Source organism: Rhizoctonia solani, chromosome 3, assembly GCF_016906535.1.
Source record: "Rhizoctonia solani chromosome 3, complete sequence".
NCBI classification, from domain to species: Eukaryota; Fungi; Basidiomycota; class Agaricomycetes; order Cantharellales; family Ceratobasidiaceae; genus Rhizoctonia; species Rhizoctonia solani.
In genome coordinates, this window is record NC_057372.1 from 642,167 (window position 1) to 1,671,744 (window position 1,029,578).

Here is a 1,029,578-nt window from a genome sequence, read left to right on the forward strand (position 1 = left end):
CAGGCCCAATCTCGATCCTGTGTAGCTCTCGAAGAGAGGTATACGATTGAGTATGACCCTAGATTACGTGAGCCAGGTCAATATAAACCGGGCCGAGTTATCGCGGCATAGACTAAAACTGGATGATATATATCGAGCCTGAGTGTATTGACAGCTGATTACTTGTAATATTGTCATTAACGGAGTATCGGACAAAACATTGTTAGAAAGAGCTGACTGCGGGAGCTTTTCTTTTTCTTTTTTCTGTTTGACAGCTATGATGGGTCGACTCGAGTGTGGTGCGATTTTGGTTTTATCTGGGTAGATGTGGCTGGTTTGACTCGACGACGAGGGGGGTGAATGAAAGTTGGAAGATATGACGCGAGGGAGGGAGGAGGGGTAAACAAAGTAGCGAGGGGGTAAACGAAGTAGCGGTATCAGACTAGAGCCTGGTGGTTCAAGTTGTGCTAGTGCATCCATCATTGATGTAACAACCTGGTTAACCGAGGGACGCAAAGGCCCCCTTGGTAAGCGCCTTTGGATAAATACAAAATGTCATCTCCGTGGGTATCTCATGTCGGGGACATAAATCAAAGTTGAGAATATGCATCATGGACCAAGAGGTTCCCAAGAGATTGGGGAATAACCGATATGGACATAAGCAGACTGGGCAGAAATCTACAAGTATAGACTCGAGGCGAAGGAAAGGCACGGTGCCTGGACGAGGGGGGAAACGTGCGCATCGCATCGTGCCGAGAATGTATAGAACGAGAATGATGGGCAGGTTAGTCGTACTAGACTCTAGGGAGCACGAAATTCAACATATGTTTAAATAAAACAAGGATAATTGAGGAAAAAAAAAGATAGTGAGGAAGATTCACGTGGTGTGCCTGACAACAGGACGATATCAGTAGAGTTACGGTTTCGGGATTGGAGTGTACCCACGTAACGGTGTGCAATTCTGCAGCTTCTTCTAACCACCACCACAATGTCTCGTCCATACTCGTCGGCGGGGAGCAACAGCCATCCGCCATACATGGATCCACGATACCAGTATCCAGAGACGCCGACGACAGCGAGCACATGGACTTCAGATGCCCAATGGGCCTATGGGCCAGGCAGTCGGCCCTATACGGGTGCTGGCGAGGACCTCTATGAGGAGGATGAGAGCGAGGATGAAGATGTGTTTGCTTATCTGCCCCCTACTACCGCTGAGCAGCAAGGTACGTGCATGTGCTTAGTATACTCAACCATGCTCATTTCTGTTTGTATTTATATAGCCGCCCAACAACAGCAACAGCAGCAGCAGCAGCAAATGCATATTCAGCCCGCAACTGCACCCCTCGCCAGTGTACAGCCGGTGACGTATCCAAACAGCCGACCAGCTCTCTCTTCCCCCACACCGGTTCTCCCGCCTACTACTCCAGTCCACCCATCCGCTGCCCGACACATCGACACTCCAGACTCTCTCGTCCCTCCCGAATCATTCCGCATGCGCACTCTCAAAGAGCGTGTGCCGAGACAGAACAAGACCCCGGAAGTACACGTATCGCTCGAAGACCCCGATCCGGAACTTGGCAGATTAAGACCAAAGCGGAGTATATCCAGCGACCATGTCATGGAGGAGCTCCTGGCCCCAGCGAACTCCACGATCACAAGTTCGCCAAGACAGGTGACGGAGCAACACTCAGTAGTTTGCACTTTACTTCTTCCAGGCGTTCCGATTTCAGCGTCGAGTATGAACCCCAGCTTGAGGAAGAAGACGACTCGCCGTACCCCGAGGTTCGGGCTAGTGTATCCAATATCGACGACCCGGAGATGCCTGCTCTTACCTTCCGTGTTTGGGCCATGGGTGCGTTCGCTGTTGTTTGATAAATTCATCCACTAACCGTGGTCTTTAGGTTTATTCTTGTGCATGCTCGCAGCCAGCGCCAACACCTTTTTCAACTTTCGCTATCCGGCCCTTCGCTGGCTCCCTTGTCATGCTGTTTGTGCCCTCTGCTCTCTCGTACACACACGGCTCTAATGAATTTTTGACACCAGACTCATTGCCTACCCCATCGGAAAATTCCTTGCATTTGCTCTACCCATATACGACTATCAGGTTCCGCGTTGGTTGGGAGGTGGAACATTTTCTTTCAATCCTGGGCCGTTCAATATCAAGGTGAGTTTCGGGAATGTTTGCTATGTGCACAGAGCGTTGCACGCGGGCGCTATCTCGGTTAGATTGCCAAGCAATCCTAGACAGCGATGGAGCTCTGTCAAATGCCAAGCCCAAGGAATGGCCAGGTGTATTAGAGGAGGAAGGGGTGGGGGTTTGCAAGGCGAGGCAGTGGCGCAGGAGGCAGGCAGTGATTGGACAAGAAACAGAGGACAAGGGCGGGGGCGGATAGGATGGATGCGGGCGCAAGGAACACTAAATTCCCGTCCCTGGCTTACATCTGACGACCAATATCACAACGCTCCCTGCGGGCTGATTTCGCCGTACCGAATTACCAAGTCCGAGTTTGGATAATCCACTTGATTTGTGCAATTTCATGTTGCGCATACAGTTGCTAACTTGTCGGTCACCAGGAACACGTCTTGTTGTACATCATGAGCAACGTAGCCACCGCACCCGGGTATGCAATGAACGTCATTATCGCTGCCGAAGAATTTTACAATATCAGGCTCGGAGTTGGGTAAGCACCTCTTTTTTGCGCCCAATCTTACCTGGACTTGACGCCTCCAAGTTGGAGCATCTGCCTAATGATTGCGACCCAATTAACCGGCTTTGGTCTCGCCGGAATGTGCCGTCGGTACCTGGTTCAACCCGCATCGATGATCTGGCCACAAAACCTCGTCGTGTGCACCCTCCTCAACACTCTTCACGCCGAAGACGACGAGCCTGCGCGGGCGGAATCACCGATTCAAGTTCTTCCTCTATGTGTCCGCCGGCGCGTTTTTGGCAGTTTTTGCCGGGTTTTTGTTCACGGCCTTGTCGGCGTTTTCGTGGATATGTTGGTTCCGTCCGAGTGAGTGCACATAGACGGATGTTGCAAGTTGTTGCGGGGATCTAATTTTATTTTGGATGGCAGGGGACCTCAAGATTAACCAGTTGTTTGGTGTATATTCCGGCCTGGGCATGGGTGTTCTTACCTTTGACTGGTCTCAGATAGCATACATCGGTTCGCCGTTGATGGTTCCTGGTGGGCCGAGGTGCACGTCATGCTCGGTTTCATCATTTTCTACTGGATCCTGGCTCCTATCATGTACTACAAAAATGTGGGTCGTTTCCTTGTCTCCTCGCAGCATCCACGCTGACTTGAACTCCAGGTCTGGAACTTTGCTTACCTCCCCATGTCTACCGGCGGGCCATACGACCGCTTTGGGAAATCCTACGACATCCTCCGTGTCATCGACATTGAACACCACTCGCTCAACGTAACGGCCTATGAAGAATACTCCAGGCTCTACCTCCCAGCAACATACGCCATCACCTACCTCCTCGCATTCTCCATCTCCACCGCCGTCCTCGTCCACACCATCCTCTACCACGGCCCAACTCTGCTGGCGGGTATCAAAAACCTGCGCATTGAAGAAGACGACGTGCACGCCCGACTGATGCGTCACTACCCCGAAGTCCCGGACTGGTGGTACCTCCTCTCGCTCGCGATCTTTTTCGCCCTCGCCATGATCTCGGCGCTGGTGTGGCCGACGGGTATGCCCTGGTGGGGGATGCCGTTTTCCTTGTTGCTTCCGACGGTGTACATCGTGCCTATTGCATACGTGTATGCGATGACGGGTCAGCCGTTGAACATTAATTTGCTGGCCGAGGTTATTCCTGGGAGCTTGATCCCCGGGAAGCCGTTGCCGAACATGGTCAGTTGTTTTTGTTCATCCGTCCCAAGTCTTGGGGGAGGGAGGGGGGACGGGCTTTCTTCTTTTTTCTTTCAACTAACAGAGAGATCATGACAGATATTCAAGTCTTACGCGGTCCAGTCTCTCGCAGAGGCACTCACGTTTGTGCAGGACCTCAAGCTGGGGCATTATATCAAGGTTTCCCCGAGGGCGACGTTTATGGTCCAGATGGTCTCGACGCTCATGTCGGCGTTTGTCCAAGTGGGAGTAAAAGAATGGATGTTTCGTAATGTGAAGGATATATGCAAGGACACTCAGCCGCAAAAGTTGACGTGTCCGCATAACCGCGTGTATTTTACCGCGTCGGCTGTTTGGTGAGTTGCTGTTACTCCTTTTCAGACACAACCCCCTCCCTCCCCCCACTCTGCAATGAACGCTCTCGCCCGACAACGATATTATCTCAAAACCGAAGCTAACAGCCATTTAGGGGTCTCATCGGTCCGACACGTACATTCGGCCAAGGCGCGACGTACCATCCTCAGCTGTACGCCCTGCTCTTTGGCGCGATAATCCCGATTCCGTTTTGGCTCTGGCAACGCAAGTTCCCCAGTCTCGACTTCGATACGTAACATGCCCGTCTTGCTCAACGGGCCAATGTGGATACCTCCCGCGACGGGTATCAACTATTCCAGTTGGTTTGTCATTGGGTTTTTGTTCCGTAAGTTCCACACGTTGTCTGTCTTCTTGTTATTCAAGCAGAGACTGATGTGCGATTTGGGGTGTTAGAGTATGTTGTGCGCAGGCGTAACTTTAGGTGGTGGTCCAAGTTTAACTATGCGCTTAGCGCCGCGCTCGATTCGGTGAGTTGTGTTCCCTATCGAGTGGGCAGAACGCATCATGACTGACCAATTGATATAGGCACCATCGTTTCGGTTCTTTTTATTTTCTTTTGTATACAATTCCCGTTGGGACAAGGGCTCGATCGATTGGTGGGGGAACACGGTGCATATGAACAGTGAGTCCGACTGGTAGACTTTTTTTTGTATACTAACTATGTGTTCAGCTGCCGACTATATGAAACTACCATACTTGAAGGCCCCGCCGAAGGATTCTCATAGTACCTCCCCACAAAACTCCCCACATCCCTAGATCCTTGCACTCGTTTTCTCCGTAATTATTTCTCACACTCACGCACGCTCTTTTGACTTGACCAAGTTGTTTCCTTTGTGTTATTCGTTTTGACTCTTGTGTGTTGTTATCGGAACCCTCTTTCGTTGGCTTTAGCTTTTATATACTCCTCCCCCTTTTTTTTGTGTACGAGGGCGCGCTGTGCTTCTTTTCCTTATCTTCTGTCGCATGTGACTCTAAACATCCCCTCCTGTGTGTCTTGAATCCGAAAGTTTTGGTTGGACTTATAGGCCCGAGGTAGCGTAGCCAGAAATGCATTTGGTTCTACTTTTTTTTGTCCCTTCTCTTACGGCTTTGTATTACATTACATTGTTGGTTCATGCGAGAGCGCTATGGTTCTGGAGCAGCTCGGAGCTGCTGGAACTGGTTGTGGTTCAGACTGTGGAGGTGGGGGTGGGGGGGGGAAAGAGGTCTTCCATGAGTCCAGGTAAGAACTCGTCTATCCTAAGCACGGTGTCGTGCCATAGTTCCTGTTGGAGCTCGGTCCGAGTGTCGGGTGATGTTGGAGAGAGAAGTATACCGCTCGCATTGAGTACAAGTAATACGTTCTTGAGAGATTCAGGAATCGCTTCAGCCTGAAAAAGTAATTTTAGTTTATGAGTCTTGGCAATTAAACGTGTACTTGCAAGTTGGTCTCTCCGTCCAGTCTTCAAGAACCCTCGCATGACATCGATAATCTTCAACCAAAGCACCTTGGTCTGCAGGTTCAGACTCTCAGGGTGAGCCTGCAAATGCAAAAACGAGCGGCACAACAACGCAGACGCGCGCAACTTGGTCTCCGTGAATCCTTCCGGATCACGCGCCACGACTGGTGGGTTTAGCAATTCCTCAACCATCGGCAACACGACCCTGTCGAATATCTCGGCCGAGCGCTCATCAGGTTCTTGCGTGCCCAGTAGGATGCGCTGGAGGTGTCCGAGCGACGCGTGTCGTACATCTTGGCATGGATTCACACTCTGCCTTCCCAAAACGGAGAGCAAGTTGATCCAGATGGACCAGTAGGCTGAACAAACGGTGAACATTGAGCTTGTTGGCCTGGATTGCGAACTTACCGTCTTGAGAGAGACCCAGATCGGTAATTGCCTTCTTGAGCTCTGCCAGGGTTGCGATGGCCTTGACGCCACGCTCAACGGTTGGGTTCCTGAGCGTATAGTTCGATCACAGCGTGTTTACTTGGAGACGCGAAAACTTACGATTGGAGAGGTGGTGGTGGTGCGCGTGCCTGCCTCTGTCGCTGCCGGCTACGCCAGCTCCTGCGGCGATCGCAAACTCTTCAAGAGATGTAATGAGCCCGTTCACATTATCGGAAGACACGCGTTCAGGGGTCGAGGCGATCTGAACTAATAAGTCGAGCGCCGTCTTGGATGCTTCAGCATTTACAATGGAACCGCGGAGGAGGCTAAAGACTAATGCCCATTCGGTTTGAGAGCTGGAAGAAATGTAAGTGTCCGACGCCGTGTGTTAGATGTCGCTTACGATATGATGGTTGGATGTTCTTGAACTAGCAGTGCCAGGCCAGCAACAATCTGTTCTGTGACCGCGTTGAAGACTGGTGGGGAGTCCCCCAAGGGTATCGAGCGAATGTAAATCTGGTCCCTCAGGCTCGGCTACGTTGTGATTGAATACTTGGATAAATGCGGCTGCTGAATATGTTTACCTGGTTGGCCGCAATGCGGCACAGTCGGAGAAGTCCGACAACGGCTCGCTCCACTAACAACACACTGTAGTTTATCGAAGATGATAGAATCATTGACAAATGCTCAAACACGATAGGCCTGTGAAAGTTAGTGTTAACGTATAGTACTGAATGACGACTTACCAGGTCTCTTCAATATGACTGGAGGTCTGCACAGCTATGCTGACCATTGTCTCCAACAGGAACACTGAAGTGGGATCGTAGGGAAGTTGATTCTCTGACGGCGAGGGGTCAACTGGAGTTGTCGGACCAGTTGGCGCCTCATCTGCAGGAGGCACCTTTAACGAAGCACGCCTATCCGCCAAGGCTTGTAAAGCCTTCATCGCAGCAACTAATGCCGGGAGTTCAAGCGACCTATCAATACCAAGCACTGTCAGCTCTATGAATTTGGTGACCAGATATCACCCACATGATCTGTCCGTATAGTTCGTCTAACTGGCAGGAAGTCACACAGTCAATAGCACTCATCGTATTTTCAATATCTTCGTCATTCGGTTGAGACATGACATTCTCGGAGCCGGACCCATAAGGCGTGAGCAAATATGAAGATAGTGCTGACAGGAGTCCAGTGTCGGAGCGATTCTGAGCCGGGGTGAGAGCAGGGCCGCCTTGTAATGGTATCATTGAGACACCTCCGAGGAAATCTTCCATTTGGAGCATGCGCATTGGGAGAAGTGAGTGGAAGAATAGTGTTTCAAACATTTCAAACACCTGGGTATACAGTCAGTTAACTCTGGATGAATGCGCGCCATGATCATTACCTGTCCCCATCCCTCTCGAATTGCGTTTCCGTTGCCATTCGCAATGTTGAATAGCACTACCGCAGCAAGTTGACCCTTTAAGTTCGTCCCGAACTTGACAGACAAGGGAGAGACGGTTACGTTCTGCCCTTCCACTTGCACGATTGGATAGACAGTTGAACGGCTTAGCATTGGACTACCCAAGAGTCCAGTTGCTTGTGATAACTGCCCAACAACAAAATCGAACACCTCGGGAAGTTTAAAGTAACCAGCCAGTGTCGCACATTGACGGAATCCGGCAATCGCTCGTTCAATTACATAGTCGTCGTCTATATTGGTGAAAGCAAAAGCGATAGCTTGGATGACAGGTTGCCATGTGAGCTCGAACATGTCCTTGTCGAAGGCCGAGGTGTTGCAGACTATGTATTCTCCTGCGTAACACGTGTTTTACCAGTCATGGTAGCCTGGTCGGTATTCGACCACTTACCTGCATATTTCGATCGTAACAAGAGTTCTTTCCATGCATAATCAAACCCAAGCTGGCCAGTATGTTCCTCCGGCATCACGATCTCTCGTTTTCGTAGACTGTCATAAATAGCTTGCTTTGTTCTATTTTTAATTGTACATTCCAGCGCGACTAGCTCAGTACTCACCAAATATTCAGGGTCGAAATCAGTGTTATCATTGACACCCTTGAGGTTCTTCTGGTAGTCGGTTATAGTCATCCGTTTCTATCGGGGCTTCAGTTCATAAAGTACTAGTATCAAACCAAATAACATACCCGGTTTTGAGGATTGTGTAGGTCAGTATTCAACATAATAACTGAATAAGACAACACAAAGACCGCATCCTCCGACTTGATACCCGCTATTTCCACATACTTGATCAGCACCGAGGTCAAAATATGCAGTATAGGATACCTACGTGGCTCACATGCGAAAAACCGCTTCGCAAATGTTTCAGTTATGCGTGCAATGGGCTGAGCCTCTCCTGGTAGTCTGAAAGACTCCAATAGTTCCCGCATGGCGTCAGCAATCGGTTTCTACTCTGTGTCAACTATTTTGGCATAGATATTCCAGCGACTGTGATACTCACTCCTCGAAAATCGAAGAGTCCAATAAACTCCTTCAATAGTTCTGGGTTATCAAGATGGGATATATACTCCCCTAAGACCTTTTTATCCAATCTGGGGCAATTCTTCAGGAAGCGTGCCAGGCTCTTTGGGTCGGCTGGCTTGGGTTTCTCCTTTTCAGTTTGGATGGCTTCCTCTGACTTTTCCGCAAGTACATCTGACTCCTCCGTCCGGAAGTCCACTAGCCCATTCTCGAGCATGAATGCGACGCCTTTCTTAGGCTTTTCGTTGAACTTTTGTGCAGCTGTAAGCACAAGTAGCTTCTGCGATTTTGTATGAAGCAAAGAATCGGGCGTCATATTATTCTATAATATACGGCCATCAGAAACGGTGTATAATTAGACCACAGAAGACGCACATTGGTCCAGTTGCTAGCGGCCTTTAGTAATTAAGGATCTATGTCAAAACCAGCTTTCATAGTTGACCTATGCTGGTGCTCACATCCGGTGCTTCGGCTCGTGCATGCATTCGATCTACATACGCCAAGAGCATATCTAATGCCAATAGTCTTGAGGCATATTGTTGCTGTCCCCCGATTCCCATCAGTGGGTATGTAGACTAGTGATGGTGGAGGAATGCCTCAGTAAACGTCCACTTCCTAAAACATCCAGAGAGGCGTACCTTAGCTAGAAACCCAATAAGCCTTTCAAATATATCCTCACAATTGACATCGCAATCGTAATTAGCCCATAGATCTACCATGAAACTTGGCTCCCTCGACAAGAGAATCAAAACTTCGAGCATTAATTCTCGCAGCTCAGGCTCGACGTTCCCCGACACGGCCCCGGCTTTGGGAGTGCCTAGGCTGGGCGTTTTTGGTGTGCCTAGGGCCGGGGTGCTTGGTCGTGGTCCTCCAGTTGGCGTCTCCGTGCCAAGTCTCCCAGGTGACCTACCGTCAAAAATAGGACCTACCGGCTCTAGTCTAGCCACCAGAAAAGATAAGAATAGTTCTCTCTGTAGCTTTAGGCTCGGTCGTGCGACTTCGAACAAAGTTGCAATGGCTTTGAAGGCGGCGAGTCGTAATGCAGGTGCCTCTGCTCGGGCGAGTAAGAATAGATGGCGACACCCACGATCGGCAAGCAACGTAACAAGCGAGGGGAACTGCATCAGAATATAAGGGGATAATTGTTTTTCTGAAGTTTCTGGGTTGGGGTTCGGTAGACATGTGCATAGGGCAGCAGTGATGATGCCCAAAGCCGTAAGACGAATAGTGTCCGTATGTTGCTGGTCATTGGGGTCGAGTAGGTTGATCAGCACTCGAAGGACTTCAGCAACGGTCGGTAATCCATAAGGATGGGCTATGAAAGTATGTTTATCAACCGCCTATCATTTCAGCGACGACCGCTTACGTTCAGCTTCAGCTTCATGTGGAGCTGGTGTATGAGCTTGATCTAATACACCACCATCAGCTCCCGGAAGCGAATTCGTTACTATGGTCGGTGAGAGTGTTAGCCTCATGTCTGCGCTGGCCTCTTCTTCTTCCTGTCGCATACGCTGTTCTTCCGTAACTGGATCTAATTTACGAAGCCGACCAAATATCTCCCGAATTATTGTTTGCATATTTGCTTCCGCTGTTCTACGCAAGACCTCTACAAAGAATCAAGGGGTAAATCTATCAGATTTCAAGCCAGCAACTAGTCGCCTACCACTCGACCGCATTTGGCAGCATATAGTCAATACCTTTTCCAACATTTCACAGGCCTCAACATCACTGATACGAGTGCCACATGGGCTACATATAAAATCTTGAATAACAGCGATTATCTTGAGGAGTACTGCTTCATCTCGCCCTGAATCACTTGGTTCAAAAACGCAGCGCGACAGGGCACCGCTGAGCTCGGAAAGACACGGTATAATGGATTGGTCTGGTACCATCACTCCGTTGACAAAGAAGTTGTTGATCGCATTGAGTGCTGCGGTCGTGATCGGTCCTGTGGAGGTAGGAGTACTTATTACCGCAACAAATGGTTCGAGAATCTCAATGATCGGTATCTCGTGTACATCTGTATTTCTCAGCGTGATATCCATGGGTAATAGCATGGCACTCACCTTGTACATCTCTTATTTTTCGCTTCAAGTATTCGAACCCGCCCATTAGGTCTACCTCGCGCCTTGGACCTGGTGAACGTGGTTGATTATCCAAAGCTCCCCGCCGGAGGCCCATATTAGTCGCAAGTTGCGCATCTCGTCTCCGTTGTATACCGGCATTTACGGCCCATCGAGAATTCTTGCGCATTACTGACGTTACCGATATGATCTCCGAGTATACAATGTGCGTGTGCGAGCGCCCATCCCAACCTGGAGTATATTTGTCTTCCATGCTAGAACTTGTAGGATTTCTCTGCCTTTTTAGATACTTTTAGTTTAGACTTAGCATTCAGTGACGGAAGGTGGTAAAGCTGAGACCAAAGTAGTGGTGAATCGAGACACGTCGTTGTGTCGTCGATATCACGTGGCCACCGAGACGGGAATCAATCCCGCTTTCCCATTATACATCAACACTACTAATACATGAAATTGCACTTCAAGCCCATCCCTACTAAAATAAATGCCACGCAAATCAGCCCGTATTTTAAGAGTCCAGGAGATGGAGCGCAAGTATCACCCCTAGCCGCTGATGGACACTCCTCCGCCGGCCGGTCCACTTTTCCCTTGTACCAATAGTCGAAACTAGTTTACTTAGTAAATTAACTTGACAACAGAATTAAGACACACTCAGGGAGATCTTCCATATTTCTATCATCGAACAAGAAATTTAGCAAAATAATGAGATTCATAGGGAAACCCGAGCTTACCTCCTATATATAGTGACTTTCCACTAAAAAAACTATTGGGTGGGTATGGGTGTATCAAAGAGCGAGTACTCAACGCACTCCGCGAATCAGGGGGATTGGGTTGGTTTCAAGCTACACGAAGCGCTCGTCTGGGATTTTATTCTCCCTCTACCTGCTTAGACGCTCGATAGACGCGGACGCTGTCTGAACCCTACGCCTCGTATATGTGTGCTTTAGCACCTTTTCGAAAGGTTATCAAATGACTACGACATACGTGGGGCCTGGGCCTGTGAAGACTAACATCACTAGGGTGGCAATTGTGAGCAACCCTACCAAGCGGGGTTTATCTGTATGCTACAGTAGATCAGCCAAGTAAGTCATTTCGGATAGTCTCACTAGCTATATTTAGGGAAAAGGTTTATATGAATTGACGAGGTTTGGGGTGCTAGAAATTCCAGACTTAGAATAACACTGGGTATATATGCGTATTAGTTGGACACTAACTTGAGTGACAAAAGACTATGTAAGCCAAATCCATTGTGCCCTTCATAGGACCCGTAGTCATCTGAGTAAACCGTAGTTGTCATCTTCGGGATCCTTTGACCAGAATCGGAGCCTATTTAGCTTGGCGCAATCTTCTGCTAACAAACCTTGAACACATTCAAAGAGATTGGCAAATTTCCAATCCAGATACATAGTAGCTGAAATCGACATGAGGAGGGGTGACGTAGTACATGCTGCTTAAATGCATGCCTTCTCGAGCTCACAGCTGCCATGGAAGAGAACAAGCAAAAAGGAAATTTATGTGTTGAGGGAGATGGTTAGGCTCCAGGCAATATTATTGACAGCGATCTGATGCCAATAGCGCCTCTAGGTGCGTAACAGACGCCTAAACGATAGAGTACATGGGTATGAATCTTAATGTTGTCACCCATTCCATTAAATGTCAACAGAGGCGTCCTGTCATTGCGGAGACTTCGGAATTTATACCACAGGCTCATGCTTGTAAGTCCCAGGAGATGAGCCAAGTTTTTGTCAACAAATCTATTGGCATATGTATGTTTTAGATTCGAATAGACTACCTGCGACAAGTCACCATAACATTCTTTCGAAACTACAGTAGAATATTGTAGTAAATCTACAGTTGTCAAGTACGCATCTGATAGTCTTAAGTCTTCAATGTGATGAACTGTATTTTCACTAGTATTTAAATTTAATACTTCTGTTGACGATCTCGCCCTAGACCCCCAGTCCTGTTCAATTTGGGCCTTGGACTCGAGGTTGACTTTCAGCTTGGATCTGGACTTGGTTTGTACCCTGACCAGAACCTTGACTCCCACTGGTGCCTACATTATGAGTTTTATTCCTCTTGTATGCGATACTGCAAGATAAAACCCATTAGTTTAAGTTCCGAAGCCTGTATATAAACCCATCGCTCACATAGGGAGGTCACTGATGCTACCAAGTCAGACGTCACTTCAAGTTATACGAATCCAATAAACTCACATGGGACTAGACATATTAACTTTTACTCTTTGAGCACCTGGTTCGTACGCTGAAGGTGTGGATAAGAGTGAGTTAGGACAACTTAAACGTTTACGCTGAGTATATATATGTATGAGGTGCAAGGGCCTTTTCCCGCGTGGTCGCGCGCCAGCATTTAGACGCGTTGTAAGGATAAAGTAAGGGGCTATCGAACATTGAGCGCCTCACTGCCCCGCAACTGACGCCGGCCAATTAGAGTTGATGTAGGTCGAGTGGAAAAGTACACATGACCTACACAGCGAGGTGATATCGAGATGAGATCGCCCTTGAAGATGTACGGCATGATGCTATATATGTGCTATCAAAGTGAACTTGCACGTTTTCGAGCTCCAGGTTACCAAAAATTCGATGCGCTCCTTCGAATTCTGTCTCAGAGACTGTTCTGATGGTGCGGTCATGGTAAGATCACCGGACTTTTGGGAATACCAGTGCCCATAACTGCGGAGCCCTTGCCGTTTCAGATCCCTCGAGTCCCACGCGTGTAGAACTAGATATCAACACTATTGAATCACTTTAGCTTGGATAAGCATAATCGTGACCCCTGAGTTTTCGACCAGCGTTAGACCGGAGGAGCACAAGTATAGTAAACGAAGATAGAACCCGCATGGTGGGTGGCACCATCAGAAGCATAGTCTAATTCACCCAGGAGCGGGTTCTGAGATTTACTGTCATGGTGTCAATTATTCACAGCGTTCAGTATATAAACTCACATACACCAGGAGAATAGCTTGAACTTCCGGATCCGAGGGCTCCTAAGATTCGTGAAAGCTGTGGGAGCTACGCGAATACCTTGTGTTCAAGTTATTACTGATGTTGGGGCCCCTTAAACAGTATTTGTGGTGGATGCAGCCACCATCAAGGACATCACAGCTTTGTGCTCATTTAGTCACACCAGGCTTTACGTGGTTCAGAGGGGTTCGCCAATACGATCACGTGAATGATCATACCTCAGGGGTTAGGGGCTACTGAGGCCGCGTTTGTACCAAGCCCACCTTTAGCTACTGTATGTAACGACCAACCGATGAGATCTAATCCATGCGCATCTACAAATTTTTGCTATGCTTCATTCGTTTCCTTGTACTTAATGTATGGAATGTCGTATGTACGATGAGCTCCGCACATACAAAATATCAAAACCAAGATTGCTATGGGAGAAGCCCAGGTTATTTAAGCGCGTTGGGCCAAGCCAGGGCTCAAAGTATACAGGCTTAAGTATGACTCGCGATTGGGTAACCGAAGATTCAAGGATATATGCTATCTAGTAGTTAGTTGTTAGTGGTTATAACCGGCAGGCATCGGGCACTGATGGTCAGGACAATGCATTCTCATGGTGAGGTTTAGTTTTCGTGCTAGTAGGTCAGACGCTGGGTGATAAGGGGTGGCCCGACTTTATGGCACATGTCTAATTGACCTCCGAATAGATCAAACGCGGATGTTCCGAACAAACATTTCAGTACTTCTGTATATGCACATCAAGAAAGTAATCAAATCAAATCAACCGAAAATAGGCTAGATGTAGACACGGGCGAGGTCACATCCAACTCGAACTTGTAACCACGCTCGCGAATACAGTAAAATACAATTCAACTCGAGGTGAAATAATGGGATCGTAAAGTCTGAAAGGGAAATACTCAGGGATGTTCAATCGATCGTTGTGAAGAGCCTACCTAGCCTTGAGTAGGCGGCGCTTGAACTACGGGCTTGATCTTTTGCCCTGGGATAGTTCTATGGGTGGTTATTAGTAATCAGCGTCCCCCCATAAGTATCTTGGGCTCACTGGGTTTGCTCGGACATGACTATATACAAAAGGTAAGAACAAGAGGCTGCCTGAAGTGCTATGCCACCATTGAGCTCGTCGCCTCTCTATAATATACCTTTCGTCTAATGCGAACAATGCACGCGATGGATGAAATCTATACTAGAGTTGCGCGCATAACATCCTACGTTGACATCGTGTAATGCTCCCTCCCACGCTAGCAGCTGTATAGTGCACCACAAACAAGGAATGCAACCGGGAATACGAAAAGGTCTGTAAGATTCCCGGGATGTGTAACTATGCAAATCCCGGTCATGGTAAGCCAAGTCCGAGCGATCGCGTGCTGATCGACCGCACATTGCATCAAATGTGCGCACCCTGTTGATCAGGATCAGCTTGAAAACTCCTGCTTTGCCAATCAGGTCCTCACAGTTTTTGCTATACAAGGTGTTGGTTTAGTATACCATGAAGTGTTGTGCACATGTATGCTTAAATTAGGCATGGCGCGTAAAATGGTAAGGTGATTGTAAATTGTACCCCGCATACTTCTAGGCCTTGAATAGCGCTATACAAAAGGATCTAGAACGAAAGGTGTAACCGAAGTATATGCGCTCTGAATCATGCGGAATCACATCGCAGTAAGTGCAAAGTATATCTTAAAAGGAGCAGCGGAGGAGTGGTTTACACCGACATCGGATCGACAGCCCTCTTTTTTATTCGACTAAATAAGCAAAAAATAAAACAAAAGAAACAATGTAATAACTTTAGAAGTATAACACGTGCAAAGCCGTTGCGCAGTAAAGCTATAGAAGTGGATGGGGACGAGCCCAGCAACTTCTAGTAAATATGTGATGCCCATTATCATCTTTAAGCAAACGTTAGCGTGAGAATATCGGGTAAGATAAGAGAAGTAGAACACACGGTTTGACCTATGCCTAGTGTTTCACGGCCAGGACTGTACAAAGTCCATATGCATGGTGAGGAAGCTTAGGTTGGATAATGGAGGGATAAGCAAGGGGGGGGGGGACTATGGAGGTATGGCTGGATTGAAGTATGTTCTCTTCTCCAAGTCAGTTTTTATGCCCAACCCACATCAATAAGGAAGACACATGGATATGGTAAGGTACTACGAGGGTCCGCAAAGCCGCAGACGCGCGAACAGGAGATTCGCGCTAGTCTACTAAATTAGGTGAGCTTAGCCGCGATGGGATAATACTTTGTACCTGTATTTAAACCCAAAGCAATACTATTGGAGAATTGGAGACTAGGCTCCTCCAGCGAGGCCATCTGAGATTTCGAAAACGGGCCGAGCCTCAAGGGCAGTCGTTAATTTCGGACCGCGACACCGTGGCTCGCGCCAATCCCGCTGAATACTATGACTAAAATATGCCACCCGCCAAAGGGAATGTCAGTGGGGTGTGTGTGGGTTGCGCTGTAGTTCGAAATTGAATGTTCAGCGTGCGAACGGTGTGATTTCTGGGTTAGATTATGCTCATTTTGGAGGATGGGATTGGGTATAGGCTCGTGCGTATCCGAAGATGCGACCGCCTTGTTGGATGTATATTCCCGGTCTTGGAAAATGTGTGATATGCAACTGAAGTTCTTGTTATTTATGTGCCTTTTTATTGATAGGAGATGGAGTAAACGTTGAATTTACCCTGTGGGCGACCTCAAAATGGGATAGAATTCTACACACAGATATCCCACGAGAATTGATGATTTTCATTCCGATACTGAAGACGTGCTTCCAAGAACCATATATTGGTCCAACATGCCAGGCTCTTGGTAGTTGGTCAATGCAAGGCAACCATAAAAAGGCGAAATCCGATCGGGGTATAGCCCACACCTGTATATTTACATGTGGAGGATTGGCGGGGCACAGTCTGGTGCATAGCGCCAGTAGGCGTGGAACTTTACCTTATGTTACCATCGAGGTAATTCGAGGTATTCAGCTCTATTCAGCGTTTGGAGTGCATTTCACGCAGTCTTGGATAATCACTTTGCATTGGCGCAGGGTCAAATCCAGAGTTGGCTCATCCCACCAGAGTCGAGTTGACGCGCCGACCATTACAGAACATTCGCGACGCTGCACGAATGTGCGCCAGGGGGTTGCAGTAGAACTCACAAGGTTTTACGAATCTTATGATGATATAGGTACACCATAAACAACCACAAACCATGACGTACCACACGCCCCCATATGCATCCGGTCGCTGAACACTCGTTACCCTCGCTCATCCTTCTCAAAGTTCAATCTCGATCCCATCTCAGCTCCGCCCAAACCCGACTCCTTTCTCAAAAACCAAAAAACAACAAACAAAAAAAAAGTCAAGTATCACCCATCAGCCCGAAGCAGGAGGAAACGGAACAAAGGAGCGATCTGGGGGGACAAACAGGGGCAAACAGTACCGAGAGGGAGAGAGAGAGGGCGGCTGTTGCTCTGAACTTGTTGCTTGATTCTGGTCGCCGTCGTGAGTGAGTATAGAGCAACGGAATGAAGGGGGGAGATGAGGATATTTGTTTTCTGATGCGACGCAGTCTGGTAGATTCTAGATATGACCACCACCGCTGTGAGCTGGCAGACGACTACACCGTTCTCCGAGGAGCGCCGAGAGTCTGTAGCCTCGTTCTATCCGAGCCCCACGTCCGATCCGATGAGCGAAAAAGACGGATATACGAGCAGGAGGGCGAGTGGGATGAGTGCTGTTGCCGATGCTGGGCGGGACAAGGAGCAGAGGGAGCGGGAGAGAGCTCGGGAAAAGGAAGCCCAGGTCGAGGATGAGGATGCCGGCCAGACCGTCAAACTTACGGATTTCGATGTTGTTTCCACGCTTGGTAAGTTGCTCTTGGTCTGCTCCGTGAATATAGCTAATCGGACTCGTAGGACCGGAACGTTTGGAGGGTGCTGCTCGTTCGACTGCGGCCAGCCGCGAACCAACCTGGGGCAGTGCAACATTTTGCGATGAAGGTGTTAAAGAAGAACGAAGTCGTGCGACTTAAACAGGTAGAACACGTCAACTCTGAGCGAAACATTCTCAGTAGGATCAGACATCCGTTTATTGTCGACTTGTGAGTCGAGTCTGGTACAGGATATGGCTGCGCGACTAATAACAATGCCACAGATACGCGACGTTCCAGGATCACTTGAACGTGTACATGCTCCTCTCATACGTACCCGGCGGCGAACTCTTTTCCCACCTCCGAAGAGCAGGTCGATTCTCACCCGACGTGACCCGGTTCTATTTGAGCACCATAGTGCTAGCGCTTCGCCATCTCCATGCATACGACATCATCTACCGAGACCTCAAACCCGAAAACCTCTTGCTCGATCATCGAGGCTACCTTCGTATCACCGACTTTGGATTCGCCAAGATCGTCCAGGACAGAACGTGGACACTGTGCGGTACACCCGAGTACCTCGCGCCCGAGATCATCCAGTCTGCAGGACACAGCAAGGCTGTCGATTGGTGGGCATGTGGGATATTATGTTATGAGATGTTGGTCGGGTATCCGCCCTTTTTCGACGATAATCCGTTTGGGATTTATGACAAGATCTTGCGAGGGAAGATTTACTGGCCTAAAGAGCTAGATCGAGGCTCCAAGGAGCTTATCCAGGAGTTTTTGCAACCAGATAGGAGTCGACGGTTAGGGAACCTCGGGGGTGGAGTCGAAGACGTGTTGTTGCACCCTTGGTTCAGGGGTGTAGATTGGGGCGCGCTGGAGAGAGGCGAGATTCGGGTGAGTTGCGAGCTTACTCAATGGGCACATAGCAGAGGCTGATCCGGGTCGTTGGCGGTAGGCTCCGTTAATCCCACAAGTACTGTCGGCGTCGGACACGCGCAATTTCTCGAACTTGCCATTGCCTGCTTCTGCGGACATCCCTGGGCTGGTACCCTCGGCGATGCCACCTCCAGAAGAGCGATTCGACCCCCATGCGTATTCGTTCGCCGAGTTTTGAGCGAAGGAAGGGGGTGCATCCCTTGGCGTACCACAAATGAGCGCGGCCTTCTTGTCTTCTTCATTAATTAATGATTATTCTTTCGAGCTCGCGTGGAACGCTCCGACTTGTTACCATACTACTGTAGTAGTTTCTCGTCTCTTTTTTTTCTATTCTTTCCTTGTGTCTTGTCTTTTACGGGTGGATGTGTTAAACTTGGTCTTGTATGCGCTGTAGTGGAATGAATTTGAGTGTGTTGTTCCTTGTGCCTATGTTTCCCTGTCTTTTTTAATGTTTTGACCGGAGCCGAAGATCGATCGGGCGCTTGTTTGGTTCGAGAAAGAAAAGAGTGGGCTGTGGACGCGAACCTCTCTGTTCATATCGCAGGAAGGACGACAACGACCAGGGGGTTTGGAGATATAACTCAAGGTATGTGTGTGCTGGGACAAGATCTATCTCGCAATGGCTGAATCGCGGTGGCAGATGGGATTCCGTGTGCGCACCCGTCTGCGTCAAATCGCGGGCGCATTGGTCTTTACGACAGCTGGGATGATGCTCTTGCACGCCTTCCGACCGTCAAAGAGCTTCGTGTCGGACCCGATGGGAGCTGCCATGCACCACGGACCGGGCCTTATCTACGGAAAGAAGCGGCCCAACGAGCTGCACGATGTCTGGGACGATGACGACGACACGGGCCCAGACGTCGGCGGCGCGCATTGGAACAGCCCACACCAGCCACTCCCGCATGACAAATCTCCCCCGGTGCAAATTCCCTCGACATCCAAGTCGCATATGCCCAGTCACGTCTACCGCGACGACGGTCTGGTGGAAGTGAACCCCGAGGGCAGACACCCCATATACGATCTCATTGCGGGGCTGAAAAGGACTGGAATGCCAAGTTGGCAGGCAGAGTCGACACTTGGCCGACGCGGTCGACGAGTACGAGAAGCGCTATGGCCGTCCCCCGCCCCCCAATTTCGATAAATGGTTAGTCACATTATTCTCAATCAAAGGTTATTCAGATTTTCAGATGGCTTGATTTGGTGATTCCCGTTCTTTTTTCCCTTCTAGGTGGGACTATGTGACCGCACACAATGTTCAGCTGCCCGACGAATACGACATTTTCCACGACCTCGAGCCTCTTTGGGGTATTGCTCCGGATGTGCTTCGCGAGACTCAGCGTGGATGGGAGGACCATGACGGGACTTATACCCTTACCAGTGAAAATGGAAAAATCGCAGTTGGGTTGCATACCCTCGGCAAAGCGTCGATGAACTTTTGCCCCGTGCCAACGAGCAGGTCAAGTTGTTGAGCGAAGTTGCAAGGTGGTTGCCTGATTTCAGAGCGACGTTTACGGCGCATGATGGACCATACCAATTCATTAGTTGGGAACTCAAGGAAGCGGCTCTCAAGGCCGCCAAAACACGGACTCGTAAGTTCCTCGATTGCTCCTTTATCTCCACCCTTGATCCACAAACCCACTCTAGACTTTGACCAAAGCACACTCCCTCACTGGCCCTATGAGGGCTGGCGCAACGGATGTCCACCCAACTCGTCCCTCGTCACCTCCAAACGCCAATGGGACGACCGACCGGACATGGAAGCCCTCCACGCCGCCCGACCCAAGACGTTCATCCACGACCACGCCAAGTCCATGGACCCATGCGCCACCCGGACCTCACGCACATCAACGGCTTCCTCGCCGCCCACGGCCAGGGCGCAGGAGTCTTTCGCGTCATCGTCCCCGCGTTCTCGATGTGCACCACCCCGCTGCACTCTGACATCCGCACCATCCCGATCGAGCAGTTTACCGAAGACGTGGGCGTCGACCCGGCTTGGAACGATAAGCCCTACGACAAGGTCCTTTGGCGCGGCTCGAACACGGGCATCCTGTTCTCTGAAACTATGCCTTGGAACTTGTCCCAGCGCGCACGGCTTATCAAGTTGACCAATGAAAAAGAGGGCGTTAGGTCCGTCTTGAGGCCGTTGGAGCCCGAACGCGCGATCGGGAAACCGGTGGAGGAAAAGTCGAAAGAGCTGAACGAGCGGTTGATGGACGTTGCGTTTGCCGGGAGCCCGATTCAGTGCGAGGAGCCGGTGTGCACTGAGATGAAGAAGATTTTCGAGTATCGGGGTCATATGGGCTGGTCCGATGCGAACAAGTACAAGTATATCATGGATGTGAGTCGGTTCCTCTAGTTCTCTCTCTTTTTGGTGTTGATGTCGAGGGTGGTAGATTGATGGGAATGGCTGGTCTGCGCGGTTCAAGCGACTAATGACTACGAACTCGATGATTCTAAAGACGACTATTTTCCCAGAGTGGTGTGTACCGTCTCATCTACTCTATTTCTCAGTGTTGATGATAGAATACGAATGCATAGGTACATGGACCGGGTTATGCCCTGGGTGCATTACGTACCAGTCAAAGTTGACTTGACCGATCTGGTAGGTCCCACCCCTTTCCTTGTTCGTTTTTTTTATTGAATTATAATCCATCAGTACGACATTATCACTTTCTTCCGTGGAGACGCTCAAGGCCGGGGAGGACACGACGAGCTGGCCGGTAAAATCGGATTGGCCGGCAAGGTTTGGAGCAAGACGTTTTATCGAAAGGAGGACATGGTTGCCTATTTGTTTAGGTGAGTCCCCCCCTCTCTCTTTCTCCCTTTATCCCGTCCTCTTTTTCGGAAGTCGGCGTGCGTCGGTCTGGTTTTGGTTGGACTGAGGTCGGAGATAGAGTTTGGGTTGCTGTGCCCCGGTTTGAGTCCTAGGCGGGGTTAGACGTGTGTGCTAGGAATGTCGTGGACGGCTCTCCTGTCTGTGATCAGATGCGTTGAAGATCGTACCTGGAACAAGCGATTGCGCGTGGGTCAGAATACGTTCTATGCCTTGGTTTGGTTCTACTTCCTCTTGGCCTTGACCCGTTTTTGGAATGTAGACCGAGTTTTGATCATACCTTATAGGTTATTCCTCGAGTATTCGCGCGTGATGCACCCAAATAGAGATAACATGGCGTTCCATCTGGATGACTAGGTTCGTAATCGCGTTTATCCAAAGATTAACAGGGAAAGATCGATATCTTTGTCGTAGATGTAGTTCGTTGGAATGTATTCACGAATTAGAGTGCGCGTGGTGTATACGGTGGTTCTCGTTCTTCCTTGTTGTCTCTTTGCAGGTTCTGGCATCTCTACATGCTGTCATCACCTGCGCTGCTTATTTGCTCTTAGAGTAGGTCTGCTTTGTAACCGATTGTAGATGTCTGGGTCAGTGTTTCTGTACAAATATATATGTGCTTATATTCGTATACCCCTATCGGAACGACTTCGGCTCTCGATCATGTTCAATATAGGCAACCAGGACCACATACACTGGAACATTCCCCACACATTCACTCGATCCATCATTTGGACAAGGGAGGGGAGACATACGCCACACAACCCAAGCTCATGTTGTTTTATCGTGTCCCATCCTGGGGAACGAGGTGGGAGGTCCGGGGGAGATCGAGGATCTTTATCCGCATTTTTTTGCCATCCCGATTGTATTGGGGCCAGCTATAAGTTGTACTGCGGGGGGAGAACCTGGGGCATACGAGCCAGGAGGTCTTTCTCTTCCTCCCTCTCCCATCCCAGAAAACCTTGCTCTTTGCATATATTACTGCATATTATTATCGTTTGCCCTCGATGAATAGTGATAGTAAAGCCTATGATGGTAAAGATAGTGGAAGAAAGTAGGTTTGTTTTCTTACTTGGTTGAGAGGGGGGGACTCGGTCTTATCGCGCGTTATCCAGATCATTTAGTAGTGGAACAACCAGTGCAGGCAGCAGCCCAAATGAAGATGACTATGACCCCAACGAGTAAGCGTTTACACTCGTCCGCCTTTGTTCAGATTTTGTTCGCTCACACACAACTGTTGAACAAAGGCCTACAGCTAGAGGAATGATGAACTATAGTAATGCTCACGGGAACAGCCAATTCCGGGACAGAGAAAGAGGAAAAGTCGAAGAGCGCAGGAAATATGAGGAACGTAAGAGGCACGATCAAGAGAACCAAGTCAACCAAGATCAAGGCGGCACGAACTAACGAGTAGGGAGGATTAAATGAATAAAGATAGTGCTTATATTAGGGCTTGGGCTTCTGCGAGCTGTTCTGTTTCTGGTGTGTGATCAAATATATGATTGACTTGGTGCTGTATATGACCGTGATTGAGTACCCCGGTCGAAGATCGGCGTATGCTCGTGATCGGTGACGCCCCTGGACATATAGCTGCAAGGTCCGAGACAGCCATTGGCTTCGATTCAATTATAATCGATCCCGAGGTAAGATCGACAACACGTGATACGACGCGTATTACGTGCAAAGCCATTGGAGAGGACGTCACCCTGTGCACCCTCGATCGGCTCGCAAGAATGTATAAAGGCACGTTGTCAATTGTCTTGTCATTTACTGGTTTACAACCATCATGAACGGACACGACCCCGAGCGCCAGGCATTGCTACCGCCTCCCAATACGAGACAAGATACCGATGTTCAGCACCAGGCTGTTGACAGTGTTTTGGCCAGGCAGGAGCTAAGGCCACGGGACCCGCCGCTCTGGGGACTTGCCGCTGTACGTAATTTACTGCATAAATGGCTGTTGTAATTTCTGACTTTGCTTGTGTTCAGATTTCTTTGCTTGTACGCTTTCTTAAGTTTAAGGTCCATTCAGCTTGACTGACCATGGTTGATAGGTTACAGTCGGTTACACCTGGTACACCGTCTTGGTCCACGCAGACCCGGTGGAACTTGGGTGGTTTGCCTTCCACCCCATGCTTCAAACCGCTGCTGTGTTCGCATTTGCGATGGGAGTCATGACGCTCCAGCCTACCCTCAGTGCTGCGTCCAAAGAAGCAGGAAGAGCCCGCCACCAGAAGATCCAGCTCGGATTGGGCTTCCCGCTCATTCTCCTCGGATCCCTTTCTGTTATCGTCCACAAGGAGAAAATGGGGTGGCCTCATTTTACCAGTCTTCATTCGGTGAGTTTCTTGATTCCTTTGACTGTATAAAATGGAATTGAGCGTAATTTCAGAAAGTTGGACTCGCCACATTGATTCTGTTGGTAAGCGGTCTATCTTGTCCCGCTAAGGCTGATTGACTAGATATGCTTCGTAGGTTCTTCAAGCCCTGGCAGGTGGGGCCTCCCTTTGGGGTAAGGGCGTTGCGGTAGGAGGAGAAGAACGAGGCAAGTCCCTCTGGAAGTGGCACAGGTGAGCCAACTCATCTCTCTGAGTCGGAATAAGTGTATAAACATGCCTTCCGTCGCAGACTCTGGGCTACATCATCATCCCGATGCTCCTGGTTACCGTCCTCTTGGGAGGTACGACTACGTACTGGGCCAAGATGAACACGAACTTGGCTGGACGAATCGTGGCTTACTATGTTGCACCGGCTTATGCGCTTATTGCCTTGTGGGGACGCGCGAGGATCCACAAGATGCCTCAGTTGGGGTTCAAGTAGCCTCGATCGTTTAAATGGACTGTGTGCACTTGCTGCGCTTGAATCTTGGACTAGGAGTGGATTTGAGAACAGAGTTTTGTTACCCATAATGATAGCTCAGTTTGTATAAATAGTTGGTGCTAATGAAATTACTGCGATTCACGATTGTTTAAAGTCATGTTTCTGGGAGATTTGTATGTGTGTTTGTTTAGTACTACTTGAACCTCCTGATTATCAGTCGAACCAAGGTACTATTCGGGAAGAGCAAGTCATCACCAGTACCTAGATTTAGATAAATTAGTTACCAAAGTAAGCGCCGGATCGTTTCTATGTCCAAGGGGATTCCACCCCTTTCCACTCGGCGAATTGAGAGCACATATAGCAAAAGTATTGGTATTTCCCTGAAACAGGTTGGTGGGACCAAGTTGACGTGCCTGGTTTGACCGTAGGAGACAAAAATAATTCCTGGTCGTTTGCATATATCACGTGGAGATTTTTTGTTCAATTCATATTTAACGAGCTACAACGCGAACAAAACAAACTGCTCACTCTCACGTGGGGAATCCAGGGGTCGTATAGGCGACCAACCCAACTTTCCCACTGGACTTTAAGCTTGTTGTCTTATTCGTTCTTACTCAATTTTCACGAAAATTACGAGCCATATTACTTACCGAGATAATTTCATTTGAGATACGGTTGTCGCAATGCCAACGTCGACGCCATCGTCGGAGTCGTACAAGTCACTCGGCCCTCGTTCTTCGACCCGCGGGGCTCGGTCGCATATTATTCCAGGATCACCTACGCGCGACTTGAACTCGTTAGAGGTAGTTCTCGAGGATTTGGAAGCTCATATCTCTCCTGTAGATAACAATTTAGCTGAACAAGCCGTAGTTTTAGAACTGGGTGCGCTCATTCTCATTTGTTACTATAGTGTCAAAGCCTGACTTTTTCAATCCAAGGAAAGAGAGATAGAAATGACGAGATAGATAACTACCCACCACCCTCTTTTGCACAATCAGAATTTGAAACAGTTTGTTGCCAGCCTTTGCTTCAGCGTCCTCCCACTGAATACTTGGCCCCTCTCAGATCATCCGGAGACAAAGAATCGGTGGCCCGATGGCCGCAAATTTGTGCCTAGCCCTTCTCGCTTTCCTCGGGTTGACAATGAGTGGGAGTTTACGTGAGTAGCTGTAATATATATCACAAAGCCGCGTCAGACTTATCATGCCTTGTACGAATGTAGCGGTTGGGGAGAGGTTTCATACAGAGAAATCAAGAAGGGCCAACTCATGATGGCCCGTAATAGTATGAGTGACACGGGTGTACAAATGGGTTGGTCTTATTGTACCTCTCAACTGGGGACCATCTTGTTGATTTTGTTCGATCATCTTTAGGCCAGTTTCGCTCAACTTCGATTTCTGGAAATGGTGTCGTTGGATCCGTGTTTTATGCATTTCCTGCGGTGGCTGCAGTTGCATCTATATTTTCGCCCCTCTCCTTGCTTATTGCATGCCTCATCTTGACAATCTACCGTCCGATCTTCTGGAGCTTGGAAGCGCGATTCGTCTAAACGGAGCCAACTATGTTTACCTACTGCAATGCTCTGGGAAAACGTTGGGGGCTATAGGTGCTGCCGCCACGTTATTGGACGCAGTAGCCACGAGTGTCGTCAGTGCGGCCACAGCTGGAGCGTACCTGCAGGGTGAAATATCGACTGGATTGATCAAAGAATGGCATATTGGGCTACTCTTGTTGGTTTCGATCTCTCTAATTGCTTTGGTGTCACTACGTGAGAGTAGTGCGTTTACTCTCTCCATCACTATTATTCACGTGAGTACCTGCTTGGTTATCCCAAATTTATACTTAGTTTTCTATAGATGTCGGTAATGACTGCGCTCATGGTTGGGGCTGCGATAACCTGGGCCCATACTGGTATGGGTGTATTGCGCAATAACTGGGAGTTGCGCCCGGCTGGTGGTGCTAATATAGCCCGCTCGATTTTTAATGGTGTCTGCATCGGTTTTCTCGGAGTTACTGGTTCGTTGGGTCACTTCCAAGCGAGATTGCAGAATGCTGACATTTTCATTCAGGTTTCGAGTGCACACCTGCATATATACAGAACATCAAGCCCCATTCATATGGGCCTACCCTTCGAAATCTGCTTATCATGGCTTTGTTTCTCAATGCGCCACTAATGTTGTTTGTGTATGCACTACTTCCCAGTGAAACTATACTGAGCGGGGCGAACGTACTCTCGCTATTGGCTGAAGTAACAATCGGACGACCCATGAGAATTGTGATCGTGGTCGATTGCCTCCTTGTTCTTGCGGGTGGTGTCTTTGCGGGGCTTGTGACTGGCTCTCGCCTGGTTGAAAGTCTTGCACAGTAAGCTTTTGTGCACGAAACTGGATTTGCGCTTTAGCTAATATTCTTGCCTTGCCAAGGGAACGAGTGCTCCCCCAGACGTTTCTACGTACCTTGCCTCTGACCGGAACAGCATACATGCCCATATTACTATTCTTTGTCATGTGCTTAGCTGTGTACGGCTCTTCAGCTTTTTCACTCGCGACTGTCTCGACAATGTTCTCTGCAAGTTTCCTGTTTACTATGCTACTGGTGAGTGTGTGTTTTTTTCGAGTAGGAAGGGAGTCTGAATATGCCTGTTAAACTTATGAAGTACGGAGTCTCTGGTATCCTGCTCAAGTTTTCGCGCAATCGACTTCCTAGAAAGTACCGTACATCCGTGTGGACGATGATATTGGCCATATTGATGACGCTAGTTGTTTTAGGCGGAAACGTCGCTCTAAAGTAAGCGTCTGTCTTACACTCCACCCCGCTACCCTGCGTTGACAGCCTTTTCTAGTCCTCAAACATTGGGATTGTTCGTGGCGTATTTTGCTGTAGTCTTGCTGGGAATGCTATTTCCTATTTCCCGGCTCAAGATTGCGCACATAGCGCTGTGGATATTGGATCAAACAAAGTTCATTCAGCCCTACCGTCTCGACAGGTCGGTTGGTTCTTGGATCAAGAGGTTCCGGGAAGACCCAGTCGTGCTCTGGGTCAAAGACGATCATGTAAGACTGATAATGCTGTGATCAAGCCGCACGGATGCTTACATTTTACTAAGATCAACTGTTTGGTCCAAGCCATTATATACATTCAAAGAAATGAGCTTACCTCGCGAGTTAGGCTTGTTCATGCATACCAAAACATCACCACGGTACCCTCTGAGCTCAAGGCTAATACGCGTATTCTTGATGAGGCGTTCCCTTCGATTACTCTTGACCTTGTGTTTATCCAGGGAGATTTTAGCCCAGAGGTGAGTCTAAATATAAATAACATGAGGGACGAGCTAACCCGATTCTGAACCTATCAGCTGGTTGAAGCTGCGAGCCAGGAACTTAACATTCCCCGTGGCCAAATGTTTATGTCTTGCCCGGGAAAGGATCATCCGTGGCAACTAGGCGACTATCAAGGTGTTCGAGTAATTGACTTCTGAAGTTGTGGTAAACCACGCCGTAACTGAGACCCCCTAGCCTCATTGATTGATGTTGTTTGCTAGTATAGTTACTAAATTCTTTCTGCTGATCCATTTTAATACACGTAGAACCAATGGGTGACTCAGAACGCCCTGTATGCGCGTTGGCCAACATAGAAGGCTTGCCCCAAGTGTAAGTGAATTGTGAACCCGGATATACAGAAATTCTACACACCTTTCCCCTGCGTTGGAGAACTAAATTTAACCTTCGTGCCTTTTTCGATGCGGAGCACATCTCCGGCTTTGGCCTTGATCACTTCACCTGGTTTGGCTGCATCCTCGAGATGAATTTCTCCTATATGTGTTGTGGTTCGGTCACAGCACCAAGCATGGTTATATATATTCCGTACCTTCTAATATAATTTTTAGCTCATGATAGCCATAAGTATAGACCAACGGTTCATCAGCGGCGACCATAGTAAACAAGCCGCCAGAAATTGGTTTATCTTCATCTTTGGACGTGAAAACATCGTCTAAGGCCGCACCTGGCCCTATGCTCGGTAAAGCAAAGTTAGCCTGGGCTCCGGCGCGGATCTAAGTGTAGGGAAATGTCAATATCGATCGCTGGAATCCGAAGCCGAGTGGAATTCATTTGACTTGATTTGATGGATAATTACTCACATCAATGGGCATCTTTGGGACCAAAGGGGATGATGGAATAGCCAGCTCCTATGGATACTCTGGTTTATATGCAGAAAGCAGTCGCCCCTCCACTTCCTACAAAATGTTTTACTGTGCTACATTTTACGTAGCTCATGGATGTTCTTAGATACTGGGCCTTCTTTTGAGGTGGAATGAAGATATCCGAGGCGTATGTGAGATTACCCAATAGGCATCACAACGTAACAACAAGTGGAGGGTGGAAGCCAAACGCCCCAGCCGAGTCCCGATATGGAAATGTCCATTCGATGCGGCATTCACTATCTAATCAGGCTCGGGTAAGTGCGCGAATCGCTATTACTGATCAAATAGGAGCCAACAGATTCGGATATTCCCTCCGAATGATATCTATATGGGAAGGAGTTCAGCGCTCGTGCATGTCTAATCGAACCGTACTGCCGTGGGACTACCGGCTAGATTTAGAGCCTAGGTTATGTCTCCGCAAGCCAAGAAGCCAAGTAGTCTTCTGACCGTATATATATCAAGGTCATCTACCACGAGCTCTTCAAACACCAACGACTCTCCGCTTGGCCACAATGGCTCCAGTCGCTGTCGAATCCGCTCCCGTCGTCCCAGCAAACCCGCCTCAGATTAAGCAGGCCCCCTCGGCTCACCCTCTTGATCCGCTGAGTGCTGATGAGGTATGTTATTGAACCATTCTCATTGTGTGGCGGTGAAAAGTATGTAACATGCGCACTGCTAGATTACCGGACTCTCTGCTGCGGTACGCCAATATGTTGCGACCCAACACCTATCAAGGCCTTCAAGTACATCGGTGCCGAGACCGTTCTGCCTCCAAAGCGTGATGTGCTTGCGTACCTTGGCATTCGGACCTCGCCAGGGTCAGAACCCGACCCCTACGTCGAGGTTTCCAGGAAAGCGGATGTTGACATTATCGATGTTATAACTGGGTATGGATTTCATTCAGAAAATATCGTACTTGCACTGAATTTACCTGTTATCCAGCCATTCATGGATCATTCACTTGAGCTTCAAAGAGTCCGAGTGGGTGGTTGATGGTACTGAACAGCTACCAGAAGGTCAAATGCCACAACTTTCTGTCAACGAGCTGATCGAGGCCGAACAGATTGTTAGGAATGACGAGCGCGTGAAGAAACTCTGCGCAGATGTAGGTCAGTAATTATAACCCCGTGTCAGTGAAACAAATCATCGTAGTAACACTTGCGGATCTTTAGGTGTAGGTCCTGATCAAATCTACGCAGACGGATGGTCTTTGGGCTACGATGAGCGATTCTCGAAAAAATTACGGCTCCAGCAGTGCTTGCTGTACGCACGCTTCGGAGAAGACGAGAACATCTACGCCCACCCCCTCGATTTCATCCCAGTCATCGACTCCAATGCCAAGAAGGTTATCCACATTGATTTCCCATCCCACCCAAAATCGGGACTCCACACAGCGTCAGCTGACTACTCGACCCAACCTCCCAATTTGGAAGTGACTTGTGATCGCGGCCGGATCCCTCCTCCTAAAATGAAGCACGAGTACCTTGCAGATCATTTGGATACTGCGAATGCGCCACGCGAGCCACTCAAGCCCCTGCATGTGATCCAGCCAGAGGGCGTTAGTTTCAAAATGAGCGGAAACATCCTCGAGTGGCAGCAATGGAAGATGCATATTGGTAAGTGTATATACTCGGTATGAAAAGACTCCCAGCTAAGTGAAAACAGGCTTCACGGCTCGCGAGGGTGTGGTCCTTGGAACAGTAACCTACAATGATGCGGGTGAGGTCCGCCCAGTATTCTACCGCATGTCATGCGCGGAAATGGTGGTACCGTATGGTTCTCCAGACCATCCTCACCCTCGCAAGTTTGCATTTGATGTGTGAGTGCATAAAGCCGAGCATGTCTTAGTTCTACTTATTCAGTGGACCGATAGTGGCGAATATGGTATGGGTGTCCAAGCAAATGAACTCTCCCTCGGATGTGATTGCCTGGGTACTATCCACTACTTGGTGAGACAAACCTTTTGCCAAGTTAATGCGTAGTCTGTACTTATAACGAAACTTCGAAACCAGCCCGGTCACTTTATTGGACACGATGGGAACACTGTTACGATTAAAAATGCCATTTGTATCCATGAAGAAGATGCTGGTGAGTCTCGCGAGATATATTATACAAATTATGGGGTTCAATGGCCGCCCAGGACTATTGTGGAAGCATACCGATTATCGCCCAGGGGGACGGTCCCAATCTGTTCGCTCTCGAAAACTCGTTATTTCGATGATATGCACCGTGGCAAATTATGAATATGGTGAGATCTTATATCGCATGTATGCGCATGAAATATTCACCAGAGTACAGCATTCTACTGGAATTTCTACCTCGATGGTACTGTCGAACTCGAGACTCGCCTCACAGGAATTTTGAATGTGTAAGTCAGTTGAAATTATCTCTAATTAACTATTGATATGATTTCTCTAGCTACACTCTCGCGGAAGGAGAACAGGCAACCTTCGGAACTCAAGTCGCCCCTCGCATCAATGCCCAATACCACCAACATTTGTTCTCCATTCGGTGGGTACCCATACTTGTATTGTGCACATCCTCTGATTCGTATTCTATAGTGTCGATCCTATGGTAGATGGTATCAATAACACGGTCATCGAGTCGGACATCAAACCATACCCCTATGCCACAGGATCAGCTGAGAACTACGCCGGAAACGGCTTCATTTCTGTGGATACTCCAGTTACCGAAGCCAGCGGTCGAGAATATTCACACGAAACCGACCGACGTTGGCGGATTGTCAATCGCTCGCGTACTCACTACTCGTCTGGGTTGCCAGTCGCATACTCGGTGGGTATCGGAGGTGCGACTCGTGGGCTCCTCGCGCAGCCCGAAAGCTGGGTCCGCGAGCGCGCTGGTTTTGCCACAAAATCACTGTGGGTCGTTCCTTCTGATGAGGCAATATCTGGAGGCAGAAGGTGGCCAGCAGGAAGACATGTTCCTCAGACGTAAGTGGTTGATGCGGTGCGTGCTACGTGTGCTAATATTTGACCACTCAAACACAGACGAACCAACCAAAGGACTCGGTAGTGAGTGGACCAAAAATGGCGAGAGCGTAGACGACAAGGATATTCTGCTTTTCTTGACAGTTGGTGTGTCCGTTCACTGGTAGTCCCCTGGATCTACGATATTGATACAAGTTCATTTGTAGGTGTAAATCATGTACCACGTCCTGAAGATTGGCCAGTGTAAGTACCATTTAACAAACAGGGATAATAGTACTAATCAGTGTCTCAGTATGCCCACCGAACACCTTCGCATTGTTTTCAAGCCTATTGGATTCTTCAAGGCTAACCCGGCTCTGGACGTCAAGGCCCCCGTGGACGAGCGGAGCCGAAATGCATTCCCTGCAGGAGATATCGGAACCGGTGCGGTCGTAGAACACACGAATGGCAATGGTTCGACACAAGCGTCCACATCGTGCGGCTGCAGTTAAATTCCAAGCGGCATCTTTAGGATTAGGACATAAGTGTGGACCTAGTATTACTAAATACAGTGTATCTTTTCGATGTATAACCATATGGGATATGAAGTTGCAGTCTATCTTGATCATAACTCAGTTCGTTTGCAGCCAGCATTATAAAAACAGACCGGAGACTGTCTATGATTGTTCAGGGACTAGGAATCCCACAAGGCATCCATCCAGCATGAAATCTAGATTGACCCAAGCATGAGTCGTGGCTAATGAAAAGTCAGTTGTCTGTCAAACAGATTTAGGCCAAAACCCACCAAATAATTTTGTTCCATCTCTCCCAGCAACGCGCATCAGCTCCTTCTCACCCCCAGGATGATATGGTAGGTACGGTGTAATATTATAGACCTTTCCACCGAACGCCGACCACGCATCATCTCTCGAGCGGTGTTCCTTTAGCATGGATGGCGTAACTCTCTGCAATTCGGTAACTCCCTGCACGGGTAGGCGGGCTTAGAGACATAATCATGTAGGTTGATTCAAAACTCACTCTAAGATCCACCCCGGAAGACTTCAGGTTTGCCCAGTCCAAAGCGCCATGACCAGGAGCCAGAGCGACTTTTGCCCGTGCCTTGCCTTTTGTATTGACATTGGGCATAGGTTTTGTTGTTGAAGGCGGCAGAGCAAGTCCACCGCCAGAAGGTACCGACACAGTATTTCTTTGTTGGGTGGAACTGGTTGAAGCCAAGAGTCCATTGGTAGACACGGTTGGGATGCGAACGGTCGGTAAACGAGGTGGCGGCATGGTCTTCGAGTCAGGCGAAGGCGATCTCTTTTGAGCGTCCTGAACACCTGGGGACGGTGTTACATTGGATATTACGGTAGTGGAGTTGGATTGGCCAGAACCTGAAGAGCGTTGGATACTATTTGGCAGAGGGAATGGAGGGGGCAAATCATCATCTTCAATGTCTCCAGATGCAGATCCAGGCGGCGAAGGCTCCGAGAGGTTGATGGTTGGCCCAGGTGTTTCAGAATTAGAACCAGCCGAGTCATTCGTGGTGCTGCCAATAACGGGTGCAAGCCAACTTCGAAGGTAGGAAGACATGGGGGGAGCAAGATCAAAGTTGAATTAAAGGCAAGATGGTTTCTATCTTTATAATACGTAGTGAGGTGGTATGGACCGTGCTTTTATAATGGCCTTGCTGTGGTAAACTGTAACGCTTGCCACCAAGCATTGGCAAGTCCGCGGTGCCCGCGGGTCGCAACAGCCTGCTTTGTAAAACAGATTACAATATCCCGATTCTAAAGCGGCTACAACACTCGCACGGCGCGTAATGCTACAGTCTTTACGATAATCGCCCACCTGTGTTATGTAGGGATAAAAAATTGCAGACTATTTAAGAAGGCCAGGCCATTAGGCTAATATATACGAAGCGACTCCATGTTACGGCCTTCTGCAAATACGAAGTTGTACACTTAGGAAATAATCCTGTTGGGCATCTCCAAATGACCGATATGACACACGGACCACTGAGGGCGAAAGAGCTTTAGCATAATATACAAACTGGATCACCTAAACATATGCTGCCAATACTATCTGTTTGTTATCCATGGACTTGCCATCAGGGCTTACTCGGGATTATATCAATCATAACGCCCGTCCTTTTCTTTTTCCGCCTGTGAAACGGGTGCATACAACTAGGAGATCAAATCAGGTTAACATAGGAAAACATGGGTTGAAAAATCCAGTGTTGACTCACTGTCTTGGAAGAATCAAACGTATTGGTTCTGCCCATGGGTTCTCCAACAAGGTGTTCTTCTTCGCCTTGATCCTCTAAACAATGGATTACCAAACAATGCATCAGTCGCAACGAAAACCATACGTACCGGGATTACGATTAATGGCTCGAGCAAATGCTTGCTTTCGCTTCTGGTAGTGAGCTTCTGCCTTGGGCATATACAAGTCGAATAATGTATACAGCGAAGCAACTATGGTAAACGTTGCTACAATATAATCATGATTAGCAGGAAAACTTGAAGTTGGTGAGTTAAAAGCTCACTAGCGAACACAGAAACCAACAAGGCAGTAGTGGATTTGCGCTTAAACGTAGGGCAGAGGTATCTAAACTTCAACACTGATGGCGCATAGGGGCCGTCTGGTCGGTAAGGAAGGGATATGCCTTTGAGTGATGCATTCTCGGGCATGCCCTGGAGCGCCTCGGCCCAAGATGTATTAACGCAGCCCCAGTAGCCACAAAAGTTCCAAAAGGTATCAGTGTCCATCTGAAGACTTCCAGAAAGGTTTGCTATGATATTCCCTGCATTTCGTGGTAAGGATCGACTCGGATGACCTCGTTGAAGTAGGTCTTGTTGACATAGATATTCGATTCCGTGTTGATATTACCGAGGTCGATCCTATCCAGAGTGTCAATTTCGCTATAATAGTTAATGGGCGAGTTCCTTACATGATGGCATCCCGAAGGGCAATAAATGAATTGATAAGTGTAATCTTGAATGGTTGAATAAAAGTATCATTTGCGCCATAGTCATTTGTTGTTCCATACGAGCGAAGCCATCTATTATAGTCTGTTATGTCACCACAAGTTCCGTTGTAAGTGTCAGAGTTGTCAGGCAGACGGCAGTGGTTTCCTTTTTGCGCCGACCATTCGACGAAATAAGTATTTTGTGTGCTTTCCTGTCTCGCCATCCAAATTCGATACTCAGACCAAATTGCTTCAGAGAGGTCGATGTGCATTCCATCCAGCACTCCAAGAATATTAGTAGAGGAATTAGATCTGACTGGGAGGCTTGCCAAGGCAGGATTCACAATATAGTTATGGCTGGGAACACCCTTTGGCTCGGGAACGACATTGTATGAAAGATAATCGACCATGTCATCAGGACCCAAGTCAGGATTGTCAGCGAGGTTGTACGTCATAATGAACTGCATTTCGTCTGGGACTTCTGAGTCGGATGGCTTGTCCCCTCCTAGAGAGCAATATATCTTAGTCTACTTAGCATGTAAGGATAAGTTCAACACGATAAATAGGGAACCGTTACCTGGTATCGCATAAGCGCAGCTGGGATCTCCACTCGCCAAGTGATTGCATGAATTTCACAGTTAGAGAGTTTGTTCGCCAGATATAACGCGGGATATATTCGGTTAGTTGGATCGTCGTGCTCTGCCTTATCGCGATATGCACGTTGGAGAACTTGAAGATCCAAGTCAGACCGGGTACTGTAGGGTCAAGTTTAACACACACCATACTTAAACAGAGGCATGGACGAATTGGTACGAAGATTCATATCGTCTGTGATAGACGCTGGCTGACATTTCTGAGAGATTGGAGGGCGAAACATGCTGGGCCAATTGCGAGGCATCCACCACGGGTTGTCAATAGTAGGATCAATCTTTAAAGTCGTGACCACATCCGACCCAACCAAGGCAACTACCGAGTCCCGAATAGTTGGAATTAGCTGGTTTGGAAAGTATAGACGCAAGGGTTTACCGTTCAAAGGTATCAGTAGACCCAATAATAATAACATCACGATGTAAAACACATGAGGAAGATAAGGTATTGTGTATTCGTTTTGTACAGCGTATTGCAGTTGCTGTAGCTTCATAGTTTAAATTGAAGGGGCAAACTGAATCCGGTACCAAATATGTCAGTGAGGGGAAGGTTGTTGGAGGTGACTGAGACACGGTGTGCCTTGCATCGAGGCATATCCATCGCAGGCGCCGAGACTATACCCGAGCTCGGCTTTGGTTGGGCTCTAGGCACATATGCACCGCCCCCACCCAAGATCACAATCGGGCGCTTGCTACCGGCCGAGGGCTTGGAAACGATCGGCAACCCTTCACGTGATCGTCGATCCTGGTCTATGTCATAGCAAAGCTCTTTAGACCCCGCCACCACATCTGTGTCGGAGGCATGGGTGTCAAACAGTTATGGACCCTCTTGTCGCCAGCAGGGCGCCCCGTCCCGTATGTTATATGCATCATAGTGATTACCACTGGCCAACTAACAAACGCAATCTGCAGCTTAGAGACCCTCGAGGGAAAGGTACTGGCTATCGATTCGAGCATTTGGCTTTATCAATTTCAGGCCACCATGCGGGACAAGGAAGGCCGTGCTCTTGTAAATGCACACATACTTGGTTTTCTTCGCCGAACGTCCAAATTGCTGTTCCATGGCATTAAACCCGTTTTTGTCTTTGATGGAGGCGCACCTGTGTTAAAACGGAGCACAATTGTGAGTATATTAAAAGTCTCTCGCATGTCGTAATCTTACCTGTACCGAATCATCTTAGGCAGAAAGAAAGAAACGAAAGAGTGGCGCGGCTGCGAATCATGCAAAAGTGGCTGAAAGATTGCTTGCTGCACAACTCCGACGGGAAGCACTTCGTCATACTGAAGAGAGGGAAAGGTACGAGCATCAACTAACCATATCATGACAATTGAGCCAACTCACATTGAATCAGGAAAGATGCCGAAAATGCTCCCGATAACAAGCATCGATCTCTTGTTGACGATGACACCAATTACTTGGAGGACCTTTCGGGCCCCACGCTCGTGCTACCTGGGAAGCTCAATGCTCCAGCTGCAAAACCTGCATCAAAGTCATTCAGCCCCTCCAAAACAAAACAATCGTCCAAACCAGCAGGCAAGACCTTCCGCGAACACGATCCTTACCAGCTCCCAGAACTCGACGCATCCATTGACTCGCGCACCCTTCCCAATGATCCGAGACTTGCAACCGATGAAGAACTCCGGGCTTATATATCCCGCCTCAGACCAGATGATCCTGAGTTCCACGAGCTCCCTGCAGATGCCCAGTATGAAATTCTGGGCGAACTCCGGTTGAAATCTCGGACTACGTCCCACAAGCGTTTGCAGAAGATGCTCAGGCAAAGCAAGACCCCGATGGATTTTAGTATGGCGCAAATAAAGAACTTGGGACAGCGCAACCGGCTCACTCAAGAGGTATTATCAACGCTGAACCTAGTAGGAACAGGTGCTGGAGGAGTCGTAGTCCCCGTGAAGATCGCCAGCGAGAAAAATCGCGAGTACGTGTTGGTGAGGAACGAAGGGGGCGATAGGGGATTTACCTTGGGAATACGGCAAGAAGGCAATACTGCTGAAAAGCCTATCGTGGTAGAAGAAGAGGAAGGTGATGATTCATTTGACAGCAAGATTGGAGATATTTGGGAGGACGTGATAGTCCCGGGGAGGCAAGTTTGCTGGATTACCTACGTCTTTCTTCGTCTAATAGATGATGTAGAACCCAGATTGGAGTTGCGCCCGACCAGGATTGGCGGGACTTTAAGCGACAGAACGCTTTGGATGGCCTTTCCAAGCGTGATACGAGAAAACACCTTGCTCCACTCACCACAAAAACCAAGTTAACGGGGGCACCTCGACTTGACAAGGGCAAAGGAAAAGAGGTTGATCTATCGCCCGAATCAGAAGGCTCTCATTCGTCTGCAGAAGAAGACATGGACTTTCAGTTGGCTGTACAAGCCTCTCTTGCTGGGGGCCAATTTCAAGAGGACGAAGAGGACGATTTGAGTCGTGCTTTGGCCCTTTCACTTTCTGAACACAACAAAGACTCTTCCGGAGCAACATCAATATCCGCTAATCATGAAGGTTCAGGCGCAGAGGTCGTGTCGTCCGTGACAACCAGTATTGTGCCGGATTCTGAGCTATTTGGTGCTCCAACCGGGCTGTTGGGCTTATCGACATCGGTTGCTCCACAAGCTTTGGAGCATGAAGAAGACGATGAAGAAGATCTAGACATGGAGGAGGTTGTTATCATGGCCCCTGTTGTAAACGAACAAGGGCAGGTCAATTCCACATGGGAAGGCACTGAGAGCTTGGGCGCCATGGATGCTTGCCTATCGACCTCGGAACCTATCCCGTCCCAGTCAAGCATACAAGAACCCCATCGAAAGGTCCCCAGTGATCCCAAATTCGAATCACCCCAACTGGAGCCTACTTCTCAGCGCGCATACGAAACGAGACGCGAGCTCGAGCAGGCATTGGTGTCTTCTGGAGACGAAGATGACCTTGACGAAGTGCCTCTTCCATCGAGGTTAATGACATTACTGGCTCCTTACCAAACACCGAGTGGATCAGGGACAACGGGATCACCAACGAAGAGATTAGAGGAGGGCGCGAAGTCGGGTTTTGGGTCCAAGTTGAGCAATACCGAAGACGAGAATCCAACAAAGAAACCTCAAGTTGCTGAAAGTGGCGGTGTTAAACGAGTCACCTGGGACGATTCCCCAAAGAATTACTTGAGATCTGCTGCTACTCAGCATACTCTGGAGCGCAACATGGACGATTCTAGTGATACTCTGACTACCCAAAAGGCGCTCGATATTGTCCCGGATCTCCCAAAGAGGACACGGGTGAAGCTGTTCTTCAGGATGTCACGGAGAAACTCCAGGATATACCTTCCGAATCACAAATCGGGACTGAAACCATCGCTAATGGTCCCAGCATACCGTCTTGGTTCAGCGGTGCACCAACAGTGGGCGTTTCTGCACCGAGCAAACATGAAGTCTTTGTTGAGCTAGCGCTCGAATCAAACTCTGGTGGTTTGCCACAGAAGAATGAATCTAATGTCGGAAACGAGTCCTGGGAAAACATTCCAACACAGATATCTGATGATGAGGAGGAAATAATTCCTTGGTCTCGTTCTCCAACTCCGACCGGCGCTCGCTCGCCGGTTGCTGTTCCTGTTCACTCCGGAACCGATTTTGACTCTGCTCACTCACGCAATACAAGATTCCAGGATGAAGAGGAAGAACACGCCGCATTCATGTCTCAGCTTCAAGGGAAGTCCTACGCGACGATGCGAGAGTCTCTCGACGCTGAGATTGCCGCCCTGAGGAAAGAACGAGCGGCCGCCCTCCGAGACGCCGAAGACGTTACCACTCAAATGAGCGCCCAGATTCAATACTTCTACGTCTATTTGGAGTGCCTTTTGTAAACGCGCCTATGGAAGCCGAAGCCCAGTGTGCTTTTCTCGCCCAGCATGGGTTGGTCGAAGGGGTTATTACCGACGACTCGGACGTTTTCCTGTTTGGTGCTGGGCGGGTGTATCGGAATATGTTCAACCAAAGCAAGACGGTCGAATGCTTCCTCGCAGCAGACCTGGACCGAGAGCTAGGCTTGGACCGAGAAACCTTAATCTCGTTGGCTTATCTCCTTGGAAGCGATTACACTGAGGGACTCCCTGGAGTAGGACCTGTGGTGGCGATGGAGATTATGAAAGAGTTCCCTGGAGAAAATGGACTTCGCGAATTCTGCAAGTGGTGGAGGAAAGTACAAGTTGGCAAAGATGTAGAAGCCGACTTGGGTACTACTTTTAGAAAGCGCTTTGTAAGTTGACGCTCCGAATCGAGCGGTGACCAGGTTGACCGTAGATCATTATCCAGAAAAAGAAGTTCACTACCCTTCACCTGAATGAGGAGTGGCCAAACCCTAAAGTGGTGGGTTAAGATCTAGATCAATATGTTTAAAGCCCCTAACGCCTTCAAAGCGCGAAGCTTACCTTGAACCAACAGTTGACGAGTCTGAGGAACGATTCCAATGGGGACTTCCAGACCTAGACGGTTTACGAAGGTATATCATACTCCTTTAACATGCATATACCCTGACCTCTTGTAGATTCCTTGGTGACGAGTTATCTTGGCCTACGAAAAGGTTGATGAGACCATTATTCCTATCATCAGACGTATGACTCAACGCTCTAGTGTAAGTATGTTGAAGCCTCATCTAATCTTGGTCATTAACCATACCTGCGCTTCTCCAAGTCGACGACCGCCAATCGGCAAGGCACTCTTACTTCATTCATCGAAGGACATGCCTTCACGTCGAACAACGTCACGCGCGCCCCTCGAAAGACTCAAGCATATGCGTCAAAGCGTCTGCAGCAAGTCGTTGCCGAATACCGCTCTCGTAAATCTGGCGAGCGTAGCCCGGACGAGAATGGCCATACGGATGCAGATGCGGGTTTCGGAAAGGACAAAAGAGAGGTGCAAGGCGAAGGAGAGGTAAAGCCACGGGCGAGTAGGAAAAAGAAACCTCAAGGAGTAGGCAATGCAGATGCCAATCGAGAGCCCGAAGGCTCCTCCGCAAGTTTAAAAGTAGCAAAGCGTAAACGTCTAGGGACTGGTGCACCCGTGGTAGCAAAAGAGGAAGAGGCACAGCCAGAGGTCGTGGGAGAGGTCGAGGCAGGAGTGGGCAGTCAGCGACCTCGAACAAGGATGACGAAGAGGAGCTGGATTCCAACTTTGGGAGTGACAATTCAGATGGCAACGTAGAACCAGAGGCGGCCAGTCCTAAGAAACTCAGACTACGACCCCGGATGAAGAAACCAAGTCCAGTCCCTCGGTCTCCAGCTCAGAGCGATAGTGAAGGTGGTAGTAACGATGAATACATGGAATCCTAATTTTGGATTACGAATCGTATGACGATCGTACTTAATTTGCTGTATCTGACCCCTTAAATTTGTAGACCAGTATAGCTTAGTTCTAATTACATTAATATTCACCACAGAGGTCAATCAAACAACTTCAGAGGATTTATTCTCAATTTTTTGGATCGCCTTCCACAATCTTTCCCATCTCCCGTCGTCCCATTCTAATAGCTCCTTCAAGCGAATCGAACCAGGACCCTCAACACTCCGAATCCAGTAAAATACACCCGCGAGGACGAAGTCCGAGAACGATACATGATCCCCCATCATAAACGGCCCTACAGAACCAATCTCATCGTTCAGTGCCAAAGATTCCGCCAGTCCTGTAAATCTCTCCTTGGCCTCCCTCCATTTCTCGGCAGCCTCGACTTCCGAGAGGGGGATGAGTCGAGGTCCTCGCGTCCGGCGCATATACTCAATGGACCTCTCGTCCATGATGTGAAGTACTTGTGGGTGGATCAGTGGGAAGATAGGTGCAGCAACCGTCATCCGGTAGTTTGATATAAGTATATGTTGGATGCCAGCCGTTCCGGGAGCGAATATGGAAGGATAATGGGGGGCAGGATACTTTTTGTCCAAGTATAACGCGATCTTGAACGAATCGGCGACGTAGGTTGGTTTGCCATTTGGATCGTTCGAGGGATCAGCATCACTACGGCCGTTAAATCAGGAGAATTCCAGAAGCTAGATAAGTAAACAACTACCTGGCAGAGTATAGTAAGGAAATGTAGCGGAAAATGGGGCCAAACCCAATTCCTTCATTCTGGGTTCAATATCCGGGAACGAAATGTACTCGGTGCGGTAAGGTATTCCCTTGTAGTTCAAGGACAACCTTTTATAAGCGTTTAGTTTTGTCAAACACAAAGAAAATTCAGTCACGCACCTTGTCTTATAAGGATTTGGTGACCACGACTTACCGTTGCCATCGGCTAGATCATAAAATACAATGGGATTTTCGTTGGTGGCAGCCATTTATCATCAAATTAATTATCGAGCTGGCGTGGTGAGTCTTGGGGTCAGAACTAGTTCTTTGTGGGTATTTATGCCCCCATGTGATGTCCTGTGTGAAATTGAACACTGTGCGAATCATTGACGTTGGGGATCACAAACTGGGGATATCGGTGGTGGACCTGGGGACTCATCAGCCCGAAGTAATGCTCCACTCTTCTCGGTCGGGTTTTGAATGGCTACCTTGCTATAAGCAGTCCAGATTCACTTGGCCTACAGCTATGAGCTCACGAGCATCCAACTATTACTCCCAGTCAGCACGGAACGGGCGAGAAGTCCGTTGGCTAAACGATTTGATTGCTTGGTTTGTGATCACCAATAAGCACGGAAGCTTACGAACTTATGCACTTAGCCAAGTTGATAAATTCTGGACGAAACGGGAAATCTTGGGTCTGGACTATTTGAAATTAGCTACGAGGTCCTTGCCCCACGATTACGCCCCCCCAAAACTCCCTGGGTCTCAAAAATAGTTCGAGCCTCCGTAAGAAATGCAGATTTTGTCAAGTTGGGGCGGAGAAACGCTACGGCTCCGAGAGGTCTTGATAAATCTGTTTTCAAATTAGTTACGAACACGGATCAATTCCCCGTTACATGCGTACGATGGTGCAGGGCTAATTTATTATCAGCGCAGCCAGTTGAAATTATCGATGAAAAGAGAATGCCAATGTTTCTCATTGTATTAAGTTTCGAAAAGGCAGAATGAGACCTAAGTACAACAGCCTTTACATAGAATGGGTATCCGATCGTCATTAACAGTACCAAGAATATACATCAACGAAAAGGGTTGATGGGGAGCACGGGACGAACCAAGCAGTCAAGGCTGAATGAATACGAATATCAACAACACATGTGTCCGATATGAAACGTCCCAATAACAAAAACACAAGGTTAAGATTCACATTCACTCAGAGTGCAGCGTGGTGTGACTGAGAGACGCACGAGTCACTAGAAGAGCTAACCTCGTACCCACGCTTACATTTCTCAACAACACAGTGGCTGTTGCTGCAAGTGGTGATCTTGGCATTGGGAATAGCGGAGCAATTTTGGCCTTTGCCGATGCTGGTGCAACCACCACAGGAAGTCAGCTGGTTCTGGTGTCAATACACTCGGACTCGGTAGAGCGCCAGAAGCATCTAGGATGGGGCAAGACTCGAAGTGGTCGGGCAGAAGCTCGTACGCTTGTGCATAGCAGTATGACGTTTCCTTCCATAGGTCCCGGGCGCATTGGATGGGGTTGGGGTGTTCTCGCCTGGAATGCAGCACTGCTTTCCTGGGTGCCAGCTCCAGCTGTTGCCGCACGAAGGAGTAGTAGTAGGGGTACTATATGCGAAATTTATTAGTCAACAGAACCAATGGCCACCACTTGCACACTCACTCGGGCTTGTTAGGCTTGCAGCAAGACTTGCTCGAAAGCCAACTCCAGTTGCTGGGGCAAGAGTATCCAGATCTGTATTACACATAGGGATCAATTGTGTAATTCTAAGCCCAGTCTAGTTTAAAACACTTACGGAGGGCTATCCGTTCCTACTCCAATTGAAAGACAGATGTTCAAGGGCGACCACCAGAAACCGGAACCACAAGAAGTGCTCGACGGTGTGTTGTTAGACTTGCAGCACCAAGAAACAGAGCTCCAGGTAGAACCACTTGGGCACGTAGAAGGAATCTGCTGGCTAGTATCGCTCGACTTGGGCACGCAGCACTTCTCGTCGGTGTGCCAGTAAAAGTTGTCGGGGCAACTGCTTCCAGAGCTTCAAGTACATCCAATTAGCACATGCATAGTAGGTCATAGGAGGAATGCTTACGGAGGGGTGTTGCTCTCTCCGCCGTTCTTTGCGCAACAGCTTAGTCGGTCATACCAAAAGTAGCCACTCTCGCACGACTTGGAAACAGAAGACCCCGAATGGGAGTTGGAGTATGTAGCCTCGGCGACACCGAATGCAGTAATGGCACTAAGTACGGAGAACGCAGTAGCGGGGTTAATAAACATTATGAGTGGACTCTAATGGGATGGACAAGTAAAAAGAGTGTCGAACAACAGCTCAGTAGCCCAGGTGAGAAAAGAAACAGATGGGATGAAAACGAACTTGAAACCATGAGCTCTATTATATATGGCCAATTGGTTTTGGATTTGCACAAGGGAATTTGTGTTCGAGCCTGGGCTACTGCGGATAGGGATAACCAATCTTCTCCCGCTAATCATCATGTTGTTGTAACCTTCATTTTTTATTTGGAAAGTCGCACTGTGCCGAGTTATGTATATATACTCAATACAAATGCTATTTCAGTGTCAGATGGCTATCTGATTACTTTGGCTAATAGCGCATGTAGGTGCAGAAGAGCAGACTCATGGAACATACCATGCATTAATTCCATCAATAATCGACCTCCCACCCTCGGTCTACTTCTAGCCGGACTGCGGAAGTCGGGGAATTTTACCATCCAAGCGGGGGACGTGAGTGTTATTGGCTTTCGAAGAAGCTTTGGGAGTAGGGTTGCCAGGCGGAAGCTTGCCATAGACAGACAAGTGTTTGATCGTTATATTTAGTCCTGATTTGATCGTGGATTAAAAAAGGTCAGTGGCAAAGCCTTCAACCCCGGTTACAAAGTAAAGCAGACCAAACGCTCTGCGGCGTCACGTTCAGTCAATACGCGTGTCACGGGAGAGGGGCTGGACCAGGATAATCATGCCCCGATCGCGAGAGACATATTCGCATTTGATATAGATTTGGACCAATTAACAACGTATCGCATATAATATTCTGTTGCTAGACTGCAGCCGCACAATGGTGTCTGATAGTGCAAGGCGCAAGCTGACGAACCAATAGGTGGGTTGAGTAGGCGCCACAGCCCAAGCAACGTAAAAAGTGATGCGTCTATTGAGTGATATAGCAGCGACGACAGGACATTTGGTATTAAACCAGAGGTGTTGAGTGACAAGATACCCATCAGCAATGACTATTAGATACCGCTTAGAAAGGCTTGTCGCTTGCCGGAGTTTTGTCCTCGAAGTGGTTGGACAACTGTTATGGCCATATAAAGCACCCAACAGGTTGAGTTGAATAAGATATTGTTGTTTGACGCATGCAAGATCAGAGTCCAAACAAATAATACAGACATTTATGTGCTTACCACCGGGACCTTCAATAAAATATCCTTTTGGAAAATAGGAGTAACCGACATGAAAAGTGTCACAGCAGCTCCAGCACCAAATGCCCATCGACCGGCGGTACCAACCCAGGGCTTAAAGCTCTAATATTTGAGGGAGAAAGTCAATGATCTCGTTCTTTAGAGTGTGAATATAAATTGAGAGATGTGATTGGGTACGCCGTACGAACCCGCACGTAAATGGAACTACATATATGTATAAGGAGCACTCACACTGGCAGTAAAGGTTCCAAGCCTGGGTTGAGGTTGGGGAATAATGCGCGCCATTATGGGTGGTGAGGTAGGTCTGAAGGATAGAGGGTAAAGTCGTTTGTGAGAATCAATCGGCGAGATTCGGGATGCCAAATGGGTTCATGATGCCCTGGTGCCAAGTGAGGCATAGTCGATCATACCGGATGCAAAATTTGGTCGGCGCTTAGTGCTTTGGGTGTTTACATTCAATTTCGACGACGAAATGGCTAACCCACGACAGAGGTATGTGTTTCTTTAAATTCATATAAATATCAATAGCCAACCGAGTATGTAGACGAAAGGCCCGTTCTGGATCTCACTCGGCTGTTAAGCAGTCGAGGAGAGCAAAGAAGAACTTGCGGAAACACCCAGGTAAACTTGAGCATTTACGTATGCCGACGACAAGACTTATTCCTTCTCTATGAAGCTATAAAGGGACCCAAGGCCTTGCAAGATGCTTGGGATAAGAAGAAAACGGTTAAACAAAAGTAAAGTATATTTCCTAAGCGTTATTTGAACAAGTCTGATTTGTGCGCTCAGCTATGAAGCCATGGGCCTGGCACATTCCCTGAATCCAGTCGCTCAAGGTGGCACAGAAAAGATTTTGGTGGCCCCAAATTCCGAACCAAATACCACATCTACTCTTGTTTCTCAGCCCAAGCCTATCCCTCAAGGTCGTGGAAGGATTATCAGGGACGAGAACGGCACCGTGATAGGCATAGAGTTACCTGAAGAGCCTGAGGCTCCAGTCGTTAGCCAAAAAGGAAAGGGAGGGGTGACATGGGGTGAAGCGATGGACGATTCGGACGAAGAAGCGGAGAAGATGATCTCTCCAGAGGCCTTGAGCTGGGTTAAGATCGGCAAAGTGACTTCGAAGGAGGAACCTGTGCAATCAGGCCTTGGGATCAATCAAAAAAAGACAGGGAAGGAGGTTGTCGGCGGTACGTCAATTACAACGTCGTATTGCATAAGGTCTAACCGTCCTGTAGCCTTGGAGAAATTGTCGGCGTCCGGTGTCAAGACCCAACGGCATGCCAGCATGCACGAAGTTGTCTGGCTAAAAGAGTTGGTTGCCGCTCACGGAACAGGTGAGTTTATTGATTCTTATATTGTAGTACCCTGGACTAACATCACCAAGATATCGCCGCGATGGCTCATGACCTGAAGCGAAACGTCTGGCAAAAAACCCCTGGAGAACTCAAAAGAGCGTAAGTCTATTCACCTGATTCCTGATCGTTCGGTACTAATCTTGCCACAGGATAGACAAGGCTGGTGGTTTTGAGAAATTAAAGGCCGCCTAAATAAATGCCTCAATATCATGCATTATTGGATACAGTCTCCGCATCGATCTTGTACTCTCCGCTTTGGTTTAAAAGTTCACTGTATAATTAGACATAATTGTTATGGATTTCTCGAGGAGGTGGGCTAACCGGCTTTAGGCTAGTCAACCCGAAGCATTTTCTACCGCGTCGAACAAATGTAGGGCGCCAAGGTCCGGATCTCTACAACATCCTCTGCGCAAGCCATTTTAGATCAAACTTATGAATGAGCATTGCGTCAGTCGCTGCACAGCTATTGCAGTAACTGAGCTGAGATTCTCTGGGTTCCTGAGTTGCGATCTGGGGCGTTTGTGATTCAAATTGGTTCGTGCGAAAAGCAGCCGCTCGTCGCCCCGCACTGCCAGTTGGCCCGACCACTATCTTACTCCTAACCACCACACGAATTTTTACGAGTAGATCTATTTTCGGATTATATCACACGCAAAGCCGTAATTTTCTACTATCGCGTTACAGCATGGCATCACCAGAAGCTACGGTCAGTCTCGTGTCCGGTTCTGGTGTCGTGTGCTACGGCCACTTATCCCGTCTGATCTAGCTACGGGACCTTACGGCTGCCACTAATGGATTCAAATCCTTGTTGAATGATGATGTTGAAGGGGCGAAGAAACTATGTAAGTGTTCAATCAACCCCGATGACGACTGACTAACCGTGTCTTACGTCCTATGCGGTCAGTCGGAGAGGGGGATTCGCCGTTTCATTTGCTCGGTCTGGGAGTTGTAGATTTCCTTAAGGCAGCTCTGGGTATGGAGGAGGACCTTATGCCGGGTGCCGTCAAGTCTTTGACCGACGCCGAAGCTGGGTCTAAAGCTGCTGCCAAGGCCACACGCCTAGCCAAGGGGAATGCGCCGTCAAAATACCCCATTGGAATGGAGCATGAAATATGTCAAGCTGACGCAACTGTATTGCTTGGACTTACCCAGGCACTGAGCGAGAGTTATATGGGTTATCTCCAGTGCATGTGAGTGTCTCCAACGGCACAGATAGTAGGTCACTAAATTTAGGTATTTTTTCTTAGGTACTCGCTAAACAGGTAGGTAACTCTCTCAAAGCGACTAGCCGACTATTGACATACCTTCCAGTGCCCATGGCAAGTTTTCCAAGATGTATAAGCAAGTCTTCCCCCATGGATTAGGGTCTTATGGGACGCCAGCTCAGACACCTTCGGTTTCTCGCAAGCCCTCGACCGCGAATGTGGCCGTATCAGTGCCGGTCAGTGGTACCCAAACCCCGGCCAGCGGAACGTCGTCGGCAGCGTCGTCTATTGTAAATGGAAAGACCGGAGCCAGCACTCCAGTCATTCCAGTATCAAAGCCTTCAGGGGGATTCCTCAGTCGTCTGACCAGCAAGGTCACTCAAAGTACTCCATCATTAACTCCGGGCCCCTCTGACAATGGAGTGTTGGTTCCGGAGGGCCCTATCGAAGAGTTAATCGTCGCCGGGGCAGCATTTGGTCAGTGATCAATCCAATAGGGGTTCAGCGTGTTTCTGAAGTGCATGACATCTAGGATATGGACTTTTTAACCTTGTTTTTTCACTTCTCCCCAACAAAGTCAAGTAAATTATTTTATTGTGCTTTGACACTTGGAGTGAGAGGTTGATCTTTCTTAGGAAAGTTGTTGGGTTCTTAGGGTACCAATCGGACCGACGGCTGGGCCTGGAAGCGTTGCATGTGGCTGCAGGGGTGGAGAACGACGTTCATAGTGCTTTTGCTGCGTATGTCGATCAACTCACACGCTATCCATGACGTGAGCTGACCTCTAGAATTAATATATCCTTTTCCGCACACTTCCTTCCATATCTCGGTAGTGTAAGTTTCGGAACGCGAAATTATTGAAGTCATACTCACTCGTATGACGAGCCTAGCTTGTACTCATGACGTATAACGGCGTTGTGCTCTTACTTGCGGGGTGGCAAGCAGACGAGGAGCGCATTGTGAGGCAATACCGGGATATGCTTATCTCGTAAGTCCGATATTCCGCTAGCGTTCGAAACACAACTAAACGCACCCCCCCCCCTCCCAGTGTGGAGTGCAAATACCCGCATGGGTCGCTCTGGATCCTTAATCGGGTGAGACTATTTGTCGCATTTGCCCACGGGTTGCTAAATTGGGTTTGCAGGCCAAGTTGGAGCGTATGACCGGGAACCCTGACAAGGCTATTGAGATCCTAAGGGAAGGGCTCTCCCCTTCGCGGGCTATGAAATTTCAGCAGGCGGATGCATTGGTAAGATATTGTTAGGGAGATGAACTCATCTAACCGCAGTTGTCAGCTTATGTTTGAACTTTCTTGGACGCTCCTGGCTGATCGACAATACGAAGATGCGGCGGAATCCTTTTTGAAGATCATAAGTATGAATAGCTGGTGTGTGAATCAATATATGCGTTATAGGAAGTCGAAACTGATCTACATCATAGGAGTCATGCTACTTATACGTATATCGCCGCTGGTAAGTAACGTACGCGTCCTTCAACGGGACCTGAGATACATCTCAATTGTAGGGTGTTACCTATCGATCGCCAAAAACAAGCCTGAATACAAGGCCAAGGCCCGAAGTTTACTGGACTCAATACCCAAACTCCTCGAGCGCAAGAAGATTGGTGGCAAAGATTTACCGACAGAAGTGTTTATCCAAAAGAAGAGTAAGTACATAAGGGTTGCATACAACCCCAAACTCTATTGACCGGAGTTACTCGCCTTGTTCGCTCATGTTATCGCCTCATAAATCGCAACGCCTATTTGGCAGTCGATTTCTACAAACGGAAGCATGTCAGGAGGGCCGGACCGGGTACAGAGAATGATTACATCGATAGTATTGCTATTTCCCCCGCCGAAGGTGAGTGTGGCATCTGCCGAACAATTATGGATTCTATTGTTTACCAAATTCCGATTGTGCCAGAACTGGCTATATGTAAGTAAATTCAACTCCAACCCTTTGACTATATTGGGCGGTTCCGCTGACAGGATTCTCTTGATCGAAATCCGGGGGTTGGACACCAATGACAAAAAAAGTCTGGAACACGCATTGTCGGATCACGCCTACCATCGCGCAGGCTCACATCGAGAACCTCGTTGTGCTATCGCCGCCTGTGATCACTGGATCGACTTCAGTACCAGCGGCAGAGAACCCCGACTAGACACGGTCGACGAACTGGTCGTCCGTGACTTGCTTCTCGGAATTTTGTATCGCGCTGCGGGCGATTACACGCTCTCGCGTAAATACCTCGAGGCCGTACCGCTTAGAGAGAATGAGGTCGAAGGTAAATGGACGGCTCAAGTCGCTAAATTCGAGCTTGCGGTCTTGGACCTGCGTCAAGTTGCGCATGAGCCCACCTCGGCGCGGGACAAATGGCAAGCCGCTCTCAAAGCCGCCAACGGACACTTGGACCAAGCAGCCGCGCGCTCCAACGCTAATGTCGATCTTTCCTCGAGGCTCGACAGCCGAATTATGCTGGTAAGATAATCTCCACTAGTCTATTGCCCAATTTTGTATTTTGACATGTCTCCGCCTAAGCTTCGTGATGAAATCGAAGTCAAGTCTCAGGCTTTGGGGCTCAAGTAAACGTTTCCATCGATCCCCATTCCTCAAGTTATGTTCTCATCTCGGCGGAGGAGACCGAGGGGAGAAGAGATCGCGTATCGATTTTGTCACCTGCTGTCCTGGGTCGAGTTTACCTTTTCCCCTTTATTCATTCATTCATTGAGCCATCCATTCACTCTTGACTCTTTGACTCTTTCTTTCTTTCTTTCTTTGCGCCACGCCTCGCGTTGTGCTATTTCCCGTTATCCCTGATTGTTCTGTCCATTACTACCACTGCTCGTTGATTGATTTCGGTTCACGTCCTCGCTGTCCATACAACGCCATCTCCCACGGTACGCCAAATGCGCCCAAACCAATAGAACAAGCGAATCAGATATATTACGTTCAAGTCCCGAAGAATACTAGATAACAAAAGAGTAATAGACTACGAAAAAAGAAAGCAAAAACGGAAAAGAAAAGAAAAGAAAAACGTTGGTAAGACAGGCAAAACACACAAGGTGAGATATTTTTAGTATGTGCAAAAGAGACAAGAGCGGGAGGGGCTGTTCATACAAATGCGAAAATGAGATATGAAGAACCATACACGAAACATTGGCACAAATAGCGGATGAGACAACATGATTTTAACCCAACGACAACTTGAGAGACCCACTTCATAGACCGGAGCCCCAGAACAAGGAAAGAAAGCGCAAGAGTACATAAAAGGAAAACACAGTTGCATGGGGTTTCGATAGAGAGCAAAAGGGAGGGAGGACAAGAGAGAGCGGAGATATTGTATGTGTGCGTGTGTGAAAGAGTTCGTTTGAATCGTGCGTGCGAGTTATTGGACCTTTTCCCACCGACTCGGGAGAGAGAAGAGGGGAGGAATAGAGTAGAGAGGAATATGATAATGCGGGAAACGACTACCTCGTTATTATCGGTGCGAAGTATTCGAGTGAGGATAATAGTCATAATGCGGTGCGCTAAACGATGGCAGAGCGGCACCACCATGAGCATACGTTCCCTGCATGCCGTGTGCACCCATTCCCATGCCCATCCCAACACCCATCCCGTGCGTGGGCATAGAGTGACCGTATATCGGTGTGTCGTCAGCATAGTGGCCGGCGGCCGTCGTATCCGTGAATGCGCCTGCAAACATCTCCGTATGAGCCGTCGGGTAGGCGTTCATCAACGCCGGCTCCATCATCAATGTCTTGTCGGGCATAATCGTCGCGGGACCCGAGCTCGGCGAGTTGTGGTGCGAATGGGCCAAGTCGCTCGCCGACGAGGGGGTGTGCCAGCTCCCGTCAGAGACGGAAGTCAGCGGGGCAGCATCGACCGTTGCGCCTTCAACCAACGTTAGCGTGGGAGGCCGGTGCAGGTTTCGTCCCGAATTACCATTGGCCTCGCCCCCGTTGCGCATCATCCCCGACGTCGGGTCCGAGTTGGTCCTCATCATCCCGTCGACGGGGTTGCCCATCCCTCCACCGTACCCGGTCGCGTCTCCGCCTCCGCCGGGTGCCGAATCGGGCCGGACAAGACGTTCGCTCCACAGTCGCTCTTCCTCGTCGACCTTGCGGTTCTCCCAGGCCCACTTGAGCGTCGCGATACGCTCCTCCGACTTGGAAAATGCCCAGCGCATCTCTTCGAGAGCCTGGACGCATGTTCGGATGTCTTCCTCGGTTCCCGAATCGCGGGCGAGACAAAGTCCGGCGTAGAAGCAACCATCCCGGACGAGGGACGCATCGTATTGGAAGAACGAGGAACCCAAATGGCGCCTGATGAGCGTCACGATCTGGCCAGCCACATCTTGACCTAGGGGTTAGGGTGTTAGCATATGAATTCAACCAGCGAACGCGTGTAGGGGGGTGATAGAACATCGCCTCGAGCAACATGTGTCAGTCATCACCCCACCTCTATCCATCCCCTCGGAGATCTCACTTGCGCTTGCGCATGTACAAAGGCCAAGAGAAAGACCGTGTACTTACATTTGCCCTCGGCAATAGAGTGTAACCTTGTCAGCTTGGCCAACAAGGGTTCATGACTGACGTCGGGATCGACAATGAAAGCGGCGTCGCGTGTCCGTCGGTGCTCGATCATCCTTTGCTTTAGTGATTCACGAATGATGTTGTCTGGAGGAAGGAAGAGGGATAGGATAGGGTTGGATGAGGTCGTGTGTCAGATGTGATCGGGTCGAGGCCGTAGACATGCGTTGGTTTCATGATGGTGATCGAGTATGTTGTCCGTCGGGGGGTCACGTTCAATTGACGAAAAATAAACGTGATGAGAGGAAAACGTTGCAGGAAGCAGGCACAAACAAATGTCGATCCACCGACAAGCGCGCAGATAGGGAAATAGCGGACACATATACAAAAAGAGAATAGGCCGAAGCACGGTCAGCTGAGTGTGGCTGAGGGAGAATTTTGGGTTATCACTCACGGCACTCGAATATGAAGATCTGAGAGCGCAGGTAATAAATCAAGATTAGGAACTTGGACCAAAAAGGCATGGGAGAAAACGAAAGAGGCGCACCTGCCAGCCATTGACAAACCGCTCCGTGTCTTCTGTTTGGATAATCCCGACCTTGAACAACAATAGTCAGTCAGGTTGAAGAGATCAACAGGAGCGCTGAGGCTTACCGGACCGACGTGCCTCAGACCCTCGAATTCTTCCCAGCTGCGGCTGAGAGCTTCCCAGGCTTCCTTGAGGCCGGGTTCGTTGACGTCTTCTTTGCGTTTGGCCTTGGGGCCAGTGAGGGCAGCATGGATTTGACGGCATGCGCTCGAAAGGCGGATGGGAGCTGTAGCGTATCGGTAGGAGTATGAGTACGTGATCGACGTGCGGATGAGGGATTGTTTGTTGCCTAATGATGGAAATGTAATCTGGAACGACGACAGATCGTCATCCTCACTGAGATGAGTTAGCGGCCAAGTTACATGCTAAGGATTGATGTATAACTTACAAAATCAACCTTCCGCCCCGTAAACCGCTTGTGATGCCTTCGTGGACGTGACCGTACCAAAAGATGCGTGCACGGACGAGTGCGTCGACAAATTCACCTTGACCAGACTTGACAAGTGATCCTAGGGAGCAGAGGGTGTAGACTTGAGACACGGTTGCTTCGTACATGGCCTAGGGACGGATCAAGTGTGATTGGAAGCGAGTGAATAATGGAATGTGGGTCGAGCCGGTCATAATTCGGAAATAAGGATGTTTGTCAGCAGGAGGCGAGTGGAAGGCAAGGAAACTTACCAGTCGTTCGAGTTGGGTCTGTACGTCTGTTCACATGGGGAAGTTAGTTAGCCACTCACAGGGGCAGAAACCTGGAGTAACGGACCTTCGGTAAGGGGCATGATGAGCAGGAGGACACGGACACCATCCCAAGTGGGCTTGCGGAGAAGGCCATGCTTATCGATGAGACCCAGAATTTCACGAACCATTTCGTTACAGCGGCGGCGACGCTCTCGGACACCTTCGAGGCCGTTGGAGGGCTCTTCGACACCGTACTCATTGACACCATATGTGGCCGCCCAGGTGACTGCGGGAAGATGAGCGAGGGATCGTCGGAAGGCATAATAGAATAAGGCTTACCAAGCAACATGCAGATCATGCTTCCTGCAACTCCAAGACTCTCTGGCTTGCCCTGCTCTGATTCGTAGAACCGTGCGCTGAACTCGGTGGGGTCGACGATGGGGCGTTGGATGTGGAAGCGGCGGTAGAATGGGCTGCCGAAGAACTCGGGCTGAAGTTTGGGGATGCAGCTGGGTGTGCGGGAAGACGAGGCCTGGGCAGCACCCTCTGCGTCTGTCGAGGGCGCGTCGGCACGTGCCTGGGCAGCGGGACCGTACACTTGCCTAGAAAGAGTCAGGGGGATACCTAATACGGAATGGGGGCGCTTACTCGACTTGGGCGAGGCGACGGCCGCGACGGAGCAGCTTGACGGCCTTGACGTTGGCGAATTCATCGCTGGGCAGATGGCACGTGAGCAGGTGCGCATACAGAGAGGAGATGACTTACACGCATTTCAGACCGCGTTCCTGGCAGTTGGTGCACATTGGGGTTTCGCCCGGTCGGGGATTGACGTCCTTGAGGTCACATTTGACACTGTAGACGATTAGGGTGGATGGGGAGAGGGCCGGGGAATGACGTACCGACGCATACGGCAGGCACCGCATGCAGCAAATTGTTGTCGAGTACTCTTCGGTTGGCTGTCGCGGCGAGCAGCAGCAGAGGCTGAGTGGGTGGAGGCGGTGGCGGTGCCAGTGGCGGCAGTAGCGCCGTTGGGTCTGCGAGCAGCAGCATAGGGATGGGCAGCATTAGCTGGACGGGAAGGCGACGAGCTGTCTGCGGGCATGGCGAGTCGGATGCGGAGACGAGGCGAGCTGGGTCCGAATCAGCTCTCTTTTAACTCCCAACACCAAGATGCAAATCGAGATACATACGGATCCACTTCTTTCTGTGTGGTCTTGTGGGGGTCGAGACGTCCCTCACTTGCCTTGTCCCTCTCCTCTGCTGCGCCCGCCCTCACTTATCTCCCTCTCCCGCAGCACTGCCATGTGCCCTTGACGTCGTCCGCAGCTCATTGCTCACTGTGCTGCTCAACGGCCCACTACTCACCGGCTGTCCCGGAAGTCCCCCATCCGCCGTTCATCGCCCTGGCGGTACCCCGGACACCCGCTTCCGCTGCTTCCTTCCCGCTTTTTGCAATCTTGTTTTTATTGTTATTTCTTCAGTGCTTCTTATCCGTTTTATCCACTTTTTCATTTATGGCTGAACATCCAATAAAGACAGGGCTCTCTATTGATCATCACCCCATGACGCAACTCACTCAGCATGACTCAGCGACACTGCTCTCAATCTATCAGCCGAAGCGCTGGGTTCTGGTGTGCTGATCGAGTCCCAAGACCTAGGGCTCCCTGCTTCGACTCGCTCGTATTCTCAACACATTCTAGCTACTGCACGTGCGGTGACAGTTCCGACATCGGACGTCCGCCCCCAGCGATCCGCCTTGACGGCCCGCCTGATCGTCGTCCGCATCTGGTCACCTAACACTCGAAGCCTGTTCCAGCCATTTTCCTATCATACCTTGAGAAGAAAAAAACTGAGAGTCGCCCCGTCTCTCGTTGGGGGCCGAGCTGTCCACATTCAGTCCCTTGTCGACTCGCCGATCGATGCGACCGACGCTCCCGCCGGTGTCTGTCCAAACTCCATCTAATTCAGTCCGTTTCCTATTTTCATCCCATTGCGAACTGTCTATGGTCGGACAACTGTTCCTTGGCGCGCGGGACCTACCCATCGGTCTCGCATATACGGCCAACTTACTCTCGGCCTCGCCTCTATTCATTTCTCGCGACTCTAACTCCTTGGATAGGCTCATAATTCAAGCGTGCACTCATCACTTAATTGTCCGATCTGTCCAGTCCAGGAAACCTACGGTCATGAGTAATTTCACTTTCCCAGGCTACTCGGACGGTTATCTGAGCTACTCCCATAACACGCTACCAACGTGGCAGTCATATTCCTCATTATGTCTAGCACCATACCCTGTAATCGATTAGAAAGAGAGAGAGAGAAAAGTTCTTCACAACATCTATGGGAGTGGCTCGGAATGACGCATCCATCTTGCGCATTCCAGACTTGGATTGATCCGCGCTCGCCTCGAACGCAGTTCTATACCGTCATGGGGGGTGACGATACTACCGAAATCAACCAGTATTCTCGCCCCTATTGCACACACGCCCTCTACGTTAACTTGTGTGACCCTCGATTGCTTCCGCGTTTACAATAGTGCCTGTAAGCTGGCCTATTCATGGAGAGGAACTGTAGGTACCTGTAGTAGCGATCATCAATCATGATGCATCCTCTTACCAGCGATCCCCGCCAGACCGAGCTGTCGGCCGTTTCCCCCGCGGCACGCACGGCATCCCTGCGCCCACACCCATCCCTCCCCGCCCTCTGGTTTGTTCGACCAACTCGACGCATGTGGCCCACACTAACGGAATGTCACTCCCACAAGAAGACACAAGAAGAAGAAGAAGAAAGAAAGAACAGAAGAAGAACATACCAACTAAGTAGCATAGTAAGATTAAAGATAACCGTGACACTGACAGCGCCGTGTTGCTCTTATGGGTATTACTATGATTTAGGCGCCCGACGCGAGTAGGCTAATACTCGCAATGGGTTCCGAGCTCCTCCTAATCGGAGCTGCAGGGACCTGCTATGATTGTGATCTGTGATCGTACCGTGCGTACAATGCGTGTATGCGCTGCTGCGCGGGGGTGAGGAACTAGACTATTTGTATCCTTAACTAGGCAAGCGCCCCCACGAGACCGGTCCCAGTTCGGAGCGCTGGTTAGAAGAGGGGGAGACCCAATCCGTCTGTGCGCGCGTGCGCCAGACAGGAATTGACTCCACGTGCGCTGTCAGATTGTCAAGCAAGACACATCGAATACCTCTCATTCTCGCCCCCCTCTCAAGCCCAAGCTTATTCATTCTCGGAGATATGGGCGTTGCTAACCCTTGAAAAAAAAAAAAGAAACCTCTTCATTCGCATTCGTCGTCTCGCAACCTTTTGCACTCACACTCGATCTGGTCTGGCCCTGGTTCGTCAAAAGTCAACCCATTGCGGTCGATTGGGTTTGGGGGTGTTCGCCTCGTGGGGTTAACCTCAACTGGTGAGTTTTTTCTTGCTGTCGGCCATGGCCGCGGCATGATACACATGTTATAACACCATATGTCATTCGGCCACTCCCTGGTGCCACTTTGAGCACGGGATCGACAAGACCCAAACAGAAAAAAAATTCGCCGCAAATTGCTGAAACTGTCAACTCAAATTAAATCAATTAGTGATCGCTAATTATTTTCATAATTAGCGGTTAATTTGTTTACTCCGTTTCTCGAAAAGTAAATTGGTGAATGACTCTCCGGTTTGAACTCGTCCCACGGAGATCTGTGATACCTTTTCATTGAGCTGTGTCCTTATCTTAATAACAATTACTACCTTCTGTGGCTGCTCTTGTCATGAAATAGTTCCCAATTAGCTTGCAGTCGATGTACGAGAGATAAACGCAACGTGCGTTCTGTCCGAATTGCCGCTCACAAGGGTGGCGTGTGTCTAAATCGCGTGGGAGGTGTCAGCACTTCGCGTGCGCCATACTCGCTTTTGCGACGATCCGACTGAGGACCAGGTCCATAAGTGGAAACATCTAGCCACCATCGATGCTTCGATCTTCGGCCAGTGCCGCATTTCGTACATGATAATACATCGCATTGAGCTACAGGTCGTGCTTGGTTTACTTGCGGACAACTATATTAGGTAATGGATTACTCTCCGAGGCGCATGTATGGCTTCTTATCATCGCCTTCGATCAGCCACCAGGGAAAAGCACAACTATACTCTCCTCGGCCCTCAAACACCTTCGATGGCTGCTTTTTTTTTTCTTTCTTCTTCTCACTCGCCATCGCTCTCCGTCATTGCTCTATACGGTGAGAACGAACGTTGTGCAAAATTCTCTCCACCGCAATCTGCATTTCTTGGGTGCTTCACCCGGCATCGGGTATTCATCAGCCTATCAAAACATCCGAACTCCTAGCGTGTGTCTCCTTTCGGAAGGTCAAGATGCGGCTTATGGCTCACACGATTCCAGGACCTAGGGCTTTCTCCGGAATGGGCGACCTCTTACCACAAATGCCCAAAATGGTGTCTAATGCGCAAGCATTGCCAATCTTAATGCATCATGACCAATGATCCCCCAGCTCGGGATTTTTTTAACTGTAATATGGTTCTGGACCGCCGGCGGGGAGGGGGAGGTGCCTGTGCCTGACGCAGTGTGGCGCGAGCATGACGCCCTTTGAGCACCGAGAAGGGCGTAACAAAGCAATGACCGAACGAGTACGCTTGTTTTTCTGGTACCTCGTACCTTGCGCTGGCAAAACGGTTGATGCGGATAGCAGCTTTGTGAGTGGGTTTGCTTACACTTGGAAATGCCCGAGCGAGTTATTCCTTGCATAACGTCCCGGGTCCGTGGGATCTCGGCGCTTAGGGTCGCAAAAGGCGCTGGGGGATCTCGGACCCGACGGTCGCGTCAGATTTGAGCGGCGATCAAAGGAGATCGCGTCGAAAAAATCGAGCGAAAAGAAGCTCAATGATGATGCTTATGGCGGTGTTGGCTGAGATTAACCGTTGTACTATGAATCATGGCCGACTCCAGTGATTCGACAAAAAGTTCAATCGTAACATTGGTGTACAGCTTACGATCGTCTGATATAAGATGGAGCCATCATGATCATGCGACTTGATATCTAACGAGAGTTTACCGGTGGAGCACAATACCGGCGAACGACAAGGCTCAGGATCCCAAGTTGCGGCGATTAGAAGAACCCAGCAATGTATCAGAGAACTACCCATCGGCAACGTTGAGTACCCGCAATCCACGCCCATGTTCCAAACCTTTGTTAGGCGGGAAAACTTCGTATATAACGATGGTCCGCTACATATCGGGCGATGCGCATTTATCGACCTTCCTTCAAACATGTATGACTGCACTTCCCTGTAGACAATAGTTACGAAAGACTCCAGGGATCGAGAAGCCAGCCGGTCCGTTTACGCCGTGCTGAATTTTGATAGGCGGAAGCTTCGAGTGAAGACTGGACAGCATTCCTACGATGGGCTGAATTCATTCATAGATAACCCCAATAATCATCAGATGGGGAATGTGATTACACGCACTCGAGCTCTCCAAACACGTTGTTTGCATTCCACTGCGGAAAATCGGCCACCCCAACCCAAATCCTTTCAATCGACTGTGGTACGCCAGGCTGAAAGCGCGGCCTCAATTTTCACGAATTCTGTTGTGCGCATGCGCGCGGGATGTCCGCAAGTTTGAACAAGCGGGAGCATTTTATATATGCGGAAAACGGTTTATTCGGTTGGTAATCCCGTTCGTCATGATCGGGATCTGATCCACGGCTCGAAGCTTTGATCGATCTGTATATCCCTATCACGTGACATAGCATGGACGATCTGTAAACCCAGACTTGACTATTCGCTTACTGCTTCCAGCCGAATTGTGCTTTTGTGGATAATTGCCATGATCATTCATATTGGTAAGAACCACAACTGATTTGATCAGTATGGAATGTTCGTGCCTATATCAGCTATCTTGATTTCATTTTGTGCCTCCGTTCGCTCCGTGTTGTGCGATTACAGCGATTGATGCACTAACAAATCTCAAACAATCTTTAGTGATGTGGAAACTCAAGAGTCAGCCTGCTGACGCAACAGAAGCTCAGCCTCCCGCCACATTTACAGATGCAACTGCAACTGGTGTTATTCAAGCGACCCAAGAACAGATCAATACTTTCAAAGAGAATTCCAAACGTGAAATCGCAGAGGCATTGAGCAAGGTGCCAGGTAAGTTAACCTTGCAAATAATTTCATCTGTAAAATATTCTGCCATCCCCCCTTGGATGATGTGCGTGGATCCGGTAATCGTAAATTGATCATATTGTACCCTCCATCCTTGCGATGACACCCGAATCCCCAACCACGAAAAGGCCCCCTTGTACCGATGCAATTTGGTGCGCCACTGCTGCCGGAGCGATCCAAAGGATATGAATTTGGTACGCTCAAGCATATCGACTTTTGGCGATACCTTCTCACGTCAAATCAAGCACTCTATTCTCGCTTCAAGGATCTCAAGCACTTGCATGATTACGCCATCAGTGAAGCACATGTGTCGTGAGTGACATTCCGATCTTCTCCGTTCAATCAAATGAATATCCTGTAGTGTCGTGAACAGTGTCGTGAGACCCGTACTGAAGGTCAGTTGTGACATTTCGACATTGTCTCAGTTGTATATTTCTGACTTCTGATGGGCACAACGTAGAAACGCTGGCCTATGACCTTGAGGTACCGGACAATGCATGATTAAGTATTCGTGGGCTATGCTGTAACAATGTTCATGTAAACACATGGTCTGCTTCAATTGAACGTGGAGTATGTTCACCTACAATACCATGGGGTGTCCCAAGCTATTATCCCTCACAAGAATCCTCGCGTCGAAGCCCGATCCCCGCCTAATGGCTCCAACCCGATACACGGAGTTCCTTTCATTAGCCACAAGCGCTGGACCGGCGGTCGTAGACCAGCGAACCCGCCCAAATGGTTAGTTGAGCCAATCTGTCAAGCTTATTTCTGCTCATCTTGACGCAGAGTCTTTGCAATAGCTACGGCAAGTGCCCCACTGCACGAGTCGCCAAGAACACCACTAGAAGCCTTCGTCAATATCGATTAGGTTGGGTGCATATATCGGTCTGACGACATTGTCAGAAAAGGTTTGCTATGTGGCCCAATGAGGGGGGTGAACACGATTTTTTCCCTCTTTCTCGTGAGGTGACCAATTGCAGCCACGGCTCGGAATAGATGCGGATGTCTGGGTGCTTGTCGGGTCTTGGGAAGGGAACGTCCCTATTAGGCCAATGTGATATGCTCAGGAGCCGAAGTCCCTCTGCTGATCAGCAGTGGGTGGAAGAAGATTGCCGGAGCACTGTCGTGGGTTCTTGCTTTGTCGGACGTAACAATCCATAGTGCTTGGTTTGTTGCCGACTTGCGTGAGGGATCTGTTGGGTGTTCATTGCCATCAGAAGTTAGTAGGTGTTCAATCAACTGCGCGAGGACCATGAGTAAACAGGAGGTCGCCGACCTATGGGAGATACTCCTGTACGTGGCACGGTTGCCTAGACTGTCAGTTGCTTAGTTTCATTTGCTCATCCCCCAATCGTTGGTCCAGATCCATAATCTGAATCTGGTCATATCCATTTTCATGATTGCCCGCAGTTCTGAAACCAGTCGGGGTAGAATACAATATTCTGGACAACCATGCGCAATTTCTATGGTTCACTCGCCACATCAGTCGTACCAACAAGTCAATCAACATTGAGTCTGCGGAACGTGTCGTATAACATTCGTTCCTATCGTGTATTTTGTAGTTTGAATGCGTCTAGGGGATAATTGACTTTGCATGGCTGCGCACTGCGGCGCTTTATCTGATTACGCATACAGGCACTCAACACTATTTTTCTATTACCCGTAGCAACCCAGTAACCCAGTTGTTGATAAATTGAACAATCAAACATTCCGTTTCTATAGGCTCTAAGTAAACCTTTTCGTGCGACTCTGTGGGCATCACCTGATAGGGGATCTGATTTTGCAAAATCAGGCGAGTTGCGATGCTCTTGAGCGAGCGATTTTACTCGAGCTGAGTTGGTTTCGGTGAACAATTTAGCCAGAGCCAATGAGAATGGATCCCGTAATTTCTGAGGTGAAAGACTACACGTATTCAATTTACCTCGACATGCCCTTGGTCCAGCATGGCTATATGCATAACTTGTAACAGATTCACGATCTCGAATAAAATTAGGCATCAACCATACCCCACTGGATGTGTATAACATATAGTACTCGATCTGCTTCTTCATTGGTCAATCCAATAGTCTTGCTGGTATGAGTCGAACTTCGAGAGGAGAGCTCGTAAACGTGGAGGTGTAGATCTGTGTACATACCTGTCGTTTTTACGGACACTGCCGAAACGTTCACGCAGGCACTCTCTCGGCCCGACCTGAATGCAAAAGTTGTTGCTTCCAGTTGTGATGTTCTTGGTTGCGCGGGCAAGCGCTGGGCGGCTCGGCCTATTACGCAATTATAAGAGTAGGAACCGAAGTCAAGATCCAATGGTTTCTTGATTAGATTCCAAATACGAACTGGATATCAGAAACCAGTTTCAAACGCGACTCACAGCCCAAGACCACGAGTACTTAACGAACCAATAAACCCTCCTCCTTACGTCTACTATCAGAGAATCGAGACGCCAGTTTGGTTAACGTGTATGTTTCAAAAGGGCAAAGGGCGAGAAAGATACGCAGATGTGTAGGGTTTTATTCGATAACAGGGAGCCAGTACAGGTAAATCCAAATAGGTGAAAATTACTTTTTCCCACTCCTAAGCACATTGGTCAGTTGTAGTAGCAGTTAAGGCACCTTGAAAACTAACTTCTTGATACCTCCCCCACCCATTGGTCCAGCTAATGAAATATCATTAATAAGCCCAAGTCTAAGTTAAAGCGTCAAGTTTTATTCACCTTTCGAAGCTGGAACACAACGTCAGTTTAACAGCTTTTACAATTAAAAACAGTAAAAATTCACCCCTGGCTTGGGCATCCTTGAGGGCGGCTGCTTCCGCTTTCTGTTTGGCTTTGAAGGCCTTGTCGTCCTATTGACCATGTGAACTGCTGGTCAATCTATTGAGCCAGTGCTGGCATACCTCATCCTCATCCTTTTTGTCTTTCTTGGGCGCCTTCATTTCTCTTTAGTTCTATTCAACCTATTATATTAGGGTACCCTACCTTTAGGGGCTTCAGTTTTCCTCCTTGTCGTCCGGACATGCTGTGGTGGCTGGATCAAACAAACGTTCGGTTCGTAAGATTTGAATATGTTACGTAACAGGCGCTCCACTATCAAGTACAAGGTTTTGAAGAGATGCGCCTTCCCAACACGCGCGCTCGCCGACTCGGGCACGGTTTGCGCCTGCCATGCAATGTGACTCAGCCAGAGCTCTCTTGTACATATAGATGAGCCGACATTTAACGTTATTTACTGGCTCCATACTCATATAGCTTCGATTCTAGTTGATAAATGGCAGCAACTAAGGAGAACCCCATAATCTTTTATGATATATTATCACAGAAAGATGGATCTTGGTCTCCGTATACCTATAGAACCAGGCAAGTTTGTATATATTTATCACCTGCACCTGAGTTGAACCTTGCTATCAGACTCACCTTAAATTACAAGGGTCTACCCTATCGTGTAAAGTATTTATCGTATCCTGATATCGAACCAACCTTGAGTGCTCGAGGAATGGCTCAGATTTCGGATACCTTTCCGCGATATACTTTACCCGGTAAGTATCACTGTCCTTGGCTCTCATCTATACTAAGAGAATGGCCAGTGATAGAGGACCCATCAGAGGACCCAAATGGAAAGCCTACATTTGTCACCGACTCTTTCAAAATTGCAGTTTATCTCGACGCTAAATATCCAGCACCGAACTATCCACTAGCGATTCCTCCTGGTACCCAAACGCTTCAGAAGATTTTCGCAGAACAATTTAATAACGAAGTAGGCTTTGCACTGGTACCCATCGCACTCCCTTTGATCGGCACACCCGGGTTTCTAGATGAGCCCGGGCGTGAGCATTTTATTCGTACTCGCACTGCATGGTTTGGCGATCTTTCCAAATTACTGGACACTAGTCCAGAGAAGTGGGCCATCGTAGAAGAGAAGTGGAACAAATTTGGCCAGGCCATTGAACATAATGATACCACAAGTGAAGCGGGCCCTTTCGTTATGGGAAACCAACTATCATTTGCTGATTTCGTAATTGGGGGTTTCATCAACTGGATACAAAAAGTGGACGAAGAAGGGATGCCACGCTGGAAACGCTTGTCTGAGTGGCAAAGTGGACGTTGGGAACGATACTGGGACGAATTAGAAAAACTAGGAATGAGCTCAACCCAGGTTGTTTAAATCCATAGTGTAACTACATGTATGCGCACGCTCCAAGAGGATCATCCCCTGTTCGTATAAATACACCTTGGGCAGAAATACACGCATTCAATCGGTCCCAAATTTGGCCTGTCTTGCAAATGTGAGAGATAAACTTCAACAGTACGTAATATATAAATTATCACGTATATCATCACGAATGAGCGCCAAACGACGTCCACATGTTCCATGGTTTTCGGGCGGAAGTTGGGAAGCGCTATGAAGACGTGACGCCGAGTTCCCCTTGGCTTACAAACCTCTATATTTCGGGCGCTACTTTATTTTATTTATACAAGAGAGGGATCATGGTAGATCTCACTCAATTCTACCATCTGCTCTCCACGGTTGATTTGCACTGGTACTATATATGGCTGCTACCAAGGAAAATCCCATAATCTTTTACGATATTCTATCTGAGCATGGTACTTGGTCCTGCAACACTTACAAGACAAGGTACGTGGTGCATATAACCAATCACATTACTTGTACAGACCCTCCCCATGAACCTGCAGATTGACCCTCAACTACAAACGCATACCTTATCGCGTTGAATACCTATCTTACCCGGACATAGCTCCTAAACTGAAGGAGTTGGGTGTGCGAACAACAGACCCTGCCCCGTTCATTGCCTACACATTGCCAAGTAAGTTCCTCATAAAAGCGCCATGGCCTCATCCTAATGCACCGCGCCTTCTAGTGATAGCGGATCCATCGTCTGACCCAAATGGCAAGCCAACCTACGTCGTCGAGTCATTTGACATCGCCGTGTACCTGGACAAAACTTACCCGGCTCCAAAGTACCCCGCGCTGTTCCCTCCAGGAACTCGTGCCGTCCAAAAAATCACGAGTGATCTATTCATGAACGAAGTAGGCTATACGCTTTTGCCTGGCTTGGTCCCTCTCACAGCCCGCCCGGGTTTCCTCGACGAACGAGGCCGCCAATATTTCTTGAAGACGCGCGAACAATATATGAAACTCATTCCCGACGATACCAGCATCGGTTCCAAGTTTTGGGGTGACGCACACGAAAAGTGGAAATGGTTCGGCGAAGTACTCGATTTAAACGAAGAAGGGCCGTTTGTGACTGGGAAGCAAATCTCATTCACTGACTTTGCTGTTGGAGGGATGATATTCTTCGTACGCACTGTTGAGGGAGGAGAGATGCAGAGGTGGAAGGCAATGGCCGAATGGCAAGGGGGTCGATGGGCTCGTCTTTGGGCTGAGATTGAAAAATTGGAGAAGGAATCTACCGAAGTTGCTTGAAGTCGGTACTATAACGTGTCATATAGTTGAAGGGAAGCTTAAGGTGGTTGGAATAGTAAAGTAGTCGTGACTTAGATAAAACGATGCCGTAGTTCTTCATGTCAGCAGATTCGTATTATGTGCACGCTTTTGACCTGAATTTCTAGCCTGGCATATTGTGTAAGCATTTATTTTTTACCCTTTACTGAATAATTTGTCGTTCTTGTTGCTTAGCATACCCCGCCATCTTTCGGTCACCTTTTTAACGGCACTTCGATCGGTTGGACCTGCGCTTAAGGCTGCCCATACTATCAATGTGCATATACACTGTAGTGAATAAGCACAGCAAGACAAGGACATGCGTTATTTCAACCTCGGGTAAAACCCATCGTGTCAGACTGGTTGCTGTACCTGGGATGGCGGTATAATCCCACAAACTTGAACTCCGATATTTGTCTTGCAATTACCGATCACAATTAATTCGTGAGCTCTTCTAAGCCATACCAGTGTTCCTCTTAACCCAGACCTAAAAGTTACATAGTGGCTTGCGGGATAAATAGAACAGTTATGAGAATGAGACCATTTAGCCAACGCGAAAACAGAAGCTCTGCCGAACAATTGGTCAACCGACGCGTACATACGCTAATCATGAACCCCGCTCTTAACCCGGGTTAGTGTGCCTCACTGAAACCCGTATCCAAGGACTCAATGATTCATAGATACAGAGTAGAAACCAATATGGCAAGGTATTCAAATGAACTATAGGATCGGCGCTGAGTCTCCTCAAGTCCACTAACGGACTATTTCGTGCGCTGATCAGTAGGGTATACGTACTTACCCACGCGTCAGCTGAAAGGCGGGCCTGAGCAGTACAGTGGCTAGATCCAGTGAAATACATCACGACGAAGGCCGTGACAAGCTTGAGAAAGCTGAGATTTGCGGGCGCTTGGGCCAAACACTTTGGAAGAAAGGTGCCTCGGAGCACAATCACTTTTCTTTTACCGAGAATCCCTCGAAACATGACAGGGCTGCTCGACGCGACGTTCCGTATACCGAAAACCTGGATGCTAAAGAATCAAGTCTTCCCGTCCACGCACACTGTGTAGGTTACACTGTACACGAAGGAATTGCGGTCAATTCTTAGAACAGAGTACACATTCAAAGACATACTAATGTATTTATATAGATGTATTTATATAGTGACATTCAATAGTTCCTTGCTACTACATATTTTAAACGCCTGTTTGGGCCCGTTGTCAGACGGGCAAACTAAATCCAGATGCCATTGAGTCAAGAAGTGTTGACTCAACCTCAGGGCGAGGAAAAGCGCGAAGTGATAGCATCTGTATGCGCATCCAACCTCGGTGTGATTGCACATTAGTATTGTCATTCTTCACGACCCTTATTACTACATTCAGACCTAATTAACATTTGATACGGGTACATGTTATAGGATAACGGTTCCGTGCCTAGTTGTGGTGTGTCGGTCCATCAGGATCCAGCGAATGTTTGTATCTCGATTGATAGCTTCATAGAGTCTAGGGGAGTGCTTCCCCTATCGCTTCTTGCCCAGTCTAGGCCAAATAAAGTTATAGTGCTACCGGTATAGTACCACTCGAACGGGTACTGAGACGGGACTATATGCTATAGTTCCTAACCCTGTCCCCCCAGGGCCCACTTAATCAATCAGCGCATCAAAGCTCGGGAACTAGACAGAAAACATTTGTATTTCCGATAACAGACAAGAAACCACTTCCCCTACGCATTATAGCATCAAATCGATCGTGAATCAAGGCGAAAAAAAAGAACAAAAACAGAGAAAATGAGGTGTGGGGAAGTAAAGGGGTAACATGTTTGTAAAACGGGTGACTCGGACGGAGAATTAGACAAGCCAAGGAAATGAAAGTCGCGAAACGGAGAGTTTGAGTCCATGGGGAGGGACATGTCCCTGTATTACAATCAATCTTTGTTTGGAATTTCGTACAATTAGATTTCGGATTTGTGCATAGTTTATGAACCACCCAAAAGACTGTTGAGCGCTCTTTGGACGTCGTATCCATGAGTCTCGAGCGCGTTGACCGCCTGTGAACGCGTGAAGCCCATTCCACAGAGAGTCTTGACGGCCTCGACGTCGTCCTCCACGGCTGGCGTGCCCGAGGTTGCACCAGACGGAACGGCAGCGGGGGGAGCTGGCATGTCAGGGATCTGCTCCTTGCCCTTTTTGCCCTTGTTCTTGTCCTTGGTCGTCTTGGACCTTCCAAACGGCAGATGAATCCCAAACTTCGAGTGTCGTTGAGTCGGCTCGGGGGGCGGGCTCAGCTGTGTCCTTGCTTGGGCCCTGGGGGATTCGGAGCGTTTGCTGCTGCGCGGAGGTGACGCCCTTGCCGATCCGGAACGCACACTTGCAGAGGTAGGAGATGTCGGGGGAGAAGGACGAGACATCGTCGAAGCAGTTGCAGGCGCATGTACGGGCGCAGGAACAGGCACAGGCTCGGGGGCCGGAATGGAAGACCTAGCAGGTGCAGGCGCAGTAAAAGACGAGGAAGCAAACGCGTCAAACGAGGGTTTAGCAGAGCCCGTGTCCGACTTGGACGAAATTCCAAACGCCTCGTCAAACGAAACTCCCTTGCTTGTCGTACCGTTGCCAGTTCCGTTGCTCGTCACGCTGCTCGTTCCAAACGCGTCGTCGAATGAAAATCCGCCGGGAACGGTGGGAGTTGAGTTTGTGTTTGTGTCCTTGTCTTTGGACGTAGCGCTCGCGAAATCAAAGTTGTCGTCAAACGAGTTTTGGAAGCTGAACCCCGAGGACTTTGTTTCTTCTTGATTGGATGAGAACCTGCGCAGGATTGTTATTTCGAGTTGAATCGAGTCTCAAGGAGTTACTTACGACTTGAATGCTTCGTCAAATGCACTTGCGCCTGTAGCGGCGGGTGCAGGTACAGGTGCAGGAGCAGAGGTAGGAGCAGGGGCAGGTGTAGCACTCGGTAACCCGAAAACATTGTTGAAAGCCGATGTTGAAGGTGCAGGCGCAGGAGCAGACCCAGTATCACCCACACCAGCGCCTGCCGGAGCAATAGAAGCCGCCCCAGCACCAGTACCAGCACTACCAGAATCAACACCACCCAGGGCGCAGTCCCCACATCACCCTGCTTAAGCGTCAATCTCTTGGCCGTCTTATCCAATGGCTCATCGTCGCTATCCGAATCGTCATCCTGCGGCTCCAACTCGGTCAACGGCGGCAAATCCTGGTTATTTGGCGAGTTTTGGGCGGAAAGCGCGGGGAACTGGGATGCGGCCGCTGCGAGCGCCGGGTCTTCATCCTTGTCTTTACTTTCGCCGACTGGTCTGGGGGTGGGAGCTTGTTTAGGTTCTTCGATGGACGCTCTGGGCGTGGGCTTGTCTTGTTCGATGGAGGTCTTGTGTTTCTCATCTTCCTTGATGTTGGTTTCCTCTTTCACGCCTTCGTCCTCGAACTTGTCGTCGCCCATCCCAAATGGATCCTCATCATCTGCTAGTCCATGCGTCGAGGGTTCGGCAATCGGTGCGGGGGGAGGCGGCTTGGGAGTAGCATCCGCCTTGGTCTCGGCTACAATATTCGAGGTACTATCGTCGTTCTTGTGCCCTTCACCAAACGCGCTCGCGTCACCAAATACAGCATCAAACGCCGATGCACCGCTCCCAGTTCCAGCAGCAGCAGCCCCGGCAGCAGGGGGAATACCAAATGGCGACGAAATGCCCTCGGGTGCGCCGAATGGCGAGGTAACAGTCGGCGAAGTAGGGTTGCTCCCAAACGGCGTCGTGCTAAACGGAGAAGCGGCGCTCGGGACATCGGCAAACGGTAACGCACCCGCGCCGCTGCTTGCGCTCATCCCGCGCAGCCGGTCAAACGGATTCGTGCTCCCTGTTCGTTGGGGTACGGGCACGGCGGGCGTTACGGAGCGCGAAGCGGGCAGCTCGACCTGGGCAGGGGACAGCCTGTCTGCGCCGAACCCTGTGGACTGCGGGCTGAGGGGAAGAGCAGCCCCGTTGACGGTCGGGACGGTCGGGATAGCTGGGACGGTTGGGACGGGCGCGACGATGGACGGTTCGGCCGTTTCGCCGAGCGCGACTCTGCGTTCAACATCTTCCAACTCTTGCCGAGCCTCTTCCGTCTCGTTTCGCGCGTCCTCGCCTTCCTTTTCGACCTTTTGCTTTTCGCCCTCGGCCGTGCCCAGCTGTTTCTTTGCGATCGCCAGGAGACCTTTGACCTGCCTCGCCTCGCGCTTGAACTTTTCCACTTCGCCCTTGGCGCGCTCCGTCTCTTCGGAAATCTCTCTCACTTTCTTCTGCACGCCCCTCAACTCTTCCTTGTCTCGTAGCAGACTTGTCTCGAGTTCTCCGCGCTCAAGTCGGATCGCGCTAACTTCGCTCTCGGCCCTAATCAGCTCCTCCCTGACTTGCGCGAGTTCGGCATCCTGCGCAGCCTTGCGCGCCCTAATCTCGTTCAGGTGTGTTTCCTCGGTCACTCGCGAAGCAGCCGCGCGCGCAAGCTGTTCCTTGAGCGACGCGAGCTCGGCGGTACTGGCATCTGCCGATGCGCTCGCTGCTTGTCGTGCGGCAGTAGTAGAATCGAGCGCACGTTGGGTGCTTTGGAGTTGGTTTTGAACGTTGGCGATTTCGATACTGGTTGTGCCGTTGGGTGGAGCGGGGGAGGTTGCAGTTGCTGCTGCGGTTGTAGGAGAGAGCACTTCATCGTCTTCGTCGTCATCGAATAGGTTACGTTGGGGTTTGGCTAACGTAAACGTAAGTATAGGAATACTTTGGAGTGTGTTGGACTTACGAGGTACTTGTGTTTGAACGGGTGCGGGTGCAGGCGCTGGAACCGGTGCCGAAGTGGGTGGCGTGGGCGTTTGCACGGGCTCGTCAAGTGACCACAAGTCGCGAAGCGTCTCGCCTGCACAAACAGCTTAGCAATCTTCCAAAACAAAAACAGACGCGTCACGTACTCTGCGCGGGTGCCGCAGGAGCCGGGGCCGCTCCCCTGAAGCTTGGCGGAATGAGCGAGGGCGGGAGTTCGTTTGGAATGTCGCGCCCAGCGAGCTTGCCATTGATGAGATGCATTGCAACAGCGAATCCATCGCGGGTTAATTTACCGTCCTTGTTCAGATCGGACAAGTCCCTGCGACGAGTCAGTTAGATTCTCAACAAGACCGTTGATACTTACCAAACTTGGGCAAGAATCGCCTCGGGAAGCTTGGACTGGACCATAAAGTTGACAGCGACATCGCCTTCGATAAAGCCACGCCCCTGAGGGTCGAGTCCAGCAAAGAATTGGTCCGACTTGGCCTTTTCCTCCTGGGTGACGTCCCATTTGGGCTGGGCAAACGGTGGTGCTTGGGGGATTGCGAATGGCTGACCGGTGACTTGGGGACGTACGGGCGGAGGAGGGGCCGGTGGGCGGCTGAACTGAGACTGACCGGTGTACTGCGGAGCGATGCGGGGCTGAGTGCCGGTATACTGAGGCTCGAGCGGGCCTTGGCCAGTGTATTGCGTGCGAATGGGACTGGCAGCACGTTGGGGGTAACCAGGAGCTGTTCGAGAGCTGTTGCTGGTACCAGTAAACTGGGCCTGAATGGGTGAACCTATCGAGGGACGAGGTGCGCCGCCGCTAGCCTGTTCGTACAAGCCAGCAGGGAGACCAGAGGGTAGAATCTGGAGTTGGCCGGTCATGACAGCCTGGATGAGGAACATGCCAATGATAAAGTCGGTAGAGTCCAGTGCACCACGCTCATGAGTATCTGCGAGATGCCTGTGGGGGATTGTCAGTCGAGGAACAGATGATGTTCATCAGGAACTGGCTGACCAAATTTGGCTGAGTTTTTCGGTTGGAAGTTTGGATCGGACGAATAGGTCGCGTGCCTTGTCGCCTGTGTGGTGTCAGAGAGGAAACGACAGAGAACAGACACACTGACCACTCAACAGGCCATTGGCAGGTCCACTCTGGAAGAACATGCGGAGAAACTTTTGTCTGTCTTCGGGGGTGAGCGGGGGCATGACGGGCCGTGCGGGGAGTGACGGAGGGGGCGAACGGGGCATAGGAGAGCCTGGGTTGGAGGAGACGCCCGGATCGGGATTCCCTTGATCGTCGGGAGCGGGCCGACTGTGCCGTGTGAGCACGCGTAGGATGACCATCACTCTGGCACTCACCGCGTCCAATCAGATCCTTCTTTGGGGCCTCGCCAGCCTGTGCCCAGCCTATGAGTCTGAGTGCAATGCCCAGTCCGGTCTCGGTGAGAAATCCATTATTTTCTGTGTCGGACAACTGCCAGATCTCGCCGAGGGTGGCGGGGGGAAGCGCCGAGCCAGCAAAGACCTTGACTGCCTCGTCGCCGGTAACTACTCCCAGGTCCTGTGTGTCGGCCCTGGCAAATACTGCCTTGATCACCTGCTGCTCTTGTGCCGTCGCTTCGAACCCGGCCATCGTTGTTGGGAAATGTCCTCGCTCGTGGGACCTGACTGCGCTTACCTCATCTGATCTATATTACGTCATATCCGCGCTTGTTCTGCCAGACACGTCTACCCCCAGTACTGTAATGCAGCATGACCTACCGCCAACACCACTCGGTTGCACTTGATATTCAGGACGACTTTGAGCACGTGCACCACCCTCGCAACGAGCTTCCCCTTACCATGGAGGATACCACCAGACGGCGATATCCACACTCTGAAAAGACCGATCTCTGGCACATTGACAACGGCGGCGACGACGACTCCAAGGATGTCTACAGCAAGGCCAAGGCTGGGTTTCACACCGGCAGACTGGGCCCAGTTAGGCGCCAGCAGCCTCCCCCGAGCAACATGGCAAGCACACCGCGCATACACATCCACATCCACACACCCGCTAACCCATTCCCTCCCGATTCCAGACCGAATTTATCCAGCAAAACAGCGATCTCGTGCCGCCGGTGATATACACACTCCTCTCGTGCTGGACACGCTTTTATGATATTGGCAAATCAGACATTGTCGTCTGGGACGAGGCCCATTTCGGCAAGTTTGGCTCCCACTACCTCAAGCGCGAGTTTTACTTTGATGTCCATCCTCCATTGGGCAAGATGCTCGTCGGCCTCGCTGGGCTGTTGTCAGGCTACGACGGCACCTTTGAATTCAAGTCGGGCGAAAAATACCCTGATTCAGTTCCGTTTGTTACTATGCGCGTCATGCTCGCTCTCTTTGGCGTCGCCATGGTCCCCCTCGCTTGGTTTACCGCCAAAGAGCTGCGCTTTACGAATCGGGCCTGCCATTTAGTCACTATCATGACCCTATGCGGTGAGTTTGTCCATCATCCATGCTTCGTCTCTCCGCAGTCGGTCTGACGCCACGTAGACCTCGCATGGCTCTGCATCAGCCGGTTCATCCTCCTCGATTCTATGCTACTGTTCTTCACATTTACTACAGTATTTTGTCTCACTAAATTCGTTAATCAGCAGTATCAGTAAGTTTGTCCTCTAACATACTCAACTCGTTCTAACGTACCTCCCAAGGTCTTTTTCATTCGACTGGTGGTTATGGCTCGCAGCAACTGGATGGTCCATCGGTTGCGTGTGTAGCGTCAAATGGGTCGGGTTCTTTGCTACAGCTCTCGTCGGCGCATATACCATCGAAGATCTCTGGGACAAATTCGGCGATTTGAAGATGCCTGTGGTATGTCATACCTCCCAACCCAACTTGATCATCATCGTACTCATGGACTACAGCGCACATACATCAAACACTGGATCGCTCGAGGTCTATGCTTGATCGTCTTGCCCATGCTCATCTACATGGCCTCGTTCAAAATTCACTTCTTGGTGCTCAACCATTCGGGCCCAGGGGACGCCCAAATGAGCTCGCTCTTCCAAGCAAACCTCGTCGGGAATGATTTTGCCCAAAACCCGCTCGGCAAGTTCCCTTCTCTCTTAGATTCATCAGCCTATACTAAACTCCTACTACAACAACAGAGGTCATGCTCGGTTCCAAAGTGACGCTCAAAAACGTAGGATACGGCGGCGGTCTCCTCCACTCACACGTCCAAACCTACCCCGTCGGCTCGCAACAACAGCAAGTCACATGCTACCACTACAAAGACGACAACAACCACTGGACGTTCCTCCCACCCTGGGGATCCCCCGACATCGACCCCAACGGCGAGCTCGTGCCGCTCAAACATGCCGCCGTCGTCCGTCTTCAGCACACACCCACGACGAGGAACTTGCACTCGCACACCGTCACCGCCCCCGTCACGAAATCCAACTACGAAGTGAGCTGCTACGGCAATACCACGGTCGGAGACTCGCACGATCACTGGGTGGTAGAAGTCGTCGACGACCTCCACCGCGGCCGTCGTGAAAAAGTGGACCGGATTCACTCGTTGACGACCCGGTTGAGGTTCAAGCATCAGAGTCTGGGATGTTATTTACGCGCGGCCAACGCGGTCTTGCCTCAGTGGGGATTCAAGCAGATCGAAGTCTCGTGTGTAAAGGAGAACGACGAGAGCGATACGCATACGTATTGGAACGTCGAGAGTCACTGGAACTCTAGGCGTAAGTCACTTCACTCTCCTCCTAAACTCGGCTCGACACTAACTAATCGTCGGATAGTCCCGCCCGGAAACGCAAAGCTCTACTCGTCCCCCTTTCTCCGAGACTTTTGGCACCTCAACGTCGCAATGATGACATCCAACAACGCGCTCGTCCCGGACCCAGACAAAGAAGACATCCTAGCATCCAAACCGACCGAATGGCCGTTCCTCCACGTTGGTCTGCGCATGTGCGGATGGGGGGACGATCAGCCCAAGTACTACCTCCTCGGCCACCCTATCGTCTGGTGGTCCGGAAGTCTCGCCCTCGGTCTCAGTTTGCTCGCGACGGGCGTGTATTTGTTGCGCGCGCAGAGAAAGTATGTTGATTTTGGGCCTGGGGAATGGGATCAGTTTTCGTATGTGACCAAGTTGGCGTTTTTCGGATGGGTTTTCCATTTTAGTGAGTTGTTGCTTGTTTTTCCTTCTTTTTCTTTCTTTCTGGGTATTGAATGTGTACAACTTGTGTTATAGTGCCGTTCTTGATCATGGGACGAGTAACTTATATCCACCACTACGTACGTTCTTTTTTTCCTTGCTATCACTTGAACTTGACTCGTCGTGCATTACAGCTCCCTGCACTATGGTTCTCGGTGCTCATGGTCGGCCATCTCTTCAACCACTTTGTCTTTGCCGCTCGCATAGCCGAACGAACTAAATGGATCGTGTTTGGCGCGGCCGTCTCAGTCATCGTCGGCGTCTTTTGGTGGTTCCGAGGCATCGCGTTTGGAATTACCGGTCCGATTAAAGATTATTGGGGATTGGCGTGGAGAAAGGTCTGTTCTTCACTGGCCCCTTCTTTACATTAACTGATATATGGTTCATTAAATAGACATGGAACATCTACTAAGGTGTACAAAAAAAATATTAAACTATGGTTCCTTGCTTTTAGGGTATGGAAGGATTAGACTGGTGTGTGTATACGTATACCAATTCAAGAGATTGTTTCTTTTTATACGGGTGTTAGTCGGCTTTGGAATTGAGCTGGGGGACAGCTGGGTCCCATGGTCCTCGGATTCGACTATATAAATAATCACATCAGTCGATATGTTAGGGGGGGAGGGGTGTAGACGTACTTTTTGTATCTCTGGCTCCGTACCAACACAGCCGGCGAACCAAAAGTCAAAAGGCTGAGGAATATCACAAACGGGAAAACAAGATTGCGAGAGGGTAGAGCAGCAAACGAGAAGCCAGTCACTAAGCATGTGAGTAGCAGCGAAGGGAACGTATATCTCTGCTCCCTGTTAGTGAAAGGCGGAGAAATAAGAGCATGTGAAGAACGTACTTGAAGTCGTTGCCTCAGCACTGGTAGCAGAGCAAACGACTGAAGCGCATAAAGCATGAGCGAAAATACTGCTATATCCGTTTGGAGTCGGGAGCCAGGACGACGCTCGCTGATACAGCCGCATTCATCGATAACACTGATGTCAGGCTTTCTCTTCCTAAGTCTCTTATAAATCTAATATAGTGACATGCATTACTCACCCTCCCTGGTTCTCCCCTCCTGTGTGCTCACGAACTACACTCACTCTCTCGGGGGTATAATCCGCCAACACCGCATGAAGTATAAACAACGCAGCTGACAAAGCCCATATCGAATCGTCCGAGGTTGCAGCCGTAAGAGTTCGTAAAACGGGCGCCAAAGACGCCAGAGCCAGAAAAACAAGGATAGACGATTTCAGTGCTTGTGCTAGCCTATTGGTGTAAGGCGTCGACTTGTTGACGTTCGACTCTGAAGATGCGAGCTCGTGGATCCCAAACCCGAGTATGGATAAACCTGAGCCGAGGCAAACGAGCACACGCGGGTCCAGTAGTCCACTTTTCAGACGTGCAAAGATGGACAGGAAAAGTGCGGTGTTTGAGAGGTGTTGGGTCACTGGCAGAACTGTCTTTAAGAGTGAGACATAGGTATATTGTTTCAAATTGACTTGAGTCGTATCAGTGAGTTGGCCCAGTCAAGGATAGAGAGCCAAGGTAGTCTTACTATTGCGTTGAAGAGAGCTTAGAAAGCTGGCTGGAAGGTGGTTATCTGGGAACGGCTGCTTCTCCAGAGAATTTTTCGCCATTGGGTGGATGGAATAGAAACATTTTGCATGTGATGGTAGTGGTAATTTCAAGGTGTCAATAGTATTCACCAAAGATGCGTTCTTATCAGCGTCTACAAGGTATTTATATTTGTACTGGAGAGAAATATAGCAGGTCTCCTATGGCGCAATCGGTGGCGCGTCTGACTGTTAGCCTTATTCGGATAGGGTCAGCAAATCAGAAGGTTGTTAGTTCGAGCCTAACTGGGAGAGATCTTTTTGCTTCTACCTACTTATGTAACTCTTCCCATCCGATTTTTGCCTGTAAGCAAACCCTGATGATTGTTTCGAAAAGTTTTTCCCATTAAATGCGGCGCGTATCCCAAGCTCACTGCAAGTGAATAGAGTTATCTCTATAACTTATCGGAACTAGACGAACTATAGCTATTGGAATAATATTGGATTTCTATGCGCATTTATAGGGTATATCCATAGTATTATAGTATCCAGAAACAAGGCCACGATTATTGACACCTTTCTTATAGCGGCTTAACTCCGGCCCAGGCGCGCAGTTGCTCGTACAATAGCAGAGTCATAGTAGTATGCGAACCGAGCTAAATCGACCCGCGTCAGATGTTATTTGTCCACAAGCCGAGTTCCTTACCCGAATCCAGCACATCCCGAATCCCTTATAAAACGTCAGATTGGGTGCTACTAATCAAAAATACGTATACTCACTTTATAGTAAGCGAGCGGTCCTTCCTTGCGAAGAGTCTTGGCCACACAGTCCGTCACCCCACGGTACATGCGTTTATGATCATTCATAAGTCGAACTTTGATCACATCTATGTTCAAAAATCTAGTATATAATTCAACCGACTGTGCCAGGTTGACTCACCAACCGGGTTGGAGGCGATAGAGCACACCAAGCTGAATTCTCGTGAGTTTTACCACCATCAACCATCCCGAGTTTAACAACTCACCCAGCGAAAAGGCTTGAAGTGAGATGTAAAGGTATACCCTCATCCATAAATCTACGACTCTTTATTACTTGTTTGATGTGATCATATGAGCCTATCTGCGCGACGGTGATGATTGCACCGCGGGTGACAGTTGCGGCGGTTCCACGCCATAGCGAACGCAGACCACCAGAGAGCGTACCTCCTCCTTCATTATAAACGCATCTAAGAGAAGATACTATACTCGAGTACTCTGAAACAGGAGGATTGTGGTAAGCCTGCATACGAACTGGGCCATGGGGTTAGCACGCGAGTAGATTAGACATAGTTAATGCACTACTCTTAATAAGATCCGTTGGATTGGCTATTGTGGCTCCGATTGCTCCAGACATCAATCCCGATAGAGCTTTCAGTGGTATACCTTCCCTGGTAAGAGCACCATTTGAAAGGTCATATAGACTTGTGCGACGAATGAGTTAGGAGGAGCCTGTGATCTAACATAATCCACTCACAGGTCCTTGTGTGCCTCATATGTACCCAGGCGAATGGTAGCGTATATGCCTTCCCTAAGTACACCAGCACTAACTCCATTCATAAGTGAGAGTGAACCCTCCGACTGGATTATTCCTCTGGCGACATTGAAGAAGGACCTAGATGTGGATCCTGGAGGACGTCAATTTCAGACGTAACTGGTGAAGTGTGTGACACATACCATCGGTTTGGAGTTGCTGGCGAACCTAGATGATAAAAAATCAATAGCAAGCTTTTCGCTAAGTTTTTTGGACTTACTTTTATACTTTTGACGAGCATTTAGTGTTAATGGTCTACGTATCGGTTCAGTTGTTCCTATAAACGGCGACAGGTGCCGAACTCTTACACGTCAACGGGGTTTGTGACCGCAGAGCTAAAATATCTAAGCAATTTCGATGTCTCTGAGGGCTAATGAATATTCATGGAGTAAATCAGCACTAACTGCTCAATCCTGCTCCGACAAACCGGACCGCGAATTCATAATTGGGTAGTTGACGGATTCGGCGGGGTACAATTGCCCGGTGTTCGTGTAGATCTGTGTAATCGAGTCCGATAGCAGCGTCACTAGTATTCTTGTCGTTTCCCAACACATGAAATTTAGAGGTTCTCTGATCAGAGTGCATGTTGTCGTTGGCTGTCTTGGTTGGGCGTTCTAAATTAGGTAACAGAGGCTCATTTAATTAGCGCTATAATCACGTGACATGCGCGTTGACATCGCTTTTGGAACCTCATCGACATCTCAACCTCAAGCCACTCTAGACACTTTTTCCTGAAGCAAGTTTCACGGTAGTATGAGTACAATCACTAAAGATAACGACGGGTGGATCGAGGCTGCACCTTCCAAGGAGGAAACGGGGCCCAAAGGTATGAATTTGATCCAGTCCAAAAATTGGGATCATATCTTATTCAAGCACAACCAGATGAGGCTATTGAAAACATTACATCTCAAATGGGAGAACTAGGGTCTGAAAATTCCGCTACAAACCTACTCAAATCGACTTATGAAGTCACAGTGGGTGTATTTTGCAGACGAAACGGTGCTGCGCTTACATGAATCAAAGGTTACACTTGCAGACCAACAAGCCGATCCAAATTCCCCTCTTTATAGCATTAAGAAATTTGAAGATTTAGGCCTGTGAGTCACATTTGACAATCGGCATAAAAGTGCAATTACCATATTGCCTAGCCACGAAAACCTACTCAAGGGAATTTATTCTATGAAATTTCAGCGCCCTTCCAAGATCCAGGAGCGCGCCTTGCCCCTTTTGCTTCAAAACCCGTAGGCAGCCTGGCTTCATGAAACCATCAATAGCTTACAAGCCCCTTCAGCCCGCGTAATATGATTGGGCAATCACAATCTGGGACCGGGAAGACCGCCGCGTTCGTGTTAACTATGCTCAGCCGCGTTGATGAGAGCAACCCAGCTCCACAGGTATGGCCTCGCCTTTATGGATATTCTTATGTTAACTTGCAATAGGCTATATGCCTCGCGCCTTCCCGAGAACTTGCCCGCCAAATCATGTCCGTCGTAACCAGTATGGGTCAGTTTACCAAGGTTACCACAGGCTATGCGATCAAGGATTCTCCTCGGGACGCTCAAGTGCAAGCGCAAATAATTATCGGCACGCCTGGGACAATGGCCGATATGATCAGGAAAAAGGCCATCAACATTACTGGAGTCAAGGTGTTCGTACTTGACGAAGCAGACAATATGCTGGATCAACAGGGATTGGGTGATCAAACTCTGCGAGTCAAAAAGTGAGCCTGTAGATATACAGCTGAGTGCTATTCTAACGATGAAGTTAGTGCAATGCCCAAAACCTGCCAGATTGTGTTATTTAGCGCAACATTCCCACCTCTGGTCAGGAATTTTGCTGCCAAGTTCGCGCCGTCTGCAAACGAAATCAAACTTAAAGAAGAAGAGCTCTCCGTTGAGGGTATCAAACAATTCTACATGGATTGCAAGGATGAGCAACACAAGTACGACGTATTGGTCGATCTATATAGTCTCCTTACAATTGGTCAAAGTATCATTTTCTGCAAGGTATGTGCAAACTTTATGCGGGAAAATATATTCCAACACATTCCCACAGCGTCGTGAAGTAGCCGATCAGATCGCTCGGCGAATGAGTGCAGAAGGCCACCAAGTATCATCACTTCATGGCGCTAAAGATGCAGCCGAGCGAGACACGACGATTGACGATTTCCGAGACGGGAAGTCTAAAGTCCTTATTACGACCAATGTCATCTCCCGTGGTATTGATATTCTTCAAGTGAACATGGTGGTGAATTATGATATGCCCCTCACGGGAGATGGAAAGCCCGATCCTGAGACGTACCTGCACCGCATCGGTGCGTACCTATAGTCCGGGTTGAATTTATCTAATCTGTTACTTAGGTCGTACTGGACGTTTTGGACGCAAGGGTATCGCCATTAACTTCGTCCATGACAGGCGATCTTGGGAAGAGATGAATGCCATCGAAAAGGCGCTCCATCATCCTATCTTACGAGTGGAGACGAAAGATTTCGATGAGATGGAAAAGGTATGAATATTATAGGCTGGTGTGTATGAAAGCTAAGCCAATATTGTTCCAGACCTTGCAAAAAGCCATGAAGTCTTGAGGAGCCAAGGTGATGGAAATTAGTGGCGGCCTTCTATTGTCATTTTACCGCCCTTTACCCAGAGTCATAATACATATAATACATCCATCGATGAAATACAGCTACAAAGACAGGATCGGAATAAGCTATGTACTCGAAGTTCTAAATAACTGAGAAATATCACATCTCCAATTCAAAAAAATGGATACGGAGTGCAACTACTGAGCTCTAGACAGGCTTTTGTAGGCAAAGACATGGTGGAATTTTGTCGCATACGATGTGCAAGGGTCTTTCAGCTCCTTGACCGCGCCGTTAACAAGCTCCCGAACTTCATGCTCGCACAATCCTAGTGTGGAGATTGTTGCAGACAAATTCCTCCAGGAAATGGTCCCATATTGCGCCAGTAGCAGCCGTATCTCCTGTAGCCTAACATCTGTGTCCCATCCGCCAGCGCAAGCTATTTGAGTGCCCGACCTAATATTCTCAAACGGAAGAAAACAACCGGGTTCACAGCCGTCCCAGACACAAGATTCCGGAGATAGCCATTCCGCGACAAGCCGACAGGCGTTGACCTCGACCCCTTGTGCGGCTAGTGCGCGATGCAATGTATCAATCGCTTTGTGGGTCAGGGGGGTTGATTCCATTGAAGGCTGATCAGTATCAAAGCTCTCGTAAAGTGTGGTTTCGGACTCTACTACAAGGAGTAGCCCGCCTGGCTTTAGAAGTCTTTGAGCCTCTCTCAAAATGCTCGGTACGTCTTTGGTCTGAAGAAATGGCAAAAAGCCGTCAGTAGACGTTATAGACCAGCACACTTACGCACCGTTTCGGTTATATGCGCTATCCGCACAAAGTCAAAGGTCTCATCATCCTCTAAGATACCGGTGGATATATCGTATACTTCGAATGCTATATTTGCCCTCGGAATATGTTCAGCGATGGGAGCTACGTCCAGGCTGAGAAACTGAGCGTGAGGGAACTCTTGCGCCATCTCTTGAACCCTTTTTTACGGAATCGCCGTAAGTGCATAAATACGGATAACATGTAAGAGATACCAAGATTAAACACATACCAGGCTCCGTTCCGAGTGCATATGTCCAGTACCCGAGGCGTATAACCTTGCCGGGGTTGTAATACTTCGGCAACGGGTCCAAAACAATTGCCTCGATATACAAGCTTGAGCAATTTATGCTGCAAGTCTAACCGCCGATATTCGTCTATGGGATGCCATATGGGTGCATTAGGATTATTGACAAACATTCTGCCGTTAATCTCATAGAAGTAATCTGAATCTCGATTAGAAGTGTGCGTTCAACGAGGGATATTCTATTTTTACGGACCTGATATCTCACACGACATAATTGTGTCACCTGAACTAGATGACTCGCCTGAGTCACTATCGACATCTGAATCATAGATGTCCTCAAGATCGGGTTGGGGCTTGACCCAGTACACGATCCCCTCTGATTCAGCATCGTAGTAAGCGCTTGCCATGAAAAGTTGGGTTGGAGACATGATGAAAACTCTCTAGGAGTTTCTGGGCATATATAGTTTTCAACGACGCCACACCTAGCAGCATCCCACCTCAAACATTCCAATTTTTTGCGAATTCAGGCCATGTCTAACAATCGCGGCCCGCGGAAGAGCCCTCCGCTCTGCATCAACACAATCCACTCCGAGAGAGGTTGCCCGAAGCCTCGGTAGCTATTGGTGGAAGTCTGTGGCTCGCTATCGAGCACAGCACACGAATCATGGATCTTTGGGGAATGCGCCTCGAGCCTACTGCTGTTCTTGGACATGCGTCGTGTTGTGGCGACAGCGCACTTCGTCATGTGACGGATGTGTTTCCCTCTCGTTGGTAAGGTTTCAGGGAGGTAAGTTGGATGGGAGTGGCGTACTTGGATGTCATCCAACGGGCTTTATCCTCTATTGGCAGGGGCGTTCAAACTAGCCAATGAGCTTGAGCGAGCCGAATTCTGATCGAGATGAAGTGACCAATCAATCTCAACTGGTCCCGACGGCCTAGCGCCTCAATTAAAAATCAAATTCGTCCCTCGTCTTGTTCATTAGTCTCGTTTAAGCTATAGTTTAGACGGCTTCGAGATTCACTCGAAGCTATACATGCCACATACGCTACGCAACCATGCCTCCCAGAAGCACATCTACGGCTTCGGGCCACGAAGTTTCCGAATAAACAACATAATCACCAACGCATACCGCTCAAACTGATCTTTCAACATGAACAACAAAGCTTGAGCCAAGACCGCCTTCGTGATCTGGGCACCCATACCCTAAATAATGTACGTTAGCAAAAGAAAACCACGATCGTTTTGGCATGACACACCTGGTACCAACCAAGCACCCCATCTTTGCGTAGTACCTTTGCCAATAGTTTAACGGCACTCTTTTGGTGCTTGGCGGTCTTCCTAGGGGCTTTAGGTGTTTGGGCGACGCTGTGTCCATACTTCGTTACTTCGGCATAGGATGCAGTTAGATCACCCTCCTCTACGCCCTTAATGTCCGAGAACTCTGATTCCGATTCAGAGCTTGAATCACCTGACTCAGGCCGAGAGATACTTCCTGCTTGCAATCGAACCTTGGCCATAATGTACGGATAAGTGACCTTGAGATGTAGCGATTTTTTTTTTATTAATGAGTTCCAGGATAGTCACTTCCAGTAGGCATTACTCACCACTGTGGCGAGCGTCTTTGAAAGTGCGCCAACGAGGAACGCTTTGCCTGGGGTAAGTTTTGATGAATTGGTACTTGCTAGCATAATACTTTTGATACGCTCGAAGGCCCCGTAAGTAATGGCCGGGTTGACGGTGAGAACCATGCTTGGTTTGATACCTGCCCAAAGGCCAGTCACACCATCTTCTTTGACAATTTCACGGCCGACATCGATGAACGAGCTTGATTCGGTTCCAGCCGCATTTTTCGACTTTCCAATTTGTTGTCGGGTGGCAATTACAGAAACGGGAAGAGTAAAAATTTGGGCAAGAGCGCCCGCGGCAGCCCCCAAGAGTAGTTCAATTGATGTGGAAAGTTGTTGTGCTTTTCCAGAAGGCTGCTTCCGTGTGAGACGCTTGATGTATGTTGTACGGACGAAGCTGTAGAAGAAAAAGTAGGCGTATTCTAGGGGTGGGAATGATCAGGTACGACGTCGCATCATAGCTCAGGTTTGGTAGTAACATTAGGCCGGAGACTCACGCATGAAAAATGTATTTGCCATACTAGCTCCGAACCCTCCGTAGCACCCTTTTACGCCTTCTTCCTTCAGTATACGTACTAAAAGTGGTACGATAGATAGACGATCGTGTCCGTCTCGGCCTTTGCCTTTCCTATCCTTCTCGGATCCATCTGTGGCCTGGATTCTGGTCTTTGCCCTGAATATTTGTTTGTAAGCGGCATAGTCTTTCGATCCGTTATTTCACTTCCACCTACGTATCTAAAGGATAAACCACACTGTACAACGAGTCAGAGGTATCACTAGCTAGGCTTGAATTGATCCTCACGCATTACTGAAAACACCTCCCAACGCCCCTGCGAGGGCGTGGCCAAACGGAGTAAGTTGCTCTTGTTGTGACATGGTAGAAGTGGGTGGAGTCTCGAATGACGAAAGCGCCGAGTATCGTGAGTTCTTATGGCTGTTGGCACTGGCGTTCAAATGCAATGATATGTTCCGGATCGGCTGCAAGTAGCGCAATAACCGGCTTTAGTCAGCGGTCATGTGAATGAACATTCCGTCAATACGATATCCTCAAGGACGAACGTCATTTACGCAATCAATGTGATCAAGCAATTGTAACCGAAGTATATTAATAAGTCGAGTATCATAAAAACCTTGAAATACCTCGCATCCAAGTACAGTATGATCACCCTTTAAACCCGAATCCATATATACCCCCCGATACCTTCAGAAGCGGTAAATCCTGGACTCCTCGCAATGGAACCCAATCATCATCTGGCCTTCCATACACCCTATAGGTCTCTTTGCTAACTCCAGAGGGCTGAAGCTCCTTGAGTATTGATATAGTGGGGCTGGGAGTAGAATTAGGGGTTGCGAATGAGAGACAACTCGCAGCGTCTGTCGGTATAGTCCTAGGTTTCTGTTTCGATGTAGGGGTTGGGCCTCCCTTGCTTGCTGCAAAGCCATAATACCCAGGACAGTCTCCAGTAGGGAACCTATATGCACTGTTCGTAACAATAATCAGGGCTACAATATGTCTACCGGGTGCTGTCTACCTACAGATAGACACTTCTCAGGAACGTAACCCCTAGCGTATATTCCGTTCCTGAGGATTTCATGACTCCAACATTGCAGTAGCCAGGTGCCGCGATACCGCTGGTAGGTCGGATCAGGTCTGTCTGGTTGACGAGATAATCAACGCCTAAATATAGAATAAATAACCGGACGTATTCCCCATTATAAGCGACCAATAGGCGTACCATTGATTTCAACGGAAAACTCAACCGAAGGGGTCTCTGTACCGTTACACCGAACTCCAAAGGTTTCGTTATTCGGGGGATAGATGTTGATAAATTGGTTTGGTCCTATAAGAGTGTCATTCATTATGTACATCTCGAGGTCCTGTACGTAAATGTTTCTGCTGACTGACTGGATTTTAGTGCTCCATTCTGTCTGGTAGTATTAGAACGAGTGGACAACTTACGAGTATCGATGCTTGCATTCAATGGAGAGGGGAGAGGGAAGGCATTTCCATTGTACCCTTTCAGTGCGTCTATTTGTATTTTAGGGGAATCGTCTATGAGTGGTACCCAGTTGATTTCTCCCTCATAATCATTAGGGTCGAGCGCTCCAATAGTCAACTGAGGGTTTTCACCGCCCATACGAAGCCCCCAAACAGGGTTGAGAAGTTGGCCTTGCTCATTTAGGCGGTACAAAACACTCTGCTTGCGCCGGGTCTCGTTTGACTGGGGCACGAATAAGCCAAGATGACCTGAAATCGAGCAACTCTGAGCATACATCCACTTTTTTCTCAGTCGACTCACCTCCTGCAAATCTGAGCTGAAATTTCGGGGACATCCGGTCAATGAAAGCTTCAAGAAGATTCAAATGGTATTTCTTCAGGGCTGAAACGTGATCTATACGCACCCATGGGGGATTGAACATCTTGTAAAAGACCGCCCAGTGTGATTGTTTCGCTGCCACGAGTTCCCCCGAACATGCCATCCCCAAAGAGCCCCAGGCTAGGCTAAATTTTGGCAAAGACGTGACGACAAGCTCTGGCGCAAATTAGTAAGATCGCTCACATCTTGTACGATCGATGACGACACAGACGTGTCGTACATCCCCTCAGTTGGGCAGTAGATACAATCTGGCGTAAGGGCGAACTGAGTCGAGGAGCCAGTGTCAATAGCAAAAGATGTGTTTTGAGGCGGAGTACCCAGAGCAACATCTGCCCCAGGTATATGTGATAACATATCTCGTATCCGTGGAGGGCCATGAACTGGGATCCTTGCCCAAGCTAGAAAAAATATATGCTATGTTAGTTTGCGATTGCTTAGTGAGTTGGAGACTTGCTCTTGGTAGCATCCACACCACATCCCAACAAGAGAGTTAGTAGAGCAGTTTGCCATTGAGAGGAGACCATGGCTCTGTGCGACTGCGTCGGGGCGTGTTGCCAAGTCTTTTTTAAGAATCTTCAAGTTGGGTCAGAAAATTTGCTGAAGTCAACATGAACACAGAGGATGCTAGAAGCCCTGGATACTGTTGTCGTGCTTGGCAGGAGCGTTCATATACAATAAATCATTCGAAGCACCGGCTCCGAATGCCACTCGGCGAAAGCGCCACTCTCGAAGGGCTGTCGTTCAATTAGAGAACTGGGACCCCGGAGAGTCGCGTTGGGATTAGTAGCCTTATGCTGAGTTTTTTTACGTGTTATTATCAGTATACGAGTGAGAGACCAAAAGTTGTAGAGCGCATTATTTACAAAGATACATCAATCTATATGTAATGAATGCCCCGGTCCGCCATTGTTGACTAAACGGATTGTCCTATTTTCGAGTGTCTTTATGACAACATCCTCCGGTAATGTCCCTTGTGTGCGATCCGCATATTTGACGTCCTCGCATACACGACCAAGATTGGAATTCGCCAATGCTGCAGATACGGAAACTAATGTAAACTGCTCCGTGTCTGACCTAGGTAGCAAACGTTGATGAAAACCGCGGCCAAGGTGAACAGAATCGTTGACACAACAACATGAGGTAGTGAACTGGTAAACACCAATTCATCTCTTGCATTCGCCCAGGAACGAAGCTCGATGACATTCGGCCAGAAAGGTAGGAGCGCATAGCTGCTTGTTGGGCTACGCTGTATCCATATGTGAGTTCCTCAATAGGGCGAGGTTTTAATACGGGTGTCAAAGTCACGTTTTCGACAGGTCCGAAGAACATTTGAAGCTGGGCTGCCTGCCCGAGACCAGTGAACTGCGTATCAGGGCCCTAGGTGGAGTTCAGCCAGCGCTTCTGTGAATAATCCGGGTGTGGTGCGTACCGAATCACTGCTAAACTTTTTAAGAGCCTAAAATACTGGAAATGAGTTTTAATTCACTAGGGCCAAGAGTTACTCACTTGACCAACTAAAAGGCGAGTTTGAGCGAGGTGAAGGTTGCCTTGGCGCGTCAAACCCGTATTCTCCATCACAGTCATCTTTCCGGTCCCGTCCAGTCGTACCTCTCTAGTCTCAACAGAGAGTCTGGGATCGCACATAAGAATGCTGAGTTCCGTCGTTGTTGGTGAAGTCGAGTTACCGATCTGGACAACGTCATGATACTCCTGGGTGGGTATTCCAGACATGTCAATTGTGCTACGATAATCATTCGGCCCGGTGGATCGCATGATTTGCACCTGGCCATGAGCCAGCCCATCACGCCAGTAGTTGGTGGGTCGTTACTTGAAATATTGGATAAAGGTGAAATCCCTTCACTCAATACGTTCAATGACGCCCTACTCGATGTGCCGGTGAATACTAAGCGGTCGATTAGCCCGTATCGTTGTAATGAGGTGACTCTGTTACTTACCTAGACGTTTCTGAGTAATGACGTTTTTATTTCGGCAGAAACTCCGAAATCAGGCAGCGAAATGTTTACTTGAGAATTGAAGTCGGAAGAATTCAAGGGCGCTACAACCGGAGGGTTTGGAACGGTCCAGGTACAGACAGGATCCATAACAATCACATCAGTGATATAGCGAGCTCGGTCATTTGGGTGAAGGTCGAGTGGTACAGGGACGCCATATTTGAGAGACGTAGCCTGGAAGGACATACTCACACCTGCATATATTTAGTCTTATGCATTTTAGCTACGACTGAAGCTTACTGACCCAGCACCGATTGAACCCATCCCATTGAAGCTGCCTCAGTAGCTCTTGCGTTGAATTTGGGATTGTTGTTTACCTCGGTGAGATACACCCTATATCACCGTTAATACCAGGGACGCGGCGTACGAGAAACAGCGCAATTTCGCTTACTTGACGACACTGTCACTGGCCACCGCTCCAACCCGAAAGGCAGTTAGTTCCGTGTCAACAGGTATGATACCAACGGACACTTTTGAGCTGTGGATTAGTTGGTTCTCACTTTGCGCTGCACAGGACTCACGAGCCGCGGGGGCCAAGGAAGATACTAAAGTTGCTAAAAGCCCGGTCAGGATTGCGCCAGTGTAGTACTCTAAATCCCTGAGGATAAGCATACTTGATGGATGTGACTACAGGAAACTCACTTGAAACATGGTTCTGCATGATAGACATCATCCCTCTACTATATGAGTGTGAAGGAGTTGAAACATTATTAATGGCTTTCAGTGGAACTCCAGATCGAGAAACGCGAAGTGCTCTAAAGAATTCTTCGCCCTAACATTCGGGCGTTTGAATAGAGTCGTGGGTGTGACTGCGCGGAGCAGTCAACTCACTTTTAAGTCGTCAAGAAGTGACTTAAGAGGCAACAATGCGAGCCCGATAACTACAATGTTGATTGTTGTAACGCCCGCCTTAATTGTAGCTTGATTGAAAGGAATCAGTAAAGGAGAACGGCAAATTATTGTGCGAGATACTTACACAAATGGCTTCCGGGTTCTTCAACCATCCAAATGCGTATGGGGATTACTCTTGTAGCGGCTGCGTAACAAAGAGCTAGGTATGCCAAAGCGACTGCAGGCATAAATCCGGTCAGCCACATCTTTCGGATGATCCCATGTATCCGTCCACGCGGCGTGTTTTGTCTGACTGATGTTCGCGAGCAAGATGTATTGCAGAGGACTTGTGCTCTGAAGTGTATGTATGGGCAGAGTGGGAGTGGTCAGAATAATGAGCATGTTGTAGACCAACGTCTCTCAGCTCGATATCTTCCTTCGAGTCGTGATGCATCGAATGGATGGTATGCAGACCAATGTTACTATTCGGTTGGGGTGTGGACGTCGTGTTTGGTACGGGTGGTAAGACATCTCCTCCAAGGTGAAAAGGGAGTGCAGACAGGGTAAAAGGCAAATTTACACCCAGGGGCGGATCGAGCTTACATTTTTGTTGCCCCCCGATTTGCTCTCGGTGCTCGAGTGACTCGAACTTTTCAGTCGCGCAGGAACCACATGCTTCGCCGGCCTTTCTTGGCCGCCCCCCGAACACCCCCAACATACACCCTTTTTATATTTTGATGCCCCCTCATTTGGAAATTCGGGAACTTGTTCGTCCCCGAAGTAGTGACCACATCAATAGCTGCAATTTACTTATGAGCGCTCTCATTAGCTCCAATATCATCCCTGAAACGACAATAGTACCTCTGTCAGCCGGACACACTCTCGAGGTTGATATCTACACTGCACTGGCAGATACAATTAACCTTGGTGCACAGAAGATTGCTGTTCTCTGTCATCCATGGTCCTGGCTAGGAGGATGCAAGGATGACCCGTGAGTTGTCTCCCTGCGTGATTGTAACTCTGATATTCACTAAATTTTGCGATAAGAGTGCTTGAGAGCATCGCTGTAACTCTTAATGTCAAACTCAACATGCATGTGCTCGTTCCCAACGCCCGTTCAGTGGGCAACTCAACAGGAAGGGCCTCCTTCTCTGGTAAATCCGAGGCGGCAGATCTCGAAGAATTGACCCAATGGTATATAAACAAAGTTAGTAATACCACTTACGTGGTAATTGTGGTATGTTTTTAGTTCAAGTTAGTAGGCAAAGGACCCACCACAGCTTGAGTCTCGCAGGGTTACTCACATGGATCACTTCTCGCGTCGTGTCATCCTATTCTTCCTGACCCGATACAAACATCACATTCTTCTATCATATCCTCTATCCCCTCTTCCTCTGCTTACGTTTTTCAACGCTTCAACGTACAGGGAACACTTGTCTCGACTTGTTAGCAATCCACAAGCGCGTGTGCTTATCCTTTTCGGCGATAAAGACCAATTCACTGGTATCAGCAATTATCAGTCCTGGGCCAACAACCTCGAGCAAGCACAAGGTTCATCGACATCGGAAGCCATTGGTAGTGGCGCTATTGAGGTCAAAATGGTTACGGGTGCTGATCACTTTTGGCGTGGACGCTTTAATCGACAGATGACTGAGGCAATAATAACTTGGTTGGAGAAATATGATCCCGTTCACAGATCTTCCGGGAGATTGGCGACTACACTAGCAAACGATGAGTAATTCCATGGCATTAATTTTACCACACTCGTGCTTGTTGTAATATATCACGTTCGGCCCAAGTAGTAACCTGCTTCAACCAAAAGAACTCGATGGTGGTGATTTCTTTGATCGACAAATAAATACACTGGCCAGGATCTCCCTCACGGGCATTTTCCGTTAAAGTTAGACATAAACATCGGTCCCAAGATCGTTGGCATTGCTCTGTAAAGCTTTGTTCCAAAGCACCGCTAACCTTTTCTGTTCCAAACGGCTTTCTCCGGGGCAACTTGAGTTATCCCGCCCTGCGTTTGCTCCTTGTAGTTTCGGCTCAAACCTGACATTCGCGTGCAGTAAGCCTAACTGACAGTACCAACTAAACTAGTAACATTATATTGATCTGATTCCCGATATGTCAACAGAAAGATCGTGGTAAACGAAAATAGATGTGGATGCCATAATCACAAGGCCTTGACTCTTCGTATTCTAGTTCGCGCGCGCATCATTGATAGAAAGTCGCCCGACAATCTTATTTCTATACAATACACAGCCTTTGACCAATTGAAATGATCCAGCCGAGGCAGAACGAATGCTAAAACACCTTGTTTCTCTCCATTCAGAGGGTGGGCGCAATGATTTACCGTGGGTGATCTTCTTACCAGGTTCTAGGTCTTCGATCATAAAATCAGACCCAGTTTAACGCACAGATGTTCCCGGAGGATCTGCGGGGCGTTGGGTACTGAGAGGGAGTGGATCCTTTCATCACGTATGGTGAATGACTGCCAGTACATCACTCTAGCAACAGTTCAAGTTTGCAAGTAGCTATAGGAAAATCAACCCTCACAAAACGTTGGATCAAGGCAATGTCTCACCTCCTGATTGGGTCCTGCAATTTGCTAATCAGGCAAAGCCTCTAACGCTCCCACATTTACTGGCTACATACAAGATTAGACTCGATCGGTGTACTAAGTAGTGGTTCTATGACCTCTTACACGGGTAAAACACTTGTCATTGAACCCAGGCCTCCTAGCCGCCGATGATTGTACACCTCATATGTGCCGTTAATTGGTTAGAAATTACGGGGCCAGTGCAACACCAAGTAGTGCATACAGGGTAGAACTTTCACCAATATAATATAATGCAGTGCAAGGACTCGCTTGCTATGCTATGCATGGATTAGTTGAGGTGCTCCAAGTGTGACTGGCCCAATTCTGGAGATTTTCAGCGCCACAATGAAGGCCCGAGATTTGGGCGCGTATGTCATGTCTGGTACAAAGTGGAGAACAAACTACCACTTGACTCCCGTAATGGCCATCATGATATATGAAATTATATGTTCTCTTTCCTGGGGTTGATCTTACTTTGAAGCATCAATCAGTTTGATTTAATAGAATCGCTTTCCTTTGGAAAGGAGCTACATCATGGATAGAAACAGTTTATTCACAGTCCCAACTGCGTCGAAGATAGTATACTTAGTAGATCTGCAAATGGACAAGCCAGGCAAGTTGGGTCTATGCAGATCATGTCCACAAGGTTAGATCGGCGAGGGATAAGTATGTGGAATCGATGCCCCCCGCTTCGTAGGAGCAGCCCGGCCAATGCCGCACGCTTGCCGAGCCCGAGCCGCCCCGATCACTCCCCCGCGAGGGCTTTGGGATATCGATCAGGTATGGCTTGCAAAGTCCACAATTAAGTAACATACATGAATCAAAAACGTGGCTGATCCAGAACACCACGATGACTTATGCACGAGCACTGTGTGTTTTTATAGGTTATCAACATTGGGACCAGGTGGGAGGTACCACGAATAGCATATTATGAGTAGAATGTACATCTTGATCCTGAGGTGAAACAGCCTCCTCTGAGTGAATGCCCCTCATGGGCGCGCCAGCGAGCCGTGCGCCTCACGAACATACACTCTGAGTCCAAACAGAAATTCCAGCACACAAGACCAAGGCGCAGCGAGATTCGAAAATCTCGCCTGGGTTTGATCTCGAAGACGGGAACGCGGGCCCGCAAACGGGAAGCTCAAACGAACCCGAACTTTTATGTCCCTGTAGAATAAGTTAGATTAATACCTCAAATAAATTTTCTGTACTATGCTCAACGTACTCGTTTATTGTTCGAGAAGAAAAATTTAGAGGCGCTTAGGCTTATATAGCCTTCGAATGGCTGGTCACGGGACTGGTAGGGGGTTCCCGTGACGTGAGGGCATGTGAAAGTTCCGGGTCTGAGTGATTAACCGCTATACCCGCCTCATTCTCCGGCTATTTCACTAAACTTGCTCGTAGTGTGCTGCTTTGGAACCTACCGTCTCAATACCTGGTCTTTCCTCTTATTTTGAATTCGTACAGTAATTTCTCATACTAAAATGGCATCCAAACCTGTGACCTTAGCGCGTTTGGGTGATACTGTTCTTGGATCTGTTGGGACATGCATTCCTCCAAATAAGCGGATCGATCATCTGGTTCGATACTTGTCTACTTGGTCAGGTAGTGAGTGAGTATATTATACTACTACATCTATCGGTTCTTTTTCTGACTATAACTCACTATCGTTTCCAGCAAGTTTTTCATGGTCAGTTCAGCGGCTCGTGAATTCCTCGGCTACTCTAAACTGGGACCACTCTAGATTATACAATATGCGTGCAAGCTGGTAGCACCATACTTCTTACTCCGCGCGAAACTTCAATATAACTCTGGGCGTGCAAAAACTGCTGAAAGCTTTGCAGCAATTGCTTTAAATAAGCTTGGTTCAAATATTTCCAGTGCCAGAACATTATGGAACTTCTGGGGTGCGCGTCTTTCGCTTTATGATCGGTATCGAATACCTTACATTACACTTCTGTCATGTTCCAGGCCTACTACCGATAATTCAATGGCTGAGTTCCCTCGAACGTTCTCAGCCCCAAACCAGGAAGCTTCTGAATATCGAACGTCTACAGGCTCTTGCTATGCTCGCCTACTATCCTCTTGAGCACGCATACTACCTTGGTAGCCAATCGATCATTCGCATCTCGCCAAGCACCTCAAACAAACTCGTGCTTTGGTCGTGCCGTGTCTGGGCGGTGTATATTGTCCTGCAGTTCGAACACTTGCGAGAAGATATGAGGCTTCTGGCAATCGATGAACGTGCCGCGCGCGCTGCTCGGAAGAGCGGTGAAGTTACTGCGGAGGCGTCCACTAGCCGAGTATTGACCAAGCGCAAGGCCGCACTATGGAATCAAGTTTTAGTGAACCTTGGGAATTTCCCGCTGGCACTACATTGGTAAGTGAATTCTTATCCAATAGATAACTTTTGTCAGATTAGAGACTAACTTCTGTTCTGCAGGTCATTGGAGAAAGGTCTGTTTGGGAATGAGGTGCGTCGGTTCAACACCCGGTTAATAAATATATGAACTAATCCGATATATTTCATTTTTTTCAATAGGTTTGGGTTAATTTCTTTGGCCTCGTTGCGGCACTTGCCTCCTTTAAAGGAGGTTGGGCTGCGACATCATCACCTTGATCACCGCCGACTTCATACTCCTTGGGTGGTAATCCATCATCTCTGTATTTACCCTGCTGGATTCTACTGGAATATCATGAATTCTCACACAGGTGCCCCGTCCATCTGTGTCTCCCACACTCGTGGTTCAATCTTGGTCTTCCCTGAGTGTCTATGCTGTGCCTCTGGTATTACTTTCCCCTATCTTCCTTCACCTCCTGGTTTCGGTGATTCTCGTTCGATCTACAGAACATTTGCTGGTTCTAGTTTATTGAGCCCATTGATCTGGTATGCGTGGATGCACATGTCGCAACTGCTCCAGCAACCGTGCTAAAACCGGGTTAGTTTGATATACTCTACTACATAGCAAAGCTGGTTAAACTGAAGCAGAACATGCTTCGACTTCGCGTCTGTTCTATAATAAGGAGTTAAGATATCAATTCGAGGAATTATACTTTCACTTTAGCATATACGTATTACAGCAAACTGAATTCTTGCACCGCTATAGCGTCAACGTGATAAACACGCATTTGTGTCTTCAGACGCGCGCCAAGTCCGAGTTATCGATTTCCATTTTAGGAAGTATGCAGTATCAAGATATTCAGATAAAGTGAAAGATTGTCACGTATTATCTTCACAGTCGGATAAAGCCGATCCCAACACATTGTGATACAAATATACGCCGCAATCACTGTATAATAGTTCCAGGAGCGAACATCGATGGGCGATTGTAATGTACTCGTTCATCCTTCAAAGTTACGCCCCACCCCCTTTCAACATAGAATTCGCAAATGACCCCTTGTATTGAGTCAATAACGTTTTTGAAGCCCTGGCTGGAGGTTGCGCGCGTCTAACCGCGTAGAGAGCGCATTTGCACAACACGCTCGGCGTTGCTTGTTATTCAACTATGTGTGCTGATGTTCAATGCTATAACGACACAATGTGCTAGGGAGTGATCGGCGTCAAGGCGATGTGATGAAACAGCAACCTAGGCACAGTCCACCAAGTAAACAATGTACAGCAGAAAAAGAGCCTAAATTCAACGCTGATCAAATCGATCAAACTGCCTCAGTTGTTGGCGTTTTATTCGGTTCGAGGGGACTGTGACCAGGTTTGGAAACTGTCGGTTGGTATTTGGCTCATCGGTAAGCGCCGAAGTTGATTGTGTATGCCGAAAGACCGCGGCGGTTAAAGGTTTTCTTTGTCGAGCACAAGGTCTTGCTCTCGGCCCGGGTAATACGGCTTGGCCGACAGGTGGGCCGACCGAGCCATTTCAGCCTACCTTTCTAGAAAACCCGGGAACAAGTTACCGAGCTATCTAAATGGCTCATGGTTGTATATCTTCACGTGCATAGAGTCACTTCTGTGTCACCACATGATGAACTATTATAAAACAAACACGGTTCCAACAAAGAATTGTCAAATTGTCGCTGTGAAGGCTGATGGCGCTATGACTGGCCACGGTTATGCTGTCCCCACTGTCGAGGATCGAACGAGAGGCTCCCATTGTCAGGTCGGTTACAAAGGCTGAGCACTAAAGAGCCAAGCCAGTGTCCAAGTGTTTATCGCAGTCAAGGCAGTGGCAAACGTGCCCGATAGCTGACACCCCGCCATTCGTCATAACCAACTAAACCCAGACGTAAGACTAGACTAGTTCGGTAATACAATTGTTTCCACCAGGGGGAGGAAGGATAGTTGATTGGTTGCCCCCCGGACTGTTCGGGCTGGAAGCGGGAAATCCAGGGGGGGCCGAGTGAAACGAATCAGGGATTGTCGGATTTCCTGGCCGTAGGCTAGCTTGGCCGCCGCTGGACCAGCAGGACACGATGTCTCGGGTGTGGTGTGCGTGGTGAGGCGGTACTGTTAGATTGCTCTCGCTGTAAATGCGTGTGCAGACATTCTCAGTTAGTGCCCCAGCCTGAGAAAAAGAAGATAATCCAATTTTTTGGAATTAATACAACGTGTATGGAGCTTGTCCATTGGCATGCGCAATTCTGAGAACGAATGTCGGGAACGATCCAATTTGGCTTATGGGGTATTTCAGCCGATTGAAATTGGCAGTGCCCCCTCTCTCGTCGGCTTTTGTTTTGGTGCGGTGGCTGGCCGCAGCTACGCAGTCAAACTATTCGTCTACGCACAGGTATGTGCCTGCTGAGGCGGCCTGCTGCCGCGAACACGCACGCCCAAAGTCCGCTAATAATGTATCAGCGGTCGGTCACGTGCGACCGATTTTGGCCTGGACCAGCGAACACTCTGGACAGCAGACCGGCTCCCGAGCATACCTAAGCGAAGCTCCACACGACCGAAGGAGTTCTGTATTCTGCGTAGAAAATCGTGAAGAGCATACGATCGCGGTGTGTGGATACTTATTCTCGCCGGACGAAGTTATCGAAGAATTCCTTTGAAGCGGTCACAATCGGATTATGCGCTCCTATATTTGTGACCTATTATTCTCAGAACAATCAAGTGTCGGGTGCGGTATTGTTGATCGGTGGTTTTGGACCTCTTGTCCGTCTGGTCGATGATAGTCTATTCAATGATGAATGATGATCGACCAGCCTTGGCTTTGATTCTGGAAACTGACGAATCATCGTTGCCAAGACGAGAATAGATCCACATGATGCACATATTGCCTTGAAATGTATGTCGATGGACCGGGATTAAAGGGTGGGACGGTGAATTATACACATTCGATTATATGCGCATAGATTGAGGTAATACGAAGATGGTTGACTGAGAATAATGCGGCAACAACGAGGTGGGGCGCACGCACATGTGCATCAAATTAAAACATTTAGGGTTCACCGAACACGCCCTGAACATGCGACGGCAACTCGTCAAGTTCCCAGTTGGATGATTTGGGAACTGAGGTATTATTCCGACAAATATTGCATATAATAATACTTATAGTGGACAGCAGCAGTTCGATTGAGATGGTATCATTCTGTCATAGGTGGATAGTCGAGGTCATGGTGAGGCTTTGGGCCCCACAGGGAATGATCTAGCCATTGGACACATGGAGTGACAGAAATGACGGTTCCCAAGTCGCTTGGCATACGGAGTGACAGGGATTATAGGAGGATTTTGGGCCTGGAATTGGTAAGGGAATTGGTCAAGGTTTATGTCCCTTGGCGGGGTCTCTGTTCGAAAGAAAACGTCGATAGAACACTGCCTCTAAAATCGTACCCCCTTATAACCTCAGTGCCAACCAGAGGGTGACGGCATCTTTTATCCTTCTCTAACCACCAGAGACACAGCTCGAGTTTGGTGGACGCTCCGAAATCCGAGCGAATACTTTTTCAAGGCAAGTGACGGCATCATTCTCCTAATTGCGTGGGTGTTCACGATATTGTTGTGTAGCTTTACGTTGTGTCTGCGATTTAATAGTCTGCAGCATGGCGAACAGATCAGATCTTCCAACCATTGTTACGACTGATGCATCCAGCGTCCGGGGAGAGCCTATACATCCCATCGAGCCCACACACTCTCGCTCGCCATCGGATCCCCAGTTGCTTGTTCCTTCTGGCTCACAAGCGCCATCATCGCCAGGCCTCACCTCGTCTTCAGTACCACCCAGCCCGACATTATCCAACTACAGTAGTGTGCACTGGCAAGATACCCGCGCTTTACGACTGAACGAGCCTGATTCGGGCCCTGATGGCGGCAAATCATCACTCCTCGAACCAACAAAGCATGCCAGGAAAGCCAGTGTGGTGTCTTATACCTCAACTGTCCCCGATGACAAAGCAACTGGCAGCCAAATTTCGCCTACCCCTACAGGCACTACAGCCGCAGCTACTTTAATATCTGAAAAGGTGCTACTTTTTGTGGTTGGATGTCGTTCGCAAACTGACAGGAGTCTCAGAAAAAATCCTCAAAGAAGGATGAAGAATCTGAAGAACAACCCCCGCATCACATTGACCCCAGTGAAGATACCACCGATCCAGCACCATTCGATCAAAAACCGCTGGTCCTTGCGTCGCTTGTTGATCCAAAGAATTTGCAAAGTCTTGAATCAATGGGTGGCTCCGATGGTCTCCTGCGGGGATTGGGAACGGATACGAATATGGGTCTCAGAAGTTGGCAATACACGGACTCTGGGCATAATCATGATCCAGAAAAGGGTGAGGGCGGCGGTGCAGGCGCTGGAGGCGACACGCCGCAATCGCGCGCTTCTGTTGATGATAGGCGTCGCGTGTACGGCGTTAATGTAATGCCTTCTCGGAAAAGCAAGAGTCTCCTTTTGCTCATGTGGCTGGCGCTCAAAGACAAAGTATTGGTATGTTCCTGACTTTCTCGGTTCCTATGTTCCGACTCGGTTGACTAACTCAAGTTGGTATATTCAGGTACTTTTGTCCATTGCAGCTGTCATTTCGCTCGCTTTGGGTCTTTATTCGGATTTCGGTACACCCCCTGAACTCGTGGTATGCACCAGTGGAGAGGGCTTGTGTGAGGCTCCCCGAGTTGGTAAGTCATCATTTCCTTGGGGTCATGTCTGAGTGTCTAACACGTGGTCGGACAGATTGGGTTGAAGGTGTTGCAATTATGATCGCCATTCTCATTGTCGTCATTGTTGGTTCTCTCAACGACTGGCAAAAGGAGCGCCAGTTCCGCAAGCTCAACGACAAGAAGGAGGACCGTGGTGTAAAGGTTATTCGTGACGGCAAGGAACAAGTCATCAATGTCAAGGTAATTCGATCGTCAGATCGATCGTGGAGCAAGCACTGATACAGTATTCATTACCTAGGACGTCATGGTGGGCGATATTGCGCTTTTGGAGCCTGGTGAGATCATTCCGTGTGATGGTGTTTTCCTCCGCGGACACAACGTTCGGTGTGATGAGTCGGGCGCCACTGGTGAATCCGATGCCATCAAGAAGGTCACCTATGAAGAATGCATGGCCGAAGTCAAGGCGCTCAAGCCCGGCTCAAAGACCAAGCTGGACTGCTTCATCGTTTCTGGTTCCAAGGTTCTCGAGGGCGTCGGTCAATATGTTGTTATTGCCGTAGGGCCCAAGTCGTTCAACGGTCGTATTATGGCTGCTCTCTCTGGCGATACCGAAAGCACACCCCTTCAGCTCAAGCTCAATGCGCTCGCCGAGTTGATCGCTAAGCTCGGTTCTGCTGCCGGTCTCATCTTGTTCACTGCGCTCATGATCAAGTTCTTCGTCCAACTCAAGACCAAACCCGATCGGACCGCCAACCAGAAAGCCATGTCGTTTGTCCAGATTCTCATTATTTCGGTTACCCTCATTGTCGTCGCTGTCCCCGAAGGTCTGCCTCTTGCTGTCACGCTCGCGCTCGCGTTTGCGACCAAGCGCATGACCAAGGAGCGTCTTCTCGTCCGTGTCCTTGGGTCTTGCGAGACCATGGCCAACGCCAGCGTCGTTTGCACTGATAAGACCGGTACTCTCACACAGAACGTGATGTCCGTCGTGGCTGGCTCTGTCGGTGTTCACTGCAAGTTTGTCCAACGCTTGTCGGAGAACGAGGGCCGTCAAAACGTCGATCGTGTTATCGAAGACCAGGAGGCTGGGTCCCAGCGCAACCGTGACCACAAGGACGACTTCCCTCTCGAAATGACTCAGCTCAACGATGTTGTTCGCGAACCACTTCGTAGCCTGTTCAACGAGGCATTGGCTGTCAACTCTACTGCATTCGAGGACAAGAACCCCGAGACTGGCGAGCTTGAATTTGTTGGCTCCAAGACCGAGACCGCTCTCCTCCGTTTCGCCAAGGATCTCAAGTGGGCACCCTACCAACAGACTCGTAGCGGCGCAGACATTATCCAGATGATTCCATTCTCGTCTGAGCGCAAGGCCATGGGTGTTGTCGTTCGCATTCCTTCTGGCGGTTACAGGCTCTACCTCAAGGGTGCTTCGGAAATTATCACCGGCCTTTGCACTCGTCATGTTGTTGTTCATCGCCCTGGCTCCCCTACCTCTACGGAAAGTAATACCATCGAGACCGCCCCTATCACCGAGCTCGAGGAGGAGAATATTTCACGCACTATCATTTTCTACGCCAACCAAATGCTCCGTACTCTTGCTGTTGCCTACCGCGACTTCGAGTCCTGGCCTCCTGCTGGTCACACTGGTGCTCAAGATGAGGTTCCTTATGAGATGATTGCCGAGGACCTCACTCTGGTTGCCATCACTGGTATTGAAGATCCTCTCCGCCCGGGTGTCAAAGAAGCCGTCGCCAAGTGCCATGGTGCTGGTGTTACGATCAAGATGTGTACCGGTGACAACGTCCTTACAGCTCGCTCGATCGCTTCTCAGTGCGGCATCTTTACCGCCGGCGGTATCATCATGGAAGGGCCCGTATTCCGTCGTCTCTCCACTGAGGAACAACGTGAAATCGTCCCCCGCCTACAGGTTTTGGCGCGCTCTTCTCCCGAGGATAAACGTATTCTGGTCGACACACTCAAGGGACTCGGCGAAATCGTCGGTGTTACCGGTGATGGTACCAACGATGGTCCCGCACTGAAGCACGCCAACGTCGGTTTCTCTATGGGTATCGCCGGAACTGAGATTGCCAAAGAGGCCTCGGACATCATTCTCATGGACGACAACTTCTCGTCGATCGTTTCTGCCATTATGTGGGGTCGCTGCGTTAACGACTCGGTCCGCAAGTTCCTCCAATTCCAGGTCTCGGTCAACATCACTGCCGTCTTGATCACGTTCATCTCCGCCGTCTCATCCGATGAGGAAGAGTCCGTCCTTACTGCCGTCCAACTCCTTTGGATCAACATTATCATGGACACTTTCGCTGCGCTCGCCCTTGCTACCGATCCTGCTTCCCCTGAGCTCCTCAAGCGTATGCCCGATCGCAAGACCGCTCCTCTCTTCTCTGTCGACATGGGCAAGATGATTATTGGCCAGTCTATCTATCAAACCTTTATCGTTCTCCTCTTCCACTTTGCCGGTGCTGGTTTCTGGAACTACCACACCGACAGGGAACACGCCGAGCTCTCGACCATGGTTTTCAATACCTTTGTGTTCTGCCAGATCTTCAACTCGGTGAATTGCAGAAGCTTGACCCAAGACAAGAATATCTTCCGTGGATTAACTAAGAACTTGTACTTTATTGGTATTACTTTAATAGGTAATATTTATCTTGATTTAGTATTCGTTCAGCGGCTGACTCTTTTCTACAGAGGTTGCCATTCAGATTCTTATCGTCTTCTTTGGTGGTGCGGCCTTCCAGGTCACTTCCATGAATGGCCGCGACTGGGGAATGTCTATCGCCCTTGGCTTCGTCTCCATTCCTCTCGGTTTCCTCATTCGTTGCATCCCCAACGGCCCCGTTGAACGTGCTTCATTGCTCTCCGTATCATGCGCGACCCCAATGCTCCTCCCAAACTTACCAAGGAGGAGAAAAAGGCCGAGGAAGAACGCAAACGAGAGGAAGAGAAAGATATCTGGAACCCTGCCATCAATCAGGTTCGCGACCGTCTCCAAACATTCTCGAGCGTCCGCGGTGCCCGTATGCGCGCCTCTTCCTTTGTTAGCAAGAGCCGTTCTCAACGGGGAAGCATCGGCGAAGCTGGTGATGTTGGTGTCTTGTAAGTTTGCATCATCGGTTTAGCATGGCGTACTTGATACTGACTATTGATTCCTTAGCCCTTCGTTGATGACCATGGTTCCCACCATCGTTGTCTCGTCCGTTGGAGCCGGATGGGCACCCAAGCCTGGTAAACTAGAGGATCCAGCTGGGTCAGACCCATCGAAATCGTCCGCCGCTTTGTGGCGTGGCCAGTTCCAGATTCATCCGGATACCAAACCAGATGATATCGTGTACAAATGGGGCAAACAGCACGCTTAACTTTCTTTATCATGTTTTTCGGTTCATTACAATTTCAGTTAACTCTACTATCCATGGTCATTTGTTAAAGAAACCTGTGTTTTGGTCTTTTCGCGATTCCAGCTACATTCTCACCTCCATACCCTGTTCCTGTTCGATTCACGACATCCTGGTTGTATATGAATAGTTTACGATTTACAATATACTATACATTTTTCATTATAAAAGTTCCCACCGTCTCAATCAGCGGGAGTTGGGTGCCGTGGCGTTTGTCATCTGCAATGGAATCTACTAGAGATGCCCAACCACGCTGGGCGATTCCCTTGGATTTGCTGACTGAGCCGCGACCACCATTTGGTATATATCATCGGTGCGATCTCCGAACCGAGACCAACGATTGTACTTGTCTCGCTTGTTCGCATTGTGACTATTAGGTGTTGCTTATGGGTGGTTTGATGTCTCGGTTAGTCCACTGGTGGTCTTCTACTTTATACATAACTCGGGGGCTCATTGGTTCCTCATCAGCACTACGACTGATTCGCCCACGTCTGTTCTTTTATTTACTCAAAACATCGCTCGGCATCCTATTGCGTGGGACCCGACGCAGCAACGACCGACCCAGGAAGTTATCCATGCTGTCCATTCCGCACTTCACTTTGCCCTCGATCCGTGTGTCGATCATCCCAATGAACCTTTGAGCTTTGGTATGCAAGATGGCCTATTGGTTATTCCTAATGTAAGTTTTCTTTTCCCCAACTTGGACATTATATAGCGAACTTTCTATGTGTTCGAGTAGAGGGAGGATTTGAAGCAAAGAGAGGGACCAAAATCCGGATGGGAAGTGAACGCCAAGTGAGTTGGTTCGTATAGATGATTATGATGGTGTATCGAATATCAAGTGATATAGATTATTTATATATGCCAATGGGCAAAAGTCGGGCGAGTACGCTAAGATTCTTGAGCGTGCGTTGGCAGAACTGCAGGGAGTGATGGGTGCCACGACGCTGGAGAGCTTTGTGATCAGCCTAAGTAACATCGGGTGGCATGGAGAGGCCGTAGACACAGAAGGGTTGGACGAGGTTGATAAGTTGGGCGATCTCTGGGCGGTAGGTATTACTGTCGTAATCTAGGTAAATATGTAACAATCTCCCCTCGTAGCTCATGTCCAGTCGCACGGAACTCAAGAGCATTGGAGTCTCTGACTTTTCTTCGCAACACCTACAACGGCTTTTGTCCTTGGTTGATTCAAACCCCTCCTTGCGAAAGCCTTCTATAACGCAACTGAATCTGCCTCCATCGGCCGCTGAACCAACAGAACTCTTGGAGCTCACTCAGAAAGAGGGGATTAATCTACAGACTCATGCGGACGATCTCGGTAAGATATGTTGATTTCGCCATCAGATCTTTGGACCGTTCAACTGTCTACGATAGGGACAACGAAGCAGATGGTTCGGCTATTGAGCGAATTCGAGGGTCGACTGCCTCTTTCCCCTGCATTTATCAAGCTGAGGGATCAGGAACGTTACGACGAGGCTTTGCCTATGGAGTGGATTCTGAAGGTACGAGGGTAATAAAATCTGTTCAATTGACTATAATTTAACTATTCTACGTGCATTTAGTATACGGTGTTCAACAGGGATCGAGGGATTGTTGGCGAGAAAGGGTATGTTTCCGTCATTGATCACTTTCCTAGGAACTGAAATTGACCTGTTTCTCAGATACATAGTGTCTGCGAAGTTTGCGGTATAAATGCCCAAATCCAAGACAGTTTATTAATAAAAAGAGCATGTCCTATAAACCATGTCTTGTTAGCACATTGGAGGGTCTGTAGTAACCGTTAGCAACCTGTTGTAAAGTTAGGACCTCGGTTTATCTTGGAGAATACTAAGATCCCGAGTGTACCGAATTGGGTTTATGTAAAATATTACTATATCGTTTCTCGTTCTCATGGCTGTCGAAGTGGGTTGGCCAATAGCCATATTGTGACTTGGATGTGATTGTGAGTGGTTTGTTTGGCGCCACCAGTTGTTGACTATACCATATCAACACCTTTATGATCCAGTGTTGCACTCCCAACCTCGCCGTATCGCACGCCTGACAACGCCCCCTTTAGGAATATCCTACCTTCAACAATAGTTGGAGCGGAAAAGGGGCTAAAGACCTCTGTCCTCTTGGTCGTCAGGCCCTTGGCTTGATGCCCGCCTCGGTAACCTGGTTCTTGAAGATAAATGTTGTATAAAAGCGAGGGCAATAAATGACATGAACACCAATAGCACCGCTACCCCTGTAGACTAATCGACTTTTGGAATGAGTGTTCGCAGTCAGTCTGAATTCGTTTAATAAGGTCTATTTTTAACAAATTAATCTCGCCTCTTTTAGAGCATGTTCTAGGATCATACGAGTATAAATATGGCTACCCATCTATTGCTATAGATTCCACCAATTCGAACGGGAGAAAACGTCTCTCTGATGACGACAATAACGAGGGGGCTCGATGCGCCAAGCGTAGGAACTTCGGTCATACGATCAGCTATGGGGAAAGCTTGACGGCACATCAACAGTATATTGGTAGGTCGGCGCCGTCCCTTTATTCAGATTGAACATTGACCTATCTCAACTCTGAAGATCCTCGAGATAATGTTAGGCGGGCTTGGACGTCCTCTGTGCCGGCTGGTCCGGCTCCCAAAGCGCATGTGCCCCTTAGTATCAAGGTCCCAGAGCGCCACACGCATAGCGTGTCGTATTCAATTGAAGAGTCTCCTACCAGTTCACAGGAACTCCACTTAATGCCACACCACCAACTGTACCGAGAACACCATTCGCCTAACGTTCTTGGTTCAATGTCCGACTGGAGCTGTAAGTTTTTATGCAATAATTGTTGGTGAGATTGTTTCTAATGTGTGTAACCCAGTCTCTCCACCTTCTTATCCATATGGCCATAACCCCCTATCACAATCAACTGGTGTAACACGAAACGTTTTCCATGCTTCTTCCTTGGATAATGCACGATGGTATCGAGAAAGTCGCCAGAATAGTATTGCTGAGTACACCTATCCCAATGAGGATACTCTAGCTCCACCGAGGCGGTATACGGACTTCCCGAATTCACCTTTGGTTTCTCCATTTGATTTCATGGAAGGCGCCACACGTTCGTATGAGGAGGAGCAAGACATAGAATACTTTGAACCGGGGACAGCCGTGAGTGACGCTCTGCTCAATAAATCAGGTTTTTCCTATATTGATCGTGATCTTTAAATAAAGAGATCCCTATCTCCTGAGCCTTTTAGTCCTTCTGATTGGGAGGGCATACCTGAAAGCGTGGTTTCAAGTTCACTGGCAGATAATCCCGGAAAACGACGGGCGTTGATAGTGAGCCTGAGTGCGCTAACTCTGTCCTCAACCCACACTGATACTACGAAACAAAGATCGCGCTGGAATACGGAGGAGTGGACCAAAGATGGAACGATAACAAGTCCACACCGATGTTTATGAAAGGGCCGTACAGTGATGGAGAAGACGTTTATAATTTGCTACGTAAGTATAACAAGCGCTTTGAAGATCTATTCTTACTGGCCTACAGTGCAACAAGGCTATCATGAAGATGAAATCACTTTTATGACTGACGAACCTGGCACACCGACAAGACTACGGCCAACATGCAGTAATATTGTAAGAACAAGTTTCGTTTCCCCGAACTGGAGGTTAACCTATGCATTTTATTTACCAGAAATACCAGCTCGCACAGCTCATAGCGGATGCGAACCCAGGAGATCGATTCTTCTTGTATTGTGAGTTGATAAATACTCGCCATCATATAGTTCAGCTCATTCAGGGAGCTAGATGCTGGTCATGGAATACAAGTCGAAGATACCGACGGGGACGAGTTTGATGGGTGGGATGAAGGTAAGATCTTACATGCTATGTAAACATTCAATTGACGACATATTATGTAGCTATTATACCGGCAGACTGGGCAACTGCATATAATTATCGTGATGAGGGGCTCATAATCGATGATGTAGGTCTTGATTTTTGGGTATGTTTGTACATTCCATAACATGCTTCGTAGTACCTCAAGGAAGTATGCGTTAACGCCTTGCCCAAAGGCGCACATCTTACGGTACGTTAGCAAGAATACTATGTTGAGAAGCGTTGCTAACAGAGTGCTTAAAGGCTGTTTTCGATGTATGCAGTTTCATTCTGACAGCTTGGTCCCAATACTTACTATTTATCCTAGTGTTGCCACGCAGGGACGATAATGGGTAAGTTATATATAGTGATTTGTCCAAGTAACGGTCTCTAATAACTCGGCATTAGACTGACTTATGAGCATTCAACTAAGGAGAACGGGAAGTTCAAATTGAACGAACTCACAGGTTTGCTTTCTCGGCGCCTTCCGAGTAGATACGAATCAGTTGATGGACGTGTGGTATGTATTTTTGAACTCGGCGTTCCCAGGCAGCTATTAACTACCATACCAGCTATGTATCAGTGCTTGTGAGGATAGCCAACAAGCATATGCACGTGCAAGGGGGCTACTAACTGAGGTTTGTACAAACCTTGATTTAAGCCTCATCGTACCTTTATTCAACTAATGTTACTATAGGCATTCACTCGGTGCATTAGAGAGTCGGCCAAAGTGTACAGATTAGCCAATGCAACGTTTCGACTCAATCCAACTCTTAAGCAGCTTTACGAGTATATATTGTATGTACAACGTAACTTGAGACAAATCCGTCTCACTAACTAGTGTTCTCTTGCTTAGGTGTCACGGGCGCCCCGATCCTGATATATGGACGTCGTTACACACAAGACCCGGTATTGGCGACAACCTATAAGTTATCAGTGAGTGTACCCTATTATTCTGTGGATATAACTAATATTCGGTCGCTTGATTCAAGGTCGCCGAGTACCACCGTCCTTTTTTAATGTAGCACCACTTATATTTTGGTCAATATTGGCTGTTTGGTACCGGATACCCCTTTCGCATTGTACCAGTCTCCGCGACCCCTATTTTTGGTTCTGTTGACCACGAACTCTGTCCTTTAATCGGCTTCTCATATAATATAACTATGTGTCCTTTATAACCTGTTATGTGTAGAACAAACAATGTATTGATGGATATTGCCTTTTTGCAATTATTGGCGCTAACCACCCATCGCACCAAAAGTTGCCGCACCGGCGCCCTCTACGATATTCTTCGATTCTTGACAACCGATTGTCACAGTATACTTATTTGCTCTACGGTGATTTTTAGCACAGCAGCACATTCCTGGAGACTGCTCTTCCTAGCTTGTTACAACATAACTCGTCTCGATCGACGAGAGACGTGGGTCTGTCGATCGCGAATGACGTGAGTTACTGAACCGTAATTGCTACCCACAAATAGCAGTTTATCACTCTGGTCCGTTTCTTCATGATGCGAAGCCATATATTTCCTGTCTTTCTTGCACCTTTTCGGTTATTCCAACCATCTGTGGGTGGCATTCGGTATGCATCGACAAGCTCTGGGCCGGGTACAACTAGCAACCAGCCTTACCCATTCCCAACGCACACCAAAAGTCCCACTCCCTTCGAGATATTTCATCTCCCTCCATCCGCCAGCTCAAGCGATATTAAATCCAGATGTGAGCATTGGGTGTAGATGGTGCCGCTACATGAACCAACTGCTCCTTAACCACAACAGATTACGAATTAGTGCGGTCCCATCACCCCGATTGTATAGCATGTCGATCTCTCCCACGCACTGTCGCACACGAACGTTTCCAGCTATCACCCATGCATACGAAGTCCTCACTGGTAAACGAAAGGCTGGGCGAGGCGCTGCTACAACCGCCGAAGCTGCAGAGATTGCTCGCCGAAGAGCAGCTTATCGAGCGGCGTATGCATCCGGCAGACCGTACACAGGACGAAGAAATGAATGGGGAGGATTTGAATATCCGGATAGCGCAGCCTACAGGGAGAGATACAGCAAAGGCGATATTACAGGGAACCAGGCATTCTACGTTGCCGTTTCAGTAATGGCAAGCTTAGCTACCAACCTACCTGGTTCTTGAGCTGATATATATACCATGCATGCATAGGTAATTGTGGTAGCCTTATTGCAAGCTACTCATCTTAGCCCATTACTATCTTCGAAACCTCCTACATCTATATCATCTGTTGATCGGCGACATGAACAGGCACGCTTAGCACTTGAGGAAGCGAGAAGTAGGGGCCAGGTATACGGCGACGAACGACGCGAAGGTATTCGGAAATGGGTAAGAGAAGCGGGGTTAGAGGGGGCTGGGCAAAATATTGGCCACGGTGGCCGCCGTCGGGATTCAGAGGAAGAATGAGTCCGCCTTTTGGACTGGCCGGATGTGGAATATGATTATTGTCAATAGAATCGTTTCATCGTGTAAAGTTCGACTGAAAACAACATCTATACAGTAAAAAGAAAAGAAAGAAAAGAAAAACAGTGGCATGATGTGGGTATAACAACGGAAATAAGTACACATATCAGAAAGTTAGACTACCTAGTGCTAATGATTCATAGAAAACAGCTACAAAATACCAATGACTAACTAAATCTCAGAACAACCAGTATTTGTGGAAGACTAATTTAAAGAAGGGTAAAAATTGATGTACCATGCCCAGACGGAGTGAGAGGGTTAATGAAGAGTGGAACGTGCTTGGATGATATATCAATCTCAGCGTACCCAGTTCGAACTATGGTACTTTCCATGCCCATAGCATCGGTTGTCAGAATCTTCACCGATGCAATCAGCTCGTATGTGCACTCCTCAGCGTACCGAGGATGAAGGGAAGGAGGAATGTCGACCGTGAAGCTGGCACAAATATGTTTGCCCTTGCGAGTGGTCTTGCCCTGAAAGTTAACTATCGACCCAGGGGTGCTTGGACGACACTCCCGTCCAATGAACTCGTGCCTAGACACTCCAGGGCAGCGCATGCAAAGCTCGAAGTCTTGTATTTGATAGGTTCCCCCGAGTGTCCCCCAGGCATCACAGACATTTTGTGTAAAATAGGACATATCGAGCCAGACTCAATAGAGAAATGAGAGGGCTGACTAAATCATGAGTGAGTGATGAACCTACTGCGCATATAGTATGAATAAATCAACATACCTCTCGTTGATGTCTACCTCGATATGCTGAGGACGGGGAACTATACGGAGCTCCCCGACTCTGCTCTCAAGGGGAGAACGATCCATGATATAATTGGACGAATAGGTAGTTGTGAGAAACATGGGAAAAAGAGTATAAAATTAAGTCCGGTAGAGCTTCGTGATGGTGCGTGAGGGTTCGTGATATGGAAGAAATCCGAGAGGCTGCAGGGCCTGCGGCAGCCGAAGGATGGTACGTACTCCAGAGGTGAGCATCTAGATAAGGTTCTTATAGTTGCATTCGTTTAGGGTACCCCGCGTGAGGGTTGAGTCCATTTACCGCATGCTCTTTCAGATTCCACAAAGGCTGCTCCGCACAATTAGAGTTCTCGATGCCTTAGCCGTTGAGCAATGGTTGGAATATGCACGACGCAGTGTAATTATCTACATCCAGAAAGACTTTCATTCAATGTACACGTACACGAAGAGGTCCTTGTTCTTCCTGACCCAAGCATCCAAATTAGGGCACAATGGGAGCGCCGTATTCAGCTGCTTCGTTTGATAGCCTAAATTCAAACCCGCACGTGATTTACTAACCTGGTAAATTGAGGTCTGGCCTTGTTCCTAATCCGTCTGGTACATGTGTCCTAAATGCTTCTTGGTAACCGCTATCAGAAATGAGAATGGACACACTGCTAGCGGTTTGATATGCTGACGCTGGATCCACCACCACCGCTATCCGACTTGCCAGTAACATGTCAGTCTTGGAGGCTTCAATAGAGGATCTCGTGAAGAGCTTCCAGGATACTATGCCCCTACCAGCCCTAGAGAACCCCACGACCATGTGAATTCGCTCTACAACAGAAATTCCCGGCCATGGGTAACACTACGACTTCTCAGTGATGCACCTGTGGGCAACAAGTTCCCCGTCTACTATGATGGTGGTACCGTCCAAGGTTCGGTTCGAATCAATCTAGAATCGCCCCAGACAATTCGATCCGTTGTAGTAGAGGTGAGGAAAAGGGACTCATGCACGCAGCATGTCATCATCTAGCTATCTCCTGACCCTGCCCATTACCAAGGTGGAGGGTGAACTTCAATTACCCTCAGCGTATGATATTTCGCCTCTGTGGCATGAGAAGCAGAAACTTTGGGATTCATCTGGTAGCTTTGACCCTCGATCGATTCAATCAACTGGAGAATGGAACTGGGATTTTAGTTTCCCAATACCTACACATTTCGATAATACTGTAAATGGCGGATCGCCGAGAACAAAGCTTCCTGGTAATTTAGCTTGAAAGTAGGCCTAGTCTTGCTAACAATGGTAAACGGATCTAATGGTTATCAGCCTTACACAGGATTTATGCAGTACCGTGTATTATTATTTGTTAAGCGCGGTAAATATCTCAGTGACCTTGTAGAGTATGTTTTTGTAGTCGAGTCGATAACGTCAGTATCTCTGACCAAGGAGTTAGGCTGCAAACACTGTTTGCATACATACCTCGCGAGCGCGCCCCACCCCCGTCACCCCTCCGCGAACTGGCGTATCACCAAGGCACCGCACCTCCTGGACCGGAAGATGACCCAGACGGCTGGAAGCAGTGCAAGACAATTAATGCAAAAGGAGCTATATTTGGTAACCGTGAAGTTAACATGACATACCGAGTCAGTCGCGTTCCTTGTGATGTATACTTTCCTTGTTATTAACAAGTGCCTACCAGCCCTATTTGGCTAATCCTGTAAGCACAAGCCTATAGAGCCATTTATTAGTAATGCACCCAATGCTTTACATAGACCATATACCCGCGTGGTGGGACGATTTTTTATCGTATCGAGGTGTCTGGTGGTGACTCCCAGGCCTTGGATCTACTATCCTCTCCGTCTTCTATCGTGGTATTGTTAACACGGGAAGTGCAATGCAAGCGTTTCAAAGAGACTTCCCCGAGAGGGGTAGATGACCACGATGCTGACGTTCGGGCCATTGCTCAAGGAGTAACCTGGACACTCGCCGGTTTGCCAGGAGATAATGACACGAGATTCCTCGAAGGGGAAATAACTGTTCCTCCTGGAACAGATTCGAGCGTTGCAGTCACGCCGGTCCAGTTGAATGTATGTGTATTGCTCAATACCTGCATATATGCGATGGGTTGATAAAGGCTTAGTATTCGGTGACGTTTGTTGTTACTGCCGCCGGATTTTCTCCTCACAATCGGAGCGATGTGATTTCGCGGAATCCCATTCGAGTGGTATCCCACCCAGCTTTAGGCGTTAGGCCCGTTTCTCGACTCCCTCCGGGATACGAGCAAAAGGCCACAGCTCGCCCAACAAAGGTAGACTGGGCGTTGTCAACCATAGAGACAACATTGGGCCCTAGCAGTTGGAAACTCCCCGTGCTTCACACCAATTACACGGACTGAGATACCATTGTACAGAATTTATTTTTAAACCCAAACAAGATAAAGTGGCCCAAATAGTTCACCAGTAAAATCAAGCCCAACCCCTTAGTGATTGAAGCCAAGTGCGCATCCACAAATAACTTGAGCACGTCGGACTACCGTTTGGGTTGTCTCTGCTTCACCCTGACCGGTGTCGGGTGCCTCTACTAACCTTCACAAGACCAGGAAAGACGCATGCGCCGACTCGATCAACTTGGCCTCGTTCGTTCATCACGCATCGTTTGACCAGCTCAATCTGTCGTGGATATAATATCTACGACCAAAGACAGGTTAGAAATTGCCAAATGAAGAAACTCGTAGTACCCACCGATCCAATTTCGGGAACAAAGGCCTTATAAAATGCATCTGCGCCACCCCCAGACGAAGCTTTTGACCCATGAAGCATCTTGGAAAAGTTGTATGCACCATTAAGGATTGCCATTAAAGAATCTGAGAAATTCTTTCCTCCCCCGCAATAAGATCGACTAGCCAGGCGCGTGTTCCATCAAAACATGGCTCATCATTTCGGAGTACAGTTCTCAACAGCCGCAGAGTAGGTCTGGCGTCTCCAAACACTCGCCACTGTTGAATCACGAGCAAATATATGTTCGTGGATTCGGGTTAACTGAATATTCGCCTCGTTAGAGCTGGTGACTACGAGGCAATTGACTAGTCCTTCGCAAATGGTATCGGACATAAGATGGCGCAGGAGGTTTTGTACTTGAACGGGTGTCGTATCGGGAGGTGTATTAGCGGGACCATGACCTAGGTCGTTAAAAATGAGCTCCCGCATTTGGTCAAGAGGTATCTGTGATGTGTTCGTAATTTCAGCCGCCCAACGATTGATCAGGCGCTCCAACTGAGAGGCTGCATTCTGAGGAGTAAATAAAGTTATTCGATAGTACCTGAACACGACATGAACGCGAAAGACTACTTACTCGGATTGAGAAATCGTCGACTGACGAGCCTCCAGCGCGATTGGTGGTGTGCTTGGGTTCATCGTCACCCCCTTCCAAAAGTGCAATCCTTGCGCGCAGTAGAGATATCTGTCGTTCTTGCTCATCTAGTTGCGTCTTTTGTTCAGCAACTTTTAAATGGGCAATGCGCTATTAAACGCGGACGTTAAATGGATAGCGCTGGTTATTTTGATGTCGCGTACAAAGTTACTAAGTGCGTATTCATACTCTTGACGAGGGACAACATCCATGTTGCAAGTGTGGACAAAGATCGATGCAGAAGACAGCCAGCTGATCCGCCTTTTATTATACGGCAGTTGCTCCAGGGCCACAAACTGTCAAGGTGTGATGCACTGCCATAGAGCTTCAGCGCTCAGGCCGGGCTCATCACGTGCACATATATGGCTGTATTCAAACCCACGCTTTTGTCAGGTAACCTACGTATAAAGATCACACTGGTCTGCGCTTAGCCCAGCATACCTCCGAGGCTTCATACCGAAAGATCAAATTTTGACTATTTCTCGCAAGAATTCAAGAGTTCTTCATGTCTGGAATTTGTGAGGAACTTGCCCGTTATCTATGTTTTGCTGCAGGCGAAGTTTGCGTCGGGGTTGGAGTAGACTGTGCTACATATCGTGAGCGAAATAATTTGCTTTCGCTTTTTCACTCAGACAAACCGTATGATTCAAAGGACGCGATTGCACTCCCCGTTTATGCCAGTGTAATTGCTGTTGTGGCGATTCTAATCAGGATTATCCCTCAGAAAGGGAGGCACTCCTCGCAGAGGATCGATTCCATGACGACCGAAATCTAACCCAAAGCATAACTCAAACTCAACCATCTCCGACGCAACCTCTTCAAACAACTCAGTAATCTTACACTGGCGAGCACGGTTGACAGAGTCCAATGATAGCGATTTTATGCCATAGGCTCCGATACATCAAAAACGTCACTTTCCACCAGTAGCTATCGCAAACCCTTCACTTAAATATCACTCGAGTTAAGATACAAGATTCGCCATCCCGGTCTCGGGCATCTGCTCGCCCTCGTCTCCTTCATTCCATTCTTCGGTGTCTTGGTCGTCTTCGTTATACCCTTCCTCATAGAGCGCTGCTTCGGCTTCGGCCTGAGCTTGAGCTGCTTGTGCGGCCACCGCTATAGCTTGCTCTAATAAACTCGTATGCTCGTCATCTAATCCATAGCCCGGCAGTGTTGATACCGCCTTGACGATCGTGGTATCATCTGCTGGACTATTGCAACCCTCAGGCTCCTCGGTTGGGTTTGTTCGCTCCTCAATCGAACCAGCTAAAGTAGACTGGGATGGAGATTCAACTGCGCCCGGTTGCTCGCCCTCGGCCAACGTTTGAGGTGCTGGACCATCAGAAGGAAGGCGGTTGGAAACCTGCTGGCCTGACGATTGGTTTTCGGGTTGTTCGGGGATCCCTCCGGTGTTGAGGCCTTTGCTGACATGTCGCTGAAGGGTTTGGTATAGTGTTCCCGCAATGTATCGTGCATTAGCGATAGCTTCTGGTTGAATCTCTCCCTCTTCAAATTCTGATTCTTTTGACCAGTCGCATGATTCGGGGTGATTTTGCCAGACACGAGTAACTCGAGGGGGGTCTCCGTCATGGGTTACGGTAGACGTATCCATTGGTGCCTCTCGGCATTCATCGAGAGCCTTATCATTGGCCTTGTGCCGTCGGAGTGCATCCCTTCTAGAAAACAATCTATCACATCCTCCGCACCTGTGGGATAGCATAAATTTAGAGAACGCGTGGCGGCCCAGTCAAACACTCGCCTAAACATCTGCCGTTCATGAGACTTTTCGTGCCGCCGTAAATCATGATTTCGAGCAAAGCTGGCAGGACAACCAGCATATTCACAGCGATACGGTCTTCCTTCCGAATGCGTGCGTTCGTGTGCCCGAAGTAACGAAAGCTTGCCAAACGCTTTGGGGCAGGTCGAGCACGGGTATATTGCAGTCCCAATAGCGGCTCGACCACTCCCCGAAGCTCCTGCGTCTGAGGCTGCCTGGCCTTCCATTGATTGTGCGATAGGAACTTCGTTTAAGATCCCGATCACCTGAATAAGACCACCTATCTCTTGCAAAGTGCCACTTCCTGACGGGCCTTCGTGCTGCTGGGGACACGTCGAGACAAACGAATAGACTTGGTGTAACGGTCGTTGGATCGAAGAAATGACTGATTGGTTCAGTGACTGACCGACGGCCAAAAGCGGGTCGAGAACTTGGAGGATGCTTGTAGTAGCTGATTGTATTCGAGCTAATAGCTCCTCTGAAGCTTGAGACCTTGTGGGTTGAGGTGTATGGAGCGACTGGACGGAAGGATTGTATGGAGGATTGGTAGGCCAGGTTTGTCCCTCATCCGTGGGATCCCGTTTTCGTTTCAGAGATGGACTTGTTCCACCTACATCTTGAGGGGCAGTATGTGCATATTGATGCTCAGACGAGACCATCATACTACCCGAAGCCAACGCAGATATTAAAATACTAAGTGGTTGTGCTAGTTCCGGGTTTACTCGACCTTCCATGACGGAGTTCGAGAGAATAGTGTAGAGATTGGCACCGTTTGCAACTGGTCCTGGGACGATGGTCGTCATCAGGGCATAATGGACGTGAGGATCGGACAGTGCGAGCGATAGCATGGTTTTAATAGTCTCGATCATGGGGTCTGATGGTGTCGGTACGTTATTGGGCGGGAAAGAGCCATCGGGGGGCAGTCCAGAGATTTCAGGGCTTGGTTTAGAAGGCTCTGAAGCTTCAGCTGGAATAGAGGCTTGCTTGACACTTGAATCCCCTTTGTTCGTAGCCAGGGCATCTTCGTGGCCAGGATGAACCTGTTCAGCGTCCGCAATATCGCCTGCTGATTTCGCCGAATCTCCTATATTTTGCTCGAGTTCGGCCCATATCTGATTTCCAAGTGCTTGTGCCATTGCCTCCGCCTCAGCATCGGGGTCGTACTCTCCTTCGTCACCTTCATCATAGTCTTCGTCTCCATTTTCCTCTTCCTCAATCATATCAGCTTCTTTGAAGCTGTCTGACGTTGTATCATTTCCGACAGGGTGTCCTCCGTCGCTGGCCCCTTGTGTTGATTCGTTCGGGGCAGATAAAGACTCGACAGCTTGCAGTGCCTCCAAAACCCTCATTTCAGGCGATTTGAGCTAAATTTTTGCTCGTTTTATTAATCTGGGTCAATAATATACTACTCACATTTAGCTATAGGATTTGTGGCTCTTCGGTCAGAGAGGGTCAAGTGGAATCAAGAAAACCGCGGCCAATATAACAACTGGAACTCGGCGAGGAGTGACGTCCTAAGGCTCAAGGGATCTAACCAAAGATTTTGGACGCGAGAGGCCTTGCTATCGTCAAGAAGCTTTCGAGTTCGAAGGTTAACAACATTCTCGTAGTGGACAACCCACACAAACCTTTCAGGACTTAAGCGCCGGAAAAAAGTAAATTGAAATAGATCGACATCATCCCAGTTGCCCAAATAGGGCAGTACATTACATCCAGTTATCCCATGTAACAACAACATATTTTCAGTTCTTTGGAGGTCGGCTCCCGAATATCCCAGTGCCAACTCGGACTACGTCACTGCCTGCTCTAATAGCTTCCTCAAAGTCTGCACTCATGCCCATACTTAACGCAAGGCTTCTATCTTGACCCCAAGCCTCTCCGAGATCGTCGTCTCCTTGTAATGAAGCCTCGAGGATACATTTGGTTCGAATTAATGTTTGAAAGTCCGGATTATCCCCCCCTGAAGTAGAAGCCTCGTAGGAACCGATGGTCATCAGACCATACAGCTCCAAGGCCGGGCAAGACTTGATAACGTGGCGCGCCAATGTTAATACCTCAGACCCATCGAGGTTGTTGGGCAGTAGTGGTTGCAAGCCAGACTTTGAGTCTTCCCCCGAAGTGTTTACTTGAATCATAACTTTGAGAGGCTCCTTACGTGTTGATGGTAATGCTTTTTGCAGTGCATCCGCCTTTTTGATGGAGTCCAATGTATGCAAGCAGTATAGATTTGACACACCTATGGTGCAATGAGCCCTTAGTTAGGTTATGGACACAAACACGCTACCCACCAGCAATTTTCTTGCATTTATTGCTCTGTAAACTGCCAATAAAATGCCATCGAATAGATTCGGGAAGCTATATGTAAAGCCGCTCAGATTAACGAAACATTAATCTCATGTCAAGCCAAAGACTTATTACCTCTGCTGCCTTTTGCAATAACTCATCTACATAGTTTTCCCCAAAATCAAGTTGGCCCAAATCGTAACAAGCTCGGATATCAGATGCGGGTTTGTACTTCGAGACTGCGACAAGGCAGGGTAGGGTTTCCCGGGCTTCGACCGCTCGGTTTGTACACTATCGTAGAATTACAATTATTAATTATATAACTATATATTATTTTGGGTTCGTACCTACCGCTGATTCCACTTTCTGGCGAACCTCACCCAGTGACTCAGCCAGCTCCTCCTGGCGGGCCGCCGATGCAAGCTCTATTCCAACCCCAGACATACCAGAATAACGATAGAGATATAGATCAGGCTTCCTTGCGCCTGGTAAGGGGTGACTGAGAGGAAAGGTTCGAATTCGGAGCCTCGGCCTGAGGCAAGCTGACATGTAAAGACAAGAGTCAGGTGGTTTGCTAACGAGGCAATTGCATTTTTCAAAGACAAATTGGTAATACTGTAATGCAAGATCTAAAATCCGATCGCAAGTAGGACTATGCACGCTTTGTGGTAGTTGCATGGCCAGCCCCATAGTCCCTCTTCAGAGTTCCTGACTCGAATGCGGCCACCACGGCATCCGGACGAATATCTCGGTCAAATATTTCTGTCGGAATTCCAATAGTGATTGACGCATTCGGATGGTCTACGATGGATGCGACATGCGCCTCGATGGGAGCACATGACATTAACAAGTAGGCCTAGAAGTGGTCAAACTCTATTAGTGGGCATTGGGCAATCCAAATACTTAACTTACCTGCTCCTTCGTATATCCCAGGCCATGTATGTATTCGATGGCGGCTCGAGCGGCTTGCTTGTATGCAACCGTGGCGTCCATGCTATATTGCTTCCCATCGTTGTCGACCGAAACTCCCTGAAAGGTCACTTGGGTTGCATACTTGGGGTCCACGACAGAAGGTAGGTATATAGGTGAACTCATGCTCAATTTCTTCATACCGTCTTTGATTATGGTAAACTTAAGGGTAACAACCCCTGCCTGTAAATCGGTTATGAGCCTAAGTCCGAGATATAAGGAGCTTAAAAGTATCGCGTCACCATTTCAATTGCACCGCAGAAGGTCAGTTCCCCATCCCCCTGACTGAAATGCAGGTCACCAATGGAAAATTTAGCTCCATTAACATAAACCGGGAAATAAACCCTACTGCCTTTGCTCAGGTTCTTGATATCACAATTCCCCCCATGTTCACGAGGAGGGATCGTGCGTGCTCCTTCGCGCGCGATGGTTTCGATTATATCATCGGAAAGCACGGACGCGGCACCAACGTATGCAGACTTCCGAGTCGGCGGATAAGCAACCGCCGGTACCGCTCCGGGATATTCAGCAATCAGCTGTGCCTCACGTTGATTCCATTTGTCAAGTAGTTCTTTAGATGGTGCGCAGCCCATGATACCTAAGCCCGCGAGCTGTGAATAATGGTTTTAGGTTAAGAGCAGAGCTTCCACCTACCAGGGTGAGAAATGCCAGCGAATCGAACTCCGGGGATATGTCTACTAGTCGCATATACCCCGTCAAGATCCCAGATTGCTTTGGCAGCCACTGGGAAGTCATCGCATAACAATCCTCCTCCATTATTAACGTCGAATATTCCGCAATATCCCCATGCATGGTCAGGGAAAGGTGCCACGTCCATCACATCAACGACTAGCACATCGCCAGGTTGAGCGCCTTCGCATTCCACAGGGCCAGTTAGATAATGACATTGAGCGAGATCGGCAGCGACAATGTCATCAGCAGTGTCGTTGTTATGAATTTGCCCCCCGGTCCAGTCCAAGCAGTGTAGCTTGAATGTTTGCCCAGGGGAAACGGTACCGGCGGAGGGAATATCAGGGTGCCAACGGTTGTGTAACCCTTGCTGCTGAGTCGCGGGGACGGATGGGTCGAGTGAAATAAGAGTTGGAATACTGCGTTTGTCGTAAGACATCGCGAAGTAGCTAAAGTCCAATATAAAGTGGCGAGTGACGATTTCGTTAGTTTATTTGACACTGTATCTCTCGAAAGCCTAACCGGCTGGAAGGCTTACGACTTGAAGTATCGTAATGGAGGTATATGTCACAAAGAATGCGATTATCAAAACGCCTGTAGCTGAGTATAGGAGTCCCGCAGTGCCATGAGTGAGTGCTCGACCGAGTTAAATGTAATTGGCTTATCTTTGACTAGAATGATAACGCACGAAGGCGGATATCTAGACTCCCGGAAGTGAGAAGTCCGAGATACGAGCAAGGGTACGCGTGACTTACCAGCTCACCACACATACAGTGGAAGACCATATATAGGAACCAATTAATACGCAGACTCTTATTTGATCGTACTATAACAAGAAGTTACCAATTAGTCTCCAGTTGACGACGGCTAACAAGGGTTCATATAAGTGCTGAAACTAGAATCGAGCCTGAGACATATATTACACTATTGGTTACACGGTTTCCAGACGCAGGAAAGCAAACTAACGACTGAACACAAGCCAACAAGTGCTAGGATGAGAGAGAATGAAACGAACGACACTGTAAGAAAAGTAGTTATTATCAATAGCTGGGTGAGGATGCGGTGATGTGCAGTTGGGAAATTGCCAGACGCATGATGAGTCAAACACATATGGATGATGGTAGCAAATGAACTGAGACGAAACGCGAACACCAAGACAGAAAACGATCAGAAAAACACACATAACCTGTTACCACCCAGCGTGATGAAAATCGTTTGCCCAAGACTTGTTACGTGCTAACGCCAAGCGACGTTCCGCACGTTCGTCGTCCTCGGCACCACTTCGTGAGCCGCCGGTACCTCGCTCACTATTGGTGGCCTGGATACCCGGCCGTGTTCCGGCTAAAGGCCTTAGCCCAGAACCAAGGGCACCAGCACCCATAGCAAACCTAGTAGACGTACGCTCCCACATCAAGTTCCGACGTAGGCTTTCGCTTAACTCTCCGGCGATCATCTTCCGTCGTACAGTTCGTGGAGAATGAATGGGCCGAACATCCATGTCATATGGCATAGTCGCTTGAGGCTGCTGCGGAGCAGGTCGAGGAGCTACTGCAGGGGCAGGAGCATTAGCCCCATTTCGCCGCACCTGCTCCATTGGAGGCGGGGGAGGCACGCGTGCCCTCGTTGCGAGAGCTTCGAGTCGCCGTTGTGCATAAGTCTTGGAGAGTTCGTTGGGCATCGAATTCTCTTCGTCAGTTGAGCCTTCCTCGTCGACATCACCCTGCGGTCGGCCCTGCAGCCGTAGTCCACGCGAGCCGGATCCACCAACAGCCCTGCCTGTAGGGTCTACGCTAACGTGTGTAGTGACTTCCTCGGCAGTTACGGCCGCAGCTTTTGGTACTGCAACCGTGCTCCGGCTGGTCTGGAGAATAGTCGGCGCTCCGACCCGACGCCCAGCCGCAAGATTCTGGGCTGAGTTGTGCGCACGCATGGCAGTCTGAGGGAAAATTCTTGGGTCCGGGTTCATGAGGTGCGTAAGTAAGCCGGTGGTGGATTGATTGCGTATAGGCGCCTTGGGCTTAATCTTCTCAAACATACTCCGTTGGCGACTGGCTTCATTGGCAGCGCGTGCGAGTGTATCCTCGTTGTCTGTCTCGTCATCAGACCACGATGCTTCCGAGCCTGACTCTATATCAAGGTCCGAGGAAGTCTCGACATGCACACCTCGGTGGCCCAACCCCATTAATGCCGAACTATTATTGTTCAGGGGTGGCCTGGGGGCCTCGACCGGATTGTCATGTGCGGTTGGTGCGGTCGGTGCAGCCGAAGCAATTGTGGTGAATGGAGCTACGAGTGAAGCTCGGGCGACCATATTCGGAGGAGAACGAACGTGCGACAGTGCCTGACGCGTCTGCACCGGGCTAGATACAACCCGGGAGGCGGTAACTTCATTTCGCGGAAGTTCAGCCCGCTATCAAAATTGTTAAAATGATTAACCGATTGAGGGTCGAAATATATTCACCTTATTAGCTGGGGTCATATTCAAGTTAGGAGCAGGGGAAGCACGTGGAAGAGACGTCACAGTGTGCGAGGTTGAGGCGGACGTTTGTTTGTTTTCCCCTTCGATTTCTTCGATTTCCTCCACAAGCTCTTCTGAAACAGAGTGTTGTCGGGCAGGTCGAGGCCTTCCGTCCCCGCGTGATTTGTCAGAAGTATTCGATGTGGTTCGCACGAGAGCATTTGGACGTCCGCGATGAGCCGCCTTAGCAGCAGGCTTGGATGCTTTGACTCCTCTGCCCGCTCGCGGCCGATTATATGCGGTATTTCCGGACGAGTGGCGCGTGTGATTTGTGCCTCGTGTCACCGAAATATCCTGACCAGGTGGCGGCGTGGTCTCTGATGGGGGCTCCACACTGTTGACCGGCTCGTCCGTGGTTGCGCTTGAGACACTCGATGCCTGTTGGCCACCAAGGCCTACATGAGCATCGGTCACATTGCTGGTCGTATTGCTGTTCGAGGAGCTGCTGTGACTTCGACCATCGTCGCTCCCAGTCGCTCCTTCAGGAGATTGAACATAGAATATCTTCTTCTTGGAATCTTCATCGGCTAGTTCCGGGGCAGTAACCGTAGTTGGAGTCAGGGGTAAGGCTGCCGCAGGCACGAGCTTATCCGACGCCAATGGGTAAGGCAACAAAACCAGATGAGGCTGGGACAGAGTACTGGGCGGGGCAAGCGCGAGGGGCGCCGTGCTGGGAGAGAGGGCGACCGGAATGTTGGTGGGTACCGCACGAGCCCGCGTCGAAGGAGTATCAGGAGGTGTCGGTCGAGGCGTCGGGTTTATGACCATAACGTTGGGGGCAAATGCGCCGAAGTGCCAGCTGACGCATTGGGAGGCGTCGACGGAGATTGAATTAGAAACTGAACCGGTTGAGCGATGGGAGTACTGGGAACGTCATTGTTCAGACCGGCCGCAAACATCGAAGACTGAAGTGTCAATGAAGAGGGAACGGCGACCTCCAGTTTTTCGGGCAGCAAGTTGCTAATGATCCTGCCAATATTGGTGCCATGCGATGAATAGGCACCGTCCGGTGACGAGTTGGAACGAGATTCGATGGTAATGGCTGGGCGAGATGATAATACGGGCTGGGATGCAGACAAGATCACTGGAGGTTCGCCCGAGAGTCGAGGAGGGCGAGAAGTATTGTTGGGAGCCTGTCGTTGGAGCACAACCGTGGATGATTGGCGCCGAGTATTAACGCCGGCCTTATCAATGTGAGTGGCCGTTGGCACAACAGTAGGATCACGACTCGGAGGTGCCGAATCATCTTCCCACTCGCCATCCGAGTCGTTGTTGTCGTCGGAAACGATTTCTTCTGTGGACTCTTCCATAAATACTGGGTCCGCCATAGTGCTATCATGAGCCATGGAGCGATCGAGCAGCAGTTGTCGGTGCCATAGTCTCCATGTCATATTTTCAAGCCTTGGACCGTCCGCCAACGCACCAGTTGTCTTTGTGAATACTACCGAGGTTAAGGGCAGCGTGTGAGCGATCACCCGCTGCTGCCATCCGATGCCAATCCATACCTGTCCATAATGCCCGCAATGCATCGGGCCCTTGCATCTTGTCCACCACTGCCATAGATATCTGCAAAACCGGAAGCTCGAACTCGACAGCCATCTTTCTTCGAGTAAGAGACAAGCAACTGCGATGAAATGTGCCCGGTTCTGTGTGCGTCGACGTTGCACGTGATAGTAGTTGCCCAATTGACACTGGCAAGAACGTTCGCGGGAGACCGCCGACTGCTGGACCGGTGAGAGAGGTGCTCTCGGTGCGACAATGGCCGCGAATGTGGTAGTGGGATTCAGCCAAGTCGTCCTGGATTCACTGACCAGAAACACATGACCAATTGCGCTTCCCTGTGCTTTCTTGACATAATCAGCGGAATCCTAGATCTCGGTTCTTTTTCGGCGTACCGCCCACAGGATCGGGCCGGTTGAGCTTGTTGCGTATTTACAAAATTTACTATTGATCGTGTTACACTGATTTCTACACAAGTCTTACATGGCGAGCTAAGCGTGTTGACGGACAAATTGCCCAAAAAATCGATGGTCCCCGAGTCCGGTGTCATGTGAGCACATTTAAGCAGGGCTAGGGCCGTGTGGTAATTTTGAACAATACACGCTTGCTGTTGCGCATATGCTTGACGTGTTTTATTGGCAAAGGGTGGTCATATGGTCTGGTAGCGGTTTATAGATAGGGGGTGAAGTCCTTCCTGATAAGCTTACCTCTACTTCTTTAACGTGTTTATTTGTGGAACTGTGTCATGGACAACGTATTGTACCTATATTGTCAAGTGGCGCGTGGTGCTATATAGTCTCACTTCAAGACAGAGCACTGAAACTCGGCACACTTTGTCTACAGAATAACCAAAAGGATAGAGCATAAAACTCTAATTCTTGGCAATTACCGTTTCTTGGGTACATAGCTACTATACATGGTAAGGCTTTAGGCCCAAACCTTTAGCGCAATTCATCGTAACCTTGGCTCCTGTTGATTAGCTCAGCTCGCTTTTGTGAGGCTACTTCCTCGGGCGATTTATACGGACCAGCCGTACATTTGGCCGTAGCCGGGTGGAGAGTGGAGCAACCGCCCACAAGATAGGCGCCATGAGTAGATAGAACACTTCTTCAAGGATGAGCGTAGACCTCCCAATCCAGAATAGCTACTAGCTACGGGAGTGATGGATGAGAACTTATTGCGCGTTTCTTTAGTATCCCCTGTCTCCATAGGCGACATCACTCCTGGCCGCATAGACGATCGTTAGCTGGCTATTCTATCTCGCGGGTGGTCTATTGGTCAACGGTTAGCATGTTTGAAACTCCCATTGTGTTTGCGAGTTTACAGGGAACTAAAACCTGGGGGCGATACCTCTTAGCCGGCATCACGCGTTCTGTAAAACTTTCAGGTCGGGGATATCACACACAAAATTAAAGATATCGTAATATAGTCTGGTGCCCCGGATTGACGACTTGACCTTTATTACTCATTAAATGGGTTAGAACCTGTCACGGAACCATTTTAGTAGCAGGGTAGAGGCAATCATTTGGACGTCTACTAGGACATTATTGGTTATTGAAGACACCGCTCCCTTTCTAGACCCGCCCTTGCCCCCTCGCACCACACCACCAACAGGCGAGATACGTAGGCTCGTATCGGCACGAACGAGCAGCTGGTAACTCGGGATTCCACCGCACGATCATGGAGCGTGCACAAATGAGCCTTGGAACAAGTTACACTTTGGCAGTCCATGCTTGCCCAAAAATGAAGAGCCACCCCCGGCTAAACGGCCGGCCAGGGCACTCCGTCATAGTCCATGTACATCGCGTTATATGCTGGCGAAAGTATCGGACAGTCAGATCCAAGAGTGTGAGCATTCGACACCGTGTTAATCATAAGGCCCCATCGAAACTTCAACGGGCTCCGATGTATTCTCGTCCGACAGACAGCGATTTGCAACATGACATTAGGATTTGATCTAAGCCTGGTTGCTCGAACAAGGAGTTGCTTGGTTGGAGCCAAGGATACATGTTCCCATCGGAGTTCTTAGAGCAAGAATATCGTTGTGTACATCTGGCTATATCCTTCGAAAGGCCCGATTCGGTAGAAGGAGGCGGAAATTGACACTGTCCGAGCTAGTTTAACTCGCCACCGAATCCTCCTGTGGGTGGGCGGTTGGACGCCGAGTGCAGTCTGTCCATCCTAGATCTGCAATAACTGCCACTGACCCCTCAGCAATTATCGGTAAACTCCAACCCCGGGTACCGCATTCGGCAAAAATCAATTTAACAAGCCCAGATGCTGCGGCAGGGTGCCTGCCTATTTTGATTGGAGAAACACGGACCTCTCGTATCCCTTGGATTGTGTTGTATTCTATTGCAGAAGGTTCGGCTGACTTGAGTATTCAGCACTTTGCGTAGCCCCTAGTGGAGGGATGCAATGGCCGGATAGGAACCAGAGTACATGCGCCTTGCCGAAACCGCCACAGGTTTATGCTGGAACTTTCATGTGATGCCGAGGGTGTTTGTAAACCAAACAGAAGGGACAAGGCGTATGGCGCATTCACATGGTCCATAATACTAAAGCGCATTCGTGGCACAATGCACTGAAGATAGAGATCACGATCGCGGCAAGGGGGGCCTCATCAATACCTGGTCAATCAAACTCAAGTGTATTGTTCCACGTTAATGTCCTAGAATGAGGCATGCCCGGGATGGAGCGCCCAGCATCTCAGCGAATGGCCCAACAAGAAGCCCCACCCTTCTTGCGTAAGATATTGATAGTTTGTTTGCGGATAGGGATAGAGATAGTTCACACGTGGTGGAATGGTCCGTCGTATGCTTGGTTGGCTTGGTTCGGACGAAAGCGGGTATATGCGACAATCGCCTCGCCATAGAATGGTAGTTAAATCAGTCCCACGCACAGTCGAAGGTTCAGGGCGGTATTGTTGAATGGGAATATCAATGAAGGTAAGACACCCAAAGTTCGCTAGAAAGATAGAAGGTTCCCGTATCCATGACCCTGTGATCGGTGTCAATTCATGCGTATGAATGCGAATCGTAGGCTCAAACTAAGACTAGCCTAAGGCAAATTAGTCTTGGACACGCATTTCAAAGGGACAAACGATAATAAGGGTTGAAACTAAGTGGTTCAAGCATAAATTCATAATCTTTAACGAATTGAGTACTATAAAGTTGCATATATAAGTACAATGCAGTGTTTTGATAACACTTGCCCAAGTTATAGCTTGGCTACAAGTTATAATAGTTCTGGAGAGTGGCGCACTCTCAGAAGAAGATATTAATGCACAAGGGAGGGTGGTGGTAGGAAAGAGCGCGATGGGAGCGCTGTGCAGCACAAAATAAAGCGGGCCCAAAGTCCGGACAACCTCAGCGGATACGGCAAGCAACGCCAGGAGCTTGCGAGTGTTCCCGCACGAGATACCCCAAAGTCAAAGATGAAACCACCGAAAAAACGAGAACAACAAAGCAAAGCAAACAGCAAGATTACGGGAAGTTCCAGGGATACAATGCATATTTATCTAAATGTGAGGTTAGGGGCTGGGGACACCAATAAGCGGTTGGTACACTCACAGAGATGTGATAGTAACAACAACAATTATGCAACCAAGCAAGTCCCCTTGGTAATGTGATACTTCAAACCATTAGGGTTCTTGTAAGACTTTTGGCATTCAGGGTTCTATATATTGATGGTAAGCCTATGAAGAGTGGCTACGGTAAACGAGGTACTCACTGGGCACTTGTAAGCCTTTTCCTTCAATGGCTTCGCCGACGGCTTGGCCTTGATTGACCTATGTGACCAACGAGAAGCCTCTGGATCATCCTCTTCCTCGTCGGAGGAGGGAGGCAGAGAGACCACTGAGTGCCTCGCAGCGAAGGGGGCAGGAGGAATGTTCGGAGGCACGGGGATAGACAAGGTTGGTTGTTGAGGCGTACCCATCGTGTAATTAGTGGATAAAGAGGGAATGGAGTGGCGTGCCGAGAGAGAAGGAATAGGCAATGGTGTTGCGGTGAGCACCGAAGGGGAGAGGCACTTGGTCGTATCAGGCAAGGAACGAGCCCGATTCCGATCGCGCATGGACATTACAGATTCGTCACTCATGAAGATGTCTTCATCATCATCTTGCGCAGGGAAGTAGGACTGCCATGTTGAGCTGCGCGCTACGGACGAAAGTGGTTGAGTCATCGGAGCAATTCGCTGTGGTGAAACGGCCGGGCTGGCGTTGGCGGCGGCAAATTGAGATACGTAAGCGTTGAGCTTGGACTCGAACTGCATGGGGTCAACAAATGTGGCGGCAGTCTCAGGGCCCGGAGTACCCGGAGCGGAGAACGACGATCGAGGAGATGATGACATCGAGGAGGTCGACTCGTCCGAGGAGCTTCCAGCGTGCCTGGCATCGTAGTGAGCAACGAGTTCATGAAGGTCCTGCAAATCCTGGCCACAGCAATGGTAGTTCTTGCACTACATTGGGTAAGTTACATGGACTTAATGAGTAAGGGATTACATACGAAGTTCTCTTCAATATCCATTCGGGAATCGGGGCTGCGTGCCATTGCTGATCCCATAGGGGGTGACATGGACAAGGATGACTTGTATGGCGTGGCATCAGCCATGCTAAGTAGCGGGTGAGCATATGCGCCGCGTCTATGTTGTTCTGAAACTGCTTACTCGGTGTCAGTCCAGCTTGCGCCTCCCTTCCAGCTGAAGGCTGCTGCCTCGATCGCGGAGCTGTTGATCGACCACTGTCGCGAGAAGGATGGTTGGCGAGTATGCATCTTGAAAGTGCCAGAAGTGCGTGCGATGATGGGGAGAGGATCCATGAAGCCTAAGTAATTTAGAAGTCTATTCGGAACGAAGCGTAGTAAAGAGAGGTGTAGGATAGGTGAGGGACAGGAATTAGGAGGGGGGATGGGTTGGGCCGTGAAAGGTAGGGATGGAGGGCGGGTCGAGCGGGTCGAATAAGTATGGGCGATTCAGACACTAGCTCCAATTTGGCTCCTGGGTGCACTAGAACCCCGGATCCAGAGCTATTTAAAATTCAGGGCCAGGTCCCTCGCATTCTTGCTGGCGTTTCCCGACCCGACCTGGCGTGTTTCCCGCGTGTCAGGTTCACGGGTGGTGTCCAAGGACGGCGATCTATCCCAATGGAAATTGGCCTCGCTTGGGTTTATGGGTGGCCCCCGGTCCCCGCCAGCACTGCTCGGTATTCGACGCTTCCGAAGATCCTGTGGGTCCCGAGTTTGCTTGCTCATTACTCTCATCGAAGACGCCGCAATGTACTCAATGTTATCCGGTGCATATCGGAGCAGGATCTCGCCTTCCCCCCATCTAAGACGTTGAATCCAGGTCCCGAATGTCCCCTATGTTCTCCCAGCTCTGATGCAAGCTTCCCATTGCTGCGCTCCTTCGGTGCCCTGTGTTGGTTGCCATCAAGCTCGGAACCACACCTTGTAATACCCCAAAGTTACTCCTTATGAGCTCATCAATCCATCGAACTGAGCACATGCATGCGAGCGTCATCCAGCGGTACACCCCTATTGCATGACCCCTGGAAAGAGGTATCTTGCACACAAAGCTGTACTGCTATATGCGCGCCCGATTTCTTACAAGCCCTCCGATATAGATCCGTGATGTAACCATAACAGAATCAATGCTGCACGAGCCATACATCGTACATAATCATTATATATTAATCGACTGGGTTTGCTCGGATAAGTTTCGATCCTCTTTTAGAATCTGTCCGTTCGAAAGACCAGTCCCCCGAAGTTTAAACGTGTAAATGATGTACCACATAGCCTTCAGAGGTGCCGTCTCGTATAGAATCGTGCGCCACTCTTTCCCAGAGGCACTTCCACTTTCAAGTAATTTGTTCAACACCCAATCAAATAAGCTTCGTCGATCCTTATAAGAGAATGGGCATTTATAATCGTACTGCCCGAACTCCGGTGTCACAAGCCTCGGTTAGTACGTAGAGTATTTTGCCTGGGTGATTCGCGGTATTCGATTCAAACAATAACTGGAGTTGGCGCTTTTGGGAATGTTAGCGAATGCATGGGGTGGTCAGCAGAAGCTTGCCAACATCATATCAGGAAAAGACTAGGAGCAATATAGTAATGAAAGGTTAAACGAACAATTGCAATCCATGAATTATGAGGCTCCGTAAGTACGATTCACCCGGACGTGCCTGTCAATCAACAGGGCGGCCCCAGAACGAACCGGTTTAGACGAGCAAAGCGTATTAAATTCCTTTGTCCGGATTATAGGGGGATAGTGGCACAATACATGATTAATCAAGCACACAAAGTACAGCCGTTAAACGGAAGACATGGCCTGGGCCATCTTGGACGGGCGGAAATCATTCATCAATCCTCCCGATAGCTCACGGGGTGAACGCGTGCGATTGCATCGTACAATACGCAAGTTCTCCAACTCCGACATAGCCTCCCTCGAAGCGGCAGTGTTTAGGGCACCCGGAGGCCAGCGATCCATCTGTCCAATTAACCGGCCTCGCCGGCACAAAGTTTGGTACAACATTTCCGTGTGAGCATATGCTCGTCTGGATGCGCGACATTTTGGCCATGGTGAGATTATACGCGGTATGATTTCCAATAGATGTCGGGATTTCAATTTCAACGAGACGAGGATCAGTCTCATACGGCCCTGTATGGTAGCGTCCGCCAGTGAGCGAGTGGCGCAAAATTACAATGATTGAATTATAGCATCATCAGCAAAAGACCAAGCTTAAGTATCGAGGGAGTGCGTTTGAAGTGGCCAAGGATGGGTGCACCTTTCCTTCGAGATGATGTGGGGCTTTCAGATCGTAGAACTGAAATCGTCTCTTAGACACCACGATAGATTACACTTCCCCGCCCAAATCCCGCCTCGCCGGGTTAGGAAGGACCGCGATGGTGGCTTGGATCGCTTCTCGAATGATTTGTAGGTGTGGTCCAACATCTAAACGAACTGCCGCCATCGGGTTTGGCCGTACGAGCTCGTAGGCCGAACAAGTGCAAAAATACCCTCAAGGACGAATGCTTCCCTTGAGTAAGGCATTCATCCAGGCAATCCGTACCACTTCTGTCCCTTAATCCGGTGGTAGGCTTTATTTGGGTTTGCATTTCAAGTTGTAGTGGCGTTGGCCGAAAGCATCGTGATATCGATGATGTATGCATGTCATGCAAAATGTCGCTCTTCCAGATGAATTAATTTGGTATATCTTCCGGCCATCTCTGTAGGATACATGCATATATGGGGCCTATGCACCCTTATCACTGACAGGCCCGGCAAGGTGCCAATTTCATAGCTCTCGTCCGTGCTTATATGTGCAACTGGCACACTCCTCGCTACAACAAACAATAGAGTCCTAGGACGCACCTGACATGGTAGCGTATCGCCCATGTCCCGTACCTAATCGATCTTAAGCCCATTCTATCTGAGCTGCACAACCTGTATGCACTTGTTGGTCGAGTGTATATTATGTAATATTGAGACCCTGAATGGATCCGGTTGGTCCGACGTTGAGTACTCACCATCGCCTTGGACGACCTTCAAGCCACTAAGTAAGTATTGAATTTATGCTGTAATGTGGAATAGAGCTATCAGGTACCGTGTAAAACGGGTCAAACGCAAAAATTGAGGCGTTGAATGTGGTGGAAACCTGGATGAACTTGGCGATTTGTGGATGGACTCTGATTGTGATCGAGCAAGTGCTGACGGTCGTTCCACCACCTATAGAACGGATTTGTGCGGCTTTGTATAGTTGCGGTGCGTCAGGAAGTTTCGAAATAAACTGAAGGCTCATGGTTAATTAGCAACCGACACTTTCCCCTACCATCGACCATGATCATCTCCAAGCAGAACAGGCGCACCATCTACGAGAACCTCTTCAAAGGCAAGTACTGCCCACCTGCTCCCATGCTTGAAGTTATGTAGTAACAAATTTATAGAGGGCGTTCTTGTTGCCAAGAAGGATTATAATGCACCAAAGCACGAGGACCTCGACGTCCCTAACCTTGAGGTCATCAAAGCCATGCAGAGCTTGACCAGCAAGGGGTTCGTCAAGACTCAATTCTCATGGCAATACTACTATTACACCCTGACCAACGAGGGCCTGGACTACTTGCGCGAATGGTGCGTCATTGGAATTTAAATATATCTAATTAATCAGAACTCAACATCAACTTGCGTTGACAGGCTTCACTTGCCCGCTGAGATCGTCCCTGAGACCCACCGCAAGCCAGCGCGCCAGCCCAAGCCCGCTGCCGTCCGTCCCGGAGGAGAAGGTGCTTACCGCCCACCCCGTGGAGACAGGGACGACTACCGTCGCCGCGACGACGGTGCAAAGAAGGAGGAAGGTGCTGGAGCGGATTTCAGGCCTCGTTTCTCTGGCGTTGGACGGGGTGCTCCCACCCAGTAGATGACTTGGTTAATCGCTGGGATGAACCGTGTTACCTAGGGCCGTTACAGGTCTCATGTATGACTATATGCCTATGCTTGTGAACGTCCTGTTTTTGTTCGTGCATATGAAGCCCAGGATTGTCTCTGGATTTTTGCGGATCGGCTTGCTATTCTCGCGCAAGTTTAAGGCGAATACCAATTTCATGTAATAGCTCTGGTATGAGAATTCCTAGGTATATGCCGCGTGGCTGTATTATGAAATCCGCCACCCGCCACCCGCTCTCCAAGTCGGTTTGCTCCGCTAACTTTGCTACTTGATCACGCGGATGCTTACTGACCCTCCTTGCGCCAACAACGTGTTGCCGAGGACTTGACTTGAGGTAATAATGATCAAACTAGGAGACCTAACCAAACGGATTAACCTGGGCATGTCCTAGGATGATCAAACCAAGAACCCCGCCACAAGGCGACACCCCAGGGAATACTCTATCACTCTATCAATACTTCGATTGTTATTTCCTCGAGAATTTTACCGATGATGGTACGAAGCGACGCTTTACGCTAACTGTTGAGATATACCATGGGGGCTCTGATATTCAGGGGCAGAGCGGGGTGTGCTGATGGCAATTTCCGTGGGACGCATACAAGGCACACATATCAAAATATGGTGCCGCCCTCCAAGTTCCTTTCCGGCCCGTCACTCAAGTCGGCCAACCTCTATGATGATGTTTAAATTACTACGCACGGCCCGCCCCTGTACACGTTGGAGCGCAATGTGATGGTACATCCAGCTGGCACAGCTAGGTTATCCGCCTCATTGAATACACGACTGTGCCGTCTTCGACGCATCAGTATCGAATCAAGGCGCTGGGAAATTAGAATAGGATTTTGATATAATAGGATTGTTAGGGTTACCCGGATCCATCGAGGACATGGTTTGGTACCCGAGACCTGTGAGATGCACGTCTTGCATATGAAACAGTATTAAATAATTATACGTGTCCGATGACCTCGGGGCGTGATGTATCTCACGTTATTAGTCGCGTATTTATGCACATCCGGGGCCATAAATGAGAGAGTTTAGTCGTGTTCACTCCGAAGCTGAGATGCACAGTACTCCATGGTTCTGTAAGTTTACATGGTTCAATAACCCAAATTTTTGGGTAAATGCGTCCCTTTGGTTTGAGTTCCGCGCGTTTAATCTCAACTTCTTGAGCTCCTCGTGGCATATTGTATTCTGTTGGATGGAGTACGATAAGATTTGGCCTCTAATTCATCTATTGCCTCGCCTCGATTCGAGAAGGTACTCCTTCAGGTCTATTCAATTCGTGTATTCAGCACCATATTCATCTTGAGTGAACAAGATACAATCAATGGCTCTTCTTTATTGTTCAGAACATAGGGACCAGTGAATCCTACAGACTCACACCTTTGATAGGCTGCACATGAATCTTCCCCCAGTAGTACTCAACCCAAATTTCATCCCCAAGCCGGTTTGTTAACCCATCAGGAAGTATCATGCTTTGGGAGAGGACCTATTCAGCCCCATTTGTCTTGCTCGCCTCTGCCAGAGTGTTTCTGCGCTCGCGCTCACGCTTCGCCTCCGATAGGGATTTGCCCCACTCAACCTGAGGCGGATCCTGTTACAATAGGGTGTAAGTGGAAGCCCGGATAACGCATAATGGTGCGAGCGGAGAAGTGGAACAAGGAGACGAAGGGAGGGAAGAATGGGTAGGACTAATACGGCGTCGAGATCCAAATCGCGGGTTGGTGTTCGTGTTGATGTCCCGACATCAATTGCATCGGCGTTAGTCGGGTGTGACCGAAAGGAGTTTAACAAATATATGCAAATGGCCCAGGCCCCGAAATTAAAAACGTCGAAGAAAATGTAGAAATAAGGAATAGGCGAGAACTAGGTTGAGACAGTGAAATTCTGAGGAGCGACCCAAATGTAGCCGAACGAGATTAGACGGGAGATCTGGAGCCACAGTTGAATTACTGATTAACCCAAAGTCCCCATAAAATTTACGAAGTTAGATTGACCGATGGGCTAGTACGTGCAAAGGTTCAGCGAAGCTTGACGCGACCAAATGCGAAACTAAACTGGCACGACGTGGCTCGGCTAGTGGAATATAGGGATTTCCGTCATGTCCCCCGTGTGAGTGGCGCATTTGCTTGCAGGGAATGATGATAAGTCGTGGGAGTGAGCCAAACATACGGCGGCTAGGTGATACCTCAGCCAGCCGCTGGGTCTGGACACCTGGAGCATGCCCGAAAGAACACGAAGAAATTCGCCCGACGATTCCATGCGTGGAGGATACCGGCCCATGTATAAAGTACAAAGATAAAGATAAACGCACGTGGAACATGAATGATGGTGGGGTTGCCGGAATGGGGGTGATGCTGAGGCAATCAATGGTGCTTATCACGTCAGGAACAACTTTGGTCGTCAGAATTCGGCAAGAGGCATAAGAGGAAGTCCGACCCGGAAGGTGAAACAACAATCGTGAGGTTTAGGTCAGAAAGATGCACAGGCGAAGTAATCGAGACGAAACCCGCTAATGGTACGAAATAAAGTCGCCTAGCCGACCGACTGAGAAGACAAACCATAGACGATCATGGCAAAGTTTATCAAAGTATGATGTAAGCTAATAGACGAGAACTGTGTAAATGCGTTCCAACAGGGCTGAGCACTGGAAGTAGGCGAGTTCCATATAAAGGTGTACCAGAGAGGAAAAAATAGAGGGTTCCAGTAGGCTCGCCAGTACGGAGGATCACATGGAGGAAGCCGTAGTCAAGGACTTGGTCAGCATCCAAGTAGGGAGCGGGTCATACCAATCGTGATCCGAACAATACCGTTGCCACCTACCGGCATGGTCCACCCATAGGAACGGAAAATATATAGAAGGGTGGGGAGCAAACATCAATAGAGGACTTACCCATATACCAAGTTCACGCTTGAGATCGTCAATCGGTTGATCCCAGCGTTTCTCCCAATATACTGTAATCAACGGGCGCGCAGAAGCCCCACACCTAAATGCCCAAGGGGCAAACTCTCGGACAAATCGATCACGTTGGTGAGGTGTAAGTCTTCCCAGTGGCCGTTTTGGTTCAGCAGGAGGCCTAAGAAAAATCAAATCAGAGACCACGCATAAAAAGATAATAAACACAAACAGACTTGTCGTAAGGATTGAGAAAACGTATTGGACGACTCAGTTTATAAGCGAGAGTGGTTGGACTTGGAAGCGCAGGGAAAAAAGCAGAAAGGCCCGAAAGAGCCGATAGAGCTGTTGAGGGTAATCCAAAGTTGGCAAGTTCAAAGACTTTAAGAGCTAGTTCAGATGGGACTGATACACTTAATCCGCAAACAGCATGATAGAAATCATGACACTCGCGGTAGCGGGTCATCACATATGCAAGTTCAGGATCGTCGATATAATGAACCTAATTAGTAACACTCAGTTACATATCCGTGAAAATAGTAACTTGATAAAGAATAGTGCCTACGGGTTCACGAGTATCCGGAGTAACTCCACAACGGTCCAGCCAAGTCACATAGGTATGGCCCCAACTCCCAATAGGCATTTTGGCCAGTGTGACCATGTCAACAGTATTAGTGTTTACTCTTGGGCGATCCTTTAAAATAGCTCGCCCTTCTGATGATGCGAGCATCTGATCACGAAGTCGGGGGAGAGCAGACCCAGCAGTAGTTTCGCCCAAAGCAGCCACCATATCTAACAACATAAAAATCAACACACGGGTTGAAAAAAAAGAAAAGGAAGAAAAAAAAGCGAAGTGATGTACTTACCACCACGGCGGGGATCGGCAAGAGCTGCAAGGGCAGAGCCAACTGCCGTGAATGCATTTTCCCCCCAGTTGAGGGGTATATGGCCATCATATGCAGGTGTCGCTTTTCCCCGTTGGAAAAAGGTCAGAGGCTTGATTTGTGCCACAAAGACGCGTTTTGCACTGAGAGACAGCATAGAGGTCACGTGGACTGACAAACCACTGCCACATAATTACTTTACACTGCTTACCTGTCTTTTGCCCAAAGATCACCTGACCGTGACGGGTGTGTGCTTGGTGGTTTGAAATATCAATCCCTTAGCGACTCAACATCCGTACTTTCACCTTCTCATGGACGTGGATCAGCCTTTGATGAATCCTCCTGAACATTTTGACGAAGACTCCAACAATGAAAAGAAGAGAATAGACTTGGCAACATCACCTGCCGTAGTATCAACTCCATCCACTCTCGAGGCTAATGTGCCAGCACCTACCACCGGCGTTAATCTATCTACAGACTTGCCCTCTCAGTTACGTGAACTTCCGACAGAAAGATCAATAGACAAAGAAAAACTCGAAACGATGATTAGAGCAGAGCGGAAGAGCATTGGATTTGATGAAGGTGTAAGGAGAGAATCGTTTCCGGGAAAGCATCTACATACTCCTGATGTGAGCTTTAATTGTGGTCCGTCCTTTTACTGTTGCCCCGAAACGCACGGATTTTTGACCATGAGACATTCATTGTAGAAGAGGCATTTATTGGTGATAAATCCTACTCGAGTGACGTTGCACATGACGAAGGAATGAGTTTTATATATAATGGTGAGCGATGGGCCAAATCATCCTCCGTATTATCCTAACGGTATGGCATAGCCCGCAGTTCAACTCCAGTGGCAGCTCACAAAATTCCTTTGCCGTCAACCGTTCAAAGAACGAGACCAGATTCGGACGCAATCGATGAATCGCATCAAATTAAAGCTCCAGTTGGTTTAGATGAGTCCAAAGCTGGGCTGGGGCTTCTTCACCCCCTTATTCAGATGAACTGGAATCTTCACCTATACCATTGAAGCCTCGAATAAAAAATCCGCGAAGTCCTTTAGCATTCGAGGTAACTAATGCCGGAAGATTGGGAGATAGTATCCCATCCAAATCTCCCTTGGATCCCAAGCCGGATTCGATCTCGGCATTCGAATTTATTCCCCCCAAACTGGGCGGTTCATCCGAAAGGACACACGCTAAGAATGGTCCTATTCCCTCCATGAGTGGGCTGAAGGCTATGGCAGCCCGTGCTGCTGCGTTGCGTTTTATTCTTCCGGATGAAAGCCTAATGGAAATGATTCAATACTCGATGTTCAGTTTCCCGAGGGGATGGAAGATGAATTCACAGCTGCATTTGCTCGCCTTGCATTAGGCACTTCTAGCAGCGGGTCCCAAACCACGAAGCCTCGGTCCATGGTACCAGAACCAAGCAAAACGTTGCAAAAGCACCAGCCAGAGGACCCGAACCCACAAAACCCCTCGGCTACAGCTGAACAGGATTCGCGGAGTGGAACAAGCTCTGCTCAATCGGCTTCTTCCTCTGACGAGGCTGGTAATTCATATCCCGAGGACGAACAGACCTTAAACTTAGCTTCGCTTGGATTGAGTAGGCTGGGGGATACTCTTCTAGTGGATATGTCTCTTGACCAGCTGAGACCAAAGTTGGACGATCCCGAACGCGGGAACGCTACTTTTGGTGGATCGTCATTTGTTCTTGCGAATTCTAGTGCAGCAGAGCGCCATCCTGAACCTACGCTAGAAGCTCAGAGTAGGTTTATCGCCATCGTATTAATCATAGCTAACTTGCATGGATTGTTGATATAGCTCCAAAACGAATTGCTTCAAACCCGCTGCCTCTTCTCGAAGATGTTGGAGCGAATGTTGAAGGCACTGTGAAGAAGTCTCGATCTACTAATGGGCGGGTGGTTTCGGATGCCGTCATCGATGCCCTACGTTCTGGCAGAGCCCTACATAGAGGTATTTTAACGCATATACTTATTTATTCACACGGCTAAACTACTTTCGTTCTGTCTAGTCACTGCTTCGATTCCAGGTTTCAATAACGATGTACTGCTCGCTGATGGGATGACTGTGACCGATGAAACCCCAATACGACAAGTTTGGCCTGGATCGACAGCCTCATTAAGGCGAGCCGAGTCTTTTGCGTCATATTCCAACATTCCAGAATCTCGCCAGCATCCTGGCTCGGCGGTTTTGCAGAAAACTCGCTCTACCGTATCCCTCCGTCGAACTAGCTCCGTCATCTCAAATCAACCTGATTTCATGCGCCCTCATTCGCGTATCTCTGTCGCTGATGTCGATTCCGAGGATGACCAACCGTTCGCCTCTTCAGCGCCCATGGCGTCTCGTGGGTCCTCACGCCGATCATCAGTATATGCGTTTCCAGAACCCGGTATTTCAAACGATTATCCTGGATCGCACCTTGAACGACCTAGCTCGGTCGCGTCGTCGATTTACGATAGGCCTACGTCCGCCGCGTCCATGCGCCCAACCTCTGCTGCCTCTATTCGCAGTTCCTCCACACGACCAACCTCGGTTGCTGGGTCTCTACGATCAGGATCTGCTACATCATCTCGTCGAGTGTCGGGTGCTCATCTTCAGCCTTCATACACACCTGAAGACGAGCTTGTGAGCGGTATGGAAGCTCTCATGAAAGGCGATATAGGCAAGGCCCCAGCGCCAGCGATAGCGACACGTAACGCCCAAGAGTCGCAAATCGCTTCAAGTGCCAGAATCACGAGCGGTTTCACAAAAGATACTCCGGGGACAGCTCGATCGGGCATTAGGCAGCCCACAGGGTTGACCACACCACGTGTGGCCAAGTCAGGCCTGGCTCTGAAAACAGTAGGATCAAAGGTTTTGTCCGGGGTACCGGGATCCAAGCATCAAGCAGGACCAGGCGCAAGCTCGACAGTTATCGGAACCAGCAATGTGTCAAAGACTATGTCTGCAGCCTCTGGAAGATCTGTGCATATGACGCCTGCACCCGGCACTAGGTCTGCAACCTCTACACTCCGCTCACAGTCGTCCTCCACCCCCTCAGCTGCACGACTTCGTGCTTCCACTCTTGGATTGTTTGCTCCTGACGGTGGGCCAGCAGCTGGTCAGGATCCAAAGAGACTTACTCATAAGGCATCATCTTCCTCAATTTCAGTCACTCCATCGGTAACGAGGACCCTGCGAGCTCCTGCGAGTACGAGTAACATGCGTATTATTGGTGCAAGGGGTGCAAGTGGTATCGCTGCGCCTCGTACTGCTACAAAGGCCGGGAGCATCGCCTCGTTGAGAGAAGTGATGAAACCCAAGGAGGTTTTAAAACGCTAGAAAGCCTGGTTCTTTATTAAGGCTTAAGTACATTACCATACTATGGTTGACAATGATTGAATAATTCCCTTTGCATGTTGCTATACAACGCTTTCTTCTTTTCCATCATTCTCGGACCCCGGATACATTTACTTGTACAACTATATGCTTCACGAATGCAATGATATTTGATGTCATATACATGTTTTCATTCAGATGCGTGAACACTTTGGCCTTTACATTCCCCCATCAAGGTTTCTCGTACAATACGTCCAACCGTACGTATGCATGGCCGAGCTCGCTCGAGTGTAAAAGAGTATCAATCACATGTGGTTCGGCACCATAAGAATGGAGCCAAGCGGCAAGAGGATCATGGAACTCGAGGAATGCGCCAGCTGTTATCGCATAGTAAGAAACAATGGCTCCAACACAATGTACCTTTACACTCACCATGCGCCGTGTATCCCGTTCCATCCTCGGATCCTCCATGGATCTTCTTACGAGTTCCCGAACCGTCAAGCGAATTGGACGTCCAGAGTTGAACACCCGCCTCTGTTTTACGATTATAAGTGTATGTTTCCTATGAGAATGAATCGCCCATGTTCAAACTCACGGTTAGAATCAAATCCAAGTTTCAGGCCGGTCTTTGTGCTGCGGAGCACAACTGGGTGATTACCCGGACCGGAAGTTAGCAGAGGTTCGACGAGATTCGTTCCTCCGACGTTAGATAGGGAAAGACGGGTAGGCTGAGCATCCGGAGGTGCAACAGGATTAATGAGATAAAATTCATCTACAAACATGAGCATCGTTAGCAAAACAATTTTACTGAGGTGGAATGTAGAACGTTCTATATCCAGGAGGAAAGGGATCTGGGTTCATGTAAAGAGAGAACTGTTGGATGGCTCTTCATACATACTCACCATATCCTTTGGAGGGGAAGTTCTGTCCTATCGGCGTATCATTGTGCTCATATGGCGTTCCAGCTGTAGGGGAGAGCTTTCCAGTGGCTAGACCAACACTGTCCAGTTCTAGAGTGTTCTCTGCCTATATCACTTACTTAGGATTTAGAGCGATTTATAGGATATTGGACTAACCTTTATCGTTAATAATTGCGACTTAACATCCGGAGTGGGTTCTCCGGGTGCAGTTAGGGATGCGTCAAGGTTGAAGCCCCAGTGGTGGGTAAGGTTCACTGGTGTAACGATGTCGGCTCCATCCTTGCCTTCGACTTTATATCGGTAGACGATCAACACAGAACCAAGCTGAAATGGTTGGTTTTTGCTGGGAGGAACGATGGCGAAGAGAACTTCAGTAGTAAGTTTTCCAGGATAGCCTTCATCGCCATCGGGGCTAATGTGTCGGAAAATGGCGGCCGATCCTTCAGGCAAAGCTTCAGTCTCGCTGGAAGAAAACAATGTTGCCTGCTTGACTGGGACATGCTCCCAGATGGCGATATCGAAGCCTTTAGGACCGCCATGCAAAGACACAGTCGGGGACTCTACAATCTCGTTGGGTCAATTGAACGTTTCCAGGCACATTATGGGACATACCGGTCGCGATAGGTGTGACCTCTGCTTTCGCACCCAATCTCTCTACAGTCATCTTCTCGGCCGGAACGCGGTTCGTGTACCGCCCGACTACGGGGTTAAGGAACGATCTGCCTTTCGCATTTTCTTTCGCATCGAAAGGATTTACAACAATATCCTATACGCAGATTAGTTTAGAGCACTTCGAGAATAATCTACTCGAGTATATGTCTCGGCTCTTACATGTGTTTTCCCATCAGCAACCACATAGATGGATCTCACAAACAGTCCATAAGGTAAGATCTCTGCAGAGAGTGCTGGTGCAGTCGCGTTTGGGAGGGTGATCAATACTGGCGTAAATTCCGACATGGTGTGTTGGCCATTTTGTTGAGGAACAGCCAGGCTTTATATATCGGCCCTATCAGCGCAAGATGAATTTCGGTCCAAGGAGGAAAACGGGGATAAACCACGTGCGTTCAATGATCTGTGTAATTTCGGAGGTGGGGATAGATGCATCGGCACAACATCCACAGTTCCAGGCATTGACTGTACAGTACCTGGATCACCTCGGGTCGGCTCAAAAGTCGCTTAGGCACGACCGATTAGGATAACTGGGCCGGATTCGAAACTGGAATTAGAACTGGAATTGCCCACTATATATCGGCGAACCTGCTCACCAGATCGATCTCGGCTATTCTACCACCGCAATGGCCTCTGAACCCATCCCAGTCATCACCGCCCTCAACCAGCTCCAAGGCAGCCTTGATGCTCTTGTTGCCGGGTATGAATTCTATGACATCATTGGTTGTACTATTGACATTGCTACAGGCCGCGATGGGCTCATCTCTGTGATGAATTTGAGAAAAGGTTTGGACATAAGCCTACCCACGTCGTGCGAGCACCCGGCCGCGTAAAGTGCGTAAAGTTCGCCTAGATCCAATGTCCTTAAATTAATAGTATTTGTAGCCTCATTGGCGAACACATTGACTATGCACTTTTTGGCGTATTTCCTGCCGCTGTCGAGCGTGATATCCTTATTGCTGTGGCCCTCGCGAGGATGCCACAACCAATTCAACCATACATGCACAGAATATTGACGGACGCTACAATGACGAAGCATTCAAACCCGAGCGAGTTCCGGTAAAATCTCATGGGGGCCCTGGAAGGCGAGCTATGGGCCAAACCGTAGAAGCAATGGAAGAGAACCGGAGGTCTCAACCTAAAGAATGGCACCTTGGAATTGATACCAGTTCACTTCGCTGGGAGAGCTATGTCAAAGCCGGATACTATGTGGGTAACCAACACTCTAACCCCGGCTCACTCATTCATTCATTATACAAAGGGTGTTCTCAACAAATTTTTCACTACCCCTAATGATGGAAACCCTCTTGGTTTCGACATGCTCGTTACGGGAACTGTCCCCGCAGGCTCTGGTCTCTCTAGCAGCGCTGCCATGGTTGTTGCCTCCACGCTTTCCTTCCTCACAATCAATAAGCGTTTATCCGGACTGACCAAGGGCGAACTTGTCGAAATGTGCGTCTTGAACGAGCAGCGCGTAGGCGTGAACTCTGGAGGAATGGACCAAGCCGCGAGTGTGATTGGCCAACCCCAGACTCCGTTGTACATCTCATTCTTCCCCAAGCTTAGCGCCCAGCCCGTGACCCTCCCCTGGAAAGAGGATGAGGCGGTCTTTGTAATTGCGAATTCACTAAAGGTGTCTGACAAGGCTGTAAGTGCAAAGACACAATACAACCTGAGAGTTGTAGAGACACTTGTTGGTGCTCTATTACTCGCCAAGGGACTTGGTGTTCATGTGGCCGACGGAGAGAAGATTCGGCTTCGGGAGGTCGTAGAAAGATGGAAGCCTGCTCCTGGTATGTCGGAGCATATACTCAAAATAATGAGGTACTCATCATATTGTATGTAGCTGATTCCCCGGATGCAAGCTTGAAATCAAGTCTTCAGTCTCTCCTCCCTGAGATTGAACGGATCCTCAATTCTACAGGCAAAGGCCCGGAAGGTCTCACCCTCTCGGAAATGATTGCTGCTTCAGGCCTGTCCGAATCGGATTTCCATTCAACATATCTCAGCTGGGTCGAAGTCGAGGCGGATCGCTTCCACCTGTATAAGCGCATAAAGCACGTCACTGAGGAGGCATTGCGTGTGCTCGAGTTTAGGGACAGCTGTCTCTCTCCACCTGCGGATGCCATTACTACCCTAGGACGCTTGATGAACTCATCACAGACATCTTGCGCAGAGCAGTTTGAGTGTTCGTGCTCTGAGCTCGATGATCTCGTCCGCGTAGCTCGCGAATCGGGAGCCATTGGTAGTCGTTTAACAGGAGCCGGTTGGGGAGGATGTACTGTAAGCCTGGTAAAGGCAGGCGAGGTGGAGTCGTTTATGAAGAAAGTAAAAGAAGGATATGCTCCGTATCGGGACTTGGATGACGAGAAGCTCAAGGAAGCTATGTTTGCCACCAAGCCTGGCGCGGGTGCTTGTGGTAAGTGCTATGGTTGCAATGGCCCAAACGTAGTTATACTAATGTTTATTTTTAGTATTCGAGCTTTAATGAAGGCCCGGCTGTTATCGTCTAGATATTCTAGGCTGTATTTAACTTGAAACCAATGTCCGCATTTACAATATAATAATTGAGTATAACAACCTTGTCACATATTCATCAATACTTCTCGAATATACTCAAATCAATCCCGTGCGGTAATCGATAACCCATAAGAAATTTGCTCTCCAGATTGAATCTGCATAAGGAAGAGAATAAATCTAAGCAGAAGATTAATGGCACATTACTTGTCCATACAAATGTCTTATTTATGGCCAATAAATCGTACAAGTCAAGTGGTTACACAGATTCGCCATGAGCTTCTCTCTCGTAAACTCTTGCATCGCTTTCTCCTTCCCTTTATCGAATGACACTGTAGATGCCGCCCTTGTATGGCCGAGGATGTCCCATCGGTGACATCAACGGTCGATACAGGACCTTCAAACCAATGAATGCCTCCATACTGTTGAGGAACGCAAATGGTACACGATACACTGATTCGTGAATGCATAAGACTTACCTTGGGGAAATAATACCATACAACGCTACCAATCATGACCGCGCCCATAACTACGGTCGCTACAGAAGGCAAAGTGATAAACAACCGCTAGGGCAGTTCTACTGTATAAACTAAATCCTACCATAATTCATGTCGGAAAATCCTGGTGTTGGCCTTGAAGGGAACAACAGGATGATTGTGACAAAAGTCATGAATGTGATCGCGATAGTTGCGACAGGAAGGCCCTGGTACGACACAATGAGCATTCAAGCCAAGTTTTTAGTACAGAAAATAGAACATACGAATGGACCTAATGTAAACGGACCAGGTCTGAATTTGTCTTGCTTAAAGACGAAGCGCGCTCCGATGGGAATAATGTACTACCATTATACAGGCGATTAGATACTGAGCTAAGGCGCCAATCGAATATGCGCATACCGCAATATACAGCCCGATGACCGCAATCTATATGTTATCTAGTATAACTCCAGGCCGCTATCAAGATCCTGCTTACCGAAAATACCGCCATGATAGCGACCTCTCCGGCGAACGCAAGTAATCCCAGTAAGGCAGCGATGAGTACCGAGAACCAAACGGCTGGAGTATTTTCAGTCCATGCATAAATGTATAAATGAAATAACTGACTGTTGACGGGTGTCCCGGTGTGTTCATTAATGCGATAAAGTATTCTAGAAAACGGCATCGCACCATCCCGCGAGAAAGCGAATACTTGTCGGGAGGTAGAGAGAACTATGCTTGACCCCATTCCCCATTGTGTGACTACTACAACCGACCAGATCCCAAGAGTTGCTCTTTCGCCGAAGCTGTTGAAGAATATCTGTTCCGTTTTGTAAAATTGTAATGCAGTCTAACTTTATTGAAAAAGAAATATACCGCTGCGAGAGGTTGCCCGATACTACTATTCAGAATAGCGTTGATATTTGTCCCCATACAGAATGCTATAGCGATATTCAATGCTGGCGGAGTGTCCTCAGCAATATCCCGGCTGAAGCACAGAACTTAGACACACACCAGTTCCTAGAATACCACTGATGGCTATCGCGCCTACGATCGCCCAAGGAACTGCGACAGCTGCATTGCTCCTATTGTTTTTTGTCTTAATTTGAGCTTCCTTAACTTAACTCTACTTTAGAAACCGACTCACGCTTCCTCACTAATATGTACACTTGAATCATAGGAGCCTAGTTTGCTCTAAGTCAATTTTTGATAGAGTTGATCCAACAAGAGTGCCCAATATCTTACCAATTGTCCAGACTGGAGCCAGCCAAGATAAGAAGAAAGCGAAGCCGTCAGAGTACCCGCTCACTGAGTTCCGGATGAGCATCTCGATAAGTGGCTATGATTAAAGCTCTGCTTACAATTGGTAAAGTTTCCTAGAGCGTAATTCCCCGAATTTCTAAACTCTGCAGGAGTTGCGATTGGCAACGCAATGAGAACGGCCAGGAACAGCCTAAAGCTGAAGCTCAGAACAAATGCATAAAAAATCAGGGGGTGGATCACTGACGCTAAGTTCAGGACCACATAAACATTCTGTAACCTCGCCAGCAGTGATGTGGCCAGAGAACATACGATTGCGTGGGTGAATAAAATGGCTAAATATACACCATAAGTTTGCCCTGGATATATGCGTTATTGAATTCATTTTTAGCCTATTTTCGCAGTCAACACTCGTGTATTCACCTGTAGTTGCCACAAACTTTCCACCTGATCCTATTGATGCTGCTGCCATTACTTGGACTGCGCATCCCCAGTCAATAGAAGCTATTCCGGCTATGGTACCGATTGTATTGGCATCTGAAATACTATTAGCTCCAGGCCATTGAGTGATAGGAAGTAGAACTAACAGCCAACGAGCCAAGATAGTATCTTCTTGTACTTGGGAGAGGAAAAGGTCTATGTCCAGAAGTAAAGGCCTCCGGAAGTGGGTGCGGCACTTGCTAACTCGGCCATAGCCAAACCTACAAACAAGATAAAGAAGGAAGCAGCCAACCATCCCCAAATCATGCTAGCAGGTCCTCCATTTGGTATTGCGTACACCAAGGACGAGGCTATTCTATATTATGTTTTATATTAACTTAGGTGAGCAGTATAATGGAAGCTACTTACGAAGGCACAAGAGAAATAATTGAAAAAGCAACCCCAAACTTCAAACGAAGTAACGTCCGCTTAAACTCTTGTTATAGCCCAACGAAGCTAGAAGCTCCTCATCTGCGTCAGCTATTCGGACTCTTCTATCCTCTGTAGTCTCGGGTGTGGCCATTATACCAGAGTGTGAGATAGTCAAAGCCTCAGAGTCATAGGACTATATATTTTGCCATATCTAAATAAGAAATACCGCAAGTAAGAGTTCTTCATATCGGGCACCGACAGCCGAACGCGAATCGCCGATAAGTAGCAAAGCAGAGGGTCGATGCACAAATTCCTCTAATGTGTTCGCTTGTTGAGGTCTGGCTTATCTAGAGAATAGATAAGACGGTAGTATTTGATTCCTTGCCGCGCTATATCCGCTTTAGGAATGGGTAAGAACATGTTCATGCTGATTCATTCAATTGACAGGCGAAATACCCAAGACCGGACGTATACGAAGCCGATGCTCCTACCCTACCAACTACTCCGTAGAGGATACGAACGATCGAAGATTTAGTTACTCACAGCATCTCATGTTACGGCACTGATAAGGATTAAAGTAATTAAATAACTATGTCACTAGTTTTAGCTAATACAAGCACGCATACAAGTGGGGAACACGCAAAGACAACGTCACTGAATTGCATTTTCTCCTATTTTCTCCTTTTCTCTTTCGATTGACCCATTGTCTTCGCTAGGAATGGATTTTGGAAGAGCTTCTACCGTGGTGACTGGGCCTTCAAACCAATTTACACCACCGTACTACACGCGACCAAGTCAATAGGCACTTCAAGGCGTGCATATATCGGGATTTTTACGTACCTTGGGGAACCAATACCATATTAAACAACCAATCATAACACCGCCCATTACCACCACAGCTATGAAAAAGGCTCAGAACCTGAATGTGGGACCTCGTTAGAAAACGAACGCACCATAATTCATGTCTGCTACCGCAGGTGCAAGTTCAGTAGGGAAGAGGAACACAACGCTAATGAAAGTCATGAAAACGATCGCAACAATAGCGACGGGAAGACCCTATACCCGAGTTTAAAATCTTTATACTGGGTTATATCCTATGATACTTACGAAGACACCAAGGTTGAAAGGCCCAGGTTTGTAATTATGCCCTTTGAAAAGGAATCGTGCTCCAATCGGAATCGAATACTGAAGAGTGTTAACTTAATTCCCATGTACAAGCATTGAGAGCCTACGGCAATGTACAATCCAATAACCGAGAGCTAAGTGGAAAGTATTCCGTCGTTGAGTTATAGAGTGAGTTGGTTTGTTAAAGACTTACGGCAAATACAGCCCCTATAGCTGCTTCTCCTGCGAAAGCCAGAAGGCCCAACAGCGCCGAAATGAATACCGAGAACCAGACGGCTAGAGAATAGAGTTAGAATAGTAACACGCGTTTAGACGACTGAGCACGGACTGTTGACGGGTGTTTTAGTGTGTGAATTCATGCGATACAAGAATCCCGAGAATGGCATTGCTCCGTCGCGCGAGAAGGCAAAAACCTGCCGTGAAGTCGCGAGGACAATGCTGGAGCCCATACCCCATTGAGTAAGCACGACCACGGACCAGATCCCGAGAGTAGCCTTTTGACCAAAGCTATTGAAAAATATCTAGGTATACCAAGGGGTTTAGATTTGTAATTGTCCACGATGTCGAGCTGATGCTCACCGCCGCCAATGGCTGTCCGATGTCGCTATCGATGATAGCCTCAATATCTGTGCCCATACAAAACGCTATGGCTATATTCATGGCTGACAAAGAGTCAACAAGATATTCCAATCAAACATAACCTGCCTTACCAGTTCCCAGAATCCCGCTTATTCCTATGGCACCTATAATCGCCCATGGGACCGCTACAGCCGCGTTGCTCCTATAAAGGGTCATTCAGTTTCTGTGTAGCTCAATCCAGACTAGAACTCACGCCTCTTCGCTAATGTGGACGCATGAATCATATGCACCTATACATATGCATATACAGAGGGTAAGCGCCACCCCCAAAGCCCAAGACAGAGTAGGACTAACCAATCGTCCAGACAGGAGCTAGCCATGATAGAATGTATGCGAACCCAGCAGGGTATGTGCTCACTGTGTTTAGTAACATGAATAGATCTGCAATATTTTTTTAAATAACAAAAAGGCCTTACGATTTGTGAAACCACCCAAAGCGAAACTTGCGGGATTCATGAACTCGGTTGGAGTAGCTGCTGGTAGTGCAATCAATACGCCAAAAAAGAGTCTAAACCAAGCACTTAGTTAAAGTCACCCAAGCAGTCGTGCGACACACATTAGATTCAGTGCAACATAGAAACTCTGAAGCCGGGCCAAAACCTCGGTGGCCAGTGAGCATACCAATGCATGCGTAAAAAGAATCGCAATATATATGCCATAGGTTTGACCTGAAAGAAGGTTTGTTAGTTCAAATCAGAACCCGGTCCAATAGAGTTTGGCTTGCCCGTTGTTACAACGAAACTTCCCGAGGTCCCAATTGTGACCGCCGCCGTGACTTGTATAGCACATCCCCAGTCAATTGAAGCAATACAAGCAATCGATCCAAGAGTGTTTGCGTCTGTGGAAGCTTCAAGTTAGCACCACTAAGTAAAACTGTTGTAAATTTTTCCTTACAGCCGACAAGCCAAGAAAGGACTTTTTTATAGCGTGGAGGCGAGAAGGTCCATGTCCAAAAATAAAGACCCCCAGAAGTTGGAGCAGCGCTAGCTAGCTCCGCCAAAGCCAACCCAACGAACAGGATCAAGACCGAGGCCGTTAACCACCCCCACACCATGCTCACGGGACCTCCATATGGCAGGGAATATACTAAACAAGACGCGATACTGTGAAAGATTAAGTGCTGCTCGAAAATTTATTGAACAACATGCTTACGAAGGTAGCAATGCAATAATTGAAAACGCAATGCCAAACACTTCAAATGGTGTAAAGGCCCGTTTGAACTCTTGCTTGTACCCAAGTGATGCGAGTAGCTCTTCGTCTGCGTGCGCAATCTGGGCCCTCCTTTCACTCGCTAGCGTTTCGACCGCCATGGTGGGTAAGCTCCAAGAGCACAGTCATGATATAACCCGTGGGTATAAATGTAGATAGGGTGCTATAGTGACCTTCGCTTCGGCTGTGTAGATAACTGGAAGATAACTGGGGCAGAACCCAAAGACCCGACTAGGAAGTTCGCTTAGAGTCCCTTATCTTCCGTCGTATGTGCGCTTTTTATGGGCAGCCACAATTCAGGTCCAGAAGTACACCTTGGGTGCTCATTCCAAATACATCACGTGGTATGAGGTATGCTTACTAATCTCCTTGCCGCGTGATCCCCACACTTGGTGGTTGACCGATCTGGACACCTACTTGTCCAGATACTGCGCTTCGCCACTACCTTCTGTTGTTGTAATTCTACTGTGTATAACTGAAGTGCCAGGTCGAGGATACTCGATATGTTTATCCGTCGCTCTGAGACGGCTCTGCTCGCTTTCGCAGGTCTCACAGCGGCCCGTGCCAGCGCACCCAGCTATAACAACACCGCATTCTCGTTATTTAAACAAACTGGTGGTCACATAAAGAACACACGAAGTCTATCAACCCCCGGGTTTTCGGTAAGTCCTAGTCTACATAGACATCTACCGGATATCTGACCATGGATTTGCCAGCCTAATCCTTTCACAGACTGTAAGCGATACCCACGGCCTTGTGAATACAGCTGACACAAGTACTAGTAACATTGCCTCCTCACCGCTGCCCTCCATGCTTCAATTGTTTGTTACCCGCCTTTACGTGTGGGCAGGTATGTCGTTTCGGTAACCTGTGATAAGACACTTGGTTTACAACTACTTGAAACATAGTTTGGTGAATGTAGCAGCTTCGACGGACAGTGCAAGTGTCCCCCAGGATACTCGGGAATAGATTGTCTGACACCCCGTAAGTAGACTTGGCAGATACGGAGCGGTAATATTAATAGGTCGGTCCTCCAGAATGTGGGTCTTTGGCGGACGGCAAGGAGCGTCATCCGCGCCCCAACGGGGAGCAATGTCAATGCAGTGAAGGGTGGACCGGCATCAACTGTAACGTGTGTGAAACCGACGCAGCATGTGCCAACTTTCCGCTCCGAGGTGGCCCGGATGGCGAATTCCTAACCCGAACGGTCGACCACGATGCGGATGTGCCTGTAGCAAACATGACCTGCTACAAAGGTGGCGTTACCGTTGAAGAGAACTTTCAAATGTGCGACGTCACGAGTGAGTACACGTTCCCTCCGGGGTTTGTTTTGGATCTTTAGCTGAAATTGGTCATAGACCGCAAGATCCTGGACATGCTCCCTGATCGACCCCCACAAGTGACGTTTTCGTGTAATAACGAGGACTCGACTTGTGCATTTCAATTTTGGATCGGCCAAGTCGAATCATTTTACTGTGCTCTAGATCAATGTGAAAACAGCCTGAAAGTTGGGTATGATAGCAACACCACAACTTACCATTGCGACAAGATCAAGTGTCAATGTGTCACTGGTCGCATGTTGTGCGGAGAGGAGGGAAGCATAGGTTCGTTTACCTAGATCCTCGCCTTACGCGTTTGTCTAATCTCCTTGAGTAGACATTGGGGATTTTCTTACCGAAGAAATCAAAGGACCGGCCGACTTCTCGTGCAAGACTGGACAAGGCTGCAAATTCCAAGAGCCAGCTATGAATAATCTGATCAATGATGTGTTTGGAGATACTCATATCACTCTTAATTGCAAGGGTGGCGAGTGTTTGCACTATACGCAAGTGCCTGGATACGTTGTAAGTATAGTACAGCGTTTCCCAACTCCAACGAGCTGACGTTATTTAGCGCCCACCTCCTCCCGATAACACCAGATTCCTCGCTCTTAGTGGCTCCGCTGCTGGCTTGATCCTTCTTATCGCCTCATCCTGTGAGTCTCCATGGTCCGGCTTGATAGTGATACTGAACAACTCTTAGTATTCTGGTATATTGGTCGTACACAAAAGACTAAGGGTCTGCGAGCAATACAACTTCCTTCAGACGAAAACGCCAAGCTCATGGCAGATCATGTCCCGGCTTCGTTGTACTTCTCCGATGTGTCCTACACACTGGACGGCCGCCAGATTCTTTCCGATATTGTCGGTGGCGCCCAACCGGGACAAGTGCTGGCGATCATGGGCGCTTCGGGTGCAGGAAAGTCTACTCTCTTGGACTTGTTGGCTAGGAAGCAGAAACGTGGCGCAGTTGGCGGCCAAATACTAGTCAACGGAAATATCGTTACGGACGACGTATTCCGTGGCCTGGTTGGGTTTGTCGACCAAGAAGACACTCTAATGGGAACTTTGACTGTCTACGAGACAGTGTTATATTCCGCCCTGCTTCGGCTGCCTAGAGAGATGAGCTTGGCTGCAAAGAAGTATCGGACTCTTGAAACCATTCATGAGCTTGGCCTGGATGCTATCAAGGATATGCGGGTCGGAGAATCCGGTATGTCAAGGGATCTTATGAAAAGAGCATAGCTTACACCAGTGTAGGTCGTCGATCAATTTCTGGTGGTGAGAAGCGCCGAGTGTCTATTGCGTGTGAATTGGTCACGAGCCCCTCAATTCTTTTCCTCGATGAGCCGACGAGTGGTTTGGATGCATATAATGCATTCAATGTTGTGGAGAGCTTGGTATCATTGGCGCGAGACTACAAACGCACGGTTATTTTTACAATCCATCAGCCCCGCAGCAACATTGTTTCTATGTTCGACCAGCTCATCCTACTGGCGCAAGGGCGCGTTGTCTACTCGGGCGAGTATGCCAAATGCCAGTCCTACTTTGAGCAAATTGGTCATTCATGCCCTCCTGGCTTCAATATTGCGGACTACTTGAGCGAGTTACTCTCTTTATCCACCACGCAGGTGTCACTAACGGTATGATTATAGTTGATTTGACTATGCACGCACGCGGTGAGAAACCTGCAGGCTATCGTTCTTCTGCCCAACTATCTCTTTCCGAGAGCTCGGCGGACGAAGAAAGTGGTCTTGTTCAGGGATCTTCACAAGGTGCAAGCGAGGATTCGACGGAACTTCGGACACGGCCTAGCACATCTTCCGAGTCGGCGCCCGCCTCAGAACATACGGAAACTGGTAACTACATTCAGCGCAAATCTTCTCAACTCTTTGAGGCGTTTTCCTCTTCTCCGCGCGCGGAGACGCCCGTGATGCTTCCTCCTAAACTTGCTGCACTTGTTCAGTCATACTCGGACAGCGATGTTGCAGGTGGCATTCTGGCTGAAATCATCCGATTGCGTGAAACTGGCGGTGCAGTTCTCCCTGAGAGCGGTGGTCGTGTCAGGGCTAGTTGGATGACGCAGTTCAGAATCTGAGCGGGCGGGCCTTCAAGAATTTGTACCGAGACCCTGCGTTGCTGGCGGCCCATTACCTCTCTAGCGTTGGGGTTGCGTGTGAGTCTTGGCTACTCAATTGCCCTGTGGATCTAGGACGCTAATATATGATCTAGTAATCTGCGCATTGTTCTACCATGGTGTAACTAACGATATCCCTGGGTTCCAAAACCGACTTGGTGCGTTACCCACGCATACCAATCGGTGTTTTAATTCTGACAATGATATAGGATTGTTCTTTTTCGCCCTTGCACTCTTTGGCTTCTCATGCTTGTCCATTTTGGGTATCTTTGCGAACGAGAGGCTGTTGTTTATGCGCGAACGGTAAGCAGCCTTGCTATGATCTCGACACCTACTTACTTCGTCTTTTAGCTCCAATGGTTATTATTCGACATTCACGTATTTCTCTTCCAAGTCCTGTTCGACATAGTACCCCTTCGAGTCGTCCCGCCCATGGTCTTTGGTGGCCTAGTCTATGGGCTTGTTGGCTTGGTGCCCGAGTTGACTACGTTCTGGAAGTTTATCTTGACGCTGGTCTTGTTCAATCTCACAACGGCCAGCGTGGTTATGCTCATCTCGGTCGTGTTTTCACAAACCAGTGTGGCAAGTCTAGTCGGCACACTTGTAATGCTATTCAAGTGAGTAAATTGCGTACCAAATGACTGGTACTGTCGACTGACGATGGATACCTGTCAGTCTTTTATTCACCGGGCTATTGATTAACCGAGACTCTGTGCCTCGGGCTCTAGAATGGCTCTATTACGTTTCCTTCTTCCACGCTGGCTTTGAGGCCCTTGCCGTGAACGAACTCAAGTACCTCACATTACGGCAGAACAAGGTGTGTGAATGAATACCAAATGAATCTAGGATGATTGCCTAACCTATCTTTCAGTTTGGTGTTCAACTTGATGTTCCAGCCGCAACGATTCTATCAACGTTCGGTCTCCGAGCCCAGGTAGGATTGTATCGTTTATGCGTTTACGGGCTACTACTGAACATCACCCTACTTAGTCTTTCTGGTGGCCGAACATCTCACTTCTCGCCATCATGTTCGCTACGTTCCTTACACTTAGCTTCTTATGGCTCCATTTCTTCGTGCGCGAGAACCGGTGATTGACCGGAACGTAATTGACTCCTACATGTTGTCTGTTGGGAGGGAAACAGTGTGTAGATCTCACAGTGTCTTCTGTTCTGGAATGTAGATCGTTATCACAACACAAACGAATACTACGGCGGTATTTTGCCGTCCATCTCGAATAATTCATGACGGAGTCCCACTTGCTATCATTTCAGGCTGGAAGTGATCGCTGTATCGCACGTTGGGAATTGCATTTGGATAGAGGTACGCCACCAAACATGCCTAACCTGTATCGACTAGGAGGTAATACTGGTGGGGTTATGATCGTTCTTGCAATCCCAGGCGCTTATTTGAAACCAGCTCATTTTCTCCAAAAGAAGACGTATCTTGATTAGCAGGTATTAACATTTGGCTAGATTCTTACCAAACTACTCTCTCAAGGTAGGTTAGAAGGTACTATTGTGGTTGCTGACGTCTCCTCAGGCTGATGTTTGAGCAGAAACAGAAAGCTACAAGATAGAGTTGGTTGTACCAACCAAACCTGTCCAGCTACTAGGATCGCTGGCAACCCTGGGACAAGCAGTCGGCCGAGCACCGATAACGTTCGGTCGGGAGATTTGGTAGGAGGGTCATGAGCTCTCGAACCTAAGCTCTTAGAGTCCAAGAAACAAAATGAACACAGGTGCGCACGTGGCGTTAGAATACTGGTACCAAGTCACTTCACCGGGTCAAACCTGCCAGCATTCTCGAGAACCCGGTAAGTTACGAGACTGCTGTAGCTTGTGGTGAGCTCGCTCAGTTAGTCGTAGGCCAATAACTATGGGTCGACCGAATGCTGAACTTCTCTTAGGTACGTCACTTAAACCAATGCTACACGTTTTGTGACGCAATATAGAATGATCTTAGCGAAAGTCGCTCACTCTTGGCCCAATCACAAGTGCGAAGAAGTGATTCGGGTGAGACAAGTTCAGGTTACAGGATTCAGACTCGCCACAACTTCATAATCGACTATCGGCGTAATTAAGTGTTTTTTGTCCATGTATAGATGCGGCCCCTATAGTCATCAATCAATGCTTCCCTCGAAGATGCGCACGACATTGGGACCTTTACGCGAGCGAAGGCATGCCAGTCAATTGTCGGCCCGAGTGTTGTTCCATTCCGTCTAGCAGTACTAGGCACAACACGTTCCAGGGTGCCTCCATCCACACCTTGTAACAATCACCCCTATCATACCTCGGCCGTGGTGTACGTATTGCGGCGCTTGCCTTGGCTATCAAGCAGCAACTCAGGGGGAGTAAGCTCGTACTACTATCAAATCTTCACTTTAGGGCAATTCCCCCAAATTCTTTATTGTTCACACCGCCATTTCGCGCATGCGCCAATTATCGCGATCGGGTTCCGACAGCCCTGTCATCCAGGACGCTCTTATCCCGACGATCTTGCCCAGTAGCCTCTGGATCCTGGTTCTCGATACGCTCTAGGCGCATCTTGTAATCCTCCAGGTATGCAAACTCAGATCCAACCCTGGGGTTCGCTATATCTTGAGTTGATCCCAGCCAGAGAATGAATGTAGAACACTACTTGATCATCTGAAGAAGGAAACCCGGTTATTTCCAGGGGAAGTTGGTAGCAGGCGCCAGCCGAAGGGCTCGCCATACGATAGGAAACCTACAATTCGCGATGGCGAAACCTTGGCCCCTCGAATTCCACTATGGGTCGCATCCTTAGGAGCTTGGAATTGAAGACGCTCCGAGATTACGAAGAACGGAAGTCTCCAGCCTTCCAGTCAATCGCATCCTGGGGGGCTACCACACAACACGTTGTACTCTCGATTGCGGCACGGATCTCTATTGAACTGGCTACTATCTTCGCGGTTGGACATTGTACGTCTTTCGAGTCGTTACCCCTTACTGTCCGAATGCTCACTTCATCGAAATGCGGGGTTAACTGCGCAATCGTCTCGGTTTACAGCCACCCGAAAAATCAAATTCTCCATTCAAATCGTACCAGGCAATGAATCGCGCACCAGACTCTCGAGTAATATTCACGAACAATTGGGTTTTATCAGCATCGACTTGAGCCACAACCTCATGCATGGAGACAAGCGCCACATCTCCCTCATCATCGAACTCACAAAAGGCGCAAACCCCATAGGCACCAAGTAGGAATGCGGGGTAACTGAGAAGTTCTTCCCCATGTTGTAGATCATGTCCTGGGCTATGCTGTTGTGCCTCGTCTTACCTCCTTGGTATATGGATCTACCGCCTGGCAGGTGCACCACTCTTCGGCCATCCCCTTCTTCCACTCCACCCACGATAACCCCTAAAACCCGGCCTCAGAGCACACACACGCACATGGTCCATGGGATTACTCACCAATTCGCTCACCTGACTTGGTCGTTCGTACTTTCTCAAGCTCCACACTGAGCTCTAGACCTCGCCGACTCATTGGCTATCTCCACTATGACCGGTTCACGCCGAACAATACGACCCCTCCGCCGATGTTCTAATTGATGCACGACATGCGCGAATTACATTCCTGGTCAACTCGTCCAACTCCGCGCTTGCAATTCCCCTGTTGCCTGTTCTCCGCCTATCGGAACCTTTCCCCTCTTGGAGGGTTGGCCCCTCGAACCGCACCATGCAGATAGAACCTTGGGAACGGTCTCATCTCCGAGACGATCCAGGACACACTGCACTTGGACCGTGTGGGTGAGGGGGGAGAGAGATTATGGTTCAATCTCAAGGGGGGAGGGGGGGCCAAACATGCACTGCTCTGTTATCGTCCGACCGCGGTTTGATTATCTTGCGAGTAAATACCGCTCAGTCCTTCTCTCTCGAGTGATGATTCAACTCAGTCTATAATAACTTTTTCAATGCAGATGGGCCCATTCCGCTTCGGCATATTTGTAAATACACTGAACACCTGACCTAATCGACCTTTCGGAGGTACTTCTGGATCCGCCATGGGTCGACTTGGGGGGAAAATCTGGAACTATGACTTGGAAGTCGGATGTCGGAAGTCGGAACGGACGGGCGCCGTTTGTTTAAGTCGTAGTAGTAATTGGGAGTAGTAGCCGTGATCAATTCTATAGATGCGATTCCTAGATATTCCCATACGATCATCATGACGTCGGAAGCGCGCGAAATGAAAGGATATGTGGGACTTGTGATTGTGTGTGCCTTGCGCATATATAGTAGGCTAGAACTCGGTGATGGATTTGTTATATAGATTTGTTATCCCTTTCCCGATCGGTGTCCATCAATAATGTAAGTTTAACAGAGTAGATTAGATTTACAATTTAAAAAAAAAACGTGCTACATGCGCAGCTGTTGAAAAAGGTGGCTAGCCTTACCAATACCACTACCCAACTATGTAGATCTTTGCACACATGCGTATCGCTTGACAGATAGAATTAAAAGCTATTGACGTTCAGGAGTTGCAATCTTGAACACGTTCCCTTTGCGAAAACGTACTTTACACGTACAAGCAGGACCAGGTTCTGGACCTGGATCACTTTGAATTGGTTATATCGTTTCTGGTTCTCGGGCAGCTGAGCCGGTGTTCTTTTCCAGTTGGTTTGTATTTAAATTTGTCGGCCAACAAAGCCATCCATGCAAAAAAAAAAAAAGGGAAATAGAAGTGGGTATAGAGAGACCAGGTGACAGAACATGGAAACAGAAGACTGATTCAGTCAAAACGAACCGAGCCGGATCTAGGCGATAGTTCGACTTCCCTGAAGGGGAAAGAGAACGAGCATCTTGCGCGAGGCCGTGGAATTGCGGTATGGTTACGGCCCCGAGTACACACGGTGGTAGGTCTGAGCTTAAAACGCACGAGTAGATTGACTGTGTTTATTTATGCTGATGTATAATGAAACTACGTAACTGCTATCCATCTATAATCCCTCGTGCTTGATTCAAAGGGTAAAAAGACAAAAGGCAAACAGTAAGGGGGAACTCGAGATAAATAGATCCCGACGCGCACGTGATGGCTGAAAGGTGTGTCCCTTGCCGCTGCGTTTCCCACACGTACCTTGACGATTCCCTAGTTCTCTGTTCTTCTCCGCGATTCCCGTTTCTGCGGAGTATTGACAACGGACATTTCGGGGTGGTAAGTGTTCTTGCTGTTGTACATCATTGGTGACCTGGGGGACCTCTTGCTGCTGCCTCTATTTCTTCTTTTTTGATGTGTTGGACAGTCTCTATGCGTACAGTACCTATCAGAGACAAATCACACCCGGCGATAAATTAGATGTGGCTGTCGAGTTGGACACGCAACGTGTGGGCCAAGGTTCCAAATACGGCGCGGAACTTTTTTGGGAAAGAGTGAAAGAAGAAGAGTGTGAACGGTTGTGTTGCGTTGCTTCGGGCTATTCTGTCAGGTCCAGAGTCTAGTCTCGGACCCGCACAACAGGGGCGTAGTAAGACTCTCCTCATCCGCACATACCTTTATACCGCCAACGCCAAGTAGGATACTCGATTTGTCCATGCAGTGTTAATCCAAGAGCCGCAATTATTCGGTACGCTGGTGCCTTTTTGGAGTAGATCCAAGTTCTATGTGTGTGTATGTGCGCGTGTGTGGTTCTCGCCGGATGTGACCTGTTCAGGATTATTGGGGAGCCAATGAGCTCGCTCGGGCGTTGAGACCTTGTCGCATGCACAGACAGACAGACAGAGAGGCTTTTGGGCCGGCGGAATTGTTAGAAGGTTAGGATTTGAATGGGATTTGACAGGAACGAGTTGCTTTTTGAGTGATTTGTAGCAGGACATGCGCGTGTGGCGCCTTGACGGGTTGGCGGGGTGACTCTAAACAGAGCCCGCCCCCTCCTTCCTAGCTGCCAAGATGGTCGAAGAGTCCCACGCCTGATCTCAGCCTTGAGAGAGAGAGAGATTCGTCCGTTTCGAAGCTAGAAGAACAAGGCTGAATGAATGGACCAATATGCGTGTGTGCATGTATGTACATGTTATAAGCTGGATCCGTAGAGACTAGGCGATCCTGGAAGAATTAGAAGGCAATAATTGGACTGGGTGGGGCAGAAGTGCTGCGGGTACGATTTGGGGTTGAAGCGGGAGCATATTAACGGTTGTGTGATATCATTGTCCGAGTCGGCGACAGGTTTGTTTTAGAATTAAGACGAGAGGGACGATAACGAGAGATGTGTAAAGCCTAATTACCCCAAGTGCTCGTGACCCGGGATAAGTGAGGTCAGAGTTTGATTGTGTTCGGGGGGCCTGGATCGTCGGCCGGATGACCATCGAGCGCCAGGTATGAGCGCATATAGCCAGGGAGTGTATGAGCGAGAGTGCGGAGCAAGGAGGAGGGAGAGCGGGGGCGGGATGACGTGAGCCGAGGGAGATGATGCACAGGCACGTGGAGTGCGGGGGTGTCCGGCGGCGGGCGAGAGAAGAGGAGCTGGTCGGGGTCGGTAGTATTGAGTTTACGCGTGCTTGAAATGAAGGTGCTGATGAATGAGTGAGCGTGGGCGATGGGACCGAGGGAGTGGATTGCTAAACAGGGGCAAACAATTGTTTCCTGTCGCTCAAGTATGAAGAGTGTGCGACTAGTCGGTCTCAGCCATCACCCCCTCTTTACTCTTTGCCATGGTGAGCGTGTTTGGGGCGATTATGAATGAATGTGTTGTTAACGATGATGGCAGACCCCCTCCCCCGCCCCGTCTCCATCGCCTGTGGCTGCGGCACCGAGCCATGGCCTGGTGTATCCGAGCGAGTTTCTTGGTTCGCTGCCTGTAGTGGGAGTTGCCCGCCCAGCACCCCATGCATCTGTCCGTGCACTCACTGCTGCTCAGTATGCCGAACTCGCACACGCACACTCTCTCGCGGACCCCGACGACAGCGTGCTCTTTCCCTTTTTGCACGGCGTCGAAGGCGACAACCAGCCCCAGAACATGTTCTTTGCCACCGCAAGCGGCGCTTCCAGGGGTCGCGGCTCCCAGCACCTCGGTCCCCCGGACATCCCACGCTACCGCGGTCTCACCACCATCCTCTGCGACGACAACAACGACGACGATGACGAGCCCAGGCTCACCGACTCGAGCTCGGACGATGACGATGATGCATGGTATGACCAATCCGACTCAGACTCGGATAGCGCCGAGCCGCACGAGGACGATCGCGACGAGACAATGCGCATGGCCGACATTAACATTGCTGATCCCAACGCAAGCGCACCCGCTTCCTATCGCGAGTCATTTGCCCCCATCGACACTAGCGCCAAGGTCGACACTGTATCCAACGACGTCATCGCAGTCCGCTCTTCCCGCGTCGACAGTGTCTCGGGTCCGCCCAGTCCCGTCAGCGTTGCCAGCACCAGCCTCGAGTCCACCAGCACAGCCCCCACCAGTGTCGTCGTTCCCAGTCAAAAGAACATCAAGCACAAGAAGCGCCGCTCTCGTGCTCGTCTACACACGGTGCTCGTCGCTGCTTGCTTCAGAGTGCAATGAGCCCCCACGAGATTCTTACCGATGGTGATGAACCCTCCGAGTTTGTCAAGCCCCGAGTTCCAGATGGCATCAGTCTGTGAGTCACCATTTACGTATCTATATGCGCTTCATCTCACACCTGTCCAGTCGTAACTTTGGCATTCAAGTTGCCACTTATGCCAGCATCTCTGACATTGTCGTCTATTCTCCTCGTGGTGCCACTCGCGCAGCCACCGAACTCGCCCGCCGTATCAAACTCGCCGTCGAACGCAAAGCCGAAGAGCGCTGGGTTCGCATGCGCTCAGCCAACAAGATCACCAACGAGGAGGAAGGCCCAGGGGCAGAAGGCGAGATTGGCTACGGAACAGGTCTTCTCGCCTACAACGTGTTTGTGGTCACCGGTCCGTCCAGGTCCCACGCTCCACTACAATTCACACTCACCTCGATCTAGATTCGTTTGACGTCTTTGAGCGTCAATATCCCCATCTCGTGGCCGTCAATCTCAAGGGGCGTGACTTGAATCGCATCGATTTTTTCGCCCGCGAAAAAGAGGAAATGCGTGACCTCACCAAGGCCAGCGAAATCGCAGAGGGTGTTTGGGTACGTAGTCCTGCCTTTGTTCTACCTTGCAACCTCGTTCTGATCTCGATTATCCCCAGCTTGGAAACACCCAAGATGTACCGATACCCCCTATGTATGCTCACGATCCCAACACCTGGCCAGTCCCCTACCCTGATCCGTTTGATTCGACTGGCAACCCTGATGGCTATGATATTTGCATCGAGTGCCACGAACAGGCTGGCTTTGTCACCCCTGCCCAGCTCCATCAAGCCGAGCAGCATCTCACCAACCTCGATGCTTGCTGGGAAGAGCGTGTACGCGGTGTCACAGGTGCTGGCGACAATGCTGCTTTTGGCGTTTTTGGCGCCTCACCCTCGTCCACCCCTATCCCTCATCGCCCACCACCAAATCCTTCGTCGATCATCCACATGGCCTTCCCAGCCTCACCGACGTGCTCTCAAGCAACCATAGCCCAGCTTTTGCCGTTTATCGCATTCCTCCAACGTGTGGCCCATGCCCAGCCTCGTCCCGCCAAGATCCTCATCCATTCCGGAGATGGGTACACCGAATCCAGCGTCCTCGCGCTATGCTACATTATGCTCGAACGCCAAATCAGTCTCCCAGAAGCTTATCTCGACCTGCAATGCACCCGCGATCGAAGCTTTTTCGTCTACCCGTCTGATGTCGGCGTCTTGCGCCGCGTCGAAGCCCGACTGGGTCTCGAAGGCCGAAGCGATCGTGAAGAAGGTAGCGCCGCCGGCCGCTGGAGGTGGGGAAGCGCCGGCACATGGCGCAGCGGAAGCATAAGTTCCTCTTCGAGCGCGAATAGCTTTTTCGGCCAACGCGAGCGGTCTGGCTCTCGCGGGTCTACGCCGGACGTCACTCCGGTCGCCGCCTCGACCCCACGCAAGACCCGCGCGCGCGCCTCGACGAGCCCGCTGTTGCCTGCAATTGTTGACCACCAAACGTGGTTCAACGATGCGCGGTTCGATGGCTCGTTCCCGTCCCGGGTCTTGCCGTTTTTGTACCTCGGGAATCTGGCCCACGCAGGCAACGTCCATATGCTCCACGCGCTGGGGATCACTCACGTCGTGTCTGTCGGCGAATGCGCGCTCGTGCCCGGCCAAGCTGGCGGTCTGTGGACCGAAGAGCGTGAAGGCCGGATCAGCGTGCTCGACATCAAGGGCGTATGCGATGATGGGATCGATTCGCTTCGTACCGAAATCGGACCGGTGGTCGAGTGGATCGACAGAGCTCGGGCAAGTGGAGGGAGCGTCTTGGTCCATTGTCGTGTGGGCGTGAGCCGGAGCGCGACGATTACGATTGCGTATGTGATGAAGCATCTTGAGGTCGGGCTTGTCGATGCGTACTTGATGGTTAGGAGTCGTCGGTTGAGGTAGGTTTTCTATATCTACATGTCTATCATTTGCATTATTGCTGACTTGAATTTCGTGTATAGCGTATTGATCCAGCCCAATATGCGACTGCTCTACAATCTCTGTGGGTGGGAAATCCAGCTTGCAAAGGAACGCGCCAAGGAAGGTGCAGTCCCGCCCGGAAAAGGCCGTCAACTCACCTGGCCGTTCCTCGCGAGGGAAGTGGCCTCGCTCAACGAGCGGTACCTGTCTTGAGAGTCGTTTTCTTTTTCTTTCTCCGTGTGTGTATGTGCGTGTGTATCACTAGTCGCTGTCGATGTGCCGTCGTTGTATACCTATGCTTGCGATATGTTTTTCTAGTCTCTGGCTTCTCCTTTTCCCCCTCCTTTCGCTGTTCATCTTTTTCCGGGTCTTCATGGGTTGCTAGACTCTCTCCCCTCTCGTTGTCGTAAAAATGTGTGTCTTGTCATGCGCTAGCTGATTATCCATCACCCCTTTTCCCCTCGCTGGTTCGTTTTGTGAATTATTAAATTTGTTTCTTGTGAATAAAGTCTTCTTTTACGACTTTCTCTTTTTTCACATCCCCAAGGGGGGTTTGAGTTGGATTTGCGGACAAGTACATGACAAAAGTTTGGCTTGGGTACATGATATATATTCCCATTAAAGGCTACATGATTACTTGTAATACCCATCACCATACGTTTGCCTTGTTGCGCAAGACAAACAGCGTGGGCTTGGTCACCACTCTTAATCGCTTAATATCCACCTTCTGAAACCCTTGGACGCTCCCAACAAAGTCCCACTTTTCTATAGGATGTGCGCTAGGATCTTCCACCACGAGGTACGTAAAGTCGTCATACGAGACCGGATTCGGGTCCTTGGAATACGTCCATGAATTCGAGCTCGAGCTCAAACTCGACGAGACATTGTTGTTATTAAAGTACGGAGGCGAATGAGCTTGGGTGAATAGCGATGCACCGGTCTGAGCTGCCAAGTTATCGATCCACACGCTCGTTCTCGAGTTGGACGAGGAGGGAGGGAGAGAGTTGATGAGCGCGAGAGCGTGGCCGCCCGGATAGTTGGTTCGTGAGATGGCGGTGAGCAAGAGCGTTGCTGTAATGTTGCATCCTACCAAACCGAACACGGCAAGTCGTCCCAAGACCCGTAGAGGACCCGATGGGAAGGAGAGTCTGGTCGGTTGTATATCAGCATACAAAGCCTAGCGTACGGAGAAAGGGCAAGGGAAGGAGGGAGGAAGGGGGGACATACAGTCGTTTGGCACCTATTGCAGCAGCAACATTGATCATCGGTACCACGTAGACCACGAATCTCCACTCCTTGTGCCCGAGTCCCGAGATGAGGAGCACAAAGGCGACGTATGGAGTGAGGAGCTCGCGCACAATGCTGGGACTATGCGGGCTGTTGGCCTTGTCATTCGTCTTGAGTAAAGTTCGTTCGAGCGCGGTTGGTGCACACGCATACAGCGCAAGTGGCGTAGAGCCGAGAAGGAGCTTTGGAAGGTGCTGCGTCAGGTACGTGTGCCATGGCGAAATCTGGGTTGGAGTAGAGAGGAATGTGGTCAGTGATCTTACGAAAGCCAATGCATGAATCATTCCGAGAACTTTGCACATATTGGGAAGTGAACCCCATGAGTCGAACGTGCCTTGGGGGGGAAAGAGAAAGATCGAGCGGAAATGCAAAAGGTTCGCGTGCGAACGAGGAAACGGGTATGTCTCGCCTCACTCAAGGCGGGCGGATCCCGGCGAGAAGCTTCATCGTATGGCTGAGAGACCGAGTCTAGAGTCATCTGACCATGAGTCTAGCAAGGGTCGAGATGGCATGTATGCGATAATGTTCGAAATCAAATGCATGATGGCAGCTCTATCGAGCCTGGCCAGGAGTATCCCGGCGATCGAGAGGTCTTTTTGCATTGGAGAGGGGGTGGCGTAGTTCGTTTGCTCGTCTCGGGGAAAGGAAGTTGCGGGGAAATGCGAGCCTAGGCGTGCGCAATTGGAGATGGCGAAATAGTTGACGTTCGTTATTAGAGAAGTAAGTGGAGAGTGGCGGAATGTGAAGAGAGGAGTAGTGCTGCCGGTAACGCATGATTACGAGGCACAGTGTGGGCCATAATTAGGATAACGCAAAACGTTAATGCAAAAATAGAGAAATGCATAACCTCGGATTGCTCCAGGAACGATGCGAAGAAATGTACTAGTGCGAACTAGCACGTAAAGTAGAGCAGTCAAAAGGCTATACACTTACCCCCCATTCCGAACTCTTTCCCTCGTATACATTGAACAGGATTCCAGATAGTTCTGGCCATACAAATGATCTCCATTCATTCCAAAAGTATGAGTCGATGATGAGAGTGCTGGCTATGTTCCTCCGTTATCACGCATTCTGAACATCAGAAATATGACCTACCAAGGCTACCTATCGCAAAGGTTAGTCCCATAGGAATAAGGAACCTCGGCGGAACAGAGTATCTGAATAGAACCAAGGGGAGTGTGGGGAGAAATAGTAATATCAGTTCAGAGCGGAATATGATTGCCGTTGCTCCGAAGAAACATAGGATGATCCTATAGTGTCGTCGTATCGTAATAGGGGTCGAGCCAGGATGGACATAGAGTGATGTGGCCATGTTAACTGAAGCCAATGCGTTAGAAGTAGCCAACCAGCAAATTGGACTGATCGAAAATACCTGGAAGGAGAGCAAACATATTGGGTAGAGTACGTCCGATCCAGAATGGGAGGTGGAATTGTGTGCAAGTCAAAAGGGTGAACAAGGCCGATGTTCCTCTACCAAAGCGCCGCTCGACGGCCCTTCTGATCAAAATCAGACCATATACATTGCCAGTTGCAAGACACAGCCTCACTGAACAATAAATTACTTGTACTATCAGAGTGAAAAGCTTTCGACTTACTGAGAAGCTGAACTCCTAGCTTGGATTGAATGATGCCAAAGGCCGTGCAAATGCGTAAGGGCAGGTACGAGCCAGCGGCGAGTACGAGGCTGCCTATAAAAGTGCGAGGAACTACTCCTGGGAATACAAAGTGGTCATACTAGATAGCATATCTAGTTGTGATCCCATCAAAAGTCAAAAGTGGCTTACATGTGGAAGGGCCTTTGGTGTGAGTCCATATGCTAAGATGTCATGAGTAGCGTGTAAGTTGAAACTTTCTTCTACTTTGTTATAAGGAGCAGCAAATATATGTGACCAAGCAACAAGTAATATCGACAAGTCTAGTAATATTCCAATAACAGAGCTGACTCTAGATGCTTGAAGGGACATGGTGAGTTGTCGGCTGTCACGTGCTGCGACAATAATTACGTGATATGCGGGGTAATTAAGCGCGTAGAGAATTCTATGATGGTCCCAACTTCGACTATGGACCCAGAAGTGCAGCTTCGTTTGCCTCTCGACGTACCTGCGGAACAAGATTTATTGAATCAGCCAGTATTTCCTCTCATACACGCAATTAAGAAAGATGTAGAAGTGAGTGAATTTCCTATGAACCAGGTCTTTGTTTGACTGAAACGATGTGCATAGGAGCGGATCGGTAGGTTGCTCTCGGTCAAATTTGTGCGCGAAAATTAATTTGCCATTATATAGATGCATCTCTCTCTTGGGACCAGCTTGTGAGTAAATTCATCAAATTTACACCTCAACGGCTTGTTAAACGCATCACAGAACGCTGTTGATGTCAACTACTCAATATTCCGACCCCTCGTCTTCAAGTATGCAAAGCTTAGAAACTATGCAATTGGTAAGAAATAGTGCTCAACTCCATAAACCACTTCTCACGCGAAGTCACAGTCTACGCATGTCTGGTGGTACGAACACATTGTACGTATTAATTTTCGCAATTCAATCCGGAACTTGCCTCGTTCCATATGTTGGCTCCTCGTGCCAACTTTGGTAAAGCCTTTGCACCTGGTGACCTACTGACCAAATACTTGTGTTAGTCATCGAATCAGCGTCCCAGGATCTTGCGTTTGCTCCACTGAAGCTGACAAGGGCTGATGCATGCGAGCTCCTTGCGCTGAAGCTCCTTCGAAGATTCACCGGCAACTCGGACAACCCCGTTGACCTTTTCAGTGTTCTCACAGTCAGCTGGGACCCTCTTCAAGGATGCCCCGACTCATGCATGTCAGATATCAGGGAGATTACAGGGGAGGACATTCGGAACGCAGATAGGGTCAGCGCACTCGAGGTGAGTAACTATAGTCATGGTTGCTATGGATTTGAACGCACCATTTGCCAGATTGCCATATCCTCCGAGGCGAAACGCTTCATTGCCTCACCTTTGGTCCAGACGTGCATTACGGATATCTATAACGGCCGAGTGGTCTTCAGCGCCCCCGCCACCCGAGGCTCTATTCTGGCCGATAATTACAAGCAACGACACGTCCAGGTTTATGACGTACACAACACCCCATGGTTAGACCATTACAGGTGTGTGGTACATATTGAATGTACACCGTTGATAAACTGATGTCTGTGCACCAAGGTTACGAGTTCCCCGATATCGTGGTATTATGGAGTTTGTGGACTTTGCAATCTTGCTGTTCCTGTTTGTACTATGTCTCCACAGTAAGTGTTCTCCCAGAGTTTGATGCAGGCTCATAACTTATCAAGCCCAGACAAGAGTTTTAGTACTATGAACTGGTCTGAAATCGTATTCATTATATTTGCCTTTGGCTTCCTCTTGGATGAATTGACTGCTGCGTTGGAGCATGGCTGGGATAGTACGTTCACCACTGATCCGTTATACACGTTCACTAATCTGTACCACCAAGTCTACATCCAAAACATGTGGAATGGATTTGACCTCGCGTTTGCGACTATCTTCATTGTATACTTGGGATGCAGGTGCCGTGGCCTTGTTAAGGATGACTTTTGGTGGAACGACCTTGCTGTACGTCTGTTTTCAATCTCCGCTGCCATGCTCCAAAAAATTAACTTTCTGTGTTATAGTATGATATACTCGCATGCGGGGCTTGCATTCTCTTCCCGCGTCTTGCTTTCTTTGCAATCAAGAACAATCTTATCATCCTGGCCCTTCAGGTGCTGTCTCCCGCCCTAACACGCAAGGTAAATACTGACTCACTAACAGGGAATGATCGCCGAGTTCTTCGTTTTCATCATGTTGGCTGCGGTCTGGTAAGCGGTTCTTTATCAGAAGTTGAATAGCTTGATCATAAAATGCGGCTGAAACAGTTTCTCTGGTCTGTTGTTTACGCTCTGGACACTATCGCGCGGGAGCGCAACATGGAATTTGCGCAAGATTGCATGGCTCATGACCCAGGTTTGGTGAGTGAATATGTATGCATATATAAACGGCATTTAACCATGCGAGGAAGGTTTGGTAACACCTTCTTGAGTTTTACCGTTGCAGAGAGTTTCCATCCTATCTTTGGACCTATTCTAATGGTATGTTCGGCTTAATAGACTGTAGATTCTAACCTAATATACGTTGATCCGCAGGTTATGTTCGCTGCGTTATCCAATACTCTCCTCGTAAGTGTACTTCCAGGGTACTTGTGGCTAATATCAACGGAATAAACTCCAGATAACAATCATGATCTCGATCCTATCTAACACGTTTGCACGAATCAATGAGCATGCCTCGGAGGAATATCTATACCAGTTTGCCATCTCCACTATTGAAGGGTAAGAGTGTCACGTTTTGAATTAGTGACTCATCCACGTCTAACGACAATTCCAGAGTCAAGTCAGATGCACTGTTCTCGTACCAGCCACCTTTTAACATCCTGGCCCTATTATTTTTGTACCCGCTATCAACCTGTTTATCGCCGCGCCAACTACATACAGCCAACGTATTTTTGATCCGAATCACGGTAAGCTTGCTTTGTTTCACAGGCTGAATTATTTACTTATATAAATTATGTAGTCTTTTCCCCAATTGATTGTGATCGGAGTCTATGAACGATGCTTTGCGCCTGGAAGCAGATTTATCGCAACAACCAAAGCTGCAGGGTCATCAATGTTCGACAGTGTATCGCGACAATTCAGATTGTTCGAGTCGTTCATGGGCACTTCCCGGGACGACGTAATGGGTGCCATCTTTGAGATCGATGTCCCCCCAAGCGTCACAAACGCATTTTCAACAGAGGGTGACAGGGAACCAGGAATGGAGGACTCGGCTGAGTTTGGCAAGGCACAGGAACCTGACGAGACAAGGCAAGGGCGGCCTGAGATCGTTCTTTCACCTACCCCCAGGCGGTCCAGGTCCCGGACGAGCCGGACATATCGTGAAGAACAGCCACCTAACAGCCCGCTTGCACGGCTATTTGGTACAGTCCGTCAACGAGCTATCTCAGCACAAGGTGATGCATTGGGAGATATTAGGAAGATTGGAGAAGCAATGGAGAATCTGAAGGAGGCTGCAATGCCTGGCGACAAGCTAAGACAGGAGATCAAAGAGCTGTCGGAGCGTCAGGTAAAGTTTGAACGACTCCACACTTGCTTGATTTTTCTCTTACCTTTGCTAACTAGGCACGAATTGAGACGCTGTTGTTGACGTTGACGAGAGGAATGAGAGGCGAGGGAAATGGTTCTAGTTCTTCCGCACGGGGTTAAACGAGAGGCGCAATGTCAGCAGGGATCTATTATCGAGAAATGTTTACTCTTGATGAATTTAATACGTTTTCACAAACAAATGCGAAACAATCAGCAAATACGGCTAAACTATTTGAAGAGCGGTTGGGATGCTTACGCAAGAGCCGTCACGAGGGTGACCTTTCAAATTGCGTTTCGTTACCGGGTTCCCTTGTTTCCTTCACTTTGGCTTTGTGCTTGTGCGTTCCCCTCCCTCTACGACTCCTCGTCCTCTCTCTCTTTGCTGTCTCAACTCTTTCTTCTTTTTCGGGTTGCGGGGCGATATCCAGATTTTAGTGCGCACGGTAGACGCTTAATTCACATATTTCAACTTGGAGTCGATACCAGCTCTGTTCGCAACCATATCACCGTTCGTTGTCGATAGCCCAGTTCATAGTGTGCATTATCGATAGTAGACCGCACATACCCATCACGTCTCTTCTCTGAACCAACCCAATAAGCTTAAATAAACATGGGTGGAGTGTGCTGTAAATCCGAGGTACGCTTGGCAATACGTCACATTGAGCTTGGAAGCTTAACTCGTAGTACAGCCTATCGACTTTGAGGGAGAGGTAAACCTCTTCCATTTTGTCCTCTTGCGCAGTGTTGGAAAGGGCGCCTTCGGCAAGGTTAGTCTGAAAATAGATTTTTTCCTGGTCATATCATTCAACCCTGCCGTTTGTTACACCAGGTCCGTGTCGTACAACACAAGCAGACACGGGACCTCTATGCCCTCAAGTATATCAACAAGGCCAAATGTGTCAAGATGAAGGCTGTTGCCAATATTATTCAAGAGCGACGATTACTTGAGGAGGCAAGTCATGAATTGATATCAATCGGATGTCACTCACAGTGCTTGTAGATCGACCACCCATTCGTAGTCAATCTGCGATATGCATTCCAGGATGACGAGAACTGTTTCTTTGTGCTCGACCTCATGCTCGGAGGTGATCTACGCTGTAAGTCAACTTTCACATGACCAACTATCTACAATCCCCTGACATCCTCAACCCTTATCTCTCCATAGTTCACCTCGAACGTTTGGGCTCGTTGAGTGAAGACACCGTCAGGTTCTATGTCGCAGAGATCGCGTCGGCCCTTACATTTCTCCATGATAAACGTATCATCCACAGGTATGTTGCCAGCGCCACTTTCCCTATCTTTTGATTGTTGGTAATGCTCAAGCGCCGGTCACTGATGCTGCGGTGCTACAGAGACTTGAAGCCTGACAATATTCTCTTGGACGAGAAGGGTCACGCACACATCACCGATTTGAATATCGCCGTCCACTACTCGGAACGACGGATGCTGACCGGTGTCGCGGGCAGTATGGCTTATATGGGTAAGTTATCCATGCGTTGACTCTCGTTCACAACTCATTTGACAAAAATAGCGCCCGAGGTGTTGACTAAGAAGGGTTATACGTATACCATCGACTGGTGGTCGCTTGGCGTATGTGCTTACGAGTTGATCTTTGGCAAGCGGCCATTCCGGGGAAAGACAAACTCGGACTTGACCCATGCGATCACCCGCGACTCTCTCAAGTTCCCCGAGGATGCGAGTGCCAAATGTAGTCGAGAGGGAATGTATGTGCTGATGGGAGTGAGTTCTGTTTCTCATAAGTAAATCCGGGCCGGTCGGTAACGTATTTCACTCTGTAGCTACTCGAACGAGACACCACCCGACGACTGGGCTGTAAACCCAACGGCGAAGGCTTCGAAGAGCTCAAGAAACAGGGCTGGTTCAAGAACTTTGACTGGGATAGACTTGAAGACAAGGAGCTCGAGCCTCCGTTTGTTCCCGACGTACGTCTATTGTTCCCCACAGTTCCGGCACACTTATGCTGCCTATTACCGGACTGCCGGCTAACGTATCTGTTACTCGGTTTAGAGCAAACGAGCCAACTTTGACGCAACTCACGAGTTGGAAGAGCTTCTGCTCGAGGATAATCCTCTCAAGGCACGACCACGAAAAGCAAACCAAGATGTAACGCAAATGAGTGCCGAGATGCGGCAAATGGAAGAACAGTAAGATCTATTGCTCCCGAATGACAACCATGTATTGACACATCGTTGCCTAGGTTCACGTCCTATGACTACCGCAAGATGAAGCGACGATCGTATTATCCACACAATCACATCGTATCCTCCGCGACGGGGACGAGCACGTCCCGACCATCCACACCCGCGAATCAAACGGATAGCAGAATGGCCAGCGTGGATGTTATGCCACCTTTACCTGCCACGAAGATGGTGCCTTTGGAAAAAGCTGAAGCCATGACATAGTGTGAGTTGTGTTTCCAAGCTCACCTCACTTGATCTCAATTGGCGCGCAGGTGACAAGCGTGTGGCCGATTGACTTGGCTTACGCTCTACTCTCTTTCTTCTTCCAACTCTTTTTTTCGTTGGTCTCCCGTTGATTGGTTCATACTCATCTGTTTTGTTATCTGACGTCGGTTTTTCTTCTTTCTCTACTCTAATATATGCATAACTTTTTCGTCTCAAAACCCCGACACCTATGAAGTGACCTGCCTCTCTCTCCCGGAACTTGTTTGTTTGTTGCACATTTCTCCATTCACTGTTTTATCTTTCTTTTTTCCACTCCTTGTTGTCTCTATCGCTGCTCCTGTTCGATTTTAAGCCCCATTTGTTGATAGTGGATATAACTTGTATAACCTCATCTTTTTTGGTAGCAACAAATGTTCGATTGTTTCGTATTTCGTAGTATCCTACTGAGTGATTTTACGAATAATTAATATGGGGCCTTCATAGTATCGGGTAATAAGTGACATAAGAAACCCTGTTTCAGTGGATCAAAAATCGTCCAAATCATCCAAGTCGATCAAGTCTTCAGCTTCTTCCTTGATGACGATATCCGTATCTTCTGGGTCACTGAGTTCAATCATACCGTCCTCGCTGTCCAAAGCAAGAGCTTCCAAGATCTTTCCGCAAACATACTTCACAAGTGCAAGTGCACCTTCTCCGCGACCAGAGATCACCTCGATTTCAGCCTTGGTCCCGGTTTGGAGCATTTGCTCTAGCTCTTCTCTGTGTAAAATAAATTACGGATATGAGGGGGGTCAAGCGAGTTATTTCATAAGCCGAGGCACATACACCCATTCGCTCGGGAGCGTTTGAGAACGGAGCATGTTTTCAGCCTAACGTATGCAGATTTAAATTTCCCCACACGATTAGTTCGAGTGGATAAAGAGATAGCCGCACGGGTTTTATACCTTACGAATATCAGCCGATGTGGTTTTTAGCATCTCAAGGGATGGTATGCCCAGTCTATTCCGCCATGTCAGCACAGTTAACTTGTGAAGCGGTTTAAATGGATGGATGGCACCGTTTGATATCTGCCCGTTTGACCCCTATCCACTGCACCCTTTCCGCAGCCACATCTTCGTGAACCAATGTTTTAGAGCCGAATTTGTAGACGGAAAGAATATCCATTCCATGCGGGTCCGCGTCTACGAGGCATAGGATTGGGATGCTATAGTCCTTTGATTTTTAAAAAAGAAGTAGCAACTGTTAAATCAAAGTGGCACCGACCATTCTGGGAGTTCGCTGGAAAATACGGACACGAGCTGGCGTGTGGCGAGGTCAGGATATCCCTTTCCCTAAATGGGGTCTCATGAGCATGTGAATATATGCGCGCTATAGCAACTTGCTGTTATTATGACTCCCCTTCCAATTGATTTGTGAGCCGAGGCAAAGCCAAGGGCGCACAAGGTTTGGAATATCGCCTGTTCTGTCGTTGATTAGTGTGTGGAATTTGATAGGAGTGTGCCAATTGCCTCTTTTTCAACAATCAATACCCACGCAAGGTCTTCGTCTATATTGACGTTGACTATGTCTTCTCCGACTGGTATAAGCGTCTCCTATAATTCAAGTTGCGGGTTGATTAGAGGTGAGAACCGGCAAATTGGACTTGCCTCGAAATCCATCCCTCTGATGACTTCTCCCTTTGATGTGGTGAGGGTTAGAGCCGAGCCGCAAAAGAGACCCTTTAACGCCGCTCTCTGTGCGACCCCCCCCCCCAATTGAGTAAACGAGGAAAGGTGAAAGAAAAAGAGAAAAGATACGCACAATCCCCAAATCCCCCCTCGTGAGACCAAGTGTAGCCGCCAAGTCATCTACCAACTATTCTCCAGCTCTAAACCCGTCCACCCGAAAAAACCTCACAAGACTTTCGGATATACATCAAGACGTACCGCGTCAGAAACAGACTGCTTCCCAAAAAGCTCAACGTCGCTGTAGAATATGTCTCTTTTGGTCGTCGGAACGTCGTCTTTGAGTGCGAGGTGTGAGAGTTCGGCTACTTTTAGGGCTCCGGCTGGGTAATGGAACGGCGACCCCCCAAAGTTTAGCTGACGCTCAAGTTTGCTTCGGGATGTACAAGAGAGACTTGCCTATCATCTTGAGTGTAGGCGTACGCTTACTCGGCCAAACGATTCGGCGGACCCGGCTTGTCTCAGACCTATTGGGGAGGAGGTTGCAATTTGGGTGAGAGGCGGTACGAATGTATGCGCGAAAAACAATTACTTTTTACGGCAAGATACCATCTGAAACTCGAATTTCTTCTCGTTGCACCCCCCATTCAGGTGTTTATGTGTTTGTATACACAGTGAAATGAGCGGGAGCCACTGACCGACTTGTCATAGCCATTTACAATCTCCTCAAACATAGTCATAGCCCACTCTTCAAGCGCCCATATTGCGTCTTGACTAGACGAGTCAGGTTTTAGAAATGGCGCTGCATGAAGATAGCAAAGACGCAAATACTTTGCCGCCGGGACCGTAAGTCGGTCGAGATCTTCAACGGGCTCCTGCTTCACCTGTTCGTTTGCCGGGGCTTGTAGATCATTATCCGGTGGTAAAGAAGACTGGCTGCGGGCAATGTATTCTCGATATCATGCGTCGCCACAAGTTCGTTGTCGTCGTCGTCGCACCAAAGCAATTCATCTGATTGGGTTCCAGAATTATCCATGATGGGCGTTGGGAGTCGGGGGGACAAAGTGCGAAACACATGTTAAGCGCCAAGATTGGTCATCCGGCTCTTGGCTCCTGGATATAAACTCTCACTTGTGACTATCACAAGGCCCCCAGAACACCATGGCGTCTACATCTGCTGCTCGTCGACCTGCTACATCCGCACCTGGGGATGGCTCGCGAACTATTACGGTCAGAGACTCGCAGCCTATTCCAGAGGGCAATAACCCTGGAGGCGAAGCACCCAACGGGATCCTGCGACTACGAGGTGGACCAAGGAGCAGACCGCGTGTGATGTGGGATGCGGATGTGATAGATAACGAGGGTTGTGGAAAGAAGAAGTCAAAGAGTATGTACCTCAGCCAATTGTGTTTACTTTGCTTACTCACCCATCACCCATCCAGTCTGCTGTATCTACCACAAACCCAGACGCTTCGACGAATCATCATCCGAGTCAAGTGGCGACGAGAGCGACTCATCGTGTGGGAGTAACGACAGTCGTAAACATGCCCATAAACGCCCAGACAAGGCTGGGGATCCCAACCCCGGTCCGAATGCGTACGAGAAGTCTGGATCCAAGGGTAAAGGTAAAGGTACGTGCATCACGACTCGTGCTATGACGCTCGCTAATATCTCCCGACCAAATAGCCTAACTTGTTCGCTCCCTTTTCGTTATGTTACCCTATTTTTTCGGCTCCATTTAATTATGCCCATATCCCATTGTAACCCCTATCGCTATTCCCTTGCTTTCACGGATTTATCTATGTATTCCCCCTCTATTTTCTTTCAATTACAACCGCGTGTCAAGTGAACAACAAACGTGTCACCGTCACCGAGCGTCATCTTGCCATCTTGGGCCTATTTCCCGAACATCCTTTCGTAAAAGCCAAAGAACCATTGTTCCCAATGACGTCGATTCGAGCACGGGACTTTTTTTTTTTTAAGCGTGTGCATGTAGAGCTTGGATGTCGCTCCACTTTTGAGATCCGCCGTCGATCACCAGGGATGATCTTATACAAAACTCCACATCCATGTCGTTACCGTAACCGACACGATATCTCCTCAATTCACTACACCACCCAAATTGTCTTTATATCCGTATCTGTATCTCATGTCCCGTTTCCAAGCCGCCATCAACCGCCTCAGATCTGGCCAATCCAAATTCGAACTCGTTCATCGTCCGAATGGATCTTGGCCAGGTACAAACGGACCACACATATCCGTCCTGGACTCGTCCTTTAACCCCCGACCAACGCGCATGCCGCCCTGGCCTCTCAGTCGTCTCAGTTATCCCAGTCATCAGGCACAAGCTGCTGCTCCTTCTCTCCATAAGCAACGTGGACAAGGTTCCCAAACCAGGAGATGCGATCCCGAGCAACGGCTAGAAATGATGGTCGCCTTGGCCCAGAAACTGGGTCAGGACGTAGCAGTCGGGGCAGTCAACGAGCCTACGTTTGTCGGCAAGTCAGAAATCCTACGCGAACATTGTTCAGATACGGGTAAACCCGGTATGTGTATTTCGTTGGTCTGCGAGCAAGCAAGGCAATGACTCTTGGGTGTATGTGTGCGTTGGGATAAAAGAATTAACGTTCCTTATGGGATGGGATACGATCGTTCGGTTCTTTGCACCGAGGTACTATCCATCTCCGTCCCAGATGCTTTCCAAACTGCGCACGTTTTTCAACGAGGAAGGGTCCTCTATCGTGTGTGCCCGTCGAGGATCCCATCCCGATACCGAGGAAGAAGAGTTCTTGCGTCCGAGTACGTGCAAGAGTTTTACGACGCAGGAAAAATAAAGATCACAGACCTCGATCAAAGCGTGAGGGACATTAGTTCGACGGATGTGAGGAAGGGGACGATCGAGACGGCCGAAAGGTATTGTTCCAAGGAGGTAGTGGAGATTATCAAACGAGAGCAGCTGTATTTCTGGAACTAATTTGACCTTGTATGCGCATCGTTCAAAAGAGTAGTGAGATTCAATCGAAGCATATATCCTATTCTAGTCCACAATCTCTAACAATTTTTTTTTGGGTAAAAAAAAAAAAAAAGGCCACGGGTTGAGTTCAAAGGACCAACAGGCTAGCCAACGTAGCTCCAGTCTGAACCACATCCAACGCCTGCTCAACCTCCAGCCTCTTCCTAGCCGCCTCCAGCCAGTCCTTGACCAAACGCTTCGGCCAGCCCTCGAGCTGGTTAACCTCCCGAGTAGCACTGTCCAAATCCTTGAGGCTCAAGTAATACTCGGCCCTCGCGATCCTGCTCAGCACATCGTTCCCGCTCGACGCAAGCGACGGAGCCGGGGCAGGGCGGAGCGCAGAGAAAACGGACGAAGCGAGGTGGGAGAGCACGCCGGCCGAGGTGTCGGGGACAAGCGCGGCCTTGCGCACGGCGGGGGCGACCGAAGTCGTGAACCACTCGGTCAAGTCCGCGCGCGGCTCGACGCCCTCGTCCGGCACCTGGCTCTTCAACAACCCGTCCAGGATCTCGCCGCCCTCGGACTCCCCGGCCACGCTCTTCAAAACCCGGAGCTCGTCCCTGAACCCGCGCGCTCGTCGCCCTGGAGGGCTGTCGGACCGTCGCGCGCAGGGCGCTCAGGAGTCCGTGGATGCGGATGTTTTGGTCGAGGTACGAGGCGTTGTCGGCCGTTGTGCGTTCGAGCTTTTTGAGCGAGGTCGAGAGCGAGTCGAGTTTGGCGAGACGGCCTGCGCGTTCGGCTTCTACCCGGACTTTGATTTCGCGGATCCAGCGGCGTTGGAGTTCGATGCCTTGGGCCATGACTTCTTCCTTCAACCTGGGCTCCTTGTCAGTACAGTCGAGCCAGAGAAATGTATCGGGACGCACCGTTGATTGATAATCTCACCCTGCGTCTCGAGCTCCTTTTCGAGCTTTTGCCGATACGCAGCGACAATCTTCCTTCTCTCCTCCTCAAACACACCCTTCCAGTCTTCCTCTTGCTTATCCAACTTTTCCCTGCTCTCCATCTCAAGTCCGAGCAACTTGTCCTCGTACTCTTTCGCCTGCTCGTCCAACTTTTTCTCGAGCTTTTGCGTTCTTCAGCTTTAGCAGACTCCAACCGCTCCCCGAGCTTTTCAAGATCGATCTGGGCGGTAGAGAGGACGCCTTGGGCACTATCCAGCGCCGACGGATTAGCCTGGACAAACGCCGCGAGCGAGTCGATCGTTTTGGCCAGCTGGGCAATGACGGGTTCGGACGCGTTGAGCTTGGGGGCCAGCAGCGGGAGCACATCTTTGCCCTTTGGCGGCTCCCTGGCTCCTTGTTCGACTTGGGCGGGGGCAAAACGTAGCCCGGGGGAGGCTCGAATCCGAGCGGGAGTGGCGGTCCGGTGTACAGCTGTTTACCCTTGGGAGGTGTCCATTCCTTTTCGTACTGGGGCGGAACCTCGACGTCCCGCTTGGGGGCCGCGTCCGGATACAACGTCTTGGTGTCCGCGTTTGCGTTTCCATGGGTGTCGGACCCGATCGGACCCGGCTTGGACTCGCCTCGCAGTGCAGCTTCGACCTCTTTAGCAAGCTCGCTCACGCCCTCTGAGAACTGGAACGCCTTGGCCTCGATCTGTTTTCCGACGGTGGAAAAGTCGGGTGCGTTGGGGTTGCGTTCGACGCGGGTGATGATCGCTTGGGAGGCTTTGCGTGCCCTGTCTGCGAGCGAGGGGACGGTTGGTCTGGTTTGGTCGAACCAGATGAGGAGGAGGAGGAGGAAATGGAGGAGGAGAGTTTGTTGTATGTGTCTTTTGTTGCGTCGATGGTTCGTTGTGGGATGGACGAGAGGCGGACTCGGTCCCATCCTCTATCGGCGGCGATTTCCATTATCTCTTCGCCTATTCGTGTGCATAGATTGTGGTATCACAAGTGCCAATATGCGAATGGGATTTAGTCAGAATAATAATTTTTTAATTGGGAGGCATATTGCAAATCAATGCGCGCATAGATGGAGATGTACATACCTCCTGGAACACTTTCGACGAAAAAGTCATGGTACCTTTCGCTGTTGAGCGCGACCAAGGTACTTCCCCCATAGAAAGTTCCGGCGAATATGGACGTGTACAACAACGTCCGACGGAAAAATCCCCTTTTCTTCTTTGGCGGAGGTGGTGGGGGCGGGAGGGTTCCACTCGCACTTGGAGGGACCTCAGTTGCGTATCCCTAGACCCCATCGCCAAATGAATGATGAGAGAGAACGTGAGAATAGTAATACGTTGCTGCTCGGATTTACTCACCTTGACGAACCTGGTGCGCTGGACGCGCACAACGGGTTTGGCACCCGGGGCAGCGAGCAGGATCCGCCGGCGATACATATGATGGGAAACTTGTGAGTTACCCAGGGAAGCAGATTGGAAATGAATTCATGTGTCGTGGTGACATAATCTGTAAGATGACATAATGGTCGGCGTTTACAACGTGGCAGGCAAAGGGAATATTAAAGGCTACGATCAGTTGGGAGCAGGTTGTTCAACCACCAGCTTTCACCACCAGTAAGTTGAAGACAAGTTGTAAATGATGATGTTTGCTAAGTCAAGTTGCAGTGCCGCTGCCAGACGAACGCCCTCGAGCGTCTGTCCAGACTCTGCTGGCCAAGTTTGAGAACCAGTCGAGACGCGAGTCTCTCAAGGCCAGCCGCGCCGACAGAGCTCGCAGCCGACCCTCGCACCCAAGCCACGGCCCTCTTCCATAATCAAGAAGAGCCCACCCTCACGCGAGGCTACGCTGGCTGCTACCACGGATGACCCCCAGCCTGTTCATGCCACAGCCGACGAGGATGCGGGGCCAGCCATTCCGAGGTTGACAGGAGAGCCCATTCACTCGGACACACCCGAGTCGGTCCCTACCGATCCCCAACCCCAGTCTGAAACACAGGTTGAATCAGAGCCAGCACCGGCTCCTACTCCTGCTCCTGCCCCAACACCAGCAACTAAACCTCGCACAGCCGCCACATCGGCGCGACGCGTATCCCAAGTTCCATCCAAGAAGCCCGCTTCCGCGTCTGCCAAACCCCTCAACATCCGCCAAGCCTGCTCCTGCCCCTGCCTCTCGATCACGTCTTCCTGCTGTTCCAAAGGCGGCTCCAAAGGCCAAGTCCCCAAAGCCCACTGCCTCGGGCTCATCCCCCTGTACGCGTCAAGACCCCTTCCCATGGCCAACCTCCGGCCCCCATCGCTGCATCCCTGGCCAAGGCCAAGGTTCCCTCTCGCATCGTTAGTGCTACCAAACCTGCCACTAAACCTGCCGTCTCCAAACCCGCAACTACCACCGCAACCGCAACGAAATCCACTGCGGCTCCTCGAACAACCAAACCCCCTATTCCAAAGGCGACTACTTCCAAGATTCCGGCCGTTTCGAAACCAGCTGCTACCACTGCCCGCAAAGCACCTGTACCTGCTCGTCCCGGATCTACGGCCACCAAACCTCGCGTCGGAGCCGGCAAAGCTGTCAAGGCCGGTGCTGCTGCCGCCACAACTGCAGCAGTAGCCACAGCAGCCGTAGCTTTGTCCGATGTCGCTCCGACTTCGGAGGACACAGAGCCAACCAAGGATGTCGAGGCACAACTACCGAAGAGTCCCCTGCTCCCGTTGATGACGTAGTGGTCGAGTCTGAACATGCTGCCGAAGATCATGAACACGAGGACCCAGTTGCGGAGGAATCTGTACTCGAGGCTGCTGCGGAGGAGGAACCCGTTGTCGAGGCCACTCCCGAGGAGGAACCGGTTGAGGCGTCGAAGAGCCCGTCGCTGAAATCGCCGACGAGGTTGTTGAGGAGGAACAAGTCCCCGAAATTGTCGAGGAGATCCCCGAGGTGCTTGAAGAGTCTGTAGAGGTTGCCGAGGAGCAAGCCGTTGAGGAGCCTGTTGTTGAGGCTGACAATGAGTCTGCTGGTACTCCCATTGAGGATCTCGGGGAGAATGGAATCGTTTCGGGTGTTGTGTTCACTCGACTGAGGAAGAGGAGGCCAAGCCCGAGGTCGCTGTCGAGGAGGTCATTGAACAACTCGAGGTCGAGGCCAAGGAGGAAACCACCCCTCTTGTCGAAGCCGACGAAGTCAAGGAGGAAGTCGCCCCCGTCGTCGCCGCAGTCGAGGAAACCAAGGAGGTCGCTCCTGTCGCCGAGACCACCGAGTCCTCATAAAGAGTCAGCCGGCCTGCTCCTACCTTTCGTTTTATTCTCTGTCTATCTTGCGGAATTTCGAGTTGCTCTATCCTTCTGGAAATGTTGTTTTGCTTGTCCATCGAGTTTTTTTTTTAGTTAAGCTATACCCCTCACACCGCTCACCTATACATTTGTCACTCTTTTGTTACGAGGCTTTGGCGTTTTTTTCTCTACAACCGGTATCTAGTATCTCTATCTCCTGTGCACTGCATCTAGTTTTTGTGGTCATTGTTCGTTTGGTCTTCTCTTGGTCATGTCTAGTAGAGAAGGATTTATGATAATGACTATTCATATTAATCCAAGTCTGGTCGGAACTGGTAAACATAACGATTTCATGACGCTGAAACTCTAAGCCTCGTAAGCTTAACGCGAACAAAGTTCGGTTCCGTCTGTTTTGTCTTCTTTCACACCAATTAAGCTTAAGGTGAACGCGCAAAGCACAAAGGAAAGTGCAAGGCTATTCCTAAATCGTAATGCTAATCTTCATTTGCGCAACCGAGCTCGATACTCGGTATACAAAGTTCCTCCTCTCTCTCTTCCCTCCTCTTTTTCCGATTTCGGCGTAGGATTAGACTCGTACGACTGTATTGGATCGCCAGGGTTTTTGCTCACCCGCCCTTTCTCTTTTCTTTTCTTTCCTTTTTCTTTCTAGATCTACTGACTGTATTCTTTGTTTTGCTGGGCTCGATTGATTGGGATGATATTTGGATCGATTTCCATTCCAGTGGTTTTAGGTATTGCTCGGCAGTCGTACAGGTATAACACGTGAAACACACACAGACACACAGAGAGATCCTACAAAAATAGACACACACACACAGGAGGTAAAGATAAAACATAGACATAGACATAGGAATAAGAAACCAAAACAAAGAGCGTGTGATAGGAGAGCTGCAAAAACATAGTAGTAAAGAAAAAAGAAAAAGAGTAAAGAAACACAACGAGAGACACATTGGTCCGTCTGAATCCAGAGACTACAAACACATACACAATACTGTAGAGATAATAAATCAAATTGAAAAAACACACAAACGATTCGACGAGACCAATATTAATTGCGGGGGGGACGGGGTGTGGGCCTAGTCGACGCCGGCGAGCAAGACCCGAACAGTCATCTTCTCCCCGTGTTTCATCACCGCGTTCTCCCAATCCCGCTGCGTGACGATCAACGAGAGGTGCATGGGGTCCGCGCACGCAGCGACCGACGAGAGACTCGACGATCGTGTCCGGCCTCCGCTGGGTGCAGTCCCCGGGCGCCCGCTCGACCTTGGAGGCGGAAGCGGAGCGCCGTTCCCTGCTGTACCCGGTCGACCACCCGACGTACCGGGCCGAAGCAGGTGCTGTTGTTTTGCTGCCGTTGACGCTGGTTCACGTATCCGAGCACGAAGCCGTGTTTGAGAAGGTCGAGTTGGACCCCGGCTGCTTGTCTGAACTTGGACGCGAGCATTTCTCGTACGGTCGAGAGCGGTGCCGTTCGGGATACCCGGCACAGAACGATACTATCCCAATCGGGCATACCGCCTTGAGAACGATTTCGTTGGGCGGGATGAGAGATGATGTTGGTGTGAAGGAACGGGTGGGAGAGGGGTGGTGGGAGACGGTGCGACGGGAGGCGGGATTCCATGGCCAGATATCGAGTCTCGTCCTCCTGCGGATGAGGTCGAATACGCAGATGCGATACTGGGCGTCATGCTTCGTCGAATAGACGAACCTGAATTGGACGAGATGGCGCATTCGGACGAGAGGAGCGATAGTCGGGCATCTTCGAGGTACGAATTGAGCACCGTATGCGTCACAATCTCAAAGTCGGGCTCTTCTTCGTCGTAGACGACTGTTGGTGAGGCTTCCCCTGGGATAGATGGTTTGGCAATCGTCGTCGCATCGCTTTGATGGCGCATATGAGAGGCTGATGGGCGGCGCAGACTTGAGCGAGGAGGGATAGGAGGAGGAAGACGTCTGGACGACGACGAAGAGAGCGAGGAAAGCGACATTTTGCGCATCTTTTCGATCTCGCTTTGGTCGTCTGTTGAAGCTGGCTCTTCGCTTGTTTCTGACATGGCCAAAGCCTGTATAAGACTCTGGCTCAGCCCCATACTCCAATCCGATGTTTGAGAAGATCTGGGAGACGCCGACGAGGGCGTTGAATGGACAAGTGATATGGATCCACTCGACATTGAAGGCGATGTCGCCCTTCGCTGACGCCCTGACTTGGGTTTCTCCTCTTCCATACGAGAAGTGATGGACCGAGAGATGGCCCGCGGTCCACGTATGGCCTCGAACTGCTGCACGTCACTTTCGTACTCGCAGTCTGATGGTACGACTGACCCGGGTACAGACGGGAGCGGGGACACAGGTGCGCTAAAGAATTGTGCGTTTCGGAATGATGTACCCCGAGCCGCATCGCTTCGCACAAGCCCTAAACGGCGCTGTACAATTGGCACAAACCCACTGGGAGGCTGGGTTAATTTAGAAGACGGGTCAAGAACGACTGGGCCATCTTGAGGCGTCGGAGGCATCGGAAATGTATCGAGCGCGGTTGCCAAATCACCATATGTGGTCTCATTCGACGGTCGGGGCTGTTCCTGAATATCCAGGGCGATAGGAGTTGATTCGTATGACGTCTGTGCGAGTGGAGAAGATGTATATGGAGAAGTCGACCTGTCCTGGGCGATGTTCGTGGGAAGTGGAGGTGCATCAGATGGTGCGATCGAGAGTCGTCGTATGCTAGGCGCAACGCTCGCCCGCTCGCTATCCCTACGCCTCATTGCATCCCGATCCCTTCGCCAGAATCCAAACCATTCCCGTACGGCCGGGGCCTGTCGAGCCTGGTCGATCAGAACAGAGGCACCCGGTGCAAACAATGCACCAATAAATTCGTTAAATTCTTCGGAACGCTGTTGGACTAGCGTACTCCCAGAAGCTCCACGAAACAATGATGATTTAGCAGCCAGGCGGGGGACGAATGCATGAATGTCGTTTGGGATGGTCTTGGGATCTGGCCCGGTCGGGAGTGAATCAAATGAAGCAGCCCGTTGTAGGTTTCCGTACACCGGTGGGCCCTTTTTGCCTCCCTTGCCCTTGCGAACCTTGACTACTGCACTATATTCCTTCTCCAATGTCCGCTGCAAATCGAGACAATCTTCCCATTTACGGTGAATTTCATATCCCTTGACACGTTTCTGGTTTACGTCCCCAAGTGGGCCACCGGGTGGCGACATTGATAAGTTTGGGAGCGGTTTGACCCGCAGACCATAGTGCCATGACGATCCTTCCTTCATCGGGGGGACGATATCAACAGAAAACTCCGAGGGGCAATGGATGAGAACTCCGCGGCGATACATCTGGGAACTTGAAGAGTCGGTGCTCTAATCCCATTGTCAGTGATCGTCGAGGTTAAAGCTAGTAGGCATTGGTCAACTCACGGCTAACCCAGCTCCCATGTGAGTAAACGCTGTCCGTACCTCTGAATCAGCACTTCACACGACCTCTATAAACACAGTTTCACTCACACATTGGATTCTGATAATTTTGGAGCCAGGCTGAAAACAACGGGGGGCAACAAGGACGCTAGCTTGGAGATTGACTAGGCTGTTGTATATACCTAGCTGTGGCGTATTGTGTCTAGAGCAGGACCTATGGACATCCAGGGTGTCAATAGGAAGTTGCTTACAGAAGCCCGCAGCCATCACCGGACTCCGGTGCCCCACGGCTCAAAATGCAATACATACCTATGTTCACCGTCGACGCCAGTGGGGGCAACAAGTGTTGGTATTGAGTCGGTTAGAGGGGTATCTGGTCGACGTCTAGGAAGCTCAATCTAACAAAATACGTGCTGGAGTGAGCATATGGTCCAGATCACCAGGACCATGTGTGTTCTTCCTACCTAATGATCTATATTCGGAAGTGGCCGGTGATTTGGGTTCAAATAACGATTTGATTTTTCTGATAGGGATACCAGCCCTCCATACGATCCTATCAGCGCATCCGTTGCCAGCTTCCAAGCTCGCAGAGGTAATATTCGTGGGGAACGAACAGCGCGGGGCAATGCTCAGCAATGACGTTTTATACGAGTGTTGTTGGCCGAACATTCTGCGTCCACTGACGGTTTTGCCGGGTGTCGAACCCCCCAGGCTCTGGAAGGACCATGCACATGATTCCATGATTTAGGCCTCAGGTCCGAATTCGATCATCATGCTTACCCTATCGGCATTTCCCTCATGCGATTATTTGCCTCCCTGACATGGAATATTCACGTTAGAAGTGGTAGATACAATCCGCAGTAGTGTATTTTATCTCTAAAAAGACGTCAAACGAAGCAAAGAATATACCATCCAACGCATAAGGTCCAGTCGAGTATTCATATGCATGTATACGAGCGGATAGTCGTCGCATGCAAGGTTCTTGGTTTCGCCGCCAATGGGGAACAAACATGGAATTACTCCGCTTTCTCACCGAACTTCCAACTTGCGCCCTGGGGGTATTAATCTAGAATACAAAGTGTAAAACCTTACTCCCTGTGAACACTGCAGCCTCATGATCAACTTATACTGGGTGCATTTTCGCCCGTGAAGACAGGCACTAGATAGGCACGCCTAGCTTAAAATACGTGGTGTTCACCACCAGGGCACATGGTCACTTCAGGCAAACAGGCACGAGTAAGGTATATCGCTCATTGATAGAATCTTCACACCCAAACAGAGGCAACAAGAATCGCATACAGTTGTCTCGTCACCACGAATCGTGATGCATTCAATACAAGTGGCCTTCGCGGAGATCACATAGATACGGTGATTCCGGGCGGTAAGCAATTCGCCCCGGTCCGTCATATGCACTTTGTTGAAAACAGGAATGGATAGATCATCGATAATACTCCTCATTTGTTGGCGTCTACCCATAATTAACGACCTCGGCTTAGCAGAGCGAGATTCTTTCTGTTATCGATCTACTGAACTAACAATAAGGACATTGCATGCATACTATTACCAGTAATCACGTGCATGCAGGTGTCTTCCCACGTACGTCTGCTTTCCTCGGGCTATTTTGTATCATACCCGACAGTGCATATATGCCCATGGGGTATTGGGCTGATATTAAGGGCTGATTGTATGTAAATAACACGTTTTATATTTGGGGGCATACATATCGTGAATTACGGTCACTTCCTGTTTTCAACAAACCAGTGCCGCACTCCACGCATTGGCTAGTTTTATTGTTTATGATGTACCGTAACTTGAAATCTAGGTTTCTGTGATGTAAATATAAGCGATCTATCAGTTTGATTTCAGTTTCGTTAACATTTCTCCCCGAGCTGAGCGACACAGGCTTTGATGTTCCTAGCTCAAGTTCAATACACACATCCGCCAGTAGTAATGTGCCATTTTATCAGGTTCGCTTGGGCCTCCCGCCGTACGCTCCGCCATTTGTCCGTGCTTGACTACCCTCAGCATAAACACCCGCGGCCTTCTTTTCCATCACTCGGCTAAGAACTTCCTTAAGCTTTTGGACAGCCTCGGTGCTGATTTGGTGGTGAACAACAATCCTGCCGTCATACCCCAGTTTAAGGCCTGCATTTTTGGCTTCTTCAACCAACCAATCGTTATCCAGCCCAGCCGCTTCGAGATCCTGAATAACGGGAGATATCCTATCAAGTTTTGCTGATGACTGATAAATGTTTACTCACAATAAATATCATATTGGTTTCGACGGGTAATACGGTCTTGAGACCCAGGGAATGTAGATGTTTTTCGATATCCCGTGCTATTTCATGGGTTGCCGCAAGCTTTGGGAACACTTCATCCAGAGCGACTCTGGCAGCACCAGCTATCACGCCCGTCTGGCGCATCCCCCCTCCTATAGATTTACGGATCCATCGGGCTCGGTCGATGAAAGTTTTCGATCCGACCAAGACACTTCCAATGGGCGCACCGATTCCCTTGGAGAAGCAAAGCGAGATGCTATCAAAGGAAGCGCCATAATCGCGGAAAGACCCTGCTCCCGCTGCAATTGCGTTCCATAGCCGTGCGCCATCACAATGAATGCGGATATTGTTTGAGCGAGCAAATTCGAGATGCGTTGTACTTCCTTCAGGGGTAAGATCGTACCTCCATAGGTATTCTCGAGGGCGATAACACGAGTTGGGGCTGAATGGACGTCATCCCACAGGACAACCCCCTCTTCACATCTTCTAAAGTCAGATTTGGCCCTTTGGATGGCCATACCGGCTGAACCATGGCTTGGGATAATGTCGCGATTCCTCCAGCTATGGATCAAGTATAAATCACTGCATATCGGGATGAACATAGTTAACCGGCTCACCTTCATATTGATTAATGTGCGAGCGAGCATGACAGAGTACAGCTTTAAATAAGGTATTGAGGTTGATTGTTTACTTTATTCAAGTGGCACAATTAGACTCACAATGTGGGGGCTGAGTAAGATGCACACGAATCGCGATTTGGTTGCCTGCCGTCCCGCTTGGGACGAAGAGTCCCGCCTCGTGTCCCAACAGATCGGCAACATGCTTTTCCAGGTTTGCGGTAGTTTCATCCTCGCTATAAACGTCATCTCCAACGGCGCTACTAATCATAGCCTGAAGCATAGACGCTGTGGGAGAAGTAACGGTATCGCCTATAGGTTGTATGCATGTCAATATCAGGGTCAGTTCCAAATGAGCTGTTCAATTCTTACTCCGAAAGTCGACGGCACTGAGGGCATTTGCCTGAGAAATCGATGGATGGAGTATTTTCTCGGTCATTGATGTGGTGCTATGCGAACACTTGGTTGCTGAGGTCGTAAGATTTATCCAGCGGTTGTGGTTACCTTTATGACTCGGGCTGGCTCGAATGTTCTTAGTAATCCCAGAAAATTGGCGGCTTAGTCAAATTTACTGTACTTACATGCTTGTGATGGTCATTCTCCTTATAACCAGGCCATAGTTGTAACGCTGTGCAACGCAAACGGACCGAACCAATGTGCACATTAGCCGTGGGAAGACCTTTCTCTTGAATATGTCTATCTATCAGACTTTTCTTAGTGGAGGTTATAGTAGACACTCGTGAGTGATAGCTCTTGCTTCAAGCACTGGCAAAATTAGCGCAGATATGTGTGTACCTTGTGGTGAGAGAAAGGAATTTGGGTGCAATGAGTGCCTAGGCCACAGGCTATGGGCTACACGCTCTGGCGACAGCGAAGGATTTACCTGGATATGTTAGATCAGGGGCGATCCGGATTTGACCTGCAGGTTGAGCTCGATGACACTTGCAAATCATAGGGTTAATCCAGGGACCTCTATCCAGGACCCGCCTGGACGCCTAATCCAGGCGAATCAGTTCAATCATATATATGTGTCCATGGCCTTTCGGAACCAATCCACCAAGTATGTCATACATATAGACAATGAAAAATGAAGTCAAATCGGACTAGCAAATGAAAATTGAAGATGATATAGTCTATCGATCGTCTGAACGGTAGTTCCCAAAGTATTGCACAGTCAATCGTGCACGTGTTCTTATGACACGCCCACTGTCGATGATCAAAAGAATCTCGCAAAATGATCACACTTTATGACTTCTCCCCGACACGATCTGGATATTCATTGGTCATGGATTCATTGTCGGTAACAGACTTTTTGGCACGATTTCAAAGTCAAATCACTAAATATCCATGCTTCAGATTATTCATTTACACAGTGCCATCTACGGTCCAAACTTTCGGACAACATTTTCCTGTCTAGTCATCCATTGCCTTCAGCATGTGCTCGTGGCCACCCCACCACCTTGTTCCTACAGGGTACGATATGTCAACGACCAGCCCGCTGGCGAACTCGGACGGAATAGGGCGCTTCTATGGCTTGGGCATACGCATACATGTATCCATCTTGGCCAGCCAACACTATAAAACGGTACTGTGAAAGATGGCAAATTATCATCCCCTCTAGTCTTCCCCCTCTCCGAGCTACACTAGATTTTTATTATGAGCTATTCTGCCGACACTCGTTCTGCTAGTAAGCTTTCATATGCGAAAGCCTGCTACCAGATTGAACACGCTGTCTGGCCTTACATTGAGCTTGCACGTATCAATGGGCTAGTCGGTGTTTGGCTGACCTTTTGGCCTTGTTGTAAGTTTTTAATTTATTACACGGGACCATCTCAACTGACGGCGGTTACCAGGTTGGGGGTCTATGATGGCTGCATACGCACTTCGTCTTCCTCTCTCGCAAATTCTGAATAAATCCCTTTGTTATGGTTGGGATGCGCACTTTTGCATAGTGCTGCTTGCACTATTAACGATATATTCGACCGTGATATGGATAGACTCGTAGGTAAGTATCAACATCTATATAGCATTTAAACTGTGTATACGAACGCCTATCTTCGACCAGAGCGCACCAAAAACCGCCCCGTCGCTCGTGGTGCTATCTCCGTCCGCAATGCCTATATCTTCTTCTTTGCGCAAACCATAGCGTATATGGCTTTGGTTTCGTGGGCGCCCCCAGTGTGGTATGTAGCGTTAATGATGCTAATTAGCCAATACTATGCTGATGATATATACCTAGCGCGTTGCTCGCTATGCTGAACTTGCCCATGCAAATAGTCTACCCTCTCTTCAAGAGATTCACCTACTGGCCATCTCTTTTTTTGGGTCCGTTTGATTTATTGCCCACACGATCTCAGTGCCTGATTCAATTTTGCGTTTAGGTATGACCTTCAGCTGGGGATCACTTTGCGGGTGGTCGGCCATGACTGGATCCATCAACTGGAAGGTTGTCGGTCCACTTTACATCGCAGGAGTATGCTGGGCTTTGTGAGTGAATACTCGTTTTTATCTTTCATATTTGCTCAAGCAATACCTTAATTGTGTAGCGGCTATGACACCATCTACGGCTATCAGGTAAATATTACTTAAACGGTTATGTATCATCTTCTGACATACAGTATTGGGTTATAGGACAGGCGTGATGACCCTAAGGCCGGTGTCAAATCAACTGCCCTCCTCCTCGGGACCGAACCTCAGCCATTCCTCTATACCTTGGCCGCAGGCTTTGTAGCGTTCCTTACGATCGCGGGTCTTTTTAACCACCAGGGACCGTTATACTATATCTTCACTGTCGGCTTTGCGGCTGCACACGTATACTGGCAAGTCAGCACGCTCGATGCTTCAAACCCTGCCGATTGCTGGGCCAAATTCTACACCAACTCTTGGATTGGATGGCCTATGTGGGTATTTGGGCTGTTGGGTGATTATTTCTGCCGCATGGGTTTATGAATGTATACCTCTACTTGAGATGATACCATCCGGATTGTACTGCAATAGAGTGTGCTCATGTACTAGTACTAAAATCCGGGCTAGCCTTGGAAATATTTTGTAATAGATTGGTTTGTTGTATCACATACACGGTTGTGTTCAAGCACCTGGGCGAGGAGTGTTTGCCCCTGTTACAGGTCCAGATGGCGGGGCAGAACCTGAAATCCCTGCTGCCATCGCCGCCTGGCTGGCCGCAGTTGCAGCTACACGTGACCGTTTGCGTTCGGCCTCTGTTGACAAACCATGAGCATACACGTACACCAAGTTGCTCTTTAACATGGAAGACATACCTGCTTCTTTCTCTCGTTCTATTTCTGATACAATGGCCTCAACTTGGGAAAGATCAAGGTTCTGGTGTAAATGCGTGTCAAAGCAGGCAGGATCAACAAGATCAAGACGATCCTACAGTAACCTTCCCATAGCTTTCCATAACACTGATCTCAATGTTCTTGGCGCCCGTTTGTACAACTTCTAGCAAGCTCTTCACTGTCAACTTGATAGCTTCCTCGCGAGTCATGTCATCGCGGTGATTCTTCTCCAAAAATTCTCGTACAGTCTTGGATGAACGACCAATTGCATTGGCCTTTTGCTCATGGTTAGTGCAAATTCGGGAATTCGTAGCTTTTTACTCACCTTCCATGCACTATAGATACCGCTCGGTTCGGTCATGTACAATCGTGGGCGAGCGTCGTTGGGGTCGAAACCAATGATAAGCGTGGAGATCCCGAACGGACGCACTCCACCAGATTGGGTATAACGCTAGAGCATAAAATCAGGTGTGTCATTATCATCCCTGAAAATTGCCAAGGAGAGATAACATTGCACCAACCTGTTGAATGCCAGCAATGTGGCGAGTAATGTACTCCACAGAGACTGGGTCTTCGACCGTCAGGCGATAGGATTGACATTCAATTCTTGCCTTGTCAATCAGGACTCGACCATCAGCAGTTAGACCTGTAAACCAGCTTGATATTACTGAACTATGTCCTCCTGAGGGGATCATAACATACCAGCAAATGCAAGGCAAATATGATCATCTAACATTACGACTTTGCGCACAGTTCTAGGGTCTTGAAGTTGGAGAACGGATTTTTTCTCCACTCCGAGAATAACAACATCCTTCCCTCTAACTCCAACCTATCGATCAAGGTGAATGGTGTAGGCAATTTGCGGGGCACGGCATATCACTCGACTCACAGCACATGTTCCTTTCCTTACAGCTTCCGCAGCATATTCTACCTTTATTTAGCAGCTTAATAGAATACTTCCTGTTGGATTGCACATAACACATACCTGAAAGAGATGTCCGTCAGGGGAGAAGACAGTCAAAGCTACCGGCTAATGAGTGACCCAAATAATGACATATCTAGAGCAGCCTAACCTCGGTCGTATGAGCGGGACATATCTACTTAGTGAATGCGAACGGTTGTGGAAAGTACGAAGTACAGCGACGCGCGTCCTTGATCGAGAGACGCCAGAACGCGATAGCCAATTTCGGTGCACCACGTGACTTGTATAATGCTCCGTCTCTTGGGTTGCAAGCTCGAGGATGATGTGGGGCTCGGATGCTTGGGAAGATAACTTAGATGTCTTTTGTTCTTTTTTCGAGTTTATATTTGGAAGGGTATGATTGACCATGCTCAATCTGATAACTAGCGTACAAATGATAATCCCAGGAAATTAAAGCATATACTTGAACTTGGGATGTTTATCACCCAAGCGTTGCTGTTCCTCCGCACTGTCTTCTCCATTACGACCATATTCAGGACTCGCAAGGATAGCTTCCTTGCGTTTGTTCTGGACGATAAGGTACAGGTCAATAATGATTGCAAATACGCAAAGCCCAGCTGCGCAAGCGAGGTTGAGACGTGTCGCAGTTGTATAGCGAGGAGGATCCGGAAAGATCCAAGTAGAAACAATACCCCCAAGATTACTATTGAGAAAGCCAAATTAACTTCCAAAATTAATTAAAGTCGAATTAACTCACGAGAAGACAAATGCTAGGGCAACAGCTGTAGCACGTTTGTAGTAGGGCAAGGCATTACTAAAAATAACCATGAGGGTGCTATCTATCAATCATACTACTCAACTCACTTCGCCATCCATGCACTCAGAGTTGGGGCAGATGAGTACACCCCAGGAATTTGCAAGAACAAGGAGCCGTATAGGACATGTCTGTTGGTTTGAGCTAAAGGGACTCTAAGTCGATTGGCCCTAATCAATACACAAATATCACTCACTCAGGTAGATTGCATATCCAGCGGTCGCAATAACTCCGGTGACAAACAACACAGGTCCACGAAGTTTATAGCGATCAGAGATATATGCGAGGACGAGGCTCACTAAATCGATCAGTTGTCAGCCATTGGCCATATTGCCTTACAATCTAGGACACTTCAGGGTCAACTCACCTACGAAGGAGACTGCATATGGTGGGACGGTCATCAACTGAGTGCGGACCGGGGAGTAGCCGAGAGAGTTCACGATGGATGGTGCGCTTAAATGGTTTGCTTAGCCAATGAGTTTGCCCTTGGCTACTAAAACTCACAAGAACGCAAGACCGAAAAGTGTTACACCACTAAAGAAAAGCGGGATGCATAATAGAAGAACTTGAGGAGCCTTGAACGCGTCGAACACAGAAGACCAGGAGAATGGCTCATGACCGGTACCATCGTTACCGTCCAGCCTTAACATCTCATTGATTGCTTCAGTTTCTGCTTCTGAGAGTCCGATAACTTGGCGAGGCGATGAAGGCATAACGAAGAAAGCAAATAGTCCAAAGAGTGCGGTGAAAACGCCCTCCTGTATGGATATGAGTTCATACGCCTTTGAAACAATACATATCCGCTACTCACCAGAATAAAGATCCATGCCCAACCAGGGCGGCCATGTCTTCCATCTAAATTCACAATCGCTGCAGCCAGGAGCCCGGAGAATGCACCAGCCAACGAGGTTGCACTAAAGAGTAGAGCAACTCGCAGTTGAAGCTGGTCACGCCGATAAAAGTAGCTCATATAAAGAACAAGACCGGGCAAGAGACCCCCTTCAGTCAACCCGAGGAAGAATCGAGTGGCGATGAGTCCTGAGTAACTGTGAACAAGACCTGAGATAATTAATTAGCAAAGAGCACACTTCACTTGCACACGTAATCATACCTTGCAGCGCAGTAACAAGTCCCCATGTAAAAACAATCCCGGGCAGGAGTCTGAGAGGATACCAGTCAGATTACAACACCAGGTCGGAGTGTGACTCACCTATGAGGTCCAAGTTTCTTGAGAAGCAAGTTCGATGGCAATTCGCAAACAATATACGGGACGCTGTTTGAAAGCTATTGTAAATGACTGATGATACCTACCCAATTATCATACTCACTAAGTTATGGTAAGTACCGTAGAGTATTGGTGGTTGGTCATTTTGAGGTCTCTTTGGAGACCAGCAACTCTGGCATTCCCGATGTTGGCTCGATCCTGTATCATAATGAAGCACGCTGGAAGACCAAAGACTCGAAAATACGTACCAAAAAACTTAACAAATCTGAGGGGAAACAACGATGGGGGAAAATTACATCCAATCAGTCGAAATGATCGAACAATCCTCGCTTGTCACTTACAGAACATGGTAAGTATAGGAATAATCTGTGACAAGCATCCGTTAGTAACTAATTGTAATCGATATATATATATATTCATCTCACAATTAAATCGATCTTCAACGTAGCCCGGCGTTGTAGAGTCTCAAACTCTGACCTACGACTCTCGCTGACTACACTGGAGCCTTGCTCAGTGGTAATTTTGGTTTCAGTCTTCGTGGAAGACTCGTCATAGTACTCGTTGGAAGACATGGCGATAGAGAATCTATCAACACCTGCGAGTCCAAGTGACGGAATAGAAAGTCCGGGAGGGATGCTCTTCACACTTTTCGCGAGATGGCTTGGTATTTACAGTAATTCAGAAAGGGACGGATGATGATTCCACCGGAGGAAGTCACCTTCTGGCTGAGATCAGCAGGAACACTCGCTGTAAGTAGTAGTGAACACGCGAGCCGGTGGCTTCGAGAGGGGCCAGTCCGCGAAGAGCCCCCAGACTCCCTTATGATGGTGAGGGGATGGTATGCGGGTTGCCACCATGAAACCTTAGGAAATACAGCACAATCTTGGCAGCAAGGCTCTTGAACAACCGACGCATAGTTATATGCCGGCCGAGGCATTCATCAGGTCTGATCAAAACCCACAGGCTCTGGCAGTGGGTCACCAGACTTTGCAATTTCGAATTCCAACCAGCCAAGTGCAAGGGTATGGTCCTTTTGATTTGAAGTTGCATTCTATGTGTATCTGTTGGTACAGAGCCAAGAGGCAGGAAAGACAACAATGAGGAAACACATGAAAAACACATGAAAAAAGAAGAGACCAAGAAAACACATGAGGTACATAATGATACATGAGAAGACCGGCCGCAGCCCTGGCGAACGAGCTCGCCACACAATCGGGGAATCGTAATGTTTTGAGGAATCCAAGACCAAGGAAATACGAAGAGGAGACGCAAGATTAAAACCAATAAAATACGTATCAAGCCCGGGTAGCTGCAGAAGTCAATGCAGCCATTCCTCTTTGAAATGGAAAGCTCCCATCCCAAGCTTGAACCATCGTCCGTACTTTATTAAGTTCGGTCCCTAAATCGACAATGAGGTCAAGGTAATCCTCCGCAGACTCGCCATCTTCTTGTTTCTTCGCCACTTTACTGGTGCGAGGTAGTTTTCGAGAGCCTCGCGGTGGAGAAGGGGTGGGTGTTCGTAGAGCATTTATGGCTTGCCTCAAACCCTGAACGTGGAACATGACCATGCCAATGACATTGACGATGTCGTCGTCCACTCCCCTGTATAATTCGGCTAATTCGGAGCCTGGCCACCACCGCGCGCCGGGACATAAACTGGTTTGAACAATGCAGATGATTGTTTGGATCGCCTCCTTATATAGCCCTGATGCGTAGAGCATCCTCGCTCGGTTAGCTAAGCGGTAAAGCAGGGGCGATGGTCGGGTATCCCCTCGATGGTCAAACTGACTGCTATCCGGGTACGCCGGTGATGGGAACAGTAAAAGGGAGTTGGGCGCGGGGAGATGTTTGGTGCATGTTTGGAGCAGGTGAGACTGCGACGCATAGATGAACCTCTCTGAGGTCGCAACGTCTGATGATGCAAGAAGAACCCGGAGAATTGCTCGGAGACTAAGAGCCGTCACGTTAGCCCCGCATCAGTGTGTGAAACTGAATAATACTCACTCCCCTACTGAAACATTGTCGACGAGGGCCTCACTGAAAATGATTTGGTAAGTAAATAGTTGCGTTGCTCAAATGGAATATACGAACATCTTTTCTTGAGACTCGTCATAGGATGGGCACGAGTTGTACTCAGGCGGAGGGGTCAAAGGTGTCATGTTCATGTTGTGCTGGGTGAGGGGAGCAGAGGTACAGCGCCGATCTAATAAGTGGGCTGAGTTGGACGTTGATTGATCTTGTTTCTCTGCCCATGAGAACGCGGTTAGTGACGGTTGAGCCAGGATCTCCGAGCCATTACTTACGAATCCTAGCGATTCCCTTTCTTTGGTGCCACAGGTTCACACACGTTGATTCTCTGTGAGCCAAGCCGCCGAATAGAGTGTAAAGATAGGTCGCCTAGCGGTGTCAGTCGAGAGCAGGGTAGATCGGCAGAGGGGGCTTCTTGCCAGTGGTAGGCCAATGCAATCCAGCGAGAGCCTTTTGAGAACCCAGAGGATGATCAGATTTCAATGAGGAGCCGGTGAGTTTGGGTGAGATGTTGGCGTAGATGAGATCGTGCTCGGCCAACGGTCCTTTAAACCCAAAAAGCCAGCATTGCGTGGTTACCGTAGCACATACTGCTGCCAGCATGAACGCCTGATATCTAATAGCCCTGAGCATAACAGCCTAACCGGTGTTTATTACACACGAGCTGTCCACCTTGGAGCTTGATTCGAATGAAGGTTCTACGGCCTTCAACGTGGATGGAATACCATTCGTAGCAGTATATTTGCCGCAAAATCTCGGTGAACGAACCCTCGGATACCCCACATATAGGTAAAGAATCAAGAGCAAGACAGAGCCGAGTTGGAATAGCAATTCCAAGTGAATACTTGATGATAGTTGCTGGGAACAGAATCAGGTTCGGACCGTAAGGGAAAACGGCACCGGCGTTTACTGGAGGGTCCGATCAGAAATCCGGTAACTTTATTGCTCGGACATTGATCTTCAGGCAACTTGACTGGAAAAGTATCTAGACCCCCAGAGATAAAATCTGATTCGATACGGTTAATTTTCTGCGCAAAAATTGATGAGCCGAGATGATTAGTGACGACCAGAATATTATTAGACTTGGAAATAGCACTGTTTAGCTACTGTTTAGAGCCCGTCAGGGGACAAATCCGGATGTCTGACGTCCAAATAGTTTGAATACCGACAAGCGCCACGCACATGAGGTCAACGAAATGTATTCACGGTTATTATATTGGTCCAAGGCCGGCACGAGCTTCGCATCCACAGAACTTCAAGAAGACGCCGGTCAAAAAACTTGTGTGAGCAACCGGCGGCTCAGCACGGTGTTCATCCACTCCTGCTGATTGGCCACCACAAATGGAATCTGTGTAGTTGAGCTGAACAGACGTCCATGCATCACTGTCGCACGCCATCAGAGTCAAAATCGCAATTGGCTCGAGCTGTGAGCCAAAATGGCATACATTTCCGACAATGACGACACGTTTAAGTTTATCGGTTGTGCGCGATGGCCTCGAATCCCGTTTGTTGAAGGGCGCCGACGTTCGATCATATGGAAGTTTGAGTATAAAACAAGCTGGATGCAACTCTGGGTTAGTCCACTACGGTAACCAATATGCGTATCTCCGTAACGGCAGGTTGATTGCAAAGAGAGTGAATTACCATAAATTAACGCTAATGATATTGCCTGTACAAGTTGAAGCGATGGACCCGTGCGGACGTAAATTCCCGTAACTGTGCACTGCCACACCCCGAGCGCCGGCCACAGATTCGAAGGGCAGACCACCACAAGTGTATCGTTGTTATCCACCCCCACAACGGACCGTCACGCTACTAGCCCACTGAAAACACGAGGCCCACAATTTATTCAACGTTTGAAACAAAGCCCTCAAAGTGAGGTATTTTCCTTGGCTAGTATACGATGCCCATTGTCCTGATTTACCTCTTGTCAGAAAGTCATAATAGCTTTTGAACTTTTGAACTCGGACGTTAAAAACTTGCACATACAATGCCGAAAGGATGGTTGAATCTCGAGGGGGTGACTGACACACAGGTGCTTTAACGCATTCAATTTACTATAAAAGCAATATTAAGTTCGTTTCTAGGTGTTCGAGAACGAGCCTGCTTTCAATTTCGGGTTGTCGAGGACTCAGAGATTATACGGCTTTGTTGGTTGCCTTGCTATTGGATTTGTTCTCTCGCTATTGGGTAGCATTTTGTTGCTCATAGGATCCCTGGCGTCATTCGCCCGTAAGTCTACAGTCAATTCTTATAATCCTTTCGTATTCACATTAGATCGTATAGTATTGTACACTATTGGCATTGTTGTGTCCTTAGTAGGAACTGGATTCCTCATTGGAGTACGTTTCATTCTCATCTTTTTCGGAGTCGTTCACTGATGCAAATTCCTCCCAGTTCGGGAAACAACTGAAGCTCGTGCGTACCTGCCTGTTTTGTTAATCGTCCTATATTAAGCGTCTCATTGATCTATCTATTGCTAGATGTTTAAACCTGTACGAGTAGTGGCTACCATTGTATTTTTCGCGACTATCGGCCTTGTATTCGTTGGCGCATTTGTGATCAAAATCGGGGTAAGTTTGCCATGCCCATGCATCACAGGGCCAAGAACTAATCGGGCCGTCCCTTGGCATGTTGCACGTGCAGTTCCTGTGCATCATTTTCGTTATCATCGAGTACCTAGCCTATACGTGGTACTGTCTGTCGTACATTCCATATGCGCGCACAGCAGTCAAAAATGTCATTGGGTTCTAAAGTTGGGTTGCCGTTGCCAGCGCGCTTTTTGCCATCGAAACATTTCTCACTGGTCTGCGCCACGCGCATGTATGCACTGCACAATGTTATATTTATCTACTCGAGCCGTGATTGTCTTTGTGGCCAGGAATAACTCGGCGCCTCCTTTTTGTAGCGACATCAAGCCTCGTTGTGGCAACAAATGGCAAAATGGCGCACGGATCGATATGGAGGTAGTTTACAGGCTTACATCGTGCTGACAGCAAATTATTACGACCAATCACAGGTAGGTACAAACCTTGACTCTCGTAAACGCCAAGCGCGGAAGGTGTATAAAAACGAAACTGGTACGGCATGCCTTAATCATTGTGTGAAACCTCGACTTCCTAGGTGAGTAAACGTGGAATATATGAGCCATAGCTATTCTAATGCTTGGAATAGCGCATAATGTCGTCTCCTGGACTATGGCAGGCACCAAATGGACACGGTAATCCTGATCAGAGACAGCTGCCCCCGGGTTTTGTAACCCAATTCGATACGACGTAAGTTACGTCCCCTTTGATCGGCCAATCCTTATTTTCCACTCGCACGGTGTCAATTTAACTCTGCACTCTGCCACCACCAAACTCTTCGCTGACATTTCGTGTGCAGCTATAACACCTGGTTCTATATTAATACTCTTGCAAGTCCACCTCGATCGCAATGGCTCCATCCGGCAGATCACCATGACCAGAACAATCCCCCGCTTGGAGGTGTAAACTGGAACGCACTTGGACCTGCAGGAGCGACACCCGGAGGTGGGGGTTACAGTCCTGGGCCTGGGCCGGCTTACGGTCAGGGGGGATACGATCCCAATATGCAACAAGGATACCCGCCACCACAAACCCAACACAAGAGTAAGCCCGATTAGGTTATTTTTGTTTGCTTATCATCGGCTGATTAAAATTAATTTGTAGGCTCAAGTAATACTGGCGCAATAGTTGCCGCTGGTGCTGCTGGTGTTGTCGGTGGTGCGTTAATAGCGAACGCACTTTCAGATGATGATTATCAGGATGGATATGAGGCTGGTATGTTTATATAGTTCAGGTCAGCTCTATGTGCTGGCGCTAACTGTTTACTTCAGGCCTTGAAGCTGCAGAAGAGAACTAGCTGTCCTTGGTCTGAATGTTTCCCGATACCCCTGCCTTATTCGCATTGTTGTATACGGTTTCAGTGATTTGCATAACAAATGAGCGTAGATCTATTCTATTCCCCAACCTGTCTTTGCCACGCCTTGTGCTCACGTGATAATAACAACAAAGCGGAAAGCCACGGAGAGGACCCTTGTGCACGGACCTCTGAGAGGGGTCGGGCAAAGTGCTCAAATCCGGGGCTTGACTCTCGATTCTCCCGTCGGACATCCCTCTCTCTTAACTCCGCAGGTATCGGCTTTATCTCTTCGCCGAGGCTGCATACACTGCAAGCTCTTCTCTGTGCTTTTGCTTGATCTACCTGGGTGACGAGCCTAGTTGGATGAGCGCAAGTGTGGAGACGATTACGAATACAACCAAGAAGCAGAAACTAAACAATGGTTCGCCGCTCTCTACAATGAGTGTGCAGAATCCGACTCCGACTCCAGTTCCTGCTGCTGCCTCGCCAGCACCCGCCACTCCAGCGCCCGCAACCCCCATACCAACCAATGGAGTACAACCTCAAGCGCCAGCACAATGGGCACGTAAGTGCTCTTCTTCTGTCCCGTCCCTCGCTGCTCCGTGTATAAGAATGGTGCTAAGTCGAGCTATTTTTGTGAATATATGCTATACGCTTTGTGAACCTACCTTGGCATCGTAATGTGTGAATCACCATGGTGTAGAAATACCAATTGATCCGGCGCTACAAAATGCCCAGTACGCACTTGCTACTTTGCTTGTTGTGTTTGTATCTGACATAGCCATATAGACCTTATCCTCAGTATGCTTGGCCGCCCCAACCTACTGGTGCACCTACCGTCGGTTCTCCGGCACCGAATGCTACGACAATCACTACTACAGCCGCTACACCACAGCCAATCCGAGCCAAGACTTCTACCCCGGCACCTGCCGCATCGTCTCCTGCCCCAACAACTGCTCCCGGAGCTACCACAACTCCCGCGCCTGCTCCTGGGACAACTACAGCCACTCCTTATGCAGCTTCCCCTATTATCCGCCTGGGTATCGATATCCCTACCCATATCAAGGCCAACCTCAATACACATATACCTATGCGAATGGACAGTACTATGCGGTCCCGCAACAGGTTCCTCAGCCGACGGCAGCCACGACTGCTCAGACAACGGCGGCAGCTACACCGACGGCTACAGCAGCTACCACCCCCGCTGCAGCGACAGCAGCCAGGGTCATGATGCCCACTGCAGCGAGTAGTGCAACGACAAACAGTACAGCACAGGCAGTTGCGGGTGTAGGTCAACCTATGCAACAGCAGCCAACCAGCCAGTTGAACGATGCTTTGGCGGGGATCGTGGATCTTCGGGTGAGTAATAGTGTCCCAGACTGGGGCAGTGTAATGATGGTTGCATTAGGCAGAAGAAGATGCACTTTCAAGAGGCCATCAAGACGTAGGGAGTGCGTACTATCATCGTGAAGGTGACAGGAGCAAACGTGTGGGACCTGCGTTGGAGTCGAGTAAGCTCTGGATGTCGGAAAAGTTAAAGGCTATCTGTGGGTTGCTTCCCCCCAGTGTTTACCTCCTTGATTAATGTTGTCACCAGTGTCTGCTCAAGGCCTTACAAACTTGCCTGAGGAGGCGTTAAACTATGCAATGTTGGCATGGAAAGCGCGACTTCAAATGCTTTGGGACAAAGCTCTCGCAGCTGCTGAGCATCGGTACTCATCTCAATACTCTCGCCCGCCCTCCTTCTGGAACCCTCCCCCCGCCGATGGATCAGCACCCAATGCCAACGTTCCTCCCACACCTATGTGGAGCACTGTCGTCAAACGTGACGTATCCAAACAACTGTCCGCGATCGAACGTGCTGAAAAGGAAGAGGAGACCCGGGCACGACGTGAACGACGAACGGCTGCCGCACAAGCTGAGGCGGATGACGCTGTCGAAGACGACGACGCAGATGGCCGCAAGGCCAAGAAGATTCGTGCACTTGGGCCGGGTGTGACTGCGCGAATGATGCCCGAGGATGTGAAAAAGAAGATGAGTGACAATACCGCAAACCGAGCTGCTGGACTGGGTACCGGTAAATATGCTTGGATGACTGCTGGTGCCACTGGAGGCGCTGCTGCTGCCCCCACACCACCCAAGCCGAAGCCCACCCCAGCGCCTACACCTGCTCCAACTGCTAATGCCACGGGCGCCACGACAACTCCTGCCCCTACGACAGCAACGACCCCGGCCCCTAAGGCTGGTGGGTGGGGCCGTGCATATGCGGCGGTGAGCAAGACCACGACCGGGACCGATAGCAAGGATGATGGTGTCACCGTTACCCTTCGAGACGCCCTGTTTGTGGCAAGTCGAGAACGAGGCTATGGAGGCGGGCGAGGGAGCGCACTTGCGACTGCTGGCAAGTGGGAATGACGGACCCGATAGTTGTTGATTTTCCTTTCTTTTCTGTTGTTGCTTTCGATGTATAGTCTCCAGTATTATCTCGCTTAGTTTTTTTTTATGTTATGCGCATTCTCGATGGCGGATTGGCGATGGGGGAATAGAACTGGGATGTTATCTTCTCGCGATCGGGCTGAACTCTCATCGAGAAGGCGACTGTATGTGTGTGAACCAGGGCTGGTCTTGCAAGGCCGGGCGCTCGATTAGAAGACGAATCGACTTTGCACTGCGGGGGTAGGCTGTCTGCAACCAGGTGTTGTGCGTGAGGTGTGTGTAGGGATGGTTTGTATTGATATGGGGTTGTCTACGTGGTCTGTTGCAAGTATAACCCTGGTATGCTACCGCACGCGGCTATCAGACTGATTTCCGAGTTTAGGATATGGGAAACCCCTATCATCAATAAGATTCGGTTACATACAATGTACCACACAAATAACAGGAGCTTGTATGTCTATGCCTTTTCACAGTAAGCACCGATCTAATTCGGGCATTGAGCTTTGGAAAACATAATTTTGATATACGTTGCTCGCAAAGTTTCATCTCAGATGATCCAATAGAGTCAGTGGCACCGACGCACCTCGCGGTCGTATGACATGGATAGCACGCAATGTACGTACAAATTGGGGATTCATTCGAGTACAGGAACAGTGCGAGTGTAATTGGATGATCGCATTTGTACGTGTTATGGTTGAAGACCCTGAGCAGATGGGCGGAGGGACAAGATGGACGCAGCCACGACTGAGCACGACCCATACGTTATGAGCCACACCCAGGAAAGCCCGCGCCAACAAGCGGGAAGCGTCAACAGCACCGCATCGATGCATAATTTTATGGGACGGGCAAGCCCCACCCAGGTGCATACACCCTGATTATTTAAACCTCGCTTTTGGCTGATTTTGCTGCTGTAGATGCCGATGCCGATGTCTTCACCAGAAACACAGCCCCCGCTGCATCCGATTCCCCAGAGCCCGCCCAGGGGAGGGTCTCCCGCCCACTCTGTGCACAACTTGGATGCACTGTTGAGGAACATTCCTGCGAATCCGATGTATAGCGCTGGAGCACATGCGAATGCGAGTATGACGTTCCCCATGCACTCCAACACTCCTCCGCGATCGAACTCGGAGATTGGCCTCGGGACGCCGGCAACAAGCCAGACACTGCCTCCGATGAGCCCTGGAGGCAATAGTCGTCAGAACGCGCTGCTCTCGCTTCTGCTCCCTCAGGAAGGGGGCGACCAATCGTCCCCTGGCGGCTATTCGTCCCAGGTCACGCCCCAAGCACCTCGCCCAGGCGATGCACAGGGAAAGGCATTGCTCGAACAGATCATGGCAAAGTGAGCGATTATTCCTTTGTTTTTTCGGTATATAATTTTACTCATTTGTTCCAGTCCGCGTCAGCAGACTTTTCCTTTCTCCCCGCCTCAGGGCCACGGCGATTCGGGCCCTCCACCTCCGCAGCACACGCTGGCTCAAAACCACGAGTCTCCAGTGCCGATGCGCAAGAGCATGTTCGAGTTTGTCTCGCCATTTGATTCGCTCAACGGTGCTCAGCCACCTGAACAGCAGCAGCAACAGCAGCAACAAGCTCAACCGCAGCCTCAGCAGCACGACCCGCCCAGACAGGATGTTCCATTTGAGCACCAGCAGCAGATGCAGCACTCGTACACCGGTTATCCGTCCCCTCCGGCTAAGCCCCGCACACCTGACGTGTACCAACAACCCCTGCGCCATAAGCAACCTTCGCCTATTCCAAGCCACGTTCACCCCCTCCCGGCTGGGTCCGGATCCGAGGGAGGCAAACAAAGTTCCCCAGTATCCGTCGGTCGTCGCGATATGAGCCCTGCGCGGGGCGGAACTGGTCGTACCAAGCGAGGTGACAGGAACCGCAAGACGGGATTGGGCAACGGTAACAGGTAAGTCGGTCTGATCATCTATCTGTTCGATATGGAATTAATTCGACACCAGTCCCACTGAAGTCATCGAGTTTGATGTTTCCGTCTCTCTCGATCCGATCAAGGCTGGCGCGGATGGCATTAGTATTATGCCCATTGCTTTACTCAAGCTAGACTCCATTTATTTGCCTGGAACCACCATTGCTGCGAGTTACTTTATTGCCTATGCTATGACCAAGGGTATGTGTACACTACACACTCATTTTGGTGTGTACTCATTTATCTGCAGGCCGTGTTCGTTTGATCTCGCGTTCGAATGGCGCTCGCGCATTACTCAAGCTCCCCCCGACGTTTAGCCAGACTACCTCGGTCGTCGACATGGTTGCTGCTGGAAACTGCCTTGCGTGTATCACAAGTGACGGCGGCGCAGTAGTATGGGAGGTTCCTAATACATTCGACGATGAGCGTAATTTTGCGTAAGTCACCCCAAATAATATTGTTCCCTCAAGTTCCGACCAAGTTGCTTGCAGACCCGTGCTCCTGCTCCAAATCCTACCCTCCAGCTTACGCACAGTTAAATGGCATATCAACGGAGATCTTGCGCTTGCCTCTGATCGTGAAGTTTACTTGCTTGACGCGCGCGAAGCATCGGATGCCTTTCATGGTACGCCTGTCCCGCTCAACAACTTGGGGCAGGTTGCCAAAGTCTTTGTTATTCCATCTGTGAGTTTATTCATTGTTTATTCGAGTAGTATAACCTAACTGTCCCCCAGTCTCTCATCAGCTTTACGTTCGACTACTCGAACAATGCGATTGCCACGATCTCCACTGATTCGGTCCTTCGGCTTTGGTCGATCAAAGAGCAGTACCCCATCTGGCAAGGCATTATTTCTGGTCAAGGCGAGCCTTCGTCAGTCGACGTATTCGATGTTGGAGTTATCGTTGGTCGCAAGCAAGGCACAATTCTTCAGTTGCTTGCCCCGCTCTCCACCACCGTTCTTTCCACCCTCAGGTTCATTAGTAGCATGGATCCTGCAGTTGAGGATGACGGGCGGATGTTTGGTCATTTAAGCTACGACAGTCGATTGCGTACGCTTTGGGTTGCCAATTCGGCTCGTGCATCACTTATTGCTGTCCGCGTGCTCGTTGAATCGGATGATCCTGCTCTGGGCCCTGGCGCGGGCGTGCGCGGAGCGTTCGAACAGATTATGGAGTTCCCTACTCCAGCACCAACTATCAATATTACCCTACTCGCTCCCGATGATGCCGAAGAGCCTCAGCTTGCCGTTGCGGCGTTTGCAGTCCACGTAGCTGGTGTGGACCAAATCAATGTAGACCGCGAAGCGTTCGAGCACGCGCTTGCCACTTTGCCTGCCAAGCTTCCACCTCAACCTCAACCTCAGCAACAGCAGGCTCAACAAATACTACAGCAGCACCCACACCGCGCAGAATCCCCCATGCCACTGCCTATCGTACCCGGACTGGGAGACATCGGGACCGGGACGCTTCCACCTGGCGGCCTCCAACAGGCTCAAATTCAGCCCACCAAGACCGGTCGTCCTCCTCGCGGAGTTACTCCTCCGCCTCCCAACAGCGACGATCCCGAGCCGATCCCGCGTCCTCCGCCTGCAGATTTATCTGCTTCTACAAATACCAAGGTTGGTAGTTCGGGCGCGAGTGTCAAGTCGGTCAAGGCTAAGGACAAGGAGCGTGAAAAGGGCAAGAATGTTAGTGGTGGAGAAAACGATGGTACCGTGTTGAAGGAGATTCGCAAGGTCGAGGAGAACTTGCATACGAAGATTGGAAGGCTGATTACTCGCGAGTTGGACAAGCAACGTGAGTCGGTTCATATTTTTGCCGGATAAAGCAACTACTTATAAACGATGTCACGCAGATCAACGCCTCGACGAGTTGCGCGTCGCAGACCAAGCCGCTGACTTTACTCGCCAAGAAACCATATTGAAGCTCATATCTAACGAACTCACAAAGAACACAACACGTGTAGTCGAAGTGGCTATCCGGAGCGAGGTTCAAAACTCGGTCCTGCCTGCACTTGAGCAAATTACCAAGGTTGAGATCAAGAATGCGCTGAGCGGTCAGATCGCAAGGGGTGTGGCAGAAAGTATGAAACAGGTTTGTTGGGTTTTTTTTATGTCCACAAACAACAACACTAAAACCTCGCCAATAGACTCTTCCAAACGAGCTCGAGCGCTTGCTCTTGCGCCCCGACGTGTCCAACCACGTCGCACGCACATTCTCGCAGGCTGTGACGCCTCTGATTGAGCGGCATGTCAAGGAAGCGATCAATACTACGCTCATTCCCGCGTACCAGCAATCCACTGTCGCTATGCACCAAGAGCTATCGCATGAGATTCACTCCGAGATCTTGAGTCTCAAGAAGGAAATTATCACTTGGCAAAGCGAGGCGCTAAAGGGCTCCGAGGTAGGTTTTCCAACCACTCTAGCCCTAGAACAGATTTTGATACGAGCGGTATAGGCTACGATTCGAGATATGGAAATCTCGATCCGCAACTTGAGCGATCAGGTCAAGGCACTGAGCATGGCTGTTCATTCGCAAACATCACGCATCTCGCCTGGACCAAATATGCAGTCCCAACACATTCGTAACGCGAGTGTGCCCTCGCCGCTTTCCAACATTGGACCGGGACCGTCGTATGGTTCTCAGCAACAGCAACAACCGTCGTATCAACCACAGCCTCAGCCGCAGCAGCAATCGTATAATCAATGGATGCAGCCACAACAGCAGCCACAGCAGCAGCAGCCTCAGCCTCAGCCTCAGCCTCAGTCCCAACAGCAACCACAGCAGCAGAGGAGCGAGGATTGGGACGATACCTTCCTTGGCGTGTTGAGCACCCAAGATCACGGAAAGCTGCGCGAATTGTTGGCAAGGTGTAATCCCGAGGTGATCATGCCGTCTTCTGGAAACGGGCAGTCGCCGTTATCCCAGGCTGTTGTGCTCACTTTGATACATCGAGTAAGTACTACAATTACTTGATCCAGGGACAATACTGACTTGGAGCTCAGCTATCTTCAACGCTTTCTGAGCTTTCTCCGTTGACGAAGGGTTCAAACTTGGTTTATGGTGGCTGCAACGCGCCTCGTTCACAGTGGTACCGAATGATCCTGTGATTGCGCCCTATTCTCAAGGGTGATGCAATCGGCGCAGCAAATTCTGGGAACAACTGTGAACAGGCTGAACCTTCTCCCTGGCGGTCCATCACTCGTCGAAACCAACTCGATGATTGCTCAAATTCAACGAACCCTCTCGAACAAGATGACTATCTAGTAAAGTCGGCGCATGGACCACAGGAAGCTACGAAACCCCTCCAAGTCCAGGTCGACTTGTGAGAACGAAACGAGCTTACGCTAGTCGTAAATCTCGATGATCTAATTTCCTCTCTGAATTTTTTTATCTGTTACCCATTTGCATTGTTGTTTTCCCCCTCGCACAGTACGCTGCGGTTTTGTTGTAAACCACATCACTCGCTGTTTTCTACAATGACTATGCAATATCAAACTTTCCCTTGTCTCTTTTACGTCTATGGCATATGAAACTCCTTCGTACAACAATGCCAAGGTAGGCAAGTGAGTTATGAGGCGAGTGGTTTACTTCATTTATGACACATTTTAAAACGCGTACATATATCCCTGAAGTACAGTTTAAATGACACGATGACTGGGTCTTCTGCAACCAAGATTTTACTCGATCCGTTCTGGGCCCATGGACCCTCAGTGGGGTGCGAGGCTCACTTTTCGGCCACGGATTCAGTACCAGACTAGGATAGTGTTAAAGATCAGCATATTAACTTATGATTTCGCTAGCAAAATACGCTCACGTTCGAAGCGCTGTCCTTGCTCACAACCGGCAGCATCGGACGTTCTTTTCTAGACCTGCGCCCAAAGGTCAGGAGGCCTACGAAGGCCATAGCGGTTAACGCAGCCAAAAACACGCAATCGTCACACCAGCGCCGATAAACCCGGCTCCGATGGGCGAAACTCCGATTCTGCGATAGATAACAGTAGAGGAGTTCGCAGCAGCAATGAGGTTGCATTTGCGGTCTTTCCAGTTACTGCAGGCTGTGCACCAGTCACTGAGGTCATTGATTCCGTATGGCTAAGGTGTTAATTTGTATAATAAGTATTCAGCCTAATTTCGACCAAATTAGGCTCGCTTACGCTTAAACGAGATGTGAACTCTGAAGGTCCATATCTTGATTTTCTCCGAACATGTTGTAGGTTCTGAACTCGGTGTCTGAGCCATTCTTGAAATTGAGGCGTACCCTTGGAGGTCCGCCCGAACTTGGTTGGCGAAGTTCAAATGTAACAGCCGATGCATAATCGACTATCAGGGAAGTATATCGATCATTTGTACTTTGCAAGTAAACCTTCGTGAGGTGAGAAACATACCAATCCCTTGAAGCGATGGGTATTCGGAAGCCACCTCTGTCATATTGAATAGCGAAATGAATGGCTTGTAGCTCATCGACAAATAGGTGAAGCGAAGCGGCTGAGAATCATTGGCAAACGCATTCAGCGAGGACACGATATCTGGAATGATCGTACGCCCGGCAACTGCGACCGAACGGGAGCAATATTAACAAGCGCATATACTTCATTTCCATAATAGTTACTCAACTGTTTCCGATTCCACCTATGTTAGGGGAACTAAACGTGCGGTACTGGTGCCAGTTGGCGAGGACCCGGGCTCGAGCTAGGATGTCAGGCGTAATTTGCTGGGCCAGGCTCTGGTTATGGATCGATTGAACGTTGAGGAAATCGTAGATCTAAAGTTCGGGGGTGAGCACGTTTCTTTTGGTCTCCACAAAGGACTGTAACTTGCGTTCCACTAGGGATCAACGGAGCGTTAGTTCACTTTAAATTACTGGACAATGGCATTGTAGACTTACCATATTGGTCAATTTGAGCGGACGGTCGGGACCGACGATCGGTCGGAGGCTCGCCAGAAAGTCAGCGCTAGCATCGGCCATTTCCTTGAACTCTGTCGAGTTGTAGAAAGCGGTCGTAGCGGTGGCAAAGGTCTGGGGGGCACTAAGACAAATTGTGATATCAGAAATCAAGTCACTCACGTTGCATTCGGTCCATCCTTCAAGGGAAACATCGGACTCGGGTTCAACAGTCTCGACTGTACCTAATTAGTACGGAATACTTTGTAGACGGAGACTACTACGTACTGGGTGCATATTGGTACCCATTGAGTGGTGCGATAACCGTTGTCCCTGTACACAATCAATTCAACATCCCAACCCCACGCGGTGCCAATTTACTCACCATTAGCCAATGTGGTATTGAACGCGGTCGCGGCCGGCCAGAGCCCTTGTGAAAGCGCGACGGTACTATCATAGATAACCCCGCCTTCTCCTCCGGCATCCGCACGAATGCGAACCTGGTTCTGATCAAACAATCCGGTCGAGATTCCAGAAATGATGGATGGCGAGCTCGCGTTGAAATACAAGCTCCGAATCAATTGGCCGAGTTGGTACTCCTGGACCTGTTGCACACCACCGACAAATGGCCATCAGAAACGACTCTTTTTTCTCGGATGTATGCTGTAAGGTACGTACCAGTCCGAGCGGGGTTATCGCAGTTTGAACAGGAGTATAATTGTCGGGAGATTGATAGAAGCCCTGGCGATCCCCATGGCGGGTCAAGAGGACTACTCCAAGTACTCTTTCGGAACTCATGGCTTGGTTCTTGGCAAGAAATACTCAATTGGCGTAGTGCTGGAGCTCAAGATCTTCTGGGCGGGAGGACCGAGTCAGCTTGGAGAGTGTGAAGCTGGGCTATTTCACTACTCGTCGCCGAAGCTTCGGCAAAGAATATGTCCTCTTTTCGTGAGGGATACCGTGAGAAACATCTTCCGCTCTGATCGTCGAACTACATTTACGATAGTATCAGAATACGCTGACTATCTATCCCTAGAGAATATGAACTTTAGTACCATGTTTAACTGTATAACCACCAATGAGAATGTGCGCCTGACCCCATAATGCCCGTAAAAGACTGGTGGTGCTTTCACAAACTTCGAAGCGGGATGGCGTTTTCCACGAACGAATTATCATGATTCCCGTATACGTATGTGTGTCGGCGGGCACGGCCCACTTCATACTTCTCTACCCAAACAGCCGCAATCAAACCCCGCAGGTATATATTTTGTTACTCACAATATCGGAACATGGCAGAATATTGCCTGTAATAGCGCGAGTAAGAACAAAAAAGCCCCAAACCCTGTGTACTGCGTGGACCGAAATTCCAGTCGAGCGCGGTTGCAGTGCGTCTGAAGAAGGAAAGAAAAAGAGTGATCGGTCAGAGCGCCCATGGCCATGCCCAGGAGCATGACAGGACCGGATCCGGACCCTTCCAGGTGTAAAACCGATCTGAAGGCCAAGCACACTAGTACCGTACACGTCGTCTTGTTACCTCCACCATAGCCAGGGCTCTAGATCTCAGGCGGGTCTCATATATAATCGTGGACCGAGTTTGATCTAGTAGAATGCAATGAGAGCTTCCCCCGCCACCTGCAATTTGGCGATTCGAGCGAACCTGTGGCAAATTGCAAGTCTTAAACTGTAACCTATACCCGATATCTCAGGTGTCTGAATTCAATCAGCTAAAAGAGTAGAGAACCCGTCCGGCACATGCACATCAACCCATCAATTTCAGCCGCATCTCTCCCCGCCCCACCCCGATTCGCGAAACGCGTGTGAAGTCATATGCGTATAGTTAGATTTAGATCAGTTGAATGCATTAGAGTGGTTGTTTTATTTTAAAAAAGGCAGGACTTCGAGATCGTTCCGCAAAACGCCATAATAACTCTCCCTTCCTTCCCTCCTCTCATGTCGTTGTATATATTTCGAGCTTGGAATCTTTCTCTCTCCCGCCTCCCTCTCTTTTCTTCCTCCTCTTCTTGGCTGGTCTGGAACTCGGAATTCGGAACAGCCCGTCGGAATATAAAGTTAATTGATACTGACTCAAAACACCACGCCACGACTGCAATTGTCGTCGGACCCCTTTTTAGGCCTGGCGGCAATAGTATTCCCGACAATCGGTGACGAGAAACTGCTCCATCGATTTGCAGCCACATGCAGATATGGCTTATATAGAACGGGTTTGGGCTACTGCTACTGCTACTGCGGAAACTCCACCCTCATAGCCCTCCCATGGCCAAAACGAAGACGCATGGAACGAACCACGGCTCTCGGCCCAAGTCATATGCCACGTACGTTGCTACTTGATCGTATGGGGCTTGGGTGAGATATACATCACCCCACGCTCAAACGGATATATTGATTTGCCCCTGAAGGTGTGCCTACCACTGGAGATGGCGGCATATAAAGGACTGCGCGAAGATCATTCACTGGCCACTCGCCTTTCTCATGGTTCAGCCCTTGTTCTCATGTCACTGCATTGTGGCTGAGGGAGGTGACCGCATACATTATCAAACAGGCATAGGGAAGTACATAGGGTGAGTACAGTCCATTCTTCTGTCCAGACAAATCCGATATAGTCAAAAAATAACAACAATATAGATCCGAAAGCGTGGGGAAATACATATAAAACTTGAGGTACTAGGATATAAGGGTGAGATGGGCTGTAGATTGGAAGGATGCGCACGAAATAGTCAAGACAAGTGTTGCGGAGTCTCAAGGAGAGGAAGAGCGAGGCATTTCCATGCGGATCACAGACGCGGGCTGATAGTCGTCCGCATCGACATCTTCCTCGTCTTCATCTAGTGGATCGGATATATGTGGGACAGGTTCGGGACTGGGGGACCTCGAATGGGATGGCGAGAAGGCATTGGCACGGGCCCGGGCTGCGAGGGTCTCGAAGAGCATGGGGCTGTAGTGGGCAAGGGGGTTGGATGTATGCCTCCTGCTGATAGGAGATGCTGGAGTGCAGACCATCCGGCTACGAACGGAAGCTCGTTTGGGGCCATCATCGCACGTGGACGAACCAAACTCTGTGTCGGCCGAGCGAGTCAGGAGTTCTTCATCATCGACATCGCCACGATTGGATGCTAGTTCGACGTCGACGTCCTCGTTTTGGCTGGAGCCCAGATCGGCAGGTTCAGACACATCAGTTTCGCTAAAAACCGAAGATGATGATGCCGAGACTCGCTTGGAGGCCCATCGCCGGGGAGAAGGGCGAATCAGACTGGGCGGCTCTTCAAGACTAATGCTACTTCCACGACTGTGTTTGCTGGATTTGTCACCCGAACCGGTTTCTCTCCTGTATGGATGAGACCAACGGTCATGGCGAGCAGGCGACTGGGACCTTGTGCGGGTGCGCTTGCGAACCACACACGAGCTGGTCCGGCCCGATCGGGATGGGGCAATGGGTGCGGTCATGGGAACCTGAGGTTCAGCAACATCCGGCGTATTGGACATCTCTCGAGCATGGGTATCCCATACTGCAGGAGCGGATGCCAATGGATTGTGCTCAGACTCAAGGCCGGCCGAGGAGACGGATGCGACGTCATCTTGGGATAAAGTTACACAATTCTCTGGCTCTGGCTCTGGCTCTGTTTCGGATATCTGTACAGGTGAAGCAGGGTGGGTACCCTTTTGTAGGATCCTCAAAAACTCCTCTAGTGTCTCGGACGAGAGCGTGGATATTGTGCTGTAAACAATTGGTAAGCACAGGCGTGTAGCCTCGTGGCGAGCACATACTTTTGGGATTCATCTGGGACATCTGGGGGCGGAGTGGGCTGGTCAACGAGAGAGATGCGTGCAAGTGCCTCTGCGGGGGAGGGCACTACTCGAAGCCTGGGTGGAACACGTGTGTGTCGGGCCGAGCCGGAGCGGGCGACCTGGGCAGGGCTATAGGGGTGGTAGTGGGCATGGGATGGGCGCAGTGGCCTTGGAGCTACGAGTGTCGGATATGTCACGGTCCATTGGGAGGAAGACTTGGTTGAGGAAGACTGAAGTGCGTGGGAGGGCGTTGCGAGGGGCTGGAACATTGCAACTCGAAATATTATTAATTCTCGCCGGGCTCTGTTTGGTGTATCGTGTATGTAATGTCCAATACAACAACAGCTCGAGTCGATCACTTCGTTGGCCTTGACGCGGCTGTGGGGCGCGTGTGTGAAAACTGGATGGGCGGCTCGGGAGGATCCGTTGCCGTCTGGGAGCGATTTCCTCAAGTTAATTTTCCAAAATGTTATTGTGTGCCTATGCAATCTCAATCGCAATAGCAATAGCAAAAAAGTAAAACCAGCAAATCCAAATGATCCGTGTGTCTGTCTGGGCCGAACCGTTACACGCGAGGGGATGAAGGCGAAGGGGGACTCATTCATCAGAACGACAGCGCAGATCCGGTTCCACGAGGCCAAATCAAAAGCCGCCCCTGAACAATAGCAGTCCTCATGACAAATTCATCCTCTCCAAGCATACAATCCGTGAGACCCCACATGAAACAAAATAGTCCTACTCTGCCCAAACTGCTTCATGGGTCCCACAAATTCCTGGCAAATCCGCCCACACCGTCCGTGAGCAACACAGCATTTCCGTCTCGGCCAATGTAGAAGCAATCTTCCAATCGCACACCCACTTTGCCAAGGATGTAAATACCAGGCTCGTCAGACATGGCGTTCCCAGCTTCTAGTTTGTGCGCATTGTCAGATCCGCGTCGAAGATATGGTGCTTCATGTCCTTCAAGTCCAATACCTGCAGGGCAAACCACGGGAATCAAAACTCAATAACAGCCGAGGTGAAACGAACCAAGTTTGCTCACCGTGTCCCAACCGATGCGAAAAGTACTTGGCCATCCCCGGTTGTTCGTTGTCCATATGTACCCGCGCAGCCTCGTCGACCCTGCGTGCTTCTACTCCTCGACGGGCAACACTAAATGCATACGCTTGTACCTTGGACACAGTCTCCCAGATACGAATATGATCATCAGGTACCACCGAGTCCGGTAGGGCAAATGTCTGAATAACCGGTTAGTCTCGTGCACAAATGAAAGAAAAGGGACAATCAAAAGTTTCCGTACCCGAGTAACATCAGACTCATAGTTATGCAACGACCCGCCTGTATCGATCAAAACCATATCCTGGGCTAAGAGCGTTCGATCGTTGCCACTCCCATGAGGTAACGCGGCATTCTCTACAATTCGGACCAGTCAGAACCACCTTGAACATTCACATGAATTCGGACGTACCCCCAAACTGAACGAGTGCAAAAGCGTTTTTGAGCCCAGCAGAAGAAAGAGCGAGAGCCATGAGTTCTTTAACTTGGGATTCCCGAATTCCAATGTACATGCGTTCTCGAACGGCCCGGATAGCCATGAGCGTTACCTAACACGAGAAAGGAGTTTTTAAGTTTTCTGTTGCTTGGATTATATAGGGGACATTACCTCATTGGCACATTGCATTAACGCAATTTCCTCTGGGCCCTTTTGCTCGCGCAGCGCACGGACGGATGGAGGAGCCATACCCACACGTGTCCCGTCTCCACCGGCCCGTTTCAACCCTTCAGCAACAAACAGCCTCATTCCCTCATCAACGACAACATCCCCAATCTCCTTTCTTCCTAATCGCAACGCACGAAACAGCACGTCGTACGGATTCTCCTCTTCGGCCCACAGGATAAACCCCACATCCTCCCGACTGGGAACGCTCAACAACCTCGCTCGGTCTTGTTCAAACTTGGGCGCAAGTACGTGCACCCGAGCTCCAGGCGTGACCGCAATCAAAAACACTCGTTCGGAGAGTTTCCAGTCACCCAAGGATATGTTTGTAAAGTAAGTAGCGCTCGGACCTGGTTCGGCGATATACGCCCCGACTTGTTGTTCTTTCAAGACCCGGGCGAGGGAAGATTGGCGCTCGAGAAAGGTAGAAGAGGGAATAGGTGAGGTGTGTGCGCAGTGCGATGCGAGGTGCTTGAACGGATTGGAGTCATTGGTCGGTTCGTTGGAATGGAAGACCGATAAGTATGATAGCACAACGAGCACGAGTATTCCAATTCGGTAGGCAAGAAAGGGGACTCGAGGTGGTTGCGACTTTGGGGCCTATATATATCAGGATTAGTAGTCCCGGGGGTGGGCAGTCAATTGCACAGGATACTTACAAATTCCCCATCTAAGCGATTCCCTATCTCCGAATCCAACGCCTTCATTTCTCAATCCAGTGGGGCTGTCCTGTATGACGAGAAGCCGCAGTTGATGAAAACGACTCGGTGACAAGACGACCAAGAGAAAAACGTGAAACTCAAGGGCTGGTGGTCGTGAACACCAAACCGGGGTGCAATATACTTATGGGACACAGGTATCCCGAATTAGAAGCTCACAGGGTTCCGTCTGATCAGAAATGATTATTTGCCAAACTTGACTAATGACGTGCCTCTCTTGGAAACTTTCTTGGAAGGGTGAGGGAAATATGTATGTAAGATCCAGGCGATGGGTAAATATTGAACATATTGTTATGGGGATAACTACGGGGGCTATTCGCTACAATGGTGGGATTCTGAAGGTACGGCGAGTTCCGAAAGGATTAACTTCATCACCATCCTTTGAGTCTGGATCTAGATCATTACTTTACAAGTCGCGGGTTTATATGACGGCCGTGATATCAATTGTATTCCACCACGCATTCATTATAGAGATAGTAATACGGAGCTTTCCGAAATGATAGGTGTGGTGAAAGAGAGATGCTTTATATCCAAAATCACGCGCCTTCTCGCCTATCGACAGCGAGCAACTTTGCGCGCACCATATCCCGGCTGTATATCAAACCGGCCTTTCCATATCCCCAAAAGATATTTTCAAAGATCCAGGGGTTCTCAGACCCAGGCGTAGCCATAGCTTATTGGTCTCCGGAACCAGGAGGGCGTGGTACTCGCACAGGTTCCCAATCTTCATCGTCTTGCGCTTGAAGCCTCTGTGGGAACAAGGGGTCAGTACAGGGGGGCACCCAGCGTGCACTTACTAGCCCCAAAAGAAACCTAGCACACGCACAAAGTACTCTTCTCGAATATCCACATGTCTCCTGTTCTTGCTCATGTGCAATTCTTCCTCCTTGGACATCTACGCGATCGGACGATCAATGGGACTTGCCGACTAAACGAATACATAAATGATCGAACCAACCTGTGTCACCTTCTTCTCGTGCAAGTCATATCGAGTTTGGGTAAACGTTGACAGCGCAAAGCTCCCTCCTACCATGACAAGGACAAACGGTAGGCCAAAGTAAGACGGATGCCGCTTTAAGATTCGACCAATACCATCGGCCCTTGAAGTATGCGCGCGGAAAGGTCGAGAGCCAAAGACCGCCATTCGTGCAATAAAGTCAGTAGGGATTAGTGCACAAACGGCGATCAAGTCTAAACAAAACGGCCCCACCCGTCTAATCGGCGCTTACATCACTAGGTCGAACTTCCACGGGTCAGGCGTTTGCGCCCCATACTGAAATATTATCGAGTTTCGTCAATAGCTCCTAGAGGGACGGATGCTTCTTGGTTTAAAAGTAGGGCGAGCACGCGAACGGAAATGCGAGCCTGTCCGCCCTTGCGCTTTCTGCCCACTCCAGAATGCCTACTTACAAACGTGTGCCGGGTCCTGCTTGGGTCCAGCTCCCACTAGCCAACCTCCCCATCCTAGGGACTCAGTTCGTTTGGAGTGCTGAGATGGCGTTTGTATCGCCTTACCTGTTGGAACTTGGCTTGACTAGGGCACATATGGCCCTGGTCATGCTCGCAGCTCCTTTCAGCGGTTTGATAGTTCAACCCATAATTGGCGAGTCCCTCATCCCTTTGAGTCCTCTCGTTACTGGCGTGAAGTGTTACTAATTATATCTTCTTTATCAGGTGCACTTGCAGACTCTTCAACGTCGAGGTGGGGTCGCCGACGTCCGTTCATGCTAGGCGGCAGCGTCTTGTGTATACTGTCACTCATGATGCTAAGTTACGCAAAGGAAATCTCGGCGTGGATCACTGGCGAAGATAACCATGTGAGTGCAACTTCTTCGAATCTATAGCTTAATTTCTTAATGAACTTCATTCCACCCTGTAGGCTTCTTCTCTTGGTCTCACACGGGCCATCGCAGTTGTCGCGGTCTATTGCATAGATTTCACACTCAATGCCGCGACTGCCGCTGCCCGAGCGCTGGCTATTGACGTTCTGCCAACTGAGCTTCAATCATCGTCTGGGGCTTGGGCCAGCCGTATGGTCGGGGCGGGAGGAATCATCGGGTTCTACAGGTACTCAAGTTTATTCTAGACGAGCCGTTCCGACCCTCATTCATGAAAAATTTTCTCCAAGTGGGACTGCGGCTCTTCCTAAATTGTTCCCAGCATTAGGCACATCGCAGATAGCCATTATGAGCTTCCTTGCTTCGATAGCCTTGCTTATTACCCAATTCTTCACCTCAATTTGTGTGATAGAATCAGTGCATACATCCACCGCTCCGCGGCATAGTCTTAAGTCACATCGGAGATTTTGGCTGTTTGAAAGGTTTGCCGCGGCTCGCCGCAGTTTGCGTAGCCTTCCGCATGAAGTCAAGTCTGTTGTGAGTCTTTGCGTTGTTTATGCTTACCGGTGGCTGATCATCAGGCTGAAAACGCGCAGTGTGCCATTCAGTTCTTGTAAGTGGCTCTAAAGATCTACCATTAATAATTCCAACCAACACGCTTTCAATCGTCTCCAATAGCAGTTGGATGGGATGGTTCCCTGCGATGTTTTTTGGAACTGTATGGATAGGGGACATCTACATTAACGAGGCGCTCCGTCTCGGAGACCCCCGCTCAGTAACCGATCCAACCCTTCGTGTAAGCCCGCGCGCTTGTTTTCTGGCACTGGTTTATTTGACCTGTGCCTTGAGCTTTAATTAAGCCGCTCTACTTAACTATATGCATATTTTCAGGCTGAAGGCACGAGAATAGGATCGCGTGCCATGTTCTACGGCGCATTATTGACGTTTGTAACATCGATTCTCCTTCCTTATTTTGTCAAGAATCCAGATCTACGCGCCAGGGGAATGGAGTCTCTATCGCTTGGAGCCGAGGAGGGCTCAGGGGCTGTTCGAAGCGCTCCTCCACCCCGAGGGTTCAAGTTTACTATTGGACTCTCTTTATGTTGGCAATTAGCCCATATAACATTCGGGTTGCTTTTACTGGCTACAGGGTCTGTCTCTGCGCTCCGCTAACATCCCGCAGTATGCTAACCGAATATCAGCTTTGTAACATCGGTACGCGCTGCGACGGCGATCTTTGCATTACAAGGGCTATGCTCTGCAACCACTCATTGGGTTCCGTTTGCTATTGTGAGTGTGTTATTAGTTTTGGTAGTTTTACTACTAACTGTTGAAAAAGATTGCCACAGCTGCTCACAAAGACGCGTTCAAAACTATGGGGCCTAATGAGGAGTATTTAGCTGGCAACTTACCCAGAGAACAGGAATATTTACTGGACAGCTCTGCTTCTGAGCGCTACCCTCCAGAATTCGCAGGAGATGCCCCCAATCGAGCCGGTTTATTTCTTGTAACTGACCACATATCTTTATATATGGGTACAGGCTGATCTAAACTTCGCCTATAGGGTATCCATAATGTTTTCGTAGTATTGCCCCAGTTCCTATCCATATCCCTTTCGGCCATAATCTTCTCATTACGTGACCCTGGGAGGTCAGTGCTTGGTGGAGCACCCACAGAGTTTACCAGCGCCCAGAAACTCAGTAGTCTGACTGTAATTTTGAGGTGGGTGTGTGTTTTTGGATCCAGGACAGTGCTTACGCTCTATCATAGCATTGGAGGGTTGAATTCCCTTGTGGCTGCATTTCTGACAAGGAAATTGTTAAACTAATCGTAGCCTGTACTATTATCGTTGATACCATATCTCTGTTCGCTCACTTTTATTGCTACAGTAGTTTGAATAGACAATTTACATGCAGTTTTATCGCTATTTGCATCCTACCCTTGCTTCTCAACATCCATATGCGCTCCCCTGGTCTGGTCAGGCGATGGATCTGAAGCATTGTTCCGTCTCCTGATCCCAAATCCAAGTATCTCGTCGGCTTCTGGTGAGCCAGCAGGAGGAACATCTTTTCGTAAAGACACAGAAACAGGAGATACCCCCTCGTTGTATGCCTGTGCAAACACAACGTCCATATCTGTACGAATGTTTAGAAATTAACCCAGCGGACAACATGAGGGTCTTACCTTCCAAAGACCTGCCTGCGGTTTCAGGAAAGTAGAAGTAAACAACAGGAATAATGAACGCATTCAAGCATGCGAAAACAGTGTAGGTGTGATATCCAATGTTTTCGAATGATGGACCGGTAACCATTACTACCTGTATGCGTAGATTAGTGTTACATACGGATATATGGAATGGTCATTATTCACAGACCATGAAGTTGAATGCCCTATTGAGGAAAAAATATCAAAATTCACGTCATTTTTTCAGTTGAGTACAGGTGGCTCACCAATTGGAAGCGGTCGATAATGCATTGGCTGGTTGGCGGATCCTTAGAGGCGTGATCTCTGCAGGATACAGCCAAGTCTAGAGAGGCGTCTACTTCGGTCATATCGGCTAAGTTGATGCAAACTTACCATTCCTAACCAGCCAATCGCGAAAAACGAGTTGAATACAAACAGGAGGACTGCGGATACAAGGTTGGTTGAAGATCTATCAATGCTCCCTAGCACAGCCAAAAGAACCATGGTAATGGTTTGACCAATCGCCCCCTGAAACAGGATATGGGTATGTAGGTAGTATGATTGAACTCAAGGAAACTCACAAAGATCATCAACTTGCGCCGACCAACTTTCTCGATAAGCCAAACCGCTATCAGACTGGCGAGAAAGTACTCAGTTCCTATCTCATATGTCAACAACATTTGGGCTCAGTTAATTAATAAAAGACTTACCGTTGCAGGCTGCCAGGATTCTTGACTTCAGGTCATTAATCCCAAGCCTTTCAAACAATAGAGTCTACCCCGGAAATCTGTCAGCGCGTTATGGAAAAACCCAGTTGGCCACTACTTACAGCATAGCTAGTAGGGATACACATATGCTTAGCGTTTGCATGAACACTTTGAAAGGAAATAACTTACTATGTGATCAAGTTTATACCAGTGATTTGTTGGAACGCCTGGATCACAATCCCAAGGGTGGCACGACGGAAGTTTTGCGAGCGGCCCCCATGAAAGAGCTCACGAAGATTAAATTTGTGTTGAGGCTCCCCTTTCTTAGATATTGTATTTTCAGTAAGAGCGGCTTCGCGAATGGCTAGGAAAGTTCTCTGAACGTCTGGGTGATCGTGCGGCTTATCTTCCAATGCCGAGATAACTGCAAGCGCTTCGGCGTAGCGTCCTTGGTTGACGAGCCTGCAATGTATTCCATCAAATAAGTAACTCTAAATGTACAATGATACAACAACCTACCAACGAGGAGAGTCTGGCAAGAGCTCAACACCAATTATCATCACAAGTGCGAACACTATCTGTAAAGCCACTGGAGCTCTCCACTGAGCAGAGGAATTCTTTACGAAGAAACTACCCTCAATGTTAATACCTACCGCTTCTTGCGAGTTATTAACTTACAATCCGAAGTCGATCCACTAAGTTTCATGGCAGGTATTAGTCCGAATGAAGCGGGCGAATAAACAATCCTCACATAACTGAATACGAGCGTTAGTAAATCTCGAATGCAAAAGCACAGCATACTCACGAAACCATAATACCAAATGTAATCAAGCTCCCTTCAATCATAATGAGGTAACCTCGTTTTTCCGGTGAAGCACATTCCGCGTGGTATGCTGGAACGGTAGATGTCTACGAATGGTGCTAAGTATGTGCAGATAGAACGAATCAAACTACCTACATTCAGCCCATTACCCAAGCCAGTAATCACGCGCGCTGTATGAAAACAGTCATTGATACTGCGCCGGTGTAGATCATTATAAACACCTCAAACTAACCCACTAGCATTTGTGCATAACTGAAACTTGCTGTCTGGAGGATTGCCCCGATGATCATTATAATACCACCAACTGCAATAGTGCGTCGTCTTCCTAGCTTTTCTCCTACCCATAGCTTTCGTAACTGATTAGCAGCTGGTACAAAACTAGTACCCTAAACCACACGCACATTCGATAGTGCGCTGATTCAAATATCAAGGTAATAAATGGCCGGCTAAGTATGAAGTGATGGGGGAACCTACCCTATTAGACATCCAATCTCATAAATGGCCACGAGCAAGGATTGTAGTGTGGCATGGTTAGGCGGACCAAACTCCTGTGTAGAGTTCAAGATCTTGGGGTTTATTCAAGGCATGAGAACTCACGCGGCTGGTCTGAGGAAAGTTTTCACAAACTTCGGGCAGCTCGATTAGTTTGATTCTGAGTGCTTGTAGACACACCTACGCTTTCAGTTGTAAGCAATGCAGACAAGACACCTTGGTCATATCCAAACAAGGTGAACCCTGTTCCAGCAATAAAAGCTAGAAACGCATTCAACCTAGCTCCCCGGAAACGGGGTCGATATTTTTCAATTTCTTCGTCTGAAGCCAATTGTTGACCTCGTGATAAAGAGGATTCTGATTCGTTTGAGCTCAAAGTTCGAGTGGGTCGTTCATGATGGGAAGTTTCGAGTTTGCCATCTGTTGGAGCGGAATGAGACATAGCGAAGGGGGCGGAAGTTACGAGGCCGCTTCCCAGCGTCTTTAAGTTCACCTTCAAGTTGCTAGCCGAGTGGGCATTTCATTCAGTTTTTCGGGATGTGACGTCAGCAATAGACAATACTTCGATTCATATATATGGTCGGCTATTACTGGACTACTGGAGCCACCACGGTGAAGATCATGTGCTAACAGTTAAAAGAATTTTACGTGAGTTAGCTGATATAAGTGTTTATGAATATATGCGCATTCATAGCTCAGCATTCTGGTTTACTCTCGCATTAACAACTCATCCGGGCCAAGCACTATTAAGGCCAGACTTCTGGCATTCCGACGTTGTGGTGAAGAACCGCAGTCCATCGGCGGGAACGGCGAAAAGGGGAGATGAATCAAACACGAAGCGTGTTACTGGCGATCAGATGATGGTTCGTGGGGGCTAATTTCAACAAGGAAGTTGAAGTAGCCGGTTAGCGAGTGGCCTCAGTACGTAACCTGTTGCTTCTTTGCCGACTTAAAGGACCAAAGGGTTGACTGCGTATACAAGTTGCACGATCTATATACATGGTACTGCCATGGAATATACTCCGAAATGCTGAGAAATATATGAATCAACAATAATTTACGAAATTTGTACTTCATGAATGCTACGTCTCTGAGCTTCACCTCGCTTGTTCCTATAGAATAGAACGTTTCCTAACAGAATAAAGTTCAGCATGGAGTTCTCCCAAGTAACGTTGAAATACACGCCTTCGTCCTCCACAAACTGGCATTCATTATATGTATTCCATAATGCCTGGAAGACGGTTCGGATGAATGCATATAATGGCCCCCAAGAAAGGCCGACAAATATTGTGTTGCTTCGCTCCGTGATCTAGAGAGGACATCAAAACATGAAAGCACATTCATAAATATGAGCCATACACCAGGGAATTTGAGGGAAAAAGTGATGGACGACATGAAAATGTGCAACTTCGCAAGAACAAGGCGTCAGCGATGCAGTAAATTAGTCTCCATACAACTCACCATCGTGTAGGAAGAATCTTCCTTGCCATCCTAAGAAGTCCCTGCTCGGCGTGATTAATGGCTTAGTAGGGGGTCGCGTCGGGATAGCTATAAAGAGCGTACCGGTCAATTGTTGCTGCAGCGCCTCTTTGGAACGACCACTCGGGGTTCCGGTAGTGAGGGAGTAGAGGATGCGTGTGGTGCAGATATGTGATCCTGAAGCACCCTTTAGTAAAGATTTACTCTATGCAGCTAAAACATACATAATGAACCAGTGGGTCACTGAAAGCCATGGAATTCCATAGTACTTCACCACTGCAGCCAAGCCGTACTTTTGACAACATAGATAAATCGCCATGACCATAGTGAGAATACCGTAGTTTGAGATTATAACAGCTCGACGTTGTGATTTGTTAAAAAGAATTGAATTGGGATCGAAATGGTTCGTGAACTGGGGGTATCGCTTTTGGCCTGTGACAGGAGGCTGTAGGCTTTGTCAAGAATTCGAGTGACCAGCGACACTCACCAGAGACATTCATCAACAAATATGCTGGGAAAGCTAATACTTGTTGTCTTATCAAAAGAAAGAGTGTGTATATGGGAGTATCGCCAAATATTTCGTCCCAATCAATTTCGGAGTCAGGCTTGGAAGGGATGTTCAGTTCCATTCGTGTTTGTGGGACGTAGACTTCGTCACGCTCCATGAAGCATGATTACTATGATGTCTATGGTGTGATATCTTCCTGTTGGTCCCATATTAAATGACATAGGTCTCACGGTTACACTATACTCACCATGAGAAGTATGGCGTCCACAGAGCTGTGTGCAAGACGAATCCAATGGTGTCGCACAGTATCCTAGAGATGAGAATGCGCCATGTCCGCACTAGAAACCCCTCAACTTGTGTCCTTGACTTGATGTTACGGAACCCTCACCTCATGCCCAATCACCCATATCCTACAAGTTCATTAGAATCACAAGGCTGAAAGGGCTTTCGATTAGACTCACCCGGTGAAAGCGAGCCCTTGGAACCACCAACTGGCGAACATACATTGTTAATACAGTTCGCGGGGCTTAGAAAAGCATATAGACCCACTATGTCATCCACAACAGCCACCGAAACCCTTGGAGCAACGAGCTCCGTAGAAGGCTCGCTTCGTTCAAGCAAGTAAAATAAGGGTCGATAAAAGACGCTACCTTCCAGAGAGCTGCAGCTAAGATTAAGTCACGAACCAGGTACGTTATACTTCTTGTAGTGTTCCGGATGAACAATCGAGGAGGCACAGCGTTTTTTATTTCCTTCATGGACCATTTCAGAGGCGTGAAAATGTCCTTGGGTGAGCTAGTCGACGGTTTTCAGGTCGGAGCGAGGTATCCGTCATCGTTGGATGGTTGGAGAATGAGAGGCAAATTGAGGAATCCGACAAAAGCCTGATGCTTTAGGTGGGTGATTAGGTCTTATAAACCTGGATGGGCCCAAAGAAATTATTCCACCCCCAGAGTCCGGTAGTGTAGTACGTGCCTTCCAATGAAAACCCCACCGAGGCGTTACCTGGACTGCAGACGCATACATTTGGTGCTTTTTCGGCGGCCTTGATTTTAACCAAACTGCCAGGAAGCTGTGTGTAATCGGAAAAGCTGGTATTCAAAATCCATAATTTTGAACATGAGCACGTGTCGGCGTCCCCACTTGAAGCGCGTGTATCATTGGGGCGGACGAGTCGGTGAGAACGGAACTCGGAGAAGACACGTATATCTCTTCCATCCGCGGTGATATCATGCGAAAAGGAGTATTTAACCCTTGTTGGTTTCATATTGATTGAAGAACTGGCTGCATAGGGACATTCTAAGACGTGTGAACTTGTGGAGTTTCCATGGTCGTTCCAGACGAAGCAGTCGATTTATCGGAAGTCTCGAGGGCACTCGGGTACCTTAATCCAGGAATGATAGGCGGTGGTTTTCACGCGCAAGTCTGTCAGAAGCGGACCATTAAGATGGACAGACATCATCATGTCATAAGTAGGGAAGCAATGAATACTGATGATTGTAAATAGGAGAAATGTACCCGATGCCCTTGTGCACAAAAAGATGTAACTGTTGCGCGCTCTTTTCAAAACCATAGGGATTTATCAACCGGAAAGTGGTAACTGAGCCTGGGTGGTGGTTGCTCGCGAAGGTGGTATTGTCATGTGACCTGGTACGAGTAATTGCTTGGTTCGAAACATGAAACATAGCCCAACTAATTCAAGTACCATAGTAGGCCTGTGTGTTAAACATCCAGTGTTATTACAGGTATCGTTCTCCGAAACAGATCATGATCGATTTTCAGCCACTTTATCAGTGTGCGCATGGTGTGACCCAAGTGTTCCCACCGCAGCCGGACTTGAGCTCATAACGCACTGTGGTCTAGCGCTATGATCTTTTCAGTCTATTCATCCCCGTATAGCTCTATTGTCACGCGAGATACCGGCGCTATGGACTTTATACGCCGGCTTGTGCTGGCATTACTATTTCTATGGGTGACAATGGACTGCGCCTCCTGTTCTCACGCTTTCACGCTTAAACTGGCCGCCATGCGTTATGGAGCTGTTCCACTCCCTTGAGGCACTCTTGCCGAATATAGTGCAGCGGCGGCTGAGAAACAAGCAGAAAACTTGGTTATCTACCCTACTCATTCACGATTTTGGTGAGATTGGACATGTCATTCGGCATCCCTGCGCCTCAAATCGTATTCTATATTAGTCTCACAACTGAGCCTAGCTTTGCTTTACATACCTACAGTGGCGTCCTTATCAGGATACTTCTGCGCCTCCCTCTCCAACGACTGGCTATCTGTTTTGAGTGAAGGATGGCTAACAACACCCTCGAAGCCGATGCACTTGCGCTAGGAAAACAATGGAGAGACACTTCGACATCTATCTACTGCGAGAGTAAGTGTACTTTATAGAAGTAAGCCCTACTAACTTCCCTTACTTAGTTGCTTCCCTTGCCTTCGTACTGTAAGCGAGTTTGAATAGTTCATTTTCACCCCTCTCATCTCATCCTCCGTAATTATTAGCTTCGATCATGCCATAACAGTAGATCAGGAAGTGGAAAGGATATGGAAATCCCCTTGGTCTTTACCTAAGGTTTTGTTTTTGTTCGTAAGTCCGATTGCGCTGTGGACAAGAGGATCTGTACTGAGGTAGGCCCTAGAATAGGTACACTGGTCCAATCTCATTACTGTGGGTTTTTGCTCTGTCACTCTTAGCCCTTCTTTACTTATTTACTACTTACCTAGGGTCAATACTACGAGTGAGGATCGACGCATTATGTTCTCCTTCATATTCTAACTCCTCGATACAGTTTTTACGAACTCCCCTCCATACTCAGTGTGAGTGTCTGCCACATACGAAGAGCCCGTGGCTAATAAACTAGAGTAGCTGCCAGAAATGGATTCATTTTGAGGGCGCGGCTGGGATTATAGCCAAAGCAGCTGCTGAAATGATTATGATATTCAGGTGAGCCATACGCAACGCCATTAGGGACTATATTGATACGAAGGGAAGGCTCTATGCACTATATCGTGGCAGTAGAATTATGCTTGTTTTGTTAGTATTGGGTTCCATGTGCAACCTCACGACAATGTAAGTTTCTATTGAAGGACTGCGTGCCGCCCTAACAAGGCGATACCTAGGTCGGTACTTATGCAACTGGGGCTTGGACGAATCACTATATATGAGCGCCCAGGGTAATTACGATGTATCAAATTCTGTATAATGTCCTAACCATTCTTATTTAGCTCATGGTATAAAGGGTGTCATCCCGTAGGGCTTCCCCATTGGTTCTGGGGCTATTATATTTCACCCTTAGTACGTGTTTAGTGTTCCGTGTCCTTGTTTGTTCTAACAGCTTGCCTAATAGATATTCGAAACGTAGGTTGGTTCAACCACTGGCTGTATGCTTAACTCAGAATTCGCCCAGGATACTGTTATTTCTCACGCTATACAAGACAGTCGGACACATCCGCTCCAAAGTAACAAAAACGCCAGTGATTCAACTCTTTGTCCGTGATGGCGTAGCATATTTCGCTATGTGAGTGCTACTCTTTGTAATTGCATACATGGGACTTGTCGCTGAATTATCTTTAGTATGTTTTGTACCCTCCTTTCAAATGCTTTGATATGGCTCCTTGCTCCTCCTGGATTGCTAGAAGCTGGAATTGGGTAATTACCTTGCAGTAGCTTGTTGACCACATGGTTTACTAATAATTGCTCACACCCTCTAGTTTCGCCATCGCCGTGCCTACAGTAATGGCCTCCCGGATCCTGCTTAATCTACGGGGCCTATCCGGAACGCCTGATTCATCAGAACTTAGCGCGGCCACTAGGGAAGGCATACACCATCAAGCAATTCAGTATCAACATGGAGCTCCAATAGGAAGGCCACGCATCCAACCAACACTCACACAATGGACCGTAAGTGAAGACGAGACTATTATCGCCAGGATGCAAGAGGAACAAGTAGAGAAGCACGCACCCCGCCAAGGAACACTTCAGCAGGGAGACGACTCTCCGCGGTCATCAATAGGAAAGGGCAAGGGAAGAGAGATGGACATTGAGATGAGCCCAGTATCATCAAGTGGTAGCAAAAGCCCTATTGCTCCAGTACTGCCTCATGACACATATTTTGGACGATACGACTTCTGAATGATTCTACGCATCTTAGAACTTTTTACGAGCTTATTTTATTAGCTATTCATCACGACGATTGTACATGTACTGATTGAATTGTACTATATACCTAGTTATTGACTATGAGCATATACACTCTCAAATTTGTGCGTCGCATTTCTGAATATGCATTGATTCGGGTGTAACATGAACCGGATCATATATATATTAAACCTGATGAGAATGTGTGGAAATGCCGTAGCGAACCAAGATACCCCGTTAGGAAACAGAGCTGGCGCTAACTATCATATCTCTCCCATTTGCTCTCACGGAACGCCGTCCTGTATCGCGAGAAAGGGGCTTTCGCATGTCTGTAAACCAAAACCCGATTTAAGAAATACATTGAATATGTCGGAACGAAGCACGAACCGAATGCGTCCTCATCATCCTCATCATCTGGCAGCTGGCTAGTGTAGTACTTCTTGACTCGTCGGTATACGGAATACCCCATACCCTCATACATATTGATTGCGGTATGATTGCTGCATCGTACATAGAGATCCACAAAATAGCCTTTAGACACCGCAGAGAAGTAAGTTGTTGGTCAGAGATAAATCAAATCTTGTTACCGTTGTGATGCTGATCAGATATTCGCTCCAAATAATCCATCATTCTTCTCGCAACTGATAAACGGCGGTATTCTGGGGCAACAGTAATGGCAGTGACATGACCATGCCACTCGATACCTATACCTTCTGCCTTTCCAATAACTATAGCAAGATCGCAGAGTGTTCAATGAATAACATCGTAGATAACTACCGGCGAAGGACTCACCGTACCCCATCATCTTCCCAGAAGGTGAAATTTCTGCAGCACACAGTTCCGGCCATTTGGCAAGGTAAGACAAATAAAAGGAAATACTGTACTACTAGGCAAACTGGTTAAGAACGAACCAAGTACTAGGTGAAACATCCCACTGTTTCTGTCCAAACGTCCAAGTTACTGCCAGGGTGTACGTGATCAATGCTCACCCATCCCATAGTGGATCCAAATTCTCTTACATATTGTTGAACTTGAATAAATCTGTGGCTCTAAAAGGGCGCAGTACACTCATGGCTGTACTATTAAACAAGGTTATAGGTGATATAAATAGCCTATTTTAGCTCTCGTTGGTGTAAGCTGGTTAAATTGAGCTCACACTACACCAAGAAGTGAAATGGTAAAATTAAGAATGCACCCATTTCCAATTACAAGATGTCATATACCACTTGGACAAACAAGCGCAATTAGTCTTATAACGAAGATACAGAGCATTATACGTATCATCGCTTCTACGCATCTGTCACATCTTCTATATCTACATCGCCATCACTATCTACGTCAATAAATTCCTCCTCGGAACCATGTTCACTCCCAGAGTCTGTTTCGGCAGCTGCGACTCCCGAGCTTTGCGCGGCCCACAGCCCTACATCTGACATGCGTTCCAAGCTGCCGACGGAGGAGGATCCAATATGCATTTTGTTTTCACCATCTTTCTCCAGAGAAAACTGGTTTGGGTCTGACAGTCCGTCGACGGTGAGTGGAGAGCCCACAGTTGAAATTGTGGAGGTGGAGGGGGTTGTCTCTGGGCCACTCTCAGCCTGAGCTGATCTTTCGTCAACAGGTACAAGACCAGGATCTAACTCTGCCTTTCTAACTGCCCATGCATAGTGCCACTGTGGCAAGGTCAGACAATTGACAAGCTACTTGCAAGTAGGCCCAAAGATATATAATGCTTACCTTGACGTACATATGTATGCTTAGTTCAGATAGCTCTGAAATCGATCGACTTAATTTACTGCCTCAACCATGCACTTCAACTTACCTCTGTCAGTGCCCGCGATAAACCGGTCAACGATTTCAGGAGCATATCCTTCGGAAATCAAGAGAGGTTTGAGAGCTCTGACGAAAGCCTGGTTCCAGTTGAATATCAAACAAGCGGTAACTACACACGAAGCTTGACACACCAACGAATTCTGACGCATGAGTTCACCAATTATTTGGAGTTTGTTAGTTTCGGCAGTCGTCCGACCTATATCATTTATCAATACATTCGTGTGAAGCCGAACCTGGCGGCGATAGTTCATACCTCGTTCCCATGGTCCGATAGGGGTGAACAACTTTCCCCAGTCCTCGTCTTCAAATAGCGGGTTCTGACACAACCAATTGTAAAGGTTGACGTTGGCATCTACGTGTGAACCACGACCCTTCATAGTACTGAACGCCTCTGGGATAAACAGAAGCTCAAGCAACCATATACCCTTTCTTGTTATATTTAAAAGTAACGCACCAAAAAGCATCCTCGCCATCCAACTTTTGTTTCGATCACCATCGCCGTAAGCAATCTCCTGAGGCTCCCTGTTGTACGACCATAATTGCAAATCCCCTTCGATCACCAACAAAATACCACCTAACATATAAAAGTGCAGTCACAACACATTTAATGGACTTTATATGGTTTAGGACAATCTACGAACCTGGTCGCAAGCAAAGTCCCATGTCGTTTATAAACTCTCGGAAATTAGTGACCTGAAATATTATTCGAACAGATTATATGCGGGGCTACTAAGTAGATTTACCCCGTTGGCAGAACTGCGTGCATGAATCACATCGAACATTCCATGGTAATGCGACATCCCTAAATTGAACTAGCTGTGTTATTAATAATTATGTCCTCCCATAAGTGTACTCATCAGCTCTCACATCATCGAATTCAAACCTAAGCTCAGAGTTATTTTTCTAAATCCTATGCAGCATGATATTAAACCTACCGGCAGTTAGGTGGGGGAGGTCTATAGAAAGGCGAATATTTTAGCAAAAGTTACTTCGCGCCCAGGTTTGTACATGCCTTGAAGTGTTTGGTGCCAGATCAACTCCGACCACCTCTGCATGAGGGAACTCTAGCGCCATGGATATAGCCCTAATCGAGCCCATTAGGATCTACCAGAATAATAGACGAATAAACATACCAGTTTCCACCTCCACACCCTAATACGGCCCCAATAAAAGGACTCAATTGTTAGTAGTTTAACCTTGACTAAATGCTCTTCAACAAACCAAGATCTAATACCCTCCTGCGACTTCCGTCTGACGTTACATTGCTGGGATCCAACACAGCTCTGACTTTATTCACAACGTTGCGGTGAATTAGTCCATCGTTCATGAGCAAATGGACGAGATGCTGTTTGTCGAGACGTGAGTATTCAAGTTCGTCTAGCGATGATTATGTCAGGGCCGAGCTCCGCCGATCGCGAGCCGAAGGGCAACCAAAATACCTACCTGCTGGGAGGTAGTATAGTTCGTTTTGTGAGTTGAATATTCTCCCCTCCGCCTCGCGCAACATAGCAGATCCATCACGCGATGAGGAGAAGGAGAACACAGAGGCAGCAGAATTTTGTTCAGTTGCCGCATCCACAGTCGATGCTTGAGCAAGTCAGATAATGTTACTTTACGCTCGCGTATGTGGACATACCAACGTCAAAATCGTCGAGTTCAACTACAGAAAGCACAGCGCTTAAGTCGTCAGCAACTTTAATATGATACCTCGATACGTACTTCTCGAGCCCATTGATTTCGTTGAATTACTGGAATATAAGAAGTAATAAACAGCTGCGCACGCTCCAGATATGTTGTGTCGATCCGCAGATCTGAGGTAATCGCTTTCAAAAGTTTCAGTACAATGGCTTTCAGGACCGGTAGAGACTCGTTATTGTTGCAATGAGATAATGACTCTTGTAGAAATTCCCGTACAGCCGGAAGATAAACTTAGAATTGGTAGGAAGAAGCAGGCCGATCAACCAGCTGTCAGGTCACAGCGCTTCCCAAACAGTGTTACATAATCATACAGTGTGTACAGCCAAAGTCGTCTCACAAATCAGGCCAACTCCAATGTAACTCAAATTTCATTAGCACTAGCTAAGATGCGCGTGCTGCTGCTTCCCGGCCCTACCGAAATTATTCAATTGATGCTCGCTTTGATTGTATACTTTGCACCCACCCTACCGTTACCTCCTCCACGACCACCTCCCCAGCGACGTCTTCCGCGCCCACCAGAGCCTCCTTGGAAGCCTCCAGCACCTTGACTGCGAGGTATAGATGTTAATGTTAGTTCATTAACGCTACTTTAAATCTTCCCAAAGAGACATCCGTACCCAAAGCCATTGTTGAATCCCGCACCAGCTCCCGTTTCACCAAATGTACTCAAGTTGCGGTTACGCTCTTCTTCCCGGCGCTGACGACCAAGGGCTCCGCGACCACGCCCACGTCCTATCAGCCATGTTAGATAATGACACTCCTCCCTACCACTCCACGTACCCCTAACAGGATTGCCTCCTTCATTCTTAAGATTTGAATCGCTTGAAATATCATCGAAGAAGCTTCGCTGAGGATTGTAGAACTTGGCCCCCTTTTCTTTCTTGTCGCCTTCAACAGGGGCATCATCCTCACTCTCCGATTCGCTATCGCTCTCTGATTCGTTGGGCCGCAAGTTGGCCTTGTCAAATTTGGCATTCATGGCCTCAAAGTCAAAGTCTGTGTCCGGGACTTGAACTCGACCCGCGGTGTGTTGCGCCCCTCCACCACGACCACCCCGACGACCACCACGTCCCCCTTGTGGGGCGTTACTGGGAGCAGGCTGGCGCAATTCATCCATAGCACGTTCAACTTTTTCCAGCGTAGCCGACGCAGAGCGAACCGATGCATTCGGCCGAGTGGTACCACCAGGAGCATCCTGGTTTGCGATATCGCTCGATACTCCCCCGGCAGAGGGGACAGGGCGAACCGGCTGTGCTTGAGGTTGACCTTGAGTTGAGGGTTGGGACTGAGCATTTTCTTCTCCTGAAGCCCCTGCCAGTTGTGCTGGTTGCTGCTCATTGGGTTTTCCGGGCTGAGGCGGAGGTCCGTTTTGCGGTGGCGGCGGACCATTCATATACCGCTGCTGAGGGGGTTGAGGATAGCCGCCATGTGGGCCAGGAGGCGGTCCCATGCCTCGAGGGGGCCCAGCTTGAGGTCCGTGAGGTCCCATTGGCATCTGGCCATATCCTGGCTGAGGATATCCTCCGTACGGGCCAGGAGGTTGGGGTCCTGCCTACGAAAATACACGCGATCGCCCAGAGGGTCAGGCATTTAGTAAAACAATATGTAAGTCAACCTACACCTAACACAGCGGGATCTCTAAACAACCCTGCGGCCGGGGGTGTTGGGTCTATGGCAAGATCCTTGACTTCGGTTGCACGAAATACCACAGTCCCATAGGATGTGTCGGAGGGGGGAATGAACTCTGCAGGAGGACGACGTGATTCCGTGCCCATTGATACAACTAAATAGTTCCAATGCATTTTAGTGCTTAAGAGTATCACAGATGTAATTTACTTACCATCAGAGAGCTGGATTGTCGACTCGGCATGATTAATGCCCATGAGTATGCCTTTGTATCGAATGTCCGCAACGGACGTAAGCGATATACGCGCACTAAACCCAGAGTTATTCAGCCCATCCAGGTGCGGATTGAATCATAGCAACGCGTATATAATCATAGTGCCGCTATGAATACCCAAGCAAGCGCGTACGTACCCAATAAACGACTGTGGTTGGGCCATCTTGGTGAGTATATATCGTCTATGCTATATCTGGTAATTATTCGGTGCGGCTGTTGCACGTATAAATCGATATTTCTCGATCGTTGAGGCAACGACGGTCGTCGAAGGAGATGAAGCGCAGAGGCGTGACCCTCACGTCTCCTAGGGTGGACCCTAATCACCAAAACTCGACGAATGCTCGAGAGACTCCCGACACCGCTCGCGTGCCAACACCAAATTTTTTGTTTTTAGACGAATCAAGATTGTCAGTAACGTAAATGTTGTGCTCTTGATAGTGAATTCATACGCAAAGATCACAAGTTATAAATTATGGCTATGATCTATCTAAAGCTGACCCCCTGCTTCCCACCTTGATTCCAGAGCGACCAGCACTACCGTAACGCGCCTCACTGTCGCCCAATAATCCTGGGGTATATTTTGAATCATTTGAGCCCAATCCAGAAGAACTGGCGGATAATTCTAGTAACTTGAATTGATGTTCGGGCTTTTCTTGAGATGTAGTCGGATCATCGACTGGCAGACTGCTTGGAAAAGTAGTGGTTGGAAGCATAGAGTCGGTCACAGGCTGTCGTGTCAGATATAACCTATGCATTGCGTTTTCAGCGGCCTAGGATGGCTCAGTTTGAGTACGCGCATACATCCAGCAATGTAATCAAAAATTTTCGCACCCTGTATTCCGCCATATCCAGGGAGCTACCAAATCCTTCACCGAGTTTATCCTCTCCTGAGAATACACCTACAATAAAGGTAGGTGAGTTGGACTCGCGACCTGATTCTTGTAACAGACTTTAAAATCATAGTTAGTCCCAAATGGTAAAATCTGTTTGGTCACGCCTACCGAGAGACTGGGGGCTCCCGCTGATATTTTCGAACAGTGTGGATCAAGGCCAACTTGGGATCGCTATATTTGAGCAAAGGTCGTATATCCAGTTCCCTTGAATACAGTATGAAAATCACACCAACTCGAGTCAGGAGCAAAGTACTAACCTACTTAGAAAGTGCGCGTGCACAAATTCTCTAGCCTTCTCAACCGAGGATCCATTGGCATGATACACGATACCGACAATAGCCCGTGCGACTGATGCTAGTGCATCATCGTGGTAGATGGGTCTTTTTGTCAGAGCCCCTGGCTATGGAATATCAGTAAACCCACCCGCTGTCCAATTCAATGTATCCCGCAGCTTACCTTTCGCATCCACCGTACAAGAGGTGCCACACCCCATTCTTTTGCTATCATGGCCGACGTGGTTGGACCTACATATGCAGTTACGGTGGCCTTGACCACATTGGTAGGTAAATGCGGGTATGTAGTGACTATCCATTCCATCGCAAACAGCCCCATCAGCTGGTTCCCCAGAGCCGCCAATAGACCGTTATGCGCAGGTGGAGCTTCGTGAGGATAATGTCTCTGATGTAAATCAACGAACGAAGGATGAGTTACTATTTGAGCCAGGAGCGGGAGTGTAATAGTGTTGTCCGAATTTGCGTCCGAAGCAACTGAGAGACGAAGTCGAGCAGCAAGCGCAGATAGAGCGGAAGCAGGGGGAGGTTGCATAGATGCCCATAATTTGGCGTCGAACGTCGCAGAGTCGGAGTTCGATGACAGGCCCTCTGGAGGAGGGAACGGTCGCGTGGGGACGAGAGATGGAGGTTTAGTCGTCACCCTCGGCGTCTTGTCTCTCCTTGCAGTAGCCGATACATGTAAGAATTGTTTAGAAGAAGTCGCGAACGAACTTCGACTGGCGATGTTGCGAGCTATGATAGTGATACTCGAAGGTTTCATTTGTCGAGAGAAGGTGCCCCAATACTGAGAACGTAGTGTAAAACTTTTTCGGGAATATTTCAGATACTTGATATAACGGTTTCTTACTAATTACTTACTAGGTTACAAGCAACCTACCAAATCCTTCTTTTTCTTTCGCAACTTTTGCCGGCGGTCAGGACGAGTGCACAATTTACCAGGCGCTGGGCGGTTATCTAATGTCGAAGATCGCCATCACGTGCGATATGTTGATAAAGAGTTAATCCGGGGTTGTTAATGTTATTGAACCAAGTGGGTGGGTGTAGCAAACATATTACTGTACTAGTATGGAATGAACAAAGCAAAGCAAGACACTACAGCGGTGTGTCTTGTCTCACGGATGAAAGTATACGAAACAAACAACGAACCAAGAAGAGAACAAAAAACAATCCAAAAAGTCAGGGAATACAGTATGAATATATAGGCCAGACAATCAGTTTGCTCGACTAATAACTATTTCTTCGACTTCTTCTTGTCCTTGACACTGCTGGGGGGCTTGGTCGCCTTGACGGGCGGTGGTGGTGGAGCAACGGGAGTGTCATCGGATTCCTCTGACACAGATGATGCTGCATCCGAATCCTCCTCGGATTCGACTGCACGAGCAGGAGCAGTAGCCTGAACAATAATAAATAAGTATAGGAGAGAATCATAAAATACCATGCGTACTGTGGGTTTGGACTTCTTGGCAGGAGGATTTTCCTCTTCTTCTTCCTCCTCTTCTTCCTCGTCCTCTTCTTCTTCATCACCTTCTGGTGTGGGAGCTGCAGACCCAGGAGTAGCCTAGCATTCCATCACATATGAGTTCAGGGAGGGGCGTAAGTGTATTATTATGTGCTCACAGCAGCATGTCCATTCAAGGACCCCTTATAATCAATGACCGCACGGTTGTACTTGGCCATGTTGGTATCGGCAACATTTTGGTATGCCTTCTTCTGGTCTTCACCCAGCGAAGCCCATGCCTCAGACCTTACCAAGTAACTCTGTGTCGGGCTCAGTTGCAGTCCATTGTAGTACATGAATCAACTCACCCTTGTAAGGCAAACCCGGGTGCTTTCGACGCAATTCATCCCGAATATCATTCTGAAACATGATGTATGATGTCGCCGGACGCTTGGGAGCATTCGGGTCCTTGACGCGCTTTCCTTCCTTGGGCACACGGCCTCGCTTCTTGCCAACGACAACTGCAAACATAATAAGCATCGGGCGGTTGGGAGCTTGGGGGAAAGTCTACTCACCGGTCGGCTGTGGCGCACTAACAGTACCGGGGAATAGCTGCGCAATAGAGTGCGCAAACGAATCTGCAAGGGTAGCTGCTTGCCTCATATTGGCAGATACTTCTGCCAGCTTGTCCACGAGCTACAGAGCACAAGGTTAGCATTGTGTATGGGAAGACTGCTCAGACAAATCGAGGTCTAATGCGTAGCTCAAAAGTTGAGGGGTATGGAGAAATGGCGTGGGCGTCGAGATGAACATGACGTACCGCTTGGCCGTCCTTTGCACTAAGACCAGGGTGATCTGCCATGTTGTTGTTGTAGCTGGGCGCGGTCTGAAACAGTTGGGCGGATCGATGAATTCTATTCACAAGCCACAATTGTTGCGCTGGCTCTCGCGTGTGCTAGAATCTGGAGATGAGGGAGCGTGGTGTTGTGACGGCAAGACCAGAGAGAGGAGGGGTCGGATCCTGGGCCGATTAGAAAAGGTGTAAAGGAAGAGGAATCTTATTCAGGTCAAACCATCAAATTTTGGCGTCCGTGCGCAATATTAGAAAATTGCAATCGGAAGCAATCAGGTCACTTTCTTACACTAGACCACAAAAGTCTTGTAGAATGAACATGCCTGTCAGTTCTCCCCACAACTACTGCAAATAAAATTCAAGATATTTTTATTATAGACAAATATACAGTAGCTTCCTGAGAAACCTTGATATTAATCGTCTTTAATCGATTCAATTTGAACTTATGGTTCAGTGCGGAAATCGTTACAGTGTCTCGCATCTGAAATGTCTCCAAAGCATATACGTACACCCTCAATACCGGTTCATGTTATTGCATTCCAAATATGTTGTCATGTTGTCCATAACCCCGTCCGATGTCTATCCGTAACGCCCCGGTTAAAAGACAATCCCGCCTTTGTCTTCCGCATTCAGCCATGGGTTTAAGAATACGCCCTCAAGTTTATTAACATCCAGTAAATAGCAGGCACCTCAAGCTTCCCATTTCTACTGGAAACACGTATCAAATTTTAACTCCTGTATTTTACTTATAGAATTAGAAGAATCATAAACGAAAGGACGCAATATACAGGTTGGACCAAATCATAAAGAAAAATACACAAGGTGCATGCAGGGGCAGCGAACAAATCATGCAAAATTAGACAAATGATAGGACAATTGGTGGAACAAGTCAAGTCATACGCATAGAGAACGCGACGCCTGAGAAACGAAGGTAGGCAACGCTGTCAAGAAACATTGATTTATCGAACAATAAAATAGCCGGTTTCCGAAAATAATATATAAACAAGCAAACGATCATTAATGTTACTTCCCTGAAATTTGATCCATTTTTGGGACAATAGCCAATTGAGGGACTATCCGGTCTTTTGTCCCTCGCGCGCTGGACGACCCGAGTCAGCGTCTTCCTTTTCTTCAGGCGGAGTGTTGGTCTTTGTTCGCTGGCGTTTTGACGCTGGCTCCCCTTCGGTTTCCGACAACTCTCGGATGGGTCCAGGAGTCGACTCTCTCGGTCCTGGCTGTAACGAGTGACCGAAACCCAATGAGCCGATACTCGGGAGTCGAGTCGATGACGGGCGAGGTTCCGCATGCCCAGGGTAGGCACGACCACCCGGAGGGGGTATGGACATTGAGCCATACAACCTCGGAGAGTGCGATGGGGTGTAGCCATGTCGCGAAAGAGAACGCTCCATTCTTATTGGCACCTCTTGTGGTTGTCCCCCGTATTCCTGGGTGGTTCTTCTTCCCGGACGGCTTTCACCGCTAGCAGACAATCCAGCGGCTGATGGTCCTGAGAAAGATGAACTGGTCCGAACCGAGCCGCGATATTCATATGAACCGGATGTACTTGGAATATCCTGTTGTGAGGTTACCCTACGAGCCTTTTGCGGGTCTGACTCGGCATCCGATGGCTCCGGCGATTGACGAGGGGATGAACCAGGTGGAGAGTCGCTTACGCCTGTTGTCGCGAGGAACGTGCCTTCCGATCCCTTCTGTCCCTCCTCTGAATTGGAGATACTTGCCTGATATGCAGCAAGCTCCGCAACCCATCGATCTTTCTCAATATTGGCGTAGTCTTTATACCGCTATAGGCACATCAATATGAATGTTCGAACCTCCCATCAGACCGATATCATACCTGACGTTCTGAATTAGACAGTGTCTTCCACGTTGCTGCGATTTCCTTAACAAGCTCCGTCGGAGAATGGGTCGGGAACCGGGCTCGCATAGACTGTTATGACGCAACTTCAATTAAATATTGCCAAAACGGGAAGTGAGTGATCTTACCTCTCTGATTTCGTTTTGGTATACGATATAGGCCGGAGGTGGCTGTTTCGGCGCATTGGGATCTTTCGGTTTCTTCTCCTTGCGATTCCTGGTGGACACCGGAACCGGTCCCCGAGAGTGAAGAGCCCTGGACTTGGACGAACCTGGGCCTGATGAAAAAACGACGATGCTAGGGCCGGTGGCAGGTTGTGGCAGGCGATCTTCATTACGCGCCGCTCCAACTCCCACTCTTCCCCTCGGCAAAAACACGCGAGCACTAAGGCTTTCTTCCATCGTATCAGCGGACCGCTTCAGTGGACGACGGAGGGGTTGGTCGCTTTCAGATGGCGCTTCGTGGGCCTCGAGTTGCGGACTGCCTTCCAGACCGGTGTCGACTTCGCTTTCGTCGCCATAATCCTCCGTGTCTGTAGGCTGGTGTCGTTTGCGCTTTGCATGTTTACCGCTTGAAGTATGATGTTCAGATGGTGTAGGCACGACACCAACCCCTCGGCGGCTTGGAATTCCTGTCTCACGAACTCCGCCTGATCCGGTTCCAGATGCCGCGCTGCTCGGGCGTTGCGAAGGATATGGCGAATGCCCAGTGCTCGAGTGCATAGAAGCTAGCGACGGATGTACCCCTGACAAGCCTGCGGCGTGGAAAGTGGGAACCGCCGGAGGGAGCATTGGTCCCGAAGGATACGAATGTGTCGACCGCCGGTACCCCTCAGTCCCCTGAGCGTTCGACGGTGAGCCAATGCTCTCAACTTGAGCCGTGGTTGATGGCGGATCGGACCGATCTGCGCTACCGGATCCTCTGGAAGATAAGAGGCCGCTAGGTTGACGATGTGCGAGCACTTCAGACGCGGTTGACCGAAATGAGAGTTGGCCGACGAATCGAGTGAACGAATCGAAAATGTCGGCGCATTGCCGCATTGATGTGGATATTTCGGTGAGCTTACCGACGAGCTAGATCGCAAAATGAACATGTTAGTTTGGCTCGAATTACAATGGTTCAAGTTGAAGTTGAAACAAATATGCTCAGTCGCGAAACCGATGGATTGAAAAGGAAAGGAATATGCGAGTGTGGAATATATTCCGGAACTGTGGCGCTCTCTACACTTAATGAAGAGAGGAAGTATCAAATACGACTGTCTCGCAGGAGGAAACGAGTTACAATGGTAAGGCGTATATGGACTTAACGGGTGAGCAGACTTACCTCGGCTTGTTTCTCTTCAAATTCCTCTATCGACGGCCCCTCGGGCTGGCGGTCGCTACTGGCCATCGTGTAGTGTGACGCAGAGGGGCTCTTTAGCCACTGTACGCCACTCCAGTACGCGACTCAACCAACGCTGAGTGCAGTGAGAGCTGACGGTGTTGACCCGCGAGTGAGCAGGTACAGTCTGTCTCAGGAAGCGAAGTTGATGGTGTTAGGGTCCTCTCAAGGGCCAACACTACTGGGGTTGGTAACTTCGGGCTCCAATACCTCAAACCGGCAGGAAGCACCCAGAAGAATGTCAATTATGAGACAGATGAGTGTTATTGAGATTCTATCAGCCGATGATTTGCTGGGGGCAACAAGTTTCCTGCAAGTAGCGGCAGTGTTGGTGGGAGTCAAGTGCAAGTCCTAAGTGGGCCGAACTCGGCAAAATACTCCTGAGGCTAGCCCGAGTCCCACTATATCTCGAAACGGATGGCCCAATCCTAATTCAATAGACTAATCAATAAGCCCAGGTCCACATGGGACAATCCGGTAGAAGTTTTCATATGCAATTGACATTACAACATGTTTGAACGGATTGACCACAGACTCCGATCTAGGCCTCCAAATTGATTTCCACCGTCCTACGTCTGCATTAGCAGCCCAGTAGAAGTGGCCTGGTTCCGATGTCGGGAGCGGATTCTACCAGTTAAGTTATCAAACCGCTGACGACGCGATGACAGCGACCTTGGTTTCTAGTTGGAACGATAAACGAGTATCCGGTCTAGACAGCAATCTCACGAAACCCATGCTAGGAAGGTATAAACATTGAGTTTGCCGGCTTCGATTCGGTTCCAATTTCATCCGACTGAAGCGTCAGATGCTTTTGCCTACTTTGGTCAAGTCCCCCACCTGATGAGGAGGATGAGGTACCATATCAAAGAGGCACAAGTTAACATACCGGAGCGCCGGAACGCTGGCTGCCCCTGGCCGGATAGTTCGAAGATTTGCTGTAGTGCCCCTCGTATGCACCTATGCCCGCATACATATACATACGATAGCAACGCGCAGGTTAGCCTCTTAGGCCTTGAGCTATCAAACACGGTGTCTGAGATCCACTAAAGGTGCCAAACAAACGTGAAAGGCAGGATGCCGGACATCGCGTGGAACAAGTTCATGCATCATAAATCACTTCTACAACATTATTATGTCCAACGAACAAAAGCACACCGCTATTTCCATTCCAAGGAAACAATGTTCTTATAAGAATCGACTGATGTAAACAAACGGCCATTTTCGAACTTGCCGGTACCGGATCGAAATTAACGCCGAACTTCAATGTTCTTTACGCCTACAAAGGTTGTTTGAAGGGTGTACTTCATATTGAGATGACGTATACGTTGGTGCTTGCTATAGTTTTGACGTCCTGTTTGAACTGTTAGTTTCTCACCCTTTGGCAATCACACCGATCACATTGGGTGAAATATAACGTCATGAACATAAATGGAGTTGGTGAATAAGAGGCTATTTTCATAACACCGATAAACGCCCATAGCATGCTGCTGTCTCATAGACAGGCCAATCAAAATAGATATCCAACTCATTAGCAGATCAACAGCTGGATGCAGCGCTCATTGTCGGCTGTCCTTCTGTACGCGTGTTTCCAACATGCATATGCGGAGATCACTTCAATCTACCAGACACAGCCACCATATGGTCGGCCGATTTTGAAATGGGTATCGATGGATTTCTGAGTGGTCGTACCTGCACTCCTCGACCTCCGCCTTAGCCCAGGAACATGACGCTCCCACCGACCGGGGTGACAGTAGTTCTTGGATCCCAATGGGGAGACGAAGGCAAAGGGAAACTAGTCGACATCTTTGCAGCAGAGGCCGATGTCTGTGCCCGTTGCGCAGGTGGAAACAACGCGGGCCATACGATTGTTGTCCAATATCCCGATGATGGTACAGTGAACGACAAAGTGCGAGGAAAGAAAATCACCTATGATTTCCATCTTCTCCCGAGTGGTTAGTTAGAGCCTCCCTCCTCTTATCCGGTGCACTAACGTCGATTATCAAGGTCTTGTAAACCCCAAATGCATATCTGTTATCGGCCCGGGTGTTGTGGTCCATGTCCCATCATTCTTTGCAGAATTAGATGCCTTAGAAGCAAAAGGTGGGCTATCCGAAAAAAGCTAGCCATGAGTTGTTGACCTGGTGACTGTAGGCTTGGATTGTAAAGGAAGACTCTTCCTATCAGACCGAGCGCATTTGGTATTTGATTTTCATCAAATTGTTGATGGATTGAAAGAGGTGGAGCTGGGAGGCAAAAGGTAAGCGATGTTGCACATCACGGACAGACCTTGATTCAGCTTCTAAACAGTATCGGTACGACCAAGAAGGGAATTGGCCCAGCCTATTCCTCAAAGGCATCGAGGTCTGGGATGCGCGTACACCATCTCTTCGATCACGAAGTATTTTCTTCCAAGTTTCGCAAGTTAGTAGAAGGCCGTTTCAAGCGCTATGGGCACTTCGACTACGACACCGAGGGCGAGATCGTTCGCTACAAGGTTTGGAGTTTGGATAAGCCTATCAACGCATACACTCATTGTTTGTAGGAACTTGCTGATCGTCTTCGTCCATACGTTATCGACTCCTTGACCTACGTACACAAAGCGCTCGAGGACGGGAAGCGCGTACTCGTTGAAGGCGCTAATGCATTGATGCTCGATATTGACTTTGGAACATACCCATTTGTAACAAGCTCCAGTACATCAGTTGGAGGTGAGAGCTTGCTCATACCCGGAAATATTTTACCCATCCGTCACACCACTTGGTTATAGGCGTCTGCACTGGTCTCGGTATCCCCCCCAAGAAGATTGGTAACGTCGTTGGCGTCGTAAAAGCTTACACAACGCGCGTTGGAGGTGGTCCTTTCCCGACTGAACAGCTGAATGTGTGTATGCCACATGGTCCAATCAGTTGCTCCGCTGATGATTCAACGATAGGATATTGGGAAACATCTACAAAGTGTTGGTGCCGAAGTTGGTGTGACCACTGGTCGAGTGCGGCGTTGTGGGTGGTTGGACCTCGTTGTGTTGCAACATTCGAACCGCGTCAACGGATATGATGCGCTCAATCTGACCAAACTGGACGTCCTAGATGGTCTGGATGAAATAAAGGTGGCAGTTGGCTACGTACTCGACGGAAACCCCATGGATGGATTCCCTGGTATGTTCTCTTGGTCAACCCCTTATCACTTCAAGACTTAAGCTCGTATCTCAGCGAACTTGGATACCCTTGAGCAGCCTGGCTTTCAAATAAAATACGAAACGCTGCCGGGATGGAAGGAGCCAATATCAAGTATACGTCAGTGGGAGAAGCTACCTGAGGCGTGCCGTTCTTACGTCCAATTCATCGAAAGGTTCTTGGGTGTTCCGGTCAAGTGGATAGGTGTTGGCCCTGGCCGGGATGCCATGATAATTAAGCCATAGTCACTAGTAGTGTAAACATTGCTTGGTAGAATCTTATGGACTATGTTATGAATGCACTTAAAATAAGGATGCTTTGAATGTAGAAATTTGAGGTTTGGTAATTGCGCGCCGACTACTGTAGGTCGAGTCCAAGTGTCGTCTCGATGAGCACTTGTTGACGAGCGGAATGAAATCCTTCCTCCCCCAACCCCTGGAGGATGGAGTGGTATTTCTCGACATCACTCAAAAGAACCTTAGATCCACCACACACAACGAACACCACCACGGGGCGTTTGCCACCCCCTGTCAATGTGACTATGTTAATACACGCGCTTGAGGGCAGGGTTTTAACTCAAACCTGATTTGGGGACGAGTTTCTCAAGCAGACCCGGAATATATGCGGGCGCCAATGTGGTTGCACATGCTAATTCTGTAAGCATCTTGTGTTCGTCTAACTCGGGGAGATCAGTTTATGTCATATAAGACTTGCAGAAACGTAACTTACCCAAGAATCCAAGGGTTGATCGCATGGCAAGCTCGTCTGGGATACTCACTGAAGTCAAACCGCCAAATTTAGTCGGGTCCAGAGTTGCTCTATCTTTCCGAGCAAGTCCCATTTCAAGCACCGATTGTGAGGGAGAAGAAGCACCAAGAGAAGCGGCCTTGGATGTGATAGCTGGGAGTTTCGCTACAGCCACTTTGGCTCTCTGGCGGCACTAGTTAGACAAGGCGGTCGTAGAATCGTCGGCTCATACCTTCACGTCAGGAGTTAGCACCGGATGGGTCGAGACCACGACATCGTCTGGGATATAACTTTGGCCGATTGGATCATCCCTATTTGCAAGTAGCGACATGTGATAACAGTTGGCTCCGATTGTTTCAAGGGCAATGACTTGAGCTGGTGGCAAGGTGTCAATAAGAACCCCGAATCCAACAGTGATCAAAAATATCGTTGTTATAGACTTACTACGATCCCATCCGATGCTGTTGGCTCCGAGGAGCACCCCGCCCAGTAGCCCAGCACCCCCAACACTGCACAGAATAGCATCTGGTGTAGTCCCATTTGGCAGTTGTCTATCAATTTCATGAATGAGCGTGGAATGCCCCTCCCATAATACTGGGTGATCTACGGAAGGAAATTTATCAATCAGAGGATCAAGTACTTCTGGAGCCTGGGTTGCAGGGGAGACCAACCATATGCGGGAACAAGTATGCTAGTAGCTTTTCGTCACTAAGAATTATATTGAAAGAGATGACACGACACTCACGCGAGATCATTCCGTGAGCAGAGCAACTCAGCACTTGCCAAAGCCTCAGAGTAGTCAGCGCCACCAATAACAACGTCCGCTCCAGCCGCGATAAGTGTTGGTTGAACTTGGTACGCGGCAGCTGGGATGTAGATCTTGGTATTTACACCTAAAAATAAGGATATACGTGTTAAATTACTATTAGAATTTTAAGCTTGGTGCACATTTACCTAGTGCCTTTCCTGCCCATGCCAGTGCCAGTCCAGCATTTCCTCCACTGGCCATTACGAGAAGAGTGTTTGAGCCATGTTGTTTGACGGCTTGCGCGGCGAATAAGGATATGCCTCGATATTTGAATGATTGCGAGGGCTGCAAAGACTACGCGTACGTAGCCCAGTGCAGTGAGTAGAGGATAGAGCGCCGAATATTGTAGTGATAGATTAAAGTGAGCACGTACTTCTAACTTCAAGTATATGTCATAGCCGAGTCGACTTGACATAAGAGCAGAGAATATTAGTGGAGTTTCTATATGCATTGGATTGTTAGGATCGATAAGAATCCTGGCCGGTCCAGTCGAAAACTCATCCATGGCATTCGCCGGTCGTGGTGATACTGCGTGGTGATACTGCATGGTGACAGTTCTACTCTATTAAAATGGGGAGATAAATAGCCTTCTCGGATTCTGGATGATTTATCATCATGGCTTGTGTTGACTGAGTCATGTCTGAGACGGCTCACGCATCTCAACGTTAAACATTCTAGCATTTTCCTTGGCTCGCGTGGGAATAATCATTGAAGCCCCCAACAATCCTATGTTGAGTGATCTGCTTTATAATTACTAGGGACAAGACAAAGATTGTTTGAAATCGGGGGAACCGGTTCGTCCGTGAGTACTAGTGTATCTAATGTAAACAAGGAGTGCCTAGTCCTATTGTGATACCTCATGAAAGGCCAACGGCGGAACCTATCATTATTAGGTTACGTGCGTCGTGTGTTTCTGCATTTCCCAATAACATATTACGATAACCCTCTGTGTCGTGAAATGTGGCCTTGGATCCACCGCATATGATGAATACGACCACAGGACGAGGTTGTTCCAAGGCTGTACTCCGACCCGTTTAATAACACCAAACTACCTGTTTTGTATGAAACGTACTTTTAGGCAAGAGCTTTTGTAGAAGACCAGGGGTGTATGCCGGGCTAAGTGTAGCTCCGCATGCGAGTTCAATCAATAGCTTTTGTTCGTCTGTACTTAAAATCATTAGTGTCAAGGTAAATCAATTAGGCTTCACTAACCTAGAAACCCAAGTACAGCTTGCATAGCTATCGTATCTGGAACGCTTACTGCAATGAGCTCTGGGCACGCTAGGCCTATTTCGAGCGTTGTTTGTGAAGGCGACCTGGCACCAAGCGAGGACGCTTCTGATGTAATGGCTGGTAACCTTGCCAGGGTCACTTCTGCCTTTACCCGAACCAACGGTTAGCAATGGCTTTAAGTTCAAGCCAGAAGTGTTGTGTACCTGTGAGGTTCGACCTGTGAGTGATTGTGACTTGAGCAGTGCCACATTATCAGGAATGAGCAAACGAGATGCAGGGTTGGGTGAGTTTGCCAGTAGAGAGAGATGGTAACAATTGGCGCCGTGTGTTTCGACTGCGACCAGTTTTGCTTGGGGCCATTCGGTAGGCACATGCGCATTCATGTGATGCAAAAAACTCACTGCGGTCCCACTCCAGCTCGTTGATCCCTTGAAAGACTCCTCCCAGAAGGCCTCCGCCCCCTACGTTACAGACAATAGCGTTTGGAGCCGCTTTATTCGGAATTTGTCGAGCTATTTCATGTATCATTGTTGAGTGGCCTTCCCACAACGTGGGGTGATCTATAAATCCATTTATTAATTTATACGCCTCGTTCATTCAGATTTTCGACACAGGTTTACCATAAGAGGACATTAGAACTCTGCTCGGAGGAGTTATAGTGATAATAAATTATATTACCACCCATAAGCAGCACTTACGTTTTCGGTTTGTTCTTACAAAAAGCTTGAGCGGCCAACAATGCATCCGCATAGTCCACGCCTCCTACGATAACCTCCGAGCCAGCCATGTCTAGCTCTGCTTGTACTCCAACCGCCGAAACCGGTATGAAAACCGAGGTACGAACATCTTAGATTAAAGTTATATAGGCTTTTCGGTATAATATATTACTGGCTGAAACTTACTAAGACGTTTGCCAGCCCATGCTAGTGCAATCCCAGCACTCCCGCTTGTTGCAGCCACAATATGGACTTCAGAGCCATGTTCTTGGATAGCTCGGGAGACAAATAATGATATCCCCCTGTATTTGAATGATTGAGACGGTTGAAGGTTCTGATTTGACTTGATGAGTGAAGGTATTGTAAATGGATAAATACGCACCTCCATTTTTAGGTACACCTCATAGCCTAATCTGGAAGACATGACAGGTGAATAAACTAGTGGAGTTTCGATGTACAAAGGCATATCGGCACTATCAATGTTGGTCATAGTTGTGTCCATAGACTGCTGTTGGTCGAGGTCGGTATAGTGTACACATGCTATTTCCCAAGATTGTCTGACTCGTGCGCTTATGAAATCCTGATCAGCTGCGATTAACTTCATTTGATACTCATTTAATCGCTAATCACATAACTTGTTGAGTCTTTCAAACTTCGGGCGCGCTCGTTCATGTCCCATCCCACACCTACTCCTCCACTGAAATCAATCCTCATGCCGTTGTCGATGTTCAATTGGAGTTCCCACATGTGCGTTGCTTTCACTCGCCAAGAATCTCCTCTAGAAGTCGGTCAGTATTAACACACAGTAGAGCTTGGAAGTACCGAAAGACTTACGTTGCGTCACCATATACGAAAACTTGAGGGCTAACCAAGCGAAGAGTCTGATCCTTTGTACTTTGATAGTCCCATACCCATATCCTACCACCGTTATAAACCTCCTAAAAAACTGTGTTAGTTCCTGTTCTTGTACATGTGGACTGCTGGACATGTACCTGAAACCCATCTTCGTCAATCAGTCTATGGCCCGGTTTAATTCGCTTGGGGGCGTTATCCGACAGAGAAGGCGATGGCGCGATCGATGGGTCGTTGAACAACCGAAGTAAAGTTATGTTCGAGGCATTGGATAGCTTATTCCGCAAGGTATGGTATACCTCCTTATTCACTGGGTCGACTATAGTGAATAAGGCATCTGATTCATAGCAGATGGGCTTTGATCCTGCATCGGCCATTTCTTCATCCTCATTCCGTTGGCTGGTTTCTTCTCCTTCTCCTTGACCTTCCTCCTCCTCTTCCTCGTCGCTATCGCTGTCACTTTCCATTTGGGCGTCTGGAAGATCACCGAAGGATTTTCGCTCCAAGTCTTCCAGGGTAGTCAGGAATGCATTCCATGTGGGTTCATCTTTGGAGTCAAGGTGGGTGCGAACGACGATTCCGCGGGTGCCGATGATGCGACTGTCTTTGAGATTCGGGATGTCATATGGATCTGGTCCCAGTTCAAAGGATGCAGGGACCTCCATCTTCATGGCCTTCAAATAATTACTCAGTAATTGACCAAGCGGGTTATTCTTGTGAGCTTACGCTACTAATTTGCTCGTGCTTTTGGGCTTTATTGAGTGTCCAAAATTGCTCAACTACCTCGAGCTTTAGCTGACGGCGACCAACATGCGGTTTATTAGATCTCGCATTGACATAGCCTAGCTGTACTTTACGATAGTCAATGAGGCATACTGCTACTACGGATAGTGCTCACAAGCAAGTATCTTTCAATTTGGTTCATTTATTGGTAGAAAGTTGGAAGCTGTAGTTACGTGATAGTGCAGGTATGTCATAATCACGTGAACATAGTCGAATCGGCCAGTTCCAACATAAACAGATCAGATAAATATAACAGCAACCCACTACTACAATGAATGAATAGCCCTCAGCCTAACTTTCGCGAGTTTGGTGCCTACAAGCATATTCGACCCTGGGGCAGCTGTAAAATGCGCTGTGGACATAAATTACATACATGCCTGGATAACAAATTGCAAATAGTGAGGGTCGTGCCTGAGATCATTCTTGGCAAATTTCTTATCTCTGAGTAAAAATAAGCGCTCGGCCCGTCAACCGAACAGCCGGCGGCTAGATTGGGTGCAACCAGAGTGTTGAGGGCGCGCCCAATGCCGACAAACGGGGCAGAGAGGCTCCTTGATCGAGGAGCGTAGTGTTATCTTTATAGGCGACGGGGTTATATAGATGTTGCTCGCGGAAATTAGGTTCAGAGCGGGTTCTCCAGATTTACATAGTTTCAGCCATGGCCCAGGCTGATAGATAAGAGCCGCTTCGTCCCAATCTCGCTTCGCCCGTGCAAAACCGACGTCAATAATGTGGGCCCCAAGTTTCAACACATGGCAGCACTCTATATAGCCCAGAACTCAACCGTCTCCTCCAAAACCTTCATCTAATGGTCACCACCATGGAGTCACTCAAGAGGTCTGTAGGCACTATCCATGCCCGTAAGTATATATCCTTTTTACCTACCCGGCACCCCTGTTGCAGAAGTCGCGGCATGCTGCTGCTGATTGTTCCTTGTGGTCTGGTTGGACGATAACCGAGGCTCTGTACCCCATGTTTTGAATCTTCTTGTTCACTATAATAGCCAAGAGTTACGTATGCTGATAACCCTTTCTGCGGCTTGATAGGCCAGTCCGAAGAGTAGGTTTCCTACAATAGGCTGCTGGAGAGGTGACTAATATGATTTTGTTTTAGAGCCCCTACATTTGACCGAGGAGATATATCGTTTATCATCATTTGCGGGGCTTTAGTCCTGTTCATGGTCCCCGGACTTGGCTTCCTTTATTCTGGCAAGTTTCACACTACACAGTCAGAACAAGGCTAACTGTGACACACAGGTCTTTCTCGTCGCAAGAACGCTCTTGCTCTGCTATGGGTTTGCGTTTTCTCCAACGCAGTCATCATTTTCCAATGGTACTTTTGGGGATACTCTCTCGCTTTTTCTGCGACGGCTACAAACGGGTTTATCGGTGCGTTTCGATGGAGTTAGTCCTCAGCCCGCGACTAACCAACACACAGGCAATCTCAGGCATTTTGGTTTACAGCATGTCATGGCCGACCCGTCACCAGGCTCTCCCCTCATTCCTGACCTACTCTATTCATTTTACCAGCTTGAGTTCTGCTGCGTTACAGTTGCCATCTTGATGGGTGCAGTGAGTGTTATAGGTAGCTTATGTGGCAAACGTGTCTCATTTCATTCAGGTCGCAGAACGTGGTCGGGTAATGCCAGCAATGGTCTTCGCATTCTTGTGGGCAACACTTGTCTATTGTCCTGTGGCGTGCTGGGGTTGGAATGTCAATGGCTGGGGATTCAAGTGGGGTGTTCTCGACTATGCCGGTTCGTCCAAACGAGAACCCCGTTAAGAAATCTTCTAACAAGTTGAAATTGTTCTAGGTGGAGGACCTGTCGAAATCGGCTCTGGTGTCGGTGGTCTGGCATTCTCCTGGGTACTTGGTCGCCGCAAGCAGAGCCAGCTCATGAATTTCCGCCCGCATAACGTGTCCCTCGTCGTACTGGGAACATTTATGCTCTGGTTCGGGTGGCTGGGCTTCAACGCTGGGTCGGCCTTTGGTGCTAACCTCCGCGCTGTTCTCGCTGCATGGAATACTAACATTACTGCCGCCTTTGTGAGTAATATAACTCCTACTTTTTTACGCTCGACTGATCTTTTTCATAAAACCAGGCTGGAGTTACATGGTGTTTGCTCGATTTCCGTCTGGAACGCAAGTTTACTATGGTCGGTTTCTGTTCGGGTACCATTGCTGGCCTCGTTGCTGCCACTCCCGCCTCTGGTTTCATTACCCTTTGGGGTAGTGTTGTCCTTGGTGTCGTCACCGGCGCAGTGTGTAACTACGCAACCAAGAGTAAGGATTTATCTAGATTTCATACCTTGCACATATACTAATATCATACACGCGTTCAGTCAAGTATTTGATTGGTATTGACGATGCCCTCGATCTGTTTGCTGAGCACGCTATTGGTGGTATTCTCGGCCTTCTCGCCAATGGCCTCTTTGCGGACACGGCTCTCATCGCTCTTGATGGCGTCAACACGGCTGTGCCAGGTGGATGGATCGAACACAACTACAAGCAACTCTACATCCAGTTCGCCTACGTCTGTGCTTGCTGCGCATACGTCTTCGTTATGACTGCTATTCTCGCCAAGATTGTCGACATTATTCCATTCCTCGGCCTACGTGCTACAGAGGATGGCGAGATCCTTGGTATGGACGACGATCAAATTGGCGAGTTTGTGCAAGACTTTGTTGAAGTTCGCCGTGATTTCGATTCATGGAATGCTCCAGCATCGGGCGCCAATGGATTGCACCAACGCTCTAATGGACATGACATTGCTGCAGGTGATCGACATGGTGTTCCAGATCACTCCGCAAGGGACGAGCCTCGCGCCCAGTACGTTCCTGAGACCTCTAGTGGGTCTCACAACGAAAAGGTCGAGTAAGAGGCAGATTTCGGCCTTGAGCGCTGTTATATTTTGGAGATGTTGTGATGTTATACTAGTTAATTGTTATGTCTGAGGAGTGTACGGGATCTTTTTTTCTTGCTTCTATTATTGCTGTCTTTCCCTGTCACTCTACTGTCCGTGTTTTGTTGTTTAGTAGGTCGGTGCATTGTGTGTAGATCATATACAAAAGGATAAAGGCTGTTTCAGCGTACAACACGGTGATATTCTAAGTCACCCTCTCAGAGCTATATTAAGTGAGTAGCAATGCAGCAGTGTCGTGAGTGTCAACTATGAGAGTGTAGCTTGTCGTGAAGGTGCCTAAGTCTATAGCAGTCCACAGTTGAATACAATGGTCGTTGTATGCGAAAAAATACACTTGCCTTTCCCAGTCCACATATCATGTACTTTGCAGCTCGTACAAGTGAGCCCAGTTACCTAGTGAACGCATCTGATTAGCACGATGTAACGCTAGTTAATAGTTTGCGATGATTTACCTCAGAAAAAGTAACTATCTTGCTTGCCGGCGCCGACCCAACATTCATAATAAACACATGCGTCCCCTTGGCGGACTTGCCGGTGTAGTACTCCGGTGGGGTTGTGGTTCCGGACTTGTATGGTTTTGCGGGAGCACCAACCGTAGTATCTTGTGAAAAGGCCAAAAGCTCGGCATTTTTGATGATTGCGAGCTGAGTTGCGTTTAGTTTTGAGAGCTATGGCACACTTTAATACGTATCAAAATTGTTGGTTTTCCTGACGTACATCGGTTCCAAGAAGGATTGGGCTTTTGAGGGCCACCCACATTGCAAAGTGAGTTCGTTGTTCGCTGCTTATTGTGCTCAGTTGGGCTGTCTTTGGGAGAGAAAAACAAAGCGTACTTGATGGTCAAAGCTCCATTGCCTATCTCCATCATGTCCATATCGTCTATGTTTTTTTATATTAGCTTCCATTGAAAGGTGCCCGCGGAATATGACATACTATGCCCATAGAATTCTATTCGATTGGTTCAATCGCTCCATCCTCCACATTATTCGAATATATTACTCACCAACGTAGTTCAAGTAATTGGTGTTCCTGGCAATAATACTTGTAATATAACTCCATGAGGCGCTCGAGTCTCCTGACATCCGCCAGGAATGCCCAACCCGGGAACCCCATGTCCATACATCTGCATTGCCTAAACAATACAGTGTTTGCCAAGCAGATTTTAAGCTATAATTCTTTGGCTCACCCCAGTTGCAAATACCGTACTGGATAGGCCGAATTGATGCCACAGAGGCGAGCGCCGATCTATATGTTCATTCTTCAAGCTCAATCCGAACCTCTCAAAAGTGAATACGCACGTCATTTGTCTGTACCGGATTCCTGAATTAGAGTTGTACCCTATATAATGAAGCTGAGCAAGGAGGCATATAACTGGGCCAAATAGCTGATGTCTTACAGTCAAAATCTGGTCCACCCTATTATCAAACGGTCTAAGCACCAAGCCGTAAATTTCCCTTGATTGAGGACTCACATAGGTATCTGTCCAGTTGCTGGGTACGTTGCAGTTGTCATATTTAAGATCTAAATATAAATGATGACAAGTTCTTGAAAAGGGAAACCATATGTAAACTCACAATCGATTCCCCATTCTGCAAACGTCTGTGCGTCAATATTTTCGTATCCAAGAGATCCGGGGAACCCGGCGCAGGTCAGTGTGCCAGCGTCGCTATCAATAGGTCCCGTAGTTAGTGACAGAGCTTTGTAAGCGGCGATGTACGCATATATACCTATATATGCCAACCAACAATCCTAGCGAATGGATGTAATCCGCTACGCTCTTGATCCCATTTGGGAATTTGTTTAAATCTGGTTTGATGCGACTTGTCCCAACATCCCTTCCAGTAATGTTTGACCAACAATCCTAAGTTGATATGTGAGACCAACAAGGAACACAAAGATCATAATCCCGACTTACATCGATATTGACATAGTTATAGCCCGCGTCCTTTAGCCCGAGCGATACAAGCGCATCGGCAGCAGCACGGATCTTGGCCTCATTTATGTTTCCTTGATATGCATTCCTGTCGGCCGACCGAGACATCAGGCATCCAACTCGGTTGCGAACTGGCGAAGTCTCACCAAGAATTCCACCCTAATGCAGGAGTCTTCCCAACAGGCGACTGGGTCCAGCACCCGATGGCTGAGGCGCAGCACTCGTAGTGATGTGGTGACCTGCTAGTCGAAGTAGCAACAGAAGTAGTGGAAACTTGGCTCGTACACCTGTGCTTGTTTCTCGCGTGCTCGTCGCAGGCACGCATTGAGAGTAATCTTATCCACGATTCAGTACCATTGAGGCTAAATGGGATAATGCTGACGCTCACAATCGTTGTATTTTATGCACACCGCCCCCGAGATACAGGTCGTCCCGCCCTGGACCGCGCGTTTACTTCAGCGGCTCTTGAGCGCTAGTACTGAGATAAAAACATACCGTCCAACCATTCCTGTTAATGTTAAGATAGCCAAACATTTTATCAGCACTTAGACCATAGATGCATGAGCCAATGTTCGAAAGTTTGGAGAAATTCCAAAATTTGCGCCACAATGTGTGTTGAATAAAGTATAGAGACATACCGCCGCACTGTGTATACAAAGGCTGTTGTGCATCAACTATGCCTATGGCACACTATTGATAAGATTAGAATACGTGCATATATAAGGATCTCGAGAAGAGAACATAGCTTACCCCAAGAAAGATAAAAGTAGCTACGGGAATTCCAATCATATCTCAAGCAGCTATAGATCTTTTACGCCAGGAGCGTTGAGTGAGCCTCATTCCCCAGCTGGCACTTGGGAGCATTAATATATTCCATAATTTCCTGGGGCTTCTGACTTCAGCGCGCCAGGGAAAAAGTCGGAGACATAAGCTTCCACTCGTGGATGCAAGAAGTAGAAAAATGCACGAAGGTAGGTATAGCGGGGCACTTCGGCAGCCAATATAGTCATGGGGTTACTTAAGAATGGGGGGAACGGCTAAGCAAATGACAGAGCTGTTTCCAGTCCAATATCTTCATTAGGCTTTATCGCAGTACTACATTCATAAGGAAAAGGATCAGGGATCGAGAAATACAGAAAGGTAGTTATAGGCCATTAGACGAGGGGTATTAATAAACACCAGGAGCCACCATCGTAAGAGATCGTCAGAACTCATCATTCAGGAACAGGGACTGCCCCTCAATTAGTGATCATGGTGCTGAGGGTCGCGGCTGCGGCTAGTGAGCCTGTCGATAAATCCTCCGATTCCAGTGTGTTCCTTCCGCCCACGGCCTTCTTCGGCAACTCCATGGGGATCTGGACAATCTCGCATGTTAGGTATATTTTGGACAGCCGAACCATGTTACGAACCAGCATGATGCACCGGTTTCATATTACCGGCTCCGCCCCGACCAGATGAACGCCATTGTACACCTTCAGCTACGGGAGACGGTGCAATGATTTCGGGGCAGGGGCAGCTCCAGCGGTAACGTTCCCAGCGCCTCCACGACCAGACGAGTGGCTAAAATACATTTTGGTAGCGTTAGATATAGAACATGTATTGCCAAAATGAGCTTACAATTCAGGGACATGGGCATGATGAACACGTTCTTCTTCTTCGAGGTTAGCGAGGCCATGTCCATCGCCAGCAGTGATGTTGCCGAAGCCACCCCGGCCAGAGGAGTGGACCGCCTTGGAGGGCTCGCGAGAGCGTGAGCGGAGCGATCCATGTTTCCATAGCCACCACGGCCAGTTGAGTGCTATAACCATCAGTAGTGAGTCGAAAGTAATTGATAGTATTCAAAGGACCCACAACTTGGCCTTCCTCAGTTCTGCGATGATCTTCGATGATCTCTCGCTCGTGGCTCAGAGCACGGATGTCGGCCTCAGGATCCCGAGAAGGGGAACGGATGTTACCTGCTCCTCCACGGCCGGAGTGAGTAACCTACCAGGAAATCAGTATAAACAGGTCGATAATAGCGATTAAAAGAACGCACTTTGCTAGCAGGAAGAATCTCCCGACCACGCTCCTGGCCGACGCCATCTTCGCGCGTGCGAGAAACGGATTCGGAGCGGACGAAATTGCCCGCACCTCCGCGACCGGTAGATTGCTAAGGGTTCCATGACCCGATCAACCTACCGAAACCATTTTTCGCACAATATAATACTTACAAATTCGCGACCGCGAGAACGAGACCTATCTGCCATAGTCAAATAATCAGATGTAAGAATAAGTGGATACGAGAAGATCAAGGAGACGGACGCAGAGGTGGGTCTGCAGTGGGTATTAAGAAGCGCAAACTTTTGCGATTGCCGGCACCGATAGGACCAGGTCACGCTATGTGGGGCCAAGCCAGGCACCTGACGCAAACATGACATATTTCTCATCGCTTCGCTGTCTGCAACGGCCGACTCCAGCACCTCGGCCGAATATATGCGCTTCTCGCACCTCGATAAGAGAACAGCCACCCCGGGGTTTCTAACCCTATCTTTCCAGCATAATATAAGTATCGTGCTTACCTGCAGTGGTTGGCAAACGCCCATCCCTTGCCTCTACTTGTGAACGCTCAGGACTCAACACCCGTTTAAAGCTATCGCGCAAATTCGCAAAAGTACCGGTGCTAGTAGTGTGAGAATTCAAAGTCGAGCCGTCGATTTCAGCACTAGCCATATTGAATGCAGTGGAACAATATTTTATTCGGTTGTTTTGGTTAAAGTGAGTAAGCGAATATGGTGTGGAGTAAGAGGGATGGTTGGGGCAACTTGACTGGTCTGGCCACAGCCGTTTTTATAGAGGGGCCAAGCCCGGGTAGCCATACAATTTTCACCAAGACCTGGATTGCGCGACCGGCCAGACATATGCACTATTGCCCCACGTGCGAGGCAACCCTGTCCTAGGTCAGCAGACATTCGCACCTCCTCGATTTGCACCTTGTGGTCCTCAATTGATCACGGGTGCCGTTACCCCTCGATTCGATCAATCCCCGCATTTGCGACTAAATTGAATAAAGCATAGACTTCAACGCTTCAATCGAGACTCCTATGGCTAGTCTATGCAAGGAGGTATGTATTCCGCAGCTTTCAAGACTGAACTTCCGTGAATAAGCGCCCGAAAATACATTTCCCTTCATTCTTTATCGAAAGAACATTTGTTTGCGTCGAGGATGTCCCAAGAGAAAGTTTGTGACGCGCCTATCCAATAAGCGTGCTTACCTCCTTTGATGACGTGCTTGACGGCACTGCTCCCACTTGTCCGTTTGGGTTCATTGCTCGTGTCGTATTCGATGCCAAGGCCCATTGGATACCACCTGTATGCACCAAAACATGAATAAAAACAATGCGACAAAATAACATGATAGCTCACCAAGTACGTGCATGAGGAATATCTGATCTGTCCATGTGGACTCTAGGTGTCCCAAACTGGTGTAAAAGCCCCGGCCAGCAGTAGAGCCGTCCGCAGCCCCTGCACCCCGTTCTTGATACCATGCTATAGAATGTCAAGAAGATGAGTGGTACAGTATGTTACAATGTATGAGTTCTGCCGAACCAATTGGATGGGGAGAACCTTGGTCGTAGGTTCGAATATGAGTGTCTGAAAAGCTATTTTTAGCGTGGTAAAAACGAACATTCAGGGTTTGTATACCAACCGGTATAGCTGGATGGGTCAACTGAGAGTAAAATCTTTGCACCGATGGAACGAGGGTCTGAACGGAAGTTGTAGACCTCTTCTTTGTACGTCCAGCGGTCTGGGAGCATCGTGGTACTGGGATGATCTTTGTCAAGGACCAAAAAGGTCTGAGCTTCCGTGAGTACAGCAGATTATTTGTCATGAGCGATAATTTACCACAGGCTGAAGCTCCGGGTGGTAGTCGAAAAGAGCACCTGCCATGTGTTGGTTTGAAACTCTGGCTAAGCCTGCCTAACAATAACATTTGCGTACCAACTTCTTTGTGGTAGAATGCTGTATTATATAGACATGCCGACGCGGCATGTATTCCAATATAGTTTCCGCCCTTGTCCAGGTAGGTTTGAAACGCTTGCTTCCCACTATCGTCGAGTACTACCATACATATGTTCAGCTCAAGACCAGCATATGCACTATTGGGAACGACTTGCCCTCCCCGCTATTACTCAGGAATAATATGGCATCGTATTTTTCCAGGCTGTTGCCATTGAACTGTGTGCGGTCCTCAGTAGCGTCGAAGGCGATTCCATGCTGCTGACCCAGCTCTTCGAGGGCGATTGTTGCCGCTGGGATCGACTCGTGCCGATAACTGAAAACGATTTCTTACCTCAATCGCACAGCAATTATATACCCTTACCCAGCAGTTGCGCTGTATATTAGATACGTGGGGTAACTCGTGTACCCAGGTCCAGCATTGCAGTTGTCAAGCGCATGCAGCAAGATGAAGCTCCTGACGTCACTTCAGCGCTAGTAAGGATCTCCTCGGACCCGCGGGATTTGCTCAGCAAATGGCAAGTAGGATGTATCGGCCGAGCGCCACTCGAGTTCAAAGAGACCACAACTTAATTTCCAGTCTGGGGCGTTCCTCCAGGCGCGGAAATTTGTTGACTCAGTTCATTGCTCGCCCTTTTATATTTTCTCCGAATCGCTTGCCAGCACTTCACAACTACCACCACCAGCTCTTTCAGACCCTCTTAACTTAATCTATCCTCTTAACAAAAATGTGCCCTCACACCAATGGCGACGTTCACCCCAATGATGAGATGATCCCTGTCGACGTCTCTTCAGCTCCTCAAGTTGCAGGCTCTGTTTCCACCAATGGAACTAATGGACACACCAACGGTGCCAACGGTACCTCAAACGGTCGTCCTGGTCGTCCATTAAATCCATATGCGCCTCGCTATGCTGACTTCCTCAGCAATGTCTCCAATTTCAAGATCATTGAGAGTACTCTACGAGGTAATGCCGCTCTATATGCTATAATTAACATAGCTAACTCGATCTTGCAGAGGGAGAGCAGTTCGCCAACGCATTTTTTGACACCAAGACCAAGATTGCAATTGCCAAAGCTCTCGATGCTTTTGGCGTCGATTACATCGAGTTGACGTCCCCTGCTGCCTCTGAACAGTCTCGCCTTGATTGCGAAGCCATCTGCAAGCTTGGCCTTAAGGCCAAGATCCTCACTCACATTCGCTGCCACATGGACGATGCCCGAATTGCGGTTGAAACAGGTGTGGGGCTTCATCGTTCTCTTATTGAAATTACATCTTTATTGAAATCCATTTGGTAGGCGTTGATGGTGTCGACGTCGTTATTGGAACTTCATCTTTTCTGCGCGAGTTCTCGCATGGCAAGGACATGACATACATCACCAAGACCGCAATCGAAGTCATCAACTTCGTCAAGTCCAAGGGCATTGAGGTCCGATTTTCGTCCGAAGATTCGTTCCGATCCGATCTCGTAGATTTGCTTTCTATCTACCAAACCGTCGACAAGATTGGTGTTAACCGTGTCGGCATTGCTGACACTGTCGGTTGCGCGAACCCCAGGCAAGTCTATGACCTCGTAAGAACTCTTCGCGGTGTGGTTGGATGCGATATCGAAATTCATTTGCATAATGATACCGGTTGTGGTTAGTGTATGCATAGCTTCGATGGGTTCTCGTTTGACATTTCCGTTCTTAGCGATTGCAAATGCGTACACCGCACTTGAGGCCGGTGCGACACACATCGACACATGTAAGTTTGCGGCCCCTTATAACTGAATAGATTTTGACCCGTCGCAATGCCGTAGCCGTTCTTGGTATTGGCGAGCGTGTCGGTATTACTCCCCTCGGCGGTCTCATCGCTTGTTTGTATGCTGCGAACCCCGACTACGTCAAGAGCAAGTACAACCTCCCCATGCTTCGTGAGATTGAGAACTTAGTTGCCGAGGCGGTCGAGGTCAATGTTCCTTTTATGAACCCCATTACGTGAGTTCTTCAAACTATCAAGATATTCATTAGGTCTAACGTCGACCCCCTAGCGGCTACTGCGCGTTCACCCACAAAGCTGGTATCCACGCCAAGGCAATTCTCAACAACCCCAGCACCTACGAGATCCTCAAGCCCGAGGACTTTGGTCTTACTCGCTATGTTTCGATCGGCCACCGCCTGACCGGTTGGAACGCAGTCAAGAGCCGTGTTGAGCAGCTCAAGCTCACGCTCACTGATGAGCAGATCAAGGACGCGACCGCCAAGATCAAGGAGCTTGCCGACGTACGAACCCAGAGCATGGAAGATGTCGACACGGTGTTACGTGTTTACCACTCCGGTATCGTGAGCGGTGATCTAAGCGTTGGAGAACCAGAAAAGCTGGACCAGCTTCTGCGCAAGCACCGTGATTCATCTGCTACGTCTCAACCAATAGCTGCTTCGTCGTAGGTTATTAGGAGGAACTACCTGCTCACCCTCTCCAAAAAACATGCCGTGTAGGCGCTTTCCTTGACATTTAGTTAGCTTTTTTTGTACATTTTGTAATTTTCGTCTGGCACCCAGTGAATGACAAAGCATGAGTCTTAGCACAACTCGATGCCTTGCCTCAACCACGGAATACAAATACTCATTTTGGTAATACTTGAGATACGATAGGCTCCTCTATCGTAAGTCCCAACTAAATGACGGAACACCTTGTTAATTCCAAACTGACTATTGAGTTTAAGGCAGTTGAATTTTCTGCACATCCTGCTTGCAAAATACGGAAATTGTCGCCAGCGTCCGATTTAATGCGAACCATCTGCTTTATGTAGCCGGATGAATACATTATTGCCATCATTCCTCCTCAGGTTCGTATACTGCAGCCTTTGATCCCAGTGATTCCATTAGTTGTTTCTTTGATAATAATTATCTCTCGACGTACCTTGTTTGCATCTAATCCACCCAATTCCGTAACCAATCCGCCGTAAGGGTAACTCCGAGGCGCAGCTGGTCGTTCTGGGACGCTCGCTTTAACTGCCATTACAAAGCCCAAGAAAATAGTCACAGCGATGCCGAATTGCTTCAATGCATTTGCTCGCGAGATGTTGAAGACATCTGGGGCCCAGATGGAAAGGATTTCATGCTGCTCTGGGAGCTACGTACATAAGTTTGGTAGTCCATTCAGGAACAGCTTTTTATAAGTATAATATATTAATTCGTCGCGGAGGATAGACCCACAGTTTCTCCAAAGTTACGTCGGTCCTGAAGATTCCACCAGCCCTTCGCAGGCCGACGTTGTACGGAAATAGGAGGTATTTGTGGATAATCACCGAGCTGCGGATCGTTTTTGGGCTGCTTAAACTCTACTGGGGTCGCATAGGTGCGCATGAGCCCAAGACGGGGAACTGCTCGTCGGCGACAATCCTGGATAGCATGATGGCCAAGTGTGAGTGAATACGTAGTGGCTGTACTCCAAGCGCCTTGCAATTATATTAGCGCTTCGACCGTGGAACGCGTCATAGCTGATCCCCAATCTGTGGACGCCATTCCGCACACGATCCACAAACCATGTCGAGTGATCCAAAAGAGACTGCTGCTCCTACAGCTGATGAGCTCAAAGCTAAGGCTGAGGCTGAGAAGGCCCGTCAGGCCGCTGATGAACTCACCAAGTACAAGGTATTCGCCTTCGTTGTTGGAACCCTAAAACTTCTCTCCTAAACTTGTGACATAGGCAGCGGCCGAGATCGTTAACAACGCGATCAAGAAATTAGTGGAGCTCTCAGTTGAAGGAGCCAAGATTCTCGAACTTTGTGAAGAGGGTGACAAGCTCATCGAGACTGGCACATCCGCCGTTTACAACTCCAAGACTGCCAAGGGCAAGGTTACTAAGGGTAGGTGATAATTGAGATGACTACTAGTCTATATATCTAACGACGGTGAACCGTTGATTAGGCCTCGCGTTTCCTACTTCAATTTCGGTGAATAACTGTGTGTCCCATTACTCGCCAGTGCCGTAAGTCCAGAGTGCGCATATAATCCCTGAAGACATCACACCTGATTAGTTCCGCCCCCTGTGACCTATTCGATACTTGTTTGGCATCAGAACCGACCCACTCGCCAATACTACACTCGCCAAGGGTGATGTGGTCAAGATTCATGTTGGTGCCCATATCGATGGCTTTGCCAGTGTCAGCGCCGAAACATTGATTGTTGGTGCAACGGAAGCCGAGCCTGCCACTGGTCGTGCAGCCGATGTAGTCAAGGCCGCATGGCATTGCGCTGAAGTTGCGATGCGGCTCGTTAAACCTGGAGAGAAGAATTGGACCGTTACTGATGCTATGAACAAGGTAGCAGCGGCTTGGGGGTGTAAGCCCGTTGAAGGTAAGCTCGGTCTGAAATGAATAGCGGCAGACGCATAAAAGACAAGAGTCCTCAGAAGAAGAAAAATTGTGGCCTAACTAACGTTATTTTTTCATAGGTATGCTGTCTTGTCAACAAACCCAGAACGTAATCGACGGCAAGAAGCGAATTATCCTTAACCCAACTCCTGAGCTAAAGAGTGGTCTGGACACTGCTACATTTGCAGAAGGAGACGTTTGGGGCATTGATATACTCGTTGCTTCCACTGACGACGGAAAGGTACGAAAATCGGCTGTTCATCGACGTTACAAAACTGAAAAAGTGACTAGGTTAAACCTCAAGACTCTCGCACAACAATCTACCAGCGGGCTACTGACGTGACATATCAACTAAAGCTGAAGGCCGCGCGTGAAGCATTTTCGGACATTCAAAAGAAGGCAGGACCATTCCCCTTTACCATTCGTATTCTTGAAAACGAGAAGCGTGCGCGTGTGGGGGTACAAGAAGCTGTTCAGCACGGACTTTTAAGGCCGTATGATGTTGTGTAGGTGTTTCAGAGAGATAGGTTTGTCAGTATACCTGATTGAACATATCTATAGGTACACACCTGCAGGAAGCTACGTTGCTGCATTCCACTTTACTATTGCATTGCTTCCTGGTGGTCCATCTCTTATCAGTGCGCCACCTATTTGGTACAAGGCCGAGAAGCTTAAAACTGAGAAGGAGCTCGAGGATGAGGAGCTGAAAGCACTTGTTGGCAAGAAGCTCCGTGAGCCCAAGAAAAAGAAGAAAAAGGCGGCAGGCGAGAGCGAGGCGAAGGAGGATGCTGAGTAAATGCGCCAAGAGAATTATGAAAAATGTTACCGAAATAATTATAACTGCGATGTTCATAAGTTACTTGAATTTTAAACTACATTGGCAGTATTTGTTTGAGCATGGACTCTCTGTCAGTTGGAGTATTCCATTTGAACACCCAAGGCTGGTGATGTTGAGGCTAAAATCGTTCATTAAGAAACTATCGACTAGACACATCTTATAAGTTGACATTGGTAGCATGATCTCCAAACTCCATCATTGTACGAGATACAAGATCAACGTTTTCAAGGAAGCCGTTGAGGGTCAATCGAGCCAGGCGGAGGGTCAGTGTTGAGAATGTCCTAATATGTGGAACTCCGTAAACACAAGATCTTGCATCCATAATCAATGGTATAATTCTGCATGAAAACTCACGCCACAAGGTCATTTCCTTCTACAGTCAATGTACGCTTCACCGCGTGAGGCTGCAGCTCTTTATCGACTTGAATAGTCTTTTGTGCAATAGATGCATGAGCCGGGGATAAAAATGGTACACGAACGGTACTTTTACGGATTAAATGTATGTCTAATGTCTATAAATAAGTACTTACATGGTATGCCATTCATTGGCGTTAGTAGCCATTGCATAGGTGAGGTGATAATCGACCACCAGATCAGCCAAATTACCAGCCAATCACGTGACTTATGCCCTTTGTGGTGAATCTCGTTTGATGTGGCTCTAAATGGCTCCTCCACCTCGTCTCGTCAACTGGCTGAAGGGAACATATAATAGGCCACTCATAAATCCAGAGTGGCTCATTGCCTGCTACGAGTATATTACAACAGAACTTGGGATATCCTCCAATGATTTTGAAGGCTAAAAACACACGTCGAGGAACAATTACTACAAAGTAGTCTATCTGACTCGGCCGTTCACGACACTGGATTTCCTGACCCTAATTCACACGACATAAAAATAAAGAATACACTCTGCGAAATTGTCGCACTTACAGAAATTGGACATAGCGCGTTCACATTAAAGAATGTCCGCCAAGCACGCGTAGACAAGGAGGATCTGGCAGGGCTTGCAGGCGACCTCGAGGATGGAGAAGATTACACCATTCCGAAGTACCCCAGAAGTATGCTTAGATTCGAGCTGAGCGATGGTACCAAAACTATGCGTGCCATTGAATACCGCCGTATCCCGGATTTCGAGCTTGGTGTCACACCACTGGGCACCAAGGTGGGGGTTCACCGCTTGATTCACTCGTACATGTCGCTCAGCAATATTGTCATTAACACTTACATAGATCTATGTTAAAGAGGCGAATGTTCGCCGCGGAATCATTTACCTCGAGGTATGTTGACATCGGCATTCCCCCTTGCCCGCACTATCATGGCGCAGCTACTTATTGCTACAACCAACCCGACCTGGATTCTCATGTTAGCCTAGAGGTATCCAAATCAAGGGATACCAAACCGAGGAATTAGAAGAACGACAGGACCGGGATTTTGTTCGAGGGCTACGCTTGCGTATGAGGTCATTAATTATCTCGTTTTCTTCACCCCACAACTCTAAACCACCCAATTCTACGCCCCTTCCTCCCAACAACGATTAAAAAGACGGCATACTACCCTAGCTTCTTCGTACATCGCTCGGAGATCTATTCATACTTTACACTTCAGAGTTTTAGTATCAAGCTGACCCGACCATCCAGGCTCCCCGAAGAGGATCCAGAAACAGAACAGAATATTCGTATGGAATCCCGGCAACCAGAGCGAAGGATAGAACCACCACCTGCCGCGCCGGTCATTGCGCCACGTATTTCAGCACCACATACTACTACGCGAGCAGTTGACAACCTACCTCCAGCCACGACGAATTCAAATAGCGCACCCATTGTGGACCTTGACCCTGACGATCTAGAAATCGATTTAGGCTATGAAGATTCATACTCTATAGGGGATGGTGTCAGAGACGGTCATGATGGAGATGCAGACGAAGTAGATTACGAGATCAATGAGGCGTTTTTACAAGATTTAGATGAGGCTGAACAACGCGTCCAAGTCGTGATAGATGTAGACGAAGACTCTCAAGTCGAAGCTCAATCTACGGTTGGGCCAACAAAAACCACACGGCCGGTGGATATTGAAGAAGTCATCGACATATCAGATTGATAACCAGGTGGCCTGAACTGGTGTTTCAATAATTTTGTGATATTCAATGTGGGGGAGTTTGGATTTCTGCGAGCGCTATAATCTATCGGGGGCTAGATCCCCATACTGCATCCTCACTGGGACCACCAGCAAGATTAGTGGCAAGCGAAGAAACGACTGCAATTTCTTCCCTTGGCGGGAGATCGTCTCCGTGAACACTCAATTTTCGTGCCCCCTTGCTTTTGTCTTGGTCACTCTCTCCCTCCTCTTCCTCTTCATCCTCGTCTCCATCTTCCGCATCCTCGTCTTCATTATCTTCACCCCCCTCTTCTTCACTTCCCTCTTCTTCACTTCCCTCTTCACTCTCCTCTTCACTCTCCTCTTCACTCTCCTCTTCACTTTCGCTCTCCTCGCCACTTCCAGTAGCAGCATAAAATGCATCCAAATCTTGTCCTGTGAGCCCCTTTTCAGTACTCGGACCAGAGTTGTTCGTCGGGGTGAGTACAATCGGGGTGCGCCCTCCAGATCTAGGGGTTGGTACTCCATGACTTCCAATATTTCGAGAGGATAAGAATGTGGGTGCGGGTGGTGGCGCGGGCTTGTTATCATCCTTCATTGGACCAGTCAGCATTAGACCATTCATTAAATGCATTCAAGACTACCTCTGTATCACGCAACTCCCCGTCTGTGGGTTCTTCGCACCAATCGGGAAATGGTCGACCAGTACCAGTACCGGTAAAATCGCGCATGCCAGTTACAAGAGACAGCGATCCAAGGACTCTTGTGCTATCTATCCATCCTCGTCGTTGAGCAAGTATAACGATAGGATGTAGAGATGTATCCGACCTTGTTCCTTCCAGAGGGGTAGATCCACGACTCCGGCCTTTCCTTCAAATAACACCACTCTCACTTGTTCAGGTCTCAATACCACCCCGGATTCGCCTTCGGCCCCATCTTCTTCTCCCTCTTCCCCTTGGTTCTCTTCCAGCTTCAAGAATCCTCGAATAAGGCCGCCGATCCATCGCGCACGATCGCGCACATCGTAGCTCGTATCCCATCTTGCGAGCGCCAATACATAAGATACCAGCTTTTGAAGAATAGGAGCATGAGGATTAAGCGTGATGAGTTTGGCCGCTAAAGTCAGAGTCGCCAACTTGGGTGCATCCAGCTACGGGAATAAAATAAATTTAGTTGAAAAAACTGTAGCCATGTATGTGCTCAAACCAACCTCGGTCGTGAATCTTCTTGCCATAATCCTTAGCACATCAGGCACCCATTCGGCGATTCCCTCAATCGCAAAAGGACTCCTTGACGCAGTCTCATTTACAAGGCCAGCGTACTGACCCACCAGCCATACAACACATGCCCTCGCCTCTGGGTGCTTGATGTCCTCGACTTGTCGGGCCAGGGTCTGAACAATTTCGATAATCGAAGTGTTCGACTGGGTTTGCAATAGGGCTCGTAAGGATAAGACCGATGCTGTCGCCGCCGTATCTACCAACCATGCATCCAATTCACCCACTTGAGTCTAGACAGACAAGACCAAGTTACCCACCGTCCCCTGAATCAGACAAACTTAAAAGTGCGGCAACGCATTGCCCACTCGCATCAGGTACAGCCCTGGCACACCTCCCAATCGCGTCCGCCGCAGCACGGCCAAATCGTTCGTCTTCATCGTACGCGTAGTCCTGTTTTCGTAATTTGCGTTTCAGCGTATGTGTTAAGAAGCTTGATTATAGGTCAAGACAGCAATCGAACTCAGTTCGTTGGATTCCCGTGTCAAACAAACCTTACGGTTGAGGGTTACCCGTCGGCGCAAAAATAGAGGAATTACGTACCTTGCACTCGTTTATGATTGAGCCTACATTGCTGGCATCCACTAATGCAAGTAGGATCCGAAGCTTGGAAATCTTTGCTGGCGGGGAATCGGACGCCCGAACGAAGAACCGCGTGAGGTATGGCTTGAGGAGGGACTACGGCAGTAATTATGCACGTGTGATTGGGTTTGTCGAGTATGTACAAGTTGGGAAGGGATACGTACGGGTTGTTCCTGAGCGATAACGCCCAGGTTTTCTACGACGACTCGTTCGATCTCCGTAGATAGATGTAACAAGCGCAATAGTGGGCTGAGTATTTTTGACCGATAAGAACTTGGGGCAAGGTACCAATGTATGCGGGTAACGGATAGGACAACCTAAATTATTCTTATGAACGCAAATTCATATGAAGAGCGTAAACCTACTTACCGCAGGGTTCCGTGAATGAAGTAGATTCTCGGAGCATTTCAAGAGTAGCAATAAATCGGGGTCTAGAGCCTCAAAGGATGTGCCGGGTGTATCCTCAAGGAACTTTTCTACGTCATTTTTAGACTTTACAGTTCTTCAAATAAGTCAACAGTCAATAACAAGTAAAACAATGTACTCACTTCACTACTCTTTCCAGCAAGGCCCCTTAGTCCCTCGACCGGCCTGCTAAGCATTGTTCTTGCATATCTTCCTAAAAGATCCAACAACTCAACCTGTCCCCATTCATCAGCATCAACAAGCACTTTGCACAGCTTTCTGTAGTGTGGATGTAAGAGCTCCAATTTATGGGGACATATGATGCTAAATGCGCGAGCAACTGCCCCAACCGAAAGAGAAGTATGGTTCTTCAGTAATAAATTGAGTGTCGATAGTAGTGTGCCGTGAAGTGAGGCGTCCAGTCTGTGTATGCCACGTCCAGATGAATCAGACTATTAAGAAGCATGTCAATCAAAGGTATTGGACACCCACGCATAGCACTTTGGAATAGCCAGGGCAGCTGCCTTGCGCACATAGGGACTGGGGTCAGTTGCACATTTCTTGATGCCCATTGCGACAACGTTTCCAGTCATGGGAACGCCGATTGCACTTAGCACCCGTAGTGCCATGGCGCGAATGAGAGGATTAGGGTCTGCTAGATCCTTCTGAAAGGTGTTGATGGATAAGAGAGTAAGGTCTGGCTCAGAAGCGGCGTGTCTGATCAAGTAGATATACACAAGTTTGCGGATCTCGAGGTTTGGGGATGCGACATTGAGCACAACCTGTGCGAAGAACTCGGAGACATTTCGTCCTTTAGAAACCAACTAGAGCGATCTTCGGTATTGTTAATGACAGATGTCCCAAATCCACTCACGGCAATGAGTCGCTTCATGGCGTCTAGTTTGTCACGGTCGCTATTCGATGTTAACTGTGTGGAAATCTGCTTGATCTTGTCCTCCGCCGAATCAAAGTATGAGGCATTGGCAGACCGCCCGACAAGAGCCAAGTCTCTGGTGTGTTCAGAGAGCGACTCTTGAATTCGCATACCCAAACGGGACGCATTCTCCTGAATTGAGCTGAGGGCCATGGAGGAGGAGAAATGTGGGATATTACCACGTGCTTCGACAGCCATTTGACTGATCTAAGGGCACGTGATTTAAATTGGGATTGGTTCCTCCCGATGAAGGGGACTCGCGATCGCCATCCTGCGAATCGATCCATTGCCGCCCACCCGCCGTGCTTCGCTGAGTCAAGCATGGCGGTTGCAATGTCGACTCCTACGCCCTTGAACAGGACTCCGACAATATCGCACCTGGGCTCCGAACTACCAGAACCATAGAGCCCTCATCTATTGCGACCTCCATACATCAACTGCTCTCCGTATCCATCGTTGGTAATTGGCAGCCACCCAGCCCACGTTTCCCCTGACCCTGCATGGTCAAACATACTGTATGTGCACGGTTTCTCAGCTAATTTTGCTCACTTATAAAACGGCGAGGATAGCACTAGTGCAATGAACGGAAGCCCTGTCTCAAACCAGGCGCCAGAACAAGAAAGAGTCCAGCCTCTGGCCAAGAAAAAGTCCAAGCGGCCATCTCGTACACTTGAACTGCCTTTCATACCGTCCGATTCACACAAAGACGTGTCCTCTACTATGTCCCCCTCCCCGACGACCACCCGCCGCCGCGCCACGCTGACTCCGTACCAGGCCTGGCGGCACGCAACGGACAGTTTTTTCCCTCCAGATCCTTACGTTCACGACGAGTGGACACACTGTAGCGAGGAGGTATCCAGGAGGTCTCATCCGACTCTAGTGTTACTTCCAAATCAACTACTCTCAATTCAAACGATGTTCTAACCCCTGCCTCATCTGGGGCTTGCATTTCTACTACACCGTACACAACACCGACGTCTGGATCCCGCTCGAGGTCAGGTTCATACACAGGGGTTCACTACTCGACGGCACATCGCCGCGTACCCTCTTCACCTTCCTTCCGCTCGACCCTCACACTCGCGCCACACACCTACTTCGACCGGCCCCCCTCTCCATCTTCTTCAGTGAGCTCCCGCTGTAGTGAACCCCCTGTGAGCGCCGGTCTCAGCCTTTCCGAACTCCTAGCGAGTACAAATACTGGCTCATTCGGCGAACAGCCAGATGATGAGGTCGAAGGACTTGCCCGGAGGGAGACACAGCGTGAGGAACGCAAGCAAGCAATGAGGGAACGTCACGCAGCAATCCGGGAACGTAGAGAGCGCGAGAAGTGGGCCAAGGCTCAAACGCGCTGCTGAACCGAATTCGACAACGTGCCGGGCGGCGTTCACCGGTATCCTTACCATGCACTGTATTCATTTCCTCTTTCGGGTCATAAGGTTATCAGATTTCACGCAAGGGGGGTTGACTTCATGAGACTACTACTCCAAGTCGATCTGTGCGAAGTATGAGGTGGCATATACGCAGTTTTTTTTTCTTTTCGTCTTACTCTCACTCTTGATCCATCATCGCATGCTTTTCCTTTAGGACTGGGGTAGCTTTAGTCTTTATATTTCCATTTACCTAAATCGTTGTCAATTCGTCCCTGGCCCTTCTTACTTCAGCTCCGCTACGATCCCTACATCTCCCTCGCACTGTACCATACGCATACAATCTGTCTCATTTCATTATATCGATTTGTAGGCACGCTCAATTGTACATCGTTAGTATCTTCATGTCGTAAACCTGTCCTGCCAAGGTTAATCAATCATCGGCTGTGTCTTTGGGCATAAGAACTTGTGGCGGAGTGTCACCTAATCCAAACTTCGGCATCTCTAGCCAATCGACCCACTCGGTACGCCCAAAGGAAATGCACACGCTCCAACGGAAGAGACCCTATCTTTTCTTACCGGGGAAACCAATCTGGGACTTTGAATCGGGCCTCTGCCTGGATGCTTTAAGGAAACCATAAGATAGACCAAACAGGTATCTCATCAAGCCCTGCAACATCAGGCCTGATTGGTACTTCCGGGATATGTATAGGCTCGCACACAAAACGTTAGACCCCCCCTATCCTGACAATCGTGGTTTATCGCATAAACTTATATCTTACTGGGATCAAATCGAGGAGCATATATATGAATCAAATGATATCCCGGAAATATATTGTAACGTATCTTTGTCTCAGTCATTGCGATTTGACGTCTGAAGTTTCGTTCTGCACGTGGTGAGCCGTGAGTATTATGTTTGGCGATCGTCACCATATATACTCTCGGTTTTACTTGATTGTTTTCTGATGCGTCGTTCGCTAGAATTATGAGGTTGATCTTCAAGAGAGTAATGATAGGGTATATGTGAGACACGACCGCGTTTGAGATGAATAGGCTGAAGTATCAAGTACTGAAATGTTGATATCTGTACAGGTGTACTTGCTTGCTGTACGTATATGCTGAATATTACATCACCCACAGCAACAGTTACTATTCGGCACATCAGCCTAGGCCTCTCTTGTCACATAGACAGGTTTTCGTGTACTCGTTCCTGAGAATTTAGGTCGATGTGAGGCAATTGGTCCGCCCTGATATGGCTATTGGTTGTATCACTTCCGTAACCACCCGCTCTCCCAGGTAAGGAACCTCATGTGATTATATCTGTAAGATCGTGTCAATAACCCGCGTAGATTTCATTCGAACTAATTTTTGATGACGCATCCGAAAGTTAACCATACATGTAATTAGAGCTTAAATGTATATAAAAGATGGGGAGGGTTATAACACGCTGTGTAGATTTATAGCCAGGTGGTACACAGGCCACCGTGAGCGCGCTCATTTGTGTTATCCTGATTAGCGTGCTTAACGAGTGGCAATAATAATAAGCTTTTTTCGATATGGCGGACTCCGAATTCAAACCCCATCTGACTTCTCTAAGATTCGTTTGAACTGAAGAACTTCCACAAAGGTTTGTGTACATAATCCCACGAAAAATACTTAATTCCTTTAAGCTTTCGATTGTGCGACATGTAATAGCGACTCAAGAGTTTAATCTACACGCTTCTATTTGGTACTAGCGGTACTCACGATGGCTCTCCGTTGGGTTCTGAATGATGAAATGATTGAAACTGCAATTAACGGGGACCCCGAAATTTAATACTAGCCACAAAAGAATTTATTGATACAGGCGTCATAATTACAGGATTTACTGTATAGATTTTGAACAATCATCTGAGTTTATGCATTCCTTGTAAACACCCAAACTTGAATAAACGTCAACGAAGGGGGGGAGGGCGACCGAAGAGAACGGGAAACAAATGGAATCAGCCATGTTCATTAGATTGTCACCTGGGCCAAACAAGACATTTAAGATTTTTTGGTCGCCTGAAATCTGGCACAGCCTGAAGCGGCGAAGGAAAAGAGAGGGGCAATGGAGAGAAAGTATTTATGGCACACAAATGGCAAACTCACGAATGGACTTCTTCTTTCAATATTGAAGCAGAGCACCCCAATTCATACCTCCAAACATATCCTTAATTCATGGTAATTTGGTTATACAGAAGCTATCAAAGTCTGAGGTAAACGGCCATGCAGAGTGAGTAGTAGTAATCGGTGTGGCCACATAATTATTAATCTAATATTAAGCCAGTCACACAACGTAAGAAACAATGCTGACGACGAAGGAATATCAATACCCTGGTATCACCCTGGTATCGACTTGTATTACTGATTCCCATATCGAAGTAACGAAGCTGTATCAAGTCGGAAACTCTTTTTAAATAAAGCGCGCGTATCATTTTAACATAAGGCAAGGTGATAGTGTACATTAATCAAAGGCCATACATTTAGAAACGCCTCAAATTCCAAGTTCACTTCTGAACGTTTTGGCTATTAAATAAGTCAGTTCAAGTTGGCTACCAATCTGGGTACTTGAAACAGTTACTAACGGAAATTGCCCAATGACATTCCCAGCCGGGCTGTAGTGGCAAACATAGTAGTTGGCAACCTGATTTAATGATCAGTAAAATAAGGTGCAGGCAATGTACACCGAAGCCATATTACTCACGCCCTATATTAACACGATTAGCTTTGTTTCCTCTGGTAAGAGTACAAGGAACACCGCTCACGTATTTAGGGTCGAAAATGGTTCCCGGTGCGCATTGCTTCAGAGCGCATCCAAGTTTAGTGGTTCCCTTCCAGACAACTTGGGTCCAGTGCGAAGGCTGAGGATTTCCCGAGTTATAGTCCTCTTTATACGAAGTCAGTGCGCCGAAGCAGAGTACTCAAGGGGCACGCACTCGATTCAGCATTCCATGCCCCAACCGCGGCACCGGCTGTCGGATTTCCGGTTCCAGCGTATAGATTCTGCCCCGATTGGCTATGCTGAATGAAGTGATGATCCGTAAGAGACAAGTTCAATGAGTACTCTATATGGTAAACTTACTTGGAACTTGCATTGATTGGCCCAGGCTTGTGCAGACGATGCGAGACTGTTATCCCAAACAAGCGCTTTGGCACCGTGTTTGGCGCGTTCATTGTTGTGCGCAGTGAGGTAATCTTGTGGTACGGCACGGGCAGAGAGAAGATGGGTGCCAGTCATATTGACGTTGGAGACTTCGTCACGCCAGTGGGCCGAGGCAGAACTGGCAACAGCAACGAGTGTGATGACAGCGGCAGCGAGGCGAACCATTGTGAATATCGGTGAAGATGCTAAAGTTTATATGAAAAGGTATTCAATGTTGTTTGATGCTCATACTGTTGGCTTTGGCTCCTTTTTATAACGTAGAAGATATTCGAGAGAGGCTGGTTTATGGAAATCGTGGACAGGCAGCCCCATCCGCCACAACAGTTGCAGCCGACTCAAGCGACCTGATGCGAGCGCCCAAGTACCATGGACTTATGGATCGGCAATCCTGAGACACTCATTTGGGATACGGATAAAGGATTCCCTCAAGGCTCGGAACAAGCGAGGCTCGCCGAACCGCCCGAACGAGTCAGCGGATCCCCAGATGTGATTGGCGAAGCAAATATTGGTGGTATACCCGGGGTATATGGACACATATCCATATGTATCAGCGCAACTAGTGATTTTTTACATCATAGAAACACTACCTGTGGTGGATTACACTATCTCCAGGAAACGTCTTGCTATGATAAATTTGTCATGCGGCCTTGATGGCTTGATCAACATTTTGATCGACGCTCGAGCATATAACTCAGGGCGAATCCGAAGAGTAGGAATTGACCCACACCATTCACAAAATCCCTTACGTACATACATGATATTTGTGAAATATTTGGAAGGCTATTGAATTAGAGTGTATAAAATTCACTTCCAAAGGCAGGAAGTATATCAATAAACCTCGCCGGACAAGCCGGGGTGAGTGGACGTAGGGGATCCGCCGCTTAGATGGAAAGGATATACATACGGTTTACAAGCAAATATTACAATTCAGTCACTATAAAAGTTCAGTGGCAAACCAAGACAAGATTACAACGAAGAACTTTAAACTCCTGGCTGTACAATACATGCAAGTAAGTATAGAATTTGAAGTGATATTTGGTTCTTGGCGGTGACTTTGGCGGTACTATGTAAATTTTAATTTAACGAAGCCAGACCTATGAAGTTTTACACCCTCGATGCCACTGGCCCTTAAGGTAAGTGCCCCACCTACTTCTGACGTTGGAGTAGGGCGGCTGAACCTTTTCTCGTCAACAGAATAGCGGAATAGTCGTGGTATTGTGCCGTTCTGAGTGGCAATGGCCCAGCAGAGTGCTTCAGGAGATTGCATAGTTGACAGTACAATAAGACTGGGGTGCAATGTTTGTTTATCTGCCACCTCCCCTTTAGTTGAAACTATATGCACATTCATTAATGCTAACACAATATTGCTTACACTGGCCCGGCCAGGGTGGAAGATTCATACCCCTCCGCCAGCAATGCAAAAGTCTTATTGGTTAAAGGGATTTACCATCTGTCACTCCTAGTTTATAAGTATTTGAGTCGGGATCGGAGGGTTAACGCAGATACAACCTATCGTAATGACATTAAAATTCACAAGACGGCGTACATCTGTGCTCCCTTGCAAAAGTCATCTCAAAATGGTTTACGAAGTATTGAGCCAGCATGGTGAACACTTAAGGCAAGGAAAGTCCACATCCTATCCGAATTTCGTCAGGAAACTGCACCCCAAAGCCAAGAATCTATGAACTGACGGAGGACAAGTACGGTCTGAGGATGCGAGATTGTGAGAGAGTGGCTAAATTATACCAACACCCCGCCTGTAAGGCTGGGGTTTGGGGCCGGGAATATCCAGGTTTGGAGGTTCCGCCATACAAGACAAAAATTGGATAACAGAAGCGTTGGCAGTGAGCAAAAAAGTGAAAATTAGTATCAAACATGCTCTTGCCGTACGGTTTGATATAGTAACCACAATTGTTTGAGAAAACGTGGACCTAGTCTCTTGCAGCTGGTACAAGAAGCACAAAGGTAAACTGACACATACGTGGAGGCCCATAAAAGAGACATTTAAGTAACGCTAATCAAACCTATTAACTACTTCTTACATGAAGTTGTCATATATGAACTTGGATATCATAAGTTCGTATCATGCTTGTATGCGTGGAGCTGACTAAATTCAAATGCAAGTGGAGCTGTATGTCATTCCAGCGCTTGGTCTTAAGCGCCAAGGGTTCACGGCATGGTAATTCACACCTGATCCGCACGAGCTGCCGACCACAGCACACCGGCAGTCCACTGTTTTGAGTCAAACCCATAAACCAGTATACTGTAGTATATTTTCAACACAAACATTGGATACAACATGCCTCCTGAGGTTCAAGCACAACCACCGGCCAATGTCAACGACTCAGAGGGACCCAGGAAACCTTTGAACGGGAGCCCGTCTTTATATTCACTTCGCACTATTCCTGTGGCCTCTGCTCCGCATTCTCCTACTTCACCTCGCCTAGAAGAGCTCGCTCATGTGTCCAACGAAACAACTTCACTACTATCCGCATCGGGCAACCAGAGGACATACACTGGCTTGCCAAATACATGCCTGCTCTCGATCCGGACGCTCGCAAGCTGGTCTTCCGCGCTGGGTTAAAGGTTCTCCTGTTGTTTGTTGTGGGAAGCATCCTACTCGGAGGGACGTTGTGGGTTGCTCTGCCGACACTAGACGAGTGAGTTCATTTAATGCATTACCAAAGCGAGCTAATGCATCTGGTAAATAGGGCTGATAGACCTATGCTACGCATTCCTAAATCGTTTACCCAACTACAAGATCTCAATACCTTGCTTAAGAAGTACAGGGATGTATATCCCTATAGAATTTTTAGTACGTGAAATGGGTGGCCCCTATTCTTCGGGCATATCCGTATTACTAGCTACTGACCACGTTACGTCCTATTCATAGTATGCTATACAATCACCTACCTATAGTGCGTGCATCCCATTCTCCTCTCACCATCACCCATAGTCGTAGTACTTTCCCCATTCTATCTCACTCGAGAATGAAACTGACCCTGCTTCCCCACCTGCTGTTTGCCGATGGACTTCCTTCGCCTCGTCACTCGCCTGTTCATCTCGCGTTGTTCTGCGCGACAGTCTTCAAGCCTTTTCTCTCCCTGGGTCTATGTACCTGTCAATCCTCGGTGGAGCGGTCTGGGGCGTCCCTCGAGCGTTACCCTTGGCATGCTCGGTGAGTCAATTACGTGACGTGATTCAAGACGGTGGCTCATCCAAGAGATTGGAGGTAGTGCGTCGCGACCGGTGCAACCCTATGCTACTTGATTAGCGCTGCTCTGGGACCAGCATTACTCGCTGTGCCCAGCTGGCGCGCACGGCTCGATACATGGTCTGAGAAGATCGAGTCCCAGAGGGAAAATCTCATGAGTTATCTTATTGTCATCAGGTGAGGATGAGTTTCCAAGCGCACTGCCTTGAGGCTTGTATTTAATCATTTATCTGTTCCCATAATTAGAATTGCACCTTTCCCGCCTCATTGGGTAGTCAATGTTTTGTGTCCTCATGTAGGCATAGGAATCCCTCGCTTTTGGATATCCACGTTTTTTGGCATCATGGGTGTCAGCGTGATCCATACCACAATTGGTGGTAAGTTTAATTTCCCATTTTTATTTGTGTTTCCTTTTTTCTCTCTCTATACACCAATGGGGCTGGGCAATCGGAACGGACATATTCGACACCTGGGGAGATTCGCGACTCTGTAGCGGGGCTGTTTAGGCTTTTTGGACCTATCACATGTTTTGGAATCGCGGCTTGACCTCCACTGGACAAACCTCTCGATTTGGGTACCTTTTCCGAGGCACTTCATTGGCTGAAGGGTCGGTTATTATTCCCCATATCTTTGACTTTATATGGAATGTAGACAATATGTCTTTGGAGACACGAGGTGAGCCTTCAGTTTCTGTGGTATATTTTGAAATCTGGTACCTTCGGAATGCTGGTCGTGCTTTATGCGATTGGAGAACGACCAAGGATGGTTAGCGTTGGATCATTAGACAATTTCAGGTCGTTGGGAAATAGACGATGTATATTTACGTCGACGATGATTTTCAGGGTGCTCGTTCGCCAATTGATGTTTCAATTGACTGACGGAGTCTCTAACTTTTAGGTGCCAAAGTGCCTGTTCGCGATGAGCCGCTGTATAGGCCTTCAGGATTAAGAAGAGTTGGTGTGTATATTTTATTTCATATGATAGGCTATCGATTCATGTTGATCTAGAGCACCACGGGGCAAATGTGACACCTGACATGTTTGCCTGCTCGAGTATTTCATACGTACACGCCTCTTGAAGGATATCTCAAGTCTTGCTGCGCATTCATCGAAGAGGGCCACGGCCCCGTTTCAGAGGCACCCCGATTTCGACCAGTGCGCCACGTGTGGATCAACGTCACCCTCGAGTCGGTTTATCACTGCTCGGCGGACCACTGAGCGCGCCAAGGGTCGCGGAATGATAGAATGCCTGTGGTTCTGAATTGAATTGAAAGTCGCGTTCATGGATTCGCTCCACTCTGGACACCCTTGGATACCAAGCTCTATGTTCTGGATGCACATCGAGTTCAAATTCGGCCAGTCCCACTATCGACCTAGGGGCATCGATTATCCGTGGCGGCGTAGAGCACGCTCGGGTGGCGTGTGCACATGTGTGGAGTGGCGTGGGGCGCAATCTGATCTTCCCGATCAAGTGTTGGTTGGCTGGTCGGGAATCTGCGAATGCGCTGGGCCGATTGTTCGATTTCGCTCGATCCCCACGGGTTTTTGCGGCCGCTTGGGATTCTTTTGTCGATGTGGAATGTGTTTTATTTTTATTATCGGTTTGGGGTTGGGGTTTCATGGGCGATCATGCTCTCTTTTTTCCTCTTTTCTCCTGTCGTATCCGGTCCGGGTCCGATGACGGGACTGAGCCGGAATCGCGTGCCTTGAGATGAGAGGGGGGTGGTGTTGCTATATGTAGCATGATGGAGATTCGACCAAAGCTTGGGTCGTCTGGGTCGAACGTTTTTCCGTTGTGCTGAGAAATCTGGGATGGGAAGACTGATTGTGGATGGACTTTGGTGATAGTGATTGCTCATTCGGTTGGATCGGGCAAACTGGATTGCGTGTTGATCGCTGGAACAAGTAAACAGACACTGGTAGCGTTTCTTTATCTGGTTAGGGGGGAAGATCCGGTGCTTGCGCCTTGTGCGTCCCTTTCGGATCCTTGTCTTTTTACTCGTGTTTAATTTCGGTTGTGGGGATTCACGCTGGGCGCGAATAGACTCGATTCGCGTACGTCATGTTACAGGGGAGATATGCACATCATAGCGGGGGACAGGGTAGTGTGAATTGATTCAAGACTAGTATGTCTGAGATCTGCTAATTGATCGGATACTGGGGCCTATTTCACGGGCGGGATCAATTCATTGGGTTCAGCGCGGAAGTTTTTTGCATTGTCTTTTTTGTTCCTTGTTATTGTTGCTGACCGAGGCAATCGAGGGGGGAAACGTGTATGCGCAAGTGAACGAGGTTGGGCAGTGTTCTCGGGTCCACTGGATCGAATTCATGAAGACTGTGGACGCGTGGCTGGTTCAGAGCCAGTTTCAGCTGAGTTTATGATTCAGGGCTGTGCTGGGTGGTTCGTCATTTACGACTTGGTTATTTCTGATTGCGCCGGAGGTGGTTCTGAAATGGACACATAGGGGGCCGGCCGTATCTGGGCCCACGGCGTCTGTGAACTGAACGTGTTGCGCATGACCTGATTTGGTATACGCAAGGTTTTGTATGGAGGAACCTAGGACTGGGACTCCTAGGAATCGGCGCTCTTCCCCCCCGCAATTTGGACTGGGGGACTTCGTGGACAAGAGGATGGCTTCGCGTACCGGCTTGGAACCCAGAGACACGCACATGTACACCTGGAGCACAAAGACTTGGACGCATTCAGGTTCCGCTGATGGATGATCGTAGACGTAATCGGTAGCCATGCCTTGCCCCCCTGGTGCTTATTTTCATTTCATGCGTCTATTTTTTGAGTTTTTGTTTTTGTGTGTGTGTTATTTCTATGCGCATCTCGGCTTATGAGTTTATGATGCGAAGAAGAGAAGCTGACGGAGGTTATGTTTTTTTGTACAGGCGGGTTGGATCAGATGACTTCGGCGGAAGACTTTCATCTGATCTCGTGGCAGAACTTTGGGCTGCTGAGCGCGGTTGTTGTGGGTGTGTTGATCCCTGTTGGTCTGCGGTGGTCGTGGAAGCGGAGCTGGAAGAGGTCGGGGCGGAGGAAGACGAGGTTCGTTTGGCGGGCGGGCCAGCTCCGGGACAAGGAAAAGGAAAAGGCCCGAATCAGCAGCGTGGGGCGATCATGCTGCTCGATAGCGATGATGAGGATCAGGTAGAGTATGTGAGTGAAGAGAGGGCGCGGCAGGGGTGGTGGCAAGCGATAAAGGATAGAAAGTTGAAGCAGCGGGAGCGAGAGGAAGACGCGGCGCTGGCGGCACTGTGAAAGATGTGGAGAGCGAATGATTAAGCTAGAGCATGTAAATGGATAATGTGTTTGTGGAATGGTGTAATTGATATGCGATTGATTTGGAATTTGGGAGGGATCGAGGGAAGGGGAGGGGCGTATATAATGGACGAGCGCCCGGGAGTTGCCCTGGTGATTTAGTCCCCCGGAATGCTCCATCATCACTCTATTTCGCCGACTCACGCTGGACATGGGAGTGTATCTTCCTCTGCGGCGGGTGGGATGGCGCATGTGCAGTCTCAGCAGTACCGCTACGACTCTCACCCGTCGCTCCCGTCGACTGTGGCTGGGACCCCGACGACCCCAAAGCCCCAGCTGCCGCAATCGCAGGTGCACCCCCAGTCCCAGTCCCAGTCCCAGTCCCAGTCGCATCCGCACCCGCACCCCCAGCAGCGCAAACGCAAAAAGACAGACGACGACAAGCAGGGAAGCGCCGAGCCTCGTCGGTTGCGGCGGCTGCACGAGGCATGTGCACGATGCCGGGGAAAGAAAATCAAGGCAAGGGATACTAGGGACTATTGTTATCATTAATAGCTTGCTCATGAGGACAACGTTGCAGTGCGACTCGAAGCATCCCAACTGCGGTGCATGCGAGTCTGCGGGAGTCGAGTGCAAGCAAGAGGACCGACACCGACAGACACTCCAGCCGCGCGGTCATCTCGAGCACCTCGAGGCCCAACTCGCCAAGTGCACTGCGCTCCTCGCCCGCCTTGTTCCCGCATTTAGCCTCGACCACCTCGATCGTCATCTCGAGGACAATGGTGTTGTCTGGCCCCCTACTCCAGCCCACTCAGCACAGCCGCCGTACGAGGCGCACACGTCGTACGAGTCGAGTGGAGGAGTGTTCACCTCCCCACCGCCCCCGCCGTCGTTTGTTGCGCCCAAGCCGCCCGCGACGGTGTCGAGCTCGTCGGATGGGAGTCCGTTCAGTGCGCCGCCGACGCGTGGAATGGAAGACATCAAGGGCTCGGATCCTAACAATCTCGACTTGAGCTCCACCCGTGGACTCAGCAAGTCGTTTGGCGTGGCCCGCGTCATCACCAAGAATCTGCCGACCGAGACGTCGCCCGAGGCACGGGAAGATCTCGCCGTCGAGGGCTACATATCCGGCCAGCTCCCCGATAGTAGTGCCCCGCCCGTCCTCAACCCGAGCCAATGGCAGCACTCGAGCATCATGCGCTCCTCCAAGCCTGGCGCCCCGCCTGAGCCCCCCATCGAGGTCTGGCTTCCCTACGACCAGGCACGTGCGTTCAAGATTGTCGATGTCTACTTTCGCAATCTCGAAATGTCCCGCCCTATCTTTATCCGCCGCGAGTTTATCGCTAGCTTGCGCGCTCTCTACCGCCTCGTCGGCGGCGGGCCACCCATTTCCTACCAAGAAGCGATCGAGGGCGAGGTCCCACCCGAGGACGAGCGCAGCCACAACTTTGCGTCGTATCTCTCTACCGTGCACGACGATCCCGGTTTCCTATGCAGTGTCTACCTGGTCTTTGCTCTCGGTACCCTCAGCGAGACTAACCACTTGATGCACGACAATCCCGAAGCTCCCGTTCCTACCGACTGGCCCAGCCATGTCTTGTTTTTCAACCTTGCTCTCCGCATCAAGCCCGATCTGCGTGTCACTATTTCCAGTCTGCAGGCCTTGATCTTGTTGCATTGGTACTTGTACACCGAGGTGAGTTCTGGTATCCCTCGCATTCTCTCTGTCCTCATTCCAGCTTCTTAGCGCAATGGACGCACTCTCTGGCGTCTCGTCGGCAACACCATCCGTCTGGGTGTCGAACTCGGATTGCACCATGACCCACCCAGCAATCGTGCTTCACCGCCGAAGAAGCCCATATCCGCAAATGCCTCTGGTCCATGGCCCTCATCCACGACCGCGGCACCTCCCTCATTCTCGGCCGTCCCCTCGCCATTGCCGATCTCGATTACAACACTCCCCTCCCGGACCAATACTTTTGCGGACGCAAGATGTTCTCGGACTATATTCACGACTGCAGTCCCATCGTCGTCATCCAGGGCGACATCATCACCAGTTTGTACCGCCCCGGCAAGCTCGACGCCTACACGCTCATGCGCCATGCGACGAGGATCAACAACCGGTTCATCAAGTATCGCAAGGAGCTTCCTCAACCCGGTTATCAGTGGTATTTCGAGGGCACCGACGATTGGCCGTTGGAGGAAAAGATCAACCTGGTCGACCGCATGTCCGACGATCACGGCATGACTGTACTCAAGTATTACATTTCTCGACTCATGCTCCTCCGGACCATGTTCAATGCCACCCAGCTCCACATGAATATCCGCCAACAAGCTCTCAAGGATGGTAAGGTGTCCCCCGGGATTTCTCCCCGCTTTCAAACTGACAACTGACAATGATTCCGGTAGCGGTCGTCACATCCCACAACGTCCTCGTGCTCCACCAACACCTCACCCGCTCACCCGACGTCGCCTTTTTCGTCTCCCCCATCCGATCACGTAGCAGCCATGGTCATCCTCTACGCCGAAATCTCCAACTGCATCCACATCCCGCGCTCCATCGCCCGGCACGACATCCAAGTCGCGCTCACCATCGTGCCCAACCGCCGCTGGCGCTGGCAGCGCAAAGACCTGCATGCCTCGCACCCGCTCATCTCGGCCCTCGCCGAGCGCCACTATGGTGTCGATTTCACGCGCAGCCTCGGCCCGACTCCTCCGCCGATGCTCATGAGCGAGATTCCGTGGCCGTTTGGAGAGGTCGAGTCGCTGCAGATTCTACCCGAGGAAAGCATCCCGCCGTCGGTCCCGTCGGTTCCGGCGGTCGTGAGCCGGCGACGGGATATGGAGTATGAGATACGCGGGGGGCTCGGGAGGGGGAAGCGATATCCCTACGATCCCACTGCGTCTGCCTCTGCATCCGCATCTGCACCGGACCACTCGCCGATGCAGACGCACGAAACGGACCGCTCGTCTGAGCAAATGGCGTACGAACCGGCCGAGACGAAAAAATACGAGCGGACCGAACCTAAACCGTACTCTCCCTCGGACTCGAAACCCACCTACCCGCCCGCAGCCTCTGCATCCGCCTCTACATCTGCATCCACATCAGCCCCTGCCTCGTCAGACGCAAACAAGTACGATTCCGCCAAGCAACCCAGCAACTCGAGCTACGAGCACCATACCCCGCCCTCGTCGATCCACCCGCCCATCCCGCCGAACCAGATCCCGGACCGGCTGTTTTACCCCATGAGTCTCGAGGAGAACTTTTTGAACTTTAGGGCTTGAGTCATCCGCACCATTTGCATGGCTCGGAGTTTATTCCCCAGTTGCCTCAACCCGATGCGATTCCTGAAGTTCTGGCTCGGTGAGTTTCTCCTCCATATATACTCTCTCTTTTATGTCGCAAACTCGTTTGTACTCATACATGCGCGACAGACTCCGAAACGAGCCTCCCGAGGGACACGTCGATTTGTACCAGTCCTCGGCGTATTTCGTCGAAGAACAGTACGATCGCGAACCGTACGACCAAATGGGATTCAGCGGCCCGACGGTCGTTCCGAGCGTCGGCGTCGCGCCTCCCATGGCGTATTCTCAGCATCAGGCCCAAACTCAAGCTCAAGCTCAAGTACAGGTCCAGGCTCAGGCTCAGCATCAGGGACGCAGGTGGAACGTCAGGCAGTAATCGAATGGGACGAGACAACCAGATGAACCAAGCAAGCAAGCGAAACAAAAAAAAGAAACACACTACATGAAGAATGTAATTCCTATTCTATTCCATTCTGTTATCCTTCCCATCTCCCATCTCTCGGTCCTTGTGCTGGTCGACGATTCCCTGTTGTTCCTTATCGACCCAGTGCGCTTCATCCCCCTCCTCCCCTTTCTTTTCTCTCATCTTCTTTCCGTCTTTTGTTTTTGCTTTGTTTCGAGTGGGTCTTTTTGTAGGATTACACTATTGTAGGGAATTATATTTTCTTTACTTGGGAGGGATTTTCGTGCGGGGCTCGTATAAAGTATTGCCCGAGAGCACAGATTGTATTCGCTATCATATGACATCAATATCCAGTTTGTCCGAGTTTGGAGCAGCCACCAATTATGGCTCGTTCTCCACTATAACTTATTTTCATAATAAAACGAAGAATAAGAAGAAAGGGAGGGAGGATCGTGTTCCTAGACGAGCCAGCGACCAGACAACCAGCGTACGAGACTTGATTTTCAAGGCACAACCTGGATCTAAGAATAACCGTTGAACGCGTATCTCTCCTATCTATCTTTACGGCGAAACGTCCGTTTCTATACACGGTTATCGAGCCGCGATGGTTTTCGGTCGGTTCGGGTTCGGTCCCGCTTCCTGATCAAGTGTGCCACTGTCACGACGACTGAACAAGCATTCAACAGACTGAATAAGATTCTCCGAAACCCGTATATCAACCCTGTTAACGAGAGACACGGATTTGATGTGTGTATTGGGAATGGTGGAGCCGAGTATATAGCCCTAGGGGTGCCCTCGCATGTTGGGCGCAGTCACCCCCTGAACCGGGTCGAGAACTTGTTTTTTTTTTGGGCGCTAAAGGCGTGCTGGTAAATAGTTGAACAAGCGGGTTTCATTCAGGATGGTACACTCCCTCTTGGGGTATACAATAATCGAGTACAATAGCAGTTTACGAGAGAAATTGTCTTTGTGGTCCCGGCATATGCGAATCCCAAGTTTAGAGGGGCGCATAATCGGGTATCTTGTAATGCAGTGGGTAGTTCTATAGAATCGCCGATTAGTCTCTTTCTTTGTATGCATAGAAGAGGGCCACGCTAAATATGACAGGCCAGAGAACTCAGACTCACAAACACATGGTATACATGTCCGTTCTTCCCATGTGGAGGGTAGTATGCCTCGTTGAAGAGGTGTCCGGGTGGCATGTCTTCCTTGCGCGAGCGAATGTATCGGTCATCTATGATATTTAAAGTTAGATGAAAAAAGGCCCTGGAGTGGTTCGGGATTAGGACCAACCATCGCTTTCGCCAGTGATGGTAATCCATGTTTGGGCACGACGAATTTGCCGACTGTATAAGCACGCGTGAGAGGAAGTCGATGGACAAAAGGGGGTGAGAGACTTGCCTTGGAGCTCGGTATCGGTGATTGTGCTTCGGCTGACGCGAGCATATCCAACTCGCCACTGCAAACTCAAGGTTCATTTCCCGCACAAAGAAGTAGCCATCTATGTACGTACGAGTCCTCGGTAGAGAATATATTCGCACCTGTAATAGGATAGGATCAGTCCGGTGCCAAGATGCAAGCTCGGAGAACATACCACCGGTCCCAGTCCAAATGGTCGATGTCATGCCTACATTGTGTCATTCATCGAAAGTTGTATCGAACTCGGAGACTTACATTCGTCCGTCTTCGGTTAAGAAAAAGTAGGGTGCGGCTGTATGCAGTGTTAAATTATATTCGGCCAAACACATCAAAGCACGTACGTCGAGGAGATTGTGGCTTCGTTACGACATATCCTGCGAATATACAGAAACTCAGTACATGCAACCGAGTCGCTACCGAGATACAGCCCACGACACTATACCGTACCTAGGAAGATCGTAGGCTCTGGGAATGTCGCGTTCATAATTTCAGCAAGCTTTTTGCTCTGGAGCTCCCTATCCAGGGGGTCTTCTTCTTGTCCATTGTGTGAGACAACAACATGGACTTTGGTTCCCCACGCATCGATAACCGCACTGATAGCAGGCGCAAGTTCGCCGTTGGGCGAGGGCAGCAAATGATGCGTCGAGTTCAAAATTGGGAACTAAAACAAAGTTTCAGCGTCAGTATTTACAACCACGGGGTCAATATGAGTAGACTTGCCTTGGAGAGGAGGACAGCACCCCAGGTATGGGAGTTGGGCCCCGGTCCAAGATCTAGATTAGGGCTATCATTAAAGTTTGCTCCACCCTCTTTGTTGCGAAGACTTGCCAACATACTGGAATATGAATTAGTATGATCCGAAATCACAACTTGGTTAACTTACATAGCCAAGCTCTTCTGCTATCACTTGTGTCCTAAGACGTAACAATCAGCCAAGGTTTAGGCCCATAGAAGTGCTACATACAGATCTCGGTGGCCAAATACAGTCCGCTGCTCAGATTTAGTAGATACCCTGAGTTCCGTGGTTGTATACTTACATGCAAATCAGTTTCAAGGAGACCTGTATATCCAGTTAGCAGGTGCTAAACTCGCACAAGGGTACCACATACCAACAACATCCAACTCCATATCGCTGTTTGACATTGAGCAAGTGTGCACATACATCATATACGAGCTTACCGTATCAAATTGCGCATTCTCCCTAGTTTTGTGTAAGCGAAATCGTCTCCGATGCCATGGCCATCACTCACTCTGACTATCCCTACCCTCGTTGTCTTGTCCAAAGTCTGATCAAGGAATGTATTAGTATAGAGTTTCTTGACGTGAACCTCACGCACGCATTGTCCAGATCCCAGCAGTAATCAATCGATCACCCGAGTGGTGAGGCACCGGCGGACTCCGGGGCGTGCGATACAATGCCACCGACATTGCCAGAACCATAACAAGACCCAGAGTAGCCCGAATACGAGACTTGAGTTTAGCAAATACCGATACAGATGGAGTATTAGAAGACTGTGCTTCATTTGACCCTATCGTACGCTTTCCCCAATTAAGTACGCCACAAGCAATGGCAATCACCTCGGCTGTGAGGACACTATATATGCGTTAAGCTCTGATTATTTATCCCAAACGAAACACTCACATGTCAGTTCTCTCCCGCATATACACACCACCCGGCACAAATGCGTATGCAGTTGCCCAAACCTTCACACATGGGTCAGTCCTAATCATTCAAAATCAAGCATAGGAGAAACACGCACATCAGCGAGTATCAATGCGACTATCGTCAACCACATTAGATAATAAACCCAAGCGCTGCCACGGAATGCCGACTCTTGAAGCATCTTGGGGAAGATAGACATTAAGAAAAGACCGTACACCAATCCTCCGGCGTATCCGACCCAATCACGGTACTGATACATTATGAAGCATGCTCCTGCACCAATGGACAACCACGCAGGATGATTCACTACTCGTGACGCTGACGAACTACTTGCTAAAGCAATACCAGCACACAATACAGAAATAGTGACTGAGCCGGATATTACTCCGGGGATCGGTCCCTAAAAACATGAGATAGATCTTGGGTGCAGGTATACGACGAGACATACTTTGGCTGGGTATCCAGTCCATGACCATGCAACAATTGTTCCTGAGTCGGCGAACAAAGAGTACAAGGCGAAAATGGTTCCTCCCAGGCCAACGCTCGACATCCATGTTCTGGAGCTATCCAGTTTGACGACTTCTCGGGTAGATGTGGGAGGTCGAGATGCAAACTGGACGAGGGCTAGCAGTGCCAAGAACAACCCAGTCTTGTTCCATCCACCGGAGCGCGAGTCAACAATCGGCCAAACAGGGTTGTTAGAATGATTAGCCAATTTAGACAGATTGGCAAGGATGAAACCAGCAGCAAGGACTGTGCGATACGGTAAGTTTCTTTCATTCAAGCGGACTCGTGCTACGTACCCAGCGAATTGTCCATGGGATTGACGTGTTCATTCAATCCGCTCCAAGTAATCGCCCAGTCAATACCCAAGGCCATGTTAGCAAAGGCAACAATGAACAAACGGCCAAGTGGTTCGTCCGTAGCATAGGCTGCCATGCCAAGTATCACGCAAGCCCGGGTGACGACTTGGCCCGTGTGAGAAGCCATACTTTTCCTGAATGATCTGATACCAAGCCAGAATGGTGTGAGTGTACTGATAACTGCTAACTCAGAGCCGGTGACGCCTATGTGGAAAGATATTGGTTAATCGCTCGCCCACCCTTTGTTTTACTTACCAAGCTCCCAAATGTTGAAATAAAATAAGGTAATAGCTACGGGGTTGTGTAAGCAGTAGACCTGATTCAGAATATGAAAACTCACCCAGCGATGTGTAAACGGACCATGAACAATAGGCTAAGTCCACATATTCAGTAAGTAACATTCCCTAATGTGTTTCACTTACAAAGATATAAATCTGCCGCGTATGTAGCTGCTTGAGAGAAAATGATTGATTTAATCAATCCAGGCCGATTCGAAGATATAGTACTGGTCGCAGCGTTTTCCGGCTTCTTCTCCTGGACATTTTTTGGCAAAACTTTCGACTCTATGCTCGCCTTTGGATGTATAGAATCAGCAGAGATATCAGTTTCGGGTACTCTGGTTCTGGGTCGAAATAATCCATTTTAGCACAGGGTTATACACTATGTGTAAAGACAGAGCCGGTGAGAGACATCTTGCCATACTTTTCGATTTCTGCGCTGCTACTGCCCACGGTGCGGATTGAAATCTAGAGTCATGTCAGCGTTGCCATTTACAGGTTCAATGTGGCAGCACCTCAATCGTACTAAATTCGGCTATAACACATGTTAAAAGCGACCATCGTCCTTTTTGTTATATTCGGACGCACCAGATTTAAGAGAATCGAAAGCATGTCGGCCACGATTAACCACCACTCGAAAAAGCTGTAATGTGTATAAGCTGTGTCTCTCGTCAATAATAGTGTGTTATCCAGTGAACCATCGGTTACAAACCTCCAGGGATTCTCTGAACCTTATGTCGAATGAAGAAATATATCATAGGAGGTAGAGCACCAAAGAATCTAAGAACCGAATGAGCAAGCTTTATTACTGGATATGCCCATAAACATACGAAGTTGCAACGATTTTTCTAAGGCAAGAGTAAGTGATTGTAAATAATAGTGGAGCGTACGACATACCTGCGTTTCCGAGACGAATGTTGTCCATGTGGTGTGTAGGAAATACTCCCGACCATCCATGGAGGTTGCAGACCACATATCTGAATGAATGTTGAGTATAAACTACTTCTACATCGCATTTATACTACTTACATGATCATAAGAACGTCATGGGCATCATGATCGTCGTTTGAACTAAAGCATACCAGTTCGTTAAAGGCCTAGCCTATGCTGTTTGACTCACGTGATGTAAACCCATCCTTTGAGGGGGGTTTAGAAACATCGACATAATCCAAAGGAATAACAACTCACCTCCACATGATACAGTTCGTATCACACCGCAAATGGCAATCGCCAGGGCTGCTTTAGGATGTTTAGTCCTCGTAACGAACCACCATAGGAATACAAGACCAAAACGTGGGCCTAGACAATTCGTTAATGTCACTGAGGGAGCCTAACAAAATATGTATATACCCGACGTCAACGCAATGAGAATTTGGAAGAGATTGCGTTCAGGGTACCAGTCACCAATGCTAAAGTTTGGTTCTTGTTACAAACGGAACGATTTCGAATAATCAAACCCGACATACGTAGCAGATACACTGGGCCACCATTCTTGTGGCCATCCGGCTACTCCATTCTTGACTATTTTCTTATAATGTAGTGATGTGCCGACCGCCAGCGCACATAGGAATGCAGCACTTGCGCATATAGTGTGAACTCGGGCCACCCATGAAGAGTTGAAGACGATCTGCTGCCTAGACATGGCGCGAGCGCTCTCTTCTCGTGTGTACCTTCGCAAGGTAAGGAATCGTGGATGAATAAGATACACGAAGTCAACATGCTTGTCCCGAGCACGGCGCCGAGCCCACGTGATGCTACGTCATCCTTGGGTGTGGCGAAATAGGCGCCTTGAGCTGAGAAACAGATGCATATATACACAATTGTTTCATAATTAAACCAACTGCCTGGTAGTTACAATGTTATTATATCATACTCATGCTTGTGGGCTCGTTATTTTGGTCATATCGAATATTAAGTAATCTCCACGAATAAGCTGTCCCGGTAAGAAATCAAGGGGTTGTATTTCTAGGACTTTGCCCTATTCTTCCCAGACTCTTCTGCCCTGATCCTTAAATATTCTCGGTATCTTTTTGCATAAGCTCTCTCATCGCATTGACTGTGTCTCGTACACGAGTGACTGCAGCCACCGCTTGATCGAGGCGTATAATATGAGCTGTGTATCCGCTCGAACATAAGAAAAATTGCTCAATAATGAGCACAGCCTTGGTACAAGCTATTAACTCTCGCGATACCAAATGTAGATGATTTACCTACGTGCATTATACCACTCCTCGTATCCTTCTCATCAATAAATAGCATATAATGAAGTGCGGAAGCGCGGTAGAGGAAAAGCGCCAGATCGTAAGCCTCAGTAACAAGCGCCTTTAAAGGCTGTTGGTGTGCATCTGGCAGCTCGACACGCCTCATTGGACCTATGCGTTATCGATAGGTTTCGGATAAAGAATGATTCGATATTTTTAGACTCACGGACACTCTCAACGGCTTGCAAAGTTATGTCAACGAATCGATTGGCCTGAATGATGAGCTGTGGAGGAAACATTGCAGTGCTTGTTGGTGGGGGTACTTCTGTCACTTTGACGTCGTTGACTGGCCACCCACTTGGGGGCGATACGGTGATCGGCTTCTTTCCAGGTAGCTGTTGTGATAGGTGTTGAGGTATAATTCCTGCCATGTATGCAATGATTTGATCCGTGCTTCGACCTGCATAGGTTTGGGAGAACTTGGACAGCCAGTCTATCCTTTTCCGTGTCCACGTGTGATTCGGGAGCTCCGACGGGGGCAATTCGAGTAACCGTTGGATTTTGGCGCGCAGCGGGATGCCAGGATAAAACCCGTGAAAGTAAAAATCCACCAATTTCATGGCTTCCTCAAGCTCAGGCGAATTCGGTGTCAACGTAGCACCACGAACCGGCATTACCGGCATGGGTAAGAGTGTGTCGGTAACTTCTGGCATAGGAGAAGGGAGTTTGGCCTTCAACGTCTTTGTGGCTGTCGCATATTCTAGCAGGCTTTTATTCCTCTCTTCCTCCGATAGACGACTCCAAGCAATGCAATATTGCTCAAAAGGAAGTAATAGCTCCCCTTGCGTCTTCTGAAGCATGTGTACGATACGTTTGGAATGGTCGTCATCTTGATTTTCGTGGTCAATCAGCTTCAATTGAGCCGCTAGTCGTTTCCATAGTCTAGGGTCACGGTTAATTTCAGCCTGCCCCCCCAGTGAGGTAATATTCAAAGCCAATAGCTGTAGGTCTAGGAACTTTCCCCCCAGTGTGGGTATATCTTGCTGGGTTTTTCTGCTTTGTAAGGCCCATAGCTTCCATAGATAGGAAAAGGTAAGACGGTCGGAAGGAATAGCAGGCTCCGAGTATGAATTCAAAGTTACCGCACCCGGAAGGCCAGTCTTAGTCCCAACATTGACAGGCATAGGGTTGACCGCGGTGGTCGAAGATGGTAAGATGGATGGCATCCGAGTGGTAATAGATGAAGATATAGAACCAGAGCCAGAAGTAGACATAGAGGTAGAGGCACGAGGCGTATATGATAAGCCTGTAGTCGAGCCTGGCTGACGAATACTATGCTCTAGCATACCCTCAACTCTGGCCAGCATAGATGTCACCGAACTTAGCTCTTCCCAGTGCGAGGCATCGCCCCTCCCAATGTGTGCTTCTGCCTGTTCTCTAGCTTGAGAAACTCGTCTTTTCAGTTCGTCGATTCCTATCGGTCGGTCGGGGTGAGACGTAGTTTCTGAGACGCTCCGAGACATGGATCTCAGGCCAAAGGGCAATTGGTGAAGTCGTGAGCAAAATGCCTTTTAAGCTTGGGAGGAATCGGGCTGGCGTGTCAAGGGAGAAAGGTCTCGAGTAGCACAATATTAGAAAACAAATATTTGAAAAGCGAACGACGTATAATCCTCCCTTGTTTAGCGGCTTGATGTGGATGGAGTTTAGAGTGGGTGGCTGTGCAATTAGGGGTGGTTCTTCTAGTCAGTCAAATAGGACTTGACCAATTTAATACAACTTAAACAAAAACAAGCCACTAATGAATTATACAGCGAGGTTAGGACGTGGAAAAAGCAATCGAAATCGACTGTAAAGAATATAGTGCTTCGCCTTGTCGCGCTCGAGCCGCGTTCTGAGTTTATTACCAGAGAGTTGTTGAAGCTCTTGGTAGTACAACTGGACTTCCAGAATGTCGGCATGTAACTCAACCTTAATCCTGTTTGCCAGTTCCATTCGATTCTCCCATTCAACTGGCGCTTTGAAGGCTGCGAGACTCATAATGTTCATTACATGGGTACCGACAACGTCTTCGGGAGGGGGAGCGTAACCAGTAGTCGACATGGATTTGAGGTGGGCGTAAATACTAAATATATCGAGGTCCGTGCGAATAGCGACTCCTTGGTAAGCAAGACGCTCAACGAGATACAGCAGTGCCTGTATTGAGGTAAGTTAAAGATCCGCCGATGGAATATCTACTTACGGTTCGGACATTTGCATCCTCGAGCGGTTGCTGATGACAAATTTGGATCGTCGTCTGGATGGTTTGGCTCAAACCTGCTCCCAAGTCAAACCCAGGTGCCGCTGCGCCCTATGGGCGCGAATGGATTGGTGATTCCAATGGTAATGTCGAGGTATAAACTCACTATGTAGCGAGACGCAGGCGGCTGTTTGTACTTCTCGTTCATTTTGCAGTAGCTCCACTGTCCTACCGAGCCACACTCTCCTGTCGGCCCAGCGGGCCCCCCTTTGTTGAGACGAAATGGTGCGCCTTTGAGTTTCCCATCTAATATCCACCAATTCAATTGGCGAAGGTAACATTCTAAATGCGAGTAGATGGGGTTAAAAGTAACAATCTGCCGAGATATATTCTTAGTTTTGGTGGGTCGATAATTATAGCACTTCGCACCTCTGAGAATTCTAGATGGGTGCTCTGCATCTGATTGGCAGTAACTCTCCTCCTCCCGGAGGACCCAGTACCTATTGAAGTACCCGAAACTCCACGAGAAGAGCCCCTGGTCGACGCGTTGCCATGCTTCGTAACTCGAGACTTGGAAGACGACGATCCCATCACCTTCTAGGTAATCCAACCAGTTAAGTATGTCGTAAGTTTAACGGATAATTCCCAGGAACTACCCAAAGGCCCTCACGACCACCGCGTGCAAGAGGTGTGAGCGTCCAGTTTAAGCGCTGTCATGCCGAGGAGATCTTGAACGTGCGGCCTGATTGCCACAGCCCGAAGCATCTACGACTAGAGCGCTAAGCTAAGTTGTGGCAGAACACAGCATACACAGCAGTGCGCAACACTCTAACCTGAACAAAGATCCAATACGGCTATCAAGTGAGGTAGGCTACTTTGTTGAATGGAAACAATGGAATTCCCACACGTGATTCAAATGTTGGATGCGATTTAACGTTCAATTAGAACTTTATGACAAATTCTAAGGTACTTCAGCCCTCAGCGGATCGCATGAGTTGAATGCGTCGCAGGAATTTGCCAACTGATAAGTGCTAGTTCTATATACACAAAGGCCGCCCCTGTAAGTGGCAGTTGCCTAGTTCTGTGGAATAGTATCGCGTGGTTCGGAATTGCGTTGCCATGGTGTGGCGATCCTGGGCAAAATATAGCCCTTGCCGGTGCAAGATAAAAGACCGGCTTGCAGGCATGGCTGACACTAGGCTGGTTCACTCCCTCATTTGCGCGATTTGGTCTGCTCTTTTCTCTCTTTCATTCTCTCCCAACGGTAAGCCCAAACCCAATGTCAGTCGCCAACATTGTGACCAATGCAAATAGATAGGACCCCGGTGGCCCTCTTAACTGCCGTGCAGCTCATTCGTATCCCAACAATTTCATTTTCTGTAACGGTACCAATCATAGTCGGTCCAATTTTTTGAGATCTTCGTGACCTGTGCGTATGGTGGGCAAACGAATTGGTGTTGGTGCTTACATCTATCTGGAATTTCAGATACATTCATTACATCATGCTTTTTAACCCCTCAGCAATTCTCGCTGTTCTCGGTGTTCTTTCCGTTCTTCCGGCCTACGCTACCCATGAATCTTCGTTGCCCTCGGTCCGCCGAAGCCTGGCATCCAAACTCGAGCGCCGAGCCGAGAAGATCAAGCGCCAGCAGGATGCTCAAAAGTCCTTAAGTATGTTTGTGATATATTCATGGATAAAAACACAATATTTACGAATGCGCAGCTTTGGAGGCTTCTCAGATCGCTAAGGGCCTGGCAAACGACGGTCAACAAGGGGGTGGTGATCCGGGTCAGGTACCTTCCCTGACTTCGACCAATAACTTGTGAGTTCGGGTACCCCGAGACTCCCGCTGATGCTGATTTTTTGTCGCCAGCATCAATTTTTGCCTTAGTATGTTGCTACGGCTTATACCATTAATTATATGGCTCACTGATCAATGATTTCAGCTCAAAACGTGCCTCTGACAAACGGTCAGCAAGTTAGGGGCGGGAGTTGCAACGGTGTTCCTGTAAGTCATCTTATCTCGGGCTATTATTTGAGTCTGATATGGCCCTGTAGATGGGTCGGATCATTGGCTCGAACAAAATGCCTTCTGCTAAGTTTGTCAGCCCAAAGAACGGCGATACCATTCAGGCCAACACCGCGTTTACGATCCGGATGGCAATCAGCAATATGGTCACTGGAAACTTTGTAAACCCTACCAGCAACTACTACTCGGCACCTCAACGTTAGTGATTTCTTTATTAAGCCTGCTACTCCATATTTACCGCGCATATATCCAGAGGTCGATGGCTCGGGTACCGTTATTGGCCATTCCCACGTTACGGTCGAACTTCTCAGTTCTCTCGACCAAACTACCGTTACGGACCCACAAAAGTTTGCCTTTTTCAAAGGGTTGAACAACGCAGCTCAGGGGGTGTCTTGACTGCTGATGTCACTGCTGGCTTGCCGGCTGGCCCATACAGGATGTGCTCGATCAACTCGGCGGCTAACCATCGTAAGTATTTAGGGAAATATTTGACGATCTTACTAATGCCGAATAGAACCTGTTCTCGTTGCTGTCGCCCAGAGAGGCTCAGTTGACGATTGCGTTTACATACAGGTTGGAAATGCAAACGGTGGTAATGGTGGTAATGGTAACGCCGGTGGAGGCCAAGGTGGAGGCAATTCGAACAACGGCGGCAACAACCAAAATAATGGTGGGAACAATCAGAACAACGGTGGAAACAACCAGAACAACGGCGGAAATAACCAGAATAATGGTGGAAACAACCAGAATAACGGTGGAAACAACCAGAACAATGGAGGAAACAACCAGAATAACGGAGGAAATAACTCGAACAATGGTGGCAACAAGGGAGGGAACTTCCAAACATTCGCCGGTTCGTATTATTCAAGTGGACCTCGATTTACGCTCTAAATATGTTCACTTATAGGTGCTCTTGGAGGGGCTGCACCCTCAGTCACAGCGGGAGGGAAAGGTTTCCTGATCAACGGTGATAGCTTCATCAACAAGAACGGCGCGCTGCAGCGGTCGTGTGATATCCAGAAGAACGCTTGGTCCGTATATTCTCATTCTAGTAGTAGTCTTTGAATACGGTATTGACTTTTAATACCCAGTGCTGATGCTGCCAATTCCTCTGGGAACAAGGCTCCTCTGACTGTTGCCGCTTGCGAGACCCAAGCTCAGCAGTGCTCCGCCGCGATTTCCTAGTCGAGTTTGATGTGTATATAGTCCGATTTCTTCTCTTTGACTGGCTTGTTCATTTCGATTGATACCCTATACGGTGTGGTATTCACTGCCCGGAAGTTTAATGTAGAGATAGAGGAAAATCGATGCTTATTCGCGCAATGATCATTAATCATCCTGTCACGGTGGTACGAGTTGGCGTGGTTACCATTGCTTTAGAAACTTGTCTCTCAGAACAACAGAACTTCATATTCCTTTCTTGGGAATACCCCTCAAAACCCGAAATTAAACCTGGCTTCATGATCTTCAACATTTGCCAACCGACACCTCAAAGTGACTCTTTCTTTTTTTACCGATCGGTGTCGGTGCCGGGCCCGGGCTCGGACTCGGGCTCGGATTCGGACTCGGGTGATCGCGGTTGTCGGCGAAAGTTTTGGCTCGCATCAATCAAGATGAGTAACGATGCGATCGGAACTTTCCGTCCGCATTAGACAGACACTCTTTTGTGGAATAAAAAGGCCTATCGGTGTGTTATTGGTCTTTACAGTGCAAGATTCAGTGGCATTGGTCCCAGATCTTCTGAAACATACCGGTCGCACCACTAGAGTGGCTGAAGCCAGGTTATTTCCTCTTGGGGGCTGTTTTGTTTACGATCGATGGGGTCGCAGTCGGTAAGCGCCGCAATCAGGCATGGCAAGTGGGTGGCGTCGGTGCCGTTCCTTGACGATCACACACCATGTCGGGACATTGGTAGACATTTATTCACAGGCCAGACGATGTATTAGAAAATAAAATTCATAACGCATACAACCATCTCCTATGATCGCCCAACCAGATGAAACAGACTTTAGACAACCCTGTTCTTACCCTGAAAGTTTCCCCAAGCCACGCGCGCAAATATCGAATCTTGGATGCCTGAAATGGGAATAGGGCGGCCCCCGGTGTTGCTGCGACGACAGGAGCAGATAGGTCATGACCGATTTGGTGGGCTGCACGGGGGGCTGTGGACGATGCAGTGGACAACGTGTTGGATGTGCACGCTCCAGTGCAGTGCAAGCTCAAATAGGAGAAGAGGGGTGTTAACCCGGGCAAGTGAGAGAGCGCCCAGCGTAGGTGACGAGGAGAGGGAGAGGTCCGTGCTCGCTCATCATCTATTCGTCGGCGGAATGAGATCGGGATCGTCCGGAATGTCGGGTGCTGATTGGTGGAGACCCGAAAGATGGGCTGGGTGGGTCCCCAAAAGACGGTTCACGGGTCACTGGGTGGCTGGAAGCGCTGGGCCATGCTTCTTCGGTCGAGGTGAGGGAGGAGGTCTGTGCGCAGACGAGAAAATGAGTTGGATTGGGGTTAAAAACTGTGATACATGCTGGTCGGAGCTATAGGATGGTCACTAGTTAAATCCCCAGTGCGAGGGGCGGTCGGTCGACCGTTCAGGCGAGGTCACGCACGCATGGCAACTGGAATGCCATGGTGGAGGTCGAGTCGAAACCAAGGTACCGATGGCAGCACCAAACATGAGGAGACATTTTTGGAGGTAGGATGAAATAGACCTGTCGCCAGGCGAGACTGTGGTGCATATAGCAGGTGTACGAGGCAAAAGTGTTGCTGTAGGGGAATGTGTTTGGTGTTATTTGTAAACACGTGGCTGAGCAGCTTCGTGATCAGAGCTACTCTGCTAGCCTGTCGCTCGCACCGTCTCTCGTCCTCCCTTCCTTTCCGCGACCAGTTGTGTGCTCCCGCCCCCGGCCGCGCTCCTTCGCTTCGGTTGATTACGCAACGCCAGCGTCTAGAGTTGAGGAGGAGTCCTCGCAGCACCCATACCTGTCCCACGCCCGATGGGCGACCCGCTCAACAACCCGTTCGGACAACAGAACATCTACCGTCATCTCCAATCCCAAGGCCTTGCCATGGACAATCCTGCGGGTGTCCCCCAGGCACCCCCGTCGCTAGCGCCTGCAATCCCCTCGATGCCTGGCGGTGTCCAGGACCCCAACCAGGCCAAGCTGTGGAAGGCTATCGGTGACCAGTACAGAAGAGGTCCTAATGCGGGCGGAAATCCGACACAGGTGAGCCGCATTTCATTCGCTGCAATGCCCATGGCCGGCCCCTTCACTTCTTTATTTTACTCGCCTTCATCTCTCTCTTTCTCTCTTTCTCCCTCTCTCATCCAATTCCCAATTCCCACCCCTCCTGTATCCCACTACCATCCCCCTTGTCCACCCCCTTCCCACCCGGTCATCCTACGACCATCGCACTGCGTCTATTGTTGATGCCTCGCGGCGTCTGCGTTGACGGTCCATTCAGCCTAAACTGGGCCGCCAGCACCGCCACACTCGATTCTCTGCCACGAAACCTCCCCGTCTTCGCCACCATACTGACCCCCGATTTTCGTCCCCAGTTTTTGCAAAATCTCGCACACATGCAGCCCGGTCAGGGTGGATATCGCGGGAACAACACCATGGCCCTTGCCAGCGGTCCCCAAGCCGGTCAGCCGAATCTAGTCCAGGGAAACCCCACCGCCCAGCAGCAGTTTCTCCAGCAACAGAGCATCCAACGTCTCGGACTTGGTCTCGGCCAGCAGCAGCAACAGCAGCAACTCGGTGCTGCCATCCAGCACCCCGGCCTCGGCAATGCCAACCATCTCAATCTCACTCAGGGCAACAACCCAGCCCTCATGTCTCTCATGGGTATGCAAGGCAACGCAATCGGACAGCTCAACAACCAGATCATGAATCTCCGCAATCCAAACGTTCTCGAAATGCAACATCGTTTGGATCCGGGCATGAACGACCAGGTGCGTCTTCCCCTCTCATCCTGCTGACTCAGCTACTGACAGCTGCCCATCGTCTAGCTACAGGCTATCCAGCGTGCCCAAGGCGGTCTCAATCGGCCAGGTTTGGCACAAGGCGGCCCGGGCGCAGCTACAAATCAACATATTCGGCTCCCTGGCGACGGACACAATTCCCCCCTCCTCCCGGCTCACGACCAAAATCCGATGGTCGGTGGCCTCAATCGCTCACCGCAACCGGGAAATCAACCCCACCAGCCAAACATGCCTCAAACCAATCCAGGCGTAGCGCTCATCCACAAGCTTGACTCACTTCCCATCCGCGATCTGGAGGCCCGAGTAGCCGCCTGGCGAGACAATTTACCGGCTCTTGAAAATCGAGTCCAAGAGTTGTTGAATTTGGCCAATCGCCAGCCCGAGATGATGCCTGCATATAGCCGTTCGAAACAGGAGCTCGAACAGAACAAATTTCTGTATATCAAGTCACAAGAAATCCTCAATCGCAAGCACATCGCCCAGTCTCAGATGGCTCAGGCGCAGGCCCAGCAGGCTCAAGCACACGCACAGGCGCAGGCTCAGAATCGCATGACTCCGACGTTAGGAGAGCCCGTTCGGCCCGGGAGGTAAGATACCAACACGTTTATTTCGCGCGCTAGACTAACATTTTCTCCCAGTCGCGCTGCTGGAACCATGCCTGGCCAAGTTCCCGGAATGACGGGATGGCAACAGCCCGGCCCCTCTACCACGCCGCAATTGCCCCAAGGATCTCCCCCCGGTCCTTCGACCACCCCTTTTCAACCCGTTCCCTCGCCCCAGCCCAACCTAGATCAAGCCAACCAAGTTCGAGCCGCGATGAATCAAAACGGCACTCCTCGTCAGAGTGTCATCCCTCGTGATCGTGCGGCATTTGTCCAATTCATGCGAATGTGGTTCGTCCAGACTGGGCGTACCTCGGATGCGATCCCCAAAATTGGAGACAAGCCACTCGACCTTCACCAGCTGTACGTCGAGGTGGAGACGTGGGAGGGCTGGACAAGGTGGGAGGGGCTGGTTTGTGGCGCTTGGTTGCGGTCAAGATGGGTTATGTCACGCACGATCAAAACGATCCGCAGTTGGCGCAAATTGCCAAGGTGCTCGCCGACGCTTACGTCGCACTTCTCGTACCGTTTGACAATTTCTGTCTCGAGCGGATGCGAGCGGTCGGTAACGGAATTCAAAACAACCGCATCAATTTGGGATTGGGTCAGCCGGCGATCGGAATGACCCCCGGCGGCTTGCGTCCCGGACCGGGGGGCGTACTCCCGGGAGGCGATGGGATGAGCCCTATGGCAAATTTTCAGCGTATCCTGGCGTTCCTGCAAGTGTCGCTCAAGGACTGGATGCCCGAGCTGCCTGCTCAAGCCAAGCTCCTTCGCGCTTCTCAAATGGACGTTCCGGAGATGCAACGGCAAGGATGGCCGCCTGAACGAATCACTGCGATTCAGCGGTTCCGGCCGGCTCTCATGCAATACCGGGCGACTCTTATGCGCCAACAGGAGCTGCAGCGGCTCAGCCAACAAGGACAACAACAGCAGATTGCGCAGGCCCAAGTACATCAACAACAGCTGGCGCAGCAACAGCAGCAGAACCAACAATCCCATCTTAATGATCATCGATCTTCAATAGGCGGAGGTTCGCTACCTCCGAACATGCAAGCGCACAATCTGGGCATGCCTGGCGGTCTCAAGTTGCCTTTCTCTCCCGAGGCAACGAGCCGTGCCAAGGTGATAGTCGAGAACATTGCTCGTGAGATTGAGCATAGCCGTGAGTACCAATCAGCGTTTGGGATCAGCCGTGGTGGCGATGCTGATTATGTCATATAGGCCAATACCAGCGACGTGAGGTCCTGGACTCGCAGCGTGTACAGATGAATCAGACCGTTGTTGCTTCGCATCCCTTTGCGGTCGAGTTCGAGCGAACCGTTTCGTTGTACTTCCTTCTCTTCAACAATCATCCGCAGACGCGAGCTCTTATGGAGCAGGCAAGTCGCAATTTTATCTAGACATCTATCGATCCATCGGAATCTAATCTAAATTTTTTTGCTCTAGGCGGCGCTTCTTCGCGAGCAGCATCGAATTCTCCAGAGTGGTCAGCAGCACTATATTATGTCGCTCGAGGATGTACAGACCGCGCAAAACGCCCTTCGAGCGGCTATCTACAATCTCAAGGCGACGTACGGTAACCGTGTGAAGCAACACCAAGAGGCTGTAGCGAACATGCGTGCGAACGAGAACGGAGGTCCCGGTGGCCCGCAGTTTGGCCAACAAGCACAGACCCAACAGCAGCAGATGCAGCAAGTTCAACAACACATGTTGGGGCAGCAGCCACAACAGTCTCAACAAGCCATGGCAGCGATGTCGCTTTTGAATGCCAACGGAGGGCTTGCAGGGCCTCAACTCGGGCAACCACGGCCTCCAAGCCAGCCTCAATATGGGTCACCCAAGCCTGAGCCTGGCAAAGTCCCTATGAACATGATGCAAGCTCACCAAGGGCAACAACAAGGGAAAGCCCTCCAAATGGCCAAGCCTCAACGCAAACCGGGCGCGCCTGTCAACACGCCTTCACCTGCCGCCGCTCCTACACCTCAGATGGAGTCTGCTCCGACGCCTTCGTCCGCCAACGAGCCTGCTACTCCCAAGTCACCGAAGAACAAGAACAAGGCTACTGCTGGCCCTAGCTCTATCCCTGCCATCAAGCGCACGCCGACTCAGGCGAAGAAGAAGCCCGGGAAGATCGACTTGCCCCCTCCCGTCATCTCTGGGTTCAACCAGCCTGTCAAGCGTCAGCGTGAAGACGACGTCCCGCCCGCCGCAGAGCCTATTATACCCATCGCAGGCCCGTCGTCGCCCAAGCGGGTCAAACCGAGTTCGAATCTGTCGTGCCGATCAAGACTGAGTATATCAACGACGAGCCGGTTGAATCGATGGAGAATGCGCTCATGAGTTTGCAAGAAGTTGCGCCCAACCCCAATGGGGACGGAATCGATCCTGACATCCTCGCTCAACTCAGCGAGATCTTGGAAGGCTCCGCAAACGTCGCTCCTCTTGCGTCGTCATTGGCGCCGTCGCTCGATCAACCACCGGACGCTGGTCCCAAGGTCGAGGACGTGTTCGACTTCTCATACTACCTCAATGACAACCTCGGCGATGACGAGGCCTTGGTCGCGGGAACTTCGGGTGTTGACCCCCTTGAAGCTGACACGCCCGATTTAAACACGAACAAAGAAACGCCCGATTCTGCAGCTGACGATATTGAACACCTGGGTCAGAAGAGTCCGGGAAAGGGGGAACAGCTGTCGGCGGGGGAAGGTGGGGGTAAAAACCCTGCTGGCAGCCGAGCTCCCACACTCGGCGAGGGTTTTTGGGAGGCGTTCGACGACGGGGAAATGCCTGAAGGCGCGTACTTCATGGGTGGCGGTGCGAACGGCTTCAGCTGGAGCGGCCCTATCGATACGAGCGCGTCCTGGATTGGGATTACGGGCACCGCGGCATGATCTCGCCGTTTTGTGTGCTTTGTGGCCACCCCCCCACTCCTCTTCATTCATGCATTTGACGACTTGGCTCTATATATTACTATGATCTCATTGTGTCGTTCTTCCTCTACTCTCCGTCTGGTTTTTGGTTTCGCTGTGTCTATTATCCTCTCCATTCTTACTATGCCCTTCCCCCCCTTTTTGTTTCTTCTTGACTTTATTCCTTTTTACAGTTTCCAGTATGACTTGGGTCTGGAATGGCTTGTGCTACGTGTGTCGTGAATAGGCTGTACTACAATCTGCTATTGAAAGCTCTGTGTTGTCGACATTATCTCATCTGTTTTTCTTGTCGCGGACCGAGTGATATTCTCGAATGCAAAGTCAGGTTATCAAACACAATTCAAGACTATCTATAGATACACGCGTGGGTATAATAAGTCAATATCCGATCATAGTTTACGAGATAACCCAGGGTGTTTATTCGAACTTCGACCAATCGCTCCAATACCACCACGTGCGAATGGATCCGCTTTGCGTGCAGAGTTGGATATGAGGGTAGAAGTAAGAGTAGACATCGCCTTGGCTTTGGCAACTTGAGCGATCTTGTCCTTCTTCAAGATTGGGTTCGAAGTGTGGGGTTGAGCGTGGACCTTGTGCATCGGTCGAGGAACAGAGTTGTTCTTCCTAGGCGGGGACTGGATCGTTACCCGAGATGAACCTGCCACGGCAGACGAAGAACCGGCGGCAGATGATAGCGAAGAACCCGTACGGGTCTGAAATTCGACCGGTCCGCTTTGTGCATTGTACAACCGGCGCTTCGCTCTTCTTCCTCTCGCCGCTTCTGCCCATCCTCCCATTCAGCTTTCGCTTCCAAAGCCAGTGACGGATCATCCTTGTCTACTAGTTTTATCCCCGCGTCTAGGCCGTACTTGTCCTTTAGTGCATCGTCCTCGGCTTTGATTTTGAGCGCTGCGTGTTTGCCTTGGCGGAAACTCTTGCGGAGTTTGACCGAAAGAGAGTACGGGTCTGCTGAACGTGCAGCAGAAAGGTCCTGTAGTTGCTCAAGGTGTGGTCGCGAGTGTTTTTGATAGTTTTCTTCCTGCGTCGTCGATTTTTCGAGTGATTGGAGCGGATCAAGGGGGGCGTTCTTGGATGGGTCGTTTTCTGGAGGACATCAGTGCGTTGTTTCAATAAATGGAGTGAGTTGATTCACCGTGCACTGCATACCCCCGTTCTCTTCTGGATTCCAGTCCTCGACTTTTTGTCGGGCACCATACTCTACCACATATCTTGTGTTCTTAAGTATGTTAGTATCGTGAGCGTAACAAGTTCAATAAGGTAGCGTACTTGAGGATCCGTCCTGATCTCAAACCAGTGGCTACACAAGTGGCATTTGCACCGAAAAGCATAAATAGGTGTCGAGTAATAGTTGCCAACTTTACGTTTCTCGGCATTGTACCGAACGCCCATGCCAATGTGAGCATCACATCCCCCACTACATAAATATTCAGTGAGTCAAAATGATTGGTTTCATGATGTACTTACCACCAGATATTGAAGGGGAGTTCAAACCTAGCCGAAGGATATTCATTGGTATCATAGCCACGTATCGTAAGAGAGAGATCTACCGAGTAATTAATATCCCTTGGTCTATCTTGCGAGCTCGATCTCCTAGTGCATGTTTTCCTCGATAAGAATTGAGACTCTTGTGCTTTTCTCCATCATAATCTGGTGGATAGTATTTGTTGAATCCCTGCATAATAGTGGCTTAGTATAGACTACAAATTTCCACGTGACCTTTCGGCTCGACCGGTTCTGTCAGAATGTAATCACATGCCTGGTCTATTGGTTCACATGGATCGAACTCTCAGTTCGCACCAGATCAATAGTGGCCGCGCTTCTACATAAAGCGTGTGGACTCGTGTGGTAATAGTCTCCACTCCCCACATACCCCGACTTCAACCCCACCATCACTCATCATGTCTGATTTGCAAGAGCCCGGTTTTGCGGTGAGTCTGAGTGCATAACAGCAACGAAGCATGCGGTGATTAACAATATATCCAGGCTTCTGATATCATTGTCGGGCTCGGCAGCGCATTTGGCAGTCTTAGTGAGACCGAGAAGAAAGCACGGATTAAAAGGGTCGGTGTCAACTGTGCTATATACCAACTGCATGTTCGTTTAACTTTGTTTGGTAAACAGACCAATGGTGTTTTTGAGCTGCGAGTTTCGAAAGATGGAAAGGAAGCCGTATGGACGGTTGATCGTGAGTCTAGTCTAGCCCTGTATATATTGTTATCCCATTTGACAATGGGGCAGTCAAGAAAGAGGGCACTGTCAAGAAGGGACCAGCCGCCGGAAAGCCAGACGTCGCTATTATCTTGTCGGGTGAGTAGATACTTCCTTTGAGAATCAATTGCTCATACTAATGTCTTGGCCTCAGATGGTATGCTATTGAGCTATAATTGACTTCCCAAAACTGACCTTATTTCCTAAATCAGAAACCTTCACTCAGCTGGCAACGGGAAAGGTTTGCATCGGTCCTACTAGTATTTGTATATTCTCACTCTGTCTTTTTCTTTAGCTCAGCGGTCAAAAAGCATTCATGACAGGAAATCTGAAGGCGAGTTAAGCGTTTCATTGGAACTTTTAGGCTTGCTAACTCATCCACTCCAGACCAAAGGTAGGTTTGTTATATGAGTAATGTAGTATCGACCCACTTACGACATACCACAATGCGATACACCATGTAGGGTAAGTATATGAGTCTCTTGACTTTTCTCAATGTAAGTAAAACTGAACTCAACAGTAATATGATGCTCGCTCTCAAACTCGAGGACGTTCTCAAGGTAGGCCTTCGTGTTTATTTAGTCCCAACAAGGACTGAGCCCCTTTGCGCGCTCTAGCTCGCTAAGCCCAAGGCTAAGCTCTAAATTTCTTGGAGAGTTACATAGCCTGGCAACTTATTTGGTGGCTCCCATGGCCCATTTCATGTAGATGCTATCTATACACATAATGTTTTGAGAATTTATGTTGTTATAGCTTATATCCGTTCCAAAGCCAATCGTCCCCGAATCCGGATCTTGGATTGCTAGGCGATATGATAATCTCAAGGGGTGATAAGGGGATCAAGCACAGCCGCAATCACATGAAAAGGATATATTGACCTAACCTTGCCTGTGATTCTGGGTGAGAAGTTATCTTGTTCCGCACGACCTCCACCAGGTTTCTGAGCCACAGAATCAAGCGTAGCATCTTATCCGCTCGTCTCAATGCTGATATGCTGTCGTATGTCATTGGGACAGGTGAGTAGGCGTTACTTGTATGCGACAAACACTAAAAAACGAGGTTCACCGTGGGTTAGCTTCAAGTTTCATAAGGCCTTGGGGCTACTCGAGCGCACCACAACACGAGCTTGTCCGAGTTCATGAACCGGAAAAAATCGATACAACTAACATTGAACCGAGAGTTACAGATCAGAGCGGTAGCCAGCCCGAGTCTTCTATTGAACATATACTCCACCACTCCGATCTTTATGTGATACTTGATACAAGTCGTTCAGCAAACCATGAAGATCTACGTCGTGCCTACATGAACATGTGTCGACGATGCCACCCAGAGTACGTATCATATTTACCATTTTGCTGCTAGGCGATCCTTATTTACAACTCCTTCCCACTTTTAGTAAATTCCCAAACGAACCCTTGGCAACAGTGGCTTTTCAGAAACTTTCTTATGCATATTCTGTCCTCTCTGATAACCGGAAACGACGGCTATATGATACAAACGGTACGGCTGAACCGGGGGGCGCTCAAGATATGCATGGCGCCAATGACATGTTGAACAGGTACGCCCCACCATCATTACTAAACTTATTCCAATTTAACTTCTTGTATTCACATCTATAGAGTGTTGTTGGCTATATGGGCAGACTTTCTGGATGGAGATTTCGAACTCATCAAAATGTTATTGCGTAAGTGATTACTTATGTGCATTGTATGCGAAACTTAGTAAGTGTGCCGTTGACTTGGCTGCGTAGGGTCCTTTGGAGAAGTAAACCCAAAGCTAAAGTTCGGGGACGAAACGATAGAGGCACTCCTTCAAGCTCTGGTTAATTTGCGGGAAGTTGTTGTTTGTAAGCAACCAATTCAATATGGGATACCATCACAGTTAATTTTATTTGAGCAGCAGGACAACAGCATTTTCGTTTACTTAAGTTTGAGATGATGCGCTTATACGAGATTCAACATGCTCTTCGACAACTCTCATATTTTGATGTACCTGGGAGGTTGAAGCTTACGATTCAATTAGCACGCTTAACTCTTGCACTTCCAGTGAATGTTGACAAAGCAATCATGGTGCGAGCCCTTGTTTGTATATGTTCATTGTGTCTGAAATGAGTGTTTAGGCAGAACAACGCGAAGAGAACAGTCAACAGGAAGTCGGAGTTGGTAGACCTCGTGGACGGTACTTACCCTCCAGCATCCACTCCGTGATTGGGTTGGCGTGTGTCGTCCTGGAGAAAGGCGAAAGTGTTTTACCTACAAGAGTCTAACACTGATATAAGAGTTTCTAACATAGACTTTCGCAAGTCCATATAGTATTTATGAAAGAATTGGCCATTGTTCCCGTCAAATGTTCTTATAAATAGATATCCATGTACTTTCCTAGGGTTGATTAATACACACATATCGGTATCCACCCATCGACACATGAGTCCGCCAGAAATGTTCATTCCTTGAAGAAAGCTAACTAACACAAATAAGCCGGTGCCTGGAGCGAGCGGTAAGTAGTAAATAGTACAGTGTGCAGAAAAGGCGCCTTTGAAGAGGACAGCCCTATTCTCATCCAATCACATTAGGTTTGGTCTTTTTCTTTTTCTTGCCTGCGTTGAACGAGCGCCAACTATCAACACGTTGATCCCGGTTCTCTGCCAATGCGCCGATGAATTACGAACAACTTGGGCGTAAGATAGGTTATAAGTACGTACCTTCCCAACGTGCGTCTTCTTCTGCTTTGCGCTTTTTCGTGGCAGCTTCTTCTTCCTTACGACGGGCTTCGAGCCCTTCGTTTGCTAGATTCATTTTAATGGCTCTGTAATGAGAGAAATGAGGCATAAAAATTAACATGTACTGTGAAAAGAACTCACTTTCTTCTTCGGACTAAGGGCGGAGTAACATGGTTAGTAAGAATTCACCAAATGTTGGATGAACACACCTTCTTCGTCGATCAGGATGTCTCTTGCGCGAGTCCGAATTTGTTCCTTGAAACTAGGGACAAGTGCAAGCACACGTGAGTCGGTATCGCTAATTCCTGCAGGTAAGGAGTTGGCTTTAAGTGTTTGTGCACGAGCCTCCAGCATAACAGCATCAAGTTCATCTCGTTTGGTCTGCTCCATAAGATCGGCCTCTGCCTAAGAAAACCGGAGCTCAGTAGTTGATGAGTACACCCTATTGTATATTTCTTACTTTTTTTAACAGATCAAAGGCATCAGTTGCACGTGGATGGGTAGCCTTGTCAGGGTGTATGACTTTGTGGGTGGTCAGAAGGCTATATCCAAATCCTACATATAGACTTACATAGTGACAGATGCCTGTATCGTTTTTTTATATCTGCGGCAGTACAAGTTGGATCGAGACCAAGAACGTCGTAAGGGTTAAGTTTGAAGGCTTTCAAAATCCGGTCTACTTCTACGTCCCGCTGAAATGCGGAAGCTTCGCGAGATAGTAACTTGTCAAGCTCATCTGTTGATAGAGGTTGTTCGAATTTGGAAGTAGATTTGGGATCTGATGTTTCTTCCTTTTTTGAGCTAGACGGAGCGGGATTTTCACTTCTTGAAGAGGCTGGTTTAGTGGCGGGAGGTGGGGAAGGCGCCATGGTTGCTTGTCTTGTGTATCGTAGCGGCTCGTCCTGTGAGGTTGTATTACAAATGGGATAAGCGCTGAGGAACCTTTTCTTGTGGTCCAGGCTTATACGTCAAAATCTCTTTCACGCTCGCCGGACTCGATGGTTTTATCTTAGACGGTTAGCAAATAGTACCATTAACCCTATCCTATTGCATCTGATTAAACTCTCCTAGCTCAGATTTGAGTATCCTTACTTGCATCTGAGCTACCTTTTCTGGCCTCATCTCATTCTTCCACATGTCTCATGAGTCTAAACTACCACAGGGCCCCTGGTAATGGTCCGATACTGACCGGAGCATTCTAACCGGACAGTTTTGTGCCGGCATTAGCGTTTTGTAGGCCGGCATGATGTCAGACCTCCCCACAATTGCCTAGGGTCACGCTATCACCAAGCTTATTACTGATTTCACTTTACGTAGATTATCGCCGATTCAGTACTAGTGGTGGCACATCGGCATTGTTAACATTGAGAGCCACTAGCTTGTCATGAGAGATGTCGAGATTCAGGCCACAAAATTGCATGTATGCATGAATATTAAGGTTGTTTTGCCTACGCAAGTTCGTTATACAAGAATCAACTTGAACCTATCGTTCTTTGATTGTGACAGAATGCATTCTCAAAGAGCCTAGCATAAGGCACCATTACTCAAAATGGTTGTTGGGTTTAAATTCAGCACAGGTTTGTAATTGCAATGCTTACACGTATTAGTACATTACTTATTCGCTGCGAACTTGGCGTTGCACCCATGCTCTTTTAGTCTCATCGTTCGATTCATCTAACCATGCATCTTCCATCTTGGGCTTTTCACAAGGCATATGCGTGAAAAGTCGTCGAATCGCGTTGCATGAGAGGAAACATAGGCACTAAATGGGGTTATATCCCCAAAGGGGGTCTCGCAACATCTATCACTACTCGTTCAATAGTTTGCTTCAAGTTCGAAATGAATTAGACTGTGAAATAAAGCAAAGTAATATTGAGTAAGGCGGCCCCTTTGCCTGGGCGCCGCAGGGCCGCCTTGATCTAGTATCAAATTATAGAGATACTGCATTCGTCCATAAGACGTACATGGAAATACCGGGAAGAAGAGTAAGCGGTGCAAAGATACAGGGGCAGTTAACCCCATTAGAGAACCTGTCGTTTTTACAAATAAGGGATGGTCTCCAGCTCCCAGTATGATTGTTTCCATAGCAACTTCGTTCGCCACCTCGACTTCTGCTTTGCATATACCATTTACTCGTCAAGTTCCAGAGAGGGTTTCCGAGCCACTCTTCGAGCGGAATACTACTGTCTTTTCACGATCGAGTTCCTTAAGACCTGACAATAGACTAAACAATGCGTATTCATCAGTGGTCACTGTAAATGGAAAGATTGGGTTTTCTTGGGCGACCATTTACCATACCATGCGATTAACGAGAGACTATAATAAGTGTGCCGGTCAGTCTTGGCACAGGAAGTACAGGCCTTTGATTATACGTTACTCGTATTTGATATGAAAGCCGCATATATTTACGGACTCTTGAGTTTTCTTAGTCTAATTTAGAGCTCTCTCAAACACGAGCAAGGTGGCGTTGCTGGCAACGTTGGTCAAATCAACGTTGAATTCTCTGGCTTTAACGTCGCAAACCAGCCATTCCTCTACGTGACATCGCAAAGCCAGAGGTCTATTATTGAAAACAAGTTCGCTGCACTCCGGTTAGGGTTTGATACTCTCTCCAATATCAACAGGCTCGTCTCCTAAACATTCTCTGGGGAAATATGGGGCGTAGTTTACTTTCCAGCATATTCCAGTCTGACCTATCAACATCCAGTCATATTGTATTCTGTCTTAACCGATCATACGATGATACACTGTATAAGGTTAAAATACTGAAAATAAGAATGTGTATTTAAGTAGGAATTAAACTGAAATCAAGTGTTAGACTCGCAGAGGCGAAACGGATGACTAAGCGAGTAGGCGCCGAACGAAGAGGACGGTGCAGACGAGTGTCGGGACGAGAGTGAGCGGAGCGAGCGAGTGAAATAAGCGAAATGTATTCTACGAGTAAGAACTGGTGTTGCAAGCGATGGAAGGCATTGGACTTCCCATGCTTGCTTATATACATAAGTGGGTACATGCAAGGAGGCCGCGGGCGCCGGTAGAAAGTGGCCGTGAGCCCGGAGGGCGAAACAGGAGAGAAAAAGGGAAGTGAAATACAAGACGAAATGAAAGAGGTACGCGAAGATAAGGAGTGGGGAGCCGAGAGGCTCTGCGCGACCGATCGTAAGAACCGATGGTCCAAGTCGGAGTTTGGCCGAATCGGGGCCAATGTCGTGCGAATGAGCGCAACGACCGCGTGGGATCCTCGGGTATCTGAGGGACGAGGTGGAGGTGCGAAAGAATTGCATGAAAGCGACGGGCCGGAGAGAGGGGGCCGGAGGGCGAGGAGAGCAAGGGGAACGGGACGACGAGGTGGCGACGAGGTGGCGGTCACGTGCAGGCGTTACGGTGTTACGGACCTGGGTTCGTAACATCAAGGCCAATATATGCTAAATTTAAATATCAATTCTCCATTGGTCTGATTTGTATTAGGAAAGCACACTGACGTTGTAGTTTTCAGGCCAAATTATACTAAAAAAGATGTCTTTTACTGATATACTGATTTTCAAGATCTTATCACCCCATAGTGATAGTGGCACTGACACTGGGTCCTTCGATATTGGAACCTTTGCTTCAGGTCTAGAGGTGATGAACAGCAACACTGAAATGCATCTGTTCAGCTCAGATCCAAGCCAAAATATATAATGGACGGTGCTCGTTGAGGGGGGGGGGGTCTCCGCTAGTGGCAAAAACCAAAGGCTACAAACGATGATCACCAATGGCACTGTCCCACCAGACGGCAAAGTTGCCGCTGTGCTGGACACGGGCTGTTCCTTGCCACAATTAAGACCCAAGATTGCAGCAGCTATTTACGAACCTATCAGCGGCGTCTTTGGCGTCGGTTCCGCTTTGTAAACAGGAAATCAGGTGATAAGAGACAGAACCTGTATATCAAGATCCTGCCTCTCACCGGTCCTGCTGCAGGGAGTATGGAATTCCAGAGTGCGTGCAAGTCGTACCTGAATACTCTTTCTCTGCAGCTTGACGCCAGCAATTTATCTTTGGGGAATCCTCGAGTTATATTTAGCTCAGGTTCATTTGGATCTAATGGTGTAGGGAAGTACGGAACAAGTGTTAGTATAGCGTGTATTGCGACTTTAGCCATAGCCGCAACCGTCTGGCTGTAGTTCCTATATCTTTCCTGCCTGTCCCCTAAGCGAAAGCCGAATTTCTACATGTATTGAGTATATCTGGATTGTTAGTTTTATTAATGGTATACCAAGCGCTCCCCAATGTATTCGGCCGTTTATTAAATACCCTCATCCTTTGCATTTACGCATATGTGTAGATGTTATCGCTTCGTACAGAGCGCATGCGTCCTTTGCTTATATAGAGATACGATACGCGGTTAATTTTAGGGACATCCCATTCCCCCAGTCAACCAGCCGCATGCACAAGTGCAATGTCCACCAAAATCACTCATCCAACTGTGTCCAATGAGAGCTAACTTATCCCACCGAGTGTGAAAATGCGATCATCATATCGTGATTGACGCTACTACTAAATGCAACATGTTCTAGAATAATATCAAGGGGAACAATAGCATGACGATATACAAGCTGCGATATGAACCAAAAAAGAGGAAAGCTTGGAGGGATGCAGCTCTTTTAGCGACGCCCATTAGCTTTAGCGGGCACTTTTCCCGACCCTTTTGCTGGCGCTTTCTTCTTTGGCCTATCCGAGTCCGAATCATGTCCACGCCCGCTCTCGCGCGCCTTGCTATCTGATTTGGCGGCCTTTTTCTCCAACGCTGCACACAGATAGATGAGCTAAAGTGTAAATAATCACGTAGAAGCGACTTACTGTCCCAATCGTCACCACTATCATCATCGTCCAATTCCGAGCCACTGCCTTCATCATCGCTTGCGTCCGAGCCATCGTTAAAGTCACTCTCTTCCGAATCACTCGAACTGGACACATCGTCGTCGCTTTCGTTCTCGAACTCTGATTCCGAATCAGAGTCATCGGAACCGCTCTGCATAACAATTTGTTGGCATGAAATAAAACCTTGATAGTTTGGTGAAATACCTTGTCCGAACCACCACCCGTTCCACCCAAGAAGCTCCAACCGCCTTCACGGAAGAACTCGAGCGGGTTTTCGTTAATAGTCTTCATAATTTGACCCCAGTTCAAGTTGACGGGGCCCTCGGCCATAGGAATTTCGACAGAACTAAGCCAAAAAAGTGAGCGAAGTTACCCGCCGAGGCGAAGGACACGATACATACTCGAGCCACTCCTTGACACTATCCAACTGTTTGGTAGGTATAGAATTAATGTGTTGGGGCGTTCTTGAAAAGTCATTGAAAATAAAAATGAGATCGAATTGTTTGAGCCCAAATTGAACACGCTCAAGCGATGCAATTTCGATTTCAGATAGTGTAACAACGAGGAACGGAGGGTCGAACAGGTGTACCAAGCAATCAGTAGTCGGTTGAAGTTTGACATTGGTTCGGAATGGCACGCCTTCGAACTCGAGCTCACGGAAAGGAATATCAACCTCGAGACCTTCGGGGCCAGACTATTCGTGGGAAAGGAGATAAGATAACATATGATAATATTTGGGGGTGACTTACTGCTTCAGCGATCTTCTCAGCAAAGTGCTTGAACTCCTTGTTCAACTGTTGTCTCCTCTTGCGTTCATTCTGTTCGAGTTCAATCTCGTCTTCATCGCCATAGCGATACTTGCGTTTTCGGTTTCCGGTTTCGTCAAACTGGACATCAGATGCTTCGCGGTAGAATTGAACATCCTAAATGAACGGGCTAGTGTTATTGACCGAGTTGTTATGGTTGAGTGATAAACTCACTTTGGACTTGCGTTTCCCAATAATGATGGGCGACTTCAAGTGGCAATGGATGATTACAAGCATTTCGTTATCACAAGGCGCAAAAAAGAGGTGCTTGATGTTTGAGTAAAGAATATCTAGAAGTGATGTTATTGGCTCATTCGTTCACGGATGTAATGTGAAGTTCCTCACCAATCTTTTGCCCCCCGGCACCCAAGTATCGAATACCATTGGAATGAATTTCGACTTCTCCTGGTAGGCGCTTGCCATCTAATGCTGGCCGGACAAAGACTTCGGGCAATTTGGTGGGTCGTCGGCCTGGAGGTCGCAGGATCAGATATAAGATCAATTTATCAGTGCCAAGAGCCTCACCTTTGATTTCCACGAGCTCAGCTTGTTCGACAACGTCTGCAAGTGCCTTTTTCTCTTGTTCACGTTTGTTCGCCTCCTTCTTGAGTTCGGTTATCTGTTTTGCGAGGTCGTCAAAGTGAACCGTGTCCGCCGAGCGATAGCTCAAAGAACGAATGAAAGTTGCATCAGGGTCCTCAAAAGGCTAAACGCGTGTCAGTAATTTGATCAATATGCTAATAATGAGAACTGACTGTATCTTCCTTTCGTCCAGTCAATTGACCTGGAGATTGGAAGTTGATTCGTAAATAGGTAAATTCTCCTTCGTCGAGCTTGCTGACGTTTTTGATGGTATTAATATGGAATGGCACAGCAAAACCATGGACGGGAACTACGATGGTCATGTTGCGCCTGTCAACGTGAATCTGTATTCGCTTATTAGCGGGCTGGCTTCACATTAGTTCTCAAGCACTCACTCGCATAGAGTCCACCTCCTTGGGTAAAGCAGCATCCCCCTTGTAACTTTGGAAGCGCTTCCAAGTTTTTCGCTCCTTGCCATCATTGCCACCTTCGTCATCCGCAAACCTATCTAAACCGTCCGCCTGACGTTGTGCATGAAGCTCTTTTTGGTGAGCAGCGATTCGCGCCAAGGTAGAGGCAGAGGCATCTTGGTCGGCCGATTGCTGTCTAGTCTTATTCCGGAGAACTTTGGAGCCAACCATTTTGCCATTTGGCGAGGCATTTTTCTTGGCAGAAGCAGGTTTTGATTTGTTCTTTGACGGAGAGTCACTCTTTGATTTAGACTTGGAGTTTGATTCATCCTAAGGGCAGATGTCGTAAGCAATCCAAGACAACAATATACATTAATTCTAACCTGGAAAAAGAACATAACCTCATCGGTCGCCTTTGTTCCCTCGGTCAAGCACACCGCCTTCTCTTGTCCAACCTTCACAGTGTCGCTCACGAGGACTGCATACCTTTAAGAGAGCCTTAGTATGGATCTTGGTGTAGACTTTTTGGCTTAACACATACTTGTTCCCATCCTTATCCTCCAAGTCGGAAAACCCGATCGAGAGATTGAAAATCATACCAGCCTTGACTTGCCGAGTGTTCTTAGCAGAAAGGAGGTACGAACTGTCTCGGTACTCGATCCCCATCTAGATGTTGCGTGAGCGACCACATCGCCTGATGAATTGACCGCGCTTACTCCAAAGCCCACATTCTTTGTGAAATATTTCTCTAGTTCAGGTTTCTTCTGCTTGATGTAGGAAATGGCATGTGCATACACGTCCTTTGCCGGCGTCCCGTCTCGGAGCTTGGAGAGAAGCTCAGCTTGTAAGCTAAGGACGAATGAGTATATGCCCTCTTGTTCCTAAGCGCCGTGGAATTGAGTCAACCAGCCCCTATTGGACAAAGCCACAATAAGCATACTTTTGATGGATCCACATAGAATGTGCGGCTAACGTGTGCTGAATAGCCTTTGTACCGAATACTGATAGTTCCAAGTATAACACCCTTGTGTGCAAGAGGTTCAGTGCTTGGCTCGGCTGCAACGCGTAAATCGTATCCCGAGTTTCGTGATTGAATGACAGGGAGATACGTGAGTTCCGCTGATGAGAAATCAACCTTTTAGATGGAACGAGATCAGAAACGTCGACGGACAATGAGATTATGCTACCGACATTCGCCAAGTGTTTATTCTTTGACCATACCCTCATATCGGGCTCTTTCCCTTCGCTCCCGAGACGAGTCTCAAGTTGCTTCGCGAACGATTCGTGGCTAATAGTAGACTGCCTGTCAAGAATGAGCTCGAGCTTGGACGCCAGTTGATGTGTCATCAAAGTGGAAGAGAGATGCGCGGCCGTGCGCACGTTTTTCTGTGGCGAACACGTTAGTCGTCGCAAAATCCCAAGGAGTGCACTTACCAATTCTTCCTCGTCCTTAATAGCCATTATACTGCCTATTGCAGCGGCGATATCCACAATCTCCGGTTTTCCCAAATGTTCTTCGAGAGTCTTGTTCCAGTCGTCAACAATCTTACCGGTTTGCTGCTCTTTGGGTAGACCACCAAGTCGTTTCTAGCACCACGAGCTGTAAGCATACGTTGGATTTTCAAGAACTTTTATTTAGCTTACCACCGATCCTAAAGCTTCTGCGAGCTGCTTGGGAGCTTCATTCGGACCATCCTTTGCTTTTGCCATGATGAAAATTTGAATAGGAATGGGCGCCTTGGGTATCTCAAGCTGGTGTAGGATTTTGGCTAAACCAAATGAGATTTTGGCTGGGAAGCAATAGCAGTCGCGAGATGCAACTTACCCTTTGAGGAAGAGCACAAGAAATAGATTTTTTCTTTCGCGAAAACCATGAGGGTAAGGGGGAATTCATAGCCAAGGAGCCACGTCTGGGTTAACAGTCAACAATCCACGAACGGTTAAAGTGTCGATTGAATTATGTGCACCTGTAGAGCTGTGCTTTTACGAAGCATTTCGTCGTCACCAGGGTCACCGGCTATGATCTGGAGCGCGTCGAGACCAGCTAACGCCTCGAACTCCGTAAGTTTATGTGAATTCTGCGCCAATTTCAGTGAGAGCTACAGTTACAACAACGTTATACTTACCCATGCCGATAGCACTTGTGAGGCACGCGTATAGAACTGTTGGACATTGAGCTGCACCGACATGATGGGTCAAGAAACACAACAATGTCCTGAACACGAGCAAGAGTAATCCAATCTAAAGTCGTGATCCGCGCTCGCGATCAGGCGCCGGGCGCCTAATTGATGCTACCCTCTCAGCTACAGTCTTTGCTATATGTGTGTATACATTCAGGTGGTGCTCCTTGCCACAGACACCAGCCATAAAATAACGGACATAAGTTTCAAGTCTTATATGTCAGCCTGTTCCCTCCGCGTCGCAAAAAGATAACAAGAATGTATAATAACTATTATGGATTTACAAGTACAAGCCCTCCGGTGCGCCCTCGTTCTTACGATACAGTACCTGAAGTCGATCTCTATCAACAAAAGTCGGGAGCGTGAATTGAATGTACTGACCTTCTCTCTAGCTGTCGTAAAATCTGCTTTTGTCACCCTCATTCTCCGCTCTCGCAGAGCAAGTAAACCGGCTTCAGTGCATACAGCCTTGATATCAGCACCACTCAGATCGTCCTTGGTCATGACAAATTCTTCCAGATCCACATCTTCCGAAAGGCTCATACGGCTTGTATGAAGCCTGAAGATGTGTCGTTTGGTACGTACGTCCGGCAAAGGGAACTCAATCTTGCGATCAATACGACCCGGACGGATCAGTGCGGGATCAAGAGACTCGATTTTGTTGGTGGCCATGATGACTTTAACATCTCCTCTTGTATCGAATCCGTCCAGTTGGTTTAGAAGTTCCAACATTGTACGTTGAATCTCGCGTTCACCACCAGAGGTTGAATCATAACTAGGGTTGAATAAGTATCTACTCGCAACCCAGAACTAGAAATGGCATACCGTTTTGTACCGATCGCATCGATTTCGTCAATGAAAACAATACTAGGTGCGTGTTCTTCTGCGACACGGAATAGCTCCCTGACCAACTTGGGCCCATCTCCGAGATACTTCTGGATGAGCTCGGAACCGACAACGCGCAAGAAAGTGGCGGACGTCTGGTTAGCTACAGCCTTGGCCAGAAGAGTTTTGCCTGTTCCAGGAACACCATACAAAATGACACCCTTTGGAGGTTTGATACCCATCTCTTCGTATAATTCTGGATGAGTTAACGGTAACTCAACGGATTCCTGTGCAGCATGGTTGAGATACAGCGCAACCTCACTATATGCTAGACTCACTTTGATTTCCTGTATTTGTGTATCGAGTCCACCAACATCTGCATAACTCTCTGTCGGTGCCTTGTCGAGTTTCATGACGCTGACCATAGGATCCGCGTCGTCTTGCAGTACCCCAATGATTGAGCTATTCTTGTGGTGTAGCAAGACCGAGCAACCAGGCTCCAGCAAGTCCTTGTCGACGAAGCTCATAATGCTAACATAGTTCTCGGGACCAGTTGCAGTGCTAACAATAGCATGGTCATCATCGATAATCTCTTCCAGGGTCCCAACGCTCATTGGACTACCACGCAAGTCATCGACCCGAGTACGTTCTTCCTCATTCTTGTCCTCGGATGCTTCAGGTTTCAACCGTTCTTGATTCTGGACAAATTCTTCCTCCAAAAGCAGGTAGTCCTTGATTCGCTCTAGCTTTAGGAGCTTCAGCCGACAGCGCATAGTGGGGACGACAGCCGGCAGTTTGCTCGAGGCATCTGGGCCACGCTTCTTCTTCTTTCCAACTCGTGTAGGTAGTGGAGGCTCCCATTTCTTCTGTTGATCTTTAGGCTAACACAGAGACGCGTCAGTTCGAGAAAGAAGACTTTGTGTAATAAGTACTCACCTTGTCTCCCTTGCCGTCCTTACCAGGACCTCCCGGTGGGCCTCCAGGGCCAAGTCCAGATGGTTGATTTCCCTGATTATATTTAATGATAGATTCTGTTTTTATGTGCTATTTGCTCACCATGTCTTTAGATTGTGTAGGGGTAGTAAGGAAGAGATATTGTAGAGGACGCGCGTTCAGTCATGTGACTCTTTAACACTTTTGCCAAATCATCGCCAATTTCCGCACAGCCACGACTGTAACAGGCACCATCCCAACCACCACCAGACCAAACTTGCGATCATGCATTACACAACTATTCTCGTCGATACTATTGCACCCTTTTCTACCCTTGCTCTTCAAGTCTCAAGCACCACACCTCTGTTATCTCTCGAATCTGAAATTTCAGCTCGCTATCCAGACCTACCATATCACGCACTTTCCCTCGCTTCTCCTTGTGGCACTGACTTGTCTTGCGACGCACCGCTCTCGACGTTGACCAATGGGGGCGACCTACTTACTCTCCGCCTTATGCCGAGCCTCCTCGGAGGAAAGGGAGGTTTCGGATCCCAGCTTCGTGCGGCTGGTGGTAGGATGAGTAGCCAAAAAGCCAGCAACAACGATAGCTGTCGTGACTTGAATGGTAGGAAGTTGAGCACTATCAAGGAGGCCAAAAAGTACGTTTCAATTCGCCGACGGATTAACATGCGCTGACATGTCATCCAGGATGGCAGCATATCTTGAGACCGAGCCGGAACGCAAGAAGGCTGCTGCAGAGGAGAAACGTGCTAAGCTTGAAGCTCTGGAGAAGCAGCTTGGTATCACGCCGGGCGAAAGCAGCAAAGATGGCGAATCCTCCGCGAGAGCTGGACAAAAGCACCGGTTTGATGACACCGAGTACCTTGAGCAAAGTCGAGAAATTACCGACGGAGTTAAAAGTGCTGTTGCAGCTGGTAAGTTACCTAGCGATTGCTGAAGCGATGTTTTTCTGACCATTATACAGGTCTTCTTAAGAAGCGAAAAAAGAACAAGGCCGCATCGCCTGTCGAAGCCACACATACCAAGACCGCTGAACCAACGCCTGCTTCAGCGTCTACTCCAGAGCCAGCTACGACTGAGACGCCTGAGGATGAACCCGCGAGAGAGGCGACCACCCCCGCAGCCGCTCCAGTTGTTGCTGCCAGTGCTTGATTAATGGCTTTACACTGTATTTGTATTATTTGACTGCAATTACCTGGGACGTCGTGTAACCACTTCGCTATCTGGTCCAACCCTACTTTCTTGTGATGCATGTAACAGCAATAATGCTCGGTTTATACAACCAAATATCGTAAACATGACGAAGGCTGTGTTTGCATCCGGGTCGAGGCCTGAACGCTCCCCATTTGTGATCGTCTGATGCAAAGAACTTGTTGTAAGCCACGAACATCACTACTGTACACTCTCATACTGAATTCTTGACACTTGACCGTTATTTCAATCTTCTAGGCACGAGTGAACTTATGCTCACTTTCTAGGAGCTTCAGCACACATAGGGCTGACAACTGCTAAATCAAACTACGTCGACAGCCCCAATTCTAAGGAATTGAATACTTCAGTCTCATACTTGAATTGCACGAGACTCTATAATACTGGGCGGATAGCAACTGCATCACGACCAACTATTATTTGCTCAAGGCGCCGATTTATATTGAAGCACCGTCCCTATACTCAAACGCCTACCCGTTCGTTTACCCAGTGCTACTCTTCTCCATACAAGACTGAAGTTACTAGTAATCGTGTATATCGAACACTATGCCCGCCTTTGAGGAACTCGAAGCTCGTTTGGCCGCTCTGAGGCCTGTTCCGATGGCCGAGCCCATCCAATCGAAGGATACCACTTCCAACGCGTTGGGACTCGATGACGAAATGATGTCCAAACTCCGTGTCCTCGGCATCGATCCAAAGAACCTGGGCGATATGGAGTCTGGACATGATTCAGAGGTAAGTAATAATATCGTTTCAACTACTCGACGATCGACTCATACGGCAACGTAGATTGAGCGCTATTTGGCGTCTGACGACTGGCGGTCCGAGGCTACCCAATCTGATCGAGAGTCAAGTGCACTGACTGATAACGATATCAGTGGGCTTGAATCTCCATTGTCTTTGGACCTAAGCTCCCCCACTACCCCGCTTCGCACCCCACTCGCTCGTCTACCCGACCGAAATGCTACCCTACGGCCTAGCGACCGGAACTTGTTCTCCCTTGCACAATCCATCTCAAGTGAGAATATGTTTGATTCGGATCGTGCAGAGTCACCGGCACCTATACATCATCCCCCAAGTGGACGTCGGCGACGTTCGAAGAAAGAGAGAGATTTAAATCTATCAACCACAAGCTTGAGCGCTGACGACGAACTGGACGATTCTGAAGATGACGAGAGGAAGCCTTGGAGACTCTCAGGCGTGTCAAGGATGGATTGAGATTGGAAGCCGATAGCGAAGACGGTGATATGTCCGACTCACTCGGAGGACAAGTCGAACTGGGCCCACCTGGACACACTCCCCCACCTTCGAGGATGGGCCGTAGGGGAAGCAATACCCCACCTCATACTCTACAAACACCCCGGCCAAAACTGGCGTGCTCTCCACCAGCATCGTTCTCTACCGCGTCTCCCATTGAACTCGACAAGGGGACAGACGAGCCGCACACCCCTCCAGCCGCCTCAACTCAAAGCCTTTCTCAAGAGACCGAGGCTAGGACGCCTGGGCCCATTAACTTGAGACGACATCTTCCTACGGTTGACACGGTTGAAACGCCAGGCTTTAGGTATTCACCAGATGATAGTTCAATCGAAGATGACCTAGCATCTGCACTTTCCTCTGATATGTTTAATACTCCTGACAAACGGACACCGACTTCTCCGCCCCACACGCCCTCTGAAGATGAGGCACAGGTAGCTCGATATGCATCATTATTACAGAACCTTGCGAGCCCTTCCCGTCAGCCTGCAGATCCATTCGACGATCCGTTATTGAATACACCAAACAGACTACCAATGCCAGACTCGGACAGTGAAGATTCTAAGCGTACCAACAGCGTGTTTGCCAGGCTTGAGGGCCTCCATCCACAAACCGGCATTCCGAATGTACCTTTAGTTACGGCAAAGGTTCCGGGAGCTCCCAAGCTTGACATCGAAGGGTGGAGGGTAAAGAGAGATGATGATCCTGACTCTTGGTGCAGTGAGTTTACACCCACTTCATGCATACTGCGGACCCTCAAATCCGCTCACTCGCGCAGGTATATGCAATGCCGATGCTACGCTGCAGTGTGAAGAGGAACCATGTGATGGTGACCTCTATTGTAAGAAATGTTTTACCGAAGGACACCCTAAGGACGACCTGGAGATGAGCCAACACAAGCCCAAGTCATGGACACCAAAGGATGCGAAGACGCCCACTTGACGAACCTTCTCCATCAAGGCCTTTTCACGCACTTTTGTTACGATCCCTCCCCCTCCCTCTTTTTAACCGAAGAGCTTTTTCTTTTTTTATTTGTTCACGATTCGGCATTCCCAGATGTCCATACACCAAATTTATACAGTAATGATCGCCGCTTGAGGATCAACCCTTTTGAGGTGATTACTCAAATCGCATCAACGCACGTGATCTCCGTATATGGCTATACTCGTACATCGCTATGGTACTCGTTTATCTGTCCCTTCTCGTGGTGGGGGAATTGTACCGGTAGCGAATACCTCCATACGTTAACTAGCATCGAAGGGAACTGCCGCCGAGCGTCACCTTGCCGCATGTTTATCTCTACACGAGGCGAGGGGAAGGCGGCTAACTCTAAAGAGACCAATAAACCTACCGGAGCCCACATTTCGAAGGTTATAGGCTGATATTTCTTAAGTCCGCTTCCTCTAACTGGGCTCCGATCGCTATAACCGTGTTATCTTCGGACGATCCCTGTTCTGTCTATCAAGTCACACCACGAATTCGAACGTGCTTTTATCCAGTCTTGGGCGTGTTCACCACGAGTTCAATTTATCAATCGACAATCCCCATGTGTTAGTCACACGAATGCAGCAACACTTACAAACGCTGTGACACGCCAGTGCCAAGTGGAGGTTGGTGTCCATAAAGGCTACAAACATTAGTCGATCTCGCTCGCCCTACCACCACTCGAGTCTCATTACGGTCGACTATGTCTTCGAATATGCTGCGAGGCCGAAGTATACCTCCTCCCCCAAGGGTCCCGCCGCTGCGGTCCCAGACCGAGTTGACAGAGCCGCTCAATAGCCAGCAGCCTGGGGCTAGTCTTGGAGCTTACGAGACTCGGCAGCGTGTGTACTTCCCTAATTACTGCATATTGGCCGAGTTGTGACCAGTTGCTTTTAGGAACCCAATTGGTGGTCGACGGTTTTTCGAATCTGGCGCTTCTGGTATCTTCCATCGCGTTGACCTGATGTTCCTCTGACTTACAACTGGCGATCTGTGCAATAGGCCATCTTGTTCAGTGGTGTCCAGGCCCAATTCATCTCCTCTACCAGTACCGATAATTCGAATGCCGCAGCTAGGGCAACTAACGCTGTCTTGTTTGGAGGGCTGATCCTTTCGGTTTGCAGTGCTCTGCTTGCCACTCGTAAGATCATTCCTTGAGTTTATTTTCGTGGTGATACCAACATAGGTGTCTTGTCGCCAGTCTCCGGCCGGTGGTTCTCGATTCTGCGCGAAGATGATTCGGAATTCCTATCGAGCCATTGGCTCGCAGCCGAGTCCAGACAGAAAGGTGTACCCGTCCGAGAGTATCTCAAGTTTCAGAGGGATGCGTGGTTGAGCAAGCTTCCAATTCACCTTCAGCAATCTTACTCTCAACCGCTTAGTCCTGATGGAGCTAAGAGTGAGAGTGGCTCTCTGTGGCGCAATGCAATGACGAGTTCGCCCGTCCAAGAATTAAATGACATGGAGGGAGGTGTTTTGGGTCAAAAACATGCACCGACGTCCAAGATGGCTCCTAATCCAAGAGAACGAGATGTGCAATTCGTCATTAACATGATAGACGAGGAGATGAGCGGAGACACTACTCTTCGTGAGGTTATCGTAAGCAAAATATTGCTATGTGGTAAGCTTCCAGGATCATAGGGACAAGGCATACATTAACGCGTTGAGAATATCCAGCGGTGGGCATTTGCTGCGCTGCGTTTGCACTTTTTGCTGTTGGCATCATGTTGCTCGTCTGGAATACACAACCGTAGGTCGAGCAACCCGCAGATATGTTCCGTGCTTACAGGTTATTCAGATTCGATGTCGCGCTATCAACGACAATACTTCTTGGGCTTAACTTAATTATAATGCCTGGGTTCTTCCTGAAACACCGGCACAAGCGCGTCATTAGTCAGCTCTCTTTGGGGAGGGCTGCGTGGTAGCCTTAGCCACGCACGTATTTATCAAAATTTCTACTATGTGTATCGTCATGTTGAAACACAAACAGTTTTCTTATGAATTGCAAACAAGATGACCAAGTCCATTGTGTTGTCTAGTCTTACAAGTAACAGTAATCTAGGGGGAAATCGTCTGACTGTAATCCAGACAGCTCAAACTATTAGTAATATATACACACAACAGGGTACATGTATCCATACACGGGATAAATTGAAAGACTCAATTCGAGCGGGCAGCAGCCATCTTCTTGCGACGCTTTGCTTCTTCTCGACGACGTTCTTCGGCCTCGGCCTCGGCGTCCTCCTGTTTCGCAATACGCGCACTAAGTTAAAAGTTAAACAGTCGGCAACCATACGCAGTATATTTGTTTATAAAAGAATAAGTACCTTTGCTTCTCCTCACGTTCAAGGTCCCGACCAGTGGCCTCCATGTCGTCCTCGTCATCACTGACGACATCCCGACTAAGGTATTCGGTGCGAGATTTACCAGGGTTAATGATGCTCCAAATATCAAATCCTGATCCTCTCCCACCAGCGGCAGGAGCCTTGCGAGAAGCACGACGCCTACGTTCGCGTTCCTCTTCTTCGGAATCATAGGAATCGGATTCCGACTCATAAGAGCGTCGGCGCTTTGCAGGTAGAGAAGTGGCAGGTTTGGAGGTGGCAATGGGCGCTGCGGGGCGCGGGCGGGCCGGGGCTGCCGAGGTAGGAGTGGGAGCAGCCTGACTAGTAGGCGGATTGCCGGTCGTTTTCACCGTCACCTTGTACTCCTTCGGTGCCGAAGATTTAGTTCCGCCAGAGAGGAGAGTGCTGGGTTTGGTAGCAATGACAATTGGCGCCGGTTTAGGGGGAGCGGTAGGGGTGGGCGCAGAACGTTTCGGCTGTTGGGGTGGAGCTTGGACTGAACCAGAGCGCGAACGGTCTTTACCGCGCTCACGTTCTCGTTCTCTTTCCCTCTCCTTCTCGCGTTCCTTTTCTCTGGCTTTGCGCTCACGCTCCCTTGCTTCATCGGCCAGCCTCTCTTTCTCTTGTCGTTTCCTTTCCTTCTCCTCCTTCTCCTGCCTTTCTCTCTCTCTCTCTCGCTCCTTATCCTTTTTGGTGGAAAACCAGTCGGTAAATTTCTCGGCCTCGATTCCGGTCATGACTTTCTTGGGTTCTGCGCCCCCACACTTCTCTCGTAGATCTCGAGTAATCTCGTCGATTGACCGCGGGTCGCGCTTCTGAGTGTTGAGCTTGATGAGGCCGGTTTGGGAGGCAGCAAGCCGGGCGCGTACTGACATAGAGCCACTGGCAGACGCCGGGACCCTGAGCCCGCCTCGACGTTGACAGCACCGCCAGGCAATAACGCACCAGCCTTCCGCTTCTTGGCAGCGTACTTGGAGCGAGAGGCTGGATCATCCCATGATGCATTTTGGCGAGCACGTTTCTCCTCGCGGGTGAGGCCCATAGCCCCAGTCGCAACTGCATTGTAACCAGAGCCTCCGGATGTTGATGCCTGAAATTGAATCAAATTGAACATGACGATAGTTAGTAGGCAACAAATACCTGGATTTTGCTCAAACATACCTTTGAGCGAGAGTTTTCACCTCCGCTGGTTGCCTTTGCCCTTGATGCACTAGCTGCAGACTTGCCTGCCAACATGGCTCGTCCCTCGCGCTCTCGCTTCTCATCAAGTTCTCTTTCTCGTTTCGCCGCGAGTTCTGCCTCTTGTTCAGCACGTTGTTTAGCCTTCTGCTCCTCGTCGAATCGGCGCTTAAGTCTTTCTTTTGCGGCCTCTCGTTCCCTGGCCTCACGGGCTGCGGCCTCAGCTCTTGCCGCCGCCTGCTGAGCCTCACGCTTCGCCACAGCTGCCGCAAGCTCTTGTGCTGCATCGTTGTTCTGGGACTTTGAGAGTTTAATAAGGCTAGCAAACTGAGTCGGTGCAAATGAGTCAACAGTCACAAGAAGCAACACTCAGGCGACTAACGCTAGTCATGATGTAGCCTTTCGAATCCAAGTAAATTCTTGTGGCTAACAGGTGCCCTCGACTATGTCAATCAATACGAATGGTATAGTGGTATAAGAGAATAAGCCAAGAACGCAGAGTTTAAAAGAAAGACAGCGTGCGGTGGTGGATCAGTGCAAGTGCTTAGGGGTGGCTGTGCGAGGACAAATAATCCCACACTCATCCGTCCGACAACGTCAGACCGAGACCACAATCAACCAAGTCCAATATGGCCCTCCTCGCACCTATCATCAGCGATAACGGAAGCGGATATTCAAAGCTTGGGTATGTTTGCCTTGAACCACAGACGGATTTAATTTAATTCGCGAGACAGGTTTGCGGGTAATTCAGACCCATCCTTGTAAGTACCTCTGTGCCCTTCAGCCTGGTTATCCCTAAGCGCGATCCAGCGTATTTCCGACAGCAATTGCTACGCGTGAGCATGCCTCCACCACTGCTCAGTCCACGTCTCGCGGGCCTCCAGTGGCAGCAAAGCCCGGTCATCTCGCGTCCAAGCGCGGTATCGAGGATCTGGATTTCTTCATCGGCGATGAAGCCATTGCCAACTCCAAGACCTACGGTGTGCACTACCCAATTAGGCATGGAATGATTGAGAACTGGGATCATATGGAACGCTACTGGGAGCAAAGTATCTTTAAGTATCTACGCGCTGAACCTGAAGACCACTACTTCCTATTGGTAAGTAATCTAAGACGTCATACGCTAGTCGACTACACTCACGCGACGCGTATCGCCACAGACCGAACCTCCCCTTAACGCGCCCGAGAACCGTGAACAAACGGCCGAGATCTTCTTTGAGTCATTCAACGTTCAAGGCCTTTACATCGCAGTCCAAGCTGTACTCGCTCTGGCAGCTTCATGGAGTTCGAATAAGAGCATGGATCGCACCTTGACCGGAACTGTCATTGATTCTGGTGACGGTGTGACTCACGTTATTCCGGTGGTAAGCGTGTTATGTTAGACTCAAGGACCGGTCTGAGGCTGTTTCCACAGGCAGAGGGCTATGTCATTGGTTCAGCTATCAAACATATCCCTATTGCCGGACGCGATATTACCAGTTTCGTTCAGACACTTCTTCGTGAGCGTGGAGAAACAGCCTCGATTCCTCCGGAAGACCAGCTCCGCGTCGCTCAGAAAATCAAGGAAGACTATAGGTGTGTAGTATTTGCCCATTACTCACTTGCCTCAACTGAATTATCTCAGCTACGTATGCCAGGACATTGTGAAAGAATTCCGCAAGTATGATGCCGATCCCTACAAGTATTTTGCTCGATTCGAAGGTGAACATAGTGTAACTGGCAGGGTGAGCAATACATTCATCTTTCAATCGCAAGAGCCTCATCATACCTGTCAACCAGCAATACAGCATTGACGTTGGATTCGAACGCTTCCTTGCCCCCGAGATCTTCTTCAACCCAGAAATTGCATCTAGTGACTTTCTTACGCCACTTCCAGAAGTTGTCGATGGGGTCATTCAACAGTCGCCTATCGATGTACGAAGGGGCCTGTACAAGGTTAACATTTACATCATAGTTATGTTTAAGCTACTCACCCAGTAGCAGAACATCGTGCTTTCTGGTGGCTCTACCATGTTCGAGCACTTCGGCCAACGGTTGAAGCGCGACTTGAAGCAACTTGTAGATCGTCGCATTAGTGCTAGTGAAGTTGCCAGTGGATCTTTGCAACGCGTGAGCATACACTTTGCCATATGCCTGGACCTGGGCTCATGTTCTCACAACAGTCATCTGGCATGGAAGTCAACGTTATTTCGCACAAGAGACAACGGTAAATACGATTTCTCCGAGTTTTTCGTGACCTTGACCCTGACTTTTGTGTTTCTTACAGCTATGCTGTTTGGTATGGTGGTTCTCTGCTCGCATCATTGGTGAGTTTTTGGACAATGCAAACGATCTGTCCCATACGCTGGCCACTTTGCTCACATGCATTACTTAGCCCGACTTCTACAACTCGTGCCACACTAAGGCCCAATACGAGGAAATCGGCCCCAGCATTGCTCGTCGGTACCAGATCTTTGGCAGTGTTAACTAAACGACCGAATCACAATATCTTAATATATATGTTTGTTAGACGAATGACAAGCGTGTATGCGAATAGGTGCATAAAAACAAATTCATCTATCTCCATCCTTTCTCTCACGGATCTTGATAACCGCCAGACGGCTTTGGAGTCCGGTTTGGACCTATCCTTTTATTGATAACCCACACAGCGGAAATGTTGCGGAGCCGGCCAATTCGGTAACTCAGTGCTTGGCAACAACTGGTGCTATTTGCCAATCTCTCGGATAATAAGATTCATATTGGACGATCCTCTCCACGTTCCTCGTAGATAAACTTAATTGCGGCGTTCATCCGGCGGTTGGGGATGCAAATCACAAAAATACCGCAGTGGCAAAGAACATCCACGACCTTGTTGACACTTTTTATGCAGTCCATGTCGCACAGCGTACTCAGTCTCCAGGACAGAATACGGTGATCGACGTGTGATATCGCGATCCCCCAAGTCTTAGAAGAACGGTCGTTCTTGCAGAATGCAGTATAGCCGAGATTCATGGGATCCCGTGGATCGAGTTTCGAAGAATCAACCTTCTGATATGCGATGTATTGTGCACTGCTTTTTCAGCCGCTTTTCAACTTTTGACAGAGAACAGTTGTGTTAAGACGATCCGAGGGCTTGCTTCTAGATATGTTAAGCATCGTATTCAAAGGCTTCTTAGGTGAAAATGATAAATAATAGTGGATAAAGCCTTCCTTGCAGCCACGGTTCGACTAGAAGACGAGTTCCATTTCGTGTACTTCGGGGGATGATAGATTAAATACATGTGACTTTAATGGGCATATAACAGAATACGGCGACGTCACTTGGTGATCATGTGTTGAGTGAACCTGAATGTATTTGAGCGGAACGGCCAACGCATACACCTACCCCCAAACTTTCCCTCTCCCTTCTTGCTCATCCACATCGAACGCAATGCATAGTGATTAACTTAAGCTACTCCGCAGCATTCCTTCAGCAGCGCACACCTAAAACATGTAGCCAATCTCGACTACCGAGTTTCCAGTATAAATACTGCTCATCTTTGTACCAGAATGGGGAATACAAAGTGACTCCTATCGCTTAATTAGCACCGAGTCGCCGCGTGGCTATGGGCGTCAATCCTGAATAGGAATCAGAAGTGATCGAGAAGATCGGAGTCTGATTTTTTGAACCTATCATCAAGAAAGAAGGCTAGCTCACATGTCAAGGCAGTGGCTCAAAGTACTAAATTAGCTGTGGGGGCAGGAGTACACAATCGAATTGCTTTACATCATGTTGACAAGTATACAATGAGATACAGATGAATCGCCAGAGCGTGTACATGTGCGTCCATTTACGTCAACTTAAATACAGCCGTTCCAAGGTAAACAGACAATCAAAACAAAACGGAAATGTGCTAAGGCCAGGATGTGCGTATATAACAGCGAGCTGTGGCGAGAGCAAGCAAGTGTACAATAGCCTAATCATTTCCGTGAGATTTCAGCAAAGGTATTATCATCTTTGGCGAGAGCCGAACAATGATGCCCAAGATAAACAAAAGACAAAAATGTACAAGCCTGGGATAGCTCAAGTCAATTTTCAACACGAGGTGGGACCGGCCACCGAGGATGCGCGCGATTCACAACTACCCGCTTCGTAGGCTGAGCACTAGACAAGCAGAACGTTTTGTTCACGCATTTTCTCGACCCAGTGATCTGGCGAGATGCCTCCCTCTTGCGATTATTATAGGTTTCGTCCATGATTTCTGTGATTCGTGAGTTGAGTGAGTATGGAGGAATATTGTGAGAATCAATGCGAGATAGCGCTCACCGAACGCAGCCTGTAGCGCACTGTCTCCACCTTCGGTCCTGATGAGTTCTTTCATCATCATGGAACAGTTGCTCCATCGATTGGCATCCTTCGTATGACAGCCCGCTAGAAAAATCCAAAAAGCGAATTCACGCTGGGACGTTTTGCTCACTGCATCGCACACGCTCGAACGGAATCTTGAACTGCAGGGTTGATTGTGCCTCTACTTGCGACCGTCTCGAGATAGAGATTAATTCCAATAGTATGAACGTGAGCTGCGGAAATGGACTCCAGATCGTCGGTCGGGACGACTAGATTCTCTCGGAATTGTTGCATCCTAGCTTGTGCCTGTGCCAGATGTGATGGGTTTGCGGCCAGTGCAATCACCTCTACAAATGTACTCGTAACCTTGTTTGAGCAAGCAAGGACGGCAGGCTCCTCGGAGTCAAGTATGCGTCGGTAGATATCGATATGAACCGGCACCTGTTTGCGGGTAGCTGTCGCGATGAGCTCTGCCCATAATCCATGACGAAGAACACGCCGATCATCTTCTCCGAGGCTGGAAACTCTCGCAGAAGGAAGCGAGAACTGATTGCGTATCCAGTCGATCACGAAATCTAGACAATCGCCCCAGTCACCGAAATGCCCTTGGCGGAGGGTTACTTGCATCATTAGCAATGAAGTGACTGCACGCGAGAGTGGTCTATCATAACCAGACCTCAGGAGACGTTGCTTTGCGCGCTGTCGCATTTGACGTAAATCTTCAGTTCCAGTGGAAGTACCAGCCAAAAAGTCATTGTGTGTGAGAAGGTGCTCCGAGCTGTGGTTCAGCACTTCAAGAACCGCTCCAACGCCTTCTGGATCGCCAGCAGCCAAGGGAAGCAAGGCAGTAAACGTCTGCCAAATGGGACGTGTGTCGACCAATTCGGAGGAAGCGGGATATTCATACTGAGCCGAGGTAACTTGTAGCATATTTGGATCCAACTGGCATGGATCCAGGACGGGGGAGAGCGTTATGGAGTGTTCATTATAATGCATAGGGCCAGACACTACTATACAAAATCAAAGCGAAGGCGACATAAGATACACATACGAAATTAGTCCATGTTACAATCACATACAAGACAAGGTATCCAGCGTTGGAAAAGGGCTATATTGCGTCCCCTGTAGTGACATCATACTGGGGCATTGGTCGTCCGTATATCCGTAAAAATCTAAGGTCGGCGACGACCAATTGACTTCAGCGGAAAGATCAGGCATCCAAGCAGGCTGGGTCTCAGTAATAGCTAACGCGGGGTTGAGTTGAACCGTCTCTTATCTACGAAGTGGTGATCACTCACAGGGAAGAGCTGTCATTGCGTGTAAAGGAGAGTGGTATTCGATCTTCTGCTCCACAGGAGATACGGGATCCGAGTAATAATCGGATTCGGTATCGGTATGAACAGATTCAGAATGTTCTCGGGGTGAGCCTGAGGACTCCTTCAAGTGTTGAAGCCCGAGAAATGCTTGATCGGGGCTACGAGTCGAGGATCTCGCACCATTGTCAGCCAGGAAATGCTTAATCTGACGCTTGTATTCGTCCACACGAGCACCCTGAACGTACAATGAGTACATAAAGCAGGAGGTGACGATAACCCAAATTACCTTGAGCCACTCAGGTCTCTTGTTGCTGTATCCCAAGCATTCAATGTGCAGCCGTGAGCAGGTCTCACAGCCACCGCCGAATTCGCGAGATTCATCGCACTTTCTAGATTGAGAGCCTTAGAAATACGATGCGCGCTCAAGGATCCGAAAAACCTACTTGCGACGGATCCGACATGTCAAACAACCTTGTTTAGTACGGATTCGCTTTGCCGGGGCACTGTGGGCCGGTCGACCAGAGCGGGTACGCCTAGAGGTGGCCATGATAAAGTGGGGGAGAGGGTAGCTCAGAGGGGAGATGAAGGATGAAGGATGATCTTTGGGCGTAGGCCCGGGAACAGGCTATATACCAAATTATTGTATCGAGATCAATAGATGGGGTCAGAAAAGCCGACTGGAGCGAACGACCGAATCCTTACCGTATAAAGACATAGATGACACCTGTCATCTCAGGCACGCTTTGCTTTACTGGTATCCAGAGCCCGGTTCGTCTAACAAGGGTCGAGGAGGTTGGAGTGTAACGTTGGAAATTCGCCACGCGATAAGGAGCTTTCCAATGTGCGCGAAGCCAGGAAAACCCCCTCCAGTGTTGAAAGACGCAATGCGATGAATGGATGGAGAGCAAAAAGGGACACGTGGTGTCACGGTGGTGAACTGCACCCTTTTGAGCCGGTCGATATACGCGATGAGGCAAGGCGCGCATAAACAAACTCATCGGGCGAAAGGGATTGACCGAGCGGAAGCATCTTAATTTGGACAGATGAATAGCCCCCAGTGCCCAGACTCTCCGGTCGTTGAAAATCCTCGCCCTGGCCTCAGTAAAAAAAAAAAGACTTGCAACAGCTAGTCCACTCTACTATCGGATGTGTGGCAAGCCGTCGGCCTGTGCCTTGAACGTGGCGGGAGTGTATTCATCCTAGTTACCAGAAGAGATCGGCTATGCTGAATGTACCAAGTATCCCAAGGCAACTCGGCTGTCCAGCCTTACTTGGAAAGTATACCGCTTGGGATACCTTGTTCGGTTGCATTAACGCTCTTTACGTCGATATGCTTACACTTGGGATGATTTTCAAGGATACTCAACTTCAACATGTCGTACCTGTCTCAATTTGAGCCAATCTTCTTACTCAACCGCAGCGACATAATGAAAATCTTAAATAAATAAAGATGTCTTGAACAGTCAATTCAGGAAGGAGTTTTGTAGCTATGGGTGACCTACGATTGTGGGGTCGATGCGAGGTACTTCAAGGCGTTGATAGACAAATCATGCTGTTTTGAGTAAGGTGTCGGCCATACGTCCAAATCCGACTTTATTCAATCCAACAATTTTATCGGTATGTCTATTCTGTACTCTACATTCCCCACCGACATAAATCGGCGATGGTTAAGTAGGGGCCTAGGCGCTCTCGATTTCACCAGCCCATTTCTTCGCCTCCTCAGAGTCCGACTGCTTCAGAATCTATAACATTCCATGTGATTGGCTGAATAGGTTCTAAGCGGTACACATAGGTACTTACCTTAAGCAACCTATCGACATATTCTTTCTGGGCGTCCTCTTTTGGTGTGCCCTTGACGGAGTTCCAGGCATCCCTGAGAGTTACATAAATGGAAATCGTTCAAATAATTAGACCCATCCACTCACCACTTGGCTTTTCCAGTGAAATCGAGCAACCCTGGACGTTCCGTGTTTACATCACCAATAGTGCCTAGTCGCATAGGGCGTGAGTCATCGTAGTAAACCCACCACAAACGACAGGCTACCTTGTTTGTATAGCGAATAAAACTGTGTTTAGATGGGGTAGGTTGTTATCAACACGAATAGCATAAGATGCGAGGCTCACCTTCAGCTGATCGTCCTGAGTCGGTTTAATGGGGCCATCCTTTGGCAAGCTCTACATGGTCTTGATTTTTGCGATCGGTACTCGTTATAGTCCGGATCACTTACCTGGACGACTGAGGCGGCCTTGTCAAACTTGGCTTGAGACATGATTATGAACTACTTGTTGACGATGATGGTTCGTGATGAAGTAGTGACGCCAGGAGCTAAAGCTCTCAAGTGACCGGCCAAACAAATCAAAACAGATGGTCAACTGCCCCTAGAACGGGATATGCCTGCATTACTATCTGCCCAGAATTCATATAAAATAAATTATGCTAACCGATTCAGATACCTTGCTGGACACAGCCGAATATGCGTTTGCATATATACGTTCAAACTTATGCAGATCATGATGATGTGTGATTTGACCCTGTACTTTGGCTGTGTTATGCCTGTGCCACATCCTGTGCTGAGCAACGACCGTTGGTTCGTCGCGCCCGTTGGTTTCCTCGACTACCTCCACGACTTGATATTCTCATCTGTCTAGGTCGACGCAATGGATTCAGGTGAGTAAAAGTTAGCTGAAACACACTTGGCGCTTGTTGAATGATGTGATTACCCAAGTCGCGCCTCCTTCCCAGCAAGAGATCCAACGCAAGTTGTCTATGCATTCCCCCACTGGCCCAGTCCCGATATCCAAGCGCAACTCTATGGTGAGCTTCATGCACAGCTCAAATATTCAGATAAATTCTAATGTTTACCAGCGTCAAACGTCAGCGCTCTCTGGGACCGAATCCGACTCTGATGCGGGGGGTGCACTAGCCAGTAGCTTTTCGCCAAGTGTAACAAGTCAGGGTATCACTTCAGAGTTCTCAACTTCGCTGCAACCATTATCCGCTATCGCCGAGAGACGCAACCCAAGTGGAGAAGAGACAGACGAAGATGACGATGAAGAGGATGGCCGTATTTTCCCCACTCGTGTTCCCGCAGAGAAGGAAGTCAAGGACGAAGCAGTGATTAAGAGTGGATTCTTGTGTAAGAAAGGAGAACGTCGCAAGGTGAGGCTCGTCATCCGGATAAACATGACCGATCTGAATAGTATACTGAAATTATGTTAGACATGGAAGAAGCGCTGGTTCGTTCTCCGTACAGCCAAGATTAGTCTATACAAGAATGAACAGGAGTACAAGCTTCTTCGACTTGTTGACCTAAACGACGTTCACTCAGTCGCACCGTGTGAATTAAAGAGACACTCGAACACATTCGCTGTCGTTACTCCTGCGCGAACCTACTACCTACAAGCCGAAAACGCAGCCGAGTGTGAATCATGGGTTCACGCAATGAACGACGCCAGAGTTCGGCTCAAAGAGATGGGCACGGAAACCCCGGTCCCTCAGACACCTCCATCTGGCCCGGCGATCACGATTCCCACCGTCACTCAGTCACCAACCCAAGCACCTCATGCTAGTTCCAGTGTTCCACATCAAGTTCCCGCGTCTCCACTTCAACACACCATGTCAAGTTCTGATTCTGAACCTGAAGATGAAGGAGTGGCTCTCCAACCCGTCGATCCCAAGCAGATCGTCTTACAAGGCTACTTGATGAAGTGTGGGACCCATATGAAGAACTGGAGAAAGCGATACTTTATTCTTACACCTGAGACACTAAAGTATGGGAAAAGTCATATGGTAAGCATCACCCTACCTGAATTTGATTGATACTAAAATCTACAATCAGAATACAAAAGGGATGAGGGCGGTCCAGGTTACACAAATTTTGGATGCTATCGAAACTACCGCTTCGAAATCAGCCCCATCTGCGTCACCGACTACCACTAATGGTGACAAGGAACATATATTTAAGATTATAACCCCCAAGAAGTCGTTCATGCTCTGTGCGCCCAGCGAAGAAGAGGAAATCAAATGGCTTAGTGCAGTCCGCGCGCTGATCGCTCGTCGAGCTGCAGCTGCTGCAGGTTCCCCATCCCACGAAGAGGACACCAGCCGGACACGCGCCAAGAGTATCAGCACTCGAAGCATTGCAGAAGTTGTTGGATCCCCACTTCCCGCATCGAGTTCCCCAGTTGCCACCAGATGACAACGCATATATTACGCTCCCTTTCGCCATTTCGTGGCTGTATATTACTTATTGCGCTTTTCCTCCTACTGAGCTGTGCTCTTTCTTGGACATGGCTTTTCTTCCCCTTTAGTCGACACCGCCATTCGTTTATTACCTCGATAACACTGTCTTTCCTTTCCCTATCTTTCGCCGCTCGTTATGCTCAGTAAATACCCTTGGCCGGATTGATAATGCATCTGATTGAACGTCTGGAATTCACTACCTTTGTCAAATCGAATTCCATAAGCACTGAGTATGATGTGTGGTGAATGACAACCAGCGCCCAGATCATTATGTTTCAGCTAATGAGGCTAACCTATTCAGAGACTTCTAGTATAAGTCTCCGACCATCATTTCTGCGGCTCAAGTAGCGCACCCCTCGGTGCCTTTTGTGATTGAGTTTCTTGGTACCTTGGCGCGGCCAAATGCACATGGCCGAGGGATGACAGGCGTGGAAAGACTACTGTATGCGTACAATCCACTCTATTTGATACCCCAAAGAGATACACCATAGCACATCTCACTCCCTAAACCCTTTCGGACCATGACTTTGCGGTTGCCGATACAGGCAGAGTAGTCATCTTGATTGATGGCCATCACGGTCAGCACCAACAAAGGTGCCAACAGAATTGTTAGCCATCACACTCCCAAATCGTGGTGGCCAAGTGAGCTCCTTAAGTCAGCCTAAACTTATTTCGAAATCTTGTCAATATTGGATGCCTGCGAATAGCCTTATTGACATTATGGGGGACACTCGCACACGGATTTATTTCACCCAAGCTGGCTACCCGCATCTCTAAACGATTATATGCATGGGCATAAGGCCTTTTACAGGAATATTAATAATCCATTGGCTCACAGATTTTGCAGGAGCAAACCGCATCAATTCATTCGTCTAGAAAGTACCAGCCCTCATGAAAACATTTTGTTGTCTTTGATACTTCAGACGTGTATATCATCATCAACGCAACTCGACCAGTTAGCCGGTCCCTATAATGGGTGGGAACTAAGATCCTGGTACGCGCACTCAATAATGTACGTGTCATGTACGCGTCTTTTATTTTTATATCCTTAGAATACGTGCAAACAGGTACATGGATCCCCGCCCGAGTTCCCCCTCAATATGAACTTAAGACCTTCAATCAGTAGTAATTATTTACCGCCCGATTGTTTAACACTCCTACTACAGTAGGTTGAGCCTCTAAGTCATGGCAGGAATCCCCCCCCCCCCTGACGATTTGATACCGGAATAAATTCACACCCGTCAGTGCTATCAAATTCAGACCCACCGCCATAGGCATAGATGTCGAAAATATACCGGATCAAACTCATGTACTATTTCGGACCGGTGACGACACCGGCATTGCACAAGGGTGAGAGCCGGTGAGTGATCCAGACCGCTCGCAGATATCACTGCCACGAAACTTCATCGGCTCTTATGTCACTTGGACAATATCCGCTCGGGCATACTCGGGTAGGTCAATAGAGTAAGAACATACTACGGTTTATTCGAACTTACCTACCCATTGTCAAGTACAACCCATCCGATCAACAGTCAAGATGTATTTTATAATTAATCACCCACGAGAATAAGAACCCTCTGGAGGTGCTGTGGAATCATAGGGCAATCGCAAATGATATTTTTGACAGGTTATTTTTATACTGGCGCCTGTTGCAAACTTCATCACCCCCACACAATCGCCGACCGCAAACGCTCATAGTCCTCGGCAACCTTGTCCGGCACGTTTCGGTGCCCAAGTGGGAGCGCTGTATTCTAGATCCCAAAGACATCTGTGCTGTTTACAATTACATGGTTGTTGTTAACTACAGTGCCCAAATGTCCGAGTCAATCGGGGCGGGGTCTGCTGGGAACCTCGGGACCTCGGCAGCACAAAACGTGAATCGTTCCCCGCGAAACATTAGCGATTTCCTTGCGGATCGTGCTAAGCTTTCTCACACATGTATTGTCACTGGTTCTCCTGGTTCCGTAGCACTAGCATTCAGCCTTTTTGCGGGGACATTTCAGCTATTATTGTGCTCCCTAACAACAAACCACACTAACCGACCCGAGATTACCACGAAAAGAGAAAGCTAGTTGACTCTTCAGGTCGCCGGTCCGATAAGGTTCTCTAGTCACGAGTATACTTTAGCTAAGGGACTGTGTGCAATTCTTCCGCCTCATACTGTGACGGCGGATTGTGTAGCAACGTCCAATCCCGACTGGGTTTACGACACTGGAAGTCTATACGTTTTTCGGTCCTTGATAGGCCCGACGACTGCAAGTTGATGATCTAAAATTACGAGATTTCCATCCCCAGGATATCATGGTCATGTCCCGGGTACGCCGCGGTATCCACACGATCTCGCCATCAGGCTACAGCCTTCTCGTCAACGCGTAGTCCGTTAGCGTGGGGATCCCCATAGCTCACTATCTCTAAGTGTCTCATGTTCCTGTGCTAATTGCGTGACTTTGTGCGCTAAATTTCCGACCCCGGATGAACAATACCCTTGGTTTACTGTACTTCCCCCGTGTAAGCTCTTGGCCTGGGTGGATATGATTTTGCCTTGGTAAATTGGACAATACTCAGGACTTCTGAATAGATTACAAGGGAGATTCACCAGATTATTGTGCTATCCCCAAGCAAACTAATGGTACGGTTGAAATGTAGCGTTGACGTTTTTGCCGTCTATTTGGAGATCTCCGCACTTCGGTTGGAGTCAGCGCGTTCCAAGACGGCCTTCGTAGATATGGTCATGCGTGCCAAGTGAAGCCTACAATTTGCACAGCACGCTTGATTGGCTTTTAAACCTGCCTATGCAGTCGAGTATAGCCGACTCATCATCTCACTAGACTTACATTGATCGATTCTTGGCCAGGCCTGAGCGCCAACAAATACACTCATTCGGGCCACACTACACTAATCACTAACTCGCTATGCTCAAGAGTGCAACATCCACAATGGTCGCGCCTTACGACGGGCCTCGTTACAGTGCTCTCAGCCGGCGTATACATGGATGGTCCTGGCAATCGGTATGTGGTACAGAATCTCCGACAGAATATCTCGGCTGATTGCGCTTTGTAGTTCCCTATTGGAATGGGTACCGGCGCCGTCTATGTTCTCTTATCGTCCCTTAGCCCCCATCCGGGTTGGGTCACCTACATTGAGATCGTGTTCTATATTCTGAACATCTGTTTGTTTGTTTTGAATCTTTCAATGCTCGGCCTACAGTTCATATGTGAGTTAGTATTTCAGCCAACATCCACCAGATCAATGCTGAGGGTGTAAATGCAGTTTTCCGTCGCCAATCCCTGAGGCTGTTATCTGACCCAGTCAAAGGCGTCTTTGTTCCACTTTCTGTGCTTTCATTCGCCACCATTGTCATCGGCACAATCAATTATGCGGTCCCTGCGGGAATTATAAGTGCCAGCGGTATATACGTTATGTTTTGGTATGTATTTCCATGTATGCATTTTGTCTATTACTTGAACTCATACTCTTTTAAAGGATATATGTTGCGCTAGCACTGGTAGTATCATTCCCCATGCTAATGATATGGTTCAATAAACCACATGATATCACTACTTTTACTCCAGCCTGGGCATTCTTGGTGCGTAATGTTGCTTCCATTCTTCCACCCCGAAAAGCTCGAAGACCTGACCATGTGTATAGATATTCCCAATAATGCTTACTGGAATCATGGCTCTCAATGCATTGAGAGTCATACCCGCTTCTGATTCCCGCGCTCTTGGCATTCTACTCGTCGGATACTTCTTTCAAGGTAATATAGCTTCTCCACTTGCTATTTTATCTCTAAATCACTAAGCGACGATTTGGTGATAGGCATTGGGTTCTTCATGACCTTCTTCTATCTCGCTATCTATGTCCTACGCATAATAACCACAGGATTTATGAGCGGACACCAAGCGAATGGCGCCTTCGTTGCATGTGGACCACCTGGGTTCACTGCGCTGGCTCTTATCAACCTTGGGGCTTCTGCGAGGGAAATGTGAGTAATGCGAAATTGCTACACCCTTGGCTTTGCCTAATCTATCCATCACTTAGCTTTCCCCAACACGATCTTGTTTCTCCAATAGCAGGAGAAATATTCTATGCTGCGAGCGTATTAAGCGCATTGCTTCTCTTTGGACTTGCTGTAAGTAGTTCCCATACCGATGAAGAACGCATTTCTGATTCTCTTACCTCCGCCAGGTATTCTTCTTTGCATTCGGCGTTCTTCCTTACTGGTTCAAGCTCCACAAGCACTTGCATGAAATTCTTGGATGTAAGTTTCTGCTGAGAATTCCTTCCAACTCATGACTAATTGTATATAACACATACACAGGTTGGGCACTAACCTTCCCCAATGTTGGTTGGATTAATACAATCATGGCTTTGAGGAAGATATTCAATATTCCGGGCTTTGATGAGTGGCACCTCGTAATGACTATCATGGTGTGCGTGACCTGGCTTGTGTTGTTCTGCCTCACGATCGTCGCATTCTGGAAGGGGGAAGTATTCATGTCCAGGGATGAAGACATCTATGCAGACGCCCCTATAGCCAAGCCAAAACCTGAAGACATGGTCTGAAGGGCTTTATTTTCTAATACCTTTTTCAAAATATTGGTGTGCACAAGCGGCACCTGTATGATTATCGTCAGCCAGGCGCTGCGAGTGTATTGCTAGGATCCTTCTTAGATCTTTAGACTTTAGATTCCTAGAGAGTGTTTTCTGCGTTGTGCTCGCCATTTGTTCGTTCTCCGCTGCATACATGCTGTTTCTACTCACACGTGTATAAGAGGCTAGTGTATCTACATGTATTATAGTTTTACTCTTCTTAATTCGTTCAATTAGTTGTTACACACTTTTATATATATCCGAATGCTACAGCAGAAGTTAGCTCCGAGGTTAGCATTGAGTAGAAATTACGTTATTGTAATCATTTCATAAGTGACTGTATTCAACATCGTATAATTTACGAGGGCTTCAGTGGCAACAGAGATACTGTTGTTGAGTTTCAGCCCAAACATACTGTGGAGAAAGCGGCGAGCTCGGCCATTGATGTGGTACGGTAACTTGGCCTATTATCTAGCTCGGCAGCAATTCCTCGATTGTAGCACTTATTAAATTACCTTCATACATTTGCTGAGGGCTTCCAAGCTGGTCCCGGTGTACTAAAGGTAAAAGATCGCATGCAATCAAATTATATCTCTGGTAGAACCTCGATCTCGTTGATCGGGATCAAATTCTTTGTTCAGGTACGTATGCAGCTCGAGCCCGGGGCGCGTTAACCTCTACGTATATCCCCGCGCCACTAGGTTTTATTTTCTGGCAATTAAGCATGCTCATGGACGTCGTAGCAGATTGTGTTTGTCAAATCGGTAAAACAAAAAAAATGTATAAACTGGCGTGGGTTACAAACAGGTTTTGATATTTCTTCAAGCCAGCATCAGCCCGTGATTCTAATCTCATGTCACTGTTACTACAGTAGTTGCAGTGTTTGAACTATCCGTGCGGGGCCAGAATTCCCAAGTGAGCCTTTGTGCATACAACGTTAGAAAAGCTGTCAAACTTGGTCACAAGTCACTTACGTTACAGGCTTTCCGAAACTCTTAATTGTGCTTAACAGAGAACCGCGAATAATTAATAGCTTTTCGTCCTCGCTCACACTATAGTCCCCATTCCAATTGATCCTCCCAGCTTGAAGAGGGCCCAACCATTGAGTCCAGTCGTCCTTCAAGTACTCGCCGTTTGGACCAAGAGCTTTGACGGTTGCGAGTTTCGCACCGTTCGAAGTATAACTGAAGCCGTAGTCGCTGTTGGCAGAAACGTTGATGGTCCCATTGGGGATACTAGGACGAGCGTATCGGCGAATGTCAATTTCAAGATCGGCGCCAGAGCTAAGCCTAACAATTACGCGTCCAAGTTCCCCGAGTTTTGAGGTGGCGCCGAGAGAGTTGATGTACGAAGAGGTCAACGCAAACCCTGGAAGTGGGCTGCTCACAATGGTATAATGCTTTCCAGAAGTGAGCTTGGTGCCACTTGGGGTATAGATCCCCTTAAGTGTGTTGCCGTTGTATTGAAGATAGACCGGCGGAACAGCACTGGCACCTGATTTGAGCCAGACTGTCCCATTACCGCTCTAAACATACGCATCGTTGAGGTTCGATTGGATTTCACCAGATCCCTTTAATAAATCTAACTCACATATGGGTAGCTATTGATTTTTCCGGCAACGACAGCCATTACGATGTTTTTGGTGGTGATATCGTGCCATTTGCCTGTAGGGCGGTCGAAGTACTCTCCACCATTATCCCACCACTGGGGTACAATACTGTACTTGACAGCTGTGCGGGTAACCGTATCAAACCACTGTTGGTGAGAAAAAATAATTCAGAATTATATAGCACACTGCAAGGTTAGTGCTCACTGCCCACGCCGATGCTTTCTCAATCGCAAACCCTGGAGCACTGGTACTGTACTCTCCCAGCAAGATGGGCACCGAGAAGTTACCCCTTACAGGTGCGAATTCACTCTCGATCAAAGCTTTGTCCGCTAATCTATCTGTTAGTCAATAGCTTAACGTAAGTTACTCATGTCGCCTACCATCGCTTCCCCACCATGTCTTTCCCCATTGATTCATCACGAAGTCCCAAGGGTTATAATCTGTGGTGGCTTCAATAAGGGTATAGTGTAAAGAGAACAGCAACTCACAATGGAACTGAACCGACCACTTGTCTGCTGGATAGCCTGTTGGGGGCTTGAACCACTGGGTAAGATATTGCGCATTGTCGTTCAATCCCGGCAGGGATACAACGCGCTGAGCGTTGTTACCACCTGTTTGAAGTGGTACTCGTATGATAAACATTTTATAATGGTTATCAAAGACTCACCAGAGCCCTTCACAATGTTCACGAACCGTTGGTTTAGATCGTTCACAATGTCCGCGTCAACTTGGGTCGAGCCTGTTGGCTCATTTATCGACTCGAAAATGAGTCGTTCATTCTGTAATTGAAGGCCAATGCTCAGCAATTGTCTCTTCTCAGACTGAGTCGGGTCAAATCACCTTATCCTTGAGGAGAGAAGCATACTGTTGCCAGAGCTTTTCGAATTTGGCCTTGCGAGCATCAATGTCAGGCTTGGGCCCTGCCATATCTGCCCAATTCCAACTGTCATGGTGACTATATCAATAGCCACGGTATTTGAACAAGCCAGACAGAAGTTGTAATAGATGTACTGACACATTGACCACCACAAACAACCCTGTGGATAGTGCCTAAGTACGTGCGTGAGCTTGTAATACTTATCAGCTATGTACTACTGGTTCTGGACTTACAGCATCCACTACATAGTTGATACGAGAGAGCCAAGCCGGGTCGACCGTGTAATTTGGGTTATCCGAGATAAAGTGATCATTGAATGTAATAGGAATACGAACACTCCGGAATCCTTCGGCATAGATTTGTGAGAAGGTGACGTTCTGCACAGCTAGAGATATAGTGTTAGTTGAATCGCCTTCAAAGGTACAAGATACAGTGGAGGACATACGAGCCATCCAGCTGCCCTCAGTCGGCAGCGCATCCAAAGTATTCCCCAGGTTCCAACCTGGTGTCATACGAGCAAACGTTTCTTTGGCGGTAAGGGATGTGAACGCCGCGAGAGCGGCATGGCCAGAGGCAAACAAGGCAAGGCCTGGCAGTAATGAGCGCATGGTAGATCAGCTTCAATGATCAACATAGGACGCTCGGGTGGTCAATTTATATCCTCTTCGCGCTTGGATAACGTGTATAATATAAGCTAATGCCCACGTATATCATTGGTCAACATCGGCCCGGTACCATGTGGAGGATGTAATCTAGGTAAACATTGCGAAGAAGTGAGCAGTAGAGAAGATGAAAGATGTACTGCACAGACAATGTGACTCAAGCGAGGAGCTGGACCAATCTTCTTTCGAATATATTAGTTATTGACGAAGCTATACGGGATAACCACGGCACGAATTCGGCTGTATTGCTCTGACACTAACTGATTACCGAGGCTTGGTGAATACGAGAATCAATAGTCACCACCACGTGTAGAAATATCGTGTAAATACTAGAGTAACCTAGTATGTTCTATCGCAGTAACCGAGTCAAGTGTCGAGTCATCGTTATATGCGCAGTACCAGTCGCAGCACTCATTGGTATGACTCAGAAGGTTATACGAGGTATATAAGGAGGTCCTTTCGGCCCTCTAATCATCACCTCTATATTCACTTATCGTGTACTGTCTTTACTTTCTTATTACAACGTTTCTTTCATAGTATAAATACATTCTATTTTATCTAACTCTTTCTACAGGTTATGAGCCCCGCTTGTACGCTCAATAACCTCTGATAAATAGAATTATATATACTACTTACATCGAGTATACTCACCATGGTTGATACTAACCCTAGTACATCAACTAACAACGGTATGAGCGGTTTACACCGCATACCACCCCTGCGAGGGACTGACAATTACAACATGTGGCGCACACAGATGGAAGACATACTTACCGATCTTGATCTGTATGGCTACGTTAACGGAACGATATCTATGCCGTCATCGGCAACAACGACAACTACGCCAAGTGCATCTGGTAGTAGTGAGAAGACTGCTCAGGCATCCACATCAACTGATATAAACGAAGAATACCTTAAATGGATTAAATCCGACCGTAAAGCATTAGTGAACATACGCCTGAGAGTTGACGGGAATGTACTTACACACATACAAGGTTGTACAACCTCCGCCGACGCTTGGAATACGCTCGCGACTACATTCCAAGTTAAGGGAACAGTCGGATTAATCGATCTATGAAGGAAGTTTTTTAGTCATAGAATGACTGACGGCGAAGACATTGAAGAACACATACAGCGAATGCGTGGATGGTTCCAGCGAATCAACGACATGAAACCAAACTCAATAAATGAAGCCGATTGGATCACAACTTTAGTAGCTAGCTTACCTGACTCGTGGGATTCATTTACCCAGTCAGTAAGTTTCCAATTCGACATGGACAACAAAAGTACCCTGACGAATGAAATCAACAACCTAAGATCACGCATCCTTGCAGAAGCACATAGAAAAAGCATTAGGAACACGGATGGAAAGGCATTTTTTAGCTCAAATAAACCCCTATTCAACCAATCTGTACGCACCAATTCAGGTCAATGAGGACCTGACAAGTCTAAGTCCAAGTGCAACAACTGCGGAAAGATTGGTCACTGGGTAGCGGAGTGCCGTGGCCCAGGCGGCGGTGCATACAAACACGGTCAACAGAACAGAGGAAATCAACCTAATCAACGTTTTAACTCATCGAACAAACCCCGAAACAACAACGCTCGTACGCATATAGCCGTCGCAGACAATAGCAAGACTAACAACTACGCGTTCTCAACCTTCGAGAACCTACGCAAAGATTTTAGCAAGTCCACATGCACATGGATAGCTGATAGCGGCACAACTACTCACATTGCAAATGATCAACGACTATTCACCGACTATAGGAAATCCTCGGACTATGTTACCGGCGTAGCCGGTAAAGAGCCGATTCTGGGCCGAGGCACTGTGGAGCTATGGTGCCTAATTGATCCTGAGAAGACTGAACAAAGAAAGATTACGCTTACCAATGTGGCCCACGTGCCTAGTTCCCCGGCAAACCTCATCAGTTTATCACTAATCACTGATAAGGGATATTGCGTCTCGATGGATTGAGACCAATTAGTAATATATGGTCCAAACAACAAACTGATCACCTTTGGTTCAAAGCTACAAAATAGAAGTCAAGGGAACCTATGGAAACTAAATGCCAAAACAATAAACAAAGTCAGTGTGAACAATAAGCATACACCCACAGAACTTGCACTTGTGAAACAAACCGGTTGAACTTGGTTTGACTGGCACAAAGTACTTGGACACATTGGCCTGCAAGCCCTTCAACAAATCAAGAACACAAACACAGTTAATGGCATGGAAATAGTAGAAGATAACATAGGACTCAACTTTGAATGTGAGTCATGCATACAAGCAAAAGCCCACACACGCCCTTTCCCAAGGGAATCTTCAGCCAAAGTAACCAAAATTGGTGAATTAGTAGTAACTGACGTATGGGGACCTGCCCACATCCCTTTGATTGGACAATACAAATACTATGTATCATTCACCAATGTAGCTACTTGTTTTACTTGTTTAGGCTTCTTACAACACAAGGACAAGATGTTAAACAAATATAAATTGTTTGAAGCACTATTAAATACACAAAAGGACAAGAAAATAAAACAAGTAAGATTTGACAATGGCAGAGAGTTTGTGAACAACAATTGGATCAAACATGCAGCCCAGAAAGGGACTGTTTTAGAAACAATGGCCCTGTACTCAGCTCAACAGAATGGAATTGCCAAACAATTGAACCAAACACTTACCAACAAAGCTTGAGCAATGTTACTCAAGTCAGCTGCTCCAAAATTCCTATGGAATGAAGCATTGGCGTACGCATGCTACTTGAAGAATCAAGTACCTATGCAAGTGCATGGTACATTCTGGAAAACACTGTTTGAGGCATTCTGGGGACAAAAGCCCAACGTTAGCATCCTGCAACCTTGGGGTACCAAATGCTATGTACTTGATCAAGGTGAAAATCAATCAAAATTGGACTCCAAGACCTTCATGGCAACATTTGTAGGTATCTCTGATGTACAAGGCAAGAGTTGGCATTACTACAAAACCAGAGCAAATTGGATATTGCACTCATGCAATATCTTGTTCCCAAAGGACCATGCAGCAATTGAAGATGTTGCAGATAACACCAATTGGGGAGAATTGGTTGCTCCGCCTGCTGAGGGGGAGATGACTCAAACCAACAGCGCTGCAGAACAACCAACCAAACCTACTGGAACAGGGGGAGCACATGTAGTTAGTAAAAACAAAGAAAATGACTCAAAACTACCTAGCAATAAAAAGCCTATAAAGAGCAAACTAAAGACTGAGGGAACAACATTGAACTCATATTGTTGTAGACACATTTGATACCAGGGAATTTATTCCCATTTTCTTGGATTTAAACAAAGGCTAACAGACAACATTTTCAATCATGTGACTTTGGCGCTTATTATTATATATTAAGCGCCAAGCCACGTCCCCATCCGCGCTTACCTTGGCATACGTAGCCACCTCCACCTGATGACATCACTATGACACGTCAGTGACACCTATGCATGAGTAAGGCCAACTGCAGATTGGGGTTCTTATTGGTTATGGTATTGCATATATTATATTTGTAATTAGTTCACCCCTGTAATATATAAGGAGGCCAACCAACCATGGTAACACCCAGGTTGATTACCTCTTGTTGCATCCCTATTTGTACAAGGCCTTACAGCCAGATCACTAAGTAGTATATTGCCTTAAGCGTCAGCTCCACTGTACATACATAGCTTGCCATTGCCCTTACGGCCTTGGTCATTGTTGTTTAGTAGTTAGACGTTGTAGGGTAGACCTTGCCGCCTTAAGCGGTACTTACTGTACACCCACATGGCCACAAGCGCCCGCGCCCTTGACGTCCTTTCAGACGTCTAGGACACTAGGTAATCAACCTTAAGTTGGTTGCAAACCGTGCCCACCAGCACACACACTTAGCTCAACAACAAGAAGGACTCCTGTACTAGCACAAGGGAAATACCGGAGATTGGGATTGCCTTTTGCTGTCAATAATCAAACCAGCGTTGTCCCCTCCTAGTACCAAATTGCTATAAGGCAGACAGTCCCTATTGCCCGCATACCCCTGGTCGCCGCACCCTTTACCAGCGGACCTAGACAGCCAATACACCCGCTTGCAGAGACTGGTTTCTACATCACGCCTGCCCACGGCTGTGATTAGTAACTCCTACTGTTCAACGCTAGGTTGTTTGATGCAAGGTCTTAGCAATCAAGTAATAAAGCAATCATAAGTCCTGATATAGGCATACACCCCCACACACCGTCACCATTACCTCCCCCACCCCCCCCCCAATCTTCTTCTTGAGCAGCCGCCCACGCTGGACGCTCCTTCCCAACACATACAATGGCAACCTGTTCCCGGCCGCCCTCTTGAGCCCGTTCCCCTGTTGATCAAGGACAGTTGGAACCCCTATTTCCGCCAGCCTCCCCTGAGCTTGGCAAAGTCAGTCTTGAGCGGGTCATCCACCTACTCTGGGGACTTCAATCCCAAGTCAACTGCATCAAGCGGACCCTCTTGGAACAAGTTGAAATTAGCCAAGAGGTTTGCACCAACGTCAAAAACATCTCCCAAGCGGTCGATGTTGTCAAGGATGGGCTTGCCCAGCTCCAGCTCCCCCAGGGTCCCCACACCCCAGAAGATCAAAAACCTCCCGCGGTCAAGGAAACTCCCAGGGCCGTGCCCAAAGTCAAGCCTATTGGCAAGACTCAACCATTCCTTGGGGCCCCAGCCCCTATCATCCCCACAGGGGCCCCCAAGTGCAACCCCCTCACCTTTTTTAATCCATATCCCTCCTCGTCTTTCCCTTCAGGACCGGCTCCAGCAGCCCCCCAAGGACCTCCGCCAGCGCCTGTCATTACCCCGGCGTTGCCTCCAGCCCCCTCCACTGTAAAGGTGGATCACCCAGATGCCTTCAAAGGCAAGATTGGCTTGGAGGCCAAACAATGGTTAACTCGTATGTTAGCCTGGGTCCGCCTCAATCAGAGGCAGTTCCCCTCGGACTTGGAGGTCCTTAGCTTCCTTCTCATGAACATGGAAGAAGCGGCTGGGGCCTGGGCCCATCCCCACCTGGACCAACTAGGGTCCCATTGCGCACTCATCCAGACCGTGGATGAATTCAAAAACAAGTTCCTGGCCGCCTTTGGCAACCCTGATGCAACCAGAGCAGCGGAGCAGAAGATTACTTCCCTCACACAAACCGGCACCTGTGCCAAATACATCACCAAGTTCTGCACGCTGCAGATGGAACTCAACTGGAACAACGCCGCACTCTGCGGCCAGTTTGCGCAAGGACTTCACTGGGAGGTCCGGAAACAGATTGCCACTAGGGAAAGGCAACCACGCACCCTGAGGGAATTGCAAGACACATCCCTCATCATTGACAACGCCCTCCGTGAGGAACGCGCCAGCCACCCGCAGCAGGGTAATAAGTCTGGCAAATCCTCCACTACCCCCAACCGGGGGCAAGTACCAGCCAACAGGCCACCAGAACCGGCCCCCTCTCTTCCAATCCCAACTACGTCTCAGAGGAAGAACGCAACCGCCGCCGCGCAGAAGGTCTTTGCGTAAAATGCGGGAGGGCTGGGCACAAGTTTGCCAAGTGTAGAACCGGCTGGAAGGCTACCCCAAAGGAGGATAAGGGGAAGGCCAAGGAAACCGCCAAAATTGGCAAAGACTCTGAGTACCAATCGGGAAAAGAGTAAGGGTACCTGCTGCTGCGCGCAAGGACCCTAAGGACTCAGGGCTCATTGAAATTTGTAATATATCCAATAGTACCAATAGAATCTCCCCCCTTTTTACAATTTCAATAAAACCCAAGAAACAAGCGGATCCACTAGAAGTCCTGATAGATTCAGGCGCTACATCCTCATTCCTCCACCCACAAACCGCCAAGGCGTTACACCTACCCCTAATAGATCTCCCTTCACCCCGTACTGTTACCATGCTCAATGGGTTGAGCCCCCAGGCTGGCAAAATCTGGAAAAAGGCCGTCCTTACCTTCTCCTTTGATGGCAAACGTATGACCAAGACCTTCCTAATCTGCAACACAGGGTCTCATGCTGCCATCTTAGGATTGAAATGGTTAGACGCCCATAATCCGGAAATTGATTGGAACCTGCGCCACAGACCATGCTACCGGATCCTGTATTTGCCAACGTTGCCCTAGTTACACTGGAAAAAGAGTTGCAACGCCAAATTGAAGCATCTCTAGATCAAGACAAGTCCTTGGAGGAAATACTCCAGTTTCTACAGAACAAGTCAAAAGCCCCACCGTCCATCAAAAGAGCCTTCAAAGATTACCAAATGGAGGCAGGCCTACTCTTCTATCAAGGACGCATTGTGGTTCCAGATGTAGGCACCTGTCCTAGACGTCCTTAAGGGGCGTCAAGGCAGCGGGCGCTTAAGGCCGTATAGAGCTAAGTGAAAACCGCGTAAGGCGGCGGGGGATCTACCTACGACGACGAACTAACTAACTACGGTGCCAAGACGCTATAAGGCGTTGACAAACTACCTAAGTACAGTGAGAGCAACGCTTAAGGCGTGTATCTAAGTGGTTACCGGCTGTAAGGCCTCGTACAGTATGTGGAGTGCGACAAGAGGTAATCGACCTGGGTGTTACCGTGGTCGGTTGGCCTCCTTATATATTACAGAGAGTGACTAATTACAAATACAGAATATGCAAAACCTAATCCAATAGGAACCCCGCTCCGCAGTCGGCCTTACTCATGCATACGTGTCACTGACGTGTCATGATGACGTCATAGGTGGAGGTGGCTATGTATGCTGATTAAGCGCGGATGGGGACGTGGCTTGGCGCTTAGCGTATGATATAAGCGCCAAAGTCACGTGATCGAAAATGTTCTCCGTTTGTCTTCGTTTAAATTTGAGAAAATGGGAATAAATTCCCTGGTATCAGATGTGTCTACAACACTGCCCCCCCTAAGGGCCTTGGCGGCGCCGAGGGCCTTCTTTTTCATTTCTTTTTCAAATTTTTCTAGGATTTTTTCGGCGTTTTTGAGATTTTCCCTTGGTTCCCAGGTATTCTCTTCTGATCCGTAGCCTTTCCATTTTACCCTAAAAAACCACTTCCCGTTCCTTTCTTCCATGTCTGTAATTCCTTCAACCTTGTATTCTTCTTCCCCATCCACGGTCACAGGTGGGGGCCGGTTCTCGAAGTTGCGTTTTTTATCCCTTTTGACTTTTGACAGGAGCCCCACGTAGAAGACATCGTGGATTCTCATGGATGGTGGGAGTTCCAGGCGGTATGCGCGGTCGGAGATTTTCTCAGTCACTTTGAAGGGGCCTAGGCGTTGTTCCGTCAGCTTGGGACTCAGGGTCTTCAGCTTCACGTTTTTGGCGTCTAGCCAGACCTCTTCTCCAACTTCAAACCCGAGTGGTTCTCCCGTTTCTCCGGCTGTCATACGTGATTTTGATTGCCGGAGCGCGGATTCTATTTCCCGCCATTGCGCTTCCATCTGTGTTGCCAATTTGTCTGCCTCAGGGACGTCCGTTGGTAGGTTACTTGGGGTTAAGGAGGGTTCCCATCCGTACAGTGCCCTGAATGGGGATTTGCCTGTTGCACTATGTACCGCATTGTTATAGGCAAACTCCGCCATTGGCAACCACTTGACCCAGTCCTTCTGATTTATCCCAGAGTAGGCCCTCAGGAAATGCTCGACCGTTGGGTTCACGCGTTCTGTCTGCCCGTCGCTCTGAGGGTGGTAGGCCGAGGAGAAGTGGGGGTCTATCCCCAGGCGTTGGTACAAAGCCTTCAGGAATCTATTGTTAAAAACCCGTCCTCGGTCCAATACCGTTTTTTCAGGCATGCCGTAACGTTTCCATACGTGTCGTAGGAATAGGTCCGCCAGTTCTGGGGCTTTGAGCTTCTTGGAACATTCTACCAGGATAACGTACTTAGTGAAACTGTCCACAATAACTAAGATAGAGTCATTGCTTCCGTCCTTTGGTAGGTCTACTATCATATTGTACGACACATGTTGCCATGGGCGTGAGGGGAGTTCTAATGGCTGGGGCGGTATGGTTGCGTACTTGGGCTTCCAGATTCGTTGACAGGTTTTGCAGGAATCAACGTGCCAGTATGTGTCAGCGCGTATGCCGGGCCAGTAATAGTTCCTTGATACCAATTCCAAGGTACGCTGTCTTCCTGGATGTCCTGCCAAGGGGCTGTCATGGAAGATGCAAAGTAGGTCCGTTCTCAGAGTTCCAACGTCAGGGACCACAATTCGCCCTTGGTAGAATAGTAGGCCTGCCTCCATCTGGTAATCCTTGAATGCGCGTTTGATGGAGGGGGGTGCCTTGGACTCATTTTGGAGGAATTGTAGTATTTCCTCCAGGGATTCATCCTGGTCCAGGGCGGCCTCAATCTGGCGTTGAAGCTCCTTTTCAGGGATCACTAGGGCCACATTGGCAAATACTGGCTCTGGAAGCATGGTTTGGGCGGCTGGTGGAATGTCGGCATGGTCCGCACGTCGTGAGAGGGCATCAGGTTTCCCGGACTGTTTTCCCGGGCGGTAGACAATTTGGAAGTTATACCCTGCTAACAGTAGGTGCCATCTAGCGTGACGACGGTTGAATGTTCGGGACTCCTTCCAGTACTCCAGGTTACGGTGATTGGTGAATACGGTGACAGGGTGAGCGGTTCCTTCCAAGAAAATGCGCCAATACTCAAAAGAGCAGATGATTGCCAAGAGTTCTTTGTCATGAGTGTCGTAGTTTTGCTCGGCACCTTTGAATGACTCGGATAGGAAGCCTAGCGGATGGAGACGGCCGTCTTCCTGACGTTGGCTGAGTATGGCACCTAGTGCTGCTCCTGAGGCATTGGTTTCCAAGAAGTAGGGTTTGGAAGGATCTGCGTGACGTAGTACTGGTGCGTTAGTGATGGCGTCCTTCAGCCCTTGGAATGCTTCTTGCTCCTTGGTTTCCCACTTCCACGGCGTGTCCTTTTTGACCAGGTTGTGTAATGGTCTGGCAATATGGCTAAAATTGGCAACAAAGCGGCGTAGGAAGTTGGCAAACCCAAGGAAGGATTGTACTTCCTTAACCTTGGTTGGTACCGGCCATTCTTGTACCGCCTGGATCTTGAGCTTATCTAGGCTGAACCCTTTATCGGAAACAATGATCCCAAGGTATTCTACTGAGGTCACGTGGAAAGTACATTTTGACGCTTTGCAGAACAGTTGGTTTTCCATGAGACGCCGTAAGACTTCGTGAACGTGCTGGGTGTGTGTTGCGTCATCCTTAGAGTAAATTAGGATGTCATCAAGGTAGATGATGACGCAAACATCCAGGAGGTCTTTGAACAATTTGTTCATGAAGTGCTGAAAGGCAGCAGGAGCGTTTGTCAAACCAAATGTCATGACCAGGGACTCGTAGAGGCCGTACTTGGTGCGGAAGGCGGTTTTCCATTCGTCACCCTCTTTGACCCGGACGTTGTTGTAACCCCATCTTAAGTCCAGTTTGGTGAATACCTTGGCGCCGCGGAGCTGGGCCATTAGGTCATCAGGACGGGGTAGCGGGTAAACGTTCTTCTTAGTCCGGTTGTTGAGGCAACGGTAGTCAACGACCAAGCGGCGGGAACCATCCTTTTTGGGGACAAACATAACGGGGGAACTGATGGAAGATTTGCTTGGGCGGATCTTCCCTGCTTTCAACTCATCCCTGAGCCAGTCCTTGAGTGTGGCGGACTCAGCATCTGTCATACTATAAAGGGGAGAATTGAGGGGGCCTTCTTTGGTGAGTTCAATGCCAATATCGTAGTGCCTGTGGGGGGGAAGCTTATTGAATTCTTCCTCTCCAAATACCTTGGCGTATTGATGGTACTTGGGGGGTACTCCTTCAAGGGGGTTCTTGTCAGCTTCCTCCTCTTCGGCAATGGCCACGTGTTCCGGTGGGGCATGAGGTAAGGAGAGGGTGCGTTGGTTCCAATCAATTTCTGGGTTGTGGGCGTCTAGCCATTTCAATCCCAAGATGGCGGCGTGAGACCCTGTATTGCAGATAAGGAAGGTCTCAGTCATTTTCTTGCCATCAAAGGAGAAGGTTAGGTTGGCCTTCTTCCAGATTTTGCCTGCCTGGGGGCTTGACCCATCGAGCATAGTAACGGTACGAGGATGAGGGAGATCTATTAGGGGAAGCCGTAATGCCTTGGCAGTGCGTGGGTGGAGGAATGAGGATGTGGCGCCTGAATCAATCAGGACTTCTATTGTTTCCGCTTTTTTCTCTGGTTGAATTGGAATTGTAAAAAGTGGCGCATTTCTATTGATACTATTTGATATGTTACAAAATTCAAAACAACCAGAGTCCTTGGGGTCCTTGCGCGCGGCAGCAGGTACCCTTAGTCTTTTCCCGATTTGGGTCCCGACTCTTCGCCAATCTTGGCGGCTTCTTTCTTGACACCTTCCTCTTTAGGCGTGGCTTTCCAGCCAGTGCGGCATTCCGCAAATTTGTGCCCTGCTTTTCCGCATTTGATGCAGAGGCCTTCAGCCCTGCGGCGGTTGCGTTCCTCCTCAGGGACAAAGTTGGGATCGCTGGAGAGGCGCCCTGGTCTTGTGGCCTGTTGGCCGGTACTTGCCCCCCTATTGGGTGTGGTAGTGGAGGCACCAGGCTTATTACCCTTAGGCGGGTGGCTGGCACGCTCTTCTTGGAGGGCGTTATCAATGACCAGAGCCGCATTCTGCAGCTCGAGGAGGGTGGTAGGGCGCCGCTCTTGGGTGGCGATGAGGCGGCTGACCTCCCAGTGGAGGCCACGTGCGAATTGCCCACGAAGGGCGGCATCGTTCCAGTCCAGGTCCATGGCAATGGTCCTGAACTTTGTGATATACTCAGCACAGGATCCTGTCTGAGTGAGGTGAGTGATCTGCCGCTCAGCGGCTTGCGTGGCATCCGGGTTACCAAATGCAGCCAAAAACTCCGTCCTAAATTCGTTGACTGTTTGAATTAGGGCCCTGTGGGACCCAAGTTGATCAAGGTGGGGGTGTGCCCACGCTCCTGCCACGTCCTTCATGTTCATCAGGAGGAATGACAACGTCTCCTGATCTGTGGGGAACATCCGCTGGTTAAGGCGGACCCATGCCAACATCCGGGTTAACCATTGGCGGGCTTTGTTTCCTATCTTCCCGGTGTATGCGTCAGGGTGATCTACCTTGACCGGGGTTTGATATGTGGCTATAGGAGCCGCTGGTTGAAGGGGGGTTTGGGGCCGGATAGGCGCAGGTACAGGGGGAGTATGGACTCGCAGGGGAGCCCGGACAGGGGTTGGTTGAGCGAAGGCGGGGGGAGCTCTTGTGGGGTTGGCCCAGGCAATGAGGGGTGCGCTAGGCGCTGGAAAAGGGTTGGTTTTTGATAAGGGCCTGGGCGTGGCCTCAACTGCCGGGGGCTTCCGGTCTTCTGGTGTTTGTGGGGCTTCCCCTCTAGCCTCGATGCGAGTGAGGGCTTGGTCGACGGTTCCCATCCAGTCTCGGGCTTCCTTGTTGGCTTCCTTGGCTTCCTCGAGTTCCCGCTCAAGCCGGATGACTTGGTTTTGCAATCCCAAGAGGAGGGAGATTGCGCGGCTGAGGGATATTTCCCCATAGACCTCTGGTTCAAGGCTCCTTGGCTCATCGGCGGTTGCCTGAAGAGTGGGTCCCAACTCTCCTTGATCGAGAGGGGATTGGGGACGAGCGGTGCTCCGGGAACGGGTTGCCATTTCATGAGGATATGAACGGCCTTGGTGAGAGGTGGCGCGTTGGGAGGCGCGGGAGGAAGCGCGAGAGGGGGTGCGTGACGTAATGGTGGGCGAGTAGGGGGTAATGGGGCTTGTGTAGCCAAGGGTGCCTATATCAGGACTTATGGGGCGCTTTATTGTACTGGCGCTAAGAGCTTGCGTCAACCACCTAGCGTTGGACAGTCCCTATTGACCAATCAACTGCCGTGTACGGGCGTGATGTGGAACGGGTTTTCTGCAAGCGGGTGGATCTGCTGACTAGCTCCGCTGACAAAGGGTGCGGTGACCGGTGGTAAGCGGACGATCAGAATCCGTCTGCCTTATAGCAATTTGGTGCTACCTGGGGCCAACGCTAGTTTGATTATTGATAGCAAAAGGCGAGCCCGATCAGGTGATTTCCCTCGTGCTAGTACAGGGGACCTTCTTGTTTGTTGAAGCTGAGTAGGGTGTGCTTTGTGGGCACGGTTTGCAACCAACTTAAGGTCAATTACCTAGTGTCCTAGACGTCCTTAAGGGGCGTCAAGGCAGCGGGCGCTTAAGGCCGTATAGAGCTAAGTGAAAACCGCGTAAGGCGGCGGGGGATCTACCTACAACGACGAACTAACTAACTACGGTGTCAAGACGCTATAAGGCGTTGACAAACTACCTAAGTACAGTGAGAGCGACGCTTAAGGCGTGTATCTAAGTGGTTACCGGCTGTAAGGCCTCGTACAGTATGTGGAGTGCGACAAGAGGTAATCGACCTGGGTGTTACCGTGGTCGGTTGGCCTCCTTATATATTACAGAGAGTGACTAATTACAAATACAGAATATGCAAAACCTAATCCAATAGGAACCCCGCTCCGCAGTTGGCCTTACTCATGCATACGTGTCACTGACGTGTCATGATGACGTCATAGGTGGAGGTGGCTATGTATGCTGATTAAGCGCGGATGGGGACGTGGCTTGGCGCTTAGCGTATGATATAAGCGCCAAAGTCACGTGATCGAAAATGTTCTCCGTTTGTCTTTGTTTAAATTTGAGAAAATGGGAATAAATTCCCTGGTATCAGATGTGTCTACAACAGCACCCTAAGAACAGATCTTCTGCGCATTTTCCACAACAGCCCCCTAGCAGGGCACCCAGGAAGACAACGCACCTTGGAACTAATCTCCAGGGATTACTACTGGCCTGGGATCCGTGCAGACACGTATTGGCATGTTGACTCTTGCAAAACATGTCAACAGATCAGAAAGCCCAAGTATGCATCCATTCCACCTCAGCCCCTGGAACTGCCAACGCGCCCCTGGCAACACGTGTCATACAATATGATAGTGGACTTGCCTAAAGACAGAAGTAATGATTCTATCTTGGTCATTGTAGATAGCTTCACTAAATACGTCATCCTGGTGGAATGCTCTAAGAAACTAAAGGCACCTGAGCTAGCGGACCTATTCCTACGTCACATATGGAAACGTTTTGGCATGCTGGAGAAAACAGTCTCAGACTGAGGAAGGGTATTCAACAACAAGTTCCTAAAGGCACTATACCAAAGACTAGGAATAGACCCTCACTTCTCCTTGGCCTACCACCCCCAAAGCAATGGCCAAACGGAGCAAGTAAACCCCACAGTTGAACACTTCCTATGGGTGTACTCAGGGGTTAATCAAAAAGACTGGGTCAAATGGTTACCAATGGCAGAGTTTGCCTACAACAACACCGTTCACAGTTCAACGGGCAAATCCCCATTTAAGGCACTCTATGGATGGGAACCATCCCTCACCCCTAGTAACGTACCAACCAACGTGCCTGAGGCAGACAACCTGGCAACTCAAATGGAAGCACAATGGCAAGAAATAGAATCAGCACTCCGGCAATCAAAAGCACGCATGACTGCCGGAGAAACAGGAGAACCAATTAGCTTTGAAATTGGGGAAGAGGCCTGGCTAGACGCAAAAAATGTCAAACTGAAAACCTTGAGTTCCAAGCTGACAGAACAACGCCTAGGCCCTTTCAAAATAACCAAAAAGATCTCCAACCATGCTTACCAACTAGAACTCTGTTATAACCTCCTAACATATACCATTGGACTCGCACGATTTTTCTGATATTTTTAGTATTTTTTACGGACTTGATATCTTTTGTTTTTTGATCACGTGATCTTGGCGCTTATTATGCCGAGATGCCGCGCCGAGATGCCGTGCCAAGGGCGCTTAGGAGAAATCCAGGCTTCTGCGCAGCCCACAGCACGCTTCTCATTTGTCTTAGTTACTTCTTTCTCTCACGCGCACAGACCATGTAGATAGTGTGCTTTGTCTATATATACAGCAGGGAAATTGCTTGGAGACACCAAGTTGATTTTACCTTGTCTCATATTCATTGAGGAGGATTAGTCAGCCAGCTAAGTAGCAGGCCCCCAGTAGTACTCAGACGCTCACCACCCCTTAACCTACCACACCTCCAGGCCTAAGGCCCCTTTGCATTAGTTAAGTAGTAGTAGTCCGCCTTAAGCGGAAGTAGTATAGCCTCATTAGTTAGATTACGTACGTGTTGCCTGTAGTAGTACGGCCTTAAGCGCCCAACTCCACTAGCGTGTGCCCACCTTACAGTGGTGCACGACATTGTAAAATTGACTTCTTGTAGGCTTGATCAACAAACGAGAAGACTTCTAGTACTAGCACAAGGGAAATAACCGTGATTGGGGCTACCTTGTGGGACATAATAATCAAAAGTCCCCCACCCCCACGTAGTACCGAATTGCTATAAGGCTAACAAGTCCTATTGCCTGCTTACCACGAGTTTCGCCGGAACTCTGCAGTTAGCGACCCTAGTCAGCTGAAGTACCCGCTTGCAAAAAACCCGCTCATATCACAATTGCCAGATCTGTTGATTTGTTGTAGGGATTGTCCAACGCTAGGTATTTGACGCAAGGGTTTAGCGTATACATACTGCTTAAAAACCGCTCATAAGTCCTGTACCAGGCACCTACCCTCCCCACGCTGTTTCCATTATTCCATCCACACGCTCTGGCGTCCCTCATCCCTACTCCCGCCCTACCAGCCGTTCCAGTCAACATTCCGTGGCAACCCGTTCCCAACCACCCTCTCGCGGCCCATCACCCTCTCCGCAACACCTGCCTGGAATGGAACTGGAGCCAACCCTTGCCTCTCTCCTTGAGGCTATCCAAACCCTCACCAGCCAAGTTGGGTCCTTGCAGGCCCAAATCCACACTCAAGGCCAACAGCTCTCTGAGCTCAAAGCCATATGCAAGGAAACCAACGACCTTGTTGGAGACAAGGATCAGGGCGGAGCCCAAGCCAAGCCTGGCCCATTGACTGGGCCTATCACTCCCCCCACACATACAGGGGGAGAAGCACACACTCCAGGAACGGTTAGGCCTGGACTCAAGGCCCCCTTTTGCCCATCAAGAGGGACGGGCTTTGACTCAGAGGAGGAAGAAGAACCCAGGCGAGCTCCCAAAAAAGAGCCTTGCGACACGCCTAGACGGAGCCTCAGCTCCCTTACCCCCTTTGACGCAGGGTCCAGCGTAAAGCAACCCAAAATGGAACTCCCAGACCCATACAAGGGAGATTCCAGGGGACGGAAGGCAACCCAGTGGCTAGACCGAATGCTGCTGTGGGTTGCACTTCATCAAGACCAGTTTGATGAAGAAGAACAGATGGTCGTGTGGATCCTCTACCACATGACCAACAAGGCTGCCGACTGGGCTCTCCCTATCATAGGGACAATTATCAAGGGCAAGGGTAACCCCCCAACCACTATCCCGGCCTTAACGGCCAAATTCAAGGAAGCCTTCGCCGACCCAGACGCGAAGAGGGCGGCTGCCAGGAAGATTGCCGCATTGACTCAGACCACAACCACGTCTGAGTACGTTACCAAATTCCGCAACCTCATGGCGGAACTGGACTGGAACACTGAGGCGTACATTGCCCAGTTTACGCGTGGCCTTCACTGGAAGGTAAAAGAACTTTTGTCCACCAAGGACAATATTCCCGACAACAACCTCGAGGCCATATTCGCCGCCTCGGTCAAAATTGACAACACTTGTTGGGAAAACAAGGAAAACCGTCCTAAGAAGCTCCCTGCCAAGTCCCCAGCCACCGTGGCCACTTCCACCACTACCACCACCCAACGGGTCCGCCTCTCTGAGGACCCCAACTACGTTACACCGGAAGAAAGGGACTGCCGCCGCGCATCTGGCCTCTGTGTCAAGTGCGGTCAGAAGGGACACGGCATCAAACAATGCCCCAACGGCTGGAAGGCCACAATCAAGGAGACCGCCAAGATAGGGGAAGTTGCGGAGTCAGAAAAAGAGTAAGGCCAAGAGCTACCGTCAAGCCCTTGGTCTCAAAATTAGAAACGCATGTATCTGTCTTGGAATTTGTAAATATTGCCATGGATTTGAACAAGAAACCACTACTCTTCCTAGATATGAAACTGCGTGACTACCCGACGGACCCTATCAAAACCCTCATCGACTCTGGCGCCACCTCCAACTTTATATCTCCCACATTAGTAGAACAACTTAAAATCCCAAAAACCCTACTCAAAAATCCACGAGTAGTGAGAATGCTAGATGGTACCATATCCCAGACTGGTCGCATTTGGCACCAGGTTCAACTCGCGGTCTTGGCCAATGGCCACTCCCACATTATTCCTTTCCTTGTTTGCCCCATAGGCAACACACCGGCTATCCTAGGCATGACATGGTTAACAGCAGAAGCTCCCTTGATTGACTGGCAACAGGGATTAGTCACCTTCCCTGAACAAGTTCAAATTGCCTCCAAAGAAGAAGCGGACTCAGACCCTCTAGCAGATCTTCCCCCCCAGTACCATGAGTTTGCTAAAGTCTTTGGCGAAGAAGAATTTAAGGTCCTCCCTCCACATAGGGAGTATGACATCTCTATAGACCTTGTCCCAGACGCCAAATTGACCCCTGGTCCCATATACAGCATGACAGATGCGGAATCTAAGGCGTTGAAACAACACATTGATGAGGAACTAGCAACGGGCAAGATTTGCCCCAGTACCTCATCCGCCGGCGCTCCAGTCATGTTTGTAAAAAAGGCAGATGGCTCCCTAAGACTGGTAGTTGACTATAGGAAGTTAAATGACGTCACGCACAAGAACGTCTACCCACTCCCTAGGCAGGACGACTTGATGGCCAAACTTAGGCACGCAAAGATGTTCACTAAACTGGATCTCCGCTGGGGCTACAATAACGTTCGGATCAAGGAAGGCAACGAATGGAAAACCGCTTTTCGCACCAAATATGGGTTATTTGAATACCTGGTCATGCCTTTTGGTCTCACAAACGCTCCCGCTGCATTCCAGCACTTTATGAATGATCTGTTCAGGGACCTAATCGACGTAACAGTGGTAATCTACTTAGATGACATTCTCATCTTCTCAGAAAAGCCGGAAGAACACCTGCTCCACGTCAGAGAAGTCCTGTCTCGACTAATGAAGAACCAGTTGTTCTGCAAGCTGTCAAAATGTCATTTCCACGTCACCACGGTGGATTACTTGGGTATCGTCATATCTCCAGCCGGCTTCTCTATGGACCAGAAAAAGATCAAGGCAGTCACGTCGTGGCCGCAACCCAAGACGGTTAAACAGGTCCAGGCCTTCCTAGGGTTTGTCAACTACCTCCGCCGCTTTATTCCCAACTTCAGCTTGGTTGCGCGCCCTCTGCATAACCTCACCAAAAAGGAAACCCCTTGGTCTTGGGGTAACCTAGAGGAAGCAGCGTTCCAGGAGTTAAAGCTTCTTGTTACCCAGTCACCGGTCCTTATCCACTCCAACCCGGACATGCCCTATTACCTTGAAACAGACGCATCAGGGGTAGCCATGGGAGCCATCTTAAGTCAACAAGGAGAGGATAACCGCCTCCATCCAATCGCATATATGTCCAAATCCTTTTCTGGCGCCAAAGCTAACTATGACACCCACAATAAGGAGCTTCTAGCGATCATCAAAGCCCTGGAAGAGTGGCGTATTTTTCTGGAAGCAACAGACAAACTGATCCAGGTCTTCACAGATCACAGAAACCTGGAATATTGGATGCAGGCTAGGACATTCAACAGAAGGCACGCACGTTGGCGGGTATTCCTGAGTGATTTTAACTTTGAAATACACTATTGCCCAGGGAAACAATCAGGAAAACCCGACGCCCTTTCCAGAAGGTCAGACTACGTAGACTCCCTAGTAGAACCAGAGGTCATGCTACCGTCAGAGGTTTTTGCCAATACATCAGAAGAGGAACTGGAAATTGTCACGGAAATACGCTCCAAACTAAGGGAAGATCCATCCCTTGAGCCTATCATCCAATTCCTGACTGAAGACGTGGATAACGCTCCCCCCTCCATTCGGAAGGCTTACAGAGACTACGACTGGGAGGAAGATCTACTATGGTATCGAGGAAAACTTGTGGTCCCGGACTCAGAAGCCCTGAAGGAACGATTACTCAGGGAATTCCATGACTCCCCACTAGCGGGTCACCCAGGCCAGCAAAGGACCCTGGAGCTCTTGAGCTGTAACTACTGGTGGCCGGGAATGAAGTCATCCGCCAAGGAATGGGTGGAATGCTGCCCCACTTGTCAAGCCAATCGTCGTGCCCACAACCCGGTCATAGCTCTAAAACCCTTAGAAGTTCCCCCCTTTCCATTTCACACCATCTCCTATGACTTCATCACGGGTTTTCCCAAGTCAGAAGGACATGATGCAATCCTGGTAGTCATTGATTCGTTCTCCAAGTTAGGCCACTTCATCCCTACCTTGAAAAAGGTTTCAGCAAAGGGCTTAGCTGATCTCTTTGTCTCCCACATCTGGAAACTTCATGGGCTCCCCATCAAAACTATATCAGATCGAGGGACTACATTCACAGGGAAATTCCTTAGGGCGCTCTACCAACGATTAGGGATTAAACCTTCCTTCTCCTCGGCCTACCACCCTGAATCAGACGGCCAGACGGAACGTGTCAACCAGTTTATTGAATTCTACCTAAGGTCTTATGTAGCAGCGGATCATTCAGATTGGGTTAAGTGGTTACCACTTGCGGAGTATGCCTATAACAACGCCAAGCACTCAGCTACTGGAAAAACCCCATTCGAATTAATTTATGGCAGAAACCCGATCATGAATCCGTCAAACATCCCTGCAAACGTTCCAGAAGCAGACCTCGTGGCAGATACCCTAGCCAGGGAATGGGAGGAAGCCGAAGCAGCCCTCAGAATGAGCAAGGAACGGATGACAAGAGATAAAGGAACAGTCCCGGAATATTCAATAGGGGAAAAAGTCTGGTTAGATGGAAAAAACGTAGAACTTAGGACAAATTCCAACAAACTAGACCCCAAGCGACTAGGCCCCTTTGAGGTATTAGAGAAGGTATCCAGTCACGCGTACCGCCTCAAATTACCGGAAACCCTTAAAATCCACAACGTATTCTATGTGGGTTTGTTATCCAGGGCACACATATCCCCAAGTCAACCATTTCCAGAAAAACCCCCGCCTGAAACAATAGAAGGGGAAGAAGAGTATGAGGTGGAACAAATTATTGACTCCAAAAGACAACGGGGAAAGTGGTTCTACCTGATCAAATGGAAGGGTTATGGCCCGGAAGACAATTCCTGGGAACCGGAAGAACTCCTGGAGCACAGCCAAGAGGAAATCCAGCGATTCAACAAGTCACGACTGAAAAAGGCTTGTGACTCCGCCAAGAGCCTTTAAGGGGGGGGGCAGTGTTATAACCTCCTAACATATACCATTGGACTTGCACGATTTTTCTGATATTTTTAGTATTTTTTACGGACTTGATATCTTTTGTTTTTTGATCACGTGATCTTGGCGCTTATTATGCCGAGATGCCGCGCCGAGATGCCGTGCCAAGGGCGCTTAGGAGAAATCCAGGCTTCTGCGCAGCCCACAGCACGCTTCTCATTTGTCTTAGTTACTTCTTTCTCTCACGCGCACAGACCATGTAGATAGTGTGCTTTGTCTATATATACAGCAGGGAAATTGCTTGGAGACACCAAGTTGATTTTACCTTGTCTCATATTCATTGAGGAGGATTAGTCAGCCAGCTAAGTAGCAGGCCCCCAGTAGTACTCAGACGCTCACCACCCCTTAACCTACCACACCTCCAGGCCTAAGGCCCCTTTGCATTAGTTAAGTAGTAGTAGTCCGCCTTAAGCGGAAGTAGTATAGCCTCATTAGTTAGATTACGTACGTGTTGCCTGTAGTAGTACGGCCTTAAGCGCCCAACTCCACTAGCGTGTGCCCACCTTACAGTGGTGCACAACAAACTCCCCCCTTCTATGAGGATCCATGACGTCTTCTACGTGGGGTTATTGTCCAAGGTGAAACAAGACAAGAAACGGGCGTTTGAAAACCAACCGCCACCAGTTACCATAGACGGAGAAGAAGAATACAAGGTGGAGGGAATAACGGATATGGAAGAGAGAAACAGGGAATGGTTTTTCAGGGTCAAATGGAAAGGTTACGGATCAGAGGAGAATACCTGGGAACCAAGGGAAAACCTCAAGAACGCGGAAAAAATCCTGAAAAATTTCGAAAAGGAGATGAAGAAGAAGGCCCTTGGCGCTGCCAAGGCCCTTAAAGGGGGGGCAGTGTTGTAGACACATTTGATACCAGGGAATTTATTCCCATTTTCTTGGATTTAAACAAAGGCTAACGGACAACATTTTTGATCACGTGACTTTGGCGCTTATTATTATATATTAAGCACCAAGCCACGTCCCCATCCGCGCTTACCTTGGCATATGTAGCCACCTCCACCTGATGACATCACTATGACACGTCAGTGACACCTATGCATGAGTAAGGCCAACTGCGGATTGGGGTTCTTATTGGTTATGGTATTGCATATATTATATTTGTAATTAGTTCACCCCTGTAATATATAAGGAGGCCAACCAACCATGGTAACACCCAGGTCAATTACCTCTTGTTGCATCCCTATGTGTACAAGGCCTTACAGCCAGATCACTAAGTAGTATATTGCCTTAAGCGTCAGCTCCACTGTACATACATAGCTTGCCATTGCCCTTACGGCCTTGGTCATTGTTGTTTAGTAGTTAGACGTTGTAGGGTAGACCTTGCCGCCTTAAGCGGTACTTACTGTACACCCACACGGCCACAAGCGCCCGCGCCCTCAACGTCCTTTCAGACGTCTAGGACACATATACTCAACCAGTCCAACAACCTGTTGTCCCTAAGTCTAATACCTCTTGCTCTAAGCCTGCTATGCGCACCAACCCTAGCGCTGTTACTACTCAGTCAATTCAAGCAATTAATGCACTCACCCCCAGTAGTGGAGATGGAATCCAAACCTGTAGTTGGAATCCTAATGCCCCTGCCATCTCTCTTGCAAGAGAAAGAGGCGGAGTCAAGATCTCCATTGATGACACCACCCCATCTGGTCAGTCTGCACCTAATATCTTGAACAAAGTCACTAACCTAGCTGTAGAACTCAAGGATATCTGTTACAACCTCCTTAATTATACCATTGGATTTGCCTGATTTTTCTATTATTTTTAGTATTTTTTACGGACTTGTTATCTTATGTTTTTCAATCACGTGATCTTGGTGCTTACTATGCCAAGATGCCGCGCCAAGATGCCGTGCCAAGGGCGTTTAGGAGAAATCCACGCTTCTGCGCAGCCTGCAGCATGCTTCTTATTTGTCTTTTGTACTTCTCTTCTCACACGCACAGACCATGTAGATAGCGCATTCTTGTCTATATATACAGCAGGAAAATTGCTTGGAAACCCCAAGTCAATTTTACCTTGTCTCATACTCATTGAGGAGGATTAAGTCAGCCAGCTAAGTAGCCGGCCCCCAGTTGATCTCAGACGTTAACTACCCCTTAACTCACCACACCTCCCAGGCCTAAGGCCCCACCGCTAGTAGTAGTCACCAGTAGGACGCCATACGCATCATTAGTATAGCCTTTAGATAGTGGATTACATAAACAGTGTACTAGTAGTACGGCCACAAGCACCTGTCCCATTAGCAAGTACCCACCTTACAGTGGTGTACAACAATATCTTTGCTGGTTCTAGCAACACCAACAGCTCCAAGAGCAATGATCACCACACATTCAGCCTACTCACCAACACCTCCTCTGTACTATCCACACCTACCATCCTGTCCAAACTTGCCTTTGCACTGGATGCCCTGCCAACGCCACAATTGACTACATCCATTGTCCTAGACGTCCTTAAGGGGCATTGGGGAAGCAGGTGCTTGTGGCCGTATAGAACTGAGTGAGAACCGCTTAAGGCAGCAAGGGTACTACCTACAACAACAAACTACCTAACTACAATGACCACATGCTGTAAGGCAGTGGTGAGCTACGTACATACAGGGGGAACAACGCGTAAGGTGTTTTGGACTAAGTATTTACTGGGCAGTAAGGCCCTTGTACAATGAGATGTGTCACAACTAAGCTTGGACCTATGATACAAGTGGCTTAATGTCCATGGCCCTATCACCAATGGACTATGAGGCAAAGAGGGGCAAAGAAGGCCCAAGGGGTATGGTAAGGGTAGAGGGCAACAAGGCCTGGGTTATGGGGTTGTAGTAAAGTGCACTTATGGCCAACTAGGGGCCTGGGCAAAGGGTAGAGGTGAACTTAGGATGAATTGACAAAGAGGTCAAGTCTTGCTGTTCTAGCAGCAACTTGACCTGGTTTATATACAAGAGATAAGCCACATCAAAAACAACAGTACAAAATAGTGAGTCATTTACAATTTCACATCATATATCAAATATGTCACGTGATCTTGATGAGTCATAAATATATACCAAAAAAGGAAAGTGTCTTAGAAAAAAGTTAGAAAATAGTGAAAAATTATGTCATGCCAATGAAGGTCATGAAAAGATGCAGTGACAAGAGGTAATCAACCTGGGTGTTACCATGGTTGGTTGGCCTCCTTATATATTACAGAGGCAAGCTATTTACAAATACAATATGTGCAATACCATGACCAATAAGAACCCTGCTCTGCAGTTGGCCTTACTCATGCATACGTGTCACTGATGTGTCATGATAACGTCATAGGTGGAGGTGGCTACGTGTGCTGATTAAGCACAGATGGGGACGTGGCTTGGCGCTTAGCGTATGATATAAGCGCCAAAGTCATGTGATTAAGAAAGTTGTCCAATTGCCTTTGTTTAAAAGCAAGAAATTGGGAATAATATCCCTGGTATCAAATGTGTTTACAACATCCATTGACAGTATGCTGGCAGACAAATTTGGCCGCCTCCAATTATCCAACTACACTCCAACCAAGCCAGATTCCCCCTTGGCAACAACCAGGCATCTGGAACAATCCTGGGCCGCATTGGCCAATCTGTCCAACCCAAACAACCACCCCACCGTGGAGGAGGTGTCATAGACACAGTTGATACCAGGGAATTTATTCCCATTTTCTCAATTTTAAACGAAGTCAAATGGACGACATTTTCGATCACGTGACTTCGGCGCTTATATCATACGCTAAGCGCCGAGCCACGTCCCCACCCGCGCTTACCTCAGCATACGCAGCCACCTCCACCTAATGACATCACTATGACACGTCAGTGACACGTATGCATGAGTAAGGCCAACTGCAGATTGGGGTTCCTATTTGTTATAGTATTGCATATATTGTATTTGTAATTAGTTCACCCTTGTAATATATAAGGAGGCCAACCAACCATGGTAACACCCAGGTTGATTACCTCTTGTTGCATCCACTCAGTGTACAAGGGCCCCACAGCCCAGTAATTACTCAGTTAGCCACTTAGATAGCCTACACCGCCTTAAGTGGCTTTGTTACTGTACTTAGGTAGCTTGTCACCGCCTTAAGCGGTCTTGTTGTCGTAGGATAGTTGCTTGTTGCCGTAGATAGACTTACCGTTGCCTTACTGCAACTTCTCATTTGTACACCGCAGCCACAAGTGCCATCCTCCTTGATGCCCTAACGGACGTCTAGGACACTAGGTAATCAACCTTACGTTGGTTGCAAACCGTTCTGAACCCATCCCTACTAAGTCCCAACCCCCAAGAAGGATACCTGTACTAGCACAAGCAAAAAAACGTGATTGGACTCCCCTTTCAGCTGGAATAATCAAAGAGCTGTTGGTCCCACGTAGTAGCAAATTGCTATAAGGCAGACTATCCCTATTGCCCGCATACCACTGGTCACCGCACCATTTGTCAGCGGAGTCAATCAGCAGATCCACCCGCTTGCAGGAAACCCACTCTACATCACGCCTGTTCACGGCTGTTGATTAGTTGAAGGGACTGTCCAATGCTAGGCGGTTGACGCAGACTCTTAGCGCCAGAACAACAAAGCGCCCCATAAGTCCTGACCCAGGCACCCTTGGCTACATAGCCCCCATCATTCCCACTCGCCCACCATTACCTTGCGTACCCCCACGCGCTCTTCTTCACGGGCCTCCTCACACACTGGCTGCTCCTACCCACAACTGACCATGGCTACCCGCTCCAGGACAGCCTCTCGAGCCCAATCCCCCTTTGATCAGGGATACATGGAACCTGCACTTCCGCCAACCACCTCTGTCAAATATGGCAAGGTATCCCTTGAACAAGTCACACGGCTCCTCCTTGGCCTTGTTGGCCAAGTCAAATGCCTTGAGCAAGAAATTGCCAAGATCAAGGAAGCCGGAATCAAGACCCGGACAAACGTTGAGAACATCTCCCAAACCGTCAATGTTGTCAAGGATGGGCTCAGGTCCCTTCAATCCCATGGTCCCTGCACACCTGAAGGACCCCAAGCCAAGGCTGTGGAAGAAACGCCACGCCCCCTACCAAAAACCAAGCCTATTGGATTGGCTAGTGGGGGCCCCTTCTGGACAGAAGCGCCCAAGGTCCTCCCCAGTTTGGCCCAGCCAACCCCAAGAAGAGTTGCTCCCCCGCAAGTCCCATCTCCCCTTACATCTCCGCGTCTCCAATCCCCAATTGGAGCACCTGCCCCTCTCCCTCCGGCTCCAGCAGCCCACTACCCCGCTCCGGTCAAGGTTGACCACCCTGATGCCTACACAGGCAAAATAGGAAGCAAGGCAAAGCAATGGCTGACCAGGATGCTGGCCTGGACCCGCCTTAACTTGCGGATGTTCCCAACCAATCAGGAGGTTCTATCCTTCCTCCTGATGAACATGAAGGACTCCGCCGGGGCATGGGCCCATCCACACCTTGACCAGCTTGGATCACACCGGGCTATCATTCAAACGGTCAAGGGTTTCAAGATGGAATTCCTGGCAGCATTTGGCAACCCTGACGCCACAAGGGCCGCTGAGCAGAAGATAACCACCCTCACCCAGTCTGGCACTTGCGCGGACTATATCACCAAATTCAGGACCTTGGCCATGGAACTGGATTGGAACGACGCGGCCCTTTGAGGCCAGTTTGCCCGTGGCCTCCATTGGGAGGTTAGCCGTCAAATTGCAACCCGCAAACACCATCCCCGTACCCTCCTAGAGCTGCAAAACGCAGCACTTGTCATTGATAACGCCCTCCGTGAGGAGCGTGCTAGCCATCCGCCAAAGGATAGTAAGTCTAGCAGACCAACTAACCCCGCAAGGGGGACGGGTACCGGCCAGTCAAACACTGGTTCTAAGAAGCTCTCCGACAACCCAAACTTTGTGTCGGAAGAAGAACAAAACTGCCGCCGCGCTGCCGGCGCTTGCATCAAGTGCAGTAAAATGGGTCACAAGTTTGCAGAATGCCGCACGGGCTGGAAGGCTACCCCTATTGAGGATAAGGGGAAAGCCAAGGAAACCGCCAAGGTTGGCAAAGACTCCAAGTACCAATTGGGAAAAGAGTAAGGGTACCTGCTGCTGCGCGCAAGGGCCCCAAGGACTCTGGGCTTGTTGAAATATGTAATATATTGAATAGTAAAAATAGAATCTCCCTGCTCTTCACCATTTCAATCAAGCCAGAGAAACAAGCGGACCACTTAGAAGTCCTGATAGATTCAGGCGCCACATCATTGTTCCTACACCCACGCACTGCTGAGGCATTACGCCTACCACTCATAGACCTCCCTACACCCCGCACTGTTACTATGCTCAATGGGTTGAGCCCCCAGGCTGGCAAAATCTGGAAAAAGGCCATACTGACCTTTTCCTTTGATGGCAAACAAATGACAGAGACTTTCCTAATCTGTAACACAGGATCTCACGCTGCCATCCTAGGACTGAAGTGGTTAGACGCCCACAATCCGGAGATTGATTGGAATCTGCGCACTCTCTCTTTCCCTCACACCCCACCGGAACAAGTAACCATTGCCAAAGAGGAGGAAGCCAACAAAGACCCTCTAGAAGGAGTACCCCCTGAATACCATCAGTATGCTAAGGTATTTGGGGAGGAAGAATTCAATAAACTCCCTCCGCACTGGCATTACGACATTGGAATCAAACTTACGGAAGAAGGACCCCTCAACTTGCCTCTTTATAGTATGACTGATGCTGAGTCCTCTACGCTCAAGGACTGGCTTAGGGATGAACTCAAGGCGGGCAAAATACGCCCTAGCAAGTCTTCCATCAGCTCCCCCGTAATGTTTGTCCCTAAAAAGGATGGTTCCTGTTGTTTGGTTGTTGACTATTGCCGCTTGAATAACCGGACAAAAAAGAACGTTTACCCGCTACCCCGTCCTGACAACCTTATGGCCCAGCTGCGCGGCGCCAAGGTATTCACCAAACTAGACCTAAGATGGGGTTATAACAACGTCCGTGTCAAAGAAGGTGACAAATGGAAAACCGCCTTCCAAACAAAGTACGGCCTTTACAAGTCCCTGGTAATGACTTTTGGTTTAACAAATGCCCCCGCTGCCTTCCAGCACTTCATGAACAAGCTATTCAAGGATCTACTGGATGTATGCGTCATCATTTACCTTGATGACATCCTGATATACTCTAAGGATGACGCATTGCATACACAACACGTTCATGAGGTTCTGAGGCAACTAATGGAAAATCAACTGTTCTGCAAGGCATCCAAGTGCACGTTCCACGTCACCTCTGTGGAATACCTAGGGATCATTGTCTCAGATAAAGGTTTTAGCCTGGATAAGCTCAAAATCCAGGCGGTACAAGACTGGCCGGTACCTACTAAGGTTAAAGAAGTCCAATTGTTTCTGGGATTTGCCAACTTTCTTTGTTGTTTTGTTGCCAACTTTAGCCACATGGCTAGGCCGCTACATAACCTAGTGAAAAAAGACACACTGTGGAAGTGGGACACCAGGGAACAAGAAGCCTTCCAAGGATTAAAGGATGCCATCACCAATGCCCTGGTCCTTTGTCACGCTGATCCCTCTAAACCTTATTTTTTGGAAACAGACGCCTCTGGTGCAGCCTTGGGATCCATACTCAGCCAACGCCAAGAAGACGGACGCCTGCACCCATTGGGTTTCTTATTGGAGTCATTCAAGGGGGCCAAACAAAACTATGACACGCACAACAAGGAGCTTCTAGCCATCATTTGCTCCTTCAAGTACTGGCGCATCTTCTTGGAAGGAACACCACAACCAATCACTGTGTTCACGGACCGTTGTAACCTGGAATATTGGAAAGAATCCTGGACATTCAACCAACGCCATGCACAATGGCATTTACTACTTGCCAGATACAATTTCCAGATAGTCTACCGCCCAGGGAAACAGTCAGGGAAACCTGATGCCCTCTCACGACGTGCTGATCATGCTGATATTCCACCTGCGGATCAAACCATGCTCCCGGACCCCGTATTTGCCAACATTGCCCTAGTGACTCCCAAAAAAGAGCTACAACGCCAGATCAAGGCTTCTCTAGACCAGGATGAATCCTTGGAAGAAATCTTACAGTTCCTACAAAATGAGTCCAAGGCACCACCCTCCATTAAACGCGCATTCAAGGATTATGAAATGGAGGCTGGCCTATTGTTTTACCAAGGACAAATTGTAGTACCGGATGTAGGGACCTTAAGGACGGATTTGCTCAGGATCTTCCACAATAGTCCATTGGCGGGCCATCCAGGCAGACAAAGGACTCTAGAGTTAGTATCCAGGACTTACTACTGGCCTGGCATCCGTGCCAACACATACTGGCACGTTGACTCATGTGAAATCTGCCAACGGATTTGGAAACCCAAATACGCGTCAATCCCACCTCAGCCTCTAGAACTCCCATCACGCCCGTGGCAACATGTGTCATACAACATGATAGTAGACCTGCCCAAAGACGGAAATTGTGATTCTATCCTGGTCATTGTGGATAGTTTTACTAAGTACGTGATCCTAGTAGAGTGCTCCAAGAAGCTCAAGGCCCCGGAGTTAGCAGACCTATTCCTATGCCATGTATGGAAACGCTATGGCATGCCTGAGAAGACAATATCAGACTGCGGACGGGTTTTTAATAACAAATTCCTGAAGGCGCTGTACCAACGCCTGGGAATAGACCCCCACTTCTCTTTGGCCTATCATCCTCAAAGCGACGGGCAAACAGAACGTGTGAATCCTATGGTCAAACACTTTTTACGGGCATACTCAGGGATAAACCAGAAAGACTGGGTCAAGTGGTTACCAATGGCGGAATTTGCCTACAACAACGCGGTACACAGCTCAACAGGCAAATCCCCCTTTAAGGCACTATACGGCTGGGAACCTTCCTTGACTCCAAGTAACGTCTCAACAGACGTCCCTGAGGCAGACAACCTGGCAACCCAGATGGAAGAACAATGGCGGGAAATAGAGGCAGCACTCCGGCAATCAAAGACACGTATGGTAGCCGGAGAAGTAGGAGAACCACTTGAATTTGAAATTGGGGAAGAAGCCTGGCTAGACGCAAAAAATGTGAAGCTAAAGACCCTTAGTCCAAAGCTAACCAAACAACGCCTAGGCCCCTTCAAAGTAACCAAGAAAATCTCCAACAGAGCGTACCGCCTAGAACTTCCGCCCACAATGAGAATCCACAACGTTTTTTACGTGGGGCTTCTGTCAAAGGTCAAAAGGGACAAAAAGCGCAACTTTGAGAACTGGCCACCACCTGTTACCGTGGATGGAGAAGAAGAATACAAGGTTGAGGGGATCACAGACATGGAAGAAAGGAACGGGAAGTGGTTTTTCAGGGTAAAATGGAAAGGCTACGGATCAGAAGAGAATACCTGGGAACCAAGGGAGAACCTCAAAAACGCCAAAAAAATCCTAGAAAAATTTGAAAAAGAAATGAAAAAGAAGGCCCTTGGCGCTGCCAAGGCCCTTAGAGGGGGGGCAGTGTCATAGACACAGTTGATACCAGGGAATTTATTCCCATTTTCTCGATTTTAAACGAAGTCAAACAGACGACATTTTCGATCACGTGACTTCGGCGCTTATATCATACGCTAAGCGCCAAGCCACGTCCCCACCCGCGCTTACCTCAGCATACGCAGCCACCTCCACCTAATGACATCACTATGACACGTCAGTGACACGTATGCATGAGTAAGGCCAACTGCAGATTGGGGTTCCTATTTGTTATAGTATTGCATATATTGTATTTGTAATTAGTTCACCCTTGTAATATATAAGGAGGCCAACCAACCATGGTAACACCCAGGTTGATTACCTCTTGTTGCATCTACCAATTGTACAAGGGCCCTAAGCCCAGCAACTACTTAGTTTGTACCATCCACACCGCCTTAAGCGGCTTCTTTGCTGTATTCACATAGTCCGCCACTGCCCTTACGGCCTTGGTCACCGTAGTATAGCTGGTTGTTGTTGTAGGTAGCTTGCTCACCACCTTAAGCGGTTTTACTTAGATACATCCGGCCGCAAGCGCCCATCCCCTTGACGTCCTTATAGACGTCCAGGACAAGAACGCTACAAGGCGCAATTAGTTGCACAAGGGTTCAGTCAACAACCCGGCATTGATTTTGACAAGACATTTGCACCTGTTGTGTCATGACCCAACTGTAAGGTTGGTCACACGCTAGTGGGTTGGGCGCTTGGGGCTGTACTACTACAAACAAAGTTATACAACTACTATCTAAGGCTATACTAAGGTTACGTAAGGTAACCGTCTGCTTGACTAAACTACTGGCAAGGGGGGCTTAGCCCTGGAGGTGTGGTGAGCGCAATGAAGGGTGAGCTTCTGAACTACTGAGGGCTGGCTACTTAGCTGGCTGGGGATGATCCTCCTCAATGGTATGAGACAAGGTAAAATCAACTTGGTGTTTCCAAGCAATTTTCCTGCTATATATATAGACAAAACGCACTATCTACATGGTCTGTGCGCGTGAGAGAAAGAAGTACAGAAGACAAATGAGAAGCATGCTGCAGGCTGCGCAGAAGCGTGGATTTCTCCTAAGCGCCCTTGGCACGGCATCTTGGCGCGGCATCTTGGCATATAAGCGCCAAGATCACGTGATTGAAAAACAAAAGGTATTGAGTCCGTAAAAAATAGTAAAAATAATAGAAAATTTGTCCAATTCTAATGGTAAAAATAAGGAGTTTGTAACATTGCCCCCCCCTTAAAGGCTCTTGGCGGCGTCACAAGCCTTTCTGAGTCTAGCTTGGTTGAATTGCTTGATCTCTTCTTGGCTGTGTTCCTGTTAAGAGTTGTGTAAGTACAGGAGTAAGAAAGAATTACTATATACAAAATGTATATGAGAATAACTAAGAACTAGTATTAAGAATCAGAATATATGCACAGAATATATGCACAATATAGGCTAGATTATCAGGAATAACAACTCCTAACAAATAGTCTAGCAACTATGAAGTGCAGGTGGTTGGTTATGTATAGTACCTTAGACTAATGTTACTTAAGCCTAAGTGACTAAGGGTATGTACACTTAAGGTCTCTGGGATAGTTCCTTAAGTAAGAGGGTTACCTGACTAATGTACAGGATTTATAGGATTTGCCTAATGAGTATAGGACTTATATATGCTTAAGTAAGACTTAAGACTTATGGGGTTTACCTAAAATATATCTAGGATTTATGAGATATTGTAGATAAAGCTATCTACAATATAAGGGGTATGGTGGATTGAAACACTATCACTCAATCACAACAATCCTTACAGTATTGTCGCACTATACTCAATGTTGAACTCAACAACTGTGACAGTCAAGGGGCACAGGGTCGCAGTAAGTACTCTAATAGGTTACCCTGTGTCTGTTGGGACTGGCCTATGGTCTTAGTGCGCCAAATAACCTCCTATGCTATTTACAGTGAGTCAATCACTAAAGTAAATGCGCAGATAAGCTGTTAAAGGCTTGTGTGTATATGTCAATATATAAGAGTGGATAAATGGATGCATTAGAAGCGTCTTCACAGGGTCCTTTTATACCCTGAGAAGGCGCACAAACAAGTATATACATGATTGATACCAAGAGGGGGTACAGGAGGTACATGTGGCAACTGAAACACTTGAGGGAGCCGATACTTTGGTACATAGTAAACAAACAACAAATCCTAATATTTGCCCCAAGGCAATGTTTGCCCCAAGGCAGTATTTACTTATGTGGGTCCTTAGATGTCCCAAGGCTAAGTGTTTCATCCTTGGAGTAAACAGTCCCAAAGGTAGGATACCTCTGCATTGGGTACTTACAGTAAATGGGGCATAACTCTACCAAATGTTGTCCGTTTTGGGAGTTTGACCCAGCGTTCTGGAGCGCACAAACATGCGCACCTAAGCGCAAGCGATTCGGCAGTGTGGGGAGCCCGAGTGATGGAGAAAAGGCGCATTTAGTGCGTCGGCGCTTAAGGGCTGATTAAGCGCCGGAGCACTTGCCTATGCGACAGGGGGGGACCCTGAATATTTCTGTGTGTAGCCACAAGATAGAATCTTGAATAATAAATACTACAAACAGGAGAAATATTACTTGCTACTGTTTATCTACTCAGCTGAATCTATGTATATTTAAATGAGTGAGAAAACAGCATATATGCAAAAGGCACCGCATATTAAGGGTATTCCTGAGGTTTGTAGGTTTTGTAAAGGTCACTATTGGATAGAGGGACCTTGAAAACCTTAGTTCGCATCTTTATCTCATTTATTTACAGTAAGATTACTAGTGTAATTAATAAAATAAGTACAGATTAAAGAAGAAATGTCATATCCATAACAGTTCCAACAGTTCTTCCGGCTCCCATGAGTTGTCTTCTGGGCCGTACCCCTTCCATTTGACCAAATAGAACCATTTCCCTTGTTGGCATTTAGAGTTAATAATTTGTTCAACTTTGTACTCTTCTTCCCCTTCTATTGTTTCAGGAGGGGGCCTTTCAGGGAATGGTTGGCTTGGAGATTTGTGTGCCTTGGACAGTAATCCTACATAGAATACATTGTGGATCTTCAGGGTCTCTGGGAGTTTCAGGCGGTACGCATGACTGGAGATTTTCTCTGTGATTTTGAATGGTCCTAGTCTCCTGGGGTCTAGTCTGTTGGAGTTTGTTCTAAGCTCCACGTTTTTTCCGTCTAACCAGACCTTATCACCAATTGAGTATTCCGGTATTATCCCCTTGTTTCCAGTCATTTTTTCCTTACTCATCCTGAGAGCTGCCTCTGCTTCTTTCCATTCTTGTGCAAGGGTATCTGCCACATGGTTGGCTTCTGGTACGTTTGCTGGAATGTTGGACGGGTTCATGACAGGGTTTTGTCTGTATACCAACTCAAAGGGGGTTTTTCCAGTGGCGGAGTGTCTTGCATTGTTGTAGGCATATTCCGCTAATGGTAACCAGGCGGCCCAGTCCAAGTGGTCTGCCGCAACATATGACCTTAAGTAGAACTCAATGAACTGGTTTACCCTCTCTGTTTGCCCGTCTGACTCTGGGTGGTAGGCTGATGAGAAGGATGGTTTCACCCCAAGGCGTTGGTAGAGCGCCCTTAGGAATTTTCCTGTGAACGTAGTCCCTCTGTCTGATATTGTTCTGACTGGTAACCCATGGAGTTTCCACACATGTGAGATGAATAATTCCGCTAGACCCTTAGATGTAACTTTCTTGGTAGTTGGAATGAAATGCCCAAATTTTGAGAATGAGTCAATGACTACCAAGATTGCATTGTGACCGTTTGACTTTGGGAATCCTGTGATAAAGTCATAGGAAATGGTCTGGAACGGATAGGGGGGAACTTCCAGTGGTTTGAGGGCAATGACCGGGCCGTGAGCTTGGCGGTTGGCCTGGCATGTGGGGCAACATTCTACCCATTCTTTGGCGGATGATTTCATGCCTGGCCACCAGTAGTTGCAACTTAGAAGTTCAAGGGTTCTCTGTTGGCCCAGATGGCCCGCTAGCAGGGAGTTGTGAAATTCCTTCAGAAGTTGTTCTTTCAAGGTTTCTGAATCTGGGACAACTAGCTTCCCACGGTACCATAGCAGGTCCTCTTCCCAATTGTAGTTTCTGTAAGCTTTCCAAATGGAGGGAGGTGCATTGTCCGCATCTTCTGTGAGGAATTGGATGATGGGTTCCAGGGATGGGTCCTCTCTGAGTTTGGAGCAAATTTCTGTGACTATTTCAACTTCTTCCTCTGAGGTATTGGCAAAGACTTCTGCTGGTAACATGACCTCTGGCTCTGGGGGCGTGTCTACATAACCTGACCTTCTGGATAACGCGTCTGGTTTTCCTGATTGCTTTCCTGGGCAATTGTTGTGACCCAACTGTAAGGTTTGTCACACGCTAGTGGGTCAGGCGCTTGGGGCTGTACTACTACAAACAAAGCTATACAACTACTAACTAAGGCTATACTAAGGCTACGTAAGGTAACCGTCTACTTGACTAAACTACTGGCAAGGGGGGCTTAGCCCTGGAGGTGTGGTGAGCGCAATGAAGGGTGAGCTTCTGAACTACTAAGGGCCGGCTACTTAGCTGGCTGGGGATGATCCTCCTCAATGGTATGAGACAAGGTAAAATTGACTTGGGGTCTCCAAGCAATTTCCCTGCTGTTTATATAGACAAATGAGAAAGTATATACATGGTCTGTGCGTGAGATGAGGAAGCGTTCATGTGAAAAGAGAAGCGTGCTGCGGGCTGCGCAGAAGCGTGGATTTCTCCTAAGCGCCCTTGGCATGGCATCTTGGCGCGGCATCTTGGCATGAATAAGCGCCAAGATCACGTGATTGAAAAACATGAGATATTGAGTCCGTAAAAAATACTGAAAATAATAGAAAATTCAGGCAATTCTAATGGTATATGTTAGGAGGTTATAACATTGCCCCCCCCCCTTAAAGGCTCTTGGCGGAGTCACAAGCCTTTCTCAGTTGTGACTTGTTGAAGCAACGGATTTCCTCTTGACTGTTTTCCAGTAGTTCCTCTGGTTCCCAGGAGTTGTCTTCTGGCCCATATCCTTTCCATTTGATTAGGTAGAACCATTTCCCTTGTTGCCTCTTGGAATCTATGATCTGTTCCACCTTGTATTCTTCCTCTCCTCTTATTGTTTCAGGAGGAGGGCGTTCTGGGAATGGCTGGTTTGGTGATTTGTGGCTTTTGGAGAGTAGTCCTACGTAAAAAACATCATGGATCTTCAGTGACTCAGGGAGCTTTAGGCGGTATGCGTGGCTTGAGATCTTCTTGGTGACTTCAAAAGGTCCTAGGCGCTTGGGGTCTAATTTGTTGGAGTTGGATTGAATCTCCACATTCTTTGCGTCTAGCCATACTTTTTCCCCAATATAGTATTCTGGGGTTGTGCCTTTCACTCCTGCCATTCTTTCCTTTGTCATCTTTAAAGCGGATTCTGCTTCCTTCCACTCCTGTGCAAGGGTGTCTGCTACAAGGTCTGCTTCTGGGACGTTTGCTGGGACGTTGGATGGGTTCATTACCAGGTTTCTTCCATAAACTAGTTCAAAAGGGGTTTTTCCTGTGGCAGAATGCTTGGCATTGTTATATGCATATTCAGCCAGTGGCAACCATGTGGCCCAATCTGAGTGATCTGCAGCCACATACAATCTGAGGTAGAACTCTATGAACTGGTTGACCCTTTCCGTTTGACCGTCTGATTCCGGGTGATAGGCCGACGAGAAGGCAGGCTTAATTCCAAGTTGTTGGTATAGTGCCCTGAGGAACTTCCCGGTAAACGTGGTACCTCTATCAGAGATGGTTTTTATGGGTAGCCCATGTAATTTCCAGACATGGTTGACAAATAAGTCCGCTAGACCCTTTGATGTGACCTTTTTTGAGGTGGGAATGAAGTGACCAAATTTCAAAAAGGAATTGATTACAACCAGTATGGCGTTGTGTCCCTGGGATTTGGGGAAACCTGTGATGAAGTCATAGGATATGGTGTGGAAAGGATAAGGGGGAACTTCTAAGGGCTTCAGGGAGATAGCTGGGGCATGCGCGCGTTGGTTGGCTTGACAAACTGGACAGCATTCAACCCATTCCTTAGCAGAAGATTTCATTCCAGGCCACCAATAGCTCCTGCTGATAAGTTCAAGCGTCCTTTGTTGGCCTGGATGTCCTGCCAGTGGGGAGTTGTGGAATTCCCTCAATAGTTGTTCTTTCAGGGGTTCTGAGTCCGGAACCACCAGTTTCCCGCGGTACCATAGCAAGTCTTCTTCCCAATCATAGTCCCTATAGGCCTTCCTAATTGAGGGGGGCGCGTTGTCTGCGTCCTCAGTAAGGAACTTGATAATTGGTTCCAGTGATGGATCTTCCTTGAGCTTGGCGCAAATCTCTGTGACAATTTCTAATTCCTCTTCTACTGTATTTGCAAAAACCTCTGGCAGTAGCATGACTTCTGGTTCTTGGGGGTTGTCAACGTAGTCTGATTGTCTGGACAAGGCATCCGGCTTCCCTGATTGCTTCCCTGGACAATAATGTATTTCAAAATTGAAATCGCTCAGGAATACACACCATCTAGCATGCCGTTGATTGAATGTCCTTGCTTGCATCCAGTACTCAAGGTTGCGGTGGTCTGTAAATACCTGAACCGGCTTGTCCGTAGCTTCCAGGAAAATACGCCATTCCTCCAAGGCCTTGATGATGGCCAGGAGTTCCTTGTTGTGAGTGTTGTAGTTTCCTTCTGCCCCTGAGAACAATTTAGACATATACGCAATTGGATGTAGTCAGTTATCTGGGCCCTGCTGACTAAGGATGGCTCCCATGGCAACCCCTGAGGCGTCTGTCTCAAGGTAATAGGGGAGTTCTGGGTTGGAATGGATGAGAACCGGCAACTTGGTGACCAGAACCTTCAACTCCTGAAATGCTGCTTCCTCTAGGTCGCCCCATGACCAGGGGGTTTCCTTTCTGGTAAGGTTGTGCAGAGGGCGTGCTACTGAACTGAAATTGGGGATGAATCGGCAAAGGTAGTTGACAAATCCTAGGAAGGCTTGGACCTGCTTGACTGTTTTGGGGGTTGGCCATGACGTGACCGCCTCAATCTTCTTCTGATCCATGGAAAAGCCTGCCAGGGAAATAACAATACCCAAGTAGTCCACCGTGGTGGCATGGAAGTGGCACTTGGAGAGTTTACAGAACAACTGGTTCCTCATTAGCCGTGATAGGACTTCCCTGACATGGGTTGGGTGGTCCTTAGGGTTCTCTGAGAAGATCAGGATGTTGTCCAAGTAGATAACCACAGTGACGTTGATGAGGTCCCTGAACAGGTTGTTCATGAAGTGTTGGAAGGCGGCAGGGGCATTGGTAAGGCCAAAGGGCATCACCAGGTATTCAAATAGCCCGTACTTTGTTCTAAAAGCCGTCTTCCATTTGTCTCCTTCCTTAATCCTGACATTGTTATAGCCCCAGCGTAGATCAAGCTTTGTGAATATCTTAGCATGTCTCAGTTTTGCCATAAGGTTGTCCTGTCTTGGGAGTGGATATACATTTTTGTGGGTTACCTCATTGAGTTTCCAGTAATCCACAACCAGCCTAAGAGATCTGTCCGCCTTCTTAACAAACATGACTGGGGCGCCAGTGGAAGAAGTGCTGGGGCGGATCTTGCCCGTTGCTAATTCTTTGTCAATGTGCTGCTTGAGCGCCTTGGATTCAGCATCAGTCATGCCATATAAGGGTCCCGGGGGTAGTTTAGCATCCGGGACAAGGTCTATGGATATATCATACTCCCTATGTGGAGGGAGGACCTTAAATTCTTCCTTGCCAAACACTTTAGCAAATTCATGGTACTGAAGAGGGAGGTCTGCCAAAGGATCTAGGTCTGCTTCTTCCTCAGAGGCAATCTGTGCTTGTTCAGGGAAGGTGATCAGTCCCTGTTGCCAGTCAATAAGGGGAGCTTCTGTTGTTAACCAAGTCATGCCAAGGATTGCCGGGGTGTTGCCAATGGGGCAGACAAGAAAGGGAATGGAGTGGGGGTGGCTGTTGGCCAAAACCGTGAGGTGAACCTGGTGCCAAATGCAACCAGTCTGGGATATAGTACCATCTAACATTCTCACAACTCGTGGATTTTTGAGTTGGGTTTTTGGGATTTTGTATTTCTCCACAATCAAGGGGGAGATGAAATTCAATGTGGCTCCTGAGTCAATGAGGGTTCTAAGGGGTTCTGCCGGGACATTTTGGATATATATATTGATAAAAAGAAGCGGTTTTTTATTTGAGTCTAGACCAAGATTTACAAATTCAACGCTATCTACTATATTGTCTGTTTTCTGAGTTGGGGGCTTGGCAGCAGTCCTCAACTTTAGTCTTTTCCTGACTCAACATCTTCAGCCACCTTGGCTACCTCCTTGATTGTTGCCTTCCAACCATTAGGGCACTGTTTGATGCCATGTCCTTTTTGACCGCACTTGACACAAAGGCCAGACGCGCGGCAGCAATCCCTTTCCTCCGGGGTAACGTAATTGGGATCCTCTGATAATCGGACCTGTTGAGTGGTGGTAGTGGAGGTGGTGGCCGTGGGGGCCGGGGATTTGGCAGGAACCTTCTTTGGTTGGTTTTCCTCATTTTTGCAGCGGATGTTGTCAATTTTAATTGCCGCCGCAAAGATGGCTTTGAGATTGTTGGGGATGCTATCTTTGGTAGACAGCAGTTCCTTGACCTTCCAGTGGAGGCCCTGCATGAACTGCGCAATGTAGGCCTCCTTGTTCCAGTCTAGCTCCGCCATGAGATTGCGGAACTCCGTGACGTACTTGGAGGTGGTGGTGGATTGGGAAAGAGCCGCAATTTTTCTGGCGGCAGCCTGTTTGGCGTTGGGATCGGCAAAGGCTTCCTTGAATTTGGCTGTTAGGGCCTGGATGGTGGTAGGAGGGTTACCCTTGCCCTTGATGATATTCCCAATGATGGGGAGGGCCCAGTTGGCGGCCTTGTCTGTCATGTGGTATAAAATCCACACAACCATCTGCTCTTCCTTGTCAAACTGATTGCAATGGAGAGCTACCCATAGCATCATTCAGTCAAGCCACTGAGTGGCTTTTTGTCCCCTGGTGTCACCCTTATAGGGGTCGGGGAGATCCATCTTGGGTTGTTTTACGCTGGACCCTGCGTCAAAGGGGGTGAGAGATCCCAAGTGCCTTCTAGGTGTTCCTTGAGGCTCCTTTTTGGGGAGCCTTGGTTCTTTGTCCTCCAAGTCAAAACCTGTTCCTCTTGAGGGGCGGAATGGGGCTTTGAGCCCAGGCCTAACCGTGCCTGGAGTGTGAGCTTCCCCCCCTGAGTGGGTAGGAGGGGTGACAGGCCCAGTCGATGGGCCAGGCTTGGTTTGGGCTCCGCCCTGGTCTTTGTCACCAACAAGGTTGTTGGTTTCCTTGCATATGGCTTTGAGCTCTGCAAGCTGTTGTCCTTGGGATGATATTTGGGCCTGCAAGGACCCAACTTGGTTGGTGAGGTTGAGGATAGCCTTGAGGAGAGCGGCAGTGGTTGGCTCCGGTTCCATTCCGGGCAAGTGTTGTGGAGGGGGTGATGGGCCGCAAGAGGGTGGTTGGGAGCGGGTTGCCACGGAACGTTGAGAGGAGCGGCTGGAGGGACAGGAGTATGGGTGTGGGACGCCAGAGCGTGTGGATGGAATTGTGAAGACGGTGTGGGGGAAGGTGCCTGTGACAGGACTTATGAGCTGTCATGACCCACTCCATTCCTCCCATGAGTCCTGACCTTGTCAAGCCTCCAACACACTCATGTTGCACACCAACATGACCGCAAGCACGCATATACTCGCACATATGCACTCAGAACCTCCAGGTTCCTACATATAAGAGACTTATGGTTGACATGGCTGGACTTAGTGATATTCTCTAAGTCCAGGTCACATGACCTTCCCCCCTCCAGTCCTTTATCAAATACTATACTAAACTACTACGGATTTGAGGTGGGGGGGGGGATGACATAATCTCTTCTATAATAATATATTATTCAGACCTTGCCCGCGGGCATTAACATTGGCCTGCAGCTATGGGGGCGGGGAGTGCAACGTCCCCCAGCAACTTGTATTATTAATATATCACTGTGCATCATATATACTATATATATCTTTGACAGTGGATATATATGGTAATAACCCCTCCAGATATGGGTTATGACATTGAAAACAAGCTGCTTACCTATACCCAGTATATATATACATATATATGTGTATATGTATTGCCTATAGGGGATGTAGGGATGACTAATGCCCCTACATCACTGATGCACAACATATTGTCCCAACAACACAACGTCAGATTACCATTTATGGTAACTCACCTTCCTAATTAGGAAAGAGACATAACTTGAAGAAGACTTTCAAGACAAATAGAGACTAAGCAACCTAGACTTACCAAAAATGGCAATCCCCTTTCCAAATTAGGAAAGAAGATGAAATGGATAGATGACTAAGCTTAGTCAGCTGAACTCTGATGAGTCAGCAACCAGATCACATGATCAACTCATGAATGACAAATCAACTATGACCAAGCATAATGACAAATGCTTAGTCATCAAGTACTACCTGCACTGCCACAATCACATGATGATGGCTGTGCTCAATCTCTGGGTAAAACCGGGCCGGATTGGGGAATAGGATTACCATATATGGAAATTGGATGAGTCATACTTATATTGTGGCGGTGCATGCCAAGAGTATGAGTCATACTTAAGCAGTGTTCCACGTGATCATGTGCTAAAAATAGAACCAACTCCGCCAAGACCTCACCTCACCGGTGTATTTCTTGGCATTTGATTGGCTAATCAAGCACTGCCACATGGTCCTTTGACTCATACTGCTTCTTGAGGCTGTGCTACGGCTCCAAGAGGCTGTGCTCCCATTTGAAATATGTATATAGACCCAAGTGATGCCCAGGTATATATAGGGGTGGAACAAGCTGCTTAGAAAGCCAGCTTGTTTTCCCTCATCTTACAACCTATAGGGACAAGCAGGTGTTGCTACACCTCAAAAAGAGCAACTGCGTGATTTATTTGAAATTCAACTATCAACAACTGTCAACAAAGGATCTCCACTGATCCTTCTATCTGATTAGTGATAAGAAGTACTGTCAGAGTCTTCTCATCACTAGGACCCTAGGTGTCCACTGCTTTACTTGCAAATAGCTAAAGACTTCCTCTGTGGGTTGCGCTATTTTGCCTCTTGATAACTAAGACTTCTTGTCTTCTACTTGCAAATAGCTAAAGACTTCCTTTGTGGGTTGCGCTATTTTTGCTTCTTACTGACTAAGATAGGTATATCTTGGAACTTGCAAGTAATAGAGACTATTATAGTGCTCTATTTGGCCTTCTTGCAACAATATGGGATTTCATAAGATGCAACCTAGGCGTGTATTTGGGACTTTGCCCCAATTGGATAACCCTGAACATGATCATGTCATGGAGCTGACATCTCCTATGCAAGGCATGGAACAGGGACATCAGGAAGGAGTAGGAATTACCCCTTCTAAACAGGCTGACCAACCGGATATGGAATCATTTCAACTTGCCACAGCTAGGATCCTAGACCCTAGGCATGAGAATCCAGGGAATAACACACCCTTGGAGGACCCTGCCACCAGGGAAAAGGAAACCCCTTTGGTAGATGAGGCAACCAGGAATAAGACAGTGAAGGATTTTATTGAAGACTTCTTTGCCAAATTCCCTGAGGAAACTCAACCACCAAAAACTGAGGCAAACAGGAAACGGATTACTAATGACCACCTTACAAGTACCCAAAAGGTCTATGGATTCTTAATGGAACTAGTAATGGGAGTCAAAAGGTTGGAGAAACATATTGACAACCATCTAAAGATGGAACAGGAAATGCTGGATTGAGGCATTTCTCAGGAGGTGATTGATGAATTGGATAAAATACTTCCCTTGTCTTCCCTCTGGGAGGCTGAGAACAACAGTGAATCCAATTCTGATAAATCAGGGTCTACTGAAATCCAATGTGAGGTGTGTGGGAGAACAAACCACTCTACTGAAGAACATAGGAAATCACGTGACCCTAGGGCAAAGGGCAATAAAGGGTCTGACAAGCGGAAAGATAAGGGTCCTGGCAACCCAGGGTATAAAGGAAGGCATCCCATGCCTGGGAAGTCATCTCAAACCACCACTGGCACCACTACTTTCTTATCCATCCCCATTACTAAGACATCATGCCTGCCATCAGAACAGAGACCAGGATCTCCAAGGCCACTGGAGATGCCACCTCTTACCACCTTGACAGATCCAGTGAGCACAGGACCAAGTTCCCTTGGTCCCAGGACAACCTGGATCAATGGGCACCCCCAGATCCATCCATGGGCTGGGACATGGGGAATGATCAACCCCCTATCACCAACATCTATGACTGGCATAAGGTCATCACAAGATGTGACTCCTTCCAACGATCCAAGGCTTATGCCAAACTACTTGATCCCTCAGCAACCCTTGATTACATACCAATGGGTCAACAATGGAAATGCTACTGGATTGGAAGAACCCTACGCTGTCCAATCAGGGGATACCTCCGCTGGGTTGGCAGTGAGCCACCAAAACAACCCAAACTAATGCAAAGTACCAAGTTCTTTGTGTGTAGAGGTAATGTGGGTGCCTCTGTGGAGGATGTAGTGAGGGCCCCAGTGCTAAAGCACACAAGGAAGTTGGCAGAGTGGCATCTAGACATTGAGGAAATTGATCCTGAATGGTGGATACCAATCTCAACAGTAAGGGAATGGCTGGCTGCGGAAATTGAGAACTGGAAAAACAAACTGCCATCAGGCTTAGGTGGCTATGTGGACAACCTCACTCCTGAGGATGTCTATTACATGATCCTAGAACGCAAAATGAGCATAGAGGATCTACATGACTGGCTCAAACAATGGGCCATGCAAGCAGCTCAGAATGATCTGAGCAGAAGTATATCCAACTTAGCAATCCATGAATTAAGTGATGAAGGAGGACATGAGTCTGACCTTGAAAGTAACAAGGCCATGAACAAATGGAATCCCTTGGATTATGCTGATGGAATGTGATGAAATATGTAACATCCCATCCAATAACCTTACATCCTTCTCTTCTTCCTTTTCTTCCAATGTTTGCTCCTTCTTAGTAACCATCTGTCTTATCTGATCTCTCAAGAATCATTTTATCTCTAAATGCCAAATGGAGGAAAAGAAAAGACGCTTTTATTGAGACAGGGTCCAAAACATACAAAGCAAGAAAAAACAAAACAGGAAGGGAACTATCTAATACAACTTATCACCAATATACACAAAGGTGCAATTGGTGTCTATCCAATTCTTGCCATCAACTGTGGCATAACTACAATCAGCAAATACAGAAGGCTTAGAATTGGAACAAATAACAGTAGAGCGCCCCCATTGGCAATGGCGCTCTGATCTGTAACTAGTGCGGAAATTGAAGTCTTCCTGCACCCACATCTTCAAAGGGACCTTGGACCAATCCATATCATCCAGCACTGCATACTGAACCATAGGATGGTCACTAAACTCATCAGAGTTAAGATTCTGCCTGAACCTAATGTGGTGGCCCCAAGAACAAGCAAGGGCTGACTTCCCTGTCTCTGAAGGACCCCACAAAACAAGGATCTTACCACAATCAGATTCAGGATCTCTTTCCAATATATTGGAAGTAACCCACTCCTGAACACCAGGTGGCAGGTTGACTGTAGCCCTGGTAACAACATGTCAATACTCCCTTCTACCATAGAAAAGAAGGAGACCCACTTCTTAAGGGCCTTGGGCTCACATACACCCTGAGGAAGGGCGCCCCTATCCCTGTAAAAATAACCAGTAAAGGCCTTGAGGTTGTTATACCCCATGGCCATATCACAAGGTTGGCGCTCCTTTAAGCAACCAAAGAAACCCTCTGCATCCTCTGCCTCCATTGCATAGGCAAAGTCCTCATTGCGCTGAGAAAGGAAGATTTTTAGCAAGTAATTTCACTCCTTATCTTGGAACTTACATTGGTCTTGGCCTTCAACCCTGCAGGGCATTGACCCAATAGGAACTCTTCTGTAAGGGTCCCATATTGTGCCTCCCAGGCATTTGCCTCCTTCTTGAGGTACTCATAGGCAGATAAGGGAGCAAATCTCCCATTACTGTCCTTGAGCAAAAGAAGATGCTCATGGGGGCGCACTCCTTTATACTTCCATAGGTTCAGGCCCTCTGAGGAGATAAGAGTCCTGGCCCAAACAATGACATGGCAATGCCAGTCAGGATGCCACTGTCCTTCTTTCAAGTCATGGGACTCTGTAACCCCCATGGCACTTTCCAAAAGGGGTCCCCCTCCACTCCTTAGAGTGAGCAGGTGGTCCACTAGACTAAAAAGGAGATATTAGTAAAAGAATACAATATCCAATCAGTTCACTTACTCCTTGACAACCTCATGACAAGAGGCTTGCACTGTATTCTCACCCTTGACATAACAGGCATATGTCAAGAGGTAACACTTCCCCTTGCGGCAAAAGCGCCTTCCTTCTTGAGGAAGAACCCCAATGTCCTCTTCCCCTTCAGGGGCTACAGGAACAATAGAGTCCCTTGACTCCAATGGAGCCATGGATGGGACAATGGAGCTTCCTCCATCTTCTGAGCCTTCCCTGTTGCTGGGCATGACTAACCAACGCCTGGACAAGGGGGGAAGCTTGCAAGATATCTGTGACTATACAGTTATCTTTTAGTAAAAGAACCTTTTACTATCAACCAAGACCACTTACTCCTTCTTCTTGGGAGTCCAGATCCAACCTTCTTTTTAGAGCTCTGGGAGTGAGCTGTGACAGAGGCAGCTCTTGACTCTGCCACACAGTAGATGCAATCTGGGAAACATAGGGGGTGGCATCCAACAGCCCTGAAGGCTGGGAATCCAAGACTGTGGAGGGAGTGGCGCTGGCAGTTGGGCATTGAGACATGTTGATGACTTATCCCACCTCCCACTGCCCTCTTCTTTATACCATGGGGGCCAAGAGACTGAGTCAGAGGGAAATGACTTACTATACCAATCCTTTCTGAACAATAAAATGGCACCATACAGTAACCAAGCAACCATGAAATATGTTGCTAACCAGGAGCTTCCAGAAGACTTGAGAAGCTACCTTACAAAGACAGTAGTGTGGGAACTTTCCCACAGGAAGAAAACAACATTCCAACAAGGATCACATGACCAAGAACAAGTCAGGTGACCTCAGAATAACTCATTGCACAATTACACCTAGGAGAACTTGACACCTAATAAGATATCTACCCAGACATCTTTTACAATGGCACAAGTTCATGTCCCCTAAACTATGTGCAAAAGGGGGGGCAATGTCATGACCCACTCCATTCCTCCCATGAGTCCTGACCTTGTCAAGCCTCCAACACACTCATGTTGCACACCAACATGACCGCAAGCACGCATATACTCGCACATATGCACTCAGAACCTCCAGGTTCCTACATATAAGAGACTTATGGTCGACATGGCTGGACTTAGTGATATTCTCTAAGTCCAGGTCACATGACCTTCCCCCCTCCAGTCCTTTATCAAATACTATACTAAACTACTACAGATTTGAGGTGGGGGGGGGATGACATAATCTCTTCTATAATAATATATTATTCAGACCTTGCCCGCGGGCATTAACATTGGCCCGCAGCTAGGGGGGCGGGGGGAGTGCAACGTCCCCCAGCAACTTGTATTATTAATATATCACTGTGCATCATATATACTATATATATCTTTGACAGTGGATATATATGGTAATAACCCCTCCAGATATGGGTTATGACATGAGCAGTTTTTTTGTAGTGTACTAACGCTAAACCCTTGCGTCTAGTACCTAGCGTTGGACTGTCCCTACAACAAATCAACAGACCTGGCGGTTGTGATATGAGCGGGTTTTCAGCAAGCGGGTATTTCAGCGGTCTAGGGTTGCTGACTACTGAGTTCCGGCAAAACTTGGGGTATGCGGACGATTAGAGCTTGTCAGCCTTATAGCAATTTGGTACTACGTGGGGGTGGGGAGCTTTTGATTATTATGCTCCGCAAAGTGGCCCCAATCACGGTTTTTTCCCTTGTGCTAGTACTGGGAGTCCTCTTGTTTGTTGATCAAAGCCTACAGCAAGTCAATTTTACAATGTTGTGACCCAACTGTAAGGTTGGTCACATGCTAGTGGGTTGGGCGCTTGGGGCCATACTACTACAAACAAAGCTATACAACTACTAACTAAGGCTATACTAAGGCTACGTAAGGTAACCGTCTACTTGACTAAACTACTGGCAAGGGGGGCTTAGCCCTGGAGGTGTGGTGAGCGCAATAAAGGGTGAGCTTCTGAACTACTAAGGGCCGGCTACTTAGCTGGCTGGGGATGATCCTCCTCAATGGTATGAGACAAGGTAAAATTGACTTGGGGTCTCCAAGCAATTTCCCTGCTGTTTATATAGACAAATTGTCCTAGACGTCCTTAAGGGCCGTCTAGGTAGCGGGCGCTTGTGGCCGTATAGAACTGAGTATGAACCGCTTAAGGCGGTGGGTGCTACCTACAACGACTAACTATCTAAGTACAGTGACCAAGGCCCTACTGGCAATGGCGAGCTATGTATCTATGATGAGAAAGCCGCTTAAGGCAACAAGTACAGGTGGGAACTTAGTAGTTACTGGCCTAAGGCCTTGTACAGTAAGGTGATGCGACAAGAGGTAATCGACCTGGGTGTTACCATGGTCGGTTGGCCTCCTTATATATTCTACAAACGAGCTAATTACAATTACATTATATCCAATACCGTATCAAATAAGAACCCCGCTCCGCAGTTGGCCTTACTCATACATACGTGTCACTGACGTGTCATAATGATGTCATCAGGTGGAGGTGGCTACGTGTGCTGAGATAAGCGCGGATGGGGACGTGGCTCGGCGCTTAGCGTATGATATAAGCGCCGATGTCACGTGGTTGAAAATGTTCTCCGATTGCCTTCGTTTAAATTCGAGAAATTGGGACTAAATTCCCTGGTATCGAGTGTGTCTACAACACTGCCCCCCCTCTAAGGGCCTTGGCAGCGCCGAGGGCCTTCTTTTTCATGTCTTCCTCGTACTTTTTCAAAATTTTTTCTGCGTTTTCTAGGTTCTCCCGGGGCTCCCATGTGTTTTCTTCCGAGCCGTAACCCTTCCATTTCACCCGGAAAAACCATTTCCCGTTGCGTTCCTCTGCATCGGTAATTCCCTCTACTTTGTATTCCTCCTCCCCATTTACTGTGACCGGTGGGGGGCAATTTTTGAAGGCGCGCTTCTTGTCTTTTTTGACCTTAGACAGGAGTCCTATATAGAAGACGTTGTGGATTCGCATGGTAGGGGGAAGTTCCAGGCGGTAGGCCCAATCGGAGATCTTCTCAATAACTTTAAATGGTCCCAGGCGTTGCTCCGTAAGTTTGGGACTCAAGGTCTTGAGGTTGACGTTTCTGGCGTCCAGCCAGGCTTCTTCTCCAATCTCGAACTCTATTGGGCTTCCATCTTCTCCAGCCGTCATGCGTTGCTTGGATTGCCGGAGTGCTGATTCCACTTCCTTCCATTGTGCCTCCATTACCTGGGCTAAGTCGTCGGCCTCTGGTACATCCGTGGGTACGTTAGAAGGTGTCAGGGTAGGTTCCCATCCGTACAGGGCTTTGAACGGTGTCTTTCCTGTGCTGCTGTGCACCGCGTTGTTGTACGCGAATTCGGCCATTGGTAACCATTTGGTCCAGTCCCGTTGATTGACCCCTGAGTATGCCCTGAGAAAATGTTCAATGGATGGGTTAACCCGTTCCGTCTGTCCGTCGCTCTGGGGGTGGTACGCTGAGGAGAAGTGAGGGTCTATTCCCAGGCGTTTGTACAGCGCCTTCAGGAATTTGTTATTGAAGATCCTTCCCCTATCGGAGACTGTTTTCTTGGGCATACCGTGCCGTTTCCATACGTGTTCCAAGAACAATTCCGCCAGTTCGGGTGCCTTGAGCTTCTTAGAACATTTGACAAAAATCCCATACTTTGTGAAGCTATCCACTATGACCAAGATGGAGTCGTTACTTCCGTCCTTGGGCAGGTCTACTATCATATCGTATGATACGTGTTGCCAAGGTTGTGATGGAAGTTCCAAAGGCTGAGGGGGAATGGACGCGTATTTGGGCTTCCGGATCCGTTGGCAGATCTCACACAAATCAACGTGCCAATATGTATTGGCGCGGATGCCAGGCCAGTAGTAAGTTCTTGATACCAATTCTAAGGTCCTCTGTCTGCCTGGATGGCCTGCCAACGGGCTATCGTGGAAGATCCTGAGCAAGTCCGTCCGTAAGGTTCCTACGTCCAGTACTACAATTCGTCCCTGGTAAAACAACAGACCAGCCTCCAGTTCATAATCCTTGAATGCGCGCTTGATGGAGGGTGGTGCCTTGGACTTGTTTTGTAGGAACTGCAAGATTTCCTCCAAGGACTTGTCCTGGTCTGGAGAGGCCTCGATCTGGCGTTGTAGTTCTTTTTCGGGAGTTACTAGGGCAATATTTGCAAATACAGGATCTGGAAGCATGGTTTGATCGGCAGGTGGGATATCGGCGTGGTCTGATCAACGAGACAAGGCATCTGGTTTTCCAGATTGTTTACCTGGTTGATATACGATGTGGAAATTGTACCCAGCCAGGAGTAGGTGCCAGCGTGCATGGCGGCAATTGAAGGTCCTAGATTCCTTCCAGTACTCCAGGTTACAATGATCCGTGAAAACCGTTATGGGGTGCAGGGTCCCTTCCAAGAAGATGCGCCAGTATTTGAATGATTGGATGATGGCCAGGAGTTCCTTATCATGGGTGTCATAATTTTGTTCAGCACCTTTGAATGATTCTGACAGGAATCCCAGTGGATGTAAGCGTCCATCTTCTTGCCGTTGACTAAGTATGGACCCTAGGGCCGCGCCAGATGCATCTGTCTCAAGGAAGTAAGGTTTGGTGGGGTTGGCGTGGCAGAGTACAGGGGCGTTGGTGATGGCATCCTTTAGTCCTTGGAAAGCTTCTTGCTCCTTTGTGTCCCATTTCCATGGCGTATCCTTTTTGACCAGGTTGTGTAGCGGCCTGGCCATGTGACTAAAATTGGCAACAAATCGTCGGAGGAAGTTGGCAAAGCCTAGGAATGATTGGACTTCTTTAACCTTAGTCGGGACCGGCCATTCTTGTACTGCCTGGATCTTAAGCTTATCCAGGCTGAAACCCTTATCGGACACAATGATCCCTAAGTATTCCACAGAAGTGACGTGGAATGTACACTTGGATGCCTTGCAGAACAATTGGTTCTCCATTAGGCGCCGTAAGACCTCATGAACATGTTGTGTGTGGGATGCGTCATCTTTGGAGTAGATCAAGATGTCATCAAGGTAAATGATGACGCATACATCCAACAAGTCCTTGAATAGTTTGTTCATGAAGTGTTGGAAGGCGGCAGGGGCGTTGGTCAGGCCAAATGTCATTACCAGAGACTCGTAGAGGCCATACTTGGTACGGAAGGCGGTTTTCCATTTGTCTCCTTCTTTTACCCGGACATTGTTGTATCCCCAGCGCAGGTCCAGCTTAGTAAAGACCTTGGCACCACGTAGTTGGGCCATGAGGTCGTCAGGGCGGGGTAATGGGTATACATTCTTCTTGGTCCGGTTATTAAGGCGGCGGTAATCTACAACCAAACGGCGGGAACCATCCTTCTTGGGTACAAACATGACGGGGGAACTGATTGACGATTTGCTGGGACGGATCTTCCCAGCCTTGAGTTTGTCCCTGAGCCAGTCCTTGAGTGTGGCGGACTCGGCATCAGTCATGCTATACAATGGGGAGTTAAGGGGTCCTTCTTTGGTGAGCTCTATCCCAATGTCATAGTGCCTGTGGGGTGGAAGCTTGTTGAATTCTTCCTCTCCAAATACCTTAGCATATTGGTGGTACTTGGAGGGTACTCCTTCAAGGGGTTTCTTGTCGGTTTCCTCCTCTTGGGCAATTGCCACATGTTCTGGGGGTGTGTGAGGGAAGGAAAGGGTGCGCAGATTCCAATCTATTTCCGGATTATGGGCGTCCAACCATTTTAGTCCTAGAATGGCAGGGTGGTTTCCAGTGTTGCAGATGAGGAATGTTTCCGTCATTTTTTTGCCATCAAGGGTAAAGGTTAGTGATGCCTTTTTCCAGATTTTTCCAGCCTGGGGGCTCGACCCATCAAGCATGGTAACGGTGCAAGGATGTGGGAGGTCTACTAGTGGTAGGCGTAGTGCCTCGGCGGTGCGCGGGTGGAGGAAGGATGATGTGGCGCCTGAATCAATCAGGACTTCTAGGGGTTCCGCTTGTTTCTCTGGCTTAATTGAAATTGTGAAGAGTGGGGAGATTCTATTTCTACTATTGGATATATTACAAATTTCAATGAGCCCAGAGTCCTTGGGGTCCTTGCGCGCGGCGGCAGGTACCCTTAATCTTTTCCCAATTCGGGTCCAGATTCTTCGCCAATTTTGGCGGTTTCTTTGGCTTTTCCCTTGTCCTCAACAGGGTTAGCCTTCCAACCCGTGCGGCACTCCGCAAACTTATGGCCCATTTTTCCGCACTTGATGCAGGCGCCTGCGGCGCGGCGGCGGTTACGCTCCTCTTCCAATACAAAGTTAGGGTTGTCGGAGAGCTTCTTTGAACCGGTAGATGACTGGCCAGTACTCGTTCCCCTTGCGGGGTTTTGGGTTCTGCTAGACTTATTGTCCCTCGGCGGGTGGCTAGCTTGCTCTTTGCGGAGAGCGTTATCGATGACGAGTGCTGCATTTTGCAGCTCAAGGAGTGTGCGGGGTCGGTGCTCGCGGGTGGCAATCTGGCGGCTGACCTCCCAGTGAAGGCCGCAGGCAAACTGGCCTTTAAGGGCTGCGTCGTTCCAGTCCAGTTCCATGGCTAAGGTCCTGAACTTTGTGATGTAGTCCGCGCATGTGCCGGACTGTGTGAGGGTGGTAATCTTCCGCTCGGCGGCCCTTGTGGCGTCAGGGTCACCAAACGCTGCCAAAAATTCCAACTTGAATCCCTCAACCGTTTGGATAATGGCCCGGTGTGACCCGAGCTGGTCGAGGTGAGGGTGGGCCCAAGCCCCAGCGGTGTCCTTCATGTTCATCAGGAGGAAGGATAATACCTCCTGATTGGTGGGGAACATTCGCGCGTTGAGGCGGGTCCAAGCCAGCATCCTAGTCAGCCATTGCTTGGCTTCGCTTCCTACTTTGCCTGTGTAGGCGTCGGGATGGTCAACCTTGACCGGAGCGGGATAGTGGGCTGCTGGAGCCGGAGGGAGAGGGGCAGGTGCTCCGATTGGGGATCGGAGACGCGGAGATGGAGGGGGAGACGGGACTCGCGGGGGTACGGCTCTCCTTGGGGTTGGCTGGGCAAGCCCTGAGGCCCTGGGGGGTTCTGACCAGAAGGGGATCCCGCTAGCCGATCCAATAGGCTCAGCTTTTGGTAGGGGGCGTGGCGTTTCTTCCACTGTCTTGGGTTGGGGCCCTTCTGGTGTACGGGGGCCTTGGAGCTGGAGGGACTTGAGACCATCCTTGACAACATCGACGGCTTGGGAGATGTTTTTGACGTTCGTTTGGGTCTCGACCCCTGCTTCCTTGATTTCCCCAATTTCCCGCTCAAGGCGCTCAACTTGGCCAAGTAAACCAAGGAGGAGTCGTGTGACCCGTTTGAGGGAGACTTCGCCATACTCAATAGAGGTGGTTGGCGGAAGTTGGGGTCCCAGGTCTCTCGGATCGAAAGGGGATTGGGCTTGAGAGGATGTCCGGGAGCGGGTTGCCATAGTAGGAGCGGGGTAGGAGCGGCCAGCGTGAGAGGATGCCCGCGAGGACGAGCGGATGGGGGTTTGGGATGTAATGGTGAGGGATGGGGGAACTAGTAGGTGCCTGTGTCAGGACTTATGAGCGCTTTATTACTCGATCGCTAAGACCTTGCGTCAAACGACCTAGCGTTGAACAGTAGGAATTACTAATCACAGCCGTGGGCGGGCGTGATGTAGAATCCAATCTCTGCAAGCGGGTGTATTGGCTGTCTAGGTCCGCTGGTAAAAGGTGCGGCGACCGGGTATGCGGGCGATAGGGAATTCTTGCCTTATAGCAATTTGGTACTAGGAGGGGACAACGCTGGTTTGATTATTAACAGCAAAAGGCGATCCCGATCTCCGGTATTTCCCTTGTGCTAGTACAAGGTTCCTTCTTGTTGTTGGACTAAGTGTGGTGGGTGCGGGTAGGCACGGTTTGCAACCGACTTAAGGTCGATTACCTAGTATCCTAGACGTCCTTAAGGGCCGTCTAGGTAGCGGGCGCTTGTGGCCGTATAGAACTGAGTATGAACCGCTTAAGGCGGTGGGTGCTACCTACGACAACTAACTATCTAAGTACAGTGACCAAGGCCCTACTGGCGATGGCAAGCTATGTATCTACGATGAGAAAGCCGCTTAAGGCGACAAGTACAGGTGGGAACTTAGTAGTTACTGGCCTAAGGCCTTGTACAGTAAGGTGATGCGACAAGAGGTAATCAACCTGGGTGTTACCATGGTCGGTTGGCCTCCTTATATATTCTACAAACGAGCTAATTACAATTACATTATATCCAATACCGTATCAAATAAGAACCCCGCTCCGCAGTCAGCCTTACTCATACATACGTGTCACTGACGTGTCATAATGATGTCATCAGGTGGAGGTGGCTACGTGTGCTGAGATAAGCGCGGATGGGGACGTGGCTCGGCGCTTAGCGTATGATATAAGCGCCGATGTCACGTGGTTGAAAATGTTCTCCAATTGCCTTCGTTTAAATTCGAGAAATTGGGACTAAATTCCCTGGTATTGAGTGTGTCTACGACACAAATGAGAAAGTATATACATGGTCTGTGCGTGAGATGAGGAAGCGTTCATGTGAAAAGAGAAGCGTGCTGCGGGCTGCGCAGAAGCGTGGATTTCTCCTAAGCGCCCTTGGCATGGCATCTCGGCGCGGCATCTTGGCATGAATAAGCGCCAAGATTATGTGATCAAAAAACATGAGATATTGAGTCCATAAAAAACACTGAAAATAATAGAAAATTCAGGCAATTCTAATGGTATATGTTAGGAGGTGTCGTAGACACACTCGATACCAGGGAATTTATTCCCATTTTCTCGAATTTAAACAAAGGCAAACGGACAACATTTTCGATCACGTGACCCCGGCGCTTATATCACACGCTAAGCGCCGAGCCACGTCCCTTTCCGCGCTTACCTCAGCACACGTAGCCACCTCCACCTGATGACATCACTATGACACGTTGGTGACACGCATGCATGAGTAAGGCCAACTGCGGAGCGGGGTTCTTATTGGATTATATATTTGATATAATGTATTTGTAATTAGTCACTCTGTAGAATATATAAGGAGGCCAACCAACCATGGTAACACCCAGGTCGATTACCTCTTGTCGCATCCACCACTGTACGAGGGCCTTACAGCCCAGTAAGATACTTAGTTACACGCCTTAAGCGTTGTCCTCACTGTACATATGTAGCTTGCCGCCGCCTTACAGCGCGTGGACATTGTAGTTAGTTAGTTTGTCGTCGTAGGGTACCTCATCGCCGCCTTAAGCGGTTTACTGTATTAGTCACACGGCCATAAGCGCCCGCACCCTCAACGTCCTTACAGACGTCTAGGACACTAGGTAATCGACCTTAAGTCGGTTGCAAACCGTGCCACTAGCACACCCATCACTCAGCTCAACAACAAGAAGGCCCCTAGTACTAGCACAAGGGAAATCAGGTGATTGGGATTGCCTTTCGCTGTCAATAATCAAACCAGCGTCGTCCCCACCTAGTACCGAATTGCTATAAGGCTAACGGGTTCTAATTGTCCGCATACCACTGGTCGCCGCACCCTTTGTTAGCGACCCTAGACAGCCAATCCACCCGCTTGCAGAAGCACTGCCCCGTATCACGCCCGTCCACGGCAGTTGATCAGGGTAAGAACTGTCCAACGCTAGGCCGGTTGAGGCAAGGGTTTAGCGTACACATACAATAAAGCGCTCATAAGTCCTGATATAGGCACACTAGTACCCCACATCCTCCACCATTACCTCCCGCACTCCCCCTTGTTCTTCCTCCCGGGCATCCACCCACGCTGGCCGGTCCTATCCCACACATCCTATGGCAACCCGCTCCCGGCCACCCTCTCGAGCCCGCTCCCCTATCGATCAGGGAGAGCTGGGACCCTTCCTTCCGCCAGCCTCCCCTGAGCTCGGCGAAGTATCTCTCGAGCGGGTCATCCGCCTTCTCTGGGGACTCCAATCCCAGGTTGACCGCATCGAGCGGACCCTCTTGGAGCAAGCCAAAGTTAGCCAAGAGGTTCGGACCAATATCGAAAACATCTCACAAGCGGTCAATACTGTCAAGGATGGGCTTGCCCAACTCCAGCAATCCCGGGGCCCCCACACCCCAGAAGAACAAAAACCCCCCGCGGTCGAGGAAACTCCCAGGGCCGCGCCCAAAGTCAAGCCTTTTGGCAAGACTCAACCATCCCTTGGGGCCCCAGCCCCCATCTTCCCTACAGGGGCCCCTAGGCGCAACCCCCTCACCCTTTTCAACCCCTATCCCTCCTCTTCCTTCCCTTCTGGACCGGCTCCAGCCCCCCAAGGACCTCCACCAGCGCCTGTCGTTACCCCGGCGCAGCCTCCAGCCCCCTCCACTGTAAAGGTGGACCACCCAGATGCCTTCAAAGGCAAGATAGGCTTGGAGGCCAAGCAATGGCTAACCCGCATGTTGGCCTGGGTTCGCCTCAACCAGAGGCAGTTCCCCTCGGACTTGGAGGTCCTCAGCTTCCTTCTCATGAACATGGAGGAAGCAGCAGGAGCCTGGGCCCATCCCCACTTGGACCAACTAGGGTCCCATCGCGCACTCATCCAGACCGTGGATGAGTTCAAAGTTGAATTCCTGGCGGCATTTGGAGACCCGGACGCCACCAGAGCAGCGGAGCGGAAGATCACTTCCCTCACCCAATCCGGCACTTGTGCCGAATATATTACTAAGTTCCGCACGCTGCAAATGGAACTTGACTGGAACGACGCCGCACTTTGCGGCCAATTTGCGCGCGGACTTCACTGGGAGGTCCAAAGACAGATTGCCACAAGGGAAAGGCAACCCCGTACCCTGAGGGAGCTGCAAGATGCTGCCCTCATTATTGACAACGCCCTCCGTGAGGAAAGAGCCAGCCACCCGCAACAGGGTAATAAGTCTGGCAAATCTTCTACCACCCCCAACCGGGGGGCGAGTACCGACCAACAGGCCACCAAAACCGGCCCTCTCTCTTCCAACCCCAACTACGTATCGGAAGAAGAACGTAACCGCTGCCACGCAGAAGGCCTCTGTGTGAAATGCGGAAGGGCCGGACACAAGTTTGCCGAGTGTAGAACCGGCTGGAAGGCTACCCCAAAGGAGGACAAGGGGAAAGCCAAGGAAACCGCCAAGATTGGCAAAGACTCTGACTCCCAATTGGGAAAAGAGTAAGGGTACCTGCCGCCGCGCGCAAGGACCCCAAGGACTCTGGTTTTAGTTTGGAATTATGTAATATATCTGCTTCACATAGAAATCAACCGCTATTCACCATTCCAATTAAACCAGAGAAGCAAGCGGAACCACTAGAAGTCCTGATTGATTCAGGCGCCACGTCCTCATTCATGCACCCACGCACCGCGGAATCACTCCACCTTCCACTCATTGACCTCTCCACTCCCCGCACCGTTACAATGCTCGATGGGTCAAGCCCCCAGGCTGGTAAAATCTGGAAAAAGGCTACTCTAACCTTCTCCTTGGATGGTAAACAAATGACCAAGACCTTCCTGATCTGCAATACAGGGTCTCACGCCGCCATCCTGGGATTGAAATGGCTAAACAACCATAATCCGGAAATCGATTGGAATCTACGCACGCTCTCCTTCCCCCACACGCCACCAGAACATGTGGCAATTGCCGAAGAGGAAGAAGCTGACAAAAATCCCCTCAAAGGAGTACCCCCTGAATACCATCAGTACGCCAAGGTATTTGGGGAAGAAGAATTCAACAAGCTTCCTCCGCACAGGCATTACAATATTGGTATAGAACTTACAGAAGAAGGCCCCTTGAACTTGCCCCTGTACAGCATGACCAATGCCGAGTCCATCACACTCAAGGACTGGCTCAGGGACGAGCTCAAAGCTGGGAAGATCCGCCCCAGTAAATCGTCAATCAGCTCCCCTGTTATGTTCGTACCCAAAAAGGATGGTTCCCATTGACTCGTAGTAGACTACCGTTGCCTAAACAACCGGACAAAAAAGAATGTGTACCCATTACCCCGTCCAGATGACCTTATGGCCCAGCTCCGCGGTGCCAAGGTCTTCACCAAACTAGACCTAAGATGGGGTTACAACAACGTCCGGGTTAAAGAAGGCGACGAATGGAAAACGGCCTTCCGTACCAAATACGGCCTATACAAGTCCCTAGTCATGACATTTGGTCTTACCAACGCTCCCGCCGCCTTCCAACACTTCATGAACAAATTGTTCAAGGATCTGCTAGATGTATGCGTCATCATATACCTCGATGACATCCTGATCTATTCCAAGGATGACGCGTCACACACCAAGCATGTTCATGAAGTCTTACGGCGTCTGATGGAAAACCAGCTGTTCTGTAAGGCGTCCAAATGTACCTTCCATGTCACCTCTGTGGAATACCTCGGGATCATTGTCTCTGATAAGGGTTTTAGCCTGGATAAGCTCAAAATCCAGGCGGTTCAAGAATGGCCAGTCCCCACTAAGGTTAAGGAAGTCCAGTCATTCCTAGGCTTTGCCAACTTCCTACGTCGCTTCGTTGCCAACTTTAGCCACATAGCTAGGCCGTTGCACAACCTGGTCAAGAAGGACACAACCTGGAAATGGGACACAAAGGAACAGGAAGCGTTCCAAGGTCTAAAGGACGCTATCACCAATGCCCCGGTACTCTGCCACGCCGACCCCGCAAAACCTTACTTCCTAGAAACGGATGCCTCCGGTGCAGCACTAGGTTCTATACTGAGCCAACGCCAGGAAGATGGTCGTCTACATCCCTTAGGTTTCCTGTCGGAGTCATTCAAAGGTGCCAAACAGAACTACGACACCCATGACAAGGAGCTCCTTGCAATCATCCGCTCCTTTGAGTATTGGCGAATCTTCCTGGAAGGAACGGCCCATCCCATAACGGTATTCACCGATCACAGGAACTTGGAATACTGGAAGGAATCCCGGACCTTTAACCGTCAACATGCAAGGTGGCACCTGTTACTAGCAGGCTACAATTTCCAAATAGTCTACCGTCCTGGCAAGCAGTCCGGCAAGCCAGATGCCCTATCCCGTTGTGCTGACCATGCTGACATCCCGCCTACGGATCAAACCATGCTGCCCATCCTGGTATTTGTTAACATTGCCTTAGTCACACCGGAAAAGGAACTACAACGCCAGATTGAGTCATCCCTGGACCAAGACGAGTCACTGGAGGAAATCCTCCAATTCCTACAGAATGAGTCCAAGGCACCCCCCTCTATCAAACGCGCATTCAAGGATTACGAAATGGAGGCCGGCTTACTCTTCTACCAAGGACGAATTGTAGTTCCGGACGTCGGAACACTAAGAACGGAGCTACTGCGCATCTTCCACAACAGCCCACTAGCGGGACATCCGGGAAGACAACGTACCCTGGAATTAGTGTCAAGGGATTACTATTGGCCCGGCATCCGTGCAGACACGTATTGGCATGTGGACTCTTGTGAAACATGCCAACGGATCAGAAAGCCTAAGTACGCCTCTATCCCACCTCAGCCACTCGAACTTCCCGTCAGGCCCTGGCAACATGTGTCTTATGACATGATAGTAGACCTACCCAAGGACGGAAGCAACGACTCAATCCTAGTGATTGTTGATAGCTTTACAAAATACGGGATATTTGTAAAATGTTCCAAGAAGCTGAAAGCGCCTGAGCTGGCGGAACTGTTCCTGGAAAACGTATGGAAACGTCATGGTATGCCGGAGAAGACCATATCCGACAGAGGAAGGGTATTCAATAATAAATTCCTGAGGGCCCTGTACAAACGCCTTGGCATTGACCCACACTTCTCTTTGGCATATCACCCTCAGAGCGACGGCCAGACGGAACGAGTCAACCCTTCTATTGAGCACTTCTTAAGGGCCTATTCGGGGACTAACCAACGGGACTGGAGCAAGTGGCTACCAATGGCGGAATTCGCATACAACAACGCTGTGCACAGCAGCACTGGGAAAACTCCTTTCAAGGCCTTATACGGATGGGAACCCACCTTAACGCCGTCAAATGTACCAACGGACGTCCCCGAGGCAGATGACCTGGCCCAAACAATGGAAGCACAGTGGAAGGAAGTGGAATTGGCACTCCGGCAGTCTAAGCACCGCATGACGACCGGGGAAGAAGGAAGCCCAATAGAGTTTGAGATTGGAGAAGAAGCTTGGCTGGACGCCAAGAACGTCAACCTCAAAACCTTAAGTCCCAAACTTACGGAACAACGCTTGGGACCCTTTAAGGTTATTGAGAAGATCTCTGACCGGGCCTACCGCCTAGAACTCCCTCCAACTATGCGAATACACAATGTCTTTTATGTAGGGCTACTGTCCAAGGTCAAAAAGGACAAGAAGCGCTCCTTTGAAAATCGCCCCCCACCAGTCACCGTGGACGGGGAAGAAGAATACGAGGTAGAAGGGATAACAGACATGGAAGAAAGGAACGGAAAATGGTTCTTCAGAGTCAAATGGAAGGGCTATGGACCAGAAGAGAACACGTGGGAGCCCCAAGAGAACCTCAAAAATGCGGGGAAAATTTTGAAGAAGTACAAAGAAGAGATGAGAAAGAAGGCCCTTGGCGCTGCCAAGGCCCTTAGAGGGGGGGCAGTGTCGTAGACACACTCGATACCAGGGAATTTATTCCCATTTTCTCGAATTTAAACGAAGGCAAACGGACAACATTTTCGATCACGTGACCCCGGCGCTTATATCACACGCTAAGCGCCGAGCCACGTCCCTTTCCGCGCTTACCTCAGCACACGTAGCCACCTCCACCTGATGACATCACTATGACATGTTGGTGACACGCATGCATGAGTAAGGCCGACTGCGGAGCGGGGTTCTTATTGGATTATATTTGATATAATGTATTTGTAATTAGTCACTCTGTAGAATATATAAGGAGGCCAACCGACCATGGTAACACCCAGGTCAATTACCTCTTGTCGCATCCACCACTGTACGAGGGCCTTACAGCCCAGTAAGATACTTAGTTACACGCCTTAAGCGTTGTCCTCACTGTACATACGTAGCTCGCCGCCGCCTTACAGCGCGTGGACATCGTAGTTAGTTAGTTCGTTGTCGTAGGGTACCTCATCGCCGCCTTAAGCGGTTTACTGTATTAGTCACACGGCCATAAGCGCCCGCACCCTCGACGTCCTTACAGACGTCTAGGACAGGAGGTTATAACAGCAATAGTGGATTTCAAAGTTAAAATCGCTTAAGAATACGCGCCATTGGGCATGCCTGCGGTTGAATGTTCTGGCTTGCATCCAGTATTCCAAGTTTTGATGGTCCGTGAATACCTGTATGGGTCTATCCGTTGCTTCTAAGAAGATACGCCATTCCTCCAAGGCCTTAATGATGGCTAAGAGTTCCTTGTTGTGGGTGTTGTAATTGGCCTTGGCACCAGAGAAAGATTTTGACATGTAGGCTACCGGGTGTAGGCGGTTATTGTTTCCTCACTGACTCAAGATTGCTCCCATGGCTACGCCTGACGCATCTGTCTCTAGGTAATAAGGCAAATTGGGGTTTGAGTGGATCAGAACTGGCGCTTTGGTGACTAATGCCTTGAGTTCCTGGAAAGCCTGTTCTTCCAATACGTCCCATGACCAAGGGGACTCCTTCTTAGTGAGGTTATGGAGGGGGCGTGCCACAGAGCTAAAGTTGGGAATGAATTGCCTGAGGTAATTGACAAAACCTAGGAAAGCCTGGACCTGTTTGACCGTTTTGGGAGTGGGCCATGTTGTGACAGCTTCTACCTTCTTCTGGTCCATTGAGAACCTGGAGGGGGAAATGATAATGCCTAAGTAGTTGACCGTAGTAACGTGAAAATGGCACTTTGACAACTTGCAAAATAGCTGGTTCTTCATTAGGCGCAACAGTACTTCTCTGACGTGGTTAGGGTGGTCCTCTGGGTTCTCAGAGAAGATAAGGATGTTGTCCAGATAGATTACTACTGTCACGTCAATCAGATCTCTGAACAGGTTGTTCATGAAATGCTGGAAGGCAGCGGGGGCGTTGGTAAGACCAAAAGGCATGACCAAGTACTCAAAAAGGCCATATTTGGTTCTGAAAGCCGTTTTCCATTTGTCACCTTCCTTGATACGTACATTATTGTACCCCCATCAGAGATCTAATTTGGTGAATACTTTAGTGTGCCTGAGTTTAGCCATGAGGTTGTCCTGTCTAGGGAGTGGATAAACGTTCTTGTGCGTGACGTCATTTAACTTCCTATAGTCAACTACCAATCTTAGTGAGCCATCTGCCTTCTTTACAAACATGACTGGAGCTCCGGCGGATGAGGTGCTGGGGCAAATCTTGCCCGTTGCCAATTCCTTGTCAATGTGTTGTTTCAACGCCTTAGATTCCGCATCCGTCATGCTGTATATGGGACCAGGGGTCAGTTTGGCGTCCAGGACAAGGTCTATAGAGATGTCATACTCCCTATGTGGAGGGAGGACCTTAAATTCTTCTTCTCCAAAGACTTTAGCAAACTCATGGTACTGAGGGGGGAGGTCTGCTAAAGGATCTGAGTCTGCTTCTTCTTTGGAGGCAATTTGAACTTGTTCAGGGAAGGTGACTAGTCCCTGTTGCCAATCAATCAAAGGAGCTTCTGCTGTTAACCATGTCATGCCTAGAATAGCTGGTGTGTTGCCTATGGGGCAAACAAGGAAAGGAATAGTGTGGTGGTGGCCATTGGCCAAGACTGCAAGTTGAACCTGGTGCCAAATGCAACCAGTCTGGGATATGGTACCATCTAGCATTCTCACTACTTGTGGATTTTTGAGTAGGGTTTTTGGGATTTTAAGTTGTTCTACTAATGAGGGGGATATAAAGTTGGAGGTGGCACCAGAATTGATGAGGGTTTTGATAGGGTCTGTTGGATAGTCACGCAGTTTCATATCTAGGAAGAGCAGTGGTTTCTTGTTCAAGTCTGTTGCAATATTTACAAATTCCAAGACAAATACATGCGTTTCTAATTTTGAGACCAAGGGCTTGACGGTAGCTCTTGGCCTTACTCTTTTTCTGACTCCACAACTTCCCCTATCTTGGCGGCCTCCTTGATTGTGGCTTTCCAGCCATTGGGGCATTGTTTGATGCCGTGCCCCTTTTGTCCGCATTTAACGCACAGCCCTGATGCGCAGCAGCAATCCCTTTCTTCCGGGGTGACGTAATTTGGGTCCTCCAATAGGCAAACCCGTTGGGTGGTGGTTGTGGAAGTGGTCGCAGTGACCAGGGACTTGGTGGGTGCCTTTTTGGGCCGGTTCTCCTCATTCTCCCAACGGGTGTTGTCAATTTTGATGGAGGCGGCAAATATAGCCTCCAGCTCGTCGGGGATGTTGTCCTTGGTGGACAGGAGTTCCTTAACCTTCCAGTGAAGGCTGCGTGTAAATTGGGCAATGTACGCCTCTTCATTCCAGTCAAGCTCCGCCATAAGGTTGCAGAACTTGGTGACGTACTCAGAGGTGGTGGTGGTCTGAGTAAGCGCAGCAATTTTTCTGGCGGCTGCCCGCTTTGCGTCTGGGTCTGCAAAGGCTTCTTTAAATTTGGCCGTTAAGGCCAGGATAGTGGTTGGCGGGTTTCCCTTGCCCTTGATGATGGCCCCTATGAGGGGAAGTGCCCAATTGGCTGCTTTGTCTGTCATGTGGTAAAGTATCCACACGACCATCTGCTCCTCTTTGTCAAATTGATCCCTGTGTAGGGCTACCCAAAGCAGCATGCAATCCAGCCATTGTGTGGCCTTGCGTCCCCTGGTTTCTCCTTTATAAGGGTCGGGGAGATCCATTTTGGGCCTTTTTACGCCGCTTCCTGCGTCAAAGGGGGTAAGGGAGCTGAGTGACCGCCTAGGCGTTCCCTGAGGCTCTTTTTTGGGTTGCCTTGGCTCTTCTTCTTCCTTGGAGTCAAACCCTGTTCCTCTTGAAGGGCGGAATGGAGCCTTGAGCCCAGGCCTAACCGTGCCTGGAGTGTGGGCTTCCCCTCCTGAGTGGGTAGGAGGGGTGACAGGCCCAGTCAATGGGCCAGGCTTGGTTTGGGCTCCGCCCTGGTCCTTGTCCCCAACAAGGTTGTTGGTTTCCTTGCATATGGCGGTAAGCTGTGTGATTTGCTTGCCTTGTGATTTGATTTGGTCCTGCAAGGACCCAACTGTGGCTGTGAGGGCTGTGATAGCCTTGAGGAGAGCGGTAAGGGACGGCTCCAGTTCCATCCTTGGCAAGTCTTGCAAAGGGGGAGATGTGCTGCAAGAGGGCGGTAGGGAGTGGGTTGGAATGGAGCGTCTAGAGGAGCAACTGGAGGGACGGGAGTATGGGTGTGGGACGCCAGAGTGTGTGGAGGGAATATTGGAGACAACGTGGGGGAAGTGGTGCCTATATCAGGACTTATGGGCAGTTTTTTTTGTAGTGTGTGGGCGCTAAACCTTTGCGTCAAGCACCTAGCATTGGATAGTCCCTACAACAAATCAACAGATCTGGCAATTGTGATATGAGCAGGTTTTCTACAAGCAGGTGTTTCAGCTGACTAAGGTCGCTAACTACTGTGTTCCGGCAAAACACGTGGTATGCGGGGGATTAGAGTCCTTCTGCCTTATAGCAATTTGGTACTACGTGAGGGTGGGGGGTTTTTGATTATTCTACCCCGCAAAGTGGCCCTGATCACGTGATTTCCCTTGTGCTAGTACAGGGGATCCTCTCCTTGTTGAACAAGCCTACAAGAAGTTGATTTTACAATGTTGTGACCCAACTGTAAGGTTGGTCACACGCTAGTGGGTTGGGCGCTTGGGGCTGTACTACTACAAACAAAGTTATACAACTACTATCTAAGGCTATACTAAGGTTACGTAAGGTAACCGTCTGCTTGACTAAACTACTGGCAAGGGGGGCTTAGCCCTGGAGGTGTGGTGAGCGCAATGAAGGGTGAGCTTCTGAACTACTGAGGGCCGGCTACTTAGCTGGCTGGGGATGATCCTCCTCAATGGTATGAGACAAGGTAAAATCAACTTGGTGTTTCCAAGCAATTTTCCTGCTGTATATATAGACAAAACGCACTATCTACATGGTCTGTGCGCGTGAGAGAAAGAAGTACAGAAGACAAATGAGAAGCATGCTGCGGGCTGCGCAGAAGCGTGGATTTCTCCTAAGCGCCCTTGGCACGGCATCTTGGCGCGGCATCTCGGCATATAAGCGCCAAGATCACGTGATTGAAAAACAAAAGGTATTGAGTCCGTAAAAAATAGTAAAAATAATAGAAAATTTGTCCAATTCTAATGGTAAAAATAAGGAGTTTGTAACATGTTGTATGTCTTGACTTGATTTGTTCCCTTGCCTCACTTGCTAACAACAACAACTGGGACATTTGTCAGCTCAACATCAACACTGCTTACCTACATGCTGAAGTTGACAAAGAACTATATATGCAACAAATCCCCTACTTTGAAGATGGTACAAATTGTGTCCTCAAGCTTAAACATTCTATTTACGGTCTGAAACAAGCCAGACGTATGTGGAACAAGCTATATGATACCAAACTCCAATCAATTGGCTACCACCCCTGTCTCACCAACTTGTGTGTCTACTACTGCCTTGAAGACTACAAGGGTGAGTTATGCGTATCCATCATTGCTACGCATGTTGACAATTCAATTGTTATCACATCCACAAATACAACCAACTTTGCCATATCCAAATTACTTGGCAAATTTGATATGCGCAATTTAGGTCCCATACTGTTATAACCTCCTAACGTATACCATTAGACTCGCACGATTTTTCTGATATTTTTAGTATTTTTTACGGACTTGATACCTTTTGTTTTCCGATCACGTGATCTCGGCGCTTATTATGCCGAGATACCGCGCCGAGATGCCGTGCCAAGGGCGCTTAGGAGAAATCCACGCTTCTGCGCAGCCCGCAGCACGCTTCTCATTTGTCTTAGCTACTTCTTTCTCTCACGCGCACAGACCATGTAGATAGTGTGCTTTGTCTATATATACAGCAGGGAAATCGCTTGGAGACACCAAGTCAATTTTACCTCGTCTCATCTCATTGAGGAGGAGCCCCAGCCAGCTAAGTAGCCGGCCCTCAGTAGTTCAGTAGTAACCCCTTGACCTGCGCTTACCACACCTCCCAGGCCTCCGGCCCCTTTGTCAGTAGTTAGCAGTAGAAGTCCGCCTTAAAGCGGCAGTTAGTATAGCCTTAGTAGTTAGTTAGACCAGTGTCACTTGTAGTAGTACGGCCTTAAGCGCCCAACCCCACTAGCGTGTGCCCACCTTACAGTGGTGCACAACATTGTAAAATCAACTTCTAGTAGGCTTGATCAACAAGGAGAGGACCCCCTGTACTAGCACAAGGGAAAACACCAGATCGGACTCGCCTTTCGTCTTTAATAATCAAACAGACGTCGGTCCCTGGTAGTACCGAATTGCTATAAGGCAGACGGGCTCTAATCCCCCGCATACCCTGAGTTTCGCCGGAACTCAGTAGTCAGCGACCCTAGACCGCTGAAATACCCGCTTGCTGAAAACCCGCCCATATCACGACCGCCAGGTCTGCTGATTTGTTGTAGGGACAGTTCAACGCTAGGTACTAGACGCAAGGGTTTAGCGCCAGTATACTACAGAAAAAACCGCTCATAAGTCCTGATATAGGCACTACTCCCCCCACGCCGTTTTCACCATTCCATCCACACGCTCTGGCGTCCCCCACCCATACTCCCGTCCTACCAGCCGCTCCAGTTGTCGTTCCGTGGCAGCCAACTCCCAACCACCCACTCGCAAACCATCTCCCACTCCGCAAAACTTGCCCGGAATGGAACCAGAGCCGTCCATTGGCGCTCTCCTCGAGGCTATCCAAGCCCTCTCCACACAAGTTGGGTCCCTCCAGGACCAAGTCAAGGCCCAAGGCGAGCAAATCACTCAGCTCACCGCCTTATGCAAGGAGACCAACGACCTTGTTGGAGACAAGGACCAGGGCAGAGCCCAAACAAAGCCTGGCCCATCAACTGGGCCTGTCACCCCTCCTACCCACTCAGGAGGGGAAACCCTCACTCCAGGCACGGTTAGGCCTGGACTCAAGGCCCCGTTCTGCCCCTCACGAGGAACAGGATTTGACTCCGAGGAGGAGGAAGAGCCAAGACGGCCCAAAAAAGAGCCTCAGGGAACGCCTAGGCGGTCACTCAGCTCCCTTACCCCCTTCGACGCAGGGTCCAGCGTGAAAAGGCCCAAGATGGACCTTCCCAACCCCTATAAGGGAGACACCAGGGGACGCAAAGCCACACAATGGCTAGACCGCATGCTGCTCTGGGTAGCCCTACACAGGGACCAATTTGACGAGGAAGAGCAAATGGTTGTGTGGATACTCTACCACATGACAGATAAGGCAGCTGATTGGGCACTCCCTGTCATAGGAGCCATCATCAAGGGCAAGGGCAACCCGCCGACCACTATCTTGGCCTTAACGGCCAAATTCAAGGAAGCATTTGCAGACCCTGATGCCAAGAGGGCGGCTGCCAGAAAGATTGCTGCGCTAACTCAGACCACAACCACGGCTGAGTATGTCACCGAATTCCGCAATCTCATGGCGGAACTAGATTGGAATGAGGAGGCGTACATCGCCCAATTCACGCGCGGCCTTCACTGGAAGGTCAAGGAACTCCTATTGACCAAAGACAGTGTCCCCGACGAATTGGAGGCTATCTTTGCCGCCTCCATCAAGATTGACAACATTCGTCGGGAGAACGAGGAGAACCGCCTGAAGAAGGCACCCGCCAAGTCCCCGGCCACCGTGGCCACTACTTCCACCACTACCACCCAACAGGTCCGCCTCTCAGAGGACCCCAACTACGTAACCCCGGAGGAAAGGGACCGCCGCCGCGCATCTGGGCTGTGCGTCAAATGTGGGCAAAAGGGCCATGGAATCAAGCAGTGTCCCAATGGCTGGAAAGCCACAGTCAAAGAAGTGGCCAAGGTTGCCAAGGACAAGTCGGGAAAAGATTAAAGTCGAGGACTGCTGCCAAGCCCCCGACTCCAAAAATGGACAATCTAGTAGACAGTTTTGAATTTGTATCTCTTGCCTTAGACTCAAATAAAAAACCCCTATTATTTATCGATCTATATGTCCAGAACTCCCCGGCAGAACCCCTCAGAACACTCATAGACTCCGGAGCAACATCAAATTTCATCTCCCCCTCCGTGGTAGAAAAACTAAAAATTCCAAAAACCCAACTCGAAAATCCACGAGTTGTGAGGATGTTAGACGGTACTATATCACAGACTGGTTGAATCTGGCACCAGGTTCATCTCACGGTCTCGGCCAATGGCCACTCCCACTCCATTCCCTTCCTTGTTTGCCCCATAGGCAACACCCCGGCTATTCTAGGCATGACATGGTTAACGGCAGAAGCTCCTCTTATTGACTGGCAACAGGGATTAGTCACATTCCCTGAACAGATACAGATTGCCTCCAAAGAAGAAGCGGACCTAGATCCTCTAGCAGATCTCCCCTCTCAATACCATGAGTTTGCTAGAGTATTTGGCAAAGAAGAATTTAAGGTCCTCCCCCCACACAGGGAGTATGACATATCCATAGACCTGGTTCCAGACGCCAAATTATCCCCAGGTCCCTTATATGGCATGACAGATGCGGAATCCAAGGCACTCAAACAACACATTGATGAAGAACTAGCCACAGGCAAAATCCGCCCCAGTACCTCATCTGCCGGAGCCCCTGTCATGTTTGTCAAAAAGGCTGATGGTTCCCTTAGGCTTGTTGTGGATTACAGAAAGCTCAACAAAGTTACCCACAAAAATGTCTACCCTCTCCCCAGGCAGGATGATCTCATGGCCAAATTACGAAATGCCAAACTGTTCACGAAGCTTGACCTACGCTGGGGTTATAACAACGTCAGAATCAAAGAAGGAGATGAGTGGAAGACAGCATTCAGAACCAAATACGGGCTCTTTGAATATCTGGTAATGCCTTTTGGCCTCACCAATGCCCCAGCTGCCTTCCAACATTTCATGAATGACTTGTTCAGGGATCTAATCGACGTCACAGTGGTCATTTACCTGGACGACATCTTGATCTTTTCAGAAAATCCAGAAGAGCACCCTAATCATGTCAGGGAAGTCCTGTCGAGACTCATGAAAAACCAGTTGTTCTGTAAGCTGTCAAAATGCCACTTCCACGTAACCATGGTCGACTATCTTGGCATTGTCATATCGCCTGCTGGGTTCTCAATGGACCAGAAGAAAATAGAAGCGGTCACAACCTGGCCCACTCCTAAAACGGTCAAACAAGTTCAGGCTTTCCTAGGCTTTGTCAATTACCTCCGCCGGTTTATTCCCAATTTCAGCTCAGTCGCGCGCCCCCTCCATAACCTCACCAAAAAGGAATCCCCCTGGTCATGGGGCCCCCTAGAAGAAGAAGCTTTTCAGGAGTTAAAACACCTAGTTACTCGGTCACCAGTACTTATCCATTCCAAACCGGATCTCCCCTACTACCTTGAAACAGACGCATCAGGGGTAGCCATGGGAGCAATCCTAAGTCAACAAGGAGAGGATAACCGCCTTCATCCAATTGCGTATATGTCCAAATCCTTCTCAGGAGCCAAAGCCAACTACGATACCCATGACAAAGAGCTTCTGGCAATCATCAAAGCCCTGGAGGAATGGAGGATCTTCTTAGAAGCCACGGACAAACCAGTACAGGTGTTCACAGATCATTGCAACCTGGAATATTGGATGCAGGCAAGAACCTTCAACCGGCGTCATGCTAGATGGCGTGTATTCCTGAGCAATTTCAATTTTGAGATACATTATTGCCCAGGAAAACAATCAGGAAAGCCCAATGCTTTATCTAGGAGATCAGATTACACGGATAAGCCCCAGGAACCGGAAGTTATGCTACCAGCCGAGGTATTTGCCAACACATCAGAAGAGGAACTTGAAATTGTCACGGAAATACGCTCCAAGCTAAGGGAAGATCCATCCCTTGAGCCTATCATCCAATTCCTAACTGAAGACGTGGATAACGCTCCTCCCTCCATTTGGAAGGCTTACAAGGATTACGACTGGGAGGAAGATCTACTATGGTATCAAGGGAAACTTGTGGTCCCGGACTCAGAAGCCCTGAAGGAACAATTACTCAGGGAATTCCATGACTCGCCACTAGCGGGTCACCCAGGCCAGCAAAGGACCTTGGAGCTCTTGAACCGCAACTACTGGTGGCCAGGAATGAAGTCATCAACCAAGGAATGGGTAGAATGCTGCCCCACTTGTCAAGCCAATCGTTGTGCCCACAACCCGGTCATAGCCCTAAAACCCTTAGAAGTTCCCCCCTTTCCATTTCACACCATCTCCTACGACTTCATCACGGGTTTTCCCAAGTCAGAAGGACATGATGCAATCCTGGTAGTTATTGATTTGTTCTCCAAGTTAGGCCACTTCATCCCTACCTCAAAGAAGGTGTCAGCAAAGGGTTTGGCTGATCTCTTTGTCTCCCACATCTGGAAACTTCATGGGCTCCCCGTCAAAACAATATCAGATCGAGGGACTACATTCACAGGGAAATTCCTTAGGGCTCTCTACCAACAATTAGGGATTAAACCTTCCTTCTCCTTGGCCTATCACCCTGAATCAGACGGCCAGACGGAACGTGTCAACCAATTCATCGAGTTCTACCTAAGATCTTACGTAGCAGCGGATCATTCAGATTGGGTTAAGTGGTTACCACTTGCGGAGTATGCCTATAACAACGCCAAGCACTCAGCTACTGGAAAAACCCCATTCGAATTAATTTATGGCAGAAACCCAATCATGAATCCGTCAAACATTCCTGCAAACGTCCCAGAAGCAGACCTTGTGGCAGATACCTTAGCCAGGGAATGGAAGGAAGCCAAAGCAGCCCTCAGAATGAGCAAAGAACGGATGACAAGGGATAGAGGAACAGTCCCGGAATATTCAATAGGGGAAAAAGTCTGGCTAGATGGGAAAAACGTAGAACTTAGGACAAATTCCAACAAGCTAGACCCCAAGCGACTAGGTCCCTTCGAGGTATTAGAGAAGGTATCCAGTCACGCGTACCGCCTCAAACTACCAGAAACTCTTAAAATCCACAACGTATTCTATGTGGGTTTGCTATCCAGGGCACACATATCCCCAAGTCAACCATTTCCAGAAAAACCCCCTCCTGAAACAATAGAAGGGGAAGAAGAGTATGAGGTGGAGCAAATTATCGACTCCAAAAGACAACGAGGGAAATGGTTCTACCTAATCAAATGGAAGGGTTATGGCCCGGAAGACAATTCCTGGGAACCGGAAGAACTCCTAGAGCACAGCCAAGAGGAGATCCAACAATTCAACAAGTCACAACTGAAAAAGGCTCGTGACTCCGCCAAGAGCCTTTAAGGGGGGGCAATGTTATAACCTCCTAACGTATACCATTAGACTCGCACGATTTTTCTGATATTTTTAGTATTTTTTACGGACTTGATACCTTTTGTTTTCCGATCACGTGATCTCGGCGCTTATTATGCCGAGATACCGCGCCGAGATGCCGTGCCAAGGGCGCTTAGGAGAAATCCACGCTTCTGCGCAGCCCGCAGCACGCTTCTCATTTGTCTTAGCTACTTCTTTCTCTCACGCGCACAGACCATGTAGATAGTGTGCTTTGTCTATATATACAGCAGGGAAATCGCTTGGAGACACCAAGTCGATTTTACCTCGTCTCATCTCATTGAGGAGGAGCCCCAGCCAGCTAAGTAGCCGGCCCTCAGTAGTTCAGTAGTAACCCCTTGACCTGCGCTTACCACACCTCCCAGGCCTCCGGCCCCTTTGTCAGTAGTTAGCAGTAGAAGTCCGCCTTAAAGCGGCAGTTAGTATAGCCTTAGTAGTTAGTTAGACCAGTGTCACTTGTAGTAGTACGGCCTTAAGCGCCCGACCCCACTAGCGTGTGCCCACCTTACAGTGGTGCACAACACATACATTACTTTCTAGGTATTGCATTCAAATGCAACTGCAACCGCGGTATCTTATGCCTCAATCAAACTGCTTACATCAACAACTTAGTTCACTTTGCAGGTCTTAAGGATGCTTTCCCTGCCAATACACCCCTAAGTCCCAGCGTTCAACTCACATGCTTTGATGGTGCTAAGCCAAAGTTTAATTATGGAACTTACATTGGTAAGCTCCTATATGCGGCTCTATGCACTCAACCCAACATTGCTTATGCTGTTGCACACTTAGCACAATTTACTACATGCTTTGGTCCAGCACACGTGACTCAGGTTAAGCGCCTAGTCCATTACCTCAAGGGGACTTCAACCCTTGGCCTCACCTATTGCTGATTGGCCAAAGGCTTTGGCAAAATCGGCTACTCAGATGCCAACTGGGGCAGCAACCTTATTGACCGTAAGTCCATCTCTGGACATGTATTCATGCTTGGCGGCGCAGCCGTTTCTTGGTCAGCTAAGAAGCAAGCAACTGTTGCTTTGTCAACAATGGAAGCCAAGTATATGGCGTTATTGCACGCATGTACCCAGGCCTTATGGATGCAACAATTCTTTGAAGAACTGTACCTATACGCTGATGCACCAACCCTTATTCTCTCAGATAATCTCGCTGCACTCACCCTATCCGTCGAATCTCAATTTCATGGACGATCGAAACACATCGACATACGACACCATTTCATGCGCAATATTATCGAGAAACGGAAGGTAACTACGTTGTACGTACCGTCCAACGAGAACCTAGCAGACGCCTTCACTAAAGCACTCCCGGCACCACAATTCAGGTACCTCATGAGATCAATCATGGGCGAACCGATCGAAGAACCAATCAAAGACGAATTGATTAACTAAATCAATCCTCGAATCGAAGTAATAGCTGAATAACTGAACATAAATGAATCGTAATGACTGGTTTTTCTGAATAATCGAAATGTAATGATTTGTCCTAAATGTATCTACACTTAACTCGTTTAAGGGGGAGTGTAGAAATATCGTGTAAATACTAGAGTAACCTAGTATGTTCTATCGCAGTAACCGAGTCAAGTGTCGAGTCATCGTTATATGCGCAGTACCAGTCGCAGCACTCATTGGTATGACTCAGAAGGTTATACGAGGTATATAAGGAGGTCCTTTCGGCCCTCTAATCATCACCTCTATATTCACTTATCGTGTACTGTCTTTACTTTCTTATTACAACGTTTCTTTCATAGTATAAATACATTCTATTTTATCTAACTCTTTCTACACCACGCACTCCGACGGTAGTTACACTTATTGTCAAAACTAAACACATTCACCGCAAAACAGTAGACCACTGTCAAAGCTAGCCAGACAAAGAAATATACTTACTCTTGTGGTATTAGGATACAAGCCAACTTGGTGCTCGCGTGGTGCGGGATAAATATTGGGTGATCGTTGGCCTGGCTATGTTTGAAGTTCGCATGCTGAGTAGATCACTTCGGGGACTGTGCCGATTGGCGACAGCTCAATTAAAGCGCCGATCGGACGCTTTTCATCAATTGAAGTCTTGGGACCTCCACACCTCAAAAGTGAAGGGATCTGAACCCATGGGTTATCTATTGAAGAGAGGCTATTGGTCCGCTCGCTTGAAAGTCGTGCTTCGAAATCTGCCCAGTCAGCCGCCAGACTTACAAACAGAACGCGCCATGGTTTAAACTCTAATAATGATCTCAATCCTCGGCGATATGAAAGTACATATATATGTATATATGGCAAATTGCACAAGGTCACTGTAAAATGGCGCTAATTGTACAATACAGTCTCATGTTCCTATTAGACGGTGAAATAACGGTTTGAGCTCGGAGTAGAAAGCAGCGCGGTTAGATGGTTGGAGATCACAGGATGGGTCATTATGAGGCTGGATCAAGAGGTGCGCAACGCGCGCATAAAGTGTGTGGCTGTGTTGCGTGTGAGACTTGACAGGACCAATCGCTGGTCCGGCCCTAGTTCGGGAGAATCTGCTTCCGGGGTATCATCACACCTGGCTGTCTGCCTTGAAATATCCTTTGGGTCCAAAGGTAAGCATTTTCAAGACTTAAATCGGGGACTGTAATAATAGCGCCATGCTAGAGGTTCACTGGGAGGCTTCAGCCCTTCTTCACCGTACAACTTTGTGAGTGTTTGAACTGTAAAGTTGACATTGTACTAATTATTCAAAAGTCTAGAAATTTAAACGTAAGTCAAAGCGGCGAACTACCAACACTGTTTTTGACGAACTGTTTAGAAACACAAAAATGGGTGCTACTCGTGCTGAGAAGGAGGTTTACTTCGAGAAGCTCAAGCAATTGCTCGACACCTACCGTAAGTTCAACCCAAATACCTTGAATTTAACAAGGTATTAATGCCTATCTCCTAGCCTCGATTTTCGTCGTCAATGTCGACAATGTTGGCTCCAACCAGATGCATCAAATCCGTGTGGCCCTCCGCGGAAAGGGCGTCGTCCTGATGGGTAAGAACACCATGGTCCGCCGTGCGATCCGTACCATCATCAGCGAGCGCCCCGAATTCGAACGTCTCCTCCCGCATGTCAAGCTCAATATTGGATTCGTCTTTACGAGCGGAGACCTCAAGGACGTGCGCGAAATCATCGTTGCCAACAAGGTCGCCGCCCCTGCTCGTGCCGGTGCCCTCGCTCCCAAGGACGTCTTTGTCCCAGCCGGAAACACCGGTATGGAACCCGGAAAGACGTCTTTCTTCCAGGCGCTCGGTATCCCAACCAAGATCGCTCGTGGTACGATCGAAATCGTGTCCGACGTCAAGGTCGTTACTGGTGGCAACCGTGTCGGTCCTTCCGAAGCCACCTTGTTGAACATGTTGAACATTTCGCCGTTCACATACGGAATGACTGTGGTCCAAATCTTCGACCAGGGCAACGTGTTCTCGCCTGATGTGCTCGATATCGACGAGTCGGTCTTGATCGACAGGTTCTTGTCCGGAATCAAGTCGATTGCTGCCATTTCTTTGGCTCTCAACTACCCGACTATCGCCTCGATTACTCACTCGCTCGTCAATGCGTACAAGAACTTGCTCGCCATTGCCGTCACTACCGAGTACAGCTTCGAGGCTGCCGAGAAGGTAAGCATATATGCACTCTATCCACATCCCAAGATGGTATATACACACTGAAAATCCTGACGGCATATGCCGTTACGATGATCTCTTTCCACTGATTCCCTTTTTTGAACTGGGTTGGTTATTCAATCATGCTAACACATGTATCATAGGTCAAGGAATACCTCGCCAATCCCGAGGCATTTGCCGCCGCCGCACCCGCTGCTGCTGCTGCCCCTGCTGCCGCCACCGAGGAGGCCGCACCTGCCAAGGAAGAAGAGAAGGGTACGTACTTGTGCTCCCATATGCATACATTCTTGATTAACATTATCCACAGAGGAGTCCGACGACGACATGGGCTTCGGTCTCTTCGACTAAACGCCTTTCGGTTCTGTATCATACATGTTCGATCCCTGTGTAGTTACAAGCCATCATGCATGATGAATTTACACATACATAAATTACACGTCGTCCGATTTTCTTGTCGGAAACTGGAGATCTTCATGAGAAGGAAGAACTATCCCGGGCTTGAATCCTATCGTGACTCGCAGACAATGTTGCAGAACAATAGACGCCCGTTCTATTGGTACTTTCCAGGCACTCCTTTCGGTCATTGCCTCAAATCCCCCGTCGATGAAGGGCCCTACTCGCAGCCAAAAAGAAGGCACAACGCATTGATCGAGGGAACGGGGAAAACGGCGTGTAGCAAATGAGGGAATGTCCTAACCCTCGTCTACCGTTTTAACCTTGAATAACTGTTGGAGACTCAAGTCACAGGGGCACTAGCCTCCGAAGAGAATATTACCAGCAGATAGGAGATCATCGAAGCTTAAGATGTAGGTGTAAAAAGAATAGGAAGACACAGAAGGTCACAAAAAGTATAGGAGTGGGAAAGCCGTGATAAACAGAAGAGGGCAAGGTCAATAAGCATAGAAGATATTCGTCTGAGTGTGTGTCCACGATGAAATAGGGGTTTACCGTGCTGGTTCGGAGCGCAAAATACACACCCAACTCGAGTTGACTCTCACCTGACCCCCCTCTTGAGTTACACGCCAAGTCCAGCAATCAACGGCACATGTGGACCGCAAAGTCTGGACTGGAGCTCTCCCCCTTCTCCCTTCTTTTGCGTGATGAAATACGCCACACTAGCCGCCGTTTCTATCTCGTCTCGGCTCCCCCCCCCCTTGCTTGCTCAGTATGCACTCATCTTTTCCTGCCTCTCCAGTCCCGTCCTACTTGCCACACGTAAAGTCCGTGTTGGAAACGGTATAGAATAAAACCTTGATCGGGTAGGTTGATAATTACACCCAACTGACATCAGGCAAAACTCGGCGACTGTCCTATATACGCATCGCACACCCCATCCCATCCTATCCATACTAACAAAAACACACCACGGCGTAAGCACCTCTCGTAAACTCAATACAAGCGCACCGACTCACCTCTCGAACACTCTCAATGGTGTATATCATACCGCACGTCACCCCTCCTAGGCGCTACAATAACAACAACACCAACGAACGGTCTCAGGCCACCGCAGCTATCCAAACGGGACAAATCGAACACGCACCGATTAAAGGATTCATCTGCGCCATATAAGTGATTGCCCACATCAAGTAACAGCACGTAAGCGTCAAGAGTATACTCGTTCGCAGCAACCTGGTTGTGTCCCCCAATAAAATACAATTCAAACCTCCCAGTTATATTCGATCGAACGGTTTGAAGGGGGGATGGGACCTACGTTTGTGTTTCGCCCTTGGGAGTAACGAACCATCCGATCACGCCCAGTGCGATACAGACTAATCCGACAAAGATGACCGACCAGCCGCTCATGGTTGCGTGTGCGTGTGTGGTAGAAAACAAGGTGTAACCGATCGAGTTGGAGGGCGGGGTTACGTTACACAGTCGTTATTACCTCACGGTTACGTTACTCCACGATGCAATAAGTTAAACCAAGGCGTATTGACACCGACTGCGCTACAGTAAGATAAGAGGGGATAAAAAACAAGCAATAAAGCATGAGGTTGCATATAAGAGTCGTTTCAGTCATACGAATATGGAGACATAACAGCGGAAGCAGCAGCAGAGGGAAAACAGAAACAAAAAAATAATTTGCCAGACACGATACGGGTCAAGAAATCGACAAAAAAGATATACACAGTGACGAATGGGGGAGGTAAAAAAGAGGAAGAATACAAAGAGTCCGAGGTGTAAGGCATAGTAAAGAAAAAGAAAAAGAAAAGTAGTAACATAACGTGTGTGAGAAAGAAAGCCCAAAGAAACAAGGGAATAGCTATGATGTCGACGGTCGGCCAGCAGGAGGCGCAGCATTCACGACTGCTACCGTACTACTCGTCGGCGTCGGCGCCGAATCATGCTCGATCGCGCTCCCGCCAACACCCGACAACGTACTCGCGGCTCCAGACTCGACCGTGCTCCCCACGCTTCCGAGGGTATCCAACCGCTTCATTCGCCGCTTGGATCCATTGCTCGAATCGAGCACACTCGCTCCTCGTTGGGAAGGCACCGTTCTTGATCGTTTTACTTTGCCTCCTCCGCCACCGGACTCGGTTGTGACGGGAGATTCGGAGCCGATGGACTCGGGTTCGGTCGTGAGCGGACCTAGGTTCGTGCCTGGGTCATGGAACGAGCGTCGGCGGGCGAGTGAGCCTGTTGTTGGGTCTCGGCGACGTTCGACGAGTTTGTAGCCGCCTGGCGGAGGGTCCTGAGTGGTATATGATTAGTATTGAATGTAACTGCAACAGTATAAGGAGAGGAAAGCATAGAATGGCATAGGAGCATAGGCGGTATCAAACACAAGAAAAGGTTCGGTCCGAAAGATGAATGGTCCAAGAATACAGTCCGCTAGACAATACAATCAAAGAAACCCCCACAAGAGACCCTCAATGGACACACATAACATACCGCCCCCAACTAGAGTCCAAACGCAAAACTCGACGTACCTCGTCGCTGTCACTAGGTACGATATACCCTGGCCTCTCCACGCCAGGACTGAACTGGCCGGGGTGAGAGCCGATATAAGTGTTCCGCTCGATGCCGGGGCTCATGCCTGCACTAAGCATGATGGAATCGCCCCGGGCTGGAGGGTCGAGCATAAAGTGATCCTGGTGCTGGATGAGGAACACGAGGACTTGTTGTGATAGAGCGTGTTCAGTTGGCTTCATCTCGTGTGCAGGAAGACTGATGATCCCTGGTCGGAAAATCACTGCGAGATCTGCAAGAATGTGAATATAGGAGCGAGTGATGGGAGGGAGAAACGTACTAGACTCGGTCATAAGGTTCTTGTCCGATTTACGGGCAAACACCGAGAGGAGATCTAAAACATAAAGCAAAAGGTATTGGTTCGCACGGGGCATCTCCTTGATCAACTTTCGGTAAGTCTGAATAACATCGTTCTCGCTCTTGGATCGATCCGCTAGAAGAAGTGGTAAATAATACATAAGCATCGGGAAGCCGTTGGTAAAAAGGAGAAATGACGCACCTAGAGCGGCCCGAAACTAGCAATGATGGCGTGGGACAGGGTGAGCGTGGATGGTAGGGGAAACGCGGGGGAGGGTAGAATACGTACAGCATGGTACTGCTCTGTCGGAATGACGGGTTCCTGGACACTGCCATTGGTGCACAGCATACAACAAGACAAGACAAACACATACCGGCATCTGGGTGAGATAGCGACGGAAGACACTGGCGACGTCATGCGAGGTGTAGGACTCGTGTTTCCAATTGAGATCCTTGCCATACTAGAATAGACATGTTATTAGTATTGTCATGGGCTTGTGACATGGGTAAGGACTGACTCTGGGAGGTGACTCAAAGATGCTCTGGAGATCACGCATGCGCTTGTTGGATCCGTTGATTCGAAATACGCCTTCGACTTCGGTTGCTGGGAAGATGGTGAGATGGGGCAACGGTGATGAAAAAGATAATTAATGTACCATTTTCTTTGAGGAAAAGGCCGCTGAAAGGGGGTGAGCTATAGTCGACAGATGTGAGATCCGACGCACCACTTGGCCACGACGACGGGGATATAGCCCCAGACATAGAGCTCGCCCTGTGGATTGGCAGTGGAGATCTGCACACTCGCATAGCGCAGACTCTCGCGCAAGGGAATGCCGAACACCTTGTGGGGCGCTGCGGTGGGTTAGCGGATGAGATAATGAGGAATAAAATCAAACGGACCGTTCTTGACAAGCTCATCGGGATCCCGCTTGAGAATGCCACCCTGGGCATTCTTGAACTGTTTCCACCATGACTTTAAGTTCTGTTTCGTTGCTGGTGGGCTGGATGGGTGGTGCATGTCGGGAGGGTGAGGAGAGGCAGTCCCAACCTGCGGTCTCCGGGGGGCAGGGACCGGGGTGGGGACGGGGATGGGAGCGGGAGGGGGGGCGTTTGACGGAATATTGGGAATTTTTTGATTTTGTAAGTTTGGGGGATTGAAGGGCACGGGTGACGTCGTGCGACGAACGGGAGATATACGGCGCTTGGAAGAGGAAGGAGTTGTGTTGGATTGGGACGGAGCCGCACTTGCTAGTGGTGGACGGCTGTGAGGCGGTGTGGCAGGCCGGATTGAAGAAGTCCGCTTCCGAAGTGTACGCCTGGGCCGAACCGTACTTGGTCCAGTACTAGCACTAGCACTGGCACTAGCACTGGCACTGGCACTAGCACTCTTGTCTGCGCCTATTGGGACCGAGACCGGTACGTGACCGTCGGATGCTTGTCGTCGGAACTTGGCCAGGATGCGTGCGTATGTGGAGAGCGGTGTGCTCGTGGGTATGTGGGTGTTGCCGTTGCCGTTGCCGTTGTTACCGCTACCACTCTCCCTTCGCGGGCGCTCGTCAATAACACCCAGGGACCGACGATGGTGTTGAGAGACTCCCAGAGGTGTCGCCGTCCGCTGGATAACCGTAGTCGAGGCCCGCGAACGCGAGCCAGGAAACACTTGCTGAACCAGATTGGCAACTCAACACAGTCACAAGGCCCGCGCCCCAGTCAAACGAATTCCTTGTCCGGGTGGTCGTTGGTCTCTTAAAATCACATCCCAAAATCTAAATCCACCCAGGTTCGGTATCCCCACACACAAACACACGTCAAGCCGCCCAATCAAGGGCGTGTGCACATGCTGGGCACATACATCTTTATTTGTATATATCTCCTTGTGGGGTACTTGGTCTCTTTACTCTCTCTGCCATGTGCACTTGGTGCCTAGCTACATCAACACCTGATGAATCCCTTCCCCCTCAGGTCCCCTCCTCTCCAAAACCTCACTCCAAAACCGCATAACCATGCCCCACTCTTGCCCACGAATCATACGTACCTCATCCATCTTCTCCGTCCGCACAATTCCGAACCCTTTGCGCAACCCCCCTTCCCCCGCGCTCGGCCCTACGTACAAAACCCGGCTTCCAGCCCCGGGTCCTGCTCGGGTCGGAACCTCGACCAGCCCCCCCGCGACAGACACCACCGACTTGATACCTCCCGGGAGACGGAGCGCAGATTCGAGTGCGACAGTTCCCCCTTGTGCGAATCCGAACAGATGAATCCTTGATTCGGTCCAACGGCATTCGTCTTTGAGATGTGCGATGGCTCGGTGTATTTTCTCAACGGCCGGCAACGGATTCGGACGTTCAATCATCTCTCCGAGGGACGTAAACGATGTATACCACTGATACATTTCTTCGCCTTGATCCAAAAACGGAATTCTTGTAACCAGATTTCATTATGACGTCGGTCTTTGAGGGGGTATAGGGAAAGAAGCACGTACGGATCTGAGGCTTGTAAGACGAGTATCGCTGTCTGGGGAAGCTTTAATTGCTTGGCCATTCGTACAAACGGGGCCATCGTGTCCCCTTGGGGATCCCATTAGCAGAGGGACATGGTAAATAGATATATGTATGTATGCATACCAAGCCCATGCAAAACAATCAATAAATTCTCGTCCACTCCATCATCGCTCGGGGAATACACAAACTCCAATCCTAGTCCCGAACGTGTAGGTCGAGGTTTCGTGCGCGGCACCGGGTCCACAATGGACGGAGCGACACTCAACACTCGTTCTTCGGCCATCTTCCTCTACACAAAATCCAATTAATTAATACCGCCCCTGACCCGACGCTCTCACTCTACACAAGCGCCCAACTCGAAAGAAAAGAAGAAGAAAAAACACCCACCCTGTGTATACGCGCGTGGTCGATCGTTTAGAGTTGATAGTGACGTCAACTCACACATCATTTGCCTTTTGGAGTATTTTTGTCAGGGACTTTGGCGCGCGCGTAATCAATCTTATTCGTCATTTGCACATTGGTCCCCGATCGGGCAGGGCCACAGTAACCGGTTGCGAGATCTGGTAAAAAGTGAGCCGAGGACGTAAATATGCGCATACACACGAAACAAGGGTCTGCAGAACGGAAAAGTATGAGAGGGGAGTGTATACGTGGCCTTTCAAAGTATGGTATGACGGGATATATGCGCTTTGGGTACTGCTGCTGCGTCACGCCACGATGCTTCCCCCCCCTGAAATGTCAGCGCCAGCGCCACAATTATAATCTTACAAGGCGTAGTGAATTGGATTGGATGCGTGGTGATCATGATTTATTGGAGTTTATCGACTGATAAGGAGGTCTACGGGGATCGTAACCGCCGGAAATCGGTTCAATCCACCGGAATATCGTTCGAATGCTCATTTTGCACTATATGCGCCGACGAGCATATAAAACCCCTGATAATAGTCCAAATCCAGGCACATTCCACAGAACGAAAGTCAGGGGCTTAGATTATGGCTCTTGATCAAACCATTTATGGGGACTTTAGCAAAATCTGATATTGGATTTCCTCAGAGCTCACACTCGCAATGCCCGATTTCCCTTCGTCCAGATGTGGATTGTCAACGGAGCTCGGACATATACTTGGGTTAACAGCGCATTTCAAGTTCACGTAATTCCGTAGGGATTCCTGTAGCATGTCCCCACAAATACACGGAGTGGCTACTCGAGTGGAGTTAGACTTTATGTTCGCTTTTTTCTCTTATTCAATGGACACACCTGGGACCCCGGACTATCGTGTGAAGCTACTGTGTATCTATGGTTAGATATCCTCTCGATATAGATCTTACTTGGTTTACATTACCACATATTCACAGTCGGCCAGACCACACGAGAGCATCCCAGTTCAATCATAACTAGCTCGTACCACCAAACCCGCCCCTAAGATAGCCCGGGGTCCTCCAAATGGCCACTATCCCTCGCTGACATTAACATGAGGAGCACCAGGGCCATCGTCTCGCAAATCGCCTTCCGTAGCACAGTTAATTCAATCCGATCGAATATATTTCTTAGCGTTTGACGGGTCGATATGCCGTACCTTGGAAGCATGCCAACCTCGTACTAGTTGCCGATACGGGTATGACTCGTCCGTCTTGGCATTGCAAGAAGACGAACTACCCTAAAATACATTTAATGTGAATACGCTCAGACCTCTGATCGACCGTGCTCCAAGCCGCGGTAGATACGACTTTGGGTCGAGTGAATACAGACTCCACAGCCGGGGAGAGGAAGGGGAGAGGGTGGCAAGACAAAAAGGGCGGTGGATAGCATCATATCACGACCAGCGTGGAGTTGGTTTCTGTGCTCAGCCTTTGTCTCGCCCAATCATCTCTCAACAACTTATTTAGTCTAAAGTCTATACTAATAACACGAGGTGCACATCGCGGCCTTGTCAATTATCTTCCATGGCAACATGTTTAACTGAATTGAGTATATATAGATTTGAATTTATCGGACGATGTGCCTTGGGAGCACACGAAGTTGTCAGCATCCGTATGGCTCATCTTTGCTGATATTCGTGTGTGCGCGTTCGACCCCGCGATAGCAAGGAAAGCGACACGCACGCCAAGTTTGAATAACATCTGTGGCTGAGATAGAAAGTGACTCACCTACTTCGTACATCAATTCCGGAATTCATTCCTCTCGAACGTTTTATATGCGTTTCCGATACTTATGTACCCACTCCCCAGAGGTAATGTGATACTAACCATACTGTGCAACTACTGGTGGGACAAAGGGGGCCGAAAGAGTCAAGTTCTCCCCCACCGCAGTCTCAGAGCTACCACCCTAACTATTCACAGAACCATTGTAGCTTGCCGAACAAATAATAAAAATACCTCCGTGGGGTACGTATTCGCAAGACACGCCATAAACACATGTACAAAGAGTCCACATTCGCTCATCCCTTTCCTTTGAGTTTCAGCCCTCTGCCCACCGCAGTAAGTCGATAAATTGCATCCCCACCGAGATAGAGTCGCCCTATTCGCATACATTGGTTATTTTAGGCCGCGGACGGACCAGAAGATCTGTGGAGTTTGGTGAGTGGTGACACCCTAATACACCCGTCGTATAGACGAGCCACCACAGAGTCTCAATCTCGCCACCAAATGGATCTGACAGCTTACATATTTGGAAAGTTCCGATTTACAATTAGCCTATCTCGCTGGGCCCGGGACTGTCGGATGGTTGTATGCATTGATTCCATATTCCGAGACGTAAGATCTATCCGTAACAAGCGCCCTGATTGGGTTGAGCCACTACATTCGTGATTAGCTGTTAAAAAGCAGTGCAGCAAGATCTCTGGGCACCCGATCTCGGGTATGGTCTCGGGCGCCCGGAGTAAACTCCTCGGAGGCCTGAATGGAGCTAACTGCTGTTTGGAGACTGGCTTTATGGTATTAGTCAAAGTAGATGCAGGGATCCCAGACAATAGTTCACGCGTTGAGCAGTCGTCTCCCAAGGGGCACTTCATGGTAGCAGGTGCGTAGTAACGTCACACATTGGCTAAACCGAACTACACTTGAATCGATGAACTTTAGGCCGTTCCTGGAGGGTTACCAGCCTAGTTCCATCAGATAAGTCGTGATTGGGTTATCACTTCTTTCGCGATCCTGTATTACACTTGGGGAAGGAAACGGATAACTACGGGTATGTGCAAGTCCGTTAGCGCCTTGAGTTCTGACTGATAGTTATCACCCAAAGTGCACTGTTATATTCACCTAAGTTATGTCGATTTCTAGTTCAACTACCAAGCCCCCATGGATGATAATGGGAGAGATATGGGTCAAAAGGTTTGGACCCGCGAGTACTCGTGTGTACCCGTTTCCATCCCTGATTACACTAGCGTGAACCAAGAGGTGACTGAGGCCTTTCAAATCGCGTATGTTGTCTGAAGTGTTGGTTTTTGTTTGACTGATACCTTGTCTTGAGAGCCAAATAGATTATGTGTAATGTAAAAGATAACTATGTCTTAAAGACACGTCAATGTTATCTGTTCCGGCAGAATATGTATCCTTGGACATACGGTGGATAAGAGTAACCTGATATACTTTAATTAGTCACTAACTTGGTAGTTATTAGCTGTAAATGAGATTCATGCCCCTGATGCTTTGGAAGAATTGCATCGTTAAGCTTTCCTGCTCGGAAGCATGGTATAAATTCAGTGACATAGTGGTTCGTTCAGAGCCACTGAATCGTTAGTGACGAAACGGAAATGACCATCAAAATGAGTCATATTCCTATCAGTCCAAGCCGATTGACCATAACTGATTGTCCACTTGGTCATCGTGATTTGCAACATATATTCAGATGTTTTCCAAAGTAAGCACGACAGCATGTTGCAAGATGATATATTTACTTTTTTGATATCAATTCCAAAGAAGTAAATCTGATAAACAATGTAGATGTGGTACTCCTGCCCTTGATTACTCTTAACTTCACACAAAGCCCGAGGGCGAGCGGGCGAACCGTGGTCGCTTGGCGCTTATGCTAGCACTGATTAAATTGGGCATTTAATTTGTTGGATAAGCCAGCGATCCCGTCTCTCGCTCTTAGAACCGACATCAGCCCGCGATTCCACCGCCTGTCCTGGGTCTCGGTCAAGTTCAGATTCGTCTCGAACATGAAAGTCGCCATATGACCTGATATCACTCCGAGTACCATACACTGCCACTGCGCTCTTTTGCCACGTCTCTCTCATTGACACCCGAACTTGAGAAATGCCTTACACCATTACTGAATGACGAACCTCGGGACTTTCATACGAAGAGTAACATTATATACTTATTCGATTGAGCTCGATACGCATGAACATGCAAGCACGTCTTCCGACGCCATTATGTGGACATTTTTAAAGTAGCACCAACATTGATACTGCTTCTGTGAGTAAAGAACCTCAACCTTACTTTCTTCTCTTGAAACCATGCAATTAACCTGCATAAGATTTGTACACATCTCTTGGCTGCTAGAGCTCCGAACCTGAACCGCAATTCTCCCGTGTGCCTGGATTTCAAGCTCATGCACACTAGACGGGAGTTCCCGGTTATAATCTTCATATTCCTCTTGAACCTATGCGTTTCCAACTTGAATACCTTGCTTTGTATGACCAAAGGTGTAAACAGATCATTGGAACAAGCCGAGATTGTGCCGTTATGGCTGACAGTACGATTCTACGCTGGCAGTTAAAAGCGAGGTACGGAAGCTACTTCTATCGGACGTTTGGCCAGGATGGTCTCGTTGTTTTTCATGCTTGCTGCCCTCGCCAGTGGGCACAATGTGCTGGCTACCTTTACTCCGCTCTCGGCGAAAGAAACCTTCGCGCGTATGAGCCCAGGTTGGAACCTAGGCAACACTCTCGACGCTCTCCCCATTGAAGGAGGGTGGAACAACCCGCGTAGGTGGATTGTGGCTTAACCAAGATACTCTTCAATTGAAAACTTGACATCATAACATGCAGCCGTTCAGAATGTTACATTTTCGCAGATTTATGCCGACGGTTTCCGTAGCGTTCGCATTCCAATCACCTTTGTCAATCAATTCATAGCCGGGGCACCAAGTTATACGGTCAATGCTACCTGGCTTTCGCGTATTAATTATGTGGTTGACGCTGTGAGTGCACCCAATGAGGACATATTATCCTGTGCCAATACACACCCAGGCATTGGCTACCGGATTATATGCCGTTGTTAACGTGTAAATAAAGTCTACTTCCGAACATCCATCATCATAGACTAACGTTATGTATCAAGTCACCATGATAGTTGGGACTGGGCAGATATGTCCGGATCCAAGCCGGACATTGACGCACGGAAAGCCAAGTTCGAGAAACTCTGGCAACAACTAGCAACTGTCCTTAAAGATAAGGTAAGCAAGTGGAACATTTGACGAATTGGTAGCCAATCCTGAGTTTGTCATTTCGTTTGACAAGAATGAGCGACTTATTTTCGAATCATTAAACGAACCCGTAGGATCAACGCAATCCGATGCTAATGTCTTGAATGATTTGAACTTGAGATTTACAAATGTCGTGCGGAACACCGGTAAGGAGCTCGAGTACAATATATGTTTTAGTAATAAATTAATCGACTAATGCAGGAGGAAATAACCCCCAGCGAGTTTTATCGCTGCCTGGGCTCAATGACAACGCTCAGTACCTCAATCAGTGGTTCATAGCCCCCAACAATTATACGTCAGATAAGTGGACGGTTCAGTTCCACTGTAAGTCCATTAGGCGAGCAAAGTCATAAGCTACTCACAAGGGTAACCAGATTACAGTCCCTGGGATTTCACAAGTAATTCATGGGGGAAAACGTTCTGGGGAAGTGACGGTAAGCCTGCATATAACTGGATCTGTGTCACGACTTGTCACATCGGAACACATGTATAGCCGATAAAGCCACTGTTGATAGCGAATTTGCTCAAGTTCGTGAAAACTTCTCGGTGCCTATCTTGATTGGCGAGTACGGTACTTATTCTGTGGGAAGCGCGATTGAAAAGGCAGCGGTTGGGCTGTAAGTACCATGGCCAGGGCCAAGTTTTATGGATTCTGATTAGTATTAATTTGATAGCGGTATGACCATGTCGTTCGGACGGCGATAAAATACACAATGGTGCCCCAATGGTGGGATAACGGCAACGACTTTTACGATCGCGCTAATGCAAAATGGCGTGATGTCACCACGAAAAACATCGTGATTGCTGCTGCTGCTGGAAAGATAAACACCATCCCCTACGTATGTCTCCCGTTTGGTTTTCTAGCCTCCTTATAACTGACTCGACATAGAATGGCAATGGGACGATTTGGTTGAAATCAGGTGTTACCACTCCCGCAAGCATATATCTACAATACAACGGAAACGGCCTCAAGGGTATTTATACTCCATCTGGGACTGCACTCATTGCTGGGAAGGACTACACTGTGGTCACCAGTCCTTTAACCGGATTTACCTTGACGCCCTCGTATATATCATCTCTCGGCTCCAGCTCAACTCTGGGCGAAATTGGGCGTGTTATCGTTCGTTCAAGTTCAGGTGCCGACCTCGAAATCGATATCCGTCGGTATGCGCGGCCCGTGATTTCTACCGGAACAATCAATGTGTCTGGGAGCACGAGCGATTACTTTATTAATTTTTCTCCCAACGGCGCCAAACTTGCGACAGTGAAGGCAGTTGGGCCCAGTGGTGAATTTGTCAAGGATGATTGGACCGTGTGGCTTGGCGAGCCACAAGCTGGGCGAATCAATTGGGGCGACTATGGTGTCTACGAGAACCAACTAATTATTTACTCGAGCCTACTAAGTACTATCAAGAACTTTGGCAAACCAGTGACGTGAGTGGTCAGAATTTAGTGCGGTAATCCATACTGACGCGTTATGATCGATAGATTGACTTGGGAGTTCTGGCCACGAGCAGATACTTCAAACAATGCAACTACAGTGGTGACGGTGACTTGAACGGAATATATAATTCATTTCATTCAATGGGAAACCAGAGATTGCGGCGGTGTAGATACATGGTAACAAGTAATTTTCCAATCCGCAGGATATGGGACAAATAGGGATAGAAGTCGAGTGATCCTATAAACGGGAGAGGTAGACGACAGCGACTCGCAAAAGCTCGACAAGCTAGGAAAGAGCCAATAAGGGGCTTAAAGAAGTTCCGTATGCACATTAGATTCAGAGATTGCAGGCTCGCAATAATTAATTATCTCGGTAAGACCCGGGCTAGGCATGTGGCACAAGTCTCGATCAAGGGTAAGAGGTGGTCGTGTACCATAGGGATAGGTGGCGACATTTTCATATAGGGTAGTTTCTTCTCTGCAAACGAAGATCTCCATGATGTGCGCGGGCGGGCTGGCAAAGGGAGACATGAAAGGCGTATAATAATCCTTAGGCCCTTCAGCAACCGTGGTAAATGTGGCTTCGATTTCGTGGTCGTCCAAAATGTCAATTTCGGCTGTCAGTTTGTTAAGCATCTCGAGGGGGCTGGAGCATACGAGGTTGTCCTTGAGCCCGTAGGTTATGGAACACCCCATTGGCTCGGACTCGACATTATGGGGCTCGAAGCTCGAAAGAGCTGTCTCGTGGAACAATTGTGCAGCTTCATGTCGTCCATGTTGGGCCATATGGATGGCATGGAGACACACAGGGACCGAACGGCAACAAGCCCCAGTGCACCACAGACAAGAGCGCATAAGTATACTATCCATAGGTTGATGATAAGAAGAACAAGGTTTCCGGTGAGGAAAGCCAACAAAAAGATCAACCCGAACGAAAATACGGTGACCTTGAGGAGAACGGCCATTTCAAGGATAAGCGAAGATTCGAACATCATGGTTCTTGTATGCAGAGCGAGCAAACGGGTGCACAGGAACTCCAAGCACGTAGCTGCTGAGATGAGGAACTTCCTCGACAGGGGGATTTATAGAACAATGCGACCTGGGACGAAGTATGCGGAAGCATAGTCGACCTCAAATAATTCGCAAGGTGGTGCAATTGGGCCTCGATCATCTATCCTAAAAACGCGCTTGTGATTAATTCATTTAACAGGATATGCTTATATTATGCTCCGCCGGTGGTCCAAGTACGAAAACACCACTCTCAAATGAAAAGAAGCGGAATATTACGGATGCGCCTCTTGTCGATCTTTGGAGCACTGGAGGTCTGCCGATCATCGGTAAACATTTGTAATATACAGTAGATCGTGTACAATTATCATCACCCTAACAAAAGAGCCAGAAACGAAGGGAAGCCAATATATATATAAACCTCAAAAAGAGAGGTAGCGAGGAATATACCCAGTCACGGTATCTCACAAACCAGGAAGAAAGCTTGGGGCGAATATCCGAAACGTTTCGAGTTAAGGGAGAAGCACTCCAACCGAGTGGAGATCCTCACGAAAGATGATCAAGAAGGACCAGACCACCGGGTTAGAGAGGACGATGGTAGGAGGGGTGTAGTGGTATCATTTGTGCGCATGGTAATATCCGTGTCACCCGTGTCTCTTCGTTCAGGATGTCCCTTCTCGTGCGGCGATGGCCCAATGTAGGTACCTCGAGTGAATGGAGGAAGCATCTCGCAGTCATCGTCGTCTTCTTCCCTTCGGGTCGTCACCAGACCGCCGCCCCATGAGTGCCGGTTGGTAGGGCTTGGCCTCACTTCGTCTTCCATATCATCCTGGTAAGCCGAGCCTCTCCGCTCGTGAGCAGTCAATAAAGGCGGAGTTGTGTAGTACTCGGGTTTTAGGAATTCGGATGAGGGAGCAACGTCCCGATCTCGGCGCTTGCGACGGTGCAACCAGAATGCCAAGCCTGCGATCCCACCTAATAATACAAGACCCCCAATGACGCCACCAACGATTGCGCCAATTGGCGGACCAGACGAAGCAATACCAGCGGACTGCACATCTCCTGAGGTTGGCGATGCGCCGATAACTGCCTTGGTGTCACTCGGAGAATTGGTGGCCGAATCTGGAAATGTTGAACTTGGAGCTGAAATTTGGTATATGAATCTGTCAGAATATCCAGTTACTCTACTTGTGGTAAAACTTGTTTACCTGTAATTGTATCGAGATTAAAGGATTTTGGATCGAATGCATCCTCATTGAAACTAGTTGCCCAAGCAGGTGGCGAGGGGACCCATGCAACTCTACGACTATTGGGGTTAAGTATTGGTTCCTTATAGGTTGAACACGATCTTCACTTACACCCTTTTCTTTTTGAGCTCGTTAGGACATACACCATCTTGATATGTTTCAAATCTATGCCAAATGTAGGTGTCGAATGTCCCTCAAAGAAAAGAGCTACAGTACTTACCTTTGCCATTCGATATCTGTGGTATTGACGTATGACCAATCCCATTTATAACATCCTGCACATGCTGATAGAATATTGAACATAACCCTGTCACAAGCGCATTCCTTCATTCGCTCTGAGGACGAATCATTTGTAAGGAATACACTAGCGGTGTACCACACGTCCTCGGGTAATTCCGTCCAAGTAGGCATATGTGAAGCCTATATAGAATTAGCACCGATGTTGTACGATTAAAACAATACGATTAACTTACTGCATGTTTGATGCATCAACTCCTGCAACTTGACATACATCCTTGCCCATTGCCAAACTTCCATCATCGGTTTGGCGCGCTTGTGTACGACATTCTACCTAGCAGACCGAATGTTTAGCCAATACATTCGTTCACATAGCTAGAATCTTCACTTTGTCTGCGGCTACTTGGCCTGTGGCAGTGCTCATTAATACTACGAAAGCATAAACTGCTTCTGCAAGAGCAATCCTCCTCCCAAACACTGTCATAGTCTACAAGAACAGACCACTAGACGATCTGTTTGACAATTCGAATCACAAGATAAGTGAGGACAAGGGAGGTGGCCAAGATTGCGTTGGTTGAGTAGTTATATGACGATCAGGCGAGCTGTGCAAGCGGGCTACGAGGCGATGCATCGAAAGGAACCCCTGAGCGCTTGTGTCGGTTGTCAACCTATCCAATGGCAAACAGCTGCGTGGGGCGTGTCGAATTGCACAGATTTATCAGCGGGGTCCTCGGAGTTTGATCCAGATGGAGTCGGTGACGTTGGACAACATGAAGAGGATCTTTCTATACGCAAAGTGTGTTGGAAGATGTGTTAGTGGATAAATAATAATAGTCGAAATCCTATTTACGCATGGTCGTTTGGATTCTGTATCTATGGTCCCACGATGCCATCAGACTATGTGATCATATTACCAGTTGAGGGAAGACTCCCGTGTGAGGTATGAGCTGAGACATCCCTTCTACGACTGGTGCTTCTGTCGCAACTGGTGTACGGGATCCACTCATTCTACGTAAATCGCAGCTAGTACATCATATTGTACGCGCTGGTTGAGTTCAATGTTGGTTCCTGGGCCTTATCTTCATGTCACTAGATTGATCAGACGGACAGCATGAATTGCATGAATATTTTACGAATATTCAACGAACCATTCGAACGCGGCTTATACCCTGACCAAAATACATGCAAGTACCTAAACGAGAAGACTCGGGTTACACAAATAGAGACCGGGCTGAATGCGGGTTCTCAGCAAGCGCCGAACTTGCAAGGAATTGGTAATAATGGGATCACTTACGCACCCACAGTACCCTTGCTCTTCCGACAACGACCGCGAACGACTCAAACACCAGATTTGCCTGTAGAACTTAGCCGCTATGCACGCCAGCGAATACGACTATCTCTTCAAACTCCTCCTCATTGGTGACTCTGGTGTCGGCAAGGTGCGTCATGCCACTGACGGCGATTGGGGCTTTCCTAATCAGCCAGTGCGGCAACTGGACTCTCGATAACTGACAATGGCCTTTTTCTCTCCAACAGAGTTGTTTGCTCCTGCGTTTTGCAGATGACACTTACACCGAGAGCTACATTTCCACCATTGGCGTCGACTTCAAGATTCGTACCATCGAACTCGAGGGCAAGACTGTGAAACTCCAGATTGTACGTGTCCAATACCCAGGCTCTGTGATATTACCCAGGAATGCGTTGGTACCTCTAAACGATCCCATTGGGTGCCGAAAAGACATCCCGGACCCGAGGTCAATCTCACCCAGCGCCCTGAGGGCGGTGGTAATTTCTCATTTGTCTACTTGTTTCTTGCTCGCTGCATTCGCTTTACTGACTTTCTTTATCACACAGTGGGACACAGCTGGTTAGCGCATCTACCACCGAGTAAATAACTGATATCACGCCAGCTCACCATTATCACTTACAGGACAAGAGCGATTCCGCACAATCACCTCGTCCTACTACCGCGGCGCACACGGAATTATCGTCGTATGACGTAACTGATAACGGTACGCTGCCGGCCTCTACCGTCTCCCGCTTTATAGTATCTATATTTGGGGCTGACTCGTGGCATAGACACGTTCACGAACGTTAAGCAGTGGCTACAGGAAATCGATCGTTACGCGTCGGAGGGTGTCAACAAGCTTCTTGTTGGTAATAAATCCGACTTGACCAGCAAAAAGGTTGTTGAGTACACCGTTGCAAAGGTTTGAGTTTTTGCCTTTGTACATGGTCCAAGTTCGCTCACTGCTCGTACTCCAGGAATTCGCCGACCAACTCTCTATTCCGTTCCTTGAGACCTCTGCGAAGAACGCAACCAACGTCGAGCAGGCATTCTTGACTATGGCGAAGCAGATCAAGGACCGGTACGTGTATTCATTCCTTCCGAAATCATGAAGATTCTCATTTATCCAATAGAATGGGATCCACGACAAGCACAACTAACAACACTAAGGCCAACACCATCACACCAGGCCAGAGCGTGAACCAGCAATCCTCCGGAGGATGCTGCTAAGCGATTGGTCGCAAGCCGTTAGGGGATTTTTACCTTGAACCTATAATAGCGGACTGATGGAGAAGTTGTAGTTTTTTGTGATGTGTTCCACCTTTAATTCATTGTCTCTTTACTTGAGTTTGAGTTAGGATTGGTTGCACTTTTCTCCTGCCTTTTCTTGCCCCCTTCGGTACTGTTGAACACGTGCTGTGGTTGTGTGTGTAGCGTTATACTTTCGCCTGCTGCCCGGCTGTGTTCATATCTCTGGATTTGTCTTTTTATGTGATTGTTGCCTTGACGTTCAAAATCCCAGTGATCGAACTGAGGGCCCCCAAGTTATTGCCTTCAGACCATAATCATGCCCAAGGCGAAGCGCGCGATCGTGGCCATGTGGCTTTATCTTGGCTGTTCACTGCTTTGTATTCACGCTGGGACACGAGAGGAGTTGAGATGAACGCCTGTCCAGCCACCATCGTGAATACCCAGTCGCTTCGCCTGTACGTCATTTTGACTAACGGATCACGTGACACATCCCCCAAGGACGCAATTTATGCCTCCAGCCTACCAGCCCCCCAGCCTATACATCCAAACCCAGCGCCAACGCTAAATGCTACTGAAGGAGAACGAGCGGTACCCCCGGTTCCACATGGCCGTTCTGTGCATCATGAGTGTCTCACGATCCACTCGGCCTTGGTGATTCGCTTAACAACTGGGTTTCATCTCAGTAAAGACAGGCAAGAATTTAATAAACATTTGAGTCTATAACCAAACTATATGCACAAGCTAGTACCATCATTATGGAATTAACACTCTGGGATGGAATGTAAATACTTGCGCCTGCTCACACGTAACTTACACATTGACCAATTAGACTGGAGGCAGTGTATCACTGAGCATACGTGCATGTACAAGGTAATAACCGGTCCCCAGAGAATCAGTCTGATTCCTTCTTCCTGTGGCCATATGATCTGTCGTATGTACTCGTAAATGTAGCCATTCTCGGTGTGAGGCTAGTAAATCGGTTGAAATGAGTACCTCGATGATCATTATATGCTAACGAAATATCTATTGATTCTTTATATGTAGCCCTTTATCTTGCTTGGGCTACTGACTTCTCTCGCAACCCGATCATAAGGCTGACGTGGGCCGGCCTTGGGCGTCGTGGTTTTTCAATATGCATATATTACCAGGTATATGCATAGTTTCGAGGTAATCGCCTGAATGAAATCGATACATATATCGTGCATAGCATAGTTTCGTATAGTGACTGGAGATCCACGCATAGAAGGCCCGCGTAAACCCAATCTGCCGAGATTATTATTTAAAAACAGCTTATATTAGCCCTAGAGTTACACTATGCGCGCTTCCCTCCTTCTGCAGCACCACCTTCCTTCTCAACTTTTGTTTCATCCTTCTTGACCTCTTCCTTCTTCTCTTCCTTCGTCTTCTCCTTTCCCTCTTCCAACTCCGCACGACCATTGGCTGCTTTGTTGTCGACTAGCGCATGAAGAGCAATGACTGCCCTGACCAAGCTACTCAAGTAAACCACCAACAACTGGTCGTTCGTCGCAGTCGTAAAGCTCCTTGTCGTATCTGGGTTATCCAAATCGGGTAAAAGAGACAGTGCGTCCTGCAGTTGATACGAAATTTGATGATTGGGAGGGAGCGCTCCAGATTCACCAGGGGGTTGTGAGGCGCGTTTGAGGTATGCACTAATTTCTCGGAGGCGAGCACTCAGACCACGGAGACTTGCTAGCTGGTTGCTGACACGAGTTGCGAGGGTGGTAGTCGTACTATCTTTGATGTCTCGCAACAAGTGCTCAACGCCAATCTCCTCTGCCTCTTCAGCCTCTATCGCAGAGGGCACATGGAAGAATGTTTTTTGTGTCTCTGTTCCGTCCTGTGTAATCAGCAATATGTTAGAACAAACGTGAACCAGTTGAGAAACAGTGAACTTACATCCTTAATCTTCTCTACGGCAAAGTAAGCGTCTGTTGGAATGCTCTCGTCCATTTGTCGTACATTTACAATGACCATGACGGGGCGAGGAATGAATTGCTTAAAGAGGTCATTGATTTCTTGGTCCGATGCACGCAGTTTTGGTCCAGAGTGGTACCAGCCAATCATCCTTTCCCGAGCTAACAAATGTCAATACCAGATCATTCAAGCACTCGGAGCCGTACTCACCGTTCACCTTCTTAAACATGTCCCACATCCCTTCAATATAATTATGGTCCAAGAACCATGTCTTTGAATCCTTCTCGTCTTCCTCGAATGGGATTGCAAAAGAATTGGCGACGTTGACTGTCTTGCCATTATCCTGCCCTAATAAGACACCCACTACTCGCTTGTTGGGAGCTCGGGCTGCCGACCTTGCGTGGTGGTCCGCAACAGAGAGCAGTACTAACGGATGAACAACTGGAATTGATACAAGTCAGTAATCGAGACGACGCGACGGAAGGGAGATAAAGGTAAATGCAACGAGTGAACGTACTGACAGTCGTTCCCGCCAAGTCTGCAAGCTTCATCGTCATTAGCGTACTATAATCTATATTTTGCATTTACTCACCTGCTCCGAGGATGTAGTAGGCATAGTTGATCGATGTGAGTGTAGGAGACACAGAGAATAAGTGCGAGGCGACGCGCGTCTGTGGCGCTTATTCAATCCGTGGAACCTCTATCAACCAGCAAATCTCCCAGGATGGCTAATATCAAGTGCTGATGGAGGTCACTACACTTTATCTCAGAGGTTTGGCATACACAGTCCGTCCTGGCTAGACTCTACTATCTCAACTACCAAAGGAGTATGTTGAACAGTCTACTTGTGAACAGTGATAATCGATATATTGAAGAGTATAACCCAGCCTGCCTGCAAGAGCCTGCACATTTACACAAAAAAATTGAACCAGAAAATGGGTATATGCGCTCAACGCGAGTAATGTAAGCAATGAATATGTCGCCAGGAAACGTGGGGAACACCCCTGTCGTTAAGATTATCGGGGTTTAAGACATAAACATGAACAAAGGCTTAGATCAAAGTTACCAAGAGAACGATGATCCTTCAGTAATCCGCTAGCGAATTAAAGAGAGCGGCGAGAGCGACGTTGGTGACGAATCGAACGCTTGTGCTTTTTGGCTCGGCTATTATATATTGTTGAGCATCACATATAAAAAGCGGAATTATAAAGTTCACTCACCAAGTGCGTTGACCCTGGGTTGAAGTTGGGGCCGAAGACGTGAGCGCGGAAGGAGAAGTAGAGGTGGGAGCCTCGACGGATGTGATTTCTGGTGCAGAAGCGGGTGCAGAGGTAGGTTCGGGGGCGGGTGCAGAGGTGGGTGCAGAAGCAGGCGCAGAGGTAGGCTCAGGGGCGGGTGCAGAGGCGGGGAGCTCAGAGGAAGCAGGTGTCGATGGTTCGGCAGCCTGGGTTTGAGCAGGAGTGGATGTTGCAGGGGCTTCAGAAGACGAGGCAGCCGTTGGAGCATCGGGCTCCTGGGGGGTCGTAGTAGCCTCAGGCACTGGGGTCGATGAGCTATCAGTCACAACCGCGGTGGTCGAGATAGAAGTAGCCGTAGAAGCAGGGGTTTCGACGGAGGTGGAAGCGAGGTCTGCACTCTTCGACGCTATGGGAGACGCGCCACCAACGGTATCCCAAATGTCGTTCTGAGCACCATCGGCGAAACCGTAACTATCCAAGTACAGAGGAGGCGTGTAAATGTTCTCAAACACCTGGCGTATAAATTAGTTATTGGAACCGTTCAAAGTGACGTACAACTCAAAACTCACGTTATTACCCTCAGCTTGATCCCAGTAGAAAGGCTGCTTAGCACCCTTGACACATTTACTGGGGTCGCCAACGCAACGTACGGGGACTTGTCCCTGAGGGATAGGCGTATTCGAAGTCGCGCCGGTAATTTTGCACTGAAAGTTGTTCATGTACACTGATAAAACGATCAATAAACTACTAAAGAAATGATATTGAAAAAACCCACTCTCATCTCCACCAGCATCTTCCCTGTGTTGCCAGTACCAGCCGCAAATACACTTGCCGTTGGGGCACTCAGGCATGTTGGCCGGGACTGGTGAATTTCAGTTAGTAACTGCTCTGTTCGGAAAAGTATGCTTTCTTGGTTTTGCTTACTCTGGAAATCGGTGAAGCGATCCCAAACACACCTGTGGTTGACACTAAACACAACAAAATCTTCGGGCTTGACTTCGCTTGCCTCCGACTTGTATGCAATCGCCAGAGCACAGCCGCCGAGATCATTCTCATCTAAAGAATGATTTGATCAGCCAGGCTTAGCGGCAATTTCAGGTGACATACTGTTGGCGTGGATGTGCTCGGTAAATGAGTTGGGGCATGGATTATTGCCGGCTTGGTGATCACCACCCGGGCCCCATGGCCAAAGCGAAGTGGCACCTATGTCGCAGGAGATCTCGGTGGTTACTTTACCACCGGCGGGAAGTTCCATGATATCTTCGGGATGCGGCGGTTGGTCGAGATGACCATGGAACCACCACTGGTTGAATGACAGCTGCCTTAAGGGAGCTACAGCACGGTTATCACGGCCATACTGGGGAGAGTTGGTCTGGGTGACATTCATTCCCCATACAGATTTGTGAAAAATAGCTGTATACCACATCCAAGTTAACGCCGGGAACCAAAAACTAACTGCGCTTGCCTACCAGCATGGCCACGAGCAAGGCCGACAAGCGGCAGGACTGCAAAAAGAGACTTGGCAATCATTACCAAACGGGGTATTCAGAGCTGGTTCCAAAAAGCTATAGGGTATGTGTGCTTAGCAGACGGTAAACGAATGTCGATGGCTACGAGCCGAAGAGTGCGGAGAGGGCAGACAGAAAGACGGCAAAAGAGAGAGAGAGGTTGGAACTTAAAAACCCTCGTTGCGTTGCAGGCAACAAGTTATATTAGCGCTGTGCTCCGATGATGCTTCTCCCGGGTCGCATGGTAATGCAAATAAGCCCTTCAACATAAATCAAACCTAGGGCCACTTTTAGCGTTCGTTATAGGCCAATTTTAGCAACGGCACCACGAGACAATACAATGCACCTTGCGTTACGTCAATTTATTGTCATACATACAAGTGGACGGAGGCAGGCTTGACCAACATCAACTGAACTCGACTCCGAATTGCCGGCATATCAAGCCCGAAGGTTGCCTCCCAAAGGCCTGTATACCGGGATACCGTAACATTATTGTAACCCTGCTTCTGGTTTTGCAAGCGGATGACTGTAAACGATCAGCGCGGATCAGGACCAGGTACGAATATCACGACATATCGATATCCAACACACTTGTCGGATGAACCCTGTGAATATGAACCAGGTATAGTAGACCCATAACATTACCCTTGAATTCTCAAACAGATCCCACGAATTGGCGTTTGAACAGCCCTGGGCTATGGGATGTTCATGTCTGGGGATCATTATGGTGCAATCGTTGGAGAGAAAATCATGCCAAATACTACCGTGTCAAACCCCAGGTTACCCAGTATGCCACATATGGTCTTTGGTAAATAAAATCAATTCAATAGCACGGTTACATGTAGCAAAATTTCTGATGAACCTCGTGCGAAAATGGACCCAGTGACGAGGATAAGAGCCCAAATTGGTTGAGCGGTTGAATTGAACGCGAGCTCAATAAAACAGGTTGGTTAAACCACCCGCTCCTTTTGTCCGCTCCATCCGGTTTAACAAAAGATTTGAAGGAACTTGCCAATATTTAATAAGTTAGTTGAAGATCTTATGGAAGCCGGGCTCTTACCCTCAGAAAGCGTATAGCTAATGCATACGTAGAATATTGAGACCCAGTGTTGTCTACATGTATCAGACACTGTTACCGGCTCTCAAGATTTGCACACATGTTCGCGCCGATATCCGGCCAAACCGATGCCCTTTTCTAATTATAAGTTCGGAATGCTACAGTACCTAATTTTAGCTACTCTCGAATAAGCTCTGATGTCTACTTACTTAACATTACCAACGTTTGCACAGGTGGGTGAACAAAGGCACGTATTGATTCGTGAAGGATTGTTGTGTGGCGATAGTTAACTTGACTCAGGCTGCACTAGTACTGGTGGTTAGTTCTGCATTAATATTACCGACACTTTTAATAAATCAAAAACTACTTACTCAAGTTGTCTAAGTGCAAGATAATCACTGGTACAGAGGACAGAAGAACCTACCAAGTCTCCTGATAAGCCTCTTCTTCACTAGTACTCCGTGTAAAATTGGGCATTGGACCTAGAGACAACGACTGGGCCGACTTAGTTTCGATTCTCTTTGTTTGTATTTTTTCAACATCCATCTTGGGGGACAAAATGGAGTTGGCCAGGGGAGCAAAAATGTCATAACTTCCCATTGATAACTGTATCAGTCGGCTCCAAAAGTAGTAAATTGCTCTGGACGTTATATTCGCGATGTAACCGCACATACCAAGGATAACACACACAAATCCTATCCTTATGGTTGGCGCCGTCTTTTCACCACCCACCTCATTAATGCTGGAATGTCACACAGGTTCCTTGTACATTGGAAAGCGAAAGCGAAGGCCTGTCCGCGCCACGAAATTTCAACACTGTAAAAAAGGTAGCGATTAATATGCAAGAGATTCATCTCTGGGGAGGACTTATGTTAAGTCAATTATAGCTAGTCTCTGTAACGAATAGGTAGCTTAAGGATTGTCATTCAGCGCGATTAAGTTGTTTGATTAATCTATATTACGTCGTGTTCATGAAGCCAACAGTGTCTGGTCACTAGCTTGGCCAAATTAAGCTGTAATTATTTGATGTACGGTAAGCATTGGCACTAATATGGTGACAGTCGCCAAACTTTCATCCATCTTACTAAACCGGTAAAATTTGTTCATGAATCTTATTGGATTTTCAGATTTAATGATGATGGCGCAGAATTGAAAGGCCAGTGGTTTATATCACAACACTACTGGTGAAATTGTGAAACTTTGTAAAGAATGAGACATTTCCGAATCGTTATTCAAGGCAGGGAGGCCGCCCTCGAAGCAAATCTATTATGAGCTTCGCTATACTCAGGTTCCCAAACTTCAAGAGCGAACATATTGTGAGTCGCATCGGGCACTTCGTCTTTCACGATTTGATCTGAGCCAATGTTTTTGGCCATGCGTTTGTATAGCGTTCTGATTTCATCGACAAAAATCTTGGCCTCTCCATAAACAAGATACGTTCTGGGGAAGTTGTCGAACATTGTGGCTACAATCTGTTTGTCCAGCTCAAGCGAAGCGGGGCTTATGTAGGGGTTCTTCTTGGCGTCGGTGGAGGAAAGATGATTGCCTAATAGCGAACGGATACCATGTCTGAGCGTTGAGAGGGGAGATTTCCAGTCACCGGCCATAAAGTCGCTGCATTGATCATGAATTTTACCACTGAGGCTGTTGGGGCGTTGCTGTAAGTGCGTTTCTCCTAAATCGGACCAAGGAGAGACCAAGAGTAGTCCGCCAGGGAGAGGAAGGCCAATCTGAGGATTGTCCCGAAGATATCTAGTCAGTGCGAGGACAAGGTTACCCCCAGCACTGTCACCAGCCAGGATAATATTCTGAGGTTTAAATCCAAGAGTGTTGATAAGATAATGATAGCCCAATAGCGCATCAATCAAGCTCGTAGGGAATGGCCATTTCGATGGCCAGGGAGCTGAGCTGCTCAAACAATACTTGATAGATAGTGTACGAGAAATAGTTGGTCTACTGAATTTCACTATCCCCTTAGACACCCCGGCAGTCATGTCCTCTGGGTGCGCGGTCCAAGTCTGGATATACCTTCAGATTCTGTCATTTGAGTGGCAATTTATGATGCTTACCACGTAAGCACCTCCGTGACAATGCATAACAATCTTTTCGCCCTCCCGGGCAACTAAAAGCTTATCCTGGCCCCAATCTCCAAACCCATAGGCAGAGATGCGACATGGTTTGGCTTTGGCGGATTCTGCATAGCGTTTGATCTCGCCTTGAACAAAATTCTCTGGCACAGGTTGAATTCACATGAATCTAGTACCCATGCACTCCTTAGCTGGGACTTCTCTGCTGATGTCTCAATCGAGCAAATGACCCGTGTGATAAGGAATTTCTACATTTTTATTTGGTTAGCTTAAGAGACATCTGTCTCAATTACGAACATACCCCACTTAAAATTAGCCACGTAAATAATGAGTGCCTGTCCCCAAGACTACCCAGGGTAAGGCTGATTGGATTTGGGGATGTACCAGATACCTATAAACGGTAGCTTTATTAAAAGCTCAGCGTACTTTCGCGCAAGGTAGACCCATGCGTATAATCAACTTGGGGGACGAGAAGTCATGATAATATGAAAGCATGTTCTTTGAGACTCAAGCAGATGGACAGCCTTTTAAACTTAGAGATATCGAAAAGAGATCAGTAGCAATGACCGATCTTATCCTTGTAATTCGAAACTCTCGGCTTAGCACTACCTACATCGCAACTACATGATAATCATCCTTGTTTACGATAATCAGCTAATCATTATTCCTTCATATCCAGCGCATACAACACGCATATATCCTATTGAGATCCAAAATCAGCGTCTGTATTCCCCTAGAACATGATTTATCCCTCAGAAACCCCAACAGGGGTCCGGTTGCATACAAGCATATAACCCACACTATTGTTAGCGGATAACCACCTCCAAAGACGAGGTTCTTTCCAGCACACTGCCAAACTCGCTGACAAACTAATTCCGTATAACCTTCCTGTATAAGACATACCTGGTAAAAAACACCGATATGTCGGTATACTGTGTCAGGTCTCGGAGACGTCGTTGGTCAATTGGTGCCGAATCGGACGGCGTCCCCGGACCGCGGCATAAATGAACGACTTATCTGACTAACAGTCGCTTGATACCGCATGGGCCCGTGCATTTAGCCCAATACTTAGGTACATTTATGTAATATTCACTACGAATCAACTCAAGTAGCTTCACAGAAGTAACCTAAAAATTAGCCTAGAGTGGAGAATCAGTCCTTATCGGATCTGATTCGGCTTGCATTGCAACCGAACCAGAGCGGCTAGCAGCCCTTGAGCCTGAGGTCAACTTGTAGGCCCTCGTGTCCGGCCCGAGTGCCGCTATCACCACGTTGCGGAGAACCTGATCAAAGAACGTGACGGACTTGTTCATCAACACCTATCACTTCAAGAGCAGGCAAGCAAGGTGCGATCGTGAATGTCGATACTCAGTGGACACATGCAAATTGGGCGCCAAACAAGAATTGTCCTGTGGGGGGGGGGCAGGGCCTTCCTAAGGGCCTTTCCTTGACCATTAGTATTTGTGTGCTTTATCGAGTCAGATATGTATGGTAAGGTTGATTTAATTTGAGTTCGTTGTTCTACCACGTTTCCAAGGACATGACGAACAATTTATGGTAACGTGTAGGTAGAACGTTGTAACTACGTTCTTGCATCATTTCGACGAAGCAATAGAAATATATACTATAGAAAGGGTCCTTCGTAATAGATATGTGCGCGGGCGCATGGTTACAGGATTCAAGATCCTCAGGGAGATTGGGGCTCCAGGTTAGATAGTTGGTTACAAGACATCAATAATTAATTGAACGAGTTTCAGAATTTGGGCCTATATATGTGTCGAAGTTCGGATCAGGACACTCTGGAGTAGAACTCGTTAGCCTATGAAATCGATGGAGGTTAAACCCCTGATAAATTAATATCGTACCTGCGAGTCTGCCCGGTTACAGCTTAGACTTCAGATTGGTTTATTGCCTGGCCCAGAGGATCAGCTCGCCCCCTAAGATAGATAATGGCCGTGAATATTCAAGATATGCATAACTAAGAATCTATAGGCAGGTACCTCCGTCGGCGGTTAGTCAAGGGGCCTGTGCTTGGTGGTGTCTCTGACGATATCCGCAATAAATGGCGCAAACTATTTAAGCGAGAAACACTCGCGGTTGCTGTGTTCCATACTGGCTGGAATAGTCCGCTAAAGTTACAGCGTGTAAGGAAGAAACTCGAACACTCTATGATTATTAGTGCACTACCTAAAATTGAATGCGAAGCCAAAGGCACTTAAAATAGAAGAGCGCTGTTCGTTCATTGGTATGGATACATAGGCTGTTGGTAGAGTCCCTCTCCCGATGAATACCTGGAAGTACATGCTGGCTTGATGAGAGACTTGTAAGGAGGAGGGGGAGCTTTAGGGGTATAAAGTTCGAGGAGAGGCTGGTTTTCCTCTTTTATGGTGCTATTGTACCACAATATTGTGAATTTAAGTTCAAGGCATGTTTCCCATGAGATTAGTGCGTGGTCAGAACAGTACATCAAACAACTCGATTGAGCAATTCTAGGGGGGTCTGAATTACAGGGGCTGTCGCGTTTTCAAACACGAGTGTTTTATTGCAAAGTTAGGAATGTATACACGTTGTAAACACGACTTTAGATTGGCGAATAATTCGGATCATAGATACCCATTAAAAGAGCAAAACAAAGTAAGGAAATTGTCGCATATATAATTGTATAAAGTAGCCACTAGGGGAAGGAGTTCATTGACTACAGCTATAGCTACAAAGCATCGAGAACCAAAACCAAATATTTAAAGGGTGCATCAATGGGATTATTGATTCCAAATACTGACAACAAAATTGCCCGGTGAATATGTTTAAACAGTGGGCCGAAGTTTGGTTAGGTTCTTCGATCCACACCAGATTCATACAATGCTGTCGATCATGACAAATTAGAAACACATGGTCTACTCCCAGTGGTCTTTCACTAATCGGGGGGTGAGTAAATCGGGGTCGCACGCCTTAAAGACAGAAGAGCGATAGAAGCGTAGAGCCGCAATTGCAATCGCATGTGTATAGCGAGGAGCTCGAAAAGTAAAGCAACCGAAGAGGAAGGGATGTATTTAATAAAACTCCGGGTACATATATTGACGGTGTAATGAGTAAAAACAGGAACCTGGGTAAAGCGATGAGATGTATAGCCACACTGGCCATGACGCCACTGGGGCTTTGGAACGCGAGGCCGGTCATATAATACGCCGAATCCGAGTCACTAAAGTTGCTACTATTTTATTCCCCGTGATAAACAAAATAAGAGAATATCAAAATGCCAAAGCACCGCCTGTGAACACAGGACAGATGGGCAGAGGGAAATCATGGCTATAGGAAGCAGCTGCATGACAAGCCACCCTTAGACGGATAAAAATAGGTAGCGGGCGCGTAGACTGCATTTCAGAGAAACACGGGAATATAATCTATGCTACCAGCCACACGAGTATAGTCTCCCCAAGGCAGACTGTTACAACGGGCCAAGGGACACTCTCAAGGCTTCTGTAATATATACACGAGTAGCTTTAATTTCATTTAATGGCTTCTGGTCGGATAACCCAAGAAGATACCCAACCAAACTTGTAGTTGGTTGTCACACAAACAGTTGTGTACACTGCGTCTCCTCCAACTTTTGTGAGTCACATCCGGATAATGTTAGAATTATAAATATACAACTACACTAATGGACAACCAGGCAAAACAAGTAATCGAAATAGGGATACTAGAACTTAATAGGAAGTTTAAGCCAGTCGGACCAGGTCAATTGTCATGTAGAAGTGGGGTCCCATTCAATTTTAGATGTGGGCAACAATTCACCAAGCAGCTGCCTTTCAATGCCATCCTGACCATGTGAGACGACCAAGGGGGCCTCAGTAGCCGAATAAGTCAACGCAGGATTTATCAGAGTCAAATTAGGCGATTCGACGATTTGCAGCGGAAGTCCATCGGTGCTACGTCGAATCTCGATCTTTCGGTCGCTAAATAGAACTATATAGTTCTTGCAATAGGTCGCAGCCTTGGGAGTCGTAGACCATACAAGCATGCGGTGGGAAGAAATGGGCTCTCCTGATGGATCAACAAAGCATCCATGGGACTCGTATACAAGAAGTATCTTTCCAGGCTCCGTCTCCAGTGCTGAGATGAATCGACTAATGGAACAGCTGTACTTCAAATTAAATGAGTCGATAAATGACGGTCCGAATACTGGCCACGTCGAAATGTTCGCAGGAGCGCTAGAGAGTATAGGTGAGACTCGTAGTCAAATGATGCCAATGGAGTAGTACACACTTTACAGGATCAGTTATCACCTGACAAGTTCTCCCAGACAAAAACAGCATCCCAGAGACAAACGAAATACCAGTCACCGATTCCGGTATCGAGGCCGGCTGAAGCATGAATACCAATATTAGAGATATAATTAACTGAAGTGATATGCTGTATTGACTTACATCACCAAGTCGCTGTAGGGTGCTCGATGGATGATCGTAAATAAGCAACTGCAACTTTTTACGAATGACACCTCTGGAGATGAATGCAACTAAGGCTGCATCAGTCGCCGCTTCAAAAGATACTAAAGAGAATTTAGCGTACCCATACAGTCATTCCCGACAACCCCGCCGCACAACGTGCTAATGTATCCATCGCTCGGGCTAGATAGGGGGATTCCCGTGTCTTCCAAAAAGGATGACCGTCGGGCCGATCCTAATATATTGTCAATTGGATCACACTGACAGATCCCCCGTGTAGGACTACCAGGCCTATCCAAGGTAGATGAATAATGTGGTCAACGTCGGTAGCTGGAAGCGCCTCAACGGAGCGAGCTTATTCAGCAGAGGTATACATGTGGTTAGTATTACAACAAACTGCGTATTCACACTTCCTCTCTTACCTGTGTAATCATTCTTTTGTCCAACAAAAACTCCTGTTGTAGTTGCACCGGCTATAAAGGGTGTTCCCTGAGAACTGATCGTAGGTCAGGTTTTGAGATGGCACAAACTACATTATGTATACCTACCAAACGAGCAGGCGGCCAAGATTGTAACTTGATTCCTCAGTAAATGGGTCATTGAAGAGACTGGGCTAAAATCCAATAACTATTAAAATGTTGTAAGTGAGTAACAGTTGAGCCACCCGTGTAATAGGAACCAACCTTGTTGCCATCAACATCAAGTTTGCGAAGTAGGACAGCTTCTTTGATCTGATCGATCCATTTTTCGGCCAGCCCTTTAGATTGTGCGCCGACTTGTACTACTTCTTCGCCATTGCGTTTGATGGAAAACCGAATTGTTTCCATGTCGTCCGTCCTGGATAACATGGATGTCACACGGATCCGCGTTCTCAGAGGGCCAGTGTCGAGCTCAGCATCAAGGAGCTCTAGTGGAATTGGCTGTGAAAGTGTTCAGTCGAGCGAGGCCTGAGCGAGTAAGGATGTATCCGTACCTTATGAAGGAGGCGTCTCTTGTGCTCATGCCCCGAAAGTTGGGTAAAAACAACTTCACTATGTGTGAGTGGTGCTACCAAAGCAACCCAAGTAAAAGGCTTCTACGTACGGTAATTATCAAGAAGTACGACGTAGAGTGTCGAATTTGAAGGAGGATATACTTGCGTTAGTCTACCTTCGAACTTCACTACCCGGTGGGCATGGGCCAGGCCGAGGTCCTAAGAAGCATGTATTAATGAGGCTTATGTGTAATGACTTTATAAAGCGTGACATACGGCAAAATCCCAGGGATGATTTTCCAAACTCTCACGGAAAGATCTAAGCGCTATCTCCTCTGCAGATGCTATTCCGGATAATCAGTCTTTTCGGGGCTGGGGGTTCTCGCGTGATAAACATACCTTGGCCATCGGCTTGTCCTTTCATCACAGTACGGTGTAGCATATCAAGCACCATTTCGATAGAGCCTTGGTGATCGGGATGAAGGAGGTCTGTGCTTTTACTTAATTGTTCAACCAAGAGTTTCAACTGTCCTAGACGACGTCCGGCACGCTGGATAAAAGAAGAGAATCCCATCCGTTGGACGTATGGATGTCGGGCAGTCGCGGCATCAGAAGAAACAAATGCGGCATAGCCCGGGTTTTCGTGCTTTTCGCGACTATGTCGGGCCAGAGCAGTGTCCATGTTCTGGTGGAATTAGACCAAGCAGGCGGCAATGGATATGGCACAGACATACCGAGATGTATTTAACATACGACCTTTGAAATGATTCGTTCGATACTGCATCGAATAATTCATCCATAATGCTGTAAACTTGTGAAAATTCTTCTTTTGTGCCTCAAAAAGTGATTTTAAAAGCACTTCGTGGTGTATTTTAATCTCTTCGATATTTGCGAATATATCTCTAATAAGAGAATCCAGAGCTTGAGATGGAATGATACCCTCGGTACGCAATGGGTCTCGATATGCCTAAGATAAATCTGGGTCAATCTATTAAAGGGCCCTTTATTCCATTACTGACCTTCAGCCAGACTTCTAAATCGCAAACGTATAGTTGTTCCGATGATATAATTTCGAATATCTCCTGTTGTCGAGCGCGTTCCTTTTTGTCTAGTTTCTGCTGAGCTGATTCGGGCACTATTCTGTGCCAGTACCGATCATCACGGTTTAGTTTATTTTCTTGAAATACCTGAAGTCCAATACCAGATTCTACTCTATAGACCCAAGGATTATTATGGAAAGGTATACAAAATGAAATCACGCACTCTTCAGGTTTCAATAATTCGAGTGTTTTTGGATCAGGTAAGTTAATTTTCTATCGACAATCACTATGTGTATGTCTATCGGGATAGTAGCTATTATAGACTTACCATAGACCGTGTTCGGGGGATTTCCCCTTCGCTTAGAGCGCCTCTACCATGTAGTATGTGATTGGCAGAGCCGGGATGTGGCCAGCCGCTCGGAGGCGCTGTTTGGGCAGGAGTTGTGGGTAAGGGCCGCCTTGGAGGGCGGGTGGCATGTGCAGCAGACAAGAAGTCCTGGTGACCATAAGGGGAAGATAGACCATTATCGTAAATCGAACTGGATGGGGAAGAGACGACGCTTCCCGACACAATTGGCTGTGGAAACGCGATCGTGGACGCCGGTGAAGTGGGAGCAGATGGCGAAACAAACATAGATATACGCGGTTCTGGAAAATGGGTATATGGCATTTCAAAGGGGGTATCGTCTGCATAAGGAGGCTGGGGAATGCTCGTGCTGGCGTTCATTTCAGATGGTACCCAGAAGGATTGTGCAGCAGTTAAAAGAGCGTTTGAAGGGACCCCAAACTCCGCAACAATGCGTAGAAGGCTGAGTTTCGGTGTACAAAAATATGATTACTCCGAGCCACAGCTTTATAGCAGTGCGTTTGATTTGAGTGTCATATAGGCAAAAGCCAAGAGTGGGACGTGCCCGAAATTGGCGAGCCAGTCGTGGCGGTGCCCACCTCAGAAGTAGCGCTAGCGCTGAAGGCTATGCTCGTGTCTTCCACGAATAAAAATAAATTTATAGTAGAATTGATTGATATTAACATCGTCATGATGGAAGTTGTTTCACAAAATGCATCATACAAAAAAAGTAATAAATAATGCGAAGAATACGAATAGTCCGAAAGCATATGAAACAAGTCTCATGAAAGGGATAACGTATTGAGGTCTACCTCCCAGCTAAATAAGCGGCCCCAACTTGCTCCTAGAGCATCGTTGGTCCGTCGACTAAAGATCATACGTTAGCGTTTGACGCAAATTTCAAGATAAATACGCACTTTTTCATCGCCTCCTTATCGGGCAACTGCCTAAGTCGCTCTACAAGAAGCAATGATGTGATTATATGGTCAAAGACTTCTCGGTGGTGTCCCCCAGGTGTGACAGTAAGCGAGCCCGTAGAATCAGAGTTTGTGGCGAATATCGTCGGAGCAAATACAGCAAGTGATGTTTGCGGTGAAACCAGATGACACTAAACAGTTGCTGTAAGGACAACTGTAAAGCCATCTCAGTATTAGGACTTGCCTCGATGGTAGAATTTTTCTGCATTGTCCACGTTAATGGCCGTTTCTTCCTGAACTGGAAGTTTAGAGAGCTAAAACAATGCTATTAGTTGGGCCTTTACCGTATATACGCATACTGCTCACCCCCACAGTGCAGCTTTCTTGACTACATTGACCAGCATATCGTCCTGCCTCGTAAGGCCACCCGGGCCCTTCGTCTTGCAAGACCCATCTCGAATTCTGATACAATTTCACCGTCTTCATGGCCCCCTCTACGAACGGTGGTAATCCACACGAATGGGTTCCATAAATCGACCGCGTGAGAAATATCTACCAAGACAGTCGTTTGAGATATCAAATAAAGTGACAAGATTCCTACTCACGGTATATACACTCCCCAGTACTTCACTCTTGAGAACCATTGCAGAAGGTGAGGTCCTGACGAACGTATATGTCACATCCTCGCGAGGTATGGTAGAGCGATGGTAGGCTGGTGGCTCGCCGGCTATGGTGACAGTGCTCGCCCGAGTCTCGGGGGAAAGGGCACGTTTCTCTTCCGAGAATCCGTTGCTAGTAGGAGAAGCCGATGACGGCCCGGCCATAGGTGATTCGGCCGGAACGTGAGCGGTGGTCTATGTAATGCTGTTCGTCGTGTTCTCGGTCGTCTCGGTCCGAGTTGTTGCTGCTTTGTGCCGCGGACTGCGTCTGGGAGCGCGGAGTGCTCGAACTTCGTGCTTTGCTGCTAGTCGCCCGATGTAAAAAGTCAGATATAGGCATTTCTTAGGGAAGCAAGGGGGTCGGGGAGGTAGTGAGGACAAGACAAGCCGGGGTCTTAATAGGTACGTGGTCGGAGAGGAAAAACTAGGCGAGACCGGAGAATAACAGGTGATGCGGGGAAGCATGCCGGACGTCATGGAGAGCAAGGATGTCTGTGCGGGAGCACATGGAAGAGTAGCTTCCGCCGGCGCGCACTCAGATCCAACCTGCTGACACATACACACAATTTATCGCTCGGCAAAAGAACGTTCGTATTTTCATTACATCCACGCAACTTCCATGTGCTTAAACTCCACAAATGCATCTGATTGTTCATCATCTCCGCGCGGCTCAAAACGCCTATATCGTCCAGAAGGCCTTCTCCGTGCCCGGTCGCATAAACTGCCCAGGGGCGCGAGAACTGAAGCCAGTTTCCCGGTCGAATACCAGTGTACCACGCACGTAGGTTTGAACCACCTGCCCAGTCAATGACAGGCCTACATATGGACTCAGCTTGTTCTTGAAATTCAGTGACTCTTTCGTAACCTAAAAATTAAGCTTCTTTAACTGACCCTGCACAAACCAACACCTCGAAGCGACATACATTGAACACGGCCCCCGCGTCCCATATTGCTAGGTCCGCATCTTTGCCTACGGCAATACCTCCCTTCCTGTCCGCCAAGCCCGCGTGTAGCGCAGTATTTGTACTGCACCATGTGAGGATGCGTTCAAATGGTATACCACGTTTCTGCGCCGCCGTGGATAATAAGCTCAACCCGAGCCCGAGGGTGCTTATACCACCCCATGCGTCCATAAAATCACCAGCCTCAATCTCCTTGAGCTCAGCTACACATGGCGAGTGATCCGATACTACCATGTCGATCGTGCCATCGAGCAGGGCTTCCCATAACTTTTCTTGGTTCTCCGCGCCGCGGATGGGCGGGCAACATTTGAACTGCGGCTGGCCCTTTGGATTTCTAGTCGGTACACGTGGTTCAGAGTCTAGCACCTCGTTACTCGAGACTTACGCACCATTCGAAGTGATCGTCAAGTAATGGAAGCACGTTTCGACCGTAAGTGGCAATTTGAGCTCCCTTCTTGCGTGGCGAATAATGGGAATTGCAGAATGTGCTGAAAGGTGCACAATGTGACACCTCAACAGAGGGTACTTCTGCAGCATTTTGACGATTAACTTGATGGCATCTAGAAAGAGCATTAGGTCTATTCACACGTGTGACCCCGCACAAAACATTTTCCTCCGTGCATATGTGCACATGGGACGAGTACCGTAGCGGTTCAAGGGCTTACCGGTCTCGAAGGACTCTGGCCTAGATTTGAGAAATGTATCGTAATCGGTCGGATCACTCTTTCCAGGGTCATTCACGGGGCCATCGAGCTCGGCGTGAAACAACAGCACTGTTGGTTGTCCCTGCGCATTTCAACCCATAGATGGTAAGTATGTGTGTTGGAATTAGAGTGATTATATTCAAGAGTCTTGCCTGTAATTGCTCCATCGCCAGTTCCAGATCATGCTCGTTCACACATGGGAATTCCTGCCCCACAACAAGGGTTTCAGCAGCCCAGTCAGATCCACGTCATGCGATCACTGGATGCGGGGGGAACGGACGGACATCAACCCCACTTTCTATAAGAAATAACTTCAACCAAAAATTTCAGTATATGTTTTACAAAAGGTAGAAACTAAATTTACCTTGAATCCGGACACCCCCGCAGATATCAAAGGTCGCAAGTGAGCCTGATTTCCTGGTATGACCCCTCCCCAGTAAGCAACATCGGTCCAGCATTGGTCTTTAGCTGCCTCAAGTTTGACATCAAAGTTCTTTAGGGTCGTTGTTGGGGGAATGGAATTGAGCGGCATCTCCTGGAATTCAATTGACCGACGTAATTGGCGAATATTGTCCGGAATCACTATTCAGTTGACTCACAACTACAGTAGTGTTGCCTCCAGAGGAGGCGGCTTTTGTCCCAGTAGCAAAACCCTCCCAGCTAGGCTGATTTAATAGCAACAATGACAATAGGCGCGATGATAACACACCTGGTTCGTCCAGGTTCATTCAAATGTACGTGCGCGCTATAGGGTTAAATTGGAGTTAGATCAGGCTTGAAACGAATGATGCTAGTGGACCCGGCCGCCAGAATGTGATCACACATACTCGACTAGCCCTGGTATTATTGCCCTATCTCCTACATCGACCCATTCTGCGTCTGCTGCATAGCTCGAATCTCCCTTTTGAACCTTTACGCGCTGGATAGTGGTAATCTTGCCAGTACTCAAGTCAACTTCAATTGTTCCCGGGGACGGGCCTTCATTCGGGAAGTATACACGCGATGATGTAAAAACTTTGGTAGGAGCCATGGTCGTCCACTTAAATACGCAGTTGTGGAAGATAAGATAGTGTGATTTTGACTTCCGATTCCATCATTTGGTGTGGGCACTGTATTGCCAACCAATTGCTTATCTCATCTCGTTGCGACTGGCAGGGTCAAAAATATATTCAATAATTACAGTAATTAATTAGCCTGTCGCTCTAGCCGACCTGTACTACCGAGAGAGGGTGGATAGATGATGGTTCGAAAGGCTTTCCGGTTAGGTGTGGTCGACGCTACGAACGGATCAAGACTTGATTGGCCTACTAATCATAATTTCCAAACAATAGCCAACAATGTGGTCAAACCGACAAAACCGTTCTTGGGTCACCACCGGATAATCCGGTAATATAACAAGCGAGGGTATGAGCACCAGCGAGGGACCCCTCCGAACGCTGAGCTTCAGTATTGGGTAAGCCTCCGGGCAAGAATCGCCAAATTCTCATAATGTTGAAGCTCAAAAGCAGACAAGGCGCAAAAAGATGCCATAGGAATTTTTTGAATAAGCCACATTCAAGAACATCACCATACTCGCTATGCATGCGCTCTCCAGGCACGACTCGCATGTGAATTGGCCATTGACCAATTAAACTCTGACTAATGACCAAATATCCGGTCGGGGACAAGAGTGCTCCGATTCCGGTATACTCGAGGCCCTCGGCTGGGTGCTTCCCCGCATTTTATTCGCTCCCTCTCTGTTCCCAACCACCACTCCAGAGGCCACATCACACTTCCTACTCGACTGGCAAAATGACCGAATGCCTCGCATTTCCCAAGGAAAAACTCAACTATTCTCAACAAAGTGTTGAAGTTCCGGGAACTCGTAAGGAGGGTCAAACTGGTATGTTTACTGATATACGTCACTTAGCGACCACGATAGGATAGCTTGATACCAATACTTGGCTCGTAGGACACTACCGAAATGGTGGGTGCACTGCTCGAGACTCGTCTCTTCTGATCTCAACCAATCGATTCATTGTGTAGCAATTTGGCCTGAGTTGATTACATTGGATTCGCCCCAACCGTTCGTCAAGCCACGGCCGTTACGCACCTTGGTCGACATTTTTGATTCTGGGCTGTACAAATCACGCACGGAACCGTTTACTGGTGTTCGTCCTGTCCTTCCTGATGGGACACTAGCAAAGCATTTCGCCTGGAGCACGTACGCTGAGATCGATGTCCGCCGCCGCCGAGTCGGAAGTGCTCTGGAAGCACTCCGTCGCAAGGGTGAGCTGTGGCAAAACGAGCCAAAGTTACAAACTGTTGGTATTTGGAGTGGAAATAGGTGAGTCCTGGCGACAAAGGGCACATATCTGTGTAACTTAACTACCCATACAATGTGTGTTTTCTATAGGCCTGAATGGCAAGTGATCGATCTTGCCTTGCATGCGTACGGAAAAGTTGGTGTCAGCTTGTACGACACTCTTGGACCAGACAGCGTCGAATACATGTGCGCTATTTGATTTGATTTCTGTGCATTGAGTCTAACTTACTCGCACTCTGTAGTATTAACCACGCCGAGTTGTCCATTGTGTTCACCACGGCATCTCACCTCACTCAGCTAGTGGCCATTACTGCTAAATGCCCGGTGCTCAAGGTCATTGTGTCCATCGATAAAATAAGCGAGCAAACACGTAATACATTCTCGACGTGGGCAGCCGAACGTGGTGTACGCATTACGACCTTGGAGGATATTGAAGAACTGGGGGCCCAGAACCTCATCGCACCTTTCTCGCCCGATCCTAAATCAGTTGTTTCGATCTGTTACACTTCAGGAACGACAAATGTACCCAAGGGCGTCGTTCTAACCCATGAGCAACTGACTCTATCGACTGTCTCGTGTCTGCATGGTGGTATTTTCACGCCGGGAGGTGCCCTATTGAGTTATTTGCCACTAGCCCATATCTACGAGGTCAGTATCGCGTTATGACTTACCCTTGTACAATCCTGACGATGTCCCTAGCGCATCGCCGAGCTCTTGTCTATGCTGTCGGTGGTCGTATCGGTTATTTCTCTGGAAACCCACTTCTTCTACTCGAAGATGCTCAAATCCTGAAACCAACCTACTTCCCTAGCGTCCCCCGCGTCTTGAACCGGATCTTTCAAGCTGCCATCGTCAACGCCAAGGCTCCTGGCGTCAAGGGCATGCTTTTCCGCAAGGCCCTCGAGACCAAACTCCACAATCTACGCACGACTGGTAACAACGTGCACCCGTTATGGGACCGCATTATTTTCAGCAAAGTCCAGGCCGTGCTCGGCGGGAACATTACCATGATGACCTGCGGCAGTGCACCTATTGGTCGTGACGCGATGGAGTTCCTTCGTATTGCCTTTGCGTGCGAAGTAGTCGAAGGATATGGAATGACTGAGAATTGCGGGACTTGCACGCGTGTGTTCCCAGATGACCCGGCGAGCACAACAACTGTTGGCCCGCCTCAACCCGTCAACGAAATCAAGTTGGTTGACGTGCCTGAGATGGGGTACAGGTCGACCGACAAGCCCTCTCCTCGTGGTGAAATTTGCGTGCGAGGACCGAACTGTTTCAATGAGTACTAAAGGTGGGTGGCAATTTATCTCCACGCAGACCGGCGCTTATATGTGAATGTTAGATGAGGCTAACACCAAGAAGACAATTGACGCCGAGGGTTGGCTGCATACTGGCGATGTAGGCATGATTGACACATGTGGCCGCTTTAAGATTATTGATCGTGTCAAGGTGCGTGATCCGACTTGAGTGCATATATCCATTGAACTGACACCATTGCGCCGCAGAACATCATGAAACTTGCTCAGGGTGAATATGTTGCTCTGGAAAAAGTCGAGAACGCATACAGCACCTGCCCTGTCGTTGCACAGATCTACGTCCACGGTGATTCTATGCAAGACCATCTGATTGCCGTGGTTGTTCCGGACCCAGCACAACTCGAAACCATTGTTTCCAAAGCTGGCCTAAAAGGAAAGCCCCTTGAAGAAGTCATCAACCACAAGAGCGTCGTTTCCGCCATTCAGCAAGCGCTCAACAGAGAAGGCAAGAAACAGGGGTTGAACGGCTTTGAGATGATTAAGAACGTTCACGTCACGCTCGAGGCCTTCACCACCGATAACAACCTCCTGACACCGACCTTCAAGGTCCGCCGACGGGATGCGTACGCCAGGTATAAGGCAGAATTAGATAGGCTCTATGAATTGGGACCACCAGCAAAACTTTAGGATTTTGTGGACCGGATACTCTGTAAAAATTCGCCATACATTTTGTAACAATTTCAAAAAAACTCGATCTCACCAGTACGAATACAAACAGTATATCTATCTATTAAAATTTGACTATAGGTTACGGGCCTGGATTTAACCCTCCTCCGCACTAAATTGCTGAGTCAGCACTCCGACCTAACCCGCGGGGATGATTAGTAGCGCTCTCTGTTCCGTCCCCACTAATCAACCTCGATCGACCTGACATTAAAGACACCATGTCTTTTTAATCAGACTATTGCCTCGCGAAATAACATGCTTTTACTACTGATTCATATCGATTCGATCGCTCTATGCACATACGAAAGTCCCAACATGCGTTCTACTTGCCATCACTCGTATTAGTCTCATGTATACTCTTGAAAACACTTCCGCTTTAACTCCCACCCTAGTTGCTCCCGAAGGCCCTCCCTCAATGTCTCATCAATATCTTTCCCAACTCTCTTTTGCTGCCGTGGGTCTGGACTCGACGTTTGTATGAGCCCGCATGCGAGCTTTCAGACTTTGGCTATTGCTTCTCTGCGCCCATTAAAGCGTATATAGAAGGGCTTTCAGATGAAAATAGCCTACTAGAAAATCCCTCTTCATCCCCGACCTGCGACTTTCAGGACCGCCACGACATGGTGTCCTCTCCCTCGGCCGACCGTGCCATTGAAGAGCGGATGGCGACCATACTGTCAAACCAGTACAAGCGCCAGATGCACAGAAATCGGCCTCGGTGGTACCAAGGCCGTCCATTAGATACAGCGCCCAAATGTTTCACACCATGGAGGGTAAGCTCATTTCAACTGAGTATTCCATATGGCTCGCTCACTCTTGCCAGCGCGACAGCGTTCCGTTGATTCGTGACTGGGTCACTGTCACCGCGTTGTTGCCAAGAAGGCAGCCTGGATGGGCAAGGTCTTCTCTCATAAATACTACAAGGTCAATGGGACCATTTGGGCTTGGAGCGATCCTGCGAACGTCAGTTTGACATCATACGTATGCCTTATCTCATCTAATCTTATTCGTAACAGGCCCTGCTTGTCAGTTTATTCAACTCGAATATAATGGAGACAATCGAGTTTGCTATTTCTTCCAACCCCTTTCAAGCTCCCCATGTTGTTGTTACTCATAGTCCAGGCGAGGAGCCCAAGTACCTCGACACCCATGGGAACCCGGACCAGTTGACGGACGCACTTCGGCCATTGTTCCAAACTCTGGGGCTGTACACCTCGTCAATCATTTACTGGTCCAACAGGCATGGACCAACTTTTACTCCCGCCTCGTATGGCCATGTGCTACGAACGCGACGATTATGCGGGACCTGTGCGCCGCAGCTAATCAATCGACAAAATATTTTCCACCGAGTCTCTATTCAGTTCCACGAGGGTCTTAGGAGAGCTCGAGTCCGGCGACAGCGTGAGCGTGGGGGAGATACGGATCCCAAGAGCGTTCCAGATCGCACATTACTATTTCCAATGCTCATTCCGAAGAGACCGACGTCGAGCCTCCGATCCGAATCAAAGCTGTTACTCGCGGATTTAGCGATACTGATGCGGCCGCAAGTCTTTTTGGCTCGTGGGATTATGTTCCAACCGCAAGCAGACGATCTCGCGCTAATGGCCGAGTCGGCGATTATATCCGAGAGAGCGACGATGAAGAAGACGACGATGATGATGGATCTATATCAACGTCGCCTCATAGCCCCACGATTGGGAGTGATACATATGAAGTCCTTCGTCGACTTGGTATGGTTCATTGCGCGGCCGAATGTGATGGGGAGAGCGAGGCTAGCGCAGAAGATTGTGACGACATCGAGAGCGAAAGCGAAGACGAGTATATCGGCGATATGACAATCCCTATTATCCCTCATTTCCCAACCATTCATAGACAGTCTCCGAATTCAACCTCTGATTCCCTATCCAGTTCAGAATCGATTGATCTTGCTTCGCTCGTTCATACCGAAGCAGACGAACAAAGCTCGGTTTCTAGCTATCTCGTCGACGAAGACTCGTTTGAATCCGGGTCTGAGACTCCTGACACGGATGAGGGTGACTGTTAATCAGTCCCCATGTTTTGCCCTACTTGCACTTTACATCACACCCACTTATCTAGACAACACACGCGTGTGCGCCTGCACCGCTCTCCCCCTTGTCTTACATCCTTACGCCTCGTTCTTGTCCATAGACTAGACATCCACTGAAATAAATGAATAGTTTTAAATAGCCATGATGAATCATCTACTGGTGTGACGGTTCATACGACACATTCGATCAATACGAGGACGGGCCTTGAACTATTTTAAGATGCAGTTCGACAATTTCTCATGTTCATTTACTAACGCGCTTTACAGCGCCAACTGTCAGATCGGTATAGTTTAGCGTCATAGTACTGAACTACTACGGTGAACATGGGGGGTAGGACGAGCCAGTTATCCAGGTCAACTAAAGTTGCATCGCTCATCTGAACCCGAACCTGTTGCCCGTAGTATACACAGGTCATCCCAATTCTTGAACATTTTCTAACTTTATGCGCGTTTATACACCTCCCAACCAGTTAAATCCGATACCACAGCGAAAGTATTCTAGGTAAACAAGGCCCCTACACCAGGCCAGATTGGTAATGTCAGGAGCAAGGATACAGCTCTTTTGTCTCTTCAAAGAGCAAAAATATCCTAAAGCCTTTAATCAAGTTCATTAGCGATTCTTTGGCTCCTTGGAGAACCAAAGGGCAACATACAAGCACGAGCCTTGCTGAAAATGGCTAAAAAATCACAAAAGAGACAACGAGAAAATTAGGGCCTTCACCCTCAAGGTCGGGATCGGGAAGAGTACTTTCTCTGATGAAATGATCTACGGGAACCATTACGTACATCCGTCACTTCCAATGCATGAGCTTTGGATTCATATCTGGCAACTATGCAACTTATTTGCAAAAATTCACTTCAAAAACAAAACAACAATTATGCGTTATCGCCCTTGCTACCTACAACACATAAGAATGACTAATAGCACAAGCATAGTAGCACAGAAGCCCATGAAAAGTTCAAAATGTTTCTTCGTCAAATACCATTGAAAGCGTATTAGTTTGTCCAAATTCCAGTCGAAAAAGAGTGTAGACTGTCTGTAGTGTGCGAATCAAAGTTCTCATCTAGACATCTAGAATAGATAGATCCCTGCGCCGAGCACTCCAATAACAATGCTAGCAAATGCCACACCAATACTACCATGTCTGCGATGTGTACAGCTGAATTAACTCCTCAGATGATGCAGTTGGGGTTCCAGTGACCCAGGTTCCAGTACCTGAGGGGTTTGTGGTAGTTGCTGCAAGCTGCGAACAGTGGCGGTCCCAACAGCAAACGATTGGAGAGTCGTGCACATTGAGGTGGCTCCGGCAGGGTGAGGAGCAGGAGTCGCGCCCTGGCCCTGTCTGAAGGTCGAGGTTGAGCCATCCGGTTGTGGATAGAGTCCCATCGGACTGAGTAGGATAATTAGAAGAATTATTCGAGAGGGAGAGTGTGATACTCACATCGTACTTTCGCCTCACAGTTGGTGAAGCCTTGGCCATAGTCACCAGGAATGTTCCACTCGCAGCCAGTCAGATCTAATAAATCTATGAAAAACATTGATCAAAGAAGAATCCCGATCACTTACCATAAATATGTTGGCATCGTTGCTTAGCACCAGGTCCATCCTTGCATGCGCGAATGCAAAAGTCGGTAGCGCTCTGGAAGTTGGTCCATTCGTGCATCTGGACACCGAGTCCAGACGGACCAGCCGAAAACGCATTGAGAAAACCAAGCCGCCGTGGGGATGCCAAGTTTGTCAGCCCCGTGGGGATCGAGTTCCCCTCCTGCATCGCCAGCCTTAATACCAATCTTCGTAAGTCACCTGTACCGGTAACTTGAACGTAATCGGGGGTCTTGACGAAATGGGCAGATTTGAGAGTGCCCTCAGGCATGAGACGAGTGCCTCGGCCAGGCGCTGTGCAGTATGAGACAACGATCTATCTTCGATTCTTGGGAGGTCCCCCAAATGCAAAAGTCACTGAAAGTTTGATAAGAATTTTGTGCCAGGGTTGAGCTTATAGAGCTACCTAGCCGAGTTGACGTAAACTTCTGGCACATCGAGCTCTGCGAGTTTTCAGTTCCACACTGAACAATACGTTAGTAAAGCAAGGTGTGTTGAATTCAATGCTAGCCTACCTTGTTCGTCCCCGACTGCTCGGCTGTGATATAATCAGCATCAGAGAGGCATCGAGGATAGGTAGCTAACCTTCTGTCTTGTCGGGGAGATTTGCAGGGTCATAGGTAGCAGTATACTGTCCAGCGACGACGACACCAGAGTCGCAGAGACCAACAGAGAAAACGAAAACATGTTGATTTTTTTTTTTGTGGAAGATGGCGAAGGAAACTCGAATGTAGATGAGGGTGAGAATGAAGGCGCACAACTCACCCTGAACTGGGCTTTATACGCGACTAGGGGAAGGTTCACCCCTTTCGGTCTTGATCCATGCGCGTCAATAACAAACTTCTTGGCACCCCCATAAATAATTTGGATCGTGCCAAGCATCGAAAATATATTCACGTTGTATTAGAAGACGTCTAAAGTCGACGGAGAACATGCGTTCGCATCCTGCCCTTTCTATATGCGGTGATTTTGGTGCGTTCTGGGCTTGTTAGCTGGGCGCGCTCTCAGGGCAATGATTGCCAAGACATCGTTCGATTAGCCAGGGCCAAATCAGGAGGCAGCGCTATTCCTGGTCTCGCTTGGCCAATTGAGATTTAACCGAATGCAACAGGGGTCAATCAGACGACCTTGGTCAATTACAAGCTACTTAACTATCCTATCGCAGCATTTATTCAACCAAGATAGTCTATCTGGCCTCTTGGACGGTGTTTTCAGAAATCTCCCAAAAGAACGCTCGGGAACGACCGTATGTCCCTGGTAGCGCATGTTAGAATAGGATTGTAGTAATTTGTCAGATATCTCATCATCTAAAATATGTTCTAGAACAACTCCTGCCCTTGTCCCTAACTGAGCGAGTGTTCTTATAACGTAGCTCACACATGTACATTTCTTCCGAGATTTTCTCTTCCAAATCTTTTCGGCCGTCTTTCCAAGTATGGGTACTTTCGCATCTCCTCTCATTCGCCACAAAACTAACAATTGGGTCACTCCAAAAGGATAAACAGTAGTACAAGTACGCTCATTCAGATAATGTCTGCGTCCCAGATCAACCGGTTCAATGAATCAACAAACCCACCAAAGTCGCGTTGAAATGTTTGTAGTCAATTCTTCGATGATTGAGAAGTCCTCGAAGCACTTGACTCAGAAGAGTTGTGCAACCGCGTCTCCCATTCCTGCCTGAAGTACGGGTCACGCAGGATCACATCTGTATTTGTAACTGTTCGCAAAGTACCCGGATAAATTTTGGGACATAGCAAGCAGAACGTGAAATGAATGACTACAAAATAAGGGAGTAGTTGTCAACGAGTGCATATGATGAGAATGATCTTAATTGGACCAACAGGGTCTGGGAACCTCACAAACGTGTGCATCTTTGTCCTGACACATGTGTATAACTTATCCCTTTCGGCTTGTAAACCTAATTCTGACTTTGTCTCCCTTGTTGGGGACATTCTTCATCGGGTCTCTTCCGTCCAGCAAAGTTAGGTTCCTTAGGGCGGCCAATCGTGATTATTGGGAAGGGTTGCAAGGAACGACAGCAATATACGATTCTCACCAAGGACAAAGAGCCATGTTTCTCCTTTTTATCATCAGAATCTACCGGCGTGAGTGCTATAGAGGTCGAAAGTTTCGTATGACTTCTGCTGGACCTAGTTTTGTCCTCTTGGACGGGAAGGAATCTGGGTTTGATCTATGTGTACCAGCTTTATCATCTTTAGTACTGGAGTATAAAGACCACTCCGAAAATCATAGTATGCGAGTATAATTCCTACAATCATAACAGACAACTTGATAACGCCCATCGGTAAAAATGCCATACCATCAGCCACCAACTATGAAATGGCAAGTGTTCCTAAGCTTACATCCGAGCCAATGGAGTCAGACGGACGTTCGATACAACAGTATACCAGCACATGATGTAAAACAACTGTTGTTTCTCCCTCTTAAAGCGCATTTTTACTTATGAGGTAAGACACGACTTCAACGGGTCACATTATTCCGGTCCCTTCCTTCCCCGAAGGTGCCAGGGATTTGAAACCCTGTGGGATCGTTGAGGGTATCGTTATTTATCAGTAATTTTTCGCTTTTGAAACTTTGGAGTCTTTCAGAGTAACACGTTGGATGATGCAGCTGGCTCCGAGCCTTATCGCTATCTTGTATGCACAACGCACGGTCATGTGATGGCTGCCGGGGCACTCCAAAATAGCTGGTAACGAACTCGCGGACGAAGCAGCCAAGGGGAGCGAGACGCTCCGTCCAACACCCGTATTCAACAGAACGATAACATGGGCAAAAGCCAACTCCACGAAACGAGCAACAAGGGGATGGAGAAAAGTCTGGGACGAACATATACTCACACGCCCAGACTCGGGCACGTACATCCCTAGACCACCAGCCCACAAACTCCACCCCATATTCAACCACCCCACATACCCACGCAACGTACAATGCCGCCTCGTCCAATTCCTCACTGGACACGGCCTCTATGGGCTTACAGCGCTCGCTTCCACCCTCGACCCGCAATGCTCATGCGGCGAACCGTCACAAGCGCCCAAGCATTTGCTCATGTTCTGCCCGGATACGGAAAGATACAGGCACATAATCACTGACATATCGCCTGAACGCTCCTGGGAGGAGATATTCGGAACACTGCGGGACTGGAGGCAGTATCTGAGTTCATACTCAAGTCGGGAATCGGGAAGTGTAGAGATCCGCCGGCAACCGCTCAACCTATGTAGGGCCCTACGCCCACGTCCATACGTCCTTATGACCGCTCTATACGCCTTACTACCCCCCCCGTCCTTAGGACACGCCACTTATCACGCCCTTATGGCCCCTGTAATAGGTCTTTATGGCCTCCCGTGCTTACTACCTCGCTTGTCGCTCCGCTTTGTTTTTCCCTTTTTCTTTCTCTCTCTCTCTCTCTCTCTCTGCTTTCTCTTAGCGTAGTTTGCCTCGGTCTTGTGAGCGGTTTGCCTTGTTTCGCATGTAGCTCCTTAAATATGAATTAAAAAAAAAGCACGGTCATGTGATCGTGTGACGTGAATTTGAAATACCGGGTGGTACTGACGTCACAGAACTATTCCCCAAATAATAAATAGAGACTAGCGCTGTTCGCACAGTCTGTCTTCGGCCCTCAATTACTGGGTCACCAAAAATGAGTGCAGGAAATAATACTCACTTAAACTGGCTCAATGTCGGTATTGGGTTCTGCTTTGTGGCCGCCGACGCCGTGGTCTCGTATGGACTTGGGCTGGGGGTCGGAACGTCACTTGTCTCGGCTGCTATACGATGCATAGTTCAACTTTCTATCATGGCTCTGGTGCTCCAGAGTGTCTTCGAAGCAAGTAGCCCGTGGGCGGTAGCAGGGATATCATGTAAGTGTCTCGTTTATCCGTCCCAATACTTAACTCATGCCACCATAGGCCTCCTGCTTGTCCTTGGTAGTTTCGAAACAGGTAAGCCAAGCACATGTGCCCCTAACTTAATACTTGAAAGTAAGTAAACTCTCCTGATCCAGTTGCCAACAAGAGCAAGTACCGTTTCTCCGGAATGGTAGGTTTGTCCGTTGTTCCATGTACATCCCAATTGACTGTCTGGCAAGTTTCCCTCAACATTCGTGGCAATGGCCATATCAACAATACCGTTTCGAGTAAGCTATACCATTTCGCCCCAACAGTTAAAGTTAATTGACAATTTGCCAAGTTATCGGCACCCGGTTCGCCATGTCCGAGACCGAGTTTTGGGCAGCAGAGAAATACAGTATGTTAAAGTAGCTGGGCCAAGGGGCTGAGTTTCAACTAACATATTAATCAAGTTCCTATCTTGGGTATGCTGTGCGGATCAACAATCTCTGGTATTGTCGTGGCAACAACCTCGGTACTCAAAGAACTCCAGTATGCTCCTAGAATTATATTGCTTCTCGGGCACGGAATTGATACCTCCATAAATGAGTGCAGGAAATAATACTCACTTAAACTGGCTCAATGTCGGTATTGGGTTCTGCTTTGTGGCCGCCGACGCCGTGGTCTCGTATGGACTTGGGCTGGGGGTCGGAACGTCACTTGTCTCGGCTGCTATACGATGCATAGTTCAACTTTCTATCATGGCTCTGGTGCTCCAGAGTGTCTTCGAAGCAAGTAGCCCGTGGGCGGTAGCAGGGATATCATGTAAGTGTCTCGTTTATCCGTCCCAATACTTAACTCATGCCACCATAGGCCTCCTGCTTGTCCTTGGTAGTTTCGAAACAGGTAAGCCAAGCACATGTGCCCCTAACTTAATACTTGAAAGTAAGTAAACTCTCCTGATCCAGTTGCCAACAAGAGCAGTACCGTTTCTCCGGAATGGTAGGTTTGTCCGTTGTTCCATGTACATCCCAATTGACTGTGGCAAGTTTCCCTCAACATTCGTGGCAATGGCCATATCAACAATACCCGTTTCGAGTAAGCTATACCATTTTGCCCAACAGTTAAAGTTAATTGACAATTTGCCAAGTTATCGGCACCCGGTTCGCCATGTCCGAGACCGAGTTTTGGGCAGCAGAGAAATACAGTATGTTAAAGTAGCTGGAGCCAAGGGGCTGAGTTTCAACTAACATATTAATCAAGTTCCTATCTTGGGTATGCTGTGCGGATCAACAATCTCTGGTATTGTCGTGGCAACAACCTCGGTACTCAAAGAACTCCAGTATGCTCCTAGAATTATATTGCTTCTCTTCGTTTAGCCCGTGCGTATTTTAGTAACCTGAGAACAACCATTGCCTTGGGCCTACATTACTGAACGCCTTGTCTAGATTAAATCGACCTCCCACATGATAGCCCCGTGGTAATAAACGCCCCGATGAGCGGACTATTGGAAGCCGATCTCTGTGTATGATATCCATTTCTGGGTCAGCTATACGGCCGGCCTACATAGTCGCCAATCCCAGTCCGTGCCTCAGTTGATCATCACCTAAGATGTAAATCCCGGTTGACCCTGATGTCGGTACCGTCCATCTTTGAGCGTGTCTCAAATGAAATCTCGGAGTCTATCAAGTTGCATATATGGACCGGAAATAACTCGTAGGCTTGGTGGCGCATGTTGTGGCTGAGGGGCCTTGAGTCCTACATGCGATCATCTAGCTGTCGCGAGTGATTGTGCATGCACCTTCTTATCGTTGAAATGCTGACTATGCACAAGCTCACGGAACCGAGCCCTCAAGATTCATTAATATAGCATTTATGGCGTGGGGATTTGAGCGGGTCGGAATTCCACCAAACGAGAAGACTGTTTATGCTGGTTAATTCGTACGCAAAAGGATAGAGGATAGAATAGCTGATCGGGACAGCCGGCCAGAAGTCCCGGGGTATTGTGGCCGCTCTGTTTCAGTATATGACCGCTACTAGTCAGCGTACATAGGTATTATAGGTGCCTTAGCATAATCGATGTACTATTAAAGGTGCGGGGCAGACAGCCTAGGGAACCCAACCAACAAATTCCACTATCACCACACCTCTCACATTCTCATTCTCAATCACTTCTATTAAATAATTTCAATCGTGATGCATTCTATCACAATCTCTGTCGTCGTCGATGCATGCTTCGCAGTGACCTGTGAGACCTGTGGAAAGACCACTTGGAAGGTAATACACATTTTCTAAAAGCCTGTTCTCGGCCGCTGCTTCCGTTATTTTTACTCACACTTCGGCTTAGGGATGTGGCCGACACGTTGAGTCTGTAAGTGGGCTGAGTGTTATCGAGGCCTAGGCTACCAACCTACCGTCGTGGGAAGCATGCTGAACACATGTTATTGATCTCTAGGTCATGGCTAATGTTAAGCCCGAAGATCAATGCACCTGCCCCGGTGAACAACGGGACGCCCGCTGTCACCTTAGCTTTCCTAATAATCTTCTTGGTCCCATGTAATTTCAGTGTTAGGTTTGCGTTTGTTGCATCTGGCTTATGTCAATCTCGGACTGAATTTAGCATGATTCTCTGAGTACTTACTGGGTGCGGAGTTGTAAATGGGAGGTATCAGGCGTACATTCCTTCGCTCAGTGTTCGTAAGTTCCGAGTTTTTCGCGCCTCATCGAGCTTTCATGGCCTATATGACGAGCAGGCACGTGCGCAGCTCCCACTCCCCAGGGCGCCATGCTTCTATTCCGTGAAATCCAGGGATAAGCACGACCAATCGCATGGAATGCTCAGAGATCTTGGATTTCCCATACACGGAAGTTACGGTATACTGAGTATAGTGTTTGTCCCTGAATTTGTAGAATTCTCCGCGCCACCCATTCTTCGGAGTTGGTGTGATTTTCTGGAACTTTGAGGACGTTGGCTTTGCGTTAATATACGAGAGGGGAAGGAGGCTTGGCCCTTGGGTTCCTCTCGAATTGAGTAGAATAAAGGTGAGTGGAGTGTGCAAAATATAAAGGAAATGTAGACACATTTCACTACAAATACATCGGGCAGACGTGATGTGGGGGCACTAACGTGACCGGGACCCGTGGTTGGACCCGACCATTACTCGATTGAGTGCTCGACGCATCATTGGCGATCTTTCATCTCTCATATAAGTTATAAGAACTTCGCATCCCCTCTTCGCCCATTCTCCAATAATTCAGTTCTCGTATAAGGACCCGGATCTGACGTCCCCTCTCTCGACCTCGTTGGCATGCGATAGTGCCAATTGCCCGCCTGGTTCTATTTGCCTTTTAACAAGAGCTTTTTGTTTCGTTTCAGCCTGAAATGTTGCATCATACCGGTGGGCTCGATTATCCGCCGCCATCTCCAAGCCCACTTGCGAGCCCTCTGGATCAATCCGATGTCGTCGAAACCCGCGAGCTGCGCAAGACCCGCGACGATACGGGTCGAAAATATATTAATCAATATGAGGTTGGAAAGGAAATCGGACGGGGAATGCACGGGAAGGTCCGTGTTGGATATAATATACAAACAGGGGACATAGTGGTAGGTCTGGTTTCCATCTTTTTCTTTATCCTGCTCAGACTATCGCACAAGGCAATCAAAGTCGTCGAGCGCAACCCACGCAAAGGGCGTAACATCAGCCAGGCACTCCGCCGAGCACAGGCCGCCCGAGATGCCGGCGGAGATGTGCCGCACGTAGTAGCACAGAGGCAAAGATACGGCGTGAGATTGCCATCATGAAGATAATCATCATCCGGAGCTGCACATCCGGAGCTGCACCACTTACTGTCCTTTGCGATCAGTCCTAGAACATATGCCAGGAGGCGAAATCAAGTGGAGGTCGGGACCCCTGATGTCCCGGACCACCCCTCTTGACTGTAGAACGTGCACGAAAAGTGTTCAGGGACACACTTCTTGGCCTTGAATATTGTGAGTCCTAGTGCTTGGAGTCGGCGGCTTTAGTTGACCGTATGCCATTGGCTCCCAAATCGTGGCGCTATACCCTTAGTACACTACCAAGGTATTATTCACCGGGATATCAAACCTGCGAATCTACTCTTGGACCGGGATGGCAATGTTAAGATTTCCGACTTTGGCACCTCTCATTTCTCATATGCGCTCCACCTCTCCGAGTCACTTGCAAATGAGTTACCCCCTGGGGCTCTGGTCACCCAAGCTCCCAACTCTGAATCTGCTCGTATCTTCCTCGATGATTCGGAGCTCGCTAAGACCGCTGGGAGTCCTGCGTTCTTTGCGCCAGAGTTGTGCTACCAACCGGCTCACTCCGGCAGCTTTAGCGGAACCCCTGTTGCCGATGACCAACCTCGCCCAAAAATCACTAAAGCGATCGACATCTGGGCCCTTGGGGTCACCCTTTATTGTATCCTCTTTGGCGTCCCGCCCTTCACAGCCGAGAGCGAATATCTTTGTATCGGAAAATCCCCTCGGAAGACTTCGAGGTCCCGGAAACAATGGGGTAGACATGCTATTGACGGGAGGGCGATCTGGCACAGATTGGGAAGGGACGGAGAATTGGGAGAAATCCGAAGAAGGTCGAAGGGTCATCCCAATCTTGAGTGGATTGCTCGAAAAGGATCCCCAGAAACGATGGACTCTGGACCGAGCCAAGGTACGTTGATCGCTTTGCTCGTTCTACATAAGCTTATGTCACTCTTCTTCAGCGTTCGGACTGGGTCTTACGAGGTATAGAAGATCCTGAAGATTGGTTGAATAGAACTTTGCCTTCAGCAAATGCATTAGTGGTGGTCACACCCGAAGACGCGGTGGGTGCCATTACCATGAAGACCACCTGGCGCCAGAAGGTCGGAAATCTTGTCGGGCTCTTGCACCCACTACTACCTGGGGGCCGCAGCCGTAGCAAGAGCACAAGTAGCATGCAAAGGTCTGCTATTGACCTCACCCGATCCACGCATATAGTCGAAGCCGAACAATTACCTCGCCGAAGTGGTTCCCCCCCAGTTCGGCCCACATCGCTCACACCCAGTGCCGGCAACCGGCGATACTCTCTCAAAAGTCGATCTCAAACATCCACTCCACATCAACGGGCATTAACTGCCCCTATCACCCCAACTGAACCTGCAGCTGGACCTTCCGGCAGCGGTACCGACTATCTCGGCGCACGCGGGAAGTCCAACTCGGCCAGAGAAGGAACTTATCCACCTCATGCAGCCCCACATCGGGCGCTTTCTGTATCCAGGGGTGTCTCTTCTGCATCACTGAATACTACTGATAGTGGCCAGGGAATACCTATTACTGGCTTCATGTCACGCGCCCGATCTAGTATCACAAGGAAGCAAAGTGGGGATAGCAAGGGTGAAAGCAGTAGCTTTTTATCCCGATTCAGACTGTCGCGGCGGAAACGGGACAGCGAGACTGGGGGCAGCGAAATGGAACGGGCTATAGCTGGCTCTTCTGCCGGCGGTACCCCTGGCTCGAGCGCCGGAGCGTCCGAGATTGGCATTTCCAGCACATCGACGCGACTTTGCCGATGAAGCCGAGTCTCAGCATTCTCGCACGCGGTACGAAGATGAACACGACCAGTGGACCGGGCGGTCTACGGATGGAGATGATGAGCGCCTGGATTTCAGCGAAGACGATATCAGCGTAGGGCGTATGGTTGGTGCTGGCGGATATGGACAGCGCAATATGCCCCAACCGTATGAACCTCGGTACTACAGTAGTCGAAGTTACGACTCTTCTCAGACCGGATCTGGCATGGTTGCAGGGGTGGAAGAGGATGATGACTATGGGCAAGAGATTGTTTCTCGAATGGGCATGGTCAATTTACATTCTACAAATCCCTACACCAGTTACTGCGGGTGTACTGACATCGTACTCTTCCAACGAAAGCCTGGGCATCGGAACACGACCACGCCAAACTAGTCCACTAGCTCAGCGGTCGTTCAGTCCTGATAATTTGGAACCGCGGGGTTCGTTCTCGGAGAGCATTGTCGAATACGGCGAACCTGACGATGAGGACGAGGACGATGATGACGATGAGGGTGGGCTCGAGCTTCGCACCGCACGCCAACGGCGTTCGACTTTGCGGAACAATCCTAACCGCCAGCTCCAACACCCGACGCCGTCCGGCGATCCAACCACGCCAGTTGCCGATGAAGAAGGGCGACGGCTCGTTCGCGAATAGATTGCTGTGTTCTCTCTCTCTCTCCGATTTATATTTTTAGAGGGGGGGGGGCCTTTTTTTTCTTTCTATTTCTTCATAATCCTATCAGAATCTTCATACCCGCTGATTGTCTGCCACATAGTATATATTGCATTGGTGCCGCACGCTATATTTATCATCCCATTCATCGACTATTTTTGCTTCTGGTTTCTTGGCTAGTATTTAGTTAGACGTCGGTTTGATATGGGCTAAACAAAAGTGAAATTGGAATGCTGTAAAACATACATGATGCTCCGTGATCGATTTTGTTAAAAAAAGAGGTTTACCAAACAGACAAACAGACAGGCAAAGGAACGATTAGTGTTTAGCTCAAACCGAAACACATTGAAACAGTGAAAGAAACGAGAGGCCGATAGCGAGAGAGGGAGGCGGTTGGGTCATACAGTAATGGCGTCGTGAAAAAATCCAGGGACGAAGGAGAGGGGCGGAGAAGGAGCGAACTGGGTTGGGCTATAATCAAACTAATAGATAAGGTAGGTCGTCTCGTCTATAAAATAACTTGATTTAGGTGGGCAGGCCCGGTCCCACTCGCACCGCGGCACCGACGAGCAGGCGTTCGACGGCAACCCACACCGGATTATCCACGCTTCGCCCAACGAGCCCTTCTCCAAAGGCACCAGCGTAGTTGTTGTACGCTGACCAAGTCGCACGGTCCGTGTAAGTTGGAACCTCAAATGGAGTCAAGCGAGGACCCCCTATGAGTAACTATTAGTGATGTGAGGGGTATCGAGCGTCAGAGCTACTCACAAAGTCCTGCCACGACGGCCCAAAAGCCGATTCCTACGACGGCCTGGGTCAACACGGAGGTCCACCATCCATCTCCTCTCCGGACGATATATGTATTGTACACATTAAAGAGCCCGCGTCGGTTCCCTCTAACTGGGACACGGACCCACTCTGTAACCTCCTCGCCGTCGTCCTCGACCAGGTCCACAACGCCCTTGCCCTCGACGATCCGGTCGATAACTCCGCATTCGACTCCAACAGAGCGCTTGAGCGCGGCCCAGTCTTCGCGGACTTGGGAAGACGATGGTTCGCCAGAGGTAGATGCCCGCTCGGCCAATCCAGCGTGCCATTTCTTGAGAACGCCAGCTTCGGTCTCCCGAGAGCTCTGTGCATATGGTGGGGGCAAATCGCTCGGAACAGGGGATGAAACAGAGAGCTTGGTGTCGTCCTCGGTCTGGGTCTGCGCCTCGCACATGGTGCGCTCCGGTTCGGTCTCTGGCTCTGTTGCGGTTTCAGTGTGCTTCACTTCGACCTCGGTGCCGACCTCTGCATGACGAACATCCAGCTCAGTCTCCACCTCGACGGCCTTGACGACTCGCTCCTCGGTCTGTACTTCCGCCCCGACCGAACCGACGGCAGCATCGTGTTGAACTCCGGTCGCAGAAACGAACTGGGTCTCGTCATGCTGCACGCCCGCCTGGGTCGAAAACTCTTTTTCTTGATGCTGCACACCTTCGCTCGAGGTGAATAATTTTGAATCGTACTGGACTTGGGCAGTAGAGCTGAACAAGGTACGGTCGTATTGAACACCCTCGCTTGAAGTGTGCAAGCTCGAGTCGTATTGGACCCCCTCGCTCGATGTGCACAGCTCCCGATCGTATTGAACCCCAGCAGTAGTAGTAAAGGCAGCCGCGTCGTGCTGGACGCCCATAGAAGAGACGACCCACGAGGCGTCATGTTGCGTTGAAGAAGATTTAACAAACTCTGAGGGGTCATGCTGGGTCTCGGCATCAGCGTATTCACGCAACGTGCCCTCGAGGAGACGCGTGCCAGGTTTGGGCTTTCCAGTCTACAAACATCGAGGTTAGAAATAACCCGAAAGTCTTCAAAGGTAGTACCCACCCTTTTCCGAGTGGTAGTAACAGTGGTCTCGATATACCCGTCCTCGCTTCCCTCGCCATCTTCCACAGTGACCTCAGCATCCGTCTCATCATCATCCCGGTTGTTCTCCCGTTCCTCCCTCTCCCGCCTCTCGAAACCTTCCCTGATCTCGTTCGCCAAACTCATGCTGAGGATACCCTGGCCTTGATTCAGGCCACCCACACTCGAAGTCATACCGGCCCGAAGCGCATCGAGGTCGAACCGCAGACGATCAATTGTTTCCTTGAGCAACAAGTTCTCTTGCTTCTGCTCGTCGAGTTCGTTTGATGCATGGCGCGTGACAGAAAGCTCAACCTCGAGTGTTTCGATGGATTTTTCGAGTGCTTCGCGTTCGCGGGCCCACTGAAGTCATCGTTCATTACGGATTCTGCGATATATGGCGATCGCGAAACATACCTTCTGAGCCTCAGCTTCATGTACAAATCCCCGATCGTCTGCATCTTTGATCTCTTGTTCTCTCCGCCTCAAAACATTCCTCATCCGTTCGGTCTCGGCTACATCGCATTAAAACCAAACCCACGCAACCAAAGGGACGAGGAACTTACTGCATTGCTCCTGGTACTGCTTCTGCATATTCGAATATTGGACCTTGTGGTGCTCCAAGCTCTTCTGCAATTTTTGAATTTCGCTCTCAAAGGTCGCGAGCTGCGTCATGTTCCCGCGCTCCTTGATCCTGAGCTCCTTCTCCTCTCTCCTGCTGGTGCTCAGCTCGGTCTTGAGGTCGTCCAGTTGCTGCTCGAGCTCCGCGATCTCCGTCTCGCGCTCTGCCAAACGGTTCTGCATTCGACGTTCGCTCTCAGCGGCCTTTCGAGTAAGTTCGGCATTGGTCTTTTGCAGCGCTTCGACGACGTCTTGGGCCTGAAGCGATGCATCGCTGGATAATGCCTGCCGAACATAACGATGGGTATTTTCGTCTTCGTCGCCATCCTCAGGCTCGGTATCTGAGTCGGAGCTGAACTGGAGGACAGGGTTCGGAGAGGCTTTTGGGTTTTGAGGATTAGTGGGAAAATCGTCAACAAGGGTCTGGGAAAGTGATTGGTCAAAGGATTGCGAACGCCTGGCCGACGAAAACGAGGTCTCTGTTTCCCCGGTTAGTCACTGTGTATGTAAGAATAAAATGCGGATGCGTACCTGGGGACAGGGTAGAGGAGTTGTATGGGCTGGCCGGGAAGGGTAAACTCGTGCTAGAGCTCATCCAAGGCGACGAGAGGGGAGCAGATTTACGGCGAGAAGAACGGCTGATTGCTGGAGAAGACTACAGCTCATACATAAGTACATGCCTCCTGCTAAGTATGATCAACTTACCTCGTTATCGCTGGACGAGCGGTTACCACTGGTACTACCGGCATCGCTCTTCCTTCTCTTCGAGGCAGGCAGAGGTTTGCGGTTCCAAGAGCTCGGAGCTTGGTTTGACAAGGGTACCGACCGCTGCCTGAGCTGCGAATCAAACGGGGACGGAGGGCCTCCACGACCAGGAGTATTCGACCTTAGACTCATAGACGAGGATTTGCGGGATAGGGGATGATGTCGCTGCGGGGTGCCTATTTCCCCACGCCCTTTGAGGTGGTCTGCATCTGGGGATGATGCACCAGAGCTGTCTGAGCGAGGATCTTCGTTGGGTGGGACGGTGGCTGGTCATCTGGTACGGGAGCACTTCGAGCGGCGAGATCAAGCAAGTGCTTTGGGGTGACCTCGACACCGGGGTTGGCAACCAAGAACTGCTTCAGCGCTTCGACTTCTTCGGTCGACATCAAAACGACTCCGTATTGCGACGATAATTCGGCCATGACCTTGGGAGTTCGTCCCCAGGTATAACCGAGACTCCATCTGCATTCCTCACTGCGCTTGGGTTGGCTTCAAACACCGAAGTGAGCTGTCCCTCGATGTCTGCCAGTGACGCTTGGTTTCTTCCTGTTTCCTGAACCCAGCCAAAAAGTGTCAGCCAACTACCTCACACTTCGTCATCGCAACGTAGCAGTCTTACCATTTCAATTGGTGGTTTGTTTTTTATTCAATTATTTCTCATGTGCGGGAGGTTGTAGCAGTGGAGTGAGCGTACCAGAACTGAATCCTTAAGGGACGGGTGGTGAGTAGACGGTATGGTCCAAGTCCAGGTCGCTATGTCATGCACGTGATAGTATCAAACATTGAGCCTTATTTGTACGCATGTACGTGTCGGCGCCTGGGCCTTCTGAAACATTCTGACATTGATTAGCCTTCCAGATGAACAAGGCCAGAACATGGACCAGAACTTTGTTTGAAGCTGAAGAGAATTTCGTTGTCCCAGATCGATCCGCAGTAGACCCACAAGCCCGGAATAAATTCTTTTTGTCAGCTGGGTATCCATTGTAATCTAGACCTATATTGTCCTCTTCGGAGTGACATATACAAAAATTGGAACGATACAGAGAAGATTAGCATGGCCCCTGCACAAGGATGACACGCTAGTTCAGAGTGGACGGTCTACGGACCGCAATATTTATTTTACCACTTTTACCAGAATTCCCAAACTGTGTACGCATGACTTGCACTTGCAACTAGCTGTAATCAAAGACCATAGTAATTTTCAATATTTACTCCTAAAACGCGGACCCCACTTTACCCTCCAAAGAATGCTTAAAGTTGTTTGATATGTTATTGAACGGATGTACAGATATGTGGGTATATGCGCTATACCTGATCGATGATCACCGTGTCAGACCAATAGCCCAAGTTCCGTAACGTTCTTCTAGTGAGATAGCACGCTAGAATAGACGATCTCAGCATATTTGTATTGAAACTAGCAAGAGTGGTTGTCCCCAAACCAAGGACTTCGCGAAGAGAGTTCAGCACGGTGCACATTAAAAGGTGCGCCTATACTCTCTGATCCCCCCCCCCTTAGAAAGTATCTGTGGGATTCTTCATTCAGTTCTAGGAGTGACGAACACGGCGATGGGATAGGCTCGAACCATTTGCGAACTGTCTTGGCCAAATTGGGTATAAATCGTCGATCGCGAACACTAGCTTGGCGATCCGTTGAGAAACATGTGAGCGAGTCCCAGACCAAGGACCAGTACGGCCACTGGAGGGTTGGGTCGTCATAAAACACGCCCCATACGTCATTCTCGTCAAACATGCCAGGTCGATGGGCTAAATATGAATCACCCACCTCTCGTCCCAGCCACCCGTTTACCATGGTCCACAGAAGTTGCCGCGAACGGAATATAGTTTGAGTATATGCGTGTTAATATCCATTGTAACAACTGTTTGGATTGTGTGCAAGTAGCGATGGGTGATCCATGGCTACCCTATCACATAAATCCATGTAGGCAACCCGAGACATCACATAGATCACACGGATCAGACAAACGAATCATCGGTTCTATACATCGTTACTTTACGACATTCAAGGGACAGCAGCAAGCACATTCAAATAGCGGATGACGAGTGAGGGACAGGACTATCAATACAGAAAGAGAAATGCGTGACGGAAATGATAAAGGATGACGACTGGGGAGGAAAAAGAAACTAAAATGATGAACGAAAAAGTAATAATGCGAAAATGCAAAGAGAGAAAAGAAAAGAAGAGAGCTAGCCTCAAAACGAATTCTCGCCGCGCATGAGCCGTCCGCGCCTCTTGGCCTGCTTCAACCCCTGTTGCTGCAACTGCTTAGACAAGATCGCCTCGGAGAGTCCCATGGCCGCCAAGGCAGCTACTGCCGGTAAATGTTTATGACGCCGCCTCCCATGGGTATTCATATCCCGTGCTCCCAACACGGCGACAAGAGGTCCGCGCTCCTGCTTCGGGGAATAACCTTGCGAGCCCCCGTTCCGGTAGTCCGAATCGTATCACCCGCGTCGTCTCGGTGGATCGCGTTCGGTTGAGCAACGTCTCAGCGCGAATGGTGTTGTTAAAGTCTTGTATCAACTCGGACACGCCGATTTCTCCGAGCTGGACGATAAATAGCCGGACCAGGGCCAAAAAGTTAAAAAGGACCTGAGCTTGGAAAAGCAAGTCCTCGTCTACAGACTAAAAACGGAAGCAAAATGTATATGATAAGCGCGATCGACGAAATGATGATGTTCAGAAAAACACTAACCTTGCTATTGAAATATAAAGCCGGTATATCGAAGCCGATGATGTTTCCGTCTACGAGAATGTTCAATGGAATTTCCTAAGCGTGGATCTGGTGCTGAGCAAGCGCTCGACGCGGCGTGGGCCGATATTATTGACTCACCATGATGGTGTCAAAGCGGAACGTGACATCGATGTCGGACAAGAAACATAGAGTCATGACTTCGTCCGAGACCGCTATCACCTGCCTCATGAGCGTGTGTCCGAGCTTGGTTTGTATTCCTTTGGATAACTGAAGCTCATTTAGCAATACGATGAAAAAGGCAATAAATGAATACGCACCAAAAGGGCCATAGTATTAATCATAACACCCCCCAATAAATGGTGTTTCGGATATTCGACCCCTGAGGTCTTGAGCCGATACTCGAGCATGGTATAAAAGTTCTCTGCAAGCGCTTGGCTAGTGCGGTAGAACATATCGAAGTAAGTGATTGTTAGTATCTAAATATAGCACACAGAGTCGTCGTCGAACAATGAAAGAGGGTGAGGAGGGGGATGATGGTCGCTGAAAGAGACACAACAGATCCGGAGGGGGTCTTGGTTAAGATGAATCAGACGTGAAACGCCACAGCGCTTCAAAACATTAAAATTGTGTGACGCGGATCCTGAGCGTGTGCCTCGGCCAGGCGGTGTCAACCGTTAAGACTTGTACGTGATATATTCGATAAGATGGTTGGTCGTGAAGGTCCTCTAGCGCAGCATACATGTATATATGGCGAAGGCGTTCTTTCCTCAACTCCGAGGATACCATGATCAAACTTACGTGCGATCATATCCCGCGGCCGAGGAAGACGGGGTGAAAACTCAAAATCCTCTACCTACGGGCCGGTACGGATGATTTTCGGTCGGCGTGTAATTCGTGACCAGGCGGTCGCGCGTATGTTCAACAAACAATATATTATATAAATACTGCGACATAACGCAAGAATATTTCTGTGCACCGTATCGATATCCCAAATGAAAAAAAAAATCTACCCAAAGTACTTTAAGAGCCGGAAATTGGCCTATAGGTCCTCATGAGTTGTGTTTTGAACGCCTTTTGGTTATTCCACAATTCAGCCGCCTCAAGATTCAACGGCGACTCATTGTTGGGTTCTGAAACAGGTGAATTTCAGCGAGTTGATTGGAATGAATGACATAGAGCATACCCCCAAGCAATGACTGAAGTGACAAGAGTATTGTATGGACGCTATAAATCGCAGACCACTTGTCCTTGAAGAACGATAAGCAAAACTTGTAGTACAAGCCCCTCCTAGTTGCATACCTTGAGAATATCCAAGCAAATACCACCTTGCAGATCCACGTTAGGATGGTAACAAGGCGTATCCGGATCAAATCTATCAGACAAAAAAGTATAAGTGAAAGTACATGAGACCAAACCCCGAAAACATACCGAACGCTGGGAGCCGTGTAGGGATATGTGGGCGGGAAAGAAAGGGTAATCTTAAACGTGAGGTGTTCGTATACAGAGCTGGGAGGACCTTCAATAGTGCCTATCCATTCAAACATGTTCGAGTCGCTTCGGGGACTGAAAAGATATGAGCCACGGTGGATTGGAGATGCGCCACGGGAGACTTACAATGCGGAAATCCCAGGGGAACTTGACATCTGCGTCCCAAAAAAAATCAGAATCATGTGGATTGTACGATTCATAGAGACATACCATTAGAGACATAAGCTCATTGCTCAACCTGTTTGGGGATATACAGCATAAACACGCGCAGCCCGAACGTGCCGGGACCGGATGGTAACTCACCTCTTGGCTACGCTACCCTTGGTAATGCTTCCTTCGCTAACTTCGGTCATAATGTCGTTTATTGAGAGCTCGGTGGTACCGTGTGGCTCAAGCACCCGCTTGTGGGGGATATCAATCGGGAATAAAGAGGAGGAATTATGGGCAGCGGCATAATATAACGCGCGAACCCCTAGAGTCACGTGGTCCCCCACTCTGCGTGCAACCCACGAGGATAGACAAAAAGAATTCCGTATTGAATTGTTGCTCACGGCCAACAGCGAGCGTTCTTGGCGTATCAAGATATCCCGCATACACCTGGCGCCTCGTGCTGGAAAAAAGGTTACTGACCTCCTTTGTAACGGCACCAGCCGTTACACGTGACAAGCAAAGGCTGCGGGTTAGACAGGGTCCTACCAAGCAACCAATTAATCGGCGTAAGCAGTGGCAATACCGTCTTGCTTCTCACCTTCTGCCTTCCCAACTCACCGTCCACGGAGACGACTTTATCATATAGCGCTGCCGGGTCAGCCCTACATCTCCACACACTCGCTTTCAACTCCCACTGCAACTTCCTACCGCATAACAGTCCGGAACTGAAGGTGTGTATTGTGCGCTGGTTGCTATATATTAATATACGGACTGAAATGGTATATATTGAAAGACGATGCCTCGTCGACCTGCCCCCACTGCACTTCATCTCGTCAAGGGCCCTTCCCCCGCGAGGGGGGAGCCTCGACATACTCTTCCTGCACCACCGCAGCCTGTATTCCAACCCAAGATGATTACCAAGCCGCGCTCGAGCTCGACCGCCTCTCGAAGCAGAGTAGATGCACCGCTGTTGACGTTTGTTGGGCCAGACCCAACGGATAAGAGTAGTGTAGATGGCGTGATGTTTGAGTCTCCGATAGAGAGGGGTTACATTCCTCAGTGGGACGCCAACCCTGTCGCTGGTGAGTAAGATGTATTGGATATATAATTTGACAATCGTTGACTGGGTGATACATATACACAGTCACTGGGGCAAGCCGAAGAGCTCAGCCCGGCCCATGGGACCGTACACGAATCAATGCGCTACCGCAAGAACGGATGACAGGACTCATAGCCGTTCCTAAACCCGTGGTCGCCAATCCTGCACCACTTTGGTGAAGTTTTTTTTTGAACCACTTGCTATACTTGCATTCTGTTCTCTCGTAGATTTCTGACATACTTACATTGTACGAGCCCTTGTTGTTTCACCTACTTGTAAATTATCTCGGTTGAAATTCAGGATTGGTGGTGTTCACGTCATTTTAATGCATTTTCTTTCTTTCACCAAATGGTATCATTGATCCTGTATGAACTGCGTAGTTGCACAAGGAAGATCTCGAGACTTGGTGTGACGATTCTCAACTTGAAAAATCGCGACACATTGGCCAGCCGGCGGTACAAACACGTGACTGTAGGCAACTCGACCGCGTCCACCTACTTTCGGCCCAAAATGTTCAGGTAAGTCTATAGGATAATAGATAAATAAATATACCAATACGATTACAGCTTCGGATCTGCTGCTGCGAAACCCGCTACGACTGGATTCGGAGGATCACTCTTTGGACAAGCCAACACGACACAAGCAACTCCCGCTACGACCGGAGGACTATTTGGGGCTGGTGCAAATACCAGTGGTCAACCAGGAAATGCACCTACTACTACTGCTACGAACACAGGAGGGCTGTTTGGCTCTACTCAGCCCGCAGCTGGCACTAGCACAGCAACCACTGGAAGTGGATTGTTTGGCACACAACAGCCCACTACTACGGCCACAACAGGTGGATTGTTTGGAGCTCAGCCTGCTGCTACGACCGCCACTACCGCCCCTACTGGTGGACTATTTGGCGCACAGCCAGCTGCGAGTGCTCCAACCGGAGCTGGCCTATTTGGTGCCCAGACCGGAGCGAATGCCGCCGCCGGTACCACTGGGTCCTCATTTGGCTTTGGCGCATCAGCAGCTGCTCCGTGAGTCACATCACTCTCTGTCTGTCATGATTATATGCTAACTATACCGTTACCATGGTCGGACAGTGCTCCTGCTCAGCCTGCCGCCCAAGCGTCAGGTCCATTCACCCGAACGACGAAATTCAACGACTTGCCAGACGCACAAAAGAAGGTATTCGAAGAAATCGAGTATGTTCCGACGCCCCCTTGCCGATTACACGACTGATCACGCACGTTAGATCATTCATTCAAGGCGAGTACAAATCAGTGTCGAGCTGAAAGCCCAAAAACTTGGAGAGGAGATTGCAAAAGAGCAAGCAGCCTTGGATGAATTGACCAGGGTGCGTACCATTTTTTTTTTCTAACTCGCCCCCCAAGTCCCTAATACGTATGTGAATCAGTCACTATCCGCCGCCAGCTCGGCCCTGTCATCCGACCGTCTTGCAGCAGACGACCAGCGCACTAAAACAGACCGGAACCTCCAAGACGCGCTTATTGCGACTCGAATCATCGATGGGTTTACCAAGCCGCAGCAGATGGGAGGATACCTCACCAGCTATGCCAACTTTCCCCTTGAGTAAGGCCCCCCTTCTTTCAGACCAAGATTGATTTTTTCCTGACTTTGCGACAAAAAGGTACTTTACTCGACAAGTAGAAGAAATGAAAGAGCGTGTGCAGAGATACAAATCCACCGTCGAGGTAACGTGTACACCATTCCCTTCGACTAGACCTATCTCTCAATCCGAGTGTCACAGCAAATCGAACGTAAGCTCGCTCAGGTCTACGAAGCAAATTCGGCACAACCCGCCCAACCGTCTCCACAAGCAATCGCCAACGCCCTCCGCGCGCAACACGCATCGTTCATGGCCCTTGCAGCACGCACCGCCGAAATCGACGCCGCGGTCAGAAACACAAGGCCGCGTATACAACGAGGTGGAGAGCCCAGACCGGATCCGCGCGCGATCCGTTTGCGCCCGCGAGTAAAGAAGACGATACGTTGGATGCGTTGATGAGTATGAGTGTGAGCGTTGCTGGGAGGTGATTTGAGGACTTGTTTACCGCTTTTTGGTCTTTTATTTGCTTTGTATACGAGGTTGGTATTAATAGCAAAAAAACAGATGGATTATTCATTACAGTCCTAAGTCGTATTACAGCACAATTGAGACAGCAAGGAATCCATAAACCCAACTTAGCCCATTATATAACCCCAGCTATCCAAACCATCGAGAGAGGCACCCTCCGCCTACATCTGGCTCGCCCCTGGAGGCATACCGTGTTGCCCGTGTGGGCCATGCGGAGATGCCACGCGCGGATCCATTGGTTGTCCAGCGGCCAGCATATCCTGGCTAAGCATCGCGCCCCAATCGTCCATCCTGCAAACACGATTAATCAGTAACCTGCGTCCAAACTCCCCCTTGCGCGACCCCCTGGACTCACTCGAATCCACCAGGCGCCTGTTGCCACATATCAAGCGCACCCCCGACGTATGGTTGAGCAGCCATACCGGGCACGAACCCAGAATGCTGTTGTTCGCCCATATATCCTCCCGCCGCCGCTGCTGGGTACCCTTGCCTAGTCTGCGGCTGCTGTACCTGCTGCGACTGCTGGGGCGCAGCATAGTACCCCACCCCGGCAGACGCTTCGGCACCAGCAGCGTACCCTTGCCCCTGCGCTGGTCCCGCGGTCCCAAACAGCGAGACGAGCGGATCGTGGGACTGTTCGTTCCAGATCCCGTGCAGCGGGTTGTTTTGCTGCTCGTACATGAAATCGGGCGGGAGGTGGTGCATACTTCCTAGTTCGGCGGTGTTGACGGGGAGGTTCGCGACTCCGAATGTGGGTGGCGTAGGGAGCGTTTGTTGGGTGTAGGAAGTGGGCTGTTGGGCATAGTGTTGTTGTTGCTGTTGTTGTTGTTGAGAAAGTTGATGCTGTTGCTGCTGCTGCTGAGATGCCTTGTTGAGTACCGACCGAGGTTTGGCAATTGGACGGTCTCGGGAGTGATAGCCGGTGCTGGCGCTCCCACCGGGTGAAGGTGTATGCTCTGACGCGGAAGAAGTGTGTCCGACGCTCGGCGACGTAGTACTCTCGCCTCGCGCTCGCGCTTGTTGCTTTCTTTCGGGCTCGGCTGAGGAAGAGGCAAATCTCCAAACGACGCGAGCTCGTATAATATATCCCTGTAATAAGCAGAAATCGGTCAGCACGATGACACAATCGCGGACCGAGGAATTCCTGGCACGATGCATAAAGCTAAAGCATAAAACCGTCCTCGGAGCAAGGGCTACCCATCCCAAAACGAATCCGAAACCTCTGCGAGAACTTGGGGAAGGGGGAGGGGGAGGACTCACCATAGGCGTCCGGCCGAATGCCATCGGTGCTCGTTGTTCTTCAAGACATCCATGCACTTGTGCACATCCTTGATCTGTCCGTTTGGATCCGCTGTGCCTCCCGATTTCTTTTGTCCCCATACGTTGATGAGGAGCACGATGCCGGATGTAAAGGCCGCGACCATGACACCAGGCAGGATCGTTTGGCTCCTGCGGCGCTGGAGGTCCAGAACATGGCTACAGCTTCGAGCGCTACAGTTCTGGGTCAGTACACACTCGGTCAGAATGCCGGGACGGGACTTGCGCAGTTGTACAAATCGCTAGCGAAGGGAAAGATAATGGTGATGGCTTCCGAGCTACAAACGTCGAAATTTGACATTTAGTAGGGGGGTTCATCAATGCGCGGATTGTGCCAACTTACGGGAAGGGATAAACGGCCGATGGATCAATATCTGTACGTGATAGTATGTCGAGTATAAAGTCGCCGACTGGTCAAAGAACAGTGAGTTTTCACGGTTCGGATCCCATCGAACTTTGCTGCCAGTAAGTATGCTATCATTTGATTTTGCACGGGGGTTACTTACGATGGTCTGGGACTGAATCAATCCACTTGTTCAGCGCCGAGTCGAGTTCTGCGACAATGTGCTGTTCCCACTGCGGTCCAACAAATCCGAGCAAGATCTTGGATTTGTTGATCGAGTACTAGAAGATCAAATTAATACTCTGCCATTTTCTCTTTTGGTCTAGACACTCACAATCGTTCGCAGAGCAAAGCCGAGGATTTGAATTAGCTTTAGGTAACAGTTAAAGAATGCTACGCGAGGAGGCACTCCAGCCGGTTGTGCAGGTACAAATGTCGGGTCGGTTTGGACATGCGGCCAGTACTCATCGTCAACCTCTACCGGGAATCCCACGTCCGAACTACATTGTCGTCAATCTTTTGTTCAGAACACTACGATAAACTTGCAACTTACTCTTCGTCCTGGATGGCGCAAGGTCTCCCCAATGCCGAACTTGTGACTCGGTCATGAACGACTAATATCCTGCAAAAGCGGTTTAGGGCGACCAAGTTATCGACGCGATCATAAGGTTTTACCAAAATGCCCTCTTCCAGAGTTCGTCCTCAATTGAGCCTTGGCCTCCACGATACACTTTTCTGCGATGCGCGCCGACGTCTTGGGCAATACGAATTCCAATACCGGCAACCGTCCACGCAGAGTGTGGGGCGCTTGTCCCTTGGAGGAACATGACAGCGAGCTGGATAGCCAATGAATACCCGCTTGCGATCGAGCTGCATGTGCACTCACCGCCATGATTTGTAGATCGAAGAGCTTGGGAGGCGTCAGCAGCGACCTTCTCAAAAACTGCACCTGTTCGAAATATTTCCATCCAGCCGAGTGTTGGAGTGGCTCGTCTTGCTCGAGAAACACCCGGTGATCGTCGCTCCATCGCGACCCGACGGCGCAAACTAGCAACAGCACACATGCAAATGCTGAATCTTTGAAGTGCAGCCCATCTCGGATGTTGCTCTCGAACAACGGGCGGTGAAGCAACGGGAAAAAGGCGTTGACGTGCTTGAAGAACAAGTCGATCAACGCATCGCGCAAGTCGTCCGGCGGGGGCTGGACCTTGTCTTTCCACAACGGATCCTCAGTGTCGATCCACTCCCAGGGGTTCGCGCGCCAGAATTCAGGCCGGCGACTCTGCTGGGACTGACCGTTGTCCGGATTTTCAGCGTTGACGTATTCCTGCTTGAGCGAGCGCGCAGCCTTGACGAGCATCAAACCCGAGCTTTTACCGTGGAACCGGCGTTCAAATGTCGTCACTGCGAGTTTTTGCATGCCGTTTACAAGGTTGGACTCTTCGTCCGAGCTGATGAGGTCCTCCTCTTTGGCGGTTTCAGTGGCGGATATGACGTGCTCGTGCCACGGGTACCGGACAGGACGTTGCCGGAGGGGGCGTCGGGTTGTGGGTTTGGGGCGGGACGCTGGTTTCCCGCCTCGTGGGCCTCCCATTGCTCTCGCGTGAGGTGTTGACCAAGGCTCTGAGTAAAGTCTGCACCTGGACAGAGCTATACATGACCGCTCTGATCAGCGGGTGATGCGGGATGCCATGATGGTGGGACTCACTCGCTGAAGCAGACGCTCCATTTTCTCCAGTCGATTTTCTAAGCTTTCGACATATCTGGGTAACAGGTGTTAGAAGTGGATGGGATTGAATTGAATTGAGCGGGGCTACACACCCCTTTGGGGGACCTCGCTTCTTTGCAGCTTCGACGTATCTACGGGACCCGTGAGCAGCGATGATGTGTGCATCTATTGATATACTAACGTGCAGTCAAAATTAAACGCGACGCAATTACTACAGCGATTCCCAGGTCGGGTTGCCCCATCACATCGCACTGTAATCCGGGGCCCGGAGGGTAAGCAAGCAAGGTTCGGAGATTTTCCCCATCAGAAATGGGAGTATAAATACTGACCTTTTTTGCGACGACAGACATCGCACGCCCTCTGGACTCTGCGCTTCTTTGCGTTGCCTCCTTCGACTCCGCGCTGAATATCGTCATCATCTTCACCGGACGATACATCTCCTCGGTTTTGTGCCTGCATTGCTCGATCCCTATACTCGAGCCTGGTCTAGTGTCCGTTCAGCCTGATCCGGTAGCAGCCAGTGGTGGTGGACGTTGGCTGGTCGATACTTGGTGACCAACGACGCTACGCCGGCTGACAAACCGCTATCCGAATAGGGAATTAATGCAAACACAGTCCAAACTAATTTAAATCCCTCGGGCTGCCGTCACCCCGACTAGATTCTCCGCCCAGGGTCGCTGCGGATCTCTGTGTTGGGTCCTGGATGATATGTGCAGATCTGTTATAGGTGCGTACAAACTGGTGGGAATGTTCTACTGTTCTGTTTGACGTCAAAAGGACGTTTCTATCGGCTGACTTGTGTATCTACCGAATCTTAGATATCGATAGCGTCGAACAAACGAGGTGTACGGAAGATCCTATTGGTATCTATCCGCCGCGCGCATCAATTGGAGTGGAATGCAGGCCATCGCCGTATCACATCTTGGCTTCTGAGAGTCTTGGACGTATCTGGCAGCCCTAGAAGGGGGTTGGCGTCCAGACTCTGGAGCTCCAACGTAATTAGGGAAGGGCCATTGCGTAGGTAGTGGCCAGAGCTGTCACAATAAATCGAGTTCTGTGCGTTCGCCTTGTGCTCCTTGATTCCTAGTCCACGCTTTTGCTAGCTGAAGCTTTGGGGGTCCTTGGGCCAGTTGATGTCCAATTGTTAATACCCCAGAATGTAACTTAATATGAAACCAACAAATTACTATCATCTACCAGTCATTATACCAGTCATAAGTTGATCCATAAGCCCCTACAATCGCCCGTCGACCATCCAATTAGATTGGAAAATATTCAACAATTGGCATGCTCATCATGATGTCACGCTGGAATTACTTCGCCAAGAGTCTGGTTGCGCATACATTCTCATGGAAGCATCCCCAACAGAAAAAGACCAGTGTATCGCCATTTTCAACGACACACCCAAATCTTCTCGTTCTACCAATGACTCGAGAGATGCAGCAACTCGACTGACTTGCACACGTCTGGAATTCATGCGCTCTTGGCAAGCGCCCATCAGCTGAGTCAGGATGAGTCATTCCCCTATCCTAATCGGGCACGCTCACTCCACGCCGTGAGCAACGGCAACCACTCCGGGTGTGCACCTTCTGTCGACTGTATTTAACTTTGAACAACCGAGCCACGGTACATCGAATCTGAACATTGACTGCTGCTGCTGTATAACATGTCTCGCGTTACCTTTCCACAAGGACGAGTGTACCGCCCCAAGCGTTCTGGTAGTCCTCCCCTGTGGGGGTACTACGAGTACCAGACGTCGGCGTCTGAACACTCTGAATGCGATAGCTGCTCCGAGTCCGAGTCGGAAGAGGAGAGCGAAGAAGAGGTCAATAGGAGCGAGAGCGGGGCAAGTGGCAGTGGCGCAGGGAGTGAGCGGGATGATGAACACGAACAGGCACAGCGCCTGAAGGAGAAGGGCAAACAGCCGGAAGACATCCGGCGCAAGCAGCGGAGAGAGCCCAAGCACCGAAGGCCCAGAGAGCCTGTTTATCGTCCCATCTTGACTATACGCCGCAGCGAGGGTTTTGTCTGGAACCAGGTCGGTCCGAGTCTGACCCATGATCTTCCAGCGGTAATCTCACTTGCTTCTTGTTAGGACCTCTTTTTGCCATCATACATCCGCGATCGATGTGAGTCCGCGTGGCTGCTTCTCCCCAGCGTACAACTCACCCCTTGGTTTATCATTTATTCCCAGATGTGGCCACTTCTCCCAACTCGAGCTCATTCCATTCTGGTTCCGGAAACACCTCCACCTGCGACTCGTCCTTTTCGGGAATGGACTTTGAAATCGAGTGCGTCGACATTCACGTCGATGGCAAAGGTATTCTCAGTGGCCTCGACTCGACCACGACTACCAAAGAGCGCGAGTGATCATCGTTTCCCACCCCTCCGGCTCCGTTTTCTCTCCTTTATCGTGCCTTGTGTGAACCCCCTGCCCTTCAACCAATCCTTCTGTCCTTTCACCAATTATATACCTAACTTGTTCATCCCTTATGTATCTCACTATGTTTTTATGTCGCTCGCAATTGAATCGTGGCTCGTTATTTGCTCCCGTCGGAATGAGAACTACGGCAAAACGCCCCAATCGACGGATGTTCCTCTTATTACCAATGCGGCTGTGCAGTCCTAATCTAATCTAATGACCTCGCGCATCTTGTGCACTTCCACCACTTGCGGCTCAGCGCAGGACGGGTAAGAACGTCGTCAGATGGTCCAGTTAATTTAACAACATATTATTTAGTGAGATATGCCTCCCTTTTATGTGTCATTGGCAGCCAAGGGCATCAAGGACCGAGTCGAGGCCTTGTTCGCGACAAGTAAGTCTGTTTGTATAGTATCATTGAGTGACGTCTAAGTGTTGCAGGTGACAAGGTATACCTCGGCACCAATACCGGTACTCTCTACATATACGACTTGGCAAAGGCTGAAGGTAAGACTCTCGCATGCCCAAGTAATAGCCGAATAAGCTCATTTATTGATCAGGTAGTGATGAACCCAAGTTGACTCTGCAAGATACCAAAAAGGCGTTTGTGCGAAGGCAGATAGACCAACTTGGGGTGCTCAAAGATATCAGTTCGCTGGTCGTTCTCTCGGGTATGTTCGACGCTTTGCCTTCAGCCCTCCGTCTATACCAACACTTTCCAATACAGATAGTGTCGTTACACTCTTCCCGCTCTCCACGCTCTCCACGCCAACCGTCCTCACTCAGACTCGTAACGCATCGGTATTCGCGCTCGACACCTCTGTTCAGTACGAGCTCTCCGACGGCTCTTATGCCACGGCTGCGCAGTCTGGCTCTAGAGGCATCGCGACAGTCGTCACAGTTCTAGCAGTAGGGTGTAAACGTAAAGTCGTCATCTTTCGTTGGCATGATGGAGAAGCTCAGCCCGTCAAGGTGAGTCCTGACCATCTCCCTTTCGCCCCTCCCCCATATACCCGCCTTGTTCTAATGCATCTTGCAGGAACTCGCCTTGGACCATACACCGCGCGCAATTGCGTTCTCCACGCCACACACCATCGTCATGGCCTATCCACCTCCCGACAACGCGGTTCTGTCGCTCACTACCATGGCTCTTACCGAGTTTGTCACGCCGGCTACGACGACTGTGAGCAGTAATCCCGGGATGGGCATGAGTATGGGTATGGGCGCCTTGACTGGGTTGGGTGGATACATGGGCCTTGGAGCCAAGGCCAAGTTTGCGGCTGTCAAGATTGAAGAAGGGGAAGTGCTGATTCCTAAAGAGTGTGAGTTGTGTGTTGGCGTAGAGAGTTTGGACTGATTGGGTTGTAGCCACCGGGTTGTTCTTTGGTGTGGATGGACAGACGACGAGGTCGGTTGGAATTGATTGGCCAGCGCCGCCCGAGGAAACCGGTAGGTATTATACGAGTTAGACTGGCATACACTAATGTATTCGCCCAGTGTACACGAAACCGTACATTATCTCATCCTTTCCACCAAACTCCTTGCCCGATTTAGACGCCCCAACCACAGCAATCGCAGCAGCTATAACAACGCCCGCAATCTCCAACTCTGCCCTCCAAATACGTTCGGCTCTGTCTCTCCAACCGGTACAAACGCTCAAATATCCATTCATTGAAGACCCAACCCAACCGCCCCTTCCGCCCCCGCCAGCGACCAAGCTTGGGGCGCATCCAAACAACCTACTATTGCCCCTCATACTCTCCGTTTGTTAACGACTTCCCCAGGGACAGGCCCCGCCGCCCCGACCTTTATACTCAGCACGCCCACCGACCGCACAGCGCTCGCAAACGAAGGGAGCACGATGTGGGCACTCATCATGCACCCATGGCAAGACCAAATCTCGGAACTCGTCCACCACGAAAAGTACGCAGATGCACTGGCTCTACTCGGCGTCGTATCCGTTCAACCCGATCCGACGAAACACATTCAAGGACTGAGGGGTGTGCAGCTGTTCCAAGAAGGCCAGTTTGAACAGGCGATTGATATGTTCTTGGCCTTGGATATGAACCCGGCCAAGGTTATTGCGCTTTATCCGGATTCGATTTCGGGTCGGCTGTCGGCGCCGAGGGAGACATGGATCGAGTTGTTTGGCGGCGAGGCGAAAGTGCGGGAGGAGACCAAGGCGACCAATGACGACGAAGGCGAAAAGTCGATCGCACTTGTAGAGGGCGCAGAAGAGGAAGATGTACAGAAAGCTGTAGCGGCCGTTGTTGGGTCTCCGCCAAAAGAGTCTCAGTCGCCTCCCGCATCCATCATAGGCAGCGGGGGTATTTCTAGCAGACTCAAGGCTGGTTTGGGTGCTATGGTAGTGAGGGATGACTCGGAATCCATCAAGGATACTTCATCGTCCAAGACCAAGAAAGGACCTGGTAAGGCCCCCCCCCCACCCCCTCTGATAGGGTATATGTTCATTATAATACTTTGCAGACGAATTCGCGCTTTCCACTCGTGCGCTTGGAACGTTCCTTGTTGATCGGCGGCCCAAGATCCCAGCTGCGCTCCAGCCATTCGGAATCACCGCAGCCCAATCTGCCGATCTCCCCGCCCTCTCGGCTGCATCCGTCGACGAACTAATGGCTCTTCCCAGCGCCCCGTTATCTACACTGACACCAGAACAACTTGTTCGTGCCGCTCAGCTGGTCGATACGGCTTTGTTCCGACTGTACTTGTTTACTAAACCCTCGATGATTGGGGCTTTGTGTCGCGTGGATAATTGGTGCGAGGTCGTGGAAGTCGAAGAGGCACTCCGGGCTAGAAAGGTGTGTAGTTTGCGGCACCAATGTCTGGATGCCAATATTGATTGGGGATTAGAAATTCACAGAACTTATTGACCTTTATCGCGGGAAAAAGATGCATGCCAAGGCTCTTGCCTTACTGTTCGAGTGAGTGAATTCATATAGACCTGGCGCTGGTACTCATAGCCGGATAGCTTAAGCAGAGAGGAAGACGATCCTCTGGACAAGTACCCACCCAGTATTCGGTACCTACAGAAACTCGGGCCAGAGTACTTGGATCTTATTTTCAAGTCGGCTCGCTGGATATTCGAAGAGAAACCGGATATGGCGTTCGACGTAGGCCCAGTTCCTGATTATCCTAAACAATGCTGACAGCCCGAGTAGATCTTTACGGCTGAAGAAGTTGAGCTGCCGGCCAAAGAGGTCGCAGATTACCTAGAGAGCATCGACCCCATGATATGTATTAAATTTATCGAGTATCTGTTCGCCGAGCGGCAAGTAGAGTCCAAGACTTTTGGAGACCGATTGGCAGAGCTCTACCTAAGACAAACGATCAAGTTGAAAAAGGAGCGATCTTCGGGTGAGTCAAACATAGCTGTAAAAGAATGTTGACTTGACAGGAACCAGAGCATGAACGCTTATATTCCAAGTTGCTTGCGTTTGTCAATACTTCCAGTTACTATGACTTTGACCGACTATATGCTCTACTCCCCCAGACCGGTATGTGAATCATGGTTTGATGTGTTTTATACTAATCTTTTTCAGACTTGCACGAGGCACGTGCTGTTGTACTCGGAAAGCTCGGGAACCACTATGGTGCACTCGAGATCTACGTTCATAAGATGCAGGATTATACAGAAGCCGAAGAGTATGTTGCTCACTCAATTTACATGCTTTTGCTTACATGGTCTCCAGGTACTGCAAACGGGTCTATCAGACCGAACCAGATCTACATGGCGTATTCTTGACGCTTCTCAAGATCTTCCTACAACCCGTACAGCCCAATACACCTTTGCTCTTGCGGCCCGCACTAGACCTAATATCTAGACAAAGCCCGCGCATCGATCCAGTCGCCACGTTGGAACTTTTACCTCCACTAGTGACTACTTCCGACCTGCGGACGTTCTTGCACACAGCGCTCCGTAACCCTCGGGTAGACACGAGGATCGAGCGAGAACTCTGGCTTGCTCGGAGCCAGCAGGCGGATCGTCGGGTTGCAGCCCTTCATTCCAGAAGGGTCCGCGTCACAGATAGCAGAATGTATGTTCCATCCATGACAGTGATTACACTCGTTGACGTTGCTGCAGATGCCCCCAGTGTAACAAACGACTGGGCAATAGTGTGGTTGCGGTTCATATGCCACGGTCAGTACTACAATTTATACAACATACTTGGTTCAAATTGTTGTTTGTAGGGGAGAAGTCACACACTACCAATGTCGAGAAGCATTCTCCAAGCGTCTCAACGACCCTCAGAATCGTCTCTTGTGAACCAAGTGCTACCCAGTTTGCTCCACGCCGAGACGTTTCAGTTGTACAAACTATTATATTTAAGTACCAGACTGTGTCATGAGGAAGTATCAGTACATCGGATTTACAGCGTTATCATCATTCGGATAATACAAACTTTCCTATAACACACGCACAAGAAAATAATAAAGTGATTCAACTACCACAATTACAGAACCTTGGTGATTACTCCCAGCCCCTAGATTGGGATATGTCAGACATGCGATTGGCACGATAATACACAATACTAACCTTTGTCTTTCCCTCGCGGAAGAGAAGTTTCATGCCCTCCTTGATATACTCGGGTGTGGAGATGAATTCAAATTCCACAGTAGCACGATCGCCTGTTCTCAGAACACCTTGTGCATGGTCTTTGATGCCAATTATTCGGACCGTTTGACGAATTGCCTAGCAATGCTAGTTCAGAATACAGGTTAATGAACTATGGAAAACACCTACACCACAGTGAAGCATCGCCTAAAGAATTATTAGTAAGATGACCACGAAAAAAAGTAAAGTACGAACTTGGTACCCAATCTGCATTGTGGTGTTGTGATACAAGATTAAAACTTGCCCTTGGAATCGCCGTGCCGCTAGGTATATCTGTCAATACACAGCAAGGTTGGCTCCGAATGGCTTACCGTGTGGTGGGTGGTCTGTTCTTGCCACCAGAACCATGCCTTTCCGTACATTGGCTCGTCTCACCCTTTTAAGGGCTATAGACACCGTTTGTCCCGCATCGGCGCTTTCCACATTGGCTCGCTTTCTTTGAATGCTCTTTATGCTACTTGCGATCCATTGCCCGTTGCCATCGGGGCCAAGTAAAACAGCATCGCCGGTGTTGATTGCACCGGCATTTATTATACCGTTGACTACGACACCAACGTATGGAACGGACCATACATCGGTAATGGAGTACTAAAGAGAAGTTAAATATAGATGAATATATAGGAATTACGGAATATACCTCCAATGGCGACTCGGTTGTAAACTTATGCTCGTCTCCCTCGCTGGACGGAACCAAGTTCAAGAACATTCGTAACTGTCGATATATTTGACTGTGAATATCTGGGTTTGAGTGTGAATGGGGGAACTTACGTGGTCTAAACCTTCGCCGGTAACGTTTGATAGCAAGAATATTGGACACAATCTAAATAACTTATTAAAAAAGTCAAAAATCACATTAGCACATTCCGCTTACTTCTCGGTTGCAAATGCTCTGGACAGTTCAACTGCTTGCTCCATGGATTTCACAAAGACCGGTGTCTTTCTGCATATAAACGCATATACGTCATTTTCAAACCTCCCCAACAGACGCTGACTCTTACCGGCAGCCAGGACTCTTGAGTATCTTGACAACTTGCTTGATCGTATCTTGTAGGACGTTTGCAGGTGTCATATCAATCTACAAAGGCCATCGTACCCGTCAGTGTTGGCTTTCCATCAACCTTGTTCCTGTGCGAACCTTTGTTATGGTGACGATGACTGGTACGCTTAACGCTAGAGCAATGGCCAGATGCTCTTTGGACATTCCAATGAGCCCAGCATTTGCTCCGACCATGAGCATAACGCAGTCCGGAGCATGGGAGGTCATCCCATACAAAGTTGTCTTCAAGTACCGCTCGTGCCCGGCAAGGTCTATTAAGACCCTATAACTCACGCATAACAAACGGCAATTGCTTCTCTTACCAATGAAGGAGACAATCTTCGCGCTGCTTTCGCTTATTTGGTCCCAGGTAAGCTTCTCTCTCCGAGCAGTAGCAGGCGCAAATGCATTTTTATCAGCACCTGATTGCGCCTCAGCCGTGTTCAGCTGGAAGTTTGCTAATATAGGGTGTCCATCGGCCCCGAAACCAAGAATCTACTATCATGAGTACGATTATTCCTGAAATGAATAACTGTACTTGCCTCCATTCCAACACTACTGGTTCTTCCGGTTTCAATCTCGTGCTTATGACGAAAGAGTGCCACTCGCGCCTTTCCTCGCCCGTCATCCAGCCCACCTCGGGTGAGTACGCCAAGAGTGGTGGACTTTCCGGAGTCGACATTTCCCACTACAGCGCAGCGGACCTCAAGTGTGCGTTCCACTGTGGGCGGAGGAAGCCTAACCAGCAATGACGCATATGGTGTGTGCGTTGCTGCCCCAGATTGGTGGTATAATAACATGGTCTGTGTCAAATCAATTTCAAGGAATCAATACCGAAGGCTTTCACACACACCTTAGCTCCAACGCTATCTGCAGTGACCTCCAGTGCTTTCAAAGCAATATCCAGCTCTTCTTCAGTGATAGGATTCCCGCGAGATTGATTATCTATCGCGGAGAGCTCAGTACCTGGCTCCATTATCATCTGAAGCGGTGGGTGAGTCCCCAGCCGTACGATAATCTCTCCTCGATTTCTCAAAAGTAACAGTGCCAAGTAGTCAGTTACTTTCTGATCCACTTCAGGTTCAGTTAACATTTTCTATGTTTCAATAAGGTCATCATATATGTATGGTCAAATACGACAAACGGAGTTTACCTGTAGCTTGTTATGGCTGTCATCATCATCACTGTCTAATTGCTCAGTTGCGCGACCAGCAGTGCCGGGAATGGTTGGGTCCTTTGGTTTATTGGCTTGGCCAGCCTTCTCCTTGTGTTTGTCCTTCTCCAAGGCAACACGACCTTCAGCACGCTGTTTGGCAAGCTCTCGATCGTGTATTTGCTCGATTTCATGTTGAAACCCGCGAAGTGTAGTGGTCATGGCTAAGAGTAAGAGTCGGTGGAGTTTCAGGATCTATATTCGGCCTTTTATGCACCCTTCGGGACGAGTCATTTACCTTGAGGAGTCAGAATCCAGTGCGGTGCTAGTTATGGCGCTTGACCGACTTTGTTCGGATCGGCGTGACATTAAAGTGATAAATGATAAGATCCCAGTCAACGTCATATAAGAAAAGCTTCGCGTACCTATTCCTACTACTTATAACACCTTATTGAGGCTTCAGTTCCGTGGGGCTATTCTTGCCAGTTGTGGGATGAGGATCGCCAGTTGTGATCTCGATGTTAGCGTTGACGTATAGTAATTGGAAATCCCATTAGGCAACAACTCCCCGGAGGCGCTTCTCCTGGAACGATCGAGGCGAGCTCTTGGGAATTACACCAGATAGAAGCACCATATACGGTGAGCACGAGAATGAGGGGTCGCTACCAGGTAGATGACCAGCATGTAATATATGCACCTTATTCTAATACTCAGTTATACATCCCACCCAAGTACGATTCTGACCAAATGGTCATATATGAGTCCAGTCATACCTAAAAAGATGTGGTAAGATCGAGAAGTATGCTTGGTGTGGTTCCTGAATAGGGTCACTGAGAGCAGAAAGTTGGAACGATCCCACGAAATCACGTTAGAAAATATGGAAGGCGCATGTCGAATGGCTCTACAACCCCATGCATATGTACACACCCTACGGCTTAGCGCTTGCAGATGTTGCATGATGTTAAACATGGACGAACGCTAGATTATTTGTAGAACTTGGGTTATTCGATCTAAATCATGGTTATATACACTCTCCAGATGAATTAATAAATCGGTAGCAATAGCCAGTCAAAGTAGCCCTTCTCCACCTGTGCTCATATTTTGCCCCAGCCGAGATTTTATTGATATAAAGCTTTGTAACCTACTTAAAATTCCATATAGTCAATCCGTTTAACCAGCTGGTTAGATTGCTAATGTGCAAGCTCCACAATTTGTATCGTTTCGAGTTTGGTATTACGAATTATCCATAGGTGTGTGGGCTGTATCACAATATTGAAGCGAGCACAATGGTCTATTTTCTACGCTAACGAGTTTATAAGCTACAGAAAACTCCGATCCCCGCCATTTATACAGCCCAAAACAAGAAGACATGCGAAAATGCGGAGAATATTAGATCCATTCACCAGCCCTCGCACCGGCCACACGAGTCTTGAGGTATCGCTTCTTGTTAACTGGAGCAGAGCGCCTCTCGAGGTCTTCAGCGAGTGCAGCCTCAGCCTCTGCGACCGTAACCTCAGGCTACAGAGAGAAAATATATTAGCATGAGTCATTGAGGCTTGGAGTAAAAATAACTCACAACGCCTGAACGCCTTTCAAGATCTTCAGCGAGCGCTGCTTCTGCTTCTGCTACCGTGACTTCACGCTATAAAAGAGAGTTATTGTTAGTATAACAAGCCTGTCAGATCGAGAACGAGGTGTATTACCTTGGCCTTGGCTGCAGGCTGTGCGTTGGTCACCGCTGTGCATCCTCCGAACGGCCCAGCACGAGCTGCGTTCCTGCATCGCACCACGCATGCATCTCCGTTCGGCCCACCGGTGCATGTCGTTCCTCTGTTCCAACACCAGTCAGTAGGTCCACAAACGACCCATACAACACCCCACTCACGCAGGCATCTGAGCTACAAGCGCAAAGTCCTGTGCCTTTGCGTTCGACCGCGAGTTCTCTCCAGGCACGTTCGTCACCACCTTCATCGCTGCGAAGCTCTTGCCAGATGCATCTGCGGATACACCGCACTCGTAAGGACTGCACCACCCGTACCCATCAGTTTCTGCGTCATCATAGCATGCCACAGTCGCACATACCCAGCACCGTCGCCGTTGACCTGGTGGATGGTCATCGTCACCGTCCCGTCCTCGGCCGCAGACGGAAGCCCAGCGGACGCAGCAGCCTCCATCTGCGCACCCATGTCGTTGACACCGCCGGCCAAGGTGCGTCCGCACGGACCAGCATCGCCGCTTGCGATCTCCTTGTCACGGATGATCGATGTGTCCGTCTGTGGGGGGGGGGGGTCGGATATGTCAGTATATGCGCCGTTCGGAGACCAACGAGCAAGTGTATGGGAGCATACCTGGAAGGGATTGCGACGAGTGCCGTCGCGAGGGGTGCTGTCGACGACACCGAAGCCCTGACCGTTGACGCCGTTGGATCCGGCGACAGCCACCAGGGCGCCGTGAGCGCTGACGGAAGCAGCGGCAGTCAAGATGAGGAGGGCGGTGGAGAGCTTGGGGAACATGGTGTATAAGCAGATGGGTGGATTAGTGGGGACGCTACCGGAGTGTCGAGTGAGATGTGAACCTGTCACTAGAGATGAGACTACCTGAGTACTGAGGAAAAGGAACAGAGTGAAGGGCTGTTTTATAGAATGGGAAACCTCGCACGTCCCACTAGCGTGAGCGCTCAGGACGTTAGTTTGCCGCTTCTCGATACTCATTGTGATTCCCTATGGTGGTGATAATTCTTCCGCATAGTGTACTTCTTCCGAATATAGTAAATTCAATCATCTTGGTCCCGCTATCTATTGTTGGGAGCGCTGATTGCGATGCCCGCTCTATTGCATTCAATGTTGAAGTTGGTAGGGCTACATGTGAAATAAGTCCTGACAAGGTCGTCAAATTAAAGCGGATCGTTGCCTTTGGACGACATATGCTATATGGCGGTACAAAGTTACCCGGGTTCTGCATCCGCCTCAGTTGCCTTGGAAGATGCAACCATACTGAAAGTATATGTTGGTTGTTGTCCGCGGGCGTGTGCGCGTGCTTTTATAACGACATATATATCCTTGAAGATGTATATATTTATATTATTCCCCTGGTTGCTTTGTGAACCCATAGAATCTTTGATTCATGAAATACTGTAGATGCCGTTAGATTTTGAAGGTCCCTCTACAGAAACATGGCATTAGAGCCTTTCGGTAGTAAAATAAACGACAATTATCAATTACAAAAAGACTTGTGTTTACATGATTAAAAAAAAAGCTGTTTTATAACGAAAACTATACAAGCAAAACAATATGGATATGGAAAGCACGTACGGTAACAAAGAAAGCATGTGTAAAAAATAAAAGAATAAATCAGATGACCCCATCACAGTTGACGCACCGATAAAGTGTGTCGACGGGAGGCTTCCAAGATACGAATTCGGCTATCTCTGCGTCAGAGGGCCATCCACCTTGGTGAGCTTCGAAAAGGAGTGTGCGTGCGCGCTTAATCTTGAAAATGTTGCCTACAACGCCATGTTCCCTTCCCCGAACGACGGCGTACTGCGCACAATCCACAATAGTATGGATATAACTTATGCACGATTTGATATCCTCAAAAAATTTGATGTCGCCATTCGGGTCCTCCAGCCATTCGAACCCAGGGGTGCCATGAAGCATAAGTCGAAGTCGTTGGTCAACGGGCCCAGGTTTCAGTTTGACTTGTTGCTTCCCGCTTTGTAGACACTCTACGTGGTACCAGATTTGGCACAGTCCTCGGGTACAGAAACGTTGATACTCCAGGTGCGGCGCAAAATAGTGATCCTTAATACAGCGACTACCCATTCCACAAGTGGATAGAGGAGACTAGAGGAAAGGGTTTGATTGATAACGATACGTGTTGAACTAGATAAGGAACTCACAACAGCCTTGTTGTAAGATAAAAGACAGCGCTGCTTTATGGACCAAAAATACCTAGAGTTACAATAATCAGCTGTGCACACACCAGAGACCAGAACACACCGGCACCACCAGTCACTGGAACTAATTGTAGGCTGCTCGGCATTAGTCTCATGAAATGTTCGAACGGATATTTTTTGAATGAGTTGGCTTGAAGAAAAAACTTGCATGTGATCCGACGATACTAGTTCCCTAGGAGCGAATTTGAAGGTCGAGCTAAGTAGCAAATCCTGTGCATCAGGGATGTCCATTGAGGTCGCGAGAATACTTACAAATTCTTGATTGCTTTGACCGGATCCTGGAGATTCTGAAGCACTTTTCGGCGCTCCTGTTAGCTTAACTGGCTATTGACTGAAATATGATGCAAGTACTTGACCCAGAGTAATACCAGCGAATAAGAACAAATTGCTAAGACAGATGATCGCTGATTGACGTTTGTGCATCTAATAATTGTCCTGAGTTTCTCACCTCGGTTCTGTTACAGTCCGGGCTCCTGATATCCAACACCTCGGCAATGCAGACGTCATTGGACGTCGAGGTTCCGGAGTCGTCACCAACTATGTCCATTATAACTCTAAAAAATACGAGAAGTTAATACGAAGCCATATGTGATAGATCAGCTTACTGATCCCCTGGCTTTATACTCTTATTCTTCACTGTTCACACACATCGGTATGGCGCAGTTAGTTCACTTATGTGAAAGACCTGAGTTTGCTTACCTGTAATAGCACCTACTCGGGTTGGAAGGTGAGATTTAAAGTATTGGAGCTTTTTAGTATCGTCGGTAAGTAGTCCAAAATTAACGCCTTTTGCAGCACGCGGTTTCTTTCGAGACGCAGGCATATTGTTATCGTTGCACAGCTTGCGTTGCTCGAATTCGGTTATTGATCATTTGTGCCACTGACGAAGGGTTGCCACAGTTACAAATAAGCATAAACCCGACTTGACTGGTTATGGACTAGCTTGGATTCCTATGGAACGGCGACAGGTGAGCAGAGGTCGGTCACCAGTGGGTTATGCACGCTTCTTTGGGCATTGCATGATCACGGCAGAAGGCCGTAGTGGAATAATACCAATGCGTCCGTACGAGAGTGCTGGGCTCTTGAAAAGTAATAATATTGCAAATGAAATCGGCTGCTTCATGCATGCACGCTCCTTTTAATTTGGGCCAGTTTGACTTGCAGTGAAAACATTGAAAGTAAGCAATGATGGTCCATTTGATATCCATAAACACAGAGCTCCACTCCACCCCTCCAACAGTACACATATCTACATCTCCACATCCCTACTCTTAGATCCACTCTCCAGCTTTCCCTCCCGCCACACGGCTCCTCACATACCGCTTCTTGTTCACCGCCACCGATCGCCTCTCCAGGTCTTCTGCCAGTGCTGCCTCTGCTTCCGCAACCGTCACCTCGCGCTGCACACCCGACACACATCCACACCTCAGTACTAAGCCTCCGACATATCACATATGCACGTACCTTGGCGTTGGCTGCAGGCTGTGCGTTGGTCACCGCTGTGCATCCTCCGAAAGGCCCAGCACGAGCTGCGTTCCTGCATCGCACCACGCATGCATCTCCGTTCGGTCCACCGGTGCATGTCGTTCCACTATTCCAACACCAGTCAGTAGGTTTGCAAACGGCCCATACACACAACACCCCTCACGCAGGCATCTGAGCTACAAGCGCAAAGTCCTGTGCCTTCGCGTTCGACCGCGAGTTCTCTCCAGGCACGTTCGTCACCACCTTCATCGCTGCGAAGCTCTTGCCAGATGCATCTGCGGATACACCGCACTCGTACGGACTGCACCACCCCTACCCATCAGTTTCTGCATCATCATAGCATGCCATAGTCGCACATACCCAGCACCGTCGCCGTTGACCTGGTGGATGGTCATCGTCACCGTCCCGTCCTCGGCCGCAGACGGAAGCCCAGCGGACGCAGCAGCCTCCATCTGAGCACCCATGTCGTTGACACCGCCGGCCAAGGTACGTCCGCACGGACCAGCGTCGCCGCTTGCGATCTCCTTGTCACGGATGATCGATGTGTCCGTCTGTGGAGGGGCCGGATATGTCAGTATATGCGCCGTTCGGAGACCAACGAGCAAGTGTATGGAAGCATACCTGGAAGGGATTGCGACGAGTGCCGTCGCGAGGGGTGCTGTCGACGACACCGAAGCCCTGACCGTTGACGCCGTTGGATCCGGCGACAGCCACCAGGGCGCCGTGAGCGCTGACGGAAGCAGCGGCAGTCAAGATGAGGAGAGCGGTAGAGAGCTTGGGGAACATGGTGTATAAGCAGATGGGTGGATTAGTGGGGACGCTACCGGAGTGTCGAGTGTGATGTGAACCTGTCACTAGAGATGAGACTACCTGAGTACTGAGGAAAATGAACAGAGTAGAGCACTGTTTTATAGTATGCTCAGGCAAAGTCTGGGGTTTGCCCTCCGGATCTGCGGCATTGGTTCAATTTGTGGGCTCTTTGACACCTTCAGCGACCCGCTGTACAGTTGAGCTTCTGCCGCATATTACGAGACCTATGCATATCGATGAATTACCTTACCTTGCGCTTGTTGTCTGATTATTGTGAACTAAGCTCAACAATAAGATATCTGGTCGAAGGTTTGCCAAGATTCAACTTTGCTACTTTAGGTTCAAGTCGAATCCGAAGACAGCGGTACTAAGTCTATAGTTAGTTTTAGGTGATAAATAGTCGTGACCAACAGAGCTCCGCGGAGCCGGGATGCAACAGAGAAGTATCAACCCCTATAGCTAGCTTTGCGTTCGTGCGGAAAGGCATGGCTATCTTTGCCGATCATTCGAAAATCCCAGCACGTGTATACTCAACAACGCCAAGTCTATTGCTCTGCAACAACAAAGTCAGCTGGGCGCAGATCGTTAAGTCGTAAAATGATTGGATCCAGCTACCAAGAAAAACAAAATTAAAATACAATTTCGATCTACGCGTAATCTTTCCAATATTTATGAATCGCAAGTAAGTTGTGCATACAGATAGAGTGCAACACAAGTGTTATGCATGTATGGAACAATAAAAATGCCTTTGGGGCTCTCTATCACCTTGAAACGGGTTGTGTTTTTTTAGTTATCATCGCAAGTGTAGTTTAGGCGGATGAAAAAGACAAATCGTAACTTATCGACCTCGAACGTACTGGTACTATGTCAATGTCCACAATGTGACTCAATTTATTGCCAAATGTTTCTTTAGATGCGCTCGGATAAATTTCAACCTCGCGATGTCCCAGCAACGGGGCCGGATAAGAATGCAGCGGTTACTCTTGGTGCTACATCCGATGGCTGCTGCCGACGAAGCCTAATCTATTCAACGCATGCCAAGAGCAACACAATGTGCGAGAATTTGTGTCGCCAACGCAAACTAGAGAGCATCGTCCATGAGTTCTCTTTGTGTGTCCAGGCTGCTGAAATAAGAAATAAGAGTCCCAGTCGTATAAAACGGGACAGGAAATGTGCCACTGGTCTCCAGTACTCAGGTAGTCTCATCTCCAGTGACAGGTTCACATCCCACTCGACACTCCGGTAGCGTCCCTCCCAATTTACCCATCTGCTCATACACCATGTTCCCTAAGCTCTCTACCGCTCTCCTCATCTTGACTGCCGCTGCTTCCGTCAGCGCTCACGGCGCCCTGGTGGCTGTCGCCGGATCCAACGGCGTCAACGGTCAGGGCTTCGGTGTCGTCGACAGCACCCCTCGCGACGGCACTCGTCGCAATCCCTTCCAGGTATGCTTCCATACACTTGCTCGTTGGTCTCCGAACGGCGCATATACTGACATATCCGACCCCCCCCCCCCACAGACGGACACATCGATCATCCGCGACAAGGAGATCGCAAGCGGCGATGCTGGTCCGTGCGGACGCACCTTGGCCGGCGGTGTCAACGACATGGGTGCGCAGATGGAGGCTGCTGCGTCGGCTGGGCTTCCGTCTGCGGCCGAGGACGGGACAGTGACGATGACCATCCACCAGGTCAACGGCGACGGTGCTGGGTATGTGCGACTGTGGCATGCTATGATGATCGTGCAGAAACTGATGGGTACGGGTGATGCAGTCCTTACGAGTGCGGTGTATCTGCAGATGCATCTGGCAAGAGCTTCGCAGCGATGAAGGTGGTGACGAACGTGCCCGGAGAGAACTCGCGGTCAAACGCAAAGGCACAGGACTTTGCGCTTGTAGCTCAGATGCCTGCGTGAGTGGGGTGTTGTATGGGTTGTTTGGGAACCTACTGACTGGTGTTGGGACAGAGGAACGACATGCACCGGTGGGCCGAACGGAGATGCATGCGTGGTGCGATGCAGGAACGCAGCTCGTGCTGGGCCATTCGGAGGATGCACAGCGGTGACCAACGCACAGCCTGCAGCCAACGCCAAGGTACGTGCAGATGTGATATGTCGGAGGCTTAGTACTGAGGTGTGGATGTGTGTCGGGTGTGCAGCGCGAGGTGACGGTTGCGGAGGCAGAGGAAGCGCTGGCAGAAGACCTAGAGAGGCGATCGGTGGCGGTGAACAAGAAGCGGTACGTGAAGAGCCGTGTGGCGGGAGGGAAAGCTGGAGAGTGGATCTAAGAGTAGGGATGTGGAGATGTAGATATGTGTACTGTTGGAGGGGTGGAGTGGAGCTCTGTGTTTATGGATATCAAATGGACCATCATCGTTTACTTTCAAAGTTGTCGAACAAAACTTGCCAGAGTCCTCAAATGGTTGGTTGTCATACATGACCTTGGGGTCGGAAGAGCAGCCCACTAAAACTTAGTGCATAAATCGCCATAGATTAAGAAAGCTGATACAAAACATGCGTAGTGAGCAAATACAAATATGCAAGGAACTGGTATTTTTCGGAACCTAGTCAGTGGCCATTTCCTCATCCGCTTCACCAGGCGCATCCAAACGTCCAAACGTCCATTGTGGATCTGTGACCTCTGCCTGAAGTTCATTACGCTCTTCTTGGTCTTCCGCGGCGATAGGAATATGGAATAATTTGATGACATCCCACTTGTCAGTATAGTCGATTTCTTGGCCTTTCTGTAGTGGTAGAAATAATAAGCGCCAACCAAACCGGGAGATGAGAAACACTTACAATAACGGGCTTTTTCTTGAGAACAATCTTCCTCTCCACAGCCTTGTAATATGCACCACTCTTCCGTCCTTCATGAACGCCCTCGACACTATGCACCCCATCGCTCTGCCCGGCGTGACCACTGATGACCGGGGTCCCATCGGCATTCATCCCGCCCTCATCAATAACGACCAAAAACTCGTTCGTAATATCGTTTTCAATCTTGGCCGACTCGTAGTCGCGCTGGAACTCAAAGTCGGTTGTTTCGTTCATGACAGCGGTAACAGGAGCCCGGCGACGTGCTTTGAACGCTTCGGCATCTGCGTCTTCGGTCGGGAGGTAGAACGAGATAAAGTGTTCGTCGTCTTCTGTTTGTTGCGGTCGGAGAATTCCGCAATCGAGACGAGGGTCAGGCATCTGAATCACAACTCTATGAGTGAACCCAAAAAAGTCGAAATTGAGAGTGGTACTCACGTCAAGAGGACGTTCACCAGGTCTCTCGATAAACCTAATTTGTAGATACGGGTTCGCCCAAATGTCCACATCCGGCAAGAGTTCAAACGAGGAAGCGACCGTCAACGGCTTGCCATCTGCATCTTTTCGGGTTGGGTGTGTAAGACTGTTCAGAGGCGGCAAGGCGTCAAACGACTTTTCGATCACCGCTATTTGAGCGGGCAACGACGCGTCGACCGTGATTTCTTCCTCGAGCGGCCTTGGAAATGATAAACAACAAATCAGAAACCAGAAATTCGTCGACTCGAAGCCAATAGCAAAGTGTGAGAAATTGGCTTACATTTCAGGACCATTGCCTTGCCTCGTCATGGACCGCGAGGCATATTCCGCACGGCGCAGCCATGACACGTTGGGCTGAACGTTCACACTCGGAGTCGAGGGCAATGAATGGCCATTCGTCGCAGCGGGGACATGCGCATGTGAAGGAGGCTCAAACAGCAGCTCCGCATCCGCTTCGTCCAGCTCGATGGGCTCGGTCGGGTTCAACTCTATTGCCTCGAATCAGCCAAAATAATAAACAAAGCAAATAACAACATAAAATAGAGCAAGCTCACCTTGGTATTCCATTCTCCCGTCCCACAGTCCGTCCCAGCCAAACAAGTCAAGTGGCATACCACATTCCGAGTCGACGACCATCGGCAACGGCGTCTCGGCTGCCAGCGTTGCTGTAAACTCGGGTCTGACATAACGATTGGGGTGTGTTGGGATATTCAGTAGTTTGGGCGGGCATGGCGGAGCCGGTAGAGGGTTCGTATATCGTACTTTGACGAGAAGATCTAGCTTTCTTTAGGGTAGCATGATAAATGTCTGTGCGAAGATTATATGGCTTGCATACTCACCCTTTCTTGGAGCTCATGGTCGACGAGAGACAATCCTTCAAAACAAGCGCCGTCGGCGATACTCCAAGAGCCGACAGATCTGGACAGTCATTACACTCTGATCACTCTGCTCATGGCCCAAGTACTCAGATAATGATTGCACACACATGTAATCATTTGCTCAAACCCATTCAGAATATATATAAAATCAACAAATTCGGAAACCAGAACAAATTTGAAGGCGAGACGATTTGGTGAGTACAAGCCCTGCAAGCTAAAACATAATACCGATTCCAGAAATGTACTTGGAGTGAGAGTGGGAGGGTTATGAATGGCGGTTTAGAGTAAAAAAAAAAGGACAAGAAAGATCAGAGGAAAAAATATTAACAAGTTTATTGCTCTTTAGAGTGGCTGTTGCCTAACAAACGCGTCGGGCGGAATTGTTGCCTGTTCAACCCGGTCAGATCAACGATCCCTTCTTACCGAACAATAAGAGCAACCTACCTTGAGCTCTTCAAAGTTGGCCAACGCTTTAGCCAGGTCCCATCCATTCCCTTCAAGACACATCCTCGAATACTGGCCATTGAGACCAGTGCGACCAGCGCACTCGGCCATAAGGGCACGTTGGGCTCTGACTGGAATATAATATGAGTATCAAGACGTGAACAAATGGATATCAATAAACATACCAAATCAGCCAATATAGGATCCATAGGTGCCATCTCCATACTCGGCATTGGAGCAGGGACAGGGTTGTCCCCTTGCCGGAATTCACATTCTGGACTACAATAGGTCCGGGAACCCACGCTTCGTTGGCGCTATATCCGCGTACAGTCAACTGATCGGATAAAATCGTTACTCTCCACCCAGCTGCATACGAAGGCGAGTCGGGAGGAGAGGGTGCGACAACGAATACACGGTCGAATGAGCGCAAGCCACCAGTTGGTTCTAACCTGGGTGTCAACCAAAATAACGAGTAACGTGAGAAATCATGCTTACGCTCAGCAAATTCCCCATGAACGTTTATAAACAATACAATCCCTGCATCTCCTTCGCCCGGAAGGACACCTAGACAAGTAAACGCATCGACCACAAACTTCCCAGCCGCTGGAGAGCCAACTGGAGAGCCACCCTCGATAGTAGCCCCACCGGCACCTGTCACATCGTGTCTGGTCCCTGGGATTGCTGTGAGCGCCTTGATCACATCTTCGGCCGTGCTTCGGAGAAAGTTGGTTGTCTTCTCGAGTTTGGCTACACGCATGAGGTTTCGTGAACCGACATCCATCCAGGCTTTCCATGTGAGCTCTTTTTGATGCGGAAGGTGAGAGTGGTAGCCCCTGATTCGGGCGCGAGGCGGAATAGAGGTATTGAGTGAGAGGGAGAATGTTGCCCTGGGACTGTAGGCGGGTGCAAGTAGGGTGCGGTTGCTGTCAAAGAGTTCAAAGTACCTGGACGAAAAATAATCGAGTCAAACGCAGAGAATACACCAGAGATAGATGCTTACTTGGTCAAAAATTCAACGGTCGTAGCCTCAATTCCTGGGCCCATGAACCCGGCCTTCATATCAACTAAGAAAGAGGTTGCAACTGGCCATTGGACATTCTTGTCTTTTTCAAGTGCGCGATCACGTTCCATAATCTCAGGCAATGGTACATCAAACCCGATTTTAACAATCGGCTCTTGATCGAGCATGTCGAGGTTAGGGAAACGACGAACGACCTCACTATAGTGAGCAAGAAAAAATAGTCCATTTGATTGGCACACAAAGAGTTGAAGCGATTGAGCACACAAACGGACGGACGCATGGTTCTTGGTTGAGTTCTATGGAGAATAGCTACTGACGTATGTGCGCACCTGCGGTAAGCTGTGAGATCACCTTTGGCAAGTTCAGTGTTATGAACAGGGTTGCCCATGAGAATGATCTCGCGAATACTGGATACTGCATCCCTGTGCTTCTGTTCGTTGGGGATGATGGCTTCTAAATCCTTCCACATCCGAATCTCATTATTCTGGAAGGATATGTTCTTGAGTTGGGGGAGGAAAGTAGGGAGCATGCGTAGTGAGTGTAGGTTGGTGAAGCTGTTATTTGCAAACGAGATGGATTCGGGCTAAATCAAACGGGTTGGTGATGAAGCCCAGCGCAACGAATTGGGACGCACCTGGGGCTGAAGTTGTCCCGCCAACTTGAGCAACGCCGGACCAACTTGACGAGAAGCATTTTCATCGTCGGGGGGTAAGATATTCTTCGATTTGAGCAGCTCGTCTTCAGCCATATTCTAAGTGGATCCCAAAAATTACAATTACTCGGTTGAACGGATGACGCAAATTTGAACCAACCTCGAGGTTAAGGAACCTGAGTTCCGGGTTATATCGCTTCTTGATAAACTCGCGGAGGAGCTCAATGGGCATGATCCTTCCAGGGGCTGAGCCAGTCAGGGTGCGACTGGAGCTAGGAGCATCTGAGCCTTTGCTGAGGGCATCCCTTCGGGGTCGTGTTGGGCCACCAGCGCCTCGAGTGCCAAGTGAAGCTCCTCCTGCTCCGCGAATGGGAATTCCATTTGGTTTCGGTCGCTGTATTCGGTTTTATAAAAATTGGTGAGATTTAGCTCAGTTCGAACAGGTGCCACACGGGTGTTGTGTGAGTGTGCTGCGTGCGATCCCACACCAACCACCGGCAGTTAGAGCAATGACGTACCGTAGATGTCCTCGTTCCCTTTTCGGCTGGATTATCGACACCCCTTGCTGGCTTATCCAATAGCTTGCGACGGGTGCGTGTGGATGTGTCCTTCATGGGACTGTCGCTGGGGTCAATGAGGCCGGCATTGCGCAATGCACCAAGTGCCAAATTCTTCTTGCGGGGAGTACTAGTGCCGGGGTGCGGAGCCGGGGCAGACATGGATGCAGAGTACATCTCCAGATAACAAACGGTCGATCGTCGGTCGTCGTCGGTGTCAGCTGCAACTGACCAACCCGTCATGAGACTGCCCCTTAATAAGCGCCACTAGCACAGCCCCCATTGGCCTGCCTATCATCCATCTCCCGCAATGACCGTGACTCACAACTCCGTGCTTCCGAATGCGCTTCGCATCCCCGCGCTCACCAAACTCGCAAACAAGCGCATTGTACTGGCATCGGCCAGTCCTCGCCGGCTGCAGATTCTCAGGCAATTTGTGTGTATTTATGTGATTAATCCAACTTTTGGCAAACTGAGCCTTTGAGCAGGGCTTGGATCCCGAGATAGTCCCTTCCAAATTTGCAGAGGACCTTCCACACGACGAGTTTTCGAACGTGTACGAGTACCCGGTGGCCACTGCCACAGAAAAGGCGGTCGAAGTCTATGTCCGCATGGTCGTAAGTGCTGAAACGTTTCAGACAACTCCCTTTACCCGACTGACACTTGAACAAAATAGGAAGAAAACGCTGACGACCCACCAAGTCTGGTTATCGCAGGTAATCCACGCAATCTTCTGAACTTTTGGCCGAATTAACGTACTTTTATACAGCCGACACTGTAGTATTGACCAAAGTTGCTTCGGCGGGGTCAAATATCCATGACTCGCTTCTACCCGATATCCGACCTGATATTCTGGAGAAACCACAAGACAAAGGAGACAACCTTCGTATGCTACTCGAGCTCAACGGCGGGCGGTGCGAGGTCGTGACGGGCGTGTCGGTCGTATACCCTATTCTGACCGCGCCGGGGTACGCGATCAAGTACGTACACCGACATACTATAGCCTCTGTATTACTAATACGCAGTAGGTCAATGGATGATCGCTGCATTGTCCACTTTCACGACTCGGATATTTCCATTCTCGAGGCATATGTTGATTCGGAAGAAGGCATAGATCGGGCTGGTGGGTTTGCGCTCCAAGAAAGGGGCGCACATCTCGTGTCTAAGGTCGAGGGCGACTTTTACAACGCTGTTGGGTTCCCTGGATCCGCTTTCTTTAAATGGATAGGCATACTTATTAACGAAGAAGACGACTTTATGGATTTCGATATATAAACAAATCATAATTGATACACTTGTATATAGCAAGGTGTTAATTAATAACGTACATAACGAGAACTAGAGCGCATACAGGTCACGACCTCCGAAATTCAAGCCTTTGCCCTTCCCACCACTTTAGGTTTTACCACCACCTATCTTGCTTAAGGTGCTTCACAAATGTATCCGCCGTATAAAGCTCAACCTGTGTCTGTGAATCAGCATCCTTTCAATACTTAAAACGTCAAACATACCTCCAGCCTGTCAGACCCCAACTTCGCCTCTCTTTTACTCGAGTCAATGACCACAAACCGCCTGGTCTCGAGCATAAAACACGGCTGGATTTGGAACCATTTAAGGCCTTGAATCACCTGATTGCTCATGTTTGAGATATGATTCTCGTCGCCCATCTTGGAGAGGTCAATTTCAGCAGGTTTAGCAGCGGTAGTCGCAGAAGCGGAGCTGGCCTCCACACGCCAAGGATCGTTGTTGGATTCACTTGGATTGCCCCATGGATTATCGTTGGCCCCAGTTCCCCATGGACTTTCGTCGCTAGTACTAGTGCTAGATCCCCAAGCGTTATCAACCGCACCACTATCGCCACCACCCCAACCACTTCCAGACCCCCAACCATTGTTTCCCCACCCGCTACTCGCATTCTCCTTCTCCTTCCGCTTAGCCTCTGCCTCTTTCTTCTTTCTCTCCACCTCTGCTTTCTTAATTTCTTCCTCCTTTTCTAAACTGGCTTTCGCAAGCTCCTTGTACTCCTCTAAAATCTCATCTTCACATGACTTGCGGAGCTCGTCTCCATCTTGGATGAACGTTCGTTCGACTTGGGCCTGAGCCCATTCGTACTCTTCCAAGAGGCCCCATTTGGGAGGTGCTGTTAGTGCGAGGTTGTAAAATGCGAATTCGGTGGAAGTGACGAGTTCGGTCATTAGTACGTCCAATGCCCAAGAAAGCCTACAACCTTGTCAATAGGAAACATACAAAAATATTGAATTAGTGACGTACTCGGATTCCTGAGCCTTTCGCGCATTCAATGACAGTATTCCTATTGTCTTTGGTTCGATATAAGTTTCCCAAAACGGTTTCCCTTCCAGAGCCTCAACAACTTTCTTCACAGTCCACGGGTCTTCGATCAATGCAGCCGGCGTAAATGTCACCATTCCACCTTGATTGAAATACAATTCAGCAAATAAACCGCAGCATATATGCGGTAACTTACCCCACTTCCAAATCTCCTTCAGCTCCCAATCCGCAGTTTTCCAATTCCCGCCGCTACCGTACACATAAAATCGGATCCTGTACTTGCATTTACGAAGCGAAAGCCCTGCCAGCCCTGCAATATTATCCATGTATCGACGGTGGATGAAGATCGCGCCTGCAGTATCTTTGGGATCGCCCCCTTCGATTACATGGGCACCGCATTGACGCAATTGGTGTCGCATCAAACGGACCTCATAGTCGTGATCAAACTCTCTAGAGGGGAAAACTAGGCAGTTGACCCCCGCGAACGAAGGCTTCATCTCGGGTGGGATTTGTTGCCAGTACTTGGGAAGCTGCGAGACTTGAATTGGGGGCGGCTCCTCCTCATCAGAGAGGGAACCAACTTCCTTCTTGAGCATCAACACGACAAAACTAGGGGTCTGTGCATAGGCTTGATCCTTAAAGTATTCGCAGATCCCACTCAACGCAGGCAGATTTCGGTACTTTCGTAAAAGGGTAATAGGAATAAGGAGCAGACGTTGGGAAAATTCATTGTTATTGCTGGCCATTATTCTGATTTCTGAAACCTATAATAGGCATAAGTCAGGCTGAAACATAATTAGCATGAGTGTGCGTACCCAGAGATAAACCTCCATCTTGTGGATCAGCCCGTCCCATGTCTGCCATTCTGAGCTCCCTTGCGGATCAGTGCATGTCATCCAAGCAGCCTGATAAACACTCAATGCGCCCGATGCGATAATAGCAAACGACAGATTTATATCCATAACGCTAGGAATGGTCATCTTGTCTTTAATATACTTATTTAGTATACCCTTGAAGTTCTTTGCTGTTTGTTCGTTGGGAATCACTGTATCACTGATGATGACTTCACAGGCGCGATTAGCAACGTCCTTGGCAATATTCCCATTATCGAGGTCGGTTTCCGAGGTGGTGATGTAGAGTTCCCCGGTCCACACTCGCGTAGCAATTTGTTGGGGCGCATTTGCTACCATTGGTGAGGCGCCAAGTAAATGTTCCAAAGAGAGGGGGCCGTCGACAGAGCCCCGAGTGACATTCAAGCTGGTCGAGACAATCGGCTGTTGAGGATTTGGCCTTCGATGGGGCTGATGAATCACTACGGGAGGAGGCGGGGGGTCATCGAACTCGGGCAGATCTACATCCATATGGCTAAAGTCTCCAGGTGCTCGCATTGAGGTTTTGTCCGGTTCGTAAGGGCCACTGGGTTTCACGTTAGTGGCGCCATCAGAACAAACGGGATGCGACTTACTCGAAGAGACTGTCTGTGGGGCTACCAGCGCGGCTGTTCGTTATGCCCATCTCAGCCGCTATATCCGAAACAAAATTTTCAACAGCTGTGAAGGCAGGACTGAAAATGCTGATTAGTCGCATGATCGTACTACAGGACCCATACTTACGGGGGCCCTGGTTCTGTTGGCGAGACTTCAATTGGCGAGACAACAATGTGTTCGCTCCCGGCCGTCTCTACAGGAGGAACACTATTTCCGGGATTGGCTGGGTGCTGAGCAGTTTTCCTCATCGACATCCCGGCGTACATGTTACTAGGACCTGGGGCCCTATCCTGGGATTTCCTACCCAGTGCGATTACTTCGCCGGCTCGTTCGGCCTGCTTTCCTTTAGTACCTATTCCAACAAAACTGCCTGATATATTTCCCGCCTCCATGTTCGGGCGATTGAGTGGTTGCCTACCCCGTCGGGAAACTGGTATGGGTTCTTTAGAAATCGTTGCAACCTTTCTAACCTCGGGAGTAGTGCTTGTCGACGCTGTAGTGCCTATTTGAGAAGCGGTGCTTGCGTGTCCCTTTGATGTAGAAGATGGCTTTGACGAAGCGGCAGGAGTTCTCGACGTGGTGGATCCCTTTAGCTGAGGCCTTGTATTAGATTTGACCGATTGGAAGGGCTTGCGCCGCCGTTCGGCCTGGGTTTGTAGGGTAACACCTGAGTTTAAACCAACGTCGGAGGTTGTCGCTGACGGTCTACGGGCTGACAGAGGGGCATCTTCAGACGATGATGAAGACGATGAAGACGATGATTGCAAGACATCTTCATCATCCCTGTCACTTGAGCTATGCAGAACATCCTCGTCGTCAGTGCTACTGCCCTCCTGCTAAGTAAAAGGTCAGTAAATCACCTTCAGTCGGTCATCAGACTCACGGATTCAGACTCCGAGTCTCCTTGAAGAGCAACAGGCTGTCTTCCTGACTTTCTTGTAGCTGCTCCACGACTTTTTACAGGCTCATCTTTTTGACGCCGAGAAAGGAAACGCTCCCGCTCTGCGACTGAGATCCGAGTAAGATATTCTGCCAATCTCAATGTAGTCGAGCTCACCTAGCCACTTAGCCGCAGCGGTGTATTTGGTACCAGGTATTGGACGTGAATTCTTAATGGACCTTTATTTTTTGTGTTTGTACTGTGAACCTATGGATTGAGCTTACACGTTTCTTCGGGAATTCTTTCCAAAAGCGATTCACTAAGTCCGCCGAGCCGTACTGCGTCAAATTGGCCTCGGGCTCCCATCTGGTAGCAAAAGTTAGAAATTGTTCCATTTAAGTAAAAGAGAACTTACGTGTCGTATTGAGTGTCGTATCCATACCACTTTATCCACATAGGTTACGAAATGGTTTTTAACGCAGAAGGTGTTAGGCTTACATGAACTTCGTACTCCTAGTTACTGGTAAGGGTCAAACGGATACACAAATGGAACAGGTGAGCTTACCCAACCACTCTCAGTCCATCTAGCACCATATATAAATTCTAATGGAAATAAGTTAGGTATTATTTATTAAAGGACTGAGATACATACCGACTTCATATTCATCCTCCGACTCAGAGGAAGGCTCTCCTGGTTCGGGACGAGGCATTGCTTCCCTGGTGCCAAGGGGTAAAATATATCCTGTATGTGGTTGAAGGATTCAGCTCTTTGTGCGGAGATGGTGGCTGGTGCCAGTCCAAACAAAGAGACCCAGATTGAAGGAGCGAAGACACTGAATTGAGGATTAAGGAAATCGTTACATGTAACACCACGTGATCGTGTATTGCAAAATACGTCACTCAAAGTAAATCTTCTAAATCCACTCTACCATAGTACCAAACATTTCATACTGCAGAATTTAGTCCAACTACATCATGAGACAAAAAAGGGCAAAGGCCTACAAGAAATTGATGGCTCTCTACTCCATGAGCTTCGGATTTCGACAACCGTACCAAGTGTTGGTGGATTCGACATTCTGCATTGAGGTTTGCCAGCACAAGATAGACGCTGTGAAACAGCTTACCACGGTTCTGCAAGGAGAATGCAAGCTTAGTGGGACAAATCCCTTCTTCTGTCTTTATCTTTATTTATCTCAATCGCAGTGATAACGCAGTGTAGCATGGTCGAGTTATACAAGCTCGGACCGTCGGCTCAGCATATCGTGGACCTTGCGAAACTATTCGAGCGTCGTAAATGTAATCATCGAGAAGCGATTGAGAATGAACCATGCATAGAAAGCGTTGTTGGTAAGTTTGCTCGTACGAGTATATTGTTAACAGCGCTCAATTTCGTCAGGTGAAACAAATAAGCATCGCTATGTCGTAGCCTCACAATCGACGGACTTGCGAAATAAGCTTAGAAAAATACCTGCTGTTCCTCTCGTACATATTAACCGGTCGGTTATGGTACTAGAGCCTCGTAGTGAGGCCACAATCAAGGCCAAGGACCAGGTGAGGAGATTGAACTTTACGCACAACATCGTATTTATTATCATCCTAGTCTGAATCAGCAAGCATGGGTGTTACCGACTCTGAGGCCCGGGCATTGACGTCCTCATCTACACCAACAGCTACTGAGCCAACGCATAAGCGGAAGATAGCCAAAGGACCTAACCCACTTAGCATGAAGAAGAAGAAACCAAAAGTGAATCCTGGGTCGCAGAGCAGCCACGAACCTAGATCGAACTCATCCACGACGAAGTCTGAAAAACGTAAACGAGATAGTGGAGAGCCTGAGGCAAAAGCTCAAAAGGTGATCGCCAACGGGGAGTCACAGGCTGAGAATAGCGAAGGAGGACACAAACGGAAGCGAAGACGAAAACATAAGGCTGTAGGTGATGTCTCGAATTAAGATTCATTTCATTCGGGCTATTGTATGTATCCCAACTTTCACTTGGTTTGTTTTCCTCTTGAATCTTTGCTCTCGCATATACGTTATATCACTTCTTCAACCCACAGAATTATTGGTACCTTAAAATACCTTGATGTTAAATGGCTACAAACCTGCAGATCGCAGAGAACCTGACAGCGGGACGTCATCGCCCTCTACGCTGGTTAGATGTGGAAGCTTTGGAGTATTGAGCCAGTAATACCAAAAGGTAAGATTCTTTGAAGAGAGATCAATGTGTGGTGGTCCTGGGTGGCTAGTCCTTGAGTGTCGTATTTCAGGGTGGAACCCTAAGCGCATATATACTCGGGTTTGGGCTGTGAATATGAGAGATAAGTTATACATGTATTTTATCTCTGCCTCGAAGGATATTAAATTACCTTTCGAGGTGTTTAGACACGGTTTGTTTTGTCAATCGATGGGTAACTATCGAGGTAGCGATTCCCCCATGACGTGCACTCCTTCAAGACTTCATGTTCGCCTCCATTCAAATCACAGAGTCAGACGGGTTGAACCTTCCCATATAGAAGGCCAGCAAAAACTTCTTAGATTGAATTCGTCGCGTACCTTGCTACGAACTCATGTTCAAGGGGGCCCAGTTAATGCTGTTCTCATAAACTCTGAACACGTGACCAGCGAGTTATATCTGGCGCTTACACAATCCACTCCAAGTCCCCAGCAGCTTGTCACTAACGCAACATGGTTCGCTTCAAGGTGAGCCAATATGACGTTGACTGATGTCGAGACAGAGCTCATATTGAAAAAAAGAACCGCTGGCTGCTTGTAGAATTTCTTTCGTATGGGAGCCCAACGCTAAATTTGACCTCAAACAAATCTATAATGCACTCCGCGACAGTGTGGTTGAGAACTTTGGCGATGCTGGGTGGGGCGCGGTTGCTGGTCCCTAACAAGTACGTGAAATTCATACACAAGCGAAGATATTTAATTCAAGATTTTGGAAAAGTTAAATACTACTCGCCAACTACACAGATTTGTATCATCCGGGTGGCCAGAGATCATCATACTACTGCTTGGGGAGGTCTTACTCTGCTCCGGTCACTGGGTGGAGTACGGATAATTCCGCATGTAATCCACCTATCGGGTAAGTCATCACTGCAGATTTCACCCGAGATTTTACTGAGCTATGCATAGGGACGTTGAAGAAAGCTCAACTCGCGACCATCACGCACAACCGCACGGTTATTGCACGCAGGCGTGCGAATGTAGCAGGTAAATTATTCCGTTTGTATCTTCGAATTCATGGATACCAACAACACCCCTTTAGCGCATACTTCGGACGCTTATGATACCTATCTTGCCAAAAGCACGAAAGAAATCGAGGCGCTGAAGGATTGAGTGCTCAGGTTATCGTTGATGCCAACACACGCATGAGTTGTGCAGGTCGATCGAGCGGTCGATGGTCTTGCTGATATTCGAGATGAGTGAGTGAGGCCGTATTTTTTGCTTACCGGTTCGTCCTACATTGGGCTGTATATTATTTCTGTTGGACAACTTGGACTAGACCAGTACTTTCAAATAAAAGCCGAAAAGGTGTTCCTGATTACACAGCCACACCATCGGGACTGTCTCTACTCCACCACGATCGTGGGTGTGGGTATAATCCGTATTTCGACCACACTAGACTGCTTGTTATGCAAGAGGATCCTTCTGGGGATATCGGCTTGTCCTCCCCGCTCCGAGAGCCTATAGAACTTGAATCCAAGCTTAAATCTAAGAATAGTCGACGAGCACCCCCTCCTGCAATCGACCTTGGGCCAAGTAATGCTTCGAATTGGAAAACACCGTCTCCCGCGTCTCCTACCGTGCTCTCTCCGACATCTCCCACAGCGAATTCCCTGTCGCCGGCATCCTCAAGTCGCGCTAGCAGGTCACGCACGATGCCCAGATTGACCAGCCGCCTTGAACACCGAGTTCAGGATGTTTTTGCAGAAGACACGGAACACTTCAGGCAGATAAATTACTCAGCTTAACAGGTGGATCCTGTCTGTTGCGGTAGTCGATTGTAAGTTGCTATTCTCGACCAATAAACGACTCGCTGACCGAGGGCTCAGTCGACTTGGATATTGGGCCTGTTGTCGCAAAGTTATACCCCAGCATCAAGCTCGATGCCCCAGATAGAGAGAACATGTAGGACTATAAACGTTCGTTCGCAAAGCAAGTGATAACCCCAATTTTAACCATAGAGCCTTTTCCTCATTCCCAGACACCACCCTGTTCGACACTGGGACTCAGACCCATTCTTTCAAAATCCGCTTGTCACAACCCATACAGACCAATTCCGGAGAACTAGTGCGCGAACATGGGTCATTGTACGGTTATGCTTCCTTTCTGCAGCGCAAAGACCCAACATCTAAGCGAGGGTACCTCCAGGTAAGCCTGATGTTTTATAACATTGCGCGGTGTGCTCACAACTCAACAGCGTTCTGTAGTATTTCTAACCCACCTACCATGGGTTGGGTTGTTCGATAAAGCCATCAGCATATTTGGCCCCATGTTCTTTGCCCATGGAAACGCCATGTTACAATCTGGGTGTCTGAATATCTGCAGCTGGTGAGTGGGTATGGCCCAAGAACCTATTTTTACGCGATCTCGGTGCACTTTCCCAAGTCTGATGCTTACTCCAAGGCCTGACCCTATCTTAGGATCTTCTATTGAGCTTGGTTTGCTTGGTTCTGTCATTATGACTGAAGTGCCTCGATCAAATGATGAACAGCAAGCTGTGATGTCAGCGAAATTGCAAGACACCATGGTTCGGGATCTATCAGCATATGAGTACTCCTTTTAGCTAACTTCTATAGACCGTAGCCACTCTGCCCTCGCAACCCGTTTTGCCGCTCCTGGTGGAAAGCCTTGATAAGTTGTGGACACTATGGTGTGTATCCGCTTGCTCGTTTGCAAATCACGCTTATCTACTTCCAGGGAGTGTTTAGTACTATGCGATCCCATCCTCGTCTTCGCCCCTTCACCTTCAATATCAAGCACCATCGTTTGGTGGCTCAGAGATTTGGCACGACCGGTAAATGGATTGTGTTTTATACTGTGTGTTGCATAACTCATCTTGTTGTAAGATCCCATTTGCAGGTGATATCCGCCCGTATTTTCATATACACGACCGGGATTTTCCTTTGCTTATCACCAAGAACGCTCCAAGACCGGGCTTGATCATCGGGGTGACTAATCCCTATTTTGAAAATGTATGCAAACACTGGCCGCATATATTGAGTGTGGGCGCATCCGAGAGGGTTCCAAGGCATAGCACCGCGAGTAGGCATTCTGCGTGAGTCGCCCAAGTCATTAGCAAGTTTATTATTACCACTAACATTTCTGAACCAGAGCTCTGGCGTCTCAAACTTTGGGACCTACCCCCGGATATCATACTAATCATAACCGCTATATATCAAAAGACCGTGCTTTGTTGAAAAGACTCGAGGCTGCAATCAAAGAGGGACCTGTTGCGCGTGAGTACACTGATGCTAGTATAGACCTGGGCTTACTTGTCCCGAATACAGAACTCCAAATGGAAATGATTCTTAGACAGCATTTTGCCCAGCGTTCACAACAATTGCTTGCGCCTCTCAATCGATATTTTAGCAACCTCCTCCCCAAACCCACAAATTACTCCCCAAGCCCTTCTCTACATGCACCTTCGCCAGCCCCCTCATTCAACGTTTTGTCCCCAGGCTCATCGGTCGCCCCCTCTCCAGCCGTGCGCCCGTTAACTACGTCACCAGCTCCACCTTCTGTTGTGTTATCCGACGTTCGGGTCAAGCCATTTAATAGTAAAGACTTTTTCGCATCCTTGAAGACACATGGCGCACAGCTTCCGTTCCGCTCGGCAAGTAAACAAAAAGAGTTCTACGAGCGGTGGCTGAAAAGCCCAGCATTTGGCGCTTGGATTTCTGGGAGGGTAGACGCCGCTCAGAACGTATTAGCACGAGCGGGTACCGAAAAATAAGCTGCTGTTTATTTCCTTAAATATGATGGTCGGATTCGTATGTATATTATCTTAAGTTCTCTTTAATTTTATAGACCTTCAAGGGACTAGTTTAGCATCGAAGTTGGTAGACTACAACTGAGGGCGCAACGTCAATTTCTGGCGCATTTATGTACTTGTACGGTCGGTCCATGTATGTGAAGTGGTATTTCTCTCGCTTCCGGCATCCATCACGTTCGAGCGAGTAACGCCGCAAGGTTTCAATGTGTTCGTAGTACGATGGCCAAAGGCTTCACTCTCACGATCCATCCTAGGCCAACCAATCCACCTCCGCAGCTGACCGCAGATGCTATCCTGCAACTAGAATGGACCGGCGCTCAAGCTCAGGATATAAGGTTACGGTATCCGCCTCACCTTTTTGGCTTCTAAACATACATCAGCCAATGAGACGTGTGCTGGGCATCACATCATAACATCGACAATACATCACGACCCTCGGTTCCGCCGTCTTGTGCTCGGTCTGCGGCGCAGATATGTCTCAGTAGCACAGCAACCACGCCGTAATTCTAGTCAATATAAACGTCAGTTGGGCATTTGCACACTCTAAGTCACAATCATGAGATTGCTGTGCGTTGTCAGTAGTGTTCTATCTCTCGCACTTTCAGCCCAGGGTGCCCGTCGTTGTACCTCGTCCGACCCCTGTTGGCCTTCGCCTTCTACTTGGTCTTCGTTCAACTCTTCGATCGGCGGTCGTCTGGTTGCGCCTCGGCCTCCTGCCTGGCCCTGCCACGACCCGCATTACGACGAGGCAGCATGCGCCGAGGCTCGCCAAAACTGGGCCAACTCGTTCTGGCGGTCCAACCAGACTGGAGCGATGCAGTCTCTAGTCTGGGACAGCCCCCAGTGCGGAATCGATACGCCTCGGAATGTAACATGTCCGCAGGGCTTGGTTCCGGCTTATGCTGTTGCGGCTGAAAGTGCAGATGACGTGAGCAAAGCGGTCGAGTTTGCGCAAAAGTACAAGTTAAAACTTGTGGTAAAGAACACTGGCCATGATTTGTGAGTTGGCTCTGTCCCTTGACGTGCCAAAGGAAGGGCGTATCATTCTGACTTGTTTCTAACTCGAATATAGTCTTGGAAGGTCTAGCGGTGCTGGTGCATTTGGTGTATGGACACATAAATTAGGCGGAATAAACTTTACCGATTCTTTCGTTGCTGAAGGATGCTCCGGAGACCAAGGCGTTCCGGCCGTTACTATTGGAGCAGCCACTCAGTGGTTTGGTGCGTAATCCCTTACGACTGGTTGCGCGCAACCACGATACATACGAGAGCTAACCAGTCGAATAACAAGATGTATACAAGGCGGCTGACGAACACAATGTCACCGTCGTTGGAGGCGCTGCTCGTAGTGTTGGGGCAGCAGGTGGATGGCTTCAGGGTGGAGGCCATAGTCCACTGGGTGTTAAATACGGAATGGGGGTCGATAGTAAGCCAGCCTTGGTTTGACTTCACAACAATATTATCTAACTTGTGCAAAGACGTACTTCAGTTCGAGGTCGTCACTGCAAACGGAAAGTTGGTGATAGCCAACAAGTGCAAGAATACCGAGCTGTTTTGGGCTATGCGAGGTGGCGGTGGCGGAACCTGGGGGGTAAGTTATATGCTATCTTCACTCCCCTCAAGCAGAAAGAGGTACTCAATCGCGATGTGCCCTTCTCAGATTGCGCTCAAAGTGACATATAAAACTCATCCGCCTATTAGCATGGTCTCTCTTGGTTTCCAAATAAATGCGACGGACCTGCAATCAGCAACTGACCTCGCAGGTGTGATAGTCAAAAATATCCCGAGCATGGCCGATTCCGGTACGTAATCGAACAGTAGGTCCTAATGAGCTCAACTAAAAGTAACCAGGGGTGCGTGGGTACATAATCTGGTCTCCGCCTTTTTCTTGCTTTGGCGTCGTCTTTCAGCCGGGTGGATCCGATTTGCAGACTGTAAACAATACACTTCAGCCGGCTTGGGACTGGACGGCGCAACACCCGGGCACACAGGTGGCTAGCTTTGGGAACGTCTATCCTACTTTCTTTGGTTACGCTTCTAACTACATCAACGACATTGGGATTGCGACTAACGTCTGGATGGGGAGTCGGCTTGTCCCTCGCAAGACCCTGGAGAGCAAGTCTGATCAATTATCAAAGTTCGCTTTCAACGATGGTGCTCCACTCATAGGGTCGATTGCTATCGTCGGTGAGTACCTATTTTTTTCGGTAGCTTCTCATAGGCCAAACGTCCGCTGTACCAGTTGGTGGGGGTGCCGTAAATCATCCTGATCCCGGTTCAACTGGGTTAAATCCCGCTTGGAGAAAAGATGCGATCGTGAGCTGGTCGCTCGGAGGTACTTGGCCAGAGTCTGCTTCGGAAGAGTTAATCGAACAAGCAAAGAAAAACGTGACAAAACTAACTCAAGACTTGGGAGAATTAGCCAACCTAGACCACGCGAGCTACTTCAACGAAGCTGACCCGTAAGCACGAATTGCTGTCGAAAACCATTCCTTACTTACCGCTTTTGGGAGCCTAGTGCTGAACCTCAATGGAAATGGGCATTCTTTGGATCGCACTATTCTCGGCTCCTCAAGATCAAGCAAAAAGTTGACCCGAACGGACTGTTTACTTGCAACCGATGTGTTGGTTCCTCATAGTCCATAATTGTCTATTTTGTGTCTACCATATTCCATCTTTCAAATAAATCGATATTATTTATTTAACCCAGGCAAGAGAAACGTGCAAGTTGTCTGAAGGCTCTGTTTAGACTTTGAAGCGGGTAAGCGCCAGAGCCACGTGGAATTGGAATGAGAGGGGAAGCTTCGGTGGATTAACAGCTGGCCGACCACGTAGGCAAGTTCTTTAAGCGGACTACCGAGCGTCTCTACCCATAGATTTGCCCACCATGTCGAGCGCGATAATGGACTCGATGGAGCCGCCTACTGGCGTTCGACAATTCGACGCATTTCCTAAAGTACGACCAAACTACAAGGCACGGACTACTGGAGGAGGTCTGATGACTGTGCTGGGTAAGTCGGTATCTAGGCGCATAATGGAGTCTCTGAACCGACTCCTTTTGTAGTTGCAGTTATTTCTTTCATCCTGGTTCTCAATGACCTCGGAGATTATCTTTGGGGCTGGAGAGAGTACGAATTTACCGTTGACAACAACTTGGCGACAGTCATGTATGTGAATGTCGACCTTGTGGTCAATATGCCATGTCACTGTAGTTGTCCCTTTGGAACCTGAATTATAACTAATGACTGTGTTCTAGTCCTCTCGGTCGATCTACGTGATGCCGCGGGAGATCGCCTCTTCTTAACTGATGAACATGGTGGATTCAGACGTGATGGTGTAAGTTGCACCACCATTGGCTATTTGAACTTGCTAACAGTCTCTCAAGACTCTGTTTGATGTTGGACAAGCGCATGCTCTTCAGTAAGACCGTACACCAATGTTTTCGGAGGCAACCAGCGCTTATGCACTTAACTTTAGGGACAGCAAAGTTTCGGTATCACCACAGGAAGTTGTCTCGGCTTCTAAGCGGAGTCAGAGGGGCCTGTTTAGCTCATTCAAGAAACCCAAAGACCCTACCTTCAGGCCCACCTACAACCATATCCCGGATGCCAGTGCTTGCCGTGTCTTTGGGACGGTCGCTGTCAAAAAAGTTACGGGTCAGTATTTTCTTGGCTTCTAATAACTTGGGGTTACTTATTTCGATTACTGCCAGCCAACCTACACATTACTACTCTTGGGCATGGCTACAGGAGTGCTGAGCATACCGACCACACTCGTGAGTTATTTTGGGATTTTCGTTTCCCACGGCTGCCTCAGTAACAATAATTGCGACAGTGATGAACCTCACTCATGTCATCAATGAGTTTTCGTTTGGCCCCTTCATTCCTGACCTCTCGCAACCTCTGGATTATTCGTTTGAAGTTACCCACGAGCGTAAGTTATTCAAACTCAACCTTTGCAGTATTTTGTTCTAATACCAGGTTAAGACTTTACCGCGTTCCAATATTTCATTACTGTTGTCCCAACTACCTACCAAGTTCCCGGACAAGACCCCCTCCATACCAACCAATATAGCGTCACTCACTATACCCGCAACATTGAGCATGGGCGTGGAACCCCGGGTATTTTCTTCAAGGTACGCTCCTGCATCTGGTGAAAATCTACTTAAACTTAACTGCAATACCACAGTTCGATATCGATCCTCTTGCTATCTCAATTTCTCAAAAGACCACCACCTTCCGAGAATTCCTTGTCCGTGTTATCGGTGTAGTGGGAGGGGTTTGGGTGTGCGCTGGATGGACAGTCAAGGTTGGAAGCAAGGCTGCCAAGGTCGTGACTGGTGAAGAAGACGAAGGGATTGCTGAAGTCCAAAAATCATCACGTAAAAGTCGCTGGGCTGGCGGGGAAATTAGGCGTGTTAATATGTCAGGACATGATTCACCAGCGACACCGATCTACCCCGGTAGTCCTATGTTTGGCTCTATTCCTGGCTCACCCATGCCAATGACCCCCGGATCTCGTCCACCGCCTTCCGCTTCCTACTCGATGCACCGTTTCCCTTCCTCTCCTTTGCCAGGGCAATCGCCAGCTGGCTTCCCTCGCAGTCCCGCTCCTCCTACACCATACCGACAAGATAGCTTCCCACTTTCCGCACGCCAAGATAGCTTCCCTCTTCCCCACTCTGCCCGTCAGGATAGTTTCCCGTCTCCCGGACTCGTTCCTCCACCTCAACGCCCGCGCCCGGAGAGCTTCCATGGCGGAAGTAGCCCTCTCGGCAACGGATCTCCTCTCAGCCCTAATGGAGGCCCCCCAAGAGGTAGGGCGACATCCTGGCTCAACTCTCCGGTGGCGGGGTAGACGAGAATAAAAAATTGGCTTGAGACAATCAAGGGAACCGAATTTATGTGAAGCCACCCGTCAAGGTGGAAATTTACTGCTTTGCTGTGGATTCGTGTGTATGGATGTTGCTTTTGGTCGGTTCGTTGTTTCGATGGTGTACATACGTAGATATACATTCTACCCATTCCGGCTTTCAATTTCAGCGGTTTGTTTCGCCCGAGTTGGTGTTTACCTTGGTGCACCCGATTGTGAGGGCAAGAGTAATATATGTAAAGATTGAGGGTGAGACGTTGTACTTGTTATGAGGATGAGTGAATTAGATTTAAAGTATTGTTGATATCATTCATCCTTTCTGTTCACGCATACATGACCGTCCGAGACGCGTACGGTGTTATCAGGTGGGCCCTACTATCGTTATTCGAGTCACTTAGATTCAGATACTCCTTCTACATAAGGCAGGACCACGAGTTTATCTGGATCCCACTATTGAAGCAATCGACTAATCAATGTCCATTCTTCTATGACGAGAAGCGGTCAATGAGAGACTTACCACGCCAGATGTATAATAGATATCTTCCTTGACCCTTTTAGTTACCTCCTCCAGACTGTTCCCTCTAACAAATATTACGGATCCAATCATCTTTTTCGGTCCTCCAGCCGCAACTGCGTCCAGATCAGAGTCAGGTGCGAGCATCGCACCACCTCTTACTGTATTCCAAATCTTCAGTGCGCGTAGTAAATCAAACAGACTTATGAATGCTTCGAACTTACTCACGAATCGACCCACATCCTCCTTGGCTTTCGCCATATGAGACCCCCGAACGGACAGTCGACGAGAGAGCGCATCGGGGTCGTTACAGTCTGGGGCGTATAGAACAAAAGTGTGGGACGCCCTGGCGTTCGGACCGATGCGATACCCCTTGCTGATCAGTAGGTTGCGACTGGGCCGGCACCCTCCCAGTCGAGTTATGGTAGTGATCCAAGTCATCAATAGTTGTTGTACGGGTCAGCGGGTCAATATCAGTGGCTGTGCAATGTCGGCGTGTGCAATGGGGTGGAATTATATAGTTGCATACATACAGGATTCATACTGTCACTACATTCGTGTATTTTGCGCTACTCATACCTGAGTGGCAACAAATTGATTGGTATGGGCCATTTTTAGAACAGTATTGTTCAGTATTGCGAAAGGTGAAGTTTGTATATCCAGAAGCTCAAGGCCATCACAAGTTAGCACAAGTAGAATTCAGTTTTATGTACGGGACAAAAAATGAGTGAGATCATAGGATTAATTAATGGGCCGAAAAAGACTGTACATGAAGAAGGACTTGCTATTGTTCATCATTTCTTGTAAAATGGAGAAGGCTGAGGTGCAACCATTCTCCGCCTCAGCTATCCCCTATCTCCCGCGATAGGGAATTTAATAAGATCTATTAATCATAGGAGGACATAACACGGGCTCCAAGATGTTCTGAAGAACTTCGGAGAGGTTCTCTCTAGGAGCCTCTGGAGATCATTGGGGCGTTTTAAAGAGTTCTGGAGCCTAATTTTCATTTTAGAGAATCTAACTCAGTTTGTAATGATGTATTCCAGATGTCTGGTATGAGCAGCCCCAATATCTAGATTGCCGCATTATTCAATTTCTCGTAAAAGCTTAGTAGCCAATCGTACTGAATATGTTCGCTTTATAAAGCGGAGGTTCTCCATTTTGAATGTGGCCTCCGCCGAATGTCATTCTGGTCAGTTGAGATATGAGAAGTAGGTGAAAGTACTCATTAATTGCGAGTGCATGCAGAAATGGGATACTCGACCGGCTGGTCTGGTGTGAACTACCAGTACACTGAACGCCTTAGTCACATCGTCAGATGTTTGAATAGTTCGATACACAATCACAAGCAAGAAAGCAACCTTTCTCGGATAGCTGTCGAATAACTTCATGGTATGAAACCAAGAAGGGTTGGTTTTTTACAGGTCTAAATAACAATACCTACCTACTTGATTATGGTTTTGAGTATATTAGTCCCAGTACGTCCGTTGCTAAGTACAAGAGAGGTAGTCATTGCATCCAACAGAAGTATCTAGATATTTCCCAAATCACGGAGAAGTAAGAGCGCTACCCGGAGTTTTGGACTAATCGCGGTATTTTGTTTTGGGGTGACGTTCGTAAGTGAATAGCCCTTATTCGCATAAGCTCGGGTGCAAGTTTCTTGCTATGCTTTCATGTTTTATCTCAAGAACCTTATCGAGAAGGCTGGTTTTCCACATCCTGTATGCAGCAAACTGGCCTGATGTTCAATATACTCCAAGCTCTGGTTCTCCACGCATCTTAGATTTCTAGACGTAACTTTCTCCACTCAACAGCACCTGTCCACACATATCCGATCAGTACAAGATATGTTACCTCATTCAAAACTTGTATGGGGATGCCGTTTGTCCTTAGACTGGGGTAGCTGGAACACTGGGGTACCGGAGTAATTCTTGAGATCGAGCAAATGTTCGGTTCAGACAATCGCAATCCACTGTAGTGTACACTTCCCACGTAAATGTCGCCGAGAATGTTACTTTAAGTTCCCAGCAAACTTAAAAGCCCAAGGCTCTTACATGTATAGTACGCCAATGATGGGATACGCGCAGTTAGAACGGGCTGTGTAAATAGCTTTAGAAGGGTCATGCGGGCCGTTACGATTTATCTTTGCCATCGATTGCCCCACCCCGGTGCTCAGTTTGAAGAACACATGCCTCGTGCGTGCGTTCACAATCAAGTGTCAAAATTGGATATATTTCAGTGTACACTCAAGATGTCATGGATAAAAATGTGTCATATGAAACCAAACAAAGAGTTTTCCAAAAAAGGGAATGATAAACTAACAAATGCAGCACAACTCAGGCGTCGACATGAACTGGCTTAGTTAAAGTGGCAGTGACCGGGGGAATGAAGAGCTATACGCAAAATTAATTTAGGCAACCGGTCCCATGGTATGAAATGACTTACACGTTGTTTGATTCCACCGGCAGAAGGAAGACGAGTAACTCCATTGCTTAACCATGCATCAACCTCTGCAGCAGCGCCTCGACCCTCACTGTGATACAAATAGAGATCAGAATACCGTGCTTAATCAAGACTTGGGTTTACATACTTGATGCCCCAAACGATTAGGGATTGGCCTCTGCGGCAATCACCAGCAGCAAATACACCGTCGACGTTGGTGGAGTATTTCTAGAAAACCACAAAAAAACATTAGATGCTGCCAATCTTCAGATCAATCTACCGCTTACCTTGTGCGGAGTTTGAACGTTGCCACGCCCGTCAAGTTTTACTCCCAGCTTCTTCAGTGGTTCTTGCTGAGGTCCCAAGAAACCAAGAGCAAGGAAGACTAATTGGGCCGGGAAATATTTCTCAGATCCAGGAACCTCCTCCATCTTCCAGCGCCCTCCGCTGTCTTTTGTCCATTCAACGCGGACAGTGTTCAAACCAGTAAGCTTTCCTTCTTCATCCACGGTAAAATCTTTGGTCGAAATGGAGTACTCGCGCGGGTCTAAATACGATTATTTAGTGGCCACTTCATTATGATCATAGTACTGCATACCATTGCCAAAGTGGGCAGCAACTTCGGTATGCCCATAGTCGGTACGGAAAATACTGGCGTAAAATTCCATGTTAGAAAGGCCAAGCTTATCGTAAATGGCTAACTTACCGAGGCCACTGTGGCCATGGATTATCGCGACCGCGGCTTGCTGGAGGTTTAGGAAGCAATTCAAAGTTTGTAACCGATTTGGCACCGTGACGCATGGATGTCCCTATGCAATCATTACCAGTATCTCCGCCTCCAATAACAATGACGTCCTTCCCACGAGCGTTAATATAGCTACTGTCTTGAAGCCCGAGTCCAATAAAGATTTGGTGTTGAGCTATACATATAAATGAGACCGATAGTTCGCTGGGCCAAAAATATGACCAACCTGGAGGAATTCCATAGCAAAGTGAATGCCGGCTGCATCTCGGTTGGGAATCTTTAGATCGCGAGGCCATGTTGCACCAGTGCAAAACACGACTGCATCATTAGCGCTTCTCAGGTCCTCGGCATCGATATCCACGCCAATGTTGGAATTAGGGACAAACGTCTGTAACAAAGACAGTTAAGTCATGGTTTGGGTGTTTAAATAGACAACATACAATCCCTTCCTCAGCCATCAAGTCAAGACGTCTCTGTACAATCGACTTATCGAGCTTCATGCTTGCAGATATTAGCAAAATGACCGTAAAAGCATTCAGGGAGAGCTTACTTGGGGATCCCATACATGAGAAGCCCACCCATGCGATCATTGCGATCGTAAACGGTTACGGTATGTCCCGCCTTGTTTAGTTGATCCGCGCATGCAAGGCCAGCAGGTCCAGAGCCAATGATGGCAATTTTCTTGCCCGTGCGGAACGTCGGCTTGGTTGGCTTCATCCATCCCATTTCGAAACCCTAGCGGCGAATCGAAGGTCAATTAATAAAAATCTGTTTGGCCTGGGCTGGGATTATATGCAAACCTTGTCAATGATCGCACACTCTATACTCTTGATCCCCACAGGTTGCTCATTAATACCCAAAACGCAAGCACCTTCGCACGGGGCTGGACAAACACGACCAGTGAACTCGGGGAAATTGTTCGTCATGAGTAGGCGATTCAGTGCGTCACGCCATTGGCCCTTGAAGACCAGGTCGTTCCACTTGGGGATAATGTTCGAGATGGGACATCCGCTATCGGATTGACAGAAAGGAATACCGCAGTCCATACAACGCGCCGATTGATACTTGAGCTCGCTCTCGGTCAATCGGTTAGAGATTTCTTTCCAGTCCTTGACGCGCTTACGAGGTGGGCGGTATGCTTCATTGAGGCGCTTATACTTCATGAAGCCACGCGTCTTGTCGAGTTTGGCCATGCGAGTCTTCGTCGTATTCTCGTCGATCATCGAGTCTTCAACGTCGACGATCGCAGGTTCGCTGCGCCGACCGGGAGCGAGCTGTGCGTTAGAAACTGCGGCGGAGAGAGGTTCCTTTGGTAGCAGAACGTCTTCGAGAGTCTCGGATGCCAAATCGACTTGGCTCGCTGTGTGTGAAGGCACGAGATCGATAAAGCTCTGTTTCTTCTTCTCTTCTTTCTCCCGAGCCGCCTTTTCTTCGAGAACGCGTTTGTAGTCGAGGGGCATGACACGGACGAACATGGGAAGAAGATGATGAAAGTCCATGAGCACTCGGTTCGCGACCTCGGACCCGGTGTAATGGCGGTGATCCTCGATGAGGCTACGTAGCTCAGCAATTTCACGGGGATCGGTAACCTTGCCGAGTTCGACCATCTCTTGATTGACCTTGGCTGCAAAGGTGTGGGCCATATCCAGGACATATGCGATACCTCCGCTCATACCCGCAGCAAAGTTACGCCCAGTGGTTCCGAGAACAACGACACGACCACCAGTCATGTACTCGCAGCCGTGGTCTCCGGTTCCTTCAACGACAGCATTCGCACCCGAGTTGCGCACAGCAAAGCGTTCAGCAGCAATACCACGAATAAATGCCTCTCCAGAGGTGGCGCCATACAAGCAGACGTTGCCTATGATAATGTTCTCTTCTGCCTTGAAGGTTGACTGTTGGGAGGGTATACGACGAGACGACCGCCAGACAGGCCCTTTCCAACGTAGTCATTTGCGTCACCCTCGAGTTCGATGGTAATACCAGGGGCAAGGAACGCTCCACAAGACTGTCCGGCCGATCCGCGCATGAGGATATGAATTGTATCCTTGGGTAAGCCCTCTTCTCCGTAAAGCTTCGACACTCGGTAAGACAGAGTTGTTCCCAACGCACGATCGGTATTGACTACGTCACACTCGATGTGTACGGGCAGCCCTTGGGTAAGTGCGGGCTCGGCTTCGTCGATAAACTTGTTGTCTAGGCGGATATAGAGCTTGTGGTCTTGCTGACGAATGCGGTATGTGGCAGCACCTGGACGCATCTGCCATGCCGGTTTCAGAATAGGCGCGAGATCGAGCTTAGCCGTCTTTGGCGTGCGGAGAGCTTCATCGACTTTGAGCATATCGGCGCGCCCAACCATTTCGTTGATCGTGCGGAATCCAAGCTTAGCCATAATACCACGGAGCTCCTCGGCGAGATAATAGAAGAAGTTAATGACTTGCTCAGGTTGACCGGCGAATTTGGCTCGAAGCATCGGGTCTTGAGTAGCGATACCAACAGGACAGGTATTGACTAAAAACAGAATAATAATTACTAATCGTTGCACTGGATAACAATCCAAGAACTTACGATGGCATTTACGCATCATAATGCATCCCATAGCAATGAGAGGTGTAGTAGCAAAGCCCCACTCCTCGGCTCCGAGCAAGCAAGCGATCGCGATATCACGTCCGGTACGGATCTGACCATCAGTCTGGACAGTCACACGTCCACGCAGATCATTGAGCACGAGTGTTTGGTGAGTCTCAGCAAGGCCAAGCTCCCACGGAAGCCCAGCGTATTTGATACCGGTCCAACGTGAAGCACCGGTTCCGCCATCGTGGCCAGAAATAAGAATATGGTCGGCCTTGGCCTTGGCCACACCACTCGCTACAATGCCAACACCAACTTCTGAAACAAGCTTGACTGATACGCGAGAACGGGGGTTCGAGCATTTTAGATCGTAAATAAGCTGTTTAAGGTCTTCGATACTGTAGATGTCATGATGGGGAGGTGGGGAAATAAGCCCCACCCCGGCAGTCGAGTGACGCGTGCGAGCGATTGAACCAGAAACCTTGTGTCCGGGAAGCTCACCACCTTCACCCGGCTTCGCGCCTTGTGCCATCTTGATCTGAAGCTCATCCGCGTCGGCGAGATAGTTACTGGTCACACCAAATCGTCCGCTGGCAACCTGTTTGATGGCAGAACGCATTGTATCGCCATTAGGGAAGACTTGAGAACGCTCCGCATCTTCACCTCCCTCGCCGGTGTTAGACTTTCCCCCGAGGCGGTTCATCGCGACCGCAAGTGTGGAGTGAGCTTCCATAGAAATCGACCCATAGGACATGGCACCGGTAACAAATCGACGAACAATCTCATTCCAAGGCTCGACTTGCTCAACGGGGATAGGGGTCGCGGCTTCGTATTTGAACTCGAGCAGGCCACGAAGTGATGCTTGCTTGATCTGTTCGCGTGCATTACGACTGTATGCGTCATAGGCGGCCTGGTTCCTCTCGCGTACCGCATCCTGAAGATTCGCGATGCCTGCGGGGTCGTTGACATGCGCCTCACCACCATCACGCCAGTGGTACTCCCCGGATTCCGGCATTCCAGGAGGTAGAAGTGTTTCGCGCGAAGGGTACCCACGCTCATGGAGCTCAAACGCATCCATAGCAAGTAGATCAAAGGTTGCGCCCTGAACACGACTGGCTGTACCAGTAAAGCACCGAGAGACGACTTCGTTGTGGAGCCCCAATGCCTCAAATATTTGTGCGCCCTTGTATGACTGCAGAGTCGAGATGCCCATTTTGCTCATCACCTTAAGGATACCATTGTCGGTCGCCTTGCGATAATTTTTCAGCAACTGTTCCACTGTTTGCTCTCCCTTGACGCTGGGAAGAAGATACGTAAATCATATTAGCCTCGTGCTAAAGACATATAGGGTCAATAATTACTCACATACGCTCCCGGCTAACTTTGTGGATTACTTCCATTACAAGGTAGGGACAAATTGCATCAGCCCCATAGCCGACTAATACACAGAGGTGATGAACCTCGCGAGCCTCTCCAGTTTCAACCATCAATGCGACCTTGGCTCGCTTCTTCTGGAGAACGAGGTGATGGTGAACAGCCCCACAGGCAATCAGGGCACTGAGGGGAATGCGATCCTTTCCTACGGCACGATCGGATAGAATGATGACCTTTTGGTTGTCCTCGATCGCAGCAGTCGCCTCGTTGCAGACACGATCGAGCGCAGCGCGGTACCCAGGGAGTCCTTCAGATTTGGGGAACGTGATATCGATCGTACGAGAGGACCACTTGGGATATGCGGCGCTGAGGTTCTTGAGCGCGTTCATTTCTTCGATTCCAAGAACTGGGGACTTGAGGAGAATTCGGTGACACTGTTCGGGCTTCATTTCGAGGAGATTTCCCTCCGGTCCAACATAAGACTCGAGCGACATGACGATACTCTCGCGAATGGGATCGATCGGTGGGTTTGTGACCTGAGCGAATAGCTGGCGGAAGTAATCATACACTGGGCGAGCCTGAGTAGCCATGCAGGCCAGAGGAGCATCGTTACCCATAGAGCCAAGCGCCTCCTTTCCTTCTGAAACCATGGGCAGCATCAACAAGTTGAGTTGCTCCACCGTATAACCGAAAGCGAGGAGTTTGGGGTCAGTCGCGAGGACAGTGTTGTCAATGACTGAGTCGATAGATATGGTACGCTGCACACGCTTAACAATCATCGGGAGGTGGAGCATGTTACCCTCGACCCAAGAGCGAAGTTTTGCTTACGAGCGGTTGTTCGCTTGAGTTCCTTGTCGTCAACGACGCGTCCCTCGACTGTATCAACGAGCAGCATACGCCCGGGCTTGAGACGGCCCTTGGAGACAACCTTCTCGGGTTCAATGTAGATCGCACCGACCTCGGAAGCGCAGACCATAATGTCCTCGTTCGTAATGATATAACGGCAAGGGCGAAGACCGTTTCGATCCAAGTTGGCTCCGCAGTATCGGCCATCGCTGAAAGTAAAAAGCGCAGGTCCGTCCCAAGGCTCTTGTACGCAAGCGGACCAGTTGTAGAAAGCACGTTTTTCTGGCTCCATGAGCTCATTGTCCTGCCAAGCTTCGGGAATCATCATCATAACGGCCTCAGGGAGAGAGACGACGCCATTGACGACCAATAATTCGAGTACGTTGTCAAATGCCGCCGAGTCGGATCCTCCAGCTTCAATAATAGGATATAAGAGATTAAGTTCGTCACCAAAGAGTGTTGATTGCAGAACGCCCTCGCGAGCACGCATCCAATTTTTATTACCTCGAACAGTGTTGATTTCACCTAAGGCGAAGAACAGAGATAAATATCCACTACGCCGCAATAGAATACACTGAAACATTACTAACCATTGTGCGCCGCCCACCTCATTGGCTGGGCACGGTCCCAACTTGGGAACGTGTTGGTTGAGAATCGAGAGTGTACGAGTGCAAAGTGTGATTTGTAGAGGACATGGTTGAGATCGTGGTAATAGTTGTATACCTGTGGCGGTGAGAGCTGACCCTTGTAGACGATATTACTTGTGGAGAGCGAGCAAATATAGAACCAGCGAGTAAGGGTGCTGGAAGCAACAAGTATCGATCAGTATAATTAACCTTGAAGCAAGCGCCGGGCGACTAACATGGTGTGGGTTGCATGCTTGCGCAAGACATAGAGTTGTCGCTCAAAGAGTCGCTGGTCAAAGGGACCATTGTGACTGGACTTTGCATCGCCGTAGTTCTCACGAAGTACAACAAAAGGTTGTAAAATAGAGGGTTCTTTGCTGCTAGCGGCCGGCCCTAAAATGGTGCCATCGGTGGGGACTCCGCGCCATCCAAGCACTCGGAGCCCGAGATCTTGAGCGAGTTTGGTAAAGATAGACTTGTGACCTTCACGCTCCGAATCGTCCTTGGGATTAAGAATATGTTTCCGACAGCATACTTGCCTGGTTCTGGAAGCTGACAGCCGATCTCGCGCTCGGCCTCTCTAACCATGAACTGATGGGGAATACCGGTCATTACTCCCGCGCCATCGCCGTCTCTGCTATCCGCACCCGTAGCCCCTCGATGGGTCATTGCGCATAATAATTGGCGAGCATCGGATACAATCTTGTGGTTGGGCTGGCCCTTGATATGACATATAAAGCCGACACCGCACGCATCTCGTTCGTTTTCATTGAATAGAGACCAGTCTGTGCTGGGAGCGAGCCAGCCCAGGACTCGGGATCGCGGGCAACTTGGTCAAACCCATTAGGCTCAGACTCATCCTCAACAAGCGGGAGAGGTGCGCCATAAGAACTTTTGCGGTCTCATGGCTCACTGAGCCACTGCTCGCGGTAATCATGCTGTAGGATTTACTGTAACAGTGACAGAGTAGAGATGGTAAACAGGTAGCGAGAGAGATAATGGACGGAACAGACGACGGGGAGGTGGTGGATCACCGTCAGTGATACTCTCGAGATTTAGGGGGTGTGGGGTTTATGAACGTCCAATCATAACGCGGAGCATTTGGTGAATCTCGGCTTTTCGGATTTGTGATTGGCCTGATCTTCAGGGTCTTATACAAACAAATCCCGAGCAGCTGTTTACATATGCAGGCAGTTTTTATTGGATAAAGATCATGTTCCACCATACATAGCACATATATACCAGTTTTAACTAGAATATTACACAACGAGCACATATACTCACCACAATATAGTCCTGCCCACTTATCTCGTGGCTTACGGCCCTATCCGACTCAAGCCGAAAAATCAAATACTCTCTTCGGGAGTGCCTCGGGCATACAAGTCACCTCGGACCGGACCGCATGGACACTGGTCCGAAAGATGCTCTACACATAGCGGTCGACCTACTGCGACCTTCCAACGTATACCATTCATCCAAATTCTACAGCTCATTACACCACCAGAAGCAACCATGGCGATCGATCTTATCTCTACTCTAGTTTTGGACCCATGCATGTTTCTTAACCCGCGGTTCTGCTGCTCCAAGCAAACTTGGATTCTCGAAGTGCACAGCTGGGCTTCTTGATCAACGCATAAACCAGGGCTTTCTGATTGGGTGTCCTTACGCATCGACTCCTTCCCCACAATCGTCAGACCTAAAAATGCAATGATTTCCCCCCGGATTGCTGATGGGCACATGTGATACGCGCGTCACATGACCCTCTGCATGCTGTCCTCGCCTTCTCATTCCTTCTACCCTACGTCGACATACACACTGTCCTTCTGTCGAGCCCGTCAGAGCCAAGCCAAGCCAAAATCTCATCTTAATTCCAATATCATCGCATGTTCACAGAGATGCTGTAGGGTTCGAGGAAGGTTTCGGGGCGGCTATGTATTTGGACTTAGATTACGGCTTGACCAAAGTGGACACCTTGATCTTTCGTTATCAGATCTCTTTAAAATTAGTTTCACCACATTGAAAATCGCCTATTTGTTGGGTTTGATGCACACTGTCTTTCTGCAGCCAAGACCAGACCTCGGTGCGGTGCTCGTTATCCGCGTACAAACTCAGCGAGCTATTGGAATATATGCGGTGCTCCTTTTATTTGTCTAAAATGGCCATAGGAAAAACCTTCGGCATCGCCGCGTGCCTCGATGAACGATTCGCACTCTTCAGCTCACGAGGACGAGCACGGGCAATAGATCAACTGATAAGATATAGGTACTATGCCCAATTGCAAAGGCGGGTCCACCATATTAAGTTGATTCGCTCACTCATTTAGATCCACTGTTTTAGTGGGTGGAAACTGCATGGATCTGCGAACGTTTGACACGCCACCCCAACCACCGGGTCGGTACCGAGCCACGTAGTCCGGAGATTTGATGGACGGGCCGGCGACTCCGCTCCTTACATCTCGGCAGAGGCCTCCTTGCCTGTGAGGAATTCGTCACATACGCAGCATTATTCATCGTATTTTTCAACCCCGAAAATTCCCACTAAACGTGTGACAGTCGTTTGACCCTACATGAGTACGCCGAAATCGCATCTCAACTAACAGTGTTCATCGTCTATCAACATCGCATACGCTCGTGTCTTGCATGGGGCGGAGTGCGGAGTCGAATGCGTCCGGCAACCAAACCCGGTCCATGGCCTAGGTTTCCCCAATTGGGTTCAAGGACCGACATCATTCTCTGCGCGTGAGCTACCATCAATAGTATACCCGAGTTTGCACTTTTCATGGAGTGCTTTTGGTGGCACTGCAGGTTGGTAAGACTTGGCGGACTGACGTATCTAATTTGATTACACACTCATTAGGCTATTGTATATCAGACGCGGCGTTGAGAATCCAACAACGGCACTGATATAGCTGTAACAACCCGTCCACCAACGGTTCATGATCATACACGCGCGCGGACCTCTAAGGCACCTCCATCTGATCGGCAGGCCTAGGACTTTCAGGACGTAGACCCAGACTCTTCGAAGAGGAGATCTGTGAAAGCCTCATTTTTGGGGGGCCCCCATGCCATGATCGTAAATTAACCGACGCAACAAGGCTTCGATGCCGATTTCTGCCACGCTACCCGTCCTAGAATGGAATTCGTAGACACAGGAATTAAGTCCTAAAACGGCGAAGAGCAAACACCGAGCGCCACCTATACAGTACATTATTAGCAGAATGAGGTCAATGTTACAATACATTTTTATTGAAAGCTGGCCCGCCGTGAATGCCCGTACCTGCAAAAATGAGCACCTTAAGTTCGGGTGCCTTGAGCCCAAGAAGGTTTTCGGATCCGTCTCCCCAGAACTGAGCTCTCCGCACCGTCGTTGCATAACGAGTCGGAGTTTCAACCGCCCGATCACGGTTAGCTCTACCCCGCTTTTGCTCGTAGACGGCATCCAAAAATGTTAACTCACCCACCGTCGACGAGTGAGAACTAGGTCACCGCAATTTGTACTCACCCACACGCAATGAGCGATCAGCGATAATCCCGGCCCCACATGGTCAAGTGGACACGATAATATTAGATTGTTTTACCCCGTCACTTCCGTGGCGTTTGTAACAAGATGGCATATTCATGAGAACGTAGGTTATGCGTCCTCCCGAAACCAACAGAAAGTATCGCGTTAATACAGATTCGCCGAGACTTGCGGAAAATACCGCATTAAACACATAGCATGGCTTCCGATGCGATGGACACTGCGGTGCTCCGATCGTCATATGCGTCATTTGACTAACAAGTTTCCTCGATCGGTTATGAACAACCTGTAATTCGGTTGCAGTTACACCATTACTACTATCTTATCCAGAGAACTACTCCAGCTCAGCGTGATTCTGGGCCTAGCACGAACAGTGATCTTCCACTGACGTGCAGCAAAAAATGGGGTGACTCCTTGAGTACGATCTTTTGAGCAACTCCTATGGTTAGTATGTAGTATTTGCTATTCCGCGTCAAACAGCTAGAGCACCACCAAATATTGGACCGGGTCAATCAAATATCTATATATATCCGTGCCCCGGCCAATCCGCGTGTTTTAGCAACCTTGGTTTTAGCCACAGTGTAGTAGGCAATACACTCAAATATCAATTTCACTCGTGACTCTGCAATTTGGAATATTCAATTCCTGTAGCACATTAGACTAATAATTTAGCTATCGACTCGCTGACCAAAATGGGTGCAAGAAGCTACTTATTTGTTTACTGTAGAAGTGAAAATCATCCCGATTGCAGTTTTGGGTTTGTCTTAGAACAACGGCAAGCTTCGTGACCTCATCCATTTGCTAATGATGTATGCCCCACCGTGTTCAGCCTCTCAGCATAGTATGGTCTCGTCAGATTTCTTCTATAATGTTGCCCTTATTGCATACTGTCCAGAACCCAGTTTGTCCAAAGTTCTCGGCCATCTAGGCCCCGTGTGATGTGGGTGGGTGCACGCTCATAGTTCATGATTCCATATCTCCGGGCTCTTGAGGATTCCGGAAAATCAAATATAAATCCCGAGTAGCAGTCCTTGCTTTACGAAAACGGATCGGGCAATGAGCTTCTCGGGTGACCTCGTTGATTCCTGCCTTCAAATTACCTCATTTGTTGGGTGCTTGGAATCCTTACTCTCTTGAGATTCTTGGAGGAGCTCCCCAAAAGACTGGGAGGGGTTGTTAGCTATGTCGATCTCCATGTGTCAAACGATACCAGAAATCAAGACATAGATGAAAAACAGAACCTGAGCTACGGGATTCAGCATCTGAAAGGAATGCTTTAGGATGCAGGATGCATAAAAGGTGACCGACTTTGTGTTCAATTTCTTCGGCTCTACCCCACGCCAGCGAGTCGTGTAGACCTAAGGTCGGACACGAAAACCTTTTAGATTTTTAAAACTTTTCTTCTTTCTAAATGGCTGAGAGCCAGTTTTCAGTTAAGTTATAGCATCAATCACAACTCGTGGCGCTTGGACTTACCTACTTTTAATCTCTCTAGGTAGGTGCTCGTGTATACTATTTTGATGGTGAAGGACGTGAGTCCCATGGAAAGGTTAGCTCGTTTGAGCTTGCCGACAACGTGAGTGCATATATTTTATTTATTCTAGGTTCTCAAGTAACCATTTTTGGTGTTAAGGGAACAAGAATAGCTCGTATACGCCTAGAGGGTAGTGGATCCGAGGTGGCTTTACCGTGAGTACATTTCAAGGATTATGTTTGAACAGGTGTAAATTACTGACTTAGACTTGCGTTCATATCGTTTGATAAACCACCACTAGAACGGATGCTTTAATGAGGGAAACGCGCGACCGCGACCCAAGCCATCCGATCTAAGATAGCTCCAACACTCTCGGCCCAGTCACTATAGATTTCTTGTTTCTCCTTCATCATTAATTGTATTAGTTCCATATCCCAGGGCAGGACATACCCTGTGGAAGCACTCGGACACGCTTGTATCCTGCTGGAATTTTTTGTATAAAATGGTTTGATACCTTCAAAACATTTATTTATTCAAACCTCTCTGATATGGCAGTTACGTGCCAATGAGCTGATTCTCGAAGTCGGTGCATATATAGAGATACCGTCTTAATCTCACTCCAAACTATCAATATCTCAAGACCATTAACTTACTAATTTAGCCATTTCATCGCTTACATATCAAAGCTACTAAGCATCATCTAGATCTTGAATAGTATATATAGGCAGAATTCTGTAGTGTATCACGGCAAGTAGTTTGTTTCAGATTGAGAGATACTCGTGCCTAAGCAATTACCGCAATCCAATCAAGTGCCGATCAGAAAAGCTTAGATTGTATGTACAACGTGGAACACGAGCCGATGGAGCGTTTTTCTAATAAATTGGCCGCATGATATACCTTACAGAATTAGTTAGTTGCTCACGCGGAGCGGCTTAACGAGTGGCATCTTGAGTGTACTGCAAAACGGCGGTGAACTCCAATGCAGTTAACGGCAACTCGAACAAGCAGAAGATCAGTGCAGTTATACGCGGACGAGAGAATCAGCCTTTGATTGTATTTGTGCGACTCCAAAAGGGCTGTGCTACATTGAATAGTATTCACATTCATGACCGCCCCTTTTCGGGATCTAATGGAGTCATTATATAGATTGATAGATTGAACCTTGGTCCTAAATTTCGAAACTATATTTACGTAGGCATCAAGTTAATAATTAAGCGGCTTTGGCCACTTGTACCGGTGAAAAGTTACGGCTCCCATATGCTGGTCGATAACATATTCACAACCAGAGACGCTAAGTCCGCATATCGAGGCGACAAATTACATGAACACTACAGTTCCAGTATGTATGCGTTCGTCACAATAAACGAAATTGCCCTGCTTGTGTCTCCCGGCGTTGATGAGCTAAGTGCTGACACCTCCAGTCGCCTCCCAGACTACAAATGCAATACCCCACGGACCAACCCTTCCAAGTGTACGCAAAGCAGTTTGTAGTCTCTGATATGGACTAGACTTAGAGTCAAAGGAAGTGGGGGTAGGGCTTCGAAAGAAGTAAAGTATCCCTTCTTTTCTAGCAGTTTCTCTGAGTATTCTAATCGATGTCGTAAGCCTATAATGACGAGTGCGATCGCGAAGGATAGTGGAGCCGGAGTCTGTATGGGGTTGGTTTTTCAACCCATGTGCAAATTTCGCCCGGGTGTGTGTGTCGTGGATATAAAGGATGCGCCTGGCTGTATCGAAAGGGCGGCCGACCAATTCATGACCTATCCCACCAGCAACACCGCCCGCAACTAACACTAAGCTCTGGGTGAAACGATTTATCCCAGAGAATGGCTTCCAAACGTTTTGCCCCACGGCGTCGGTCGGAGCGAGCTCGGGATACAAAGGTCGCAGCATGCCTCGAGACGTCGAAGGTAGCGAAAAACAGTGCGAAGCCTTTCCGATACATCAAGTTACTCAATGACATAGCTGGGGGTTAAGATCCTGCTCACCAAGTGTATCCTTTGCACAACTCCACCCTATGGCATGATTAGATTCACCAACAAGATCGGAATCAATCACTCACCCCAGCCCTCCCACCCTCGGCCCATTGACATCCCAGCTACTTCTCGTGCCCAGTTTCTTGTTGCGCGGGCTTCACGACGCAAGGCCTTCCGATCACGCTCCATTCCTGATTGGTCAGAGTCTCTGAATACATCTTTCCAGGCTTGCCGCCATCCTTGGACACTTGTCTGTTTGCCGGTTGTATCCCCCTCGAGGTATAGTCTAACATTTTCAGCCGGCGCACCGGCGATAGACTGTACGGCACCCGCTGTAGCCCCAGCAATCGCGGAAGCGATGGTGCTGTTTAAGTGGGTGTCTTCATGGTGGATAGTATCATACGTATAGCTGTATGTTGTGAAAAGGATTGTCCCGAGGCAAGTATTGACTAGTAGTGGAGGAATAAAATGTCGAGGAATGACCAATGCCTAGAAATGAGTATTCCTTGTTTCAATAAATTAAACTGAAGAGAAAGAGGTAAATTTACCCCTTGCGTCCGTATCAAATTGGTAACAAATGCTGGTGAAAGGCTTGTCCCCTGGGAGGCTGCTACATGGCGGAGGGTTGTCCAGCCACTAACTGATGAGAAAATTAGTTGACAAGAGATTAGAGAATGTGAGTAGATGTATTAAAAAACTACTTACTCTTCGTTGGGCGAAATAACCTCATCGGCCTACCATGTTCACTCTAATTGTGTAGCTTATTGGCGAAGAACATGGATGATACGAACCTTGCAAAGTAGAGGCCTACTCCTCGAGCAGTAGTCCTAGCTAAAGCCGCATAAATAGAATTCGATGATTCTTGATTATCGCTCTGGTCTTCATCATTGCTGTTTCGTCCTTGTCCCCTGGATGACGCTGCCATGGGGCTTTAGAAATAGCCTTAAGCGCCGGAGCGGTGCTCAAATAACCAACCTTTGGGGTCGTTCCAATACAACCTGCCTCGACAAGGCCAAAATTACCGTATCTTTTTGAAGCTCTCCTAGAATGCACATGTTCACGAAGAGTATGATGTCGGTCATCATTTATTAGACATGTATGCCCAACTGTATAGGTGGAATGGTAACTCGGATCATCAATTGAACTAAGTTGTACTGGGTAACTAACTATCAGTCTATGTAAAGATGAATATTACAGACGGTGATAAATATATATTATTCGTGATAGTTGTTAAGTATATGCGTTGAGATCTCGTTCGCATATAAACCACTATCGTGCCCTAATGCATGAGTCACCAAGATTTATTCGCGGATCTACATCACTGACGCATACACGGATTCCAATATTTACTTTTGCCTAAGATTGCGAACATGTCTAGGCAGGGACTGTGGAGCACTGAAATTTGAGTTATCAAGTGTTTTCATTGGATAGTCGGCATAAAGTAAGTTCTTGTCCCCTCTCCCCGACTCCGACCCGAGCCGGTTGGGTGTGATGCAGTAGATCTCAGGTGGCTTACGGTTTGTTACTTCTTATGGCGAAGTCTTCAGCTATTTTCCCTCTTTCTTTTGTCGCCACATTTCGCCTACTTCGGAGCTAGAAGGTAGGCATTTGCTATCATGATCATGTATATCCCGTAGCCGATTAAATTTGACGACAACTACATCCTGGAATAGGGGGCACTCCAATAGGGTGATCACAAAAACGCAGAGAATTTTCAGCGTATCTACTACAAAATGAATAAGTCGGAACATCAGCCGGTCGGCGGGGCCTCTACCTCTCCTGGAAAGATTGAACCGGCAAAGAATGATAGGGGCGAACAGGCTTTGGGGTTGGCCTCGATAAATGAATGTGTGCGCTGCGTGGAACCGAAAGATAGGGTCGTCCGGTACTAAAGGTGGTCCGGACTTATCCCTGTGTTTGTCCCGTGCATATGTCCAGTTGATAGTGCTCAGGTGCATGTATTATTTTTTGCAGCGTGAACGGCGTTGTGAATTCGTTAAAGTTAGGCACGAGGATGCTCCTCGACAGGTCGACATGCAACTGACCATCACCCCTATACAGGTGTTAATTGCGGATGTCCTGCTTCAGGAAATTGCCGTTTCGTTGGCTCGTGCTATCGAATGGTTGAGGGGACAGGTAAAGTTCTCCATTAAAGGGCGACGGATCAAAGGGGTGCTGAATAGCCTGAGGAACAGAGAAGGCACTGGTGAGTTTTGCAAAAGCAGAGAAAAGGAAACTCGGGTTGCCCGCAGCATGCCGCGTCGTTACGGCTTTACCCTTAGTGAGCTATCCCTCAGAGGGAAGTAACCACCCCACGAAGAAATAACCCCACTGAACATTGGGACAATAAACTGAACCTAACTCAAAGAGGGGAAAGCTGGAACTGTTGCTAGCTTATACTCGAAGTATTACCGACGCGAGAATAACTGTGGAGTGATACGCTTTCGCAGCCACACGCTAGCCTATGAAATATTGTTCAGCGAGAGGTAGACGGGAGAACCAGAGTCTCAAAGCAAATTGTATCGGATCTGACCTACATAGCCCGATTGCTTTGAGCTTTAAGCTGCTGTTCGGATCCAAATCCAGCGCATGTACTCCCAACAAATGATTGGAACATAAGGCTGGACAAACTTGCGACAGCTCAGTGCCAGCTTGAGTCTCGGTAAGCGAAGAAAACTTTGGGGTAAAACGCAGTAAGCTGTGATCTTAAACGCTGATGTGACTGAAACGTACAAACAACGTGTGTTGTCATATGAAATCCGTACGTAGTGAATTTTAGTCGTCATAATGGTTCCTATCAGTGTCAGCCAACGGAGTTCTCCTAGTATACGAATCGTGGCGGGGAGGGGTTGATTTTCTTGCAGATGAAGTAGTGATACTAATCATGCGCGGAATGAAGCCTGGGTGGTTGTTTCAAATGCATATTGTTTGATTTATGAATAAATATTACCTTTTCGTTACTAAACTTCTGTTATTGTATCAGCTTACGAGGTGTTCATGTCAGTAAACCCCATAACTTACGCATCATAGTACATTTGCTTTGCTCCTTGTAATAATGATACATAAAGGTGATTCTCCGGGGCCCTTGGTATGTGTCAGATGCGTAAGGGAAACGAGTAGAAGGACAACATTACAGTCATATGAAGGTTCTGAGACAAAGTACCCAAAGACTTTTGGGTGGAACGATACGTGCTTTGACGAATGCTGTTGTTGTCAGCGGGTACAGATTTCCAGAAACCGTCACGTGAGCGACAGCACAGTGGGGTGCCAGTGTGCGTTTGGATGGTGTCCTCTATAGCTGAGGGACCAATGACGCGCGAGGGTGGGCTGACGAGAACAAGTTCTAAACATGTGGTATTTATTGCCATATCAAACGTTTCTATTAATCCACGCATGGTCCGCACCCCGATGGTGGCATCAAATGTGCACTCCTTCATAGAGCTACAAGCTAAACTGGACGATGGTACCTCAACAGAGTTGGCCACTTTTGTTAGGGCGAGGCAACAGATTTCGACAAGTATGTCATGAAAGTGCCGACCGGAACTAGTAAGGACCCCAGGAACTCCAGGAATTGCCCCTTACATCCGGGACGGCCAAGTCAAATGCCGGTCCTAATGCCGGTGATTCGTCCTTAAACATCGCCAATTCATTATACAACCGTACTTATACAAAGCAAGCCAATGTGAATATCCAAGGACGATCAAAGTTGAAACATAGCAGGAGCAGCGCGAGCAGACCAATCTACCGAATTTCCAGTCTCATCCATTTCTTTCCAGATGTCATCGAGGACCGTCACCAAATCTAGCAAGGCGCGTTCTTTGCCACAGCCTGCTAAACGACTTCGAAGGAACGACCGGTCTTTTCGCGAGATGCACGCTGCTCCGGCCTATGGAAAATGAATAAATATTAAAGCATTGGGTACAAAAAACTCACTAAGAAATATGGGACTGGTAAAAAGATATCGGGGTTTCGGCCAGCAGGAATCGTCTGTGCCAAACTGATGATTTGTCGAACCGCATCTTTGATGACCCGGTGCAATGGACCAACTTTGTGGATGGCCTAAAAATCGCAAGGTCAGTATAAACATCCAGAGCATACTATGCAAAAAAGGATGCATACATGGTACAAGAAGAGAACCATTGCGTGTCTCCAAATCTCCTGCGCCGACATACGGACGACCTTGAGGAAGGAATTGGTCGTTGGGCTGGGCCGAGCTTGCCATGCACGAATTAATCTTTCTATCTCTTCGGCGCGGGCAATTTTCTCTTGTTGAGATATCCCCGAATCGCGTAGTGCGCTAATCCTGGCCATTAACACGATCATGACGTTAGGGCACCCAACCATCCATTCAAGTCCAACATCGTCGTCCAATGGTATGATTATCGGGTTGTCTGGGTCCACGGTAAGCATGTGATCGATATTGGTCTCGTACATGAAAAGAGTAGGTCGAGAAAGTGCCATCGCGCTCAAGATATCGCACCAGGAAAATATGCGAATATCGAATGTCTCTTTCCCTCGTAAAGACATGAAATCGATGACGTTCCCGCCTACCAAGCTCTGGACATACGGCTTGGCTTGTTCTAGCAACCTATAGTAGGAATTACAACCACCGTAACTATACTGTATCACTTTCAATTCAGTAAGTAACATATCGCAAACTGGAGATATTCGCGCACCTCAAAGAAAAGAACCTCTATGATACCAGATAGCTTAGTTGAGGGAGACATTCGGGGGTTTTGTATATCTGATTGAAGTTGGTTTCTGGCCACTTCATGTAATTTTTCTGCATGAGACTGTAAAACGGTGGGTGTGGCTGCTCTATCATAGAGGGAGCGATACAGATAAGCGATAGCAAGCATGGAGTGTCTCATGACTTCGGATGTTTGGAATCGTTCGAGTAGGACTGAGGCCAAATTTTGATATATCCTGATGGGTTCGAACACCAGTCGAGAGAAAAACATTAGATCTTGAAATGAATGAGTATCATAAACTGCTTGGATGAGACGTAGAGCTCACAGAAATCGTATAACTCGGTGAGGTGCTCCCCACTACCCAATTTCATGGATCTCATAGACCGCTCGACCTCTGCGAGAAGACCCTCGGGATCTATGTCATCCTCTTCATCGTCGGCCAGCAAGAGGCCTTCGTGTGGCCTGGCAACCGTTTGGTGTGAAGCAATTAGCTCAGCCCCCAGCTCGTTGAACGCTGCGTCACTAGCTACAGTCGAAGTACCAAGTCCAGGGTCCGCGTCGGTGGTTTCGATATGAGCGTAAGGTACGGTTTGTTGGCCAAAGGTGGGCAAAGTAGGCATCCCCATCCCTAGTAGACTCCCGAAACCATTGAACATATCGGTACCGTCCAGAGTCGATGGGTTCATCAAGCCATCCAACGGAACATCGCTTGCTGGGGGTGGTCCCAAGCTATCCAGGAAGCTCTGCAAACCACTGAGCCCGGTGCCACTAGGGCTTTGCAGGCCACCGTTACTTGAACCCAGTCCAGAGAAGCCGGATTGTATATTGATCATAGGCGGTGGGACAGCGCTGGTTGATGGCCCTGCGCCGGGAGTAGATAGGTCGACATCCAGCGGACTAGGGAACGTGTCACCGATATCCATACTAGAACTTGACGTCTGGGGAGGTATCGATGGGCCAGGGCTGACGGATGACGATCCTGGAGTTGACGACTGGGTTTGGTCAGGTGCTGGTGCTCCAGCCAGGGCTCTCTTTCCGTGATGTTCGTAGCCTAGGCATTCAAACCCACCGCGCACACATCGTTCGCATCGGGGTCGCCCTTCATCGCACTTTTTTCGCCTGTAGTACACCCTTATTGACGGTGTTTCAAACTCGGAAGTCTACAACACACCTATTTTTACAAGTCAGGCATCCCGTCCGAGATCTTAGAGAAGAGGGTGCCATGTCTGGCTCGGCGCCGAGGTATTTGCGAATTCAAACAAGGAGATGTGGCGACAAAAACTATGTCCGAGTGACAGGAATGTGTATTACCGGGGAAACAGTAGTAAATCTATAGTATAAGTATATCTACGGCGGCCAGTCACTCAGGTTGGTCACTGCACAGGTTGCGAGGGGTGGTACGATTCGTAAGTCGAATCAGAGTTCATGAGAGAAAACAACGCAGTTGCACAGCCGCGCCCTGCGGATCATTTTAAATAAGGTGTAAATTGTCTTCCTCCCACGGCGCTTGATTTATCAAAGCACGACACATAAATTGATTATTGTGGGCATTTAAGAATGGCCTCGACGAGCCATAGCCAGACACTCGGACTCCAAGTCGTCTAACCAAATAATACCAATACCTGTATCCTGCAGCTTTTTTGTTCCTTCGCATTGCACAAAATCTGCAGGCTCTTTTACGCCGATGATGCAATTCCGGATCCCGGCAGCAACGAGTGCGTCAGCGCACGGCGCCAACCCCGACAGCCGTACGGAGCACGGCTCGAGAGTAGTGTAAACATCTGCAAGCCGTAAAAGAGTGGAAGGCTCGGCTCCTTGACCAAATGACCGACGCAACTCCTCGGCACCGGCAAGTGCATGCGCCTTTGCCAATGCATTAGCCTCAGCGTGTGTATTTCCGGCAAGTTCACGCGAGTAGCCGGTAGAGAGTATTTTTTGCGATATCGTACCCTCGTCTCCCAGGGTCGGGACCGTGATGACACAACCGACGCAAAATGCTGTAGGAACAGGTTCGCATTTTGCGGCTTCTTCGAGGGCTAGACGCATGTATCGAACCCGTTCCTCTCCTAGACCTAGTCATCAGGTAAATTCCAAGTTTATTCATTTGAAAACTGACTCGGTATTTGTTCTGACATGGTGGCGGAAAGTGGGGTCGAGTAAATGCAGATTGACGCTAGCGCTAAAGGCAATAGATCAAGCGCCTCGTCATTTTAGCTCAGTTTATTACGTCCATTTTATCTACGCACGCACCTACGTTCGGTTTCCAACAGGTTACCCACAATATTGCAACTAGATCTCGCACGTCATCAATATCTGAAAGTCCCAAAAAAACTAGATATACTTGCACAGATCGACATATATATACTATACATATACAATCTTTTACCGCACTGTATGCAGACCACTGACACTTCGAATTTTTTCCGGTCCGAGGCCGATCGCAGCAGAGGAGGTACATATTTATGGGCATTGATTTACTGCGAGAACTAATCCCGCGATCACTCCCAAGGCGCGTGCGAGAAAAGCCGAACGTACAAAACATAGGGAATCCACTCGAGCTCAAAGGCAAAGTGATCAGACTTGCTATTCGTGGTGGAGAGGTGGACCGCGGAAAGTGGCTCCGTTGTCCGCAGAGTAAATCTCGTGGTAAGTGAGAGAATTCTTCGATTGATTGGCCGTCGGGGATGATATTAACGCGTTTACTAGACGGGCAAGTCGGTTCAAGTCTATAGGGGGCATACTGGGCCTGTCACCTGCCTCGCATTTTTTAATCCGGGCAACGACCGAACAGTCTTGTTGACCGGAGCATGGGATCGGGTAGGCTTTGAGATCATTCAAAATATCTTGATTGACATTTATCACGTTTGTGAAGACAATCAAAGCCTGGGACGTTGAGGTAAGTGATTTGCCTTTTGCTTCAAACAGTAACTGAATAAACCGATCAGACAGGGGATCTTCTTTCCACGACGAAAGCACATTCTGATTTCTTGAAAACACTCTTGATTATCCCTCAGCTTAACCTTCTCGTATCTGGATCTTCAGACAAGCACGTTAAGCTTTGGTATGTCTATCCAATAATGACACCTTCGGGGCTTCTTAATGTCTAGCCGCTTCTCATTTGCAGGGATCTGAGTGTCTTGACTTCGCCGACTGCACACAATGAATCTCTCGTTCAAATCGGATCGACAACCGGACACACGCGTCCAGTCGAGTGCCTTGCTGTGGACTCGTCAGTTGGTTATCGTCTCTACTCGGCCGATAGCATGGGTGTGATTAAGGCTTGGGAGGTAGAATCGCACCCTGCACCCACCTCCAGCCGTCGTCTAACTCATGTAGGCGATCTCCAAGCCCATACAATGGGCATCACAGATATGTGGGTAGCACATGGTAGAGTCTGGAGCGGTGAGCTTGATGTGCCAGTGGCGGTCATTAGGTACTTGTTCCAACTAACGGTGCATTTTCTGCCGGGGTTTAGCATCGACGGATAATACTGTACGCGTCCAATCACTTGAAAAGGAGGCAGTGTCGCACCCCCTCGACCACGCGACGCATGTACGATCGCTGATTCCTCTCCACCTAACGTCAGCGGGCTTGCCCGTCCTTATTACGGGGTCCGCCGCTGGAAGTTTACACATCTGGGATCTTGAATGGACAGGAGACGGCGATGACCCAGCCGTTATTGACGGGAGCGGAGCACATGAATCGGGAATGGTTGACGTACATTCGCATGACGTGAGCGCACTGGCGTTGTGGGTGCGGCAGCCGGCGACCGAATCCGCTATAGAGACCGCAAATGAGGGTAAAGAGTTGCCGCGAGTTAAATCAGTGGAGGCATGGGTTGTTAGTGGAAGTCTAGATGGCACCTTACGAAGATGGCGACTTTCAGGTCAGTTATAGCCCGGGTGTTATATCATCATTATATGCTTATGCTATTCATTAGATCTATTAGACGGAAAATATAACACAAATACAGAGGCGGCGGCCGAATCTCAAGTGGACACATCAAGTTCAAAGCCACCTCGAAATCTACCAGACGAAAAATCAAAGGCTTTTACAATGACGGAAGAAGAGGAGCGTGAATTAGCAGAGTTGATGTCAGATGATGACAGCTAGAGAGCTGGATGTAGGTAATGCTACACAGCATCTCGCAATTAATGACACAAGCGACCCTTTTTCACAACCGCATGGGCATCTCATTATGTTGTCGCGCCTTTTAGTTTAAATTCAGAAATTACTGGCGATCAGGGGACCAGGGGGAAGGCCAAAACCCCAAACTTTTAACTATAATCAGACAATCTACAGGGACCGGTTTATTGCAGTATATAATTAATAATCGGGTTTCGGGTTGGTCATTGAGTTTTGCTCTTGTCCCACCTAATGGAGGAAACTCGAGTCCGGCAGAACGTTTGGGAGGAGTGGGCGTATGCAGATCATACAAAACCTCCATTTCTGTTGGCCACAAAAAAAGTACATTGGTAATTTAGCGCTCGCTACCAGAGAATTGGTAGTTGGCGCTGAAAAAGATCGCCGGTAGTGTTATGCATAAGCCGTGATCGCTCTCGGGAATACTTCAAATATCTTGTTGCATTTTTATTCATATCTGCCGCTCTCCTATCTTGTGCCACTATTCTTGGCTAATCTGGCTCCAGACCGACGGGTGTGGGGCTTACAGTGCATGCAAGTTGCTCTCCGTTGAAGAAACGGCGGGAAGAGGATGTAATGACCAACTCCAGTAGAAGCGTCCCCTTTTAAATTTCAAACTAACCGAGGACAACTAGAACAGTTTGTTAAACAAACCACGAGGCGGGCTATTGTTAATGCAGCTGACTATCTTGATATCATGATGGCCTTCTGAACAAAGGCGTCGGACTCGGTGTGAAGGAAATCGGGTACTAGAACTCGATCATAGAATTGGGGTAGTGGCAAAGGAGGGGTACGCTTGCTCTCTTGTGCCTACTTTGAGTGCGGAGGTGGAACTGTGTCGCCGAGAAACAAATCGAGATACTGAGCTTGTTTTGTAGTAGTAAGTTATTCCGGCACCAGCGCCAAAACCACAGATTGGAGCGCGGGATTTGAGACCGAGAGCTTAGTTCGAGAATCCAAGTGAATTGAAGCAATAATGACCGGATTCAACCGGCATTTAGTCGTCGAAATAACTCGGTGTCGGCTAACATGCAACTGATGGAAGTAATTTACAATAGCTCCCAAAGAGCCGTGCTAGGTTTCTTTGCAACGGATATACATGCTACCAAAAACGACACTCTGTTAAGATTCCCCTTGAGGATAGAATAATCCACAGTATATATTGATCCACAGAAACGACATTTTAGAGGTACAGTCGTAGCAGTGGTACATGCATCATTTAAGTGTCCGTAATACGAAATAAAACAAGAGGTAGTACAAGCTATATACAAGCTTTGGGTTGTAATGTAGGGTCCGAATACCCAAGAAGTGAAACAAGAGAAATACTGGTCGTCCGTGATAACCAATGTAAAAAAAAAGTTCGTAATGAAAGGCGGAGCAAGAGGGGGAAAAAAAGCCAAACTTTAGATGGCAACGCACGATTGTTTGTCTTCGCTAACGGTATAACCTTCGTTGCAAGACAAGACAGTGCAACCGCCGCTCTCGCACGACGAGACGCTAACGTTGGGGATCGCAGAGCAATCTTGTCCAGCGCCCACCGAAGCGCAACCTCCGCAAGATTTCAGGTCGGAAAGCGTATCGAAGCATTCAGACTCGGTGCTGAAGATCCCGCCGATAGGGCAAGCGGTCATGCCCGCGGGGCAGAAGAAAGCCTCGAGCTCGGTGTACTGGGCAGTCGCCTTCTTCTTGTGCTGAGGGACAGCATTGTGGCGCTTGGTATCAGTAGTAGCGCGCTTGCTCGGTTGGGGGCCAGGTGGAGTAGGAGGGGTAGGCTTGCAGCATTGGGTGTAAGGGTTCCACTCCCAGTTGGGAGGGCAAGACGGAACAGGCGTTGGTGGAGGGTGCTGAGGTACACAGCAGCCTTGTTGTCCATGCCAGTACCAACTGGGTGGGCAGTTGTTTCCGCGAGGAGGGAGCGGCGGCGATGGGTTTCCGTGAGGAAGACAGCAAGAGCGACCACCCCACCACCATTTGTTGTCGCCACAATCATTGTTCTTTGGTGGGGGTGTAGCAGGCGGGCGACAAGAGTATGTGCTAGTCCATAGGTTAGGTCTAGCTACGAGGATGTATGCGTATGAATTCTTACCTGGGATTCCAGACCCATCCGTTGCTGCACGATGGCTGGTTGTAAGGGGGAGTGTACCGAGGGGCACAGCAGTTGGTGTCCTTGTTCCAGAACCACAAGTTGGGGCAAGCATTCCCAGAGCTGGAGTAGGATAACATTCGATGTCAGCGGCCGTGGATGGATGCCGAATAATTGACTTACGGAGGGCTGGGCGGAGATATGGGTCCGCCAACCTTAATGCAGCAGTCCTTGTCCTTCCAGTACCAGCTTCCGAGATTGCAGCGAAGATTGAAGGTGGCCACGGCGGGAGCAGCAGCACTGACCAAGACGGTCACAGCAGAGGCTACGGTCGCAAAACGCATAGTTGAGTATACACGAGATATTTAAACTAAAGTGTGATGGACAGAACGCTCTAGGCGCAGAACGATGTTAATGAGTGAGAGCTCGTCGGAGCAGTGGGATGGACAGAGGTCCTAGAAGGCTGGCCGAGGCAGCAGAGGAAAGAGACAACCGAATGAGAGACCGCATGCTCCCACCCGGGAATATATAAAGGACTCGCCAGTATTGTTTTGGCCGAGCATATTTTTCTGACTGGACTTCTTCTTCCTTTCAGAGTTTCCAGCCATCCAATCAATCGCCCGGACCAATCATAGGCCTCGGCTGTTGCTGTGGTTTGACACCGCCGCCGTCGATCCGGCGCTTCTTCGCGTGGATTTGCCTTCGTCATACTGGACAAGTCCCGTTTCATTTCACATCCATCTCTATGGACGAGGCCATGATCCTCGTAAGTATTTTTCCCAACGACTCCTGCGATAGCAATATCACGGACAATAATAACAAACCAGGGACAAGTGAAGCCAAATCAGTCTTATAGTTATAGTAGTTTTCAAACCACACTGATATTATGCGCATATCTAGCTTGGAATCTCGGGTAAGCTGTCGGCATGACTCATGATGATCATACATCGCTTCTCGTTGATACCCCATCCAAGTCGGAATCAATTTGCAGGCAAGAACCTATACCCATCACGATATCCATCATACTGTTCGAATTCGTGCCTGGTCTAAGAACTTACACATGCATGTTAACTCCTTATCGTCGACTGCTTTACGTTACCTGCGTAGGGGAATATCATCGAATATCACCTCTGATGTACACGCATTCAAATCTCAATCACTTAACCTTGTGGCACGGAATCGACTGGAAGGGGTTGAGGACCTATCTTCAGTTTTCAATCTTTCCAGGCTGACGCCCCCGATCCTCGGCACTCTTGCCGGTCTGCCGAGCAATAGTTTCGTCATATACCCCTACTTTTTATCTACTGAAGAGCAAGAGATTTTATTGAAGGCATCTCTAGCCAAGCTTGGGGGTAGACGGCGTCGCGTCGGCATGCTTCTGAAGAGGTTGCCTCCGAACTTCCGGCCACTCGGGACACGCTTGGGGAGAGCTTTTCGGAACGGATAAAGACTATACGTTCGAAGAGGTGTGTAACACCTATATATTTCATTCGAGCCAATAGATTTGAGGATCTGCTAGGGCCATTTTGACGGCGTTATCAGAGATTATCGCGAGGTGACAGTGTCCGCCTGGCCTCAGTCTTCTCCCTTGGGTTTGTCGCGCGTCTTACTACGACTCTACGAGCTGGTCGACTTTGAAAACACATTGCCTGATCCAGGGCTTATTACTCCTCCAAATATCCAAACGCATGTTCTACATCTGGCGTCCACAGGTGCCATTCTACCACATGTCGACAACATCGAGGCGAGTGGTAGTGTGATTGCTGGGGTTAGTCTTGGGAATACACGTGTCCTAAGGCTGACTCAAAGTACGACGGATTCAATTGAAGCGTCGTTCGATGTACTGCTTGAGAGTGGTTCGGTTTATATTCAACGGTACGTGGTTATACGCATATACTCCATCGATGTCTTCGTCTAGCTCATTTGGTTTCACGGGGTGCAGAGACAATATACGCTACAAGTGGAAACACGAGATACCTAATGTGACAGATTTTCGGGATCGTAGAATTGGTGGTGGACAGCGAATTAGTGTTATGTTACGGGTACGCTATATGAAAGTTTTTCTTGGGACCATGGGAGAGCTAATGGCTGATAGGATAAACATCGTTCACCCGTTACCAAGCAGAACTAATTATGACAGGCCACCACCATCGCAAGTCCGTGGGCCAGTTATTCTTGCGCTGTCTTGCCATCGACGGGCGTGTGGAAAATGTCTAAATGCGTCCTAGGCGATTACATAACATGCATTATCTCCATGTATAAAGCCGTGTCCGTGTCAACAGAGCTTTGATACTCGCACCCAATAACTCAGCAATTGGATCAAATAACTTGTTGAAATCTGAGTTTATTCATATCGGAAGCTTGTCGGTAGGCACGCTCATTGTTACGGTCTTGCTTTCAGCCACTGTTAGTACCCGTCTTATCATCTGGGTGTTAGCCAACAAGAGTCTCGATAACCGGGCGAAAAGGCACTCATGTCGACAGCTCAAAATCCTTCCAAAGGAGGGAAGAAGGCTGACAATGACAAAGTAAAGTACACATGCGATTAGTCCTCCGACCATCACTAAACAAGGCACGTACTCAAGTTACCCCCACAAAAGAACAGCCCAATACTACCCGCCTTCCTAGTTGCTATAATTAGCATAGCAGCTGTCAACATCTTCGCGCCTGGCGCGGTTACCACGGTCTTTGACACGTTCATAGCTCCTTTCAAGTCATTAGCGTTGAAACCTCAGATTCCCCCCTTTGATGTGGTCGACATACCCGGCCGAGGAAAAGGCGTGATTGCGAATCGAGACATTAAGGTGGGACTTGTCATGTCTGACATTCCCACATTGGAATATTGAACGTCAATTATGTGCAGCAAGGGGAGCTTCTCATCAGAGAGAAACCTTTGTTCATTGTGCCAACCCGACGTAAGTCGGCATTGTCCACCCCCTTGCTTATGTGATACTCATATAGGTGATCATTGGATACACACACAGCTGGGGTCGACCCATCCCAGTTGATCGGGGGCATAGTAGACGCTCTCCCTTCGACGGACAAGGCCGTCTTTTTAGCACTATCGTATGCTAAGCCCAACGTGTCTGCGCAAGATATTCCATTTGAGATATTCCAAACAAATGCGATCTCGGCCGGCCAACGGGGAACGGGTTTGTTTCCTAGGACAGCGAGGCTGAACCATGGGTGTTCCAGAGCATTTGGAGCCGTGTATAGTTGGAGAGATGCCGAGGGAGTACTGGGTGAGTTTCGGATATTGACATCGCGAATGATTAATTGTAACATACTGGATGTTAGTCGTACATGCGATAAGAGATATACCAAAGGGGCAGGTGTGTACAATCATCATAAGGCACTCAGCCTCGGGTACTGGGTGCACTAAACCGGGAGTACAGGAAATATTGACGACATACACAAACACTAAACGTAGAAGAAGTGATCGACAGTGAGTACAGAATCAACAAACGCGCCCATTCATTATCTTGAATTTCACGCTAGGGCGCATCTTCGGGCACATTACTACTTTGATTGCGCATGTTCTGTATGTTCCCTACCCAAAGAAGAATCAGCAGCTTCGGACCGAAGGTTGGGACAAATGGCGGACGCATATTCGATGTTTTCCTTGTGAGTACGGGAAAAACCGTCTCCTGGCCTTTGGGACCCATACTAACCCAAACCACCCAGGTGGGGCAGCGATAATATCAAGGGAACCGAAGCCATCAAGACCGCCAAGAAGATTTGGTCAATAGGAGAAACTGAGGGCTATTAGCGAGTAATTCCTTATGCGTCATCCAACATTATTTGGTGTTCATTATGTGGATAGGCGCGGGCAACTTGCTGCTGACGCCGCTCACGTCGCTGCAGCCCACGGAGAGTAAGCGTTTTGGCTTCTCTAAACTTCTAATTCTAATTCAATAACTCGAAGTGCTAAATCAGCCCGTCAGTGGGCGACTCTGGCGAATAAATGGTATGGAATTGAGCTTGGCGCAGATAGCCGCAATGCAAGGCGGCACAAGCGATAGTCCATTCGCCAAGTAGCCATGCTGCATGGGGTACTCGTAGTGCGGGGCACGTCGGTGGTCCAGAGGGTTTGTCTTAAGGTGTGACCCTGATGGGCCATGGTTGCGGTTCTCCAAGAATCGTTGCCTCTCAAGTATATCATGCACAACCATGTGAAATTATAAAATGAACCATTATTAACATCATTAATCCCCTTCTCTCCACGACCCCTCTTCGGCATGGTGTACGCTCAAGCACTTTTAAACGATAACGTCAGCGTAATTAACGTCTCAAGGATGCATTCCTCGTAAGTAATGTAGACTGACATAATGTTACTAATACATATAGCTTCAACAAAAGCATACGTGCCTGCCACCCCTAGCACCACAGCACCTCTAACTCTTTCAACGCCTTCAGTTGCTAAACTTCACCGATCATGGGCCGATATGACTCATTTGGCACCCCGTCACTGCCTCTCAGGAGAAGGCTGTACAGGCGACGTGTCTAGCACGTCTGCAACAAAGCGAGGGCCTTGGTGAGTATATAACCCAACCGCCGAGCCAGCAACCTTCTCCTATCTCCAACTGACATTCAGCCATGCTACCAGATTTTCTCAGTCGCCTCTTTCCACAGAGAAGAACGAAAAGCGTGTCTTATTGCTGGGTTAGATGTGCAGGGAAGACAGCATATTTATACCATATGTGCATGGGCGAGGTAGTTACTACGATTCCAACCATAGGTAAGTGGCACTTTCTCAACAATGTCGGCCCTCAAGTTAACCAAAATATAGGTTTAAATGTCGAAACCGTTGAAGCACCTACATCCGGTCGTCGTAGACCATTGCGACTAACTTGCTGGGATGTGGGCGGGTGCGATAAAATTCGTCCATTGATTAGGCACTATGCTGTGGACAGAAGTTCTCGTTTACATTTGGACTCCAGCGATAGGGAGCGCCTTTCCGAAGCGATCGAAGAACTGAAAATCATGTTAGATATAGTAGAGGATGGTCGGGAGCAGGGTGCAAGCCCTATCCCATGCCTTATGTGAGTTTCGAATGGCTTGCTTTCTTCTATTGCAATGTGTAACGTAGCATATCAGTCTCGCAAACAAACAAGACTTACAAGGTGCCATGGGGCTCGACGAAATCCGCATCAAGCTGGTCCCAATTATTTCAGCTCGGCCGGCTTGTGCTGTGTTCCCTATATCTGTGGTATCCGCTAATTTCTTATCGGCAATTACACCAGCCATGGATTGGGTATACGACGTTACCACTGAAGACTCGCCGAAAGTACAAGTTCAGAAATCGGTTCACATTCGATCTGAGGACAAGTTATCTGAGAAATTGAATTCTTGGGTTGAACGAGCTTCCGAAGATATTGCCCCGGACGAATTTCTCGCCTCGTTTGAAGCAATCAATTTACCATCCTGGGATCATTACACACACATTAGGATTGCGTACACTATTCTGAACACGTATGGTAGACAAAAAGGTGCGCATATAGCAAGAATTTTAACCGTCACTTACAAATCCCTTAGGAAAAAAGATGATATTCGATGGTATAGAGAAGTATATCAGAACAAGTGCACAAACTACTGGAAGGACATTCCATATAACTATGACCTACTTTTGGATCCAGATCGTTCATTTTGGCACCCAGAGTATGCCAACGGATGATACACAAGTAAGCCGCGGGGCAAACGAGGACTTTTGTCGGTTTCTACTTCTGAATCCATATGTCGCCGATGGATCCCTCTGGGAAGACTATTATTCCAAAGACGTGATAATGACAACGAACGCCAAGGAAAACATGGTACTGCCAGACAAACTGCCCCTACCCAGCCTCATAGCCCGGGACTCTATCCGTAAATAATTATTTTTTATGTTCAATTTAAGATGTGGAATAATGTACATCAGTATTCGAAGCAACTAGTATTGTAACACGAAAGTTTCCTCTAAAGTCGGAACCGGTAATGGTTCTGTAGCTAATTATCTGGTGATCACCTCCCGATTGGCAACGGTGATCGGGGCTGTTCCATAAATAGTGCATATCATAATTGGACACATTAACCGTGGGTCGGGGTCCACCGGTGGAATACCTCCTCCGCTCAACCACCATGAGAGAATCCCTCGTGTCTACCGCTGGCGACGATAACAAGTAAGCTGGTCATGATCCATTCTAAAGTTTGTATTGTCGATCTCGTATAGGGACTATGCATTTTGTGAGTTGTGTAGGGAGCCTTTACAAGAGCTTTCCCCGGAAGGTCGAGAAACTCATTACGAAGCGCACTTCAACCATGGTGATGGGCTTGAGATAAACGAGCTTGATGCTCAGCTGGCTGCCAGTGAGTAAACGTTTGCGCTAATTCGGCCCAGCTAGACTTCACCTGAATCCAGCTATTTCTATACAAGGCTCTTCGCCTAGCCGTGGCATCATAGCTCCCGTCACTCATTCAAGCCTTCAGCGAGTTATACCTCCACAAAAACCACGTGAGAACGTGTTTTGGCATCCTGATTGTGGATCTCCTGTCCCTCCCCGTGTCATTACCCCTGGAATTATTCCAATCCTAGCTCGGGCTTTAGAGCGACCAGGCTCGAAGGGTGGGGCACTCTGCACCCCGTTAGCTACTCATTACGGGACAGAGTACTGGGATCTAGGATGGTAGGTGTTCAATGACTACCCTCATCGCGAGAGGGTGGTATATTCTCGTTGGCCGATGTCTTGCATGATGATTACACACTGTTTGTCACCTTGCCGTCAGCGTCACTCGTACGAGATGGCTCTCGTCCTGTTGCTATTGATATTGAAAATTGGCCGATTCTAATTCGATTTATAGGGGCTGCGGCTACCGTAATTTTCTAATGGCATGCAGTGCACTCGCAGCACAAGACATCTGTCCCGAATATCGGAGGCTTTTGATGGACGACATCTGTGGTCCTCCCGGGGTTAGGAATTTACAAGTGTGGATTGAGGATGCCTGGCGTCGAGGTGAGCATATTTTCGGAGTCACGATGATTCTTTTACCAAGATTGGCATTTTATGGCCATGACCATATACCTATGATGAGCGCATTCATAAAACGAGCATTTTGGATCTGCACATATCTGTGTACATGTTCTTTGCCTCGTAAATAAATCTTGCCCATCCACACTTCTTGGGGGATTCGTATTTGGTTGCGGAATGGCAATGCGAATCCTTGAATATCTTATTCAATGTGTGATGTACTGACCCTTGGGAAATCTTTATTATATGTCCTCGCTGGTATCCAGGATACGATACGCATGGTGCAACTCAGCTCCGCCACCACCTACTTGGGACTAGAAAATGGATTGGTACAGCTGGTGAGTCGGGAAACTACTGGTTCGATTCTTATCAGCTGATAAGAACCAACTATTATTCGCATGCCCACGGGACATGATCTTCACGCTGTTGTTTTTTGTATTCAAATGGTGGGGCAAACTATTCACTACGCTGCACCTCTGGCCTCCTTGTGTTATCTGCAACCTACTGTGTCATTTTTTGGGCGGTGCGGGTACTGCCAATTCTGACTCCCCATCTAATCTCTGTGGTCCCGCAATGACGGACTGACGGTTTGATACACGTTTTGGGGTGTATTCGGCATCGCATCACCACATCCAGAACTGTATGTTGCCTTTACTTCCAGAGGGATTCCGTAAGTTGTTGCCTTCTGTGTTATATAAACTGATATAAATAGAAAGTATCCCAATAATTTAGCGCACGACTCGTAGATTTTCCAAACAATGGTCATGGTTCGTAGAAGATATTGCATACTCATACACGATAGTAACATAGTGATCAAAATTGTTGGCATATACACTCGTTCTTGGTGGTACAGCTCACTTGGCACTGATTCAATGGTTGACGGCACACTTTATGGAACAGTCTAACGACCTCAGTTCGGGACCCAACGGAGATCACACAACTCCGCACGTCTATATGAGCACCAAGATGCCGATCGTACTACAGCACAAGGGCCATTCCAGAACGGTAGTTGGCATTGAGTTGACCAAATCTGGAGAAACTAATATATTAATATATGACCCTGCAAGGTATGTGCGAGGTTTACACGTTCTCTTGACTATCTCTATTCAACATGAAGCCTTTGAGGCGACGTGCCAAAAGCGAAACTGACATATTTGTGTTGAAAGGCGACCGGACACAGCTATTCGCAAGGCCGGACTCAAGGTGCACGCGAGCGGTGTTACATCCGTTGGTTTGAATTTATTCCCACTGCCCCAGAAAGGTCATAAACATCGCTCCTCAACCAAGGCGAAAGGTTTCTTCAACAGAGTGATCAAGCGGCAACCTCATAATGAAATGAACGAACAGACGCCCAAACGGATGCGCGGTGGGGCCGTGGATAACGACAACTGTGAATCCTCGGGAAAAGAAAACGGGTATAAACTTGGCCCAGTGGAGGATCGGGGCCACAACAACAATGGGTCGCTAAAAGACTCCGACACAAACTTCCGCGCTAATAGCGAGATAAGGCCATCTGAAGATAACGCTGATCTGCTCGCCACGCTTCAGGGCCTAGATCTGGGACGAGTGCTTAGTACATATAGGGTAACGTCTTCACAACTCAGGTGAGCCTGGTATCACAGCAGGTGTCTCTAAGTACTAAAGGTTTCTCGGAACACAGCAAGAAGGATCAATACCAAATACTTTGGTTCCCTATGACTGCCCCACTTACCGGCCCTGAACGTGATGCTTGCAAGATCGTTCGGAGCGAGCGCATGATCGCGTCTGTATCTTAGGCTTGGAAATGATGGACTTAAAGCGATAGCGAACCTTTTCGGACTCCGACCAGTCTTATTCACCTTGTGTTTCGCTTTGTTTAGGACGCTTTGTATCTGGACTTGCGGCTGCTCGCGATTGCTCACTCTACATATCTCTGATGCCATTTAAATATTTACATGTACATTCTGTATTCCAGTAACACAACTCTAATACAAACACATGGACTTTCCATCGCCGTGAGGACTTCACCCTAGGCACATATGGATCGTACTTTCAAAGGTAAGAGAACCTAGGAAATCGCAAAAGCATATGTACCTCGAGGAAGACTACGGGATGATACGGCTTTGATTGTATCAATTCATGGGTAACATGATATCGAAGAGCGGGTTGTTTGAATCAAGGTCGAAGTATGTCCACCTGATAATATGCTGCAACCCCTCGCATACTTCAATAGCAATGAGAGTATCAAAGCAAAACAATCGACTCATATCTCCAGAGTAGCTCGCCCTTGGCTCATACATAAGTTCAGATTCTGGCATCCAGTGATACTGGTCCGACCGTACGTGTGTATGACCCAAGAGGAGCTAGCCCGAGATATTTTGTGACAAATAGTTTGAAGTGAAGGAGAGGGAAGACATACGTACTATATAACGAAAAACCTCCGCCTTTATCAAGTGTGACCGCCAACTGCTAGGGTTGCACTACCACTACCCTATCAGTCATGTCCACATGGGATTGATTGTTATCATTCTGACATACGATGCAAGAAGAGGCCGATATTCCTTACTTCCATAAATATTCTGATACTTAGCTGATGTAACAACTAGCAAACATACCTGTGCCATACCGTGGCAATAATGGGATCTGGCTTTATATATGCGGGTCACGTGGCCGTGTTGTTCAGATCCGTGGGAAATGGTCATGCGCAAAAACAAAACAACAGTGCGACGCGACAATTGCAAGTTCTGAAGCGCTCTTGATCGACAACCATCGTGAATGTGGCGGAACTCAAGATGGCCCCCACATCTCCCTCGAGAACGAAAAGTTCCCTCAGAGGAAAGGGCCGAATGAATGCATCCGGCGATGGTGATTTGTTCCCACTATTAACATACAGGCATATTCATGGACAAAACCAGGGAACACAGTAAGTGCAGTTTTCGATGATGGCCTCCTAACTGAACAAATTATTCGTTTTTTCTTGCGTTGTAGTAATCCAATGTAAGGGGTACTCTGGATGCTGTAAGACCCAAGTTTATGTGGTACTTTACTAGGCGTGTAATTGCGCTTTGCGATAGCGACGCATTCTATGCTTCGTATGTGTTAAAGGTGATTACCGGAAGACAATAACTCACTGTTCTTACTCAGGTGCGAGCGAGTCAGGCTCAACGTAGATCCTGAACAACCTCTAGTAGTCCAGCAGTGGACAAACCTCGTATGTATTGCTACAAGCTCAAGCCATACCATAGTCCAAACCTATTTTATGAAATAAGATTGCTGTCAATTATCCCGCGCGCAAATTCGGGATCACTCGCCACGAATCGGTAAGTCTTATTTCTACGGTTGCCAAAAAGGCTCAAGAAATTTGAACAAAATATAGATCATAGAGGCAAGAAAGAAATGCCCGGACCTAATGGCTGTTCACGTTGCGACTTACAAAGAGGGCGATAGCGAACCACAGTATTGGGAAGATCCGAGCCCCACCACACACAAGGTTGCTTCATGGTTTGAAAGATATTATTTTTGACCACTAATCGAACCAAGTTAGGTTTCTCTAGATCATTATCGTCGTGAAAGCTCTCGAGTATTTCAGTTATTCCAAGATATGATGCCAGCCGGAGGAGAAATAGGTATGTAACGCAAACCAGGGATCTAACTATAAACTTACATGTGACTGCACATCAGAAAAAGCCTCCATTGACGAAGGTAATTACATTGTTCCCGAGTAAGACCCCCCATCTGTTGAAATTTGACAGTCTTTATCGATTATACCATACCGGTTCGAGTGCTCATGGTCGAACGATATCCGGAACTTCGTGTCCCAGATGGGCCATTCGACTTGGATACGCCACTTCCCTCACCTCCGACTCGGATTGACTGGGCCAGATTGGATACCCATGTTATTCCAGTCACTAAAGAACTATCCGCAGACAAAGCCGAAGTACCTCGACCAAGAACGCCATCCATTACTCTTGAGCCTACTCCGGATATAATTGATAACGTACTTTCATCCGGGTCATTAACTCACTCCAGCCTCGATCCTCTATCCACGGAGCTACCGGAAGTAGGAAGCGATGCTCCTCTCACCTGGCACGACGTGGCCCTATCGATCGCAGCTGAACTTATGAGGGATATTCGGCAAGTAATATTTGAGAAGTTAGGATACACACTCTCCGCAGTGAGTCTGGCTCGTCAGTGAGGGTTCCTGATCTTCTGATCAGACCGAGAATTCTTTTAGGGAATTGCAAGGAACAAAATGCTTGCGAAGGTCCGTTAAGAGTTTAGACTTCTTGCTATCGGCGTAAGTTACATTTTAGGATAGCTATCAGCATCATACCGCAAGCCGATGGCACAAAGCGTTTTACGCAACTCAGCCATACCTAGCTATCTAGGGCCTATGCCCTTTCAAAAAGTCAATGATTTAAGAGCCTCACATTTAACTTGATTCGACTTACCATTAATCTCTGCAGATTCGATTTCTTGGAGGAAAATTAGGTGACGCCATGGCTACCCAGTTTGGAGCCACGACCGTTTCGGAGCTAAGAGAAATCGAACTGGGTGCGCATCTAGGCCCTTCTCTTGCATATCAACCCACTTATACATATCAACCCACCGGAACTATTAGAGGATATGCAGCGAAGGTGTGGCGAAGAGTCTATTTGGGTTTGGAATGTTCTACGTGTAGGTCTTGTACCTTCTTTCATAATGCCCCTATCATTTCTCACCACCTGTACCCATCATTCAGGGGATAGACTATAGTGAAGGTTGTTCCCCCATAATTTACTCTATCCTAATGCTAAATTTACATCATTATATACAGTCAAAGAACGGACTGCTCTCAAGTCAATGATGGCCTCCAAGAATGTTCGCCCAGCAATAACAACAGCTGAACAAGCACGTCACTGGCTGGCTGTTCTTTCGGCCGAACTCACTGTCCGTCTAACTGATGCAAGGAAAGTGAATGCAACTGTTTGGCCGCGCACTCTAGTGCTCCATATTCGGCAAGGTACGGTACTCATATTTTTAATCATTTCGCCTCCAGATTACACACTCTAGTATCATATTGCAGGCACCAATGCTCCACGATCCAAACAAGTTGCATTTCCATTCACACGAAGCTTCACTACAGCAACTATTCTAGCCCCCGCGGAGAAACTGTGGCGTATGCTGCTCCCAGGCACAGGTGATCTCAGTGTAGGTGTGATCAACGTTGCGCTCGGTTTCGCAGGTTTGGATGCGTTGGAAGTTGGTCAGAAGGGCATCGAAGGGTTCTTTAGTGCCAAAGGACCGAATTCATCGGCGAAGAAGACCTCATTTTCTATCAATAAACCTACAACAACGAAACCCGAGAGCCTGGCGTCGGATAACAAAGCCCGAAGAACAGCATCACCTGGACCAAAAGACGGCAGGCATCAAGGGAGAGAACAGCTGGGGAAGCTCAAGCGAGATTTCTTTAATGGAGTTGGATCGAACAAACGTAAGGTTGAAGTCCATGAGGTACTAGATGACAGTAGCTCGGATATTGTTGAAATATCTCCCCCACCGGCTGCAAAGCGCGTGAATTCTGGGTCTGGCGGAGAGTCTGGCACAAGAAATTCGACACCCACACCCTTTTCGAGAAACGATAAACGCGGACCAAGCTCCAATAACAAGGACAAGGCGAAGAGCAAGAAAGCCGACAAGGCTATATCTAATGGGACAGCGAATATTTCCACTTTCTTTGCACCTCGCTCAGAAGGAATAAACGCAAAGGTTAAGAGAAAGAAGTGATGCAGCATAGGACTTTTTGGGATTTCTCGGGACAGTTTTATAGATTGTTATTTGGATTTCGGATAGAAAACAATAGTAATTTACACGCACTTCATAATAGCCTTTAGACTATATGCGAAGACAAGCAGCATCACTGGACCAATGGCTTTTCTGCAGGCTCGCTGAATTGTTTGGTGGATGACCCTTGCTCCAGTTCCTACAACACACAATAAAATACAGTCCTCAACCCATAAATCATATACACACCTCATTCATAGCCCGAATAGACTCAATTCCAAGCTCATATTTGCCTTGGGTCCTGGACTTCCCGCCCAGAATAGATATTCCGATCGTTCTTATTTTTTCGCGCATCATCCTGACCTGATTTTGGACAAGATCACCTTGGTTCGTCATTACAAAGTCGGAAAGAGGAATCTATCAAGGAGTCAATTTTTGATAACCCAGTGTTTACTGATGTACGTGTGTACCATAATATCTTCCCATTCGCCGTCCGTTTGGAAATAAAGTCTGTGTTGCCAAAGATCGCTCTGTACCGGGCCGTCCGTTTGAATGTTTACAAAGTAGGAATTTTGAGTGTGAGGTTCTCCGCCGGCCTTGACACGTAGAGCCAGGTACTTGTGTAACGACAAGTCATCATATATTTGTCCAAAGAGCGTCGGACGAGACTGGGGAAAGCTCAAGTGAGGTGTATGGTGCATATATAATCGAACTTTACCTTGTTTCTGAACCCCGCATATCCAGGTCTTAACTTTCCCTCTAAACCAGCTTTGACGTCGAGTCTCATGTCCCCCCAAAACCGCGCATAGCCGTCTGGATGGTGGTCCAAATGCGCTGTCGAGTTCCCACCCAGGTCAGAGTCAGATCCGAGTGCATATTGTTGAATATCTTGAGGCGTGCGAAAGCTGAATAGCGTTTTTGCCTCTACATTTGGACTCAAGCCTTCCATTCGCACAACTAGATATAGTAAAGGTGAATGGAAAATGTAGACTATGGTTACCGGGAGGCGTACTTCGAGCGGTATTGTCCCGAAGGACTTGAGCAGTCCGATTAATTGCTCGAGTCCAAGGGCCTGACATCGTGAGAGGCCTGAGAGTTGAGCAAATTTGGTGAGTGTGATGGGGAGTGCGTGAGCTTCAACCAATACTTAGGGTCTTACACCCAGCCAGTGCGAGCCAGTTACGCAACGGTCGCAGAGTCTACATCGAAGTCACAGTGCCCCCGGCGCTTAGCGTCACATTACATCACCATGGTACCACTAGATATTGACCCACAAAGCCGGAATCAATTATTCTGGTCAGAGGACTACGTCCAGAAGAGTTAGTGGTATTCAGCGACGGAGGTGAACACATATCGCATTCAACCCTCGCCTTTTACTAGAGTTGACCGTGGGTCCGCCTCATTCAACGTCGCAATACGAATTTTTCGGAACTACCCTTCCTTCGGGATGCTGGAACTATATTTTTGTAGCAGTGTACTCTATATGTACTCAGCATGCTTTTTAGGCTCAAGGTAGATGCAAACTTCATTCTATTGGTTCATTTACGGGTCTCTTGGCTCGCCCGCTAAACCTGCAATGTGACTTATCTCTGTGTTAGGATCAGCTCCACAGCCCAGTATTCAGGATCGAGTCGTTGCGAGCGCAGCTACGCTTCTGTCATATACAGTTCAATGCAAGCCTACTACATATTCACCCTCCTATACTGATATACTGAAAGACTTTGGAATTGAGCTAGATGCCCTAGCACTCGCATTTAAACCTCACCATGACATTCAATCTAGGCCTACGATTTCAGCCAGTGGTCGAGCCTTAGTCATGGCTCCGTTTTTCAGCTATCGCACGCGCGGGCATCTGGGGTCTCACGGCGTTGTCGCGACTCGCCATTCTTCTTGGAATTCTAGACCATCGAAATCAAACAAACGAGTGACTTGTGCCATTTTTTACGACATACAGAAAACACAAGAGCGAGACAGGAGACAAGATTGCACACCGTGCCAGAGGTGATGCCCAATTGACACAAGAGGGGAAACAGGCAAAACAAGGTGAGTGGATTTACGTTGGCTTTATTGAGGAAAAAAAAGGGGAGTGTAAACAAGAACTGGAACAGCGACAAGTAAGATAGCACACACAAGAAACATAAATGTTGGAAAAAGAAAAGATAGGAAGAAAAGGGGTTCTCGATGAGTCTTTTAGACGACCACACAGCCTCCACAGCAACCGCCATCAGCGGTACCTTCCTCGGCGTCCATACGCTGAGGTCCGCCACTGGAAGTTCCTCCGGGACGAGCTTGTTGGTCCTAGAACGAAAATTAGCACAAACTTTGTATAATTAATTGGATGCTCTAACCTTGTTGTATCGGCGGATCTCGCGGACAAGGTTGGTGAACGCCTCATCGACGTTGATGCGCTGCTTCGCAGACGTCTCAATGAACTTGGTATTGAAATGCTTGGCCAAGTCGCGCCCCTCTGTCAAAGCGGATGAGCCGGTATTCCATCAGACATGTCAGACACATACCGTTCATTCCAACCTGCCTCTCATACTCCAGGTCGCACTTATTGGCGACGACAATCATAGGGAACGAATCGCGATCCTTGACTCGCAGGATCTGCTGGTGGAACGTGCTGATTTCTTCAAACGAGTTGCGGGATGTGATCGAGTATACAAGCAAAAAGCCCTCTCCTGTCCGCATGTATTGCTCGCGCATCGCTCTGTTGCCCGAACCAGACACCCAGCCCGCGCAATACCGGCCCAAGATGGAATTGGAAATTAGCGTGTCAGCGTTGGTACACCGCGCTTAAACGGTTGAACGCACCCATATTCCTCTTGGCCAGCAGTGTCGAGGACGTCGAGCAGTGCAACCTCATCGTCGATTACGCACTGCTTGCGGTACGAATCTGAATATTCGAACAAGTGTCAAACGTCAGAGGTGCCAGGGGGGCGATGTGCAGGAACAAGTAGACTAACCTTCGATAGTGGGGTCGTATTCGTCGACAAAATGGGACTGAATAAACTGGATTGTGAGTGCCGATTTGCCGACACCTACAAACAGGGGAAATAAAGGTAAATAAATGGAGAAAAAAATCCGATGTCGGAGAAGTGATTCATACCTCCACCACCAACGACAACGAGCTTGTATTCGCGGTACAGCTGGGCCTATTCAGTCGTCGTCAGGCATCCGCACATTCGGTTAGAAAAGTGCTCATTAACACACCCTAGACATGGTTGCTCCGGTTCAGTCCTGCACATATGCTTGCGTCAGAAATCGATTAATAGCAAGACCAATAGACGGTGATCACCTTTGAATATGGAGGAAACGTTGTGGGTGGTGGTGGGTGGTGGTAAAGAGAGGTGCCAACAGCGAATTCGTTCTTCCCCGTCCATCAGGGCCCCCGGTCACCGCACTATCTGCTCATTTGAAAATTCAAACCAGACCATGCTCAACCTGGCCGGCAAATCATTTTAGGCAAACAACGCAGTAGTGACCACGGCCACATGGAATTCAGAGCTACACACATAAAAAAAAAATACCCGGAAAACAGAGAGAAATTCTATGTGGCACAAGAGAGACAGGGAATAGTACAACGAGGGAGTGATTGATAATCTGTGGTGTTGGTGTTTGGAAATGGAGAATGGTGGTACAAGCATGGCGGATAAAAAACGATGAATCGGTGTAGTGGACATGAATGCAAGAGTTCATGTAGGAATCGACAGGTCCGCTTTGGAATGAAATCAGATGGGTCAACAGAAAGGAAAAGTCAGGTTTGGTATATCACAGGGTGCAAGTCGTGCGCAATGAGGAAAGGGGTATACCAGCACAGGCTGAATCTACATCACATGAGCACACATCTGCTGTCGAGTGTTCCGGCGCTCTTGGATTTGCGTGTGCGGCCTTTGGATCCAGAGCCTGAAGTTGGGGTGTCCATTCCCTTGGATCTCATCTGCCGGACAATATCTTCAAAGACATTGGAGACCCCCCAGTTGCGCTTGGCTGACGTCTCGTAGTATGGGATGCTCCACTTGTCGGCCAGCGCTTGCATCGTCTCACGGCTAACTTCGCGATCCGGCGCGAGGTCAGCTTTGGTGCCCACCAGCACCATCGGGATCTGGGTAGCACCATGGCCTTTGACCCGGTATATCTGAGTTCGGAGGTTCTCGACTTCACGCACACTTGCAGCTTGAGTGAGGCTTGGCAGTGATATGTCAGATAGGCGAATGGGAAGCATACACGCGAGTGCGTACCTGAATGCTAGAATAAAGCCACGAGCCGACTAGAAAACAATGGCGTCAGTTTGGAACCGAGACAATTAGGGTATTGAGCGGCACCTTTAAATAGTATTCGTTGACAGCCGTAAATTGTTCTGCACCAGCGGTATCGGTGATCTGAAGCTACGTACAAACGTATTTAGTGGGTACCCAGCTGATAAAAGAATACAAATTATACTTACCGAGCAATAGTCTTCATCAACTTTGAGCGTTTTGGTATAAATATCTGTTATGATGACCGGTCAGTGTATGACGCAAGAACTTGATGCTGCCCAGTATACCTTCAATTGTTGGATCATACCCATCGAAAAACTCGCCCTGTACAAGCCGCAGAGTGAGCGATGACTTGCCCACCCCTCCAGCTGAGCCAGAGCCGGCATTTCAGTCGACTAGAGATGGCGGTACCGAGGGGATAACACATACCTCCGAGCACGATGATACTGTATGTCGACATGGAGAGTGAGAGCGAGTTGTTGGGTCAAGATCTGGAGCAAAATACGTCTGGGCTAGAGCAATGACGGAGATTTTCAAAACATCCGGGTGCATGTGGTAGATAATTAACTGTACGGAGCGAGAAAACGCGATGGAGAGAAAATAGGCTCTTAGTTCTTTCCTGGGAGGCCGAGACCAGGAGTCCGGTTCGCTTGATTAAATCCTAGCCCCCGTTCGTTCGGAGCCCACGAGGCACTAAAAAGGAATCCACCGAATTCTAACTCTCACCAACGATTACAACTTTGATTAGTGCGCTTGTAATCGTTGCGCACAGAGTTGTGACGTGGTCTAGAGAGGAATTGGGGTACCCGTCGGGCCCTGAAATTCCTGAAATTCACGCTTCACGTTGGCTAGCGCGACCACCCAACAAGACTTATACCAACGTTAACAGTTCACATGCCCAACCCCCGAGTCTTCTTCAACTTTGAGGCCGATGGGCAACCCCTCGGAAGGTAATAAAAAAAAGTAGCATCTTGTTCCCACCGGTCTGACATCCCTCATCACCCCCATTTCCAGGGTCGTATTCGAGCTCTTTCGCGATGAGGTCCCCAAGACCGTTGAAAAGTATGATGGCGATTCCCCGACTAACGTCACCGCTCTAACCTAGATTGTCTACTCCAGTTTCCGCGCGCTCGCGACAGGCGAAAAGGGGCTTTCACAGGTCTCACAGACCCCGCTGTACTACAAAGGATGCATCATTCACCGTTCAATCGAGAACTTTATGATTCAAGGCGGAGGTGAGTCTAATAGGTTACTCAATTTGCGCACATAAACTTAGAGCTATTCCTTCTAGATTTTACCAAGCGCAACGGTACCGGAGGCGAGTCAATTTACGGTCATCCATTTGAAGACGAGAACTTTAATCGAGACGTTGATGCCGAAGGGTACGTACGGCCTTGTTGGTCTGCTCGGTTGCGTGCTCACCCCGGATGTGCAAAGGTTGCTGGTCATGGCCAACCGCGGCCAGAATACGAATTCCTCCCAATTCTTCATCACTGTTCGACCATGTCCGCATCTCAACGGCAAACATGTAGTATTTGGTAAGCTCCAATCGTCTCCGACGAGCGCCCCATATTGGATTTCCTATTTATTGTGTACTGATGGGCACTATGACGCCCAGTCTTTGCGCACCCGTGCCCTGCTGCTATGTTTATTTTGTCATCTGATACTAACGCCCCGGATCCATAGGCCGCGTCGTTTCGGGGCTGGACATTGTCAAACGGATATCAGAAATGCCGGTCGATGATAAATCTCGACCACTTAAGCCGGTAGTCATCGCTTCGTGCGGAGAGTTGGAGTTGAGAAAGGCGCCACCCAAGCGCAGGGATCCAAGTGAGTCTTGATACGTTGATGCCGTACCTCCTTATTTTTGTTTTTGCCTTTTCAATCAGTTATTGACCCTGATTCCGTCTGTTCATCTTCCGGTCTGTCGTTGCTCCAACACATTATTTTCTAGCCCCAGAATCTCGCTCGGCTTCGCCTGCCGAATCTGACTCGGATCAGGAGCGAGAGCACAAACGCAGATCTCGCCATCGCTCACGGAGCGCTAGCCCAGAGGGAACCAGGAGCAAGCACAAGAAGCACAAGTCTAAACGTAAAGACAAGGATAGGAAAAGAGACAAGGAATCTAAGGACAGGGAGACTGATGACAAGGAGCCGAGAAAAGAAACAGAAGAAGAGTACGACGCTCGCCTAGAAAGAGAGGAAAACGAGCGAATTGCAGCTCGGAGACGCGCCGAATTGGAGGAGAAGAAACGTGCGCTGGAGCGAGAGCGTGAGAGGGAGTATGAGACTACCGGTGTTAGGTATAAGGGTAAGTTCGTACCTTTTGGTTTGGGCACTTTATCAGCCAAAGCTCTCCAATCAACCACCTCGGCGGCTACCTATCTTGGACTCGTTCGGAGTTCTTCAATCTTTATTTTCCCTATTTTCCGTCATTGGCCAATTACTAACATACGAGATACCAGGTCGTGGCCAAATGAAATACCGTGGCGCTGATAGCCGCTAGCCTCAAAATCGCCGTACACATAATCTAATCGAAGCTGGTTTTCCATGCATCATCTAATCTCGATATCGAATCACGTATCTGTTGCTCCATCTACCCGGCATTTGCTATATTGTATACCTTATCAATTGGAATAGCCTATATCCAGGTAGGGGATTGGAAACCATTTCGTTTGCGTTCAAGTGGGTGTAGCGCTCAATACATCTTCTAAACGCCACTATTGGAGCCTTCATCGCAGTTGGCCATGGGATACTAGCTCAATTCTCGATCGCATCGTTCATTTCATGCTAAATTTTGTGATCCACCCCAACAAACTACGATGTAAGTAGTATGCCGGGCGCCACTGCCGAATGCGCCTTGATTGCCCGGCCAATTTTCGCTGCGATCCTAGCGACTCCCTAGTGGTTCTAATGAGCCTATTCATTTGTGTTCATCTAACTTTGCCTGATTTGTTATTGGCATTCACCCTGGGTGGATCCTCCTATTCGTATCCGTTGGGGTATCAACCTCGTGCTTTGCTCTTGTCAAAAATACTGCCTTGTACCGCAAGTTTATGCACGCATCGATATCCCATGACTCCACGATACATCACACTCGTGTCTCTTTCTCATTGACATGCAGGTTAGCGTTCATCACCATCACATCACATCACTGATCGATTGGTGGCCATGAGCAAAACAGAGGTAAAGCCAACTCACGCGTTTTACTAGATTGGAATTCAAGATGGGCAAACATAAGAGGGGTAAACCATAACGAACAAACGAATACAATGCATGGGGCATAATAATCGAAGCTAAAAACGAGATAGAAGAAAACGTCCTTGCGCATCTTCCGCCATTCAGTTGGGCATTTTTCATTGTCACTTTCATACCCATCCAAACCTTAGACGGTGACTTGGCCAAGCTTATCCGCCGCCTCATCCACAGCGGCTTCCTCTTTTTTGGCTCCTGCTGCGGCCGCAAAGCTTGTTTGAGCACGAACCTGCGCGGCTTTGGCGTCGAACTTGTTAGTAGTTCGTTCCTTCTTTTCTTCCTCAGCAGGAGAATGATCGCGAGGTGTCGATTGGGTACGTGTAGGTGGCCCTCCCGACGTTGAATCGCGGCGGGGGCCTGTTCCTGGACGGCTATTCCCAAAGGGCGTTTTCTCCTTGATCCGACTCTCGCGTTCCTTCTCAAGTTTTTCGGAGACTTCGCGCTCCCGATTGCTAACATCGACGGGTCTATGAAAGTGTCAAAGTCAATCGAACTGTTCGCATCGTGGTCATTTGATAATGCAACCTACCGCGCAGCTCCAAAAGGACTGGCTTTGGGTGCAGTGGAGTTGGCCATACGAGGGGAAGAGAGTGGAGAAGGAGCATTCGAACCTGTAGACGAACGAGGTAGGAGATTGAGTTGCCTCCTTGCACCCTGTGGAGTTTGTGGTTGAGAGTTGGTAGCTACACAAGAGAGTTTGTTAGATAACTAAATGTGACCTATGGGTTAGCACCTGGACGTACGTGACTTTTCGTCCGTGCTCGTTTGTCTAGACACCCTCATTTGAGAGCGCCAGTCCCCGGCATCAGGTGGCCCTCCACTGCTGAACCCAGAGCCTTCGCCACTTCGGCCTCCAAACGCTCCTCGTTTTGGTGGTTGTTCCTCTGTCTGGATGGAGGCACGTGGTGGTCCTCTCCGCCATGCATCATCAGTCGGCAGCATTTAGGGGCGCACTCTCTCTATCGCCAGCGGGCGTCGAGAATCCGCTTCCTTTACGGAAGTTGCCAGGCCGATCGGTTGCAGCCGTATCCACCGCTGGCGCCGCCTTGCGCTCCCAGTTTAGTTCAGTACCCGAGCGCGATGGACCATCGCGGAAGCCAGATCGACGAGGCTCAACAGGAACGGCGGATCGAACAGGTTGATTTGAACGCCAATCAGAGGCTACTTCAGCTTCCGAAGGTTCGACCGGCTCTCGTGGCGGGCGGTCGTCAAATCGAGAGCCACGCGGACCACGCGAGTCAGATGGAAGAGGGCCATCCCGCCGCCAGTTTGTGGATTCGTCTCCAAATGATGTAGGGCCAGTTCCCCGATGATCTTTGGCTGAGAAGATTGAACTTGTGAGAAACTTCGGAAATCAAAGATAAATGAGATATCTTACGGGGTTCGGCGACACTTACTCGCACAGTGCGCGAGTTTAGTTGTGCTCCAGATTTACTTAGACCACTCTTTAACCCATCCAATGTCTCGAATTCCACGTATCCAAAGCCTTTGGGCTTATCATCTCGATCACGAATAACTTTGATAGATTTCAACTATTACGGATCGGGTCAGAAATGGCCCGAGTGGTAAGTATTTTGTACTTACTGATTCGGGGGCAAAAAATTGACCAAGGTCGTCTTCGACAAGATCAAAGGGAAGATTTCCGACATATGCGATAAAAGGGGGAGCGGTAGGCAACGGCAAGTCCTCTCGAGGGGCAATTGGAGCTCGATCTGTGAATAGATAAAATAGAACAAACTCGTAAATCATTTCGATGTGCCATTTTTCACTTAACGCACCTGGTCGAGAAAACTCGCGATCTCCCCCACGACCATACCTATCGGTTGGCGCATCGCCGGGTGCCCTTTGGGCCGCTAAACAGGAAATTACTCTCCACCCACAGATCAGTAGCTGACCAACGACTCACGAGCAGTGGGAAGACTTTCCATTTCGTCAGCCCATGATCCAAGTGCTCCGAATGCTACGGTGGTATAAGTGAGTCAATGAACATGGCTAGTAGGTTAGTATGCTAACTCTCATCTCCCAGGAAGTCTCCTAAGGACATCTTTTGCTTTTGTCCTTTTTTCGGTGCTGCATGTAAATTAATTGTTAATTCAGACACATCATCCAGCTTGGTTCATATTCACCCATGATTGCGGCAAGTCTTTAATCCTCAACTGCTTGAATAATCGGTGACGGTGATCAGTGTCTCCAAGTCGGAAATTTCGAGATGCATCCGGTCACCCGATGCGGATAATGAGTTCATAGCGCTTAATTGTGCTTATAGCATACTCTAATGGTCACGTGAGAGCTACCCCTATTTCATGGCTTTCGGTTCGTAGCCACGCTGCGAATAAAGGAGGCTGAAACCGATTTCTCTGACACACTTGTGCCTCTAACAGACATGGAACAAGCTTGGTACGTATTTAATGGTGCAATTTGTCGGAGTTTCGATACAGTGCCCGTTTTGTTCCATCACCACGGAGCCCGGTCACCACAGTTATATTAACGAATTATTAAACGGATGGCGACTGCGAGCGAAATAAACTCTGAAATTCAAAGGGAAGCTCAAGTGTGAGCGTGTTTGCCTTAATAACAAGTAAATGAATGGTAAAATCGCTCCACATGGTGAGAGGAAGGGTGATATAGTATACAACCAAGTGAATTGGAACCAGAAGAAATGAGCAGTCAGGAGGTTGCCTTGCATACATGAGGCTTATATAAACTCCACTGCAGTCGCAACGACATAGGCTAGAAGGCAATAACTGAATGGCAATGGCGCTGCAGAACGCGATCTCAGTGAGTCTGGATTGTGAAGTTTGGATGGAGGATTGGCAAGCAACATTGGTCTGAGATAAGCAAGTTCAAAGTAGGTTGGGAAGGCCAATGATGCAATTTGAGCTTTGCAGCGCGGCCAAAGAGTCAAATTTACGGACGGATGATCGCTTCAGTACCCTCATTTAATGCATATAGCCGCATTATTGACGAATCAATAAAATTCACGCGTTGTAGAACCTGTCCGCTACTAGACAGTGCTAACCAAGGCACTGGCGGTTATAAAAACAAAACAAATACACAAGTCTGTCTAATGCTATTCTGATCCGACACTTTTAGAGAAACACCGAAGCAAGGCGGCGTTGAGTTAGGTAATGATTAACCCCAGATATTCTAGATACACCAGCCTCCTGTGAATTGATTTACTGGCTGTATTCTCCCCCGCAACACTTACCACAAAAGCAACACATAGGCCTACACTAAAAACTATCGACATCATGATTTCAGCCCGGGAGTGGACACCGCACTGTCAGACTACTTGGGGGCTAGATTACTTATTCGATTATCCACTTTCATACAACCGAAATCAGTTACGAAATATTTCGGAGCTGTTTCCGAGAATGCCGTAGCTACTTAATCCGAGATTATTGTCTGGCTGTTTTTTTTTTGGGGGGGGGGGTCGTGTTTAGCGCCTAAGCACATCCGCGGCTGCTGACATTGCTCTTTCCAGCCGTGAGGTGGGATTTCTCGTGATCGCCTAATTCGTCGAACGTCTAGCCATCATACCGAGAATAAAGCGAACTTATCGCCCCTGGAATAAAGATGAAGGCACTTTCTCGGACTCTGTCTAACTCATGTTCCAACGGATCACAGAGGCCTGTGTAGACCAGTGAGCTCAAACACCCAATCTTCAATCTCGCCGACGACTCGAAGAGGTAATATCACTTCTGTTTCAGGAGGCTGCGTTATCGTCAGCGGCGATGTTTCTTCATTTATCATAATAGCCTAAGGATGGTCCGTAACTCTGGTATCGAACTGTGCTCGCAGGTAGTTACCAATAGGTGCTTGGAATCGAACACCCTCCCACCATAGCCAATATGAGCGCCTTTACCCTGAAGGCAACCCTCTCTTTTAGGGCCCCTTCAGGTGCTCACCCACTTCTCAAAGAGCTTTTGCCCGTATTGATCGCTCATCTGCCACGAACAGATTTTGCGGGAGACGGATTTCTTTTGTGTGACTATATACGGACAAGTTCCACTGATTCGGAACATAGCTGGGCTACGTTCCGCAACAAGTGATTCATGTATGCTCGGCCCGCGGCTTGCCTATGGACCCAGGTATACAAAAGGCCGGCCACTTGAGGGATGGAAGAGTAATAGTAAACTCGCTCTCATTCTCCTCAAGCTACCCTTCGTGCCTGATTATTCACAGCAGATATGATACCCGAACTTCCGTGGCTCATATTGTTTTCATTATTCTTGTCTACGTTTTGGTTAGCTGTCAGGTCGTGGCCCAAGTCACCCCTCGACTCACCTCAAGATCCACCTTTGGATAAAATCGACTTGTCTTATTTTGCTTCGTCCTGTTTCGAGTTCGATGCACAAACTGCATTTATGCCCCCCGAACCCCCCCTTTCTCGTTTAGATGGCGACTACGAGCAGTGGGAGTTGCTCTTGGATGCTGCATTTACCAACTTCACCTGCCCTGGCGATGAAGAATCTGTACCTGAGTCTCAAGTTCAGTTTGGCGAGTGCTGGCGACAATCTGTCCGTAAGGTACGTGAAACGACTTTTTGATTTAGCCACTGTCAGCTCACAACTGAAACATTGGTGCCTGTAGTTGCCAGTACTTTCGATTCAGCCCTTGGAATTTGATCTTCGTCGCGCCCGTCGTGCCCACCATGTTCTCGCCTTTATTACCCAATTCTATGTCCAATCACTGCCTCCTCGGGACTGTACGTTTGACCGCCCTCCGATCATCATTCCGGCTCCAATCGCTATACCTTTCGTCGGAGTGTCTCGACAATTGGATATAGCACCTATTGTAAGCGAACGATGTCCAATTTGGTTGTGATGTTGTTGTTTAATCTGACATGGAAAATTCAGGTTACATATGCAGACACTGTCCTTTGGAACTGGGAGTTAATTGAGCCATCTCAGCCCATGAGCTCAAGTAATATTCGTATCAAGGACCTATTTACGCGCGATCCTCAAGAAGAACATTTCTTCCTCACGTCTGCGCGCATTGAAATCCGTGGGCTGGAAGCAATGGATATCATGGCCAAATGTTTGCGCCAAATCGAGGAGGGCGTCACCTCAGAAGCAGAGCAGGTCCGCTTGGCTTCGAATCTTACCAGACTCGCTCAAGTGGTTGATGACATTACTACTATTCTGGATGCTGTTCGTGAGGGATGTGATCCTATGTTCTTTTACTTCACATTCCGCCCGGTCAGTACTTGCACTCAAGTATGATATCTACTTTCTAACACAAGGCATATGATAGTGGATTCGTGGAGCCGACCAAGGTGCTGACTCTCCAATGTGGTTTTACGAAGGTGTTGATGGACAAGGTATTGAAATGCAATGCTCTGGCCCATCGGCTGGCCAATCAGCATTGATGCACGCGTTTGATGGTAAGTCATCCACGCGTTAATTACCAAAAATGGCTGATATTCCGTTTAGTTTTCCTCGACATCGTCCATCCCAACTCTCGGGCTTCCCGTGGCTGTTCGTTTGCTATTAATTTTCCTATTACACCTCCCTCTTCCCCTGGCATGCACGGCAAAGATATCAATGATATTTCTCAATGCCCCTTCGCATCCAAAATATCTACTGTCGACCCTGCATACAACCCACATGTTCAATCTTCCCGGACCCAAGCGGACACTGGGTTAGACACTCCTCCTCTTACGCCATTGGAGTCCGAGGTCCCCACGGTTATCCCCGTTGACCTCAAGATTCCTGCACATGGTGGAGAGCCTATCGATACATCTTTCCTTGGCGTATGTTCACACTTCTTCCGTTTACCGGCGGTTCTGATGCTTTCGCCTATAGCGTATGCGCAAATACATGCCTGGGGGACATCAACTATTTTTGGATCACCTTCGCTCGCTCAAATTCGGCCCGACTATCCGCGCTCTAGCTCAAGATTCTACTCATTTAGCCAATTCATATAACGTGGCCTTGCAAGCTCTGTCGGGCTTCCGCGATGCTCACATTCGGGTGGTCACCCGGTATGTTATCTGTCCTGCGCGGTCTAAAACCGTTGTACGGGACCCAGCTCTAGACTCAGGTTCGGTTCGTGGAACAGGTGGGACAAGTCTTGTTCCCCTCCTTAAGGTTTACAGAGATGAGACCTTGCACCGTCGCATCTAGTGTGGACCGTTAAACCGATTTCTCTATGGCATTAAATAAGACTTCGTTCATCACATGTATTATGGATAACCATATTGGCTGTATTTGTTCATATCTTTTTATCGTATGTGTGCATTATTCCATTCGTTCTATGCCACATGAACACTTGTATTTTCAATTTGTATTCTCTTTCCTCCTTATGAGACCGATACACCTGATCCACGTAGACGTGGGCAACCCCTGTATGCTTGCCATTACATATCTACATATCTATTGTTGTATAACATATGCCGCATGCCACAGGGGCTCATCAATCACAAACCCTTGTAACACCAATGTAGCACCGCTCCATCCCCAAGTCCACCTGATTAAAGAGAAAGTTTGCGAGAACAATAGTTTGAATTTTCTTCTATTGTTTACCGACGATCAGTCTGGTATTCCTGGCGATCATACAGCCGACTTGACTTGACCACTTGTGGGTTGTTTTCTAACTTCTCATGACCTAAGATATTCTCGCATTAATGTGAGAATTGTTTGGGCTGATGGCTATTGTCAAGCACATTCTTTTAGCTTTTTGATGTTGAGTTATCATCAGAGTCGAGTTTGGACGTAGTCATTACCAAGATGCCAAATGAAAACCACAGAAGCAGATACACACGCTGGCTGCCATGGTTAGAGCTGTGTATATTAACGTTCCATGACAACATCAAGTTGCAGTTTGATTTTATATTTTACTAAGGGTGCAACTGACCCCAGCTCTCAGATCCTCAAATTCTGTTACCCCGGTACCTTGGCCGGGTTCTTATTCGTGACCTTCTGTAGAGATGTGAGCTCATAATTGTGTATATATGGTACTCACTACCGATGCAGGGAATATACCTCGAGGCATCACAAGGAATGAGTTTGAACATCCCATAGGGCAACATCTGAGAAAGGCTGGCAATGTAATGCTGAGCTTTCTAATATAATCTTCCGCGCCCAAAGTACTGTCCAAGTCGCTTCTGGTCAAGCTTGGCCAACCCAACTAGTCCGGTCACGTTAATAAGACAGACTAATATTGCTATATAAGGAAAATCTACCTCGTGGGATCGTCGTCTGTCGATCTAGGTATTGAGCCTGAATCAGCCACCGCATACCCATCCAGGAACAGATTTGTGAGAATTACTGTTTAAAGTTCTGATCGCCTCATGCTGCAAGTCGTGCAAGATGTATCCTACAATGCATGGTAAAATTAAATGCAATCACAGTGCACTACATCATCAAAACAGAACGAGATTAGGATGTGGGAGAAATTTCGAACAAAGCTAATGAACAAGTCAAAGCTAAACACTCAGTAGATAGGGAACGATTGATCCACCTCTTGCGCCCATGCCCGCAATCCTCCGATCACGTCAACTATTCGCTGTGGACTTGCTGACGACGCGTTATCTAAATTCGCTTGGGAACCATCTTCTTTCGCTTGTAAAGCACCCCGAAGTGCACGGACAGCAACCTGAGAGTCGTTTCCGAGACGACAAACCACGAATGTGGGAGTTGATATCGAAATATAACTTTCTGGCGTTTTCAGTAACAAAGAAAGCGGGACATCTGTGGAGGCGATCAGCAAGAGTGTTCCGTACGGAGATCAATGCGGAAAAGTAAGAGCGTCCGAAATTAGCGAGCTAAAGATGTCGCTAATTTGACCTCATCCGCAACATTGATTTCATAGTTAACGAAACCAGCTGCGGCGTCGGAATATTGGCATTCATTAAAATCGAAGTTGTGCGTAATCTGCACGTGTCAGCGGGAATGGGGACTCACTGACAGACCCAGGAATGGAACAGATACCAAATTCTGTAGGTGGTCGTGTGTCAATAATTGTGGTGATGCAGTGGAGCTTGCCGCAGCAGACACTAAAGCATCTCTGAGAACCTGGAGAATACCGGATACAGTTAGAAGAAAAGGATCAAAACTGAAATTTCGGGGTGTTCAACACGAAAACCCCTACGGAATATGCACTCACCGAAGCCTTCACCCTCATACCAGGCTCTCCTCTCCGTGCTCCGGTCAAGATTGGATCATTGGGTAGGTGTGAATCTACATCACAATATTGATAGTAACTGTCTTGGAGCGATGCAAGATCGGCCATGAGTTCCGGCACTGGTAAACCTTGCGGTGAGCCTGTCGAACATCCTGGGCACTTTGATTGGCGAGGTCGCAATTTGATATTCCTGAATGGTCGGGGGGAAAGGCCAGTGAATAAGAGCATCGAAGGCGTATGGAGCTGGCACTCTGAGGGAAGTTAGATTATACATGTAATCTAATGTATAAAGTCTTAAACATACCTTCTATCCCAAACCCGGTCAAGATTTTAATAGTCTCGAGTGCCATAAGCACACCTATTACCCCAACCACAGGCCCTAATACACCGACATCCGAGCATCTTTCTGCGCCAGCACCGGTCCTAGACACGGATGGAAAAATGCAGCGCATACAAGGGCCGACAGTGTTTGTTATTTCAGTAGCATTAACAGTCGGATCTGTGTGATTCTTTGCATTTCGAGGATCCAGGGGTGCAGAAGGGGGAAGGTTATAAACTACCAATTGTCCATCGGTTCGTTGTGCAGCTCCCGATATTAACGGAATTCCCAAGCGAGTGGTCACGTCCGAAAGTAGATAGCGTGTGGAAGGTGTGTCGGTGCAATCCAATACAGCATGGAAGCGCACATTCGGAGCAAACACGACCGGCAAAGTCTCCAATGTTAGGGATATACAATGAGTTACTATATCAATCGATGGATTTAACCTTGGGGAACGAATGAGTACCGTCCCAGTGTATTACGATTGGATAGTACCTAAGTAGAGCATGTTTGGCAGATTCGACCTTGGATCTGCCTACCATGTCGACACCGTGTAATATTTGCCTGTGTAAATTTGAAACTTCGACAAGGTCATGATCTACAATGGTAACCCTTCCTATAATATGTACGCATATAAGTGTATTTGATACGAGATTTCGAATAATATCTGGACTTGCCTACTCCAGCAGAGGCAAGATACATGAGGGCGGGACATCCAAGTCCTCCGGCTCCTAGTACAAGTATAGAAGAGTTGCGAAGAGCTAGTTGAGCTACACTTGTTAAACTTAGTCGAGCAGGAAATTATGATGCATTGGACTAACTTTTACTTACAAGGCAAGCCGAACCCAGGCAGTATCATCTGACGGCCGTAGCGGACATACTCATCCAACGCAAGTTCACCCTCTTTAGGACCTAGCTCAGACACATTGAACGTAGGTATTTCAATTGGCTCGTGTCCTAAAGAACGTATCTGCTCCTCGAGTAGCTTCACCCTGGTGCGTAGGCTCTCCAGTTCATTAAGCTGAGTCATGGTGGAAAACAAGATCAGAGTTATTTAAAATTCTGCTCAAGATCACATGATCTGAGGTGTTCTCGCCCACTCCTAGAATAGGATTGTTCCAACATAATATGGTTTGTTTCTTACTTCAGAGTGTGGTTGAGCCTAGCGCATAAAGTCCCATGGAAGGATTATGAGGATACTTCTACTTTAAATGCATATAAATGCACTTCGAATCTCGGACTCATATGAGGCCAGTAACACGGAGCATACGCTTGGCAATGGTATCGACTCTGACTCGAAATTATCTATCAAGTCATATGTGCTATACGGGTGCTGCACAGGAAATATACAACGTGCCATTCCAAACGAGGAAGGTTTTCCAACCATCAAAGTGCTTTATCGGGGATTCTGCCCGTGTATCTGCACCCGGTCTCCCCGAGCTCGCATACTGTACATGCTGCGTACATATATTAAGTTATAGCTCTGGCTAACAGGAAGTCCCTCTTACTGAAACCTCAAACCATGGCAGACCTGACGGCTCATGTTATATCCCACGTCTTAGACCGGGTTCGCTCCGACCTGAGACTTCTTGAATCGATCGGATGTCTAGCTGGACAAGACCTAGAGATTATCTTGGCCAAGCTACCAGTAGAGATTGTCGCCAATGAGCCCACTCTCGTCCTTACCAGTTCCGTAGCTTCGCCACCGCCGATTGCTTCGCCTGGGGCGATGAGAAGAGCGCCGCCTATTCCACCCAGCCGATACACCAACGTGCAACCGGCACCGCTAATGGCTGAAGCTAAATGGAGCTACAATTCTGATGTGAGCTTACTTCATCTGCGAGCCACCGAATAATCTGACGACATCCCAGGATCCAGCGGACCTCACTTTGAAGGAAGGCGATCTGATCGAGATCATAGAGGAGACAAGTCCAGATTGGTGGAAGGGCCGCCTGAATGGAAGGGAGGGGTTGTTCCCTTCAAATAGATGCGTTAAATTAGAGCCTGCCATGGGGTAATGTTGTTGATCCTATCCTCTCGAGTTAGCTGCTGATGTTACTTCAATTAGAAGTGGTTCGACTTTAACTGCCGGCCCTCGCCGGTTTCTTTCAACACATAATGCATCAAAGACGTTTTCTGCCACCACAGGCTTGAATAAAATTGGTCTGACGCCGGCATCAGTCGATCCCGAGAAGAAAGACAAGTACTCGCAACTAAAATCGACAATGGTACATTCAGCTGCGTCTGGGGTAGGAGCAGGAGCAGGTAGGTTGTAGCTCTAGCAGATGGCACGGAGTGTTGATTGTGTTTCTAGGAGTTGCATTAGGAGGCAGGCTTGTAAGGGCCATTTTTTGAACTTGGGATTTTTTCGAGTGATATTTTCTTGGGTTTACCGAGAACTCGGGGGCAGGTGGCATCCAGTCCTTCTGAGATGTTCTGTTGGAGTAGAATTACCCATTTTGTGTCCTTTGTGCGCGTGCTTCACCGTTTTATATCCCGAGAGAAGTTCGTTGGTATTTGAGTGCGTAAATATATATTTATCTCACTGGAAACGCCATTAAACTACGTGGTTGCAAGTACATGGCGATCACTTGCCACTTGAAGACTCTTGTTTGTTAGCTTCAGTGAGTTAATAATCAATATAGGTATAATTGAAAATTAAATAAATCAGCCTACAAGAGCCTCAACGAGACACTTGGTACTCATAATCAGGCCTATGCGCATTCATTCAACGCGGTGCCAATTTGTAAATATCACGACACTGCCCGCTTCAAGGTACGGCACCCTGTCAAACCTCTGGCGCTTGTCCATCGGCTCGTCCCATCCACCATCGGCTGCCGTGCTTTCGTTTCCAAGGCCTCAGCAGACTCGAACTACCGCAACTTACTTGAGATATGTCTCCTGTAGATCCTCTTCTTGCTCACCTTATTTCCCGACTTGAAGCCGACGTTCGTTTCCTTGCGGATCAGGGCCACATTTCGCGTGCGGACTCACAAACCGTACTGGGCGTATTTTCCCGCGCTGGAACAAATGCTTCAGTTACTAATACAATGAGCGCTATGAATATCGGCAACAGGGATGTACCTAACACAGGAATGCCGACGCCGTACGGTGCGCCTAGCCCTCATCCAATGCCCGTTGCTCCAGCTTTCAGCGCTCCTTCACTTGGATCCTACAATACACCACCCCCGGCGTTTCCCGGCGGCCCTCCCGCAAGCTCTCCCTCTCCGGCTCCTAATAATGCACTAAAGAGACCGGTTCCGCCACCTCCGCCAGCTGGCGCACAATGCAAAGCCATGTGGGACTATAACTTGGATGGATCAGTTAGTAACTCATGCTTCTCCATTGGCATTCGCTGACCCTGCTCAATAGCTCAAGGACGATCTATCTTTTAGAGCCGGTGATATCATCCAGATCGTCAAGGAGGACAACGCTGATTGGTGGACCGGACGCCTGAATGGTAGGGAGGCTATGTTCCCTGCCAACCACGTTGAAAAGCTGTAAGTCTGGCATATGATTTACGTTACCATGTAACTTAGTTTTGTTCCAGCCCCAACACTCCATCTTATGGTTATGACGAAAAACAACAACATATGCAGGCTCACCAACACTATGCACCCCCGCCTGGCCCACCCGCCGCCTACCAACACGGGGGCCCAGCTCAGGCTGGACCTCCGACAGAGGAGGAAAAGAAAAAGTTCAAACTTGGAAAGTACGGAGGTGTAAGTATCAAGCTGGCACCTAATCAGGCGCTCCTATGGACTTACATGTATTTATTAGATGGCAGCATCCGGTGCAGCGACTGGTGTTGGCTTCGGAATAGGTGCAGGTCTCGTCAATGCCATCTTTTAATCTCTACCGAACGTGTAGGAGAGCACTCGATGTCTTGTGTTATGGGGCTATTCCGGGTCGTTTTTATTAATAGAGTAACGAATGCTCTAACACGTGCCAAAATCGACCTCTTTCAAGTACATTGATTTCTGCCCCTTGAACACTATCCTCCTTTACTTCTGTTCGCTATGTATATTGCTTGTATTGTGTCGAGGGTTGGGTCGAATATAATAGAGTGCTCTGGTCTAACACAGCCACCTACGGTCAATTTGCAATTGTAAGCAACACTTGTGGTGAGCGACGACCGGACGCGAGGGACGATGGAGTCTCGCAAGGTTCGGGCCTCGAAGCTAAAGTTGCTCGGGAAAGAGGAAGGCTCTCATCCGAGTGGTATGATGTTTGATGCATTAAACGATTCACGTAGCTGACCTGAGCAGTGTTGGAGCGATTGTCCGGTTTATTCCCGCGACACTCCTCAGCGCCCACAGCAAATCCTGCGCCAGAAGAGAAGCAAGCCCAGTTTGATCATGCGTTGAAGATTCAGATTATTAGCTGGAACATGAATGATACCCTACCAAAGGTACGTCATATCTGCGCCTCACCCTCTCGTCTGTCACCAGTGCTCACATGTTGAACTACAGGGCGATCTCGCCGCGCTATTGGGTGCAGTCCCCCCTTACGGCTCTGACTCTCCAAATCCTACCGCCTCGGATTTTCAGCTTGATGATACAGGCCATCCATATCATATCATTGTTATGTACGTGTATTATCATTCCATTTCAGCTGTATGACGTGCAGTTGATCAACATCATCACATAGAGCTGGGCAAGAATGTCCTACAGGGTTGTTGCCTATGGGAATGGGTGCTGTAAAGATGGAGAGATCCAAGGATATCAAAGCCAAGGTGTGTTGTCCAAGCTATATCGCTATATTTATATTTATTAGATAAGGTTAAGAGCAAGGAAGAGGATGGCTCGCCCAACAAGCACAAGAAACCACGTCGAAGTGAAGAGGAAGAACTGCAACCTCTCAACGAACTTCCTCCTGTGAAAGACGCCCCGCCCTTAACACCCACTGTTCAAGGTGCAGGCCTCCCTCACACAGGCCAAATTCAACATTCGTCCGGCTGGTCCGCTCTTCTTGAAGATTGGTATAGCAAAGGATTGGGAGCAAAACGGTTTTCTCTCGAAGACTGGCAGATGCCCACTTCTCCTGTGATGGCCGCTCCCCATCCCCCGTTCCTTCAAGATCTCCTTCGTTACCAGCCCTTCCGCTTCCGCCAGCTATTCCTGACCCGGCCAAGTTGACTGTTCCACCTTCTCCTCGTCGGATGAGTACTCTTATTCATGGGCACCCCCTCTCCAATCATTCCAATGGACATGCAATTTCTCCAACCGAACAAGGCCCGTATACGCTCGTTGCAAAAGAGAGGCTAATGGGGATATACATGGCCGTGTATGTCCATCGTGAGACGCGATCACTTGTCAGAGGTATGCCCACCAACGGCGATCAGGCGTACAATTGACCTTGATCGGTGATAGGTTTTTCCAAGTCGTCTGTTACTGCCGGTTTGATTGGTGGGAGGTTAGGCAACAAGGGCGGCGTGGGAATTAGCTTGAACGTTGCAGGCTCTTCTTTCTTGTTTGTTAATGCACACTTGGCTGGTGAGTCGATGTGCTTGAGCGATCGCTCTCTGCTAATCAAACACGACGGTAGCACACGAGGGGCGTCAAGCAATGCGTATTGAGAATATGGAAAAAATCCAGGCTGAACTTAAACTAGACAATTTTGGGGAGCATCCGCATCCAAGGAAACCTATACCCGGTGAGTCGTTTCCTCCATACCTTGAGTGATTGATTACTGACTATTACGAACAGATTTCACAAAAACAGATATCACAAACGCATTTGATTATACATTTATATTTGGAGATCTTAATTTTCGGTTAAGTGTCTCGCGGCTGCATGCCGACTGGCTGATTTCGAGACAAGGTCAGTGAACACACGTTTTATATGCTATTGGTCTGATCAATTCCTGTGCAACTATTTATCCTTAATTCGGTTCAATTCACAACCGCCCAATCTATTGGATCGCTTGTTTATCAGACTACCACCAAGCCCAAGAATTCGATGAATTACGCACGAATATGCGCTCAAACAAGATCTTTCCTGGTTTTGAGGAACCAGAGATTAGATTTCCGCCCACGTTCAAGTACGACGTCCCAAAAAGTCGCCATCACCACTCACGCAGGCAAAAGGAGGGCCGGGACAAGAGCGGAAAAGTGAGTGGAATGGGCGGTGTACGTGTCTCGATCAGACGCTCCAGGAAGCGGAGGAAGAGCAGAGGAAAAATTAAGGGGGTAGCAAGAGAGGCGAACGGAAATACTGACGAAGGCGAGGACGAGAAGGTTTCTGGACCACAGACATTACAACCAGTCAATGAACGAGAAACGGAGGTATCATCGATTGGCGAAGATGATTCTGACATGGAACGAGACCAGGAGCAAGACCAAGAGCTTGATTCTGTTTCGGCGTTTTCCGCTGTTGCCCGCCCATCAGGCTCCACTAATCGCCCGCCCTCGACTCGTTCGCATCGCTCAGGAATCCCATCTACTCGTTCCCCTTTCTCGGAGCCGGACACAGAGCTCCACGACGATGACGAGAATGATACCGCTTGTGAGGATGGAGAGGATACCAGTCTGCATCACAACACCCAATTGAATGCCGGAAATGCTCCTGGTCGTAATGCAGTACTAAAGATTTTCACTCGGAACGCTAGGCAAAGTTGGCGTGCGATCGTTGCCAAATCTACGTCTTCTCTAGGAGCGGTTAATATTCCTAAATCCCCAACAAGTCCCATATTCGACTCTCGGCCTAGGGCCAAATCACCATCCAAGAGCGAGCGGTTTAGTTCTGGTATAGGGCTTGGTCTTCCTGAACGGCTCAGAGGCGTCAGCACAGGCCCGCATACTGCCTCTGGTTTGAGTACGCCGACGGCTGGGGTGGCCATGGGAAGGAGTCAGCCAATTTGGTGCTCGATACGAGTATGGCTGAGCCTGCAGAAGAGCTGAAGCCGAGGGCGAGCGTTGATGGTAATAGAAACGTGACGGGTGCACTAGGCATCGCTGGAATGGGTGGCACCCTTGCTCCTCCACCCATGATTCGGGCAAACTCTAGTGTTGGATCTACAGCGGGCAATTCTTTAAATGCTCAGACCGAAGATTCTTCAGATTCGGAAAATGTGCGTGGAGTATACGATACATCGAGCAAGCAGCGAGTACCAAGCTGGTGAGTCTGCTGCTTTACATTAGACTCGTTCTAACGGATTGATAGGTGTGATCGTATTGTGTACAAGTCCATGGTTCTCCCTCCCCAACCACCCCCTTCCCTTCCTGTTCCTACATTTAGCGCTTCCTTGGCCGACACACTGCATGAAGATAATCGATTTGGTCGTGTTGGAAATCTCTTTACAGGGATCAGGCATCTGGGCACTCGAGGGCGAAAAGATTCGCTACCACAACCCAACTCGCGCGAAAACACTCAGGGTTCTCTCTCACGCACAGGTTCTCTCCGCTTGAAGGAAGCCGGTTCCAAGACAAACTCTAACTATGTCCGTACAAGGGAAGCTCATCTCTCTGAATCCAGAGCAAGTCCATTCTTGCAACAACCAGGAGATGGCGATGACAGTGGCATTGTGATCATGCATGGAAACTCTTCCAGACCGGGCAGTTCAGGGAGGTCAGGAAAGGGAAGTTCCAGTAAACGACCGGGAAGTGCAGGCTCGACCGGGACGGCCAACGGAGACGCGCCGGCCTCGTTGCACTGGCCCCGTACCAATCCATTCGCGCGTCTCTTGCACCACATCATCATCATACACCGGGCGGTCCCGGTCTGATTCATGCCGTATCGATGGAACCTCAACCTCAGCCCACTGCCGAGCCTGGTCCAATACCTCGGCCACGATCGTTCTCTACGTCCGAGGGGCGGGAGAAACTTCATGAAAGGGCTGGGTCGGGTCCTAGGACACCTCGTCAATCGGATAGTGATGCCGATAATATCCCAGTTCCGCCCTCCAAGGACGATGGGATCTGGCGCTTCTTTAGATCGTTCAACCGAGAGCCGACGGTTGTCGTAGCTGAGCCTGAACCTGAACCTGAACCCGTAGAAAAGCCAGAGACCAGGCGGAGAGGTGACATTGTTTGTCTTTCATATGGAACGTTGGACGACAGAGAGATGCAGAGATTAGGAGGTCGCAGCGATCATAGGCCGGTTATTGGTACGTGATTTAGACAAGTCATATAAATAGTACTGATATTTCAACAGGGACGTATGCTGTGTACATTTAATTTATATTCATAGATAACTTATTCGAGCTCTTATGTTTGACATAATACGTTCATATCTGTATAATTGCCCAATCTCACGGGAATTTCCATATAATCCCAAGTTGCATTCCAGTTTCCCACGGGCTCATTTCCCACGTCTGATATTCAGGGTCTTCTGGGAGACATATTTACTGACGTCGTTCTCAACTCTCAGAACTCCCCACTTACTACTAGACACGATGACCAAGGTTGAAAACAAAGTCTGCTTAATGTAGGGCTTTATCTCGATCAGGGCTCAAGCTAACGTGATTGCAGCGTCCACGATGGATGGGGAGTGTCCGACGTCGAAAAGGGCAATGCGGTCAAGGCGGTGATACGACCAACATGGACACTATTGCCAAGGACCATAGTGCTCGTACTTTGCAGGCTCATGGTCTGGCAGTTGGGCTCAGCGATGGCCTTATGGGAAATTCGGAAGTTGGGTAAGCCGATTTGTACCAGCCCGACGCGTCTCACCACCGTGTAGCCATTTGAATATTGGTGCCGGACGTATTGTGTGGCAAGACATTGTGCGCATCGACGTCTCGATCAAGAAACGCGAGTTTCATAAGAACAAGACCATTCTGAATCGTTGAAGCACGCCAAAGACACCTCCGGGCGCCTTCATCTACTTGGCCTGGTCTCGGATGGCGGCGTGCATTCTCATATTAACCATTTGAAGGCTCTTTTGGAGACCGCCAAGGAAATTGGCGTGCCCAAGACGATAATTCACTTTGTCGGAGATGGGCGTGATACTGCACCCCGTTCATCTTCAAAATACCTAAAGGATCTCCTTGAGTTTATCCAAAAGGAGCAATATGGTGAAATTGGGACTATTGTTGGACGGTATTATGCCATGGACCGGGATAAACGGTAAGGAAGTTAGCGTTGTTGTGAACATATCTGATATCCATGTAGTTGGGAGCGGGTCAAAGTCGCCATTGACGGACTCGTTTCTGGAGAAGGAGAATCCACCTCTGATCCGGTTGCGACCATTGAAGAAAGGTACAAGAAGGACGAAACAGACGAATTCTTGAAGCCGATCATCGTGGGCGGAGAGGAGACGCGGATCAAGGGCAAGTTCTTTCTCAAAGCCAGCTAGACTAGATCTTATCCCACAAGTTAGACAAGGATACGATATTCTTCTTCAACTATCGCTCGGATCGTATGCGTGAAATTGTATCTGTGTTTGGTTTACCCGACAAGCCGATGGAAGTCACCGTTCCTAAGGATTTGGTGAGTTCTTTGTGCCTTGCAATAGACTTTGACTATGACGTTGGTACAGCACATTACAACCATGTCAAGATACAATGCCGAGTTTCCCTTCAACATCGCATTCCCTCCGCAAGCAATGACCAACGTCTTGGCCGAATGGCTCGCGAAAAAGGGTCTTAAGCAGTGTCACATTGCTGGTTTGTGGCGCCGTTGTTTACAGGGGTAGAGCCCTCTAATGCTCGTTCTAGAAACCGAGAAATACGCCCACGTTACGTTCTTCTTCAACGGCGGTGTCGAGAAACAATTCGAACAGGAGGAACGAGAGCTAATACCATCCCCTAAGGTCGCGACTTATGACAAACAGCCCGAGATGAGTGCCCAGGGCGTTGCTGATAAAGTTGCCGAGACTGTCGCTGGAGGCAAGTATGACTTTGTGATGTGCAATTTTGCCCCTCCTGACATGGCAAGTTATTCGTTATCGTTGTGATCTGGGCTGATAGATATTTTAGGTTGGACATACCGGAGTGTATGAAGCAGCAGTTCAAGCCATCACTGCAACTGACAAGGCTGTCAAGGTGGGTAGGCTACGAACAGGTTTGACTGTATGCTAACTCGCGTCCAGACCGTATATGATGCCTGTCAGAAAGCCGGCTATGTTCTTGCCATCACGGCAGACCATGGAAATGCCGAACAGATGATTAATCCTGAAACTGGCAACCCTCATACAGCACATACGACCAACCCTGTGCCTTTTATCATTACCGGTGACCCATCCAAGTACGGTTTGGTGGGTGATGAAGAGGACGGTGAAGATGAAGAGGGTAAGGGCGCCTTGGCAGACGTCGCCCCCACTATCCTGGATCTCATGGGACTGGACAAGCCAGAGGGTAAGCCGGCTGTAGCAGCTTGCGGTTAGGTCTGACGTTTTGCAGATATGAGTGGCCGGTCGCTCCTTTTGCGTAAATAAATGGAATTTTAATGTAATATATATGCTAACGAATGCACTCGTGCATTTGGAAGGCGAGTGATGTATATGGTATGGTGTCTTCGGCTCCGGGCTGGGGTCTGATATGATTAGTACGCGTTTGAATTGAAACAATACCTCTTACTCTTGCGGTCCAAGGACCTTGAGACCTCGGATATGGGTGTCTTTTCCGTTCATGTAGTTGGCCGCAACCACGATTTGGATTGCATAGCAATGTAACGGGCGCCTGGGAAATTCATTAGGGCCAGAAGTCCAATAGGCAATTCGGGGACTTGCGCATTGGTGCCATCGTCTGAGAGATCCATTGATACATCGAAATCAAGCCATTCGTTGGGCTTTTCGAATCCAACGTAGCGTACTTCTTGGAGGTCATTCAAGCTCATGCCTTTTCGGAGTCAGTAAAATCTCGCCTGATAATGACAACCTACCGGCTCGAATGGCGAGTCGAACGGGCGTGTAGGAATCGTCCTGGTCAAACTTGAGTAATATGGCGATTTTCTAGAACACTTTAATTACGAGTCGAATCCACACGCTAAAGAGCCCACCTGAACAGCGACCTTTTTATGGAACTGAAGCGTAATGTAGTGAGGTTGTGGTCCGTCACTCCTTGATTTCTGATTAAACACACTCGGTGTACGTGTTGGACCACATACTGCCAGAATGTTTCCGGATCGTCATCTCGCAAACAGTCCACATTAAATCCATATTTATAACTTGATACGCTCCATGTTGCCAGGTGGCCAATATCGGGAAGTTTACTCTGATAATGATCTATCGGGCGGTCAGTTGACAAGAGTGTAGTATAACTTTCAACACACCAGTCATGGTCAGAGTCAAGGCACTGCACTTGCGAGGTGAAACTATTACGCGGCCAATTACGCTAAAGCATGATAAAAATGTTATAACTTTCTTAAAGCCATTGTGGCTCACTTAATAAGCCCTTATGGCTCAGTGGTAGAGCGCATCACTAGTACTGAGTTGATTAAATATTTAGCTCATTATGTGATGATGAGGTCCTAGGTTCGATCCCTGGTGAGGGCACATTTTTGGCACAAATTTAACATGCCGGAATCCTTGGTATGGGGCGACTGAAGGCACATGCATCAATTTTTGAGTAAACACACCTATTGAAAGTTTAGAACTACGTATATTACTTCCTCATTGAGCAAACGGATTAGAGATGAGCTTAGCTAAGCACCCACCCAGCCTCAAAGAGCCTTCGGTTGTCGACACTTGAACGTATTTGAGATATATGTTTCGCGGGTAGATCTAATCGCAAGGTTACAGAGAACACCTGTGTAGCCTCCGCATATTGGGATATACGACTCTGTTTTTCACTGGCCATATGGGCCCATCTGCCAATGAAAAGTCTCGCAGTTTTGCCCAAGACCCAGATGAAAGACCTCTCATATACGATCCCATATACATGGGAGAAGCCCCGCGCCGGGGCGGGCGTCTCCTACGACCAGGAGGTCCTGGACCCGGATCGAAAGGCTGCTACCGTTCTCGATCCAGGGTGAGGGCATTCTTTTTATCTGTATGTACAGTCCCAGTTGATATCACAACCAGGCCATAGTAGAAAATCTTTATTTCTTACAGTTTTACTAGCACAAACTTACTGAACATGTGTTTTAGCTAACTATTTAGCACTTATGTTACACACCCACACAGTTTACCATTGGGTTTTCAAGTCAAGTGACTGTGTCTTAGACAATCCAACACTCTAGGCATGAGTCCAGTGAAAAGGGTAAATTGAGAAAGTCTATAGTAACAAGCGCAGCTCGCTCCTTTGTAAGACAGTTTTTGGAGGTACTGATGAAGGATTGGGTAGTTTAACCAGTGCAGTTGGAGTGAAATCCAAGTTGAGAAGTGAGAAAATGCCTCCTAAACATATTATACAAGCTTACCGTTCTACTAGCTGTCTTATATGTGTCCCTGACTGCAGTAAGAATCTCCTAGTCCCATTACTTCAGCATCTTTGAGAAAGCTTTTGACATGGCTCTCAAATAGTGAAAGGATGTTATCTCCTCACACAAAATTGTGTACTATAGATATGTGTGTATACAGTGCGTAATTTGGTGCTTCTTGGTTTGCGGTAGTAGAACACGTATATGAGTATAAATTCAAAGGAGAGAAGGAGTAAAAAATAAGATGGAAGCAAGATGTCAGGCTCTCTGGAACAAGTTTGAGTCATAGAAGATGACTCTTTCAATTAACTGAATCAACCCAAAAACTTAACCTTGGCTCAAAATAAGCCCCCAAATACAAGAAATGTACCAGAAAGTTGCCTTAGTCAAAAGGAGAGCCCAATACCACGCACGGGACTCGAACCCGCAGCCTTCGCCTATATCCCAAGCTTGAAATGTATTTCAATTTCCAAGCAGTAGGAGGGCGACGCTCTACCATTGAGCCAACGCGGCTCAAAATCTCCGCACGTCACAGCTAATATTACAGTGCCAAGTTATATCCTATACAATGCTATCGGGCTTGGCTTTAGCATGAAAACAATATCCCACTAAACAAGGCTTGGGCTGGCTTGGTCGATGTATTGCTGAATTCACCTTCACATGTTACTCGAAGGCTGCGCTATCCTTGTGTATCGCTATGTAATGAAAGCTTTGGGGACTGATGACGCCAAGAATGGCGCCGGCTATTCTTGTCTATCAGTGATGTGGCCAATCGCTTCTGTTATGTGACCACACGTGCCCAACCCCCGGAAGTACAAGTACCAGGAGGAGAAGATATCTCTCGTCCACCCTCCCTCCATGGCTGACCCCACCCCAGCTCCTAAAAAACTAGGTCTTTCTCAGGTCTCCCTCATATTCGCGTAAGTCACATCTCAACAGCCAACCATGCAACTGACATCTCCTAGTTGTGGTACTGCGCTATTCTCAGACGGTAATGTTCACCAGACTCTCGATACTAATTTTTAACTCTACCGGCCAGGCTACGCAAATGGTGTTATAGGAAGTGGTTAGTGCTTTTATTGTGATAAATCTCTAAATCTGACACCTCGGAAGTCAATACAAGTAGGTTTTCAGCCATATATTCGATTCCTTGACTGAGCAGACCAGTCCTCCGACGGCTTTACCCCGATGCTATCAAACAACACGATTATGGAACAACACTCTCGTCCTTGGCATTTGCGGGGACTATTGTCGGAATGGTCTGTTTAATTCCTCGTTCTTCCAGCGGATCCTGACCAATAATAGCTACTGTTCGGATATTTAAGCGATAGACTCGGGCGCAAGTTTGGGATGGCAAGTGCCTTTGTATCTGCATACACCTGACTCTAACTTCCAGCAGATGTCGGCTACTTTGATTGTCGCCGTCTTTTCTTTTCTCTCGGCTTGTTCGGCGGGAGCCCATGGAGTACTGGAGGAATGTTAGCGATGCTCTCTGCCTGTCGGTAAGCGAACGTCCGCGCTTGTAAAATTACCTACTGATATTCCGTTAGTTTCTTGTTAGGGATTGGTGTATGGATTTTACCTTTGTCTCATTCCGTCTATTCATGTTTAAAGACAGGTCGGCGCAGAATACCCGTCAGGCTCTGTGGCAGCTTCAGAACAATCTGAAGAGGAAGGGATTGCCAAAAATGCACAGCACCGCTGGTTTGCATTGGCTACTAGTGCGTAATCCCAGGCTTATCAGAATTCGCTTATTAACCGGGGTGTAGATACAATGATTGATACGGGTTTCGTAATTTCAGCGTTCACACCTCTGGTCCTGTTATGGATGTAAGTTTGCGTGCTAACAGGCAACCCATACTCACTCACCCATCCAGTTTTGGCGAGAACCACTTGCGTGCAGTGTGGCGTGGATCTCTTGGACTGGGTACCATTCCAGCTCTCGCAGTACTGGTCTGGCGTTTGCGCATGTCGGAACCGACTCGCTATCGACAGGACTCTATGCGTAATGCGAAAACTCCCTACTTGCTCATTGTAAGGCGTTACTGGAAGAGCCTCGCGGCCATTAGCATAACTTGGTAAGTTCTCTCATTGCCCCATGTACGTTACTTACATTACAGCAGGTTCATCTACGATTTTATCACGTATGTATATCAACCAATTCACTTTTGTTTATTCTGATCTTGATTTTGACAGGTATCCGGTGAGTAATTCACAAGATATTCGGTCCCGGAACTCGTTGGTAATGTGTTTGCAAGTTCGGTATCTACTCGTCAACAGTAGTAGATAGCATCATTGGAGGTACTGATAGTCTCTATGTCATCTTCGGATGGAACGTAGTTATCAAGTACGTTATCCTCGCTTCCTTCGAACAATTTCTCACCAGGCCATAGCTTGTTCTACATCCCTGGCACATTGACTGGCGCATTCATCGTGGACTTCCTAGGTCCAAAATATACGATGGTAAGGGTCAACATATGCGTATAACCACGCTAACGTCCCAAGTAAAGATCGTCGGCTTGTTGTGTCAAGCGATAATCGGATTCGGAATGAGTGGTGGATATGAATAGTACGCATATACCATTATCCTCTGTTCCCTATCTAACACTGTTCCGTAGCTTGAAGAACCACATAGCTGGATTTGCGGTAGGTTTGTTGCCCAGCCTTGCGGGTAAAGCTTGAATCGCACATGGAATACTAGGTACTGTACGGCATTTTCCTGTCGTTCGGGGAGCTAGGTCCCGGAAATTGCCTCGGTCTCTTGGCGTCTAAGAGTGGGCCTACAGCCGTTAGAGGACAGTTTTACGGTATCGCCGCCGCCATTGGCAAAGTTGGAGCCTTTGTAGGAACATGGGGTAAGTAGAGCCAAGCTCCATAATAGAATTTTCAGCCTCCCGATTTCATTTTATTCAATTAACGAGCGCAACGTGGTACTGACCCATGCCTAATTTAGCCTTCCCACCTATGATTGACGGTAAGTTTTGTCGATCATGGTAACCAATCGAACCCCGCTAATTGGCCCCGGGTCAGCTTTCGGTGGCGCTTCCTCCACACGAGGCAACACTGGTCCATTCTGGGTCGGCAGTGGTAGGTGTTTCGACAATTCGATAAGACTATTCACCTACTAAGCTAATCAACACATTGCAAGGACTGGCGATTTTGAGTGCGCTGATCACACTTGCATTCATTCGGCCTCTGTCCCATGATGGGATGATGGATGAAGACGCCAAGGTGTGTTTGGTCCAAGGCTATTTAGCAGCACTGAACTTAATCCGCCCCCACGTACTTTGTACAGTTCCGAGAATATCTGGCCAAACATGGCTATGATACCTCGAAGATGGGAGCCGCTTCGACGGGCGATGTCGATAGCGTCGAAGCACAAACTTTAGGTACGGAGAAGGAAAAAGGTTCGATGTAGGCCACGCATGTGTACCATACTTGTGATTCTGATTGATTTGTTGAGAATTCTAAATGACATATCTTGTTCCTAAATCCGTCAGACGCCTACGCCAGATACTTGGTAAAGTCGAGTACCCAGAAAACGAATGAGACCTTACTGACGATCACATACCAATACCAACTTTATTGGACAGCAAGATAAAGTATTTAAATGGAGCACTCTTCTAAGTGTGATGCACATGTTTATTCGACGCATCTGAGCTACATGGTTCAATGAGGGTTGAGCCCTGCCAGATATCACGTTAGATTATGGGGCGCAACAATAATCAATTGAACGAACGCATCCCAGATTCCACCAAGGCTTAATGAGTCATCGGCTGTGGTTCGCTGGATCGTGAAGCTTGTTGCTTTGCCACTTCCTCGCTGTCAAGCGCAGATTAGATTACGTTAATACATTGGATGGGAAGAGGACAGTGGCAAACGTACCGAAGCTGCTTGCTAAAATCGTCCTCAACGTCGTCGTCATCCCAATTATCCTCCCACAAGTTGTCGGCGGAGGATTTCGCCCCCCCGACGATGTATTAGTAAGATTCGCTATATCTGTGTCCCGATCCTCCCAGTCTGCAAGCAAAGGCGATTTACGGACAAGTGAGGAAAGCATGTATGGAATAGCCATACCTTGAGCAGGGAACTCCTCAAATTCGTCATCCTCTTCTAGCACTCCGAGTGCGGGTATTTGTTTCTTTTTTTGGTCATCGACATCCATCTTGGCGTCGGTTGATGTCTTTGCAGTAGAGCTCATGGTGATAGAGGACGCGTCTACGCTTACCAATTACTGCTGGTCCCTGAATTATGTTCCCAAGTAAGATGACCGGCCCTAAATCGGTTCCGGCCGCTGTGGTAACGATGATCGCGCTTGGCCATCCGAGCGCCAGCACTCTGTGGGCCAACCATGCCCTTGCCCCCCTTTACTTCTGTAATCGCCTTGGATGGGACGACAAGTAGTGCTCAAATACCGAGCTGCGCCAGAGTTGTAGATAATCATGCTAGCCGTTTACGGGATGTATATCAGGCCATAAATGACGCCAGAAGAATTGTTGTACTCTGCGGTATGTTGCCACCCGTGGCACTAGAACTCATACATTGATATTATACATCAGGAGCAGGAATATCAGTACATGCAGGCATCCCTGATTTTCGCTCCCCAAACGGTTTATTCCAAAGCCTCAAGCGTGAGCATCCCAGAGAAAATATCACATCAGGGCGGGACCTATTTGATGCTGCTATTTTCAAGGTCAGTGTGAAGCTCAATGTAAAATATACGCCGGATTTATCTGCCTTACAGTCGGAGGAGACTATGGCGATGTTCTACAAGATGATCTCACATTTGGCTACACTCTCTGATGCTGCACAACCGACACCATTTCATGAAATGTTGCATAGTCTAGACGCCCGCGGCCAACTTCTTCGTGTTTATACTCAGAATATTGACGCTCTAGAAGAACGTGCTGGACTCTCCTTTGGCGTACCAACGTTTCCATCTCGTTCTCGTAAGCGAAAGGCAGAGGGATCCCCATCCCCAGTACGCCCTCGAAGTTCTTCATCCGAACGATCTATTGCATCCACATCGCATGTATGCACTCCTCCTGGAGCTACCGCCTCGTCAATGCAGTCTTCTCCTGCTTCGACGCCAACACCCACCCATCAGCTACCACGTTGTGTACCTCTGCACGGCACTCTGAAGCATCTGTATTGTCCTTCATGCTATTTTACTTTACCACTTTGTGCGCCCAATCAACTTGAAGCTCTCAAGTCGGGAAATTCGCTTGCTTGTCCGCAATGTGCTGAGCTTGATGGGACTCGTCGCTTAGTCGGCAAACGTACCCGAGGAGTCGCCCGTCTACGCCCGGGAGTCGTATTGTACAATGAGCCCCATCGAGAAGGGGAAGCCGAGCGCGTCGGTGAATGCGTTCGACGAGACTTGATAGGACTCGGAAGTGGTCAACTCAGCAGAACAAGCTCCGCGCGGAAAAAACGCAGCGGTGAAGACCTGTTAATCGTGGCTGGGACGAGCTTACGGATACCTGGTGCAAAAAGAATAGTTCGGGAGTTTTCCAAGGCACTACACCCAATCCTCTCTACCAATTTGGATGATGATGTCCAAACGCACCAAACAGCCGTTAAAACGGTCTACCTAAATTTTGATTTTCCCGTTCCAGCACGCGAATGGGATGGGGTGTTTGATGTTTGGGTACAAGGCGACATCCAAATGTTTGCAAGAGGTTTCGAGAATTATCAAGTAGAAGCCGAGCGGGGTTCAACTAACGTCACAGGTTCCATTATAACTCCACAGCCGAAACGTAGCAATCTAGACGGAATAAGGGAACCTAGGACGCCGGCGCGCGGAGTTACGCATCCGACGAAATCACTCGAAGAATCTGCTTCTCAATCGAGGCCTACCTCCGTGGTTAGGAAACCAAAGCATACATTCACCCCTAAACTTCCTGGTTCACCACGCCTTCGAGCACGTGCTCTACACCCGACGTACGTAGACCACCAATCACTGCAACATACTTCGAGCCAGATTAAGCATGCTCCGGAATCTAGCACATGTCTAAAGATCAGAATTAAAAGACCAATGGGGATGCACACCCCGGAAGAGTCTAAACTTCAATTACTACCGCTGCCACAGGAAATCCATAACCCCCTTGTACCGGTTGATGTCGATCAAGGACCTGGGTGAACCCCGCTTTCCCGTCATGAACTAGCTTTTGTGTGTACTGGAAAATTCTCCCGAGTACGACTAATTAGATATAACGATATTATGTCCTGGCACTTGCGTTCAATGCTCATTCATTTAGTGATTAATTATTATATTGTATCATAGTATTAGCTAGCCCATAGAGACTTTTATTCTGAAACATAGCCACATTGAGTGTTGTCAGTCTCAGTCTATAACACTAATTTCATATATGTTAAGCCTCCTCGCTCGCAGACCTATTTTGTCATCCTTACCTCAAGCTATCACGTTTCTCTCGGCCTGCGATGCCATCCTATTTCCCGTCTGACTTTGATTTGCACGCGGTACTTATGCCGGCGTTTAAAAAGACTAGTCAAGGGGCAGAGCCAGGGCAAAATCGGATAGACTAACCAGGACATACAGCAGATGCCACCATTTGACAACAAGCCGATTCAGCGCCCTTCGTTGATAAAGTATGTTTGTACAAAAGGAGTCAGAGATCAGGGACTAGGGAAGCATGTCTCCGCCTGACATAAGCAAGCAACTTCTATATCTCGGCTCGCTCCGTCACGATCGTTGATCGACGGAACTCAAGCGCTTACAGAGGCCGGTGGATGCAACTCCGGTCTCCGTCGGAACGGACACTCTACTTTTTGACCCACGTCTTATTGGATTCTTCCCGTTCCTTCTGGAAGACTACCTCGCTCGGAAATAGCTATGCATCTACCCTAGTGCCCTTAAAAAATGCCTCGCAAAGTTAACGAAGCTGAAAAAGAGTTTGAGCGCAAGCTCAAGGATATGTGAAATCATTGGAAACCAGGCCTCCTGGATAGGTGCTCGATACTCAGAGCGATTCGTGCGCCTACTGCTTCACTCTGCTATCCAGGAAGCACAAAGGCACCCGATGATTGATTGCGTTTGCGTCGGCTGACCGATGTGGTCTGGTCCCTAAATCCGAAATGAATTGCTCTCCCCGGCGGTATCATGTGCATAGGTGTACCTAGTCGTCGAGACGCGCGCGATCCCTGATTGGCTGGCCTATCTAGCGTGAACTAAACTAGTACAAATATGAGATGTGGGGCTACCTAGAATAGCGCAAAATAACCTTTTTACCAATCAACCGATTGGATGGTCTTGGTCTCAACTTGCTCTCAATTAGCGTCGGTTCTGTTGATCTGTTGTGCCCGTGTAGTGGCGTCTTCTGACTCACAGTTTTTGCGTCATCCGGCCTTAGTGCGAGAAAGCTAACCCAGATTAGCTCAAAGGTGTACGCATGGCAAACGCGGACGGGTGACTTGACAGTGGATCAACAAATCATTCCGATACGTCGTCAGGTCTAGACATGTGTCAGATGATCTTCCCATTCAGGTAGACGAAAGCATGGCAGGAATGACGACGATACAAGCACCGTTTGGGAATATACCGATCTAGTCCCCTCTGCCGGTCCCCATGGCTGGTTGATATGATATTTTCGTCCCTTCACGGTGCCCTACTTACTTTTGTGGTTATAAATAGTTTCACGTTATCAATGCGGAGACATAGAGACTATGTTTCTTTCTTTCTTGTACTAGCTCGCAGAGCGGTTGCAGCAGCCCCGCAATCGTGGAAAATTGCGTTCGGAAAGTTTATTGATGCGTCAAGTCCCTCAACTTTAGAGTGTATGCGCCACCACGCATGCACCACCTTGTCCCCTGTGGCCACCGCTTGTTGATCAGCGTGCTGGACAACCAAATTTCTGGAGACCATTTGGGGGCACACGCTATGTCGGGCAAATCGAATATATGGTTATTCCGTTGATTGATTAAATATAGAAAAGGAATACAATACATCTTTAGCGGGTCAATGAGACTACAGTCAACTGTGTGGAAAACAATGTCCAGAAAGTATCATAGCAAAAAAACAAAAAAAAGAAAAGAAAATCATGTGCGCGCCTGTGCATATATCATGTTCCAAAGTGTCCAAAAGATGCTATCACTGGGGCATTGTAGCAGAGTGCAGCGCCCGAGGAAAGCTTATAACAGAAGAAAAAGTAAACAATGAGGGCATGCTGTTCCAGCAGTATATCGAATGCATATAAACGAAAGAGAAAGAGCTCATGGATGTGAGCCAGTACCGCGCATGGAGCGCGTTGGGGGTTTGTGCACGCGGAAGCTAGCAGTTCCCACTCGACCAACTTTGTCACCTAAGCGTAACAAGCTCTTCTGAAGCTTTCGCCCCTCCTACGAACAAGCTCGTGAGCACAAACTCTGCGCCCGTATTCGGAAGTTGCTTACCTCTGTCCCTTCAACTAATTGTTGATGAAGAGCTAGGCACTGGGCGTCCTTTCCCCAATGCCGCGAGCGTGCGTCAGAGCGACGGAAGCCCTGTCGGCATCCGTGACAATAGTATGGCGTTTCTCCGCTGTGAACACGAGAGTGGCGTGTTAGGTCATGCTGGCGAGCAAAGGCCATTCGACAGGAGCTACAAGGGTATGGGCGATCGGGGTCAACTTCTTCGTTCTAGTAGGTCATAAGGTTAGTTGGGACAATTTGTGATCAATGTAGATGACTTACTCGACTATACAAATTTCGAGATGAACTGGAAGACGTTGGTCGCGACTCAAGGCCAACAGTGGATAACTCAGTCTGAAGGGAGATTTGTCCGATGGCCGGAGTTAATGGCCCAGGGGAAGGGGATGTCGAGGAACGCTTGGAACGGGATAGGGAAATGGGTGAAGCAGGGGTATCGGACCCCGTGATGTCCTGAGTGTTAATCGGCCTCTGCGACTTGACAGTATAAGGCGAATAACGAATGGATGTGTGTGCATCAGCGAAATCGGGTGCAACTTGAAACGCACTTCCGCTCGACCAGGAATGCGAAAAAGACTCGGATGGCAGGTCGAGTTGCTGACGCCGTTCGATGAAGCCAGGGGAAGGGGAGCCGTATATCGGCTCCGGAATGATATGGGATGACGCAGTAGCCACCATTTCGCGGTGATACAGTCCGCTTGACGGGGGTCCTTCTAGGGAAGCCACTGGGTAGCTAGAACAGGACGAATAACCGTATAAGGCATGGCTAATTCCTGGCCTGGGAGCTCGAAATTGGAATTTGGATTGGCAAATTCGGAAGTGTACAAGAGTGAATCAGAGCGCGCTGGTGCACGGATGCACTGGTCATCGTACGATGTCTTGTGCTGGTTGTATAGCCAAGGTTGTACCTGGCTCTCTGCTTGTGACGACTGGTAGTAGGCGAGCTGCATGGCACTGGCCGAATCGATGTGTTGGGAGTAGTTTTGAAAGTGGGATTGATAAACTGAATCGTTCATCTTGGTCGAACAGGAAGCGGGGCTAGATAGCTAAGTTCAGGACCAACACGACCTTGTACGAGGGAGAGGTTGGAGAGAGGAAGCTCGGGGATGGGTTTCAGTGCACTGGGATTTCGTTGTTATTATATGGTACTGGTCGCGGTGTGTGTAATTCCTATTGAGAGATCGACCCAAGAGTACGGGATCTCTGCCTCATCCGAGAGAACGGTGATGGGCCCTGAAAATGACATGGCGGATTCGGATTGACTAAAATCAGACTGCTCCAGGCCTCAGGCTAAACATATCAAAACAACCGGCGTACCTACAGCACTTAGCGCGCAGATGCCTATGCGGGACATCCATTTGTTGCTCGTGTCAGCGCTACTAGTTTCGGAAAGTCCTTGGAATCGGCGGTGGGGCTACCATCCAGCCTACATCTGCTTCACGTCGACCATGACTTGCTTCATAAACCAAGTACTTCTTCATTCAGTGTACACCTCCGAGGACATCCGTCTCCAAGTCCGGATCATGCGCCGCCGATATCGACCTGACATAACCCGGCAGGCGCGCGAACTTCGATGGATACCGTCAAAGTCCACACCCGTGAGCCAAACTCATTGACTTGACGTTACCGAAGCCACACATCCTATGAGACGTTGGTCTGCACTCTATCGAGTTTCAATAATTTGGAGGAGTCGCGACGATCCTTTGCCCCAGGGTCGCAATTTCAAACCGATTACTGTCTCTGAACACGAAAGTGCCGCCCCAAGGAAGGTTTACTAGGATGGAAGCCAAACTTTTTCTTTTCTTTAGGAGACTGACCGTGAGTTGCCGGACGCGATGATACAGAGTACTGTAGGGCTAAAGTGGACTAAGTACCTATTCCAATACTTTCCCTTGGCAGTTGAAACCGACGATCGCGCGCGTACTTGCTATGAGGAATTCTCTAAACTGACAGGGGCCCCGTGAAGAGTTTCGGGCTACAAGTTGGGCACTCAGATATTATCAGGACTTTGGCCATTGAACGATTGATTCGTTCTTTTTATTATGTCGGTTTCTTGAAAAGGGGGTAAAGAAATGCGCATATAATGATATGGAAGCCTCGTCCCTGCGAAAACAGCCTCGTGCTTATGCACCGGAGGTCTATATGTAACTCCAGCCCCCTTTCATGATATAGAAACAGCAGTATGCAAAGTCCGGTATGTTTGAGGAGCTTGAATGGGAGTCGGGTATAAGTCTATAGATATGCTGCTAGTTTATCAGATATACTTGTAAAACCTCAGTGTCCAAACACATACGACATCGAATATGCCGGAATAAGCCGTGAAGGCTTGAAATATTATTTCTGTAACCATAGGGAACGAACATACACTCGGGCTTCTCATAAAGTAGGTTGTTCATAGGAGCCCCGAACTTTGAAACTCCTCCGAAGGGCACACCTCTCCAAGGGTAGCTCTTCCGAATTCCCTCAAACTTCAAAAAAGAAAGTAGCAACCACAGCAACGATGGTTCAATATATGATCCCGCCGATGTGGATATCTTCGAGTTTCGTCGAGAAGAAATGAAGCCAAACCATTGACAGCCTTTGTATAGGAGTATTATCCGAATATGGGCGCATTGGGCGCCCGTACCTGACGGGACGGTAACAGACGGATCTATGAGGGAAATGCTCAGGTCTAGACAGGGGGTCAGAATATGTTATGCTCAACTTTGTGTTAAGTACGTTAACCTGTATCCATCCAAAGCTAAGTTTTCATACACATTGGGTCGTTTGATTGGCATAAACTGGGCGACCAAAGGTACAGTAACACAACGGATCGCAAATGCGTAGGTTTGGTTTAAGCAGTATAATTCGTAGTTAAGACAGGAAATATCTATTACCTCACAAATGTAGAGAAATCTCGTGCAATTGACTTGATAAGGCCAACCCAAATTGTATCTTCCGAAGGGTTTCCAATGACATCGAACTGCGCGGTACCGTAAAGCGCAAACTAATTCTTTGTTTCCTCCTATTGTTATTTTTTTTTAATTATTTGTTTCTGAGAGATGCATTGAGTTTATCTTAAAATGCTATGGAAGTATTGTACATTATACAAATACCGATATATTCACAGGACTGAAATCTGGAGAAGTGAGGTTGAGCCACCAAAGCGCGCCACGCTGCTAACCACGTTTCATCACGTGAGCGCATTGCTTTATGTAATGCTGATTCCAGTCGCCTGCTCTGTCATTTGTTTCTGCTCACCACATGGCGTTCTTTGGAGGCAGTACATCGACAACGACCGCGGCGACTGATGCAAAGGACGTAGAACTAGTAGATCCTCCAGGAGATTCCATCTCCTGCCTTGATTTTAGCCCGACGGCAGATTACCTTGCAGTTGGGAGCTGGAATAATGAAGTGAGCATTGAAACAACCTTGGCGCGTGTTTCGTACTAATTTTTCTCTGCTTTCGTTGAATTTTCATCACGAAAATTTAAGGTGAGGCTATATGAGATTGGAGTTCAAGGTCAGAGTCAGGGAAAGGCCATGTTTACACACGAGGGACCGGTTTTGAGCGTGTGTTGGAACAAGGTAGGTCTATCCCTATTCTGTTATGTTTGTTTCTAAGACCTCTTTGGATTTTGTAGGAAGGAAACAAGGTGTTCTCCGGGGGAGCGGATAAGGTACATTCTGACGCCACAAGACTGTATCTAGTTTAACGGTGCACCATTGAATAGGCTGGCCGAATGTTCGATGTCCAAACTGGACAAGCGACTCAAATCGCAGTTCACGATGCACCCATAAAATGCGTCAAATGGATTGATGCACAAGGTGGAATCTTGGCTACTGGAAGTTGGGATAAGACACTAAAGGTATATTTGATCCCTATTAGGTCTTGTTTCTCTATAACCATGTTCCGTTTAGTACTGGGATACGCGTCAATCAACACCCGTCGCCAAAGTTGATCTTCCGGACCGGTGTTATACGATGGATGTGACTTATCCTCTTTTGGTTGTTGGGACTGCAGAGAGGCATATACAGATGTTCAACCTCAATAATCCAACAACCGCATACCGGGTTAGCGAGCTTCCCACTCGGATCTTTACGAGTTACTGATGACGAGAATCATGGTGACTACAGACCATGGTTTCCCCTTTGAAGTGGCAGACACGCGTGATATCATGTTTCACCACCGCGAACGGATTTGCAGTTGGTAGTATTGAAGGGAGGGTTGCCATCCAGTGAGTGCACATATATTTAGGCCATTTCGTTGATTTTAAATGCGTTTATCACAAGATACGTTGATGAAAAGGACTCGAGGTGAATTGTATCCACTTGGTCCTATTAAACATGAGCTAACACATTTTAGTCTGAATTTTTCATTTAAGTGTCATCGAAAGGATCAAGGAACCACGAAAGACAATACACATGTGTTTGCCGTGAACGATATGTCATTCCACCCTGTTCATGGAACTTTTAGTACGGTGAGCCAACCCAATGGTGACTTTACAGCCCGGCGGCCCTCAACATTTCAGTAGGCAGGTGCGGATGGTACGATCAACTTTTGGGACAAAGATTCGAAAACGCGATTGAAAAGTATGCTCCCCAGGCACCATCCGATCTATTGATTTGTTGTTTTACTAACTGCTTCCCGTGATCAGCGTTCGACCAAGCGCCCGGACCGATCTCCTGTGCGTATTTCTCTCTGTCCTACTAGTGCCACCCGATTCTAATGTGATGCACCAACCCCAGGTACTGCCTTCAATAAGACAGGCTCACTATTTGCATATGCGGTGTCTTATGATTGGAGCAAAGGCCACAGCGGTATGACATCCGACCACCCCAATAAGGTGATGCTTCACGTTACCAAAGATGAGGAAATCAAGGTATGTGGTCCACGCTCTCAGCTTCTCAACGAGTTCCAACGTATTGTCTCGGTTCGGTAGCGTCGCCCCAAGAAATAGGTGGATTCGTTAAATCACTCATAGTCATGTATTCACATGTGATCAATTATTTAGCTTATTGGCTCTTTGAGACGGTACCGATACGCATCTACAGAAGTCACCCTGAAAATTGTCAAGTTATTTAGTATCACTTCTGGCTCTGCCGGTTGTTGGCTCGATGTATCACATGACCTAGCTTGTTTGGGGCGCTAGCTGCGGCCTGTGATTGGCTACCCCACATCACAAGCGCGCTTCCGAGCAATTGATCCCGTGATCTGCACGAAAACCTTACTCGCACCACCCAAAGGTAGTCGGAGTTGAGGCGATCCAATACAATAAAGCGCAGATAAGATATGAAAATACTATCCCCACTGGCTACAAAGTCAAGCTCTGACATCGAATATGACAATGGAACTAGCCTCGTGTACTCCCTCACTCTAATCTGGGTAGCCTACAATAGTCAAGAGACCATGTTAAGGCAGGAAACAACGTTTGTCGATCCGGGTGTCGAGACACTACCGAATATCTTATCGCCTTGAGAAGACTCACTCAAGGTTGAGGTCCAGACATCAAAAGTGAAACCCCTTCAAATTACGAATCGTGATTGGATGGTCAACTTGCATGTGCTCCGCTTTGTGCCAGGAACGATAGCGACGCAGACGCCACTCTTATAAGTGAGGACAAGTACATCCGAGGTCTAGCAAAAAGCAAACATTCTATTCATTCCATCAAAGTTTTGCATGTCCTCGAACTACTAAACGAGCCATACCCTGAATGAGGGACTCTGCCTCTTCCTCTATTCTCTGCAATAGCTCTGCGCATGAAGGACAATCTTTGATGAGACCCATAACAATTCCGGCGGACCAAATACCAGCATCCGAGTCCCCAGTTTCGTATACTTTCTTCCCGCGAAGGCCGCTTACGAGATCCTTTAATTCAGAAAATTGAGCACCTCCGGGCCTTCGTTCGAGTCGAACCACTTCGCTCGAGACAGCATTCTTGTAGACACGAGCTGTATTCCGCAAGGACCTGAATATATGGAGAGTATCAACTTCCGAAGACGAGATCATTTTTTCCTTGATGTCTTTGTGTATGGGGGCCTCTTTTGTTACCATAAAGCGTGTGCCTATGAACGACGCAAGAGGCAATTGTATGTCAAAGAGCGAGAACAATGAGGATATCAGTCGACATGATGCTTACCCATGTTTACTCCCTGCGCACCCAGAGACAGAGCAGCAACGAGCCCCCGGGCATCACCGAAGCCCCCAGATGCAATATACGGAACCTCCAGTTCTTGAGCAGCGCGTGCGAGCTATTGTTTACAGGGTTGGTTGTAAGCCTAGTGATCTGGTACCTATATCGGATAAACTTACAAGAACCAAACCGCCTATGTCCTCTTCGCCGGGATGGCCAGCACCTGAATGACGAACTCGACATGAAGCATACACCCATTAATAAGAACACTCACATTCAAATCCGTCAATGCTAAGAAAGTCGACTCCCATCTTCTGGGCAGACTATACACGAGTGTCATTATGGGCATCAACGAAATAAACTATCAGGGTGATTGTAGTACTTCTCCGACGGAAGAACTGGATTAATGACGCTAAGTGAATGACACATACTTTAGCATGGCGAATCGTAGTACATTTGTGAATCACAAAGCACCCCTGGGACTTGAAGAACTTGATTAGAGGTCCAGCTGTATTTGAATAATTCACCCGTGGAAGATGTATCGGAATATGTTTGATAGGTTAGTTTGGGTGGAAGTCTCTGGTATTTGATAAAGTAACGCACGATTGTTCCCCGCTGTTTCGAAGATACGGACACCCTCTTCTACAGCAGCGCGAGCCTGCATAATAATTGATTGTTAGGGAGAGTCCTCATAACCCAATTTGTTGAGAACTTGCATATCCCTCATAGTCAGGTGGGTTTATTGACGGAAGTAGTGTGATGTTTACTCCAAACGGCTTGTCTGCCAGCACACATCGCCATATTTCAATAACGAAATGAAGTATATCATGGAACGCTCACCCGTCAGCTTCCGGGTTTCTTTGATAGCCTCACGAAGCGCGTCGGGAGATGGTTGAGATAATGCAGTGAGTATTCCTAAACCCCCTGCGTTGGATACTGCGGATGCGAGAGCTGGTAGCCCGACCTAACCGCAAGAATGAAACATGAGAGAACTGTTTCGAAGAAGTTGTAGCTAATTACCCATTGCATTCCTCCTTGAACGACTGGCCTGTAGGGAAAATGAGCGAGTCGGGTCCAGATGTTGTTCACCCCGCATTGTTCTCAGTACTCACACTCGAATACCAAGGCGTTCCGTAAGTTTTGTAACAATCATTACGGGATTAGTCTAATTGAATTGTGGCGCAGTGGAGTCCACGAGTTAGGAGTTTTTCGTGGTAGGTGTCTGAAGGACAGACTTGAGGGACAGAAAGCCGAAAGCGACTCTTAAATTACGGGGAAATATTCACGTTGTTTCGGTTCGGCAATAGCAATTACCGATAGAGTGCATGATGACCTAACCAATGATAACTCATTCTTATAATTCCAACTTCAACGTTGATAATGGGAATAAGATACAGAATGGAAAGCCCGTAGTACATTTTCAGTGGGTAGGGGAGACGATTTAGATCTTTGGCGCCGGACCCTTGTAATCAGGACGTAATGACCTGACAGTTTTCCCTGGGTAATTAATTTGAAGTGTCAGTGTAGGCAATTAATTACTGTCTAAATCCACACACCTGCACGCCAGATCTCTTGCTCGTCGATCTCCTTCAGTTCACGTGCAAGGTCCTCACGGTAAGTCTTCCGACCGTTGAATTCAAGAGAGCGACGAGTCTCAGTACCATTACGTACAGACTCATACAGCTATAAATAACGTCAGGCTCTATGCAGATGCAACACGTGGTTCAGCTTACAGCCTCAAAAACGGGACGATTTGCCTTCTCGAACTCGGGGGCCCAGTCAAGAGCGCCACGCCGAGCCGTTGTGGAGCAGGCGGCGTACATATAGTCCTTCAGAATAAAATATGATTAGGAACCCCCGAGAAATCAAGGGTAGTACATACCATGCCGTATTGGCCGATAAGAGGGAAAAGAGATTGAGTGGCCTCTTCGACAGTCTCGTTAAAGGCTTCCGAGGGCGTGTGGCCGTTCTGTCGGAGGACTTTGTATTGGGCAAGGAACATACCCTCTGTAACTCAATCAGCATCATATATAGCATTTATTCTGGAAAGCAAACTTACGGATACCACCCATGAGCTAGTCATATAAGGAAATTTGGGTTAGGATTAAGCGGTTTAAATTCAACAAGACACCCACCACACCACGTTCACCATAGAGATCAGAGTAAACCTCCTTCTCGAAGGTAGTCTCGTACAGGTAACCACTACCAACTGCAATGCCTAATGCAATAGCCTTTTCCTTGGCTTTTCCTGTCACATCTTGCCAAACGGCAATGCTGCTGTTGATACCCCGCCCCTCCTTGAACAAAGTGCGGACAGTGCGACCCGAGCCCTTGGGCGCAACAAGAATCACATCAACGTCCTTGGGAGGAACGACATTAGTGTCATCCTTGTATACGACCGAGAAACCGTGGGAGAAGTATAAGGTTTTCCCTTTAGTAATCAGAGGTGCGATTTGGGACCATGTTTGAGCTTGAGCTGCATCCGAGAGCAGATTCATAAAATAGTACCACGATCAATTGCTTCATCAATAGGGAAAAGAGTCTCGCCCGGTACCTGCATGAAAACAGCAATAAGTTCAGGGGACTTGGAGCTAGAATTTAAGCTCTTACCCAACCATCCTCGATTGCTTGCTTCCATGATTCGCCATCCTTTCGGACACCAACGATCACGTTCAGTCCGTTGTCGCGTGCATTGAGACCCTGGCCGTGTCCCTGTGATCCATAGCCAATAAGCGCAAGAGTGTCGTTCTTAAAGTAATCCTGGAGTTTGGCGAGCGGCCAGTCGGCTCGTTCGTAGACGACTTCTTTGGTTCCAGCAAAGTCTAGGGTTTTGACACCGCGAATCTACATAAGATTTAGCCATGAGTTATTATTAAGTACCAAAAAGGAATCGTATGGATTTACTTGGGCCTGGGTCATGGCCGTGCGAGAAGCCGTCGCAGTTGCTGCACGGGACAACAACGAATAGGAGCGAGCCGCAGTCGAGGGTTTAGCTGCGACGCGGGTGGCAGTACGCGCAGCTTGGCGAAGAGTGCGGGAGGCAAAGGACATTTTGGTTGTGGAAGTAGAGTATCAAAGACGGAGAATCTATTCGCTTTTTAAACCGCAATCGATGCTCGAGTCAACTGGCCGAAATGAGCCTCTCTAACTTTTCTTTGGGGCAGAAACCCGATCAAGTCCGAGAGCTCTATTGCCAATCATTTTTGCTAAGCGCCAACCATCATCCAGTCTCCGTCGATATATTTCGGTAATACAGATATCTTGTACCAAACGTAGCATACATTCAAATTACATCCAACCAGACCTTTCGGCACGAAATCTGGACATCCGTTTTGGTGGTTCTGATTTTTCCACCTCGCCGGACGAGTTAAGTGTCCGTTCAAGCACGTCGGAACCTACAGTAGTTGGGGTCTTGAGGCTACTACTTGGGGGGGAGATAGGTATTTGAGACGTGGGTAGTTGGCTCGATCCCCGAGACTGAGCAAATCGCGAGATTTTCTTTGGTGCTGCTGATGCAGCGCTCGGGGCTGTGATTCGCTCTTTCACCAATTCAGACATGGGAGCAACCGCTTTTGCACCACTAGGCTTCGGGCGGGGAGCGACCTGAAATGCTGGATCAAACCCGAACCCAGATTCGATGATCATCGGTTGATCAACCGTCGGCGGAGGAGGAATCGCTCGTCCAGGAAGTGATGTATGGCCTATAGCTGCAGAACCTAAGTTAGCCAGGTTTGATTGAGGGTTGGCTCTTCGTATAGTGCCTTGTTGCTTCATTATTGACCGTGGAGGTGTGAGATTGGATACGGATGGTCGGGCATCTGTGAGAACGGTGGCGGGCATCTTCCCTGGAGCGTGTTTAATAGAGCGTTTGGGTTCGGTGGTAGCATGGTCGTCACCAACATAGGTATCGCCTTGTCGAAGTAGCTCTATCATCTTTTCGGTCATGTCTTCTTGGTCAGCATCACCTCCACCAGCAAGTGTATTAACTGATGCCTCGACTTCTTTGTCCGCAATAGCCTCGGCCACCAGTTCGCCATCAACCGCCGCCCGAACTGAACTGCCGAGTTAATTAATGTCTGGGGATCTCCGGGTAGTCGCGAGCCACGGAATCGGGAAGAATTGGCCTGTCAGATGGAACCGTCAGTAACTATTGATAGTAACATATGGTACTAGCCATATTACCTCCATGACTCCTCCATCAGATTGCTCCTTGCCCTCATCATGATTGACGGTGCGGTCCATAGCCGATGAATTGAACAATGGGCCGGATGCTATATCCGTACCTATCTGATTTCGGCGGGCATAATACGCCAGTGCTATTTCCCGCTGTAACATGGCCTCATCAAAATCCGTGTCATCAATATCTATGCTTTGTGCGGGATCTTCTGGGTCCGTATCAGGCTTATCATCAGATGTCGTTAGCTGGCCAAACGCCTCCTTGGGGACCTCTGTTTCTGAGTCTTCGTCCTCGGGCACGTCATGAATTCCATTTAATTCCTCGTGCTCGTCTTCATCGTCCGAATCGACCACTCTATGTACGATGCTGGCCGATTGTCCCGTTGGGCGTTCGATGACAAGATCTTTCATAACCCCATGCCCTTTGGCAGGGCCTGGTTTACGAGAGCCAAGCTGTACAGGAATGACATCCCCCCAGTCGAGTTCTGGCTTCGGAGCGCGAGGTCGATCGTCATGATCATTTGACGGTGGATCAACAAATGAAACGCTCTTTTGTTTTTTGGGTTTGCGTGTCGTGAGAGGCTCTCGAGAAGGTTGGGCGGCCGAGTCACCGGAGGGTTGGGAGCTCCCCTCGTAACTAGAGCTTATTGGTAAGGACGCAGTGGGCCTAGAGATCGGAGTAGAACTCCGGACTACCTGATCCAATGTACGCGGTGGCGTCGTTGGTACAGAGTGGGATACAGTGGAGTTCCGGTCGGTTGGTTCGTAAGTGACCGCGGCTCCAGCCTCCCGAGCAAATTCTTCCTCCTCTTCTCTTTCCAATATATCGAGGATCCTGTCCCGTTCTCGTCGGCGGGCGGCAAGTGCCGCTGGACTGAGTGCCCAACTGGGGAGAGGAGATAATAGTGGTTGACCTGACACAGATGTTGAGGAAGATGGGATGTCCGCGAGTGATGATTGGGTCTCTGAGTCATTTGCATTAGTGATAGGCTCTATTATCTCCATGATGGGCAAGCCTTCCTCGTTCAGAGGCTTCATGCATATGAATCAGTCATCAACGAATTATCCGGTAAGATTTAGACTCACCCTGCCCTGGTCATCACGAGGGATATTAGTATAAGCGTCGAGTCCACCTTTACTTGCAAGAAGTTCGTCCAACTTTTCCGCAAGTCTATCTAGATTGGTGTCATCTGGAATAGTCATCTGTCCACTCGGGACGAGTGAATTGAACAGGGCTCTCAATGCTGTACAAAATTCGGTTTAGGCCCATCAAGACAATAAGTCGACTCAGTTTCACCAGGCTTACCTTCTTGTTTACTGGCCGCAATACTGCGAGCTTCGCCTTCCGGTGTCGAGGTAGACATGGCAACCAATATACGGATCGACGAACTACGTATTTCGTGGCTCAAGCCGCCGGGCTGGCTGTTTTACCTGACAGGTGCCCCAATATATAAATTGAATTCACGGATGAATCCGGCTAAGCAAAATAGTGTTTTCGAAGAGCGCGCAGTGTGACGCGCGCGGCAGATATATAGTAGTGTGTGATATGAATTGTATTTTGGAGTGACTACCGAAGGAGTTTTGCGACTCGACTACAGCAGTCTAGTGAGATGATGCACTAGTACCGGGAATTTCTTTCACTAGCTGAGACAGATATTGCCTTGACTAACCTATTTGGGAGAGCCATACGCATTAGTGAGACAACCTGTAGATCTAAAGTCAGTTCGGGAACTATACATATAGAGACATAGATGCATGTAGGAAGTGTCTCAGTCCATAAGTGATCCTCAACAAGCCGGAGCTTTGTGGAAGTCTAACATGTATATTTGGATACCATCATAGTGTCGTGGGGGGGCTGTTGTGAATTGAGTCAAAATTTTTTACTCACGCGTGGTGGTTGGTGCCGTTGAGTTCAGTACGAGATGAGAGTTGGTCAGCATCACGTGAGCTTGTTATCCGACAAGCAAGTGCAAAGCATATATCCTTGATTAGGGTTCAATCAACACATTGGTGGCCTGCTATTGACTCTAGCAGGTTGCTCGCCACTTGGGTTCTTTCCACCGTAGTCGTACTCAACGTTTTCGTCTCGAGTCTGTATTTTGTTGGGCTATATACAGTACTATTCTATAGTAACACGTGTATTCCTCGTGTTATTAACTAAGCAGCGTGCATCCTTGGCGTGGTCGTAGGAAAGACTACTATTTGCGTATCTCTTACGCCGCTTGGGCCCCACTTGTAATTCCTTCTTCGAGCCTTATTCCCTCAAGCTGTGAGTATCCGGACGGTGCAGTGAGTTCTACCAATACGTCATTCCCTTGCAATCCTCTGTTCTGGAATCCCAAAAGGTACGTATTACATGTTTTGAACCCATACACCCCCGACGACAGGGCGCCTCATTCCCATCACGCTGACCTTGCTGATCGCTTCCGCGCATCACTAGAGCCTATCATCGTTTATTTCTCCCTTTGCCCTATCCTCAGCCCCACCATGGCGACAACATCAACAAGATCATCCAAGACAAGTGGAAAGAGTGTGTTCTCTTCGTTCAAGTGGGAATCTTTCGACAAGATGTTCGACGAAGCCTTTACTCCTCGCGGATCGATTGGATCGTCGGAGACTGGCAGTAGCCGTCGGCGGTCGCTTGATCCAAACCGTCACTCCGACACCCGATCTAAGCCGGCCGTCCCGCCCACGACCGACCCTGCTCCTGTCCCACCTAATGAAGGCGAGTTTGACCGGCTTTGGAATGATGCACGCCGCGTCCGAAAGACAACTACCACTCGGAAGCGAGTAGTCACACGTTCGTCGGATAGTGCAGACACTGATCCAGAGGTGGATGAAATGGGCCAATTACGCCCTCGAGGGCAGACAAGGCACGTCGGGATGGATGTACGGTCTTTCAATCCCCCTGACAGTTCTTTTCTCGGTAGGAGTAGCTTTACGGAAACCGAGCATAATGGAATCATCAACTTAGTGTTTGAACTACCAGGCATCCCGAAGTCCGACATCAAGGTCAAATTTGCGACACAGAAGATCAGTGTCGCTGGCAGAAAGTGACTGTGGAAGAGAAAGCGGAAGGCGAACGCCTCATCCGGGAACGTGTGGAAAAGAAATACCTACGAACGATCCCCATACCCCCTGCCGTTCCTGTGAGTTGGACATGGTGAAAATCCATTGCGTCATACTAAGTTCAAACTCTAGTTCGACTGTATTCGCGCGGTCCTTCAGGACGAACGCTTGACCGTCACCTACCCGCGCGTCGACATTCTCAAATAGCCCTAATGCGACATACATTTCTTCCTTTGTTTTCAACATGGCTGATCTTGAACTGATAGGTACCTAACACAGAACGTGGCGACCCATGGTTGTATAATTTCTTTGCACATTTACTTATTGTTTAGCACCATAAATTCTTGACCTATCCTTGTTGTCTTGCCATGTCCCCTGTATATGAATGTCCTCCAAGTTGCCTCGATTTCCTATCAGGAACGCGGCGTATTACTTTGTTGGAATAGTACTGAGCATATTCGCTTTCTATAGTGACTAGGTATGGATACATGTGTGGGTATCTAATCAAAAGCATGGTATCGATCGAATGACATAGTGTATCTTTGCGCATACAGTCGTGCGGCTTGCCCCCCCCCCCCAAAAAAAAAGTAAAAGGCAAGCGGCTATTCCAACCGCCTAGGTTTTCAGCTTAGCGCCACAGTCCACACGAGTTCGGCCATTCGATAACCATTTCTCTGGTGCATTGATGGCCTACACCTTGCTGGATAATCAGTCGTTTTGTCCCTATAGGTCCAACATTGATTCGATCGAGGAATTGCCGGGTGGCGGTAAACGGAATCATCCCGTCCTGTGCACCGGCAAGCGCTAAAATGTGTTTGTTCATAAACGGATCTGGCCGTAAAGAGTTACGGCGACACGAAACTGGATCGTTTTTAAGAATATGTTCCGCGTCACAGATGTCATGTAGGAAGAAACGAGCGGAAGACCCGTGAGGTTATTGCGCGCAGTGGCAATTTCAAGAAAGTCCGGCGAGCCTATATTTAACTACAGTTAAGTAAAGCTACGGGGGAAAATCCATGGTCAAGAAAGATTTCACTAACCGATAATGGGTATGCAAACACTCAAACGAGGATCTAGAGTAAAAAAGACTAAGTACTTCTCTCAGTTGAACTTTCTTGTCGTACTTACCCCGATCCATGGATAACCAGGCAGCATGAGCACCAAGCGATAATCCCGCTACCATCCAAGTGTCACTGTCAAACGTTAGTCTAATGACATACACTGTGGAGCTTGGTTATACTTACATAAATCTGTCGTTGTTTGGACAAAGTACGGCAGGCAGTGTATCTATGAGCTCCGAGACAGCTGACGCTATGCGTTCTATGAGCGGTGTATTTCGATTAGCACCCTGGTTATATGCAAATATCCAAAATGGCCCACCTTGTTTATTGTATAATTGTGTCCTAATCAGAATGTACAGGGATTAGAACAAGGCGATCGAAGACGATAATTAATAGTCCTTACGACTCATATTCCAATTCTCCGACTGCGTTGCTAAAGTCCGAGTCGTCTTCTAGATCCTAGAACGGTCGGTTACTCAATCTGGAGGTTGAGATATTTCATAGAGACACTCACAAATGTTACGATAACCAAGTTCCTCTTCGCTTCCAACAAAGCCGCCTTGTTCTTCGCGAGGTCGAAAGTTCCGCCGACTATAGGTTTCATGTGATGTGCACTCGCCGGATGCCCATGGAGAATAAACAGAACTGCGATCCTGGATGCATCTGACAATGCAGGATGGACGTGTATATGCGCGACAATACGGTCGAGGTGAAGCGAATAGGGAAGAATGGCCATAAGTTGTGCTTCGAGCTCTAATATGGCACTAATGCTAGTATGGTGCTCAGTAGGTGGCCGAGATTTTGAGCGTTACCCTAAGGAGCTACAGTGGAGAGAGCAGATTAACTTGGCTCGTCATCCCGGTCGGGTTTATATACCCTCGCCCACTACACGGTGTGTGCCTAGAGACCGGGGTCTTCAAACTCAAAAACACTTGAACGGGAGCTATGGACGCACATGTGTATAATTTGCGGCACCAATAAGGAAGATTGCTGTAAGGATAATGATAGGGGACCATGCTTTGTATGATATAATCAATTTCATCCTAGCTTTATTGCTCCCGGACTGTCATTTTTTGATCTCGGTAGCAGTAGACCTTAATGACAATAATCCCGACCATACTGTTCGTGCATAAAGGTCAGCCGGGGAATCAATCAGGACGAATCTAAGCGCCCGGGACTGACTATTCGAGTATCTGGATCGTCGAGATTATGAAGAAACTCGCCCTTTTAAGGCTCAGCGTGTAGCCGAACTCCACTAGTCATTCGAGGAGGGCAAGCACGCGCGTGTGCCTAGATGGATCACGGACGTAATTCCCAGCCTTGCGGGCAGAGTGTGGTACAAGCACCCAAAAATGCCTACTCCAATATTCCCCTCTGGACTATTTCCCCGCAGTAGACCCGCAAGCTCGAATAATTGGGAAATCAGCGTACATTATAAGAGCCGATTTCACAATCTTCCACTAGCACGTTTGATTAGAAGCTGAGAGGAGATCATTTATGACCGACTCTACCGTGGAGCATGCAATCACTATTTCTAGCGAGGATTGAAACACCACCAACCTACAAATACTTCGCAATGGATTTCGGCAAAGTATGGTTTTGAAAAAAGAAAATTCTCAGAAACCCTCACCGTACTTCCCAATAGGCTGAAGCATCGACATCAAGGCTACTGTGGCCGTCAATTAATCAGTGAAAATTCAAGGGATTGGGGAAGTTAAAGAGAAAAGTTCAACTTCTCCCACGTGATTGGAGATGCCAGACCTTGTTGACCCTAATTGTATGTACTATATGATGTACTATATAATCGGCTGGAGCCTTGAATAAAGAACGATGACGGCAGTGTCAATCAAACCTCAAGATCCTTCTGACATTCTGCCCGTTGAAACCTCGACTACTGGGTGATTGTCCCTGGGCCCGGATAACCCGCCCTAGTCAATCAGCCCGAGTAAACCTAAGTGGGCTGTATTATGAATTATCCCGACTCTATTGGAAATTAAGCGAGATTCGCAGCTTTGGGGAAAAGGAAAACACCAAGATACATCATCCATTCTTCACTCATCCTCAGATTCGGTCGAGTTGTAATAACCTCCGGCAACCTCCGACGGAATTCTGTGGAATGTGCTGTACATCATGGGTAACCCACCGTTATGGTACTGCTAAATCCAGTTCATGTAGGCTCGGTACTCTGATATGAGGTCATACATGAGATAACAAGAGCAATACAGTCAAGACGGAATAAAGTATACGTGCAGCAAAGGCCAGGTTTAAACAAGGAAGGACATACATAAGTAGATATGATCTTAGATTGTGTGGCGGGTTCCGTTTCTTTTTTTGACAAACTTACTTTCTCTTCTATTATGAGTAAGATCTGGAATAGTGCACGACGATTGGGATCTAGCTCCAAGGGTGCAACAAGATCTAGAGGAACAGCATTTCTGGGTGCCTTCAGCGTTTCAGAAGCCCGAGCGCATAAGATCTCGTTTATAGTATTATTTCGGGGCACACCATTAAATCACTTGTCAGAGTGGTGCTGGTGGTGTTAGGTCTTGAGATACTGGATCAATTTTTTATGAGCGTTCGCTATACCTACTCAGCCATCTGTACTAATGACACCAATTCAGGGCCATACTATCTAGCCAAAGAGACTTAACCACACATAATATTACAATAGTGACTTACAACAGGTGGAGTGGATACTAGTCATGAATTCAGTATTCCTACACCTGTCGACGCCTGTCTGAAACCTGAAACTTGCTCTGGGTGCCCTGCATCATGCGAGTGGGTTTTGTTGGACCGGATCTACTACCACACAACACACAATATAGTTTGGGCTACAGAGCTATGAGCGTACTAGGTATTGGTTGTAGGTTGTAGGTATGGTTGTATCACAGACCTGAGCAGTTGATCAAGGGAGCAACTCTAGCGTTTACAACAGCTCACCTATTCCACTTCTAGCTACTGCGAGCCTTAATGTACCATGAATCTAGTGGCAGGAGTGGGCAAAGGGAGCACACTAATAGTATTCCAATCTGTAGAGAAGGTATTGATATATATTCAAACTGAGTTATATTAGAGAGATATAACACTGAGACTCCTTGGTTTCGAGCTCATACAGCGGTCACAGTAGAATTAGTCTCGCAGACCTGGAAAATAATTTAGTGCTCATCTGTCGGTGTCACTTCTCTTGACGTACAGCAATAGCCTTGGCTTGAGGGCAAAGTTCAAGTGCTTGCTGGGTATTGAGCGGCGCAGTAGTATTCTTTATACCTGCCTCACTTGCATACATAGGGACAATACAAGTGGTTGTTGGCATGCTTAGGAAATTGATGCTGGAGTTGGTAGTGCCAAAAACTTCTGCGGCTGGCGCAGAACGATTGGCCGCAAGCTAAGCTCAATTTAATAAACGAATAGAGAACATTTTTATAAATATAAATATGGGCTTACTCCGACGCTGACGGGTTCTCCAACGCTACTATCGGAATCATCTTGACGAATACTGATGCGAGCAGTCTGTCCAAAGACAGCAAGGGTAGCGATGACAGCGAAATAAGAAAAGAGCATGTTGGGATATATCACAAAGCTATCGAACGAGGTGGAGTGGAGTAGACGATTTCTTCAACTGTGTGGTTTGCTCACCAGTGGGTCTCCTCCTTTTGTATCTACTGTGTCTCCCTCGCTATGGCAAATGTACCACAGCCAGAGCTGCGCAATCATGCTCCAAGGAAACCATAGTCGGATTGAGTTCATATGCACAACTACCATTTTAGTCAAAGAATTAACAGAGAAACTTGGTAGTAATGCGCTTAGGCGGAGTCGGGGCAGCATAATTAGATTAGCCATATGAGCAATTTTCTAACATCCGAGCTGCGCTCGTTCTTTTTTGAAATATTGGTGCTATGGTTGTGCTAGACTGGAGCTCGAACGGTGCCAAGTAAGGTAAACATATTCAACTCCGCAGCAGCTCGGATGCCGGCCTGTGCCTGGATGGTATGTCATTATGGATTGATAGTTGTGTGAAGGAGCATCTATAGCGACCAGGTTTTGTAGTAACATGGTTTCCGTAAGACATCTAGACCGCATACATAAACCAAAAGCCGTACGTATCAACGGGTTGAGTACATTTAAGAAAAGAACGACGCCACATGCCGTACGAAACAAAGTACTTTTGCATTTAGTCAGACTACAACTGTTCTCAGAGACCGCAGTAGGTCATGCGCTCGTTTACTAATATCACTTACCGAGTGAATTGTTTGTTGGGGCACGCACTTCTATAGGCCAATGCAATATCCACCGACTTGTTCTAAACTAGTGATGATGCCAAGAGCAAGGGCAGCGCATCTGATTATCTTCGATGGCCAAGTATACCTTCGAATTTGCTAATATCGGCCATTTAAGACCTCTCAGCTTCTCCTATATCATCCTTCTAGCTCAACTACTAACTGATTCGAAGTGAGAGTATCGAGCTGTCCTGGACCATGATAGCACCCTCATTTCATTCGGCATCATCTTCACATTGACGAATTCTGGCGGTCGGCAGTCCCAGTCTAAACTATGAAAAGCAAGAATATCTCACATGTTAAACAAAGTTAGGTAAACGCAGATATGTACCATAGCTCATAGCCTCGCAGCTTGATACACAGTCTTCAAAGAGCGCGCATATATTCTCATACGCAGCCTGCCCAGCCCCTGATAAAATAGTCATCTACGTATGTCTACCGTATATGATTTGAGTCGTCATTGCCTATTAGATGATACAACAGAACATCTACAGACGTCTACCTCGAATGAATGTTTCTCCTGATGCAGGTACCATATTAAACCACAGAACAAACACTATACATACCACAAAAACGTAAACCAATACCAGCCTAGTACGCCAATTTTCAGGCGGCAGCAGTTCACGGCCCCCGAAACCCAGGACCTAATCAATATATACTGTATGGTATTCTGGGATTAGTCATGGGTAGGTACCTGCCATTAACGAGCCCCAAAGTACTTGTTAGCTTGGATGAATGAGGGGCGTCGGATGTAACCCTAGGAACAGTCTGGATTGTAACTCTGGCCGTTCAACTGGAGCCGATGTTTCGCGCCAAGGTAATCTGGGGAAAAAGGAAACAGAGTAGATTGTACGTATTTCTTTTTTTCAATTTCAGAACTCGAGCCAGCATTTGGGGAGTAGGGAGGGGCAAAGTAAGCATTCAAACATTAACCTCGGAGGATATTGCACTCTATAACGCCAGGATCGGAGTTTCCTAGGTAATCTCGTTATCTATTTCTATCTGTATCGATCGTATGATTGCTTTGACTATGTATGGCCCAGGATAGGTGGTCATGTACATATATACGCACATATCTGGCTAAAACTCGCAGCTAGCGTGCACTGCTTTTTAGCTTCACCGAAATATGTCATCGATACATCAGGTATTGAGTGGTTACTATGCATTATCCGCGATTGAAAGGTCTCCCCTCCCGACTTGCCGGCCATGAAGTAGTTCCAACGCTAAAAGTGCAGGCCGGGTACAGAGTAGAACGACTGAATCAAAGGGTTTACATACAATATACATGCAATTGATAGCCTGTACGCTGTTCGAAACCCCACAGTATACCGGTTCATATTAGAACCCACAAACTTGCCCGGGGACCCTTCACAACCACATATGCGCTGGCCCAGGGTTTTGCGGGTTCCGACCAATGAACGAGGTGAGTCCGGATAACGTGAGACACGAGTGCTAATTATCTCGATGTCCCTATCCGGATATATGCGGCTAGATCTACACACATCGGCGATCGCAAGGTGATCTCACGGTATATACTCACATAACAATGCTCGAGTAAGGTCAGGCTGAAGGTGACGGTGGAAATGGCTAGCGTCTCCAATAAAAACCCACATTGCGTATAGTGCGCGTAATTGGAGTTTTGACCAAGAAACAACAACGGACTGAATTGCAATAAGGCTACATCACTCTGCATCTGGACCAGAGTAAATTACAAACATAAAATATCAAACTAGAGTGATTCTAGTTCTCACAGTGCGAATCATCACTGACGTACCACAATAAACACTCACTTTACTGGATCGCTATGGATGTACAAGGGGCTAGATCGGTGACGTCCCACAAGGGCAAGGCTCTGTGCCATAGGTCATCACGTGAGATGACCACAGAATCGCGCCATGGGACACACCGCTCACAACTCGCAAGGCATAAAACAGAAAAAGAAAACGAGGTCATCATCTCATGCGTATATTTCGTAACAGACGGGAAAATGAACGAGGGCGGATGAAACACGGGGATTATCAATCATGCACATGATAGATAGTTTGGGAAGGAGAATGCGGGAAGACGGAGACGATGGTTGCCCAGAAGAATCAGCTTGGAATGTGAGCCGACCCGTCGCCGAAAGGCATGAGATGATGGGGGAGGGGGAGGAGAGACTAATGGTACAGAAATAAGAAAAGCCAGGCCAGGACAATATGCAACGACACGGTAAATAAAACAGAAAGAGACCAAGCAAGGAAAAGGGGTAAGGAGTATCATAGGGCGAGGATCTACTACAGTGGGGACGAATGTCGTAGATGCGCTCCGAGCTGGGAGGCGCATGGACCGAGGGAGGAAAGGGGAGGTAGGGGAGGTGCCGTATTATAGGGCCACAGCCGCCTGGCGATCCTCGTTTTCAGATTCAGGAATGGGACCTGTGCGTGTTGGCGAGGAAGCGGCCGATGATATCGCCGATGCTGACATCTCACGAGGTGGAGGGAGCAATGAAGGAACTGGTTTTCGGCGTGGCGTTATGATGCTGCTGGCTGGAGAAACAGCTGTGGAGGTAGGTGCTGACGTCGAGGGAGAGACCTGGACAGGGGTTATTATTAGAAAAGAAAGATAAATTTATGACAGAACTCACTGTCGGCTGGACCTGCATGTGCTTCTCGAGCTCTGTCTTCCACTGGTCAAGGTCCCACGAGCCGGTGGGAGCCATCATCTGGACAGTAATGAGCAAATGGGAATACGAATGGAAATGGGAGACTATTCAACATACATTGTCCGAGCCCATATGTCCCTCATGCCTGAAGCCAGTGGGAGCTCCAATGCTGCCTTTGAGGATCCTCTTCTTGGACTTGCTAGAGTCAGAGCGTGCACGGCCAAGTCGCGTGATAGTACCGCGCGAGGCCCGGCGTGAGTGTGTATCGTAAAATGGAGAGTCGACGACGTCTGGGGATCCGCAGAGTAGAGACAGCATGGTGGGTGAATGCAAGTGAGATCGCAGTTGATTAATAGTATATATAAGGCAGCTTGCAATGCGTGCTGGCAGATGCTATCACTTGGTCACGCTGGACTTGTGCTTCGAATGTTCGGACAAACTCTGCAGATATGCAAAAGGCGTAATAGGGGGACCTGCCCTAGAAAGAACGGGAATTATAGTGGTGAGATAGATATGCTGTGGCTGATTGTGCTTCGACACAGGCGGTGTGCTGGCTAGCAAGCGATGTTACTCGAGGCCGTGCGCGCTTCAACTCTTTTTATTTGGTCCACACCCTTCTTCCACCCAACCACCCTTTTATTTTCCCCTCAAAATCCACGGGATCGGCGGCTAACTACAAAGCATCCACACACCAAATCCGCACACAACTGACCGCTTGCCCGACCACTTTGGCATGGGAACATCGTGTGTCGTCAGGCGGCTCCAGCCTTTCACCACATGCACAACAACTCCGCACACACTACTATGACCGCATAAGGAACGTTTATTATTATCATCGCATATGGCACATAAATCAACTGGATCAACCGCAAATACAGGACGCAGCCAAACTCGGACGCAGAACACAACAGAAAGGTCTCTATATCACAACCGGGGCGGAGCTTCACCATCGGCTGTCACCGCCGCCATATCCTCCACCGCGCCCACCCCCACGACCCCCGCCGTGTGAGTCGCGATCACGGCTGCCGTAACCGCCTTCACGATTTCCGTAGCCATTGTCGCGTCCGCCATAACCACTATGCAACCGATCAGTAAAACATATCAAGCGATCATCAAGAGGCGCTTCGACTAACCCATCACGGCCACCTCGGCCTCCACCACGTCCTCCTCCGCCACCGTAGCGCCCACGTCCTCCACCTCCGCCGCCGTACATGGCCATCTCCTCGAGTTGCGAAGGAATATCAGCCTTGGCTTCGCGCAAGATTGTGATCAATTCGCGCGCTTGCTTAGCGTTCTCTGTGGTAAAGTAAGTGAATGAGACACCCTTTTGGCCAGCGCGCTATACTCGAAAGGTCAGCCTGTGCTCAGCCTCATAGGCGCTGGGAACTTACCCCTGTACGACCGATACGATGAATATAGTCTTCGCAGTTGTTAGGGAAGTCATAGTTCTAGACACGCGAGATTAGCACAGCCAGTGACGACCAATAAGCTCCAACTTACAATGACGTATCCAACATCCTTGACGTCTGAGAGGTGAAAGCACGGACCAAAGACCCAAGACCAATACGTACGACAAAATAGACAAGGCAAACGTCAACGTCATGAACGATTACAGCAGAAATCGGGGAGGAATAGACTCCCAAACAAACAGCAACCGTAGACAGCCTGTAATGCAACGAGACCATACCACACATGCACACCGATATCATACAATACCGATACGGGGTGCACACGAGTAACTAGTCCAATGACACACAATATACAGGCGCCGGGTGTGGGTCTCCGAGAAAACCTCAACAAAGTCATCGTCCAACGTGCTCTTAATAACTTCAGTCCAAGTCCATTACCAGATACAATATCTCGAATGGCCTGTGCAAAGAGATGGGTGGGCTCGACGAGAACGAATCTCGTCGGGACTCCCGACAACAGCTCTGGGACGAGTCCCGTGGCTACCAACTCTGGGAACAGTCCCAAAGCCGCAACACTCCAGGACACATCCCAGAGCTGCGTGGCTTCAAAACATATCCCAAGCTTCGAGATTTAGGATAAACCTGTAAGCTATTGCGATCTGGGCAAGTTACCGTTGGACCGTGGGAACAGGAGCCCCCTGAAAATCGGAGCACGCGAATTCGGACCAGGCGGGCAAACGTCTCGGAACCCTGCTGCTGTCTGGAAATGATAGTTGGCCGGATGTTACATTCCATATGGGACGGAAAGCGACGCCCGACCAACCAGGTTAAGAATGTGAAGTAAATATGAAAAGCCTACCGAGACCACGACTCGCTACATCCGTAGCGATCAAAATTGGCGAACGTCCACTCTTGAACTCGCCTAGCACCCAGTCACGCTCGCGTCTACCCGAGAACATATTAGTAGAGACCACTGCTGGGAGACCGCAGCACGTACTGTTCTTTATCACCGTGAATGGCGAGTGCGGGCCAGCCATCTTGTCTCAAGTACTTGGTGATATCGTCCGCAACTCGCTTAGTGCCTACAAAGATCAAGACCTTGGCATTTTCGCTGCTGATCTGGTCAAGGTGCTTGATGAGCTTGCTGCGCTTCTCGAAATCGGTACAGATCTCGACGTTCTGCTTGATGTTATGGTTCGCGGTGAGTTCCATCGAGCCGATGTTGACTTGCATAAAGTCGGTCAAGAAATCGGAGGCGAGCTTTTGGACATCCTTGGGCCATGTTGCGCTGAACATGAGCGTTTGACGATCAGGTCTGATTTGGCCAACAATCTTTCGGATCTGGGGCTCGAAACCCATGTCAAGCATGCGGTCGGCTTCGTCCATGACAAGGTAGGTGATGCGGCGCAAACTAAAAAGACGTTAGTCTCGTGGTCGACTCGATGCGGGTTTTTACGTACTTGGTCTTGCCAGTCTCGAGCATATCAATTAAACGACCGGGGGTAGCAATGACAATCTCTACTCCTCGTTGAAGGTCACGAATTTGAGGACCCTTTGGAGCGCCTCCGTAAATGGCAGTATTACGAATACGCGAGTTGGATCCAAACTTGGTGCACTCTTGCTGGATCTGAACAGCGAGTTCACGAGTGGGAGCAAGGACAAGCGCAATGGGGCCGTCTCCGGGGCTGAGAAGAGGCTGGGCGTTGATGTGAAGCATAGCGGGAAGAGCAAACGAGATGGTCTTTCCGGACCCGGTCTGGGCAATGGCGACGACATCACGTCCACTAAGCGCCATAGGCCAGGCCTGGCACTGGATAGGACTAGGAGAAGTAAAGCCTTGCATTTTGATAGTAGTGAGAATGTAGTCTGGGAAACCAGCCTCCTCAAAGGTCGTCACCGGGCGGGGAATGTCACGCCCTTGAACCTGTAACAGCCATGAACATCTGCTTTGATGCTATTAGTGATGCAACATACCTTCATCTCTTTCTGTTTACGGAAGTCCGCAATCTCGGCATCAGAGCGGGCAGAAACCTTGGGGTGCTCGCGGTAAAAGTTCTTTTCAAACTTTGTCAACGTTTGCGAGGCCCAATCAACGGATCGGAGGCCACCACCGAGGCCACCCATGCGGTCGCCTCCGCCATAGCTTCCTCCACCGTAGCCTCCACCGCCATAGCCTCCGCCGCCGCCGCCGCCGCCACCACCACCACCATAACCACCACCGTATCCGCGGCTGCCGTAATCACCCTATACACTAGTTAGTACCCGCATAACAAAGTGCAAACTCCACACACCATTTTGCGATTAATCGAAATCAAGTAAAACGTGTAAGAAAAAGACTGAAAAGTTGTATCGCCGATTCAAGGGACTTTGGGAAAGTCTATCGGTCGAGGTATGTGGAGGGAGAAAGAGGAAGGATGGGCTGTGAAGCGCTTACTCGGGCAAAAATTCCCTCAACCATGGTCCGTGCGCAAAAATATTACATAATTTGTGTAAATTACATTTTCCATTCCCGAATCCTTTCGGTACAACAATGAGAAAATATTCGACATGAATACAGGCATATAGAACAAAATATTGTCTCGAGACCCCGATCATGGTCGAGAATGACTGTTGAGGTACGGATGTGGGTACATTGGAGGCGGCTGAGACAGGGGCGGAACCGGGGTTTGAAACTGCGGGATTGGCGCTGGTGGCGCTTGCACGTACGGCACATACGCAGTAGATGTGGGTTGTGCTGCGCATGGTTGACCCAGCGATGCATAAGCGTGCTGAGACAGTATGTGAGGTGGGTACATGGGTTGGCCAGGAATGTGTCCGTTGGAAGTGGCCTGAAAAGCATTGTACATGTAACCAGCCGGAATCGGCGCCGACGGCGCCGGTGGCACAGCGGCTTGGATTCCGTTGGAGTGCGTGGCGCTGTAGGCGACCGCCGGGGGCACTGCACCATTGCTCATCTTTGGCAGAGAGGTGACACCATTTACGCCGGCCTTTCGGGCAGTATTGCTGCACGCTCGGCAAGTAAATTCCACCGAAGACCAATCACGTTTTGGGTTGCCCGCGAGCGCGTCAGCGCGATCATGGCAGGTCGTGCTATATCATGAAGGTTTAGTATGTTGCACTGTATACAAAACAGTGACGTACTGTGACCACCGTCCACACGATTCACATTTGACGAGTTGAGAGCCATCATCCTGAATGATGAATGAGAGACGTGATCCGTGTAGATAAGTGAGCTTACTGTATTCCAACCCTGCTTCCCACATCCCTCACAAAGTAACTCCCAAGATTCATCAGCCCGACTGGTGGTCCCAGATCCAGGGGCGGAGGGCGGAGTAGAACTAATGGGGGTTTCCACGGGGGAGGAAGTGGGCGTCGTACTAGGAACTCTTCCTGTCCGAAGGCGAATCTTGACTGGAGGATCGGTCGAAACTTCGGTAGTAGGAGCGGGTGATGCGCTCTATGCCGATATGAATAATTGTAGACGAATTCCAACAATAATAACTTACTCCACTCTCGCTTCCATCTAATCCAATCCTCCTTTCAGCTCTAGCCTCCCTCGAGCGAACTCTTTCCTCTCTTTCTCGTTCCCTCTTGACCATGTCTTCTTCCTGCCGCCTCTGTCTCTCTTCCTGTCGGCGTGCTCGTGCATGAAGCTCAAGCTCAGCAGCCCTTTTTTCTTCTTCCTGTCGCTGAGCTTCAATTATAGACTCCTTGATAGCCAAACGAGATGACCTCTTTCGGTTTTGCACGGCCGTCTCCAGTTTTTTAACTTTAAGTTGAGCCTAAAGATGTAACCATTAGTCCACGATCAAATTCGATTGAGAAAAAAAAACAGGGGTGTCTCTGTACCTTCAAACTGGTAGTTACAGCCGGCACTAGTATCTTGTTCAAGTAAGATCGGAACGACTTTTCGTTTGGGTGGGTCGCTTTTTCGAATCGTGCGGGGAATGCTTCCCAATCTTGCAAGGAGGCGCATACCTGGTACGGAAAAATATAAGCTCAGCCAGAGGCGCATTGATATCAAGACGAAGAAAGGAACGCACCGTCTCCCATTCGACAAACCCGGGAGGTAACGGAGGGGGAAGCATAGGATCCACCAGCGGAGCCATATGTAATCGAACAGGGAGCTGCTTCGCCTTGCTATCCACAAGGTCTAAAGGCTCCTCTTTCACGGGCTCAGGTTCAGGTTCGAGCACAGGTACCTTGGGTACCTCAGAGCCCTTGCTTTTGCCTTTTCTGCGTGTCCTTCCGCTCCGTCGTTGCCCACCTTCCGACTCCTCTCGCTTCTTTCGTTCCTGTTCGATCTCACGCTCTAGTTCCTCAACTTCGGTCAGGTCCGAGTCTGAGCCAAACGGATCAGCAGCTTTGGGAGATTGTTTTGACTCGTCGTCTTTATCGAGCCACTCGTCTGGAACAGATTGCCACCCATCTTCATCTACAACCTTCTTATCGGACCCACGCAAACGCAAACTAACTCGGGTTCCGGGGACCTTTGGTCGTTTCCTCGACTCGTTGCCATTTTCATTCGCTCTTCGCTTTCCGGTGGTACTGGACGACCTACTTTGTCGAGCTGATGATCTTTTGGATTGGATTGCAGGTGGCGTTAAAGATCGAGACGACGCAGGCTCGGCTTCTGATCCCTCTTCATCCGCGTTTTCGGGTTGGGCCCCCTTTGGTCCTTTGTCATCGTCATCGTGGTCGCTGAATGAAGGAGGTGCACGAGAAAAGATAGTTGGTTTCATTGGCAGGATAACTTTCTGTAGGGCTCGGTTTCGTTTCTTTGGGGGCTTGTGTGGTTGGGGAACATAATGCTGTATCCATAATCGCGTTTCTGTTGTATACGACGGATGCCAAAATGGACGTACGATACGGACATATTGGTCAGAGAGATCGATCGTGGGCAAGCAAAAAATAACCAAAGAAACACTCACCCCCAACCAGCCAGTAGGCATTCTTCTTACTATCCCATCCAACAGGCTCCATACGCTTCCAACAACGCCTTAGTCAAGCAGACCAACAAATGCACACCAATGTTCGCACTCACCCAACCTACTCCCGAGTCATCGTCACCAAGTAAAGTCCTCAAACGCATAGCCCCCGTGAATTGCCACTCGCACAACGTCCAAAGCACATCCAGCTGCTCTGATTGGGAAAGATCCGACCATTGACGCAGAGGTTGGGCTTTCACTACAGGTACAGGATCTGGGGTACCATTTGCAGCTGACTCGTTTGCCTCTGGTGGACCGCTGGTTTCTTGTCGAGTCACGCTTTCGGAGTCGGGCTTGTTCTCAGAGTCATCGTTGCCTCCAGGAGAGCTGGCCCCATTAGGCTTTTCGTTACCTGAATCATCAGGCGGGTCGGTACCTAAATCCTCTTCTAGCGCCTGTTTCTTGTCATTTTCTGACTCGCTTGCTTCGGGGGATTTTTCCTCATCAGGAGTATGCGAAGAAGGAAGCATGTCTTGCAAGAAGGGGTTTGGACGGGGAGAGTATCGCCGCGCATACTGTCCTTGAAGATATCCCATCCAGTTTTGGGGTCTGTAGGGGTGAGTACATCAGAACGCGCCGGGGGGACCATCAACAATAATTCAGGGACGCGAAGGAGAAGGTACCGGGAAACGGATGAACGTAGGGATCAGAGGTTGGTGGATAAAAGCTACGGGCCCGCGTACCAACAAAGGGTGTTCGGTGACGCAGGGGAACGAACATGATCATAACACATCCACGTACGTGATTTTGCGATCTTGTGCAAGGGTGAACAGTAACCGATGCACAATCTTGGAAAGCGTAGCGTCGGACCCGTATGCAAGATCCTCCTCGAGCTCCTGTGCCACCAAACCAGCAGGAAGAGAAGAAGAAAAAGTTAGCAATTGTATATGCACCATATGTTATAACTGGATTTGTCGCTTGGAAAGAACAGAGTGCGCCTCGTTTCATGCCTGACAAGCTGTTGGTAGCAGAAAACAAGGTGTATTGGCCAAGTAAAACCAAGTGTCAACATATCTCCCACGTTCCACCCGACAGAACATCGACCGTAAATCGACTCAAAAATAGACAATACTCGGATAGACAAACCAGAGAAAGGTTACTCACCACTTCGACATAAGGATCAATCCTCAACGGCCCCTGGAACGTATACAAAAACTGAGACACACACGCCCAGCGCCAGTCCCTCCTGAGAGAGGCCAAAGTAGGCGGTAAGAATGCGTTTGCATCTGGCCACTGTGCTGGGTTTGATTCTGCAGACTGCTGTTGAGTTCCAGACTTGGATTTTGTTGGCACTTGCGAGCCCGCCCCCGAGGCGTTGGATCCACCTGTTTGTTTTTGGGACGCCTGCCTGGATTTAGGAGGCATGTTACCACCTTGTCCAAACTATATGCTGGCTAGTCGAGCTCTATCAGAGACTAAATCCGAAATGAGATAAAGTGACAATCCGGGCGCGATTGTGGTCGGCAATTGAAGGTCAGTGAGATTCGCCTCGTAGGAGCCGGGCGCTTCGTAAACAAAGAACAAGGAACAAGGAACAACTCTATCGGCAAAATAACTCGACGAAAATAACAAATTTAATATATAGGTATAGGCGGTAATAGGTCGACAACTGCACGCGCAGGTATGACGCGTACGGAGAAATTAAAGAGGGAATATCAATTGGCTCGGGCCCCAGTTATTAAGTTGGGACAACATCCATAGCATCATCGTCCGCACCGTTCTCTGCATCTTCTTCTGCAGCATTGTCTGGGTTTGTCTCGACGGTGGCATTTTTGGTACGCCTTCTGGACCTTTTCCTCGCACCTCTAGACATTTTCTTCGCTACTGGGGGCTGGTAGCTATTTAAAAGTCAGTTATCAAGAACAATATCCATATGGAATAACCTACGTTGCATTCAGTGCCTGGGATTCTGGTAATGCAGCTCGTGACAGCGTTATCTTCATGTAAGGAGTGCGTTGAATGGGCAAGCTACGTGAACAGTCACCTATCAGTACGTTACTCCAGAGGCCGCGCAGCGCACTCACTAATTCTTCCCCTCTACAACTTTTCGCAAAGCTGCCTGTCTCTCTACGCCTGGTTCATTGGGTATCCTAGTACCAGACCCTTCTGCGCGTGAGCTGGGAGCGTCCAGACACCCGATTTCATTATACTGGTGCAACGAGTCGTCCTTGAACTCCCGCTTGATAATTTCCACAACAGAGATCAAGCGTGCGACATTGGTCGTCGACGGCTCAATTTTTCTTTTTTTAGCACTGGGATCTAGTAGCCCTGAGGTTTCTCTATCAGGTTTATGGGGCAAAGTGTGCAAGACAAGTGGGCGCGTTGGGTTCTCCTTTGTGGACAGAGTGTCAAGATTTACAGGTCGATACAATGATAGACGAGCAGACCTTGAGGAATTTGAGCGCGAAATCAACAAGTAGTGATATTTTCCCGTGAGAGGCTATTCTCATAGAATGCGGGCTCGTATCGTTGTACTCATGAGTTGAGTCCATAGTTGTTGAGGTTTACTGACCAATTACGGTGTATATCACATCACCACAAAGCTACTAATAGCTCTTAGCGCCCACTTCTCACACACTTGGGGCACGCCACAACCACAGACAATAACTGTCAAAATCTTGCACAGAAATAGGGTTAACAGTCGTATTCTACGTACTATACTTCAACCCAGTTCAACTCAATCCCCAGTCGACTGTGTAATTGGTTTGTTTGTCAGCCCAAGCCGAAATAATTCGCGCCATTATGCATATGATCATCTCACTCTGGGTGGTGCTTCCAGTTTGTTTATTTGATTTTTTCGTCACTGCGTTAACAAATCAAGCTTAATGCACTGTTCGTTATGTGCGTGAATCCTACTGGAATTTTTAATCATTTTACCCCAAATGCTTGGCTCAGCATTTCTACTCTACCTAGGCCACTATCTCGTTATATATTGAATCACTCCGATAAATTTCGAGTCAATTATTTCGGCCATGCATGAGCCTGTTTCGACAGGTTATTGCTTTGAAGAGCACCGGGTGCATTGGCCGCGATACTCGGTTCTTCGACACTCCTGAGCGTATCGCCCGAGAATCGTCCGTATCGGACATCGGGGGAAATAAGAGTGAGGTACGGTCAATGTACCTATTTCACAAATTCTACACATACTTTGAGATTCGGGTGACGCATACGCATAGCCTACCGAATTTTCTAGAATATATGGCAACTTGACTATTAGAGACTTGGCCGATCAGCGCGTAGAATTCATGACTACGCGCTGACTCATCCATATCCCTCTAATGGTCGGCAAGCTTGGAGTGGTTTTACATGAAAGTGAGTATATATACGAGCGGGCCCCGATGCTCTTATCATAAGCCGATGCCACCGACGCGCGTGTTGTTTACAAATACCAGTGGAACCGCAGCAGAATCGAGTACCGCATAAAATCCGGGCCCCGACGGCTAAGCGATATATAAAGTGGCACATTTATCTGCGTCTTGTCTTTTTCGCCGCCACCACACCCACTCCCCCATATCTTCTCTCATCCTGGATCAACTAGCCTCCCACACTTGCGTCCTCTTGTTCTCATTACACTATCTTAGATACCTTTGCCATATACTTAACGGATGGTTACATTATTCCAGCCCGCCTATCGTCGGTGACTCGGATGGCACCAGCATTTCAGTTTCCAAAGATAGACAGGCCACAAAAACATTGACACCACGATCTTCACTGCCACCTGAATTAGTAGAACGAATAGCGGATTTTCTGTTCCAGCCTTCCCTCACCATTCAGAATTCCTCAAGACCAGCACCAATCCTTTGTAACAAACCTTTGTGGCGAGATGTGGCGGGCTTCATGGAGGCCAGTCCTAGCCTCCACGAGATGGGGTATAAGCGGTGGCTACAGGTGATCTCTGTCAAGAACGCGGATGATTGGAGTATAATAGCAAACCATATTGAACTTGTCAGGTATGCCAGATACAAGTCTAAATCGAATTACTGTAGATATCGTGACGAATGACCTTTCAATAATAATTAGGGAAATTCATTGTTTTGACGGCACACTACTCGACATCAAACACCAGACCAACCTTTCAAAAATACCTAATTTATACGCCGCCACGATCGATTCACATAGTGATGTCTGGCATGATGAACACTATCGTTTCGCCTACCGAGATATTATTTCTACTCTTCCACGCTCTCTCAAAAGACTGGAAATTGAGCATGCTCACGGTCCAGATATCAAGATAATATCATTAGTCAAGGAACATTGTCCGGAACTCGAGGAACTAGTATTGGGGAGGTGCACCATGTTCAACAGGTCTCCAGCCTGCGATTTTTGGTCCTCTTTCCCCCACGACCACGATGCATACATGTCAATGACTGGGACAGACGCATATGCTGTATGTGTTTTCGCATTCATCATCAGATTTCCTTAATGCTAACTCTCCTGTTTAGCATTCTTTAGGGAGCGAGCTCGCACCACTCAAACACCTTCGGTCACTTCGAGTCGGACTCTACTTTGTTCCATCGGATATTGTTCTCGCGCACAGGCTATACCATCGGCGGGGCGTTCCCGCTCCGGCGACTATACACTGGCAGTCGGCAATCCCCCTTGCCGAGTTACCCTCCAATCCATTCCTCCACGAATCGCCACCGCATCCTGAGCCTGCTACCACAGCCCAACTTGTTTCACTGCTGCACCGCCGTGATGAAGGATCTCATACAGAGTTTACGTGTCCAATGTGCGCCGAGATCACAAGCGCGAGCGGCAGTGAGGCAGAAAAGAATGCCAACTCGATCCTTCGTGGATATCTCTCGAAGCTCACTTTTGTGGAATGGATGGGATGGTTAACACCTGGACATTTAGGGGTTCACTCTTATCGGTTTTCCTCATGAGCAAGAACATAAAGTACTATGAGACCACTCACTGTATAGTAATAACGTAATACACATACCCTGTATAATAGTATCCCGGACTCCGCTATAACTTCTTACGATATACGTGTTCAGTGTCATGTTAGATGACAGAAACATAACATGTCCCAGAGCTAACTATCATGTTTGATCCTTCTTTGTGGTCTTCCTCCTGTTCCCAAGTGCATCTTCGGCCTCCTAAATTCTGTAGCATCAAGATTAAGAGCCCATGCATGGACGCATGACCCCACGATCTTAATATTAACCTACCTTTAATAGTACAATACCACGAAATGAGGGCTCCACGAAAGTTACCCATGTCGACCTTGGATGTTTTGGACTGGCCGTTTCGATCCTATCTGTTTCAGGCGTTCCCGTCGGCTGACGACCTATTGCACACGGCGTTCATAATAGGATTCTTTCCGACTGAATTGAAAAAGCAGTCTTATGGCAAATAAACTTCACGTGAAAAGCAGCCCAAGGGCTCGTGTGTAGTGCCAAAAAAGGCGCTGAGCTATTCGATAAATAAACATTCATTCTTCTGAGTCTTGGCAATACAATCATGACACAACGCATACAATCAAGTCACGTTGTAATTTCAAGTGAATCGATGAATTAAAGCGAACTTAAAGATAAACTTGGTAAGAGAGAGCTAGTATTAGTACTAGACAATCGTCAGCCTTAGGCACAACTCTTTGAATCCTATTGTTTAAACTAACCAATATATTAGCCCTCTCAATGTTTATCACGGCATTGTTCTTGGCTTCTTGTTTGGTTACACCTAAGCCGTCGAACGTACGTCCTGCAACTAGTCGCAGTGGTGAGTATATATCGACGACACGCAACTGCCGATTGTACTTACGGACTACTGTGGCGGTCCATTGATTGGAGGCGGTAGGAGTAAATTTCCAGTTTACATGAACACCTCTTCGTTGACGCCATGTCTCAAAGGCCTCGGTCCAGCCGAAACGGTCCTCGGGAACCCTTTTCATATTAAGAACATAGATGTTTGGTACGTTGTGTGTAGAGCTCATGTTAGCGTGGGCGTGCTGAATACTATGCTAGGGTAGTAGTAGACGAGGAATCTGATTGAACATGGGCCCCAGTACTTATACCCAGTGATAGGCTCATAGCTTAAAGCATCCGGCGAGTGCACGTTTACATGTTCTGAATCGATAGTCCTGCATTTCGAGCTCTTCAAGAGCTGTGATATGTCACAAAGTACCCAACCAATCTAGAACTGACCCATCGTCAAGCCTTACAGAGTAAGTCCCTTGGGCAACTACATCATATTTGATACAATTGTCCGTCCGAGATCTTGATCGCTCTTCTCCCATTAATTCATAACGCGCATATAGATATTAAAGTAGTCGTAGGCTATTGATGGTGCCTTTCTGCGCTCAGCAAACGCTGTAGAGCGCCGGGGTCATTCAAGCCAGCCTCGAGCTCGAAGAGCAGACCTCGTTACCCATTTTACTTACCATAAAAGGAAATGTTGTCTCTCAGCATAGGTGCATTTACCTCTTATAAAACCACAAGTTCGTATTTTCATAATTCTTTACTAGAGAGCGAATATAGTAAATTTAACAAACCTTTGAAATATAATTATGTGTATGCTCACTGAGCTTCGAGGGTGATTTTTGATTGTAAGTAAATGTGTATATACAAATAACATTGATTGCAACGGAATATTGTTTCTCTCAAGCTCCAGGTTAGAAGGGGCAGGATAGCAAGCTTAAAAGCCTTATAGTTCTCGGAGCTTATGAGTATAGTACTAAATTAAATGCAGGGAGCCAAGGTCTTAGCAAAGCGTCAAACCCTCTGAAACACTGATTCAAGACACCGCTGTATTGAATCCTCTGCGATTCAAGTTTACTAATGGGAACGTATATTGATAGCAATAGTGCATACTAATGACTTTGCTTTTCCAACTTGAAACACTGCCTGGCGTTTTGCAAGCTTCTTCTCAAGACCAGCCCCAGTGGATTTCCAACCCTCAATTAGTTTCGTCAAGGTGTCAGTGGGTAGTATTAGGTGAGTCCTACATCAATATAAACTACCCATAGTTGCTGCAGATCTAGCCCTTGATCTACCCAACCACTTGCAGCGCCAGCTGAAAGGGGTATTAGTTTGTTGTCTCTAAGCCTCAAACACCCCAACCCATTGAAACAAGTTATAAGAGGCCTTGGTTTGAGTAAGAGCACAAAGTTGAGATATGTACGTAAGATAATAGTGGTTAAATGTCTATTCGTAAGAGACCTGTGTGTACAAGAGTTCAATAATGGGATAGGAACTCAGAATATCATTATTTATTGATACATACACCCATCAGGGGGAGATCGGTCACTGAATTGAGGCCAGTAGTACCTTTGGCTATTTAATAACCGATTCTAAATAGTGATAGTAAAGACAACCATTATCAAGATAAAAGATGCTGAGGCGCTTAGCCCTGTTTGCTCCTGCTTGTCTCTGTCCGTTCTTATTTGGACTTCTTGCATTTAGTTGCTGACAACTCCGTACGTTTTTGTGTGTCAACATACTACATTTGAGGTAACAAAGATGATCAGATACAGCTCTGAAAGCACATCTACCTTGTTTATCAACCACAGAAGCCTAGATTTACATATCCTGAAAAGTGTACAATGGCTATACAAAGGTAGCGACAATAAACCTCCTAAAAAATTGGTCTTAGCAACACGTACCTAGATAGATAAAAGAGAATGGTTAGGCTATTTGGCCCGAATGTGGCACTGGTAAACCAAGGGTTTGCATACAGCATCACACTCGTTGATCCTCGTATAATTACTCAAGTACAATAACCAAGCACAATGATTTAGACCACACTTTACTTTTTGTCTCTTCGCCACTAACGTAGTATTACTGTTTTGTGAAAGTAGTAACAGACCATCAGACTTCTGATGCTATGCAATCCCCACAAATATCAAGCGTGGTTATGAAAGTTGAGCCTGTATTTCGGGGACTATAGGTCCCCTAGAAACAGAAATTTGGTTTCCGACTACGTACAGTTTCGAGTCAATGGCACTATTGTTTCACATACATGCATGTACATCAAGAAAACCGCGGAGCCACAACAGGTCACGGCATTGACGAAGCCACAGGTCACCGCGACAAGGGAAACTAAGAGTGACAGGTTTTTGGGCACAAAAGGCATTGCCTTATATGTGGGGTACTGTTAAACCCAGATGTAATGAGGCTTTTCTAGGCTTTTGGGGTTCATCACTGCCATCGACTAGAGTATAAATCCAACTCCAATGTGCCCACTCTAACATACTTTGATACTACTAGTCAAACCCACCTACACCAACAAACCTAGTATGAGCATCAATGCTCTCCCATATCTCAATTACTTGGTCTTCCTTTTCAGGCAATTTATTTCTTACTTCTATAGACTGGCATTATGGAACCCCTTAAGCGTTAAGTTTGAACGCGGGTAAGGCCAGTGAACTACCGCTTGGATGGGCGTAAAAACGTTCACACTCTAATGGTGCAGGGAAATGTCGACTAGCCGGAGTCGGTGTACTGGTCCTACTCTCCCCGTTGATACGGTGGAATTGATCGCAGACTTCTTGTTTGAGACCACATACCTGGCAGATTCAGATGCCGAAATCACTGGGAATACGTTCGTGTTACCACGCAAACCCTCATGGAGTACAGTCGCTGGATTCATGAGTGCTTCAGCTGACCTACACAGGATCGGGATGGAACGATGGGTACGAATGCTTATTTGTCGATCAAAGGAAGATTTGGACATAGCTATCCCATATTTCCAATGGATTCGGTAGGCAACTTAGGAGTAGACCGTTTTCCCCCTCATTACTCACGGTATGCTCGATTTGTACCCTCATATAGGGATTTACGATGTTTTGATCAACCACCCTTAGACAGCGAGTACGGTACAGTATTGAATCAATTCGTTCGACTCCGTTCGTTGTCAATCGATTTGCATAACGACATTCATCACAATGAGAGGCAGTTCTCCTATCGTGATATATTTACATCCCTTCCTTCTTCTCTGCTCCGACTTGAGATCAAGAATTCACACGGACCGGATGTCAAGATCATTGCGATCGTTAAGAGATGCTGCCCTAAGTTACAAGAGCTCAGGCTTGGGCGTTGTAACATGTTCAACAGGACACCCGCCTGCCAATTCTGGCGCTCATTTCCATTCGAGCATGATTCGTATATTTCGAGTGATGGGACGGATGAATATGCAGTAAGTCCCGTAGTTATTGAACAAGTTGTGCGCTAACGCTCATCGCTTCATTCTAGAGCTCGCTAGCCCAAGAACTTGCTCCATTGAAGAGATTGAAGACTCTTCAAGTAGGTATTTACTTGATACCGACCTCGGTAGTTCTAGCACATCGAATATACCACGCACAAGAGATATCAGCTCCCAATGATTTTAATTGGCAGCAAGCCATAACACTTGCCAGGCATGCACCCGCCGCTCTTGCAGGGGAGGCGATACCGCCCGGGCTGGAGCCTGCAACCGCCGATGACCTCATAGATCTGCTGCACAAGCCTAGCTCAGAGCCCGGATTCAGCCGACAGTCTTGTCGGTTCTGTGAATTAGAGTTTTCTCAAGCTAATATTGACGCTGAGTCAAATGCCACAAGAACGCTCAAAGTCTTGTTGCCTTCCCTGGCTGAAGTGCAATGGCAGAGTTGGTTTACGCCTAATCATCTAGGCGTAAGCTCGCGCTCATGTCACCTATAGTACTCCATATCATAGGGCGATACTGGTTCAACGTGGAAACGTCCTATCGTTGTTATGTGGCATGATACTTTAATTATTATAATAACTAAGGCTTCCGTTATCTATGAAGGATTGTCCAATCTCGAATACCCCCAACAACGGACTAGTAGGTTTGCAATATGTAGCCGAATACAAAACACTGCACTGTATCATTCTCGAACCAACTTGTTTAATTTTTCATTTATCCACCTATCTATGTATTTAAATATTAATTTATATTGGTCAAAGTTAACCTTAATACATGTACAAGGTATCCTTGTTTTTCCGGTCACTACCTTCTTTTGATGAAAAATAGCCTTAGACACGTATATTATTACTTCGGATGCTTTATATCATTCCAAATCAAGCAACCTACAGATTTTCCCTACATATCAATACATGGTAGTCCATTGTAGACATAGCGAATAAGTGGCACTAATTGAAAGAGCGGTGTTTATAATGGAACTCGAGACAACCTAGGATGAAACCTGTGCCAGTCTCGAATCCGGGTGTTCCAATCAGTGTCTAGACCCTAAAATAGTACGGGGCGTTGGGCTACTGCCTCAATGCACGCTTCTCCGCGCTTGTGATAGGCAGAATATGCGTTGCGATGAGCATGCATGTATGTTTGGGGAACTTCTCGATACGTATACGTGAAAAGCTTTTTTCTCAGATGGGCGACAGGCGGGCTCGAGTCACTGGGGCTGTAACAACTAAGTGGATGACTTCCAGTAAGAGTTGAAGCCAAGCTAAGACATCCTACATTGCACCAAAGTGTAGATGATGTCATTATCACTTATTTATTGATGATTGATGGACTCGTTTTGTAATTATTCCACCTTTAGGCAAGTCCAGTTTAGCTGTAGTTTTAATCTTTACGGGAGGCTATCCAATATGCACTGTGTTTACAACGGGCTCGGTTAAAAAGGGTGATCGATACTGTTATCGACAACGATGAACTTGGTCCTGACGATGGTCTGTGCGTATCACAAGTGTCAGGGAGCGCGATAAGAAACGCCCATCGACATGTTCGACGAAAATCCATGTATTACGTCCGAAATGGACAACCCAAGATAACAACTACAACCACAGCTCGTCGACCCCATACAAATCAGCAACTCGAAAGCCCAGAAAAAGTCGTAGATACAGGATTAAAAAAACGATCGAGACGAGCGAATGTGGAGGTTGAGAGAGCATGCAAACGAAATGAATGTGGCGATATAAATGGTATACGGGTAATGACTAAAATGACGAGACTAAATATAATACAGGCTGACCCGTGGACAAGCTTGAATACCCTAGATTCCTGTAAGAGGCGGTGCAACACTTAGGGCGTGTTGGATACCTTGACTTTAGAACATGAACGCTGCCTCGCAAAGCCGCCGACTCTCCTCATCCTCAATTTTTCCCGCCTCGGATTGGATATCCCCCGCAGTGTACATGATAGGAGAGACCGCCTCACGTGGGCTTAGAGGTTCGGCGAGAAGGGTTGAAGACCGTTGTGTCGGCACCAGCCGAGAGATCCTGTTACCTCCGGGCGGTGGTGCCATGAGCGTGGACGAGCGCTTGGGCCCCGCTGCAGGCAAAGCCAGCAGACGAGAAGACGTCGCGCTTCGAGATACTGAGGTCGAAGGTGGCTAACAGAACGGAGATCAGCACCTACGTTTGGATAAATAAATGAAGACTTCTTACCGATTGAGGCTCCCCAATTGCACTCTTGCGTTTGCCAAACCCAACATTCAAGAACGACATGGTCTTGCTGCGCTTAGGTTTTGCGTCGGTCGCTCTCTTATCCTCTTCTAGCTGTCGTTCTGCAAATGCGTAAAAACCACACTCGTCTTCGTGTTCACTCTCCGAATCCCCATCACTCCTCTTTCCAAAAGTTGCATTTTCCTCTATCAAAGGCAAAGCACCCATCGGCTTGTCTTCTGGGTTCACATTCAGCTCGCCCGCCTCAAAAGAGGCCTTTGAGCTCCGCCGACTTTCATCTCCTTCTTGCACAGCATCGAGTTTTGGGGAAACACTGCGCATCCGCCGCTTGCTGTCTTGAACCTCCAGAGACCTCCCACGTTGTTCTTCTTCGCCCGCTTCACAGTCTTCAACATTCAAACTAGGACTACTAGGCCCTCCAAAAGTAAAGTGCGCTAAGGCAGGATGCCCAGGGAAGCGCATTGAAGTTGGGGTTGTCGGACCACGCGTAGATGGAGCTGTCGACAAACTTCGTCCGCCAAGAGTAGACATGGAGTTGACTCGTGCGATGCTTTTCTTGTCGCCATCTGTGATTGGCAATGTGTCTTCGCTGTTTCGAGCGGCGAACATGCTCGACGGACTGGGGGAGGCCGGCAGTGGGACCTGGGCATAGTCCAGAGTCAAAATTTCGCTACTCTTACGGCTGGTGCCCAACTCAAAGCCGTTCAATTCGAGGGCTGGAGTCAGCAAAATGGAAGGCGATGGTGGAGGTGCCGTCTCTTCAGTAGGAAGTGCATTGGTCGTCAATCCTTGTTCCCCGAATATCAAGGAACGGAAAGGATTGGTTTCTGACACAGTCGACAGGGGACCTGAGGGCGAGGGTGGTAATGGAACCGGTATGGGTTGTTACTCGAAAGAGGGGGAACGACAATTTGTGGTGGACGAGGTTTCCTCGATTCTCGTTTGGAGGGCGTGCTAGCACCGCTTGGTATCGTGCCGTTTTTGGCCTGTCCGGGTTGGTCGATGTTTGGCCATTAAGCTGGACCTGGGGTGTGTCCACTAGCCATTGGCTTACTCGAGCATCTGAACTGGAGGTATCGCGAGGCTGATCATTGAGGAGCAATGCATGCAACGACGCGGCCAGAGGATCAGGATTCGATTGATCCCCAACTTGCAAGCTGATCTGCGTATCGGTTCCGAGTGGATCAATAACTTCAGGAGAAATTGCCGGTACCCCAAGATCTCCAGAATGCCGAGGGACATTATACGCAGGGACGCCTTCATGCATTAGGTCGATCGAAGCTCCCGATTTCAGACCCAAGGATTTGCGGGGCTCCAAGTCTACTTCATCATCCTCTGCATCGATCCATTCACCGTCATCATTACCCTCGTCTCGAGGACAGCATCCTTTTGTGTAGGATATGCGGAAGTTATAGCTTGTACGACGGAGCTTGGGGATTGAGGCTCAGACTTGGACTTGGACGGCTCACAAGCATCTACGAATGTAACCCGAGAGGTCGGGGAGGGAGATCGCAAGGACGGTGGGTCTGGAATATGGGAAACCGGAGTAAGATCGGTAGATGGAAGTGCTGCCGTAAGGCCGCCTGTGATTCCTTGAGTTACCGAGTCCAGCGACGGATGGTTCTCTTCCACCTTTGGAACCTTGCTTCGACCACGGAAGCGACTGGTAAGTTTGCTAAGGAACGACTTGGGAGATGTTGGACTAGTGACTGGCGAAGTGAGAGACGCAGTTGCCTCTGGCTCATCCGTTTCACTTGTGGATACGGGTATGTCAAGAGATGAGGAGGGAGGAGCCAAGAGTTGACTGCTTAAAATCTCGGTTAACAAAGGCAAGTTAGGAAATGACTGTACATACTTCTGTGCCATGGTGCTCATTCGTTTGCTGTTCCGACGTGTCGTGCTCGAAGTGCGTTTCACACTAGGACCACGACGTAGGGCCGACTGGGACCGGCGCACGCTTGCTCCTCTGTTCACGCCGCCAGCCCACTAGAGGCACGCTTCAAAGCAGTCGAATTACGAACAGACACCCTTCGAGCACTCGTCTTTCGTCCCAATGTACTCGTCCTCCTTGCGATGTGCTCCCCCGTTTTCAGCGGTTTGCTCGCACGACCAATGCGAATAGTAAACCGGCGATTGGTAAAATCAAGCATAGTTACTTATCAATTTAACGAGCGTCAGAACGAATAAAGACAGTGTATCAGCTGGTGGAGTATGGCCAGCGTAGAGAGACGACAAGAGAGGACGAAAGGGGAGTACTGGAATCTTTATGTTGGGCCCCGCATTCCATTTCCAATCCCCAGGGTCTTAAGATCACATGGCTTGGCATTTACCCGTTTCCGCTTTTGGCATGACCATTGTGAAGCAACTTCTTTCTATGATTATTAATAAGAAATAATGTTTGAACACCCGGGTGATGGAACCATTTGAGTAAAATGCTGTAAGCGTATAAGGTTATGGGTGCCTTGGACTGCAACCACGCCCATATGGTGTTCACACCTACCTACGATTCCGGCACATTCGGCCAGGGCCAGACACAAGGGGGACGTGCTTAAGGCACCTTTCAAGAGTGTAACAAACACCGGTGACGCATGTCTTTTCGATATTTCAGCAAGCATTGCAGTGGCTGCATGCTGAACTCTACAAGATAGCCTGAAATGGTGCGGCCAACTTGGGGCTGCCTTCCCATGTAATCTTGGTTACATCTATCCCTATCGATGCTACACTTCTATTAATCTTAACGAATAAACTCCTAGCTGAATGATCAAAGCCTGGAACCCCCCGAAAATTCTCCCGTCCGCAGCGCTCAGTAGATGACCCGGGCACAAACAAATTGGGGTAGGAACAAATCGCCACATTCTGAAATGGACGTCTTGCTGCCCAACATACCAACAAGCTTAACCGAACTAGTCCGCTGAATTCACTAGATCTACAATGAATACCACAAATTTCAAGTATTTGTCACTAAAAATGCACAAACTGATTATTCTGACTTTCTTGCCGGAATGAAAGACACAAAAGGAACTAACCTAGCTGCCCGGCATTACTGGCTCTTCATGAAATTTTGAAGTTTTATCCTGTCCCTGTTTTGCTTCCTTCTTTCGGGTTTCGACGTTCCATCTCCTGGCTTCTTTTCATCCAACAAAGTCCATAGCCAAGCAGGGTACTCGGAGTCTTCAAGTGCTAAAACTGGCGGCTGACCTTTAAGCCAGGCGAGGCCAGTGAGATTCGTATTTGCAGGGCATGAAGAAACTGTCATATGTTTTTAATAAGTGGATAGTGAATGGGAAAGGGTGGGGGCGGCTTGCTCGTACTCGGGGCTTTAGATGAAGTGGAAGTGGGTGCGGCAGTGGTTTTTTCCGTGGAGCTAGACGCAAATCGAATTTTCAATATCTGACAGTTGAGCCTGTATGCGCAACAAGTTGTTCGGGAGACTATGCGTGCAGATATCATTGTGGGCGTTACAATCAGGGTGTCAGTAAAATGATTTCCTTTGATATTCGCGGCCCGCCGCACGTGACTTTACGGCGTTTATTTTGTTGTAAGGTACGCGACGCGACAAACACACAACTACCACTTTGTCCGACACATCTTGTAACGCTCTACTCAGCTCCGGAAAATCATCGAAAGTGATACATTATGTCTATTGTAACTATACGTGATGTCACATTCCTGAACAATCCGGCAAAATTCCAAGATCCATACTACTTCAAGGTTACGTTCGAGTGCATAGCTCCACTGAAGGAAGGTGAGTTATTATGTAGTATCTGGCCAATATCATATCCTGTTTAACTTACTGTCTTATCTAGACCTTGAATGGAGAGTTATATTCGTCGCCTCTCCCGACCGAGAAGATCTTGATCAAGAACTTGACGACTGTATGGTTGGACCAGTACCCCCTGGCGTGAACGCCTTTGATTTTGAAGCCAACCCACCCAACCCCGCAAGCATACCTAAAGAGGATGTACTAGGAGTTGCAGCAGTTATTCTAACAGGCCTATACAAAGACCAGGAGTTTGTCCGAGTGGGATACTATCAAAATACCGAATACGACACAGAGGAAATGAACCAAGACCCTCCAGCTGAAATAGATTTCTCTCGGCTACGTCGAGAACTGGCTGCAAAGCCTCGTGTAACGAGGTTCAACATCAAGTGGTCAGTAATTCATTTTATCGGTGGTATTTATTGCTCACATCTAACATCGATATCCACCAGGGATACCGACGCCACTCCTGCGCCAACCACCCCTTCGATACCCACCGCTTCATCCAATACAACAAACGCCGCTCCGGGCGCACCGTTGGCTCGAGACCCTGGGGCGTACGGTGGGCTTTCAGCATCCTCTGTATCCGTTCCAGCCGCATCGTAAAACAGTATAACATTCGTATTATTATTTCTCGGGTAATCATGGTTGTACGCAGGATACTTCTGGTAGAGCTGTTTATTTAGTGTATGGTCGGTTGTCTGTCGCATGCGCTGTCGTATTCTGTCTCAATATACAGGGATTTACTTTCCATATACATTCTCTCTGCTTAGTAATCATTCAGCTACCGCATATTTTCCGGGTTTGTAGTTCTTTCTATCCACCACCGTTATTTGTCGTCTCCTCCAGTTTTGGAGGCCGACTTGTATATATTGTATTAGTAGCACTGCCGCAACTCTTTCCGTACACATGTATGACAGACGAACTGGACTTCTAGATTTACCGGCTGAAGTGAGCAACTCGACTCCCCTCGCCCTTGTTCTTCCTCATAGCCTTCCCTCGTCTTAGCTGCTGTTTGAAATATTGGCATACTCTACTTCGGCTCAACTACCCCTTGTCAATAAACACCTTTTGCACACCTTCCACCACGCTCCGCCGTCTTGCCGAGCCTATTTCATACTGGGCAGACTCAAGCCATCGGCTCTCATAACACCCGGGCTCATCTTAGAGAGCGCACTCTCCTATCCAATATGCACTGAAATCGTTCTCGACTATCTGGAGCACATGTGTCCGCTTGCCTTGTTATCCCGGTCGGAGCTCAAGGCTGTCCGCGTCTCACCAGGTAGATGGCTGTTCCGAAACCTACAAAGCCAACCCAAACCGAAGCGGAGGCGAAAATACGGGCCTAATTTTACTCCTAACCCATTATTTTGTTCGAATGCAAACTCTCGTACCAATCCGTTAACCTTTCTCGAGGCTCTAGAACGTCGATACACGCTTGAATTCCCGGCGCTTGGATCGGCGTTTTCTTTAGCCATGTGCGTGCGAGCTGGGCCAGCGCAACGCCCGTTGTTGGAACTTTTGCTACGGAACGGCGCAGATCCCAGTGCCAAATCTTGTTTGCCGTTACAGATTGCTGCCGCCTCGGGTGATCTAGGCGCGTTGAAGTTGATGATTGAGCCTTCCGTAGAGCAACAAGCCCAGGGAACCGTTGGGGCAAAACGTAGGCGAATGGAGGACAGAGCCCAACCAACGACCAAAGTTTTATTGGAGGCTGTCAAGGGGAGACACATCGAGGTGGCGGAATGGCTCATGCATGAGAAAGGCGTTGTTCCAGATATGACAACCATGCGGATGTTACAAGATGTTTAGAAATTAATCCTAGGTCAACTTGCCTCGAGCAAGATTGTCAGCACACAGTGGTAGCTACTTTTCGGAAGCTACTATAAGGCTTCTGTTCCCATAAGGTACTAACCAACACACAGATCACAAGCCCTTGTTATACAACGCCCCTCTACGGCGGTAATGCAGTGCGGCAATTGCATGATTTGTATATAGATTTCTTCTCTTCCCACTGTTTAGAAAATGAGCTCGCAGGATGGTATGTCATACAGGTATTTTGAATGGGGAGGTGAATTAGAATACATGCGTGTGGCGTAAAAGTACTGAGAACAGTGCCCAACATTGAGAAACGCGTCCAATTAGGCGTTCTTACACATAAAAATAAAGAAAAGTACCGAAGCAATCATCGACGGATGGGCTAGGGTAGAACAAAATAATCACGAATAGGTTTGTGTAGTGAATTTGAGAAAGCATAGCGATCATTGGCATTTGGAGATGGTTTGAGATTGAGGATTTTGTCGACTTCAAACTCTGGCAGCACCCGGGCCGACATCGCATCTGCTGACACCTAGGTGGTAGGGGCTAAACCAATCCATCCACTCTACGCTTTCCAGTGATGGGACCATTGCTTTCATCACTGCGCTTGCGCTACGTTCGAGAGCCCTCGATTGTTCGTAAAATCCATCTCGACAGAATGAGCAAGTGTCTGGTCCAAACTTGCTTTCCGCTTCCTCGTCGCGGTGATAAAACTCGATAAGCAGAGGTTCGTCGGGCGGTTCATTTACGGCAGGTTGCTGTCCAGAGTCAATGAGAGCCTGCTGCCAATTCACTGGAACAGGCGCTGCCACTTCTCGAAGATGATAGGCACGGTGAGCGAGCACAGTTGCGGAGGGAACAAGGTAAACCCCGAGTCTAAGTTGTTTCAGTCTCCTAAGAGATACTATCTCTTGAGCAACCGAGTGCTTCAACAAAGGTCAGAATAAATATGCATCTAAGCGATAGAAGAACATACGGCGTAATCTTCTATACCATGGGATGCAATATATGCGTCGTGCTCGAAAGGAAATCCGAGCCAAAATTCGCATGCTGGAATCCTATTAAACATAGTACATCGCCCCAGGCGTAGCACCTCAATATTGGGGCAGTGATCTCTCACAATTCTCATAATACTGAGATCAGGGCCATGAGCGCACGTAATCTCCAGCCGCAAGATGCTTGTAGGTAGTAAATTAAAGACATCACGGTACGAGAAGCGCCCTGAAGCATTCTTGTATACGTCCTCGTGTGCGTTGATCGAGACAGTATGTAGATGTGGAAATTGGTTTAAGACAGACTGATTACCAGAATCAAGAGCCCCATCCAAACATATTAGTTCTCTTCAATGGCGCGTACATCAGGAGACACAATGAAGCAGTAATTCAGCATCGTAGGAGCCTCGGGGATGGAAATAGTACTAACCGAACTGAATTTGTCATTTTAAGAACTACTTCCCAATCTCCTGAATCACGTATGGTTAGCAGGTAAACCCAGCGGAGCATCCCCATATCATGAAGGGGGCGAGAAGCAGACATAAAGCGTGAAGTAAGGAAACCAAGCTCGAGATGTCAATCGATGTATTGACCTCGGCTTGTATCCCCTGGATACCTTCCTGCATGACAACTGCATGTTCCCAATTGATTTCCTGCGGGGCGATAGATTGGCGAGTGTGAAAGACCCGGTGGGCAAGTACTATGTCGGAAGGGGCCATGTATATGCCCGTATACAACGTTGTGAGTCTTTGGAGAGGCTGAAGCTCTTGAGCCAGGGAGTGCTGCGGAAGATGTTAGTACTGTAATCTCAGCCTCCAGCAATGATAAACTCATCACGTACTGCATAGTCATCAGTTCCTTCTAGAGCAATATACGAATTATGTTCCAATGGGAACGCACTCCAGAATCCGCATGCCGGAGAACGGTTAAACATAGTGCATCTTCCTAACCAGAGCTCCTCCAGATTAGGAGCATAACGCTTAACTACATTAATTATATTGATAGCAGGAGAATGTGCATTTTTAACGTGAAGTCGAAGAACTGATGAAGGAAGAGTAGTGAGGAGGGTATAGTAAGAGAAGCGACCCGTATCAGCGCTACGTTGAATGTCGCTATGCGAATCGATCGATATGGTATAAAGTCGGCGAAAGTGAGCCAGGACTGTTCCAGACTCTGTCGTATTGAAGCAGCCATCGAGGCAATTTAGTTCTCTAGATTGGAGGTACTTATGATTATTGAGACAGGTAAACCCTTCTTATTACACGCACCTAACCGAATCGCGGTAGCGGAGAGCAGTATGCCAATCTTGTGGGGTATGGATGCTAAGCACACTAACCCACCGGACCATGCCGATAGAATGAAGCGCCGAGCTCGCATTCATGAACCCGGATACTTCCTCCCATGGAGGCTTCCGGCAGCAAATCATTTCGGGCTCTTTGTTGCTCTGGAGAATGAATGGGCTGACTTCAAACAAATAGTCCGCTACTAACTCAAATATCTCGATGCTAAACACTACAGGTTTAACAGTGGGCCTGGTTGAGATGACAGTTTAACGGAAAGATCTTTTGCAATACTTTCAAACTACTTACGGAGTGTATTGCTTTGGCTGGGATATTGAATAACCCATGTATGAAACCAAAGGAATGGGTTGTGGCTACTAAAAGATCGAAAAACAAGTACCAGTCAATGGAGTTATGATAAATTCAATTAAAGTTGTCGGAACATCGTTCGGAACACACACATGAGTGTTTGGGTGGTAGCTAATCTTGGTCATGCGCTCTGGGTTTAAGTAGGCATACGTAGGGTGCGTTGTTATCCAACGATATTCTTGCTGCGTAGTTGCTATGCCACAGGCGCTATAGCTAGTAAATACAATAGTTCTGGTGAGAATTTCTCGATGACTTGTGCACATAGCCGGTGCCTAATTCCATGCCCATAAAATCATAACCTGAGAACTCCCTCCTGCATATATGCAAACTGCTCCACCTGGTACTCCGGCGTTTGGAGCCACCGATAGCCACCCCCTGATAATTGCTAATCGGCTGCAAAATCGCTTGCCATAATGAGGCCATATACTCATCTATGCTCCACGTACACCCTCTACGTAGATACGTTACGTTGTGGGGTTTGTGTATCATTGGATATATCTGAAACATCGATCACCGGGTTCCTTGCCTAAGTTGACTAAGGCTCAACAAGCTGCTAGGTTGTGGCACTGTGGATTTTCGCCACATCGGCTCAAATCTAGACACACCACCTTGAGACCTTTTAGATAAATCTCTCTACTTACATACTACCTCTCTACCTCTACGAATTGTCACTCCCCGATTTTATCAATACATGCGGGCGTTCAATAGCTTATAAGTTTTCGAGATGTCTTAAGTGCAGTATCAATTTTTATATAAATTTTACAACTAAAAGATCCAATCTGTATGAGAAAGTTCAAGGCGAACTGTATACGTGGTGAGGCGTAAGACTGGCTCGGATTGGAGCCTCGCTTAAACAAGCTGGATAACTATTCTCTCAGAGAATGAATTAAAACAACTTTGTCTATAGCACCTTATATACATGTATTAGAATAGAACTCTATTACGCGTAAGCCTAGCTCTAGTTGGTATGACAAAACCTAGTAGAATAGCGTGGAAGTAGGACGAGTGGAACGGATACCGCTCGTGTGATCTATTCATCATGATCGCATCTAATGGGATGTTTTTGAGCCAGTTTAATTCCCTGTAGCTCTCATTAGCCAGAGCAAGTGCCCAAATGTTTGGGGGTGAACCAATCCATCCATTCTATACGCTCCAAACTGGGGACACCCTTCTTCAGAATGCGGTTCGCACTGGTTGTTGCGGATCTTGATAGATCAAACGATTCTTCTCTGCATCTTTCACAATTTTTTTCTTCTGGTTCTTGATGGAGCAGCGCTATCAAATCTGAAACCTGAGGTGGTGTAGGTGGAGGTGGAGGTTGAGGCTGCGGTTGTGGGTCAACTGTATCCGGCGAAGTTAAGGTAAGCGCCGTTTGCCAGTTGATCTGCGGTGGTGCGGGCTGGCCGTAAACATGAAAACATCTATGGGCTAGCATTGCGGCTGAGGGCATGAGGTATATCCCCAAGCGAAGTGACTTGAGGTTTCTGAGCGAGGCCAGCTCATCAGCAAGCGAGTGCTATTGGTCGCGGTTAAGAAAAAAAAAAAAAAAAAGGTCACGTCAAGCTGATGAGCATACTTCTAGAGAAACACACTCACCGCATATGAATCAGATCCTTCGCAGGAGAAGTAACAGTTGTGTTCGAAGGGGAACGCCATCCAAAAATGACATGCAGGAATACGGTTGAACGCAGTACATCTTCCCAACCATAGCGATTCAAGTTTGGGGCAGTGTCGCTTGGCACACGCGATTATGCTCGCGTCAGGCCCGTGAGCGTGTCTGACTTCCAGATACTTTAGAGTCTGTGGCAGAGTCACAAGTACCTTTCGATATGCGAACCGATGGGCGCCCGGTACTTGTTGTACATCTTCATGACAATCAATAGAAATAGCTCGTAGTTTGGGGAATCGAGACCAAACGGAGTTATCCAAAGGTAAAAACTGGGAAACTTCAAAGATCAACTCCCTATGGCCGAAATTAATTGTTGATGCCGAAATTAGATACAGCAAAGCCGTACCTGATATAGTGAGAAAACGATGCGGCAATCTCGAGATCTAGCGTGGTTCGGATTATTAATACTCCAATCCAGCGTTCGAGACCAATTCGATGTAACTTGCGAGAAGCGTTCATGAAGCCAGCGACATGGCGCCACTCCGGTTTTACACAACATATAGTCTCGTTCTCGACGTTTCCACTATGACTCGAAGGCTTCAACTCGAAGAGAAAGTCTGCAATTAAATTGATTAGTTCATATGGAAATTCTGGTGACTTGTTCGCGGTCAGTTGGCTGGAATGAATCGCAAAAACGGTTAGCGGGAGGTCATTGTCCAATCATATTAACATGCCTTTTCTGCGCAATCTGAGAAGTGTTCTCCATTGCTGGTACGGGCGATAAGGTAAGTCCCTGCGCGTTCGAGAATTAAATGGGAATGAGAGCCGATGTAACAGAGGCCCCGGAAATCCCGGGAGCGCTGCGGGACTCGCTGTTGTCAGCGAGCACTCCGGATCCGTCGGTCCCTAGCGAACAACCACCTGCAAGAGATGAGCTCTTGGAGGCACCGCCACATTTCAACAAGAGTCGCTCAAGAACTCTCCCAAAGAACTCCCCACACAGAGATGTACACCCGCAGCTCGCGCAGTTCTCCGAACATTCAAGAGTCCCAGAAGATTTCGTGGTACATGAAACTTTTACTCGTCAACGACCACTCAGAACGAGAAACCTAACAATTACCATATCAGGTGTTTCAGGGCCACGAACTGGCATGGGTCCCGGATATCGATGAGCCGAGTCCATACAGTATACGAAATAAACTACGGATGTCCCGGAGTGTTGTTTGAGCGAGGCATGACGCTAGTTCCGGAGATGTGGTTTACCTCTAATATCCCTTGACGTAGCAATCTGGACTATCAATGTTCGCTCCAAACATCGCGCCGCTTCCATACAAATTTAGGGACATTTTTGTTCTGGGCAAGATTGTTGTTCAGACCCAAACGGCGAATTGCACCTACCGTATCACTGCGGGGACTGTCCATAGTGTAACCCGAAAACATGACGCGATTGCCGCTAACGAGCCGGCTTCAGGCGAAACAGTCCATGATAGGTGGGAAAGAATACGATTCCAATGATATCCGGTCGTCTGCGGGCCAGAGGAAGCGATTTGGCAGCCCATGTATTCAACAGTGTGTAGCCAAGGCAAGATCTATTCGAGAACAGAGTCGAGACTGGGCTGCAAAGACTTATAGCATTGATGGGTTGGTGACTTGAAGTCGATAATTATAGGAGGGTGCGTGAAGACGGCCCATCACCAGCACGTGGGATTCATGTGTATCAACTCTCCTCGGCGAGCCGGGTTAGGATAGCCGAATACGGTAATGTCTTCGAGGTCATTTACGTACTTGATTTATTTTGGTTTAAGATAATCGTTGAATCTATCTAACTGCAAGGAAGAAACAGAGCGTCTGTGAAATGTATATGCATCACGCCTGTGACCATAGTGTTCGAGGCTTCAAGTGAATTGGCCCGCACAGTACTCCTGATTGTAGATTCTTTGTTGAGGCATCTTAAATTATCCACTGAGTATAAACATCCGAAGGGGACACTCCTGGTACATGCCGTGAGAGTCCTGACTACTTATGGTACCACAGAGGCCCGGGCATAGATCAAATAATTGATCAGGGCACTCACCATCTTATCAGATAGTTACGAAGACGCCATCTGATTGGTCAATAAAAAGTGGTCTCAAACACATATGATTTTTTCTGTTTCTGTCTCCCCTGACTTCTTTGGCATCGGTGTACGGTCCCTAAATACGGGCGGCCGACCACATTCTCTGCTACATTCCCTCACTGTACCACGATGGATATTGTTCTAGACATCGTTGACGAGCTTATTCTCGACCGAGTCTATGCTGCAGCACTGCCTCTGTCTGTCTTTCTTCCAAAAGTAGCAGCCAACATTACGGCCTCGGCAGTCCCCCAACCGACCCCTTCGCTGTGGACGTCTGTCATCAGTACACTGCCTCATCCACCGGTAACACAAGCGGCCGATGCCGCAGGCAGAATCGCAGCCCATACCAGTGGGCTACCCCCATGGCTCCTTAGGTTTGCTTCACCAGCAGTTACCGCGTCGGCCTGGCCCCGCGACTACATACCCCGCCAATTGCTTTCTCTTTCCCTCATTACATTGATTGGGATTCATGTCCTGTACTTCGTCTTTGCCGCAATGTCCTACTACCTCATCTTCGACCACAACATGATGAAACATCCCAGATTTTTAAAGGTGAGCAAAACTGAAGCGGCTCTTCCTTACACATGCTAATCATCTTTTCAGAACCAAGTCAGGTTGGAAATCGAATGTGCACTACGCGCATTTCCTGGCATGACCTTGCTTACTCTCCCTTGGTTCTTGGTACGTATGATAGCTTCCAGCTCTGAACTTGCGTGTTGAAACTAGTCTTTAGGGGGAGGTGAGAGGCTACTCGCGACTATATGAGGATCCAGCAGAATACGGCTACACATACTTGGTCCTTTCGATACCATTGTAAGTCTCTACAGCCCCTAAATCGAGACCCGTCCTGATCATAGATACAGCTTCTTCGTATTTACCGATTACCTCGTCTATTGGATCCATCGCCTTCTGCACCATCCCTTGCTTTACAAACGCCTGCACAAGCCCCACCACAAATGGTTGATTCCTACCCCCTTCGCTAGCCATGCGTTCCACCCAGTGGATGGATATGCCCAGTCACTTCCCTATCATATATTCATCTTTCTTGTACGATATTCATTTCAAGTCTGATTGTATCAAACTGATCATTCTTTACAGTTCCCACTCCACCGATGGGTCTATCTTGGATCGTTTGTTGCGGTCAATTTCTGGAGTATCTTTGTGAGTCTCACGACTTTTCAGAAGACCCCCAATCGAAGTCTTATGCCACACTACTCCCTAGATTCACGACTCGGATATGATCACCGGGAACACCCTCATCAACATCATTAATGGTCCAGCCCATCACACACTGCACCACTTGTATTTCACCTGCAACTACGGTCAGGTATGTTGTCCGACTGCATTCCGCACTTTTTTCTCAACATGGTAACTGATCGTCGCTGCCTCTTTTGGACAGTACTTCACGTGGGCGGATCGTTGGGGCGGATCTTACAAGCATCCGTCTGCCGAGTTCGACCCGATGAATGACATCAAAATAGTTGATGCTGCTCTGGCCAAACATAAATCAGATTAAAATCGCAACCGCGGTAATGCTCAGTGCAGCGCGTGACCGAGCGAAAACGTGACTAAATTTGCCACATATTTTGTATGCTGATCTCCTACCTGGGCGTATGTGTGTTATACGGATGTAATGTGTTTGTTGATATCTTCGTATATTTCGTTGGCTTTATGTTATCGATACGTTAATTATTAGCTGTTAGATTACGTTGTTCTTTGAATGGATATATTGGCGAGACCATCGCAATTCATAATATATTTGCTTGGTGACTTGCACGCTGAATCTGCAAATGCGTCTTCAAAATCGGATAATATCAAGTGTAAAAATCTGCAGGCTGGTTACACGGCTGGTTGGAATGATTCTTGACAGGACCGGGCGGTTCCGAGTACTGGGTCATGATGAACACGTGGTTACATTGTGCGAATTCTGACGGGAATGACGATGGAGAGTGACAAATGCGTTCGAGACGAGGTGGAGGTCCAGTGTCCATTTATCAGCAATCTTGTGGAGTCGTACCAGTATATATTCGACATCTACTTGGATGTCTATTGTCGACACAACTCTTTTCCAGGCCAAAAGCTTGTTCTTCTCGACTATGTCTGAACTAACTGGGACATATGCGGCCCATGCATACAACACGACAACCAATACATTATCTAACATAACTCAAACCGAAGTCATTCATCGTCCGCCTGCTGCGGGACAAATAAAAGTTCGAGTGCACGCAACCGCACTCAATCCCGTGGATGTCCAGCTCGCAGGACTGGAAGGCGTTAACAAAGTTGTGCTGGATTGGTTCGGAGGGAGATCGAGTCGCAAGGGCGAAGACGGCGAGCTGGCCTCGAAAATCCCTGGGTCAGATGTATCTGGCGTCGTAGTGGCTATCGGAGAAGGTGTTGGACGATGGAAAGTTGGCGATGAAGTATTCGGATTTTGGATGTCGACGGTCAGTCGGAATTTCTTTCGGCTGTTCCGGATTGATTCAACTAACGATGTCTCCTATAGGATGGGAATGGTACTAACCAAGCGTATTTGACTATCCCAGAAACCGCTCCCATTGTTCCCAAGCCAGCCAATTTGAGTCATGTCGAGGCTGCTAGTCTTCCGTTGGTGTTTTTGACGTCGTACACTAGTCTAGTACTGCGTGGTGGATTAAGTCGAGACCCCGAAGTCAATACTGGACAGGTAAGAGAACAAACCGTACTTTGTCATTGTACTTTGTCAAACTATCATGAATGTACAGAATGCCAAAGTTTTGGTCGTTGGCGCGAGCGGAGGAACAGGTATAATCGGGGTGCAATTGGCCAAGGCACTCGGAGCCACAGTTGTTGCGATATGCAGTGGCAAGAACGCCGAGTTTGTAAAGGAGCATGGCGCAGACGAAGTAAGCGCATGTGATATCTCGAGTTATTAACTAACTAACTATGGGTCGCCAACAGGTTATCGATTATGCGACTGAGGACGTTCCCTCGACTGCTCTTTCGCTCGGACCTTACAAGGTCATCTACGATTGCGTTGGTGGCACCCAGCTCATACCACATCTGTCCGCTTTGCTGGCTCCAACTCCGACTCCGAATAACCCTCACCATCCGCCTGCAGCAGCGGGGACCTATATAACTATTGTCGGAGACAAAACGTCTCGAACGACCATGGGTGGAAACATCACTTATCTTACCACGCCCTCAATGCTGTTTCGTTCAATTAAAGGCTATGCGGGGTTGGGACCAAAATATTACTGCGTAAATTTGACGACCGGGGAAGAGGAGATGAAAGCTCTAGCAGAGTGGTGCGCCGGCGGAAGAGTGAAGCCTGTGATCGATGGAGAACCATATTCGTGGACCAAGCTGGGAGAAGCTTACGGTCGGTTGGAGAGTGGCCGTGCGAAAGGCAAAGTAGTGATTGATTGGACTAAAGATCAATAATTGAAACAGGTTTCACTGAATAGGCTCGTCGAGAGTGTATGATTATTTAAGTAATGTCTTTAAAAATCAATTCGCATATACTCTTGTTACAACTGGTTCAGTGTAATTTTATGCAAGTATAAAATTTCCAGTTTTCGAATGCTACGACGTCGCAGGGTTGGTGGCAATGTACCCACCATCGACGGTTACGATCTGACCGGTTATGTAGTACGATGCAGGTGAGGCCAGGAAAAGCGCAACTCCAGCTATGTCCGTTTCCCTTTATTAGTAGGTGGAATGCACATTGAGTATTTTAGACGTAAAAAGAGCCAGGTGCACTTACGATCCACCACGTTTCATTGGCACGCCAGTGATACCCTTGCCAATTGAATCGGCTTTTTCTCCGCTCATATACTGTCCTTGATGGCCAGTCATCTCACTAGGAAACATTCCTATGGAGTGTATGCGTCATAAAAGCTCGTGACTCAAACTGCGTAGCACACTAACCTGGCGATATGGAGTTTACTCTAACAGGGATTCCTTTGATTGCAAGTTCTGTAGAGAACATTTTGGTAAGATGAATGCTGGCGGCCTTGGCTGAATTGTATGCAAACTATGAACAAATATCAGACACGCTCTAAACTAGTTTCAAAACTCGAGTTCTACATACGTGGTTTTGGGACCTCTTCATCTGACCGGAAATACTGCTAGTGTTGATGATTCCGGCACTCCATGCGCCCCGTTCCTCAGACGCTTTGTGCAATAGCCCAAGGAAAGCAGTTGTAACAAAGAATATCGAAGAGGCATTGATAGTGTACAGCTGGCTCCATTCTGAAACCATCACGGTGTTAATCATCGCTAGACTGAGGGCTGTCTAACGTGACATACCCTCGAATTCTTCAGCATCGAACATAGAGCTTCCGAGCGTATGCGGGTCTTTATTCTCAGGCGCTGATTCATCGAGAAAGAATGGAGATTTGGGTCCGCTACGACCAGCGCTAAGAGAATGAGTTAATTTATGAGAGAATGTGCCATTTTAGGAAATGTTCCTACTTATTAAAGAGTAAATCTAACTTTCCATCATTTTTCTGGATAATTTCAACGGCCTTTTTTATGCTTCCTTTATCTGTTACGTCCAATTCAATTCTAAAGGGTCACGTTAATGCACCGTATATACTCATCAAATGTACCAAGAGATTGCTCACGGTATGACTTCTCCTTGCAATTTATTCCCATGCTCATCTGCCGCTTTCTCGATGACCTCGTTCCTGCGGCTACCAATGTATACCTTTGCACCATTTGCAGCTAATGCTTGTGTTATCATGAGCCCACTAACAAACACCTCAGAAGCTCATTCTACAACCGGGAGAAACACATTGTATGACTTACATTCCTGTCCCACCACCAGTTACAAGCGCAATGCGGCCTGAGACATCGTACACAGTTTTTGCAAGAAAGTGGCTCATGTTGGGTTTATTAAAGTTGAAAGAACAAGGTGCTTTTCAAGTTGGAGGGCAGGGGTGGCTTAAGAGGACGATCCCACAGAACTTTTAGACTCAACATATAGTTGTGCTGTATTGAAGGGCTAACAAGGTGCTTCCCAAGTGAGGTCATGTCAATTATTGTATGCGTCATGGTATTTGGGTAATCAGATTCGTGCCCAAAGGGGAAATCCAGTGCATATGTTCCATGTGTGATTCTGCTGACAAGTTACGATGCATCGATATAACCGATTTTTGCCAGACAGACCAGTGGTTACGGAACACTATATGGGCTTTGGTTGAAAGTTCTTGGAATGTTAAACTGTGGTACCAGAGCCCTGGTTTTGGCCGTGTATATATAGTCATCATTTGTTGTGTTCTTCTTAATCTTGACGCACAAACTTGTCGACTGATGGTCTTTCTTATGAATTCAGTATCCTTTGGTACTCTAAGTCTTGGCGCCGTATTATCTGCTTTGACATTGATAACAGCCAAATTATACACACGTAACCGGCTGCCTCTGCCCCCTGGTCCACCCAAAAAATCATGGCTTTCGGGAAATGCTGCGGATATGCCAAAAGGACATCCTTGGCTCAAGTTCACAGAGTGGGCAAGGGGTTATGGTAATTTTTTTCCATTGGGGCTTGGCTGCAAATATAACGTTGTTTAGGTGATATCGTGCACCTACGTGTGCATACCAATAACATCATTATTCTATCGTCGTATGAAGGGATCTTGGAGTTGTTTGAGAAACGAGGGGCTCTGTATTCCCAGCGCCCGAGAAGGATGATGATCCTCATGTACGTCGCGCATTGATACTATGCACTATCACTTGACCAGAAATCTGATTTCCATTTTAACTTTCAGGATGGGGTGGGGCAAGCTGATCGCATTCACTGGGCACGGAAAAAGGTGGAAGGCATACAGAAAGTACGCCAACTCGGGCTTCAGTAAAACGGCTGTTTTAAAATACCACGGCGGACAAACTAAGGACGTCCATGTATTCTTGCAAAGACTCCTCAATAGTCCTGAAGATTTTGCGAAACAATTGAACATGTAAGCTCAAATCATGTCTCGCAGGGGTACAAATTTAATTAATTAATAACGCAGGTTAGTCGGTATGATTATCATGAGAATAACCTATGGCTATCAAGTCCAAGAAGCGGGTGACCCCTTTGTGACCATCTCGGATGAAGCAATCGCTTCCATGTCTACTACCGGCGTTGCGGGAAGATATCTGGTTGACAGTTACCCATTCCTACGCTTCCTACCTACCTGGCTACCTGGTATGAAGTTCAAAGCTATGGCACAAGAATGGAGCAAGCTCCCTTATCGGATGGTCGAGGAGCCATACCAATGGGTACGAAAGCAGATGGTGCGTGTGGACCTTTGAAATGAACCCAGACCTCAAACACACCAACCAACCTTTTTTTTTTTAGAACGAAGGCAAAGCCGTTCCCTCATTTTTGCTGACCTCTTGGATTCAATAGGGAACGATGAACATGGCAGATATGGCCAAGTGGACGGCCGGGTCCATGTACAACGCTGGATCACACACGACCGTCAGCACGCTTAGCAATTTTATCTTGGCCATGGTCCCGACGTCCTGCAAAAGGCGCGTGAGGAGATGGATCGAGTGGTTGGCACCGATAGATTACCTACGATGTCCGATCGGCCCAAGCTGCCTTACTTGGAGTGCATACTACTAGAGACAATGAGGTGGTACCCCGTCACGCCATTGAGTACGTTGTATTTGGTCATGACTTCGATTAGATTTTACCTTTGAATTAGCGGTACCACATAGAGTCGAACGCGAGGACATGTACCAGGGTTACCGTATACCAGCAAATTCAACCGTTTTTGCGAACATTTATGCAGTACGTGGTCTTTTTTATGGTATTCATCCCTGACACATTTTGACATGTAAATACGAACACTGTTCATGTGTGTAGATCACTCGGGATGAGCGGATTTTTCCAAACCCAGAGGCCTTCATACCAGAAAGATTCGATGGAACCCAACCGGGCCCTACACCTTTGGACCCCAGAGAGTTTGTCTTTGGGATTGGGAGGCGTATATGCCCCGGAAACACTGTCGCGGATGCCACGATTTTTCTCGTGATGGCAAATCTGGTTGCGACAATGGACATCACAAAGGCTAAAGACGAAAACGGGCATGAGATCGAACCCCAAGTTGTGAGAACAGGTGGTCTAGTGAGGTAGGAGAAGTATGCATAGCGAGAGCATGGGCACTTACAGACTCTCAGTCAAACACTACCTTTCAATGTTCAATAAGGCCTCGCTCCGAGGATTCAAAGAACCTTGTCAATTTGTGTCTGTTGGATCAAGTAAGAAGCGCGCTCAAGAAGGGCGACAGTAACTTGGGTTCATGCGCATATAACTACCATGACAAAGCCATGCCTCGGGTGCGATTCGTACAAATCCACATAAAAGCTGCTAGTACTAGTATTCATTGTCAAATAGATGCACTAAAACATTAGCTATAAACCCGGACCTAAGATCTACACCTACAGCCTTTACCGCTTTAACGAAGACCCAGACACCAGCCCCTCCACCAGCCTAAACTTCCACCTGAAGCGCTTTCTTTATTACACTCCACATTCTCCTTCCCTTTCAGATCGAAGTACGGAAACGGTTCGATGCGCGGGACCAACCCAGCCTTTCTTGTTCCTCTTCCCAAGCATTATCATCCAAATACCGGTCAACGGCCATGGCTTGCTTCCCTTCTTTGGAACGAGTATCAATCATGCGTCGCTTTCCTTCTTTTACATCGACATCTTCCACTTCAAGTAGCGATACATACGTTTGAGCGATACCCCAGTCGGTTTCTTTGGTTATCGCCTGAAAGGCCTTTCCCGCGCGTTCTTTTGCGCGAGCCTCGGATCGTTGTTCGAGGTCGGGTGGAGGGGGGATGGTGCACGCGAGCCTGGAGGAAGCTGGAGTGTGGTACGAGTGATATGTAAAAGGTGTGGTGTAGTCGTAAGAGTACTCGATGGGAGCTTGTTAAGCACACAAAGCTGTCGTGGCTACGTCGCTATGCGATAAATAAACGGAGCGCTGGTCCCGGTCCTACGAATCGGTGTACTCACATCTACCCCGTGTTTCAATGCGATTCCAGTCACAGTGTCGCGAGGTTTGATGTAATACGTATACGATTGAGGTAAAGCAGAGTTTGCTACACTTGGTACTTCTGTAGTCTCGAGCACCTTTGGTGGAGTCGGAGGCCTATCATCTACGGCGTCAGGTTTGACATGCTTCGGTGCCAAACCCGAGTCATCCTCCTCGTCGGAATCTCCCAAGATAAACGTCTCGGCCTCGTTATCTCTTCCGTGCTGTACAACCGGCCGATCTCCACCCGGCCGATCTTCGCTCGCACTTTGAACCAATCCAACCCCACCAGACAGTTCAAACAGGGATTATACCTCCGTAAACGGGCGTTTCTTGATAGGCACCGGTCGCAGATATACCGCGAGCAACAGGGTGTACGAAAACTCGACTCGAGCGCTTTTGGAGAGAGCTCTTGGGCACAGGCAAGGCAGAGAGGGACTAGCACTGAGGTCATGGTCAGGTTCAAGGAGTGGAGATCGGAAACGGTGTTGCACGTGATGGCTAATTGGGCATGCGTTATGGGATTTGATCGGCATAAAGTTCTGTGGCATGAGTGGAAGCTGTTGGGCACAATAATATGACCCGCTCATCGGCGTGCCTCGGTGCAAACAAGCCAAACTTCGTCCTTTACGCTGGTGGGACTGGATATATGCGCGCCAAAAGATGTGGTAAAACTAGTACTATTGGTCCCTGTTAACAAACAATCACGAAATAACATAACAACAGGAAATCCTACATTGCGCGAATACGAACAAAAGACAGAAATGCGCAACAACAAACATGTTTGAAAAAAAAAGCGATCTAGCGATCGAATAAGAATCAGGTGAGATGGGAGAGGGGGGAGGGGAGGAAGGGAGAAGTGTCCTAGCGCCTATGCTTCTTCAGTCGGCGGCGCAGTTGTCTTGTGAATTGATAAGTATCGACGGAATTTATTGACCAAGGTGTGGATATGCGCTTTTTCAGCCTCTCGAGCGTGGCTAGTACATCGGGCGAAAGCGAACTCGAGAGGTTCGGGCTGAATCTCTGCGTCTGGACCGAGTACGCCGACTGCATACTGACAGGGCGAGAATCCATGAACCCAGGTCGAGAGGGAGCACTCAAAGTATTCGTCGACACGCGTTTGGCAAGATGGTCGGATAAGCCGGGAAGGGGAGGGAGCGGGATGGGTGGTGGGGGCGATAGCGGCGGGAGAGACCCGGTAGGAGTAGGGGGCGTCGAGTTGCGAGTCTTGGAGCGCGCAGAACGACTTGAACGGTTAGAGTTCCGGGTCGTAGTTCGGGAAAGCGAAATGATTTCGACGTCTGCGGCTGAACTTGCGCAATGAGCTTTTCCCCATCCTGCTCCTCGGGAGTGAAAAATGCGAATCGAGGCGTGGAGGGCGTTCCGGGTATGGTGGGCAGCTGACGGTCTGAAACGGCCCTGTTTGAATGGGTCCGATCGAACAAAGGTGTCGGCTGCGAAGTGGCGCTCGTAGGGGATTGCAACCCGCGCGACGTGAGTGGCTCGCCCAAGGACAATGGCCGGAAATGGTTTGAGCGCGAAGAAATCGTCACGTCGTCCCGGTCATCGATGAAGATGGAAGACGAAGCACGGGACGAACGAAGTTTGCTCTTGGGCGATCGCAAGATTCGCAGTCGATGGACGAACTGGGAGACATGGGCGTCGTGTCCTTTTCATTCTCGGGCTCCTTGTTGGATGCGAGGTAGAGCGAAGAGTCTTGGATCGTTGGCTGTGGATGGGTGTCTCGACGCTTTGGCTCGTGCCTTGTGATGTACGGCGACCCGCTGCTGCTTCTTCTTCTTCGACGTCTTCTGAAAATCAAGAAAAATGCAACAGCCCCAATTACGAAAGCACCTGTGGGCAAAAGGGAAGGAGGCGGGTTAAATTATTTCATATCCTCCTATCAAGCTGAAACTCTCGGAGCGTGGACATACCAAGTATCGTGGGAACTACAATAGCAGCAACAGGAGGACCCGCGGCGCCGCTGTTGTCGCTCGTGCTGGTGGTCGAGATGGGTGTGGATGCAGAGAGCGAACTAGAACTGGTAGTTTCCGTTTGGACCGGGACAGACGCGGTCAAGAGTCCAGTGGCGCTTGGGGTTGTGGTCGGAACAAACGTAGCGGTAGTAGTAGTATCAGGCCGCCCTCCGACTCGGTGGAACTGAACGTCGAGCTGGCGGTACGGCTCCTAGAAGTAGAAGACCGCGAGCGCGACGACCGGGTGGACGTGAAATATCCGAATCAGACATTGTCCAACGACTTGTAACCCACCCAATCAATCAGCCGTGTTCGAAATTAATTGCACTTGTTTTCTAGCGCACCTCATTGAATTCACTCGTCCAATATGTAGTAAACCCAAATTTCCACAATTTATGCGCCTCGAACTCAAACTTGACCCTCCCAGCTGCTCCTCGAAAATAATAAAGAACGACAGAAAAAAAAGAATGACTTTTCTCCAAACACTGGAGCAACAACAAGCGGGCGAGGGAGGGGGGAAGGAAGAGGAAGGGAGCAAAGAACCAAACCCGAACCCACCAAGGGCACAATATATACCGCGAATGTGCCGCGAATCCCAAAAACTCAAAATCAGGGCGGATCACAATTCTTCAAAAGTGTACCGTCATTTGTAGAATTTGGACACTCGAGGGCGTACGGAAATGGACCGATCCGTCGTAGCAACGTCAACTAGCTGGGCACAGAACCGAGAGATGAAACGGACAACAGTGCCTAATACGTAGTGTGTTGTGTGTGCTACCGAGCAGAAACAGACCTTGTGGCTTAATGTGTTCTTCCGGGAAGAATCGAACTTGGGGGCAGCATTCAGTACCGGTGAAATTTAGCCGGAACAATAAAGAAAGTCCGTCATCACTCGTTTATCTTTAATTTATCTATCATTTAGCTTTAATAAACCAACTTTGCGATCGCGATCAGGTACGACATCGTAGAGCTGTGCAGGCCAAACAGGGGGTCAGCAAGAGGGGAAAAGAAAAGGTACATGCGCACAAGGGGTCCTCCCTCGATACTGGCAAGCGACGATCAATGAAAAATCCGGATCCTGGATCGGGAAGGTCGACGGTCCCTTGAGAGCTTGCGAATTGCGTCAATTGCGATCACTGTTCGGACAAATAGATTCGCTGGGTTTGTACACTGGTCATCCCGATTAGAGTCATGTTCTCTCGGTGAGGTAAAAGTGCATTCAGTCACGGAGCCCGGTGGCGGCGGGGGTCGTTCCTTGCAGCTGCCAACACCCACATCAACTCTATTGCCCGGCGCCTCGACTCGGTCTAGGTCGATCATCGCGTGTACAATTCGATAATTTAGCATACCCAATATCCTATCTAACACGCCAGACGAGAAAAAAAGAAAAACATAAAACACAGACACGAGGAACCAAAAAAGGACCGGATTATTAGCGCAATGAACGACCGAACCGAAATGAGCGACATGGCAAGACATGGACACAAAAGTAAAACGTATATCGTTGATTAATAGGCTCTTTTTTTGGAGGGAAGGAAAAAGGCGGAAAATGTAAACCCCCCGAGTGCACGACGAGTCCAAGAAATTTATCGCAAATAGATGCAAAGTTCAATAAAATCTATGATGTCGATTCGCACACGGGGAAGAGCCAGAGATAGAAAAATGAGAAAGAGGGCAACGATACGGGGAAAAAAAAATAAAAAGGGAGAGCATAAAGTTCAAGAGAAAGAGTGCACAACCAGGGGTAAGGCTACGACTACGAAATTGCGATTGTATGAGTGAGAATTGCGAGTCCATTTATGTAAAAGAAAAAAGTCTGAATGTCCAAATTCAAAAAAGCACTAATGCACCCATCATACTGCAAAAAAGAGTTAGCACAGCGTCGAGATAGACAAGTGAATTGAAACGAACCAGCGAATTCTTCGGGAACGCGGTTGGCCATTTGGTGATGTTGGCATCTGCAACGAGTCGATCAACACATGCTCACAGCCATCAATAACAAACGTACTCGTGTAAACATCACGATGATCATTAATGTATTGGGCAGTGGGATAATCCTTTGGATCACATCCAACGTTCTTCTCGCCCTTGCGTTGGTACACGCGAACATAGTCAACTTTGAGGTAGCCGGGGAATTGCAAGTTGGCGGTATCGACCTTCTGGAACGACTCGGAAATGGCCAAGTTTAGGACGATCGACATGGGCTCCTCTGCAATCGGCCGCGACGAAATCTCGGCCATGGCGTCGGGACCAACCGCGGCGGCAGTCATGCTGAGCGACTTTTTGCCGTTGGCGAGCCAAGTAATGTACCCATCCGAACGCTTATTCTTGTTCCCGTAATACTCGAATCCAAACGTCTGGAAGTTGCCCTGTGACAACTGATAGATATCCTCGGGCAGAGTGGTCAAGCCCGAAACAGCCTGTTGGCTGTGCGATCAAAGAAGAAAAAAGGTCAGGTTGTCATGTCCGAAAACGGTAGGCAAGACCAAAACAACATACACAGCAGAGCCTCGATAGTCATTCAGGAACGTAATGCTAGTATCCTCGACTTGGATGGCCGACTCGTCAAAGGTGTAGTTGTAGCTGAAAGGAGCAAACTGAGCTGATTGAGACACTCGACCGCCATCACCCTGCTTATTCTTTTGTGCTTCGAGGGCATCAATTTCCGGTGCACCACGCCCCGTGGATGGGTTGGGACCGGGGTGTTCACTCGATGGAGTATTAGAACATGTGCAGGCGCTAGGGACAGACAGATGTCAGTTGGCGATGAACTTCCGAGATTAGAAAGAAGCGGAAGATTGAACTCACGAGAGCTTTTGGCCAGACAGCACAGACAACTGGTAGTCGTACTTTTTCGTCCCACCACTGGCATTGGTTACCGGGGTGCCATCCTTGCGCGTTTGGTTCGGGAAAGTGCCAATATCACAAGAGTCATAGCTATTACTCTCGATTAGCTTGTGCTCGTCGTCATCCGTTACTCAGGCTTACGTATAAGGCCACACGCCATCGGTTGTTCCACCATAGCCCGGTCGTCCAAGGTTACCCATAATCCATGCCTAGAAATAAATATGGATTAGGTGTGTTCATACGAGTTGATTACTCCACGTACTCCGGGCCACTGAAAACAAGGCAATTAGATAATCGTTTTGGACAAAGAAAAAAAATCACTCACGTATCCTGGGACATTGGCTTCTCCTGGCAGGGACAGGTTGACTGTTTGTGACAGGTGTCAAATGCGAGGATCATGAAGCGAAAAGTGATGACCCACACTCAATGTAGCCATTTGTAAAACAAAACTTGTTCCAAGATTGAAGCATAGCGGAGCGATAGTTCAAGTCATGGTTCAACACCTGCTCGAGGGTAATGACCAAGCTGCCGTCCTTTGTGATTGCGTTGCCTGTGGGAAACTTTAGTAGATTATTTACTTGGAATGCGAAATACTGACCGGGATCGTACCACTCGAGATCCTTGGTGGCCCAGTAGTTGAGATCAACGGCCTCCCAGAAGGGATCATCACCTAAAGAAGGATTGGTCATGATGGAATGGGGATGTTGGAGAAGGACTGACCAGGGTAGAACGTGCGGCCGTCTGTGTTGAATTCGTCGGAAAAGACGAGCTCGTATTCTTGACCGTCAAACCCCGTGCGTGTCATGGCTGATTGGGGGGTGTCCTTGTCTACTAAATCAGGCATGCGTGTGCTACAAGGCGAGACAATGAGTTTGGTTGATTAGCGCGTGAAAATGAGCAAGCGCACAGTGATGCCACTTGGCCGGTAGCGTTTACTCTAGCGGGGACCTTGAGGGGGCCGTTCTGAAGAAAGCTGACGATGGGATAGCTGATGAAAAGAGCAAGGAGGGCGAGTATGACAAGCAGCAGCATGCCAACGTTGAAGAGCCCTCGACCGCTCCATGCAAACTTTTCCCGGTAGCCCTTTGGATCTGGGGTATGGAGTGCATCGTCGTCTTCGGGACCCTCGTAGAGCGGAGCCCAGTCGTCGCCCTGATCGAGGTATTCGACTGCGGACAAGTTCGCGTGGTGATAGGCAGCTGGGTATTTGGAGTCCGAGGCAAATGAAAGGATGGAGCCTGCGGATGACATTGTGGAAAACCGATTGTTGACCGCGGTCGATGGGGGACGCAGGGGCTGTGCAGTTCGAGAATGAGCAATAGCACGCCATGCCGAGGGTGGACTCACGGCGTGAAGAGTGCTGTTGTGGCTATACGACAAGTGCGCAATTGTCGCGCGGGGATCGTTCTCTGTGCTGGTGCGACTGACCTCTGCCAGCTCGGCGTTGAGTCTGGACGAACCCGCCGAGGGAGGACGAGACCGACGCTGAGGGATTTCCGCATTCGGATTCAGCGGACTCGACCGAGTAACGTGTGTCGATGCACGTGCTCCGTTCACTGTGCGGTCCAGCGGTGTCGTGGGCGAGTTCGGTGACGTCGGCACCGGGTTGTATGCGGGTGCACCGGGCGCCATACGGGGCTCAGGCGACGATGACGACGACGACGATGATGATGCGGTAGAGGCCATGCACGGGCCGCACGGGGGGACAGGGGAACGGAGAGAGTGACGAGGAAGGAAGGGAAACACAACCTCGTACTCGGTCGACGGAGTCTTCAAGTGTCGCGCAAATTCACTATCGGGCGTTCCATGGTCGCACTAGCCGCTGCTGACTCATCGTGGATTTGTCCCTGCCCCTGTTCTTGTCCCATTTGATCCCAGCTGTGCGCCAATCCCCGATATCCGCTTTGATCCATTCTCCCATTCTCTATCTTTGCTTGTTTGTTCGCCGCGAAATACCTCGTTGGCCTGGCGATACCGTCTGTCCTTGGCAAGCTGATAGATGTCTCGCGCCTGTCAACTATCCAAGGGCCGGCGCTTGTTTCCCTATCGCAAGCTCCCCCAATGCATGCATTCATCCATATTAATTTCGTTCCGTACTTGTATATCCAATATAAAATGTACACCGTGTCCTATTTTTACCCCTCAACACAGCCCTTTGTCGCTCCGTCCCACCTGCTCCCCCACAACACGCGCACGACTTGTACGTCCTACACATCGATAAGCCACACCACACTTTCATCTTGGCTTTCCGGGCGTAAATTTTTCCCTCACGTAAATTAGGCGCATTCATCATCAATTTAGGCGCACAGTTACCGGCTCGGCCAAGCTTTCAATGGCAGTGCCATTCGAGTCCCCCCCGAGCGTCTAACGCACGCAAAAAAAATACAATACAAATACCGTGCCCTGCCTCCTTGCCCCTGGCCATCATCACATCCCCGATCTGCAGCACAGCGTTTTCATATTTCCCATCTGGCATGTGTGAATCCTCAAAGAGGGCAATGTTTATACTTGTTTGCACATCATAATGTATACCGGAACTTGCCAGTCACCAGACTTGGGACCGCGCCAATAATAATGACGAAGAATGCACATGTCTACGACCATGTCTCGACGAATGGTGTTGGCTGCTCCTAGCGTGAATGCACTATCGAGGAGATATGCAACAGCATCCACAAACAAATTTGTTCGCATTGTCGAAGTAGGTCCTCGAGACGGCCTCAAAACGAACCCACGGCGATCCCACAGCAAGTCAAAGTCGAGTTGATAAACCGGCTCGGTGCGGCGGGAGCAAAGATCATCGAGGCGGGCAGTTTTGTATCGCCTAAATGGGTTCCCCAGGCAAGTCCTCGCAAGCCCACCCATTTTCTTGGAAATAAAAAATACTAATGGATTGGGATTGGGATTAGATGGCGGGTACGCCCAGTCATTCATCACATGCACCGTCTCCCGGACGTGCGTTATCCTGTCTTGGTACCTAATATGAAAGGCCTCGATACCCTCCTCGACCTCCTCGCAAACACCAAGCTCGAACCGACCGCCCAGCCGCTTACCGACGAAATCGCCGTCTTCACAGCCGCATCCGACGGATTCAATAAAGCTAATACAAACGCGACCGTCAAAGAATCCCTCCAACGACTCGCACCCGTGGTCCAAAAGTACGTCTTTTCAACGCAAATAAAGGGGGAACCTCCCCCGACCCAGCCCAAATCTAATATGCGATCATTGCGAGTACAGAGCTCTCGAGAATAACCTGCGTGTAAGAGGGTACGTAAGTACTGTCATAACATGTCCTTACGATGGTGCCACCGACCCCCAACGCGTGCGAGACGTGACCAAGGAACTCGTTCAAATGGGGTGCTACGAGGTTAGTTTGGGGGATACGGTCGGCACGGGCACGCCGGAGAGTATGAAACGGATGTTGAACGAGGTCGTGAAGGATACCAAAGTGGAATTATTGGCTGTGAGTCCTCAATAAGAGCGATCGTCAGGGTGTGTATGTGTGCGAGGGCGGAGGGGCTGATCAGAAGTTTGCCAGGCCCACGTAAGGTTTTCATTGGATGAAATTCGGCAAGGTCGGTGGTTGACCCCGCTCATAGAATCATGATACGTTTGGGATGGGTATTGCGAATGTTATGACTGCAGTCGAGGTGAGTGGTTCTTATCTTTACTTCATTATTACCCTCATGGCTATCTTTAGGCTGGGGTAAGAACTGTTGATAGCTCGGGTTAGTACATTACCCCGCAATGGCTGTTATTCATTTCTACTGACAATGCGGCCACAGTCGCCGGCCTAGGCGGATGTCCTTATTCACCAGGTGCGACAGGAAACGTGGCTACAGAGGTATGTATTGTGTGCTCCCTCTCCGATAATCCCCAAATTTCAATCACTCATGATTATTGGCACCCATCAACCCTCTGATATTTTACATTGATTCCACGCGCGTGCGCACTACTATTTTCCCTCACCGAATAACCCATCAAATATGTTTTGGTCCTCATTCCGCAGGACGTCGTTCATGCTCTCCATGGATGCGGCTACCAAACCGGTATTAATCTACACGAACTCGTCCGAGTTGGAGCATGGATCTCCAAAGAGCTCAAGCGTGACAACTCGAGTCGAGCAGGGAAAGCCCATCTGGCGAAAGAAGTGCGAGGAAAAGGGGGGCGCGAGGTCAAGTCTTTGGAGTAGATGCGCATACAGTGGAGCAAAGTGGGGCCGATTTATCCATGCTCTCTCTCTCTCCAGCTACTGTATAGTTGCCGAGCACTGGTTAATAAATCATGTTTTTACCCGAGATATTTTTGGAAGGATGGGTGTTGTGATATAGCGGATGCTTCTTTTTCTTGACAGTGCTGCGTCATGTCATGCTCCTCTTTCGATGTGTGCTCTAAGTACATGATGTCAGAGCTCTCGTTACCCGCAGTTCGTGTACATGTGTGCAACGCGCACATGCGTCGAAAGCTCCAGGGATCGGGGGGCCTACCCGGCATCGCTGCTGCCAAGCAACTTCCTCGGCGGGGTTATTAAATACATCGGGCACTTGAGAAGTCTTCTGATAAGTTCGAAATTCTCATGTTGGGATGTGCATTGGATTATGATTTTGTATAATTTAATTTTTATTACAGCCGGGCGTTTCGGAGCATGTCATCATTAACCAAAGCCGGTTACACATGTCTAGCGCTAGCCACCAACATTGCCACATCATTCGATTAATTTCACACATCCACCCGAACCCGCAAACGATCACAAAATGGCCGAGGTCGGTATTTCGTCCCGGAAATCAGCTGGAATTATACTCAGTCCCCATCTATGTGTGCTAGTCGAATGAAGCATCAAGTTGGCAATCCATTGAACAGACCGAATGCGAGGCCGCCAAGGGTTTTGGGCCCAATGACGGAGGCGAATTCATCGTTCGCTCAAAAGATAATATTGAATTCTACATCCACCCGACCGTACTCAGCGTCACTTCGCCCATATTTAAAGATCTCATGTCTGTCGGGAGCGGCGAGCGCGTGGTAGAACTGACAGAAGACGCCCAAACGATCCGACTGATGCTCACGTTCTTGTACCACCAACATCGACCGGGGGTCGAGAACTTTGATCTCGCAGTCAAGGGGTTCGAGATTGCGCGCAAGTACGAGATCGAGCCCATGACTGACTGGTTAAAGTCTTTATTTTGGCTCGAGACGTCGACGCTTTACATGAGGAACCATCCGCTCGAGGTTTACGATGTCGCAAGTCTTATGGATTTGTGACATAGCCGACGCTTGTTACGATGAGTGTATACGCAAGCTGGACTTGGACGACGACGAATTATGGCTCAGTTTATCGCTTCGAGGCGGGACCCCAGATCGGCTCTTTTCCTCGTGTCCAAACTGGTTAAAAGACGGGCGATGATAACCCGGACGCTATTCACTAGCCACCTATATCCCATGAACCTTCTTGCACCCGAGTGGGACTTGACCCATCTTTCTGACAAGACGTTGGCCGAGAAACTAATATGCGACAAATGCCGATCTACATATATCGATATCTTCCACTCGTCCGTCTCTTGGCAAACATTTTGGGCACACCAGGCACAGGATATCTTGTTTCGCGAGCCCATGGCGAGCTGCGAGCGAGTGTTCAAGATTGGCTTCTTGTGCAAGCCTTATGACCATGAAGGCACAGAAACATTTTGCGAGCAGTGTTTTCAACAGATTCAGCTGAGAAGTCATGCAGTGTGGGAGGACTGGGCCAGTATGGTCTGGACATATTTTGGAGACAAGTTAAATGAGAGAATTTATTGAGATGGTGGCGATCATCTGGTTTATAGTGTAAAGGGGAAGAACTTTTTTGGTTTGCTGCATTTCCATTGAACATAGCTCAGGCCCACATTCTGGTCTTGAACCAATCGGGGTTACATTTCATGTATCATCAGTCTATATCAACAGCATGGCTATCAATCATTTAGACTTTATCTCTCGGCCGCCTTCAATAATCGGACTGGTCGGGGTGGTCGGGGTAAAGCTATATATTCCACTATCAGTGATGTTGCGTTGAGTAACATTGACGAAGCCTTACCTTGCCAGGATTCATAATGTTAAGTGGGTCAATCGTCATCTTGATCGTTTTCATCAATTCGACAGTACCCTCTCCGAGCTCTTCGTACAGGTATTTCTTTTTACCGACCCCTACGCCGTGCTCCCCCGTACCTATTGTGACTTAATTAAAAAAAATCTCTTCAAGGAAACATATGCTTACAGGTTCCATCCAGTGCTATCGCACGTTCTACCATTCGATGTACAATCCCTTTGACAAGCTCTAGCTCCCTGTCATTTTCAAACAGGAGCAATGTATGGAAATTTCCTATATCGAATGTTTGACCAAAATCATTGCAATACAGGATCTAGACCCACCATCACCCACATGTCCTGAAATAGCTATTAAAAACCATGCTGACGACACTTGGATGATTGCACCTACCAACCATTGTTGATACAACCCCGGATTCCACTATATCCTTCTTAGTTTTGTATACCAACTCGGGTAACTTGGATATCGGGACGCTATCATACGGCCCCCGATTTACCCAAGCGAATTTTAATACTCGCGCATACCAACTTACCATACATCGGTTGCCCAACCCTTTGCTCCAGGCCGTAATGCTAGCCCAGAGTAGTGCGCATTCTTTCGATCGGCCCAGAGATCTGCCGCCTCTTGTTCCGAAGCAGCCAATGAGAACCCAGTCCCTCCGTGCTTTTCGGCAATGGATTTAGCTACTTCGGCACTGCGTTTGATAGTCTCAGGTGGTCCTTGAAACTATCAAGAAATTAATGAAGTGAAAAGAGTTAGAGACAATTTCTGACTTTAAAGTATATCGAATCTTTTTCAGGGTATTTACGTTCTGATTGACCGTACTTGTTGGTTGCACGCATGAAGTCATCGTCGCATAGTTCGATGCATTCTAAAGTCTAATGAATATCTCAATAATTGCTCCATGTCTCAAGACCTACGCAATGGAACCCCCTTGTTCATGATCTCTACCACAGCTTTGGTTGCATCTCGTACGTTAGGGAATTGGCAGACAGCAACGCTAGTGTCCAAAAGGGGTGTCAACCTGATTGTAGCTAGGAAGGGGAAAGTAAATAAATTAAAGTTTAGACCCCGATAGGTTGGGATTGATTTACCTTCTGTGATTATCCCCAAGGTCCCTTCAGCTCCAATAAATATTTTCGTAGTATCAAAGCCAGCCGAGGATTTACGGGCTCGTCTTCGTGTTTTAATCACCTCACCAGAGGGGAGCACCACAGTCTATACAATACGACAAGTTAATACGCACGCACACCTGAAGAAATAATGCACATTGGCTTACGAACTATGTTGAGAAACCATTCGGCCTTGGCTGTACCGTATCGCACGGCATTGGCTACATTTCGAGAGGGAATTAACCGGTGATGAGATGTGCGTTCACCATAAAAGTTGAAATGCACTTGCTTCCAGAACAGCCGGTTGAAATCATACCCCCGATTGTTGCTGCGGGGGAAGGGTCAAGCTAAAGCCAGAGTCAAGATCTGTCAGACAACGTATCGTAACCTGGTGTCATACCGGAAAGAAAAGCGGGATGCCTTTTTCCTTGAGAGTAGCATTAATTTCCATCCAAGGTGTTCCCGCCTGGCATACAAGGTCCGAGTCGGCCTCTAAGAAGAAATACCTCGTTAGTTGTAGTAAAAGCAAAAGATAAAGCGACTCAGTACCATTGATTTTTATGATTTTATTCATCTCGGACATGTCAACACATATGCCTCCTCGTGGGTGCTACAGTAAATCAGTGATTTGTCGACTACCAATTCATTTGTGACTAACCCCACGAGTACCACCCTCCAGGTTGGTCCCCCCGCTGTAGGGTGTAACCGGCATCGATATCTTGTCGCAACTTTCATTATCAGCACCACGTCGTCAGTGCTTTGTGGATATACAACAACACTGTGGGGTGCTCCTTCGTGATAGCTGTTCACCGAGAAACCGTGTTCATGTAGGACATCCGGATTGACTGAAAACGTTCCATTTTCGGTAAAGTGGGAACGCAGCTCTTCGACTCCTCGACGAAAGTCCTCTTCCGAGCCATAGTTATCTGGAAGTTTTGTTATACGACGTCGGTAGGTTGAACGATGGTCATGCTGCGGTTCCTGCGCAACGCCATAACCAACAGACCCAGCTACAATTGCAGTTCCAGCCAGAACCAAACCTCGACCAAATCCGCGTCTCGGAGCGGGGCCGGAAGTCGCCAAGCCTCTCGATGTTGTCAAGGCACGTTGTGCCGTCGGCCGCAACTGCCGCCGTACGTTGAGTGCGGCCGACGAGATCAGAGTGGTGTTCATCCTAGATTTGATGCCCGAGTACGGGGTAGGGAACACGTCCAGAAAGTGGGGTGCTAACCTCAACCTCGGGGTTTATATTGCAACTATTGTTAAATTCTGCATTGGGTGAGCAATGCTGATGTTTATAGCCGACAACCGTAGGAAGCTCCGGCCCGTCTGCTTCGGCGGCATCAGGCGGCATCAAGTCAGGCATCAAGCCGGCACCAAATTTCCCAGTCCTCGTGACTTGAGTCTTCACCAGTAACAATGTCCACTCATTTAGTGTCTACCACTGGCTTAAGAACGGGGAGGAGAACATGTACAGGCAAGCTGTTTAACACAGGAAATATGAACACATTAACAGTTGTCTGCCAAACTTAGCGATCACTCGACGCTCGATTGTGAGCTCCCCATCCACTCAGGCTAGCACAATTCCATCCAACAGCAGCTCTTCGGCTCCTAGCTCGCCTATCATAGCTTCTGTACTCCTCAACCGCTCCCCCATTCTTACTACACTTCCCACACCTTTTGAACAGGCGTACTATGATTATCAAGCCCGCATTGGACGAGCAATATCCAACCCGTTTCCGCGAGAATTCTACTTCAAGAAAGGTGCCATTGCGGAGCGACAGTTCTTTGTTGAAGAAAGCCAAAGAGAAAAAGAGGCCTTTGGAGAAGGATTTGGAGAAAGCCTACTGAAGGACCTGGAGGAGGATAAAACTGGTTCGATGAACCAGACAGAGGACGTCGTTGCGCTCCCTCGTGAGCACGAATCTGATCGAACAGGCGATGTGAAAAATTTGAACCGAAAGGGGGACAGGAACTTGTACCTTCTCGTAAAAGGACTCGATAGTTGGAGACTGCCTCAAGGTCCCGCGAAGCAAGGGGCCGCACTACATGCCGTGAGTTACTTCCTGGTTCTATGGATGTATGCCTTATTAAACGAGAACAGACGGCTCTCGAGGAATTACATTCGGAATGTGGACCAGATATGGACACTTGGATTGTTGGCAGGCATCCAATTGGCGTGCATCAGTCTTCTAAGTCAGGATCAAGCACGGTGGGTTTGTTGTGAAAGCCCCAACGTTCTAACCCATCCTGATACGTGAATCTAGATTTTGTTCTTCAAAGCTCATATATTTGCGGGCCAAGCGAAGCCCAACGGGACGTCCATCAAAGAGTTCGCATGGCTAACGACCGAAGAAATAAAGGAAAAAGTTTCCCCAGAGTATTGGACATCCATATCCGAGATGCTTTCGTCTCGCTAAAATCCATCATCTGGTGCTGCACCCCGCAGAATCCCGGCGGCATTAGGAGCAATACCGGCGGCTTCAAACTGTGGTTCTCATCGTAGACGATGATTTATTAATGCATGCATTTATCTAAGATCTTTCAATCATCTACCCGACTGAAATCATAATGCCCTACTCTCCTCTATCACCTTTTCTACGAGCGCATTGAACCTTTCAGGCCTTTGAATTTGCAGGGCATGCCCGGTTTGCTCCCACTTCTCCAGCTTAACATTCGGGCCCATGCACTGTTTGATCCACTCGCTGCATTGGGGTGGGACCAGATTGTCTTCGTCTCCAGTAACGAGCACAATTTTGGGAATATCATTCGCAATTTGGCGTAGTCGATCTGGTGTCACCCTGTGCGAAAGACCTGCAGCCATCTGGGACACTGTTCCCATAAGTGTCTGTGGCGTTGTCGCAAGAATTCGGGTCATGTAAAGCCGAGTTTGTGCTTCCCTATTAGTTATTTTGGGGTCTGCGGCAGAGGGCCCAGCAAGCCAGGATAGCGGAAACACCATATCCATGATCATCTGTACTTTAACGGCGGGGTCCTTAACGAAGGTAAGTCTGGCAACATGTCAATTCACCGGGAGATAAGATCATCAACGCGTTTATTCTCACCTGGTCAGCGTCGAAACACCCTTCCACTAAGGCATCACATCAGCCCGAGGTTGGAGCTACGAATTGAAACAAGCTTACAGGAGGGAAGTTATTCCAAATGTGGCCACCAGCGCTAGTGACCGCCAGGACAAGGGAAACTATACGCCGTGGAATGCGAGTAGCTAATTCTTGAGCAACCATGCCTCCCATAGATATGCCAACAACATGAAGCTGTCTCTCTTCCGTCCAGCCAATATGGTCGAGCAAAGTGATCACATCTTCTGCCATTCCGCTTGTCCTATTTGCGGTAATATCTGAGTGATCGAAAGAGTCAGCGCACATCCAGACGTACGTATAGGGCCCTCGTGGCGCATCACTGTGCCCTACTCCTCGGTTATCAAAAACTAATATCGAGTATTTCTCGAGTGGTCCAAAGTGTTCAACCTGATGTTGCCAACTAAAAGAGCTAGAATTCAACCTGCTCGTGATCACGGAATCGGTCAGAAGGACGATGTTAGCCGCCCAAACAAGTAGTACTTACCCCATAATGCATAATATTTTCTCCGGACCTCTTCCGTGAAGTTCTGTAGACACCTCAATTAATGCCCAATCCTACATATCAACCCACCTTTAGCCACACACCGTAATAGAGGGAATGACTTTCAACGGCGGACGCCTGGTCTTTGATGATAGTAACAGGGCATAGGCCTTTCTTCGTCAGCGTTTTGCTATCGAAAATGGTCTTGCGTTCGGCTTGTGTAGATGACATGGTGGTAGTCAGTTTGAGCATGCCATTCTGGCGTGTCTCAGCATAGACGCGAGCTGGATCCGAAGATCGTGCTTCTGGTACCATATCGTAAGCAGATATGCGCATATTACATTTGTCATCCCCAATTGCAAAATCTAATCACAAGATACTATGTGCGATTCAGAGGTCTTGTTTGACATTAGGCTCACCGTATATCCCAAGACTCGCTCTGCATACTAAATCTATCTACTTTATTCATTTCGCTGGCGGTATAACACCCCTCGCAATTGTATCTGCACATAGGTCTGGTGACCGCCATTTATTAGAATGGTTAATCATGCGGACGCAAGCCCTTGATTTGCCCATGTTGGTTTAAATACGGAGTCCCTTTTGTCTGTAGTCTCGGCATAAGTCAATTAGGCTAAGATCGGCTGATAGCGTCGTTTTCACTCTGCCCCAACTGATGTTCGCCTCCCAGAGATTTACTCTGGATTGCGACAGGTACTTTCGGAGACGCCATTTAATCTCGTGGTTGGCAAATGGGTGCTCGGAAAGAGGCAAATTTATATGTTATGCATAAGCACATTATTAAAACTGAACAAGTCTCATACCAAACATACATCTAGAGATAACATTTAGCACGCATAAAGTACCAAAACCCCCGTTTGTATCCCGACCTAGATCATATCATTAGTGGATTGTGATATTATCTAGGGTCTAGGATACTTACTTTTGCAATTATCCGCTTGTATGCAGTCGCCAGGACTCATTCCGATTTTGCTTGTTTGGCCATTCGCCGATCCTCTTCCAGTACCTTCTCCCTCCAGATCCAAATGCCCGATAATGCTGCCCCACTCCCAAAGAAGATTGATCCAATGATGAACCATCCGATGGCCAAGAGTCTTGATTGAACACCACGTAAGAGCCATATTCCTGCAAATAAAGTAGTGCCCGTGATAAAAATTATATCCCACTTTAAGAAGCTTTGTGCTACAGACGTCGCTGGAGATAGAGAGCTAGGAGAGAATGTCGGGTGGTATGCATGCTTAAGTGAGGCGAGTGGTGCATTTGATACCAATGCCCTGAACAAAACATACGCATGTGTAATTGCTGACCAGCAGAAGTTCGTGATGTGGACCAACTGGAGGACTTCGTACGAGCATTCTGGAGCGTCCCCCTGTGCGTAATGCTGATACGTCAAATAAAGGGATTGAATGGCAACAATTGAAACCGGAAAGATTTGCCACACAACGTTGACGGTAATAGTTTGAGAAATCACCAAGACGGTGGAAACCAGTAGGTACCCAAGGAGATAGCCTATAAAGGTTCCTTCGATGTAGTGTGGGTGCAGTGATATAGCCCTTTGGCCCGAAGACAGTAGGTGAATAGTCCACCAAAGAGGCAGTATTACTGCGCCACTAAATATCTGATACAGAACTCCTAGGATCAGCATCGATACTAGCACCACAGGAACTCGATACCCAGCTCTCCGCATTTCAATGAAAGGCAAGATAGCAGAGGGACCGAACGTAGCGTAGAACTCGAAAAAGAATTTAGCTCTGCCGTGGTCGAGAGCTTCGCGCATGAATGCTACTATGATGCACATGCGGAAATCAAAAGCATCGTGGCCAATATATGACAATCTAGCGGGGGTATGTGCGCCTCCTTTCTGGCACCATTCATTGAATGAAGGTCGTGGACTATCGTTGAATATCCCGAATAGGATGCGGCGGCACAGAATGACTATATCTTTTCTCAGCACCTCGTTAAACATAATATGTCAGGACTCACCACATATGGTAAAAGAGATAGTGTGAGTGTACGCCAAACGTTCGATTTTCCAGTGAGGCTGAATAGGATTTAAGCCACATTGATGCTGCCTGGTGGTCAACTTAAACTTGCCTTGCATCATGGGTAGGTTTACCCTCAGTGACTTGCTACTGACTTCGATGCAGTTATCGGACTACTGGTTGTATGGAGGGTACTACTCGGGTGGACGAGTTAGGTTGAACCGCGCAGCTTCAACCGCTGCGCACTAACCCCCTATATACCAAGGTAATGTTACCGGCAGTCCGAACATGAACCGATGTTCTCGCCCCTTCAGACGCCCACGCGGTTTGGGACCAAAGTTAGAGTTCGGATCCAGCAACGTGCACCTCTGAGGAATTCGTTCTCGACCACGTGGAGATGCCCTGGGGAGATGTTGTGGTTTCCAGGAACCTGGTACAGCTTGTAGGGTGATGTGCACTGAGCCAACATACTAACACAATCAGGGTGATCGGTTTAGTCATTTTATCGAGTCTTATGGGGCATCTATGTTTTGAGTGGATGAAGAATAACTGTCTACCCAAATTTGAATAATTGGACTATTTAAGAATTATATATTAGTATTTTAAGTAAACCGGAAACCGGGCACGACTGCCATAGCAGGTTATATAAACTTACTATTCATGAGGGGGATACCGGAGCATGAGCGAACAACATTCTGAAGGAATCACTCAGAACGAAGTTAAAAATTCATCGTTGACGAGAAACACGAGAGTAGCATACTCAAGAACTGATCGCGCGAGAAAATTTAGGATGCATACATGTCAGTAGCCAAGTGAAACATGGTAATACAATAAAAAAAACCTATCGAACTTTGGCCAGAATCTTTTTCAGCTTCACGTTTTCGGCCTCGAGTTTTTCAACCTTCGACGTGGCTTGCGACATCTTGTCCAATAGATAACTCGCTCGGGCTCCGGTAGCTCCTTTACCACCGAGAATCGTTGATCCAAGATCCAATCCAATGTCCTTTAGTACGGTTAGTTCGTCCTCGCATGCCTTGATAGTTGACAGTGAAGTAGCAATGGACTTCTCGTTGAAGTTGATAGTTTGCACCGCCCGGAAGATATCATCTGCGTATGCCAATTTGGATTGAGAGAGAGACCTGGCGTATCCAAAGTAACGGGCAAACCTTGAACTAAGCGCCGATAAACATGTTTGTAAACCGGCTTTCCGGGTTTGATTGTTGTCGGGAGACCTATGGGATATTATGAGGTAGTTTGCATCACACTCGTATTGGCTCACCATCTTTAGTACCAATCGAAATTAATTCGGCAGTCTCCATATTCCTCAATGCTAGCTCATCTCCCTTGAATGGGAATTCGAGAAGGACATTGGCATAGGGAATCTAATATCCGCATACTCACATCTAGACTTACTTGACTATGGAGAAAAATCACATACCTCATCTTCAGATGCCAATGCCCTTAGAAGACTCCAAGCCTGCTCTCGTGTCCATGGTAAAGATTTAGCATCTTCAAGGTCATCGCCAAATGCATTCTTGCGCATCTCGCTTATGCCACGGTGAATTATTTCCTTTACCGCATCGGTAACTGACTGCCCACTCCGTACTTTGTTTACTAACTGAAAAATCGATATAATTAGCATTAATTCAACTCATAAACCGACATTAGAGAATACACCTCCAATACTACTTACCGTATCAAGATCACTGATCCTTCCACCCAAATTCTCTACAGCCTGGAGTTCATCTTTGCCGAGTGATTGTTTAATCTCATAATTTGAGAGTTTCGATATTACGTAGCTGCGCGCGGTATTGACATCAGCATCACTCAGAGCAATGGATGTCAAGGGTTTTGATGGAAGAGCTACAAATCACAAGATTGTAAGCATTTCCAGTCATCCACATGGACCTTGCGATACAATGTGCAATCGTTACCTTTGGCCACACGCTTAGTGTTTTCTCTATTGATGCATACAAATATGACATGTGCGACCTAGTAGACAGAATTCCCCGTGGGTTACAATCTTTAATCAGGGCTATTGTCTTTCAAACTTGAAGACAGCTCGAACTAACCTTATCCTCTACTAATTTCGCGGCCCATTCAGCCAAAACATTGAGCACTTCTTCACGCTTAGCCCCTTGTGGTTGATAGTTCGTAATCACGACGATGGGAAGGTCATCCTTGGTCTCTTCAGGACCACTCCGGCCAGCAACTGGAATTGGAGCCTGTTCAGGGAAATTTGGGAGAGGGAGAAGAATTTCTTTCTCATTTGTCACCGTAGCTGCATATTTTTCGTCTCAGATATAGCATTCTGAGCCAAGGAAGCACTCGGGACCACTCTTTGGACAGAGTCCCGATCGCTTCGTTGGGAAATGATGTGCGCGCGCTCCGCACCTCGGCTGGTGTTCTTCTTGCGGTCTTCTTTGACACGACGAAGAGCTTCAGTCGCGATATTGAGAATATCTTTCAACTGAGACTCGGTAGTTGAGCTGAAACCGGCTGTATTGTATGGTTAACATATAATCGCATATACGTTGTTCCATGCGTACCCTTTTGTCCAATGAGGCCGACGCTCGCCAGATCTATCATATTATTCAAAGATGTCAGGAAGCTAAAGTATGGCCAATAGCCAGTTTGTGTAGCTAATTCGCGAATCATGCTCGAATCATTCGGGGTATTCAATATCTTGGCACAATCGATTATGATTGACGGTCTACGAGTCAAATCTGAGTTGCAGTTCCAACTTAAGTGAATGATTATAACTGGCCTATATTTTTCCTTCATAATACTATCGACAAGCTCTCCCTTCCCTGCGCCCGCAGGTCCATGTATAACCGCAACCGTGGCTGTTGGAGATAGTAACCATTTGAAACAGAGCTAGTGGTAGAAACTACTTACATGGTAAGTCGTTCAAATACGCTCGAAGGGTCGCTTTCGCATCTTTCCTCTCTCTCCAAATTGCGGGCTCCTCCGCTCCCCCTTCACCGGAGCGGTTGCCAGACAAAGTTGAAGCAATACGGCCAAATGCATTCTCGCGGAGCCATTTGTAAAATGTAAAATCTAGATTGGAGTTGTCGTCGTATGCAGTAATGAGACGAATATGACGTTACCTCCATAGGCGAACCAATCGGTGGCCTTCCCTCGGATGGAGAACTCGCGAACCGGATCAAATACCTTTTAGAGCTTTATGGAATGTCCAGGTAGGTAACACAATAATACAGAACTTACAGTATAAGTGATGGTTCCTAGCAAGAAGGCGAGCACCGGTAACACAATCCTTGGGTGGCTCGTTAACCAGTTTCGTATGGCATTTTCCTTTAGTGGTTGATCATAAAGCATACTTAGACGCGTTAGCTTTGTCCCCGGGGCAACTGCCAACGCGATTCCCGGACCAGATCTACCGATAACGTCTCCGTCCGTAGTCAAATTGACACCATGTAGACAATTTCGGGCCAAAACAGCAGAATGGACCCTGTTGTATCTCACAGTTGCACTACGCAAAGTACCGGCGGGGGCCGGTGTTGGGGGATCCAGTTTAGTGATTCGGCCGTAGGGCTGGATTAAGCGAATATTAGTATCTCAAACTCATTGATCACAGCATATTCACCCTTAGAACGTCATATAACGATTCGAGGTGGACATCTGGACCATCGAACTCGGTCTTGATGGTTGCCGAAGCAAAGCGGTCCATATCTTCCCGCCATGGCCTCCCACGCACAAGCCAGAATTTTCGAGGAGCACTAAAACCCAACCAGGACGGAATTCCCCCTTGTTTGACAGCAGACGCTTGGATAGCAGCTTGTAAATCTGCCACCGACTTGAGTTCTGTTAGACGAATCGCTGGGTCTTCCGACGTGCCAGATCCCAAGGGAGATATGTATTCAAAATGTACAAACACTCCCCCATCCTTGATCCTAGACGAAGTCAGGTAAATCTGGCATTCCCCCATTGAACATACCTGGGCTCAATATCTAGAACCTTAAAGCCGTCAACATCAGTGTTTTCAAGAACTTTTTTGACGCGCTCGATGACTGCTTCTTTGCGCATATTAGCAAAGTAGTATCGAGGGCTAGCTCGTATTTCAGCAATTTGGACTAGGGATCGAGCATTGGTATTAACTCACTCATATTTATTAAGCCTGATGGGGAAGAGGTGCTCAACAAAAAACCAAGCCGTCTTACGTCCAGGAGTCTTGATTGTCCGCCCAGAATTGCGACCAATCCACATGTTCAATATAGGAGAAGCACGGCCGAAAATAACTTACCGAGTCCTTAGCACTAATCTCTGCCGACAGAGCGTCGTCGACATATAGTCGTTTCTGAGGGGTGATAATGTTTGCTCGATAAATGCGACCAAATACCTGAAGACGCGGGGGCTCTCGAAGCCTCAAAGTCGAGAACGCCATGATCGAGGCAAGCGACCCAGTGCTATATTATCAATCAGCTTCTATAGCACATTCATCGTATGACAAGCTTAACTATAAGAGTGGCTCGATCAATAATTTCAAAGGCTCAGAGGGAATGCTGGAGGGTAATTCAGGACCGACCTTGCCCTAAGCCTGAAATGATCGACGTCCAGACTTCGGCGCTTAACTATCGTAATTGGCAATTTCTTTGTAGCTATAGATTTACCAACCTATTGGGTTTTTCGAGACCGAGGGGATGTAGTTTTCATTACTTGACCTGCTTCAATACCCCTTATTCTTATGAAATAAGCTAAGTTCTCTCAAATACTGCTCAATCCTTTGATAGAGTGTCACCAAGCCTGACTTATAAATACATCGCTCAACTAAATCTGCCTTTGTTCCCAAGCCCTTTAGAGTGACTCATTTCGAACACTCTAGAGTTACCTAGAGCACCAGAGGTCTGTGCAAGATCTCCCGTGCACTTTGGAGGGGCCGAGGGTTAATCTATCAAGAGAAATCGATCAAACCGGTAACCAATATACTGGCTAATGGTGATACATGTTTTTGATTGCTTGACTGGTTAAGAACTAATCCACGCGGGGGCTCTTACGCCCTAAGCTTTTGATTGGCCAAGTTCAGATTGAGAAAACACAATCGTATCAGCGAGAATGCGATCAACCTAATGTCATAAAAGGATTTATGATATTCAGCATTAAGGAGCAAAGCGAATGATTGTTGTTCAACCCAAGACATTATTTTATGGGCATATGCGACTTGCAAAGTGACATTCAGTTACGCCCAAACATCCAACACAATTCAGCATATAATCGCTATTATTTAATCCTTCGAAACTTTAACGACTCTAAACGGATATCAAATCAATAAAATGAGCTTGGTCGTACGTTTGACTTACAGTTTTCCGGTATTCCCACCACTGAAAAGTAGCTCAAAGTATTGGGGGCATTGTTCGAGCCCAGATTCAACTTGGTATTGGTATTTTAATCCATCCTCCCTAATCCATTTGGTCATATTGGACTCCGCCTCTCCATATCGGCCCTTGTAATCATAAACGACGAAGCCCTCGAATCTCGGCTCGCTGAGTAATAAGAGAGGAGTAATTCTTGATTCCTTTGGAATCACTAAGCCCCGCATTATTATAGGTCGATATAGTCCCACACGAACGATCTAGGCGTCGATGCTGCACTAGACTACAAATCTCCCAATTTTACCAATGAGTTTAGTGAGACTGTTGGAGGAATCGATGTTTTCTTTGATAATGTTGGAGGCGAGATTTTAGACCTTGTATTAACGAGGCTGAACAGGGGCGCACGGGTCGTATTATAAGCCAAGCACATTTTGTACCGGACGCGATCGCGATGACTTTGGCGCCTTTGATCTTGCCTATTTGGCATACGAGGGATCCAACTCCTCCAGCGGCGGCAGAGACTACTAGTGTTTCTCCCGCTTTGAGCTTCCCTACTTCGAATAGACCCTTTTTATGCGTCAGTAGCAGAATATCGGCGTCAGAGTATCAGAGCGTACGAAGTATGCAGTCATTCCTGCAGTACCAAGTGGTCCTAGATAGTCCAACGCGGTGAATCCTTCTGGTGGACTAACATCGTGATTAACCATCAAGCACTACTTATGACACTCCTAAGCCAACTCACTGCAGCACTCGAAGACTTTGAGCTGAGGCAATGATATACTCTGCCCAGCCTAACAAACGAAACACGGATCAGGCATAGATCATATATCAGAACAAGATCATACTATCATCACAGCCAACACTAACCAAGAACACCGTACACCACATCGCCTGTTTTGATCTGATTATTCCCATGCACTACTGTTCCAACCCCTGCTCCACGCATGGTCTCGCCAACCCGGACTGGAGGGACGTATGTTCTGAGCGTAGTTAACTGAGAATTTATTTTACTGATAGTAGTAAAAAATGCTCACACATCGTCATTGAGCCATACCCGCATGGCTGGGTCAAGGGAAAGATAATCGGTCCGAACAATAACTTGATCGGGAGTGGGAGTAGGTAGATTGGCGGTCTCGCTCCCGAAAGTTGATTTGGTGATATGACCTTGGGGGTTTTCGGAGAGAAATATGCGTCTAGTTTGTCTAGGAACAGCCATGGGTCGTAAACTCGAGGTAGGCAAATGGGTTGGATCAGTTTGAATGAGGTTAGTATACTGTGGAAGGATAGTGAAATGGGCGTCTATTGAGCGAAATTACTTGAAAAGAATATTACTGCCGTCCTGTCGAGCTTTGATAACCAAGGTGTACATATTTGCTCAACCACGCAAGCCTGAGATCTCGTGTGACGTCGATGTAGTAAAACAGATCAGAGCCAAACATCAGCTATCTCCTATAATTGGAAACCAGAAGATAATACCTAAGGCAAACGCCGATGAGCTTCACCTTGCTCTGCAGAGCCTTGTATGATTTTACAGAGCGCATATATGCGTGTTCCAATATTCATCCGTATATCGATTGAAACCCCAAGAGCAAATACATGTAGCAACATGCGCCGAGCGCCTAATGACTGAAATTAATGTAAAACGCAACGATCACTCGGTCGGCACGAGTTTCCCATAACCGTGCCGTTTACATCCATCCCCCAAGTGGGCGTTACGAAAACACAACCCCGCCGAACGTTAACGGATGGTCCGCAAACGAAAACCTAAGACGCCAATCACACAGTCCAGTTCGTCAGCGACCACTAAACCTCGTCTCGACTCTGCGAAACCCAAGTCGACCCGGACCCTCATTCGACGGTTTCATGTGTTGATCAAACGACGAGCCGTCTTGGAAAAACGGGGAAAGAAATCGAGAGAGGAGAGTGCAGAGTTGAAAGAGATCCAAACCGAAATGGAGTCGATGGGTGGGTTGGAGGCGTACCAGAGCATGTCGGCGATTGGCCAGGGGAAGGACCGGGGCGGCGGCAGCGAGTCGGTGCTTATTGGATGGATGAGAGAGTTGGGAATGCACAAGTGAGTTCCTGCCTTGCCTGCAACCAGGGCTTACACGTAAGCCATCTCCCAACTGTGGACTTAATTTTTGTTTGGGCAATACAGGTCGGACGGAAAAGTCCGGTTACTCGAGGTTGGAGCGTTAAAGCATGACAATTACGGATCGTGCGAATCCTGGATTGCATGCTCGCCGATCGACTTGCGGTCCAGACACCCCGAAATTAGGGAACAAGATTTTCTAAAGTTGGACATGGATGAAAACAAAGATAACTGGGACGTTGTGAGTTTAAGTTTGGTGGTGAACTTTGTCCCGGATGCCAAGGACCGAGGTGGGTATTGTGTTTTACTTTTTTGTTGTTGGGATCTTATTTCGGATATAGGGAAAATGTTGAGCATAGCCCATGACATCCTCCGTCCACCCTGCTCTCAGGCAAACGGAGGCTTGCTATTCCTCGTTTTGCCGACTCCTTGTGTGGCCAACTCGCGATACATGACATCCGACCATCTTGTCTCGGTTTGCGCGCAACTGGGCTTTACGCTTATCCGCGACCGATGTAAACCCGGGGAAAGGTTGCCTACTGGCTCTTTGCACGCTCCAGCAATTAATCGTCCCGCGAAGTATGAACTTTACAAAAAAGACAGTGCTGAGAGAGGGATCCGATAGGAATAATTTTTCAATCCTTCTCTGAAGATGAGGGATAAGCCAGGCAACTGACGACTGATCTTCGGAAGCACTTTGCACGGGTGGAGACCGTGGAGTTTTGCGAAAAAGCGGAGGTGTGACATCAAGTCACAGATTTGGTGCACCGTGCTTGTCACAAAGTCACGCTGTGGGTTGTTTTTTTTATGTTATTGGGCGCGGTAATTGCTTTCAAGGTCGCCGCTTGTTCGCGTTGTATGCGCATGACGTGGTACCCTGGCACGCGTTCAGCTGTCAACAAGACTGGTGACTCACTGGCCACTGCTATCGGGCGATTTTGCCAACCATACAATAGGCGCCTGTCCATGTGAGTTGGCCAATAATTTTATGTATGTCTTAGTTTTACCGTAGACAGTATATCTACTCTCTCTCTGACTGGAGTTGCACGCAAGTCAGGTAGCCAATATGAAATCCGCAAGGATGGGTGTCGCCCACAGCCCAAGTTTGACACGTAAAATGACTTTTGCCGCGTGCACGAAGGGGCTCAGGTGTGACTATTTGTTTTTATTATGGCACGTGACATGAGGTCACACCTTGGGTGTGTTGATGAACGGAATCGCCACACGCCAGTTTTTCTTTAGGCAGGAGAGGCACTCGTCTGCTCTCCCCCCACCCTCGTCCGCACCCCTAAATCGCAGGACTCCCTTCCGCTCCCTCCAATGAGTACTCTGCCAGTGAGAGGGAATCGTGCGAACAAACCACACAATCGTAAGCCATACGACAAGGCACCGCAGTCGCCATCGCCGCCGCCGGAACTCGCACGCTCCAAGTCAAGTTTCTTCAACGCTGTCAAGGCGGTCTTTGCGGGATGGTTTTCGGTGGCTGATCCAGCCAATGGGGGTGCGGACAGAGACAGGGAGGACAAACACCTCAAGCGCCGCTCTAGCCGCTCCAAGCTCGACAACAATCCCAATGGGACTCGCCCAAAGCGCATACGCACCGTCAGTCCCCAGCGCAATCCACCGCGCAAGTCCGGATATCTCGATCCCCCAGAGCACATGATCAGGCCAGTCCGCAGCCTCGGTCGCTCCTCCAAGTTGGCGGTAAGCACCAGCCACATACCACCCAACACGCGCTCACCATGTGCTTAGGTAACATCCGATTCTGAGCAAACACAGTTGTCCGTCCGAAATACCCCCATGGGATTTGGCACTTACCGAGCTCCCCGCTCTCCGCCTTCGCGACGCACACCGTCTATCAGTTCCTGGTTCCCTCCACCTGCCAGCACCCGCAACAGTCTGGCACCAAAGGCCTCTCAGGTCCATTTCGGTACATTGCCCTCGAACCTCGAGATTGACGCAGCTATTTCCTCATATGACGATACACGTATGCAGTCGCGCTCCCCTTCTGTGGGAGCTGGCCTTGGCGTTGGGCTTGGTCGCGAGCGCACTCCCAGTCGGGCTATCCCTACGCGGGAAACCAGCCTTTCCCTTCCGCTAGGCAATCGCACATCTGTGTCAAAGGCAACTGGCACTACCATCCGTACCTCGCTTTCGGTTGCCAATCCCTTTTCCGGTCTGGTACGCGGTATTTCCCATGTCTTTGATTTTAGACACCTGACCAATTTCACAGGGTAAATCATCTTCCTTGGCACCCGAACGTCGCAAGTCGACTCTTGTATGGGACGATAAAGTCGGTGTCACTAAAGCTGGCAAGCCCAGAGGTACGTCCACACACGTAATATCGGTGCCTTGACTAATCAGATTTGACTGAGCAGCTCCAACTGCTCCTCCAGCAAAGAATACTGCCGAACGACTCCTCAATGCCTTGGAGAATATGCACACCCTCACAGGTGACGCCCAGCGTCCTCGTCGCCGACCGCCTCCAATCGTTCAGGTTCCTGCTCCTGGCCCTGGAGATCGTCGGGCTCGAATGATCCAACCATATGGTGAACTCAAAATCGCCCCAAATAAACCTAAGAAATCTGCAGAGAGTAATTCTAAGAGCGGTCTAATGAAGATGCTGATGAAGAACAAGAAGGAGGTCCAGGAAGAGGATATGGATATGGAAGAGGAAGCAGCTCGGCTTAGCCAACCTAAAGAGAATGCACCCGTCGAGTCGGTCTCGGTCAAGTCTAAGGCTAAGGATGCCGACACCGATATGGACTCGGACTCGGCTCCGACCCCCAAGCCGGCTACGACAACTGCAAGTCCCCTCAAGGTTGTTGATAATTTCAGGCCTGCATCACAACCCCCTTCGCGCCCCGGTAGCTCCCTTCGACAGAGCAAGACAATTACGAAGCGTGCTCATGCTCATTCGGCCGGTCGAAACCGGTTCTCTGCCAATAATGAGGAAGAAGAGGGAGACGAGGAGGCCGTTGAGAAGAGGAATGCCGAGCTCCTTGCTGTGGCTAATGCCAGCGTGTTCAAGGTTCCCGAAGGTTTCTCGTTTGGTGGTTCCCCAGCATCGGTATGTGTATAATTTATTCATCAACCGATTGATAAACTGACATGTGATGTTAGACTACACCTAAGCCAGCCTCAGTATCCAAGGGCCCAGAAGTTGTATCACCTCAACCTATTCCTGCCAAACCGGCTACGTCATCTGTCCTCTCGTTTACTCCTCCCGCAGCGTCAGCCAAAGAAGCAGCGTCGACATTCTTCGGCGCCAAAGACACCCCCAAAGTGACTCTTCCCGAAGTCAAGAATCCCTTCGCCAGCGTAGGAGCAGCCAAGCCCGATATCAAGGTTCCCGAGGTACCAAAATGGGGAAGTGCTCCGTCATCGTCTGCTCCCACCCCACCGCCCAAGCCGATCGAAGGCGCATCTCCGTTCGCGAACATTGGGGTCTCGGCCAAGCCTGCTGAGAGTGCTGCAGTCGTCTCGTTTGGCAAACCAGCTGAGAAACCTGTTAGCGATAATCCATTTGCGAGCATTGGTAAACCGACTGTTATCGAGAATCCGTTTGGCAAGGTCGATAAGCCTAAACCAGCACAGGATAATCAAATCCCTAGTATCGGGAAGCCGTCTGGAGACAATCCATTTGCTAGTATCGCGAAACCAGTCAGTGGTAATCCCTTTGGTAGCGCCAACAAGCCCATTGGAGACAATCCATTCGCGGGGATTGGTACGAATAGTAAGGGTGCATCAGCCCCCGCTCCAGCTTTCTCCTTTGGTGGGCCCAAGTCTGAGAGCACTTCTGCCTCGGCCACTCCTGCGCCCGCACCCGAATCAACGATCCCATCCTTTTTCGCGAAACCTGCCGATGCTCCCAAGCCCACAGCCGAGTCGGTGCCTGAAGCACCCAAACTCACGCCGGAACCTCCTAAGCCTTCGCCATTCTCATTTGGCGCAAGCAAGCCAGCAGAAACTCCAGCGCCCTCGCCGTTTTCATTTGGTGCGCCTGCTGTAGCGTCGGCTCCTGCGCCTACTACGACTCCTGCACCGGCTCCGACACCCTCGCCTTTCTCGTTTGGTGCATCTCCGGCAGCTCCCGTTCCTACTCCACCTGCCCCTGCCCCTGCGTCCAAGCCGGCATTCGCTTTTGGCCTGCCTGCGAGCACTCCGTCACCCGCTCCTTCCTTGACCGAGGCTCCCAAGAAGAACCCCTTCGAGTTCTCCGCGCCGGCGGCCGCCCCTGCTTCTACCGAAGCTCCCAAGAAGAATCCGTTTGATTTCTCGGCCCCTACTGCATCTGCGCCTCTTGCCCCTACTACCTCGAAGAGTCCGTTTGACTTTTCAAGCGCAGCTAAACCCGCCGAGCAACCCGCGAGTCCATTCGCTTTTGGTGCTGCACCTGCTTCGACACCTGCGCCCGCCCCTGCCGCTACGGAGAAGAAAAACCCGTTCGATTTTTCGGGGTCAAGCCAGAAACCTGCCGCTAGCAGCCCGTTCGTGTTTGGTGCCCCAAGTGCATCTGCTCCTGTCTCTACTGGGTTTTCATTTGGTGCTGCTCCCATCTCTGCTCCGGCGCGACCAAGCACTCCGCCATCGGGTGGTGATGCTGCCATGGAGGAGAGCCCCACGCGCGATCCTGCACCGTCCAAGATCGTGACAAGCGGGTTCGGGAATACAACTGGATCTGGGTTCAGCTCTCAGCCCACACCGGGCGGTTTTGCTTTTGGTGCTGCTACCAATGGGTCAACGTCTGGGCCATTTGGTGGGCCGTTGGGTGGAACCAACTCGAACCAGTCAAACGGGCTTGGGTCAGCCGCTTCAAACCCGTCTCCGTTTGCCTTTGGGTCCAGCAATAATACCGGAAGCGGATTCGGGTCTACCACCGGGAGTGGATTTGGGTCAAACGGAACGACCACAGCGTCTTCAACCCCTGCGTTCACCTTTGGTGCTGGTGGAGGGTTCGGTCAGACGCCTTCGGCCTCGGCATCGCCCTCCAACCCCTTCTCGCAGCCAAACCCGACACCCTTTGGGCAGCCAAATCCTACGCCGACTAACGCGTTCCCTACTCCTGCGAGCCCCTTCCCTGCTGCTTCTCCAGCGCTGAGCACAGTTGGCTTCAACACCAACAACCCAGCCCCGTCTAGCAACGCGTTTGGGTCTAACCAATCGAGCACTAACGGATTCCCGGGCTCCCCGGCGACCCCGGCGTTCACATTTGGCGCATCTAATCCCGCGGCCGGAACGGCCAGTCCGTCCACATTCCAGTTTGGCCTCCCCAGCGGGACTTCTGCCCCACCGACGCCCACTAGTACGAGCGCACCGTTTATGTTTGGCCAAGGTGCAGCGGCTCCGGCTCCCGAAGGCTCGCCCGCGCCTGGCGTACAGTTTAATCTCGGTACCGCAGACGCAAGCCCCGGTGGCCGAAAAATAAAACCGCTCCGACGCCCGCGTCGCAACTGAAAGGACATTTGCCTCTATTTCCATCTCCGTCGGCCCCCTTCATACTTGGTTTTTTATTCCCTCCCGAGTTGCTGTTTGTGTTTGTCTATTTGTCTGTGTGCTTGTGCTCTCTCAAGGAGGGCTATCCAATCCGCCAGTCTTAGCTGTTCGTTTTTTTTCAGTTACAATTGCAATTATGCCACCCCCTTCTGTTTGTTTTTGTTATCTTATTAGGTCTATGCAACGCATCCCATCCAAGTCGGTCAAGCGCCTGGCCCTCAAGGGGCTCTCTATACTGTTTTTCACAATGCATTGTATATTAAAGCACACATTGATTATTAGAAATACCGTTTCTATTGGGCTAAAACAGGAGTTTAATTTTGACTTGAGACGTGGCGAGATGTAAGTTGTTGTTTGAGGCCCGAGTGAAAGGATTTTATCGATCATGCCACAAACTTGGAGATCTTGGCGCTTACCATTGGGCTATTTGAATTAATTTTCTAAATTTGAGCCACACTTTCATGATCATCGACCTTTGCAGCTGGTCGTTTTGGAGCCACGATCTAGTAGACAGCTTGGTTTCGTTGACTAGCAAAACTTAAATTCAACTATCCTTGCACTTTTCAGTTCGTTTATTTAGCTGCCTGTTATTGGAGACTTAGTTGACTTGTAGGTTAACATGTTATCTGAATGCGTTCCACTAATTCAAGTTCATAGACCACGATGCTGTCTGTCTGTCGCTCCAAACCAAGGCAGCTCATCGGTCTACTAAGCCCTGTACGGAATCTGACGCACACAACTCGTTCATTCCCTTCATCGGACCAAGACGATGGTCCAGATCGGTTCATGCATCCGAACAGGAGAAGGAAGGAAGGAAAGGCAGCATACAAGGCAGCGAGGCAGACGATCAAGAAAATGGCTCGTGCAGAAAGGGGGGAGGTTCCAAAGAGAAAGAGTAGGGGCCTAGACGAGCTGGAAGAGACCCGCAGGTCTGTCATTGGAGCCATCCCTGTCGGAACAAACTTTCAATCCGAAAGGAGCGTCGCTTTCAATGTGTACGAACTTCGTTCAGAGGATCTGAATAAGGACGGAGACGACTTTGAGTTGGCCCCCGAGCTACGAGTTGAGCCTGGTAGTTTTGTAGAAATTCGCCGGTAAGTTGGTGCGGCTATCTGAGTATGTATATTGATCGAACCTGATGAATTTTTTAGCAATGGAATGGCAAAATGGGGGGTCGTGCTTGGGTACGAGCACGACCATGATGGTATGGAAGTGATGAGAACTCTATTGTCGAGTGGCGAGGCATTGAATCATCCCCTCGCGATGTTCAATTCTCCGTGGCGAGGTTGATAGAGCCTGGACTCGCCCAACAGGCAGGAATGGGGACCTTTGCGAACGAAGCAAACCGCGGCGAAACTCAGGCTCGTATCTCGATAGGGAAAACGTTAAGGAATTTGAACCGACGTATTGAAACAGCCGAACGCTTGGTACAGAGTGCTGCTCAACGGCTTTACGAACATGCAAAGCATCCGGACGGAAGAACTTGGTCCAGCATAACTCTCGCGGATGGTGTTGCTTTCATTGCTGGAGATGAAGCTCCGACCCTCGAACTCACTTACGCTGTCCATCGCCATTTTATGGACGATAGTCTTCATTACATCGCAGACACCTTCGATCATAGGCTTTCAAATACTTTCTCCGTTCGCCCGGCTCAGGAAATAAAAACCATACGACGGGTTGTAGATTGGGTTCGAAGTAATAATCCCGTGCTCGATGAATTTGCCACCAAGGCACGAGCAATTATCGAGGCGACTGCGGCAATCAGGAAGAATAGTGTGGGTGAGAGCCCTGCTCGAGTAGAGCCTCAGGAGCCTCTTCCTATCCTAAACAAAGCCGATCATGATATAATCAATTTTGTGCGGTACTACCTGCGCCAACGACGTGAACTCCAGATGAACCCATGCTCGCTTAGCTTGCCGATAATCCTAACCAAAGTCTCGTCTTCGTATATGCCGCTTGTCCCTCATGCGGTATTCCGATTCCTCGAGGATCTGTCCCTTTTCCCACCTTGGTCAAATCATGTAACTCAGGATGTCGATCTTCAGATGTACGAGTTTACTGATACCCTCGATACCCCACTTCCCGGTTCAGAACAGGCCCAAGCTATTCCTCCGGTATCAGTCAATGATACCCGGATAAGTGCGTCCAAGACCATCGATGGGCTTGACAACATGCGCCACGACTTCGGCGACCTTTCTGTATATGTGATCGACGATAGCTCTGCGGAAGAGCTCGATGATGGTATATCTATTGAACGAACACTTGATGGCACAGACAATGTGTGGCTTCATGTGCATATTGCCGACCCGACGTCCGTACTTCAGCCCAATGATCCTCTGGCTCTTGATGCCGCTCGCCGAACTGCAACCGCGTACTTTCCTGAAGCAACCTACCCTATGCTTCCCCCAACCGAGCAAAGTCTTGACGCATTAGTTGGGAAAGATGGGGCTTCCATGAATGTCCTTACGTTTAGCCTGCTCGTCAGCCCTTCGGGTGACATCCTCAATCACTCGGTGCGCCCGTCTGTGGTTCGAAAGGTCCACGTACTACGTTATGACGACGTTACTCGAGGACTAGGTTCGTCCCCCATCGAGCCTCTTTGGCCGTTTGGAAAACCGAAAGTTCAGCCTCCTGGCAAAGAGCCTACCCCTATTCCTTCAGAGACGATCCCTGACCTCCAGCTCTTGCACAAAGTCACCTTAAATCTGGCCAAAACACGCGTATCAAAAACGGACTCGGTGCTCTGGAGCCAGCCTAGGGCCCTAATGCTAATGGAAAAAACCAAAATATTGACTGGTCGGGACCCACGCGAGATGCCACGCATGTATCAAGGATTCCCGCACATAGATTACTCCGTTCAACCGGGTACATTGGAAGACCCCCAGCATGCACTCGACGTTAGTAGAGCGATGGTGGCCGAATGCATGATTTCTGCGGGCCGGGTAGCATCCTTGTTTGCCCAAGAACATGGAATTCCGATGATCTATCGCTCTTTGGCTCGGCCAGGAGGCGTCGCAGTTGACAAGTACCAGCCCCTTTTGGCAAAACGCGATCCATATCAAGGGACCGTGCTCTATCGAGATGCAATTGTCCAGCAACTGCCCCAGGTTACCACCCAACCGATGACTACTCCAGGGGTGCATTGGCAACTTGGAATATCCGCCCAGGAAGGGTATGTCCGTGCTACATCTCCCTTGAGGCGATATCTGGATATGGTTTGTCACTGGCAAATTAAGGCCGCTCTCCACCCCAAGTCTGCGGGTGTTAAACCGCCGTTCTCGATCGATGAACTCAAAACATTAATGATGAAACAACATCTTCATGAACACGCACGTCGCCGTGCAGGAAATGGTGCACTCCGACTCTGGGCCATGCGATATATTCAAAACAAGATGACGAATGGAGGTCATGAAGTGCTCCGCTCATTGGAGGCTGTTATTACCGGGCGACCTATGAACTTTGCGAGCAGCCTTACGTTCGTTCACCCAGTCATGATCACCAGCCTAGGCCTTCCAGCTGCCTTGACCGGTATGAATATGGACAACCCTCCACCCGTCGGTAGCACTCTTAAAGTCGAAATATCCAACTTTGAGATCAGTTATACTCCTCGATTGACAGTCCGACAAAGACGCTCTTGATTTCACCATTCGATATTTTCTTCAGCATCACCACCCAGCTCATAATTCCAAAACGTAGATGGGGTCGACCCGACTGTATAAAAATACATTCATTGCATCTCTGTATTATTCGCTTGAGTTAATTTCATAGATATATGGATATGATACAAAGCCGATTATCAAAAACGTGAAACGAAACATTATATCTGCTCGGGATGTCGCTCAAGAATATCATAGTGGCCGGGCCGGAAAAGTAAAGCAACAGGTTCAGTTAGTAACGGTACATCTAACCAGCAACATGTTAGTGCATATATTATCAAAGGAGGGTGGCATTTACCAGTAGGCGTAAACCGGGTGCAATGTGCAGGAATATCTTGCTCGTTGGGTGCCACTCCATCAATCTTTTCATCCAAACGGTAAATGTATATAGCTACGTTCAATGTTCGACTTAACGCAGATATCTGGAGATGATCTGTGCGTAATTGCGTCAGCGTAAGAGCTAAATGACGTGCGTATTTGTACGCACCCGCGTCTTGCCCCATTTCTTCAACAAAAGATATACAAAACTCGATTGGGGAAACGATTACAGTGGGGTCATCAGGGTGAAATACTGATGCATGCATTTCCGTGGTAAGACGGATGTATGCGGATGCCAGTAGGCGGACGTATGCGACGATATCGTCCGAATCTGGCCAGATAGACGTATGCTTGAGTCGGTGATAGAGTAGTAACTGGGAGAATACATACCACGCATGTCCTGGAAAGTCCGTAGTAGTTTCTTTTGATCTGTTTTACCCAGTTCAATGTTACGAATCAAATCTCTCAGAAAAAGATGCATTTGTTTGCTCTACGGGTAGAACTCAGCTCAAACCCATCTAGTACTAGATATCATGGCCAACGTACGAATTTATTATCTGGTAACGCGGCCTCGACCAAATTTTGCGCAATTTCCAAGTTGTCAAGTGCATTGATTACTGCCAAAGCGCGATCTTCCGCAAATAAGATCTGTTCCAGGTAACAAAACGCAAAGGCTGCCGCGATTGGTTAGTTGAATTAATTGTCGCAGGATATTCTACATGTCGCTTACATCTGTAGAAGCAATTTCCATCACCTCGAGCACGGCGCAGCCCAGTATACCCCAGCTCGAAACGGAGGTAGTTGATCTTGCGCCGAATGATGCTTGACCGCTCGGATCCAGGGTTACGATAATCCTCTTTGAGCTCGCTCAGTCGCGTGTTTCTCGTGATCAACGGTGGCGAAGGGTCATAATAGTAGTGAGTCACAGCAGCACTGGGTGTCGAAGCAGCAGTCGTTGCGTGGCGTTGTAATTTGTTCGGTTTAGATTTGGGCGGCGATGAATGGTGCTGGTCCGGGGGTGGTGATGTTTCGTACCTGGTCGACATTTGCATGTGATACCCAGTTTGTTGACCGTTTCGTATCGATAGCTGTTGTAAGACTGATTCCACGCTTCGGATGCGTTTACCTGGTCAAGAGTTGCAGCGCGTGTATGGCCTGACATGGCGGGCCTCGTTGGGGGCGCAGCAGCCCAGCCGACACGCTCTGCGCCTTTGGGAGGTGCGTCTGAAGCACCTTGACTTCCATGCGTCTTTACACTCGAACTGAGACTGGGTGTGGTGGCGGTCGTCGTGTATGACGTCCTGTCACTCGAGGTTTTGTAGCGCACAACAGGTGGATTCGATACCGTTCGTTGGGTTGGCTGGTAATGCTGCTGTGGATCAGAGTAATGGGCAGCTGGGTGGAGACTCTCTGGCGGTGGGCGAACTGGTTGAGGTACAGGGGTAGCTACCGCAGTGTTTGGAGGAGGGTTGGGACGTGACTCTAGTTGTGGAGGTGGCGGAGCAGCGGCAGGCTGGGGTGGTGGTACAAGAGTAACGGTAGGTTTTGTGGCTGGAAGTGAAGGCAGAGGCCTTATGGTCGGTTGTGTTGGCGCGGAAGCTGGTGGAGCATAAGTCGCTTTGTTCGGGTTTACGCGATGCGATTGAAGGGCTAAGGGACAGAATCCATGAGCTCATCGCTGAATTTCCTAAAATAACCTACCTCCTAGGACCGGCTCACGTTCTATGGGTGGGGCCTCATTATTTCTTCCGGATAATTCAACGATGGGGATTTCTCTCGACCCTCTAGATTTATTCCTCGAAGGCGGTCTTTCTATAAAGTCGCCTGTTAATTTATGAAAGCGTTCTGGAAAGTCTCACGCACCGGTCTTTGCAGGTTCAGAAGAAGATTGGTGCGAATGCATTGGCGACGAAAATGAACCCTTGCGCGGCCGAGAGGATTGAGTGGGTTGCTGGGTTGGTTGCGCATATTGGTTAGAATAAAGCTTGGTCGAATAAGTTGTAACCGGCGGTCGGGGTCCTCTTGAAGCTTTGGGCGCGACCGGCGGTTCTGGAGTAGTTCCTAAGACTCTACATCAGCGAACCGCCACAAGGGGGCCATGAGTTGAATACCATTTGACTCCGAGCCTGCATGGAACGATATAGACATTAATTTGAGAAATAAACCTGCCCCGAGTCGAGTACGTACCTGGCCTCCGAACAATAACTGCGTCGGGCTCCGGCGAAAGAGGGGGAGGTATGACTATTGGTTCTATAAATGAATCGGAATGAACCAACCGAAAGCCTGTTTCTTGGCTATATGTACCTTGCTTTCTCTTTCTTTTCTGCAGCTTTGTTCTGGGACAAGAACGGATTCTTCCCACCAAGCAGCGACGACCTCACCCGTCGCACAAATGAAGTCTTGGCTGTATCCCGTAGTAGTTAATGACCGAGTCAGTTCAGTAGAACAAACCGATCAACTCACGCGGCTCATCGCGGCGCTCGGACCTGTCGTCATCTGGGCCCACAGTCGGAAACTCTTTGGTTGCAGCCCTCTTGGGGTCTCGGTGCGCGCTGGGTATAGGAATCGGGCCAGGTGCAGTAGTGGCGGGTTCGAAATGAGTGGCGGTGGGGGCGGCAGCGGATTCTCCATCTGAACCTGCGTACGAGACGTGCCCATTCGTCGGCCGTTTGAGCTAGTCGCACTGTGCTGCTCTAGTATAGCGGCCTGTTTATGCAAAGCAGCCTCCTTTTCTTGTTCGTGGTGGCTGATGATCGACCAGGCAGAGCCAGTGGAGTCGGGAGAGGACATGATTGTCAAAGCTGGATAGCGCACGAGGAAGCAGCCAGTGGCAAAAAAAAGCTAGCCAGAAACACCTAGGAATACAGATCGTGAGGATGTACCGTATAAGTAGGTCGAGAATTGCACGAGTCCCTTGGCGCAAGATTGGCGCGAGCCTTTGGCTGCGTTTCCCTCGGTTTGCACTCGAGCCGAGATTTAGAGATCGGCAAGTGTTACTAGGGCCAGGAATAAAAGAAGTCTCAGCTACTGTGTGCGGCAACGCGGTTTTAAGCACTTTTGACATGAGGTCGGAACCTGATATTCACCCCAAGGTTAGACGGGCTGTGTCTGTTGCACACTTATGACAAATCTATCCCTAATTTGGTTTAGACGGTTACTGAGGTATTATTGGAGAATTAATGCCAACACCCTATGCAACAACGAGAACGGGAGAACATATTACAGCTATTATATTATACTAAACCACGACCGCTCATCTTGATCGCATCGACCAACCCGGCCCATATCCCTCCAGAGTTACCCGCCAATCGACGCCTGGCCATATCGGCGCCACTTCCGCCCTTGGGTCTTCGACTGAAACGACTGGCAAGTCCAATAAGCGAGAGTACAACGGCCAACACCAACACAGGTGCATTGACCCTCCTAAGGTACGGAACAACCACGGCTTTCAGCAACTGGAGAATAGTAGGCTGTGCGGGTGAGGCCGGCTGCGGCGCCAAAGCAGGTGCTGGCGGAGGAACAGCAAGGGAAGTTGGAATACGACTTGACGTCCTATTGGTAGATTGCCACTGGCGGCCCGTTGGAGTAGGTGAAGGAGATAATGGCGAAGGGAGTACTTGGGAGGCCCTCAATGTAGCAACCGAGCGCGAGTTGGGGATGGCGGTATGAGATGAAACGCTGGACGGTGCTGGAGAAACTGCTCGAGGGGTGGGAGCCTCAGAACTACCAGAGACTGAATTGTCTAGGTTCTGCAACCGACCGCCGTGTGGACTTGGAGGAAGCAATGACTGGGCATAGTGCGCAGCTAAAGTGGCTATGAGTTCCTAGAATTCCTCGTTTCTTAGAATTATTCCAAAGAATTAATCGAGTGACTTGCCTGGCGTTTGCTAGGTCGCATTTCCAGCTCGGATTCCAGAAATTCTTTTGCATATCCCATTCGCTCAGGCGCGGCAAGACATGTAGGCAATATACCTCAACCGCCTTTTCATAGCCTTCTCTCTCCTCTTCTGCCTTGACTCCCTTCCTGCTGCCGGCCTCTGAGCCTAGACCTAACGAGTCACGATTCGCCAACCAATCATCTACCATTCCCCTCCCAACTTGTGGACAGTCCAATTTGAGGCTTGCGAGCACAAGCGCCACAAGCACGGCCGCGGGTAGAAAGCGAGAATTAGGACGCTCTAATGCCGGTGTAAAAAGCTTCAGCGACCGAGTGTGTAGTTCCCAAAAGCGAGGGCGGAGAAAGCAAAAGCGGATCGTCCAGGGGCGATTTTGATCGAGGGGAGGTTGGGCTGCGGGGGATCGGACCAGAGGATGAACCATTGACGAACGAGCGGTTGGATTTGGAAGCTGAACCATTGATGGGTGTAGTGTACAACGTCGTTTCCAGCGTAATACGTAGAATGTCCCACTTTTTTCTGTACGTTGCTAGTGAATCGGCTTCTTGAGACGCAGGTGAATGTAGTATTTCAAATGCATCCTCTACGAGTGCTTGTGCCTCCTCAATCTTGTGGTGCAGAAAGGCCCGAGCGGCGTCAGAATAGGTGGATTTAGCTTGGAGCCCACCTCGGACCGACTCGACCTGGGTTTTCGAGGCGTGGGACGAGTGGTTCGAAGCGAAATTGCGTCCCGGGTAGTCATAGGTCGTTGGTACATAACCTTTGTGTGTGACATTGTGGCTACAATCTCAAAAGTCAACGACAGTCCAATTGGTATATATAAAATTTGAGCAATGACTTGCCCTAGACGATCTGCCAAGTTTCCCAATCCAGCTCTTTGCGTCACTAGGACAGAACAAGTAATCCCTTCGGAAGGCTTCCGGGCACGTTCAGGGTAGAATGCGAGTAATCCCTATATATAATGACTCAACGGGAGATGCAGCAGTGGAAGAGCCGTAGTTCGCTATAGTCCAGGGCTTTACAGTGAGGTGTGCTGCCTCGCAGTGGTCGCGTTGCGTGGGTGCAGGAAACCGGCATACACCTTCATCCGAGTGTGACCCAAGAAAAGAAACCGGTCGATCATGTGGGAATCTGTTTTCACGTGCCACCCCCGCACGTGGTGACGGTATTCTGGCGCTTGTTGCGACCTTGGCGGTGCCTACCAGTGAGCGCATTCCTTCTGGTTGGCCTTGTGGTGCAGACTCTGTCCTGGGGAGGTTTGGAGGTGGCCAAATTCGTTTTATGAATAGTGATAATATATGCTCTATCTTTGTGCAGGTCAACTAAAAGCATTATCGCAAGCGACTCTCGTTCCCAGGTCAAATATGTCTCGGCGACCGGATTTATACGGACCCCGATAAAACACTGTTCTGCACCTACAGCCAGAGACAATTGAAGTTTAAGAGTAGAAAAAAGTTCAAATTGATTTCATTGAGGCGCAGACATAAGCTACATGGTTGTTGGGTATTCAAAGCACATATCTGAAATCACGATTTTGGATATCGGTGAGGTCGAGGAAAGCCTACATGGCTATCAACACACAATATTCACAGTACTCGTACAAAATACCTACCTTGTCAACTTTTCGTTCAACCTTTGTCCCGTCTTGGAGGGTTTCCTCGATGTATGCGTCATCCTCTTCCTCGGTCTTAGGCTCGGCATCTCGTTCTTGTTCTCGCGTGAAAGACGACACGAATGATGAGAAGAATGATGGGACAGAGGAAGTAGCTGATAGTGATGACAATCCATGGAATACGGTTCCTGTGCACAGAAGAGGCGATATGCTTAGCCTATACCTAGACAAAGCATATTTCACTCTACTTACCTAGGTTTGTAGCGTTCTTGCCACATTTGAGGACCAACCAAGTTCCCGACGCAGTATGCAGAAAGCATAATGGCCTGAACAGTTATTCTTTGGTATGTCCGGCAGTCACAGCAGTTACCCAACCCAATGATAGAACAAATCCTGTCGTTCCGACACCAGTGATCCAAACAGAAAACAGTAATCCGATCTTATTTGACCATGGCAGGACTGAGAAAGGCCGTCAGCACCCGGTGGTACCTCGCGAAGATGTTTATCACTCACCATTGACAAGAATCGATCCAAGAACGTTTGGAATAAAGTAAAGGACCGCGACGTAAGCACGGCTGTCCTCCCATTTCACAGCAAGAGTCACACCGGTCCAGATAGTGACGACTAAGGGTCGAATGTCAACCACGATGACTAAGTATATGCGTAATGCAACTTACTCTCAATCACGCCATCTACACATCCGAGTAACGTGGTCTGTAGGGTTGAGAAACCGAACGAATTAACAATAATACTGGAAACGGTCAGTTAGCTGGCCGCGTGATAGAGCTAATGTTCGCACCTGCGCTGGTTTGTCAACGAGTTGGGAATGTTATCGAGACACGAGAAAAGTGCGAATAGCCATGTTTTAGGGTCGGTCAGCGCCTCAATGAACCTAGGGTTTAGTCTATAGTATATGTATTAATGGGTTTGAAGCACGACTGACTGGTCTTTCTTCCAGACTTTGTTTGACACCCGTCTGATTGACCTTGATTCGCTCGATAGCCATAGCCCGTTCTTCCGTAGTTAAGAACCAAGCGGTAGCTGGCGATCAGGGAACCAGAGGAAATAGGCAACAGCTGTGGCCAAAGTGATACTCCCAGTAATGATCATAAACCACTGCCAAGGCGCGAACCCATGGGTATTAATATGTAAGACCCCAAAGCAAGGAAGCCAGAGATAATCTGGGCTGTTCCGTTCATCAAGACTAGAGCAGTTCATTAGTAAATTGATCGAATGAAAGCCCTAGTTAAACTTACACCAGTAGCCCACACGAATGCTTTGTTCCTTACGGGTGTAAAACATACTCGTTACAATCATGAACCCAGCCGTAATGGAGCCCTCGCATATACCCAGTACGATTCGACAAGCCATCAAACCGCCAAAGTTTTTGCAGGCAGCATGCATGATAAGGGCAATGCCCCAGCATGTGATGTTGGCAGCCATCCATTTACCTACAGGGAATCGTTGAAGGCCAATTTTGACTGGGGAGAGTGTTAGCGATATTTCAGGATGGGTGGGCGTTACCTACGGGTACTCGAACACGAGGTAGGCGATATAGAAGATAGTCCCTAGCCAATTACTTCAATTTCGTTAACCGATGCTAAAAACAGTACACGTAGACCAAGTCTTACTATCTGACAGCAACGTCAGCAAGACACCATCACAGAGAAACCCTCAAACTCACTGGTTGGCATCCAAATGAGTATCTGCTCGAATACCGAGAATAGCGCTACTCCCTAATGTGTCTTGTCCATAAATTGTACCCAGTATACTATGAGAAAAGTCAGATACGGATATCGAAAAGCAAAATATTAACACACGGATCATCATCAGAGGGAGGAGATGCCTGTCTATCTTCTTTCTGAGCTTCAGCGCCGCCTCGGGGTCGAGAGGTTGGCCTGTCCCTTGCCCAAGCGTTAACCTCACAGCATCATCAACACCTGCGGCAACGACGGTGACATGGTGGGCGGGATCCTTTTTGAGATCCGCGCTCTCGCGCTCGATGTCTTTCTTCTCGTTGTACGGTGAAGACATTGGGCTGGGGAGGAGCACAAGAGATATCCAAAGAAGGTGGGGCCATACTTAACGGTACATGAGCACGTATTCAGGAAAAGCCCAGCCTGAAAGCACCAAAATAGAAGCCTGGGCATCATGAAATAGCCGGAGAAGTTGCCTAGGTTTGGTATCCAAGCTCAAGGAGATAAGATAATCGGCATTTACGGAGGATTCAGATGGGTTCTGAGATGAAATATACAGAGTACTCCGTAGCTAAGCGGTGGGCGTTTCCTCGAGTCCTTATCGCGTTCGGTTTTTCGGTTCGGGTGGTTGATTGGCAAAGAAATAACCAAAGAGGGCCAAAGAGAAGAGGAGTAGAGCAAAAAGAAGACTAGTTGTGATCTGAATGGATCACGTGATGTAACGCGGGTACGAAATAGGGAATAATGAGGCCCCGATCAACGTGCTTTGCATGCACACCGCGCTTGGCCGGCCCAAATCGATATATATTGTGCACCTGACGCGTACGCACAAGGCTGAACACGTCATGTCGACGCCTCCAGGCCAACGTAGACCGTACTTGGGTGGTCCCCATCTGTACCATCTTACCTCGAGTCCTGCGTTTGCGGCTGGAAGAAATAGAAACGCGAGTCCCCCAGCGCGGCCATCGTCCGCAACTGCCGCCTCGGCCACAACAGAACATCATCAGGCTCTGGCGCCTTGCTCCTGAGCTCCCGTAAACCTACAACACCTGCCCTGGATGCGGGACTATTAGATAATTCCCCCACTCTAATCAGGGCAACAGCTACTGTAGTCAAGACCAGAGGCGGAACTGTTTTGAGCCGTGGTTGTATTTTGAAGACAGACCATTATCCCACTGGTATGTTTGGGTTTACATCATTAAAAGCAGACATTGCACACATTACCATTCCATCTAGGGCGCGCATTGGATTTGGACATCAATCTACAAGGTACAATATCACAACAACTTGCAGTACTTATCTGACCTCAACCATAGGGGCGCCCAACTTTAGAGCTCCTCGTGGTGCCGCAGCAGCGCTCAATGTCTATGGAGCGGCGCAACCTCGGGTTGGAGGGTTACGGGCTATCCTCTCAATCTTGGGTTGTAACCCTCCCAAGTCCTCATCCGGCTCTCCAGGTATCTCGCCATTGGCAAGGGCAAGCAGACTACCCAACAAAGTTGGCTGTGTTTGGTTCTCGACACGCGAAGGTATAGAATCGTATATTATAGATTGGGTTCCGATCTAACGCCTGGTTGTAGAACCCGTGATTTACATTGCTGGGCGGCCCTATGTCCTTCGCGAGGCTTCGGACCCGAAAACGGCACTTCAGCTCTCCGATAGGGCCTCCAATATTGAAGCTATCGAGGATCGCCTCAAAGCAGATATTTTAACTGAATCTCAGAGGTTGGCGTGTATTAAGTTATAAACATCCTATCCTAACCTAGATATTCTAGGTTTGGTGGTTTGGTGCTCACGCACGTTGAAGGTCAGTAACGAACATGCGGTGCCGTGTTTGTGTGCTGATGTTCTCTACAGGCGATAACGAGTCGCTTATGCCAACTTGGACCTCGGTCGATGTCAATAGCGTAAAAACCCCTCGTGAGGTATGGGAGGAGGCAAAGGAAGAAGGATGGAACGTCGAGGTTGGTTGTCTTCTAACTCTGTATTGGAACAGTAGTTCATTAATTGTTCTCTTTAGTATCACCGGTAAGTAGAACGCCAAAGCGCTTTGATCAAGTACCACTTACGATACTCTCCCAACCTAGCATTCCTATTACTCCTGACCGAGCGATCGAGGTATGCCACATAATAACTCCCACTTTAATGGAGCTAAAGTCTACATGAACTGATAGGACAATTACTTGGATGCCTACCTAAATGTTATAAAGTCTGTGGACCCCCTAGAAACTGCCCTAGTATTTCACTGCGGAATGGGTGCTGTGCGAAGTGAGTTCTATTGGCTTATGCGCGACTTCCCAGCTCATTGTTGTTTAAATTAGCTACCTTCGCCATGGTGTCCGCATGCTTGATTCGTCGCAAACAACTCATCGCTCGAGGATTCCCAGACCCTTTTGCGAAGGTAGTACCATCTGCCCATGAGTCGGGGGTCGCAACAGTAGGGTCTTTACTTACCCATGCACCAATTTATCAGCTGACGGTTGATTTGCGTTTTGTTTAGCCCGCGGACATCCAAGCGGCGGTAGCCCTTCAGCAAGTCGAGACCCAACAGAACTGAGCAAATCGTTGCTACGCTTGACCTATTTGCTTCAACAAAGTACGCGTATCGTTGCACCCTTAATCTGATGCGTATGATTGCTGATATTTCGGTCTGCACTAACCAGGTTTGCCTAGCGCCACTACTCACTCTGCAATCGAACTTCTTCTCGCGCAACCAACCTTGATGGACAATTTACGCAAAGCCCACATGGGGAACTATGGCCTGGTTCTCTCGCTCCTTGGGTGTTTAGAAGATGGACTTCATGTAAAGAAGTTGGCTGATAGAGTGATTGATAGCTGTAAGTTTGGAATTCCACGACTTCTGTTTTGCAGGTTTTCATCTGGGTCTAATTATGCATTCAGGCGATCATGTGGCAAACCTCCGCGAGGAAATCCTTGCACATCGAGTAGATTATTCCGTAACGAGCATGGATGACAAAGGTCGTAGTGCGCACATCCTCAAGGCCAAGCGCGCCATGGAGAAGTAGTGCGTAATTTGCCATGGACTCTCATAGGTCAAATACTAATGTAGCACTTAGTTATTTCACGATTGCGCTTGCTGGTTATGTCGAAGAGAGTGAAAACTTTAGCGAGTCTTTCCAGAAATGGATGGAGGTACGTAGATAATTTCAACTCAAATCTCACGCCCTGGTTGATCCGCATACCACAGGCAAGACCGAGATATGGAAGTAAGTATCAGCGACTCAAACGCTCAAATTAATCACCTGGCTAATAATTATATGTAGCCAAGTTAGATTTATGCGCAAAGCCGGGCTCCGTCTTAATGTATTCGCACCCGTAGCAGACCTTTCCGTGATTTCCAAGGGCGAGAGTGTCCAGGCTCCTCAGCTAGCTGGCGGTCGCGTCTTGGGAGATGAGTGGACCGACCATGTTGTGAAGGTTCGTACCAGAGTGGCTTGGGATGATGTTTGACTATATGCTGTTGGTAGAACCGAAGCGGAATTATATTGCGAGAAGGGTGAGTAGTAGTCTGGTCCCAGAGTACGTGTGGTCGAGAGTAACTAATCTTGGGGCACCCTTTCTAGCATGCTTCTTAAATCAGATCAATGGAAGTCCGAAGGGCGCAACGCAGGCGCTGAGAGTCTGCGTGGAGCTACTAACTTTAGAAACATTCCTGGAACCAATATCTACGCACTAGGCCAACCCAACGAAGAGGCAATCGGAGCTGTGGTCCGCCGAGTCAAAGAAGAATACCCGAACGTTAACAAGGTTGCGTGGATTAACCTTCGGTAAGTATTCGACACCATACATGACAAGGTGAAGTGCTGATCTAGGACAAAAAAATAAGAGAAGAACCGATCATCTATGTAAACGGTGTCGCACACTGCCTTCGAAGGGAGAACTATTCTCTGAGAAACATGAAGGTGATTATACACGAGCTATGTGTCTAACCATGTGAAACTGAATAAAGTATCACAGGACTATGGTGGGATTTCTGCCGGCCGGTAAGTGTCGAATTTCATGCACCCGGCGAGGTCCCCGAGCTATATCCTACCTCTAGACTGGAGATACTCGAAGATCGTCTCAAGAACGATGTCATTGCTGAAGTCAACTCTTTCCAAGGCCGGTATGTATCATTTGTAAAACAATACCAAATATAGCTACTCAACTCCTTCCTGTGTCTAGGATTTTACTGCACGCAGAGAATACAGACGGCAGTGTCGTGCCAGTCTGGGACGAGGCCGATCCTAAGGATATCGCGGTACCCAAAGAAGTCATGTCAGCCCAGATCGAAAATGTCGAGATCGCATACACCCGCATTCCGATTACGTCGGAGCGCCCACCCGATTTTACCGACATTGAAGCTCTTGCCGACGTAGTCATTCGTACCGATTCTGAAAGGACTCCGATTGTGCTGAATTGTCAGCTTGGCCGGGGTCGTAGTACTGTCGCCGCGATTGTTGTGCTTTTGCTCCAAGAATGGCTGAAAAGTGGACGCGGTAGGGCGCACGCGCGCACACCAAGGCGCGGTACGAGTATGCTTTCTGTTCCAAGCCGAGAGCGAGATCGCGACGTTTTGGAGCCTACGCCCAGGCTTTCGTATCAAATCATCAACAGTGAGTAGAGCTCTGGTTGCTTTTTGTCACATGTTCATGCGATATTTCGTAGACCTCCTGCGCGTGATTCGGCGTGGCCCAGATGTAAAACGAATAGTAGATGACGCTATTGATCAATGTGACCAATTCATGAATGTGAGTTTTTTAGTCTAGCGTATCGTACATGCAGCTTATAGCCCATAGCTTCGTGAATCCATCGAAGACGCCCGGCTTCGTGCTGAAGGTTCAACGGACGAGCAGCAGAAGAAACGATTTATCCAAATAGGTATTATAACCAGAGGCTATACGTCTTTACCAGTTGATTAATTTCTCTCGCAGGACTTCACGGTCTCCGCAAGTATTTTGAGTTAATCGTTTTCCAGAACTTCCTTATGGAGAACGATCCTGACACGGTACAAACATTTGCCTCGTTCGAAGAGTTTGTCAAGTCACGGCCCGTCATTGCCACTTTTGAGAACGAGCTCCGGGTTGAAGGTGCCAAGGCGCTGAAGCCGTTGGAGCGATCCGAGCGCGAAGATGTAGCCTTTGCTGATGACATCCAATACGTTGTTGCGAATCGTTCAGGAAGCGTCCTCTCTGCTTCTACTATCCTTAAGAGCGATTTCTTCTCTAACCTGCAGAAGATGTCTTTGCCCGAGCGCATTGATGGCGCCGCCAACTTCCGTAGGAATCCTTTAACATTACCCTTGGCGAATCAAGGATCAAATGGTAAATTTGTCTGCGGTAGCGGTATGCCCACTGTCAATGGGTACGTTATTTTCAATTATGTGATGTCCTAAACCGAGTTAATTTGAATAGGCTTCGTCGTGCACTTGCTCGAGTCGATGCGGCTCCTGGAGGGAAGAATACCGTCTTCTGGACATCTCTACGAGAGGTGAGCATAACTTAAGCAATCAGTTTATACAGATTTAACGTCGATCCAGGAGCCGGTTTTGTACGTGGCCGACGGGCGCCCGCATGTCCTGCGTCTTGTTGATAGGCCATTAACAAATGTTGAAGCCACTGGTATTACTACCGACGTCGTCGAGTCCATGGAAGTCAACCTGAAGAAGGACATCAACGAGAGATGATTCAATTCGACGGACGTGTCTTGCTTCACGACGAAGTCGAAACGCAGCCAGGCTCCTTCGATATCACTGCACAGTGAGTGTTTTGCATCAATACTTATCTCGCCATTAACTCACGTGCCTTAGGTGGGAGCCTGTCACGATGCAAGATATTATGACTCCAAGAGATGTTTTCCGGTTGGTCATAGAAGAAGGGTATAAAGTAAGTAAAGTGAACATGAATTTCTAGCGCATATATTTATTTGGGTTGATAATGTAGGTTGACTACGCTCGTCTAGCCATCGTAGGTTACGCATTATATTACTGTGATAGAGATTCATCCTACCATTTCTAGACCGACGAACAAGCACCACTTCCGGATGCTCTGGACCAACTGGTTCATCGAGTTGAAGCTGGCTTGAAAGTCGCTGGAGACCTAGTATTCAATTGTCAAATGGCAAGTAGCGCGTTCTGAATGTCGAGTGCCTAACTGATGTATTTTATATAGGGGTATGCTATAGTTGGCCTTAAGCTGTGAAGAATTACTGAGCCTTTGACAGACGTGGACGCACCACAACCGGAATGGTGGCTGCATGCTTGATATCCACGATAGTTAGCTGCGATGTCACAGTCGCCTTGGAAAACGAGGATGAATCCACGTATGCAACAACGCACTACGACTCTGTCGATGGAAGTTATGAAGAGGAGGCTTATTTGCGAGGAGAATACAAGATCATTCTCCAGCTCGTCGGCGTCTTGTCGTATGGCAAAGTGGCCAAACGAGTTACGGACAAAGCAATCGACGCAATGGCAGACGTCCAGAATTTGAGGAAGGCTATCTTTGAGTGAGTCTAATATAGTAAAGTACGAAACTTCACCGCTCAAATCCATGTTAGCTACAAACTGAAGGTCGATGCGAGTGACGCTGGGTCCCAGAAGCAAAAGAAGCTCATGGATCTTGGTGTTAATTATTTGTAAGTTGATTGCATCGACAATCAAAAGTTGATCTGACATACAATGGTGCGCCCAGGTATCGATATGGCACCTTGATCGTGCTCGCCAACTACTTAATCGAGAGGCAAAAGCATAGTATCGACTCATCATTCCCCGCATGGCTCAAAGAGCACCGGGAAATTACTAGACTGCTTGGTCGCAGGAGCCTTGACTAGATTGTGTTTTTGCCGTCAACTTTGTGATATTGTTTACCATATAGGATGGATGCCAATCATTGACTATGTATATCAATTTGTCTATAACGAATTTTCATTGTCTTGGAATAAAAGCGATTGACACTTGAAAGGATTGTGTCAGATGACTAATATAGTGACACGCAGTGAGACCATTTATAACAATATATTTTAGGGATGACACTTTAGGATGGACAAGGATGGGCAAGGACCGACATGGAAGATGGAAGGGAAGAGGGAGAAACCTACTAAGGAGGAAATAAAATGATTCAAAACACAAATATAAATTTGACCACCTAGGCAATTGCTCTTCGGACACTCTGAATAGGAATCAAGTTAAAAACAAGCACATGATTAGCGTTGTATCGATTGAGACGTACCTCGCGTGCGTATTTGAGAACACGTTTGGTTTCCTGTGGTGCACCTTTTGGCTTTTGTTGCAAGGCGGAAGTGAGCCACCCCTCAGTGAGCAATGGTTTGATTTGGCCCTTAGAGTAGAGATCCGCCAGATCGCCAATAAGACCAAATGCAGCGCGAACAATGGTATCGGGGCGTTCCTCGTCACTCAGCGCACGGGCGCAAAGTCCAAGCATAGTTTGCACGTAAGGAAGGAGGGTTCAGCTAAATAGTGACCCTTTTAGGCTAGCCATATATATGAATTTACTAAGGAACAAATACTTACACTTATCAGCAGACTTGAAGCCAGCCACAATGCCAACATATGCGTCGAGTATACCCTCACGTAGTTGAGCAACGTAGTCAACCATCTCGTAGTCCATCTTTTTCTGCATGTTAGTGGCTGAATTTTGTGGCACTCAAGCGCAAGCTTACCGGGTTGGGTTGGATCTCGCCCGCCTGCTTCAAGACGGTCATTGCGGTCTCCAGGTAAGGGGCGAACTCGGGGCCAATCGAAAGCGCAACATCACCAAAGCAAGCAAGGACTTGAATCTTAACATTTCGGCCCATAACCTGACTCTGCAAGCTTTCGAGTAATAGACTGATGAATGCAGCGGCATATTGAACAGTCTTTTCTTGCAAAGCGCGGGCAATATCACCGATGGTACCGATACAAACAGTGCAAAGTGCTGCGTCCTCGTGGTTCTTCAGCGCTGCAACAATAATAGGTAGGAATGCCTCCAAATAAGGCTGGATGTCCTGTCCGAGGGCTGCGGAAGAGTTCATGGTGATCGGTTAAAACACCAAGACCAAGAAGTCTTACCAGATGACATAGTCCCGACAACCAAGAATCCGTCTTCCAGGATGGTCGACTGCTTCCCTGCAGCCTGGACAAGTCGCAATGTGAGGGTCATGATCCTATCAGCTAGCGGTTTGACCTGGGCGCCCATCTTGCGAATCACGCTCTGTATGTGTGTTAGTGCAAGAACCAAAGTGTTCTTCATTTAACATACAATGATGACGCTACAGAAATTGCTCTGTAGCTCGGCCCAATTAGATCGATCGTCGATATTAAGCAGCTCGTTCTACTTCGACGTGAATATCAACCACAATGCTAAGAAGATAGCAACAGACCTGAATATTCAAGAGGGTTTCCATGCGCTGAAGCACTGTAAGCGTAATTTGGGAGACCGCATTAAAGGTGTCAGCACTGGCGTTCGCGATGTAGGCGTTCAAAGCTTCATAAGCCGCAGTACGGAAGTTGGATTCGTTGGTGGGTCTTTCAAGCAAATATTAGCCGGTTGTATGTCATCATGAAGTATATATACCCACTTTTCGGTCACCACCAACAACTTGTCAACAATACCTTGATAGAACGGCGACAGAGTTGAAGTTGCTGCAGGTGTCCGTCGGGCCGGGTTCAGGAGAAAGCTGTTCGGCAAGGCTCATAAGCGCCCAGCAAGAGTTGGCGATGATACGCGGGCGATCCTCGAGTCCACCACGAGGGCGGTAACAAGAGCCTGCAGCTGACTTTCGATGTTTACGGACCCGACAAGGAGCTCACAAATTCGTCCAAGGGTCCATGCAGTAGTATCCTTCACAGCAGCGTTTGAATCGGCCATCATGGCAATAAGGACCGGGAGCGCCTGACTGACGAGCCCCGCAAGAACGTTTGGATCGGGCCCCTCAAGGATAGAGCCGAATACCATCACAGCAGCCTCACGTAGATGCCAGTCGTCATGTTTGATGTTCGTCTCAATGAACGGAAGGACCACCGGAACGATCGCGTCGTCAACCGCCTGAGCCAGGAGCGCAAGACAAGTTCCAGCAGCCATAGAAATATTCCATTCATCCTCGTCCGCGTCTTCCTCTTGCTGGGTAAGGAGCTGGAGTAAAACTGGGACAATGTCATTAAGTGCAGTCGTTGCGAACTTTTTGTTCTCCCGTTCGGGCAGATCACCATATTCAAGTGCCTAAGTTGAGATTAATTACGGAAATTGTTTCATCCTGCATCAAGGTCAGACGCACCTCTGCTTCTTCCATCTTGAGCTCAATTTCCTCTTCGGCGACAGTCGACCAAAATTCAACTGCTTGAAGTGCAACCTTTTCGTCTGGGTTTTTCATACCCACTACGTAAGCTATTGCCAATACATTAGTAACATTAATGCGCATTTATCCAGCTTACTCACCCCGAACAGGGCTCGTTCCATATAAAAGCCCATCTTGTCATAGTACAGACTCATAATCTTCACCAAGCATTCAAACGCTCCCACTTGGACAGGGTGGTTTTCGCTCTGAGTGGCCTCGCAAACTACTTGCATCAGGTAGTTACGCTCTCCCTGGTGAAAATTTAGCACGCAATCGTTTCGACAAATCAAGCTACATACCTCGCGCTCAAAGTTATCCCTGATAAACTCCAAAGAGTTCAAAAGAGCTGTAATAGCGGCACCTTGAACCTCGGGGCTTGGCTCTTCCCGCCGGGCACCTTGCACAACGGCAGTAAGGATTTCGTTGGAACGAGAGCTAAGTGAAGAAGGTGGCTGTGCAATCCATCCGTGTTCTGTATCAATAAATCGAGGAAAAGTATAATTATCACGTACCACAACTTCGCAAATTTGACCAATAGCTGTGAGTGCATTCATCCTCAGACCAACATTCGAGCCGTCTGACGCAAAAGTCAAAAGTTGGGTGATTAGATCGGCCACTGTTCGGCGGGGACTTCGATAGCGGCAATAGCAGAAATGACTTGGGCCGCAAAAGTTCCTGCCCTAGGCTGTGGAGAACCAAGAGTGGCCATGGCACCATGCTTGACGCCATTACGCGTTTCTTGAGGTAATGCCAGCCACTTTTCGTTCAACTCTTGTTGGCGATTCGCGTCCTGTAGCACGGTATTTCAGTGCCAGAATCGACAATCTAGATAAGCCACAATTACCCTTGCGACAATAGCGTTCTTAATGTTGAGGGCGGCTGCGTTCCGAACGGGGAGCGGATTGTTCTCGTTTGTGAGTTCAGGCATAAGTGTCGCCATGAACGTGGACTGAGGACACCGTGTCAGCCAAAATCTACGGGGAAAATGCTGAAACATACCAGATTGTCGCGCGCCAGGGCTTCGAGCTTGCTCTCGGCGTCATGGCGGAGCGCAGCATCTGTATAGAAAAGGAAATTTATGAGCATATATTATTGGAGTCGGATGACGCGTGTTTGTACCTGCAGAGAACGAATTAGCGAGAATTTCGCTTGCACTCATTATTATCTAGGAGCTCTAGAGCACTTGTATCTAACGAGAGATATGATTGAATAGGTCATCATCTGTATTTATTAAAGGCATACCTATTCGTCAAATCAGAGGCCACAAACCTTGCGAGAACGAACGGTTGTTGGGGCGCGCTGGTGTGGCAGGATAAAGAAAGAGCAGGTCAAGGGCAAGGATGTAAGGATTACATAATCATGCGCGCTTATTAAGGTCTAAACCTGGCATGGTTGCATCCTCCTCGGTCATTAATTCTGGACTCCATCCGCAATGTCAGTGGTACAAATTGGATGGGCGGACGCGGGCACGTGCCGTACCTGTACGATGATCTATGCAATGCTTACGTTTATTACAGAAAAAAAGCCAAACGTGCCAGTGGCTTAAAGATATCTGAACACGGGGCCAACACGGAACACCACTTTGCCAAGTTACGCGTAACAGCACGTAATCTTGTAGTACAGGACCAGCCAAATAGAGGACCAATCCCAAAGTCTACTTCGTTTGTCTCGTTCAAGCACGCCCAATCAGATTATCTTCAGTCGGAGCTAATACATGCGGCCTTGGGAACGGAAGGTGACTTCATTCATTCCAGCACTCGGTTCTCCCCCGCGTTCTGGAAAGACCAAACAAGCCAACAAAGCAAAACCGACTCCCCGAGTTAGTGGAGAGGGCAGTGAAAAATAGTAGGTGCTTACCGAGAGCAACGCTGCACACTCTTACCCTGTCGTAGTCGAATCCCTTGATACGAAGCGTGCCCAGATAATTGCAATGGACGCCAAAAATCTAGCCGGTCTAGATATTGCTTCAAGAAAACGCAGGTATGGAATATCTGGAAGACAGGAGACACCAACCTTGCTACTATCCAGCTGAGGCAGTAAGGTGATCGAAGGGAGTCCTAAGCCTTTCACTTACAACATATGCCCTACAGGAGTCACGCATTTATTTCTTCCTCCAGTCCGGGACTCCCAACGGAGGCGGATACATGCGTAGAATGTATTGAGGATATGCTATCTTTCGGAAGCCCGAACGACGAACAGGGAATGCAGGCAACTACCGATCAGTCAACTGAAGAGGCACAGAACGAACGAATGGCTGGTACGGAGCAAATGATCAACAGCCCGTAGATTCACCTGGGCGCGTAAACTCGCCATCCAGTGCTGGAGAAATAGGCGAGTTGATACATCGCACGTCCTGAAGATTAACTGTCGATTCTTTTGACGACACTAGATATACCACCTACTCTATATGAAGACGCGCTGCGTGTAGCTACGCAAACCTTGATCACAAGGCATTCTACCGGTTCATCAATCCAACGGATACCAGAATATCACCCCATGCAACCAAGCGAGGATGACAGCCAAGCGAGGATCTTCAATCTTTTCGCTCCAGCCCAGGTCAACGTACTCGACGGAAACACCACGGACCCAGAGCCAAAAATGGCACCTTCGTTCCAAGACCAACGGAACCCCAGAACCAGACTTTCAGATGCACCAGGCAAGGGACATGGTCTGGATATTGGAAACCAAATCATTCCTAGCTTGATGAGAGATAGGCAGGGACGCAACCACTCCTTAAAGAGAGACGGTTCTTCAGACTCCCCATCCAAGGTCCATGGGAAACCTAGCTTGAAAACTCCTGAAGGAACAAACTCGCTCAACTCTCCACAAACAAGGCCTGCCGGGAAATTTCACAGTAATTCTGGTAGTGGAACGATGTCATCTAGTCCTCTCGACAAATACGCCCTTCGATCACACCCCATCCATCGACGACACACTTCAGGTCTGATACCTCTGTCGCCAGGCTATTCAAACAGTCATGGGAAGTTGGCCAACAGAGACCTAGCCGCGGCTACGAAACGGACACCCAATCTGGATAACTGTTATGTTTCCTTTAATTTCGCAAGCGCAGAATCAACTCCGAGTCCATCCCAGGAGCCCGATAGCCCATTGACAACCGAAGAGGGAAGCCGTCGGAAAATTGGATTACGGCTATTCGACGACTATCCATAGGTGGATGCGGGAATGGATTCGTAGATACGACACACCCCTTATGATCAATAGCCAGACTCACCCTATGGACTATGGGTGTCCGTTTTCTATGCCAGGGGAATATTGGCGAAAAGATTACTCAAGCATGAATGTTTGAACGTTACGGGGCATGATGTCCGATATTAATTCGTGAAATCCTAATACATGAAAGACTAATGGTGCCTATGAGCAATTGGAAATTAGTATGTCTCGGTCGGAAGGATAAAAGTAACTTGCCATTCGCGGACTGAATAGGATGCAAACCGAAACGAGAGATAGTGGCAGTCAGTATAGTCATATTTGGTGATTCAAAACAAAACGTACTTCTGATAATAAAATTGGCGAGCACAGCAAAGAACAGAGCCGCACAAATCAAGACTGGGCCAACAATCTGGTCTACGGTCAAGTTAGCAAAGAATCACTCAATATAAGAAAAAACTACACGTACCAAAATGACCTGGATCTCTCTTCCGAATACGGGTAATACGCCTCTGGTAGATGACATAACCATAGACCATAACAGCGACACTAATCACGGCGTAAATATAAGCGAATAATAAGGAAATTGCGTCATTGGATGCGTTAAATAATGCCAAGGACAAGGTAGATAGCAAGACGCCCATGTTTAGGTATGATACCCAAGCTGTTGGAACACAGTCAATGAGGTATCCAATAAAAGAAGAAAAAAATTCAGGTCTTTGGAACTCACTGCGTTCGTTAGCCAACCAAACCTTGGTTTCAACCTTGATAGGAGTAGCGATTTTCTTAGGTACTCGAACTCTGACTCGGCCCTGGGAAGAACCTCCAGCTTCGACAGATCGATAGTTGGGAACACCATCTGTAGCACCCGAATCAGGGATCCGGTCAATCCTAGTCGAACGTGCACGGAAGCCAACGGGGTTGCGAGGAAGTGATGCAAGCGCCGTCGACGAAAAGGGCGAAAACAAATCAGACTGGACATTGAGATTCAGCAAAGAAAACAAGTGGATCCAATTAAGCGAACTAACCACTACGTGCATTGACCGCTTGAATATCGAACCGTCCTCCTCGTGAGTCTGTGCGGTATCTGACGACGATGTCATGTTGAGTTGAGCAGGTTCCGTTTGTGGAGTTGGTTGGGTCACAGTGACTCTGGGAGGCTCAGACGACATTTCAGCTTTGTTTGTCTCGTCCGGTTACTTTAAGGCCGAACTGGTTCGTCCAAGGGAAGTAGAAAGTTGTGGTGGGAAGCGTGAAACGGTAATGATCGGCGCACGTGCGACTTGTGGTGATGTAAGGCAGGGAGTAATTTCACCTCTATCTGTTCCGTCGCCTGATAAACTGCATTGATTGGGATCATAAAAAAGTGGAAAGCGTCTCAGCACAATATGATCACAACTTTGCGCCAAGTAAATTAATTATCTCTTGTGATATAAAAGAGAGGATGAATTAACTGTCCGTGTTTCAGTACTAGGATATAGGTACAAAAACAAAGTGCCTCAGGCATGTGCAGTCCGAGGAGTCCAAAAAACAAGATGTAAAAATCGAAAGCAACCATATATCATCCAATCATCGAACTAATGGTGGGCGCAGTCGGGGATAGTAACATCCTTGAGTTTTTTGCTGATAAAAAGAGGGGTTAGCGAAAGCCAAGATGAAAACAATTGTGGAACTCACTCAGCGTCAAAGACGCCCCACCAACCCTCAACACCACCGTACAAGGCATCCTTCCAAGGCTCATCTTTGAACTCGAAGAAGAAGTAGTTGGTTTGATTAGTGTTGGATGCACACACGAACGTGTCCATGAACACCTGAAGGTTTTTTACGGATGCGTCGGCTGCACCATTATTTTGAGCCGCGACACTGGAAGATTGCTAATTTTAAATTAGCAACCAAATCTGGAATGATTTAGTTGGTTGACGTACTGTTGGCCATCCTGTTTCAGCAATGTACATGGTCGGCTTGTTGGCTACCGCATTGGCCTGCGCAATATTGTTTTGCTGGAAGAAGTCCCATGTCCAGCCAGCAGCGTCGTTGATGGTGGTATGAGCGAACCAAGGGTGAACGTTTGCCAGACTATAAGTAACATATTAATCACCAGTTTAGCATGTTGTACACAAACTTATCTCACCCATAGTCAATAGCCTCAAGGAGCGGCGTGTTGAAATAACTTCCGGCGTCACTGGTACCGACAGGAAGGTTCTTGCTGAGGCTCATGCCAGCCAACATCTGCCGAGTGTCCTTGATCTTCTCAACCAGCTTGGCAGCTGCAGCCAACCCAGCAGTACCAGTAGCGGTAGTCTCTTTCGCAGCGGTGACGCTATTGAGGATATACTCGTTTCCGACGATACTCCAGCAATATGGTCAGTCCCGTATGTGGTAATCGCATCCTTGATCAAGTCGCGTTGGCGAGTATAGGCAGCATCGTCCTCGTTGACGTCTGCCAAGTCTATAAGAACGGGTCCGAGTCATGGCAGGGGTAAGGCAAGAAACTCACAAATTCCGACAAACACTTCCAAGTCAACCTTGGTGTCTTTGATGGCTTGCAAGACAAGCGCAGTTTGATTGCAATCGGAGCCATAGAGACGAATACGAGTAGTCAGTTGCGACAAGAGTTGAATATCCTCGGTAACGTTTGCTTGGGTAGCACCACATTCAGGAAGTAGCGCGCCGAGTGGCGTATAAGCAAACCCGTAGAATGAGTTCTTGAGACGCGAATCCTTTTCGAATTTGGATGGTCGTTGGGATCGGCCAAGACAACGCCAGCCGTGCCGGGAATCGCGACCATGGAGCCGTCGGAAGAAGTCCTGTGGGACCGGACTTGCTCCCGCCAGACTTCTGAGAAAGACTACGCCAAGGCCGACACCGGCGCCAACGAGAATCAAAATGGTGACCCCACAACACCAAATCCACAATCTAGCCGAATGAGAACCAATTGATGACAAACTCGGCATAATGATTACTCACTTGGTGCGCTTGTTGTCACGCTGTTGCTTCTCAAGCCATGGACTGGAGCCCCCAGTGGTGTTGCCTGAGCCGTCGAGGTTTGTGTACCTATCGTGTTGCATGCTTTGAACGTTTTGAAGCGCGGCCTCTGGTGCAAAGTAGTGACCACGGGTGGCGGTGTTAGATGGACCGGTTGGTGTGAGAAAGGGGTTAGCCGGAGGGGCGTAAGACGCGAGGTTGTCGCCTGAAGCGTAGTTGGATTGGTGATATGAGTCTGTTCCCGACAGACGCTGGGGCTATGCGGGATATGAGCGATGGATTGTGAATACCAGGTGCTAGCAACTCACTGGTGGAGTGGAAGAGTCCCAGTAGTTGTTGATATCTAACGAGTGACGAGGGCAGGCAGACAGTTAATATGGGCTAGTAACCAATATGGAAGAGGAGAGGAGAAACAGACGAGGTGAAATCGTCGCGACAGACTAAAATAGCCCGAGTTGCAAAGGACCCCTAAAAGCAGCGGGAATCCATGGAATGGGCCCGCCAAGGGGTAATGTCTGTTGCCATCATACACCAGAGCACTCGGCTTACCTGGGCCTCCATCTTGGTATCGTGATTGTGCCATGTCGTGGTCGTAAACGGGATTGTGCTCGTGTGCTGTGTTCGTCAATCACTTTTGTGGGATCTTCAAGGCTGTGGTCTCGTGGACGCAGTACCGAGTAGTTCCAACTCGACGGCACCCACAAAAGAGCAAGCACAGCCTTAGAAAGCATCGATTTTCCAACCACTCCGAGAATCCCAAAATAGATTTGAATGAGATTGTATGATTATTATATAAGTACAATGATGTTTAAACAAGGCAAACTATATGCTACACGAATACAAAGAGTCCAACCCATTTACCCAACACTTTTCGCAAACCAATCTTTTGAGAGTCGGTCAACCGATCAGGGAACACCACTTCCCACTTCACCACCAAATCGCCTTTGCGCACCACCTTGCCTTCTTTCCTGACCGGCATACCCAGACCAGGGATACGGGTTTCCTGCCCGGGTTTGATTATGGATGCAGGGGTGTGGACAGTTCGCTGAGAGCCGTCGAGTAATTCGATGGTTGTGTGCACCCCCTTCGCCTGTGAGGGCCTCGAGAAGTGGTACTTTGCAGGTAGTAATAAGATCCTCCCCCTCACGCTTGAACCGAGGATGCTCTTTTTCTTCCACAACAAAGACGACATCCGCCGCCTCTCCGTCAGCCCGTTCATTGCCCATGCGTGCATATCGAACTTTAGTCCCTGCCTTCCACCCCTGTAACATCAAATTAATACGTCTGCGTATGACGTTAGCAAAAAGAACTTACAGGCAATACGTCAATTTCGATGTCCTTGGCCTCGGTTGAACCATCCAGAAGCTTTCGTTTGAGCTTGAGATGCTTCTTTGTTCCCTTGAATATATCTTCGAGCGAGAGTTTCAAAGGATGGATGACGTCTGGCAACTGGGTCGGCTCGCTGCGCGCGCCGTTCATGCTACTTGCCCGCCTGCCGCTAGAACGAGGAATGCCCTCTCCAGCTGGGAATGCTCCAGGCATACCTGCGCTTCTGAACGAGCTGCCACCGCCAAACGGGCTACCGCCGAATCCGCCGCCACCAAACGAAGAGAATGGAGAGCCACCACCACCACCAAAGTGGTCATCTTCTTCCATACTACCGAATCCACCACCCATGCCCCCACCGCCCATTCCACCAAATTGTTTGAAGAATTGTCTGTTAAATCCATAGTTAGTAAAATCAGAGGCCCAATGAGTAAGTTTGATACTCACTCAAACACGGAATTGGGGTCGCTCGCTTTGAATCCACCACCCATGCCGGGTCCTCCGGACGAAAACGTAAAGGTTGTGCCACCTCCAGGGAACCTAGGGCGTGTGTCAGTACATGCCGGCGGCGCAACTCTCTCGACGCAAACTCACCCTCCGAAACTGGCTCCAGGAAAACCTCCGGCAAATCCACCGCCGCCACCACCTGGGCTCGGTGGTGGGCCGCCCTTCAACCCTTCTTCGCCAAAGCGATCGTATATTTCCCGCTTGTTTTTGTCGGAGAGTACTTCGAATGCTTCGCTGATCTAGTGACATCCAAGTGAGAATAACTACTTCTTTACTTTCTGAACCAATAGCATACCTCTTTGAATTTTTGGGAAGCTGCCTCAGTGTTACCCTTGTTTCGATCGGGGTGCCATTTCAAGGCCTGTAATACAGATGAGATGAACAGGCGGCTTCCGCAAATACTTGCGATTACTTACCATTTTCTTGTATCCCTTCTTGATGTCATCATCAGTGGCGTCCTTGCTAACGCCGAGCAATGCATAGTAGTCTTTTCCCATCGCAGAGTACAGAGATGGAGCTTGAGGCTATGTGCAGGAAGTGAGGAAGAATGCGAAAGTTGTTTCGTAGGTGACGTCGGAGCGTCGCTTTATATATGCAGGCCTTCGCCGTGGTAAATTCAACAAGCGCCTGGAACCTGCCAGTTAATTCTAGAGGGTACTATTTCTCACGTGACCTGACATCATCTGATTCGAGGATTTGTTCCTAACGTCGACAGACTTATGCTGCGGTTTGGAACAGGACTAAGGACTTGCCCACGAGTATTGGTGAAATCTGTACATAAGAGTCAGCTTACTTTCTTTCAACAAAATAGGCAGATAAGGTCAGCGCTCATGGCTTCCGCATCCATACTCCGGATGATATTCCGAATAATGCCCAGCCACTCAATGGTATGCTACTACCTGCAAGTTACAATTAATACGCTGAATAAATACTTAGTTCTTGGTACATCGTTGGAACGTCACTCAGTTTCACCAATAACGGTAAGTTCTATTCTATCCGAAGGTTGAAAATTATTCCGACACGATCCACTTAGGGATTTTTTAGGTTAGTGCGCCTATTAATTTCAGTATCTTTGAATATCCTGCTCAGAACCACTCAGAGACGGCTACTGCCGCACTGGTGAGAGAAGCTCTTGTAGAATTTACCATCCACGCCTTTTGAATTTACCTTTTACAGACCGATCCGATTTGGGGGAGCACACTATCGCTGGTGTAGTTTCGGAGTATGTATGTGTTTCTAGGTTGCATGCACTACTTTACACGCAGCCCTGTTCTACAACCTAGCCTTTTCCTGGACTTTTCGGCTTCTCGGGGCAATGACCTTTCTACTCCTCATCCTCCTGCGTTTCCTGGTTTAACTTCTGGGTGCCGTTGGTGCCTGTGCGTCAATCGCTGGAAAGAGGCCCTACTCGCTTATAGGTCAGGAGATATCAGTCGCGATGCGGTACCCAAGTATGTGATCGTACATTACAGGCTGAATGCTTCTAACACCGCAACTCATCCCAGAGTGGTTCTTAGTGCGACCGATTCATCTGCGCTCCGTACTGTATCTCTGGGCGATCTGCGCGAGTTCTCATTTGACAGTTCAAGAGGCGAGCGCTAAGATATGGGAGGATGGTGACTTGCTGATGTAGTCGAACTAATGTTTCACAATTAAGCGAGCTGAAACTAATCTGACTCGGTGGGGCATGTTTTTATCGGGCTGCCCGAAGCTCAACGGTGTCCTCCCGGAGCCACACGGTGTGTTTGCTACAATAGGAGGATGCGTATTGCATCAAGGGGTCGCTTTTGGAGGGCCCACTAGTAATGCTGTAAACATCGCAATGGAGCAGTACAGCGTGAAGAGTATAACAAGGTCATACCAGGAATTAGGCTTATTGATCACAACGTGCTGAAGACTAGCCTTACAACTCTTTTGTGATATTTCTAGACTAACTTTTCGTTAGAATATTCATTTAGAAGGAACAAGTTTCAGTGGAACAAGTTGGGATTCGATCATTTCTGAGTTATTCCACAATTGTATTGCTATTGCCATATATCTCCGATTCTATTATCGATCAGATAATTCACCTGATCCAAGCCTGATTTGCCTTCGAAAACTATGTCCGGCCCAGATCGTCATCCTTCCCACACGCAAAATTCCTCGGCATCACCTTTTGGCCCCGACGCCATCCTTCAAGCTACGATATACTGGAAACCCGGCGCATGCAGCCCAAGCACCCTGATAAGATACTTCTGCACGGAATGATAGGCACGAAGTCGACTTTTAGCTCAGCCGTATATTAGGTAGCTCGGGATTTGGACCGAGTGGGCGCACAGGTTGAGAAACACGAAATAATTCAATGATTTCCTCCGTTAGGTTTGGGTTCCTGAGGGTATTAGGCCAATTTGAACTATTCCTGGACATTATTGGATCATGCTCACTGCCTATAGGGACTGGTATGAGCGTATCTCCTATTACGCAGCAACATTAGCCACCGGCTACTGACTTCTTTGTCTCAATACAAATACTGATGTTTACTGGGATCAAAACACGCTCCAGCCCTTCCGGAACACTACCTTTTATTACAACCTCACATAAGACATGATCTTGGCGAGCAATCGCGTTGCTGATGTAGACCCGAGAACTGGTTTATGGCAGTGGGATGTTACTGACGGAATTTCGTCGGTGTGAGTGTGCTACCTCTTGGCATGTTTATGAAAACGGGATGAGACATATTAGAGCTCCGAATAGTCGGCAAGACACAAACTTCACGCATTATGAGCACTGTATTAGTATAAGAACTTATCTTCGACGCAGAGTAATGCAATATTTAATCCTTGATCAGTCAAATTGATAATGTTCAAGACTGTGTTAACCATATACGAACAAACCACAAAATACTTGGCCGGTGTGCCAAAAGCGACGAGTCCCGATCTAACTTGATGGAACTAACCCTACCTCTGCATGACAGGATCTCAAAAGTGCAACAGGTCATCAAGAATCAACGTGTCAGCCAGAAATCCACGATACTGATACGACGATTGTTGTCTATTAGTGTCTATTTCCTAGGAGCTAGATACTTGTTGGAACAACGATTTGGACGTTTCGTGGGCGCTCAAATTTGCGTATTAAGTTGATGCACGGAGGGTGGTAGCGTGTTCCATGGGCGCTGACCACAAACTTGTCTGAAAATCAACGTAAACGATGACGAAACAGTGGGTCAAATTTTTTGTAGCACCTCCAGCGGCTGTGACCGGCGGAACAGCGGCTTTCCATTCGTTGGAAGCAATTAGCAAATTTGCGAAATTATTCAATTGAGTGCTAGGAGCACATGGTTTGAGAAGTTACCCTGTTTGATCGCCCAACGTACCACAGTTGACAGACGCATATAGAAGAGACCTTCTGGGACACTGGGACTCCGGGACTTGTTATCCTACTTACTATCTCGAAGATCCGATTTCTCGTTGCAGTCATGTGTCGCCAACCACTTAACAATCTTAGTGGTTGCTACAAAATCTTGAGCAGATGAGATACTCTCACGTATCATCCTGAACTCGTGGACATTATTTGAAAGAGGCAGGGACGTGTGCGTGGAGCACTAAATAACCCTACTTGGTGCCATGGAGGATCGGTGTTCGGTGCATGAGAGCCCCAAAACATCTTAGAGGGTCTAGTCAGAGCGTCAAAGACCCGGCATAACATCGTAGTACTACGTCAAATTAGCGGGATAGCTTGCACAATAGGCCTGGCAATCACCTGACATGCTCCTCGACTTCCGCTTGAGTACAATGGTGAATTCAATGCACGCGACCATAATTACAATGTGTATTCGAAGTTTTCCACAAGCTCTTCGAGATTTGTACGGGAAATAGGATATGTGGACCTAGAATACCTCCATGTTGGATTTGCTGGCCTGCTGTTCGAGAAAAGCATCGTACGTTCATCAGTACTCACGCTGAAACATCAAAGCAGCCCTAGGCCTGTGTGGTCACACTATAATGCTGTGGCGAGGTAATAGCATATAGTGACTGATAAAAGACGTAGTGATTCTGTCCGATAAACATAGCTCTTGAGTCTACGACTCGGTAGAAACCTGAGATCTCGGAGCAGGGAATCAAACGTAGCCGGGGGCGCAGGAAATGGCGGATCATTGGAAGCTCTCGCTGCTAAACGCATCTATTCCGCCCGAGCTGAGTTTGGTGTTTTTGAAATGATTACAAAGTACATATTGCGGTCGATGAGGGATGTGTGTGGGTTGGTCGAGTTCTTGCAGTGAATTTAGACCTGAAGTATGCCGCACATATTGAATTCGTAGTGCTTGGTGGCAATAATGGAGCGAGGCGATACACCAGGCAACCGGCTATGACACTTGGCCTCGTTCATTGGGGGCTCAAGTCCAATCAGTGGCTGCAAGACGTTGCAGACACTTGGTTTGGGAGCAACGCGCTGGCGATAGCAATGATCCAATCAACGATTAAGGGTCCTACCATATTTGGCCGGACCCCTCAGACCGGAAATCACCTGCTTCCTGGGAGGGACTTAATCCCTACTTCGACCTCTCTTCCTTCTTTCGAAGAATTTGCTGTAACTCTCCAACGGACCAACTCAACAATATTTAGACCAAGAGCCAAAGTTAACCAACCAACTTCAAGACCCTCATCCTTCCTTGTCCAATGACTCTCCTTGGTCAGCACGAGTACGTCGAGTATTCTCCCTTGTTCATTGCTATGGATCCTCGCGTCAATCCAAATGCCTACGGTACCTACGTTTACCAATCTAGTGATCCTAGAACTGTTGATGCATCGACATCATGGGGAATGTACTCTCCAACGTATGCACATTCGACTATCGCAGTCGCTCAAGGAAAAGAGCATTTACAATCGGCAACTTCCGCCCTCATGTCTCTGCAGTCCGAACCATCTCATACGCCCGATCAATATGGTCCGATACGACCACTCGAACGCCATAGATCGAGTCAACCTCAAAGCGAGCGCCAAAATCAGGACGATTGGCGGCTGGATCACAACCAGGCCACACCTAGTTCGCTGTTGGGATTCGATTCTCAGTTACGGTCTAATCCACCGTTTGGCGGGCAAGGCAATTATTTACAGGGAGCACACCGTTGGGCATCTAATGAATCATCTCCTTCGACACCTACCCCGGGACCAGCGACCGATGGCCCTTCTTATTTATCGGGAACAAATCCAACAACAAATTATTCCTCATTAGTAACACATGCACCCCAACCCCTCCATGCGCAGTCCGCTTCTACTGGCTCTCAGTTTATGGCACTTCGTTCTGACCAGTTCCCTCCCGCACTTTCGCCACCCACCATTCTGCCTCCACATCATAATAACGGAGGAACAGCCTCTGCTTCATCCCAGCCCCCGAATCTCCGAAGACGTTCTTCAACCTCCAATTCTGTCTCGAGCTCGAACAATCCACCTGGCTCATCATTGGGCCTTCATGTGGCGGAATCCATCAAGGGATACAATAATCCCGAGTCTTCAAATGCTAAACTTGCCAGGAACAGAGGCACTCTGAATTTGACCAGTGACTCGGGATCCAGTTCAATCGTCAGAGAAAAACCAAAATTGTTGACTAAGGATCAAAAAAAGCGTAATCATATTCACTCGGAACAAAAGGTACGAAGGCCTATATCGGAATGTTAAAATTCTTACCAAGGGTGGTTTTAGCGGCGAGCTACGATTCGCCACGGATATGCTCTACTCTGCGAAGAGGTGCCTAGCTTACGCATGGCAATAGCAGCGGCCGAAGCGGACGATGTTGAACATGCGGCTGACGGAGAAGGGCGGCGCCGACGCAGGTCCCGTGCTCGATCGTCAGCTACTGATGGGGAAAGGATAGACGGTCGGGCTGGGCCCCGGAGCGAGAGCGTGGTTCTCATCAAGAGTATGGACTGCCCGCTATGTCCGCCGATATCTACCTGACCAGTGTACTTCTAGCAATCGATCATCTCAAGGACCTACTCGCGACTAGACAGGAATTAATATCTCGCGTGCAGGAGTTGCGGGCGGGAGATCCCGGAGGAGACTCACCCTGGGAGCGAACTTGGGGGGGAGGGACAGGTCTCGCTCCTGAAGGTGTGGATGACGACGGGGAAGAAGACGGGGAGGGAGAGAGCGACGAAGCTGATAATTGACGAAAAAAAATTGTTATATTCCTGGGTATTTTATGCATGCCTGTGCAATTGTGGGAACTATGTTTAAAAGGACTATAATTATTAATCATTCTTGATCACAACACTCCCAATGATAGCTGCCAAAACGAATCCGAAAGCGACGAGAGTAGCAAGCATAGTTAAGATAGCAACACGGTGTCGCCTCCAGAATGGCCAGGATGGATTAGAAGGCTGGTGAATCCGAGGGAACACGAGGGTGCTATCACGGAAACGCGGATCCGATGTGATATATTGATTGATGGCCCAGGTATCACCCTCGGTGTCGTGAGTAAGAAGGGGGCTAGCCGTGTGCACTGGTTGTGGGTATCGCAAGTATGGCTCACACGTCGCAACCGCGTGAGATGGGATGTTTGTCTCTGGGCTGTCGAGGCCACGGGACCCACTTGTGCTGTCCCAATTTGAAGGGGAACCTTGTGGTTGGCCTTTCGAGGACACTTCGGGTAGGACCGTAAGGGGAGAAGTGTATGACGAAGACATGTTGGTATTTGTAGAGCATAATTGTTCAGCAGTAGTATGCCCCTTTGGGATCCGATTTTCGGATAGCTCAAAGAATTCAACGTCCTGTCCGGCCAAGTAATTTACCACTGTTGATCTATAGCAACAATCATGTAGTATCCTTACCAGCTTGAACATATACCCCTGCGATTTTTAGGAAAATGCTCGGTACGATAGTGAATGGACATGCTCAGTGATACCCTTGACAACGCCCACAGTGACTGAAAGCGCTGGTAGCAGGGGCGTGGGCACTATGGGATCCTCGAGAACCAACCCTCACACGCCAACAGAAGACATGCGATACCTCATTCTGGTTGATCAGCGTCAACGCCTCTCAGATAGATACATAAAGTCTGAATTGAATAACCGGTCAGGGTCCATGACTCCATGCGATCTGCTCGCTACCACGTGACTCTTTGTCTTGGAAGTCCAGACAACCATACCTTGGCTCTGGTTGTGGCGAGCGTGAAACCCACGAGTGTTTGATTTTCTGACGCTTAAGTACTCCCGCTCGTAAAGCTGCTAAAATCATACATACTTGACTAAAATCCTCACTTGATTATGGAGTATGACGAACCAGCGCCACGTGCCCGCGACTCGGATTTGGACTCGAACTCGGACTCTGATGAGGAAGGTCCCAACGAGGACCTCGTAATTCGCGGCGCTAGCGGAACTGTTTGGCTGGTTAAAGTTCCTAGAACAGTGATGGAGAGCTGGATGAGGATTGACAAAGACGGCGAGGACCTTGGCACCTTGCGAGTGTATCACGAGTGAGTACGGTGTATTTATAATCGTATCGTACTCCTCGGAAGGACTTAATCGTCGGCAAAAACTGTAAGGACGGAACCACCAGTCATTCAGCTATTGCTATCCAACGACCCAAGTCTCAAGGAGAGTCTGCGGGGGGCGGTTTTCACCCTGACGCCGACGGCAGTCCGCCCCAAAAACATGTTTGTCATAAGCGAGACAACTCCTATACAAACTGATATGCGTAAGACTGCGATAATCAAACGTCCAACGGCTATACTGACTGTTGGATCCAGAGCTTGAGTCAACAATCGATCAACAATGGCATATTCAACCTGCCCTGACTCAGAAATGGACGAGGAACATTCATGAACGGAATCGTGAGGTGAGCGTTGAATTACTATACACATTTAGTCTAGCTATTCAACATCGCGTTTACCAAGGCCAATGAACCGAGAAGGCAACTTATCCAAATTGACGATGGGAACGCACAGATCAAGAAGATTGCGAGCGGTGCTGGCCATTTGGGTAACTTCTCAAATATGGTCGTAAGTTTGAATTTGACTACAGCTATTGTATCTCTGGATCCATTGTTAAACTTAATGGTCTTTAACAGAAACAAAAACCAAAACCTGCTGCAGGTCAATTCGAACGTGCGGCACGCATTCCCAAAAACGAACTCCTCGATATGCTTTTCAAACTTTTCATGGTTCAATCGCATTGGTCTATGAAAGTCTTGCGTGAGCGAACCAAACAACCACTTGATTACCTAAAGGAGACTCTAGAAGAAATAGCTATTTTGCACAAGGTGAGCATTCCATTAATTAGCGGTCAGCAACGCATACAAACAGTTCCTTTAGTCTGGGCCACATACGAATACATGGTCACTACAAGCATCATATGCTCAACAGTTTGGTGCACCTCCTCCCGAAGCTAACGCTGCTACTTCGTCTATGAATATGGTCGAATCAGACGAAGATGAGGATGAAGACGAAGACATGGACGAAGTCACTGGCATATAGCAAACGTGAGCGATGTCTTTGGAGGTAACGATCTATACGTGGGGCGCCCACTATATTCTGGATGTTATTAATGGCTATAAGCACGGACTTTTCTTGTTGGTGGTTTGTCTGTTTTCATGTTTCTACAATCATATATTATTGTGCAATGCAAGAGCATTCGAATAACATTTAGATGTCTACTGAGTGGGGCTATTCGCTAGTGATGAAATAGAATATGCATTACATGCAAATAAAACACAAATGAATGATAAAAGTGATACAATGGATGTCTACTTGGTGTTCTGTGATGTCATTGTGTTAGCAAAGGTTTCTAGCTGGGACTATTATAAGGTACGTACCTCTCGGAGCCAGGTGATGAGGTCGTTGCGATCCTTGTCCTTCTTGAGACCAGCAAATGCCATCTTGGTGCCGGGAATGTACTTCTTGGGGTTCTCTAGGTACTCAAACAAGGTCTGCTCATTCCATGTAACACCCTTCTTGACATTTGCCTCGGTATATGAGAAGCCTGATGCCTGTCCGGACTTGCGGCCAAACAATCCTACACACACGCTACGCGTCAGTACTCCACAATGACATCGAGCATACATGAGGCGCACCATGCAGGTTAGGGCCAACCTTGTGAGCTCCGCCAGCCTCAGTGGTGTGGCATTGGGCGCAGCGAGTCGTGAACAGCTTAGCACCGGCTTCAGCTTTTCCTTCAGCGAAAGGCATTTTGTAGAGATGAGGTGGGTGTGAGAGGTGGAGGATGTGGTTGAGAAAGTTGAATGATGGAGAGCGAGAATTTAAAAGTCAAGTTATGATGCGCGGGAAACCAAGGGTCAGCCGGAGTGTATCGGATCGGATGCAACTCTAGCCAATAGGAGGGCTGGGAATTACGCCGCATATTGGAATTCTCGCACACTGGCTTGACAGAACCTACGGTTTGCTCTGAGAGATGGATGAAAACTACCCGCACGTGTCCGAAACAGGTTATGTATGAAAAAGCAAGCAATCGTAATAATGTACAATGAATGAATGGAACAATTAATACCGGAAACATTCTGCCTGCTCGCTAAGCGCCCAAGTCTCAAAGCCCCAAAAATTATGTTTTCCCGTTTTCGTGTGAAAGCAACGAATTTTGCGCATGTCTCCGAATTGCATCAAATGGATTTTGTCGATAATCAGAGTTCGTCATGATAGCGGGTTGTCGTAATCTTTCGAGTTCCCTAAGAAATCCTTCAGTGTATGCAGTCATCGATTAAATATAACTCACAGAGCTCTTTTGCGTTGCTGCTTTGTTAAGGTCACACCCTTGCCCTCACCGATCATACCATGTGCCTGTTTTGGCCGTACTGGACTATTGCCCGCATTGTTGGTGTTGGTTTCGGACGCAGGCGTCAATATGTTCTCGGCAATTGTATTTAATGCATTTGGACAGACTGCAGGTCAGTAGACAACGCTGTCTTTTGCTTTCGCTTCACTCTTCGGTTATGAGACTTAGAATACGGCGATGCGCCGGCAGCCAATCCTAAGATTTGCCCATGGTTAAACGTTACGGGGTGGTGGAGACTTTAGCCTCACTTACTCTGAATAAGTCGTTCATGTTTGGCCTGTTTTTCTCCTTTTTGGTAGGAGTATGCGTTAGTGCCTTGGGTGCGTTGGTTGGTTGGGTTATCGCTGCACTCAGGAGTTCATTAGCCTGTAATAGTACAATTTTTAGAAATTGTTTTACGATTCACAATATACGGTGACCCACGGGGCTCCTGAATATCCTCTCGGTCAATCCGTTCAGTCTGATCTTCTGAGACAGCAAATATTGGTGACGCCGTCTTTGCTGAAGGCTGGTGTCGCTGTGAAAGTTTACCCCTTCGATCTTTTGGCTAGGCCAGTCTAAACGCATTGTTGGGGAGACCGATTCTATCTACTTACCATACTGAATTATATTACGAGTAGTGTTTATACCTCCAGGAATCCTTCGGATTGAGGATGCAGTTGGACTTGGTTGGATAACTATAGTCGTGTGAAGCGCCACACTAACATATTCCGCTAACGATGATCACGTGACTGGTTGGCTCTTGATCATTACCTTTTCCCAGACACAATGGCTAGTCAAGCTCAAAGACTCCGTGCCATCAGACTCTACAAAGAAGTACACAATAAAAGTGAATCCGGTAATCTCATTATAATTTTTTTTGCCACAGCTTCATCGTTTGGGGCGCGATTATCCGGATCCGTCGTATGTTGTTTCCTCTAGAATGGCAATGAAATTGAGTTGTAAATGACACGAGAGTTGTGAAGTTACGATTTTAATGGAAGATTACGTCGCGCGTATGAAAGTAAAGTCAAATTATTATTATTATTTGGCTTGTTCCCAGAAATCACCGACAATGCTTGCAGGAAACGCGAAATTGACTGATCCAGCCAGGATAGACCAGATGCTAGACCTTGCCGAGTTTGTCAAAAAAGGCAAGGAAAACCCTTAGGTACAGCTTTGGAGAATATATACAAATTATCGTTCTACAGAAACGCTTGCGCTTTATTCTCTGAGCAAGTACCGTCATCTGAAGCGATCTTATGAGTCTTAGCTGTCCCATCTCGCCCCTGCCATGTTGGGGCGGTTGTGGGTAAGTGGCTATTCCAGCTCTATACCACTACAATAACGTCATAGGCTTTAGATCTCAGGCCATAGTACGCTAATTCACACTTCATAAACTAGCCGACATTGTTTGGTTATGTCCCTGTATCCCTGCTCTATTGTCATCCTCCGGCTCCGGCTCCTCATTCGAAACCCACATAATACATGCTCCATTCACCCATGAATCATCGTCCACTCTAATTATACGGCAACAGCACGAACTTTCTGGTATGACTCAAGCGCACGTATTGATCCTATATATACCATATAGGCTTTGCCGACGCGTGGAGTGAAACATCCTGTTTAAGGTTAAATGAGCTCGGATCATTTAACCTTCCCCGATTAAGGATTCCCATTGTCCTATGGTCGATACTTAGGTCACTAGTGCTTCTTAGTTCTAGTTTTGAAATTAACAACCTACCTTGACCGAGTATATTGGCCATGGGCCGACGCCGCATCCCAACTCCACGCGAACAATAGTACTCGAATTCACGCCAATAATGCCACCGTCACTTACCATGGTTGTTCCATTCCTCCGAGCCTTGTCTCATTATTGTCTCAATAATTGGCTCTATGCGCATGGAATGATACCTTACACATAGACCAAGCCCATGGCCACATGTTTAAAAACCGCATTCTCCCAGTCGGCTCCACTTAGTAGTACCCCCTTTCAAAGTCCCCGTTCTTTCTCATAGAGATGAACGCTCTCGTTAAACTGTTTGGACTCATGGGAATTACCTCAGAGCGTCCCTCGGGTAACATTCAGGACGACTACCAGCTCCCAGAGAGCTCTCCTGATATGACCTCCCTCGCTTGCCCTGAATTTGGTCTCGATTCAAAGACTGGCTTCCTTCCTACTCAAGTACCATTAGCGCGACTACCTGCCGCCTTCAACAAATGGGAAGACGCACTTCAGCAGGCCATGGTCATCCTGAAGCGCCCGGGTGACTCCGATGACCCACCCCCAACTGACGAGGAAAGGGAGCAAAGTTCGCGATGGAGGGAGAACCTGAGAACAGTATGTTAATTGTCGTCTATTAAGGGTCTTTTCGCTAACAGCTGTTTAGATGGAGGTCATCAGCATTGATCCACTCCAAGTCGACCTGAGAGTAGCCCAGCGTGCCCATCATGTGCTTGCTTTCCTTGTTCAGTTCTACGTCCAGTCCTTGCCACCCCGGGCTGAGACGGAACTCGGACCGATTCATATCCCTCGTAGTTTGGCTATTCCGTTTGTGGATGTGTCAAGGTACCTGGATATTGCCCCTATTGTAAGTGCCACCTGACCATTTATATATGACTCATGCTCACGCATAGAGGCAGCTTACTTATGCTGATTGTGTACTCTGGAACTTTTACCTTGAGGACCCGAGCAAACCGCTCACTCTTGAGAATATAAGGATTCGGGATTTGTTCACCAAAGATTACCAAGAGGAGCATTTCTTCTTGACCTCTGCCCGCATCGAAATTCGAGGATTCGAAGCAATTCAGCTCATGGGTGATGCGATTGCCATGACTCGCAAGGCGCAAAATCTGGATGTTGTAGTCGACGAAATACGTCTGCAGAGTATACTCGCACGTTTGGCTATCGTAATCGACGACCTGAATCAGATCTTGTGGTCCGTAAAGGATGCTTGTGGTTATCAATTCTTTTACTGGGTCTTTCGTCCTGTGAGTAGCCTTTTCCGTAACGGTTGGCAGGTTAAACTCATACTCAATACTCACCAGTGGATCCGAGGAACTGATCAGGCTATGGATCTCCCAAGTGGCTCTACGAAGGTGTTGATGGTGAAGGGATTGAATTTCAGTGCTCTGGTCCTTCTGCTGGCCAGGCTGCCTTGATGCACGCTTTTGATGGTAAGATACTCATTACCCTTGTCTACTTTTAGTATATTAATATGTCTCGAAAGTATTCCTTGGAATCGGGCACCCTCAGAAGGACGACCGATACTCACCAGCGTGCACCGGGATGCGTATCCACCCATCATACGATCCCCATGGCAATAGTCAAGCGTGTCCTGCTTCCTCGACATCTTCCGCTTCCACAAATGCCTGTCCGGTCACTGGGGAATCGTCTCCTTCTTTTGCTGACATTTCGGACGAACTGCGTTCATTTTTGCTCGAAGAAGCAGCTTATCCTACTCCGCCCGCCGAAAAGACAGAATTGTCGATTACTTTGCCCCTCAAGCCCCTCTCTTTAGAGCGCTCGCTAAATTTACCGACGCCCCCCAGCTCTCCTATGAGTCGCCAGTGCTCAATCCCGTTTCTAGTCGTGGTGAGGTTCCCAAGCTGCAACCACAGGCAGATTTGGATACATCTTCATCGTCCGCATGCGTAAATACATCCCTGGAAACCATCAAAAGTTCCTTCTGCACCTAGCTCATTCGAGCGTCCGTCCTCACGTTGCCGTTTGCGCAAGTTCTGGAGTTCGGCGCGCATACAATGACTGCGTGTGGGCGATCAAGCGCTTCCGAGATACTCACATCAAGATCGTTACCCTATATGTTATTCACCCGGCCCGGAGTAAGGTTCTCGTCAAAGATACTGACTCCGAAAGCGCGCCCGTCCGAGGTACTGGCGGAACTAGCCTCGTTCCCCTACTCAAGGCATACCGCAACAACACCGCCAACACTATGTTTCAAACCGATTGATGCTTCGTTCTACACTGAGTAAATTATTAGATTTGTAACTTTTTCGTACACTTTTATCCCTATAAATATGTACTCCACATGTAGTCAAACATACACAAGATCTGGCCATCTTGGCCCCTAGCCTTATTTCGCTCTATGTGAATATCACTGAGTCCCTCTCAATAGAATCCGTCGGTAAATCATTAATAGTTACCAATTTGATACTTTCGAGACGAATTTCAACTGTTTACCTTTGTGGCTCTGGTAATACGTCGATTAATCGCTTGGATTTGTTGATTGGATCCGATCTGATCAAGAACCCATTCTGAGCCAACCAGCGTTCCACAACTCGCCTGACAATCACGCAACTTCTCAAGCAGGACCAGCTATTTAAGGAAAATCACCTATTTCTGGTGATTTTCTGTTGCCTGGCAGTTGGGCGATATCAAGATTAACTCGTCCTCAGGAACGGTGGTACTGCAATTTCGGCGAATGCCTTGTACGTATACATGTGGAGGGATCAGTTCCCTAATTCGTATTTCACTTCATTGGTGTTTCAGCATCTGGCGTAGAGTTGGACTTATGTCCGATTGGGTACTCGTAATGAGGGATATGCTTCTCATTAGCCTCTCTGCCCTGGCGCCATGGGATAATAATTGTTTCAATTTCTTGACATACCTGGTCGATTACCTCGCCAATTCCGCCTCTCTGTTACAGCCTTTAGCGTTATGGATTCGAATGATACCAAGCCAACAAAACCATCTTTCTCACAGTGCGGTGGAAGGTATCTTAGACGACCGTCATCTGGCGTTACAAAAGCGTTATGACCAAATTCACAAGCGTCGCTCAATGGAGCCTAGTGGGTCGATGGCTGATCTGATCAGGCCCACCGCTTGCTTGCGGGCCAATCGCGACTCGTATTACCAGGTATCTGACGGCCACGTCAAGGCACAATCGAACTGGGCCAAATGATGTACTGTCAAATGCCATGCAGTGCATGTTCCTTCGAACTTAGCGTCTAAAGATAAGCCAGACTCAAAATGGGAGCCGGCTAATCCAATGCTCCTTGATCTTGGCTGTGGGCTGAGTCGGTGATTTTCATTTTCAACCACACCAGATGGTACATCTAGGCCGGTTGTTATACAGATCCTTCGCAACTTTAATTCTTCGCCCTCCAGGATCTCATACGCTCACCAACGTAGGCGCCCCGACTCTTGCTTCAGCCACGGCTCCACTTTTCGCTTGGACTCCACCACCATGTCCGGCGTCGTCGACGGGGCCCAAATCCGAGAAAAGTTATGCCACAGCAAACTGGAACTGAGGCATCAGATAGGATTGTCCGTGAGTGTCCTTGTGTTCAGATGACCCTGGATTTCCGTCTTATCTCCGTAAAGGCCATTGTCACGACGGGCCTTGCATCATCCTTGGCAGTCGTTATACTACTAGGATATGTCGTTCGCAATCATGTCCAACTACGAAGACTTGAGCTTGCTGGACCGACCAAACGTTCAAGCCATTTTTTCCGCACACATGTGGATTTTTATATGCTCAGTCTGCTGGTAGCAGATTTACTCCAAGGTCAGCCGAAGCTGGACGTTCATATGGCATTTGCTTACTGATAGCATCTGTAGGTCTAGGTGCAGTCGTAAACATTGAATGGATTCGAGGAGCAGAGTGCTACTGTGGTTCGCTCTGTAAAGCGCAAGGGGTGATCCAAACACTCGGCGAAACCGGGGTTGCCATGAGGTGTGTTCTAATCTGGTCTGGCTTGCCTTTCTTCCCATTGACACATGGTGCACAGTACTTTGGCGATATCTGTACACACATTTGTAGTAATATTCTTCAGTTGGCATCCCCCTACGGGAGCGGCGGGGGCTCGAATCTGGGGCAGTGTTATCGCCCTCATCTGGACCTACCTGTCCCTCTGCGTATCAGTGGGTAAGTGATTGCACCCATGTATCCTAACGTAAGCTTACACTGGCACCAGGATTTGCGGTCAACCAGAAGAAACTGCGATCCGCACCCGTAGATGTGGCGCTGGAGGAGTTTTATGCGCCCACTCCGTAAGTAGATATGAATGTCGCCGAATTACATATCACTCAGATTTTATTTCAGATTTTATTGTTGGATTGGGCAAGGCTATCTCATCGAACGTATCATCTTTGAGTACTTCTGGATCTGGTATGCAATTGGATATATTTGAAACTCGTCGTATTCATCTCAGCCCAGGTCCACCGCGCTATCTTCGATAGTGCTTTATTCGATTCTGTTCCTGCGCATGCGGGGATACATTTCTGTAGATCCAAAAGATGGACCCACGTCCGATTCCACTGGCGACGCACCTCGTCCTCGGAAATGTCATATGTGACCGGACCCAACGGCGTGCGCTTACAGGCGATGGCCACTCCTAGCGGGCGTCTAGTCATTAAGCAAGAAACCAAGGACGCGCTCAAGATGCTCTAGTAAGTTTGATCAATACTATGCGCGCGCCTGATAAGAGCTCATGTTTGTTCTTGTCCGCAGTTACCCAGCCGCATACACCGCGCTCGTCCTTCCCCTTTCGATCGCAAGATGGTCCACGTTCGACCCGACAAAACCTCCGGACCTTGAACGTACCGCCGCCGAGACGCCGTTCACAGCAACAGCGATCGTCGTGACCATATTCGGACTCTCGGGCGTCGTCAACGTTATCATGTTCATCACGACCCGACCCAACGTGCTCGGGTTTGGCGCGCGGCGTCAGGCCCGGGCGGATCGATTGCGCGAACAGGGACCGACGGGGCTCAGCACGTTTGGGAGTATCGGTCCTACGGCGCGCGGGTTTGGTTCGGGATCAGGGTCCCGAAGCGCGGGGAGCCACGGCGAGTTGCCTCCTCATGGGGTGTTGGTCATGCAAGAGATCACTCGCTCGGCGTCCGATGCACCAACGTCAGAGTCTTCCCCGCGACGCACAGCCGCGGACCAGCACCACACTAGGTCCGGACATACGCTTCGGTTCGAAGTTCGGGAAGATAGCGACTATGATCTAAGTGATGTGGACTCAGAGACGAAAAAGGCTGGTCATGAGGAAGTGGATGTCGAGCATCGGAGCCAGAGTGGAATCAACCCACCTGCACCAGCGCATCATGCGCGTCAGTGATAGGCGAGCGCAATATATTGTATACTATAGCAACGTTATCTAGTCGACGCTTCGGACGATGATTCGGTTTCTCCTTTTGACTGTGATGGTTCTGATGTCTTTATTTGTATTCTGATTCTCGGTCTCGGGGTTTGCCATGTACTATCAATATGCTCGCTGGTTGTCTTTTATTTCTGATGTCCTTGTAACATATACATATGCTATATAATCGAAAGAGTTCCTAAAACATCAATGCATTGGGGGGGTTGTTTCATTCGAATCAAGACATAGAAGGTGAATACATTATAAACACTAGAGGAGAGATCGGAGAGCGGACGAAATAAAGCACAGATAGGAAAATGAGAGGTATCCAGCGAGGTCATACTGTAAAAGCATACAACAAAAACAAAGCGTCTAACGCAAAGACAAAAAAAAAAAGGAAACGAAAAACCCAAAATGGGAGTTCCCACGCGCCATCACCCTACGTCACATAGAACTCGAGGAAACAGGGGAGAGAGGGAAGGTGAGCACATCAAGAACGCGTCCCGACCTCGTTGCAGGGGGGGGGGGGGAACTCGACTCCACCAGACGATGGGGTGTCGAGTTAAATACCGTACGGTCCGACCCATTCTTCGACTTCAACGTACCCATCGACGTTGGCTTTCTTCGCGCTCGGTCCGGCTTCGTCGTGCGGCCTTGGACGCTTCGAGTTCGTCGGCGTTGTCGATAGCGGTGGAGCGGCCGACGTCTGAACGGGGGTCCTGACGACCGGCAAGTGGAAATAGCGCTCGATCGGAGGCTTGGGAGACGGGCTTATGGGAATGTTGATCAATTGGTCGATGGGTATCGAGGGACCTTGGGAGGTTTGAGGCGCGGATTTCTTGTACTGTTTTGGTGATGGGTTTGTGTTTTGTGTTTCGAGTGCGAGTTAGGTAAGGAAGGAAGGTGATTAGGCAAGTGTGAGAGAGGGTAAATGGGCAAGGGCGAAGAAGAACAGGTGAGACAAGTAATTAAAGAACCCCAAGACGCATGGACTTACAGTCTCGAGCTCAGGCTTCCCACGCCACCTCGCTACCGACTCGCAGAACCTCAAGGCAGCGCGCTCGACGGGCTCGGCGGAATACCGAGACGCCAAGGATTCGAGATGGGTGCTGAGGCTTGGGATGTCATTGGGTACGGTTGTGAACTGGTGGGTTATGACAATGTAAAGATTGTGATAACGTTTTTTTCCCACCCATCCCCCCAGAGATATGAATTACCGCACAAAGTTGAGCGTGTGCAAGGCACCAATGTCGAGCCGCGGCAGGCACCCAAATGCCGATCGGGCGAGACAAGAAAGAGGGGAAAAGTTTAATCGATGGAGTGTTTCAGGTGTCAAGTCGATATCGACGATTGGGTGGCCAAACGTTCGCACGAGCCAGGGGGATCGTCATAAAAGAATTCCGAGGTGGCGGAGTTTATCGGTAACCGAGAGAAGATTATGACCGATACCCAACGGCGGTCGACCGAATCGGGTGAGTATTAAATCGATTTTGTGTGAGGATAAGGTTAAGTTTCGGTGCAGGGAAAGATAATATCGCAGTATAGACAAGACAAAAAAGAAAAGAAAAAAGTCAGTCATGGGGTTCCGTGAACAAACTGGGACGAAAAACTGACCTCGACAAGCCGACTCCTCAATTCTTCCTCCCACTGTCGTTCTTCCTCGCTTCCCTCCCCTTCACCCCTTGCAAACAAGATCCGGCCCGCCTCGTCGAGCGAAGGCATCTCGTCGGGATCGTACATCGCCGCCAAGGCCCGTTCGCGCGCTTCGTACTGCAACAAGTCGCGCTCTTCCTGCGGGGAAAACTTGCGCGTGCCGTCGCTCGTTGTATCAGCTTTGGCACCGATACGAAAGAGGATTTCAGCCCCAAGAGTGCCCTTCCATCCTCTCATGAGGTACCCCTCGAGGCACGCCCGGGTGACCAGACCGCACAAGAGGGCGTACCAGACGCGGGTCGGGCGGGCGTGCGCGTGGACAGACGGTTTCGCCTGTTTTCCGGCGCGTAGAGAGCCAGCGATGGGGCGCCCTCGGACGTAGATGGTCCGCTTGCGCGGAGACTCATCGTCTGATCCATCGGTGCTTGATCCGCTCGATGCTGGAAGGTACGGACCGGCATTGGGAATCTTGACGAGCGGGGGAGGGCTGGGCGCACTCCTCGTTCCGAATCCGTCTTCCTCTCCGCGGGCTTCGCGACCTAGTTCGATCGCGACGAGGGCCGAGAGACGGAGGAACCGGGAGATGAGTGCGGTGAGGCGTGAATCTTGGGGCACCGTGCCCGATATACCGAGTGCAAGACCCGGTGTGGGTGGACTGATGCTCATACTCCTGCTCATGCTCAATCTTCGAGTCGGGGTGCTTGTTCGTGCAAGGCGAAGAGGGGGACCACCGGTTCTTCCCAATCCTGCACCAATGGTGCTGGTTCTACCCGGCTGGACACCGAGGACCATGGCCGGTCGACTGCTCGAGCTCGTTGTGGGGGCAGGTACGTAGGTGCATGCGGGGGCTTGGCACGTACGCGACAAGTGTCGGACGCATCGTTGGGTCTGGTGGACGTATGGATCTTCGAGGACACCGTCTCGGAAGTAGGCGGGGGCTGGGCCCGTGCGTGGATATGTCCATGGTCCTTCGACGCCTTGGCCACGAGGAATGCTGTTGAATATGCTCTGAGAGGTGGCGGGGGCTCCAGACGTGAACTGCTGGAACGAAGGTAAGGTGACTGGGGTAGGGGAGCACAACAACGAAGCAGGGGGAGGAGGGGCGACTTGAGCAAGGGACAAGAGAGCCGGGGGCGCTTGTTGGGTCGGAGCACTCGCAGGTTCGGGTTCGGGAGAGAAGAGTTCATTGACAAGGAGGGAAAGAGCCAATCGGAGCCTGACGGAATTGGGGAGCTTCTGGGAAGATGTAACCGAGGTGCTACTGGCGCTGTCGACGAGCATGTCGTCTTCGTCGGATGGAATCGGGTCCGGAGCCGGTGTTTGGTCGAGCATTGCGGTGAGGACCTTTTCGAGGCCGGTTGCTTTGGCTCGATAGGCAGCTGCGAGAGCCAAGTCGGGTGGACCGAGGGTGAGTACGTCAGGATCGGGTTCAATGAGCTTCACGTCGGGGTACGAGAGTTTGTCGAGGCCTTCCTCGAACAGACCGAGACCCATGACTCCGTGGTCCTCGAGTGTCTCGAGACATGCGTCTTTGGACTCCAAATGGGGCCTTGTGCCGACTCCGAGCTCTCCACGGGCAGCTCCGAACCGGGCGCGTGCGTGCATCCATAGCAGATGGTCCAGGATGAGTGTTCTGGTCGACTTGTCACGTGGGGGGATGGAGTGCAAATGGTGCGAGTGGGGGTGTGCGGGGGCGACATAGGTCGCTGGTGGGTGGACAAACTTGCGAGGCGGAGGATGGGGGCGTGGCGGAGGATGGGCGGGAGGAGCAATCGTAATCGGAAACGATGGTCTTGGCCTGTGTAGGCTGTAAACACACGGATATAAAATAGATTAAACATGTATTGCTCACCGAACCATCTCTCGGGGTGCTGGGGTCTGAGAACTGGAGTAATAGGAGTATCCGCCTCCACTGGCAGTCTCGTGCAAGTCGCCGTAGTCGTATGCTTGGTGGCCGTCCTGAGTGCGGTGTGCGACTGCGAATGCTGCTGGGCGGGCAATAGGCGCCGGGAGGGGAGCAAGAGTGTGGATAGGAGGCAGCTGGATGCCAGGCAGCTCGCGGCGGGATCGATCCATGGTGAATAAGTGAGGCAGCAATGGCGCCGGTCGAGGAGATACGATGCCTTAATCCGAGCCTCGGGACAAGTCGGGATGGGCCGCGAGTCGAGGCAAAAGAGGGCAGAAGCAGCGACAGCAAGATACAAGCGGTCACGACCTAAATAAACCTCTGTCCAATCCGCGCCCGAGCTTGCTCTTTTTTGCACACGGCCCGCCTCGCCTCTGCCGACCTAGAGCGACTCGACACTTTTGTGGGGCCCCGGGAGCTTCCGATTTTCTTTTCCGTCCGGTTCCGACCCTCGTACCGCGGTCCCACACTGCGCCACTTTTGCCCTTGGTTCGGTCTTTGTCAATTGCCTTTTCCGTCCCCGTAAACACTCCCCGACGCGGTATTTTAATCGGTCTCTCAACACACACACCTCATTCAAACCATTCGCCCTGTTCTAGGTCATGCGCACGACACCACCTCACTCGCCACTCACCACACATGGGAATCAAAGAACCCTCTTCCTTAAGAACTAGACCGTCGTACGTCACCCGGAGAATTAAGCTGCTGACCTGACATATAGAACACTACCATATGAATACGGACCCGACCGCATACACACGGAAGGTGTGAACTTGTAGACCCTCGGAAGACTACCTAAGCAGCCCTGTCCCTAGTCCAATAGACAAATATGCCGGCCCCGCGGAGTTCTACCCAACCCGAGCCGGTACGCCTCAACTGTCTTCGTCGGGGAATGTCGGACTCGTTCACGAGCAATAGGGGCTGTCGAGGCCAGGTTTCTAGATCACGGGAGGTGCATTATGCGGGGATTTGCCTTGGGAATTGAGGGGGAGCGCGATAAGATAATCTCCTTCGGGACCCTTCGGATTCTCTTGTCCACAATTTTACTGCCCTATTCATACCTTAGCGAGCTGTACGGACGAAAACGGCTCGTCAATTGAGTTGAGTAACTAACAATATCCCAAGTCTCAACCGAGTCCAGCTACCCGAGTTGAAGTCACGTGACTCGCCACACTTGCCACGCTATTGGAAAAGCGGTCTATGCAAATATTTTAGCTATTTGAGTGGCAATGTAAATTGGTCGATCCTCATTGTAGATCCTTAATTAAGTTTAATTACACATCATTTGAACTGGATAGAGAATGGGAGGTGCTCTATGGTTTGGGGCTTTTCAGGAGTATATAAGTCTGCGGTTTACCAGTCTGGGGGTATAGTTGATGTCAACCATTCCTCTCTCTTCCTCGGTATTGCTCTTTAAGAGCTAATTCGCCATAGATGCCAGCCGCGTCAAGCACAATTTCCATGTTTCAATTTCAACAGACATACCGCAGCTCGAACAAGTGCTCACCTCGATGGATGACACAGTTCTGTACTATCGTATTCCTCCCTATTATAAGATCACAATAGCAATTTGGATAGCTACTGGTTCTACGGACGAGTAATGCTGAAAACGGCCGAGAAAGGGGGCTGCCAAGCTAAGGTACTGGTTTGCCTATACGCAAAGATTGGAGCCGAGTCGAAACACATCCATCGATCCATGACGCAAGAGCCAAGTATGCTTCCGATACTCGCATACGACACGTATTCCAGGCTGTCGGGACCTGGGTTGATAAAGTTCGAATGCATCGATCATATCAATCGTGAACGGTGGCTCCTTCGACTGGCCTCTTTTCCGAAATAGGATCGAATTTCTTGTCCATAATTGAAGAGTTCCGGTCTCGAAAAAGGAAACATCGACCTGCACGAACCGTGACCTTTGATGAGAACTAGAATTTACCAGCCAATGCTGTCCGAGCCAATCATAAAACTGATATGGGTGGCCACCCGTATCTTTGCCATCCAAGCGTCCCAAGGATGTGTCGGTTTAATCACCTCTCTGGATCTACACAGATAATCGAGGGTGTCAGCTTGGAGTATCTAAAGTTGGTTTGTACAGAGTGATCAGATATAAGTCCATTCATCTACTGTACGACTGGATCCACGCTCTTGAGATTACCTACTGCAGTTGAAACTTGTGGATACCTTTGATCAGTAAGTTTGACCTTTTTGTGAAAATACTTGCCTATGTTTTTGTTAGATTCAGCGAGATGAATGAAGAGTATATATGCCCCGCTTATTACTCTCGAAGTGGAAAGTAATAATGTGGTGATTGTAGGTGGCGATGTATCATCCATTCGAGAATTTCTGGACAGGGACGTGGTATATTCGAATAGGCCTGTGGAATTAGCTAGCTAGCTCATAGTGAAGGAAGATCACGAGTTGTGGGCAGCATGGATGTTATCCATGTTACTAGGCCACACATATGGATAGGTTTTAACAAGACACAGACAAACGGCACACCGAGAGGAAGCAGATTATTCAGAATTACAACCCGTGTACAGTCAAAAGTGAATATATTCGTGTCCGAGAGGCTGATGGTGTACACAACGAGTGTCACCATGGCATCAAATAAGCAAGCTCTGCTCCGAGATCACAGCTTCTTATATAATTAAATGGCCATCTTTCAGATTTTGGTATTCGATGCTCTCTATAGAACGATCCTGCCGTATGGGAAATGAAAAATATTGTTCACTTGCTCACACGGGTTATGGCAGTCCCCGATAGGATGTTTTGCGCCTTCATATGATCAGCCTTCGCCTAGATTGTATAAGAGCAAGGCATCAACAGACGCGAGATCTATACTTTCGCATACAAGCTGCGGTCAAATGACAAAAGTCATGGTTCGACTAGGCATCCACGAGTCCTGTCATTTGGTCTCGCACTGGCCATGAAGACTGGAGCTGATATTGTATGTCCGTTTACATTATCAAAACTCTTGGTACTGGAGACCGGTTTGTAGGTCGCATGTGTTATCTCAACGCGTATGTTGGCGTAGGTTAACCATGCTCCACAGTACGTAAACACGTTAACTTTGTACAGCCTGTTAGGATGTCCAAAGATGCACACGAGAAAAGACGAGCGGCGAGAATGTACTTCCCAAGTGGGAGGACGAGCAGGAAGTGCGTTTGTTTCGAGCAAGTAAGGCTTATAAGGTGCTACATCTGAATACTGTGATTGATAAAGTTTAGTTGTCAAAGAGACCATAAGATGGCGCTCTCCTATTTCCTTTGAGGATGCTCATTAATTATTAGAACGGGGTATGTACCAACTTGTGGCACGTTTGATAGCTGGGGCATGACCAATCCATCCCAGACGACAGATACGAGAACCAATTTGTCCTAAGGATACAAGTTTTGGGGCGCCTCCAACTCGTTTAGGTTTCGTCTCTAGCTACCTACTATTTTAGTCATATGCAATATCTGGGCGATTCACTCCAATCACGGGAGATACGAAGGCCCAGAGATCTTCAGCCCAGATTATTAGCCATACATTGTCTGTGTCTCAATTCTTGGTTCAACTGGACTTTCAAACGCGAGCATTGGTGTTGGTAACTATAAGTAGTCAACTATTCTGATTGCGTCACAGTTGGGCTAAAATCAGTCATCCACAGGTCGTCGATCATGCCCTGAGATCGAGTTGATATGTGCCAAAAGGGATTCGTTGGTAATATTATGCGCCGCTCAAAGGAATTTTCACTTGTGAAAAAGTCAGTGTATTCATTATACAGGAGATATAAACAGGTAAACGTTCCTTCTATCCAGTATTGTATCTACCCAACAATAGATATGGAGTGAGATGCTTTAAATTTGGACATTTCGTCATTTGTCCCTACAGCCGACCCAGAGACAAACCACTGCTGAGATTATTAATTTTACGAGCTTTAAGACCCGTCGTATCTCTGGGTGGGGGCGGTCGGCGGTGTGTTTTCCTGGTTCGGGGACGGGGTAGTGTGCTCACCTCCATCGGCGCTTAAACCGGGGTGGACACCTATTGGCTCGACACTTGCGACTAAGCAATTCCCACGCCCGTGTTATTATTAGTTATTATATATAATAGTTATAATTAATCTGTCGGATGCAAACTGGGAGCTCCATGATCCGGCCATAAACAGGTATAACTGGGTCCAGTAACAATATGAACGCCTCTTGACAATTCAAACACGTGGAGTTCTTCCTGGCCTGTAACCCAGTTTTCTTCAGTTTACTAAGATTATTATCCAGTTGGAATGTACCAAAGTCGTGGATTCTACATAACTACGCCGGAAAACCGGGTACTTGTCAGTGTTGTTGGTGTACTGGTACTCGTCGTAGGGTATTATCTGGATTGGCCAGGAAGCCGACAAAAGGATATGCCACCTGGTATGACTATTCGTGCTGTTATGCCACAACCGTGTTCAGTCTCGTTCAGGTCCAACGCCAATTCCCATTATGGGGAACCTAATGCAACTGAATCCTGTACATTTTTATGATCAGTGGGTTTTGTTGTCTGTCTACCCAGGGGATCTCAGCCCGACTTGTCTTTTAGAATCCGCGAATTGAACAGAAAGTATGGTCCGCTTGCCTCGCTTAAAATAGGATCGAGCAATGTTATTATCATTGGTGGAGATGGGAAATTGGTTAGAGAGCTTCTCGACAAGCGAGGTTCAATATACTCCAATCGACCAGCAGAGCCAACCTTGCAAATTGCTGGTGGTGGTGATCACTTACTGTGAACATTCCTATTAGATACTCCCGTATCTCATTAGAGCTCAACATTACTTACAGGTTCCAGCAAGATACGGAGAAATGGAGAGCGGCAAGGAAGCAAATTGTGCGACATTATCCTCGGGCAAGTGATCCTGAACAGGTTCGCCTCCAGGAAGCTGAGAGTGTACAATTACTGTACGACTTCCTGCACGACCCTGAGCGGCACATAAAGCATTCAATGCGCTACACTACGAGCATCATTGCTTGTTTAAGTGAGTTTTGGATACCTCTGCAGCGATTCAGACGTGTATAACATTTTGCTCTGGCAGACTATGGCGTTCGATGTGCTACCTATGACGATCCGGTGATACATGGTATTGAATCAATCATGACACGGATATCAAGACCCCTGGTTGAGCATTTTCCATTTCTATGGTTTGATAATTCGCCCAAACTATTATGCCGTAGTCTGATACTCAGTTTGGCTTGATCAGGATTTTACCTGATTTTATGACGGGTAACTGGAAGGCTAAAGCGCTACATCTGAAACAGCTAATGCTTAAAATATATGGGGGTACGTGTGTTATCCGTTCGGTCTGCGCCCCAGGTTACTAAACAACTCTTGCTTATCTCCAAGGTCTCGCAGAGATTGGGTCGGAGAGGGGTAAATCTGGGCTGAATACTGATAACTTTGCATACAAATTACGCCTGGATGAGAACGTTACGAATCTGACGCGAAATCACCAAGCACAAATTTGCGGGATCGCTCTTGAGGGGGGTTCTGATATTGTGAGCAAGATCAGGTTGGCTCATATCGGGTGGCTCATATATGTCAGGTTGCGGGAGTTATATCGACCGCGATACTAGCGTAAGTAGGGCTTAATCTTTCAGCAAATTGATGAACATATGTAGATATTTGAACCAGGCTACTAGAAGATACAACGAGCCAAGATAGAGCAAGGCAGGAGATTGATGGTATATATGACGAGTATACGCTCCCAAGGTGGGCTGATGAGGAAAGAATGCCTTTCGTCCGAGCGAGTGAGTACTCGTTAACTCGTGGTTGCATTCATTTTCATGTCTTCCAAACAGTTGTAAGGGAGACTCTAAGGTGGAGACCCCCGCTTCCAAGTTGCGTTTCTCATAGATTGGAGCAGGGTAATTCTTTGGAATAGTCATTTTCAACATTTGTGTGACTGAAATCAACTAGACGATACCTATGCAGGATATTTTCTGCCAAAGGATTCCACTGGTACGCCTCGAAATGTTCAAGATTAGCTTGAGGTTTCTGAAATAACCTCTATATACAAGTAATATGCAGCATTTGGGGAATTCACACCAACCCAGAGCGATATGAAGACCCACGAAGATTCAATCCCGATCGCTTCCTGGGACACAAGTTATCGATGGCTGATTCCATGGTGCAGAGTAATCCTTTTGACCGGGATCATTTCGCATTTGGAGCAGGTGGTTGTTTTTAACAGAGCCAGATTGCAGTCCGTACTAAATCTTTCACAGGACGTCGCTCTTGTCCCGGCGTTCAATTGGCCGAACAGGGGATATTCATTGCCATCTGCAGACTGCTATGGGCATTTGAATTCTCGGTGCCCCTTGGTACCACTGTCAATACGGACCAGAGTGCGTTTCATGGTTCGATACGTCGACCCAAGCAATATCCCGTCGTCATTACACCTCGTTCGGAGAGAAGAGTCGAAACCATTGAAAGGGAGATGTTATCGGCGAAAGAGAGCGTTTTCTCATTATATGGGTCTTACAAATAGCCTTGTGTTTCATTGTTTCATGACGTTGACTGATTATACAAATCGGACTAATTACTTCCATTTTTGGACCTTCACGCTTTGGCTGTGAGCGAGTACCGAGTGGATAATACAACATTTGGATTGGCCAAAAGTTATCTCGTTTTATTTGCAGGAATGTTTTTATAGTGCTCGATTTTCGAAGATTTATGCCCACTCTAAACCACGATTGAGAGTGATTCGATCCACACGGATGCTCGTGACTAAACCGCTGATCACCCTCGACGGAGCCTCTTCACATTCTAGATAAATATGTTTTAAATCTTGAATATAGTTTATACTATCTTCAGAACAATTTAATTGATCGTGTTGAAACGAGATATGTGTCGTAATACGATGTTGAAATTATTGCTCCTTGGCCAAAGTATCCCTCCTACTTCATGAAGGGGCAGCTCCCTTCCAGTACTTTGTAGGTACGAATGGCATACCCTTGACTTCTGCGTCACGTAGTTTCTTTCTAACGTCAATCAAGACTTTAGTTCCCTTCTTGTGGTGCCCATGTTTAATATATCCCATGGCAATGTTCGTTCCCAAAGTAGGGGAAGGAATACCTGACGTGACTACGCCGATTTGTGTCTCGGGTGAATCGACGGCAAATATTTTGGCACCCTCTGCAAATATGTCAAGCTTTTACCTGGGCTTGCAATCATAGAACATACCTCGGGCAGGCGCCTCTGGGATGACGAAGCCGACTCGTCTACGAGTAACCCCCTCTTTGAGTTGCTTGAGCACCGTTTCAGCGCCAATAAAGCCCCTTTTTCTTTGCGGCTCTTACCTAAGCGCACTTAAGTTTGGAGAAAAGTTTTGTATGGCTGAAACGTACCAATCACCCAACTGAGTCCAGCTTCGACGGGCGAGGTTGTTTCATCTAGGTCGTTCCCGTACAGGCACATGCCAGCCTCGAGACGCAGGCTGTCACGAGCACCTAGACCGGTGAGTTGAACAGGAGGCTTAGAAATAAGCTCGGTAATGTTGACTGTATGCTCTGGAGGAATTGAAATCTACAAAAATAAGGACAGGTCGTATTGCACCCAAACTACTAACATACCTCAAATCCATCTTCCCCTGTGTACCTCCACGTGCAACATGACAACGGATTCCCGTGATATCAACGAACGCCGAGCGGCCAAACACAAGTGAGGTGAAATCAAACGAGCTGATATTTTGTAGAACCTCTGCTGCCTTGGGTCCTGATTTTCAATGGTTATACCCGTTTTCCAAAATTTATGTAGGCGCGCACCTTGCAAAGCGACCAGTCCCCAGTTTTCGAGAACTTCGATATTCACTTCCTTTCCACGGCCTTTGCCTTCCTCGTTATTCCATTTCTCAATCTGCTCCTGGAACCACGCCAAATCGCGCTCGCGCCTACCAGCGTTGGTCACGACGTAATAAACGTCGGGTGCGTGCTTGGAGATAATTGTATCATCAATGATACCGCCATTTTCATTGAGAAGGACAGAAAGGGTCGAGGAAAATTCGGGTAGCGATGATAGTGATGAAGGAGTGAGATACTCAAGAAATGCTGTCGCGGACGGGCCGGATATACTGAACAAGGAATCAGTAACACGGCATGAACATACAAATAAACCTTACTAAGACTGCACCATATGGCTCACGTCGAACAACCCCACGCTCTGGCGGACATGGTTATGGCTAGCAACTATTCAGATCAAATGTTAAATTGCATCCCAAATATAACAACTCGCACTTACTTTGCCCTACAGTTCCATATTGGAGCGGCATAGAATACCCGGCAAATGGTACCATTTTTGCCTGATTTGCAACATGATAGTCATGTAAGATGGTCTTGCGGAGCTAGCGGCGCGAGTGAGCCCCTGACTGAGTCAAACGACGCATTGAATTACCGGTGCATCTGTCGCAGTAGCAAACCTTCTGGCTAAAGTAATGCCGTGCAGTGGGACATTTGGTCCAACAAATTTCGTCGATACTCGGGAGGCAATAGTCCGCGACAGTTGAACGGCCGCCATTGAAGTCATCTGTAAGAGTTCCGTCCACGTCTTCCCTGTGGATGTCGGCTACACGTGATCTAATGATTACGAGTTTATAAAGAACCACCATGTGCTCCATGAAGATTCCAACGAATAATCGACCAGGCCGACCACGCGCCGAATAGAACAGAACAGCTTGATATATATGCATTAAAAATGCAGCCGCCCGAACAAGAAAACCATCCAGATCCCTCAAACATATCATCCCGCGGAAGCCCGGGTCAGCGCACACAATTTGCCGGAGGACTACCGGGGGATATACGTGTACACTGAACGACCATATTCCTATCTCTTCCCAATGTCGGCTTCGGGCCACAGTCGACCATCCACTCTTGCAGACGTTGAAACGGATGTTAAGATCATAGAGCAAGTCCTCCCTGAGGGCTCCGTAGACCCTGTCTATCAGGCAAGAGCTGAATTGCTCAATGATACAATACAACGAATGGGAATGGGCAAATACCAAGTAAGTGAACAAAATGATGGTCTTGCTCAACAAATTATTAATATAAAATCACTCATGATAGTGGCATCTCTTCATCGTGACTGGTTTTGGCTGGCTGGCCGATATCTTGTGGATTGTTGTCGCAGGTATAATTCTTGCCCCGATTATTCAGGAATTCAAAGTTCAAGGGCCGTTTCTAAGTTTGAGCACGAATATCGGCTTGTTAGTTGGAGCAATGGGATGGAGTGCCGGAAGTGATGTGTGGGGCCGAAAGTGAGTTATACAACGTAATCTCCTTGCATTACTAACGCGACTCTAGAGTTTCGTTCAATATCACGCTGGCAATAGTTGGGGTATTCGCCATGGTCGCAGCCGCGTCTCCCAACTTTACGGCCCTGGCGATTTTTGCCGCCCTTTGGAGCGTGGGAGTAAGCAAACTGAAATTGTACCTGAAATTCTTGGTCTTATTCATCACAACAGGTCGGGGGAAACTTTCCCGTTGATAGCGCCATCTTCCTCGAATTCCTTCCCGCCACTCACCAATGGCTACTCACAGTGCTGGCCATTTGGGGCGCATTTGGAGCGCTAATCGCTAGCCTAGTCGCGTGGGCTATACTACCTAATTTCTCGTGCGAAGCAACCGTCGTTGAATGCAAACGCTCAGATAACATGGTAAGACGTGCAAATTACGCAAACCTGGCCGCTCATTTCCCACCTTGCACAGGGTTGGAGGTATTACCTTATTCTTATGGGCGGACTGATGATTGTCCTCTGGATTTTACGCTTCTTCGTTTTCACGCTCCATGAGTCCCCCAAATACCTCATGGGTCGCGGCAAGTTACGCGAAGCAGTAGCAGTTATTCATGCCATTGCTGAATATAACAACTGCGACGCTACCCTCACTGTTGAACAACTGGAAGAGGCCGGGACAAGTCGAGTCCTCGAGGATACGAAGGACCAGGATGGCAAGATCCTCTTAGACCACCTGCCATGGATACATCCGCCTGGGGGGCTTTCCGCAGAAGTCTGAAAGAGTACGATAGCAGCTTGGTCAAGATGCTATTTGCTACCCCTAAACTCGCCTTTTCGACGTCATTGATTATTTCCGTATGGGGTAAGTGATAATTTGAGCCCCATTTAATCTGTTTCTAACTTCTTCTGGGGCCAGCCATCATTGGCCTGGCGGTACCTTTGTACAACGCGTTCATACCGTATTATTTGTCAAGTAGAGGTGCTGCTTATGGAGATGGCTCGGTATATATCACCTACCGAAAAACGTAATTATCGGGCTTGTTGCACTCCCGGCTGCACCTTTTGGGGTTGGGCAGTAGAAATCCCACACGTCGGAAGGAAGGGAACACTTGCCTTATTCACCAGTGCGTCGCGATACCTACCTATGCGGGTACATCACTCACCGACTTGATCGGCACCGTGAGCAGTATTGACAGGTGTATTTCTCTTTTTGAGTACTACAGCACGAACTTCAAACGCCCTGCTCGGGTGGAACTGTGGGTATAGCTTCGCAAATAACGTTGGTGCTTATCGGATCTTGCCATGGGAAGTAATACTGAATGATTTAATAGGTCATGTGGGCAGCCCTTTACACGGTTACGCCCGAGCTATTCCCAACGAAAGCTCGCGGGACCGGCAATGGCCTGGCTTCGTCTGCGAACGTGTGTTTGGCGTAATGTCTCCATTATTGCCTTGTATGCTGACCTGACCGTGAGTCCGCTGGTAGCTCTGGTAATCTCGATCCTAATCAATCTACATACAGACTGAGATACCTATCTTCGTGTCCGGTGCTCTTTTCATATTTGCAGGGATAGTAGCACTTCTCTTGCCGTTCGAATCAAGAGGGAAAGCGAGTCTCTGATCTCCCAAAACAAAAATAATATCCATAGAAATCGTAGATGGTCATTGCTCATAAACCACAAAAACATATGTACTCTAGAACGCAATTCTACAGCTAAAAAAAAGCATAAGAGCCCATGAAACGCGTGACGGTAAATCTCAAGGTCATAACCATCCTAGTTTACCACAGGGTTGGGAGCATTTACATTTTCCTCCGTGGCGGCATCTTGCTCTTCTTTTGAAAGAGTGGGGGCCTGGGCCTGGGCAATCCACATGTCGTGGTACAAGCCATTCAGGCGCATTAGTGATTCGTGTGTACCTTGCTCGTAGACTTTTCCGTCTTTGAGTACGATGATCAGGTCTGGGATGATGCATTTAGTCGAACTGGCAAAAATCTACCCATCATTCTTACCTGCTTCGACCACAGTTCGCAACCTGTGAGCATGAATATGCTGGTTCTCTGTTTGTCAAGCAAAGTCGAGTTGATATTTCGCATCAAATCAACCTCGGTTTGACTGTCCAATGCCGATGTCTGACCAGTGTAATTAGCCCATAAGTCATAAAAATATACAACCATACCTACCGCTTCATCAAAGAACAAAATCGGTGGGTCCTTCAACATCACTCTTGCGACCGCCAACCTCTGTTTCTCTCCTCCGAAATCATTAACCCACGCTCTCCCACTTTGGTCGCATACTTCTCTGGGAGCCTCATGATAGTATCATGCACGTTTGCTTTGCGAGCAGCCCATCACTTCCTCGTCCGTTGCGCCCAACCGACCGTACCGAATGTTATGCAGAATGTCGGCATGGAATAGCGGCGTATCTTGGGGGACGACTCCGACATTTGCGCGCAGACTTGCTAGTTGGATCTGAGTAATATCTTGCCCATCGATGGAGATTTTACCCGAATCGGCATCATAGAACCTATAAAGGAGCCTAAAAACGGTGGATTTACCGCACCCAGACGGCCCAACGATTGCAACCTTTTTACCAGCGGGGACAGTAAAGGAGAGATCTCGGAAGATTGGGCGGTCAGGGTGATAACCAAAGTTGACGTTTTCGAACTGGATAGAGCCACCTTGGAGCTGAAGAGGTTTGGCTCCGGAGACATCCTGTGTGAATTAGTTGGAGATGCATAAACACATGAAAATACGGTAATTGCCCTACCGTCACGCGCTTGTGCTTGGTCAAGTTGAACAAGACCTCCATATCTAATAGACTTTGACGTAATTCACGGTAGACTGTCCGAGGAAGTTTAGTGGCAACGAAAGTTGAAAGACGAGCTGGTTAATCATGACAAGGTCTCCAACGGTCATGGTTCCTGATTCAGTTTATGAGCACCAACGATTAACACAGAAATACACAAGAGCTTACCTTTGACTACGCCTTGAGCAGCGAGAAACATCATCATAGTCAATGCACTCGAGAATATCACATTCTGGCCCGAGTTAAGGTACGCAAGTGATGTCGCAATCTTGAGCGAAGATTTTTCGTAGGACGCCAAATGCTTGTCATACTGGGCAAGCTCGTGTTTTTCATTGCCAAATGCTGGGCATGCATGTTAGGAAGTCATTTTTTAAATGTGGCTATAAACATACCTTGACAGCCTCATAGTTGATCAACGAATCCACAGCAGTCGAGGCCGCGCGATTATCAGCCTGATTCGCTTCGCGGCGGAACCGAGTTCTGGTACAAGTTTGGTCCAAAGCACGCAACTTTGAAGTTGGCACTTACCTCCAAGCTGTGGTGCGTACAGTAAACCAAGTGTATGCAGCCATTGTAGCCAAAGTAACCCACGCAAAATCCGAACCGAATTTCCAGTCTATCAAAAGTACATCAAGGCCAATCCAACCAAGACAAGACCGAAACTCACCAATATCCCGCACACCATACTAATCTCCAATGCAGTCGGGACGATGTGGAAAATAATCGAAGACAACAAGAAAGTAACACCCCTAATTAAAACGATCAGCTCACTACACCACACCAAGACCTCCAATGACAGACTTGGTTCCTCGATCAATCGCCCTCGTGAGCCCACCCGTTTGCCTAGTCAAATGAAACTTGAGGTCGAGATGCAACAAATGTTCGAATGTCTCGCGTGCCACTCGTCGAATTGCACGCTGAGCGACGTTTGCAAACACCGCATTGCGAAGTTCGGAGAATACAGTCGCGGAAATCCGGGCCAAGCCATCTGTACACAATAACATTACCTTCTGTTCATCAGACTCGAAAGAGAGTGGACTCACATCCAGCGATAACGGACCCTCCAATAACCCACACAGTCGAGTCGGCCGTCATCTCGATATTAAACGCGTCAATGATCTTTTTAAAGAAGATCGGAACTTGGACATTTAAAACCTATTTCCGTTGAGCTCGCATATTCATAGCAGACGCGCGGCGAACCTTACCTTTCCAGCCAACAGCAGCGACAAAGCCAATACAACGCGAGTCTTGATCGTCCATTCGCCCTTGGGCCAAACGTTCACGACCAGTCGCTTGACGATTTCCCAGTCGACTCGACGTTGTTCGGCTTGGGAGATGTGCACTACGGTCTCGCCTGCTGCAGGTGCTTTGGGCTCGGATTTTGCGCTTGTGTTGACGTTTATTTTGGGACTTGTAGGTGAGGTCTGATTTGGTGTCGTGTTTGAGGAAGGAGCATGTCTAACTGGGACACAGGTTCGAAACGAACGTTGTATGCACCAGAGGTTTGAACCAAGTGTAGGACGAACGGTGCTTGGTTTAACAAACGAGGATACCTGGAGTGTTTTTGGCTTAGATCTATTCAGTTGGATTGTTCATATTGATAAACTGGGTGGGAACTCACCTGGAACCGCACCGGGACAGTTCCCTGCCTCCATCCTATCTTGACTCCCACAGCAAGATGCCGTGAGAGCGCCATGATCGATCTAGTATATCAATAGGTCAAAGACTCAACTATCTGCTCCGCTTTTAACCCACCAACACTACCCGAGCCGATTCGAGGGAATGAGTCGAGTAAATGAGCTCAGCCAGACAATCGCTCGCGTGATCGACGGTCAGCGCTAATTCAGATGCTTATCAGATAAGATGCAGAGTCTATTACGAAAGCGGGTGCTCTACAATAAAATACATAAATTTCACAGCCACGAGCTCTCTCTCAAGTTCACCCGGAGCATACATAATAGCAACCTATAAGACATGATGGAGAAGACTGCGCATGATCGTGCCCAACGAAACGAAAACCAAGAAGGAAAAATAGTCCAGGGGCATGACCGCGCATGAGAGAGAAAGACCAAAAACAGGAGGAAAGGAATACACATGAATGAGATGATCACAGACGGAGGATTAGATGTGTGATACTAAGTCGTGGTGTTCATATTTTCAGTCAATCACATGGGGGTATTCTTTGCAAGTTATTAGTCACATCTCATCATACCACAACCCCACCGGCAGTGTTCTTTTGCCAGTCGTTGGGAGGCATATTATCAGTAGGGGCTTCGGTAATCTCGCTCTGAACGCGCTGACACTCGGTTCCACCTTCGGATCTCACTAGAAACAAGTTAGAATACGTTCCTCCCATATTATCTCAGTTTACGACTCACAGTGCCTATTTAGAGCATCCATGCGCGCAAAGGTCTTTTGACATCCCTCGCACGTGTAAGGCCTGATGTTCAAGTGCAAAGCCTCATGTCGCTTGCAGTCATGCTGTCGCGCAAAGCCCTTGTCACACCCAGGCCACTTGCACTTGAACGGCCTCTCTTCGTTATGGGATCGAATATGACCTATAGAGTTTGTCAGAATTGATGTTCCGCCACTACCAGACACTTGCTTCCGTCCGCTTACCTCGAAGATTGAAATGGCGCGTAAACGTGCTACCGCATCCAGGAACCGGGCACTTGAAGTTGGCCTGGGCCGTGCGTCGGTTGGAGCTAGCCTCTCGTGTAGCGGGGGTGGTCACATGCACTCGCTCGACGGGTTTGGTAAGTGTGATCCCTCCGTAGGAGATACCATCTTCGCCGGGCAAGTTTCGTGGGCCGGAGTTCGGGGTATGGTACGGGCTCACACGGTGCGTTCCGCTCCCTGTTCGCTCATGACCACGTCGTTTAGGGCCAACTCCACCTTCATCGTGATCAGCCGGTCCATTGGAAGGAACAGACATCGAGGGCGGGGCGAGAGACCCGTCTGAGCCGAGATATAAATGTGAGCCCATATCCGGAGTCCTCAGTATGGCCGACACGTCCTCGCTTCGTGCGTTCCGCATGTGGCCTCGGCGATTGCCGTTGGCATCTCCGACAGAACGAGCTCGATGGTGGTTGGCGAGATTGAGCATCGGATCGATCGCGTTGTCCCAGAGGGATCCACCCACTCCGACGTTGAGATCAGGTACACGGTTGCCTAGGATGTTGCTTGGATTGACGGATGGCATACCGAGTGACAATTGAGGACTGCCCTGGCCATGGGTGGGGCTGGGCTTAATAGCAGGAGGAAGGGCAGCACCCCACTGGCTGGAAGGGGGATCGCTGTGGCTGCGTGATCGAGTAATGTTGACGCCAAGGTTCGAAGCACCGGATGGGATCGCGCCGATAGCAGGTCGAGCCCCGGAAATCTGGGGGAAGATGGTCGAGTCAGAGAGAGAGGCCATGGGTGGCATGGGTGGCATTGGCGGTTGGCTCTGGTTGATAATGGCGGACCAAGGAGCTTGGTTGTCTGCGGGAACGCTTGGTGGTGTGTTTGCTTGGGATCCGGAGCCTTCAGGTGTCTGGGAACCAGAAAGGAGGGGAGCTAATATACCAGAGAGTCAGTGACAATTTAAGAAACGATCGGATGTGGCGAGCAGATGGGCGCTTAAGCGATATAGGACAAGAAAGGAGAGAAGATACGCGTAGAAAGAATGGAATGACTCACCGGCCGCGCGCCTCTGTGCCACCTGTTGACGAAGGATTTCCTGGAAACCCAGCTTCGGTTGATTGGTGGGAGGAGTGACTGGGGTTGCAGGAATGAGACCCAGGGATGGAGGTGGGACAAGACCGGGTGGCTGACTGGCTTCGAAGAGGGAGGCATTGGGATCGATATTGGGAGGAATCGGAGGATCGGTGGGGATTACGAGAGTGGGGGGACTCTGAGGCTTGTTGTATGGCGAGGCCATGTTGGACCCAGGCTCGGATCCCTTGGAAGTAGGCACAGTGGATACGTGGAATCCGCCCCAGGTATCACCGATCTGGAGGTTTCCGAGGTCGGTCAGATGGGGAGAGAGCTCGGGGGCGTCGCCAGGGAGCAAGTTCGGGCTTGTGGACGCGCCGGTAAACTGAGAGACAGACAGGCCCTGGGTGTGGGACGAGGAGATCGAGGAAGCGCGGGAGTGAGTGCGGGACCTATGGCCAAACAATAGATCGTTGGGCTCGTCCACCAAGTAATCGTCGCCGACAGATGATTCGGGAGAGTAACCCTTCCGATATTGGTAACGTAGGGCCTCGAATGTGTCGAGAGGCGGGGAGAGGACAGTGTTGCTACGGGTCGGGGGTTGGACAAAGAATGCAGGACTGCTGGATCCAAAGAGATTGACGCTGAGAAAGTCCTCTGCGTTGGCAAGGTAGGGAGAGGACTGGGGAACAGAATGTGTGGACAGCGGAGAGCGGTTAAAGTCGGGATGGTAATTATCGTGTTCGAGAAAGTCTGATTCGTACATCGAGTCGAGCTCTGGTGCCAGCCGACCTCCTAGCGTCCAGGCAGCACTGGGGTTGGGGTTGGGGTTGGTGTCGAGTGGGGAGCCGTGGTAAGAGGGCGTGTATGTGCCCGCACGTGGAATCGCAATGGGCGCAGACGTCGCCGACGGAGAGGGAGGCTCGTCACCGGGCTGTGCGGGAGAATGCTCGACTCGGATCTCCCGTTCGGTCTGATATAAGTTGCCACGGGAGAAATCATCATATCCACCCTGCACAGCATAAGCAGCGGAGCGATCAGTCTCCAGCATCGCATTGAATCCCATGCCGAAGTTACGCAAATGGCTCATGGTTGTGGAGGGCTAATGCAGAACAAGAACAAGAACAAGAACAAAACCAAAACCAAAACCGAGAAAGAAAGAGTTTGCGCTCCGGCCTTGATGACTCGTGGGTCAAGTACTAAACCGCCGGCATCCAATCAGATCCCGTCTTCACAACACAAGCACATACAAACCTCCAATATTTCTCCTCCGATTTCGGCCTAGCTCCTCTCGTCCCTATAGTATCTGATCGATGTACGCCAACAGAGGGCGACCGCTCTTGACTCTTTTGGTTATGTTCGCTTTGATTCGTACACACAGAGCTACAAGCGCACAGCCCTGAATAAAGTTTGGCGCCAGCATTTGATCTCCCGGCTCCGCTGCAAGCCCCCCAGACACCCATAGACCATCAAAGCGGTGCGTTTATTACTCCCCTCTTCACTCCTCCCCACCCTCACACATGACGAACGACTCCGTGCATGCGCGGAATGATACCTCACTAAGGAAATATTCTCTTTGGGCTCACTTTGAGCTCGGTCTTTATCCCACCCGAGCGGCAGCCCACGAGGCAGGCTCGACGGCGCTTGCGGAGCCCCCAAACTCCTCTGCTTTTGTACCCAGTTTATTTATTCCTGAGATCTAGCCTAAACTCTGCGTGGCCAGCAAATCTAACTTTTTTGCTGAGTTTCCATGCTCGGCCGACAGGCTAAGACCTCGCTCCAGACTTTCTTGTCAGATTGTCAGTACTCGGCGCTACTCTGGTTTTCGAGTTCGCATAGTATTTCCGGTAGGTCCGATTGTACGGGTTCCCTTTGGACTGAATTGATGTACCTGAGCGTTTTAATCGAGTGGTCTCACGGACCTATCTAAAATCGGCCACGGTCTGGATTGGTTCGAGAACCATGTATGCACAGGATAATCAAACCGGTGCACAGAATGAAATGCACATGCGCATCCTGAATATTCAGAAAGATATTTCTCTAGATAATGCACGCAACCTGGGGCGTTTCGTCCTCGCGGATATTTTCTCTCGGAACGACAGATAGAATGTGTATGGGCACTCCCAATTGCAACCAATGTGCTCAAATATGGAATTCTTTCTTTTCGGCTCGTGGTTCGAATGGGGTTCGTTCTCACTCAAACATGTATATCACATCGAGTAGCATCAAGTAGGAAGAAACAAAGGGGCGTATTTAGGGCCATCTATCCCATTCTCTCATAAACGAGAAGCCAAGTAAGTTCATATAACCCCCAAAACGAGCCTAAAGCTTAAAATAAAAAGCTACGAATCTTGGTATACAGTGGTACCTAGCAGACGACGAGCGCTCGAGTTTCGAGCCTCCGCCGCCCTCGATGATCATCGGGCAGTGCCTCGTCAACTCGACGTCGACTAGGCGGTATAATACTGGAAGGAATAGATTTTTCAGTCCAACACTGCCCCGAGGTTCTTGGGATCATACGAAGGGGAAGGACACTGCGAAACTGACGTCCATGCACCAGGTCGTCGTCTACCGCAGCCATTCAATGCTAACTTACGCCTGCTTGCACAGTCCGCAGCCTCGAGCTCGGACTATGGGGTCGATCCTCCGGCCGAGGCTCTTGGTGTCTGCATGTATGTACCCTCGAACGTGGCACTGCCTCATTTCGAGATCACGTAATTCTGACAGTGGCCCGATAAGCAACACCAAATACCGTCGGGATTAGGCGCGCACCAACCATACCAAACCGCAGCCCAACGATGCCTTCTGCTGTACCTTCTTTTGCGTCGTTCCCAAGTCTCACCGATACGATACCTTCCAAGCCACGTAAACGAATACTGGACGAAAACTGCAGTCCAACAGCAGCATGGACGGATAAGCGAGTGAAATCAAAACATGGTGGCATGGCTACGACTACAGGGGCACTTTCACCTGTAAGCGCACGTGTTTGCGCGACTGCTACCGACAAGGATATAGTAGCTCGGTTAACAACGAGTGATGAGTTCGACCTATCACATGGTGGGTACTATATGTGGCGCTTCTATAATGTGAGGGCTGAATTCGCGACAGATGTTGAGGTTGTACTTGGACATCCTACGACTGTCGGACGTGGGACTCATTGGTACATCCAAATCTATTTTTCGGTGCGTAATGTCTGAATAGACCGTTTAGCAACTATACAATCAAGAGTCCCGTGGTTTCTTCCGTCCATTTTCGACTTTACGCGTAAGTTTTCCGCCAGGCTAACTTTATCACTCTATTAAACTGAATGGACAGGGTTGCATCAAGCGAAGGAGGTACGATCGTCAGTTGCGAGGTACGTTTCAGTCCAGACGCATATATTTCATTCCTTTCCCCCTAACTTAGCCGCCAGGATCTCTCTTCCAACGGCTTGCTTTGGAATAATCACAAAATTCGTCGCACGGCGATTATTCTCCATCATGGTGATATCCTACAGATCCCGGGGTCCCAGGTATTCCATGTAGAGATGGATAAGCACGCCGGAGGCAAGGCGATGCCGTTCGATCCGACTCCACCGCAACGGCCAAGAGAAAGGGTACGTCTGTATTCGTTTTTTTAGGCTGTGGGAACTTGTTTCGTATTTGGGGCTGGCATGATGCGAATGTATGCGCTCATTTTTGGCTCTTCTCTTCCTTTCATGTGATGGAGTAGGTGGTGGGGAACTATGTCATTACCTCGCACATGCTGGGTAGTGGCCACTTTGCAAAAGTCCACTTGGGTTTCGATTCGGTCAAGCAACGGCAAGTCGCGTGCAAGACCATCAAAACGAGCAGAGTTGCCGAGGTTTTGAAAGAGGTGAAGATCCTTTCTAGTTTGAACCACGTAAGTTTTTCGTATTGGGAGTATGCGGGCAAACTAACGAGCCTTTATTCAGCCTAATATCAACCGCGTGTTGGGGTACACAGACGAGGATCCTTGGACACACATCTTCCTTGAATTGTCGACTGGCGGGGATTTATTCACTTATATCACCTCACAAGGGATGCTTCAAGAAGGCGAAGCCAAATTCTTAGGGTACCAACTCATGCTGGGGCTCGTTGTGGGCGCCCCCTTCACTTCTTTCGTCCTATTATATGATTAACCTGGGCTTCTAGTACATGCATAACCTCAATGTATCCCACCGTGGTACGTGTCCAACTCAACCCTGTATACTTTTCAATCGATTGACACACTGCCTTTCCCAGATCTAAGCCCGAGAATATCTTGATATGCGCGCCCGAGCATATCCTAGAGTGCAAATCGCCGACTTTGGACTAGCTCGGGATCGCTCGAACGAGCCAGCATTCAGTGCGGTCGGAACGATGGCATATCTCCCCCCTGAAGCGGTTGTCGGGCTCATAGGTCGACCATGTCCATCTGGCCGGAACGGCGAAAGAGTAAGTTTACCTCTCGAGTTGTGTCTTTTCCGGCACTATGGCCGATATGTTTATAGCGTGGGTATGACGGGAAGAAAGTCGATTGCTGGAGTTTGGGCGTTACGCTTTACACAATGTTGTGGTACGTTCGCTAGTTTAATCATAAACCTCAGGCTTGATTAGATGGATGCACTGCTTGTAGTGGGATGCATCCATTCGATTGCGGTGGCCAGTCTCAGCAAACTGCTCGACAGAATGCATCACAGCCCAGCCAAGCGAAACTGAGCGAGAGCCAGCAATCGGAGGCTGACGCCGTTGTGGTATGCGACCGCATCCTGAACGGCTGGGTTGATATGTGTTTCCCACCGTGGCAATCGATGCCCGACGGTGAGTCTGTATAAGTTTGGCTGAATATCTTGCTGGATAATCGTATCAGCCAGAAGTATCGTGCGCAAACTGTTGGTCTACGAACCTGACCTGAGGTGTAGCGTGGCCAGTGCTGTGCAGCACCTTTGGATCCAGAAGGACATCACACAACTTGACAAATTGTATCGGGATTTAACCAAGTAGCCTTTCGTTTTTTTTTAAAAAACTTTATTAGTCGCTATCATTATAGTTAGGTGTATTATGGCATTAGAATGAACCCAGCAGCGAGTCCGAGTGAGTTAGCGCACAAGCAGAATCTTTGGAAGATGGATATATGGGCGCTATCTACCATGAATGATTCATAGCCACAATTAACCGCTCGAGATGTTGATCCGTCAGCCAGTTTGGCATTACTCTATAACGTCGAGATAAATGCCATTTAAGTCAGTATTGGCACGTGACTAGGGCGCTTGTCTGGCTTTAGGTCACATCCCAATCGATGCGTTCATTCGACGTCATCGCGAGACCTATCTTACACAATCAACGCATGTAAAGATGGCCGAAGATATTCCCAACGAGTTCTAGAGCAAGCGATCTGGACACGTTTCTTAGCTCTGCACTCGTTAAGCTTGCTATTTTCACCCGGTACGATCCGCGAGAGACTCGTTTGCCCGAATATCTACCACATCCAGGGGAAATCGTAAGAAATCAGCCCAAATTGGTTCGACACCTTCTGATTCTTAATCGCTACACGCATTTACCCTTTATAAGTACCCTCAAACTCTGGCCAGAGTTACCACCTCCCCACCATGTCGACCGCAACGCTTCAAAAGCACCGTGTGATTATTGCGTCGTTGTTTCTCCCAACGACAATCAACTTTGATCCGGATGCTACTCTACGCACTCCCCTGTTGCGCGCCCAAGCGTCCAATATGCTCGTTGGAACCGGTGCGCCCTCCTCTGATGAAGATGCGCATAAAATCGCAGCCAAGATCTCGCTCTCGAGTCCAGTAACCCCAACAGGTCCTCCTCAGCCCCCAAAGGTTCCCGTCCGACCCAAGTTCGACACCAGGCTGAAGAGCATTGTCGATGACCTCACCGTGAGTTATTTGCCGTATGGTCAATAGATTGAGTATTTGACTTTGCGCGCATGTAGCTTCGAGTTGAAAGCGGATCCCCGGTGCCAACTCCTGCGCCCGAGGCAGTTCCCAACCCGTTCTCATCGTTCACAGCGATGGCTACCGTCCTAAGGAACGAATCTCCCACATCAGCTGCTGCCCACCAGAATCTGAACACCAAGGCTCTGGTTCCTCCACGCAGCCGTCGATTATCACGATCTTCGAATGTGCGCCTCCGTTCGCCATCGTCCTCCTTGCGCATACGCCCTGATATTCCAGTCGAAGATTTCGTTCTCGAACCGAGCGCACATGCAAACGGTGGCTTAAATAACGCTGTTAATAGTGCCAGACATGCATTGGCTCAAAAGCTCTGGATTGGCGTACTTGATGTCCCTGCGGCTACCATCAAGGAAGAAGATCGGCCGCGCATTGAGAGAACACTTCGTAGCCAAGCCGATAGCGTCCCAGTCTGGATAACAGAGGAAGAGTTTCAGCAGCATTATGATGTATTTTGCCACCAGGTCCTGTGGCCCAGGTGAGGAAATCCATACTACTGATTTCATCTCGGCGCTTTAATAAAGACGACATCTGTAGCTTGCATTATGCCGTACCGGATGCACCAAAGACCAAGACTTTCTACGAGAGTACTTCATTTGAGCAGTACAAAGCTGTAAACGAGAGGTTTGCCGATGCTATTGTCAAGGAATATAAGGAAGGAGATGTTGGTATGTTAATGCTAGGAATGAATTCGAAGTTTTATAAATAACACTCATATGTGCCAGTTTGGGTCAACGATTATCACCTTTTACTTGTACCTCAAATGGTTCGTGCCAAACTCCCCAACGGTAAGTAGCTCTCTTTAGTAATAAGATATTTTCTTATTTTGACGTACTTCAGCAACAATTGGATTCTTCCTTCATGTCGCATTCCCATCATCCGAGATTTTCAGATGCCTTGCAGGTAGACCGATTACTTTATCTTTTGATAGAAGGAGCTGACAGTAGAATGCCTGGGTCAGTTCGTGAAAGCTTGCTGCGTGGGATGCTAGGCGCAGACGTGGTTGGGTTCCAAACTCACAACTACGCGCGTCACTTTAGAGTAAGTAAGGATAAGAATATATGTATTAATACTAACTCCAATCTCGTAGCAAACTGTGTCCCGCATTTTGACGCTAGAAGCCCTTCCAGGCGGAATTGATCTTGGGAGCTCTCTATGCGAGGTGGCTATTTTCCCAATCGGGATTGACGTACGCGCTCTTTCAGAGAAAAGGTCAGTAGATCGGCTCGGGACTCTTAGCAATTTTTCTGATTAAAGAATAGGCGTGACCCTGCAGTCCAAGAGTGGGTTGACGTTCTTAAAGAGCGATATGCAGGGATGAAGATGATTGTTGGTCGCGACAAGTTGGACGAGGTACAGGGTGTCCGACAGAAGCTACTTGCTTTCGAGGCGTTCCTCGAGAAATATACCGAGTTCCAAGGCAAGGTTGTTCTGATTCAAGTCGCACTGGCTACTACCGAAGAGAACGAGAGTCAGGTCGCAGTTTTTGATGTCGTATCTCGCATCAATTCACGTTTCTCGACTTTGACATACCAGGTAAGAATGTGCTTTCGTGTTTTGGTTGTATACCGAGCCTCACATCGCTTTCATAGCCTATCGTCTTCCTTCATACACAAGACCTGACGTTCTCACAATATCTCGCCTTACTCACGGTTGCTGATGCATTCTTCGTTGCCTCGTTGCGTGAAGGAATGGCTCTGCGTACCCACGAATTCGTGGAGTGCCAGGAGGGAAAGAAACGACCCTCGCCATTGATTCTTAGTGAATTCACCGGGTCATATTCATATACGGGTTTCCGTAGTTGCGTCAGCGTCAATCCTTGGGATTCGCGCAAAACAGCGGAAGGTATCTACACCGCCCTGACAATGGGAGACGAAGATTGTATGACGCGCTGGAAGGTAAGATTTACTTTTTTTTTTTTTTTTACATTAGCACCGCTGGTTCTCACAGAACCGATTGTATAGGATCTACATAAACACGTTACAACGCAAACCGCGCAGGCATTTGTTACATCCTTCGTGACACGGTGCATACGAACCCACATGGAATACCAACGGCGCGCTTTGTCAGAAGTTCCTCAGATTGACCCCAGCAAAATTTTCCCAAATACCACTCCTGAAGAAAAACGATTGGTGTTCATAGATTGGGAAGGTGCTCTCTGGAATGAAGATCCAAGGGTAAGATTCTAACTCCTGATTTTGATATATATCCATCTCATAAGTGGCTCTACCAAGATCACCTGGCACAGTGGATTTAGCCCTCCGGCTTCTAAGCTTGAGGTTGTGAGGAAATTGTTGGCCAACGCACAAAATGAGGTTTGGATCCTCAGTGGAATGGGTGTCCAAGGAGGCCTTGAGAAAATTGCAGCCGAACTTCCTGGCGTTGGTTTAGTGTGAGAGCATTCGCAGAATTCCTGAACTCATCTAATGGCAGAATAGAGCGGAAAATGGCTGTATGCTCAAGCCACCTGGGCAGAGCGAATGGATTAACCTTGTTCCTGACTTCAATTTGGATTGGAAGGGCCCTGCACTTGAGATTTTAACATACGTGAGTTTGCTTATTTAATTTCAAGAAACTATGAGTTACTAAATGTGACACACAGTATACAGACCGTACTCCGGGAACCTTCGTAGAAAATAGAGGCGCGTCTGTCTGCTGGAGATTCGGTAATGAGGAGCGAGATGAGGCAGCCCAAAAATGGGTACGACGCAGCTCTGCGGAGGCCCAAAACCATATTTGGGACAGGTACGTTGAACATGGCTCAATCTATTTATCATACATCTGATTTATACATTCTTAGTCTTGGGGAGATATATGGTGGGTTGAAATCCTGAATGTGCTGAATAACTTACTGAACCTTCACTAGGCTTACGCATTATTCCTGGGTCATCTTCTTTCCTCATTCTGCCCAAGAACGTTTCTCGTAGCACGGCAGTAGGAACAATCTTATCATCCCATGAAACCGACAAACCTATTCTCCCAAGGTCTACATCCGAGGATGTTGCTCTGCTCTCACCAGGGTCGCCTGTGTCGCTCCGTGGACCGCAACCCCCAGGTCAACACCAAAGTGTGCCTATTCTATACATTGGAACAGATGAGCACTTGACTCGTCGTCTAAACGAACTTAGTGCGGCAGAGACGTGTGCAGCAGGGGGACGTGCAACATTTGCGAAATGGCGGATCGACTCTACTCAAATTGGTGATTTGCTCGCTGCTTTCAGTTGAAGATGTGCTCTATCTGTAGGATTCATTAGATTTATTTACTGGGCTTATTGCTGTAGGAATTTTAAAGGCATCGGTTCATATAACTGACGTTAGTTGTCCATCATCGGAAGCCAGTATTTCAAATAACTCGCGTCAACAATATTCAAGTTAAGAGGCGGATTGTAGTTAAGAAATCAAACCGTATGCCCGCACCACCATCGGCCCAAGTCTTCTTGAACTCCACAGACAGTGATGATTCATAGAAAAGGAGTAATCGTCTAGGATATTTCCCTCAGACGCTGGTAGGTTCGGAATCCCGGTATGTGGTCGGGCTGCGTCATCCAATTGGTCTTCGTTGAATCTGACAAAGTAGTCTGGTCTAACGGCGGCACGCGTATATTTTGCAATGTTCGGCGGTTTAGTGAGAGGTGATTGCGTATATCTTAGCTGCATGATGTTGTATAAAGAGCATTTGAATGTTCATCGAAGTGCTCTCGCAAAGCTCTTATTCAAATAACACTCTTCGTTTCGAAGAAACAAATCACTTGGTTCTTCCACTGGGGTTAAAGCCTTTCTTAATCCCCTAGATACATGTATTCCCTCAAGAACATTGTGGTTGTAGGAAGGTAAAGTTCAGGTGCTTTACACCTAGTATATGCGGTTATCTCACAAACTATTGGACAGTGGTGGTGGTGGTGGTGTCCCTCTGGTCCAAACCTTACAAAAGCAAATTAACCCGGACACTCATCGCATCGGTCAGTCTGTTCAGTTATTTCTAATGCACATCTAGATCTTGCTTATCGTTTTTACAATTAGTTGTCATTGAGAGACGGGATTACTACTATGCTCACTGGCCTGCCCTTATTGTGAGCTGATTACTTCCCCCTTGCTCCTAAGTCCTGAAATAACGTGTGCCACAAAAAAGCGCGCTGCAGTTACCGATGAGGGTGACCTCCACGAACGTGCACTTATCCTCAATAGTCATGCGTTTGACTCCACAGTTCAGACTATCCGGTCAGGCGTCAAACAAATCACTGATACCGATGTAATTATTGAATCTGGTGAAGCGATTCCATACGAACATCTAGTCCTCGCCATGGGGAGCAACTGGACTGGCCCACTCAACCTTCCATCGTCAAAAGAAAAGGCGATCGAGCACTTCGAATCATTTAAGAGTGAATTAAGCACCGCTGACAATACACTTATTGTGGGAGGAGGCTCCGTTGGAATAGGTAAGCTGCTTAATACTGTACCCATCGTTGATTAAACTAATCCCGTTCAACTAGAATATGCAGGGGAGATACGCCACTACCACCCTGAGAAAAAAGTTACTCTTATTCATGGGGGGGAAGAACTGATGAATGACACCTATGTGACCAAATTCCGTCAATCAGTTCTTGATGCCATGATTAGCACGGGTGTTGAAGTTATTCTAGAGGATAGAATACCCCCACAAGCTACTCTTATAGATGGGTTTATGACGTCTGAAAATGGCCGGAGGATTCCTGCGGACTTAGTGGTAGGCACATCGTTATCCCAGATCTTTTTGGTTGTAGCTGACTTACGAATAACCCAGATATTGGCAGCTGGTGGTCGTCCCAATAGTGAGAATAAATGATAGACATCTATGAATTAGCACTGACGTTCTTTCTTCTGTCTAGCTTCGATTGTGAGGGCATTTGATCCGAGCGCTGTCACCGAGAGTGGTACTGTCTTGGTCACGCCCGAATTACAAGTAAACCTTTCATCTGGCGCGCGGAATGTGTGGGCGATTGGAGACATAATCGAATGGCCAGAGCAAAAGGTCGGAAATTTTGGGGAAGTTTATATCGTCACATACTTATATATTTCCTACACGTAGATGGTACTCAAAGCTAGTTCAGGCCATGCTCCCGTCTTGGCGAAGAATATTATCGCCAGTATTTGGGGTAGTAAACCATCCCCGTATGGTGGCAAGACCGAGATGATATTCGTGACAATTGGCCCCAATGGAGGTCGAGGACTAGTACCCCTGTTTGGTGGGGTTGTTGTTGGTGATTGGATAATCAGCACTATGAAATCTTCGGGACTTTTCGCAGACAGAACGCGTACTGCTCTTGGTTGTTAAAGCGGTGCCGTGTGCCATAGTTGCTATTAAGTCCTAGTCAAGTCGCTTAATATATGTCCAATACTAACACTATATAAACGATGTAGAGGTTTTAGATTAATCAGAATTATAGAACATAAATATATCACAGTACATGAGATAATTTCTGTCAGTGATTGTTCCGGGGTAGCCATAGCTACAGATTATCAGCTCTCTTTTATTTCATACTTCGACCGGAAGTGGGTGGAATTCCGTAAGGACTTTAGAACGTTTGAAACGTTCTAAAGTTGAGTTTGAATTCATAGACCACCTCGGATGCATTTTGCACCGTGGAATCGTGTATGAAATCGCTTCGGAAACATATTTGGAACGTGCGGAGGGGGTGTCCCAAAGGTCCAGAACTTTGGAACGCATGGTTAGATTTGGAAGAGGTTGAGATCTACCCGATAAGATAAGATAAGCAGATTCTTAGCCAAATTAGGCCACCAGTGCTTTGCCACCAGTGCATATATTCCAATCGGAATTCGATTATTTATTTAGTACTGGGTATGTGTACGATAGTTCCAACGCACCATAGTTCAGGTGAACTCAAGTAATGAATTAAATTGTGGTACATAATGCTTGTGTACAATTAACCCGGTCCGTTATAAAAAAACTATACATATCCAAGTTAGGAGATAGGGGCGGGGTCGATAAAAGACGTATAAGTTCAAAGAGGATCAAGTCCTCATCGTCGTTGTCCATCAACATGTCAAGGACTAAATCGTCTGAGTCCGAGTCCAAGTCCTTTGCATGATACCGATAATTCAACTGATACATAAAGCTGGCGAGCAGAAGGTAGAAGTGTTACGCAGTCATACGTCATATTTTATACGATCCCACACGCAGACTCCGAGCGGGAAGGAATATAAATTCATTCACACGATTATTTCTAGAAAAGGTCTATTGAGCAACATGACCATAGCTTACGGAAAGTCACTTTAGAACGGTCCAGTGCTGGTCCAAGCCAGTACAGCCTCCCGTCCTCGGGCCGAATCCGTCCCGTCCCGACGGACCGATTTAGAACGCGCCGACTGTTCTAAATTTCTTACGGAATTCCACCCAGTGTGACTACTGGAATGATTTTAAATCAGAATTGAAGAAATGGGTTTTGAGGAGCAAATATACACCACTATAAAATACCACATATAGTCCGTTTAAATAGGTAGATATCGCACGTAGGTCTAACCTTGGAGCGCGCGCGAAAGCATCAGAATCAACACTGATCGATGTACGAGTATTTCACCGTTCTAATACCCTAAAAGCACAGAAACCTCGCATGGCGCCCATATTGTGCCAAGCATATCCACACCCCAAAATGCATAATTCACAACTCGATGACATGCAAGTATGAGATTAGGATGCGGACTCATAAGGATACTAGTTGGGTTTCCCCAGCGCCCGCACATAACACACGATTTTCTACATCCAGAAAATCTACACTTTTGGGGTTCGCCATGACTCAAGCCCAAAGTAAGGCTACTACCTTATGTGATACAAACTTTGTTACTGAATTATCTGCGGAGTAGTACTGCACAAGCAAGATAACCATATACAAATTACCTTGAGCGATATAGCCGTGTGCCTTGCATTCATCGAGAGAATACATTGATTCAACCTTTGGTGCAGGGGGTTCAGAATGGATATCTTTCATCTCGTTGACCTTCTTGTACTATCCCACGTTCGACTTGCTCCCTGTGACGTTCTTCTAAATATGACAAAACGGCGTCCGCATATAAGTGTTGACCCTTGTACTCGGCGACGTCGGGTGGCCAGCTGCGGATAGCATCTGCCATACGTCCAGGGACGCCCGGTTCTCTCGCAAGTTTGATTACAGGCTCGATATACGTGCGAATGGTAAAAAGAATAGCACCCGAACGAGGTAGGCTATACTCAGCTAGTCAGAGGCACTTTTAGGAACTTAGAAATGACACCTACCGGCGAAGACTTTGGCGCTCGGTGCGAAATCGAACCCGATCAATCTCCTCCTTGCCAATTGGCCGAGGTTCAACGAATCCCGAACTCGAGATAAAATCAGGCTTGGGGGCGTGGTTGGGCTCGTCAAAATGGTCTTCGTTCCCGTTAGTGGTATCCGACCAAGCTGCAGTCATGAAAATCAATAAATTTGATGACTGTTAAATTTCAGAAGCCAGTACCTAGCTCATCGCCGTCGATCGAACCAACCCGTCCAGGGTCATCTTCGGGTCGAACGATCTGCATAAAATAATTGTTCCTTGTCACCGGTTTGTCCGTTCTTAATTTTACGAAAAATCTGTTCATGCTATCACGCAGTTTTTCACGGTCTTGAACGGCTTTTCAGCACATTGTTTGAGTTATTTTGGTATTACTCACATTGCGGCACGCGCCCTCCTTCATGAATCCGTTCCAATGGATGCCCAATCTTGTCGCGCATCCGCCAGAAGCCTGGCGTACAGATTGAACCAGCTTGAAAGTAATATCTGGAATCTTTTCCTTCGAGCATCAAGGCAAGATCATCTTGAACGCTAGAATTCTCACTGTGAGTTCACCGTTGGGTCAACATGTATTGGCACGAACTTACAGCAATCCGGACACCTTCATTGGATCTTCTTCTTGAAGATTATACCGAACATTAAGAGGAATTATCTCAATGATTTCGATCTCGCCCAAGCTATCCCAACTGAGGTCATTAGGGGTGTGTTTGACCCGTGAAACCACACGAAATACATGGGGGTAACGGCGGGTGAGATACTCCCCTATCTCATTCACTAGCTCTCGTGCTACAGAACCACCTAGTTAAGATATGGCTATTAGAATCAAATGCCTCTTACCTGCGAATTCACCCCCTGGAACACCGAATTCCTCATTCGGCGGCATGGTCCGGACGACGTTGATACCACCTGTTTCTGCCCGGCGTGTACGGATCCTATGGTAGTGGGCATACCTATTGTCGATCTAATATGTGTTTTAGTAATCTGTGGATCTTGTAGAACTAGCGTGCTTGCCTGGATCCAGTCGTCAAAATCCATGCTTCGAATACCCATCGTTACATTATATTTAGGCCCCCATCTAAAAGGACGATAGGGAGGAGGTAAGGTCTTGTTAAAATCAAAATCCAACCATGGGTTAACACTCGGGTATTTAAATGTTTGAGGACGCCATTCTTTTTTCTATCTGAATGCTAGAACTTAAAGCAGTGATGAAGATGCATACCTCCTGGCTCCCGGTCCATTTCGTCTTTTATATCATGCACATGCTTCAGAGGATGACCATGATTTGGCCTGGGCCATACACTTCTCTTATTCCGAATGTGATACGCCCAGCTTGCGTATAGTAAATAACTGAGAATACCTGAGAGCGCAAAAACGTCTAAGGAGGTAAGAGGTCCCATGACTGGGAGACAGAATCAGATGTTGACTGGAGGAATGAACCGAGCTATGGCCAGGCCGCGACCCATATAAGCTCAAGGGTCAGGTGAGCTTCAGAAACTCCTGGTCCGGGTCCTTCGTGCCAATGCACCAATGGGGGAGAACCCCCAGAGGAGTTTACGTGTGAAAACTGAAGTGGAGGTAAAAGCTTCGTTCGCTTGTTCTTATCAATGGAGATAGCAGGATAGATACAGCGCATCTCGCATATTCGGCCGCAAGATAAGTTGCTTGATCAAGTGGTAAGGAGAGCACTATTTTTCGTCTGACGTAAAGAAACTCCACTTACGGCCAAATGCGGTAGCAGCGGTACGCATCTATGCGTCAATGTGGACTCCCTGGACTCCGTTCCTTGATGGATGCCGAGCCATTTCGAGATCTTTGCGATTAAATATTCTGCCGGGGTCGGTCCTGAAGGTATTTATTCAGTCGGCCGTAATGCCCAGGGTTAAATCTACCTCAATCACTAGTTTTGCTCGTAAACTATGGGAAGCGACATAAAGGGAGCATCTCACTCGTTATACGCGGACGCAGCTGCAGGGATTGTTATCCTAGGACTTTTTTATACCTGGATGGTTTGGAAGCAGCAGCGAAAGACAAATGAGAGCCTTTCTGTTCCACCCTCTCCTCCAATCGAAAAAGAGAACCTGCCATCAAATCAACACGGAAAGAACAGCATTTACCATATGAATAAGTCCAAAGGTGGTGAGTAAACGTACTGTTGGACATAGATTTCATTAGTCACGATTTCGAACAGGAGCGACCAATACATGCTTCCCGCTACCAGATCCACTACCAGATTTCTCTCTCGAGACTGCTCGCACGAGAGACTATGTTTACGTAAATAAGACTCTGCGATACCCATACTACCAGACTATGGCGCATCAGCCCTTATCACCCAACGACTGGATAGAGATTTCAGCCTCGTATCGATGGTACCTTGCTGAAAAAAAGCGAGTTATCGATGAACAAGGCAAAAAGGTTATTGACTCTTTACCGGAAAATGACGCTGCTTGCGGAGAGCTCTTGGAGCTGGTAGCTGAATTTATGTCCACGCGATACCCTACACTTTTTAATCGTCTGCTCGAGACCACTCAAGAAGGGAAGGAACTTGATGGAATATACAGCCACGTTACGAATGAACGCTACCAGTGGGTCAAAGGTTGCCCTCCGGAAGGTGTGGAAGGGCTCAAAATCATTAGTCGGTGAGCCATCTCTTAAAGGGCTCATAAATCAGCATTTAACAACCAACTTAGCCTCACTGAAAATGACTTCCTCATGGGTCGTGAGCGTGAAGATGGACACATATACTTTGTTGGAGGCCTAGTTGCATTTCCCGGTGAGTTTTGCGTCATCTTGAGGCATATCCATCTAACTTTGCTTCAGGATTTTACCTTTTGTCGGAAAAGATAGGCAAATCTATGCACGACGTCCATTTGCCCGTACCCCAATTCAACCAAAAGCTTCTTGTATCTGTGGAGAGGTAAGGAAAATGCAAGTTCTACTCTGCGTTATGTGTACTCAGCTATAATATTAGGACGCTAAAACGTATGGAACCCAACGCTCCATTCGAGAGATCAAGTTGGGAGATTGTGGATGATAACAACTTGTTCTTCCACAACATCGCTCAACTTCCAGAGGGGGGAAAGTGCAATGTTGATCCAGGAAGCCTGTATCTCCGTATTGACCGACGTAAGTAGCGTGTTTATTATAGCCCTCGCGTTGATGTCCAACTTGACTTTTGCAGAGGCATTCCGGAAACTTCCTCGCTCAAATGCGATAATATTCGCAGTTCATCCGCTCATTAAGAGAATGCGCGATATTAGAGAAGATAGCCCACTTGTTCCCGCCCTGCTTGCCAAAATTCACGAAGAGTCATCTAGGGACCTCATGGAATATAAGGTCGGGCAAAGTTGTTACCACTTCAAACGTGATAGCTGATTAAATGCTTAGGTTGCGCCAGCTTATTATACGGAGCTCAAGCCTTGGCTTGAAGAAGCCACAAGAGACCAGATATCGAGAGGTTTGATTAAGGGAGACGAAGAACCCCAGGACTTCAGAGATATTACTCGTCCAGCAGAAATACTTGTTCAACCTGTAGCGGTCCCCTGAGGTTTTATGTCATGTTGGATCATTTTTATTAGTCGACATGGATATGTAAATATATATGTAATGCCTCTGAGTTATGCTTCTGTTGGTTCAATGCAGGGCGGAGTATGTATATATGCGAACTTAGGAATTTGTCCCAGAGAATAGCCGCCTGGCGCCTATGCATATTCAGCCCTTCATCCGTGCTTCATCCCATCCACCAACGCGTTTCCTTCATGTCATCTGCCGTGCCAACTACGCCAACTACCACACGGGTTCAAAGCGCGCATGTCCTTAACTCCCCACACTATACCACAACACGGAGACATTCTTTATACGGAACGGAAGATCGTATTATCCTTGACCCAGGTTCTCGTGTTTGGAAAGTTGGGTTCAGTGGGGAAGGCAAACCGCGGGATGTATTCTCAGTAAACGATGGAGAAGGATTATGGAACTTCAACACTATGCGACCAGCAGCAGAGAGAGAAGAGTTTGAGAAGTTGATAGAACAGAAGATCCAAGACTGGTTAAGAAAGGTATTCTATAAGTGAGTATCAGATTCAATTTACTCGTGCAAGGGATGTATTGAGTGATTTAGTGTTTTTGGGAAGTAAGTTGCTTGTAGATCCCAAGGCACGTAAAATCATAATCGTGGAACACCCATTGCTTCCCCTTTGCGTGAAGAATATGTTCGCCAAGGTGCTATTCCAAAACTTGCAGGTCAGTCCCCTTAATCCGATCGATCGAACATTTCGAACGAATAGAACAGGTTCCTTCTCTATCATTCGCCCCCAGCCATGTGCTGGCATTACTTGCAGCCGGACGCATCACCGGACTTGTCATTGACTGTGGTCACTTGGAAACGACTGTATTGCCTGTGAGCTTGTCCCAGTATCATCCATTACAACAATACTGACGCACGACAAGGTATTTACTTCCAGGCCCCTGTTTTCCCTTCTCTGTACGACCCCTCTCGCGGGTGCACGACTAACTACTCACCTCCGCGCACTTTTGCTACTACATGGCACATACATACCCCCGCAATCAACACTATCTGGTCCAGCGACCAGCATCCCAGAAATGCAACGCGCAAAACGTATACCCCCAAGCATACTCACAGATGCACTAGTCGAGACGATTAAAACGCGCGCATGCTTTGTGGGGTCCCCTATCTCGCCGGAGGACGACCAAGACCAAGATGTGACGATGATGGACATTGTGCCTACCCCTTCATCGGCGTCGGCGTCCGACGCCGGGCTTTACGATACGCCCCCAATGTCTGAGGTTCACACCCCCTTGAGGACAACAGCTTCGTCGACTGCGGGGTCGGTATCCGGAGCTGCGTCGGTATCTGGAGCTGGATCAGTATCTGGTGTGGGCCCAAGCCGCAGAGAAGAACGCGAGATAGACCCAATGGCAAAACATTCACGGGCTACTGATTTACGCATCGCGGTTGGCGTGGGTGCTGGGCGCGGAGTGGTCATCATCCCAGGTTGGGTGCGCGAACGAGCAGCTGAGGCATTGTTTACGGGCGGAGATGTGGATGAGAGGAGCGTGGCTGAGACTGTGCTTGATTGTCTGCGCAAGGTACGCACTCGATGAAACTCACCATTGCCTTTTAATCTTAGGCTGGTTATATATAGGTTCCGGTCGACCTGAGAAAAGAATTGATTTCTTCGTTACTTGTCGTTGGAGGCACATCAATGCTTCCAGGGTTTGTCTCCCGACTACACGCAGAGCTTAAATCGCTCTTATCCACGTCTATAGCGAATGTTGAAACACCGCCGGCTTCTGACCCACCATCACCTACCACACCTACTATTTCGACTTTGCCTAGGATAGCAGTTCCGCCACCTCTTGTATCTGTAGGCAAGCGGCGGGCCAGACAACCATATGACCCCTATGCACGATTGCGTCCGCTCGCGCCACATTTAGCAATAATTAACGCACCTGCTGGAGTCGGAGACGGCCACCAAAATTCAGGCAAAGCGCCTGCTTTCGCCCCCAGTGCGCTTCCTTGGGTCGGGGGCTCGCTCGCGGGGTATGTTGAGAACAGTGCCGTAATTGTAGCTACTTACGTTTGTCTCGTAGATCATTGAAGATAGGAGGAGAGGAAATTCCTCGCGAAAAGTATGAAGAAGCTACGTTATCGATGGAGGAAGAAGTGGAAACAGTCGCTGCACCTGGTATTGTCAGTGGACGACGGGAAGGGTACTTCTTGCCTGACTGGACAAAAGGCGTTATGATGGTCGGGGCGCCAAATGCGGCGATTATCCCACCAGGTACCAATATGGATACCACCACGTAAAGATTACCTGTCGTTATGTATTATATTACGGCTGATACTTGCGTGTTATCTTAAGAAATGCTAGGACAGCTGTCAGATGATTTTATATCTATATACTACAATATGCTGTGCCCTAAGTTACATTCAGAAAAAAAACACATACAACAAGAATGTTGAAGCCGTAGGTAAGGGAAATCGAGTTGAGCGTGACAATTCGTAGATATTTGGGATACATCGTATCATGCCATTAATTACCCTTTGTGGAGGTTGTTTCAATAGTGTTCGCCCTGGCGAACCGTGCTGCTAGGATAGGTAACATAGGGAGATTTATTTCCACGGAACATGCTATCAACCCAACAAGTCAGTATAAGCGCCCACTGTTGTCATATATTTGCTCACCGCCCGCAGCCGCCCATGAACGCGACAATAATAAGCAGGATAGTCGCAACGAGACTGATCCATGGCATGGGACCGAACTCGGCGTCGTAGCCATCACGACGGAAGCGATTGCGGGCTACAGCAAAGAGCGCGATCATGAAACTAGATTAGGCAAATTGGGTTAGGAGTGAGGCGTCGAGGGACTGTTTTCAGGAGCTTACACAAAGGCCAGAAGGGAAAAGAATGCCGCGAGCATAGATAGGAGCGAGAATATGGGCGAGGGATAGATGCGGGCATTCTTGGAGATCAATGTCGGGAGCAGAGCCAGGAGAGTGAAGAGTACGAAGAAGTCGGCTGCAAAGACATATCGATAAGGCTGAAATGTACCCAGATGGTAGTGTACTTACCAATAGGATACCAAACTATCATCTTGGTGAGCCAAACAATTATTTGGGGGTTCCATTCGTACCCGAGGCTACGCGACTTGGTGAGCATGACCGTTACAATGAGATTGGGCACACTTACGCCTTTGGCGTGCAGGTTCCTCCCTGGATGCACCATCCCCACCCTCCCAAGTGCAGGCCGCCAGCAATGTCAGCTCGGAGATAATACAAGTTCCAGTTGAAGGGTGTGGTAAAAGTACATAGCATCCTACACAATAAATAGATATAGATAAGCCCTGATAGAGCGAGTGGCAAATACTGAAGGTTAGGCTTACAAAAAGACAAATGCTATAAGGGTGAGTAGGAATGGCAGGAGCGCCGGATTCATGGTTGGGATATTCGTAAAGGTCGTAGACGATTGAGCTGATGCACGCCTTGAGGAGGACGGGACCAAATTGCGTTAATAGTCCAGCACCTTCAGGGACGCACTTTTATATTTGCACGTGTTTTGTCTATGTGACGTCGTTTGTGGTCGGACTTCCCATAGCCTCATACAGCCTGTACGTCACTCGCCGAGTCGGCCTCTGATACTTGAACCTATATGAACATATATTCCGCTCCACTCTGTGCCTAGCAGGTATGACACAAATCCAAATTTAATCCATATATCCGCTGGTTAACCCAACTCATGTTTTCTGCCCCACGTGTTGAGTCACGTGTATTATGTAAGTGTTATGAATGTTTGTCCTGAAATGTGTTTTGGAGGGACGCTTGCCACCACATCCTCTACCTCTCTTCTCCAGGTTGTACTTAGACTTCTATCTGGGTGTGTCTGGACTTGTCTCTCCAGGATATCCTTGTAAACTCGTGGTGTACGAGTATATTCTGTATCTGACATCGTAGCTCAATTTGTAAGAGTCTTCTCTGCTCCCTGTATGTCTCGCTTTTTGCCTATCGAATATCACGGTTCACCCTTATGTTCGTTGAGTGACCTCAATTTTCGGCAGAATCAAACACCATGGCAGGTGACGATGACTACGATATTTACGGTGACGATGACTATGCCTCCATCGAGATTGACCAGGTCAGTCTACATTTGACGCCGTGTCCGAGTTCGGAAACTGGCTGGCTAACTCTAAGCGCCCTAAAGAAAATCAAGAATGAGGACGACTACCAATCTCATTCGATTGAAACCGAAACGACCCGGAATCCAGAGCCAGCCGTGGGCAATAAACGCGGTCGAGATGACTCGGAGGGCTACGAACAAGTAAGTAAACACGCTCTTACGTGTTAGTCCGTGTCTCATGCCCCGACAGAAACCTTTGCAGGGCAGTAGACCTATGCATGGCTCAAACGGTCCAGGTACAAACATGAATATGGGCGGTGGCGCCAACGGCACCTTTAACGATGGTTCAGATGCTCTATATATTGGAGAACTGCAATGGGTGAGTAACTTGGTGTTGTAAACTATCTTGAAATCCTTACTAAAAATGGTATAGTGGACAACCGACGAAGATGTTCGCCAAGCTGCTCATAATATTGGTGTCATGATTGAACACAAGGACATCACGTTCTCAGAACATAAAGTCAACGGCAAGAGTAAAGGGTTAGCTATAACCTTTGTTTGTGTACCGCTGCTGATCACTCATTTATTTACAGCATTTGCTATGTTGAATGCGGTTCTTATGAGGCTGCAAATACCCTGAAGAACTTTTTCGATAACAAGTGAGTGGTGTCAGCCTGACCCACCATTCCATTCCTGACCTAAATTTTTAGTGAGTTTCAAAACCGCCGAGCCGTCGCGACGTTCACTAGTTCGTCTCATGGCAATCCATTCCGAACACTTCCAAAGGGTGAGTTTGTCAAGTTAGACTTTTCATGGAGTTGATATTGAAAGGTACTGTAGATCCCCCCGGTCGAGGTGGAGGCGCTCCAAGGGGTGGTGGTATGGGTGGAAATAACCAGATACCCACTGCTCCTATTACCAATAACGGCGGGTCTCAGGGTCGTGGCGGCGGCTTTGGTCGTGGCGGAATGGGTGGCAACGCAGGCAACATGGGGATGATGGGAATGAATAACCCTATGATGGGGATGAATCCCATGATGGGGATGATGGGTCGTGGCATGGGCAACCCTATGATGATGGGGAACATGGGGTAGGTTCATTATTGTTTATTTAAACGTATTGCTGACAACATGTCGCAGCATGATGGGCGGGATGAACCAAGGTATGGGTGGTATGATGGGTCGTGGAGGCGGACCTGGACGCGGAGGTGAGCTGAACGGATAGACCAGCTTAATAGCTACTGAACTTGCTTGGGCGCAGGATTCAACAATATGCGAGGTGGTGGCGGTGGTGGTGGTGGAATGGGTGGTGGCCAGGGGCATATAAACCCTCAGTTCTTTAGTGGAGGTGGAGGGGGTGGGGGTATGCAAGACGGACCTCGTGCCAAACGCCATCGCATGGACGATAGCTAGTCCCTCTGCTTGTCAGCTTGTTCTCAAAAGTCTCGTTCTCTTGTCATGACTGTCTCGTGATTCCTGCTCACGCCTGCATTTTTTGTGTTCTGGAGTACCTGCTCCGTTCTTAAAATAATTATTACATTTTGGTGCTCATAGATTCGTCATTATCCGCTGCCCATCGCGCAATGTGATGACTCATAGTGCTTATTCACCATGTGGAGTCTGAATAAGGGGCCTACAAGGTTATCAAACGTTCGTCGAAATCCCCTGGTTGGGTGGCTGACAGCCTCGGATTCGGAAAAGGCCCGGCGTCATAGCTTGGCCTGCGATTCGCAATATGCAGTACGTATGCCATTTGGTTGTAGATCTGATCGTTGTCGACCGATCTGCGCCACGTCTCACTGGCAGATCGAAGGTAGTGTAGATATCATCCAACAACCTTTGCTTGCATCAGCTAATTGGCAATCGGGATCGCGACATCGGGAGCACATTAAAACCTCTCCGGACCAGAAGACTTTCAAGCACTGACCCCATCCCGCTAATTCTTGGTATTCTCTCTCGTAGACTTTCCCACGATCACCATGACCGTCGGAACCACTATTTACACTGCTGTCGTTGGGTGTGGTGTCGCCACCCAGCTATTCCACGTTCCTCTGCTCTTAGCTCAAAAGCAACTCTTTACTCTCAAGACCATCGTCGAGAAGGCTGGACCCAAGCCTATCGAAGCTATTAATAAGACTTACCGCACCAGTATCAGATGGGTGAATGATATCCAGAACGTGATCAACGATGAAGATATTGAGCTTGTGAGTTGACGTTTGTTGCTAGGCCGAACCCACTAACTGATGTGTTCGTCGCTGTATCTTAGGTTGTCATTGCGACCCCTAACCATATGCACTTCAGCATGGCCAAGGTAGGCTACTATTCTTTGCTCCATCCCCAAAATTGGTTGGCTGATTCGGCCTCACCTGTCCGTCAGGCTTGCCTCGAAGCTGGAAAACATGGTATGTATTTAAGCCAGCGTCTATGTCTGCGGGCGCAGTAACTAACGCCTTGCCCGGGCCTTGTAGTATTGGTCGACAAGCCCGTAACGCCGACTTACGCGGAGGCCGCGGAGTTGGCCCGCATTGCCCAGCGATGCAATCGTAAATTGATGACCTTCCAGAATAGGAGATTGGATGGGGATTTCCTTACTGTCAAGAAGCTCATCGAAGAGAAAGCAATAGGCGAAACTTATGAGGTTGAGTCTCAGTAAGTTGGAATGAATTAATCAGCCCGCTCGGGTCCCGGCCTTTGCCCTCCGAAGGCATAGTCTCATTGAAACTGCGGGCTGACTCGTTGGATTTTTTTTGTTATTAGTTACGACCGACTTCGCCTGCAATTAAATGGCACTTGGAAAGAAGGCACCCAACCAGGTTGTGGTAACACCTGGAATCTCGCACCCCATTTGATCGATCAATGCATGGTTTTGTTCGGACGCCCTGACAGTGTGATGGGGCTTGTACAAAATGTTCGCCAACTCGGCCATTCTAATCTTGACGATTCGGTGCGTAAAGTTGGCATCGTAGTTTCGCGCATATAACTAACATGGTCCTATAGTTCACGATTCATCTATACTATACTAATACACCCAGGCCGGTTACCTGCATACTGCGGGGAACCCTTTCTGCCGTTACCGCTAGGCCCCTACGATTCATTGTCAGGGGTGACCAGGGTACCTATATTAAGCGGGGCCACGACGTGCAGGAAGGGCAGATGAAAAAACATATGAGCCCATGGGGGCCTGAGTTTGGTATTGAACCCAAGTCCCAATGGGGTGAAATCGAGGTTCAAAATGAAAATGGGTTTGAATTCGACTTGTGAGTATTTTTTTATCCACGGCAATTGAATCATTTTGTAACCCCTTCCCCAGCCTTCCCACGTTGAAAGGGGAATACAACAGAATATACCCTAATGTTGCTGGAGTGTTAGAAGGAAAAGAGGAGCCGCTTGTTAGATGGGAGGAATCCGCTGCCGTCGTCCAGATCCTCCAGTTGGCATTTCAGAGTGCTGAAGAGGGTCGAACATTACCGGTTCCTCGCGCATAGGCGCATTGTTTTGGCCTTCTACAGGCTATATAAGAGTACTACACTTATTTCTTTGTTATGCTGTTTGTCTTTTTAGGTATGTTTTTATGGATGTAACTACCAGTGTTGTAATTCAGGAACGTAAATCAATCCTAATTCCATTTTGAGCACGTGCTAGAGTCTGGATCTGCATGAAGGGTGGCGATGCTGTGGCTATGTCGTGATGTTTGCTAGCCCCTGTCTTTGAATGTCTTGTTGTTGTCCACCATACATACGCATCACAGGTCTTTGCACGCGTCTGAGGCTCATATTGAACCGTGCTAAACCCAAACACTTATCTTCCAAACATATACATAAACGATCGGCTCTAACAGCATTCAACATCGCTCAACGCGCGCTCAAAACACTCTGCACTACCTACACAAAGACACAATTCTAGTTAAAAATTGAATGTTTTCTCGGCCGCCATGTCAGACAATATGACTGCATATTGGCCGTGTCTGGCGATTCTTGCTGTGTTGGCTATTATAGAACCAACATTGGGATACACGCCAGAAGCAAGGTCTGTAGTGTATATCTATGAACGTGGGTCGCAGCTAAAGTATCCAATCGTGTAGATGGGGCCAAGCGGCAACCATACTTGGAAATACTCTGTACGTTCACGGAGGCAAAGTGGACCCCTACAACGCGTATACCTATTCATCTGCACCGGGTACTAATGACCTGCTTTCCCTCGACTTGTCATCTTCGTTCGCGACGTCCGACCCACCATGGGCATATGTCAGCGGTTCCAACGCTGCTTCCACAAGTCAAGGGCCGTCCGTCGCTTTCCATTCCCTTACAGCCTTTGATGAGAGATCCATGCTCTTGTTTGGCGGAGACGGTGGCCCTCCCATGCCATTACCGTCCGGGTCTGACTCGGCATGGTTGCTCAATATATCGGGACCAAACACTCCGACTTGGATTAAACAGCCAGAAGGTTGGGCCAGCGAGCCCATGAGATCATTCGTCATTCAGCTGCGAGCTCTTTCGGTCGAGTCTGGATTATTGGCGGAGAAAAATCTGACGGCTCTAATTTACCTGTGGACGGGAACTACGTATTTCAGCCATCTGTGCCGTCTTTTGACCTACTCTCAGTCAACAATGCACCGCCTGTTCTTGTTGGACATTCCGCAGTAAGACTGGGTGCTAACCTTATGCTTGTTCTCGGAGGGTATAATCCCTCCGGTAATACTATGATGGACATGAGCACCTTGTGGTTTGTCGACACTAGTCTCCCAGTACCCGTTTGGACCACTTCTAATGCTTCGGGCGATGTACCAACTCCTCGCAGAGAATTTGCTTGTACGGTATTGGGTGATGGCAGGGTCTTTTTGCATGGTGGCGCCGATGCCACTTTGCAAACAGTATATTCGGATGCCGCCATCTTGGATGTCTCTCAACCCCTATGCGATGGTCAACCATTGGCGGGTTTGAAGAAATAGGGGCTCGTCGTAATCACATGGCCGTGGGTGTAGGAAGCCAAGTGTTGATTGCATTCGGTAATGCAGCGTCATTCATCAATACCTTCTCGTCACTTATTCAGACTTAGGTTATGGGGTAAACGGTCCCTCATCTTCCTCGCTACAGATATTCGAAAGTGGAGATAATTCCTGGGGAAGTACATTTGTTCCTGTCTTATCTCCCACTCTACTCCCCTCAGCGTCAAGCCCTGCAGTAACCATCACTCCCAACCCGCCTACTCAAACTGTACCGCAAGTTTCTACTCGATCAGATGGGGTAATAGTGACTGTTTCTCAGCCAGTCTCTCAACCCATCAATACTCAGATTCCCATTACTTCTGGTGTATCATCACATGTTTCCGCACCCGGGCCCATTCCTACAAGGTCTCAATCGTCCCCCCCTCATTCTACGCGTAGTCATTCGTCTGGCACTCCATCGTCAACTGCCTCTCCTTCCCCCACTGAAAATACAGATGGGCCTTCTTCCAACCTCACAAAGATTGCAATTAGTGCTGTGATTGCTGTTGTCGTTCTGGTTGGACTGGTTTTATGTGGCGCATATATTGCTCTTCGGAGGCGAAGGCCAATCTGGAGGCGCGGAGACGGAACGGCACGGTTAATTAGTGGAGAATCTGGCCCATCAGGTGCACATGAAGGATATGGGGCGGATGAGCCCAAGGGTGTACCGGTTGTGAACTCGAGTTGGCAGGCCTTGCAGCCCCCCCGAAGGCAATGGACACTTCTTGGTTTGGGCACTCGCCCACAAGCCCGGGCACGGTTTGACATTCTACATGACGAGGATATCAGAGAATTTGGAGATATTTCGGCTAGTCGGACGGATGTCCGCCGGAACGGGAGTGTGGGAAGTGGTAGGAGCACATGGGGAGATATTGTTAACGCAAGTGCTAGTAGCCTTCGCGTTGTCAGTGCGGCCCTCGGTATTGGACAATCTCCTCGCCAATCAAGCTATAGCGCCACACCACCTACGGCCCACAACACAAACTTAAGAGAAAAGAACGTTTCAGACCCGTTTCTCGACCCATACAATCGTAGCTCGTGGACAGGGCCCAGTGCGGGTCCCTCAATCTCACGTCCCCGTACCTTCCGACAGGAATCCTCATCTAGCTTACGAGAAATTGTGTATGCCAATCCTTTCGAGGACTCGACTAACGATCCACTTTTGTCGCGGAGTGAGGGTGATCAGGACGGCCTAAGGTCGCCTCCTTCTCGCGAAGAGCTTGTTAGTGCATTTCGTCAACAGGATCTCGAAGATCATGGCCATTACGATGATAGCATTATCCCTACATCCTTCGGGACATATGGTCTCGCTGCGCTTGGAAGGCCGCACTCAAGTTCCGACCTAGGCCATTCAAGCGGGTCAGTCTCATCCCATAATGCCACGATACTCGGGAATGGTTCCGCTACGGTCGTGGGCTCGACTTCCTCCCATGATCATCATTCGATAAGTTTACTTAATGCCACTCCCTCTGCACCAATTCGACGTAGCGATTCTTGGTGGTCTCGTTTCTCGAAAGGAAGTGTGCGAGGCGACCGCAATGTTCACCATGACGGCTTCAGCGTAGTTCGCAGATTGTCCCGAAGCTCAGACCGCCCACCCAAGCCGGATCCTTACATCGACTTCCGCGACCCAGCCCCGCCACCCATCCGCACAATGGCCCCTATCAGGGAGTCGCGTATTAGCCCGGACGCATCTCCCGCTGAACCTCCTCTTGTCCGACCACCTAGTGTTATTATTGGGTCTGTCGGAGCCCATCGACGTTCCTCATCTTCTCTGGTAACAGTACAAACAGCGGATAGCGCCGCCCTGGAGCAGATGGGCCAACTTGATATTATTCAGCGCGTTAGAACTGCGAGCACGCACCACACTCAGTCAGCTTCTCAAGACACTAATTCCGATTCGATCGAAGAGACGAGCTCAGCACGACCATCGCGGAGGCCGAGGCTAAGCATCGTGCCTGGTTCTCCATCAAAGACCAGTGCGGAGAGTCGCCAGGAAACCAATACACCTACCCCTTCTCTATCTGAGGACCATGGGACTATCGTAACATCGCCCACCGAAATCACGTCAGTTGGACACTCATCACCGATCAAGTTGACTGCACCACTTCAGGCTCGCCCCCGCCAAAGGAATGGCACTGTGGCAGAGCGGGTTGCAGATTATGAGCGACGTATGTCTCAGGCCAACAGTCCGACCACTCCTCGAAAATCCCCGGTTGGTGGAGAGCCAGACAGTGGGCGTCCCCGGAGTCGAGTTCGAGTTGAATACGGGCTCGTCCAGCGCCCGGAATTGTTTATTGCTAATCCAGATGATGCAACATCACCTTCCGCTTGAACCAGCCCCGAGGCCCTTATAAACTAATTATAAAAATTGCAATCTGAACTTATTCCCGAACTATTGAACCGCATACATGCGATGTATCACGAGTTTCAGTCTTTGTTTCTTCGTTCTTGCCAGAAAAGGGTTTATGATATCTATTTATGACCAGCCAAAGTTCTTCCTTGTTCTTCACGCGAGTGTGATTGTAGTCATCTAGCGCACATACCACCATGTTGCATAGCATAGTATGTAGTCTATCTATAGAATTAGGTCGCGATATCCTGTACATGTGTGTGAAGCCAAGGACTGGTCGAGTTATATACTGGGTAGGTTTTGACAATAAATATAGCGTCTATTTATCTAGAAGACAACGCACCACACCCAATACCATATGGTCTTGTGGCTCAAGGGTTTGGGCGTAATCTAATCACGCATTACTGTGAATTTCTTCAGTAAACTAGGCGCTACGCGAAACAAAACTGAGCTTACATGGTTCGAAAACGCCTGAGATCGGATGTTGTGCATCTACGCATACTCTCTCGGCGTCAGCAGTGGTTCCCGTGCACACTGCTCAACTACGGCTCCATCTTTAACGTATACCACCTATGTTAAAACGATCAGTAAAAACCCGCCCACAGCTAGTCCCCAGTCCAAACAACAAACAAGCTAGTTGACTGTACCCACAACTGCCATAGTCTTTTCTCTTTTTAACCTGCGGAACCGTAACTGTTCAAATGTTTCCAAGAGGCGTTAGTAAATCTGTTCATAAGGAAGCTGGTAGTAATCGAAACGAATACTCCATTCAGCTTCAGGGTCCAAACTTGCACTGGGCTCATCGTACAGAAGAACCCAGTACTTTCTAGGATTCTTATGAAAGCGCGTGAAAGCTTTAGTACCATAGTGCGTAGATTAACATAGGCATAAATCCAGACCCAATATAGCGAAATATTACCTACCGTAAGTCTTTCTCATTCCCCGCGACTAAGATTGGTCGGCTTCGCGAATCCAAAATTGGATTGGTACTGGTTGACACGGTTGTTTCGGCCTCCATAGACTCAATATTGATCTCAAATTTTAGTATGTGAATGCATCACGAAACGCGAATACACATCCCCATCAGACTCATTTTATATTGATTTTCGTAAAATGGATTGATTCACTGTGACCGGGCTTTAGCCTCGACGGTAAACGAATAAAGTTGTTAGTATAATTGATGGGTCTCACGAATTGTTAAGCGCGCAAAAAGGGTTCTGGGTCCTTTGCAGGATCACCTTGGGATTATTCGGGCCAGAGCTTACTTGCATCTTTCAACTCGTACGACACGTGTAAAGTACCAGGCATTCTTCCTAAAAAAAAACTGACCTTTCATTGACGCGTTTTCCGAGTAAATAGATACCACTTTCAGCCTGAAAATGTCTTTATTCAGCTGTAAGCTCATGACTGCTCAGTCTGACGCGTTTCACGAACCAAATATGCTTCTTCAGTACTTCCTCAGGCAGCCGGGCTTCTTCCCAAATGGCAACTTGTGGTGTCATCTCTTGCAGTCTTCAATACTGTACAAAACTTTGTGACTCTAAGCCTTACCAAGCGAATTTACAGCAAACAACCACAAAATGGTATGTCGCTTTTCCCTTCACGCCCGATGTACTCGGACATATTTTCTATATAGTCACAGCTCTTCAATCACGCACGTTCGCAATCTGGACACTCACATCTGCAATTCTGCGATTTTACTGTGCGTATCATGTGAATGAAAAAGTGTACGTATTTCACCTGCCATCATCAAAACAAACCAAGTTTACTGACACGTATTCCAAATGGCAGCGTGTACGACTTGACGATGTGGACCTATGTCCTCGCATTTGGCCACTTTACGTCCGAGTTTCTCATCTTCCGTACTGCGGGACTCGGACCGGGACTTCTGAGCCCAATGATCGTCTCGAGTACGTCGCTTTGCTCCTCGACTGAAGATTGACGTACAGGAACTAAAATGTTTCATGTTAGCAACTTCGTTCATATGGATGTGGAGCCAATACGACTTTTACGTCTCGCGATAAGATTTTTCAGCATAGTGTATGGTAGTCTGTCGATCCTGATCTCAGTCAGCTTCGTCGAAATGCAGCTAGTTTGTTCTATAACGCATTGCATCGGCCCGATGTGGCTGGAATGCACCTGTTCTCGGGGTGGGTCGGGTGAAACGTTCTCGCTTGCTAGTGCACTCGGCTTATTTGGTGAGTTACGCGCTCATATAATGGATGTAAAGTTCGCACCCCGCACTTCGGCGGCGCCGGCGGTTGACAAGATCCACCGCAGAAAACCTCTGCAGTGGTCGCATGACCAGGCACATCGTCTCGGACTTAGACCAAGGCGTAAATCAAAGTCCACTTCTAGGATGCCGAGCTATTGTATAGGCCCAGAAAAATCTCATTGGAGCTCCGGTGTATTACCCCAAATGGGTATGGGACAATGCGCCGTCTCGAGCCAAAGTTTTCTAGGCTTCGGCGTACAAACCACCCGAACCAAATCCTAAGGAAAGTCAGCAGAGAGAATGGCTGTGAAGGTTTAGTTGGTAAAAAAAACAAGTCCCATGCTGCTGGTGAGTTCAAAACTCTGGGATTCCAACTGGTGTAGCTGTTTGGACCGTAAGTTCATCAGAATTCATTCTCCTATATGCTCCAAAGCGTGCACATCGCTGGATCAATGGCCCCCTAGGCTGGATCAAAACCTACAATACATGCCATGCTGTTATCTGTGGTCCGTACTTCCTATCCCAACTATCCTGGTAGTGTACCGCTTCTCCGCCCAGCCTGCTTTCCTCACTCGGATTCGAGCAAGTAATCTCGGAGCACATTCTCCGGCCGAACCCATACAGGAAGGGCAACTTGATCAATCGTATGCTTAGGTACTGGAACCCGGCCTCGACTCGTGAGCTGGGTATGGCATGCGTAGCAAAGAAGAGGTGCAAGCGTCGGAGTCGTGCTGCTCAGAATCGGTTCGGTCGTCTGCCTCGATCCGCTCTCAGGGGGTAGAAGCGATTCGTTGGTGCTCACAGAATCGGATCCGGGGTGCGTGTCAGAGCGGGGATGACCGCCTTCGGGATTCACCGCACTCGAGGACAGGGGGGACTCCCTGAGCTCTGGTTCAAACGTGCGGATTGCGATTTGTGCCTTCCAAGCTTGAACTCCTGGTTGGATGGGTCTGACAAGAAATTATACGTCAGCTTAATTATAGAGGTTTAGTGCTGATCATTCCCCGCACGTATATCAAGGGAGAGAAACAGCATACACGTCTGACAAGCAGAAAAATCAAATGCCAAACAAGCGTTAAGGAAAGATCGACGAGATTGATGGTATTTCAAAGAGAATAAAGTGACCTTGTTAGATCGGGACTTACCGTGCACATAATGGACAGTTCGAATCGCTCGTCCCACCCTTGGGCGCCAGCTTTTCGCACGTTCGGGCGATTGTATGTACCGTGGAAGGAAAGTCCCGATCCAGCCCAGTGATAAAGGCTGACCATGACTTGTTTGGTGTTTGTATCTAAGATCGAGTGGAATAGCCACGAACCTTTAGTGAGCCTTGTAATGCCGTTATCCTCGCGTGCCATTACAGTTGCAGGCATAATTTCGACCCGGCGCCACCAACACCCAGCCGCTACTTCTTTGTCTGTAATTTCTCTAAGCGACCTGACGATCCTTATGCCTTCCCAGGTTTCTTCTCCAACTTGGCGTATCGAAAACCCGGCACCAGTTGCCACCGCATCTAGGAGATCCACGGCGTACGATGTCAAGGATCCACCCAAGAGGAGATGAGAAGACTTGGTATGTCGAGCCGTGTACTGAAGGAGAAGCCGAGTGATGTTGCGAAGGGCTGTAGTACGCGCTGAAGAGGAAGGCTGAGATGACAGGTAAAGGTGAAGGGCTTCAGTTGGGTTTGTTTCTGGAGGCAAACGAGTAGCTGGTAGGTCTACGCGGAAAAGATCAGGAATGATCGACAAGGCTGAACTCGCTTTAAACACCTTCAGAACTGACATCGATGCCAACTGAGCTCTCACGCAAAGGAAAGCCGACAGAGTTTGCCCAGTTAGGGTCGAATGCATTTTCTATGCGCAAAGGGATAAACGTAAAATGAGGATAACGAGCTACCAGCCGACGGGCATCTTCTGTTCTATCTGAGTCTACTAACACCGGTTCCTTAATGAGTGGCTTAAGGATCCAATAGTGCCACGACGTACCCCAGGGTATGCGGCTGAAATGTCAATAAAGGCAACACGAGCGGTTGGCCAGACATTCTCTCTCTTGGATTTTGCCTTTGTTCCTCGAGCAGGGTCGAGTCGGGCTGGGGTAAAGTAGTTTTCGTGGACCAAGTCAAGAGAAGAGAGGATCCTGAGCCACCAGAGAACCCAACCAGGAGATCACCGGCAGCCTTAAGAACCGGTCGAAGAGAGACCCCCCGCGAGCCTGGGGCGGGCCGGGCTGAGGTGGGTTGATCGTGGGTTCGAGACACCGACGGAACTTGTGGCCCAACTGAGTCACAAAGCATTCCCTGGCGAGAGTTTAAGTACACAAGCCACAGACGGAGAGAGAGTATACCTTGCCTGCAATAGACCGAGTGCCTGATGACAATGCTCGCCGGAAGATCCGGATTCCTACAGCGGACACAGACAGGATCCCTGTCATACTTGGGCTTTCCTAAAGCGACTGAGTCGAGGAGGATATATGCACTATTTATGCACTTACGAGGCATGAGTTCTGGCCTGGCTGATGGGTCTTCGCACGACATGGTGGACGAATGGAGCAAAGTCGGGAGTGATTTACCAATTGGAAACGAAATTGTGGCCGGTGTCAGGGTCTAGCTTGGTTGGGGTCCTTCTGAACAGCGCGACCACCGAGGTTGCAATTGCTCACAGCCATCGTCATTGTCTCGCACGGCTCCTGGACTGGCATACGACTGGGACGAGAGAACAAGATAAATACGAACATTAATATTGATTATTCGTCGATGATGACGCAGCCTAACGCGGTGGCCGGCCCGTCGCACACCGGGCAGTCTCTGGCGCACAGTGACGCATCGATTGGGACTGGGACGGCATTGACAGGCGGTATTGGGTCACTTTCTCTGGATGCATATCTTCCTCCAGCTCCGGGTGCGTATAATAAATCGGATAATTTTAGCCGCAATTGGCGCTGACAGGAGTGCTCCCACCACTCCACCGCCACTTGCCATCTCGAATTCTCAAACTATTCATGTTATACAACAGCACCATCTCGACCGCACACGACAATACACCCCACACACGACCTACTGGGAAGATATGGGATACTGCCAGTTTATGACGAATTTGTACGGCCATTTACCACATCAGCGCCGAGCGGGATAGAGGACAAGGGCAAGCGAAAAGAGGACGAAGCAGACGAAAGCCGGCACGGACCCAAAGAGGGTCTGTTCCAGCATGGCTACAAGGCGTTTATCAAAGACCTCGGCCGTGAGCTGCTCTTGTCGATTTCCCATCGCGTCTGCTTACGTTGTCTGAGCCTCTAGTTGGGAAGCACAACCACAAAAAGGATACGTTCCTCACTGACCTCATGCAAATGCCCGAGAAACAGCCCGTGCAGGTTGTCAAGCTCGACCGCACCACCCTTGTCCATGCTTTCCGGCTCAAGGAAGGCGGTGTTCCGGGCGTAAGTCCGTTTTATCTATCGTGCATTGCATCTCACTCGGCACAAGTTCAACACCAGCGCGCTCACTGGCGACGACAAGGAGCGGAAGAAAAAGGTGCGTGGTGCTGTCATTGCATCTCTTCCCATTGATCCGTACTCATACACACCCATCAATTATCCAATCCCCAACTCGCTTTGGTTCTACGTCTCTCCAGAAAAAGAAGCGCCCGATCGACCCATCTCAGCCGTCAGCACCGGCAACCCCTGCTGCTGCCGGCTCGGCCGCGCCGAGCGCTGCGGCACCTATACGGAGACCGGCTGGGCCATTGCCGCCCAGTCAGTTGGCGAGCAGCCATGTGCCGCCAGCACAACAATCATCACAAAGACCGCCTCAGCAACAACCTCCACCACAACGGCATCCATTGCCAGCGAACCCAAAAGCCGCCGCTACCGCCGTGAGACCATCAGGGGCAGGCACGGCATCAGGAACAGGGACAATCAAGCGAAAAGACAGAGAGGACAGTGTCAACGGTCATGTAGGAAGTATGGGAGGAGGAAACATGGGACCAACAGGAGGAACGGGATTGAAGCCGGCAAAGAAGCGAAAGATGGTGAGTGGTGCGTTTTTTTTGCATGAGATCTGGGTCGGTGTGGGGATACGTTGTACACGATGCGTTTTTTGGATGGACCAAATGCATGCGTTGAGCTCGCGTACCTAGTTGCCCGTTTAAGCGAGACGTATCTGCCCCCGGTAGCTTTCGACTTTTTCTGGGGACAAGCGCACATCTATGATTTCGTCTTGTCGATCCCATGACGAACCTCGCCACTATTATGCCCAGCAGAGGTGGATTGACCAACGTTCCGAGCACGCTATCGTTTTGATTGCTCCGTCGCCGGTTTACAATTTCATCCTACCTATAACACACTTAAACTTTAATATTCTAATACGCAACCACCGGGATGCTCACCCTGTTTGAATTGTTACAGGACCCAATGGCGTTCGCACCTGGTCACCACCATCACGCTCAACCAGTTCAACAGCCTACACCGCACTATTGATTTCCCCCTCTCGCTCTTTCATATTATCGCTATTTCGGATCATTCAACGCATCCTTTTTGCACTCTGTCATTTATGTTTTTTTTTGCTCCGGCGTACGTCAATTATTTACTCCATGCTATCGATCCTCTACCGATAAAGAGGGTACGACCGGCCAATATCCTACCCACCGAATTCACTAGTCAGCCTCAAAACTATACAAAGAACGCAGTTTCAGCCTCTTGCGAATGAATTTGAACGTCGTCTACTCTACATCCATGCACACCCACCCAACTCGGTGGCATGCTTTACCCGCTCCTGTCCCGCGCGGCATGTGGCCCGTAGAGTTACCGCTATACTTCTGCACGGATTCTCCTTTATTCATCAGTTTGCTCTGAATCCATCTTGCCCGTCTCTTTGGTATAGCTCTCAACGGTGATCAAGTGGGGCCGACACAAGTTCTAGTCCAGACCTATCCTTTTTTTTAAAGCTCATCGAGGCTCCGCTCGTTGATGGAGACGAAGAATCCGAGTGACGTCGAGGGCTCACGGCGAGATGCTCAGTTGGGAATTAGCCTAACTCCTTAGATCCTGGTGGTTGTCTTCTGTAGGAGCGGCCAAGTAATGGGCAATACTCAATTTGGATTCAGGGGAACACACGCACGGACACTCTTTCCTTTCCTTTTCCTTTCTCTCTCTCTCTTTTTTTTTTCGTCCTTGTACGATGGGCTTCCGTTTTCATAGATCAATCGTCGCTATATGATTTCCTCTTTTTGGCCTCGTAGTAATGTACCTATCAAAACGAGTATTTCAATATCCACGAGTTTCGAGTTTTCAGGTAGTCGAGTAGGCCCCTGCCGAGAAAAACACGCAAGGCACAAGACGAGAGATAAGAGTGACAGATTGATTGATCTATTGCGGTAGAGCATCATTGAGAGTGAGTGCTATGCTTACAGAGACAAAACCGAATTGAGGACAGAACCGTATAGCGTAGCATGATTGAGTGAGGAGAGAGAGAAATATTGAACAAGAAACCAAACATAAATGAACAATGATAAAAAAACGAACAGAACCGAAAAGAACCGAGCCAATCACATCACAATACATAAACCTAGTCGAGCCAAGCCCACAAGCCCACATGACGACAACCCAGACCCCGAGAGAATGAAAGAGCAAAAAAGATTACGCAAAGCAAGAGAGGCAAGGCAGGGAGAGACCGGTAGGGTGCTATACCATATGATCCGCCGACTTGGCAGCCATAGGTGGCGTACGGCCGCCCTCGTCTACTGCGGTGCTAACGCTCGCTCGTGGAGAAGCCGACACCCCAGCCAAGGAAGCGATTCCATGATTACATCGCGGGTGGTAGGCCATTTCAGGTGCGGTGGGCATGTTGGGTGTCGCAAGTTCGGCGGATTTACCGAGAGGGGAAGGAGAGGGTTTTGTCTGGGCAGTTGGCTGATTGCTATGATGCGAAGAACGAGGGCGAGAAGATCGTGAACGGCTGGACCGACGCGAAGAACGCAAGCGGGCCTCGATTTCCGCTCGTCGTTTGCTTCGTCGGATGAAAAATATGAAGAGGGCGGCAAAGAGGACGACAATAAGTGCTGCACCAACTACGCCGCCTGAAGAATGGGTTGGTGATTGAGATGCGAATAGGCAGGTGAGGACGTACCTGCGATGGGGCCTGCATTGCTATCTTTGGCCTTGTTGTAGTTGGAATGGGAGTCGGCAGTGGATTGGGGGGTGAACGTAGCTGGGGCTTCCGGCGATTAAAATTAATTTAAAAGCAATGACGTTGAGGATGAGAACTCACCAAGCGTCGGAGTTACAGTAGGGGGAGTGGCAGCCAAGCTAGCGATGTTAGGCCTCCACATGCCTCCATCAACGGGAATCTTGGCCCATTCGGGAATCGTGAGGTCGGCGGTGTCGATGCTCAACCTAAAATACGTAAACATAAAATTCGAGTAGTACGGTTGTGCTGAAACGTACCCTCGTGCATTGTAGCTGGGACAATTGGAACGCCAGAGTGTCTCGTTGATCCACTTGTTGTCGAGTCCGAGCTGGCACCATGTACAGGCTGCCATGAGATTGTAGGATACTACGGAGCAATTGCAGTCGTTTATTTCACCCTCCGAGTCGGGCTGTGTATAGTGGTAGCGGCTGTTTGCCAGAGGTGTTACTCTGGAACGTATACGCAATTAGCCTACAATTGTGTATGCTGTACGTGGCCAGATTGAACGCACCGAACACCTCCCGCATCACACTTTGTCTGGAGCTCAGCCCATAGGAGACAGGGGGACTGGCCTCGGGAGTTTGTCGTCCATCGGCGTAACTGGGCGGGGATTAGGATTAGATGATTCGAATAGGATGGAACAAAGTGTACATACGTGCACTGTACTGTCGTATCTTGTGCGAGTGCCAGACCGAGGCAGGATACAGCAAACGCAAGTAGAGTTCGTCGGCGAGTCATGGTCAGGGGGAAGTGGAGAACAGAGCGCGGATCCGCCCAAAGAAATGGACAGGCGCAGAACACAGATCGAGACGAGCCTTGCCATGGCGCGCTCGACGAGTTGCTTGGCGGTCCCAAGCCATTCTTTCCTCCGACACCTTCTCGTCCCTGGGCATCCCTGGGCATCCCTCGGATATCACAGGCATTACGTAGCATTTTGTACAATAAGACCCTCATAGCTACATCTTTCCTTCGATGCCGAAACCCGCCAAGCCAGTCCATACATAAAGAAGTCACTAAGCGCCAAGCACTCTTAACTTATCAACATATCAAACGTGTCCACACTCGCCACCTCCCACACTTGACACCTTAGCCCACAACGCGTGCAACCGTCGTCGAAATGCATCCACTATGCCAAGGGTCCCGAGGTTAGACTTTAGCTCTCCGCACCATTCGGACTTCTCACCTTGGCGCATCTACCGGGCAAAAGACTTCGGCTTCCCGTGCCTTTGTGTTTTGCAAGCCGATATAGTCCAGCCTAGGGTTTCCGCCTCGCATTTAGTCACCGACAAGTCAAGCAAAAGTACCAAGACTCACGGCACAGGGATGTAGTGGCGGTTGGGCATCCGATACGTTACCTCTATCACCGTCGGGTTCTGATCCAGTACCTCTCGGCTCATACGGTGCATCGTCAACTGCACATCCTCCTCTTCATCAGTCGCAAACACCTCCAAACTCGTATCCCGCACCCGCTGCGCCACGTCTGTGAATCGCATGGATTCGCCTAGTGCCGCGAGCTCTTCAATCCGCAACGGTACGCGAGGCAGGCCAAGCAAATACTCCACATCCATTTGTGCGCAATACACTCCATCGTTGTGCTCGTTTACGTTGGTACATTCATCGCGTGAGTACCCGCTTCCCACCACCACCGTTTTCATCACTGGCGCTTCGATTAGTCTTGGCTTTTGGCGCATAAAACCAACGCACCGACAAGCCTTGTATGCTTGATCTCACATCGGCCATGACCACGTCTTGGGCTTCCTTGTCATCATCGTTAGGGCCCGCACTTGATTCCCTTCTCACGTCAATTGTCACCGAGCGTTTCTCCTCGCCGTCTCGAAGAAACGTGGATCCGTGCAGTCGGCCACGCACGGGTATGCGTCCCCATTTCACTTGTTGTATGACTATTCGTGCCGCACGGACGTGAACGTGAGTGCCCACAAGATGGGCCCCTAAGTGCAAGCCGAACAGCTCAGGTGAGAGGACATGCGGCGAAGTCTTGGCCAGCACTGTCAATCCAAGTTAGCTCCGAATCTGGAAAAGAGCCAATAACTTACCATAGCAGGTGTCCTTGACTAAAATGGGCACAAATGAGATCCAGAGGTGGCAGTCAATTAGGGCAACTCACTAGGAACCGGAGCGACCCTCGTGTTCGAGCTGGGTCTCGTCCCTTCGAGCATGGCTGAGATCGCATACTCGACAATAAAATGATGTCCCTCATTGCGAATCACACGGCAGACACGAACCTAAACACGCATAAGCATGGTGCTGAGTGGGATGGCCATGACACATACAGATTCGGTCCCGTGCATCGATGACGTCAGTACAGGCGTCTCCCGGGAAGTATGACGAATATACGGTGCATGGGTCCGAGCATAGCGAGGCCCGTTAGCCGGTGGAGATGGCGATTTGCGCGAGTCGGTGTCCATGCGAGACAATCCAGACGGGTCGGACAAACGCCGATACTTGGTTGTGCTCGGCCCACCGTCGTCGCTCGAAATGAGCTCATCCTGATCTTGAAGAGCTTCTTGCCGCCTGAGTGGAGAGAGTGAACGCGACCGAGAGCGGGAATCCGAGTTGGAGCCGGAATCGGAGCGGAACCTGTGGCTATGCTGCTGCCGGGCTTGGGTGGGTGCGCTGTCTACTCCCGAGCCAGAGCCCGAGCCTGATCCCGACCCGGAAGCAGAGGCTGAAATATCGCCACCCGAGCCCGACGCGGCCGAAGTGGTTCCCGAATTGACGTACGGGAATGGTTGGGGTCGTTTTAGGGGTACTTTAGAAGCATTTATATCGAATTTTCCCTTGGTTGCTGTTGGAGTGCTTGTCGCCGACGACGCAGCTGAATGCATCTTTTTTTCATGGCGCTTTAATAGATCACTGCGAGGTACATCATGAGTCACGTGATTAAAACGGGGCGGTCCCACACCTCGGCTCACGCCAGTGGACACAGGCACAACCACCACGGAAGCGTTGGTCGATGAGAAGTGTGAACTTACCTTCGCCCAAAGGAATCATTACAAACGGGGCATTTGTATGGACGGTCGCCGGTATCTAGCGTGCGGATGGCGATCAGGCGCCGGGTCAGGGCAAAGGAAAATTGAACGCACGAGAGCGCATGTGTCGGGCGACATGCTGGGGGCGAGTAAACGTTGCCTGGCAGACGGGACATGCATGATCTCCAGCCATGGTTCAAGTCAAGGGGTGGATACAGGTGGAGCAATCCAACCAGCCAAGGGGGTATTATGGGCTCGGGGCGGACGGCCAGCGAGCTTCATCTTGGTGGAGTGTGGGTCAGACACATGTGTCACGTGGCAGCGCCGTCCGCACATCGAACACGGCCAGCCATCGAGCTCAGCTGGCAGTATCGGTGCTGATATAAGCATATCTGATTGGCTGGCGCAGCCGTACTCGCCATTTATGGGACAAGCAATGTGGAATTCTCGTTACTTTGGGTTTCTTTTTACACCAAATGAGTACATCCCAAGCGTCAAGTCTAGACTACCCCACCCGCCCCACCCCGTTCTAAACCCGCCAGCAGCCTGGCGCTATGTGCGTGACACGGTCGCCGTAATGTATCCACTGCATATACTACATTAGATTGTACTACCGGTAGCATACACACTCACCTCGGAGCCTCAACAGGACAAAATACCTCTGCATCCTTTGGTTTGGTATTTGCCAGTCCGATGTAGTCGAGTCTACTCATCCGTGAGAGCGCGCTCATTGGAATGAGCCTAGACTTACGGAACGGGAATATAGTGCTTGTTCGGCAACCGGTACGAAATAGAGTTAGCCGTCGCGTTTTCTGCAATGAACTGTTGTGACATCTTGTACATCGTGGCCTGAATAGCGCGTCATAGTGACGAAATGACGTATGGTATAAATTAGCTTACTTGAACGCTCGCGCTCTCGTCGGTCGCAAATGTCTCAAGTGTGATCTTGCGAACATTACTCTGCAGCTCCCTAAACTTAGCTTTTTCCCCTAGCGAGCCCAGTCCGTCAATAGTTATGGGTTCATTTGGTAGTTTGATACTGTAGTCGAGGTCAATCGATGTGGAGAAAATTCGGTCGTCGACCTCTGTTCAAGATTAATGTTAGACGTCAGATACTGGATTACGAAATTCGAGTCGGACTTGCCTACGAGCGTCGTGTATTCATCGCGTATGAAACCCTCGAACGCGGAGCCACTGCTCTTCAGCACTGCCAGAGAGGTTGGTCATTTCAACCGGGGTCGTGTTTCAACTACCTGCCTAGTAGGTCCTTGATACCAGCGGTGACATTGGCGGAAACTTTATCCTTACCCGCCGTTGCGTCCACCTCGACGTTAACGACAATCTTCTCTTCTCCATCACGCACAAACGAATGTTTATGCGGAGTACCTCGACATCAATTCGGGTCCATTTGAGTTGTTCGATAGTGATGAATGCCTTGTGAATGTGGGGATACTTGGTCACAAAGTGCGTGCCGAGATGAAGGCCGTACAACTCTGGGGAGAGTACATGTGGGGATGTTTTGGCGATCACTGTGGCGCAGGGGATTAGTAATCGGAATATGCATTTTATTTGTAACTTACCATAACAGGTATTTTTGACTACACCGATGGAGATGAGTCTATAGGATGCTATGTTAATAAATTGAACTCACTCGAATCGGTTGCGACGACTACGCTGTTGTCTGCCTGTGTGTAGCTGGTCGCAATATCGCCTTCCAATAATGCGCGCACGTTGTACTCAACAACTGCATGCTTATCGCCCTCGCGCACTACGCGAAATACTCGGACCTGTCCATCGAGTGTGTATGATAGGCCCACGCACACAGGAAGACACTCACCTTGTCCTTGCCGTATCGTGCAGAGGTGAGGGAAGACATGAGGTAAAGGAGTATGAATCTGCTAGGCTGTGGGGATCGAAGTGGAATGAGGGTCAGGTGCAGGCCGAGATCGAAAGAGCTATATAGCACGCTCCAATCACCGGCGAGGAGATAAGATCTATCGTCCGACGACAAACTCTATACCGCCGCGGAGTCGCACATGACTTTGTTGAGAATCGCGTACCTCGCAGAGAGCTACCCGCTCCGCAACGGCGAACGATAGCGTATCCAATCGGCCGATCCCTGATAGATATCCAGGGATAAAACTAATATCATAAGTTGTCCGATCACGTGTGGTTTTACCGAAACCTGAGCCCTGACGACCCTAATGCCGGAGATCCCGAAGGTCTCCGTATTTTCTCTCACCGTCCATCTGCATCATGTTCCGCACGCAAGTGTTCCGCGCTGGTTTGCGCATCCAAAAGGCCAATGTGCGCCAAGCGTCGACTAAGTCGGCACAGGAGACTGCGCAGCAAGCGCTGAGCGTTGCCCAGAAGCAAGCAGAAAAGGCGCTCGAGGTCTCGAAGCAGGTTGGCGGAAGGGTTGGCGAGCGAGTGGGGGGCTGGCTCGGATGTAAGTGAAAATAGAGTGCATACAATCTAAAAGAGGCTGAGACGTGATGGGATAGCCTATCGCGAACCAGTAACATACAATTTGGCGGTCGCACGCGCATTCTTGCGCCAGGTATACGTTGCAGAAGGATTGGCACCTCCGACTTCGGTTGAAGCCTTCACATCAGCCTATCGCACTTTGCTTGAGCGCGCAAAGAACCCTGCCTACTGGAGGGAGATCTCTCAGTCGGGAGAATGGGCAAAGGTCGCATTGTATGGGGTCGAGGCATATGGCATCTTCCATATTGGCGAAATTAGTAAGTGTAAAGTTTTTATGTTCAGTACTATCAATTACTTATTATCCGATCACTACAGTTGGCCGGAGACACATTGTTGGCTACAAACTGAACTGATTGTACCTAGACATCATTCATATTCATCCCGTCATCCTAAACGATAATTATTGATCTTCAGGTCAAAATCTAGGGTTATAGTGTTCATCACTATTTGCCATGCTCCAATGATATGCGTTTCATGAACGCTCTTGCTTGGTTATAGTTACTACTACACTTCTTCGTACTTCTCGGTCTGTTTCAGTAAAACAGCTGGATGCGATTTTCAAGTGAATGCGAGCAAGGGGGTGTCGCGGAAATATCCGGCGCCATTATTACCGCATGTGGCACGCGTGTCCCTTCATGGTCAAGGCTCATCTGTCCGTTTCCCCGCATCGGGAGATGGCGAGCTCGGAGTTGTAAAAATCCCTTACTCCACTTATGGTTTGCATGTCAGGATTCGTCGATCCGAGGCACATGGCCCTGTCAGATAAGTGTCCAACGACATGCTCAATGATGGAGTTTGTATTAAGTACATGTACGATTCTTCTATTAGAAGATCGAGTAATACATACAGGCCGTCTCAGATTACCAGAAAGGTCACCGCGGCGATTTATCTCGCTCCAAGCGGCGACAATTAGTGACAGACACCTCTGTATGTAGAGTGGCTGCGAAGGTAAGCCACGTTTTGTGAAGTTAAACTACATGGATTTGCTTTTGCTCGCGATCGGCAATGCGTCTCGACCCACACATGACTATAATTCAATGGTCTCTTTGCTTTTGAACTTTCGAGATGCACGATCTTCTGCCCGATACCGGAACTGGTTTCCGTATAGTTCAAACTGGAGTTGCTGGTTTGCTCCGTTCTGGCTAACATTGAGCGGAACCGTAAACGTAAAGATTGAATTCTGCTTCGGAAGCACTGTAGGTGGCGAGAGTTACTTTACGTCCCGCTCGGGCCAGTCGGAGAGCGGGGTGGCTTACCCTTGACCCTATCATCGGTGGTGATTATGCGAAAAACATTGGCCGTCTCCTCGATCACAACTCCCGAGGACCCGATTAGTGTCGGGCACTTGCTGGCTTTGACTATAATTATTAGTTAGAACCCAATGAAAAACATGTCTATTAAACGTTAAACCTGTCATTTTACAGCCATGAAAATCCGCCTTGACAAGTTTGGTCTGCATGCTGATAGCATGCGAAGATAGGTAGGCCTCTAGTGGTCCATTGATCGACGCTAGCGTGGGTAAGTTTAAGAGTTCTGACATGTATCCGCACCATAGTTTGTGGATATCCACAAACGTCGAGTACCTACACGCTGCCAGTTCAGTTTGGAGAAGTTACTCTTTGGGGTCATGTCACTCACTTGAGGCCCTTTATCACGGCTTTCGGAGTTAACCTCTCCTTCCCGTACCAGAGATTATGTCTTCGCCTCCGTTTATCCTCTTGGCGAAGAGCGGCTCTGCTCTTCTGCTCAAGTCGGGACTTGCTTTCTTTTTGGGGGTTATCCAAGATCATAGGACGGCCTTTCGCCCGTGCTGCAAAGATATTTTCGGCTTCAGATCGGCCTATAGTATCCTCAAGGGTATCAATGACCACATCCGCAGCGGTTCCTGATGTTGCGGTACCAAGCGGATGGTTAGGCCTGTAGACGTCCACAGTTTCCGAAAACATCTCAAGGGTGAGCGCCAAGAGTAAGAATGCGTGCCATGGATGTGTCATCTTACGCGCTTGGTTAGTCGCCTGGCGCTAATACCACACTCATTCCTACACTGCCTTTGCATGGGTTTGTGCCGGCAAAAATGCCCTGAATAAATTGCTAGCATGAACTTGTCTTTGGTACGGACCATAATAGCGACTACTGAGTGAGGGGGAGCGAAACATAGGGGAGGGCGCTTGTGAGTGCATGGACTGTATTCCATCGCCTTACTCATGTAACCGAAGTCTCTGACTAAGAAACCAGTCGGATAAATCATCCCACAGGCTATAATTACCTTGTTCTTGTGTTGTTGGGAACCAACAAACCTTGTACCGCCTTTGCTCGCTCAGAGTCATCATGGTAGAAGTCGGTAGCGAACTCGTGAAATCAGGCTCGTCGCAAGACCCACCGCAGGGGCAGGTTACACGTCGATCTTCCCATAGACTGGATGAAGAAGTTCTAGTCGATGCTCAGCCTCCGATGGGATTCACCCGCGCGTTGATCATTACCACGGCGTGTACCCTGGCTATGGTAAACAATGCAAGTACCTCGGTCCTACGTATCACATAATTACTTTGACAAACTTACTACAAGCTTGTTAGGTAATGTCTGGCGCCTCAATCTCTATTGCGTTGCCCGATATTGGAGTGGACCTGGGCATTTCTCAATCGGAACTTCAATGGCTTATATCGTCTTATGCTCTTACTTCTGTGGGTTATATACATCCCGCTCTTGTTATTAGTCTTTCTCACGGGCTTTTTCTAGGGGTGTTTCTTATTACTGTTCGGTCGACTTGCGGATCTTTTCGGACGTAAAAAGGTGTTCTTAGCCGGGACAGTGTGGTCACTAGCATGGTCGTTGGGGAGCGGCTTCGCACCCAACTCGATAGCCCTGAACGTGATGCGTGCCCTTCATGGAATGGGTTCCGCTGCTACAGTTCCATCGGCGGTGAGTCGTGATGGTGGCAAGGTGTGTACACTCACGTCATTGATGCCATTTTCCCAAAAGATTGGTATCTTAGCCCACGAGTTCCCTCCTTCGAGGTCTCGTTCCATCACATTCGCGACATTTAGCGCCGGAGCCCCTCTTGGGGGTGCGATTGGGTTTGTGATTGGCGGCGTCATGACGGAGTACACAAGGTAAGTATGTCTTATCGATAAGGCTCTTCCCGCACAAGGTATCCTAACCGGCATCTTAGCGTGGCGTGGAGAGGAGTGTTCTATGTTAGCGCAGGGGTCGCCGGGCTAACCATGCTAGCGGCGGCTCTTGCGATACACAAGGATGAGCCTTCCACAGAGAAGGATAGACGCGTGGATTGGGTTGGAGCTGTACTTTCTACAACGGCGCTAGTACTATTGACCTTTTCTTTGGCTCAGTCATCCTCGGTCAAGGATGGATGGAGGACACCTTGTAAGCGCTTTCTATGCATATATGCATTGGGACCTAGCTCACCTTACACAGATATTCCGGCTGTCCTAGTTGTTTCGGTTCTATTGTTAGTCTGCTTCGTTAGTTGGGAATATTACCTCGAAACTCGTACAACCCATCCGCCCCTAATGCGTCTGGGATTGTGGACGCGAGCCAATGGGAGATTTGCCGCTGTCCAACTCATAGTTTTCTTTGATTGGGCCTGCTTTACAACATGGTTATTCTTTGTCACTGTAAGTTTACTGGCCCGGGATCCAAGTTGAGCTCGACTGAAACATAAGTAGCTTTAGTAGGTGTTTAAGCCCACCTAAAACTTTCTTGGGCGTCTGGGTTTATCCATATTTGTAGCTATCAGGAGTACAAGGGAATATCTCCCGTGAGCTCAACTTACATTCATTCTAATGAGGCCGGGCCGCTGATTTGTCGCTATGTAGGTCGGTACTACCGTTCGCGTATTGCCCATGGCAGTTAGCGGATTGCTTTGCAATGTGCGCGGGCTCAGAATCTAAAATAAAATATAAGGTTATTAACTAAGCTTCATTCCAGCTCGTTGTTGCGTTAGTTGTGGGTCGAATATCTGGAACCGCGCTAATTGGTACGCCCTCGTCTTTCCTAAGCTCAGTCCCACTGAGCTCACACCTAGACACTCAGCCTTTGGATGTTTCTTTACTGCTCTTGCCTCCTTGCTTTTCGCCCTCATTGTTCCTTCGGCGTCTTATTGGGCGTTTGGATTCCCGGCGGCGGCCGTGGTCGTATTCGGTGCTGACTTGTGCGTTGCTTCAAAGAGGATCTGAACCGCATGTATTAACCGAATCTACATTTCAGCATGTTTGCGACGGGCTCGCTGTTCGTCGCCAAGATTGCTCTGCCGCACGAGCAAAGCCTTGCGGGGGGGATCTTCAATACGGTCAATCAAGTAAGTGCATAACCCTAACAAAATTTCAACTCCTGAATTGCCGCAACTTATCAATCAGCTTGGTACTGCGTTCGGATTGGCTATTGCGAGCGTAGTCAGCGACACTGTGCATCGGAGGGCTTTGCGCGAGTCGGGTGACGAACTAGGTTCACTGCTGCGGGGGTACCGAGCCGCATTTTGGACTTGCTTTGGGTTCGGTACTGTGGGTCAGTGTGGAAGCATGCGCTTTGCTTGCATTGTCCGTATGCTAACTGGCGTTTACTCTGAAACACAGCACTGGTACTTACTGTGATTTTTCTCCGCGGTATTGGTATCGTTGGGCACCAAGGCGGGGAAGGTCATGGTAATGATAATAATGGCTCTAATCGTACTAGTCAGTTGGACAAGAAGGTCCCAGTATAGTGTGCAAGTTCCAACTTCCCGCGCAAGGCTGGATGAGTATAGACGAGGGACGAAATGTAATTTAGATAGCCATTAATTACACATAAACAAACAAAGGCATTCGTCATCAAAGGGTCTGATCCATGTGTTAGACTCAACCGTGTCCTTCGTCCAAACACGAGCGTCGGTCAACAAGTCCAAGATTAATTACCTAGATACAAGCGATGACTAGATTCAAGACGATTTTATTGATTTTGTTCTCCGCACCACTCTTGTGTTCTGCTGCGCCCTCACCGAAAAACACACATTCAGCTTCTCGCAGCGGTCACCACGCTAGGCTGTACACTCGTTTTGGAAGCCAAGGAGTCAACTTGTGGAACCTACACAGCCAGCTCATAGGCAACAAAGTTCAGGCTGGCGGAGACCAGGAAAGTCAACAGTTCCTGTTGTCCGACGCGAGCGGTGGCAAGGACAAGTTACTCAAGGCACAATACTTTAAACAGCCCCTCGACCATTTTGACAAGTCGGTGAATAGCACATTTGGACAACGGTAAGTAAAAACACTACACTACAGTAGCCTTCCTACGAAACCGTCCGGCTACTTCGCGCGCGCCTCCAACTGCGGTTCGAGTCCCAGTTGGTTCCCTAGACTCCGACCCACTCCGCAATGTTCATGGTACTCAATTCACTCTACGTTGGTTACAGTTATTGGGTAAATAAAGAATATTACGAACCGGGCGGGCCGGTGTTTGTGTTGGATGGGGGTGAAACATCCGGAGAAGATAGGTAAGAACCGATGACTGTTGCCTCGTCAAGTGTGCGGCGGCGGTGACATTGTTCAATTGCTTACTGAACGGCCTTCCTTCCCAATCCCAATACTTAGGCTTCCCTTTTTGCAAACGGGTATTTTGGCAATCCTCGCAAATGCAACCAAGGGTCTAGGTGTGTATGCCTGTCGTTGAGGATCGACGACATACTTGATGAGATCGTACCTGCACGTAGGCATTGTGCTCGAGCACCGTTATTACGGGGAATCAATTCCAGTTGCCGATTTTTCGACAGACTCGATGCGGTAATGAATCTTAATACGATTATTGTGGCGGCCTAGTTGACCAATGGACCACCTTAGATGGCTCACCAACGCACAAGCACTCCAAGACTCTGCTAATTTCATTGCCAATGTGAAGATTGAGGGCCTGGATTACAATGTGACTGCACCTGGAACCAAGTGGATCTATTACGGGGTATGTCTGATTGCTTCTATTCTTCTCGAGTGTTTACGACGACCTGTAGGGGTCGTATGCGGGCGCACGTGCGGCCCACATGCGGGTTCTGTACCCTCATTTAGTCCATGGCGCGATTGCTTCCAGCGCGGTTACGCAGTGAGTTCGGAGCCGCGGAGCTTGGCGGACTATAATGCGCCTGACACACCAAACACTACCAGTGCAGCTATAGATTACTGGGAGTATGCAGATGCGGTCCGACGCACCGCGGACCCCGTCTGTATCGGTCACCTGACAACGGCAATCCAAGCGATTGACGACTTGCTGTCAACTAGAGTGCTGGCGAAGAGTTTGAAATCGTGGTTTGAGTTGGGTGAGCTCGAGTCTGACCAGGTAAGGGGCAAGGTTTCATCTGGATGTTATTCGGAGTTCTTGAAATTCCCATACTAGGATTTTGTGTCGGTACTCATGTCTCCTATTGGCTACGTGCAAGGTCAGAACTGGGATAGCGCAGTGGGGAGCGATGAATGGTCTCGCTTCTGTGCCGCGCTCGGCAGTGGCGGCGCTGACAGCACGCTGGGATGGGTACGTGTTCCTGCGGTGGTCTCCAATTTTGCAAAATGGGTTAGAGAGGCAAGTCCAACTACCACAAGGTATAGAGTTTATCGCATGCTCAACTCAATTGGGGTGGAGCAGGAGATCGTGTCGCGTTGTCGCCATTCTCAGACGGTCGAGGAGGTAGGCATTAGACTTGAAGATTACATTTCAAATCAGAGGTTGACTATCATGCTTCTGTATGTGTATCTGGACAGTGCTTTGGGACTAGGGACGATTCGAAATTTCGATTGACCGATCTGGGTCAGGAGTGGCGGGCATGGACATGGCAGGTCAGTGCTTGGTACAGGATTCTAGAGAAGAGCTGACTCGGTAGTCATTATGCCAGGTCTGCACTGAGTGGGGATATTTTATGGTAAAATGGGAATATCCTATTTCTTGGTAGCGAGCCACTAATTTCTGGACTCAATGTACAGGGTGCGCCGCCGAATCAAGCGTATCCGACGATTGTATCTAGGCGTCTCACCCTCGACTACACATCGGCGATTTGCAGACAGGTACGTATCTCGGCGGTGATTTTTGTACGCCTGGTAACACAAACATAGGCGTTCCCGCCGGGCGAGCATATTTCGGTGCCGGATTGGCCAAACGTCACAGCTGTAAATGCACTCGGGGACTATGGACTATCCGCTGATCGGCTGGCCTTTATCGATGGAGATGGTGGGTGCGCAGCAGATTTTGGAAGATAGACACTGGATAGATGTATGCAGAGGACCCCTGGCTACCGGCAACACCTCACAGCCCCCATGCTCCCGAGCGCGCAGACACAGTCTTGCGGCCGTTCAAGCTGATCCGCAGTAAGTGTGCCTACCGACCGCGGGCCTTGTCTCATGCCGGGAACTTTTACTGACGACCCATAACCCATAGCGGGAGTACATCATCACGACGAGAATGGAGTTGAACCTCACAGCGAGGAACCAGCGCATATTCAGGCGATACACAGACAGGAGATTGAGTTCGTCAAGGCATGGCTCAAAGGCACGACGGATTGAGGAAGGATGATCATAGTGGGAAGCGTTCGATCCGGAGAGTAGTTTTGCCACGCGTACAACGTGGGATGTCCGTAGAGCGTCAGAATGAACACGAGAGAGAGATCCCGTGACTCGGGTACAAACAACGAACGCCACCGCTGCGTGGCCCAGAAAAGCGGTTCAGGATACTCAGGAATCTGATAGGATACAAACCATAGGCTCGGATGGTGTGCTTTAGCTTCAGGGTCCACCGGCATTTCTGCAAGTGGGTTCGAAACAACCGGCGACCCCTCCTCCCAAAGTGCTCAAAAGGACGGTGGTGCGGCGCATTTCAGCATCACACTCCTCCCCACCTAACCCCTATAAACCGCCACCCTGGCTTCAGTACTCGCCACCCCTTTGCCTCTGCCCACCTCCATGGCTGGTGCGCCACACGGTTCGCCTATGTCTTCCTCACTCACTGACGCCGCCTCAGACGTCCCTGCTGTCCCCGCCTCTAAGCGTGGCCGCAAGCGCAACGACAATCTGCCTCCTAACCGTGCTCGTGATGTCCAACGTGCATTCCGGGCCCGCCGTGCTGCTCATCTCCAGGACCTTGAGAGCCGTGTCGAAGTCCTCGAAACTGAAAACTATCGCCTGCGCCAGATGCTCTCTCTCCCTCCCTCTGATCGCCAACCACTAGGCCGAGGCCCTACTGGCCGTGATCCGGGCAAGCTCATGCCCAAGGTCGGCGACATTAGCATGCATCAAGGCCAGCAAGGTCCCTCGGACCACTACTCTGACAGGAGCACTCCCTCTCCTTCTGCATCCCACTCCCATGCGGGCTACCCAGTCCCCACCTGGCCTCCCAACGACCACTACATGGGCAACGAGGATCCTGTCTCCCGTACTTCTTCATCTGGCTCAAGTTCACCTTACCCTCATCAAGTCAACTATGATTATGGTAGCCAACGTCTTCCTTCTATGGCCCATTCACGCGACAGTCTCATGATGTCTGGCGGCGGCTCCCCCAACTTCAATGGATCATCCACACCCCGCGACGAGACCTTGCTCGGCGGCTTTGCATCTGGCGGCTTCCCGTCGCCCGCTGGTGGGGTAAACAATCACGCGTCCGCTGCGCTTCCTCCCCATTCGCACTCAAACGCCAATCTGTTGCTCAATCCTGGATCGAGCCGTATGATCCCTGGCTTCATGAGCGCCGGTTCCGCGCCTGGTTCTGCATATGTCCCTCGTCGATCGGTCAATGACCTCGGCTCAAGTTTCCCACCCCGATCGGGTTCAATGGGCTTGAATGGCCCATACAGCTCGGCCGCTCCCGGAGGGCGACTTGGTCTTTCGTCACCGTCCCCGATTAACTAAATGTTTCTGGCTGAGACTGAAAAGGATCCGGATCGGCCTCCCTGGTAGAAAGGGTTTCTAATGGGATTGGCCACTGTATTCACTTCGATGCTTTCGTTTCTACTCTAATTCTTTGTGTTAATGCGGATGTATATTTATTGCCATGTTAGTTACTTTTGGATGTCTGCGACTGGAATGAAAATTGATTACGCGCCACGATTGACTGAGACTGATGGTTGCGGACATTGAAACACGCGTTTCTTCTCCTTTCGGGAGTCGGCGGAGGGTAGGAAGCATGTCGATCGCAACGGCCTGTGCCTCGTCTGGACATGCCATGTCATGTGGGATGTGCGGGGCCGAATGCACATCCGACGCCTTTACTTCATCGAGCGATCGATCGCGCATACATACAGAGGCCGGCGGTGTTGAAAATTAGCTCGACCAGTCACGATATGAAATCTATCTCGAGGTTGCTGATGGAACTCTCGGTGTGTGGTTCTGAAACAGCTCAGGGGGATTTGTGGCGCGAGGCGGATGTGGGAACGATAGGCGGCGAGCGGACGGTTAAGCGAACCCAAAAGGGAAGCTGGGATGCAGGGGCGAAGATGATGGCGAGCGTCTCTGATTGTGCGGGTCGCGATCTCTTGCACCGCCGGTCTCAGCACATGTATCTATCGGATTGCGGACCGGCACTATGCTGACGTCACCACCGGTGAAATTCCCAATGAGGGAGCGCCCAGTGGCTGTGTACCTTCGCTCGGCTATGCACGTGATCATTTTCCTTCCTCCACACTCTCGACCATCACCCCAATGGTCATCTTGCCCGTGTTTGCACTGATCGCCCAGGCCTTTCTCTGGGCCAACAGTCGCTATGCTGACGTAAAGTCCGCACACTCATTAGCCACGGTATCCGCGGTGAGCAACGTCACTATACTCGAGGGTGTAAGTCCCTGTATCATAGCACTCGCGTGCCAGGCCACTGAATCCTCGCTAGTCTTGTGAACCCCTCCATTTGCCTCCCGTGGAACAGTGCACCCATGTACGTGCAGAGTGCGACCCCTCTGAAACATTTCTCTCGATTTCCTATCTCGAGAATTATTTTTGCACGCCGCCAAGTGTTCGACCTCTTGCCTTTGGGGGGCTAGTCTTATGGCTCTTCTTTCTATTTTCGTTTATAGGTGGGTACTCGCCATTTAATATACTCGACAATCTAACCATGATGTAGGAATATGTGCTTCCGACTTCTTCTGTCCCAATCTTGCGACAATTGCCAGCACGCTTGGCCTCAATGAGAATGTGGCCGGGGTAACATTCCTGGCTTTTGGAAATGGCTCCCCCGATCTGTTCTCTACATTCTCAGCAATGCGAGCAGGCTCGGGGAGTTTGGCAATAGGCGAGCTTCTGGGTGCTGCCTCCTTCATTGTTTCCGTTGTTGCTGGGTCCATGCCTCTTGTGCGGCCGTTTCGCGTTAATCCTGGTTCGTTTATGCGGGACGTTGGTTTCTTCACCTTATCGGTGGCCTGTATACTGGTTATCCTGATCGACGGGGAAATACATGCGTGGGAGGCACTGGCAATGGTTGGACTATATTTGGTTTACGTCTGTGTGGTTGTTGGAGGATCGTGGGTAGAGAACCGGCGCCGACGACTTGCGGATCGCGAGGCTTTGATTCGCGGAGAATACATCGACACACCTACAGACTCAGCAGAACAAACCCCATTTGAACCATATCGTGATGAAGGTACGTTCTGCGAAATAATTTAACTTAATTGGATATTAATATTCCTCTCTTATGGATCAAACAGATTACACTTCATTACCCACGCCCAGTGTGCGAACCCGAGCTTACTCCAATCCAGTGGCCCCCTTAGGTCAGGACACACTAGGTGTACCCTCCTCGCGCATGCGCGCGCGACCGCCTTTGCATATTCCGCACGATTCGGGCTCGCGAGCATCATCAGCCTCGGCTTCTCCATTAACTTCCTCAAGATCTCCCTCCCATGTTCACCAGCTTCCTTCCTTCTCGCTTCTTGGTGCACTAGAATTCCGGACCGTGGTCAACTCGCTTCATGGGTCGTCGACTGCAGGGACGTTAAGCATGTTTGATGCTCCTGTAAGCCCATATGCAGCAGGTCACTATCGACGATTGTCCATCGTCAGCAGCGGATCATCTGCGTCAAGCGTGCGGCGGGGTGCCACTACTGCTCCTCCGACAATGGAGGGCACTGACCCCGAAGAGCGACATGACCCGTGGGACGCTGCATTTAGCCTGCAGCTCAGTGAGCGTGGGGGCGGGAACGGGAATGCAAACAATGGTGCTATGATTGCACCAGCTGCTGAGGTCCACCGTGCGAAATCACCTGTGCCATCTATCCATGTCTTCTCTCCCAGCAGCCCAGGCAACGGAACCGGGCCGGCAGCACCTCGCAAATTGTTTGTACCTGACGATGCACCCACCCAGCCGCAGTGGAAGCTCGTTCTGCGTCAAGTGATACACACACTCTTCCCCTCACTTGTAGATCTCTCTTCACGTCCCTGGCTGTGGAAGCTTGTCGCAGTTTGCTCTGCACCGGCGATATTTGCCCTCACGCTGACGCTACCAGTTGTTGTCAATGAGCCCGAGTCTAACTTGGGCGATGGAGCTGAAAGACCGGTAACGCCCTTGCTTATCGACTACGACGGATCTGACGCAGAGGACGAGATGATACAAGCCCGCATGGAAGTCGAGGAACACATCCATGACGTACACTTTAATAAATGGTTGACCGCCACCCAATGTGCGCTCAGTCCGGTGTTTTGTGTATCGGTTCTTTTTTGTAAGTGCACCCACCCGATCGCGCTCGCGTGTATACCATGACGTTGTTGCCCATTCGCTGTCAAATCGTTGACTCATTTGATTCATTGTTATCCAGCCGGCCAGAAGCACGTGGCATGGTATATACTGGCCGCCTCGCTTTGTGGTGTCTCGGTTGCGACCCTCACTGCCGTATTTTCCAATGACGGCAAGAACCCTGCGGCCCGACTCGCGCGTTGTTTTATTGGCTTCGGTGTTGCCATGGTCTGGATTATGGCCATTGCCGATGAGGTCGTACAGGTTCTTCAGGCGAGTATTTCCCTTGGCGCTAGTACTCCCTATTTTGGCGTGCTTATTCCGTTTATGACTTCCCGCGCGGTTGCTTGCATCTAGACGTTTGGCCATATCTTTGGACTCTCAGATGCAATCATAGGCTTGACTATCTTCGCCATTGGGAACTCGCTAGCCGATTTTGTTGCCAACTTTACGGTGGCAGCATTTGCGCCGGTGATGGGTGTGTCCGCTTGTTTCGGAGGACCCATGTTGAACATGCTGCTCGGTATCGGTCTCTCGGGTTCCTATGTTATTTCCCAAACTGGTGAGACCTACAAGGTCGACCTCTCACCCACGCTATTGGTTAGCACTATTGGTCTCCTCTGCTTATTAATCTACACTCTTGCGATCGTGCCACTCAATGACTTTAACCTCACCCCTCGCTGGGGCCTGATGCTTATTGTGGGCTATGTCATTGTGATGTGCGTTAACGTATTCGTAGAGGTTAAAAAGGCTTAAACTATTACGATTTGCATACACAAACACGGATGAAGGATGTACAACCCAGTTCTTCCCAATATACCCCGGGACACAACGATACTTATGTTATGTACACTTAATAATCAAAACGAAACAGAAATGACAAAAGAAAAGCTCGAAGTAAAAACAGTCCCTCACGAAACATATCAACCAGCATATGAATGATTTTCATAGAAGTGATTCATCCACTTCTCCCTCTGCATCTTCGTCAGGTTCCCCCTCGGCGTCTTCGTCGCCCAGAGCATCATCATCATAAAACTCGCCCATCAGGGCCGGGCCTTCTGAAGCGATATCCGTGAGCTCTTCCTTGACACTCGTAAGTGGCGAGCCGTCATCGCTCGTAAACGGGCAAGTTGGATTCCCTAATTGACCCGTTGGTAGGGGCGCGGATAGGGCTGAAGGTGGGGCCTGGGGTGGAGGAGCCGAGACCACTACAAGAGGATTGTTCCCGTTCAGGACAGCAGGAGGCACATCATCGTATACCATCCCTGAGCCCAAGCTAACGGACCGCTCTCGTTCAGCCCGCTGAACATAGGAAGGGCCGTTCGCGAGCGGGGATCTGCCATTCCTCAAGCCGTTCCTACCAGGACTGGTGGGAGCGGGGGTACTCTCCGGACTTGATTCAATCCGACGCCGTTTGCGAACGGGCGAGGACCGACGCGAGTTCTTCTTGTTCCTCGATGACACTATTGCTGGCAAGTCCTCATCGCTCATGAGTTGCTCCCGGTCCTCTTTATCTTGCCTAAGTGAGCGGGCCCGGGTCTCTCGACGTGGAGGTGTCGTAGGTCTAATCGGCGTCGTCTGTTCGCCCTTGAGAAGTTGCATAGAGCGTGTGCGCGTGCGAAGGGTCAATGGTGCGCCATCTGGAGAGCCTCGCCGACCGATTCCAAGGTTGCTGCCCAATGATGCTTTACGGGTAAGCATACCCGAACCCAGTAAGCCTGATCGTAAATTTCGCCGCTCGGGAGTATCGTTCCGCCCGGGTGTCTGAGTTGACTGGCGAGACCCCGACCGTCGCGTCATCGAATGCGGAGCGGCGTCCTCATCTTCGTCAACTTCGTCATCCGATGGATGAGATGTCGGCACCCGGGATCGAGTTTTGCGCGGAATCAAAGTATTCACAATCAAGACCGGCGGGGGAGCAGCAGGAGCAGCAGGAGCGAGAGGCTGTACAGGCCCGCCTAAATCTTCACTCGCATCCGAAACGGGTTCGTCATCACTCTCGGACCGCTCCGCAGCATCTGGCTCTTGTTCGTTCGCGTTCTCGTTCCTGCTGCTGGTCCGCAGTCGTTGGATACGGCTCAGCCGGTAAGGCACCCACTTGAGCCGGTCGGGTTTGAGCCGCAAGTGACCTTTGCGTTCCCAATTTTGGACATACGACTCGACTTCGGCCGGGTTCCACCGAATCGTGTATTTGCGGGGCAGGACCACGGGGGCACTAGGCTCATGTCCATGTCCATCATCCTTTTTCTCGACCGGTTTCCGCGGAGGCCTGCCGGGACCTCGTTTGCGCGGAAGTGCGTTAGCCACCGAGTTGGTTGAGATGCCCGGTCCGGTAATCAGCTTGTTCTCGCGGAGGGTCTCGAACACGTCTTCGGCCGTAATACATGTCGCCGCGCTGATGTCTAGGTGTGCGTGTGTGGGCAAAAAAAAGAGAGAAAAAAGCGTGAGCGTTTAGCCCATGTTCAAGCTCAGGGGGAGGAAAAGAGGTGGGGTGCCACACGCCGTGGGATGCGGCAATTATGCCTAATTCAGGCGAACCTGTGTATGCATCTTTCCCCACATTTCGTTTCCGCTCCGGCCCCCCTTCCCCCCTTTCCCTATGGTCGAGCCCAAAAGAAAAGAGAACTTACCTCGAATACGTATGCGGCCTTGCGCCTTGTGAAGGAAAAGCATGATCGTGAGTTTCCAGTAGTTCTTGTAACTCAGCGCGCCGAGGGCCGAGAGCGGCCTTTCGGGTGTACCTGTGCGACCCTCTTTCTTCGAAAGCAAGTAACCTAAGAAATAGAACAAAAGAGCCAGGTTAGTTCACATTGGTCCGTAATTCCGTAGAAAGTGAGAGCGAGCGAGAAAGAGTAATAGACGGTGGCCGCGTTTGATCGAGACCCCACGAGGCAACGAACGATGGAAAGACATTGATCGAAAGACACTGAATGCTTAGAAATAAGCACGATCCAGATCCAACCTTTGACCGAGATCACTAGCGGAACAAGGACGCGGCGGCTCCGTCTATCCTGAACGAGCGATCTGGGAGCCACATCCTCCCTACAGCTCAACAAGAAAAAATAGCCGGTACCCAAACCAAGTATGTTCGGCCACACTTGGGGAAAACGCATGGAACCCGCCAGCGAAACGAGTGGTCCATCCTTTGTGTGGCCCCAGCACCCTCGAAATCTAGGGGCTGGGAATCCCACTTTCTCTCTCTCCCTATCTTTTCCCCCCTCTGATCGTGTGAGCAATACATCTCCCGTCCATCATCACGCGGACGAAACACGAGTCGAGTAAACGGCACAAGTCGGAGTAGGACTCTGGATGGGATCAAGGCGGGAAAATCGAGTGCCATCGCGGCCGAGCGCCCATATACTGTAATCACATGCGGTCGTGTTCTCCCCCGTCCCATCCATGCTATGCCATGCATATAACCGATTGGGGATCAAAGAACTGAGCCCGGGTAATCTTCCAAGACTCGAGTCTGGGCGAAAACTACGTAAACCAAAACCAAAAAGAAAACCCAACCGCGCAAACGGGTCACACCAACGCAAACGTCGGCAGGGACCAAGGTTAAACGCAAGACCGTAAATGGGTTAAATCAAGACCGTATGAACGGATAAATCAAGGCCAGTTTGTGGGGGCCGTAAGAAAAAAATCAATCAAGCAAGACCAGATGAACGGTTCCGTTGGAAAAAAAAGACGTCATCAAAGACACATATACACACGAAAAAATGTGGCACGTTTTCGGGTTTCGCTTAATGATTAGAGGGATAGGAGAGATGACCCTCCTTCCTTCGAGAAGCGAATGTGCAAGGGACGTTGAGCAAGGGACGAGACGACTCGCCCGAGCATCGCCGAAATCTAGTCTGCTAGGGAACCGGTCCAGGGACCCGAATCCACGCCCAGAAATATACGACCGAAACAATAAACGCAATATGGAAGGAAGCAAGAAATAGAGACAGGCCAGAAGGCCAAAAGGAACCCGATTGCGGATAATGAAGGAGCGAAATCGGCAGAGCCAAAAAGACGCAAAAGGTCACCAAACTCACTAAAATCGATCAAGAGGTTCCCCCAACCCTGTCTCTGCCTAACCGGTAGCGTCATGATGCAGCTAACGTTGTAATCCTTTGGGCTTGATTTTTCCTTGGAAAAGTACCCGACAAAGCGCGCGCCGCCGTCGTCGTCGACAAGAGTCATGACGTAGAACAGAAAAGGCTCAACGTCGTAGAAGAGTGACTTGTGGTCCAGGAACATTTTGGAGAGCAGGCAAAGGTTTTGGCAGTAGATCTATGCGTATCGTCATTTTTGTGTTTGGGCGATCAAGTGGTGTGGGGATGGAGGTGAGGAAGAGATGAAAGCGATCATCGAGCGATTATATATCCCCCGTCGAATTGAATATCCGACAGCGAGTATGAAATGATATGAAAACCAAACCAGGATGAGAGTTTAAATATCGTAAAGGCCAGAGCAATTGAGATCATTTCATAATTTCATCCGGGAAAGATCAAGTCAGTGGGTGATGTGATCGACAATAGGTTGGCGATAAGAGCGCATAGGGGGATGGGAGAGAGGAAGAGAGAACTAACCTTGTTCTTTCTTCCATCAACTTCAAAGACAGAGATTGGGCCGTCGCGGTATATCTCATCTCCAGGAGGACACCGCATCTTGCATTTCATCTAGCCACAGCGTCAACTTGTTGTTGTTGTTGCATCATGCAGGCTGGGAGACTTGCCTTGTGTCGGCCGGCCTGGAACCCACTCTTCATATACTTGAGACAAAACTCGCACATCCATAGTCGCCCCTCTGGGATATTGGAAAACTCTTCGGGAAAGGGGGCGTCGTACCATGTGTCAATGTCGAATTGACCGAAGCGAATGGTTTTAATGCGTAGACCATTGGAAGTGTTGAGGATATTGACGGGTGGGATGCCGCCCGGGGTGGAGATGGTGGGGGTGGTAGGAGGGGGGGACGCTCGGGATCTAAGTGCGCGTATAGGAGGGGGAGGAGCGAAGCCGGGGAGTTGGTAGGTGGACGAAGAAGGGGTGGCAAAGTAGGAAGATGAACCTGCTGCTGAGAGTTTCTGAATGCGTATCTGTAAAGCGTGTTAGTAGAGTAAGCAAATACATGAAGTGAGAGATGTACCTCTGCATCAGCTCGACTCTTTTCAAAGCGCTCCTTGTCTGCGGGCCCACGGCTGTTTTAGTCGTATCGGCGTCTGCAGCGGAAAGAATGCCGCCAAAGGGATCGTTGGCGGGCTCAGAGTCAAGCTCGGTGATGCCCTTGTTGGGACCTTCGTTGTCGGACTTGGAGGTGAGGCGGATGCGGACCTTGATGGGGCGGGTTGGTGAAGACTGGGGCTGCTGGGTGGTTGATGTGCGTTTGAATCGGAGGGTGTGTCTAGGAGATGTGGAAGTGTGGGGGGAAATGGTTGGGAATGGAATGGCTTGTGGTTCGGGCTCTGATTCATGGTCGGGTTCTGAGGGGGGAAGGGGGGGTTGGGAGGCAAGAGAGGGGGACGGTGAAGGGGGCCGCTCTTCGGGTTCATGGGATTCTGTCTCGGGGGTGAGGACCTGGGGGACAGTGCGCTTGGCCTTGTTTGGGACGGGTGAGTTGGAGAGGGACTTTGACTTTGTGGTGTCTTTGCGGCGGGATCTGTTGGATGGTTTGGATGGAGACGAGTTGGGTGGAACAGGCGTCGGTGCGTGTGGCTCCTTGGTGTGGCACATGGGGCAGGACCACTTGCCTCGGGGGGCGCGGCTGAGGGGAGGAGTGAGACAGTCGCAGTGCCAGCCTCGGTCGCACTGATCGCAAAACAACATTTTCGACTGGAATAAATTTAGCAAAAAAGGCCAGGAAAAAAAAACAAGGGAGAATACTCACATCGTCGCCCTTTGCTTTGCATATCTCGCATTCTTTGCACTCCTGGCAGCGCCACGGGTAGGAGCGGATGATGTCGCCAAGCTGGGGGATCTCCATGCACGAGGGATGGCCACTGCGGCCACAGTGAGCACAGGAGGCCATGTTCTCTGGGACACCATGTCTGTTGGATTCGCGGTCTCCAGAGCAGAAGGAACACTCCATGTCGATCAGGGGGACTAGTCTGTCTCTGTCTCTGTCTCTGGGCTTGGGCGGACGGCGGCGCTTCTTCTTGTCGTGCTTGGGATAGGTTGGATGAGTCAGCGAGAGCGGCGGGGTCGGTGGCAGCAGCGCCGCTTGCTCCTGTTCCTCGAGCGAGGGCGGCACTCCGAGTCCCAGTCCAATCGGGTCCCCGCGATGGCGATGGTCGTCCTGAACACACCCGTCCGCCCATCCGTCCCCAACTTCCATCACCCCTGGTCCCCCGAACCACCGCCCGTCCGCCATCCCGTCCGCTCCTCCCTCCCTTGACCCTCCCTCCCTTGACCCCTCCACCACCGCGACCTCATTCAGCAGCGACGGATCGATCGGTATATCCCTCCCAATCCCTCCCACCCTCTCCTCGTATCCCATCCAGCACCCCATCGTACCCATAGTCACCGGAAATGCGAGCCCTGGCATACCTCCTCTCGCTTCTCCAGCTCAGCGACAACACACACCTCAACCGCACCACAACACCCCAGTCACTCTATACATGTACAAACAACAACACTGCCACAACCAGCCACCCGCGTCGCTCCTCCATCGTCTCGCCCTCGACATGGTCTCTCCATGCATGCCGAGTCCCGGCTCGTTGATTCGCACTTGGTAGATTTCACTCGGCTCCAAATGATGCTTCTTGGCCATGTCGAAAAAGGACGTGATCGTACCTCGGCCCGTGTGTAAGCCTGCAACTATATGCACTTGCCCAAACGGCGCGACGACCCGATCTATTCCCCGCATTAGTTTTTACCTTTGATCAATCAGGGACATTGTTCCTTACCCAGCGTCTCGCACAATGCCTCGTGCATATCTTCCATCCACAACACATCGGCCGCCAACACCACATCAAACCTCTCCCGTAACCCATCGGCAGAACCCCACGCGTGTCCTTCCACCACCGTCTTCACTCGACTCGTTCTTTTGTTTGCTTCGACGTTTTCCTCAAGACGGGCGAGAATGCCTTTATCGGGATAGTCGCTCAGAACCACCCGTTCCGGCTCGTCTTCTCGATCCCCAAACGCCGACACGATACCCGGCAACCCAGCCGCCGCGCCCAACTCGAGCACTCTCTTCCCCTTGAGTGGCCTGGGCAGGTGATCCGCCATGTACACCGCAGCCTGCCACACTCCATCAGCCTGGAGCGCCCAATTCTCAGACTCGGTATCCGGAATCTGGATCCTTATCCCCGTCGACTCTATACCACCATGTATATACACATTCGCTCAGACACTGGTTACATCCGTCCAGGCTGAAACGACTTACCGTGTGTGTACACTCCGTGTGTAGTCCCAAGCGTTACCGGCACTTCACCAAACACCATCCCAAACCCACTAGCAAAAATCTCCATCGAGTCTTCGGCCATTATATATATATCTACACTTGTGGTCGATCGAGCCAAGGGCCGATTCAGTCACGTGTAGAACGTGTGGGGGTGAGGGATGATCATCCCCCATGCGAGGGACGATCATCTCGGAGACTGTACGTATAGAACATCGGGCCCGCAAGACGGAATAGGACTCGAATACGGCGCATATACTCTATTTTCATGCGTTGGGGAATCCAGATTCAGTCGGGTTGGAAAGTCTGAGATGAATCCGATGGGGCGGTAGAATCCGGTGCCCTCGATACTTGGCACAGCCATCCATCTGGAGACACTCTTCTTCTCCGATTCACGATAACGTTATAACCTCTTGTATTCTGCTTATTCGTAGATGAATAAAAAGCGCCGTACGCCTGGTTTCATTATTTTGGGAAAGGAACAGTGACCATGTTCTGTCTTGACTGTCACCCGATTCTTCGCTAGCTGCTAGCACTTCGAGTCTACTCGATTTCTAACACGCTACTAGTAGGCTGACCGCCCCACTCTGGTCCTAAACCAACCAAATCGGGATAACCCTCGTCGACGTCAAGCCAAAACGCCCCATACACTCGGTCCATCTACAACTAATCTCGACTGGGGACGCTTGCCATCTCTTGCGTATGAACCAAAACGTGATATTATTTTTTTCCGTGTGTTGTGCGGCACCCATGCAGTCGTGCTGCAACTATACACCGTTGTCAGGCATGTATCAGACCACAACCTCGTTTGGGGATAGGTCTCAGAGGCTAGCACGAAGATACAGCGAGTCGTTTTCTTGGTATTCGAACGCTTATGGTCCCGGTTTTATGCCCAACTCAAAAAGACAGAAACTTGAAGGTGCACGTCCATATCATAGAAAATAGGTACAAGTCAACTTGACTTTCAGCTCATTCAAGATAAACGAAACATCTACGAGTGAACGAACGGTCTAAATTTTTGATTAACCATACAAGCGCTTGGATACGGGCACGGTAAACCCTAACCAGGTGTGAGACACGTCAAGATGCACCTTGAGATGTCGAAAAAAGGCAGATTTAGTCACGTGACTGTCACATAATGCGATTTCAAATATAATACTCCAGGTGGCCAAGTCCCCTATACATACCTCGAGCCAGAAAAGAAATAATTCTGCAGAAGTTGGGAGAAAGCAGCAAAGTCAATATGATTGGGATGTTTTGCACGCGACTGGAACTCAAAAAATGACGTATCTCATTGAAATTATTATAGTAGTATGTAGAGTCAAGGCCCATAAACTCATTGAAGCCTTGTCAAAGAGATCAAGGGGGCCCTGGCCAAATACCAGTTCTCACTATAGGTTGAACTCTAATAGCTCCTATAAGCTCCTAGCTATATGTACAGGATGAAACCAGTATTGGGGTGCCACAAACGGCGCTAATGGTCCTAAATTTACCTTTGAGTGCTCAAGTACTTGGTTTATCTTATTAGCATGGATCTCACAATTCACGACAAATGAACTAGACCCCTTTGCAAGAGCTGGCTTAATTTCATACACAGATAGCCGTATCAATGACGCTTCTACAGGCAATAATAATGGTGCCTGCCCTCAAACCCTTGAATTCGTGGTGCAGAAACTCACGATCATCATTCGAAAAACTAAACTAGAGTTTTGTTTTGATGGCACTCAAGACAGCTGTCTATGTTGAGCATACCGAACAAACCGGTTGTTGGGTGGATCGCGTTGGTACTTGGGATATGGCCACAAGATCTCCCCAGCAAGCTATGAAATTGCGTGATTCACTCATGGATCAAGTTGTTTAACTTTAACTTTCTTGTGGAGGCTAAATGAAATGCCATGAAACGATACCAAGCTTTCATCGGCACGATCGTCCCTGGTGCTATTCATTCAATGACACGTGAACTAAGAATCGCTGATGTTCGCCTGGCATTCTACGATAGAGGCTTAGCACTGCGTGTATTAGCTTGGGTAACTTTTTCTGGGTCAGTTTCTTCACTCGACTCTATCTGATATTGTGTATTTCACTGATGCGCTCATGTACCATCACCGTTGAATCACTCGGCCGAACTGTCGATGGCTAACACTTGCATTTCAGCCTGGAGCGCCAGAATAAACATCTTGTCCTTCCATGTCAACTCCCAGATAACTGTGCATAGCAAACAAAATAAAATACATAAAAATGCGACATAAATGCATGCCTTAGAATGGTAAACCCCAAGACGCGAACAATGTATAACAGGTACGTAGGCCCTCACCGATTCATCGCCCGGCTTTGCAAATGAAAATCGCCGATCATATTCGATCGACGTGCCGAGAGGCCCGCCCTGTGATGCGGTCGACACCAACTCTACCTCGAGCTCGTGGCATATTTCAATTCTGGCGTCAGTGGTGTCGAGCAGATTTGCGCTCGAAATGTATTCATTTAGCATCAGCTTGGATTTCGTAACCATCAAGTTGTGGATATACCATGAAACAGACATATGAGGACCGTACCGGTATCTATGTGTGCTATACGGTGAAACTTGACAATGTCGGCCGGATATATCGCCTAATTTTCTCTCAGAGAATTGTGGCGTTTACTCCGGCTATCGGATTACTACCATCACTATTCTTTGTGGAACCGCAACTTCCGATCACTAAACAGCGAGCAAAAAAACAGCGATGAAACTCTAATAATATCCGTACTATGACTTCCGAATTTAGAGGCGTCGGTCTACTAATCCACGGTGTTCGATTGCCAAAATGGCGAACTTGGACGGACGTGCTACGGGATCAACTAGACACTCGTCTCCCGGCGCCACACCCGACTTCTTGTCCTGTGTAAACTACCCATGTGCCCTTCATCTGAGCGTCTAAGCGGTTATCTTGCGTCACAAAACCCTTAGCGTTCTTGATCCGCTCCTCAGCTCGCATTGAACGAGTATACGGAGCTTCATACGCGGTAATAGAATAACATGCCGGTGTATAATATCGGTATAGGGGGCGAGCTTACTTCAATCGGAGAAGACACAAAGGTTTGAGTGAGATTCGGGCTCATGGGTGGAGGAACACGGTGCGGGAGTGGGAGGATTTGTGATGCGCCTCAAGTTGATTATCGGCCGATGTTCCGCTCTGATCTGCACGAGGCACGTTCTACAATCGGGTTGCAATCATCTACTAGTTTGAAAGCAATGCTATCACTAATCACTATGCCGCAAGACGAAATCGAGAATTTAGGTCTTCTATTATGAAATGGCATAGCACAAACTCGCCACACATGTCTTTTCTGAGTCGAAGTGGACCCAGAACTCCCGGATGTATGTCATAGTGGTGTCTTTGGAAGCTCTGTGTGAAGGAGGGATAGTTGAGCCAAAGAGATGTAAGTATGAGCCGTGCTACTCCCAAGTGGTTCCTGCTATACTACATCTAGCCTGATCCTTCACTAGAACTTACAACATTGAATAGTCATCAAATTATCGAACATATCACAAACAAACTGGTCAGTAGTTTTGGTGGGATCAGCATCACCATGCTTATTATCGGGTTATTAACCATGTTTTGGTTTGCCATTAACTCCGACGGGTAATCCGAACTAGGCGACCCATTGTATGGACGCCCAAGCACACCGGACCATCTCCCGTGGACTCACTATGCTCAAGGTTCATCTGGGCTTACGAGGTGGCTAGATCGAGGTTCAGCTTTTCGATTTGAATTAGTAGCATAAATTCCAATACCCTGGCAAGCGAGCTGCAGGCTCGCGTGGCGTGTGGCACAGCAGTCGGTTCCGACTTCGGCAGCCAAGTACAAGAGTTTCAGGGGGATGATATCCAGCGCCTATGGTTTAGCCTTGATCCATTAGCAAATTCTCCTACTGGTAATCTGTATTGTGGGTTAATGTCTATTTGCGCTCGGTCTAGCCTGGAGTGATTGATTGACATGTGCGCACCAGAATCAAATGCTGAACTATAATTTCTACACTGACGACATAGAAGATGCTTAGGCGAGCGATTCGATTCTGATTGTTTCGACGATAAATAGGATGTGCCATCATGAGAGGCAAATCTCGACCAAGTGGAGAGAACCGCGCGCTAATCAGAACCTTGAGCTTTCATTTCAAGGTCGGCAATGTTTACTTAATAGGAACTACCCGTAGAGAATCAAAAATGGTACCCGATTTGTTGTATAGACGAGCATGGATTAAGAACGGACTCGAGTTCAGGCCAGGTAGCTGCCTGAGAAGGCTGCCGCACATTGTACTCGTATATCTCGGCGTTTTCTACTATACAGTTGTCTACATGGTCATCTCCCAACGTATCCACTTATTAGATTGGGTAATTTCGATTTTCCGAGGGGTTGGTAGGCTTATAGGCCCGAGAGCTTACCTAGTATCAGGGTTGAATTCGGACCGCAGAAGAATAGGAGTTAATAGACCGTCGATCGAAACTCAGTCTCGCAAGTTGTGTACTTAAGATTGACAAGTGGACAAGTGGACAAGTGGACAATTGATAATCTTGTTATGAATATGACACATCATGTCCTCCGCGCAGGTGACATGCATTTTCTGTATTATCCTAGGAATTTTAAGAAGGTTTCACAAATATATCAATTGGTCTCCGTATGACTATTAAATCCATTGGCTACACATGGAGCTTATCCTAATTAGTATCGATAGATCATACGTGACAGATGGTGGAGGAGGGCATATGCGATGATATATGAATATATAGGACGATATAAATATACATAAGCACATGAACGATAGGTCACAGTGGGAGGGACAAAGGAAAGATTCGTCGGATGGCCGCAAAGAAGTCTCATGGGCCATATAATTACTCTTGCCTAAGTGAAAGGAGGAGTAGTAGACGGGGCAGAAAAGGCGAAGTCACGCGCAGGTATGAGTAGATTAGCAATATTGAGCACGGCACCACTCACGTAATGGAGTTCTTTTAATATTTATATTCTCATTGCTAGAGTAACAGGAGCCACACGTTAGGGTAGAGGAGGCACAAAGGTATACCCCTGACTGCATATATCGCATGTATATAGAGCGTGCCCACGCACGCAGATATTAATTTCTTTCCACCACCTCGTATAACCGTCTCCGACGCGAATGAGACAACCCGCTCTACAAGCCCAGACGAGATAATAGGTTACCGAAGCACGCCCCCAATGGGCAATATAGTGATGAATACAGTATACCACGGCTGGAATAAAAAAGGGGGGACAGCCTTTCCAGCATATATATCTGGGTCTGGCTGCATATCTTTGAACGACTTCAAGTTGTACATAGTTTCAAACCACGTGCAGGTATGAGCTGTGGATAACGTCAACTCGCATCAGCCCTTGGTAGATGAATCTTCGCTGTGACTCCCCACAGGCTCCGAGCTACACCATAAAGCAAAATCTTCGACTCGATGAGTCATATAAATCTTACAAGGCTGAACCTATAGCCACAGCTGTAGGGGTTATGGTACATGTGGCCGGCAAATATTGATATTCTGGCTGTGTCTAAATTAGCTTCTGGGTCTCCTGTCAATTGTGCATTTGATATATGAGCGATATACAGGGCATAATATTTATTTCTGGCAGCTATCTCGTATAATTAGCCTATGCTCCGGCCTGACACGCTCGTATGTATGCCATGTGGGTTCTGTACGAGGTACAAGTAGAGGAGTCCGTGGCTCCACCCGCGGGTGGCCACCAAAGACTGCGACCGCCCGGATCGAAGGTTCGAGAAGCGGTAAAGAGGCGCACAACATGGATAAATAATAGGAATTGCCTCTCGTAGATCGCTCTTATGGCACCTGTGTCAGGTCTTAAAGGTGCTCCCAAGTCTCCCCGCCTCTCTTGTGCGCGTCTGTATCTATTCTCTTTCCCTTTTCTCCCTCGTCTCTTAACGTAGTTTGGCTTGGTCTCTGAGCCTCGTTCACATGTAACTCCCAAAAAAGCGGGCTCACATGACTGTGACCTCCGCCCCGGCCAAGTATCGCACATGATGTCTCTGCACGCCTGCAGCTCGCATGTCTACATACTTTACGAGAGTAAGGGTTGCCCCCAAATATTTCCTTTTCTTTTGTGTACCTGAAATTTTTCTTGCTTCCTATTATATCATTGCCAGCAAAAATTGATTCTGCTCGTGAGCCCTTGAAAATGCTGAAAAGGAGTAGCGTTTTCTTCTGACAAAAGAGAGAAGCGCTACGTTTTTTTTTGAGAAGTCGGTGGCAAATATATGCGTAGGGTGTGTGCGTGTGAGCATGCTAAAAACTCCTTTTAATAACAGTTTCAAGAAGCCTGCACGTTCTGGATACTATGCAAACGGTGTTGCAATTGATATAACTCGTGTGCTTGTAAGGATTGATGCTCTCCCACATTTTTCGCCAAGTTGCGGCCATTGCCCTCGTATCCGTAAAATGATCATATTATAAAAACTAGTTTGCTATACGATACTGCTGGGTGCTTAGCCATCGCGCTATATATGACTTCCTTTGTGGCGTATCTAGGATGTTCGGCACCGCATGGGTATGAATCTGTTGTGTCGATGGTGACTGCACTGTGGTGCTATCGTAAGGCATTGCAAGAGGGTCCAATGTGAGTCAGGTTTCGGTATTATAGGGGAGAGAGTTTTGTTGGCTGCGAACCACGGCTCGGGGTGTTCTAGGTATCGTGCGGTGAATAGCCGACGTGGTCATTCAATGACTAGACCTGTGCCAACAGTGAAGAAGTTTCTGACTATCCATGAGTTCATGTGCTTATTGACATTGGAATTGATGGCACATGATTCCAAAAGAATGAGGGATGTACATATCCTATGTGAATAGCCATGTTTCGTTCGTATATGCCGTCCCGGTTATTCATGTTTTGGGAGTAACATAATGGTCGGTTTGTCCAAATTAGTAAACATGTCTACATAGGGTCGGCCGGCACGTGGTGACTCGAAGGGCTTTGCGCGCCTATGCGGTCTTGCATCTTTCCCGAAATGACTCATTTGACCTCCGGGATTAGAATGGGCCGCCAAATCTATGCGCCCATTTCTTGAGGCTGTACTTTGTACGCGTTCATAAAGTGCGGTGACCGACAGCAGGACCTTTACCCTGTGCTTTCAACGATGACAGCCACCGAGAAATCTGCCGATGTTGCTCTCAGCGGCTCGAAGGAGTTTTCGAACGACAAACCTGTAGTATCTGAATATGGCAGTAAGAAACCCAAACGAGAGTACCGATTTCGGGAAGAACGGCTGGGCGTATGGTCACTTTATTACCCAATCACTAATTCGTGGAGGGAGTACTTGCCTGCTCTAGAGTCGTTATGGGTGCTTTATGACATGGCTAAATCCCTCCCTATTATTTGGGCATTCGTGCTGGAAACACTCTCGCTTGGGCCCATTTTCTTCGTCGCATACTTCATTTCTTCAACGCTTGTGGGATTTCTGCCTGCTTTTCAACTGTATAACAATTCGAACACTCTGGCATTTGTGAGTTGTTCCTTAGATAACATTTTTTGGGGCATTGAAAATGTTCCTTTGGATTAAGATTGAGAGCACTATGACCGGGAAACATGTCGATCGCGAGCAGTTTCGACAAATCGCAATCTCTTACTTCGCTGTCTTTTCCGCGGGATTGATATTTCATAAAATAGAGTAAGCCAGAAAAATCTTCAGAAGACACGCGTTCCTAACGATTATACTCAGAGCATATAGTCGGCCTATATTACAGCAACGCGTTTCTCTACACTTTAAACAGCGTTTACTTGAAGGTCTGTACTACTGAATTAAGATACAGAATCTAAATCTTGAGAATTAAGTGATTATTATGTTTTAGTGCAAAGCCGCATTGACCTCGCAACTTCTGAGAATCCTGACGTTCAATCCAAAACATCGCGGGCGAGCGCTTGGTTTGCAAGCCCATGGTCCATTCTGGAGGGACTGGCATCGCTTCTGGCCGTTATAGCGGAAGTGAGCGGTCAGGTGTCAATGTTCTTTAGGATGATGGACTCTCGCCAAGACGCAAGGTTGTTCGCCTTCTTATGTGTGGCGAGGCCTTTGGGGTTCTTCGCATTTGTCAAAACTAGGCACGGTCGTAAGTTCACTATTGTTATATTCGAGTGCATTTTTCTGACAAATTAATAAGTTTACTATAGCATGGTCACCGATGCGCGATGGCTGCGCATGCAGGCTCTTTTTGATTTGGGGACTAAATCATCATATAAGAAGGAAATAATCGCGGACGGCCTGGAGGGATTTATTAATTCTCGTATGCGCTTAATATTACTGGACGTTCTCGAGTATAGAAGCACTAAAATTACTTACAGAATACGAAAAAGATAGAAAATCACTTGGGATATGTCACTACAGGCACCATACGAGCAGCAGTCGGATCGATCGTGGCTTACGTATAACGATTTCGACGGTATCTTTGATGCCTTGCCTTTGGTATGTTCAGCTCTCTGGACTACAAGCTATTGTGCTGCGTCATAACAACCTTTAATAGCTCGCTTTTGCTTGGATAAACATCAGAACAGGAGGCAAAAGTGACTTGTCATCTTTGGTCCTTATTCAACAAGCAACCAGCTCGTTGCAGCAAACGCTTTTTGGAATGATCTATGGAGGGAACAATATCGCCAACTTATTCAAGAACGTCATGTCACTCTATGATGTGTTAGAGCTTAAACCTACCATGGTCGACGGAGAAATTCACTATCCTGAAGAGGGACATAAAAGCCAAAAAGGAATGGCCATTGAATTCAAGTAAGTAGAATTACCGTACACTGAAGCAATAATGCCTGAACTATCCCTAGGTCTGTTACTTTTAAGTACCCAATGACAGATAAAGTAATATTGAAAGATATGTCATTCTCGATTAGCTCAGGTCAGCTTTGCGTTATTGTAGGAGAAAACGGTAGGAGGGGTGCGCAGTACATGTTAACCCATGCTGACCACCATTACATAGGTTGTGGGAAAAGCACTACCATAAACCTTATTACTCGCATGTATGACAGCACCTCAGGCGAAGTGCTGGTGGATGGACGCCCTCTCAAAGAGTTCAAATTATCAACCTACAGAGAAACGACCAGTGTGATGTATCAAGATTATCAACACCTCCCTCTAACAGTAGGTTACTCCTAGCGGCGATCAACCGCGAGCTCAATAATCCACAGATCCATGAGAATATTCTGCTTGGAAGGCCAGATTGTCCGAACTCAAAAGAAGGGGTGGAAGAGGCAGCACGATTGGGTGGAGCTTTCGATTTTGTGCAAAAGCTTCCGCTGAAGTTTGAGACAAATCTTGAGCCACAGCAAACAGGCTATGTGAACACATGGGAAGATGATGACGAGGAGGAAAAGAATATTTTTCAGAAATTTATTGATTCCCAAAAGGCAACTAAGCTGAGTGGAGGCGAATGGCAGAGGCTAGCAGTACGTCTTTCAGGAGCTCACGCCGGAATGACATTAACAAGAGATACTCCACGATATAGCTTTCTAAATCTTTCATGAAAAACTCAGAGAAAGTAAGGCTGCTTTGCTACGACGAACCAAGCGCAAGTTTAGACCCAAAGGCTGAGTATGGTCAGTAGTTTTTGTCTATATGCGTTGGTAATTTCAGCTAACAATGGTGTTAGAAACATTTGAACGACTACGACAACTCAGAGGCGGGAAGACTATGATTTTTGTAACCCAGTAGGTGCTGCCTAAGTACCGGTTTTGAGGACTCACTAATATGAGAAACTCAGTCGCTTTGGTCATTTAACTAAGCACGCAGACTTGAGTGAGTCTACCCTACTACTAAAAGCGTCCGTATATTAATATGGCACCTCTTAGTCCTCTATGTGAAGGAGGGATCAATAGTAGAGAAAGGGACACATAAGCAATTGCTTGAGTTAGATGGCGAATATGCCAAGGTGTACAGGATCCAATCTCAAGCATTCGAGGATGTAAGTATTCTGCATATTCTACAACACCACACTTATTATTTATGCTTCTAAACCAGTAAATAACTTGTTGGGATGCTTGATATATACTTGAATACGGCATTTATGGTCGAAGGACATAGTAGATGTGTTGTATCAGATAGTTCATTATAAACATGATTGACAAAATGGTGGTTATAACATAAGCGACTTCGTCCGGCGCTTATGACCGGGAGTTAGTGGAATCTAACCATCACACAACTGCGCCGGCTGTACGCGCAAGCCAGCGGCAGATTTTGCTCGATATAAGCTTCACTCTTCACCAAACCATTTCTACTTCTTTATCATTACCCGCCCTTCAATCGGGTACTTGTTCCACTACTCACACAAGCCACTGGTCAAGGGTCTTTTTGGTTTACCTGCCTACCTACTTATTACGAATTGCACCATGGTACTTGGGCGTCTTGTGCATTATGGTGTAGATGTAGTACTTGTTTCGGCAGTCCTTGCCGGAGTAAAGAAATCTACCGGCTATACGTGAGTTTCCGTAGTTTGGTAGTCCGTGCTAAATTGATGAGTTTTGATCAAGACCACAAACCAACCTGATTACAGAGCCCACACTTAAATCCGTTGCCGATAGTGTTTTAGGGATAGGGGAGACAGTATTTGGGGTGATTCAAGGGAATGCCGTTACCAGTTCGTACTTCAAACGGGAAAGTCGTTAGCCCTATCAGGTTGAGTGAAACGTCGGGCGCGTGTGTATGATACTGAATGTAAAACACTTATTGGCCGATGTTTAGAAACCCGCTAGTTGCTACTTTGATAGTGGGGTCTCGAACAACCGTATACATTTGAACACTCTAGACTGTGTCTCAGCGCCTCATCGCATGGTTAAAAATGGTAAATTGATGTGCAGTTTGGTATAGCTGTGCTAGCGGAAGGTACACACAGAAAACCAACCATTTCTCCATAGATACCTCTCTTGTACTCCATCCCCAAGACAAAATCCTCATCTGGGCTCGCGTTCTGTATGGTACACATTGTATGTCACTCCCCGAACTGCCTACTATCAATCCCACCGATCAATATCGAGTCTTCCGGCATCGGGGGGCCGACGAGTCCAATGAACAGCTCTCGCTACTTGGGGATCCTATTCTTACTGCAGTCATCACGGATTGGATTATCACCAACCGCCCAACCTGGTCTCCAGGGGAGGTTTCAGTGCGTATGCGACTCCAGGCGCTTAGTCTAACGGATTAAGCGCCATTTTTGGAGTGGCTAACGAAGTGCATGTTGCAGGTGGTCCGAACAGCACTCATCAAGGGAAGTTCGGTCGCCGATTGGACAACTATGTATAGCCTAGACCAGCACATTCAGACGTCTAACGCAAATTCCAGCCTCTTAGTGAGGCGCTCGCAAGGCGCCCAGGTAGCGGTTTTTAAGGCATACGTGGCCGCAGTGTATCTGAAAGGAGGGTTTTCAACAGTGAGGAATTGGATGGCGGGGGTCCTATCGTCTACCGTAGATTTAGAGAAATTTGATCATCCACCATCACAACTCGTTTAACGATTGTATACGAATTGTTCCAATTGCATACTTGAAAGACTTTCTCTGCCAGATACCTACTCTGCTCCTTAAGGACTAGATGATGCAGGGCAGGGCCTTGATGGCTAGTCAGACGTGGCGGGGTTTCGTCTCTTCAACAAACACGATCCCTCCGATGTGCACGCTGCTAGCAAATCTGCTTATACGTTATAATTCCCCTTATAATCAATCCTCTACCTATAAGAACATAGTAAGCAGATATAAATACCTGGCGGATACATACGTTGGCAGTCTAGTGTGCTGGGTTTCGTAATGTACTTCAGGCACTCTACCCAAGTACGGTAAAATGAAAATGAGTTTTAGGAACGAAAGATTATGATAATTTAGTTGTATCTACACGCAATAGATATAACCGCCATGCATATGACAGGGTATCTCCCATATTCTTTGCCATACGCACTCACCAAATCACCAAATCACCAAGCATCCAGCGCCAGTATGAGGCATATCCGCCCTTATAGATCGGTGCTTTTGAGCAAGTTACAGCTTAATGGTGGTAGTCGTAGTCGGGGCATTGCTACGCGTAGTATGTGTGCTATCTAGTTTTACCCGGTCAGGCTTGACTGGCTAATTTAATGTCGATCCCAGGTAATATTAGTGATTTTTTTGGAACTGTCGTGTTAGATTCGCATTCAAGGAGCTGGCCGCGTCACCTTGCTCGACAAGTTCTCCCCTATTATTAAAGCCGAAATCGACGAGGGGCCCAAGGGGCTACACACGTGTTTTACGGTTCGGTTTTGGTTTTGTGAGCGGTTTGCCTTGTTCGCATGTAGCTCCCGTATTTCTTTATATGGACGTGTATCAAAAAAAAGGCTACACACGTGACTGCTTATCAACCATGCGAGCCTGACCCTATTGGCTAGTGAAGTCACTGCAATCGACACTATTGAGTCTGACACAGATGTGTGACTTTTCATAAGCGCAACACGTATAGGCGTGCCAATTAGTATAGAGCACTCATACTAAGAAATGCACCTCTATTTTAAGCCACTTAGGATAATTGATCTATGAAGACTGGCACCCAAAACTGAAATAATAGACAAAGTATTCGAACATATGTACTCATGCTGACATAAAGTATGTGAACACAATAGATTGATTTCCAGTAGCTGCAGATGTGACTTAATCACTTAGTCTCAATAATAAAATATGTATATTGGAGTGCCATTCATTTTATCCAAGTGTCAGAAAATCCAAAAGCCGAGACAGAGGGAGGTGAGGGTGCACACATGAAAATGAGCATAAATCTAGCATAGGAAGGCAGCTAGATACAAAGAAAAGAAGTAAATAAAATGATAGTTGGAAGTGTCTTGACCATGTTTGCGCTTTGAAGAGAGTGTAAACGTTTTGTGGTTAGAGAGATATGTTTGATATAATATTGATGGTTTTGAGTATTTTCATATGTAATTCATAGGAATGATCAGCATCCAGTACCATTTTGTATCAAACGTATCTCTCTAACCACAAAACGTTTACACTCTCTTCAAAGCGCAAACATGGTCAAGACACTTCCAACTATCATTTTATTTACTTCTTTTCTTTGTATCTAGCTGCCTTCCTATGCTAGATTTATGCTCATTTTCATGTGTGCACCCTCACCTCCCTCTGTCTCGGCTTTTGGATTTTCTGACACTTGGATAAAATGAATGGCACTCCAATATACATATTTTATTATTGAGACTAAGTGATTAAGTCACATCTGCAGCTACTGGAAATCAATCTATTGTGTTCACATACTTTATGTCAGCACGAGTACATCGCATAGACAGCACATCCTCGTCTATAGGGGGCGTTGTCTCCCAAACTAGAAACCCCAAGCTTGTTACTGGGCGGCTACTTGAGCAGCTCATCCCCGAATTCACTAACATTTTGATGGTTCCTAGACTTGAATATCGCTGCCCTAAAAAAGCCATATTATCGAAGTTGAAGTTGAAAATAGAGCTATTCGATATGTATAAATTAGATGTGTATAATTCTGTATATTTGGATCAAAATCCTGCAAGTCAGTCGCTCTCAAACACATTACGAGCAAGGTGCCGTGCACGGCCACGTGCATTTTCTAGTATAGAAACTATCGAGAGCATTTTAACGACCCCATTTGCGTTAGATCTATGTTTTGATGTTTCCGCTTTGATAATGGCTCAAACGTGACCAAATGATCCCACTATGTTCTTCCGCTCAATTGAATGGATTCAACTACCCTAAATGATAGACAACGTATACTACTATACGACAAGAAGACTGTATAACAAAAAAAGTAATCAATGATAACTTGTAAGGCAAGAAAACGCAAATAATAATCGAGGTCAGGCAAAACGATCGAGTAGCCGGATAAACGAGAACTTGAATAACCCATCTGTACAAGTAAAAAGCAACAGGAAGAGAGTCAATGACGGGACAAAAAGTTGAAAGCATAGACCAGCCCGAGTGGGAAACAAGCACAGATAATTCGAATGAACAACAATACGCGAATGGACAGATCGGCAGAAAAGAGGGAATATGTTATAACAATCTAGTCTGTTCAGCTCTGGGTCAACAGTCTATGATTTCTCAGCACTCGAACCGGATTCGAACTTGGGTTTTCGTGATGCGGCAGCGATTCGCTTCAGTTGGTCTCGTTCAGCCGAAATGTGCATGGCGTACAAGTCATCCAGGCGTGCCAATGTTGGGTCATTCTTCCGCGTGGATGTGACCGATTCTTCGCTTCGCGCTGCTCGAGACTTGACCGAAACCGAGTCGGATCGAAGTGATTCGTGACCATGGGAACTCTCTGCACCTTGGAGGCTGGTAGTAGGGGCATATCCCATGGAGCTGCCCGCTCGGATTGCAGGGTGTTGGGTAAGGTTGGGACTCTTCCTACCGCTTGAGCGCAACCCCATACTCGTCGCCGGACGTAACAAGTTAATTCCCATACCCTTGAACCGGGTTTGACTGGCTGGAGGGGTATTGGTCACTGGTTTACGCGGGTCGATGCCCTGGTAAGGGTTCGGATCCGTCGCGAGATAAGGATTGGACCGACTGGGGAAGTGCATCACCGTCGAGGTTGTGCTCTTATTCCCCAGCCCAAAGCTCAAGCCGAGACCCATGGTTCCTGAACGAGACCTAGAGGAGACGGCGGAAGTAGTTGACACAGCTCGGGAGCGTGACTGGACAAAGATCGGCATGGGCGGTTCGAGTTCAACCTCCGAGTCCGAGTCGAATCCTGGTCCACCCTTCTCGAGCGATTGCGTGTAGACCGTATCAAAAAAGTCGGTCGAGGCAGGAGGCGGAGCAGATCGAAGCGAGGCAGCGGTCGAAGCAATTGAAGGTGGCTGAAGAGGCTGAAGAGTAAGGGGTGTGATCACCTGTGAGCGACGAACATTCAAAGGTGGACTGGTACGTTGTGGCAATGGAGGAGAGACCGTTCCATCCTGAGGGTTCCCTTCACTCAAAAGCGTGCTGGTCCTCGAGGTCATAATAGAGCTACCCCTCCTTGACGACACCCCCGGATCCTCTTTACCCTTGCCTTTATCCATAGGACCAAATGCTGACATGGCACTTGACATCCTGGACGCTGTCCGGCCCTCGGTAAACGATGGACGCATAACTGTCGAGTTGGTCATCCTCGAATCGGGGCGAAGCATTACACCTGTCCGGCTGGGGGCGCGCAAGTCGTTCTCGTCGTCATCCTCTGGCGGCTCAGTCTCATTGCCCTTCGTCGAATCCTGCTCGTCATCGCCCTCATCATCATCATCCACGGCTATAATCTCGTCCTCATCGTCATCCACCGCCACAATTTCATCGTCATCCGAGTAACTTGATCCACTGGTGAGCGACGTAACAGTATCTCTTGACGGTAACAACGTCTTTCCCTCGGGGGTTTTGACCAAGAGTGAGGGCGTCACCGCACGCAATTCCATAGGTGACATAGCTCGAGGCATTGACGGCGTAAGGGCACGTGGGATAGAAGGTGTCATAGATCGGGATGCAGTCGGCGATCCCGTCCTCGAGACGGATAGTGGCTTGGTCTTCTGCTTGGTCTTCGCTTGGTCTTCGAGGATGGCGTTGGCACCCTACTTCCTGCTATAGGCGTGATAGCCCTGGGCGCTTTGGTTGGCGTCGTACTCCTCGACAAATGTCCGGTTGACGGCTTCAGCCCTGGCTTGGTGGTAGATCCGCTAGGCAAAGACGGTACTGCATTCGACGCGGCCGTCCCTACTTTTTGTGCGATCATAGGAGTTGACAACGCTCTTCGGACGGTATGCTTTGGAACAGGTAGCATCGACGGTTTCCCCACATTTCCCTCTGACGGACGGCCTCCAAGCTTTGATGGTGATTTGACGGGTGAAGAGGGTGAGAGTGATGCGGGAGAAAGAGACTTGGGGCTCAACGCTGGTGAAAGGGGTTTGCTTGCGCTTGCCGGTGACAGTGAGGTCTTGCTTGCTGTTCGGGCCCGTGGAGGTGGTGGCAGTGACATCGTCGGCGACGAACCTGATCCAATGGGGAGCTCGCGGGCCTTGGACACCGGCGAGCGAGTCGCAAATCCAGGAGAGCGAATACCCGAACTAGGCTTGGGGCTCGTAGGAGGAAGAGCGCTAAGTCGCGAACCTGGAACGATCGCCCGACCAATGGGAGGGGCAGCGGGACTGGGAAGCGCCGAACTCGAAGCTGATCGCGAGCCAGAAGATCCGGGACTCGGGCTTGGACCCGGGCGCGTGCATATGGTTGGACGGGGCGAAGCAGATGCCGAACGTTGACTGGCTGGGGGAGTCGGATCGGGAATGGACAACATGCTTAACCCGACAGCCTTGTGTAGAAGAGCTTTCCTCCAGGCTTCATCTTCTGCATCTTCTGTCCGGGGTGGTAGGGCGTCCGCCAATGTTGCTGCGCCAACACTGCTATCAGGGGCCAACCCACCAAACGGTGCGGATGAGGACTGAACCGGGAACTGATACGCGGGGAGGTCAACCGTCTCTGTTGGATCTATTACGTCTATCACTGCCGGGCGCGAGTTCGCGTGTGGTGGTTCCCTGCGCCGTCGGTCTTCTTCGCGCGCCCGCATGTCAATTTCTGCCGAATTGGCAGCCGTAACCAGGTCATCAATCCGCTCTCGTATGACGAGCACACGACCGCGTCGTTCTTTCTCCCGAAGCGAAGGGACAGTCGACATTGCAGATGGGCATGTCACTGTCCTTGTTGGAGCCGGAGGCCTTGCGGTGGGAGTTGGTAAGGGAGGTGCCTTGGTATTCTTTGGTGACTCGGGAGCTGCCTTGCTCGGAGTACGAGGTCTACCGACACGGAAAAGATCCCGAAAAGTAGGTGATGGCATTTTAGTGACCACTGCCGGAGGAATAGGCGAAAGCAAGGATAGCTCTGATTGGTTTGGCTTGGAGTGGGCTGGTGGAAGGAAATAGTTATTGCGCACGAGCAGACGAAGTCGGTAGGAAACATCGTCGGCGTCTACGGCAAATCCTGGAGTCTGGACGGGATCAACCGAGGAGTGGGCAGATGGTGTCGAAGGCGACGGAGGAGAGTCTGGGCCAGTCTGAGAGGAACTTGAGGCAGGGTAGAGTGATGACATAGTCTGACCCGAACTTTGAGTTACCATAGACTCGCGTTGTTTCTTGACCGAGCGGGAGTGTGGCAAGGGATAGGTCGGTTGAGGCGGCTGATAGAAGAGCGGGTCGTCCGGCGACGACGGAATGTCCTGGCGAGTTGGTGGACGAGACAAGCTCGACACACGCGGAGGCAAGCGCTGAAAACAGATATTGGTGGGCTGGTCAAGAGGGAGATATATGGAATGTTACTTACGTTGAGAAAGATGGTCTGGCCATGGCTGTCCTCGGATGCAACAATGCTCTCCCGGTTGCGAGCAGGGGGCGAGTTGTAAGTAAGGGGCGCCGGTCGAGGCGATGTGCTACGGGAGCGGGTGAGTTGGGCACCCAGCTCCTTGTTTAGTCCAGCTCTGCTGGGTGACCTATGGGTTACAGTAGCCTTTGGAATCCGAGTACGAAGACTGCTGTTGGGTGCTCCGAGACTGGTATGTGCATGTTGGCGGGGAAGTGGCGATACCGACATCCTACATACGCCCTCGTCGATTACTACGAGGCAATTTGACTCGTTCAGCTGGCCCTCGTTGTCGTTAAAAGGCCCGTTTTCGCCGTCGCTGGGCCGGGCGCGTCGCTCAGTCGTTGTCGAATTTGCGCAATCTTGCTCGAGGTTCGTCCATGTGGCGCCAGGGGTCCCGACTCCCGACACCCCGTCCCTGGCCACTTCTCTCTATCAACCTTCTATGACCGCTTGGTTCTGTTGGATTCCTCGCATCGCTGACCGAATGTTACATATGTAGATCGTAGATACACTGTTGCCCTCCTTTTGTCTGCCCCGTCGCCAGAGTTGCTACCGTATTTCGATTTGGTAGCAGGGGCATACACCTTTACTGAACCGTTGTTTCCTTCTATCCCACAAGCCCCAGCCCAGCAGGGTTTACGAGTATATGCATTATTCAACACTATTTGCACGGGCGACCCAGCGCCCAACAGGCGGTGATAACAGCCCACCATAGAGTACCTTTACCCGTCCATCTCGAAGGACCCCATAGACTCTACCCGAGCCATCAAGACTATTACCACGTGACCTGTCATCTCTAAACGACGACAACCACAATTGTGGCAATGGGTGCTGTTCTAGCCCTTCCATTTACTGGTGTGATAGGCACCGTGGCCTCGTCATGTCTGGCGGGCCTCGCATTCTGCTTCACTTCTACAGCAGGTATGTGTGGGCACTGTTGTTCATCCTCAGCGCAGCTCTAATTCGCACGTATTAGCATCCATGTTCTGCAAGTCTTGTAATTGCAATTCCTCGATTGCGACTCGTGTCGGGTTTGCCGTGAGTGAAATCATGAAACGTTTTCACTAATTAATTAGCAATGTAACATCACCTAGATCATATTTGCCCTTAATTCAATCTTGGCATGGGTGATGCGTACCGACAGAGCCATCAAGCTTATCGAGAAATGGAGCTACGACTACATAAAGATGGACTGCACCAACGATAAGTGCTATGGAGTCCTTGCCGTTCACCGCATCTGCTTTGCTCTCTGCCTCTTTCATGGACTCCTCAGTGCCTCGCTTATTGGCGTTAAAGACACTCGTGACAAGCGCGCTGCCATCCAAAACGGGTAAGTAAATTACATTTGGCCTTGTTCTCATATTTACCTGGGCTATCTGTAGCTGGTGGGGTCCCAAAGCCTTGCTCTGGCTCGTACTAATTGGTGTTTCATTTGCAATCCCGAATCCCTTCTTTATCTTCTGGGGCAATTATATTTCCCTTATTGGTGCCACTCTCTTCATTATCCTTGGATTGGTCCTCCTCGTCGATTTTGCGCATTCTTGGTCCGAAACATGTCTGGACCATATCGATGCCGCTCCGGAAGACTCAAAACTATGGCAATTCATCCTTGTTGGCTCAACTATGGGCCTATACGCTGTTAGCATTACCCTCACTGTGCTCCTCTACATTTTCTTTGCTGGTGGAGGCTGTACGCTCAACCAGTTTTTCATCTCGTTCAACTTGGCGCTGTGTATATTAATTACTCTCATATGCGTACACCCCTCAGTCCAGGAAGCCAATCCTCGCTCAGGACTGGCGCAGGCTAGCATGGTTGCAGCTTACTGCACGTACCTTATTGCGTCTGCTGTAGGGAACCACACCGATGGCAAATGCAACCCCCTCCATCGCTCTCCTGCACGAAACGGCACAGTCGTCATGGGCGCCATGTTCACTTTCTTGGCCATTGCGTATTCTACCACCCGTGCGGCGACTCAGAGCCGGGCGTTGGTCGGAAAGAAGAAGGGCGCTATTTCCCTTCCGGATGCAGAGGAATATCATCCTAGAGGAGATTCAGGTGTTGGATTGGTCACTACTCAACCATCGAGAAAGGATACACCAAGATATCAGGCAATTTTGGCCGCAGTTGAAGCTGGGTAGGTTTGGCGTACTGTTGACCTGAAATCATTGCTTATTGGGCTTTTAGTGCTATCCCGGCTTCAGCTCTGGACGAAGATGAGGATGAGGAAGACAACTCTCCGAGCGGAGATGAGCGGGACGATGAACGCTCTGGAACTCGTTACAACGTACGATTTCCACATCTCGTGATTTCATATATGACTAATTCTCTCCTAGTACTCTTGGTTCCATGTCATCTTCCTTATGGGTAGTATGTACGTTGGGATGCTCCTCACCGACTGGTAAGTTTACTAGCACCCTTGTTTCGAGCCACTGTCGTCTCAACTTCTCATGCAGGAATGTCGTGAGCACACGTCCATTGCCGGACAACCCTGATCCACACCAAGACATTTACATTGGTCGCTCAGAAACCGCCATGTGGATGCGTGTTGTATCAAGCTGGGTCTGTATCCTACTTTACATCTGGAGTCTGGTTGCACCAGTGGTTATGCCAGATAGGCAAGTTGTGAAACCCTACTGAATTTGAACCAGAGCTGATCACATTGGTGTAGGTTCGGCGATTTTTAAGATGCAATATCATATCATAATTTTGTGTTTATGTACCAAGTAACGGGATGCACTAGAACGCTATTTTAATTTCTCGAACCTATATGTGCCATTCGATATTCAGACCCTGTTTCGTGTTTAAATGGGTTATGGAGCTCGTCCCCCGGCGCCCAGCTCAGTCCCGACAGCTCGCAAGCACAGTCTGGCCAACTCTCGCGCGCTAATCCTCTCTCCGTCATCCGCTTCACCTACAATCTTTGCCGCTGCATCCAGTGAGGCAATGTCAACAAGTGCCTGAAATAGCTTGTGTAAGTGTGCGCGCGGGGAGCGGCGTGCTGCGTCGGCGACAAGTAATCCAGGCGGTAAAGTCAAATCGACGGCTGGCATAATGTAATGGCGTCAGCATAGAGTTCAGTGTCAGCAGAGGCCGGTAAGGTGGGGCATGGAGGCTGGAGCGATCGGAGTGGGGGAGAGTAATAAGGTTGGATAAGTGCATATTTGCCTCGACTCGTGTCCACAAAGCAATAAATCCTCTCGCATGTTGCTCTCGGCAGCAACTGACAATTACGAGCGTGACCCTTCAAGAAGATTGACCCAGACTTCTGGCCTCCATTGCCAGCTGCTGTCGGGCCTCCATACCAAATTAACCTGGACTTACGTGGTTGACTCGTGGCATATTTGGAAGGGCTATCGGAGTACGCTGCCCATAGACTGCCACTCCAAAGTTCATGCTTGAGCAAGCGACGAAGCACATAGAGAACCTCTTCCTCCCGGACCCTAGGGCGCCAACATTCCGGCTCAATCTTCGCGACAATAGAACACAGAGAAGGGGCGCTTGCTTACCTAGGAAACGGAACGTTCCCACGTATTGCCTCGTCCTTCGCATACTTGACGAGTACGCTTTCACATCGCTCCAGGAATAGTGGCAAACAAAGCGCCGCTACGCGTCTCCGTTCTGGTGCATGATCTTGATCCGATAACCGAAATGAAGAATTAATATAAAGTAAACTCTTGATCAGAATCTGCTGGTGTCAAACAAGAAAACGGTGCTAGCGGGATGCGCGAGCGGCACAAACGCTTGCACTCATGGGATAAAGAACTCACCTGTCTCAACAATCGCACAGACTAGGGCAAGTAGATCAAAAGCCCAATAAGCGAATCGTTCGCGCGGGACGGGCCGCATGCTTTGTGTCGTGGCATCTTCGTCCTCCCATGATTCACTCTCCACGTTAGACTTCACATCTGAGTCCCCAATAGCATGTAGAGTACTGGCGGCGTGTAGAATACGAGCAAACTGGGTGATGACATAGTCTGGTACTCGTGTGCCTCCGAGATGTGGTACGACATCAACTTCAAGTGATGATAGCAATGCGAGGTCGAAGTTTTCTTCGGCATCTTGGACGTCGAGTGGAAGAGACTCGGCCGTAGAGCTGAATAGATAAGCCATGTTTACAGCCAATAGTGGATTTTCGGAGCGCATAAGAATTTTCCAAATGCAGGAACCCGTGGACAACAACGCACCAATCTGCCAGAAGCCCTCCTCTGAACACATCAATTATTTGTCTCCAAATAGCCTCGATTCGGCTATCGGAGACCTCTGTAAAAAAAGTCTGAGATGGAAGCGAAGGTTAACGTGGCGCATACATGTCTAACCTGTGTTTATTTTGGGCAGTTCGAAGGTACTATCTTTGATAATATGGAGTACACAGGTTGTTGCTGTTTTCCACAGTGGAAGATCATTCCCAAACTTTGAGGGCGCAGGACAATCGTATTTAAGTTTGATAGGGATAGAATATGCCTAAACAACGAACCATTTCATTATGAGCTACCCTAGGTCGCGCACGAGTCACCACTCTCACTCACGGAAAGCATACGATTAAGGGTGCCGTCTTCGTAGATATCTGCCGTCGCCTTGAAGCGACCATATACTTCAACAACTATTGGCATAACTCGCTTTGCAAGCCCAATGTATGTGACGCGCCGGGGTGATTTGCGTGCGTCGCCGCCCGCATTTATGTCTGGCACATCGAAAGCGGCTAGAAATGCAAGCGTAGCAAACTCGGATAGGTCCGTGAGCACCAGCGAGGGTAATCCAGGTAGATTAAGGTCGAAGTCCAACACTGTATCCAATACAGCTGACTGTACAGGGGTCAGGCCGTCAATGTCTGGTCTATAGTCTCGTGAGCCTGGGTACGCGATCACAGATTTCAAGATGGCCAGGCACCGCTTGAATCTGTCAAGGTTCCAGTGTGAGTGGCTTGCGGTATGCAACGCTTTGATGATGTCAACAAAAGCTTGGAGGCAATCTTGAGTAAACGCTAGCCCTGAGGGAGATGTATGCTGTTCAATGGCTGAGCCTATCTTGTCACAGGCGGCCCATATTTGTTCTTTAGAGTTAGTGGCCGTGTTTGATGCTTCCCCCTCTGTCTTGCTCATACTATGCAACCCTTTTTCTAAACAGCGCAAGGCAGCGGTGCTTGTAGTGTGATCATCCGCTAGTACCGAGTCTGTCACAATGTCCAGGAACCTAGCCCAACCTCGGTCGTAATCTTCAAGGTACATTATTTTTGTTGTTAGAAAGTCACCCAGTATTGAGGCAATGGATTGGAATGCAAGTGTTTTAGTTTCGTACCAAGCTTTGGACACTGGGTTAGAATGGTTGAATCCGGGAGCCACTTCGGGGGACAGCGTAACAAGGGCCTGTTCCACTGCTGTGGTCAATGTAGACATGAGTGGAAACACAATTTTCCACATGCATTCGTTCCAAGTTCCGGCACTGAGTGTCGCACCATAAAACTGAAGCGTTCGGAAAAGCGTTTGTATACTACCATTTCGCACTTCCGAGCGTGAATCGGAGCATAAACCAAGTAACTCGAGCAGCAAGAACATCCAAAGCTGACTGTATTCTTCCTCCTTTTCTGGATCGCTTCGCTTGGCTTGAACCGAGTCAGAAACACTCCATAGCAAACTTTCTGCAGCAGTCAATGAGATGTTAGTGTCGGGCTGGCGGCCGAAGAGACCGAGAGTCGTGATACATAGCCTGAGATGTTCTGGCGATAATGCGTCGAGATTGTCACACATCAGTGTCATAGACTGGAAAGCTATTCGCACAAGCACATTACTATTCTTGGGCTGCAGTGGAGGTGGCTTGAATAGCCGAGGAGTGGAAGGAACGCTCGACGCAGGGGATTTCATAGAAATAACATCGTCCGCTTGCGTAATACTCGGGGGAGCACTCGGCTTGCATACATTTCCAAGCATCGCAAAAATCGTACCCCACCCTGTGACAAGCGTATGGCCGGAAAATTGAAGTATAGTATGTAATGTTTCCAATCCTAGTTTGCGTATATCGATCGCAGTTGACGACTGGCCCTCAAGTGTTACCTGCGCAGAAAGGGCATCGAGAACTCTATTCTGGACCTGGGGCTGGAGTTCACCCGTCGTTGAGAGGTTGCGCGGTACAATAGTCAATATCTCATCCAATACTTCAGCTGCTTGCATGCGAATGCTAGGAGGAGCGGCCCCCTTGGCAACGATGGACAATAAGTGTTTCGTAATTGCGTTCCAAGCTACCTCCGGGTCACGATAGGCTAGTCTATGCACGTTCAGAAGAGCAACAACTCCAAGTTTGGCGATACCATAATCACCCGTCCGCTGAAAAAGCATTCAGTAAAAGATTAAGCGCGACACGGGAGCACTTGCCAGTGTACGGGTAACATGGATACCACTCGCACGTCTTCGCTGAAGATTATCAGAACTCGAAACAGTTTGAAGCATAGTAGATGATGACTTGGGGTCATCCGTATTTTCGATCTGAATGCTTTCAGATTGCATTCCAACCATCGCGGCACTGAGCTTGCAAAGAGCACGGATAAAATCCCCAAACGCCGAATCCTCCAGGTTTTTCGATGCATCAAATATTTTTTCCATCGTAGTCAAGATGGCCTCGGGATCTAACTCCACGAATAACGGATGGCGAGGAACAGAGTTGATTGAAGAAGGTCCTGGCATTGCAGGGGGTCCTCCAGTGGGCCGTAGCTTTGCACTTAGAGATGAATTCCCGAGCACTGATGAGCGCTTTCCACTTGCGTTCATCGAACGCGCCCCCTTGGCAGTCAACACATAGTCCGCATTCTGTAATAGTTCGATAACGTCAAACCAGCTGACACCCAGGCTTCCGGCGAGAAACAAAGTGATAGAGATGAATGTTTTCAGGCATGCTAGATTACGATCAGATAGGCCGGGCGGAGTAGCCGGTCCTCCGGAAAGAGCGGTAAGACCCATACTGTCCACAACTCCTGGAGTTCTGGGGGCTGATGATTCGACGTATGATTCCAAGCTAGAAACTACCTTTGACGGTACCGCAAAACGGGATAGACTAGTCATGAAAGCATCCCGGGGTACGGTGAGACCAAGTGCCCCTGTCGCATTTGTCAGGCTCTGCATGCTGAGAAGAACGTCTGCGAAGAGCTCCTCGGAAAGATTTGTCGTAATAAAAAAAGAGAGTGCGGCAAGCAGTCCAGGCCAGCCACTCTCCAGCATGGAGTATACGGACTTGAGTTGAGGAGCATTTGAATCTAATTCAGGTAGGGATGATAGGTCAAGTGCAGGAGGAGCACGGATTATTGCCTCGCCAGCTGCGCGTGGGCGCTGCAGCATGATAGTAGTATATTGTTGTAGGGTAGACGTAGTAAGACTATCTGCTAAAGACACGAAGCATTGGAGCGAAAGGAGGTATATATATGTTTCAGGTATGATCGGCGAGTCCGCCTTGTCGAGTTGATCGATACTGCAAAAGGTCAGTGATTAACCGCATAATGGATTGAGAAGTACATACCACTGCAGCTTCATTGAAGAGCTGGAAACGCTGAGCCCCGGCCCACCCGCCATCATTCCTACGACTCCGGATATAGTAGACGTAGCTGCATTTGCCACCATTCCGGCCACTAAACCTACGTTACCCCCATATACCGAATTGCTGCCTGCAATCTCTGCAGCAGCATCACGAGTAGACACACCAACACCACCCATTTGGGAGTTCACTCCAAGTAGTCCTGGTTTCTCGGTAGCTAGGCGTCGTAGAGATGTTATTAGAGCAGCAAAGACGCCAGAACTCCCAGAGTCACGGGAGTCGTACCGTTCCCAAATTCCACGCATAAGATCTTCGTCGCTGCAAAGTCCACGAACAATCTCCATGGAAAGAACACGCATCCAGTGAGGGCGGGGTGATTCACCAATATCAGAGTCTCCGGCAATAACCTTGATGAAAAGCATAAGAAAAACCTCTGATTCTGTTTCAAGCTCAACAGAGAACTGCTTCAGTAACAAAAAAACAACTCTTGTGGAACGAAGCGTAAGAGGAAAGTGAGGTCGATCTGATAGTGACTTGAGCAGGAGTGGGGATAGGTGGTGCCTCAGAAGCATGAGTAACTCGGAGCGCTGCTTTATTGTGAATAACGTGCGTAGAAACAACCGCGAATCAGGTACCTACACTTTTAAAAAGCTCATAATAATTTGTGAGAACGCTCTCGATCAGTTCCAATGAGAAAGTTTTCGGTAGTGTCTCTAACTGCAAATATAGTGGTCGCTCTGAGTTTGCCAGTAAGCAGAGGTCTTGGAAAATAGCGAACGCGTCGTGTGCAGAAGGAGCTAGTTTCGCTGAAGATCCGTCGGGAAGCTGTGCTAGTTTCGCTGGTATTTGACCTTAATAGAGTCATATCAAGGGGCCGCACGGAAGCTCGAGGAAACAAACGTACTTGCTTGGGCATCTACGGACGAGCGTTGCCTCTGCTCGACAACCACCTTGTCAAAAACGAACATAACTAATTGCCGAAGTGTAGCTGCTGCAGTAGACGATACAACTGCGATGCGAGAGTCTTGTAACTTGAAACAAAGTAAAAGCGCCTGCGCAACTCATGAGTAGATGAAACAAAATGAATAATGCTGTACTTGCATCCGCAAGCAGGCCATCATGAATATCAGGGAAATTTGTGAGGAGCGATAGTAGTGTCTGAAGTATTTTTAATTGAATATCTACGCCTTGACTAACCGAGTCCGATAAGATAGATATAATGGCCGGAATAGATGACTGAGGAACAGCCCGCATTGAAATTAAGCGCTGGAAAGAGCCAATAGATATCGCCACGACCTTGCTGTTCCTCGTAGTGCACCCCATAAATATAGGCTTCAGTACCTCATCGGCCTGAGCTCCACCTATTGAGATGTTAAAAAAGGCAGATAGCTATGGACAAGTACCAACCTTGATGCAAGACATGTATGGCTGTGTCTGGCGATGCCCTAAGGATAGTAAGGGACCTTTCTACTGCCTATACCTAGGTTAGCATTGGTGCATGTTCCAATTCAAATAATACCTCTCGGATTTCGGGATGCTTTCGGCGCGTCTCGCTGGCGAGTCCCTGGGAATGAAGAGCTATTAATGAGTTGACTGCTTTCTGAGATATGGGGTACTTGCTTGTAGCTCGGTGACTAGAAATGATAATGAGCTCATGTCGGTAACATATAACTCATATAATCCTGATTAGTATTATCCGTAAAAACTCTGGGAAGAAGGCGATCAAGGCCAACGCAGTATCCAGCTATGGCGTGTTTGCACCCTGAAACAGGGAGCTGCAGGAGTGAACCATGATCACATGATCCAATTTGACCTCGATTCATATTTCTGTAAGTTTTCTACTGGCACCATCGCATGACGAAAGCGAACAAGCCTCCCGGGTTCGTCCCACATAGCACATTTAAACAAAGCCCACCCTATCGTAAGGAATATTCACATCCTATGCTTTGCTGTACTAAAGCAAGCATAGCGCACAAACAGTTCGCCCGGTCGAATAGACGGGCTGCGTTAGAGAGACTGAGCCGCAGGCACAATATTATTGAGTTTGGACGCGAGAGCGATGACGAAAAATTTGGAGCCACCGACATAATAGGGAATAATGGGACCAACTCTCAAATTAAAGAAACTCAGGGCCGGCAAGCCTTGTTAGCTGAACGAAAGCGGCTCCCAATATGGACTGGACGAAGGGCGCTCGTACAAGCAGTAAAAGAAAACGATACTCTGATTGTTCTAGGAGAAACAGGAAGTGGGAAAACAACTCGTGAGTCCAAGGCGAACAAACTTTTCCACACAATCTCATCCTCTTGCGCCATAGAGGTCCCTCAATTTCTTCTGGGGTCAGGAATAGCAGGCAATGGGATGATTGCTGTGACTCAACCTAGAAAGGTAGCCGCTATATCCTTGGCGAATCGTGTATCCATCGAACATGGTACTCCGGTGGGCGAAACTGTTGGATACGCAGTCCGATTCGACGAAAAGGCTGGTCCAAACACTCGTATCAAATACCTTACAGATGGAATGCTCGTGAGGGAGCTCTTATTGGATCCCTCTCTCTCACGTTACAGCGTGATTATTGTGGACGAGGCTCATGAGCGCACACTTCGCACAGATATGCTTCTAGGGAGTTTAAAACGCATACAATACGATAGAAATGTGGGAATGGGTGGGGAGAAGGCGAATATCAAGGGCAAGGAGAAAGCCATCTCGCGAGATGTGAGCCCTCTCAAAATCATAGTAATGAGTGCGACTCTGGATGCCGAACGATTTAGCCAATTTTTCAATAGGTGAGGTTATCTTGACCGGCTGCCTGTAGCTATCTTTAACTGTGATCTTATAGAGCAAGAATCGTTTACGTGAAAGGGCGCCAACACCCAGTAAAATTGATGTATCTCAAGGATAATACCTCAGATTACCTGGACTCAGCATTGAGGACTCTCTTCCAGATTCACATCAACCAACCTCCTGGGGATATACTAGTCTTTTTAGCAGGTAAAATATCCGATACCATTGGTAGCCATGTCCTCATTTGAAATATAGGGCAAGAAGATATCGAAACTCTTGAAAAGGCGATTCAGGTTTATTGTAATAAACCTTTAACAAAGCCTATCCTTGTTTATCCAATGTACGCTGCTTTGCCGTCTCACCAACAGTCAAGGATATTCCAACCTCCGCCGAAAGGGTCCCGGAAAGTAATACTCTCAACGAATATCGCGGAAACATCGATCACTATACCTGGCGTGAGGTATGTTATTGATAGTGGCATGTGCAAAGAGAAGGGCTACCAGAGCCGAAACGCTGGCACAGGTGAGTTTTGTTAGGGCCAGAAAGTGGAAAAGTCACTGAAGGTGAGTAGGGATCGAAACCCTTACTCTGTGCCCAATCAGCAAATCATCTGCTATACAACGCGCTGGTCGTGCCGGTCGAGAGGTTGGTTCAATACTAGAGTCGGAGGATTGAAAATCTGACCGAGCTAGCTACTCAAAGGGCCCTGGTGTTTGCTTTAGGTTGTATACAGAAAAGCGTATGGATCCTTGGATGAAACCTCACTCCCCGAAATTCAGCGGTGTAATCTTGCGTTCGCGGCGCTTCAACTCAAGTGTTTGCAACAAGATCTCTCTACGACTGATTTGATCGACGCACCGCCATCTGATGCTATCGCAACCTCCCTTATCTCACTTTTTGGCCTTAATGCGTTGGATTCAACAGGACATATCACCCCTTTGGGACGAAAGCTGGCTGGGTTTCCATTGGACCCACCCTTTGGGCGAGCTCTGATCGCATCCGAAGAGCTTGGCTGTTTGCTAGATGTTATTGATATCTTGTCTATTCTGTCCGCATCCTCAAAAGTTATGTTGGACCCTCCAAGCGAACAACGCGAAATTGCATTAGAGGCACGGCAAAAATTCATGCACCGGAGCGGCGATCATCTAACCTTGCTCAATATTCTAAGGGCATACCTCGATGTAAGTCAGACCGATGATCGTGGCAGTACGCGAAATTGGTGCAATTCCAATTGGTTTGGTGAAAAGGCCCTTCGTGAGGCCCTTTCTATCCGCTCCCAGCTAATATCGACCTGTAAACATATGAATATGGATGCCACACAGAAACCCGGAAACGCGAGTGACAGTATTCTGAAAAGCCTACTGGCCGGTTTATTCATGAACACTGCATTGCTTCAGCCTGACGGGGGCTACAAGCAAATTGTGGGGCAACAGGTACTGTATGGTGGTGTCGGAACTAGCTCGTGCGCTGATCTGCTTGAAATCAGATAGTAAAAATACACCCAGCTTCTTCGTTATCCGGAAGGAAGATGACAGCGATAGTATTCGACGAACTTGTATGTCCGCACGTCCTTACGCAATGCCTTTATATATCTAACTATGAATTAGGTTTACACATCTGCCACTTACGCTCGCGGCGTATCTGCAATACCCCGACAGTGGATTATGGAAGTGCCTTTCTTTGCTGCAAGGGGGGCAACCCAGTAGTGATAAGTCAACTCCTTTCCCAATTCTGTACTAGGTTTAAAATTGTTGTACACCCGAGTTTATACCAATCGTACAACCTCGCTGTTAATAAAATCCTCAACATTGAAGCCATCACTAGGGCGTTTCACAACCCTCGCTTTTTCCAGAATACTGATACCGGGCAGGTGAACGTGTGCATACATATAATCCGAGAGAAGCCTACCTGAGAGTGTCCATGATGACTTTGCCTGGAATGGTAGCGCAGTTTTCTACCCAACGCACCGTCTTGAGCCAAGCTCGGATATCAGCTTCGGGATATCCGAATCTCTCTCGGATGAGATCAACATCTACTTGTGCACGTTGTTCGTCGCTGTCAAACTTTGTAACATACTCCGTCAAAGTTTCGAGGAAATTTCTCAGTGCGGCAGGTTTAGCTCGCTCGGGGTGAGCAGCAATTAACCAGGATGGCCATGGAGTAGGCACCGAGCCGATCTGAAACACCATCGGTCGACAAAAAGGAAATAAAACCAAAATATAAGGCATACAAATCTGACTTCACCAGAATCTACGTGGGGTTTTGTTGTAAACCTGCGATGCTGATCAGTGGGTATATTAAATGGGGAAACGCTAAAGTTCAATCACATACCACTCCCAAAGAAATGCACTGGTTTTAATGAGTTCACTCAGTCCATATAGAGCTATTGGCCTGGAATAATACCAACCTCGTCGCTCCAGTGTTGATCGAAGCGTTAAGTCCTTGAAGATTATTATTTACTATACATAATCTAAGTATGTGATTTCAATTGGAGCAAGACTCAAGCAAACCTTGAAACTCGGGCATCTCAATTTGGCCGTCCTTGTCAGTCCAGTTTTTCTGCATTGCCCTAATTTCAGTGATATCAGGAGGTTGTATTTTGGAGGAGGGGGAATGACATACATTACGCTGGCCATCGTTTGAGATCCGCTGGAAATGATTCGATCTCAGACCGTTTTACAAGTATGTTTGATTACATATTAACCTGCCAATGCGTGAAATACCCAACTTTGTCCCACGAAGATCATCGATTGACTGATATTTGCTATCCTTTCCTGTTACTACTGCCCTACGAATACCCAGTTAATAGATGGGAGAAAATGACGATCCTAGACATACCAGTTAAGCGGAGTAGACACATATGAGCCGACTAGCCTATACGCCTGCGATCCATTGGCAATACCAGCTATCAATGCATCCGTAAGTGCCCTGCGACCCACGTATTAGGCGAATTGAAAAATCAGTATGCGATAGTATAAAGATTTACACTGCTACGTCGATTTCGTCATTTTTGAGTGCAGAGGTCATAGCACCAGTTCCGCCTAGTCAAATATTAATGCATTTAATGGTTGAGATGTCTACAGCTATTGACCTGGGAATGCACTAAGCACAAATGTTTTATCTTGATCTGCATCCGCGTACTTTCACAGGCCCCTCTGTTAGTGTATTTTTACTTAGCTCGATTAATCCTTACTTGTAAGAGGGGTGATGCAAAGTGTTCTGGTACATATCCTACTCGAAGCATTGCGTCTAATATGTTGGTATGGGGGATCTGCGGTGGGTCAGAATGGATTTGATATTTGAAACGTGACTGATGGAGATGATTGAACGGGAAAATCCACAATCAGCCAACCACCGTACCTCATTTACGCCATGTCCTCTTTATCGATACTCCACTTCAACGACGGTAATATGTGTAGTATGATTAGATGTATATTTCATTTTGACTTAACCCTGGAAACCAGTGTATCGAGTCACAAAACAAAAGATCCAAGGCAGCAAGGAAACGATCGGTACACTCCACAAACTTGTGAAACCGCCCTAACAGGTACTCATGTTAACTTCCAGATGTTACACAATTCGGCGAACTGTTAGACTCCTTGCGCGATAACTGGCCGAAACGTTCAGATGGTAAAAGGGATGGTCTAGTTTTATTTAGTGGTGATGTATTTAGCCCAAGTGTCGAGTCCACTGTAACTCGCGGAAGTCATATGGTGAATATCTACCCAATCAAGAAATTGCTCGTTCTAAGTCTTATAGGTCCCGATTATGAACCATATATCTCCAGATGCTTCTCTGACGGGTAAGCGACATTAACATTGGAACATGTTTAAATACACTAACTTAATTCGGCTTTTAGGTAACCATGATTTTGATGTAAGAAAGAACACTGAGCTCATACCATATTGGCTTACTTGATTCACTTGCATGTTATAGTTTGGAGTGAGTATGCTTGATTCACATTTCTTTGAAGTGATTAATATTTCATATCAGTATCCACATTTGTGTAAATTGATAGAGGACTGCACGTTTGTAAGTTATCGGGACTATTAATCGCTCGCATCTAGTCTTACTTGACCAGCCATGGATACTGAGTAATATCGTTGATACGGATACCAACTCTACCCCCGACAAACTCACTAAATACCAAGTGTTTGAACGTAATGGCGTTAGAGTTGGTATTATTGGTTTAGTAGAAGAGTGAGTGTTATCACTTGGAGCTAAATATCCATTAATGTACGCAGAGAATGGATCGCAACTGTTGCATCATGGCCACCTAACTTCAAATACGAGTCAATGGCTGAAGTCACGAAATCTCTATCGCAAGAGCTCCGTGATCCGGAAGGGCCGCATAAGTGTGATATTGTCCTGGCCTTGACCCATGCAAGGTAGGTTCGTTCGCCAATCCATGGAGCTATGTCAACCCTTTGTATTTAGGTTACCAAATGTAAGTTTCCAAAGAGATGAGACGCACCAAATTACGAATCAAATACTAGGATGTTAAACTCGCTAAACAAGTGTTCGCCCACTCAAAAATGACAGGTGAATCTATGAATAGTCATGGTGCCGATGTTTTGTTTGGGGGACATGACCACATGTTAGTCCAGCTGGATTTATCTGGAGGCTAGTCTGAACTATTTACAGGTATTACATTGGGCGTGGTGCAGGGTCGTGGGATAATTATGATTTAAATAGTACTTGCCTCGGAAGCGAAGAAGACGATGGAGTATTGTGGGTATAGATTTTCTTATTAAGCCTGACCATTGACATGCTGCTAGCCTAGTAAAGAGTGGCACGGACTTTCGCGACTTGAGTGAGCTAACTCTCGAACTTGAAGATACGCCTGAAGGGAGCATTCGTCGCAAGGTAGTTAAATCTATTCGAGGCAAGTAACTTAATCTTGACAAGTGAAATTTGAAATTTCATGGGCTTACTCCAGGGGTCCGACGCTCTGTCCAACCCAGCCAGCCGCCCTCACCTGCCTTGACAAGAATTATTAAAAATCAACTTGATTCTGTTTCCTCCACCTTGTCCGAGCCTATATGTCATACGTTGACCGAATGGAATGCGAAATCTGATCTGGTCCGTATTGATGAGGTGAGTGCTTTATTCTATCCCTTTTCGGTTCTCGTCCAACAGCCTTTAGTCTGCTCTTGGAGACTGGATGGCGGACGTGCTTCGCCACGCATATGATGATGCATTATGTGTTAAAGGGGGAGGTCCCGCCGATGGTGTGCTGATTTGTGGAGGTACGCTGAGGGGCGACTCGGTTTATGGACCTGGTGAGATGCGCCCCTATGTACACTGAGATTTCGATGTTAACTAAATACAGGCGACATTACACTGGGAGATTTGTTGGAGATCCTGCCGTTCGAAGATCCGATAGTTGTGCAGGCTTTAAACGGCGAAGCAATATGGAATGCCCTGGAAGCTGGGCTTTCCACCTGGCCAGCCCAAGAAGGGTATGTTCGGTTCAATATTATGAATCAAACACTGATCCATGAGTAGACGTTTTCCCATCGTTTCGGGCATCCGAATTGAATGGGACTCGAGGCTTGCCCCCGGAAGTCGAGTCAAAGGTATCTGGTTGGCGGAGCAGGAAGTCGCTTCTGATGGAAGTATCCATAGTAAAAACGGCCAACCGGTTATACGGGATGCCAATAAGACCTACCGGATCGTAACTAGAGAATACATGGCTGCCGGACACGATGGCTACGATGCCCTTCGAGGAAAACCATTTTTGATCGACGACGAGAATGGTGTAATCATGAGTTCGATTGTACGCCGGTACCTTCTAGGTAAGCCTTTCGCACATCATTGGCAGATCTTAGTTAAAACCATAAAGGCTCGCAATACATACATACGTTTAAGGCTCAAAAATCTGATCAAGCGCCGAGTTTCTTGTCGACTTCGTCTATTCATACGATCTCCAAGGCTAAACAGCGCTGGCTTAAAGCAGCAGAGATGATCGTCAACTTCGAGAGACAGCGTGCTCCGACGGGTCACTCTGTTGGGGAAATAGGGGATGCGCTTCGAATTGCTCAACGCGAACACATGACAGATATTGACCGCTTTGATGGCTCCAAGGCACGCTGCGGAAGGACCTTGCAGTTCAAAGGAAAGGTCGACCTGGTTGTTGTGGCTCCAATCGTTGACGGAAGGCTGAAGGATCTTGGGAGGGTATAGGAGCAAACTTGCTAGAAGTCAATAAAACAAATAATAATATGGTATTTTGTTTTTGTAGATCGTTTGTACTGAAGGAATTCGTATATGCGCCATACATGATAATTTGGCTATCCAATGCAGCGTGGCATGAGGTAACGATATTTGGGCAGTCATAATATAAATATAAAGAACAAGGAGTGGAAGAGAGCACGACAAGTGAGTTGATAACTCCTGGAGTACTATAGAGGCTTTTTGATGTTTCTAACGGCTCACCCCAAAGTCGCACCAGAAGGAAGCAACGTTTGCGGAAGGATTTTGAGCAGACTTAAAATGCTCCACTGGTACGCTTCTAGTGTATACGTATCTACATCATGGGGGTTTTACTTCCACTTTTTAATTGTTATTATAGGCGAAGGCGGCATCCTGGTGCAATATTTTGGTTTCATTAGGAGATATACTTCTCAATTATGAGGCAGAGGCTCTTGTTAATATTTTTTCTTTGTCTCCTTAGCTACGAAGCAAATTTTCACCCATTTTTGTGAAACGCCATGATTCTATTTTTGTTCTTTAACTCTTTCAAATCCCAAGTGGTTGGTGAAACTTAGTCTGGGCACACTCGTGGTGTACAAGGGATAAAGCACACCCATGCAATGGGATAAATATGTAGCGCATGGGAGCATCATGAGGGCAGGTCGGGCAGGCGTGGGGGGGGGGGAGCCGGGATGGACCCGTTGTGCGCGGGCGGTCCACAATACACTCGTAACCAGCGGTATGGCGGGCAGGGGAAAACCGCGAACATATGATTCGAGTATCCACGGTGGGAAATTTCGTATTTGATCTCGCGAAGCGGGCGAGGTAAAGGCAAAGAGCAAGAGTCTAAAACATAAAGTCACATGCCAGTTTCTTTTCCTACCGTTTATTTTCTTCTTGTTTTCTCCTCGTTACCTGCTCTGTGTTCGTAGGTATGTCTTGTAGCGCGACTTGTTGTTTTCTCCCCTGTCTCGAACTGTTTACACGCAGCTCCTGTCATATTCGTAATGGAAATGCATCAAGAGATATGAAGAGCATGTGCATGTAGCTCCTTAAATATAAATCCAAAAAAGGACACGTGACTCATGTCATAGCTCCGACTACTCTATGGGGCCCCAAAAACCCGGGAGCGCTCTGAAGTGCTCCGGTTTTGGGAACCTCCTCGTTAGGATCCGACGAATCCGGATTGCTCGGCGAGGACTTGAGAGCACTCCACGAGCCCTTCCGAGCGTCATACCAAACGCTCCGGAATGCTCGCTGACAGTAGCGAGTCCCGGAGCGCTCCCGAGATTTTCGGGGCCCCGTAAAGTAAGTCCTTGTTTTATACTGGAACCAGGCTCCGGCATAAACATTTACTTTGACATCTCCCAATGTGATAAATCCAGGCCCCATCTTATCTCGTCCAGAGACTTTACGTGGGTGCCCGGTAGAAGATTTGTAGTGGAACTTGTGCAGCAGTGGGGCATTTGTTCGGCAGCTCCCAATAAGCCGAATCGAACGAGTCATCGAAAGCTGGGGATGGGGGGAGGGGGCGAGTGACCCAAACTTTGTGCTAGATCAAGATCGCTATAGTGTTCGGACTTCGCACTCCATGCTTGTGTGTGTGTTATCTCCAGTGACATTGAGAATGTCAATGTCGCATAAGGTCACCGCATCCGGCTTGTTATTGTCGGCACTATCATCCATCTTTCAGTTCTTTTTTGGAACGAGGAGTGTGGTCACTACAAGGTCGTGGTTTCCACTACTGGGGGACCGAGTGTCAAAACGACTAGATTGGGCTTTTGCATCGTATGATCAGGATGAGAGCGCTTAAACCTTGCCATCCCTTCCTTTCCTCCTTTCTCGAGGAGCTGCTGGTTGTGGTTATTTGATGCCATACTCAATTATTAACACTTACCGCCATTTGAAGGCTAGCACCACAAGCCCTCCATACTCACAGCCTTGATTCGAAAATACAGTGCTACATGATCTGTTCATTTATTATTATCCAGGTAGGAAGCAAAGTTGCATCGGCATGAACCGTTTCTTGAAAATACTACTAATACTTATAGTGGAATCTTTACAGAAAGAAATACTGTCACTGAACACCTCGCCAATGGAGGGTGGCGATAATCGGTTTGCTGTCCCATTCATCTATTGGCCCTTGCCCAGATTTAAGAAACGCAGTGACGATACCAGAACCGTTTTGCAGTTTGGTGACAACGCTGTAGGCCAGTCCTTACTCTCTGAGTGGTGTAAGTACTGTATTGGATGCATTGTCTTTCCCGAAGACGAGCTGCAGGTTGGCGAGTATAGCCGTATCTGTCTCAAACGTACTGACTGATTGAGATTGTATGATATGAGGTAGAAATACCTGGAACCAAGGTCGAGCACACTTAAATAGATACCAGGCTTTGTACTGTCTTGTTTCTCAACCCGACAAATATCTCCAAATTTACCGCGTCAGCACCGCCTTGATTCCCTATGACCTCTCAGCCACAGTAATATTGTGATATAGAAGTCGACAGGAGGTACAGTCGCTATTTGCGGGCCCACATATCGTGGAAATGTCGATGAAAAGGCCATACATTGCAAACCTAGGATCATGTGAATCGGTACGACCTCGCTTGCAGTCGTGTATTTTATTGGATAAGTATCATCCACGCGAGAAGAAAATAAAATAACCTAAGAGTGTTGGTGAGTATGAACTTTTGCATTGTGGCACAGAAAACTCACAACAAGGGATAAACCGCAAGCAATACCCGTTGCTGTTCAAGTTTTGTGCCATCCAGAAAGTTTACAGCAGCTGGCACAAGATCATTAACTCAAAAGAGCTAGTTTATATCTCACAACCTACCCCAAACACACCACGCCCATGCGGCCAAGGCAATAGGTGCCCGGACATACAGCACCCGAACAAAAGTCGAAATGATAGCAGCGAGTACTAGAACCTGTAAGTATCCAAGTACTTGAAGAATAAGTCACTTTACCCAACGGGAAAATGCAGTAGCCCAGTACGCATAGAGACTGGAATAATGAACTAGAAACGTAACTTTAGTGGAAAGAGCAATAAAACCTATCAAAATAATACTAACACTCTACCACCCAGTAATTTCGCATTCAGGGTAACTACAAGCGACCCTATCGAGACAATGACGACCACTCCTGTGAAGACGCCAAGTGATTGCGTAGGTGGTGCCTTGGTGTATAAAGAGTTAGTGTTTGACATTATTTCCGTCAATTCCAACGTACATTAATACTCAGTAAGATACCAAGGGCCAAGCACAATACCAAGGGCCCCCAGAGGTCCCAATCTCTGTGCGATTTCAAACATAGGCAACGGGAGTGCTCCGTATTCAACCTACCTTAGGACTTCTCTACCAGCACCAGCCCTCCGGGGGTACAACACCTGGAGTAGCTTACTATAGATCGATAATAGATCGCGTGCCTATCTAATACATACAGGCTTATTCTAACGATGCTGAGGGACACTCACAATTGTAGCTGTTACCGGTTCGTCCAAGGTGTCAGCACCTGTGTACCTATTGAAGAAAGGTGAGTCGTGTGGCCGAAGGGTGAGGAATGAGCAGGTATACCTGGTTTCCAATCTAACGCCACCATATTGCTGGCGGGTAATGTTTGATTGCCCTTCTGTACTTGTCCCACTTGACGATCCAATATTACCAGAGAGCGCAGGGTTAGGTGTCAGGATAACAGGTTCCAAGGGCGCCCTGGCCCCCGGTGTGGGAGGAAGCTGGCCTCCGTGAACACTCGGCTGCGTAAAGCCAGGTATATCTTCGTCATTAACATCATCATCATCTGCAACAATGTACTGTTGCGGAGGCGCCGGTGAGGCAGACATTATGGTCGCTGGATGTCACGTGTAATCATTGCCAAATACTCACAAACATTATTGCTCTCTGATAGGGGCTACCCAATCTGGGAATGCTGAAGGTTACTTGTACCACCACCCGCACTATTAGTGTTGTACGAATTTATCACGACCAACAATAAAGAAACCGCGACTTGTTACGACCCCGAGTCAAGTATACCTCACTTTCGAGAACAATGAATGCGCATGAAGCCTACCCGCCGCTGCCGCCCTCCCCAGAAATTCCTTCAGAGCCGCTTGCGCCCAGTCGAACCAGCCGAGCTCCCCCTTACATTCGTACATCATTCTCTTCTAGATATGCACGACCTCAATCTCAGTCGGCACACACTACTCATCAGATGCGCTTCCTATGATAACATCTCCTTCTGCTCCGAGCCTCCGCCATCACTCACAGAGCCGCGGGCATAGGTATAGCAGGAGCATAAACTCAGGGGATAATCCACCGCCTCTTCCTCTTCCAAGCGAGGCAATTGATGCTGGCTATGCGAGTAACAACGAATGCTCGGATAATCGAACCGAAGCTATCATTCGTCAGTGGAGGACAAAGCGCCATGAGAGCGATCCCGGGCTATTAGGGAAAAGCAGAGAAAAAAATGAGACCTCACCTTCTCTCCCCGTGAGTCCAAAGTCTGGAAAGCCAAGGACGCAAATTAACGTACTGAAGGATAATCCACGGATATGGACCCCGTCTCAGTTAGCGCAATACTTGCTCACCGCCCTCAGGTTCAAACCCAACCAATCTTCGGAGACTGTACCCGTCCCAAAGCCAGTTGCCCAAGATATTGCAAATTTTGTGGTCAAGTATAAGTTAAATGGTCGGGTCTTTCTGCGCTTGCAGGACAAGGATATTGAGGAGTGAGTTCCCTGATGCCCATATATAGTTACTATCTCACAGCCAGTACTAAGGATGGGAATCAACCAACTTTGGAGGACTGTCCTCATGTCCTCATCACTGGAACTACGCAAAAGTCTCCTCAAGGGGCGGATTTGGGGATTCGGGTGTGATAACGTTGAAGAGTGTTCTGATCAGCCTACGCTCGAACACGGGCGTCGTGTACCAAGTACCGTTCTGGAGCGTGAAGAAACAAGCAACCGGAAATCTGCGTCCGTATACTCCGAGCCTGCTCCCTTATACAAATCACAAGACCTCAACACTCTCCGATCGGGTGGATATATACCCCCCAGCTCCCCCACGCTTACTTTTAACTCTGATGCATCCAACTATATCGCCTCATACCGCTCCACTCGTCCGCGTGCTGAATCCATTTCTTCGGTCGCAAGTTCATCCGCTGGACGGGTTCGAGAAATAGTGCAAAACCTGGAACGAGCAGCAAGCTCATCAGAAGATGCCATTTCTGGAAATGAAGATGCGGGTTTTGCCAGCAGTGAGGTGACCTCGGAAAGCGACGAAGATCACGAATCTAGGCTGGACGCAAACAGCAGAAATCTTAGCTATGCGATTGATGGCCCGACGAAGAACGAGGCCACACATCCTCAGTTATCGACCCCTCAATCAAATGGGGTTTCAGCGGTTGACTCTCCGGTGGCCTCGCATACATCGAAGACGTCACGAGCGAGCACCTCTGACTTCATCGAAACTCCATCATCTCCATCATCCATGGATTTACTCGCAGTCGCTCAGTCAAGGGAGTTACCGAACTTATCGAGAAAAGATTTCAGCAACTCGATGACCAAGAATATATTAGCTGAAGAACCCACCATTGAGGCCCTTCTCGGAGAAGAAGGGAACGCTTATGAGGGGCGCCCCCGCGCAACCTCATGGGGAGCCAAGGCGTGGGAGGAGGAATTCCTAGGAGGCACTAGTCGCCGCGTGCCTGCCATCGAAATACCGAAGACGAGCGCCAAACCCCTGGCAGATATCGGGCGTACTCAAGAGATGATCACAGTTCCTCGTTCCGTCTGGGATACTTTGTGCAGGCGCTTGGATGACACTGAGCGCAGAATAGCCCTACTCGAAATGCAAGAAGCCGAACGAAAGGGGGAGGTGGAATTACTTACTGGCTGGAACTTCTCTGATGATCCTAATATTCCAAGGGCCAAATCACCTGGGAGTTTCTCGGTGGTCACACTGTCTCCTTATCTTGTAATAGTTGGAGTAGGTGTTTGTGCCCTGGTTGCTGAATATGTGTTTGGACACATGGCAGGGCGAAGGTCTCGCTCTTGATGGACAACAGTTAATGGATTAGTGTGCCAATATTATTGGTGATAGCCTCTAAGTTGCGACAAAATTGTTATATACAAGATCCAACCAGGCAAAACAACCTGTCCTGCAGAAGCCGATTTGGGTCCCATAAGTGGATTATCTGCCGAGATATCATAGCCTACAAAATTATGGTTAGACTACCTTTCGATTGGATAGCGCGAAGAAATGCAGCATACCCGAGAACCACCCTCATCAGGGTGTAACCGACGGTAGCGACAATCTGACGTAGGTGAGCATATAGCCTGAGAAAATAATCGAATAACATACCATCGTGGCGACGACACTGGCAGGGACACCATTCTTTAGGAAATCGGTATTGGAAAGGTAGACCTTGCCCATCTCATCCTCTTGAGTAGCCCTGCCGAAGGGGGTGAGTGCCGAAGTAGGACGTCACATAAATCAACTCACGCGGTCTGATTAGGGAATCCAGAGACCGGCATGCCCATTCCACTAGCCCGCCGGTCGAGTTAGTATTATCATGGCAATTAATTAGGGACACCTTACGCAGAGCAAATCAGGCCAGTGATGAAAACCAAAAGCCGTGGATGAGGGTCTGGGAGATTGGACCCGACCTCCGCAGCGATCGGCACTAGAAGAACGCTGGCGATGGTATGACTGATGAAAGTAGAAACAATCTGCAATAAGAAGGGTCAGTGTGGTGTAAAAGCCCGTCAAATGGGGTAACGTGCCAAAACCACAACAGACAATACCAGCACGATTTCATAGAGCGCCAATCCCTCAACCAAACGGCGCACCCCGTCATCCATAGTGGCTAGAAGACCACTGGAAACGACGGCTTTCCCGAGAGCAATGCCTCCCATTGCCAAAAAGACAATTGTCCACAGGAATTGTTCGAAGTCCTCCTTCATTGGAAAGGGTCAAATTGCATTCTCCAAGCAAGAATTTCTCCTACCTTCTTGAGCACGTTGGTCGAAAAGAATGCGACAATGGGAATTATAGCAATTACTCCCATGTCACCGAAGATATGATCGATCTGGTGGGCAACGCACCATAAGGCGATGGTTATTAGACATACAATGGAAACCCAGTATTGCTTGAGCGTAAAGCTTTCTTTAGTCGGTCGAATCGGCCTGATTCTAAGCTCAGTACCATCGGGAGCATAGCCAGGTTTGTACGAGACCAATAACAGCAGCCAGATCACAAAGATTGTGAGTGCCGATACGGGAATTGCAACTGCGAACCATTGAAGCCAATCAAGCGGCGGGTCCATGTACTGGAGTGTGATTAAATTCTGAGGAGACGAGATAGGCGAGCTTTGACCTCCGATATTGGCAGCTAATGCGATGGCCAACTATACGTGTGCGTGTCAAATGTAGCACAGCAATTTACTCAAGATGAACTCACAATGAGGCACGGTGCAAAAGAGGATCCTTGAGGTAATGTCCGTAGTATGGGCTACAACCAGTGTACTGTTAATACGGGTCTTTTTTGTGGAGACTGGCAAACCTTGATGAGGGTGAAGCACAGTGTCGGCGCAGCAACATTACTGTATAGTTTGATGCAATGAGCTTGGATTCCACTGTGAAGGTTCAGACGAACCTGATCCACATGCTCGCAAAGCACGACACTGCCATAAAAGAAAGCAAGACGACACTGGGCCTTGTACCTGCAATGCTAAGAACACGAGTGATGAGGACTCGGTCGATATTAGTCTTGGAAAGAGCAGATGAAATTGTAAACCCTCCGATTAAAAGCATAATTGTTGGAGAGAACATGTAAGAGAAAATGTATCTTTTGAACCCAAAGGGATGAGTATAAACATAACCTAGTAGACTAGGAACTTACTTGGTCGCTTCTTCCGCACTCAATTGCCTACTTTCAGGCGCCGGTCCTCGAATAACGCGCAAGGAGACTACCAAAAGAGGAACACCCATAGATGTAATAAACAGTGGAATTGCCTGAATTTTGTCAGTTCAATGCGCTAGCCATGGGTCTGAGGTACATACTTCAGTAGCCCATAAAACCGTAGCAAATATTAAAATGGCAAGGCATCTGTTTGCCTCTTTTCCCTCAACCATATGTACGTTCAAGAGTACGACGAATAAAAGAATTGCCAGCAACAGTACGAGCTTTCTTTTGGTAAGTTTCAGGCCAAACGCTGTTAGCAGGGGTTCTGCCTGGGAATCAACATGTCCAAGTCCGAGTGCTTTGACCCGACCATCGGCCCCTTCGCCTCGACGCTCCCTACCGATCATCTGGCGCCAAACCGTGTCTCGCTCCCAGACGATCTGCAAGGAGAGTGTCAATAAATACGGGCTTGATCAGATAAAGTTACGCACGTGCTCCCGTTGGTGCACACGCAATTGCCGTAGAGCAGCAGAGATATCCCCTCGAGTAACACATTTCGCGTATAGACTGATCGTTCGGCTAATGGCATTTCTCAAGCGATCTTTGCATTGTTGAGTAAACGGAGCAGCTTTCTCGACGATGTTGTGCATGTAATGGTCCTTGAGCTACAAATAAAGGATTGGTAATGGTTATAGAATACAGGAGTGATAAGTACCTCGTTGTAAGTTATTTTATCGTACCTGCAAATTTGGTGGTCAATATCAAGCTAACCACACAAACATCTACACACTTTTTGAGTATCTTTCTAAATCCCTATTAGGATAGATGGGCATATTAGTCATTGATAGCAGCCCGAAACTTCGATACGCACGGTATAATTGAGCTCCACATAAGATTTGAGAGATGTCAAAGATATGTATAGCTATCAAATTGGTACTAAGTGACTCGCCTGGTCAATATAAAATAAACCTTACAGTTGTGATTCGGCGCTTGAAGAGCATTTGTAGGTCTATTGCTGCCGGGGAGCGCATTTGCCAGATAGTTTCTCCAACAATTGGTGCGTTAGAAGCATTTCCGGGCTTCACGAGCCGAATCAGGGTGGCAAGTGGTGTTTTTGGATGCAGAGTAGATAAACTAGTCGCTCTTCGGCGTTGGTTCTGCGAATGAGGCGATACCCCACTGTCTGAACCTGGTCCCCGTAAGGACGCTATACTAGCTTCGAGGTCTGCGTTCCCGCCCCGGAGGACTGAATGAGTCAAAGGAGTTGGATCTGGACGGGTTGCGGATATTGGCTCATCGACTACAGAATTGCCTAAACTCGTGTAAGTACAATCGAACGGGAGAACATATGGACGTACTTAATGTGCGACTATTGCTCAGTGCATGACTTTGAGAGCCTGAGCGATGCCTCTCGACTGAAGGGATACCTCCGTTACTCCGGGTCTCGTCTTCGTCTTCATCTTCATCACTACCGTCGTCAGAATCAATACCACCATGTCCATTGTTAATGCCTTCTTCTTCAGTTCTGACAACAAGCTGCTCTAGCTCTGCGACATCGTACAGCAGCTCCTTCTCTTGGATATCATAAAAGGTATTGATCTTGGCTAGCTCAGCATCAAGAAGCGGCTGGAAAATGGCGTTGGCAGCCTGGCGATGGTGCTCGCCACCCAGAAGAGCGGCTCGTTCTCCGCGTTCAGCGTCCTGAGATTGGCCTGGAACAGGAAGCTCGGATTCGAGAGTATATATTTGTTTCTTAAGAGCAGAATACCTAACATAATATACCTGCTTGAGGGTTTAGCACTGGCGGATTAAGAGGCAATACGAACGCAATGTATTCTTCCCACCACTCTGCATTTGCATTGAATTTGAGAGAGTTGCTAAACTTCATAGCGTGGCGATGTTGTGGCCAGTCGTCGTCCGCAAAAGGTCTGGAAGACGGCAGTGGTTGGAGCTCGATTGTGTCCATAGGTGTCAACTCAGGAATTAACATATGGTATTTCATAACTGCACAGCCACCAACTCTTGCTGGGTTAGCTTGGCTGCTGGGCTGCACCGTATTATTCAGCCAAAGACACCAAAACCAAGCCCACACTTTGGTCGCTCCCATGAGAATGAATCAATATCATATATTATACCTAGTATTACAAGAGATTGAAGACATTGAGATTATAGTGGCAAGATTCCGCATCATGAAACAGGAAGTGTGGTGATAATGGTCCTAAAATGCATGTGGACTGGTATAAGGAGAGGAACGTACATAAGAGGAAATAAGGAAATAAGTGAGAAGAGAATAATCTGCATAAATTTACCATGGACGAAGAGGGGCCCGCGTTGTAGGCACTGAGTTAATATCCACGGAAGCATGCCCCGAGGATTTGCGGGAATGGCTCGTGGGACTACGACTATGACTGACCAGGTCAGGTGGGGACCTGCGCCCTTCGTCGGGGTCACGAGAAGCGATCTCGGGTGATCTCGAGGGATCGCGGGAAGGACCACCATAGTGTTCACTGAAGCGACGAGAAGAAGTGCCAGAGACAGGGTGTCCGTTTATGCGCGACTCCCAGGCCGAGCCGTAGGGTGTTCGAGGAGAGACCGGCGAATGTTCATTCGTCGACAGGTCTCCATGTGTGGAATTAGAAGCTGAAGGAGGAGGGGAAGTCGCAGGTCCGCCGCGGACGGATGACCATGCGAAATTATCTGACCGGTGTTGTCGGGTCGTGAGCCCCTGTCATATTCAGCTGAGCCTCTGTCGGAAGACCTAAATGACCAAGAAGGCCGAGCGTCGTGCGAATCTCTCCGGCTATCTTCTGATCGAACCGGCGGTTGGTACCGGCTAGGTCCAAGGTGCAATGGAGGCGCCGAAGATGAGCGCCTCTGCTGGAAGTACGCCTCAGGAGGTGGCCGAGGCGCATCATCCGAATCATCAGTCGAACTCATGCGCATACGCCCAAGGACTGGGATATCAGAAGATCCACTGGCCCGTGTTGTGCTCACTGACGGTGCCACCAGTGGAGGTAGAGTGAATGCGCCTCGAGGGGAAGGAAGGTTCGGAGCGAGTGCTGAAATCGGTGGTAGTGTCAGACGCTCATGAGGGTCGTGCGCGCGCCGGAGATTGGAGTCCGAAGAGCGACTTTGCAGTGTATGATTGGACGGTAGATATTCATATTCAGCTGCTTGTGACCGGGATCCATATGCCTCGCGAGATCCGGCATAATCACGCCGAGGAGGTGGATGAGCCGAAGGGTATGGCGAGTACCGAGAATGCTGTGCGTGCCTATCACGGATGGGAGAGCCACCACCTTCCTTGTAGCTGGACTTAGGCCTCTCGGAATACACATGAGGATAATGCGGTGCTTCCTGATGGTACCGATCATAAGTAGATGGAGGGCAAGACGGTGAGGACGCTGGACGGTAATTTCCATGGCTTGGATAGCCATACCCTACATCCGAGATTTCACCAGAGATACGTCGAGGAACCTGAGGTTGAGCATACACTGGGGCTCAGGATGGTATGCCAACGAACGAGGAGGGTTTGGTGGGTTGTGGATAGGCAATGCAGGCGGTTGCACAGTCCTCCGGCTCTTGCGCTTGCCCGAGGTAGCGACAACCTGACCGTAACCCGGTTGGTCTGGTGACAAACACGTCGATGGGAAGGTTGGTCTGGTGGTTTTTGGAAGTCAGCAACCGGGAGTGCAACGACTGAGATGATAACTGACCCAAACAGTGGAACCAGATCCTCGCGGATCGGCCAGGCAACGCGGCGGGCCAACTTGAGTGCAACCTGGTGGCAACTAGGTCAGACACAATGAAATATTGCTACCGACTCCGATCACATACCTCGAAGGGCATCCAAGTGCCTTGGATTTTCAAGTAGCCACCTCGAACCCTTCTAAGCTGGGGGGCAAGGTCTGGTTGGGATTCAAGCATCTTAACTATGTCCGCTGATAGAGAAGCCCTTTAGTACAACCCTCCGCAAGTCTTTTGAAGGAACACACCTTTAGTGTTCCCCAAAGCCTTCCAAATACCAGTCCTTGAGTCGCATATAAGCTTGATATTTCCACAGTTTATAGAGAGAAATCATACCATAGGACATAGCCGTCATCGACGTCCATCATGATCCATTGACCTATTAGACACATCCATTTAGTACTGATAAGGGCAAGATATTGACAAAACAACTAGCCATTGAGCGGATATTCATAAACGGGGCTAAAATAATCAGAGGGGTTGTGAATAACTATGAGTTGGCATGGGATGACTTGCGTCACTCACACATAGCCTCGAGGATCGTTGCTAGTAATATATCTCCCTTTTGTTATACGATGCTGTAGCGTTGAATACGGTTGATACCGTTGAGCTTGAAAATTAGATGATTCAGGTGCCATGGCCGATGGCGGACCGCTGCGAGGAGGTGGAGGCTGAAGCGCAGGAGAGGGTATTAGATCTCCACCTTGGTGAGGTATTACAGCGCATACTACGTACCGCGGGAATCGCCGGAGACATGAATGGCAGGTGAATAAAGACCAAGTCAAGTTAAGCCCTGTCACCGAAGAGGGAAGGGGGCAAATGGGTGCACAGTCTCGTCCCAAAAGGTGATTTTATAGCGGTAAACGGGGGAAGCAGGCTGAAGCTGTGGAATCCGATCCTTCGGATCCCTCTTGCGGTGAATTGAATATGATTCGCAGATGAGTGGAGACCTAGAAAGTTAGGTACTGTCGAGGCCGAGCTAAACGAACACTCCTCTCGATGGTGCTTCTTGAACCTGAAACCACTTTCACCGTGCGCGTGGAACCAACAGAAATACCGCAGTAGAAGCGGGGGTCGGGAATATAGGTTGTGATGACGCGTTTGAACAATCGTTACGAGGCAATCGTTTGGAGTAACCGTTGGAAACAACTGGGGAAAAGATATCATCCGCTGCCAGCTCAATTTAGAGATGCTCACGTGGAAATCTCGTGTGATTTATGATCGGCGTCGGCTCGGATGTGTCAAACGACGTCGTAAAGGCTCCCTTAGATACGGCCACGCGAGACTCACGCTGGATCCCCGCCACGGTTGACAGCGGGATCGGACCCGACCTCTTGACCTACAAGTGTGTACCTGGGCCCAAGTAACTCGTGCTAAGTAACCCTAATCGGCGACAAGGGATTATATGCGTAGTCGATGTCATCTCGGGAACGATGAGTCCACGTTTTACCGAACAATTATATTACATTCCCGCAACCCCTCGTAACCCGTGGGATGGGACGCCTTCTAAAATATACCAGTAATTCTCACAATTCCTCGGGTCCATTACCCGGTGCCGACTGCACATGGAGTCCCCCGCGAGGCCACACCTTAGCCAACATGGGAAATTGGTCCAGAACATGGAATTATTTCCACATCATGAAACACAACGACGGTATATTTGTTTTGTTGTCCCAAATATGTCCGAAAGTCTTGTTAGCGTATATTGTGTCTTATCGAATAAGTCGACAAGAGTTCAACTAAATTCAACCTCTGCAGCGTACTCGAAGGAACAAGAGGGCGCTATTTTTCGGATCACAACGCCTTCTCCTCCGTGTTCAAGGCCTCGGTCCTGGAAACAAACTTCTGAACAGCCTTCGTCATACCGAAAGGACCGTAATCAGGGGACCGTAAGCTCTCGAAAGCGGCATGAGCCTTTGATATTCCGAGCATCGCCCGGATTTGGAACGTTGTTCCTATCCACATGAATGTGTAGCTTCTGAAGCCGAACTTGAATTGATGGAGACTAGCTTAATTTGACTACTGTGGCTTTTTCACTGCTGCAGGGCCGCGGCATCAAAAGCAAGATCTGCGTGGTACCAACCCTCTTCGTAGTGCCACACATCCCCGGCGGCTCATATTCAGGTTATGATCGGGCGAGCGGATTCCGCTTGGGATACACGCTTCGCCCCGGTCCCTTATTCCAGACAACAGGCCGAGAATGTAGCGATTGATTGTGAAGCAAAGTGCGGAGCAGGCAAGCAATAGCGTCACTCATTCCACATACACATTCGTTTCTGGATATTATTTGTACATTTAAGCTTGTTATTACCAAGTACGTGGCAAAACATTGACCGAGGTATGGGCTTGGAAATTATTTGATAACGGTGGTTTTGTTTGATAAGCGACATTATCAATTTTAAGGTCGTAACCATGCTCTCGAGATGAAAAGCACCAAATCCAGTACAAACATCGATCGCGTGGCAGCTGTCAATTTATTGACTCATAATTCTTCTATTCGCCAGCGTTCGCCAAGTGATTGTAGATCAGCGGAAATAGTGATATTATATTACTCGCTGATATGTTATGTTGCTGCGACGTGAAGTTTGTGGTGGCCAGGAAGATGCTCAAAGTTCGGATAAGAATAGTACTCTATTATGGTTGACTAAATCGATTACGCTACAAGAACGAGAACAAGCACCTCGACACATGCTAGCTATGACATCAGGCGTTCCTAGAAGATATGAGTATCGACGATTGGAGTGACACAAAACCAAGAAAATTCTATGAATCTCAGAGGTGAACACAATCAGGAAGAGATGCAAGCGCCCGGCGGACAGCCGCGGATTCCGCGCCCACACCAGAAGTATAGTGAACCCGACTGCTCTCGAACCCGTTGAATTGGCTGGCCGCACAGATGGTATAGGCGCCCATGTTCCGGAAGCCTAGCCAGTCTCCCACCACGAGATTAGCCGGAAGGCGCGTCACGGGGCAAACGCAGTCGATGGAATCACAAGTCGGTCCCCAGACGCTGCATGCTGCTTGAGGAACTTTGTGGGGGTCAACCGGCCCGGTCAAATTTTTACCGAGGGAAATGACGTAAGGATGAACGTGCTGGTGATCAAACATGATGCAGTTGAATGCGCCATAGACTCCATCATTTATGTAATCTAAATAAACTATGAGCAAATTTCAAGTAAAGTGTGGATGCCTTTCACGTACACATAATGTTAGGCTGTTCAGTATCCTCCGTAGCATCTGTGGGGATTAAATCGTCACTGGCACGAGCGCGGCGGGCGATGACATTGGCTGCAAGGGAGAAGGCTCCAGAGACATAGAATCGGCCAGGTTCAGCAATGACGCGAATATTACTGCGGTCGGGAAAATACCGAACCAGCGCATCGCGCAAAACCTGTGCGGTAGACTCGAAATTGCCATCCTCAAAACCGCCCCCAACATCAAGTAGGCTGAAGCGGTATCCGACTTCTGCACCCATCTCAAATACAGCACGGGCGCGCATTACTGCATCTGCAAATGCATTGGAGTCGAAACAGCCGCTGCCGACATGGAAGCTCACGCCGATTACATCCAACCCAAGCTCCTTTGCTTTGGCCAAGAGTCCGGGGACGGTGACAAGAGGTGCGCCAAACTTTAGACCCAAGCGGCACAAGCTCTTCGAATCGTCGGTAAGGATCCGAACAACTAGTTTAGCCTTCGGATGGGCACGAGCAATCTTGAACAGTTCGTCTTGATTGTCGAAAGTCATCATATCAACTCCTGACTTGGCGGCATGACGAACGAAGGAAGTAGCCTTGCAAGGGTTTGCGAATATGATACGAGATGGATCTACGCCAAGACCCAAAACCTGGCTGATTTCTCCATGGGATGCACAGTCGAACCCAGTGCCTAATGCGGACAGGAGACGGAGAACGTATGGATCGGGGTTGCATTTGACGGCTGCGAATGATGTCAGTGTGTGACTATATACTTCGGTAGTAGTAAATTACCGTAAAAGGGCTCCACCCCAGGAAGGCAACGGAGCCAGCGCTCGTGCTGAAGGAGAACTTTGCTTAAATCAGCAGCAAAAAAGGCACGTTCGACGTTTGGCTCTTCGTCCTCGGTGTCGTAAAGTGCCTTGGCAACATTGTTGTTTATGATTTCGTCGGTTGTTCCGGTATGGAGAGGAGGGAGGCCAGGAAAGCCTATTTCGGGAGCAACAGAGTTGATCGCAAAATGGAACGAGACGACGCGAAGTCGACGGAACGGGATGCGGGAGGTGACGTAGAAAAGATGTTGCTCAGAGAGCTGGGGTGGTCACTGTAGGATCCATGAGTTCTAGCAGTGGTGGAAGATTTGGATGACTTGAAGTTGATGGGAGCAGAGCGCAAGATTTGGGGCTGTGCCATTCGTTTTCTAACCGAGTTCCTTTGGAAGGAGCTCTCCGACAGATGTGAATCCAGGGAAGTAAGCGCGAGTTGTTCCTCGATTACCGTATCAATCCGCCACCGGGGAGGCCGGGGCGGGTGGATGCGGTAAGTATAAGAACTTCAGAAGATGGGGTTCCTCGCTCTGTGCGAGGATAAATGGGTCAAGTAGAGGGGAGAAAGTCTAGGGCGTGGGCGAGAAAGGCGGGCGGCGGTTAAGTGGTGGAAACGCGATCGGCAAAATGGCTTGGTTACAGTCAAAGGCCTGTCAGGGTGGCTCGCCTGTTTAGGTCACAATCGCGTTAGTAAAGGTGTGATATATCAAGTACAACACATGTTTGCCTACCTCGTACGGACGACCACCTAAAACAATCATCGATGCATTCTATCAACAAATCTGTGGAAAAGAGAAAGAAACAATTTAAGATACTTACTCTCGACACTGCAGTCGGAGGTCGGTGTTTCGCTCTTCTGGCGAAATTGTGTGCAGATAAAGGGAACTAGTTTCGTTCCCTGTTCAAATCTGTATTTTCGACAAGCGAGTGAGTTAGCTGGGGGAGAAGTCTGGCGAAATCGTGCAGCTCTCAGCGAGATCGATACGAGTTATAAGCCGGAAGGAAATTTTGCATCCGCTCCGGTGCTATTCTTTCCCCACCGCATGGCAGTGTCCGAACAGCCATAAAGCCTCGGTTTATCCACCAAAGAATAACTGGACTAGCAACGGAACTGACTAAAATCTCGTTAATCTGGGGAACCGCCTCAGTGTGACTCAGGTCATCGTTCGGCATGTTTTTGACTTGGCTTCAGCCTGTACATTGAATCATGACGCAAAGTTGCTGATTCAAGCAACTGGTGTAAGTACCGAAAATCACAATAAATAAATAAATTCAGTGATTAAGCATTTACGCCTTAACCAATTCTTGGAATTCTCCGTTCTCGATTGACTCCTTCAATACATCCAATCCTAGATAAATCAAGCAACTCTTAAGGACTATGGTAACAATATCGATATATTAAATCGCTCTTACCTCCAATCAGCTCTCCATTAACAATGACCTGAGGGAAAGTTGGCCAATTATTCAGTACCTTAAGCCCTAATTAGGAATTAAAATCGATAAATTAAACTGTCCGTGAGTCCAAACCACGTAAGGTACGTGCCTTGTCGAACACTTTCGTCTGTCAAGATATCAAAATGGGTAAATTCGACATTCTGCTCCCTAAGGATGGCAACAGTCTGGCGAGAGAAACCGCATCGTGGTGCATCAGGAACGCCCTTCATGAATAGGACAACTTTGCTTTGGTTCATCAGCCCACGCATGCGTTCGTTCAACTCTTCGGGTGTTTCCTCGTGTGTGGGAGCTGGGGCTTCTGGTGCTTTTTCTGAAGCCGCGAGTCCACGGGACACGGTGTGAGCATGTGCTTTAATCGCTGCGGTCAGAGCAGGTCCATCGGCACCGTCAATTCTGCTGAGAAGATTATGCCCCTGGATAAAAATTTAGAGCCATTTGATAATATGAATCAATTACGTGACAAACCTTTAGCACCAGGAAAGTAGGGACCGACTCAACGTTGAACGACTCGGCGATATCTTCGTTGGCTTTGAAGTCAGCCTCGATCTACCAAAGATCAAGTAAATCTGGTGTATTTGCGTGGGAAGATCATATAGCCAAGCCCACCTGAAGAGTCAACAACTGAGGATTTTGTCTAGCAAGCTCCAAGACCACCTCGTTCATGGCCTTGCATGGCTCTGCCCACTCTGCCCAGAAGTTCAAGAGCGATATGCGCTCAAGATCGGCCGAAAGGAGCTGTTGAAACTGTTCGGCAGACGTGACGATATAAAGATTCTCTGGCTGAGACATGGTGGTAAACAGATGAAAGAGTCGGACTTGGTGGTGGCAGATAACGTGCGGGCAATCGACGCTAACGCAATAGGCTCGAAATGGTGAGTTATCTTCATAAGCATTTAGCGGATCTTTGTAATCAGATAACACCCAAGCGTAGCATACATACGTAACTAAATTTATTATTACTAGAAAGGTGATTATTGTAACGGTGAAACCTACCGAGGTCTGGCCGGCACAGAAAACCACATACATCCAAAAGCGTCTATTTTCATTTCGAATAAAGTTGTACCAGATACAAAAGAAATTCATACATCAAAACAACACATCACGGTAAGAAGTCTCTACGTAGGTACTGCACCATGTTCCAGTGCCTCGCCTTCACGGTCCGTGCTCTGCCCGCCCCCGATCTCCGGGGGCGCCGCCGGATGTTGCGAAGGTTTGAGACGAGACATTTCACCCACGAAAGATGTTCCCCAGTACGCTGCGGAGTATTTAGTCACATACTAAGGGTGCTCAAAGTCAGTACACCATCGTCTCCGCATGGAAAGCGTGTACCTTAAATAGCTTCTTATGATTCTCAGCACGGGTTTCAGGCGACATCGTAACTGCCTCGTGAATCGCGTCGGCTACTTGTTGGCTATCCCATGGATTGACAACAATGCTTCCATTTAAACTTTGAGCAGCACCGGCGAATTCGGACAAAATCATCGCGCCCTGGCGTTCTTGTTGGCATGCGATATATTCGTAAGAAACCTTTGCAAGCGGAGAAATTAATAAGCATACCCGACCCATGTAACCTATTACACTTACCAAGTTCATTCCATCTCGGGTAGATGTTACAAGACACACGTCGCTCACCGCATACAACGCGCAGAGCTCATCGAATGCCAAACTCTTGTGCATGAAATGGATAGGCATGAATTCAACAGTTCCAAAACGTCCATTGATGCGCCCAACGAGCTCATTGACAGTTGAGCGAAGGTTTTGATATTCTTCAACATCCTGGCGTGATGGAACGGCGAGTTGGACTAACACAACCTGAAACAAACAACACCAGGCTAAGCATATTGGTATCGGAATTACAAAGACACTCCTACCTTTCCAATCCACTCTGGATGCTCTGTCAGGAAAACTTCGAGGGCATGTAGCTTCTGAGGTACGCCTTTAATGTAGTCGAGCCTATCTACTCCCACAATAATCTTGACCCCCTTGAAGCGTTGCTCAAGCGCAGTAACTCGCTCCTTGACACCAGGCTTCGCTAGGTTCTAGTGGTCATATATGAGGCCTGATCAAAGCAGAAGAGCCCCTTTCACTCACGTTGACGAATTGATCAGGATCAATGCCAATGGGGAAAGTTCCAACTTGAGAGTAGCGGCCTTCAAACTCGATACCATTGGGCATAGTCGGGGCCCCTAGGATACGCGTGCACGAGGACAAAAAGTGCCGAGCGTAGTCGTAGGTATGGAAACCGATTAGGTCACTATAGAGAATACCCAAAAGTATTTCTCGTCGGACAGGAAGAATCCTGTGGACAAAAATGAGTGGAATGTGTGAGGAAGTGTGACTAATGCAACTCGCCGATAAATCTCGGAGCTAGGGAAGGGTGTATGCAAGAAGAACCCAATCTTAACGTCGCTGAGGGTCTCATGTTCGACCTCCGGGGTATCCTCTACTATTCCTTCTTTGATCTTAGCTAGTTCCTTCTGCGTCAAGCTACCATCCTTGCCAGGTCCATCAACGAGGCCCCGCAATAACATCGGAAGCAGCATGAGGTGATAATCCTGAACCCAGACCATGTCGCCAGAACGGATTAGGGAGCGGATAGCTTCGGCAAATTTGAGGTTAGCCTGCCGGTAGGCAAGCCAATTCGCCTCGTCGAAATTCATTTCACCAGGGTGGTAATGGAACAGAGGCCAAAGGATAGAGTTAGAGAAGCCATTATAGTGTCGATCGGCAAGGTCGTCGTCGAGGTACACAGCCTGGCAAGAGTACTCTTCCATTAAGCGTTTGTCGACCAATGCACGATCTTTGGGGGGGATATACAATCCTGTCCATCCTATCCAAATAAAGGACATAGACTTTTTGCAGCCTGAGAGGGCGGAGACTAGACCTCCCGAGGACATCTTGAAATGGTATTCTCCCTTGGCATCTTTACTAATGGTGATTGGCAGTCGGTTCGAGACGACGATGAGTCGCTGGCCTTCTTTGCCTTCCATAGTCGAGTAGGTAGGAATCGATGAGTGAGGATGGTTGCAGAGAAGGGTTGGTGGGCGTTATGCCGTGTCAACCCGAGTTATTTGTACGCGTAGAGAGTTCAAGATCGATTGAACGTGTTCTGAGATCCGGTAAGTATATGCTCGTCGATGCACGGGCGATGTAGGGTGCGTGGCTGAGCGAATTGAGAGCAAGGCCGTAATCAGGATGATATAGGATTGTCCAAGGTTTTTCCAGCACAGAACTCGTACAATTACTGCTGGGATACCAAAGATGCCCAGTGGCAGCAATCATCGAGTAATCGCATGTGATCATGCCTAAATCAGCCATGACGCACGTCTCGTCACATCGCACTGCCACCATCTGAAAGTCTAGAGCGAATGAGATTGCTCTCACGATTAACTAGAAAGAACGTGCTACGACGTACACATGCACCTTTGGAATTTTGGGTAGCCCGTTCGACTCTGCGTTGGCGCCTACAACTTCCAGATCCGTGAGTAAATGGGAGGGCCTTGTTGCCATCCGTAATTTGGGTGACACTATCACCACGTGACTTGCGAACAAACGCCGCAACTTTCACCACGCTGTTGCCTCAAGGCTCACCCTGGCTTATTTTTTCTTTTCTTTTGTAAAGTTCGACGCTACGGTGTGTTCGCTACTTATGTCAGTTATTATATCATCTGCAATATATCCGTTTATCTAATTTGATAAATGATAGACTTTGTTCACCGCACAGGCTAGACGAAAACCAAGACCATTGTTGAAAGGACGAGGAGTGTCATTTCGACGGGCTTGGACGGATCATGCAATCCGTATCTTCATCCGGAATACAATCAGACCTGACGGCCACCACGATAGCCACCACGGGTGCCTCTACATCTTCCCTATTTCCCTCCTCGAGGATCACAAAGGTGGGTCCAACTGAGTCTCAAGATTATTCTGAAATGACCCAAAATATGTTGCTGTAGCGCAAGCTTCAGGATGCGCTAGACGCCCTGGACGACGCAACTTCACCGAGTGATTCTGGCGTTCGTCGCCGCGGGGAGGGTGATGGCCGCCCCAGCCCTTCAAACGGGCAAACACCTCAATTTACTCTTCACTGGCGAAATACGGCATTCACGTGGGACGAAAACCTGGGAACAAGCAGTAAGCCTCGTGTCGTCTGCTACATAACATTGGCACCTGTTAAGTCATGTGTCCACTTGTTCACTTATGTGCAGAGAACCCCGGTCATCTGCACTGTCTCGATTATTCCGCAACCGCAGCTTAAAACGCCAATCCCTATCCCAGTCTCAATCACCGGCATCCCAGCCACGACGGATGGGACGCCAGGCCGACCTTCCATCAGCCATCCTTTCGCGCTAGCACCCAACACCAATCTCGCCAATAAATTAACCAGTAGCTCAGTCAATTTACATTCACTGTCCCTACACCCGTCACCAGTCCAATCCCAGTTCCCATATATCGACCTGCATCTGTTTCGGATTTTCTGGAGCGGTTGTCAACATTCAAGCTTTCAACGTATCGCGACAAGCCCGCGGCTATTGATGCCGTAGCCGCAGCCCGTTGTGGCTGGCGGAACGAGGGTGGCAAAGACAGGTTGACATGCAATGTATGTGGAGCGGCTTGGATCGTGGGAAACGCAACCGGTATGACGCGTGAAGCAGGTGAGTTTGCTCTCACACCCCGTGCTAAGTATTTTTGTATTGACGCGCTGGTACCAGCCTCGCCCTCATAGCGAGGCATGTTACATCGCTGGTTCAAAATCACAAGAACTCGTGCCCTTGGCGCCTTCGTCAATGTGATCGTACGTGATTGTTAAGCTTGTGCAGTGAAAATTATTTTAATAATTCTGGTTTTTAGCCTCCATTTATCGTCTACCCCTAAAGGGGTCATCCGCACTTATCCGGGACATTGGAAAGAGGGCAACATCTTTACCATATGCAATTGAGCGTGTCTCTATCAAGCATCCTCTGAGTGATTCTGAGCTGGAGGTGCTTTCTGCTGAGATGGCTCGTATAGAGGTGTCGCATGACGATACCGCTCCTTTTGACTCCGCCACTCAGATCACACCCAGTCACTACACTGGATCCGACCTATCACAAAATGCCATCATACTTGCCTTGTTTGGATGGGAACAGCATTCACCTGCTACAAAACAAACATCCTTCTCGTCACTGGATTTGGTTAGAAACCGATCTTCCTCACGCCTTGGTCATGCTCGATCTACATCTGGCAACGGTTCGGGACGAAGCACGCCCATTCCACAAGGCAGTACAACACTGGAGCGTAAATCGAGTGGTTCGGTTCGGAACGTTGCTTTTGCTGATAGCCCTCAGCGCCGTTTAGGCAAGGGAAGGGAATATGAGCCGGCTCCACTCTCTGCGATTGAATCAACGTCAGGAGACGACGAAAGTGTTACTATCAGTCACGAAGCCGAGCCGATTCACTCGCCGGTTCGAACTTCTACATCAAGGCGAGAAGGCTCCGGCGGCAGTGGTGACGGACAAGGCAAGGATGATATGATCCAGTGTGTGCTCTGTCAAAGGCGTATCGGATTGTGGGCGTTCATTTCACCAGCTACTTCCGTTCAGCCAATTTCGGAACCTGCGGTCAGCGAGTCTACAACATCAACGCCAATGCGAGTACCTTCCTCTCCCTCTCCTCGATTCCTCGACGTCCTTCGCGAGCATCGTGCATTTTGCCCATACGTCATACGTACTTCACCATTGACCATCCCGAATGACGAGGCACCATCCGCAGAAGTCGAGGGCTGGAAGATGATTGTAGGGATCATCTCCAGAAGCAAGAGACGGGAAAGCATTGGAGAGACATCAACCACAAATCCATTCAGGGAATCCACCCCTGGACAGAATGGCGTTGAAAGCGCAGTCAGTCGAGTAAAACGATCTCCAGGCGGAGTGAGTCCTTTCTTCTCCTCCATGTCGAGACGATCATGTAGCTAACTATTCTCCTCCCAGAGTCGTGATCTACTGCGTTATGTCAAGGGACTGCTCGCATAAGCTCACAATTTAGGCGTATTATGACAAATTTGTAATCGTATTACCTCGTTTTTACTGTCACTTCCACACTATATTATTCGCGTGTTGTTATGCCGATATGGATCTTGTTTCCTGGTTGGCTTAAGAAAACATTTGTACTACTGGACATTAACCGTAACAGGCATGAAATGACATGTCCCTCTATCATATACATTGAGCAAGCTCATTGCAACTATCCTTCCACTCGAATGGCCTTATACTCTAGTGAATATCCTCAAGACTTCCAGTCGTGCAACATCCGATTAGAAATAGACATTTCGCTTTAGACCGAGGACAATTCTACACATTTTACTCGGAACCATGTATAAGATAGAATGCCTATCTCTTCTGGAGCCAGCGAAAAATACCCACTGATACATCTAAGGAGATGATCTTAGCGTGATAATTGGAAATTGAATAGCCAAGCGCTGATGAGGGCAAACGCGTTTACCGAACTCTCCGTTTCGGGCCAGCTACAAGTGACCGGCAGACCAGAGGGGTATCTGCCGCTAGAGTGAGCATATGATAACAATCTCAAATTACTGGCGAAAGAAGGTGGTTTATTCGAGGGTTCATTTTGTAACTCAAACGAAAAGGGATAATCGAACGAAAGCAACACACAAATGGATAGCATCGCCTTCGGAGGGGTTTCGAAGAATTAACAGCTTTGTTTTAATACTAATGATTCTGACATATAAAATAGTGTACGAGGGTCTGATACTTCCAGAAAACGGGAAGGTGGGTCAAAGGCACTAGAAGGCGGAGCCCGAGGGGCTCCCATGGGTAGAAGAAGCATGTAAATCAAGTTTACTTGTTATCACATTCAAGGCTCAATCACATTCTTGATCTTGGAGATATCAGCGCCTAATAGGAGCCAGAACTGGTCATATGAAGCTTGGAGGCATCGCGGATAGGGTTCCCAATCTATGTAGAGGTAGTAGCGTTTGGTGTTGCACTTTGGTTGACGCTGGAAGTCGCCATGGCGAACAAATGAACCCAATGACACGATGGTGCTTTGTGGAAGTGTATTAAAATATCTAGTACAACCAGAAAGCTATGCTAAAGGATAGAAGGCTCCTTTTTTTTTATTATCTCAGATGGTCGGATGTACACGTAGCGAACTTTACCTTTGGGTCCCGGTAATAAATGAAGTGATAAAAGATAGAGATCTGAAAGTGATACAGAGATAAATCGGGGTCATATTTATGTCAACTTAACAAAATCATCGGCCTTCTCCGGGTAAGAAGCAAGACAAGCACTGCGGTTAGGTGGACCTCGAACCCGAGGAATTCTCTGCGTAACGAGGGTGTCCCTCTAAAGCTTCTGAGGAACCGCGCTGCCGAATTATGACCTGCGGTGTTAAATAGTAAGAAAGTTGTTATTGGCAAGGAGTCGATGACCTGTGCCTTGGTGAGCATATATGTGACTAACGGCTCAACATCGAGCAGAAAAGACTGATTGGCTACCTTGAACTAATTTGATCGAGAGCAATGGAACTCAAGTGAGCACCCTAAATTGGATGTTCGTACACCCTCGGTTAGGGTAGCTCTGATTTTAGATGCAACCGAATCCCTAATAGCTCCAGGTCCTCAAGGGTAAAATACGTTCCTGTTATACTTGTAGGGCTTGCATGCCCGTAAGAGCAGCACCCTGGGCAGTTTGATTCTACAGGTCGGTTCCTGTGAAACCATGTAAGCTTTGCGCCCAAATTCAGTCACACGGGCCCCGGGCTGTCTTCGTGCGCCGAATTCGCGCCAATATCGAGTGATCAGCGTCGATCAGTGTCCCGGAAACCTCTAGACAAACACAAATAGAATTTAGGGTGATTGTCGGGTTTTAATGATCAACGGAGTTCATGCGGCCGCCGGAGTGCATTCACAGACTACGTATAATGCATTTGAAGGACGAAGGAAGGATACCGAGAAATCCCCACCGAGGCGACTGAATATATTACCAGTTCTCGATCAGGCATAGGCGCACAGGGTTGTTTAAGGAATCGAGTATTCAAGGGTTATAGTTATCCCAGTCGAGTAGTCAACGAGTTGCGCGATGAACGATTTGGAGTACCATCCAAAAAGCACAACTAGCGTCGTCAAAACCGGGTGACAGTCAAGGAGTACACGCAGCCCAAAGCCGGCAGACATACCGCCTAGTATATTACGTATAACCCAGGCACGGTCGAAATAGTCCTCGTCGAGCAAGGAAAGCACAGATTGCGTGAATTTGTGTTTGGATATAAAGTTTGGAAGCCCAGCTCCAGGCTCAACGGGATCTACCGTGGTAAATGATGACGGAGATTGCCAAATGGTTAGTAGAAGGAGAAGGAACAATTTGGTAAGAGACGAGTAAAAGAGCGTAAGGGATACAAGAGGGATTCTGCGAGGATATACGTCCGGATAAATGTGCATGGGCAAAATGTTATCCCATGGAGCCGAGCTTTTCCTAAACCAAATGAACAACTAACCTGAATTGGTCACGAGTTCCTAGTGTGGATGAATACGGCCGATTGAATGTGATTCTGAACAGGTCAATGGATCTGAGGAGGAGGACAGACGCGAGAGTAACTCCGATATGGAATGTTAGGGTATCTGTATGCCACATCATAGATGAGACCAAAAAATAAAACAGAGGTTAAACAATAGACGTTTACCCAAAAAGCAAGCTACCAGAACTTGCGAAAAGGAATAGGCGGGATTGGGCGTATCTAAATTTGCCGGATGAAAATCCATTAATTGATTGAGCTGACGATGAAACATACAAGTGACGTCTCGCCAACGGATTACTACATAAGAACAATGAGTCCGTGTATCGGTCTGTGGTGCAATAGTCCACTTACTGGCATCTATCAGAATGAGACTGAATCCAAGCTTCACAACTAGGATCCAAGGATTCTAAAGGTCGTTTAAGTAATTATTATCAGATCTAGAACAGGACACAAAGAACCGTTTGTGCTTTAGACCAGGATGGCCCTACTCGAAAAAGTTCTTTTGAATGATTGTGACCTCTTTGACTCATATGACGTGGCTCACATCCACGATTAAAGAGAAGATGACGGTAGACTTCGCGTTTTAGGAGAATTAAGTCTAGTAGCAAGGTCAAGGGGTCGTGCTCAACGTAAGGGTCAGCAAAATTCAAGCAGTTTGGCTACATCCGATAAGTGTGTGACGGAAATGATAACCCAAACAACTGACACATTGATCGAGCCTCAGGTTATTCATGGACTGATACACTGTATAAAGATGAGGAACGGGCAAGTGCATTGTGTGCAGATAGGCATTCGTGAATTATATTGTTGCTTCGGTCTGGGATCGAGAGCGCGTGGTGAATTAGTTTGGACCAAAGGCACGTGATATTGGATTGGATGTAATAACTTAACCACCCGTATTGTCGAGCATTAGCTTGAGCAAAGTAGAAACAATTCAGAACGATATAATCAAGAAACAAGGAGAAGTATATTAAATAGCTATTAACAGGAGACTGAACGTCTAGAATCGCTCCAAATTATGCTCTGAAATTCATGCTTTAGTGCGCAACTTGAACTTGACGCCACAGGGTCCTTTGGAAGAACAATCATGGTCTGAAAGAAGCGATTAATGTACAAGATTAAAGATGAGAGGGAAAGAAACTTACATGGTAGTTATGGTCCGGAACACGCTTTTCAATACGTAGTTCCATACGGCGTACAATGGTCGCCAAAATGGTTCCGAGCTGAATGTTTGCAAACTGTTCGCCAATGCACCTGTGGCGACCAGCACCAAATGGTTGATACGGGCTCTCAGTTCCTTTGCTAACGGCGCCCCAACCATAGTCGACCTTTTCGCCATTCTCGTCATTGTACAAAGAGCCAGCCTGGGCAGCAGCGCCGGTAGGGTCAAGCCAGCGGAGGGGATCCCATTTATCAGCATCACGCCAAACGCGAGGGTCTACTTGGGCAATGGCAGGGCAGGCTAAGAGATAGTGGCCTTTGGGGACGACGTAGGTTCGGCCTTCGTTAACCTTATCAGTGGGAGCAGCCAGGGACGCAGGGACAATCATGTCGTTAATGCATTTACGCTGTACAAACGGATCAGTTGCTTGTTCGCTTAACAGTAGTGTGTGTGTAACTCACGATAATGCTATGAATAGGTGGATGCATGCGTAGCGTTTCACGAATAACAGCACCCATAATTGGCAAATCTTTCAATTCCTCGTAGTTCAAAGGGCGCAGAGTGCCATCGGGGTTACCAAAGACCTTGACTTGTTCTTCGTACAGTTTCTCCCTGATGAAATAGTCAAATAAATATCGATAAACAAATGCAGTAATACTTACGCGACTTCGGGACAATCCGCAAGGTGAAGAAGTGCCCAGGAGGAAGTGGCAGAGCTAGTATGTTGGCCGGCCATGAGAAGCGCAATCATAATGTGAGCGACTTCACGGTCACTAAGGGCACGACCGTCTTTGTAGTTCTGGTTCAACAAAGCGGCAATCATATCATGCTCGTCCTGCGATTATGAATAAGTCCTGAGCATACCGTCCGGTTGATATGACTTACACCTTGGCTTTGGGTCTTGCGCTTCTCAATAATGTTCACGTAGAAGTCACTCATCTTCTGCTGGGCACGGTCCCGGCGCCAGTAGCTCGGGAGCGGAAGATTGGGGAACAGGAAATTGATAGGAGTGAAGCCGCCATCGAGGTCTTGATACAGTTGTGCGAAGCTTTTGTCGAGGTTGGAGCGGACTTCTTTGCCTTGCAGCGTGCGCGAGGCGGTGAGAATTGTAAGTTCAGCCAGCTTTTTGAACGCATGGAAGCACCCCCAGCCCTGGGAATCGCGTGGGCAGTTTTCAGGGGAGAGTTCCTTACGAATCATATTGTTTTCGGTTTCGTCGACAATCATATCGACATAGGCCCGGAAGTTCTCGGTGGTAAGTCCGAATTTGACAAATTTCTTCTGCTCCATGAGCACATGGTTTGGGACGTCATACACGACATCTTTACCAAAGACCGGAGTAGTGAGATGCTGGTGACAGTATCAGAACAAAATTAAAAAGTGACAACCATCTATGCTTAAACTGACCGTATAGGCTTCCTCAGCCGAGACTTGGGAGAGCTTTCCTCCCAAGATGAAGTTGCTACCCTTTGGACCTAAGGCGACGGTCATTTGACGACCAAGGAGAACGAACGTGAACAAATCGCCATACTAGAATGGTTATGGGTGAACATTGTTTAGAGATGCTTCAAGGTCCAAACTGAACCGACCTTTTCGCGGCATGAAAAGAAAAAGCCGAGAGGATCGTCACCATACGCGATAGCAGAACCAATAATAGGGACCCAATGAAACACAAGAGGGGGTAAAGACGGGTCGCGAGGTATCAACTATAAAGAAGTAGGATGAGCGCGCGAAAACAGAGCCAAGTTAAATCTACTGCTTACCAATTGCCATGCTACATTGAGGGCTATTGCTACAACAGGAACGACGACAAAAACAGTAAGAGCTGCAATAGCAGGAAGGGGTAGAGAGGCAACGGCCCCCAAAATGGGGAATGCGCTCAAAGGCGCCGATGAGTTTGACATGGCCGAGTGAAGTCCTAGGCTGGCCTCGTCTTTCGCTTTTTATACTTGTCGACGTGTGGTCTCCCTACCTCGTACGATTTTTCTGACGCGCGATTGGCGCGGTTAGCATCCCTTGCGAATTTCACCATTTTCCGGCATAGTCACGTGGCCGCGTGTCACCTCGGGATTCGTACCTGGCTGTACCCCACACTCATCCACCATGGCCCTGCCGCTCAATGTTGTCGGCTCGTCTACCCCTGCCAAAGAGCGCTCTCCTATTACTGCACCGAAAAATATTTCAACTAGCGCTGCAGCTGGGTCAAGATCGGCCACACCTGTTGCTGACTCCAGACCCTCTGCTGGGTTGACAACAAAGCCAGAGGATATCACAAGCCCTCATGAATTAACGGTTTTTGTGAGTTTCTCCAGTATTCGACAATCCATCCAGCCCGACTTAGTGGGTATATCAGATCGAAAGTCTCCTCAACCAGGTTGAAACTGGATTCGATGATATGTCGAATCAAATACTGGAGAGGAGTGAGTAATTGGTACACTAATTTTCCTTCACTCATACTCATTTTCTGTCCATAAGTGACTCAAATGTCCTCTAGGGTTGATTCCCTCGAGCTCGCCGTTCAGGATCTAATTAATGGAGACCTGTCAGGCCCTGGCCCATCATTAACCCCACAACCCACGGGCGGCAGTGCTCAGACAATGACAGGTAACTCAAACTGACACCAAACGAAGGAGGTTTTGTATAATTAATTGATCAATATCTCGCCTATCATTGTTCGCTTCACATTAGATATTTCATCGTTTTCACTGCTACAGTTGCCTTGTTTGCCCATAGTCTATTATATTATAATGCCTTTACTTAGATCGCTAGGAATACATACTATATCTACGTAGCTCAATATAGGTTCTTACCATTCACGGAGAAATTCTTGAAAAACTAATTAGCTCACAAGTCAGAAACTGGGATGTAAAATTATATCAAAACGCGAAGAATTCTGATACAGTTGGTTGAGAGATGAATGAGAAACTAAAAGCAATGGTATAAATATGGGGACTCTATGGTCAATAAGCAAGAGTGAATGAGACAGGTTTATCGGTCGCATGTTATGTCTAATATTAACCAGAGGCAAGTTTTTTGAACAGTCCCTCAAGTGTTTTCAATGAGACTGGTTTAATTAAACTGAGCAACCCTCATTAGCGATCGCAGGATACTCGAAGATGAGGTCACATACTATCCATCGAACCCTGCAGCAAGGGCTTGCCGTTTGTCTTCGGGTGTTGCCAACCCAGTTAAAGCGAATATTTTAGCCGCGGGTACCCCACCTCGTCGCTCTCGTTCGATAGCGCGAATCTGGCTCACGCAACCGATGCCGCCCAGATTCGGCATTGATAAATCGACAAGTAAGACCCTGCCACAACGTAAGGTCATTTTCATTGCGGTGATGAAAAGCACTAACTGGTAGTGCCCAGGAACAGCGTTTCTGAATTTACCGACCCCTTCAATGCCGTCAGTAGCTTCCTTGTATTCTAAGCCCTAAAGGAGTATCCAGTTCAGGTGAGACAAGTATTCCAATTATTTACTTACTTGCTTCTTTAGCCACTACGAGCTGAGTCAATAACCAACAAAAATGCTGTAGGTAGGTACTTACGACAGCCAAAATATTCCTATTTATAGGATTATCCTCCTATGAAACATATTCGTGAAACATCTAATGGATGCAATGGAACAAGCTTACAACCACGAGCACCCGGGGCTTCTTGGTACTACCAAGCGTACCAGTTGCCGACTCCAACATAACAGAACCTTCATCTGCGAGAGGAATGGTCTGGAAATCGCTTATTGAACGAGTTAAATAGGGTGCGTCGTCCATAGGTTTGGATAGCTCAGTCTCGTGTAAGGAAGATGCGGAGTTGGTGGGGCCCAAACTACGTATGATGGGAAGAGAATCACGAGATTGGCGGGGGGAACAGGGCATGTGCTGTGAACTGCGCCGAGTTCCAGGTTCGCTGGCCGGTGGAGTGCCCGGAGAATTAGGTAGTGCATGTACCCCAGTCCAAGAAGATAATTCTCCATCACGGAATTTTTTACAATCTTTCAATGCAGAAAACAGACGCGAGGGGCCACCAGGCTTGAATATTAACCGGCAGAAGCCTCCCGAGCGCTCAAAGTTCTTTACAATGCCCATAATCCGTTGGTCTCCACGGGATGAAGTCAGCAGAATCACCGGCTTGGAAAACTCCTGTTGGTTGACGAGATCGGATAAGAACTGGATATCCTCGTTCACCAGAAGGACATCGGCTCGATCAGAGTGACCCACAATAGAGACACTCCACCAAATAGTCAGAACCGTGGAAATTGTCGACTGTAGTTCCTGTTCTCCCCTATGAGAAGAGAAACCATGCATACAAATACCCAGGTGATCAATTTTTCCGTGAATCAGGCTAGCATCTCCAAGGCCAGATGGAAGCTCTTCTACGTCGAATGAAATCTTGATCTCAGTCCCGACACCTTCTTGACTCCATACGTCGACTAGAAAGCGAGTTTGTTGGTGATTCAAACCCACCGATCACATAACACACCTTGGCCGTTGACCGCTTCTGAACGAACAATAGAATTTACGATAGCCAAACCCAGCCCCGTCCCAGTATGCAATGGGTTTTCCTGTCGTTTGATGTGGTAAATAAGTAAATAAAACTCAATTCAAGATATCTGATGAAATACCTGAGAGAAAGGCTGGAAAAGCTGATTGGTCAAAAAGTCTTTGCTGATCCCCTAGTAATAGTAGTAGGTACTTGTTTAGTATCACCGAATTGATCATCATGCGAACCTTTCCCGTGTCGTTGACCGATAGTTCCACAGTTATGACCCGATCCTCTTCATTGTATGCGACCTCCCTGAGCCCAACATACACATAACCATCTGATGTGAATTTGAGCTAGCAAGAAAATGCGGTTTTAGCTATTGTCAAAGTTTGGTTGGTGCAGCCGTACCGAGTTACCGATAAGATTCATCAAAATGCGACGGATCCCAGCTTTCTCACAAACACAACTCCACCCCTATTAGCATCATGCTTCAGCCTGCAGTTGGAAGTTAGATAAATCTCAAGGGACTAACCCTTTCCCGGTAAGCGATGTCCACAATAGTCTCGACATGCCGTCCACCAGATGCCTGTGAGGCGGCGTTGGTCCCCGGCAAGGAGCGGGGTGGCGAGTACACGCTACCAATTTCCGAAACTGCTCGGGCGCGTGCGCCAACCCAACACCCCTCGACAGTGTCTTCCACCAGTGTTAGAAGATTGGTTCTGAACAAGCAAAATACTGATGGATTAGGGGCGCTGCCCGATAGATACGCGGGCTCTTACTTTGATCTTGGGATCGTATGCTCCCTGTTCCCACTCAGTTTGGTAAAATCGAGAACGTGGTTAACTATCCATATCAGGTTGAATAGTTCGAATAGGAGATCCACTATCTGAATGACATACCTGTTTCCCCAAGAGAGGCACCACAGCTCTGTATTGTCTTCAGAAATGCACTCTGAGTGTCAGTTAATTTAGTGTCTGCAATGAGCTCAGCAGCCGCCAGAATTCCATGCAGCGGCGCTAAAGGTAACGTTAGAGGGTGCCGCTACTTAGATGACCAACATACTTCTGAGCTCATGCGAAATACTAGGAAATCACATTCATCAGCTGTCAGTTAGAAGTTTTGATAGTATCACGCACTTGGAAATAAACAACGACTTCGCTTTGTCAGCTAGTATCATCCGTCGCTTTAACATAGCGCTGAGAATGATCACACCGATAGCCCTTAGGAACTGTAATTCGTAGCCCTCCAGTAAGTGCTTGCTTGGGTCTGTTATATAAGCACATAATAGTGCAAACGGATGATGGTCAACATTGAATATGCTACAAAAATTGGGACTCTCAGTCAGGAAGGCTATTGTTTCACTAAAAAGCTCACGGGACGATCATGGAATAAGTAGCATTGCTCGGAATTGCCCAGTCGCGCAAATAACTCGGTGTTATATGTTCATATATCTTTCCATCGGGATAGTTCCTAAAAAGTAGAATGTAAGCATTTTGACACTGATACTAAGACATAAGCAAAACGAACGCGAGAAACAAGGAGAGGCGCTCATGATCCGCGCCCGACAATGTATGAACGTGTTTGGCTTTAAAATTGGTATGGGAAGCTCCAAGAACGGCGGGGGGGCTAATTTGTTCGAATGGACGGTTGGCCGGCCCAGAAACCTTGTCAGAAGCGTGCATGCTAGGTGAAGCTGAAATGGGAGCGGGGCCGTGGGAGGAGTCTGTGAATGTATCTCCACGATAGGAATATGACTTGGTTCCGTCCTCGTTGAACGATTCGACGCATTCGAAGTTAGCAATGTCGAGCACAGTCGCACCTTCCAGGTCCAGAGCTCGTTTGACCTGAGAGTCTCTAAGGATTTTGTGGCCAAAATAGATGTAGGCACTCACAAGTTTAGAGGCCCGATCGTAAACCTTCTCCATGGAAGTACCGTTCGGAGACCCAGATTCCTCAAGTTCAAGGCATTCACGAGTAAATCTTTCCATGGAAGTTTGAATGCGGTCTCGAACTTGAAGCTGGATCTGGCAGTACGGAATTTGAGTGGTTAAGACGGCGATCCCAGAAATCCATGAACCTACTTTATCGCGCCACAGTTCCATTTCTCGCATAACGATTGCCTGAATATCTAGTTAAGCAAGTAAAGCACTCGCTAGCACTATTGAACATACAGCGAATTCCTTCAGAGTATGCCGCTGTCTTGGAGTGAATTCGTCTCTTGGTTTGTCGTCAATAACACCTAATAAGCCAATGTAAGTTCAATGGATCGTTAGAAACAGAGAACTCACACAGGGTCCCGATATTGTAACCTTCGGTTGTACGCAACGGTGCCCCAGCATAGAATCGTATGTGGGGCGGGCCAGCGACCAGCGGCTAGATCATATGACAATAAGTATATATACTTTTTTCATCGTACGTATACTTACATTGTTTGCAAAACGCCAGTCCTGACTTGCATCTGTAACGACCAGAGGTTCTGCCCCTCGCTAGCAGCACGGGCTCAATAGAAGTTTAAGGTTTAAGTAGATACTGAATACGGACCTGTCTACGGGATCTAAGGTCAATGCTTCGAGTCTAAAAACTCGCAAAAGGTCCTTACAGAATCGAATGCGCACAGAAACTATTGTCACGGCTGGTACCATCGACTCCGAAACCAGCTGAAACAGATGCGTTAGACACATAACACTCGTATAAATAGGATGATTCAATCACATTCTGACTTGAACCATCTACAATCCAGCGAAGATGTAAGCTGGGGACAAGAAGACTAACATTCACTCACTGGTCGTCCTTGTCGATTAGAGCTATGATGACCATCTTGGTCGAGAATACTAATTTACACAAATGTGTTATTCGGTCGAAATTAACATCGCGACTGGTGTGAAGAATATTGAACCTGGCCAAAAGTGAGATTGGACCAGGAATCAGCGAGTGCAAGGATTACCTGTAGAGAGCCTTCCGCCGTTCCAGTTCATCAGGGGGTAATGGTGGGATGAGGTAGGTAGGTTGTTCGTCTTCGTCGGATTTAATTAGTGTTTCACTGGGAGTAAAAAATTCCACATCCGCTGAACTAGACAAGGAAGTTAATAGTTGGTCGGGAACTGTTGGGTAGCCGTTGCCCAGATGTACTCCAGAGTCCGGCCTTAACTTAGCGCCAGCCAAGGATAGAGTGGACCCCCGGAAAGTAACTGGGAGACAAACATCAGCGAGATTCGTTTGCGACGGGGAAGTTGCTAGGTTTGTCCAAGTCGTTGCAGGCAAAGGGCCAGAAGGATTAGTCTGATTGACACCAATAAATGGATGAGAAGGGAGGTCCCGCGATTTGTCGGAGGCAGGGGACCTAGAGTGTGCTCGCGAGCGAATCTGCGAAGGAGACCGACTGAAATAGTCCCCTTGTGAATTCGATGGGCGGCGAGTAGACCAAGACGAGGCTTTGTGAGCTGGAGCTGGACGTGAAATATAGCTTTCCTTTGAAGAAACCACCTCTGGTGAAGGGGGTTGAGGAACGATGGTTGGAGGAGGTGCGGGTTCATGAGGACTTTCCTCCCAAAAATTGGAAAGACGCGACTTGGGGTGTGACGACGACGGGTGGAGCAAAGGGAGAGCTTTACGCATGGGGTCCAAGAGCTCAGCAGCTTCGGGGGAAGGCAGTGCGTATGGAGCGACGTTGACCCCTGAGCCTGCCCATCGGATCGTAGCGGCCACAGCGGCGCGATCGATGGATGGGCTGGGCAATGCTGGTAAAGTAGTGGGTGGGACTCCACCTGGCGATCGAACCTCAACATCTGAATGCGACCTCTGAACCTTTCGAGGAGCATTTACATAGGGAAAATTGGGATGGATAAAGTTGGTAGTGGAGCTAGATAGATCGGGGGTGGCGGTTCCACGTCGAGATGCAATTGAGCTAGTACGGGAGTCTGGCATGATGCGCGGTCGGCGATCTGGGCCTGCCAGTCCCCGTGAGGGGGATGCTGAACTAGGACTACTAGAAAGTGACGGAGACAAATTGACTGCAACTGTGGAAGATGAAGAAAGGGCAGAACTACTAATCATAGGCGAGCCAGATGTCCGCATGGATGCTCCCGGGAGCTTGAGCTCAAACGGGGGTTCTGGAATCCGTATGGGGTCCCATTCACCATTTGCGTATGCTTGCATAAAAGTTGGCCAGTCTACAACACCAGACCCCGACCCAAGTAATATACCAGATGTCGGAGGCGCTGAGCCTCCTCCAGGTTGTGGAGTTTGTCCCGCACGTTCAGGCTCAAGAGTAGCTGCTGGAGGAGGTGCTGGAGACGGCTGTCTAGACATCTGTGGTGAGCTAGTTGGTAGCATTGGTGCACTATCTGACGTTGGAGTTGGTGCTGTCGACGGACGCGATATCCGACCTAGAGAACAGGGTACTTCAATATGCCACCTCAATAAATATCATGTTCAGCTACCTGGTGCCGTTCGTACATGGGCCCGAGGAGTCGGCGTGCCTGGGGCCATCGCGCTGCCAGAGCTCGTCGTCTTGGGTCGCTGCATCGTCGACATATCACGTGCACGCAAGGTGACGTCAGATAGAACATAGCCACAAAGGGATTAATTCTGATTGTAACTACAACCCAAACTCTACAGTCTGGACCGCAAGCGTCGCCATATTCACCAAAACGACCAATGGCTGTGACGCAAACCTTGGGAGTAATACTACTCGCGTTGGTCCAATCATTTCTGTCCCAAATGTTGGTTGGTTTCCTACTACGTAAATATCTGGCATCTTGTCCAGGACAAATGGATCTTTCTTGTCGAACGGATATGACCCTAAATATATGCTGAGATACAGTAGTAGTACTGAAGCATCGTAGCTCACATAGGGTATCAGGAGCTGTTGGAGCAATATGTCTCCACTTTAGTGTATTTCGTACCATGCTCATGCGATCATCTTCCACGGAATGCATATATATATCATTCAGAGGCTGACCAGAATGAACGAGGATACTGTGGTTCGAATGAGCTTTACTTCAGCCGCATTTTCAGTCCTAACCTTTTTCCGCTACTGTGGATCCATGTGGGGTTTGACTCCATGTGAAGCGCATCAGATATCTCGCTGGCTTGTCCCTGGGGTTGGAATATCCAGGAGGGCAATGGCTGCTGTGGGAGAGCAGCGCCGGATGGATCACTCTGTACGAGCAAGTCGGTAAGGAAATCCGAGAAGCAATTCGCGCACTAACTGCACCAGGAAGCACATGGAGTGGTACTGTGCGTGCTATCTCCTGAAATGTTTCTCCTAATGATAACACTGCTTGACGCAAGGAGGTGTTTGCCGAACTTGATACTTTGGACTGCAAGATTGGTTCAGAAACAATCGACACAGCAGCAGCACATGCTCACAGAGTCCCTTTCTTCATCAAGGAGTGGCGCGGCGAGAGAGTCGCCGGCAACCACGACTCGGCTTATCTGTCGGGCAAGATCCCGATCCTGGCATAATTCAGATACCGGAATTATGTAGAGACTCGTGTAGACCCACTTTTTCGGTCCCGCCTTCTCCACTGAGCCAGTCTAAAAATAAGGACATTGTCATCATTGAATCGGCCCTCAGAGATGAGTTTGTTTCAGGTTGAACCAATGTTGAGCCCGTATTGGCCGTCTCGCCATACAACAGCCCAGAGAGGAATGCACAATAGGAAGCTAAATAATGGTCAGACTATCGACGGCAAGCGCACGAGCACGTACATTCATTAGGCATGGGGTTGGGTATATGTGCTGGCGGAGCAAGTCCTGGATAGACCACCTCATCGACCTGAAATTCTCCACTGTCGGCCTCCGACCCCAAGACCGCGATGTTCACGCCTTGAATAATTTAATCAGGGTGCATCAAGTAAGAATATATATACCTACCAGTTACAAGTCTTTCTTTAGCTAGTAGATTTCCTATAAGTCCAACCCGGCCACTCTCGTCCTCAAGCATAACGGAGTCTTTATCCGAGGTGCGTTTTGATTGAATCGGAATCATAGCGAGTGCGTGCTGTTGGTATTTCACATACATGTCCCAATGGACCGTTCATAAAATACTCACATCTTGGGCTATATCTTCCAAAACATTGGCCTTGAGTGGCATATCCATGTATACCGTCCCAATAATATAGCATTGCTGTCCTTTGACGACATCCAATACGCGAGGCACGTGAGGAACTTGATAACAAAACACGCATCCGCGACGCGAGTATAAGCAACGTTCAACACGAACATATGCAATGCTTGCCTTTCCTCTTTCCCCAGGTTTTTTGAGCATTTTCGAGAAGTGCAGGTCGTAGTTGACCTAGGCGAGCCGCGTAGATGGTGTCGAATTGTTGTCCATAGTGCTTTTGTCCCGCAAATAGGTTAAATGGTTTTTCCGAGTCATCAATGGTAGTATGAGACCGATAGTCTTTAGCCATACTTTAAAATGGTTATACCCCAAAAGCTTTGAGGTAAAAGTGGTCGAGAAAAGGAGGACTGCCACAGATGGGATTCCAAAAAGGCAATATAACATTTGGATCATGTGACTGGCAAACAAACAATACGCGTACTGTATGACAAAATAATTTACAATCTGAGGATAGCAATTGGCAGATTTTATGGGTCTGTGGTTCTAGGTTGTAACTAGAAAGCAATCCGGTAACTAGCATACCGACCACTAGTCTCGCTGGGACGTGTTATCTTAACAACTTGACCTCTTTTTAGACCGTAGTATCGTGAAACAGGATCAATGAGTTGAATACGCGGAAGTTGTGTTTCTTTGAGACGACTAATAGATTCATGGTTTAGTGTTCCTTCGTCATTTTCAACTGTACCAAACAACTTACTATCGCTCGAGTAGTGCTTTTTTCTCCACTTGTGTGAGAACCTGGTGTTGAGGTACTAATTTGTGATGAGTAATGTTAACGAGGAGGTCGGCTTCGGCAAACTCTTCGAGACTGTATTGGCTTGACATGGCTGAGATAACCTGTGCTTAGGAGTCAGATTTATGACTACGAATTAACGAGGAATGAAAACCTTTCGGGCGGATGGGGTCATTTTTTCCATAAAGACAATGATGCCATGGGTGATACCCTTTTCGTCCAGGATACCCAAGAATCTGTCCTGCGTTCAAAGCACCAAACAGGCGTCTCGGACTGGCAAATCTTACTTTCGCATGGTTTTAATAGTGACGTTCTTTTCGTCGGCGAAAAAGATAAAAATCTGATTGGTCGGATCATCTTTATGATTGGTAAAAAAGTTTAGACGTGTGCGACTGGGAACGGTCAGTTAGACTCAAGTAAAGCATACTGTACATACTCAATGTTTTCTCCAGAGCCGAAAGTAGATTTGAAAGTCTGGATATCCATGTTCATTTCATCCTCTGCAACAAGATATCCCTGCCTCACAGAACTTAAGTAAGTAACGGAGGGGCGAAGAAATCAGGAAGACTCACCCGGTCATGCACCAACTCATGGATAGTTCTATTCACCCTGTGGAGGCGGGCAACCTCGCGGCTAGCCTCGGGTTGGGATGCCCTATGCGCATTTTATTTTTCCTGAATTCGTAGACAATGGGCACTCACTCACATTTGTTTGCCTGATGACCGGTGGTGGTAAGCGCTGAGATAAATTGTTAGTGGCGCCTCGGGGATGATTTTGTAAACAACTCGACGCAAGTCAATAAGCGCCGGCGGAACTCGAAGGTCGTCTTTCCAAAGTAGCCACCTCGTCGCTGCAACCAACACATTGTACAGCACTACCCGTCTCAGAAATCAATCGACTATTGTCACCTGAACTTGTTGGCTGCTCTGAAAAAACTTAGTAACCAAGAATCACTGGAGTCTCCTTTGCGATAGAAATGGCCAATCCCCCAGTATCCGGCCATGGATCTGGTACACCAGGCCAAATTATCTTGGACGAAAACATCATGGCATGTACTTCGAAGCTCAAAATAAATGAAAAAAAACTTATAGCTTGGCTGTGCTACAGCAACGTTTGAAGCCCTCCAGAATATTTAAATCTGCTGTGGAAAACGACGCGTCTGGTCCACCCGGACGCTACAACCTTCCAAACCATATCACAGGGCTTACGTTCGATGATTTCGGAGATTTTTTACTGACCGCCTCGGAGGATGAAACCTTTAGATTATATAACGCGAAAACTGGGAAGTGAGTTGGGGCTCATATTGATCCATACATCCTGATTTTTATGTGTAGACACGTGAAGACTCTCGCGTCCAAAAAATACGGAGTCGATCTGCCGAGGTTTACGCACAAGAACACAACTATTGTTTATGCATCAACCAAGGAAGACGATACTATTCGATACCACTCTTTACATGACAATAAGTATCTACAGTATTTCCGAGGCCACAAAAAGAAGTATGCACAACGCAATCATCAAATAATCTTGCGAGGCTCACAAACTCGATAGGGTGATTTCCTTGGACGTGTCTCCTGTAGATGACGGGTTCATGTCTTCCTCTCTCGACAACACGGTCAGACTGTGGGATCTACGCTCTCCCCAATGTCGAGGCTTACTAAACCTACCTGCTCCACCAGTTGTAGCATATGACTCTACAGGTGTTGTCTTTGCTGTTGCCGTGAACCAATATTCGCGTATTCTACTATACGATATGAGTAACTTTGACAAGGATCCGTTCAAGACGATTCACCTTGACGACGTACGCTTGGCCAAGATTTCGTACCCACCGCGTATACCAGTGATGACTTCCATGTCGTTCTCAACCAACGGTAAATGGCTTCTGGTCGGGACAGCTGGGGAGGTACACTACGTTCTTGATGCATTCGATGGAGATCTTTTATGCAGGCTCGAGGGTCATCTTGGACTCGAACGTGGTAAAACGGGCAATTCCCTAGGGGTCGTACCTGATCGAGGGATATCAGGGGAAGAGGTGTGCTGGACTCCGGACTCTAGATTCGTGGTCAGTGGGTCTCAGACCGGCAAAATACATGTCTGGGATGTAGCCAAATTCTTGGAACGCCAGCCCCCACTAACTCCGCAATCGGAAGTACCAACATTGAACGCATCGTTAAGCTTGGATGGACATCCAGGAGCCAGCCGATGTGTGAAGTTTAATCCTCGAAACTGTATGATGGCAACGGCTGGAGCGGAATTGGTAGGTCCTTCACAAATAATTACACAAACGCACTAACACAAATATAGGCGTTCTGGCTGCCCGAAGCGAGCACAGATGGGTCCAAACAGCCAGGAAATTAGGTTGTGTTATCGCGTAACACCATGTAATTTCACTCAATCACACATATTGACAAGAAAGGACAGTATAGATTGCAGAGATCGGAGTACAATAGCAGAAACACAGATAAATGTTCGCAACTCGAAACAAACTAATGTTCAGACACTAGACAATCATATCTAAACAGCTTAGAGAACGAGTCCAGTGGCACCTAAGACAGTCAAGCCAATCAAGGCAGACATAGCGGTGTTGGCGATGGCACCATTGTTGGCGGAAGGGGTAGAGGTGGTAGTTGGGGCGGCGGTGCTATGGGAGCTGGAGGTAGTTCCAGTGGGACCGGTTCCGGGAACGCCAGTAGAGGTATACTCAGGAGGGTACGCGCCTAGAGTGAAAGCAAGGTTAGAGTTGAAGATGCCTAATTTCGGAAAGCGAAATGGACATACTACCAACGGCCTTGACTTCAAATGGTTGCGAAGTAGCCCAGACATCTGTCGAGTTCAAAGGATTGGCAAATTGCTAAGGTGCCGAAATATGCAAACGGCCTGTCAGTTCGTGGAAGAGTTCCCGAAGAGGTGTTCACAAACCATAACGTAACCAGTTGCGGGCTTGAGCTGTTCACCAGGGGTGATGGTCTTGGAGCAATCGTAGTTCCATTCTAGAGAAAAAATGTAAGACGGTGATTTAGAGGCGTATTGGAAGATGCTTACGGATCGCAATAAGGGCCAAAGGGCCACTGAGAACGGTGACGTCGGGGTTAGTGATGAGCACGGTCCAGTTGGTATATGTAGTCTGCTCGCAATTCCACCTGAGGGTATTAATACTCTGGGCGATCCACCTGCGATGAAAATCAGCATGAATACGGGCCAGCGCAGAAGACAACACACCAGCGATCAGAGGAAGGCTCAGTGATGGTAAGCTGTTGAGCAGTGACCAGAGAAACCCAAAGGGCAACCAGAGAAAAAATAGCCTTGAGGTTGAACATGGTAGTAATTATGGACTGAACCTGTATCTCAGTACACAGTAATGCTAGAACAGGCGGGAACTCACAGGAAATAAAGAGCAAACGTGCAAGCTACACCTTCAATAAGGGCGGAGGTGGAGGCGAGAAACGAGGGGGGGTCAGCTGACTAGCTTCGGGGTGTTGAAAAGCAGACCACGTGACACAGATTTTTGCCGAAACCTTCCTTGTGTTGGAAACTCCGAGCTTGTTCAGTCAGGGTGCGGTACCGATTTATATTGTTATAAACCAACAAATCCAATGAAATGAAACACATCTGTAGAGCCCACATCAACAAGTATTGAACAAATAAGTAGCTTGTGCCCCAGGCATAGAGGCGTTATTGTACAATCGGGAGATGTTGACGACATAGAGATAAGAGAGGAAAAAGAGTTTATGCAAGCCCAAACAAGAGAGTAATTCAACATGGTAAGTACGACGACAGCTCATCCGAGTAGACAGACGAAAATAGGTAAAAACGAAAAGCGAAGGATCGTGGTATGCTTCAATCAGGCATAAGTGATGTCTAGGAAAAAATAAGGAATGTTGGGTGTGGTATGTGATTACCATTCGATCGGAACGGCATGCGAGAAGTAGCGGTGTTTGAGGGCTTCGCGGACAGTGATACGGGTGTTAGGGTCGGGGTTCAGCAACCTCTGGACCAGGTCAAGGAAGTCTTGGTTGATAATATCGGTGTTTGGGATAATTTGCTGGATAGGCCAGGTTAGACATGGTCAGATAAACCAGGTGCAGGGTGCTCACATGTAGAGATTTAACCTCTTTGACTTCCTTTTTGCTTTGAGCTGATACACCTCGGTTTGGAAAGTTCAGCTTGACGGCGCCCTTGGTGGTAGTAAAGAACTCGGGCTTGTATCGTTGACCTTGTTTACACAATCGCTCGGGCATCTTTCCCATGACCTTCTCCATCATTGCGAGATGTTCAAGGTTGTCGTGTGTCTGGAACAAAGCGACGCCCGTATACAGCTCGACCAATATGCAGCCGAGTGAGAATGCATCACAGGGGAATGACCAACCGAGACCTAAAAGGAAGTTGAATAGCGAGGTGACACTGAATTTTAAAATGACGCACCCAAGATGATCTCTGGGGCCCGGTAGTGCCGCGTACAAACGACGGTGGAGTGATACTCGTCGGAGAATGTAGCCGAACCAAAGTCGATTAGGCGAATCGAGGTATTGCGAAGGATATGCCTCGACTGACCGCGCTACGGAAAGAGTCAGGATAAAGGTCGTTGGGAACACAACGGCACTTACTCGACCTAATCCGGGGGGCATTGGACGCGCATCGTAGGAACTATCTACGAGGAGGATATTTTCAGGTTTCAGATCCGTGTGAATTAGCTGCAAGTCATGCAGGACTAGCGGTGCGTCAGAAAACGAATACCAAACAACGATGCAAGATCCAAGCTCACAAGCTACGCTGTCCAACAAGCTGCGGGCGAAATCCTGAATATGCCTTCGAGGGAAAGGTGTAAATTGGTTCTCCTTGAGAAAATCGTAGAGGCATTGACCAAGCAATTGAGTAACGATACAAATGTGGTTGCGATGGTCGAATGTTTCAAGGTAATGAATACAATTTCTGTTGGAAGGGGTAAGAACGTGTGACGCAAGCGCAGTGCGGGACGAACTTGCCTCGTATTTTGGGGATCAGATTCTTTTAGTCGTTTAAGCACGCGGATTTCAATCTTGGAGGCATCGCGATACTTGGGAACAGCACGGATAATCTTGATGGCGACGCGGCCAGCATTAGGGGGATAATCAGTGTTTGGACGCAGGTGGCTGCGGCCGCCATTGCTGGAATATAATGGATGGACCATGTCTATGGCTTCCACTACCTTGCCAAAGGTCCCTTGGCCCAATAATCGGACCACGCGGTCTAAGGATGAAACGGTGAGCGTGCGGGTGGTGGGGAAGGTGCCAGGCTGGGAAACTCACATCGGCTGTGGATGATATCGTCCTGTTTGATGATGTAATGGCCTTCCTTGTCATCGCAGACAGTAGAAGGGGGACGGTTTGAGACCTGGGAGGAATGAGACTGGAGAGAAATAAATTACGGGGGTGAAAAAATGGGTGAAAAAGGAAACTAACATCACGAACACTTTCGGTACTGACTGAAGGGACCGTTGTAGGCCATTGTTTAATGGATGTGGTTCCGGCGTTGAAGCCATTTTGATATGCTTTGCTGGCAAGGGCCTTGCGAGCGAAAGCGGCTGAGGACGGACCGGTGGTAGGAAGGGCAGAAACGGACGGAGCAAGGGAGGTCTCGTAAAGCGAGCCAGCGGGAGTGGTGGCCGTATTGTCCTTCCGCCTGCGCTTAGTAGCGGGGGGATTGAGCTGGGGAATGGCAGAAGAGGAAGCGGCTGAGGCGGCGGCAACCTGAGCGCGGGTCCTGCGGGGCGGCAAGGGCATGGGAGACGGAGCAAGCGAGGTGGAGCTGACATGAGACGAGGGCGGCGGAGGTACATAGCTGTGGGCAAGCGCATACCGGGTTGCATAAGCAGACTGGTGGCCGTACTGGGCCGTGGCAGCTGTGCTCGACGGCGACGCAACATGCGCCGGCGCTGCGGGCGGCGGTGTGTCTTCGATCACTACCACTTCGCGCTGGTGGCCACGGCCGTCGTCTTCGATAACAGAGTGGAACGCTACGTTCGGCGCAGGTCGCTTCCGCTTCCGGGTCGCTGCCTGGGGCGCTGGTGCAGGCGGCATCATCGAGTGGGTATACGAAGAACGGAAAGATGCCATCGGAGTGGCGGGCGGTGGCAGCTGCACTCGTGTAGACATAACACAGCACAATTATTCCTCGTAGTGTGCTTCGCACAAGCACTAGGCGGCAGCAGCGACAGTTGGACGAGAACGACGCTGGCGACAAGGTCACGCTCTGTGACTTAACAGCAAAGGGCTGTCCGGGGGATTCAGGGTGCTGACTCAGCTGCACATACACGCACACACAAGCCAGACAATACCACCTTCACCCCCACGGCACCTCTCACTCGTCTGCTGGATACCCCAATATATGCGTAAACGAGTAGTCATATTACATGACAATATTACACTGTTCCAACAGGTAGTATAACCATCATACACCATAGATACAAGGGAATAGTCAAATTATCGTTTTGTTTAGAAAATGCTTCCAGTAACGCGGTCATGATCACTGCACATCCCATGTGGTCGATCTACGTTGTTTCGTCAGTTTGTGCTTCCGACCCCATTCACCTTGACTTACATTTACCGAAGTAAACTCTTGTGCGGCCACCATCCAATTGCATAAAAATACTGAAACAGCAAATGCGATTGTTCCTTCTAAAGTCTTACCCGAACTCGGGAACCATCTCGAAAACCCCAGGCGCTTGCCAATAATCGATGCCTATCACGCCAATGACATTCCAAACTTAGTCACCACAACGTGCTTGCTTACCAGCGCATCTCCCACGCCCAATACAATAACTCCCGCCAGCCCCAAAACACGCCACGGACTGATATGGGTGGATTAGCCTTTCACCCCAAATCAAAGTGCAGGAAAGGTAATTTACATACCTTTCTAACCATAGAGGCAGCGCGCATCCAGTTAGGAGATAAAAATGACTCAATATAGCCGACCCACTGTCCTTTTCATCAAGGAATTCGCTCAAGAATACATGCACTGCCGCACCAAACGGATATATCGCGAAATACCGGACATACTCGGAAAATGTGAACAACGAAAACGCGAGGCTAAACGCTAGGTGCGTGAATGCGGGCTAAGCAGCATCATCACCGGTTAAATGAGTACGGCTTCTCGGTATCCAACATAGCATCGACTTACGTCCCAAGATATCCCCGGCACGAACATGAGTACGGCAAGTGCATGGAAGAACTTGCGCCGGCCGTTCCGGCTTAGCGTTGGCACGTGCTTGTTCGCAGCGTCCAACAAGTCCGTCGCCACCGCTTGAATATCCCTTGTCGGCACCAACAGCGTTGTAGTGCCTTTGAACCCATTTGATTGAGCCTGGGCCTGCAAACTACCCAAACGCGGAACAAGGGGTGGGTACGTCCCTACAGCGCTAACTTCAGACATTGAAGTTGGAGTTGGCGGGAGCTTTTGTTTGAAATGCGATTGACTTGGGGGCCGCGCCGTTACTGACGTGTATGCGTTAATATGAGGATGCCGCCGAGAGCGCGCGAGTTGTCGGTTCCAACCAGCCACGCTCAAGCTCCCTAGTAACCCCCACCATGAAACTAGGGTCAAACGGCTCCACGATCGGCGACCTTGCGTCAAACTACGCAGAACCCAAAGCCATGGGTCGCGTGCTCCTAAAAGCCATCTCACCCAGCCACCTAAAAGACCACCAACCAAAAGAACTGCTCCAGCTGCAAGTCCAATAGCCAACATCCGTCGGTAGATGAGTTGCTCAGTCTGGTGAGGCGCCCGTAGCCTGAGGCGAGGGCGGCGGGCGATATGACGGGATAATGCGAGTAGTGGGCTTAGCAAGAACCCAACGAGAATTGACCCAGGTAAGAGAGCCAGCTGGAAGACCAACAGGGGAGAAGGCTCCCGGAATGTCTTGACGTACGCTGCACTGTGCGGCCATTGCTAATATAATTTACGGTTATTATCTACTGATATGAATTGGTCGATCGGCCAACCTTGATGATAGAGATGTTTAGTGTTTCGAGGAACAGGGCGGTAGCCCCATGACCGATGAAGGCTAGTTCTCCAAGAGTGAGGGCACGCCGGGCAAGCCTCACACTCACGTACAAAGCTATCTGAAAAAAGAATGTGGAGCAAATAACATCCAAGTGTGATATTGCTATTTGCCGCCATTCAGCAAACGTGCAAATCCGAGACTCTAGCCAACGCACCATCCCAAAATCCTAGTTGCATGACCCGATCTACTTCGTAGATGGCAGTGCTTGCAGCGGTCAAACATACCGCAAATACAACAAAGAGCAAAACCTGTCGTCCGCCGTGAGGAGTGTTCTCGGGTTTCGGCCAGTTCCGTCGGCTACTAGCAGAATACATATGTACCAAGAGAACAAGCGTGTTCAGAAATGTACATTGTAAAAATCCTCGTCGTGATGAAACAAGCGATTCGCGGCTGTAATGCTGTTCCTGCAGTGGCAATGGACCTTCCATATGCCAATTAGCTGCTAGAGGTACAGAAGCAATCGTGTGTTTGGCAGCAAAGAGGGCGGAAGCTACGACAAGTGGGCCCAATAGTGTCGCGGTCGATTCACCGTTGTCTGTACATTCGCTGCAACTTGGGTTAGACGCCGAAAGTCACGGGTCACATTATATGCCTACCGATAATTCTTTTCATCTGTCATCCAGATATATCCATGCTGAGCTGTCACTACGACTTTTGGCCGGCGATTTGGTCGTTCAGGCCCGTTCGCGTTCGGGGAGAGAGGCTCTGATTTGGGCGGAAACAGATATGTGGAGACTGGGGTTCCATACTCATACACCAAGCTGCACACGACAAGCACCAGGAGCACTAAGCAACTGTCAGCGAAATCATATTATGAGTGACAGATACATACTCATTGCCGCATTGCTTTCTCCAACGGTGAGAAGTTGCCACGCAGCAATCAAGACAGCTATGCTTAGCAAGCTGTGTTCGCTCATCTGCCGGGCGTCCAAGTTTATTGAGGATCCAAGATACAGCTTGTCTGGGAGAAGGTAAGAAAAGTGGGGAGACATAGGTATTGGGCCAGCGCCGCGCGAATTGGCCCCGTTTTGGGGATGAGGGCTTTCGCGACCGTGTCTTGGGACCACTCTATGCGCCCGGGTTTCTTGAGTATCAGCTGGATTAATGTCGATTGTCGGCTTGGAGGCTGTTGAACTCATTGTAGAGGACCGTCGTGGTCGCCCGAACGATTGGATAACAAAAGTCTCTCCATCTGTAGTTGTGTCGTTACCGACAGTACTCTCGCCACCCAGATAGCTGTTGGTAGTACTATAATCAAGTGAAGGCCGAATAGGGGTGAGTCCAGCCGGCACAGAGTTACGTCCACGTCGACTGCGAAATTGAGCATTTCCGTTGGATGCATGGGAAACAGAGACGCTTATAGAATTTGGACCTGCTGGAGGAGGCGAAGGTGTAGACCGAGTACTAGTTGCCATCAGGACCAGGAGAGTTACGATAACCAAAAATGTAGATGTGTATAAATAATCTAAAGCCTTTCGTTTTTCCACAGGTTGAGGCTCATGACGGGTATGTCGTTTAATATTTCACGTGATTAGTCTAGATCAATGCCTGGACCCTCATGCTTATAGTGGGCGCTTATGAGCATTGGGTCCGGTGGTCTTTTCCCCTGACATTTGGTTCTCCTCAATAAGTTTGTTATGGATTTCCCTAAAGAGATTCCTGCTACACCGGAAAATACAAGTGCTATGAATCAGTCTCGAACCGGTCCATCGGATGTCGCTATAGACGCAAACCAGGCAACCGATCCTGCCATGACCCATGCGCCCTTTAAGTTATGGAACCCACCAACCGAGAGCCGTCCCACAGGTGTGGATGTTCTTATCGAGAGAGTTCGAAGTAGCTAATACTTACTGCACCAGTCGTACCTGACCTGGAAGACTTGGAACCTACTGCGGCAGAGATTGTCGCAGCGTACCAGGCGCAAGCTCGAAAGAGTGAAAATCTTCGAAACGCGCCTCTTTTAACACAGGAGATACGAGATAGACAACAACGAGAAAAATACAAGAAATGGCCCAACGTAAGTTTCGTATATCGTCAATAGCGCTTAAGCTCAAGTCTGTTCACACATATTATAGTGTGTTATAAGAATTAAATTCCATAATCAAATGCAGCTCGAGAAATCGTTTCCCTCAACAAACAGGATCAAATCAGTTTATGCATTTGTACGAGATTGTCTAAGTGAAGAGGCTAAACCCATCAAGTTTATCCTTTGTAAGAAATGTGTCGCGTGTTTGCTCAAGACATGAATAGCTAAACTTGACTATGCCATCAGACCAGCCACCAGCTCGGGAGCTGAAGGTATCTGACGCAACAGTTCGAGATAAAACCCTCCTTGATCTGCAACTAGCCCCTTCGTCCGTATTGCTGCTGAGATTTTTGTCTGACGAGCTAAATGGTAAGACGATATGCAACGTTACCAGTACAATGTAATCGATCTGTTGCAGGTCGAGAAAAGAATCCACCTCTTCACCCAACGATACTAGCTACTGCCAAGGATTTTCCGATCGTAGCAGACTTGCCTCAGTCTCAGCCCGATGATAGGCCAGAGCTGACCAAATCAACAACTGCTGGGATGAATAACAAAGAGACTGAGAATAAGCTGGCTCGGTTATTGAAGCTTCAGTCCCGTAAGTAAAAACGAATACCAAATCGTGATTTGCCTGTAAGAGACTAGTGTGCAAGTATAATTAACACGTGTTACGTTCATCCAACCTATGTAAATGTGGTATCATATATCTTGCTGGTACTCTGTGTACTAACATAGAGAAGTTGCTTGCTATAAATAACCTACGCCAAAACAATCCACTTAATGGGGCTGGCGGGGATGTGAGAGGGGCCTCTACAATGCAGTGTTGCAAGTGGGACTCAGCAACAGTGTTGGTAAATCCCAATGGGAACGTGGTTGGGAACTGGGATTACGTAAATGGGGCGTGGTATGGGATGGTTGGGAAGCAATGGGAGAGTCACGTGATACATTAACCAAATTAAGTATATACACAAATTCGGATCAAAATACAAAAGTATAAAATAAGTAATTATACGGTTGAATCATCAATCTCCAGGCCTTTTTGTATGTCCCGAGTAACTAACCCATAGAGCTCAAGCTCTGCGTCCAAGTTATTAAGCCCGTTGGACTTGAAAAAATCCAGCCCATGCACTTCAGACTCAGTGTTACGAGAGTAGTCGAAGAGATCACGTAGTGGGATAGGAAACTGAGTGCCGAAAAATAACCGAACCTTTTTCGGGAGCGTAGCGACGGGCGGTTCATCGGGCTCGTCATCTAATGGATCTTCGTCATCGAGTACATCTTGACGAAGTTGCGTTATGAGCGAACGCACGCTCGGAGTAACCAGCTCCTCTTCGATTGCATCGACATCGCCAATAGACTCTGCAAGCTCGTCGGGTTGGTTATTTCTTTTGGCGCCAGCCCCCGAAACCACAGAATCGAGAGCTGGGGAGCCAAACTGGCGCTTCAGCCTTGAACGTGTCCTCCCCTCATCTGCGTGCTTGCGTTTGAGGTCCATACGCACAACCGCGGTGTCAAATACCTTCTGGTATCCCAGCCGATTACGCCGCTTTGTGTGAATGTGTCCCATCTCGCTGAATAGTCGCTCGCAGCCAGCCGAGTTAGCAACAATCGACAAGACGTGTATTGCCAAGTGAGCTAACTGGTGACGTCCAGAGTTTGGTGTTTCGTAGGCAAGAAGCCCCGACCAGACATGAATCATATTGAGCGGCTTACCCTGAGTATATGCGAGAAATTAGTAGATGGTCAGACTTAGAGGCCTCAATGCCAATTGATCTACACTTACCGCTCGCTCGTGCATTGCTCGCTGCTCTTCGTAATCCCATCGATCTGGATGAAATTCGTTCCGGGAGTTGTAGTAATCGAGGAACGCTTTGTACAATTCGAGGTCGTTTTCTTTACAAAAGACTCGTCGAAACACACGCTTGACAATGCCGTAGAGCGCTGATCGATTAAGTGAGGTGTTTTTTCGGCTAAACAGGCGAGCTCGAATGAAAGGGTTGAGGAAGACAGCCAGGATAAACGGATCTTGGTCTGCCTTGCCCCAGCGACGCTCCAGGCTCTCCAATACGCACTCGCGAATCTTTGGATTGAATCCGAGATTCGAGAATGTGTAGTACAACCGGCCAAGCTCAACCAGAATATGGTCAAGCCTCGTAGTTGCAGCCTGGGAGACATTTGCTGCAATTGCAAGCGGTTCAAGATACAGCTTAAGCCTGGAACAAGATAATATTCAGCATACATCTAAGTAGATTCAATCGAATCATGCTCACTCGTTCAATCTAAGCCAAAATTCAGGATCGTCAATGTTTTTCAAAACTGTTTTGGCTTGCTGAACCAACTCGGGGGTTCGCCCTGCACTTGCTCGAAATTCTTTGGGATTACGGGCAGCAAGAGCACGAAGTGATTGAGACTCGGACAATAAGCTACGGAACGAAAGGAAGTGTGAGGTCCATCGAGTGAGAACAGGAAGTGCAAGACTGCGAGGCTTCCTGCCATCTCGGGCTTGCTCCTGACGGAAGAGTCCAAGTAGGTACAAATGGTTGAGCATCCACTTGATGATATTGATTGCATCATCTGCGGTGTCAACAAGCCGTGAGGTTAGGCTCATGATATCACCAACAACAAGGTTAATCTATGGTCACTCTAGTTAGACCTCAATTGAGCACATACACTAGCCATATGCACATACCTGGTGTGCCCAGCAGTCAAATACCAAAATGTGAGGGCGTAAACGGTGAAGTTGGACTCGCATGGCTCGTGAGTCGCCTCCTGCATCAGAAACCCAAGCAATAACACGGACGTTATGCTCCTTCTTGGTCTTGTCTATGTCACTAAGTACAAGCTTCAAGTGGTTCTCGGCTGTCTTGTGTTGCGCTGACAGATCGTGCACACGAACAGTGTAAGTCTGAAACATTGTATCAGCATATTTTGTAGAAGACAGCAATGGTTAAACTAGCATACCTTGTAATCAACTGAGAGCATAGAGGCGATCAACGCATTACACCTAACATTCTTCCATCCATCACTCATGCCTGTAGCTAACCGACCTGAAATTGCATTGTGCATTGAGGTATTTGCAGCCTCAAGCTGAGTCCAAAGGATAGGCCCTGACAGTTTGTGACAATCGGGTAATGTTGCACCAGGTAGCCATTTTTGAAAAAATTTATATGTTTCGGGTGCGTTGATTGCGTGCCAGGCAAATCCATTTGCAATCCACAACTTACAGAGGTCAAAGTTGAACTCGTCCTGTTGCTCCTTTGACAGTAAGTTGTAGATTGTGGCCGGGGCTGGATGCGGTGACAATTTGCTATGGTTCTCAGTATTTGGGGTCAAGGAGTGAGTACGCATGCGCTCTGAGGCCAACCTATCCTTGGCCTCCGGTGGGATTTGTTCACAGCTGCGTATATGCGCCTCAAACGCCTCTCTGCGACCAGGGATAGGGCGAACAAGTGAAAGTGCTAATAACCAACATGAGCAAAGTAGGATTAAATGAAAAATATAGGGGCTTACCTTGACGAAGAAGTTCATTTTGTGGTCGAACTTTGGAGATGACGCCCTCCTCCAGTGCCTTTTGATCTTCTTGCTCCATAACACTGATACATGATGCAATGCATGTGCGACACCAGGTGTTTGCGTAGATACCACCATTATAGTGGTCCCTGTCACCAGGGGACTTAAGGTTGTGTGGGCGGGTTTGGAAGTACTGCCAGTGCCAGAGTGATGCCGGCATTGTCACAGCAGGTTGGAAGCAAGTTACTTTAGAACTTGAATCCTAACAGTTGTTTATATATGCGCCCTAACGCGCCTTGATTGTTCAAGAACCATGTAGAAACTAACATATATGGTATTATTCTGACTAAAGCAGTACTCAGCGGTGGGGTTGACTTGGTCTTTGTTTGCTCCGATCCGGACTCGGGCTTTGTCAGCTTTTGGCGAACATTTGCCGGGATCGGCTCCCATATGGTATCCCATGGTAACCACTTATGTAATCCCTATTCCCTCCCAGCAATTTCCAATCATGTTTCCCATGGGAATGGGATTTGCCAACACTGCTCAGCAACACCATCAAGAAAAGTCTGATTGGTCACGTGGCCTCTTTTTTTTTAACACATTTCCATATATAAACAATACGGGAGCTACATGCGAACAAGGCAAACCGCTCACTCACGTGGCCTCTTTCTCTTATCAAAATGGCCGCATTTTTGTTCTCGGTCTTAGCTACCAATACATTTACGGAAACTGGCAGATTAAATAGATAATTAAGTTCAAATATGATCCTTATTGTCGAAATAGCGTTAGCAATGTTAGATGATTAGGTAGGTCACATAGGGGGTGCATATCGACAGTGTATTTTATGAACTAGACCACGTCAGAAAAATCTGACCGAGCATTTTGTGCGAACGCGCATGAAACGTAGACTTGGAAAAGCCTAGAGGTGGTTAAATAACAAAAAAATTAGCGCGAATTTATTCCACAACAGCTACTTGGATTGTTGTGCGCTATTTGGATATGAGAGGCGAGGCAAGGCGTCGCTGGTTCTCCTACGATCCGCTAAGCCCTACAGACTCGTTGGTGGGCCCGATACTGCTCGATAATAGCTCAAAATGACCGCAAGATGCCGCGTTACATGCTCGCGCAACCGAAAAGGACGTTCACCGCTTCAACAAGCCGCGTTTGCCCGGTTACCGTATGCTATCCAGAATAACAATACAAGCAAGGTGGATGATGTTGTACTGTATTGTGAACCACATCAGACTGAGCGTATACTGTGTGTTTCTATGTAAATACATTAGAAATCATTCAAGAGAAGTAAGGGCTCGCAACAGAGCTATCTGGATGTAGTAAAGACACTCCAAACGCAACAGCAGCTTTTGCGGGCCCGGAACAAGGCGCTGCGTGAGAAGACACGCAATTGTATTAAAGTGGCAAGGCGAGCAAAAGAAAAAGCCTCTAAACTTTGCTCCAAGCGTAACCAGTTGCTTCAAGACACTGAGATGCTCTCAAAAAAGTCAAGGGATCAAGAAATTGCCCATAAATACACTGCAGACTGACTTCGAATTGCTGTGGACCGGGCTAAAAAATCGCAGAAATATTGGAAAAAGCGGGCGTGTGCAGCTGCAGAGGCTCGGCAATATTCACAAGCAAAGAATCTCAAATTCAAACGTACCCCCAAAACCAAAATATACGGCGCATATAGCAAGCAAATTTGAAGTTTGTGCCGTAGGCTTGTAATGTCAGGGGTTGCTGCTGTGCAGGTTCCAAAAGTGATTCAAATGTGCACTTGTGCTTTTGGGATTGAACCAGGTCCTCTGCCAGACCCTCAATCAGTTGGACGATTTATTATTGAGGGAGGAATTGCAGCCAAAATACAAGCAGGTTATCTGCTCTCTGTAGCAGAAGGTGTGCATTTCCCAGATTTCCTGGCTGTATGCTATTAACATAAAGATCACTGAGTCAGGTGTCACTACTAGCATGGATTCGACATTGCAACGCAGCATTAATTTCAGTAGTATGCACATAATGGCAAATTCTCCAAAGTCCCATAATCAGCTCTACCTTGCAGTTGAATCAACAACAGACCACACTAGCAAAACTCAAGTCTATGTTCTCAAAAATACTATTGATGCTATATGCAACATAACTAGGCATGCTCCAAAGTGTGAATCTGATCCCAAGGTGTCACTTTGCACCTCTGATATTGCTTGTAAACTTTATGGAGTCAATGGAGATCATGCAAGTGATCAGCTCAAAGTTGCACAACTGGAGAAGGAGTGGAAGATAGACTCCTGGATTAATCACCTTGGGAATACAAAACTCTTGAGTCTAGGGGATTCAGAGTCAAAAGATTTATACAAATCACTACATGCAGCTGCTGAGACTGAAGCTGGGGGTATGGATGCATTTGCTGGGCTGTCAACAACTGATCAGGAGGACCTGTTAGCCTCAGAGTATCAAAAGTGTGTCTGGGCTCTTGGGCAGATTGAATTTGATTGTACCAAGCCTAATCTAAAGCAGGATATGACTTGTGTGGTCCATGGTGGGTGCTGTGCTCACAAAGATATGAATGCAACAAAAGGTGGGGCTGCTGCAATGTCCACCTTCTGGAAGGCAAACACTAGCCTCTTACCCCCAGTGAAGCTTTTCAATAAAGATAATGATGCCACTGTATCACTTTTGGACCCCTCAGGGGAAATGCTGGAGGCAGAACAAAGGGCACTATCTATAACAGAAGGAGGTGCAATCAAGTTTTGTAATCTTGCAGGATACACATTTAATCACAAAGATGACAAGAAGGGGCATCAAGACAGCCATGCATACTATTTTGCAGAGAAGTTTGGCTGATCTTGTCAATTTCCTGACACAAGTAGTGCATACTATAGCTCATTTATCAATGCTGCAACAGAACTTTGTACCCTTCATAATGTATACATTGAGTACATGGAGCATACACAAAAGCAGAGAGCAACTGGGAGGCTTAACCATCTTGAATTGAACATTGTTCTTGCCCTTAACTGTCCCTCTATGCTTGCCAAGCTCCTTTGCATGTCATTATATGGTCAAATTGTCTCTAAGCCCTATATACAACTTGTCCAAATTGCAACAACACTTGGAAATGGACTAGCAGACTGTTGTACACCACTGTAAGGTGGGTACTTGCTAGTGGGTTGGGCACTTGTGGCCATACTACTACTACACTGCTTATGTAATCTAACTAACTAAGGCTAACTACTACTATACTAAGCCGCTTAAGGCAACTACTAACTATCTACTGTTGGTGCAAGGGGGCCAGAGGCCTGGAGGTGTGGTAGGTAAGGTAAGGGGGTAAGTGGATAATGCTACTGAGGGCTGGCTACTTAGCTGGCTGGTTAACCTTCTCTAATGAGTAAGAGACAGGGTAAAATCAACTTGGGGTCTCCAAGCAATTTCCCTGCTGTATATATAATCATAAGGGCGCTATCTACATGGTCTGTGCACATGAGAAAAGAAGTATATGAATGAAATAAGAAGCATGCTGCAGGCTGCGCAGAAGCATGGATTTCTCCTAAGCGCCCTTGGCACAGCATCTTGGTGTGGCACCTTGGCATAATAAGCGCCAAGATCACGTGATTGAAAAAAAAAAGATATCAGGTCCGTAAAAAATACTATAAATATCAGAAAAAACAGGCAATTCCAGTGGTATATGTTAAGAGGGTGTAACACAGACTTAGTCCTGTTACACACTTGAGTCCAAACCCTTCTTCAATCAATCATCACAAACCCCAGTACCACATTGCTATAAGGCAGACAGTCTCTAATTGTCCACATACCACAAGTTTTGCTGGAACTCAGTACTTAGCAACCCTAGTCAGCTGACACACCTGCTTGCTAAAAACCCACTCATATCACAACTGCCAGGTCTGCTGATTTGTTGTAGGGATAGTCCAACGCTAGGTGCTAGATGCAATGGTTTAGCAAATAACACAGTACACAAAAACCACTCATAAGTCCTGTATCAGGCAATTCTATTACCCCCCATGGTTTCATCATTCCATCCACACGCTCTGGCATCCCTCACCCATACTCCTGTCCCTCCAGCTGCTCCAGCCAACGTTCTGTTCCAACCCATTCCCAACCACGCTCTTGCAGCCCATCACCCACTTTGCAAGATGTGCCCAGAATGGAACAAGAGCTGTCCATTACAACTCTCCTTGAAGCTATCACAGCCCTCACCACCACCGTTGGGTCCTTGCAGGCCCAAATTCAGTCACAAGGCCAACAGCTTGCAGAGCTCAAAACTGTCCTAGACGTCTATAAGGACGTCAAGGCAGAGGGCGCTTGCAGCCGGGTGAATACAAGTAAGAACCACGTAAGGCGGTGTGCAAGCTACCTACAACAACAACAAGCTATACTACGGCAACCAAGCCTATAAGGGCAATGGCAACTATCTAAGTACAACAATGAGGCCGCTTAAGGCGGTGTGGAACTAGTAACTAAGTAGGGGTTACTGGGCTGTAGGGCCCTTGTACAATGTGGGATGCAACAAGAGGTAATCAACCTGGGTGTTACCATGGTCGGTTGGCCTCCTTATATATTCTACAAGAGAGCTAATTACAAATATAATAAATCAAATACCTAATCCAATAAGAACCCCGCTCTGCAGTTGGCCTTACTCATGCATATGTGTCACTGACGTGTCATGATGACATCATAGGTGGAGGTGGCTACATGTGCTGAATAAGCGCGGTTTGGGGACGTGGCTTGGCGCTTAGTGTATGATATAAGCGCCGACGTCACGTGATTGAAAATGTCGTCCATTCAACTTCGTTTAAATTTGAGAAATTCGGAATAAATTCCGTGGTATTGAATGTGTCTACAACAAAAACCATATGCAAGGAAACAGCCAACCATCTTGGGGACAAGGACCAAGGAGGAACCCAAGCCCAACCTGGCCCATTGACTGGGCCTATAACCCCTCCTACTTTCACAGGGGCTCAAGCCAACACTCCAAGAATGGCTAGGCCTGGGCTTAGGGAACCATTCCACCCTCTCAGGAGCACAATGGGATACAGCTCAGAGGAAGAAAGGGAAGAAGAGCCAAGGAGGCAAATTAAAAAAGAGCCTTGTGGATCATCTAGGGATCTAAGGACCCTTACTCCATTTAGCTTGGGATTGGACACCAAATGTCCCAAAATGGACTTACCAAACCCCTTCAAAGGAGACATCAGGGGCCGGAAGGTGGTACAATGGCTTGATTGGATGCTACTATGGGGTGCCATACGTTGGGACCAGTTCAATGAGGACAAACAAATGGTGGTCTGGATCCTGTACCATATGGAGGACAAGGCTGCTGACTGGGCGCTCCCCATAATTGGCACCATCATCAAAGGCAAAACCAACACCCCCACCACTATCCCTGCCATAACAGCTTGCTTCAAGGAGTCCTTTGCCAATCCTGACGCTAAACAGGCAGCTGCGCATAAAATTGCCACCCTTATCCAGACCGCCTCAACAGCAGAATACGTCACTGAGCTCCGCAATGAGATTGCAGAGCTTGACTGGAACAAAGAGGCATACATTGCCCAGTTCACAAGGGGCCTTCACTGGAAGGTCAAGGAGCTCTTGTCTACCAAAGACAACATCCCAGAGGAGCTCAAGGCCATCTTTGCTGCAGCCACAAAAATTGACAATATCTGCTGCAAAAACAAGGAAAATGTTGTACACCACTGTAAGGTGGGTACACGCTAATGAGAGCGGGCGCTTAAGGCCGTACTACTACACTGGCTTACGTAAGATAACTATCTAAGGCTATACTACTAGCGCCTAAGGCACTCTACTTCTAACTACTGTCGGCAAAGGGGCCTGAGGCCTGGGAGGTGTGATAGGTTAAGGGGGGTGGTGAGCGTCTGTGAACTACTTAGGGCCGGCTACTTAGCTGGCTGGATACCTTCTCTAATGAGTAAGAGACGAGGTAAAATTGACTTGGGATCTCCAAGCGATTTTCCTGCTGTTTATATAGACAAAGGGGAAAGTATATACATGGTCTGTGCGTGAGATAAGGAAGCGTCCATGTGAAAAGAGAAGCCTGCTGCGGGCTGCGCAGAGGCGTGGATTTCTCCTAAGCGCCCTTGGCACGGCATCTTGGCGCGGCATCTCGGCATAATAAGCGCCGAGATCACGTGATCGAAAAACAAAAGATATTGAGTCCGTAAAAAATACTAAAAATAATAGAAAAAACGTGCAATTCTAATGGTATATGTTAGGAGGTTATAACATTGCCCCCCCCCTTTAAAGGCTCTTGGCAGAGTCACAAGCCTTTTTCAGTTGTGACTTGTTGAAGCAACGGATTTCCTCTTGGCTATGTTCCAGTAGTTCCTCTGGTTCCCAAGAGTTGTCTTCTGGCCTGTACCCTTTCCATTTGATTAGGTAGAACCACTTTCCTCGTTGCCTCTTGGAATCTATGATCTGTTCCACCTCGTATTCTTCCTCTCCTCTTATTGTTTCAGGAGGGGGACGTTCCAGGAATGGCTGGTTTGGTGATTTGTGGCTTTTGGAAAGTAGTCCTATGTAGAAAACATCATGGATCTTCAATGATTCAGGGAGCTTTAGGCGGTAAGCGTGGCTTGAGATCTTCTTGGTGACTTCAAAAGGACCTAGGCGCTTGGGGTCTAATTTGTTGGAGTTGGATTGAATCTCCACATTTTTTGCGTCTAGCCATACTTTTTCCCCAATAGTGTATTCTGGGGTCGTGCCTTTTACTCCTGCCATTCTTTCCTTTGTCATCCTTAAAGCAGATTCTGCCTCCTTCCATTCCTGTGCAAGGGTGTCCGCTACAAGGTCTGCTTCTGGGACGTTTGCTGGGACGTTGGATGGGTTCATTACCAGGTTTCTTCCATAAACTAGTTCAAAAGGGGTTTTCCCTGTGGCAGAATGCTTGGCGTTATTGTATGCATATTCAGCCAGCAGCAACCATGTGGCCCAATCTGAGTGATCTGCAGCCACATACAATCTGAGGTAGAACTCTATGAACTGGTTGACCCTTTCCGTTTGACCATCTGATTCCGGGTGATAGGCCAATGAGAATGCGGGCTTGATTCCAAGTTGTTGGTATAGTGCCCTGAGGAACTTCCCGGTGAACGTGGTACCTCTATCAGAGATGGTTTTTATGGGTAGCCCATGTAACTTCCAGACGTGGTTGACAATTAAGTCCGCTAAACCCTTTGATGTGACCTTTTTCAAGGTGGGAATGAAATGGCCAAATTTTGAAAAGGAATCAATTACAACCAGTATGGCGTTGTGTCCCTGGGATTTGGGGAATCCTGTGATGAAGTCATAGGATATGGTGTGGAAAGGATAAGGGGGAACTTCTAAGGGTTTCAGGGAGATAGCTGGGGCGTGCGCGCGTCGGTTGGCTTGACAAACTGGACAGCATTCAACCCATTCTTTAGCAGAGGATTTCATTCCGGGCCACCAATAGCTTCTGCTGATAAGTTCAAGCGTCCTTTGTTGGCCTGGATGTCCTGCCAGTGGGGAGTTGTGGAATTCCCTCAGGAGTCGTTCTTTCAGGGGTTCTGAGTCCGGAACCACCAGTTTCCCGCGATACCATAGCAAATCTTCTTCCCAATCATAGTCCCTATAGGCCTTCCTAATTGAAGGGGGCGCGTTGTCTGCATCCTCAGTAAGGAATTTGATAATTGGTTCCAGTGATGGGTCTTCCTTGAGCTTGGCGCAAATATCCATGACTATTTCTAATTCCTCTTCCGCTGTATTCGCAAAAACCTCTGGTGGTAACATGACTTCTGGTTCTTGGGGGTTGTCAACATAGTCCAATCGTCTGGACAAGGCATCTGGCTTCCCTGATTGCTTCCCTGGGCGATAATGTATTTCAAAGTTGAAATTGCTCAGGAATACACGCCATCTAGCATGCCGTTGATTGAATGTCCTTGCCTGCATCCAGTACTCAAGGTTGCGGTGATCTGTGAATACCTGAACCGGCTTGTCCGTAGCTTCCAGGAAAATACGCCATTCTTCCAAGGCCTTGATGATGGCCAGGAGTTCCTTGTTGTGGGTGTTGTAGTTTCCTTCTGCCCCTGAGAATGACTTGGACATATACGCAATTGGGTGTAGTTGGTTATCTGGGCCCCGCTGACTAAGGATGGCTCCCATGGCAACCCCTGAGGCGTCTGTCTCAAGGTAATAGGGGAGCCCTGGGTTGGAATGGATGAGAACCGGCAACTTGGTGACAAGAATCTTCAATTCCTGAAATGCTGCTTCCTCTAGGTCGCCCCATGACCAGGGGGTTTCCTTTCTAGTAAGGTTGTGCAGGGGACGTGCTACTGAACTGAAGTTGGGGATGAATCGGCAGAGGTAGTTGACAAATCCTAGGAAGGCTTGGACCTGCTTGACTGTTTTGGGGGTTGGCCATGACGTGACTGCCTCAATCTTCTTCTGATCCATGGAAAAGCCTGCCGGGGAAATGACAATACCCAAGTAATCCACTGTGGTGACATGGAAATGGCACTTGGAGAGTTTACAGAACAACTGATTCCTCATTAACCATGATAGGACTTCCCTGACATGGGTTGGGTGGTCCTTAAGGTCCTCTGAGAAGATCAGGATGTTGTCCAAGTAGATGACCACAGTGACGTCAATGAGGTCCCTAAACAGGTTGTTCATGAAGTGTTGGAAGGCGGCGGGGGCATTGGTGAGGCCAAAGGGCATCACCAGGTATTCAAATAGCCCGTACTTTGTTCTAAAAGCCGTCTTCCATTCGTCTCCTTCCTTAATCCGGACGTTGTTATAACCCCAGCGTAGATCAAGCTTTGTGAATATCTTAGCATGTCTCAGCTTTGCCATGAGGTTGTCCTGTCTTGGGAGTGGATATACATTTTTGTGGGTTACGTCATTGAGTTTCTGGTAATCCACAACCAGCCTAAGAGATCCGTCTGCTTTCTTAACAAACATGACTGGGGCGCCAGTGGAAGAAGTGCTGGGGTGGATCTTGCCCGTTGCTAATTCTTTGTCAATGTGCTGTTTGAGCGCCTTGGATTCAGCATCAGTCATGCCATATAAGGGTCCTGGGGATAGTTTGGCATCCAGGACAAGGTCTATGGATATATCATACTCCCTATGTGGAGGGAGGACCTTAAATTCTTCCTCACCAAAGACTTTAGCAAATTCATGGTACTGCGGAGGAAGGTCTGCCAAAGGATCTAGGTCTGCTTCTTCCTCAGAGGCAATCTGTGCTTGCTCAGGGAAGGTGATCAGTCCCTGTTGCCAGTCAATGAGGGGGGATTCCGTTGTGAGCCAGGTCATGCCAAGGATTGCCGAGGTGTTGCCAAGGGGACAGACAAGAAAGGGGATATTGTGGGGATGGCCATTGGCCAAGACCGCGAGTTGAACCTGGTGCCATATGCAACCAGTCTGAGATAGGGTACCATCTAGCATTCTCACTACTCGTGGATTTTCGAGTAGGGTTTTTGGGATTTTGAGTTTTTCTACTAAAGAGGGGGAGATGAAGTTGGAGGTGGCGCCAGAGTCAATGAGGGTTTTGATGGGGTCCGTCGGATAGTCACGCAGTATTATGTCTAAAAAGAGGAGGGGTTTTTTGTTTGAGTCCATTGCAATATTTACAAACTCTGAGACAGATACATGCATTTCTAATTTAGAGACCAAGGGCTTGACAGCAGCTCTTGGCCTTACTCTTTTTCCAACTCCTCCTGTCCAGTCTTGGCAGCCTCCTTGATTGTGGCCTTCCAGCCATTAGGGCATTGTTTGATGCCATGCCCCTTTTGGCCGCACTTGACGCAAAGGCCATATGCGCGGTGGCGGTCCCGTTCCTCCGGGGTAACATAGTTTGGGTCTTCTGATAGGCAGACCCTTGTGGTGGTTGTGGAGGTGGCTACGGTAGCCGGGGTTTTGGCTGGAGCTTTTTTTGGGCGGTTCTCCTTGTTCTCTTGACGGGTGTTATCAATTTTGATGGAGGCGGCAAATATAGCCTCCAGCTTGTCAGGGATGTTGTCCTTGGTGGACAGGAGTTCCTTGACCTTCCAGTGAAGGCCGCGTGTGAATTGGGCAATGTATGCCTCTTTGTTCCAGTCAAGTTCTGCCATAAGATTGCGGAACTTGGTGACATACTCAGACGTGGTGGTGGTCTGGGTGAGCGCGGCAATTTTCCTGGCGGCCGCCCGCTTTGCGTTGGGGTCTGCAAAGGCTTCTTTAAATTTGGCCGTTAAGGCCGGGATAGTGGTTGGCGGATTACCCTTGCCCTTGATGATGGCCCCTATGAGGGGGAGTGCCCAATCGGCTGCTTTGTCTGTCATGTGGTAAAGGATCCACACGACCATCTGCTCTTCTTCATTGAACTGGTCTTGATGAAGCGCAACCCAAAGTAGCATGCGGTCTAGCCACTGGGTTGCCTTTCTTCCCCTGGAGTCCCCTTTATATGGGTTGGGGAGTTCCATTTTGGGCCGCTTTACGCTGGACCCTGAATTGAATGGGGTGAGTGAGCTCAAGCTCCTAGGCGTTCCGCAAGGCTCTTTTTTTGGGGGTTGCGTGGGTTCTTCCTCTTCTGAGTCATAACCTGTTCCTCTGGAGGGGCAAAACGGGGCCTTGAGTCCAGGCCTAACCATGCCTGGAGTGTGGACTTCCCCTCCTGAGTGGGTAGGAGGGGTGATAGGCCCAATCAATGGGCCAGGCTTGGTTTGGGGGGCTCCTTGATCCTTATCCCCAAGGAGGTCCGCTGTTTCCTTGCATATGGCCCTAAGCTCGGTGAGTTGTTGGCTTTGGGCGCGTATTTGGTCCTGCAGGGACCCAACTGTGGCTGTGAGGGCTGTGATAGCCTTGAGGAGAGCGGCAGGGGATGGCTCTGGTTCCATCCTGGGCAAGTCTTGCAAAGCGGGAGATGTGCTGCAAGAGGCCGGTTGGGAGTGGGATGGAATGGAACGTTGAGAGGAGCAAGAGGAGGGCCGGGAGTAAGGGTGTGGGACTCCAGAGCAAGTGGAGGGAATAATGAAACAGCGTGGGAGGAATGTGTGCCTGATACAGGACTTATGAGCAGTTTTTGCGCAAGATGTTATTTGCTAACTCCTTGCGTCAAGCACCTAGCGTTGAACAATCCCTACAGCAAATCAGCAGATCTGGCAATTGTGATATGTGCGGGTTTTTTGCAAGCAGGTGTTTCAGCTGTCTAGGAGCGCTACTTGCAGAGTTCCGGCAAAACTCGTGGTATGCGGGCAATCAGAGCCTGTCAGCCTTATAGCAATTTGGTACTACGTGGGACCGACGCTAGTTTGATTATTAATAGCAAAAGGCAAGTCTGTTCACGTGATTTCCCTTGTGCTAGTACTGGAGGTCCTCTTGTTGTCGATCAAAAGCCTACAGAAAGTTGATTTTACAATGTTGTACACCACTGTAAGGTGGGTACATGCTAATGAGAGCGGGCGCTTAAGGCCGTACTACTACACTGGCTTACGTAAGATAACTATCTAAGGCTATACTACTAGCGCCTAAGGCACTCTACTTCTAACTACTGTCGGCAAAGGGGCCTGAGGCCTGGGAGGTGTGATAGGTTAAGGGGGGTGGTGAGCGTCTGTGAACTACTTAGGGCCGGCTACTTAGCTGGCTGGATACCTTCTCTAATGAGTAAGAGACGAGGTAAAATTGACTTGGGATCTCCAAGCAATTTTCCTGCTGTTTATATAGACAAAGGGGAAAGTATATACATGGTCTGTGCGTGAGATAAGGAAGCGTCCATGTGAAAAGAGAAGCCTGCTGCGGGCTGCGCAGAAGCGTGGATTTCTCCTAAGCGCCCTTGGCACGGCATCTTGGCGCGGCATCTCGGCATAATAAGCGCCGAGATCACGTGATCGAAAAACAAAAGATATTGAGTCCGTAAAAAATACTAAAAATAATAGAAAAAACGTGCGATTCTAATGGTATATGTTAGGAGGTTATAACAGAAAACCATCCCAAGAAGCAGCCTGCTAAGTCCCCGGCCACCATGGCCACCTCCACATCCACCACCACTCACAGGGTCCACCTTTCTGAGGATCCAAATTATGTCACCCTGGAGGAACAGGATTGCTGCTGCGCTGCTGGTCTCTGTGTCATGTGCGGGCAAAAGGGCCATGGTATCAAGCAGTGCCCCAATGGCTGGAAAGCCACCATAAAAGAAGGGGCTAAGGTTGCCCAGGAGGAGTTGGAAAAAGAGTGAAGCCAAGGACTGCCATCAAGCCCTTGGTGAAACCCATAAAAATGAATGTACCAGCTTTGGATTTTGAATTTGTTTCTTTAGCTCTTGATTCAAATAAAAAACCCCTACTACATCTTGATCTGGTCATACATGACAACCCAACGGAAAAACTGAAAACATTAATTGACTCTGGCACCACCTCCAACTTTATATCACCAGCCATAGTCAAAAAATACAAAATTCCAAAAACCCAACTCAAAAATCCACAAGTTGTGAGAATGTTAGATGGTACCATTTCCCAGACTGGTTGCATATGGCACCAGGTTCAACTTGCGGTTTTGGCCAATGGCCACCCACATACTATCCCCTTTCTAGTCTGTCCAATTGGCAGCACCCCAGCTATACTTGGCATGACTTGGCTCACAGCAGAAGCCCCCCTCATTGACTGGCAACAGGGACTAATCACATTCCCTGAACAAGCTCAAATTGCCTCTGAGGAAGAAGCTGACCCAAACCCCTTGGCAGACCTACCCACTCAGTATCACAAGTTTGCCAAGGTCTTTGGGGAAGAAGAATTCAAGGTCCTGCCCCCTCATAGGGAATACAATATTGCAATAGACCTTGTCCCAGATGCCAAGCTCTCCCCTGGTCCCATCTATGGCATGACTGACACGGAATCAAAGGCATTAAAACAGCACATTGATAAGGAATTGGCAACAGGCAAAATTTGCCCTAGTACCTCCTCTGCTGGCGCACCAGTTATGTTTGTTAAAAAGGCTGATGGCTCCCTCAGGCTGGTAGTAGATTATTGTAAGCTCAATGATGTCACGCATAAAAATGTATATCCTCTCCCACACCAAGACAATCTTATGGCCAAATTATGGCATGCAAAGGTATTCACCAAGTTGGACTTACAATGGGGCTACAACAATGTCCAAATCAAGGAAGGAGATGAGTGGAAGACAGCTTTTAGGACCAAATATGGGCTATCTGAATACCTGGTCATGCCTTTTGGTCTTACCAACGCACCAGCTGCCTTCCAGCACTTTATGAACAACCTATTCAGAGACCTGATAGATGTAACAGTGGTCATCCACCTTGACAATATACTGATCTTCTCCAAGAAACCAGAAGAACATCCCAGACATGTAAGGGAAGTCCTGTCCAGACTCATGAAGAACCAGTTATTTTGCAAATTGTTGAAGTGTCACTTCCATGTCACAATGGTTGATTATTTAGGCATTGTCATCTCCCCTGCTGGGTTTTCCATGGACCAGAAAAAGGTTGAAGCTGTTGCCTCATGGCCACAACCCAAAACAGTCAAGCAAGTCCAGGCATTCCTAGGATTTGTCAACTACCTCAGACAGTTCATTCCCAACTTCAGCTTGGTTGCACGTCCCCTCCACAACCTCACAAAAAAGGATTCCCCATGGTCAATGGGGCAATCAGGAGGACCAAGCTTTCCAGGAACTGAAGTCTCTGGTCACCAAGGCACCAGTACTTGTCCACTCCAACCCAGAACTACCTATTTCCTTGAGACAGATGCATCAGGGGTAGCCATGGGGGCTGTTCTCAGTCAAAGGGGCCCAGACAACCAATTACATCCCATTGCCTATATGTCAAAATCTTTCTCAGGTGCCAAAGCCAACTACAACACCCATGACAAGGAACTTTTGGCAGTTATCAAAGCCCTGGAAGAATGGAGAATCTTCTTAGAAGCAATGGACCGTCCAGTGCAGGTGTTCACAGATCATAGGAACCTAGAATACTGGATGCAGGCACAAACATTCAACAGGAGGCATGCACAATGGCAGATATTCCTAAGTGACTTCAATTTTGACATCCACTATTGCCCAGGAAAACAGTCAGGGAAGCTGGACACACTATCCAGGAGATCAGACTACATTGATGCAACCCCAGAACTGGAGGTCATGCTTCCATCAGAAGTATTTGCCAATACGTCAGAAGAGGAACTTGAAATTGTCACAGAAATTTGTAGCAAGCTGAGGGAAGACCCCTCCCTTGACCAAATCATTCAGTTCCTAACAGAAGACGTGGACAATGCCCCACCGTCAATCCAAAAGGCCTATAGAGAGTACAACTGGGAAGAAGACCTTCTATGGTATTGCAGAAAACTGGTAGTCCCTGATTCAGAGCCTCTCAAGGAGCGGTTATTGAGGGAATTCCATGACTCCCCACTGGCAGGCCATCCAGGTCAACAACAAACCTTGGAACTCCTAAGTTGCAACTACTGGTGGCCAGGCATGAAATCTTCTGCCAAAGAATGGGTTGAATGCTGCCCAACTTGTCAGGCCAACCAGCGCCCTCATGCCCCAGTAATTGCCCTAAAACCCCTGGAAGTCCCCCCATTCCCATTTCACACCATTTCATATGACTTCATCACAGGGTTCCCCAAATCACAAGGCTTTGATGCAATACTGGTTGTCATAGATTCCTTTTCAAAGTTTGGCCACTTCATCCCCACATCCAAGAAAGTGTCCGCTAAAGGCCTGGCAGATCTGTTTGTCTCCCACATATGGAAGCTGCATGGGCTACTAATTAAGACCATCTCAGACAGGGGGACCATGTTTACTGGAACATTCTTAAGGGCACTTTACCAGCAACTTGGGATCAAACCATTGTTCTCTTCTGCATACCACCCCAAATCTGATGGACAGACAGAAAGGGTTAACCAGTTCATTGAGTTCTACCTACATTCTCATGTTGCTGCGGATCACTTGGACTGGGCCAAATGGTTGCTGCTAGCAGAATATGCTTATAATAATGCCAAACACGCAGCAATGGGAAGAACACCTTTTGAATTGGTATACAGACAAAACCCAGTAATGAACCCCTCAAATGTCCCAGCTGATGTACCAGAAGCCAACACTGTTGTTGACACCCTGGTGCAAGAATGGAAGGAGGCCAAGTCAGCCCTGAGACTATCAAAAGAACGGATGGCAAGGACTAAAGGAGTGACCCCAGAATACTCCATTGGGGAGAAAGTCTGGTTGGACAGAAAGAACGTGGAACTCAGGACCAACTCCAACAAGTTGGATCCAAAACGGTTGGGACCCTTCAAAGTTATGGAAAAGGTCTCCAGTCACACCTACTGCCTAAAGCTACCAGAAACCCTAAAAATCCACAACATATTCTATGTAGGGCTACTATCAAAAACCCATGAGTCACCAAGCCAACCCTTCCCAGAACAACCTCCTCCAGAAACAATTGAAGGAGAAAAAGAATTTGAAGTTGAACAGATCATTGACTTGAAAAGGCAAAAAGGGAAATGGTGGTACCTGATAAAATGGAAAGGATACAGCCCAGAGGATAATTCTTGGGAACCAGAAGAACTACTGGAACACAGCCAGGACAAGATCAAGCGCTTCAACCAGGCTAGACTCAGAAAGGCTTGTGACGCTGCCAAGAGCCTTTAATGGGGGGCAGTGTTATAACCTCCTAACTTATACCACTGGATTTGCCTCTTTTTTCTGATATTTCTACTATTTTTTCCAATCTCAATATCTTATAGTTTTTGATCACGTGATCTTGGCGCTTGTAATACCAAGATGCTGCGCCAAGATGCTGTGCCAAGGGTGCTTAGGATAAATCCATGCTTCTGTGCAGCCCACAGCATGCTTCTCTTTTAAAATGGACTCTTCCTTTCCCACACGCACAGACTGCTTTGTAGATAGTTCTCTTGTTATAAATACAGCAGGGAAATTGCTTGGAGACCCCAAGTTGATTTTACCTTGTCTCATATCCATTGAGGAGGCATCCCAGCCAGCTAAGTAGCCAGCCCCTAATCCTTCAGAAGTTAACCCCTTTACTTGCACTTATCACACCTCCCAGGCCTTTGGCCCCTCTGCATTGACAATAGTGGTTAGTAGGACGCCTTAAGCATCAAGTAGATACAGTATAGCCTTTGTTAGTTAGATTACATAAGCAGTGTAGTAGTAGTACGGCCACAAGTGCCCAACCCACAATGTCATGACCCATGCCTTTGCTGGCATGTCTCCTGACCAAGCCACCTACTAATAGGATATTCCACAGTCTTTAGAAGGCCGCATATACTCACATATATGCAGTCAGAACTGTCATTACTCTAAGGGCTCATGACTTAGAGACTGACAGTCCACCAGGGTCACATGACCTCCCCCCCTCCAGTCTTTTATCAAATACTATACTAAACTACTACGGATTTGAGGTGGGGGGGGGGATGACATAATCTCTTCTATAATAATATATTATTCAGACCTTGCCCGCGGGCTCCCTTAACATTGGCCCATGGCTAGGGGGCGGGGGGAGTGCAACGTCCCCCAGCAACTTATATTATTAATATATCACTGTGCATCATATATACTATATATATCTTTGACAGTGGATATATATGGTAATAACCCCTCCAGATATGGGTTATGACACACAAGTGAGTACCCACCTTATAGTGGTGTACAACAGTGGACTTGTTTTACTGACAATCTCTCCATGGGTGGCCCAATTGCTTCATTAACATCAGAACAGTACAAAAAAGCATTTATGCCACCAACAAACAATGCCAACAAAGGTGCACTGGGTACATTCTGTGTTTGGGCCAGGCAGTTCCCAAGTTTAGCACTACATAAGTTTAATGCAATAATAATGAACAGAACCAATCAAACTGAGGCCTACATTGACAAGAACTTCAAGCCTGAGCAACATAGCTGGATTTGAGGAGAGGCAAGACATGTTAAATTGTCAAAACCTGAGCAGACCCAAAAATTGCAAATTGTTGCTGCACAGATTGAGGCAGCAGCAAAGAGCAAATTGGTGCAATTAAAACAAGTGGACAGAGAGAATAAATGCAAGGAGTACATAGCCGGGATTCAACTAATACTCAATCCAGTGGTGATACAAAGAATGGTTGGAAAGGAGCTCAACAATCAACTCAAAGTTTATAAGAAAACTGGCATACTTTCAAGCAGAAAATCATCCCCAACTGTCAGCAAGCTAAATGTTGTGCAGAAACAAGAGCTGGTGATTGACTTAGCCTGGAGATATGTACAAGGAGTGTCACCTGGCAACCCTACCATGGATGCCCCCACAGTTTAGCTCCAAAATGGTTTTTTGTAGCATTGAGCCATTGATTTTTTTCTCTAACATGTTTGTCTTCCTGCCTAAAAGCTTAACTGTATTACTCATGTATGTACAAATGTCCACCTACATTGTCTACAGTGTGTACAGGACAGTGGTCACCTTTTTGCAAAAAGTGCTTATGTAAGCCACAGGAAAGACCACATGATGTTGCCAAGTCCCATTGCAAGTCACTTGTGTAATTGGATCCAGCACTTAGTGCAATACCTAAAATTCCAAAGTTGAATACTGTTGTACACCAACTGTAAGGTTGGGTACACACTAATAGGTGGGCACTTGAGGCTGTACTACTACTAACACTGCTTATCTAATCTACAGTCTAGGCTATACTATTGGAACTATGATGCTTAAGATGTCCTACTGCTAACTACTGACAACAAAGGGGCCTTAGGCCTAGGAGGTGTGATGAGGTTAATAAGTGGGGTAAGCGGTGTGACTACTGATACTCCAGCTACTTAGCTGGACTTCTGGGGACCTGTCTGTAATGAGAGACAAGGTAAAATCAACTTGGGGTCTCCAAGCAATTTCCCTGCTGTATATATAACAAAAGACAAACTATCTACATGGTCTGTGCACATGGGAGAAGAAGAGTCTGTATGAAATAAGAAGTGTACTGCAGGTTGCGCAGAAGCATGGATCTCACCTAAGCGCCCTTGGCATGGCATCTTGGCATAGCATCTTAGCATAGTCAGTGCCAAGATCATGTGATTGAAAAATAAAAGATATAAGGTTTGTAAAAAATACTAAAAATAATAGAATATTCAGGCAATTCTGGTGGTATAATTCAAGAGGGTGTAACAAATACCTCCTTTTGTGGGTTGTTTCCAGACCTGGTTTTGGCATAAGCCTGGTTTAAAAAAATTTCTTTGCTCCTGTACTGCTTTGTTTCATGTAAATCAAACATTTGAGGTTTGGGCAAAGTGAAATTAGAACAAGGGCCCTAAGTGTCCTCCAAGCATCTGGTTGGAGATGACCAATTACATTTGTCTCTCATCTGTACCATTTTTGGCTTATCTACAGTACTAACATAGCCACCTCCATCATTATCTGTTTTCAATATCTTCTGGTGCAATGTGAATTTTTTAACAGCATGTTAAGTCATCAAACCAGTTGGTCCTTTCTATATGCATCCATACATTGTTGCATCTTCTGAAGGAAGTGGCAGGCTGTTTGGATTGGGCACATGTCAAGCTATTTCAGGACCAGTTCTTTGACCAGCAAGAGAGAGCCATTGCATTGGCTGCATAACTGTGTAAAGTATATGAATGATGTTGTATATATGATGGCTAGATAATATGTGAAGAGGTTTACTGTTGTAGACACAGAGTTGTTGTAGACCTGTTTTAAGACAGACTACTCACTAGTGGGAGCAGGCACTCAAGGCCATATCTACTACATTGAACTTGACTAAGGCTACAACTATCTACCTATGTTGTGAGGAGACTGCTTAAGGAAGTGTAGAGGATGCTATCTGTCCTAGATGTCCTGTAGGGCATTGAGGCAGCTGGTGCTTATGGCTGTGTGGGGTACAAGGTAAGAACCACTTAAGGCAGTGAGGGAGCTACCTATGACAAGTAACTATCTAACTATGGTGACCAAGGCCTTAAGGGCAATGGCAAGTTACCTAAGTACAATGAGAAAGCCACTTAAGGTGGTGTGGATGACTATGTAGCTAGCTAAGTAATTACTGGGCTATAAGGCCCTTGTACACTGAGTGGATGCAACAAGAGGTAATCAACCTGGGTGTTACCATGGTTGGTTGGCCTCCTTATATATTACAAGACAGTCTATTTACAAATACAGCATGTGTGGGAAAAGAAGCTAGCAATATCCAATAATAACCCCACTCCTGCTGCAGCCTTACTCATGCATGTGTCACCTATGTGTCATAATGACATTATCAAGGTGGAGGTGGCTTACATTGCTGACTAAGCAAGAAGGAGGATGTGGCAAGGTGCTTGGGGTATGACATAAGCGCCAAAGTCACATGATTGGAAAACTTATCTATTTGTGTTTGTTTAAATTTGAGAAAATTGGAATAAATTCCGTGGTATCAAATGTGTCTATGACACTATCTACATAAGTGAGAGGCTTAAGGCCCAAGCTACCATATCTACTGGTTAGTAAGTGGCCTTAGGGACCAAACACTACTGGCTATACTACTGAGACCTGCCTGTATTCATAGACAAGGTGAAATTGACTTGGGGGTTCCAAGTGATTTTCCTGTGCTTTATATACACTGAGGGTCAACTATTTACAAATGTCAAAGAGCAAATATGATATCAAACAGGAAGCTGCTGCAGGCTGTGCAGAAGTGTCATGTGGTCTTGGTGCAGCATGTTGGTATTTGTAAGTGCTGGGCTCTTGTATAAGTGCCAAGCTCATGTGGCTTGAAAAGTTGAGATGAAGAGTCTGTACAAATTACTAAAAAAATAAGAAATTTGGGCAGTTTTAATGGTATAATTCTTGGGGTTGTAATAAGAGTGGATCCCTAGATTTATTACAATTTTCTGAAGTTAAACAAAAACAAAATGTCACAAACAGAGGAAAATAGAACTAGCCAGAATTGAACCAGCTTGACCACTAAGCCATAGAGCCCTATTATTCCCTGCTGAAAACCCATGATTACACCTGCTACCCCCCAAATTTGGGCTTGGGCCAGCATGCAACCACTTGTACTGGTCATGCAACCATGTCCAGGACACATTGGCTTGGCTTGATGTGCTGGAGAGGCTTACCAATGCATGCAAGGCCCCCCCTCCAACCATGTGTGCCCCTCCCCCTCCTGTTGCCAAACTCCATGCATCCAATGCCCACAACATCTGGTACCATCAGTACCCTGTCAGATCCAAGCCATTGCAACTACTCACCCAGAGCCAGATTGACAGCCTCATACCTGTGGTCAAAAAGTACCAAGCCAATACAGCTTTTGATCAGATTTAACACCTGTCTTTGGAGTACAAGGCATTGATGTGTGTGTGCTGTCTGTAAGTCATAATGACAAGTACACATTATGCTCAAGTCCAAGGCTAATTTATTTTTGTTTTGATATAACAGATATAATGGTGCAACTAAGTATTACATTAAACAAGAGGGGGGGATAACAGGCACTATTTGTGATCACATGAAGAAGGCCCATCCCAGCAAATATTACAGCAAGTGTATGCACAAAGGCCTGTTTGATTGCTACAAAGACATGCTGTCCAACAGTCTTAGGACTCAGCTGAAGTTCACACTCAATAGTTTCATTGACCATCTTGTTTGTTGGGTGGTTGTGGATGATCAGGTATGTCAAATAGAGCTAATATATTGTATATTTTTTTATTTATAAACCTGTCTAGGCCTTTAATTTACTTGATGTTCCAGAGTTTTGCAACTTGATGATTTATGTTGGCCACAGATGCATCAAAAATTCCAATCTTCTGCACCATAATAAGTTGGAAGCATTGGCAGAGGATATGTACCAGATTGAGAGGGATTATGTTGACAAGGAAATGCTGGTAAGTTTTACCTGATATTAATTAATTTGACAAAGTAGCTAACAGTCAAAGGCATTGCACAGACTAATTTCACTCACAAGTGATTTATGGAGCAATATTTGGACTTGTTCATTTATGTCAGTTACAGCACACTTTGTAAATGAACTTGGGCTTTTATGCAATCATCTTATTGCATTCTGCAAGCTCAATGGTCACCATACAGGAATCAACATTGGTGTCCTAGATGTCTTTAAGGGGCATCTAGGCAGTGGGCACTTGTGGCTGTATGGACTGAGTATGTAAGACTGCTAAAGGCAGTGGCTATGCTACCTGCAACAACTAACTACTAAACTACAGTGACCAAGGCCTTTAAGGGCAATGGCAAACCACCTAAGTACAGTGGGTGAGCTGCTTAAGGCAGTGACAATGGTAGAGACTAGTGACTTAGTGATAACCCAGGCTGTAAGGCCCTGTGTACAATTGGAGAGTGACAAGAGGTAATTGACCTGGGTGTTACCATGGTTGGTTGGCCTCCTTATATATTACAGAGAGTGTCCTAATTACAAATCCATATATGCAAAACCTAATCCAATAAGAATCCTGCTCTGACTGCAGCCTTACTCATACATACATGTCACTGACATGTCATGATGATGTCATCAGGTGGAGGTGGCTACATGTGCTGAGTAAGCGTGGAAGGGAATGTGGATTGGCGCTTAGCGTATGATATAAGCGCCAATGTCATGTGATCAAAAACATTGTCTGTTTGACTTTGTTTAAACTTGAGAAAATAGGAATAAATTCCCTGGTATCAAGTGTGTCTACAACAATTGGCCAAAGTCTGCACCAAGTTCTTCAGGAATTGGGAATCGCCCATAAGGTATATAGGTTTCATATTGATTAACAGCTTTGACTGACAAGTTACACATTGATTGGATACATTACTCTCAACAATGCATCAAATAATCATACAGCAATGATTACTCTTGCAGACAAGTTAAGCCTGCATGGTATCACTTTCAGCCCCAAGAACAATTGGATTAGGTGTGGCCTACTTTTTCTTATTGATTTACTGAGCTCATAGTACTTAACAGGTGCTTCCCTCACATTCTGAACCTTGCTGTTCAAACAATAATCAAGCCTCTTGGGGATCCCACCAATAGATATTGGTTGAGTATGGAAAACCTCAATCTGGCTATTGGCTTGGTGTCCTAGATGTCTATAAGGACATCAAGGCAGCAGGCACTTATGGCTGTATGTACTTGTAACCAGACTGCTTAAGGTGGTGTGGATGCTAACTATAACAACAAGCTACTACACTATGGTGACCAGGTCAATACAGGCAATGGCAAACTACCTAAGCACAATGAACAAGCTGCTTAAGGTGGTGACTACATATGTAACTAGTGAGACTTAGTGGAACCCAGGCTGTAAGGCCCTGTGTACAAGTGGAGATGTGACAAGAGGTAATTGACCTGGGTGTTACCATGGTTGGCTGGTCTCCTTATATCACAGAGTGTGACCTAATTACAAATACATATAAGGAAAAGCTAATCCAATAAGAACCCTGCTCCAACTGCAGCCTTACTCATGCATATGTGTCACTGATGTGTCATAATGATGTCATCAGGTGGAGGTGGCTACATATGCTGAGTAAGAGTGGATGGGGACATGGCTTGGCGCTTAGTGTATGATATAAACACCAAAGTCATGTGATTGAAAATATTGTCCATTTGGCTTTGTTTAAATTTGAGAAAGTAGGGATTAAATCCCTAGGTATAAGTGTGTCTATGACACTGCCTCCCCTCTAAGGGCCTTGGCAGCACCAAGGGCCTTCTTTTTCATCTCCTTTTCGAAATTTTTTAGGATTTTCTTGGCGTTTTTGAGGTTTTCCCTTGGTTCCCAGGTATTTTCCTCTGATCTGTAGCCTTTCCAATTAACCCTAAAGAACCATTCTCTGTTTTGTTCTTCCATGTCTGTGATCCCTTCTACCTTGTATTCTTCCTCCCTGTCAACTGTTACTGGGGGTGGTCTGTTCTCAAAGGTTCTGGCTTTGTCCCTTTTTACTTTCAATAGTAACCCCACATAGAAGACATTGTGGATTTTCATTGACAGGGGAAGTTCCAACCAGTAGGCCCTGTCAGAGATTTTCTCCATGATCTTGAAGGGTCTCAAGTGTTGTTCCATTAGCTTGGGGCTCAGGGTTTTAAGCTTGATATTCTTGGCATCAAGCCAAGCTTCTTCCCTGTTTTGAACTCTATGGGTACCTGGTCTGGTTCTCCTGCAATCATACAGTTCTTGGCTTGCTGGAGTGTGGCTTCCACCTCCTTTCATTGACTTTCCATTACTTAGGCAAGATTGTCTGCCTCTGGTACATCTGTAGGAACATTGCTGGGGGTCAAGGATGGTTCCCACCCATATAATGCCTTGAACAGTGTTTTCCCTGTACTACTGTGGACTGTGTTGTTATAGGCAAACCTGGCCATAGGGAGCCACCTGGTCCAGTCCTTTTGGTTGATGCCAGAGTATGCCCTCAGGAAGTTTTTGATTGATGGGTTCACATGTTTGGTCTGTCTGTCACTCTGTGGGATGGTAAGCCAAAGAGAAGTGAGGGTCTATTCCCAGCCGTTTGTAAAGGGCTTTCAGGAACTTGTTATTGAACACCCTTCCCCTATCTGATATTGTCTTCTCTGGTATTCCATGATGTTTCCATACATGTTGTAGGAATAGTTCTGCTAACTCTGGTGCTTTGAGTTTCTTGGAACATTCAATAAAGATCCTGTAATTGGTGAAACTATTGATGATGACTAGGATGGAATCATAGGCTCCATCCTTTGGTAGATCAACAATCATATTGTACAAGATGTGTTGCCAGGGACATGATGGATTTCAAGGGGTTGAGGCAGAATGGAGGAGTACTTGGGCTTTCTGATGTGTTGGCATGTTTCACATGAGTCTACATGCCAGTAAGTATCTGCTCAGATGCCAGGCCAGTAGTAAGATTGGGATATCAATTCCAATGTTTGTTGCCTTCCAGGGTGCCCAGTCAAAGGGCTGTCATGGAAGATTTGTAACAGATCCATACATAGGGTACCAACACCAGGAACTGCTATTTGTCCTTGGTAAAACAATAGGCCATGTTATGGATATTACATTTCTCCTATGATCTGTACTTATTTTATTAATTACACAAGTAATATTACAGCAAATAAAATCAGATAAAGATGCAAACTAAGATTTTCAAGGTACCTCTATCCAATTGCAACCTTTTCAAAACCTCTAAGCCTCAGGAATATCCTCAATATGCAATATCTTTTGCATATATGCTGTTTTCTCACTCATCTAAATATATGTAAATTCAGCTGAGTAGATAAACAGGAACAAGCAATATTTCTCCTGTTTATAGTATATATTATAGAAGATTCTATCTTGTGGCTACACACAGAAATATTCAGGGTCCTCCTGTTGCATAGGCAAGTGCTCCTGCACTTAATCAGCACTTAAGCGCCAATGCAATAAATGCGCCTTTTTTCCATCAACCGGGCATCCCACACTACTGAATTGCTTGCGCTTAGGTGTGCCTGCCTGTGCGCTCCAGAACGCTGGCTCAAACTTCCAAAACGGACAACATTTGGCGGAGTTATGTCCTATTTACTGTAAGTACCCAATGTAGTGGTATCATACCTTTGGGACTGTTTACTCCAAAGATGAAACACTTAGCCTTGAGACATCCAAGGACCCACACAGGTAAATACTGCCTTGGGGCAAACATTGCCCTGGGGCAAATATTAGGAACTGTTATTGTTTACCATGTACCAAAGTATTGGCTCTCCTAAGTGTTTCAGTTGCCACATGTACCTCCTGTACCCCCTCTTCATATCAATCATGTATATACTTGTTTGTGTGCCTTTTCAGGGTATAAAAGGACCCTGTGAAGACGCTTCTAATGCATCCATTTATCCACTGTTATATATTGACATATACACACAAGCCTTTAACAGCTTATCTGCACATTTACTTTAGTGATTGACTCACTGTAAATAGCATAGGAGGTTATTTGGCACACTAAGACCATAGGCCAGTCCCAACAGACACAGGGTAGCCTATTAGTGTACTTACTGCAACTCTGTGCCCCTTGACTGTCACAGTTGTTGAGTTCAACATTGAGTACAGTGCAATGATACTGTAAGGATTGTTGTGATTGAGTGATAGTGTATCAATCCACCATACCCCCCATATTGTAGATAGCTTTATCTACAAGATCTCATAGATCCTAGATATATTTTAGGTAAACCCCACAAGTCTTAAGTCTTACTTAAGCATCTATAAGTCCTATACTTATTAGGCAAATCCTGTAAATCCTGTACATTAGTCAGGTAACCCTCTTACTTAAGGTACTATCCCAGAGACCTTAAGTATACATACCCTTAGTCACTTAGGCTTAAGTAACATTAGTCCAAGGTACTATACATAACCAACCACCTGCACTTCATAGTTGCTAGACTATTTGTTAGGAGTTGTTATTTCTGATCACCTAGCCAGTATTGTGCATATATTCTGTGCATATATTCTGATTTGTAATAGTAGTTCTTAGCTATTCTCATATACATTTTGTATATAGTAATTCTTTCTTACTCCTGTACTTATGCAACTCTTAACAGGCTGGCCTCCATTTTGTAATCTTTGAATGTGTGCTTTATGGAGGTGGGTGCTTTGGACTCATTTTGTAGGAAGGTCAGTATCTCTTCCAAGGATTTGTCTTGGTCTAGGCTTGACTCAATCTGATGTTGGAGTTCCTTTTTGGGTGTTACTAAGGCAATATTGGCAAAGACAGGATAGGGGAGCATGGTTTGGGGAGCTGGAGGAATATCTGTGAGATCAGTGCATTGGGAAAGAGCATCTGGTTTTCCCAATTGTTTCCTGGGTTGGTATACTATTTGGAAATTGTATCCTGCCAGAAGCAGGTGCCATCTGGTGTATCTACAGTTGAAAGTTCTAGATTCCTTCCAGTATTCCAAATTCAGGTGATTGGTGAACACAGTGACAGGGTGAAGGGTCCCTTCCAGGAAGATGCACCAGTATTCAAAGGACCTTATGATAGCAAGTAGTTATTTATTGTGCATATCATAGTTCTGTTTGGCACCCTTGAATGATTCCAATAAGAAGCCTAGCGGGTGTAACCAGCTGTCTTCTTGGTGTTGGCTAAGGATTGAACCAAGGGTGGCACCAGATGGATCTGTTCCCAGGAAGTAAGGCTTTTCAGGGTTGGCATGTGCAAGTATGGGTGTGTTGGTGATGGCACCCTTGAGTACCTGGAACACTTCTTGTTCCTTAGTATCCCACTTCCATGGTGTGTTTTTTTTAACCAGGTTATGCAGAGGTTGTGCCATGTGACTGAAATTGGCAACAAACCAGCACAGAAAATTGGCAAAGCCTAGGAAGGACTGGACTTCTTTAACCTTTGTGGGTGTGGGCCATTCTTGTACTGCTTGGATTTTGAGCTTTTCCAAGCTAAACCCTTTATCCAATACAATGATTCCAAGGTATTCAATGGACATCATGTGTGTTGTAGACACACTTATACCTAGGGAATTTATTCCTAAATTCTTGAATTTAAACAAAGGCAATTGGACTACATTTTCAATCATGTGACATTGATGCTTATATCATACATTAAAGCACCAAGCCATGTCCCCTCCTGCGCTTATTCAGCACATGTAGCCACCTCCACCTATGACATCATCATGACACATCAGTGACACGTATGCATGAGTAAGGCCAACTGCAGAGCAGGGTTCTTATTGGATTAGGTATTGGATATAATGTATTTGTAAATAGTTCATCTGTAGAATATATAAGGAGGCCAACTGACCATGGTAACGCCCAGGTCAATTACCTCTTGTTGCATCCCTCATTGTATGAGAGCCTTAGGCTCAGTAAATACTTAGTTACTTAGTGTCAGAGCCAACAACTACCAAGATGGTAAACCAACAAGCTATTGCCTAATATAGGACTTATCAGCAAGTGGGATCTAACAATGCTCTAAGGCAAAGCCAGATAAAGGGTGGACAAGACCAATTTAAGTAAGAGTGCACTAATGCTGTAAAGACAGCTGGGCAAGGGACCTTTGACAGGGACTGGTATGCTCTCAGGCAATACTCTTAGGTGTATGTCTTAGGGTAGGTAGGTGTGGATGGGGATAAGAGGTCAAGTTCTGAGGCTTAAGGCTCTCAGAACCCTCCTTATATATTCAACAAGCAAGGGGAATAGTATATACAGTGACAAACACAATAACAAAGATAAGGTCACATGACCAGAGATAAGAAAACAAGATCACATGACCTTTAGTCATGTGATGAGATTAAATAATAAGCGCTCAGCGCCTAAATAGCATAAAGATGCATATATCCATAAATCTTCATGAAAATAGCGCATATATTCACTATTTCTTTGACTTAGTGGATTCTAAGGTGGTCACGCCTCTAGGGCATGACACTTAGCTACACACCGCCTTAAGTGGCTTTGTCACTGTACTTAGATAGCTTGCCACTGCCATAAGTGGTCTTGATGTTGTAGGATAGTTGGTCATTGCTGTAGTTAGGATTCTTGTTGCCTTATGCAACTTTCTCATTGTACACTGCAGCCACAAGCGCCAACCCCCTTGATGTCCATACAGATGTCTAGGACAATGTGGAATACGCATTTGGATGCTTTGCAGAACAATTGATTGTCCATTAACTGCTGTAGTACTTTGTGAATGTGTGTGGAGTGTGATGCGTCATCCTTGGAGTAAATTAGGATGTCATTGAGATAGATGATGATGCATACATCCAACAGGTCTTTGAACAATTCATTCATAAAGTGTTGGAACAAAGTGGGGCATTTGTTAAACCAAAGGTCATGACCAAAGACTAGTAGAGACCATACTTGGTGCGGAAAGCTGTTTTCCACTTGTTGCCTTCCTTAACACAGACATTATAGTAACCCCATCTTAGATTCAATTTGGTGAAGACCTTGGCACCACAAAGCTGGGCCATGAGGTTGTCAGGATGGGGTAAGGGGTATACATTCTTCTTAGTCTGGTTATTAAGGCAGCAATAATCAACAACCAATTGGCAGGAGCCATCCTTTGTAGGACCAAACATGACCAGGGAACTGATGGAGGATTTACTGGGGAGTATTTTCCCAGTTTTCAACTCATCCCTGAGCCAATCCTTGAGGGTTGAGGATTTGGCATTGGTCATGCTGTAGAGCAGGTAGTTAAGGTGGCCTTCTTCCACAGGTTTGACCCCAATATCATAGTGCCTATGTAGGGGAAGCTTGTTGAACTCTTCCTCCCCAAATACCTTGGTGTATTGGTGGTATTCTGGGGGTAATCCTTCAAGCAGGTTACAATCAGCTTCCTCTTCTTTGGCTATGGCCACGTGATTGGGAGGGGAATAGGGAAAGGATAATGAGTGGGAGTTCCAATCAATCTCTGGATTGTGCACATCTAACTATTATAGTCCTAGGATGGCAGCATGTGAGCTGGTGTTACAAATGAGGAATGTTTCTGTCATTTTTTTGCCATCAAAGGTAAAGGTAAGATTTGCCTGTTTCCAGATTTTACCAGCCTGGGGGCTTGACCCATCAAGCATAGTTACAGTGTGGGGAAAAGGGAGATCTATGAGTGGAAGGTGTAATGCCTCAGCAGTGCATGGGTGTAGGAAAGATGATGTGGTGCCTGAATCTATCAGGACTTCTAAGTGTTCTGCTTGTTTCTCTGGTTTAATTGAAATAGTAAAAAGGGGGAGATTCTATTGGTCCTATTCAATATGTTACAAATTTCAATTCCACCAGAGTCCTTGGGGTCCTTGCACATGGCAGCAGGTACCCTTAGTCTTTTCCCAATTCAGGTTTGGACTCTTTGCCAATCTTGGTGGCTTCTTTTGGCTTCCCCTTGTCATCCTTAGGGGTTGCCTTCCATTCTGTGCAACATTTGGCAAATTTGTGCCCCATTTTGCCTCATTTGATACATGTGCCTTCAGCATGGTGGCAATTATGCTCTTCCTCCAAGACAAAGTTGGGATCCTTGGAGAGTTTCTTGGAGGTACTGGCCTGATGGCTGGTACTTGCCCCCCAGTTGAGGGTGGAAGAGCTGCCAGACTTAATACCCTTAGGCAGGTGGCTGGCGTGCTCCTCTTGGAGGGCATTATTGATGATTAGAGCTACATTCTGTAACTCCAAGAGCTTGGTGGGGCAATGTTTGCACATTGCAATCTGTCTACTGACCTCCCAGTGGAGGCCTCATGCAAATTGGCCCCTCAGGGCTGCATTATTCCAGTCCAATTCCATTGCCAGGGTGCAGAACTTTGTGATATAATTGGCACAAGTACCAGTTTGTGTAAGTGAAGTAATTTTATGTTCTGCTGCCCTTGTGGCATCTGGATCCCCAAAGGCTGCCAAGAATTCCCTTTTGAAGTTATCTGTGGTCTGGATGATTGTGCAATGGGACCCTAGAAGGTCCAAGTGGGGGTGGGCCCATGCACTGGCAGCATTGTCCATGTTCATGAGCAGGAATGAAAGGACTTCCACCTGGGTGGGAAACATCCTTTGATTCAGCTGGACCCACACAAGCATGCAGGTCAGCCATTGCTTAGACTTGCTCCCAACCTTCCCTTTGTAAGGGTCTGGGTGGTCTACTTTGACAGCTGTGTATTGAGGGATAGTGGCTGTAGCTGGAGCTGGAGGGGGAGGTGTAGGCATCTGGACAGAGTGGGCCCAATAGAGGGGGGACATGGGGGGAAGGATTGGTTTGACAGGAGTGGGCTGGTAAAGCCTTGGGATGGATCTAGTTGGGCCTGTAAAGGCCAGGTGGATAGCCTCTTGCTTAGGCTTGGTTTTGGGTAGGGGGCAAGGGGTTTCCTTGACCAGGGGTGGTGCCTTTTGGTCCTTGGGGGTGCTTGGTTGAGGGGCTTGGGGAATCCTAGCCTCAATGCCATCAACCATTTGGGAGACTCCTTTGACAATGGAGCAGGTCTCCTTGATTGCTTTGGCTTGTTTGCCAAATTTTTGTTTGAGGCAGTCCAGTTGTCCTTGGACCCCACACAGGAGGTGGATGACCCTTTTGAGGGACACTTCCCCAACATTGTAGTTGTCAACAGAGGGGGCTGGCAGTAATTGGGATCCCATGTCTCCCAGATGGATAGGGGGAGCAGCTCTAGAGGGAGGCCAGGAATGGGTTGCCATGGAATGTGTTGGATAGGACCTGCCAGCATGGGAAGAGGCCCTGGAAGACAAGTAAGTGGGGGTGCAAGAGGTAATGGTGGGAGTGAAGTGGGAAGTGCATGCAGCTCCTTTGAGATTCTCCTGTTTGATGGGGCTCAACTTATCTGATGATGGATTGCTACAAGACTATGTATCCAGTAAGTTAATCTCACTTTTATTGATACTATTTGGCTGAATACAAATTGTATGTTACAGGCTATTGCTGACTTTGCATTCCAAATGTGCTGTGAAGCCATCATACTCATACTTGACCATTCTCAGTACAAGGTTTTGCAAGACCTGATTTTGATCTTGCACATACCATACAACACACAGGAGGTCTTGTCCTTGGAGAAGACCCCAACTCTTGCTCTTGCCATCCCTCTCTTCAAGACAATTACCTGGTCTTGGGAGCAGCTTGCAACTTTGATGCCCAAACTGTTGCATGCTATCTCTTGAGGGATTTTCAAGCTCCAAGAGTACCTTGGGACATTTAAGGATGCTCTGGCCCACACCATTGCAATGTTCCTTAATCCCTCAATCAAGCTCTCTTGGATTCAAACTCACCAATTGCACACCAATATCAAGGAGGCTGAGGAAATCATTTTGGACAAGGTAAGACTACATATTCAATATATTATTAGTACTTAATCATCTTTTTTTGTCTTAGATGCTGCAAATTCAACAAAATTGGCTGCTGCCACCTGTTGCATGTTCAACATTATTGGCTTGTCAAGCTGCCTGGGCCCAGGGCTCCAGATATCTGCAAGTTGTTACTGCAGGCATAAATCTGCAACATGCATCCAATGCATCCAGCCCAGGCCTGCAGCCTCTGTCCTTGTGGGTACAGTTCAATAGCACTAATTTTGATGTATATATGCCTGAAACCTGGCAGAACTTCTAGTACATCAGAGACAGTTAGCTGGGACAATGGGCCAAGCCCCTTTGAGGTTGAAAAGTGCAACCAACAAATTGTGCAGGAAGAGTACCAGCGCTAGCTTGACAAGCCCTTTGTTGGCCAAGAGACAATGGGTAGCTTGGACCTGGTAGAGTACTGGATTGTAAGTACTAGACTCTTCAAATCATTGCTGTAGTGCTTATTATTTATTGGCAGAATCATCAGTATACATACCCAATACTCTACCAGATTGCAATGAACATCCTCCCTGCACAAGCCTTGTCTGTATTGTCTGAACAAGTATTCTTGTTGAGCAAGTTGACTGTAACTGCTCAGAGAACTTGCCTCTCTGCTTTGAACATCATATATTTGCAAGTTTTGAAGCACACATTGCATTGGTGCTGCAGAGACCATCTAGATGATGTTACAGAGACTAGGATTGAGATCAGGCCCAATAGTCTTAATTTTGTCTCTCATCTGTTTAAGAGTGTGACTTGCAAGGATGAAGAATAGTCAGAAGTTATTGATTCCATGTACATACTAACTTAAACCTCATTATCATTTCATGTACTGTACATGCACCATACCAAACCAGGCTGAATATATGTATAACCCAACAGAATGGACCCATCACACAAGCCAGGGCACAAATTGCTTAATCATCACACCAAGTAACCACAAGGCTGCTTACTCTAGCACAAGCAAGTTGGCTTGGCTCAGCTCAACTTGGCTCATACACAACACTAGTAGAGGACCCTGAGGAATTACCCTGTGAATGTAGTGCCCCTGTCTAAAATGGTTCTGATTGGTAAACCATGGAGTTTCCAGATCTGGTTGATGAATAATTCTGACAGTCCTTTTGCAGTCACTTTCTTGGAGGTAGGGATAAAGTGGCCAAATTTAGAGAAGGAGTCAATTACCACCAGGATTGCATCATGCCCTTGCAACTTGGGAAAGCCTGTGATGAAGTTGTAGGAGATTGTGTGAGATGGGTAAGGCAGTACTTCCAATGGTTTCAAGGAGATGGTTGGAGCACATGCCCTTCTATTGCTCTGGCAAAATGGACAGCACTTGACCCATTCTTTAGCAGGAGCCTTCATTCCAGGCCACCAGTAGTTCTGGTTATGGAGTTCTAATGTCCTTTGTTGTCCAGGGTGTCCTGCCAAAGGAGAGTCATGGAATTCTTTGAGAAGTTGTTCCTTCAGGGGTTCCAAGTCTGGGACTACTAGCTTTCCTTGATACCAGAGAAGGTCCTCTTCCCAATCATAATCTTGGTACACCTTTTTGATGGACAGTGGTGCAGATTCAATGTCTTCTGTTAGGAATCTGATAATGGGTTCTAGTGACAGATCTTCCTTTATCTTGCTCTGTATTTCCTTGGTGATAGCAACTTCTTCCTCCAATACACCCTGATTGGCAAAGGTCTCCAGGGGGAGCATGACTTCTGGTTTGTGTTTTGTGTCCCTGTAATCCAATCTTGATAGAGTGTCTGGTTTCCCTGATTGCTTTCTTGGTCTATAGTGAATTTCAAAGTTGAAATCACTTAAGAATACTCTCCATTGGGCATGTCTCCAGTTAAATGTTCTGGTGCTCATCCAATGCTCCAGGTTTCTGTGGTCTGTAAATACCTGGATTGGAGTGTGGGTTGCCTTGAGGAAAATTTGCCATTCTTCCAATGCCTTGGTGATTGCCAGTAGTTCCTTGTTGTAGGTGTCATAATTGGATTCTGTGCCACTGAAGGATTTGGACATATAGGCAATGGGATGCAGTTGTCCATCAGAGCTTCTTTGGCTTAGGATAGCTCCCATAGCAACTCCTGAGGCATCTGTCTCCAAGTAGTAAGGATAGTCTGGGTTGGAATGGATAAGAACTGGACTTTTGGTTACCAAGTCCTTGAGTTCTGTCACAACCAAGAGTGAAATGACTGCTGTGAGATATTGAGACAATTCACACAGATGAGAGAGTGGGAAATTGACAAGGTGAATTGTTCTTGGGGTTTCCAAGCCAATTCACAGTCTTCTTTTATAACAAAAGTGAAAGGGGGTAAATACAAGGAGAAGGGACAGTGTCTGGGCTGCACAACTTGGAAGCAAGATGGAGCATATGGCTCAGAAGCTCTACACATTGAACTGGGCCAGTGTGCAGCAAGATAAGCAAGATAGAAGCACTTAGAGCAGAATAAGTCCAGGCCAAGTGCAAGAAGGGAACAAGGGAGAGGGAAGAACATAAACATGGAAGATAGGAACTATGCAAACAGATGAGATGGATACAGATGAGTCCCCCAGACAAATACACTGGGGGGAGGGAGGAGGTGACAGGCAGCACATAATCATGTCAGGAGGTGAGGCTCATGACATTGCCCCCCTCAAAAGCCCTTAGGCAGTGACAAAGGGCTGCTTACATCCATTCCAAACAATCAATAGCTAGTAACTCCTCAAAACTAAACAGCTCCTCATTCTCACTGCCTTCAAATGTTTCCACATTCCTTCTTATCTCCTCATCGCTCCATCCTAGGTAGCTCTGAGGCTCCCATTGTGTTTCTCTCACTGGGGACAAGTATCCTGGGGCCCAGCAAGTGTCTGGTGTGCTGGAGAACAGGGGGAAGGGCAAAGGTGCTGGTACCTGCGCCTCTGTTGGCCTGGGAGTGTCTGGGCATGCTGAAGGGGTCACTGGTATTGCTGGCCTGCTTGTGTAGGCTGGTGGGTCTGCTGGGTAAAGCAGAATGAGGTTCTGCATTGCCTGGGTCAGCTCTCTTGCAGATGAAGGTGTGGAGACTGTAGGGGGTGGGGTTGCAAACCCATGACAATGCCATTGTGCCAGATCCCTGAAAGCACCTGGATGGGAGGCAATGAAGTGCCACCAGCAGTATACTTGTTTTCCATACAGTGTATCTGGTCCTTCTTCTCCCCTGGGGTCAAGCCAATAGAGGAATCCCCACTTGGGGTGCTTGTACACGTTGCGCTTGAAGAACCTAACCTTGTTGCAACTGCTGGTGCTCATCAGAGTGTGAGTTATGTTGGCAGAGCTGTCTAGGTGTGCTCTCATCTCCTCTGGGCCGTTCATGATGTAGCAATTGATGTTGAGGCAAGGGTTGTAAGCCAAGGCGTCAATGGAGCTGAAGATGGGCATGCTGGGATAGTGGAGAGCGCAAGAAGAGCTTAGCAGGGCACATTTTGGCAGTGAGAGCTTGTAAAGTGACAAAGCAGGCAGTTTTTGACTTGCTGAGTTGCTTGACTATCTTCCCTCTTTTAACTCTGCGCGCATTTGCAGGGATGGCGTTGTTGTCCGCCGGAGCATCCAGGTAATTGGCAAAGAAGTCGCGCAATTTGTCCTTGCAATGCTGTAGATCCTTGGCTGGTTCCCATGTGTCCTCATGGGGCACATATCCCTTCCATCCCATCCTGTACTTCCAGATTCCATCTTCTGCTGCCCAATCTACAAATTTGTTTACTTTGTACTCTTCTTCTCCTTCTGCTGTGATTACAGGTGGCAGAGGGGTGAATGTGCAATCAAACTCTGTGTCTTGTTTGAAAGCAGACAATAAGCTGACATAGAACACATCATGGATTCTCATGGTCTCAGGGAGAGCCAGGCAATAGACGTGAGAGCCCACTCTTTCTATGACAGGGAAAGGGCCATATTGTTTGTGGTCTAGCTTTTTATTGGGGCACTGCAACATGATATTGGAAGCCAGAAGCCAAACTTTGTCTCCTGGTTGAAACTCAGGTGGTTTCCCTGTGTCTGCCTGTTTGTAGCGCTCCTGAGCCCATTTGATTGATGCCTGTACTTCCTGAATTGTCTCAGCCAGTTGCTTGGCTCTGTCATCAGCAATAGGCAATCCAGTAGGTTCCAGTAGTGGTGAAATGACAGGAGAACATCCATACACAATCTCAAAGGGCAATTTGCCCATTGCTTTGCTTCTGGTGTTGTTGTGAGCAAAGTCAGCCAGTGGGAGCCAATCAACCCAATTAGACTGTCTATGATTAATGAAGGGACATAGGTAAGCCTCTAGCCATTGGTTCTTGATCTCAGTTTGTCCATCAGATTGTGGGTGGTAAGCAGTAGAGAAAGTAGGAATGATTTGCAGAGATTTGTAGAGTGCCTTGAGGAACTTGGAGTTGAATGTAGTCCCTCTGTCAGACACAGTGTGCTTTGGAGTGCCATGTAGCTTCCAGACATGCTCCAAGAACATCTGAGCAACATCCTCAGCAGTAGCAGTTTCTTTGCAGGGAACCAGGTGCATCATCTTTGAGAAGTGGTCTACAACCACCAGGATGCTGTCATATCCCTTACACTTGGGAAACTTGACAATGAAATCATATGAGATGTCTTCCCAGGGACCTGCAGGGACAGAAAGCAGGTTGAGAGCATAGTTGTGTGCATGGCCCTTGCTTCTTTGGCAGATTTCACAAGACTCCACATAGCAATTGACTTGGAATTTCATTGCTGGCCAGTAGTAGTGACAACTGATTAACTCTAGAGTTCATGCTCTTCCTTGGTGACCAGAAGCAGGAGAATCATGGAAGTGAGATAAGAGTTGCTGTTTGATCTCAGGTTCATCTGGCACAACTACTCTTCCTTGATACAGAAGTAGACCCTTCTGAATTGTATAGTCCTTGAACTTTTGTGCAATGCTGTGGGGCGTGGATTTAGGATCTGATACAGCTAGCAAGATTGTGTCAAGACTAGGGTCTTCCTGGGTAGCTTCCTTGATTTGATCCAACAAGGACAACTCTATGTGTGCTGAAAATGCCTCAAAGTGAGATTCTGGAATCATAACTTGTGGAGATGGTTCTAAGTCCATGTGATCTGGTTGTCTTGACAGGGCATCAGGTTTCTGTGACTGTTTCCCAGGTCAATAAGCAATGACAAAGTTGTAGGACGCCAGCATGAGATGCCAGCACACATGACGCCTGTTGAAGGTTCTAGCTGATTTCCAGTACTCCAGATTCTTGTGATCAGTAAACACAGTGATAGGCTGCTCAGTTCCTTCCAGGAAGATTCTCCAGTGCTCAAATGCACAAGTGATGGCAAGTAGCTCCTTATCATGCATGTCATAGTTCAGCTCAGCAGGTGAAAAGCTGGCTGACATGAATGCAACAGGATGTAGACAACCATCTTCCTTTCTCTGAGATAGTACAGCGCCCATGGCTGCTCCAGAAGCGTCTGTTTCCAAGGTGTAAGGTTTAGATTCATCAGGGTGGGCTAGAACAGGCTCCTTGCAAATCTCAGCCTTGATTGCGTCAAATGCAGCCTTCTGTTCTTCTAGCCAGATCCATGGTTGCTCCTTCTGAGTAAGGATATTCAGAGGGCGTGCTAAGCAAGAGAAGTTGGGAACAAAGCAATGGTAGAAGTTTGCAAAACCTAGGAATGATTGCACCTGTTTCATATCTTGGGGTTCAGGCCAGTCCATGATTGCTTGCACCTTGTCTTTCTCCATGGAGATGCCCTCAGGAGTAATCACAAGACCAATGTAGGTGACTTCTGTGACAAAGAAGTAGCATTTGGCAGGGTTGCAGAATAATTTATGCTTCAGCAAGCAAGATAAGACTTCCTTGACATGTTCCACATGCTCTTCTCTTGAGTTTGAGAAGATCAAGATGTCATCCAAATACACAACCACAGAGATGTCAAGTAAATCACGGAATATGTTGTTCATGAAGCGCATAAACACAGCTGGGGCATTGCTAAGGCCAAATTGCATGACTGTGGGAGCAAAGTGACCAAGGGCAGTGCAAAATGCAGCCTTCCATTCATCTCCTTCCTTGATTCTGATGTTGTGATATCCATTCCTCAAATCTAGCTTTGTGAAGATCTTAGCATGGCACAATTTCTCAATTAGCTTGTCCTGTCTGGGTAGTGCATATGTGTCCTTGATTGTGATGGCATTTAGCTGGCAATAGTCCACCACTAAGCAAAGCCTGCCATCAGCCCTTTTTACAAATATTACTGGAGCTCCTGCTGGTGAGGTGGTTGGCACAATCTTCCCAGCTGCAAGTTCTGAGTCAATGTGTTCCTTGAGTGCTTCTCTCTCTGCAGGGGTCACAGAATAGATAGGGCCATAGGGAGGCTGTTTGTCTTCTTCCAGGTCAATAGCAATGTCATAGGGGCAATGTTCTGGTAGTGTGGTAAAGAACTCTTCACTGAACACTTTCTGGAAATCCTGGAATTCAACAGGGAGGTTCTGAGGCTCAGGGTTGATGCTGCCAGCTTGTGCTTCTGTAGCTAAGCAGAGTGAAACTTTCATGGTGGTCCAATCAATGTCTGGATCAGCCAATTTGAGCCATGGGGTTCCAAGGATAAGTTTTCTGTTTCCAAGGGGAAGAGCATAGAAGATGGCAGAGAATTGCCTGTTTTGAGAGCTAAAGACTAACCAAGCCTTGAAGCAGATAGGGTTGCGGACTTGTTTGCCATTAATGCCAATGACAGAGTGTGGGGAGTCCAATTCAATGAGTGGAATGTTGTGAGAAAGGGCAAATTGGGGATCAATGAAGTTTGCAGAAGAACCAGAATCAATTAGAGCAGTTTGAGTGTCTGTGATTCCTTCTATGTCTATAGTGAGCAGTGGTGATTTATTGGTTTGCAGGGCTGCACAAAACAAGGGTTCTATAGACATTGAGGGAGATTCAGGAAGCCTAGACACAGGGCAAGACTTCCTCAGACTTTTCCTGCTTGGGGAAGTGATTCCAGCTCTCTACTTCTGTAGCCTTTCCTGATTCAGGCTTAGAGCGTTCTATTGTTTTGAGGCACCATCCATTCTTGCAGTCCTCCCATTTGTGAGACTTCTCCCCACACTTGGAACATTCTCCAGCATTTCTTCTTGCTTCCTGAATCTTCTTGGAAACAAAATTGCTTGAGTGCCCTTGAGCTGGGTGTTGTGGTGAGCTGGTGCTGCTGTTGCTATCTTTTCTTAGCTCCTTGCGCGCTTCAAACAGCATGTCATCATTTAGACAGGCAGTAGAAATGAACTTGTCCAGTGCAGTGATGTTCTTGTGCAGGGTGTACTCAATTAGCTTGCTTCTGACTTCTGCCTTGAGCCCCTGGCAGAAGGAGGCAATGAGGGCAGGGTCTGACCATTCTAGTTTGCTGGCTATGATTCTAAACTCTGTGGCATAATTGCTTGCTGATTTCAGCTGCTTGAGCTTGCGCAGGTGTTGTTCTGCAATTTGTGCTACTGCTGGATTGCTCCAGTTACGCAAGAATGCTGCTTGAAATGTATCTCAGGATTCCAAGGTTGGCTTGTCATCCCCATTCAGCAGCTTCTCTAAATAGATCTGTCCCCACTTCTTGGGTTGTCCATCCCTTAGGTTCATGAGGACAAAGGAGATTTGACTGTGATCAGAAGGGAATGAAGAAGCATTGCTAAGGAAGTAGGTTTTGCAATCCATGATAAATGATTTGGCTGCAGGGCCCTTCTTGCTATCATACTTCTCAGGAGCAGGGATTTTGGATTTTGCTTGGGCTGGGCCAGGAGTTTGGGACAGTCCCCTGAAGGTGCTCTGGAGTGGGACAGATAAGGCTCTGCCCATGATGGTAGCAATGTTGTGTAGCGTTCTTGCCTCCTTTTCTTCATCTGTTTCTCCTGGTTGCGCTGATAGATATCCTTTGCTTAGGGGATTACTTGTTGCTGCTTGAGATGTGCTTGGGAGATCTACAGGCGTTGGTCTGATGAAGGGCTGCTCTGGGTTGAGGTCAAGGTGTTCCTGGGTGTGTGGGATTGCCCAGGAGGTGTTTGGGGTTGTTTTAGGTGGTTCTGGTGACTCCAATTTGACCCTTTTTCCTTTGGGTCAGGCTCATCCTTGATAGGGACTAAGAAGTCCTTGTTGCCTGAGCTGCCTGAGCCAGAAGGGGCCTTGGGGGTGTTGTCTATGGCTGTGAAGACTCTTCTGGGAGGTGTGTGTGGATCTGTGCTGCTGGGGGCAGTCAGAAGGCGCTGAATTGCGCTCTCTACTGCTTGTGTAACATCCTGCAACATGGTTTGTTTCCAAGCATCTAGATGGCTGATAAGGTGCCCTGTGTTCTTCTCCAGTAGTCTGTGGAGCGCTGGGGGCTGAGATCTGCTTCTGGCATTGTTGCCTATGAGATATCTGTGAAGGTGATTGAGTTTTGTAGCATCCTCTTGCTGCCAGAGGATTTCTGGACAGAGTTTGACCCTTATGCAACTTATAGGCACATTGGAAGGTCCTTCTAGTGTGGCTGGAGTGATAAGAGGGGATGTGTTAAGAGTCGTGTAAGTACAGGAGTAAGAAAGAATTACTATATACAAAATGTATATGGGAATAACTAAGAACTAGTATTAAGAATCAGAATATATGCACAGAATATATGCACAATATAGGCTAGGTTATCAGGAATAACAACTCCTAACAAATAGTCTAGCAACTATGAAGTGCAGGTGGTTGGTTATGTATAGTACCTTAGACTAATGTTACTTAAGCCTAAGTGACCAAGGGTATGTATACTTAAGGTTTCTGGGATAGTACCTTAAGTAAGAGGGTTACCTGACTAATGTACAGGATTTATAGGACTTGCCTAATAAGTATAGGACTTATATATGCTTAAGTAAGACTTAAGACTTATGGGGTTTACCTAAAATATATCTAGGATTTATGAGATATTGTAGATAAAGCTATCTACAATATAAGGGGTATGGTGGATTGAAACACTGTCACTCAATCACAACAATCCTTGCAGTATTGTCGCACTATACTCAATGTTGAACTCAACAACTGTGACAGTCAAGGGGCACAGGGTTGCAGTAAGTACACTAATAGGTTACCCTGTGTCTGTTGGGACTGGCCTATGGTCTTAGTGCGCCGAATAACCTCCTATGCTATTTACAGTGAGTCAATCACTAAAGTAAATGCGCAGATAAGCTGTTAAAGGCTTGTGTGTATATGTCAATATATAAGAGTGGATAAATGGATGCATTAGAAGCGTCTTCACAGGGTCCTTTTATACCCTGAGAAGGCGCACAAACAAGTATATACATGATTGATACCAAGAGGGGGTACAGGAGGTATATGTGGCAACTGAAACACTTGAGGGAGCCAATACTCTGGTACATAGTAAACAAACAATAGATACTAATATTTGCCCCAAGGCAATGTTTGCCCCAAGGCATTATTTACCTGTGTGGGTCCTTAGATGTCCCAAGGCTAAGTGTTTCATCCTTGGAGTAAACAATCCCAAAGGTAGGATACCTCTGCATTGGGTACTTACAGTAAATGGGGCATAACTCAGCCAAATGTTGTCCGTTTTGGGAGTTTGACCCAGCGTTCTGGAGCGCACAAACATGCGCACCTAAGCGCAAGCGATTCGGCAGTGTGGGATGCCCGGGTGATGGAGAAAAGGCGCATTTAGTGCGTCGGCGCTTAAGGGCTGATTAAGCGCCAGAGCACTTGCCTACGCGACAGGGGGGACCCTGAATATTTCTGTGTGTAGCCACAAGATAGAATCTTGAATAATAAATACTACAAACAAGAGAAATATTACTTGTTACTGTTTATCTACTCAGCTGAATTTATATATATTTAAATGAGTGAGAAAACAGCATATATGCAAAAGGCATTGCATATTAAGGGCATTCCTGAGCTTTGTAGGTTTTGTAAAGGTCACTATTGGATAGAGGGACCTTGAAAACCTTAGCTCGCATCTTTATCTCATTTATTTACTGTGAGATTACTAGTGTAATTAATAAAATAAGTACAGATTAAAGAAGAAATGTCATATCCATAACATATCCCCCCCAATCTGGACTTATCCTATCAAGAGATGGCTTCCTAATTAAAGGTTTGATGCTAATTGATTATACCCCTTGAAATTGGAATTAAATTCCTTAATTTTATTGCTAAGTCTTAAGGTGTCGGAGCCATGGGCGCTTAAGGCTTAGTCACCCGCTCTGAGTCTTCAGTTGGTGCAGGGTATTTACTTGTTGTAATTATTACAAGGTCAAATCCGAGGCTTTTGACTTAGTTAAAAGTGCTATCGATATCTATCGAATCGTGGCTATCGATCGGTACTAAGTGTGGTGGGACGTTCACACGAATAAGGGTTGAATTCCTAGCGACGATTATTCAGACGAGTCAAAACGATTGGATTCGCGAGTACAGTATTAATGATCGCAGAATACAGGAATTGAGACGCGGAGAACGTTGAGATGTTGTATATACAGGCAGGGCACATGGTTAGCTTAGTTAGTGACGACGGGAAGAGGGCGAATGATATGTTCCGAATCGATTTCGAGCCCTCCGCCGATGTTGACGTCCTGGTTGTCGCTTAGCTCTAGGTCGCGAGCGTGAACCTCGTGCCAGTGGTCTTCCCACGAGAACGGCGGCGTATGTTGCTGCGGTACGGTGGGCCATTCAGGTGGTCCCAAGTTGTCGACGGGATTTGGTTCTCCCGGCCATTCCCAAACAGAAGCGACGAAGTTGTTACCGAACCCGGGGGAGACGGATTTGACGCTCTGCGCGACGGCAACCAAAGAGAGTTGCTGCGTGAGGGCAGCAATGTCGAATTCGTGGCCGTGGGCGTACTCTGGAGCGGGGAATTCGCCTGCTTCGTTGGCGGCGTGCAACGGGGCGTATTCCGGAGCCGTAAACGAGTCACCGTTCTGGTAACCCAGGTAAGCCGTTTCGGGTTGTTTGGAAGATTCTTGAGGGGGAAGTCCCCAGGCGGCGTAGTCAAAGGGGATTTCCGCAAAGTCCACCAACTGGGGCGGCGGAACGTTCTCAGGCGGCGGAGTAATTGGTCCCAGTGCTTCGTCGTCGCCGTCGTATCCGTTGACAGGGAATCCTGCGATTGATAGCCTGGTGAGCTGAGTACGATTATGTTGCATTATACTACAAGTCTTACCTGCGTTGGATAGATTGTCTTTGGAGTGTTCAACTACCGGGTGACCATGCAAACGGCACCAAAAACAATGCGCCAAAACGCAGGCAGGGGAGCCGCAAATATACCCAACATGGGCTATGTTACTATACTCCATCTGTTTAGTAGCAGTGATAATAATTGATAGAGCATTGAGGCAAATTGCGTAGAAATTGTTGTGATGTACTTGTTGCTGTAGCTTGTGGAAGGAATTGGCGGGGAAGTGGTAGACATCCTCCTTGAAACAAATGGGATGCAGGATGTATGGAAAGCCAATCTTGACAAGCTCAGTTGCGTAGTCGTAATTTGCCCAGGGCTTGCAACAATTCCATCCAACAGGTTGGACAGCTTTGCCAAAGACACAAAGAGCATGGGTGTAGGCCCCGTGCAACGCGTGAGTAAGGTCAACACCTAGGAACCATTGAGGGGGGTGGTCATCATCCATAAGGAAGACCTCAATGTCAGGCATGGCATGAATACAACGTTCTAAGGGGTCTGGGTGATTCTCAGAGTATGGGGAGTAGTGGTCATTGTGGCGATTAGCATAGACATAGTATAAATTGCGGACATGACTAGCTTCAATGATACCCAGCTCAGGAGTGAGGGGCACGTCATTCCTGTAGGAGGTGAAGATGGGGTAGCAATAATAATCTTGGGAGAAAGACATAGTAGACAGAGTGTGTGGGCAATTGAATATGATTGGGATGACAATTTGGAGAATTGAATGAGAGCATTTATACAAAATTCATCCTCCATAAGATAGGTTTGACTTAGTGCTTCAAACGTTGAGTATGTTGTTATTTCCTATCTTGGAGGATATGACCGGTTTAGTTACACCTGTGGTACATGGAAGAAGCCATGTGGAGCTTAGAACTCCTTCTTCTTCTTGTGATTGGGATGGATAGTGGAGCCAGAGGTTTGCTTCCATTCTTTGATTACTTCTGGAGCATTCCTTAATTCTTTCTCTGTCTTCCATCTATCATGTTCTGAGCTGTACCCAAGCCAACGGATTTTGTACTGCCTAATCCTCTTGTTGCCCTTCTTGACTGTCCTTTCTTCTACTATCTTTTCCACCTCATATTCAGGCATTTGTTGGAAGTCCTCTCTAGGTATATTCTGAGTGGGTTGGCTTCCAAACTCTGGGGGTGATGCCTTGTAAGATTCCAAGTGTGCTATGTTAATGATTGGGTGTATGCAATAGCTAGCAGGTAATCTTATCCTATATGCTACTGGTGATATGCTTTCCATAACTTCAAATGGTCCTTCATAACGCATATTTAGCTTATTCCCTTTCCCTGACTGATGTTTGAGTAAGTTTAAGGAATGGGGATTGATTAATACTAAATCTCCTGGCTCAAAGGTAACATGTGTCTTGTCAGAATTATAGTATTTCTGTTGATAATTCTGAGCTACTTTGAGAGCGTCCTTAGCTAGTGATTGTGCTAATTCCATGGATTCCTTGAATTCTTCAGCTGTTTGACTTTCTTGGGCTGGTCTTGGAATGTTCTCAGAAGTGAGAGCCAGTAAGTTGGCTGATGTTAGAGGCTGGAATCCACGGAGTAGAAAGGCTGGTGTCTGTTGTGTGGATGTATGCATACCTGTGTTGTATGAGTGCGCAAATCCTGGTAGAAGCTTACTCCAATTGTCCTTAGCTGGGTTAGTGAATACTCTAATTGCTACTTCTGTAGTTTGATTAAGTATCTCTGTTTGTCCATCACTCTGAGGATGATGTGCAGTGGTGAGTGCTTGCTGAATTCCTAACATACTAACTAAGTGACCCCAAAAGGCTCCTGTCCATCTAGCATCTCTATCAGTGATTACTTGCCAAGGTAAACCATAGTGACACCATATGTGATCATGGAACAGTTGCGCTGTTTGTACTTCATCTATCTGAGTAGTACATGGGATGAAATGTCCATACTTAGTTAGTTTGTCCACAATAACTAGGATAGCATTGTAGTTGTTACTTGGTGGAAGATCCATGATGAAGTCCATTGATACTACTTCAAAAGGTTGCTGTGGAATAGGTAAAGGTTGAAGGAATCCTCTGGGTCCATGCCGTCAATGTCCTGCTTTCTGACAGATGTCACAAGTGTGTACATACTTCTGAATGCTTCTAGCCATCTTAGGCCAATAGTAAATAGAAGCAATTCGATGATATGTCTTAGCATAACCAGCATGTGCTCCTTGATTGAGGTTATCATGATTTTCCTTCAAAATATCTACTTGTAGATCCCTAGGTACACATAGCCAATACTTTTCCTGGGAATCTATAAAGTAGATCAATCCATTATCTCCTATCTGATATTGATGGAAGGGTGGATTGAGTGGATTGTGGTGCGATTGGAACTCTTCCATCACTTGCTTAAAATGGGAGTCCTTCTTGTATGCTTCTATGAACCTTGTGATTTCTTCTGAGTTTATTGATATTTCCACAGAGTATGATGTAGTTGTTTGATAAGAGATAGCTTCTGCCGGTGTGGGTATCCACTTCTTGATGGGCTTCTGGCTATTTCTAATTTTGTAACTCTGGGTGAATGCACTTGCAACTTTAAGAAGTTTCTCTTCAAAACGTTCATTTATCTCCTTATAGAGGTTTCTTAATGGGTCTTCCTCCATGTTGAGCTTGAGTGGAGTTGATTGGTCTGCTAGAGGGCTGGTATGATATGGGGTTCTCCTCCTAAGTCTTGAGATAGGATCTGCATTGTCATGTACTCTTCCCGCGCGGTGCACAATCTGCATTCCTGGATAGGCTGAGAATACTAAGCCCCATGTCATGAGTCTTCTGTTGACATTATTGTAAGTCTTGCTCCAAGTGAGAGCGGCATGATCTGTGATAGCAACAAATTCAGCTCCTTCCAAGTATACCTGAAATTTCACAAGTGCTTCCTTGAGGGCTAATGCTTTGCGCTCTGTTGGGGAGTAGTTTCTTTCTGCTTCTTTTAGAATCCTTGACCAATAAGCAATGACTCGCTCCACTTGTACAGTTGTTTCTTCAAAGTCTTGCTTATCCCATGTATCCCCCCCAGTCACGTCGTCTCTCTGCTTGGAAGCAGGAATTGTCATTCTGGGAACTGGGTTTCCTTTATCATATTCCCCCCTTAAGTACTTGTATGCCTTTGTCCCTTTTAGGTCTTTTATCTTGATTGATTGGACTTGCTGTAATATTCCTCCAAGGCCATAGTCACATGCATCTGTATATAATCTGTATGGTTTTCCAATAATAGGATAAGCCATTACTGGAGCAGATGCAAGGGCCTCTTTAGCAAGTTCAAATGCTTGTTGTTCCTTTTCCTCCCAAGACCAAGCTGTTCCTTTCTTGAGAAGCTTGAACAAAGGCGCTACAATCCATGAGTAGAAGGGAATATAGCTAGAGAAATAAGTCATCATCCCTAGGAAAGTCTGTAAGGTAGGAACATTTTTAGGGGGTTCCAACTCTAAGATAGCATCAACTTTTTCCTTGTGGGTTGATAGACCTAATCTTGATACCTTCTGTCCTAGCAATAGTAGTGATTGGTATCCAATGTGATATTTCTTTGGAGATAGGGTGATTTCAGCTTCTTCAATAGCTCCTAAGACTTGATCTAAGTGATTGCAATGGTCTTCAAACTTAACACTATAGATCACTATGTCATCAATATATACTAGGGCAAATTGCCATAGAAATCTTGAAAGTATCCTATTCATGACACGCTGGAACTCTGCTGGTCCATTCCTATATCCAAAGAGTAGTTTGGTAGGTTGCCAATGGCCGTTGTGACATCTGAAAGCAAGTTTCTCTCTGTCTTCCTCCTTAATGGTTAGCTGAGTGAAACCAGCTAGCGCATCTAAGGTAGTAAGCCATTGAGATCCTTCCAAGGCATGCAAAATGTCAGTTTGCTTTGGTAAGGGATACTCATCTGGTACAGCTACTTCATTGAGACGTCTGTAATCCACACATAGTCTGGGTTTACTGTTGCGATAGACTACTATGACAGGAAATCCCCAAGCACTTTTGGATGGCTCAATGACTCCCAGTTTAAGCCATTCCTCAATCTGCTTGTCAATGACTTCTCTTTTAGCTGGAGAAGCATGGTAAGGGGTTAGAGATATTTCTTTAGTTCCTGGCCTTAGTCTAATTTCCAGTTGAGTGTTATGAGTACCAAGTCTACCATCTAATCCAAAGGCTAACTCATGCTTGCGCAAAACTTTTTCTAGTTTAGCCCTTTGATTAGGGGTGAGATGTTCTGAGAAATTAACTTCTTGAAGAAATCTATCTGAAGGGACAGGTTCTGGGTCAGGTACTTCAGCAGTCTTAGGTCCTCCTTCAGGCAACTTCATTAATTCCTCTTCTTGCACAGTAGGCTTCTCTTCAGCTTTCCTCTGCACCATGGCTTGCACTAAGGTAGCATACTTGATAATGCTGTCTTTTTCTTCCTTAGCAATGTCCTTTTCCTTTGCAAGGTATTTGTTAGGATCATGCATATATCCAAGAATTTCTCCTCCTTGCAATCTTAAAGGATGTTCTGATAGGTTAGAAACCTGAATCTTGGGATTGTTCCTATCTATCAGGCAGTCTGTTATTGCAAACAGATGTTCTTCTTGTCGATGGGAATTGAAAGATCTGTCCATAAAACCAGAGGCTTGACCTTCCTTCCATGTTGTCTTTACTTTGATGAGCTTGATGGTATGCGCTGGGATAGTAACTGTCTCATAGACTTTTACTTTGACAGTATTGGGAGGTAATTTCCTATGTTGGAGTCGCTTTTTGTAGGCTTTCTTAGAGATCTTGATTTTCTCAGAATTCTTGATGAATCCTTGCGCAACTTCAACCATAAAGGTATTACCTTGTTGGTCAATTCTTGGGCTGGAATCTGATTCTTCCACAGGAATAGAATGTCCTGTATCCCCAAAAACTATCCTTGTTCCATCTCCATTCCTAACTAATGACAGTTGATACTGAGATGCAAAGTCTGTTCCTAAGATAAAAGGTGTGTTCATGTTAGGAACTATGTAGGCTTCTACAATCATTTTAACTAATCCTTGTTCAGTATCAAAGATGATAGGAAGGGAAATATACTGTGATAAGCTACTATTCCCAGTAACTTGAATTAACTTGAGTTTTTGTCCAATGCGCACTCTAGGTGATGGATCTAGAGTTTTAAGTATTGACTCATTAATGAGAGTGATCTCTGATCCTGAGTCAAAGGTGATGCGCTTCTTAGGTCCATTATTTGTCTGAAGCCAACCTTTGATGATGGTGGCTTTAGATCCAAAGAAAGCAGTTCCTGGTGGTCTTGACATTAATTGCTTGAGAGTGATTTCTTCTCCATTTTTGGCAATAGCTGTATGACTACTAGCCATTTTCAGTTTCTTATTAAGGCTCTTCCTAGTGGGGAGCTTGGGTTGTACATATCCAGAGAATACAGATGAATCAGATTCCTTACTGCCCTGGTCAGCAGAGTTAGTACCCTGGCTGACAGTGGTCCCCTCCAGACCATGCTGTTCCTCCTGGGATCCAGAGCTGGGCTTAGCGCTGGAGGTAGAGACAGCTAATGACTGAAGGGGCTTATGAAAATCCTGCTCTTCCTCAGAAACAGACTCTTCTCCTTCAGTGTCATATTCTGTTTCATCAAGGTAGGCTTCATCACAGAGATCTTCATAAGCTTCCTGGGCTTCCCATTCATCATCATCTGCTTGTGCCATATGTGATTGCACAAATCTGGAGTTCTTCTTGGCATGCTTACAGTCTCTATCCCAGTGCATCATACTTCCACAGTGTCTACAAGGTCTAGCTTTCTTGTCTTTAGGAGTTTTACCTTTAGATACTGTAGAGTCATCCTTAGGGTATTTTGGTGGAGGATTATTTTGATGCCATCCTACTGGTTTAGATCCTGCTAAGTGTGAGCGCGCACTTGGCCTAGAGTGCCTGTTTCCTTCTAGTCTCTTGAGAGTAGATTGCATCTGATGTAGCTGACGCTGTATGTCAGAGTTATGAGAAGAATCTTTTCCCAAAAGGTCCTCCTCATGCCATGCAATCTTGTCAAGGAAGTCCTCCCAAGTGACTATTCTTGAGGTGTCTATATGCGTGGTCCAGGACTTAGGAGCACCATTCATGATTTCAAAGATTAATTCAGAGTCAGTCCAGTCACTGACAATAGTAAGAGCCTCCATCTTCCTGATGACATAGTCTTCTGGAGTCTCTTCTGAATGATCTTTATCCCTGAACCTGATGCGCATGGCTTCATTCTTGCTTCTGTTCAGGAAGGTCCTATTCATGAAGTGGATAGTGATAGCTTGCCTAAGTGCTGGCCAGTCTTCAGTTATAATTCGCCTATAGTCCTTATCTAATGCATTGAACCATCTAAGAGCTCTTCCTGTGAACCTGAGAGGAATCTGCTGTCCAAGCTGAATTCTAGTGTAGCTACTATACTCAGCTATGTTGTTGATGGATGTCATCCAGCGCAACAGCTTCTTAGTGTCTCCATCCCACTCTGGGATTATGTCAGGTTTCAGCTTAGTATCAAAATGTACAGGAGCTGGATTGAAAGGTCTAGCTCTAGCTGCATTTGCTTGAGCATATGGTTCATTTCCTGGATCTTCTGGGTCGTTGGGAGGTCCTCCTCCATTCCTTCTGGGTGGGTTGTTCCTTCTTTTACCAGAGTTATCAAAATCTCCCTCATCGCTATCATATGGTGGGTCATTTCCTCCTCCTCCTTCAGCTAAGGGAGCTAGTCTATCTCTAAGTTGATCCCTAGGAGGTGGATCATTAAACAGCTCACTAAACCTTCTAGAGGAGACCATACGTCCTACAATATGAGGAGGTAACCTAGTCCTATCAATGGGTGGTGCTGGAAGTACTTGAAGTTGTGGGACAGGTGCTAGTAGAGGGGCTAAGAAGTTTCCTCTCCTACTCATATTAGCTTCTTCTCTAGTAACTGGTGCTGGCGGCTCCTGTAAGTAAGGTAAATTGGTATGGATACTTAGAGGAGTTCTTCTTGATTCAGGAGAGGAGGTAGGTCTCCTGTGGGCACTTTCAGCTAGTCTAGAGGAGCGCTCTTCTGGGATTGTAGATACTCTGGTAAAGGATTCAGCTGGTATAGCTGGTCTTCCTGAGGATTGCCAATTTGCTCCCAAGGAAGATCTGCGATTAATAAAGTCAGCATGTGGAGGTGGATCTCTAAGAGGAATACTTGGGCCTGCAAGGCTAACTCTTCTAGCAGCGTTGCTTAAAGGTGGATTATAAGGTATATTCCTAACATTATCCTCTTCTACTTGGCTCCTAATCCTGGGAGTAGACTGTGCTACTGGAATTTGCATGGTATGAGTAGCAGCACTTGAGACAGAAGTAATAGAATCAGCAGGAGTAGCTGGGGCTATTAGTTCTGGGGCTACTTGGTCTCTTCCAGTTGATGATTCAGAAGAACTTAAGCCATCTATACTTCCATCTGAAAGATTGTTGATGTAGTCTTCAAGGGCTTGTATATTGAAAGGAGGTATAGCTGAAGGTTGGGCAATAGGAACACTTGCATTACCTCTAGGTGATGACGGTAAGGTTTCTTCTGAACTAGTGGAAGGGACTATAGTGGGTCTAGGAGTAGGTGGTCTAGGTCCTAGAGATCTAGCAGCTTCTCTCCTAAGTCTCTCAGTCCTTTCTAAGGTAGGTGGGACTTGTAATGTTACATGGGGTGACTCTTCTGGTATTCTTCCTAAGGGTATAGATCTAGAGGAAGAAGTAGCAATAGAGCTAGGAGGTGATGATAAAGGTTCTGAGGGAATAAGTGTGGTTCCATTATCAGGTCCTAAATACCTAGGTTGCATAGTAACAGTAAGAGAGGCTTTGGATGAATGAAGACTACTAGGAGGTTGTCCTGGAGGAGTGCTACTGGAGGTGTGCAGGGTTACAGTTGGAGGAGAAACTTGAGGATCTGGAAGTAAAGGACTAGCAATAGTAACTTGACTAGTGGGTTTGATAAGACTCCTTAGTAAGTTTTCTTGAGCCGCCTCCTGTGGAGTGACAGAAGAGGCTCTAGAACTTTTGGGCACTAAAAGGGTCATATCTTGCTTGAGTTGTAGGGTCCTATCCCTAAGGTGTTCTTGTCCAGGTTCTACCTCACTGAGATGTCCTGCAGAGATGACTGGGGAAGGTGGTCCAGTCTGAAGTTGTCTACCAAGGATCTCATATAGCTTCTGAATGAAACGCTCCATCTGATCCCTATAAGTGACAGCAGCTACCTCAAAGGAATGAGAGGTGAATAAACAGTCATGTTCTGGCCATTCAGGAATGGGCAATAGCTCCTCCATGTCATAGACGCTATGAACAGTTCTCTTGATTAGTTTATTCAGGTCTATGTGTAACTTACCATATTCAGGCCAATGGTTGATTTCTTGAGCAGGAACTAACTTGGTAGTAATGCAACATGTAGGTCTAAAGGTTACTACAGTATCTAGTAGTTTGAAGTAGTGAGAAGCCCATTGCTCACAAGAAGGTGAGGGGTAGCAATTCTCATGGGCTGGAGGTATCTCCACATGATAGAATACTCTTCCTAGCTGCCTGTAGACTTTCCTAAAACTATTAGCTTGAGGGTTCTTCCTGCACCAAGAGGTCATTTGGGTACAGTCAGGCTGATAGTTGAATTCTCCTGGAGATTCTTCATTTAAAGGGTATAAGGTAGTGGAAGGAGAATAGGGTAGGTACTTCTGGATTGCTGGGTCATTAGTAAAAGACCTATCATTAGGATCCAGTAAGGCAGCTTGAGTTTCCCTATGCTTAGATATGTGGGCTTCAGAAGTCTTTCCTTTAGATCTCTTAAGCTCATGAGAGTTCATAGGCTCAGAGGGCTGAGGTTTACTAGAGGAAGGTTCCAACATCTCTATATCAGGGAGTCCAAATACAGGTATCATCCTCTGGAAGGTAGCTGAGCTAGCCTTATTACCAAAAGGTGAAGGTTTCCTTATAGAAGAACTTGGCTTAGCTAGCTTGTTTGCTTCCTGACTAGCTTCATATTCCAAAGGAGACAATCTTGGAGAGTGTCTGGATGATGACTTATGAGAGTGGGGTGATATTCTTCTTGAGCTACTAGGTCCTGTTTGAGGGTCTTCCAAGGCTGGCATGGAAGCAAGTGGCTTGATGGGTGATTCATAGGGTTGGATAGGTTGGGGAATCACTAGCTCCTCAGGAGAGGATTGCTCAATAGAGTACCTAGTAGGTCCAAAAGGGTTGCTGGGACTATCTGTAGGTATCCTGTCTCTAGGAAGCACAGAGCTTCTAGGGGTACTATGTCTAGGCATACCTTCTCTTGAAAGTCTTGTGTCCCAAGGGGTCCTATTAGAGGATACAGGTCTACTTGATCTTCTAGACATAAAAGAATGTTAGTAGAGTATCACAATTAGAATGTATATACAAAGTATGAAAGCTTGTACAAAAGATTACAGGTAAGAATTAAAGATAACCAACACTAGGCCCTGCGGTGGTCACCAATGTTAAGAGTTGTGTAAGTACAGGAGTAAGAAAGAATTACTATATACAAAATGTATATGGGAATAACTAAGAACTAGTATTAAGAATCAGAATATATGCACAGAATATATGCACAACATAGGCTAGGTTATCAGGAATAACAACTCCTAACAAATAGTCTAGCAACTATGAAGTGCAGGTGGTTGGTTATGTATAGTACCTTAGACTAATGTTACTTAAGCCTAAGTGACCAAGGGTATGTATACTTAAGGTTTCTGGGATAGTACCTTAAGTAAGAGGGTTACCTGACTAATGTACAGGATTTATAGGACTTGCCTAATAAGTATAGGACTTATATATGCTTAAGTAAGACTTAAGACTTATGGGGTTTACCTAAAATATATCTAGGATTTATGAGATATTGTAGATAAAGCTATCTACAATATAAGGGGTATGGTGGATTGAAACACTATCACTCAATCACAACAATCCTTGCAGTATTGTTGCACTATACTCAATGTTGAACTCAACAACTGTGACAGTCAAGGGGCACAGGGTTGCAGTAAGTACACTAATAGGTTACCCTGTGTCTGTTGGGACTGGCCTATGGTCTTAGTGCGCCGAATAACCTCCTATGCTATTTACAGTGAGTCAATCACTAAAGTAAATGCGCAGATAAGCTGTTAAAGGCTTGTGTGTATATGTCAATATATAAGAGTGGATAAATGGATGCATTAGAAGCGTCTTCACAGGGTCCTTTTATACCCTGAGAAGGCGCACAAACAAGTATATACATGATTGATACCAAGAGGGGGTACAGGAGGTATATGTGGCAACTGAAACACTTGAGGGAGCCAATACTTTGGTACATAGTAAACAAACAATAGATCCTAATATTTGCCCCAAGGCAATGTTTGCCCCAAGGCATTATTTACCTGTGTGGGTCCTTAGATGTCCCAAGGCTAAGTGTTTCATCCTTGGAGTAAACAATCCCAAAGGTAGGATACCTCTGCATTGGGTACTTACAGTAAATGGGGCATAACTCAGCCAAATGTTGTCCGTTTTGGGAGTTTGACCCAGCGTTCTGGAGCGCACAAACATGCGCACCTAAGCGCAAGTGATTCGGCAGTGTGGGATGCCCGGGTGATGGAGAAAAGGCGCATTTAGTGCGTCGGCGCTTAAGGGCTGATTAAGCGCCAGAGCACTTGCCTACGCGACAGGGGGGACCCTGAATATTTCTGTGTGTAGCCACAAGATAGAATCTTGAATAATAAATACTACAAACAAGAGAAATATTACTTGTTACTGTTTATCTACTCAGCTGAATTTATATATATTTAAATGAGTGAGAAAACAGCATATATGCAAAAGATATTGCATATTGAGGGTGTTCCTGAGGTTTATAGGTTTTGCAAAGGTTGCAATTGGATAGAAGGACCTTGAAAACCTTAGTTTGGATCTCTATCTTATTTATTTACTGTAGTATTACTTGTGTAATTAATAAAATAAGTACAGATTAAAGAAGAAATGTCATATCCATAACAGGATGCCTGCCTCAATGCAAGTGAGGCCATTGACAATTTGCGTGATCTGGCATGTGCCATAGCGTCTGATGCAAACTACATGCAATCTGAGGGGTGTATTGAGGTAAAAGAGTTCAGGTCTTTCTGAATCCATGTGAGGATAGCCTAGTTGGTGGTGTGCAATCACCCAGTGCGCTCTGTGGCAAGGGAAAAAAGAACTGTAAGAAGTAAAGGTGGGGATGAGGACCTGAGTGATGTCCAGGTTGATAAATTGGCTACAGCCAGGAAAGAACAATTCACAATGTCACAACCAAGAGTGAAATGACTGCTGTGAGATATTGAGACAATTCACACAGATGAGAGAGTGGGAAATCAACAAGGTGAATTGTTCTTGGGGTTTCCAAGGCAATTCACAGTCTTCTTTTATAACAAAAGTGAAAGGGGGTAAATACAAGGAGAAGGGATGGTGTCTGGGCTGCACAACTTGGAAGCAAGATGGAGCATATGGCTCAGAAGCTCTACACATTGAACTGGGCTGGTGCGCAGCAAGATAAGCAAGATAGAAGCACTTAGAGCGGAATAAGTCTGGGCTAAGTGCAAGAAGGGAACAAGGGAGAGGGAAGAACATAAACAGGGAAGATAGGAACTATGCAAACAGATGAGATGGATACAGATGAGTCCCCCAGACAAATGCACTGGGGGGAGGGAGGAGGTGACAGGCAGCACATAATCATGTCAGGAGGTGAGGCTCATGACAAGTTCTTGGAAGGCTGCTTTCTCTGGTGGTCCCCAAGAGCAGGAGTTCTCCTTTTTTGTAAGGTTGTGGGGGGGACACACTACTGAACTAAAGCTGGGGATAAATCTTCTCAGGTAGTTGACAAATCCTAAAAAGGCTTGGACTTGTTTGACCATTTTGGGGAATGGCCATGATGTGACTGCCTTGACTTTCTTCTGGTCCATGGAGAAGCTGGTGGGAGAAATGACAATGGCAAGGTAATCAACCATGGTAGCATGAAGGTGGCACTGTCCTAGATGTCCCCAAGGGGCACTGAGGCAGCAGGTGCTTGTGGCTGTGTAATACAGAGAATATACCACATAAGGTGGTGGAAGTGCTACCTACAACAACTAACTACTATACTACAGTGACAAGATGCTGTAAGGGATCAACAAGCTACCTAAGTACAACCAAGAAGCCACTCAAGGCAGTGTGAGCACTGTATCTACTTTAGCAGTGAGTGAACCCAGGCTATATGGCCCTGTGTGCAATGGTGGAGACAACAAGAGGTAATTGACCTGGGGATTACCATGGTCAATTGCCCTCCTTATATATTCCTAGATGTGACTATTTACAAATACAACATATCAAATATCATGTTGTACACCAACTGTAAGGTTGGGTACTTGCTAGTGGTGGGCACTTGAGGCCATACTACTACAGACAAAGATGACTAAGCTAAGGCTAAACTACTGGGAAAACCACTTAAGGCAGTGTGGAAAGGCCTAAGGCCAGTGACAAGCTATTCTACTTGTGTGAGTGGGGGACCTTAGGGGTCCAAGCTACAGTTAGTCAGAGGTCTTATGGACCTAGCTACTGGAGACTACTGAGACCTGTCTGAGCAGTTAGACAAGGTAAAATTGACTTGGGGTCTCCAAGCAATTTTCCTGTGGTTTATATAGACATGAGAACTACATACAGGCAGTCTGTGCACATGAGAAAAAGGAAGAGTTCATGTGAAAAGAAGCATGCTGCAGGCTGCGCAGAAGCATGGTTATGTGCTAAGCACCCTTGGGACGGCATCTCAGCATAATAAGCACTGAGGTCACATGACCAGAAAACAAAAGATATTGAGTCCGTAAAAAATACTAAAAATAAGAGAAAAAATAGGAGATTCCAATGGTAAAAATTGTAGGGGTGTAACATATCATAACCAATAAGACCCCTGTTCCATTTGCAGCCTTACTCATGCATACATGTCACCTATGTGTCATAGTGATGTCATTGAGGTGTAGGTGGCTATGTATGCTGACTAAGTGTTACACCCTCATGAATAATACCCCTGGAATCCCCTTATGTTTTTGATATCTATAGTATTTTTTCCAAACTCTTTATCTGTTGTTTTTTCAATCATGTGATCTTGGCACCTACACATGCTGAGATGCCATGCTGAGATGCTGTGCCAGGATGCCATGCCAAGATGCCATGCCAAGGGTGCTTATTATAGATCCATGCTTCTGCACAGCCTGTAGCACACTTCTCATTTCACATGTAAACTTCTCTTCCCACATGCACAGACCACATGTACATAGCTCTCTTTGTTATAAATACAGCAGGGAAATTGCTTGGAGACCCCAAGTCAATTTTACCTTGTCTTTCATTACAGACAGGTACCTCAGTAGCTAAGTAGTTCAGGCCCCCATAGGCCCCTTACTCAATGACCATCTCAGTAGTTACCCCACCCTCACTGGCCTAAGGCCCCTCATCACCATCAGTAGTTAGTTAGACACTGCCATAAGCAGTTTAGTTAGTAGTAGTTAGCCTAGATAGTAGTTTTACCTTGTTTAGTACAGCCACAAGTGCCTGCCACTAGCAAGTACCCAACCTTACAGTTGGCATACAACACTAAGCATGGAGGGGGACATGGCAAGGCACTTAGGGTATGACATAAGCGCTGAAGTCACATGATCAAAAATGTAGTCTGTTCTTTGTTTAAATTTGAGAAAATGGGAATAATTTCCCTGGTATTGAGTGTGTCTATGACAGGCACTTAGACAGTTTACAAAACAACTGGTTCCTCATTAGCCTTTATAGGACCTCCCTTATGTGGCTATTGTGATCCTTGGGGTTCTCAAACATCAGGATGTTGTCAAGGTAAATGACCACAGATACATCAATCAGGTCCCTGAATAAGTTGTTCATAAAGTGCTGGAAGGCCACTGGTGCATTGGTGAGACCAAAAGGCATGACTAGGTATTCAAACAACCCATATTTGGTTTGGAAGGCTGTCTTCCATTTGTCCCCTTCCTTGATGTGTATGTTGTTGTAGCCCCATCTGAGATCAAGCTTGGTGAAAATCTTGGTGTGGCATAGTTTGGTCATTAGATCATCTTGTTGGGGAAGAGGATAGACATTCTTTATAGCCATGTTGTTTGGCTTCCTATAATCCACCACCAGCCTGAGAGGACTGTCTGCCTTTTTGACAAACATGACCAGTGCCTGTCATAACCCATATCTGGAAGGGTTATTACCATATATATCCACTGTCAAAGATATATATAGTATATATGATGCACAGTGATAGATGAATAATATAAGTTGCTGGTGGACATTGCACTCCCCTGCCCCCCTAGCTGTGGGCCAATGTTAAGGGAGCCTGCAGGTAAGGTCTGAATATTATATTATTATAGAAGAGATTATGTCATCTCCCCCCACCTCAAATCTGTAGTAGTTTAGTATAGTATTTGATAAAGGACTGGAGGGGGGGAGGTCATGTGACCTGGACTTAGAGAATATCACTAAGTCCAGCCATGTCAACCATAAATCTCTTATATGTGGGAACCTTGGGGTTCTGAGTGAATAAGTGCAAGTATTTCATGGCTGCTTGGTTACTGCATGGTGCCATTTTAATGTTCTGAAAAAAACTGGTAGAGCAAGTCATTCTCCTCTGACTCAGTCTCTTGGCCCCCATGGTATAAAGAAGAGGGCAGTGGGAGGTGGGATAAGTCATCACCATGTCTCAATGCCCAACTGCCAGTGCCACTCCCTCAACAGTCTTGGATTCACAGCCTTCAGGGCTGTTGGATGCCACCCCCTATGTCTCCCAGATTGCATCTACTGTGTGGCAGAGTCAAGAGCTGCCTCTGTCACAGCTCACTCCCAGGGCTCTCAAAAGAAGGTTGGATCTGGACCCCCAAGAAGAAGGAGTAAGTGATCTTGTTTGGTAGCAAAAGATCCTTTTACTAAAAGATAACTGTATAGTCACAGATATCCTGCATGCTTCCCCCCTTGTCCAGGCGTTGGTTAGCAGTGCCCAGCAACAGGGAAGGCTCAGAAGATGGAGGAAACTCCATTGTCCCATCCATGGCTCCATTGGAGTCAAGGAGATCCATTGTTCCTGAAGCCCCTGAAGGGGAGGAGGACATTGGGGTTCTTCCCCAAGAAGGAAGGCGCTTCTGTTGTAAGGGGAAGTGCTATCTTCTCACTTATGCTTGCTATGTCAAGAGTGAGGAGACAAGGGAAACCTCTTGTCATGAGGTTATAAAAGAGTAAGTAGTCATATCAAGGATGTTTTTACTTTTACTGAAGTTTATCCAAGTCTTGTAGATCATCTTCTTACTCTAAGGAGTGGGGATAATTCCCTTTTGGAGTATGCCATGGGTGTCCTGGACATGGTCACATGACCAGTACAAGTGGTTGCATGCTGGCCCAAGCCCAACTTTGGGGGGTAGCAGGTGTAATCATGGGTTGTCAGCAGAGGAATAATAGGGCTCTATGGCTTAGTGGTCAAGCTGGTTCAATTCCAGCTAGTTCTATTTTCCTCTGTTTATGACAATGGGAGTCACTGAGTCCCATGACCTGAGGGAAGGTGAATGGCAACCTGATTGGCATTGCCATGTTATTGTTTGGGCCAGGACCCTCATCTCATCAGAGGCCCTGAACCTGTGGAAGTGTAAGGGAGTGCGCCCTCATGAGCGTCTTCTTGTACTTAGGGATGATAAGGGAAGGTTTGCCCCTTTATCAGCCTATGAATATCTCAAGAAGGAGGCAGATGCCTGGGAGGCAAGATATGGGACCCTTACAGAGGAGTTCTTATTAGGCCAGTGCCCTGCAGGGTTGAAGGCTAATACCAATGTAAGTCCCTGGGTATGGAAATAAGTTCTCAGCTGATGGTTCTCTCATTATAGCACAATGAAGATTTTGCCTATGCCATGGAGGCATAGGATGCTGAGGGATTTTTTGGTTGCTTAAAGGAGTGCCAACCTTGTGATATGGCCATGGGGTATAACAACCTCAAGGCTTTCACTGGTTACTTTTACAGGGACAAGGGTGCCCTTCCTCAGGGTGTATGTGAGCCTAAGGCCCTTAAGAAGTAAGTCCTCTTCTTTTTCATGGTAGAAGGGAATGTTGACAAGTTGTTACCAGGGCTACAGTCACTCTGCCACCTGGTGTTCAGGAGTGGGTTACTTTCAATATACTGGAACATGACCCTGAATCTGATTGTGGTAAGATCCTTGTTTTGTGGGGACGCTCAGAGACAGGGAAGTCAGCCCTGGCTTGTTCTTGGGGACATCACATTAGGTTCAGGCAGAACCTCAACTCTGATGAGTTTAGTGACCATCCTATGGTTCAGTATGCAGTGCTGGATGATATGGATTGGTCCAAGGTTCCATTAAAGATGTGGGTGCAGGAAGACTTCAACTTCTGCACTAGTTACAGATCAGAGTGCCATTGCCAATGGGGGTGTTCTACTGTTATTTGTTCCAATTCTAAGCCTTCTGTCTTTGCTGATTGTAGTTATGCCACAGTTGATGGCAAGAATTGGATTGACACCAATTGCACCTTTGTGTATATTGGTGATAAGTTGTATTAGATAGTTCTTCTTCTCTTGTTTTGTTCCTTTGATTGAGTTTGTTTCTGTTCTTAATAAAGTGTCTCCCTTTTTCCTCCATTTGGTACTTAGAAATAAGATGGTTTTGGAAGATCAGATAAGACAGATGGTTACTAAGAAGAAGCAAACATTGGAAGAAAAGGAAGAAGAGAAGGATGTAAGCTTATTGGATGGAATGTTACATATTTCATCACATTCCATCAGCATAATCCAAGGGATTCCATTTGTTCATGGCCTTGTTACTTTCAAGGTCAGACTCATGTCCTCCTTCATCACTTAGTTGATGGATTGCTAGGTTGGATATACTTCTGCTCAGGTCATTCTGAGCTGCTTGCATGGCCCATTGTTTGAGCCAGTCATGTAGATCCTCTATGCTCATTTTGTGTTCTAGGATCATGTAATAGACATCCTCAGGGGTGAGGTTGTCCACATAGCCACCTAAGCCTGATGGCAATTTGTCTTTCCAGTTTTCAGTTTCTGCAGCCAGCCATTCCCTTACTGTTGAGATTGGTATCCACCATTCAGGATCAATTTCCTCAATGTCTAGATGCCACTCTGCTAACTTCCTTGTGTGCTTTAGCACTGGGGCCCTCACTACATCCTCCACAGAGGCACCCACATTACCTCTACACACAAAGAACTTGGTGCTTTGCATTAGTTTGGGTTGTTTTGGTGGCTCACTGCCAACCCAGCAGAGGTATCCCCTGATTGGACAGCATAGGGTTCTTCCAATCCAGTAGCACTTCCATTGTTGGCCCATTGGTATGTAATCAAGGGTTGCTGAGGGATCAAGTAGTTTGGCATAAGCCTTGGATTGTTGGAAGGAGTCACATCTTGTGATGACCTTTTGCCAGTCATGGATGTTGGTGATAGGGGGTTGATCATTCCCCATGTCCCAGCCCATGGATGGATCTGGGGGTGCCCATTGTCCTGGACATGGTCACATGACCAGTACAAGTGATTGCATGCTGGCCCAAGCCCAACTTTGGGGGGTAGCAGGTGTAATCATGGGTTGTCAGCAGAGGAATAATAGGGCTCTATGGCTTAGTGGTCAAGCTGGTTCAATTCCAGCTAGTTCTATTTTCCTCTGTTTATGACACCCATTGATCCAGGTTGTCCTGGGACCAAGGGAGCTTGGTCCTGTGCTCACTGGATCTGTCAAGGGGGTAAGAGATGGTATCTCCAGTTGCCTTGGAGATCCTGGTCTCTGTTCTGATGGCAGGCATGATGTCTTAGTGATGGGAATGGATAAGAAGGTAGTGGTGCCAGTGGTGGTTTGTGATGACTCCCCAGCCATGGGATGCCTTCCTGTATACCCTGGGTTGCCAGGACCCTTATCTTTCTGCTTATCAGACCCTTTGTTGCCCTTTGCCCTAGGATTACATGATCTCCTATGTTCTTCAGTAGAGTGGTTAGTTCTCCCACACACCTCACATTGGATTTCAGTAGACCCTGATTTGTCAGAATTGGATTCACTGTTGTTCTCAGCTTCCCAGAGGGAAGACAAGGGAAGTATTTTATCCAATTAGTCAATTACTTCCTGAGAAATACCTTGATCTAGCATTTCCTGTTCCATCTTCAGATGGTTGTCAATATGTTTCTCCAACCTTTTGACTCCCATTACTAGTTCCATTAAGAATCCATAGACCTTTTGGGTACTTGTAAGGTGGTCATTAGTAATCTGTTTCTTGTTTGCCTCAGTTTTTGCTGGTTGAGTCTCCTTAGGGAATTTGGCAAAGAAGTCTTCAATAAAATCCTTCACTGTCTTATTCCTGGTTGCCTCATCTACCAAAGGGGTTTCCTCTTCCCTGGCAACAGGGTCCTCCAAGGGTGTATTATTCCCTGGATTCTCATGCCTAGGGTCTAGGATCCTAGCAGTAGCAAATTGAAATGGTTCCATATCCAGTTGGTTAGCCTGTTTAGAAGGGGTAATTCCTACTCAATCCTGATGTCCCTGTTCCATGCCTTGCATAGGAGATGTCAGCTCCATGACATGACCATGTTCAGAGTTATCCAATTGGGGTAAAGTCCCAAATACATGCCTAGGTTGCATCTTGTGGAATCCCATGTTGTTGCAAGAAGGCCAGATAGAGCAGTAGAATAGTCTCTATTAATCACAAGTTCCAAGATATACCTATCTTAGTCAGTAAGAGGCAAAATAGTGCAACCCACAAAGGAAGTCTTTAGCTGTTTGCAAAAGGAAGACAAGAAGTCTCAGTTAGTAAGAGGCAAAATAGCACAACCCACAGAGGAAGTCTTTAGCTATTTGCAAGTAAAGTAGTGGACACCTAGGGTCCTAGTGATGAGAAGACTCTGACAGTACTTCTTATCACCAATCAGATAGAAGGATCAGTGGAGATCCTTTGTTGACAGTTGTTGATAGTTGAATTTCAAATAAATCATGCAGTTGCTCTTTTTGAGGTGTAGCAACACCTGCTTGTCCCTATAGGTTGTAAGACAAGGGAAAACAAGCTGGTTTGTAAGCAGCTTGTTCTGCCCCTATATACCTGGGCATCACTTGGGTCTATATACATATTTCAAGTAGGAGCACAGGCTTTTGGAGCCGTAGCACAGACTCAAGAAGCATCATGAGTCAAAGAACCCCGTGGAAGTGTTTAATTAGCCAATCAGATGCCAAGAAATACACCAGTGATGTGAGGTCTTGGCAGAGTTGGTTCTATTTTTAGCACATGATCATGTGGAACACTGCTTAAGTATGACTCATACTCTTGGCATGCAGAGCCACAACATAAGTATGACTCATCCAATTTCCTTATATGGTAATCCTATTCCACAATCCAGCCTGGTTTCACCCGGAGATCAAGCACAGCCATCATCATGTGATTATGGTGGTGCTTGATGACTAATCATCCATAGTCTCAGTCATGTGACTTGTGGCTAGGTTGAATACTTGCTGACTAAGCATCTGTCCTCATGCTTGGTCATCCTTGATTTGTCATTCATGAGTCAATCATGTGACTTGATTGCTGACTCATCATAGTTTGGATGACTAAGCTTAGTCATCCATCCATTTCATCTTCTTCCTAATTTGGAAAGGAGAGTGCCATTTTTGGTAATTCTAAGTTGCTTAGTTTCTACTTGTCTTGAAGGTCTTCTTCAAGTTATGTGTCTTTCCTAATTAGGAAGATGAATTACCATAAATGGTAATCTGAAGTTGTGTTGTTGGGACAATATGTTGTGCATCATTGATGTAGGGGCATTAGTCATCCCTACATCCCCTATAGGCAATACATATACACATATATGTATATATATTGGGTATTGTTATGGATATGACATTTCTTCAATAATCTGTACTTATTTTATTAATTACACAAGTAATACTACAGTAAATAAATAAGATAGAGATCCAAACTAAGGTTTTCAAGGTCCTTCTATCCAATTGCAACCTTTGCAAAACTTATAAACCTCAGGAACACCCTCAATATGCAATATCTTTTGCATATATGCTGTTTTCTCACTCATTTCAATATATATAAATTCAGCTGAGCAGATAAACAGTAACAAGGAATATTTCCATTGTTTGTAGTATTTATTACTCAAGATTCTATCTTGTGGCTACACACAGAAATATTCAGGGTCCCCCCTGTTGCATAGGCAAGTGCTCTGGCGCTTAATCAGCGCTTAAGCGCCAACGCACTAAATGCGCCTTTTCTCCATCACCCGGGCATCCCACACTGCCGAATCACTTGCGCTTAGGTGCGCCTGTTTGTGCGCTCCAGAACGCTGGGTCAAACTCCCAAAACGGACAACATTTGGCAGAGTTATGCCTCATTTACTGTAAGTACCCAATGCAGAGATATCCTACCTTTGGGACTGTTTACTCCAAGGATGAAACACTTAGCCTTGGGACATCTAAGGACCCACACAGGTAAATACTGCCTTGGGGCAAATATTAGGATATGTTATTTGTTTACTATGTACCTAAGTATTGGTTCCCTCAAGTGTTTCAGTTGCCACATGTACCTCCTGTACCCCCTCTTGGTATCAATCATGTATATACTTGTTTGTGCACCTTCTCAGGGTACACTGAGCAGCAAAAGTATTGCAGGTCAGGAGAGGTCAAAGGTTTATCTCCATTGCTGAGCATCCAATAAGTGAATGCCATCCAAATTTTACTGACACATGTAGCCATTGTAACACTATGCTGTAGCACAAAATCTCACAAATCCATCATGAACTAAGCTCACAACCCCACTTTTGCTATAATGCAACCTGCAAAACTTTTGCTGATTGTGTTGAGCCTCTTCAAAATCTGCACATAACTGATTATGCAGTTCAGTACAAGTTCTGGTTTTTTGCACACACATTCTGAGTTATATGGCCCATTGCTGGACAGAGTATTAGCTTGTTTCACCCATTAGGGACTGTGTAACAGAACTGTCTTCTCAGGGCCAGTAAAAGAGACTCAAAATTGCAGTTACATTGAACTCAAGGCACTGTGTGGGCTGGAAATGCTTTGGGGTATCTCAGGTGGCTGCTGGTACCTAGTGAAACAGTTTCCATGACCTTCCCATACCTGGGACTGGCAATATAAGAGATTGCAGTGGGTTAGGCTGTATGAGCTGAAAATTGAAATGCCACTCATAAGCTGGAATCCAAGCCAAGTGACATAGAACTTCTAGCAGTAGTAGACACAGGTCAAGGGTATGCTGAGATCAATTATCTATGGCAGCAGTGATGTGTTCACAAAGATAGCATGATGTAGTATACACAGAGATTGCAGCCAATGGGTGGGGTCTCAAATTGAACATGTTCTAACTCTGTGATTGTGGATTGGAGGAGGTTGAAACTCATACAGTAGAAGGTGTCTCTAAGACAGACCTTGTGATGGAAAATTGGCTGTTTCCCTAATTGACAATCACAGAGTTAGAATATGTTCAATTTGAGACCCCACCCATTGGCTGCAATTATTGTGTATACTGCATGCTATCTTTGTGAACACATCACTGCTGCCATAGATAATTGATCTCAGCATACCCTTGACCTGTGTCTACTACTGCTAGAAGTTCTATGTCACTTGGCTTGGATTCCAGCTTATGAGTGGCATTTCAATTTTCAGCTCATACAGCCTAACCCACTGCAATCTCTTATATTGCCAGTCCCAGGTATGGGAAGGTCATGGAAACTGTTTCACTAGGTACCAGCAGCCACCTGAGATACCCCAAAGCATTTCCAGCCCACACAGTGCCTTGAGTTCAATGTAACTGCAATTTTGAGTCTCTTTTACTGGCCCTGAGAAGACAGTTCTGTTACACAGTCCCTAATGGGTGAAACAAGCTAATACTCTGTCCAGCAATGGGCCATATAACTCAGAATGTGTGTGCAAAAAACCAGAACTTGTACTGAACTGCATAATCAGTTATGTGCAGATTTTGAAGAGGCTCAACACAATCAGCAAAAGTTTTGCAGGTTGCATTATAGCAAAAGTGGGGTTGTGAGCTTAGTTCATGATGGATTTGTGAGATTTTGTGCTACAGCATAGTGTTACAATGGCTACATGTGTCAGTAAAATTTGGATGGCATTCACTATTGGATGCTCAGCAATGGAGATAAACCTTTGACCTCTCCTGACCTGCAATACTTTTGCTGCTCAGTGTATAAAAGGACCCTGTGAAGACGCTTCTAATGCATCCTACTTTTACTCTTATATATTGACATATACACACAAGCCTTTAACAGCTTATCTGTGCATTTACTTTAGTGATTGACTCACTGTAAATAGCATAGGAGGTTATTTGGCACACTAAGACCATAGGCCAGTCCCAACAGACACAGGGTAGCCTATTAGTGTACTTACTGCAACCCTGTGCCCCTTGACTGTCACAGTTGTTGAGTTCAACATTAAGTATGGTGCAATGATACTGTAAGGACTGTTGTGATTGAGTGATAGTGTATCAATCCACCATACCCCCCATATTGTAGATAGCTTTATCTATAATATCTCATAAATCCTAGATGTATTTTAGGTAAACCCCATAAGTCTTAAGTCTTACTTAAGCATATGTAAGTCCTATACTTATTAGGCAAAATCCTATAAATCCTGTATATTAGTCAGATAATCCTCTTACTTAAGGTACTATCCCAGAGACCTTAAGTATACATACCTTAGTCACTTAGGCTTAAGTAAAATTAGTCCAAGGTACTATACATAACCAGCCACCTGCACTTCATAGTTGGTAGACTATTTGTTAGGAGTTGTTATTCTTGATAACCTAGCCTATATTGTGCATGTATTCTGTGCATATATTCTGATTTGTAATACTAGCTCTTAGTTATTCCCATATACATTTTGTATATAGTAATTCTTTCTTACTCCTGTACTTACACAACTTTTAACAGGTATAGGTAAGCAGCTTGATTTCAATGTCATAACCCATATCTGGAGGGATTATTACCATATATATCCACTGTCAAAGATATATATAGTATATATGATGCACAGTGATAGATGAATAATATAAGTTGCTGGTGGACATTGCACTCCCCCTGCCCCCCTAGCCATGGGCCAATGTTAAGGGAGCCCACAGGTGAGGTCTGAATATTATATTATTATAGAAGAGATTATGTAATCCTCCCCCCACCTCAAATCTGTAGTAGTTTAGTATAGTATTTGATAAAGGACTGGAGGGGGGGAGGTCATGTGACCTGGACTTAGAGAATATCACTAAGTCCAGCCATGCCAACCATAAGTCTCTTATATGTGGGAACTCGGAGGTTCCGAGTGCATATGTGCGAGTATATGCGTACTTGCGGTCATCTTGGTGTGCAACATGAGTGTGTTGGAGGCTTAACAAGGTCAGGACTCATGTAAAGGATGGAGTGGGTTGTGACACCAATCAATGAGGGGTGCTTCTGCTGTTAGCCAAGTCATGCCTAAAATAGCCAGGGTGTTGCCTAAGGGGCAAACAAGGAATCGGATGGAGTGTGTATGGACATTGGCCAAGACTGCAAGTTGAACCTGGTGCCAAATGCAGCCAGTCTGGGAAATGGTACTGTCTAACATTCTCACTACTTGTGCATTTCTGATTAAGGTTTTTTATATTCTTCTACAATTGTGGGGGAAATGAGATTGGATGTGGCCCCTGAGTTGATTAGGGTTTTGATTGGTTCTGCTGGGAAGTCATGCATGAGTAGATTGATCAAGAGTAGGGGGTGTTTAGTTGAGTCCAGGGCAATAGATATAAATTCTGATTCTATAGGTTCTACAGGCATGTTTTTTTAGGTTGAGGGCTTGGCAGTGGCCTTCAACCTTAGTCTTTTCCCAATGCCACTTCTTTGGCCACCTTGTTGGATTCCATGATCATGGCTTTCCAGCCATTAGGGCATTGTTTTATCCTGTGGCCCTTCTGACCACATTTGACACAAGCCCCTGATGTGCAGTGGCAATCCCTTTCTTCCAGAGTGACATAATTAGGGTCTTCTGATAGGCAGACCCTGTGTGTGGTGGTGGAAGTGGACGTGGTTGTGGTGACCAGGGGCTTGGCCTTTTTGGGGCAGTTCTCCTCATTCTTGCAACACGTGTTGTCAATTTTGATGGAAGCTGCAAAGATGGCTTCCAGATTGTTGGGGATATTGTCCTTGGTGGACAGGAGTTCCTTGACCTTCCAATGAAGGCCCCTGGTGAGCTGGGCAATATAGGCCTCTTCATTCCAATCTAGCTCTGCAATGAGATTGCAGAACTCAGTGACATATTTGGCTGTTGAGGCCATCTGAACAAGGGCAGCTAACTTGCATGCAGTGGCCTGTTTGGCATCAGGGTCTGCAAATGCCTCTGAACTGCATACCCAGGGCTTGGACTGTTTTAGGGGCATTCCTTTCTCCCTTTATGATGCTGTTGATGATGGGGAGAGACCAATTGGTGGCCTTGTCCTCCATGTGGTACAGGATCCATACCACCATCTCTTCTTCCTCATCAAATTGATGTTGATGGAGGGCAACCCATAACAACATTCAGTCTAGCCATTGGGTAGCCTTACACCCTCTGGTATCTCCCTTATATGGATTGGGGAGTTCCATTTTGGGGTACTTGGTGCCCATTCCTTTGTCAAAGGGGGTTAGGGAGCTTAGACCCCAAGATGTTCTGCAAGGCTCCTTCTTGATGGGCCTCCTTGGTTCCTCTTCCTCCAAGTCATACCCCATGGTGCTTCTGATGGGGCAGAAGGGATTGGCCAGTCCTCCAGGCCTAACTGTTTTTGGAGTGTTGGCTTGACCCCCTTGTTGGTTGGGTGGTGTGGAAGGCCCAGCCTTTGTGCTAGGCTTTCCTTGGTCCTTGTCTCCTGCAAGGTTGTTGGTTTCCTTGCATATGGCAAGGAGTTGTGTGATGGTCTTGCCTTGAGACTTGACTTGGTCCTGCAGGGACCCAACTTGTGTGGAGAGGGCTAGGATAGCCAAGAGGAGATTGGCAAGGGGCAGCTCTGGTTCCATTCTGGGCAGGTGTTGCACAGTGGGTGATGGGCTGCAAGAGGGTGGTTGGGAACAGGCTGCCACAGAATGTTGGCTGGAGCAACTGGAGGGACAGGAGTAGGGGTGAGGGGCACCGGGGTGTATGGATGGAATGATTCAAGATGGCATGGGAAGGTGCCTGGGGCAGGACTTATGAGTGGTTTTTTATATGCAAGGAGTCATTTGCTAATCCCTTGTGTCAAGTACCTAGTGTTGTACAATCCCTACAACAAATCAACAGATCTGCCAGTTGTGATATGAGCGGGTTTTTTGCAAGCAGCTATTTCAGCTGTCTAGGGATGCTACTTGCTGAGTTCCAGCAAAACTCATGGTAAGTGGGCAATTAGAGCCTGTCTGCCTTGTAGCAATTTGGTACTATGTGGGGGTGGTGGACTTTTGATTATTACGTCCCCAAAGTGGCCCCAATCATGTGAATTCCCTCATGCTAGTAAAGGGAGTCTTCTTGTTGTCAATCAAGCCTACAGAAAGTTGATTTTACAATGTTGTATGCCAACTGTAAGGTTGGGTACTTGCTAGTGGGCAGGTGCTTGTGGCCACACTCAAGAAGGTAAGACTATCTAAGGCTATCTAACTACCACTTAGGGTGGTCTACTGGGTTCTATCTATACTACTGGGAGACTTAAGGCCAATGGTGAGCTTAACTACTGGCAGTGAAGGGCTGTAAGGCCCAAGTGACTACTGGAGGGTAAAGGACTTAAGGTCCAAACTACTGAGTGACTTACTGATACCTGTCTGGATGATAGACAAGGTAAAATCAACTTGGTGTCTCTAAGCAATTTTCTTGCTGTACTTATACACAAAGAGCAACTAATTACAAATAGTGGAGCATAAGAGAAGGAAGTTCTAAGAATAAAGAGAAGAGTGCTGCAGGCTGTGCAGAAGTGTGGGTTAATGGTAAGTGCCCTTGGCATGGCATCTTGGCAAGTCTTGGTGTGGCATCTCAGCAGAGTGAGCACCAAGATCACATGATCAAAAAAACAAGGTTAAGGAGTTTGTAAAACATAGTAAAAACATCAGAAAAAGGAGGCAGTTTTGGTGGTATAATTTGTGGGAGTGTAACAGATGCTCAACACAATTGGCAAAAGTTTTGCAGGTTGCATTACAGCAAAAGTGGGATTGTGAGCCCAGTTCTTGATGAATTTGTAGGAGTATATGCTAACACATAGTGTTACAATGGCCACATGTGTCAATGAAATTTGGATGGGACTCACTGATTGGCTGCTCAGCAATGGAGGTAAACCTTTTGTCATGAGCCTTACCTCCTGACATGATTATGTGTTGCCTGTCACTTCCTTCCTCCCCCCAGTGTATTTTTCTGGGGAACTCATCTGTATCCATCTCATCTGTTTGCATAGTTCCTATCTTCCCTGTTTATGTTCTTCCCTCTTCCTTGTTCCCCTTCTTGCACTTAGTCTGGACTTATTCTGCTCCAAGTGCTTCTATCTTGCTTATCCTGCTGCACACCAGCCTGGTTCAATGTGTAGAGCTTCTGAGCCATATGCTCTATCTTGCTTCCAAGTTGTGCAGCCCAGACACTGTCCCTTCTCCTTGTATCTACCCCTTTTCACTTGTTATAAAAGAAGACTGTGAATTGTCTTGGAAACCCCAAGAACAATTCACCTTGTCAATTTCCCACTCTCTCATCTGTCTGAATTGTCTCAAATATCTCACAGCAATCATTTCATTCTTGGTTGTGACACTTTTGACCTGTCCTGGCCTGCAATACTTTTGCTGCTCAGTATATGCATGAGTAAGGCTGCAATTGGAGTGGGGTTCTTATTGGTTATAGTATTTGACATCTTGTATTTGTAAATACCCTTGCCATAGAATATATAAGGAGGGCAATCAACCATGGTAATCCCCAGGTCAATTACCTCTTGTTGCATTCAATCAGTGTACAAGGGCCTTAAGCCCAGCAAGATACTCAGTAGATACTTAGTTCACTGCCTCAAGTAACTTTGTCATTATACTTAGATAGCTTGTTACTGCCATAAGCAGCCTCATTGTTGTAGTATAGTTGTTTGCTGCCATAGTATAGGTCCACATTGCCTTAAGTAACTTCTCTTTTGTACACTGCAGCCACAAGGGCCATCCCACATGCTGTCCCAGACCAAGTCTAGGACAACTTCTTTGATTGTGGCCTTTCAACCATTGGGGCATTGCTTGATGCTGTTGGCCCTTCTGTCCACATTTGACACATAGACCCAAGGTGTGGCAACAGTCCCTTTCTTCCAGTGTGACATAATTAGGATCCTCTGATAGATGGACCCTATGAGTGGTGGTGGTGGTGGAAGTGGTTGCAGTGACCAGGGGCTTGGCTTTCTTGGGACAGTTTTCCTTGTTTATGCAGCAGGTATTGTCAATTATGATGGAGGCTGCAAAAATGGCCTCACCACTCTAGGAGTGTTGGCTTGGCCTCCTTGTTGGTTGGGGGGTGTGGAAGGCCCAGCCATTGGGCCAGGCTTGGCCTGGTCCTTATCTGACACAAAGTTGTTTGTTTCCTTGCATAGGGCAAGGAGCTGGACAATTTGCTTGCCTTGTGATTTGACTTAGTCCTGGAGGGACCCAACTTGGCTTGTGAGGGCAAGGATTGCATCCATAAGGACCCTAGTGGACAGCTCTGGTTTCATTCCAGGCAGGTGTTGCACAACAAGTGATGTGCTGCAAGAGGGTGGTTGGGAGTGGGATGCCATGGAATGTTGGCTGGAGTGGCTGGGGGGACAGGAGTAGGGGTGTGGGATGCCAGAGCACATGGATGCAATGATGGGCTAGTGGGTAGGATGGGAAGTGCCTGTATCAGGACTTAGGAGCAGTTTTTTTTGTAGTCTGTATGCACTAAACCCTTGCATCAGACACCTAGTGTTGAATAATCCCTACACCAAATCAGCAGATCTGGCAATTGTGATACAAGTGGGGTTTTTTGCAAGCAGGTGGATTGGCTGTCTAGGGTTGCTAACTACTGAGTTTCAGCAAAACTTGTGGTATGTGGGCAATCAGAACTTGTCTGCCTTGTAGCAATTTGGTACTATGTGGGGGTGGTGACATTTTGATTATTATTGTCCCAAAGTGGCCCTGATCATGTGTGTTTCCCTTGTGCTAGTACAGGGGGTCTTCTTGTTGTTAAATCAAGCCTACAAGAAGTCAATTTTACAACATTGTAACTGCACTGTAAGGTGGGTTACATGCTGGTGGGCAGGTGCTAGTGGCTGTACTTTTACACCAGAACCAACTATCTAAGGGCTATATTACTGGGAAAGACCACATTATCATGCCCTAGAGGCGTGACCACCTTAGAATCCACTAAGTCGAAGAAATAGTGAATATATGCGCTATTTTATTGAAGATTTATGGATATATGCGCCTTTATGCTGTTTAAGCGCTGAGCGTGTATTATGTAATCAAATCACATGACTTTGAGTCATGTGATCACGTCTTTCTTATCTTTGGTCATGTGACCTTATCTTTGTTGTTATGTTTGTACATGTATTTACTATTCCCTTCCCTTGTGAATATATAAGGAGGGTTCTGAGAGCCTTAAGCCTCAGAACTTGACCTCTTATCCCTCCAACACTACCTACCCTTGGCATACAATCAGGTGCACCTTGAGTGTAATAGTCCCTGCCTTGGTTTTAGCCCTGCTATCTTAATAGCATAGTGCACTTTACTTATATTGGTCTTGTCCACCCCTTATCTGGCATTGCCCTTGAGCATTGTTAGACCCTACTAGCTGATAAGTCCTATATTAGGCAATAGCTTGTTAGGTTACCTCTTTGGTAGTTGTTGGCTCTGACACACATAAGGCAGTGTGGGAATGTGTATCCATGGTGATGAAGGGCCTAAGGCTGGTGACAACTGATACTAATACTAGCTACTGGTAAGTGAAGGACCTTAGGGGTCCAAACTACTGACTGATACTTCTGTAACCTGTCTGTGAAGGTAGACAAGGTAAAATCTACTTGGTGTCTCCAAGCAATTTTCCTGCTGTATATATATACTGAGGAGTAATGTTGTACTCCACTGTAAGGTGGGTACTTGCTAGTGGTGGGCGCTTAAGGCTGTAACTACTACAGACACTGCTTAAGTAATCTACTCTAAGGCTATACTTCTTAGCGCTTAAGGCGCTCTACTACTAGTTACTGACAACAAGGGGGCCTTAGGCCTGGGAGGTGTGATGAGTGAATATAGGGGGTTAACTTCTGAGATGACTAAGGCCAGCTACTTAGCTGGCTTCTGATATCCTCCTCTAATGAGTAAGAGACAAGGTAAAATCAACTTGGGGTCTCCAAGCAATTTCCCTGCTGTATATATAGAAGAGAGTGCACTATTTACAAGGTCTGTGCACGTGAGAAAAGAAGTACAGGTGTGAAATGAGAAGTGTGCTGCGGGCTGCGCAGAAGCGTGGATTTCTCCTTAAGCGCCCTTGGCACGGCATCTTGGTGCGGCATCTTGGCATGGTAAGCGCCAAGATCATGTGATCAAAAAACATAAGATAATCAGTTCGGAAAAATAGTAGAAATATCAGAAAATTTGTGCAATTCTAATGGTATATGTTAAGGGAGTGTAACATTGCCCCCCCCTTAAAGGCTTTTGGCGGAGTCACAAGCCTTTTTCAGTCGTGATTTATTGAAGCAACGGATTTCTTCTTGACTATGTTCCAGTAGTTCCTCTGGTTCCCAAGAGTTGTCTTCTGGCCCGTATCCTTTCCATTTGATCAGGTAGAACCACTTTCCTTGTTGCCTCTTGGAATCTATGATCTGTTCCACCTTGTATTCTTCCTCTCCTTTTATTGTTTCAGGAGGAGGGCGTTCCGGGAATGGCTGGTTTGGTGATTTGTGGCTTTTGGAAAGTAACCCTACGTAAAAAACATCATGGATCTTCAGTGATTCAGGAAGCTTTAGGCGGTATGCGTGGCTTGAGATCTTCTTGGTGACTTCAAAAGGTCCTAGGCGCTTGGGGTCTAATTTGTTGGAGTTGGATCAAATCTCCACATTCTTTGCGTCTAGCCATACTTTTTCCCCAATAGAGTATTCTGGGGTTGTGCCTTTTACTCCTGCCATTCTTTCCTTTGTCATCCTTAAAGCGGATTCTGCTTCCTTCCATTCCTGTGCAAGGGTGTCTGCTATAAGGTCAGCTTCTGGGACATTTGCTGGGATGTTGGATGGGTTCATGACCGGGTTTCTTCCATAAACTAGTTCAAAAGGGGTTTTCCCTGTGGCAGAATGCTTGGCGTTGTTATATGCATACTCAGCCAGTGGCAACCATGTGGCCCAATCTGAGTGATCTGCAGCCACATACAATCTGAGGTAGAACTCTATGAACTGGTTGACCCTTTCTGTTTGACCGTCTGATTCCAGGTGATAGGCCAATGAGAAGGCGGGCTTAATTCCAAGTTGTTGGTATAGTGCCCTGAGGAACTTCCCGGTGAACGTGGTACCTCTATTGGAGACGGTTTTCATGGGTAACCCATGTAATTTCCAGACGTGGTTGACAAATAAGTCCGCTAAACCCTTTGATGTGACCTTTTTTGAGGTGGGAATGAAATGACCAAATTTTGAAAAGGAATTGATTACAACCAGTATGGCATTGTGTCCCTGGGATTTGGGGAACCCTGTGATGAAGTTGTAGGATATGGTGTGAAAAGGATAAGGGGGGACTTCTAAGGGCCTCAGGGAGATAACTGGGGCATGCGCGCGTTGGTTGGCTTGACAAACTGGACAGCATTCAACCCATTCTTTAGCAGAAGATTTCATTCCGGGCCACCAATAGTTCCTGCTGACAAGTTTGAGCGTCCTTTGTTGGCCTGGATGACCTGCCAGTGGGGAGTTGTGGAATTCCCTCAATAGTTGCTCTTTCAGGGGTTCTGAGTCCAGAACCACCAGTTTTCCGTGGTACCATAGCAAATCTTCTTCCCAATCATAGTCCTTATAGGCCTTCCTAATTGAGGGGGGCGCGTTGTCTGCATCCTCAGTAAGGAACTTGATAATTGGTTCCAGTGATGGATCTTCCTTGAGCTTGGTGCAAATATCCGTGACAATTTCTAATTCCTCTTCCAATGTATTTGCAAAAACCTCTGGCGGTAGCACGACTTCTGGTTCTTGGGGGGTGTCAACATAGTCCAAGCGTCTGGACAAGGCATCCGGCTTCCCTGATTGCTTCCCTGGGCAATAATGTATTTCAAAATTGAAATCGCTCAGGAATACGCGCCATCTAGCATGCCGTTGATTGAATGTCCTTGCCTGCATCCAGTACTCAAGGTTGCAGTGGTCTGTAAATACCTGAATTGGCTTGTCCGTAGCTTCCAGGAAAATACACCATTCCTCCAAGGCCTTGATGATGGCCAGGAGTTCCTTGTCGTGAGTGTTGTAGTTTCCCTCTGCCCCTGAGAACAATTTGGACATATACACAATTGGGTGTAGTTGGTTATCTGAGCCCCGCTGACTAAGAATAGCTCCCATGGCAACCCCTGAGGCGTCTGTCTCAAGGTAATAAGGGAGTCCTGGGTTGGAATGGATGAGAACCGGCGACTTGGTAACAAGAACCTTCAACTCCTGAAATGCTGCTTCCTCTAGGTTGCCCCATGACCAGGGGGTTTCCTTTCTGGTAAGGTTGTGCAGAGGGCGTGCTACTGAACTGAAATTGGGGATGAAGCGGCGGAGGTAGTTGACAAATCCTAGGAAGGCTTGGACCTGCTTGACTGTTTTGGGGGTTGGCCATGACGTGACTGCCTCAATCTTCTTCTGATCCATGGAGAAGCCTGCCAGGGAAATGACTATACCCAAGTAATCCACTGTGGTGACATGGAAGTGACACTTGGAGAGTTTACAGAACAACTGATTCTTCATCAACCGCAATAGGACTTCCTTGACATGGGTTGGGTGGTCCTTGGGGTCTTCTGAGAAGATCAGGATGTTGTCCAAGTAGATAACCACAGTGACGTCAATGAGGTCCCTAAACAGGTCATTCATGAAGTGTTGGAAGGCGGCTGGGGCATTGGTAAGGCCAAAGGGCATCACCAGGTATTCAAATAACCTGTACTTTGTTCTAAAAGCTGTCTTCCATTTGTCTCCTTCCTTAATCCAGATGTTGTTATAACCCCAGCATAGGTCCAGTTTGGTAAATAGTTTTGTGTTCCTGAGTTTGGCCATTAGGTCATCTTGCCTGGGTAGAGGGTAGACGTTTTTGTGGGTGACGTCATTGAGTTTCCTGTAGTCCACTACCAATCTGAGAGAGCCATCTGCTTTTTTAACAAACATAACTGGGGCGCCTGCGGAGGAGGTGCTGGGGCAGATCTTTCCTGTGGCTAATTCCTCCTCAATATGTTGTTTAAGGGCCTTAGATTCTGCGTCTGTCATGCCGTAAATAGGACCAGGGGAGAGTTTGGCGTTGGGAACAAGGTCTATTGAAATATCATATTCCCTGTGTGGGGGTAAGACCTTAAATTCTTCTTTGCCAAACACTTGAGCAAATTCATGGTACTGTGGGGGGAGGTCTGCCAGGGGATCCAGGTTGGCTTCTTCTTCAGAGGCAATCTGAACCTGTTTGGGGAATGTGACTGACCCCTGTTGCCAATCTATAAGAGGGGATTCTGCTGTAAGCCAAGTCATGCCTAGGATAGCCGGAGTGTTGCCAATTGGGCAGACAAGGAAGGGGATGGAGTGTGTATGGCCATTGGCTGAGACCGCAAGTTGAACCTGGTGCCATATGCAACCAGTCTGTGAAATTGTACCATCTAACATTCTCACAACTCGTGGATTTTTGAGTTGGGTTTTTGGGATTTTGTATTTCTCAACAATGGAGGGGGAAATGAAATTGGATGTTGCTCCGGAATCTATCAGGGTTTTGATGGGGGCCGTTGGGAAGTTTTGCGCTATTAAATTGATGTATAGAAGAGGGCGTTTGTTTGAATCAAGAGCAATAGATACAAATTTGGAAACAGCAGATTCTATGGGCGCATTCTTTGTAACCAAGGGTTTGACGGTAATCCTTGGTTTCAGTCTTTTCCCAACTTGTCATCAGCCACCTTGGCTACCTCTTTGATGGTAGCCTTCCAACCATTGGGGCACTGTTTGATTCCATGCCCCTTTTGACCGCACTTGACACAAAGGCCAGACGCGCGGCGTTGATCCCTTTCTTCTGGTGTGACATAGTTAGGGTCCTCTGATAATTGGACCCAATGCGTGGTGGTGGTTGTGGAAGTGGTTGCAGTGACCGGAGACTTGGCAGGAGCCTTCTTTGGGCGGTTCTCCTTGTTTTTGCGGCAAGTGTTGTCTATTTTAATTGAAGCCGCAAAGATGGCTTCAAGTTTGTCAGGAATATTATCCTTGGTGGACAACAATTCCTTGACCTTCCAGTGAAGGCCGCGTGTGAATTGGGCAATGTACGCCTCTTCATTCCAGTCAAGTTCCGCCATAAGATTGCGGAACTTGGTGACGTACTCAGACGTGGTGGTGGTCTGAGTAAGCGCGGCAATTTTCCTGGCGGCCGCCCGCTTTGCATCCGGATCTGCAAAGGCTTCTTTAAATTTGGCCGTTAAGGCCAGGATAGTGGTTGGTGGGTTACCCTTGCCCTTGATGATGGCCCCTATGAGGGGAAGTGCCCAATCGGCTGCTTTGTCTGTCATGTGGTAAAGTATCCACACAACCATCTGCTCTTCTTTGTCAAACTGGTCCCTATGAAGGGCAACCCAGAGCATCATCCAATCAAGCCATTGAGTGGCCTTCCTTCCCCTAGTGTCCCCCTTATAAGGGTCTGGTAATTCCATTTTGGGCCGTTTTACTGAGGACCCGGAATCAAAGGGGGTGAGGGAACTGAGGGAGCGTTTAGGCGTTCCCATAGGCTCCTTTTTGGGGGCTCTTCTTGGTTCCTCTTCCTCCTTGGAGTCAAACCCTGTGCCTCTTGATGGCCTGAATGGGGCCTTGAGTCCAGGCCTAACCGTACCTGGAGTGTTGGTTTCCCCTCCTGTGTGGGTTGGAGGGGTGGTAGGCCCAGTCAATGGGCCAGGCTGGGCTTGTTTCCCTTGGTCCTTGTTGCCAAGGAGGTTGGCAGATTCCTTGCATATGGCTTTAAGCTCTGCAAGCTGTTGGCCTTGAGATGAAATTTGGGCCTGCAAGGACCCAACTTGGTTTGTGAGGGCAAGGATAGCCTCAAGGAGAGCGGCAGTGGTTGGCTCCGGTTCCATTCTGGGCAGGTCTTGCGGAGTGGGAGATGTGCTGCAAGAGGGCGGTTGGGAGTGGGCTGGAACGGAACAACGGGAGGAGTGACTAGAAGGACGGGAGTAGGGGTGTGGGACGCCAGAGCGTGTGGATGGAATAGTGGAGACGGCGTGGGAGTGAATTGCCTGATGCAGGACTTATGAGCGGATTTTATGCAAGGGGTTATTTGCTAACTCCTTGCGTCAAGCACCTAGCGTTGAACAATCCCTACAGCAAATCAGCAGATCTGGCGATTGTGATATGTGCGGGTTTTTTGCAAGCGGGTGTTTCAGCTGTCTAGGAGCGCTACTTGCAGAGTTCCAGCAAAACTTGTGGTATGCGGGCAATCAGAGCCTGTCAGCCTTATAGCAATTTGGTACTACGTGGGACCAACGCTAGTTTGATTATTAATAGCAAAAGGCAAGTCTGTTCACGTGATTTCCCTCATGCTAGTACTGGAGGTCCTCTTGTTGTCGATCAAAGCCTACAGAAAGTCAATTTTACAATGTTGTACTCCACTGTAAGGTGGGTACTTGCTAGTGGTGGGCGCTTAAGGCTGTAACTACTACAGACACTGCTTAAGTAATCTACTCTAAGGCTATACTTCTTAGCGCTTAAGGCGCTCTACTACTAGTTACTGACAACAAGGGGGCCTTAGGCCTGGGAGGTGTGATGAGTGAATATAGGGGGTTAACTTCTGAGATGACTAAGGCCAGCTACTTAGCTGGCTTCTGATATCCTCCTCTAATGAGTAAGAGACAAGGTAAAATCAACTTGGGGTCTCCAAGCAATTTCCCTGCTGTATATATAGAAGAGAGTGCACTATTTACAAGGTCTGTGCACGTGAGAAAAGAAGTACAGGTGTGAAATGAGAAGTGTGCTGCGGGCTGCGCAGAAGCATGGATTTCTCCTTAAGCGCCCTTGGCACGGCATCTTGGCGCGGCATCTTGGCATGGTAAGCGCCGAGATCACGTGATCGAAAAACATAAGATAATCAGTTCGGAAAAAATAGTAGAAATATCAGAAAATTTGTGCAATTCTAATGGTATATGTTAAGGGAGTGTAACAAGTAACTATTTACAAATTGATAAGTGTAGGAGAAGAAGTCTAAGTATAGGAGAGAAGTGTGCTGTGGACTTGTGCAGAAGCATGTTTGTTTTCTAGGCACCCTTGGCACAGCATCTTGGCAGGTCTTGGTGTGGCATCTTGGCATGGTAAACACCAAGATCACACAATCAAAAGAGTAAAGATAAATAGTCCATAAAAAAATAGTAAAAATATCAGAAAATTCCGGAGATTCCAATGGTGTGATTTGTAGGAGTGTAACAAGGATCAAAAACAAGGGTTTGTTTTTCCCAAGACATTTGAGAATTATGTTTTTTAACCATGACATCCCTAGGACTAATTGATGATTACCAATGTTGGATATATGGCATTCTAGTTCTTTGGTATGGTTGCCAATAGTACATTTAAACTGGGTATAGTGAGTGATTTGGCCAGAATCAATTTCTAAACCATCAATGGTGTGTAATTTCTTGGGAACAGAATGAGGGAAAGTGGGAAGTTGATGGGTTTCCACAAAAATAGGGTGTATGAAGCACAAAGTTGCTCCCAAGTCAATCATGGGATTTCTTTGGTAGGGTTTAGCCAAAAAAATGGATTTTTGGGATTGAGGAGTTTCACACAGAACTGCTGTAAACAACACATATATTTGTGAAGAGTTACATAGAGATAAGATTTTGTAGTTGTTATTTACATGGTGCAGTTCTGCAATCATACAGCCAAGTGCCTTACTCCTTAGTTGGCCCCAGCTTTCCCTTTCCTAACTCTTCTTCATCAGCAACAACTTCAAATCTATTTTCTTCTTTGGGCCTTTCCCATGACCAATCAACATTTGCAACATGCCCTGAAAGTGCCTTGGAAGGACAACTTTGCCCAAAAGGGCCCTTTCCCCCACAAATATGGTAGATGATACCTGCTAAGCCTTTACCATCTAGATCCATGGGTTCTGGTCCCTTAGGATTAGCAGCAGGTAAGGGTGTTGTCATGCCCTAGAGGCGTGACCACCTTGAAATCCACTAAGTCAAAGAAAATGTGAATATATGCGCCATTTTTCTAAAGATTTATGGATAAATGCACTTTATGCTGGACTAAGCGCCGAGCGCTTATTATGCAATCCAATCACTTATCTTTAGTCATGTGATCATGTTTTTATTATCTTTGGTCATGTGACCTTATCTTTGTTTTGATATTTGTTACTGTATAAACTATTCCCTCTTCCTGTTGAATATATAAGGAGGGTTCTGAGAGCCTTCATCCTCAGAACTGAACCTCTTATCCCCATCCCACATATGCTACCCTAAGACATACACTTAGAGCATTGCCTGAGGGCATACCAGTCCCTGTCAAAGGTTCCTTGCCCTGCTATCTTTATAGCATTAGTGGACTTTACTATATTGGTCTTGTTCAATCCCTTATCTGGCATAGCCTTGAGCTTTGTCAGATCCTACTAGCCTATACCTAAGTCCCTCTGGGCTGTTGTTAGCCAGTTAGGTTTACCCTGTGGTAGCTGTTGGCTCTGACATTAGGTCAAGTTCTTCATCACCAACCCCTGTGGGCAACTAGGGCATCAGTACTGGCACAACTCAAACAGGAGTGATCTGTGGTGGGGGGTATAATATTCAAAAACTCAAAGCTGGACACTCTACAGTTGGTTACATTGGCTGATTGCTGCAAAAGTCCACCCAAGTAGATTGCTGGATCTGCCTTCTGCATCACAGATAGTCAAAAACCCACTTGCAAATAATGCACTCTACATCATGCTTGTCCAAAGCTGTTGATTAGTTGAAAGGGATTGTTCAACACTAGGTATTGAGACAGTGATTAGCAAATAGAAAGTGCAAAACCAACAACAAGGCAGAAAGACTGCTGTTAAACTTCACTAGCAGGGACAATCATCATTCCCCCCATCTATCCTACACTGAGCAGCAAAAGTATTGCAGGTCAGGAGGGGTCAAAAGTTTATCTCCATTGCTGAGCAGCCAATCAGTGAATCCCATCCAAATTTCACTGACACATGTGGCCATTGTAACACTATGTGTTAGCACAAAATCTTACAAATCCATCAAGAACTAAGCTCACAACCCCACATTTGCTGCAATACAACCTGCAAAACTTTTGCCAATTGTGTTGAGCATCTTAAAAATCTGCACATAACTGATTATGCAGTTCAGTATAAGTTCTGGTATTGTGCGCACACATTCTGAGTTATATGGCCCATTGCTGGACAGAGTATTAGCTTGTTTCACCCATTAGGGACTGTGTAACAGAACTGTCTTCTCAGGGCCAGTAAAAGAAACTCAAAATTGCAGTTGCATTGCACTCAAGGCACTGTGTGGGCTGGAAATGCTTTGGGATATCTCAGCTGACTGCTGGTACCCAGTGAAACAGTTTCCATGACCTTCCCATACCTGGGACTGGCAATATGAGAGATTGCAGTGGGTTAGGCTGTATGAACTGAAAATTGAAATGCCACTCATGAGCTGGAATCCAAGCTAAATGACATAGAACCTCTAGCAGTAGTAGATACAGGTCAAAGGTATGCTGAGATCAATGATCTATGGCAGCAGTGATGTGTACACAAAGATAGCATGCAGTATACACAGAGATTGCAACCAATGGGTGGGGTCTCAAATTGAACATGTTCTAACTCTGTGATTGTCAATCAGGAAACAGCCAATTTTCCATCATAAGGTCTATCTTAGAGAAACCTTCTGCTGTATGAGTTTCAACCTCTTCCAATTCACAATCACAGAGTTAGAACATGTTCAATTTGAGACCCCACCCATTGGCTGCAATCTCTGTGTATACTGCATGCTATTGCTGTGTACATGTCATTGCTGCCATAGATAATTGATCTCAACACACCCTTGACCTGTGTCTACTACTGCTAGAAGTTCTATGTCACTTGGCTTGGATTCCAGCTTATGAGTGGCATTTCAATTTTCAGCTCATACAGCCTAACCCACTGCAATCCCTCATATTGCCAGTCCCAGGTATGGGAAGGTCATGGAAACTGTTTCACTGGGTACCAGCAGTCTCCTGAAATACCCCAAAGCATTTCCAGCCCACACAGTGCCTTGAGTGCAATGCAACTGCAATTTTGAGTTTCTTTTACTGGCCCTGAGAAGACAGTTCTGTTACACAGTCCCTAATGGGTGAAACAAGCTAATACTCTGTCCAGCAATGGGCCATATAACTCAGAATGTGTGCGCACAATACCAGAACTTATACTGAACTGCATAATCAGTTATGTGCAGATTTTTAAGATGCTCAACACAATTGGCAAAAGTTTTGCAGGTTGTATTGCAGCAAATGTGGGGTTGTGAGCTTAGTTCTTGATGGATTTGTAAGATTTTGTGCTAACACATAGTGTTACAATGGCCACATGTGTCAGTGAAATTTGGATGGGATTCACTGATTGGCTGCTCAGCAATGGAGATAAACTTTTGACCCCTCCTGACCTGCAATACTTTTGCTGCTCAGTGTAATGTGATTTAGTCATATTTGCTCTAGAACATTCTGATAATAGCTTTGGGTCTATCTCACTAGAACTTATTAGGACTAATTGGTCTTTATGTATCAAATAGCTCAGACTGTACCTCTCACGTAATTTTGTCTTTTGTACATCATGTATATAGTTATTTGTTCTCCTCCAGGTTATATATAGCCCCTCAGGAAGACTTTTTGGATGCATCCTCATTTTCATCCCATTTTACCTCTTTTGTGAACTTGAAATCCAATAGATCTTCCTACCCAGTTTAGAGTGTCTTATTTTGTTTACTTAGCCCCTTAAGCTCACTAAACTTAACCTGTAGGATATTTTGGTGCATATAGCCTCTAGCAAGGTCCCAATAGACACTTGGTAGCTAGGAAACGCTCTAGGGCAACCTGGAACCTCTTGGGTAAGTCAGTTAGGAGAGTTAAAGGTTGTTAAAGCAGCTTGAACACTTTAATTAAGTGCAATATGAGTCAAATAAACTAACAAATCCAGATATATTACAGTAAGTAACTAGGACTCAGTACTAACTTTTATACTATAGGTATAAGCATAACCAACCTCCTGCAACTGCAGTGATTACTTGGTTATTGTTAGGTGTAGTGCCCACCCCAATTACTAACCTAGTTTACTTTTATATAGATAGCTCATTGCCTTTCATATCCATAGATCATTGATCTATTAATCATTTGCTTATATTCTGTGTATAATTACATAGTGCCTAATACCCTACTCTATAACACTACCCTTACATTGATTCCAATAACCCTGAACTCCTTTACCTCAATACACACCGTTGCCTGTGTGTAGTGCAACTCAGACACTTTGTTAGACACCAGATTGTGCAAATCTTCAATGGTCTCACTAGGATCAAGACAGGCATCACCACTTATCACTCCAGCTACACTAGAAGGTGCCTCCAATGCTCCTGCGGCATGCACAAGGGTAGAAATACATCCAGACCTTCTATGGCTACACAAGGACATTACAAAACTTGATCACCTACACAGATATCTCATAGGCAACAATATCAGCAGCAGATCAGCTCCTGGCGCTTTAGTGGCTGCTGGAAAAGAACACAACTCAACATATCAACCATCTGGATGCCTGGAAGCATACCCTAATACAGGACTTCACACAGGCTGGAAACACAGTCCAACTGCAGCTCAACCTTCCCAGCAGCGCAGAACCTCACTCCACCCATCAGAATGATCACCATGGTAGACAACACCTGCAAGGCCCTTTCTGGCTCAAGCAGCTTAGGCAGCAAGGGCTTCTTGGTCCAAATCAACAAGTCTAAGTCACCATGAACTGGCATGAACCCCAGAATGTGAAACAGGTGCAATCATTCCTAGGCTTTGCAAACTTCTACCATTGCTTCATTACCAACTCTTGCTTAGCTTGCCCTCTGTACAATTTTACTCAGAAGGAACAACCATGGATCTGGCAAGAAGAACAGAAGGCTGCATTTGATACAATCAAGGCTGAGATTTGCAAGGAGCCTGTTCTAGCTCACCCTGATGAATCTAAACCTTACACCTTGGAAACAGATGCTTCCTGAGCAGCCATGGGTGCAGTGCTATCTCAGAGAAAGGAAGATGGTTGCCTACATCCTGTTGCATTCATGTCAGCCAACCTTTCACCTGCTGAGCTGAATTATGACACACATGACAGGGAGCTCCTTGCCATCATTTGGGCATTTGAGCACTGCAGAACATTCCTGGAAGGAACTGAGGAGCCAATTACTGTGTTGACCAATCACAAGAACCTGGAGTACTGAAAATTGGCCAGAACCTTTAACAGGCATCATGCGTGCTGGTATCTCATGCTGGTGTCTTACAACTTTGTCATTGCTTACTGGCCTGGGAAACAGTAACAGAAACCTAACACCCTGTCAAGGCAACCAAATCACTTGGATCTAGAGCCATCTCCACAAGTCATGATTCCAGAATAACAGTTTCAATTATCAGCACACATTGACACTTCCTTGCTGGATGAAATTAATTAAGCGACTGAGGAGGATCCTAGCCTAGACACTATCCTGTTAAATGTCTCAGACCCTAAATCCATGCCCCATAGCATTGCACAGAAGTTCAAGGACTATACAATTCATGATGGTCTATTTCTGTATCAAGGAAGGATAGTTGTGCCAGATGAACCTGAGATCAAACAGCAGCTCCTGTCTCACTTCCATGATTCCCCTGCTTCTGGACACCAAGGAAGTGCACAAACTCTGGAGTAAATCAGTTGTCATTATTACTGGCCAGCAATGAAATTCCAAGTCAATTGCTATGTGGAGTCCTGTGACATCTGCCAAAGAAGCAAGGGGCATGTGCACAGCTATGCTTTCAACCCGCTTTCTGTCCCTGCAGGTCCCTGGGAAGACATCTCATATGATTTCATTGTCAAGTTTCCCAGGTGTAAGGGATATGAAAGTGTTCTGCTGGTTGTAGACCGCTTCTTAACAATGATGTACTTGATTCCCTGCAAGGAGGCTGCTACTGCTGAGGATGTAGCTCAGATGTTTGTGGAGCCTATTTGGAAGCTGTATGGGACTCCCAAGTGCACTGCGTCAGACAGAGGCACTACATTCAACTCCAAGTTGCTCAAGGCACTCTGCAAATTGCAAATCAACCCCAGCTTCTCTACTGCTCACTATTCGAAGTTGGATACACAGACTGAAATCAAGAACCAATGACTGGAGGCTTACCTGCACCCATATCTTAATCATACACAGTCTGGTTGGGTTGATTGGCTCCCACTGGCTGAATGTGCTCATAACAATGCCATAAGCAAAGCAACAGGGAAATCACCATTTGAGATTGTGTATAGCTGCCCGCCTGTCATTTCACTGGTTCTGGAACACACGGGATTGCCTGACGCTGATGATAGAGCTGAATAGCTGGCTAAGACTATTCAGGAAGTACAGAGATCAATCAAATGTGCCCAGGAGTGCTACAAACAGGCAGACAAAGAGAAACCACCTCCTGAGTTCAGACCTGGAGACAAAGTTTGGCTCTTGACTTCCAATATCACCTTGCATTACCCCAACAATGAGCTGGACCACAAACAGTATGACCCTTTCTGTCATGAGCCTCACCTCCTGACATGACTATGTATCGCCTATTGCTTCCTCCTCCCCCCAGTGCATGCATGTGGGCAACTCATCTGTATCCATCATATCTGTTTGTATAGTTTCTATCTTCCTTGTTTATGTTCTTCCCACTTCCTTGTTCCCTTCTTGCACTTAGTTCAGACTCATTCTCTTCTAAGTGCTTTTATCTCGCTTATTTTGCTGTGCGCCGGTCCGGTTTACTGTGCAGAGCTTTTCAGCTATACGCTCTATCTTGCTTCTCGGTTGTGCGGCCCGGATGCTGTCCCTTCTCATGTATCTACTCCCTTTCACTTTTGTTATAAAAGAAGACTGTGAATTGGCTTGGAAACCCCAAGAACAATTCATCTTGCCAATTTCCCACTTCCTTATCTGTGTGGATTGTCTCATTACATCACAGTAATCATCTCATGCTTGGTGGTGGCATTGTGAATTGTTCTTTCCTGGCTATAGCCAATCTATCAACCCGGACATCACTCAGGTTCTCATTCCCACCTTTAGTTCTTACACCTCTCTATTCTCTTGCCACGGAGTGCACTGTGTTATTGCACACCGCCAACTAGGCTATTATCACATTGATTCAGACAGACCCAAACTCTTTTACCTCAATACACCTCTCAAATTGCATATAGTTTGCATCAGACGCTATGGCAGACGCCAGACCAGGCAAATCATCAATGGCCTCACTTGTATCAAGGCAGGCATCCCCTCTTATCACTCCAGCCACACTAGAAGGACCTTCCAATGCACCTACAAAGTCACGCAAGGGTCCAACTCTGTCCAGAAATCCTCTCGCAGCAAGAGGATGCTACAAAACTCAATCACCTGCACAGACATCTCATAGGCAACAATGCCAGCAGCAGATCTCAACCCCCAGCGCTCCAAAGATTACTGGAGTAGAACACAGGGCATCTTATCAGTCATTGAGACGCTGGGAAACAAACCATGTTGCAGGATGTGACACAAGCAGTAGAGAGTTTAATTCAGTGCCTTATCACTGCCCCCGGCAGCACAGATCCACACACACCTCCCAGAAGAGTCTTCACAGTCATAGATAACACCCTCAAGGCCCCTTCTAGCTCAGGCAGCTCATGCAGCAAGGACTTTTTGGTGCCTATCAAGGATGAGCCTGACCCAAAGGGAAACAAAGGGTCAAGTTGGAGTCACCATGTTACAACCAGGAAAGAAATGACCGCTGTGAGTTATTGAGACGATCCACGCAGATGAGAGAGTGGGAAATCGACAAGGTGAATCGTTCTTGGGGTTTCCAAGGCAATTCACAATCTTCTTTTTATAACAAAGTGCAAGGGGGTAAAACAAAGAGAAAAGATGGTATCCGGGCCGCACAACTGGGAAGCAAGATGGAGCATATGGCTCAGAAGCTCTACACAGTGAACTGGGCCGGTGCGCAGCAAGATAAGTGAGCGAGATAGAAGCACTTAGAGCGGAATAAGTCCGGACTGAGTGCAAGGAGGGGAGAAAGAAGTGGGAAGAACATAAACATGGAAGATTGGAACTATACAAACAGATAAGATGGATACAGATGAGTTCCCCAGACAGATGTATTGGGGGGAGGAAGGAAGTGACAGGTAACACATAGTTATGTCAGGAGGTGAGGCTCATGACACACTGGAACAACGCAGAACAACCCCAAACACTTCCTGGACAATCCCACACACCCAAGAACACCTTAACACTGACCCATAGCAACCCTTCATCAGGCCAACACCTGTGAATCCCCCAAGCACACCTCAGCAGCAATAAGTAACCCCCTAAAAGGATATCTATGAGCTCAACCAGGAGAAACAAATGAAGAAAAGGAGGCAAGAACGTTACACAACATTGCTACCATGACGGGCAGAGCCTTATCTGTCCCGCTTCAGAGCACCTTCAGGGGACTGTCCCAAACTCCTGGCCCAGCCCAAGTGAAATCAAAGATCCCTGCTCCTGAGAAGTATGATGGCAAGAAGGGCCCTGCAGCCAAATCATTTATCCTGGATTGCAAAACATACTATCTCAGCAATGCTTCCTCCTTCCCTTCTGATCACAGCCACATCTCCTTTATCCTCATGAACCTAAAGGATGGACAACCCAAGAAGTGGGGGCAGATCTATTAAGAGAAGCTGCTGAATAGTGATGATGAGCCAACCCTGGAATCTTGGAATACATTCAAAGCAGCATTCTTGCACAACTGGAGCAATTCAGCAGCTGCACAAATTGCAGAACAATGCCTGCGCAAGCGCAAGCAGCTGAAATCAGCAAGTGATTATGCCACAGAATTTAGAATCATAGCAAGCAAACTAGAATGGTCAGACCCTGCCCTCATTGCCTCCTTCCACCAGAGGCTCAAGGCAGAAGTCAGAAGCAAGCTGATTGAGTACACCCTGCACAAGAACATCACTGCACTGGACAAGTTTATCTCTACCACCTGTCTAATTGATGACATGCTGTTTGAGGCATGCAATGAGCTAAGAAAAGACAGCAACAGCAGCAGCAGCTCACCACAATGCCCTGCTCAAGGGTGCTCAAGCAATTTTATTTCCAAGAAAACTCAGGAAGCAAGGAGAAATGCTGGAGAATGTTCCAAGTGTGGAGAGAAGTCTCACAAATGGCAGGACTGCAAGAATGGATGGCAGCTCCAAACAATAGAATGCTCTAAGCCTGAATCAGGGAAGGCTGCAGAAGTAGAAGAGCTAGAATTGCTTCCCCAAGCAGGAAAAGTCTAAGAAAGTCATGCCCTGTGTCCAGGCTTCCTGAATATCCCCACATGTCTATAGAACCCCTGTTTTGCCTGCAATCCAATACATCACCACTGCTCACAATAGACTTAGAGGGAGTCACAGGCACTCAAACAGCCCTAATTGATTCTGGTTCTTCTGCTAACTTCATTGATCCCCAATTTGCCCATTCTCACAACATTCCACTCATTGAATTGGACTCCCCACACTCTGTCATTGGCATTAATGGCAAAGAAGTCTGCAACCCTATCCGCTTCAAGGCCCAGTTAGTCTTTAGCTCTCAAAACAGGCAATTCTCTGCCATCTTCTATGCTCTTCCCCTTGGAAACAGAAACCTTATCTGTGGAACCCCCTGGCTCAAATTGGCTAACCTGGACATTGATTGGACCACCATGAAAGTCTCACTCTGCCTAGCTACAGAAGCACAAACTGGCAGCATCAACCCTGAGCCTCAGAATCTCCCTGTTGAGTTTCAGGAACTCCAGAAAGTGTTCAGTGAAGAGTTCTTTACCACACTACCAGAACATTGCCCTTATGACATTTCTATTGACCTGGAAGAGGACAAATAACCTCCCTCTGGTCCTATCTATTCTATGACCCCTGTGGAAAGAGAAGCACTCATGGAGCACATTGATTCAAAACTTGCAGCTGGAAAGATTGTGCCAACCACCTCACCAGCAGGAGCTCCAGTAATGTTTGTGAAAAGAGCTGATGGCAGGCTTTGCTAAGTGGTGGATTATTGCCAGCTAAATGCCATCACAATCAAGGACACATATGCACTACCCAGACAGGACAAGCTAATTGAGAAATTGTGCCATGCTAAGATCTCCAGAAAGCTGGGTTTGAGGAATGGGTATCACAACATCAGAATTGAGGAAGGAGGTGAATGGAAGGCTGCATTTTGCACTGCCCTTGGTCACTTTGCTCCCACAGTCATGCAATTTGGCCTTAGCAACACCCTGGCTGTGTTTATGCGCTTCATGAACAACATATTCCATGATTTGCTTGATATCTTTGTGGTTGTGTACTTGGATGACATCCTGATTTTCTCAAACTCAAGAGAAGAGCATGTGCAACATGTCAAAGAAGTCTTATCTTGCTTGCTGAAGCATAATCTATTCTGCAACCCTGCCAAATGCTACTTCTTTGTCACAGAAGTCACCTACAATGGTCTTGTGATTACTCCTGATGGCATCTCAATGGAGAAAGACAAGGTGCAAGCAATCATGGACTGGCCTGAACCCCAAAATGTGAAACAGGTGCAATCATTCCTAGGCTTTGCAAACTTCTACTGTTGCTTTGTCCCCAACTTCTCTTGCTTAGCACGCCCTCTGAATAACCTTACTCAGAAAGAACAACCATGGATCTGGCAAGAGGAACAGAAGGCTGCATTTGATACAATCAAGGCTGAGATTTGCAAGGAGCCTGTTCTAGCTCACCCTGATGAATCTAAACCCTACACCTTGGAAACAGATGCTTCTGGAGCAGCCATGGGTGCTGTACCATCTCAGAGAAAGGAAGATGGTTGTATACATCCTGTTGCATTCATGTTAGCCAGCTTTTCACCCACTGAGCTGAACTATGACACACATGACAAGGAACTACTTGCCATCATTTGGGCATTTGAGCACTGAAGAACATTCCTGGAAGGAACTGAGCAACCAATCACTGTGTTTACTGATCACAAAAATCTGGAGTACCAGAAATCAGCCAGAACCTTCAACAGGTGTCATGCATGCTTGCATCTCATGCTGGTATGCTACAACTTTGTCACTGCTTACTGGCCTGGGAAACAGTGACAGAAACCTGATGCCCTGTCAAGACAACCAGACCACATGGACCTAGAGCCATCTCCACAAGTGATGATCCCAGAATAACAGTTTGGGGCATTTTCAGGACACATAGATTCTTCTTTGCTGGATGAGATCAAGGGAGCAACTCAGGAAGATCCTGGTCTTGATACAATCTTGCTAGCTGTATCAGACCCTAAATCACTGCCCCATAGTGTTGCACAGAAATTCAAGGACTATACAATTGAGGAGGGTCTACTTTTGTATCAAGGAAGCATAGCTGTGCCAGATGAACCTGAGATCAAACAGCAGCTCCTGTATCACTTCCATAATTCTCTTGCTTCTGGACACCAAGGAAGAGCACAAACTCTAGAGTTAATCAGTTTTCACTATTAATGGCCAGCAATGAAATTCCAAATCAATTGCTATGTGGAGTCTTGTGAAATCTGCCAAAGAAGTAAGGGCCATGTACTCAACTATGCTCTCAACCTGCTTTCTATCCCTGCTGGTCCCTGGGAAGACATCTCATATGATTTCATTGTCAAGTTTCCCAAGTGTAAGGGTTATGACAGCATCCTGGTGGTTGTAGACTGCTTCTCAAAGATGATGCACTTGATTCCCTGCAAGGAGGCTGCCACTGCTGAGGACATAGCTCAGATGTTCCTGGAGCATGTCTGGAAGCTACATGGCACTCCCAAGCGTACTGTGTCTGACAAAGGGACTACATTCAACTCCAAGTTTCTTAAGGCACTCTATAAATCTCTGCAAATAAATCCTAGTTTCTCTACTGCTTATCACCCACAATCTGATGGGCAAACTGAGATCAAGAACCAATGGCTGGAGGCTCATTTACGTCCCTTCATCAATCATAGACAGTCTGATTGGGTTGATTGGCTCCCACCGGCTGAATTTGCTCATAACAATGCCAGAAGTGAAGCAACAGGCAAATTACCCTTTGAAATTGTGTATGGCCACTCTCCTGTCATTTCACCACTCCTGGAACTCACCAGATCACCTGATGCTGATGACAGAGCCAAGCAACTGGCTGAGACAATTCAGGAAGTACAGGCATCAATCAAATGGGCTCAGGAGCACTACAAACAGGCAAACACAGGGAAACCACCTCCTGAGTTTCAACCAGGAGACAAAGTTTGGCTTCTGGCTTCCAACATCATATTGCAGCATCCCAGCAAAAAGTTTGACTATAAACAGTATGGCCCTTTCCCTGTCCATAGAAAGAGTGGGCTCTCATGCTTATTGCCTGGCTCTCCCTGAGACCATGAAAATCCATGATGTGTTCCATGTCAGCTTGTTGTTGGCTTTCAAACAAGACACCTTGACTCACATCAGCCAGGTTTTGAGCCCATATAAAGTTAATTGCTTTGAGAGCCCAATCTGACTAATGTGCTTGGTCTTGTAAGGATCCTCAGCACTGATATAGGCAAGGAGGTCAAGAACTGCTGAGGTAAGGACTTGATGCTTATTCCCCAAGTAGTCACACATTGGCAGCCTGGATTTCTTGAATTAGTAAACAAATTAGACATATTTACCAGCTAGATTGATTCAGTTACCATACTTTGAGATTTGTCAGCAGCCATTGCCTGAAGAGTCTCTACCTTGTCAGGGAGAATGTTGGGTGCAGCAGCAACAAGAGTCAACAGCTGAAGATTGAGATAAGCCTTGTGTGGATGTGGGATGCCCTAGTTAGCTGTAGCCACTGGCCTCTGGGTAAGCCTAGAACTGCAGACTACTGCACAGCTGTTCAAAAACAGGAGAAATAGCTGCCTCTCCTGGGTTGCAGGGAGTGCCCTGCACATGAGCTGGTGTGTTGCAGACCTTTCTTGCAATCTCAAGAGCAAGGTTAAGCAGCAAACTAATATTATTCACACTCAAGCCATTGGAAGAGGGCACTGGACTTTGATTCTTGAGGCAAGAGCTTTGGAATGCAGAGGTGGGTCAAGATGGCAGGCACAGGGTTTGGGCTGACACTAGAAGGGACAATGGCAACCTGTGATATGGCTGATGTTGTCCTAGCCAAAACTGGTAGGCCAGTTGGTTGGTCTCCAGCAGTTATAGTTGTGGCTGAATGAGGAAGGCCAATTGGTTGATTGGTCTCAGGGGCAGTCTGCATACCAGGTAAAACTTTGGTTCTTAGTACATCAAAAAAACAAGGAGAGATGCTGGGGGAGGCAAACTTTAAAGGGGTAGTGTTATGTATCACACAATATTGAATTCACAGCTCACCATCCACAATAATCTGCATATATCTGACTTTCTGATTTAATGGCCATTTGCCTCTTATTTTCCATTATTCCTGTCATTACTCTATGTAACGCTCATATTGACTGTATGTGTTACATATTGTTCAATAAAAGCTCCTTTCGCTTGCTCTAACGCTGCCTGTCACGTGCTCATACAATAAGATCTCATAGAGATATTAGCTTCACAAGATTCTATCTATGTGGCTCAAGTACCTTACTAATCATTATATTTATATCTTTACATCTAGCTCATCACATGACTAGCTCTAACTTGGGAAATGAACCTTATTTCTAGCTTAGGTGAGTCATACCTCTCATGAGATTACTAAGGTTCTCCTTATCTAGTAATTTCTAGTGGCACTGCAAATCCTGCTTATGAGTCATTCTGCTTGCCACCAGAATGACTCACACTAATGACTCACTCTAAGTGCTCATTGGCTGCCAAGCATTTCTTGATAGACTGAGTCATGTATTTAGATGTTTCTATGTTTAACTAATTGCAGTTCAACCCAAGAGCAGTCACATTCCATCCTAGTCATATCTGTGCCTTCCCACCCACCAATCAAAGTCTTAGGAAGCACAGTCCTTAGCAAGTCATACTCATACTCTGACTAGGTGAATGACTCAGTAACCTTGCCACTCTAGGGTATAAAAGGGGACTCTTGCATACCCTTGGAGGGCACCACCTACTTTACTCCACCTCACTGTTACTGTTGACTGTCACTCTTGGGTTTGGGCTTGCCCCCCTCAACTGTGTGATATATTGTGCCTCAAGATTTCAAATAACTTAAACTTGTATAAGTGGATCTCCCAAGTACCCATAGTGTGGAAAGGTAGTAGACCTGATACAGAGTTCTTAGGTTAAGTGAACAGAAGGCAATCATCCTTAAAGAAGGATATATACTAAGTAACCAGTTAGTTCTTGCAACTAGGAGTGAAACTTACATAACTATCTCTGCCAAAGGGAACCTGAGCCAGTACTCTTGCTCTTACAGAAATACTTACTAAGACACTTTACACTGAGAAAGGATATATGTGTAGTTGATTGTATTCAAGATAGCTAGACCCAGAGAACCCTAAAGAAGCTACTTCTATACTTAGCTTGGAAATTGGGAAATCCTCCAACACAGACTCTGCTCAGCACCAGAGCCTCAACCTCTTTTCCCCCAATTTACAACAGGTAGAGTAGTGTCCTGGACATCTATTGGGATGCCAAGGGTGTTGGTGCTTGAGGCCAGGTGTAGGTGTAAGAAAATTGCGTAAGACAGTGAAGGTCTATCCTACAGCATCTACAAATTACACTACAATGGCAAGCATGCTTAAGGTAGTAAAAAGCTGTTTAAGTACAACAAGTAAACTGCTTAAGGCAGTGGTGAGCTATACTACTTAGTAATTACTGGGCTGTGTGGCCCTTGTACACTGAGTGGATGCAACAAGAGGTAATCAACCTGGGGATTACCATGGTTGATTCCCATCCTTATATATTCCACAGAGTATCTATTTACAAATACATTAGATGCAATACTGTATCAAATAAGAAGCCTGCTCCATCAGTGGCCTACTCATGCATACATGTCACCTATGATGTCATCAAGGTGGAGGTGACTACATTGCTGACTAAGCAGTGGAGGGGATGTGGCAAGGCACTTAGAGTATGACATGAGTGCTGAAGTCATGTGATCAAAAAAGCAGTCTGTTTGTCTTTGTTTAAATTAGATAAAATGGGAATAAATTCCCTGGTATCAGATGTGTCTGCAGCAAGTTGAAAGGAGGTGAAAGAGGTTGAGTCAAACTGTCTTTGTCCTCAGTGTCTGTATCCTCTCTTACTTCAGTTGTGCAAGTGTGTTTGGTAGCTATTTTCCTAGGGTTGACACTGGGGTGCTTCAAGCCAACAATTGGCAGCACTTCTGGTGCATCAGCTATATGCAAAAGTTATCTACCTTTTGTAGACACAAAGATGTCATGACCCATGCCTTTGCTAGCATGTCTCCTGACCAAGCCACCTACTAATAGTATATTCCACAGTCTTGAGAAGGCTGCATATACTCACATATATGCAGTCAGAACTGTCATTACTCCAAGGGCTCATAGCTTAGAGACTGACAGTCCACCAGGTCACATGGCCTCCCCCCCTCCAGTCCTTTATCAAATACTATACTAAACTACTATGGATTTGAGGTGGGGGGGATGACATAATCTCTTCTATAATAATGTATTATTGATACCCTGCCTGCAGGCTTTAACATTGGCCCATGGCAAGGGGGGCAGGGGGAGTGCAACATCCCCCAGCAACATGTATTATTCATATATCACTGTGCATCATATATACTATATATATCTTTGACAGTGGATATATATGGTAATAACCCTTCCAGATATGGGTTATGACACATACCCAAAACCAAGCCTATACAAGGGGCTATCCACCCAGCCCTTGAAGGCCTGTCCAAAACCATCCCTGGGTTATACCAACCCACTCCAGTCCAACCTGGCCCTTGAGTCCCCTCTCCCCTTGCACCAGCAGCTTTTGCCCTGTGAATACCAACTACCCCTAAATCTCCAGTTACAGCCACCACCCCTGCATACACAGCTGTCAAAGTAGACCACCCAGATCCTTACCAGGGGAACATTGGAAGCAAGGCCTGGCAATGGCTTACCTGCATGCTTGCTTGGGTATGCCTCAACCAGCACATGTTCCCTACTGATGGGGAAGTATTATCCTTCCTGCTAATGAACATGGAAGACAGAGCTGGCACCTGGGCACATCTGTACCTTGATCAATTGGGGTCACATTGGGCTGTCATCCAGAACATGGATGACTTCAAAAGGGAATTCCTTGTGGCATTTGGAGATCCAGATGTTACCAGGGCAGCAGAGCATAAAATCACAATGCTCACTCAAACTGGCACATGTGCCAAGTACATTACCAAGTTCTGCACCCTGGCAACAGAATTAGACTGGAACAACATGGCCCTCCATGGGCAATTCTCCCAAGGCCTCCATTGGGAGGTGAGCAGGCAAATTGCCACCCACAAATGACAGCCCCCAACACCCCTTGAGCTGCAGAACACAGCTCTCATTATTGACAATGCCCTCTGTGAGGAGCATGCCAGCCACCTGCCAAAGGGTAATAAGCCTGGTAGCTCCACCACTACCCCCAATAGGGGGGCAAGTACCAGCCAACAGGCCACAAGAAGTGGTCCTTTCTCCTCTGATCCCAATTTTGTATCAGAGGAAGAACAAAACCAGCACCATGTGGAAGGCACCTGTATCAAATGTGGGAAAATGGGCTGCAAGTTTGTGGAATGCCACACAGGATGGAAGGCAACCCCTAAGGAGGATAAGCGGAAGCCTAAGGAAACTGCCAAGATAGATAGGTAAAGAGTCTGGATCCCAATCAGGAAAAGTCTAAGGGTACCAGCTGCCACATGCACAGGACCCAAGAACTCTGGTTCTGGCAATGTCAAGATTTGTAATGTAACACATAGTCTATCCAATAAATCACCACTCTTCACAATCTTGATCAAACTAACCAGACAAGTCAACCACTTAGAAGTCCTGATAGATTCAGGTGCCACCTCATCATTCCTACACCCCTGCACAGCAGAAGCACTCTGCCTACCCCTAATAGACCTCCCTGAACCCTGTACTGCAACTATGCTCACTAGGTTGAGCCCCAAGGCTGGCAAAATCTGGAAAAAGGCAAACATGACCTTTTCCTTTGATGGCAAACAGATGACAGAGACCTTCCTCATTTGTAACACAGGATCACATGCAGCCATCTTGGGACTAAAATGGTTAGACACTCACAACCCAGAAATTGATTGAAGCCAACAGATACTGTCAATTCCCCATTCCCCACTGGAACATGTTGCTATTGCCAAAGAAGAGGAAGCAGACCCCAACCCTCTTGAAGGAGTACCTCCCAAATACCATCAGTACACCAAGGTGTTTGGTGAGGAAGAATTCCACAAACTTCCCCCTCATCAACATTACAACATTGGAATAGAGCTCATGGAAGAGGGTCCCCTTAATAGCCCTCTCTACAGTATGACAGATGTGGAATCTGCTACCCTGAAGAACTGGCTCAGGGATAAACTCAAGTCTGGGAAGATCCACCCCAGTAAATTGTCTATCAGCTCCCCTGTCATGTTCATACCCAAAAAGGATGGCTCCCATTAATTGGTTGTAGATTACTGTTGCCTAAATAACCAAGCCAAGAAAAATGTGTACTGTTGTATGCCAACTGTAAGGTTGGGTACACGCTGGTGGGCAGGCGCTTTAAGGCTGTATTAAACACTGCAATCTCTACTCTAAGGCTATACTACTGTATCTAAGTTGCTTAGGGCAACAACTAACTATCTACTGACAATGCAAAGGGCCCTTAGGGCTGGGAGGTGTGGTGAGTCTGGTAAGGGAGGTAAGCAATGTACTACTGAGGTCCTAGCTACTTAGCTAGGCTTCTGAGACCTGTCTGTAATGAAAGACAAGCTAAAATTGACTTGGGGTCTCCAAGCAATTTTCCTGCTGTATAAATAGACAAAAGGGATACTATGTACATGGTCTGTGCTTGTGTGAATAGAAGAGTCCATGTGAAAAGAGAAGCATGCTGCAGGTTGTGCAGAAGTGTGGGTTTCTCCTAAGCGCCCTTGGCATGGCATCTCAGCATGGCATCTTGGCATAGTAAGCGCCAAGATCATGTGATCAAAAAACAACAGATATGGAGTTTGTAAAAATAGTAAAAATATCAGAGAACTTGTCCAATTTTAGCAGTATATGTTAGGAGGCTGTAACATGTACCCACTACCCTGTCCTTACAACCTCATGGCACAACTCTGCAGCACTAAGGTCTTCACAAAACTTGATCTAAGATGGGGCTACAATAACATTTGGGTAAAAGAAGGCAATGAATGGAAAACAGCATTCTGCACAAATATGGGTTATATGAGTCCCTGGTCATGACATTTGGTCTAACAAATGTGCCTGCTGCATTTCAGCACTTCATGAATGAGCTTTTCAAGGATCTGTTAGACGTATGCATTATTATCTACCTTTGACAACATCCCAATCTACTCAAAGGATGATGCAGCACACACTCAGCATGTTCATGAGGTGCTGAAACAATTAATGGATAACCAGTTGTTTGGTCAGGCCTCCAAATGCACTTTCCATGTCACATTGGTGGAATACTTGGGTATAATTGTATCAGATCAAGGGTTTAGCCTAGATTAGCTCAAAATCTAGGCAGTCCAAGAATGGCCTATACCATCCAAAGTCAAGGAAGTCCAATTGTTCTTAGGATTTGTCAATTTCCTTTGATGGTTTGTTGCCAACTTTAGTCATATGGCAAGACCCATGCACAACTTGGTAAAAAAGGATACTCCCTGGAGGTGGACAGAGAAAGATCAATGAGCCTTTGAAACCATCAAGGAAGCCATCACTAAAGCCCCTGTACTTGCTCATGCCAATCCTACTAGACCCTACTTCCTAGAAACAGATGTATCTGGTGCTGCACTTGGTGCCATACTCAGCCAAAGACAAGAAGATGGATGATTACACCCACTAGGGCTTTTATCCAAATCATTTGAAGGTGCCAAACAGAATCATGACACCCACAATAAAGAACTCTTGGCCATCATTCAATTTTTTGAATATTGGCTCATCTTCTTGAAAGGAACCCAACAACCCGTCCCTGTATTTATGGACCACCAAAATCTGGAATATTGGAAAGAATTGTGGAATTTCAATTGCTGTCATGCATGTTGACATTTACTGTTGGCCAATTACAACTTCCAGATATCCTACCAATCAGGATAAGAATCAGGGAAACCAGATGCCTTGTCTCAACAATCCAATCACACCAATGTACCCACAAGCCCACAGACCATGTTACCTGACCCTTTATTTGCCAATACAGCTTTAGTTACCCCTGAAAAAGAACTCCCACAGTAAATTGAGTCCAGCCTGGACCAAGATGAGTCCCTGGGGGAAATCCTCCAATTTCTCCAGAACAAGTCAAAGGCACCCCCCTCAATCAAAAGGGCATTCAGGGACTACAAAATGGAAGTAGGTTTACTTTTCTATCAAGGGCAAGTTGTAGTACCAGATGTAGGAACACTCTGGACCAACCTGCTCCAGATCTTGCATGATAGCCTGTTGGCTGGAGATCCCAGCAGACAAAGAGCACTAGAATTGGTCTCACACTCCTATTATTGGCCAGGAATCAGGTCTGATACATACTGACATGTGGATAGCTGTGAGACATGCCAAAGGATCAGAAAGCCTAAGTGCCTTCCCATCCCTCTGCAGCCATTAGAACTCCATACAAGGCCCTGGCAACATGTCTTGTACAACATAATCACAGACCTACCCAAGGACAGCCCAAACAACTGCATCCTATTCATTGTGGACTCCTTCACCAAGTACACCATATTTGTGGAATGCTCAAAAAAGCTAAAGGCACCCAAACTGGCAGAATTGTTCCTGCAACATGTCTGGAAGAGGCATGGGATGCTGGAGAAGACTGTGTTTGACCAAGGAAGTATTTAATAACAAATTCCTCAGGGCCCTGTACAAGTGCCTGGGAATAGATTCCCACTTCTCATCAGCTTATTGTCCACAAAGCAATGGACAGACCAAATGGGTATATCCTACAATCAAGCACTTCTTGCAGGCATACTCAGGAACCAACCACAGGGACTGGATCAAATGGCTGCCACTGGTAGAATTTGCCTATAATAATGCAGTTCATAGCAGAACAGGCAAAACACCCTTCAAGGCCTTGAATGGGTGGGAATCAACACTAACTCCCAGTAATGCCTGCATGGATGCCCCAGAAGCAGACAAGATGGCCACACAAATGGAAGCACAATGGAAGGAGGTAGAAGCAGCCCTGCAGCAATCCAAGACCAAAATGATAGCCAGAGAAACAAACACAATACCTCAGGAATTCAAAGTTGGGGAAGAGGCATGGCTAGATGCCAGAAACATCAAACTAAAAACCTTAAGCCCCAAGCTCACCAAACAGAGGCTTGGCCCTTTCAAGATCACTGAGAAAATTTCTGATTGCACCTACCAGCTATAGTTACCCCCAACCATACACATCCACAACATATTCTCTGTGGGATTACTGTCCAAAGTTAAAAGGGGTGCAAATTGTACTTTCAAGAATTGCCCCCTACCAGTTACTATTGATGACAAGGAAGAATACAAAGTAGAAGGTATCACCAACACAGAGGAAAGGAACAGGAACTGGTTCTTCAGAGTAAAATGGAAGGGATACAGCTCAGAAGAGAATACATGGGGACCCCAAGAAAACCTGAAAAACATGGTAAAAATTTTGAAGAGATACATAGAGGAGATGAAAAAGAAGGCCCTTGGCACTGCCAAGGCCCTGAGAGGGGGCAGTGTTGTAGACACACTCAATACCAAGGGATTTATTCCTATTTTCTCAAATTTAAACAAAGACCAATAGACAACATTTTCAATCACATGAATTTGGCATTTATGTCATACCCTTAGTGCCTTGCCATGTCCCCCTCCACGCTTAATCAGCAACATAGCCACTGTTATGGATATGACATTTCTTCCATAATCTGTACTTATTTTATTAATTGCACAAGTAATACTACAGTAAATAAATGAGATAAAGATGCAAGCCTGAATCCTCCTAGGGATACTCTCTATCAAATCCTGGCACTTCTGGGCACCAACCTTGTTGCAAATCTCCTGCACCCTCTCCCATAATTCCAACATCCTGCTTGCAGGGGTTTCATAGCTATAAAGCTCCCTCTTGATTTGATCCCAAAGGTTTTCAATTGGATTGAGGGCTGGGGAGTCAGCAGGCCACTCAAAGACCTCTAAGCCATTCTCTTGGAACCAGTCTTGTACAATATGGGGCTTGTGGGAGCTTGTGTCACAACCAAGGATGAAATAGTTGCTGTGAGATGATGAGACAATTCACACAGATAAGAAAGCAGGGAATGAACAAGGTGAATTGTTCTTGGGGTTTCCAAGCCAATTCACAGTCTTCTTTTATAACAAAAGTGAAAGGGAGTAGATACATGAGAAGGGATGGTGTCCAGGCTGCACAACTGGGAAGCACGATAGAGCATATGTCTCAGAAGCTCTGCACAGTAAACCAGGCCAGTGCACAGCAAGATAAGCAAGATAGAAGCACTTAGCAGAGAATAAGTCTGAACTAAGTGCAAGAAGGGAACAAGGAAGTGGGAAGAACATAAACAAGGAAGATTGGAACTATACAAACAGATTAGATGGATACAGATGAGTTCCCCAGATGCATGCACTGGGGAGGAGGAGGAAGTTACAGGCAATACATAGTCATGTCAGGAGGTGAGGCTCATGACATTGCCCCCCTGAAAAGGCCCTTAGGCAGCAACAAAGGGCTGTTTACATCCATTCAGAGCAATCAATGGCAAGTAACTCCTCAAAGCTAAACAGTTCCTCATTCTCACTGCCTTCAAATGTTTCCACATTCCTTCTAAACTCCTCATTGTTCCATCCTAGGTAGCTCTGAGGCTCCCATTGTGTCTCTCTCACTGGAGACAAGTAACTTGAGGTCCAGCAAGTGTCTGGCATGATGGAGAACAGGGGGAACAGCAAGGGTCCTGGTGCATGCACCTGTTAAGAGTTGTGTAAGTACAGGAGTAGGAAAGAGTTACTATATACAAAATGTATATGGGAGTAACTAAGAACTAGTATTAAGAATCAGAATATATGCACAGAATATGCACAATATAGGTGTTATGGATATGACATTTCTTCTTTAATCTGTACTTATTCTATTAATTACACTAGTAATCTTACAGTAAACAAATGAGATAAAGATGCAAACTAAGGTTTTCAAGGTCCCTCTATCCAATAGTGACCTTTACAAAACCTACAAACCTCAGGAATACCCTTAATATGCAATGTCTTTTGCATATATGCTGTTTTCTCACTCATTTAAATATATATAAATTCAGCTGAGTAGATAAACAGTAACAAGTAATATTTCTCTTGTTTGTAGTATTTATTATTCAAGATTCTATCTTGTGGCTACACACAGAAATATTCAGGGTCCCCCCTGTCGCATAGGCAAGTGCTCCGGCGCTTAATCAGCCCTTAAGCGCCGACGCACTAAATGCGCCTTTTCTCCATCACCCGGGCATCCCACACTGCCGAATCGCTTGCGCTTAGGTGCGCATGTTTGCGCGCTCCAGAACGCTGGGTCAAACTCCCAAAACGGACAACATTTGGTAGAGTTATGCCCCATTTACTGTAAGTACCCAATGCAGAGGTATCCTACCTTTGGGACTGTTTACTCCAAGGATGAAACACTTAGCCTTGGGACATCTAAGGACCCACACAGGTAAATACTGCCTTGGGGCAAACATTGCCTTGGGGCAAATATTAGGATCTGTTGTTTGTTTACTATGTACCAAGGTATCGGCTCCCTCAAGTGTTTCAGTTGCCACATGTACCTCCTGTACCCCCTCTTGGTATCAATCATGTATATACTTGTTTGTGCGCCTTCTCAGGGTATAAAAGGACCCTGTGAAGACGCTTCTAATGCATCCTACTTTTACTCTTATATATTGACATATACACACAAGCCTTTAACAGCTTATCTGTGCATTTACTTTAGTGATTGACTCACTGTAAATAGCATAGGAGGTTATTCGGCGCACTAAGACCATAGGCCAGTCCCAACAGACACAGGGTAACCTATTAGTGTACTTACTGCGACCCTGTGCCCCTTGACTGTCACAGTTGTTGAGTTCAACATTGAGTATAGTGCAACAATACTGTAAGGATTGTTGTGATTGAGTGATAGTGTTTCAATCCACCATACCCCCTATATTGTAGATAGCTTTATCTACAATATCTCATAAATCCTAGATATATTTTAGGTAAACCCCATAAGTCTTAAGTCTTACTTAAGCATATATAAGTCCTATACTTATTAGGCAAATCCTATAAATCCTGTACATTAGTCAGGTAACCCTCTTACTTAAGGTACTATCCTAGAGACCTTAAGTATACATACCCTTAGTCACTTAGGCTTAAGTAACATTAGTCTAAGGTACTATACATAACCAACCACCTGCACTTCATAGTTGCTAGACTATTTGTTAGGAGTTGTTATTCCTGATAACCTAGCCTATATTGTGCATATATTCTGTGCATATATTCTGATTCTTAATACTAGTTCTTAGTTATTCTCATATACATTTTGTATATAGTAATTCTTTCTTACTCCTGTACTTACACGACTCTTAACATTGGTGACCACCGCAGGGCATAGTGTTGGTTATCTTTAATTCTTACCTGTAATCTTTTGTACAAGCTTTCATACTTTGTATATACATTCTAACTGTGGTACTCTACTAACATTCTTTTATGTCTAGAAGATCAAGTAGACCTGCATCCTCTAATAGGACCCCTTGGGACACAAGACTTTCAAGAGAAGGTATGCCTAGACATAGTACCCCTAGAAGCTCTGTGCTTCCTAGAGACAGCATACCTACAGATAGTCCCAACAACCCTTTTGGACCTACTAGGTACTCTATTGAGCAATCCTCTCCTGAGGAACTAGTGATTCCCCAACCTATCCAACCCTATGAATCACCCATCAAGCCACATGCTTCCATGCCAGCCTTGGAAGACCCTCAAGCAGGACCTAGTAGCTCAAGAAGGATATCTCCTCACTCTCATAAGTCATCATCCAGACACTCTCCAAGATTGTCTCCTTTGGAATATGAAGCTAGTCAGGAAGCCAACAAGTTAGCTAAACCAAGTTCTTCTATAAGGAAACCTTCACCTTTTGGTAATAAGGCTAGCTCAGCTACCTTCCAGAGGATGATACCTGTATTTGGACTCCCTGATATAGAGATGTTGGAACCTTCCTCTAGTAAACCTCAGCCCTCTGAGCCTATGAACTCTCATGAGCTTAAGAGATCTAAAGGAAAAACTTCTGAAGCCCACATATCTAAGCATAGGGAAACTCAAGCTGCCTTACTGGATCCTAATGATAGGTCTTTTACTAATGACCCAGCAATTCAGAAGTACCTACCCTATTCTCCTTCCACTACCTTATACCCTTTAAATGAAGAATCTCCAGGAGAATTCAACTATCAGCCTGACTGTACCCAAATGACCTCTTGGTGCAGGAAGAACCCTCAAGCTAATAGCTTTAGGAAAGTCTACAGGCAGCTAGGAAGAGTATTCTATCATGTGGAGATACCTCCAGCCCATGAGAATTGCTACCCCTCACCTTCTTGTGAGCAATGGGCTTCTCACTACTTCAAACTACTAGATACTGTAGTAACCTTTAGACCTACATGTTGCATTACTACCAAGTTAGTTCCTGCTCAAGAAATCAACCATTGGCCTGAATATGGTAAGTTACACATAGACCTGAATAAACTAATCAAGAGAACTGTTCATAGCGTCTATGACATGGAGGAGCTATTGCCCATTCCTGAATGGCCAGAACATGACTGTTTATTCACCTCTCATTCCTTTGAGGTAGCTGCTGTCACTTATAGGGATCAGATGGAGCGTTTCATTCAAAAGCTATATGAGATCCTTGGTAGACAACTTCAGACTGGACCACCTTCCCCAGTCATCTCTGCAGGACATCTCAGTGAGGTAGAACCTGGACAAGAACACCTTAGGGATAGGACCCTACAACTCAAGCAAGATATGACCCTTTTAGTGCCCAAAAGTTCTAGAGCCTCTTCTGTCACTCCACAGGAGGCGGCTCAAGAAAACTTACTAAGGAGTCTTATCAAACCCACTAGTCAAGTTACTATTGCTAGTCCTTTACTTCCAGATCCTCAAGTTTCTCCTCCAACTGTAACCCTGCACACCTCCAGTAGCACTCCTCCAGGACAACCTCCTAGTAGTCTTCATTCATCCAAAGCCTCTCTTACTGTTACTATGCAACCTAGGTATTTAGGACCTGATAATGGAACCTCACTTATTCCCTCAGAACCTTTACCACCTCCTCCTAGCTCTATTGCTACTTCTTCCTCTAGATCTATACCCTTAGGAAGAATACCAGAGGAGTCACCCCATGTAACATTACAAGTCCCACCTACTTTAGAAAGGACTGAGAGACTTAGGAGAGAAGCCACTAAATCTCTAGGACCTAGACCACCTACTCCTAGACCCACCGTAGTCCCTTCCACTAGTTCAGAAGAAACCTTACCATCATCACCTAGAGGTAATGCTAGTGTTCCTATTGCACAACCCTCAGCTATACCTCCTTTCAATATACAAGCCCTTGAAGACTACATCAACAATCTTTCAGATGGAAGTATAGATGGCTTAAGTTCTTCTGAATCATCAACTGGAAGAGACCAAGTAGCCCCAGAACTAATAGCCCCAGCTACTCCTGCTGATTCTATTACTTCTGTCTCAAGTGCTGCTACTCATACCATGCAAATCCCAGTAGCACAGTCTACTCCCAGGATTAGAAGCCAAGTAGAAGAGGATAATGTTAGGAATATACCTTATAATCCACCTTTAAGCAATGCTGCTAGAAGAGTTAGCCTTGCAGGCCCAAGTATTCCTCTTAGAGATCCACCTCCACATGCTGACTTTATTAATCGCAGATCTTCCTTGGGAGCAAATCGGCGATCCTCAGGAAGACCAGCTATACCAGCTGAATCCTTTACCAGAGTATCTACAATCCCAGAAGAGCGCTCCTCTAGACTAGCTGAAAGTGCCCACAGGAGACCTACCTCCTCTCCTGAATCAAGAAGAACTCCTCTAAGTATCCATACCAATTTACCTTACTTACAGGAGCAGCCAGCACCAGTTACTAGAGAAGAAGCTAATATGAGTAGGAGAGGAAACTTCTTAGCCCCTCTACTAGCACCTGTCCCACAACTTCAAGTACCTCCAGCACCACCCATTGATAGGACTAGGTTACCTCCTCATATTGTAGGACGTATGGTCTCCTCTAGAAGGTTTAGTGAGCTGTTTAATGATCCACCTCCTAGGGATCAACTTAGAGATAGACTAGCTCCCTTAGCTGAAGGAGGAGGAGGAAATGACCCACCATATGATAGCGATGAAGGAGATTTTGATAACTCTGGTAAAAGAAGGAACAACCCACCTAGAAGGAATGGAGGAGGACCTCCCAACGACCCAGAAGATCCAGGAAATGAACCATATGCTCAAGCAAATGCAGCTAGAGCTAGACCTTTCAATCCAGCTCCTGTACATTTTGATACTAAGCTGAAACCTGACATAATCCCAGAGTGGGATGGAGACACTAAGAAGCTGTCGCGCTGGATGACATCCATCAACAACATAGCTGAGTATAGTAGCTACACTAGAATTCAGCTTGGACAGCAGATTCCTCTCAGGTTCACAGGAAGAGCTCTTAGATGGTTCAATGCATTAGATAAGGACTATAGGCGAATTATAACTGAAGATTGGCCAGCACTTAGGCAAGCTATCACTATCCACTTCATGAATAGGACCTTCCTGAACAGAAGCAAGAATGAAGCCATGCGCATCAGGTTCAGGGATAAAGATCATTCAGAAGAGACTCCAGAAGACTATGTCATCAGAAAGATGGAGGCTCTTACTATTGTCAGTGACTGGACTGACTCTGAATTAATCTTTGAAATCATGAATGGTGCTCCTAAGTCCTGGACCACGCATATAGACACCTCAAGAATAGTCACTTGGGAAGACTTCCTTGACAAGATTGCATGGCATGAGGAGGACCTTTTGGGAAAAGATTCTTCTCATAACTCTGACATACAGCGTCAACTACACCAGATGCAATCTACTCTCAAGAGACTAGAAGGAAACAGGCACTCTAGGCCAAGTGCGCGCTCACACTTAGCAGGATCTAAACCAGTAGGATGGCATCAAAATAATCCTCCACCAAAATACCCTAAGGATGACTCTACAGTATCTAAAGGTAAAACTCCTAAAGACAAGAAAGCTAGACCTTGTAGACACTGTGGAAGTATGATGCACTGGGATAGAGACTGTAAGCATGCCAAGAAGAACTCCAGATTTGTGCGATCACATATGGCACAAGCAGATGATGATGAATGGGAAGCCCAGGAAGCTTATGAAGATCTCTGTGATGAAGCCTACCTTGATGAAACAGAATATGACACTGAAGGAGAAGAGTCTGTTTCTGAGGAAGAGCAGGATTTTCATAAGCCCCTTCAGTCATTAGCTGTCTCTACCTCCAGCGCTAAGCCCAGCTCTGGATCCCAGGAGGAACAGCATGGTCTGGAGGGGACCACTGTCAGCCAGGGTACTAACTCTGCTGACCAGGGCAGTAAGGAATCTGATTCATCTGTATTCTCTGGATATGTACAACCCAAGCTCCCCACTAGGAAGAGCTTTAATAAGAAACTAAAAATGGCTAGTAGTCATACAGCTACTGCCAAGAATGGAGAAGAAATCACTCTCAAGCGATTAATGTCAAGACCACCAGGAACTGCTTTCTTTGGATCCAAAGCCACCATCATCAAAGGTTGGCTTCAAACAAGTAATGGACCTAAGAAGCGCATCACCTTTGACTCAGGATCAGAGATCACTCTCATTAATGAGTCAATACTCAAAACTCTAGATCCATCACCTAGAGTGCGCATTGGACAAAAACTCAAGTTAATTCAAGTTACTGGGAATAGTAGCTTATCACAGTATATTTCCCTTCCTATCATCTTTGATACTGAACAAGGATTAGTTAAAATGATTGTAGAAGCTTATATAGTTCCTAATATGAACACGCCCTTTATCTTAGGAACAGACTTTGCATCTCAGTATCAACTGTCATTAATTAGGAATGGAGATGGAACAAGGATAGTTTTTGGTGATACAGGACGTTCTATTCCTGTGGAAGAATCAGATTCCAGCCCAAGAATTGACCAACAAGGTAATACCTTTATGGTTGAAGTTGCGCAAGGATTCATCAAGAATTCTGAGAAAATCAAGATCTCTAAGAAAGCCTACAAGAAGCGACTTCAACATAGGAAATTACCTCCCAATACTGTCAAAGTAAAAGTCTATGAGACAGTTACTATCCCAGCGCATACCATCAAGCTTATCAAAGTTAAGACAACATGGAAGGAAGGTCAAGCCTCTGGTTTTATGGACAGATCTTTCAATTCCCATCGACAAGAAGAACATCTGTTTGCAATAACAGACTGCCTGATAGATAGGAACAACCCCAAGATTCAGGTTTCTAACTTATCAGAACATCCTTTAAGATTGCAAGGAGGAGAAATTCTTGGATATATGCATGATCCCAATGAATACCTTGCAAAGGAAAAGGACATTACTAAGGAAGAAAAAGACAGCATTATCAAGTATGCTACCTTAGTACAAGCCATGGTGCAGAGGAAAGCTGAAGAAAAGCCTACTGCACAAGAAGAGGAATTAATGAAGTCGCCTGAAGGAGGACCCAAGACTGCTGAAGTACCTGACCCAGAACCTGTCCCTTCAGATAGATTCCTTCAAGAAGTTAATTTCTCAGAACATCTCACTCCTAATCAAAGGGCTAAACTAGAAAAAGTCTTGCGCAAGTATGAGTTAGCCTTTGGATTAGATGGTAGACTTGGTACTCATAACACTCAACTGGAAATTAGACTAAGGCCCGGAACTAAAGAAATATCTATAACCCCTTACCATGCTTCTCCAGCTAAAAGAGAAGTCATTGACAAGCAGATTGAGGAATGGCTTAAACTGGGAGTCATTGAGCCATCCAAAAGTGCTTGGGGATTTCCTGTGATAGTAGTCTATCGCAACAGTAAACCCAGACTATGTGTGGATTACAGACGTCTCAATGAAGTAGCTATACCAGATGAGTATCCCTTACCAAAACAAACTGACATCTTGCATGCCTTGGAAGGATCTCAATGGCTTACTACCTTAGATGCGCTAGCTGGTTTCACTCAGCTAACCATTAAGGAGGAAGACAGAGAGAAACTTGCTTTCAGATGTCACAACGGCCATTGGCAACCTACCAAACTACTCTTTGGATATAGGAATGGACCAGCAGAGTTCCAGCGTGTCATGAATAGGATACTTTCAAGATTTCTATGGCAATTTGCCCTAGTATATATTGATGACATAGTGATCTATAGTGTTGAGTTTGAAGACCATTGCAATCACTTAGATCAAGTCTTAGGAGCTATTGAAGAAGCTGAAATCACCCTATCTCCAAAGAAATGTCACATTGGATACCAATCACTACTATTGTTAGGACAGAAGGTATCCAGATTAGGTCTATCAACCCATAAGGAAAAAGTTGACGCTATCCTAGAGTTGGAACCCCCTAAAAATGTTCCTACTTTACAGACTTTCCTAGGGATGATGACTTATTTCTCTAGCTATATTCCCTTCTACTCATGGATTGTAGCGCCTTTGTTCAAGCTTCTCAAGAAAGGAACAGCTTGGTCTTGGGAGGAAAAGGAACAACAAGCGTTTGAACTTGCTAAAGAGGCCCTTGCATCTGCTCCAGTAATGGCTTATCCTATTATTGGAAAACCATACAGATTATATACAGATGCATGCGACTATGGCCTTGGAGGAATATTACAGCAAGTCCAATCCATCAAGATAAAAGACCTAAAGGGGACAAAGGCATACAAGTACTTAAGGGGGGAATATGACAAAGGAAACCCAGTTCCCAGAATGACAATTCCTGCTTCCAAGCAGAGAGACGACGTGACTGGGGGGGATACATGGGATAAGCAAGACTTTGAAGAAACAACTGTACAAGTGGAGCAAGTCATTGCTTATTGGTCAAGGATTCTAAAAGAAGCAGAAAGAAACTACTCCCCAACAGAGCGCAAAGCATTAGCACTCAAGGAAGCACTTGTGAAATTTCAGGTATACTTGGAAGGAGCTGAATTTGTTGCTATCACAGATCACGCCGCTCTCACTTGGAGCAAGACTTACAATAATGTCAACAGAAGACTCATGACATGGGGCCTAGTATTCTCAGCCTACCCAGGAATGCAGATTGTGCACCGCGCAGGAAGAGTACATGACAATGCAGATCCTATCTCAAGACTTAGGAGGAGAACCCCATATCATACCAGCCCTCTGGCAGATCAATCAACTCCACTCAAGCTCAATATGGAGGAAGACCCATTAAGAAACCTCTACAAGGAGATAAATGAACGTTTTGAAGAGAAACTTCTTAGAGTTGCAAGCGCATTCACCCAGAGTTACAAAATTGGAAATAGTCAGAAGCCCATCAAGAAGTGGATACCCACACCGGCAGAAGCTATATCTTATCAAACAACTACCTCATACTCTGTGGAAATATCAATAAACTCAGAAGAAATCACAAGGTTCATAGAAGCATACAAGAAGGACTCCCATTTCAAGCAAGTGATGGAAGAGTTCAAGTCGCACCACAATCCACTCAATCCACCCTTCCATCAATACCAGATAGGAGATAATGGATTGATCTACTTTATAGATTCCCAGGAAAAGTATTGGCCATGTGTACCTAGGGATCTACAAGTAGATATTTTGAAGGAAAATCATGATAACCTTAATCAAGGAGCACATGCCGGTTATGCTAAGACATATCATCGAATTGCTTCTGTTTACTATTGGCCTAAGATGGCTAGAAGCATTCAGAAGTATGTACACACTTGTGATATCTGTCAGAAAGCAGGACATCGACGGCATGGACCCAGAGGATTCCTTCAACCTTTACCTATTCCACAGCAACCCTTTGAAGTAGTGTCAATGGACTTCATCATGGATCTTCCACCAAGTAACAACTACAACGCTATCCTAGTTATTGTGGACAAACTAACTAAGTATGGACATTTCATCCCATGTACTACTCAGATAGATGAAGTACAAACAGCGCAACTGTTCCATGATCATATATGGTGTCACTATGGTTTACCTCGGCAAGTAATCACTGATAGAGATGCTAGATGGACAGGAGCCTTTTGGGGTCACTTAGTTAGTATGTTAGGAATTCGGCGAGCACTCACCACTGCACATCATCCTCAGAGTGATGGACAAACAGAGATACTTAATCAAACTACAGAAGTGGCTATTAGAGTATTCACTAACCCAGCTAAGGACAATTGGAGTAAGCTTCTATCAGGATTTGCGCACTCATACAATACAGGTGTACATACATCCACACAACAGACACCAGCCTTTCTACTCTGTGGATTCCAGCCTCTAACATCAGCCGACTTACTGGCTCTCACTTCTGAGAACATTCCAAGACCAGCCCAAGAAAGTCAAACAGCTGAAGAATTCAAGGAATCCATGGAATTAGCACAATCACTAGCTAAGGACGCTCTCAAAGTAGCTCAGAATTATCAACAGAAATACTATAATTCTGACAAGACACATGTTACCTTTGAGCCAGGAGATTTAGTCTTAATCAATCCCCATTCCTTAAACTTACTCAAACATCAGTCAGGGAAAGGGAATAAGCTAAATATGCGTTATGAAGGACCATTTGAAGTCATGGAAAGCATATCACCAGTAGCATATAGGATAAGATTACCTGCTAGCTATCGCATACACCCAATCATTAACATAGCACACTTGGAATCTTACAAGGCATCACCCCCAGAGTTTGGAAGCCAACCCACTCAGAATATACCTAGAGAAGACTTCCAACAGATGCCTGAATATGAGGTGGAAAGGATAGTAGAAGAAAGGACAATAAAGAAAGGCAACAAGAGAATTAGGCAGTACAAAATCCGTTGGCTTGGATACAGCTCAGAACATGATAGATGGAGGACAGAGAAAGAATTAAGGAATGCTCCAGAAGTAATCAAAGAATGGAAGCGAACCTCTGGCTCCACTATCCATCCCAATCACAAGAAGAAGAAGGAGTTCTAAGCTCCACATGGCTTCTTCCATGTACCACAGGTGTAACTAAACCGGTCATATCCTCCAAGATAGGAAATAACAACATACTCAACGTTTAAAGCACTAAGTCAAACCTATCTTATGGAGGATGAATTTTGTATAAATGCTCTCACTCAACTCTCTCTATTGCCATCCCACTCACACTGAATACGTCTACTCAGTACTCTATCAATGTCTTTTGCTCAAAGCTTCTACTGTTTCCCCATCTTCACCACCTATCGCAATGATGTGCCTCTCTCCCCTGAGACAGGTATTATTGAGGCTAATCATGTTTGCAACTTATACTACATTTATGCTAACCGTCACAATGATCACCCTTCACCCTACTCAGAGAATCATCCTGACCCTCTGGAGCGGCGCATTCATGCTATGCCAGATGTTGAGGTGTTCCTCATGGCTGATGATCACCCTCCCCAGTGGTTCCTAGGTGTGGACCTTGCCCATGCTCTCCATGGGGCCTACTACCATGCTCTCCAGGTCTTTGGGGATGCTGTTCAACCCACAGGATGGAATCGCCATGATCCTTGGGGCAATTATGATTATGCCTCTAAGCTAGAAGAGATCAACTTCCCATACATCCCTTGTCCTATCTGCTTCACTCGCGATCTCTACCACTTCCCTTTTGACACCTTCCATGAATTACAGCGCCAAGTCCACCACAACAATTTCTATGTCATCTGTCTCAATGCGCTTTCCATCATTATTAATGCTACCAAGCAGAACCATTACAGCAACCTGGCTCATGTTGGGTACATTCGTGGTTCCCCTGCTTGCGTATCAGCACACCGCTTCTGGTGTTGTCTACACGGGCACCCTGTCATTGATAGCTCTGAAGACGATTTATCAGATGCGGGTAAGCAGAATTTGGCATAGAATTAATAATGTGCACTAAATATACAAGGATATGTGTCACAGGATTCCCTATCAATGGCTACGACGGCGACGACGAGTCCTTGGGCCCGCTTACGCCGCCCACTGAAGTTTCTCCACCGCCTGCGTTGGAAGAATTTGCGGAACAAATCTTCGACTACGCCGCTTGGGGACTCAAGCCTCCTGTCATCCCCGAGTCCCACGGAATCCACTGGCTGGGACAGCAATACAGCGATTCATTCACTGCGCCGGAGTTTGAGCCCCTGCACGCCGCAAGCAATGCAGGCGAGTACCCTGCACCCCCCAACAGCAGCAACTACGAGCTTGACGTCAACGCTCTTACCAAGCAACTTGCGCAAGTGGCCGTTGTACAGGACGCCGATCCCGCACCCCCGTCCTTCAGCGCCGACTTCGTCGAATCTGTTTGGGAATGGCCAGGAGAACCTCAGCCCGTCGCCGACCTGGGACCTCCTGAGTGGCCCTCCGTACCGCAGCAGCACACGCCTCCGTTTTCATGGGAAGACCATTGGCACGAGGTTCGCGCCCGCGACTTAAGGACCGAAGGGGATATGGACTTTGACATTGGCGGAGGAATCGAAATCAACGCTAACCATGTCATTCAAACTCGTCCTGTAGTCTCTAACTAGTAGTCAGTGTCTCCTTCAGCCTTGTAACTCCCAATCCGTGCTTTTAGCACCTCTTTCCTGTATTCTGCGACCATTAATACTCTACTCGCGAATCCGATTGTTTTTGACTCGTCTAAATAATCGTCGCTAAGAATTCAACCCTTATTCGTGTGAACGTCCCACCACACTTAGTATCAATCGATAGCCACGATTCGATAGATATCGATAGCATTTTTAACCAAGTCAAAAGCCTCGGATTTGACCTTGCAATAATTACAACAAGTAAATACCTTGCACCAGTTGAAGACTCAGAGCGGGTGACTAAGCCTTAAGCGCCCATGGCTCCGACTTTAAGACTTAGCAAATGAAGTAAAGGAATCTAATTCCTATTTTAAGGAGTATAATCAATTAGCATCAAACCTTTGATCAGGAAGCCATCTCTTGATAGGATAAGTCCAGATTGGGGGGGATATGTTATGGATATGACATTTCTTCTTTAATCTGTACTTATTCTATTAATTACACTAGTAATCTTACAGTAAATAAGTGAGGTAAAGATGCAAACTAAGGTTTTCAAGGTCCCTCTATCCAATAGTGACCTTTACAAAACCTACAAACCTCAGGAATACCCTTAATATGCAATGTCTTTTGCATATATGCTGTTTTCTCACTCATTTAAATATATATAAATTCAGCTGAGTAGATAAACAGTAGCAAGTAATATTTCTCTTGTTTGTAGTATTTATTATTCAAGATTCTATCTTGTGGCTACACACAGAAATATTCAGGGTCCCCCCTGTCGCATAGGCAAGTGCTCCGGCGCTTAATCAGCCCTTAAGCGCCGACGCACTAAATGCGCCTTTTCTCCATCACCCGGGCATCCCACACTGCCGAATCGCTTGCGCTTAGGTGCGCATGTTTGCGCGCTCCAGAACGCTGGGTCAAACTCCCAAAACGGACAACATTTGGTAGAGTTATGCCCCATTTACTGTAAGTACCCAATGCAGAGGTATCCTACCTTTGGGACTGTTTACTCCAAGGATGAAACACTTAGCCTTGGGACATCTAAGGACCCACACAGGTAAATACTGCCTTGGGGCAAACATTGCCTTGGGGCAAATATTAGGATCTGTTGTTTGTTTACTATGTACCAAGGTATCGGCTCCCTCAAGTGTTTCAGTTGCCACATGTACCTCCTGTACCCCCTCTTGGTATCAATCATGTATATACTTGTTTGTGCGCCTTCTCAGGGTATAAAAGGACCCTGTGAAGACGCTTCTAATGCATCCTACTTTTACTCTTATATATTGACATATACACACAAGCCTTTAACAGCTTATCTGTGCATTTACTTTAGTGATTGACTCACTGTAAATAGCATAGGAGGTTATTCGGCGCACTAAGACCATAGGCCAGTCCCAACAGACACAGGGTAACCTATTAGTGTACTTACTGCGACCCTGTGCCCCTTGACTGTCACAGTTGTTGAGTTCAACATTGAGTATAGTGCAACGATACTGTAAGGATTGTTGTGATTGAGTGATAGTGTTTCAATCCACCATACCCCCCATATTGTAGATAGCTTTATCTATAATATCTCATAAATCCTAGATGTATTTTAGGTAAACCCCATAAGTCTTAAGTCTTACTTAAGCATATGTAAGTCCTATACTTATTAGGCAAATCCTATAAATCCTGTACATTAGTCAGGTAACCCTCTTACTTAAGGTACTATCCTAGAGACCTTAAGCATACATACCCTTAGTCACTTAGGCTTAAGTAACATTAGTCTAAGGTACTATACATAACCAACCACCTGCACTTCATAGTTGCTAGACTATTTGTTAGGAGTTGTTATTCCTGATAACCTAGCCTATATTGTGCATATATTCTGTGCATATATTCTGATTCTTAATACTAGTTCTTAGTTATTCTCATATACATTTTGTATATAGTAATTCTTTCTTACTCCTGTACTTACACAACTCTTAACAATAGGCTAGGTTATCAGGAATAACAACTCCTAACAAATAGTCTACCAATCATGATGTGCGGGTGGTTGGTTATGTATAGTACCTTAGACTAATGTTACTTAAGCCTAAGTGACTAAGAGTATGTATACTAAAGGTCTCTGGGATAGTACCTTAGATAAGAGAGTTACCTGACTAATGTACAGGATTTATAGGATTTGCCTAATAAGTATAGGACTTATAGATGCTTAAGTAAGACTTAAGACTTATGGGGTTTACCTAAAGTATATCTAGGATTTTATGAGATATTGTAGATAAAGCTATCTACAATATAGGGGGTATGATGGATTGAAACACTATCACTCAATCACAACAGTCCTTACAGTATCATTGCACTATACTTAATGTTGAACTCAACAACTGTGACAGTCAAGGGGCACAGGGTTGCAGTAAGTACACTAATAGGCTACCCTGTGTCTGTTGGGACTGGCCTGTGGTCTTAGTGCGCCGAATAACCTCCTATGCTATTTACAGTGAGTCAATCACTAAAGTAAATGCACAGATAAGCTGTTAAAGGCTTGTGTGTATATGTCAATATATAAGAGTGGATAAATAGATGCATTAGAAGCGTCTTCACAGGGTCCTTTTATACCCTGAGAAGATGCACAAACAAGTATATACATGATTGATACCAAGAGGGGGTACAGGAGGTACATGTGGCAACTGAAACACTTTGGAGAGCCAATACTTAGGTACATGGTAAATAATAACAGATCCTAATATTTGCCCCAGGGCAATGTTTGCCCCAAGGCAGTATTTACCTGTATGGGTCCTTGGATGTCCCAAGGCTAAGTGTTTCATCCTTGGAGTAAACAGTCCCAAAGGTAGGGTACTGCTGCATTGGGTACTTACAGTGAATGGGGCATAACTCTGCCAAATGTTGTCCGTTTTGGGTGTTTGAACCAGCGTTCTGGAGCACACAAGCAGGCGCACCTAAGCGCAAGCAATTTGGCAGTGTGGGATGCCCGGGTGATGGAGAAAAGGCGCATTTAGTGCGTCGGCGCTTAAGCGCTGATTAAGCGCCGGAGCACTTGTCCATGCAACAGGGGGACCCTGAATATTTCTGTGTGTAGCCACAAGATAGAATCTTGCATAATAAATACCACAAACAAGAGAAATATTACTTGCTACTGTTTATCTACTCAGCTGAATTTATATATTTAAATGAGTGAGAAAACAGCACATATGCAAAAGATATTGCATATTGAGTGTATTCTGGGGGTTTATAGGTCTTGCAAAGGTTGCAGTTGGATAGTGGGACCTTGAAAACCTTAGTTTGCATCTTTATCTCATTTATTTACTGTAGGATTACTTGTGTAATTAACAAAATAAGTACAGATTATGGAAGAAATGTCATATCCATAACAGCACCTCTGTTGGCCTGGGAGTGTCTGGGTGTGCTGGAGGGGTCACTGGCATTGCTGGCCTGCTTGTGTAGGCTGGTGGGTCCACTGGGTAAAGCAGAATGAGGTTCTGCACTGCCTGGGTCAGCTCTCTTGCAGATGGAGGTGTGGAGATTGTGGGGGTGGGGTAGCAAACCCATGGCAATGCCATTGTGCCAGATCCCTGAAAGCACCTGGATGGGAGGCAATGAAGTGCCACCAGCAATATACTTGCTTTCTATACAGTGTATCTGGGCCTTCTTTGCCCCTGGGATTGAGCCAATAGAGAAATCCCCACTGGGGATGCCTTTACACATTGCACTTGAAGAGCCTGACCTTGTTGCAGCTTCTGGTGCTCATCAGGGCATGAATTATGTTGGCAGAGCTGTCTAGGTGTGCTCTCATTTCTTCTGGGCCATTCATGATGTAGCAATCAATGTTGAGACAAGGGTTGTAGGCCAAGGCATTGATAGAGCTGAAGATAGGCATGCTGGGATAGTGGGGAGCACAAGAAGAGCTTAGCAGGGCAAGTTTTGGTGGTGAGGGCTTGTAAAGTGACAAAGTGGGCAGTTGTGGACTTGCTGAGTTGCTTGACTACCTTACCTCTTGTAACTCTGTGCGCATTTGCAGGAACAGGGTTGTTGGTGGCCAGGGCATCTGGATAATTAGCAAAGAAGTGGCACAATTTGTCCTTGCAATGCTGTAGATCCTTGGCTGGTTCCCATGTGTCCTCATCCTTTCCATCTGACCCTGTACTTCCAGATTCCATCTTCTGCTGCCCAATCTACAAATCTGTCTACTTCATACTCTTCTTCTCCTTCTGCTGTGATCACAGGCAGTGGAGGAATGAATGTGCAATCAAACTCTGTGTCTTGTTTAAAAGCAGACAACAAGCTTACATGGAACAAATCATGTATCTTCATGGTCTCAGGGAATACCAGGCAATAAGCACAAGAGCCCACTCTTTCTATGCCAGGGAAAGGACCATACTGTTTATGGTCTAGCTTTTTGCTGGGATGCTGCAATATGATGTTGGAAGCCAGAAGCCAAACTTTGTCTCCTGGTTGAAACTCAGGAGGTGGTTTCCCTGTGTTTGCCTGTTTGTAGTGCTCCTGAGCCCATTTGATTGATGCCTGTACTTCCTGAATTGTCTCAGCCAGTTGCTTGGCTCTGTCATCAGCATCAGGTGATCTGGTGAGTTCCAGGAGTGGTGAAATGACAGGAGAGTGGCCATACACAATTTCAAAGGGTAATTTGCCTGTTGCTTCACTTCTGGCATTGTTATGAGCAAATTCAGCCGGTGGGAGCCAATCAACCCAATCAGACTGTCTATGATTGATGAAGGGACGTAAATGAGCCTCCAGCCATTGGTTCTTGATCTCAGTTTGCCCATCAGATTGTGGGTGATAAGCAGTAGAGAAACTAGGATTTATTTGCAGAGATTTATAGAGTGCCTTAAGAAACTTGGAGTTGAATGTAGTCCCTTTGTCAGACACAGTACGCTTGGGAGTGCCATGTAGCTTCCAGACATGCTCCAGGAACATCTGAGCTATGTCCTCAGCAGTGGCAGCCTCCTTGCAGGGAATCAAGTGCATCATCTTTGAGAAGCAGTCTACAACCACCAGGATGCTGTCATAACCCTTACACTTGGGAAACTTGACAATGAAATCATATGAGATGTCTTCCCAGGGACCAGCAGGGATAGAAAGCAGGTTGAGAGCATAGTTGAGTACATGGCCCTTACTTCTTTGGCAGATTTCACAAGACTCCACATAGCAATTGATTTGGAATTTCATTGCTGGCCATTAATAGTGAAAACTGATTAACTCTAGAGTTTGTGCTCTTCCTTGGTGTCCAGAAGCAAGAGAATTATGGAAGTGATACAGGAGCTGCTGTTTGATCTCAGGTTCATCTGGCACAGCTATGCTTCCTTGATACAAAAGTAGACCCTCCTCAATTGTATAGTCCTTGAATTTCTGTGCAACACTATGGGGCAGTGATTTAGGGTCTGATACAGCTAGCAAGATTGTATCAAGACCAGGATCTTCCTGAGTTGCTCCCTTGATCTCATCCAGCAAAGAAGAATCTATGTGTCCTGAAAATGCCCCAAACTGTTATTCTGGGATCATCACTTGTGGAGATGGCTCTAGGTCCATGTGGTCTGGTTGTCTTGACAGGGCATCAGGTTTCTGTCACTGTTCCCAGGCCAGTAAGCAGTGACAAAGTTGTAGCATACCAGCATGAGATGCAAGCATGCATGACACCTGTTGAAGGTTCTGGCTGATTTCTGGTACTCCAGATTTTTGTGATCAGTAAACACAGTGATTGGTTGCTCAGTTCCTTCCAGGAATGTTCTTCAGTGCTCAAATGCCCAAATGATGGCAAGTAGTTCCTTGTCATGTGTGTCATAGTTCAGCTCAGTGGGTGAAAAGCTGGCTAACATGAATGCAACAGGATGTATACAACCATCTTCCTTTCTCTGAGATGGTACAGCACCCATGGCTGCTCCAGAAGCATCTGTTTCCAAGGTGTAGGGTTTAGATTCATCAGGGTGAGCTAGAACAGGCTCCTTGCAAATCTCAGCCTTGATTGTATCAAATGCAGCCTTCTGTTCCTCTTGCCAGATCCATGGTTGTTCTTTCTGAGTAAGGTTATTCAGAGGGCGTGCTAAGCAAGAGAAGTTGGGGACAAAGCAACAGTAGAAGTTTGCAAAGCCTAGGAATGATTGCACCTGTTTCACATTTTGGGGTTCAGGCCAGTCCATGATTGCTTGCACCTTGTCTTTCTCCATTGAGATGCCATCAGGAGTAATCACAAGACCATTGTAGGTGACTTCTGTGACAAAGAAGTAGCATTTGGCAGGGTTGCAGAATAGATTATGCTTCAGCAAGCAAGATAAGACTTCTTTGACATGTTGCACATGCTCTTCTCTTGAGTTTGAGAAAATCAGGATGTCATCCAAGTACACAACCACAAAGATATCAAGCAAATCATGGAATATGTTGTTCATGAAGCGCATAAACACAGCCAGGGTGTTGCTAAGGCCAAATTGCATGACTGTGGGAGCAAAGTGACCAAGGGCAGTGCAAAATGCAGCCTTCCATTCACCTCCTTCCTCAATTCTGATGTTGTGATACCCATTCCTCAAACCCAGCTTTCTGGAGATCTTAGCATGGCACAATTTCTCAATTAGCTTGTCCTGTCTGGGTAGTGCATATGTGTCCTTGATTGTGATGGCATTTAGCTGGCAATAATCCACCACTTAGCAAAGCCTGCCATCAGCTCTTTTCACAAACATTACTGGAGCTCCTGCTGGTGAGGTGGTTGGCACAATCTTTCCAGCTGCAAGTTTTGAATCAATGTGCTCCATGAGTGCTTCTCTTTCCACAGGGGTCATAGAATAGATAGGACCAGAGGGAGGTTATTTGTCCTCTTCCAGGTCAATAGAAATGTCATAAGGGCAATGTTCTGGTAGTGTGGTAAAGAACTCTTCACTGAACACTTTCTGGAGTTCCTGAAACTCAACAGGGAGATTCTGAGGCTCAGGGTTGATGCTGCCAGTTTGTGCTTCTGTAGCTAGGCAGAGTGAGACTTTCATGGTGGTCCAATCAATGTCCAGGTTAGCCAATTTGAGCCAGGGGGTTCCACAGATAAGGTTTCTGTTTCCAAGGGGAAGAGCATAGAAGATGGCAGAGAATTGCCTGTTTTGAGAGCTAAAGACTAACTGGGCCTTGAAGCGGATAGGGTTGCAGACTTCTTTGCCATTAATGCCAATGACAGAGTGTGGGGAGTCCAATTCAATGAGTGGAATGTTGTGAGAATGGGCAAATTGGGGATCAATGAAGTTAGCAGAAGAACCAGAATAAATTAGGGCTGTTTGAGTGCCTGTGACTCCCTCTAAGTCTATTGTGAGCAGTGGTGATGTATTGGATTGCAGGCAAAACAGGGGTTCTATAGACATGTGGGGATATTCAGGAAGCCTGGACACAGGGCATGACTTTCTTAGACTTTTCCTGCTTGGGGAAGCAATTCTAGCTCTTCTACTTCTGCAGCCTTCCCTGATTCAGGCTTAGAGCATTCTATTGTTTGGAGCTGCCATCCATTCTTGCAGTCCTGCCATTTGTGAGACTTCTCTCCACACTTGGAACATTCTCCAGCATTTCTCCTTGCTTCCTGAGTTTTCTTGGAAATAAAATTGCTTGAGCACCCTTGAGCAGGGCATTGTGGTGAGATGCTGCTGCTGTTGCTGTCTTTTCTTAGCTCATTGCATGCCTCAAACAGCATGTCATCAATTAGACAGGTGGTAGAGATAAACTTGTCCAGTGCAGTGATGTTCTTGTGCAGGGTGTACTCAATCAGCTTGCTTCTGACTTCTGCCTTGAGCCTCTGGTGGAAGGAGGCAATGAGGGCAGGGTCTGACCATTCTAGTTTGCTTGCTATGATTCTAAATTCTGTGGCATAATCACTTGCTGATTTCAGCTGCTTGCGCTTGCGCAGGCATTGTTCTGCAATTTGTGCAGCTGCTGAATTGCTCCAGTTGTGCAAGAATGCTGCTTTGAATGTATTCCAAGATTCCAGGGTTGGCTCATCATCACTATTCAGCAGCTTCTCTTAATAGATCTGCCCCCACTTCTTGGGTTGTCCATCCTTTAGGTTCATGAGGATAAAGGAGATGTGGCTGTGATCAGAAGGGAAGGAGGAAGCATTGCTGAGATAGTATGTTTTGCAATCCAGGATAAAGATTTGGCTGCAGGGCCCTTCTTGCCATCATACTTCTCAGGAGCAGGGATCTTTGATTTCACTTGGGCTGGGCCAGGAGTTTGGGACAGTCCCCTGAAGGTGCTCTGAAGTGGGACAGATAAGGCTCTGCCCATGATGGTAGCAATGTTGTTACACTCCCTACAAATTATACCACTGGAACCTCCAAATTCTTCTATTATTTTTACAATTTTTTACAAAACCTTTACCTTTAGTTTTTTATCATGTGATCCTGGTGCTTATCCTGCCAAGATGCCATGCCAAGGGCACTTATACATGTTCCAGGCTTCCATGCAGCCTGCAGCACACTTCTTCCTTTTTTTAGAACTTCTTCTCCCATGCCTCATCAATTTGTAATTAGTTGTCACTTGTGTATATACACAGCAGGGAAATTGCTTGGAGACACCAAGTTGATTTTACCTTGTCTACCATCCAAGACAGGTTACAGCAGTTCAGAAGTAGCATTGGGACCATAAGTCCCCTTACTGATCAGTAGTTAGCAGACCCCCATTCTCACCAGCCTGAGGACCTTCTCCATTGTAGATAGATAGCCCAGCGCCACCCTGAGCAGTTTAGTTTACAGTAGTTTAGCCTTAGATAGCAACTTGCTCTGTTTAGCATGGTCCCAAGCACCCACCACTAGTGAGTGACCAACCATGCAGTTAGGTCATGACAAATGTTGTGTAGTGTTCTTGCCTCCTTTTCTTCATTTGTTTCTTCTGGTTGAGCTGATAGATATTCTTTGCTTAGGGTGCTACTTGTTGCTGCTCAAGATGTGCTTGGGGGATCTACAGGTGTTGGCCTGATGAATGACTGCTCTGGGTTAGTGTCAAGGTGTTCCTGGGCATGTGGGATTGTCCAGGAAGTGTTTGGGGTTGTTCTAGGTTGTTCTGGTAACTCCAACTTGACCCTTTGTTTTCCTTTTGGGTCAGGCTCATCTTTGATAGGGACTAAGAAGTCCTTGTTGCCTGAGCTGCCTGAGCCAGAAGGGGCCTTGGGGGTGTTGTCTATGACTGTGAAGACTCTTCTGGGAGGTGTGTGTGGATCTGTGCTGCTGGGGGCAGTCAGAAGGTGCTGAATTGCACTCTCTACTGCTTGTGTCACATCCTGCAACATGGTTTGTTTCCAAGCGTCTAGATGGCTGATTAGATGCCCTGTGTTCTTCTCCAGTAGTCTGTGGAGTGCTGGGGGTGGAGATCTGCTGCTGGCATTGTTGCCTATGAGATATCTGTGCAGGTGATTGAGTTTTGTAGCATCCTCTTGCTGCCAGAGGATTTCTGGATGGAGTGTGACCCTTGTGCAACTTGTAGGTGCATTGGAAGGTCCTTCTAGTGTGGCTGGGGTGGTAAGGGGGGATGCCTGCCTTGATGCAATTGAGGCCATTGATGATTTGCATGATCTGGTGTCTGCCATAGTGTCTGATGCAAACTACACACAATCTGAGAGGTGTATTGAGGTAAAAGAATTCAGGTCTGTCTGTGTTATGGAATGAATAATTTAGACATATGCGCCCCTAATTGCCAATAGTGAATAGTGCAAACTAGAGTAATCATATTTGCTCTATCCAAATATGGGCATGGACATTACTATATTTGGAAACTGGTGGTGCTACAAGACCTTTCATACCTTATTTCCTCATTGCACTTGCATATATACACATTCAATCATGCAAGATGGTCATACTATTATTCCCATGATTTATAGCATTTTTTGTATCATACATTTATATGTAGGAACAGTACTTACAGACCATAGAACAAGTGCAAGTAAGCATGGAAATGCCAGCGCTTAGTAATTGCAAATAAGCGCCAAAGGTTGGCAGGGTGCACCAATGCCAATATCTCAGCAGGAGATAGGCATATTACTATGCAGGCAAATACCAATAGGTTGGAAACTCTGGCATCTCACTTCTCAAAAAGGAACTGTCTGATTCTGAGCCAAATTGATGGAGGAACTAACCATTTAAGATTCTAGCTCTTTCTATGAGATCCTACCTTGCCTCAAGGTTATTTTTAGAATTCACACTAATGTAATTTAGTCATGTATACTGAGCAGCAAAAGTATTGTGGGTCAGGAGAGGTCAAAAGTTTATCTCCATTGCTGAGCATCCAATCAGTGAATCCCATCCAAATTTTACTGACACATGTGGCCATTGTAACACTATGTTTTAGCACAAAATCTTACAAATCCATCATGAACTAAGCTCACAACCCCACTTTTGCTATAATGCAACCTGCAAAACTTTTGCTGATTGTGTTGGGCATCTTAAAAATCTGCACATAACTGATTATGCAGTTCAGTACAAGTTCTGGTTTTTTGCACACACATTCTCAGTTATATGGCCCATCGCTGGACAGAGTATTAGTCTGTTTCACCCATTAGGGACTGTGTAACAGAACTGTCTTCTTAGGGCCAGTAAAAAAGACTCAAAATTGCAGTTACATTGAACTCAAGGCACTGTGTGGGCTGGAAATGCTTTGGGGTATCTCAGGTGACTGCTGGTACCTAGTGAGGCTTTCTCCAAGACCATCTCATACCTGGGACTGGCAATATGAGGGATTGCAGTGGGTTAGGCTGTATGAGCTGAAAATTGAAATGCCACTCATAAGCTGGAATCCAAGCCAAATAACATAGAACTTCTAGGAGTAGTAGACACAGGTCAAGGGTATGCTGAGATCAGGTATCTATGGCAGAAGTGATGTGTTCACAAAGATAGCATGCAGTATACACAGAGATTGCAGCCAATGGGTGGGGTCTCAAATTGAACATGTTCTAACTCTGTGATTGTCAATCAGGAAACAGCCAATTTTCCATCATAAGGTCTGTCTTAGAGACACCTTCTACTGTATAACTTTCTACCTCTTCCAATTCACAATCACAGAGTTAGAACATGTTCAATTTGAGACCCCACCCATTGGCTGCAATCTCTGTGTATACTACATGCTATCTTTCTGTACACATCTGTTATAGAGTAGGGTTTTAGAGACTATGTAATTAAGTACAGAATACAATAAAGTGATTAATGGATCAATTACATATGGATATAAAAGGCAATAGACTAGCTATATAAGGGTAAATTAGGTTATTAATCAGGGTGATCCCTACACTTAACAAGTAATCAAGCAATTACTGCAGATGCAGGTGGTTGGTTATGCTTATACCTATAGTATGAAATTTAGTACTGAGTCTTATTTACTTACTGTAATTTATCTAGAGTTAATATCAATTCATTTGATGGAGATTGCACTTAATTAAAGTGTATATGCTGCTCTCCAGGCCTTAAACTCTCCCAACTTACTCAAGAGGTTCAGGGTTGCCCTAGTGCCTTTCCTAGCTACCCAGTATCTGTTGGGACCTTGCTAGAGGCTATATGTGCCAAGATGCCTTACAGGTTAAGTTCAGTGAGCTTAAGAGGCTAAGAAAGCAAAATAAGACACTCTAAACTAAGTAAAGAAGATCTAATAGATCTTCAAGTTCACACAAGGGATGAAAAGAAGGGTAAAAGGAGGATGTATTCATAGGGTCTCCCTCAAGGGCTTTATATGCCCCAGAGGGAGAACAAATAACTATACACACAATGTACAAAAGAGGAAGTTACATGAGAGGTACAGTCTGTATTTGATACATAAAGACCAATTAGTCCCAATAGGTCCTAGTGAGATAGACCAAAGGCTATTTATAGAATGTTCTAGAGCATACATGACTAAATTACAGTAGTGTGAATGCTAAAAATAACCTTGAGGCAAGGTAGGATCTCATAGAAAGAGCTAGAATCTTAAATGGTTAGTTCCTCCATCAATTTGGCTCAGAATCAGACAGTTCCTTTTTGAGAAGTGAGATGCCAGAGTTTCCAACCTATTGGTATTTGCCTGCATAGTAATATGCCTATCTCCTGCTGAGATATTGGCATTGGTGCACCCTGCCAACCTTTGGCGCTTATTTGCAATTACTAAGCGCTGGTGCTTGCATGCTTACTTGTACTTGTTCTATGGTCTGTAAGTACCATTCCTACATATAAATGTATGATACAAATAATGCTATAAATCATAGAAATAATAGTATGACCATTTTGCATTATCAAACATGTATATATGCAAGTGCAATGAGGAAATAAAGTATAAAAGGTCTCATAGCACCGCCAGTTTCCAAATATAGTAATGCCTATGCCCATATTTGGATAGAGCAAGTATGATTACTTCAGTTTGCACTATTCACTATTGGCAATTAGGGGCGCATATGTCTAAATTTATACTGAACTGCATAATCAGTTATGTGCAGATTTTTAAGATGCCCAACACAATCAGCAAAAGTTTTGCAGGTTGCATTATAGCAAAAGTGGGGTTGTGAGCTTAGTTCATGATGGATTTGTAAGATTTTGTGCTAAAACATAGTGTTACAATGGCCACATGTGTCAGTAAAATTTGGATGGGATTCACTGATTGGATGCTCAGCAATGGAGATAAACTTTTGACCTCTCCTGACCCACAATACTTTTGCTGCTCAGTGTAGCATATATTGTGCATATATTCTGTGCATATATTCTGATACTTAATACTAGTTCTTAGCTATTCCCATATACATTTTGTAAATAGTAATTCTTTCTTACTCCTGTACCCACACAACTCTTAACACAACCTCTTGAGTAAGTCAGTTGGGAGAGTTTAAGGCCTTGAGAGCAGCATATACACCTTAACTGAGTGCAATCTCAGTAAAATAAATTACTAACAAATCCAGATAAATTACAGTAAGTTACTAAGGCTCTGTACTAACTTTCATACTATAAGTATAAACACAACCAACCACCTGCAACTGCAGTAATTACTTGATTACTTGTTAAGTGTAGGGATCACCCTGATTACTAACCTAATTTAACTTTATATAGCTAGTCTATTGCCTTTTATATCCACAGCTAGTTAATATATTAATCACTGTATTATCTTCTGTACTTAATTACATAGTCCCTAAAACCCTATTCTATAACAGTCTGAATCAATGTGAGGGTAGCCTAGTTGGTGGTGTGCAATAGCCCAGTGCACTCTGTGGCAAGGGAAAAGAGAACTATAAGAAGTAAAAGTGGGAATGAGAACCTAAGTGATGTCCAGGTTGATAGATTGGCTATAGCCAGAAAAGAACAATTCACAATGTCACAACCAAGGACAAAATAGTTGCTGTGAGATGATGAGACAATTCACACAGATAAGAAAGTGGGGAATTAACAAGGTGAATTGTTCTTGGGGTTTCCAAGCCAATTCACAGTCTTCTTTTATAACAAAAGTGAAAGGGAGTAGATACATGAGAAGGGATGGTGTCCAGGCTGCACAACTGGGAAGCAAGATAGAGCATATGTCTCAGAAGCTCTGCACAGTAAACCAGGCCAGTGCACAGCAAGATAAGCAAGATAGAAGCACTTAGCAGAGAATAAGTCTGAACTAAGTGCAAGAAGGGAACAAGGAAGTGGGAAGAACATAAACAAGGAAGATTGGAACTATACAAACAGATTAGATGGATACAGATGAGCTCCCCAGATGCATGCACTAGGTGGGAGGAGGAAGCAATAGCCAATACATAGTCATGTCAGGAGGTGAGGCTCATGACAGCTTGCATTGTTTTGCATAAATATGACCTTCTCCATGTCCAACCCATAGTACTCCAGAGTTTGCTTAAATTAATCTTCTAGGATTTCCACATAGAGTTCCTTGGTGAGAGACCTATCTGTCTTGCACATAAAACCAGGGCCTTCCCACCCCATGCATGCCCAAATCATGATTTGGCCTCCTCCATGCTTGTGGGTTTTGATGATCTGGTGGGGCTGAGGTGCCTGGCCAACCCTTTTATAGGCATAGCAGTGCCCATCTGACCTAAATCTGTTGATCTTGGTCTCATCTGACCATTGGACCCTCTTCCAGTCATCAATTGTCCAGTGCTGGTGTGCCATAGCAAATTTATAGCATGCCTTGATATGTTCCTTTGTCATAGCTGGCTTTTTGGGCTTGACAAAAGGCACCTGTTGTAGACACATTCAATACCACGGAATTTACTCCGAATTTCTCAAATTTAAACAAAGCTGAACGGACGACATTTTCAATCACGTGACTTCGGCGCTTATATCATACACTAAGCGCCAAGCCACATCCCCATCCGCGCTTATTCAGCACATGTAGCCACCTCCACCTATGACAACATCATGACACGTCAGTGACACGTATGCATGAGTAAGGCCAACTGCGGAGCAGTGTTCTTATTGGATTAGGTATTTGACTTCTTGTATTTGTAATTAGATCACTTGTAGAATATAAGGAGGCCAACCAACCATGGTAACACCCAGGTTGATTACCTCTTGTTGCATCCCACATTGTACAAGGGCCTTACAGCCCAGTAAACCCCCTACTTAGTTACTCAGTCTACGCTGCCTTAAGCGGCTTCTCCATTGTACATACATAGCCTGCCATTGCCCTTACAGCCTTGGCCATTGTAGTATAGCTGGTTGTTGTTGTAGGATAGCTTGCCACCGCCTTACATGGTTTTTACTTAGTTACTCCCGGCCGCAAGCGCCCTCCTCCTTGACGTCCTTACAGACGTCTAGGACACTAGGTAATCAACCTTAAGTTGGTTGCAAACCGTGCCCACCAAGCACACCCTACTCAGACCCAACAAACAAGAAGGCCCCCTGTACTAGCACAAGGGAAATCACCTGATTGGGCTTGCCTTTTGCTATCAATAATCAAACTAGCATTGGCCCCAGGTAGTACCAAATTGCTATAAGGCAGACGGGTTCTAATTGTCTGCATACCACTGGTCACCGCACCTTTTGTCAGCGGAGCTAGCCAGCAGATCCACCTGCTTGCAGAAAACCCGTTCCACATCACGCCCGCACACGGCAGCTGATTGGTTAATAGGGACTGTCCAACGCTAGGCGGTTGACGCAAGCTCTTAGCGCCAGTACAATAAAGCTACCCATAAGTCCTGATATAGGCACCCTGGCTATTAGCCCCCATTTCCCCCACATTGCCCACCATTACTTCCCGCACCCCCTCTTGCGCTTCCTCTTGCGCCTCCCAGCGCACTGCTTCCCACCAAGGCCGCTCTTATCCCCATGAGATGGCAACCCGCTCCCAGAGCACCGCTTGTCCCCCATCCCCTCTTGATCAAGGAGAGCTGGGACCCACTCTTCCAGCAACCGCCAATGAGTCAACAAGCTTTGAACCCAAAGTCCACAGGGAAATCTCCCTTGGACAAGCAATCTCCCTCATCCTGGGATTACAAAACCAGGTCCTCCAACTTGAGCGGGAACTTGAGGAAACAAAGGAAGCCACAAAGGAAGCCCAAGACTGGATGGGCGCAGTTGATCAAGCCCTTGCTTGCATTGAGGCTGGGGGTGGAGCCCCACACACACCAGAAGACCGGAAACCTTTGGCAGTCAAGGCCATGCCCAGGCCCTTACCCAAAACCAACCCTCTACCAGCGCCTAGTGCGCCCCTCATTGCCTGGGCCAACCCCACTAGGGCTCCCCCTGTCTTTGCCCAACCAACTCCCGTCCGGGCTCCCCCGCAAGTCCATACTCCCCCTGCACCTGCGCCTATTGGACTCCAATCCCCCCAAGTCCCTCAACCAGTGGCTCCTATAACCACTTACCAGCCTCCGGTCAAGGTAGATCACCCTGACGCCTACACTGGAAAAATAGGAAACAAAGCCCGCCAATGGTTAACAAGGATGTTAGCATGGGTCCACCTCAATCAGCGGATGTTTCCCATGGATCAGGAGACGCTGTCCTTTCTCCTAATGAATATGAAGGATGTGGCAGGAGCATGGGCACACCCCCATCTCAATCAACTTGGCTCTCACAGGGCCCTAATTCAAACGGTTGACAACTTCAGGACGGAGTTCTTGGCTGCATTTGGTAACCCAGATGCCACGCAAGCCGCCAAGCGGCAAATCACCAACCTTACTCAGAGAGGCACCTGTGCTGAGTACATCACAAAGTTCAGGACCATTGCTATGGACCTGGACTGGAATGACGCCGCCCTTCATGGGCAATTTGCACGTGGCCTCCACTGGGAGGTCAGCCGTCTTATTGCCACCCGCAAACGGCGCCCAACCACCCTCCTTGAGCTGCAGAATGCGGCCCTGGTCATTGACAACGCCCTCTGTGAGGAGCGTGCCAGCCACCCGCCTAAGGGTAGTAAGTCTGGGACTTCCTCCTCCACCCCCAATAGGGGGTGAGTACCGGCCAACAGGCCACAAGACCAGGGCGCCTCTCCAGCAACCCCAATTTTGTCTCTGAGGAGGAACAAAACCGCCGCCGGGCTGAAGGCCTATGCATTAAGTGCGGCAAATTGGGCCACAAGTTTGCGGAATGCCGCACCGGCTGGAAAGCCACGCCTAAAGAGGAAGGCGTCAAAAAGGAGGCCGCCAAAATTGGCAAAGAGTCTGGACCCAAATTGGGAAAAGACTAAGGGTATCTGCTGCCGCGCGCAAGAACCCTAAGGACACTAGTAATGATTGTATAGAGATTTGTCATGTATCTACTGCTTCCAAATTATCACCACTCTTCACCATCTCTATACAACCAAAGCAAGCAGAACCAATAGAAGTCCTGATTGACTCAGGCGCCACATCCTCCTTCATGCACCCCCAAACCGCGGAATCTCTCCGCCTCCCACTTACAGATCTCCCTTTTCCCCATACCGTAACTATGCTTGATGGGTTGAGCCCCCAGGCTGGCAAAATCTGGAAAAAGGCCAACTTCACCTTCTCCTTTGATGGCAAACAAATGACCAAGACCTTCCTCATCTGTAACACCGGGTCTCACGCCGCCATTTTAGGATTGAAGTGGTTAGACGCCCATAATCCAGAAATTGATTGGAATCTACGCACCCTCTCCTTTCCCCACGCACCACCAGAACAGGTAGCCATTGCCAAAGAAGAGGAAGCTGACAAGAACCCTCTTGAAGGAGTACCCTCCAAGTACCATCAATATGCTAAGGTATTTGGGGAAGGAGAATTCAATAAACTTCCACCCCACAGGCACTATGACATTGGGATCAAACTAACCAAGGAAGGACCCCTAAATTCACCCCTTTACAGTATGACCAACGCCAAATCCTCCACTCTCAAGGATTGGCTCAGGGATGAGCTCAAGGCAGGGAAAATTTGTCCTAGCAAATCCTCCATCAGTTCACCTGTAATGTTTGTCCCCAAAAAGGATGGCTCCCGCCAATTGGTTGTAGATTACCATTGCCTTAATAACCAGACTAAGAAGAATGTATACCCACTACCCCATCCAGATGATCTGATGGCCCAACTCCGCAGTGCCAAGATCTTTACCAAACTTGATCTATGATAGGGTTACAACAACGTCCAAGTTAAGGAAGGTGACAAATGGAAAACCGCTTTCCGCACCAAGTATGGCTTGTATGAGTCCCTAGTCATGACCTTTGGGTTAACCAATGCTCCCGCCTCCTTCCAACACTTCATGAATGAGCTATTCAAGGATCTACTGGATGTATGTGTCATCATCTACCTTGATGACATCTTGATTTACTCCAAAGATGACGCATTCCACACTCAGCATGTTCATGAAGTCCTATGGCGCCTAATGGAAAACCAATTGTTCTGTAAAGCCTCCAAGTGTACCTTCCACGTCACATCAGTGGAATACCTAGGGATCATTGTCTTGGATAAAGGTTTCAGCCTGGATAAGCTCAAAATCCAGGCGGTCCAAGAATGGCCCACACCCACCAAGGTTAAGGAAGTCCAGTCCTTCCTTGGGTTTGCCAACTTCTTAAGGCGGTTTGTAGCCAACTTTAGTCACATGGCCAGACCCCTGCACAACCTGGTTAAGAAGGCCACAGTTTGGAAATGGGGAACCAAGGAACAGGAAGCCTTCCAGGGGCTGAAGGATGCCATCACCAACGCTCCAGTCCTTTGTCACGCCGACCCAGGGAAACCTTACTTTCTAGAAACAGACGCATCAGGCGCGGCCCTAGGCTCCATACTGAGCCAACGCCAGGAAGACAGTTGCCTCCACCCACTAGGCTTTTTGTTGGAATCATTCAAGGGTGCCAAACAAAATTACGACACCCACAATAAGGAACTCTTGGCAATCATCCGGTCATTTGAGTATTGGCAAATCTTCTTGGAAGGAACCCGTCACCCCATCACCGTATTCACTGATCACCGCAACTTGGAATACTGGAAGGAATCCCAAATGTTTAACCGCCGCCATGCCAGGTGGCACCTGTTACTGGCCGGTTACAATTTCCAGATTGTATATAGGCCCGGAAAACAGTCAGGGAAACCAGATGCGCTCTCCTGCCGATTGGATCACGCCAACATCCCACCAGAACCTCAGTCTATGCTACCAGAACCGGTGTTTGCCAACGTTGCCCTAGTAACGCCTGAAATAGAGATCCAACGCCAGATTGAGTTGTCACTAGACCAGGATGAGTCCTTGGAGGAAATCCTCCAATTCCTGCAAAACAAGTTGAAGGCACCCCCCTCCATTAAACACGCATTTAAGGATTACAAAATGGAGGCGGACCTTCTATTTTACCAAGGACGCATTGTGGTACCAGACATGGGGACATTAAGGACAGACCTATTAGGTATCTTCCATGCCAGCCCCTTGGCAGGTCACCTGGGAAGACAACGGACACTCAAACTAGTTTCCCGCAACTACTACTGGCCTGGAATCTGCGCTGACACCTACTGGCACATTGATTCATGCAAGACCTGCCAACGTATCTGCAAGCCTAAGTACGCTCCCATTCCCCCTCAGCCACTTGAACTCCCAACTAGGCCCTGGCAACACATCTCCTATGATATGATTGTTGATCTACCAAAGGACGGGGCTTACAACTCTATACTAGTCATTGTGGATAGCTTCACCAAATACGTCATACTGGTGGAATGTTCAAAGAAGCTGAAGGCCCCTGAATTGGCAGATCTGTTCCTACAACATGTCTGGAAGAAATATGGGATGCCAGAGAAAACCATCTCAGACCAAGGAAGGGTATTCAACAACAAATTCCTGAAAGCGCTGTACCAACGCTTAGGTATAGACCCTCACTTTTCCTCTGCATACCACCCCCAGAGCAATGGACAGACAGAACGGGTAAGCCCTTCCATAGAACATTTCCTGAGAGCCTACTCCAGCATTAATCAGAGGGACTGGGTCAAATGGCTCCCCATGGCAGAATTTGCTTACAACAACGCAGTCCATAGCGCCACAGGGAAATCTCCATTCAAAGCGCTTCACGGTTGGGAACCAACCCTGACCCCCTCTAATGTTCCTACAGACGTGCCAGAGGCCAATACACTAGCCCAAACAATGGAAGCCCAATGGAAGGAGATAGAAGCAGCGCTCCGGCAATCAAAGACACAGATGACTGCCGGAGAACAAGGGAACCCAGTGGAATTTGAAGTTGGGGAAGAAGTCTGGCTTGACGCCAAGAACGTAAAACTTGAAGTCCTAAGCCCAAAACTAGCGGAACAATGCCTAGGACCGTTCAAAGTTTTGGAAAGGATCTCCAACTGCGCCTACCGGCTTGAACTGCCACCAACTATGCAAACACACAACGTTTTCTATGTTGGACTGCTATCCAAGGTCAAAAGGGATGACAAAAGGGTGTTTGAGAACCGCCCGCCCCCAGTCACAGTGGACAGAGAGGAGGAATACGAGGTGGAAGGAATCACGGACATGGAAAAGAGGAACGGGAAGTGGTTTTTTAGGGTTAAATGGAAAGGCTATGGGTCAGAGGAGAATACCTGGGAACCAAGGGAAAACCTCAAAAATGCCGAAAAAATCCTGAAAAAATTTGAGAAGGAAATGAAGGAAAAGGCCCTTGGCGCTGCCAAGGCCCTTAAAGGGGGGGCAGTGTTGTAGACACATTTGATACCACGGAATTTACTCCGAATTTCTCAAATTTAAACAAAGCTGAACGGACGACATTTTCAATCACGTGACTTCGGCGCTTATATCATACACTAAGCGCCAAGCCACATCCCCATCCGCGCTTATTCAGCACATGTAGCCACCTCCACCTATGACAACATCATGACACGTCAGTGACACGTATGCATGAGTAAGGCCAACTGCGGAGCAGGGTTCTTATTGGATTAGGTATTTGACTTCTTGTATTTGTAATTAGATCACTTGTAGAATATATAAGGAGGCCAACCAACCATGGTAACACCCAGGTTGATTACCTCTTGTTGCATCCCACATTGTACAAGGGCCTTACAGCCCAGTAAACCCCCTACTTAGTTACTCAGTCTACGCTGCCTTAAGCGGCTTCTCCATTGTACATACATAGCCTGCCATTGCCCTTACAGCCTTGGCCATTGTAGTATAGCTGGTTGTTGTTGTAGGATAGCTTGCCACTGCCTTACACGGTTTTTACTTAGTTACTCCCGGCCGCAAGCGCCCTCCTCCTTGACGTCCTTACAGACGTCTAGGACAGCACCACACCAGCTTTCTGCACTGCCTGATGCACAGTAAGGCTTGAGACAGGGACCCCATTTGTGCTAGAGAGCTCTTGAGCAACTGGGTGTGGGGTTGTGGGGGCAGGGCCAGTCAACAAGTGGGTGGCATGGTGAATATTGGTTAGTGAGAGCTTAGAAGGGCAGCCACCAGAGTGCTTGGGGAGCTCAGGACAGTGCATTGCCCTTATCCTGCTAATCATTCCAGTACTGACACCAGTTTGAGAGTGAGTTTCTGAGAAGTGAAGGCCTTTTTTGAGCTTATCAACAGCATTCTGGACATCAGAGGGAGGCAAAGCTTTAGGCATGCTAGGCAGAGAACAGCAGAGGGTTGAGGCAGACTTGGAGCAATTGGAAGGGATTAAATAACCTGCCAGTAGAGTATGACATCACAGCTGATGTCACCATGAAATTATTGGAGGGCTAGACTCCATTGTCCAAAACTGTTCACAGACATACCCTGATAATTTTGTTTGTTACTCAGTCAATTCTCAACCAAATCAGACCAAACAAGGTACACCACGTAGAAGAGGTAATAGTGCTTGTCTGAGTAAAACTTCAAATTGGTCTGCTTACTAGTGGTGAAATAATGGCTTGTTCATGAAGAAAACAGCATCTCTGTGAACAGTTTTGAACAGCACTGTAGTTAGTCACCATAGGTAGAACCTTCACTGCCTTACATGGTCTCTCCTTTGTATCACACAGCCACAAGCACCTGCACCCTTGGTGTTCCAACAGATGTCTAGGACAGCAGGCTACCATGGAAAATTTCAGACAGCAATGAGGAACAACAAACCATAATGGAGGGGTAAATATCAAGAAGATTGAAACAGCAGTGGTGTTATAAACAGAGGAAAATAGAACTAGCTGGAATTGAACCAGCTTGACCACTAGACCATATGTCATCCCCCCCACCTCCAATCTGTAGTAGTTTAGTATAGTATTTGACAAAGGACTGGAGGGGGGGAGGTCATGTGACCTGGTGGACTATCAGTCTCTAAGCCATGAGCCCTTGGAGTAATGACAGTTCTGACTGCATATATGTGAGTATATGTGGCCTTCCAAAGACTGTGGAATATCCTGCTAGTAGGTAGCTTGGTCAGAAGACATGCCAGCAAAGGCATGGGTCATGACACTTTATCTACAATATCTCATAAAACCTAGATATATTTTAGGTAAACCTCATAAGTCTCAAGTTTTACTTAAGCATCTATAAGTCCTATACTCATTAGGCAAATCCTATAAATCCTGTACATTAGTCAGGTAACCCTCTTATCTAAGGTACTATCCCAGAGACCTTAAGGACACATACTGTCCTAGACATCTTATGGGATGCCAAGGGGGGTGGCACTTGTGGCTGCTGAATACAAGTAAGAAACTGCACAAAGCAGTGAGCAACTATCCTACAGCATTGAGTAGCTATACTACAGTGGCAAGTACACTTGAGGCAGTAACAAATACCCAGGTACAACAAGGCAAGTGCTTAAGGCAGCAGTGAACTAAGTAACTAAGTAATTACTGGGCAGTAAGGCCCTTGTGCAATGGTTGAATGCAACAAGAGGTAGTCAACCTGGGGATTACCATGGTTGATTGCCCTCCTTATATATTCTAAAGGGCAACTAATTACAAATACAAAATAGCAATACCATAACCAACAAGAAGCCTGCTCCATCAGCAGCCTTACTCATCCATATGTGTCACCTATGATGTCATCAAGGTGGAGGTGGCTACATAGCTGACTAAGCAGAGTAGAGAATATGGTAAGGCGCTTAGGGTATGACATAAGTGCTGAAGTCATGTGATTGAAAATATTGTCTGTTTGGGTTTGTTTAAATTTGAGAAAATTGGAGTAAATTCTGTGGTATTGTGTGTGTCTACAACACATACTCTTTGTCACTTAGGCCTAAGTAACATTAGTCTAAGGTACCATACATAATCAACCACCTGCACTTCATAGTTAGTAGAGTATTTGTTAGGAGTTGTTTTTTCCTGATAAACCTAGCATATATTCTGCATATATTCTGCACATTTACTTCACTACTTAATACTAGTTCTTGATTACTCCCAGATACATTTTGTATATAGTAATTCCTTCTTGCTCCTGTACCTACACAACTCTTAACATACTCAACCAATGCCAATTGAAAATCATTTTACAGAAATACTGGCTTAGTGGTAAAGAGCCATTTTGTTAAGGGTTGTGTAAGTACAGGAGTAAGAAAGAATTACTATATACAAAATGTATATGAGAATAACTAAGAACTACTATTAAGAATCAGAATATATGCACAGAATATATGCACAATATAGGCTAGGTTATCAGGAATAACAACTCCTAACAAATAGTCTACCAACTATCAAGTGCAGGTGGTTGGTTATGTATAGTACCTTAGACTAATGTTACTTAAGCCTAAGTGACTAATGGTATGTATACTTAAGGTCTCTGGGATAGTACCTTAAGTAAGAGGGTTACCTGACTAATGTACAGGATGTATAGGATTTGCCTAATGAGTATAAGGCTTATAGATGCTTAAGTAAGACTTAAGACTTATGGGGTTTACCTAAAATATATCTAGGATTTATGAGATCTTGTAGATAAAGCTATCTACAATATGGGGAGTATGGTGGATTGAAACACTATCACTCAATCACAGCAATCCTTACAGTATTGTTGCACTATACTCAATGTTGAACTCAACAACTGTGACAGTCAAGGGGCACAGGGTTGCAGTAAGTACACTAATAGGCTACCCTGTGTCTGTTGGGACTGGCCTATGGTCTTAGTGTGCCAAATAACCTCCTATGCTATTTACAGTGAGTCAATCACTAAAGTAAATGTGCAGATAAGCTGTTAAAGGCTTGTGTGAATATGTCAATATATAAGAGTGGATAAATGGAAAAGTGGATGCATTAGAAGCATCTTCACAGGGTTCTTTTATACCCTGAGAAGGTGCACAAATAAGTATATACATGAATGATATCAAGAGGGGGTACAGGAGGTACAGGTGGCAACTGAAACACTTGAGGGAGCCAATACTTTGGTACATGGTAAATGACAACAGTCCCTAATATTTGCCCCAAGGCAATGTTTGCCCCAAGGCAGTATTTATCTGTATGGGTGTTTGGATGTCCCAAGGCTAAGTGTTTCATCCTTGGAGTAAACAGTCCCAAAGGTATGATACCTCTGCATTGGGTACTTACAGTAAACAGGGCATAACTCTCCCTGAGTATTTCTGTGTGTAGCTACAAGATAGAATCTTGTACAACAAATACTAAAAACAGGGAAAATATTGGTAGTTACTGTTTATCTACTCAGCTGAATTTATATACATTTAAATGAGTAAGAAAACAGCATATATGCAAAAGATGTTGCATATTGAGGATATTACTGTAGCTTATAGGTTCTGTAAAGGTTGCAATTGGAAAGAGGGACCTTGAAAACCTCAGTTTGCATCTTTATCTTCTTTTATTTACTGTAGTATTACTTGTGTAAATAATAAGATAAGTACAGATTATTGAAGAAATGTCATATCCATAACACATCCTTTGGCAGATAATTTCATTCCCAGCCACCAGTATGTTTGACTAATTAGCTCAAGGGTTTGTTGTTGACCAGGGTGTCCTGCCAGCAGTGAATTGTGACAATCTTGGAGAATTCTTTTTTTTTAGGTTCTCCAAGTCTGGGACCACTACCTTGTTCCAGTACCAGAGCAGGTCTTCCTCCCAATTGTAATCTTGGTAGGCCTTCCTTATTGATGGTGGGGCTAGATCAACAAATTGGAGGAAAAGAGGTTGAGACTCTGGTGCTGAGCAGAGCCTGTGTTGGAGGATTTCCCAATTTCCAAGCTAAGTATAGAAGTAGCTTCTTTAGGGTTCTCTGGGTCTAGCTATCTTGAATACAATCAACTACACATATATCCTTTCTCAGTGTAAAGTGTCTTAGTAAGTATTTCTGTAAGAGCAAGAGTACTGGCTCAGGTTCCCTTTGGCAGAGATAGTTATGTAAGTTTCACTCCTAGTTGCAAGAACTAACTGGTTACTTAGTATATATCCTTCTTTAAGGATGATTGCCTTCTGTTCACTTAACCTAAGAACTCTGTATCAGGTCTACTACCTTTCCACACTATGGGTACTTGGGAGATCCACTTATACAAGTTTAAGTTATTTGAAATCTTGAGGCACAATATATCACACAGTTGAGGGGGGCAAGCCCAAACCCAAGAGTGACAGTCAACAGTAACAGTGAGGTGGAGTAAAGTAGGTGGTGCCCTCCAAGGGTATGCAAGAGTCCCCTTTTATACCCTAGAGTGGCAAGGTTACTGAGTCATTCACCTAGTCAGAGTATGAGTATGACTTGCTAAGGACTGTGCTTCCTAAGACTTTGATTGGTGGGTGGGAAGGCACAGATATGACTAGGATGGAATGTGACTGCTCTTGGGTTGAACTGCAATTAGTTAAACATAGAAACATCTAAATACATGACTCAGTCTATCAAGAAATGCTTGGCAGCCAATGAGCACTTAGAGTGAGTCATTAGTGTGAGTCATTCTGGTGGCAAGCAGAATGACTCATAAGCAGGATTTGCAGTGCCACTAGAAATTACTAGATAAGGAGAACCTTAGTAATCTCATGAGAGGTATGACTCAACTAAGCTAGGAATAAGGTTCATTTCCCAAGTTAGAGCTAGTCATGTGATGAGCTAGATGTAAAGATATAAATATAATGATTAGTAAGGTACTTGAGCCACATAGATAGAATCTTGTGAAGCTAATATCTCCATGAGATCTTATTGTATGAGCACGTGACAGGCAGCGTTAGAACAAGCAAAAGGAGCTCTATTGAACGATATGTAACACATACAGTCAATATGAGCGTTACATAGAGTAATGACAGGAATAATGGAAAATAGGAGTCAAATGGCCATTAAATCAGAAAGTCAGATATATGCAGATTATAGTGGATGGTGAGCTGTGAATGAAATATCATGTAATACATAACACCAGCTTTTTATGACTGAGTTTCATGGAGGGTCTGCTGGTGGATATATTCCAATGACTCAGCCAGCCCTTGTCCCCTACTTGGATTTCCTCTTCTTCCCTGTGTCTTTGATCATAGAAGTATTTCATCCTTTCTTGTGACAAGGATAGGGCCGCCTTGACTTTGTCATAACCTTTCTCTAGGAATTCCCCATGTTCATCTGCATTGGGAACTACTTCTTCTGATTTCTGGCCAACTGAGAACCTTGGATTATACCTGTAGCATATTTGGAATGGAGATTTGCCAGTGGAAGTTTGTTTTAGGTTATTTAGGGCAAACTCAGCTAGGGGTAACAATGATACCCAATCTGATTGACAATGGTTCCCAAACATGCAAAGAACAATTTCAGCCTCTCTCTGTATGTGCTCAGTCTGACCATCTGTTTGGGGGTGGTAGGCTGTGAAGAATGTAGGCTTGATGTCTAGTCTTTGGTATAAATGGCAAATAAACTTGGTGTTATGGATATGACATTTCTTCCATAATCTGTACTTATTTTATTAATTACACAAGTAATACTACAGTAAATAGAATGAGATAAAGATGAGAACTAAGGTTTTCAAGGTCCCTCTATCCAATCGCAACCTTTACAAAACCTATAAACTTCAGGAATACCCTCAATATGCAATATCTTTTGCATATATGCTGTTTTCTCACTCATTTAAATATATATAAATTCAGCTGAGTAAATAAACAGGAACAAGTAATATTTCTCTTGTTTGTAGTATTTATTATTCAAGATTCTATCTTGTGGCTACACACAGAAATATTCAGGGTCCCCCTGTTGCATGGACAAGTGCCCTGGCAGTTAATCAGTGCTTAAGCGCCAACGCACTAAATGCGCCTTTTCTCCATCACCCGGACATCCCACACTGCTGAACCGCTTGCGCTTAGGTGCGCCCGTTTGTGCGCTCCAGAACGCTGGGTCAAACTCCCAAAACAGACAACATTTGGCAGAGTTATGCCCTATTTACTGTAAGTACCCAGTACAGTGGTATCCTACCTTTGGGACTGTTTACTCCAAGGATAAAACACTTATCCTTGGGACATCCAAGGACCCACACAGGTAAATACTGCCTTGGGGCAAATATTAGGACCCATTATTATTTATGTCATAACCCATATCTGGAGGGGTTATTACCATATACATCCACTGTCAAAGATATATATAGTATATATGATGCACAGTGATATATTAATAATATAAGTTGCTGGGGGACATTGCACTCCCCCTGCCCCCCTTGCTGTGGGCCAATGTTAAGGCCTGTGGGCAAGGTCTGAATAATATATTATTATAGAAGAGATTATGTCATCCCCCCCCCCACCTCAAATCCATAGTAGTTTAGTATAGTATTTGATAAAGGACTGGAGGGGGAGAGGTCATGAGACCTGGACTTATGGAATGTCACTAAGTCCAGCCATGTTGACCATTAGTCTCTTATATGTGAGAACCTGGGGGTTCTGAGTGCATAAGTGCAAGTATATGCGTGCATGCGGTCATGTTGGTGTGCAACATGAGTGTGTTGGAGGCTTGACAAGGTCAGGACTCATGGGAAGAATGGAGTGGGTTGTGAAAATTTACCATGTACTGAAGTATTGGCTTTCCTAAGTATTTCAGTTGCCACATGTACCTCCTGTACCCCCTCTAGGTATCAGTCATGTATATACTTGTTTGTGCACCTTTTCAGGGTATAAAAGCACCCTGTGAAGACGCTTCTAATGCATCCATTTATCCACTCTTATATATTGACATATACACACAAGCCTTTAACAGCTTATCTGTGCATTTACTTTAGTGATTGACTCACTGTAAATAGCATAGGAGGTTATTTGGCACACTAAGACCATAGGCCAGTCCCAACAGACACAGGGTAACCTATTAGTGTACTTACTGCAACCCTGTGCCCCTTGACTGTCACAGTTGTTGAGTTCAACATTGAGTATAGTGCAACAATACTGTGGGGATTGCTGTGATTGAGTGATAGTGTTTCAATCCACCATACTCCCCATATTGTAGATAGCTTTATCTACAAGATCTCATAAATCCTAGATATATTTTAGGTAAACCCCATAAGCCTTAAGTCTTACTTGAGCATCTATAAGTCCTATACTTATTAGGCAAATCCTATACATCCTGTACATTAGTCAGGTAACCCTCTTACTTAAGGTACTATCCCAGAGACCTTAAGTATACATACCATTAGTCACTTAGGCTTAAGTAACATTAGTCTAAGGTACTATACATAACCAACCACCTGCACTTGATAGTTGGTAGACTATTTGTTAGGAGTTGTTATTCCTGATAACCTAGCCTATATTGTGCATGTAT

General features: G+C 48.0%; 344 protein-coding genes and 3 non-coding genes across 347 annotated transcripts; 160 read left to right on the plus strand and 187 right to left on the minus strand.

The window, feature by feature from the left end:
• Positions 1–967: 967 nt before the first annotated feature.
• RhiXN_02582 (OPT oligopeptide transporter protein) lies at positions 968–4,968 on the plus strand (the record flags this gene model as incomplete). Its single annotated transcript, XM_043322399.1, has 15 exons — positions 968–1,202; positions 1,260–1,669; positions 1,729–1,831; positions 1,881–1,966; positions 2,084–2,143; positions 2,554–2,660; positions 2,712–2,993; positions 3,138–3,243; positions 3,295–3,840; positions 3,937–4,193; positions 4,307–4,363; positions 4,422–4,537; positions 4,606–4,679; positions 4,738–4,834; positions 4,883–4,968. The coding sequence occupies 15 exons, from the start codon at positions 968–970 to the stop codon at positions 4,966–4,968; spliced, it is 2,622 nt and encodes an 873-aa protein (XP_043177895.1).
• Positions 4,969–5,381: 413 nt separating this feature from the next.
• Positions 5,382–10,811, minus strand: RhiXN_02583 (Sec7 guanine nucleotide exchange factor; the record flags this gene model as incomplete). The annotated part of the gene is made up of 19 exons (XM_043322400.1): positions 5,382–6,010; positions 6,060–6,148; positions 6,197–6,436; positions 6,484–6,614; positions 6,665–6,782; positions 6,827–7,057; positions 7,113–7,414; positions 7,465–7,874; positions 7,931–8,045; positions 8,097–8,174; positions 8,225–8,310; positions 8,368–8,485; positions 8,539–8,880; positions 8,934–8,954; positions 9,017–9,133; positions 9,197–9,873; positions 9,925–10,164; positions 10,222–10,578; positions 10,625–10,811. The coding sequence occupies 19 exons, from the start codon at positions 10,809–10,811 to the stop codon at positions 5,382–5,384; spliced, it is 4,488 nt and encodes a 1,495-aa protein (XP_043177896.1).
• A 6,394-nt stretch (positions 10,812–17,205) lies between these two features.
• Positions 17,206–18,608, plus strand: RhiXN_02584 (protein kinase A; the record flags this gene model as incomplete). Its single annotated transcript, XM_043322401.1, has 5 exons — positions 17,206–17,485; positions 17,535–17,639; positions 17,693–17,723; positions 17,773–18,388; positions 18,450–18,608. 5 exons carry the CDS (start codon positions 17,206–17,208, stop codon positions 18,606–18,608), a joined length of 1,191 nt encoding a protein of 396 aa, XP_043177897.1.
• A 441-nt stretch (positions 18,609–19,049) lies between these two features.
• RhiXN_02585 (glycosyltransferase family 90 protein) lies at positions 19,050–22,667 on the plus strand (the record flags this gene model as incomplete). Its single annotated transcript, XM_043322402.1, has 10 exons — positions 19,050–19,407; positions 19,472–19,574; positions 19,659–19,886; positions 19,931–20,019; positions 20,113–20,768; positions 20,824–20,909; positions 20,969–21,032; positions 21,087–21,226; positions 22,376–22,441; positions 22,508–22,667. The coding sequence occupies 10 exons, from the start codon at positions 19,050–19,052 to the stop codon at positions 22,665–22,667; spliced, it is 1,950 nt and encodes a 649-aa protein (XP_043177898.1).
• A 379-nt stretch (positions 22,668–23,046) lies between these two features.
• RhiXN_02586 (cytochrome b561 domain-containing protein) lies at positions 23,047–23,967 on the plus strand (the record flags this gene model as incomplete). Its single annotated transcript, XM_043322403.1, has 6 exons — positions 23,047–23,193; positions 23,250–23,261; positions 23,315–23,599; positions 23,653–23,682; positions 23,736–23,830; positions 23,889–23,967. The coding sequence occupies 6 exons, from the start codon at positions 23,047–23,049 to the stop codon at positions 23,965–23,967; spliced, it is 648 nt and encodes a 215-aa protein (XP_043177899.1).
• A 1,601-nt stretch (positions 23,968–25,568) lies between these two features.
• On the plus strand, positions 25,569–27,558 carry RhiXN_02587 (amino acid permease; the record flags this gene model as incomplete). Its single annotated transcript, XM_043322404.1, has 8 exons — positions 25,569–25,889; positions 25,937–26,096; positions 26,150–26,444; positions 26,614–26,675; positions 26,849–26,867; positions 26,923–27,133; positions 27,187–27,378; positions 27,436–27,558. 8 exons carry the CDS (start codon positions 25,569–25,571, stop codon positions 27,556–27,558), a joined length of 1,383 nt encoding a protein of 460 aa, XP_043177900.1.
• A 122-nt stretch (positions 27,559–27,680) lies between these two features.
• Positions 27,681–28,230, minus strand: RhiXN_02588 (ethanolamine utilization protein (EutQ); the record flags this gene model as incomplete). The annotated part of the gene is made up of 4 exons (XM_043322405.1): positions 27,681–27,718; positions 27,773–27,892; positions 27,948–28,131; positions 28,219–28,230. The coding sequence occupies 4 exons, from the start codon at positions 28,228–28,230 to the stop codon at positions 27,681–27,683; spliced, it is 354 nt and encodes a 117-aa protein (XP_043177901.1).
• A 563-nt stretch (positions 28,231–28,793) lies between these two features.
• Positions 28,794–31,720, plus strand: RhiXN_02589 (primary-amine oxidase; the record flags this gene model as incomplete). Its single annotated transcript, XM_043322406.1, has 14 exons — positions 28,794–28,898; positions 29,017–29,168; positions 29,224–29,390; positions 29,454–29,897; positions 29,947–30,100; positions 30,155–30,230; positions 30,294–30,369; positions 30,422–30,529; positions 30,580–30,649; positions 30,700–30,792; positions 30,843–31,232; positions 31,315–31,376; positions 31,436–31,472; positions 31,522–31,720. The coding sequence occupies 14 exons, from the start codon at positions 28,794–28,796 to the stop codon at positions 31,718–31,720; spliced, it is 2,133 nt and encodes a 710-aa protein (XP_043177902.1).
• A 165-nt stretch (positions 31,721–31,885) lies between these two features.
• RhiXN_02590 (cytochrome b5) lies at positions 31,886–32,801 on the minus strand (the record flags this gene model as incomplete). Its single annotated transcript, XM_043322407.1, has 3 exons — positions 31,886–31,965; positions 32,014–32,191; positions 32,247–32,801. 3 exons carry the CDS (start codon positions 32,799–32,801, stop codon positions 31,886–31,888), a joined length of 813 nt encoding a protein of 270 aa, XP_043177903.1.
• A 539-nt stretch (positions 32,802–33,340) lies between these two features.
• RhiXN_02591 (uncharacterized protein) lies at positions 33,341–35,320 on the minus strand (the record flags this gene model as incomplete). Its single annotated transcript, XM_043322408.1, has 8 exons — positions 33,341–33,394; positions 33,457–33,530; positions 33,584–33,700; positions 33,757–34,014; positions 34,101–34,111; positions 34,162–34,706; positions 34,757–34,908; positions 34,960–35,320. 8 exons carry the CDS (start codon positions 35,318–35,320, stop codon positions 33,341–33,343), a joined length of 1,572 nt encoding a protein of 523 aa, XP_043177904.1.
• Positions 35,321–35,628: 308 nt separating this feature from the next.
• RhiXN_02592 (Flap endonuclease-1 protein) lies at positions 35,629–40,155 on the plus strand (the record flags this gene model as incomplete). Its single annotated transcript, XM_043322409.1, has 12 exons — positions 35,629–35,681; positions 35,739–35,949; positions 36,008–36,123; positions 36,179–36,932; positions 36,986–38,218; positions 38,272–38,667; positions 38,736–39,083; positions 39,140–39,193; positions 39,244–39,316; positions 39,388–39,458; positions 39,518–39,943; positions 39,970–40,155. The coding sequence occupies 12 exons, from the start codon at positions 35,629–35,631 to the stop codon at positions 40,153–40,155; spliced, it is 3,921 nt and encodes a 1,306-aa protein (XP_043177905.1).
• A 114-nt stretch (positions 40,156–40,269) lies between these two features.
• RhiXN_02593 (glutathione S-transferase) lies at positions 40,270–41,154 on the minus strand (the record flags this gene model as incomplete). The annotated part of the gene is made up of 3 exons (XM_043322410.1): positions 40,270–40,834; positions 40,976–41,014; positions 41,066–41,154. The coding sequence occupies 3 exons, from the start codon at positions 41,152–41,154 to the stop codon at positions 40,270–40,272; spliced, it is 693 nt and encodes a 230-aa protein (XP_043177906.1).
• Positions 41,155–42,323: 1,169 nt separating this feature from the next.
• Positions 42,324–43,177, minus strand: RhiXN_02594 (uncharacterized protein; the record flags this gene model as incomplete). The annotated part of the gene is made up of 4 exons (XM_043322411.1): positions 42,324–42,510; positions 42,566–42,637; positions 42,699–42,938; positions 42,993–43,177. The coding sequence occupies 4 exons, from the start codon at positions 43,175–43,177 to the stop codon at positions 42,324–42,326; spliced, it is 684 nt and encodes a 227-aa protein (XP_043177907.1).
• A 1,632-nt stretch (positions 43,178–44,809) lies between these two features.
• On the plus strand, positions 44,810–45,887 carry RhiXN_02595 (ribosome biogenesis protein Nop16; the record flags this gene model as incomplete). The annotated part of the gene is made up of 7 exons (XM_043322412.1): positions 44,810–44,829; positions 44,882–44,958; positions 45,014–45,074; positions 45,127–45,527; positions 45,576–45,674; positions 45,725–45,794; positions 45,845–45,887. 7 exons carry the CDS (start codon positions 44,810–44,812, stop codon positions 45,885–45,887), a joined length of 771 nt encoding a protein of 256 aa, XP_043177908.1.
• A 493-nt stretch (positions 45,888–46,380) lies between these two features.
• Positions 46,381–49,485, plus strand: RhiXN_02596 (mitochondrial outer membrane protein IML2; the record flags this gene model as incomplete). Its single annotated transcript, XM_043322413.1, has 18 exons — positions 46,381–46,401; positions 46,462–46,537; positions 46,600–46,885; positions 46,943–46,957; positions 47,007–47,377; positions 47,433–47,481; positions 47,536–47,640; positions 47,689–47,734; positions 47,791–47,888; positions 47,949–47,994; positions 48,045–48,149; positions 48,196–48,287; positions 48,341–48,372; positions 48,425–48,565; positions 48,670–48,759; positions 48,823–48,838; positions 48,888–49,377; positions 49,438–49,485. 18 exons carry the CDS (start codon positions 46,381–46,383, stop codon positions 49,483–49,485), a joined length of 2,127 nt encoding a protein of 708 aa, XP_043177909.1.
• An 892-nt stretch (positions 49,486–50,377) lies between these two features.
• Positions 50,378–53,797, minus strand: RhiXN_02597 (Fungal Zn(2)-Cys(6) binuclear cluster domain; the record flags this gene model as incomplete). Its single annotated transcript, XM_043322414.1, has 12 exons — positions 50,378–51,258; positions 51,432–51,575; positions 51,883–51,901; positions 51,976–52,026; positions 52,083–52,353; positions 52,406–52,575; positions 52,696–52,721; positions 52,781–52,981; positions 53,035–53,297; positions 53,344–53,409; positions 53,461–53,547; positions 53,595–53,797. The coding sequence occupies 12 exons, from the start codon at positions 53,795–53,797 to the stop codon at positions 50,378–50,380; spliced, it is 2,382 nt and encodes a 793-aa protein (XP_043177910.1).
• Positions 53,798–61,425: 7,628 nt separating this feature from the next.
• Positions 61,426–61,883, minus strand: RhiXN_02598 (translation machinery-associated protein 7; the record flags this gene model as incomplete). The annotated part of the gene is made up of 6 exons (XM_043322415.1): positions 61,426–61,441; positions 61,493–61,523; positions 61,581–61,589; positions 61,645–61,711; positions 61,763–61,795; positions 61,845–61,883. 6 exons carry the CDS (start codon positions 61,881–61,883, stop codon positions 61,426–61,428), a joined length of 195 nt encoding a protein of 64 aa, XP_043177911.1.
• Positions 61,884–62,358: 475 nt separating this feature from the next.
• Positions 62,359–63,027, plus strand: RhiXN_02599 (glutathione S-transferase; the record flags this gene model as incomplete). Its single annotated transcript, XM_043322416.1, has 2 exons — positions 62,359–62,401; positions 62,450–63,027. The coding sequence occupies 2 exons, from the start codon at positions 62,359–62,361 to the stop codon at positions 63,025–63,027; spliced, it is 621 nt and encodes a 206-aa protein (XP_043177912.1).
• Positions 63,028–63,412: 385 nt separating this feature from the next.
• On the plus strand, positions 63,413–64,308 carry RhiXN_02600 (glutathione S-transferase; the record flags this gene model as incomplete). Its single annotated transcript, XM_043322417.1, has 3 exons — positions 63,413–63,498; positions 63,558–63,688; positions 63,743–64,308. The coding sequence occupies 3 exons, from the start codon at positions 63,413–63,415 to the stop codon at positions 64,306–64,308; spliced, it is 783 nt and encodes a 260-aa protein (XP_043177913.1).
• Positions 64,309–66,297: 1,989 nt separating this feature from the next.
• On the minus strand, positions 66,298–70,747 carry RhiXN_02601 (EH domain-containing and endocytosis protein 1; the record flags this gene model as incomplete). Its single annotated transcript, XM_043322418.1, has 9 exons — positions 66,298–67,123; positions 67,175–67,349; positions 67,433–69,058; positions 69,107–69,220; positions 69,273–69,445; positions 69,491–70,075; positions 70,130–70,193; positions 70,239–70,403; positions 70,474–70,747. The coding sequence occupies 9 exons, from the start codon at positions 70,745–70,747 to the stop codon at positions 66,298–66,300; spliced, it is 4,002 nt and encodes a 1,333-aa protein (XP_043177914.1).
• Positions 70,748–70,866: 119 nt separating this feature from the next.
• RhiXN_02602 (uncharacterized protein) lies at positions 70,867–73,733 on the plus strand (the record flags this gene model as incomplete). Its single annotated transcript, XM_043322419.1, has 10 exons — positions 70,867–71,094; positions 71,193–71,595; positions 71,653–71,761; positions 71,811–71,970; positions 72,024–72,054; positions 72,306–72,848; positions 72,906–73,286; positions 73,358–73,401; positions 73,456–73,659; positions 73,716–73,733. 10 exons carry the CDS (start codon positions 70,867–70,869, stop codon positions 73,731–73,733), a joined length of 2,121 nt encoding a protein of 706 aa, XP_043177915.1.
• A 113-nt stretch (positions 73,734–73,846) lies between these two features.
• Positions 73,847–74,949, minus strand: RhiXN_02603 (uncharacterized protein; the record flags this gene model as incomplete). Its single annotated transcript, XM_043322420.1, has 5 exons — positions 73,847–73,904; positions 73,960–74,117; positions 74,169–74,325; positions 74,369–74,810; positions 74,868–74,949. 5 exons carry the CDS (start codon positions 74,947–74,949, stop codon positions 73,847–73,849), a joined length of 897 nt encoding a protein of 298 aa, XP_043177916.1.
• Positions 74,950–75,083: 134 nt separating this feature from the next.
• Positions 75,084–75,180, plus strand: RhiXN_12362. Its single transcript has one exon. It is a non-coding gene; the product is annotated as a tRNA-Asn (tRNA).
• A 266-nt stretch (positions 75,181–75,446) lies between these two features.
• On the minus strand, positions 75,447–76,676 carry RhiXN_02604 (mitochondrial carrier protein; the record flags this gene model as incomplete). Its single annotated transcript, XM_043322421.1, has 9 exons — positions 75,447–75,521; positions 75,572–75,595; positions 75,646–75,752; positions 75,806–75,837; positions 75,891–76,155; positions 76,207–76,325; positions 76,379–76,529; positions 76,579–76,603; positions 76,656–76,676. The coding sequence occupies 9 exons, from the start codon at positions 76,674–76,676 to the stop codon at positions 75,447–75,449; spliced, it is 819 nt and encodes a 272-aa protein (XP_043177917.1).
• Positions 76,677–77,188: 512 nt separating this feature from the next.
• On the plus strand, positions 77,189–79,020 carry RhiXN_02605 (DEAD/DEAH box helicase; the record flags this gene model as incomplete). Its single annotated transcript, XM_043322422.1, has 10 exons — positions 77,189–77,261; positions 77,318–77,409; positions 77,459–77,532; positions 77,584–77,676; positions 77,727–77,829; positions 77,875–78,155; positions 78,204–78,441; positions 78,491–78,749; positions 78,796–78,941; positions 78,994–79,020. The coding sequence occupies 10 exons, from the start codon at positions 77,189–77,191 to the stop codon at positions 79,018–79,020; spliced, it is 1,386 nt and encodes a 461-aa protein (XP_043177918.1).
• A 197-nt stretch (positions 79,021–79,217) lies between these two features.
• On the minus strand, positions 79,218–80,511 carry RhiXN_02606 (methyltransferase domain protein; the record flags this gene model as incomplete). Its single annotated transcript, XM_043322423.1, has 4 exons — positions 79,218–79,763; positions 79,820–79,997; positions 80,069–80,282; positions 80,337–80,511. 4 exons carry the CDS (start codon positions 80,509–80,511, stop codon positions 79,218–79,220), a joined length of 1,113 nt encoding a protein of 370 aa, XP_043177919.1.
• A 647-nt stretch (positions 80,512–81,158) lies between these two features.
• Positions 81,159–84,441, minus strand: RhiXN_02607 (mitochondrial carrier protein; the record flags this gene model as incomplete). The annotated part of the gene is made up of 13 exons (XM_043322424.1): positions 81,159–81,287; positions 81,341–81,619; positions 81,689–82,131; positions 82,207–82,382; positions 82,441–82,461; positions 82,512–82,687; positions 82,911–83,190; positions 83,246–83,387; positions 83,446–83,634; positions 83,670–83,957; positions 84,010–84,057; positions 84,113–84,212; positions 84,271–84,441. The coding sequence occupies 13 exons, from the start codon at positions 84,439–84,441 to the stop codon at positions 81,159–81,161; spliced, it is 2,442 nt and encodes an 813-aa protein (XP_043177920.1).
• Positions 84,442–84,959: 518 nt separating this feature from the next.
• Positions 84,960–87,178, minus strand: RhiXN_02608 (peroxisomal adenine nucleotide transporter 1; the record flags this gene model as incomplete). The annotated part of the gene is made up of 13 exons (XM_043322425.1): positions 84,960–85,161; positions 85,247–85,464; positions 85,517–85,543; positions 85,594–85,828; positions 85,870–85,990; positions 86,043–86,052; positions 86,112–86,293; positions 86,344–86,432; positions 86,491–86,569; positions 86,621–86,689; positions 86,742–86,871; positions 86,931–87,019; positions 87,076–87,178. 13 exons carry the CDS (start codon positions 87,176–87,178, stop codon positions 84,960–84,962), a joined length of 1,554 nt encoding a protein of 517 aa, XP_043177921.1.
• A 564-nt stretch (positions 87,179–87,742) lies between these two features.
• Positions 87,743–88,669, plus strand: RhiXN_02609 (alpha/beta hydrolase family protein; the record flags this gene model as incomplete). Its single annotated transcript, XM_043322426.1, has 3 exons — positions 87,743–87,921; positions 87,978–88,137; positions 88,193–88,669. The coding sequence occupies 3 exons, from the start codon at positions 87,743–87,745 to the stop codon at positions 88,667–88,669; spliced, it is 816 nt and encodes a 271-aa protein (XP_043177922.1).
• A 2,347-nt stretch (positions 88,670–91,016) lies between these two features.
• On the plus strand, positions 91,017–92,152 carry RhiXN_02610 (peroxisomal biogenesis factor 11; the record flags this gene model as incomplete). Its single annotated transcript, XM_043322427.1, has 6 exons — positions 91,017–91,144; positions 91,210–91,222; positions 91,277–91,439; positions 91,504–91,912; positions 91,976–92,006; positions 92,075–92,152. 6 exons carry the CDS (start codon positions 91,017–91,019, stop codon positions 92,150–92,152), a joined length of 822 nt encoding a protein of 273 aa, XP_043177923.1.
• Positions 92,153–95,526: 3,374 nt separating this feature from the next.
• RhiXN_02611 (calcium-transporting ATPase) lies at positions 95,527–99,957 on the plus strand (the record flags this gene model as incomplete). Its single annotated transcript, XM_043322428.1, has 8 exons — positions 95,527–95,946; positions 95,997–96,410; positions 96,478–96,598; positions 96,654–96,820; positions 96,879–99,237; positions 99,290–99,438; positions 99,504–99,697; positions 99,756–99,957. 8 exons carry the CDS (start codon positions 95,527–95,529, stop codon positions 99,955–99,957), a joined length of 4,026 nt encoding a protein of 1,341 aa, XP_043177924.1.
• Positions 99,958–100,379: 422 nt separating this feature from the next.
• RhiXN_02612 (ICE-like protease (caspase) p20 domain protein) lies at positions 100,380–104,774 on the plus strand (the record flags this gene model as incomplete). Its single annotated transcript, XM_043322429.1, has 23 exons — positions 100,380–100,399; positions 100,462–100,672; positions 100,733–100,788; positions 100,844–101,042; positions 101,095–101,311; positions 101,368–101,495; positions 101,556–101,599; positions 101,655–101,679; positions 102,318–102,504; positions 102,562–102,792; positions 102,848–103,134; positions 103,198–103,305; positions 103,362–103,470; positions 103,517–103,605; positions 103,664–103,724; positions 103,777–103,839; positions 103,890–103,954; positions 104,006–104,056; positions 104,110–104,198; positions 104,254–104,365; positions 104,418–104,483; positions 104,543–104,643; positions 104,702–104,774. 23 exons carry the CDS (start codon positions 100,380–100,382, stop codon positions 104,772–104,774), a joined length of 2,592 nt encoding a protein of 863 aa, XP_043177925.1.
• Positions 104,775–105,662: 888 nt separating this feature from the next.
• Positions 105,663–106,274, plus strand: RhiXN_02613 (DnaJ domain protein; the record flags this gene model as incomplete). Its single annotated transcript, XM_043322430.1, has 2 exons — positions 105,663–105,953; positions 106,020–106,274. 2 exons carry the CDS (start codon positions 105,663–105,665, stop codon positions 106,272–106,274), a joined length of 546 nt encoding a protein of 181 aa, XP_043177926.1.
• A 266-nt stretch (positions 106,275–106,540) lies between these two features.
• RhiXN_02614 (uncharacterized protein) lies at positions 106,541–107,185 on the minus strand (the record flags this gene model as incomplete). The annotated part of the gene is made up of 3 exons (XM_043322431.1): positions 106,541–106,815; positions 106,872–107,005; positions 107,064–107,185. The coding sequence occupies 3 exons, from the start codon at positions 107,183–107,185 to the stop codon at positions 106,541–106,543; spliced, it is 531 nt and encodes a 176-aa protein (XP_043177927.1).
• Positions 107,186–107,796: 611 nt separating this feature from the next.
• On the plus strand, positions 107,797–109,458 carry RhiXN_02615 (arrestin; the record flags this gene model as incomplete). Its single annotated transcript, XM_043322432.1, has 8 exons — positions 107,797–107,885; positions 107,942–108,053; positions 108,124–108,325; positions 108,400–108,463; positions 108,517–108,706; positions 108,763–108,780; positions 108,836–109,150; positions 109,204–109,458. The coding sequence occupies 8 exons, from the start codon at positions 107,797–107,799 to the stop codon at positions 109,456–109,458; spliced, it is 1,245 nt and encodes a 414-aa protein (XP_043177928.1).
• Positions 109,459–109,542: 84 nt separating this feature from the next.
• RhiXN_02616 (pentafunctional AROM polypeptide) lies at positions 109,543–109,918 on the minus strand (the record flags this gene model as incomplete). The annotated part of the gene is made up of 3 exons (XM_043322433.1): positions 109,543–109,620; positions 109,649–109,732; positions 109,805–109,918. The coding sequence occupies 3 exons, from the start codon at positions 109,916–109,918 to the stop codon at positions 109,543–109,545; spliced, it is 276 nt and encodes a 91-aa protein (XP_043177929.1).
• Positions 109,919–109,996: 78 nt separating this feature from the next.
• RhiXN_02617 (uncharacterized protein) lies at positions 109,997–110,683 on the minus strand (the record flags this gene model as incomplete). Its single annotated transcript, XM_043322434.1, has 3 exons — positions 109,997–110,350; positions 110,415–110,582; positions 110,636–110,683. 3 exons carry the CDS (start codon positions 110,681–110,683, stop codon positions 109,997–109,999), a joined length of 570 nt encoding a protein of 189 aa, XP_043177930.1.
• Positions 110,684–111,432: 749 nt separating this feature from the next.
• RhiXN_02618 (C2H2 zinc finger) lies at positions 111,433–113,597 on the minus strand (the record flags this gene model as incomplete). Its single annotated transcript, XM_043322435.1, has 2 exons — positions 111,433–112,177; positions 112,225–113,597. 2 exons carry the CDS (start codon positions 113,595–113,597, stop codon positions 111,433–111,435), a joined length of 2,118 nt encoding a protein of 705 aa, XP_043177931.1.
• Positions 113,598–113,990: 393 nt separating this feature from the next.
• RhiXN_02619 (acetamidase/formamidase) lies at positions 113,991–116,629 on the minus strand (the record flags this gene model as incomplete). The annotated part of the gene is made up of 8 exons (XM_043322436.1): positions 113,991–114,484; positions 114,537–114,603; positions 114,667–114,822; positions 114,883–115,016; positions 115,192–115,387; positions 115,444–115,683; positions 115,743–116,098; positions 116,155–116,629. 8 exons carry the CDS (start codon positions 116,627–116,629, stop codon positions 113,991–113,993), a joined length of 2,118 nt encoding a protein of 705 aa, XP_043177932.1.
• A 750-nt stretch (positions 116,630–117,379) lies between these two features.
• RhiXN_02620 (uncharacterized protein) lies at positions 117,380–120,307 on the minus strand (the record flags this gene model as incomplete). Its single annotated transcript, XM_043322437.1, has 4 exons — positions 117,380–118,600; positions 118,652–119,547; positions 119,595–120,040; positions 120,132–120,307. The coding sequence occupies 4 exons, from the start codon at positions 120,305–120,307 to the stop codon at positions 117,380–117,382; spliced, it is 2,739 nt and encodes a 912-aa protein (XP_043177933.1).
• A 3,498-nt stretch (positions 120,308–123,805) lies between these two features.
• RhiXN_02621 (transcription factor) lies at positions 123,806–125,028 on the minus strand (the record flags this gene model as incomplete). The annotated part of the gene is made up of 4 exons (XM_043322438.1): positions 123,806–123,886; positions 123,941–124,669; positions 124,717–124,822; positions 124,877–125,028. 4 exons carry the CDS (start codon positions 125,026–125,028, stop codon positions 123,806–123,808), a joined length of 1,068 nt encoding a protein of 355 aa, XP_043177934.1.
• A 3,019-nt stretch (positions 125,029–128,047) lies between these two features.
• On the plus strand, positions 128,048–128,624 carry RhiXN_02622 (40S ribosomal protein S10; the record flags this gene model as incomplete). The annotated part of the gene is made up of 3 exons (XM_043322439.1): positions 128,048–128,131; positions 128,196–128,338; positions 128,402–128,624. The coding sequence occupies 3 exons, from the start codon at positions 128,048–128,050 to the stop codon at positions 128,622–128,624; spliced, it is 450 nt and encodes a 149-aa protein (XP_043177935.1).
• Positions 128,625–130,140: 1,516 nt separating this feature from the next.
• On the minus strand, positions 130,141–132,588 carry RhiXN_02623 (Coenzyme Q (ubiquinone) biosynthesis protein Coq4; the record flags this gene model as incomplete). Its single annotated transcript, XM_043322440.1, has 5 exons — positions 130,141–130,245; positions 131,545–131,728; positions 131,784–132,049; positions 132,113–132,339; positions 132,414–132,588. The coding sequence occupies 5 exons, from the start codon at positions 132,586–132,588 to the stop codon at positions 130,141–130,143; spliced, it is 957 nt and encodes a 318-aa protein (XP_043177936.1).
• Positions 132,589–132,742: 154 nt separating this feature from the next.
• On the plus strand, positions 132,743–135,775 carry RhiXN_02624 (uncharacterized protein; the record flags this gene model as incomplete). The annotated part of the gene is made up of 7 exons (XM_043322441.1): positions 132,743–133,076; positions 133,139–133,213; positions 133,265–133,378; positions 133,429–133,746; positions 133,803–134,198; positions 134,255–134,407; positions 134,466–135,775. 7 exons carry the CDS (start codon positions 132,743–132,745, stop codon positions 135,773–135,775), a joined length of 2,700 nt encoding a protein of 899 aa, XP_043177937.1.
• Positions 135,776–136,003: 228 nt separating this feature from the next.
• RhiXN_02625 (galactose mutarotase-like protein) lies at positions 136,004–137,649 on the minus strand (the record flags this gene model as incomplete). The annotated part of the gene is made up of 7 exons (XM_043322442.1): positions 136,004–136,149; positions 136,205–136,306; positions 136,368–136,544; positions 136,675–136,798; positions 136,849–137,252; positions 137,305–137,458; positions 137,524–137,649. The coding sequence occupies 7 exons, from the start codon at positions 137,647–137,649 to the stop codon at positions 136,004–136,006; spliced, it is 1,233 nt and encodes a 410-aa protein (XP_043177938.1).
• Positions 137,650–137,987: 338 nt separating this feature from the next.
• RhiXN_02626 (galactokinase) lies at positions 137,988–139,849 on the plus strand (the record flags this gene model as incomplete). Its single annotated transcript, XM_043322443.1, has 7 exons — positions 137,988–138,061; positions 138,109–138,195; positions 138,247–138,420; positions 138,531–138,570; positions 138,623–139,154; positions 139,208–139,780; positions 139,836–139,849. The coding sequence occupies 7 exons, from the start codon at positions 137,988–137,990 to the stop codon at positions 139,847–139,849; spliced, it is 1,494 nt and encodes a 497-aa protein (XP_043177939.1).
• A 348-nt stretch (positions 139,850–140,197) lies between these two features.
• On the minus strand, positions 140,198–145,540 carry RhiXN_02627 (amino acid permease; the record flags this gene model as incomplete). Its single annotated transcript, XM_043322444.1, has 28 exons — positions 140,198–140,331; positions 140,387–140,416; positions 140,479–140,581; positions 140,639–140,716; positions 140,775–140,801; positions 140,851–140,933; positions 140,982–141,174; positions 141,231–141,313; positions 141,369–141,439; positions 141,502–141,538; positions 141,600–141,662; positions 141,716–141,807; positions 143,122–143,246; positions 143,307–143,365; positions 143,420–143,522; positions 143,574–143,651; positions 143,699–143,725; positions 143,785–143,867; positions 143,920–144,112; positions 144,171–144,253; positions 144,302–144,372; positions 144,424–144,460; positions 144,525–144,587; positions 144,647–144,738; positions 144,787–144,898; positions 144,931–145,068; positions 145,125–145,333; positions 145,383–145,540. 28 exons carry the CDS (start codon positions 145,538–145,540, stop codon positions 140,198–140,200), a joined length of 2,625 nt encoding a protein of 874 aa, XP_043177940.1.
• Positions 145,541–145,942: 402 nt separating this feature from the next.
• Positions 145,943–149,987, plus strand: RhiXN_02628 (ABC transporter; the record flags this gene model as incomplete). The annotated part of the gene is made up of 19 exons (XM_043322445.1): positions 145,943–146,101; positions 146,156–146,174; positions 146,222–146,289; positions 146,348–146,423; positions 146,477–146,740; positions 146,798–147,043; positions 147,096–147,283; positions 147,333–147,414; positions 147,462–147,971; positions 148,019–148,389; positions 148,443–148,820; positions 148,874–148,934; positions 148,991–149,053; positions 149,105–149,198; positions 149,247–149,254; positions 149,305–149,512; positions 149,571–149,712; positions 149,767–149,829; positions 149,886–149,987. The coding sequence occupies 19 exons, from the start codon at positions 145,943–145,945 to the stop codon at positions 149,985–149,987; spliced, it is 3,102 nt and encodes a 1,033-aa protein (XP_043177941.1).
• A 1,676-nt stretch (positions 149,988–151,663) lies between these two features.
• RhiXN_02629 (uncharacterized protein) lies at positions 151,664–152,117 on the plus strand (the record flags this gene model as incomplete). Its single annotated transcript, XM_043322446.1, has 2 exons — positions 151,664–151,835; positions 151,924–152,117. The coding sequence occupies 2 exons, from the start codon at positions 151,664–151,666 to the stop codon at positions 152,115–152,117; spliced, it is 366 nt and encodes a 121-aa protein (XP_043177942.1).
• Positions 152,118–155,555: 3,438 nt separating this feature from the next.
• Positions 155,556–158,586, plus strand: RhiXN_02630 (Dual specificity phosphatase, catalytic domain; the record flags this gene model as incomplete). The annotated part of the gene is made up of 7 exons (XM_043322447.1): positions 155,556–155,558; positions 155,612–156,406; positions 156,457–156,491; positions 156,542–156,795; positions 156,846–156,994; positions 157,054–158,351; positions 158,415–158,586. 7 exons carry the CDS (start codon positions 155,556–155,558, stop codon positions 158,584–158,586), a joined length of 2,706 nt encoding a protein of 901 aa, XP_043177943.1.
• Positions 158,587–159,022: 436 nt separating this feature from the next.
• RhiXN_02631 (glycosyltransferase family 22 protein) lies at positions 159,023–159,962 on the minus strand (the record flags this gene model as incomplete). Its single annotated transcript, XM_043322448.1, has 2 exons — positions 159,023–159,521; positions 159,601–159,962. 2 exons carry the CDS (start codon positions 159,960–159,962, stop codon positions 159,023–159,025), a joined length of 861 nt encoding a protein of 286 aa, XP_043177944.1.
• Positions 159,963–160,212: 250 nt separating this feature from the next.
• RhiXN_02632 (glycosyltransferase family 22 protein) lies at positions 160,213–161,624 on the minus strand (the record flags this gene model as incomplete). The annotated part of the gene is made up of 6 exons (XM_043322449.1): positions 160,213–160,419; positions 160,594–160,706; positions 160,756–160,977; positions 161,033–161,206; positions 161,256–161,394; positions 161,445–161,624. The coding sequence occupies 6 exons, from the start codon at positions 161,622–161,624 to the stop codon at positions 160,213–160,215; spliced, it is 1,035 nt and encodes a 344-aa protein (XP_043177945.1).
• Positions 161,625–161,720: 96 nt separating this feature from the next.
• RhiXN_02633 (receptor-activated Ca2+-permeable cation channel) lies at positions 161,721–167,239 on the plus strand (the record flags this gene model as incomplete). Its single annotated transcript, XM_043322450.1, has 25 exons — positions 161,721–161,828; positions 161,883–161,892; positions 161,946–161,971; positions 162,024–162,099; positions 162,150–162,179; positions 162,299–162,546; positions 162,598–162,788; positions 162,844–162,926; positions 162,977–163,081; positions 163,133–163,251; positions 163,311–163,400; positions 163,450–163,496; positions 163,554–163,646; positions 163,697–163,766; positions 163,821–163,853; positions 163,906–164,006; positions 164,062–164,194; positions 164,248–164,796; positions 165,817–165,913; positions 165,982–166,087; positions 166,169–166,296; positions 166,348–166,556; positions 166,616–166,759; positions 166,845–166,981; positions 167,035–167,239. 25 exons carry the CDS (start codon positions 161,721–161,723, stop codon positions 167,237–167,239), a joined length of 3,138 nt encoding a protein of 1,045 aa, XP_043177946.1.
• Positions 167,240–167,766: 527 nt separating this feature from the next.
• On the minus strand, positions 167,767–169,942 carry RhiXN_02634 (topoisomerase acting in meiosis protein; the record flags this gene model as incomplete). The annotated part of the gene is made up of 10 exons (XM_043322451.1): positions 167,767–168,001; positions 168,068–168,111; positions 168,187–168,241; positions 168,300–168,446; positions 168,506–168,573; positions 168,683–168,704; positions 168,776–168,834; positions 169,168–169,365; positions 169,605–169,842; positions 169,905–169,942. The coding sequence occupies 10 exons, from the start codon at positions 169,940–169,942 to the stop codon at positions 167,767–167,769; spliced, it is 1,104 nt and encodes a 367-aa protein (XP_043177947.1).
• A 125-nt stretch (positions 169,943–170,067) lies between these two features.
• RhiXN_02635 (Type 1 phosphatases regulator YPI1) lies at positions 170,068–171,880 on the plus strand (the record flags this gene model as incomplete). Its single annotated transcript, XM_043322452.1, has 5 exons — positions 170,068–170,293; positions 170,349–170,537; positions 171,072–171,452; positions 171,526–171,705; positions 171,732–171,880. The coding sequence occupies 5 exons, from the start codon at positions 170,068–170,070 to the stop codon at positions 171,878–171,880; spliced, it is 1,125 nt and encodes a 374-aa protein (XP_043177948.1).
• A 127-nt stretch (positions 171,881–172,007) lies between these two features.
• Positions 172,008–174,259, minus strand: RhiXN_02636 (mitofilin domain-containing protein; the record flags this gene model as incomplete). The annotated part of the gene is made up of 8 exons (XM_043322453.1): positions 172,008–172,509; positions 172,574–172,735; positions 172,786–172,995; positions 173,019–173,259; positions 173,304–173,603; positions 173,642–173,782; positions 173,909–174,107; positions 174,182–174,259. 8 exons carry the CDS (start codon positions 174,257–174,259, stop codon positions 172,008–172,010), a joined length of 1,833 nt encoding a protein of 610 aa, XP_043177949.1.
• Positions 174,260–174,344: 85 nt separating this feature from the next.
• On the plus strand, positions 174,345–176,083 carry RhiXN_02637 (uncharacterized protein; the record flags this gene model as incomplete). The annotated part of the gene is made up of 7 exons (XM_043322454.1): positions 174,345–174,436; positions 174,488–174,539; positions 174,600–175,037; positions 175,085–175,517; positions 175,571–175,665; positions 175,707–175,868; positions 175,898–176,083. The coding sequence occupies 7 exons, from the start codon at positions 174,345–174,347 to the stop codon at positions 176,081–176,083; spliced, it is 1,458 nt and encodes a 485-aa protein (XP_043177950.1).
• A 1,100-nt stretch (positions 176,084–177,183) lies between these two features.
• Positions 177,184–179,617, minus strand: RhiXN_02638 (uncharacterized protein; the record flags this gene model as incomplete). Its single annotated transcript, XM_043322455.1, has 4 exons — positions 177,184–177,603; positions 177,679–179,469; positions 179,527–179,555; positions 179,614–179,617. 4 exons carry the CDS (start codon positions 179,615–179,617, stop codon positions 177,184–177,186), a joined length of 2,244 nt encoding a protein of 747 aa, XP_043177951.1.
• Positions 179,618–181,486: 1,869 nt separating this feature from the next.
• RhiXN_02639 (threonine aldolase) lies at positions 181,487–182,858 on the minus strand (the record flags this gene model as incomplete). The annotated part of the gene is made up of 6 exons (XM_043322456.1): positions 181,487–181,726; positions 181,785–182,036; positions 182,206–182,363; positions 182,420–182,461; positions 182,522–182,731; positions 182,792–182,858. The coding sequence occupies 6 exons, from the start codon at positions 182,856–182,858 to the stop codon at positions 181,487–181,489; spliced, it is 969 nt and encodes a 322-aa protein (XP_043177952.1).
• A 1,550-nt stretch (positions 182,859–184,408) lies between these two features.
• RhiXN_02640 (UbiA family prenyltransferase) lies at positions 184,409–185,368 on the plus strand (the record flags this gene model as incomplete). The annotated part of the gene is made up of 6 exons (XM_043322457.1): positions 184,409–184,424; positions 184,485–184,602; positions 184,659–184,744; positions 184,801–184,906; positions 184,966–184,993; positions 185,051–185,368. 6 exons carry the CDS (start codon positions 184,409–184,411, stop codon positions 185,366–185,368), a joined length of 672 nt encoding a protein of 223 aa, XP_043177953.1.
• A 138-nt stretch (positions 185,369–185,506) lies between these two features.
• Positions 185,507–189,248, minus strand: RhiXN_02641 (20S proteasome subunit; the record flags this gene model as incomplete). Its single annotated transcript, XM_043322458.1, has 22 exons — positions 185,507–185,637; positions 185,698–185,758; positions 185,814–185,990; positions 186,041–186,166; positions 186,237–186,361; positions 186,418–186,544; positions 186,605–186,646; positions 186,701–186,745; positions 186,911–187,052; positions 187,101–187,340; positions 187,395–187,451; positions 187,502–187,595; positions 187,648–187,749; positions 187,819–187,904; positions 187,956–188,209; positions 188,263–188,510; positions 188,563–188,612; positions 188,662–188,724; positions 188,780–188,874; positions 188,925–188,941; positions 189,018–189,042; positions 189,102–189,248. The coding sequence occupies 22 exons, from the start codon at positions 189,246–189,248 to the stop codon at positions 185,507–185,509; spliced, it is 2,454 nt and encodes an 817-aa protein (XP_043177954.1).
• Positions 189,249–189,971: 723 nt separating this feature from the next.
• Positions 189,972–190,841, minus strand: RhiXN_02642 (uncharacterized protein; the record flags this gene model as incomplete). Its single annotated transcript, XM_043322459.1, has 3 exons — positions 189,972–190,626; positions 190,681–190,713; positions 190,768–190,841. The coding sequence occupies 3 exons, from the start codon at positions 190,839–190,841 to the stop codon at positions 189,972–189,974; spliced, it is 762 nt and encodes a 253-aa protein (XP_043177955.1).
• A 1,853-nt stretch (positions 190,842–192,694) lies between these two features.
• On the plus strand, positions 192,695–193,458 carry RhiXN_02643 (transporter protein SFT2; the record flags this gene model as incomplete). The annotated part of the gene is made up of 6 exons (XM_043322460.1): positions 192,695–192,739; positions 192,792–192,936; positions 192,991–193,046; positions 193,102–193,122; positions 193,188–193,277; positions 193,351–193,458. The coding sequence occupies 6 exons, from the start codon at positions 192,695–192,697 to the stop codon at positions 193,456–193,458; spliced, it is 465 nt and encodes a 154-aa protein (XP_043177956.1).
• Positions 193,459–193,884: 426 nt separating this feature from the next.
• On the plus strand, positions 193,885–194,586 carry RhiXN_02644 (Got1 domain-containing protein; the record flags this gene model as incomplete). Its single annotated transcript, XM_043322461.1, has 4 exons — positions 193,885–193,979; positions 194,089–194,333; positions 194,394–194,504; positions 194,561–194,586. 4 exons carry the CDS (start codon positions 193,885–193,887, stop codon positions 194,584–194,586), a joined length of 477 nt encoding a protein of 158 aa, XP_043177957.1.
• Positions 194,587–195,024: 438 nt separating this feature from the next.
• Positions 195,025–197,001, plus strand: RhiXN_02645 (transcription initiation factor TFIID component TAF4 family; the record flags this gene model as incomplete). The annotated part of the gene is made up of 6 exons (XM_043322462.1): positions 195,025–195,151; positions 195,290–195,323; positions 195,376–195,689; positions 195,731–195,945; positions 195,995–196,133; positions 196,184–197,001. 6 exons carry the CDS (start codon positions 195,025–195,027, stop codon positions 196,999–197,001), a joined length of 1,647 nt encoding a protein of 548 aa, XP_043177958.1.
• Positions 197,002–197,750: 749 nt separating this feature from the next.
• On the plus strand, positions 197,751–202,288 carry RhiXN_02646 (inactive protein kinase; the record flags this gene model as incomplete). Its single annotated transcript, XM_043322463.1, has 12 exons — positions 197,751–197,882; positions 197,937–198,361; positions 198,416–198,940; positions 198,993–199,159; positions 199,209–199,395; positions 199,450–199,642; positions 199,693–200,755; positions 200,814–201,052; positions 201,108–201,362; positions 201,417–201,914; positions 201,965–202,015; positions 202,088–202,288. The coding sequence occupies 12 exons, from the start codon at positions 197,751–197,753 to the stop codon at positions 202,286–202,288; spliced, it is 3,936 nt and encodes a 1,311-aa protein (XP_043177959.1).
• Positions 202,289–202,686: 398 nt separating this feature from the next.
• Positions 202,687–204,642, minus strand: RhiXN_02647 (histidine phosphatase family containing protein; the record flags this gene model as incomplete). The annotated part of the gene is made up of 12 exons (XM_043322464.1): positions 202,687–202,716; positions 202,777–202,853; positions 202,904–203,054; positions 203,117–203,179; positions 203,221–203,282; positions 203,348–203,512; positions 203,577–203,724; positions 203,848–203,979; positions 204,028–204,083; positions 204,133–204,177; positions 204,230–204,449; positions 204,523–204,642. The coding sequence occupies 12 exons, from the start codon at positions 204,640–204,642 to the stop codon at positions 202,687–202,689; spliced, it is 1,269 nt and encodes a 422-aa protein (XP_043177960.1).
• A 1,959-nt stretch (positions 204,643–206,601) lies between these two features.
• Positions 206,602–207,917, minus strand: RhiXN_02648 (peptidase family M64 protein; the record flags this gene model as incomplete). The annotated part of the gene is made up of 2 exons (XM_043322465.1): positions 206,602–207,577; positions 207,628–207,917. 2 exons carry the CDS (start codon positions 207,915–207,917, stop codon positions 206,602–206,604), a joined length of 1,266 nt encoding a protein of 421 aa, XP_043177961.1.
• A 485-nt stretch (positions 207,918–208,402) lies between these two features.
• RhiXN_02649 (Metallopeptidase family M24) lies at positions 208,403–210,072 on the minus strand (the record flags this gene model as incomplete). The annotated part of the gene is made up of 6 exons (XM_043322466.1): positions 208,403–208,623; positions 208,691–208,886; positions 208,949–209,061; positions 209,117–209,252; positions 209,312–209,965; positions 210,025–210,072. 6 exons carry the CDS (start codon positions 210,070–210,072, stop codon positions 208,403–208,405), a joined length of 1,368 nt encoding a protein of 455 aa, XP_043177962.1.
• A 686-nt stretch (positions 210,073–210,758) lies between these two features.
• Positions 210,759–211,228, minus strand: RhiXN_02650 (cytochrome C oxidase assembly protein COX16, mitochondrial; the record flags this gene model as incomplete). Its single annotated transcript, XM_043322467.1, has 3 exons — positions 210,759–210,833; positions 210,911–210,979; positions 211,043–211,228. 3 exons carry the CDS (start codon positions 211,226–211,228, stop codon positions 210,759–210,761), a joined length of 330 nt encoding a protein of 109 aa, XP_043177963.1.
• Positions 211,229–211,482: 254 nt separating this feature from the next.
• RhiXN_02651 (MFS/sugar transport protein) lies at positions 211,483–213,750 on the plus strand (the record flags this gene model as incomplete). The annotated part of the gene is made up of 11 exons (XM_043322468.1): positions 211,483–211,663; positions 211,759–211,901; positions 211,964–212,151; positions 212,213–212,459; positions 212,519–212,535; positions 212,601–212,718; positions 212,814–213,073; positions 213,125–213,212; positions 213,262–213,429; positions 213,487–213,644; positions 213,693–213,750. 11 exons carry the CDS (start codon positions 211,483–211,485, stop codon positions 213,748–213,750), a joined length of 1,626 nt encoding a protein of 541 aa, XP_043177964.1.
• A 107-nt stretch (positions 213,751–213,857) lies between these two features.
• RhiXN_02652 (Sugar (and other) transporter) lies at positions 213,858–216,570 on the minus strand (the record flags this gene model as incomplete). The annotated part of the gene is made up of 18 exons (XM_043322469.1): positions 213,858–214,057; positions 214,107–214,239; positions 214,297–214,312; positions 214,373–214,449; positions 214,500–214,634; positions 214,688–214,764; positions 214,817–214,880; positions 214,936–214,942; positions 215,003–215,275; positions 215,333–215,462; positions 215,492–215,568; positions 215,619–215,722; positions 215,772–215,806; positions 215,869–215,983; positions 216,038–216,050; positions 216,111–216,184; positions 216,234–216,242; positions 216,313–216,570. 18 exons carry the CDS (start codon positions 216,568–216,570, stop codon positions 213,858–213,860), a joined length of 1,797 nt encoding a protein of 598 aa, XP_043177965.1.
• Positions 216,571–217,185: 615 nt separating this feature from the next.
• On the minus strand, positions 217,186–218,272 carry RhiXN_02653 (uncharacterized protein; the record flags this gene model as incomplete). Its single annotated transcript, XM_043322470.1, has 6 exons — positions 217,186–217,437; positions 217,519–217,535; positions 217,590–217,630; positions 217,692–217,784; positions 217,832–218,039; positions 218,095–218,272. The coding sequence occupies 6 exons, from the start codon at positions 218,270–218,272 to the stop codon at positions 217,186–217,188; spliced, it is 789 nt and encodes a 262-aa protein (XP_043177966.1).
• Positions 218,273–220,416: 2,144 nt separating this feature from the next.
• On the plus strand, positions 220,417–222,256 carry RhiXN_02654 (uncharacterized protein; the record flags this gene model as incomplete). Its single annotated transcript, XM_043322471.1, has 12 exons — positions 220,417–220,498; positions 220,546–220,567; positions 220,627–220,711; positions 220,769–220,792; positions 220,849–220,862; positions 220,914–220,941; positions 220,998–221,068; positions 221,350–221,419; positions 221,472–221,482; positions 221,532–221,642; positions 221,699–221,773; positions 221,836–222,256. 12 exons carry the CDS (start codon positions 220,417–220,419, stop codon positions 222,254–222,256), a joined length of 1,014 nt encoding a protein of 337 aa, XP_043177967.1.
• Positions 222,257–223,551: 1,295 nt separating this feature from the next.
• Positions 223,552–224,895, minus strand: RhiXN_02655 (N-acetyltransferase; the record flags this gene model as incomplete). The annotated part of the gene is made up of 8 exons (XM_043322472.1): positions 223,552–223,935; positions 224,000–224,034; positions 224,085–224,172; positions 224,227–224,291; positions 224,349–224,486; positions 224,550–224,669; positions 224,737–224,788; positions 224,839–224,895. 8 exons carry the CDS (start codon positions 224,893–224,895, stop codon positions 223,552–223,554), a joined length of 939 nt encoding a protein of 312 aa, XP_043177968.1.
• Positions 224,896–225,070: 175 nt separating this feature from the next.
• On the minus strand, positions 225,071–231,179 carry RhiXN_02656 (60S ribosomal protein L3; the record flags this gene model as incomplete). The annotated part of the gene is made up of 22 exons (XM_043322473.1): positions 225,071–225,179; positions 225,229–225,247; positions 225,317–225,472; positions 225,539–225,682; positions 225,732–225,755; positions 225,815–225,843; positions 226,257–226,341; positions 226,436–226,525; positions 226,574–227,345; positions 227,413–227,576; positions 227,634–227,728; positions 228,192–228,463; positions 228,525–228,642; positions 228,695–228,790; positions 228,844–228,986; positions 229,043–229,682; positions 230,124–230,272; positions 230,324–230,437; positions 230,497–230,623; positions 230,682–230,838; positions 230,893–231,013; positions 231,138–231,179. 22 exons carry the CDS (start codon positions 231,177–231,179, stop codon positions 225,071–225,073), a joined length of 3,666 nt encoding a protein of 1,221 aa, XP_043177969.1.
• Positions 231,180–232,243: 1,064 nt separating this feature from the next.
• Positions 232,244–234,435, minus strand: RhiXN_02657 (HMG (high mobility group) box protein; the record flags this gene model as incomplete). The annotated part of the gene is made up of 4 exons (XM_043322474.1): positions 232,244–232,972; positions 233,026–233,118; positions 233,175–234,119; positions 234,370–234,435. 4 exons carry the CDS (start codon positions 234,433–234,435, stop codon positions 232,244–232,246), a joined length of 1,833 nt encoding a protein of 610 aa, XP_043177970.1.
• A 1,714-nt stretch (positions 234,436–236,149) lies between these two features.
• Positions 236,150–237,844, plus strand: RhiXN_02658 (adenylosuccinate synthase; the record flags this gene model as incomplete). Its single annotated transcript, XM_043322475.1, has 8 exons — positions 236,150–236,378; positions 236,431–236,526; positions 236,578–236,683; positions 236,734–236,920; positions 236,969–237,134; positions 237,194–237,306; positions 237,359–237,581; positions 237,636–237,844. 8 exons carry the CDS (start codon positions 236,150–236,152, stop codon positions 237,842–237,844), a joined length of 1,329 nt encoding a protein of 442 aa, XP_043177971.1.
• Positions 237,845–237,956: 112 nt separating this feature from the next.
• RhiXN_02659 (cysteine synthase) lies at positions 237,957–239,701 on the minus strand (the record flags this gene model as incomplete). The annotated part of the gene is made up of 9 exons (XM_043322476.1): positions 237,957–238,126; positions 238,182–238,274; positions 238,329–238,530; positions 238,579–238,721; positions 238,791–238,949; positions 239,018–239,037; positions 239,092–239,239; positions 239,301–239,448; positions 239,528–239,701. 9 exons carry the CDS (start codon positions 239,699–239,701, stop codon positions 237,957–237,959), a joined length of 1,257 nt encoding a protein of 418 aa, XP_043177972.1.
• A 310-nt stretch (positions 239,702–240,011) lies between these two features.
• RhiXN_02660 (cysteine synthase) lies at positions 240,012–242,880 on the minus strand (the record flags this gene model as incomplete). The annotated part of the gene is made up of 14 exons (XM_043322477.1): positions 240,012–240,172; positions 240,227–240,316; positions 240,367–240,532; positions 240,591–240,736; positions 240,789–240,947; positions 241,008–241,027; positions 241,086–241,233; positions 241,290–241,437; positions 241,486–241,725; positions 241,794–241,881; positions 241,938–242,041; positions 242,096–242,629; positions 242,682–242,801; positions 242,854–242,880. The coding sequence occupies 14 exons, from the start codon at positions 242,878–242,880 to the stop codon at positions 240,012–240,014; spliced, it is 2,151 nt and encodes a 716-aa protein (XP_043177973.1).
• Positions 242,881–243,558: 678 nt separating this feature from the next.
• RhiXN_02661 (ammonium transporter) lies at positions 243,559–245,616 on the plus strand (the record flags this gene model as incomplete). Its single annotated transcript, XM_043322478.1, has 7 exons — positions 243,559–243,598; positions 243,995–244,126; positions 244,176–244,309; positions 244,359–244,494; positions 244,552–244,784; positions 244,841–245,021; positions 245,081–245,616. 7 exons carry the CDS (start codon positions 243,559–243,561, stop codon positions 245,614–245,616), a joined length of 1,392 nt encoding a protein of 463 aa, XP_043177974.1.
• A 327-nt stretch (positions 245,617–245,943) lies between these two features.
• Positions 245,944–248,383, minus strand: RhiXN_02662 (uncharacterized protein; the record flags this gene model as incomplete). The annotated part of the gene is made up of 17 exons (XM_043322479.1): positions 245,944–246,054; positions 246,114–246,329; positions 246,379–246,442; positions 246,495–246,540; positions 246,595–246,609; positions 246,665–246,793; positions 246,848–246,906; positions 246,960–246,999; positions 247,058–247,076; positions 247,133–247,182; positions 247,236–247,327; positions 247,389–247,522; positions 247,577–247,682; positions 247,741–247,833; positions 248,090–248,102; positions 248,233–248,284; positions 248,345–248,383. The coding sequence occupies 17 exons, from the start codon at positions 248,381–248,383 to the stop codon at positions 245,944–245,946; spliced, it is 1,278 nt and encodes a 425-aa protein (XP_043177975.1).
• Positions 248,384–248,836: 453 nt separating this feature from the next.
• Positions 248,837–251,521, minus strand: RhiXN_02663 (class I glutamine amidotransferase-like protein; the record flags this gene model as incomplete). Its single annotated transcript, XM_043322480.1, has 13 exons — positions 248,837–248,949; positions 249,004–249,134; positions 249,212–249,392; positions 249,442–249,577; positions 249,630–249,743; positions 249,805–249,833; positions 250,153–250,253; positions 250,549–250,628; positions 250,846–250,940; positions 250,997–251,119; positions 251,180–251,224; positions 251,280–251,427; positions 251,477–251,521. The coding sequence occupies 13 exons, from the start codon at positions 251,519–251,521 to the stop codon at positions 248,837–248,839; spliced, it is 1,341 nt and encodes a 446-aa protein (XP_043177976.1).
• Positions 251,522–252,318: 797 nt separating this feature from the next.
• Positions 252,319–254,018, plus strand: RhiXN_02664 (uncharacterized protein; the record flags this gene model as incomplete). Its single annotated transcript, XM_043322481.1, has 6 exons — positions 252,319–252,556; positions 252,607–252,828; positions 252,888–253,229; positions 253,282–253,335; positions 253,391–253,568; positions 253,622–254,018. The coding sequence occupies 6 exons, from the start codon at positions 252,319–252,321 to the stop codon at positions 254,016–254,018; spliced, it is 1,431 nt and encodes a 476-aa protein (XP_043177977.1).
• A 387-nt stretch (positions 254,019–254,405) lies between these two features.
• On the minus strand, positions 254,406–254,939 carry RhiXN_02665 (NADH-ubiquinone oxidoreductase family protein; the record flags this gene model as incomplete). The annotated part of the gene is made up of 3 exons (XM_043322482.1): positions 254,406–254,435; positions 254,494–254,706; positions 254,790–254,939. The coding sequence occupies 3 exons, from the start codon at positions 254,937–254,939 to the stop codon at positions 254,406–254,408; spliced, it is 393 nt and encodes a 130-aa protein (XP_043177978.1).
• Positions 254,940–255,119: 180 nt separating this feature from the next.
• RhiXN_02666 (Metallopeptidase family M24) lies at positions 255,120–258,884 on the plus strand (the record flags this gene model as incomplete). Its single annotated transcript, XM_043322483.1, has 10 exons — positions 255,120–255,227; positions 255,283–255,442; positions 255,504–255,564; positions 255,655–255,932; positions 256,030–256,190; positions 256,241–256,455; positions 256,511–256,741; positions 257,733–257,949; positions 258,017–258,064; positions 258,393–258,884. 10 exons carry the CDS (start codon positions 255,120–255,122, stop codon positions 258,882–258,884), a joined length of 1,971 nt encoding a protein of 656 aa, XP_043177979.1.
• An 82-nt stretch (positions 258,885–258,966) lies between these two features.
• Positions 258,967–262,277, minus strand: RhiXN_02667 (uncharacterized protein; the record flags this gene model as incomplete). The annotated part of the gene is made up of 11 exons (XM_043322484.1): positions 258,967–259,473; positions 259,526–259,653; positions 259,710–260,031; positions 260,092–260,357; positions 260,419–260,551; positions 260,702–260,836; positions 260,905–261,057; positions 261,110–261,232; positions 261,289–261,568; positions 261,638–261,969; positions 262,020–262,277. 11 exons carry the CDS (start codon positions 262,275–262,277, stop codon positions 258,967–258,969), a joined length of 2,637 nt encoding a protein of 878 aa, XP_043177980.1.
• A 381-nt stretch (positions 262,278–262,658) lies between these two features.
• On the plus strand, positions 262,659–263,434 carry RhiXN_02668 (uncharacterized protein; the record flags this gene model as incomplete). Its single annotated transcript, XM_043322485.1, has 2 exons — positions 262,659–262,909; positions 262,960–263,434. 2 exons carry the CDS (start codon positions 262,659–262,661, stop codon positions 263,432–263,434), a joined length of 726 nt encoding a protein of 241 aa, XP_043177981.1.
• A 2,540-nt stretch (positions 263,435–265,974) lies between these two features.
• RhiXN_02669 (cysteine-rich Secretory family protein) lies at positions 265,975–266,795 on the minus strand (the record flags this gene model as incomplete). The annotated part of the gene is made up of 6 exons (XM_043322486.1): positions 265,975–265,993; positions 266,053–266,111; positions 266,154–266,174; positions 266,233–266,354; positions 266,404–266,488; positions 266,550–266,795. The coding sequence occupies 6 exons, from the start codon at positions 266,793–266,795 to the stop codon at positions 265,975–265,977; spliced, it is 552 nt and encodes a 183-aa protein (XP_043177982.1).
• Positions 266,796–268,929: 2,134 nt separating this feature from the next.
• RhiXN_02670 (uncharacterized protein) lies at positions 268,930–270,025 on the plus strand (the record flags this gene model as incomplete). Its single annotated transcript, XM_043322487.1, has 5 exons — positions 268,930–269,091; positions 269,139–269,290; positions 269,342–269,423; positions 269,593–269,808; positions 269,867–270,025. 5 exons carry the CDS (start codon positions 268,930–268,932, stop codon positions 270,023–270,025), a joined length of 771 nt encoding a protein of 256 aa, XP_043177983.1.
• Positions 270,026–272,209: 2,184 nt separating this feature from the next.
• RhiXN_02671 (uncharacterized protein) lies at positions 272,210–272,590 on the minus strand (the record flags this gene model as incomplete). Its single annotated transcript, XM_043322488.1, has 1 exon — positions 272,210–272,590. The coding sequence occupies one exon, from the start codon at positions 272,588–272,590 to the stop codon at positions 272,210–272,212; it is 381 nt and encodes a 126-aa protein (XP_043177984.1).
• A 77-nt stretch (positions 272,591–272,667) lies between these two features.
• Positions 272,668–273,641, plus strand: RhiXN_02672 (uncharacterized protein; the record flags this gene model as incomplete). The annotated part of the gene is made up of 2 exons (XM_043322489.1): positions 272,668–273,006; positions 273,327–273,641. The coding sequence occupies 2 exons, from the start codon at positions 272,668–272,670 to the stop codon at positions 273,639–273,641; spliced, it is 654 nt and encodes a 217-aa protein (XP_043177985.1).
• A 29-nt stretch (positions 273,642–273,670) lies between these two features.
• RhiXN_02673 (Fungal specific transcription factor domain) lies at positions 273,671–276,790 on the plus strand (the record flags this gene model as incomplete). The annotated part of the gene is made up of 6 exons (XM_043322490.1): positions 273,671–274,804; positions 274,856–274,882; positions 274,939–275,460; positions 275,518–276,344; positions 276,395–276,472; positions 276,544–276,790. The coding sequence occupies 6 exons, from the start codon at positions 273,671–273,673 to the stop codon at positions 276,788–276,790; spliced, it is 2,835 nt and encodes a 944-aa protein (XP_043177986.1).
• A 1,024-nt stretch (positions 276,791–277,814) lies between these two features.
• On the minus strand, positions 277,815–282,682 carry RhiXN_02674 (Frag1 domain-containing protein; the record flags this gene model as incomplete). Its single annotated transcript, XM_043322491.1, has 36 exons — positions 277,815–277,859; positions 277,945–278,051; positions 278,111–278,276; positions 278,331–278,358; positions 278,412–278,444; positions 278,492–278,528; positions 278,578–278,610; positions 278,684–278,897; positions 278,928–279,009; positions 279,043–279,071; positions 279,120–279,150; positions 279,201–279,226; positions 279,274–279,296; positions 279,346–279,368; positions 279,416–279,437; positions 279,487–279,522; positions 279,574–279,830; positions 279,879–279,940; positions 279,997–280,172; positions 280,227–280,299; positions 280,348–280,652; positions 280,703–280,966; positions 281,018–281,053; positions 281,103–281,135; positions 281,185–281,384; positions 281,453–281,508; positions 281,567–281,575; positions 281,629–281,699; positions 281,753–281,820; positions 281,871–281,888; positions 281,931–282,017; positions 282,070–282,111; positions 282,161–282,176; positions 282,229–282,339; positions 282,391–282,449; positions 282,507–282,682. The coding sequence occupies 36 exons, from the start codon at positions 282,680–282,682 to the stop codon at positions 277,815–277,817; spliced, it is 3,054 nt and encodes a 1,017-aa protein (XP_043177987.1).
• Positions 282,683–283,049: 367 nt separating this feature from the next.
• RhiXN_02675 (ARID/BRIGHT DNA binding domain) lies at positions 283,050–286,068 on the minus strand (the record flags this gene model as incomplete). The annotated part of the gene is made up of 7 exons (XM_043322492.1): positions 283,050–283,202; positions 283,255–283,412; positions 283,468–284,715; positions 285,146–285,434; positions 285,481–285,588; positions 285,644–285,853; positions 285,907–286,068. The coding sequence occupies 7 exons, from the start codon at positions 286,066–286,068 to the stop codon at positions 283,050–283,052; spliced, it is 2,328 nt and encodes a 775-aa protein (XP_043177988.1).
• Positions 286,069–286,979: 911 nt separating this feature from the next.
• RhiXN_02676 (uncharacterized protein) lies at positions 286,980–288,692 on the plus strand (the record flags this gene model as incomplete). The annotated part of the gene is made up of 10 exons (XM_043322493.1): positions 286,980–287,148; positions 287,201–287,300; positions 287,352–287,368; positions 287,425–287,486; positions 287,537–287,705; positions 287,761–287,854; positions 287,887–287,975; positions 288,022–288,360; positions 288,415–288,538; positions 288,599–288,692. The coding sequence occupies 10 exons, from the start codon at positions 286,980–286,982 to the stop codon at positions 288,690–288,692; spliced, it is 1,257 nt and encodes a 418-aa protein (XP_043177989.1).
• A 1,811-nt stretch (positions 288,693–290,503) lies between these two features.
• RhiXN_02677 (ARID domain-containing protein) lies at positions 290,504–293,497 on the plus strand (the record flags this gene model as incomplete). Its single annotated transcript, XM_043322494.1, has 6 exons — positions 290,504–290,687; positions 290,735–291,462; positions 291,520–292,079; positions 292,131–292,506; positions 292,569–293,259; positions 293,319–293,497. 6 exons carry the CDS (start codon positions 290,504–290,506, stop codon positions 293,495–293,497), a joined length of 2,718 nt encoding a protein of 905 aa, XP_043177990.1.
• Positions 293,498–293,600: 103 nt separating this feature from the next.
• RhiXN_02678 (uncharacterized protein) lies at positions 293,601–294,988 on the plus strand (the record flags this gene model as incomplete). The annotated part of the gene is made up of 2 exons (XM_043322495.1): positions 293,601–294,390; positions 294,447–294,988. The coding sequence occupies 2 exons, from the start codon at positions 293,601–293,603 to the stop codon at positions 294,986–294,988; spliced, it is 1,332 nt and encodes a 443-aa protein (XP_043177991.1).
• A 428-nt stretch (positions 294,989–295,416) lies between these two features.
• RhiXN_02679 (mRNA splicing, via spliceosome-related protein) lies at positions 295,417–296,726 on the minus strand (the record flags this gene model as incomplete). The annotated part of the gene is made up of 6 exons (XM_043322496.1): positions 295,417–295,662; positions 295,737–296,131; positions 296,195–296,264; positions 296,315–296,462; positions 296,513–296,539; positions 296,596–296,726. The coding sequence occupies 6 exons, from the start codon at positions 296,724–296,726 to the stop codon at positions 295,417–295,419; spliced, it is 1,017 nt and encodes a 338-aa protein (XP_043177992.1).
• A 220-nt stretch (positions 296,727–296,946) lies between these two features.
• RhiXN_02680 (chaperone protein DnaJ) lies at positions 296,947–297,900 on the plus strand (the record flags this gene model as incomplete). Its single annotated transcript, XM_043322497.1, has 10 exons — positions 296,947–296,976; positions 297,032–297,109; positions 297,170–297,233; positions 297,287–297,355; positions 297,469–297,497; positions 297,552–297,594; positions 297,644–297,650; positions 297,677–297,721; positions 297,777–297,816; positions 297,874–297,900. 10 exons carry the CDS (start codon positions 296,947–296,949, stop codon positions 297,898–297,900), a joined length of 432 nt encoding a protein of 143 aa, XP_043177993.1.
• Positions 297,901–298,785: 885 nt separating this feature from the next.
• On the plus strand, positions 298,786–299,463 carry RhiXN_02681 (chaperone protein DnaJ; the record flags this gene model as incomplete). Its single annotated transcript, XM_043322498.1, has 5 exons — positions 298,786–298,814; positions 298,876–298,940; positions 299,007–299,102; positions 299,156–299,325; positions 299,380–299,463. 5 exons carry the CDS (start codon positions 298,786–298,788, stop codon positions 299,461–299,463), a joined length of 444 nt encoding a protein of 147 aa, XP_043177994.1.
• Positions 299,464–299,811: 348 nt separating this feature from the next.
• RhiXN_02682 (DnaJ domain protein) lies at positions 299,812–300,844 on the minus strand (the record flags this gene model as incomplete). The annotated part of the gene is made up of 6 exons (XM_043322499.1): positions 299,812–299,897; positions 299,958–300,061; positions 300,117–300,129; positions 300,185–300,380; positions 300,436–300,497; positions 300,547–300,844. 6 exons carry the CDS (start codon positions 300,842–300,844, stop codon positions 299,812–299,814), a joined length of 759 nt encoding a protein of 252 aa, XP_043177995.1.
• Positions 300,845–304,618: 3,774 nt separating this feature from the next.
• Positions 304,619–308,822, minus strand: RhiXN_02683 (SPT16-general chromatin factor (subunit of the heterodimeric FACT complex); the record flags this gene model as incomplete). Its single annotated transcript, XM_043322500.1, has 20 exons — positions 304,619–304,761; positions 304,815–304,986; positions 305,040–305,181; positions 305,237–305,529; positions 305,585–305,758; positions 305,816–305,931; positions 305,987–306,112; positions 306,167–306,347; positions 306,397–306,567; positions 306,619–306,963; positions 307,017–307,119; positions 307,175–307,299; positions 307,350–307,514; positions 307,574–307,768; positions 307,855–308,019; positions 308,068–308,220; positions 308,278–308,402; positions 308,459–308,543; positions 308,601–308,711; positions 308,760–308,822. 20 exons carry the CDS (start codon positions 308,820–308,822, stop codon positions 304,619–304,621), a joined length of 3,153 nt encoding a protein of 1,050 aa, XP_043177996.1.
• A 271-nt stretch (positions 308,823–309,093) lies between these two features.
• On the minus strand, positions 309,094–310,697 carry RhiXN_02684 (AAA family ATPase; the record flags this gene model as incomplete). Its single annotated transcript, XM_043322501.1, has 6 exons — positions 309,094–309,141; positions 309,195–309,588; positions 309,639–309,925; positions 309,977–310,519; positions 310,575–310,646; positions 310,695–310,697. 6 exons carry the CDS (start codon positions 310,695–310,697, stop codon positions 309,094–309,096), a joined length of 1,347 nt encoding a protein of 448 aa, XP_043177997.1.
• Positions 310,698–310,856: 159 nt separating this feature from the next.
• Positions 310,857–311,744, plus strand: RhiXN_02685 (telomere stability and silencing; the record flags this gene model as incomplete). Its single annotated transcript, XM_043322502.1, has 3 exons — positions 310,857–311,230; positions 311,280–311,506; positions 311,557–311,744. The coding sequence occupies 3 exons, from the start codon at positions 310,857–310,859 to the stop codon at positions 311,742–311,744; spliced, it is 789 nt and encodes a 262-aa protein (XP_043177998.1).
• Positions 311,745–312,347: 603 nt separating this feature from the next.
• On the plus strand, positions 312,348–314,000 carry RhiXN_02686 (uncharacterized protein; the record flags this gene model as incomplete). The annotated part of the gene is made up of 4 exons (XM_043322503.1): positions 312,348–312,536; positions 312,591–312,894; positions 312,978–313,778; positions 313,837–314,000. The coding sequence occupies 4 exons, from the start codon at positions 312,348–312,350 to the stop codon at positions 313,998–314,000; spliced, it is 1,458 nt and encodes a 485-aa protein (XP_043177999.1).
• Positions 314,001–314,745: 745 nt separating this feature from the next.
• Positions 314,746–315,967, plus strand: RhiXN_02687 (uncharacterized protein; the record flags this gene model as incomplete). The annotated part of the gene is made up of 6 exons (XM_043322504.1): positions 314,746–314,884; positions 314,940–314,983; positions 315,045–315,183; positions 315,244–315,663; positions 315,720–315,792; positions 315,841–315,967. 6 exons carry the CDS (start codon positions 314,746–314,748, stop codon positions 315,965–315,967), a joined length of 942 nt encoding a protein of 313 aa, XP_043178000.1.
• Positions 315,968–316,202: 235 nt separating this feature from the next.
• On the minus strand, positions 316,203–317,957 carry RhiXN_02688 (SPT2 chromatin protein; the record flags this gene model as incomplete). The annotated part of the gene is made up of 5 exons (XM_043322505.1): positions 316,203–316,305; positions 316,370–317,255; positions 317,333–317,477; positions 317,549–317,893; positions 317,949–317,957. 5 exons carry the CDS (start codon positions 317,955–317,957, stop codon positions 316,203–316,205), a joined length of 1,488 nt encoding a protein of 495 aa, XP_043178001.1.
• A 238-nt stretch (positions 317,958–318,195) lies between these two features.
• On the plus strand, positions 318,196–320,036 carry RhiXN_02689 (actin; the record flags this gene model as incomplete). Its single annotated transcript, XM_043322506.1, has 11 exons — positions 318,196–318,251; positions 318,301–318,327; positions 318,377–318,665; positions 318,727–318,930; positions 318,981–319,141; positions 319,191–319,290; positions 319,346–319,501; positions 319,550–319,675; positions 319,729–319,772; positions 319,833–319,872; positions 319,941–320,036. 11 exons carry the CDS (start codon positions 318,196–318,198, stop codon positions 320,034–320,036), a joined length of 1,299 nt encoding a protein of 432 aa, XP_043178002.1.
• Positions 320,037–321,613: 1,577 nt separating this feature from the next.
• RhiXN_02690 (Fungal Zn(2)-Cys(6) binuclear cluster domain) lies at positions 321,614–323,903 on the minus strand (the record flags this gene model as incomplete). The annotated part of the gene is made up of 8 exons (XM_043322507.1): positions 321,614–321,786; positions 321,852–321,956; positions 322,013–322,882; positions 322,952–323,116; positions 323,171–323,423; positions 323,475–323,577; positions 323,632–323,813; positions 323,877–323,903. The coding sequence occupies 8 exons, from the start codon at positions 323,901–323,903 to the stop codon at positions 321,614–321,616; spliced, it is 1,878 nt and encodes a 625-aa protein (XP_043178003.1).
• A 964-nt stretch (positions 323,904–324,867) lies between these two features.
• On the minus strand, positions 324,868–325,458 carry RhiXN_02691 (acyl-CoA-binding protein; the record flags this gene model as incomplete). Its single annotated transcript, XM_043322508.1, has 6 exons — positions 324,868–324,930; positions 324,989–325,061; positions 325,114–325,177; positions 325,233–325,254; positions 325,313–325,363; positions 325,417–325,458. The coding sequence occupies 6 exons, from the start codon at positions 325,456–325,458 to the stop codon at positions 324,868–324,870; spliced, it is 315 nt and encodes a 104-aa protein (XP_043178004.1).
• Positions 325,459–325,738: 280 nt separating this feature from the next.
• On the plus strand, positions 325,739–327,387 carry RhiXN_02692 (uncharacterized protein; the record flags this gene model as incomplete). Its single annotated transcript, XM_043322509.1, has 6 exons — positions 325,739–325,789; positions 325,838–325,856; positions 325,915–326,003; positions 326,055–326,348; positions 326,409–326,978; positions 327,028–327,387. The coding sequence occupies 6 exons, from the start codon at positions 325,739–325,741 to the stop codon at positions 327,385–327,387; spliced, it is 1,383 nt and encodes a 460-aa protein (XP_043178005.1).
• A 2,956-nt stretch (positions 327,388–330,343) lies between these two features.
• RhiXN_02693 (malic acid transport protein) lies at positions 330,344–331,997 on the plus strand (the record flags this gene model as incomplete). Its single annotated transcript, XM_043322510.1, has 9 exons — positions 330,344–330,439; positions 330,492–330,645; positions 330,702–330,858; positions 330,915–331,017; positions 331,080–331,188; positions 331,251–331,416; positions 331,473–331,563; positions 331,620–331,692; positions 331,753–331,997. The coding sequence occupies 9 exons, from the start codon at positions 330,344–330,346 to the stop codon at positions 331,995–331,997; spliced, it is 1,194 nt and encodes a 397-aa protein (XP_043178006.1).
• An 878-nt stretch (positions 331,998–332,875) lies between these two features.
• On the minus strand, positions 332,876–335,118 carry RhiXN_02694 (Cellulase (glycosyl hydrolase family 5 protein); the record flags this gene model as incomplete). The annotated part of the gene is made up of 11 exons (XM_043322511.1): positions 332,876–332,945; positions 332,999–333,549; positions 333,615–333,779; positions 333,838–333,962; positions 334,014–334,073; positions 334,122–334,244; positions 334,301–334,412; positions 334,474–334,588; positions 334,649–334,683; positions 334,744–334,895; positions 334,956–335,118. The coding sequence occupies 11 exons, from the start codon at positions 335,116–335,118 to the stop codon at positions 332,876–332,878; spliced, it is 1,671 nt and encodes a 556-aa protein (XP_043178007.1).
• A 706-nt stretch (positions 335,119–335,824) lies between these two features.
• Positions 335,825–336,250, plus strand: RhiXN_02695 (Copia protein; the record flags this gene model as incomplete). Its single annotated transcript, XM_043322512.1, has 1 exon — positions 335,825–336,250. The coding sequence occupies one exon, from the start codon at positions 335,825–335,827 to the stop codon at positions 336,248–336,250; it is 426 nt and encodes a 141-aa protein (XP_043178008.1).
• A 21-nt stretch (positions 336,251–336,271) lies between these two features.
• On the plus strand, positions 336,272–337,147 carry RhiXN_02696 (integrase core domain protein; the record flags this gene model as incomplete). The annotated part of the gene is made up of 2 exons (XM_043322513.1): positions 336,272–336,583; positions 336,626–337,147. 2 exons carry the CDS (start codon positions 336,272–336,274, stop codon positions 337,145–337,147), a joined length of 834 nt encoding a protein of 277 aa, XP_043178009.1.
• Positions 337,148–337,870: 723 nt separating this feature from the next.
• Positions 337,871–341,502, plus strand: RhiXN_02697 (Retrotransposable element Tf2 protein; the record flags this gene model as incomplete). Its single annotated transcript, XM_043322514.1, has 5 exons — positions 337,871–338,344; positions 339,549–340,711; positions 340,753–340,845; positions 340,929–341,291; positions 341,400–341,502. The coding sequence occupies 5 exons, from the start codon at positions 337,871–337,873 to the stop codon at positions 341,500–341,502; spliced, it is 2,196 nt and encodes a 731-aa protein (XP_043178010.1).
• Positions 341,503–341,989: 487 nt separating this feature from the next.
• Positions 341,990–346,848, minus strand: RhiXN_02698 (Retrotransposable element Tf2 protein; the record flags this gene model as incomplete). Its single annotated transcript, XM_043322515.1, has 2 exons — positions 341,990–345,419; positions 345,527–346,848. The coding sequence occupies 2 exons, from the start codon at positions 346,846–346,848 to the stop codon at positions 341,990–341,992; spliced, it is 4,752 nt and encodes a 1,583-aa protein (XP_043178011.1).
• A 1,325-nt stretch (positions 346,849–348,173) lies between these two features.
• Positions 348,174–351,184, plus strand: RhiXN_02699 (Retrotransposon-derived protein PEG10; the record flags this gene model as incomplete). Its single annotated transcript, XM_043322516.1, has 3 exons — positions 348,174–348,344; positions 348,387–348,906; positions 349,827–351,184. 3 exons carry the CDS (start codon positions 348,174–348,176, stop codon positions 351,182–351,184), a joined length of 2,049 nt encoding a protein of 682 aa, XP_043178012.1.
• A 77-nt stretch (positions 351,185–351,261) lies between these two features.
• On the plus strand, positions 351,262–354,594 carry RhiXN_02700 (Retrotransposable element Tf2 protein; the record flags this gene model as incomplete). The annotated part of the gene is made up of 1 exon (XM_043322517.1): positions 351,262–354,594. One exon carries the CDS (start codon positions 351,262–351,264, stop codon positions 354,592–354,594), a length of 3,333 nt encoding a protein of 1,110 aa, XP_043178013.1.
• A 587-nt stretch (positions 354,595–355,181) lies between these two features.
• RhiXN_02701 (Retrotransposable element Tf2 protein) lies at positions 355,182–355,502 on the plus strand (the record flags this gene model as incomplete). The annotated part of the gene is made up of 1 exon (XM_043322518.1): positions 355,182–355,502. The coding sequence occupies one exon, from the start codon at positions 355,182–355,184 to the stop codon at positions 355,500–355,502; it is 321 nt and encodes a 106-aa protein (XP_043178014.1).
• A 628-nt stretch (positions 355,503–356,130) lies between these two features.
• On the plus strand, positions 356,131–356,406 carry RhiXN_02702 (Retrovirus-related Pol polyprotein from transposon TNT 1-94; the record flags this gene model as incomplete). Its single annotated transcript, XM_043322519.1, has 2 exons — positions 356,131–356,305; positions 356,354–356,406. The coding sequence occupies 2 exons, from the start codon at positions 356,131–356,133 to the stop codon at positions 356,404–356,406; spliced, it is 228 nt and encodes a 75-aa protein (XP_043178015.1).
• A 2,961-nt stretch (positions 356,407–359,367) lies between these two features.
• RhiXN_02703 (Retrotransposable element Tf2 protein) lies at positions 359,368–364,151 on the plus strand (the record flags this gene model as incomplete). The annotated part of the gene is made up of 3 exons (XM_043322520.1): positions 359,368–360,215; positions 360,330–360,716; positions 360,800–364,151. 3 exons carry the CDS (start codon positions 359,368–359,370, stop codon positions 364,149–364,151), a joined length of 4,587 nt encoding a protein of 1,528 aa, XP_043178016.1.
• A 2,818-nt stretch (positions 364,152–366,969) lies between these two features.
• On the minus strand, positions 366,970–368,415 carry RhiXN_02704 (Retrotransposable element Tf2 protein; the record flags this gene model as incomplete). The annotated part of the gene is made up of 1 exon (XM_043322521.1): positions 366,970–368,415. The coding sequence occupies one exon, from the start codon at positions 368,413–368,415 to the stop codon at positions 366,970–366,972; it is 1,446 nt and encodes a 481-aa protein (XP_043178017.1).
• Positions 368,416–369,075: 660 nt separating this feature from the next.
• Positions 369,076–373,913, minus strand: RhiXN_02705 (Retrotransposable element Tf2 protein; the record flags this gene model as incomplete). The annotated part of the gene is made up of 5 exons (XM_043322522.1): positions 369,076–370,877; positions 370,938–372,465; positions 372,519–373,177; positions 373,235–373,831; positions 373,910–373,913. 5 exons carry the CDS (start codon positions 373,911–373,913, stop codon positions 369,076–369,078), a joined length of 4,590 nt encoding a protein of 1,529 aa, XP_043178018.1.
• Positions 373,914–375,529: 1,616 nt separating this feature from the next.
• RhiXN_02706 (uncharacterized protein) lies at positions 375,530–376,030 on the plus strand (the record flags this gene model as incomplete). The annotated part of the gene is made up of 1 exon (XM_043322523.1): positions 375,530–376,030. The coding sequence occupies one exon, from the start codon at positions 375,530–375,532 to the stop codon at positions 376,028–376,030; it is 501 nt and encodes a 166-aa protein (XP_043178019.1).
• A 326-nt stretch (positions 376,031–376,356) lies between these two features.
• On the plus strand, positions 376,357–377,214 carry RhiXN_02707 (Vegetative incompatibility protein HET-E-1; the record flags this gene model as incomplete). Its single annotated transcript, XM_043322524.1, has 1 exon — positions 376,357–377,214. The coding sequence occupies one exon, from the start codon at positions 376,357–376,359 to the stop codon at positions 377,212–377,214; it is 858 nt and encodes a 285-aa protein (XP_043178020.1).
• A 213-nt stretch (positions 377,215–377,427) lies between these two features.
• RhiXN_02708 (uncharacterized protein) lies at positions 377,428–379,109 on the minus strand (the record flags this gene model as incomplete). Its single annotated transcript, XM_043322525.1, has 5 exons — positions 377,428–377,875; positions 377,929–378,113; positions 378,167–378,524; positions 378,576–378,862; positions 378,918–379,109. The coding sequence occupies 5 exons, from the start codon at positions 379,107–379,109 to the stop codon at positions 377,428–377,430; spliced, it is 1,470 nt and encodes a 489-aa protein (XP_043178021.1).
• Positions 379,110–381,201: 2,092 nt separating this feature from the next.
• Positions 381,202–382,731, minus strand: RhiXN_02709 (Retrotransposable element Tf2 protein; the record flags this gene model as incomplete). Its single annotated transcript, XM_043322526.1, has 1 exon — positions 381,202–382,731. The coding sequence occupies one exon, from the start codon at positions 382,729–382,731 to the stop codon at positions 381,202–381,204; it is 1,530 nt and encodes a 509-aa protein (XP_043178022.1).
• Positions 382,732–382,767: 36 nt separating this feature from the next.
• Positions 382,768–384,393, minus strand: RhiXN_02710 (Retrotransposable element Tf2 protein; the record flags this gene model as incomplete). Its single annotated transcript, XM_043322527.1, has 1 exon — positions 382,768–384,393. The coding sequence occupies one exon, from the start codon at positions 384,391–384,393 to the stop codon at positions 382,768–382,770; it is 1,626 nt and encodes a 541-aa protein (XP_043178023.1).
• A 239-nt stretch (positions 384,394–384,632) lies between these two features.
• Positions 384,633–385,982, minus strand: RhiXN_02711 (Retrotransposon-derived protein PEG10; the record flags this gene model as incomplete). The annotated part of the gene is made up of 1 exon (XM_043322528.1): positions 384,633–385,982. The coding sequence occupies one exon, from the start codon at positions 385,980–385,982 to the stop codon at positions 384,633–384,635; it is 1,350 nt and encodes a 449-aa protein (XP_043178024.1).
• Positions 385,983–388,350: 2,368 nt separating this feature from the next.
• RhiXN_02712 (Retrotransposable element Tf2 protein) lies at positions 388,351–390,470 on the plus strand (the record flags this gene model as incomplete). Its single annotated transcript, XM_043322529.1, has 2 exons — positions 388,351–389,702; positions 389,786–390,470. The coding sequence occupies 2 exons, from the start codon at positions 388,351–388,353 to the stop codon at positions 390,468–390,470; spliced, it is 2,037 nt and encodes a 678-aa protein (XP_043178025.1).
• Positions 390,471–390,545: 75 nt separating this feature from the next.
• RhiXN_02713 (Retrotransposable element Tf2 protein) lies at positions 390,546–393,137 on the plus strand (the record flags this gene model as incomplete). Its single annotated transcript, XM_043322530.1, has 1 exon — positions 390,546–393,137. One exon carries the CDS (start codon positions 390,546–390,548, stop codon positions 393,135–393,137), a length of 2,592 nt encoding a protein of 863 aa, XP_043178026.1.
• A 554-nt stretch (positions 393,138–393,691) lies between these two features.
• Positions 393,692–395,425, minus strand: RhiXN_02714 (Retrotransposable element Tf2 protein; the record flags this gene model as incomplete). Its single annotated transcript, XM_043322531.1, has 3 exons — positions 393,692–393,954; positions 393,991–394,621; positions 394,673–395,425. The coding sequence occupies 3 exons, from the start codon at positions 395,423–395,425 to the stop codon at positions 393,692–393,694; spliced, it is 1,647 nt and encodes a 548-aa protein (XP_043178027.1).
• A 113-nt stretch (positions 395,426–395,538) lies between these two features.
• RhiXN_02715 (Retrotransposon-derived protein PEG10) lies at positions 395,539–396,726 on the minus strand (the record flags this gene model as incomplete). The annotated part of the gene is made up of 1 exon (XM_043322532.1): positions 395,539–396,726. One exon carries the CDS (start codon positions 396,724–396,726, stop codon positions 395,539–395,541), a length of 1,188 nt encoding a protein of 395 aa, XP_043178028.1.
• Positions 396,727–399,322: 2,596 nt separating this feature from the next.
• On the plus strand, positions 399,323–400,510 carry RhiXN_02716 (Retrotransposon-derived protein PEG10; the record flags this gene model as incomplete). The annotated part of the gene is made up of 1 exon (XM_043322533.1): positions 399,323–400,510. The coding sequence occupies one exon, from the start codon at positions 399,323–399,325 to the stop codon at positions 400,508–400,510; it is 1,188 nt and encodes a 395-aa protein (XP_043178029.1).
• A 35-nt stretch (positions 400,511–400,545) lies between these two features.
• RhiXN_02717 (Retrotransposable element Tf2 protein) lies at positions 400,546–403,920 on the plus strand (the record flags this gene model as incomplete). The annotated part of the gene is made up of 2 exons (XM_043322534.1): positions 400,546–400,755; positions 400,807–403,920. 2 exons carry the CDS (start codon positions 400,546–400,548, stop codon positions 403,918–403,920), a joined length of 3,324 nt encoding a protein of 1,107 aa, XP_043178030.1.
• Positions 403,921–404,948: 1,028 nt separating this feature from the next.
• Positions 404,949–405,374, plus strand: RhiXN_02718 (Copia-like polyprotein/retrotransposon; the record flags this gene model as incomplete). The annotated part of the gene is made up of 1 exon (XM_043322535.1): positions 404,949–405,374. One exon carries the CDS (start codon positions 404,949–404,951, stop codon positions 405,372–405,374), a length of 426 nt encoding a protein of 141 aa, XP_043178031.1.
• Positions 405,375–406,777: 1,403 nt separating this feature from the next.
• On the plus strand, positions 406,778–407,972 carry RhiXN_02719 (ribosomal protein L10; the record flags this gene model as incomplete). The annotated part of the gene is made up of 4 exons (XM_043322536.1): positions 406,778–406,844; positions 406,900–407,618; positions 407,768–407,879; positions 407,932–407,972. The coding sequence occupies 4 exons, from the start codon at positions 406,778–406,780 to the stop codon at positions 407,970–407,972; spliced, it is 939 nt and encodes a 312-aa protein (XP_043178032.1).
• A 1,915-nt stretch (positions 407,973–409,887) lies between these two features.
• Positions 409,888–413,678, minus strand: RhiXN_02720 (Rho GTPase-activating protein; the record flags this gene model as incomplete). The annotated part of the gene is made up of 13 exons (XM_043322537.1): positions 409,888–410,319; positions 410,558–410,829; positions 410,878–411,030; positions 411,097–411,112; positions 411,184–411,216; positions 411,269–411,355; positions 411,413–411,498; positions 411,551–411,573; positions 411,620–411,746; positions 411,795–412,557; positions 412,930–413,314; positions 413,377–413,461; positions 413,519–413,678. The coding sequence occupies 13 exons, from the start codon at positions 413,676–413,678 to the stop codon at positions 409,888–409,890; spliced, it is 2,622 nt and encodes an 873-aa protein (XP_043178033.1).
• Positions 413,679–418,159: 4,481 nt separating this feature from the next.
• RhiXN_02721 (Cellulase (glycosyl hydrolase family 5 protein)) lies at positions 418,160–420,383 on the plus strand (the record flags this gene model as incomplete). Its single annotated transcript, XM_043322538.1, has 11 exons — positions 418,160–418,325; positions 418,389–418,540; positions 418,590–418,624; positions 418,681–418,795; positions 418,860–418,971; positions 419,027–419,149; positions 419,200–419,259; positions 419,319–419,434; positions 419,500–419,664; positions 419,715–420,259; positions 420,314–420,383. The coding sequence occupies 11 exons, from the start codon at positions 418,160–418,162 to the stop codon at positions 420,381–420,383; spliced, it is 1,659 nt and encodes a 552-aa protein (XP_043178034.1).
• A 194-nt stretch (positions 420,384–420,577) lies between these two features.
• On the minus strand, positions 420,578–421,054 carry RhiXN_02722 (uncharacterized protein; the record flags this gene model as incomplete). Its single annotated transcript, XM_043322539.1, has 1 exon — positions 420,578–421,054. The coding sequence occupies one exon, from the start codon at positions 421,052–421,054 to the stop codon at positions 420,578–420,580; it is 477 nt and encodes a 158-aa protein (XP_043178035.1).
• Positions 421,055–421,835: 781 nt separating this feature from the next.
• Positions 421,836–423,244, minus strand: RhiXN_02723 (uncharacterized protein; the record flags this gene model as incomplete). Its single annotated transcript, XM_043322540.1, has 6 exons — positions 421,836–422,419; positions 422,485–422,576; positions 422,635–422,688; positions 422,744–422,943; positions 423,035–423,094; positions 423,149–423,244. The coding sequence occupies 6 exons, from the start codon at positions 423,242–423,244 to the stop codon at positions 421,836–421,838; spliced, it is 1,086 nt and encodes a 361-aa protein (XP_043178036.1).
• An 889-nt stretch (positions 423,245–424,133) lies between these two features.
• RhiXN_02724 (GTP-binding protein YPT1) lies at positions 424,134–425,278 on the plus strand (the record flags this gene model as incomplete). The annotated part of the gene is made up of 6 exons (XM_043322541.1): positions 424,134–424,199; positions 424,297–424,416; positions 424,691–424,772; positions 424,840–424,970; positions 425,026–425,129; positions 425,182–425,278. The coding sequence occupies 6 exons, from the start codon at positions 424,134–424,136 to the stop codon at positions 425,276–425,278; spliced, it is 600 nt and encodes a 199-aa protein (XP_043178037.1).
• A 1,333-nt stretch (positions 425,279–426,611) lies between these two features.
• Positions 426,612–427,850, minus strand: RhiXN_02725 (RPN8-26S proteasome regulatory subunit; the record flags this gene model as incomplete). Its single annotated transcript, XM_043322542.1, has 5 exons — positions 426,612–427,157; positions 427,217–427,395; positions 427,445–427,675; positions 427,752–427,779; positions 427,827–427,850. 5 exons carry the CDS (start codon positions 427,848–427,850, stop codon positions 426,612–426,614), a joined length of 1,008 nt encoding a protein of 335 aa, XP_043178038.1.
• Positions 427,851–428,337: 487 nt separating this feature from the next.
• Positions 428,338–430,002, minus strand: RhiXN_02726 (proteasome regulatory particle subunit; the record flags this gene model as incomplete). The annotated part of the gene is made up of 7 exons (XM_043322543.1): positions 428,338–428,398; positions 428,455–428,984; positions 429,042–429,196; positions 429,248–429,334; positions 429,397–429,528; positions 429,580–429,885; positions 429,942–430,002. The coding sequence occupies 7 exons, from the start codon at positions 430,000–430,002 to the stop codon at positions 428,338–428,340; spliced, it is 1,332 nt and encodes a 443-aa protein (XP_043178039.1).
• A 2,267-nt stretch (positions 430,003–432,269) lies between these two features.
• Positions 432,270–433,304, minus strand: RhiXN_02727 (alpha/beta hydrolase family protein; the record flags this gene model as incomplete). The annotated part of the gene is made up of 3 exons (XM_043322544.1): positions 432,270–433,055; positions 433,107–433,267; positions 433,301–433,304. The coding sequence occupies 3 exons, from the start codon at positions 433,302–433,304 to the stop codon at positions 432,270–432,272; spliced, it is 951 nt and encodes a 316-aa protein (XP_043178040.1).
• Positions 433,305–436,866: 3,562 nt separating this feature from the next.
• RhiXN_02728 (Rho1 guanine nucleotide exchange factor 1) lies at positions 436,867–441,666 on the minus strand (the record flags this gene model as incomplete). Its single annotated transcript, XM_043322545.1, has 21 exons — positions 436,867–437,332; positions 437,388–437,485; positions 437,549–437,670; positions 437,723–437,801; positions 437,832–437,920; positions 437,989–438,062; positions 438,115–438,179; positions 438,250–438,486; positions 438,540–438,592; positions 438,650–438,758; positions 438,816–438,883; positions 438,939–439,195; positions 439,274–439,506; positions 439,559–439,751; positions 439,803–439,852; positions 439,908–440,388; positions 440,724–440,792; positions 440,843–441,033; positions 441,118–441,156; positions 441,209–441,394; positions 441,448–441,666. The coding sequence occupies 21 exons, from the start codon at positions 441,664–441,666 to the stop codon at positions 436,867–436,869; spliced, it is 3,378 nt and encodes a 1,125-aa protein (XP_043178041.1).
• A 514-nt stretch (positions 441,667–442,180) lies between these two features.
• On the minus strand, positions 442,181–444,197 carry RhiXN_02729 (amidohydrolase family protein; the record flags this gene model as incomplete). Its single annotated transcript, XM_043322546.1, has 8 exons — positions 442,181–442,366; positions 442,425–442,797; positions 442,849–443,023; positions 443,129–443,249; positions 443,532–443,702; positions 443,767–443,827; positions 443,877–443,912; positions 443,995–444,197. The coding sequence occupies 8 exons, from the start codon at positions 444,195–444,197 to the stop codon at positions 442,181–442,183; spliced, it is 1,326 nt and encodes a 441-aa protein (XP_043178042.1).
• A 761-nt stretch (positions 444,198–444,958) lies between these two features.
• On the plus strand, positions 444,959–447,418 carry RhiXN_02730 (AMP binding enzyme; the record flags this gene model as incomplete). Its single annotated transcript, XM_043322547.1, has 8 exons — positions 444,959–445,049; positions 445,119–445,133; positions 445,193–445,493; positions 445,563–445,658; positions 445,715–446,124; positions 446,172–446,720; positions 446,818–446,924; positions 446,981–447,418. 8 exons carry the CDS (start codon positions 444,959–444,961, stop codon positions 447,416–447,418), a joined length of 2,007 nt encoding a protein of 668 aa, XP_043178043.1.
• Positions 447,419–448,348: 930 nt separating this feature from the next.
• On the plus strand, positions 448,349–449,501 carry RhiXN_02731 (uncharacterized protein; the record flags this gene model as incomplete). Its single annotated transcript, XM_043322548.1, has 3 exons — positions 448,349–448,420; positions 448,474–448,858; positions 448,888–449,501. The coding sequence occupies 3 exons, from the start codon at positions 448,349–448,351 to the stop codon at positions 449,499–449,501; spliced, it is 1,071 nt and encodes a 356-aa protein (XP_043178044.1).
• A 1,197-nt stretch (positions 449,502–450,698) lies between these two features.
• RhiXN_02732 (ricin-type beta-trefoil lectin domain protein) lies at positions 450,699–452,010 on the minus strand (the record flags this gene model as incomplete). The annotated part of the gene is made up of 7 exons (XM_043322549.1): positions 450,699–450,916; positions 450,968–451,042; positions 451,093–451,422; positions 451,535–451,592; positions 451,644–451,666; positions 451,714–451,759; positions 451,894–452,010. The coding sequence occupies 7 exons, from the start codon at positions 452,008–452,010 to the stop codon at positions 450,699–450,701; spliced, it is 867 nt and encodes a 288-aa protein (XP_043178045.1).
• Positions 452,011–454,786: 2,776 nt separating this feature from the next.
• Positions 454,787–455,979, plus strand: RhiXN_02733 (uncharacterized protein; the record flags this gene model as incomplete). The annotated part of the gene is made up of 9 exons (XM_043322550.1): positions 454,787–455,006; positions 455,055–455,087; positions 455,132–455,188; positions 455,234–455,281; positions 455,335–455,391; positions 455,447–455,525; positions 455,584–455,798; positions 455,847–455,879; positions 455,942–455,979. 9 exons carry the CDS (start codon positions 454,787–454,789, stop codon positions 455,977–455,979), a joined length of 780 nt encoding a protein of 259 aa, XP_043178046.1.
• A 2,376-nt stretch (positions 455,980–458,355) lies between these two features.
• Positions 458,356–461,200, plus strand: RhiXN_02734 (Serine/threonine-protein kinase; the record flags this gene model as incomplete). The annotated part of the gene is made up of 7 exons (XM_043322551.1): positions 458,356–458,577; positions 458,629–458,757; positions 458,976–459,003; positions 459,056–459,664; positions 459,745–460,476; positions 460,523–460,712; positions 460,759–461,200. The coding sequence occupies 7 exons, from the start codon at positions 458,356–458,358 to the stop codon at positions 461,198–461,200; spliced, it is 2,352 nt and encodes a 783-aa protein (XP_043178047.1).
• Positions 461,201–461,743: 543 nt separating this feature from the next.
• Positions 461,744–465,113, minus strand: RhiXN_02735 (uncharacterized protein; the record flags this gene model as incomplete). The annotated part of the gene is made up of 10 exons (XM_043322552.1): positions 461,744–461,934; positions 461,987–463,034; positions 463,088–463,468; positions 463,523–463,620; positions 463,672–464,205; positions 464,258–464,381; positions 464,432–464,724; positions 464,781–464,916; positions 464,967–465,044; positions 465,111–465,113. The coding sequence occupies 10 exons, from the start codon at positions 465,111–465,113 to the stop codon at positions 461,744–461,746; spliced, it is 2,886 nt and encodes a 961-aa protein (XP_043178048.1).
• Positions 465,114–466,003: 890 nt separating this feature from the next.
• On the minus strand, positions 466,004–466,241 carry RhiXN_02736 (uncharacterized protein; the record flags this gene model as incomplete). Its single annotated transcript, XM_043322553.1, has 2 exons — positions 466,004–466,014; positions 466,052–466,241. The coding sequence occupies 2 exons, from the start codon at positions 466,239–466,241 to the stop codon at positions 466,004–466,006; spliced, it is 201 nt and encodes a 66-aa protein (XP_043178049.1).
• Positions 466,242–466,835: 594 nt separating this feature from the next.
• On the minus strand, positions 466,836–467,657 carry RhiXN_02737 (uncharacterized protein; the record flags this gene model as incomplete). The annotated part of the gene is made up of 4 exons (XM_043322554.1): positions 466,836–467,135; positions 467,206–467,280; positions 467,344–467,472; positions 467,523–467,657. The coding sequence occupies 4 exons, from the start codon at positions 467,655–467,657 to the stop codon at positions 466,836–466,838; spliced, it is 639 nt and encodes a 212-aa protein (XP_043178050.1).
• Positions 467,658–468,225: 568 nt separating this feature from the next.
• On the minus strand, positions 468,226–469,286 carry RhiXN_02738 (ubiquitin-conjugating enzyme; the record flags this gene model as incomplete). The annotated part of the gene is made up of 7 exons (XM_043322555.1): positions 468,226–468,335; positions 468,389–468,452; positions 468,505–468,577; positions 468,634–468,768; positions 468,820–468,848; positions 468,904–468,931; positions 468,997–469,286. The coding sequence occupies 7 exons, from the start codon at positions 469,284–469,286 to the stop codon at positions 468,226–468,228; spliced, it is 729 nt and encodes a 242-aa protein (XP_043178051.1).
• Positions 469,287–469,639: 353 nt separating this feature from the next.
• Positions 469,640–471,956, plus strand: RhiXN_02739 (nucleoporin FG repeat region; the record flags this gene model as incomplete). The annotated part of the gene is made up of 9 exons (XM_043322556.1): positions 469,640–469,925; positions 469,988–470,117; positions 470,392–470,460; positions 470,509–470,967; positions 471,034–471,135; positions 471,200–471,287; positions 471,348–471,523; positions 471,582–471,645; positions 471,702–471,956. 9 exons carry the CDS (start codon positions 469,640–469,642, stop codon positions 471,954–471,956), a joined length of 1,629 nt encoding a protein of 542 aa, XP_043178052.1.
• A 233-nt stretch (positions 471,957–472,189) lies between these two features.
• RhiXN_02740 (Fungal specific transcription factor domain) lies at positions 472,190–475,876 on the minus strand (the record flags this gene model as incomplete). Its single annotated transcript, XM_043322557.1, has 16 exons — positions 472,190–472,319; positions 472,384–473,117; positions 473,163–473,190; positions 473,289–473,519; positions 473,582–473,623; positions 473,689–473,755; positions 473,852–473,969; positions 474,023–474,188; positions 474,242–474,310; positions 474,364–474,524; positions 474,575–475,155; positions 475,203–475,338; positions 475,397–475,451; positions 475,510–475,548; positions 475,599–475,668; positions 475,747–475,876. 16 exons carry the CDS (start codon positions 475,874–475,876, stop codon positions 472,190–472,192), a joined length of 2,757 nt encoding a protein of 918 aa, XP_043178053.1.
• A 1,207-nt stretch (positions 475,877–477,083) lies between these two features.
• Positions 477,084–477,787, plus strand: RhiXN_02741 (uncharacterized protein; the record flags this gene model as incomplete). The annotated part of the gene is made up of 3 exons (XM_043322558.1): positions 477,084–477,455; positions 477,513–477,546; positions 477,612–477,787. The coding sequence occupies 3 exons, from the start codon at positions 477,084–477,086 to the stop codon at positions 477,785–477,787; spliced, it is 582 nt and encodes a 193-aa protein (XP_043178054.1).
• A 376-nt stretch (positions 477,788–478,163) lies between these two features.
• Positions 478,164–482,124, plus strand: RhiXN_02742 (vacuolar protein-sorting-associated protein 39; the record flags this gene model as incomplete). Its single annotated transcript, XM_043322559.1, has 17 exons — positions 478,164–478,233; positions 478,281–478,346; positions 478,400–478,510; positions 478,567–478,811; positions 478,879–479,161; positions 479,208–479,288; positions 479,337–479,472; positions 479,517–480,268; positions 480,327–480,658; positions 480,711–480,781; positions 480,829–480,970; positions 481,019–481,214; positions 481,262–481,354; positions 481,400–481,502; positions 481,550–481,894; positions 481,942–481,998; positions 482,049–482,124. The coding sequence occupies 17 exons, from the start codon at positions 478,164–478,166 to the stop codon at positions 482,122–482,124; spliced, it is 3,159 nt and encodes a 1,052-aa protein (XP_043178055.1).
• Positions 482,125–482,311: 187 nt separating this feature from the next.
• RhiXN_02743 (Elongation factor Tu GTP binding domain) lies at positions 482,312–484,883 on the minus strand (the record flags this gene model as incomplete). Its single annotated transcript, XM_043322560.1, has 14 exons — positions 482,312–482,341; positions 482,395–482,550; positions 482,602–482,619; positions 482,668–482,735; positions 482,784–483,060; positions 483,110–483,184; positions 483,241–483,292; positions 483,344–483,412; positions 483,471–483,547; positions 483,608–483,780; positions 483,832–483,966; positions 484,020–484,311; positions 484,362–484,604; positions 484,662–484,883. The coding sequence occupies 14 exons, from the start codon at positions 484,881–484,883 to the stop codon at positions 482,312–482,314; spliced, it is 1,887 nt and encodes a 628-aa protein (XP_043178056.1).
• A 1,167-nt stretch (positions 484,884–486,050) lies between these two features.
• On the minus strand, positions 486,051–489,439 carry RhiXN_02744 (gEgh 16 protein; the record flags this gene model as incomplete). The annotated part of the gene is made up of 12 exons (XM_043322561.1): positions 486,051–486,179; positions 486,238–486,303; positions 486,365–486,491; positions 486,547–486,684; positions 486,744–487,208; positions 488,040–488,503; positions 488,560–488,611; positions 488,660–488,812; positions 488,869–488,924; positions 489,065–489,170; positions 489,222–489,252; positions 489,316–489,439. 12 exons carry the CDS (start codon positions 489,437–489,439, stop codon positions 486,051–486,053), a joined length of 1,911 nt encoding a protein of 636 aa, XP_043178057.1.
• A 448-nt stretch (positions 489,440–489,887) lies between these two features.
• On the minus strand, positions 489,888–490,887 carry RhiXN_02745 (uncharacterized protein; the record flags this gene model as incomplete). Its single annotated transcript, XM_043322562.1, has 5 exons — positions 489,888–490,016; positions 490,081–490,207; positions 490,265–490,402; positions 490,462–490,652; positions 490,723–490,887. The coding sequence occupies 5 exons, from the start codon at positions 490,885–490,887 to the stop codon at positions 489,888–489,890; spliced, it is 750 nt and encodes a 249-aa protein (XP_043178058.1).
• A 1,304-nt stretch (positions 490,888–492,191) lies between these two features.
• RhiXN_02746 (uncharacterized protein) lies at positions 492,192–493,197 on the plus strand (the record flags this gene model as incomplete). Its single annotated transcript, XM_043322563.1, has 5 exons — positions 492,192–492,356; positions 492,432–492,622; positions 492,685–492,822; positions 492,878–493,004; positions 493,069–493,197. 5 exons carry the CDS (start codon positions 492,192–492,194, stop codon positions 493,195–493,197), a joined length of 750 nt encoding a protein of 249 aa, XP_043178059.1.
• A 276-nt stretch (positions 493,198–493,473) lies between these two features.
• On the minus strand, positions 493,474–495,056 carry RhiXN_02747 (RNA polymerase II-associated protein 1; the record flags this gene model as incomplete). The annotated part of the gene is made up of 6 exons (XM_043322564.1): positions 493,474–493,653; positions 493,709–494,104; positions 494,162–494,399; positions 494,481–494,688; positions 494,755–494,984; positions 495,040–495,056. 6 exons carry the CDS (start codon positions 495,054–495,056, stop codon positions 493,474–493,476), a joined length of 1,269 nt encoding a protein of 422 aa, XP_043178060.1.
• A 364-nt stretch (positions 495,057–495,420) lies between these two features.
• RhiXN_02748 (mRNA export factor mex67) lies at positions 495,421–497,995 on the minus strand (the record flags this gene model as incomplete). The annotated part of the gene is made up of 10 exons (XM_043322565.1): positions 495,421–495,465; positions 495,523–495,653; positions 495,704–495,836; positions 495,878–495,966; positions 496,018–496,466; positions 496,523–496,741; positions 496,873–497,126; positions 497,178–497,294; positions 497,356–497,589; positions 497,714–497,995. The coding sequence occupies 10 exons, from the start codon at positions 497,993–497,995 to the stop codon at positions 495,421–495,423; spliced, it is 1,953 nt and encodes a 650-aa protein (XP_043178061.1).
• Positions 497,996–498,062: 67 nt separating this feature from the next.
• RhiXN_02749 (N-acetylserotonin O-methyltransferase-like protein) lies at positions 498,063–499,027 on the plus strand (the record flags this gene model as incomplete). The annotated part of the gene is made up of 5 exons (XM_043322566.1): positions 498,063–498,188; positions 498,241–498,369; positions 498,429–498,468; positions 498,522–498,732; positions 498,781–499,027. The coding sequence occupies 5 exons, from the start codon at positions 498,063–498,065 to the stop codon at positions 499,025–499,027; spliced, it is 753 nt and encodes a 250-aa protein (XP_043178062.1).
• Positions 499,028–499,154: 127 nt separating this feature from the next.
• RhiXN_02750 (chromo domain protein) lies at positions 499,155–503,118 on the minus strand (the record flags this gene model as incomplete). Its single annotated transcript, XM_043322567.1, has 14 exons — positions 499,155–499,214; positions 499,264–499,972; positions 500,024–500,183; positions 500,238–500,805; positions 500,857–501,457; positions 501,507–501,605; positions 501,655–502,364; positions 502,412–502,536; positions 502,586–502,637; positions 502,693–502,774; positions 502,824–502,852; positions 502,907–502,921; positions 502,974–503,011; positions 503,061–503,118. 14 exons carry the CDS (start codon positions 503,116–503,118, stop codon positions 499,155–499,157), a joined length of 3,306 nt encoding a protein of 1,101 aa, XP_043178063.1.
• Positions 503,119–503,628: 510 nt separating this feature from the next.
• RhiXN_02751 (rRNA processing protein, Fcf1 family protein) lies at positions 503,629–505,751 on the plus strand (the record flags this gene model as incomplete). Its single annotated transcript, XM_043322568.1, has 7 exons — positions 503,629–503,755; positions 503,805–503,959; positions 504,009–504,152; positions 504,210–504,338; positions 505,386–505,497; positions 505,548–505,625; positions 505,681–505,751. 7 exons carry the CDS (start codon positions 503,629–503,631, stop codon positions 505,749–505,751), a joined length of 816 nt encoding a protein of 271 aa, XP_043178064.1.
• Positions 505,752–506,047: 296 nt separating this feature from the next.
• Positions 506,048–508,371, plus strand: RhiXN_02752 (FAD-binding domain protein; the record flags this gene model as incomplete). Its single annotated transcript, XM_043322569.1, has 11 exons — positions 506,048–506,326; positions 506,382–506,418; positions 506,468–506,543; positions 506,600–506,786; positions 506,836–506,966; positions 507,042–507,165; positions 507,215–507,288; positions 507,336–507,432; positions 507,485–507,693; positions 507,750–507,874; positions 507,926–508,371. 11 exons carry the CDS (start codon positions 506,048–506,050, stop codon positions 508,369–508,371), a joined length of 1,785 nt encoding a protein of 594 aa, XP_043178065.1.
• A 595-nt stretch (positions 508,372–508,966) lies between these two features.
• Positions 508,967–511,049, plus strand: RhiXN_02753 (FAD-binding domain protein; the record flags this gene model as incomplete). The annotated part of the gene is made up of 8 exons (XM_043322570.1): positions 508,967–509,409; positions 509,483–509,631; positions 509,702–509,836; positions 509,889–510,001; positions 510,071–510,212; positions 510,262–510,597; positions 510,653–510,872; positions 510,929–511,049. The coding sequence occupies 8 exons, from the start codon at positions 508,967–508,969 to the stop codon at positions 511,047–511,049; spliced, it is 1,659 nt and encodes a 552-aa protein (XP_043178066.1).
• A 248-nt stretch (positions 511,050–511,297) lies between these two features.
• Positions 511,298–513,267, plus strand: RhiXN_02754 (Endoplasmic reticulum vesicle transporter; the record flags this gene model as incomplete). The annotated part of the gene is made up of 9 exons (XM_043322571.1): positions 511,298–511,421; positions 511,475–511,612; positions 511,667–511,746; positions 511,796–511,830; positions 511,888–512,066; positions 512,123–512,185; positions 512,245–512,343; positions 512,397–512,545; positions 512,599–513,267. 9 exons carry the CDS (start codon positions 511,298–511,300, stop codon positions 513,265–513,267), a joined length of 1,536 nt encoding a protein of 511 aa, XP_043178067.1.
• A 485-nt stretch (positions 513,268–513,752) lies between these two features.
• On the minus strand, positions 513,753–514,237 carry RhiXN_02755 (uncharacterized protein; the record flags this gene model as incomplete). Its single annotated transcript, XM_043322572.1, has 3 exons — positions 513,753–513,767; positions 513,800–513,957; positions 514,021–514,237. 3 exons carry the CDS (start codon positions 514,235–514,237, stop codon positions 513,753–513,755), a joined length of 390 nt encoding a protein of 129 aa, XP_043178068.1.
• Positions 514,238–516,132: 1,895 nt separating this feature from the next.
• On the minus strand, positions 516,133–530,294 carry RhiXN_02756 (glutamate synthase (NADPH/NADH); the record flags this gene model as incomplete). The annotated part of the gene is made up of 22 exons (XM_043322573.1): positions 516,133–516,189; positions 516,242–516,329; positions 516,387–516,466; positions 516,526–516,785; positions 516,837–516,889; positions 516,945–517,158; positions 517,206–517,371; positions 517,424–517,484; positions 517,534–517,718; positions 517,784–518,919; positions 518,967–519,494; positions 519,552–520,852; positions 520,920–521,686; positions 521,728–522,299; positions 522,365–522,576; positions 522,637–522,902; positions 529,186–529,325; positions 529,382–529,408; positions 529,456–529,858; positions 529,918–530,009; positions 530,075–530,103; positions 530,161–530,294. 22 exons carry the CDS (start codon positions 530,292–530,294, stop codon positions 516,133–516,135), a joined length of 6,771 nt encoding a protein of 2,256 aa, XP_043178069.1.
• A 2,775-nt stretch (positions 530,295–533,069) lies between these two features.
• RhiXN_02757 (Fungal specific transcription factor domain) lies at positions 533,070–535,284 on the minus strand (the record flags this gene model as incomplete). Its single annotated transcript, XM_043322574.1, has 6 exons — positions 533,070–533,255; positions 533,303–533,428; positions 533,489–533,989; positions 534,046–534,335; positions 534,386–535,179; positions 535,232–535,284. The coding sequence occupies 6 exons, from the start codon at positions 535,282–535,284 to the stop codon at positions 533,070–533,072; spliced, it is 1,950 nt and encodes a 649-aa protein (XP_043178070.1).
• A 327-nt stretch (positions 535,285–535,611) lies between these two features.
• RhiXN_02758 (deoxycytidylate deaminase (dCMP deaminase)) lies at positions 535,612–536,195 on the minus strand (the record flags this gene model as incomplete). Its single annotated transcript, XM_043322575.1, has 2 exons — positions 535,612–536,126; positions 536,177–536,195. 2 exons carry the CDS (start codon positions 536,193–536,195, stop codon positions 535,612–535,614), a joined length of 534 nt encoding a protein of 177 aa, XP_043178071.1.
• A 259-nt stretch (positions 536,196–536,454) lies between these two features.
• Positions 536,455–538,173, plus strand: RhiXN_02759 (WD40 domain-containing protein; the record flags this gene model as incomplete). Its single annotated transcript, XM_043322576.1, has 8 exons — positions 536,455–536,512; positions 536,639–536,706; positions 536,767–536,877; positions 536,933–536,956; positions 537,006–537,121; positions 537,185–537,462; positions 537,536–537,946; positions 538,001–538,173. The coding sequence occupies 8 exons, from the start codon at positions 536,455–536,457 to the stop codon at positions 538,171–538,173; spliced, it is 1,239 nt and encodes a 412-aa protein (XP_043178072.1).
• A 1,433-nt stretch (positions 538,174–539,606) lies between these two features.
• RhiXN_02760 (uncharacterized protein) lies at positions 539,607–540,630 on the minus strand (the record flags this gene model as incomplete). Its single annotated transcript, XM_043322577.1, has 3 exons — positions 539,607–540,237; positions 540,290–540,409; positions 540,470–540,630. 3 exons carry the CDS (start codon positions 540,628–540,630, stop codon positions 539,607–539,609), a joined length of 912 nt encoding a protein of 303 aa, XP_043178073.1.
• Positions 540,631–542,760: 2,130 nt separating this feature from the next.
• RhiXN_02761 (ADP-ribosylation factor family) lies at positions 542,761–545,960 on the plus strand (the record flags this gene model as incomplete). The annotated part of the gene is made up of 15 exons (XM_043322578.1): positions 542,761–542,814; positions 542,872–543,090; positions 543,150–543,201; positions 543,271–543,528; positions 543,584–543,618; positions 543,682–543,731; positions 543,785–543,910; positions 543,971–544,027; positions 544,110–544,160; positions 544,212–544,225; positions 544,634–544,820; positions 544,881–544,948; positions 545,004–545,024; positions 545,076–545,328; positions 545,384–545,960. The coding sequence occupies 15 exons, from the start codon at positions 542,761–542,763 to the stop codon at positions 545,958–545,960; spliced, it is 2,022 nt and encodes a 673-aa protein (XP_043178074.1).
• Positions 545,961–546,400: 440 nt separating this feature from the next.
• RhiXN_02762 (peptidase family c78 protein) lies at positions 546,401–549,062 on the plus strand (the record flags this gene model as incomplete). Its single annotated transcript, XM_043322579.1, has 9 exons — positions 546,401–546,441; positions 546,492–546,628; positions 546,681–546,945; positions 547,121–547,272; positions 547,554–547,625; positions 548,141–548,354; positions 548,454–548,490; positions 548,545–548,891; positions 548,948–549,062. 9 exons carry the CDS (start codon positions 546,401–546,403, stop codon positions 549,060–549,062), a joined length of 1,380 nt encoding a protein of 459 aa, XP_043178075.1.
• A 1,105-nt stretch (positions 549,063–550,167) lies between these two features.
• Positions 550,168–553,032, plus strand: RhiXN_02763 (DNA repair protein REV1; the record flags this gene model as incomplete). Its single annotated transcript, XM_043322580.1, has 16 exons — positions 550,168–550,189; positions 550,255–550,270; positions 550,317–550,358; positions 550,411–550,477; positions 550,536–550,586; positions 550,643–550,756; positions 550,811–550,892; positions 550,948–550,968; positions 551,019–551,440; positions 551,501–551,530; positions 551,585–551,674; positions 551,733–551,820; positions 551,888–551,943; positions 552,008–552,020; positions 552,083–552,219; positions 552,319–553,032. The coding sequence occupies 16 exons, from the start codon at positions 550,168–550,170 to the stop codon at positions 553,030–553,032; spliced, it is 1,965 nt and encodes a 654-aa protein (XP_043178076.1).
• Positions 553,033–553,162: 130 nt separating this feature from the next.
• RhiXN_02764 (complex I intermediate-associated protein CIA30) lies at positions 553,163–554,108 on the minus strand (the record flags this gene model as incomplete). Its single annotated transcript, XM_043322581.1, has 5 exons — positions 553,163–553,228; positions 553,279–553,446; positions 553,500–553,697; positions 553,748–553,986; positions 554,042–554,108. 5 exons carry the CDS (start codon positions 554,106–554,108, stop codon positions 553,163–553,165), a joined length of 738 nt encoding a protein of 245 aa, XP_043178077.1.
• A 1,111-nt stretch (positions 554,109–555,219) lies between these two features.
• Positions 555,220–556,251, minus strand: RhiXN_02765 (Ras-like protein, 24 kDa; the record flags this gene model as incomplete). The annotated part of the gene is made up of 7 exons (XM_043322582.1): positions 555,220–555,327; positions 555,378–555,496; positions 555,546–555,739; positions 555,844–555,925; positions 555,996–556,070; positions 556,139–556,184; positions 556,243–556,251. 7 exons carry the CDS (start codon positions 556,249–556,251, stop codon positions 555,220–555,222), a joined length of 633 nt encoding a protein of 210 aa, XP_043178078.1.
• A 610-nt stretch (positions 556,252–556,861) lies between these two features.
• On the minus strand, positions 556,862–557,748 carry RhiXN_02766 (Ras domain-containing protein; the record flags this gene model as incomplete). The annotated part of the gene is made up of 6 exons (XM_043322583.1): positions 556,862–557,216; positions 557,271–557,299; positions 557,355–557,417; positions 557,477–557,520; positions 557,576–557,656; positions 557,718–557,748. 6 exons carry the CDS (start codon positions 557,746–557,748, stop codon positions 556,862–556,864), a joined length of 603 nt encoding a protein of 200 aa, XP_043178079.1.
• A 434-nt stretch (positions 557,749–558,182) lies between these two features.
• RhiXN_02767 (peptidyl-prolyl cis-trans isomerase, cyclophilin-type protein) lies at positions 558,183–559,794 on the plus strand (the record flags this gene model as incomplete). The annotated part of the gene is made up of 8 exons (XM_043322584.1): positions 558,183–558,238; positions 558,303–558,350; positions 558,408–558,523; positions 558,580–558,670; positions 558,726–558,826; positions 558,975–559,118; positions 559,243–559,599; positions 559,754–559,794. The coding sequence occupies 8 exons, from the start codon at positions 558,183–558,185 to the stop codon at positions 559,792–559,794; spliced, it is 954 nt and encodes a 317-aa protein (XP_043178080.1).
• Positions 559,795–560,673: 879 nt separating this feature from the next.
• RhiXN_02768 (RNA recognition motif protein) lies at positions 560,674–562,673 on the minus strand (the record flags this gene model as incomplete). Its single annotated transcript, XM_043322585.1, has 10 exons — positions 560,674–561,010; positions 561,073–561,226; positions 561,287–561,454; positions 561,498–561,888; positions 561,941–562,075; positions 562,128–562,255; positions 562,322–562,396; positions 562,450–562,503; positions 562,557–562,613; positions 562,670–562,673. 10 exons carry the CDS (start codon positions 562,671–562,673, stop codon positions 560,674–560,676), a joined length of 1,503 nt encoding a protein of 500 aa, XP_043178081.1.
• Positions 562,674–564,733: 2,060 nt separating this feature from the next.
• Positions 564,734–566,671, plus strand: RhiXN_02769 (indoleamine 2,3-dioxygenase; the record flags this gene model as incomplete). The annotated part of the gene is made up of 6 exons (XM_043322586.1): positions 564,734–565,072; positions 565,137–565,340; positions 565,403–565,744; positions 565,800–565,929; positions 565,979–566,298; positions 566,351–566,671. The coding sequence occupies 6 exons, from the start codon at positions 564,734–564,736 to the stop codon at positions 566,669–566,671; spliced, it is 1,656 nt and encodes a 551-aa protein (XP_043178082.1).
• A 1,632-nt stretch (positions 566,672–568,303) lies between these two features.
• RhiXN_02770 (adenylyltransferase and sulfurtransferase MOCS3/UBA4) lies at positions 568,304–570,019 on the minus strand (the record flags this gene model as incomplete). The annotated part of the gene is made up of 6 exons (XM_043322587.1): positions 568,304–568,420; positions 568,451–568,561; positions 568,653–568,921; positions 568,975–569,383; positions 569,671–569,759; positions 569,821–570,019. The coding sequence occupies 6 exons, from the start codon at positions 570,017–570,019 to the stop codon at positions 568,304–568,306; spliced, it is 1,194 nt and encodes a 397-aa protein (XP_043178083.1).
• Positions 570,020–570,267: 248 nt separating this feature from the next.
• Positions 570,268–572,841, plus strand: RhiXN_02771 (SH3 domain-containing protein; the record flags this gene model as incomplete). The annotated part of the gene is made up of 8 exons (XM_043322588.1): positions 570,268–570,439; positions 570,519–570,811; positions 570,861–571,003; positions 571,058–571,254; positions 571,897–572,312; positions 572,362–572,489; positions 572,540–572,711; positions 572,770–572,841. The coding sequence occupies 8 exons, from the start codon at positions 570,268–570,270 to the stop codon at positions 572,839–572,841; spliced, it is 1,593 nt and encodes a 530-aa protein (XP_043178084.1).
• Positions 572,842–573,140: 299 nt separating this feature from the next.
• Positions 573,141–577,165, plus strand: RhiXN_02772 (phosphoglycerate mutase family protein; the record flags this gene model as incomplete). The annotated part of the gene is made up of 14 exons (XM_043322589.1): positions 573,141–573,210; positions 573,258–573,400; positions 573,462–573,577; positions 573,640–573,724; positions 573,777–573,949; positions 573,982–574,310; positions 574,362–574,484; positions 574,537–574,644; positions 574,698–574,811; positions 574,926–575,724; positions 575,781–576,107; positions 576,153–576,557; positions 576,599–577,095; positions 577,143–577,165. 14 exons carry the CDS (start codon positions 573,141–573,143, stop codon positions 577,163–577,165), a joined length of 3,312 nt encoding a protein of 1,103 aa, XP_043178085.1.
• A 363-nt stretch (positions 577,166–577,528) lies between these two features.
• RhiXN_02773 (phosphoglycerate mutase family protein) lies at positions 577,529–579,365 on the plus strand (the record flags this gene model as incomplete). Its single annotated transcript, XM_043322590.1, has 10 exons — positions 577,529–577,626; positions 577,671–577,713; positions 577,782–578,056; positions 578,102–578,231; positions 578,291–578,419; positions 578,469–578,595; positions 578,647–578,831; positions 578,908–578,973; positions 579,021–579,285; positions 579,331–579,365. 10 exons carry the CDS (start codon positions 577,529–577,531, stop codon positions 579,363–579,365), a joined length of 1,353 nt encoding a protein of 450 aa, XP_043178086.1.
• A 191-nt stretch (positions 579,366–579,556) lies between these two features.
• Positions 579,557–580,208, minus strand: RhiXN_02774 (anaphase-promoting complex subunit 10; the record flags this gene model as incomplete). Its single annotated transcript, XM_043322591.1, has 5 exons — positions 579,557–579,768; positions 579,812–579,881; positions 579,929–579,952; positions 580,012–580,154; positions 580,202–580,208. 5 exons carry the CDS (start codon positions 580,206–580,208, stop codon positions 579,557–579,559), a joined length of 456 nt encoding a protein of 151 aa, XP_043178087.1.
• Positions 580,209–580,320: 112 nt separating this feature from the next.
• On the plus strand, positions 580,321–580,424 carry RhiXN_12363. Its single transcript has one exon. It is a non-coding gene; the product is annotated as a tRNA-Thr (tRNA).
• A 1,269-nt stretch (positions 580,425–581,693) lies between these two features.
• On the minus strand, positions 581,694–581,803 carry RhiXN_12367. The gene has a single exon. It is a non-coding gene; the product is annotated as a tRNA-Arg (tRNA).
• Positions 581,804–582,148: 345 nt separating this feature from the next.
• RhiXN_02775 (Sugar (and other) transporter) lies at positions 582,149–584,708 on the plus strand (the record flags this gene model as incomplete). The annotated part of the gene is made up of 19 exons (XM_043322592.1): positions 582,149–582,210; positions 582,256–582,281; positions 582,330–582,356; positions 582,690–582,792; positions 582,841–582,859; positions 582,909–583,011; positions 583,060–583,120; positions 583,168–583,368; positions 583,414–583,434; positions 583,487–583,493; positions 583,549–583,637; positions 583,684–583,753; positions 583,801–583,859; positions 583,909–583,936; positions 583,992–584,145; positions 584,244–584,264; positions 584,321–584,377; positions 584,439–584,521; positions 584,586–584,708. 19 exons carry the CDS (start codon positions 582,149–582,151, stop codon positions 584,706–584,708), a joined length of 1,314 nt encoding a protein of 437 aa, XP_043178088.1.
• A 351-nt stretch (positions 584,709–585,059) lies between these two features.
• Positions 585,060–585,491, minus strand: RhiXN_02776 (DSS1/SEM1 family domain-containing protein; the record flags this gene model as incomplete). Its single annotated transcript, XM_043322593.1, has 2 exons — positions 585,060–585,112; positions 585,176–585,491. The coding sequence occupies 2 exons, from the start codon at positions 585,489–585,491 to the stop codon at positions 585,060–585,062; spliced, it is 369 nt and encodes a 122-aa protein (XP_043178089.1).
• Positions 585,492–585,641: 150 nt separating this feature from the next.
• On the plus strand, positions 585,642–587,432 carry RhiXN_02777 (NAD-dependent histone deacetylase SIR2; the record flags this gene model as incomplete). Its single annotated transcript, XM_043322594.1, has 3 exons — positions 585,642–585,798; positions 585,850–585,983; positions 586,035–587,432. The coding sequence occupies 3 exons, from the start codon at positions 585,642–585,644 to the stop codon at positions 587,430–587,432; spliced, it is 1,689 nt and encodes a 562-aa protein (XP_043178090.1).
• Positions 587,433–589,522: 2,090 nt separating this feature from the next.
• Positions 589,523–590,395, minus strand: RhiXN_02778 (C2H2 zinc finger; the record flags this gene model as incomplete). The annotated part of the gene is made up of 3 exons (XM_043322595.1): positions 589,523–589,648; positions 589,703–589,927; positions 589,982–590,395. The coding sequence occupies 3 exons, from the start codon at positions 590,393–590,395 to the stop codon at positions 589,523–589,525; spliced, it is 765 nt and encodes a 254-aa protein (XP_043178091.1).
• A 35-nt stretch (positions 590,396–590,430) lies between these two features.
• On the minus strand, positions 590,431–590,733 carry RhiXN_02779 (C2H2 zinc finger; the record flags this gene model as incomplete). Its single annotated transcript, XM_043322596.1, has 1 exon — positions 590,431–590,733. The coding sequence occupies one exon, from the start codon at positions 590,731–590,733 to the stop codon at positions 590,431–590,433; it is 303 nt and encodes a 100-aa protein (XP_043178092.1).
• A 2,227-nt stretch (positions 590,734–592,960) lies between these two features.
• On the plus strand, positions 592,961–594,657 carry RhiXN_02780 (poly(A)+ RNA export protein; the record flags this gene model as incomplete). The annotated part of the gene is made up of 12 exons (XM_043322597.1): positions 592,961–593,110; positions 593,231–593,284; positions 593,341–593,376; positions 593,431–593,565; positions 593,618–593,770; positions 593,834–593,934; positions 593,990–594,013; positions 594,063–594,177; positions 594,232–594,289; positions 594,355–594,384; positions 594,446–594,579; positions 594,640–594,657. The coding sequence occupies 12 exons, from the start codon at positions 592,961–592,963 to the stop codon at positions 594,655–594,657; spliced, it is 1,008 nt and encodes a 335-aa protein (XP_043178093.1).
• A 707-nt stretch (positions 594,658–595,364) lies between these two features.
• RhiXN_02781 (Nitronate monooxygenase) lies at positions 595,365–596,983 on the minus strand (the record flags this gene model as incomplete). Its single annotated transcript, XM_043322598.1, has 10 exons — positions 595,365–595,762; positions 595,837–595,948; positions 596,010–596,053; positions 596,105–596,153; positions 596,262–596,338; positions 596,434–596,488; positions 596,598–596,611; positions 596,671–596,794; positions 596,851–596,878; positions 596,943–596,983. The coding sequence occupies 10 exons, from the start codon at positions 596,981–596,983 to the stop codon at positions 595,365–595,367; spliced, it is 942 nt and encodes a 313-aa protein (XP_043178094.1).
• Positions 596,984–597,271: 288 nt separating this feature from the next.
• On the minus strand, positions 597,272–598,881 carry RhiXN_02782 (ketol-acid reductoisomerase; the record flags this gene model as incomplete). Its single annotated transcript, XM_043322599.1, has 9 exons — positions 597,272–597,327; positions 597,387–597,513; positions 597,564–597,659; positions 597,713–597,837; positions 597,890–597,905; positions 597,966–598,261; positions 598,339–598,384; positions 598,441–598,674; positions 598,735–598,881. 9 exons carry the CDS (start codon positions 598,879–598,881, stop codon positions 597,272–597,274), a joined length of 1,143 nt encoding a protein of 380 aa, XP_043178095.1.
• A 237-nt stretch (positions 598,882–599,118) lies between these two features.
• RhiXN_02783 (uncharacterized protein) lies at positions 599,119–601,370 on the minus strand (the record flags this gene model as incomplete). Its single annotated transcript, XM_043322600.1, has 5 exons — positions 599,119–599,882; positions 599,936–599,954; positions 600,013–601,038; positions 601,093–601,250; positions 601,313–601,370. 5 exons carry the CDS (start codon positions 601,368–601,370, stop codon positions 599,119–599,121), a joined length of 2,025 nt encoding a protein of 674 aa, XP_043178096.1.
• A 1,123-nt stretch (positions 601,371–602,493) lies between these two features.
• RhiXN_02784 (heat shock protein HSP20-like chaperone) lies at positions 602,494–603,282 on the plus strand (the record flags this gene model as incomplete). The annotated part of the gene is made up of 3 exons (XM_043322601.1): positions 602,494–603,018; positions 603,057–603,155; positions 603,208–603,282. The coding sequence occupies 3 exons, from the start codon at positions 602,494–602,496 to the stop codon at positions 603,280–603,282; spliced, it is 699 nt and encodes a 232-aa protein (XP_043178097.1).
• A 612-nt stretch (positions 603,283–603,894) lies between these two features.
• Positions 603,895–604,872, minus strand: RhiXN_02785 (alpha/beta hydrolase family protein; the record flags this gene model as incomplete). Its single annotated transcript, XM_043322602.1, has 7 exons — positions 603,895–604,049; positions 604,116–604,148; positions 604,204–604,268; positions 604,320–604,395; positions 604,456–604,478; positions 604,540–604,595; positions 604,651–604,872. The coding sequence occupies 7 exons, from the start codon at positions 604,870–604,872 to the stop codon at positions 603,895–603,897; spliced, it is 630 nt and encodes a 209-aa protein (XP_043178098.1).
• Positions 604,873–607,243: 2,371 nt separating this feature from the next.
• Positions 607,244–607,697, minus strand: RhiXN_02786 (uncharacterized protein; the record flags this gene model as incomplete). Its single annotated transcript, XM_043322603.1, has 3 exons — positions 607,244–607,279; positions 607,330–607,521; positions 607,581–607,697. 3 exons carry the CDS (start codon positions 607,695–607,697, stop codon positions 607,244–607,246), a joined length of 345 nt encoding a protein of 114 aa, XP_043178099.1.
• Positions 607,698–610,774: 3,077 nt separating this feature from the next.
• Positions 610,775–611,372, minus strand: RhiXN_02787 (uncharacterized protein; the record flags this gene model as incomplete). Its single annotated transcript, XM_043322604.1, has 3 exons — positions 610,775–610,984; positions 611,037–611,114; positions 611,172–611,372. The coding sequence occupies 3 exons, from the start codon at positions 611,370–611,372 to the stop codon at positions 610,775–610,777; spliced, it is 489 nt and encodes a 162-aa protein (XP_043178100.1).
• A 625-nt stretch (positions 611,373–611,997) lies between these two features.
• RhiXN_02788 (DEAD/DEAH box helicase) lies at positions 611,998–614,757 on the minus strand (the record flags this gene model as incomplete). Its single annotated transcript, XM_043322605.1, has 10 exons — positions 611,998–612,130; positions 612,188–612,393; positions 612,446–612,502; positions 612,555–612,580; positions 612,902–613,066; positions 613,323–613,408; positions 613,461–613,874; positions 613,924–614,387; positions 614,438–614,707; positions 614,755–614,757. The coding sequence occupies 10 exons, from the start codon at positions 614,755–614,757 to the stop codon at positions 611,998–612,000; spliced, it is 1,824 nt and encodes a 607-aa protein (XP_043178101.1).
• A 297-nt stretch (positions 614,758–615,054) lies between these two features.
• On the minus strand, positions 615,055–618,816 carry RhiXN_02789 (uncharacterized protein; the record flags this gene model as incomplete). The annotated part of the gene is made up of 10 exons (XM_043322606.1): positions 615,055–615,553; positions 615,605–615,654; positions 615,702–615,920; positions 615,970–616,245; positions 616,313–616,441; positions 616,507–617,294; positions 617,395–617,449; positions 617,508–618,000; positions 618,193–618,287; positions 618,556–618,816. The coding sequence occupies 10 exons, from the start codon at positions 618,814–618,816 to the stop codon at positions 615,055–615,057; spliced, it is 2,865 nt and encodes a 954-aa protein (XP_043178102.1).
• A 313-nt stretch (positions 618,817–619,129) lies between these two features.
• On the minus strand, positions 619,130–619,943 carry RhiXN_02790 (uncharacterized protein; the record flags this gene model as incomplete). The annotated part of the gene is made up of 4 exons (XM_043322607.1): positions 619,130–619,289; positions 619,339–619,419; positions 619,476–619,783; positions 619,839–619,943. The coding sequence occupies 4 exons, from the start codon at positions 619,941–619,943 to the stop codon at positions 619,130–619,132; spliced, it is 654 nt and encodes a 217-aa protein (XP_043178103.1).
• Positions 619,944–621,315: 1,372 nt separating this feature from the next.
• On the plus strand, positions 621,316–622,334 carry RhiXN_02791 (uncharacterized protein; the record flags this gene model as incomplete). Its single annotated transcript, XM_043322608.1, has 3 exons — positions 621,316–621,401; positions 621,472–621,838; positions 621,894–622,334. The coding sequence occupies 3 exons, from the start codon at positions 621,316–621,318 to the stop codon at positions 622,332–622,334; spliced, it is 894 nt and encodes a 297-aa protein (XP_043178104.1).
• A 676-nt stretch (positions 622,335–623,010) lies between these two features.
• Positions 623,011–623,386, minus strand: RhiXN_02792 (uncharacterized protein; the record flags this gene model as incomplete). The annotated part of the gene is made up of 3 exons (XM_043322609.1): positions 623,011–623,016; positions 623,072–623,160; positions 623,215–623,386. The coding sequence occupies 3 exons, from the start codon at positions 623,384–623,386 to the stop codon at positions 623,011–623,013; spliced, it is 267 nt and encodes an 88-aa protein (XP_043178105.1).
• A 2,481-nt stretch (positions 623,387–625,867) lies between these two features.
• On the plus strand, positions 625,868–627,104 carry RhiXN_02793 (uncharacterized protein; the record flags this gene model as incomplete). The annotated part of the gene is made up of 4 exons (XM_043322610.1): positions 625,868–626,151; positions 626,223–626,586; positions 626,643–627,062; positions 627,090–627,104. The coding sequence occupies 4 exons, from the start codon at positions 625,868–625,870 to the stop codon at positions 627,102–627,104; spliced, it is 1,083 nt and encodes a 360-aa protein (XP_043178106.1).
• Positions 627,105–628,459: 1,355 nt separating this feature from the next.
• RhiXN_02794 (uncharacterized protein) lies at positions 628,460–630,967 on the minus strand (the record flags this gene model as incomplete). The annotated part of the gene is made up of 7 exons (XM_043322611.1): positions 628,460–628,744; positions 628,800–629,644; positions 629,707–629,803; positions 629,872–630,183; positions 630,240–630,621; positions 630,673–630,803; positions 630,839–630,967. The coding sequence occupies 7 exons, from the start codon at positions 630,965–630,967 to the stop codon at positions 628,460–628,462; spliced, it is 2,181 nt and encodes a 726-aa protein (XP_043178107.1).
• Positions 630,968–631,857: 890 nt separating this feature from the next.
• Positions 631,858–632,267, minus strand: RhiXN_02795 (Mitochondrial ribosomal protein L37; the record flags this gene model as incomplete). The annotated part of the gene is made up of 2 exons (XM_043322612.1): positions 631,858–632,066; positions 632,129–632,267. The coding sequence occupies 2 exons, from the start codon at positions 632,265–632,267 to the stop codon at positions 631,858–631,860; spliced, it is 348 nt and encodes a 115-aa protein (XP_043178108.1).
• Positions 632,268–632,453: 186 nt separating this feature from the next.
• Positions 632,454–634,389, plus strand: RhiXN_02796 (histone chaperone ASF1; the record flags this gene model as incomplete). The annotated part of the gene is made up of 5 exons (XM_043322613.1): positions 632,454–632,562; positions 632,624–632,969; positions 633,030–633,179; positions 633,459–633,528; positions 633,586–634,389. 5 exons carry the CDS (start codon positions 632,454–632,456, stop codon positions 634,387–634,389), a joined length of 1,479 nt encoding a protein of 492 aa, XP_043178109.1.
• A 494-nt stretch (positions 634,390–634,883) lies between these two features.
• On the minus strand, positions 634,884–637,014 carry RhiXN_02797 (uncharacterized protein; the record flags this gene model as incomplete). The annotated part of the gene is made up of 5 exons (XM_043322614.1): positions 634,884–635,321; positions 635,981–636,169; positions 636,229–636,598; positions 636,656–636,919; positions 636,977–637,014. 5 exons carry the CDS (start codon positions 637,012–637,014, stop codon positions 634,884–634,886), a joined length of 1,299 nt encoding a protein of 432 aa, XP_043178110.1.
• A 1,115-nt stretch (positions 637,015–638,129) lies between these two features.
• RhiXN_02798 (uncharacterized protein) lies at positions 638,130–639,164 on the minus strand (the record flags this gene model as incomplete). Its single annotated transcript, XM_043322615.1, has 3 exons — positions 638,130–638,552; positions 638,633–638,999; positions 639,052–639,164. The coding sequence occupies 3 exons, from the start codon at positions 639,162–639,164 to the stop codon at positions 638,130–638,132; spliced, it is 903 nt and encodes a 300-aa protein (XP_043178111.1).
• A 1,726-nt stretch (positions 639,165–640,890) lies between these two features.
• Positions 640,891–642,277, plus strand: RhiXN_02799 (Fatty acid hydroxylase superfamily; the record flags this gene model as incomplete). Its single annotated transcript, XM_043322616.1, has 7 exons — positions 640,891–641,313; positions 641,365–641,442; positions 641,495–641,574; positions 641,625–641,808; positions 641,860–641,922; positions 641,984–642,088; positions 642,161–642,277. The coding sequence occupies 7 exons, from the start codon at positions 640,891–640,893 to the stop codon at positions 642,275–642,277; spliced, it is 1,050 nt and encodes a 349-aa protein (XP_043178112.1).
• A 580-nt stretch (positions 642,278–642,857) lies between these two features.
• RhiXN_02800 (Zinc-binding dehydrogenase) lies at positions 642,858–644,184 on the plus strand (the record flags this gene model as incomplete). The annotated part of the gene is made up of 4 exons (XM_043322617.1): positions 642,858–643,208; positions 643,268–643,447; positions 643,506–643,646; positions 643,702–644,184. 4 exons carry the CDS (start codon positions 642,858–642,860, stop codon positions 644,182–644,184), a joined length of 1,155 nt encoding a protein of 384 aa, XP_043178113.1.
• A 141-nt stretch (positions 644,185–644,325) lies between these two features.
• Positions 644,326–645,629, minus strand: RhiXN_02801 (Enoyl-(Acyl carrier protein) reductase; the record flags this gene model as incomplete). Its single annotated transcript, XM_043322618.1, has 8 exons — positions 644,326–644,443; positions 644,507–644,615; positions 644,671–644,776; positions 644,834–644,994; positions 645,052–645,161; positions 645,217–645,309; positions 645,369–645,494; positions 645,553–645,629. 8 exons carry the CDS (start codon positions 645,627–645,629, stop codon positions 644,326–644,328), a joined length of 900 nt encoding a protein of 299 aa, XP_043178114.1.
• A 439-nt stretch (positions 645,630–646,068) lies between these two features.
• On the plus strand, positions 646,069–647,866 carry RhiXN_02802 (cytochrome P450 family protein; the record flags this gene model as incomplete). The annotated part of the gene is made up of 8 exons (XM_043322619.1): positions 646,069–646,267; positions 646,315–646,444; positions 646,512–646,700; positions 646,755–647,019; positions 647,135–647,206; positions 647,260–647,386; positions 647,436–647,521; positions 647,597–647,866. 8 exons carry the CDS (start codon positions 646,069–646,071, stop codon positions 647,864–647,866), a joined length of 1,338 nt encoding a protein of 445 aa, XP_043178115.1.
• Positions 647,867–648,277: 411 nt separating this feature from the next.
• RhiXN_02803 (uncharacterized protein) lies at positions 648,278–649,323 on the minus strand (the record flags this gene model as incomplete). The annotated part of the gene is made up of 4 exons (XM_043322620.1): positions 648,278–648,652; positions 648,754–649,028; positions 649,087–649,210; positions 649,267–649,323. 4 exons carry the CDS (start codon positions 649,321–649,323, stop codon positions 648,278–648,280), a joined length of 831 nt encoding a protein of 276 aa, XP_043178116.1.
• A 313-nt stretch (positions 649,324–649,636) lies between these two features.
• On the minus strand, positions 649,637–655,516 carry RhiXN_02804 (glycoside hydrolase family 16 protein; the record flags this gene model as incomplete). Its single annotated transcript, XM_043322621.1, has 16 exons — positions 649,637–650,226; positions 650,420–650,626; positions 650,707–650,959; positions 652,660–652,706; positions 652,757–653,175; positions 653,248–653,487; positions 653,557–653,685; positions 653,737–653,804; positions 653,858–653,866; positions 653,921–653,961; positions 654,017–654,145; positions 654,194–654,265; positions 654,316–654,446; positions 654,503–654,891; positions 654,943–655,365; positions 655,412–655,516. 16 exons carry the CDS (start codon positions 655,514–655,516, stop codon positions 649,637–649,639), a joined length of 3,252 nt encoding a protein of 1,083 aa, XP_043178117.1.
• A 581-nt stretch (positions 655,517–656,097) lies between these two features.
• RhiXN_02805 (glycoside hydrolase family 16 protein) lies at positions 656,098–656,526 on the minus strand (the record flags this gene model as incomplete). The annotated part of the gene is made up of 1 exon (XM_043322622.1): positions 656,098–656,526. One exon carries the CDS (start codon positions 656,524–656,526, stop codon positions 656,098–656,100), a length of 429 nt encoding a protein of 142 aa, XP_043178118.1.
• Positions 656,527–656,574: 48 nt separating this feature from the next.
• On the plus strand, positions 656,575–657,784 carry RhiXN_02806 (3-hydroxymethyl-3-methylglutaryl-CoA lyase; the record flags this gene model as incomplete). The annotated part of the gene is made up of 7 exons (XM_043322623.1): positions 656,575–656,750; positions 656,830–657,055; positions 657,131–657,136; positions 657,192–657,242; positions 657,293–657,320; positions 657,378–657,436; positions 657,602–657,784. 7 exons carry the CDS (start codon positions 656,575–656,577, stop codon positions 657,782–657,784), a joined length of 729 nt encoding a protein of 242 aa, XP_043178119.1.
• Positions 657,785–658,346: 562 nt separating this feature from the next.
• On the plus strand, positions 658,347–658,851 carry RhiXN_02807 (The BTB (BR-C, ttk and bab)/POZ (Pox virus and Zinc finger) domain; the record flags this gene model as incomplete). Its single annotated transcript, XM_043322624.1, has 2 exons — positions 658,347–658,355; positions 658,417–658,851. The coding sequence occupies 2 exons, from the start codon at positions 658,347–658,349 to the stop codon at positions 658,849–658,851; spliced, it is 444 nt and encodes a 147-aa protein (XP_043178120.1).
• Positions 658,852–659,569: 718 nt separating this feature from the next.
• On the minus strand, positions 659,570–661,956 carry RhiXN_02808 (D-lactate dehydrogenase cytochrome oxidoreductase; the record flags this gene model as incomplete). Its single annotated transcript, XM_043322625.1, has 15 exons — positions 659,570–659,605; positions 659,660–659,790; positions 659,840–659,944; positions 659,995–660,009; positions 660,062–660,144; positions 660,204–660,397; positions 660,445–660,542; positions 660,592–660,705; positions 660,766–660,889; positions 660,955–661,004; positions 661,100–661,130; positions 661,184–661,275; positions 661,333–661,393; positions 661,442–661,501; positions 661,555–661,956. The coding sequence occupies 15 exons, from the start codon at positions 661,954–661,956 to the stop codon at positions 659,570–659,572; spliced, it is 1,596 nt and encodes a 531-aa protein (XP_043178121.1).
• Positions 661,957–662,202: 246 nt separating this feature from the next.
• On the plus strand, positions 662,203–663,203 carry RhiXN_02809 (39S mitochondrial ribosomal protein L46; the record flags this gene model as incomplete). The annotated part of the gene is made up of 4 exons (XM_043322626.1): positions 662,203–662,254; positions 662,317–662,837; positions 662,888–662,995; positions 663,051–663,203. The coding sequence occupies 4 exons, from the start codon at positions 662,203–662,205 to the stop codon at positions 663,201–663,203; spliced, it is 834 nt and encodes a 277-aa protein (XP_043178122.1).
• A 146-nt stretch (positions 663,204–663,349) lies between these two features.
• On the minus strand, positions 663,350–664,680 carry RhiXN_02810 (alpha/beta hydrolase family protein; the record flags this gene model as incomplete). Its single annotated transcript, XM_043322627.1, has 6 exons — positions 663,350–663,794; positions 663,849–663,874; positions 663,927–664,125; positions 664,180–664,305; positions 664,369–664,411; positions 664,470–664,680. The coding sequence occupies 6 exons, from the start codon at positions 664,678–664,680 to the stop codon at positions 663,350–663,352; spliced, it is 1,050 nt and encodes a 349-aa protein (XP_043178123.1).
• Positions 664,681–665,341: 661 nt separating this feature from the next.
• RhiXN_02811 (exonuclease) lies at positions 665,342–666,349 on the minus strand (the record flags this gene model as incomplete). The annotated part of the gene is made up of 1 exon (XM_043322628.1): positions 665,342–666,349. One exon carries the CDS (start codon positions 666,347–666,349, stop codon positions 665,342–665,344), a length of 1,008 nt encoding a protein of 335 aa, XP_043178124.1.
• Positions 666,350–667,206: 857 nt separating this feature from the next.
• RhiXN_02812 (mitochondrial escape protein 2) lies at positions 667,207–672,911 on the minus strand (the record flags this gene model as incomplete). Its single annotated transcript, XM_043322629.1, has 22 exons — positions 667,207–667,472; positions 667,532–667,597; positions 667,645–667,747; positions 667,804–667,983; positions 668,059–668,228; positions 668,340–668,388; positions 668,438–668,646; positions 668,694–668,864; positions 668,915–669,211; positions 669,264–669,425; positions 669,476–669,539; positions 669,594–669,920; positions 669,973–670,279; positions 670,324–670,434; positions 670,489–670,556; positions 670,630–670,792; positions 671,684–671,866; positions 672,138–672,262; positions 672,313–672,382; positions 672,438–672,486; positions 672,563–672,675; positions 672,730–672,911. The coding sequence occupies 22 exons, from the start codon at positions 672,909–672,911 to the stop codon at positions 667,207–667,209; spliced, it is 3,435 nt and encodes a 1,144-aa protein (XP_043178125.1).
• Positions 672,912–673,440: 529 nt separating this feature from the next.
• Positions 673,441–679,244, plus strand: RhiXN_02813 (proteophosphoglycan ppg4; the record flags this gene model as incomplete). The annotated part of the gene is made up of 8 exons (XM_043322630.1): positions 673,441–673,769; positions 673,854–674,077; positions 674,129–674,262; positions 675,030–675,491; positions 675,540–675,968; positions 676,021–676,111; positions 676,166–676,857; positions 676,911–679,244. The coding sequence occupies 8 exons, from the start codon at positions 673,441–673,443 to the stop codon at positions 679,242–679,244; spliced, it is 4,695 nt and encodes a 1,564-aa protein (XP_043178126.1).
• Positions 679,245–679,946: 702 nt separating this feature from the next.
• Positions 679,947–682,921, plus strand: RhiXN_02814 (ribonuclease II; the record flags this gene model as incomplete). Its single annotated transcript, XM_043322631.1, has 3 exons — positions 679,947–680,377; positions 680,435–680,467; positions 680,497–682,921. 3 exons carry the CDS (start codon positions 679,947–679,949, stop codon positions 682,919–682,921), a joined length of 2,889 nt encoding a protein of 962 aa, XP_043178127.1.
• Positions 682,922–683,100: 179 nt separating this feature from the next.
• Positions 683,101–686,047, minus strand: RhiXN_02815 (peptidase C65 otubain protein; the record flags this gene model as incomplete). The annotated part of the gene is made up of 14 exons (XM_043322632.1): positions 683,101–683,186; positions 683,238–683,372; positions 683,427–683,588; positions 683,648–683,747; positions 683,804–683,931; positions 683,988–684,264; positions 684,330–684,907; positions 684,959–685,069; positions 685,121–685,318; positions 685,369–685,383; positions 685,445–685,498; positions 685,534–685,656; positions 685,721–685,894; positions 685,942–686,047. The coding sequence occupies 14 exons, from the start codon at positions 686,045–686,047 to the stop codon at positions 683,101–683,103; spliced, it is 2,247 nt and encodes a 748-aa protein (XP_043178128.1).
• Positions 686,048–686,490: 443 nt separating this feature from the next.
• RhiXN_02816 (uncharacterized protein) lies at positions 686,491–687,343 on the minus strand (the record flags this gene model as incomplete). Its single annotated transcript, XM_043322633.1, has 2 exons — positions 686,491–687,081; positions 687,131–687,343. The coding sequence occupies 2 exons, from the start codon at positions 687,341–687,343 to the stop codon at positions 686,491–686,493; spliced, it is 804 nt and encodes a 267-aa protein (XP_043178129.1).
• Positions 687,344–687,425: 82 nt separating this feature from the next.
• RhiXN_02817 (ubiquitin thioesterase otubain-like) lies at positions 687,426–687,928 on the minus strand (the record flags this gene model as incomplete). Its single annotated transcript, XM_043322634.1, has 2 exons — positions 687,426–687,761; positions 687,821–687,928. The coding sequence occupies 2 exons, from the start codon at positions 687,926–687,928 to the stop codon at positions 687,426–687,428; spliced, it is 444 nt and encodes a 147-aa protein (XP_043178130.1).
• Positions 687,929–688,660: 732 nt separating this feature from the next.
• RhiXN_02818 (major facilitator superfamily transporter) lies at positions 688,661–690,799 on the minus strand (the record flags this gene model as incomplete). The annotated part of the gene is made up of 14 exons (XM_043322635.1): positions 688,661–688,714; positions 688,766–688,982; positions 689,018–689,091; positions 689,136–689,224; positions 689,279–689,389; positions 689,443–689,516; positions 689,565–689,647; positions 689,709–689,806; positions 689,898–689,969; positions 690,022–690,246; positions 690,294–690,333; positions 690,374–690,395; positions 690,450–690,536; positions 690,582–690,799. 14 exons carry the CDS (start codon positions 690,797–690,799, stop codon positions 688,661–688,663), a joined length of 1,464 nt encoding a protein of 487 aa, XP_043178131.1.
• Positions 690,800–691,307: 508 nt separating this feature from the next.
• Positions 691,308–697,293, plus strand: RhiXN_02819 (paladin; the record flags this gene model as incomplete). Its single annotated transcript, XM_043322636.1, has 36 exons — positions 691,308–691,410; positions 691,470–691,640; positions 691,699–691,731; positions 691,779–691,991; positions 692,043–692,187; positions 692,238–692,269; positions 692,320–692,426; positions 692,483–692,490; positions 692,550–692,580; positions 692,637–692,730; positions 692,784–692,904; positions 692,979–693,058; positions 693,126–693,299; positions 693,364–693,487; positions 693,540–693,615; positions 693,676–693,689; positions 693,747–693,900; positions 693,951–693,979; positions 694,047–694,250; positions 694,310–694,385; positions 694,441–694,466; positions 694,523–694,588; positions 694,648–695,078; positions 695,131–695,213; positions 695,262–695,343; positions 695,397–695,826; positions 695,877–695,952; positions 696,002–696,012; positions 696,078–696,221; positions 696,272–696,347; positions 696,405–696,428; positions 696,480–696,563; positions 696,633–696,658; positions 696,742–696,969; positions 697,021–697,098; positions 697,155–697,293. The coding sequence occupies 36 exons, from the start codon at positions 691,308–691,310 to the stop codon at positions 697,291–697,293; spliced, it is 3,993 nt and encodes a 1,330-aa protein (XP_043178132.1).
• A 314-nt stretch (positions 697,294–697,607) lies between these two features.
• On the minus strand, positions 697,608–697,904 carry RhiXN_02820 (importin subunit beta-1; the record flags this gene model as incomplete). Its single annotated transcript, XM_043322637.1, has 2 exons — positions 697,608–697,631; positions 697,692–697,904. 2 exons carry the CDS (start codon positions 697,902–697,904, stop codon positions 697,608–697,610), a joined length of 237 nt encoding a protein of 78 aa, XP_043178133.1.
• Positions 697,905–697,948: 44 nt separating this feature from the next.
• Positions 697,949–700,349, minus strand: RhiXN_02821 (importin subunit beta-1; the record flags this gene model as incomplete). The annotated part of the gene is made up of 12 exons (XM_043322638.1): positions 697,949–697,953; positions 697,994–698,090; positions 698,143–698,477; positions 698,531–698,672; positions 698,721–698,792; positions 698,842–698,986; positions 699,040–699,138; positions 699,256–699,680; positions 699,736–699,845; positions 699,893–700,046; positions 700,095–700,247; positions 700,308–700,349. The coding sequence occupies 12 exons, from the start codon at positions 700,347–700,349 to the stop codon at positions 697,949–697,951; spliced, it is 1,779 nt and encodes a 592-aa protein (XP_043178134.1).
• Positions 700,350–700,399: 50 nt separating this feature from the next.
• Positions 700,400–700,954, minus strand: RhiXN_02822 (importin beta N-terminal domain; the record flags this gene model as incomplete). Its single annotated transcript, XM_043322639.1, has 4 exons — positions 700,400–700,585; positions 700,640–700,744; positions 700,795–700,853; positions 700,915–700,954. 4 exons carry the CDS (start codon positions 700,952–700,954, stop codon positions 700,400–700,402), a joined length of 390 nt encoding a protein of 129 aa, XP_043178135.1.
• Positions 700,955–701,227: 273 nt separating this feature from the next.
• Positions 701,228–702,966, plus strand: RhiXN_02823 (uncharacterized protein; the record flags this gene model as incomplete). The annotated part of the gene is made up of 5 exons (XM_043322640.1): positions 701,228–701,265; positions 701,313–701,614; positions 701,688–701,775; positions 701,886–702,052; positions 702,185–702,966. The coding sequence occupies 5 exons, from the start codon at positions 701,228–701,230 to the stop codon at positions 702,964–702,966; spliced, it is 1,377 nt and encodes a 458-aa protein (XP_043178136.1).
• A 218-nt stretch (positions 702,967–703,184) lies between these two features.
• On the minus strand, positions 703,185–704,135 carry RhiXN_02824 (uncharacterized protein; the record flags this gene model as incomplete). Its single annotated transcript, XM_043322641.1, has 5 exons — positions 703,185–703,231; positions 703,309–703,380; positions 703,433–703,627; positions 703,694–703,937; positions 703,992–704,135. 5 exons carry the CDS (start codon positions 704,133–704,135, stop codon positions 703,185–703,187), a joined length of 702 nt encoding a protein of 233 aa, XP_043178137.1.
• Positions 704,136–704,540: 405 nt separating this feature from the next.
• On the minus strand, positions 704,541–708,278 carry RhiXN_02825 (DnaJ domain protein; the record flags this gene model as incomplete). Its single annotated transcript, XM_043322642.1, has 16 exons — positions 704,541–704,586; positions 704,641–704,837; positions 704,889–705,039; positions 705,095–705,283; positions 705,310–705,412; positions 705,461–705,879; positions 705,931–706,205; positions 706,257–706,291; positions 706,498–706,563; positions 706,828–706,993; positions 707,064–707,210; positions 707,263–707,665; positions 707,722–707,814; positions 707,869–708,020; positions 708,077–708,142; positions 708,198–708,278. The coding sequence occupies 16 exons, from the start codon at positions 708,276–708,278 to the stop codon at positions 704,541–704,543; spliced, it is 2,589 nt and encodes an 862-aa protein (XP_043178138.1).
• A 222-nt stretch (positions 708,279–708,500) lies between these two features.
• RhiXN_02826 (uncharacterized protein) lies at positions 708,501–709,383 on the plus strand (the record flags this gene model as incomplete). The annotated part of the gene is made up of 7 exons (XM_043322643.1): positions 708,501–708,545; positions 708,593–708,668; positions 708,718–708,761; positions 708,826–708,900; positions 708,958–708,992; positions 709,047–709,232; positions 709,287–709,383. The coding sequence occupies 7 exons, from the start codon at positions 708,501–708,503 to the stop codon at positions 709,381–709,383; spliced, it is 558 nt and encodes a 185-aa protein (XP_043178139.1).
• Positions 709,384–712,436: 3,053 nt separating this feature from the next.
• Positions 712,437–713,926, plus strand: RhiXN_02827 (HIT domain-containing protein; the record flags this gene model as incomplete). Its single annotated transcript, XM_043322644.1, has 3 exons — positions 712,437–713,408; positions 713,460–713,676; positions 713,730–713,926. 3 exons carry the CDS (start codon positions 712,437–712,439, stop codon positions 713,924–713,926), a joined length of 1,386 nt encoding a protein of 461 aa, XP_043178140.1.
• Positions 713,927–714,007: 81 nt separating this feature from the next.
• On the minus strand, positions 714,008–714,442 carry RhiXN_02828 (uncharacterized protein; the record flags this gene model as incomplete). Its single annotated transcript, XM_043322645.1, has 1 exon — positions 714,008–714,442. The coding sequence occupies one exon, from the start codon at positions 714,440–714,442 to the stop codon at positions 714,008–714,010; it is 435 nt and encodes a 144-aa protein (XP_043178141.1).
• Positions 714,443–715,021: 579 nt separating this feature from the next.
• RhiXN_02829 (transcription initiation factor IIF subunit beta) lies at positions 715,022–716,229 on the plus strand (the record flags this gene model as incomplete). Its single annotated transcript, XM_043322646.1, has 6 exons — positions 715,022–715,230; positions 715,345–715,451; positions 715,504–715,592; positions 715,651–715,755; positions 715,824–716,015; positions 716,068–716,229. 6 exons carry the CDS (start codon positions 715,022–715,024, stop codon positions 716,227–716,229), a joined length of 864 nt encoding a protein of 287 aa, XP_043178142.1.
• Positions 716,230–716,498: 269 nt separating this feature from the next.
• Positions 716,499–716,940, minus strand: RhiXN_02830 (Cytochrome C; the record flags this gene model as incomplete). Its single annotated transcript, XM_043322647.1, has 3 exons — positions 716,499–716,510; positions 716,568–716,767; positions 716,826–716,940. 3 exons carry the CDS (start codon positions 716,938–716,940, stop codon positions 716,499–716,501), a joined length of 327 nt encoding a protein of 108 aa, XP_043178143.1.
• A 370-nt stretch (positions 716,941–717,310) lies between these two features.
• Positions 717,311–718,140, minus strand: RhiXN_02831 (ribosome biogenesis protein SLX9; the record flags this gene model as incomplete). Its single annotated transcript, XM_043322648.1, has 5 exons — positions 717,311–717,434; positions 717,482–717,615; positions 717,794–717,907; positions 717,948–718,088; positions 718,138–718,140. The coding sequence occupies 5 exons, from the start codon at positions 718,138–718,140 to the stop codon at positions 717,311–717,313; spliced, it is 516 nt and encodes a 171-aa protein (XP_043178144.1).
• A 1,400-nt stretch (positions 718,141–719,540) lies between these two features.
• Positions 719,541–721,491, plus strand: RhiXN_02832 (indoleamine 2,3-dioxygenase; the record flags this gene model as incomplete). Its single annotated transcript, XM_043322649.1, has 6 exons — positions 719,541–719,861; positions 719,911–720,111; positions 720,164–720,533; positions 720,590–720,697; positions 720,751–721,090; positions 721,146–721,491. The coding sequence occupies 6 exons, from the start codon at positions 719,541–719,543 to the stop codon at positions 721,489–721,491; spliced, it is 1,686 nt and encodes a 561-aa protein (XP_043178145.1).
• Positions 721,492–722,727: 1,236 nt separating this feature from the next.
• RhiXN_02833 (G protein coupled glucose receptor regulating Gpa2 protein) lies at positions 722,728–724,609 on the plus strand (the record flags this gene model as incomplete). Its single annotated transcript, XM_043322650.1, has 8 exons — positions 722,728–722,811; positions 722,865–723,048; positions 723,102–723,216; positions 723,272–723,408; positions 723,458–723,533; positions 723,586–723,651; positions 723,723–723,932; positions 723,994–724,609. 8 exons carry the CDS (start codon positions 722,728–722,730, stop codon positions 724,607–724,609), a joined length of 1,488 nt encoding a protein of 495 aa, XP_043178146.1.
• A 583-nt stretch (positions 724,610–725,192) lies between these two features.
• On the minus strand, positions 725,193–728,359 carry RhiXN_02834 (uncharacterized protein; the record flags this gene model as incomplete). Its single annotated transcript, XM_043322651.1, has 4 exons — positions 725,193–725,474; positions 725,628–725,774; positions 726,245–728,081; positions 728,136–728,359. The coding sequence occupies 4 exons, from the start codon at positions 728,357–728,359 to the stop codon at positions 725,193–725,195; spliced, it is 2,490 nt and encodes an 829-aa protein (XP_043178147.1).
• A 4,308-nt stretch (positions 728,360–732,667) lies between these two features.
• RhiXN_02835 (cytochrome P450 family protein) lies at positions 732,668–734,694 on the plus strand (the record flags this gene model as incomplete). Its single annotated transcript, XM_043322652.1, has 12 exons — positions 732,668–732,699; positions 732,753–732,935; positions 732,992–733,185; positions 733,243–733,325; positions 733,382–733,487; positions 733,551–733,702; positions 733,750–733,781; positions 733,839–733,954; positions 734,006–734,071; positions 734,124–734,165; positions 734,225–734,380; positions 734,432–734,694. 12 exons carry the CDS (start codon positions 732,668–732,670, stop codon positions 734,692–734,694), a joined length of 1,425 nt encoding a protein of 474 aa, XP_043178148.1.
• A 414-nt stretch (positions 734,695–735,108) lies between these two features.
• On the minus strand, positions 735,109–736,718 carry RhiXN_02836 (glycine cleavage system T protein; the record flags this gene model as incomplete). The annotated part of the gene is made up of 8 exons (XM_043322653.1): positions 735,109–735,341; positions 735,390–735,500; positions 735,554–735,731; positions 735,775–735,920; positions 735,971–736,275; positions 736,324–736,390; positions 736,443–736,545; positions 736,596–736,718. The coding sequence occupies 8 exons, from the start codon at positions 736,716–736,718 to the stop codon at positions 735,109–735,111; spliced, it is 1,266 nt and encodes a 421-aa protein (XP_043178149.1).
• Positions 736,719–737,037: 319 nt separating this feature from the next.
• Positions 737,038–738,211, plus strand: RhiXN_02837 (Sugar (and other) transporter; the record flags this gene model as incomplete). The annotated part of the gene is made up of 5 exons (XM_043322654.1): positions 737,038–737,202; positions 737,264–737,454; positions 737,501–737,609; positions 737,662–737,853; positions 737,906–738,211. The coding sequence occupies 5 exons, from the start codon at positions 737,038–737,040 to the stop codon at positions 738,209–738,211; spliced, it is 963 nt and encodes a 320-aa protein (XP_043178150.1).
• A 997-nt stretch (positions 738,212–739,208) lies between these two features.
• On the minus strand, positions 739,209–745,026 carry RhiXN_02838 (ABC transporter; the record flags this gene model as incomplete). Its single annotated transcript, XM_043322655.1, has 21 exons — positions 739,209–739,393; positions 739,445–739,484; positions 739,538–739,564; positions 739,616–739,733; positions 739,818–740,146; positions 740,202–740,216; positions 740,270–740,355; positions 740,409–740,559; positions 740,633–740,720; positions 740,769–740,775; positions 740,832–740,856; positions 740,908–740,989; positions 741,042–741,228; positions 741,284–741,395; positions 741,446–741,702; positions 741,862–741,943; positions 741,996–742,078; positions 742,464–742,565; positions 742,619–742,798; positions 742,860–743,798; positions 743,922–745,026. The coding sequence occupies 21 exons, from the start codon at positions 745,024–745,026 to the stop codon at positions 739,209–739,211; spliced, it is 4,200 nt and encodes a 1,399-aa protein (XP_043178151.1).
• Positions 745,027–746,734: 1,708 nt separating this feature from the next.
• Positions 746,735–748,921, plus strand: RhiXN_02839 (Serine/threonine-protein kinase; the record flags this gene model as incomplete). The annotated part of the gene is made up of 12 exons (XM_043322656.1): positions 746,735–746,993; positions 747,045–747,096; positions 747,147–747,200; positions 747,252–747,291; positions 747,349–747,531; positions 747,648–747,818; positions 747,871–748,035; positions 748,091–748,121; positions 748,188–748,372; positions 748,429–748,493; positions 748,554–748,738; positions 748,788–748,921. The coding sequence occupies 12 exons, from the start codon at positions 746,735–746,737 to the stop codon at positions 748,919–748,921; spliced, it is 1,524 nt and encodes a 507-aa protein (XP_043178152.1).
• Positions 748,922–749,526: 605 nt separating this feature from the next.
• Positions 749,527–753,117, plus strand: RhiXN_02840 (glycosyltransferase family 20 protein; the record flags this gene model as incomplete). Its single annotated transcript, XM_043322657.1, has 15 exons — positions 749,527–749,817; positions 749,874–750,370; positions 750,430–750,560; positions 750,618–750,680; positions 750,733–750,795; positions 750,854–750,933; positions 750,983–751,104; positions 751,155–751,428; positions 751,485–751,790; positions 751,857–752,069; positions 752,127–752,284; positions 752,331–752,439; positions 752,495–752,637; positions 752,693–752,709; positions 752,759–753,117. The coding sequence occupies 15 exons, from the start codon at positions 749,527–749,529 to the stop codon at positions 753,115–753,117; spliced, it is 2,826 nt and encodes a 941-aa protein (XP_043178153.1).
• Positions 753,118–753,687: 570 nt separating this feature from the next.
• On the plus strand, positions 753,688–755,203 carry RhiXN_02841 (pyridine nucleotide-disulfide oxidoreductase; the record flags this gene model as incomplete). Its single annotated transcript, XM_043322658.1, has 8 exons — positions 753,688–753,722; positions 753,781–753,851; positions 753,913–753,962; positions 754,022–754,328; positions 754,383–754,615; positions 754,673–754,700; positions 754,758–754,900; positions 754,958–755,203. 8 exons carry the CDS (start codon positions 753,688–753,690, stop codon positions 755,201–755,203), a joined length of 1,113 nt encoding a protein of 370 aa, XP_043178154.1.
• Positions 755,204–756,855: 1,652 nt separating this feature from the next.
• On the minus strand, positions 756,856–758,077 carry RhiXN_02842 (uncharacterized protein; the record flags this gene model as incomplete). The annotated part of the gene is made up of 6 exons (XM_043322659.1): positions 756,856–757,108; positions 757,160–757,322; positions 757,378–757,524; positions 757,574–757,737; positions 757,782–757,992; positions 758,032–758,077. The coding sequence occupies 6 exons, from the start codon at positions 758,075–758,077 to the stop codon at positions 756,856–756,858; spliced, it is 984 nt and encodes a 327-aa protein (XP_043178155.1).
• Positions 758,078–759,110: 1,033 nt separating this feature from the next.
• RhiXN_02843 (uncharacterized protein) lies at positions 759,111–760,737 on the plus strand (the record flags this gene model as incomplete). The annotated part of the gene is made up of 7 exons (XM_043322660.1): positions 759,111–759,330; positions 759,383–759,830; positions 759,882–759,964; positions 760,012–760,108; positions 760,163–760,317; positions 760,373–760,527; positions 760,579–760,737. The coding sequence occupies 7 exons, from the start codon at positions 759,111–759,113 to the stop codon at positions 760,735–760,737; spliced, it is 1,317 nt and encodes a 438-aa protein (XP_043178156.1).
• A 212-nt stretch (positions 760,738–760,949) lies between these two features.
• Positions 760,950–763,021, plus strand: RhiXN_02844 (actin; the record flags this gene model as incomplete). The annotated part of the gene is made up of 6 exons (XM_043322661.1): positions 760,950–761,260; positions 761,325–761,433; positions 761,483–761,590; positions 761,641–762,300; positions 762,357–762,754; positions 762,805–763,021. 6 exons carry the CDS (start codon positions 760,950–760,952, stop codon positions 763,019–763,021), a joined length of 1,803 nt encoding a protein of 600 aa, XP_043178157.1.
• A 251-nt stretch (positions 763,022–763,272) lies between these two features.
• On the minus strand, positions 763,273–764,149 carry RhiXN_02845 (SUR7/Pali family protein; the record flags this gene model as incomplete). Its single annotated transcript, XM_043322662.1, has 6 exons — positions 763,273–763,345; positions 763,400–763,540; positions 763,600–763,732; positions 763,786–763,853; positions 763,904–764,029; positions 764,097–764,149. 6 exons carry the CDS (start codon positions 764,147–764,149, stop codon positions 763,273–763,275), a joined length of 594 nt encoding a protein of 197 aa, XP_043178158.1.
• A 630-nt stretch (positions 764,150–764,779) lies between these two features.
• Positions 764,780–766,239, plus strand: RhiXN_02846 (uncharacterized protein; the record flags this gene model as incomplete). Its single annotated transcript, XM_043322663.1, has 9 exons — positions 764,780–764,845; positions 764,912–765,028; positions 765,078–765,206; positions 765,261–765,367; positions 765,421–765,486; positions 765,538–765,614; positions 765,668–765,917; positions 765,967–766,034; positions 766,088–766,239. The coding sequence occupies 9 exons, from the start codon at positions 764,780–764,782 to the stop codon at positions 766,237–766,239; spliced, it is 1,032 nt and encodes a 343-aa protein (XP_043178159.1).
• A 566-nt stretch (positions 766,240–766,805) lies between these two features.
• RhiXN_02847 (oxidoreductase family, NAD-binding rossmann fold protein) lies at positions 766,806–768,311 on the plus strand (the record flags this gene model as incomplete). Its single annotated transcript, XM_043322664.1, has 7 exons — positions 766,806–767,030; positions 767,093–767,137; positions 767,204–767,228; positions 767,295–767,475; positions 767,584–767,770; positions 767,824–768,083; positions 768,137–768,311. 7 exons carry the CDS (start codon positions 766,806–766,808, stop codon positions 768,309–768,311), a joined length of 1,098 nt encoding a protein of 365 aa, XP_043178160.1.
• Positions 768,312–768,769: 458 nt separating this feature from the next.
• On the plus strand, positions 768,770–772,145 carry RhiXN_02848 (kelch repeat-containing protein 3; the record flags this gene model as incomplete). Its single annotated transcript, XM_043322665.1, has 5 exons — positions 768,770–768,852; positions 768,908–769,269; positions 769,308–769,760; positions 769,808–769,831; positions 769,882–772,145. The coding sequence occupies 5 exons, from the start codon at positions 768,770–768,772 to the stop codon at positions 772,143–772,145; spliced, it is 3,186 nt and encodes a 1,061-aa protein (XP_043178161.1).
• A 1,397-nt stretch (positions 772,146–773,542) lies between these two features.
• On the plus strand, positions 773,543–774,187 carry RhiXN_02849 (uncharacterized protein; the record flags this gene model as incomplete). Its single annotated transcript, XM_043322666.1, has 5 exons — positions 773,543–773,558; positions 773,615–773,746; positions 773,800–773,890; positions 773,955–774,073; positions 774,135–774,187. The coding sequence occupies 5 exons, from the start codon at positions 773,543–773,545 to the stop codon at positions 774,185–774,187; spliced, it is 411 nt and encodes a 136-aa protein (XP_043178162.1).
• A 759-nt stretch (positions 774,188–774,946) lies between these two features.
• RhiXN_02850 (cytoplasmic tRNA 2-thiolation protein 2B) lies at positions 774,947–776,911 on the minus strand (the record flags this gene model as incomplete). Its single annotated transcript, XM_043322667.1, has 8 exons — positions 774,947–775,328; positions 775,524–775,641; positions 775,697–776,095; positions 776,148–776,322; positions 776,364–776,467; positions 776,524–776,674; positions 776,722–776,801; positions 776,869–776,911. The coding sequence occupies 8 exons, from the start codon at positions 776,909–776,911 to the stop codon at positions 774,947–774,949; spliced, it is 1,452 nt and encodes a 483-aa protein (XP_043178163.1).
• Positions 776,912–777,133: 222 nt separating this feature from the next.
• RhiXN_02851 (uncharacterized protein) lies at positions 777,134–778,848 on the plus strand (the record flags this gene model as incomplete). The annotated part of the gene is made up of 7 exons (XM_043322668.1): positions 777,134–777,275; positions 777,323–777,457; positions 777,510–777,614; positions 777,671–777,810; positions 777,857–777,904; positions 778,005–778,400; positions 778,777–778,848. The coding sequence occupies 7 exons, from the start codon at positions 777,134–777,136 to the stop codon at positions 778,846–778,848; spliced, it is 1,038 nt and encodes a 345-aa protein (XP_043178164.1).
• A 1,203-nt stretch (positions 778,849–780,051) lies between these two features.
• RhiXN_02852 (uncharacterized protein) lies at positions 780,052–781,459 on the minus strand (the record flags this gene model as incomplete). The annotated part of the gene is made up of 6 exons (XM_043322669.1): positions 780,052–780,446; positions 780,497–780,583; positions 780,638–780,762; positions 780,814–781,005; positions 781,049–781,156; positions 781,212–781,459. 6 exons carry the CDS (start codon positions 781,457–781,459, stop codon positions 780,052–780,054), a joined length of 1,155 nt encoding a protein of 384 aa, XP_043178165.1.
• A 183-nt stretch (positions 781,460–781,642) lies between these two features.
• On the minus strand, positions 781,643–785,422 carry RhiXN_02853 (uricase; the record flags this gene model as incomplete). The annotated part of the gene is made up of 14 exons (XM_043322670.1): positions 781,643–781,682; positions 781,740–781,811; positions 781,871–782,235; positions 782,288–782,562; positions 782,611–782,628; positions 782,682–782,799; positions 782,848–783,430; positions 784,180–784,251; positions 784,298–784,395; positions 784,447–784,631; positions 784,914–785,075; positions 785,127–785,144; positions 785,198–785,333; positions 785,384–785,422. The coding sequence occupies 14 exons, from the start codon at positions 785,420–785,422 to the stop codon at positions 781,643–781,645; spliced, it is 2,181 nt and encodes a 726-aa protein (XP_043178166.1).
• A 380-nt stretch (positions 785,423–785,802) lies between these two features.
• On the plus strand, positions 785,803–786,386 carry RhiXN_02854 (F1F0-ATP synthase G subunit; the record flags this gene model as incomplete). The annotated part of the gene is made up of 3 exons (XM_043322671.1): positions 785,803–785,995; positions 786,051–786,290; positions 786,349–786,386. The coding sequence occupies 3 exons, from the start codon at positions 785,803–785,805 to the stop codon at positions 786,384–786,386; spliced, it is 471 nt and encodes a 156-aa protein (XP_043178167.1).
• Positions 786,387–787,060: 674 nt separating this feature from the next.
• Positions 787,061–788,027, minus strand: RhiXN_02855 (uncharacterized protein; the record flags this gene model as incomplete). Its single annotated transcript, XM_043322672.1, has 4 exons — positions 787,061–787,227; positions 787,290–787,391; positions 787,456–787,616; positions 787,672–788,027. 4 exons carry the CDS (start codon positions 788,025–788,027, stop codon positions 787,061–787,063), a joined length of 786 nt encoding a protein of 261 aa, XP_043178168.1.
• A 334-nt stretch (positions 788,028–788,361) lies between these two features.
• RhiXN_02856 (Serine carboxypeptidase S28) lies at positions 788,362–793,559 on the plus strand (the record flags this gene model as incomplete). Its single annotated transcript, XM_043322673.1, has 28 exons — positions 788,362–788,535; positions 788,607–788,714; positions 788,770–788,952; positions 789,013–789,143; positions 789,203–789,414; positions 789,466–789,665; positions 789,717–789,721; positions 789,781–789,808; positions 789,867–789,920; positions 789,979–790,027; positions 790,084–790,201; positions 790,258–790,348; positions 790,407–790,554; positions 790,623–790,721; positions 791,042–791,279; positions 791,435–791,515; positions 791,613–791,671; positions 791,732–791,801; positions 791,859–791,973; positions 792,023–792,111; positions 792,174–792,345; positions 792,403–792,537; positions 792,765–792,839; positions 792,896–792,922; positions 792,984–793,064; positions 793,113–793,227; positions 793,278–793,364; positions 793,435–793,559. 28 exons carry the CDS (start codon positions 788,362–788,364, stop codon positions 793,557–793,559), a joined length of 3,069 nt encoding a protein of 1,022 aa, XP_043178169.1.
• A 396-nt stretch (positions 793,560–793,955) lies between these two features.
• Positions 793,956–794,897, plus strand: RhiXN_02857 (bZIP transcription factor; the record flags this gene model as incomplete). The annotated part of the gene is made up of 1 exon (XM_043322674.1): positions 793,956–794,897. The coding sequence occupies one exon, from the start codon at positions 793,956–793,958 to the stop codon at positions 794,895–794,897; it is 942 nt and encodes a 313-aa protein (XP_043178170.1).
• Positions 794,898–795,686: 789 nt separating this feature from the next.
• RhiXN_02858 (Sodium/calcium exchanger protein) lies at positions 795,687–798,462 on the plus strand (the record flags this gene model as incomplete). Its single annotated transcript, XM_043322675.1, has 6 exons — positions 795,687–795,818; positions 795,871–796,054; positions 796,102–796,617; positions 796,682–797,653; positions 797,789–797,970; positions 798,064–798,462. 6 exons carry the CDS (start codon positions 795,687–795,689, stop codon positions 798,460–798,462), a joined length of 2,385 nt encoding a protein of 794 aa, XP_043178171.1.
• A 189-nt stretch (positions 798,463–798,651) lies between these two features.
• Positions 798,652–801,948, minus strand: RhiXN_02859 (histone acetyltransferase SAS3; the record flags this gene model as incomplete). The annotated part of the gene is made up of 3 exons (XM_043322676.1): positions 798,652–800,108; positions 800,337–800,480; positions 801,744–801,948. The coding sequence occupies 3 exons, from the start codon at positions 801,946–801,948 to the stop codon at positions 798,652–798,654; spliced, it is 1,806 nt and encodes a 601-aa protein (XP_043178172.1).
• A 418-nt stretch (positions 801,949–802,366) lies between these two features.
• Positions 802,367–805,174, minus strand: RhiXN_02860 (uncharacterized protein; the record flags this gene model as incomplete). Its single annotated transcript, XM_043322677.1, has 6 exons — positions 802,367–802,786; positions 802,887–803,519; positions 803,575–804,251; positions 804,315–804,539; positions 804,593–805,006; positions 805,075–805,174. 6 exons carry the CDS (start codon positions 805,172–805,174, stop codon positions 802,367–802,369), a joined length of 2,469 nt encoding a protein of 822 aa, XP_043178173.1.
• Positions 805,175–812,232: 7,058 nt separating this feature from the next.
• On the plus strand, positions 812,233–815,112 carry RhiXN_02861 (ABC transporter; the record flags this gene model as incomplete). Its single annotated transcript, XM_043322678.1, has 14 exons — positions 812,233–812,598; positions 812,657–812,763; positions 812,815–812,879; positions 812,945–813,078; positions 813,478–813,555; positions 813,614–813,870; positions 813,921–814,021; positions 814,073–814,233; positions 814,281–814,538; positions 814,598–814,688; positions 814,742–814,799; positions 814,853–814,887; positions 814,941–815,053; positions 815,110–815,112. 14 exons carry the CDS (start codon positions 812,233–812,235, stop codon positions 815,110–815,112), a joined length of 1,827 nt encoding a protein of 608 aa, XP_043178174.1.
• A 4,062-nt stretch (positions 815,113–819,174) lies between these two features.
• On the minus strand, positions 819,175–820,542 carry RhiXN_02862 (structural constituent of cell wall; the record flags this gene model as incomplete). The annotated part of the gene is made up of 1 exon (XM_043322679.1): positions 819,175–820,542. The coding sequence occupies one exon, from the start codon at positions 820,540–820,542 to the stop codon at positions 819,175–819,177; it is 1,368 nt and encodes a 455-aa protein (XP_043178175.1).
• Positions 820,543–820,586: 44 nt separating this feature from the next.
• Positions 820,587–822,691, minus strand: RhiXN_02863 (uncharacterized protein; the record flags this gene model as incomplete). The annotated part of the gene is made up of 2 exons (XM_043322680.1): positions 820,587–822,368; positions 822,425–822,691. 2 exons carry the CDS (start codon positions 822,689–822,691, stop codon positions 820,587–820,589), a joined length of 2,049 nt encoding a protein of 682 aa, XP_043178176.1.
• Positions 822,692–823,287: 596 nt separating this feature from the next.
• On the plus strand, positions 823,288–825,101 carry RhiXN_02864 (uncharacterized protein; the record flags this gene model as incomplete). Its single annotated transcript, XM_043322681.1, has 8 exons — positions 823,288–823,384; positions 823,440–823,501; positions 823,558–823,793; positions 823,846–824,153; positions 824,232–824,598; positions 824,649–824,748; positions 824,798–824,862; positions 824,918–825,101. 8 exons carry the CDS (start codon positions 823,288–823,290, stop codon positions 825,099–825,101), a joined length of 1,419 nt encoding a protein of 472 aa, XP_043178177.1.
• A 173-nt stretch (positions 825,102–825,274) lies between these two features.
• Positions 825,275–831,233, minus strand: RhiXN_02865 (uncharacterized protein; the record flags this gene model as incomplete). Its single annotated transcript, XM_043322682.1, has 13 exons — positions 825,275–825,507; positions 825,786–825,904; positions 825,971–826,094; positions 826,232–826,557; positions 826,649–826,724; positions 826,781–826,925; positions 826,991–828,722; positions 828,775–828,781; positions 828,838–829,916; positions 829,965–830,566; positions 830,619–830,830; positions 830,884–831,031; positions 831,177–831,233. 13 exons carry the CDS (start codon positions 831,231–831,233, stop codon positions 825,275–825,277), a joined length of 4,860 nt encoding a protein of 1,619 aa, XP_043178178.1.
• Positions 831,234–831,833: 600 nt separating this feature from the next.
• RhiXN_02866 (Helicase associated domain (HA2)) lies at positions 831,834–834,466 on the plus strand (the record flags this gene model as incomplete). The annotated part of the gene is made up of 9 exons (XM_043322683.1): positions 831,834–831,900; positions 831,949–832,239; positions 832,294–832,762; positions 832,816–832,967; positions 833,016–833,282; positions 833,332–833,405; positions 833,483–834,193; positions 834,247–834,315; positions 834,368–834,466. The coding sequence occupies 9 exons, from the start codon at positions 831,834–831,836 to the stop codon at positions 834,464–834,466; spliced, it is 2,199 nt and encodes a 732-aa protein (XP_043178179.1).
• Positions 834,467–834,525: 59 nt separating this feature from the next.
• On the minus strand, positions 834,526–836,004 carry RhiXN_02867 (uncharacterized protein; the record flags this gene model as incomplete). The annotated part of the gene is made up of 12 exons (XM_043322684.1): positions 834,526–834,616; positions 834,669–834,937; positions 834,991–835,033; positions 835,092–835,109; positions 835,168–835,219; positions 835,271–835,329; positions 835,383–835,409; positions 835,465–835,548; positions 835,599–835,688; positions 835,747–835,801; positions 835,852–835,900; positions 835,954–836,004. 12 exons carry the CDS (start codon positions 836,002–836,004, stop codon positions 834,526–834,528), a joined length of 888 nt encoding a protein of 295 aa, XP_043178180.1.
• Positions 836,005–836,132: 128 nt separating this feature from the next.
• RhiXN_02868 (nucleotide phosphoesterase protein YfkN) lies at positions 836,133–838,946 on the plus strand (the record flags this gene model as incomplete). The annotated part of the gene is made up of 18 exons (XM_043322685.1): positions 836,133–836,166; positions 836,225–836,272; positions 836,328–836,473; positions 836,520–836,562; positions 836,620–836,636; positions 836,697–836,702; positions 836,754–836,792; positions 836,842–836,960; positions 837,005–837,148; positions 837,198–837,207; positions 837,257–837,357; positions 837,405–837,491; positions 837,539–837,649; positions 837,725–837,857; positions 837,907–838,042; positions 838,093–838,222; positions 838,269–838,558; positions 838,606–838,946. The coding sequence occupies 18 exons, from the start codon at positions 836,133–836,135 to the stop codon at positions 838,944–838,946; spliced, it is 1,935 nt and encodes a 644-aa protein (XP_043178181.1).
• Positions 838,947–841,666: 2,720 nt separating this feature from the next.
• Positions 841,667–842,796, minus strand: RhiXN_02869 (protein YIP4; the record flags this gene model as incomplete). The annotated part of the gene is made up of 8 exons (XM_043322686.1): positions 841,667–841,740; positions 841,792–841,878; positions 841,925–841,974; positions 842,030–842,133; positions 842,187–842,250; positions 842,300–842,382; positions 842,431–842,476; positions 842,531–842,796. 8 exons carry the CDS (start codon positions 842,794–842,796, stop codon positions 841,667–841,669), a joined length of 774 nt encoding a protein of 257 aa, XP_043178182.1.
• Positions 842,797–843,002: 206 nt separating this feature from the next.
• On the plus strand, positions 843,003–845,011 carry RhiXN_02870 (uncharacterized protein; the record flags this gene model as incomplete). Its single annotated transcript, XM_043322687.1, has 4 exons — positions 843,003–843,102; positions 843,165–843,442; positions 843,491–843,681; positions 843,733–845,011. 4 exons carry the CDS (start codon positions 843,003–843,005, stop codon positions 845,009–845,011), a joined length of 1,848 nt encoding a protein of 615 aa, XP_043178183.1.
• A 157-nt stretch (positions 845,012–845,168) lies between these two features.
• RhiXN_02871 (transport protein) lies at positions 845,169–851,362 on the minus strand (the record flags this gene model as incomplete). The annotated part of the gene is made up of 28 exons (XM_043322688.1): positions 845,169–845,270; positions 845,318–845,408; positions 845,459–845,500; positions 845,555–845,685; positions 845,806–845,913; positions 845,964–846,044; positions 846,087–846,362; positions 846,416–846,466; positions 846,518–846,557; positions 846,611–846,802; positions 846,857–846,969; positions 847,018–847,299; positions 847,351–847,524; positions 847,575–847,599; positions 847,650–847,672; positions 847,731–847,781; positions 847,834–848,171; positions 848,218–848,627; positions 848,686–848,906; positions 849,273–849,584; positions 849,677–850,299; positions 850,353–850,519; positions 850,576–850,640; positions 850,697–850,800; positions 850,855–850,889; positions 850,943–851,008; positions 851,132–851,277; positions 851,342–851,362. The coding sequence occupies 28 exons, from the start codon at positions 851,360–851,362 to the stop codon at positions 845,169–845,171; spliced, it is 4,290 nt and encodes a 1,429-aa protein (XP_043178184.1).
• Positions 851,363–853,378: 2,016 nt separating this feature from the next.
• RhiXN_02872 (ornithine decarboxylase) lies at positions 853,379–856,868 on the minus strand (the record flags this gene model as incomplete). The annotated part of the gene is made up of 8 exons (XM_043322689.1): positions 853,379–853,755; positions 853,808–854,542; positions 854,593–854,890; positions 855,356–855,372; positions 855,444–855,532; positions 856,164–856,492; positions 856,545–856,625; positions 856,686–856,868. The coding sequence occupies 8 exons, from the start codon at positions 856,866–856,868 to the stop codon at positions 853,379–853,381; spliced, it is 2,109 nt and encodes a 702-aa protein (XP_043178185.1).
• Positions 856,869–857,194: 326 nt separating this feature from the next.
• On the minus strand, positions 857,195–858,254 carry RhiXN_02873 (glycosyltransferase family 20 protein; the record flags this gene model as incomplete). The annotated part of the gene is made up of 5 exons (XM_043322690.1): positions 857,195–857,356; positions 857,409–857,606; positions 857,664–857,891; positions 857,951–858,118; positions 858,171–858,254. 5 exons carry the CDS (start codon positions 858,252–858,254, stop codon positions 857,195–857,197), a joined length of 840 nt encoding a protein of 279 aa, XP_043178186.1.
• A 71-nt stretch (positions 858,255–858,325) lies between these two features.
• Positions 858,326–859,069, minus strand: RhiXN_02874 (glycosyltransferase family 20 protein; the record flags this gene model as incomplete). Its single annotated transcript, XM_043322691.1, has 1 exon — positions 858,326–859,069. The coding sequence occupies one exon, from the start codon at positions 859,067–859,069 to the stop codon at positions 858,326–858,328; it is 744 nt and encodes a 247-aa protein (XP_043178187.1).
• An 801-nt stretch (positions 859,070–859,870) lies between these two features.
• RhiXN_02875 (C3HC zinc finger-like protein) lies at positions 859,871–862,090 on the plus strand (the record flags this gene model as incomplete). The annotated part of the gene is made up of 6 exons (XM_043322692.1): positions 859,871–859,978; positions 860,036–860,465; positions 860,522–860,734; positions 860,806–860,874; positions 860,931–861,988; positions 862,049–862,090. The coding sequence occupies 6 exons, from the start codon at positions 859,871–859,873 to the stop codon at positions 862,088–862,090; spliced, it is 1,920 nt and encodes a 639-aa protein (XP_043178188.1).
• A 2,006-nt stretch (positions 862,091–864,096) lies between these two features.
• Positions 864,097–867,659, minus strand: RhiXN_02876 (cytochrome P450 family protein; the record flags this gene model as incomplete). The annotated part of the gene is made up of 16 exons (XM_043322693.1): positions 864,097–864,484; positions 864,573–864,696; positions 864,759–864,812; positions 864,867–864,890; positions 864,945–864,999; positions 865,052–865,077; positions 865,138–865,252; positions 865,300–865,337; positions 865,643–865,685; positions 865,739–866,161; positions 866,217–866,367; positions 866,418–866,590; positions 866,641–867,105; positions 867,163–867,285; positions 867,345–867,461; positions 867,519–867,659. The coding sequence occupies 16 exons, from the start codon at positions 867,657–867,659 to the stop codon at positions 864,097–864,099; spliced, it is 2,460 nt and encodes an 819-aa protein (XP_043178189.1).
• A 199-nt stretch (positions 867,660–867,858) lies between these two features.
• On the plus strand, positions 867,859–868,373 carry RhiXN_02877 (uncharacterized protein; the record flags this gene model as incomplete). Its single annotated transcript, XM_043322694.1, has 3 exons — positions 867,859–868,053; positions 868,109–868,175; positions 868,231–868,373. 3 exons carry the CDS (start codon positions 867,859–867,861, stop codon positions 868,371–868,373), a joined length of 405 nt encoding a protein of 134 aa, XP_043178190.1.
• Positions 868,374–868,769: 396 nt separating this feature from the next.
• On the minus strand, positions 868,770–877,961 carry RhiXN_02878 (DNA polymerase alpha/epsilon subunit B; the record flags this gene model as incomplete). The annotated part of the gene is made up of 46 exons (XM_043322695.1): positions 868,770–868,833; positions 868,886–869,062; positions 869,111–869,187; positions 869,239–869,253; positions 869,303–869,338; positions 869,390–870,183; positions 870,234–870,315; positions 870,376–870,426; positions 870,482–870,589; positions 870,645–870,710; positions 870,769–870,955; positions 871,016–871,079; positions 871,136–871,252; positions 871,299–871,318; positions 871,373–871,555; positions 871,611–871,706; positions 871,764–872,080; positions 872,129–872,260; positions 872,318–872,356; positions 872,408–872,475; positions 872,525–872,609; positions 872,663–872,722; positions 872,778–872,790; positions 872,836–872,893; positions 872,949–872,965; positions 873,019–873,132; positions 873,181–874,621; positions 874,676–874,754; positions 874,975–875,036; positions 875,086–875,213; positions 875,260–875,396; positions 875,447–875,557; positions 875,607–875,693; positions 875,743–875,903; positions 875,949–876,065; positions 876,114–876,240; positions 876,292–876,407; positions 876,463–876,653; positions 876,886–877,002; positions 877,061–877,200; positions 877,251–877,332; positions 877,384–877,488; positions 877,533–877,612; positions 877,669–877,750; positions 877,802–877,834; positions 877,882–877,961. The coding sequence occupies 46 exons, from the start codon at positions 877,959–877,961 to the stop codon at positions 868,770–868,772; spliced, it is 6,516 nt and encodes a 2,171-aa protein (XP_043178191.1).
• Positions 877,962–878,097: 136 nt separating this feature from the next.
• RhiXN_02879 (histone domain-containing protein) lies at positions 878,098–879,454 on the plus strand (the record flags this gene model as incomplete). The annotated part of the gene is made up of 5 exons (XM_043322696.1): positions 878,098–878,148; positions 878,204–878,382; positions 878,431–878,595; positions 878,648–879,353; positions 879,401–879,454. 5 exons carry the CDS (start codon positions 878,098–878,100, stop codon positions 879,452–879,454), a joined length of 1,155 nt encoding a protein of 384 aa, XP_043178192.1.
• Positions 879,455–879,619: 165 nt separating this feature from the next.
• Positions 879,620–880,413, minus strand: RhiXN_02880 (uncharacterized protein; the record flags this gene model as incomplete). The annotated part of the gene is made up of 5 exons (XM_043322697.1): positions 879,620–879,813; positions 879,875–879,947; positions 880,016–880,086; positions 880,139–880,266; positions 880,316–880,413. 5 exons carry the CDS (start codon positions 880,411–880,413, stop codon positions 879,620–879,622), a joined length of 564 nt encoding a protein of 187 aa, XP_043178193.1.
• Positions 880,414–880,991: 578 nt separating this feature from the next.
• On the minus strand, positions 880,992–883,227 carry RhiXN_02881 (dual-specificity kinase; the record flags this gene model as incomplete). The annotated part of the gene is made up of 8 exons (XM_043322698.1): positions 880,992–881,138; positions 881,191–881,468; positions 881,519–881,651; positions 881,701–881,804; positions 881,859–881,931; positions 881,979–882,322; positions 882,382–882,481; positions 882,535–883,227. 8 exons carry the CDS (start codon positions 883,225–883,227, stop codon positions 880,992–880,994), a joined length of 1,872 nt encoding a protein of 623 aa, XP_043178194.1.
• A 266-nt stretch (positions 883,228–883,493) lies between these two features.
• RhiXN_02882 (dolichol kinase) lies at positions 883,494–886,549 on the minus strand (the record flags this gene model as incomplete). Its single annotated transcript, XM_043322699.1, has 9 exons — positions 883,494–883,622; positions 883,673–883,813; positions 883,865–883,922; positions 883,984–884,186; positions 884,252–885,019; positions 885,073–885,236; positions 885,289–885,680; positions 885,731–885,920; positions 885,967–886,549. The coding sequence occupies 9 exons, from the start codon at positions 886,547–886,549 to the stop codon at positions 883,494–883,496; spliced, it is 2,628 nt and encodes an 875-aa protein (XP_043178195.1).
• A 222-nt stretch (positions 886,550–886,771) lies between these two features.
• RhiXN_02883 (UBX (ubiquitin regulatory X) domain protein) lies at positions 886,772–887,769 on the plus strand (the record flags this gene model as incomplete). The annotated part of the gene is made up of 5 exons (XM_043322700.1): positions 886,772–886,940; positions 886,994–887,151; positions 887,210–887,345; positions 887,407–887,529; positions 887,579–887,769. The coding sequence occupies 5 exons, from the start codon at positions 886,772–886,774 to the stop codon at positions 887,767–887,769; spliced, it is 777 nt and encodes a 258-aa protein (XP_043178196.1).
• A 400-nt stretch (positions 887,770–888,169) lies between these two features.
• RhiXN_02884 (hAT family dimerization protein) lies at positions 888,170–890,893 on the minus strand (the record flags this gene model as incomplete). The annotated part of the gene is made up of 6 exons (XM_043322701.1): positions 888,170–888,877; positions 888,947–889,376; positions 889,434–889,795; positions 889,853–890,068; positions 890,125–890,621; positions 890,674–890,893. The coding sequence occupies 6 exons, from the start codon at positions 890,891–890,893 to the stop codon at positions 888,170–888,172; spliced, it is 2,433 nt and encodes an 810-aa protein (XP_043178197.1).
• A 1,790-nt stretch (positions 890,894–892,683) lies between these two features.
• On the plus strand, positions 892,684–893,505 carry RhiXN_02885 (uncharacterized protein; the record flags this gene model as incomplete). Its single annotated transcript, XM_043322702.1, has 1 exon — positions 892,684–893,505. One exon carries the CDS (start codon positions 892,684–892,686, stop codon positions 893,503–893,505), a length of 822 nt encoding a protein of 273 aa, XP_043178198.1.
• A 1,315-nt stretch (positions 893,506–894,820) lies between these two features.
• On the plus strand, positions 894,821–896,388 carry RhiXN_02886 (Retrotransposon-derived protein PEG10; the record flags this gene model as incomplete). The annotated part of the gene is made up of 2 exons (XM_043322703.1): positions 894,821–894,988; positions 895,537–896,388. 2 exons carry the CDS (start codon positions 894,821–894,823, stop codon positions 896,386–896,388), a joined length of 1,020 nt encoding a protein of 339 aa, XP_043178199.1.
• Positions 896,389–896,928: 540 nt separating this feature from the next.
• Positions 896,929–900,261, minus strand: RhiXN_02887 (Retrotransposable element Tf2 protein; the record flags this gene model as incomplete). Its single annotated transcript, XM_043322704.1, has 1 exon — positions 896,929–900,261. One exon carries the CDS (start codon positions 900,259–900,261, stop codon positions 896,929–896,931), a length of 3,333 nt encoding a protein of 1,110 aa, XP_043178200.1.
• Positions 900,262–900,338: 77 nt separating this feature from the next.
• RhiXN_02888 (Retrotransposon-derived protein PEG10) lies at positions 900,339–901,517 on the minus strand (the record flags this gene model as incomplete). Its single annotated transcript, XM_043322705.1, has 1 exon — positions 900,339–901,517. The coding sequence occupies one exon, from the start codon at positions 901,515–901,517 to the stop codon at positions 900,339–900,341; it is 1,179 nt and encodes a 392-aa protein (XP_043178201.1).
• A 1,124-nt stretch (positions 901,518–902,641) lies between these two features.
• RhiXN_02889 (Retrotransposable element Tf2 protein) lies at positions 902,642–906,270 on the plus strand (the record flags this gene model as incomplete). The annotated part of the gene is made up of 2 exons (XM_043322706.1): positions 902,642–902,824; positions 902,875–906,270. The coding sequence occupies 2 exons, from the start codon at positions 902,642–902,644 to the stop codon at positions 906,268–906,270; spliced, it is 3,579 nt and encodes a 1,192-aa protein (XP_043178202.1).
• Positions 906,271–913,233: 6,963 nt separating this feature from the next.
• Positions 913,234–914,298, minus strand: RhiXN_02890 (uncharacterized protein; the record flags this gene model as incomplete). Its single annotated transcript, XM_043322707.1, has 4 exons — positions 913,234–913,656; positions 913,713–913,772; positions 913,821–914,060; positions 914,110–914,298. 4 exons carry the CDS (start codon positions 914,296–914,298, stop codon positions 913,234–913,236), a joined length of 912 nt encoding a protein of 303 aa, XP_043178203.1.
• A 1,790-nt stretch (positions 914,299–916,088) lies between these two features.
• RhiXN_02891 (Retrotransposable element Tf2 protein) lies at positions 916,089–917,003 on the minus strand (the record flags this gene model as incomplete). Its single annotated transcript, XM_043322708.1, has 2 exons — positions 916,089–916,504; positions 916,589–917,003. The coding sequence occupies 2 exons, from the start codon at positions 917,001–917,003 to the stop codon at positions 916,089–916,091; spliced, it is 831 nt and encodes a 276-aa protein (XP_043178204.1).
• Positions 917,004–918,356: 1,353 nt separating this feature from the next.
• Positions 918,357–919,698, minus strand: RhiXN_02892 (Retrotransposable element Tf2 protein; the record flags this gene model as incomplete). The annotated part of the gene is made up of 2 exons (XM_043322709.1): positions 918,357–918,859; positions 919,461–919,698. 2 exons carry the CDS (start codon positions 919,696–919,698, stop codon positions 918,357–918,359), a joined length of 741 nt encoding a protein of 246 aa, XP_043178205.1.
• Positions 919,699–919,731: 33 nt separating this feature from the next.
• On the minus strand, positions 919,732–920,673 carry RhiXN_02893 (Retrotransposon-derived protein PEG10; the record flags this gene model as incomplete). Its single annotated transcript, XM_043322710.1, has 1 exon — positions 919,732–920,673. One exon carries the CDS (start codon positions 920,671–920,673, stop codon positions 919,732–919,734), a length of 942 nt encoding a protein of 313 aa, XP_043178206.1.
• A 1,680-nt stretch (positions 920,674–922,353) lies between these two features.
• On the minus strand, positions 922,354–924,652 carry RhiXN_02894 (Retrotransposable element Tf2 protein; the record flags this gene model as incomplete). The annotated part of the gene is made up of 2 exons (XM_043322711.1): positions 922,354–923,516; positions 924,004–924,652. 2 exons carry the CDS (start codon positions 924,650–924,652, stop codon positions 922,354–922,356), a joined length of 1,812 nt encoding a protein of 603 aa, XP_043178207.1.
• Positions 924,653–924,695: 43 nt separating this feature from the next.
• On the minus strand, positions 924,696–926,033 carry RhiXN_02895 (Retrotransposable element Tf2 protein; the record flags this gene model as incomplete). The annotated part of the gene is made up of 1 exon (XM_043322712.1): positions 924,696–926,033. One exon carries the CDS (start codon positions 926,031–926,033, stop codon positions 924,696–924,698), a length of 1,338 nt encoding a protein of 445 aa, XP_043178208.1.
• A 39-nt stretch (positions 926,034–926,072) lies between these two features.
• RhiXN_02896 (Retrotransposable element Tf2 protein) lies at positions 926,073–930,948 on the minus strand (the record flags this gene model as incomplete). The annotated part of the gene is made up of 5 exons (XM_043322713.1): positions 926,073–926,432; positions 926,496–928,177; positions 928,233–928,793; positions 928,923–929,362; positions 930,893–930,948. 5 exons carry the CDS (start codon positions 930,946–930,948, stop codon positions 926,073–926,075), a joined length of 3,099 nt encoding a protein of 1,032 aa, XP_043178209.1.
• An 833-nt stretch (positions 930,949–931,781) lies between these two features.
• Positions 931,782–933,125, minus strand: RhiXN_02897 (uncharacterized protein; the record flags this gene model as incomplete). Its single annotated transcript, XM_043322714.1, has 2 exons — positions 931,782–932,383; positions 932,444–933,125. The coding sequence occupies 2 exons, from the start codon at positions 933,123–933,125 to the stop codon at positions 931,782–931,784; spliced, it is 1,284 nt and encodes a 427-aa protein (XP_043178210.1).
• A 200-nt stretch (positions 933,126–933,325) lies between these two features.
• Positions 933,326–943,060, minus strand: RhiXN_02898 (Retrovirus-related Pol polyprotein from transposon; the record flags this gene model as incomplete). The annotated part of the gene is made up of 4 exons (XM_043322715.1): positions 933,326–934,505; positions 934,563–941,670; positions 941,731–941,792; positions 943,005–943,060. 4 exons carry the CDS (start codon positions 943,058–943,060, stop codon positions 933,326–933,328), a joined length of 8,406 nt encoding a protein of 2,801 aa, XP_043178211.1.
• Positions 943,061–946,223: 3,163 nt separating this feature from the next.
• RhiXN_02899 (Reverse transcriptase (RNA-dependent DNA polymerase)) lies at positions 946,224–946,625 on the minus strand (the record flags this gene model as incomplete). The annotated part of the gene is made up of 1 exon (XM_043322716.1): positions 946,224–946,625. One exon carries the CDS (start codon positions 946,623–946,625, stop codon positions 946,224–946,226), a length of 402 nt encoding a protein of 133 aa, XP_043178212.1.
• A 524-nt stretch (positions 946,626–947,149) lies between these two features.
• Positions 947,150–948,358, plus strand: RhiXN_02900 (uncharacterized protein; the record flags this gene model as incomplete). The annotated part of the gene is made up of 5 exons (XM_043322717.1): positions 947,150–947,341; positions 947,397–947,683; positions 947,734–947,784; positions 948,050–948,269; positions 948,323–948,358. 5 exons carry the CDS (start codon positions 947,150–947,152, stop codon positions 948,356–948,358), a joined length of 786 nt encoding a protein of 261 aa, XP_043178213.1.
• Positions 948,359–948,406: 48 nt separating this feature from the next.
• RhiXN_02901 (uncharacterized protein) lies at positions 948,407–949,008 on the plus strand (the record flags this gene model as incomplete). The annotated part of the gene is made up of 2 exons (XM_043322718.1): positions 948,407–948,507; positions 948,561–949,008. 2 exons carry the CDS (start codon positions 948,407–948,409, stop codon positions 949,006–949,008), a joined length of 549 nt encoding a protein of 182 aa, XP_043178214.1.
• Positions 949,009–949,216: 208 nt separating this feature from the next.
• Positions 949,217–949,930, minus strand: RhiXN_02902 (Vegetative incompatibility protein HET-E-1; the record flags this gene model as incomplete). Its single annotated transcript, XM_043322719.1, has 1 exon — positions 949,217–949,930. The coding sequence occupies one exon, from the start codon at positions 949,928–949,930 to the stop codon at positions 949,217–949,219; it is 714 nt and encodes a 237-aa protein (XP_043178215.1).
• A 621-nt stretch (positions 949,931–950,551) lies between these two features.
• RhiXN_02903 (uncharacterized protein) lies at positions 950,552–950,926 on the minus strand (the record flags this gene model as incomplete). The annotated part of the gene is made up of 1 exon (XM_043322720.1): positions 950,552–950,926. One exon carries the CDS (start codon positions 950,924–950,926, stop codon positions 950,552–950,554), a length of 375 nt encoding a protein of 124 aa, XP_043178216.1.
• Positions 950,927–956,300: 5,374 nt separating this feature from the next.
• RhiXN_02904 (Retrotransposon-derived protein PEG10) lies at positions 956,301–956,861 on the minus strand (the record flags this gene model as incomplete). The annotated part of the gene is made up of 1 exon (XM_043322721.1): positions 956,301–956,861. One exon carries the CDS (start codon positions 956,859–956,861, stop codon positions 956,301–956,303), a length of 561 nt encoding a protein of 186 aa, XP_043178217.1.
• Positions 956,862–957,000: 139 nt separating this feature from the next.
• Positions 957,001–957,474, minus strand: RhiXN_02905 (Retrotransposon-derived protein PEG10; the record flags this gene model as incomplete). The annotated part of the gene is made up of 1 exon (XM_043322722.1): positions 957,001–957,474. The coding sequence occupies one exon, from the start codon at positions 957,472–957,474 to the stop codon at positions 957,001–957,003; it is 474 nt and encodes a 157-aa protein (XP_043178218.1).
• Positions 957,475–962,090: 4,616 nt separating this feature from the next.
• RhiXN_02906 (Retrotransposable element Tf2 protein) lies at positions 962,091–966,691 on the minus strand (the record flags this gene model as incomplete). The annotated part of the gene is made up of 3 exons (XM_043322723.1): positions 962,091–962,462; positions 962,523–965,468; positions 965,543–966,691. 3 exons carry the CDS (start codon positions 966,689–966,691, stop codon positions 962,091–962,093), a joined length of 4,467 nt encoding a protein of 1,488 aa, XP_043178219.1.
• A 6,840-nt stretch (positions 966,692–973,531) lies between these two features.
• Positions 973,532–973,960, plus strand: RhiXN_02907 (Retrotransposable element Tf2 protein; the record flags this gene model as incomplete). Its single annotated transcript, XM_043322724.1, has 1 exon — positions 973,532–973,960. One exon carries the CDS (start codon positions 973,532–973,534, stop codon positions 973,958–973,960), a length of 429 nt encoding a protein of 142 aa, XP_043178220.1.
• A 1,061-nt stretch (positions 973,961–975,021) lies between these two features.
• On the plus strand, positions 975,022–975,583 carry RhiXN_02908 (Retrotransposon-derived protein PEG10; the record flags this gene model as incomplete). Its single annotated transcript, XM_043322725.1, has 2 exons — positions 975,022–975,270; positions 975,329–975,583. 2 exons carry the CDS (start codon positions 975,022–975,024, stop codon positions 975,581–975,583), a joined length of 504 nt encoding a protein of 167 aa, XP_043178221.1.
• Positions 975,584–976,224: 641 nt separating this feature from the next.
• RhiXN_02909 (Retrotransposon-derived protein PEG10) lies at positions 976,225–977,100 on the plus strand (the record flags this gene model as incomplete). The annotated part of the gene is made up of 2 exons (XM_043322726.1): positions 976,225–976,472; positions 976,509–977,100. The coding sequence occupies 2 exons, from the start codon at positions 976,225–976,227 to the stop codon at positions 977,098–977,100; spliced, it is 840 nt and encodes a 279-aa protein (XP_043178222.1).
• Positions 977,101–977,141: 41 nt separating this feature from the next.
• Positions 977,142–977,681, plus strand: RhiXN_02910 (Retrotransposable element Tf2 protein; the record flags this gene model as incomplete). The annotated part of the gene is made up of 1 exon (XM_043322727.1): positions 977,142–977,681. One exon carries the CDS (start codon positions 977,142–977,144, stop codon positions 977,679–977,681), a length of 540 nt encoding a protein of 179 aa, XP_043178223.1.
• Positions 977,682–977,705: 24 nt separating this feature from the next.
• On the plus strand, positions 977,706–978,746 carry RhiXN_02911 (Retrotransposable element Tf2 protein; the record flags this gene model as incomplete). Its single annotated transcript, XM_043322728.1, has 2 exons — positions 977,706–977,801; positions 977,859–978,746. 2 exons carry the CDS (start codon positions 977,706–977,708, stop codon positions 978,744–978,746), a joined length of 984 nt encoding a protein of 327 aa, XP_043178224.1.
• A 561-nt stretch (positions 978,747–979,307) lies between these two features.
• RhiXN_02912 (Retrotransposable element Tf2 protein) lies at positions 979,308–980,177 on the plus strand (the record flags this gene model as incomplete). Its single annotated transcript, XM_043322729.1, has 1 exon — positions 979,308–980,177. One exon carries the CDS (start codon positions 979,308–979,310, stop codon positions 980,175–980,177), a length of 870 nt encoding a protein of 289 aa, XP_043178225.1.
• Positions 980,178–983,899: 3,722 nt separating this feature from the next.
• On the plus strand, positions 983,900–985,345 carry RhiXN_02913 (Retrotransposable element Tf2 protein; the record flags this gene model as incomplete). Its single annotated transcript, XM_043322730.1, has 4 exons — positions 983,900–984,172; positions 984,230–984,540; positions 984,700–984,960; positions 984,994–985,345. 4 exons carry the CDS (start codon positions 983,900–983,902, stop codon positions 985,343–985,345), a joined length of 1,197 nt encoding a protein of 398 aa, XP_043178226.1.
• A 2,308-nt stretch (positions 985,346–987,653) lies between these two features.
• Positions 987,654–988,247, plus strand: RhiXN_02914 (uncharacterized protein; the record flags this gene model as incomplete). The annotated part of the gene is made up of 1 exon (XM_043322731.1): positions 987,654–988,247. One exon carries the CDS (start codon positions 987,654–987,656, stop codon positions 988,245–988,247), a length of 594 nt encoding a protein of 197 aa, XP_043178227.1.
• Positions 988,248–991,636: 3,389 nt separating this feature from the next.
• Positions 991,637–1,000,039, plus strand: RhiXN_02915 (Retrovirus-related Pol polyprotein from transposon; the record flags this gene model as incomplete). The annotated part of the gene is made up of 2 exons (XM_043322732.1): positions 991,637–999,269; positions 999,309–1,000,039. 2 exons carry the CDS (start codon positions 991,637–991,639, stop codon positions 1,000,037–1,000,039), a joined length of 8,364 nt encoding a protein of 2,787 aa, XP_043178228.1.
• A 201-nt stretch (positions 1,000,040–1,000,240) lies between these two features.
• RhiXN_02916 (uncharacterized protein) lies at positions 1,000,241–1,001,586 on the plus strand (the record flags this gene model as incomplete). Its single annotated transcript, XM_043322733.1, has 2 exons — positions 1,000,241–1,000,922; positions 1,000,985–1,001,586. The coding sequence occupies 2 exons, from the start codon at positions 1,000,241–1,000,243 to the stop codon at positions 1,001,584–1,001,586; spliced, it is 1,284 nt and encodes a 427-aa protein (XP_043178229.1).
• A 3,824-nt stretch (positions 1,001,587–1,005,410) lies between these two features.
• RhiXN_02917 (Retrotransposable element Tf2 protein) lies at positions 1,005,411–1,006,773 on the minus strand (the record flags this gene model as incomplete). Its single annotated transcript, XM_043322734.1, has 3 exons — positions 1,005,411–1,005,727; positions 1,005,785–1,005,800; positions 1,005,877–1,006,773. 3 exons carry the CDS (start codon positions 1,006,771–1,006,773, stop codon positions 1,005,411–1,005,413), a joined length of 1,230 nt encoding a protein of 409 aa, XP_043178230.1.
• A 560-nt stretch (positions 1,006,774–1,007,333) lies between these two features.
• Positions 1,007,334–1,008,374, minus strand: RhiXN_02918 (Retrotransposable element Tf2 protein; the record flags this gene model as incomplete). Its single annotated transcript, XM_043322735.1, has 2 exons — positions 1,007,334–1,008,221; positions 1,008,279–1,008,374. 2 exons carry the CDS (start codon positions 1,008,372–1,008,374, stop codon positions 1,007,334–1,007,336), a joined length of 984 nt encoding a protein of 327 aa, XP_043178231.1.
• A 24-nt stretch (positions 1,008,375–1,008,398) lies between these two features.
• RhiXN_02919 (Retrotransposable element Tf2 protein) lies at positions 1,008,399–1,008,938 on the minus strand (the record flags this gene model as incomplete). Its single annotated transcript, XM_043322736.1, has 1 exon — positions 1,008,399–1,008,938. One exon carries the CDS (start codon positions 1,008,936–1,008,938, stop codon positions 1,008,399–1,008,401), a length of 540 nt encoding a protein of 179 aa, XP_043178232.1.
• A 41-nt stretch (positions 1,008,939–1,008,979) lies between these two features.
• On the minus strand, positions 1,008,980–1,009,851 carry RhiXN_02920 (Retrotransposon-derived protein PEG10; the record flags this gene model as incomplete). The annotated part of the gene is made up of 3 exons (XM_043322737.1): positions 1,008,980–1,009,571; positions 1,009,608–1,009,685; positions 1,009,751–1,009,851. 3 exons carry the CDS (start codon positions 1,009,849–1,009,851, stop codon positions 1,008,980–1,008,982), a joined length of 771 nt encoding a protein of 256 aa, XP_043178233.1.
• Positions 1,009,852–1,010,503: 652 nt separating this feature from the next.
• On the minus strand, positions 1,010,504–1,011,148 carry RhiXN_02921 (Retrotransposon-derived protein PEG10; the record flags this gene model as incomplete). The annotated part of the gene is made up of 1 exon (XM_043322738.1): positions 1,010,504–1,011,148. The coding sequence occupies one exon, from the start codon at positions 1,011,146–1,011,148 to the stop codon at positions 1,010,504–1,010,506; it is 645 nt and encodes a 214-aa protein (XP_043178234.1).
• Positions 1,011,149–1,015,400: 4,252 nt separating this feature from the next.
• On the minus strand, positions 1,015,401–1,015,709 carry RhiXN_02922 (uncharacterized protein; the record flags this gene model as incomplete). The annotated part of the gene is made up of 1 exon (XM_043322739.1): positions 1,015,401–1,015,709. The coding sequence occupies one exon, from the start codon at positions 1,015,707–1,015,709 to the stop codon at positions 1,015,401–1,015,403; it is 309 nt and encodes a 102-aa protein (XP_043178235.1).
• A 1,124-nt stretch (positions 1,015,710–1,016,833) lies between these two features.
• On the plus strand, positions 1,016,834–1,018,188 carry RhiXN_02923 (Retrotransposon-derived protein PEG10; the record flags this gene model as incomplete). Its single annotated transcript, XM_043322740.1, has 2 exons — positions 1,016,834–1,017,914; positions 1,017,983–1,018,188. 2 exons carry the CDS (start codon positions 1,016,834–1,016,836, stop codon positions 1,018,186–1,018,188), a joined length of 1,287 nt encoding a protein of 428 aa, XP_043178236.1.
• A 170-nt stretch (positions 1,018,189–1,018,358) lies between these two features.
• Positions 1,018,359–1,021,619, plus strand: RhiXN_02924 (Retrotransposable element Tf2 protein; the record flags this gene model as incomplete). Its single annotated transcript, XM_043322741.1, has 2 exons — positions 1,018,359–1,018,997; positions 1,019,079–1,021,619. The coding sequence occupies 2 exons, from the start codon at positions 1,018,359–1,018,361 to the stop codon at positions 1,021,617–1,021,619; spliced, it is 3,180 nt and encodes a 1,059-aa protein (XP_043178237.1).
• Positions 1,021,620–1,022,187: 568 nt separating this feature from the next.
• RhiXN_02925 (Transposase) lies at positions 1,022,188–1,022,523 on the minus strand (the record flags this gene model as incomplete). Its single annotated transcript, XM_043322742.1, has 1 exon — positions 1,022,188–1,022,523. The coding sequence occupies one exon, from the start codon at positions 1,022,521–1,022,523 to the stop codon at positions 1,022,188–1,022,190; it is 336 nt and encodes a 111-aa protein (XP_043178238.1).
• Between the last annotated feature and the right edge of the window lie 7,055 nt (positions 1,022,524–1,029,578).